The sequence below is a fragment of the Lissotriton helveticus genome, chromosome 3_2 (assembly GCF_964261635.1).
Source record: "Lissotriton helveticus chromosome 3_2, aLisHel1.1, whole genome shotgun sequence".
Classification (NCBI taxonomy): domain Eukaryota; kingdom Metazoa; phylum Chordata; class Amphibia; order Caudata; family Salamandridae; genus Lissotriton; species Lissotriton helveticus.
Window position 1 is genome coordinate 200,316,263 of NC_136062.1, and position 1,153,433 is coordinate 201,469,695.

The 1,153,433-nt window shown below is 45.9% G+C and overlaps 1 long non-coding RNA gene across 1 annotated transcript; it reads right to left on the bottom strand.

Moving 5' to 3' along the window:
- Positions 1-210,248: 210,248 nt before the first annotated feature.
- LOC144826266 (uncharacterized) lies at positions 210,249-211,712 on the bottom strand. The gene is made up of 4 exons (XR_013609744.1): positions 211,645-211,712; positions 211,435-211,536; positions 210,823-210,922; positions 210,249-210,345 (listed from the first exon to the last, which is right to left on the bottom strand). It is a non-coding gene; the product is annotated as an uncharacterized LOC144826266 (long non-coding RNA).
- Positions 211,713-1,153,433: the final 941,721 nt, after the last annotated feature.

The window sequence follows — 1,153,433 nt, forward strand, 5'->3', positions numbered from 1 at the left end:
ATGATTTTGGAGTTATCTAGTACTACTGGTCATTTCAGGGATCTGCGATTATTTGCCACTAGAGGATCTTGTGGCAAGGACATAGTGCTATTAGCACTTTTGTCGAGGGTTTTAAAGATCTGGGTTTGAACAGATAAAATCAGAGGATAATGGTCGCTTTCTGTGCGATCATCCACTGTTAGATCGATGATCATAGGCCACAAGTTCAGGGAGACTAGTAAATAATCTAGATGGCTGAAGTGTGCCCCTCTGATAAACGTTGGTCTACTAGGGCTGTCTGATGGCAACCGCCCATTGCATGCACGTAAGCCTAATTCTAATGTCAAGTTAAGTAATTGTAAGGCACTCACTGAGCAAGGCGCTTTATAATTTGTATCTACTAGGGGGATATTGTTGGCACTGTCCTCATCCTTATAGATGTCATCTAGACCTATTATAGGTTCGAAGCCTCTGTTAAAATCACCACCTATAATTATTTGTGCATTTTGATCAAATCCCGCCAAAAGACTATTCAGGTGGGTTACAACTGTTGATTCTTTACATGATCGATGTGGTCTATTATAGATATTGATCACATAAGTGCTACAACCCTTAGTATTTTGTAGCTTAAGTAATAGAATGTCGGGATTATTTACATCAATTTGCTCAAAGGACATGCCTCCTGTAAATTTCACCCAGGTTGTTAACCCGCCAGAGGGTCTCCCTCCATTTATGTTTACTGCGGGTATAAAGAAAGATCTATAGTCCACCTTAAAGTAGTTTTCGAGCCCCCATGTCTCCTGGAACATGATTAGATCCCCACTCGTCAGGTAATCGTGCCAAGACGGGTCTGGAAGTTTTTTTTTCAGACCCGCTATGTTCCAGCAGATAATTTTCATACTTCCTAAAACCCCTCGAGTTTCTACTACCTGACATGGTACGGTTGCCCTAGATGTCTCTAAATGTAGTTGTTTTACTGTTGTTTCAGCTGGGTGTAATAGCTGTTGCGAGATTTCAGTAGGTGCAATCTGATTTGATTCGACCTTAGGATACAACCTAGGATGTGTGCAGTTTATACTGCACGGCGTTGTCTGGGCCCTTCCCTCAAGTCAGTCGCAGTCAGCTAAGCCGGCTAAGGCTTCAAACCTATTTGAAGTGCTAACTCCCCAGTTGTAAGGTGGGGCTCTGAAGCCCCTACCATTTATGGGGGCATTCCATCTGGGTACAGGAGTAATGGGGAAGGGTGGGTTCTGGTAAGAGCCCAGCCATCCTCCATTAAAGTCAACATTACCTATAGGTACTGGGGTGTTAGGATACATTACATTCTGCTGCATACCTGACCATCCTACATTGTATTTAGCAATTCCTGTGGGCCCACAATTGTTGGTTACTATACCGGGCCCTCGTCTGCCCATTTGATTCCAATTTTGCCCTGAGGTAGTGTTTTGAAAAATATTGTGTTGGTTTGGTAGCCATGGGCCTACCCTATTTTGGGGAGCGGAATTCGTGTCAAAAGCTGATGGTCCCCCTCCCCAACCATGTGCTCTCGCTGACCAAACTGGCTTCCGGGGTTTTTGATTGTTACCCTTTTGTGATTCATTATAAAAAAATTCTAATGTGAGAGGGATTGTAGAGCTACTTCTCTTTTGTGGTGGAAGGATATTTGATAAAATATCCGGAAGAGCAGCTGCAGACGGAAAGTTTAATATCACACAGTCGCCCTTCCATTTTTTTTGCTTGTTTCCTATCCAACCAACCCTCCTTGCTGTTTTAATTTCGTCAGCCAACCGCTGTTCACCCCCCTGTGCTATCCGCATATTATTAGAGAGCCAGTATAATGCCTTGCTTTTTAATGATGAGGCTGACTCAGTTTGGTCCGGTAATAGGGTTGGTGTATTGGCTAGCACTAGCACCAACGGTGCTGCTTCAACTACAAATTGTGTTTGGTTTTCTTCAAGACAGGAGTGCACTATAGCGTGTGTTGCATCAATTGGTCGGACAGTTGGGGCTTCTAATGGCAAGTTGATAATATTTTGGCCAGAAATTTGTGGGCATTCTGCAGGAATCACTACTTGAGGGGTAGCCTCTGATGTTACCTTGGATTCGTTATCTTTCTCTGGGGGATCGCTACTTTTATTGACATTACTAAGGACATTGCCTATTGCATCTGCTAAGACATTTTGTGTGCTTCCAAGTTTCTTTATCTCTGCAGAAAGTTTGTCAATCTTACTAATAAGTGGCTTAATAATTGTCTGTATTTTTATTTCCAACAGCTCCGCTATTTTAGACATTAAATCCTCGTCCAATGTGTCCCTCAGATTATTTTCCTCATTGTTCTTGCATGTATTTTTTTCCTTTGGTGGTGATGATATGGCCTTATTTTTTCCAGAACGTGCCCCCCCACGTTTGCATTGCAGTCTGCGACTGGCTCTAACTGCCCTTGAGGTCAGTTTAGCCGGTGGATCATCCTCCACGTCTTCTTTATCATTATTTCCTTCAACCTCAATGACAACCTGTGCATCTGAGCCATTAACCACGTGTTGGTCAGTATCCCCCACATTCAATATGCTCACATCAATATTGACAGTTTCTGGGGAAGCTGGTTCGTGGAGATCGTTGTTCAAGTCTATTAACAAGGACTCATTGGTTTGTGAGGTGGTGGGTGGGCTCATGGGCTGAAGAATAGGTGATTGGGACAGACCTAGCGATTGTCTACGTTTGCTGTTTATTTTGCTAACCACTTGAACAAGGTAGTTCTCCATGGTGTTCTTTGGTGTTTCGGATGCCGTGTGATGGTTCTTTTTACGCATAATTTTGCAAAGCTATGTGAAAGTCTTATACCCACTGCTCAGTTGATAGACAAATGTCGCTCCCAAGATTAAAACAAAAAGTCTTACTTCAAACTTGTGCAGATATCCAGCTGACTCCTTTACAAAGTCGTCAGTATAATTGTCTGTTGTTGGAGTTTCCACGTGGGCCTCCTCCGTATCCCTGGCTCCTGGGCGAATCGATAGAAGCTGAGTAGCCTGCTTGCCGACCCCCGTCTGGATGGCTAGGGCTCAGGAGGCGGTCAACCAGCGTTTGAAACACCACTACTTGCTGTAGACAATTATAAAAAATGATGCCCTGTTGCACAAAGGGATAATATTAGAGGGGTGGCCTAGCCTGGCCGACTTGTGCCGATGAGGGCCGTAGAGGGCCCGCCCTTTGCCCGGGCTTAGCCCCGGGCGTCCCGCTCGCGTCCCGCGCCGCGGGTGTGTGCTCTCTTTATGCCTGTCTCGCGCTCTCCGTGCGCGTCACCCAGCGCGCCGCCGCGTGGCCTGCTGGGTGTTGTGGTTCCCGGAGCGGCGGCGCGGTTTCAATGGCGGATCGACTCTTGGCGGTGTCGGCTTCTCCGTGAGCAGGGCGGCGTGGCAGGTAAGATTAGAACAGGCTCCCCCCGCTTTGCCGGTGTGTGCTCTCTTTATGCCTGTCTCGCGCTCTCCGTGCGCGTCATTCAGCGCGCCGCCGCGTGGCCTGCTGGGTGTTGTGGTTCCCGGAGCGGCGGCGCGGTTTCAATGGCGGATTGACTCTTGGCGGTGTCGGCTTCTCCGTGAGCAGGGCGGCGTGGCAGGTAAGATTAGAACAGGCTCCCCCCGCTTTGCCGGTGTGTGCTCTCTTTATGCCTGTCTCGCGCTCTCCGTGCGCGTCACCCAGCGCGCCGCCGCGTGGCCTGCCGGGTGTTGTGGTTCCCGGAGCGGCGGCGCGGTTTCAATGGCGGATTGACTCTTGGCGGTGTCGGCTTCTCCGTGAGCAGGCCGGCGTGGCAGGTAAGATTAGAACAGGCTCCCCCCGCTTTGCCGGTGTGTGCTCTCTTTATGCCTGTCTCGCGCTCTCCGTGCGCGTCACCCAGCGCGCCGCCGCGTGGCCTTCCGGGTGTTGTGGTTCACGGAGCGGCGGCACGGTTTCAATGGTGGATTGACTCTTGGCGGTGTCGGCTTCTCCGTGAGCAGGGCGGCGTGGCAGGTAAGATTAGAACAGGCTCCCCCCGCTTTGCCGGTGTGTGCTCTCTTTCATTCATTTGTCTTCTGCTCCACCTTGAGTGCCACATCCCAACTTGATGCACATAAAGTAAACAGTTACAGCTGTATGTTGTTCTTTCTTATCCTTCCTGAGTGTAAACCATGAAAGTTTATATTGGTGTTATTTTACGAATGGATACACTGTATTGTTAATTATTTATAATGACTTAAGTAACCACACTAAATGATATTGTTTGTTTGTACTACAAATTGTATTACAACTATGCCACGTTTCACTGATGTTCTTCTTGCTTGTTTGCTTTTAGGTGCACAAGAAAAGAGACATCACCCACAGTACTACCAGACAGAAGGCCTGTGCACAATGATGAGGAGGATGACAATGGCAAGGCAGTCACGGTGGAAGGTTACACAGAGGAGCCTGACATTGCTATTCAACCTGCTCCGAGGGATGTGGCACAGGTAGCACTGCCGCCAGCTCCCATACTTGCAAAGCCCCAGCTGAGACCTGCGCCAACCCCTACCTCAGGAGAAGTAGAGAGACAATCGACGACATGCCCACTTACCTCCAGTTCTTCTTCAGGCATTGGTAGTGGCACAGTAAAAAATTACTCCTCTCAAGTTTGGACTTTTTTACAGTTAGCAAAGAAGGGGGCACATTGCAGTATGCACCATTTGACACACAAATGTTTATCGCGGTAAGCCTGGTACACATTATGGTGCTGGAGGCCAAACAACCCATATGAAAAAACACTACTCATTCAAGTGGGAGGAGCACCTTAAAAAATTACTGAATGTGGTATTAGGGCATGTTTAGGCAGGAAGGGTCCTAAGAGTGGAACCACCCAACTGCACATTTTTACAATGGGAAGCTGGCCAAAGTTTTAGTGCTGGACCTCCTCCCTGTTTAGGTGTAGCACCAGCGCGCATGCGCTGTCTGCAAAACGTTTTGTCTTCAATACAAACCACGTTTTTCCTGCCTCCTGCTGCCATATGTTCAGTCCGCTATCGCTCTTCTTATCTACCTCCTAACTCATTGGCTCGGCCAATGGCTCACTTCCATTTAAGGCTGAGGAGCACGGGCCAAGCGCAGGTTTCTTCTGCATGCATTCTCATTATACCTTTGAGAGTACTCCTTTTAAATGATTTCTTTCCACCCGTTGCCGTAGCAAACTTCTATTGCCACCGCTACCTCATCTGCTTTGTAATTTTCCTTACCCATCCAGCTGCCAGGGAGCGTCCTGCAGGAACCCATTTTCGCTGGAGAGACCAACATCCAAGTCAGCCACACCTCGCAGCCCCTCTGGACGGACCACCACTGTGTGCACTTCACTTTCAATGCCACCACTACCACCGCACCCACACCCGTCCCGCGCCCACCACGAAGGAACTGGAGCAAGATCACAGAAGAGCACTTGAACACCACCCTCCTAGACCCCCATTGCGTGACGACCGATGCCAACTCCGCAGCCAAAGAACTTCACCACTGGATTTCAAGCTGCATCGACAGGCTCGCACCCCTCCGCCCCGTCAAACAATGCCCCCGGCAGGTCGCCTGGTTTACCACCGAACTCCAAGAAGCCAGATGCTCCTTCAGATGCCTCGAGAAAACCTGGCGAAACCAGAAATCCACGGATGTCCTGAACAGCGGGAAACGTCGTTTACAACGCGGTCGTTACATCGCGATGCCATTACATCGCGGTATTTAGAACGCAAGTCGTTACAGCGACTTGCGCTGGATGGTGCTCTAGGACAAGGAATAGTATAATTTACTATCCAACACCTTCCCTACTGTATGTAGACTGGAGCTGGAATAGTAAATTATACTACTCCTAAGTCCAGCGCCCTCCAACGCAAGTCGTTGTAACCACTTGCGTTGTAAAAACCGCGATGTAATGGCATGCGATGTATTAGCATGCGTTGTAATGTCATACAACCCTGAACAGCTGTAGGAGCGCCCTGAAGGAATACCACCAGCTCATAAGGGAAACAAAGCGGACTTTCATTAAGATCCACACCAATGCAACCAACTCAAAAGAGCTTTTCAATGTCATACAGCAATTCACCCCCAGCGAAGCAACAGACGTCACACCATCCCAGGAACTCTGCTACAAGCTCAGCTCCTACTTCCATCTGAAAATCAAGGCCCTCTACGACAACTTCAGCGACCAGATGACCGGCCACCCCTCCACTCCCCCACTCCCCCACCAACGAGCCGACAATCACAACCTGGAATCCTGCCACCACCGGACACACCACTGCGACCATGAAGAACATCCACTCAGGAGCCGCCACGGACCCCTGCCCACCGCACATCTTCCACAGGGCCATTTCCTCTGCCATTGCACCCAAATTGGGACAGACCATCAACGCCTCCTTCGATTCCAGCATCTTCCCTGATGACTGAAAGCGGGCAGAGGTTAAACCCCTCCTCAAGAGGCCCACGGCCGACCCAACGGACCTGAAAAACTACCGGCAAACTTTCTCCTCCCCGTCACTGCCAGAGTCACAGAGAGACTCTTAAACGCTCAGCTGACTTCCTTCATTGAAGAGAACTCCATCCTAGACCCCTCCCAGTCTGGGTTCCACAGCAACCACAGCACCGAGACCGCCCTCTTAGCCATCACCGGCGACATCCGCATGCTACTCGACCAGGGCCACACTGTAGCCCTCATTCTCTCCGCTGCCTTCAACACCATCTCACATCGCACTCTCGCAGCCAGACTCCACGACGCTGGGGTACGAGGAACCACCCTCAAATGGATCCAACCCTTTCTCTCCAGCAGAACCCAGAGGATCAGACTCCCTCCCTTCCTCTCCAAACTCACAGAGATCAACTGCGGAGTACCCGAAGGATCATCGCTCAGCCCCATGCTCTTCAACATCTGCATGACCCACTCGCCGCCATCGTCAGACAACATGGGCTCAGCATCATATCATACGCCGACGACACCCAGCTCATCCTTTCTCTCATGAAGAACCCCGAAGACACCAGACGGCTTCCAGGAAGGAATGAAGGATGTTGGGGCCTGGATGAAAGATAGGTGCCTGAAGCTCAACTTGGAGAAGACCAAGGTCCTCATCCTCGGACCATCCACCTCCGCTTGGGACAACAACTGGTGGCCCTCCACCCTCGGGAGTCCATCCACCCCACAGACCTCGCACAGAACCTCGGCATCATCCTTGACTCCACCCTCATCATGACCCACCACATCAATGCTGTCGCCAACTTTCAACTGTCTTCACACCCTCCGCAAGACTTTCAATTGGATATCCCCTGAATGCAGATAAACCGTCACCCACACACTCATAACCAGCAGACTGGACTATGGCAATGCCCTCTACGCCGGAATCAACAGAACTCTCATACACAGGCTCGAAACCATCCAGAACTCCGCAGTCAGACTCGTCCTCGGGACCAAGCGGCACAAATTTACGTCCCAACACCTACGTGACCTACATTTGCTTCCTGTCGAGAAGAGAGTAACCTTCAAACAACTCACCCACGCCTACAAATCTCGCCACAACATCGGACCCAAACATCTCAACGAGAGAGTCTCCTTCCACGTACCCAAAAGGAACCTCCGCTCCGTCAACCTCGCCCTGGCAGGGACCCGCGCGCATCCGCCGAAGCAGAGCAGGTGGAAGAGCCTTCTTCTACGTCGTGGCCAAGGCCTGGAACGAGCTCCCCGTCGACATAAGACGCTCCCCCACCCTGCGCACCTTCAGGAAGAACCTTAAGACCTGGCTCTTCAACTGACCGGAGCTGCTGCTCCCCCCTCCCCTTAGCACCGTGAGACCCTCACAGGTGAAAAGCGCTCTTTAAAACACCTGATTGATTGATTGAGAGCTATATGCATGGGCACTGTGCTTTATGTTTCAGCACGGTGACCGATTTTTGCTTGCACCCCTTCTGCTTTTTACTGTTCAGTCACTGTGCGGACCTTCATATTTTCAGCCATTGGACACAGCCCCGGGATGCGCCTCTCGAGGAGAGCACCCCTGTTGGTTTTACTCATGCTCAAAAACTCATCTGCCGAATGGAAAAGATTACCCGTGAAACCAAGCCTCAAACTTTGTATTTTCTCATATTCAGCAAGAAAGCTGTGTGCTTAGACTCGTAATGATCTAGAGAATAGATGGCTCCTTAAATCCTCATTCCAGGCCTGGAGCTGGTGGCAGGCAGTGCCGCAGGCAATTCACCGAAAGCGCTATTCTGAGCCAAGTTCCGGGATAAATAATTGGAATTGCGTTGGAGTGTAATGAGATGCCACTCCTGTTGTTCGGCGCAGTATCCATGGCTAGGCTTACTGCTCTGGGACACAGAGACACAATGTGTATTAACTGGGTTCTCCAGGGAACACAGAGGGCTGTGGAGCGGAGTTAAAGGTGTCAATACCTATTTCCTTATGAAAAGTAAACAGTGAAATGAAACTGAGCTCGGTCTCTGTGGTGCTTGTACAACAGATGTCGCCTTGCTATATTACACTGTTGGAGCCATTACCGCTGTTAAGTATTACACTGCTCTAATTTGATAAGTTTGCCTTTCACCCTATTTTCCAAACTCTGCATCGTTATTGCCATGTGCCGCAGTTCCCATTTTTCAGTACGTCTGTATTATTCTGTGCCTATTTTTGAGGTCTGGCATTAGTCACAACCTTTTCATTTTACCGGAGGGACACACATTCTATAACTATAGGAGCTTTCAGTCAGCTCTCTTTATCCATTGTGCTGTTGTTTGGTCATTCACATTTTTCTCCCACAGACTATAGTAAACAAGCATTTACAATGCAATAGGTATCGCAACTGAGACATTTTGAACTATTGCCATTGTAAATGACAATGCCTTTTATTTATGATTTAAAAAAACCTGCAATAATAAAAGGCATTGTCATTTACAATACCAAAAGCTCAAAGTTTCTAAAATGCGAGACCTATTGCATTGCAAATGCTTGTTCTTTAATGGAAGGAGGGGGAATCTTAGAATGTGTGGCAGCCATCTGCCTGAAATGGATGGTACCAATTTGGACCTATTTTGCCAGAGTTGCTGTTCCAACACTGCATCATGATTTGCTGCAGTTGTTTGGACAAACTTTGAAGCAAAGTGTTGTTCACACCATCCACCTGATTACGGTCATGTAGATTACATGTTCATCACTGTTCACTGAATCTCTTTTGCAGGGGTAAAGCAGACAATATTTGCAGTTATTGACCCTGAAGAAAATTTTAAGAGTGTTTGGCGGCATGCAACAGTGGCCATGTTTGACATGGAGAAATCACATACAGCTGTAGACATCTTGGAGGAATTTTCGCAGCAAGGTCTATGACTGGCTGCGGCCCATAGGTCTCAGAACTGGATTTGTTGCCACAGACAATGGCAGTAACATTGTCATGGCCATGTTAGATGAAGGCTATTTGAGGGTCCTGTGTTTGGCCCATTGCACCAACCTTGTGGTGCAATACTTCCTCAAAAGGGAAGACTTAGTAAGCAACATACTGGCCACCTGCAGAAGAATCTGCACTCATTTCAGCCATTCTTTTAAAGCCCGGTAGCAGTTGTGGGTTATTCAGTGTAATAATAGAACACCAGTTAAAGCTCTGATACAGGAGGTGTCAACAGGATGGAACTCGACCTATTACATGTTGCAAGGTCTGTTTGAGCAGCACAAACAGATCAATGACTATGTCATTCTAAGATGAGAGGATGCAGTTGGAAAAGCAATGACTTTGGATGTGGACAAATGGGGCCTAGTCAAATGCCTGACACAGATGCTACTCCCTTTTGAGGTTTTCACACTAGAAGTTAGCAAGGAGGACAGAACGCTGGGCCACGCTATCCTGTTGTTGCATCTCCTACAGAACCAGGTAAAGAAGGTGTCTGCAAGGTTCGCCCCCTCAGGTGTGAATGAAAACACAGAAGAAAGTAAACACAAGGAGATGATGGACGGAGCGCTGAAACTTTTCAGACTCTCACCCCCAGTCACAGATCTGGGTTGAATCCATCATTGTTCTTTAGCTGACTTTGCTACCCCAGTTCAGACACAGCTATATGCAAATCAGTCTTGACCCTTTGCCTCATGGGAACAGGCCTAGACCGGAAACAAGCATCCTGGGACCGGTTTTGGGCTAACAGCCCTTATCAGCCAGGCTAGCTTGAATCCAGTGGCAAAGTGATCAAGGGACCCACATCTGGACATACCGGGCAAACCACATGGTTTGCATATAGCTGGGTCCGAACTGAGGTGGCAAAGTGAGCCAAAGAATGATGATGGATTCAACCCAGATCTGTGACTGGGGTGAGTGTCTGAAAAGTTTCAGCGCTCCATCCATCATCTCCTTGTGTTTGCTTTGAAAACACAGAAGCGCATCCCTTGGTTGAGACCTTAATCCTTCGCTTGGCTTGTAACACAAGGCTGAAACATGACATCATCTTGTTCGAAGAGTACATCTGTGTCACACTACTTGATCCTTGGTACAACAAAATTCTGCCCACTTTCATTCCTTTTTCTGAAGTGGAAATACAGGAGGTTGATTGTAGAGCAAGCAGGAGACTTGTAAGACAAATGGGTGGAGCTTAGAGTCTCACACCACAATTCTGGGGTGCTGCCTTCAATTTCCAGAGAGAGCAGATTTTTCTGACAGCAGCCAACAACACCATCAAGCAGAACACCGGTAACAACAGCTACAGCAACAGAAGGACCAGACAAAACCTCTGCATTGTATTGGTTTTAATTGGCAGGGCTCAAGTCCAGTGCAGTAATGATGGCCAAACAGGTTGAGCAAGTGGCAGCACCAATGACCATCCACAGGATGTTCCAGGAGTATCTGTATCATCCAAAAGAGATCTATGTGGATCAAAATCCATTGATATAGTGGTATAGGAAGATGCGCCAATGGCCAGAGAAAAGCAGGCTGGCAATAAAGTATCTGGATTGTCCTGTCACCATGGCATCTGCTGAGCGTATGTTCAGTGCAGCTGGTGTGGTTGTTACAGTGAGAAGGACCAGCCTCTCACCTGAAAGTGTGGAGAGAATGACTATGATCAAAATGAAGCAACATTGTATACCACACAATTACAGTGTTCCTGAAACAGCACAGGAGGAGGAGGATAGTTGGTCAGAAATGTAACCAAGTGTGTTAGGTGTTCAACTTCTAGGTGATCCACCTGAGTTTGAGGAAAAAAACTACTTCCTGGACTAAGTATGCCAGTGCCCCTATAGAAAGTTTTAATTATTTGTCATTAAATTTCTATCTTAGTAAAAAAAAAAGAAGTGGCTAGTGGAACATTATTATTTTTGTGTCAGATTTATGCTATGCCACCATTTTTGTTGTCATGTTTATTGCTGGATTGCAGTTATACCAGTGTGGATTGAAAAAGTCTCCAATATTCCTTCATGCCATTAGAGACATTTACATTTTACATTTACATTTATTTCACTTGTAAAGCGCGTAATTCACCCGAAGGTCTCAGAGCGCTGGGAGCAGACAAGATCCTTGGATTTCAGCAGATTCAGAGGGGTTTAAGAGTTTGGAATACTAAGGATTAAAGAGACAGGTTTTGAGCCGTTTCCGAAATCTAGCATGATCTGGCTCTTCTCTCAGAGATGTGGGGAGGGAGTTCCATGCTTCTGGGGCGGTCTTACTGAAGGCTCGGTCCCCGTTTCTGACCGTTCAGACTCTAGGAATGGATAGAAGGGCTTTACTGGAGGAACGTAGAGTCCTAATTGGGATATGGGCTTTAAGTTTCCTTTCCAGGTAAGCTGGTCCATGTCCATTTACTGCCTTATGAACCAGACAGCAGAGTTTGAACTTTATGCGTTTTTTAACGGGGAGCCAGTGCAACGTTCTGAGACATGCAGCTGACGGGGTGCGAGGGGGAAGGTCTAATACTAGCCTCGCAGCAGTATTTTGAAGAACCTGAAGTCGGTTTAGTAGTGACTGATTGATGGCTGAAAACAGGGCGTTCCCATAGTCCATCCTGTTTATAACCAGCCCTTGGACTAGGGGCATGCGTGCTGAGAGCGGGATCCATTTAAAGATCTTCCTCAGGCTACGTATCTGGCCGTAGCTATTTCCAACTGTTTTTTTTATATGTTCAGACATAGTGAGCTTGTTATCTAGGACTACACCCAAGTTCCTGACGTATGGTTTGGGGGCAGGGCAAGTGCCCAGGGCGTCAGGCCACCAGTCCGGTGACCAGAATTGGTCAGCTTTGCCAAAAAGCATGATTTCGGTCTTCCCTGCGTTCATCATTAGGTGGTTTCTGGTCATCCACTCTTGTATATTGGTCATACAATTTTTGAACCTATGTTTAGCGTCTTCATGGTTTTGGCTGATGGTGACGAGGATTTGAGTGTCGTCAGCATAAGATATTGTCCCAAAACCGCTTTCTCTAATGATTTTGGCCAGAGGGGAGACATAAATATTGAAAAGGGTCGGGCTTAAAATAGATCCCTGTGGGACACCTTTATCATTATTATAGGAGATAGAGGTATGATCACCAATTTGGACCCTTGATCGTCTATTATCAAGATAGCTTGATATCCATTTAAGAGCGTTTCCTTCGACACCAATCTCAACAAGGCGCTCTAACAGTATGCGATGCGAGATGGTGTCGAAGGCCGCAGATAAATCCAGTAATACCAGGATGGCTGATTTTTTTGAGTCTAAGGATAACCTTATATTATCCACAACCTCCAGCAGGGCTGTTTCGGTGCTGTGGAATGCCCTGAAACCAGATTGGGATGGATCAAGGAGTTTATTTGATTCCAGGTGGGCGACAAGTTGTTTATTGATTAGGGTCTCCATGACTTTCCCAAAGAGTGGCAAAAGGGAGATAGGCCTTTAATTTGTAAATTGATAAGGGTCTGCGTTTGGTTTCTTCAGAATGGGCCTGATTATTGCTTCTTTCCAATGGTCAGGAACAACGCAATGTTGTATTGATTGGTTAAAAATATTAGTCAAGGTAGGGATCAGAACTGGAGAGATTTTATGTATGACTTGTGGCGAAGCAGGGTCGCCCGGTGCTCCAGATTTCATTTTCAGCAGTGCATGATTTACATCCTGCTCAAGACAATGCCTGCCCCCATTGCATGCCTATTGCCTACACCTTTTAGCATCACTTAGACTAGACGGTCCGCCCCAGAAGATTGTTGATTTACAAGAGTGCCTGCCAATACCAAATTCCAATGTGTTGCCTAAACTTACCTTCCTTGGGTTCAAGAGTTAAAACTACAACTATTACAACAGTGAGTGAGTGATTTTGTGAGCAATGATGATGATTGATGATTCATGTGGTGGCAGACAGTGTGAAGGGGTGTTGAACTGCAATGTAGGAACTTGTCTGAGATGATTGAGTTACAATGTTTGGGGCCTGAGTGATGGGCGATAATTTTTTCCTGGAGGTGATTGGCCTTTACAAACGTACTAATTTAGCGAAAATGAAATAACGTTTATGGTCCACTCCTATGATCCTTCTGTTTTTTCATCATCTAGGATGGTTGCCCCAGACAATCCTTTGATCTATAAGACTGCCAAATTCCAAACTGTTGCTTGCATCAAAAGGTGCTTGGATTAGAACAAGTAACCATTGCACCAATAAGTGATCAGATTATCGAGTGACTGTGAGTGATGATTGATGTGGTGGCTGACAGTGAGGGAGGGTGTGTTGAACTGTAATACTGGACATTTCTTGAAAGGATTATTGACTTGCAGTGTTAAGGGCGATGAGCGATACATTTTTTCCTGCAGGTGATTGGCTCTTTCACACTTAGCTAGACTTAATTGCAGGGCTCTCTCCTTTTTTTGGTTCTTTCAAGAGCAGTGCACTACACGTCTATCTTGCTCGGGTCATGACTAGGGGTGGGTGGACATTTCCATTCCGCCCACGGCATGAGCGAACATTTGCACTTTCCACCTTCCGCAAAGAAGGCGGAAAAACGGGGCAAATTTCCACCCATTCGGGAGCGGAACGGAAGTTGCCCGCCCGCCTCCTGCTTCCCACCCGCCTCCCGCCCACCTCCTGCTTCCCACCCGCCTTACGCCTGCCTTCTTAAATTAAATGTAAAGGCTAAATACACAACTTAAATCAAACATACCTTATTGTGACGCAATCTTCCCCATCGCTGCTTCATCTTTGGAAAGTACGCATACGCGGGAGCCTGCGCATGCGCAGTCCTGGCAAGGACAAACCACTTCAGGCATGCATTTAGATAAACTATAATTTCCCCTTTATTTTTTTTACAAAGATACCCACTCCCTCCACCCACACAACGTACCCACCCCTCCCCCAAGCAAACTGAACTAACCCAATCCCCAATGTCCCATCTGGTCCACTTCCCCTTCCCTTCCCACCCTCTCCACCCAGCCACAACAAGTCCCCTCCACCAAAACAAAATATTAAAAAAGAGCTAGAAGAGGGCATTATGGATGCCGGCCCGGTTCTACTCCATTGTGGTGAGTCGGCCGTAAGTAGATGTTGGGGAAAATAATGGCCTGCACTACAGGGAAAGGAACGGGCCATATAGATTGTATTTGGCACATTCGTCATTGTGTACCCCATACGCCAAACTTGACATCAAAACATGCACCTACTTCCACTTAACTCTGTGGCCTCGCCCACCGCCACATATTATTTCCAGCAAATTAATTCGCTGGGCACTAATCAAGACAAGGAAATTTGGCTTACTCTACTGTAGGGGAGGGTAGAGGGATTAGACAGGTAGGATAGAGCTTTTATGATATAGAATAGAGGGGCTACTACACTGATCATCGATTCGGCATCTTTGGCTTATTCAGTCACTGTAAAAGTCAAAAGAGAATAATCTTCTGAACAGGTGTAAAATAAATCTGTTATGGGAAACTATTAAATATTCTGGAATCCCTTCATATGGTTTAAAAATAAATGTGGCACATGCCAAGAATGGATTTTCCAAATTGGTAGGCTGGAATGGAAGAACTTAGGAAAAAATAAAGGAGTGAAGTACTAAGAGGTGACTATGTGGGCGAAGGTAAACAACGCACCTTGTGTGTTCGGTTTGCAATCCATTGAAAACATTATAAATGCTGCATTTACTGAAGCAGACGCACATTGTACGACCAACACTGCAGTCAAAAACTGACCCATACTGCACTTTGGTCATAGGTGGCAAAAAATGCCATAGGCTGGGAGGTGGGATACATCTGGCTCACTTACAAATACAAGGAGTCAAGGGAGTAGAGCAAAAAATAAAAAATATCCGCCACTTTGAACCAAAGCTTTGAGAACCCTACATAAACAAAGTAAGCAAAGCAGGTGAGAGCATGCTCCTCATGAGAATTGCTGCCTTACTTATTCATCCCAAAAATCAAAATATTTATTCATCCTTTTATTCTAATTCACCCATAGCCACCATGATTAAGATTTTCTTTCTCTCATCCAGTCTTTCACCCAAATTTCCAATCCATTTTCCATTCATTCAGTTATCCACCCTTTCTTCTAACCGTACTTTCGCCCATCCATCCCACAATAATAATAATAATAATAATAATAATAATAATAATAATAATAATAATAATAATAATAATAATAATAATAATAATAATAATAATAATAACATTAATATTAATAATAAATAAAAGGACTTACTCAGATCAGCAGAGCCCTTGGCAGCAACGCTGGTGGTTGGGGCCTCCTGATCATCTTCACCCGGACCCTCGACAAGGTCCCTTTTCTTGCCCTTGGGTGCTGATGGAAATGAAGAAGATTTAAGAAAAGTAGATTAGTGATTCAGTTAATCTCCACAAAATGTTTATGATGAACAAACGCAGTCACATTGTACTTCTCTAAAATAGATCACCTATAGTACTAGTTTTGAGTCCATTGACTATCATTGAGTTGCCCATACTAATCCTAATATCCCTATTCCACATTTCCTCAACAAAAACTACATTTGGTACTAATGCATAGTAGTGAATGATCTTTGATTCTATTCCCATTTCTCAACCCCCTTCATAGAGCAACTCAGTCTCCCTTTTTGCAATGCATATATGCATATTACACATTGGTATGAAATAATTTATAACTGTGCAAGCTACATAAACCAACTTAGTCACAAGGAGAATTCGCTACTCATTGATATCACTGATACACTATAGTGACAGGAGAACAGTCTGCAATGGCTTCTTAATTATTCAGCCAAAGCGAGCCCCAATGATGAATATGATTAGGTTGTGCTGAGCACCTGCCTAGCAGAATCTAGAAACTGGATCACACAATCATATTCCAATATAAACTAAATGTAACTTACCTCTAAGTGTGCGCAGCATGCTATTCAGGAAAAAAGTGTTAGCATTGTTGAACACAAACATAGCAATTAAATTATTAATACTCATCAAGCCACGGAATCTCGACGCCTGGCAGGTCCTCTTACCGGTCCAGGATATCTATGTAGTGTTGCGTCAGCTAATGGGCAGTGCGCCGAACCTGGCTGGTGTGAGGCACACACCGGCGCACCATCCCTCAACACCGCTGACGCCCCAACAGGGGTATCCACTATCGGGACTGCTGCCAGCATGGAGGGATGATGGCACAGCACAAAAAAATACAGTGCTTCCACCTCCTCCTCACCAAAGATTGCTCAGGGCTAAACACCTGGGCGGCGGCTTTGAACCGTAAAGTATCAAACACAAAGACACACATTAATATAAAATATAAAAGGAGGGGTAGATTAGTTTTCAAGGTGGAGGATTACACAGATGAAAGAGAGATTACACAATAACAGAGAGCAGAAAAAGAAGATGACTGCACCCATGCGGACCATGTAGTACTGTTCCCACATAATTTGCAATGCAAGAATGCACATGAGAACTGCGTGGGTCCTTTCGCACGGAATTTGGAATGCGAGAATGCACTCCGCATTCCCAATTGCAACACGAACGGTCATGCCAGCAAACTCTGCCCGCCAGCAGAACTCTGCCTAGTGTGACTGAGTTTTATTGCGACTTCATGGAGTTCCGCGCAGCGCAACTCCGGCCAAGCCTACAAAAGATCCCTAACACCAGTGTCCAGTGTATCATACAGTCTCCCGTCATTTTCAACCTTTACATGGAGCTGCTCAGTGCTGTTTTGCTTCCTCACCCTAAGTGTGCCGGGTATGCCCAGACGTGGGTCCCGGGCTCACTGTGCCACCGGCTTCACGCTATCCTGGCTGATGAGGGATGAAACAACGAAACCGGTCCAAGGATGCTTGTTTCCGGTCCAGGGTGGACCCGGCCAGGCAGTTGGGGCTGGATTGTTCCCATGAGGCACAGGGTCAAGACTGATTTGCATATGGGCAGGTCTAAACTGGGGTGGCTTGGTGAGCAAAAGAATGGTGGATTTATCCCAAATCTGTTGACTGGGAGTGAATGTTTTGATTTGTTCTACATTCCATCCATCAATTGTGTGTCTTTTGCTTTTCTCAAATAACAGCATCAAGATTCACCAATATGCCGACAATGCACCGGTCTACTTGAGAGTCACCTCTACTTCAGACATCCCACTTCTCAAACACTGCTTGAACATCATCCAGACCTGGATGTTTAGCGTCTACCTCAAACTTAAGCCACCCAAGACAGAATTCATGTACTTTTCCAACAACAACAAACAAGACACAGTACAAACCTGGCTCAATGACATGAACTTTGATGGCTTTGAACCCCAACTGTCACTGAATGCCAAGTCACTTGGATACACCCTGGACACCAACCTCACCCTCAAGGAACACATTGTCAAAACAATAAAAACAGCCTGGTAACAGCTCTCTGTTCTAAAGAAAGTCAAACAGTTTCTTCCAGAAAGTGACTTCAGTACTGCTGTTCAAGCCCTTGTACTCTTGCACCTAGATAGTGGTAATACCTTACTCCATGGTCTCCCAGGCTCCACATTGGCACCCCTTAAGGGCATTGTATATGCCTCAGCTCCCATCCAGGGCCTGCCAGAAGATATATCATCACATCAGCCTCACTCGTATGGTACTCCATAGGCTTTTCTTCCCGGTCTGCGCTGAAGTACCGAAAAATTATTCTACCACCTCCCAATTATAGTTACAACATTACACAATCCCATTCCCATTACCAATAATCAGACGGTTGGCAGTGTAGAAGGTCCAAGCGTTTATTATGACAAACAAACTCTGCCAGAGGAGCTCCCTGCAGCCTCACCCAACGAGGTCTGCCAAAGAAGACTGCTGGCACCCTGTCAGTGCATCACATATATATTGTTACATTGGCATCAGCATAACCCAACATGGAAAAGTACAAATTGGTACAGACTGGCACAGTCAAAAGGAAAAGCCCATATATGGCACACAATGGGCTCCTGGTTTCGCTCATCCTAGATTTAGCAAGGTCGAACGGGTGACTCCCTTCTGCCGTCTCGGAGACAGTCCACCCCGCACCCCTCCCGGAATGTGCCTATCGGCCCCTCTTCGGCTACCTACGACCTTGGCGGCTCTAACGAGCTGAAACAGCAGTTTTAGCAACAGTTGGCTCGTTTCTCAGGGGAAGATTGTGGGTGCAGGGAATAAACGGGCCTGTAAAGGCGAGGCTTCCAGCAGGGCCATAATATGGCGTGTTAATAGCGCAACGTGATGTGTGGTTAACTAAAGGAAATATTGCAATGTTAATGTGTGTGCGAATTATCTAAAAGTGTTTAGTGACACCATGCTAATCACAACATATCGATTATTAGTATTACATATTTGAGAAATCGATCCTGGTTCCTCAAACCCTCCTTTTAGCGTGGTGTAGCTAAATAAAAAAGACAAGTATTTAGTCCTCGAATACTTCTTCATCTATGGCCATCATTTCATGTATCTCTTTCTGCAACATTTGGTGTTTAGTAGGGACAGGATTGGGTACACACAACGCAGTGATACGGGAAGCACAGTAAGAGCAGCAAGCTGGACCACACTGTATCAAGACACAGCAGGTAAAGATGATGCCAGCAGCCCCGCCCAGGAGCAACATCAGTTTTCATCCCCAGGTCGACAAGAGTCCCCAAAACCAACCCGACAGTGACCAGGACCCATTTTCAGTGTGCATTTCTGAGGCGATGCGGTGCAATTTCTGGATGGCCAAATGGACTGAGGGGGCGGAGTCAGGAATATAAACACAGCAAGAGCTGCCAATCACACGGCATGCTCCGCCTCGATCAGCTAAGATAACGTCTAGAACCATACGGTTCTGGAGCGCAACGAGTCTCGTCGCCTGAAGCTCCGCAGTGAGGTTCGTGAGGATGTCAGTTTTTATGTTAATGACATTTTCCACTATCCTGGACAATCTCCGTATTTCCCTGCTATTGAATATGGGACCCCAGAAGGGTGTTAAACCCTTGCTGAAATCCGTGAATTGCTGCAAAGAAGTGTCTGTTTGATCAACTTCAGTCATATCGAGTTGCCTGCGCTGCCTGTCGAGGAATGCAGTTGGAGTGGTGTCTACCGGGAGTGATTGTGCTGGATGTAGCTGATGCGTCTTATGATAATCAGATGGTGCTATGTATACCGGCGGGAAAAGGAAAGATAAGTAACAACGTCCTGCCCAATTGCGTGGCAACCAGGTGTATGCATGTTCCCCACAAACAAAGTACACATTTGGGGGCATTATCAAGGGAGGGCTAATGCGTTTCTTCAGACGAAAGGTATAATTGCAGATACTATCTCCCATCTGTATCCGACCCACCCCTTGCACACAGAATGCAGCCGATACATTTAAAATAGGAATGGGTACAGTACGATCTCTGGTAACATTACGCTCAAGAAACAGCTGGAAATATTGTGAAGCATTAAAATCTCTAAAATCTGAAAGTTCATCCTGCAACCATGTCTTATTCATTGATACCAAATACAGTTGTATACATGCTTGTGGGTCTATAGCTCCCCGTCCCCCATTTCCAGTTTGATTGAAACCATAGTGCGCACGAACATAGTCTAGAATGATACTATGTTCATTAACATCGAAATCCCTGCGTTGTTCGCCCCAGTGTCGGTATATTGCTAAAAACAGTTTGTACCAAGCCTCACAGCTACCCAAGTAGGATAAAGGACGTGAAAGAAACAGATCATGGTTATGCACCACAGATGGTAGGAGCCCACAAACCCAGCAGTCAGTAGTGTTGGTGACACTGTGTGTTTGATGAAGCATTTCAACAAATACATTTTTAGCATATTTCTGGCGATGTCTTTCTTTGTGGGGTGCCAACGTAAACAGAAAATGCTCAGAGGGCGCAGCAGTGGATGGCAAAAACTTCTGTAACGGATAGACATGTTCTAAATATACAAACAAACCCATAAACGCTGCTACAATAACGGCTATAACCACTACAAATGCTACCTTGACCTTCGTGGTCCAGGTGGAAAACATTGGCTCATAAAAGGGTATGTATCGTGGGGCAATCGGGAATTCTTCTAAAACAATACGACCAAAAGGGTACATTCCTAGCTAAAAGTCCAAAGTAGGCCTAGCAGTCCGTCCTGCCAGTGGGTTCTCCTCCCTGCGTCCGTCAGAGTCTCACAGGCAGACTCCTATCGTATATCCCAAATAAAATCAACCAGTAGCGCTCCAGTCCACCTTCGTTGCACAACGTAGGCCTTTTATGTAGATTCAAATCTTCTTTCTGAACAGAGCACAAAGATCAAAGTTCCAGCTCTCGACGAGTTCAGTCCAGTGTCTCGCTCAGCCCCTCAGACCAAAAGACCTTGCAAGCCCTGTCTTATGCAATTAAGTCTTTCCCTATCTCCTGAAGATGGGGTCTGAGGTGCTGTGTTTAGGCTTCCTTGGCCATAGGTTGTATCGCACATTACCCGGCACTTCCTGATCTGGAAAAAGGATGCCAGGTACTTTATGCACATGAGAACTTTCACTTGCCGGGGTACTGATAGCAGGATTCAAAGCTTTTGCAAATTTAGTATGGACCAAGTCATCTGGTCTCGCTTTTTCCTCCTCTAGCCTCGGTTCAATCTCGCAGGTGTCTGAAAAGGGTACAAGTGCAGCAGCTCTCTCTGTTTCCTGCGTCAGAATTCCCCCTGTGCGTTGCTGATCAAAGGGAAGAGGAAGAGGCAGCTTCTTTAGATGGGAGACATGTATCCAATGCTTCCTCCCATCTACTTTAACCGCCGTCCTGGTGGTCAAGAGTATTTGTCGTGGCTCGGACCACCTTGGAGCCAGACTGGTATCGCGTTCAAATTTCTTCACCAATACCCATTGGCCGGGTTGCAGTCGATGACCGGGGCCCTCTGGCAGCGGCTGCAGTACAGAAGTTACCTGCTGATGAACAGAACGAAGGTCTTTAGTTAGAGCATAAAGGTAGTCAATCAACATAGGGTATTCAATATCCGCAAAGGAACGTGGTCTGGGTAAACCCCATACATTAGCAGGCCTACCAAATATTATCTCATACGGGGAGAGACCAGAACGAGAATGTGGGGTAACACGTAGTGACATAAGAGCTAAAGGCAGGGTGTCAGGCCATTTTAACCCAGTGCTTACCTGTATTTTGGCCATCTTTAGCTTAAGGATGCCATTATATTTTTCCACCAGCCCTGCTGATTGCGGATGTCGGGCAGCGTGGAACTTCTGCTTAATGTGTAGACCCTCGCAAATATGCTTGACAAGGGCCCCATGGAAATGTCCCCCGTTGTCCGACCAGATCAAACGGGGCAATCCGAAGCGGGGCAAAAACTCTTTCAGGAGGGCTTTAGCTGTGGCCATTGCGGTATTTTCCTTGGTGGGGTAGGCTTCAACCCATTTGCTAAAAGCACACACCACCACCAGAACGTATTTCAAATTATTGACGCGCTCCATATGGATATAATCCATTTGGAGCACTTCAAAAGGCAATGTGGGAGGTGCAAAATTCCCGCTCAAGACGCTCTCCCCTTTTCCTGGATTATGTGGCAAACAGACCATACAGTATTGGACCAACCAGACAGCCGTCCTTTGAATATTAGGGTTGTTCCAAACTGGGTCCAAGAGCCCACAGATACCTTTCGCTCCTGTGTGTGCCGGTCCGTGAGCCATGGTCACGACAGCCTGTACTAGTGCATTAGGCAATAGCCATCGCCGTCTTTCTGTTAAATCAATCCAGCAGTTGTTTTCATCCAACCTTCCTACCTCCTTTTCCCATCTCTCTAATTCTGCAGGAGTAGCTTCCTTCTGCAACACTCTCACACTTTCCATAGTATTATCAAACAGTTCAGAGTCCTCCACCCATCTTGCAGAAGTATTTACGAACATGGCTGACATAGGGGTCTGTGCTGTCTGTTTGGCCACTTGATCTGCGAAGGCATTTCCCTCTCCCACTTCATCCACTATTGCTTTGTGCGCACTACACTTAATGATGGCTACCCTTTTTGGCAAGGTGAGGGCATGCAACAGTCGCACCACCAAGGGACCATTCTGAATTTTCTGGCCATGGGAAGTAAGGAAACCCCGCTCCCTCCACAGCCGCCCAAAGCTATGGGCCACGCCAAAAGCGTATTGGCTGTCCGTGTAAATGTTGACTTCAAGTCCCTCACTCAACTCACAGGCTCGCAACAAGGCCATTAGTTCAGCAGCCTGAGCTGACCGGTGGGGTACTCGCAACGTTTCAACTATTGTTTTCAAAGTTGTGATTGCATATGCAGCTGTTGTTGTGCCATCTGCTAGTTTAAAACAAGACCCATCCACAAATAACTCCCCTTGAGGGTCATCTAGAGGGGTGTCAGTAAGGTCAACTCTGCCTTTAGTTTCTTCTTCGGTACGATAAATGCAGTCATGGGGGTCCGTATTATGCTCACTCGTAGGGAGTGGTAGCAACGTGGCAGGGTTCAATGTTGCACATCGAGTAATCGTAATATGTGGTGCAAACAATGTCAAATCATATCCAGTGAGACGTGCACTTGTAAGGTGTTGCGTTTTGGTTTTATTTAGCAGTGTATCTACAGCATGCAGTACCATCACGGTCAAATTAGAATTCAGAACGAGTCCTTCTGACTGCCGGATTGCCACTGCAACAGCCGCTGTGGCCCTCAGACAGCTAGGAAGTGCTCTTGCAACATTATCCAATGTGGCTGACAAATAAGCGCACGGTCTTTGCTTACCACCAAAGTCCTGCGTTAACACTGACAATGAACAACCGTCAACCTCGTGTACATATAGTACAAAAGGTTTACGATAGTCAGGAGTGCCCAAGACAGGAGCAGAACACAAAGCTGTTTTTAGAGAGTCAAAGGAATGCTGACATTCATCCGTCCAGGGTAGGGGTTCATGCACATCTTTCGTAGTCAAGTGCAACAAAGGTTTAGCAAGAAGGGAAAAATTAGGTATCCATTGGCGACAGTAAGAGGTGATGCCAAGAAAAGCGCGAACTTCACGCTGCGTGCAAGGAACAGACATGTCAGAAATGGTAGCAATGCATTCAGGTGTTAGTCGTCTACCCTCCTTCGATAGTAGATAACCGAGGTAGGTCACCTCCTGTCGACAGTATTGGAATTTTGATAGGGAGACCTTGTTTCCTTTAGCGGCCAAGTGATGCAATAATTTAACCGTGGCCTCCTTACAGCCTTCTTCCGTGTCAGAGGCAATGAGCAAATCATCCACATATTGCAACAGTACATTGCCACTCGGTAGTTCCAGATCATTCAGCAAAGCATTAAGGGCTTGGCTATATATGCTCGGGCTCTCAGTATAGCCTTGAGGTGCGCGACAGAAGCGGAAGCTTCGTCCAGATAACGAGAATCCGAAAATCTGCCTGCTATCAGGATGGATGGGAATGCTGAAGAAAGCATTTTTCAGGTCAATGACCGAAAAGTACTTGGCTGTCGGGGGGATCATTGTGAGGATAGTGGTGATGTCAGTCACCACAGGGTATTGTGGCACCACTATCTTATTAACAGCTCGTAAATCAATCATCACAAAACGGTAAGCAGCACCCTGCTCACCAACATCAGAATTTCTTTTCAAAATCGGGAGAATCGGGCTATTGCAAATATTAGCATTTGTCTCTTCCACTACTCCTTTATCAACCAGGTCCTGAATAATGCGTAGCAAAGCCTGCTCTCCTGCCGGCGCTATCTTGTACTGCGGGATGCGCGGCAGTTTCGCGCCTTGTTTTAATGTAATGTGGACTGGAGGGATATCCAGTTTACCTACATCCGCATCCCCCGTTGCCCAAAGTGAGGGAGGGATGCCATCTAATTCAGACGGAAGGCGTTCATTTTTCGCGAAACATTGTTTCACGGGACCAACAGAGGGTCTAATCGTTAAATAGACCCCATCTGCAGAACAATGAATTGTTGCATTCAATTTCTTCAGCATATCCAATCCCAACAGATTTTCCCCACAATGCGAAGTCAGTAGTAGAGGAGTGTCAATGGTGGCAGGACCGATCGTGAAAGGGAGAGGTCTAGAGATGGGACTTACAACTGGGACTCCCGAGAATCCCATGAAATATTATTTTGCCCGGACAGTCGCCCCTGGAACCAATGATCGAGCAACGGAACTATTCATTGCTCCTGTGTCAATTAGAAAATTCTCAGAGGTCCCCAACACTTCCCCCTTCACATAAGGTCCCCTTTGATTGACCGGAATCGACACTTGGCCCCCACCCTGTCACGTATGCGTCTTGATCCTCATACTCATAAGCTTCATGGTAGTACTGTCTGCCTTGGGGACAATCAAAATGGTTCTTTTCCGACTTGCCTGGTCTTGCTTCTTTGGTCATGTCACTTCGGTCGGGGCCGCCTCGTCCTCGCCCTCGGACCGCTCCGCTCTGGGCAAGCAAGAACGGACACTGTGCTTTCCAGTGTCCCTCCTCCCTACAATAGGAACACTGGTTCAGACCTATTGGCGGGGCTCCTCCCGTACCCCTGCCTGTTCCCGCCCCTCTGGACATAATTCCTCGACCTCCTCTCCCCCCTCCTTGTCCTCGCACCACTTGCTGCAACAATATTCGAGTCTTCAGATTCTTATTTTTCTTTTCCACTTTATCTTTATTTTCGTTCTCTCTATGCTCATAGTACTGGGCCATGCTTAGTATCACAGACGGGGTAGAGGTAGTCCATGTACTTTCCGCTGCCTCTAATCGCGCAGAAATCTCTGGGGCCAGATTTGTAACAAATCTGTTAACAAACAACCTAGTTCCACCTTCAGTTGCCAAATCTTGCCCACTAAAGTCAACGAAAACCTCCTCGAACCTTGTGAAGAAATCGGACACACTCTCATCCTTCTTCTGCCTACAAGCGGACAATTTATCCCAATCAACCTTTCTGGGCGGAATCAGAGTGTGCATAAAGGCTATTATTTTTGCTGGTAGAGACATTATTTCAGCCCTAGGTTTGTCCCCTGGTTTTCGATCCTGATCCCAACCCTTCAACTCCTCCCATGTCCCCCCCAGTTCAGCATGATTGGAGTCGTGCACCTGTCGCCATATGTCAACGGGTACAAGTAACCCAAAGAACAACTCGATATCAGCTAATGTCATTACAGCAGAGGCAGCCGCCTCAGTCAATTCTTTGTAGTAGACGGTAGGATTCTTTTGGGGGTCGGGTAGTTGGGATTTCAGGGCTAGGACCTCACTTCTTTTCCAAGGGGTGTAAACCCATTGTTCCCGGAACCTAGCCGCTATCCCTGCCCGGGTGATTGCCTGATTACCGTCTCGTTGTTCCGGGACCTCGGGATGGTAAATGGGATGGACTTCTCGCATAGGATGCTGGGTGGTCAACTGCGGACTCTTTAGGAATAATCTCCCTTGGTATTGAACCAGGGTGTCTATATTCTTGAATACCTCATTCGGGGTTAGACTAAATTTATGGGACCCATCCCGAATATTATACAATATCTGAGGGGCAGTCCCGTCCCTGAAGCTGACTTCCCAAGACCAAATGAGTGAATTCGACATTTGGAATATCACGTGTTGCTGCATGACCGGTTCTAAATCCTTGACAGTACTTCATATATCAGTCACCGTATATGCATCGCTCCTTATCCATCTAACAGCCTGATCTTCTAACACCTCTTTCTCACCATATCCTACGGACGATCTAGTGAAAAGTCGTTTGCCGTCCATTCCCCCAGTGGCCCCCCTCGGAGTCTGTTCCGGCTCGCCGGGGGCGACACACCCCGAGGGAGAAATCCTCTCGGGAGTTGGGAGACATAGTTGTACATGAGGGAGTGCTAGTGCCGGTGTGGTATCGGGGACAAGCGTGGTCAGGCCCCCTCCCAGAGGAGAAGGTACACCGATATCTCGCATGGAGGTAACAGGGCCCCGTTCCTCCGGAGCGGATGCCCGTGACCTAGCTTCGGGCTGGACAGGTATCGCGGGATATACGCGCTGTGGGGTATATTGCGGGGGAGGTCTAGCATCTAGCAGTTCCTCTATCTCATCCTCCGTCCCCCCTCGAGTTACGTAGCATTGGTCCACTTGTAGTCTAAATTGTCTATCTGCAATTTCAATATTCTTTTCTATTTTGTTTTTATCATGCGCGATAGCTTTCTGGGTTATAGTCTGTCCTTGCTCAATCTTGAGGAGTTTTTCTGAACGAATGCGCCTTCTCTTTGCCTCTTTCTGCCATTTGTTAAGAGTGTCGAACATAGACTGTCGACTACGCTTAACAAAGAGGCGCTCTTGTAAATACTGAAGTTTCTGTTCATCAAAAGACCCAGTTTTCGGCCACTGCAATTCTACGTTATCCTTAGTGTATTTGTTCCATAAGGAATTAAAATCAGGGGGCCAATACCGTGCTTGCAATACATATCGTGGCTGGGCGTCCCTTCCGGGGGGGCTGGCTGACTCTCGTCTAGCCTTACATCATCGCTGCGAACACAACCGAAGCACAACTTGCTAAGGCACGGCATGTCCCTTTCCTTTGTTTTATTTCAGCTGAAAAGGAATTAAGCGTAAATACAAAAATAACAGAACCAAATGTCAATCAATCACAGCGCTCTCATTCACATGGCCATGTTTACATTCAGAACCCGCTCATGTGTTGCATTGTACGGTTTTAAGATGACATAACACACGAATACGAAACGTACAAAAACAAAGATGCAATCAAAAGGTGGAGCCCGTCGACTCCCACCTGCGGAGAACTCTTCTGCTACTATTGAAAAACTGCAAAGAACATTTCCAACAACAGTCTTGTCCTCAGACTGCCTGGAGATAGTTAAACAGGTTTTAAACCACAGACCGGCCTACAGGCCATCCGACAGTATTCATGGTTCACCTCCCGAACTATTCTGGCTGAGCCCGCCTTTAAGCGTCGCTCCAGATTTGTCCGGGTGCTACCCAATCTCAACCATCGGCTTTCCCGAGAACAGTCCGGCCTAGCGAGAACCGCAGTTCCCCTGAGGCGCGCAACCCTTTTCTCCAGTATTCCTTACACAAGAGACACCAGGAGCGTCCGCACGTGCAGTCTCAATACTGCCCCATCGGACCCCCTATCCAGAGTCTCTTTGTGACCACAAACCACCAGATGCCAATTTCAGAGTTTCTCCGTGACCACAGGCCACCAAATGCTAAGTACCAATATCCAGATCTGCATACGTAGTCCAACACACAACGAGACACAACACTCACCTGGTGCACGCAGGTCTGCTGGAACGTTCTCCACTGCCAACTCTTGCTAGAATCAACGTTGCTGGTTCTCGGGTCACACCCGAAGGACTCCGGAGTGGGGCTACTAGCAGCTGAGGTCCTCTGAATCGGGAGGGCGGAGCAAACCCCGAATTTTCGCTGGTCTAGTCTGCAACCCCCCGATCGAAAGCACCCCGTTTTACGTCGTCTGTGATTACACAGGGACGGCCCCAACGCGGAGTCCCGGCGGAGTCGCCAACTGAAGTACCGAAAAATTATTCTACCACCTCCCAATTATAGTTACAACATTACACAATCCCATTCCCATTACCAATAATCAGACGGTTGGCAGTGTAGAAGGTCCAAACGTTTATTATGACAAACAAACTCTGCCAGAGGAGCTTCCTGCAGCCTCACCCAACGAGCTCTGCCAAAGAAGACTGCTGGCACCCTGTCAGTGCATCACATATATACTGTTACATTGGCATCAGCATAACCCAACATGGAAAAGTACAAATTGGTACAGACTGGCACAGTCAAAAGGAAAAGCCCATATATGGCACACAATGGGCTCCTGGTTTCGCTCATCCTAGATTTAGCAAGGTCGAACGGGTGACTCCCTTCTGCCGTCTCGGAGATAGTCCACCCCGCACCCCTCCCGGAATGTGCTTATCGGCCCCTCTTCGGCTACCTACGACCTTGGCGGCTCTAACGAGCTGAAACAGCAGTTTTAGCAACAGTTGGTTCGTTTCTCAGGGGAAGATTGTGGGTGCAGGGAATAAACGGGCCTGTAAAGGCAAGGCTTCCAGCAGGGCCATAATATGGCGTGTTAATAGCGCAACGTGATGTGTGGTTAACTAAAGGAAATATTGCAATGTTAATGTGTGTGCGAATTATCTAAAAGTGTTTAGTGACACCATGCTAATCACAACATATCGATTATTAGTATTACATATTTGAGAAATCGATCCTGGTTCCTCAGCGCCATCTTCAAAACCAGCTGCATCTTTTTCAAAGTCATCATGACCAGCGCCCCGGCTTATCTTGCAGACAAGCTTACCATCTCTGGAGATTAATGGAACACCCGCAGCCAGGATACAATAATACTGCACACTAAAAAGTGTAAAAAATTAAACACAAGACAGCAGGCCTTTTCCATCTTTGCACCCAGAACTGGAATGACATCCCCGTATCCATCAGGACCGCCCCAGCAACGCTCCACTTTAGGACAGAGTTGAGGTCTCACCCCTTTAAAGAATCACAATGCATTAACCATCCACAATCCAGCTTCCTCTCTTATTACTCATTAACTTTATGCTTGTGATTGATCATGTGCAACACTTGATTGACTTTTGGCTAGGTCTGTGCCTCATACATACATAAATGCAAACATATATGTAGGCCTGAGTAGGCAGAGAACATGGTGGTAGCACATGCTTTGATCTCAGAGTCTGAACAGTATGAACAAAGGCAGTAACTCCTGAAGAGGGTGAGTGAGCAGTTGGTTTGAATATAGGACATTGTCTGTGTCCACAACACAGTGGCTCTAGAGCAGGGGTACTCATAGTACGGCCCGCGGGCCGCTGGCGGCCCGGCAAGCCTTCCCTGGCGGCCCGCGGACCGTCCAAACATCGTACCCGTGTTTAAATATGTATTTTTTAAAAGACTGTCAGCAAACACCCCTGCAGCAGCGCGAGTCAAGAGACTCTGCTGCTCTGTGGGGGCCGGGGCCGGGCGATTCCGTGGAGCTGCAGGGGCCTAAGAGGTGAACAAAACCTCATTAACATGTGAATGGTCTTTTAAAGACCTGTTAATTGCTCGGGTGCGGCTGTGTTGTCTGTGTGCCCGGAAGCTGTCTTAGCCCAGGCACACACAGGCAGGATGAAATGAAGCGGTGGTGTTCAATTTTTGAATATACCAAGGGATAATTATTTTCTTGAATGTATCTCGGACTGTTGTCCACTGTGACATTACCTTTTGGTACTACTAACTTACCCGGGTCCAGTGGCCTATTTTGGGTTAACCCCATTGTTGTATAACTCATGCTCCCAGCTTAGGCGGCACCCGCCGTATATTCAAAACTCCCAGCCGTATCTTGGCGCTGGTGCACCCTGCAGTTCAGTTCAGTGCTATATGTAATCCACTCCTCCCCATAACGACCGGGATGTGAACTGACCACTTACTGATGTTTCCCCAGGTCCTCGATGTTGCATGTGTCGTCACAATGACTTCCCACTTGCCAGCCCGTGCTAACCGAGTCTCTTGGTGTCCGCTATTCCAGACTGCCGTCCCTTTGTTTTACCCATCAACCGCACCTCCGAATCATGTGAGCCGGGTTTTCACATCGGCGGCAATGGGCCAAAATGCACTGGCTCTAACTAATTCACTTCCATGCACTCCAGCCATGGATTTTCCTTGTGCCCACTTCAAATATTCAGACCCTGCTTCTGACAGGGTGTTCAGGAGAATAATTCCTCGCCTCTGGGCGCTGTCCAATAGTTTGATTCTTGAGCATTTTGTGTTGTCTAATGTTCAAAGGCCCCCCCACCAAACCTCGAGATTACACCCAGTCCCAGCACTGAAGCATGTTTGTTATCGGGGCTGCCCTCGACCAAGGGTCTTTCACCAGGCCCACAGTATGCATGTCCTCTCTCTTGTTCACGTTCGGGAGATCCAAGCCAGCGCCCGCGGAGGCAGGGGGAGAGGGAGGGAGGATGAGGGGGAGAGAGACAGAGGCAGACAGAGGGAGAGCGTGGGAGGGAGACAGAGCAAGGGAGGGAGACAGAGCGAGGGAAGGAGACAGAGTGAGGGAGTGGGAAGGAGAGCAAGGGAGAGGGAGAGCGAGAGCGAGGGAGAGCGATGGAGAGCGAGGGAGGGAGACAGGCAGAGCGAGGGAGGGAGACAAAGGGAGAACGAGGGAGAGCGGGGGAGGAAGACAGAGGCAGACAGAGGGAGAGCGAGGGAGAGGGAGAGTGAGGGAGAGCGATGGAGAGCGATGGAGAGCGAGGGAGAGCGAGGGAGAGAGAGGGAGAGCGATGGAGAGCGAGGGAGGGAGACAGGCAGAGCGAGGGAGGGAGACAGAGGTAAGGAGACAGAGGCAGACAGAGGGAGAGCGAGGGAGAGTGAGGGAGAGCGAGGGAGAGCGATGGAGAGGGAGAGTGAGGGAGAGCGAGGGAGAGCGATGGAGAGCGAGGGAGGGAGACAGGCAGAGCAAGGGAGGGAGACAGAGCGAGGCAGGGAGACAGAGGCAGACAGAGCCAGAGCAAGGGAGAGCGAGGGAGGGAGAGCGAGGGAGGCAGACAGAGGAAGGGAGACAGAGTGAGGGAGACAGAGTGAAGGGAGGCAGACCTCAGAGTGAGGGCGTGGGAAGGAGAGCAAGGGAGAGCGAGGGAGAGGGAGAGCGAGGGAGGAAGACCGAGGCAGAGCGAGGGAGGGAGACAGAGCAAGGGAGGGAGACAGAGCGATGGTGGGAGACCTCAGAGTGAGGGAGTGGGAAGGAGAGTGAGGGAGAGGGAGAGCGAGGGAGAGCGATGGAGAGCGAGGGAGGGAGACAGAGGTAGAGCGAGGGAAAGCAAGGGAGGGAGACAAAGGGAGAACGAGGGAGAGCGGGGGAAGAAGACAGAGGCAGACAGAGGGAGAGCGAGGGAGAGGGAGAGTGAGGGAGAGCGAGGGAGAGCGATGGAGAGCGAGGGAGGGAGACAGAGGCAGAGCGAGGGAGGGAGACAGAGCAAGGGAGGGAGACAGAGCGAGGGAGGGAGACAGAGGGAGAGCGAGGGAGAGCGATGGAGAGGGAGAGTGAGGGAGAGCGAGGAAGAGCGATGGAGAGCGAGGGAGGGAGACAGAGCAAGGGAGGGAGACAGAGCAAGGCAGGGAGACAGAGGCAGACAGAGGCAGAGCGAGGGAGGGAGAGCGAGGGAGGCAGACAGAGGAAGGGAGACAGAGTGAGGGAGGGAGACAGAGTGAGGGAGGCAGACCTCAGAGTGAGGGAGTGGGAAGGAGAGCAAGGGAGGGAGAGGGAGAGCGAGGGAGGGAGACAGAGGCAGAGCGAGGGAGGGAGACAAAGGGAGAACGAGGGAGAGCTAGGGAGGAAGACAGAGGCAGACAGAGGGAGAGCGAGGGAAAGCGAGGGAAGGAGACAGAGGGAGAACGAGGGAGAGCGCGGGAGAGCGAGGGAGGGAGACAGAGGCAGACAGAGGGAGAGCGAGGGAGGTCTAGTGACTCAGTGGACGAAGGCGTCCGCTGCAGGGACCAGTGATCAACCTCATGGTACCAGTTTTTTTTGTTGCTCGAGCCCCGCCCCCTCCCCTACTGACCCCGCCCCCACCGGTGCGGCCCTCGGCCAAAAACCACACTGTAAATTTGGCCCCAGAGAGAAAGTTTTTGAGTACCCATGCTCTAGAGCCACGAGGATGGGCACAGGAAATGGCTTTATGCAATGCCTTGTGAATGGCATGGGAACAGGTCAGCCTCATGGGTACCGGAGGCTAGAGTACTAGGTAAATATTGAGTCCTAAGGCCACAGCCTCTGCACTCCATGGGAACAGGGATTAAGGAATCAGGCACATACTGGATGCCAGCTAGAAATTGCAACATACTGTAGGACAGAAGTCATGGCACTCGGTATGGCTAAAAGGGCCATGTATGGAGCCTACAGGGCATGACATAAGGCTGTGTCGAGTGAGCTCTGGAGGGAGGGCAGGTGAGCATCAGGCTTTAGTAGTAATCTGTGCCTTTTGTCCTGGCCCTTGGGGCCTGACACTAGTGGACTCAGAAAATAAGGTGAGGTTGCACTACACCCATCCTCTATTATCAGTGCATGCAGTGCACTGCTGAGGCTACGGAAAAGTGGGTACTATTGTCAGTGAAAGTGTGCACTGTACAGAGCTGTCACAGGACATGTCATCTGACTGTGGATGAAAGCTGTGCCCAGTGAGCTTTGGCGACATAAAGAGTAGCCAGAAGGCATTAAAGCAAGCCAGATACTGTGCGCAAACCACAAGGGATTAGCCAAGAAGGTCATAGAGAGTTGAAATATGGTGGCGCTATAGTCTATCTCCTGTGCAAGAGAATCCACACAGCCTGACCTAAGATGTTGTCCAGCCGATAATGGAGGCCAAGGTAAAAGAAAAAAAGTAAATTCTGTGTCTCAAAGGTCCACTGAACATAGACACAAGAAAGCCCAATGGGAACAAAGAACTGCAGTCTCACCCTGTGCCTAATCCATAGTTATAGGCAAACCTCCTGTGTCCAGTGCCCACGGTACCCAGGCCACCAGTGCTAGTTGTGCTCTGTGTGAGCACAGTCCATTGTCAGTGTTCAGTGGCCCTGGCTGCAGGTATGGAGAATAAGGTTACAGGCAACTTCTAAACTGTTCTGAAGTATATGTTTACAAAACCTGAAAAAGATCCCTGAAAAACATTTGTTAAATGAAGGTTTGATTGTCTAAGAACAATTAGTAATCAATCTAAGAGTAAATGAAAAAATCCCTTTCATATCCTCATTTGAACGATGATTATTGTTATGATCCAAAATCAAAAATCTAAAAAACACTGAAATTTCCCACTTATCATTAGAAAGGCAACCATAATGCTTCCATTACACAGATTCTGCCTTCATACATGATGTGACAAAACAACATTGATGGCATCACTGTTGTCGTAATATGACTTGATCAAAAACATCATCTCATGCAGGTAAAAAAAGGTAAATTTGGTCACAAACTTAATTATGATATTGACACTTTGTTGCATCTGTGATTTCTTGGCTGCCTGGGCACCCGAGAGCCTACAGCTGCGGACTGGAAGAGTCTCTCACCTACGTCTGGTTCCTCTCCTGCTCTTGGGGTCTCCTGTCTGTTGTTGCTTCTCTGACAGTCACCTGCCTGAGGGTTTACAGCTGCCTATTAAGCCGACTCCACTTCAAGTTTTAATTCTCTTTTCTTTCCATCATGGCTGTTCCTTTCTTGGTTTCTACCTGACTTTACTAATCCATTATGTCTTCTGTCATGACGAGTTGATGTAATTTCCTTTTCCCCTTCTTTCTATTTAGGTTTAAATTTGTTTTTATTGTTACAGCAATACACGCATTATCAAATAACAAGCCTTGCAGTATCATGTATATTACCAACAAATAGAATGCAGCCTCCCTCCTCCCAATCCAACCCACCTCCCTTTCTGGGTATCCATAGCCATACATGAACACGAGAAGAAAATAGCTCAAATGAACATCACTCAGGGCAGGCCTCCTTGTCTTGTGTAGAGGCCGGTGCCGTTATGCGGAGTAGCCTCAAATAACAAGGTCAGGTCAATTCCCTAAATTCCTGCCAGGCTGCCCCGGGACACCGAAGGGGGCCACCAAAGAGGGCGGCCACCCTTAGTGACACAGAATGGCACAGACCCCAGGGAGCGGTCTAGTGTCTGGGACCTGGAGAGTCCCCAGTGAGGTCACTTTGGGCCGGGGAGGGGCGGGGCCGAGGATATATGGCCTTTGGTCGCGGGCCTGGCGCCCTCTTTGATCCCTGCTCAGGCTGCGTGGACGGACCCTTGACCCCGACGAGTGGTGCTGCCCGGATGCTGTTTTTATGTTGAGGTGAGTGGTTTCCCCCGGTCTCTCTCCCCCCCTTCTCTCCCTGCCCTGGGTTACCCCTTGGGGTCCTCGGTCCCGGGTGCTGCCTGGCTGGGTGTGGGAGGTGGGTTGCTCTTCCTCCTGGCCGTGTGCTGCTCGATTGGGGCCGGGAGGTGGGCGGCGGTCGCGGGGCTGGGGTCCGGGGCGGGTGGAGGCCGGGATGCCATTGCGGAGCCTAGCGGGTATATGGGAAGGGAGTTTTCTTCTCTGGTTATTGTACTGTCTCCTTGTGACCGGATTGGCAGGCCTGTGGTGGCGCGGCATGTGCGGTGTGGGCCCGGCGCCGTCCTAGGGGTCCGAGGAGTCCTCTGCACACCACTTATGGCTATATTTCAGGGGCTCGGACACGTATGGTTTATGTGTATTAGGGCCCCTGGCATCCGTGCCTGCCATGCCACTTATGTGGTGTGATGTGGATGCTGTACAAACATTTATTTTATTTATTTATTTATTCAAAGTTTTATATAGCGCGAACAAGATCCTTACAGATATCAGAGCGCTTCACAATGACAGGGTAGGGGCAGTAGGAATGAACAGAGGTAATGGGAGCAATGTAGTAGTCACTAACATGAAAGGATAATAATAACATACATAAAACATATCAATATACAGTCAGGTAAACAAGTAATATAAGACGGCATAAGTCATTGATCCCACTACAGAGGTGTTCAGGTACACTTTGGGTGTGTGGAAGGCTTATAACAGTGTTTTAGTATAGAGAGAGCACAGAGTGGGGGCAGCGGGAGGGTGAATCAGTGACCCAACGTGTATCATATATTGGTCGGTAGTAAGAAAGTAGCGTAATAGTGTCTCCCTCCCTCAAGTAGAGGTACAGTGCCAAAGGACAAGGTGAGCATTGACACAAGGCAATGCAGAGTCTCTGATCCAACACCTATAGCGTTCAGGAGATCTTGGCCAGAAGGATGGTTTTCACCTCTTTCTTGAAGAGTGCAGTGGAGGAGATAAGCCTGGTTTCAGGAGGGAGCGCATTCCAGATCCTGGGTGCCATTCCTGAGAAGGAGCGCTTGTAAGTTTTCTCTTTCCGGAATCTACGGGGTTTAAGGAGTAGATTTTTGGAGCTTCTATTGGATCTCGAACCTCCTGATATAGACAACTTTTGAGCGAGGTAGTTGGGTGCATTGTGGTGCACTGCCGCGTGTGTCATAACTGCAATTTTTAGTTGTATTCTGGCTTCAAAAGGCAGCCATTTTAGGGACTTTAAGTCCGGGGAAATATAAATATATATAAATTTGTTTCTGACAATGTCTATTTATTCTGTGCACGCCCAAATTATAAATATGCCTTGAACATGTTTAGAGTGATTTTACTCAGAATACCGAGGCAAGTCCTCACTACTATTAAAGTACATGTGGCCCGGCACGGCCGTCTCTCTGCCTGCGGGTCTCTGGGTGGGAGTGTGGGTGTTATCTGGCTTGCCCGGGCTTTTCTACGTGGTGTGCCCTGTAGCCCGGGGCTCTCCTTTCGCCAGCCCCGGGTAGAGGTGCGGCGCGCCTCAGGCTGTGAGGGCCACTGGTGGAGCCATATCACCCCATGGGGTAAGAGCGCTTCACAGAAGAACTAGCGCAATTTATATAAGCCATGTGCTGTTTCCCTCACGCCGTTGGCGGGAGCTGTGCCTAGGGTTTATTTATGGGTTTTTATAGCGTGAACATTACCCGACTTGGTCAGAGCGCTTTACATAGAAGCTGGTTTGGCATAGGACTTGGGATTACATGAGTCCGTTAAGAGGTACAAATGGTCAAAGTTGGTTATGAACAGTGGCAAGTGGAAGCGTTTATAGATGGCAGACGCTAAAGCGCAAGAGCGAACATTACGTAGCAATGTTCTTTAATTACGTTTGGAATTAGCGTGAACACTACCCAAAGGTGTACGAGCACCTCGCAGAAGCACCAGTTTCAAGTTGGTGCATCACAGGAAGTTAAAGTGGCATGTGTGCAGGTTACTAGGCGCACAATATAGAAGTAGAGGTATAATACTGCAGTTCATAGCGGACATTCGAGCACAAGAGCATACGTTACATTGCGATGTTGATATACGTTTGTAATCAGCGCAAACTTTACCCGTAGGTGTACGAGCGCCTAGTGGAAGAACCAGTTGCAAGTTTTGTATGCCATCTTTACTCCCTCACTCACGATGTTTCGCAGGAGTTGTGGCTATGCTTAGTTAATTGAGAGTTTATATAGCGCGGAATTTACCGGAAGGGGTCAGAGCGCTTTACAGTGAATCTGTGGCATTACATAGTATTGTGGATTACATGAGTTCGTAAGGGGAATAAAATGTTAGAGTTGCTTATGGACATGAGGGCAGTGGAAGTGTTTCTATTTACACTTGCAATGTGACTGCTAATTTAGGTGTGCATCGTAAGACCCAGGTACAAGACTTTTTGCTCAATTCTTGTAGGTACAAAGCCACGCGGCATAGATAGGGCGCAATTGGCCCAAACCATGTGGTTATTTAGTGTGCATTTTCTCCTAGTCCGTCCAGCACCCCCAGGGCCTGGTGTGATGATGTTGGGCGGGGTTGGGGCTAATTTTACATTTTGTTCTATGTCCATGCAGGCTACCATTCAGAAAAGGATGCCGGAGCACGGCTCGTTGAAAGTCACAGGAGTGACCATGGGTGAACAAGTGTCGGCACACTGGGGTCAGTGGGCCAGATGTAATGGAAAACAGGTGTGGTTTGAGGCTAACGTGTTTTTCTAATTACAGATTGTCTTTTGGCAATGAATTAGACGACAAAGAGGACTTTGGGATTTGAGCTGGAGCAGGTATGGTTGGACACACTAGCTATAATAGTACAGTCCAAGTGTACCCTGGGTATGTGTGGCTTCTCTCTATAAAATATGACACCATTGGATCTGTCGCTCTTGGGCCTGGGCGTATTGGCAGTGGTAGCATCAGGTTCGATGCCCGGCAATCGACACGCTTCCATCCTGTGTTTCGAGGGTAATTCTGTTCTACCAGGGTCATAAATTGGATGCCCCCTTGTAAAGCAACTGGTGCTATCGTATTGGGGCTGGGACACGGACGACCGAGTTAGGGCTTGCGTACCTGTCAGCTGCCTGCATGTATTTTGCGTGTAAACTGAGTCTTAGTTTACGGGGCTAGGGCGTCATGAGCCTCTGCGGTTGGTTGAGTGCGCCACTACTGTTTGCGAACTGTCAGTGTGTGGGGTGTGGGGGTTTGTGTGACAGCAATGTCACATGGGGAGCAATTGGTATCTCTTGAGCATGTCACCACTGTGCGTGAATGCACAGCATTTGTGTGTCACAGATGTGTTTTATATACCATCTTTATATACCTTCACTGTGAGTGTTTGCAGGGTCACAACCTTTTTGAGTCACTGTGGTTCTAATGGTGTACGTGTCAAAGCTACCCCCAGGATTATGCAACATTTTAAACCACAGCACGGGGAGAGAGCTTGGTGTGGGATTTATTGTCCAATTAACGGTGACTGTATAGAGCTTTTCCTACATTTTGCAGTTTGTAGAGTTATTTGTTCGCCCATGGACGGGTCCCGTGGACATTTTGACTCAGATCAAACAATACAAGAGGTAACAAACGGTGCGTTATAGGAGGTAAGGTGACATGTCTGCAAGGTACAAAAGTGTACAAAGTACAAGGAGAGGAGAATAGTAAGGGAACGAGTTAAGAAGTGACTCTAAATCACACACTCCTAAGCGCAATGGTCATTATTAGACTTAGCATGTGAATAATTGACTTAGTTTCAAGACACTACACTTCTGCATCTGGCGCTGGAGGTACGCAAGTATGTGTCCCACCCAATTCCTTACGAGAATGTATTGTGGGCAAACTAGTTCTCGTAACTGACAAACAAGCTTGGACTCGGTGGCGGCGGGGACATTGATGGACCTGTCTCTTTGCAGAGAATCCATATTGCATCAACAGGTAGAAGGGTCATAGCACGCTGGGGGCAGTGTGCTAGGGTCCGGGACACCGAGGTCCTCCCCAGGTGTCTGGACTGTCCCTGTTGTGGGGCACACAGGCTACACCCCATGGAAATATTACATTCGTAGTCAACTGGTGAATCGGAACTTAGCAGGCAGCTCCGGTACAATAATTGGATGTTTTCTCTTGTAAAACATCGGTGTACCCGGGCAATTTGTTGATTTACTGGGCAATAATTGGGGTGTTCTGACGGTAAGCAGTGGGAGACTGTGGGCAAACCATGCATGCCCGGTGACAATTTTGAAATGTGTTTTCTTGTACACATGTGATGTGTCGGGGCATATCTTGCAGCCCATGCACAATAATGGAATGTGTTCTTTTGTACAGCAACTGGTGCGCAAGCAAGGGGCTCTGATCCTGGCGATCGAGTTAGCAAACTAGTTCTCGTATCCGACAAAACAGGCTTGGCCTTGGTAGCGTGGGGGGTATTGATGGCCCCTGTCTCATTGCAGAGAAACCATTTGGTATAGGAGGGGGGGCATGGCTTCTAATGGATGTTTTATGTCTCAAATGCAGGAACAGCACTCGAGAGCCACCCTACTCACATGGGGGGCCACCTGAACTATCAACAGTTAGAAGGGTCATAGCACACTGCAGGCAGTGTGCTAGGGTATGGGATTCTCAGGTTCTCCCCAGGTATCATTACTGTCCCTGTTGTGGGACGCGCAGGTTACACCCCATGGAAGTAATACAGTGGTAGTTAACGAGTGAGTCTGTGCATAATAGGTAACCCCTGTGCAATAATTGGATGTTATATCTTGTAAAAATAACTGATGCGGCTGGGCAATTTGTTGTTTTACTGGACACTGGGCAATAATCGGGGTGTTCTCTCTAAGCAGTGGCAGAGTGTGGGCAAATCATGCATTCCGTGTGACAAAAATGAAATGCGTTTTCTTTTCAACAACTGGTGTATCCGGGCATATCGCACATCCTATGTGCAATAAGGGTATGTGTTAGTTTGTACAGCAACTGGTGCGCAAGTAAGGGGCTCTGATCCTGGCAATGGAGCGAGCAATAGGCTTACCTATCAATGCCGGTTAGGGGCTGTTTTCATGGATGTGTTATTTCTTCCAGAAACGTAAGGGTTTCGTTCTATAATGTTCAAACCACGCCTAGCAGGCTGGTCGGCACGTCCAAGATTGGAGCGTAACTTGTTTTCTAATTTCAGGACAATTGGATCAAGTACACAGGCACCACTCTGAGAAGGACGGTGGGAACGGAAGTAGGAATGGCCAAGGGTGCTCCGGTCTCGGAGCCTGAATGCTGTTCCTGGTTAAGTGTTCTTGAGGGGCAAGGTGACAACCCGGTTCTGACTTCTTGTAGGGGAGAGTAAAAGCAGTGTTAAGAGTAGCGGTTGTGCAATTACCATGCCCCCCCTTACACATCAGCCCCAGTTGTGCTCAAGTACCTTATGCAACTGCTGGCCTCAGCTCATAGGTGACAGGAGGGGTAACCACAAGGGTAGATGGGCAGAGGACTGGTAGGTTTTTCATTAGGGCGGTGCTCAGGAATCTTCTCCAGAAATTATCTGAAGGTCAGTACTTGTGTCACATTATAGGGTTTGCACTCAGCAGGGGAGAGGGCCTGTTCAGGGGCAACGGTATTGTCAAGTCTGGACTTCCGTAAGCGCGGCTAGGGCCCGCCAAGATCATGAGGGACAGTTGCCTTCGGCCCAGGGCATCCTTTTAGCCGTAGGGGGCCTGGTTCGCTTCTTTTGACACACTGCTGTGGGATACAAATGGGTCAGTTCTGTGGGACGTATGCTCTGTTGGGTAGAACTCCTTAGAGTAAGGCGTGTGCAGCATGGACCCGGGGTAGCCAGCGGAGGCTTGCTCCTGGGTTGTACAGTTAATGTGAGGGGACAAGGGGTGCTGTACCATGTGTAAATGATATAGTACAGCAATTTAGTTTGCCAGGTCTGTATGGGACCATCATTAGCAACAGCAGCTGCTTAGATGAATAGCAGTATAGCCTCTTTCAGTTCGCCCAGGGTTGGGGGCGGGCAAGGTCAGCAGCTTGGCAGCCGGAAAGGGAGTAGAGAAAAATCATATCCGGGACGGAGCAATGGGCACTCGGCAGTCAAGCAAACTATGTTTCAACAGAACCCTGATACACTTTCGGGAATAAATTAATGGTTATGGGCTACACATAAGTAGGCCTTTCTGTGTGCAGGGGGTGTGAGTGAGCCATTCCCAGGAGGGTGCGATGGGCCTTGACAGTGCTGAAATGGAGGGGATGGAGCACTAATAGGGACATCTCCAGAGCACAGTTTGCAGTGATAGTTGAGAGGTTCAGGGTAATTACTGATACAGTTCACAGTCCTGTGGAGTGGCAGAACGGATAGGGGATTTTGGTGGCGGGGCAGCACAGCTGTCCAGAGGATAGGTCATGTCCTTGCTTGAGCCTAGGGAGGCCTCTGAATGAACAGGCAGTAGGTAACTAGGTCTATGGCGGTGGGGGGCCCTGGGGGGATGGTGGCCACACGCAGTGCTGTGGTGGAATTACAGGGCAATTCAAAGGCTGTAAGGGTACAGTAAGGGTACCCTCTACAGGAGCACAGTAAGGGTGCGAAAGCCAAAAATCCACAGGGAGGTCCTCACGTTGGACCCTGGAGGAGCAACGGGGCTTTGAGGTTCATGGGATTCACCTGTCCAAAGTAGGAATAGCCCTATTTCTGCTAGAATAAGGCCAAGCATTAACAGCAGCAGGCTGAAAGTGAAGGGTCAGGGGCTGGGAACTCCCGACATGCACTGGAATAGCTTGAAGCGGATAATTCTTTAGAAACTGGGCAAGGGGGACTCACCGCCCGATTTATTGGTAATACACCGAGGAGGTGATGAGTTGGTTTCACCTGGGGCACAGGGGCCTGCTGCACATGAGGAGCACTTTGGGCGAATTGAGCAACTTGCTGGGGACCTGTGAGATATGGTGTCCGAAATTACCCAGAGGCTATCTTGGCGGGGCGCAAGGTGAGGGGAGGCAATGGAGGCCTCGTGCAGGCGGGTGAAAAGCGCAATGCGCAATTTCACAGAGCAAAGAGGATTTGGTTTGGTCAGGCATGGGTTGCTACATGCAAAATGCACATGGTGCTTTGAAGAAGACGGCATACACCTATCCAAAGTGGGGATGGACCTCTTCCTGCTAGAAGTAGCGGAGGCATTGGTAGCGGCAGGTTGTAAGCAAAAGAGCAATATAAGGTGGGGGGGCTATGGGGCGGCGGTGGCCACACCCAGAGCCATGGCGGAGTTACAGGGCGATCCAACACTGGAAGGTACAGAAGGGTACCCTCTACAGGAGCATAGTAAGAGTGCGACAGCTATTTATCCCCAGGGAGATCCTCGGTGGGATCCTGGACGAGTGATGGCGCCCCGTTAGTCCTTCGGGCGGTTGTGGACCTGAGCAACCGGGGGTTACCTGCACTGCTCAGCCCCCCCGTAGTAGTGGGGAGGGGCGTGAGTAAGGGGTGGACTGGAGGTCCGTCGGGGGGAGGGGCTAGCCCTTCCCCCTAAATTGACAACACCCCCGCGGTTAACACCACAGGGGGTTTATGGCATCAGGTTGGCAGGTTGCGAGTGGCGGCCTGACCCTGGATCGCCCGTAAGATAACCCAACATGTTGGCATAATGTTTATGCAAATAAAGCTGCAACAACTTTCTCCAACAAAACATTGTGTGGTGTCTGTTATTATGGGAAATTGTTGTGAGTGGTCGGGGGTATGGGCCGATGTTGTCACTATGGGATAGAAGGGCTATGTATAGTTGCCACAAGGTCCTGTATGAATCATCCTGAACAGACAAGATGAGGGTCAACCTTTCAATGCCTAGAGCATGCCAGTGGTGATGAAGCCTTGCCAGGTGTGTCGGTACAATTTCGGTGCCCCAGAGTGCCAAAATGTTTTGATGGGCTTCCCCCAGTGCCAGACTTATATGTCGCTCCCTGCCTGACATGAGTGGGTATGTAAGGGTGTTAGAGTCCTATTATGGTGTATGACAGAAACCGGGAAATTTGAGTTTGGAGATGGGTGTCAATGTCGTTTAACAGAGAATCCCAAAATGAGATCAGCTTAGGATATTCCCATAAAATGTGGATAAGGGTTCCCTTTGCCCCACAATGTACCAACATTCATGACTATGGGCTAGGCTTCCCCAATGAAGTCTAACGAGAGTCAGATACCAATAAGTGGCTGTCTCTAATCTAGATGTATTGTGTTCTGAGCTTAGCATTCTATGATATTGGCGGTCTCTCCAATTCAGCTTCCCACCGGAGTTGGGAGGGGGATTTGTGCTTAGCCATGTAAGGAAGAAGCATTGTATATAGTTCCGTAATTAAATGTTTGTCTGTATGTTTAGTGAGGAGCCATTTCTCAAACTTCATTAGTGACCTTTGAGCCCCCTTTCAAACCGACAGACACAAAATCCAGGGTCTGATCTGTAGGTAATGGAATTCTTCATCTTCAGGATTGGAAAGGTCCTTCCGCAGGTTATCAAAAGAAATGGGACCTTCCTAATCAAAAAAATACCCAATTGCATGACAGTTAGTCTCCTGCTAGACTCTTAATGCAAACCCCAAGCCCAGAGAAAATTACATATTATCCACAGCCGCGGTCAAGGGAGAGGGGAAAGTGGAAAGGTTCCCTTTAGTAGCCTGAGTGTCCCAGACTCTCAGCAGTGAGCTCGTAACCTTGTATACATATAAATATATATATAGGCTCGGGGCTCTAAGAGCACTGGGAAGGTAAGGAACCTTCCCTAGTGAGGTCGTAATGATTGCCCGGTCCAAGAACAGCCACTGTTTCTCCGAATCCGCCCTGTACCACTCAACCAAGTAGCGTAGCTGGGAAGGCTGATAGTAATGGACCCCCCTCTGCTGGTGGGCGCCTGCTCAATTCCTTCCGCATATCGGGATGTTTACCCGCCCAGATAAAGTGTTGTAGAAGGCTCTGCAGTGAGGCGATCATGCCCGGTGGGAGTGTCAGAGGGAGAGCCTGGAAGAGGAAGAGAATCCTGGGGAGAATTGTCATCTTCAGCGCCGTAATTCGGCCCAGCAGAGATAACGGATAGGGTCCCTAGATCGGTCTGCAACCAATTTAACAGATCTTGATAATTGAGAGTTTATATTTTCTCCATTGTCGGGGCTAACTGCAGGTAATTCTAAGTTAAATAAGCCATTGTGCTCGGTAAGACTGTGACTTATGGAGGTTTATACGAAAATCTGACACCTCTCCAAACTCCCTCATCTCCCTCAGGAAGTGCGACAATGTCTCCCGAGGGTCTTCTAAAGTAACCATGACGTGATCTGCATATTGACTTATAAGCTGTTCCTCCCCTCCGAAGAGTACCCCTTTGATTTGGGGGTGATCCCTCACTCTCTGCACGAATGGCTCCATATGGAGCATGAATAAGTGGGGCGACAGAGGGGAACCCCGCCAGGTGCCCCTTATCAGGAAGAATGAGGAGCTTCGTCCATTCAATCGCACCGTAGCTTATGGCCTCCAGTAGTTGCTCAGTACCCAGGAGCAGAACTGCTCTCCAAAGCTAAAGTGGGCCTGTGTCACTTTTGAATAGGGCCAGTGTACACAGTAGAAAGCAAAATCCTCCAATTGGGGTAGCAAGCACAACAAGGAGAATTATTTTAATTTCTCCTCATTTTTTCTTTGAATATATGCTAAAATGCACAGCATACATTGAAGGAGAACAATGCCTTCACTGATTGTTTTTGTGCAGAAAGGTGTGTCATTTTGCTCAAAATACAAACTCCATACTGACATCCTTCCAGCATGGTGCAAGGGTGCCTGTGTCACCACATGGCTGCAGTTTAAGCAGCAGTGAAGAGGCAAGCACAGACTTGCAACATATTTATGTACATATGTTGCATGCCTGTGCTTCGGAAGTACCACAGCACGCTGCAGCTAAAGAGCTTACAGTGTCATGCCGCAGCACTTCCTTATAGTTCTGAACTTATACATTCACCATACACCACAAATGCATTATTTCAGTCAATTATCCAGTACGCATACATTCAACCAAACTTTCACACACTATCATACAAATATAGCTCTTTTTGTAACCAGAGAAGTTAGTTCTGAAAATAACTTTAAAAAAAATATATATTTTTTGTGTTTTTCTGAACGTTTTTTTATTTTTTTGTATTTTTTTTTTTAAAGTAAAAAGAGAGAACTGGAGCAACAAAAGAATGAACTTCTGGGGGTAAAAAAACAAAAAACCTAGCACCGATGATTTTCTAAAGCATGGCAAACCAAGTCCACATAATGCTCTTCATAGCGTAGCAGCCTATTACACCTAATGCAGTGTATTTTTGCATTGGCCAATTGTGGACGTATGTCCAGATTTTGACTTGATGGAGATGTCCCCGAAGTGCTTGCTACTGCTGGCGCTGGTGGTGGATTTTCTCTAAGTCTTCGGCACTCCTCACATGATAGATTGAGGGGATGTAAACTTTTTAACTGTTTAAGCATGCTTGCGGTCCCGCAAGAATACTATTTTTTCGGATCTTCACGTGAGAGTATGACTTTGCATATTTTACAAGTGACGATGGTTGCGTTCCCTTTTTTTAGTCCTGCAGGAAATGTAAAAAAATTCCATACCATGGAGCTGTATCTCTCAGGACGTGCAGGCTCCGGTAGAAATCTCTCATTGTTGGATTGTCCAGAATCAGATGATTCTTGTTGTCCAGTAACCATTGTTCTTTAATACAAATGAAAATCAGGTCTCAAAACAGCAAAAAATGTGGTTCTTCCTAGTAGAGTTGTTGCTCCAAAGAAGGTCTATGAAGAATGATTGAAATGGGTGGGGTCATTCAATAGTTAGAATAGGAAGTGTTATGAACCAATCAAATCTCTTTTTTTCTAGTCACTTGGGATCCGCGTAGGGTGCGCACACGCAGCTCACACCCAGCACAACTTCGCCCTGCCCCCCCCCCCCCAGCAACAGGGATATTCTACATCAGAGGGTGCTTCTGTGAGCTGTTTAAACTGTGTTTACTAGGGCCTGTGCACTTCGGTTTTTGGCCAGCAGAGGGAGTAACGTTTTATTCAAACAGTATTGTTAGATTTCAAGTTTGTGAGGCCTTTACCTGCAGTAGTCCAAAGTGTGGATTGAGCCTGTTTGGAAAAGCAGCTTACAACTCCCTGGCCAGCAAACCTTGTCTGAGGTGTCTGGTACATTAGATGGTCTGCTAGTGGTTGGTACATGTGTACACTGATTGGTGGTTGTATCTGTTGTTTCTATTAGATTAGGGGTAATGTCCTCATTGGTTGGGTATTTGAGGGTTCGTATTGGTTTCTGGATCTGGCTCCACTTTTGTTACGGATAGAGTCACTTTGTTACAGGAAATGTATTAATTTGTAGGAAGGCGTGTTCTGTATGTGTGCCTGGAACAAATTTAACGTTTAATTGGCTAAGGTGTTCCAACAACAAGCTTAATGTTTATTGGGTGCGAACTATTGAAAGTAGAAGGGTTTTCTGCAATTCACTTCGGCTCCAGAGAGTAGCAAGGACATCTAATTGGCTTACATGTTGTAAGGAGGACTTTCCTGAGATTTATGTTGGTGGGTTGCTAACTATTGAAAGTAGAAGTGTTGTCAGCTCTTCACTTCTGCTCTGCGGAGTAGGAGGGACATCTGATTTGCTGATGTGCTCCAAGGAGGACTTTCCCAAGCTTAATGTTGATTGGATGTAAACTGTTGAAAGTAGAAGTGTTGTCAGCGATTGCTTCCCTCTTTGCGGAGTATTAGGGACATTTCATTGGGTAACGTGTTCGAAGCGGGACCTTACGAAGCTTGATGTTCATTGCCTTCCTCCTCTGCGGAACAACATGGACATTTTATTGGCTAAAGTGTTCCGAGCACAAGTTTGCTCTTTATTGGGTGGGAACGGTTCATTGTTGTCAGTGATTTGTGATGCACTTCCAATGGAGTATGGGAAAAGAAAGTAGTAGAGGGGAGGTTAGGAACAATATTAACTCTGTACAGTGGTCACAAGGTGGTGGACAGGGATTACAAAGGTAAAAATAGTTTTTATATGTTTTAAGGGCCATTTATATAATTGCTGTGTGGTGTACAATTCACGGCGGAAAAATGACAGTTACTGTTTTTTTTTAATCAAGTTTGCGGGTGAGATACTTCCTAGGAGCACTATTTACTAATAATGTGGTGTTTACTTTTCTGATGGAAAGGTGTAGTTGCGCAGCAAAAATTTCAGTCTAGGTTTGAACAGTTTTTATCTAGCAAATACAAATAAACTTTCTTCAGAAACTGACGCTGTATATAAAAATGGAATTTCATAAAATATCAGTTCAGCCATACCCTCCTTTTTTCTGCTATAGTTTGTAAAAGGGTTGCCCCATATTCTTGATAATGTAAGAGTGCATCAGTTACTTTTAGATAATGAAGAATAGAAGTGCTACAACAAACACTCCTGCACTACATTATCTGAGGTCAGGAGAACAAGTAAAAAAATGTTAAATACAAGTGTTTTCATATTACATAAAAATTATGTCATCAGTGATGTCACTGACCATGTCATGAATGATGCAATATGTGACATCATCAGCAGTGGATTGCGGGCGCGCAATTTATACTTAGTACAACTAACTATAATGGAGGAATTTCAATGGTTTTGTATGAGTGAAATGTCCAGCTATCTATAACACCCCTGAAACCTATGGTTGTTTCAGTGAATTTCTAAGGTTAACCCCTTCCACGCTAATGACAAAGCCAGCTCGTCATGGGCGTTACCTGCGCTGCGCGCATGACGAGCTGGCTTTGTCATGTAAAGTGTGATTTATGAACATCCAGCGCACAGCGGGAAAACCCGCTAGCGCTGTAGTGGTTAAAGGCTAATTCCTAACTATAACATGTCTGAAACCTATGTTTTTTCAGTGAATCTATCTATATATATGTAGATACATTTATCTAATAAAGAGTTAGGTAAGAGCACTCTCAGGATACAGCACAAGAAGTCACAGTGTTGCAGGAAACTGTTTATTCACACATCACGTTTCGACTGCCCAGCAGCCTTGGTCACCACTAGGGTGTCCTAAAAAATGCATGATAGAAATAAAGAAAGGACACAAAGAGGATCTAAAGTGTTGGCCATATGGAATGGTATTCATGCAAATCAGAGAGAATAAAGTACATGCTATGGAAAGTGTATATCTTCATAATGAAGAAAAATAACAATACTAGAAAATCCGGTCAGTAAGCCAAGAGGTAAAACAAATTGCATAATACAGGTTGGCACCCAATTGGCGAAGACGAACTATCATGGGCAAAGTGTCATACATAAGTACATTACCAATGATAGCCCTGGCCAGAAAAAGGAATCCACAGGGAGCCAGAAGGCATTTAGGCGTAGTGCCAAAATCACACAAAATCACGCTGTGTTCACAAATGGTCTCACACATAGTGTGGGTCAGTCTAGGTTTGATGGTGAAGTGCCGGATTTCAAAAATAAATACTCAAACTGAGTACACCATGTGTACTGGATAAGTGTCCTTTCTCATACTGACTATAATTGCACAATGTACTGCGATCCACAAATATAAAAGTAATCAAGCACGAAATCTTATCTGTGATGGTATCCCAGAAGTGAAGGTGAAGGAAAGGGTAGGGAAACCCGTGCTCATGAGTTTCAAGTGATAGGTCCCTTCCTTTCCTCCTGCACAGACGAAAACATAGACAAAGAAAAACAGGTTAGCATCAAAGGTGCAAAAAGAAAAAAAACACTTAATGTATGTCTTTACATACAAAATGTACAGGTTTTCATTCTTGTTGCAGATGAAGGAAGATTCAAAATTGGTGGCAAAATATATCATTCCTCTTTTCAGGTGCACTGCAAGTTCCTCATCCTGGTTCAGCCCACCCAGAATTTTAGTCTGAAAGTCAACTATGTAAGACTCTTTTTTCCTAAGCGTCAGGACGCTGTCCCCACCTCTGTGATTGTTGGTTATCTGCTCAATGGCACAGTATGTGAGTTGGGATAAGTCTGAAAAGTGTTTTTCTTGGAAGTGCTGAGCTACTGGATATTTAAGAGCCCTGTTGTTGATGGCCCTCATGTGTTCTAAGTTTCTTATTTTGGCCATCAGAGTTTGCTGCCTATGTACCACAATATACATGGGCACTCAATGATATAAATTACAAAGTAGGTACTGCATGTGAGAAATTTGGAGATTACTCTCTTGGAAGGACCCTGTATCATTTCTTTGCACATCAGGCTGTTCTTGCAACCCTTACAGTGACTACAGCGAAAGAAACCTTGAAGGTTGTGCTTGTTGCCACCAGTGACCGTAGTGATGTTACTCTAGACTAGCATATCCCAGAGGCTGCGTCCTTTTCTATAGGTAATACGTAGTCTGTCCTCTATGCTGTTATCTATGAAGGTGTCACTTTTAAGAATGTGCCAGTTCTTCACTAGAATCCGCTTGACATCGCCATCATATGTCAGGATGATCCTTGTGCCATCCTCTGTGTGTTCGTTCTCGGTGTTGATCTTGTCAGTGAGCATCCCCTGTCTACTGATGCCGTCCGCTCTATCACTGGCCCTCTTGAGAACCCAGTTAGGGTAAGCTCTTTCCCTGCATCTGTTCAACATCATCACACACTCATGTTGATAGGCTGTCTCAGTGTTACAGTTCTGCTTGGCTCTTAGTAACTCCCTATAGGGGATGATCCACTTTAGGGTCTCAGAATGGCTACTCAGTGCATGCAGTAAGCTATTGCCCGCAGTGATTTTGCGGAAGAGCTCAGTGTGAATAGTTTTCTGGCGGATATCAATCTTAATGTCCAAGTATTCCACTGTGGTGCTTTTGATCTTACTAGTGAGTTGTATGTTGCGATTATTGTCATTAACATAACATAACATGTGTATTTGTAAAGCGCAAGCTCACCCGGAGGTATCTTGGAGCTGAATAACAGATGTTTCTTGTTACCCAACTCAATGTTACTCATTTTATCGCCCTCAGATGGATGAAAGACTGAGTGGACCCACCGGGATTTGAACCTGTGACCATGAGGTCGAACACAGGCCCCTGCAGTGGAAGCATTAGTCCACTGAGCCACCAGTTTCCTAATGAAGTCAGTGGCTAGATCTAGTGCCCCTCTAGATGATAAGGAGGTCATCTATGTACCTGAGCCATACTACAACCTGTCCAAAGTCCTGTGCAAGCTCAGTTCTCTGGTATAGTTCTTTATCCCAAAGGCAAATGAACAGGTTGGCAAAACTAGGAGCGAAGCACAAGTCCATGGTGGTCCCAGTGGTCTGTCTACACCATTGAAGCGGAAGATGTTATTCCTGAGACAAAGTGCTATAATTTCCAAGATCATGAGTGTATGTTCCGGCGTGGCTTAGCGCCCGGTGTCGACGGCAGCTCCGATGTGAGCGCTCCGTGCCGACCAGGGTATTCACCCTCTTCTACCTTTCGCTGACACCCTTTAGGAGAAGAATATTTTACCGGAACGTGAGAGGAATGTTGTGGCACTAAACCGAGGCCTTTCTCAGTGATTTTCACCGATTTTCTGACGCGACATAAAGCGGCCGCGGCTTCCTGACGGCCGCGACCGCCATCTTGTCTTTGATTCACGCGTTCAGCGCGCTGCCCGTTCCTGACTCTGCTGGCCTCCTGCAATGTCCCGGATCTCCGGAATTGCTCATGGTGAGCTACTTTTTCTCTGTCTAAGCTGCTGCTGCCATTAGCCTACCTGCTCCAGCTTTTGCGAGTGCTACTCGCAAATATCACGATTTCGGCGGCCATTTCACTCTTATATAGCAGTTTCCTCACATGAGTCGCGTGTGGAAATAATTTACGTCTGCTCTCTGCCAAAGTTAATTTACCTCTCCTCCATTTTTTTCATTTCTGGATTTTCTCCATGCCTACAGTTCTCCATGCTACTTGCACATTTTCTTGGTTGCGCATTCACCTCAGGCTGCCCTTAATTATTATGATGTTGTGACTCTCCTACTGGGTGCCTCCTCTCTACAGCGTGCCAACTTGTTGCTTCTCATTTTGATGGACATCCTACGCTTCGCTTTCATGCACGAAGGCTTCATGACTTAAGTGTCTGGATATTGCTTTGCGACCCTATGTGACTTTTTGGCGCTCTTAGGTGGCTCTGAGGTGGTTTTCTTTGGACTTTTTGCTCCTCTGTGCTTTTGTTAATTGTGCCGCTCTCTCGCCCATGTATTGACTCTCGCAGACACGGAGTATTCCAGGTGCTAGTTTTCCTTTTGTTTTCTCTCTGGAGGCGGTTTTCATCTTATGGAGAGAGGTGCAACTGGTCGTGTTTCTAAAACTCCACGACGTATCTTTATCAAAAATTCTAAAGTCTTCTCTGCATTGGCACATCTGGAAGCCTCTCAGGCACTTGCTGTCCAAATGTCGCAATCCATCGCGGAACGTCCTGTTCAATCCTCAGGGAAGGCTACAACAAAACACCTCAAAAAGGATCCTCCATCTCCGACAGGCTCTCCCTCAGTTGTGTCTATGGAGCTGCTGTTGGAGGAGATACGTGCTCTTCGACCTTTCATGGAGGAAACTAACTCCAAGTTGCAGGTCTTAACTGACAATTGGTCACTGATGGATGTGAGAGTGATGACGGTGGAACGCACTATATCTTCTCTCCAGGAATCATCCTCCAAGGTGACGCACATGCAGTCGCAGATCTCTTCTCTCCAGAAGCAGGTCGAAGAGCTTGAGAACCGTAAGCGACGCAACAACCTCCGAATTTACGGCCTGGCGGAAAACTGTGAGGGGAACGACCCCATTGCTTTCTTCAAATCTTTCCTGCCTAAGCTCCTACATTTACCCGAAGGTACCATGCTTAACATCCAGCGAGCACACAGGCTTGGTCGCATCTCTTCACCTTCTTCTGCCTCCTCAAGACCAAGATGTGTCATCATGTATTTCCTGGAATATACTGATCTTTTTAAAGTCCTCTCGGCAGCCCGTGCTTCTCCTCGCCTCACGTGGTCAGGATCCACCCTCTTCTTCGCGCAAGATTATGCCAGAGCTACAGCCAGCCGCCGTAAAGCTTTCTTTGATATGCGACCGGAGCTTCGTTCCATTGGCGCCAGATACGGCCTTTTTCATCCTTGTCTCTTCAGAGTCACTCATAACAACAAAACGACGACCTATGATGATCCAGTTCGCCTCCGGAGCTTCCTAAATTCTTGTCAAACATCTGATATGGACCTCTCCAGCTCATCATCGGCTTTCCCTCCATGATTCTCATGATTTGTTGCTGTTCATTAATTCGTCTGCACACTTGGTGCTGACTTTATCTTTGTTCGTGCTTGTCATGCTGATTTACCCTCTTCCTATTTGATCCTCCTTGTTTTTATTTGTTCCCTTATGGTTCTATAACTTGCTCATACGCTTCCCATCTTTGTTTAGAACCAAGTTCTCATTGTTTAGTCTCTCGTTGTTTTCTTCTCCTCATGTCTTTTGTTTTTTTTTTCTTCCACAGGATTCACAGTTTATTGTGTGTTACCTCCCCGGTCTGGTGGTTCGTTTGCATCGGTTGTTTTGCCTCCTCCAGTTGGCGCTACCCCCCCTCAGTTTTTTCTCGTCTCCTCTTCCTCTTGATTATCCTTCCCCAGTTCCACCCTTCGTAAGTATGTTCTCCTTCCTCCCCTTGCTTTTTGCCATTTCCTTTTTATCCTTAATCCTGTTTTTTCTCCTATTTCTCCTTTGTTCAAAGGTGGCTCCTTTTCCTTGTTCTCATCAACTTCTTTGTCTTTACCTTCTTCATGTCTTTTTATTTCTCACTTGCATTCTTCTCCTCTGTTTCCTCATTCAACTGGTTTTCAATTCAATTCAAAAGCTTTATTCGAGGGATTAACTCATAAAAGCACAAACATACATTTAAAATATATCCCATTAAAAAAAATCTTGTTTATACATACTTTTGAAACATTTATACATACATAAGCAATAAAAAAGAAATCTTTCATGTACATTTGAACAGAAATCACTTAGACCCTAATTAAATTACATTAGTAGAAATTGCCCTCCGTCTAATGGACCATGCCCACCCCAAATACTTTGCTGTTCCTAGAACAATAGGCATATCAGGGCTGTGCAAATAATTCGTAACGCCTCAACACCCCTGGATGTCCCTAGGTTTCTACAAACGGGAGCTAGCCAAACTCTTCTCGGGGTGGCGTAAGCTTTGCACAAGAATAAAAAGTGACCTATACTTTCCTTGGTTGCACCACAAACCGGGCAGCACGAGGTAGTTGTACTCCTCCACCTACCCGTCAGTGATCTCAGAGGAAGGTCACCTGATCTTAACTGGAAGAAAAGCTTCCTATCCCCTGGGTTAGTGATGCTATCCCAGTATTGTTCCAATATAGGACACAATTTAATTTCTAGAAAGCGCCCCGCCATTGTATCTGGTCTCATTCTATTCCAGAGTCTGCCATCCATCCAATCCCAATACAAACTTTTAATTATGTTTTTATTTGGAAAGGGTTCCCCAGATGGATTATCCCATAGGTGGGAGAGGCCGAGGTCACCTAGAGCAGTCCTAAGATTTTTTAACCATACTATTTTATGAAAGGTGTCAGCTTTAATTATGGCAAGGAACCCCTCTGCATAGTGCCGTATCTCTGGGGTAGTCCAGAGGCGTCTCCAATAGAGAATCGGGCGCAATCGCGCTCGGTCACTAACTGATCTTCTCCCTAGATCAAGGCCAAGCGGGATTAGTGGTGTACTCTGGGGGAGACCCGTGATTCCCCTAAGGAACCTATTCTCCGATACTTGCAAGGGGAGAAGCCTATCGAAGCCCCATAGCTCAGCCCCATATAGGGCGGACCCAATAGCCTTGGCATCATAAACTGCCAGGGCTGGTTTTATAGGCTTTGATTTTGATTTTTTGTGTTACACCCGTAGTGCCCCCGAAATCTGCTGGTGCCTCAAAACTGCCTTTTCTATATGTTGTGACCATTTTAGATCATTTGCTATCTGCACACCTAGATAGGTAAATACAGTAACAACCTCTAGCACACAATTGTTCAAAAGTATTTTAGGCCGGGGTCTACGTTTCGGTGAGAAGGCCATCAACTTGGTTTTACCCACGTTGACTTCCAGGCCATGTTCCCCACAGAAGAGGTCAAAGATGTTTAAGGCTCGCTGTAGGCCGGCCGGTGTTTTAGATAAAATCAGAGTATCGTCGGCGAACATCAGGATCGGGACCCTGAGGCCCGCCAACGAAGGTGCATCGACACTGGCATCCAGCATCCGAGCCACAATTCCGTTAATGAATAGGGGAATTGACATGCTCGGTTCGACAGTGGTAACCTGCCCTGTAGGTGAGCCGGTTAGTATTGGGGGCAAGGTGCAAAACAGAGAGGGCACATCAGGACCCACAGGCGAACCAGCCAGCAGCTCTGGTGAAGGGGGAAAGGCATAGGGCGATTCCAGTACAACTGGGAGGGTTAAGGATGACAGGGGAGGAACCAATGCTAGTGCCGGGAAACCCTGAGGTGGCCGTTTCTCCAAAGGAATTTTAAGGAGTTCAATAGATAACCTACGCTTGGCGCGCCTCTCCGCCAAAGCGATTTCTTTATCAATATCTTGGGTTACCCGACTGAAGTATTTGTCTAGAGGACCCAGAGTAGCTAACCCCACTTCAGCCTGGGTAGAGATCTGGGCAGTGGTATTTAGAGGAGAGGACATACTTTACAACCAGCAGACAATAAACAATAGTATATGAGCGAACACCAGGGATCTCACAAGACAAAGAACGTACTGTATCAAGGCGTCAATAGCACGATATCAGAGGGCGGGCCCAGCCCAGCCACCTACAGCCCCTGACGGCCACAGACGGTCCCGCCCTTGTCCCGGGCTTCTCCCGGGACGCTCCCGCGCGCTTCCGCGCAGCGGAACTAGGGAGACCAATTAATAGGACTGTAGATTGAGGGGAGGAGCAGGCAGGGAGAGCGGCCCAGGTGCTGTGAATCCGGGCTGGCGGGCGCTCCTGGGAATGGTAGTCCCAGTCCCGCGCTCGCACTCGCTCGCAGCCCTGCTTGACCAGTTCACCTACTCCCACAATCACAGGCAGGGTCCGTAGATGTCAGCAAAGAACCCCCCACGCAGCGGGACCCACAAAGCGGGTTCCGCAAGAGGTAGGCTGGAGATCAAAGTTAAAAAAACACAGGGTCCCAGCGTTGGCAGTAAAATTGCAGCAGAGCGTCCCAATTAAGATCCGGAGGCTGGGGCTTAAAAGCACGAAGGTGGGGAGGAGCAGGCAGGGAGAGCGGCCCAGGTGCTGTGAATCCGGGCTGGCGGGCACTCCTGGGAATGGTAGTCCCAGTCCCGCGCTCGCTCGCAGCCCTGCTTGACCAGTTCACCTACTCCCACAATCACAGGCAGGGTCCGTAGATGTCAGCAAAGAACCCCCCACGCAGCGGGACCCGCAAAGCGGGATCCGCAAGAGGTAGGCTGGATATCAAAGTTAAAAAAAACACAGGGTCCCAGCGTTGGCAGTAAAATTGCAGCAGAGCATCCCAATTAAGATCCAGAGGCTAGGGCTTAAAAGCACGAAGGTGGGGAGGAGCAGGCAGGGAGAGCGGCCCAGGTGCTGTGAATCCGGGCTGGCGGGCGCTCCTGGGAATGGTAGTCCCAGTCCCGCGCTCGCACTCGCTCGCAGCCCTGCTTGACCAGTTCACCTACTCCCACAATCACAGGCAGGGTCCGTAGATGTCAGCAAAGAACCCCCCACGCAGCGGGACCCGCGAAGCGGGTTCCGCAAGAGGTAGGCTGGATATCAAAGTTAAAAAAACACAGGGTCCCAGCGTTGGCAGTAAAATTGCAGCAGAGCGTCCCAATTAAGATCCGGAGGCTGGGGCTTAAAAGCACGAAGGTGGGAAGGAGCAGGCAGGGAGAGCGGCCCAGGTGCTGTGAATCCGGGCTGGCGGGCGCTCCTGGGAATGGTAGTCCCAGCCCCGCACTCGCACTCGCTCGCAGCCCTGCTTGACCAGTTCACCTACTCCCACATTCACAGGCAGGGTCCGTAGATGTCAGCAAAGAACCCCCCACGCAGCGGGACCCGCGAAGCGGGTTCCGCAAGAGGTAGGCTGGATATCAAAGTTAAAAAAACACAGGGTCCCAGCGTTGGCAGTAAAATTGGTTTTCAATATCACTTTTTTATTTCACACTTTTCTTTTCTTCTCTTCTCATACTCTTCCCTTTCTTTTCTCTTTCTCCTTTTTTCTTCTAATCTTTTACTTATTTCTTTTCATACATTCTGGACCTCGCTCTTTTTTCTCTTAGATCATCTTTTTTCATTTTTTCTCACACTCCCACTACTTACTTTGCTAACTCATTTGCATTTCCTCCTTACTAGCTCTAGATCTCATATCACATTCATTATTCTTATATTTGTAGCATATTCTTCTCTCTTTTCCTTGTTCTTTCCTCTGGGCTCTTGTTTTGCTTCTTTTTTTATTGCTATTTTCTATTTTTCTTTTATATTATGTCGTTAAAAATAGTTTTATGGAATGTCAAGGGCATTAATTCTCCAATCAAACGGCAGAGAATTTTATCGCACCTTGCTCGTTTAAATGTTGATGTTGCATTTCTGCAAGAAACTCATTTGTCTGCTGAAGAATCTGTTAAATTGAAAAGAGGTTGGGTAGGTAATGTTTATTACTCTCAGGGAGATGGTAAACGTAATGGAGTAGCTATTTTATGTCACAAAACTTTGTCTCATTCGTTGCTTGCTCAGGAATCAGACGCTGACGGTCGCTGGACATATGCTAAACTGTCTATTAAGAATGTTCCAATTTCCTTTCTAAATGTTTATGCCCCCACTGCTGGTGATCCTACTTTCTGGCATACATTCTCCCATCATATCACCAGATTTATTGATGACAACTTTATACTAGCGGGAGATTGCAATCAGCCCCTTGATCCCTTCCTTGATAGACATTCTAAAGCTCACTTTGTTCCCAATAAATCCCATAAACTTTTTTTCCCGAGCTATTTCCCAACATAAGCTCACTGATGCCTGGCGCCTCTGTAATCCGGAGTTGCAAGAATTCAATTTTTATTCTCCTTGTCATCATTCCCAATCCCGGATTGACTACATTTTTGTCACTCATAACATTGCCCAAACCCTTACTCAAGCCGAGATTGGTCCGATTTTACTCTCGGATCACGCCCTCACTTTAGTTCAGCTTGACATCCTTCCTAAATCAGCTGGACCCTAGCATTGGCGCTTTAATAATACCCTTCTTTTGAATCCCAAGTTCACTGCTTCCTTTACTGAATTTTCAGATCAATTTTTTTTGCTTAATGATACCCCCTCCATTTCTAAGCATACCATTTGGGATGCTTTCAAAGCTTCGGCGAGAGATTTTATATTTGGCTATGTGGCAAAGAAACGGAAAACTGCTCGCAACTTTACAGCTGCTCTCCTCCTTGATATTAAGAAATTGGAGCACTCTTATTTTACTTCCCATTCGCAAGACAGTTTAACAGCCCTGATCAATGCTAAAATGAAATTTAACAAGAAGTCTACGGATGATGCGTCTTTATATTTATTGAAATCGAGTGCAAAGTTTTATGGGGGCAAGAACAAGGCTGGGAAGGTATTAGCTAATTATCTGAAAGTAAAGCATAACAAATTAAGCATTGAATCAATCTATGATACACACTCTGTTCTCAAACATAAGGAAACGGATATTCTTGCCGAATTTTCTGCTTTTTACAAAACCTTATACTCTTCCGAAACCCAACCCTCCTCTCAGTCCTTAGACCGCTTTTTCTCCAACATACAGAAGCCTGCCCACTTCCCTCTCGATCTTTCTCACTTAGAGCTTAATATCTCTCAACAAGAATTACTCACAGCACTTCAGACTCCAAAAAAGATAAAGCCCCTGGGCCGGATGGCTTTACTGTTGAATTCTTCCTTCACTTTTCGAAACTTCTGCTCCCAAAATTACACTCCCTCCTTGATACTTTCCTCACTCTAGGTGCCTCCTCAGGTTCCTTTTCTGACGCACACATTTGTCTGATACCCAAGGAAGGGAAAGATGCTCGATATTGTAAAAATTATAGGCCAATCTCTCTGGTTAATATTGATTATAAAATATTTGCAAAATCTCTTGCAGCACGACTTGACCTTCTTCTCCCAGACCTTCTAGGTGAGGAACAATCAGGCTTCGTCAAGGGTCGTTTCATTACTGACAACACTAGACTATTATTTAATGTTTTATCTAAGTCCCGTCATTTACCCCACTCCCTTGCAGCCATTGCCCTGGATGCTGAGAAAGCATTTGATAGGGTTGAATGGACCTATCTTTTTCACACCCTTCAATGGTTTGGTTTTGGTTCTAAATTTATTTCTCTGATTTCCTTACTTTACTCTAATCCCCGTGCTGCAGTTTGTGCTAATGGCCAAGTTTCTTATTTTTTTGATCTGGAAAGAGGTGTCCGTCAAGGCTGCCCCTTATCTCCCTTTCTTTTTAATTTAGCTCTAGAACCCTTGTTATCTAAACATCGTCAGAATCCTAATATTCAGGGCTTTCAAATGTCGGATTCCCAAGTCAAGCTGGCCGCTTATGCGGATGACATCCTTCTTTTTATTTCTAATCCCACTGATTCTATTCCCGCCTTCCTTGCTGAAGTGAATGATTATTCCCAAATATCTGGCTATAAACTTAACAATGATAAATGTGAGATCCTACCCTCGACGAAATTCACTTTCAAACCTGATTTTGCTGCCTCTAACTTTACATGGAATTCTTCCCATATTAAATACCTTGGTCTACATGTTACTCCTTCTATCTCAGATACTGTCTCCCTTTGTTTGTCCAAATGTACTCAAAAATTGATGGATTTAACGTCCAGATGGCATCCTCTTTACTTATCCTGGTGGGGCCGTCTCGACACTATTAAAATGATGTTGTCTCCCATAGTCCTTTATACTGTTTCTAATATTCCAGTATTCATTCCCTCTAAATTTTTTAAAAAGATTAACTCCATTTTGATGTCCTTTCTTTGGAATAAGAAAAAAACTAGAATGTCCCTTGCTCGATTGATTCGCCCTAAAGCTGAGGGCGGAGTCAATTTCCCACATTTCCCTGCTTACCACAAGGCGTTTTTATTACGACAAGCTTCCTTCTGGTTGTAAGACCCTAGCACACCTTGTCCTTTATGGGCTAAATTTGAGTGCCTTCTCCTTTCTCCTTTTTCTTTTGCTGAATATCTCTCTTTCTCCCATAAACCCTCTTCTATTCCTACTCCTATTCACAAATTCACTACTAAACTGCTCCTTTCTTCTTCTCCCTCCCTCCCTAAGACTATTGCTGATTTTCTTTCCTCTACCATTTGGCATAACTCCGCCCTACTTATTCGTAACAAACCCTTCTTTTGGAAGGCATGGCGTCACAGAGGGCTGATATGGATTTCTCAACTCTTTTCTCAATATTCTTTCTTACCTTTCACCACTCTTCGTTCCCTTTATGGATTACCTGCCTTCTTTACCCGTAATTACCATTTACTTAGAGAGGCCATACTGACAACTTATACCCGGCTCTCTCAGCTGCATCCCTCTCTGATTTCTTCTACTCCCACCTCCTTGCTCCATTCCTTTTTGCGCAATACCCCTAAGGCTTCTTCCATTTACAAATACCTTCATACTACTGACTCTGTTAGGCCTAAATCTAAAGTGGAGGAATGTTGGGAACATGATCTCAGCACGTCCTGGTCGATTTCGTTATGGGACAAGATATGGAATAAGATCCGCAAATCCTCGAGAGCACCAACTTTAACACAGTCCTTGTTCTTTATTTATAACAGACTTCTCTATACACCCTTTGACCTTCATAAGCGCTTTCCAAACACTCCTCATACATGCTGGTCTTGCTCATCCCCACAAGCAACTTTGTTTCACATGTTATTCTTATGTACATCTGTTCATGACTTTTGGTTACAGGTTTGGGCTCAAATCAATGTGATTTTTCATACATGTATTCCTTTTTCTCATGCTAACATTTTTTTAGGCAGTCTTTCCCCTTGCTGGGACAATGTTGAACTAAAGCCTCAGATTATTGATTTATTGTTGGCTGCTGCATTTCAATAGATAACGGTGAATTGGAAAGACTCCTCCAATATCTCCTTTAAGGCGTGGTGTTTAACGTTTGCCATAACCACAGACTTGATACTGCTTTTGTTTTTCCGGTTCACATGGCTGCTAAACGTATGGACTTATGGCTCCCTATCACGCTTTACTTGGATGCTTGTGCTAATCGTCTGTTTCACCCAATGCCTTCGCAACAAGAAGTCCTTAAACCTCCTTAAATGCTCATTACATTCAATTTTTTCTTCATTGTATTATTTTTATATTCCTTCCAGGTATTTCCATGCTTTTATGATTAATGTTTCTAATTCCTTTTCTTCTTTTAAGTCTATTGCCCAGTTTTTCCTTTTGCTACTATTTATAACTTTATTGCTTGTTCTATTTACCACAGTTTTCAATATTTTATACTTTTACTGCATTTTGTATTGACACCTTGTTTTCCTTTTTATATCAAATAAAATTTTCGTGAACTTAATGAGTGTATGTTCCCTGTTCCCGATCTGTCTCCTGCGTAAGAAATAACGACAGGCTTCAAGCCCTTGTTCATGGTCTAAATTGGTGTATACTGAATTGACATTGAGGGTGATTAACAGGTAATCAGCCTCCCATTTGATGATCTGTAGTTTGCTCAAAAAGTCCTATGTGTCCCTAATTTAAGAGTCAAGCTTAAATACGTGATCCCTCAGAAAATGGTCAACGTACTTGGACACATGTTCCAGGGCGCTGCCCCTAGGTGATACAATAGGACGTCCTAGTGGAACAAGAGGGTCCTTGTGTATCTTAGGAAGAAGATACAGTACTGGGAGTTAAGGGTGGTCTTTTTTGAGAAAACAGCATTCCTCCCATTCAAGAATCCCCTTGTCTCTCCATTCGTTCAATCTGTTGCATATAGTGGTGATACTCTCGGTGCAATCTTCTCAAGAAATGGGAATGTAAAACCTAGTGTCACAGAGTTGTCTCATGGCCTCAGTTATATACATGTCACGGTCAAGTAAAACAACATTACCCCCCTTGTCCGCTGGACGTACTACTATCTCACTATCCCCAGCTAGAGAGATGAATGCATGTCTCTGTGTAAAGGTGAGGTTGTTCAATGCACTGCGTCTATGGTCAGATTTGTGTTGGAGCTCAATGAGAGACTTGGTGACAACCTCATGAAAGGTATCAATGTTGTCGAGCTGAAGTGTAGGAAAGATGTTAGAACATGGCTTGAAACTTGTGCTGGCTGATGTGTTGTGTGTTATACGTAGGTCACCTGGTACAGAGGTTTCAGTGATGTCTAATCCCATGCAGTTAGCCTCCTGCTGCAACTGCAACAGTGTAACAAGGGTGTCCATGTCCCTGATATCCAGATCTATCTCTTTGCCCTGGGCATGGGAAGAGTTACTCCTTTCTGGTGCAGAAAGTCCTAATTTATGCCATTTTATTAATTTAAGTTTGCGAATATACTTGTACAGGTCAATCCTAGTGTCAGTGTAGTTGAAAGATGAGGAAGGACAGAAAGAAAGACCTAAACAGAGGGTATGTTTCTCAATGTCATTGTGAGGTCTTTTGGAGAGATTAATAATAGTTCTATTAACCATCTCAGGATCCATTACAGTGTCTTTTTGGAGCTCGAAGTGTTGTTTCCCATGTGCCCCTGTCCTCTGCCATTTCCGCCATCTTTGTTGGATGCATAATCTTCTTTTGTGGCTCCTTCTCAGCCTTTTCCGCTGCCCCGTCCCTTCTGTCCTCTGGGTTTCACAGCAGATGATGTTCGTCTAAAAAAGTCACCGGTCTGGTGACTATTTCATTTCCAGGAGCACTGCTCCCTGATGTTTCAGATTCGATGTCGATTGCTCAGACAGTGAGCTCTCTGCTGCTGTTTGCTGTGGGTCGTGTGTGGGAAGCTTGTCTGTGTAGGTCGTCATACTTGCTACTGAACGTGAGAATCCTCCCACTCTCGTAGTCGCTGTAGTCTTTATGGAGTTTCGACTGTTTGCGTGCTTTGATGTCATCCTTGTGATTTATGAGGCTGTCTTTCATGCTCTCCATCAGTCTCTTTAGGTTGTTTTGTTCCAGGTTGGCATCAAGATCTTCCTGTATCAGTTTTATCTCTGCTAGCAGTGCCTCCCGGTCAATCCACGCATATTTCACCAGTATTTCCAGCATGCGCCTGGAACTTGCAGCTGAATTTTCAGACCACTCCTCCAGCATTTTGGGATTCGGTGAATCATAAGAGGTGGTAGTAAAGATCCTCAGTCCTTTTGGTGCCATATTCTTATAAATATAATTCTGTAGTGAGATAACTGGCCACTATTTGGAAATCTGCCAAGCCATGTCTTCCCTGGACCGGAAACAAGCATCCTGGGACCAGTTTCGGATTCATAATCCTCATCGGCCAAGCTAGCTTGAATCCAGTGGCAAAGTGAGCAAGGGGCCCACGTCTGGGCATACCCTGCCAACTTAGGGCGAACAGAGCAACTGTTTTTTCTGCATTTGTCACCCCAAGTGGGACGGGTATGCTCAGACGTGAGTCCCGTGCTCTCCACACCACTGGAGTCAAGCTATCCTGGTTGAAGACAGCTGATAGTCAGAAACCGGTCCTAGGATGCTTGATTCTGGTCCAGAGAAGACATGGCTTGGCAGTTCGGGCTGGACTGTTCCCATGTTGCGCAGGGTCAAGGTTGATTTGCATATGGCCATGTCTGAACTGGGGTGGTTGGGTGACCAAAAAAACAATGGATTTAGGCCCCGATCTCTGTACTGGGGTGAATGTATGACATTGTTTTGCATTCTGTCCATCAACTGTTGTTTTTGCATTTGTCACCCCAAGTGGGACAGGTATGCTCAGACGTGAGTCCTGTGCTCTCAACACCACTGGAGTCAAGCTATCCTGGCTGAAGACGGCTGATAGCCAGAAACTGGTCCTAGGATGCTTGAATCCGGTTCAGGAAAGACATGGCTTGGCAGTTCGGGCTGGACTGTTCCCATGAGGCACAGGGTCAAGGCTGATTTGCATATGGCCATGTCTGAACTGGGGTGGTGTAGTGAGCAAATAAACGATGGGCCTCATTTATGAGGCTGTGCGTCACTTTTATGCCGTCGGTGCGTCACTTTTTGTGACGCACTAGTGGCGTAAAAAAATGCGCCTTGTTGCGCCATATTTACAAAGTGACGCATCTAGGTAGATGCGTCACTTTGTAAACCCCTGCACCACATTATACCTGCGCCAGCTTTAATGTATGCAAGGGGGGCGTTTTGACGCAAGAAAGGGTCATGGAAGTGACGCAGTGAAAACTATAAGATTTCACTGCGCCACGCCTAGGACACAAATGCTTCAATTTTTCATGCCTGCCTCACAGCAGGCGTATGACTGACGCAGGCCCTTTCACATGGGGCTTGCCCCATGTGAAAGGACACATTGCAGGAATTGCGTCACTTTTGTGACACACTCCAGCAATGCGTCACTTTTGCACCATACAGATACGTCAGAAATACTGACGTATCTGTAACTCCTTGTGCCATGATGCGTCATTCTGTAAATATGATGCATCATTGGTTTTGCAAGGAGGGCGCAGTGAAAAGTGACGCATCGCTGTTTTCACGCAGCAATGCGTCACTTTTCATAAATGAGGCCCAATGGATTTAGGCCCAGATCTCTGTACTGGGGTGAATGTATGACATTGTTCTGCATAAGGTCAATCAACTTTTGTTTTTGCATATGAAGGTTCTAATGGCATTAACATGGAAAGCACCGTTGATTTGAGCAATGTGCACCGTGTGATGTAACACAATTGAATATCCTTTGGGTAAAAACCATTGGGTCAAAAACACAGACTGTTCTAACGGAATGAGATTATTACATCCAGCTGCGAGATCCCATGATCAGAGACAAGGAGTCAAAACAACCATATCTGTGCGATATATAAGCACCCATATCTGATGGTTATTGTGTAAGTCACCTCCCACACTGAGACAAAAAGCTACTCTGATATATCCAAAAGTAATCGAACTACTGTAGACTCCAAAGATCCCCACACTACTTCAGAGAAAGAATGTTCTGATCCCAGTCCTAGTATGGTTCGCAGTATAGTCAATGACTGGTATTTCCAGTTCTAGAGGCCCCCCGATTAGAGAACTAAAACCAGTACAAGCTTACCCCCCTTGTAGCCTTGCTCAGTGTCTCTGTAGCGGATCCCTTTGCCTTGCTAGCCGGGTGTTGCCATTGTCCACTACGGGTGTGCGTGGGTTAATCTTCAGCTCCTGATGCAGAAATGCCTCCCGTAGTCTTCAGTGCAGTGAGCCACGGATGAAATACCCAGTAAGTAGCAGGGTTCTGAGGGTCTTTCTCAAGGTAGGTGAGTCTTTCTTCACAAAGTTTTATATACTAGTCCCACTGCATCCATTTAGGAGGCATTTGGAAACTGTAGTTGCATTATATAAATAGTTAAAAAACATAGAATATGAACCTTCAGCTGGTCACAAAAGAGACAGTCTTGTGCTTAGTGCATCATTCTAGAGAATGTTTTGTAAATTACCAACATTTTCATGTTTAGTACTCAGGGTCTATATTTATAACAAGTGACCTAAGTATTTAGTGCTTTTGATTATGGTATAGTATAGTACATACATGACATATTTACATTAGTCATTAGCTGATCTCATCCACATACACCTTGGTCACTAATTTCATTGCCATCCGTTGGTTTTTATACACATAACACATAAGGTTTCTCTTAAGTATTCAAGCTCAATCTCAGTTTGTAACAACATTGTTTTTCATTTGCTTCCTACTTTTTACACAATCAAGGATGCAGTGGATAATGATATCACACCATAAATGTTCTTCGTCATTGTTAAACCAGATCTTGGTTTTATGTCTGATAATATATGTTGATTCCAACTGTCTCCGTTTTTGTGTCCAGTTTCCGCCACGTTCATTTGGAGGAATCATGTCCTGTCCAAAATGTCGCATTGACTTCCAATTATTATCCTAACATTGTGCTAGATGTTTCGTTGTTGCATAGTTTGGATCCTGATGTTTTGCTGCTATTTTATGCTCTATTATTCTTTCTTTGAGCATACATGACGAAGCCCACACTCACACTCAATTATATACACAGCATACTTAGTGGTACATGCAATCCTGTGTCCAATCTTGATCGTTTTAACTTCCCTGTTTTTGATGGTCTGCATGTTCATACCTATTTTGTATGCTATTCAACTGTTACATTTTGTAAAGCCACTTTGTCTTTCCTCTGTTGTTCGGTTGTCCTGGAAATAGCTTCTTACCTATTAGTCTTTTAAGGATTGGGCTTTTCTGTAGGTTATTTGAGGGTGTTGTTCTAAACGAGTCTCAATGTCTGGATCCTTGGATATGAGAAGTCAATGTTTCTAGACTAAGTTTGTGATGTTTTTTGCTTTCCTTGCTGTATCTCGATATTACTCTTGGTACTTCTTGATCATTATTCGCTGATGTTATTTATTTTTCTTGTGACTTTATCCAAGCTTTTTGTAGATCTCGTTGTCTATACCCTTGTGTCTCAATTTCTGTATTGTGTTAGGGAATTTTTCTTCTGCATCGGTGTCTTTCGAGCAATTTCTTTGCATTCTTATCAGTTCGCCATAAGGCATACTTTGGATGAGTGATTTTGGGTGGAAACTTGTACTGTGTAGAATGCTATTAGTTTGTAGATGTTTCTTTTCTAAATATTGTTGAGTGGCCCTCTTCTATACAGACTTGTATAGCTAGGAAATTAATATTTGAGTTACTTGTGGTACAGTTGAATGATAATGCTAGATTGTTTCCATTCAGGTTGTGGAAAAATTTCATGAAATTCCCTGTCTTGTTATTACCATTCCAAATTAAAAACAAATCATCTATGTACCTGACCCATAGAATTATTCTTTCAAGTTCTTGTTGGTTGCCTGGTCCCCAGGCATGTTACTTTTCCCACCATCCCATTACAATATTTATATAGTTTGGTGAAAATGATATGCCAATGGCAATTCCGTATTGCTGATGGTAGAGCTTGTGATTGAAAAGGAAATCATTGTTGGTCAAGCACATTACAATCATGGTCAATAACATATTTGAGTGTTGGCCAATATGCATAAGAAATTTCCTATGTATCTTATATAAGGGCTTAAGGTGTAGACAATCGGTGCCAGGTATTGATCCACATAGACTGATACTTTTTCGAAAAAATAATCATATGATGAGGCAATTTGTCTCTTTGTGGATCACATTGAGTTTTGTGTATTTTCGGTAAAAATGAAATTGTTGGAATGGTGGGTTGGCCAGTTAGCATGAAACAGTATTCATCACTATTATTAAAGTGAAATCATGATATTTCTGAGTTTTTTGGTTGAGGTCTAATGTTATCCGATTTATAGCATTGGAGTCAAGTATATATATATATATATTCACTGAAAAAACCATAGGTTATAGACCATATATAGTTAGGAATTAGCATTTACAAAACCTTGAAAATTCACTGAAAAAACCATAGGTTATAGACCATATATAGTTAGGAATTAGCATTTAGAAAACCTTATTTTACTCACACAAAACCATTGAAATTCCATATATAGTTAGTTGCACTAACTATATATCGCGCACCCGCAATCCACTGCTGATGATGTCACATATTACATCATTCATGACATGGTCAGTGACATCACTGATGACATCACTGATTACATCATCTAGTGTCTGTGTGTTTTTGTAAAGTTTAAATACGTTTTACATATTGAAGAATGACTGGATGGATGGAAGACTGAGTGTGTGTGTGGCTGGCTGGGAGGTGTGTGACGCTGTGCATATCAATGTGTACTTGTATCAGTGATTGTATAAGAGAGTAAGTATGTGTTAGTATATGTGTGAAAAGTATGGTGTTCTGTGTTTAACTATAGATGAGGAAATCGAAGTGTGATTGATTCTTCACAGGACTGACTAGGTGTATGAGTGCATATGATAGCGTTCTAATAATAACTGACTGTATGTATGAGTAATTGTATGGGTGAATGAGTGAATGTGTGTGTAGACGTACGAATCAGTGAGTGCGTATGTAGTAACTGGTATTGGTGTGTCATGATGTCATCAGTGATGTCATTTGAGATGTCATCAGTGATGTCATTTCAGATGTCATTAGTGATGTCATCAGTGATGTCACTGAAGTATGGTGTTCTGTGTTTAACTGTATAGATGAAGAAATGGAAGTGTGATTGATTCTTTACAGGACTGACTTGGTGTGTGAGTAACTCCATGGATGAGTGGCAGTGTGTGACTGTCTGCATAGGTGTATGAGTGCATATGATAGTGTTGTAATAATGAGTGACTGTATGTATGAGTGATTGTATGGGTGAATGAGTGAATGTGTGTGTAGACGTAGGAATCAGTGAGTGCGTATGTAGTAACTGGTATTGGTGTGTCATGATGTCATCAGTGATGTCATTTGAGATGTCATCAGTGATGTCATCAGTGATGTCATTTGAGATGTCATCAGTGATGTCATCAGTGATGTCACTGACCATGTCATGAATGATGTAATATGTGACATCATCAGCAGTGGATTGCGGGTGCGCGATATATAGTTAGTGCAACTAACTATATATGGAATTTCAATGGTTTTGTGTGAGTAAAATAAGGTTTTCTAAATGCTAATTCCTAACTATATATGGTCTATAACCTATGGTTTTTTCAGTGAATTTTCAAGGTTTTGTAAATGCTAATTCCTAACTATATATGGTCTATAACCTATGGTTTTTTCAGTGAATTTCATTGGTTTTTTAACAGCTAATATCTGTAGCTGTAAAATGTATTCTTCTTTAAATCCAAAAATATATTTTATATGTTTATTAATAATTTTTTTTTTAAATATTTTTTTTTCTTCGTTCCCGCTTCGCGAATCGGGAAGCTTCCCGTTAGCTGACCTTGATGCCGCGAAATAGACCGCGAGCCGGTAAACGTTTCTTTACCGCAACTGCCGCGTTAGAAAACAACATCGTGACGCCTCCCGTCCGCATGACGTTTCGCGTTGTCGCGTGATACGTCATATGACGTGCTACGTTAGCGAACTGGTACGCTTACCGAGTCGCAAAGCACAGGTTTCTGGAAGCAAACCTGGAGGCCCTGCAAAGCGCTTAACGTAAACACAGCAGGTCATGTGACTTGGTAATAACACTTTTCATTGGTTCATTTCGCTTTTGGTTTCCTAATGATGTAAGACTAGGTCATATAATCTAAAATGAACACTTTTCATTGGTTGAGAACTATTGTTTTTCCCAAATGATGAAAACCCCTCCTTCTTTCCTCACTCTGACTTTCATCTTTGTGAGAGAAAGACCCTTTGTTACCAGTGAGCAATGGCTTCTTTAGTAGCTTCAGCTGGTGCTTCCCCACCACCTCCACCACATCCAAGGAAGAGTGGACCACCTGCTCAAGTTATAATTCAGCAAGAAGAGGAAGAAGAAGAACAGGACGACGAGCACGAAGAGAGGCACTTTTTGCCTGAGGAGCCCAGGACGTCTCACCGGAAAGAAAACTTCATTTGGCAATTTTTTAAAATTCCCAAAGGTCAGAAAAAAGTAAATGCAAGATACGTAACTTGCCTTATATGTCAAGATAGACTGTCCAGAGGGACCGACAAAAAATACAGTTTCGGAAACTACACAATGCATCGCCATATGACTAGGTGGCATCCTAACAACTACAGTGCTGCACAGTTTCGTAACGACCTAGATAATCTCCCTATTATGGCCAGAAGATCTGATGTACCGGAAGTAACGGGACCAGAGGGCAGGGAGATGGTGCCAAATATTCAAACGAGATTTCATGAAGTAAAACACGTCTGCGTACATTGCAATGGATTCATTTGCTACGGAGAAAGAAGCATCACTCTGATCAACAGAGCTATTGACTATCATATGCAAGTTTGTACGAAACGCCCCAAATAATAAATACTTTTTTTTTGTTTTGTTGCTCCTGTTGAGCCCTTTACAATGAATCGTTTTCATTGCCCCCTGCAAGAAAAACCCCAAAAAATATAAAACTGTTCAGAAAAATTCAAAAAAAGTAAAAAAAAGTTCAGAAAAATAATAAAAAAAATATAAAACAACAAAAACAATTAAAAAAAAAGTTCTTTTCAGAACTACCTCCCCGTTATTAAAAAATTGGTACAATATTTGGAACTGTGCCAACCTCTATTTCTCGTAGTTCGCTTCCCAGTTTTTTAAAAACAGTAAGTATAAGGGAAGGAAACAGACACTTATGTTAAAAGAAAGACAGCTATAGGGGAGTAAACTAGAGATACTATTACCCGTAATCCACTGCTGATGATGTCACATATTACATCATTCATGACATGCTCAGTGACATCATCAGCAGAGGATTGCGGGTTTTTTGGCAACGTGCCTTATCCACGGTTTAATAACGCTGCCTTTTGCTTTATATAAGTTTTCAAATTGTATGAAATATATACCAATAGGTCGTTATGAACCTTTAGGTAGTGCTTTTCTTCATGAGGTCTGGTCGCTTCCATACACATACAGATGTTTCAAAGATGATCAAGAAGTTTATCTGAATGGAGAGGAATGCACTGAGACGCCAGATCATTCACTAATGTGTAGGCACATACAGTTACACGGTTCATGCAACAAACACCGACCAAATATGGCTTGCGTGTTGCAAGGCACGCCAGTTCCTGCTATCATCCCCACGTTCAAGTTGTTGGAAAAGGGTAGTTATTTGATGCTCAATAATGAAGATTGTTCTGGGTTAATTAAAAGTATTCCTTTTATCGTAACAGTAAGTGAACGGGTTATTTGCTGCAGAAATGTTCTATTTCCTCCCACACATGAACATAGGGAGTTTTCAATCTGGCCACAAATACCAACCTTGGGAGCACATTTCAACGGCATGGCAAGAATAAGAGCTCTTTTGTCTCAGAGAGAGGTGGCCTTGAGTTCGGCCCGTGAAACTTTCGTGCTTCACATAGCGAACACCCGTACAGAGGTGCAGACCCTTTTAAATACTGATTCGCCTTTGCATTTCAGCGACATGGTTCGGACTATCTTTGACGCGTCCTCCACAAAGGCCCTGGCGCACTTTTTTAAAGTTGTTACCAGTGGTCTCGTGACTTCATTTGAGAAAATCTTTGGAGTCATCCCTGCTTTCTTTCATTCTATTTTTTCCACTCTGCTTCGTGGATTCCCATTTTTACTTGCATTACCAGCGGACGCTCTTGTGCTTTTTTACATTTTTAAATATGGATGTCCCTCCTGTGCAAGCTCCCGCCCTGCAGCTGCTGACACTGTTCCGCAATCGCATGCTAGAATATTATGGCACAATGCCGTTGGCGATATTAAGCACGGCATATGGATTATCTTTTCGATTCTCCTACTTCACCTGTGTCCAGCCTGTATTTCACTGCCTGACCTGTGATTTCGATTGGGCCATTGATTTGTGTCTCTGCGGACCGGTTTCTCCTGACGTCGACTTTAATCAGCTGATGACTCCTATCATTACTCACGAGTTGGTTTGTCCTGGCGAAAGGATTATGGCTGTGGCATTGATGCATGGACTAATTGGTCCCTGGAATTTACTGGCGGCAACACAGTCTTTCTTGGAACAGAGCTTTCTTGAAAACCCACCGAGCTGTCCTCTGATGGTGATAGAGGATCCGGTGCTGGGAGAGCACGTATGTTCTTTTCCGCTTTTAAATTGGATGGCTGAACTCTTTTCGGATGAAGACGGTGACTTCCTATTGGAGGCTGTTGCAGCTTATTTTGCATACACAGTTATGTCATAGACCTTTTTCATGTTTGATATGCTGAGTACTAGCATTTCATTGACAATTCATTGACTTATTTGTCAAGTTTTTATTATTTAGCATGCCTATTGGCTTAAGACTCGATAAAGTACTTGGCTGTTTTATTTTTCTTTAGCATTAAATTTTCCTAGTTTTTAATGTTTTACCTTGCGGACCGTCCACATATAAAGTTGCAATCTGCTCTCATGAGATGGCACTTCTATTATCTTATTCAGTTCGTTTCCGGATCATGGGGAGGTGTCATCTAGGTCCTGGATATCTTTACACCGTGTTAAGTTAGCATGGGCTCATTACCGGTTTAAACGCCATTTTTCCTTTTTTGCAACTTCTGCACACGACACTTAGTTGTTGCTTTAGCTTTCAACCTAGTAGTTCATCGTGGTTTACATGAGAATAATATGTTATTGCTCTACTATCTGCTTTGCTTGTTAAACTATATCTGTACAGCGAGTGCTGAAGTTTCAAGAACAACACGATACAGAATTGTTATGAGGTCTGATCTCCACGACTTCATACTCATAACATAAGTGCAGCTTCTGCCAATTCTGGGCATGAGGCGGGTTTTATATTGCTTTGCCGAACACACATACACAACAGTTGATGCGGGTCACATGAAGAGAGAGCTGGTGTATGCTGATGTGATTCCTTCAAATCTAAGACACTAAAGTATGGGCACGCCCTAAACCAACATAAACAGACCTTCTTAGCAAATAATATAATATGTGTATTAGGGAGGGTGAGATATAAGCAGCCGCGGGCCGTGGAGGGAGTTACGGTGGGGCAGGGAGGCGGGGAGGGGGAGGGGCAGGGTGGAGCCCTCTCCACCCTGCCCCTCCCCCTCCCCGCCTCCCTGCCCCACCGTAACTCCCTCCACGGCCCGTGGCTGCTTATAAGTGTGGCTAACTCTTATTCATTTACAGCATGTTAACATACTGTCACCATTCGCTTTTTATGTACTAGTAACTATGCTGGTAATTTTGCTACTGATAATATGTGTACTTGTATTATCTAAGATACTACGCCTGAGAAGACGGCATTAGTAAATAAACATTTCAAATACACATGTGTTCTTCTTAACTCCATGTTCTGGTTTCTAAGAAATATATAACGACCGACTGTTCATGAGTTTCACGTATCCTGAGGTACTATAAGTTCATATTCTGGATTGTCTAAACATTGAGAGTTTGTTATATCCAATGTGACACTGTACCTAGCTTGCTAAGGGTTTTTTGATTACTAAGGTGAGTTTTGGGACACCCTAATTCGCCGAGGTTCCAATCCTCTGTCCACAGTTCTGTGTGAGAACAGAAACCCTGCGACAGGGGCACCCCCGACCCTTGCTGGAGCTTCATCACACTTGCGATACAACTCCAGCAATGCGCCACCTTTACGGCACAGATACATCACGCATCTGTGCTGTTTTTGCCCCATGATGCGCCGCATTGTAAATGCAGCACACCATAGGTGACGGAACAGCGGCACAGAATGACTAACACATCCCTGGTGATGCGCCAGTCATCATAAATCTATCCCTATGCTTCTTATCTTGTTAGAGATGAACCGCCATATGTATCATCAAAGTTTTTTGCATTTCCTAAATAGCGAACTTTAAGGAATAAATAGCGATTCTTTACCATTCCTAGTTTGCGATGAGCTATTTGCTAATTACAAATTACCCATTCATTTCCTTCATTTCCATAGGGCGGTTGGACTCACTTTTAGCTCGAACGGCTGAATGGATTTCCACGAAACTTGGCAAAATTGTAGGGACTGGTAGCCCGATGTGCCTTTGCTATGTCTCAAGATATATGCTCCAGTGGTTTTTACGAAAATTAACTTTGAAAAATATATATTGGGCTACATTGGCCTATATATATGTTGGAGCCCAAATGTAGCCCAATGTAGCCCAATGAAGCCCAATGAAGCCCAATGTACCCAATGTAGCCCAAATATGGCCGCCAGAGACAAAAAAAACAAATGTAGCCCAAATATCAGCCAGATGTAGCCCAACTATAGCCCAGTGACAGAATGACCAATCAGCTTCGCAAACCTCCGTTACGCGAAGCGGAGCGCTGTTACAGATATATATCTTTTTTTGAACGTTAATTTCTCAAAATCCACTGGAGCACATATATTGAGACCTAGCAAAGGCACATCGGGCTACCAGTCCCTAATATTTTACCAAGTTTCGTGCAAATCCATTCAGCCGTTCGATTATTATTATTATTTTTTTTTTTTGCCCCGCGGGGCCCTTTTAAAACCTCCACATCAAACCTAGGGGGTCAGCGAGGATCTACTATGCCCCCTTATGGTCATTTGCCCCTTCGCTTTGGCCTCCTCTTGTCTCTTGATCCTACCGAGAGACAAGATGGCGGCCGCTACGGACTGTTTGGAATGTTTACAGACGCCGGAGAACCAATCAGCTTCGCTTCACAAAGCTCCGTTGCGCGAAAAGTACGCGTACTGGAGCGCTGCCCGGTCCGCTGTTACAGATATATATCTTTTTTTAAACGTTAATTTCTCAAAATCCACTGTAGCACATATATTGAGACCTACAAAAGGCACATCGGGCTACCAGTCCCTACAATTTTGCCAAGTTTTGTGCAAATCCATTCAGCCGTTCGGGCTAAAAGTGAGGCCAACCGCCCTATGGAAAACTCAATGTTAAAAACACGTTTTGGGACCCCCCTTTTTTCTCGACCCCCCCTGGACGAACCCCCCCCAATTTTCAGGGGCTGCTCAGAAACAAAATGTGCCATTTTCCTGAAAATTTCAGCCAATTCCGTCCACAAACGCCAAAGTTATTAGACATAGAATTTTCAAAAATCCCATAGAGAAAAAATCCTAACTATATATACCTACTGGCGACCGCCAGTAGGTAATATATATATATATATATATATATACATATATATACTGTTTATTTTATAATAAGTGTGTGTGTATATGTGTGCCAAATGTAATGTATTCTTCAATTATATGAGACCCACTGATTCACCCCCAACTCCTCAATGTTTGCACTCTCCTCAGTGTTTGTGAGATTGGAGTTAGAATAATAAATATGCTCCCCTCCCTACCCCTAATATAGGCACTTCCAGAGCTGCAACTAGACCTGTACTTCGTGGGGGAGGAGGGGAGCTAGCACTTCAAGCAAGTGGACGGGGTTAAAATTCTCAAACCAGAACTTTAATTGGATCCTGTTTCTGCACATACCTAGATTTGATTTATCTGCTTGCATTCAGAGCCAAAAGACTAACATCTTCACTGTCTCTTACTCAAACTCCAGCCAGACTGTTCTTAAAAGTCCAGGGACATGTGATGTCATTCATATATACAGTTCCTTGGGTACATCTGCATCTTCACTCGCTTGAACTTCATATTGTACATAATTGGAATCCGGAGCATCAGTACTGCTACCTGTTGATTCCTGTATCAAGTTCTCTACATTCTCAGTTGAATTGGAGGTTGATCTCAAAATTCTTAATGAGAGGTTTTCCACTTTATGCAGGTTTCTCATTGGTGCTAACAAAGGACGCAGGCTCCTTGGATTCGGGTGCCACCTTGGAGACACTGTCAGCTCAAGGAAGATGGGTCATTGGAAGGCTTCAGGTAGTCTTCAAACAGAAGCAAAGTCTACAGCATGTCGATCACTGCTACTTTCAACATGAAAAAAGGGACAACATGTTCTAGTACAAACAGACAATACTGTGACTGTGCGTGCATAAACAGAGGATCTCAATCAAGTTCTCGCTGTCTAGTAGTTTAGAGTTAGAGGCTTGGATGGAATCTTCTCTCCTTAAAGGCTTTCCTAAATCTTTGATCAGTCAGATGAATACATTAAGCAGAATATTTCCATCCTCTCAACACTTGTACATATGTACATTCATCTTCAAGAGATTATGCCAAAGGTTCAGGAGACCTTTTATATACCTATGTGGCGGCTCTCCTGAAAATACCTAACTGCCTAGGTTCTGCTCCCGCTATCCCACGCCAATGGTTTGGCGTGTGGATGCTTCTAGTCTTCCTTTAGCTTTGTCATCAAATCTGTCACTTTCCTCCTTTCCTAGTGATCCTTCAGGTACTTCTTTGGTATGAAGACGAAGCAGCAAATGCTGTTTAGTACTTCCATTCTGACTACTCAGGTTCCAGTACCCCTTTTTTGCCCATTTCAATTCTTTCAGTTTTAAATCTCCCTCTGTTTCCTTTTCTCCTCAGCTCTCATGTGTGTTTTCCAGTAGGGTGTCTGCCTCTGTCTCTCAGTGTGGAGGTTTTGAAAGAATCAGTTTGAAGAACAGCAGACTCACAAAACATCTTGAAAAGGCGGTTACAATCAGACTTCCACCTTAAAATCCTATTCTAGGCACTAGAAACCTTTCCAACATTGGCGTACTACCTCACTCACCTCTACTTAATGTAAACTCTTTTCTGGTTGACTATTTTGCTTAAAGAGTTTTCAGAAAACTCTCTCACCTTAAGGACACACTTGGCATCATTAGTGCATTTCATGATCCTTGGGTAAGTTTGGGTGACCCAAGGTTTCCTTGTCCTGAAACATGTTTTTGCTCCTCTTGTTCTATGCCTAAGCTTTCTTCACCTCCCAGGGAATTGACTCTGGTCTTAGAATCACTTCAGCCTCCCCTTTAGAACCGTTATGTTCTGTTTATCTTACATTTCTCACAATTACGTTTTTTTCTGGGTTCCAATCAATTAATCTTCTCAGATTGGTAAACTTTTTTTATTGTGTAGGTCTCCATTCCTGAGAAGCCTTGAGAATAGTATTGTGTTTTGTCTAGATCCTGAAGTTCTCCCCAAGGTAGCAACTTTAGCTCAAAAGGATAAGCAGAGTGTTTTGTCAATCTTTTTCCCCCTCCCCGTCTTCTCTGGATGGAAGGCTTTACATTCAATGGACGTAAAGAGAAAACCTTTTATCTATTTGGAATGTTCTAAACGTTTTTGTTTGTCTGATCATTTTTTAAATAACTTTTATAGGAGCTGGAAAGGGGTGAAATGATTCTTCATTAGAAACTAGTCTCTGAATGTGTTCTATAATTGCTTTAGCCTGCTTCTTGGTTTGTACTCCCTTTCACTGAGAGTCTCCAGGATAGATACACAAGGATGTGGCTCCCTCCTGGGTGGAGCTCAAGGTCTTTCCTTAATCTGAAATCTGAAGAGGGGCTACTTTGATCTCTTCCCACACATTTGTACAACTGTACAGGCTACAAAATGTATTGTCTGAAGGTTTCTCTTTTGGACAGGACATACTTAGGTCTGTCCTTCCTTAAAAATTGTATGTCACCAATAAATTATTCTTTGGGTGTTACATAAGTAAGTGACATAGTGTGTGCATATTTTCTTATGTGTTAGGTAAATGACAGATTTTTGGCTTTGGTTTACCTCCTATAATGGCAATCCCCGTTATAGCACCCAGTAATTTGAGAGTGGTCTGTATTTTCAGTGTGCTCCTGAGATCTTCCTGTCTGGAGATAGTCTTACGTTACAATTGATGACTTTGATGAGGATCAGTAGGATTATAAGTAATGAACATTAGTGATTCTGGCATAATATAATGATATGTGCAAATGTTAAAAAAAATTGTCATGTAGACCACAAGCTCCGTGAAACCCTATGCAGCTTGGATTGGTGAGCCTCAACATTTCTCATAGAGTGCTATTTTTGATGTTATGCAGTTTTTCACTTTGTGGTCTTCTTATTCCTGACTAAAGTTAATTTGCCCTCTAGAAAAAGACATGCATAATTATTTGGCTGCCATAGTATAATAAGTGGATGCTTCATATCAAAAACAAATTAGCTGCAGCCCCCATAGCGTGAAAATTGAATACACTAATCACTGTAATCCTGGGCCAGGTGTGGAAACATAGCTGGAATTGCCAAAAGAAAAGAGGTATGTACCTCTTTAACTGTGAGATGTTATGTATGTTCTTCTTTAACCGTGAAATGTTACCAACATTTGTGTAGTGTAGTGTAGTTGCACCATTTGTATGCTCTCATAGTGCTTTCAGATAATGGTGTGTGCGCACATAGAGGTTTGTCGATTTCTGCCTGCAACATTGTGCAGGGTTTGAATACAAGGATGGAGGAAGGAACTTCAGCCCTGGCTCTCTCCTGCTGACCTCTATTTGATGCCCCTGAACTACACCCATCCTGCCCTGCTCACTAAAAACCCTCCTTTGCTGTTCAGCAGATAATTTGTTGTAGAGAGGCCAGATTAAGAAGCACCAGGGTGCTAAATTTCAGGAGAGTAGTAGTGTGTGGACAAATTATGCACTTTACATAGGTCCACAGCACCCATAATACACATTGCTTGAGCCCACAATCATATGGAGAGGCCTATTCAGCCTGGTTCAATGGAAAAGAGTAAGACGAGCTGGGAATGGTGGGCAGTGCAGGGAACAAGCTGTAACCCCTTGTGAGGCTGATCTGAAGATGTCACACAAGAGAAACAGTGGATAGGGTAGATAAATGGTGGGAGAAGCATAATCACTTAGAACCTAACAATGCAGGCAGCTACAATGACAGAAAGTTCACTCAAAGACCCCCAAACAGATTCTGTAAAAACAAAAAAAATATATGCATGACATAATTCAACAGGAACAACAACACCCAAAATACACATTCCTTCAGCCAGCATGTACACGGGATGAGAGGAGCACCCAGGCTGAAAAGAATGCAGCATTTATTAGAATCATTTATGTAACGTAGCAGTAAATGTACTATTATTTCCCGCAATGTAGCGTCCAACGGTACTACACATCGTTGTGTGAAAGGGAGCGAGCGGGACAGCACCATAGCTACAAAGATATGGCACTGCTGCTCTCTTTCCACATGGTAGTGCACAGGCAGGCTGCCTAAAGCCACGGCAGACATTTGCACGATAGTAAAAAGGTGTGTGTGTAAGTCCAGCATAGGATACCCTTCTAGTGCAAAACGCAACGGCCATATTTACTAAACTTTTTCAAAATGTAGGAAGGGAACTTACTGCGCTGCTTTCAATGAAAGTGAAAGAGCAGAAATGTGTCATATTTACTAACACATGGTGCACTTCTGATCTCTCTTTGCCCAGCTGCACTTGTGGAAGTCTAGCACCAATGCAGGCACTTTTGAGACATGACGCAAAAGTGTCTGTGTTTTGGTCAGAATAGTTTTAGTGCTGGAAGGGATATCTTCCTGCCAAAAAATCTTTTGTTAGAGGCTTATTTCACTTTGTATGTGTGCTGCAGAATGCAGCATACACAAAAAGAGGAAGTAAAAAAAAGATATGTCTGTTTTTATTTCTCCTCATCACGGCAGCCTAACATAGGTGCACTATTTTGGTACAATCCCAGGTTTACAAACTTTAGTAAATCTGGGTTTGTGTCAAAAAACATGGGTTAATGCACAGGAACACCCGTGCCCATGCCTCGACGACACAAAGTATATGTGTTGTCTTGAGTTTTTTTTAATAGAGTCACACAATTTGTGCTCTGCATGGTTTTGTAAATCCTGAAATATACTTTGAGGATGACCTTGAGGCGTCGTAACTCCAGCTCAGAGCATTCCACGGCAGAAGGAGAACTCTGGGGCATATTATCAAGAACGCAGTTAAAATTATCGCCGCTTTAGGGGCAGAACACTGCCGCTAAAGCGGCGATAATGGGCTTGATAATATGCCCTAGAGAATTCCAATAGAAGGCCATGTTCTGGTGTGAACATGGGCTTCTATTGGTATTTACAAGGGCATATTATCAAGCCCATTATCGCCACTTTAGCAGCAGTTTCCTGCCGCAAAAGCAGCGATAATTTTAACGCTCTTTCTTGATAATATGCCCCCTAGTTATTTTATACTGCAACAGCTCGGGCTGTGCAGATGACGGGAGAGAAAGTGAGGTGGGGGCAGAGGGGGGGCTAGAGTCCTTTTAGCCCAATTAGCGTTGCATACCTGGGCACTTTCCCAAATATTTGACTAACACAATATGTGTTCCTACCATAATATTTGTGTATCGGATTTCAAATATTAAATCTGAACCCCACCACCCCGCCCCAAACTGGGTAGTTTCTCCAGTGTTTGTGGGAATAAAGTTAGGATTGTAAATCCTCACTCACTATATATCATTTTCATCAGTGTTTGTGGGATTGAAGTTAGAACAGTAAATCTACCCCTCCTACAATATATGCACATCCCCAATTCTTGAGGGTTTGGAGTTAGAATAGTAAAAATAACCAGTCTTTCCCCAATGTATGCACTTTCCCAATATTTTTTGGATTAGAGTAGGAATAGTACATTTAATTCCCCAAATATATGCATTTTACCTAATGTTTGTTGAACTGGTTTTAGAATAGGAAGTCTGGCCTCCTTTATTCATGACACCAACCAAAATTAACAGTGAGTCCAAGAACAGACAATGTACCCAAAATATAGCAACACCAGGGAGTAGTTTAATTATAAACAAGTTCCCATCAGTCCACCATCGAGACCGCCCTTCATCATCTGGGATCTTTTATGTTTATAAATAACACATAGAGGGTAAAAAAACCTGGGCTGGCAGATGGCTAAGCCATGCACAGGAAAAACCGTAGTGTTATTATAGATGTGCGAAGAAGGCGTGTATACTCGGGGAACTGAAAAGCAGTGCAAAGAAAAAGTGTGTGTGAAAGAGAGAAAGGCTCTAAAATTAGGTCGTGATCGGGAAAACAATTTTAATAGACACCCTCACACTCCTAAATCAATAAAAACAGTGCAAAATTAGTGGTGTAACAAATGACCACTAAAAAAGGTGTAAGGTCGACATGTTTCTGCAGACAGTTGGAGTCTAGTGATCTCCTGCTGCTTCTTCAGGACCATTAGTGCTACTGCTGAATTAAAATAACAAAAACCATATCACCTGATGGTGTATGTGTGTTCATCTTCTCATCCTAAGAGAAAAAAGATGTATATAGAAGGGTACAAAGTCAAGGATACTTTTAACAAAAAACAAAATGCACTATGTGCCATCATTTTAATGTGCTGGTCGTAAACAATTATCGACCATCATCTCGGACTGTAAATCCTCACTCACTATATATCATTTTCATCAGTGTTTGTGGGATTGAAGTTAGAACAGTAAATCTACCCCTCCTACAATATATGCACATCCCCAATTCTTGAGGGTTTGGAGTTAGAATAGTAAAAATAACCAGTCTTTCCCCAATGTATGCACTTTCCCAATATTTTTTGGATTAGAGTAGGAATAGTACATTTAATTCCCCAAATATATGCATTTTACCTAATGTTTGTTGAACTGGTTTTAGAATAGGAAGTCTGGCCTCCTTTATTTATGCTCTTTGCCAAACATTTGTGGGACTAAAGTTAGAGTAGTACCTCTGACATCCTGCATTTTTGCACTCTGACACAATATTTGTGGGAGTAGAGTTAGATTAATAAATTTCATACCCCACAATTTTGTTTAGTCCAAAACGTAGATAAAATTGTAAACTTGAATTCCTCAAAACAGAAATATTTTTTTAAATGTTTGTCGAGTTAGAATTAAAATGTCAAATTAATAGTCTTTAATATTATATTGTTCCTTTTTTTCTATGTTTACATTTTTACTCCTCATTTTCTATTAAGTGTTTAAATTATTTTATAATGTAGATTACATTTATTGAAAGTTACAGAATATATATATATTAGAAAAATGGTTTTGATTTTCTTACTATTTTAAAGAAAATGTTTATATTGTGAATTTTTAGGGAACTTTTTTAATTTAGAGAATTACATGTTTTTGTTTTAGTTTGCATTGAAGAATGTTAGAAAATATTCAATATTTTAATTAAAAATAAACTACTACATTAAAATTATACTGCACGAAATGGAAATATTTTGACATAAAAATGTTCTGCCCACTATATTTTTGTAATTTATTTTTTATTACATTTATTGTTTCATGACATAATAATTTTTGTCTGTGCTTTGATGGTCAATGTTTTCATATTTATATTTCTAGTAGGAATATTTTAGTACTCGACATTTGAATAAATACATGCTCAGGATTGAAACTCAATATTTTTGTCATCCATATTTTTAACAACATTTTTGAGTGAAATCATACTTTATTGTCAATAATTTGTGATACGACCATTGAATATATGTCACAGTGTATAAGTAAAGGTAGTCTACATTCATAATTATATTTTGTGGCTGCTGAAAGAATTGAAACCTTGGGGCTGTTTAGTTTTTACCTAACTAAGGTGTTTTCCTAAATATATAGTAAAATACTAGTACTCTGGTAACATGGGAAATTCCCTAAGTACAATATATGACTAACAGCCAGATTCATGAAGGTAAAATCGGCTCGCAAAGGGCCAGATTCGCGAGCGCTTATTTTGCATTTGGGATTCATCATGAATCTAGGGGTAAGTGAGCAGTCTGAATCTTTGGTCCAGTGGCAACGCACCTTTGTCAGATTGACTTTGCAGCTTTGTCCCAGTCCTCCGGACGTCTTTGGAGCCAAAATAATTTCAAATCCCAGGTTTTTCAGGATGTTAGGAGGAGTGCGTTTTAGCACATCTAAGGGTCCCAAGAACTCAGGAACCGCACTTGGTGGTCAAGAATCACTCCAGCAGAAGCCAATAGCAGGGTCCAGTTGGAACTGATTAGCTAATATCTTTAGGGAGGGCTTATAGCAGCTTACCTTGTCTCGGTAGCTTAACAGTATGTCAGCCAACTGATCCTTGGAGTCCTTATGAGTAAGTAAAAATGCCTGATCAGACAAACACCTCACCTTAAACTAATAAAAGCACCTTTACCCAAAGATTTATTGAAAAATACATTTATTAGGGGGTGTAACAGCCCAACCAGGCCCCCAAAGCTATACCCCTGCCTTAAGCACACTTGCTTAGTGAGTCTCTTTTGGACGGATCCTATGCCATGGTCAGTTACAGCAGTCCCTTTCATGATTTGCTCCTCCTGCATGGTTGGTACTTCCTTCCGCCACTCACAGGCAGGATACCTTGGCACTCAGGGCAGGCCAGTATTTCCTCCTTCAGATCAGACTCCAGGTGAGGTTCCCTCCCCTCTGGGGAGTTTGCTGATAGTGAGACATCAATCCTTGGCTACGTAGTAGTCCCAGAGTAGTCTGCGGAGAACCCCCTCCTTGGTAGTTGTGACTGCAAAAACAATCAGCAATGCGTCTTCAACTCCCATCTTAATAAGGTTTTGTAGATGGAGGATGTGTAGGTCTGCTTTCTTGAAACTGGTTTGGATTGGTACCCCTTTCATTTGTCCTACCCAGGCCACCTTCCAGGCCTGGTCTCTGTCTGTAAGGATTCTCTGCCCAGCAGGACAGTCTCCAGGGAAAGTGCCCACCACAGAATTTCAAAGAGGTGAGAACAGACTTCATGCAGCTATTTACTACCCCTCATTACAGAGATCAGGAAGAGATACAAGAATCTGAGCCCCTTTAAAGGGCTCCTTTCCCTAACAACAGATACTGCAGGCCTCACCATGTAGCCCATGCCATCTACCTTATAGCAGCTGCACTCAGTCATTTACACTCTAATGTATCAGGAAGGGCCATGGCACTTCTAAGGAAAGACTGTCTTCTCTTTCCTGTCCATAGTGTCTAGTGTTCCCCCCTCCCATCTATGACATGCGAGCAATACACGCATGCTGTTTGGAGAAAGTAACCTGTCCTCTCTACTGTACTCTGGTCCAGGCTATGGACATTACAGATGGTGCTAACAGGTCTGTATCAGTCACACACAGCACCATTCACATCAAGCACGCATACAAATGCTCATGTTCAGGATTCCTGGTTCATCGTGAGCAGCGGAACTTTATATGAAAAGGCCTATAAGCACACATAAATGTCTCACGGGTAAAACGGCCTGTCACTATAATTCACTAACACTGTATGCTGCCTGTATGCTGCCTCCACTACGCTGAAACACAAAGGTGTGGTACTCGCCTGTCACAATGAAGGTACACCCACTTCCAGTCCAGGACTAGGTCTTGAAGCTATCACTGACAAAAGACAGAGCCTGGGTCAGTTCACACACACAGGATTAGTGTGTGGCATGGCCAAAAATAAAAAAATCTATTTCACAGGTATGCCATTTGGACACGCAGGGCAGGGGACATGACTGTACATCATGCAGGTGACATTCCAGTCCCAACAGGAATAGACAGCGAAGATGCGATAATTATCACACAAATTGGAATTCCAATCCCTGCGCACACTCTTGTTTCCACTAGCATTCGAATTTATTCATAAACTCGTACTTGAGGCCAAAGAGTATCCACTTGCCCCTCAGTAACCATTAAAATAAGTTAACTTCCAATGTTCAAACATGATAATAAACCTGAACTTCAACAAAACACGTTTGGCACTGCCACCTCCTTTAGAGACAGCTCTAAGTAAAAAGTGGGCGCAAACGATTTTAGCTCAACTTTTTAGTCTTTGCACTTAACTCCAGCCAGGTGCAAATTTCTCTTTCTGGGGCATATTCTCAAGGAACTATCGCAGAGTTAACAGGACTTTATCGCAGCCAAAGTCGCAATAAATTTATCTCCCCATTCACAAGCTGGTGCTAACAGCCCATATCACCAGTTTACCCATGATAGCAGCCGCAAACAACATTGCCACAGTTGACCGCGGCAACCATCGCGATTGAGATGCAGAGTAGGTGTTCCCGTGCCAAAAGCCGCAACTACACCACTCCGTAACATTCTCAATGACCAGCCAGATCAGCGATCAAAGCCTAAAACATGCGATAAGGCACGTTAGCAGCAGGAAAGTAACACGTGTTCAGATCTGGTGCAAAGTCGGACGAAAGCCTGCACCACAAAAGGGAGACACACCTAAAGGGCAACAGATGCTAATGAGCCACTGATCATGCAGGCCGGACACCCAAGTGGGCCACAACACCCACCGCCACCACCCCCAGGACCACCTGCAGCCCCCTCCCGGGTCCTACCCCAGGCACCCCCCAAATCCCCCGGACCAAGATATGCACTTCAACGGCACAAAACCATGAGCAAAAGCACCAGCCTGATGTTTCACAATTACAGCAATCAACATACATGTGAGTACAGATAACCTGATTAATTCATTCACTATTGAAAGTCCAAACAAAATATCACATTCTAATTTGTCTCCAAACAACTATTTTGAAGAGTCATGGTGGGGCATCCCTGGACAATCTGTGAGTCACAGCCTGCGAGACAATAACCAAGATAAGAAGGTGTGTCAGGTACCCATCAAAGGACAGAGAGAGAGAAAGAGAGAGAGAAAGAAAGAGAGAGACTTAACAAGAAGCGCAAGGCTAATCGGGCCCTTGGCTCAATCAAACATGCTAACTGCTGGGTGTGTTTCGTAATTGTTGCACCCCAAATCACAGGCCTGGCATCAAAGTCAGCGCGAAGGCCACATCACATTTAAGAAATGCAAGCAGTAGTGAGACTAAAATTAGATATGAAAGCTCCTTTGTCTCAACACACAAGGCGGAAGGACAACCGAACCCCCAACCTTGGTCCTGAATGTGGCTGGCACACCCTGCGTGAGATACCATACCAGCCTCCGACTCCCCCCACACCACGAACTGCGCTAATGAAAGACCAATGTGTCCACACCTCACACACACTTGTCTCTGCATGAGCTACACCTGCAAGGGATGCCCTTGACACATTGGTTAAAAACAACCCATACGTCCAAACATTGCACACGCATGCGACTCATTGCCCAGAGCTGTGGCATATCGTCCACCGAACTGCCGCCGGTCTGAGATTGCCTGTGCTACGAGACCAACAGACGCAATTGCAGGCAATCCCGGGCACTTGCACAAACCCTGTCAGGTGGAACTGTACCGTGCATGAATGCTGCATCTGTTGGGATCACTGCCAATGCCAGTGTTGCGAATCAGTTTACATCTGAGTTTCCATCTTGCCTTCGTCACCTGCGTCCAGCCCTGGTGCCACTGTCGATCATGCACATTTGAGTGGCCCATGGAGGTCTGTCTATCCAATGCAACGGTAGCTGTATTGTATTATGACCTGACCGTGCACCCACTGTTGGCTCACGAACAGGAATGTCACCTGGATACCAGTGCATGGGATGCACTGATCTTTGGCGTATGTGCTGGCAGTTGTGCATGGGAGAATGCACAACTCCTCGTGTGCAGTGACCACATCGAGGCACTCCCCTATTGGGCTGTGGTGCGGCTTGGTGAAACGGCGTGGACTGAGCACATCTGCCTGGACCAGTTTATGGATTGGCTCACCCTGGTATTCCTTGAACACGACAACAATGTACTATTGGAACAGATTGCCCATGAAACTGCGCTCGCATTCATGGATGAGTAACTACGTTCCTGCAGCCACATCAGAATGTCACCCACAGCACAGGTACCAACACCGTGTGGTATCATGGGGAATGCTCACATATGCCACCACAACAGTCAACATATCTGCCTTCGTCTGGAATCAGAATGCATGTGCGTGGAACTACATGTGTGTACCAACACCAGTGCAAGATGATGCAGTTCCATGGTCGGAGCAGCACAGCATCGTTTGGCAACGTTCCCAATTCAGACATACTGCTGGGGGGAGAATACACACTTGGCAATGTAGCACAACATGTGACCCTTTCACCTGCTCACTGTCAGCAGACACACAGTTGGTGCTGTCTGGTGGTACAGAACTATGCAGATTCCATGGGCTATGAGTTGTGTCCCCTCACACAGGGCAATGAGCAGACGCCAAACATCAAATGACTCATCCAGCAAGGCAAGGTGGGCTGAGACCGTTGCCATCCGTAATGATTTTGTGTACATTTTTGCCTCCCCATTTCTTGCACCTCAACATGTTCCCATGCTGCGTGTAAGTGTCTTAAGTATTTCCCTGCATGTTGTGGCCCTTCCCTTGTCCGTACTGACACACACATGCCAATAAAGTCTACGCAACTACACTGGTGTCTAACTGTGATGAGTGTTCATTAGATTGACAAATAGTGTGCCACAAAAGGAGAGACTGACTGACGCATGTACAATGGGGGTGGATCCCTTTTGACAGCTCCACCTCTGTGAGCCAGACATTGGGGTGGGATAGTTGCTAGCACACCTGTGCACCTACGTGTCTTCAGCAATGTGAGTATGGTGTCCAAACTCTGGCCATGTGGAGCAATGATATATATCAAAACAGAATGTGTCCACACAGATGTGTGTTAGTAGGTATGCAAAGACACCAGTTCTGGCCTGGTACCGATTTTGTCATTTATACACACAGTCCGGAAACAAGCATCCTGGGACCGGTTTCTGGCTAATCAGCCGTCATTAGCCAGGCTAGCTTATCCAGTAGCAAAGAGAGCAAGGGACCCACGTCTGGGCATACCCTGCCAACTTAGGGCGAACAAAGCGATACCAAAGTGGATGATGGACGGAACGTTGGAGCAAATCAAACACTCACCCCCAATCAACTGATCTGGGTTTAATCCATCATCATTCTGTAGATCCCTCCACCACCCCAGCTCGAGCATGGCCATATGCAAATCAGTCTGATCCTGTGCCTCATGGCAACAGTCCAGCCCGAACTGCCAAGCCATATCCCTGGACCAGAAACAAGCATCCTGGGACCAGTTTCTGGCTAATCAGCCAGGCTAGCTTGAATCCAGTGGCAAAGTGAACAAGGGACCCACGCCTGGGCATACTCTGCCAACCTAGGGCGAACAAAGCGACACCAAAGGGGATGATGGATGGAACGTTGGAGCAATTCAAACACGCACCCTCAGTCAACTGATCTGGGTTTAGTACATCATCATTCTTTAGCTCACTCCGCCACCCCAGTTCAGACATGACCATACACAAATCAGTCTGATCCTGTGCCTCATGGGAACAGTCCAGCCCAAACTGCCAAGCCATGTCTTCCCTGGACCGGAAACAAGCATCCTGGGACCGGTTTCTGGCTAATCAGCCGTCATCAACCAGGCTAGTTTGAATCCAGTGGCAAAGTGAGCAAGGGACCCACGTCTGGGCATACCCTGCCTAATTAGGGCGAGCAAAGCGATACTAAAGGGGATGATGGACAGAGCGTTAGAGCAAAGCAAACACTCACCCCCAGTCAACTGATCTGGGTTTAATCCATCATCCTTCTTTAGCTCACTCCACCACCCCAGTTCAAACATGGCCATATGCAAATCAGTCTGATCCTGTGACTCATTGAAAAAGTCCAGCCCGAACAGCCAAGCCATGTCTTCCCTGGACCGTAAACAAGCATCCTGGGGCCGGTTTCTGGCTAATTAGCCATAATCAGCCAGGCTATCTGGAATCCAGTGGCAAAGTGAGCAAGGGACCCACGTCTGGGCATACCCTGCCAACTTAGGGTGAACCAAGCGATACCAAAGGGGATGATGGACAGAGCGTTGGAGCAAATCAAACACTCACCTCAGTCAACTGATCTGGGTTTAATCCATCATCATTCTTTAGCTCACTCCACCACCCCAGTTCAGACATGGCCATATGCAAATCAGTCTGATCCTGTGCCTCATGGGAACTGTCCAGCCCGAACTGCCAAGCCATGTCTTCCCTGGACTGGAAACAAGCATCCTGGGACCGGTTTCTGGCTAATCAGCCGTCATCAGCCAGGCTAGCTTATCCAGTGGCAAAGAGAGCAAGGGACCCACGTCTGGGCATACCCTGCCAACTTAGGGCGAACAAAGCGATACCAAAGTGGATGATGGACGGAGCATTGGATCAAATCAAACAATCACCCCGAATCAACTGATCAGGGTTTAATCCATCATCATTCTGTAGGTCCCTCCATCACCCCAGCTCAGACATGGCTATATGCAAATCAGTCTGATCCTGTGCCTCATGGAAACAGTCCAGCCCGAACTGCCAAGCCATATCCCTGGACCAGAAACAAGCATCCTGGGACCAGTTTCTGGCTAATCAGCCATCATCAGCCAGGCTAGCTTGAATCCAGTGGTAAAGTGAACAAGGGACCCACGTCTGGGCATACCCTGCCAACCTAGGGCGAACAAAGCGATACCAAAGGGGATGATGGATGGAACGTTTGAGCAATTCAAACACGCACCCTCAGTCAACTGATCTGGGTTTAATCCATCATCATTCTTTAGCTCACTCCGCCACCCCAGTTCAGACATGACCATACGCAAATCAGTCTGATCCTGTGCCTCATGGGAACAGTCCAGCCCAAACTGTCAAGCCATGTCTTCCCTGGACCGGAAACAAGCATCCTGGGACCGGTTTCTGGCTAATCAGCCGTCATCAACCAGGCTAGCTTGAAGCCAGTGGTAAAGTGAACAAGTGACCCACGTCTCGACATACCCTGCCTAATTAGGGCGAACAAAGCGATACTAAAGTTGATGATGGACGGAGCGTTAGAGCAAAGCAAACACTCACCCCCAGTCAACTGATCTGGGTTTAATCCATCATCATTCTTTAGCTCACTCCACCACCCCAGTTCAGACATGGCCATATGCAAATCAGTCTGATCCCGTGCCTCATGGGAACAGTCCAGCCCAAACTGCCAAGCCACGTCTTCCCTGGACCCGAAACAAGCATCCTGGGACCGGTTTCTGGCTAATTAGCTGTCATCAGCCAGGCTAGCTTGAATCCAGTGGCAAAGTGAGCAAGGGATCCACGTCTGGGCATGCCCTGCCAACTTAGGGCGAACAAAGTGTTACCAAAGGGGATGATGGACGGAGCTTTGGAGCAAATCAAACACTCACCCCCAGTCAACTGACCTGGGTTTAATCCATCATCATTCTATAGCTCACTTCACCACCCCAGTTCAGACATGGCCATATGCAATTCAGTCTGCTCATGTGCCTCATGGGAACAGTCCAGCCTGAACTGCCAAGCCATGTCTTCCCTGTACCGGAAACAAGCATCATGGGACCGGTTTCTGGCTAATCAGCCGTCATCAGCCAGGCTAGCTTGAATCCAGTGGCAAAGTGGGTGGCCAGTTTTTACGCACAATCAGGACCTGTTGTGTCCTCTGCCCTGTGGTGTAGGTTTTCAACTTTGTACCACATTGCCGTTAATGTTGATGTGCTGTGATTGCTATGTGTGTGTGCTGGATTGTGGGAGAGTTGCCCCTGCAGCTCTGATTTCTCGCCCCCTTATCCCTTTGAGGCGGTGTGCCTTTGAATTGTGTGCTTTTCGGGGCCTGAAATGATTTTGACTAGGGTCATTTGTGCTCTTGGACAGATTTTGTGGTCTTGTGCGTTGTTTGTCTGCTGACGTGTAACGGACGTCATGGGTTGTAGTGTCGTATGGTTTGTGGGCCTCCTTTGCATGTATGTTAAGTTAGCATGGCTTATTCGAAGTTTAAACGCCATTTTTCCCCTTTGCTGCTTTTGCACACTACACTGCTTAGCTGTTTTTGCTGACTTAGCTTGGATGAAGGTCTATACATGGGAAACGGGTTGTTTTTCGACATCTCCAGACATACATCGTATCCCCAGTCTGTACAGTGAGTGCTAAGCCGCCAAGGTTATCATAACGTGAGCCTGTTTATTGGCTTGTCTGTGTAACACATTCTAGACATAACAATTTGGCAGCTGCAAGCCGAGTAGGATTCTGGTGCCTTTATCATAGCACACTTGCCAGAATTGCACACACTTGGAAGATTCCAGGCATGCAGAGAGACTAACCGATCCTGATGTACTTTGCATTTACTGAGCGGACAGGTAAATGGGGTCCCCCTAAGATTACTCCAGAGACCTTCTATAGTTTTATAATACATAGCTCCTAGATAGGGAGGGTGTCTTAAATAGGCGTTTTTATCACCTGTTACCTGTCCGTATTAATATTATTCATATGTATGCTGATGTTGATTAAAATACTGTGCTTGAGATCACGTTGTTAAAATAAACATTTTAACCTTACTGTGACTCTATTTTACTCCTGTTGTGGACTGGTATGAGCGTATGACAAAAGAGTGTTCTCACTTCCCACTATTCCTGAGATGGTTCTAGGTAGGATGTTCTGTGTTGTCTTATCATTGGTTTCTTTGCTATAGGAGATAATGTGACACTGATTGCTAGTCTGGTAGGGGATTTTGGGTACTAAGGTGAGTTTTGGCACACCCTAATTCACTGAGGTCCTAAGTCTCTGTGCACAATTCTGTGTTTACGCAGAACCCCTGTTACATGGCGCCGCCAACGAGTGTTGTCTTATTGTGAGACACTTGAGTAGTGCTTATATCAGTCTACAACCCCCTCACTATTGTTTCCGGTTGACTGTAGTGACGGATTAAAAACGTACCTATCTTTGCATAGGTTGTTACTAGGGGTGGGCGTAGGTCGCGAAGTAGCGCTACGCAAAGCTACGCAAAGTGCACTATGCACTATGCGAGCTACGCGTAGCACTATGCGAACTGCGTAGTAGCATGTTCACACTGTGCAAGATGTCGTTTTCAAGCATCCGGCACTGTGCAATCATTGAAAACGGCATCTTGCACAATGCGAGCTGTACTTTTCTGCCGCTCGAGTAGATTTTTACTCGAGCTGCAGCTTTCTCACAGCGTACTGGTAGTTTCTGATCGTGAGCGACCACTCGCAATGAGAAATCTGACCTCCCCACATTGAGAAACTCGCCGGGAGGTTTTTGCAGCAGTCTATACTCTGTGCTTTGGCACCCCGTCAATGATTGTTTTGCCCACTGTGATCAAGCGTGTTCAGGATAAGCACGGGTCAGAGGCAGCAGTGGAGTTGGGAATGCGCCTCGTGGGAGCGTTTGATATGGTACGTGATCTCGTCCTTGCTAATGTCAAGGGAGATGCTGTAAGTTTCCAAGTCTCTAATGCTCTGTGCGAGGTGCCCGATGCCGACAAACCCCGTCAGTTGGCGAAAATTATTACAGAGGCTTATAAGACCGTGGGCCGTAATAGTTTAGGTGTTAAGCCTTTTGCGAAGAAAGAAAAGCAGCAAGCTCAGCAAGGGTCATCTGATATGGATGACCGCCCGAAAGTTCAGAAGCAAAAAACAGGGGAAGCAGCAGCAGCAGAAACAGGGTTCCCGTCCCGCTATGCCTACACCTGCCCCTGTTGAGCGTAAATATGTATTGCGCGACCGCAGTACTATTCAGTTGCCTGATAGGTTTCAGGTTCCTGAACAACGTTCTCCTCGCTCTTTGCAGGAAACATCGGTTGCAACCACCGGTGGAGGAGGCGGCGGCAGATGTCAAGGTGCCCAACAAAGCTGTGAGCAGCCTCGTAAGGCTGACGGAAAAGGCAAGCAGGATGAGACACCGCGTCAGAGACCCCAGTTTCAGAAGAAGAAAGTTGCTGCTGTAACAGCGAGATATGCCACAGATAGTGAGAATGCAGCTTCGGAATCTGACATGGGCTCTGACCCTGCTGGACAGCGCGGCGGAGATTACCATCGTTCGAGAGGTGCTGCGTCCACTACTGAAGGTGACAGCGACTGACACCTTCATTGTTGTTGAGACAGCAGACACCAAAGTGGCTCCCCCTGACAGGCTTTATGAAATAGTCCTTGTGATTGAAGGTGACATAGAACGTACCATAAAAGGGATCTTTTGGGAAAATCTAATGACTACTTATGACATTTTGTTGGCGGAGGTCGACTGGCCCCCACCGTTTCTTTTAGCCGCTCCACAAGGGGACGAGATGATCCTCCCCGCTTTCGCGCACACTGTGCCGAAGGAGCAGGCACTGCAGTTTGCAGAAGATTGGGCTAAGGCGCTTGCGCCGGCGTTGTACCATACTGATTGTGGATGGGACAAATTATCCCCTCAACATGAGATCCCTTTGCGGTCCATGCCACACCCACAATCCCAATACCCCATACGGCGTGAGGGGAAAGCTTCTGTGGCCGAAATCCTTGAACAATTGGAATATCAAGGTCTAATTGAAATGTCTGTGTCTCCGATGAATAACCCACTTTTTACTGTGACCAAGCCCAATGGCTCGTACCGTTTGGTATTGGATTACCGCCACTTAAACTCACATTGTCGTACGTGTGCGGTGCAGAATACTCACAGCTCTGCTCTAGTGGACAGTCTTGTGCGTAAAAGGTTCAAAACCAAACTTGACATTTCCAATGGCTTCTTTGCCCATAACTTGTACCCTTTTAGTAGTGAGTGGACGAGTTTTACCTGTGGCAGCAAACAACGCCTGTTTCTTCGTTTGCCCATGGGCTACAAGAACGGTCCAGGCGTTTTTGCTGCCCGTGTTGCCTCTCTGCTTGAGAGGCTCAATGCCGATGCATGTTCGTATGTGGATGACATTTATCTCACAGACGACAAATTATGGCCACATCTGTGCCGTGCTGACCGCATAATTTGCCGTTTTGCGGATTTTGGCGATAAATTCAACTTTGCAAAATTGCACATTGCAGAATACACAGTGTTGTTCCTGGGCTACGAACTCAACAATGAAGGTAGAGGCTTGGCTCCTCACTTCTTTGAGAAATGTGCTCTTTTGCGCGCTCCTACAAAGCTGAAAAAATTGCAATCCTTACTGGGCTTTTTGAATTTCGGTCATACATACATACATACAATATGCCCAGCGTATCAAGCCGCTTTATGCGTTGATACAACCTACTTTCTCCAAACATTCAGCCGTCTTGCAATCTTTGCAGGCTGACTTACTTGAATCTAAATTCTTGTCGACTCATGATAACCACACGAACCTGGTGATAACAATCGTGCCAGGGGCGGTGGGTTTCACGTACCTCACTTTTAATGAGGGAGACACAGTTCCTATTGCTTACAAGTCACACCTGTACACTTCGGCCGAGTTGCGGTTTTCCACTGTGGAGAAAGTTTTGACAGCAGTGCAAATGGCGATTCTTAAGGAACGTGCACTTTTGCAGGGAAAGCGCATTGTGGTTGTTACTCCGTATCCTGCCTTGGAGGCAGTGACGAAGGCCAGTGTACCAAATTCCAAGGCTTTGCACCCTCGACATCCCCGGATGTAACGTTCGTGTTCGATTCCTCTTTGCAGACTCAGGAGTTTTTGCAGTATGAGTTTGTTCATCCTGCTCCTCTGACTATGCGCCCACTGGAGGATTTTTGTTGTATCATTTACACTGATGGAAGTGCTCAAGCGACTACGGTTCTAGACATGCATATTCCGCGGCCTGTACAAATGTGGTTGGTACAATGGTGGATGGTGAATTCAAGTCCGATGTCGAGCATACACAGACATTAGGGGACTGTACCGCCCAATTAGCAGAACTGCATGCTCTGATGCTTGCATTGGAGTTCACTGACCCATAGTGTGACTACTCTTATTGCAAGTGATTCCTACTAATGTGTACAGTCTTTCAATGACAATCTACCCTTTTGGACTCAAAATGATTATCGTGACCCCAAAGGTCGGACAATAAAACATAAAATGATCTGGGTTTGAGTGGCGGAACTTAAAGAACGTCTCCCGCTCGTTTTTGTAATTCATACTCTGGGCCATCAGCACGTGGGAGTTCACGCTCTTGGCAACTGTCTCGCAGACGAAGCTGCAAAGACAGCGCTGGGACGCCTCCGGGTAACCATGCGCTCTACAAATCTGCTTTCATTCCATTCCATTTGCAGTGGCAGCAGTTACACATTCCAAAAGTAAGATTGATGAAGACATCTTGGCAGCTATTGCTGCAACTGAGAAGGGAGCTAATTATCCTAAGGGTTTCCCTTCAAAGTACACGTATCACCTAAGTCCCGATAAAGTTCCTTATGTGAGAATTAATGACGTTGGTGACAGACTGATTCCCAACGCGGACCGCAGACAGGCTTTGATTACAGCAGCCCATGTGGGGATGGCTTCGACGCATGCCGCCGTATCAGCTACTGTATCTCTCCTTCAACAACGATACTGGTGGCGGGGTTTGTATAAACAGACACATCCTTCAATGTGGCATTTGTCAGCAAATTAAGCCTTCTTTTGCTGCACGCCCTCCCCAAACTCAGTTGTACATATCTAATAAGCCACTTGCATGTGTTTCTTTGGGTCACTGCGGTCCTTTCTCCTCTGATACTGCATATAAGTACATCTTAGTAGAAGTTGACTCTTGCACGCGCTTTGTGTTGCTGTGGCCTCAAAGGAGCACTGATGCCAGAACTGTCATAAGAGATTTGCATGTCTTTGTGGGAATTTTTGCATGTGGCACCTTCCATTCGGACCAGGGTCCAGCGTTCGCCTGGAAGGCGTACAAGGATGCCATGGGTTCATTGGGGGTCCAAGTCAAACTTTCGTCTCCAAATAGGCCTAAGGGCAATAGTGTTGTGGAGCGCGATGAACCGTGACTTAAAGCAATCATTGACAGCCAAGGTGTTAGGTGCTGGCAGAGAATGGCTTACCCACTTGCATAGCGTACAACGGGCATTTAATAAACTCCCTAGAAGGTCTCTGGTTGGGCAGACCCCATACGAAATGCTCTTTGGCATCAAGATGTTTGTTCCGGACCTTGACGGTCTAGACATGGCGGGGGGAGCCGCATCCTTTGACATAGACGAACATTCTAATGTTTTGCAGAATCTACAAAAGTCCAGAGACAGTCTTGCAAAGAAACACTTGCTCTCCACGTCTGAAGCTGCGTTGCAGATTCCGGTAGTCGGCTGGCTACCCCTGGTTGGAGAACTGGTCCGAGAGAAGATCGACAACAAAAAAGAATTTGGTCCTTCCTATCAAGCTCCAGTCGCCGTGCTTGGTGTGCAGGGTACAAGAACAGTCATTTTACCTCCTCTTCCTGGACGAAAGGGGAACAGGTACATTTCAATTGACCATGTCAAACCACACAGGGTGGCCTATACTGTATAGTATGCCGCCTGCGGTTTCGTGTCCAGCAATGGTAAGACACTCTGTTTTGGCCCCGGATCCTGCCATCGGGCCTGATGTTGCTATTGAAACGAGTCTACTTATGAATCCTATTGTGAATCTACTTGCTGGTGATCCTCTTTATGACACTGAATATACTTATCCAACTGACTTGTATATGCCTGCCGTGTGGCTAATCAATCCCGTTTTTCATTTGACACTGGCTCATCCGCATCAAATACCCCTTCAAACGTTTCATTTTTGTTACCTGGTTTAAAAAACAAATTTTTATCCCACCTTGGATTTACATTTGGCTGGTACTGATTGCAATTTTTTTGTTCATGACCATGGGATTTGTGGTATATTTTTTTCGTTTTATCAATGGACACTATTTTGTAGAAAGAACGTCAATTCGAGTGATTGATGGAACTTTGGCTCCCCACTCCTCTTCGCACATCATGAAGAGGGACCAGACTTATGTTAATATAACTGCTTGGCCCGTTTTAGATGGGATTGTATGGAATGCTGTAAAGTTCCAGATTCATGGTCCTACAGAGGTTATTAATGTTCCCAGTGTACTCCGTGTTTCTACGGGGGATGTGGTTGAACAGAATATTCGCTCTGATGATTGGGATGATAAAGCGGTTGAAGCTTTATTTACTGATTTAAAATATTATGCTGCCTTCGATGCTGAAGATTTATACTTAGAGTCTGCAAAATAAGGCGATTTGTACTGTTACCAACATTTTGGCTATCACTTTCTGCATAGGACTAGATCATTCAGAAGCATGGTTAGTTACACACATTGAGAACATTGTCCCGCACCAGTGGAAGGCAGCTCCAAAACTTTTTCGAAAAAGTGTTTTCCTATTTTACTGGTTTTGATCAATCCAACCCTGATGCATTTTATTTTAAATTGACTGGAGAGTCATTTTCCAAAGTTAGACCTACCCACACCAAATTACTTTATTCGAAGTCCCTTACAGACCAGTTGGCTGTTGGGGGCTATGAACTGTGAAGATATACTATTGATCTTAAATCTGTTTGGTGTTCTAAAAGTTGACAAGTGCAAGGCACTGAGGCTTTGCATCGTGCTTGTCTCATCCCGAACCATATGTTGTTTCTGAATGACACTATTTCTCAAACGACATGCTTTGGATTGGCTACTTCTAAAAAATTAAGTACTCCTTCCTTTCCTGATTTGGGTGCATATCCCGATTGGAATAATTTTACCAGTGCACCCCTTAGTGAAATACAGGCATTGCTTAGTAATTCCCCCTTTAATGTTTCCAGCATTAATCCAGAAGGCTGGTTGCTATGGCAAAAAAGTGCAGATTCCTGCCAGCACCGCTTTCTGGGTCTGACCCCTGTCTATACGGTGGTTAGAGTTGATCCCCGTTTTCCAACCCACCATTCAGTCACCACCTATTCTGTTGGCAAGTTGTGCCAGAGTTGGCTCAGATATTCATCCTCATCATCTGTCAAGTCGCATTTGTCCAAACTCACTGGATCTGTCGATTTAAATGATTTTGTTAAGGGCCCTGCAGGTGGCAGATTGAAAAGATGGATATATGCTGCTTACAATGAAGTTTGGAAACTGTCTCAGATTGAAGCTGCTTCTAAGGCTTAGAGCTATAGATCAAGCTAATTTAGAAAAAGTGCTGGATGTGGTAGACAATAGCATTAACACCCTTTCTTCCCAAATTTACACTTTAGATAATATTGTGTCATCTGTGGTCGATATTGTACAAGAAGATGTTGCAGTGTGGTGTCATGGGCAAAATCAATTGCGTTCTGTCATGCAGTTTGCATGGACTTTGCAAACACTTCGCGTTCCATGGGATTACATGAATACAAGCTTGTTATTTCTGCCTTTTAATTTGACTTTGAAACAGCAATTTTCTGTCAATGAAAGATGCCACGTTTTCACTATTGCATATTGAAAAATTAGCAACCGTTGCCTTTTTCTGTAGCAGAAGCAAATTCGGCTGTTTGGATTATTCACGGGCTGATAATCTTACCGTTCTCTCTTTTCAAAATTCGAGAATTGCATGAAACACTATGCTATAGGCAGATTTGAGCCCCTGGGTGGAGCATTCCTTCATGAAGTTTGGAACCTCCCGTTCACTTATAGATGTTTAAGGGATGGTAAGGAAGTGTTTTTAAATGGTGAAGATTGTGTCTCTACACCCAATCATTCATTGACATGCAGAAATCTTCAACTGCACGGCTCTTGTAATCTATTTGCATCGAATTTAGCGTGTGTTTTAATAGGCACCCAAGTCCCGGCAATTACACCAACATTCACACTTCTTGCTAATGGTATTTATTTGTTACTAAATATTGAGGAGTGTTGTGGGTTAGCCGCCGGTATTGCTTACATTGTTACCGTTTCCCAGCATGTTACTTGTTGCAAGAATGTGCTTTTCCCTCCTCTGCATGGCAGGCTTGATGCTTCCATCTGGCCCTCGATTCCGAACTTAAAAGCAGAGTTCAACAAGATGAGCAAAATAAGAGCTCTATTGTCCCAAAAGAAAGTTCCCCTTACATCTGCGCGTGAGACATTCGTCCTTCACGTTGCAAATACTCATACAGAAGTAAATGCTTTATTAAACACGGACCTGCCCTTGCACTTCGGTGCTGTGATCCACACGATCCTGAATGCCTTGTCGACAACGGGCTTGGCTAATTTTTTTAAAGTAGTATGCTCTGGCCTTGTTACCTCGTTTCAGACTATATTTGGTGTGATCCCTGCATTTTTTCATTTGATTTTTTCGAACGTCTTTGGAGGTTCCCCCTTGCTCCTGGCTTTGGGTGCAGGCATTCTGCTTTTGTTTTGTTTATTGCAAAATGGATGCGCTGTATGTGCCCCTAGACGTTCAGTCCCGGCTGCTCCACCTGCATGACCGTATGCTAGAATACTATGGAGCGCTACCTTTGTCGACTCTAAGTGTAGCGTGTGGTTTATCCTTCCAGTTCCCTTTCTTCACTTGCGTGCAGCCTGTTTTTCATTGCCTGGATTGTGAATTCGAATGGGCCCTGGATTTGTGTCTCTGCAACACGGTGTCTCCTGATCTGGATTTTGATCTACTAATGAGTCCCTTAGTTGCTCGTAAAATAGACTTTTCTGTTACCGGGATTATGGCCTGCACAGCGGCACATGGGGTTCTGGGCAATTGAAACATTTGGGCTGGGGCCAATGACTATCTGAATCGCAGTTTCCTCGAAGTAAACCCGAGTTGTCCTCTGATGATGCTAGAGGCTCCAGCAATCGAGGAACATGTATGTTCTTTCCCTTTACTTGTTTAGATGGCTGATATGTTCACGGATGAGAACAACGACTTCTTGTTGGAAGCAGTTGCAACATTTGGTGCTTACACATTGTTGGACTGAAGTATTACTCCTTGTTTTTTTTTTGCTTCATAGACACGTGCGGGACTTGTGAATATTTTTATTTTTTTGTTTTGCTTTTACCTTACAAGGCTGAGTTGTATTCCCACTGGCTTGAATATATTTTGGATTTTCACTCCTAAATTTCAAACTCGACAGGCTTTCTGAACTTGGTTCTGTCCTCTTTGAAATTGAACTCTGCGTTCTAGTCTGTTTGCCCTGAGTGCTGTGTGTTCCCCGAACATGGAGGGGTGTCGTATGGTTTGTGGGCCTCTTTTCCGTGTATGTTAGGTTAGCATGGCTTATTCGAAGTTTAAACGCCATTTTCCCCTTTGCTGCTTTTGCACACAACACTGCTTAGTTGTTTTTGCTGACTTAGCTTGGAGGAAGGTCTATACATGGGAAACGGGTTGTTTTTCGACATCTCTAGACATACATCGTAACCCCAGTCTGTACAGTGAGTGCTAAGCCGCCAAGGTTATCATAACATGAGCCTGTTTATTGGCTTGTCCGTGTAACACATTCTAGACACAACAATTTGGCAGCTGCAAGCCGAGTAGGATTGTGGCGCCTTTAGCATAGCACATTTGCCAGAATTGCACACACTTGGAAGATTCAAGGCATGCAGAGAGACTAACCGATCCTGATGTAATTTACATTTATTTATTTATTTATTTATTTTATTTAAGTAGCTTATACAGCGCGCAGCTACCCCCGAAGGGGTGTCCCGGCGCTAAAAACAGGAACTCACGACTAAAAAGGGGAAGCAGGAGGAATGTAGGACTAGAATCATGTTCTAGAGAAGAGCCACGTTTTTAATTTACTGCGGAAAAGGGATTCTGAAGGGCAAAACCTGAGGTCAAGTGGGAGGTAGTTCCATAGTTTAGCAGTCGTCACGCTGAACCCTCTGCCGCCCATTCTAGATCGTCGAAAGCGAGGTACAGTCAGGAGACGTAGTTTATTGGATCTCAGAGTTCTCACTGATTGAGATATTACCACTCGCTTTTTCAGATATCCTGGCCCTAGACCGTTGATGGCACGAAAGGCGAGGGTGAGACTCTTGAATTGAATGCGGCTTGCAATGGGGAGCCAGTGTAGCTCTTTGCAATAAAAAGCAACCGACTGACGGTAAGGGATATTTCCAATCAGTCTAGCTGCCGCATTCTGCACGATCTGGAGTGGACAGGTAAATGGGGTCCCCCTAAGATTACTCCAGAGACCTTCTATAGATTTAGAATACTTAGGGCCAGATGTAGGTAATCCAGATTTAAGAGATTCTAAAATACCGAATTTTACCGATTTGGTATTTCAGAATCGGTAAATGGGATGTAGGTATTTATTCGGTAAATTTGACCGAATCGGTAAGATTCAGTAAATACTGAATCAGTATTTACCGATTCGGCAAAAGGGGGAACACATTCAAGGGTGGCAGGGTGTCACTTTGACACCCTGTTGCACCCCTGAATTGTGCATGTGTGCACATGTGGCACACATACATACCCTAAGGGCATGTATGTCTGCCACATGGCACAGTTAAAAAAGCACAACATTGCTTTTTTTAAGGTTTTCGATATTTACCACCAACTTGTAGTTGGTGGTAAACAACGAACCCTAAATGAGGAATGCACTCACTTGAGTGCTCCCTACATTCAGAATTTGGTAAATTACTGATTCGTTATCTTAAGGATTCGGTAATTTACCGATTCCTTAAATTACCGATTCGGTAAATTACCGAATCGTTCAATTTGGCCTCCTACATCTCACAAGCCTAATACCGGTCGGTAACGGACGAAATTCGGTAATTTCGGCCGTTACCGACCAGTATTAGGCTACGTATATCTGGCCCATAGTTGCTAAATAGGGAGGGTGTCTTAAATAGGCGTTTTTATCACCTGTTTGCACTATCATTGTAACATGATTCCTCCTTTTGTATTTTATGGAATTGTAACCATGCTGTCCGTATTATTATTATCCATATGTATGCTGATGTTGATTAAAATACTGCGCTTGAGATCACGTCGTTAAAATAAACATTTTAACCTTACTGTGTCTCTATTTTACTCCTGTTGTGGACTGGTATGAGCGTATGACAAAAGAGTGTTCTCGCTTCCCACTAATCCTGAGATGGTTCTAGGTCGCATGTTCTAGGTTGTCTAATCATTGGTTTCTTTACTATAGGAGCTAATGTGACACTGATTGCTAGTCTGGTATGGGATTTTGGGTACTAAGGTGAGTTTTGGCACACCCTAATTCACTGAGGTCTCTGTGCACAGTTCTGTGTTTGCGCAGAATCCCTTTTACAGTAGGTGCAAGTGGATGTTGCAGAGTGTGACCTGCTCCTTTACGGATGTGATCCACACTGGGCCACCTCAATGTCGAATCGTGCACAGTGTCATGTATTTTGACTGAAGCCATGCTATCGGTCATGCAGTGTCACTTGCATGGTCAGTGTGGCTCACACAGCCGCTGCCTTTCTGGATTCTGCACATTTGCATGGGTAGGTTGTGTCGTTGGTGATATGGAGGGGACCCATATGTGCACATAGTGGGCGGGTCTACTTGGTGGTTCTATGCGTGCTGCAGTGTGCCAAGGTTATTAGGGACATGTTCCACTATCAGTGTGCATGTGCAGTATGCTACACATGATTGTACATGTGTGCCATTGTGCCCATCTCCCCCGTCCCCCTAGTTCCTGGTCGTTACTCACCCTGTTACTGTTGTGTCAGGTAATATTGTACTGTGTCCAGATTCCCAACTCCTGTGATCGTCTCCACACTGGTGACTGTGGCCACCATTTCCTCCAGCTCATCCAGCTCTTCCTGTGGTGCAGGACTGCCACCTCCATTCGCCTTTGCTGCCTTTCTGTTGGCAGCAAGTTTCGGTTGGGTCTGGCTTTGCACATCATGCCAGCATCTCTTGCCCTCCTCCATTGACCTCCGAGACACTCCGACTGCATTGACGTTGTTGACTGTGATCTGCCATATTTCCGTTTGGGTTTCCAGTGCCGCTGTGGAGGTGATGAACAGTTGTTGGTAGTGTTCTATCAGCTCTGTGACGATGTTCCGGTGTTCTTGCGGACTGAACCCCGCCTTCCTCTTCCTCTTCTTCTTGCCTCTTCCCGAACACAGGGTTCCTGGCTGGTCCTCCGTCGGGCTTGTGGGGTTCGAGTTGTCCTCTGCACTCGGTCCGGGTGCATCCATGGTGCTACTCAGTTTGATTTGGCTTTGTGTTTTTTTTTGTTGCTTTTATAGTGCATTTTCCTGCATGGGAATTGCAGGCCTGTCGCTGGATGTCACTGATTTTTGAATCGCGATTTGGGGCATCCCAAGTTTTTGGGCGTTCATGTTTCACAGTTTCTGTGTGTCGCGTTGAATTTTACGCGGTCATTTGCCACGTTATCCTGCTACTATCCAATGGTGCCGCCAGGTTGGGAATTGGACGTTAAGGCAGTGTTATTTTTTCGCGATAAACTGCGATACGCAAAGTTGCGTTAAGCTAAATTTGCGATGGTTATCACACGTTCTTGAGAATATTCCCCTCTGTCTTTAACTTCGATTATCGCCCAATTCTGCGGTTTGCGCTTATAATCTGAAATAACAGGGGTACCTGTTTCATGCCGTTTTATCACCAACAAAAGTGCTGCAGAAGTATAAACGTGCAGCACACCAGCATTATTAGTATCTTTGAACCCATGCAAAAACAGACGCTTTCACTTCTTCTACAGACATAAAAGAATGCATGATACCTACAAATACTATATATGCACAATAGCTACTGATTTTAACCATGCACGATGGCTAGCCATACATCCCGAGATGCAATTGGACACACATTTCCCAAAGCACACATACATATTCGAGGGATGTGCTAATATGTCATATATGCACACTTGACAGATGTAGCCATTAGCATGCCCAGTTATAGCCGCACACAGCAATATGTTTAATATCTACCTCCTTATCAACAAGGACAGTAACAGAAAGAATGATATTGGAAGCCGTAGGCACAGATGCGTGTGTGTATGTGTGTGTGTGTGTACTTTGAAGATATAACAAGGCACAGACGTGCACATTCCAGCACTCCTCCCGTCTGTAGATATAATAGCACTCTCCACGACAGCAGGCATTCGAGCAGCAGTTCTCATATCTGAAATCACAGATGTGTCTGCCACCTTTCATCACATAAAGCAAGAATACCAGAAACTCTCTATCAGTTGAAACGACATCTACAGGCATTTAAGCTGCACCCTCTGCGGATATTCACGTATGCACTGTATAAGACAGACAGGGACTCAAGAACGATGGTAGCACAATGTCACAAATAAGTGCATGTGAAAATTGCAAACATAGTAGCATGTAGTATTTCGGAAGATACAGCAGTGTGAGTGATGTATCCATGGGTAAAAACATGGCTATTTTCTAGACATGATACTCATCGGTACATTGGAAGGCCATCATGTCACTGACTTCACACAATATCATTCAGAATCTCATTAAATCTGGAACATCACTGGGCCTCATTGCTAAGCACTGATGGAAGTGTTTTGCAAGTTAAATTTCTATTTCAACAGCTTCGCTTGTCAAGCTAAACCCCATGTGGTAAGTGTGATTAAGCAAAGACTATTTATGACACTGTTTCCCCTTTGCAAGCACGATGTTAAAATGCCTCAGGGCAGCAGCATGTTTCTGAGAAAGTAAAATTGAGACAACTTTGCTAGCCCCTGCCCTCCTTGCCAGCTGAATGTCAGGCTCGAAATAGGGTGACTTATGCCGTTCAAAAGAAGACTGAAAAAGTTTGAAGCATTCGCTTTGAGAATCGTCAATTCCTTTAAGGACATGGAGGCGAGGATTATGCTTCTCTATCTTTACTGCAAAACGTACAGTAGCCAATAAAAAAACAGTAAACAGAAAAACTACGGGGTATGTTAGCAAGAACCTTGTTAAAATTATCGCCGTTTTAGCGGCAGGAAACTGCTGCTAAAACGGCGATAATGGGCTTGCTAATATGCGTTTTAGAATTCCAATAGAAGCCCAGGTTAGATGTGCAGGAAATCTAACCTGGGCTTCTATTGGAATTCTATAACGCATATTAGCAACCCATTATCGCCGTTTAAGCTGCAGTTTCCTTCAGCTAAAACAGCGATAATTTTAACGAGGTTCTTGCTAATATGCCCCTACATTTCTAGAAGTCCATTAACCAATCAGAGGCCACCAACCCCTATAACATGGAGAATCCACGAGAACTCCTCCTCTGTCTTTGCAGATCCAGTCCAAACAGCTACCAGAACTACTAACATGCCAACACATCCAGCCCAGCAAAGGCTCCATCAATCCTTCAAACATAGACTAATGCTAGACACACAGAAGGCCTTAAAGAAAAAATCTCAAACATCGACAAGATTGTCGCCAACTGGAAGCAGATCTCGTATTTTCAACCCCAAAAGTACTCAACTCTACTTCTAGTCTGAACCTGTTGAGGAAAAAGAAAGGCGTAATCTCCCCATACACCATGCACTCACTACATAGGGCAGGCACAAAACGTCAAAATCATATACTAATACAGTAATAAATCAATCACTTTGACGGGCGAGACACCTTTGTGTCCTTAACAGAATTGAAAATTCTTGATCAGAATGCTTGAAAATGTTTCATTCTATGTCAGTACCGGAGACTTAGATTATTTTTGTTTAAAGCTGATCCACCACCACAGATGCAACATTTACAATAGGTCTATAATAAAAATGCTTAAAATTAGAATCTAAGACCAGTCAGCAGCTCTCGTAATGTCTTTCAACCAAGACCCAAAGCCAAAAGCCCCAGATGCCATAGCCCTGTATTGAATGTGCACAAAACACAGACACATCCACCTTAGCTTCTGCCAGCAACCACCTAACACAATGGGCCAATGTGGCAGAAGCCACCGGCCAGAAGGGTTTCTGTAAAGCAATCAATAATTGCCCAGCAGAGTCAAGTCTGACCAACTTGGTTGCCAGCTCGTAAGCCTTAGGGCATTGAACAACACACCACTGTGGAAGAGCAGGAAAACTGGTATATGAAATACATTTAGGAAACGTTTTTGTGTGCTTGGAAAGCTGGCAAGAAACTCCTTCCGGAGTAAAAACTTTACCTGCAACATCGAGCACTCTGACATCTAAGACTCTGCAACAAAATATGAGACACAGAAGAGTAGTAAATGTGGTGGATAACTGTTTATAGGACAACAGAGATTACTCTGGCTAACTCTGCAGAAACTGAAGCACCATATTGCGAGAATAATGGGGTCGTGGGGTCTCAAAACTCGAATGCCCCTTAGGTTTACCATTCAGGGGAACATAGCTGGCAGAAATGGCTTGCCGAAAATTGTTCATAGACCGATAAGCCGTCCACTGCAAGAGAAGAAAATAATTTCATATCCTGGGACAAGTCTGCCACCATTGGATCAAGACCCTGTGGACTACAACAACTGACCCATCAATGCCATGCTGAAGCATATTGCTTATGGGTACTGGAGGTCCAAGACTAGGTGACAAACAACTCATCCTACTGCAAATACCCAGGCATACTCCAGCCACTTCGGAAAGACTCCACTCCATGAGTCAAAGAGACCCTTGCAGAACCAGCGGATGAGGACTGCCCTAGGGGTCCATTAGAATCTCCTGCATCAGAGTGAGTTGCACTAGTAGATCGCAAGATAGATGCATCAGAATAGCAAATAAGGACTGCGCTCTCAAGTGAGGGGTCACAAGAACCAGATTAGCTCTCTGACGCCGCGCCTGAGCTGGCACTTAAGGAATCATTAGAAACTCAATCAATCAATCAATCAATCATGCCATTTGTATAGCGCACTACTCACCCGGGAGGGTCTCAAGGCGCTTGGGGGGAGGGGTATGCTACTGCTCGAACAGCCAGGTCTTGAGTTGTTTCCTGAAGGCGAGATGGTCCTGGGTCAGCCGAAGGTGGATGGGGAGGGAGTTCCAAGTCTTGGCAGCCAGGTAAGAGAAGGATCTTCCTCCGGCGGTGGCCCTAAGGCTTACGAGCTGGCAACCAAGTTGGTCAGACTTGACTCTGCTGGGCAATTATTGATTGCTTTACAGAAACCCTTCTGGCCGGTGGCTTCTGCCACATTGCAGGATGCGTGGTACGGCTGCGAGGGCGAGGCTGGTGGACCGGAACTGGCGGGTGGGCGTGTAGAAGGTCAGGCGGTCGTTGAGGTACTTGGGGCCCAGGTCGTGGAGAGACTTGTGTGCGTGGGTGAGGAGCCGGAACGTGATCCTCTTGTCGACGGGGAGCCAGTGCAGGTTCCTCAGGTGGCTGGAGATGTGGCTGCGTCAGGGGAAATCCAGGATGAGTCGGGCGGAGGCGTTCTGGATGCGCTGGAGTCTTTTCTGTAGCTTGGCTGTGGTTCCGGCGTAGAGGGCGTTTCCGTAGACCAGTCGGCTGGTGACGAGTGCCTGGGTGACAGTCTTCCTGTTCTCGGTCGGGATCCAGCGGAAGATCTTGCGAAGCATACGCAGGGTGTTGAAGCACGATGAGGAGACGGCGTTGACTTGTCTGTGAAAAGGCATGCATTAACCCTTGAACCCAGTCCTGGAGAAAGGCATCAGTCACTAAGGCAAAAGGGCCCGATCCCCAACTAAAAATGGGGGGGGGGGGAATAATCTCATTGCTAGAATCTCTCAGAAACATGAAATTCCAATCTGCAATGGGGTTGGACCGAACTGGCAGATGATTTCACAATCACTGAGATATTGCGTAGCAGACAAAATGCCAATATTCCTTATTCCACCAATTTGTCGACATAACGAACCGCTAATATGTTGTCCATCCTCAGCAGGATGCAGCCCAGGAACTTCCGAGGGGAAAGAAACCTGATGGTAAATGAAGTTGTGAGGAGTTCCAGACACTGATATGGAGTTGTAGTACTTCCTCCGACCAATGACCCCCTTGGAGATCAAACTGCACTGGGCTCCATAGCCTCACCTGCTCGCATCAGACTCGGTGACCGGGTGTAATTGAGAACTGAAAAATGCCCTGCCGCTCTAGGCTTCCATGTGACTTAGCCACCATTCCATCTCCAGTCTGATTTCCTGGGACAAGGGAAAAAAGTCTGAGTAGGACAAGCCCTTATGGAGGTGGTTACTCTTAAGCCACAGGCGAGTCCGGTAGTGAAGGAGACCTAGAACGATGGACTGAATGGAGGAGGCAAGTAAGCCCACAATCCGAGCCCCCTGTCTCAGAGATATAACCTCCTTGGACTCTGAACTTCCTGACTTTTTGTGAGAGGGCAACACCAATTGCACTGTCACTGAATCTATCTGAAAATTTAGGAACTCTATTGTCATTAAAGGAGTCAACAAGGACTTCTCCGAATTCAGAAGGAACCCTAACTGCTGAAGCTGCGTAATGTTCATATGCAAGTGGGACAGGAGGACCTCTGGTAAATAATGAGACACAACCCTCGGGCGCTCAAATATTCCACTAAGGGCGTTATCAGATTGGTGAAACACCAAGGGGTGGGAGATATACTGAAACAAACAGAAACAAAAAGCTTAGCACTCGAACCAGAAGTTCTACTACTGGAAAAGTAGATACCGACTGTGAAGAGGAAACATCAGAACCATGAGATAGGCTGCCTTCAGATCAAGCCAGACCATCCAGTCGCTTTCTCTGAAAAAATCTGTGAGTAAATGTAAGCACTCCATCTTGAAATGGCAGTAACAAGCCCATCCGTTGAAGTCTCTGAGGTTGAGAACTGACCTGTGACCCCGTCGTCGAGTGGGGACCAAAAAGACAGCGCTGAAATACTCTCTAGGATGTCAAGATGTGGGGGAGATGCCCTTTGGCCAACAGACTCCAAACCGCCTCATAGGTGAACGCTGGGTCTGGAAGGGAAAAAGACAGAGGCCGAGGAGGAACCATTGTGAGGGGGTTCCATAAAACTAGGATAGACTGAAGAGCCCAGGCGTCCTGAGCAATTTGAACCCAGTTGTGAGGAAAAAAGGCCAATTCGACTCCCAAAGGGACCTCGGAAGGGGAAATCAAAATATAAGAGATACCGTCTCTTCAAAATTCAAAAAAGTTTATTTGATGGCAGAAGAATATCACCTTAGTACATCCGTTTATATCACTGCTTAGGCACACTTTGATTAAAAGTGATAGTTTTTAGAAACATTTGTGTCTCGCATCCCAATGACATTGACATTAGTGAACTAAGAGGCATGTCAGTAGTCATGTAAACCCTAAATGTGGCCTACATTCTTATTATAGATGGAGCAATATTAGTCTATTACATCAAACATAAGAGTTGCAAGTACAACACACATACTGAACACAAGTATTTAATTAGTATGATAATAACGAAAAAGGAGGCTCAGTATAATAATCTGTATGTGCTTAGGATCACACTGTTTGGATAAGCAGGGACACCGGTATTGATTCCAGGTCATCTGGTTTCACATTTTGAAGTGCAGCCACCAGATGGGTGCCCCTCTCTCTCTCTCTCTCTCTCATTTACATCAAAGGTCACTGTTTTCTCTTTTATTCTTGGCTCACAAGTAGAAAACCCAACACAGAGATAGCAGACGTGATTCGGCCACCAGACCCAACTACCAAGAAAAGAATGCAATTCCATGGGAAGTGTCACACTCCAAACACCCCCATCCATCCTCCCTGAAGCTACACCCCTGCAGATATCCATCTGAAAGAAATACCACAAAGAAGGCATTCTTGGTGAATAGGCCCTGGTGGTACTACTCTTGTTCTTTTGTGTGTGTGTGTGTGTGTATGTATGCATGTGTGTGTGTGTGTGTGTGTGTGTGTGTATGTGTGTGTGTGTGTGTGTGTGACAACCACTACAGGTGGTGCCAGTCTGCACTGTCCTTTAAAGGACTTTGGGGCCTTCATGTACTCCAAAAGGTTGGGAGGATGTTGTCAGGCTGGACTGTGAGAGTGTCTTGAACAACTACAAGTTGGCTAATCTGCTGGAGTGTATGTTGAAGGAATTAAAGCAAGATAAGGAGGAGTGATGTAGAAATAGATCGGGAAGACAAAGAAAAAAGCGTGGAAGATGATAAAACCTAAAAATACATGACAAGCACCACGGTTGATGCTGCAGAATATGCAAAAGCGAAAAAATCAAACATGTGTGGGTTAGTCTGCATGGATTACCAATGATAAGCTACAAAGACATGCTCTGTTTTTCAGTTTAGTGCATTTTGTTTGCTATTATTCATATTTTGTCAGCACCCCCTTCACTACTCACTTCTCATAGGTGCTACACGAGTGCTAACCATGTGGACGTCGGTTATTTGCAAGTAGATAGAAAACTGCCACGTTAACCTTTGGGTCCTGTCGAGTGTTTAAAAGGTGATGGGGTTTGATTTTATGCTTTGAAATGTGAAGACTCTATTTGTCATATATGCTACTTAAATATAAACAACTAATATCCTGATGCCATGGAGTGATGAACTTCGATTTCATTTACAACAAGTGGCTCATGTACTTTCTGTGGAATCCAGACAAAAACTTAGTTGGAGAACCTAAGGTGCTCAATGCACTGTATATTATATGATATATAATAAACAATTGTCCATGCCATTGGTTTTGAGGGTAAACATTATTTTCTTTAACCCTCCCAGGCTACTAAACTGAACAGAGAGAAAACTCAACTTTGTACACATTTCTCTGTCATTTCGCTTATACGGGACCCAATGTGGCTAACACATACAAACCAGTCGGTATTTAAAATGTAGTGAATGAGACCTTGTCAGAGTACAGTTTCTAAGAGTACGCTTTGTTATCATATCAAATACACATCATAATTAAGTGACACATGACAACAATACTTGAGGCAAAATAAACTAAGGGCCAGATTTCACAGTTTTTCATTCAATGCAATGCAGCAAGACAAATTGCTACGCTGCGAGTAAGGGAGAGGGCAGGATTGCACCATATCTATCAATATATGGCACAGTTGTCTGTAATCTGCTTGAACTGGAGCAGAATATGCAGCCTAGCATCAAGGAAGACGCCCTTGCACCATTGAGCAATGGTACCTGTGGTACATGCAGGATTGTTTTTGTGCCGTAAGGGACACCTTCCTGCACAAAAACAGTCCTAAGAGGGATATTCCCCTTTCTAATGACTGGTAGAAGCATGTAGCATCAACATTCCAATGTTTGTTCACAGCTGTTGCTATGAGCAAAGACCTCAAGGAGCCCGAGGGAATTTCAACCCCCTCGGGCTCCGTGAAGCCTTTCTTTTACAAATTAGAACACTCTGCCCTCTAGGGGCGCAATGTTCTACAAGCCTCAGAGCTACCGGCCATTAAAGGCCTGTCATGTGGATGAGCCTTGCGTTTACACTGTGTTAAGTTGGCATGAGCTTATTAGAAGTTTAAACGCCATTTTTTCCTTTCTGCTGCCTTTGCACACGACACATTATTATAAATGTTTAGAGTTTAGCAGAGTGTTTTGCTTCACACGAGAATAATATGTTTTTCTATATTAGCAGCCTTGCTTGGTAAGCTTTGTCTAAACAGTGAGTGCCAAGGCCTTCAAGGGTATTTCAACACAGTGGTTGTTGTTCGGACTGATCAGCGCTCGTTCTAGACAGAACATATATGCAGCTGTGGCCACCTCTGTTTTTGACGCGTTTAATAATGCACTGCGTAGGCATGATCACACACACTTGGAGAACATTCACATTCAGAGAGCTGGTGCAGAAACTGATGTGATCCATTTCTGCCAGGAACAGAGGTATGGGGCTGCCCGTGTAAACCCAAGAGACCTTCTGTAGATATAAAATAACCTACTAGCAAGGGAGGGTGAGATAGAGGTGTATTCTAACCTGTTTTACATTTAGCATTGTAACATGCTTTCTCCCTCTGTATTTTATGGAATAGTAACTATGCTGGTAATCTTGTTGCTTATAATATGTCTGCTTGTATTAGCTAAGATACTGCGCATGAGAACACAGCATTAGAAATAAATATTTCAAACTTGCTCGTGTCTCCTTTTACTCCCTGTTTTGGACTGGTATGAGAGTATATCAAAAGAGTGTTCATGTGTTCCACATTGCCTGAGGTATTCTAAGTTCCATGTTCTGGGTTGTCTAATCATTGGGGTTATGGAAGAACCAATGAGACACTGATTGCTAGTCTGGTAGGGGATTTTGGCTACTAAGGTGAGTTTTGGCACACCCTAATTCACTGAGGTTCCAAGTCTCTATGCACAGTTCTGTGTAGGAGCAGAATCTTTGCTACAGGCCCACTCCCTTGTTAAAGGCCCTCACCTGCGGCTCTGTCCTTTAACGCTGGAGCAGGCCTTGTAATGACCGGTCGAGCCAGACATGTCAGGCTCTAAGGTTATATTAAAATATGGGAATGTTGGGAGCTCCATTGAAGATAATTAAGCAGCTCATGGCTAATAATGGCTGGTAATAGCCTACTGCTCCAAAATTCAAAGTTTGTCTTTCTGTTTCTTCCTTTTTAATTTAGAACATTCTATCCTCAGTGGGTGGATGGTTCTACTATCCTTATAGCAGGCTTTAACAGTTGTTGAAGGCCTCTCCCTCATTATAGGCCCTCATCTGTGGCTCTGACCTATAACTCAAAATCAGGGCCTTTATCGACCAGTATAGCTCTTCTCAGCGGGCTATAAGGGTATAGTGTGAGCAGCAACATAACAGGGAACAATATGTGGTATGAAGGAATATCAGTGTAGAAGTGAATGGCCTAGAGTTACATGAGCAGGAAGTGAAGGAAGAGAACATGAGACTGGAAGTTAAGGCACTGAAATCACATCAGCTGGATATGGAGGTTCTGAAATTACAGGATCGCGAAAGAGGAGGGGCTATAACACAAAGAGTGGGTTAAGTGCGGCTGTTGAAATTAAACAAGTGTATGACAGAATAAGCAGTAATGGAAGCAACAGGTCTGAAATGGTGTAAGTGGAAATTTGAATTATTCTGAAATGTGTGCGAGGAACTGATAGTTGAAATATAGTGTGCAGGAAATGGAGGGATTGAAATAGCCAAAAGGGTCGTGATAGAAATATAGTGAATTGTAAAAGAGTGGGAATAAACTGGCAGCAGTGGGGGCTATGGGGTATTTTCTAAATTAGCACAGTATTCTACGGCTCTTAATTCACTAGATTTTACAACGGGCAATTAACTTCCATGTCATGTGAATGCAATATATTTAACGAAGACTGCTGGGAGAGGAAATTATTTCAGTCATGATTCTTTGGGTTTTCATGGTAAAGTATTCTGATCGCCTCTTTTCCGAGAGGCAGAAGGCCGATGACATATTGATCATGGCACAATATGTTGAAGACTCAGAGCACACTCGCTCTGGCATAGTATTCTTGTGGCGTGCTTACCCTGACAAATTACGCGGGAACTGTTTGCTGATTCTCAACAGGCCTCCTCCCAAATCCAATAGCTCAGTATGCAATTAGTGCAAGAGAGCTCTGATGGGAAATTCTGTACAAACACTGCATCCGCGCAAAACAGCCTGAACCGACTGCTGTCTCAGTGCTCTGCATGCAAATCGGCCAAGTATGGAGATTGATTCGAGGAAGTCCACAAGAGAAGAAAGCACAAAACCAGCAACCATTTCTCTCCTTCCGGACCCCATAATTCAATGCGTTTCAGGGGACAGATGTGGGAGGGGATCAAATACAGGGAGATTCTGGGTACCTGTAACCCTGTAGGAGAATAATATGCACTTACATGAAAGGAATACTTCGGGCGAGAATTTGACATTCATTTAATAGCGATATTGGATAACTGGAGCTATTACCCCCGAGTTGACAGATTTTTATCTATACCAGGCTGATATAGAGAAGATTTTAAATTTCAAACTTTAAGACTATGTACCCAATGTTATTGATTCATTCATTTAAATAATCCGTATCTACTTTATAGCAAACCTATTCCATGTGGCGTAATTTCCAATAACAGAATTATGGTCTGAAGCCGTGCAATGTGACATCAATATTTTCGAAATATATAATTAGACTGTAAGAATGAGAGGGTGTACTTATTATATCAAATGTGATATAAAAATCCTTATAGTCTATCATAGATTGCTAGATTAATACAAATGAAAAGATTTGTAAAAATACAAGATAAGATGACACAAGACAAAAAAAAAGTCCGGCACTGAAAAAAGAGCAAGAGAGACTGAGAGAGAAAGTCACAGGGAAAGGCTATGAGAATGAAAGTCTGATGGAGGACGGAGAAGAGGGTAGAGAGAGAGAGTGGTAGAGGGATAGAGTCAGAGAAACATTTATGTAGTACTGAGAAATTTATAATAAAAGAAGTTCGATAAAAAATAAACGAAACGATGCACACAAAGTAGCTGCGGGGTGAAAGTCCAGAATTTAAACCTGAAAGACTAGATGAAATATATAGGACATAACTTGCTGCAAATTATCTTATTTTCAAAACAGTTTATTGTAAAAGGGTATTTGATTTTTTTAACTCCGAATAGGGCCTCAACCATCAAATTATGTAACTGTGCGGGTTCTTCTTGTCAAGTTTTTTTTTATTAGGCTGTGCCTTCTAACTGGCCCTTAATACTGTCACAGGGGTTATAGGCTTTATAAGGCCACATCTAAAGTGAGAAATGCTGGCCATAGGGTCACTATTTTTGTAAGAATAATAATCATAACAATATGGTGGTAAAATTATATGATATTATATTATATTATATTATATTATATTATATTATATTATATTATATTATATTATATTACTACTGCAGGGAACTAACCCCGGATGGCAGGGCAGTACTTCAAAAAGGATACTATACTTTGTGCCATTGTTTGCTAAATACAGATGCATGTTGCTTACAAAAGTTCTCCTATAACATATCATAGTTTTATCACAAGCAGAGTAGTCAGAAATTCACATTAAGTGTCAAGATATACATTATAGGAGCAGGGGGTACAAGCATTGTGCACCCGGTGACCCACTCATTCATTTATTCTGTGCAGATTCATCAGTTTGCCTGGGTCAGCAGGTCAGGGCATCAACTGGCAGTGCAAGGAGAAAAGCAGGGTATTATTGTCTGTCCTGATTGCCACCCGCTGGTGGAGAGGCGTACTGTTCAAGATGGCGAGAGCTGAGCAAAGAAAATACATGTTTTCGGTTGTCTCCTTCCTTGCGTTGGGGATCTCCAGGACAGGCCGGTTTGAACTAAGGATGGGCAGAAGTGTTGGGTTGGATGAAGTTGTAAATGTAACACAAAGACTTAAATGTTATTGGTGCCTGTGACAAGGAGTGGTGGACCCCCAGAACTGACCCTGTGATGCCTCCTTCATTACAGCCGTCTCCTTGGGAACTCGAACAGGACAAACCTGAAGAAAAGGAACCCGGTCCCTTTAACTAGGCGTTTACGGAGGAGGAGGCCCAACCTCCGGACCACGTCAGCCCAGCGGGATTGGACAAAAGCCAGGAAGTCTGGTTAGGAACGTGTGACGTCACCCCGGTGGAAGAGGAGAGGAGCGGAGTCGAAGGCGGAGAGTGGAGAAGAGGACGGAGCGAAGAAACCAGGCGGAGAACGGAGGAAGAGATCGAGGAAGGCGGAGAGGGGTCCCAAGGAAAGCCAGGAGGCCAACGACATCGCGAGCCGCCGTGCCACGCTCCCGGGGGAGGAGTGTGGCTCACTCAGGTACGGCAGCGTATGGCGGCCTGGGTGGGAAGCAAGCGCGTGTAGATAGTATAAATAGCCCCTACGGCCCATAGTCCTCCCCTCCTAGTATTTCTTTACCCCGCGTTTACCCCTCACTGTCTGTACTCACTATCTCTCACCCTTGTGCTGAGTGTACAGCCTCACCGGGTGTACCCCTCCCACACCACACGGTCCCAAGGTGCACGAACCCCCCCCAGAGGGCAAAACACTAACGGCCCTGTTCTGTTGGTCTTCTCTTTCCGGGGGAACCCTGAGCCGGTGAAGAAGACGCCTCGCCAGGACAGCCCAGAGGAGAGACGCACGGCGACAGCTCAGAGGGGACACCTACCACCGCCAAAACGGATCCGAGTCAGTTCGCAAAAGAGAGACTAACTTTCAGGACAAGAAGGACATTAATGTTAAACACTAAACGGGGCATTCCAATAAAACCTGCTTTACAACAACCTACAGGTGTGTCGCTAATCCCTGACCCACCTGCCAGGCCCACAGTGCCACAAGGGGACGCCAGTTAAACACCCCTCGCGTAGGAGTTGAGGTGATGAAACTTGTGCTGGTCAGTGATCAGGCAAGCAGCAGTAAGGAAGGCAGCTCGTAGGAGATACAAAAAGAGTGGGAGGCTGGCTATTAGTGCAGTGTCCTCATCGATGTGCGATAGGATAAGTGATTGTATGGATCATCAGGCGTGTGCTGGGTGTAAGGGATTGAGGGAAGCTCATCTAGTTCCATGCCATACTCGAGTTTGTATGTGCTTGTTGAAGGAGAGGTGTGGGATGATATAACAGGCCTGCTTTTGTGGTGTAGATGAGAATTAGCTGTGAAGCTTTATGATCTGCAATCGGTAATTGCCCCCAATGGTGAGTCCTAAGTTTGAAAGTTTTTTGTTGGCAAATGACTGCAGATATCAAGGATTGCTAGCCAGGCATTATCTTAAGCACATGATGTCACTGACTGAAGATACCTTGATGTATAGCGTATGATTGCCATGCTAGTATGGAGTACGATGATGTTCAGCCAGAAGGGCTCCTAGAGGCTCCAAGTACAGATTAAATATCACTGGGACCAAAAGAGCGCACTGGGGGACTCAATGCGTAAAGGGATCGATGGGTGACTTTGAAGAGCGTATATGCATTTATTGCGGCCCACTGGCTGCAAAAGAGGGCAAAGAAGACAGTGAATCGGGGTCATCTTTGTTTAATTTTAGGGCCATTGATAGTGACCCTCAGAATTGTGGTTCGAATGCTGCAGCATGGGTCCCAGGGGATGACGTATTTGGAAGACCTGGAGGAACATTTGCTTATTCATGGGCTGCACGAGTTGTAACACTACAGCTCTCTTGATTACCTTTCAGAGGGATGGAAGATAGAATATTGGGCAATGGTTTGAGAGGCCACCTGGCTCCAGGTATTATTTGCATTTAAAACACGGTAGTCATTGGGAAACCCTAAGATGACCTTGTGAAGCTTTGTGTGTGGGAGCAGGTGCCTAAGTAGGAATCATATCATATGGGAGTAGAAAGGTACGGGTAATGCTGGTCATTGCAAACAGAGGAATATACGAAAATGGGAGGCTTATAACTAGAGTCATTCCTACCACTTGGAAAACAGAGAACTATGGAGATCCCAGGCACTAGGGATAGTGGATACTATGTTGTGCCAAGTTCTTGTGGAGTAGCGTATTGTGGACTGTGATGAATCTCAACACTGAGGGAATGCAATACTGTGGAAGACTGTGGAGAATGTTACCACATGAGAGTTATGGGCATCAGGCACACCCAGGGCTTTGGGGTTAGGAAACTGCGAATTCTGGCACTCAGAGAGTAGTGGACTGTGGCAAACACAGGAAATAGGAGTATATGGAACTGTAGTAGATACTGTCATTTTGGATATACAGGACTGTGGGGAATGTAGATGGTTGAGAGACACCTAGTACTTTGGGAAAAAGGGACTATGAGGAATCCTCAGTGTTAGGAGGTAATTGTGGACTGTGTGTCTCATACTACATAAGGGTCGGAAGAATGTGGATAATGGGAAATGGTTTGGTAGGCAGCCATGTGAATTTTGAAGGGTATCTACCAAACCTTTATAAACATTGTGTTTTTCAAGACCAAACCCTACAAGTAGGTGCTTGGTTTTGAAAAACAAAAAAGTAATGACCACACAACCAGGGAGTTTATTTCCTAGGTGAGGGGTCATTACTTGCTTTTTCTGCCCCTACTCTATCGAGCTGTTGGTGGAAGCTCTCCATTGACGGATCCACCTAGGACCCTGTGAATGGAAAGCTGACGGTCCTCCTGATCCTAAATAGGGTGGGCGGGCCATCAGTTTTGCAGGCAGACCACTCCATTGTGCTAGTGATAGAGTACCATGTCTGCCAAACTCAAAATCTCCCACTTGGTCTTGTTACATTGATACAGGTAGAATGAGACTGATAGAGTTTGGAGAGAATGGAGATATATTTAAAACTGTTAAAATGTTTTCATGAGAGTAGCAGAAGAGAAAGTAATCCTCCCAAACTGCCTTTTCTGAATCAGAATCACAGTGATCAATTACTAACATTTCACCATGTAACTATTCCATGAGTTTATGATCACTCTCAATTTGGGAATAATTCCATTTCAATGTCCTTTCGACTGATACGTATATTTCTTAAATACTCATTTTAAACGTATCTCATGCAGTGGACCTGCTTTATAACTATTATATATATATATATTATTTGAGCACAATTTTTCTTTTGTCGGGCAATATTGGCGTCAAGCCCAAATCGGTGACAGAGACAGGTTTGAATATTTATGACCATAACAACTCATTTGATTCCCACTGAATAATTGAAAGGTCACAATGCTATTGCTGGATTCTGATAAAGAAGTAATCTCATTACTACATTGTCATCCTTTTCTCATGATGAGAACTGTGATGTACCCCAACTGGGAAACAACCATTACAACACAGTCTTTACAATGCCCTACATTTACAACACAGTCATTAGAACGCAACAGCCTTTACATCGTATGCCATTACAACGCAGCCATTACAACACATGTCCCTACAATACACGCCATTACAACACATGTCACTACAACGTATGCCATTACAACGCATTATAAGGTAAGTAATGGGGAATAGTAATTTTTACCCATACACTATCCAACACTTACCCTACTGTTGCACTCACTTGAGTGAGAATAGTAATTTTTACCCCTACACTATCCAACACTTCCCCTACTGTTGCGCTCACTGGAGTGGGAATAGTAATTTTTACCCCTACACTATTCAACACTTACCCTACTGTTGCACTCACTGGAGTGGGAATAGTAATTTATACCCCTACGCTATCCAACACTTACCCTACTGTTGCCATGAAAGTATTAACCATTGTAATGGTATGCGTTGTAATGGAATGCGTTGTAAATGCAGTTTCTAAAAATGCGTTGTGATGGCATGCTTCGTAAAATCCTGCGTTGTTATGGATGTTGCGATGTAAAAACCACATTGTAACGTGTCCTATTCACCCCAACTAAATTATATGATGGAATCACCAAGAGTGTCCTATAAATATGTAGGAGAAGCAGTCTGATTAGTGACCGCTAAATCAGGCCTTATGTAGGAAGATTTTCAAAATTTGTGTTTTTTACAATTTCAGGCCGCACCAATTAAATAGTGATTTCTTATTTATGCAACAGAAATTACCGAATCGCTAAGGGTTTTCCAATTAACATCTCGATATTCGTAAAACACTTTTCTTTGGAAGTGCAAAGTACCATTGATTTGAAACATGCTTTACGCAGCATTCCCAGCTTGTTTCTGTTTAGGAAAAACCTGAAGACCTGGCTTTTTAATCTTTAGGGTGTTTTTCTTCTCACTTCACTCCTTGTTTTTTGTTCCTTCGCTTTTTTGTTTATTCCCTGTTATGTTTTTGAACTGCTGATCTGCTCTCTGAAAGCGCCGGGACACTCTTATCGAGTAGCCGTGCGCTATATAAATAAAATCATAACATAACATAACATAAAATGCCTTGCAATAGACATAATGGCCTCACTCTATGCTGCAGCGAGGAGGATACATATTCTGATAGCTCTATGAGGAGGAGGAGAGAAAGGATATTCAGGCGGAGGGATACTTTGTGTGAACAAACCCCCAGATGCATCAAGCATCCATTTTGGGATTCCTTATTAGCAAAAAATAAGGAGTCGCTAATAAGGAATAGCAAAATGCTATGCATGAAGAAATCGCTAAAAAAATTGCGATTTCTTAATATTTCTTAATTGCGACTCGCAAATTGCGAGTCGCAATTAAGGAATACCTCCCCATTCATTCCTATGGACCTAGAAGCCCATAGGAATGAATGGTAAGACATTCTCAATTTGCGATTAGCAATTAGCGAATCGCAAATTGAGAATACAATTTCAAGGGTGCAGGGGTGTCCAAAGGACACCCTGTTGCACCCCTGAAATTAATCTATGCACATATGTTGCACACACACATGCCCTAAGGGCATGTGTGTGTGCGCAACATGAAACTTTGAAAAATGCACAATAGTGCATTTTTCAGTTTTTGCAAATTACCATGAAGTTCAACTTCATGGTAATTTGCTCCCCCTATTAGCGAAATCGCTATTGTTTTTACTTTGTTGCATTGCATTAAGAAATCTCAATTTGGGATTCCTTAAATGCAATCGCAATTTAAGGAATCTCAATTTAGAGATTCCTTCAATTGCGATTTTAGGAACCGGTATTTTTGCATTTGGGATGATGCCTACCGATCGCAAAGGGGCAGATTCTGAGAATCTGCCCCTTTGCGACCAGATTTTCCTTTCATGCATCTGGGCCAAAGTGATGAGAAGGCTTATTCCAGATACAGAATTATGAAACAGGTTATTTTCTGCGCTATTAATTAATTGGATCCTGTATTAAGCTGGCCTTACCTGTGCATTGTAGAAATACCTACACATATTCAGTAATTGTGCAGCATAAAACTACTAGCTTCTGATAGCTGTCAACACTGTGGCTGCTGCAGGTGAAATTTTGCATAGTACATTATGTAAGGGTTTCAGGATTTTTCTCGGGCAATGGTGTTTCAAATTAATTTCGACATTTAAATCACTAGCAACCCTTCAGAGTTAGAAAGTACTAACATTCAATTTTAGGCAGTAGCACAATTCCCACATGTGCTTGGTTGAGTAGATGGTACACCTATTTTAATTTGCCCTGTGTTTATGTGTTTGTCCCGGCTTCGCTATTTTTCGCTGTCGGACAGTAATGTAGCAATTGAATATTGTACTTTGCACTTTACCTAATAGTTGCCCTCCTTTGTAGCTGACGACATTTGTGACTAGCCAGGCGCCAAAAAATGAATTCAAAATATATGTCAACCTGATTTATTTTATAATAGGCTGACTGAAGTCTCCGCAGAGCTTTTATATATAATAGGCAGTGCTTAATTTAAGCAGGTGGTTTCCGGTGCTCAGTACGGTCACTTAATCATCAATACCGGCGCATTTCATGAGCACCAGTTAAGGAAACATTAAGTTATAGTAGGCACGGTGGGATTAGGTGATTTGCCCAGAATCACAGGATGTTGAGCCAAAGCCGAGACTCGAACGTGGTTCCCCGGCGTCAAAGTCAGCAGCTCTGGCCATTATACCACATCCGCTCCCCACTTTCGTGGTAAGTAATTGGTTGTGCTTTAGGTGGCTCTAACAGTAGAAATGCGCTAGTGCATTGACGTGAGCCCCAGCACTTATTTTTTTTTACAAATTAACCACTGATAACAGGCATTGTAATCTTAGATTATTCAAACCAATTTCATCACTAATGGTTTTACCTGTTTTAATTAGAGATTGCCTTATATTAGTTGTGATGCTTGAACGAATATGAACTTTTGTGTTGAATGTCCCAGATATCAGAAATAAAAATTATTTGCTTTATTTGCCCACATAGAATGTGGACTGTAAAAGTCAGCATTCATTAAACATACTAGCAGTCGGAAAAACAAAATGTCTGATTATCTGATCACAGCCCTAGTTACACAATATCCTAGGAGCACTCATGACTATGGGCCTTATTTATGAGGCAGTGCGTCACTTTTACGCCGCTGGTCCATCACTTTTGTGATGCACCAGCAGCGTAAAAAATGTGCCTTGTTGCACCATATTTACAAAGTGACGCATCAAGGTACATGCGTCACTTTGTAAACCCCTGTGCCACATTATACCTGCACCAGGTATAATATATGCAGGGGGGGGAGCATTCTGGCGCAAGAAAGGGTCATAGAAGTGACGCAGTGAAATCTATAAGATTTCACTGCGCAACTACTCGGACGCAAATGCGTCAATATCATACTCCTGCCTCACAGCAGGCGTAAGACTGACGCAGGCCCTTTCACATGGGGCTAGCCCCATGTGAAAGGACACATTGCTGGAGTTGCGTCACTTTTGTGACACACTCCAGCAATGCGTCACTTTTGCGCCATACAAATAAGTCAGAAATACTGACGTATCTGTAAATCCTTGTGACATGATGCGTCATACTGTAAATATGACGCATCCTTGGTGTCGCAAGGAGGGCGCAATGAAAAGTGACGCATCGCTGCTTTCTCGTAGTGATGCGTCACTTTTCATAAATGAGGCCCTTAGAGTCTATGGACTGTATGAGTGACTTTTCACAGGAGAGTTTGGAGACTGTTGGCTATTAAGTAATTTGTATTACCATGTCAACTTATTTTTTTTAATTCATTAGGGTATAAACAGTAAATTCCTTGCGTTAATTTTCAAGTTATGTGCATACTCTGAAAAGCCTTGGATTATGACTCCATATTTACAGCCAAAAAACCCTAGATAAAGGAGATACAATGCTGCCCACAGACAAACAAGGAGCATTATAGAAAGCACTTTTGGATTTTTGAAAGGCAGATTTAGATGCCTGGGTATTTAGTTGGGCGCAGGTGCCTACTCCTGGAGGCAGCAAATGATGATTCCAAAGAGGAGGATGAAGCAATCACCCCTCGCTTACCACATTCAGGACAGGAACTGATGCTGCAAGAGTTGCTGAAGAATCTGTATAGCGAGATGATGTTACATGTAGCTATTTTCGAGGTAAGTAAATAATTTTCTTACACATGTAAAGAAAAAGACAACTCATGATGCGATGCATACTAAACAAAAATATTCAGTTTTTTCACAGATTATGATGAAGATGGGCAAAATATACAGTACAGTTTTTTTCCCTTGGCAAATTTGTTGTTTATTTTTGAGAAATAAAATGAAGCAATTCTGCATTCTTACATTAGCTGGCTTGTAAGAATTTATGTAACTATTTATGCCATTGGCATCCAGTACTTGTTCTTTGTTGAGGACGTTGCCTGAATCTTTCTTGCTCTTCCTCACTCTCTCTTCTAGTGTTTGAAAATGTAGCATGCTCACAAATTGACATTCTGCTCACACTTAAGCCCTCCTCAGTTTCCTCAGGCCATAGCGGTTTATTACTGGCATTAATACTTTGCATTTCTTCAAGGGTGTTGGTCATTTGTGCAAGGCTCTTTGCAACATCACCGCTTCGGTGTACTAATTTAACGTGCATGTTAGCTGTTCTTTCATATATTGTTGATGTCCCTGTAGCCAACCTTTCCACAGAATGTTCAATTGGTTGTACACAAGTGTTCTTATGCCCGTAGTGACACCTGTGTGACGCAGAGTCTTGGGTCATTTGAGAGACAACATCTTTTATAGCCATAGCTAAGTCCTCAAAACCAGTTCACTTTACCTCATTACTTTCTGTAATGGCTCTCTCTAATCTTCCTACCCTTCTACTTAATTCTGATGTTGCTGTGTGCGGCGTATGTTGTATTTTTAGCATGGATTGCTCTAATACCTGACACTGAGCAGGAGTAGGTGATGTCTCATGGACTTCTGCCTCCTAGAGCTCATAGTGTTTCTTAAAGACCTACTTATTCTATGCAACATGGGGGATATTTACTAAGATTTTGCGCTGTGCTTGCATCACAAAAGTGACGCATGCCCTGCACACATTTATTTTCCAATTTACTTTCCAGCGCTAAACTTGTTTAGCGCTGGAAATAACATGAAAGTAATGTGAAGCAGCACATAGCGCTGCTTGGCATTACTTAACGCCAAGGGGGTGTACCTTGGGTGGTGCATGGCAACCATCCGAGGTTTCGGATGCCAAATCCTATTTACTAAAAAAAGTAGACAGAGCTTGGCGTCAGAAAACTGTGCCCTTTTGAAGTAGGTGTAAGAAAGGAGAAATGCTCTCATTTCTCCTTCCTTCTCCGACTTTGCACATTACCTGTACTTTACAACACACATACAAAGTGGGAAAAGGTTTAAAATTAGTCTAAGCATGGTATTTTGTACTGGAGGGGGTTCCTTTCTAGCACAAAACCTATGCTAGACACACGGAGACACCCTTGCACCATGGCGCAGAGGTGTCTCTGTGGCCCACGGCACTAGGGAAAGGGGAGGAAAGTGCCATATTTCAGTAAATTTGGCGCTCTGCTCCTCTCTCCTTTTAATGCAGTGCAGGATTTGCGGCTACTTCACCGCGCTGCGTGAAACATTGGTAATCTGGCCCTATAAGTATTGATGGCATGCTTTGCTATTCATTGTCGGCGAAGTGGCATGGTCTTGGTGTGTTCTGCTAAGGTTGTTGTCTTGAACGGACTGCTTGTTACACCTTCTATGTAAGTGGGAAAGTTAATGACAGTTTCTGCCTGTTCTAATTCAGTGTTATAAGATGTTTTACCTACATTCTGAGTTTCAGGCTGATTAATATCAAAAGCTGATCTGCAGCATTAAAAAATGAAAGTATTTACTATTGGTGTAATTGCAGTTTTAAAAATAGCATTGCTTATGATTTATTTTTTCTCTACAGAAATGTAAAATTTGCACATCAACAACGATCTGGTTTGAGGGGCGTGGCTAGCAGCCGAAGGTAATCGTCGCCTGCTAACGCTACTCCCGGCCCTCGCTCGACTATCCGCCTCATAGATCCGCTACCCGACTGGGGACACCCCTACAATCGGGAGGTCCCCATCAAGAGCTTGGTGTGCACATCAGAGGAGTAGCGCTGACCAGACGGGGGGCGCCGTGGGGGAGAGCGATCTCGGCAAAGTGCGGCCCCAGTAGCTCGCAAGGTGGTATCCGCTGCGGAGCTCCGATTCGGATGCGGACTGACCCCTGGGGCCTGAGACGGGTGCGGGCCGGAAGAAGCGCAGCTCGCCCCTCTGACGGTGATCAGAACCGATCAGACACACTCCGTGACTGCAGGAGACCTATCGCAGCACTGGGAGACCTGAATACGGCACGAGAGAGGAGCCGCTGGTAGCCGCCTACAACCCGGGGCGACATTCATGAGACACCCTGCCTTTCAGGCCCCGAAGTTCCGGAGGCCCTGGGACGAAATCCTTCCACTCCTGGCACTGATAGCAGCCCTTTCCTCTCAGATGCCTCAATGGCCCTCCACCGCGTTGGGCGGATCAGCGACTAGCTAACGAACTTTCAAATGCTGGGCATACTCCGGGCTTGAAGGAATTAGGCCAGTGGCGCTCCGCTCTAACGGCGCAGTGAGTTCCAGCAGCGTCGTATTCCTATCGGACAGGCCTGGTGACTGTGGGCGGGTTTGGAGCCCCGGCGGCGAGTCGGCAGGTATTGGCTCCTCTATACAGTAATATTGCTCCGGCGCTGGGTGTGACTGCTGACCTTGGCCTGTGGAGACCGGTAGGGCCGGTCCGCCCACGATTCCCCATATCTCCATCCACAATAGGATCTGGGCCTTTACAGCCCCGTGCCCCGAACAGTGAATATCCGGGTGGAATCTGGAGTCCCCAGACTCCCCTGAATTATAGGCGGCTATATACGCCTGCATAAGCGCCCATGTCGTGGATCCCACACAGTGCTGGACCAGCGGAGGAGCGTAAGGCGTTTCGGATCGAACGTTGTCAGGACCGAGTGACAGGCCCAGGACAGTACAACTATCTCTCGTGGGCTCCTCACGGTGGATCCCTTCACTGCCAATTGCCTCGCTCTGTACCTACTGCTCCAGCGGCCTAGTACTACAAAGCCTAATGGCGTCAAACAAGGGGACCAGGCCATCAAACCAACTAAGCACTCCTGGGGCTCCAAAGGGGACAATAAGGACGCAACTTCATCCGGGGACCCAAAACCCACATCCCCCTTGCCGGGTGCGAAATCTCTCACCCTAGAAGACGTCATGGAAGCGATCACTGGGGTCCGGTCCTCCCTCGAAATTCGTATTGATTCAGTCAAAATAGAAGTAACCCTACTAAGAGCAGACATTCCCAAAATGGACACAAAGGTCAAAGATGTCGAAGTCAAAACCGTGGCCCTCATAGAAGACACCTCTACCCTCCAGCAACAAGTCGCCTAACTACAAAAACAACAGAAACAAATGGGTGACTTACTGGACAATTATGAAGGAGGGCAAGACGGAACAACATCCGCATCCTGGGAGTTCCGGAGCGGATGGATGAGCCAGCAGCGGACCTATTTGTTGAAGACCTCGTCACAAAACACCTACAGCCGAAACACCTCTCAAGTTACTTCTCAATTGAATGGGCCCACAGAGTCCCGGGAGGGAAACCGAAGGCGGGGGCCCCTCCCCGCCCCATCATTGCGAGGGTCTTCAATTTTCGAGATCGTGACACCATCCTCCAAATGGCTCGTACGGGGCCACCACTACTCCTGGAAAACACCTGTATCACGATGTTCCCGGATTTTACAATGAGGGTACAGGCACGGCGACGCAGTTTTCTAGAAGTTAAGAAAGCCCTGCGTGACAAACACATAAAGTGTTCTATGCTCTTTCCTGCAAAGTTACGAGTAGAAATGGACGGTAAAGCCTGGTTCTTCCTATCGCCAGACGAAGTATGGGACTGGCTAGAGGGCTGGCGCCGGGTCGATAGATCTCTGAAGAAACGTGATGTCCCAGACGACCACCCAAGGGATGATCATCAGCCGGGAACTGTTCACTGGGACCAACAATGATGAGGAATTATATATTTTTACTGCGCTGGGATCGGTATGAGACAAAGTCCAGAACATGTTTATTTGGAACTACTTCCTGTTTGCCGCTGCTGATGTAGGCGACGGGCTTCTGCCTGACGCTGATCTTCGCTCCCGGGAGGCTTTCCTCCGGTCCGGACCGGGCTGCATGGACTGACTGCCAAGTATCTTTTATACTATGTGGATGTTGCACTGAGATCTGTTTTGGTTATGACACATGTACATGTAAATGTAAATGTAAATGTAGGTGTACTTATATAGCGCAAACCTGTCACCCAAAGGGCATCCTGGCGCTTGCTTAGGGAACCCGTCCTGGTATTCCCCTGTGAGAAACCCCGGCAGGGTGTCCACAAGGTGAAAGCCAGGCATCCCGCCGCGAGGGGCCGTAGTGGAGATTAAGCAAGCTATTGCCCAGAGTTGCAGAGTGTGACCCCGTGATTCGAGTGGGCACCGGAGCGAGAATTGTCGAGTCCGTGGAATTTTTGAGCCCGAGACCCGCCGAGGCGGGGAATCGAACCCTGGTCCACGGTCGATCTCAGCTTCCGGGTCTGCCGCCTCTAACCACTGAGCCACGCTTCTCCACTACATCATTCACAACACTTTTGATATCGGGCGAGAGGCCTTTACGGCTCACCAGGTACCCCTGACATGGTTGGGAGGGCGACAGGCACTCTGCCTAGTTGGGGTGTGGATAGTTTTGAATCCGTGGGCAGGGAAGCAGGGAGGGGGGATAGGAGGGGGGTGAGGGGGTGGAGGGAGACCTCGGATTTGGCGATGTTTGTTCCTTCTATTTTCGTTGCATGAACCCTATCGCAGGCTTGCATTTCAGGTCCGAGGGTTTCTTTTGTTTTCTTCTGTTGTTCATACACTTTGCAGAGTCCTCCTTTCCTATGGGCATGGTCGACGCCGCCGTCCGGCCTCAGTTGCCATTCAATCCCTTGAGTATGTTGGTCCTAGTTCCCGACTGGCCTGGCTTCTTGCGGCCATCCTGTTCCCGCGACCTTTACTACACAATCCACCATGACGCAATAACATAGTAGGGCACTCCCCCAACGGCCTTGGTAGCGCAATCAAGAGAGGAGTGGTGCTGCAATACCTCAAACACCATGCACCGATCTAGTGCTCCTCCAGGAGACACACTTAATGGGCAACACATGTCGAGCACTCCATCGAGGGGGGTACAAGCTACTGGTACACGCTGGTTTCACCTCTGGCTCCCGCGGCACCGGTATCCTGGTGAAGAAGAACCTTCCACTTACCTGTACAAAGACGTGGGCTGACCCCCTGGGCCGCATTGCTGTGGCTGAGGTCACATGGGAAGGGCGGCACCTGAACATAATCTCGGCCTATATTCCGCCACCACTGAGTAAGGATGCCCTGACGACCCTAACGCGACTGTTGGTAGACCTCCCCCAGGGCACACTAGTTATTGGCGGAGACTTTAACATGACTATGGACGACACTGTCGATAGACACCCCCAACGGGGCTCCCAAAAGCAGAATTCGGACCTTATGGACTTTGCGCACGCGATGGGGTTGGAGGACCTTTGGCGGATATCATACCCTGACACTCCCTATTACACGCACTATTCCAACACCCATAATAGTATGTCCCGTATTGACTACCTCTTTTGCCACGCATCAGATGTTGGCCTCTTTCGCGACCCAAAGGGACTCCCCCGAGTTATCTCGGATCACTCTCCTCTCACAGTTCAACTCACTTACAAATCGGCAGATAACCAGGGGTCCCATAGTCATCAACCCATGGCTCATGAAAATTCCTGACATTCGAGACAGTTTGCTAGAACACACTGAATTTTATTTTGCCGAAAACCTTTGTTCGGTCCAATCGGCTGTTACGATCTGGGAGGCATATAAGGCTGTTATCAAAGGGAGGGCACTAGCTCTCAAATTGGGCTATCAATGCAAGCAGGCCCAACTGCTGCTTCAGACTGAATCAGACATGCTTACCCTAGAATCTGACCTCAACACCACCCCGTCTGAGGAGACTGCCGCTCAACTTCGTCTGAAGCAAGCAGAATATAAGATGCTGGCCTTGGAAAAGGCTCAGGCGAAATTGTTGCAAACCCACCACCGGGTCTACGAGCTGGGTGATAGGGCAGGTAAAATGCTAGCCTGGCTAGAAAGCCGCGAACAGGGCTCTAGATGGGTTCCCCTACTACTTCGCCCCGATGCCTCGCACATCACGGACCCATTAGATATCGCTGAGGCGTTTGCGGCCCACCTGGAGGACGTTTACTCCTCTAGAGCGTACTACTCTGCGGACGAATCTCGCCTCCTTCTGGAGGAAATGCATCTGCCCACTCTCTCCGACTCAGATAGGGAAGAACTGGACGCTGCTCTCACAACTGAGGAGCTTACAAGTGCCCTAGTTGCCATTAACCCGGGCAAGGCTATGGGACCTAATAGTGTCCCCATTGAATTTCTCAAGGGGATGGCCCAAGAAGTGATCCCACACCTAAAGGTCATGTTTGAAGAAAGCCTTGAACAGGGCAGTCTGCCACTGGACCAGCGACTGGCCTCGATAGCAGTCATCCACAAACCCAAAAAGCTGACCACTGACTGTGGCTCTTATAGACCGATTTCCCTCATTAACGCTGAGGTCAAGATTCTGCCCAAACTTCTGGCGACCAGACTCCTCACAGTCGGCTTCAAATATCTGGGTATTTTTGTAACTCCGGATCCTAAACTCTTTTACGACCGCAACTTACGGGGCCCGCTTCAGCGACTCCACAGCGACATTTCCCACTGGCGTACGCTATCCCTGTCCCTCCCGGGCAGGGCGGCACTTTTCAAAATGTTGGCACTCCCGCGTTTTTTGTATGTCCTTCAAAATTGCCCTTTCCCGATTGCCGACTCCTTCTTCCATACACTGGAGGGCGATTTGCGACTCCTCCAATGGGATGGGAAAGCACCTCGAATTGCTCTGCATAAACTGACTCAAGGATGGTACGATGGGGGTATCGCCTTGCCAAATATGCGACTCTATTATTGGGCCTCCCAACTAGTAGCCACTAACTCCTGGCTACATGGTTCGCCTACCAACCCGGCCTATCATTTGGAGCACTACCAGACAGGACGTGAAGGATATCTAGGCACCCTCTATGGCAAATTTCCCCGGAACCGCTACGTGGGACCCATGACACAAACCATTGCTATCTGGCACCGGGCTACTAAAAGCCTCGGTTAGTCTGACGTGTTCACCCAAGCTACCCCGCTCTGGGCCTCCCACAAACTGGGTTCCCTCTGCCACCTGAAGGGGTTTGACAGATGGGACACGATAGGCATCTCCGCCCTCGGAGACTTGATCCACAAAGGGAAATTGTTGACTTTTGCCAAACTTCAACAGAAACATGGTCTTGCTCACTCTGAGGCATTCAGGTACCTCCAAATTAAACATGCTATCACTACCTCAGTACCGGACCTCTCCTCCCTTCCGGAGGCCTCTCCCCTAGACGACAGGCTGCTCTCAGAACCACTCCAGACGAAGGCAATATCCTGTACATATCGCACACTCTGCAACAATCTGCCCAACTCATTCCAGGCCCTTTGGGACAAGTGGGAGGGAGATCTGGGTGACTTAGACGATGACGACTGGAGGTCAGCACTGATGTCCCCCAGAGAGACAGCCATAAACCACCGTTTCAGACTGATCCAACTAAAAATCCTACACAGAACATATATGTCTGCCCCCCTCCTGGCCAAGTTGGGTAGACGCCCAGATGATATATGTCTCCGCGGCTGCGGCCTCCCTGGCTCCTTTTACCATGTCCTATGGGAATGTCCAATTATCCAACAGTTTTGGGACAGGGTGGTTCGCAAAATGACTGACGCGATGGGAAAGCCCATCCCTCTCTCCCCTAAGGAAGGGATTCTTAATATATGGGGGTCCTACCGACCTTACGAAGGTGCAGCTACAGTGGGTAGCCTTAGGCTTCCTGTTGGTGAAACGCGCAATAGCAATGCACTGGGGTTCCCCCCAGAGGCCTCTCCTGGTGACTGGGTGGCCGAAATGGATAGATGCATGCTAGCCGAGAAATCTGTATTTAAGATCAGAGGGTGCCCCAAGAAGTGGGATAAAAAGTGGGGACATTGGAACGTGTTTAGAGGGGAGATCTGTACCTCCCCCACTGTGGAAATGGCAATAGATGAGGCAGGATCGATAGACGTACCGATCCTTAAGTGATTGTTTCTTGTACGTGCCTGAAATATCTGATTCTGCTTTATATTGATTGATCAACTGTATGATGACTCTGCTGTTGTTTTTCAATAAAAATGTTAAATATATAAAAACAAAAAATGATCTGGTTAAGCAAGAAACCTAGAAATGTTAATGTCTATTTGGTATGGAAATATTTTTTAAACAGCATTTGGATTACATTACCCACAGTCCATTTTGTTGAAGCCTATGAAAAACTGATATGTATTTTTCAAACAATATATTATTAACTTCATTTGATTGATCTAATGTTCAGTTATTAAATAAAAAGTAAATTTGCTAAAATATTTGTTATCTCTATTTTTTAATGTCTAAACATAAGTTTAAACAGGCATTGGCAACACCAATAGGTCTTGCATAAGTGAGTGCTTTTGCCTTTGCCAAATTATTTAAGCCATGTTGTAGAGCAGTGTGGCTGCGGTGCAGCATAGTTAAACATGATTAAAAAACACTATAACACAGGAACAGAAAGCTTAAAACAAAGTGCTATGATGTGGCCTGTGCTGGTCACATCATAGTGCTTTTTTCCCCTTATGTTGTGCAGGTGCAACACAGACAATGGGTGGGTGAGAGTTGGAGGGACGAGGCAGAAAAAAGGCACTAAGAAAAATGGGAGGATGGGGTAGGAGGGAAGAAGGACGATTGCACTAGCTAGAAAGAAAAATAGCACAGTAATCACAGCGCCAACAGTGGAAGACCCCTAAAGCAATCAGTACTTGGTCAATGCTCCAGGCTGTAACATTTGAGCACAACCACAAGAGAAGGTGGGCTGTGCAAATCTTGTAGGAGTGTGAATTTCAGAAGCCAAATCCCTTGACCATCTAGAGCCCTGATAACGCCGGAAAATACAACGTAAAATCTCCCATTGACCAAGGTAACCAGGATTAAGGGGAAATGGAGTTAACATATGGTTCCAGGATCCCTTCAAGTCCACAGCTTCGCTTCTTGGCTCTAATGATCTTATCAGTGTAGCAAGAGTGATTTATGTCTAAATAATAAGTATAACAGATCTTTAGTCTTCACAGTAGAATACATGATTTTTTTTCTTTTCTTTTTAAATTTTTTATTGAAGATTAAAACGAAAAAAGACAAAACATTACAAAGACATCACATATAGTAAAGCAAAAAATATGACAATGCAACTACTTTGCGCATTCTGGAATGTAACACGGAATAGATCAGTTTTAAGAGTGGTTAGAGGATTGATGTGAGATAATTATGCCAAATAAACTATTAACAAAATACAATTATACATACATTATTCAAAAAGAAAAATACACAATCTTTTAAATGAGGTGGGTTCCGTAAATCACATTACACAAAGCATCAGGCTAATACCAGTGATGGTGCCGTGAAAGCATATGCGATAGCCATCCTGTAGCCATGGAAGACACACCTAGAGAAAAATCGACCTATCAGGTGCAATTGACGATCCGACACTCGTCTGCTCCACCTGTGGGGGGGTGAGGGGGGTTGGCTGGGTGGAAACAGTCTGTGATGAGTGAAACGTGCGTTGTAAGTAAGTGCAGTAAATGCACCAAATGTCACGTGGCCTGGAGGTTGGAGGCTGGAGCGAGGCGTATATCTCAGATTGGACATTACAATATGCCATACTCAGGAGCCAGGCCGCCATAGGTGGGTGAGCCCTAGCCCCCCAGAGAGAAGCTATCTCGTATTTCGCAAGTAATAGGGCAATCGCTGCAATCACCTGTAGCACAGTTTAAGTTGTTGAACCATCCCCAACAGCCCCAACTCAGGAGAGGGTACCAAAAGGCGTTTCTATTATTTGGGCTAGTACAGCAAACACCTCCAGCCAGTATGGATGAATGTAGGGGCAGGACCAAGACATGTGAGTGACGTTGGCCTTCAGGGCTTTGCACTTGGGGCAGTTCGCTGGCTTAGAAGGGTCAACTTTGGCCAGTGGGCAGGAGTCACATATGTTCTATGAATGAATTTAAAATGGAGTAACTTGTGCCTTTGATTAAGGGACACCCTATGTGTTTCCTCCAAGCAGTAGGCCCATTCTTTGTCAGTCAGAGGATGCCCAATATCGGTGTCCCGCCATTGACGGGCCCTGCTATCCTCCCCGCCCGAAGCGCCATGCACGCCTTATACAGTTATGTGGCCAACTGCGACCCTGTATTATCAGCTATGAGGAGGGTGAGCAGGGGGAAGTCTTCTTAGGGGGCGGGGTAGGTGGAGAATGTAGTGTGGCGTGTCCAATGAAGTCGAGCCACATTAAGAAAATCCACTCCTGAGAGCCCTGCAATTTGTGTAAAACCGGACAGTTTAAGTGACCGGCCATCCGGGAATAGGGATCCGAAGGTGTCAAGCACCAGCTTGGTGAAAGTTACAAGCACCCCTCTATCAGTGGTAAGGGTTTAAAAGGTTATTGGCGAGTAGGAGCGCAGGCGAATAGAGGGGACCAGGCCCGTACAACCGATTCAGTTCGCGCCAAGCCCAGCACATAGTGGCAAGAGACTGAATGTCATGTGCATCAAGGGGGACTCGCTTTGGGAGTAGGTACGCCAAGGGAGTCGGAGCAGGCAGCTCCTTGTCCGTTTTTGTGTATGGTATTCTGGCGTCAGGATGAAACCAGTGATGAGAAAATTGTGCCAGTGCCACCAGAAAGTACAGTTGAGGGTCTGGGACTGCAAATCCCCCCAGGCATATGGGAGAATAAGGGTGTCCCAAGCCACCCGAGGTCTACGGCCCGCCCATACCAGCTGGATAAGGAGAATGCATTGGTAAGCGGGATGGGTATAGTGCGGAAATGGGGTAATACTTTCATTTTAATAAGGGCGATACGGCCGGCCATAGAGAGAGGCAGTTGTATCCATCTATCTATTTGCGAGGTAAGTTGGTCAATAGCAGGTCCATAGTTCAGCTGTATGACCTGCCCCTTATCCCTGTGCAGTTGCATCCCCAGATATTTGGTAGTCTCCCTACCTACTTGCAGCAGGTATTCTGCCTCATCGTCTGCTGCTGCTGCCATTATGGGAAACAGTACTGACTATCCCCAGTTGATCTTACGACCTGAAATTGAACCAAAGCGTTCGATTTGATTGATTAGTGGCTGGAGATTGATTTGCGGGTGCCGTATGAATAGCAAGACGTCATCTGCATACAGGGACATCAAGAGCGGACTGGCAGGAAATTGTAAGCCAAAGAACAAGCGTTTTTCCTGGAGGTGAAGGACCAGAGGGTCCATTGCAATAATGAACAGGAGCGGGGACAAGAGGCACCCCTGACGGGTGCCAAGAGTGATGGGGATGGGAGGGGATAAGGACCCGTTAACCCGCAGGCGGGCTGTAGGGGAAAAATACAATAGGGCAATTAGAGCTATGAAATTGAAAGGGAGGCCCAGTTTGCAAAGCGATGCCATAAGGAAAGGCCATTCGAGGGAATCGAAGGCCTTTTCTGTCTCTCTAACACCTCAGCAAACATCTCCAAGAGCTGGGGCGCTAAGCTCTCCTTATACGCTTTATAGAATACTACTGTGAGGCCATCAAGGATACATGAATTTCTGATACTAATTCTGGGACTGATATATGTATTACTTACCTAAATCTTCCACTTTCCCCACTAATGTCCTAATGATAGATATCCAACTACAAGTATGCAGTCCTAGGAAACAAAATATTATTGAATGCTAACTCTTACACATAATGAACATTCTAAATAACCCTTCATGATGTCCAATAATAAATTTGTGTGTTAAAATTGAGAGATCTTTTGAAAGTGATATGAATCCGGAATTACTTCATTCCAGCCAAGTCTCTTTCCACACACAAAAAACAAAATGACTCAAAACAAATCGAAATTGTCACTCTTAAAAGTGATAGCCCATAAGGAAGCATGTATTAGAGCAGTCTTATTGTTTCTTTTGCTGATCATGAAAGTCACTATTCATATATAGTGTTTACGAACTTTGGGTGCAGAATCCCAAAGATGAGAATCCCAAAAGAACACAAGTTGTGAAATCCAACTGCAGGACCATCAATCAATCAATCACAGCATTTATATAGCGCGCTACTCATCCGGAGGGTCTCAAGGCGCTTGGGGGTGGGGGGGTCCGCTACTGCTCGAACAGCCAGGTCTTGAGCTGTTTCCTGAAGGCGAGGTGGTCTTGGGTCAGGTGGAGGTGGGTCGGGAGGGAGTTCCACGTCTTGGCGGCGAGGTAGGAGAAGGATCTTCCTCCTGTGGTGGCTCTTCGGATGCGGGGGACGGCGGCGAGGGCGTGGTTGGTTGAACGAAGCTGGCGTGTGGGCGTGTAGAAGTTGATGCGGCTGTTGAGGTATCTTGGGCCTTGGTTGTGGAGAGCTTTGTGAGCGTGCGTGAGGAGACGGAAGGTGATTCTTTTGTTGACCGGGAGCCAGTGCAGGTCTCTCAGGTGTCCGGAAATGTGGCTCTGTCGGGGGATGTCGAGGATGAGTCTTGCTGCGGCGCTCTGGATCCGCTGGAGTCTCCTCTGGAGTTTGGCGGTGGTTCCGACGTAGAGGGAGTTGCCGTAGTCCAATCGGCTGGTGACGAGGGCCTGGGTGACCGTCTTCCTGGTCTCGGTGGGGATCCACCGGAAGATCTTACGTAGCATGCGCAGGATGTTGAAGCATGACGAGGAGACGGTGTTGACTTGTCTGGTCATGGAGAGGGAGGAGTCCAGGATGAAGCCCAGGTTGCGTGCGTGGTCTGTTGGTTTGGGTGCGCTGCCCAGGGCGGGGGGCCACCAGGAGTCGTCCCAGGCGGAGGGAGCAGATCCAAGGATGAGGACTTCCGTCTTGCCTGAGTTCAGTTTCAAGCGGCTGTTCTTCATCCACACGGCTACGTCTTTCATCCCCTCGTGTAGGCTGGCTCTGGCGGTGGTGGAGTCGTTGGTGAGGGAGAGGATCAGCTGGGTGTCGTCGGCGTAACAGATGATGTTGAGGTTGTGTTGGCGTGCGATGGCCGCAAGGGGGCTCATGTAGACATTGAAGAGGGTGGGGCTGAGCGAGGAACCTTGGAGCACGCCGCAGATGACTTTGGTGGCTTCTGATCTGAACGGGGGGAGGCTGACTCTCTGAGTCCTTCCAGCGAGGAAGGAGATGATCCATTCCAGTGCCTTCTCTTGGATTCCGACGTTGCTGAGGCGCTGCTCTAGGGTGTGGTGGCAGACAGTGTCGTACGCCGCGGAAAGGTCCAGGAGGATGAGGTCCGCTGTTTCCCCGTTGTCGAGCAGGGCTCGGATGTCATCAGTGGCAGCGATGAGGGCGGTCTCGGTGCTGTGGTTGCCCGGATGCCGGACTGCGAGTGGTCGAGGGATCCATTCGTCTCGAGGAAGGCGGCCAGCTGCTTGTTGACGGTCTTCTCGATGACCTTGGCCGGAAACGGGAGGAGCAAGATGGGGCGGTAGTTTTTGAGTTCGGTGGGGTCCGCTGATGGTTTCTTTAGTAGAGCGCTGAGTTCAGCATGCTTCCAGCTCTCCGGGAAGGTCGCTGTGTCGAAGGAGGTGTTGATGATGTCCCGCAGGTGGGGTGCGATGACGGAGTCGGCCTTGTTGAAGACGTGGTGAGGGCAGGGGTCGGTTGGAGATCCGGAGTGGATGGAGTTCATCGTGCGTAGGGTTTCCTCGGTGTTGATCGGGTCCATGCGCGGAGGGTGGTGGTGGGGGGTGCAGGTGCTGTCGTGGGGTGCGTCGGCTCTGTGCTGAAGCTGTTGTGTATGTCCGCTATCTTGTTGTGGAAGTAGGAGGCGAGGGAGTTGCAGAGGTCTTGCAATGGGGAGATGTCGTTGTTTCCTGCGCTGGGGTTGGAGAGCTCTTTGACGATGTTGAAGAGTTCCTTGCTGTTGTGGGCGTTGTTGTCCAGTCGTTCCTTGAATGCGGTTTTCTTGATGGCGTGGATCAGTTGGTGGTGAGTTAGATGGTGAGTTATACCCAAAATTGTTTATTATGCGTGCAACTTACCACCTTAGTTTAACAGTCAGCTGTTTGTACGTTTTTTCCTTGAATCCGGTGTTATCCACACCTTCATCCTTTCAATGCTTATTATAACACCATAAATCTTCCCTGTGGAGATAGGGCACTTCATTTTGCTGATTCACAAATCAAGGCACTAGCAGGAACGTGTTTTGGTACTTTTGGAAATCTAAAAGTGATTACTGGCTTTTTTCATCCTGAGGTTTGGTAAATGATTGTACAGTATTTAATCACCTTGCGAATGGACTAATGTAACATTCTCTATCTGGGTGTCAATAGATCAATAATAAACAAGCTGCAGATTGTCCATAAATGCAGCTGCTAGACTACTTTTCCATCTGCCTAAACTTTGTTCTGTTTCAAAGCTACTCCGCAAACTCCACTGGCTTCCAACTGAGAAACAAAATCAATTCAAAGCCTTGTGAGTTGTTCATCGGATTATTAACAAGCAGGGAGCACCTTGTTTGACCTACCTGATACAGCCATATCAACCTACTAGGGCCCTCAAACCTGCCAATCTGTATATGGCTCTTATAACACATACTACAAGAGTAAGACTGGGCGGTCGCTCTTTCCTGGCGATGGCCCTTGTCCTATGAAGCAACCTGCCTTACAGCTAAGGAACACACAAACTCATTTGCATTTTAGAAAGAAGCTGAAGACCTGGCTGTTTGCAGCATAGGTCCTTCTGTTATTAATATTGTTAGTTATTTAGTTTTGAGTTTTATATAGCGCTAGCTAATCCCAAAGGTATCAGAGCGCTTTACAGGTTATGTGACTACGTTTACTAAAGTACGTGTGGGTATTCGTATAGGGTCAGAACAGTCAGAGAAAAAGAAAACAGAACAATACAGCATGAAGGTGGTCAAAATAGTCACAGAAGTATATAACAATGCAGCATTAAGGTAATGTTGCTGGAGACAGATTAGAGACTAAAAGAGTCAGGCAACCATCTCTAAGGATCCTGTCGATGTAAATTGGATCATTTGGAAATTTAAATCAGCTTGTGTGCATGTTAAAGCAGTTGTTGAACAGTAGGGATGTGAGGTACCATTTAAAGCAAGAAAAAGAGGGGTTGCAGAGAAGATAATTAGAGTGTGAGCTCCTAAACCTAGGAGCATTTCCTGAGAAAGAGTGTGCCTAGGATGATTTCTTCTTCAGATTAAGAGGTATGAGAAGAAGAGAGGTGGAGCTACTCAGTGACTGGCCTCTTCCTGCTCTCGATAGTTTGGTTTCTAGGTATTTGGTTTTTTTTGTATGAAGGGCTTTGTGGGTGACACAAACTGTCCTGAAGATGCATTTTCCTTCAATTGGAAGCCAATTGAGACTCTTGAGGGCAGGTGAGATATAATCAAACCATTTAATTCCTGGGAGGAGCCTGGCAGCCTCGCTGAGAACTGCTTTTAGAGGTTTGAGGTAACATTTCGGAGTTCTTGTCAGGATGGAGTTGTCTTAGTCAAGTTTCGAGAGTGCTAGGGATTGCACTTCCATCTTAAAGTCATCAGGGGGAATAAACGGTTTGATTTTCTTGAGATGCTTTAGTGTGCAAGGCATTCCTTTGGCTAAGTTATTGATGCGCTCCTTCATTAACATGTTTTTGTCCAGGGTACTACCCAAGGACTTTACGTAGTTAGAAAGTGAAAGAGAATAGTTTAGTGTATCCAAACTTTCGAGCCATTCTTGAATAGGTAAAGGTTTATATTTTGTGGAGATGAGTAGTTGAGTCTTGTTGGGGTTCAGCTTACTTTATTTTGTGTTTAGCCATGTTTGTATCTTAATTAGTGTGGCATGAAGATGCCGGGGGTCATTGGGTGTTTTTTTGTATTAGTAGAGTTGCATGTCAACGGCATATAGGTGATATTTGATCCCTGCTTCGTTTAAAGCACCTATGAGTGGTTCCATGAAGAGATTAAATAGGCCTGGAGAGAGGATTGAGCCTTGAGGTACACCTTGTGGAACTGGTAGAGGTTTTGAGAGACAACTGTCAATTTTTATTTGTTGAGAGCGATGTTGCAGATAGGGTGTGAACCATCTGAACTGTGCCATTGATACCAGTGTGGTTCATGAGTGTATCAAGCAAAGCTGAATGATTTCCTGTATAAAATTCTGCAGATAATCCAAGTAGGATTAGGAGGAAGGAGTCGCCTTCATCTAAGGATCTATGAATGTCATCAGATATATTGAGTTTAGCAGTTTCTGTGCTATAGTTTTTCCTGAATCCTTATTGGAATGTGTTGTGTAGGTTGAATTCCTCTATGTGTTGGTTGAGTTGTAGAAGGACACACGTATCCACCATTTTGGCTAGGAAGAGAAGGTTGGTGACAGGTTTGAGGTAAATTAGGTCATTGGGGTCCACCCTGACTTTTGAAAATGAGAGCCTAGTTGGAGAGGATCAGGTACACAGCCTGATGAGAGAGAGAGACGCTGATGATTTTGGTCCAAAACTGGGAGATGATATGGTTGAGGTTCCGTACTAGAGTAGAGGGAAGGGGATCAGTAGTGTGGATTGTAGGCTTCAGTGTTGCAATAATTGTGAAAACTTCTCCTTCTGTCATAGGTTTGAAGTCTGTCCACTTAGCATTGTTTTTCAGTTGTAGGAGATCATTATTGTCTGTAGATCTTCTTGGACCACTCCCTCCAGTCTTTAGTTAAAGTCTTGTGGTGGTGGGGGTAGTTTCCGTGAAGACCTGTGGATCAGTGAAGCAGTGTAGTGTAGTTCCTATATTCCCAATAGGCTCTGCGCATCGGAATAACATATCCTATAGATTTGACGTAGGACTTATGTCTACTAGGTCTCTATCGAATATATTAGATTTAATTGTGAGTGCCAGCTAGCTCAGAGGTCACTAGAATATTTCTTGAATAAACAAGAAGGGATTAGTTTCTGACAACCGCATAAACATGACAACTTTGTTTCCCCAAGAAAAACACTGATCTTCAGAGTCGTGGAAACAATAGATAGATATTTTACTCAGTCAATCGTGCATGCTTCGTTTCATCAGAGGTGCAGAGAAATGGAGAGACGGGCGTTTTCAATAAAAGGGTTTATATCTTTCTCATGCAAGTAAAGTGAACTGCTACAATCGTAATACTGGTTGAAAAGTATAATGCGAACAGTAAGAAAAGTATTCTAAAATAATACTGTAAAAGCATTGTATGGTTACTAGACCATATATAAATACATACATAAATAACAAAGGCTAAAAGTACTCAACTGGTGCTTCTAAAATACGCCTACCCCAATGTACCTAACCTAAGTCTAGTACGAGGGTAGAAGTAAGTGAGGTGTAGCATAGGTTTAGTTTGTCTTTGCCAAGAATCTAACAAAGATTTCTCTTAGGGTCTAATCAGCTCCGTACCTTTGTTTTAGAATGAAGGAGGTCTGGTATCTCGGTCTCGGTCTCGGGACTCGATTTTCCTTGGAAACACTGCAGCTGGATTCTCAGCAAGAGAAAGGACAGCTTCTCTGTCAGTGCGTCAGCTGGAGGGTCGGCTTCCTTCGGCACTTGCTGTAACGAACTGCGTCGGGCAAGTAGATAGTCGAGCTGCTCCGAACCACCGTGTGTTTGCAAGGGCAAGTGTAGGCATATTTATACCTTGAAGGTGCCTAGTTTGACGTAAAGTCGGACATAATAACGTCATCAAAGAATCCCAAGGGAATGGTAGTTCACTGAAAACTCCATGATTTCTAGGACAAATCAAAATTCAAGTAAGGGAGAGTCCCTGACTGCTGAAGCCGAGTTTTCCAAGAAATCGTTGTGGCTTTTTGGAACTAGTGGAAGTAGGCCTGCCTGTATTTGGACTGGATGGGTTATGTCTAAATACAGGTATGATTTCTATGTCTAATGTGAATTATACCTATATAAGGGCATGAAACTGTAAAATACGCTTGGACTCTAAAATACTACACAACACTCACTCCACTTTATTATGTTCGATATTACTAAATTCTAAGCATTTTATACATATCTGAAGCATGATGTGTAAATAATCCCTCCCAAAATACATAAAATGCATTCGAAATGGTTGTACACGAAAAATGGTAAATTACACTTGGATTCTAAAATGCTACACAACAGCAGGTGGGATGGGAACTCAAACTAGTGATATGGATAAGAGCTTGCTCAGTTTTTGAAATTGTGGCAGTGAGGAAGTTAGCTATTTCTTTACAGCATTCGTTTGTGTCTGTTGTTTCATGTTGGGAGGTAAGGGTAATTTGTTGTCTCATTATCTTGAAGGGCTCCCATGGTCGGTTCTTCTCATGGTGAGGTTGAATGCAAAAGAAAATGGCTTTTTTCTCTAAAGATGTGTTTCGTGTAGGAGGGCCGATTGGAATTTAGCAGTGACAGGTGTGCCGGTAAGGGGTTCTGTCTTCATTACCTTTCGGTCTGTCTTAGTTGTCTTCTCTCGTTGTTAAGGTCTAAGTTGAACTGGGATCTGGATTAGATTTTTATAGATTGCTTTAGTTTGAGTGGTGCCATGTGGACAAGAAAGCTGTCATCGCTGAGCTATAATGGGTGGTGAGGTCATCTATGGCATAAAGGAGTGGTTGTAATTCCATCTCAGTTAGTGGGATTTGTTTGAGATTCCTTACCCAGTGCATGGGTTTGTTGGAGGAGGCTGGGTAGGGAAGGGGGTGAGCATTGAGACTGAACAGTATTAGATGGTGGTCCAACCACTCGATGGGCATGATGGATTGGAGGAAGAAAAGCTCAATTCTTGTGAATATCGCATCTAGAGTAGAGCCTTATTGTAGGTCTGTTTGTTGCAGAGTTGCTTGAGGTCGTTGATTTTAGGAAGGTTTATTAGGTTTTGGACTGCTGAAGCTGAGCTAATAACGATGAATTATTAAAAGATTTGTAATAAACCTCTTGAACTCATACCAAACTCTCATTATTGACTGAACATAGATTAGAAATATTGTGATTTTAATTATTGTGATGCGCAGCACCTGATCTTCTCTAAAGCAACGTCAAAGCTCCACTGACCTAGTGACAGTGGGAATTAGCCCGGATGATGGTAAACTGAGTTTTTATTTAAACTGATTCCTGCTCTAGCAAAAGCACTGCCCAATGAGCTACATTCTTTGTAGATGTTTAGAGGCAAGGTAACCTGCAAGCAGTTATAAACAACTTATGTTCAGATACAGCTTCATCACCAGTGGAGACTCCTCTGCAGCAATATCTCCTCCCTAACATACTTGCATCTGACTCCAAAAGTAGATATGGGAAACACATTGAAAATTGCTTTACCGCTCCCGGCATCTAGATGTTCCAGCCACCAGACTGCTTCTTCTTTGGTTTGAATGATATCTGAATGAGACAGAAATATTATCTGAATATGACAGGTCTTTTGTCATGTGTTTGATTTCTAGGCTTTGGAGTGGAAGACTTGAATAGAGAATACTAACGGCCCTTATTTATTTATTAATTTGAAAAATGTTATATAGCGTGAACATGACCCGCCAGGGTATTAGAGCGCAGTACATAGAAGCATGCAAGATAAGCAGGAAAATGTATAAATACTAAACATGTAAGTAACTAAGCAAACAAAATGCGAAAAAAGCCCACATCATAGTATATATAAAGCCGTACAAATTGCATAGTTGAATGTGAGATCAGTGCTGTAAACAAGAGGAAAATGTTAGTTTGGGCAGCTTCAGGTCTAATGTTGCAGGTAGCTATTCAGGAGCAACCCTTTGACTTATTTTTTGAATGAGGTGATTGAAGCGGAGTCAACAGCCCTGACGTCATGGTCTATGTACCTCTCAAACCCGGAAGAGGTGCTTAAAAGAATGTCAGGGGGACGTGAAGGAGTGAAAGCTGCTGGACGAGTTGGAGTTTGGAAACAGGAGCTGGAGGAGCGTAGCGAAGAGAGCGAAAGGAGAACGGACGGAGCCGGAGATGCTGAGGTCAGGAGGACAGAAGAGCCAGGAGGCCAACGATACCGCGATTCGCCCCGCCACGCTTCTGGAGAATTGTGGCTGGAGAAGGTACAAAACCGTATACTGCGCTTTGCCTTTTCACGGGGAGGGAGCGGGTAGAATAGTCTGTGGAGGTCACAAGGCTGTGTTTCTTTCTTTTTTTCTTTTATACATACCCTCCTTATTCTCTGCATCGTTTTGGCTGAATAAGTGTGGTGGCAGCCCCTGGTGAATCCTCACACCCCGTCCCCTTTCTGAAACCTAGTGGTTCTCGAACCCCATCCTGGCCAGGAGGCCAACGATACCACGATTCGCCCCACCACGCTTCTGGAGAATTGTGGCTGGAGAAGGTACAAAACCGTATACTGCGCTTTGCCTTTTCACAGGGAGGGACCGGGTAGAATAGTCTGTGGAGGTCACAAGGCTGTGTTTCTTTCTTCTTTTTTCTTTTATACACACCCTCCTTATTCTCTGCATCGTTTTGGCTGAATAAGTGTGGTGGCAGCCCCAGGTGAATCCTCACACCCTGTCCCCTTTCTGAAACCTAGTGGTCCTCGAACCTCATCCATAAATATATGGTCTCTCTTTTCTCCTAACACGCCGGAGATTATACGAAGACCACTACCCTGAAGAGACCAGACCCCCTCAAGGACAGTGGATACAAGGATCGTCCTTCCTCCCCCAACCCCAGAAGCAAGCCTGCCGTTCCAATACCAGCCTTTGGATGGATATCCTATTCTTTGTTTTGAAATAAAAAAGCCTTGAATTCAAGTATTGTTTGGCCGATCATTGCCTCGCTATACAACCCTACCCCACTCCTCCGCGACAGTGTTCTATTATGTAGTAATGAGGCAAACCAATTTAAAACCAGTCCCGATAACCCCATTCTTTTTTCAAGAAGATCAATCATGTTGTCATGTTTGACTGTGTCAAACAGCAAGGAAAGATCAAGAAGTATAAGTAGGCAAAGTACATTCTGGTCAAGTAGTCTCAGGGCGTCATCAGCAATGTGTGTCAGAGCAGTTTCAGTGCTGTGACCTGATCTGAAGCTCGATTGGTATTGGTCAAGGAATTTAAGCTGCTCAATGTGATTACAGAGTTGTGTGTGTATGCATTTCTCAAGTAGTTTGGCTAAAGTCATGATATTAGAAATTGATCGGAAATTGTTAGGTTGAGTTAAGTCTGCATTTGGCTTCTTTGGGATGGGGTGACTTGACCTATTTTGAGGCAATCAGGAATCATGCCCTGTAAGAAAGATCTATGGACAATCTCAGAACAAAGTATGAGAATGGAAGATCTAAGCTCTTTGAAGAGCTTTTCGGACAGAGGATCATTAAAATGATTTGAAGTTTTTAATGAAGTTATAGTTTGGAGTAATATTGGCATTGTCTGGTAGTATAAAGGTATTCCACAACACCTTAGTTTTTGAAGTATAATCTATAGAGCCAGAAAGAGGGGAACTTGCGAAGGGTAGCCACGGAGAGGGGATGGTCTGGGTTTTGGTGAGGTGAATTGCAATTCTAGTTCAATCTTTCTTGTCTTTTCAATGCAGTGCGCAGAGCACTCCTCACTTCTACGGTTTAAGCCCTTGCGTGCAGAGTGTTGGTTAGTTGCGTGGTTAGCTTGTTTGATAATTTTGAAAAGTTTTTTATGTCTGTTTTTGGCGTGGTCAAGCTGTGACCTAAAGCGATCGTCTTTGGTGCTACGGATACGTTTGTTAAACGCACTTCTTGTCATCCACAACTACTTGGTTTGTTACGGAAGGAGAGTTTCTCCAAGATCCCGCCGCTAGCCTTACTTTACGTCTTTCCTCGTTAAGGGAGAAATTGAACAAGGGTTTGGAAGGTTTGCTGGGTATCCTTTTGAGTTGCTTTGGAGCAATTGAGTAGAATATATCTGTCATGGAGTGGATGTAATGTTCAGTAAGCGTGTATTTAACAAGGACCCCCTGGGTACAAAAGAATAAGGTTCCTAGACCAGGGAAAAAGTAAGCAATTGATATGTAGCAATCTAGGCAACCATAACGAAATAAATCAATGTTAATTTTTATAAGGAAACTAGGCTACAACAATACTTCTTGGTTTCGACAATTTATTGACAATTAAAAAATTGACACAGTACAATATTTTAAAATTAAAATGCACAATAAAAAATATAGTTTCCACAAAGAAAGGTAAACATAATACACAAATTACATATTACATATTGAGAATTATTTTGCCACCTTCTTTTTAATTTCATAGGCATTCGAATATGTAATATGTAATTTGTGTATTATGTTTATCTTTCTTTGTGGAAACTATATTTTTTATTGTGCATTTTAATTTTAAAATATTGTACTGTGTCAATTTTTTAATTGTCAATAAATTGTCGAAACCAAGAAGTATTGTTGTAGCCTAGTTTCCTTATAAAAATTAACATTGATTTATTTCGTTATGGTTGCCTAGATTGCTACATATCAATTGTAATGTTCAGTAAGGTCATCCAGATTTGTGAACTTAGGGGGGGGAGGAAGTAGGTTATTACTAATGTTGGTTAGATCATTTACGGTGATGTTCCTCAGATCTCAAACCTATTGTTTGGCCTTACGAGGTAGTCCTACAATCATTGCTGTCTGAGGGAGATGAATGATTGAGAGAGAAAGTTTTTGAGTTCTTCATGGCTCCATGCAATTTTTAATTTAGGAAGGGGGAAACTCCATGTGACAAAGTTTATCATGAAATCTAAACTCTCTTGTTTTTGTGTGGGAGAAAGGTGACATTTATTTCATTGATTGCAATACTTAGGTCCTGGAAAAGAGAATTGGTCTTTTGAAGATGGATTTCAAGGACTAAGGGATTTTCAGCTAGGAATAGCATATTGTCCAGTTTGATCAACAAGTGAAAAACTGAATATGGTTGTAATAGTTTGGTAAACCTCTAAGGCACAATGTAAATGTCAAATGAGAGCAAAGAGAATTGATAAAAAGTCCCCTGTCAGTAGAACTGGAGAAACTTTTTGTGAGAAGGATGTACTGAGACATTTTATGGTCCAATGTCACAATCCAGTACCCTGCCTGGGAGAGAATCTCTCAGGTAGTTATCATAACATTTCTTTATTGGATGTTCAAAAACAGTATAACACAATAGAGCAGTTCCCTATAGGGTACAGTCTTAGCTCAATCCCATGTACAGTGAGCAGTATATAAATACACAAAATCAAGGCCTTTGTGCCATTGATACATATCAAACCAGTTGGACTTGCGAGCACATTCTCATTTATTAAAAAGAGATAGAATAGATGAGCCCGAAATAAAACAACACTATTGTCCAGATATAAGCCCAGCAAATATGGAATACATAGTATTGGCAGTTCAGCAAAAAAACACTGCTTGACACAACAAATGGTTCACCCGCCCCTCCCTACGTCGTCATGGGTACAATATATATCAGTAACACCAGTCCATATATGGTAAGCATCTGCAATGGCATCAGTACTAAGCACCAGATGAGGGAGCTTTTCTAAATATGCCATGGCAGCCTTTTGTCTGCCTGTTGTGTTCAAACGTATGCAAACATGTCTATTCCTTTAATCGCTCGAGCTGCGTGGAAATGTTCAGTCATAATAAAACTGCAATTAGGGAAATCCTGCCCCATCTTGTGCAGTTGTAGTTGGTGTAGCATGCTGACTTGCCCAATGTCTGGAGTAAAGCAGCTAGTATCTGCAATACGCATTTCTGAAGGGTATACCTTTGTTTCCCCTACATTATTAGCAACTGTCCAGATAGATCAGCGGGTGCAACTACCCATTTCTATGTATTTGCTAAGTATGACAGTTTAGACACTACTATGGTGTGCAGAGTCCCAACTTTAATTGATTTAATCCAACAGGTAGGTGTGAGGCATTATTTGCAGGGCCGATCCAGTGCGTATCAAAGCGTGATAACAAGGCAGAACAGTATCTTTTGCAATCAGATATAATGAAGCCATGCAAAACTCAGAGCGACATCCCTTAATATATCAACAGGTGGAGACCTATTCCCAGATGGCACATTCCTCACTTTACAGTAAATGTGCAGTACACCACAACCCACAGCACTAGACATGCTTTTGCACTATCAGATAAGGGCAGCATGTAGGGCTAGATATGACACGTTCCCAGCGGCACCTCCGACACTGCCAGCATTGGAGCACATTATCACGGTCCCATCCGCCCAAAAACTGATCACACGCCTTTATACCACTACACAAAGAGAGTGCCCGATTACTGTACCACAATCCCGAGTGGCGTGGGAAGCAGACATGGGCACCAGCATCATGGACCAGCAGTGGTCCTTTTGCTGTAATCAGTTAGAGCAACTATTGCCAAACTACCGACTACGGTTCATACATTTTAACTATCTGCATCGATTATATTGCACACCTATACAGCTCCATCGTATGGGTCTTCACCCTGAAGCAAAGTGTTGGAGATGCGGATCCTTGCAGGCCACCTTCGTGCATCCTGCCTGGGAGTGCCAATCAATTTCAACATTTAGGAACACAGCACTCACTTATATAGAGAAAATGACAGATCAATCACTACCGAGGTCCCCGCTTGTGGTTCTGTTAGGCCACGTACATGATTCTCCGAAAGCAGTAAGGAAACTCACAGCACTATTGCTGCTCCTGGCGAAGAGGCAGGTGGCAAGGCACTGGAAGAAGCCCACTCTTCCAACGATCAGAGCATGGGCAAATGATATTGTTTACTGTAAAGACCAATTGTCACACTATTGGGAACTAATGCCATGTAAATCCCGCCCCAAGGACATATGGGAAGCCTTCACTAATTGGCTTGAAGCGGGAGGTGGTGAAGAGTGCTAGGGTGGGAGACTGGACCACAATATATCTAGAGGATCGCAAACAATGTATTCTATGGAAATAAGAGGCTATCATGTTCTGTGAGAAAAATAGTGGTACTTAAGGTGTGTCGCAATATACAACGGCCACCATTCAAAAAGAAGCTGTCTGCTTCGTATAGGTGGGTTAGCTAATCCCATCTTAGGTCCTGATTACGATGCCTTAGGAAACGGCTCTGACCCTCGGTCAGAGCTGTTCCTATGGCATCGTAATCTCCTGTTGGGATTAATTTCTGACTGACCCATTTGGATGGAGTCGGTCGAAAATTAGCCCAAACAGGATTTCCGAATGGCTTATGGTGGGCTCGGAGTGCCCATCTGCAATTCGGAAAGGGAACTGTAATACCAAGGGCGGCTCCTTCCACGTGAGGGATTATGATGGCAGATTCCCACAGCCTTTCTGTGCTGGCCTTTCCGACACAGAAAGGCTGTGAGAATCCGATTTTGGGGCCCCCAACCAGGGTCCCCATAGGTGCAAGGCCTCCGGATGATGGTTTCCCCCCTGGAGATCCCTGCACTTGGTGTCAGGCACCTTGAGGTGCCTGCCATGGGGTGCAGGGATGAACGGCACCTCTGCTCTCTACAATGCAAAGAATAGGATTGTGACCAAACAATGTTCGATCGCATTCTAATTGCTGGGTTGGGACCGCCGAAAGCAGGTCGGTCGGTCCCAGTTCCCATACGATGTCGGACATCATTGTAATCAAGCTCTTAGTTATGGGTTTTTGACCCCCTATGCAAAGCGCAAGATTTAACGAACATGTGCTCATCTAGGGGTATAGGTAAGTGTGAGAAGAAGCATCAAAACGAGGGGAATGCCAACAGTTTGGTGAGTGCAATTCTGCTTGGCATGGAGAATGCCAGTCTGATCCATCTCTCGATTTGCATTGTCAGTTTTCAACTGCAGGGCCTTGGTCTCTTTTGGAGCCATGTCTTGGTCTCTATTGCCAAGAAAATCAAAGGGGAAGATTTACGAGTTCTGGCGCATCTCTGCAAATCAGCAGGGATGTGCCAGAAAAGATGCGACACGCAATTCCCTCCCTCGCTACCACGAATGCGTCGCATTTACAATGCCGCACACTATGCTGCAAGGATAGGGCGATGCGTGTCGCATCCTGTGGCGGAAGGGCTGCGCATTGCTGGAGTCTTGTCAAAAGCGCTACATGGTTCCAGCAATGCTCAGGGGCGCCCTATGCCTAACATGCTGCGTCACTCCTTACGCCTGCTTCAAGCAGGCTCATGGTTTTGATGTAGCATGGACGTAAAAGTGACTCAGTGAAATCTTATCGATTGCACTGCGTCACTTTTACAAGGCGTTCCTGCGACTGAACTCCCACCCTGCGCCGGAACACCCATATGAAACCTAACGCAGGTTTCATGTGGCGCAGGGCTTTACAACGTGACGCATCTACCTAGATGTGTCATGTTGTAAACAAGGCACAACGTGGTGCATGGATTATGCCACTGCTGTGTCACAGAAGTGATGCAGCGGCGGCGTAAATGTGGCGCATGGGGCTTGTAAATCTGCCCCCAAGTATTTAAGTGCATCTTCTCTCTAAATCAGAGCATACTCCAGTACCAGTCTAGTAGTACAAATCAGAAGGCAGGAACCTTACAGACTTAGTCCAGTTGACCAAATTGCCTGAGTAGTCTCCAGACTGCATAATATCACATATGTTTTTGTTCCTGGCTCTGTCGTGGATTTTTGACAAACAGTTGTATATTGCCAGTATAGAGTGCCATCTAGAACCACCACATTGGGAAAATAATACCTCTTTGTATGTTTCTTATGCAACAAGGAAGCTATAGGCTTTATATCTATAAAATAAAAGTGATGGTGAAAAGGGGCACTGTTGCTGTGTGACCCCCCAAACTCAAATGGGGAGATACACACCCTTAGACTCATGCCCTGGCGGCAGGCATGGCATCGAGCAGGTTGCCAAGCTGCAGAAAACACACCTATCCAGGCTGATCCTGTGAATCACTCCCAGCCAAAATGGCCATTCAAGAGAGTCAAATGCCTTTGAGGCATTAAAAAACACAAACTGCACGAATTTTCAGGCGGATCCAGTGTACCAGTGCAAACAATGTACACAAATTATTATAGGTGGCTCTTCCAGGAATAAAACGTGCATGTTTGGGTAGGACTAGTTTTCCTATTAAGGGTTTTGGTATGTTGGCAAGCATCCCACACAAGTAACGTTTTGTCCCTGTTTAGCAAGCAAAGAGGCCTGTAAGATTTGTTCTACTTAGCATCCCTATTTGGTTTTAAAATAGCAGTGACTTAAGGCTTCTTAATGTTAGTAACTACTGATATAATTCCAGCAGCTATGACACCAGGCTCTCTTTGAATGTTGCAAACAGCTCAACTGTTAACCCATAAAAGACAGGGGCTAGGCTGTTAGCAAAGCTATGTATCGCACATTTAACCTCAGATATAAATGTTTATTGAAGCATGTCCTCCCACGTTCCCCTCTCCATCCAGGCTAGCACGAATTCATCCAGGCATTCCGCAGTTTATGACATGGTTTGGGGTATTTTAGATGTATATAAGTCCTTGTAGTATTCAATAAAACTGCTCATAATGTCTTTGTTGCCAGTTATAGTTACACCTGATGGAAACCTCAGTGATTGCACTATAGAGTGGGGCCACTTCTTCATTAGCAGCCAGGACAGGGTTCTACTGGGTCTTTCACCTTTACCATAGACTTGTGCATGCATATTTATTTCCATATATGCAATTTCTCATTCTGCTGCTTTCCTTAAATTGCAAATGCAGTTCCTCTATCTTTTTAAGCACAGAGGGAGCGTATCCGCCCTCATACTCTTATTCAGTGGCATGTAGGTCTTTTTCCAGTTTATTTAATTAAGTATGGATAGGTTTAAGAACTCCAGTTTGTTTCCCTTTCAAAATTCCTTGGATATAAACTTTGAACTTTTCCCAAACAGTTGAAAACCTTGAAACAGATCCTATATTAATTTCTGATAATTCAGGGCCATATTACCAAGATGTGCGTTAAAAAACGCACATCGCACATTTCCCTATCGCCGGTTATCGCCGGATTTTATCGCCGTGTTAGCGTGTCATTATCAACGCGCAACACGAAGGCAATATTAAATCCGACGATAGCTGGCGATAGGTGACATTAGCGCGTAAAAACAAGCGTTGTTGTCACGTGCTAATGTGTGCCTTGATAATATGGGGGGGTGGATTCAGCCTTATGATCCACACCCCCATGTTTTCAATGCCTAACACCTGATCAGAGCAGGCGTTGGGAGACCTGCGATAAACGAGTTTATCGCAGGTCTCCTTCTCCCAACGCCTGCCTTGGTAATAGGGTGTTACCACTTCCAACAACATTTTACATGTGGTTGGACGTGGGAACGCCCACTTTGCATGTCATTAGCGATGTTTCTCGCTGACATGCAAAGTGGGCTTGAGGCAGGCGTTAGCATGCCCTTGTTAATAGGGCGCTAGAAGTATCGCCGCTTTCTCGGCACAATTCGCCGAAAAAGCGGCGATACTTCACCTTGGTAATATGGCCCACAGTTACTAAAGCAACACTCTCTGCATGAAAGACAGGGTCGATGACTACTGCTGACGGGAAGCACCATGGTTGTTGGTGCAGGAGTGGGTTCGGGAGGGGAGTGATCAGAAAGAGTACTCAATCGTTTGTATCCAGGCAGCAGCTCTCTGCACACCACTCAGAGATCAATACAAGAATGTGTACAACAAGAATATGTAGAAATTCTGAGATTTGTAATGGTCTTCATCTAGAAGGGCCTGTAAAGAGAGAATACATTAACATCATGGAGAATAATTACTGGTCTGGATTTTTTTGTTTTTGCTTTGTGATGTGGAAGACAGGGTTTGATTGCTTCTTTGGGCAACACTTCCTAACTTTCTTTGGAAATTAGTTTGACATTTTGAAGAGAGAAATGAAGGGGAGTAGGGAGTGAAGTTTGAACTGGGGTTGAGTAAGCATCTATTGGAAAGACTTCCAATGTCTGTAATACCCACGGATCTGCTGCTAGTTGTGTGAAAATACATCTAGTTGGCTTACCACCATTCAAATGGCAAGAAATGTATAAGTTACCAAGGTTTTGCGGCACTTCTGGTCGAACCACTTTTTTATTTCAGCTATAAGGACAGTTTCTCTAAGGAAAGAAGGTGGTAAAGTACAGTATTACTGGAAAAGTATTGAGACCAGTTGTCTGAGACAAAATAGCTGGTAAAGGGGTCCCTGCCTCTTTCAGTCCTGATGGAAAAATGTCTTGCGAAGCTTAATTTAATGGAAAACTGTACTTTGCTTTGAAATGTTCACCAAAGAGTAATCCTTGAGTAGAAAAAACTGCTTTGGATGATGCTAAGACTCCTAACTTATTATAGTTTAATTAAGGTATCCAGCTTTCTGTTTTTACTTACTTTTACAGATTAATACTGACAGAAAACCATCTAATTTCCTTTCTGTATTTATTTTTAAATATAAAAAATAGGACTTTTTTGGGTGAAACTCACTTCGTCAGTAAAAGGTGGCAAGTCAGAAGCTGTGCAGATTGACAGGTAGCAGAGTTGGAAAAAAGAAAAAAAATCCTAATGAAGTTTACATTACTGTAAATGTACATATTTTTTAGCTGTTCTCCAATATAAATGTTGGCTGATTACATTGTACTGGAAATTTCTATAACACGTGGACCTTCAAACACGAGTATACTTTTATTGGTTAAATATATGTGGAAGTATACCCATTGCAGCTATATTTTATTATGAACCACAAAATAATTACAGATAATGACATACAGAAATATCAAAAAATAAATACCATAAAACTGGGAGCCCTATTTTTGATTATCTGATGTTTTTGTTTTTCATCAGAGTTGTCTACATTGATGTTGACTGTAAAACATATCATTCTCTGGTGGAGATTTACTAAGATTTTATATCGTTTTTGTGTCACAAAAGTGACACAAAATCTTTTTTTCCCGATTTACTTTACAGTGGTGTCCATCACTTAATGTTAAGGGGGCGTACCATGGGTGGAGCACGTGCATTCTCATACAACCACCCAAGGTTTCTCACGCTAAACCTAATTTACTAAACAAAGTAAACTGGGGTTTAGGGTGAGAAAACTGCACCCTTTCAAAGTAGGCGCAAGGAAGAAGAAATGCTTTCATTACTCCTTCCTTTTCCGACTTTGTATGCATGCTGCACTGTATAGCACAAATGCAAAGTGGGACAAGGCTCACAGATAGACGACTGGCATGAAGACTGAGGATATTTGCTCAGGAGACCTTACCTTCTTTACGCTATGGGGAACCCAAGCGAATATATATTAATCAAGAAGAATTTTTTAAATAAGATTCAACTGAACCTATTTATCAATAAAGCATCACTCCATTCTTGGAAATTCTTATCTCAACCTAAGAACCAAGGCTTTAATTTTGGTGATTGATAGCACGCTACTTGGGATTCACCTCACGAAATATAACTAATATCAAGTCAAGTCAAGTCAAGTCAAGTCAGTTAATTTATATAGCGCGCTACATACCCGGAGGGTCTCAAGGCGCTTGAAGAAGGGTGGGGAATTACTTGTCGAATATCCAGGTTTTAAGTTGCTTTCTGAATGCTAGGTGGTTCTGAGTGAGGCGAAGGTGAGTGGGAAGTGAGTTCCAGGTTTTAGCCGCCAGGTAGGAGAAGGATCTTCCTCCCATGGTGGTTTTGTTGATGCGAGGTACAGCAGCAAGGGCTTGGTTGGAAGAGCGTAGCTGGCGGGAGGGGGTGTAGAAGGAAAGTCGTGTGTTGAGGCATTCGGGTCCAAGTTCGTATAGTGCTTTGTGAGCGTGGGTTAGGAGGCGGAATGTTATCCTCTTATTGACGGGGAGCCAGTGGAGGTTTTTTAGGTGATCAGAAATGTGGTCTTTACGCGGGATGTCTAGTATGAGTCTGGCTGATGCGTTCTGGATGCGTTGGAGTTTTTTTCTGGAGTTTTGCGGTGGTTCCGGAGTATAGGGTGTTTCCGTAGTCCAAGGGGCTTGTAACCAGTGCGTGAGTGACCGTTTTTCTAGTTTCGGTGGGGATCCAGCGAAATGTTTTTTTGAGCATGCGAAGAATGTTGAAACAAGATGATGAGACGGCGTTGACTTGTCTGGTCATCGAGAGTGAGGAGTCCAGGATGACGCCCAGGTTCCGTGCGTGGTCCGTCGGGATGGGTGCTTTTCCAAGGGACTCTGGCCACCAAGAGTCGTCCCAGGCGGAGGGGGAGGTACCTAAGATGAGGACTTCTGTTTTGTCTGAGTTCAGTTTCAGACGGCTGTGCTTCATCCACTCGGCTACTTCTTTCATTCCTTCATGTAGGTTGGTTTTGGCGGTGTTAGGGTCTTTGGTGAGTGAGAGGATCAGTTGTGTGTCATCAGCGTAGGAGATGATGTTGAGGTTGTGTTGGCGTGCGATGGCTGCGAGGGGGCTCATGTATACGTTGAAGAGGGTGGGGCTGAGTGAAGATCCTTGTGGTACGCCACAAATGACTTCAGTGGCCTCTGACTTGAATGGTGGGAGGCGGACTCTCTGAGTTCTTCCTGCAAGGAACGAGGTGATCCATTCCAGTGCTTTTCCTTGGATTCCGATGTTTCTGAGGCATTGTAACAGGGTGCTGTGACAGACTGTGTCGAAGGCTGCGGAGAGGTCGAGGAGGATGAGGGCGACTATGTCTCCATTGTCCAGTAGAGTTCGAATGTCGTCTGTTGCTGCGATGAGTGCGGTCTCAGTGCTGTGTTTGGCTCGGAAGCCGGACTGTGAGGAGTCGAGGGATTTGCTGGTTTCGAGGAAGGCGGCGAGCTGGTTGTTGACAGCTTTTTCGATGACTTTGGCCGGGAATAGAAGGAGCGAGATGGGGCTGTAGTTTTTGAGTTCGGTGGGGTCAGCTGTGGGTTTTTTCAAAAGGGCGCTGAGTTCGGCATGTTTCCAGCTTTCCGGGAAGGTGGCGGAGTTGAGGGAGCAGTTGATGATGTCTCGGAGGTGTGGTGCTATGATGGAGTCTGCTTTGTTGAAGATGTGGTGAGGGCAAGGGTCTGTGGGGGATCCTGAGTGGGTGGAGTTCATCAGGCGGATGGTGTCTTCAGTGGAGATTGGATTCCAGTCATTAAGGATGTACAAGGGGGGTGAAGGTGCGGCAGAAGGTTGGGTGGGTTGGTCTCCGTGTTGATTGGTGAAGCTGTTGTGGATGTCTGCGATTTTGTCGTGGAAGAATGAAGCTAGGGAGTCGCAGAGGGTTTGAGAGGGAGTGATGTCGTTGGAGTTGGCAGTGGGGTTAGTAAACTCTTTGACGATGTTGAATAATTCCTTGCTGTTGTGGGCGTTGTTGTCTAGTCGATCTTTGAATGCGGCTTTCTTGGCAGTCCGGATCAGTTGGTGGTGTATGCGGGTGGCGTTTTTGAAGGCGTCCCTGGTGCTGGTGTTTGGGTCTTTTTTCCAGGCCTTCTCAAGGGAGCGACAGAGTTTTTTGGATTTCTTAAGATCATCGTTGAACCAGGGGGCGTTTTTGCTGCCTAGTTTGATTTGACTTTTTTTCAAAGGTGCTAGGTTGTCGGTGCTGTTGGTTAGCCATTGAGTGAGGTTAATGGCTGCTTGGTTGGGGTTCGAAGAGTGGGCAGGGGGGTTTTGAAGAAGCGATGAGGAGATTTGGTCGATGGTGATTTTGTTCCAGTTTCTTCGCAGAGTAGGTTGAGGATGGTTGTGGGTTGTGGTCTTTTTGTAGATAAAGTGAACGCAGCTGTGGTCCGTCCAATGGAGAGCTGTGGTGTGACTGAAGGAGATATGTTTGCTGGAGGTGAAGATAGGGTCGAGTGTGTGACCTGCGTAGTGAGTGGGGGTATTGACAAGTTGTTTGAGTCCGAGGTTGGCGAGATTGTCCAGAAGGGTGGTGGTGTTGTTGTCGTTGCTTTTTTCTAGGTGAAAATTGAAGTCTCCCAATAGAATGTAGTCCTCGGAGGGGAGGGCGTGTGGGGTGATAAAGTCAGTAATGTCTTCACTGAATTGTGCTCGGGGTCCTGGTGGTCTGTAGAGGAGGGTTCCTCTGAGTGTGGTCTTGGGGTCAGGGTGGATCTGGAAGTGGAGGTGTTCGGCGCTAGCGAGGTTGACGTCTGAGCTGGTTGAGATGCGGATGGATTTCTTATGGACGATGGCGATACCTCCTCCTGTTTGGTAGGTGCGGTCTTTTCGGATGATCTTGTATCCTTCCGGGATGGCAATGGTGATGTCTGGGGCTGAGGAGGCGTTCATCCATGTTTCTGTTAGGAAGGCGACGTCCGGAGAGATGGTGTCTAGTAGATTCCAAAGGTCGATGGCGTGTCTGTGGACCGAGCGGGTGTTGAGCAGGATGCATTTTAGGTGGTTGGTGTCGAATCTTTGTTTGGAGTTAGTGGATGAGGGGTTGGTCTTGGTGCTGTCATGCTTGCAGGAGTTGCATGAGAAGGGTCCATGGGTGTGTCCAGGAGCGGCTTGGGCGCAGTTGGGGAGTCGGCCGGGGTTTAGGGCTAAGAGGGTGGAGGCGTCATATGTAATGCGGGTGGGGTGGGTGGTACGGGAGACAGGGGGACTGGCGCTGGGCGCGGTCCAGGCGCGGAAGTGCGTAAACGGGCTTACCTTTGGCGCACCTTCGGCGCGGCCGCAGCGCGTGGACGCTGCGCGTTGATTCATCTGGCATAAATGGAGAGTGGAGGGGGTGGAGCGTGGGAGGGTCAGCTGGGAGGCGGGGAGCGGGGAGGAGACACGGCAAGAGTAAATAAACACAAAGATGGCCGCTCTGTAGCTAAATCGAAACTGGGGCACAGCCGGAGTTCGAGTTCGTGTAAGGTTCCTAATGAAAGTATTCAGTAACGCTTCTTATGCAAATTCAATCAGTCGCTCTACAATGCTAGATATGCAATAAATGAAATGCCAAATAAGAACGATACCAAGCGCATACAATGTAACATATACAGCATTTAAAGTGCGGAATAGAAACGATACCAAGCGCTATAAACTGCGCAATGCGTTGTGTTAGGGCAGGCAGGCAGCAGGTCTCAGGGCAGGCAGGCAGCGGGGAGAGAAGCGTCCGATGTGCGAGCAGAATGCAGGGTGAGCGACCGCTATGGAGGGAATCCAGGTGGTCACAGAGTAGGGGAGAACGGGGCGAGTGTGATCTATCCGTGTGTGGGAGGGTCAGCTGGGAGGCGGGGAGCGGGGAGGAGACACGGGCAAGAGTAAATAAACACAAAGATGGCCGCTCGGTAGCTAAATCGAAACTGGGGCACAGCCGGAGTTCGAGTTCGTGTAAGGTTCCTAATGAAAGTATTCAGTAACGCTTCTTATGCAAATTCAATCAGTCGCTCTACAATGCTAGATATGCAATAAATGAAATGCCAAATAAGAACGATACCAAGCGCATACAATGTAACATATACAGCAATTAAAGTGCGGAATAGAAACGATACCAAGCGCTATAAACTGCGCAATGCGCTGTGTCAGGGCAGGCAGGCAGCAGGTCTCAGGGCAGGCAGGCAGCGGGGAGAGAAGCGTCCGATGTGCGAGCAGAATGCAGGGTGAGCGACCGCTATGGAGGGAATCCAGGTGGTCACAGAGTAGGGGAGGACGGGGCGAGTGTTATCTATCCGTGTGTGGGAGGGTCAGCTGGGAGGCTGGGAGCGGGGAGGAGACACGGGCAAGAGTAAATAAACACAAAGATGGCCGCTCGGTAGCTAAATCGAAACTGGGGCACAGCCGGAGTTCGAGTTCGTGTAAGGTTCCTAATGAAAGTATTCAGTAACGCTTCTTATGCAAATTCAATCAGTCGCTCTACAATGCTAGATATGCAATAAATGAAATGCCAAATAAGAACGATACCAAGCGCATACAATGTAACATATACAGCAATTAAAGTGCGGAATAGAAACGATACCAAGCGCTATAAACTGCGCAATGCGCTGTGTCAGGGCAGGCAGGCAGCAGGTCTCAGGGCAGGCAGGCAGCGGGGAGAGAAGCGTCCGATGTGCGAGCAGAATGCAGGGTGAGCGACCGCTATGGAGGGAATCCAGGTGGTTCTATTGGAAGGCCTGCTACATTGGTATTGATTCACGTCATATTTTAACGCTGATGAAATCCTTTAATTGACGAAATGCGTTGGCTGGACTGATGCATGTTTTCATTCTTCTAATTGTGAAAATAAAAGCAACATAAATGAATTTAGGAACTATCAAGACTCCTGTCTACATATGTTCATTGATGCCATGATTTTAAATATTATATTGTACTTGACATTGGAATTGCTTTAGATATTAGTGTGCTCCTTGATGCTATCTTTGCTATTAGAAGAGAAATTTGTTTTCTCTGAAATTTGACCCCTCAGTCGTGGGGTCAAGTGTGAGCACCTTTGTGCTATATCATATTTGAAGGACTTATTTACAGGTGCAGCCCATACTGCACACACTACTGTTCAGTTACATTTTGTATACCAAGTGGGGAAAGGGTTCAAGTTAGTCCAAGCATAGTATTTTGTACTGGAAGGATTCGCCTCCAGTACAAAATCTATGCTAGACTCACAGAGACACACTTGCAACCTGGCGCAAAGGTGTCTCCGTGGCGCTCGGCAGCTGATTCCAGTGCCTGCACAAGGAAGATGGGAGTTGAGTCCCTAATTTTAGTAAATTGGGCGCTCTCCTCCTCTCTCCTTTTCATGCAGCGCATCATTTGCGACTGCTACAGTGCGAAAAGTGAAAAAATTATAAATCTCCCTCAACGTATCCATTTTGCGAGTTCAACCTTCTTTGTAATATCCATTCCAGGCTTTTAGGGGCACATGCATCAAGCCCGCATTTTGTTATTACCAAATTGCAATTTTTACAGATTCACTATTTGGGAACTGCAAAATGCTATGCATGTAGGAATCGGAAAAAAAATGTTGATTCCTACACATTCCTTATTTTCGACTCGCAAATTGCGAATAGCAAATAAGGAATGGCTTCCCATTGAATCCTATGGGCCTAGAGGCCCATAGGAATCAATAGGAATTGCATGGCCAATGTGCGAGTACAAAATAGGTACTTTCAAATTGCGCATGCAATTTCATGGGTGCAAGGGTGCCGAAAGGACACCCTGATGCACCCCTGAAAGTGCAATTAAAAAACATGTTGCACAGACACAAGCCCCAAGGGCATGTTTGTGTGCAACATAGAACTTTGATGAATGTACTTTTCTGCATTTTTCAAATTTTTTGCAAACTACCAGCAACTTTAATTTGATGGTAATTTGCATTTCTTAAAATCGAAATTGCATTTTTTTTATTTTGTTGCATTCCATTTAGGGAATAGCCATTTGCGATTCCCTAAATGCGATTGCAATTTAAGTAATCGTAAATTTTGCGATTACATAAATAGCGATTTTTGCTTTTGGGATGATGCATCTCAAATGCAAAAATTGCAGTCGCAAAATTGTGACTGCAAAAAACAATGATGCATGTGTCCTTTAGAGTCTTTCCAATAGTTGGAGGAAATGGAAGGAGCTTAGGATCAATTGCCAGATGAAGGAGCACCAAGTCCGAGATGCTGGTCTCTGTCATTCTAATTTTAATTTGCTGCAAATTAGCTTTCCCGAAGGAAAGGTACTGTAGAAACAAACATTATATTGTGATGCGATCAATTGGGGCCCATTCAATGGATAGTGGATGTTGTAAAAAGGGAAGGATCAAAGAAAGCTCCTCTAACAGAACTGAGAATCTCAACAATGAGAAGCTACATTTTCTTTTATAAAGTTTGGATGATTGTTTTAATCTTTTATTATTAGGCCAAACCAATCGAGGTAATCACTAAACATGCCAGGAGATTTTTTTTAAACCAGCTGAATCCCATAATTTATGTAATTTAAATACATTTTTATTGGGAAGGGTTGTCTACCTCCATGTTTGAGAGACTGGTATCTGACTGGGAGCCAGAATCAGTTTGTGGGTGGTTACTAGCAAGCAAAGATCCAGCAATTTTGGAAAAGCCAGCTGCAGAGAGATCAGTAGAGCCTTTTCAGCAGGTTCTTACGAACTGTCTTTCTCAGAATTCATCTCTAGATCTATTAAGGAATCAGCAGTAAGCAATGTCGGCACTAACAGCGAGGTCTTGCGGATTCAAAGTTTCTCTTATAATCGTATTTACTTTCCATGTTACGTTTTGCACAGGTGATGAAACTAAACTTTGAAAGAGATTGTTGACTTATCAATAAATGAATGAATTTTATGCTGGGATATTTCTCCATCCTGCTGTGCTTGAGACGTCTCCTTAAGTATTTCTCCTACTTAAGATATGTTTCAAAATGTTCACAGTAACATCTATCGTCAGGTAAAAAGATGTTTTTGCAGACTGAAAACTGTAATGCAAGTACCCTGCTGTGGGATGAAGAGAAAAATGCTCTCAGTACCTTGCCTCCTGTAGCTTCAGGAGGAAGCAAAGGGTAGAAAATTGAACCAAAACAACGGTGTCTGCAAAAGGACAAAAAAGGGACATTTGTTAATAGGGAGAAGAGGAGGTACTGGTTGGGAGGGGCTACTCACCTGATATTATAGAAGTGGGAGGAGAAAGGAAAGATGCTCAGTCAGGAATGTTATTTAATGAGATGTAAAAATTAAATAAAGAAGCAGATTCTCCAGTCAAGACATAAAACGGCACCTTTGGCCTCATCACCCCCTTCACAAATCCTAAGTGTCCCTGGACCTAAAGTGCCCACCACCCTTTCCTGAAACCAAGCCCCTCCAGTCTTCTCCCGCCCACGGACACATGTGCCCAGGATGAGGCCTGCATTGGTATCTGCTCCACATGATGGGTCCATCAACAAGCCCTGCTGAGGCCTGACGCCCAGGCCCTGCTCACATCTGAGCCCCGTGAAAGAGGCGCAAAGGCCTTAAGGGAAGGACATCACATTGCACAGAGATTCACTGCTACCACATCAATGCAGTGCAGCAGCTACAGCGGCCAAGTTATGACCTAAATAGAAGAGCCCAACCCCAGCATCATGTCAGAAGACAAGGAGTCACAGAGCACTCGGAAAATAGATAGTCACATTGCCCACATTGCCCAAAGGCTGACAGCGGATAGTCACCTTAGTGTTCTCACCAGCCAGAGAAAGTACAATATTTCTTCCGCTGCCATCTAGCCGCCACGTCCAAATTAAAGCCAGTGCGCGGTCTGCAGGAAATCCCTGGGAGAGTTATCAATGTCTCATTATTGAGGCCATGAGGATGTTTAGGAGGGCTGCAACATGGCTTCCCATAGATGTAGTGAACCCTCTGCTCACCCCTGATCACCCAGCTTTCAAGTGCAAGGAATAAGGTTTATGTAATTTCGGCGTTACTGGCCGACTTACAGGATGATCCTAATGCATTTTATAAAACACCAGAGGAATGAGGATGAAAACTGTGATATCCTCAGTGCTTGCTGCATTAAAACGTTTTTAGGTCAAGCCTAGACAGAGCTTGCGCTGCCTGGAGGATCTGTTGTATGTACTTTGTGGGATCTAGAGAACAGCCCTAGGACTTGTCTGCTTCCACCTTTTCTTGGGGACTTTTTGTCCTGTTCAACTGCTTCTATTTAACTGTCTTGATAGAAAACGACCAGTTGAGGTCAGTAAAATATCAGAATTGCTTTCTGCTTAGGGACTTTAATGTTTTATTTTTCTGGCAACTGCTTCTATTTAACTTTGTTGATAGAAAACGATAAGCAGAGGTCAGTAAAACACCAGAATCACTTTAGCATTCCCTATTTTCCAGGACGAAGAAACTTGTATTCAAAGAGCACCCGTAGACAATAATATTCTTATCAAATCTTGTGTTTTCAGTGATATGATCACTGAAGAGGCTGATTTTTTATTAAAAATAGAGCTTTGGGCAATACAATTTCCAGCTGATAGGCAGTATTCCTCTCCATGTGTTCCCATACCTGGTGTGTTCCACAGTTTGGTGCTTACTTTCCCTCCATGTTAAAGAACAATAGATGTTTCAGCAACCAGGCTAATGTGCTTCATAGATAAATACATATAAGGCCCCGAAGGCGAGACCGATTGCATTGCAAATGCTTGTTTTAAATTGCTGACAGGGCAAAGGGAGGATAGGTTGGAGGCAATATAGATGGTGGGTGGGAGGCAGGGCATGTGGGAGAGCATCAGGTACATCATCGGGTCTGTGAAAAAAAAGACACAGTGGCATGGACAGTGCTGGCCTCTATATAGTGTTTTTTCTTTATTGGGGCAGGAAACAACACAGAAGGAGGGAGGGGACAACAGGGACGGAGGGAGTGATAAACACAAATAAAAAAGAAGTGTGTGGAGGCAATCAACAACACGTATGGAGGAAGGGGGTAAGCAACTACACTGACAATAAGTATTGGAAAGCAACAACATGGACAACAAGTGGAGGCAAGCAACATTACGGACAGAGGGTGGGGGCAAACAACAGCAGACAGCGGGAGGGGACAAGCAACAGCAAGGACACTGGGAGGTGGCAAGAAACAACACAGATGGGGGATGGGGACAGCAGGCAACAACAAGGAGGACAGGAGGGTGCAAGCAACAACACGGACAGTAGGTAGGAGCAAGCAACAACATGGACAGAGAGTTGGTGGGGACAATCAACAACACTGACAGGGAAGAGGGAGCAAGCAACAATACAAACAGCAGGTGGGAGCTAGGAATTGCGGGAGGGGAAAAGCAACAACATGACCAGCGAGAGGAAGCAAGTAACAACATGGGGCAAAAAACATGAGGGAGCCAGTTCCTATACACAATACACTCTCACAGAGCACATCAACAAAAAGAAAAAAGTAGTTCCCAAAACGTGAGCAGTGGAAGGACACAAGTACTTTGGTCATGTGCCAGAGAAGTGTCAAATACAAGAAGAGGACATAAAGACAACATGCATTAACAGATGAGAAGCATTCAAATGAGAAGAATTATGAAACTGATTAATGGCAAGCAATCGGTGTGCGCTAAACCCACTGTAAGATAACAAAATGTCTTGCAAGCGACAGCGAATAAGCTGTCTCAGGTGAGACCAAAAAACTGCAGGAACAAAGAACATTCTGCAGAGACCTGGATCAGGACAGGCAGTAGCTACCTCTGAAAGATTGAAAGACTAAGCACGAACAGGGATACATGAACTCAGCATCCCATGGATTAGTACCCCAGGGATGTGAAGAGCCACATCCTCACCCCCTCGCTCCTTCCCAGGAAATCAATGTCTGCCTATTCACGCAATTTCCCATAACATTAACCAGTGTGCGCATTTGACTCACCTCACACAATACTCCCACCTCTCCTTCCTTAAGTGCACCCCTATCGCTACAGCCAGGCAGGACCAGGGCATCTGTCCTTAATAGCTCAAGGAAAGAATCAACATAACCTACACTGATGTTGAATATTAACAGACAAAGCCTTGTCACATGCCATACCATTCCGAGCTTTATCCAATCACCCCAGTTTAAGAGCAAAGGGAACTTTTGCGAAATTGGAAGCTCCCTAAATTGGCAGACTGTTTCAGTCCATCCGCTCTGACCTAAAGCTACTCGAGAATCTAGAATGACGAGATCTTGTTTTATATTTCACATATAGCATTAGGATTTTATTTATAGAAGAAGAGCTTCTCTTGTTGTAATTTAGCAGCTATTAGGTTAAGCATTGGCAGAAGACATCTTGTATTTAGAAACTATCTTGTCCGTTGTGTGGAATCCATTTTGTATTTCTGGTAGCCATTTTGTTTACCATATGCTTGCCATGTGCTCTGTCCTACCTTCCCGTTAACTGCTCTTGAAATCTGCCTAGAGACAAGATATATTTAGCTTCTCCTGCTTCGCACATGCTCAGTTAATCTTACAGCTGTCCTCAACTTGTAACTGTCAGGAGGTGTCCACCAGAATTAGCTAACTGTTAGCTCCTCCCACTTGTTGCCTGTACACTTTCTGTATGACCTAATATGTACCTACAACCAGCATTCTGTACTTGTACCGCCTTCATTTGAGCCCCTGTGTGGGTATAAAAGGACCAAGCTCCTTCCATTCAGTGTGCTACGTCATACACTACCGAAGGGTGTTGTGTGAATGTGGTTCCACCTCATGAGGTTTAATAAACTCTGTACTTTCTATTCCAGTTTCTGTGCCAACTTCTTCCTATTGGTCTGAGGACTCTGTGCAGAGAAGGGCGAATCCCTTGCACTGGTAGGCCTTGCTGAGGCTCACTACCACAAATTGGCGCTTCCAACGTGGGGCTCATCGGCGACTCGGATGCCCGAAGGACTGGGCGAGACTAAGGATTGGAATCTCGCTATTGGACGCTATCGCTGCCTGCCTTGCTGAGGCTCACCACCACACTCTGACGTGCAATCTCTTTTTTTGAGTCCTACTTTTGGGTACAATAAATACAGTTGAACAAATATGATACAAACATGTAAACTAGTTTCCCAAAAATCATTGATTCTTTGTCCAGCAACAAAACTGCTCCTAGTTAGATGGCTGATTTGTTTTAGAGTTTCAATACTGCAACAAAGAATAAAGTGATGGAAGGAACTATTTTTGGTTCTGCTGAAAATCGCTTCAACACCTCATCAGGTATAGCAAGTGCTATATAAATGCAAACCTTTCCCTCTTCTATCCCTCCGCTATCCTTCTAAATCCAAATAACAGACTAACATATTCACGTTCAAGTTATTTTCATATTTCACTATACTAATTCACCACTAATCCTTTTGGGTTCCGGCGTAGCATGCTACTCGTCGATAAAGTGATTTAACGCCTCACCAGGGATAGTAGGAAGTGCAATATATAAATGCAATTAAAATACAATACAATTAATTTCTACCACAGACAATCGTAGGGATGCATGCCAGATTATTGTTGTTTCCGCTATGCCACTTTAGACAGAGACCAGTCATATGAAGTCAGTCTCTGGCCTGTTACATTAGGAACAACAGGACCAAGGATTGCACATGCAAGTATATTTGAGGTTCACAGGAAAATTGATGGGTTGCAAGGACCATTTCCTATAACTGTGGCTGGAGCGCATTTAACTAACCATTCATGTTCGATAACTACTAATACATAGATACCCTGGTTTCATTTTGGTTTTCTCCTATCAGGAGACTTGGATGTTAAAATTCCCATTTCCAATGCATGAGAAAATATGGTTACCTGAGTTAGGTGATTGAATGGAGAAAAGGGAGGAGGAAGAGAATAAGGGAGAGAAGAATGACAGATAGAAAGGGAGAGAAGAGAAAGGAGAGAAGAGCGACAGAAAAGAGAGACGGACTAAAGACAGGAGAGAAATTAAGCTAAAGAGAGAGAAGCTGATAGAAAAAAGAGAGATAGCATGTGGTATCCAGATGCTGACATCATCTAAAAGTGAATAAGCCAGAGTCCCTGGAACAGACCACAGAAGCTACACCTCAGGATTGATTTTAAATCATTCAAATCTGAGCTTCCCTCTCTGCTGTCTGATCCCTGGGCTGCGCACCTGTAAATAAGGCGGCTGCCATGCCATCTTGAGACCTGACCTGGAAGATGGATAGTAGCTGAGGTAGAAGTAGTTAAGATGGCACCTGCACACCTTGGTGTTTATTGTTGGTGCCATTCCGGAATGGCTATCTGGACTTGACTGACATTTTAAGGCAGGTCGGTCTGTGAGGTGATTGAAAGACTATTTTTCAGAATATGGCTGGCTGTAAGTATGAATGATAGCTGCTCATATAGTGTAGGGCGTCAAACGCAGTTATGAATGAAGCAACATGTGGTTTTCTGTGCCCTGTAATGGTTCTAGGAAACAAACAGATGTCTGAGGAAGGGCTGGGCAGAGGAGAAAGTAACATGTAAAAACGCAGATTCCTCTAAAGGGAATACCAGAAGAGGCACATATGATGTGACAGAGAGAGCCACATTAAGCTAAGGGACTCAAAGTTGGCAGTCTGTTTTATTTTGCAAATGTTATCCAAATAGGTATCAATTGAAGACGTCTGGGCCAAATGTACTAAGACTGGCTTCTCAGAAAGCGGTTGCAAATGGCACACTGACATTTTGCTAATACGTTCTGATTTTGCAATCGACTTAATAGGTCTGTTTCAAAATAGTGAATCGTAGGGGAAGAAATAATGACCTGCCTAATTAATATTCCTTAGGCAGGTGAAATGTTTTTTAATTTTAAATGGTTTACATTATATTGTCATTAACATGTAAACATGCAAATGTATTGAATGTGCATTATTAACGTTTATATTAAGCAAAGCTAACGTAGGCCTGTGTTTAAAATGGTTAACGTTGGTTGCCTCCTTGCTTAATGACACATGAACTTTTATTTCTAGGCAGGCTGAATTTCAAATCGGCCACATTGTTTTGATTCTTACTTTTCTCATGAGAAGAAAAGTTTTCATTGTGTTTTAATAATTGCAGATTATTATACTTGTTAGCAAATTCGAGAAAGCACTTGCAGAGTAAAGGGTCAGTGTATCTAGTTTTGTTGCAGATAAACGTAAGTTTAAAGAGTGTTTCGAGAAATTGGGTTGTGCAGGATCCTAAGAATATAATGAGCTCAAGCCTATATCTTTTCACTCTGACCTGATTGGATCGTTGTATGGGTCCTATGTGTAGCTGTGTCAAATGCTATAATAGTGTGATTTAAGCTAGTATAATGTAAATTAGGCAGCAGACCTTTTCCAGACTTTGTATAAAATAGAGTAGGAAATTTAGGATACTATCTTGGGAGACCGGATTTTACTTAACTGTTCCTTTGAAGTGATTTGATGAAAGTTCGTCCTCTTACTTGAAAGACCTTAATTGATTTTAATTTCATATTAACTAATGTATTCTTATATTGATTGACACTAACTTTATGATTGTACCTTTGGTGAACATTTTACATTTTAATAAACCTTTATGGTTTCAAAAGTTAACCACTAGCTTGCTTGTGGAGCCTAACATGCTTCATGTTATTTAAATGTATTGATATCACCTCCCAGAGACTTAAACGTGATTAAAAGCAGAATTTGAGGAGCTTGCAAAGGGAAATCTTGACCTTTATTTCATAGATGTATCTATGAAGCAAATTAAGTTCCTCAACAAGGGAGGTACAAGTAAAATTGGAAGGGCAAGATACAGAATTTGGAATTGTTTGAGTAAAAGTTGGAATTAAAGAAGGATTTTAGAATGTTCATGACTCAGGGTACACTACAGAAGATGAGGTCATCAAATTTGAAACTTCATGTCAGAGAGTTGGTAGAATTTTTTAGAGAGTGGCTCGTTACACAGAAGTACAAGGATTTATGGGCAAAATGGGAGAAGAAAAAAGAAAGAAGATAAAGGTGGGACAGAATGAGACGTTAGTGTGTGTGAGTGATACAGAGAGCTGAGAGAAGTGCATATAGGTGGGTGTGTGCATGTGCCCTGGAGTCATGGTTATATTTTTACATTCCCAAATCAATTTTTAAGTTGCAGGAGAATTCCCACCAGCACTATATTGTGGTGGAAAGTATTATCAAGATTTTGAAAATGGTTTGTGATGACTTGAATATTTTCTTTCACGTTGTGGACAGAATGCAAGTTGGCTGTAGATTGGACAAATGCTGAAACCCATGGTGTCAGCGCGCTTTATAAATGCCCCTTACAATACAATACAATACAACCGCAGAGAGATGTTAGAATGAAAGCACCTTCCTTTACTGTTATGGTCAAATAAAACCGTGTGATTGTTCATTTGAAAATAAAGGTCCAGCAGGAAGGTGTTGAAAGACTCATGATCACCAGAACTACAGAAGAGTCAAAAAAGTTTGTGCATGATTGTTATAAGAGGTTGATGCAAGTTTTCAGACAGAACAGTGGTATCAAAAAGCCTGAAAAGGAAAATCTTAGTGGGTTCTTGTCCCACTTAATTCTTGTTTTGTGTCCAGATATTATCTCTCATTTTACAGCAGAATATGAATTGTTGGCAGTCAAAGTCCCTAGATGAGATTATTTGCTATGCAAAACATTGCAGCGACAATTTGAAAGCAAAGCAGTAGAAGACTGAGGAGCAATTCATGTTGCCACAGACTAAATTGGTGCAGAGAGGATGTTAGAATGATGCTTAAGTTTCTCACTATAATCGGTACCTCAAAACAAAACATAGGCACAACACATATTTATACTGAAAACGACCTTTTTTTTGCAGCATGGGTAGCTGTGGATTTTGGGCACTAGGTCAACCGGCACCTAGAGAAATGTTAGATTTGGGGGTCTCTGATTGGCACAGGTAGGTACTTGTGAGATATATAGGGACCCTCTCCTCTAGTCAGGGAAAGGGGATTACACACCTAAATTATCCCCTGCTCACCCTCTAAGTTGCGTGGCGCGAGCAGTCAAGGCTTATTTCAGAGGCATTGTAAGTTAAGCAGTTGTAACCACATACAGTAACCCAGTGGCAACACTACAAATAGACACCACACAGGTTTTATATAAAAAATAAGTAGACTTTATATAGTTACCATAAGACCATAAACGACAAAAATACACACTATGATAACTTTAAGATGGATTAAGATTAAGCTTAGTTCAGTTCAGTTCTTAGATGCGACACTCTGCGTCAATGTACCTTAAGTTGCGTAGCGCTTCCACGATAAGCAATGTCGCAGCGATGGGAAATGCAGCAAAGTCGGGTGCAAAGAAATAAAGACGTGAAGATCTTCCAGATGTGGCACGCTTCTCGGGGATGCGAGAAACTCTCGGTTCGATGCATGGACTACAGCGGAGACACCCTTACGATGCGACGGCAACAGCTCCAACGGCGTCGCTCTTGTCTACGATGCGTGAAGCTTCCGTTCGATGCAACAACTACAGCGGCGACATCCAAGATGCGATGGCAGCTGCTCCCACGGCGGCGCGCTTCTCGGGGATGCGAGGTGCTCTTGGTCAATGTGGTGCAATGCGACAGTTCCAGCGGCGACACCTTCCTTCTTCGGAGTTGTGACGGCAGGCACAGCGACGGCGACACGCTCCGACCTCGTTGCGAGATTCTTCTCCTGATGCGGTGCAGTGCGACAACCACAGCGGCGACACCCTCCTTCGGAGTTGCGACGGCAGCAGCAGCGACGGCGACGCGCTTACTCTTCGTTGTGGCACGCTTCTCTCCGATTCGGTGCAGTGCGACAGTTCCAGCGGCGACACCCTCCTTTCTCTGGAGTTGCGAAGGCAGGCACAGCGATGGCGACACGCTTCTTCTCGTTGAGTCGCGCTTCCAGCTCTTTGCGACACGCAGTTCCTCAGAAGGCCCAAAAGAGCAGCAGGCACTTCCACAAATACTCTGGGGAGCTGGAGGGTGAAGTCTGTTGTCCCTGAGACTTCAGCAGGAGGCAAGCTCTTTTCCAAGCCGTTGGAGATCCTTCACAAGTTGAAAGCAAAGTACGCAAAGTTCCTTTCTCCTTCCTTTGGCAGTAAGGCAACCACTGCTGGCCAATCCCCAAAGCAGCACTTCAGCTTGGGAATAGTCTCTCCTCAGTTTCTTCAGGTTCCTATCCTCAGTAAAGGTTTCTTCTTGTAGTCCCAAAGTGATCTAATTTTTTGGGATCAGAGTCTCAATATTTATACCCAGAAATCCTTTGTTCTCGGAGGGGAGAGGGGCCTTTGCCCTAGTCCAAACCAGTTCTGAAGCACTCTGTTTACCAGACTTCTCCTTTCCTTTCACAGTGCAAGGCATGCACATCAGAAGCCCCACAGGAGGTGGAACCAGCATTGTGGAAGGCAAGTACAGTCCTGGAGCACTTTGTTGACAGGACTCCTTCTCTTCTTTCAGTGTGCAGGGCAGAGACATTAGCCGCTCCCCAGGGGGTGGAGCCAGCATTGTGGAAGGCAGGCACAGCCCTATTCAGAGTTCAGGTGCACTCCTCCCTCCCATCAAGATGCGGATCTCTCTTTCACCACTGGGTGACTCAGCCTGTCTCCTGGAATTCCCTCGCCCTGTCACTCTCAAAACCAGACATAGGAATACACAAACTAGCAGAGGCAGGTTTGAATGGTTCGACAAGCAAATACCTACTTTCTAAAAGTGGTATTTGCAAACATAGAATATTAAAATAAACTTTACTAAAATATGTATTTTATTATTCTGAGTTCAGGCATACTAAACTCGAATTTCTACCATGTTCTCTGAACCTGTTAAGTTTATAAAATGTAACAATTCTATCAGCCCATTCTGGCCTATGGAGAACAGGTAGCCTTGCAATAGTGAAAAACGAAAATGGCTGTAATTCACTATTAGCACATGCCACACACATCAGGGCTTGTCCTACCTTATACTTACAATGCACCCTGCCCTTGTGCCTACCATAGGGGTGACTGATATGAAGAAAGGGGAAGGTTTAGGGACTGGCAAGTGGGTTCACTTGCCCAGTCAGCATGACAGTACCAGACTGCATGCAGGCTCTGCAATGGCAGAACTTAGACACATTTTAAAAGGCTGCTTCTGTGGGTGGCACAACCAGTGCTGCAGGCCCACCAGAAGCATTTGGAGTACACGTCCTGGCACACTCACTGCACTAGACTAGGGTTTGACAAGTAAACCAAAGTAGCCAAACATGGAATCACTAATCCATACATCAATTTACTGGTGGAGTGGTGTGGCTCACTGGTTAGAGGCGGCAGACCCGGAAGCAGAGGACGGCCCGGGACCAGGGTTCAATTCCCGACACGGCAGGGTCATGGACCAGGGTCAGCGGACTCGATAATTCTCGCTTCGGTGCCTACTCTAACCAAGGATCACACTCGGCAACTCTGGGCATTAGCTTGCCTCATCTCCACAACGGCCCCCCACATACACCGGGGATGCCTGGTTTCACCTTGGAGATACCCAGCAGGGATCATCTCACAGGGAAAGCCAGGACGGGTTCCCCAGTGGTCTACAGCACTGGGACGCCCCATTGCTGGGGTAGCCATGCACTTTACAAGACAACATAACATAACAATAGGGAGCACTTGCATTGTGGCACTGAATAGCAGTGACACAGTGCCCAAAGCATCTAACACCAGCAAAAACACATGAGGCAACAGCAAAAATGGAAGGGAGACCCACACCAATGGTGCCAGGTCTAAAGGAAAACCAAGCAACTCTGTATGTTTTTTAAAACTATACTGCTAGGGGAATTCAGGGTGGGGAGATTTGCATGTCTCTCGCCAGGTTTTCTTACCCAGAAGCCTTTGTAAACCTTAAACCTTAACTAAAAACATGCAGTTTCCTCATATTTCTGTGCAGAAACCTTCTGGAATCTGTGGGAAGCCACAAGGTCCCTACCACCCATTATTCCTTCCAGTCTTGATAAAAATGGCACCTAACTTGTGAGACTAGGCCTAGTGCCCACAGCAGGAAAGGGCCCAAATGCAACATATGCACATCACATTTTTCCACTGAAAATGTACCCTTTTTTGCAATAAAGGTAGCTGGGAATCTGTGGATATTGGGCCCTAGCTCAGCCGGCACCTAGGGAAACCAAGCTAACCTGTCCTTTCTCCAAAACTAGACTCACAGGGGAATCTAGGGTGGGGTGACTTGCTTGGCTCTCACCAGGTTTTCTTACCCAAAAACCGCTGCAAACCTCGGACTGGGACTATAAACACACTTATTCCTCACATATCTGTGAAGAACACTTCTGGAATCTGAGTGGAGACACACATTTTCTACCACCCAGTATTTCCCTAAGTCATGTGATAAAAATGGTACCTCACTTGTGTAGGTACGCCTAGTGCCCGTGACAGGAAACGTCTCAAAATGCAACATAGACAGATTACATTTTCCACAGAAAATTGGCCCTTTTTTGTAATATGGTTAGCTGTGGATTTTGAGTCATCACTCAGCCGGTACCTAAGGAAACCTAGCAAACCTATACATTTTTTAAAAGTAAAGACCATGGGGAATCCAGGATGGGGGAACGAGCCAAATTTATGTACCCAGAAGCACTTGTAAACCTCAAACTTTGGGGAAAAACAGAAATTCTACAACAATATCAGTGAAGGACACTTCCAGAATCTGTGGAATCCACAAACTTTGCACCATTCAGAGGTCCCACACATTTTTTCAAGAACCACGGTACCCAACTTGTGTGAGTATGTCAAGAGACTTGCACACAAAGGCCCAACAGTGCGAGATCCCACAATGTTTTCTTGCCCGCAATGCCCTGCAAACCTAAACTTTTAGTTACAATCACACATTTTCCTTACATTGCTGTTTGGAAACTTCTGTAATCTGAAGGAATCCACAAGGTTTCTACCACCCAGCGTTTCCCCACTTGTCTCACTTGTGTGGCTGGGCCTTGTGCCTGCAACACAAACGGATCAAACCAGGGTCAAAGGGCATTGCACTGTGGGACTGCCAATGAAAATGCTTTGATCCATTCCTGTCGTGGTCACTAAGCCCAGTCACACAAGTAGGGTGGCATTTTTATTGGGACAGGTGGGGGAACGCTGGTTGAAAGGAATTTTCTGGATCCCTGTGCATTCTGGAAGATTACTTCATAGAAATGCAAGGAAAATTTATGATTTTAGGCAAAGTTTAAGGCTTGCGTGGGGCTGTGGGTAAGAAAACTTCCTGGGATCCACATAGAGCACATCATCCCACACCTACCCGGTATATAGTTTTCAGAAATGTGTGGATTTGCCTAGCTCGTGTCTGATCCCAGGTCCAGTTAACGCAGCAATCCCCATTGCCAAATCTTGTACATTTTTTGGCAGGAAATGCTGATAACTCCACATTACGTTTTGGGCTTTTCCTGTTGAAGACACCCACACAGGAAGGGTAGTGTTTTTATGAGAACATTTTGGGGAATGCTGGACAGTAGGAAATTTGTAGATGTCAGTGCATTCTGAAAGTTTATTTCACTGAAATGCAATGACAGTGTGTGATTTTAGGCAGAGTATTGTGAGTCAGAAAACATAATGGAATCCACACAAAACTTACCACCGTGTATGCACACCATGTCTAATGTTCCAAAATGACTGCGTCTGGTAATTCTTCCCTAGATGGCAGACTACCTAAACCCAAATAGTGCAGCCATTCATTGGATGAAATTGGGATTTAGCCTCATTATCCTTGCTCATATGTAAAAACAACACTCCAAAAATCAAATGTCCTCTCACTTGCCATTGGGGGGGAATAGTTTGGCCTGCATGGAGCAGAAAAACTGTTGAGGCTTTCAGGGTGAGGATGAGGCCTTATGTCAGGATGGGCCTGACCCACTCTATTTTATAAAAACAGAAAATAGTCCTGCCATCTACAGGGCTTGCTGGCTTGGAGCAAATTGGAAGCACAATCCCTTAGTGCAAGGGGAGGCTAAAATACTGATTTGTCCCTTTTGGGTTAGGAGTATGGCCAAATGTCAGAGTTTGATGCCCGCGCTCCTTTCTATGCACCCAAATGTAACATTCCTGGTGTATAGTGGACTTTCTAACCCCAACCCCCAGGGGCTGATTTGGGGTAACCTCCCTAATTGGGACAAGCTTCCTATTGGCCCCCAGGTGGGCAGAAAGAAACTATTGCCTCTTCTGGGGTTGGGGTATGGCCTGATGCTGAAGTAGGAAGACCATCCTTTAGTTTGTTTTGGTGCCATTTTGAAATCCCTGGTGTCTAGTGGGATTTCTGTCCCCCAGGGGGGCATATTAGCGGTGAATACCCCTATTCACCTCCCGGGGACAGAAAGACTAATCAGCCACGAAGTGAGGAAGAAAGCATGGGCCCGTGTCCAGGGGGCTACGCCCCCTATAAAATACTGTTTAAATGCAGCCCCTAGTATATAGTGGGCAATCTACCTCCTGGTGGCAGATTGGGGTGAATACCTCTATCCACCCCCTAAGGGGGCAGAAAGTCTTTTGGGCCCCAGGGCAGGGGAAGATTGGACCTATACCCAGGGAGCCGCTCACCCCGAATAAAACTGCATAACTATAGTCCCTGGTGTCTAGTGGGCTTTCTGGGAAGAGGGGGCAAGAGGGGTGGCCAATCAGGGAGGCATACCCTCACCCACACCCCAGAAGGCAGAAAGTCTATTGGCCCACAGGGGGTTGCGCTCCCCCTCAAACAATGCTGCATAAACGTAGTCCCTGTGGTCTAGTGGGTTTTCTTCTCCGGGGGAGGGAGCCGATTGGGGGTAATTGCCCCCATCCACCTCACGGGACAGAAAGATTGTTGAGACCTTTTTTTTGGGTGGGGGCATGGTCATGCTCATGATGGCCAAACCCTATCTCTAGGTTTTTTCACTTTTTTACCACTCTCTGGAGTCTAGTGGGCTGCCCCCAATCTAACCACTGGGTAATTGGCGCCATCCACCACCATAGGAGCAAAAACAGTGTCTGCACCTTTTTGGCGTGGGTCATGGTCATGCCCAGGTAGGCAGCCCCCCATCCCTATATTTTTTTTTCCCTATAGTCAAGTGGCCCAAGCTAAAATTAAAAATAGGAATCCCTCTGGTGCAAAGCACCAGAGGCTCTTTATACACCTCTTCAGTGGTGGCCAATAGCTGACAGACACAATGGGGAGGTTAAGCTGGCATTGCCCACTGGCAGCCGCCCACACTTAAGGGATTAATCAGATACTAAAGAAAAATCTGGAGACCCTACAGTTGCCAAGCAACTTGGTTCATTTCCAATACATTGAAGACCAGCTAGTGGCTTCAATAATGCAAGTTTGCAAGCAAGATACAACGGCATTACTGAATCACTTCACAGAGAATGGACCCAAGGTGTCTCCTACAAAATGACAGTACTGTCAGAGGGGGGTCTGGATCTTGAACATCATATTGAGAAATAAGCTACAATGTATCTCTACAATCAGACTCCTGCAACTCAGAAAGAAGTCATGATGTTCCTGGAAATGGTGTGCTACTGTTGTCAGTGGATTCCCAACCTTTTCTTAGAGGCTAAGTTTTTACAGAGATTACACACAATGATCTGTCTGATGCACTATCCTGGGACAACAAATGCACAAGTGCCTTCCTAGAGCTCAGAGAGAAACTCTGCTGCCCACAAACACTAGGAATGCTGGATTACAAAAATAACTTTTTATTGTACTGTAACAAGTGTGAAGGATGAGTGTTGTTGTTCTGACACAGACCCACAAGTACACAAAACAGCCAATGGTTTACTTCTCTGCCATACTTGATCCAGTGGCTACAGAGCTTCCAGGGTTGCTTAAAGCAGTACCTGCAGTGGGTGTTAGTATCCAACAGTATGAAGGCATTGATATGGGTTACTCACTTATTGTAATGGTTCCACATTCAGTTGAGATCTTGCTGACTATCACTTGAACACATCATACGATAAACAGCACACTCACTAAATATGTACATGTGATTTTTTATGGCAGTAGGAAATTAATCTTTGAAGAGGAGCAATGTTTTGAAACCTGCTACGCTCTTGCTACTTCCAGAGAACGAGATAGATAATGATGGGGTCAACCATGACTGTCTAGATGTTACTGTATTGTGCACCAATCCTAGACCTGGCATTCCTCATGTCTCCTTTCAAGAGCCTAATTTTACCTTGTTGGACAAGGAATTCTGAGAGTGACTTATGCTATATACCCCCTAGAAGGTGTGGTGGTAGCCTCCAATTTGAGAAATGTAACTTCTGCATAAGTGGCTGAATTGATTGCTCTGACTAAACCATGTTGCATTTCCAAAATCCCGGGTGTTAACCATTTTTACTGATGATCAATATGGTTTTGATGTGCTCCATGATTTTGGAGAGCAGTAGTCAAAGAGTGGCTTCTTGAATTCCTCAGGTTATTTCATAGGTAAAGGGAAATATGTCATGGTTTTGCTAAAAGCGTTGCATCTGCCTAGAAAAGTACCTGTTATAAATTTGCAGCACAAAACACAACATGATTTTTGTTACTGCCAGAAATCACTAAGCAGATCAAACTGCAAGGTATTGCGCTCTTGAGTCATTTACATTCAATCAAGAAGAACTTTGATGGTTTGAAACCTTAACCACTCTCTGACTTCCTTGGGGAGCCTAATTGTATTCATGTTATTTAATGTATTGATTTGTTGACCTGCCACAGTAGTGAACTCTGATTTGTAAGATTTGCCCAAGGAATAAATCTTACACAGGTCACAATTTGTGATACACTGTGATTGGCTACAATCACAAGTATGGTTGCCTGCAAATAAGGCCAAACAACCATCTCGGTGATTAAATTTCAAAAGGGAAATCTGTTTTATGAAAGCAATCCAATTTTATTAAAGGAAATGATGTTGATTTAAAAAAGCAAAAGGACTTCAGGGAGAAATTGCAGTGGTACCCTGGATCACTGCCTACACCCTTCGAAGTTGCCACTCTGATTCTCAAATGGGAAAAGTTCCAAAGAGGACTACCTTCCCCTTTGCAAATCAGTTGCCCTCCCAACTTGGTAACTGTGGTCGCAAGCCTTTGATACATACCTTGCCGACTCTCAATTTGGAAGAATGGCCAGAACATGCTTCTTCCAAATTGCGATTCAGTGGGGTAGGGAAACTACATTTTTACGAATCACTAAATCGGATTAACACATTGGAAAAAGGGATTGTGCTGTCGCAAACCCTGTCATTTTCTCAAATGGCAAGGTTTGTGACCACAAAATCCCTTAGTATATCTGACGCCATATGTTTGAAACACAAAAATATTATTTACCAATAGTCGCTTTAAATAGGAATGAAGTGAACAGGGGAGTGATATAATACACTCAGAAGAGGTGTTGTGTTTCCCATTTAGATTTGCTTACCTCCTCACTACAGATGAGTCAGGAGAGGAAAGGATTTCACAAGTTTGAATCAAAAGTTGCTACTTCCCTGCTTTTGCCCTGCATATGCTATGCCTGAGGGCAGATTCAAGATATCTAACTTCCTTCTCAGAATTGTTAATTCCCTCTACTGTAAGATATTGATGTACATGTGAGGGATAACTTTATCCCAGAGGAGTGACTATAACGATAAACAAATGGCAATCCTTTACTAAAGTAACATATGGTGAAGCCATTAGGTATATTGCATGATGATAATGAGACAGGAGGGCTACTCCTGAGCTCAGGTATGCAAGAATACGCAAGCATAAGGTGCAGAGACACAGTGACAACAATAGTGCAAACTAACAAAGCACTGATTACCGGTTTGGCTAACTCTAATGAATAAACTCACTGCATGGTGTAAGACTCGCAAGCCCGTCTTCTACATCATGCAGCACAAATTTCTTTAGCATAGATAGGGGCATATTTACAAGGTGATTTCACCGCCAGATGTCATTTTTAGCAACATTTTGGTGACGATATACCCTTCTCCACATTTATAAAGCGGCGTTAGGCCATTTTTTGTGGCTTAACAATGTCTTGTAAATAAGGCCCCTTTACACGCATCACTTAGCTTGAAATGGGTGTTGCTGTGGGTGTCCCACTGCAACACCCATTGCTTTTGACATGGTCCCAGATTTAAAAGGAGTTGTAAATCTGAACTGCGCCAAAAACTCATACGATGGAAGAGCAGGCGTTAGAATGGCAAAAGAAGGGGAAATACGTTGATTTCTCCTCGTTTTTGCTTTTTCTATGTGTGCTGCATTCAGCAGTACACATAGAAATAGTAAAATGCCATTAATGATTGTTTATGTACAGAAAGGTACCCTTGAGCCTGGCAGCAGGAAGCACCCAGGCTTTCAGACTCCCCTAGCCAATCATAATGCTGCAATACATCGTTGTGATTGGTCTAAGAGCCTGGGCATGTTCTTCACCCAGGCTGTAATACAGCCTGGATGGAGACCAAGCAAAGTGCGCGTGATGGTTTTGCCGGCAGTCTTGGGCTGGCCAACACGTCATGCACACTTTGCTTGTTACAGAGTGCCCACCACTCCTCCCCCTGCAGTGTTCTGGTGTCCCAGAGCTCAGCCCCGCCAGCATATAAGGAACCGAGCCTCAGTAGTAGGAAAAATAAAATGATAACAACGCTGCGTTATAAACATTTTATTTTTCATTTTTGAACTGCTTGGAGAGCAGTGGGGCGACATTCCTCCGCCTTACCGGAGGAGCCGCCGCTGCTCTAAACTCAACCTCATTTGGAAGCTTCATTCTCCTTTGACTCACAACAAAAAAGTTAAATGACTCCATTGGTGATTAATGGAATCACCCTCGTTGCAGATATTCCTCCCCCTCATAATGTTTCCTCCTCCATTGATCACCCAACACTTTACCCTCCTTGGGGCCTCAATAGGTTTTTGTCTCCACAGGGCAGCCAGGATGAGCCACAGACTTCTCTCAATGTCCCTTGACTAAAACTTTGAACAGAGCAAAGCCCACAAGAGCCAATGTAATCCTTAGCAGGCTGATTACCAGAGCCTGCGAGGGGGGTTGAATGCTCCTCCGATGCTCTCAGACTGGCTAAAGAAAGCACATCCTTCGAGCCATGTTTCACAGATGGTAAAATCCTCCTCTGGCGATGAATTACTCAAGGTCAACAGGGTATACAAAATTTCTGTAATACAGTCTTCGCGGAAATTGAAAATAGCAGGCGCCTGCTTATTGCTAAGACAAATCTCCTGACAGGGTTACAGCAGATTCGCTGGCACATCATGATTGTGTGCCTGATGCATATGCACCCCAGTTCTCACACAGGCCCAGCCGGAGAGGAGGTGTGAATCAACCAGGCAGAGCCATTACGTGCAGCACCAGTCTGAATAATTCATAGCTTTTGCAAAAGGCTTTATCAATCCCATCCGAGAGAACTTGCTGGTACCATGTGAATGAGAGGGGGAGTCTGAGAGGAAGATAGAATCAAGCACAGTGTGAGGCAGCAGAAATAGCCTTTGGAATTCTCAGAACTTACAGGGCCAATACAGTGAAATCACAAAAGCAGAAAATTCAGACCTCTAGTATGCATTGTGTATAAAGTGAAGTGTGTGAGTCAAGGACACGAGGAACCATTATATGACATATATCTGTAATTGGTACTCCCAAGAGCTGCCCTCAATTACATAACCAGAAAAAACGCAGTGATGTCACAGCTTGTAATAGCATCTTTTCCTATGTAGCATAATAATACTGTCTTGCTCCCACCCGGTCTCCCTCCGTTCATTGTCTATATTAGCTTGCCCCATCCTCCTTTCATCCGTTAATTGTTGGTGTTAGCTTGCCCCAACTCTCCTAACTTTGTTTCTTGTGGCTTGCCCTGTCACCCTCACCCTCCCTCCTACTGTTTGTTATCCATGTTGGCTTACCCCCACCATCCTTTCCTCCTCCATTGTCCGTGTTGGCTTGACCTCACCCTCCTTTCCTTCAGTTAGACGTGGTAAAAACTGCTGCTAACACTAGCGTGAAGGAGATAAAAATGTTTACGTTAGCGAGAGAAAAGTGACGAAATGCCCGTAAGTGGCATGAAAACTCACAGTAGTCAGCCTAACCTGACTTATTTTGCCTGTAGAGGTAAAAATAGCCTATAACTCCACCTCCAATCAAACATAGGAAATAAAACCAATGGAATGCAGAATGGAGCAGCCAGGGCCAAGTGCAGCACAGATCAACAACCCCTCAAACCATTCCAACAGCCAGGATGACCAACCAGAGTCCCAGGGGAAGAGGAAATGCAGATTGAGGGCTACAGTTATGAAACGAGGCGCATAAATGGCAAAAACCAGTGATGCATCACTTTTCATAGCACCCTCCTTGTTACACCATGGCAGCCAAAACCTTGACAGTCCCCGGGGCCCAGAAGCCTCGCTGGGCCTGCATCTGTGACCCAGAGTGGGAGACAGAGGTGCTGTGTAGTTGCTGAGCCATGGCGGTAGACATTGAGGCGTCTGCGATCGCCCTTACCTGGTGGTGAAGTCTGGCAGGTCGCATGGAGACATGTTGCTGAGCTGTGTGAGAAGACCACCTGGTGCATCTTGGAGATGTGAACGGTAGATGCGCTCCTGCCCACCGACATAGGGAGGTCTGCATTGCATACAAAGCAGCACCACTACACCGGGGGCAGGGAGGAGATTACCAATGGTGGGCCGCGCCTGTCCACATCACAGGCCGCAGGATTTTGCGCTGACTGGAGCTGTGGAGGGTAAGGCCCCTGAGCTGCACCTAACTTGTGTGGTGGGAGTGCTGCAACTTAATGCCTAAGGGGCTATGTTGCATCACCTACATCGGGAGGTTCTCCAGAGGACTTGGCGGTGACTGCGGTACCCAGGCTTGTGAAATCCCACCTGACTAAGTCTCCTGCTGGCTGGGTCACAGATTTGGAGAGAGGGCAGCGCATTGAGCCCCGGTGTCAATGCCCAGGTGAGGAGAAGGTGGGACGCGTAGTGGAGGAGGCCTGGGGGCGAGTCGGGCCCTAGTTCTTGGATATGCAGCTTGATCTGCCGTTACTCGCTAGGGAACTGGGGGACATGGAATCTGGTCACCACCATTAGATCTGAAGAGGCAACCGGGTGGTGCTGCCTTTCCTTGCCCCCTGTTAGTTTGCTTTTGTGTGCACAGGGGACTAACCCTTAGTGGACTTCCTCTTCCCACAGATTCACCATCTGGTTGCTGCTGCTGCTGTCCACATCTGCTGCTGCTGGTTCCTCCGTCCCGAAGGACAGGATACAAATTCCTCCTCCACCCACAGGCTCCTGCCTGCGCCTCATCTCTGGTGGTCCAGTGGTAGAGCGTCACTTCTCTGCAGCTTCACTGCCCTCCTGTCCATCTAATTTGCAGTTCCTTTTCCCATCCTCTCCCTCATTGCCGCTGCCATCCCCCACATCCCCGCCCCCTCCAATGTCCTTTCCCACGTTTCCCACCTCCCAGCTGTCCAGCCCCCCTTCAGCACTACTTAATGGTGATACTGTGCAGCCATGCTCAACGGGTGTGCCATTGGTGCACCAAAGGAAAGCCAAACGTAAGCCTGTCTGTGTCCCTCTGCCCCTGCACTGTGCCCAGCACCAGGGACCCTGTCTCTTGGACACTCCACTGCTACAACACCAGCACCCACCTAACCCTCAATGTTAATGTTAATGTTATGTGGTATTTATAAAGCGGGAAACTGTCGCTCCGAAAGGAGCATCCTGGCGCTATGGAGAGGTAGTGAAGAACTGTGAGGAGGCACTAGATGATGGTCAGTACATAGGTGTCGGTCAGATTGTATAGCCAAGTTTTAAGCCTTTTCCTGAAAGCGGCCTCCGTAGGTTGCATTCTAAGATCATTTGGCATCAAATTCCAGGCCATGGAGGCCAAAACACTATGGGCCCGATGTAGGTAATTAGTATTTACCGATTGGTAAATACCGAATCTTACCGACTCGGTATTTACCATTCGGTAAATGCTATGTAGGTATATTTACCGAATAAATGAACGATTCAGCAATATTTGGTAATTACCAAATCGGTATTTACCGATTCGGTAATTGCCATTGATTCCTATGGGCCTTGAGGCCCATAGGAACCAATGGCAATTACCGAATCGGTAAATACCGATTCGGTAAAATTACCGAATTGACAAGGGGGACAGGGTGTCACTTTGACACCCTGTTGCACCCCTGATTCATGCTTGTCTGGCACGTAAGGGCATGTATGTGTGTCACATGGCACAGGTGTACATGCACAGATGTGCATGAACACAGGAATTCGTTATTTACCATCAAATAGTATTTGATGGTAAATAACGAATTCTAAAGGGCCTGTGGCACTGTTTTCAGTGTCACCTACATGTAGATTTACCGATTCGGTAAATTTACCGATTCAGCATTTTACCGAATCGTTAAATTTACCAAATCGGTACATTTCAGGCCCCCTACATGTCACAAACCAAATACCGGTCGGTAACGGCCGAAATCGGCCGTTACCGACCGGTATTTGGCGAGCTACATCTGGCCCATAGTGTTTTGCCTCCTTTCGTTTTGCGAAGAAATTTCGAGATGTTAGCAAGATTATGCCCTGCTGACCTCAAAGCTCTGGTGGGATTATAACGGGTAAACCTATTTATTAGATACCTTGGTCCAATATCATTTAGAGATCTTAAAATGGTCAGTATAATCTTAAAAAGAATTCTTTTGTGGATCGGCAGCCAATGCAGAGTTCTGAGAGCTGCAGACGCTGAAGATTTTCTAGGAAGTTTGAGCACCAGCCGCGCTGCTGCATGCTGGATGCTCTGTAACTTCTTTAGCGTTTGTTTCTTTACCCCTGCCATCAGCCCGTTACAATAATAGCAGGCGAGAGAGTATAAGAGAGACTGCGACAGACTTTCTAACTTCGATAGGGAGAAAATCAAAACATTTCTTCAAGGATTTTATGATATTGAAGCAGCAGCCTGCCTTATTTCTTACATGGAGGTCAAAAGAAAGTGAGGAATCATAGAAGATACCCAGATTCCGTGCCGACTCCACCGAGACAGGAGGCGGAGTGGTGCCATCAGGCCACCATTTCCTGGGGCAGAACTCAATGGTTTTTCCAATAGGCAGGATTTCCGTTTTGCTTGAATTACATTTTAGATGGTTATTTATTTTTTCCATTTTCCATCAACCCTGGACGCCACGCCTCCTGCTATGTAGCATCACTGAAGAATACCCTTGCACCCTGCGCCTGCTGAAATTGTGAATGCACCTCCTGCCACATCAGCGCCTCTTGCCACCCAGCTGACCAACAACACACCAGAACGGCTCAACTGCATCATCCTCAACATGCAGTCCCTTCAAAAATTATGCCACAGAAATCTGGGACCTCCTTGATCCCACCTCTTCAGACATCGCCTTCTTCACGTAAACCTGGACCAAACTCTGCTCCGAACAAGACATCGCCATCCCCGACAGCTACAAATTCACCCGCAAGGACCACCCCGACTATCCAGGAGGAGACATTGCTATCGTCTACAAAATCACACTTCGACTGGCCATGCACTCAAATGACCCAACTGCGACCATGGAACATCTCCTCTGCCTGATCAGGACCATCCTCAACATCACCCTCAGTGGCCCCCTTGTCTACAGGCTCCCCAGGCCATGAATCCCCATTCACCAATGCCTTTGTAGACCTCATCGCACCCCAGGCTCTACCATCCACCAACTACATCGTACTTGGAGACCTCAAGTTCCACATGACCAATTACAGTGACCAGCACACCCCCACCTCCTGGGGAACCTCGCCAACATCGGACTCAATCAGCTAGTCACTGCACCAACCCACATAGCCGGACACACGTTTGAGCATGTCTTGTCTGCCAGCGGGAACTTCAATCACAGCCACACCACAGAACTCTCCTGGGAAGACCATGATTGTATACATGACGCCTTCACCACGTCCACCTTCACCCCCGCCATCATCGCCTCACCGTCGCAGTTGGATCAAGGCCACCGAAGAACTTCTTGTCAACTCCCTCAGCACCACCACTCCGCCAATAGTTACAGACATCAACACCACAGCGCTCTACCTCCACTTATTGATCTTCAATGCGTCGAAACCCTGGCACCCCTCAAGGAACGACCAGGCAAATAACACTCCAAGAAGGCCAACTGGTTCACTCCCACCCTCCACTAGTCCAGATGCACCGGCAGACATCTTTGTAGAGATGGAGCCACAACATCAATGTACTCTGCAAGACAGTCACCGTGCACTATGGTACAAGGGTGCCTGCATTGGTGCATGGCAGCCTTTGTGCGCCATCAAAGGAGATAAAGAAAAGGGGCTTAATGCTGACCCCCTTCAGGCAGTTTAACGCCGCCATTGCGTCATTTTCTTGATGTACTTGCAGCGTGAATCTTGAACCACGTTGAGTCGTATTTACAAAGTGACCCATCTAGACATATGCGTGACCTTGTGAAGTCATCTGCCACATTATACCTGCGTCTGGTATGATGTATGAAGGGTGAGCGTTCCCACGTATCAAAACGCTGTAGGATTGGCGCAGTGAAATCTCTCAGATTTCGCTGCGACAATTTAAGGACACCACTTGCATCAAAACCTTACGCCTGCCTCATGGCAGGTGTGTAGGTGATGCAGTGCCATAGGGATAGGCTGGCCCCTAGCATTACTGGAGTTGCATCATGCTTGCAACACTACTGTAGCAATGCGTGACTTTAGCGCTGCCAGATACGTCAGTATTCCAGACGTATCTGTCTTTGATTGTGACATGGAGCGCCGTACATTGAATACGGCGCATCCATGGTGTCGCAAGGAGAGCGCAGTGAAAAGTGTTGCAACGCTGCTTTGTTTTTCTGAATGAGGATCAGGAATGTGCCCTATCTTATTGATACTTTGCATTCCTGCCCTTTTGTCTTGTCGCAGGGCAGTGAAGCAACATTCCTTGTAGCGCTGTTCAGCACCAAAACCTCTGAAATGAGGCTACAAGTGTTAGCGCTAATTTTAAGACCAGCTATTTTCTGATCTTAAAAAGCTGCCTTAACAGGAATTTTAGGGGTTATTGCCGTATGGGAATTTCTTTATAAATATTGCACAGTGGGGTTAGCCGCAGTTATTGCACGGGAACATCCACCTTGCATCTCATTTTCTTTATGCCCTGCTAATGTAAGCGGCGATCCGAAAAATTAACGTGTATACTGGAAAAGTGCTGTTAACTGCAGTTAGAGGCAACTTGTACATACCGGGATAAAAAAAATGCTGCCATAACGTAAAATAATTGACGCTACAGCGGCGTTAAGTTCTTGTACATATGCCCCTTGGTCTTGGTTACTATGGATCCTCCCCAGAGTTCCAAGTCCTGCTGCTCAGCCAGTGAGAGAGGCCATTAAATGGTGGGAATGTTAAGAGTGTTTGTGCTTGGATAAGTGGACAGTTGGACTAAGAAGGGCTGAGCAACAGGATGCTGCTCCTGGTGGGGCTTTACCTGTGTACCTGTAATCTGATCTGAGCCTAATAAACCTATAACTTTTATAACCTATAAGAGTACATCCTTATTGTAACACTGGCGATGAGTGGAAAAGAAACTACGAGTGAGGAACAAGAATGTAAGAAGAAATTAAAGAAACCTAGAAGAAACTAGAGGATCCAAAAGAAAAAGAGTTTGCATCCTGGCAGCCCCACCAATGTCGTTTTACATCTGACAGCCTGCTTGCAGACAATGGCATTTCAAAAGCCCAGCATAAAGTGTGCAGCAGACTTGGAGGGTTGTCCAATTTGACGAGAAACACTGGTAAAGAGTGAACTGGTGAGGCAATGAGCAATTGACCTGCGTGGAGCCTGTACCTGCACTCAGTGCTGGAATTGTGACACATGGGAAAGCTACTGAAATTAACTTTTAATGACAGAATGGAGCCTTTATTAGGATGTCACTGTGGATTAAATACCTTATGGAGTGTGGCGAACGGGTGTATAGAGAAGCGTTGCACCGTGAATTTCATAATGTCTGGTGAGACAGCATTATTTTACTTTTGGGGCCGGTTGATGCGCTGTCATGGTAAATCTTTAACATGATGCCGTGTTCCTATGCCTTGTTGAAGCACGTGGTGCCCCTTGCTGTTGCAATGCATGGTATGCTGTGGCATTTGAATAGGCCGCGTGGCTGCCCTGCGCTGTATTCATGGATTTCAAGCGTGCTACCAGCCCTACCATCCTCTAGCAGTTTCTTAGTGTTGTTAGGTACAGGAGCTTGGAAGCATGTTATGGTAAGGCTGAAACACTAAGGGGCAGATTTACAAGCCCCTTACGACACATTTGCGCCGCCGTTGCATCACTTTTGTGACGCAGCGGCAGCGCAAAGCCGGCGCCATGCTGCGTGGTATTTACAACGTGACGTATCTAGGGAGATGCGTAATGTTGTAAAGCCCTGAGCCACATGTGGGCGTTCCAGCACAGGTGGGTGGGGGTGGGGGGAGGGGGAGGCGTTCCAGCGCAGGAACACCTCGCAAAAGTGGCTGAGTGAAATCTACAAGATTTCACTCAATCACTTTTACGGCCATCCTGCAACAAAACCCTGCGCCTGCTCGAAGGCGTAAGGATTGACGCAGCATGTTAGGCATAGGGGCACCCCGAGCCTTGCTAGAGCTGCATCGGGCTTGCGACTCCAGCAATGCACCGCTTTTCCGCCGGGGGATGCGACACGCATCTGCCCATCCGTGCGCCATGGTGCATCAGTAGTGACGCATGGGTAGGCAGATGCGTCGCAACTCTTCTGGCGCATCCCTGCTGATTAGCAGAGATGCGCCAGAAGTTGTAAATCTGCCTCTAACTTTCTAGGAGCGTTTCCAGCCGTCTCTTCATTATGACGTGATGGGTCAAGGGTTACCACAGCATTGCGCACACCCTTGACAGCTGGGTAAGTCATCTGTTTTGTTGCGATGCTGCAGGTTCTTCATCGGCTTTGAGTAACACAGCATGTACCTGTACATTTTCGGAATTTGAAGCGTAGGCAAGCAGCCCGACGGGACATTCAAGTTACGACTGGAGCCGAATTAAGTGACTTGGCACTGTGGTGTGCTTAGCTGAGCAATGAGGTGAGATGGCCATGAGTAGAACTGTGACCTGAAGGTATCTGTGAGCAATTCTCAGCATTTCTGCTCCTCATAAGGAAGTGAAGTTTGGATGTAGTGAGCACTGGACAATCTGTTATATCTCTGATGTACTGACTGTAAGGTATTGCTACTTCCTATATCAAAGATTTGAGGTTGATTTTCGGGTAAGTTGTGGCTCACCTGGTTGACGACGATTTGGAGTTGCCAAAATGCATTACTGGATGTTATGTGCAATTGTCATGTACGCTAAAGGCGTGTGCTAGAATATTTCTGTATATGTAGAGCGATTAGGAGGGACTTGTTTTTGTTGCCTGTATGCAGTCTGTTATGTTTAGTTTGTGTATATTTACTCCTGTAAAATTATGCTGGAGAAGTGACTAGATATCGATGGTCCTGCCAGTATAAGAGGTTCCTGGTACTTATATGAGGCTGTGTTATGAGTACCTACACTTGATCCTTTGTTGGGTACGGGGGATTGTGTGAGTGCAGTAGAGGGTATGTAAATATTTAAAGATATCAATTCATGTTTTTACAGTTGTCCCTCCTGAGTAGTTAGGGCGTGTTACAGGAGCATTTGTGTTGCACCTTGATGCTGCTCATGGTGGGACTTTACCTGTAACCTGATCTGAAACTGATAAACCTAAAACTTTTATAACCCTACAAGACTACATCCTTAATTGTAACAGAAACTTTCCAGGTTTATGCTCAAGGTTCAATGCCGTATACCCGCGGTTTTTGATAAAGCATTCCACACCCCAGGAAATAAACCCAACCGGTCTCCAGTCCTTCACTGTTTGGGTTGAGACCCTAGTAAGGTCATCAGCCATGCCTTAAAACTCTGCCAGAATTATGTAACTGGGTCTTTAGATAGGGTTCTGAACATGCTCGAAAGTGGTGTTTTGTCACTTGAATCAATTAACCTTCCTCTTTTCGAGTCTGACTGCGAGGTGATGTGTGCTTTCTAGGCGATGCCAATGCTGCACTCTCTGACGAGCATATGAAATCTTTCCTCATGAGACTAAACCCGAAATCAGAATCAGCCGAACCCAAAAACAGTGCGAGATGGTCAGATTTTACACAGGTCAGCGAATTAGACATTTCAAAAATCATGGCGACCTCGAAACCTAACAATCATTACAATGATCCCCTTCCGGCGAAATGCTGGTCCTCCATAAATCACCTGCTAATCCCGGCCTGGTCCAAGATCATTAATGCCTCGTTGTCTCAAGGTCAAATACCAGCCTGCTTAAAAACAGGACAAGTCATCCCACTCCTAAAAAAACCGACTGAGAACCCTTAAGATGCGAACAACTTTAGACCGGTAACCAATATTCCCATGTTGGCCAAAATTCTGGAAAAATGTGTCCAACATCAATTGAGCCTACACATCTCTAAATTCAAGCTTCTAAATGACTGCCAATCCGGTTTCCGTCCAAATCACAGTACAGAAACTGCGATTCTGCACATAGTAGATGACGCTTTACTGGCTCTGGACCAGAATAAAACATGCCTCCTAATCTTATTGGACCTGTCGTCAGCTTTCGACACGGTGAACCATGCCTATATCCTCGATCGACTTAAAAACAGGATGGGATTCGAGGGGACAGTGCTATCCTGGTTCAGCTCCTTTCTGGAGAATAGATCACAAAAAATAATGGTCAATCAAACCCTTTCAAATGCAACTGACAATACTATAGGAGTTCCTCAAGGCTCAACGCTATCTCCATCACTTTTCAATCTATACGTAGAACCTCTTACGGAAATACTTCAAAATGCTAACATTGCTTACCATATGTATGCTGATGACACTCAGCTGTACATAAAGGTTGCGTCGACTGATGATTTAAAGACAATGAACATTGCTCTAGCAAGAACACTTCTATGGCTAACCAAGAACCACCTAAAACTTAATCCTCAAAAAACGGAATTCCTCCTGATTACTCCTAAAAAAAGCAAAACATTGATTGCTGAATGGTCCAACCTCATCACAGCTCTAAAGTGCACTCCGAAGATTGTGGAGTCAACTAAATCTCTGGGTATCATTCTGGACAAAAACCTTAATATGTCTGTACATATCAACACAATGGCAAAAAACGCCAGGTTCCACTTAAGCTACTTAAGAAAACTAAAGCCTTTCTTAAACAAAGCAGACCTCAAAACAGCAGTTCAGGCATTGGTCATCTCAAGGATTGAATACGGTTGCACAACCTTAGCCGGGCTCCCTAAGATCTCAACAGCCCCATTGAAAGCATGCCTTAATGCAGCCACAAGACTCATAGCGGGATCCAAAAAATTTGACCATATCTCCCCCCACTTGAAAGCTCTCAACTGGCTTCCTTTCGAAGCACGAATCCAGTTCAAGCTGGCATGTGTCACACACAAAGCAATTCACAACAAATATCCAGTCTACCTCGCCAAGAAACTCACGTTGTCGGGAGGGTCCCGTTCCTCCAGGAGCAATGCTGATCTACTACTGAAACCGGCGCGCTTCCATAAGAAAAGAACTTATGACCGAGCATTCTCAGGGGCGGCACCGAGAATTTGGAACGCCCTCCCCCCGGAGTTGAGAAGAATTCCAACCATCGCAAAATTTAAAAAGGAAGCAAAATCGTTTTATATGAGGAAATTTCTCCCTTAAATCCTTATAACTGTACTTCTTTTATTTCATTCGGCCTGGCTGGTAGAATTTCCACACAAGCAACTCACTGTACTAGGTTGAAATGTTATTCTAGTTTTTATCTCATTTAAGTTCCAAAGACTTTATAGAAATATATATGTGAACTTTTTGGTTATGTTAGCTCTTACGGATTTGCTAATACGTAATCACCTATGGCTAGTAACATGTAAAGTTAAGAATGTTGTTTATATGCTATTGTAAAGCGCTCTGATACCCTGTGCAGGGTCATGTTCGCGCTATAGAAAACACTAAAAATAAAATAAAATAAATAAATAAAATAAACCCCAAAATAGCACCAACAAACAGGAGGTTTACTCTTGTTAACCCTCCATTGGTTATTGGTGTCGGCTTGCCAACACTCTCCTATCCTCCGTCCATGTGGATATTGGCTTGCCCTGCTCCCACTCACACTCCCTCCTTCTTTTTGTTGTCCATGGTGGTTTACCCCGCCATCCTTTCTTTCCTCCCTCTACTGTCTGTGGCTTGCCCTCACCCTCCCTTCCTTCATTCGTTGTCCATGTTGGTGTATTACCACCCTCCTTCCCTCCCTCGGTTATTTGTGTTGGCTTGGGATGTATGACGTTACGACGCATACTTTTACAACGCCTACCTTTACAACGCAATTTTTACAACGCAGGATCCATTACAACGAATGTCTTTACAACGCATTTTTTTACATCGCAGGTACCTTTACAACGCATACCATTACAACGTAAGTATTGGTAAGTATATAATTTTTTTGAAATGTAATTAATTTAAATTAATATATTTTAATTTAATTTAATTTTACTTTTACTTAATTTTTTTTATAAATATATATATATATATATTAAATAATTTATGTGTTTTAAAATAATGGGTGTAATAGTAGGGTAAGTGCTGGATAGTGTAGGGGTAAAAATTACTATTCTAACTCCAGGGGGGTGTAATAGTAGGGTAAGTGCTGGATAGTGTAAGGGTAAAAATTACTATTCTAACTCCAGGGGGGTGTAATAGTAGGGTAAGTGCTGGATAGTGTAGGGGTAAAAATTACTATTCTAACTCCAGGGGGGTGAAATAGTAGGGTAAGTGCTGGATAGTGTAGGGGTAAAAATTACTATTCTAACTCCAGGGGGGTGTAATAGTAGGGTAAGTGCTGGATAATGTAGGGGTAAAAATTACTATTCTAACTCCAGGGGGGTGTAATAGTAGGGTAAGTGTTGGATAGTGTAGGGGTAAAAATTACTATTCTAACTCCAGGGGGGTGAAATAGTAGGGTAAGTGCTGGATAGTGTAGGGGTAAAAATTACTATTCTAACTCCAGGGGGTGTAATAGTAGGGTAAGTGCTGGATAGTGTAGGGGTAAAAATTACTATTCTAACTCCAGGGGGGTGAAATAGTAGGGTAAGTGCTGGATAGTGTATGGGTAAAAATTACTATTCTAACTCCAGGGGGGTGTAATAGTAGGGTAAGTGCTGGATAGTGTAGGGGTAAAAATTACTATTCTAACTCCAGGGGGGTGTAATAGTAGGGTAAGTGCTGGATAGTGTAGGGGTAAAAATTACTATTCTAACTCCAGGGGGGTGAAATAGTAGGGTAAGTGCTGGATAGTGTAGGGGTAAAAATTACTATTCTAACTCCAGGGGGGTGAAATAGTAGGGTAAGTGCTGGATAGTGTAGGTGTAAAAATTACTATTCTAACGCCAGGGGGGTGAAATAGTAGGGTAAGTGCTGGATAGTGTAGGGGTAAAAATTACTATTCTAACTCCAGGGGGGTGAAATAGTAGGGTAAGTGCTGGATAGTGTAGGGGTAAAAATTACTATTCTAACTCCAGGGGGGTGAAATAGTAGGGTAAGTGCTGGATAGTGTAGGGGTAAAAATTACTATTCTAACGCCAGGGGGGTGTAATAGTAGGGTAAGTACTGGATAGTGTAGGGGTAACAAATTACTATTCTAACTCCAGGGGGGGTGTAATATTAGGGTAAGTGCTGGATAGTGTAGGGGTAAAAATTACTATTCTAACTCCAGGGGGGTGAAATAGTAGGGTAAGTGCTGGATAGTGTAGGGGTAAAAATTACTATTCTAACTCCAGGGGGGTGAAATAGTAGGGTAAGTGCTGGATAGTGTAGGGGTAAAAATTACTATTCTAACTCCAGGGGGGTGAAATAGTAGGGTAAGTGCTGGATAGTGTAGGGGTAAAAATATTAATTAATAATAGAATTACATAAATTATTTTTTTTAATAAATAATATTTTATTTTTAGATATAATAATTAATTAATATTTATTTATTTTTATAAAAATAATTAAATACATTTTTTACTATAATTATATACTTACCAATACTTACGTTGTAATGGCATGCTTTGTAAAGGTACCTGCGATGTAAAAACATGCGTTGTAAAGACATTTGTTGTAATGGATCCTGCGTTGTAAAAGTTGCGTTGTAAAAGATGTTCGTTGTAAAAGTTGCGTTGAAACGGTTGTATACCGTTGGCTTGTGCCTACCTTCCTTCCCTCTGTCCATTGTCCGTGTTGGCTTGCCCTCTCCGTCCTTCCCTCCATTCCCTACCTATATCTCGCCATCACTTAACCTTCCTCATTCCTTTGTCGCTGTTGCCCTGACCCCTCCTTCCCTCCGTTGTCTGACGACTCATAGTTAACATCCACCATGGGGACACTGATCCCTCTCTGAGTTCACTCACTCTAAATGGGGAACATCCTTTACAATCCAACTTTTACCACGCAGTGCCTTTACAACGCAACTATTACAACGCATGTTATTACAACGCATAGCGCTGTGGGGCGCTCTAGGATAGGGAATAGATTTAATTTACTATCCAACACCTTCCCTACTATCCACGGGGACTGGAGTTGGAATACTAAATTAAACTATTCACTATCCAGCACCCCTTAACGCTATGCGTTGTAACAGCATGCGTTGTAAAAACTGCGATGTAAAGGCATGCGTGGTAAAACCATGCGTTGTAATGTCATACACCCACTCTAAATAGGTTTCTAGAACTTAATGGCGAGTCCATAGTTCATCCTGGGGAATTTCACCATTCGAAGTCCTGTGGGTGGTTTACTATTAAGCACGTGGTATGGTTTTGTGGTAAATAAATAATTAATTACCGGTACTATTTTTGAATACATTAATAAAACAGATAGCTCATTAAATAAGAGGCAAGATCCGATGTATCTGAGTCGAACGGGCTTTATTCAGGCATAAGGGAAGGGACAGGATCGGGACAGCCTGAAATAGAATGGCAAGGAAGGCAGCTGCAACGTTTCATCAACAGTACAAGGTATATATAGTAAAACATCACAATTACATTACATACAGTAGGCGTAACTAGTGACAAGCGTACGATAAGAACACATGGGCGTGAAAAGAAGGCGTGCACAGGGCGTGCACGTAGACATGTGATGAAAACGTCACAGAAGTGTCATAAAGTGGGTGGATACATAGAGGGGGCTACCTGAGCAGCTGGAACCTTTAACCTAGTGGTGCGCGCAAACGGGCCATGACGTGTTACCGGGGAGAACTGGGGGCTATGACTTCTGCACTAGAAGAGGAGACGAAAGTCTGCGATGTCAGGACGACATGTACCTATAGCATATCTGGTATCTGGTGTTTTGGAGTACATGTTGATAGAATCTAAAAGTTATCAGGGCAAAGGCTACTTGACACTAAGGCTGGTGCATGCATATATTCTTCGTGTATTGCGTGTGCTATGAATCTTCTATGAATATTAATACAGTAATTCACTTGCATGGAGACAGAAAGACTAGACCATAGCTGAAGCTGTTTATGTGGTTCAGTAGCTTAGGAATGTGAAGACGGAGAGCTGAACTGATAACTAAAGGCATAACATATTCTTGGCAGACAGGCAGGCAGAGCCAGGCCGGGCACCGCGCTGCGCGGCAGGAAGTAAGTGAAGGGTCAGGGATGCAGGTGGGGGCTGCATCGCTCCTCGGAGTGGGTTCAGGAGACTGGAGCTTGAATCTGGTGTCCGGGCCCTTTTGAGGCCTAGAAACGGGGACAATTCAATGAATTAACGTGCATAATGTAAAACGTGGGCAACATAGGCCTAATACTCGTTGCTTTCACGAGAACTGGAAACTGGCATACTAACGTTGGACACAACTATAATTGCGTCTTTAATCGATCATAGGGGGATATATGCATATCGATCATGCACATATATCATAGGATGGGGAACACGTAGGCACACATGACAAGGCAAAATTCAATTTTCCTCATTCCCTCCTTGTGCCCTACGTTTCCATCAGGAAACATCAATATTCATGATACCATCTATCTGTTCATATAGCATCATTTGCTCGTCTCGAATTGTCTTGGAACGGGACTTAGGACTATGAATACAAGAGGTAGCACACAAGCCGCAAATCGCAGGGCCACATTGTAAACAGAGGCAGCAACTGAATATGATCATTACTGCTATACCCAGGAATGACAATACTTTCCATCCCCAGGCAGATATGATACTCCAGAGCCAACCGGACCATGTCCAGGTGCCTGGATTCTGGTGTAACTGATGGGCTATTTTATGAAGTCTGGTTATAGCTGAATAAACAGACGGTGCGTTATTAGGAATGAAAATGCAGCAACTAGATCCGATGACTCTACAAGCTCCTCCCCTATCGGCCAGTATGACGTCAAGGACGAGACGATTTTGGAGCACGACAAATCTCATAGCAGATTGCTCTTCAGTTAAGTTACCTAGAGCGGAAGTAGTCTCATTCACTACTGCTTCAAGGGTTCTGGTTAGCCTACGTATTAACTTACTATTCTGAACAGGACCTATGAAGAAAAAGAAACCTTTATTGAAGTCTTGATACTGTTCTAAGGTAGTTTCAGTTTGATCGACAATTGGGGACTCAGTCTCCCTTCTATGTCTAACGTGTACTAGATGTGTGTTTCTGTGATAATCGGATGGGGCTAGAAAAACGGGTGGCAGTAGGAAGGCAATGTAACATGTTCCATCCCAATCGAGGGGCAGACGAACATATGCGGTCTGGCCACATACAAAATAAGAATGACGTGAGGCTTTGAAAATAGATTTCCCACTGTCACTATACTCGACCACAGTAGTACAATCACTATGACCTACATGTGCGGAACCATTCTTTCTGACACATATTTCACCTTTAACGGGTAGAACTGAAATAGCAGGCAAATCTGGAGTAGTCTCGGACTGAACATTCAAAACCATGAAACTCGAGGAATAATTACCTAGATCATATACTTCATTTTCTAGATCTAACCCTGTTCTATGGGAAGGACCTTCCTTGTCTGGGAAACATGTCTGATTCAGGAGAAACATATCATTTGAGGATGACGTTAACGTGGACCATGCTCCACACGAACCATTATGTGAAAATGGATAGGGAAAGAGTGGCAGAACTCCCTTCGGTGTCTGGAAAGGGGGTAGTCGACCACACACCCAACAATTAGTGGCATTGCTGGTCTGGTGTGAATAGTGTAACATTCGGATAAACGTATTATTGCGCATGGCAAGACGATAGGATAACTCGTGAGGAGGCAGGTCACTAAAAGTGTGCTCTACTGTAACATTAGAAAACATATGTACATGTGAATTAATAGGAAAACATAAATGTAAGGCATAACTTATGCAGGTAACCATAAGACTCAGAAATAGCATAAAAAATAAAGTAACAATACATCTACTTCGAAGATTCTTTTGATAACGTATTCTCTTAGAGTTTTGACTAACTCTCTCACTGTGTGGGTCTATCTCATACATGTCAGGAACCTGTCTAACCGTTTCACCCGAGAGGGACTTAGACAATTAAACTGGTTGACTTACTAGACCGAAGCTTATCTTTATACTCCTGCTGCGGAGTTTTCTCTAACAGGGGAAGTTTAGATTCAGTGTCTGGGCAGTCCTTGAGAACGGGGCAGTCCTTGAAAACAGTCTTTGGTTTGAGTCCATGGAATCTCTTTACATGACTGGAGTGCAACCACCCCTTCCTGCCTTCGATCTTCACGGCGGTCCTTGTTGTTAGTAGGACAAGTCGGGGCTCCGTCCAGCGGGGCTCCAGCGGACTTGAACGATCAAAATTACGAATCAAAACGAGGTCGCCTGGTATGACCTCATGCGGTTTCACTTCGGTGTTGTCTGGAAAAGCAGCGGCAACCTGTGAACGACAAGAGTGTAGTGCAGACATCAAGGAGGCCAGGTAATCTGTCAGCATATTACTGTCAACATCTGTAATTGTACGTGGTCTAGGTGTACCCCACATGTTTGGGGGACGACCGAACACTACCTCGAAAGGGGACAGACCTGAACGGGAGTGAGCGACCATTCTCATATAGAAAAGGGCGACTGGCAGTGCTACTATCCAATCTACGCCTTTCTCTGCGCATACTTTGGCAATGCGGATTTTCAGAGTCTGATTATGTCTCTCTACGAGACCGGCTGCTTCAGGATGTCGTACACAATGGAACTTCCACTGGTACCCTAACAGAAGGGATACTTGTTTCATGAGTTCGGATGAGAATGGCTGGCCGTTATCTGAATACACGACCCTAGGCAATCCATAGCGGGGGAAAAACTCACGAACCAACTGCCTGGCAGTGGTCGCAGCTGTGTAATCTGGGACTGGATATGCTTCTGTCCACCTGGACAAAGCGCATACAACTACGAGGACATACTTGAAACCTCGACATCGCTCCATCTGAATATAATCCATCTGGAGGACTTCAAAAGGGTGGTCAGGAGGATGGAATCCACCTTGTTCCACCGGGACACCTTTACCTGGATTGAACTGACAACAGATCATGCAGGTACGCACTTTCTGCTTGGCTGCTGCTCGTAAATGCTTGTTAAACCAAAGGTTCTGAATACTGTCTAACATGGCCTTTTCTCCTAAGTGTGCTGGACTATGTGCGGTGTTAATAATGACTTGAACCATAGAGTCGGGGAGAAACCATGTGGCTTTTCCCTTCGTCAACCATCCTTGATCTGTCTGGACCCCTCCTTGTTCGGACCATTTCTTGATTTCATCTGGGGTAGCATGTAACTGTATATCTAGTACGTCTTGTGTAGGGTCCTTAACTGTCATACAAGTAGTCTGATCTGGAATGTCTGTCTGTGTCATGTTAACTGGAATGTCTGGAGTCTGAGCTGTAAGCTTGGCTGTTCGATCTGCCAGGTCGTTACCCTGGGAAATGATGTCAGTGACTTTCGTATGTGCTTTGCACTTCACGATAGCGATAGCTGTCGGTAAATGTATTGCATCTAACAGAGCTTGAATGAGGGGGCCATGCTGAATCTTGGTTCCATGAGAAGTCATAAAACCTCTTTCTTGCCAGAGCACTCCAAAGTCGTGTACGACTCCGAATGCATAACGTAAATCTGTGTATATGTTTACTTTCAGGTTCTTCGCTCGTATGCAGGCTTGGGTCAGAGCGACAAGCTCTGCTGCTTGAGCAGACAGGGTGTCAATACGATGTGTTTCTATAACTTCAGTTTCAGTAGTCACTGCATACGCGGCTACTAGTTCTCCTGTACTTGTTCTCATACATGAACCATCCACATAAAGTGTCAGGTCGGGATTAGGTAATGCAATGTCTGTCAAGTCTTGTCTTGGTTTTGTCATGGTGTTAACAACTTCCACACAGTCATGTGTGGCAGGATTTGGGGTAACTGACGGTAACAGTGTGGCTGGATTTAAAATGTTGCAGCGTCTGATTTCTATATGTGGCTGAAACAGTGTCAGTTCATAACCTGTTAAACGTGCAATTGTCAAGTGCTGAGTCTGTGTTCGGTTTAAAAGAACTTCCACGGAGTGTGGAACTTGTACTGTCAGGGAATGTCCTAACACTATGGAATCACTTTGTCTGATAGCTAGAGCTGTGGCTGCAACTGACTTGAGGCACGCAGGCAGCGCCTGGGCCACTGGATCTAATGTGCTAGAGAAATAAGCACAGGGCTTGTATTGTCCTGCTTGATCTTGTGTGAGAACAGATAATGCAGTACCATCACGTTCAGTGACAAAAAGTGTAAAAGGCTTACTGTAGTTCGGTGTTGCTAGAACAGGTGCTTGGCATAAAACTTTTTTTAACTCATTGAAAACAAGTGTGTGTTCCTGGGTCCAAGGGAGGACAGTCGATACGGCTGCCTCCTGTGTCGTTAACTGTATCAGTGGCTTAACTAGAAATGCATACTGAGGAATCCATTGTCTGCAATAAGAAGTGAGGCCGATAAAAGCTCGTACCTCCTTCTGAGTCTTGGGCTGTGGAAGATGTGCTATTAACTGGATACGGTCAGGTGTCAACTGCCTACCCCTCTTGGACAGTAAGTGTCCTAGGTAGACCACTTGCTGGACACAGAATTGCAATTTAGACGGGGACACCTTGTGCCCCATCTCGGCCAGGAAATACAAGACTGTAAGTGACGCACGCTCGCAGTCACGTTCAGAACGGGCTGTGATCAATAGATCATCGACATACTGGAGCAGGGCAGTGTCAGTTGGCATGTGAATATTGTCTAGTTGTCTTTTAAGCGCTTGACTGTAAATACTAGGACTTTCTGTGAAACCTTGAGGAGCTCGTGTGAATTTATAGCTCCTTCCATTTAAACAGAATCCGAAAAGGAATTGGATGTCTGGATGAATGGGGACACTAAAGAATGCGTTCTTGAGATCAATAACAGTGAAGAACGTAGCTTCTGAATCAATAGCAGTTAATAGGGAAGAAATATCTGGAACCACTGGGTACTGGGGTATGATACATTTATTAAGTTCTCGAAGGTCAATCACTAATCGATAAACTGGAGGTGCATTTGGATCAGTACGTTTCAGAATCGGAATGATAGGAGAATTACATACATTGGAGTCAGTTTCTACAACTACTCCTTGAGCAATAAGCTCGTCAATAATTTTGGATAAGGCTGCTACAGCCTCAGGTGGCAATTTGTACTGTCGGATTCGTGGTAATACAACACCTTTCTTCAGAGTAACACGATGGGGTGTGATGTGCATACAGCCTACATCAGTTGGACCTTGCGCCCATAAATGCTGTGGTACATTCAATAATCGTGGATCAAAATCACGTAATACATAATGACCTTTAAAATCTCGCAGAAACAGTCGCACCCCTTCTGGGGAGCAGCATATAACTGCTCCTAATTCTTTCGGAGTCTTTATACCAAGTAAGTTCTCTGGACAGGATTTCGTTAGTAACAAGTCTGTAGTTCGGGACAATGGACCAACTTCTAGAGTAACTGGTTTCGATATTTCATTAACAATAGGCTCTCCTGAAAATCCAAGGGAAACATTTCTAGAGCCTGAGAGCGGAGCCCCTGGAACCTCGTCATGACTGATGGTAGTCCTACTTGCCCCTGTATCAATCAGAAACTTTCTGTCTTTCCCTAATACTTGACTATGCACATAGGGACCCTCTTGATCTACAGGAATCTCGATGAGAGGCAAGCCAACCTCCCTCTCTAGGCTGTTTCATGAATACGGCTGATAATCTGGATACTCTGACTGTGCGTACTGGTACATCTGCTGTGTAACGTGCTGTGTGGCAGCTATAGGCTGCGGTACTGTAACTGTCTGTTGTGCATTCTGCGGTGGCTGGGAAGTCTGTGAAACTTGTTCTTGTCTAGGAGGACGTGGTCTCTCTTTTGTCTTACCAGTAGCTATGTTGTGTTTCAGAACTGCACATTCGTTTATATAATGACCTGGCTGTTTACAGTAATTGCATGTCCCTTTAAAGGCGAGCTGCAGGATGACTAGCTTGATTCGTACCCCTCTTCTGACTGTCTTGCGGAACAGACTGTGCAACTAGTACTTTCATTTTCGTGTCTTTCATACGTCTCCTTTCATGTTCCTGCTCTTCCCTAATTCTGTTCTGGTGATACTGGAGCATCTGGAGCATTTGTGACGGAGTATTAGCTTGCCAGGTACTTTCGACTTTCAGTACTCGATTTTTAACTTGTGGACTTGAATTCTCGACTAGCTTGGTAACAAAAAGATGTGGATACGATTCACTACTTGTTTTCAGACCACTATTAATAATGAAACATTTCTCAAATCTAGAATAAAAATCACTAGTGTCTTCATCTTGTTTCTGTTTACAGGCTGAGATGGCATCCCAGTCTTCCTTTTTCGTGGCTAGTAATCTTGGCAAGACTTGTATCAATAACTCGGGCAATGCTTTAGCTTTTTCCCCAAGACCGGTACCTGGAACTCGTGTATTATCTTCAGTCTCTAATGCGGTCCAATCTATCTTTTTCTCTCCCACCTCCCATTCTTTTTCTTTATGTTTTTCATATATGCCCGCAGGCAACAGGACCTTTAACATTTTAATGATATCAGGATACGTGTATTCTCCCATACGGAGCATGTCCTTTAATTCACGGTGGAACCCTGCTGGATCTTTATCGTGACAAGGTATTAACTTTTTCATTTCCAGAAGTTCTATTTTCGTGATAGGGGTGTAAACAAATACTCGTTCTAGACCACCCCCCTCTCCCTTAACTGGATGTACTTCTCGTAACGGATTCTGTCTGTCTATGTAGAATGATTTTCTTACTGGAGGTGGGACAGGAACAAAATGTGGATTCAAGAACGTTCTGTATTTGTGGCGCTGTTCTAGTATGACACTAATTAAATCGGTACCTAGACCTTTCCATCTGTATTGGAGTAACTCGTTCAGCACATCATGTAAAGGACCTGGATCAGAATGCTGACCCTCATACAATGTAATGAGGTGTTGGATCATATACGTACCCACCAGACGCTGCTCGGCTGGGGGCAGTTTCAGAAACATTTGGGCCACTATTTCATCTGGAAACGTGGTGGAATCACTAGTCCATCGTACTGCTGATCGGGCTAGTTCTTGTTCATGCATGGTACTAAGCTCGCTATAACCTATTCGTGATTTCAGAATTTGATCGGTGGCCTGGAATACTTGTTCAAGAGAACACTGTTCTGGTACTGGAGGAGGAAAAACTTTCTTGTAATCTAGACATGAATGTCGGTCGGAAAGTCTAGTTCTACCTACATACGCTATTCTGGAGGGATTCTCGCTGTCTACCTCTTCACTGGAAGAGTCATTCTCTTTCTCGGTTGCTCTTTTTGCTTCCTCCTTCTGGTGTATACTTATAATTTCCTTACGAATTTTCTTGTACATACTTTCTATACTACCTAGTGTCTTGTGTTTTCCCTCGGCTATATTGTCACTCCACCTAGTTAGGCCTTTCATCTCGTCTTGATCTTTATCAGGATAATCTTGTTCTCTTATTAAACAGTTAATCAAGAACTGTAAAATCATATGTTGAATCTCGGCTTTTCTGTGTGCCATAGCTTCGTGAATACTTCCTGGATTCTCTCCTGTACGGACAAAACGATATATTCTGTCTAGATGATCCTTCATGTCGGGCAGGGTGACCAAAAAGTTGGCAACCCGTCTTAAACGTACTGAATATAATACCATGTGATCTTCGCCTGGGACTGGATCATATATACAGTCGGTAAGAAGTCTCTTGAGGTCTGCGTATGTAGCCACCTTTGGCGTACGCTGTAACGCTGCGTCTCGCGGCGTCAGTCGTCTTACTTGAGGCGGGGTGATAGGAGCACCTCCCCCCGCACCTCCTGAACTGGAATCGTCAGTTAATACTGTACGTGCTGGTAGAGTGGCTGGCAAAACGGGTACACCTAATGTGGGCTGGTCCGGGGGCACTGGCACATTAATAGAGTCCCCGGGACCAGTGGCTGGAGGAACAGGAATTACATTATTTACAGGATGCTGAGCGTGAGCAGGCGGAATACGATTTACATATTCCGGGACGGTGTCGTCCAAATAGGACGAAAGAAAAATTTCAGCTGCGGTCGGTTTATGACGTAGCTTAATCGGGACCAATGGTGGCGGTAGATTACAGGGTGCTTCCGGGGTTGCCTTCGGCAAGCCCTCGGCAAGAAGAGGATACATGCCTTTAATAAGGGCATTTCTCTGTCTGTCTGACTGTTCTGCTCTAACTCGTTCACCTTCTTCAATTAATTCCCTTTCTTGGGCTTTTTCTGCGGATTCCCTACTTAACTCTGCTTTTCTTAATTCTTTTTCGGTTCTTTTATGAGATTCTTTGCGCCATAACTCGATGGCATCTTTCTGGGACTGTCTGGCTTTCTTTTTCCATAATGCTTCTTCTACTCGCATGATGCACTCGGCATCCCATGTACCTGATACAGGCCATCTATATTTCTCTTCAAGATGTTTGGTGTAATCCACCCATAAGTCTAGATATAATATGGCATTTAAACCATGCTTGTGATACATAAAATGTCCAGGACTGTCCCTAGGAGGGACAGGAACTGATTCTTCGAGTAACCCCTTTCTGGTTCTGATCTGACGTAATTTCGAGAACAGAGGCATGGCTGAATTATACTTGCGAACACAATACACAATAATCACAGTAATGAAATGGCAAACAAATCACTCATACCACGACATAGAAATACATTAATAACAGTTCGAACAGAATTCTACCTGATACGCTGAAAACATAACACTTGAATTTCTCGAGAACGGACTTACTAGAATTACTGGATGCACTGCTAAAACAGTACAGAACATACCGGTCTCATAAAGAGACACGTCATACCGTATCCACCTAGATGGACACGTCGGACTGGATCTGTGTACCCAAACCCATCGGACCAGGAACAAACTAATGAACCTGTCTAGATACTTCCCCCGCAACGGTACTCACCGGGAAGCAGAAACTGAAGGCCTCGGACTGGACTGGACTGCTACGACGTCTGGTTACTACGCATGCGCTTTGGACCTCTGTCTTCGGTTACAGGTGGGCCTCCGGATACCTCGGACCTTGCTCTCTCGGCTTGGGCTCTGGTCGGGACGAACCGCATTCCACACCGCCTCGTCTGGATGCCGGACCGCAGTTTCCGTCTCCTCCGTGGGCCTGAGGGAGACTTGAAGCAGAAATATCTGCACGTGCACGGTAGAGTTCCGTCACGGCTGTAGAAGGGTCAGGGGGCCTGCGTTACATCGCCGGCGCGTGGGGAAGGGGCTCGTACCTGTTCGGGCACCATTATGTGGTAAATAAATAATTAATTACCGGTACTATTTTTGAATACATTAATAAAACAGATAGCTCAATAAATAAGAGGCAAGATCCGATGTATCTGAGTCAAACGGGCTTTATTCAGGCATAAGGGAAGGGACAGGATCGGGACAGCCTGAAATAGAATGGCAAGGAAGGCAGCTGCAACGTTTCATCAACAGTACAAGGTATATATAGTAAAACATCACAATTACATTACATACAGTAGGCGTAACTAGTGACAAGCGTACGATAAGAACACATGGGCGTGAAAAGAAGGCGTGCACAGGGCGTGCACGTAGACATGTGATGAAAACGTCACAGAAGTGTCATAAAGTGGGTGGATACATAGAGGGGGCTACCTGAGCAGCTGGAACCTTTAACCTAGTGGTGCGCGCAAACGGGCCATGACGTGTTACCGGGGAGAACTGGGGGCTATGACTTCTGCACTAGAAGAGGAGACGAAAGTCTGCGATGTCAGGACGACATGTGCCTATAGCATATCTGGTATCTGTTGTTTTGGAGTACATGCTGATAGAATCTAAAAGTTATCAGGGCAAAGGCTACTTGACACTAAGGCTGGTGCATGCATATATTCTTCGTGTATTGCGTGTGCTATGAATCTTCTATGAATATTAATACAGTAATTCACTTGCATGGAGACAGAAAGACTAGACCATAGCTGAAGCTGTTTATGTGGTTCAGTAGCTTAGGAATGTGAAGACGGAGAGCTGAACTGATAACTAGATGCATAACATATTCTTGGCAGACAGGCAGGCAGAGCCAGGCCGGGCACCGCGCTGCGCGGCAGGAAGTAAGTGAAGGGTCAGGGATGCAGGTGGGGGCTGCATCGCTCCTCGGAGTGGGTTCAGGAGACTGGAGCTTGAATCTGGTGTCCGGGCCCTTTTGAGGCCTAGAAACGGGGACAATTCAATGAATTAACGTGCATAATGTAAAACGTGGGCAACATAGGCCTAATACTCGTTGCTTTCACGAGAACTGGAAACTGGCATACTAACGTTGGACACAACTATAATTGCGTCTTTAATCGATCATAGGGGGATATATGCATATCGATCATGCACATATATCATAGGATGGGGAACACGTAGGCACACATGACAAGGCAAAATTCAATTTTCCTCAGTTTACTAGATATTGGCTCCCTAAACGCTTAGAGAAACCTTCCAGGTTTATGCTCGAGGCTTAATGCCCCAGACCCACGTTTTGGGTTAAAGCATGCCCCGCCCCAGAAAAAGAGACCCAACTGGTCTCCAGTCCTTCACTGTTTGGTTTGAGATCCTTAAAAGGCTGACAGGATCATGTAACCGGGTCTTTAGAGTTCTGGACTGCTTGAAAGTGGTGTTTCGTCATTTGAATCAATTAACCTTCCTCTTTTCGAGTCTGACTGCTAGGTACTTTGTGTCTGCTTTATGGGCGATGCCAATGCTACACTTTCCGCCAAGCATATCGAATCTTTTCTCATGCAACTAAACCACAAAATAGCTAATGTGGGCACCAACAAACAGGAGGTATACTCCTCAGGAAACCTTTTCTCAGGGATATCAATATCATATCAATATATTTTCTGTTTTAGACTGGGCCCAGTCTACTGTAAAGAGGGTTTTCTTTCAGAGGCTGTTTTTTAGATCGTCCGGGGACACGTCAGGACAACACATTGGCCATCAAAGCCAAGTCTTCTGCTGCTTCTTCCCCTGCTGTTGTGGTGGCCAAAGCCCTGTATTCTTTGAAGGGATGTCCTCAGACAGACAAGGAGGATATTGCAGTGGAGACTGTGGAAGAGGTCCCTTCCAACCTTCCCAAGTATCAACTAGTTTCTCTTTAAGTAAGAACTTCCTTTTATTTCCCTCCACTTTCACTTCCTTACCTTTCAGTGGGACGATGCATTACTTCTTTTCAATTAAAATGGGAAAAAATTACAGCAATCTTTGTGTTCTCTAAACTGCACACTTCACACTACTTTCTTCCAGAGGAGACCTCTGTTAGAAATGGGGTTTCTGGTTGGGTTTCGTATGCACCTAAGCCAAGCAGAACCCACCACTCTAGTCAGGGTAAAGGAGTTACAAACTCAAGATAACTCCTGCTCAACTCCTTGGTAGCTTGGCAGAACAGTCAGGCTCTCCCCAGAGGCAACGTGGAAAGCACTTGCACATCACACATACACAGCAGTGACATAAGTAATACAATACAAAAGAGACGCCACAAAATATTATATAAAAATATCTAATATATTGTATATAAACATAGACCAGACTTGCATAAACCAATAATCACTTTAGCCAACTAGGCAATTGTCATAACATCACAGTTAGAGCAATAAAGTAAATACTTATATGTTGCACATGTCATAAAAACATCATCCTGAAAACACAAGGCGAATCCTGAAATAATGCTAGTTATCCTGACAATGCAAGGCAAAAAAGACACACATTAGAACACATCAGGGCCTGAAATGCAGTTATATCATACATAAATCATGGCTTCTGGTATGTATGCCCTGTAAATGTGAGGAAAACAACATATATCACACATCAGGGCATAAATATGAAGCAGTTAAGTAATGCATAACACAGAAGAATTACCCAAAGCATAACCATATCTATATCACCATAGGTCCCACGTATCGCAGAAATCACAAAGCCATGCCCTAAACGTAGAAGTAGCAGCAACCTGCACTCTAAATACATGGTATATGGTACTGTGCACAAAACAAAGGCGACAGGGACATCTGCACACCTACCACAGTGAATTCGTAATTTAGCAACTTTGTTTCTCAATGATGCTGGGCCTCCGTTCAGGCCTCTCGGCATTGCTATTACTGCCAAACAAATGCCCCAACATAGGAGCTGACATGGGGGGTGGCGGACAAGGCACAGAAGCGGGGGAGAACTCACTAAGTCTCTCTCAAGTGAAGTTTCAGAGGGTAGTGGCTCCCAAACACATGGCGCAGCTGTAGCCACTCTGACACTTTAATCTGGACCGCCGCAGCTAGGGGGCCTGGGGAGAACACAGGGGGCCTCCGGCCTGGAAGTTTGGGGGAGGTTTCAGACTGTTTTGCACTTCTCTGGGGCAGAAAGTATCCGGCATTCAGAAGTACTGTAGCTCGCACAGGGATTTCGCAAGGCGGGTACTGGGACACTAGCATAGTGAATGCGGGCCCATCCATGCTTGCCGGTCACCACTGATAACTGCCCATAGTCACTGATGTATTTCTCCCTGGCCAATCCTCACAGGGAGTCCCTGCGAGTTCAGCCGACGTTTGGAAGTTCAACTCTCCACATGTTTTCTTTCGCTCGTGAGCAGCGCTCACCAACGCTATATGGGGAAATCAGTAGTGCTTACTCAGCACTGACTTATAGCCACAGGGGAATGGAAAACAAAATCGCTCAACATACACTCTATTGTTGCAAGGGGCAGAGGCAGCAACCATCATTCACCATGCGCTGGGCCCCTGGGAGAACACTGGTAGGGCAAAACAAGGCAGGCAGCAGTAGACAGAGAGGGCAGCACCCAAGGGGCAATTAAGAGTGCTTCCTCGTGGCAGTCCAGCAGTGCCTATGTAGTTCAGAGTCAGGGAGCTGGCTGGCAGCAGGGCAACAACAGAAGAGCAGTCTAGATGAATCCTTTTGCAGCTCAGCAGTCCTCCTGGCAGAGTCATTCCCAGTTGCAAAGGGCCTTAAGATCATGGGGTCTGAGCCCCTGTACTTATACTCATAATGTCTTTGATATGGAGGCAACTTCAATACAAATTTTAGAAGTGCACAACACCTCCATTCAATCCAAAGCCATTGCTCCAGACACACTACAGGGGGGTGGAAACAGCTTTGTGAAAGGCAGGCGCAGCCCTATTCAGGTGCAGGTGACAACTCCTCCCACTACTCTAGCTCAGGAAGACCCATCGGTAGACGAAGGGCACACCTCAGCTCCCTTTTTGACTGTCAAGAGTGTATGCACAAAACAGGCCCCTGTCAGTCTAAACCAGACGTTGATTTGAGTCAGGCAACAAAGCACAAAGCTCCATCAGCACACAGAAATGCCCACTTTCTAAAAGTGGCATTTCTAAAATAGTAGCCACAAATCTGCTTTCACCAATAAGCAGGATTTATTGCCACTATTCCAAACTTACCAAACATGGCATCACTACTCCTTCCAGATCGGAAATGACCACTGAAACACACATCATGCAATTCCCAATGCAAACTAATGAGAAACCAAATAAGCTGTTTGTCACTACCAGGACATGCCACACAACAAAAGCATATATTCTACCTTTTACCTACACAACACCCTGCCCATAGGGCTACCTAGGGCCTACCTTATGTGTGACCTATATGTAGTAAAAGAGGAGTTCCTGACTTGGCAAGTAGTTTAAATGTTAACTCACTATGGTAGTAAACTGTGCATGCAGGCCCTGCAGTGGCAGAGACCTGATACTGGTTTGAAGGGCTACTTCTGTGAGTGGCACAAACAGCGCTACAGGCCCACTAGTAACATTTAATTTACACGCCCTGGTTACATGGGATACCACTGTACAAGGGACTTACAGGTACATTAAATATGCCAAACAGGTGTAGACCAATCATACTACGTTCAAAGGAGAGACCACATGCACTTTAGCACTGATCAGCAGTGGTATAGTGCCCAGAGTCATAAAGCCAACAAAATCAGGTAAAACAAATTCAGGAAGAAGGCAAAAATTTGCAATAACCCTGGAAAAAGAGCCAAGTCTAACAGCCTCTCTGGTAGATCAAGAAGCTCAAAATGATTGGAAAGAGCTACTGTCCCTGCTCGATCTCAGTGAGGTTTTGTAAGTTCCATCTTCCTTGTTTCCAAGCAGTCTAGAGTCAGTGATAACCCTGAAAACCCTAAACTCTTTCATTGGCATTGCCATTTCAAGATGGAAGACATTCACCTCCTTTGGGACACACTCCTTTCCGACAACTGGATGGCTCATTGAACTTGAAGGGTGTCTGCTTTTCTGTCCAAATCTATACAATTCTAACAGTGGAACAGATGCGATTGGCAGTTCCGTTGTCTTGCCTTTAGTTTTACCATGTCCACTGGTGCTCCACCAAGCTTTTAAGTACCATCGTCTCTTTCCTGAGGACCCAATCAATCAATCAATCATGGGTTTGTTAAAGAGCGACTACTCCGCCGTAAGGGTCTCAAGGCGCTGGGAGTGGAGGGGGCATGCAGGTTGTAGTCCATCAAGGAGGGGACTGTCGAAGAGCCAAGTCTTGAGGTTTCTCCTTAAGGTTGGGAGTGAAGTTGTCTGCCTGAGGTGGAGCAGTAGAGCGTTCCATGCACTGGCCGCGAGGAAGGAGAAGGAGCAGCCTCCTGATCTGATCTTTCTGGCACGGAGGACCATGGTGTGGGAGAGCTGGGCTGATCGTAGGGTTCTTTAGGGTGCGTGGAAGTTAATATGGCTGTTGAGGTATGCTGGTCCCGTGTTGTGGAGGGCTTTGTGTGCGTGGGTGAGGATCTTGAAGGCGATTCTTGCCTCGATGGGGAGCCAGTGGAGTGTGCGTAGGTGTTGAGAGATTTGGCAGTGTTGTGGTGAGTTGAAGAACAGTCTTGCGGCGCTCTGGATATTTTGTAGCTTGCGGTGAGATTTTTGTTTATTCCGGCGTAGAGTGCATTGCCGTAGTCGAGTCTGCTGGTGACGAGAGCATGGGTGACGGTTTTTCTGTGCTCGAGTGGGATCCATTTGAAGGTCTTACGTAGGAGGCGGAGGATGTGGAAGTAGGAGGATGTGACGGAGTTGATTTTTCAGTCCATTTTGAGCTAGGAGTCCATGATGATTCCAAGGTTGTGTGCGTGGTCTGTGGAGGGGGGTGGGCTGCCGGGGGCGGTGGGATACTATAGGGCATGATAGACGGAGCGATTGAGCAAATCAAACACTCACCCCCAGTCAGCTGATCTGGGTTTAATCCATTATCATTCTTTAGCTCACTCCACCACCCCAGTTCACACATGACCATATGCAAATCAGTCTGACCCTGTGCCTCATGGGAACAGTCCAGCCCGAACTGCCAAGTCATGTCTTACCTGGACCGGAAACAAGCATCCTGGGACCGGTTTCTGGCTAATTAGCCATCATCAGCCAGGCTAGCTTGAATCCAGTGGCAAACTGAGCAAGGGACCCACGTCTGGGTATACCCTGCCAACTTAAGGCAAACAAAGCGATACCAAAGGGGATGACAGACAGAGCGCTTGAGCAAATCAAACACTCACCTACAGTCAACTGATCTGGGTTTAATCCATCATCATTCTTTAGCTCACTCCACCTCCCCAGTTCAGACATGGCCATATGCAAATCAGTCTGACCCTGTGCCTCATGGATACAGTCCCGCCCGAACTGCCAAGCCATGTCTTCCCTGGACCAGAAACAAGCATCCTGGGACCAGTTTCTGGCTAATCAGCCATCATCAGCCAGGCTAGCTTGAATCCAGTGGCAAACTGAGCAAGGGACCCACGTCTGGGCCTACCCTGCCAACTTAGGGCGAACAAAGCGATACCAAAGGGGATGATAGACGGAGCGCTTGAGCAAATCAAACACTCACCCCCAGTCAACTGATCAAGGTTTAATCCATCATCATTCTTTAGCTCACTCCACCTCCCCAGTTCAGACATGGCCATATGCAAATCAGTCTGACCCTTTGCCTCATGGGAAGAGTCCAGCCGGAACTCCCAAGCCATGTCTTCCCTGGACCGGAAACAAGCATCCTGGGACCGGTTTCTGGCTAATCAGCCATCATCAGCCAGGCTAGCTTGAATCCAGTGGCAAACTGAGCAAGGGACCCACGTCTCTGCATACCCTGCCAACTTGGGGCAAACAAAGCGATACCAAAGGGCATGATAGACGGAGCGCTTGAGCAAATTAAATACTCACCCCCAGTCAACTGATCTGGGTTTAATCCATCATCATTCTTTAGCTCACTCCACCTCCCCAGTTCAGACATGGCCATATGCAAATCAGTCTGACCCTGTGCCTCATTGGAACAGTCCATCCCGACCTGCCAAGCCATGTCTTCCCTGGACCTGAAACAAGCATGCAGTGGGCCACCAGATGTCATTCTAGGCAACGGGTGTGGGCCCATGATGAGTACTTCTGTTTTTGTTGGTGTTGAGTTGTAGGCAGCAGCTTTTCATCCATTTGGGGACAGCTTCCATGCCTTCTTGGAAGTTGTGTTTGGCTGTGTTGGCTTTGTTGGAAAGGGAGAGGATGAGCTGAGTGCCGTCCGCGTAAGAGACATTGTTGTGTCCATACGTCCGCGTAAGAGACATTGTTGTGTCCATAGGTTCTGACAATAGGGGCGAGGGGAGCCATGTAGACACAGAAGATCGATGGGTTGAGGGAGGACCCCTGGGGAACTCCGCAGGTGGTTGGTGTAGGGTCTGAGAGGAAGGGGGAATTCTGACCCGTTCTGACAGAGAGGAAGGAGTAGATCCAGTTGAGGGCCTTGTTCCGGATACCAGCGTTGTGGAGTCTGCATATCAGGGTGCGGTGGGATACCATGTCGAAGGTCGCCGAGAGGTCGAGTAGGAATCGGATGTCGTCTGTTGTGGAGAGGAGGGCGGTTTCTGTGCTGCGTTTTTTTCTGACGCCGGATTGTGACGGGTCGAGGATGTTGTGGACTTTGATGAAGGTGGCGAGTTGGCTGTCGATGGCTTACTCAATGACTTTTGCTGGGAACGGGAGCAGGGATATGGGTCTGTAGTTTATTAGGTCGGTGGGGTTCGCTGAGGGGGTTGATCTCGGTGTGTTTCGATTTGTCGGGGAAGGAGGCATTCTCCAGGGAGCGGTTTATGGTGTGGCGAAGCATGGGAGCGATGGTGTCGGCAGCTCTGTAGAAGATGTGGTGGGGCAAGGGTTTGCGGGGGCCCCGGAGTGGATTGGCTTTATTGCCTTCAGTGTGTCTTCGGTGGTGAGGGCTGTCCAGCTGTCAATTGTTGGCTTCTAGGCTTCGGAATTTTGCTGTGGAAAAAGGTGCTGAGTTTGTTGCAGAGGTCTTGTGAGGGGGATGTCCATTGACTCGCTGGTGGGTTGGGCGAACTCCTTGATGATGTTGAAGAGTTCTTTGCTGTTGTGTGCGTGTGTGGAGATTCTGTCTTCAATTGCAGCTTTCCTTGTGTTTCAGATGAGCTGATGGTGGGTGGTGGGTGGTGGTGGCGGCTTTGATGTTGTTGTGGGCTTCTCTGGATTTGGAGTTACTCCAGGTCTTCTAGAGGCGGCGGCGGGTTTGCCTTGACTCTCGGAGTTCGGGGTTAAACCATATGGCCTTCTTGGTGTGTGCGTTGTTGTTCTTCTTGAGGGGGGCTATGGTTTTGGCGCTGTTGGTGATCCATTTGTGTAAAGTTCGGGCACCGGTGTTAGGGGCGTTGTCTTCCGCGGTGGTCGGGGTGGAGTTGCGAAGTGAGGAGGTGAGCTGGTCGTCAGTCCAGTTTCTTCGTGGGAGTCAATGCTGGTGTCTGAGGATGGTGGTTGTTCTATAGGTGAAATGGATGCATCAATGGTCAGTCCACTGGAGTTCGTTGGTGTGTCTGTAGGTGATGGAGTTTCCTGTTGTGAAGAGAGGGTCGAGGGTGTGTCCCGCTGACTGCGTGGGTTCGGTCACTATCTGACGTAGTACAATGTTGTGGAGGTTGTCTAGGAGGGATGCGGTGTTGAGGTCTAATTGGTTTTCGAGGTGGAAGTTGAGGTCTCCAAGCAGGGTGTAGTTGGTGGATGCGATGGCATCCGGGGAGATAATGTCCGTGATGGAGTCAGTGAAAAGTCTGCGGGTCCAGGGGGTCAGTAGATGAGGGTACCCTGGAGGGTGGTGGTAGGGCTGGCTTGTATTTTGAAGTGCAGGTGTTCCATCAGGTTTATCGGCACGTCGGGGAGTGTGCTCAGGCGGAGGGTGGATTTGTGGACGATGGCGATTCCTCCTCCCGGGGGGGTAGGGCGGTCTTTCCTGGAGATCTTGTATGCTTGGGGAATGGCGATGTCCGGTCCAGAGGTGGTTTTGGTCCAGGTTTCAGTTAGGAATGCTATGTCCGGGGTGGTGCTGTCAAGGAGGTCCCAGATTTCGGAGGCATGTTTTTGAAGTGATATGACGTTGAGGAGGATGCATTGCAGGGTTTTCGGTTCGGGTGTGTTCTTGCGGTTGGGTTGTTCTGGGTCCGTGTTCCTGGCGGTGCTGTAGGTGTGCCGACATCGGTGACGGTTGAAGGGTCCTTGCGTGTCGGCTGGTGATGCTAGCTTGCAGTTGTTGTTGCGGCCAGGGTTGAGTACGTGGAGTGCTGCTGAGTCGTAGCGTTGGAGGTGCGAAGGTCCAGGGTTTCTGGCGCTGGTCATGGTCGGGTCGCGGACGGGTGCAGGCGGCCTTGCCTTTGGCGGACCTTTGGCGTGCCAGTTGGGTCGGGGAGGGCTGGACAGTTGGGAGATGGGAGCAGGGAGGGGAACTGGATTGGGCTAGTCACGCTGGTCATGCTGGTGGAGAGGGGCCACGGGGGCAATAGTGGCAGGGAAAAAGGCGGGAAATGGAAAGGAGAAATAAAGGAGGAATCAGGGAGTACATGAAGTAGAATAAAGCAGACAAGCAGAAAAGTGCAGAAAAGCAGAAAAGAGCAGAAAAAAGAATAAGATGAGGGTAAATCAAGTGAAAAACAGAGAGGAAAGCTGAGCGAGAGAAAGGAGACAGAGGTCCACTGGACCACCAGAGATAGGAGAAATGAAGGAGTAAATAAAGTGGAATAAAGCAGACAAGCAGAAAAGTGTAGAAAAGAGAAGAAGATGAGGGTGAAAATGAGTGAAAATGGAAAGGGAAGCGGGGCAAGAAAAAGGAGACAGGGGTCTACTGGACCACCAGGCATGAAGCATAGGCAAACTTGCAGATGGAGGAGGGCCTCGAACACCAAAACTCAAGATTGCAGGGGCCCGGGGAGGCCTCACTTAATGGTGGAGCCACGAGGGTGGGAGAGCAATTACACTGACAATGAGTCAGTGGTCTTGCTCGCCTGTCCCTGCAATGGCCGCCATTAAGTAGGGGAGGGCTGGACAGCTGGGAGGCAGGAGCAGGATGGGGAGTTGCATTGGGCCGGTCGCGCTGGTCATGCTGGTAGGGAGGGGCTGTGGTGGTATTAGCGGCCAGTTCAAACCTCTCAAACACACATACAAAACCCTACACAACACAGGACCAGAATACATAAACAGTTGCATACACATTTATCAACGTACCAGACACTTAAGCTCTGCCTCACTCTCATTGGCACACACTCCCCACATGCAACGTACCAGACACTTAAGCTCTGCCTCACTCTCATTGGCACACACTCCCCACATGCACAAAAGAAAAACTGTTGCTCATGCTCCTACTTCACACCCAAGACATGGAACAACCTCCCTCAACACTTTTCACTTCTTGAGTTCTGCAAGAAGCTGAAGACCTGGCACATTGGGGACCATACACCTGCCCAAGTGCCTGGATACTCCCGTGGGTGATTAGTGTGCTACACAAATTAACATAAATTAACATAACATTAACATGTTTTGCTCAGCAACTTCTGCTGGACATTCTCCTATGTGTCCCTCTCATTAGGCAGGAGGCCCTAGTCTTCTGGCTCATGCGGGGTAATCGCCACTCCAGTTCCCCTTGCCCTCAATACTCCTCTAAGTGGGCCTTTGCCTGGCCTCCTAACCTAGACTTGTCTCTAGGGCAACTTTCAGCCAAGATAACTGTCCTACTCAGGTTAATCTAGTGAAAGAAAGTTATAGCTAGAAAACAATTTAAACAATTTCTACACCACAGAATACCCTTCTATGTCTAAGGTATAGACATATGTATGACAAACACCCTACAAAACATAATAGGCATAAAACACTTCTATCGATTAGTTTATTTATTTATTCTTTTTATTTTATTTTAATTATTTTTTTGAATTATGTAAAATTCATACTTAAATAGATGAAACAATGATTCAATTATGCATTTAAGAATCAAATTGATTATTACATGTAAATCAATTCATCAACAATCATAAGCATATACAAATCCATGTGATAGACAAAAACGTTGACTCAGGCAATGCGGCAGATGTCTATAACGCGTGTTTCGGCATACATGCCTTCATCAGGTAGCCGTCCACTACTCTACAAAACACATGACATCAATATAAGTAATACAATACGAGTGCTTGTCTATTACAAACCAAATGATAAATACAGGTATTCAATAGAAAATAATGTCACACATATATATACACACTTGCACCATTAGTAACCTGATAAATTACAGTACAAAGTCGTCTAATCTTATAACCTTCAAAATCATAATACATAGCTTCACACAATGAATAATTAGAAAAATAGAGTGAGAGAAAAAAAAACTATTTTCAAAGATATATACAACTATATACATATTTAATAGAAAAATACATTGTTATCTATTGTTATCTATATATATATGTACATCAGAATCTAAAATGTCCTAATATTAATTGCTAGATCATATTAAGTTTCTCCGGGCTAATGATGAGTGTCCTAATCCATGTGGCAAATCAATTATATCATTAATCTAACAGGCAATTGCAACCGTTTATAGGTATATGTAAGAATAATTACTCTTACCATGAAGATGATGATAGGCAGTGATATACTGTGGTTTCAGCTCAATAGGTATATCACGGTAGATAGAACAGAGCTATGTATAAATGCATGAAGATATTATCTGCGGAAGAGAGGAAGCCTATTTTTAGATTCGACTAGAGAAAGATCTTAACAGTTGGTCGATAACTATTGCATGATGATAATCCAACATGTACCTGTAAACGTTTAAAAGTGAAATCTAAAAGGTGTATATGTATTGCACAGAGGGTGTTAACTTCAGGCCTAATATGACCATAGCTCATAATTAATCCTCCTCTCTATACGTTGTTTGTGTTTTTGCCCGAATATCTTTCATTTTTTGGATAGATATGGAAACCCTTTCTCTCTAGGCACTGATTATACTTGTCACTCTTTCTGAATGAAGGTACACTATTAATACTTAAGTAACAATTCATGGATGGAAACAATTATTGCGGACCACTTACTGGTTTGTAAAAAGAGGCAACTCGAAATGATCGAATTTCGTTACCTAAAAATGGATGCATACGGAAATTGACTAAATGTAGTATATAATAATGTGTTGCAAACTAGCAAGCCGAATTCTATGGAATGTATAGGATTCATGGTTATTACCTGAATCATTGATGATTAAATCGAAACGGTCTGGTGATTGCCGTCGAAAATTACATATTGCTGTAGAAGGCTGCCGCTTTAATTTCCTTCGAAGGTATTTTCCTGAAATGGACCAGGAGTCATAAGTTAGTTATATGTTACCTAGTTAATTTTAGGAGAAGGAACGATAAGGGACCGTGTAGGAAAGGACCGCTCTAATGCGCAATTTACCTTGAATGTTTGAAAAACGATGCAGGCAGCCTTCCGTCTGGATGCTACTGGCTCCGGATGGGCTCAGCGGAAAACGGTGTGAACCGAGCAACGCGATAGAGTACTCTTTATTGGCTGGAAGTACGTGATGACCAATGAAACGGTCGGAAATGAATTCAAAAAGTGGGGAGGGAAATTAACTCACATGTGGCATATATCCAATGCAAGGCCGCTAGTCGGTCCAATCGTGAGGCTATATGGTCTCGAACCGCGTGCAAAAGCACATCCGTACAGCTCCAAAAAGAATCAAAACGTCTACAGTCCCAAATGCCGAGATATATACGCGAGCACAAGAAGGGACTGCGAGCCGTATGTGCACGGTGGTATATGGGTAGAATTGATTGTTGGAATTATTGTATGAGCTATCGTAATGGTTTAAAATAACCGAATGTAGGCATAAGCGTACAGGTTGATGAAATGTAAAGTATCAATCGTCATGTCGTACCGAGTTTTAATAAAAAACAAGAGTCTGAGTTAGATCACAATATGTCAGAACTCTGATGGTATGCTATATGGAGATTTAACTACCCACTGTATAGTTCTATGGTTCAGGGTGAATGAAAAAGAGTATACATCTACCCGATAAATGACCCTTAGATAGATTAAGGGGATATAAAATATTTGGAGCTTGAAGCCACAGTATATCCTGTACATAGGGCCTATATATACAAGTACATCCTATACATGTGATTACATGAACAGTAAGCATTCCATAAAATCAGTTTCCAATAAAGATGTAAATATTATGACACATATATATATATATATTCTAGACTGATTGTTTACAGTTGTATTCATGATCAAGTATATTACTGTACATGTTGAATATATACATTACATGTTGGACATCCACAGATATAAAGCATCTAAAAGGCATAGCAGTTCTGATCTGGTAAGGATTTATATTGATTGAGATGTTTAACACTAAACTAGAAGAAATTAGATGATTGCATTTTCCCACGGTATTTCTTGATTTTAGACGTTTTGGACTGTGTCTAACAGAAAAATATAGAACACTTCACGCTTCTTCCTAAGTTTGTCGATATTAATTGCATCCTTAGGAACCATTTTCTCCAATATAAACCACTTTATATCTTCGGTTGAGTGGTTATGTTCTAGGAAATGTGATACCATTGGAGAATTAATTTTTGAGGTACGTATTGCAGACCTATGTTCTGTTAGTCTGGCATTCAAGGAACGGGAGGTCTCTCCCACATACCCTTTCTTGCATGGGCAGATTAGTAAGTAGATGATGTTCTTTGTTTTACAGTTACTAATACATCTGCTTACAATTTTTTGTCCTTGATATTGAAGTTCTTTAGCTTGAATGGCCAAAGGGCACATTTGAAATTACCTACCAAAGGTGTCAAATCTGAGATACTACGCTGAATGGGCTCCTTAATTTTGTTAGGCATACGAGAACGGACGATCAAATCTTTTAGATTTCTGTTTTTTCTATATGCGAACATTGGTTTCTTAATGTGTTCGTCTTTACTGTTATTCACATTTAGTAAATGCCAACATGAACAGATAATTTGTCTAATCTGTTCATTTAAGATCGAATGACGTGTGATAAATACTAGATCGTCTTTTCTCGTTTTGATGGAGCCTGATAGGATGTGTTGCCGGTCATAGAATCTTGCCCGTTTATAGGCCTCCCGAACCAGCCGGTGTGGGTAGCCTCTTTGCATAAACTTCTCTTTCATTTCTTTAGCTCTCAAGTCATAATCTTCCAGTTTGGTACAGTTTCTTCACAGACGAAGAAACTGTCCGAAGGGGATGCTGCTTTTTTGATTGGTTGGATGAAAACTATTAAAATGTAACAATGTGTTACGGGCCGTAGGCTTAGTATATAAGTCTACAAATAACTGTCTCCCATCATGTTTTATGGTTATGTCCAAGAAATCCACTTGCACATTACTAATTTGGGGCATGAATTTTAAGTTTTTATCACATAGATTCAACCATGAGACAAACTCATGGAGAATGTCCTCATTGTCATCCCAAATGAAAATAATGTCATCAATATACCTTGACCAACAAAAAACAGACTCAAAAAATGGGGCCACCTCATTGAATATGTATTGTTGTTCAAAATATGCGACGTATATGTTGGCTATGGTGGGCGCACAGGAGGCGCCCATGCTGACTCCCTTAGTTTGTTGGAATAAATCGCCACGGAACTCTAATACATTTTCTTCAAGTATGATCGTTAAACATTCAATAATGAAGTCATGATCACATTCAATTTCATATAGATTCAAAAACCATTGAACTTCTAAAATGGCACCATTACCTGGAATGTTGGAGTATAAACTCTCAACATCCAGTGTAACTAGCCATTGTCTGTGTACATTGAAGGGGATACCTTCAAGAGTGTTGATGATGTGACACATGGGCGGCCGCTCCTTTGGTGTAAAGGCGGCATCAGCCTGGAACTCTCTCCCGGTGGAATTGCGCCTGTTAGAGGATCTTATGGCTTTTAGGAAAGCCTTGAAAACATTCCTGTTTTAGTCTCTAACCCCTAGCCTGTGTTATGTATTTTAGAGTGTTCTTCCCTGGTTCTCTTTTTAGTTGTGTTATGTTTTTTAGGCACTTCCTTGTCAAATGCGCCAGGACGCTCCTTAGCTGGAGTAGCTGTGCGCACAATAAAAACCAATAACATAACATAACATAACATAACACGTATCTTTAACATAACCTGGAATTTTATGGATGTGTGGACATAGTATTGCATCCAAGTATTTGGAAATAGGTTCTGTGACAGATCCAATTGTAGTGACAATCGGTCTTAAGGGTGGATTGTCCACATTTTTGTGAACTTTTGGGATACCGTAAAAACTAGCTAGTTTTGGGTTCTCAATGTTCATATATTGGAATTCTTTGTCACAGATAATTCTACTCTGGTTGATCTCCGTCAAACGAGTGTCCAACATCAGGGCTCTGTCCTTACACAAAGATCATTTGCCTTTGATGAAGTAGTCTTCTTTTTTGTAAGGACAAAAGAGGATTGCTCTTCTGTTCTGTACCCTCTACTTCCCTGACCACACTCAGCTGTGCCAACAGGCTTGAGTAGAATGAGAGGTGTACAAGCCCAATAAGGCTCTCATCAGCTTCCCAGCTCCTCATCTCCTTCAGGAAGTCCCACCACATAGTGAGCACCCCCAACTTCATTTGGGTGGTTTGGTTGAAGTTGATGGTTTTTGATGTTTTCAGGTTTGGTGCATATGGTGCTTGCTTAGCCAGGAACTTGAAGGGCTCCCTTCCTGGTTGATATTTTCAGGGCTGCAGGTCTGGTCCTTTGGATCCACCTTTGATCCTTCTCCCGCAGGATGGTTGAGCTTGCAGCAAATGCTGTGATTCTAGCTCGCTTGGCTGATGAGGGCTATTAGCCCAAAACCAGTCCCAGGACGCTTGTTTCTGGTCCAGGGAAGACATGGCTTGGCAGTTCGGGCTGGACTGTTCCCATGAGGCATAGGGTCAGGACTGATTTGCATATAGCTGTGTCTGAAACTGGGGTGGCAAAGTGAGCTAAAGTACGATGATGGATTCAACACAGATCTGTGACTGGGGGTGAGTGTCTGAAAAGTTTCAGCGCTCTGTACATCTTCTCCTTGTGTTTGCTCAATTCCTGGAGACCCACCATCTTCACCAGTACCTCATCATCAATATGTTCCACTCCGTGGGATTCATGGTGAACTTTGAGAACTTGGCCTCATCCCAATCCCAAACGATGGATTTTCTGGGTGTTGTGGTAGACACACAATCCTGCCTTCTTAAATTCCTGGAGACAAGCTTTTCTCATACATGGACTTAGCCTGCCCCACACTGTCCCTGAAGCAGAACACCAGACTTGTAGGCTTTATCTCTTTATCCATATTGGCACTATATCTGGGGCCCCTGCACTACAGGTTCCTCCAGATGTGGGAAGCTCTCCACCTTTGTCAGGAGTGGATGCCGGATCACAAAGTATTTAAAGAGATCTCTTCTCTCCGGGGTCCTTTAAAAGTGGATTCTTTTGCACAACCAGGTACAGAAGCTTTGTGCACTCGCAACTGAACCCAGAAGCCTGGTCAGTAGATATGATTTTCTCCAAGACTGAAACCCCCTCTCGGACTACAACTTCCCTCCATTTTGACATATTGCTCATGTCCTTCTCACAAGCACAGCTGCCAACACTAGGTAGTCCTTGTGACTCCATTCTGGCCATACTAGGCCTGCTTTATAGCTATCCAGGAGTGCCCAATAGACATCCCTTGACTTCTCAGGCCTCCTAGTAGATCCAGAATCAGATTTAGAATTTTGCATGACCACCTTTAACTCATATCTGTTCTGGTCTATGGAGATATGTAACAAGGAAACGCAGGAATCTCCCAAAAACTCCCACACGGACTCCAGACCATCCAGAACACCACCACAAGACTCATACTCGATCTCTCATGCTACACCCATATAACACCGCACCTCAGAAAGCTTCACTCGCTCCCCATTCACAAGCACAGCCAGTTCAAACTTCTCACGCACACATACAAAGCCCTACACAGCACAGGATCAGAATATCTAAACAGCTGCATACATATTTATCAACGTACCAGACACCTAAGCTTTGCCTTACTCTCATTGGCACACACTGCCCACATCCACAAAAGCAAAACTGTTGCTCATGCTCCTACATCACACCCAAGACATGGAACAACCTCCCTCAACACATCAGAGCCTCCTCTTCACTTCTTGAGTTCTGCAAGACGCTGAAGACCTGACACATTGGGGACCATACACCTGTCCAAGTGCCAGGATACTGCCGTGGGTGATTAGTGCACTACACAAATTACCATCAATTAACATAACATAACTGTTGGACTTAGTCATTTTTGGCAGGTTCAGCCCTGAACTTTTTGCCTTAAGCTCCGACATGGCAGTGGTGGTATTAGGCCTCTGGGCACTTTAGCACTGTGGCCCAGTGTAAAGTGCGTGCGCTCTCTGAGTGCGTGTGGTGAGATTGGCCTGTCCTCCCATAGGAATGCATGAGGGATATGTGTGTCACTGGTAATTCCTGGTATGAGAGGAGCGCAGGGGCAAGTTTAGTATGTATGAACTCGAATCTATGACGTTATTCTGCAGCCTTTTCCCCCGCAGGGAATCACAACGCAGTTGTTACAATGGCCGCGTTGTGATTCCGCATATCATTACTCCGCAAGTCGGAAGAACGACTTGCGGAGGGGGGGCACTGGATGTTGGAATAGTATAATTTACTATTCCAACTCCAGTCAGTGTGGACACTAGGGAAGGTGTTGGATTTTAAATCTCACCCCCCCCCCCCCATGGTGTGCGCAGATTTATGTTGACTAGTGTAGAAATGCCACTTTTAGAAGCTGCCATTTCGTGTGCTATATATCTGCCTGCCTGATGTGAATTGCATGTCTGGCTTATGAGTGACAGGGACCAAGGGTTGTGGGTGGCTCCAGGAGACAGGGTGAGTCAGTCCAATGATGAATAGAGAGATATGCAAGTAGATGGAGGGAGGAGTTGCATCTGGGACCTGAATAGGGCTGTGCCTTCCCTCCACAATGCTAGCTCAGCCCCCCTGTGGTGTTTCTAATGACGACCCCCCACCTAACAATGAGGAAAGAGGAGCCTCGTAAACAGAGTGCTGAGGAAAAGTGTTCTTCTGATCTACATCATTTGTAACGAGACTTCATTGCTTTTTCATTGCCATCTCGTGTCAAATACTTTCACATGACCCACCTGGTTGTTTTTGCTGATGCCTGAGGAAAATCTAACTAAGCACGACAACAGCCATCTTGCAGCCTGCATTTCTGCCCACGAACTGTCGCACACCCAACCCCCCCTGTTCTTGTAGTTCAACAGAAAGCAATGAGACACTCACACCCTGTGTAAATGATTTGTTTTCCATTTCCTGCTCCCAGCCTGGTAAACATCCTTGACACCGTGATCAGGTTATCTGGACAATGGTCTGACTGCTGGGCCTTGATCAGGGTGATTAAACAATGACATGAAAGACCGGGCTTTGATCTAGGTGATTAAACAATGACCTGAAAGACTGAGCCTTGATCAAGCCGAGTGAACAATGATTTGTGTACCAAGCCTTGACCAGGTCACCATCTACAAACGTCGTCTGGATCTGGTTATCAAGTGCAAACACTGCCCTGATTGAACAATAAACTAACAGCCAAAAGACTGAGATGAAAAAGTATAAAAGGCTTGTAAGCTGCGGAGTAAAGCAGCAGCCTCCTCTGTCTTGTTTCTGACGAGCTTGGGGCTCTGTTCCATAGCCCGGGCTATTTGAATAAATCTGGGTTCCTCCTGCAGACGAAGACTCCTGTGTCTACTTTTACTACGTATGAAGAGGTATGGAAGGCTTGGGCGGTTCTCCCGCCACAGAGACCCAGTAAGTGGGTTAATACGGTTTTTCAAATGGCGCCTGAACAGGTACTCCACGAGCACGAAGGTCAGCCCCGTGGATGTGATAAGGTGCACCGAGAGACTCCGACAGAGGTACCCTACCCGAGGGATTCTTGCAATCGGTTAAGCCGAACGACTCGCTCGCTGTTCCTCCCCACCCGGTCTGGGCGACATGACCGCGTTCTTGCTGGAGTCCCCTAGCAAATAATTTCTGGAGCAGGACACAGCCCTACGTCTGCAGAAGAGAATTACCCCTGTAAGGTAAGAGTGGACTGATCACCCACCAAGTCTGTATAATTCTGTTATTGACTTTCGCAAAAGCCAAGCTGTTATTGACTTTGGCCAAAGCCAAGCGAGCGAGGTGAGTTTTTAAAACCCGCTGGTGTCTGTTCTGTATGATTCTGCTGTTATTGACTTTTGCAAAAGCCAAGCAAGCGAGGTGAGTTTTAAAACCCGCTGGTGTCTGTTATCTGTTTTCAAGCATACTAGTCAGTAGTAAGTTCAAGAGATTATGTTGTTGTATGTGTATGCAGGACTCCCAGCTGGAGGCGGCTTGTCAGCTTCCTCCAGAAGGGACCCCTGGCCATACGATGTATGTTAAACATGGCCCTTCTGCCATAATGTTTTCCTCATTCTGGGTAAAATATACTAAACAAAGTAACGTGGAATTACAGTGGCCACTTTATGGCTCCTTTAATTCTCAAGTTCTCGCCAACCTAGAAGAACAATTAATGAAAACAAAAATGCGCCCGTCTATGTTTGAATCTGTCCAATTCTGGAGGAAAGAGATAGAGCAGAGAGCTAGAAAGCAGAAGGCTCAAGTAAAAAAAAACTAGAAAGTATGTCAATGGCCGACCACGCCAATGAAAATTTACAAAATCAAATGACAAAATCAGTAGAAATAGCCGATAGGGAGCATGGGGCATGGGTACAAAAATGTTATCCAGCTCATGAGGAGAAAGGAAAGGGCCGTATGGAAGGGGGGAGAAGAAGGTGATTACTTGCTTGATACCATGCTAGATAGCCCTCCTGCATATGCCCCAATGTAAAAAAGATGAGAATGTGGCTGACTTCTTTACCCGTTTTGAGACAGGATACATGCGACATAGTGGTTTGGATCCCCAGACCCCAGGTTCTGGCCCAGTATTTGTCGATAAGTTTGTCAGCAACTTGCTTCCTGAGATCTCCGCCAGGCTTAGGAAAGTTGAAAGTACGTGGTCTGCCCAAACTATGACTGGTATCTTGGCTATGGCACAATATCACGAGAATAGGGAGAATGAAGATAGAGACAAGGAAAGTAAGAAGGTTATGGATCTTAAGTCTAAGGCACTTCTGCAGCAGGCTTACCCTCCCCGAGGTCCCGATGCTCGCGGGAATTTCAGACCTCAACCCCAACCCCCTCCAAAGGGCTCGCCAGTCTACCCCCTCCAGCCCTCAACATACTGGAGCCCTCCAAACAAATCAGTGTGCTTATTGTAAGGGGTACGTCCATTGGTTAGATGAGTGTCCTGTGTTAGCTGAAAACATCCGATCATGGAAGACGAGGCCTCGCGCTCCCAGGGAGGGGAGGCGGACTAGGGCCCATGGCCCGCCCCATCCACAGGATAAAGAACGCAGGCCCAGGATGACGCTCCCATCCGGCAGCGCCCGGCTAATAGGTTTGATAGGTACGAAGCAACACGCACTTATTACAATGATGAGTATGAGGAAGTTGATGAGACAGGGTCCTACCAAGCATAGGACAGCAAGGAAAGGGGTATCACCAGAGTACACATTCCAGTGGATCAAAGGGACCCGTGTGTTCAAATGTCAGTTGTGGGGAACAATCAGAATTTTCTTTTGGATACTGGGGCCACCAGGTCTTCTATTGCACGTCGGTCAGTCCCGGAGGCACCCCTTTCTGGCAATATGAATGTCTCTGTGGGTTTTGTAGGAACACCTGTGACCAGCCCTGTCTCTGAACCCCTTCCTCTTGATATTGGCCCTGCACATGTTGACGCTCCCTTGGTCCTTACTACAGGTTGCAGTGAAAACTTGTTAGGCATGGATTTACTGAAAGCTTTTTATGCGACCATATCATGTAGTCCCCAAGGTGTATCCCTAACAATTTCCCCCACCGCAGCTTCCTCAATGTATCTATCAGGTCCCCTCCCACCAGAGTTGCAGTCTTTGCCTTCCTCCCTCTGGGCATCATAAGACACTGATGTAGGGTGTCTCAACATATCCCCTCATGTGATACGCATCCAGCCAGGTGTACTTCTCCCCCGCCTTTGGCAGTATCGACTGCCCGCGGAAGGAGAAATGGCCCTTTTAACAATAATATCTGAATTAATGGACAAGGGCGTAGTGGAGGAGACACGTGGCAATATCTGTGACAGTCCCATTATTCCCGTTCTTAAAAAGACCAATGGAGATGCTCTCTCCCCTAAAATATACAGATTTGTGATTGACCTGAGAGCCCTTAACAAAATAACAATCTCCCAATATCCTGTTGTCCCCGACATTACAGCCCTCTTAACGATGGTTCCTTCTGACGCCACGCACTTTTCTGTCATAGACCTGAAGAATGCTTTTTTTCAGCATTCCTTTACATGCTGACAGCAGACATTTTTTTGGTTTCTCCCTTGGTGGGCGGAGCTTTAGATTCTGCCGCGCCCCTCAAGGTTTCACCGAGAGCCCCAGTATCTATAGTCAAGCCCTAAAAAGTCAACTAGATTCCTTGGAACTCTCTGATAATTCCACACTATTACAATATGTAGATGACCTCCTCATTGCTGCAAATTCTGCCACAGCATATAAAGAAGCTACTCTCTGTTTGTTACGCCACCTTGCCCTCCATTATCACAAAGTCTCTTTGAAAAAGCTTCAGTTTTGTCAAGAGAAGGTGACCTATTTAACTCATCTCCTCTCGAAGGATGGAAGGCAGCTCACCGATTATCGTGTAGCCATTATCAATGCTATGACGGCCCCACGAACACAAAAGCAGGTGCGAGCCTTCATAGGTCTAACCTCATACTGTAGACAGTGGATTTCCAATTTTTCGGCCATGGTCAAACATCTTCTTGCCCTCACCACTAAAAAACATATCAGACAGTGCCTTTCCATGGACTAGAGAGCATGCACAGGCCTTCCAAGATTTAAAAAAGGCTCTGTGTACTGCTCCAGTCCTCGGTACTCCTGATTATAACAAACAATTTTTTCTTTTTGTACATGAGACAGACCGCTGTGCATGCGCTGTCTTGACCCAGATGTTTGTAGGTTACCATCAGCCATGTGCCTATTTTTCAGCCACCTTAGATCCTGTTGCAAGGGCTCTCCCAGGATGCCTATGGGCGACCGCTGTGGCCGCCCTCATGGTCCGTCAGAGTGTGGGGATTGTCATGAACTCCCCCCTGACTCTGATGGTCCTCCATTCTGTAGATACCCTACTTAATAACACCAAGACACAGTACCTCACTAGCGCACGACTCACAGGATATGAACTGACACTCTTTGCCAGCCACATTAACATCAAAAGAATCACTGTACTAAACCCTGCCACATTACTCCCACTGGATACTCAGAATGCCCGCTTAGACCCACATGACTGCATATTAAGGACAGAGGAGGAGACAAAGGGACGGGTTGACTTACAGGACACCCCGATAGCAGAACCAGAAGGTACTCTGTATGTGGACGGATCATGTCTCAGAGGGCCAGATAGTAACACCTCAGTCGCCTACGCCCTCATGACATTAGTGTGAGTAGTAGAAACAGCTCAGATTCCGCAGTGCTCTGCTCAAGCAGCAGAATTAGTGGCCCTCACTAGAGCTTGTGAGTTAAGCAAAGGGATGACGGTTAATATTTATACTGACAGCCAATATTGCTTCGGTATGGACCACAACTTCGGGAGGTTATGGAAAGAAAGGAATTTCCTTACTTCCCATGGGACCAAGATTCAACATGGCCCCCTAATTCACCGATTGTTAGACTCCCTGACACTCCCCAGAAAGGTGGCCATTATAAAATGTAAGGGCCATGAGAAAGTGACAGATGATGTTGGGAAAGGCAATGCCCTGGCTGACCAGATGGCCAGACAAACAGCTCTTAGGAAAAGGGAAGGAATGTATGTAGGAGGTCCCGCTAGGTGGGTGGCAGACGAGGGCATGGTTGAAAACACAGTACAGGGTGTGATTGATATTCAGTCCCATACTACTCCTGAGGAACTAAGGGTGTGGAAGGAGCAATTAGCAAAGGAGGGAATTGATGGTTGTTGGGTCCATACGACTATGGAAAGACAATGGATGTTACCTGACAGTCACGTGCTACCGGTAGTTACGATGGCCCATGGTCCTGCTCACATCAGTGCAAAAGGGATATGTAAACTGTTGGAACCTACATGGTACAACTCTAAGATACCAGCATATGCTGATAAGCTGGTCAAAACATGCATGATTTGCTTAATGTATAACCCAGGAAAAGGCACAGTTACTCCTAAGGGAGGATTCTCTCCTCCTACCTTCCCTTTTGAAGTCCTCCAAATGGATTACATCCAGATGGACCGATGTAACAATTTGAAATATGTCCTAGTGGTGGTCTGTACCTTCAGCCGATAGGTGGAGGCCTACCCCGTCAAAGACTGCACCGCTATCACTACCGCCAAAGTGCTATTAAAAGAGTACCTCCCACGATTCGGTTTGCCCCGCTTGGTCTGGAGTGACAACAGGACCAACTTTACGGCTCAAATTATGGAATATGTCTGTACAGCATTGGGTATAAAACAAACATTTCATGAGGCTAACCACCACCAGTCAGCAGGTCTAGTGGAGGTGTACAATGGCATCCTAAAAACTAAAATGGCCAAAATAGTAGCCGAGACAGGTGTCACTTGGGTTGATACTCTGCCCTTAGCCCTACTGTTCACAAGAACAATGGCCTACACCAGAATAGGGCTATACCCCCATGAAATTGTGTTCAGGAGGCCTGCCAATGTATGGGGTGTCCTGCGGCCTAAGAAACTGTCTGACGTTGAATTCCCTGTATTAACTGAATATCTGTACAGTCTGACTAATACCTTTCGTGCTCTTTATCACCAGGTGCATGAGGCCATACCTGACAAAAGCGAGGGCCTAGGACATGTCATTGGGTCTTGGTGAAAAATGTTCAATGGACTAAGAGCCCCGAGTCCCGCTGGACACAGACCCGTCAGGTGTTACTGGCCACCCACACCGCAGTGAAAGTAGAAGGTCAAAAGAATTGGGTGCATTTGTCGCACTGCAGGCATGTGCCTCTGCCCCTCCCCTATGATCAGTGGGTGAGGGAAGGACAAGGAGACTCAGAAACAGAAATAGTCCCGACGTTTGTCCCATTCAGCGATGCCAGACTGCATTCTACATCCACGGAAGCAGAGAGTGACAGCATACTGAAAAGAAGGGTGGAACCCTCCCTTAACTCTGCTCAACACCAAGAACAATTGTTTCCCGACCATACTGTCCCTACTTCCGACCAATACAACTTGCGTTCCCAAGGGAAGGCTTGCCCTTGACTTCGCCAAGTGCCTATAGGCTGTAGGGCTGTGATCTTCCCCTGCTGAGAGTAGTGCTGGTGTGTCAGACTAAGGTACGCCATAGGGCCCTTGGCACCTGCGCCCAGTGAAGCAACCACCAATCACAGACAGCCACTAGAGGTCCCTGGCTTAGCACCACGGCAGCCGTCCAAAACACCCGAATCCAGAAACAAGATGTCAGTCTCCGACATAGTAAATGCTTCATGGCCACCGTGGTGACGCTGTTTGTCTCCCTCATCCTGTCTATCCTTGGTTGGCTGTTGCTAATCTACCATCCTGTTACCTCACCAAATCCTACCCCGACTCCTGCAGAACACCAGTATTTCACGCTACCAGCCCACAAATTACCCCGCCGTGCAGAATTCTTCAACAACACCTTCATCCAAATGTTGCATCATCACCAGCTGATCATGAACACTTCCAACTGCTGGGTTTGTGGACTGAAGCCGCATTCCATGATACACCCTGTCCCATTCTTTCCCTACCCCTTTTCCATCTCTGGATCTTGTCTTGCATGGTGGATGTTGATACAGGAGGCCTACACTGTCAATGGCACTGCCAATTCTGCCCTTGGAACATTTCGGGATGACTTCTGGCGGAACAGGTCTGGCCAAGTCGATGCCCCTTTTTGCCCGACCAGCTCATCCACAACGCTACTATGACCAGATGAACACTCGTGTGATGGTAGTATTCAACTCAACTAATCGACAAACATTTTCCAGAATCCGCACAAGAAAGATACTGCCTGATGAACGAGACACTGTGAATGTCATAAATGTGCAAGGCCATGTCTGCATTCATGGCCCAGGGACTAAGAAAGTTGGTACCAGTACGTGTGATATCACAAAAGCTTTAAACCCCACATCTCCTCCGAAGCTGGTGGCATCCCCCAACACCTATTTCATCTGTGGCACTGCCGCCTACACTTGGCTCCCCCGTAACTGGTCTGGTATGTGCTATTTGGCCTTCCTCCTTCCACCAACGTATTCTATCCATGGAGGTTATCACCTGTCAATGAAGGGCGCTCTGCGCCGCTCACGTAGGGGCGTCATATTAGCCGAGGATACAGCAGGCCAGGAAACCGGGGACTTCTTTAAAGGTTTCCTTCCTTTCTGGGGCCCCATGGCCAACAGTCGGGCTGTATGAGGACAGACCAGGGTCCTTGAAGCCACCATCACAGTAACAGCTGGTGCCCTCTCCAACATCATGCAGAGCTGCAGGCGGACCGCCTCATAACGCTCCAGAACAGAATGGTCCTAGATGTCATCCTTGCTGATCGTGGTGGTGTGTGTAAATTGATCGGCTCTAGCTGCTGCGTGTACATCCCAGACAACGCACCTATAGTGTACGATGCCATCCAACGTCTGCATCGCCTTTCTTCCGAAATTCATCTGGATGAAGGCAACTGGTCCCTCACAGGCTGGATCTTGGGCCTCCTTTCCCAGTGGGGGAAGAGGATCCTCATCTGCCTTGCCTTGGGAGTAACTGTACAGGTCTCCTGCTGTCTGTGCTTTCAGTGTCTGCCAGTGCTCTGTACAATGTGTGTCCACAACACCAATATAGTGATGATGCTCCAACAAGAAACCGATGGCCTTATGAACATTGACATTTCGCAAAGTATTTGCTACTCAATGGCAAAAGGAGGGTCTGAGGAAAAGTGTTCTTCTGATCGGCATCATTTGTACCGAGGCTCCATTGCTTTTTCATTGCCATCTCGTGTCAAACACTTCCACACGACCCACCTGGTTGTTTCTGCTGATGCCTGGGGAAAATCTAACTAACACGACAACAGCCATCTTGCAGCCTGCATTTCTGCCCAGGAACTGTCGCACACTCAACCCCCCTGTTCTTGCAGTTCAACAGAAAGCCATGAGACACTCACACCCTGTGTAAATGATTTGTTTTCCATCTCCTGCTCGCAGCCTGGTAAACATCCTTGACACGGTGATCAGGTTATCTGGACAATGGTCTGACTACTGGGCCTTGATCAGGGTGATTAAACAATGACCTGAAAGACCGTGCTTTGATCAAGGTCATTAAACAATGACCTGAAAGACTGAGCCTTGATCAAGTCGAGTGAACAATGATTTGTGTACCAAGCCTTGACCAGGTCACCATCTACAAATGTCGTCTGGATCTGGTTATCAACTGCAAACACTGCCCTGATTGAACAATGAACTAACAGCCAAAAGACTGAGATGAAAAAGTATAAAAGGCTTGTAATCTGCGGAGTAAAGCAGCAGCCTCCTCTGTCTTGTTTCTGAAGAGCTTGGGACTCTGTTCCATAGACCGGGCTATTTGAATAAAGCTGGGTTCCTCCTGCAGACGAAGGCTCCTGTGTCTCCTTTTACTACATATGAAGGGTATGGAAGGCTTGGGCGGTTCCCCTGCCGCCGAGACCCCGTAAGTGGGTTAATACGGTTCTTCAGTGCTCCAAAACCAGTTGCATCTGGTTCCCCCAGCCCTGTGCTTTCAAACAAAGGAAAAAGAAGGGGCTGTGATACCATGAAAGTGTTGTGCTGTTCCTGACTTGAGGGGAGCCTGCTGCGGCTGTTGGGCTCCAGGAGGAACTGCCACTGGGGACTGCCTCCCTGCTGGAGGGCACTGTGAGCTGGTCTACCTGGGCCCAGCCCTTTGCCCCCCCTTCATCCTAAGGGGCTTGCTTTGGACTTTTATCCCTGGGAGCGCTGTGTCTTTTTATCCCTGGGTGCTCTTCACTTTTATTTAAGGGAGCACTGGTGGCCTGCAGCGTGTAGCTGCAATGTGTGGGATTCCCCCCTGTTAGAAACGGGGTAGCATGGTTCAGAGCGGACGGGCCAAACTCCTGCGGACATGTGCAAAACATCCACGCAGTAAACACAGGCGACACACAAGGCACACCACAAAAAGAGACCACACCAGATTAGGTGAAAAGAATAATTCTTGTATTGGGTCAAACATGCAATAGTAACCACAGTAGTCTCTAGACTGCGCCACCTGTCGCCAGGGCAATATATACAAGGGGATTATTAACATGGCAGGGCCAATCGGGCTGCTCCCAGAACCATTGCGAAGGGACAAGGGATAAATGAAAGAAAAGGTAAGTCCATCATCTTTAGTCCTAGTGAAAAAAAACACCTTATCATCAACATAGGACTTCAGGCCGGAACATCTGCAAACGTATACCAGTATCTTCGGCATGCACAGTGTGCCTAGAAATACAAGATGCGTAATCAGGTGGCCACTGGGGTCAAATGCATAAGAGTAGGCTTAGGTCACCTAAGATCCGGCGGAAGTCCCTTACGCATGAATGCAAAGAGGCATCAACATTAGGCAGAAACTCCATTAACAATGGGCATAACATTAGCAATCAGTATCAGTATGAGGGAAGGCATTAGCATAACCACATTAGCACAGGCATCAGGTAGCATCAATCACCGGTGCATAAAGCCTGAGCAACACCTTGGGCATGTCATGGGGCATCAACCTTATGGAAAAAAACATTAGGTACATTAGTGTAGGGCCCCGTCCCAATAGGCATAAATCACATTAGGCATGACATTCACTGTAGGCACAACCATATGCAGGTGGGGGAAACATTATGCCTCGAGACATTCTACAGACATCATGACATCTCTACGAGAGGCCTATCCTGCACAAAACCATCAGTATAAATGCAGCCTCCATATATGCGTAAATCCTCGGGCCGTAATCCTGGAAGGTAAACATTAGGCCTAGGACCGGTGGGCACAGGGAATAAAGCATAACATTAGCATTAGGCACTCAAATAGGCTGTAAGGATACTGACAACACTGCCCCCCCCATCCAACTTCAGCAGTGCCCCCATGGGAATGGTCACAACAATCTCTCCTGTCAGTCCAGGTCAGTTCCCCGGTGCCAGAGTGCCTAAGGGGTCCCTCCCCTGGGTTTCTCAGATGAACAATGCCCCCTACGTGACCAATTCTCACTGTCCTACGGGGCAGTTGAATGCAATAGAGTCAGTCCTGGGTCCGCTGGGGTCCCCTAAACCACACAGGCCATGGGAGCCCCCCTACTTTGGGGCTCAGGGGCCAGGAAACATTGCCCAAACCAAATCCCTGCTCTTGTGGAATTATGCAGGCGTGGGGGAAGCAGCTCACAGCGGGATGCTGGCACCAGGGGGCGGGCACCGGCAATGTGCCCCGACTCCAGTCACCCTCCACCAGGTAAAAGCTGAGCCCCACTCACCGGGCTCCTCTGGCGGTCCCCACTCCTGGCGTTCTCCAGTGCTTCAATGCGGAGGGGGGCAGGCACCGACAATGTGCCTCGAGGCCCCCCTCTGTACCCTCCAGGCAGACGCTGGCTCTGCGGGGCTCCTCTTGGGAGGTCGCGGGGCTCTCCTAAGCACGTGAGAGTCCCGGCCGTGGCAGCGGCTCTCTCGACTTCTCCCGGGCCCCTCCTGGGATCCGGGACTCAGGCAAAGAGCCTACAAGGCTCCGAACGTCTTAGCCATGTCGCGGGGGTCTCCTGTCTTCACCCGCGGCTTCACGGCAGCCGTCCTCACTCGCGGCAGTACGCGGGGCTCCCCTTCCACCACTGGAGTGCCGCCAACGACCGGCAGCACTTCGGCTTGATTCCTGCCAGTCCACTTGCGGGGCACTGACTGGCGGGGTGGGCTCCTGCTCCGGGCCCACTCCACACACAGGGCTCCCTCGGCACCACGGGAGTCAGTCCTGGGTCTGCTAGGTCCGTGGAAGCCCCCCTACTCTGGGGCCAGGAACCAATGCCCAAACCAAATCCCTGCCCTGGTGGGATTATGCAGGCTTGGGGGCAGCAGCTCACAGCGGGATGCTGGCACCAGGGGGTGGGCTCCGGCAATGTGCTTCGAATCCAGCCCCCCTCCACGAGGTAAAAGCTGAGCCCCATTCACCGGGCTCCTCTGGCGGTCCCCACTCCTTGGGTTCTCCAGTGCTTCAATGCGGAGGGGGCAGGCACCGACAATGTGCCTCGAGGGCCCCCTCCATACCCTCCAGGCAGCCGCTGGCTCTCCGGGGATCTCCTAGGCACGTGTGAGTCACGGCCATGGCAGCGGCTCACTCGACTTCACCCGGCCCCTCCTGGGACCCGGGACTCGGGCAAAGAGCCTACAAGGCTCCGGACGTCTTAGCCAGGCCGCGGGGCTCTCCTGTCTACACCCGCGGCCTCACGGCAGCCGTCCTCACTCGCGGCAGTACGCGCCAACGACAGGCAGCACTTCGGCTTGCTTCCTGCCGGTTCCACTTGCGGGGCACTGACCAGCAGGGCGGGCTCCTTCTCCAGTCCCACTCCACACACGGGTCTCCCTCTGCACCGCGGGAGCCCCGCCACAACTCTGCTTCCTTCCTCTGGCCGGTGGGCCATGACCCCAACCAGGCGCACTTCAGCCTGGCTTCCGGGTTGCTGCGAGCAGTACAGCAGCCAGGGTTTTTCTTGGTGCCCGGGTTGCAGTGGTGATTTCGCTCTTGTCGGCCCGACGCGGGGTAGGCACCCGCTTATAAATTATTCATGAAGCGGGGTAGGCACCCGCCAAAGGGGCATTAAAACGCGGGGTGGGCACCCGCTATGGCATTAATAACGCATGGTAGGCTCCCGCTATTTTTTTCAAACACACGGCTCTCCCTGGCAGCATGCTCCTCACCTTCTTTGGGGTCATTGAGTATAGCGCTTAACAGGCGGTAGGCAGCCCCACTGGCTTCAGGGGCCAAAGGCAGTGCTCCTCTACTTCTGGCGCACACAGAGACAACGCTCTTCTTTAGGGCAATGACAATTAGCCCTCCCAAGGTGCTAGAGGGCAGGCAGCAGGGCACAGTCACTGGAATTGTCACGCTCTCGCAGCACAGCGCGGTAGGTGCTAGCTCCTCACCTCATGGGAGCGCAGTCCAGTCCAATTTAGCGCTTTCTCAGCTCAGTGCTGCAGAGGAAAGACATTCCTCTTCTCCTGGCACTTGTAGTAGCGCTCCTTCCTTCTTCAGGGGCCAGGTAGCAGAGCAGCAGGTACTACTGGGCAAGGTCAGCAGTCAGTGGGCACTCCTCTGTAGTGTGGCACTCCTTCTGTACAGCAGCCTTTACTCCTGCAGTGGCGCTTTCACTAGCCCTGTAGACAGCAGAGGGGTTTCAGTTGGGTGCAGGGTCCAGCACACAGGCCCAAGTGGTGGTACCCCCTGGCAGCAGGTCCCCTCACGTTCATGTCCCTGCTCTGTCTGAGCATACAGTGGCACAGCCGCCCTACTTATACGCCCCACACCTCACCTACCAGACAGTGCCAGAAGCTTCTAGAAGCATCTGGGGAACTGGTTCTAATTGGTTCAGGGGGAGAAGTAGAGCACCCTGGGTGCCAGGCTTTCCCTCCATAAGCTGGGACGTCTGGGAACTGAACATCTAGACTGCTAACCCACTGCAGTCAGGTGGTACCACACACAGCCATGGCATCCATTTTGGACGCAGCATGTTACCAGGGTACATTCTTAGGATGGGGGAATTATAGGTGCGCACACCATTGCATTACATTTCACATGACATCTCACACTACACATGGCCTATACATTTCTCGACCATGGGGGAGACATCCTCTACTGGGGGGAGAAAAAGCTAAACATTTTGGGAAAATGGGCCAAGTCCAACACCCCCTACCCCCCCCCCACTGCCCTTTATTTCACCGCGTTTCAGCGGCATTTGGGTGCTCATTTTTTATTATTACTGGTGCCCACCCTGCAATTACTGATTTTACCTCTTTTTGGCCAGAAGCGGGAGCCCACCCCGCCCTTATGTTGGGAAACCCCGAGTGCACAGAGGGCCGTCTCGCTGCCCGCGGCGACCTGGAAGTTGAGCAGTGCAGTCTTGGTTGCGGGCAGGGCCTGAGAGCGGCCCGGAACAGACGCGCCGGTCGGGAGCCCACTCCGCGCTGTGGCATACAGAGGCGATACGACGAGGAAGAAGCCAGCGTCTCCCAACGGGGCTCCCGAGAGCGAGGGAGAGCCCCGTGCTACCAGCTGAGGAGGCGGAGGAGATCTGCGAGGCCGGGAAAGAGCTGAGAGGAGAGAGCACTTCCCCTACGAGTCATCCTGCACAGGACTACAGTGCCAGACTTGTGACCAAGTGTAACAGACTTACGGAGGGGAGCGCTGCAGGCGGGCCGTGTCCTGCTGGTTTGGGAGTTGTGTTGGCCGGCTCGCATGCACACCATTTCGGGTGTGTGCTACCGGGGCCAGCTTAGGCGTGGGGCATTTGGTAACTCCCGCCATCTAAGCATAGTTGAGGTGAGAAAGAGGAATTGCACACTCAATACCAGGATTTCCACATTCTTTGCCACAATTGCAGCAGGGCCTCAGTTCTAACTTGTTGGGGGTGGTGTTGGGGCATATTGTCGGTGCCCTCCCCTGGTGATTGTACTGAGGCCTCAGTAGTGCCTGCGTTGGTGCTATCGCTGCCCCGCCTGGCAGGGGGCAGTTGCAATGTGGGGGTATAGTTTATTAGGAGCCCCAGTGGGGGTTCAGGAAGCACCGTAGTGCCAGCCCCATTCTCTTCCTTGGGGGCATTTTCATTTAGAGTCTCAGAGAAGTCTCAGGGGGCACACTGGTGCCTGTGCTCATTTTCACAGCTGCCCAACAACTAGTGGGCAGCTGCCAGGTTTAGGCTGTGCATCTGCGCACTTTGCTTTGCTGCTTTTGCTGCCAGCCCTGACATTGTTGGACATAGGGCGCTGGAGCCACTGAGAGACGCCAGTTGGCACACTGTGGGTATGCTAATGTGGTTTATGCTAAGGTGATTCATGTGGTCTATGCTAAGGTGATTCATGTGATCTATGCTAAGGTGATTCATGTGGTCTATGCTAATGTGATTCATGCCTGATATAGTTTAGGCATCCTATATTTTATGTTACAGGATCTGGATCTGGATCAGAAACCAGGCTGTTCCAGGATACCCACAGTAGATTTGAGGCACTCTGCCTGACTATTCCTGAGATTGATTCCGCCAGGTCCTGAACTCAAATCTACTGTGGATATCCTGGAACTGCCATGTACCCCCTTCCCATACTTACCGTTGGCATTCCGTGCCCCTCCGGATACAGCCTGGTTTCTGATCCATGACACTGTCACAGTAAATTTTGTAACCAAGTCCTGATGATGGCCTAACTGTCCTCCTGGCCAGAAACGCAGTCGACTTCCACAGCGGAACCCCTGGCGCTTCTCTATTGTGGATACCATGTCCTTATTCTTGTATTCATAAAGCATTAATTGTTGGGGTATCTCAAACTATGTAAAGACCTTTTAAAGTTCACGTATTGTTTGTTTTGGGCCCACCACGACCGCTGTATATACCCACTCACATGTCACCTGCATCGTCAGCGGAATTTCACGAGCACTGACACACTGTATTTTTTTGGTTACATGTCATTTAATGTAACACAGTGCTTCCTCTTCATGTGATTGTACATATAAATTACAATATGTCTAACATGAGAAATATCTGAAATACACTGCATTCTTATTGATTTGTTGTCTCCTTGGCTTCCTTTCCCCTGGATCCATTCCCATTTAAATTAACTGTATCGTGTATAACTGTTCGCCAATTAGCACCCTTGCTTGAGACACTTTTGCCTGTTACACACTACTTCCCTAGTCTCCATGGGGTTTAAAGGTTACCTCCTGTAGTCTGATACTTACTTGTAGTGCTATTCTGTAGCGCGTTCTTCATTTGTTGTTAACGCTGAGCGCAGACGGCAGCAAAGCAGAAGTATTTTTATATAGTTTTATTAAAGATCACGCTCGAGGAATCGGACATTAACCTTTTCCATGATGGTTGCTTCCTAAACTATCAGCTGTGCCAGGCAGCCTGAACAGTCACGCTTTGTTTTCCCTCTTTCTCCTCCGTGGCCGTGTCACTTTCACAGCCACACGGCTATCAGCTTCATTTTCCTTTCACTATTGCACGTCTGTGTTACTTTCACGGCCGCGCGACAATTGCTTGACATGTAAAGTGGTCTGCAACCTTCATGTCGAGTTTGCGCCATATAAAAATGCTAGCAAATTTTTTTTAATAAATATAATTACGTATTTTTGATGGACAAATGCACTATTTCATAGTACTACGTTGTTGAGAAAAAATTGTTACTGATATCTGACGTTTTCCCACTCATTCCAGGGAAAGTATACAATGTTTTATTGAAGATCATGCTCGAGGAATCAGACATTAACCTTTTCCATGATGGTCGCTTCCTAAACTATCAGCCGTGCCAGGCAGCCTGAACAGTCATGCTTTGTTTTCCCTCTTTCTATGTCTACTGCTATTTGTTTATTGTGGCCAATGAAATGGGTTTTTAAAATAACTCCCATCATGCCTTGCTGACAAAGGCAAAAACATTCAAGTAGTTGTCAGATGCAGGTATGTGAGATTTTTTACTAGATAAAATATTTATTTTACTAGAACGCTGAGGGCATTGTTCGATCTGCGCTTAGGCATAATAAATTCTCTTGATAGAGCTCTGCTTTTCTAGTTTTTCAAGAAGCCAATAATGTACTTTGTTTTTAACATCATGTATTTGATAGCACTGAACACATTAGTCTCCGCACAGAAAACTGAGGTTACAGGTCTATATCCTTAGCAAGGCAGGCGTAGCGGTGAAAATATTCGCCCTAAGCGCGAATATCTCCAAATACTAACACCTGCCCAGACCAGTTCTTAGACATGTTATCCAATGGGAGGTGGATAACATGACTAAGAGCATTTAGTCGCTAATGCGTGAATATCGCTGTATTCTCAGCGATATTCACGCATTTCGCTGCTATCGCCGGCAAATTTATCGCTTTGGAGATAAATGTTGCTAATAGCACGTTATCTCAGCGATAACTTCCAGCGATGCAAAATCATCGCTAAGCCTATTTAGCGATAAATATCGCTATTTGTTGGTAATATGCCCCTGAGTCTTTATTTCCCTGCTCGCGTTGTACCACTACTGCTTGTAACGTGTGCACGTCTGTCAAGATTACTCTGCAATTGCTTATTCTCTTAAAGACTCAGGCGCCCTCAAGGTTTGGTCCATAACATAACAAACATTGGCATAGCCAATAGGTCTCTCTTTTGGGACCATATAAGTATTTAGTTATGCAGCACAAAATCCTTGGTACAACGACATCAACTGTTGCATGGCTAAACACTTATAAGGTACAAGGTTTAGCCATGCAACAGTTAATGTTGTTGCACCAAGGATATTGTGGTGCATAACTAAATACTTATAAGGTCCCAAAAGCGAGACCTATTGGCTATGCCAATGCTTGGTTTTCTTCTCAGTATTATTAGGTCTTGGCCCTCTTACATCTTTGCGCAATGTTGTCTGTCTTCCTCTTCTTTGAGTGCCTAGATAGCCAATTGTGGGTGATGGTTTGTACTTTATAATTAAATAAATAAATCAATTTGACCATGTGGCATACCTATCCATTGTAAGGTTGATTATAGCATAGTAGTCATATGGTTGCAGATTACTCTTATTTTTCGAGAGGGTTTTATATCATACTCATTTGGAGTGGGTAAGGAGATTTCTCCAGCATGAGATTTATTGAAAGAATGGATGGATAGAAGAAGAACTGGCCTAACTCAAAGGACTCTTAATTGCTGTAGGAGTTGGGAACTTGAGCCATGAGTAGCTGTAGGCATGAGTATGTCCACTGCATGTTAAATGGGCGTGTACCTGTCCTGAGTGACACCGTTGCTGAATGTGAAATTGGTATCTAGCCAAAGCTTGTCCATGCTATTTTAAAAGTAAATAATGTTTCTTGTGACCTGAAGGAGGGAACAAAGCTTTCTGTCCATGGTGACATGGGACTCCTGTCCATTTCCTGCATCGTTTACATGAAGTGGTGGTGGCAATATACAGACATCTCTTACCGTAAAAGGGCAAGTGCACATATATTCAGCGGTGTTGGAGGGCGGCCAGTGGGGCAGTGGGCTGTGAAGATTGGATATAACACGACTCCACACTGCATTCTTGGACTTGTAAGTTGTCACTTTTTGTCACAATGTTTTTCTGCTTTTGTTGGGGTAACACAGTTAGGGGTGGGCTTGTTTGTTTCAGAGACACACTCACGCTCAACATTTGCACTGTTCTTCACATGCACATGACCGATGTTACCCAGGGTTACCATGGAGGGCACTGAAGGCGATTTGCCCATATGACTGAGATTGTTTCGCCTTCAATGAGTCCCTTGAATGACTCGACGGCTTACGGTCATCACCCTAAACAGCCCGATCAAACGCAGGGCAGTCTTGTCCTACTTGGAGAGCACAGGGGAGACGTATACTTGCTCCAAGAGACTCACCTCCTCCCGCAGGACTACCAAAGGCTTAGATCCTGTTCCCTCCCACACCAATACTTCTCCTCTGAAGAAATGAAAATCTTCATTCTCAGGGAATACTTACTAATATAACAAAGAACTTGGCAAAGAAGCTGTAATAGGAAAATACATCTTTATTAAACATAATTAAGTGAGGCTACGTCACCCAGCTACCTAGGCAACTGAATGAGGCAGTCTCCAGAGTACAGAGAACACAGGCCTTTTATATGCTCTCAGGGTTACAAACTTCAGCATACAAGTAAGGGGCAGTCCTAGCTTTTGCAAGCATGCAAAAAATCCAACATTCCTTCCTTACAGTTTGACCACTCACATGTTTCCACGACAAAAGCAGGATCATGATGACAAGCCCATTTTTCAGTTTGTCCAGCCCAAAATCAATCATTGGTTAAACTTAACATTTTCATCAGACAGGTCGATCGAACCCATAATAAAAACGGGCACATCCCCATCGTAAATAGGCCATAAAGAAGGAACAGAAACAGATGAGAGGCGAGATAGAAGGTGTGTGCATGTACCATAAACTCAGCAATGTCCTGCTCTTTGATCTCTATCTTGATCAGCTAAAGGGCAAGAACTGGTTTGGCAAGGTCAGCTTCAGGCAGCAGGGTCAGTTCATTTCAAGTCAAACAGGAGTCAGCTAAAGTCATCGGCCTTTGTGAGGGCAACCACAAAATGGCTGCCATGCACAAAATGGAACCCAAGGGTTCAGAACGAAATCTTCACATACTCAGTGAATCCATCGGTGTAACATGACAAAAACACTCATACTTGCTGAGCTCACTGTTTACGGTTCGCTGTTACAAAAATCGTAACAGAAACACGACCTTTATGGCCCAGGTTCAGAATTCAGGGAACCTCAAACCGTCCTTTTGCCCTTACACAGGCAATAACCTAAACTCACGTCAATCTAAATCCAGGTCTATATTCATCAGATCATCAAGATGTTGCTTGTGCATAATCCTATTACTTAGCAACTCTCTCGGGACAGGTCTCCTTACACACGTAGTAGCACAAAGGCCATATATGGCAGGACCAAATAGGGAATACCTCTATCTGTAGTATGTGGCATTAGACCACACCCAACAATTAGTGATGTTCACTACTAACTGGTGTTGATGTAGAAACTATACAAAAGGAATTATCAGTAAACTGTGACCTCCTAACTAGTCCATGTTCAGGTAAAATATGGAAAGAATGCAAAGAAGTAGTAGTAGGAAGAGACATAGGTTGGGAGGTGGGTACAGATGTCAATTGAGTAGGAAAAAACAATCCCACCCATAAAAGACAACATCATGTTTAAAAAAACACTAGAAAACACGTTATTAAGAACATATAGACAACAGGAGAAAGTAGTGACCACTATTACAAACGAAATTATAATTTTTCACAACCTTAAGCAAAAAAAAAGCAAATCCTAAAATAATCTAGTAACATTTTTAGGGCTTCCTATGCATTTCAGTAATTTATTGTATGTTCAAGTAAAACAGTGGTGACCCTCATTAATGCTCTGAGGTGAAAAGGGGATACTCTTCCACAGAGAATGGACTTTATTCTGCTTTTACTAAACAGAATAGTACTTTAAAACAATGCCAGCAAAACCATCAAAAACTCGTCTCCTAACACCTATTATATGCAATTGCACGGAAACCACTTGTGAAACCAACTATGCCCAGAGTCCGTTCAAAAAGCCTCTCTGGCAGGCTTCTATTGTCCATCAAATCTTCTTTTGTTGTTGCATGGGCCTCTTCATCCAGGCCTTTCATGATCCGTTGGAGTGCCCTCCTGGCAAACACTCATAGCTCATTCAAAAGTCTCTATGTCTCAATGCAGTGCACCAGTATCTCTCCTCTGTGGCAGACACTACAGATATTGTGCTCTTCATTGGTCATGGGCACAGATCATCTCGTGCAGACCCAGGACCATTCTCAGGCTCCAACACTCATCATTCAGTGTCAGAGGACACTCAGGCTGCTCTTTCATGGGCACCAGAATGTAGTGCCTTTTGCCAATCTTGGATCCTCCGGTGCACTGCACTTCCGTTGGAGCAAAGGAAAAAAAGGGGGGTGCGTGGCCAAAACTCAGGCCAAGGGGCTCAAGGGACTGCACACTGTCAGAGGTTAACCAGCACATGACAGGCGCTCGGTGCGTGGCCAAAACTCAGGCCAAGGGGCTCAAGGGACTGCACTCTGTCAGAGCTTAACCAGCACTTGACAGGCGCTCTTTTGCACTGAAATTCTGGTTCTGAGGCAAAACCAGCTCCTCCTTCTTTTCTGATGTTGAACGCCTTCTGATGAAGCAAGTGCGATGCTTTAAACAGTTCATTGTATAACAAAAGGACTGAAAACGGGTGGCCTGCAATCTTCAAAGGAGTGGCCATACGCCATGGGACAATTTTGGTCTAGAATACACTGCCATTCTCAAAAAGCAATACAAATATAAAGGCAGTAGGCAAAACAGTGCCTCTAGGCTTTTCAATTAGGATTCCGTGTGAGAGCATATCCTCCATCATCTAAGGGTACATAGCGACATGGGAATTCTATCTGAATGGATGTCCTCACACATAGTGGCATCGTCTAATGGAGCAAACACATTTTATCTCAATGATTACATATAGGTGTTCCTAAATTCCTCATCTAGAACATCTCAAAAGAAAAATCGCATAATGCATATTATCGGGGAAAACAGTCTAGTTATGCTAAAGGGAATTATACATAAGATGGGGGTCCATGGTACATTACTGCAATCTGAAAGTGTGAACCTGAACAATACACTAATAATAATAAAAGCTGACTGGTGAAAGGAATACGGAAAAGAGAAATGGGACTAGGACACAGCTAAAATCCCCAATGACTAGGCACGATGCGCTTGGGTGATAGTTAGGCATGTGACACAATACCAAGAGTATGGGTGATACACAAAAAAAAAACACAATAGTATACAAATGTAACTCTACCGCTGGCCGCTACACCATATACGGTAATCTCATCTAATGTTCCAGTTCCTTCTTCAGGGAAAAATGAAACCTGGTTTCCTTTACGGTACAAAGCCATATGCTACTTAGGAAGCAGAATAAAACTGACTAATGTAATATAGAAATTAGGTCACCATGTACAAGAGTCACAAATCTATAATTTATCCTTACGTCCAATCAGGATACATAATTTTAGGGCTGCCTTTTCCTTACAGGAAAGGGGGCAGTAATGTGACTGTAGGTGAAACCTTGTTTCCTGTATATCTTGTTATTTTCCTTCAAATACCATTAAAGCCAAATTTGACATACAATGATGAAGTGTTGTCTGTCTTTCTGTGAAATTTAGTGTAATATTTGCAGGATACACATCGTCATGTATATCCCTTGACAACACAGGTAAACTTGTAATAGTATCATAAGCAGCAACATAAAACATAAAACATGCAAAAAACGCACGAAACGGACATGCCTAAAATCCTTACCCTCCTTTTTGACAGTAGATCACCAATTAGTGGATATCTGCTGTCAAATACAACTTTCAGACACCCAGAACCAGCAAGATAGAACCAAATACACAAACATGAAAAACGCATGGACATTTATTTCCAAAGGAGTTGCGCAAAAAAACCCATCTCATTTCAACCAACCAAACGCACGTGTCTTGTTAGGCTTAAAATCCCCCAGAGCAATACATGAATGATCTGTGAGCAGAAGCAAAAAGAAAAAATACACAGCACACAAAAGAGAGACATTTCTCATAATAAACAGACATTAATTATAACTTCTAAGCAGAAGACAAAAGATGATACACATTAACAAACACAAAAATAAATTTCCATTACTTAACTGTTACCATCTTGTCAGTCACCTTGCAACATGAAGCCCTTTTAACTTTCCAAAAGTACAATTGTTTCACTGACACTCCATGTTAGCTTTGGCAAATCGTTCTTACTTATTCATGTAGGCTTCAAAATGTTAGTAAAACGCTGCATCTTATTTTTTTGTCTAAGACTTAATGCAACACTTTGTTTTCTGTCAAATAAAAGCGACTAGCAGACATTATTTTTTAGAGCAGAAATACAAATGTCATGATGTTGGGACTTTTAAAGAAACCTTTTTTATATTTCCCTTTGGAATTAAGGGGCATATTATCAAGGGGCTTTATCTCCGCTTTTTTGGCTTTAAAAGCCAAGATAGCGGAGATAAATTATCTCCCTATTACCAAGCTGTCGCTAACACCAGTTAGCGACAGCTAATAGGAGATAGTGACCATCTTGGGCCCCGCTTTGCATGTCAGTGATATTTATCACTAATGACATGCAAAGTGGGCGTGCCAAGATGTTAGCGACTGAAAACAGTCGCTAATATCGCTATCTCCTATTACCAACTTTTGGAGATATTCGCGCTAAGCGCGAATATCTCCAAAAGCTAACACTTGCCCAGGAGCAGTTCTTAGCCATGTTATCCAATGGGAGGTGGATAACATGGCTAAGAGCATTTGCTCGATAATGCATAAATATCGCTGACTTTTCAGCGATATTCATGCATTGCGGCCGTTTTTTATCGCATTTGCGATAAACCTTGCTAATAGCAAAGTTTATCTGCGATAAAAATCGCCGATTTGCGGCGATAATTTTTGTCTCTAAATAAGTTAGAGACAAAAATTATCTCTATTGGTTGGTAATATGCCCCTAAGTTCTTTAATTTTATTGATGTTCTTATGGAGAAACCAGAAATCCCACCTTTCAGAGGCCTGTTTAGCAAGGTCATTCTGCATTTCACAGAGACAAGGCTCGAATTTAAAAGGTCACAAATGTCAACATGACAGCCTCCTCCATTGTTTACAGGAAAACTAAAGATAGCATCTTAGCGCAACTTGAGCAGCCTGTTCTCCTAGCCCACAGTTTCTGCTCATTCTGAGGCTGACAAAGACTACTGCATTTATTGTGAATGATTCACAGAACCTAATAACACACATACCAGTTTTTAGAACAAATGCTTGTTGCAATGGTACTCATTTCAGCACCTTTAATTGGATCTCACTGGCCATTTAAAAGTAAACCCAAATGGGGACAACCTGCAAATTTGTATTATACCTAAATGTATGCATTTACTGAAGCCTAAAGCACTTTAAAGCTATTGTAAATGGCAAGAATGCTGTTTTAAATGGTCTATTTTACCCAAATTCGACTTTAATATTAGGGGCACTTAAAAATAAATATCCTATAATTGTTTTACATATTAATCATCCTCAGAATGTTTTTTACACATTACAGAGATTAGACATTAGTCATATCTCATGTAAATCCTTAGAAAAATGAGTGAAATTTCATATGCTAATGTTCTCATTATGCGGTATAGCACAACTTAGATTAAATTTTAATGCTAGGATGTCATAGTATGAGCATTAAGATTCATGAATAGTAAAAAACGAATTTTGTAGCACTTATTTTTAATAATTATTTTTCATAATTTAATAATTATTTTTAATAAACCCAATTTTTTTTTACAATTCCACATATAAAGCGAGCTGCATCCCTTGCCTATCATTTTAGACGCATTCATTTACAAGCCTAAGCACAGACGCCTAACTTGAAACATGACAAAATGTTTGCGCCACTTTTTATCTTTTTTTTTTTAAAAAGGACAATTTTATTTAGCAACGGACCCCAGAATATGCTTACAAAAATGCTTAAAGAGAAAAAAAACCTTAATTGGAATGCCTTAACCTTCGTTTTGTAACCTTTTGATTCTGAAATGCAAGTATTCACCCGTGTCTAAGTAAATACTCCTGTTTATTTAGCTTGTCTCTCAGCATTGTAACATGAGCACAAATGGCAGTCTTTTTCAAACGAAAACACATAAATGCATGTTCTATAATATACTTCTGAGTTCAGCAAGACTTTACTTCAGCTGAAGAGTGTTTGCCTGTTAATATCTGATGCAATATTTGTAAGCAAAAAATACTATAAGCTTGTTTTCCTACAAAACACACCATTTTCGTTTTTGAGGCTTCTTTTATTCCTAGCGTATGTGAATTTTTAATTTTATTATTTTAAACATTTAGACATTTTGCGCGCCATGCATTTCATGAATAACGCCATCGCTATTCACTTACAAAAGTTGCACTAATGAGAAAACCACATAGACATTTAAACACACATTTAACCCACATATCAATACTTAGGACAGAAACAAAGGACAGCCCACATGTAAATGTACAGGAATTTATATAGCGCAAATCACCAAGCGGTTTCTAAGCGCTTGATTAGGGAACCCGTCCTGGTATTCCCCTGTGAGATAACCCCGGCAGGGTATCCGCAAGGTGAAAGCCAGGCATCCCGCCGCGAGGGGCCGTTGGATATTAAGCAAGTTATTGCCCAGAGTGTGAACCCGTGAATCTAGTGGGCACCGGAGCGAGAATTGTCGAGTCCATGGACATTTTAGGACTCAAGACCCCGCCGAGCCGGGAATTGAACCCTGGTCCCGGGTGGACCTCTGCTTCCAGGTCTGCCTCCTCTAACCAGTGAGCCACACTTCTCCTGAGCCACATACTGTACTTAAACCAAACCATTTGCAAATACTAGTTGTAAGTCATATTTACAAGAAACGCTTCTCAATTGTGTTTCAAAAGACTGCAAAAACAGCCCAACAGACTGATGTATGTCCAAGAAGCGAAAATACACTAAATTCACTAGCTTTGGCTAGCAGAACACCAAAAAAATCGTTCTGCATATCTTCATTCACAAAACTGCGCAGAACAAAGGATCCTTGTTTTGTATTATGTCATATTTTAATTCCCTGGGGATACAAAATCACCAAGGAAGAAATATGTTTTTAAATCTAAACCTATTTAGATATTCCCTTTAGGGGAAACCGGCTAATCCAAACGTATACAAAGTTGGCCAACACAAAGCTCCAAATTTGCTAAGATCAGGCATCTTATAGCTCACTAATCTAGCTTCAAACTTCAAGGGGCTATCTCTATCGATATACTCGTAAATATACAAGACCCTCGGTTTTTGAAAATTGCAATCTTCAAATAAAAACTAAGGGCAAATCAAACTAAGAACCAGACTAAGGAACCAAAGAACAAAGGACTGGGAGCGACCCACTTATACTTAACTCTTACTTTTACTAATTAAAAGGTTATCCAAATTCTAACTGTCAAGTTCTATATGACCTAACGGTCTTTTTAGAATACTCACACCAAAAAGGTTCTCAGTCAGGAGTGACATCATGTGGAGGATCAAAATCAGGAAGATCAGAAATATACTGGGCTGCAGAATCAAAGAATCTCCGGAATCCCTGTGCACAGAGTACCTTCTTAGTAGAATCCTGTTCTGTCCTCCTCAGTAGATTTCAGTCTCCTGACAAGATCACTCCCACAGAAAGCCACTTCTCTGATGAGCCCCGCGTTGGCTGCACCATTTGAAGAAAGGAAAATTTTCATTCTCAGGGACTACTAACTAATAGTGGAGAAGTGTGGCTCAATGGTTAGAGCGGCAGACCCTGATGCAGAGGTCTAGCCTGGGACCAGGGTTCAATTCCCTGCCTCGGCGGGTCTTGGGCTAAAAAATTCCATGGACCTGATAATTCTCGCCTCGGTGCCTATTCCAATCATGGAGTCCCACTCTGCAACTCTGGGCAATAGCTTGCTTAATCTCCACAATGGCCCCTACAACGCTAAGGATGCCTGGCCTCCACCTTGGGGGTACCCAGGAGTGGACGCCTCACAGGGAAAGCCAGGATGGGTTCCACAGCGGTATTCGTACAAGCGCCTTGAGACCCTTGCGGGTGAGTAGTGCGCTATACAAGTATCAATTTACATTTACATTTACATAATATAACAAAGAACTTGGCAAAGAAGCTGTAATAGGAAAAGACATCTTTATTAAACTTAATTAAGTGAGGCTACGTCACCCAGCTGCCTAGGCAACTGAATGAGGCAGTCTACAGAGAACAGAGGCCTTTTATATGCTCTCAGGGTTACAAACTTCAGCATACAAGTAAGGGGCAGTCCTAGCTTTTGCAAGCATGCAAAAAATCCAACATTCCTTCCTTACAGTTTGACCACTCACATGTTTCCACGACAAAAGCAGGATCATGATGACAAGCCCATTTTTCAGTTTGTCCAGCCCAAAATCAATCATCGGTTAAACTTAACATTTTCATCAGACAGGTCGATCGGACCCATAATAAAAACGGGCACATCCCCATCGTAAATAGGCCATAAAGAAGGAACAGAAACAGATGAGAAGCGAGATAGAAGGTGTGTGCATGTACCATAAACTCAGCAATGTCCTGCTCTTTGATCCCTATCTTGATCAGCTAAAGGGCAAGAACTGGTTTGGCAAGGTCAGCTTCAGGCAGCAGGGTCAGTTCATTTCAGGTCAAACAGGAGTCAGCTAAAGTCATCGGCCTATGTGAGGGCAACCACAAAATAGCTGCCATGCACAAAATGGAACCCAAGGGTTCAGAACGAAATCTTCACATACACAGTGAATCCATCGGTGTAACATGACAAAAACACTCATACTTGCTGAGCTCACTGTTTACGGTTCGCTGTTACCAAAATCGTAACAGAACCACGACCTTTATGGCCCAGGTTCAGAATTCACGGAACCTCACCTCCACATACACTAAACAGGAGTAGCACTCTTATTCTCACACACCTTCCGAGAAAATAATGAAACTAAAGCAGCTGAGGTGAAAGACCGCCTGCTCGCATTCCATGTTGTCCTCAGACATTGGTCCCTAGTAGTTGCATCTATCTGTGCCCCATACGAGGGGCAAGACACATTCACACAAGCTGCACTCACAGAAGTCTTCTCCTCCTATGATCGATCCATTCTAGTGGCGGAGATTTCAGTTTAGTACTATACAATGTCCTTGACAGGTTCACATCCAAATATGGGCAGACAGGAACACTCTCTAAGGAAGGACACCGGGAGCTCAGGTATATGGGCCTTCACGATAACTGGAGAGAATTACACGCACAATCTCAAGAATATTTCTACCTCTACCACACGCACAGAACATATGAGAGGCTGGATCTCTTTCTGGGTACAAAGGATATCTTTGGCCTCACTTCCGATGTTGGGATACTCCCGGCAGCTCTCTCAGACCACTCCACAGTCTCACTGTCACTCAATTCTTCACCCACTCGTCCCACAAGTTTGTGGCAGTTACGGGACACCCTTATCTCACATCCCAAAATAGTGCAGCAGATGGGGCAGGCCATCTCCATTTATTCGGAGCTGAATGACTCCCCAAGATATCCATGGCAACACTCTGGAAGGCCTTAAAAGCGGTCATCTGTGGGGAAATCATCGCTATCTCAGCCACGGATCACAAAATCTGCACAGAAAAAAGAAACTCCCAGACAAAGTGAGTGAAGGAACTCAATCGCATTCACCAATGCACTGGGGCGCCAAAAATCTTGTGGGAATTGACAAGCACATAGCTAGCGAAGATTGATCTAGATAAAGCAGAATACGCGGCACTCCGCCTACGTCCCAGTTACTACATGGGGGGACAAATGTGGCAGTTTGCTTGCCCACAAACTGCGCATTATATAGGAAAACACGGGGTCCTCTCACTTCAAGACACAAATGGGACCGATATAACGGAGGATGCCCTGATTGCTCAGTCCTTCTGAGAATTTTCTGCTGACCTCTATACCGATCAGCAGCTAGACCTGGCGGTTGGTTCCTCCTATCTCGAAGAAGCTCAAATCACACTGCTCACCCCTGAGCAGTCTGGGGACCTGGAACAAGACATTAGAGTGGAGGAGGTCATTACCACTATTTCACGACTGAAACAGATTAAATCCCCGAGCGCCGATGGGTTCTCACCCCTTTTCTATAAAATGATTTTCCCCTTATTGCCTCAGATTCTTACTCGATTATTTAACTCCTTCTCGGCCCAGGGCGCTATGCCTGCTTTGATGCTGACCACCCTCTTGACAGTTCTTCCCAAACCCGGTAAAGTCCGGCAGCGGTGCAACTCCTACCCACCAATTTTGCTCTTGAACGTGGATCTCAAACTACCGGCATTCTAGTGGCTAGGTTAGGCCCTCACATGCCAGCTATCATAGATCCAGACAAAACTGCCTTTATTCCTCAACGCCAAACAGCGACAGCACAAAAAGGGTCTTACACATCATAGATAAAGCCTCCCGAGAAGACGAGTTCATGCTCCTGACGGTCGATGCCAAGAAGGCGTTCGATAGGGTCCACAGGAGTTTTTTAGAATAAGTACTGACACGCTTTGGGGTGGCTGAAAGATTCCGCACATGGATACTAAACTGCTATCACCTATCCTCAGCTTCGGTAAGAGGGAATGGCCACATGTCCACACCCTTTGCCATCAAAAGGGGCACGCGGCAGGGGTGCCCTCTTTCGCCCCTGCTGTTTGCTCTTTACATGGAGCCCTTGGCCCAGAGGGTCCGCAATAACCCTGTAATTACTGGCACAACATTTGACGGCGAACAACACAAAATCAGCCTCTATGCCTACTATGTATTGGCGACCCTAGACAGACCAGCAATGGCCCTTCCCGCTTTACTCACTGAATTGGAAATGTTAGGGAGAGAATCCACCAATGGCATCACCGTACTATCCCTAATTATTGTGATGGGAATTTACTGTCGCATTTTCCTCCGTTTGTAGCGTCCTTCAAAAATTAGAGGATTTTTCATGGCTCTCATCTCTAACTCAAGCCCGTGGGATTGTTCCCTTACGGAATGCTAAATGTTGGAATTCTTCTGGGATTACCAGCAAAGACAAAATAAATTTAGAGCTGGAGGAACCGAATGTTGGAAACTCTACCCGAATTCTGGGTAATTTTTTTCATTGTGAATGTTTTGTACGATTAGGTGTCCTCGCCGACCCTGATAAATTCTGCCCCTTTTTTATGAAATCGCGTGCGTTCTCGGTGGGCAGGTTTGGCGGGAAGGAACATTCGAGGACTGCCGATTTTTCAACGTGTGTTGCGCTGCACTCAAAGCTTTGGTTCACGAGGGCGAGATGGCGGCGTTCTGTGCAGTGCAGCGTGGACTTTAGCACGCAGCAGGGCCACAGACTTCCCGCAGTGCAGGATAAAAGTGATACTCCGCATAGAGGCGTTCTACCAGAGAGCGGAGGAGGATGAGGTCACCTTACCTCGCTATAAAAAAAACATACCTTTGGGAGACGGAATTAAAAAGAGTTAGTCACAGATTCCTGCTGGGATGTTCAATACCAGAGTTCATACTGACGTTTTTTTTTACCTTTGTTGTAATCAGCCGCCTGGAATCAGCAGGGGAGTCCCTCTTCTGAGCAGGAGAGCTCAACACCGCCCTCACACCCGGCTGAACACTGGAGTCACATCAAACTACGATGTCACGTGGAAAGACTTTTCTCCCAAAGGAAACAGCCTATTGACCGAAGCAGGTGCCTCATTCCGTGGTAATGACATTATCTGGGGTTACCCCTCTATCTGACGTCTGCTCATTGGAATAGGAGGCAATGAGGTGCCCTGAACCGCCCTCCACCCGTGTTCCAATCTGCACAACCTTTTCTTCTGGATCCAGGCTTTTTATTTATTGAATATCAGGAGTTATAATATACATACATACAGAGAGACGCTTTGCTTTCGCCACATTTAGCCATTGCTCAGTTGAACTGTCTTTCAACATGCTGGGTCGATGCATAGTCAACATACATTGAATAGAGCATGGCCCAGCCCTCTTTGAAAGTGTAATCGTAAACTGTATTTCTGTAGCGCTTACTGCCACTGGTGAGGCATTGAAGCGCTTTGTGGTGAGTAGCGTGGCACTCTTGAAACCAAGATTAGATATAAATAGGTAGTAAATTCGAAATATGTGCTTCCTCTTCCCTTAAAGGAGTAGTTGTGGTAAGTTTGTGATCTTACGCATTTACTCGAGTAGTTTGATTAGGGGTAGATTAAATTCGGTGAATTAGTGAAGGGAAGACATGAGATGTTATTGGGAGTGGAGGACATGTGTGCCCGTTAATTGGATGAATTGGATAGGAGCACGGAAGAACTGGAAGGATGTTTGCGAGACCATAGTAGCCAGAGAGGTTTAGGATGAGTCAAGGGGGCATAATAGCAAGAACCTTGTTAAAATTATCGCTGTTTTAGCAGCAGGAAACTGCCGCTAAAATGGCGATAATAGACTTGCTAATATGCGTTATAGATTTCCAATTGAAGCCCAGGTTAGATGTGCTGGACATCTAACCTGGGCTTCTATTGGAATTCTATAACCCATATTAGCAAGCCCATTATCGCCGTTTTAGCCGCAGTTTCCTGCCGCTAAAACAGCGATAATTTTAACGAGGTTCTTGCTAATATGCCCCAGAGAGTGGACAGGGTCAGGGTACCAACATAACAAGTTAAGTCAAGTCAAGTAAAGGCAACGTTTATTTACACCAATGGTCTTTAAACAGCATAAAATAATCTCAAAATATTATCATAAAATAGTGTAAAAATCATAAAAAAACTACAGTGTTTCCAAACAGTCGATGCCTTATTTTCATAAAAGCGCCTCAGTATCGCATACATTTAGATTTCATAAAAAGTTATCCATAGTATACATATTTCAGTATATTTCTAAAACAACATCAATTATAAAAATGCTTCCTGCCTATGGATAAACCCCCGAAATTAATATCCATACTTTAGTTTTACTATAGGGCAGGTTCAGTTCATAACTTAATTCCCAGTATCATTTTCCATAAAACAGCTTTTCATGCCTTCAATATCTGCCAATAGCAATAGCTATATCCAGATTAGGCATACCAGTAAGGAGCTCTATATCTTGGGCCCGTGATTGGATACCATACTTTAAAAACATAGGCCGCAGCCAAAGTTTCCGCTGGGCTAAGACAGTTCTACAGTCAATCAATATATGCGGGATATCACATGTATTCCCAAGCGTACATCTGCAATTGCCATTGGGCTGCGTCATTGCTAACCATATTTTATCATTCATTCTCCCTGGGTTTATTCCAATTCCTAATCTTAGGATTTCGCACCTGAGCCAGTAATTAGGCAGCATGTCAAGGTACAGGTACCAGTTCTCATTCTGCCAAGTCATACTCATAAATTGTACTGATTTTTTCTTGCTCAAATACTCTGCATCAACCATCCTGGCTGCTACCTGCCCTTGGGTCCTTAGTGTGCTTTTATTTGTTTCTACCTGGAGTGAGTGTGGGCAAATTCTCACTCTCAAATTCTCACACACCTTGTACAATTGCTTTCTTGACTCTCTGGCCCATTTTAGGCCACTAAGCTGAATTTCGTTCCTACATCATTGTGAAACCTTTTGTACATTCCCTGGGTCCTGACTCTTCCAGAATCTTAATAGTGACATTTGAGACTTGCAAGCACCATGATTTTATACCTAACTCAGCTCTAATGGCTTAAATCATTGCTGATCCTGGTAAGGATAGTAGTATTTTTAGGCACTTCCCTTCTTCAAGTTCCCACCCCTGTTTGCCACATAAGTAAAGCACTTCTGCACTGTACAATACATGGGGGGAGGAGGGGGGGTTATCATCGCACTGTATGCCTTTATTAGCAGTCTGTGTGACATCTCCCATAGTCCCGGTTACATTTTTTTCAGGCCATATACTGATGAAAGGGCTTTAGCTTTTAGGGCTTTTATGTGTGTATGCCACTTTAGAGAACTATCTAACCAGACCCCTAGGTACCTATCTTCCGTAACTATTACAAGATTCAATGTCCCTAGGAACCATCTGCTCCTGGGGGCTCTTTTCCCAAAGCATAAAAGTTTAGTTTTATCTAGATTTACTGTTAAATGCTTTGAGACACAATAACCCTTAAAAGAATTAAGCTTTCTTTGAAGCCCTATCTCGGTCTGGTCGAAAATCACAAGGTCGTCTGCATACAGTAAGCACAACAGGTGTATGCTATTCATTTTTGTACTGGCACTTCTCTCCACCTCTATAGCTGCAGGTAGATCTGCTACGTATATGGCAAATAGTAAAGGTGCCAGCACACAGCCTTGTCCCAGTCCGTTTTCAATAGCTATCTTTAGTGTCAAAGACCGGGCCATGTCCTTAATTACCTGCACCCAATTCCTCTCTATGCAACTCTTGGATAATGCACAGCAGGTCTTTGGGGATGTTATATTTTCCCAGGGTCTCCCATTAAACATTGCCGGTCCACTAGGTCGAAGGCGGCCCAGAAGTCCACAAAGCAGCAGAAAAGGTTCCCTACATGCTCCATTGACTGCGGTGCCACAGCCCATAGAGCAAAACAGTGGTCAATTGTGAAGTGTCCCTCTTTAAAGCCGCCCTGTTCGACTGGCACCATTGACTCTTTTTCCACCCAGTCTTTTAATCTGGCTAATAGTATTTTACAGAATACTTTCTCCCCTATATCCAGTAGGTTTATCAGTCTTTAGTTTTTTGGGGAATTCATGTCTCCCTTCTTATGCACTGGTCTGATTATGGATTCCTTCCAATTTTTTGGAAATTTTTCCGGAGTCCAAAATGGATTTGAACATACTTGATAGGAATTCAGCCCACCACTGCATCTGAGTCTTTATTATAATAGGAGGCAGGTTGTCAGGTCCTGCAGCCCTGGTTAGTTGTAGCGTCTTTGTCATGTTTTTCACCTTCACTACTGTGAATTCTAACTTTAGATCTTCCACTTGTCCCCGCCAGTGCTGCAGTTCCCCTTTCTCTGATAAACTGCCTGTCCCCTACAATTCCTTCAGATATTTTTCCCAGGCGGATTCTTCGATCACGCAATTCATGGCGCTTTGTGGTGAGTGGCGTGACACTCTTGAACCCAAGATTAGATGTAAATAGGTAGCAGATTAGAAATAAGTGCTTCCTCTTCCCTTGAAGGAGTAGTTGTGGTAAGTTTGTAATCTTACACATTTACTCGAGTAGTTGATTAGGGGTAGATTAAATTAGGTGAATTAGTGAAAGGAAGATGTGAGATGTTATTGGGAGTGGAGGACATGTGTGCCTGTTAGTTGGATGAATTGGATAGGAGCACGGAAGAGCTGGAAGGATGTTTGCGAGTCCATAGTAGCCAGAGAGGTTTAGGATGAGTCAGAGAGTAGACAGGGTCAGTGGACCAACATAACAAAACCCCAGAAAGGTTCATATTTTGTGTAGGTCATGTTTAGTCTTCCTGTTGGTGTGTTTAACTAGCATGGAATTTGTCACATTCACATATGATCAAGTATTAAAATGTTAGTTCACTCATAAATCCCTCGTGGGCCATTCTCAGAACTAAAGGGGATGTTACGTAGAGGGTTGAAAGCACCCCAAGGCCATACTATAAGAGGATACAATGGAAGAGCGTTGCTGGACGGTGGGAGAGGGGATTCACCAGTAAGGTGATGACAAAAGCTTTTGCTCAGACTAAAAGGTCACCTCTGAGCTGAACACTAGTAAAGGGAGACAGCATCCCATCCCATGTCTCTAAAGTTAGCTTTAAGAGAGAGGGGTCCTGTACATTCACATCCACCGGGATCTGTGCACTCACAAACATGCGCTTGGTAGTAGGTAACGTAGCCAAGCTGGGCAGGTGTCTTAAAATGGGTATTGTCTGCTTTGCTCCAGGTGACTTTTGACTTTGCCGGCTCGCCTTCAAGGTTTCCTACCGTGCTTCAGAATCCATTATGAGGCTCCTCACCTGGTGAATACTCTCTTCTGGCTGGCAGATTTGTTGTTCATCCTCATTGATTTCCATCCATTCCTCCTCTTCCTTGCATCACTGTCTCCGGTACATGCTGAGGCTACTTCTGGTGACATATAGCTATGTTATGTTAAAGTTTTTATAAAGCATTATGACCCTGTGAGTTGGCGTTTTGAAATTGAGCTACTGGTTGAGGGGGTGTAACCCTACTCAAGTAGCAACCGAAATCTTTGTCAAAGTGGAGTGAAACACAAGCAATCCCCAAATTAACCTGTGCTCAACCTTCTGGTAACTTGAAACAAAGGCAGTCAGGTTTAATTTAGAGGAAATGTATAAATGATTTATGCAGCACTTCATACAGTAATAAAATGAAACAAAATACAAGAAAACTCTCACACCAATTTAGGAAGATAGATACAAATGTAATACAGGATTTTAGACCAAAAAACATAAATCCAATCAGTAGAAGCAGAGATATGCAATTTAAAAGTTTTATATCAAACTAGTACCTAGAATTACTGCATGGGTATGTAGATGCCTATATTCAAAGCTAGGGGATGTCTGCAAAAACACCCTAAAATGTGGAAGAGATGGGCGGACTATCGAGGCCTTCACATTGAGTCCATCACCTCGATGAGAACAGATACAAGAATAATGGGACAATAAGGAGGCAGACAATTGTACTATTATGTGATCCATTAAGATTTAGGGCGCAGTGGTGGGGGGTACAAATTTGAGAGATTGTAGAGCAGACGCAGCACATACGGTTGCATTTCGGAATGCTGAAGTTGTATTCCACTTTACATATTTCTTGTATGGTTTTGACAAAATGGATGTCGATATTATAGATATAGTGCAGTATATTCCCGGTTCTACCCACAACCTCGCTCGGACGAGACAGTATTTGGCTGTTGAATCAATAAAATATGTTCTTAAAAATAAAATAGTACCTAGAAGCACAAAGCACCAACTGTGGTAATCTAGTTGCGCTGGACTGGAAGAATATCACATGTTTAGACCAACAGTGATGGAGCATGGGCCAGATACAGGGACCCAGATAGGCCTGCTCAACAAAATACATTACATACTGGTTTGCGGAGTGGTGCGAGCTCCTGCATCGAGGATGTGGTGCGCAGCGGCGGTCCGAGGAAGCTGCACGGCTGCGATGCAAAGTCCAGCACTGTCGCCAAGGATGCTGTCGACGATGGGCTTGCAATGTGAATTCCGGCTTCCTGGGTGCATCGTGCATCAGCGGTTCTGAAGAAGAAGTGGGCCTGCGATGCGGAGTACTGCGCCATCATTGAGGATGGCGTATGTAAGCGGTGTGCGAAGCAAAGGCCTGCATCGGTGAAGCATTGCGCAGTGGCAGTTCCGAAGAGGCTGCACGCTGCAATGTGAGGGTCGGTGTTGGAGATGGACCCTGCTGCAGAGGTTCCAAGGCAGAGCTGCGAGGAGCTGAGTCAGTACTGCCACAGGACCGCTGCTAGACAAGCATAGAACCCACAAGTCCTCTACAAGGATTTAGAAAGGGTTGGCACCACTTGGAGGGTAGGACTCACAGCAGACAGAATCCAGGTGCTGGGTTCGTGGTGGTTAAAGCATTTCCTGTACTTGAGGCTCTGGTCAGGAGGCCAGCCAACTAGCAGTTGGAGCAATTCTGGTGATACTGGGTTCAAGATGCTGGTCCAGTTCTTTCATTCAGGTAATAGGCCAGCAGAGTAGCAGTCCTTCTTGAAGTGGAGCACAGCCATTCTTTTGAGACTTCCAGAGATCCACATGTGTACTGAAGAGTTGGTTCTGGTGGTCCAGTATATATATACCTTGTGTTTTAAATTACAATCCCTTAGACACCAAACTCACTCAACATTCCTACCGGGTACCAGTTGAACGTTAAACCGAATTCAGGAGTTTTTCACTTCCAGGACATGTAAAACATAATTGTACATGTCCAATGTTTTAAATAGACTGACTCCTTCTCTCTCGTCTGTTTAGGGCTTACCCTAAGGGTGAATATATTTATTAAAAATGGATGTTTGGGTCTGGGAAGAGGTTGATCTTCAAAATGGTTTGTTTCGCTTGCACACTATTTTGTGCTTATTAGACCAGTTGTGGCGTGCTCTAGGGTGTACTAACTGTTTCCGACATGCCGGTTGAGTATACCGTGTTTGCCCGTGAGCGGGGATTCTAACTAAGAGATCACACATTGCTTCACGAAGTGAGTATTAAAATCCTTTCGGGTTCAATGAGAAGAGGGCGCACGCATTTCGAAAGTTCACTGTGGTGGAGGGTTAAAATCATTGTTTTTTCGTTTTTTTCGTTTTGGCTACATGTACATTTCATGCATTCAATTGATAAATGCAACTTTACCTGATAATTTGAGATTCATTTGAGAATGTATTTGAGAATGCACTTGAGAATTGGTCCCTGATGTACACTGATTGTGATCATTTAATTTGTAGAATCCGGTCCCCGATGAAGGCTACCCTAGCCGAAATGCATTGGACAACAAAATATTGATTTGGAAAATGAAGTACTAATTCAAAGACTGGATTATTTTGAATGCTGTTGTGAATTAATTCCACAAACGTTATAATGCGAATAAACGCATTTTGAATATTCACCTAATTTGAACCGTTTTCTTTGGAACTTTTTGAATTTGTTAACCCAAGATTTGGGACTTTTCTGTGACTAGGGCACGTCACTCAATTAAGGGTCACGCTTGACATTTGAAGAGGTTGATCTTACCAGGTCAAAATGACAGTTTCAGACTGCACCCCTAGGCTGCAATGGCAGACCTGAGACATGTTTAAAGGTTTACTTAAGTGGGTCGCTCAATATGTGCTGCAGGTCCACTAGTAGCAATTAATTTACAGGCCCTGGACACATGTAGTAACACTTTACTAGGGGCTTACAAGTTAATGGGTGGAAAGCCAATTTCACCATGTTTAAAAGAGAGAGCATAAGCACTTTATCACTGGTTAGCAGTGGTAAAGTGTGCAGAGTCCTGAGGTTATCACAAACGATGTAAGCAAAAACAGGAGCATGGAGGCTAAAAGTAGGGGGAAACCACGCTAAGGATGTCAGCTCCTAGATGTCCCGCCCACAGCTAAAAGCAGAGAGAACTATCTCCTCTCATGGGAGTTCTTGACACTAAGTTCGAAGAACCTGGAGAGACCATCAGTATTGGTGTGGTGAGTTCAAGGGTGATGTTTTACCATAAAGTCCATTGCCAGTAAGAAAATGGATCACCCCCTCATCTGCATTGCCGTCTGAGGGGGTCTTAGGTCTGTCTGAACCAGGAAGTGAGCCCCAAACAGGTATGGTTTCAACTTCTTTAGTGTCCATACCACTGCAAATACTGCTACTGGAAGTACCCTCTTCTTGCAAAACTCTTTGAGCTCAGTAACAGTGTAGGCATCCATGTTGTCAAGCTCAAACTCCATCCTTACTGGTGTGACTTCAGGCAGAACAATCAAGTAGAATGAGGGTGAATTTGTAAAAAACAAAAGAGTCAATCAATGGGAATTTAAAGATTTGAATTGTTATCAAATTATTTATCTTGGATTTTTAGTGTAATACAAAATCACTGTATGGTTCTGTGCAAATACAAGTCCTAATCTCTTCGCAGAACACCAAAATTGGAAATTGAGTTACTACGGAAAAATCCTACTCAAACAGCTACCGCAATCTCTGTCAGAGTGAAACACAAGCAAAACCCAAATTAAGCTGTGTTTATCTCTCTGCTAGCTTGGTACAAAAGCAGTCAGGCTTAACTTAGAGGCAATGTGTAAAGCATTAATGCAGCACTTCAAATAGTAATAAAGTGAATACAGAGCTTAAGAAAAATCCCACACAAATTTAGAAAAATAAGCTTAAATTGTAGGAAATAATTTGAGAGCACAACAATAATAAATCATTCAGTAGAACTGGAGATATACAATTCAAAGTTTTAAATAAAAATGTTCCACGTTATAAACCTGCCACTGGGCCTTGTATTTCTGATCCAAATAGGACAGTAGATCACGTCTTGCCTCCTCAAGTTTTTCCTCCATCTGCACCAGTTCTCTTGAACACTCCTGGGCAATGTGACTCCTTTCTTCTTCAAATGAAGAAATTTTGCCCTCCAGAGTCTGTAGTTTTAAAATATTATCCCTATTCCTTGAACTTATTAGACTACGTAAGAACCGTCTTAAATTTGCCTTATAGGCATCCCAGATAACCTCTTCTGAAGTAGAACCTAGATTAAAAAAGAAAAACTCCAGAGAGGACTTTTTTATTGCCTGAATAATTCCGGAGTCCAATAGCATTGTCCTATTCAAAGTACATCTGACTTGTAGGGGAGTAAAAAAACTAGAGGTGCATGGTCAGATAGATGCTTGGAGATACAGATATACTGATAACATTATCTATATTCTCTCTATTTACCAAAACATAATCAATTCTTGAGGAATAATGATCTTTCTTACAATGAAAGGTAAACCCATCCACATGTTGTAATTTAGCAGCGATTAGGTTAAGCATTAGCAGAAGACATCTTGTATTTAAAGACTATCTTGTCCGTTGGGTGGAATCCATTTTGTATTTCTGGCAGCCATTTTGTTTGCCATGTGCTCGCCATGTGCTCTGTCCTACCTCCCTGTTAACTGCTCTTGAAATCTGCCTAGAGACAAGATATATTTAGCCTCTTCTGCTTTGCACATGCTCAGTTGAGCTTACAGTAGTCCTCAAATTGTAACTGTCAGGATGTGTCCACCAGAATTAGCTAACTGATAGCTCCTCCCACTTGTTACCTATACATTTTCTGTATGACCTGATATGTACCTACAACCAGCATTCTGTACTTGTACCGCCTTCATTTGAGCCCCTGTGTGGGTATAAAAGGACCAAGCTCCTTCCATTCAGTGTGCTACCTCATACACTACCGAAGGGTGTTGTGTGAATGTAGTTCCACCTCATGAGATTTAATAAACTCTGTATTTTCTATTCCAGTTTCTGTGCCAACTTCTTCCTATTGGTCTGAGGACTCTGTGCAGAGAAGGGAGAACCCCTAGCACTGGTAGGCCTTGCTGAGGCTTACCACCACAAATTGGCGCTTCCAACGTGGGGCTCATCGGCGACTCGGATGCCCCAAGGACTGGTCGCGACAAAGGATTGGAATCTCGCTTTGGACCCGATCACTGCCTGAGGAGACCCGAGTCTTGGCACCCACGGCGTTTTTCCTTTCTTTCTGATCTGACCATCCAGGTGGCGCCGGTCCTCGACTGAGATCTCTTCTGTTGATTCGCCGTGCAGTGACCATTTGGTCGATTTGAGAACTTGGCAGTTGGAACCTGGACACCATTTGATTGGTAAGAGCCGTTCTGCGGCACTTGCTGTTGGTTTTGACGCCTTTGATTGGTAAGGTAGTTTAGTAACACTTACTGCGGCTTTGTTTGTACGATTGGCTAATATTGACCTTTGTTTGGCAATATATATGTGTTGCAATAGATATAGGCAGGTAATGAGGAGATTTTTCTCTCTACTTTAATTTGTTTGAACGGCGCAACGTACGAACAGTACTTTAAGCGCTACTTTGATCATAATACTGCATATTCTGCACTATTTTTGGCATGCATTTTTCCAGCACACTTCGTAAGATTTGTTGCCTTTGTAGTGGTACCAATTTGAGACTCGACAAAGCACAACCACCCCTCCCGGAGGGGACGCCTAATAGGGACATGTATGTTAAGTATGGTATTTCTTCCATAATGTACAGCACTTTATGGAATAAATATACTAGTAAAGATCCTGAGTTGCGTTGGCCTATGCATGGGTCATTTGATTTGCGAAAGATTCAGTATGTGGAACAACGGATGTTTAAGCGAAAGGCTAGGCAAGATATGTTTGATTGTGTGCAAATGTGGGAGAAAGAAGTGCGTAAACGAATGAAGCGTGAGTAAGCCTTGATTGAAAAAGAACAGCAAAAGAGTATCCATGCGAAAGCATTGGAAATGAAAAATAGGGAAATTAAAGAAATTAAAGAGAGGGAAGATAGGGAGCGTCATTTACAGGTAAATGGCCAATACGCTGTTCGTAGACCTCTTTATCCTATTCTTAATAAACCCCAAGATGTCTCTCTCTTATTAGATCGTTGTCCACTTCCGTATTTTATTTATTTATTTTATTTTATTTGTGCGATTTTATATAGCGCAAACTTTACCCGAAGGTGTCAGAGCGCTTTACATAAGAACCAGTTGAAAACATAAGGACTTAGGATTACATGCGTTACATAAAGGATACAAACAGAAAAAATTGCAAATGTACAAGAGGTAAAGCCACACAAGGAGGAGATACAAATGGATATACTCTAAGAGTCCCATAGGAATGGTAGATAGTACAAAGGTCTGCTGCATATACTAGTGATTAGAGTTATCTCTATCTACATAGGGAAGGGATACACATGGATATACTCTAAGAGTCACATTGGAATGGTAGAGAGCACAGCGGACTACTGCATATACTAGTGATTAGAGTTATCTCTATATACATAGCGAAGGGATATGACTGGATATACTCTAAGAGTCACATAGGAATGGTAGAGAGCATAGCGGACTACTGCATATTCTAGTGATTAGAGTTATCTCTATATACATAGGGAGGGGATATGACTGGATATACTCTAAGAGTCACATAGGAATGGTGGATAGTACAAAGGTCTACTACATATACTAGTGATTAGAGTTATCTCTATATACATAGGGAAGGGATACACATGGATATACTCTAAGTCACATAGGAGACTAGTCGTTAGAGTTATCTCTATATACACAGGGAAGGGATACACATGGATATACTCTAAAAGTCACATAAGAGATTAGTCGTTAGAGTTATCTCTATATACATAGGGAAGGGATACACATGGATATACTCTAACAGTCACATAGGAGACTAGTCGTTAGAGTTAACTCTATATACATAGGGAAGGGATATGACTGGATATACTCTACGGGTCACATAGGAATGGTAGAGAGTACAAAGGTCTACTGCATATACTAGTGATTAGAGTTATCTCTATATACATAGGGAAGGGATATGGCTGGATATACTCTAAAAGTCACATAGGATTGGTAGATGGTACAAAGGTCTACTGCATATACTAGTGATTAGAGTTATTTCTATATACAAAAAAGCAGAGTTCCATAAGTGTGGATGCAGTCACAGCACAAAGGGAGGGTGGGAGGGATGCAAGGGTATGGAGAGAAGGCAAAGCAGAAAAGGGAAGAAACATTTGAGGATCAACGATGGGGAAAAGGGTTAAAGGACGAGGGAATGGATGGAGGGTCAGAGTCCAGAGAAAACTGTCCGAAATCAGCAGCAAAATGGCGGCCAGGACAGAACAAAAAGTAAAGAAGTCCAGGAGAGAAGGTGGGAGCCCAGGTGGAAGATGAAGCTGGAGGCCAGCCGCAGGCGTGTCACCATCTTGGAGAGCTTGCGGTCGGCCGGCTCGGTGGGGGTGAGGGTGCGCAAGGTGGTGAAGGCCGAGTTGACGCTGTTGGTGCGGTCGCGCGTTGGCCGTGTGGCGCTGGCACGGCAGCCGGTGGGTTGTGAGTGGATTCAACGGCCCTGGAAGATGTGTGGGAATCGGCGGCGGTCCAGCAGGGGGGCAAGCAGTGTGGACTCCGGGAGCAATGCAGCCTTGTACGGCACATTCACAACACTGGTGCCATGCGGGGGGGAGGGGTGAGTGAATGATTCGGAGATCTGGCCTGTGCTGCAGGACCGCAGGGCATTCCGGTAATGGCAGTGGCCCCAAACCGGCAGCAGGTCGGGAGGCAGGCCAGAAAATCAGAGAGAGGGCCACAGGATTAACAAGATGCCGGATAGAGGTTAGGGCGAGCCAGTGGAAGCGGCGATCCCCATCTGAAGGTCGCTGCCGGCCGCCATCTTGGAGTCAGGCAGGCGCTAGGAGGATTCCCTCGGTGGGGGTCGCCGCCAAAGTGAAGCTGGATAATATTATGTCCCTTCAGCTGCTGCGAGAATCGGCGAAAGTCTCGGCAGGCCGGGGGAGCGCAGGTCGCAATCCGACCTCCCAGCGGCGGCCGCAGTCGGTGGAGTCCACGGAGAGGTGCCGTCCGCCATTTTGAGTCCCGCCTCCCTCTCTTCGCCTCAGGGAGATCGAACTTGTCCGCCAAATCAGGAGCGATCACTGTTGCTCCGCAAATGCCCCACTCGCTATGCTTCAGGTGGGGAAAATGAGCGATCAAAAAGAAGGGCTGTAGCAGCCTAGAGCCGGGTTAGAGCAGCTCGTGGACCGGGAGCCGAGACGATCCACGTCCGCTCGGCTCCCGGCTCCTCCCCCCATACTCTTCCTTCTGCTCCTTATGAGTCATATGAGGACTCTTCTACAGACCAGGACAAAGCGCAAGAAACTCGCTCAATGTTTTCTGCTGAACGTGCATCTCAGATTAGATCTGCTGCTCGTAAAGCTGTTCGTAGTACTGCCACTGCTTCTGAACTTTTAGATAGTATAAAAGGTTGGCAGGAAAGGGAGCAGATATATTTTACTGAGATATTTGCTGCAGAGGTTATTGAACAATTTAGGAAACATTCGGTAGAAATGGAGCCCGGTGATGTAGCAGCTGATTGAAAACAATTACGTGACAGTCTTTTTGTCTTCTCCCAGGTGGCTGATACAATCAGATGCTTGGTTAAAGTGCGTATTGAAGCAGCCCGTTTGCGAGAGGAAAAAAATGCAGTAGACGCATCTGCACCAAAATCTAAGATCAGCATGGCACGAACTTCTACTCTTGAAACAGATAAGAATGTTGTAATTAATGTGAAACCCATGCGGGAAGCCGCGCCTCTAAATGTTCCTCCTAAAGGAACGGGTACAAATGATGATAAGACTTCTGTAGATGCAAAAGGTTGTTTTATTTATAATTGGGTTCACACTCCTTGGAATAGAGCAGATGTTTTGGCCCTTAAAAATGCATTGCCTGATCCGCGAAAAAAATCCAGCAGCCTTTTATGAAGAAGTTCAGGGTGCAATTAGTTCTTGTACTATGACTTTGCCTGATATTGATTTGTTTTTTGGACTAATATTACCGCCTGACATGTGGAGAACTGTGCGTAAAATTGACGACCGTGCGACATTTTGAGCATTATGGAAAGAATTAGAGCAGTTTTTTTAAATTTTTCTTCCTGACCAACAATTACACATCTTGCGTCATCATATAACAATTGTTACAAGACATAGCGGACACTTAAGCTTTGCAGTGTAGGGTACACAAAAAACAGTGATCCACATCTCATAATAGGTCGTGTAACATCAAATATAACCACGTAGTCGTACCTTTCTGCATCCCAAAAAGTTCACACAGGCCCACCACTCACCCATTTCTCAACTTGCATTTTACAGTAAATGCCCCACAACTGTGTGTGAAAAGGATGGTAGTCATTCATAGCATTTAGTCTGAAGTGCCCTGCAAATAGAGCAGCAGTGGCTCCCAGAAATCACTGGGCCTGGATGCCATCGGTATCTCCTCAGCATAGGCCTCCAGTGTCGTCTTGCAATAGGTCATGTCTGTGATCCAGTCTTTTAGTCTGGGTGGCCTCTTACTACCCCACCTGATCGCTACTCATCGTTTTGCAAGGAGTAGCGCAACTGCCAGAAACTTTCTCCGTCTAGCGTGTTTAAGTTTTTTAATTCCCAATAGGCACGTCAGGGGTGTATTCGGAATAGGTTCCGCAAGCATTGTAGTTAACGCATCAGTGACAGCACGACAGGGCAAGACCACGCCACATGTAAGAAATCTGCACCTGCCGCGCGGCACCGATAGCAAGAGGCAGTGTCCTTGAGTCCCAATTTGTGTAGTTTTACGGGCGTGTAATAGACTTGATGTAAAAACTTGAAGTGTATTATGCGTAGGTTACAGTTAGACGTAAGAAGTGTGAGCTGAGTACAGCTATACTGCCAATCCTGCTCATCAATTGGTATTCCCAACAACCTCTCCCATCTGCTTTTCGCTGCCGTGGACCCAGTAGCATGTTCTCTCTGGGCTGTGGTGTATAGTCGTGTTACTAAGTTCACGCGAGTTGGGGCCGTTAACAGCACCTGCAGCGTCGCCAGTTGCTCAGGTTCGGCAGGGAACGTGTTGTATAGTGCCCTCAAAGCCATACGAAAGCGCAGATATACAAAATTTTTCATCGAGTTCTGATGTGCGCATAGGGCAGGATCTGACCACCTGAGGAAAGTGTTATGAGGGAATGCTTGGCCCATAGTCTGGAAACCCATTTCCTCTAAAAGCTTCTGCATTTTGGGTTCTTGTGTCACCGTGAGGTTAGGATGTTTGATCGTTGGTAGAGCCCACGCATTTACCAACCAACTTATTTGCTCTGCGCACCAGTGCATGCCATGCTCTCAAAGTGTTCTTAGCTGTGTGTATCGTGTCGTTTGGTGTATAGCGAATGGGGTCGGCCAATAACGCCGTCAGCGCCATGGGGGAAATGCTGTTGCGCTCCACCACCACATGTGGTATGTATGCGTGGGGCCTTGTCCAATAGTGTGCGTGTTGGGCCTGTGCACAAAGATAATACAGCTGAAGATCAGGTGCCTCAAAGCCACCGAGGTAATACGGTTGGGTAAGGACTTTCCAGCTTACTCTGACTTGGTTTCCGGCCCATGTCAGCCTCTGGAGTACAGATCGCAATTTATCAAAAAAAGCTGTTGTCAGCCAAATTGGGACGTTCCAGAATAAATACAGGAACCTAGGTAATATAATCATTTTCTGAAGGGCTATTCTGTCCGCCAGTGAAAGGGGCACTTTTATCCATCTTTCCACTTGCTCTTCTAGTCTAGTCATTGCCTTTCCATAGTTTTCCCTGACAACTCCCCAAATACTTGACCGGGTTAGTGCACCACTTTAAGGGCTAATCTAATTCTGGCTCCTTTGTAACTGTGGTGAGTGGGATCACCACTGACTTGTCCCAATAGATGCTGAGGCCGGCATATTGTTCGTATTGAACATATTCTCTTATGAGCGGGTTCAAGTTCTTGTCCGGATGCGTGGTATAAAGGACCATGTCATCTGTGTACAGTGAAATACCAATTGGTGGAGGCTAAATTGCAGAGCCGTAGTGAAATGCTTTTGCCGGATTTTACAGCCTAGTGGTTCAAATATCAGGGCAAAGAGCATGGGCGATAAAGGGCACCCCTGCCGTGTGCCTCTTGTGATTAATATAAGGTCAGAAGTTAAGCCGTTTATGTGTATTCGATCCTTGGGTGTCGTGTATAATAGGGAAATCCACTGCAGAAAAGGTTCAGGGAGCCCCATTTTGCGCAGGGTTACAAACATGAAACTCCATTCCACGGAATCAAACGCCTTAGCGGCGTCCAGTAGGTCCGCTGCCGCTGGCACCTCCGGGACCAGTTGATGATAGAGGGAGAATATCGTATGCAAATTTTGGGTGCTGGACCGCGTCGGTATAAAGCCTGCTTGGTCAGGCAGTTCTAAATTGCAGAGAAGTGGTTGTATCCTGTTCGCTATTATTTTTGCTAGGATCTTTGCATCTATATTTATTAAGGATAAGGGCCTATAGGAGTTGCAACTCTGGGGTCTTTGCCCGGCTTGGGGAGCGCTACCAGTAATGCTTCGGTGAGGGTGGTCGGTAGTGTGCCCTCTTCATACGCTTCTTCAAACATTTCGGCAAAGTGAGGCACTAGGAGATCCCGATATCCCTTGTAGAACTCACCTGGGAGTCCATCTAGGCCAGGAGCCTTATTATTTGGTAGGGAGTTAAAAGCCTCTATTATTTCATCCTTGGAGATTGGGAGACAGAAAAATTGTCTATGAGTGTCGGATAGCCATGCAATCCCTATATCATCTAGGTATTGCCATATGTCCGGATTTGAGGGCGTTGTCCGGGTCGTGTACAATTGCGTATAGTATTCAGTGAAGCAATTTAGTATGGCCGGTGTATCATACACTGGGGCATCCAGAGCGTTTTTCAGTTTGGTAATATACGTTGTGGATTGTGCAGGCCTAATTTTGTATGATAGCGCCCTGCCAGGCATGCCTCCCTCGCCATAGCTCCGCGCTACATATCTACGTGAAAGATATTTGACTTCATCAGCAGCGAATTTGTCATATTTGTCAATGTGTTGCCTTATCTCAGCTAGCAGAGTCAGATGGATTCTCCTCGTACCTGCGTTCTAATGCCATAATGTCACTCTCAATTTTCTCCAATTGTCGCTGTATGTCCCGCAATATACCCGCATGGGTGCCAATGCAGTGTCCGCGTATAGTAACCTTAAATGCCTCCCAGAGGGTTCTTGTACTCTGAACAGAACCAGTATTATGTTAAAAAAAACTCAATATGGCCTGCCTCAGTCCCTCTATAAATACCTGGTCCTGTAGTGCCGTTTGTCTAAGTCTCCATGTAAATTGCCGTGGCGTGTGCGTCGGGATTTCTAGTTTGAGTATGACCGGTGCATGATCAGATAATATCTTAGGCATATGTGATACCTCTGTAGCCCAAGTGCTGACGTCTTGTGTTACCAACCAGTAGTCGATTCTGGACCATGTGAGGTGCGTGGATGAAAAGCATGTGCCCTCCAATTTATCTGGGTTCCTCTGTCTCCATACATCCCTCAAATTCCAGTCAGACATCCCTTCCCGCAGGACCATGGCCGAGCGTTTCCCATAGCTGTCCAGTCCAGTTGACCTATTTAGTGTGGGGTCTAAACAGGTATTGAAGTCTCCTCCCCAGATAATGGTGCCTGGTTGCAGTTCCCTCAGTGTCGCCCAGATTTTAGCATAGAAAGAGGGTTCATCCGTGTTCGGGCCATAGACATTCACTATAGTTAATACGGAGCCCCCGTAATTACCTTGACGTATCACGTAGCGCCCCTGATCGTCCCGCATCGATTTAAGGTGAGTGAAGGGTACAGTGCGCTTTACCCATATTGGAACATCTCCGGCGTACGACAAATAAGAGGATGCTAGCCAGAAGGAAGCCCACCTGGTCCCTATATGTTGTTCCCTGAGGTCAGTGAGATGCGTCTCCTGAAGGCAAGCTACATCACCTTGCGTATTTTCTGTGGGTTGGGTAAGCCCCTTAAGTTCCATGAAAGGAAATTCAGTGGTCTACAATCCTTAAAGGGACCTCCCATCGTGTGCATCACTGTCAACTATCAACCCCTTGCATGTGTGCTGTCGGATCATGTCAGTCTCAAGTGTATCAGCTTTCAATGTGTCGGTCAGAATTTTCCATTTACCCCAAAGCACCCCCACCCACTCCACCACCCCAAACCTAGTGGAGACAGCCCTCACAACAGTAATCATCTTACCCCACAACCAATTGAATGAAAGAGAACAAAGAAAAAACATAGTACAATAAACTGTGCGGATCTCGCGTGCGGGTCAGAGCCGCCTACCCGTTTCCTGTAACCAAGGTTACATGAGTCTGAGCCCACCGCAACGTAGTAGCAACTCACCCACACCCATTAATTCCTGCCCCATATGCGAGGCCGTTTGGGAACAAATATTTAACATTTTTATATGTCTAGCATCGGCCCTACCATGTTTACAGGCAACAATCATGTCTCATAAGATATTTAGCAACGTCCACTTATCTGGAGACGCCGTCTGCTGCAGTCTTATGCGTAGATCACCAGTGTCCGGTTGCCGGAGTCTCGCCCATGTTTATAGCCCCACCACAGTTCGTATGCAGTCTGAGGCCCAAGCTATTCCACATCAGACATTGCGGGTTTTTTCCCTTGTTAGCTTCATGGTGATTTTCTCCTCGCTCTCAGTTTCTCCTTCTGTTTCAGGAATTTCTGCGCCTCCGCTGTGTCATTGAAAATCCGAGTTTTGCCTTCGACAGTGATTTTGAGTCTTGCCGGGTATAGCATTGCGTAGGGTATGTTGAGCTCCCGCAGTTTCTGCCTTGTATCCGCCGAGGTGAAGTCCGGAGAATTAGAGCAGTTAGATGAAGACAGAGAACCTGCACAGGAACCGTGTCAGTTAATTTTAGATCTTCCGGCGGCTATATTAGTTAAGTTAAAAACGATTATTCTCCCTAAAAAGATAGATTGGACTGTATTAGCGTTGTGTAAGCAAAAGGCATATGAATCGGTTTGAAGAGGCATTCCACGAGTTTAGTGGCCAGTCATTGACAGATGACACGGGTAGGCATCTGTTTGTCGATAAATATGTCGCAAACCTTTTGCCAGGAATAGCTAGTCGCCTAAAGACCAGTGAGAGTTCATGGACTACCTCTTCTCCGGTTTCTCTTCTAACTATGGCTCAGTATTATGAGCGACAAGAATTAGAAGCTAAAAATAATGAGGATAAAAAGTCTAAAGAGTTGAAAACAAAGGTTATGTTAGGTCAAGCTTATGGCCTACCTTCTAGAAGTAATGATAGAGGCGGACGTGGATCTTATGGTGTGTCTTTTCCTTCTTATACTCGTACGAATTTGTCTGTTGATCAGTGTGTGTACTACAAGAAATTTGTACATTGGCTTTCTGACTGTCCAGTACTGCGTGCTCAGCAGTGTCCACGTGGTCGGGGACAAATGAGAAATCGCTCAGGATATTCAGGGCCTAGAGGAAGCATGAATGATCGTGCTAGGTTTGATGCTTATACACGTGGGCAGGATGGGTCTAATGCTTTTGATAGAAGAAACCAATATCAAATATCCGATTATGTGCCGTCTGATTTGCAAGATTCTGCTTAGGCCTAGGATTGCCTAGGGTGGGGTAAGGAATCAGTTGAAGTTCCAGTAGATCAGAGGGGTCCCTATGTTACAGCACATGTTTTGGGTTCTACTGATCAGTTTCTGGTTGATACAGGAGCTACTCGTAGCGCCTTGTCTAAACACTTGGTTCCAAGGGCTCCCCTGTCTGGCTTAACCATTACATCAATAGGTTTCGATGGAACACCTTCCCTTATCCCATTGTCACAACCACTCGCATTCCATGTTGATAAGTTTACTGCTCCATGTCCGTTTTTGCTTTCTCCAAACACACCAGACAATATTGTGGGTCTTGATATGCTTAAATATTTTAGAGCTACGATACGATGTTCTCCGGAAGGAGTACGGGTTATTTTGAATGACAACTACCCTGTGATTGAGAAATCTTGTATTGTTAAGGAGGACATTGCACTAGCTTCACTCCCTAGTACCTTGTGGGCTACTTCAGACACCGATGTAGGACAAATGGTTATTCCACCAGTGCATATTAGTGTCAAGGAGGGTGCTTCATTACATTCCCTTCGCTTCCTTGTGGGAGAGGTGTGGCGCCGCGGCCAGGGCGACTGACGCTGGAATCTGGGGACCACGGTTCGATCCCCGGCTCCGGCGGCAGGTTAGCCCAGCACCATGTGACTCTGGGCAATAGCTCGCTTAATCTTCCCGACGGCCCCCCAGCGCCTAGAGACCCTTACGGGTGATTGTGCGCTTTACAAATGTGGACTTTATTGCCAAGACTGCCTCAGTATAAAATTTCTCGAGAAGGAGAAGAAGCACTCACACGTATTGTACAGGATTTGATTAAGGTGGGAGTTGTGGAAGAAGTTCCTTGCAATGTTTGCAATAGTCCGATTCTTCCCATTTTGAAAAAAGATACTGACACTATGATTTAAAGATTTATCATCGATTTGAGAGAAGTCAACAAGATGGTAGTACCGCAGTACCCTGTAGTATCTGACATAACGACATTGCTTACCTTGGTCCCTCCAACAGCAACTACATTCTCTGTAATTGACTTGAAGAATGCTTTCTTCTCGATTCCTATTCATCCTGATAGCCGATATTTGTTCGGTTTCACTTTGAATAATAAATCTTGCAGATTTTGTAGGGTTCCTCAAGGGTACCCTGAGAGCCCGAGTATTTATAATCAAGCCTTAAAACGACAACTCGATTCCTTTACTTTGTCTGAAGGAGTGGCTCTCATACAATATGTCGATGACATCTTGTTGGCAGCTGATACACCTGAGCAGTGTGAAAAATGTACCTTGTCTTTGCTTTCTTTTCTGGCTACGCACCATCATAAAGTGTATCGAAAGAAATTGCAATATTGTAGATCGAAGGTCACCTATTTAGGACACGTTCTGTCTAAGGAGGGCCGTGCACTGACAACAGATCGCATTCAAGCAATTTCAGACACCCCAGTACCTTCCACACAGAAAGATGTCCGTGCATTTATTGGTTTTACTTCGTTTTGTAGGCAATGGATATTGGGTTTTTCATACATTGTTAAACCCCTGCTAGCACTTTTGACTAAGAACACTCCGATCCCCCTTCCATGTACAGATGAATGTCAAAATGCTTTTCGCCAGTTAAGACAAGCTCTTTGCTCTGCACCAGTGTTAGGCACACCAGATTACACGAAGGCCTTTACACTCTATGTACACGAGAAAGATGGATGTGCATTGTCAGTTTTAGTACAGACACTCGGTGATAAGCAGCGTCCCTGTGCATATTTTTCTGCAGTTCTTGATCCTGTTGCTCGTGCGTTGCCTGGATGTTTCCGTTCAGTTGCAGCGACAGCAGTGTCCATATGTCAGAGCGAAGGATAGTTTTGTCACACAAACTGTTGGTGCTAGTACCCCATGCAGTAGATGCCCTTTTGAATCAGACTAAGACACAGCACTTAACTAGTGCTCGCTTGACAGGATACGAATTGACACTGTTAGCATCTCATATTACCTTGAAGAGGTGCGCGACACTGAACCCAGCAACTTTGTTGCCATATCCTGCGACTCAGTCCCATTCAAAGGAACCTCATGATTATATATTCCTTACTGAGGGACAGACAAAGGGTCGCATTGATTTGCAAGATATGCCCCTTCCAGATGTATATGGGGAACTGTGGGTTGATGGGTCCTGTTTGAAGTTACCAGATGGCACGACCTCAGCCGCATATGCAATTACGACACTTGAGACAGTAGTGGAAACAGCTCGCATACCACAGAAGTCGGCTCAAGCAGCTGAACTAATAGCTTTTACATGAGCGTGTGAGCTTAGTACTGACTTGTGTGTGAACATTTACACGGATAGCTGCTATGCTTTTGGAGTGGTTCATGATTTTGGCCTACTCTGGAAAGAAAGAGGCTTTCTAACATCCCACCGGATGCAGATAATGCACGGAGACTTAGTACATAACCTCTTTACTGCACTTACTCACCCAAAGAAAGTTGCTAATATGAAGTGTAGCGCACACAAGAAAATCATTGACAAAATAGGACAAGGCAATGCCTTTGCAGATCGGGTAGCTCGTGAAACTGCGATGCAACGAAGCACTACATCTATGTATGTAGTGAAATCACAAGCTGAGCATTGGCATGACGCTAGAGAGGAAGTATTGGATATACAGAGATCTGCCTCTCTGGAAGAGCTTGAGAAATGGTCTAAAGAATGAATGTTAGACGATGAGGGTTGTTGGCGTAAAAAAGAAATGAATAAATGGAAATTGCCTACAGCCTATTTACAACCTATGGTTCAAATGGCACATGGGCTGGCACATTTTGGAGCTCTTGAAGTTCAAGTTCAGAAATTTGTATAGCGCACTACTCACCCAGAGGGTCTCAAGGCGCTTGAGGGAGGGGGGGTGCTTTACCTATCGAATAACCAAGTTTTTAGTTGCTTTCTGAAGGAGAGATGGTTCTGTGTAAGGCGGAGGTGGGTGGGGAGAGAATTCCAGGTCTTGGCCGCTAAGTAGGAGAAGGATCTTCCTCCCATAACTAAATTACTTACGCAGGTTTGGGAGCATCCTAAAATTGCCAGCACAGCTAAAAGAGTGATACAGTCCTGTTTGATTTGTTGGTAGTATAATCCTAGAAAAGGGGCACGTACTCCTACAGGAGGGTTTGCTACACCAACCGCACCTTTTGAAGTCTCGCAGATGGATTACATCCAACTTGAACACTGTAATAATCTAAAATATGTCCTAGTGGTGGTATGTGCTTTTAGTAAATGGATAGAGGCATACCCTACGAAGGATAATACTGCCCTCCCTACAGCAAAGGTGCTTCTGAAGGAGTATTTCCCTAGATATGGTGTTTGTAAGCTTTGGTGGAGTGACAACGGACCTCATTTTATTGGGCAAGTTGTTGAGTATGTCCTGAAAGGATTAGGGATCAAACAGAAGTTCCATACAGTCTTCCACCCGTAATCAGCAGGATTATTGGAAAGATACAATGCTACTTTAAAATTGAAGTTGGCAAAAATACTAGCTTCTACGTCCTTGAAGTGGCCAGATGCATTACCCTTGGCATTGTTATCCATACGTTCGGTGCCACACTCACGATCTGGTCTCACCCCGTTCGAAGTGGTCTTTGGGAGACCAATGAATATTTGGGGAGTTCCTAAGCCACGCCCCATACATGATGTTCCTTGTGTTCTGTTGAATGATTATTTGGCACAGTTAACCGACAGTTTGGTTTCTATTCATCAACAGGTTCGAGAAGTGCTTCCTGACAGATCTACAGGTGAGGCCCACGAACTCCGTCCTGGCGACTATGTGATGGTCAAGGTCTTCGATAGATCCAACAGCTTGGAACCGAGGTGGCGAGGTCCGGAGCAGGTGCTCATTGCGACAAGGACAGCAGTTCAAGTGACGAACAAGAAGAACTGGGTCCACAGCACGCACTGTAAGCGTGTGTCACCTGCCTTGGTGGAACCTGCTGTGCTGACCAACCATCGAGAGATTCTGGAGACGGAGAGAGGTCAAGCTATCTCACCTGATGAATCTGCGGAAGGCTTCCCGGACAACGCGATTCCTGGAGCATCGCGTTACCATTTGAGACCGAGGAAAGAATCTGCAGTGTTGAACGAGACTGGTTGAGCTACCGCCCTGGGTCAGTGAAACGGAGAGCCGATGTGGCAAGGGGGGGGGATCAGCCCTACATTAGTGTAGTGACACCCGTCTTGGCCCGTGGTAAAGAAATGTATTTCTAGATTAACTATTGAAGGTGCTAATAGCAGTAGTTTTACATCGTCGCACAATACATACTTCGTGTGTGGTAATAAAGGATACTATAGATTACCTGCTGGGTGGTCCAGGGTATGTTACATATCATTTTTGTTACCACCTATGTTCTTGGCCCCTCCATCATATCACCTGAATTTAAAGTTGTATAATGACATTTCCAAGAATAGATATAAACGAACAATAAGTACAGATGAAGTTGACCAGACAGACACCACTTTGCAACAATATGTCGATTTCAATTTGGGTTTGTTCTTTTTTGTGGGTGCTGCATTGAATAGTAGAAAAATAAGGTGATTAACTTGTGTTGTGGAAGCTGTCACAAATCAAACAGCTATGGCACTTGGGAACATTACAGAGGAACTACAAATTGCAAGAATTGTAGCACTCCAAAATAGGATGGTGCTTGACGTGATTTTGGCTGATCGAGGTGGTGCATGTCGCATCATCGGTAGCAGTTGCTATGCTTTCATACCTGATCACTAACCATCAGTATATGATGCAATCACAAAACTGCATAAGATTGCTGCAGAAATTCACAGAGACTGGTAAATGGACATTTTCAAACTGGATATGGACACTCTTTGCTACTTGGGGCTGGAAGCTACTGACTATTCTATGTATACTATTGGTGATATTATTTACATGCTGTACTTGTATACAATGTGGTCCTATGCTCTGGTCCATGTGCATCACTGCTTGTACACCTGCCGAAAGAAATATTGCAGATATAAAAGCACAGCAAATGTTAAAGAATGAAATTACTGAGATGATGAACATTAATGTACAGGATGCATATCTAGATTACCCCAGATAAACAAATATCTTCAGCTAATGCTGAAAGGGTTGTCTGTTGTAATTTAGCAGCGATTAGGTTAAGCATTAGCAGAAGACATCTTGTATTTAGAGACTATCTTGTCCGTTGTGTGGAATCCATTTTGTATTTCTGGCAGCCATTTTGTTTGCCATGTGCACGCCATGTGCTCAGTCTTACCTCCCTGTTAACTGCTCTTGAAATCTGCCTAGAGATGAGATATATTTAGCCTCTTCTGCTTTGCACAAGCTCAGTTGAGCTTACAGCTGTCCTCAACTTGCAACTGTCAGGATGTGTCCACCAGAATTAGCTAACTGATAGCTCCTCCCTGCCTGTACACTTTCTGTATGACCTAATATGTACCTACAACTAGCATTCTGTACTTCTACCGCCTTCATTTGAGCCCCTGTGTGGTTATAAAAGGACCAAGCTCCTTCCATTCAGTGTGCTACCTCATACACTACCGAAGGGTGTTGTGTGAATGTAGTTCCACCTCATGAGGTTTAATAAACTCTGTATTTTCTATTCCAGTTTCTGTGCCAACTTCTTCCTATTGGTCTGAGGACTCTCTGCAGAGAAGGTAGAAACCCCAACACTGGTAGGCCTTGCTGAGGCTCACCACCACACACACCCCCATCTTTGCTCTCCATAGATCAACTAGGTTAATGTTAGATAGTAGATTTCTCACAACCCTGCGAGATCTCGGGGTTCATTTCACGTGACTCACATTAGATCTGTCCTTCACTGGGTCAAGCCGAGCATTAAAATCCCCACCTATAATAAGTGGGGGGTTTACCATAATTAACCTGTCCTGCAGTTTGACTAGAAAGGATGAGTCATCTGTATTGAGTAGTAGGAAGAGCAAATCAATTTCTCCCCATCAAAATGTAGCAGCGCAATTATCCATCTGCCTGTTTGATCTGTCTGGGATGATCTTACTGTACAGATGATTCCCTTTTTTACCAGAATAGCGACTCCACGGATATTTAATACTTACTGGGAGTAGCAAAAACATTGAATCCAATGTGTTTTTGAAAAAACAGATTCAGACTCTGTCCCATTCAGGTGAGTTTCTTGCAACAAACACATGCGCAGGAGACTACTCTAAGTATTTAAAGATTAATCTTCGTCTCCTTGGACATCTCAGGCCGTTCAGGTTCCAGGAGATAAATTGAATATTCAGACCCCCCCTTCATTTTATCCTTGCACAACTTAAGTGGCTCTTATTTAGGATTTGGAGTTGCTCTCTAAATATTCTAATCATAAGAAAACCATTTAATTTGTGAGATGAGGAGGATTTTTTACCTATTTTGCCACCACCCTGTGCCTCCCTCTGTCCTCCACCCCCAAACCCCCCCCTTCCGCCCCGAACCCCCGTACCCCCAACCCTCTAATACTCTGAGGAACCCTACCTTCCAATAGGTCAACGCCTATTCGGACCCAACCCCCCTCCAGGCTCTGAGAACATACATAAGAACTGATAAATCTTTGCGGTGGGGAAACAAGCTCTCATAATAGCCGGTATCCCCTACCCCCCCCCCCCCTGTTTCTCAAACTGGATCTTGGCTATGAGTGTATCTGCTTCGTTTGTGGACTGGATCATATGCATATGGTTATTCCACATGACTCGCAGAGTAGCTGGGAACCTTAATTGGGCCTTCTCCCCTAAACTATTTAGTTCTGCCAGTCTTTTGCCCAGCTCCCACTGCCTTTCAGCCGTTATGTGTGAAACCTCTAACCTGATGGAAAAAGTAAACAGAGACAAATCGGTGAAAGGGGAATATATAACCCCTGCTTTTAAGGCTGCAGATAGAAACTGTTCATTAACTGAATATGAAAAAAAGTTCACCAGTATCTTCCGTGGTTTCTGCCTTCCCGGGTTCCTTTTAAAGGGGTCTCTATGTACCCTTTGGATTTCATGCTTTAAGTCAATACCGGAAAGACTCCCAGAGACCGTACCTTTCAGAAATGAGATTACAAACCCCTTTATATCCTCTCCCTCGATCGCTTCTGGAATATTCAGGAGTTTCAGATTATTTTTCCGCAAGTGATTCTCTAGTCTTTCCAAATCATCTTTAAGTTCTTTATTTTGAATAGCTAACTTCTCCAGCTGGAGTGAAGAGGACTCTATTGCACTCTTCATCTTTGGTATCTCTTCCTCAATTGCCTCTGTCCTTGCAGTAACCTCTTCAAGCTTCTCAGCAAGGATCTCACATGAAGATTTAATGGCAGCCTGATTCTCCTTAGAGACTAAAAACCTGTTTGCCAACTCTGCTTGATTCGCCTCTGAAAACAGTGAATCTGCTTGCCATTTCATATTTCAGGGCAAGGAGAACGTCTGCAAGAGAGTGGGAGCAAGGCTCAAAGTGAAAATAAGAACTCGATGTCAAAGACTTCTGAACATTCAAAGACAAGGAAGGAAGGGGTTTACTACACAAACTGTCTTCCTTCGGCTCCTTATGCCGCTCTTTGCCCTTCTCATGGGTCACATGGGTCTCTTGCGCATCCCTGCCTTTGCCATCACTTTGCTCTTGGCCATTTCCCAACTCTTCTTTATGATGAAGGACGGAAACAAGAACATGAGCAGGAATGGGAACGGAGGCTGCTACTAATTCTGTATCTGACCCCCTCCTTTGATCTAGAACCAAATATCTATTCAAAAGAGCTATAGCTGGATGAACCGCGGACTTAGCCTCTGATGTCATAATGGGGTCTGTAGAAACCGCCGGCTCATCCGAGTTCAATGTATTGGCACTCTCTGGTAGACAATTTTGCTTGACCTGGCTGGTCCCTGAGCTTTTCACTTTTACGGGCGTAGGAGTAACCACGGGTTTCATGGAAACTATCGGGGCCACAATAGAATGGAAGCTTGATTCTGCGATACTTTCCAGACTGTCTTTCCACTACAGGAGATGAAGGGGACGAGGGGGACGAGGACAGAGCTTTTGTGGTAGAGAGAGACATGACCTGATAGAAAGTTTTCAACATCGGGGTGATTTTAGACTTAGTAAAAGCAATTTTCTTATCCCGTACTTTCGCCTTACCTCTCTGGACCTTGGGCTTAGCGGGGGTTGTTATTTGGTCTGCTCCCCCCACTTGTTTGAGCTGTTTTGCCGAAGATCTTACCTCGGCAACTGGAGGAGATACTCGCTGTGGTAGGCTAGAATGAATAATCAATTTGTTATAGGCAAAATGAGCCGCCCTTGCTCGCAGTGAATACCTTGTCAGTTGAGGGGGAGATGATCCCGGTTGCAATTCAACCCCCTTCTCCATACAATCAGGTGAGCCCTTTCTGTAAGTATCCTCTACTTCCGTGGTCGACACAGCATTACAATATAGGTCTGAATACAAGAGCTTAATAGCCCCCCTGGAGCTGCCCGAGGGTAATCCACCTTCAGCCGACTCAAATTCTCGGCGGTCACCCCCGGAGGCACCACGTCAACAATCAGCTTTCCCCCCTCCTACCTGCTCCAAAAGATATGAGCCCTCCAGTCCATGCGTTCTACCTTGCGTACCGCAATGTTACCGGAAAAAGAGCCCACTTCTCCACTCGCTGGCAGCAATCGACCACCTCCAACCCGACCTCGGCGCGCTGGGAGAAAACCCGAGACAACCGCCGGCTCTGGCGTAGCTCGCAGGCGTTGAAAAAAACAGCACTTCGACTGCTGAGTTCACTGCCGAGTTCACCCGAGGCACCTCCCGCATACCAACACTAAACACCGAAGAGTTACCTTGGAGTGGCTACAGAAAGCACACACAGGTAAAAGATTGAATCAAATCACGCTAAAAACTCTCATAGCCGAAGACATAGGGGAATTAGGAGAGGAGGACTGGAGGGAGGCTCTAGAGGCCCCAAGGGGAGCGGCTATTGCAGTGCGCCAGTGCTTTATTCAATTTAAGTACTTACATAGAGCCTACTATACTAGGGACCGGTTGTGGAGAGCTGGCCTGATTGCCTCCCCTGATTGCCTGCGGCGTGGTCGTGCGGTGGGCACGTTCATACATACGGTGTGGTCGTGTGATAAACTAACGAGGTTCTGGACCGGTGTGTGGAATTGCTTGTCTGAAGTGTTGGGCTGGGACCTCCCCCGCTCGCCGCAACTAGGCCTTCTTCATGTTATGGAACAGGTGGGAGGGAATGTCTATAAGCGTCATCTGCTGCTCCTGGGCCTCAGGTTGGCCAATAGAGATGTGGCTCGAGCCTGGAAAGACCCCAGGCCCCCCCTGGTAGGGGTGTGGGAGAGGGGTATGGATTTTTGTATGGGACTGGAGCGCCCGGTTTTCGAGGCCAGAGGCTGCCCCTGAAAACATTTTAAAATATGGAAGAGATGGGCAGACTATGGAGGACTATGGCTGGAACCGCCAGCGCAACAAGATGCTGATGCAGGACAATTGCTTGTTGACCCTGGGTGACAAGGGGTACACACTAACTGTGTTTTGATATGCTTTTACCTCTGGACCACGTAGACACTGTGCGGGGGTGGGGGTGGGATCCGGGCGGGGGGGAAAGGGGAGGGAGTCGGGGGGGGATGTTTAGGGATGTCCATTTCTATCAAAATGTTGATTGAACTGCCTGTACTTACCTGTTCACTGCTCCTCTGGTCTCCGGAGAGCAGTGCCCTTATTGTAATCCTTCAACAACATAATAAAATTTTGTTCTGAAAAAAAACAAACTCTCATAGCCAAAAAAAAGTGACGGGATGCTGATGCGGGGACATCTGAGGCTCAAACTCCCGCTACTGCCATCAGAACCCTGAAGAGGTGCGTCCGCGGCCGTTCACGCTGCGGCCGCCATGTTCCTCCCTCTGGCCCAGTGGAAGGCTTATAACATGGAAAATTTTGAATATGGGGAGAGAGCAGGTGCAATATTAGCATGGAAGGCACGGATAGACAGGGCAAAAAACACCATTAGTCAACTCATATTGATAATGCGGGAACCAAATATAGTAAGCCCACAGTTATGCAGACTGTCTTCTGTCTCGTTTTACGAATCTTTATAAGGAGGATATTGATCCCTCACAAGATGTAATAAGATTGTGGTTGATTGATAAAAACATCCCCGCCCTGACGGATTCGACTAGGGATCTCTTAGATTCACCTATTTTCATGGAGGAGATTAGGGAGCAAATAAAGAGGGAAAAAACTAAGAATGCAGCGGGCCTGGATGCCCTTCCAAATGAATTCTATAAAGTGTTGCTGGATGATCTTTTGCCTGCACTTCACACTCTATTTAATATGGTATACAGTCCCTTAGGGAAGATCCGTAGCTCATGGAAGGAGGCTACGAATGTGTTGATATTGAAGCCTGGGAAGGATCCCTTGTTGCCTGACTCTTATTGCCCAATCTCCCTGCTGAATGCTGACTACAAGATCTTTATGAGCATTTTGGCAGGGAGATTGGGTAAACTAGCATCACGCCTGATTAACACCGATCAGAAGGAAGGAGTTAAGAATTATCAAGTAATTTTGCTTAAGTATATTTTTTTACGTTGCATTTCATGTTACCACCTTTTGATGTCAACCAAACACCAATATTTACCACTTGATAGTATTGTTTCTCATTATCATTCCACAATGGTTCTTTTGCTCGCTCCTTTGTGCAGTCACAATTTTTACCCCACGGGGCCTGTCTCCATACTAAGTCACATTTACATTTGTATGTCCACTTTTCTTCCTTGGGTTTCCACGTGCCATTGGTGATCCCGATACACATTTCCCTATTGTTGTGTTTATCTTGGTTTTTGCAACAACTCATTCTATGATTTTCTATTATTTTACCCTATGTTTTGTATCTTCCCCAGCTTTGAAGAAGTCACGGGTTACTTCCCTTATGTGAAGAAACACGTGTTGGCTGGTTGTTTTTCTTTGTTGCATTATTAAATACATTTGCATATTATACTTGTGTCGACCACAGATATTCATACAATACGAGACATTTCAACTATTGTTATAACCTTATTACGTGTGCCCAGGACTGTGCTTTCTTTTCTACCTTAAATCTGGGTTTGCGGAGCAGTGCGAGATCCTATGTCAAGGATGAGTTGCGCAGCAGCAGTTCTGACGTAGCTGTGGGGCTGTGATGGAGAGTCCTGTATCATTGTTGTCAAGGATGCTGTCGATGATGGGCTTCTGATACGAAGTCTGGCGTCACAAATGCATCATCCACCGACAGTTGTAAAGAGGATGTGGGCTGCAATGTGAGTTTCGTCATTGGGGAAGCATCACGCTGCATTGGTTCTGAAACAGAACTGCAAGAAGCTGCTTCACTCTGAATTGGTTCTGACCGCAGGACCATAGGAGCACCTTCAGGCCTACTTCCAAGTATCCAGTATTGGGGTAGCACCACTAGGGGTGAAGGACTTGCAGTAGACAGAGTCCTGGTGCTGGGGTTCAAGGTGGTTGTAGCCTTTTCTTTTCCCGTGGCTCTGACGATGGAGCCAGCCAACTAGCCCTTGGGTTCACTATAGTGGTCCTGGGATCAGGATGCAGGTCCAGTTCTTTCACTCATGCAATAGGGAGACAGAGTAGTAGTCCTTCTTGTAGAGCAGAACAGCAGTCTTGCTAAATCCTTGCAGTATGGGGTGCCACAAGGGTCGGCATTGAGTCCGACCCTATTCAACATCTATGTGGCTCCCCTTGCCAGGCTAGTAAAATCGCAGGGGATGGAGGTTGTGTCATACTCCGATGACACGCAAATTATGGTGTCCCTGGCCCACTCTGTTACCACTTCCGCCGCCAACTTTAGGACTTGTATGCAGACAGTCTCGGAGTGGATGATTCAAAACTCCCTAAAGTTGAACGGCGATAAAACTGAGATCCTGGTCTTTGGTAAAGACCAAAATATCTGGTCCAGTGAGTGGTGGCCTTCATCTTTGGGAACGTGTCCTTCTTCCTCCCAATCGGCCAGAAACCTCGGCGTTATATTTGACACATCTCTGTCCATGACATTATAGGTCAATCGAACAGTGGCCACTTGCTGGGGAGTTATCAAGATCCTTAAAAAAATCCTGCACTATCTCTCTCCCCAAGCACGCAAGCAGAGAGTGGTCGCATTAGTGGGTTCCAGGTTGGATTACTGCAATGCTCTCTATGCAGATGCCAACAAGGGACTCACTCAGCGCCTTCAGGTTGTTCAGAACGCTGCCGCGCGCTTCGTCCTAGCCTTACCTAACGCATCCTCCGCTTCAATGGCCAGAAAGAGCCTGCACTGGCTTCCCATACAACAGAGGATTTCTTTTAAGATCCTGTGCCTGGCTTTTAGAGCTCTTGCGTCTGACTCTGTAAGCACTCTGGGCTCCCTGTTAACCCGCCATGTGCCCAGTAGAACCCTCAGATCATCGGAAATGAATCTGCTGGTGGTCCCTAGGATTAGGAAGGTCCGCTGGGGCAGTAGAGCATTCTCTATTGTGGCCCCTAGGTTGTGGAACTCACTCCCATTGGAGATTAAAGCCCAACCCTCCCTGTCTCTTTTTAAAAAAGCGCTCAAAACTTGGTTTTTCATCAAGGCCTACCTGTAATAGTGCATTCTTGCTCCAGCTAGTTCTTTGGTTAGGCGCCTTGATGCCCTTTGGGCTTAGTAGCGCTATATAAATCTATTTTCATTTCATTTCAGTCCTTTGAGTCTATCACAGGTTCAGAGATGTACTAAAGAGTTGGGTCAGAGGGTCAAATATTTATACCTAGTACCCATTTGTTGTAGAAGGTTCCAGAGTTTTCCACCCCAGAGGTATCTGTAATTTCCTGCTTCTCTGCTCTTGTCCAAGCTTGCCTGGTATCACATATGACGAGTGTATTTTGTGCACTAGTGAGTGTACTCAGGCAGTTGCTTTGTGATGTGCAAGTGTGGTAGGTAACAGCTCCTTCCCCTCATCAAGTCAAAGATGGCCCATCCTGACAACATCTTTCTCCCCTTTGTCTCGCTGTCTGGGATCATTTCACAAACACCAACTGCCAGCAATGCCTAATCATGTGACCCAGGATGCAGGCAACAAATAGTTGGTACAAGAAAATGACAACTTTCTAGGAGTGGCATTTTCTAAATTGTTACTTAAAATCCGACTTTATCATTAAAGAGAGTTTTTGATTACAATCCCTTAGATACCAAACTCGACATTCCTACCTGTTCCCAATTGAAAGGCTTTAAAAAAACTTTATTTTTATTTTATACTACTTAACAATGCGGCATTGACAATAGGACACTTACAGCACAGACTGAATATATATAATAAGCATGTTAATATTGTCATTGCATATTGTCCATAGCTAAGATACAAAGTGGATTGACCTGATGCCAAGAAACATACCGAAATATAAATATATGAAATACTGATCACCATAGTTAACAAAATGAATTGGACTAAGATTCCAGAGATGGCCTGCTAGTAACAGGAAGACCTGGCAAAGCATATGACACAAAATATCCATGAATCGACCATCACCACTACCAATACACAGCTTGTCACCATCCAGGCCATCCTACACTTAACAGGGTACCTTAGTATGCCCAGCATTCCAAGAACACTCGCACAGCATCCACCAGTCCCTCCGCATCCACAGCATCATAATTCCTGTGAATAAAGTACTCCTGGTATGGACCCCATACATCTCTCTGGAGATTACAGAGCGGCTTGAAATCATGGTACGCATCAGATGGCGTATTGCAGTATGCCGTATCAGTGTGCCATATTAGTGTGCTGATCTGTATCTGTTGGCAGAGGCCCCTTTATCCAATGCATTGCAAATCTAAGCCGAGCCAGCAAGAGAACCCTTGCCACGAGCAGCCCGCAAATACGCGGTACATCCAGGTCATAACCTGGGAGTGCCAAAAGAGGAGTGCTGGTCAATACTTCACCTGTGATTACTCCCAAGTTTTCAAACACTGTCTGCCAAAAGTGGTTTACACCTGGGCAGTACCACGCTTTGTGTGCAAAGCCAGAGTCTTCCGCGCCACAACGAGGGCAGCAATAGTCATCCCTTGAGCCATATCTAAACAATCTAGTCAGAGGGTAATATACCCTGCTAAGATATTGAAAATGTACCAGCCGATGGCAGCCATTCAGCGAAATGGTAGGTACCACTGAACGGCAGTAAGTCCATAGCTTTTTGTGATATCCATGCCCAAATCTTCTTGCCACTCACGGTGAGGTTTGGGGCGTTGATGATTGTAACAGATATGTAAGAGCAGGTACCTCTGGTGGTTTAGCCAAATCTCTGTCAAGCAGGGTCTGCAGCGCAAGACGCGCCCGGAAGTAATAAAAAATGTTCAAGCAAATTAGGCTCCTCTAGCTGCATCTTGACCTGCTCCTAATCACGTAGCATCTTATACTCGACAAGTCAGCCATGTGCTGTATACCAAGTTCACGCAGCACATCTATCACTGCATGCTACCTGATCAGTGGAAACCAACCACACCATTCCAAAAGTAGCCTTGGAGAATAAAACAAGGTCACATTTTGCATATCAGCCGATTTCTTCAAAAGAGACCTCGTAGTGCCTACTGGGTCTATTAGGAAAAACCGGCACACTGGCGTGTCAATTTAAAAAAAGAGGTAGCGAAATGGGAGCAGCCTTGTCAATCGCCAACCAGAGATGTGGTCAATTCGATGGGCCGTGCAGCCAATAATAAGCAAACATGGGGGGGCGTGGCCGGGCGTCACCTAAGATGGCCGCACTCTAACACGGCTCCGGTGAGGAATTACCTAAGGCCCTCAAAATCCTTCCCTAATCCTTTAGCCTCACTGTCCCAGAGGCCGGATATCATCGCGGCGCGGGCTTCGGTGCCAGGGGGCTGCTCTCCGGACCTTCCAGGCGGCGCAGAAGTCCCACGGCGACCGGCTGCAGTTTGGGTCTTTCAGCGGCCTGTATTACAGAGGAGGGAAAATACAGGCGCCGGCCTCAAGTGATTCTGAGGCCGGCTGCGAGGGAGCGGTGCCAGCGAGAGACGCCAGGTGAGCGGCAGGCCCAGTGGGGAACTTCAGGCGCCCAGGGCAGCGCGGTCGGCGCTAGAGTAGGATTCCCCCCCACCCCCGGGGCTGGAGCGGGAAGCGGAGGACCCGGAGGAGCTGGGGGTGACGACGCAGGAGGGGCCAGCACGTTCTGGGATCCAGAGGCCCCGGGCTGACACCTGGGAAGGACTCAGGCATGGCGTAGTTGCCCTTCGAGAGTGGAGGGAGATGGGACCCCCTACATAGACCTCCTAGCTCCCGGTGGTGTGGTGGTTTCGAGTGGCGCTTGACTTAGACTGTGATTTAGGGCGTTGAGAAGACCCAGTGCGAGGTTGCTACCCAGCGGCAGATGAGAGCGCTGGGCAAGTGGCGCAGACCGGCTTAGTGGGCAAGAAGGTGCCTGGAGGGAGTGGTGGTCTCCCCGATGCAACTGGTGCTGCGTGGCCATCGACAGGAGGCGACCGTCTCGGACTCATTACTCGGCCAGGGAGGCATGGAAGTGGCGCCTCACGCCCAATGATCTGTGAACAGCGAATTCTGAGCGCCTGGGTCCAGTGAGGAGTGCCCACGTGGAGCGTAGGCGGAGGAGCAGCCGCCGGGGGAAGAAGGTGGTGAGGCCCAGTAGACAGACCTTGGTCCCGGCTGGGAGAACCAAGTGAGAATGTCTGGGAACCGTAGCATCCCCGGTTGGGGCTGAGACGGCGGGGCAATGTTGCGGCCTGGAGGGCGTCCCCATCCCCTTGCCCTCGGGTGGACCCGGTGTTAATGAGCGCAGTCATGAGACCCAAGAAATCCACGACAACCCAGACTAACACTATGGACAATTATACCGCCACTGTGAGTGGCGGAGGCGATGCACAGGTCGGTGCCATGGGGGTCCCACAAGAACCGTCATTAAAATCGATCATGCAGGCCATGCAAAGGATGGGAACCACGCTGGAGTCAAAGATAGACAAGGTGTCCATTGAAATGACTCTGCTGAGGGCGGACTTAAACAAAATGTCTGAGAAAGCCACCCAAAATGCTGCGGACATTGCTGAACTCCAAAATACTACTAAACAATTGCAACAGCAGGTTTAACGATTCTCGCATCAGCAGATGGTGCTAGCGGCCCCGGCTGGAGGACCAGGAAAGGAGGGCCCGCCGAAACAACATACGCGTGGTGGGAGTGCCGGAGAAGATGGAGGGGCCGAGCGTCGACCTGTTTCTGGAGGAGCTCATCCTCAAGCACCTGCAGCCCAAGCGTCTCTCGAAGTTCTTCGCTATCGAGCGAGCTCATAGGGCACCGATCCCCCCACGGCATCCGGGGGCCCCACCGCGGACAATAATTGCACGGATCCTCAACTATAGAGATCGGGACGCAATTCTACAGGCGGCCCGCCAACATGGGGATCTGCGGCTGGAAAATGCCATCATCAGGTTCTTCCCCGACTTCACGATGAAGGTGCAACAGGAGCGTCGATCCTTTGACGGAGTCAAAAAAGTACTTCGAGAAAAGCGCATCAAATATATGATGTTTTTTCCAGCAAAACTCAAGATCTGAATCGACGGGAAATCCTTGTTCTTCACCTCCCCGGAGGACGTGCATTCCTGGCTGGAGGAGCGGATGGACACAGCAGGCTCAGGGGTAAGGGGCAGCTGGTGGAACTCAGCGCCTCAATCTCCGACGTCTTCGGCTGGTTCTCCGGGGAGTGGACGTCAGCAGCGGAGGTATACTTTGCCCTCCAGCAGGAATCGGCTCGGAGCATGTCGGCCTCGCCGGATATGGTGTGACGAGGCCAGACTGGTATGCAGGGCAGACGCCGTAAGAAATACACGTGATGTATATTGACTTTGGATGTCTGAAGTGACTTTCACATTTGCATTATTCAGGGTCCAACTGGGCAGGCTGAGGCAATTTACAGAATACGAGGTGGGGCCGGAGGTGTTCCTCACGTTACGGGACTGGGTAGCAACACTCACCCCCCCTTGGTTTTCGTTTGAAGGGAGTGGTGGTCTCCCCGATGCCACTGGTGCTGCGTAGCCATCGACAGGAGGTGGTCTGCTTGTTGGGGGATGCCTGACCATGTTGGCGGGCGTAGCAGGGTAGCAGGGAGGGAGGAAGGTTCTGGGGGTTGGGAGAAGAAGATACGGGGGGCGTTCATCTTGTTTTGCTTTGCTTATGATGTATTTGGTTTGGCTCCGAAGGCACTATTGGTGGGCGGGCGGGAAGTGGGGGGAGGGGAGGGAAGACACTCGCCTCCTCAGATTTTAGTGATAGTTCTCCAAAATGCATATACCACACGACAGACACATTAGCATATTATCATGGAACGTTAACGGCCTCCAGAACAAGATTAAGCGTACCATGGTACTCCAGTATTTGCATAGACACGCACCAGACATCGTCCTACTCCAGGAAACACACCTACTTGGAAACCACTCCAAGGCCCTAAATAGATTTGGCTATACGATGCGGGGGCATGTTGGCTTTACCACAGGCTCCAGGGGAGTGGGAATCCTCATCAGGAACACCTTACCTCTGGTGATCGGAAGACAATGGTTGGACCCCTTAGGGCGTTACGCGGCACTCACAGCTCAGTGGGAGGGTAGGTCTCTTACTCTCTGCTCACTATATATCCTGCCTAAGCTACACAGCACCACCCTCCCTGATATCGGGAAGCTGCTGCTGGATATGTCGCCGGGGATCCTGATCCTAGGGGGCGACATGAATGCAGTACTGGAGAGGGATTTGGATAGGTCACAGACTCACCCTGCCAGGGGAGGGACTTGTCACTTCCGGGACTTTGTACGAGCCATGGGCCTGGTGGATATTTGGAGGGCATATAACCCCATGACTCGGCAATACACACATATATCGGCGGCTCACGGTTCAGGCTCCAGGATTGATCATATATTCACGCAGGTTGGGAGCATAGATCTGTTCCAGGGGGGGTGTCATAGAGCGAGGGGGATATCTGACCACTCCCCAGTAGAAGTGCAGCTCCGCGGCCCGGACCGGGACTGGACTAACCCCCCCCCCCCCCCCCCCCCCGCCTGGACACCTTTTTATTTAAAGATCAGGAGTTCCAGGAGGTCTTCAGGGAGCGGGTTGACCAGTACTTTGTTGAAAATGTAGGGTCTGTCAGCTCACATGGCATAGTGTGGGAAGCGTACAAGACGGTGGCTAGAGACTTTGTGCAGGCGGAGGTGGGGGAACGCCGTAAAGAGAAAATCGCACAAATGGATACATTAGAACGGGACCTTCAGGCCCTAGAGAGTGCAACAGATGGGTCCCCGGAGCGGGATCAAGATAGGCGGCATAGGCAGCGGCTCCTAGAAAAAGAGATTAGGGATGTGCTTACTGACCTGGCGCGCTCCCATGCCCTGGCAATCCCGAGACGAGTATACGACTTGAGGGACAAGGTCAACAAAATGAAAGCCTGGCTGGAGAGACACGATCGGGACCGTAACTGGGTCCTGGGGATTCAACGGTCAGATGGATCGGTGCAAGCCACGGGCAAGGAAATAGCGGCGGAATTCGCACAATACTATGAGGCAGGTCATAAGTCGCACACTGTTAGGCACGAGCAGGAATGCCGAGACTTTCTGGCTCCCCTGCATCTACCTACCTTGGATCAAGCAGAAAGAGACACCCTAGACGCGCCAATAACGGTTCAGGAAGTGGAAAACGCCATGGGAGACATGCAGGCGGGGAATGGGTTTCCGGCAGAAGCATTCGGGTGTGTATCGAGCCGACTAGCTCCCCACATGCTAAATATGTTTAACAAAGATAAACAGGTAGGGGTACTTCCCAAAGATTTACGATCGGCAACGATCGTTGTAATACATAAAGCTGGCAAACCACAGGAGCTGTGCAGTTCCTATAGGCCCATCTCCTTACTTAATTTTGAGACTAAAGTACTTGCTAAAATTCTGGCCACGAGACTGGGGGCAGTTATGCAGTCATTGATCCACCCAGACCAGTCGGGCTTTATGCCCCACAGAAGCACTTGTCTCAATTTACGACGCCTATTTGGGGTCCTGCAGGAGGTGTCTGCGAGACCCGGGGTGCTGGCGGCCCTGCTGTATCTTGATGCCCATATGGCATTTGATAGTATAGAATGGCAGTACCTCTATGCAGTTCTGGGAAAAATGGGCTTTGGAGAACACTTCCGAGCATGGGTGCAGCTATTATACTGCTCCACTTGCAAGAGTCCGGGTGAATGAAGTGCTGTCAAGAAAGTTCCACCTCGGCCGGGGCACGCGTCAGGGTTGTCCACTCTCACCCACATTGTTCGCACTAGCGCTGGAACCTCTGGCGTACTGGATCCAGACAGATCCGTTGGTGTGGGGTATTGATCTGGGAGGGGGATGGGAGGAGCGTATTTCATTATATGCTGACGATATCCTCTTGTATGTTCAGAGGCCGGCCGCCTCTATTCAGAGACTGATGAAAATCATAGGAGAGTTTGGCTCGTACTCTGGATATCGTATACATTGGGGAAAGTCGCTCGGACATGTTCTAGCGGGGCCGCAACCACAGCTGTCGGCAGATTGCAGAGACATAACCTGGAAGGAAGTCTTTAAATACTTAGGAATTTGGATGACACATTCTGATTCGGAGTTTCTGCGTCTGAATGTATCGACGCAACTAGATGGGCTGCGCGGAGATGTGGAGCATTGGAGGTCTTTACCACTCTCCTTGATGGGGCGCGCCGTTCTATTTAAAATGATGGCCCTCCCCCGCCTGCTCTACGCCTTGCAGTGTGCACCCTTCCTTGTTCCGGACCAGATTTTTAGGATGATTGAGTCTGAACAACGCTCCTTGCTGCGGAGTGGCGGGTGTCCTAGAATAGCTCTTAAGAAACTGCAGAGGGGCCCGTATGAGGGAGGGCTGGTGGTTCCGGACATCCGTCTATATTATTGGGCGACGCAATTAGTCAAAGTGAATGGATGGGTGTTCGCCCCCTTGGAGGAACCAGCCTACAGGGTAGATAGACTAGCCTTCGGCAGCGGCACTTACCTAGAAGCCCTGTATACTAGAGGTAGGAGAGGCCGGTCTCTCCCTCCCCAAACGGCAGCGGTGGTCGCAGTATGGAAACGAGTGACAAAAATGCTCGGCTGGAAGGCAAAGCTCATGGAACAGCCTCCTTTGTGGGCCGGGTCATTCCTGCCGGCAGTGGCAACATAGCAGGATCTGCGCCGTTGGAGCCTGATAGGTATTGATGTGCTGGGGGACATTTGGAAACGGGGAGAGATGGTGAAATTCACAGATTTGCAGGCTGAATATCAGATGGAGGGCGGGGAATTCCTCCACTACCACCAGCTCAAGTTTGCCCAGCACAGGCACCTGACCCCAGGGGAGAAGCTGCCTGAATATGCTCCGCTGGAGGATAGATTGCTATTACTTTGTGGATTGCCGAAGCACTCACATGTGAGTAATCAATGTCCAGTTACAATTTAACAAAATAACAAACACCAAGTATGACAGAAGTGACAAGATATCCAGAAGATGAGTAAATCTTGGAGTCTTTAATGGAGATTACAGCCAGCCGACACGTGTTTCATCGCCTTCGCGATTCATCAGGGCTGAAACAAACAAATGAGTAGCGTCTAGCATAATCTGTGAGCAAAAAACATTTATATACAGGGCCATAATATCTGGCCGTTGTGTTGCATGCACTACAGCTTCCTCCTGCAGTGGACATATAGTGAGTGCATCATTTCACAAGTATTGACTCACTCGTGCTACCACAACACATCCGTGTCGAAATTCCGGTGTATGCTACCGACTATACATAATGACGTGCCTATATGTGATAGTGATGGTATTTGGACATGTGCGGCGACGAGATCACCATTGTATCTCTAAAAACAAGCAATGACACTTGCTCTATATTGATGGCTAAAGTGTCCTAATCGTGAACGGCTCTTGCATCATCCATGCTGGTTCTTTAGTGAAAGTCGTGAGAGACAAGTGTCATTACTAAAAACATACCTAGAAGGCCGTACCGATGTCAGAAGGTCTATGTATATCCAAGAAAAGAAAGAAAAAACCGAAAAATCTCATCACTATCTGCGATTCCGGTAATATTCAGGCAAAAGGTCACCAAATGAGACTGTAAGCCACTAATTGCACGCCGGCTTACCACTCAGCTGGTGATAATTCCGACCCAGCCGGGCCCGTGACTAATATTGCTGGCGGTGGTTCGTCCAGCAGCGATCAATATTTCTGTATCTATAATCAAGTGAAATAATTTATATTTTATTCATAGTAGGGAAAATTAACAATTGTTGTAACTCAGATGTCAACTGCATTCTCACTGGAGTCCTGTTATTAGTTATTCGAAAATTGATCTCTTATTACTTAATTCAAAACATTTGATCCTACGCGCTATCACCGTCTAGCGTAGTACGCAAAATTCACCTATTGTTAACCCACTTACATGTGTGGAGATTAATATATACGATAATGTGCTTGGAGGTGACCCGATATAGTTATTCCGGTCTGCGGTTGTCGATATCGAATGATATTACTGTTAAAGGAATAACAATAACAGATATGTTAACATCTCACACAGGTTATCAAAACGTTATTCCTCGTTATACCAGTGTAGATACAACATTTACCTCTTTCTTTTACTTCACGGATACCTGTTGCGGTTCCTAAATTGTGGTGTGTTTCATGCTAGAGGGGAACGAGTAATGAGATTCTTAGTATCAAAATTACACCACGTATCTATAGATCCGAAGATCCTCGCGCCCCTGACTCACCCGTGTTAGGCGTCCTCTGCGGGTGTGGCGGGTTCACCTCCTTCGCGCTCAGTTCCTGTTTGGACACGTGATTGAGTGCGAAGCGACGTATATGGGTACTTCCATATGACGTAGTTCAAAGACTAGAGCGCGTTTGGTGATAGTTCATGCCGACCATGTTGCACGGTCTCTTGTATGCCTGATTATTCGTGTAGATTTATAATGACGTTATTAATTGCGATCTCTACTAAGTAGAAAGGAAGCGAAAAAACCCTGAAAGAACCCTGAAATAAACATCAATCGTGATGAGGGGATCGCAATGAAAAAAACGAAAAATATGACCATCACGTATATAAACAAGAGTGTGAATAGACGCTCACATATGAGAATGCGTATGTTCTCTGGAAAATTCGGAGTTCCCATATTTCTTGACTAATGTCAGTATATACCGTGACATAAGTCTCACAATGATTAGTGCTGGTGGAGTGCACACCGTGAATGATTCAAACTAATCAAATCCGTGAGAAACCCAGTCATACTGTGACTTATTTAATTTCTAACATGTTGGCTGTTTGACATTTATTCTTTCCCTAAGTTATAACTTAGAGATCTCATAACATTATTTAATTGTACAGGAGAAAAACATCCCAGCATTTGGAGAGATTGAGGTATCGACGAAATCTTACAGGTCTACAATAAGTAACAGTGTTTTTATATCTTAGACATAAATCAGATTATGCAGTTCAATCAGTATCTATTATTAATCCCCCAGAAAAAATTGCATCTCCTGGTCGTAATTTAATCCTGACGCAAAGGGTGCTCAATATATCGACTCCATAATATTTTGGGGTCCTCATTTGGGCAGGCTCAGAGGAGCTTCTACATAATTTCTTCAAATACTTGAATGACAACACATGGAAGATCAACTTCACCATGAAGTGGAGCAAAACGAATATAGAGTTCTTAGATATCGAGTTCTATATCTCTTCCAACTGTCTGCACAGTAGATTGTTCAGAAAGTCGACAGCGTGCAATGCAATCTTGCATGCTTCAAGCTCACACCCCTCACACCAGATTAACGCCATACCATTTGGCGAATTTATTCGGGCAAGAAGGAACTGTAGTGAGGACTGTGAATTCAGGAGATGCATTGAAAGCATGAAAGATAGATTCCTTACAAGGGGCTATGCCTATAACTCCATTAGGAAAGCTGAAAAAAGGATTAAAAGAGTGAGGAGAATAGACACTCTCACCACTAAACAAAAGCCTAACTCAGACAATAAAGAACACATAAGAATGGTCACGGATTTCAACTCACTCCATCAGGACTTAAGGAAAAGTTTAACTAAACATTGGAGCCTATTGAAATCCGAAAAAACACTGACTAAGTATATCACAGAGAGGCCACAGATCTCATTTAGAAGAGGTCACACACTAAGAAACAAATTGAGTCCCACAGTACCCCGTGATATGAGAAGTACTAATTGGTTGACACAACGAGGTCTGGGTTTTCACAAATGCGGGTTCTGCAGTATGTGCAAATGGGCCAAACATGGAACTACGAATTTCACAGGCCCTGATGACGTTTGTTATACCATCAAGAGCAACATTAATTGTACTACGAAATTTGTTATCTACATTATTGAATGTGAATGTGGCAAGCACTACGTAGGTAGCACAATCAGGCCATTGAAGGAAAGAATGATGGAACATATAAGAGCGATTGTAAACTGTGACCCTAAATATCCAGTGGCTTTGCATGTAGCCTCGTGCCAAAAAGATCAACAGAACAAAAATGTACAATTTTTTGGAATTGAAACCATACCAGTGGCAATAAGAGGTGGTAACCGAGAATTGAAATTAAGACGCACTGAGGCAACTTGGATTATGCGTTTGCAATCGGTACAGTCAGGATTAAATTACGACCAGGAGATGCAATTTTTTCTGGGGGATTAATAATAGATACTGATTGAACTGCATAATCTGATTTATGTCTAAGATATAAAAACACTGTTACTTATTGTAGACCTGTAAGATTTCGTCGATACCTCAATCTCTCCAAATGCTGGGATGTTTTTCTCCTGTACAATTAAATAATGTTATGAGATCTCTAAGTTATAACTTAGGGAAAGAATAAATGTCAAACAGCCAACATGTTAGAAATTAAATAAGTCACAGTATGACTGGGTTTCTCACGGATTTGATTAGTTTGAATCATTCACGGTGTGCACTCCACCAGCACTAATCATTGTGAGACTTATGTCACGGTATATACTGACATTAGTCAAGAAATATGGGAACTCCGAATTTTCCAGAGAACATACGCATTCTCATATGTGAGCGTCTATTCACACTCTTGTTTATATACGTGATGGTCATATTTTTCGTTTTTTTCATTGTGATCCCCTCATCACGATTGATGTTTATTTCAGGGTTCTTTCAGGGTTTTTTCGCTTCCTTTCTACTTAGTAGAGATCGCAATTAATAACGTCATTATAAATCTACACGAATAATCAGGCATACAAGAGACCGTGCAACATGGTCGGCATGAACTAGCACCAAACGCGCTCTAGTCTTTGAACTACGTCATATGGAAGTACCCATATACGTCGCTTCGCACTCAATCACGTGTCCAAACAGGAACTGAGCGCGAAGGAGGTGAACCCGCCACACCCGCAGAGGACGCCTAACACGGGTGAGTCAGGGGCGCGAGGATCTTCGGATCTATAGATACGTGGTGTAATTTTGATACTAAGAATCTCATTACTCGTTCCCCTCTAGCATGAAACACACCACAATTTAGGAACCGCAACAGGTATCCGTGAAGTAAAAGAAAGAGGTAAATGTTGTATCTACACTGGTATAACGAGGAATAACGTTTTGATAACCTGTGTGAGATGTTAACATATCTGTTATTGTTATTCCTTTAACAGTAATATCATTCGATATCGACAACCGCAGACCGGAATAACTATATCGGGTCACCTCCAAGCACATTATCGTATATATTAATCTCCACACATGTAAGTGGGTTAACAATAGGTGAATTTTGCGTACTACGCTAGACGGTGATAGCGCGTAGGATCAAATGTTTTGAATTAAGTAATAAGAGATCAATTTTCGAATAACTAATACCAGGACTCCAGTGAGAATGCAGTTGACATCTGAGTTACAACAATTGTTAATTTTCCCTACTATGAATAAAATATAAATTATTTCACTTGATTATAGATACAGAAATATTGATCGCTGCTGGACGAACCACCGCCAGCAATATTAGTCACGGGCCCGGCTGGGTCGGAATTATCACCAGCTGAGTGGTAAGCCGGCGTGCAATTAGTGGCTTACAGTCTCATTTGGTGACCTTTTGCCTGAATATTACCGGAATCGCAGATAGTGATGAGATTTTTCGGTTTTTTCTTTCTTTTCTTGGATATACATAGACCTTCTGACATCGGTACGGCCTTCTAGGTATGTTTTTAGTAATGACACTTGTCTCTCACGACTTTCACTAAAGAACCAGCATGGATGATGCAAGAGCCGTTCACGATTAGGACACTTTAGCCATCAATATAGAGCAAGTGTCATTGCTTGTTTTTAGAGATACAATGGTGATCTCGTCGCCGCACATGTCCAAATACCATCACTATCACATATAGGCACGTCATTATGTATAGTCGGTAGCATACACCGGAATTTCGACACGGATGTGTTGTGGTAGCACGAGTGAGTCAATACTTGTGAAATGATGCACTCACTATATGTCCACTGCAGGAGGAAGCTGTAGTGCATGCAACACAACGGCCAGATATTATGGCCCTGTATATAAATGTTTTTTGCTCACAGATTATGCTAGACGCTACTCATTTGTTTGTTTCAGCCCTGATGAATCGCGAAGGCGATGAAACACGTGTCAGCTGGCTGTAATCTCCATTAAAGACTCCAAGATTTACTCATCTTCTGGATATCTTGTCACTTCTGTCATACTTGGTGTTTGTTATTTTGTTAAATTGTAACTGGACATTGATTACTCACATGTGAGTGCTTCGGCAATCCACAAAGTATTTAGAAGTAGTTTGTTCTACTCTAGAGAGTGGTTTAGGTTTGTCCACTCGCCGTGAAGCACCGTAGACATCTTTATGAGCACAAGTAAATGCGTATAAACTGGCAGAGCACCCAACTTCAACTGTTTAAAAACCTTCCTGTTGTTTCAATTAGCCTCCAGTTGAGGGTAGCCGCCAAGCAACTATATTATTCGTGAGGTTATTCTAGTATTACATTGCTAGATCACACCATATTATACCAATATGGATAGAACCAAAATGGCAGAAGAGCTTTTTGAAAATTTAGCGAAAGGGATGTCAACCCAAAGCGCTTCCACCAGCACCAATCCCCCTCGTACAGAGGGACTCAGAGACAAATTTGTTAAATTAGAACGCCTTAAGAAAATGGAGAACTCAAAATGGTGGGATGGCGCGACCCTCAAACAATATTTGAGATTAAAACGCGTTCCCAGAGGTCTTAGAGGCCAAATCTTTCCCACCTACGATGACCTAGATGCCGATCTCATGATCAAATGGGAAGAATCTCTCTCTATCAATTCTACTACCCTTATGGAAATATTAATTGTTAGTGCTGAACGCAAGGGGGCCAAACTACAAGCAGAAATAGCTGTCATTGAACAAGAAATCAAGGATCTGAATAGACCAGAGAGCACTGTTAAAAATTACACCATCCTAGATGAAATCATATTGAAACACCAATCAGAAATCAAGAATAGGAAAGCCAGGCAACTAAGAAGGGATGAGTTGGATTACACCTGTGGTCGAATTTTCACTTTTGATAAAAAATATGATTCCCTGATCCCAAACAGCTCAAAAAACATGTACAAGAAATCTCAGGGTCCGGAACCCTCCTCTGTCTCCTCCAGTAACTCCTCACTTAATTCCATCAGTACCACAGGAGGGGAATCAGACAACCAAGACAGCCACCTTTTTTTCAAGAGGTTTTACGGATCAGGAAGGGCAACAGATACCCTATAGCAAGAAACCAATCCGATCCAAAACCAGGAGGGGCAGGGGACGGAAACACAGAGGACTACAGAAAGAAGCTGAGATCAGGGGCCAACAGGAATTAGATGGTGCAAACACGAGAGATGTGCAGGTCATCAACCTCTCTAAAATAAACCTTACTCCAGATATGGTTTCCCTTTTAAGTAAAGGTCTTAGTTTTAACCCGTTTGCAACGGGGGATATTTGCAAATTGAAAATTGATCTGTTTAAATTTATAAGGAACCTTAAACTGAAAAAGCATTTCTATGGTTTGGAGAAAAAGGGTAGAGGGGCTGTCAATCCACCTGTTACTAGCACCACTGAATCCTTAACAATAAATGATGTGCATGCAACTCATCTTCTCTTATCATTGACTGACATGGAGGATTCTCCTCTAGAGATGGACAGACTGCTTGAGGAGTTGGATATAGAATCCGACTTTAGCATTGTTAGTGGACTAAAGTCCAAATCCAAATGGATCCCTACACTACCCGGTGGCAATGCCATAGACAATTTTCATAAGCGGGTGGTAGAGGATCTCGACAAACTGAACCATCTACACAAGGACAGAATGTTCAAATATAAGGACAACCTCAGTAAGGGACAAAGAATAGCACTCAATACACTTATGAGCGATAATACTATCATCATACGAGAGGCAGACAAAGGAGGTAACGTAGTGATTATGGATCGCATAGACTACCAATCAGAAATTAATCAACAATTACAGGATGAAGTATGCTATGAACGCCTCACATATAACCCCATTGGTCCCTTAACAATAGAAATTAACTCACATTTGTTAAAGTGGAAGCAATCAGGTTTATTAAACGAGGAGGAATACTTATATTTAAAAGTCTTTAGACCCACCTATCCATGGCTGTACACTTTGCCTAAAGTTCACAAGGAACTCCCATTTCCACCAGGGAGACCCATTGTTTCGGGCATAGGGGGCCCAACAGAGAGGCTAGCCGAATACGTGGATCTGTATTTGGGTCCGCTGGTTAAAAACTTGCCGTCCTACATACAGGATTCCAAACACATTCTTAGTACACTAGCAGACATGGAATGGCAAGATGATTTTCTCTTGGTAACACTGGACGTGGTGTCCCTTTACACCAGCATTGACACACAGCTGGGTATAGAGGCCATTAATAAAATCCTATATAACAGATCAGCCACACTATGGAAGCATACCGAGATGCTATCGGTAATGATAGAATTGGTCCTTAAGAATAACTTCTTTATGTGTGACAAAAACTGGTACCGACAGAAACAAGGTGTAGCCATGGGCTCTAAAATATCACCCTCGTTTGCAAATCTATTCATGGGGGCACTGGAAGCAGACCTGATTTGGGGCGCAAAGGGTGCTCAATATATCGACTCCATAATATTTTGGGGTCGATATATTGACGACTGCATCCTCATTTGGGCAGGCTCAGAGGAGCTTCTACATAATTTCTTCAAATACTTGAATGACAACACATGGAAGATCAACTTCACCATGAAGTGGAGCAAAACGAATATAGAGTTCTTAGATATCGAGTTCTATATCTCTTCCAACTGTCTGCACAGTAGATTGTTCAGAAAGTCGACAGCGTGCAATGCAATCTTGCATGCTTCAAGCTCACACCCCTCACACCAGATTAACGCCATACCATTTGGCGAATTTATTCGGGCAAGAAGGAACTGTAGTGAGGACTGTGAATTCAGGAGATGCATTGAAAGCATGAAAGATAGATTCCTTACAAGGGGCTATGCCTATAACTCCATTAGGAAAGCTGAAAAAAGGATTAAAAGAGTGAGGAGAATAGACACTCTCACCACTAAACAAAAGCCTAACTCAGACAATAAAGAACACATAAGAATGGTCACGGATTTCAACTCACTCCATCAGGACTTAAGGAAAAGTTTAACTAAACATTGGAGCCTATTGAAATCCGAAAAAACACTGACTAAGTATATCACAGAGAGGCCACAGATCTCATTTAGAAGAGGTCACACACTAAGAAACAAATTGAGTCCCACAGTACCCCGTGATATGAGAAGTACTAATTGGTTGACACAACGAGGTCTGGGTTTTCACAAATGCGGGTTCTGCAGTATGTGCAAATGGGCCAAACATGGAACTACGAATTTCACAGGCCCTGATGACGTTTGTTATACCATCAAGAGCAACATTAATTGTACTACGAAATTTGTTATCTACATTATTAAATGTGAATGTGGCAAGCACTACGTAGGTAGCACAATCAGGCCATTGAAGGAAAGAATGATGGAACATATAAGAGCGATTGTAAACTGTGACCCTAAATATCCAGTGGCTTTGCATGTAGCCTCGTGCCAAAAAGATCAACAGAACAAAAATGTACAATTTTTTGGAATTGAAACCATACCAGTGGCAATAAGAGGTGGTAACCGAGAATTGAAATTAAGACGCACTGAGGCAACTTGGATTATGCGTTTGCAATCGGTACAGTCAGGATTAAATTACGACCAGGAGATGCAATTTTTTCTGGGGGATTAATAATAGATACTGATTGAACTGCATAATCTGATTTATGTCTAAGATATAAAAACACTGTTACTTATTGTAGACCTGTAAGATTTCGTCGATACCTCAATCTCTCCAAATGCTGGGATGTTTTTCTCCTGTACAATTAAATAATGTTATGAGATCTCTAAGTTATAACTTAGGGAAAGAATAAATGTCAAACAGCCAACATGTTAGAAATTAAATAAGTCACAGTATGACTGGGTTTCTCACGGATTTGATTAGTTTGAATCATTCACGGTGTGCACTCCACCAGCACTAATCATTGTGAGACTTATGTCACGGTATATACTGACATTAGTCAAGAAATATGGGAACTCCGAATTTTCCAGAGAACATACGCATTCTCATATGTGAGCGTCTATTCACACTCTTGTTTATATACGTGATGGTCATATTTTTCGTTTTTTTCATTGCGATCCCCTCATCACGATTGATGTTTATTTCAGGGTTCTTTCAGGGTTTTTTCGCTTCCTTTCTACTTAGTAGAGATCGCAATTAATAACGTCATTATAAATCTACACGAATAATCAGGCATACAAGAGACCGTGCAACATGGTCGGCATGAACTAGCACCAAACGCGCTCTAGTCTTTGAACTACGTCATATGGAAGTACCCATATACGTCGCTTCGCACTCAATCACGTGTCCAAACAGGAACTGAGCGCGAAGGAGGTGAACCCGCCACACCCGCAGAGGACGCCTAACACGGGTGAGTCAGGGGCGCGAGGATCTTCGGATCTATAGATACGTGGTGTAATTTTGATACTAAGAATCTCATTACTCGTTCCCCTCTAGCATGAAACACACCACAATTTAGGAACCGCAACAGGTATCCGTGAAGTAAAAGAAAGAGGTAAATGTTGTATCTACACTGGTATAACGAGGAATAACGTTTTGATAACCTGTGTGAGATGTTAACATATCTGTTATTGTTATTCCTTTAACAGTAATATCATTCGATATCGACAACCGCAGACCGGAATAACTATATCGGGTCACCTCCAAGCACATTATCGTATATATTAATCTCCACACATGTAAGTGGGTTAACAATAGGTGAATTTTGCGTACTACGCTAGACGGTGATAGCGCGTAGGATCAAATGTTTTGAATTAAGTAATAAGAGATCAATTTTCGAATAACTAATACCAGGACTCCAGTGAGAATGCAGTTGACATCTGAGTTACAACAATTGTTAATTTTCCCTACTATGAATAAAATATAAATTATTTCACTTGATTATAGATACAGAAATATTGATCGCTGCTGGACGAACCACCGCCAGCAATATTAGTCACGGGCCCGGCTGGGTCGGAATTATCACCAGCTGAGTGGTAAGCCGGCGTGCAATTAGTGGCTTACAGTCTCATTTGGTGACCTTTTGCCTGAATATTACCGGAATCGCAGATAGTGATGAGATTTTTCGGTTTTTTCTTTCTTTTCTTGGATATACATAGACCTTCTGACATCGGTACGGCCTTCTAGGTATGTTTTTAGTAATGACACTTGTCTCTCACGACTTTCACTAAAGAACCAGCATGGATGATGCAAGAGCCGTTCACGATTAGGACACTTTAGCCATCAATATAGAGCAAGTGTCATTGCTTGTTTTTAGAGATACAATGGTGATCTCGTCGCCGCACATGTCCAAATACCATCACTATCACATATAGGCACGTCATTATGTATAGTCGGTAGCATACACCGGAATTTCGACACGGATGTGTTGTGGTAGCACGAGTGAGTCAATACTTGTGAAATGATGCACTCACTATATGTCCACTGCAGGAGGAAGCTGTAGTGCATGCAACACAACGGCCAGATATTATGGCCCTGTATATAAATGTTTTTTGCTCACAGATTATGCTAGACGCTACTCATTTGTTTGTTTCAGCCCTGATGAATCGCGAAGGCGATGAAACACGTGTCGGCTGGCTGTAATCTCCATTAAAGACTCCAAGATTTACTCATCTTCTGGATATCTTGTCACTTCTGTCATACTTGGTGTTTGTTATTTTGTTAAATTGTAACTGGACATTGATTACTCACATGTGAGTGCTTCGGCAATCCACAAAGTATTTAGAAGTAGTTTGTTCTACTCTAGAGAGTGGTTTAGGTTTGTCCACTCGCCGTGAAGCACCGTAGACATCTTTATGAGCACAAGTAAATGCGTATAAACTGGCAGAGCACCCAACTTCAACTGTTTAAAAACCTTCCTGTTGTTTCGATAGATTGCTATTAGATCCCATGATTGACAAAGCGATCTCACTCACATATAGAAAACTTATCAATAACATCCCGGACATGTTGGGGCCCCTGCGGGAAAAGTGGGAGGCAGATCTGGGACTGTTGGAGGATGATGATTGGGGGGAGGCCTTGCAGTGCCCCCGGAAGGTGGTGATTCGCGCTAGGTTTCGATTGGTCCAGCTTTGCATCCTGCATAGATCGCACACTCCACGAACGACACAGTACCTGATAGGCTTTGTAGATTCCCGCTTTTGTTTACGGGGGTGCGGGGAGGAAGGGACCTTCTTCCACATATTGTGGGATTGTGCGAAGATCAGGGCATATTGGTCTAGATTGACAGGCATTATGTCAGAGGTGGTGGAAGCAGATGTTCCGCTGGAGGCCAGATGGCATGTTTTAGGGGTTACCAGTGATATCACCTGGCCGAAGTGGGAGAAGGTATGGTTAGCCTTGCCGAGTATGGTAGCTAAAAGGAACATTGCAAGGTTGTGGGGCAGTGATCTACTACTTACGAAGGAGTGGGAACGGGATCTGGATTGGTGCCAGCGGGCAGAGAAGGTAATTTACAAAAGTCGAGGTTGCCCTAAGAAATAGGAACACATATGGGCGGCTTGGAGGCGTTACAGAGGGGAATGGTTGGACTCCCAGTCGACTGAAGAACCGTCATGAGAAGGGCACAGGGTGACATCTCTTGCGGTTAGATTTGTACCCCCAACATTGTGGTCCTGTGACGCCCGTCCTGTACTAGATCCCCTGGGTTATGGTTGTACTGAAGGAGGTTGCTTGGTGTTCCAGGTGGGGTGTAGGGTAAATGGAATGGGGGGGGGGTGTTTAATCCTTACGTGTATGCATTGAAGGGTCAGACTTGGGTCGTTTTGGGGCTGGGTCTATGTTTGGTGGGAGCGATGGTCTTGATGGGTGGGCTTGATCATCTTAATATAAATGTGGTTGATCTTATCAATGATTGTCAATGAATTCCCGATGCTAACTGATGTGCAATGTTATGGAGCTGGTTCTTTAAATAAAAAGATTTAAAAAAAATAATAATAAGCAAACATGGTTTGTGCCGCTCTATAGTATGCTTCAAAATCAGGTGCTCTAAGGCCAGCGGCCGACTAGGGCAGAGTGAGTGTATCCCACTGCACATGAAATGAGGCTGTTTACCCGCCCGTACCAAATGCAGTATTACAGATTACAGGAATTAGATCATTGCATCCTGTAACAGCATCGGAATGTTCGTAAAGAGGAACAGAAAATGAGGAGGCATGACCATCTTCATAATGGATATGCGACAAATAAGTGAAAGTGGAAGGCGAATTCAAAGATCTACTGCATCAGCGAGGTGCTGTGCAGCTTTCCTACAGTTTTCTCGTATCACCACCTCTGAGTCAGTATGTATTTGAATACCCAAGTAATGGCATCGACTCAATAGTCCACTTAAGTGGGAAATCTGATGATATGGGAAGTGTGGCCTCAGAAAGTGGATAAATGAGCGACTTATCCTAGTTTATTTGCAGGGGAATGATCACCAAAATGTACCACTTCCTTAAGTACCAGAGATAAATTCCGTTACGGGTCGGTAACAAACAATTGCGCGTCTTCAGCATAAGCGCACAGATATAGCAAATGGAGGCATGGCCCTTATAATGAGGATTGGGTCAGATACTAGACAGGTAACTTACACGCACACATCTGGGTCTTTGTTTAATACCTGAACCAGTCTCAAGAAGATTATTGCCCACTCCCACACGACGTAGGACAGATAACATAAATACACATTTAACAGAATCGAAAGCTTTCTCTGAGTCCCAAAAAATGGCCTCTGCACAAATTCGGGATCAAAACATGAAACTACTCAGAAGAGAGTCCAAAGGTTATAAATAATATATAGACCAGGCTGCTCTGAGCCTATTATACATTGGCTAAGCCTTTTGCAAATAGTTTTGTGTCTATATTTAGAAGTGATAACGGTCGGTAGGGCGAGCATTGATCAGCAGGCTTGCTTGGTTTAAGCAAAGTAACAAATAACGCTACATGGATAGTTTGGGGAATGGAACGGTTGTGTACCATCTCCTCCACTAGATTGATCAAATGGGGAATAAGCTTATCCTGATATGTCTTACAGAAAGCACCGTCAAAACATCTGAACCAGGTGCCTTACCACTAGCCATATCTTTTAAAACCGCGATGATCTCCATGGGGCGAAGTGGAGCCATAAGTCTCTCCCTATGAGAGTCCGATAGCCACTTCATAGCAACATGCGTACGATAATCATCAGTGACCTGTTCATTATAAGTAAAACTTGACGTGTATAAGTCGGTACAATAGTTTTGAAACCCTCTGCCACTTGCGTGACCCATTGCACAAGCACCCTCTGCTCATCCAGTGCAGACAGCACTTCGCTATCATCATGGCGAGGTCTGACTAGAATTGCCAAAGTAGCACTCGGCCAATCTACTGCCCCTTAAATTCTGGCTGTAGTGTATTTTCACAAATGTATTACCTCATTGTGTGCCAAGTCATTGTATTCTTCTAGCTTAGACTTGATATGCCCCAATATCTCCTGCTCTGCGGTTTCCTCATAAACACGTTCTAGGTCTGCCAATTCAGTTTCTAACCTCTGCAGATGGCCTCGAGCAGAACGGAGCACTCCTGCATGCTTAGAGATAGTGACCCCTTGAATATAAACTTTGAAGACCTCCCGAATAGTGGCAAATTTTGTAACTGAGACCAAGTTGGTGCAGAAATATTCATGTATTGGTTCTGCCAGTTCTTCACGAAACGCTGTATCAAGTAAATAGTATTCTGGGAAGCGCCAGCAGAACACTCGCATGCATGGGCACTCTAAGCCTAAAACTAGTCATATTGGAGCATGATCTGAATATGTGCGAGGTAGATGATCGCATTGATTCACCCTGGATAACAAACTATGTATAAAAAGCTAATAGTCTACACTTGTATGTATATCATGGACAGTAAAGTAATGAGTATATTCCCTACCCTGTGGTGAGTGATAGTGCAATATGTCTACAAGGCCACTACTCTCAGGCACCAATGCTATGGTAAGGGCCATCACAAAAGTCCGCTGTGGGGGCCCCAGAGAGCTATCCAGTTTAGGAGTCTGAACACAGTTAAAATCACCACCCTAGATGTGTGGTGTGTTGCCATATGCTGCTATCTCAGCATGCAGTGAATAATAAAACTGTGGATCATCATAGTTGGGCACATAAATCTAAACCAGGACCTCATCAATAAGGTCTCTGCGACAACGTGCCACTACAAAACGAACACCAGGGTCCACACACACTTCCTGCAACGCAATCCCTGAACCACAGCGTTTCCAAATTAGGACCACCTGTGCATGAGTGATGAACCCCACAACACAGCATTACCACGCATACGCAGCAGAGCAAGCAATCCTGTGCAGATTCTCCTGCAGGATAGCCACATCAATCTGATGTCGCTGCAGATACAACACCCCTTACGAATCTTACGACAATCTTTCAATCCTCTAGCATTCCAAGTTAGGAAGTCCAATTTGGTTGTATGTCCAGTTGAGGCAGTGGTAACTTCCATCTTGCTAATCACCCCCAATTAAACCAATAAGCAGCCAGTGGTCGTAACCCAACTAAACACATCATTTTCTATTCTCCTCTTTGCAGTGCAAATACTTGAGTGCTGCCAACCCCGCCCCTTCCCCACGCTATGTCCTCCCAACACTACCTCCATCCCACGCCTTGCTCCTCAACTTATTACACAGCAAAGTGTATCCCACCCCTATTCCACCTATTCCCCAAATCAACAAACCCTTAGGAAAACAATGTAGCGCACACATGTAGGTAGATAATGCCCGCCAATCGCCCCCGTAACACAGTCACTGAGGGGATGCGTATACAATAGGCGTTACACCAATTGTGTTGTAAACAGTTAGAAGTTTACCACCCAACCCCAAGATCTTGCAGATGATCCATACATCGTACATGTGATAACATACCATCCATTCAATATCTGTAAATGTAAATATCTCTGCAGAAGAAAAACTGTACCAACCATATTAATAAAAAATAAATGAAACCATAAGCTTTCTGGCATGCAAAGGAGGAAAAAGAAAAGATAAGTATGCATTAACCAGGCTCATCCAAATAAGAAGCTGTTCCCGATTCTTCATCATCAGCCCTAGGGGATCATGTTGCTTGAGAAATTGCTGCAAACTTTTAGGATCACCAACAATCTTTGTTTTCCTTTCGACAGTAGGCAGGGTAGTGCATAGGGTAGTCAGTTTTCAGTTCTTGTAACTTCCTCTTAGCTGGTAGAAACTGTCTCTGTGCCTCCTGGACCTGTGGCGTTAGATCTGAGAATATAGAAAGTTCTGCACCTTCATATCGTAGAGTTTGTAATTGTCTGGAGCAGAGCAATGCTGCTTCACCATCTTGATAATTAAACAATCTTGCTATAATCAGGAGGGGTCTAGCTCCAGGCGCAGGACGTGGGGCCAGCGAACGATGAGTGTGCTCCACAACAAATATATCCAAAAATGTTTAACACCCCAGGAGTGCCACAATGAGCTTCTCGAACGAAGGCCTCCATATTGCCCACATTCGGAATCTCAGCCAGTCCGGTGATGCGAAGATTATACTGCCTTGAGCGAGCCTCCAAGTCTCCCGCCTTGCCTGCAATACTGATATCGTCTTCTACAGCTGATTCTGTGTCCCCACCACCACAACCAACTCATCCTCAGCTTCTGATACCCGCATCTGAACCATATCTAGGTGCTCTGAATGTTCATCGATGCGCTCCGACATCCTATCCATGCGGTAGGTAAGGGCATCAAATTTTCCATCTATCTTTGTAAGTCTGAGCTGCATATTAATTAGGATTTGGTGCAAATCCTGAACACGTACCAGCATTTACTAACAGTCAGCAGGGGCAGCCAACACCCCATAATGAAATCATCTAAGCAGTGTGTTACAGCCTCCTCTCCAGTCACAAAAATGAAAACCCACTGCAGGGATGAACTACATTTCTCAAACAGCACACGTCACTGATCAACCCATTGGTAGAGCTGTATCTATAGACCACTCCTCCACAAACTGCCTGCCCAATAGATCAAAGTCCTCTGGAGGCACTGGTAGTAGTCTGAATGCAGCCTCTATGTGACTGTTTGCCATGTATGCCCCTAATCCCACCTTACATACCAAATCAGCAGGCATATCACCGCAGAGTAGATCATAGAGCTGAAGTCTTTCAATATGTAATCACCGATAGACCTCATTCTGCCCAGGGCAAATGTTGTATCAATCCGAATTATTCCTTCTACCTCTTGGGAACCACAGCTAAAGGCAAAATAAGCAACTTTTCCAATAGGCATACATCAAAGGGGCCCTCCATCCTTGCAGTAGCGTAACCTGGACTATTTCCATATGCACCTTTGCTGAGTGTAAACTTTCTGCCGATATCCTGCACCTAGAGCCCTCGTAACCCAACTGAAAACCCTGCAACAACAATTCAGCAGCTCTCTTCTTGTCATAAAATTGCAACCAAAACTGTAAGAGTTAAATTCTAATGGTGTATGTTCCTCTTGGACTCAGGTTACTTTGCCTTTACTGCTGTATATGTGCCTGCTAAGCTCTCCACTCTATCCACTTGGGGTTTCCCACACCCAGTGCTTAATTTGAAACAAATAAGTGCCAGGGCCCTTGTCAGGAAGTCATTTCAGCTTGCACCACTGTCGGAGGCTGTTTATTATTAGATGCAGCTATTAATAATACCACAGTCACAAATAAGGTCCAGTCAAGTCTCATTTACTTAATCCTTGCTCAACCGTTGGTAGCTTGGTAGACGAGCAGTCAGGCTTAACTTATGAGACAGGTGTGTAAAGCATTTAATATAACCATGATAGAAAATAAGTAAAAGACACAACAAACTAACACTCTAACACCAATTTATAACAATATAAAATACTTCTATCTTTCAAATGACACCAAAACAACAAAAATCCAATGTAGGGAACCAGAGATATCAATTGTTAAAGGTTAAATAAAAAAATATGCTTTCTTGTGCCAAAAAGTGTAAAGCACCAACCTCACAATCGGGTCGCGATTAATCGGGACAAAGTCAACGTTTCAGGCCAACTGCGATGGAGAGCAGGTTGGATATGAGGAGCTGTTGGCCTGGTCAAGTTTTTACCTTCTACTAACTTATTCACTTTTTTGGAGCTTTTTTTCCAGACATTTGGCAATCACGTCTTAGGATTCAGAATTTGAGTTGATGACAACGACCTGAAACTCTGCAATACCTCTGTGAGCTCTAAAGGTCTTTAGCTTCGTCGTCAATTGCAAGGAGTTCCGGAGCTATCAGCGGAGCAAGCCGAGTGGAGAGGCTGAGTTGTGGTTTGATGTCCCTGGCTTTACAATCTCCGGTCTTCCTTTATTTATTTATTTATTTAAAAAGTTTTATATAGCGCTGCTGGACCCGAGAGTATCAGAGCGCTTTACATAGTGAGAATAAGAACAGAGCAGGAGAAATTAGGAAAATAAACGAAAATAAAAAGTACAAGGCGGTAAGTTAGCGACAGGCATTAGTAGAGCTGGTAGAGGCAGTGCAGGGGGATTTGGAAGTAGTGCTAAGGAAGTGGGTGCGGCGGGAGAAGGGTTAGATGGAGTGGGGAGAAAGTAGGGTGATAGAGAGAGAGTGATAGAAGGGTGATGAGCAAGTTCAGGATCGATAAAAATTAAGTGCCCCAGTATTTATTGAGGAGAAGAGCTTTGAGTCTCCTTTTGAAGAGAGGGTAGGAGGGGTTGCAGCGAAGGTCTTTAGGTAGTGCATTCCAGATAGTGGGGGCATTACCAGAGAATACACGAGATTGGGTCTTTTTCTTAATTAAGTTTGGGAGGGATAAGGACAAGGGAGTTAGTACTTCTCAGGGATCTTGTGCTCCCTGCTTTTTGTAGTTTGCTAGACAGGTAAGAGGGGGTGTCTTGGTGGAGAGCTTTGTGTGTAATGCAAGCAATCTTGTAGGTGGACCAACCTTCGATTGGGAGCCAGTTCAGGTTTTTGAGGACAGGGGAAATGTGGTTGAATTTTCGACAGTCAGAGATAAGTCTGGCGGCTATGTTGAGGACAGATTTAATTGGTGCCAGGTGGACTTTGGGGGTGCCGGCCAGGGTGGCGTTACCATAGTCAATCCTGGATAGGACAAGAGATTGTACGAAGATTTTGAAATCATCAGCTGGAATGAAAGGTTTAACTTTTTTGAGGTGGTGAAGGGTGGAGAGCGCACTTCTTGTTGTATTTTTGATGTGGGGGATGAGAGTAAGGTTCTGATCAATGCTGATACCCAGGGATTTGACCGTATTGGAGGTGGAGAGTCAGCAATTAAGGACTGTGTTGTCTTTATTCCAGAGTTGAATGGGTAGGGAGTTGAGTTTAGGGGTGAAAAAGATGATTTCGTTTTTTTTAGGATTGAGTTTAAGATGATTAACGTGGAACCAGGCTTGGACTTTCAATAGAGTGTCATTGAGGTGAAGGATGTCATTGTGGGTTTTAATCTTGTAGTATAGTTGGGTATCATCGGCATATAGGTGGTAACTGATTTTGGCTTTTTTGAGAATGAGAGTGAGGGGTTCCATAAAGAGGTTGAAAAGGGTTGGAGAGAGGATAGACCCTTGGGGGACCCAGAGAGTGACAGGTTGAGGTTTAGACAGGCAGTGGCTGAGTTTAATTTGTTGAGATCTGTTTTGGAGGAAGGAGGTGAACCATTGGAGTACAATGCCTTTCAAACCAAAGCGAACATTTAGGGTGTTCAGCAGGGTGGGGTGGTGTACCGTATCGAAGGCAGCCGAGAGATCAAGGAGGATTAGCAGTGAGGATTCGCCCTTGTCAGGAGAGCGGTGAATGTCATCAGTAATATTGAGCATGGCTGTTTCTGTGCTGCATCCCTTTCTAAACCCAGATTGGAAGATGTTAAGTAGGTTGAAGGAGGAGATATGGTTGTTTAGCTGAGACAGAACACATTTTTCAAGGGCTTTAGAGAGGAAGGGAAGGTTGGAGATGGGGCGTAGATTGTTCAGATCATTAGGGTCGGCAGTGTTTTTTTTTAGAATAGGTGAGATTTGACCTAGTTGAAGGGAGGCAGGAACGCAGCCGCAAGAAAGTGAGGAGTTGATGATAGCGGTCCAGATTGGGGCAATGGTGTGTTTGAGATCTTGAACTAAGTGGGCGGGGAGGGGGTCTTTGGAATGAGAGGATGGTTTGAGTTTGGAGATGATGTTGATGATAGTGGTTTCAGAGGTTGGATTAAATACACTCCATGAAGCATTATTTTTAGGTAGGGAAAAGGTAGAGGATGTGTCCGGCAGGGTGAGAGAGGGGAGGGGTTGGGTGGACTCGGGGTGCAGGAGGAAGGAGGAAATAAATGAATTGGGAGTGCTGAGGAGGGGGATTTGGACGGGGGAGGGTGATAGGTGAAAAGAGGGAGGGAGTAAGAAGGAGGTGAATTGGGAATATTTGGTACAATGGATTGGATGGCGGGAGGTTGGAGGGAGAGAGGAGGGGAAGAGAAGGATAGTTCAATTGAGTTGACTTTGTTCGAAAAGAAGCTGGCAATTTCTTCGCATCTATCTACAGAAGCTGCAAGTTTAGGAGGGCCAGAGGAAGTTTGTTTTTTAACAATGTTAAACAGTTCTCTGGGCGGTTTTTGGCCTGATCAAGTTGAGACCGGAGGAAGGTGGCTATTTCATTAAAGATATGTTTTTTGTAATGTGCTCTGTTGGATCGCAGTAGGGTCAGGTTTTCAGAGGAGGGATGATTTCTCCAGGCGCGTTCAGATTGTCTGAGGGTCCGTCTTTCGTTATTAAGGTCAGCGTTGAACCAGGATTTGGGAGGAATGTTTTTTTGTTTTTTGAGTTTAATGGGGGCAATTAAGTCAAGGGCATCAAGAATGGAATTGTTATAATGATCAGTGAGATCATTCGTGCTAAGAGAGGGGGGGAAGTAGATGAGTTTTAATTGAGGATTCCAGTACGTCGGGTGGGATGAGGTGAAGGTTACGAGTGGATTTCATGGGAAGGGTGCTGGTAAGGGCCGGGGGTGTGGAGGGGCTGTTCAGGGTGAAGAGGATGAGGTGGTGATCAGACCAATCAACAGGTGTTATCTTCGACAAAGAGGCCAAATCCTTGTTCGTCAGGATAGCATCCAGGGTGGCGCCTTTGATGTGAGTGGGGGCTAGGCAAAGTTGGGTCAGGTCAGTGATGTCTAGGGTTTCAGTGAAAAGGGAGACCGCAGGGTCATCTTTTTTGTTCCAGTGGATGTTGTAGTCACCCAGGAAGAGATTTTTGGGGTGAGAGATTGAAGCTTGGATAATAAGGTCAGTCATCTCTTATGTGAAGGGGAGGCAATTTCCTGGGGGGTGGTAGATGGTGTGAAGCCGAGTGGTGGGAAAGCCAGGAAAAGAGAGGTCGGCGCAAAGGTATTCAAAGGACGAAGGGTCTTGGAGTAGGACGGGTGATATGTCTAGTATCTCCTTAAAGATAAGGGCAAGGCCTCCTCCTGGTTGTTTGATTCTGTCTTTTCTGATAATAGAGAAGCCTGGAGGAATAAGCAGGTCGAGGATAGGGGTAGAGTGGGCGGTGAGCCAGGTTTCAGTAAGGAAAGCGATGTCAATGTTTTCACTGAGAATGGTTTCTGAAATCTCAGTTGCGTGGCAGGAGGCGGATCTACAGTTTATCAACATGCAGCGAAGGGGAGAGGGGACCGGAGGAGGGGTGGGGGGACAGGGGGTGATAGGTCTAAGTAGTTGGGGGGGTCTAGGAGATGTCGGTTGAGGGGGGAGACTGATCGTGTTTAGGAGAACAGGTATTGTGGATGAGCAGGGGATGGTAGGCGAGGATGGAGAAGGGGAGTCAGGTGAGTTAATAAAAGAGTTAGTTCCCGAGGTAAAGTTGCGAGTATCACAATGAGCCGGAGAAGAGGTGTTAGAGTTGCTGGGTGGGGTGTTTAAGGGGTAATCATTATGCTCAGCTCGGGCAGTGAGTTTACAGGGGAGGAGAGGGGTGTCGGTGAGGGTCGATACAATAGGAGGTCTATTTGCGGGCGCTTTGCGAAGAGTGTCATCTTACGACGGGACAGCGCATTCGGACACCATTGAGGTGTGGTCTGAGTCAGATGGGTGAGTTTTAAGGAGGAGAGAGATATCATTTCTGAGTGAGGAGAGTTCTAAGACCAGGGACGAAAGTAGACGTTCGACTTTAAGGAGTGATTGGGATGGGATTGAGGTGTAAAGTGTATCTGATAAATTAAAGAGATTGGTAGGGTACAGGATATCAAGCTGGGGGATATCATGGGGGAAAGCGTGGGGGAGGGGAAAGCCTGGAAGGGGGAGGGGAGTATAGTGATGTGGTCGAACATTAATATAGGTAGGAGATATATTAGTAGTAGGTGGTGGGGGGAGAATTCGATTTAATATGGTTGTTAATAGGGGTGGAGGGTATATCGGAGGTAGGTGTAGGAGAACCAGCTTTAAGAGGACCGATAGGAGAGTGAGGTAGAAGGTCAGTAAGGGGTGGTGTGCATGTGGAAAAGTGGGGTGAAGGAGGGGACAAAGGAGGGTGCAAGTTGGGCGTCGAAGGGGGAGGAGGTAAGGGGGTGAGGGAGGGCTTTGGGGGGGGTGGATGGGCGATGAGACTGTGGAGCTTTTTCACAAAACTTGGTCAAAAGTTCCCAAACTTTCAGAAGTTCTTATTTGAAGGTTCCTTGATTTAGGAAAGGGGTCCACAGTAAAATCCAAGGGTTCAGAGGCTCTGGTTTATCTCTTGGTGTCTGGGACTCCAATTCCCACAATGTACCTGGTCAGTCCTGGAAAATCCAGGTGAAGATGGTCAGCTGGAGTTGTCTTTTCATTGCATGTTGCAGGTGACATCTTCCAGCACTTTTCTACCTGTTGCTGCTCAGGGAGTCCACTTCTTATCCTTTAAGACAGGCACAGCCTTTCTTGTGTGGAGCCTTTAGACAGAAGCAAGTACAGTCCTCTGTGGTGCGGCCAAGGGTCCAGCAGGGCACCCCTTATTTTCCAGATGTTTCAGGCAGGGATTTGAGGGGCTCCAGCATGTCCCCCATTTTTATTCTCCATTCTGGGTTGCTGGGGGGCGGGGACCCCAACCAATGGAGTTCAAGTTTCTACTCTCTGCTATGACAACATCCTGGGAAGTGTGGCATATTTGTGTTTCAGAATGCACATTTCTGCAAAAATCTAAATTGAGAAAATCTCCCCTTTGGAGTGCAGGTCTGGCTAACTCAACACACAATTGTGGCTAACTTTTCCCTACACTCCCCTTCCTGCCCCTCTCCTAATCTAATTAGGGGGGGTTCCCATCTGGCTGGGGATCAAGGAAGTGGGGGCTGGCCTGTGTCCTGTGACAACTGTGCTGCTACCTTTGAAGTTCAGTTTATCTCCTCAGGACACTTTCCTGACCTGACCTCTCCAGGAATCAAATCTCCTCCCACCAAATGGCAACATTGTTTCAATCTCAGTCTTCTTCGCACCTACACAGCGAATTGCTTGGCTCAGTGTTTGCTAGACATGTTTTTTTAAAATTGATTAATTTCTCAAGAAGTAAATTATGCACATTGTCGGTAATGATAGTAACAGGAATGCCCTCCTTAGAGAATGTATCAGTTAAGCTCTATCAATATGGAAGTATTGATGTTGTTCACCGCTCTAGTTGTGACCCAACGTGAATGGTAATCTACCAATACAAACGTGCATTTGTTGTGTAGATTGAGCAAATATATGGGTCCTGTTATGTCCAGACCTAGTTTGTCCCATGGTTTAATGGGTACATCTAGTATGAGAAGGGTAACTTTGTATGTGTGACCTTGGTCTTGTCACTGGAACAGCAAGCTAAGCAGTCCTTGATTCTTTCCATGTGTGGAAACCAACAGTAGTTTCTGATTTTACTCTTGGTCATGCTCCACCCAAATTGACCCTCATGGGCAATTTCAATGATACGATCATGCATGCTAGTAGCAGGTACAATTTTGTTGGATCTTAAAACCTTATTACATGCTAGTGACAACTCATCTTTCACATTCCAATATGGTTGGAGGTTGTCTGGTATTTCATAACATTTATTTGGCCACCCCTTTTTTATTTTCTCTTTAACAGCAGCTAAGAATTCATCATCCTTTTAACATTTCCCATTCATCCTTATCAATGGCTGGGACTTCTATGGACAAGATAGCTTCCTCTGGGGTTTAACTTGTTGATCCTCAGATGTTATGGGTAAATGAGAAAGACAGACCACTACTTGGTTTCTCGACCCTGAGACATACACAATATTGAAGTTGTATACTTGTAATCCCAATACCCATTTAGATATATGGGGAGTGGCTTTTTCATTGCATCTAGTGGAAAACATGGGAATGAGGGGTTCATGGTCCATTCTCGGGATAAATGGTATTTCCCACAAAGAAAACGTAAAGTGGTAAATTACCCAATAACATGCCAAAGCTTCCTTTTCTATTGTGGAGTAATTTAACTCAGCATCCCGAAGGGTCCCTGAGGCAAAGGCTATGATTTTATCATTTCCATCTATTATTTGGAGAGGGATGCACCCATACCCTTCATACTAACAACTGTATTTAATATAGTTTTAGCTTTCAAGTCAAACATCCTCAATTGAAGGGCGCTGGTGATGGCTTCCTTCACTAGGCTGAAATCAGATTGGCATTGAACACTCCACTTCTTGAGGAAGGCTCTCATGGAGTAGACTAGTTTAGTGAAGATTTTTTAGTATTTGGCCATATACACCACTAGGCAAGAAAAAGATTTAAGTTCCCTTTTGCTAGTGGGTGCAAGTACTAATTTGACAGAGTCAACCAAGCTGTTCTTAGGCTTAATGCCATCTTCTGAGTTGGTGTGCCCAAGGCACTCCACTAACTCGATACCTATTTTACACTTTTCCATCTGTATAGTAAACCTTGCATTATTTAACTTTACCTTTTTCAAGTACATTGTTATGTTCTTCTTTAGAATCACGGTAAATCAAAATATCTTGGTAGCAAAGGGTCCCCTGTAGTATGTGTTGCATTACTCGTTGAAAAACTACAGCAGCTGATGCCAGGCTGAATGACATCCTGCAGAACTGGTAAGCTCCGAAGGGAGTAATAAAATATGTTAGGGCCTTAGAATCTGGATGAAGAATTGCTTGATGATAGGCAGATGAGAGGTCTAGCACACTGAAGTAAAAAGCACCTTGAATGAAACTCTGCATTTCATTGATGTTAGGTAGTGGTCGTCTGTCTATCCATATGTTCACATTGAGATCTCTAAAACCAACACATAGACTGATATATTGCCTCCTTCCTTAGAGGTGATAACAATAGGAGCTAAACATTCTGCACATTTATTTCCTCATTTACCCTTGAGAATTCAAGTTTGCCCAATTCTTTCTTGAGGGGCTCTCTCATTAGCAATGGTATGGGGCTCGCTTTGTGTATCAAAGGCATCACATTATGTTTAAGCTTAATTTTGTAGAGAAAGTCTTTAAGTAATCCTAAATAATTTGTAAAAACCTTAGATAATTTCTCACACATCTCCATACCTGTGATGTACCTGACAACTAAATAAACTTGTTCTTCTGCATTAGGATCCAGTTTGTTCCCCAGGTCCTCCTGGTGCTGCCAACCTAAGAGGTTGGAGCCTTGCTTAATGATGCTCACTTTTCCCACTGTGGTTCTATCCTTGAAAGTTATGTGCATAACTAACATCCCAGTTAAAGGAATAGGGTTCTTGTTATATCCACCTGGGCATATGTCAGAGGATAAAAAGGTATAGTCTTTGTTTAGGATGTTTTCTTTAAATGCCTCGTTTATCAAAGTGTACAGAGAACAGGAGTATGCAAAAACTTTGAAAGAGCCTCCATCCAAATTTGCATCACATGTAGGATATATCGTATAAGGATTTATTTTCATATTCGAAACCTGGAATTCAAGTTTCTTCTGTTCTATATCTTCATCACTAACAAGATGAGTGATTTTATTTCCCATGTCTTTACAGACTTTCGCGAAGAGTCCTCTTTTGTTGCACTTCCTGCAGGTCACTCTCTTTGCTGGACACATTAGGGTACTTGCCAAGTGGTTAGCTTTTCCACATCTATAATATCTCAATTTTTATGTTCATACACCTCAGTTGTGCCCACTTTACAATTGTCAACTTTCGCTGTAATCTTGTTTATACTACTGTTAGTTGCCACATTTGTATGTAAAGATTTTTTAATTTCTATCATACAGAAAGCAGTATGTTCTATACTTTTAGCTTTGCTTATAGCTTGAGTAAAGCCTGGCTTTCCTGCAAAATGTTTTTCTTGAACTTTGTTATCATTCGTGCACCTCACAAGCTGATCTCTTATGGGTGAGTAATTTAATAACCCAAAATCCCATGTGGCAGATACTCCCCTCGAGGCAGCAATGTAATGAATCTTTTTTTCACTCTTTTCTTGTGAACTAGAAAATAACTTATGCCTTTCAAATACAACATTGATTTCCTACCCAAACTGTTCCCCTAATTTTTTTAGAGTATTTTGGTATGCGTCTAATTGTAAATCTCCTTGTGTATCCCCCCACTTGCTCTTCAGTTTTTAAATCAGGTAATACATCAAAAGACTTTCCTCACATGAACCTCTAAATTATCTAAGAGTATATGCTGTTTACGTACTGAGGAGAATCTATCTCCTCCTGTGGCTATCAGGTAAGTTTCAAATAATTGTATCCACCTCTTCCAAGCAATCACTCGTCCTCCTAGTTCTTTTAAGAAGGGTGGAGGTGTGAACACTGCAAATGAAGCTATACTAAAATGTTAAACAATACAATAGTATACTTAGAATGTTCACGTATGCACTAGAATAAACAAGTCTATGTCATTACAAGGTGGGAAAATATGTGCAGAATGAAGAGGAGAGGATCTCAATCATAACATAAATAATACTGAACAGAATTATGCTATAAAACTAGACTATACAAAGTACTGGATATTATATTCAGGAAGTAGTCTAAAATTGCAAGATAATGTTATTTAGATGAAAGTAGATCAGGGAAATTGTGTATAATAATAATGGACATCACAGAAAGCCCTGACCTGTGTTCGGGTTTTAGGAGCCCCCCAATCCAGTATGTATGGATCTTGGGCTGGAGAGGTTGTACATGGCCTTCACTAACAAGGTGGACCAAGTACATCACTGAACTCTGCCCTATCTCGCATTTGCCAGCCAGGTCCACCTGTTGCAGGGCCTGAAACATTTCCTTCAGGTGGATCAGTTGCTCCTCCCAGATGGAAATGAATATAGCTATTGCATCAAGATAAACTGCACTGAAGGTGTCTACCCAGACAGACAGGACTCTGGTCACCAACCTTTGGAAGGTGGCAGAGGCATTCTTCAAGCCAAAGGGCATCCCTTTGGGCTGAAAGTGGCCTTGTGGAGAAGAAAATACTGATCTCTCCCTTGCTCCTGAATTTAGGGTAATCTGCAAGTAAGGTCAGATCTAATGTACTCAGGTATTGTAGTAGCCCCCAAACTGTCAACTAGCTCATCAGCTCTAGGTATGTAGTGAGAGTCAGTCTTGGTGACTGCATTCAAACCTCTGTAGTCCACACAAAACGTTATATCTTTCTTGTCCCCTTGGGGATTAGGTTTAGGCATTAGTACCAATGGACTGGCAGAGGGCTTAATTATCCCTAAACTCCAGCATCTTGGCTACCTCAACCTTAATGCTGGCTCTGACCTGGTCAAACCACCCATACAGCTTGTTTTTGCCAGGTAGGCTGTCACGAGTGTCAACATCATGGACACACCAAGTGGCAATCACAGGGGTGTAGGAGAACAGCCCAGCAAACTGCCCCAACACTTGTCTGCAGTGTTTGTGTTGCTTGTATGTTAACTTGGAAGAGAGTACGACTCCCTCCACTGACCTATCCTGCAAATTGGTGGAGAGGGAGGTCTGACAGAGGCTTACTCTCAACCGCCCTTCCTTCATGTGTGACCATCAACATGGTAATGTCTGTCCTGTATTGGTGGGGTTTGTCTGTTAACATGGAGTGCCATGTGGGGACTCCTGGAGGTGCCAATGTCTACCAGGTAGGTGACCTTACTTTTTTCTCCAGCATAGAATAGGGCCCCGTCCATTTGTCCTGGAGGGCCCTGGGAGACAAAGGCTCCAACACCCAAACCAACTGTCCTGAATGGTACTCAGCCATAGTAACCTATGACCAGAGGTTCTTGAGCTCTTGGCTGGCCTGCTCTACTCATATACTCTGCCATGCAGGAACACAGGCCTGGCACATATTCCAGCATATTCTGTTTGTGTTCCTTGAGAGACTTCTCTCACCAAACACAATGGCGCTCTCACACGGTGCCCAAACAGTAACTCAGAGGGAATAAAATCGACACTTTTTGTGGCAGATCTTTGTAAGCAAACAGCAGGCACAGGAGGAGAACATCTCATCTCCTTCTCATCTTATCAGTTAAGCCATGATCATGCCCTTCATAGTCTTAGTGAACATTTCCACCAGACCATTGGTCTATGGATGATATGGGGTGGTGAACTGGTGGGTAAGACCACAGTCATCCCACATGGCCTTCTTGTAGGTGGAAATATAGTTAGTCCCCTGGGCTGAGACCACCTTCTTTGGAAAGCCCACTCGGGGGAAGATACCAAGTAGGGCTCTGGCAACTGTGTTAACAGTGACCATTATGAGGTGTATTGTCTATGGATATATGGTGGCATAGTCCATCACCACCAAGATATATCTGTCCTCTGAGGCAGTAGCTGGGCCTATGGGACCAACAATATCAATTCCCACCCTCTCAAAGGGAGTCCCAGCCACTTTCAAGGGAGCCTTTGGCTTGCCCCCTCTCTTGCTACTGGTTTGACAGATGGCACAGGTGCTGCAGAACTTCTACACTTTGGCAGACATGTTGGGCTCATAGAAATGGTTGACCAGCCTTTTCAAGATCTTGGTCTGTAGCAAAGGTTGTGCCAAGGGGATGTCATGGCCCAAGGTGAGGAGGAACTCTCTAAACTCTGGGGGACCACCACTCTCCTGTTCGGCCCAGGTTTTCGGTCTCTGGCCTCAGTATAGAGGACTTCATTCTCCCAGTAGACTGTGTGGGATCCACTGACACCCCCTTCTCTTGCCTGGAGGCAGTCTGTCTCTGGCCCTCAAGAGTGGGACAGACTATTTGCCCCAGGCACAGTTCCTCTCTAGTGGGTCCTCCAGCTCCTTGCAATTCTGGCACGTCTGACAGAACTTGCATGGCTGGAATCCCTCCCTCAGAGGCCAAATCCTCCCCCTCAGTGTTTGGATTCCGTCTGGACCTCCTGAGCTGTTTGGGCTGGCTCACCAGACCCTATGCCTCCACGCTTGTTTCTGGAAGCTTGGCCCTTTGCTTTGGGGCCAAGTGTCCAGCAGCCATAATGTTCAGTCTGTGTCCTAAGCACAGCAAATATCCACTCAGGGACGACCACCATCTGCGCATGTACCTTCCTTTCCACCCCTGACCATACAGGAGTTTCAAGATCATTTTTCCTAGGAGACACTCTACTGGGAGCGCAGGCGATACAGCTACCTTCTTAGAGCAGGTTACGCCTCCCCATTCCAAGCTCACTATTGCCATGAGATGAAGCTTGGATCTGCTGTCTGCGAAGGTGACCTGGTGGAATATACCAGGTAGGATCTGCTCTGTCTTAACCAGTTTGTCCATCATCCCGGTAACACCGGCTCCTGTATCCCTCCGAGCCTCAACATCAGTCCCATTGATTTTAAGCCTCTGCCTGTACTTCTCCATGCTGGGAGGAAAGCCTGCCGCTGCTGCAATGCAACTTCCCTATCCATGGAAAGCAAGGTTCCCCATCTCTGGGCCAATTTCCACCCCCACATCTACACTATCAGTCCCCTGGGACTGCCCAGCAGCGAGGGGCTTCTTTGAGCAGACTGCATCTCCCATTTTGTTAGAACTGGCAGTCTCTAATTGGCAATGGTTTGCACCTTTGCCCAAATAGGGACCCTTGCTTCTACTCAGGGTAAAGGGCTACACTCCTAAAATAACCCCTGCTCACCCCCTGGTAGCTTGGCACGAGCAAACAGGCTTATCTAAGAGGCTGTGTGTAAAGCATTTGTGAACACATACAGTACTAGAGTGAAAACCCTACAAATGAACACCACACCAGTTTAGAAAAATAAGTCATCTTTATTAGACTTAACACAAGATCAAATGACAAAAACCCACAATACTGTAATAAAAAATAGACTTTAAAATGGTAGTTCAATGTAGATGGTAAATGCAACACTTTGCTCTCATGGGGCCAGATGTAGGTAGGGTTTTACCGGTCGGTAACGGCCGAATTCGGCCGTTACCGACCGGTAAAAGGAATTTGAGATGTAGGGGGCAGAATCGGTAATTTTACCGTTCTGTAATTTACCGATCTGTAATTTTACAGAATCTGTAAATATACCGGTCGGTAAATTTACAGAACGGTAAAATTACAGATTCTGTAAAATCGATATGTAGGTGGGACTCTGATGAGTCCCACAAGGCCTAAGAAATCGGTATTTTACCATCAAATTCAATTTGATGGTGAAATACCGATTCAGGTGAGCATGCAAATGTGTGCATGCACACCTGTGCCATATGACAGGCAGACCTGCCCTTAGGGCAGGTATGCCTGCCATATGGCCCCCGAACCTTTTTTGGGGGTGCTAGAGGGTGTCAAAGTGACACCCCCTGCACCCTTGCCAAAAATCTGTATTTACCGATCGGTAAATACCGACCTGTAATGCCCCATTCATTCCTATGGGCTTCAAAGCCCATAGGAATGAATGGAGCATTACAGGTCGGTATTTACCGAATCGGTAAATACCGACTTTTAAAGAATCGGTAAATCCACATCTGGATTTACCTACATCTCGGTACATCTATTTTACCGACTCTTAAATACCGAATCGGTAAAATTCGGTATTTAAGTGTCGGTAAAATAGATTTACCTACATCTGGCCCATAGTACCTTAGATGCGTCACGCAAAACATACAAAAGCATTGCAGTGAAGTTGATGCGCGGTTCCTTACACTCAGGGGAGTGGATGTGTCGGTTCCTTACTGCTGCGCAGGGGAGTTGAGGCTCGCTTCCTTACTGTGTCGGGAGTTGATGCGTTGTTTTGACAAGATGGCGCCTCGATGCGAAGCTACGATTCAGTGCGATGCAAAAATATGGCGTCTTTGATGCAATGCGACACCGTTGGATGCGATGTGTGCACAGCCGACGGCAGTGCGGCGAACTCTGTAACTTCTGAGCCGTGACAGGCCCTGCGGCACGCTTCTCTGGTGATGAGACAGCAACCTCCGCGGCGGCGACACGCTTCTCCGATGATGCAACACTCTTAGTTGGTGATGCGACGGCAAACAGCTGTGGCGGTGGCACGCTTCTTCAGCGATGCGACGGCAACTGCTGCGGTGGTGACACGCTTTTCCTCTCTGCGTCGCGCTTCCAGCTCCCAGCGACACGCAGTCTTCTCAGAGGGCCCAAGCAACAGTAGGCACCTCTCTGCAGGTAGAATTCCCAGCAAGGGAATGCAGGGGAGCTGGTGATGAAGTCGTGTATCGCTGAGACTTCAGTCAGTAGGCAAGCACACTTGGAGATTCTTCCTCAACATTATGAAAAGTTCACCAAATTCCTTTTCCCCTTTCCTTGGCAATAAAGTAACCATTGCAGGCCAACCCCAGAAATAGCAAATTAGCACAGGGGCAGTCTCCTCCGTCAGCTTCCTTTGTTCTTCTCCTTGGCAAAGGTTTGTCTTGATTCCCAGAAGTGATCTTAAGTTCTTGGGTCTGGGCACCAATATTTATACCAGTATATCCTTTGTCCAGTTCTGTGCAGTTTCTGGCAGGAGGTGGAGACAGTATTGTTGGAGGGAGACTTGGCCTAGGTAGCTGAAAGGAAATCTCCTCCCCCTACTCTCTATTCTATGAGGACTCAGGTCAGTTATATAAAATCCCCGCCCCCCACTCTCTATTCAATGCAGGTCCTATTCAGCCCAGCCCTGACCCATCAGGCTGCTGGAACCAAGACCCTCTCTGGCCCTATGCCACTCACAAACCAGACATGGAATACACAAACCCAGCAGAGGCATGCTGGATGGTTAGGCAAGAAAATACCTACTTTCTAAAAGTGGTATTTTCAAACACAGAATGTAAAAACCACCTTCGCTAAAAGATGTATTTTAACATTCTGAGTTCAGGCATACTAAACTCGAATTTCTACCTAGTTCTCTGAGTCATTTACGATTATAAGCTGTTATAATCAAACTGCCCATTCTGGCCTATGGGAACATGTAGCCTTGCAATAGTGAAAAACGAAATTTGCTATAATTCACTATCAGGACATGCCACACACATCAGGGCATGTCCTACCTTTTACATACAATGCACCCTGCCCATGGGGGTAATTTTAGACTACCTTAGGGGTGACTAACATGTAGAAAAGGGAATGTTTAGGGACTGGCAAGTGTGTGCACTTGCTTAGCCGACATGGCAGTCCCAGACTGCACACAGGCTCTGCAATGGCAGGCCTGAGCCATATTTTACAAGCTGCTTCTGTGGGTGGCACAACCAGTGCTGCAAGCCCACCAGCTGCATTTGATTTACAGGCCCTGGGCACACATGGTGCACTGACAAGCAAAGCAAATAGCCAATCATGGAGTCACTAATCCATTACAACAATTTACAAAGGGGAGCACTTGCACTATGGCACTGAATAGCAGTAGCAAAGTGCCCAAAGCATCTAGACCAACAAAAACATAGCAAAAACACAAGAGGAAACAGAAAAAAAATGGAAGGGAGACCAAAGCCAATGGTGCTAGGTCTAACACTTGTCCCCTCCAGCTGAAATGTGGGGGGAACTACCCACCCCTTGGGAGTTCTCTTCACTAAGGTGGAAAAATCTGGACAGACCATCAGCATTGGCGTGTTCTGTACCAGGGGCGGTGTTCAACTGTGAAGTCCATCCCCTGTAGGGAAATGGACCACCTCAACAGCTTTGGATTCTCACCCCTCACCTGCATCAACCATCTGAGGGGCCTGTGGTCTGTCTGAACCTGGAAGTGAGTCCCAAACAAATATGGTCTCAACTTCTTCAGTGCCCAGACCACAGCAAATGCCTCACGCTCAATTGCACTCCACCTCTGTTCCCGTGGAAGTAACCTCCTACTGATAAAGGCTACAGGTTGGTCTAGGCCCTCCTCCTTTATTTGTGAAAAAACAGCCCCCACACCATGCTCTGAAGCGTCTGTCTGTACAAGGAACTCTTTAGAGAAGTTGAGCGACAGAAGCATGGGCACCGTGCACATGGTAGACTTCTGGGCATCAAAAGCTTTTTGACAGGTGTCAGTCCAGTTCACTTTCTTGGGCCGCTTCCTGGAAGTCAGCTCTGTCAAGGGTGCAACAATGCTGCCATACCCCTTGACAAACCTCCTGTAGTACCCAATGAGTCCTAAAAAGGCTCTCACTTCTGTCTGGGTCTTGGGGGGTTCCCAAGCCAGGATAGTCTCAATCTTGGGTTGTAGCGGCGCCACCTGGTCGCTCCCAACCTGGTGTCCCAAGTACACCACAGAACCCTGCCCAATCTGGCACTTACTCACCTTAATCGTGAGGCCTGCTCTGCGCAGCACCATCAACACTTCCCAGAGGTAGAGCAGATGTTCTTCACAACTGGTGCTGAACATTGCAATGTGATCCAGGTAGGTGGCACTGAAATCTTCCAGTCCAGCCAACACCTGGTTGACCAACCTCTGAAAGGTGGCAGGTGCATTCTTCACCCCAAAGGGCAGAACTCGGAATTGGTAGTACCCATCTGGTGTGGAAAATGCTGACATCTCTTTAGCTCCATCAGTTAAGGCGATCTGCCAGTTCCCAGACGTTAGATCAAACGTGCTGAGGTACCGGGCAGCCCCTAACCGATCAATGAGCTCATCAGCTCTGTGGATGGTGTGTGCGTCAGTTCTGGTGACTGAATTGAGCCATCAGTAGTCCACACAGAACCAGAGTTCTGGTGTGGCACCCGGTGCAGCAGCCTTTGGGACCAAGACCACTGGGCTGGCCCAAGGACTGTTAGAGGACTCAATAACCCCTAATGCAAGCATATTGGAGACCTCCTGCTTGATGCAAGCTCTCACCCTGTCAGTCACTCTGTAAGTTTGTGCTTAACAGGAGGACTGTCCCCAGTGTCTACACCATGGACACAGCAATCAGTGACACTGGGAATCAGGGAGAACAGATCAGAAAACTGTCCCAACAACTAGCGACAGTCATTCTTCTGCTCAAGGGCCAGGGTGGAAGAGAGGTTTACACCATCCACTGACCCATCGTGCTCTGTTGCAGACAGGAGGTCAGGAAGAGGCTCAGACTCCTCCTCCATTCCATAATCTGTCGCTAGGAGCAAGCCCACTTTGGACTTCTCTATGTGGGGCTTCAGTCAGTTGACATGTAGGACCCTCAAAGAGTTCATTGGAGACCGCAAGTCCACCAAGTAGGTAACATCACTTTTGCGCTCCACCACCTCAAATGGTCCAATCCACTTATCCTGGCGCACACAGGGTTCCACAGGGGCATGACCCAAACTTTCTGACCAGGTTGAAGCTCAATCAGAGTGGCATTCTGATCGTACCACCGTTTCATCTCTTCCTGGCTGGCTTCCAGATTCGCCTGAGCGAGTTGCCTGAAAAGCCGGGTTTGGTTTCTGAAGGCCAGCATGTAGCTACATACATCCTGGGGAGGTTTCCTGGGAGCTTTCTCCCAGCCTTCCTTTACCAAACTCAGAGTCCCTCTGCCAGGGTGTCCATACATCAGTTGAAAAGGGCTGAACCCGAAGGACTTCTGTGGCACCTCTCTGTAAGCAAAGAGAAGGCATGGCAAGAGGACGTCCCAGTTACGCCTCATAGGTTCTTCAAGACCCATAATCATGCCTTTGAGGGTCAGGTTGAATCTCTCAACCAGCCCATTACCTTTGGGGTGGTAAGGAGTGGTGAACTTATAAGTTACACCACACTTCTACCACAGGGACTTCATATACTTGGGAATGAAGTTTGTACCATGGTCTAACACAACCTCTCTGTGGAACCCCACATGGGAGAAAATCCCGATCAACGCACAACCCCGTCACCGACCGGAGAGGGATGGCTTCTGGGTACCGGGCGGCATGGTCGACCAAGATCAGGATGAACCTGTTGCCCATGGTTGTCTTGGGATCCAGAGGCCCTACAATGTCAATGCTCACCCTTTCAAAGGGGGTGCTGAGCACAGGGAAAGTCTGGAGAGGAGCCTTGTGCTTCCTCCCACTCTTACCACTTGCCTGGCAAGTCTGACAGGTCCTGCAATGAGTGTCTGAACTCTTGCGCATTTGGGGCCAATAAATGTGGGTGACAAGTCTTTTAAAGGTCTTGTCCTGCCCCAAATGTCCTGCTAAAGGTACATCATGAGTCAAACCCACTATGAAGGCTCTGAAGCGCTGGGGTACCACCAGCGCATGGGCTGACCCAGGCTCAGCAACCTTAGGCTCGCTATACAGGAGACCATTCTCCCAGTAGATCCAATGTGATCCAGATGGATCACCTGCTGCCCGATTTGCAGCCTGTTGCCACAAACCCACAAGAGAAGGGCACTTGTTCTGCTTCTCACAGAGCTCTACCCTGGAGGGTCCTCCTTCCTGCTGCCAATGGGTCAGCTCAAGCAGGTCCCTCAGTTCAGCCACCTTTTCCCCTGTAGGTCCCAAGGCATCCCCCTCAAGATCTGCCTCCTCCAGGACCGTGGGAACGGTCGGGCCTTGTTTCCCATGCCCCCTGCCTCTTCTCTTTAAGGCAGGTACCCAGGCCACTCTTTCAGGCTCCAGGTCCTCTTGAACACCCTAACTGGCTGCCTTGGACTGTGTGGTCACACACGCCCACTCAGGCACACCAAACATCTCGAAATGATCACTTCGCTCCACCTTAGCCCAAGAGGAGCTCTCCAAATTGTTACCCAACAGACAGTCAACAGGCATGGCTGGCCTCACAGCTACTTGAAGTGTACCTGAGATCCCCCACCACCTCAAGGGGATCCAGAGCCACCTTGCAGTGGCTCTCTGTGTTGTCTGCGACAACAACCGGGTAAAATGCATTGGGGACCACCTGCTCTTCTGACACCAGCCGAAAACTGACAGCTGTCACACTGGCTCCGGTGTCTCTAAGAGCCTCCACTCTATGGCCATTAATGGTCACCCACTGCCTGTACTTTTTAGTGTTATCACAGTCTCCTAAAGAGACTAGGGACATCTCTGTGGAACCCCACCCACCTTGGGCACCCATCTCCTCCCCTAGGGCTACACTAGCCATCTGCTGGAGTGGTGCAACAGTGGGTGCTGTCTTATCTCTCTCGGGACACTGGGGATCATAGAACTGGTGACCCAACTCCCCACACTTAAAACATTTTAGGGGTCCCTTATGAACAGGTTTACTTGTCGGGCCTGGGCTTCTTCTCAGGGGGAGGCTGGGAACTCTTCCCTTGGGGATTACTTTGGGGCCCTCTCTGGAACTCCCTCTGTTTACCCTTTGTCCCCCCCCACTCTTCAGCTGGGGACCCTTCCCACCTTTGACAAAGTCTCCCACATGACCTTTGCGGACCCGGGTGCTCACCCAGCGGTCCACCTCCTCAGCAAGCTTCCTAGGGTTAGTCAACTTGCTATCAATAAGGTGCTGGTGTAGCTCTGGAAGACAATTACTAGACAAGTGCTCCCATGAAAACAAATCATAGAGCCCCTGATAATCATTCACTTTGTTACCCTTCACCCAACCATCCAATGCTCTGCAAAAAAAGTCACATATTCTACCGAAGTGCTAGACTCCAGTTTCTTACAACTCCTAAACCTTTGTCTATAAGGCTCAGGGGTCAGCCCATACCTGGCCATTAAGGCCTCCTTCATTTGCACATAAGAATTCTGATCCTCAGAAGGCAATTCCAGTAAGGTATCCCGCCCACCACTGGGGTACCGCCCCCACAACCCCGCTCCCCAATCCTTCTCAGAGACCCGGTAGGAGGTCAGAGCTACCTCCTAGGCTTTGAACCTTTGCCCAATATCTTCATTCTTATGATACTCCTTAATGAAATCCTTGGGAATAAATACTCTTGTTTCGACAGGCACAGACGGTGCGCTGCCACCATAGGAAGACATTTCTAAACTCTTAGCTTTCAATTCTAATTCCCTCAACATTCTCTCATGCTCCAAATGCATTATTTTTGCCTCCAAGGCCAACTTCTTATTCTCCAACTCCATCTGACCACCTATTTTGAGCTTGGCTAGCTTCATCTTATGCATTCTATCTCTCTTCCTGTCCTCTAACTTTCTTGGGTACAGGTTCTTTGAAGAAACACTGCTGCCTGCTCTGGAAGGCACTCTCCTCCCATCCAGGCCCACTGGCCCCTCTAGCCGCCTACATTCTCTACTTCCTCCCTAGGCTCTTCAGGATGCTCAGTGGCATTCCTAGATTCTACCCAGGCCTTCAGTGCCTTTTGGTATTCCTCTTTCATGGTGAGGCCTTTCATAGAGACGTTACATTTCCTACAAGCAGCTTTGAGGTATGTGTCAATCCTATCTTCTTCCAAATCAATGTCAACAGATGCAATGGATACTGCTTTGATCATGGTGAAAAACAGTTGGCAGCTCTCAAAAAGCAAAAAGAAGTTCCAAAGAAAATTCTACCAAAAAGTATCTTGCGGATTATGGTTTGCACTCACTAGTAGTGTACACCAATCACTGTATATGAATCACAAATGCAAGTCCAAATCCTCACAGCTGACCACCAATATTAGAACTGGGGGGTCTCTAGTTGGCAGTGATTTGCATCTTTGTCCAAATAGGCACCCTTGCTTCTAGTTAGGGTAAGGGGCTACACTCCTAAAATAACCCCCAAGACTTCAGGCAGTAGGCAAGCACACTTCAAGCCCTCGGAGATTCTTCCTCAAGATTATGGAAAGTTCACAAAAATCCATTTCCCCTTTCCTTGGCAATAAAGTAACCACTGCAGGCCAACCCCAGAAATAGCAAAACAGCACAGGGGCAGTCTCCTCCTTCAGCTTCCTTGCTTCTTCTTCTTGGCAAAGGTGTCTTGATTCCCTGAAGTGATCTAAAGTTCTTGGGTCTGGGCCCCAATATTTGCCCAGCAAATCAGTTCTGTGCAGTTTCTTGACAGGAGGTGGAGACAGCATTGTTGGAGGCAGACCTGGCCTAGGTAGTAGGAAGTAAATCTCCTCCCCCTACTCTCTATTCGTTGAGGGTTCAGGTCAGTGAACACCTTCACTAATAGATGTATTTTAACATTCTGAGTTCAGGCATACTAAACCCGAATTTCTAACTAGTTCCTTGAGTCAATTAGGATTATAAGACGTTATAATCAAACTGCCCATTCTGGCCTATGGGAACAGGTAGCCTTGCAATAGTGAAAAACGAAATTGGCTGTAATTCACTATCAGGACATGCCACACACATTACGGCATGTCCTACCTTTTACATAAAAAGCACCCTGCCCATGGGGGTACCTTGGGCCTACATTAGGGGCGACTAACATGTAGAAAAGGGAAGGTTTAGGGACTGGCAAGTGTATGCACTTGGCAAGTCGACATGGCAGTTTCAGGCTGCACACAGGCTCTGCAATGGCAGGCCTGAGCCATATTTTACAAGCTGCTTCTGTGGGTGGCACAACCAGTGCTGCAAGCCCACCAGCCGCATTTGATTTACAGGCCCTGGGCACACATGGTGCACTGTACTAGGGTCTGACAAGTAAATCTAATAGCCAATCATGGAGTCACTAATCCATTACAATAATTTACAAAAGGGAGCACTTGCACTTTGGCACTGAATAGCAGTGGCAAAGTGCCCAAAGCATCTAGACCAGCAAAAACATAGCAAAAACACAGGAGGCAACAGCAAAAAATGGAAGGGAGATGCACGCCAATGGTACCAAGTCTAATAAGAGTCAACTAGATATTTGTGTAACTTCTCTGAGGGACTATTCATCAATATGTGGTCCTTCATGAACAAATTGTACCTTGTTCAAATTGTACCTTGTTACCCTGTGTCAAGCTGGCCATCGTCATTGACTCGAAAACCGGATCCGAAGACCAAATGGCTCTACATTTAGAGAAAAAGAATCCAAAAAGTATGTAAGAAGATAAAAACTTTACCGGGTCCATCTACTACTTGTATCCAATCCTCACTCCATAGTGGTCAGCCTGAAACTTTGAATTTGTCCCAGTCCAGTGCAACCAGATAGCCGCAGTTGGCGCTTTACACATTTTGGAACTAGAAAATAAAGTAATCAAACTGAGGAACATCTTTCTTCTTTACTTATTGGATCTGTACTATACATTCACTCTTATTTGAACAATGTTTTGTGGTGCACGTGTGCTTTGGAGTTTAATTTGTTGAGTTCTTGAGGGAACGGGCACTGTAACAGTGGGTGCTTTTCGGTGTGCACACAAACCCCTGTGTAGATAGAAGGGGTAATAGTTATTCTCTAGAGTCATTTTTTAGGTTAGGTGCTGGCATTGAAAAGTTTCCACTGTTGGCTTGAGGTTGTTAAAAAAAATGTTTTAGTTAACCTTTAAAAATTCATTTCCGTGGTTTCCTACATTGAATTTTTATAGTTTTGGTGTAATCCCTGATCACCAGTAGTGCTCCTTTGAGTGCTGAAAATGCCCTCTCTACTAGCCTGTCAAGAGGCTCTGCAGTCATTCTTTCATCATCCCTTGTAACGCTCAGCCCAGTGCCGATGCCATGACTTCCTTACATACTTCCTGTGCATGGGCTGATCTTGCTCTACTATCTTGCACCTCCTGCGGACTGCCACACTGTACAACACCCTTTCCCCTCATGGGAGTTCTGCACTCCGACATCTCCTTCCACCAGGGACCCAGATACCTTCATTAACTCAGCCTACGGAGGTGAGCTCTCTAACTCAAAGTCATTGGCTCGCCCCTCACCCTCCAACATTGCCACTACTCTGCTTGGTTTATCTGCCCTTGAAGGGCAACTCTGACCTCTCCCCATTGCCCCTGAACCTACCTGGGGAGTAGGCTAAACCCCCCTGAACCCCCGTGATGCAACTCCCTCCAACTCCCTCCAAAGAGCACCATGGGGGGCGCATATGTTTTGGTACCCAAGCCTGCTACATTACTAGGGTTGGATTGGGACTACGATTAGGCCCTGGCACCCAAAGAAAAAGTGACTCGCATTTGTGGATACTGATCTTTTATGATATGTTGCGTAGGTAGTATCAGGGAAGTAATTGTGGGAGTTATCTGTGATAAATTGAGCTTTCTATGGCTGTATGGCCTTTAACACTGCAAAGACTAGACACACCATTATTCCCTCGCAACTCTCTCACAGGTCTCCTCAACTTATCTTCATTTCTCCACCTCTAGTCCCTGAATTTGTTAGTCAACCTTTGACCCATTATTCTGTGTTCCTCCTCAGATCTCGGAATTCCCTTTCTGCCATAGGCAACGAGTCAGAGGCCCATTCACATGTATGGAGGCTTCTGCTCAACCTCAAGGAACAAGGGGCCCTATACATCCTAAGGCCTTGGGTCACTTGCTCATCATTAGTCAGTGTTGAAGCTCCTCACACACTAACAGGACCCTTAAGCTCATTTCCAGCCACAGATCCCTAATGGTCCTGCTTACACCGAGGTCACCGAAGCGCTCCTGTTCACTCTCAGATGCCTATGGAATTCAGCTCACCTGATTACCCTGTTCATCCTCAGGCCCAGTAAGTCTTGTTCACTCTCACACAGAATCTCCAGCTCCCTCTCAGGTTACTAAACCATATTCACCTGATATGCTCTGTTTTCCATATTTACCTTCAGTTCAAATGAGCAGGCGCTCTGCTCACCCAAAGGACCTGAGGCTGTCTCCCAGTTCTCACAGAAGACAATGGGGTGAGCAGGAGATCAAGGGTGTTGCTCCGTTTAGATCCCGAGGCTCAGCTAACCTCCTTTCCCCTGGAACAGTTGTACACTCATGTTTCTGATGTCCCTGCTTATTGTCAGGCCCCTGCTCATCCCCTGTTACCTCTCTGCAAGTGATGTCTTCTAGGAGTGTATACAGTTCGTCACTTAGGGCCCGATGTAGGTAATTCTTATTTACCACTTCTTAAATACCGAATTTTACCGATTCGGTATTTAAGAAGTGGTACATATGAAGGGGGGAGATGTAGGTATTTCCAGATGTGTAAATACCGAATCTTTAAGATTCGGTATTTACCGAATCTGGAAATACCGAATCGGTATTTCCTATTGATTCCTAAGCCCATAGGAATCAATGGGCAATACCGATTCTGTAATTACAGAATCGGTAAATACCGAATTTCTCAAGGGTGCAGGGGGTGTTACTTTGACACCCTCTGGCCCCCCCAAAACAGGCTCGGGTGCCATGTGGCAGGCATACATGCCCCAAGGGCAGGTCTGCCTGTCATATGGCAGAGGTGTGCATGCACACATGTGCATGCACACCGGAATCGGTATTTTACCATCAAATTGGATTTGATGGTAAAATACCGATTTTGTAAGGCTTGTGGGACTCAGAAGAGTCCCACCTACATCTCAAATTTACCGAATCGGTAAAAATACCGATTCGGTATTTTACAGAATCGGTAAATTTACCGATCGGTAAATTTACCGATTCTGTAAAATTAAGGGCCCTACATACCATTTCTGAAATACCGGTCGGTAACGGCCGAAAATACCGATTTTCGGCCGTTACCGACCGACCTACATCTGGCCCTTAATGTCTTATATATTGATGATGGAGATATGATTTGAATACGGAAAAGTCGCAGGAATTCCCTCCAAATTCAATCTTTTCTTATCTCCTAGATATTCTACCCAATCCCCTTCACCAACAGAAACACATATACATCACATCTCTTCCGTACCTGTTTCTAGATTACATCATTTCACCTCTATTATCTCCCAGTGAAACTATCTGTCTGATTTTCTAACTCTCTGCAGTTTTGTCTATCCATCTGTAATACCAACTTTCCTTTTTCTATCCCCCCTCTGTCTATCTGTCGTCATACCCCTTTGATGCGCTGAGTACAATTCTCTCATTCTGTCACCTTTTGCCTCTTTCTCTATATAATTCTTGTCTCTTTCTAATTCTTCCACTTTCTAGCTCTCATTATCTGCTTCTTTTCCTCTCCTTGGTGTCTAATTTTACATATTTCCTTCGCTGCACCCCTCTCATTGTCCCTGTCTTTTCCTATCTTTCTCTCAGTCTCCAAATACCCCTTTCTCTCATTCCCGTGTGTCTCCCCTTTGGGTTCTTTTTCAATTCTTGTTTATATCTTTCATGCCCTTATTCCTCCTCTAATTTGTTATCACTCTTTAGAGATTTATTTATTCATCTGTCTTGAAAGCATTCCCTCACCCAGTACCCTTTTCCCCTTGAGCCGCTTTGTGTCCTGTACTACACATAAAGTTATATGCTGTTGTGTCCCATTTATTGCCTTGCTGCAGACAGTAACCGAACATCCTCCTGTGTCTGGAGACAACATTAACCCCAAAGGAAAATACACTTGGAATGTCCTTTACCATCTGTAGTGTTGGGGCCCTAGGCCCACATGGTGGAGTAAAGCATGACACAGGACACCAGTTAGGGATAGCAGATCTGGCCTCGAGCACGTGCGCTCTGGCTCTTTTATTGGCAGCGTCACCTGACCCAGTGACGTCTGTGGTGGGTGGGTGTTTAGTGTAGGGTTACATCTCAAACAACTAGGCTGTGTCCTGGCAGGACACTACATTCCTCCCAAACTTTAATGAAAGGAAAAGCGAATGTCCAACCTGCAAGAAAACAGAACAATAACATTTGATAGCCCCAACAGATCTTCTTCAGGCGATCAGCTGGGAGAATGTTGAACGTTCCGGGACTACAAAGTCAGTCAGATGAGCTTCACCTCGGCGGTGTACTTCAGATCATCCTTGTCTTGCTGTGTTGACGCTTATATACAGTGTTCATTACTTGGAGTATCTGGAGCAGAATGGGTGTGACCCTTGAGGGGTCTTGCAGGTGTTCCTAGTCTCGTGGATGACAACGCTTGTTGGTTGTAGGAGACGACTATGGCACGAGAGGTCTTTCTTTGGATTTGCTGATCTTGATGCCTTCACATCTCCGTCCGGCCACGTAACTTCCGACTTGCCTTTCTTGCAAGACTCCTCTCTCACTGGGGCCTCGAAGACTGGCCTCTCCTGCTTGGACTCTTCTCTCACTAGAGACGCTGGGAGGACCCTCTTGCCGGACACGATGGGACCGGTGGGCCGTGCGGGCTTCGCACGAGCCGCGCAAAGGCGTCGCTGCCGAACTGCCAACGGACTCACCGCCAAGTCTCTCATGATGTCCTCGGGGGTGTTGGTGTCATCTGCCAGGATGGTCTTGCCGTTAGGACATGGGTTCAGTGTCTTCACCAGACCGTTTCTCGGTGCCAGGTGTTTACCTGGGGCCTTCATGCTTCCTGTTGCCTGTGGTGGAGCTGCCGCTGCTGCACCTCTCCCATCCGGATTCCTCTCTCACAGGACATGCGGCCGAGGCCCTTGTCCCCTGGACTGCCACTTGATCGCGTGGGCTGTGCGGGTCGCTGCGGAACTTCGGACATGGCCACAGTCGAGTCTTGTGTAGTCCACAAGGGTGATTGTCTAGTGCTTGGGCATGTTCTGCTTCGGCAAGCTTCAGGTTCACGGGGCACCCATGCAGTTCTTCAGTGGTTGGTCTCCTCGAATGCAGGTTGTAGGGATTACTGGGATCCACACGGATGTTGCGATGTTCCTTGGAAACAGCACCGATGTTCCTGTGTGCTGACTGTTGCAATGCTCCTTGGACAGCACCGATGTTCCTGTGTGCTGTGGTTCTCTCTCTTCCTCTGTGGAGTGATGTTGTGATTCTCCATTCTTCCTCTACGTTCTCTTCCTCGACGCGGTCAGGTCTTCTTTCTTGCTTTCTTATGCTAACCAGGATTCTCCATGTAGCGGGCCCTCTACATGTCGTCCCCGTGGTCTTGTCCATGTGGTAGGACACTGTCTTCACTTGGCTTGGTGACTAGACCTGTCGTCGTATCTTCTCTGTTGTTGCTTTCCTTTCCTTGGTGACCAGACTGGGTGGTCGGTTTTCATCTTGGGCATGAGTTGTCATGCTGTGTTGTTTTCTTTGTGGTCGCTATTCACCGTCACGGTGTTTTGGCGTTGGCGCGCTTTGTCTGCGCGGAGGAGGGTTGCGTCACCGCTCCTGGTGCAACTCTGGTGCATGCTGCCATGCGTGCTGACGATGGCGCTCCAGTTGCTGCGAGACATCGCTGTCTCTGTTGGGGACTTTTGTGCTCTGTCCCGTGGCGTTGGCTTGTCGCTGTGCAGCGTCACTTTGGCGCTCTTGATTCCTGGCACGTTCCGGCGCAGTGCTGCGCAGTCCTGTCGTGCGGGTGTGGAATTCTTGGACGCCTGTCGCGTTCTTGTGCTTTGTGGTACGGTTCTGTGCTGTCTCCCTTTTGTCCTCAGGAGGTTACGTATTGACGTGGAGTCATTTGAGCGTGGCAGTGTTGCTGCACACGGTTTGCTCAGTTTCTCATTGCGGGCTTGCGCTGGTGCTGTCTGGTGCGTGGAGTTCTTTGACGCTTGTTGCGAGTCGTTGGGTACTTGCTGCTTTGGCTGTTGTCGGGTACTTGCTGCTTTGGACCGTTGGTGGGAGTAGTTGAGGCTGCCGTGAGTGCCTGTGGCCACAAGGCGGCGTTGCTCTCTCCGTCCGTTGATCGCAACAGTCATTCCCCTGGATGTTTTTTCAGTGCTTGAGTTCTTGCTGAGGCATTCGTGCCTCTTCCCACGTCGCGCTGGAAGTGGCATCTGCCGACTCCTTGCTGGTGTGTGTGTGTGTCTTCCGCGCTGTTGCGCACTTACTTGCTGCGTGAGATTGGATGCTTTGGTTGGGGCGTTACTCAGTCTGATGCACCTTGCTGCTGTTGACCCATCGTGGGTTTGTGCAATGCTTGTTTCCTCCCTTTCTGGAATGGCAGGTGCAATGTTCCCCTCCGGCCACTAGATGGCGGTGAGTCCCATTCAGCAGCAGCCTGCCTTGTGGCTCTTGTCTTGCCTGTGTTGTGCACTCTACTGTCTGTCCCTCACTTTCAGTGCACAGGGAGCTGGAGCTGCTGCTGTGAACCGGCCCCAGGGACTGGACGCCAGGGGCTGGAGCTGCTGCTGGTCACCTGGCCTCATGCCTTCCAGGTGAGTCCCTTCCCAGTTATAGTTTACTTTTTGTTTGGGAGCGGGATGGTGCAGGCATGATGGTGAGTTCCGTGAATATGTGCAGGGGGTGCATGCACTTTGACGTTTTTTTTGTTTGTTTTGTGTTACCAACTTTAACATCGGCGGCGCTGGCCGCTCACAGGCACTCCGCTCCTCGGCTGGGGAGCCCTCCGGTCGCTCTCCCCCCTCTCCGCAGCAGCTTCTTGGTCCACACGCTGCCGGAAGGGGGGTGTGTGTGCACCCAGGCTCTGCCTTCTTCTGCTTTTCCCTCCCCGCCTGCGGCAGTCACGGCAGACCTCGCAGGGGGGGGAAAAGGTTTGGAGCTTGAGGTAGGTCGCGGGTGGTGATTGTCCGGTGCGGCAGGTGTCACTTTCCCCGGTCTCCCGCCGCAGCAGCTTCAACTAGCACATGCTGCGCGGCGGAGACCCGCCATGCTTCTCGCAGGCTGCGGGTGGGCTCCGTTGGCTCTGCAGTGTTTTTCCTCGCGGGGGTGCCGCCGGCAGGCCGCGGGTGAGCTCCGCAGGCGCTGCTGAGTCTTCCTTTGGGGGGACGCTACCGGCGGGCCGCGGGTGGGCTCCGCTGGCCCGGATCACGTTGCGAGGGGGGTCGGGAGGCGGTTAGCTACTCCGCTCCCTCCCCCTCGTTGGTAATGTTATTCGCGGGTCCGGCTGCACTTTCCCCCTCGCCGTCGCTCGCCGCTTCAGTCACACACGCGGCGGGGGCAGGGGACGACTCGGGCAGGCCGCGGGTGGGCTCCGCTGGTCCTGCTTATATTTGGGCACAGTTCATGAGTCACGTCGCCCCTGGGCTCACCTTCGGCCGGCGGGCCTGGTCCTGGGCTGCGGTCGTGGCAGGTGGGCTCCGTCCGGCCGGTGCACCTCTCCGGTGGGGGTCTCTGCCTCGCGGCCGTCTCAGGTGGGCACTGGGCGGTCCGCTCTTCCCTGGAGGTGCTTGTTGGTGGCGGCCGACGCGGGTGGGCTCCGGTCGGCTCGTCCTTGAAGGCTGGTGCGGTGGGCCTCACGGTCGCTGCAGGCTGTGGGGCTCCGACATGCCCACCGGCTTCTCGGCGCGCTGCGCCGTGTTGCAGGGGGTGCCCTCTAGGCGGGCAGCTCTCTCCCCCTTATCGTCGAATTTGGGCAGTGGCACGCATGGGCTTCACTACCGGCCTCGTCGCCAGTGTAGTGTTGGGGCCCTAGGCCCACATGGTGGAGTAAAGCATGACACAGGACACCAGTTAGGGATAGCAGATCTGGCCTCGAGCACGTGCGCTCTGGCTCTTTTATTGGCAGCGTCACCTGACCCAGTGACGTCTGTGGTGGGTGGGTGTTTAGTGTAGGGTTACATCTCAAACAACTAGGCTGTGTCCTGGCAGGACACTACACCATCCTATCTCTTTGAATGAGGAAATTCCTCCGGTGGATTGTACTCTACACTGTGCAAACCCTCCCGGAATACCAACAACCTCTAAACTAAGCACTAGACTGAGGGAGCTCGCTAGTATTGTTCATGTGGGGTGGTACCCATTCTCCCTAGGTACTCATAGACCAGGACACCCGTGACGCCGCATTCCTGTGCTCTCCGTCATTTCCTTCGTCTCCCTCCTCTTCAGCTCTCAGTCTCTCTCTATTTTACCAATTATTTCCTTTACCTCTACAGTCTTTCATCACCTCTTCTCCATCATCTCTTCTTCATCCATCTCATGCTACATCTTTAGCATTTTCATCCTGCCTCCTCATCTTTCATTTCTTCTCTCCCTTCACTTCCTTTTCTTCTTCCCCTCTTTTTCTAACTCTTCGACACTGCCCCGAAAAGCCCTGGGGAGGAGGGGGGGGGGGGGTGGATAGGCTAAATCGGGGGGAGGATCAGACCTCCAAAGTCGCCTGCACCCCACGCCCTCAACTACCTTGCTCTGACCGTGCCCCATTTTGGGGGTGCATGGATTGCTTCCGCAGCGCGTGGAAACAGTCTCCTCATCGGTAAAACGCGCCTGTCACGCGCGAGATGCCTTTCACTCCTGGGCCCTGGCCGGCGGGGGCGTCACCTGGAGATCTCCTCATCCCTGACTTCCGCTGCAGGAAACGACACAATCCGCCTCTCTTGGTTACGTGAGCGGACTGTGAAGGGATGCCGAGGCGCCTGCATGGCAGTGCTTCTCGCAGATTCTATAGTGCGCTGGGAGGGGGTGGCGGCACCGCTCCTGCCAGTTCCAGGCCTCTCTCAAGTTCTTGCTTGTGACATTTTGACAAATTCCTGCTATCGCTGGCGTAATTATGAGCATAAAAGACAGACAGGTCCCCTCCATCACCTGTGCACACGGCTTCTCTGAAGCAGGCTCGTTTCTGGGTCCCCCGCTCGCAACACAAGGTGAGCACTGCAGCTCTGATTTACGATTTCTTCTGGCTGTGTGAGTGAAGGGCGGGGGTCGGTTGATGACCGACCTGGCAGATCTGGGTGGATGTTACATAGTGTTGAACATGCGTCGACAACGCAGCTCAGCTCTTAGACTTGGCATGTGTATGTGGAGTGTGCTGGCATAACATTCTGTGAATCGCGGTCAGGTTACAAGTCCTGTCTAATTAGCACATGCCATTGTATTAACACCAGATCTGCGGATAACATACACAAGGGTGTGTATAATATATGCTAACACACACAAAGCAAAGGTGCTTAACCGATAGCACACACAAACTAAATGTGTCTAACATATCTGTAGTTAACACAAAAAGGAAACCGATTTACTGCATATGTAGATAAAACACCCAAGTGACCACCTCACAAAGACCATCTCCAGCAAGCACCACACAGGATAATAGATAGTTTCCCAAGTGCAGACAATACGCGCACAATGACACATGAAAACAGCTGAATGCAAACGTTTAGTGCCTGAGCAGGTAGACAAAAAAGCTAATTCTTTTCTGTTCATTGTGGTAGTGCAAAGGACAGGCGCGGATGTCAAATGTGAATAATACATAAGGGACACACATTCTGGGCATGTGCAGGTAACAGCCAGCGAACAAGTGTTAACTGGAAGTGCAGATATTGGTGTCAGAGGACAAATGTTCAGCAGTACCCTTCCTGTTCTGGACATTTTTCGAGGAGCACTAAAGGCATATGCTGCCAGGAGCGGCTCCTCCATTAGAGCGGAGTAGCGTTGCACCGCTAACAAAAAGCCCCCCAGAAAAGCCCCAGAGCTGGAAAATAAAATGGGAAGAAAGTTTATTTATTACCATTTTATTTTTCAGCAACCGCTCCTGAACCAAGTGTTATAACGGGGCCATAGCTGCTGAGTGGTAGCAGTGAACTGTGACAAATCTAAAGAGTAACTGCAAGAAATGAAGGACGGAATGCTGAATGATTCAAACATTCTCCCCAAGTCAAGAGATCTGGGTAAATCCATCGTTCGTTTGCCCACTATGCCACCCCTGTTTGGACCCAGCCATATGCAAATAAGTCTTGACCCAGTCAGTGCCTTATTGGAACTGTCCAGACCAAACAGCCAAGCCAGGTCCTTGCGGGACCGGAAACAAGCATCCTGGGACTGGTTTCGGGGTATGTCGCCCTTCATCAGCCATGCTAGCTTGTATCCAGTGTCCAACGGTCTCATGTGGTGTCATCCTGTATGTTCATGCCATTCTTTTGAGCTCAGACTTTCAATCTTTTTTTCCTTTCCTTGCCTATTGGATAATGCCTTCCACCACTCTATCCACTCTCTCCACAACACCATTACCCCAGGGATGCTAGAGTGAAGTACATTTTTGTTCAATCCCTATAAACTTCACAAAGGATTTCATCTCTTCGGACCTAAGCTGCACACCATTATCTGTTAATACAGATGCAGGAAAGCCTTCTCTAAGAAACACTTCCTCCAGGAACTTAATGACAGTGTTCACTTTGTCCACTACTGCCAATTCTATTCACCTTGTGCACAAATCCACCAAAATAATAATATACATGCACCTACCATCTCTCCATATGACAGGACACATAACATCTAACGCTAATATAGTTTTGGACAACCTACCAATGACAAAGGGGGGTTAAGTGTCTTGCATGATTTGCCTGCATTCTCGCAATCCATTTAGGTCCTAAAAAAACTTTCCATTTCTATGTTCACTTTTGGCCACCAATACATAATTTTAATATTTCATTTAGTTCTTGTGATGCCTGAATGTTCCTCATGTCCAATGGCAATCGATTTATCCCTAACACTGTTGGGGGGGGGGGACAATTTCTTCCCCTCTGTATATGAAATCCTTATCAATACTGAAATCATCCCGTACTTCCCAAAAAGCTTTCTATTCTCCTTCCCAAAATGCAACAAGCATTTACAATGCAATGGTCTCGGCATTATTAAAGGTAGAGCTATTGGCATTGCCATTGACATTTTTTTTAAAATCATAAATAAATGGCATTGTCATTTACATTGCCAATAGCATAATCGTTAAATAAATGGCATTGTCGTTTACAATGCCAATAGCTTAATCGCTCGCAAATGCATGACCTATTGCATTTACACCCACACAGAGCCATACACACAGAGTCATTCACATAGAGCCACCTACACAGAGCCACTCTCACACAGACATTCACCCACACATAGAGCAACCTACAAAAAAAGCTATCCACACAGAGCCACACACACACACACAGAGCCACACACATACAAAGCCACCCACACAGAGTTATTCACATAGAGCCACCTACACAGAGCTACCTACAAAAGAAGCTATCCACACAGAGCCACACACACAGAGCCACACACACACACAGAGCCACACACACACACAGAGCCACACACACAGAGCCACACACACACACACACACAGAGCCCCTCACACACACACAGAGCCCTAGTCCCAACCCTACAATGATTGAATCACAGACCGAGAAACCAATCAGAACCCTCAAATACCCAACCAATGAGGACATTAACCCTAGCCCAATAGAAACACCAGATACAACCACCAATCAGTGTACACATGTGCCAACCACTAGCAGACCATATAAGGTCCCAGTGACCTCAGACAAGGTTTGCTGGTCAGGGAATTGGAAGCTGCTTTTGGTGTTCAGAATCTCCTAGAAGACAGACAGGCTCAATCCACAACTTTGGACTTCTGCAGGTAAAGGCTTCGCTAACTCGAAATCTAAACAATACTTTTGAATAAAGCTTTACTCCCCCTGCTGGCCAAACAACAAAGTGCACAGGCCCCAGTAAATGCAGTTTAAACAGCTCACAGAAGCACCCTCTGATGTAGAAAATCCCTGTTGGGGGGGGGGGGGCGGGAGGAGGCAGGGGGGCTGGCCTCACTGGCTAGTGAACACAAAATGGTGGCTGGGGGTGCACTGTTTTAGCACACAGGTCTAAGCACAGAGCAAAGGAGAAATTTGGAGGGAAAACAGAGTTGTCACCAAGGAATGAGAGGGACAAACTACAGAGGTTGGACTGCAAATCCCACAATTCAACACACTAAATGGAGGCAATCATGGGCAGGGAAAACCACAAATTTAAAACACAACACAGGTGATAAAATATGCAATTACAGGCAGGCTAAAACTACAATTTGTAACTGTAACAACCACAGGCATAGACAGTAAACACAGAAAGTGAAAATCGTTTTTTAAACAACTTTTTGTCTTGGGAAGAGACAGCACTAGCCTGTCTCCTTACCACTTCCTGGACTCTGCTCACTGCAATCTGGGGCACATATAGGCTGCAACTACACATCTGGAGGGTGGTGCCCCTTGTAGGGAGCAGGGCTAGAATACCACAACCACTCCTCGAGCCAAATATGGACTTGTGTGGTCATGCCTGGAGCTCACATCTGGGGCACTCTGCCCCGCGCCTTTAGAAGGAGTAAAGCAGATTAGCCACAGTCTGGAACAGAGCTGTCCAGGCGCAGAGACGGGCATTTTCTTAAAGTTGTACACCAGGGAGACAGTGAGCGGACCGCGGTAAAGAGCCACCTTTGTGTCTAGAGGGCATGCGTGCAGACATGTTCCGCAATCCTGCGACGCACGTGGACGTGCACGCAGGAAATAGAACTCAAACAGGCCGGTGACAGGCATTTTACGGACTGCAATAATTGAGTGTGACAGTAAAGCACGCGCTGGAGTGAAATGTTCAGTTCGCATTTTGTTGTTTTCGTGTCACGCATACATACCTGGGGGAACCAGTAACACATGTTATTTGACCAGTGTGTTGTCTGTCCTCTTGTGTGAAAGAGGTACAAAGGCGAGATCAATCTATTCATTAAATGGAAACACATTCAAATAAGTAGTAAGACTATGTGCAGGCGAGGTCCGTTGAAGCAAGCCACAGAGAGAAAACACGACGTGCACAGGATCAAACAAACAGAGGGTGGAGCCGAGACTCGAAGAAGCTCATAGTTCGGAATTCAGTTCCTCCAGTGGAAAAGAATGTCCTCTAGCAGCATTGGGGGGAGGCGGTGGGGTGTTAAGGCCCCTAAGAGGCTACCACGCCTGCTGATATTATGAATGACATTAACTCTCCAGTGTCCTCCTGTTTCATCCTTCTCTTAGTCTGCTGGGTCGCACCCCTCCCCCTCCTAATTTGAACTTCAAAGCCTCTGCTTGTGTCTGTTTGTGCCCCTCCCATTGCCTGTAATCGCCACCATATTGCCCCCACCCGCTACCAATTAGCTCACTCTTGGACAGCCTACATAGCTAGTTGTAAATTGTGGCTGTTATCAAACGCTTGAACCCAGAGCTTCTAATGGCTGCGCTGCTCGAACACGCTCTTCGCTGAGCTCCAAGGGTCACTGGGCCGCCCCGGAGGCCACTTTCCTACCAGGTTTCCAGTTTTACCCTTGTGTCTGTCCTGATCGGACGTCGGTACATTCTCTGCTTTCTGCCCCGTCTGCTTGGAGGTTGCCCACTGAGCTTAGAACTCACCTCACACGATACTCCAGATGTGAACTTCGGAACCGCGCACTTGACTCCTGATGTAGATCTTGAAAGTGGATCCAGTACCCCCAGATGCGCAGCTTGTGGCTGCATATTACTTCAGAATAATATCTAAACTGGACACAATACTCCAAATATACACTTTAGAGCTGGAGACATCACTCCAAATGTGCATCTTCAAGCTGGACACAACACTCCAGATGTACATCTTCAAGCTGGACACACCACTCGAGATGTGCATCTTCGAGCTGGACACATCTCTCACAACTCGACGTGTGCCTTGGGAGTGGATACAACTACAGATGTGCACTCCATAACTGGGCCTAATACTTTCGGTGGCCTCCACATCAGGGAGCAATCCTAAAGACGAGGACCGAGAAAACGACAATGTGCTCCAAAATGGGCAAAACACTGTCCATGTGTGCACCACCTAACCAGACACTGCATTCCAGATGTTCAACAGGGGCTGGGCACAATAGTCTACCCGCGGCTTGACAGAGCTAGACCCAATACTCCACCTAGAACTGAACACAACAGCACACATGTGGCCCCGAAAACATTGGTATGCACGTGCTAATTAAAAACACTCAAAGAATTTAAACAAAAGCCACAAATTACTTTTTTCCCTCAACAGTTCCTAGTGCATGGAGCAGCGGGGAAGCCCTTTCCCGGCCAGGGCAGTCGCCTGGCGGTGGCGCGAGACGGAGGGAGGAGAGCGAGGAGGGGGGGAGGGAGGGGGCGAGACGCACAGAGGAGACGTGGGCAGACGGGCATAACCAGCCCCGCTTCAGCAGCTTCCCTCTGCGCGGGGGAGGGGTGTATGGGGATGAAGGGGCGACGGCGGTATGCCAGGTTACTTGCCATCGCCCAACAGTATGAATAGCTTATGCACCAAGGTACTTTTGCGAGGCTGGTATGCACGTGCTAATTAAAAACACTCAAAGAATTTAAACAATCTACAGGGTGTCACCAAGAGAGGAGCGCTCCACACCACGACCACGTTTCTCCGAGGCAAAGCAGAAATGCCTCGGAGAAACCACCGCCATTTTCGGGATTGGGGGTCGTGTTTTCGTTCTCTCTTCTTCCCATTGGCTGGAAGGTAAAATTCCAGCCAATGGGAAGAGGAGAGAAAGAAAACAAGAAAGAAGCTTAAAAAAACGCCCCCGCATCCGAAAAAGACGGGGCTTGGACCGAGTGACGCCCCTCTCCTCCAATGGCTGGCCAGCATTTCCTAGGCCAGCCAATGGAGAAGAGGGGCGGGTTCCAAGCCCCCTCTAAGAATCATTAAATCTTCGGCTCTGCCCACTGCTACGCAGTGTGATGGTCCTTGACCTAAAAAAAGGGTGGGGGAGTAAGAGGGTTGGTAGCTAGGTTTGCCCTCCTTAACTAGAACGTGTATCAACAAAACCTGAAATATCGGATAGAAAACCTAGCTGTAGAGATAGATCACTATCAATAGTAGATGTAACCTTGAAAAAGGGGGAGGATATCCTTTTTCTTGAGTCCCCTGACTCACCGGAGTTTCCTCATGGTGACATGATTCATCATTGGGGCCCTCCAAAGCCGCTGCGGGTTGAGGCGTGCTACGACTTTCGAACTACGTAGGAGCACTGGTAAGTGAGGACTATGTGTGGTGCAATGAAAGAGGTGTGTGGAGTGGTGTGAGTTTAAAAATACCTTACTAGTGGGCGTAATTACTTTTATTCTTGCTCCTAGTAGATATATTAAAAGTGGGGTGGTTCACTAGGTAAAAACCGGTGTAATTATGAAAACGGAGACCTAGCAGAGTGCCAACATGTTTCGGGCTGTATCCCTCAGCTCTTCCTCAGGACGTCACAGGGTCCAGCCCCATGAATACCACTCCTAAGTGTGTAAGTAATGCCTAACAATGAGCATTTAGATGATATAAACCATATACATACGAAACTTTCAATAATTCAGTTGTGTATGTTTTTAAAGGCTGTGTTAAGCCTCATGGTCAGGCGAGGGGAGAAGGAGAGCCGCGTAGTTGTTTTGATGCGTGCAGAGCTCCTGGCAGGTAGACCTGCTCGGCGTCCCTCTGTATATAAAATCCTTATCAATACTGAAATCATCCCGTACTTCCCAAAAAGCTTTCTATTCTCCTTCCCACCCATTTCTGCTTGCAATACCCCATCTATTCATTATTTTATTTCACTTTTATGAGTGTCTCATCCTTGTTATATGCGTCCCACCATTCCTCTTTTTGCACACAACGGTTTCCTTCCTTATCAAAAATGCCTACAACAGAAAATTTATCTCATGGATCTTGGTCAATCTTTTTGAGAGGTTATGACAACCTGCTGAGAAAATCAGCAGTTAAATCTTAATGCCTGGCACATACAGCTCTTCGAACACAACATTCTGTAGCCTCATGGATAAATGAGCAGTCCGTGCTGATGCTCTGGACGAATCCTCAGTTGTCAACAGCTTGGTCAATGGTTTGTGGTTAGAACATAAAGTGAGTTTCTTACCCCAAAAGTACTTCCGAAAATGTTCCATTGCCCAAACTCACGCTAGCGTCTCCTCTATCACCGAGTACTTTTCTTCCGTCGGCCACAGAGAACTGGATGCAAATGCAATCATTCTCCCACTGTTTTAATCCCGTGCCAAAGTGCGAGTGAGCCACGCCTGTGACCGGCCCTCTTCCTATGGAGGCCTTTTTACACAGGCGCAGAGCGCGTTTGCGCAGCTGAGTGCTGCTGTTGGAGTTGACTAACATTGCTGCTTTCACTTAGCTTCTGATTTCCTAGTAGGCTGACTATCCCGCCATTTTTGGGAGTTGCTTGGCTCTCGGTCTCACTGTGTGGGGGCCATCTTGAATTGGGCTCGTGCCCCTGTGTACTATATTTATCGTTCTAACTTTTCCACCTTTTATTTAGCTTAATGTTACTTTGCCAGTAGGATGCTGATTTCAGGGTAGCCTGGGACAGTAACCGGGGGTTCCTGGACTCCAGTTTGCTTGTTCAGTTTCTCCCACTGTTTTAATCCCGGGCTGAAGTGCGAGTAAGTCATGCTTCCGGCACCGCCGCTGCCTATGGAGGCCTATTTACACAGATGCATAGCGCATCCGAGCAGCTGAGTGCCGCTGTTTGAGTTTACTCACATTGCTGCTTTCACTTAGCTTTTGATTTCCTTGTAGGCGGCCCTCCCCGTGTTTCTGGGAGTTGCCTGGCCCCTAGTCTCACTGTTTTGGGGCCATCTTGAATCGCTCTCATGCCCGTTTTTACTATGGCTATGGTTTTAACCTTCTCATCTTTTATTTAGTGTGATGTTACTTTGCTATTTAGTCGCTGATTTCAGGGTAGCCTGGGACAGTATCTGGGGTTGCTTATTTTGTTTGTCACACTGTTTAGATGCAGCCCCGAAGCACGAGTATGCCACACCTCCGGCCCCGCCCGTGCTTATGGAGGACTATTTACAATGGAGGATAGCATATCCATGCAGTGGGTACGCCTAAGGCAAGCCCATCTGCGACCGTCAGCGCACGGACCGCGCACAGCACCAGCCTCCCTGCCAGGCCAGAGCCACTTCGCTTCGGACTTACTCATGTGAGACTTTGTTGGCCATTAGGCATACAGGTGAGTCCTCTGTATGCGCTACTATTAGCCCGCTATTCTGGCCCTCATCCGACAGAGCTCGCTGTCCTGGTTGGACAGGCAGGCTTGGGAGCGCTCTGGGAGCTATGACAAACACTGCTAGCATACCCCACAACAGCTCTGATGTTTCCTGCTTGCTCATTAGCACTAGGTCCCTCATCAAACACAGGTCGGAATTCTCCTTACTTTTTGACACCTAGAGCCAGGGCTAATCTTCATCACTGAAACCTAGGTGGACTCAGCGTCTATCCCAGATTTTCTTGAACTCACACCCCCTGGCTACCTCTCCTCTAGATCAGACCGGGTAGGCAAACGGGGAGGCAGTATCACCATTATATATATGTTGAAGTTACTGGTGAGCTGGACCCCCATTGCGTCACCACTCTGTGAGTCGGCATTATTTAGTGCCTATTTATAGGCTGAATCTGTCGTTCAAGGGCATAATATTATATTGACCTCTCGGTCCACGTATGCCATTTGCACAGGATTTTAGCTATCTTCTTGAGGATGAAATTGTACAGAAGGACCTTACAGTGCTTGGAGATTGTACACTTTACTACAAACTAGGTCCACACTAGGTCTGTCTCAGCGGGTGGAATGCCCCACGCATAAGACAGGGCACACCCTCAATGGTATTTTTTCCAACAACTCCTCGTTAAGTATTACATTTATCCTTCCCTCTCCTGGACTGACCACAGCTTTGTCTTCTTTAAAATCTCCTATAGCCTGGTTGGTCAGATAGTCCTTCCTGGACCCTTTCTTGTGCTTGGCACATGCTTCAAGCAAATGAGCTCACACAATTGCTGACGGAAACCTCTCCAAGCCTACTAGATGATGGTGACATGGCAGTTGATAACTACAGTCACTGATTAGAGACTGCGTTTACAGCTTTAGCACCTGTTAAAAAGTTCTCAATCAAGAGGCATCGCACCTCTGACCCTTGGGTCTCAGAGGACGTAAGGACTCTGAAAAAGGCCTGCAGGAGGTAAGAGAGAAGCTGGCGTGAAAACTATTGCAATAGGGAAATGGATAAAGATAGGATCTGTCTTTCTAGGTATAAGGCCTTTATCCAAAAGGCAAAATCTGCATATTTCACCAGCAAGCTAAAGCTTGCAGTAAATTCCTTGTAGAAATTATTTTCTACGGTTAAAATAGTTACCTCTGCCTCCACACCCCTACTCAAAGATTGCAGCCAATCTTTCTGCAACCCAGTGACCAGTGCCTTTCATCTCAAGGCAGAGAACGTCTTCAATACCTTCTCTTCTCATACACCTGCCTCTCCCAGGGACAGATCTTAGCTATTACATATTAAGCTGGGCTATAATTCAGTTCCTTTTTACCACCAGTCTCAAGCTTTATATCTGCAGGCTATTAAAGGCCGCTAGATCCGAATCACCAGATGACCCGTGACCCCCCTCAGTGGCTAGCTTAGCAGTCGAAACTATTGGTACTAAGCTGACTGAGATCTTCCAGCTTGTGTGCGACTCAGGTTTCTTTCAACCGGCTTGGAAGAAAGCAGTGGAGCTGTCATAAAAATCCCTCCCTAGATCCAGATGAGCCAAACAGTTATTGGCCCATTTCATTCTGGAAAAGGTGTTGGAAGAGTGAGTCAACTACAACAGTCTTTTAGACACCACACAATTCAGTTTTCATGCTGGTCACATCACAGAGACCGCTCTTATTAAGGGAACAGAGGAGATCAGGGTATCCCTCAACCAGGGAGGCTGAGCTACACTGATACTGCTTGATCTATCTACAGCCTTTAATTCGGTGAATCATGGGATTCTGATGGAGAGATTGAGTGGAATCAGTGTGACTGGATCAGCTTGGGACCTACTGAACTAATTTCTTTCAGGCCGAGAGCAATCGGTCAGAATCGGCAGATTCTCTGCTTCACCTTTCTCTCTTTGATGCGGCATTCCTCATGGGTCTTCTATTAGCCCTTTGTTTTTCAACATCTATGTCACACCCCTTGCTCAACTCATCAGATAGTTTGGTTTCCCGCTGACATCCTATGCAGATGACTCATAAATTGCTGTGTCTCTGGCAACGGATGACAGGGGTGTGGTGTCGCTTTTCAGCAATTGCATGAAAGCCGTAGGATACTGGATGTTGTCAAACTATATCAAATTGAACTCCGCAAGAACTGTAGTATTGTTGTTTGGCTCCCAGTCACCTTTCTGGACTCCTGACTGGTGGCCCTCTGAGAAAGAACCCCTTCCTTCTCCAGTTAGCTGTGTTAAGAATATTGAAGTTCTCGTATACAACAAACTCTCATACACTGACCAAGCTAATGCTATCTCATCCACAGCCTTCTTCGTCTTGAAAATGATCAGGAAAATTCTCGCCTTTCTGCCAGGTTACCTCAAGAAAACAGTAGTATTTTGACTTGTTATCTCAAGCATTAATTACTGCAACAGCCTCTACCTTAACTCTCACCAGCAGGTTCTTAACAAGCTGCAAACCTTACAGAATGCAGCCGCCCGGTTGCTGTTCAAAATCCCAAAACATCAGTCTGTTTCAAAACTTATTTTCAAACTTCACTGGCTCCCACTGAAGCATAGGGTCACGTTTTAAGCCCTGAGTTTGGTTTTCAAGGGCTGGCAGGGACTAGGCCCCGACTTTCTAAGGAAGTGTTTAATCTGGACAGCACCAAGTCATTGTCTACATTCAGCATTTGCCAAACTGCTGATAGATCCCAGATTTAGATAAACCAACTGGGGAGGTAGAAGCTTCGTGCTGGTAACTTTAAAAGCAATGAATGCCCTTTGTTACACATTAAAACCCTTCCGAATCTTTTAGCATTCAGAAAGGCGCTCAAAACCTGGCTTTTTTCTCCTGTTAACTGCTTTCTGACTTACTCTACTCCTCTACTCAGCTAGCACCATGGCACCCTTTCGGACAAGCGAGTGCTTTACAAACATTCCTAACATAACATAATATTACTTATTTGCCTTGTACAGATCTTTGATCTAGTACCTCACCCAGACCTGCACCATTGACTTCTGAAGAAAAAATAGTTTCTGCTGAAGTATCAAAACCATGTTAGCATTCACAATAGCTCGTGTGATTTCTTCAAATGAATTCTGGAAAGCATTATTCCACCCAAATTGGACTTGGTACTTCATAAACAATATCACCTGGTGCGTTCTGTGAGAAAAATGTACCACAAATTTCACATATATTTGGTCAGGCCAAGATAAGACTGCAATTCATCCTTACTTTTAGGGAGTGGGGGCATTGGTAATGGCTCAACCAATTTAGTTTTCGGTTTTATTCCATAAAACTACTCTCATGGCCCAAATATGTGACTTTCTTCTCAGCAAATTTGCATTTAGAACTTTCAGCAGACAAGCCTTCATCCTAAGAATTCCAAGTACTTTTCTTAACACTGCATCATGATGGTTTCTGTTTGTTCCCAACACCAAGACGTCATCTTGAAAGAAAACTACTTCAGATAAATGTCCAAATAATTGGGCCATCAATCTTTGAAATACCGCTGTGGCAGATGCCAGTCCAAACGGCATATGCTTGAACTGTCAAAAAACCAAAGGGTGTCCAAAATGTGGTAAGGTGTCTGCTTTCAGGTTCTAGAACCACCTGGTGATATGCTGCTGACAGATCTACTGTAGAAAACCACTGAGTTTGCCTGGTCAATGTTATCTTTTTATCAATTCTAGGCAATGGATATTGATCAATTATAAAATGTCATTCAACCACCTTAAGTCCACACATAAACAGACCTTGCCATTAGGTTTCTGTGCGACTGCCAATGAGGAAACCCACTCAGATGACTCCTCTGGCTCAAAGATGTTTAACTCATGCAGTTTTTCTAATTCTTTTTTTACCTCATCCCTCACTGTGAATGGAATGTTGCGTGCTTTGTGTACCTTTGGTGTGGCTCCCTCCTTATCTCCCACATGCCACTAACACTTGTTCCTTCCTGTTAGGATCCAGTCTGGTACTGAAGGGCCTTCTTTAGCAACATACAGTTTGCAAGAAGTGTGCCTGTCTTTAAATCTAACTTCCAATAGTCTGAATCCCAATAAGTTTATTCTTTCTCCTGTGTAACTCTCAGGCGAAATATCAGGTGGTTCCAATCGACCTCCAATTTTCTCAACAAAGTGTTTTTTCCATACTACTTCGGCAATGATAGTGTACAATGAGTCTCAGTCAATGCCTATTTGTAATATAACTCTACCAAATGTAACCCAATGTAGAGGTTTACCAGATCCTTCTCCTGAAATATTCAAACAATTTTACTGCGATTATCACCCTTCCATTCCACATTCTCATCACTAACTTTTGATGAATCTCCCTCATCACTGTCTCTCACACACACAACTCTGTTGGCTGTCAAGCCTTTCCTTTTTTGTTTCCTTTTGAAACCCCTTGCAAAATGCACTATGATGCCACACTCTAAACATTTCACTGCCTTGGCCAGACATCTCTCAAATCTTGCTGAATGTGATATGCTGCCACACCTAAAACAAGCAATATAAGTATTTTTACCATATTCAACATTGTCTCCTTTTTTTATCCTTCCTCTGGTCCTTGTGTACTTCACTGTACCACTTATATTTCTGCTTGCTCTCCGAAATCTTTTCTACTGAATCAGTAACTCCCTTGTCATGCGATAACATGGTTTTGGTGCAGCTATTTTTAACCAATGCATTAATATCTTTGAGATTAGCTTCTCCTTCTACTCATAACCTGTCTTGAATAGCATTATTCTTTGTATACATGACAATTTGATCGCGCACCAATACTTTGTGCAGATTGCCATATTTGCTCTTAATTGGCAGATGTTTGAGAGCTGCCACATAATCCTTAATACTTACATGTTTTTCTTGTTTTCTTTGAAAAAAAGCATGTCTTGTAACAGCAGTGCACACAGCAGGGGCGAAATGCTCATCCAAATCCAAGATTGCAGTCTTGAACTCATCTGAACACCACCAGATCTTACAAGCTTCTGGAACTGACTGTAAATCCGTAATCCTTCTGGCTCTAAGCAGTACATCCAAATTATTTTCTTCCTCTCAGCAGTAAATGACGTACTAACATCCTCCAAGTTAGCAATCTAATTCAAAAAGTACACTTTCCACTCATTCCACTGGGCTGTTGGTTTGCCTGGACCATCTAAAAATTATTTAGGTGATCTCAAATGTAATGTATGTGCATTAGCATTTATAGAAGCTGTAGCAGCTTCACTAGAAGAAATGTTTCGTGTAATATAGGCAATAAATACATTTGCAAAATGTACAAATTGAAATTTACCCTTAAACAGGTATGTAATTAGGATTTTAAATGCATGCAAAATGACCTACATGGTGTGCTTTTCAGTGCACACCTGCAGACATTGCCTTTCCTGAAGCACCATGCTTATAAGATGGCAGCATGTACAGTGTGCCCTGTGACGTAGTAAGGGGCACACAGAGGACCCGTACAGCATTGTGCACCATCTCCCGGAAAGGAACTCAGGGCTTACTGGAGCTGCATGTGTCGGTGTAACTTGCAAATTTCACATGCTGTTTTCGCGTTGCCGATCTTGCTGTTGCAGGTTTTTGTGCCTGATAAGTAACGGTGTAAGCCACTAACTTGCTAAGTGACTAAATTATGCTCACGTTATAGGGTGCACAGCAGAAGTAGCCGGAAGCTGTTGCTCAAAAGTCCGTAGATTCTTTGTATTTTTATTTTTTCTTAAGGCTTCAGCTTCCATCAGAGGTGACAGGTGTTGCAATGAAATATTGAATATCGCTGTATTCCCGCTCATCACCAAAATTGTGTAGTAACTCCTCCACACAATATGAGTACTCCAAACGATACGAGTGATCCAAAATGATAATTTATTAAGTTATATCCTTACAAGGATTCAGCAGCCAGCGTACAGGAATAATCCACTAGTATGCTACATCAAGGTTCCATTACCTAGTACATATACCTGGAACCTCAGCAGTTCTATACCCCATACTCATGCGTAGATTCTATCTTAAAACAAAATTACCATTTCTACACAACCCTAATGATTGTCTAAACAAACCAATCAATGCTGACATACTAACTAAACCGTGTGGTAATTTGTAAATATGTATCTAAGGTATGTTTTGACTGTGTTGTGTGTTGTGTGTTTCAATGGGACACTGCAGTTTCTATGACAAACTCATCTCCTTTAGAGAGTTCTGAGTAGAATGTTTGATGTTGAAGTGGAGACTGTGAAAGGGAGATATCTGGGATTCCTGTCCGAGACTGTGGCTGGAGTTTCTTCTGTCCAATAAACTATGGGGCATATTAGCACGGGCATTATCGCCGCTTTAGGGGCACTTTTTGCAGATAAAGCAGCAATTTTTTTATCGTCCAATTACCAAGCTGTCACTAACAGCAGTCAGCGACAGCTTCCAGGTGATAGCAACCGGTTTGGGGCCTGCTTTGCATGTCAGCGATATTTATCGCTAATGACATGCAAAGAGGGCGTACCCAAACTGGTCTACTTGGATTCCTCAACTTCACATTGCCGAGGACTGGCTCAGCACTCAACGTGACCCAGGAGAAACTTCTTCACATCTACTTTCTGTTTTGTGAGTAACCCAGCAATGAACTCTGAAACGCTTAGTTCAACTTTTTACTTCTACAAAATCAGTCTGCACTGAGCTCCCAGAACTTATGCTCTCAAGCAAGTTCATACTGGACTTATTTCAACCTGCAAAACCTTTCAACATTTGATTTGAGCTGCCGTATACTTCACTTAAATTGTAGCAATGTTCTGCATGTAATTCTCGTTTATCTTCACTTCATTTACCATTCATTTACTGATATTAATCCTGCTAACTGTGACCACAATGAAACATCTAATGTTTGCTGAGCAATTGCTCTAGTCTTGTCTCTATGGAGCCCCACGGGATGTATGACGTTACTCCGCATACCGTTACAACTACCTACCATTACAACGCGACCATTACAACGCATACCATTACAACGCATAGCGCTTTGGGGTGCTGGATAGTGGTAAGTATAATTTACTATTCTAACTCCAGTCCCCGTGGACCCTAGGGAAGGTGTTGGATAGTAAATTATACCATTCCCTATCCTATAGCGCCCCCCCAGCGCAATGCGTTGTAATGGTATGCGTTATAAAAGTCGCGTTGTAATGGTAGTGCGGAGTAACGAATGCGTTGTAACAGGTGCATACCAGCCCCACGCAGTTCTGCTTCAACAGTTTTGACATTGCTCTCGCAGAGTGAAACATCCAGGGCCTCATTTATGAGGCCTTGCGTGAGTTTTGCGCTTCCGATGCGTCACTTTTTGTGACGCATCGGCGGCGTAAAACATGCCTCCTGATGCGCACTATTTACAAAGTGACGCATCTAAGCAGATGCGTCACTTTGTAAACCCCTGCGCTACATTATACCTGCGTCAGGTATAATGTATGCAGAGGGGGCGTTCACCCGCAAAAAGCCTCGTAATAGTGACGCAGTGAAATCTATGAGATTTCACTGCGTCACTTTTAGGATGCTGTTGCGTCAAAATCTTGCGCCTGCCTCACAGCAGGCGTAAGACTAACGCAAGCCCTTTTACATGGGGCTTTCCCCATGTGAAAGGAAGCATTGCTGGAGTTGCGTCACTTTTGTGACACACTCCAGCAATGCGTCACTTTTGCGCCTACAGATACGTCAGAAATACTGACGTATCTGTAACTCCTTGCGACATGATGCGTCATATTATAAATATGACGCATCAATCATGTCGCAGGGAGAGCGCAGTGAAAAGTGACGTATCGCTGTTTTCACGCAGCGATGCGTCACTTTTCATAAATGAGGCCCCCAGTATTTTCTGAGCGATTATAATAAGCCTGGTCTTTCCGAAGCCCACGCACAGCTCTGCTTCGACACTTTTGACATCGTACAACGGCTTCCCGGCAATTTGAAAGCTAGTGTTACGCCTGCAGTGCCGAGTGTTTTTACTGTTAAGGAAAACTTTTAAAGAAGCAGTGGTGCTTTTATTGTTTAGTGTGCCTCGTCATTGCAGGACTGGAGGATTTGGAAAATAGTTGAAAATGTTCTTCATGATTTAGACTGTGATCCTTTTATTTTGACTGTGTTTGTACTTAAAAATCCTTCTAGCATGAGCCCTGCCGAGCCGAGTTGTTTTCTTTCAACTCACGGCACAGCTGATCTGCTCACAGTTGCTTGTGCCACGTATTGCATCACGAAACCAGAACCCTCGCGACGTGCCTACCATGAGTACGTAGTTTTCTCAAGTTTCACCAGGGCACAAAAAAATAAGTGGGAGGACGCTGACGTCACGACAGGAAGTGACATCACGAAAGGTGGTTTTCACCATCAGACTCATTGCCTCCCCTCACTCACCCCTTAGATGTGAGCAGTGTGAGCAGCGTTCTGAATGCGCTCCGATCTCGCCCCAGAGAGGCCAAAGAGTCAATGTGTGGCTCCATTTGCTCCAGCAAACGAGCTCATGGTAAAATAAGTGGGGGGACGCCGTACACTCTTGTGGTACCCCGACTCGAGCCCTGAGCTTCACCACTACCACGCTGCAACATTTGCATTTCATCATTGTTGCTCTACACATGCACAGGCACATTTTGGATGTGCACTACAATTTTTAATCATTTACCACAGGCCCGGCTCCAGGAATTTTTATTTGGGTAGGCCAAGGGTGCTTTTGGTGGGGGCCACTGCAGCAGTCACGGCTGGCATAATGGGGGAGGTGTGGGGGGTTGAGGGGTGTTGCGCTGGGATTTAATTTAATAATATTAATTTTAATTAATCAGCATGAAGAAGGACAGAGTGTGCATGACTGGTTTGGGCCACCCCAGAGCGCCAACCAAATAGTCTACGCGCTCAGGAGTGAGCACACCCCTCCTCCCCTGCCCTGCTCACAAAGCAGCCCCGCCCACCCGCAACCAAACTAAAAGTTATTACCATTTTATGCGCCTGCTTCTCGCACTGCGAGAGAGCAGTGGGGCAATGTTCCTCCGCCCTAGTGTAGGGGCCGCCCCTGCACTACAAGCCCAATTTGTTGCTTCCGAAGGTGGCCTACAAGCCCTAGATTACATCATATCTAATTGCAAACAGTCACCATGATACCACAGTTTGATTCTGTGTGTATACAGAGCATGTGGAGAGTTATTTGAAAGTAAGAGCAATGTCTGGACCAAACTGCAACACCTCGAATTCCAATAGGTCAGGCTTCAATACAAGTACTTGAATACCAAGCATATTATAATAGTTCAAGATTAAGGAAGTCCCTATTACTACACAAAAGCCTTTACATCATTGTACTAGAAACGCTGGCTATTTACTTGTTGCAATTTGTCCCAAACTTATTTCTCTGCACAAATTTAACTTGATACATTTTACTTTCTTGTCATTCTTTTGCGATGTACTTTCAAAGATACAAATTCTTGAAAAACAGCAACGCATTTGAAAAAGAGAAATGAGTATTTTATGAAAACTGCCAGCAGTTTTCACACCGACCATTGCAAAACTAGCAGTCCATTCATAGAATAACCTACTATTATTCTTTGAAAACTCCCTTATAAACTCATCCGTACATAGGTTTCCGTGAGCTACTCTTTCTCATGTGCTAAAATAGTCAAATTATGAAAGTTAATGCATCAATCTGTAATGCAATACAGGAGAATGAGACATCCATCTAGTTGCTGAATTGCACAATGTGAAACTAGAAATCCTGGGATAAATCCTAGCTTCCATGCTTGACCATATTGTGTGATCCTAGCCAAGCTTTTATTTCCCTGAGCCTCCTGTATTCATCATCACATAAGAGGGCACCTTAAACTACATGTGTTCTAGATGTGCACTGTACAAAACACATTTTCTGTGAGAACAAGCCCAAGCAATCATACATTATTTGTTGTATGAGTGCTCAGGCTTGTTGTCACTTGTAAGGTAGATCCCTAGAGGTCGCATATAGGGAGTGTGGGTGATTTCCTCCTCCCTTGAGCACCATAGCAACTACTTAGGAATTAGAATAATACCTCTAAGAGTGAGCACCAACACCACACAGGGCCCTATCGCCCAACATGAAGTTTATTTAAAAACACATTTTCTGTTTGATTTAGTCTAATATAATAGTGCTTCATCTGCACTAAGAATCTAAGCCACAAGTAAGGCATACATAACAACAGACTTGCCTTTTAGTTTACTAAGGGCCATATGTACAACCTTTTTTGCAGTCGCAAACGGGCAATTGGCCCGTTTGCAAATGCAAAAAAGGGTGTTGGTATTGTGCAAGACTGCATTAGGAAGGGGCATTTCAAGAGCATCCCTTCGTAATAGCGAGCCGCATTTGTATGTATCATTGTTTTGCAACCCCAATTGCTAAACACTTGCAGTTTACCACCTTCTTCAAGTAGGTGGTAAGCCACTCGGAAAGAGGAAGGAGTCACCAGGGGATCCCTTCCTCTTTGTGAATGGATGCAAAAATATTTTCAAAGAGCAGGCAGAGGTCCCACGGACCACTGCCTGCTCTTAGAAAATGAAACAAATGTTTTATTTTTATTTTTTGAAATGTATCGCATGTAAGGTCCCTTTGATGGGAAGAGGAGGTTTCTGAGGTGGAAGTATAAGGCAAGTAACACTACTCAGCCTCCCTCATTGCCAGGCTTCAGAGAGAATCTTCATTACGACCTGCAGAGTTCCGGGACTCTGCAGCACACTCCCTTCACGGCCTGATTATCCATTTTCTACCATCCATCTCCCGTGCACCTTAGCTCACAGCTGACCTTGGGCCCCAGCCTCATAGCAGCCACCATCCGGCTCCGTTTTCCCTATACCCGGTAAAAATCATTAGGAAAATTACCCTCAAACTTAAATACTATAACAGTAAAAAGAAATGAGCACACACCTTAAAATATATTCCACAGAGGCACTAATGACCCGACTGCTAATTAAATAAACAAAAATAGATAGGCCATGATAGGGCCGGCTTTAGTGCTGGTGCAAAAGTCTTTATTGGTGCCCCACCTCTGACCTATTTCCCCATAGATACCTTTACTACCACCCTCCAACAGTGCCCTTCATCTCCCCATAGCCCCTCCCCCCCATGCCTTCCTCCTCAAATGTCATTACTGTCTCCTTCCAACAGTGCCCCACATCTCTATGTAACCTCTCCCCCTCATGACCTCCTCCTCAGACTCCCTCACTACCACCCTCCACCAGTGCCCCATATATCTCCGTAGCGCCTCTCTCATATGCACTTCATTAGTTGTATAGCACTACTCATAGTGTTGTGTATCTCAGTACTTTACATCATGCCTACATTATGCAGAGACAATCAATCATACAAGTATGTAAATCAGACTTTGGGGAATGTCATATAAGCGGGATTACCAGGAGTAGGAACCACATGTCATCCATACTGGTGGGCAGTATGTTTTAAGAGAGTTTGGTCTGGAGAAGCACAAACACAGGATTTAAAGCATACCCCAGTGGTCGTGTGGGGGCGGGGGCGGGGGGCTTTACTGATTAAAATGTATGTCTGTCCTAACTCTTTATAGCAGCATTAGAATAATGAAGACTGGAGAAATATTAACTACACATAAGAAGAAGTTCTAATTATACCTTTCAGGGTTGTATGCGGCTCTTTGATGACAGTTCATAGGTCACTGTCCTGTTAGGATTGCAACTTCTGAACTGTAAGTAACAAAAGGACTTCTGTAACCAAGGCAGTAACCTACTGAGCTATCCACATAAACTACAGTTTATCTGCATTTCAAAACTACCAACTGACAAAGGATTGCTCTCCAGCGGGATCATTAATCACCAGAATTATCTGGACATTTTTACTATTGTCTTGCATTTGTGTCAAAGAAAGGATTTATACCCTTCACCATGACTCTACTCTACCTGCACAAGTGGGCGGGGGCCCAGCTCACCTTTCTAAAAGGAGATGCGTGATTGGGGGGTCTGTGAGAAAGAGCCAATGCCCAATCATGCAACTCCTAGAAGAAGAAAAATAACGTTCAGAGGAATGTTTTAAATTTCAGTGGCCATTTCCTGTTGGCCTTTTTAATGTCGCTGCCAGTGGCAGCTAGTGACATTTGAAAGTGGTGAGGCATAAAATTAGGGATGACTTAAGTAGCAAGCGAGCACTGCATTTTCTTTTACTCTACTTGAGCCATATTATTTTGAAGACTGTGTAGCCCCATCAAAAGGGTCCCATTACACCCATTTCAATCGAATCACAATTACAAAAGGAGTATGTGACCACGTTGTGCTCGCTGTTGAAAGGCCAAGGATGGATAGCCATGTATTCTGAATACTTTTTTACTGACTGCAGGCACTATGAGAAACGTGCAGTGCCCTCAGTTTCTGTTCCAGAGCTCTCAAATGTGGCATAAACACATAGCGCTGCTGGTGCAACTCGATCCAAAGGACCGGTGCCTGGAATCTTGAGTGATCTGATTTATAAGGCGCTGTCTGCCACATTTCATGTTTAATGTTGCCATATTATTGGAGTGATTTGCCTGAGCACCAGGTACATTACACAAGGAGAACACATTCAGTTTTGGTTTCCACACTCAGATTACAGACTATTCCACTTTTCACCGAGTGATTGGTTGTAATTAAATTAATCAAGTATGTTTAAACATCATTAAGAGCTGAGCATTTGGTACAGCAAAGTAGACACAAACCACGGTTCTTAATTAAATGAAAATCCTCAAGATCTTAAGCATCGTCTGAAAATACGCCACTTCCCACCTTGAAGAAAATTTCCTCACCAAATGCGGGAAAATAACTGCCTCCCACATTTTGAGCAGCAGAGGATCTCTGCTACAGAGGTGCGACTAGAGCCAAATTTCGGAGGGGGGAGGGTGGCTGATTCTTCCAGCAATATGCAGAGTGGAGCTGCAGGGGCTCTAAGAAGGGGTGAAAAACAACAAAGCCTCATTAACACGTAAAAAGTATTTTGAAGGCCTGTAAAGTGCTCAGGTGCGGCTGTGTGTGTGCGCCCGTTAGCTGTTTCAGCTGCAAGGGCCAAGGTTCATGTTTGGGTGGGCCAGGCTAATGTTTGGGTGGGCCTGGCCCACCTGGCCCACCCGCTAGAACCAGGCCTGATTTACCATGATCTTCTTGACGTTTCCAGAATAAGCTTGCTGTTTTAACAAGCCGTCTTCTGTCTAATCAGCACTTCTGTTGTCTATGCCTTGAATTTACCCACTTCTACAAAAACAAAAGAAGAACTTCAATGAACCAAGATTGAATTTGATTAAGCACTTTTGCTTAATGACCAAGGAATGAAACATGCAACATATTTCATCACTCACATTCTTTCTGTCCTCTCCTGGGGAACCGCCATTGCAATGGTCAAAGTGGGGAAAACAGCATTAATTAACTACCTGTAACTATGTGGTTCCAGTTTTTCTTCATAGAGGAAAACTTCGAGTTGATACATTGCTTAGGGGTAGAAAGCCATGATATATATGAGAATTTACCTGACAGAATTTGGAATGGGGATGGTGATACGTTGAATGAGTCTGAGACAGCACATAAGAAATTAGATATACATTACTTGCTCAAAGTTTCCATAATATTGCAAAGATTCTATTTTGACACAAGGAAAAAAAATGATGAGTCAGTTAAAGTCTTTGTGACTGTGTTCCGGATGTGTCTGCCTAGCGCAACTTTGGGGAGAACACAGAAGAAAGAATCTATGACCAATTCATGTTAGAGTGTAAGAGTGATACGGTTAGAGAAGACATATTGGTTAAAAGTGACCCCAAAGTTACTAAACGGGTAGAACATATCATGCAATGTATACATGACTGACGAAATCTAAAAATGAGGCCAAAAGTGAGGCTAAAAATGAGGCGACTGCAATACACGCAATTACCACACTAAGGAGAAGATGACAAAATTGCTCCAAGCAAAAAGTTAATTGTTACAGGTGTGGAAATTCTAATCACTTAGCAAATTCCAAGGATTGTCCCACTGTTTGTGTGGTATGTAGTTTGTGTGGAAGGAGGGGGCACTTGCCAAGTGCTTTAAGTCTTCCTCCCAGAAGGATAAGGGGAATGAGGTATGTGCTGATGAGGAAGACATTGTCCTGCAAGTATATGATGTTGATGTCAATAGTTTATCAAGTGAAAATTGTACACATCCATCTGATGTGGTTAAGTTGAATGGAGTGGATGTAGTCATGATGATGGACTTGGGTGCTAGATTATTCTTAATATCTGATAAGGATTATGACAGTTATTTCAAAGGAAGGGTTACACTTAGTGCAGCCGATGTCACACTGTACAGTCACAGGGGAAAACCAATAGATTTCATTGGTTACTTTAAAGCCGATTTTTTGTTCCACAAGAATCGTGCTTCGAAGAAGGTGTATGTCCCTGTCAAGGGTGATACTATCTTAAGTTGGCCAAACCAGAAACTCTTGGGTATTTTTTGGGATCCAAATTTGAATCCCAAAGTACAGGTCAGAAAAGTAGATACTATGGCTGAGCAGTTTGAACAAGATTTTACGAAAGTATTTTCAGAAAGGGTTGGATGTGTAAGAGGACATGTCCATCATATTAGGATCAAGGAGGGGGGCACGCCACTTGTGTGTAAGGTTAGGAATATCTTCTGGAACCTGGTTGGAGCGGTAGAATCTGAACTAAATATGCCTAAGAAGTAAAGCACAGTGAGACAGTGGAGGCTTCACAATAGGTGGCACTAGTTGCAGCAGCTTCTAAGGCCTCTGGGGAGATTTGTGTTTGTGTTTATCTCTGACATCTCAACAAGAATGTAATTGAATCATAATAGAGATGCTGGCACTCATGGGCAACGCCAAATAGTTTACTACGCTTGACTTGATGTCTGCCTATCACAAGGTCCAGTTGAGTGAGGATTCTTAAAACTTAACTGCCTTCATTACACCTTTCAGGATGTTCTTCTTCAACAGAATGCCATTCGGGCTCTGTTCGTTAACATCTGTATTTCAGAGGCTGAAGACCAGTTTGTTGAAGGGAACGGTGAGGGTGGAATTCTTTCAGGATGACGTACTGATTTTCAGTGAAAATCTGCATAATATTGTGAACAGAGTCAAAGAAATGCTTCACATTTTTTTACAAAAGGGAATAACACTCAAGATTAGCAAGTTGAAGTTTGGGCAATCTCAGATAACGTATTTGGGATGTGTTATTTCTGGTGAGGGCATTAGACCCAAGACTGGACTCATCACCATAAATTTGGGCACACAATTTTGCAAGTCATACTGGAGCCATGAAAAGTCTTCTCAGAAAGCGTGTTCAGTTTGCTTGGATGGAAGAGTGTCACAACGACATTGAAGATCTAAAAGTTGCCCCGTCATCTGCTCCATTTTTAAAGTGCTTTGTCCTGGGGATGCTAGTGAAAGGAGCTTTGTGCTGTTTTGAAGCAGAAGCACAGAGGGGACAAGGTCATCATAGCCTTTGCTTTGAGGTCGTTAAGGGGAGCAGAGGTGCAGTACTCGACCATAGGAAGGTAAGCCTTTGAGGTTTACTGGGCAATAAGAACGTTTCAACAGTTTCTATGGGGTATTAATTTCCTAGTGCGGACAGACCATATATAAACTCCTTGTCATTCATGAATTCATGTTTGAGTTTGTTCTGTCTAGAAAAAAAATACACAAAAAATCATGGGGGGGGAGAAAGAAGGGAGTGTAATACATTCAGCTTTCTTATTCATATAACAAAAAATCAAGTAGGGAATAGATCACTTGTCCTGAGTAACCAGGGTTTTCTTGTATTTCGTGAAGTTTACCGATAAAAAAACCCACGTACAGAGGTAGGGGTGGCGGTATATCTTGATTCTCCGCCTAACTCTTAAAAACGTGACAGCATCATCATAGGGTTAGTTCTTATGCTTCCTCCACCTGGAGGTATATCTTCGGTTAGTACAGTAGTGGTAAGTGATAGAGGGGTTCTGGTGTAGTGAATCAAATGAAGGAAAAAAGGTTAAAAAACTCTTTAAGCCAGAATGACAATTTTAATTAATCTGGATTTGAGGCATTAAAAAATTAGTCAGTGGGTAGTGAGACCTATTAGGAATCTCCCGCACCTAGTATGTCCATAAAAAGGTCGACATGGTTCAGCCCTCGCATTTGCCCTGGCGGGTCAAATGGGCTTTCTTCAGGACCTAGAGTTAGAAAAAATAGTGTTGAAGGCCATGTATGTCTCTTTGGATATGTCCCTGTAATTGTCAGGGTCTCTATGAGATCAGGTATATTAACCTAATGTTGGTAAGGTCTGGTAGTACCTGTAATTATAAGGGAGGAAGCAAGACAAACATACAAAGAAAGAGGATGTCAGTTGTACATTCTCTAAATGCTGGTGCTGTCTGTGTGCAAAGAAACAGGTAAGAAACAAAAAAATGACAATTCTTTATATTAAGACAAAATTCCTTTAGTAGACCAAATAGGCAAAAGCTCTCTCTATATTCTTTGGCCCTTCACATTGTTATAGTGTTCAGATATAATTTGTAGGGAAATATCTGTGATTATATGTACGTTAGAATGGCAACAAACCACTCAATCAACCCTCGTTGTCTTCCCTTGCTGTACATATTTGCCTTATCAGTGTTTGTACGTGTGTCCGTATTCAGTGAGTGCTCTCAAGTTGGTGTCCCATATTCTCATAGTATTAAACATGGCCGACGCCCATATATCAAAAATCGCATGTTATTTCCTGCTCTGTGCCCCAAACATGCTCGATAGGAATATGTATGCGGCTGCTGCGATGATCACAAGTACTGAGTAGAATGTTTATTGTTAAAGTGGAGGCTGTGACAGGCAGTTATCTCGGAGACCTGTTGGAGACTAGCTGGAGTTTCTTATGTGCAAGAAACTATGTTCGTCTTGGAGTCCTCAATTTCACACATCAGTTACGAACCATGTATTGAAATAACACCACTTGCAAAAGCTAGTCAGTCCCTATCCACTGCTTACATTTAGAACAACTACACAGTGAAGCATCCACTGTAAAGCACTTAAACCAGCCATATAATATCTAAAGTGTGAGAAAACAGGCTTTTTGCCGGTTTCCCTCAAAGGTTTGCCCCATTTTGGACTACTATCTGCTGGTTTCGAGTTTGAAAGTGCACTGAGGCCTCAGTGACAGTGTTCATTCCATTTCAAATTGGTATATTACATTGGGTGTCCCCAATTGACATGTGCTGACTTACTTATCAGTCCCTAGTATAGGGTGCCCAGAAATCCAGGGCATGTAAGGCTGGCTGTCGACACAAGAGCTGCAGCACTGGTTGTGCCACTGTGTGTTTGCCGAAGTGAAAATACGACTTTCAGCTGCCATTGCAGAATGAAGAGGCTGTGCATGCACTGACACACAACTTTGCCACTACCACTAGTGTCAAAGTGCAAAAGTCCCTTATATATTTATAAAAGTAAGTATTCGCTAAGGCCGGCCTATTAAGTCCTAAGGCAAAGAGCTGTATATTGTTAAGATAGACTTATATGTTTGGATATGTCTTTATAGCAAAACCTTACACTGCTGTTGTTTGCTGAGGACAGTTAAGTAGTAGCCCTATAAGGTAACTGCAGGCTTAACAGTTAGCATTCCAATGCATCTAACTCCAGACAGAGACTACATAACCATGTCATGTAAGGTATCAGAATAAAGGAGATATTTGTTGTTACTTCATCATGCAGTTGACATTTATGTCAAATTTAATGCTGGCCACTTTTGCAAAAGTTGCCACTCTTTGACCCAGCTGGTCCAGTGACTTTGTAGAGGCACTGGGATTGAGACAGGGTTCTGCTCACCTGGGAGACATGTGAATGACTCACAGGCCAGGAACAAAGGCTGTTGCTGTGGTATAGTTGTGACCCACTACCCACAAGGTGGGCTGCAAAGGGTGTTAGCCTGAAAGTCAGGCATCAAAGGTGATGCTGTCTTTGAAGGGCTGCTGCAACAACACCTCTATGCAGAAAGCCTTTTGTTTCCCCTAGACAATGTAGAGCCCGGGCCAAGGAAGGGGATACCAGTTTCAGACCCAGTTTTGTGTGGGCATGCAGTCTGTGGTAGCCACATCCCCGAGAGTCAGCTATCAAGGACCTTACACTTAAGGAAGTCTTCAGCCATGCTGTTTTTGGCATGCAGGATGCACTCTGGGATAGCTAGATGCCACACATTACCAAATCTGTATTACCAGATAGGAGGAGACCTACTAGCCCATTGGCTAGTGATTGTGTTGTCCCATCATGGTACTTTCTGGGATATAATGGGCACCCCTGGCACCCAAGAGATTAGTACTAGCTGGACTTGGAAGAAGGATGATAAGTAGACCACTTTGCACCCTTTGGAAGTGCACAAAGAAAGGCTGTGATGCTAGAGCCACTGCACCTGCTGCTCTTTGGCCTAGCAGAGTTTGAGCCCTGTTCGTCTTGCCTGGCTTGGGGAAAAGTTGATTCTCTACCCCAGTCTGAAGCAGTGACTCCAATGGTCAGTTGTTTGACCTCACAGACTAGCACTAGAGACATTAAAGTTGAAAGAGCCCAAGTCTAATCTCTGCTACTGTACACTAGGCACCCCAAAGAACAATTTGGAAATAGCCAAAGGGTGAACCTGTGTCTGCTGAACTCGTGAGTGTTGTTTGTGACCAGATTCATCACGGAAGGCGAACATCAGCCTTCACCATAGATTTGCAGCTTGACTGCTGTGTTGCAAAAGTGCAAGGACTGCATCGGCAGTCCTTGGAACCCTTCACAGAGGACTTCATAGGACCCCAAGATCCATGAACAGAGCAGCCCCCACCTGTGAACTGAGGACTTCACTGGAATGCACCCCCTTGGTCTGCCCTGCCTTCAGGAGGATTCTTGAGCATCTTTAAGCCTGCATCCCTCAGCATCAGGACCACTACTTTGACTTCTATAGCTGTTGTCCTGTAAAATTTGGAACTTGCCTCAGAAATGCGCTAGTGGCTAGGTAGCTCTCCAAAGTATCCTTTCTGGTCCCCTGGACCTGCCTCTGCTGAATTTGCGGTACAAAAGGGGGTGGTGATGGACGGAGCATCCGAATCAATAAAACACTCATACCCAGTCAAAAGATCTGGGTATAATCCATCACCGTTCTTTAGCCCACTCTGCCACCCCAGTTCTGACATGGCTATATGCAAATCAGCCTGACCCTGTGCCTCATGGGAACAGTCCAGCCCGAACTGCCAAGCCATGTCTTCCCTGGACCGGAAACAAGCTTCCGAGGACCGGTTTCTGGCATTCCAGCTGTCTTCAGCCCGGCTTGCTTGAATCCAGTGGCAAAGTGAGCAAGGGACTCACGTCTGAGCATACCCTGCCACACTTATGGCGGCCAAAAGCGGTTCAAAAGGGGGTGGTGATGGACGGAGCATCCGAATCAATCAAACACTCACACCCAGTCAAAAGATCTGGGTATAATCCATCACCGTTCTTTAGCCCACTCTGCCACCCCAGTTCTGACATGGCTATATGCAAATCAGCCTGACCCTGTGCCTCATGGGAACAGACCAGCCCGAACTGCCAAGCCATGTCTTCCCTGGACCGGAAACAAGCTTCCGAGGACCGGTTTCTGGCATTCCAGCCGTCTTCAGCCCGGCTTGCTTGAATCCAGTGGCAAAGTGAGCAAGGGACTCACGTCTGAGCATACCCTGCCACACTTATGGCGGCCAAAAGCGGTACAAAAGGGGGTGGTGATGGACGGAGCATCCGAATCAATCAAGCACTCACACTCAGTCAAAAGATCTGGGTATAATCCATCACCGTTCTTTAGCCCACTCTGCCACCCCAGTTCTGACATGGCTATATGCAAATCAGCCTGACCCTGTGCCTCATGGGAACAGTCCAGCCCGAACTGCCAAGCCATGTCTTCCCTGGACGGGAAACAAGCTTCAGAGGACCGGTTTCTGGCATTCCAGCCGTCTTCAGCCCGGCTTGCTTGAATCCAGTGGCAAAGTGAACAAGGGACTCACGTCTGAGCATACCCTGCCACACTTATGGCGGCCAAAAGCGGTACAAAAGGGGATGGTGATTTGGCCACACAATTTGGGCCGGAACTTGGCACTAACCTTTCCAAACTTTTCAAAAGTTTTTAAACATTTGCCAATGCTTGTTTGCTGTTGCATTCAAAAGTGATAACACGTTCTAAAATCTATATCATAGGAACCCTCCAGTGGATTTTAATGATTATGGTCTCTAGAAATTCATACAAAATATGATCTATTTATAAATTGTTTTTGTGTCTCATTCTTTGTTGATGACTTTCTTATTCTGTTGTTTGGTCCTGATAAATACTTAACACATTGTTCCTTTGCTAAGTCTTGCTGCTCTGTGCCATAGCTACCAAAGTTGAGCTGAAGGTTAACTAAATAAAAAAGCCAATCCAATTTTTAAAAATGTGTACATACTTGTTGACTAAGAAAATCATGGTACTAGCGACCGCAAACACAAATCTCAAGAGTGTGAACAGAATCAAAAACTCCCGCTTAGCGGTCGCTAGTACCATGATTTTCTTAGTCAACAAGTGAGCGTGTATGAGACTTTGCGCCCACTTGCACAACTTCCGCTGTGATGGAGGCACTAGATTAACTTTTGTGCTCGAGACATACATAAATGTACACATTTTTAAAAATTGGATTGGCTTTTTTATTTAACTTTTTCTTTCTGACAGGAAGGAAGTGCCCCAGAGACTCCAACTTTCTCTTCAGGCCTAGCATGCTCCTCCCAGTACTTTGCTCCTCTTCTGTCACTTTTCATGTGGATTTGGAGCTGGAAGGATCACTCTCTTTTTCTGCTGCAAATATACCATGCCTCTTTGCTCACTGTTATTGTTTGACCATGTGGCACTGTCTGGCAGCCATTTTGTGCATCCAGCCAGTGTTCCTTTGCCATAGGCTTGCATGTGATCTTTGTTCCCCATGCCCCCTGGCTCACATTTGTTGTTTGACCATGCGGCACTGGCTGAGAGCCATTTTGTGCATCCAGACAGTGTGCCTTTTCCATAGGCTTGCATGTGTTTTTTGTTCCCCATGCCTCCTCCTTGCTGTTGTTTACCCATGTGCCTAGCAACTATTTTGTGCATCCACCCTGTGTGCCTCGCATGCTGCTGTTGATTGACCATGTGGCTGGCAGCTATTTTGTGCATCCAGCCAGTGTACCTTTACCATAGTCTTGAACATTTTCTCTGTTCCCCATGCCTCTTTGCTTGCTGCTGGTGTTTGACCATGTGGCTGGCAGCCATTTTGTGTATGCAGTTAGTGTGTTCTTGACACCCCCATGCCTTCTTGCTTGCTGTCGTGTTGTGACCATGCAGCTGACAGCCATTTTGTGCATCCACCCGGTGTGCCTTTGCCATAGGCTTGCATGCTTTCTTTGTTCCCCATGTGTCCTTGCTCGCTGTTGTTGTTTGACAATGTGGTACTGGCTGGCAGACACTTTGTGCATCCAGCCTGTGTGCCTTTGCCATAAGCTTGCACTTATTCTTTGTTTCCCATGCCTCCTGCTTGCTGTTGTTGTTTGACCAAGTGTCTGGCAGCCATTTTGTGCATCCACCCTGTCTGCCTTTTCCATAGGCTTCCATGGATGGATGTAATATCAGTTTAATAATATGTTTGAGGATCATTCTAGTATATATTAAGAATATGATTTTGATGAACAGTGCTTATATATTACAAGCATTTTTTGCATTTGTAGGTCGAGCCTGTCAGCGCGTACGTGCTGTCTGCAATACCTGCTTTTATCAATAAAACCACTCTATTCCCACCTTCTGCTTACCGTTGGTGCATTACAGCATAACTCTTCTTGGCAGCCTCCTGTCTCATTCCTGCAGCTGACAACTCACTTCCTTTCAACGCTGAGGAGCACCGGTAAAGTACAGTATAGATAAACTTGCTTTCTTTATCTCCTGTTTGAGAGAACTCTTTTTTTATTGATTCTTTCAGCCCAACGCTACTTAATTTGCTGTCTGCTTCTGTCGCTCTTATTTCCTTTTACTTTGTCTCTCCCTACCTCCAACACTGCTTGACCGCCCCTCCGAGATTGTGTTTTTCAAATATTTGTTTCATTTTTCTTTGTCTCTCCCTACCCCCAATATAGCTTGACCGCCCCTCCGAGATCGCTGGGTTATTTAAATTTAAATTAGTAGATTAAGTGATTGGCTACAAATCATAGAATGTAGAGCCAAGGCTCCAACACTGGTCCCCAGCTCCAAAGTCTGCAGCTCTGACCGCTGAGCCACAACCTCACCCTCTGGGGACAGCACAATATTATATATATTTGCTTGTTATGCAAACATGTTCCATTAGAAACTACACACAGGCAAATTTCAACTGAGAAATGTTAATAACCAAAGCTAGAAAAAACATGAAGGCATTCTTGCGTTGGTTATTAACATTTCTCAGTTGGAATTTGCCCCTATGTAGTTTCTATTTGAACAAGCAAATGTGTATAATATTGTGCAATATAGTACTTACTAAACACCTACCATTTCATAAGATTTGAAAAATTATATCATCCAAGCTCAAGTGCTGTGCAAATATATGTTATGTTTGCCTTTTCAAAATGGCCGCCAGATTTACACATATAATGGATGGCTGCAATTAAACTTTGCTACCATTACCTTGTGGTGGTCACGTGACAGTGCTCGAATGCCCAGTAAAGATGACCGCCAACATTCTGTTGAAAGGGGGCAAGTGTCAGAACCTAACAGCATGGCTATAGCAGCATCAGTAAGTGCCTTCTAAGACCAGAAGTGGGGTGCTTGGAGTTTCGGGAAAGTAGTCTGAGAATAAATAGCACCTGTGGCATGTGTGCACTCGGTTGCAGGGAATCCTGCCACTAAAATTCACTGTGGTTGACCCAAGCTGTATGTATTTGTGACACACTGCTTGGGCTTTACCACTTCTGCTGCAGGGCATGTTTATTTTTAGGTTTTGCCTTAGCCATGCGTACGAAGTACGCATGTGCTAGCAAAACCTCTTGAGTTCTATCTGGGGTGATGACCCGCCTCTGCCTATCATTGGCTAGCTCCATAAATGGAGGCTAGCCATTGGGAGGCAGAGGCTGTCAATCGCGCTTTCTCTCGAAAACGCGATTCGGGGGCGTTTCTGGTGCTTTTTTTAAGCCCCGCCCCTTTGTCCCGGGCCGCGCTGCGATTGGCTGCCGGCCCGGGACACCCCCGTGACGTCATTCCCGGGCCGCGCTGTGATTGGCTGCCGGCCCGGGACACCCCCGTGACGTCAGCCAATCACAGCGCGGCCCGGGACCTGACTTGTTTCGGAAGCCGTGTTAGTTTTCTGCCCTCCCTCGTGCGTCGCTAATGTTGGAGCGTAGAAAGGAGCACAAGGGCTGAAGGCACCGTCACGAGTCCAGGAAGGAGGAGAGAGGCTGCTGCCAGCAGCATCCGAGCCCTGGGCAGGGGGAGGGGGGAGGTTTTTTGCAACAGATCGGTAACTGCCCCGCCCCGTTCACCTTTAGGAAACCGACGTACTCTTTGGCAAATCTTAGTCAATCGGTAATAAGCATGCCATAAATGTACTATTCCCCAAACTCTCCACTCTTTAAAAATAGGACGTCCAGTTTTCGTAAGGAGTCCAGTCTTCAAAGAGGGTGCTATGCCGATTTTTGTAGCTTAGCGACTTCATTGGTGGTTTCACAGGATACCTCAAGCAAGGTGACTTGGGATACTGGACATTGATATTAATGACTTCTTTCTGTTAAGTGACGGGTGCTCTTGCATAAAGATCTTGCTGCCGACAAATCAGATCGGCGTGCAGCTTCTCGGGTCTATTTGTGCAGAGAAGAGGGGAGGGCCGAGAAGCTGTTCTACACGAGGAGGCGGGACTATGAACGAAGAGCCAATAGTGCAAGAGGAGGGAGGAGTCTGGAAGGCAGTCGTGGAGCAGGGGTTACGCTGATTTCAAGGAGTACTAATTATTGTACGACACCGGCCACTGTCTTCTGTTTATCTCCATGACAGGAAGAGGGTGACGCGTCACTGTACACCGTGCTCCACCTAAGAGAAGCAAGACAGAGACTAACCTCGGAGACTAACTCTCTAGTGGGCCCCGACAGCTTCAAGTGCTTTCTGTGGTAAGAAGGTGTGGTGGGGAGGCAGGTCTCAGCAAAGGGATAACGCGGTACGGGGTTATCTGGGGATAGTGCACACATTCAGGCATACCAGGCGTTTGAAATGTAAGGGTGAAAAAGATAAGATTTAGACCCAAGGTGATCTAGACAGGTGTCCAAGGGAGGATGCCGGTCCTGTTAGGCAGGCAAGATGAAGAAGGCTGTGAGCCAAACATGCAAAGGGAAAGCATCGGACAGGACCATGTAGACTTAATTTAGTGGCTTCAGGAGCCCTGTGCGTAGTAAAAGAAGGGGAACAACATTGGAAAAATGTTATCTGTAAAGAAAGGGTGCTTAAGTCGGATTATCGGATTGAGAAAATGCTGAAATCGATTTAGTGGTGGGACAAGATGAGACAGTCAGACCTATAAATAGAGGTCAAGGGCTTGAACTGTGTGGTTGAGTGCTGAAGGGCAGTGGCCCCTCCAATATTCCTATTCGGAGCAGGACGGTGTTCTGGATGGTGCTGCTGTCACTGTGGTAGGCTATATTGCCATGGATATTGTTTGCACCAGATTCTAAATCTGGTCACCCACTGTCATGCCCCGTAGAACCAGTTGATAACAAAAGTTGTTACCCACTGTTGTTATGTCATAAAGGCATTCCAGGCCAGACTGATAGGGCTCTCGAGTGGCTTGGCAGCACAGGTCTGCTCGTCTGAATTGGCTGAAAGCAGAAAGTATAGTCACAGGATGGGGAAGGAAGGCAGGAAAGGTGGTGGGGCTTGGTTAAGGATGGCTTTCAAGAATCATCCTCTCTTCTTCTATCTAGGTTATAAGGGTAACATTCGTTGAGCTGCATGAGGTGGGATGTGTGGCTACCAACATCAAGGGATAATCATAACGTTTGCCAGGGGGAACCTCAAAGTCACTAAATTAACGTGAGCTCAGCTCCCTGCTTTACTACCGCACAGGCCCAACAGGCTAAACCTGGGGCAATATGTAAAATATTTATGCAGTACCAATGAAGTTGAAACAGAAAACAATAAAAATCCCAACCGAATCAGCGAAATAGAGCAACATATAATAGTAACAATGACAATAAAATGTCAAAAATCCAATAGGAGGAACCTGAGACATTAATTAAATTTTTTTAAAGTAGGAATAGCGCCAAGAGACATAAAATGCCAATGACAGTTACTGGTTGCTATGGAACAGAATTTAGGCACAATTTAACGCAGACATCGATGGAGTACAGGTCAGATACACCAACCAGGTTCAGCCTGGTCAAAGATTTTACCTTTTGACTTCCCAATATACTACAGGAGTAAAGTCTTAAACTTCCCTGGACCTCAGGGAATGCACTTAGAGACTCGCAGGGTGTCCGACAGCGAGTAACGTCCAGTGTAGGTTCAGCAGCCTCTGATCAGCTGTGCAGTTGCAGATTGTTGTTTCCCAGTAACTTGAACAGGAAGTCAGGCTTATGACCCTTAGAGTCCACGTCTTTGTCCTGAGTGAAAGAGAGAGCCGGTCTTGTCCTTTAGGGCTCTTCTTAAGTTGCAGACACCAGGTTCAGTCCTCTTCTGATCTTCCTCATGTCTAGGAGCGTTCAGAAATGGGTGCCTGGAGATGCCACATTTGTCTGGCATGAGACGGTGATTGGAAATGACTCCTAGGTGCAACCTAATCAATGGGGTAAATGTTTCTAATACCAACCCTACCCACTTTGGGCATTTTCAAGATGGCGAAAGTTACTGTCCACTAAATTTGGGGTCCGAAGGTTGGCAGAGGGTGCACTGTGTTTTGGGACTGTGCTATGGTAATACTAGTCTCCTCCCACATATAACAATCCAATCCAATTTGGGGCTGCCACTCTACCTACATAAACCCATATAGAAGACTGGTAGAACAAAAGTAGAAATTTTCAGGAACCAGACAGTGGCTACACATACATTGTTTTGTCATCCTGTTCCCCTTCATTTCAAGTTTGCCTCAGTGTTATATGTAAAACCCAGAGACAGAAGTCTGGTGTGCAAGGCAGGTGCTTCAGCAACCAAACAGTGTACACACAAGAACTATCTTGACATCCTCTTCTCAGCCTTTCAGGTGTGTTCTGAATCACTAAACCCAGGAGAGCATTATTTGACACTCCAGCATGATTTGAAACTGTAATGTCAACAAGGATGCTCAAAGCCCCCATCCTGCATATTCAGTGAGGTTCAGAGGAGTCCTCTCTGCTCAGTCAGGTCAGCCTATTGTTTTTCCTTAGAAAGCAGTTCACACCTATTCAAATGTTAATTACTGGCATGCAGAAGAATGAGAGTAAATGCAATTTTAGCCACCAGGCACATCGGCTAGTGAAAAGGTAACTTTTTAAAGTTACTCCCTTAATATTTATTAAAAAATCCGACTTCACCATTGAATCGGATTTTTATTAACTCTTAAAATAGTTGTTACTTATTTTTTCAGTTTGTTTCATTCCCGAAATACAGTTTTGGGATTTTAATGTGTACTCTTGTTTTCTACATAGGACAGTTAGGCCTGCCATAGTAAACAAGCATTTACAATGCAAAGGTTTCGCCTTTGGAAAAGTTTGAGCTATTGGCATTGTAAATGACAAAATTTGTATTTATGTGTTGGTTTTGAAAACAGATAAATAAATGCCATTGTCATTTACATTGCTAATAGCTCTAACTTTTCCAAAGGCGAAACCGTTGCATTGTAAATGCTTGTTATTACATTGTTTTCTATGGCTCGGACAGGTGTTAAAGTGCTTGTCTCTCCTGCACACCAGAAGAGAATAGTACTGCTCTGGATAAGATGACCCAGCCCCATGCGAGTCATAAACAAGACGGTCCCATGCATTAAAAAAACACAAAAACGTCACTTTTTTCCGAGTCTCCTTTGTTGCACCGGAAGAGACACCAACACTGCTCCAGATGGCATTGCCCAGCTGTGGGCCAAAGCATCATTCATCCATAATCTTACCTTTTAACTTAGATTCAGCTAATAAAAAAATAAGTATCTGCCTGTAGCACTGCTGCTAATTTCGGTTGCACTGCATGGTGTCATTAACAATTAAATATTGTGTCTCAATATTGTGATGATGAGTGTTTTATTTTGTTCGCCAGCCCACCCATCCCTGGAGCATAGGAAAGGGCACAGTCAGGCAGGCACACAGGGACACTTGGCACAGATCCAGCAGTCCAAAACGGCAGTTCCTCCTGGTACACAGCAGTCCTCTGTTGTAGAAACAGCAGCGTCTAGACACTGCGTATACTAAACTGTAACCAACTTGCTGTAATGATACAGTCCATTAATGATGCTACATCCTTAACAGTAGCCTGAATTTAAATAGCGCTCTTACATGCATAAAATCTTTTTTTTTCGAATTGTGTGAACCATTTACCATTTACCTGTGATTCCAATTACTATCATACCGAACATATGTGAGCCCAATGGTTGTATCATTTCAACTTTGTATTACTCGACTGAAAATATGTTTTTCCTAAAACCTCATTTAAGGCAGGAGTTCGTCTATCTGTCTTTTGCCATTCACCACTTGGCGTATCAACAAACACTGCTGCATCACAAATATTGTATTTGCTCCACAAATTATTTCAGGGCCCGGTCATCGCCATGTAATCTCTTATCAGTTAATCTGAACAGTTTTCTGATATACAGAAACATGGCATGTGCTGAATGCCTCTCTTACTTTCAACACATTGCTTGTCTGCTCAGCTATCCTTAAAGGGAAAAAAGGACTGAAAATACCTGTTCACAAATGAAATTCTTCTATTTATGCATGTGCATTTCCAAGCATCCGTCGAATATAGTGCTGAAAGGAATGGCCGTTGTTTACTTTAGGGGTATTTTGTAGTGCAGAACAGCATTGGTTTGCTTCTGAGTGCCAAACAATGTAAACAAGCATTGGCATAGCAAATAGGTCTCGCTTTTGGGACCTTATAAGTATTTAGTTATGCAGCACAATATCCTTGGTGCAACAACATTAACTGTTGCATGGTTAGAAACGTATAAGGTCCCAAAGGCGGGACCTATTGGCTATGCTAATGCTTATTGTACCTTGTTCTTGACACTTACATTTTAGAAGGTGAGCCCAGAAGGCACGATGAAACCTAAAGTCTTGTACTGTTCCAAATTACTTGTTATCAGTGAGGTTCAGACTGGTATTGTATAGTGTTGGCCTTACGCGTTGGCAGTCGTGGTTTTAAGAGGTTGTTCAAGGGGTTTAAAATGGCAGAAATTTGTGTTTGTGCAATTCTGAGGGCCTTCCACTGGACTAAGCAAGGAGGCCCCAATCTCATTCAGCTGATTCCAAGTCTCCCCTTATTGGCGAAGGATCAATACAATGTGGACAAAGAATCTCGCTTGCCTATTTGAAAGCGTTCAACTTGTGAAATGAAACATTAAAAAAATGGTAGAAACCTAATTTGGCCTTTACATGGACTCGTTTGCAGAAAACATTACAAAAAGTGCTAGTTTTCAAAGTTGAAAAACTTAAGAGACGAAGCAGTAACAAGAAGAAGCTACAACCAAGTGTTTTTATTTTGGTATGTGAGTAAACTAAATTAATTGATTTTTTATAATACAATTTATGTTCTATGTCAAGGAGGGCTTTAGAAAATCATCACAGACAGGCGGGTCTGGTTAACTAATGGTTTCAACATATATCTTCACCCAAGATGCTGAATTCACCTTGTCAATCATAAATGAATGGCCGTCTTTAAAAAAACATTGAAAGGGCTCTCATTGTATTAAGTCTACCGTTTTATGCTTTCCAGATGTGTTATTAAACTATTGCTAACCAGCAGACCAAAAAAATATACTAAACATGTAAGCAATTTTCCATTATATACCATGTAAATAGTGGGTACAGCTCTAGGAGGAGGGATTGATTGATTTTAAAAGAGAAATATGGGGGCCCCAGTTTATCAACAGCTCTGGTTGCCGGAATATTGAAAATATTATTCATTTTCATCGTGCCTTCAGTTCATTTTTTACCCCTCTTTATTCCAGATGACAGGAAATAGTATTTATTTCATAACTTCTGCTGAAGGCTGCTTTCAGGGGTTTCCATTTTGTTTTCTTGCACGTGTGCTTTATTATGCATCTTGGCTTCTTGATTAGAGTGAAGTAACTGCGAGGCTGACATCGATACGGATCCTTCTGGTGTACAAAACCTAAAACTGGATATTTCATCCCCCCGATTGTATTTGCCGATTGTATTTGCTGTGTCCCATTTCCTTAACTCTATGTGGCTCAGGCGCCGTAAGTTTTTATACTCCTCGTGTATACACTAAATGTTCCCTTCCTATTTCCTACTGCTTTCGACCTTATCAACTCATGAAATCACTGTTTTAACTGCTTCTTAAATTTTTATGCTTTTTTCAACTGCTATGAAATTTGTCTAATTGATTGTACATGGCTATATTCTGTAATGTTCACTGAGGTTCTTATTGTCCAAATTCACTGGTTTGCATTGTTATTTTTTGCTTTTATGGTCTACAATGATCGAAATAAAGCTTGGAAATGGTAATGGTAAATGGATATTTTAACAAATAAGATGCTTAAAGGCATCTAGAGCTCTGTTTACGTAAGCAGACTGAGCCAAGAACAAGACCCGCTTTTCCGTGAAATAAATCAATCTTGTGTTAATGTAAAGTTACACCCAAGAAAGATACCTTGCTGAGAGAAAAAATATACCTCAAAACTGAGCGGTTCTGAGCGGGTAAACGTACGCTCTCTTTTTGTCCTACTCTTAGTTGTACAACACAGTGCAATGTCGAGTAGAAGAGTTCAAGAAATGTCATTTTAATTAAAGGAGATGTGTTTGCAGAATAAAAGAACAGGAGAACAAACCTGAGATCGGCCCGAGCTCTGTGCATGGATTCGGTGCGCACTATAGACGTCTATTACACGAAGAGGTCTGAGCTGCAACCGGCGGGTTTGACCATGTACGGCACAGAATTGTACAGGTCCCCTTGTTCAAACATACTCAGTAGAGCACATCATCCCACCCCCATCTCGGTATTTTGTGGAAACGATTAAGAAGAATCTTACTCAGTGCTTCAAATGTACAAAGTATGCATCTCCTCAAAAAATAACTTTATCTTCAGTACTTATATTTCCCGAACAAAAGAAAAAATCAAAATAGCTGGATTTTGTGAGTTGTTTTTTTATAGGTGTTCGTACTACGTGATAGTTCGGCTTACTACTAAAGGTTCAACAATGAACATACAAGGCTGCATCTCTTCATTACGGCTCTTTCAGCCGTTCGTATTTTTAGTATTGAATGTACTTTTAATCAGACAGCATCCCATTGTATACGGTATCATACAATTAATAAGACACAGACATGGCGAACTGCCTATGTTCACGGATGAACATTCCATACCACCAGAGTGTACATCTGTATTTCCAGGTCTACACGTGAAAAGGGTTAGTGGTTCTGTAGAAGTGGTAGTTCATGGCAAAGGGCATCGATAGAGACACGCAGCATACTGTAGTTCAAGGAAGCCTCAAGCGTATGTTTAGAAACAGAATTACTAGGAATGCAATTCCTAATTTGGCCAAAGGTCAATATCTGTCCCTCATTCTGAGCGGCCGACTTTGATGCTGGGGAACCGGGTTTGACTCTGACTGAGGCTCAAACATCCTGTGATCCTGGGCATAGTACTGTCATGGCGACACTCCCCACCCCCAAGCACCTAGCATGCATGCAAATAAATACACACCACACAAATTTGTTACTGGGAAAAGCTGCTGCAGGTTTATTACATACAACGTTATGTAATATGGTGGGTTATTTTACGGGCGATCCAAGGGCAGGCAGCATACTCGCCACCTGCCCGCCTGATGAGCCAAGCAGCACTGGGGCGAACCCCATCTGTGCTGCCCCTTCTGGTGATCCTCCTCCCAGATCACGTGACACTTATTACTCACGCCCCTTTCAGGGCGGAGCGGAGCAAGGCAAGCCCCCGGTTGTTCAGCCCTACAACTGTCCGAAGGACAAACGGGGCGCCGACACGGTTTACAGGAACCTCTTCTGAGGCTCCTGGGCTCTGGCACCCCTATGTGCCGTGCAGAGGTATTCTTCTGTTCCCAATTGCTTCCAGATCGCCCTGTAACTCCGCCACAGCTCTGGCGGCGGCCACCGTCGCTGACAGGGCCCCCCACCAAAACAGCTCCGTTCTCACCTGCAACTTCTCATATCCAGGCCCCCTGCCAAAAATGGGCAGGAGACCCAATCTATATCCCAGTCACCTTTGACGTTAGACCGCCAGTGTCGCTGACGGAGGCCTTTCAGGCAAGTGAACTTGTGCCAAGAGCTAATTCTCCCATTGGAGAGTTCCGTCGCTTTACATGACTCTGCCCCGTGCCACTCGGGCGGGGCAGCTTCAGGCCGTATGGTTCATATGGCCCCCTGAATTTGCTGGTCGCACCTGGCTGCACGGTGTGTCTTGAACACCTGTGCCCCACATCTAAGGGGGCAGCAGCCCACGATCGCCAAATCAGCTTCTTCTGTGGTGGATCCCCCTGGGCCTACCGACCCACAGTATGTCTGAATTATGCCGTGCCCACTGCCGGCCATATGGTGCCTATCTCTAAGGACTGACTAAGTCCTGCTTACCCCGTCCCTGGCCTATTCCCGAATAGGGGGTCGGGCGCTTCACCTGTACACACTGAGTAGCCCCGGGGGTGGAATATAACCTGCCCTGATGAATTTAAATTCTTGTAGCACACTGGACAAGCCACAAGCTCGCTTACATAATCTTTCGTGCTTGATACCTTGCTTCTCCATTTCTTGGTACGGCAGCACAGGGTGACCTTGGACAGTCCGCTTGGCGTGCCATAGTGGTCATGAGGACCTTGAAAAGCCCCCAATCCTACCTGGGTGTACCTCAAACTTGAGGTAGGCTTCCCACAGCTGTAAGGCCATAGAGGTACCCCTTACCTATTTACTGGTTGTTGCCACTTGCCACTTTTCTGGTTGTAGCACTGTGTTATATTGAAGCGCGCGTGCCCCCGGGGCCCTTTGTCACTACATAGACAGTATATGTGACCCATTTGCTGGATCACCATACAAGGCCACCTGCCTTACTGTGCTATGTTGTAAGCATTAGGTACCTAACTTATCTCACCCTTTGAACAGATCTAAACCGCAAGGCCAAGGGCACCCATGGGTTAACCTATTTACTGGTTCTTGCCACATGACACCCTTCTGGATGGTGATGAGAAACTTCCTACCCAGTCTTAGCATTGCCGACACCCCCTGTGTCCCCTGAATCACCCACCATCCTCCTGTGCAATAGTCAGCTGCTAAGGGGGGCAATCACTTCCACATCCCTCATCCTGCCGAGTATGGATCTAGCCCAACACTTGACAGGCATGCTTGCTTCCTTGGTGTAGGTGATGCAGCCGGCATATACTACGCTAAGGGATCCTGCTCTGTGGCCTATTTGTGCCTTCAATTATTGTCCCAACCTAGTAAGACTACAACACTTTGGGTCAAATTTAGTAGCAACATGCCCTTAATGGTATGTGACACTGTACAAGCATTGCGCGGCAATTCCCCCTAGACCTCCTAGAACCTGTGGCCATACAGCTGAAAGCCTCGTGGCCATGGGGGAGGTGAGTGCTACTAACCCTCAATTCCAAGGCAATCAGGGAGCATCCCACACTCCTGCAGGTGCCCCACAGCATATTATTAAACATTTAATGGGTAACAACCCGGTTAGCGCCCACCTTAGTGTGCCATGCTGTGAGCAATTAGGTCCCCCACATCTCTTCCCTATGCGGAGGTGAAACAAACTGGCCAAAGCAAAATGCACAGGCAGTGAGTGTACCCAATACAACACCCTCAGTTCTGTGTGATGCGGCCCTGAACACCCCATGCCAGCTTGTGCATATCCTTTTGTGGTGACTAAGCCCTATTGTGCCCCCTACCTGGATGATGCCCAGTATGAGGGTACAGCCACATGACGAGGTGCTGCACCAGTCAAGACATGTGGACATGAAGTGAATTTACGCTATCTTGTGCCCTACCAGGCTGCTTGGTGCCCACCTCGCCTAAACCAGACAAGGTTGAACCGACATGTCCTAATTGCCTGGCACCCCCCTTCGTCATCTGCACGAAGCTGCCTTGTTGCCATGCTGGCGTCCCTCACCCAGCGTATGTATTCCATATCAACTTTGCAACGCTATCTCAGCGGGCCAAAAGGTTAGCCAAAGTATATGGGGATAAGGACAGGGAGAAAAACATGAGAAACTATCCCTGCCCTCTTCTGAACAGAAGTGCCAACTGTACTGTTAATATCCTCAATTGTGCCCCACCACATCTCCCTAGACCGCTGAAAAACTGCACCCTTCCATAAAGCTCCCGGGATGGTGGAACAAAATCTTTCAAATTTCCTTTTCTGACTGATTGTGAATACCTTCACCCCATGGAATCTTGGCGCTGACTAACACGGTTGTTGTTACCACTCACTGGTGCTTGTTATATAGACTTCTGAAGGATGAAATGCTAATTGGACCTCCCCGGCTCTGAACCTGTGGCCAGGAGGTCGAACACAAGCCTCTTTTGGTCAGACCTGTGAGATTGTATCCAATCTAGTCTTCTGGCACTTGAACCCTTACTTCGACTGGCCGAGCTAGAAACCTTCGTCTAGATGGCCTGCCAGCTGGCTGACCACATCCCACACCAGAGTGTCACTCTGCCGCCCCTTAACCTGGATACACAACCAGGTATGGATGTATTGTGGTCCCTAGCATTTAAGCTGTTATCCCCAGTGGTGTGTCTGACAGGTGCTACACTCTATGTGTTCCCTGTCGTTGCCACCGGAGGAGGTAAGTTTGGCCAAATGAGATTGACCTTGACTCTGCCAACTTAACACGTGTATTTCTGCACTACTTCAACCCGGAAGGTAACCTGATTCTCAGGGAGTTATTGATAACTAGCTCAACTGTCCTCCTTTATCGTCCCTGGCAGGATTAAATGCTTGGTGGAGCTGCCGGGGTATGAACATGGGCCATGAGACCCAGCACGGACCCCTACAGTGGGTGCCCTAGTCAGCTGGGCACTATCCCTGAATCTGCATTCACTATGGGGGACTAATGCTATTCTATCCCTACCATAGGGAGAGGACAATGCATGCAGTGCTCCAACCTACCGAGTAAGTGGTATTTGCTCAGTGACTCATTGCGAGCCCTAAGCGTCCTGCACTCTTCAGCCAACGTGACCATGGCCCTAGAGTTACCCTTGCCTTTACTGTGCCATCGCAAAGTTAAATGTTAATGCAGCGGGTCCCAAGGACCGAAATGCTACCCAGCGCCACCCCATTTGGGCATTCATATGCATTGTGCCATCACCCCGTACCATCTTGTTTCTGTATTAAAACTGTGTGCCATTCTTCTTCTTATATGCATTAGTGCTTTATTGTTAGTATCCTGTAATGGTGCAGCCACACTTCGGGGCCTACCCGATCATGCATGCCTTAGTTTTCTTTGATATATATATGAACAACGAAGAGTTGGCTCTTAATCAGTTAGGCTGAGCACTTGTACAAAATAAACCAAAAAATACGCCAAAACTGATGTGTGAATTCAACACTAACATTTTTAACTCGTAAGGTAGAGACACTAATCCAAACCTGAGATGTTGCCAGCAAATAGCGATTTATTCATTTAGTTTGAGAAAGTTTAGTTTCAAACAAATATTTACATTTTATACAAAACTACACCATTATATCATACAACACTCGGATAGATAGATGGTATATTACAGATGTATATTGTTTGAGCAGCCTTTTGTCTCTTTCTTTCTATTACCACGTTCTTTTTTCTTGTGACAATTTCTTAATTTGGTGCACTTATGGATGTCTGATTTCGTGTGATTGTGATATGGATGACGAGTTGATCGAGTGTTGTATGATATAATGGTGTAGTTTTGTATAAAATGTAAATATTTGTTTGAAACTAAACTTTCTCAAACTAAATGAATAAATCGCTATTTGCTGGCAACATCTCAGGTTTGGATTAGTGTCTCTACCTTACGAGTTAAAAATTTTAGTGTTGAATTCACACATCAGTTTTGGCGTATTTTTTGGTTTATTTTTTATTTAGTTTTCTTTGAGGCTGCGGTTACCACACTTGGATCATTGTAGGCTCCACCTGCCAAACTTCCAGCACACCATGAACGGAGTGTGAAACAAACAGTTGAACGGTGCCACCCGGTGCCTAAAACACCCCCAGAGGGGAGCTCCGAAGCAATGCTTGTATTTCTTACTGCCAGTATATTGCCATGGCTGGAAGCAGGGCTTAAGAGGGCCGGGTCGCACCGAGTCTTGAGAACAGGCAGTTGCTTTAAAGGGGGGCTTAAAAACAGGTCTCCTTCAGGGTCTGCTTGGTGCCTGCACTCACCGCAGCCTGATATTTCCCAGGTGGCAGAGCTAGCAGGCACACATGTGCGCATGCTCACACTGCTCTCCTCACACTGGTGGAGAAGTTCAAGCCAGGTGAGCTTTGTTGGGGGAAGGGGAACCTCTAGAGTCATATTCTCGCTGGGCCTCCCTTCACTTTGCGAAACTCGGGAGCAGCAACACTGCCTGGTGTCACAAGGGCTCTAAATGGAAGCTTTTCCAATATTATATACAGGCCCTATTTGCTACCTATGTATCCTATGCAACTAGCAACCATTGACAAAGCCAATAGTCCTGACTTGTTGTGGGTATGCTATTACTTGTTGTATCATGTATCAATGTGCAATGACCGAAAAAGTAAAATTCACACAGGTGGCACACTATGCTAAGCACCAATTTTTTGTGTTTTTTTTTAGGCCACACCCTTAATTGTATTGGCCATCTCCCCTTTGAGAGACCCTCCCGTTTTTTCATCCCACCCCAAGCTGTGGCGGCCATAGCGCATTCGGCACCACAACAGATACACCTGAGAGGTGGATGGAGGCTGGGACAAGCCCGTGGTGTCCCCTATGCCCCAGCATCCCCTTACAGCCCTGCAAACAGTGAATCGGACCCGCAGTATGGCTTAATTTGTGCCTGCCGCATTCTGTGCTTATCATGTTCGTAGGGGCATTTCCTGCTCTGACCGGCATTGAGTCCCCAAGAGAGTGTATTACTCACTCATGAGATTCCGTTAAAACTCCCATTTGCACTTTCCTCATAGTGGAGAGCCGCGGTGGAAGCATTTTTATATTACGCAAACTCGACCCGCGGGAGTTGTAGCGCATACATGAGCACTGTATTTACATTACACATTCTTCAGGCATGGGGAGATGAAGTGATTTGCCCAGAATTTCAGGATGTGGACACGACCCCAAGGCTCGAATCCTGGTCTACAGCACCAAAGTCGGAAGTCCTCTCCCCTAAACTTGGTGCTCAACATCGGCTCACATTGCTTTTCTAATCATGTGCTAAATGATCCTGTACACATGTGTGCAGGCATCACATTCTCGGTTTGAATTGATGCTTCACCAACTATAATACCTCTCTTCTAGAAACCATGGGGGATGCAACTATATACAAGCGCAACTGTATTACCAAAAGTACATGCAAAACGATTCGCATCTCCAAGTATTGAGGTCTGTCTCTGCGGGCCGCCATCAACAGCTGTTGTGTATATCCAAGGCCGGCCTAGCATTGCTAATCATCGGTAACGGTCCCCTAATTCTTTCATCTGCTCCGGGCAAGGACCCCACCGTGAAACATTCGTGCAGAACGAGCAGCAGGCGCCCCACACCCCGCAAGGACAGGCATTGTCGATGCTCACAAAACTCATGGGCACGGCCTCTGCCTATGTGCGAGTCAAATTCGTCACACCCGATGCGGCGTTGGGTAATCGAAACCAACTCTAAGTACCCTTCTCCTGGTAATAATAACAAATATAGCAAGGGGCCAGCGCCTAGCGCCTCACGCTTATAGGCAGACAGCCTTACAGAGATGATCGAAACAGAAGCAGTCCAAGGTCGAACAGTACAAGCTTGCCCCCTACTCACCGGTACATTCTCGCAATGTACCATAATTATTCACTCAACCGCTCTCGAACAATGTTGCACATGTCCCCACCAATTATATTAGGCCACAACGGAAAAAGACAGAAAATAGTCCCAAAATTCTTCTTAAACCTAGACTTAAGGTGGTCACTCCCAACACCTCTTTGGTGCATACAGGCATGTCTAATCCCTTGCAGCCCCTTCTGCCATCACTGCAGTGTGCCACCATTACCACCGCGCCCACATACGGGTGCAGCGCCCACCTATCGCAATGCCACATCCGTTCCTAACGCACACTCGGTCAACCATCATCACGCCTCCTCGCCTGCTCAAGCGGCCTTACCCCTGAAGTCAGCTCAGGCCCTTACGCCTCAATCTCGGTGGAAAACATTCGCAGTCGGCAGGAAGGGTGTGAGAAGGGAGGTCGGACCGTGGTGGTGCCAGGCCATACCATGGTGTGGGAAAACCCATAGATGCAGTGGTCTCGGAGCACCACTAAAATTGTTGGTTCGACAGGGACACAGACCGGCCCACGTGTGGGCGGGTGGGGCTTTCGCATACTGACCACAACGGGGGGCCGCGCCACGTATTCGAGACACCCTAGCACCGTTATGCAATCCTGCTAACCGATAACAGAGTAGCACCACAAAGGTAGACCCATTCATGTAATAAAACCACTCCGTGGCACAGCTGGGTGCGAGAGGAAACGGCCTAACCACTCCGAAAAAAACCAAGATGGTGACAGGTGCACCCCCAACACATCTGGGCTGTCCCGTCCACGCACCCGACCTTAAGTCGCCGGACGCACATCCTGGGAAACTTAAAGAGCCATGTCACAACTACACACAAAGCAGAGGAGGGGGATTCGGTGTCACCCCTCAAACCATCGTAAATCCCATCCATCCTGTCCCGCACCAGAACCAGCACTGTTCCCGATGCAGCCAAACACTTGCCCGACCCGAAACCAGGCCACCAAAACTTTTGCGTCGATTAGCAACAGCTGACCTCACCCCGGGAAGCCAGACATTCGTCCCCCCTCCCGCTCAGTTCCGCCCGATTCTGCGCAACATTCCCGAGAGTTTGCCTATTCTAAACATTTGGAACGCCCTTCTGTCTCACGCACCCGTCCGTAAATGTGGCGGACATCCCTTTATCCCAGCGCAGCACTTAAACGACAGGGTCATGCCTGAATTCCTTCCGCTCAGTTTGCCAGCATAAGACCAGCGACTCTGCCGGAACACGTCCACGTCTCTAAATGCTCGCAACCTCTAATCCGTTGCACTATCCCTTGCACCATGGAGCCGCCGGTAGCGATGGCATACCCCAGAGAGTGCATGAGAAGGTCGATACTATTAGGCTGAATTCCCGGTAATAACCCTATTCTGAGACGCGAAACTACAATTCCCGACCTCCTCGCCATACCAACCAATGAGAGGGGGGCCACCAACAACATCAACAACTTGGCTACAGAAACCGCAAAAGATAGAAACCAGACTCTAGCATGGTGCCGAAACCCAGAGTCTCTGATAGGAGCATGGGGAAAATGAACCGGGGCCCCAGGGAGCTGTACCCCACCCCCCCTCGTAGCAGACCACCGCCCCGGCAATTGCCAGGCGTGATCCATTTTAATTGGAGGCCTTCAGCCGTGGCGCGAGCTTGTTCGCCTCGAACCCCTGCAGGTGTCCTACACGAGGCTGGCTGGCGGCCCCTCTTTTAAAACCAAATTGCCGATTAATACAACATCTGCTGCCTGTTTGTTTTAGGTGTAATTTCATTTGTGGCGGAAGAGAGGAGAGAACCGCAGTCCCAGCATTACAACACATTGGAGGAGACAGATGGCAAACGGGCCGTCAGAAGTCGTCAGCGAAGACAACAGCAGCCGTTGGCGCGTCGAGCACTGGTACGTTTATCACAGTGAATAATTGTATTACCAGCACCCGTATACATTTTTCATCTCCCCGCCAGAGCACTGCCAGAGCACAGTTAGCAGTGTTTCACATGAGCACTCCCAATGAATATGGCACACAGACATAACAAGGGCACCGACTGAGGAGAAAGATCGCCTCCTCTGAGGGCGGGATTCAGTAACGCGGGAGCCAATCAGTGCGCAAACGGCGTGATCTACTGATGTAAACTTCCAAGACCTTTCCCTTACCGGAGCGAGCTTTGAAACCATCTGTTAATTACAAACAGATGGTTTCAAAGCTCGCTCCCACAAGGGAATCGCCAAAGGTACACGCATTGCCATTGAAGGCAACGCAAAGCGTGCCCGTTTTTGGCAGAAAAACTAAATCGATTCATAAAGGTCTCCTCCTATTCAGCGCATGCGCTGCGTAGGCGAGACCTAAAAGACAATCACAGGTGTAAAAGTGCCAATATTGTATCCCTCTCATGAGCAGAGACGTGATATTCAATGTCAACAATGGTCATCATTTCCAGAATCATGTACAGTTGTGTAAGTGGCAGGTGGTCACTCTGGTATCAGGAGGCGAAGGAAATTGACATTATTATGTGGAATCCGGGACCCATAAAAAATATGGAGTGAAATATGGTCAGACAGTTATAGAGAAATCCTTCTACAACATGTTGGATTACGGTACCTGGTAGGGCCTATTTTAATGGAGACATTAAATCCACCTGATTTGCATGCTTTTGTTACCTGTGAATTACCATCATTGACCCAAGATTATATTTCTGATCTTCACCCCCAACCTAGGTCATCATACAGCAACCACACATTCAAAAATATTAGACTGTATCCTTGTTACTTGGAGATATGTGTACAGAAAATGCCCTCTAGTAACAGACCTAAAGGAGGCAATATGCTTAAATTATGCGCAAAACGGGGAACTTAAGTCCCCTGGTACGTTTATCACAGTGAATAATTGTATTACCAGTACCCGTAAACATTTTTTATTTCCCCGCCTGAGCACTGCCAGAGCACGGTTAGCAGTGTTTCACATGAGCACTCCCAACGAATATGGCACACAGACATAACAAGGGCACTGACTCAGGAGAAAGATCGCCTCCTCTGCGGGTGGGATTTAAGAACGCAGCGACCAATCAGCGCGCAAACGGCGTGACCTACTGATGTAAACTTCCCGAGACCTTTCCCTTGCCGGAGCGAGCTTTGAAACCATCTGTTAATTACAAACAAATGGTTTCAAAGCTCGGTCCCGCAAGGGAATCGCCACAGGTACACGCGTAGCCATTGAAGACAACGCAAAGCGTGCACGTTTTTGGCACAAAAACTAAATCGATTCATAAAAGTCTCCTCCTTACATGCTTCTGGGTAAGAAAAGGGCTGATTTGTCATACATACTTACACCAATTATTGCGAATGATAGAATGAAAACAACATAGACAAATAACACATTTAAAATAAGGTCTTTTATTATAATAATCATCTCATGCTGCAACTATTGACATTCTATTTTTTTGTCAACGCAGCCCTTCATTTCCCTAGTGCTTGGCCTCTGACAGCACAAATTAAAATTGAGCCACATTGTGACAAACTCTAAGACTGCAGTGACATGTGAACGTGTACCCACAGGGGACACGTTGGTACCACAAATTAATTTCACTACTGCACACATTAACCAAACAATACCACCCCACACAATTCTACAACAATTCGAGATCCAACCCACATAATTGGACTCCACACCACATACATCCACAGCACTCCAAACAAAAACACATGGGTAAAAGACATTATCATTTACACCACCACTAGCTCTAAATCTTGCAAATGCTAGGCCTATTGCATTGCAAATGCTTGTTTATTTTGCACCTCCTTACCTCACAATGTTTTCTTCTCATCCTCCCATACAAACATCGGCAATTACAGATAGTTTTTTAAAATTTTAATTAATATTTTTGTTATTCTAATTTTTTTATCTTAATTTACATTTTTATATTTTTCTTAGTTTTAGTTTAAACATTTTTTTTCCAATTTTGCCTGAGTCGGTTCATCCATTCATCTAGCAACCAATGGCACACATTCAGTCTTCTTTAGGTATAATTCCATGTCCTCGTGGACACCCTGACTGCGGTGCACTGCGGACACATCAGCATTATTCATTTTGTTAATGATTATTTTATTTCCCCCTGGACCACAATGTCTGCCATAGGTGCACACAAACCTTCATTTTTCTAAAGGTTCTTGTTCCCTGAGTCCCACAGATGTCTCCTTTAGAAATATGGACATAAAGGAAAGAGCTACATCTGTATGTTGTGTTATCCTGAATTGAAATAAAATGTTATGGTATGGTGGTGTGATTTGACTTTATAATGGCTGATTTATTATTATCTAAGTAACCAACCACACTAATATTGCCTTTGCCTGTAATAATTCAAACTGCAACAATGCTACGTTTCACTAAATGTTTTTCGTGCTTGTTTTGCATTTAGGTGCACAAGAGAAGACTTGACATCACCCGGAGTACTGCCAAACACATGCCTTGTACAGGGACGTCAATCCTCCAATCTCTTCCTCTTGTGCAGCTTAGTGCCACTGTCAGAGCTTTGAAATGGCCCAAAGAAAGTAGGCCCAAGAAAGTGGTCAGTGAAAAGAAGCAGCTTCCATCAGTGGTGTGTCTACCACAAACTTTTTCAGTAGATTTGTGCATGCTGGACCAGCCTCCGAGGAGGAACCTGGGACCAGCACTCCCGCATCAACAGCACCACCCCAACCTAAGCCCAAGACCATATCTGTCAGGGAGGTAAGCCACTGCAATCATGGCAATGCTGATGAGCAGTGATGTAAATTTGAATTGGTCCCTATCACAAAGTAGTACCCAATTGGTTCAGGAAACAGAACACAGTGGACAGCAGCCACAGCCAGCACTAGTACAATTTCCTTGAGTTTGAGCAAAAGAGGAGGTTGAGATTCCTGCCGTGCAATAACCTGCCTCTTTTATATTAAATGACTCCCAGGTATCCAACAAAGAAAAGGAAGGGTACTACTGGACCATCTTCTCCAAGCACCACTTCTGATGATGATGATAGGGACATGAAGTGGACCCCGGCAGAGTCCGGGAGAAGCCAGGAGAGGCAAGTGAAAAGAAAAGTACAGAAAGCCTTAGAATTATGGAAGTAAATGATGAGGAGGATAAGGACAAGCTAGTCATTGTGCAGGGTGATACGGAGGAGTCTGACATTATTCAACCTGCTCCGAGGAATGTGGCACAGGTAGCACTGCCAGCTCCCATATTTGCAAGGCCCCAGCTGACACCTGCACCAACCCCTACCTCAGTAGAAGTATGCACCGCAAAGAGGCAATTGATGACAGATCTTCTCACCAGTTATGGACTTTTACACTGTTAGCACAAAGGGGAGCATATTGCAAGATGCGCCATTTGCCTAGGTAAGTCTGTTTCACATTACGGTACTGGAGGCCAACCGACCCATTTGAAAAAACATCACGCAATGTGGTAGAAGGAGCATCTTAAAACAATTGCTGAGCATGGTCATGGTTGTAAAGGAGAGCCAGGGAACTACATCTACAAGTACAATCACAGTGGAAGGTGATGATGAGAGAGAAGAGGGTGACATCCTCATGTAAAGAAGCCCTGTCCCCAGCAGTGTGTCAATAGAATCACCCACCTCAGCGAATTCACAATGGCACAAGAAGACGCAGAGTCAGGTGGAGACACCATGGCATACAGTGACTGTCCCACTATGAATCACACTGAGTCTACCACCACCTACTTCTCAAACGTCACCTACATCAGTGGCCCCAGAAAAGAAGAAAATATAGGCTACTATTAAGGGCATGTTTAGGCAGGAGGGCCCTATGACCGCAACCATCCAGTGGCACGTTTTACAATGGGAAACTGGCAACAATGTTAGCGCTGGATGTCCTCCTTTTTTCTTTTGAGGAAGGAGTGGGATTCTTAAAATTTGTTGAGGCCATTTGCCCAAAATGGAAGATTCCGAGTCGGATCTATTTAGCCAGAGTTGCTGTTCCCGCGCTGCGTCATGATGTCCTGCAATTGGTTGGACAGCAAAGCGTTGGTCTCACTATCCATCTGACAACAGATATGTGGACCAGTTGTCAGGTGACAGATTACATATGAATCAATGCACACTGGATTTCTTTTGTGGGGGAAAAAGTAAATGTTGTCTACAGGTCTTGACCCTGGAGAAATATTTAAGGGCGTTCGGTGGCATGCAACAGTAGACATGTTCAACATGGATAAATCACATAAACCTGCAAACATCTTGAACAAATTTAACAGCAAGGTGCCTGAATGACTGCAAGCTAGAGGTTTCAAAACTGTTGCCACAGACAACGGCAGTAACAAAGTCAAGACGATGGAAGACGGTGGATATTTCAGTGTCCTGTGTTTGGCGCATTGCATCAACCTGGTGGTGGAAGACTTTCTCAAAAAAGAAGACATAATCAGCAACATGCTGACCAACTTCAGAAGAATCCGCACTCATTTTGCTCATTCTTTTACAACCTGGAAGCAGTTGGAAATTTAGCATGCTCATAGAATACCATTTCAAGCCCTGATACAGGAGATGCCAACACACTGGTACTCAACCTATTACATGTTGCAACGTCTGTTTGAGCGGTGCAAACAGATCAACGACTATGTCATTCAAAGAGGAGGGGATGCAATTGGAAAAGCTATAGCCATGGATGCAGACAAATGGGGCCTAGTCAAATGCCTGACTCAGATGCTACTCCCCTTTGAGGTTTTCACACTGAAGTTAGCAAGGAGAACAGTACGATAGGTCAACCTATCCTGTTGTTGCATCTGCTACATGACCAGCTAAAGAATGTTACCTGAGAGGTTCTCACTTGCATGTGTGAACAAAAACACAGAAGCAAATGCCTTGGTTGAGAGCTTAATCCTTCGCCTTTCCTGTAATACAGGGCTGCAATATGATTTCATCTCGTCCAAAAAGAATATCTGTGCCACACTACTTGCTCCACATTACTAAAAAATTCTGCCCACTTTCGTTCCTTTTTCTGAAGGAGATGGTTCAAAATCCAAGAGTTGGTTTGTTGAGCAATCTGGAGACCTGGTAGAAGAACAGCTGGAACTTAGTGTCCAACTTCACAGTTCTGGGGTATCGCTTTCAGTTTCCAGATAGGGCAGACTTGTCTCACAGCAGCCAACACCAGCAACAAGAACACTGGCAGTGACAGCAACAGAAGGATCAGACCCAACCTCTGCAATTGATTAGTATCAAATTGCAGGTCTTTAGTCCAGTGCAGACACGATGGCAAAAGAGGTCAAGCCAGTGGCAGCACCAATGACCATTTACAGGATGTTCCATGAGTATCTGGATGGTGCAATAGAGGTCTATGTGGATCAAAACCCATTGATTTCTTGGTCTGAGAAGATCCGTAAATGCTCAGAGCTCACCAGGCTGGCAATAAAATATCTGGCGTAATATGTAGCCAGTGTGTCTGCAGAGCATGTGTTCAGTGCAGCTGACACAGATGTTACAGTGAAAGGACTAGTCTCACACCTCAAAATGTGGAGAGATCAACCGTGATCAAAATGAACCAAGATTCCATGCTACACAATTACACCATTCCTGAGACAACACAAAAAGAGAAGGAGGAAGATTGGTCAGAATCAAGTGTATTAGCTGACCATCCTTTGGGTGATTCGCATCAGTTTGAGGACGAACTCTACTTCCCGGACTGAATATGTCAGTGCCACCATAAAACCTTTAAATTATTTCTCGTTTAACTTCTTTCTTGCCAAAAATAAAAAAGGAGCTTGTGGAACATTATGTTTGTGTGAGATTTATGCTGCCCCACCATTTTAAGTCAAATATAGGTGGAGAAGCGTGGCTCAGTGGTTAGAGGCGGCAGACCCGGAAGCTGAGATCAGCCGTGGACCAGGGTTCGATTCCCCGCCTCGGCGGGTCTCCGGCTCAAAAATTCCACGGACTCGACAATTCTCGCTCCGGTGCCGACTCGACTCACGGGGTCACACTCTGGGACTCTGGGCAATAGCTTGCTTAATCTCCACTACGGCCCCTCGCGGCGGGATGCCTGGCTTTCACCTTGTGGGTACCCTGCCGGGGTATCTCACAGGGGAATACCAGGATGGGTTCCCTAAGCAAGCGCTTAGATACCGTGTCGGTGATTTGCGCTATATAAATACATGTACATGTACATATGGCTGAAGTGCAGTTGGACCAGTGTGCCGTGAAGATGCGTCCACAATTCCTTCATGACATTGGAGACAATGCCTGCCTTCCTCGCAAACCTATCCATTTTGCATCATTTATCCAGGCTGCCCCAGAAGATCATTGATTTACAAAAGTGCCAATATCAAAAATTCTAATGGGTTACCTGTACCAAAGATACAATTGACTACCTACTACATAACATGCCTGTGCTTGGATTGGAAGAAGTAACTCCAACTATTGAAACAATGAGTGAGTGATAATTGATGATTTTTGTAGTGGCAGACAGTGAGGAAAGGTGTTCAATTAATAGTAAACTTGATTCTGATGAATTGCAATGTTTGGTGCCTGATGGGTGATCATTTTTCCTGAAATGATTAGCCTTTACAAACTTACTTAGTAAAAATGTACCTGTACGGTCCACTCCTATTCATTTCATTCACCTAGAAGGGCTGCCCCAGAAGATAATTTGATTCACAAGACTGCCAAATTCCAATGTGTTGCTTGCATCAAAGAGGAGATACAATTGTGTACCTACCACTGTGCTTGGATTGGAACATGTTGCACCAATGAGAGAGATATTATTGAATGATTGTGAGTGATGATTGATGATTCATGTGAAAGCAGACGGTAAGGAAGGGTGTTCAAATAATTTAATTAAAAAAATTGATTTCAATTATTTTAAATGTTGGGAGCCTGATGGGTGATCATTTTTCCTGAAGGTGATTGGCCCTTTCACACTTAGCGAGATTTACTTGCAGCCGCCACTCCTTTTTTCTGGTTCTTCAGAGATCAGACCAGTCACTTTAGCTAACAAACACAAACCTATACAAAATACTGCAATTCTGTTTCTCTACTTGTTCTTCAACAGCAGTACACTCAGCTGCGGTCGGTAGTGGGAGTAACTGCAGGGCAGTGAAGGTTGGGAGGGGCAGGGTGGGGGGTAGTAATATATGGAATACAGAGCTTTACAGGTAAGTAAACATATAAATAAATAAAACAAATTTCGTTGCGCGCACTGCATCCCATTTGTGTTAAAAGTTAGGCTGAAAACCGTCAACATTATCGGCGCCCTCTTGCTCTCCTTAGACCTTTTGTGTGCGTAAAACAGCCGCCATTTTGGACACCATGGCTTCCCTGCTCTCGCCGAGAGCCAGCGCGTCTCTCTCTCTCTCTCCTAACTTCGCTGGCAACCCCCCTGCTTGCACCTGCCTTGAGTCATAAACCCCTCTTCGGCGCTGCTCTGCCCCAGGCCCTCATCCTGTTCCCAGCGCGACACCTCCCTGCTTCCCCGTCATGACCTCCGGCCCTTTTGATGCAAACCCCTTTTCCTCGTGTGCCCGTTTGTCTTCCCCGTTCCCAGGCCGACACCTAGCTCTGCCGATACCAATCTCTTGCCCCTCCCCATACAATAGAAAGCTTCCCTCCTCAAAGGACCCCCGAGATGATCAAAGCCCCCCCCATCCCACGAGATCCGATCGAAACCCGCACACTCCGTGAATCGGCGGAATCCCCAGCTGCGCGATGATCATCACCTGTTGTGAACGGGGCGGGGACTTCCACTGTAGCCTTGCATGGGAACGGGCTGGGAAGGGGGGGATTCTGAGGATGTCTTTCCGTACATCAAAGTAACAACGAGAATGTGTGACATGTAATAAAGAGATAAACTAGTGTATAAGAGGCCAGGCCTCAGGGATGCAGTTAGAGCACCTCAGAACGATACCTTCTGTCCGTTTTCGTTGTGTTCTCCTCCGGAGCGAATAAAAACCTTGTTTCCTGCCTTCCAGTCTCCAGCGCCTGCCTCTTCAATAGTTTAACTTCTTTGTGGGTTCAAGAGGCGACATCGCCGGGCAATAATTAAGGATCTTATATTCTGGTTGGTAGTGCCCCCCAGTTTGTATTTTTCCACAATTGGCGCCCAACGTGGGGCCCATCAGCGACCCATGGATCCAGTGGGAGAGGTCCTGACGACAAAGTGAACGACTGCAACGATCGGGAACGCGTCTGTCCGATAGACCCTCGTCTGACAGCCGATCATCCGAACTTCACTGGTTCCGAACAGACCTCTCTCGAGTGATCTACGGTCCTGACTGGGAACCATCAGGAGTGCCGCGAGGATAACGAAGAAGAGAGGACGATCGGGCGCTGGATTCGGAAGTCAGGAAACTGTCCATGCGGTCCGGGTAAGGTCGTGTTACCACGACAAATTGCGAAAAAATTGCTTGATTGCTTGTTTGTTAAATACTAGTATTGCTCTTTTTGTTTATTTGGAGATTCACTGTCTGCAAACGGAGAAACAACAGGCTCTCTCTTTGCAAGCAGTGGAGGATAGGTAGGGTAGCAGCCGTGCTTATTTTTTTCTCCCCCACCCTATAATTGCTTGAAACTGAACTGTTGTTCGCAAAATTATTGTTTCCTGGAGATTCCCTGTCTGCAAACAGGGAAGAGACCACCCTTTTTGCAGATAGTGAAAAAGGTAGGTAACGCAGATCTTTGCGGACCTACTCATTCTCCCCATTGTTATTTATTGGTCTTTGGTTATTGTGATCCATGAGGTATTCACTGCCTGCAAACAACGTAGAATAGAAATATTCTGTCTAGTCTTTGCACCTAGTGATAAGATAGGCAGTGCTGACTTTTTAGTCCCTCGTTACGAGCCGGCATGTCTGTCTTCTCCCCACTGAGTAGTAGCCTGTTTAGCCCGGACCGCTTATTAGAGATGGACCATCCAGCCCCACTGGAAGGCACCCCTAATAAGGACATGTTCATGAAGCATGGATTGACCGCTATTGCCTATAGTAAACTATGGCATAAATATACAAAACAGGGTCAAGAAAGTCAATGGCCCCTGATAGGATCCTTCGATGATGATAAAATAAAAACGCTAGAAACTGCCCTAGGTAAAAACAAGACAACACCTACTATGCTTGATAGCTTCGGCATGTGGCGAAAAGAAACTGAACAGCGTAAAAAGAAAACTGAGAGTAGGTTGGAAAAAGAGCTGCAAAAAGCAGCCCACCTAGCTGCTCAGAAACTAAAAAAGGAGATAGAGGAAAGAGAGAAAGCTAAACAGAAACTAGAAAGGGAAACGCCAAGCCAGTGTCCGGTTAGAACCCCCTCCATGCTCTACCCTGATTTACCCTCGAAACGACAAGCCAATGAGGACCTGCTGTTAGGTCCCCCTATCATCTACATGCCCCCTCCATATGCCCCTTCTCAACCCTTGGCGCAGCACGCGCCACCCCCAGGTACAAACGAAGGTACCGCCACAGCGTCGGCCCCAATGGCCTCTGTGCCAGCCGAACCCCTTGTATTAAAACCCGCATCAACAACAACGTTAAACGAGCATGAGACTCGAGGGGCTGGCCTTGCAAGAACAAACAGGCTAGACAAAGATGAGCGAGCGGGGATCGACAAAATAGCAAGGACACTGGTAGAAAGGAAGGATGATGAAGAGTACATCACAGATATGTTCAGCTCGTATACAGGGAGTCACAGACGACATTTTACCGTACGACTGTGTTATCATGTCTTGAATGCATACGAGGACCGATATCGAGACAAAGGTCCCGAGAGCCTAAGGACTCTGTACCGGAAGGTCGATATCGGGGATGAGGGCGAGTGTGATGTGTCGGACCTCCTTACGCGTACGCTTGAGGTTTTCCGCCACCTCACTGAACGAAAGCCGGGAGCTAAATCCGCGGCCCCCGTAGTGACCGAACCACCAACCGAGCAATCTAACACCATGATGCCGATACGTGAGGCTGCCCCTTACTGGGTTCCCCCTCGAGGTACAGGGACTCACGATGATGCAAACAACCAAGATGCAAAGGGAAGGGTAGTATACAACTGGGTCTACCAGCCATGGGACCGGCAAGAGATACTGACATTCCGGAAATCTCTACCCGACCTACGTAAAAACCCCACTGCCTTCTATACTGAATTGGGTACAGCCCTGGGTTCAACTATCATGACCCTGGCTGACATCGACTTGTTCTTCGGGTTATGTCTACCAGCTGATGTGTGGAAGCAAATCCGGAAAGTCGACCACCTTGAGCTGTTCGGACATACCTGGTCACAACTCGATGACTTGGACAAACAACGGGGACCAGGACAAAAGCCGTTGAAATCCATTCTAGACCTCCCAGATAAAATTGTAGAGAAATTAAAAACCCTAATCCCAGAAAAGAAAGTGGACTGGTCGATAGTAACAGCCTGTCGCCAAAAACCCCAGGAGGATGTATCGGAATACTTCTCCCGGTTTGAAACGGTGTTCTCCGATTACAGCGGCCAGGACATGACCACTGCAACCGGACACCATCTGTTTGTCCAGAATTATGTTAAGGGCCTATCATTGGACATCTCCCAGAAACTACAGGCCAGCGAGAGTAGTTGGGCAGCCTCCAAACCTACAGCGATTCTCCAAATGGCCCAATATTATGAGCATCAGAAAAATGAAAACGATAGGGCGACAGAGAAAAAGAAGAAAGACTTAAAAGAGAGAGTGATGATTGCCAAACTGCAAGGGGTGACTATAGGACGAGACCAATACCGGGGAAACTACCAGACAAACGTCCCTAAGACTGCATTTCCCCAGGACCGCACTCTGACTCCCTACAGTGGACGCACAGACCTTAGAGATGACCAGTGCGCTTTCTGCAAAGGGACTGGCCATTGGAAATCCCAGTGCCCAGTTCTCCTGGAAATGACCAGGAACAGAGACCCCAGGGATGTAGCAAACGGACCGAGACCTAAGGGACCACAACGAGGGCCCCCAAATGACGCGACTAATGACAGATCAAGCAGACCGAATACGTTCGATCGACCCAGACAGAACCAATATCAACAATCTGACTATGACGACACTCACACCTTTGCATAGGACAGCCAAGGGCGAGGGAGGGATCCAGTCGAGCTCTATGTTGACCAGCAGGGCCCTTATGTCACTGCTAAGGTCCTGGGTACCAAGTCTCCATTTCTGGTAGACACTGGCGCAACACGTAGTGCGTTATCTAAACGACTGATTCCAAGGGCACCCTTGTCTGGCTCACTCATAACATCGACCGGTTTCGATGGAACGCCCTCCACCAACCCTTTGTCTGCCCCGATTCTCTTTGACGTAGAAAACAACACCACTGACACCACGTTCTTGCTTTCCTCTAATAGCCCTGACGCCATTATGGGACTTGACTTAGTGAAACACTTCCGAGCGACGATTAGGTGTTCTCAAGATGGAGTTCGAGTGTTTCTTTACGACAACCCCGTTCTGCTTAAACATTGTTCCCCCCGACACATGTTTTCCATCACCGACGTCGACGCGTCCCTGCTTGACACTCTACCTCCGTATCTGTGGGCCAAAGCGGATTCGGACGTAGGGCGTATGTTAATTGACCCAGTGCGCATTACTGTCCGACCAGACGCAACACTCCCAAAACTCCCACAATATCGGATATCGCCAGAGGGCGAGAAGGCATTGGTAATGATTATCCAGTCACTGATAGACGCAGGAGTGGTAGAGGAAGTGGTTAGCAACGTTTGCAACAGCCCTATCTTGCCCATTATCAAGAAGCAGGGAGAGGGAGATGAGAAAGCATACCGTTTCATCATCGACCTCCGAGAGATCAACAAAGTGGTGGTACCCCAGTACCCTGTGGTCTCAGACATCACCACCATCCTGACCTTGATTCCATCCACTGCCACCACCTTTTCCGTCATCGACCTCAAGAACGCATTCTTCTCCATCCCCATCCACCCAGACAGCCGATATCTCTTCGGCTTTACCCTAAAATCCCGCTCATATAGGTTTTGCCGAGCCCCTCAAGGCTACACGGAGAGCCCTAGCATCTACAGCCAGGCCCTCAAAAGGCAACTAGACCAAGTCCGGTTACCCGACGGGGTGGTGTTGGTACAATATGTCGATGACATCCTTTTGGCAGCCGACACCACCCCTCTAGCGGTTACCGCCACCATTCAACTCTTGCACTTCCTTGCGGAAAATGGCCACAAGGTCTCCAAGAAGAAGTTGCAATTCTGCCTACCCCAGGTCACTTACCTAGGCCACCTTCTGTCCAAAGATGGAAGGAAACTCACCCCTGATCGAATCCAGACCATTCTAGACACCCCTGTCCCTAAAACCCAGAAGCAGGTTCGCTCCCTATTAGGCCTCACCTCCTTCTGCCGACAATGGTTGCCAAACTTCAGCCTCGTTGTAAAACCACTGCTCTCTCTCCTAAACAAAGACGTCCCTTTCCCACTCCCTTGGACTCCTGAGTGTCAAACCTCCTTCACAGAACTACGAGATGCCCTTTGCTCAGCCCCTGTCCTGGGTACCCCTGATTACAGAAAGCCCTTCTCCCTTTACACTCACGAAAGGGAGGGGTGCGCTTTATCTGTCCTGACCCAGGCCATCGGTCCTAAGCAACGACCGTGCGCTTACTTCTCTGCCACTCTTGACCCTGTCGCCAGAGCCTTGCCTGCCTGCCTTCGAGCTGTAGCTGCTGCTGCAGTCTCTATCCGACAGAGTGAGGGGATTGTACTCTCGAATTCCCTCACGGTACTGGTACCCCATGCAGTCGACACCCTCCTGAACCAAACCAAGACGCAACATCTGACGAGTGCACGACTGACTGGATACGAACTAACCTTGCTTGCCCCCCATATCACCCTGAAAAGATGCACCACACTGAACCCAGCAACTCTGTTACCCTTGCCAGAGAACGACCCCAATGTGCACCCCGTACATGACTGCGTGACTCTTACGGACGAACAGACCAGGAGTAGGGTCGATCTCAGAGACACAGCTTTCCCTGACCCCGACGGGGAGTTGTGGGTGGACGGTTCTTGCATCAAACTCTCCGATGGTACCACTTCCGCTGCCTATGCAGTCACCACGGCTCGAACTGTAGTAGAAACAGCCCGCATCACCCAGCGATCTGCCCAGGCAGCGGAACTGATTGCTTTGACGAGAGCCTGCATCCTGGCAACAGGAACCACGGCGAACATTTACACCGACAGCCAGTATGCCTTCGGGGTGGTTCACCATTTTGGGCTCCTCTGGAGGGAGAGAGGATACTTGACCTCACACGGCACACCCATTTTGCACGGGGATTTAGTCTCCGCCTTAATCGAAGCTGTCCTCCTCCCCAACAAACTTGCCGTTATCAAATGCCAGGCACACAAGAAGGTGACAGACATTATTGGACAGCGAAATGCACTAGCCGACATCACCGCCCGAACGACAGCTGAAAATAGAACGACAACACGTATGTACGTGACCAGGTCACAAGCAGAAAACTGGACTGACGCCAAGGACACAATTAGAGACATACAAACGGCTAGCACACAACACGAATTGACTGAATGGGCACGGGTGGGATTGAAAGACGATGAAGGCTGCTGGCGGACAAAAGACACGAACAGATGGTTGCTACCTGATTCATACTTGATTCCCATATTAACCATGGCACACTCCCCTGCCCACATAGGATCAGCCCCCATGATCGAACTTGTCTCCAGGGTTTGGCACAATGACAAGATCCCAGATTCCGCCAAACGCCTGGTCCAACAATGCTTAATATGCCTGCAACACAACCCCGGGAAGGGAACTGTAGTACCCCGGGGGGGATTTGGGATCCCAAACCACCCATTTGAAGTCCTGCAGATGGACTACATCCAGCTAGACAGATGCCAAGGCCTGAAATATGTACTTGTCGTGGTGTGCGCATTTAGCAAATGGGTGGAAGCATATCCAACCCGTGACAACACCGCTATGGCCACTGCAAAGGTCCTGTTAAAGGAGTTTTTCCCCCGTTATGGCCTCTGTCGTGTTTTATGGAGTGATAATGGCCCCCACTTTGTAGCCAACGTTATCCAGCTCATCCTAAATGGGCTGGGTATCAAACAGAAATTCCACGCAGTCTTCCACCCTCAATCTGCTGGGCTTGTCGAACGACACAACGCCACACTAAAGCTTAAACTGGCCAAAATAGTGGCTACGACGGGCCTGAAATGGCCAGACGCCCTCCCATTGGCATTGCTATCGATGCGCTCTACCCCCACCCGACATCACTTAACCCCTTATGAAGTTGTCTTCGGTCGACCCATGAGCGTCTGGTCTGCCCCGAAACCAACGTCCATTCATGACGTTCCGGATGTCCTAATGTCTGATTATCTGTACAAATTGACTGAAACTTTGTCTGTCCTTCATCAGCAGGTGCAGCAGGCCATCCCCGATGCTTCCAGGGGTCCGGGTCACGCCATCCAGCCGGGGGACTTCGTGCTGATCCGAAACTTTCAGCGATCAAAGAGTTTGGAACCCCGGTGGACGGGCCCCTGGCAAGTGCTGATCACCACTCGGACCGCACTTCGAGTGGAGGGGAAGAAACACTGGCTGCACGCTCATCACTGCAAAAAGGTCTCTCCAGCCCTGGCCACGACAGACACCGTCAACACCCAAGAAGAGCTCCTGAACCAGGACCGACCATCGTTGAACTGCTACCCTGATACAGAGACACTTGAACTTTCAAAACATCCTGACCCCACTGTGCCATCTCGAGAAGGGTATTTCCTGCGTCGAAAGGAGGGAGCTTCGGCTAAGTAGGCCACGGACTAGGTTAAAGAATCTCAGAACGGTGACCCAAACTACCAAGGGTTACCTGGAGAGAAGCTAAAACTAAGTCTGTGGTCCTGCCCACTACCGAGCACCTTGAAGACGAAGATGATGGAAGCGCCAGATAAGAAGATGATGGAAGCGCCAAACAAGAAGCCGACTGAGACAACAGGAAATACCCACTACAGAAATCCGAGAACAGACAGACTCCATAGCTCAAAGACAATTGCACTCTTCATCGTAATCCTCCTCTGTTTTCTCCTCATGACTACGCTCTGGATTATGGAAGAACACGCACCTGCTCACGAAACATTCCTAACCACTGCTCAGCCTACCACCATGAAGGAGCATTATCTAATTTCGCTCTCTCCTCAACTAAGAGAGAGGCGAAAGGAGTTTTGGAACAACTCTTTCGTGCAGCTACTTCACCAGCACAATCTTGCCACCAACGCCACCAACTGCTGGATCTGTGGGTTGCTACCCCATGCCACTGGACATTCAATACCATTCATCCCTTCACCCTTCTCCGTCCACGGCTCCTGCCTTGCCTGGCTGATCCTCCTGCAAGAGAGCTATACGGGAAATGCCACCTCCAGCAGAGCTGCAGCACATTCTTCTCATGGGGCCGGGCGAAACAAGACAAAGACACACTTCTGCCCGCTGACCCCCAGCGACTCAATCCAAATGGACATTCCGGCCAAAGAACGAATCGAAATGCAGGTGTTCAACAATCCAACCAGACCCACCTTCTCCTATCTGCGGAAACGAACGGCTGCCACTCTGACTGTGGCCCTGACGGTCATCAACGTCACAGGCCACATGTGTGTAGAAGGACTTGGGACACAGCTGGTGGGTCACAGCGCTTGCCGCTTTACCAGAACTTTGGACTCCACGGATCCACCTTCCTTTGTGTCATCCCCAAACATGTATTTCATCTGTGGCACGAAGGCCTACACCTGGCTCCCCAAAGGCTGGGGGGGCACTTGCTACATCTCCTTCGTCCTTCCTCCAACTTATGTGGCCCCAGCGAATCACCACAGACAAAAACGAGCCAAAGACGTTGAGCAAGCCGACTCAACAGGAGCACAGTTCCTCGATGCTATGAAAGGACTCGTCCCCCTCTGGGGCCCGATGGCCAACAGCCGTGCCATCCGACATTTGACTCAGGCAGTCGAGACAACCATGAACATCACAGCGGGCATCTTTGCCAACAACACTGCCGAGCTCCAAGCGGCCCGTTTGGTGGCTCTTCAGAACCGCCTCGTTCTAGATGTGGTTCTGGCGGACCGTGGAGGAGCATGCCGCATTATTGGGGCCAGCTGTTGTACATACATACCGGACAACTCACCCTCAGTGTACAAAGCCATCGAACATCTTCACAGACTCTCTTCGGAAGTTCACCAAGAGCAAGAAGAATGGTCGCTTGGTGGTTGGTTCTGGGACACCGTCAAAAGCTGGGGCTGGAGACTGCTCACCATTATCCTGATTCCCGTAGTTGTAATATGTGGCCTATGCTTAGGAATTCAATGTTTGCCACCTATGTGTTCTTTATGTGCGAGTTGTATTTTTCCCAAAACTGTGGACATTGGAAGCGAACATATGAGGGCATTGTATGATACCGAAGTTAGGAATTTGATGAAAATTGACATTGAGTAAGCAAGTTGGCTAGATATGTTGAAAAGGGAGGACTGTTAAAAGTTAGGCTGAAAACCGTCAACATTATCGGCGCCCTCTTGCTCTCCTTAGACCTTTTGTGCGCGTAAAACAGCCGCCATTTTGGACACCATGGCTTCCCTGCTCTCGCCGAGAGCCAGCGCGTCTCTCTCTCTCTCTCCTAACTTCGCTGGCAACCCCCCTGCTTGCACCTGCCTTGAGTCATAAACCCCTCTTCGGCGCTGCTCTGCCCCAGGCCCTCATCCTGTTCCCAGCGCGACACCTCCCTGCTTCCCCGTCATGACCTCCGGCCCTTTTGATGCAAACCCCTTTTCCTCGTGTGCCCGTTTGTCTTCCCCGTTCCCAGGCCGACACCTAGCTCTGCCGATACCAATCTCTTGCCCCTCCCCATACAATAGAAAGCTTCCCTCCTCAAAGGACCCCCGAGATGATCAAAGCCCCCCCCATCCCACGAGATCCGATCGAAACCCGCACACTCCGTGAATCGGCGGAATCCCCAGCTGCGCGATGATCATCACCTGTTGTGAACGGGGCGGGGACTTCCACTGTAGCCTTGCATGGGAACGGGCTGGGAAGGGGGGGATTCTGAGGATGTCTTTCCGTACATCAAAGTAACAACGAGAATGTGTGACATGTAATAAAGAGATAAACTAGTGTATAAGAGGCCAGGCCTCAGGGATGCAGTTAGAGCACCTCAGAACGATACCTTCTGTCCGTTTTCGTTGTGTTCTCCTCCGGAGCGAATAAAAACCTTGTTTCCTGCCTTCCAGTCTCCAGCGCCTGCCTCTTCAATAGTTTAACTTCTTTGTGGGTTCAAGAGGCGACATCGCCGGGCAATAATTAAGGATCTTATATTCTGGTTGGTAGTGCCCCCCAGTTTGTATTTTTCCACATTTGGGGATGCAGTGCATGCAATGAAATTCATTTTATTTATTTATATATTTACTTAAGTGTAAAGCTCCGTAATCCATAGATTACTACCCCCACCCTGCCCCTCTCCCTCCCCACGTCCCCACCCTGCAGGTACTCCCTCTACCAACCGCGGCTGAGTACACTACACGCCTATCTTGCTCGGGTCAGGACTGGAACAGAGTTACTCAGAGTCAGGACGAGGATGGACTCAGGCGGGACTACCTCATCAACAGCTAGAAGAAGGAAGCTATTGACTTCAAAGGGAAACCATGACTCTGAGGCCTAGTACTCAGCTATGTGAAATGGAGAGAGATGTGTTGATTTGGAAAATGCTGCTGAGAGTCTGTGTTGCACTGGTTGCAAAAGTGATACTTTGAGTCATGTTGTTTTTGCTCTTCCTCTGATACTTCTTGGTACACTCCTCATGAAGCTTACCTTCCTTCTTTCCATCTCCTTGACTTTACAGTACAGTTATTGTTTTACAACCCTCAGGCCTTCTTGTCTCCTGCACGAACGAAAGGAAAAAGATGAGCTCAGCATTCCTGCTTACCTACCAGACCGGTCCAGACAGGCACTCAAGATGACGGACATTCCAGAGGAGAAAGAAGATACGCCACCCAATTTGGTGATACAGTATAATTTTTCCTTAAACAATCATATTTTTAGAACAGGGTGGGTACAATTCACTCCTCCATTATTTGATGGTCTCAAACTTAGAAGACAGAACATTTAGATATCTGTTAACTTGTGTCTCTGGATGGAATGACTGTTTGCAAATGCCTTTAGCTTCACTTTGTCATACTCATTCTTTCATTTCCTTCCACAACAGATTGATGATAATGATGTGCTTCTCATTGCCCTCTTGAATATTTTTCTTGTGTTGTGTTTGTCTTTGTCACACCTTTCCCCAAATCCCCTTTCCCCCCCATTCATCAAACCCCTAACCATCTTCCCCTGTGCTGTGTGATTTGTTTGAAGGTGTGTCTTAATATTATCGTGATCACGTTGAGCAGACAGGGAAGAAAGGCAGGTAATGCTTTCACGCATAGTGTGTACCTCCCCAGTTTGCATGTGACCCGGTCTGCAAGGTTCAGGAGCCCAACATGCTACATCTCCCAGAAGCCTTTTGGGCGCTTCAAGGAAAGAAGGTGCGGACTTCCCTGATGTATGAGCCCCTATAAAGCACCTCCTCTTCCGGAAGGAGGTGGTTGACGATCTCGCCTGATTTCCGCGGTCCAGAAGGAGGAAGTATGTTCCACGCTGGATTTCTTGTTGTTTATGGAGCTGAATCCGAAGGGAGTTTCTTGGACGAACGCCCTGTGTTTCCTTGAGGGACTTGTCCTGTTGGATTACCAAAGGTCGGCAGGAAGCCAGTGTTCGGGGTTGCTACCTTGTGCCAGGAACCCCAGGTATTGTTGAATAGATGGGAGAGAAGCGATGGAGCGATCCTCCCGCAACGGCAACATTTTTTTATTTATTTATTTTGCGCTCTTAAACAATACCTCTTAATGCGCCCACACTGTGCTTGAAAACAGCGGGGGGGGGCGTTTACACTTCGGAATTGCACTGTGTCTGTAACGCTCGCACAGTGCTTGAAAACAGCGGGCGAGCGTGTTTATACTTGAGATTGCAGGTGTGCCGGTCACGCTCGCGCTATGCTAGAAAAAACAGTGGTCGGGTGTGTTTTTACTTTGGGTTTCCTCATTGTGCCAGCAGTATTCATGCTGTGCTTGAAATACAGCGTTTGGGTGCCCCTTACTGGCTCTCTGCATATCATGTGGATTTTTCTGAAAAAACATTCTACCTACCTGTTTTCAGTGTTCTCGACCAAGGATTGATGGACATGGGCCATACTCTGATTACTGCAGCATAGAGGATTGTAAGTGTTTTGATAGTTGCACAATTGGTTGCATGTGTATGATTGATACCCCCCATATTGTCTCTCATACATCTCTTTCTTCTTTTATATGCAGCAAGCATGTACATGTGGGGGTGTCTTCTGATGATGTACTCAGCCTAGACCAGACTTAAGGACAAGAAGATCCATCCCAACAGACGAGTTTATTATTTTATCCACTTCCCTTTTCCCCAGAGTGCTTCCTTACATAGTGGTGTTATATTACCCTGTGGGGGGTTGCACCCAGGGGAGTGGGGGGCTCCTCTCCAAGCCTTAGTCCCTGCTGGCTGAAGCACAAGGCTAGTGGCAGTACATGTTTTGCACTACTGATAAATCCTGACAAATATACACTAAAATAGATCACACACTTGGTGGGGTGGATGTGGTTGAATGCGACACCAACTCACTGCAGGATCTTCTATTACCTGAGCAATAGCCTACACCAGCCTCACTTACCCAACCACGAAGAACATCATTCCTCAACATCAGCAATTCCGACCTTTGTAATGTGTAAATGAAACGTTGAACCATGTTGACTACAGAGTACAGACTTTGAGTACATTTTCCGCACTTGAGGAGTACATAACTTTGATTTTCAAATTCCATGCTCAGCATTGCTGAAAATAATTTACTTTTGCATGTTTTTGTTATAATAGGTTGGATTCTTTTCTTTGATGTGTCATGGTGGTAGTAGTCTGTCTTTTGTCTTTCTAAAGCTGTAATATAAATGCATATGTATAACCTACTAACTCTCTGTTTGCTTTCAAGTTAGTTGCCTGTGATCCTTTTGATTAATCTTGCAGTTGGAGCTCATCTAGGTGGACGTTGGACCTCACTGTGATACCTTTCACTGTTAGGGCACTACCACTACCAAGTTGAAAGATTGACAGTGGGAGCAGCCACCATCCATCACTTCATCTATTATGGAAAGAGAACTATGGAGTGAAGTGAACTACTTTAGTCAGAACGTAACTTACTGGTACTGCAGATGAGATAACCTAATTGTTTATCTATGTTTCTGTAGGCAATTATGGGAATGGCAGCATACCATCCTAACTGGTTTCCAAAAAGGCATCAGTGCAAAGTTGAAGTAAAACACACAAAAAACTTCAGACATAAAGTGTATTATAAACGATTTCCCTCTTATTAACAAATATATAATACAACCCACCCTCTTCACCCACAACAGGCTCACCCCGCTCCCACATTCTTTCACCATCCACAACAAATGCCCAAAATAAATATAAGTTTTGTGGGTACGTGAGGAGCACTACTCTCTACTTGTTTATCACTTTTAGTGGTGGTGCTGCGTCTAATAAGGGTAGTCAATCCTTGTGTTTAATATGAATTGTGACGGGTTTGTGAACCCCCCTAGGCGCGCACTATACACTTGGTGTGTCTTTACCTTCACCGATTTCAAAGGAAAATTTCAATCATATTGAACCAAAAATTCATTTACTATGATTAATTTGTTGTACATACGTTTCGTAATACTGGTTATTTCATCATAACTCCATGTACAATGCAAATTGAATGCACATTAAATCACACATTTACATATACATGATTTACAATTCTTCATTCTTTCAAGCTTTACAATTCTCTTATTCTGCCCTATGCATTTCGGTACACTAAGTACCTTCGTCAGGGGCCAGTCTCTGTGAGAAGATTGATGGACTTGCGAACGTTTTTATGACCCTGTGTGTTTGGGATGAGCTGAAACGTGTTCAATTCGATAGTAATCCTCTGTTTATTTATAGATGCTCTGATTATTTTGCTCTTACCGGCCTCAAAGATCTGAAACGTACTTATTCGCGTTCTGTCTCATCCCAAACACACAGGGTCAAAAAAACCTTTGCAAGTCCATCAATCTTCTCACAGAGACTGGCCCCTGACGAAGGTACTTAGTGTACCGAAATGCATAGGGCAGAATAAGAGAATTGTAAAGCTTGAAAGAATGAAGAATTGTAAATCATGTATATGTAAATGTGTGATTTAATGTGCATTAAATTTGCATTGTACATGGAGTTATGATGAAATAACGAGTATTACGAAAAGTATGTACAACAAATGAATTATAGTAAATGACTTTTTGGTTCAATGTGATTGAAATTTTCCTTTGAAATCGGTGAAGGTGAAGACACACCAAGTGTATAGTGCGCGCCTAGGGGGGTTCACAAACCCGCCACAATTCAAAATAAATATAAATCATTTCTAAATTCTCCAAAAGTGCCCCACCCAAACTCCCACTCTCTCCACTCATAACAACTCCCGCCCACCAACATAAAAAATTAAAAAAGCATTAGAAGAGGGCATTCTCTTAGAGAGTTGCAAGATATTCGATATGGACCTTGAGGCATGTCATTCGATGGTCCAAGTGAGCCAGCTCACACAGCACATGATGATGTTGGAGCCGGTCTGGAACGCAGAAGGCACAGTAACGGGAACAGGCAGCTCTAAGCTGCTTGCAATGTTGGCGTGGCCTGGAGACAGGAGGTGCAGGCAGTTGGCCTGTGAAACTGGGCCCAGGAGCAGGGGCATGTGCCTGGCCCTCCCTGTCCATCAGCCGCTGGTAGTGCTCCCTAGTGGCCCACCTGTCTATGCCGCTGGAGCTGGGCCACAATCTCCTGCTGGGTCGGTGGTGGACTAGCAGGAGTAGCTATATCAAGAAATACTGTAAAAACTGTACAAACACTTGCTTTGTTTAATTATATAGTGGCAGAGTATTAGTGCATTTGCTGGCCCCTTAAAGCCATTTGTAATTTTTGAGGTGATTAGTAAAGTCAATTACAGGGACATGATTTTAACAACGCATGACTCACATGAAAGTACTGACTGGCTGAAAGGAGGCAGCATAAGATTTAAAAACAGTGTGATTTTTTATTTCTTGTTAAGGTTTTCCTAAAAAATGTAAATCACTCAGATGCTTTGTCTGGAAAAAAGAAAATGAATAAATTGGTTTCATGAGTAAGGCATTATTCACTCTCACTAAAGAGCACACGCATTCTATTCTTGTGCTAAATGACTGGTAGGGTGCTAGCTAGCACACCAGGTACAAGTTTTCTACTCACTGCAGCTGCAATGGACAAACAACTATATTTGATTCCAATGGCCCTGCCCTTCTCCAAATGCCTTTCAATTCTACCCTGATTCCAAAGAGGCAGTTGATATGTCACATACATCATGTATAACATGCAGATAATAGATATCCTGTCTACTGTAAGTAGACGGTGGGAAAAACGATGCATTTGCAGTACAGAGAAAGGAATGGGAAACATAGATTTTATTGGACACGTTCATCGCAGAGTATCCCATCCACAAAACATGAAATCACAGACCCTTACTTAATCTCACTTTACTTCCTGGCCTCACCCTCAAACACAAATGATTGAAATTAAATACATTTGCTTGGCAGTAAGGGAAGGAAGCTTGACTTGGGGGCTGATTTGGACACAAGTTTGATGTAGGGGTTTATTCCAACATAAACGTAACAGACTGCCGTATTATGATTTGTAATATGGCGGATAGGATATCTGTTACGTAACTCCCTCCGCCAACCTGTACAAATCTTTCCCTTAGTCTGCTGCAGCAGCGTAAGGTAGAGGGAAAAGGCCAGGTAGATACGGTAGAGCCTTTGCTATAGAATAGTGTGGAGGGGAAGGGGTTGGTTCACGGATGATGTAGCTTAAGCTTACTCTGTCGTTGAAACTGAAAGTTGATGTATGTCCAATTTGAACAGGCGTAATTCCATTATGGCAGACATATGAACTCCTTGTCCCGTAACATTTGTTGCATATTATAAATGTATTATTTCCAATGTTTATAGAGGGCTGGAACAGAAGAACTTAGGAATGAATCAACAAGTGTGGTACTTAGAGGTGAGTGACTGAGTGGGCACTGGAGGCAAGAGAATGACATCTTGTTTTTGTTTCATTTTGAAATCCATTGAAAGATTTATAAATGCTTTATTAACAGAAGCAGCCGTACATTGCACAGCCAATACTGCAGTGCCAGATTGAACAATTCTGCAGTTGGGTAGGGTCATGGTGCATGGGTCATGACTCTTCAAGTGCCATAGGCAGGGAGGTCATGGGTGAATGATCGGTGGGATCTGCCTCACATAACAAATACAGTGGGTATACAACTAATTGTTAATTACCAAGGAATGTGACTTACCATCACTCGTCCCTGCCGCAGCAGAGTCTCCCTCTTCAGCTGCTGCTGGCGCACTGGTGCTGCTGGCCCTATCACTGGTGGTCTGTGTTGCTAGAAAAAACTTTACACATTTAAGATGCCAGATACACCTCCCCCTTTTTATTTTTTTAACAAAATACAACAGCAACACATGACTACAGTTCAGTTTGCAGTATCTCTTCTCACATCTAAAATATCACTTAGGGCATTTTTCTGGTTGACAATGCTAGAAACACCAGTACTGAAGCCAGCCGTAATGGAGGGGCAGAGATATGATGACTGTGAGTCATGCAAAGCGCAATGAAGGTGTAGAATAAATTGGCCAATAAAGGACATATGGTTTTGGTTGTGAGATGAAGCAATACCTTATGACTACTCAGTTCTTCTGCATGTTACTCTGGTCAATATATCATTGTTACTCTGGCAATGTAGTGCTTAAGAAGCAGCAGTAAAATACAAAATAGAAAAATACTTTCTTTGAGAATGGTAAATCAAGCCTCTTTTTTGAAGCACAAGTTCATTAAGAAATCTCTTTGTGGAGAACAATCACAGGCCTACCCATGAATTGATTAGAATATTTAATAGAATGGCATCACATTGCTAAAGAAAACAGGTTATGTGCCTGTTAGAAATGGGGTCTCTAGTTGGCAGTGGTTTTAGGGACAGTCACTCTAGTAGGGTAAGGCAGTCACACTGCTAAGTTAACCCCTGCTCACCTTCGTGGTAGCTTGAGACGAGCACTCTGGCTTATCTCAGAAACAATGTGTAAAGCATTTGTCCGTACACACACACACACAGTAACACAGTGAAAACACTACAAAATGATTCCACACCATTTTGGAAAATAAGCTAATATTTATCCAAATAAAACAAGACCATAACGACAAAAAAATCCAACACACACAAGTAAAGATATCACTTTTCAAAGCCTAAATCAGTTTAGTCCATAGAATTCTAGGAATGTGTCACTTTTAGAACAAATTAACTTGAAAGCATAAAAATTCTAAGACGAAACAGGCACAGGGTAGGTGATGCGCCAAAAGACCAAAGCGATGCCTCGGTTCCTTACTCCCAGGGGAGGTGATGTGTTGGTACCTTACTGCCAAGACAGGTGATGCGTTGATTCCTTATTGTCAAAGGAGATGATGTGTCAGATCCTTACTGGAAGTACTGGAAGGGGAGATGATGTGTTGCTCTCAAGTCATGCGATCTTAGTTCCTTACTGCTGGGCAACGTCGATGAAGAAATCGGTGCCTTGGGACGATGTGTAAAAAATCCAGACACACTGCATTGATTCCACAGCGATGAAGCAGGCGCTGCGTTGGAGCAGTGTATCACGGCCTTCGGTGATGTGGTGCTCAAAACTCATGCTACTGGAGTACTTCTGATGTGCTGTGACAGAAAGCTGGGTCCTGCTGTGAAATCCGTGGTTGATGTGCCGATCAGGAACGATGCTCTGGTCCTGGCAGCTTAGATAAGTCGCAGTTTGTAGTGATGTGTCCATAAAAACACATGCTGGAAGTCGATGCGTGTATTTTCTGCTTCAGTTCACTAGATTCCACTTCCAAGGGCCCAGTGAATGGTTATGGCACCACTTTGCAAGTCAGGGCATTGGTAGGTGAGGTATTTAATGACTCTGAGACTTTTTAACAGGAAACAGGGTGCAGGAAATAAAAAAGCAAAGTCCAAAACTTTCACTCCCAAGACAGAAGCAACAAGCAGCAGGCCAGCACAACAAAGTAACAGGCAATGTCAGTCCCTCCTACAGCATCCAGCTCTTCTTCCTGCCAGAATGTCCTGTAATCCAGAAGAGTTCTGATTTGAGAGTGTCAGAGGACCAATAATTATAGCTCATTCTGCCTCTGAAGTAAGCAAACTTCAAAGTAAAATCTTTGTAGTGCATAAGACCCTGCATTTCCCTGACCTGGCTCCAGACACACTACAGGGGGCTGAAGACAGCTTTATGTCACAATATAAAAACCCACTTCACCAAAAGATGTACTTTTAAATTGTGAGTTCAGAGACTCCAAACTTCAAATATCTATCAGCTCTCAATGGGAAATTACACTGAAAAGATATTTCAAGGCAATCTCCCGGTTACTTTGTGGGAAAGATAATCCTTTCAATAGTGAAAACGAAATTAGCAGTATTTTACTATGAGGACATGAAAAAACGCAACAGCACATGTCCAACCTAGGTGCACTTGACAGGTCGACCTGGCATTTTAAAATTACATACACAGACACTGCAGTAACAGGCCTGAGACATGTTTGCAGGGCTACTTGTGTGGGTGTCACAATCAGGACTGCAGGCCCACTAGTAGCATTTGATTTACAATCCCTGGGTACCTCTGTTGCACTATTCTAGGGACTTACTAGTAAATTAAATATGCCAATTGTTGATAAACCAATTACCAATACAATTTAGAGAGAGAGCATATGCACTTTAGCACTGGTTAGCAGTGGTAAAGTGCCCAAGTCCCAAAACCAACAAAAACAGGCTAGAAAAATTAGGATGAAGAAGGCAAAAGGTATGGGGATAACCTTGCTAAAATGGCCTGGTCAAACAGTGCCTCCTACTCTTAGGATTTACAATACCCTGCTCCACATCTGCCTGAACCCATTAACTGACTTTAGTATCCACAAGACACAGCCCTAGCCATAGAGAGTGGCTTTTAGTGACGCCATATGTCTTGTACCATCAAACTGGCTAGACATGGGCCTCTGGCAGGGGTTTTTGCCTTCGCACCATTTATGATTCCTCTAAGGAAGTGTTAGAAATGGGGTTTCTGGTTGGCTAGGGTGTGCACCTATTCCAGACAGAACCCACCACTCTAGTCATGGTAAGGGAGTTATTCACCAGAGATAAGCCCTGCTCACCACCTTGGTTGTTTGGCAGAGCAGACAGTCTTATCCCAGAGGCAATATGGGAAGCGTTTGCGCAACAAACACCAGTGACACAACAAATACACCACAAAAGAGACTCCACACAATATTATATAAAAATATATCATATAGATAGGGGCATTGGTCTCCCGGACTTGAGGAAATACTACTGGGCCTCTCATTTTGCGGCGGTGAATTATATAATTTATGGCCCCCCAGGGGATCCAGGCTATGCTATGGACCGTCGGCAGGCACCAGGTGGTGATATTGTTAAAGCTTTGTATGCCAGGCCTGGAAGATTCGGGTTGGCGGGCCCGACGGCGCATGCAGTATATGTTTGGCACGCGGCTACCTGAAGTTTGGGGTGAGAAGGGAAACTGACAATGGCCACCCCCCTTTTTAGCTCAGAGAGGCTCGGGAGCCTGTGGAAATCTAAAGGGTTCGACAGGTGGGACCTTATCGGAATTAGTCAGATTTAAGATGTGTCGGGGAGGGGTTGTGTGCAGACTTTCGAATCTCTCCAAAAACAATACAGCCTGCATGACAATGAATACTTTCGGTATTGGCAGATTGGGCACGCCCTTCGCGCCCACATACCTAGAGACACAGCGTTTCCGGAGGCTTCCTCCCTTGGAGACCGGGTGCTTGACGGTCACCTCCCAGAAAAAAACATTTCCCTAATCTATAGGAAGCTTGTAAATAACATGGAAGACCCACTCTGGAGCATTAGTACAGCGTGGGGAGCGGACGGATTAGAATTGGAGGATGAAGACTGGGTAGAGGCTATCTCCTCCCCCAAAGTAGTTGCGGTCCAGATGAGGCTTAGGCTCATACAGCTTAAGATCCTACATAGATCATATATCACGGGGCCTAGACTTGTGCACATGGGGAGAGTGATGAGCAGAGACTGTAGGAGGGGTTGTGGAGAACTGGGCACTGTCATGCACATCCTATGGCATTGTGATCAGATACAAAATTATTGGATGAAAATACACAATGTGATTACAGAAGTGCTGGGGGAGGAGATGCGACCGGTAGCCCGGAGATGTATATTGAATGTATGGGAACCCTCGGACTTGAATGGATATCAGAAACAGTGGGTGACGCTGGCATGTATGGTGGTGAAGCGTAACATTGCTCAATTGTGGGGAGCCAGCCAATCACTGCAGCCTTCCAAATGGGCCCAGGATATAGACTGGTGTATGTTCAGAGAGAGGGCTGTGTATGTGGCTAGGGGTTGTCCGAAGAAGTGGGAGAAGATCTGGGGGGCCTGGAATAGTCACTGCGGCGATTTATGTACGCCCCCGAAAAGGCAAATGGAAGTTGACATACAGGAATCCACGTGATCCCGAAATTTATGTATCTTGTAATTTATGATGCTGTACGAATGACAAATCAAACCCTGCAACGATGTTATACGTTGCTCACCTGATGCTGTTGTTTTTTTTTCTTTTTGCTTAATAAAAAGAATTAAAAAATATATATATATATATATATCATATATTGTATATAACAAATAGACCACAATCACATAAATCATAAATCACTTTGCTAACTAGGCAGGTGTCATAACATCACAGTTAGTGCAATAAAGTAAATATTAATAGGTTACACACGTCATGAAAACATCATTATTGCGCAGGCCTGACAATGCAAAACATCACCACACTATGCATTATTACATCAGGGTATGCAATGCAGCCGTTAAGTTGAAGGCATAACCCCAAGCATCACCATATTCTAGTATTCAGCACATATTTATAGTGCACTTGTGCTTCCTTTACATGCTATGCAGTAATCAATGCCATGGGACAGGGACGCCTGCATACCTATAACGTACACTACGATAATTGATGCAGAAAGGAATGCCGCCCTGGGACCTACATCGAGGGTTCATTTCTGTCTGGTGCGCAGTGGTCAACCAAATACCCGTAAGGTCATCAACATCCAAAGATGCCCAGCAGGTGTGTGCAAGAAGAGAAAGAGGTGCAGGGGCACACAACTTCCAAGTCGGCGGGCGACCTCGCTAGGTCCCTCACGTACAGCTAGAATTCAAAGGTCTGCTCCCAACGTTGATGAGTTCTGTACAACCTCACTAGTACTGCTAGGGTCCGAAAAAACCTTGAGGCCAACACGGGACAAAGGAGATATGTCAGCCTTGATCCCTCAAACACCTCTACCAAACAGTCTTGAGCCATGCAGTCTCCTTCAGAGCTGCAGCGCTGAACGAAGCCTCCCTTTGGTGGTGGGACACGGAGAAAAGTCTCCATCGGCTCGTTCTCTTCATGATGGACTTCCACAATGGCTGGGCTCCACCCACAGTGATGTCGGCATTGCCAGCCAATGTGGGGACTCCAGCCTTGGATTTCCTTCTGAAAGGCTACCGGTGGTTACCTGCTGATCTCCCTGGGGGGAGGTTGAGCGTAGATGTCAAGAAAGAACAGTTTCATTAAGGACTGCGGCACGTTGCGGCTCCCTGCCTGGGGTGGGGGCAGTGTTGAGGGAATTTCTATTCGCGACAGTGAAGCATGCAAAAACACAGCGCCTCTCCCACGCTGACTGACCCCTGGAAAGATTAGGGAAACAAAAAGTCCTCCCCACACACTTCCTTTTTGTTTTAAGGTAAAGAACAGCCCATTCTTTCTCCTGCACTAGACAGAAGCAGCAACTGCAGGCCAACCCATACCTCACACATTAAGGGTCAGCGCTCCTCAAATAGGCCCTTCTTCCAGGCAGGTACCTTTTTGATCCAGAAAGGATATTTGTAAGTAGTTGATTTTCCTGAGACGTCCAACAGGAAGCAAGCTCTGCATCAAGCCCTTGGAGATCTTCTCAAGCAGGAAACCACAGCAGGGCAAAAAGGGTCAGTACGTTTCCTCTGTCCACAGTTATAAGCAGCAACTGCAGGTCAACCCACCCCTCACACATAAAAGGGCACTGCTCCTCACACAGCGCTACAGCTCTTCTTCTTGGCAGGGTCCTCTTGTCTCCAGAAGTAATCTAACATTCTGGGGTCAGAGCACCAATATTTGTACCACATTTTCTTTTGAAGTTAGCACAAAAAAGTCCATGGGGCACATATCAACCAGTTCTGCCTGGCTCAAGCCAGGTTCACTACAGGAGGTGGTGACAGATTTGTTGAAAGCAGCCATAGCCCATTCAGGTGCGAGTGACAACTCCTTCCACCACTCTAAATGCAGACAGGTCTATTCAGCCTGGCTATGAGTCAACCAGGAAATGCAGGATACACCTCAACACCCCTTGTGACTGTCTAGAGTGAATGCACATCCCCAGCTCCTGTCACTCAAATACCAGACGGTGAATACACAAACAGGCCGAGGCACACAGAATGGTAAACAACAAAATGTCCACTTTCTAAAAGTGCAATTTTCAAACATGTAATTTAATAAACACCTTCATTAAAAGGTGTGTTATTAAATTCTGAGTTCAGAGAGCCTAAACTCCATTTCTCCATCTTGCCCCAATGGAAAGTTACACTTGTAGGATGTTACAAGGCAGTGCATGTGTTAGCCTATGGGACAGACATCTTTTCAATAGTGAAAAACGAAATGCCTAGTATTTCACTATCAGGATATGTAACACACAGCAGTACAAGTCCTACCTTTCACACACACCTCACCCTGCCCATGGGGGTACCTTGGGCCTACCTTAGGGGGGTCTTACATGTAAGAAAAGGGAAGGTTAGGGACTGGCAAGTGGGTGCCCTTGCAAGGGTGACATGCAAGTTTAAAACTGCACATGCAGACACTGCAGTGGCAGGACTGAGACAAATGTATAAGGCTACTTGTGTGGTTGGCACAACCAGTGCTGCAGGCCCACTAGTAGCAGATGATTTACAGGCCCTGGACGCACACCGTGCATTTATCTATGGACTTAACAGTGAATAAAATATGCCAATCATGGATAACCAATCATAATCACAATTTTCACAGAGAGCATATGCACTTTAGCACTGATCAGCAGATGTAAAGTGCCCAAAGTCCTGTAGACAACAAAAACAGGATCAGAAATATAGGAGACAAAAAGCAAATATTTTTGGTATAAACCTGCCAAAAGTGCCAAGTCTAACAGAAAGTTTCAATGGAAAACACACCGTTTTGCAATATTTGGCGGGGTAAGGGGATGGAACACAGGATGTAACTGTACGCTACACCCTATGTCCGCTGCCTGCTGAATCTGAACATATGCTCTCAAAGGCCATAAGATGTGGATGAAGGCCTAGCCATATGAAGGGGACTGCTCTGCTGGGTGCTCTAGTTATAACTGTACTGGGTGCAGGGCATGGCAAAATGCCATGCGATGTGCCCCTTACCTTATCTGCGTTACCCCCAGGCTGTATACAGAAGGCTTTTGGGGGAGGGGGAAGAGCCACAGGGTGTGGGTGAATAAGGTAGAGCATCGAAAACCTAAAGAAATCACTGAAAACATGTAAAGGAAACGTATGGGCCAGTACTCAGAAGAGGCAATAACGTGATATACAAACAGAGATATCCCCCTAAAATAACAGTAGTTCAAAAGACATTATGATGCCGAGCTAAAAAAGGCTAACTTGTGCTAGATATGGTAACCTATGAAATGAATGAAATGAAATGAAATAAGCATTTGTATAGCGCATGGCTACCTGGAAGCATTCCAGTGCTGAACAAAACTAGAGACAGGTAGCAGAATCTAAGGAAAGAGAATGGTCTTTAATTGTTTACGAAAAGCCAGGTGGTTGGATTCCTTTCACAAGTACAAAGGCAGAGAGTTCCAAACTGATGACGCTGGGATTCACATACCGATGTTTCTTACCAATCCTTGGAATCCCTGGTCGACAAACCTCTTTAATCTGCATAGAAGTGTAAAGGAAGTTCTCTAATTTCATACTTTTAACAATTTTCCAAAGACCAAATACATCTTAATCTAAAGGATCACTGACTATGAAATGAAGTTTAAAGATTTATTACAAAGCCAAAAATAACTGAACATTCAAGCACCTCAGCAAGAGGTTCAAGAAATAAACTGGCACTAATACAAACATAATCCTACGCAGGAGTCTCAGAGGACTCAAAATAAAGAGCAATGTTAATTCCAGAAGCATTAGGCAAGCAATAACAGTTCCCACTGGAAAACTCGACTGCATAAGCTCCAAGGGAAAGAAAGATTACTCTGTCCCTACACTAACTTTAAGGTGACATCCCTACTTAACATACCTCCCAGGCAAGAGAAAAAGGTATCAGCTGTGAAGGCTCCCTAAGAAGCACACTCACTTCTTGCAGGTAAGTAGCCCAAGCTACCGAGCTTGTTCTAAGATGCTCCTTAATTTCTCCTGCCTAGTTCTCACCGAGGCCCCTGTCTAACTGCATTTCCAATTGGACTGCCATAGACAGGACTCAGTCCGACTCCAACCGACCCTAACCCTAACTCCGACTGCGACCCTCACTACAGCTGCAACTAACTCTCCTCCCTTTGGGCACTTTCCCTAATACAAAACCCAAAACAGTAGGAATGCCCATGGCACACCTCCTTCAGGCAGGTGCAGCCCCTTGTGCTTTTCCAGCACAGATTAGTCTCCTTCCAAAAACCGTTGCTGTGTCCTTGGATCCCAGGCACATTCTCTGCCAAATGTTGCATCTTCACATTCCTGTAGACTCCCTTAGTTCCTACTCCTATCAACCTAACTCCTAAAACAATGGATTATTCTACCTAACAAGCTATGTGGCCTTGCACCTGCAAAAGAAATGCATGAGAAACAATCTTACACACGCTCTGAGTTACATTTCGAATTCAACTGTGAAAAGGAGACTTTTCCCCAGGGATAGCATTCAAAGTTGCATCTCTGGTTATGCTAAGAAAATTACTGTTAGGCCTCTGCTGGCAATCTCATGTCTCAGGCCTTTACGCTTTTAAATGCATTTCTAATACAACAACATATGCTAAAGCAATATTTCAGTACACTTCTAAACATTATTCCTTCTCATGTTAACTTCACATATTTCTTAAATGGGCAACCTATACGTGCAACTTTAATATGGCACGTTCAATTCTAATGCAACAATTTAAACATGAAGCAATAATTTCTACGTTATTTAAGACACATGCCTGAACATGGCACTACATTAATCTTTAAATGATATAAGCACACAGATACATATTGCACTGATCCCTGGCCTAATACTACAATTTTAAGTCACACATTAACATACTCCTCTAAATATGTGGGTGCTGACTACAAGTGATTATGGTGCAGCCCTACAATTTCCAAAATAACATGTCGCTCTATCAAAGTTTAGCCACATTATGTGAAAACAACCCGCCTCCACTTCTGGCCTTCTTAATCCTTGGGACCTCCACTAGCTGGAGCTCGTCAGATCGCATTTTCCTTTTGGCTTTATATGGGCAGATCAATGATGAGTTTATTGGGGGCCCAGTCCCTTGCAGAGCTCTGTGGACCACACAAAGGGCCTTAAAACGGGTTCTCTCCTGCACTGGGAGCCAAAGGAGGGAGTGAAGTGCAGGTTTTGCTGACTGACGATTGAAAACTCCCATTAAAAGTCTGGCTGCACAGTTTTGTACCGTTAGGAGCTTTGCTACTGCTGCCATAGGAGCGCCCAAATATAGGGCATTAGCAAAGTTAATTCTAGACAGTATAAGTGATTGGACAAAAACTTTTTTTGCTTGAGAGGGAAGAAGGGGCAGCACTTCTACGCAAGCCATAGCAGGTAGTCGCAGTCTTTCTGGCCTGCCCCTTCATAATTCTCCCACTGCACTTCCCGAAGCATGATGAGCAAATGACATTGCATATGTTGTTTATGACATCACATATCACATCACATCAATGACATCCTGGTAGCCTAACACAAGTTTTCTTTTGCAGGGCTGTAAACATGGCATTGTGTGTGTACACATCCTTTGAATGGACATATAGTGCAGCTCCCTGGGTGTCTGATATGGTAGGCAGAACACCACGTGCAGCAGGCTTTTGAGGCAGCTGAAATGGGTGCAAGACTACGCCGAATGTCTGGTTTGCACAGTTACAGGCTATGAACACAGGAACTACGGGCCTGTGGACTGTGTCAAAGACACCCTGCACCCATTGCCTGCTGTGCACAGCCATATGAGCCAAACTTATGACAGTAACAGACTGAGTATGTCGCTCAGTGTATAAGACTTTGTATGATAAAGAGAGCAAAAGACTTTAGGTCATTACCTAATGTAATGTATTTCTTGTCTTTGGAGATTTGTGTTTTAGCCGCTATTCACCCCCATCTTAATTACATTTTGAGTACAGTATTTTCCACTGCAGGGTCAGACTGGGACTAGCACCCACATGCAATTGTGGACAGGTTGCGTTGCTGGAGCAGCTGTGGGCTGCTCCTTGTGTCATTGCCCACAGCTGACAACTGCCCCAGGGTCCCTACCCCTAAGGCTAGGCCAGGAGTGTCAACTAACCCCTGATTAAATGGGAGTGAAGAAAGATGGATGCTTTCTGAAAATGTTTCAGGGGAGTTACAGCCAGTTACGTTCTGTGATTCACAAGACGGCTGTTGAAATTAAGTCAATCGCAATGCTTCTTGTTTCCATGTTTTTATCCGAGGTTCGTGAACTTCAACAGAAATGCACAGAACTGGCACATGGCTACCTTTTGTTTTTGCCATATTTGTAGTTTTTTTTTATCAAAGCTAAAAGTGTGTTTGGGTGTTTCCATCTTAAATAAAAAATATACTTGGACTCAGTTACACAGCTGGTGCAATATTTATTACACCCGATAAATAACAATGCTCTGAGGATGGTTATGGCTGTGATGCAATAGGTCTCACCAAGTGTAAGCTTTCAAGATGAGGAATACCATTCCGATGTTGGTACTTTCTGCACCAAAACCGCAATGTCCCTCTGTAAATATTGGCAGGTCTGCCTGCTGATATTTACCTGGGAAAAATTAGGACTTTCGAAGATTATTACACCCAGTGATTCTTCGGTGTGATAAAATCAAACTGAGCTCTCACTGGTGTAAACATTCACCAAGGGCCATATGTATCAAGCTAATTAGCATTCGCAAAGGCCGAAATTCGCAGAATTTCGGCCTTTGCGAATGCTAATTTGACAAATGGTATGTATCAAACATGTTTGATGCAAAATAAGGAATAGCAAAATTTGCAATTCCTTATTTTGCGACTGCACTTAAGGAATCACAAATTTTGCGATTCCTTAAATGCAATGTATCAAACAAAAAATATTCAAAAAATGCCATTAAGGATTCGCAAATTACCACCAACTTCTAGTTGGTGGTAATTTGCAAATTCTTTTCAAAAAGCTTTTTTCCAAAAAACAAAAGGTGCCATATGACGCCCATACATGCGCCATATGCCCCCAAATGTCTTTTTCAGGGGTGCAGCAGGGTGTTCTTGAGACACCCCTGCACCCTTGAAGAAATTCCTAATTTGCGATTAGCTAATTGCTAATCGCAAATTGCACCTTCATTCCTATGGGCCTCCTGGCCCATAGAAATGAATGGGTAATTTGCGATTAGCAATTTGCTAAACGCAAATTAGGAATGGTAAAGAATCGCTATTTAATAGCGATTTTGTACATACATACCGTTTTGCGAATTCCATATAGCGATTCCTTAAAATTCGCTATTTGGAATTCGCAAAACGGTAGTATGATACATATGGCCCAGTCACTCGTCAACCTGTACTACATTTGACCACTCCCTTCTTATAACCTTTCTTTCCTCTGTTAAATCTATTTGCATTTCATTCTGCAAGATGAAGGACTGATTTTCCAGTGTTTGGTACAAATTATTCAAGAGGTGACAAGTTTTGTCGCAGGAACAAATCACCCTGAAGGCACCCACAGATAAGACCACTCAATCAACAGTTTAGATGAAGATAATAAAAAGAGAACATCTCCATTGGGAACCAGGGGAAAATGGGAAAGAGAAAAAGAAACAAAGGACATCGGCTTAGGACCGTCACAGAACCATTGTTCTGTGAGGAAATAGAGAACATAGAAACAACACACCATAAACCTAACAGGCAAAACCTAACGGGGTGAAAAAGTAACAGAAAAAGCAACAGCGATATGAGATTACTATTCCCCTCTCGCAGGATGGCTGAGATGAGTTGGGCTCTGAGCAGGAGTACTGATTTAGGACGCTGAGAAGAAGATGGCAGACAAGAAAGATGGTCTTGCAGCAAGGGGCTGTACTGCACCTTTAAGTCTTGTTGCCTTCCGCTTTCGTGCACCTCTGTGTCTGTGTTGGTGCTCGAGAACGGTCATTTTTTGAATCGTTTAGAATGCGTTTATTTGAATGGCATATGCAAGCAGATACATGGTGACTTCCAAAGAAGATCACACACTTCTCCTAGTCTCTGAACCAAGTTGGTTTCTTTCAGTTCTCTATCTGCCTACCCATCCGCTCTCTAAGGCTTCTCAGATCATCTGCCCTAACTCCAACCCGGGGTGCTTTCCCTAATACAAAATCACATTTCCAATAGGAACGCCCCTTGAGACGCCTCTCACGTGGTGCAGTTTTGAGCGGCAAATTCCGTCCTGGTGCTCCTCTGGACTCTTCATTAAAGTTGACCTTGCTTCCCAGGCTTCTCTCCGTCCAAGCGGTACCCCCTAAAATTCCTGAAGACTCCTACAGGCCTGTGCCTGGCACTTCTGAACAAGGGCCTATTCATTATTTCTGATTTAAGTTCCCCTTGCACCTGCAAACAGACACTCTCTCGGTAGGCCCCAAATTCCAGTCTCTACCATATCTAAGAGTCATAAAACATCTTGAACAGACCTATCGTTCGTGCTCTGTGCGACTTCTCCTTAACGAGCTCTTGCAGATCAAAGAAGCAACTTTATCTATTCAGGCCTACTAAAATTACATGAAACGGGCCTCTGCAATATGCACATTTAATTTCTTTGTTTAAACGATATTTAACTAACACACATATACTAAAAATATAACACATCTATGTAAAACATATACTTCAATACTATGCCTAATAATATATTTGCACTCAAATGACATTAGAATCCACGTCACTAAAAGTGTAGCAGCATCTTTCGTTTCCTGTGAAATGCCATGTGGCCTACACATTTTCATGGTTTGCAGAATTACATTTCGTTTTCACTTAGTCATCTAACGTGTGACTCCAACATCATTTTAACATTTCTACAACCTCTACATTAGTTTTTCACACTTATATATGCATCTATTCTGATTAAAACAAACACTCATATATTTTCACTATATAAGTTGACACTCTTGTATATTCCACACTAAGCTAATACTACGTGCTTGTAAATATGGTGTACTTATACATTTTTCAGATTTGTGCTCTCTCAGTCCCCCCTTTGATGACTTTCAGGAGTCATCACCATCAAAACACCATCTCTAAAATGTAGGATCTTTCAGACTGAAGTTGTTGCAATACCCCCTCGTTTCATTGTCTCTAGAGCCTTCAGACTCTTATATTGTGTATCCTGCATCGCGGTCAGTCTTTTCTCCTGTTCCCTCATGGATCTCTGCATCCTGCTTGCTCTATACCATTGGTACAGTCGCACCAATCCCCACAAAGTGATTACACAAATCACAATTATGATGATGGGTTTCAATATGTACCAAATGATACCCTTTCCTAAATTGGAAAACCAGCCTCCAACTTTACCCATTCCTTGACCTACTTTTTCCCATACATTTATCTTTGTCAGATCCTCAATCTCATGATGAATCGCAGTAATATTTCGTATGTACTTCTCTAAGGTTTTGAATTGTCTGGAATGTAAGTGCAACATTCCTGGACCTTCAAAGCCTTACAGACTCCGCCCTCCTTGGCTAACAGAACATCTAAAGCAAGTCGGTTCTGAAGAACCATTGCTCTTATCGATTGCATCTCTCCCTCCACCAGCATTAAGGATCTAGCAGTACTGGCAGATAACCTATCTACGACTGTAGCCAATCTTCTAATTTTTATGTCATTCAGTATCAATCCCAAGAGAGGGAATGCAGCACCGAATACATCCCCAACTACCTCTTCAGCACCTAGATCTCTTCTCCCTCTTGTTGGTATTCCTCTCTTTGTCGTTTCTAAATTCTCAACATAGTATATTTTGGGGAAGACAATTGCTAAATAGCATGATCCGTACCAATTATCTGGTAACTTCACATATGCATTTCTTCCACATACAAAATATACATTTGGAATTGCTTGCATCTCCTTCAAAAAGTCTTTGGAGTAGTACTCCAATTGGAAAGCATGTTCACAACTGACTTGACCTACAAACATATTCTCATAATAGGAGTAACTTCTGTGAATGCACAGTTTCCCCCGTTTCTCCTTGTCTAAAGCAATTGGACCAAGGCTACCCTTTCTTTGATGTATCCTTTCTTCCTTGGTCCAGTCTGTTTCCCATTGTCCTGAAGCTTTTAGAATCTTTTGCCTCCTATATCTAGTATCCACCTGCCCTATAAACTTTTTCTCAATTTCTGACACTTGACAAGTCAGATTATTTCTTCGGGCATGTGAGGTATCTAACGTTTTCCATGGAATGAAAAATTTCTGTAACCTGTCTTCGCACTTGTAATAGTCCCACTTATTCAGATGCTTATAATTTGGGACCTCTGGCAATGTCGAGTCAAAATTTGAGAAATAATACTCAAACCCATCTCGTCCATAGAATATGCTCAACAACAAACTACATGTGATTCCATACGTCAATGGAAGATGATGGTATCTGATACCCTCCTCCACAGAAGCTGGTAATTGCATACAAACGTAGCAATTCTTCGCCTCCATGACATCAATGTATTCGTAGAGCAACTTGGCATAAGCATTTGACCTAAAGTTCCCCTGTGATTCGTCAACATGTAATCTTTTGATCTCAGCATCTAGCAAAGCCTTTTCTTTCTCAGTGTTTTCTCCTTTTACCACAGCAACAGTGGTAGGCTTTTGTGTTGATGCTTTCTTTGTTTCTGATCTTGTCTTTGTTTCGTTCTCATGTCCCACTATATATGATATAGTAACTACTAAAACTATAAGAGAAATCACTACCACTAAAAGTGTGCCTACTATGCATTTTGCCCTGCGGTTCGGGTTGCCAGTCTCCATGATCTCAAACAGTGTAGCTCTGTTTGTCGTTCTCAGCAAAGTCCCTTACTTCTTCTCAATGTCCTTTTTGCTTTGCACAAAGACTCCCTTCATTTGAGCCACAATGTCTTTCTTTGAACCACACTTGGAAGCTGACAATTCTCTCCCGCAAGAACAGTCATTAAGTTCTGTAGCAATAGACAACTCTAGCCCTTCTCCATCCACTAAAATGGAAGTCCATAGTTTCTGTCTTCTTACATTTGGCACTAGGTTATCCTTTTGATCTGTATTAACAAATGTTCTTTATCAAAGTCTTTTTAGCAATCTGAAACTATGCGTGTTCCCAGAAGTTCCACCACTTGCTCAAATATTTCTATACGGAGAAGGACTCCCTCCAGTATTGGACACCTTGAACAGCAACACGGAAACTCAACAGTCTCAAATATCAATTTTCTTATTACGCTCAGGAGAGGAGGATAGACGATGTTGAGTGTCAGCAGTCTTTCGACCTCCAATCCTGGCAACAGGAATCTTACTTCCACTGTGATGATTGGGTCAGTTCTGGTCAGGGTCACTTCCCTCACCCTCCCAGCTCTGCGTCCCTCGGACATCTGCAGCGAGGTAGGTCCACTCAGGTGTAGAGTATCTTCTGCTAGGCACTCGTACTCTCCTTGATCTCCTTAGACCCTCCTGCTCTTGGTCCGATACACCTTCTTCCAGATCCGAATCTTCGGATATAGGAGCAAGAGTTTCTTCTCGAGCTAGCTTCAGGCTCGGCCTCCTTCTTCTTTCAGGCCAAGTAGCTGCCCCACTTCTTGTCCTCCTATTGCTTTCCCTCCTGCTCGGTTCCTGATCACTCTGTTCCTGATCTGTTTCCAAATCACATTCACAACTGCTCTCTCCTTCTGTTGCAGCTTCAGTTTCGCTACCCCCACGGCTTGACTGATCCCCTCTAATGGTTCACCATCTTCAGCTGGATTCTCATCCGTGAGAGGAGCTGTTTCTTCCAGGGGTGCTGGAACTCTTCGGGTGTGGGAAGCGTGTATCCAATTCGGCAGGCCTCCACACTTGACAGCCGTATTCGTGGTCAGTATGACCTGAAAAGGTCCTCTCCAGCGCACGTCTAGGCAGTTTTTCCGGACGTGTTTCTTCACCAGCACCCACTCTCCTGGGCACAGGTCATGACACAACTCTCTTGAAGATGGGACCTCAGCAGCCTGCACCTGGAAGGACACAGAATGAATGGCGTCAGACAGTCCTTTGCAGTAATCCAGGATCAGGTCATCTGTAATGTTTAATAGTGTCGCAGTTGGTACAGAAGGAAGCCTCATTGCCCTCCCCATCAGCACCTCGTGTGGAGAGAGACCTGTCCTCCGGTCGGGTGTGCTGCGCATGCTCATCAACACTAAAGGCAAAGCATCTGGCCAACTCAAGGAAGTTGAAGAACACACTTTGGCAATTCGACACTTTAGTGTCCCATTTATCTGCTCCACAATTCCTGAAGCCTCGGGTCGATAGCTACAGTGCAACTTCTGATCAATGTTCAATGCGGCACAGAGCATCTTCACAATTTCACTGTTAAAATGTGTTCCTCGATCAGATTCCAGAGAGCCTGGCACCCCGTAGCGCGGGATCAATTCTCTAAGTAACAGTTTTGCTACGGTGAGTGTATCGCACCTACGTGTAGGGTATGCCTCGACCCACCTGGAAAATATGCATACGACCACCAACACATACCTAAGGCGGTTGACTCTAGGCATTTCAATGAAATCTAATTGCATTCTGTTGAAAGGCCCCCCAGACCTCCCAATGTGACTCATGGTAACTGGTGTTCTTTTCCCTACATTCAGTTGCTGACATGTGACACATCTCCTACAGACTGCTTCTGCTGCAATCCTGAACTTTGGGCAATACCAAGTTTGCCTAAATACTCTCAGCATGGCATCCCTTCCTAAGTGTGTTGGACCATGTATTTGTCGTGCCATTGGACTCACTAATTCCTCTGGTAACACTGCTCTTCCATCTGCTGAAACCCAAAAATCCATTTCACTTCTCACACAACCTGCTGCTTCCCAGGACCTTTTCTCTGACTCAGGTGCATTTTCTTGCATTTGTTTCAGATCTTCCCATGTATCTACGGTCTCTAACATCATATTGACTTCTGTTTTTTCCTTTGCCCCGCCTACTTCCACCTCCGTGAAAGTATACCCTTGCTCCGCACAATAGCGGGCAACTTCATCTGCATATCTGTTTCCTTGTGACACAAAATCTGTATTTTTAGTGTGAGCTATACACTTGACCACTGCAATTTCAGCTGAACCTTGCAATGCTTCTAACAGCAGTCGTACAAATTCCCCATTTCTGATTGGCGAACCAGAGTAGGTCATGTAACCCCTCTGAGACCACAATTGCCCGAAATCATGAACTACACCGAAACCATATTGGCTATCGGTATAGATGGTGACTCTCTTTTTGCTACCTGCTATACAGGCACGTGTCAATGCAATGATTTCTGCTACCTGAGCGGAGTGTACTCCTTCCAGGCAAGCGGCTTCCACAACTCCAGTAATGGTGCAAACAGCATAAGCTGCTCTCAACCGACCAGTATCGTCTCTTAAGCATGAGCCATCAACAAAGTAAATTTCATCAGGGTCGATCAATGGCTCATCCACAATATCTGGTCTGGGCTTCGTGCATAGTTCAGTCACATCTAGGCAATCGTGATCTTCACATTCTTCGCCTTCTATATCATTAGGAAGTGGCATCAATGTAGCAGGATTCAAGACCGAGCACCTCTTAAGGGTCACGTTCTCTGCAGCAAGAATAACTTGCTCATAGCGCGTGAGCCTACTATTGGTCAAGTGCTGCGTCTTGGTCCTTGTCATTAACAATTCTACCGAATGCGGTACATACACCACTAATTGATGTCCCATTACTATGTTCTCACACCTCTCAATGCTGACACCTGTTGCAGCAACGGATTTGAGACATCCGGGCAACGCTGCGGCTACCGGATCTAATGTAGCCGAAAAATATGCAACTGGTCTACGGGCATTTCCGTGTACTTGCACCAACACTGATAACGCACATCCTTCTCTTTCACAGCAGTATAATGAGAAAGTCTTCTCATAATCTGGCATTCCCAAAGCCGGAGCACGACACAAATCCTCTCTCAGTTGTAGGAACGCCATTAGGCACTCGTTGTCCCATGGTACCGGATCACTCACCTCCTTGTGCGTCAGTTTCTGTAAAGGTTTTGCTCTCAGTGAAAAGTTAGCTATCCACTGCCGGCAGTAACCAACCATTCCTAAGAACATCCTAACTTCTCTCTGTGTCGTTGGCGCATTCATTTTCATGATGGCCTCTATCCTGTCTGGAGACACCTTGCGCTTCCCCTTCTCTATTCGGTGACCCAGATACTGTACTTCTGTCAGACAGTACTGTAATTTGTTCGGAGATACCTTATGTCCATTCTCAGCTAAATGATTCAGTAAAGCAATGGTGTCTTCCTTACAAGCTTCCTCTGTTTCTGACGCAACAAGTAGGTCGTCTATGTACTGGACCAGAACCGAGTTCTGTGGCAATACCAGACTTTCAAGGTTCTTCTTCAACAGCTGACTGAAGATCGAAGGGCTATCTGTGAACCCTTGTGGGATTCGACACCATGTTAAGGCGCGATCTTCCATTTTAAATGCGAAAAGATACTGACTGTCCTCATCTAATGGGATGGAAAAGAAGGCTTGACAAAGGTCTATCACTGTAAACCACTCAGCTTGGAATGGTATTTGAAACAGTATCACTGATGGATTCGGTACCACTGGACAACATGAAACCACAATGTTGTTAATCTTTCGAAGGTCCTGAACTATACTGAACTTCCCACTAGGTTTCTGCAAACCCATAATCGGGGAGTTACATGGACTACCCACGATTTCTTTCAGTATTCCCTGCTGAATCATTGAATCAATCACAGGTTTTATTCCTGCAATCGTTTCCTGGGACAGTTTATACTGAAGCGTTCTTGGAAATTCAGCGTTTGGTTTTATCATGATCTTCACTGGTTCCATCCCTTTGATCAGTCCTATCTCTTCCCCAGTAAAATCCCATACTTCAGCTGAGACAGCATCTCTTAGGTCACAAGGAAGGTCTTCCACGGTCAGAGTAGGATACAGTTCTATACATGTTCTCTCATTGGCAATCTTAAAGGTAGCATCATCATCTGCGGTCTGTACCTCCACACCCTGAGGGGTGCAGTATATGGTGCAATTCAATTTGCACAACAAATCCCTCCCTAACAGACATACAGGACTAGAATCACATACCACAAACTGATGTTCATTTGTGTAATTCCCTATTTTCACTGACACTGGTTCTGTCAAAGGACTAGTCATTCTTCTATTTGCGACTCCAACCACCTGAATTGTTTCCCCCGACATTGGTAGGTCAGGAACCACTGCTGATCTCAGAGTTGATCGAGTAGCTCCAGTATCCACCAAGAATGTCATCGGGCACCCTGCTACCTCTGCCTCAACAAATGGCCCTCTCTGATCTACTTCTAGAACTGCCCCGAGGGTACAGTCCTCTTCTCTGTTCACACGTTGACCGGTCATTGGGTCAATGTAATAACATTTTTCTTCTTCAATAAAAAGAGGCATTTGTTTATAGGCTTTTCCCCCTGTCGCGAACTTTAGTGGCTGTGGAAACTGAGCTCGTGGAGCCGAAGTCCCCCCTTTGACCACCTTGCTTCCTGGGACTGTCGCCCTTTGAACTGGAACCTCCTGAACTTCCTGTTCTAATTCTAGTTCACCACTTTCAGGGTTAAAGGGACACTCGCGTCTCCAATGTCCCACCTGGTGACACTGGTGGCACTTTGTCGTTTTCTTTAAAGTGGCAAAATCTATTCTAGGTCTCTGACTTTCTTCACTATTCTTGTTCTGACCATTTGACTTCCGTCCCATTGTCCCCTGTTTCTGCTGTCCGCCTTTTCCGGCTGACTGCATCTGTACCACCATCAGCTTCTCCTTCATTTTCTTTGTCTTGGAATCTATCTCATCGCTACAGTATCTGGCATACCTTAAAATTTCATCTAGTGGTTTGTTTTGCCAACAAATTAAATGTTGCTGAATCATCAAACAAATATCAGGTCTCAACCCCAAAACAAACTTTGACACAAACTGTCCTATATCTTTGGGATCCATTACATCGAGTCCACTGTATTGTTTGAATGTTTTCAACAACCTTTCATAGAACTCATGAACTGTCTCCTTTGGTTCTTGTCTTGTTCGGTCTATTTTTACCCAATCTATGTCCTGGGGTGGTACCTTATCTTTCAGCCAAGCTATTACCCTTTCATACTTTTGCATGACAATTTCAGACGGTCCATTTGTCTGAGCATCCCTCACTGGTTCAGTAGTTGGCCATTCAACACTAGTCTTGCATGATGTCCACAATTCAGATGGGACCACAATGTCAAACAAAGTGTTCAAATCAATCCACAATACTTTCGAGATCTTTACAAACCTTTCTACCTGCTTATACCACTCTACTGGATTGTCCCTTAACTTCGGAAATGAGTTGGTAAATGCAGCTAAATCTCCTCTACTCCAGGGCACATGTACATAATTCCCATTTGATATTTCTCTCAAAGGGAATGCCTCCATCTGCATCAACCTTCCCTCAGGAGACGTCCCATTCGCACACCGCCTAACAGTTCCCCTTTTGGACCATCTCTCCTCCCATTTGTCCAGATCCCTCCATGCTCTTATTCCTGCTATTAGTTCCCTTATGTGTGTCTTTAACCCTGTAGTTCTTTTCTCATCTAAGTCTTGATCTGAGTATTGTAACCTATGGTTACTCTGTAGGGTCTTTGTTCTGGACAAATCTACCATGTACCTGTCTGCCAGTTCAGACAGTTTTTCATGAGTCGCTCTCGCCTTTCGAGTAACATCTTTCGCTATGAACAGCAACTCATCTTGTTCATACAAGTCGATCCTTTCTAAGGCCAACGTACCATCTATGATCTCATCCAAATCAGATTTTAAACTGGTGACATGAAGTCTTTTTGTCCTTATTGTAGCTTTCAGTATACCATCTCTAGGGGTTCCATTTCCATCTTTCCCATCCCAGCTCCGAGTCCTACGTCTGGGCTCAGGTGAGTTACGTGGAGTCCTCCCATGCTCCCACCCCTCCAGGTCCCATGCTGTTCCGTCCTCTCTGGGTGGATGATGAAACACTCCATTGTGCCTCATAGTCCCACCTTCCCCTTCATGCCTGGATTCTCTGGGTTCATGGTAAGACATTCCATTACTCCCCCTTTCTTCACAATTGGTCTGTGACCTCTGATCACCCGATGTATGGCAAGATCTTTCATTGTTCCCCCTATTCCAGTGTTGCACATTCTCCCCTGGCGCGTGATGAGTGCACCTAAACCTATCTCTGTATGCTAGTACCATTTGGTCTCCACCCTTTTCAAAGAGCCGAGACATCTCTTCACACTCCATGCTTCTACCATCTCGCTCCTGCTGGTCCCTCCCATCATTAGGACGTATTAGTCCTCTGTTCTCCTGGCTTTGACCCTCACGTCCCTGACTACTTTCGCTAGCCCCGCAGTGAGATACTGTCCCATTGCCTCGATTTCCCCACTCAGCTTCTGCTCTTGACCTATTGCTCTGCGTTTCTGCGGACCCATCCCATTCTCTCAAGTCAACTCTTAACTCTTTAAAGGATTTCGGACGTGGTCCCCTTAGGTCCATCGGTCCTCTTTGACCCCCCTGCTCTGTTGCGGGGCTCATTGTTGGTTCGAATGGGGTGTTCCACGTTACCGGTCCTGGCAATTGCTTCCAGGCATTTGTCGTGTTATTCCTCCTTTCCATCTCAACCCTTTCTCTGTCTAACCGTATCTGTTCTTCCTCTCTCCCATTCTCTGGGTTGTAAATCGATACTATGGGTCCTATGGTAACGGGTACTTGGAGAGCATCTGGCAATCTACAAGGTTCAGCCCTCTCTGCGGTTGGCGTTTTCTGTACCACAAACCTTCCGACTACACTCTGTGCTGTACTATGTTGAGGTGTCTCCCCACCTTTGATAGGTGTCCATTCCGATATAGGAAGTGGTACATACCCCTCTATGGCAGCCCCATCTTCCCTTGCGAGTCCTCTACTTTCAATCTCCCCAACTCTCGGAGGCGGTCTATCCATCAGTAATCTATTTATCAAGTTGTCCTCCGAGTCGCTCTCCTCATCTTCTTCCATGAGTGTCTTTTCACCTGCCACCTCTCTCACTGTGTACAACTTATCCACCTCAATAGCCTGTACCCTCCATCTCTTGGCGTCCTCATCCCATTTGGAATCTCGCACTGCTCTTACTGATCGCGTCAGCCTTTCTTGACGCCTATTCAGATTCCTGTCGTGCGCCGCCCTAATCCATGCGTTAAGGGCCTCAAACTGGGTCGGTCTAGGCGGGGGTTTCAATGCGGACATGGTTGCTTTTAGCCGATGTAACACCTCTAACTTAAACGTCCCATACTTTGGGAACGACATTTCCTCATTCCCTTCCGTAAGCTTGTTCCAATCCCCAATCCATAATATAGTGTGTAGCCCAACATTCGCTGCCATATAATGAGCTGGTGTACCCTCTGGCGGTGCCTCTTGCCCGTAAAAAGACTCTCTCCTTTTTCTTTTAAAAATATCCTTCAAACATTTAAAACACTTCATTTTCAATCTACTAGTTTCTGTTTTCTCCGGTTTGTTTACTTCCTGATGACAATCCACCAATCTCAGCACTGTTCTTCGCTAACTGGCCTATCAGAGCACGACTTCTCACTGACGTCGCACCAGCCGCCCAATCCCGTCGCGGCTCTTGCCGACGTCACACCAACCGTCCTATCGCGTCGCGGCTCTTCACTATCCACCCTATCTCAGCGCGGCTCTTGCCGACGTCACTCGTCCCCCTTCGCAGCAGTTCCCCTCCTTTTTCAGCTCGTCTCCGCGTTTATGCATGCGTCCCATTCATACTTCGAAAAAAAATGATTACTTCCGTCCAAGTAATCACTTTTCTTTGACTGTACGCCCACAGTCAATCTGTAATTGTCACCTTAACTGGCGAAATGTCTTTCCGTTTACGTCCAGACAATCGCCTTCTCTGATAGGTTACTTACACACAGTAACTTTCGACCAGCGTCCGTTACTCACACACTCACTCTTACACTCCCCCTATCTCGGTTCTGTGGCGGTCAATGGTACCTCATGACCTCCTTACTCTGGTCAACAATTACTCTGGATGTTCGATACACCCGAACCACTTAAGCTCTACCCCGAACTTAAGATTTTACCAGGTTGTGCGCGCTCACAACCTTCTCACAATCACGCTACAGGCATTCAACTCCGCAAGACATTACAATACAAATACAACACAAAACACCGCAATCTGTTCACGCATGACCCTTGTTATACTCACTCTCCTCCGATACTGCTGCTTTTCTCGCACCGTCAGCACCCTCTTCGGCACGCGATTCTTCCGCTGCTCATCTCTCGATGTCTAGCTCTAGGGGCCTTGGGGTAAGCTAACCTAGTCTAGATTACCCTCCTCAAGAAGATAACCATCCTACACTGCTACCAACTGTTAACGCGGGGTTTCTGGTCTCTAGTTACCTTACCAGATCCCTAATCATGTCGACTGAATCGTTGGTACCTGTCATTGAGTAAAAGACAATCTACTACTAGGTTAGTCAATTAGGAACTTAAACCACTCTAAAGAACCACTTACCACTGGGAAAGGTTAAAAAGTTTTAATTCAAAGTCAAAAGTATCTGGAGATACAAACATCTCAGAATAAGATTCAAAAGGTATACAGGTATTAGTACAAAAAGGTACTCTCTGAATATTCTCAATCGGCAAAAGGAAATTATCAAAAATATCTCAAAGACCATGAGTGTTGCAAGAATCGCTGTGAGTTGCAACCTGAGAGTCATTTACAGAAAAGAAAAATACAAGTTAGTCTGTCCCTACACTAGACTAAGTGACATCCCTACTTAACAAGATCTTTACCTAAAAAGGTGTCAGCAGTGGTGACTTCCAAAGAAGATCACACACTTCTCCTAGTCTCTGAACCAAGTTGGTTTCTTTCAGTTCTCTATCTGCCTACCCATCCGCTCTCTAAGGCTTCTCAGATCATCTGCCCTAACTCCAACCCGGGGTGCTTTCCCTAATACAAAATCACATTTCCAATAGGAACGCCCCTTGATACGCCTCTCACGTGGTGCAGTTTTGAGCGGCAAATTCCGTCGTGGTGCTCCTCTGGACTCTTCTTTAAAGTTGACCTTGCTTCCCAGGCTTCTCTCCGTCCAAGCGGTACCCCCTAAAATTCCTGAAGACTCCTACAGGCCTGTGCCTGGCACTTCTGAACAAGGGCCTATTCATTATTTCTGATTTAAGTTCCCCTTGCACCTGCAAACAGACACTCTCTCGGTAGGCCCCAAATTCCAGTCTCTACCATATCTAAGAGTCATAAAACATCTTGAACAGACCTATCGTTCGTGCTCTGTGCGACTTCTCCTTAACGAGCTCTTGCAGATCAAAGAAGCAACTTTATCTATTCAGGCCTACTAAAATTACATGAAACGGGCCTCTGCAATATGCACATTTAATTTCTTTGTTTAAACGATATTTAACTAACACACATATACTAAAAATATAACACATCTATGTAAAACATATACTTCGATACTATGCCTAATAATATATTTGCACTCAAATGACATTAGAATCCACGTCACTAAAAGTGTAGCAGCATCTTTCGTTTCCTGTGAAATGCCATGTGGCCTACACATTTTCATGGTTTGCAGAATTACATTTCGTTTTCACTTAGTCATCTAACGTGTGACTCCAACATCATTTTAACATTTCTACAACCTTTACATTAGTTTTTCACACTTATATATGCATCTATTCTATTTAAAACAAACACTCATATATTTTCACAATATAAGTTGACACTCTTGTATATTCCACACTAAGCTAATACTACGTGCTTGTAAATATGGTGTACTTATACATTTTTCAGATTTGTGCTCTCTCATACACGTATTATCTCTTTTATTCTTTTTTTTTTATTCTTTTGGTTTTTGGGGTTTTGGAAGGAGGAATGTGTTGTACTGTGCCTTTTAGGCCTTGTTGTTGCCTGCTGCTCTCATTTACCTTTTTGTCTGTGTTTGTGCTCGAGAGTGGTCACCTTTGTAATGGTTTAGAAGGTGTTTATTTGAATGGCATATGTGAGCAGATGCATGTTTTATTTAAAATATGGGCTTGTTATATTTGTACGGTTGCGCTGACAGTTGCGCCAGTTGCGGCTCCTTACTGGAGGAGCGCGCCACGCTCATGTAGGCACCTTATGTATTATGTATGTTATTTCAATAAACTTTGTATTAATAGTTCATGTTTGCAAGTATTCTTGCTGACTTGTGGATTTGCTGTGTCAAGAAACCCCATGCAACATCTTGGTGACGATTTGGAGTTTTACCTCAGAGGAGTTCACCGCTTGGCGTTACTAGTTGGCTGGTCCTGCAGCAAGTTTAACGATTCTCTAAACGCTGTGCAGCCGTGTTTCTTGTGGAGGCGTGTCTGCAGAGACGTGGCAATACGATGCGGCTGGGCAGTGTCGGACCTGTTCCTCTTCCTGTGTCAGAGCTTCTGCAGCGAAGAGGATTGGGCGCTCACTTCTCTGAGTGTCCCTTGGTGAAGCGAATTCAATGCTCCCATTTCAAAAGAGGTGTGTTCTTCCGATCCACTCTTCACTCCTCACCGATGCATGGCATTGCCTTTTGAACCTGTCGAGGCATAGTGTGGAGTCTCATTAGCTTCTTTCCGGTGATCATATATTCCACATGTTACACACTGACAGGCACATCTTTGATTCTATGTCAGGACCGGAGGCTCCGATTATGCTTTCTCATTTCTTTACTAGGAAATGCTCAGCAGCCGATCAGAAAACTGTAAAGAAAAACAATACTACAATACCCATGAACACTCTGGGTATCACTTGACAACCGTAGAGTAACCACTATAAAATGTCCACTAGAGAATACCATATCCTCTTTCTTTGCTGCTCTGCAGCCATTTAAGTGCTTTTGCCTTCTTACTGCATTTTTTACTGACTTACTTTTACTCGTGTTATTGCCTTGTGCTTACTTTGATTTACTGCCTGTTTCTGTGCCTGCGCTCTGTTCGCGCTTTGCCGTTGCCGTGCTTCTTGCAGCCCGTACTTGCAGCTCCTTATTGTGCTCGTTATTGTGTCCCTTTTGCGCTCGTCGCACTTCCTGCTTTGGGATTCCATTCCTTGGTTCCTTTGCGTTGCGGGAGCTAGTGCTCACCTCCCCGGTTCGGGCGCTTTGCGCCCGCGCCTGTTACCGCACATGTGCGGCAGCCATTCTGGTTGTTATTCTCCTGTCAAGCACGGTGATTCAGCGCCGGAGCAGCACATTTCACAGCTCTTTGCCCACAGCCAGCATTTCACGCCCCGTTTACGCCCAAGTTGCAATATATTCATTTGGGAAGTATAATTCACCATATGTCTTGCCTAGAGTGGCCTATTTAGCGAGCCCTTCCTCCACTTTTTATTGACTTGAATGCCAGGTTACAACCTGGTTAATTGGCTTGATTTAGGGGTTTTGCCACTCCCCCTTATATTTGCTTGGGCATTTCTCTTATTCCTTCCTCTTGTGGGCATTATTGTTACACTTGGTGTAATTATGACGGAATATTATGAGAAAGATGAGTATTACTATTAGAACTGGGGGTCTCTAGTTGGCAGAGGTAGGTACCACTGTCCAAATAGGGACCCTTGCTTCTAGTCAGGGCAAGGAGATAACCCTCTGAGATAACCCCTGCTCACCCTCTAGGTAGCTTGGCACGAGCAGTCTAGGCTAACCAGAGGCAATGCGTAAAGTATTTGTACCAACACTCACAGTAACACAGTGAAAACACCACAAACTGACTCCACAACAGTTTAGAAAAAATAAAGGTATTTAATCTAAACTACACAAGACCAAAACGACAAAAATCCAACATACACGGTTCAAGAATATGGTTTCAAAAGAGTTCTTAAGGTTGCGTTAAAATTCTTAGGTTGCAATAGAATTCTCTATGTTGCGATAGAATTCTCTACTGATGCGTAAAAAGTTCACAGTTGCGTCACGTTTACTCACAGTACCTTTTAGTTGCAACAAAGTTCCAAAAGCAGAAGCTGGTGCGGTGGAAAACAAGCGATGCGTTGCTCCTGAGACCCTGGGGAGGCGATGCGACAGCCCCGCTGCAGCAGCGGGCGTGTTGCGACGAATCCGGTCTGTATGGGGAGGAAGGCCACTTGTATGGATTCCGGTGCGTAGGTTCCGTAGGAAGTCTGTTCTCGCAAAGGCACGATGCGACGATCTCTAAGGGGCTGCGATGATCTCCGGGGCGACGATGCGCGGTCCAGCGGTGATCCTCTCTTTCGCAGCTCCTCGATGCGATGGTTCTGCGACAATGCTCGCAGCGACGTGATGCAGTCCGCAAGCAAGCGGTGCGGCGTTCTCACCCAGCGACGACAGGCTCTGCGACGATACTCGCAGCGATGTTCGATTCTCCCGCACCGGTCTGGTGCGTCCCGCAAACGAAGGATGCAACGTCTCTGGCAGCGGCGTCAGGCGCTGCGACGATCTCGACCTCCGTAGCGGTGGGAAACTTCTCGCACTGTCGGGGATGCGCTCCACAAGCGAGCGATGCGACACTTTTCAAGTTCAAAAGTCACTCAAGCTTAGTTTCAAGCTTCCCAGCTCAGGTACAACTTCCAGAGGCCCCACAACTGGATCAAGCACTCTAGGAAGGACAGAACTCTCTCAGCAGAGTTCAGGGAAGCTGGGGGTGAAGTCCTTTTGTTCCTGGGACTTCAAAACAGGGAGCCAGCTCTTCTCAGGCCCTTGGAGATTCCTTCAAGACAGGGGACACAGCTCAGCAGCAAAGTCCTTCCCCTCTCCTTGGCAGCAAAGCAACAGGTCAGTCCAGCAGAGCAACAGCAGGACAGTCTTCCTTCTTCAGTTTCAGCTTTCTCCTTGGCAGAGGTTCCTTCTTGAATTCCAGGATGATCTAATTTTCTGTTGTCAGGGGTCCTGTACTTATACCCCTAAAGTCTTTGTTCTCTTGGTGCATGTGGGCCCTGAGCCCGGTCTGAACCAGCTCTGGGCGGTTCCTGAGTACTTTGTTTTACTGGCTGCATCTTTCCTTTCAGAGTGAGGGGCAGGGTCCTCAGCCGCCCAGCAGGGGTGTGGAGCCAGCATTGTGAAAGGCAGGCACAGCCCTATTCAGCCCAGGTGCCAACTCCTCCCACCACTCCAGTTGCAAAGGCAGTCATTCAGCCTAGTGCTGACTCATCCAGCCTCCTGGGGAATCCCCCAGCCCCTGCTACTCTCAAACCAGACAGTCAATACACAAACAGGCCCAGGCACACAGAAGGGTCAGACAAGAGAACAGCAACTTTCTAAAAGTGCTGTTCTCAAACACAGGATTTAAAAACAACCTTTCCTAAAAGATGTGTTATTAAATTCTGAGTTCAGGGATACTAGATACTTATGTCCTACCTTGTTCCTATGGGAAGAAATGCTGTTAACCACTGTAGCCAGCATCCCCCATGTTAACCTATGGAGCAAGATAGCCTTACAGTAGTGAAAAACGAAAATGGATGCCATTCACTACCAGAGCATGTCACCTGCACTAGTACATGCTCTACCTTTTCCATACACTGCACCCTGCCCAGGGGGGTACCTTGGGCCTTCCATAGGGGTGACTGATGTGCACAAAAAGGGAAGGGTTAGGCCTGGTCAGTGGGGACACTGACCAGGAGGACATGGCAGTTCTAAACTGCACACAGGCACTGCAGTGTCAGGCCTGAGACACCATTTTAGGGCTACTCCTGTGGGTGGCACAATCAGTGCTGCAGGCCCACTAGTAGCATTTGTCATCACCAGCCCTGGCACACCCAGTGCACTTTACTAGGGACTTCATGGTGATACAAATATGCCAAACATGTATATTCAATCAGAATAACAATTTACACAGGGAGCACTTACACTCTGGCACTGATCAGCAGTGGCAGAGTGTCCAAAGCATCTAAACCGGCAAAAACGAAATCCAGCACAGCATCAAAAATACAGGAGGTAGAGGCAAAAAGATAGGGGAAACCATGCCAAAGATGCCAGGTCTAACATGTGTCCCCTCCAGCTGAAAGTGGGGAGAACTGCCCACCCTCTTGGGAGTTCATTTCACTAAGGCGGAAAAACCTAGACAGACCATCAGCATTGGCGTGTTCTGTGCCGGGGCGGTGTTCCACCGTAAAGTCCATTACCTGTAGGGAGATGGACCACCTCAACAGTTTTGGGTTCTCACCCCTCATCTGCATTAACCATCTGAGGGGCCTGTGGGCGGTCTGAACACGGAAGTGAGTCCCAAACAGGTAGGGCCTCAACTTCTTCAGAGCCCAGACCACAGCAAATGCCTCTCTCTCAATCGCACTCCACCTCCGTTCCCTGGGGAGTAGTCTCCTGCTAATGAAGGCTACCGGCTGGTCTCCTCCCTCCTCAGTGATTTGTGAGAGTACTGCTCCCACACCATGCTCTGAAGCGTCTGTCTGAACTATGAACTCACTTGAAAAGTCAGGTGCCTTGAGCACCGGTGCTGTGCACATAGCAGTTTTCAGGGTTTCAAAAGCAGTTTGGCAGGCGTCAGTCCAGTCAACTCTTTTGGGCAACTTCTTGGAAGTGAGTTCTGTCAAGGGGGCGAAATGGTGCCATATCCCTTGACAAAACGTCTGTAATACCCGGTGAGTCCTAAAAAGGCTGTCACCTCTGTCTGGGTCTTGGGGGGCTCCCAAGCCAGAATGCTATCAATCTTTGCCTGTAGGGGCGCCACCTGGCCGCTCCCCACTTGGTGTCCCAAATACACCACAGATCCCTGCCCTATCTGGCACTTGCTGGCCTTGATAGTGAGGCCTGCCTTTTGCAGAGCCTTCAACACTTCACAGAGGTGTTGCAAGTGTTCCTCCCACGTGGAGCTGAACACAGCAATGTCATCCAGGTATGCGGCGCTGAATTCCTCCAGCCCCGACAGTACCTGGTTAACCAGTCTCTGAAACGTGGCAGGGGCATTCTTCAACCCAAAGGGCATGACTCGGAACTGGAAGTGCCCCTCTGGCGTTGAAAATGCTGACCTCTCTTTGGCCCCATCAGTTAAGGCAATCTGCCAATACCCAGAAGTCAAATCGAATGTACTGAGGTACTGGGCAGCTCCCAACCGATCCACGAGCTCATCAGCTCTGGGGATGGGGTGTGCGTCAGTCTTCGTGACCGCATTGAGCCCACGGTAGTCCACGCAAAACCGGAGTTCTGGAGGGCCACCGGGCGTAGCAGCTTTCTTGGGCACCAAGACCACTGGGCTAGCCCAGGGGCTGCTGGAGGGCTCAATCACCCCTAGCGCCAACATCTTGGAAACCTCTTCCTTGATGCTGGCCCTGACCTTGTCAGCTACCCTGTAAAATTTGTGTTTCACAGGCAGACTGTCTCCAGTGTCCACATCATGGACGCACCAGTTGGTGACACCTGGGGTCAGGGAGAACAGGGAGGAGAACTGACCCAACACTTGGCGACAGTCACTCTGCTGCTCTGGGGTCAGGGTGGGCGAGAGGACCACACCATCCACTGACCCATCTTGCTCCTTAACTGCCAGGAGGTCAGGGAGAGGATCACTATCCTCTTCCATTCCTGCATCTGTAGCCATCTGTAGCCATGAGCATAGTCACTTCAGACCTCTCAAAGTGGGGCTTGAGGCGGTTCACATGCAAGACTCTCAGGGGCTGCCTGGGAGTCCTCAGGTTAACCAGGTAGGTTACCTCACTTTTCCTTTCTACCACCTCATATGGCCCAGTCCACTTGTCTTGGAGCGCACAAGGCTCCACTGGTGCCATCACCCACACTTTCTGCCCAGGTTGAAATTCGACCACAGTGGTATTCTGGTCATACCACCTTTTCATTTCTTCCTGGCTTGCTTCCAGGTTTGCCTGAGCGAGCTTCCTGAAGCGTTGTGTCTGGTTGCGGATGGCCAGCACATAGCTGAACACATCCTGGGGGGTTTTCCCACGGGACTTTTCCCAACCCTCCTTCACCAGTGAGAGAGGTCCTCTGACAGGGTGGCCATACAGGAGTTCAAAGGGACTGAACCCTAAGGACTTCTGTGGCACCTCCCTGCAGGCAAACAACAGGCATGGTAACAAGACGTCCCACTTCCGTCTCATGGGCTCCGCTAGGCTCATAATCATACCTTTCAGGGTCCGGTTGAACCTTTCAACCAACCCATTTCCTTGAGGGTGGTAAGGAGTGGTGAACTTAAAAGTGACCCACTAGCATCACGTTTAGTCATTGAACTTATAAGTTACCCCACACTCCTCCCACAGAGACTTCATGTACTTAGAGATGAAGTTGGTACCCCGGTCGGAGACAACCTCTCCGGGGAACCCCACACGGGAAAAGATCCCCATCAATGCACGGCCCACCACGGGTGCTGTGATTGTCCTGAGAGGGACTGCTTCCGGGTACCGGGTGGCATGGTCCACCAAGACCAGCATGAACCTGTTGCCTAAGGCTGTCTTGGGGTCCAGGGGCCCTACAATGTCTATGCCCACCCGCTCGAAAGGGGTGCTCACTACTGGGAAGGGTTGAAGGGGTGCCTTCAACTTTGTTCCAGTCTTGCCACTGGCTTGACAGGTTTGGCAAGATCTGCAAAAGGAACCAACGTGCTTTCTCATCTGGGGCCAGTGGAAGTGGGTGACAAGCCGGTTTAGGGTCTTGTCTTGCCCCAGATGTCCTGCAAGAGGCACGTCATGAGCCAGACCCATTCGGAAGTTTCTGAAGCGCTCGGGTACCACCAGCACACGGGCTGCACCGGGCTCAGCAAACTTAGGCTCGCTATATAACAAGTCATCCTCCCAGTAGATAAAGTGATCTCTGGCTGCTCCACCTGCTGCCTGATCTACAGCCTGTTGCCGCAGACCAATGAGGGAAGGGCATTCCTTCTGCGCCTTGCAGAACTCCTCCCTGGAGGGACCACCTTCCTGCTGCCAATGGGTCAGCTCAGGTAAGTCTCCCAGTTCGGCCACCTGTTCCCCTGTAGGTTCTAGGGCATCCCCCTCAGGTTCTGCTTCTTCCTGGACCGTGCCCTCTGCCTCTTCCTCTCCTGGCAGGTCTCTGGGCCACTGTTTCAGGCTCCAGTTCTGCTGAATCCCCCTTACTGGCTGCCATAGCACGCGTGGTCACGAAGATCTACGCAGGCAGACCCAACATTTCCAAATGAGTTCTGTGCTCCACATCCTTCCATGGAGAACTCTCCAGGTCGTTACCTAACAGACAGTCTACAGGCAAGGCATCACTGACAACTACATCCAAGAGACCAGAGACTCCCCCCCATGCAAAGGGAACACGCGCCAGCTTGCAGAGGCGCACTGAGCTGTCAGCTGCCACTACAGGGCGGAGCGCACCTGGGATTATTTGCTCTTCAGACACCCACTGACACCTCACAGATGTCACGCTGGCTCCTGTGTCTCTCAGAGCCTCAATCTCCCTCCCATTGATGGTCACCTTCTGCCCATATTTCTTAGTGTTAGAGGGCAGTAAGGTTTCCCGGACCACCTCTTGGTCTCCTAGAGAGACAAGGGTCATAACTGCTAGCTCCCCCCAGTCACTAGAAACCAAATCCCCTCCCAAAGCTACACTAGCTAACGCTGGGGCGGGGGCACCAGTGGGTGCTTGCTTCTTCTTGGGACATTTTGGAGCAATGTGGCCCACATCATTGGAGTGATAGCAGGTAGGGGGGCCCTGGTTATTCCTTCTATCTCTATTGTCCCGCCTGCCCTTAGAGGGCCATGGCTGTTTAGCTTTGGGGGGTTGGGATTCCTTTCCCTGGGAACTATTTTGGGGCCCTTCTGAGAACTCCTTTTGATTACCCTTGTCCCCCCCACTCTTCTGCTGGGGACCCTGCCCACCTTTGGCTGTGGTACCCACAATTCCTCTGTGGACCCTGGTACTGGTCCAGCGGTCCGCCTCCTTAGCAAGCTCAATGGGGTCTGTCAGCTTGCTGTCTAAAAGATGCTGGCGCAGCTCTGGAACACAAAGACTACTCAAGTGCTCCCAACTGATTAAATGCAACAACCCCTTAAAATCAGTTACTTTACTGCCCTTCATCCAACCTTCCAGTGCACGCGAGTACAAATTCACACACTCCATCCAAGTCTCAGACTCTCTCTTCTTGGAGTTCCTAAACTGCAGTCTGTACTGCTCTGGAGTAAGGCCATACCTGAGACATAAGGCCTCCTTCATATTGGGGTAGGTCATGGCACCTGCTAATTCTAAGGGCTCTAGAGCAATCCTCCCAGAAGCCTCAAAATGTTTCCACAGGCCCGCCCCCCAATGCTGCTCAGGCACACCATTCATCCTCAATGCAATCTCCTACGAAGTGAACCAGGCATAAATATCCTCACTCCTATGGTAATTCTGCACCAGGTCCTTGGGAATGTATACTTTACCCCCCTGCACTGGCTGCGCGCTGCCACCATTAGAACTGGCATCCACCTCCTTGGCTTTAAGATCCAGTTCTCTCATGCTCAACTCATGAGCCAAAAGCAATTTCTTTTCCTCCAGGGCACGGTTTTGCTCTCTTCCGCCGCCTTTTCTCTCTCTTTATCCATTTCCAATTGCTTCATTTTCATTTTCAGAACTTCCAACTCATATTCTCTTACTCTTTGATTTTCTTGTAACTCTTCTGGGGAGAGGCCCCTGCTGGAATGGTTGCTGCCAGCTCCTGCACCTACTTTGCCCACTAGCAAATCTGTGACTTGAAAACTGTTTTCTACATCCACATCATCATCTCCCTCTTGTGCCTCCCAATGGGCCTTCAAGATTCTTTGCAGCTCCTCCTTTCTATAGGCGCTCTTTATGGGGCACTCAAACTCAAGGCAGAATTTCCTAAGTTGCTCAACTTTGTATGAATACAAATCTCCAATGGCAAACTCCATCTCTACTTCTGCCCCCTCACTGAGTGCCTTTCCTTTCGCAGACATGATGCTTTGAAGAGTTACTCAAAAATAGAGTAAAAAATCAAAACCAAAAAACCAGTAGTATGCGGTGGCGTAGTGGTCTGCCCTCACTAGTGATGTACACCAATTACTGTGGGTCAAGTACAAATACAAGTTCAAATCCCACCGCCTGACCACCAATGTTAGAACTGGGGGTCTCTACTTGGCAGAGGTAGGTACCACTGTCCAAATAGGGACCCTTGCTTCTAGTCAGGGCAAGGAGATAACCCTCTGAGATAACCCCTGCTCACCCTCTAGGTAGCTTGGCACCAGCAGTCTAGGCTAACCAGAGGCAATGCATAAAGTATTTGTACCAACACTCACAGTAACACAGTGAAAACACCACAAACTGACTCCACAACAGTTTAGAAAAAATAAAGGTATTTAATCTAAACTACACAAGACCAAAACGACAAAAATCCAACATACACGGTTCAAGAATATGGTTTCAAAAGAGTTCTTAAGGTTGCGTTAAAATTCTTAGGTTGCGATAGAATTCTCTACGTTGCGATAGAATTCTCTACTGATGCGTGAAAAGTTCACAGTTGTGTCACGTTTACTCACAGTACCTTTTAGTTGCAACAAAGTTCCAAAAGCAGAAGCTTGTGCGGTGGAAAACTAGCGATGCGTTGCTCCTGAGACCCTGGGGAGGCGATGCGACAGCCCCGCTGCAGCAGCGGGCGTGTTGCGACGAATCCCTTCTGTATGGGGAGGAAGGCCACTTGTATGGATTCCGGTGCGTAGGTTCCGTAGGAAGTCTGTTCTCGCAAAGGCACGATGCGACGATCTCGAAGGGGCTGCGATGATCTCCGGGGCGACGATGCGCGGTCCAGCGGTGATCCTCTCTCTCGCAGCTCCTCGATGCGATGGTTCTGCGACGATGCTCGCAGCGACGTGATGCGGTCCGCAAGCAAGCGGTGCGGCGTTCTCACCCAGCGACGACAGGCTCTGCGACGATACTCGCAGCGATGTTCGATTCTCCCGCACCGGTCTGGTGCGTCCCGCAAACGAAGGATGCGACGTCTCTGGCAGCGGCGTCAGGCGCTGCGACGATCTCGACCTCCGTAGCGGCGGGAAACTTCTCGCACTGTCGGGGATGCGCTCCACAAGCGAGCGATGCGACACTTTTCAAGTTCAAAAGTCACTCAAGCTTAGTTTCAAGCTTCCCAGCTCAGGTACAACTTCCAGAGGCCCCACAACTGGATCAAGCACTCTAGGAAGGACAGAACTCTCTCAGCAGAGTTCAGGGAAGCTGGGGGTGAAGTCCTTTTGTTCCAGGGACTTCAAAACAGGGAGCCAGCACTTCTCAGGCCCTTGGAGATTCCTTCAAGACAGGGGACACAGCTCAGCAGCAAAGTCCTTCCCCTCTCCTTGGCAGCAAAGCAACAGGTCAGTCCAGCAGAGCAACAGCAGGACAGTCGTCCTTCTTCAGTTTCTGCTTTCTCCTTGGCAGAGGTTCCTTCTAGATTTCCAGGATGATCTAATTTTCTGTTGTCAGCGGTCCTGTACTTATACCCCTAAAGTCATTGGGGCAGATTTATGAAGGCCTTGCGCCGCCGGTGCGTCACTTTATTTGACGCAACGGCGGCGCAAACAATGCGCCCTATTTACAACGTGATGCATCTAGGAGATGCATCACGTTGTGAAGCCCTGTGCCATAAGGAGGCGTTCCTGCGCAGGGGGGGCGTTCCTGCGCAGGAACGCCTCCTAAAAGTGGCTGAGTGAAATCTATAAGATTTCACTCAGTCACTTTCAGGACAATGCTGCGTCAAAACCCTGCGCCTGCTTGAAGCAGGCGTAGGTCTTGACGCAGCATTGTGGAGATGGTGCACCCCCGAGCCTTGCTGGAGCTGCGTCGCGCTTGCGACGCAGCTCCAGCAATGCGCCACCTTTACGGCACAGATGCGTCACGCATCTGTGCCGTTTTTGCCCCATGGTGCGCCGCATTGTAAATGCGGCGCACCATGGGTGGCGGAGCAGCGGCGCAGGATGACTGGCGCATCCCTGGGGATGCGCCAGTCATTATAAATCTGCCCCTTTGTTCTCTTGGTGCATGTGGGCCCTGAGCCCGGTCTGAACCAGTTCTGGGCGGTTCCTGAGTACTTTGTTTTGCTGGCTGCATCTTTCCTTTCAGAGTGATGGGCAGGGTCCTCAGCCGCCCAGCAGGGGGGTGGAGCCAGCATTGTGGAAGGCAGGCACAGCCCTATTCAGCCCAGGTGCTAACTCCTCCCACCACTCCAGTTGCAAAGGCAGTTATTCAGCCTAGTGCTGACTCATCCAGCCTCCTGGGGAATCCCCCAGCCCCTGTCACTCTCAAACCAGACAGTCAATACACAAACAGGCCCAGGCACACAGAAGGGTCAGACAAGAGAACAGCAACTTTCTAAAAGTGCTGTTCTCAAACACAGGATTTAAAAACAACCTTTCCTAAAAGATGTATTATTAAATTCTGAGTTCAGGGATACTAGATACTTATGTCCTATCTTGATTCTATGGGAAGAAATGCTGTTAACCACTGTAGCCAGCATCCCCCATGTTAACCTATGGAGCAAGATAGCCTTACAGTAGTGAAAAACGAAAATGGCTGCCATTCACTACCAGAGCATGTCACCTGCACTAGTACAAGCTCTACCTTTTCCATACACTGCACCCTGCCCAGGGGGGTACCTTGGGCCTTCCATAGGGGTGACTGATGTGCACAAAAAGGGAAGGGTTAGGCCTGGTCAATGGGGATACTGACCAGGAGGACATGGCAGTTCTAAACTGCACACAGGCACTGCAGTGTCAGGCCTGAGACACCATTTTAGGGCTACTCCTGTGGATGGCACAATCAGTGCTGCAGGCCCACTAGTAGCATTTGTCATCACCAGCCCTGGCACACCCAGTGCACCTTACTAGGGACTTCATGGTGATACAAATATGCCAAACATGTATATTCAGTCTGAATAACAATTTACACAGGGAGCACTTACACTCTGGCACTGATCAGCAGTGGCAGAGTGTCCAAAGCATCTAAACCGGCAAAAACGAAATCCAGCACAGCATCAAAAATACAGGAGGTAGAGGCAAAAAGATAGGGGAAACCACGCCAAAGATGCCAGGTCTAACAATTACTATGATGAAGGTGCTTCTGGCTCCATGGAGCAGGATTTGGTTGAGGCTCTTGACCAAGGCGTTCAGCATTCCGTAAATAAGGCGAATGGTTAGCCCTATTGAGCCCTTGAAGCGCCACCTGTCCAATTATGCCTTGCAACAGGGCTGGCTGCCTTCGTCTTCAGGGCGTTCTTCTTCTTCCAAGTCTCCAAAAAATCTTCATAAAAATGACTTTGTTAAGCTGGCCAAAGCACTTTCTACTGAGCATTCATATGGTCAGTCTTCCAAGGAGGCTCTGGCCTCTCAGGCTCACCAGACAGACGATGGTGACACATCTTCTACCTCGTCATCAGATCATAACATTGCTCCTCCTCCTTCTAAGAAAGGTCGTAATGAGCATTTTGTTGATGCGCCATCAAATCCCCAACTTCTTACGTTTGATCCTGCTGACATTGTGCACCCTAACTCCTCTTCTTGGCTTCCGTCTCCTGAAGTGGCGGAGTATATACAGGCGCCCTTTGAGAAAGACGTGCAGACCCGTCTTCGGTCGGAATGTCCGCGCCCTGATTTAGCAGATAAATTAGCGGAAACTCCTGAGGTGGATCCAACCTTGGTGTCGTATCTTAAAAAATATGCTAAGGATCCCAAAAAGTGTATTGACAGGGCATGGCGCACGTGTCAGGACAAACTATTTGATTTACTGGGTCCTCTCACAAAGATTTTGGACTTAGGCTTTTGGGCCAAAGAGTGTTCCTCTGTCATTGATCCGGATGAATTGATTGGGTGGTCCCAGAGGGCCATTTGCCAATTAGGGAATGCCAATTGTGCTATGTTCTGTGAGCGTCGTCGCTCTAATCTATTGAAATTGGACCCCAAATTAGCTGAGTTGGCCGCTTCTGAGTCTGGCCCTTTGGCTCAGGGCTTGTTATTTGGTCAGCCTTTCCTTAGTGGTCTTGACAAGGCGCAATCCTCTCTTCGGCGGGCTTTTCTCCCGGTTTTTGGAAGGGCCGGATGATATAGGGGACGATTGTTCGGCCGTGGGTTTAACCAGAATACCCAGCGTGGATATCAGTCTCAGCCTGCAGGAGGTAAGGATTCCGGATATATCAATAATATGTCTTTTTTCAATCCCTCCCGCAAGGGAAGAGGTCAATTTAAAAAAGGACGCTACGGTGGATACCAGGGAGGACATCACGATTCCTCGAATTCAGGTGAGCTTGATCCCAGCCTCAGAGGTCGTGTTGAGGGGCAGGATTCAATTGTTTCTTCCAAATTGGCATCTGATCTTGAGCGATGCATGGGTGTTGGAGACTGTCAACAAGGTAGAGTTCTACAGTTGTCCGAATCAGCCCCATCCTTCTTCGCCCCTGGTTTTTTCCCTTCAGGATCAAGAGGTAATTTCCGTAGAAGTCGTTTCTCTTCTGGAAAAAGGGGCCATAATCCGGACTTCTCGTCACCCTCAGGGTTTCTCCAGCAATGTCAAGAAAAAAGGGGGCGGTTCCAGGTTGGTTCTCAAACTCAAGGATTTCGATGGATGGGTAGTGCACCGCCACTTCAAGATGGAGGGCATTCATCTTCTGAGGGATCTTCTTCAGGAAGGTGACTGGATGGTCCGTCTTGATCCGAAGGATGCATACTTGTTGATTCCCATTTACGGTCCTCATCGGCGGTTCCTGCAATTCCAATGGCAGGGGATTTGGTTTGAGTACAAAGTTCTCCCTTTCGGCCTCTTGTCGGTACCTTGGTGCTTCACAAAACTTCTGAGGCCTGTAGTGGAATCTCTGCGAGCCCGGGGTGTTCGTCTGAGAATATATCTGGACGACATTCTCCTCATGGCTCACTACCCTCGACTGTTGATGACTCATTTGGAGTGGTCAATAGATCTTTTACAGTCACTCTGGTTTCTGGTGAATCCTCTGAAGTCTGTTTTTTTTCCCTCTCAGTCAATAGAATTACTGGGTTTCCTCATCAATTCCCTCTCTTGCCAACTCTTCTTGCCCAATCAGAAGATCAGATCTATCAAGAGGGAGTTGAGATTGGTTTCATGCAAACAGACTGTGTCGTTGAGGTCTGTAGCTCGGATTGTCGGTCTGTTATCTTCCTCGATACAAGCCATCTTCCTGGGTCCTCTCCATTACCGGGCGCTTCAGCGTCTCAAAATCCGCCATCTCCAGAAAGGCCTCTGGTATTCAGATCAGGTTCCTCCTTCAGAAGAAGCGAGGTGGGAGATGTTATGGTGGTTGGAACACATGGAGTCTTGGAATGGGCGAGCCCTGTTCGGAGCGTCCCTGGAAGCGGTGATAGAATCCAACACCAGTCGGTGGGGATGGGGAGCCCGTTGCGGTCAAATGTCGACTGGAGGCCGGTGGTCTTAGGAGGAATTGTCCCTCCATATAAATTGTCTGGAGCTTCTGGCAGGGTCTTTTGCGATTCGTTGTCTGTCTCCGTGCATGTCGAACTGTTGCATACTCCTCCGCATGGACAATGTGTCAGCGGTTTGGTATGTCAACAAATTAGGGGGGACAAGGCCCAAGATTCTGGCAGAAAACGCCAAGCATTTTTGGCACTTTTGTCTTCAGAGGAAGATCACAGTTATTGCAGAGTATCTTTCAGGTCGAAACAATCTGATTGCAGACTGGAATTCTCATCACCTCCGAGATTTCAGCGATTGGAGGCTTCATCCTTGAGTATTCCGATCACTTTCCCGGTTCTGGGGTCAGTGCCAGATCGATCTGTTTGCCTCTCGCCTCAACACTCAGCTTCCCCTGTTTTTCAGTTGGCATACGGATCCGGAAGCCCTGGCCACGGATGCATTTCTGCAGGTCTGGCCGTCTCACCTGTGTTATGCCTTTCCCCAATTTGTAATGATCCCCAGGGTCTTGGCTCGCACGAAGCATTATCAGTCAGAACTGATTCTGATCACTCCTCTGTGGAGGGTTTAGGCTTGGTTCCCAGTTCTTCTGGAGATGAGTTGTGCAGTGCCGCTCCTTCTTCCCCAGCGGTGGAATCTGTTGCTGGACCCTCTCAATAACCTGCATCCACTGATAGAGTAAGGTGATCTCCTTCTAGTTGCATGGCGTGTTTCGGTAGAAAATCCCAGGCCTTTCGGGAGATGCTACCAGATTTATCAGCAAGGCTTGGTCTCCCAACACACACAAACGTTATGCGGCAGCTTGGACACGATGGTGTGGTTGGTGCGATCAACAGGAGGTGGATCCTGCTTCAGCGGATGTCTCTTTGATTGTGAATTTTCTGGCATCTATTGCTTCATCAGGTATCGCTTATAGGATGGTTAATAATTTTCGTTCTGCCATTTCTACAGGCCATGTAACTATCGATGGCAAGCCTGCTGGTGAGCATCCTTTGATTTCTAAGTTACTCAGTGGTATCAGGCTGGTAAAACTGCCTTGTCCGAAGTATGTTGGTTTATGGGATGTTTCCATTGTTTTGCGATTCTTGGAGGCTTGGCCATCCAATGTTTCTTTATCCCGCAAACAACTTTCAGCAAAACTGACTATGTTATTATGCCTGGTTTCATGCAAACACGTTTCCAATGTTCGTGCTCTGGATCTTGCAGGTCGTAGTTTTTCACCTGAAGTTGTTACTTTTGTTATCTTCAGGGGCACTAAGTGTAATACGACTTTGGTTACTTACCCATCTTTTCCCAATAATACGAAACTTTGTGTAGTACAATGTATTAAGGATTATGAGGAAAGTACTGCTCCATTTCAACAAGATCTGCATGGTTAATTGTTGATTGCTATGCAAAAGCCTTTTCGTTCTGTGACCCCAGCTACGTTGGCAAGATGGCTCATGAATGAAGCTGGTATTGACGTTACCAAATTTGTTGCACATTCAGCGCGTGGGGCTATGGCTTCCAAAGCTTTTTCTATGGGGTGAGTTTAATTGACATTATGAAGTCAGCAGATTGGTCGACTGATTCTATGTACAAAACTTTTTATTATAAACCAATTGTTGATATTGCATCTGTTGTGGTGGCACAGCTTTAAACAAGCATAATCGGAGCCTCCACTCCTGGCATAGAATTCAAAATTTGCGAACATACGTGACAAGAATTTTCAATTCTATTAAGGATACGCAGGCAAAGATTGTAGCCAAAATTGGTGAAGCCTCTTATTTTTCTTTGCTGGATTTGCAGTCAGCGTATCATCAAATAACTCTAGATGCTGATTCTCAAATAAATGCACACAAAGTTTGTTACGCCTTTTGGGGTGTTTCAATTTGCAAGGCTACCTTTTGGGCTGGCATCAGAAGCCAGAGTCTTTCAAAGGTTGATCGACACCATCCTGTAGGGCATTAGAGGAGTTCATTACTTCCAGGATGATGCTCTGATTTTCGCAAAGACACTGGCTGAACATGATTATATTCTTGATGAAGTTGTAAGTACATTTTGTGAATATGATATCCCATTAAGGACTGATAAATGCAAATATAATGCTCAGAAATGTGATTACTTGGGTCATCCCATCAGTCCTAATGGTATTTTGCCAATATTTTCGCTCATCAAGACTATTCAAGATGCTCAAACCCCAAGATCTTTTCTTGGTCTGAGTGAGTATTATTCTCGATTTGTGAAGGGTTATGCCTATGCTGTGCACCTTCCGAGGGAACTCCTTAAGAAAGGTGTCAAGTAAATATGGAATAATGATGTGAAGACTGCCTTTGATGCTGTTGAAAAGCTTATTGTTTCTGCTCCTACTCTTGCACCAGTTCATGCTGGTACGGAGTTTGTGGTGACTGTGGATGCCAGTCAAGTGGGATTGGGTGCTGTGCTTGGCCAAGTGGTTTAAGGCAGGGAACGCACAGTGGCATTTGCTTCTCATTCACTTTCCTTGGTTGAATCTCGGTACAGCACTATTGAACGTGAAGCGTTATCATGTTCAAAGGCGGTAGAACAGTTCAAAACTGTTTTGTGGAGTGCACATTTTACTATGTGCACAGAGCACAAACCTTTGCTTAATCTTTTAAATGGAAATGGTGCAGGTAGAGCACCTTCACGTTTAGTGAGGTTATTATCAAAGTTGCAGGAGCATAATTTTATTCTAAAATATATTCCCTTTGGAAAAAATATACGTGACGATTGTTTGTAAAGGCTACCTGTTCAGGAGGAACAACATGAGGATGTATGTGAACAAGAGTGTGTTGTTGCCTTTGTTGATGAGGTTGTCTGTAATTCAGGAGCCAAAGGAGGTCACGGTCCCTATTGTCATTTCTAGAGGAACCCGCCAGGGATGCCCTCTGTCCCCACTACTCTATGCTTTGGTCGCTGAACCACTCACCTGTGTGCTGCGAGAATACTATGCGCACAGAGGGCTGGGGTTCCCGGGATATTGCTTAATAATCTCTGCCTATGCGGAGATACCCTGCTGTATGTACGTGACCCAGAAAATAATCAATTCCGGAGCCTGTCTGGACTTCAAATCAATTGGACTAAGTCCTTGGTGTTTCCACTAACACCAGCAACAGCCACAGTTACAGTGGACTATCCAATACAATGGACTTCAGATCCAATTCGCTACCTTGGCATTCAGATTCACACTGACCAACAGTCGTGATAGCACAGAACTTTGGGAGGGCTATTTCCAAAATAGAAGATGATATCAACAGGTGGATTGGATGACCCCTTTCCCTGATGGGGTGCATCTCCTTAAGGAAGATGGTGGTCCTACCTCGGTTCCTTATCTTTTTCCTGAACATCCCAGTATTTTTGCCATGTTCCGTATTCGGGACCCCACGCAAACTGATGATCAGACTAGCAACCAGGAAACAGCAAAGGGTCCGGTGGGATATGTTGACTCTACATGGCAGGCGGACTAGGGGCACCTGACCTAGAACTTTATTACATGGTCGCCCAGGACTCGCATGCAGGTAGCTAGATGCATGGGTCCCATGACTTGCCACATTTGTTTCTGGTACTAAATGCTGCAGACCCCCTCACTCTCCCACAGTTCCTCTTTTCTCCCCCAGTCCGTAGACACGGGGTCGGGGATTCTCTAACTTCCACAGTACATGCATGGGGCAAACAATTGGACTCGCAGTCATGAGCGCTCATGTACTCCCTGCTCATGCATTTGGACTGGTGCACATGGCTCCCGACGTGCACGGAACTGGCTGTCCACTGGGTGATGAAGCACATAGGTATACACACATTAGGGGACTTCTACTGAAATTGGGCACTACACAGCTGGGAGGGCTGCACTGAGGGTGCACAGGGACTCTCACCATTGGAGAAATGTCAATACCTTAGGCTCCGACACGCTTGGTGGCAGCAACTGGGAGAGGATATGCAGGAACCCATGGAGTTCCCTGCACTCTCTTATGTTATAAAAGCAAACTCGTCCGCGAAATTCATTACAGTACTGTACTCCATTGCCCAGGAACTGAGGAAACTGCAGCTGCACAGAGCTAGAAGGGAATGACAAAGTGACCTGGACATGGTAATTGTCAACAGGTGCTGGACGTACTGCTGCAAGGCTACGAAGCGGGTATCCCTGAGTGGCAGGCATCGTTTGATCTATTTCAAATGTATTAATAGGGTGAACTATACTCCTCGTAGGATTGCACGATATGGGTCTAGGGACACAGTCAAGTGCAACAGATGTACGGAGCCAGATGCTGGGTTACTGCACTTAGCATGGTCCTTCCCCAAGAATTTGATATTTTGGAAGAAAGTGTTCTCGACACTGAGTGAGGTTACTGTCCAACCCCTGACGCCTAGCCAGTTGGTTGCGCTACTGGGATAATATAGGGACATTCAGCCCGATTGCAGGAAACTGTAGCTATGTTGTTGTTGGCAAAACGTAGGGTCGCAATGCGGTGGGCAAAGGGACCCATTCCCTCATTAATGATTGGAACTCGGACATGCTATACTGTAACACACAATCTGACACATACAACAAACTCCTCCCCAGCAGTGTCGCCCTGAGGGATTTTGGGGACTATACCAGCAATACCTAGTGGGAAAGGAAACAGGTGAGATGGATGGCATGGAGGAGTGAGGTCACCACTTCTGGAAAATGGCATTTGCTCTTAAGATTGCAACTATGATTACAGAAATAACTGTTCTGGGGGGGGTCGTTGTACATTTCGTTCGCTTGTAATCATCACTAAACTATATTCAGTTCTGTACAGTTATGGACAATTGAACAGGTACTTCCAGTGTGTTACTGAAGTATGTGGTCACCACAGCATGTCTAGAAATGTTGAAGTACTGTCTCGCTTTGTTGGGGATTGTTTGTGTATTCACAACAGTGTACCTTCAGTACTGCATTTCAGCAGCGGTGGAATAATGGTGGCATGTTGTACACCAGTTATATAAAATGTAATAAAAAATATATAAAAAAAATAATAACATAAAAAGATTTAAGAGCCATAACTAATGAGTAGTACTTACAGGCTGCAGTTATGGACCCCCCTTTAGAAAAAGTTAGTACTTTCATTGGAAATGGGTGGCCCAAGAAGAGGTGTGTTGAAGCTTCTCTTTGCCCTTCTGTTCAGGTGAGTTAGCTATGGTTAATGGAATTCTTGTGAGATCAGATCGGTGTGTACCTCCGTCATCGCTTAGAACTTTGCTCTTAATTGAGGCTCATGAGGGACATTTAGGAGTGTCAAGCACTTGTAAAGACCTGAAACAATTTTATTTGTGGACGTCTCTAGTGACCCAGGTGGAGAAATGTGTTGATGGTTGCTCTGCTTGTTTGGTGTTGGATAAGAATTGGAAAAAGCATGAGATGCCCCTTATCGCAGTACCTTTTCCTGAGGAAACTTGGTGTGAGATAGCTATAGATTTTTCGGGGCCTTTTGAACTACTTCCTGCTTCTAATGGTTTTGGTAGGCTATTTCAGCAAATGGGTGGACTTTGATTTTACTCCACATCCGGATACGGAATCAGTCATCCGTTTCCTTAAAAGTGTGTTATTACTTGAAGGTGCCCCAGAAGAGTTTATTTATGACAATGGTACCCATTTCGTTTCTAGGAGGATGCATTCATTTTTAGGGGAACAATAAATTAAACATTGTTCTGTCGCTTTTTCTTCACCCTCAGCCAACGGATTACTTGAGCGCATGAATCGCTTTCTAAAGGAAGCTGTCCAGACTGCTCTGTTGATGGGGCATGAAGTGAACGAATTTCGAAAGAAGAATGCATGGGCATATTTATTTACTCTCCATAGCACTACAGGAGTTTCTCCTTGTCTTTTAATGAGTAAAAGATTACCCTGGTGCACAACATGTCCCGATTGGGTAAGAGCACTTAAAACATTTCGTCTGAGGTTGTCTTAGACAGAGTTGCTGCCAAACACTTGCATGCCAAGCAGATGTTTGATTTTAAGCATAGTGCTCGAGTGTGTGAGTTGAATGTTGGTGATTGGGTTTTGGTGAGGATCCCCACAAGGTTAAAAAAGTGGCAGTCTAAGTGGTCAGCTCGAGCGTGTATTGAGAAAGTGTCCAAAGGTTCTGTGTTCGTACAAGGGAAAGGTGGGTGAAGCAAAAGAGATTTGGTGAAGGTGACCAAGGAAGAGGCAGAAAAAAACCTGATTTTCTAGATGATAACTTCTTGGAATCAATATGTAGATCTACCACAGAGTATCCCTCCGGAGGAGAGAGCTCCTGTCCTTCTGTATCTGAGACAGATCTTAATACTTCTGCCACATGTCCTGTTTTGCAGCAAAGAGTGCATCACAATGCAGGCATGCCTGTGAGGTATAGTGATTTAATGTGAATTAGCAATGTATTGTATATAGTTATTTCACACAATATCTTTTTAAGTCTTTTTTTAAAGTGTTTTGCTTTTTTTATTTGTTTTGTTTTTGGAAGGGGGAAGGTGTTGTACTGTACCTTTAAGCCATGTTGTTGCCTGCCACTCTGTGTCTGTGTTGGTGCTCGAGAGCTGTCATCTTTGTAATGGTTTAGAATGTGTTTATTTGAATGGCATATGCATGCAGATGCATGTTTTAGTTCAAATGTGGGCTTGTTATATTTGCAAGGTTGCGGGCTACTTACTGGAGGTGTGTGTCTCGCTCATGTGGGCTCTTTATGTATTATGTGAGTTGTTTCAATAAACTTCATACCATAATTTCCTGCTTGCAAGTATTCTTTCTGACTTGTGGATTTGCTGTGTCAAGAAACCCCACGCAACACAAGGGGGTAAAAAAGTAATGAGATTTAACAAGATACCCCCAACAGAGGGTCAAACAAGGTAGGGGAGAAGAGGTGGAACTGCCTAAGGATAAACACAAGAAAGTGTGGGGATGTTATGCCGGGTGAGATACTGATGACGGCTGATAGCCAGAAACCGGTCCTAGGATGCTTGATTCCGGTCCAGGGAAGACATGGCTTGGCAGTTTGGGCTGGACTGTTCCCTTGAGGCACAGGGTCAATGCTGATTTGCATATGGCCATGTCTGAACTGGGGTGGTGTGGAGTGTAAAAAAACGATGGATTTAGGCCCAGATCTCTGTACTGGGGTGAATGAATGACATTGTGCTGCATTCTGTCCATCAACTGTTGTTTTTGCATAGGTGAGAAACTGACAGCAGCAGCAAGCTGAAAAAACCTGGGACGTTGTAAAGAACATGAGCACTGAGTGTGGAAAGCGTATATACTGTGACATCACCACTGAGTCACATAGAGTGCGAGTAATAGAAAACATGGCTTGCAGCAATGCAATATGCAGAGCTTCAAGAAGGCATGGTCAACAGGTGCACTGGGTCTGAAAGGTCACAACCTGTGATCATGCACCATATATTGGGCATTCTCATCGGGTATGACCTTCCGTTATGCGCTATGCATGCAGCATATGTTGTCAATGGGTACTGAGTAAGTTTGTTCTACATATACAGGCATAATGTATACAAACATGTAGCAAATACTAACTTGGAGTTAGAGAGCGATTCTCTTGGTCTCCTGGCCACTAAAGACTACAGAGCTGGTTACATATTTTAGAAAAGAGAGGAACCTGTCCCTTTCCAACAACTCTCAACTGTGTAGAGGAACACAGCATTTTTTTGTGTCAGATCCCCTCATAATGGCCCAGAGTCTTGTGGGATGTTCCCTTTTTGTGTGATTTGTTCCGAAAGCAGCAAGCCAATCAAACAAGAGTTTGTCTGAGCTGCACTTTAACTATATACAGTTTTTCTTGCCCATCTTATGATGCTCACCAGATCAAGGGAGTACCCAGAAAAGGAAAATACCCCCACTTTGAAACAAAGCTCTGATACCAACAAGCAAACGAAGCAAGTGAACCTGAACCTCCATAGAAGAGCTCCTGTGTTTCTTCTCTCCGAGTATCTATCCATTCATCCATTCTCTCTTCCATTCATCAACTCATATCCACCATTCCACCTTTACATTCTGTCATCCAGTCATTCTTCCACCATTTAAGCTTTTACCATTTCATCCATTGGCCATTCCATTCCTCAATTTACATACCCATCATCAATGCATGCATGCATCCATCCTCCCCTAAACCCATCATTTTACTTAGCCATCAATCAATTATGCCTTTCAACCACCAATGCATCCTTTGGTCTATCCATTCATCCATCCATCCTTATATTTCTGCTTACTTTGCCATCTACCCATCCTCTCAGACTTCCATTTACCATGCGTTTCATCCATCCACTCAGATTTCCAAATACTCTGCCATCCTTTCACCTGTCCACCCTCTCAGATTTCCATTTGCTGTGCTATCCTTTCTATCAATCTATCAACTCAACATACATTCTCTCAGATTTCCATTTACTCTACCCTGCTTTCACCCACCCACGTCCATCCATCCTCTCTGATTTCACTTTACTTTGTCATCCTTTCACATACCCTTCTATACATGATAGATTTCATTTACTCTAGCACCCTTGCACCCACCTATCTACCCATCCCCTCACCCACTCATCCACCTATCCCTTCAACCACCTATCCTCCAATCCTTTCACCCACTTATCCATCCGTCCTTTTACCCACCAATCTTATCACCCACTAATCCTTTCACCCAGCCATCCATCCATCCTAGCATCCATCCTTCATTTCAAATACCCACTCATCCATCATTCTTTCACCCACTCATGCATCCGTTCGCCCATCCTTTCTTCGATTTTCTATCTACTTTTCTTGTTTTATTTTTAGCACTAATTATAGGCTTTTGTCTACCAATTGGTAGATAAAAGAGGACCATAAAGAACCATGTCCCTGCTGTAGCTGCTACAGCAGGGGGTTCATGGTGCCCCTGTACCTGATAAATACATAGCTGTGTTCCCCATATTTCCTCTCTGTTCCTTTGTGACTCCTTTAAGCCTAAATTGAGGCCTGTATTTACATCTTGTTGCCAATGATTCTCTTCTAGATGTTCTGCAATCCCCACTAACCATTGCAGCATTCAAAGCTCCAGGCTGCTCTTCTATGCCATGCCTGCTCCCAATCTGCCTAGTGCCAGTGGTGTTAGAAAGGAATAGGACACTAAGGAATTGGCATTCACTGCTCCCTTCTCCTGCCATACCTCAACAAGCATTTGCAATGCAATAGGTCTCGCATTTACGCGAGTTTCAGCTATTGTCATTGTAAATGACAATGCGTTTGATTTATGTTTTAAAAACCAAAACATAAATAAAAGGCATAGCCATTTACAATGCCAATAGCTCAAACTCGCATAAATGAAAGACCTAGTGCACTGAAAATGGGAGGCATCATGGACAACAGGAGGGAGGGAAGGTGGGTGGGTGAGTTGGTGTTCAAGAAGGCATGGACAATGGGAGCTAGTGCGGGTGGAAGGGTAAGGGGTAAAGACGGCGCAGAGGACGACAAAGAAGGCACGGACAATGGGAGGGAGGGGGGTGTTGTATAGAAGGCACCAAAGCATGTTGTGCCTGCAGTAAGAGAAACTCGCTAAAGAAAATAGGGCCAGATTCACAAAAGTAATCTGAGACAAAATCCTAGCTTTAGGACATTCGGTATTCACAATAGGCATTTAGGAGTAGTAAAGTTAGGATTCCATGCAATGTTGTTTATTTTAAAAAAACAGTACTTTTGCGAGTGCTTCTGGTGATGTCCCAAGTTGGCTGGTAAATTCGCACAACCCATTTGAAGCGGTTTCCGCAGAATGCGTTGGAAAATCCTAGTAACATCATCACTGTATCTTCTATGCAGAATTCAAGTGACCCTGTGCAATGTGTGACACCTTCAGCCATTCATGGCATTAAGCCAAGAACGCAATGCGTTCTTCCCCGTGGAGTTGTTGAAACATTTCACTGCACCACCTTGAGTTGCATTCGCATTATATAGATCCAGGTATGCGTTTACATGTCCCGGAGGAGCCTTTCTCAAACGTGAAGGCAAAGCACGCTGAGAGAAGCAGTGTAATAACACTGGGCCCTGAAGAAAAGGCGGTTTAGTATAGTGCTGCCTTAAAATGGATGTCTCAGACTAATTGTTTACGTCCGTTAGTACGTGTGCTCAGATTGGGCTCAGAGAGCTGCTCTGTGTGTTCTCCCATCTGATCTTCATTAACCGTGGTAAACAGCGTAGTGAGGTCAACCCTTCCCCCACCCACACAAAATGATGCACTGCAAGCTGCGGAGCCTGCAGCCTGCGCTTGGCATGTTTCATAATGGGACATAAACGACTCCAGGAGAAACAGCACAGCGTGACATTGTGCCCCAAACCCGAAGAGCATCTAGTTTTCCCGGGATATCTTACCCCCCTTGCGGGTGAACAAATGGCAGAAAGAGGGGCCCAAGGCAACACAGAGCAGAACAACAGGAAGCACACAATCCAGGCATCTGTCATCTCCTGGGAAGAGATAAATGGATTAGGCAAAGCCACAAAGGCATGGGATGTCCCCTCAAACGGCCCATTGATTAGCACGTCCACTCTAATCCGCAGCACCATGGCCAGTCCCCAACACAGCGCGGGGGCGGCTACATTTCTATGGCATTCCTGACAAACATTATAATTTTTAATGCGCACACTGGCAGCAACTGCGTGGGTCAAAGTGAGCAGCTGAAAGAGCGACGGATAGAGGAGAAAACCTGCCCACGAACTAAAACTGTGCAGTACACTTTTCGGCAACTCACTAAAAATGCATAAAGGCAACTCTTCTGAAAAAATGTGTCCGTGATGTGTGTGTATATAATCTACCTCCAAACAGATGGGCTTAAAAGGCGCACAGTTTCAAAACCAGCTGACTCAACGTATGTTGTGCCTACAGTTAAAGAAACTCATTAAAGAAAATAGTGCTTCCAGACTAAATAACACGTAACGTGTAACACGTGAAGTAAAGGGGCCAGTAGACATGGGAGGTTACAAATGAAGACAAGGCCTTACTAAGGAGCGACTAACAAGCCTATTAACCAATCAGAACTCTGCATTCGCAGAGGACAACGGCACAAGCCAATGACCAATATGGGCGGAGATTGGGCGGGGCTTCTCTTCTATACTTCACTACAGCATATCGCCAGAGCAGCGCATGCACACTGACTCAGGCACGACCTAAAAACTGTGTGCCCATCTAGCCGACCTGCAGTGGCACCCATACCCAGCAACAGACAATTTGTGGACAATTTACATGCGGGGCAAGCACAGGCAAACTCTCAATGCCGCTGTTAGCCCAGTGATGATTGCCATTTTCTTAAGGAGGTTGCCCCCCCTTGTGTCTGTTTCCCTTTACAGGCACCTTCAACTGCAGCGCTGTTTAATTAAGTGCTGCAGTGTAGGCAGCAAAACCTCTGTTGGCAAAGAAAATGTGGCACAAAGTTCAAGTACCAGAATATACACCAGCCAAGCAGTGCCGCAGAACAGCAGTGGCTCTGATTTCAGATGTCTGGCTGAACAGACTGCACAGAGGTGGGTGCAAGACAGACATGGTCATCCCTTCTTCTTAGGTAAATTTTATCACTTGACCACACCCACTTATAGGCAAAAATTGTAAGGTAATATATGCATTTATTCTGTACAGCTATCAAAAGTATGTACTTAATGCTAGAAACACCTGTTCGGATAACCATTGCATTGATGTTGCTAGGGATGGGTCAAGAGGTTTCCAAGGGGGGCAGCTTATACAAGTTTAGATATTTTTTGTTTGTAGCAATGGCTGTAGCTCGTTTATGTATAGCTGGTGACTGGCTTTGCCAGGAACCTCCAAGATTGGAGGTGTGGAGGGCCAAGTTATATAGAATTGCAAGTTTGGAATTTAGTCTATATTCATTGAAGGGGGCAAAAAAACGCAAATTGGGTCTTATGATCTGGGAACAATTTTTGACTCATTTGAATAATTAATGATGATTTATTTTGTTTTTGTAATACAAAGATTGATGTATATGGAATAATAACTGTAGTAGTAATGCAGTACTGCACTATACCAGCAACAGTATTGTTTAATTAATGTTAAAAAGACCTACAGTTATGTCTTTTACGGCTAATTTTTTTTCTTTTTTTTTGATGGGGAAGTTTCATGATATGACCCAGTGTGATAGGCGGGTTAAATAATATATGATTACTGTGTAAAAACCATATAAGGAAAGTATGTATTGCTAAATGTCTACCATGTTTTGGAAGTGTGGAACTAAAATAAAAAAAAATAAAAAAGTATGTACTTAATGAATTCAAAGCATGAGGTATTTTCCGCCTGTCCCAGGGAAAGGAGGGGGAAAACTGTCCAAGAGTCTCAAATGCTAGTGCACCACAACTGAGATGACTAGGTACTCTGTCACTAACTTTGTATCCAAATCCAGTTGTAGCAATGAGGTATAACTTATTCCCTGTTCTCCCTTCACAACCTGCCAAGTATAATCTCACATTATGGCACTATAACACAGCCTACAAAACAGCCACAGACTCACAAAAAGACACCACTACACCATGCGCATAACTAAAGCAGACTGCCCTTTGTTGTGTAGTTCCTCAAAATACAAAGGATCTGCACGTTTGTAGGTAACATAAACTAAGGGATTGATGTCTAGACTGATTCTGGACACCCCAAAAGGATATGTCAGCCTATAGACCAGCTAGCTCACAGTGCCACCGTAAGCTTCCCTAACCTTACCAAGGAGCGAATAGTTTCTGGCAACCATCGAACAAGAAAACAGTTGACCCTAGAGTTGGCTCTTTCCTGCATGTGCACCCTACTCAAAACAAGAATTTACATCATATGCATGTGTATGTGAAGGACTGGGACTATTTAAGGCCCAGCGGTGCCAGGGAACAACACCTAAAACCTTCGTGGGATACCTGTTCTGGCGCACTAAAGACAGAGACACGGGAGACTTCCTTCGGGCGTCAAAGATCAGCGTTTATTACTGCAGGGATGCAAAAGTCATGGGAAGTACAACAGAGTGTAGGTTCCAAGAGTCTGCTTCAAATTGTGTTTGTGGTTCGCTCTCTTTTATACAAGATCTTGTCATTGCACAATATGTAAGCAAAAGGTTACAGCTCAGTTCCCACACTAAAATTCAAAAGGATCGCTTTCATGTATTCAGAACCCCGGAACATAATTACATTAACATCACCAGTTCCAACTGTAAAAGCACATCTTCCCATCATTAGGTACATTCCACTTGAGTTGTAAATGAGCAAGAGTAAAGAGACAAGAACAGCTGCCAGGAAGTCAGGCACACCTAAAGAAAAGAGTGTGGGGGTAATATTGGAAACATGATCATAGGATCAAAGAGCTTGATCTCAGCACGTGCATGGCTGAAACAATAGGCCGGTACGACAAGATTACCCTCAAGCTGAGTCATTTGCCTCTGCAGTGTCATTCCTCCGGTCATAAAGACGCATGAAAGGAATGTGCGTCTTCCGTATGGCTTGGGAACTAACAGGTCACGATGCGGACAGTTGCCTGTTCACTGACTACGTGAGGGCAAGAAACAAAATGGATGCCGTATCCGAAATGGAACCCAAGGGTTCAGATGTAGAAACACGTAAATGAGGCGACCCATGCCAGGTAGTGTAGTGAAAACGCGTACACTTACCGAACTCGCCATTTACGGTTCATCGATACCAAACTCGTCCATATTCAGGAATGCCCAAAACACCGTAACGATTTTCACGGAACCTCAGACGCTCCTTTTGCCCTCATGTAGGCAAGCACTAGTCGAAATCAGAGTTGATCTCGATATTCATCAGATCATTCAGGTGTTGCTGGAACATTATTCTATCCATCAATGCCTCTCTGGAAACAGATGGCCTTCTTATACACGTTGTAGCACAAAGGCCACATAAGGCAGGACCACACTGTACACAAAGACAACACGTGAACAGAAATGTCATGACAACCCCTATAATCATCAGAATCTTCCAACCCCAAGTTGACATTAGACCCCAAAACCATCCTAGAAGCGTCCAATCTCCCTCGTCCACGTGTATGGACTCCGAGATTTTGTGCAACTGGGAGATGGCTTGATAAACCGTTGGAGCGTTATCAGGTATGAATATGCAGCAGCTCGAATGGATGACCTTACACACACCACCTCTATCCGCTAGAACGACGTCTAGATCCATACGGTTCTGTAACGTCATGAGCCTGTCCTCTTGAAGCTCCGCTGTCAGATTACCAAGGGCACTTGCAGTTATGTTAGCAGTTGACTCTACTACACGAGTTAACTGTCTCAGATTCCTGCTATTGACCATAGGGCCCCAAAACGGTAGGAAACCCTTGAAGAAGTCTCCTGCTTCTTGACCGGAAGTATCCTCTTTACTAATGACACCTCTCACAACTCTGGTTTTGTGATAGTCGGCGGCAACAGTGAAAGTCGGGGGCAAGAGATTTGCAATATAGCAGGTACCTGAGAAGTCGTGTGGTAACCACGTATATGCTCGGTCATAACATACAAAATAGGTACCCTTGGCAGTCAGAAGGACAGGGGAAGAAAGCATCGGTAGAACGTAAGTATCCACACAAGCACTCTTCCCAAGCTGGGCTCTTGGATTTCGGCCACGACCTTGCAGACAAAAGTGGCCTAGGTGAGGTACAATCCATATTGGAGGTGAGCTTTTAAGCTGTCTATCACCCACTGATATACTATACTCAGCCTCACTAAGGTACTTGTAGGCCTGCACTTCCTCCTTTGGGATGAGCGTAGCATCAAAAATGTCTCTATCTAGGTCAGCAATCGCTGTCGCCAGAGACTTATGATACGGGCCAGGACCAAAGCTTGCTGAGCGTGGCTCTCGATGGGGGTAGGAATCTAGTGCACTACGGAACATGATTTGGAATGCCCCGAACTGACCCTTGGGGGCTGTACGGGAGAACCAAATATGGAATACCCCTGTCCATGGTATGCGGCATTAGCCCACACACCCAACAATTTGTAGTATTTACCACCAACTGATGCTGATGCAAAAGTTGCACAAAGGAATTGTTTCTAAATTCCGCACGTCTGACTTGCTCATGTTGGGGCAGTAAGTGAAAAGAATGTGGAGAAACGGTGGAAGCGAAATTCAGGTTGTAGAAAGGAGGAGTAGGTGAAATGGAAGGTAATAATAATTGAATCCCAAAATATACTCCACCCACCAGTAGCATTGAAACGGTTAGGAACAACATAAAGATCTGAAATAGAAAACACTTTGTACGAAACACTTCTGATCCTTGCGCCAACATTCTCTCTTTTTCCGACAGCTTCGAGAAGTCCATCCTCTAAACGAAACCGTCCGTGACGTTCTTGACGCACTTCGTTCTGAGTAGCGATTGCCAATTCCCAGGAGTTCCCAGAAATCGACAAAAGAAACCGACCTAGTGTCGATAGCTGCTAAACAGGAGGAAGTACCCGCACGGCCCTACGGTCAACCCAGATGATAGGTTAAATGAATTAGAATCAAAGTCAATAATAGTCTCTTTGCTGCATGAAAAGAAAAGGTATATACACTATATAATGTCCACAGTGTTCATGACAACGGTAAGGGGTACTGTAAATTTCAAAAAGGGAATAAAAACAGAACTCTTTTATTTGTCCTTAACGCGCGGTCGAAGAAAGTATCGACTTCTCCCGGGTTGAGTCTGATCTTCAAACAGTGGATTGGATGGCGAACAAGTGTTCGATGGTCCAGGCAATTGTTCAGTACTTGTATTTCCCAGTGTTGAAGGAAGGGAAATTGTTTGAGGGGAGTCAACAAGGGTGTCAGATATGGGCTGAGCTTCGCTGAATGGGACAAAGCGTAGTGGAGCGTCGGTCTCGGACGAGGAAAAGCCCTTCTTTATCCAAGTATCCGCCGGCAAAGGAAACGGGACTTTCTTGGTGTGGGTGGCATGTACCCAATGCTTCCGTCCCTCCAGCCGAACCGCCGTCCTTGTTGCCAGTAGCACCTGGAAGGGTCTCACAAACCTCGGATCAAGGTTTCGTTTTCGTCCGAAGATACGGGTGAGGACCCAGTCCCCTGGTTGCAGCCGATGACCAGGACCCTCTGTTTGTGACGGCAGAGCCTCAAAGACCTGTTGATGAATCAAACTCAATTTAGCAGTCAGATCATATAGATAGTCGATTAACATTGGATATTCAAGTCTGTTCAATTCTTTAGGCCTTGGAACCCCCCAAATGTTCGCAGGACGGCCGAACACAATCTCATATGGGCTGAGCCCTACTCGAGAGTGTACAGTAGCCCTGGTCGATAAGAGAGCTAGAGGCAGAGCGTCGGGCCATGATAAACCAGTTGTTGCCTGAACTTTAGCAAGTTTTAGTTTCAGGGTGCCATTGTATCCTTCCACCAAACCCGCTGACTGAGGATGATTAGCACTATGGAATTTCTGTACTATACCCAAACCACGACACACACTCCTCATCACACTTCCCACAAACTCACTTCCGTTGTCCGACCATACAATCCGAGGCATGCCGTACCTGGGGAAATACTCTTTGAGCAGAATTTTAGCTGTGGATAGAGCAGTATTATCCTTAAGAGGGTAAGCTTCAATCCATCTGGAGAACGCACATACTACAACCAACACATACTTCAAATTGTTGCATCTCTCCATATGGATGAAGTCCAATTGGATAACTTCGAAAGGGCATGTAGGAGGGGCAAAATGACCAGGTGGAGTGGGGGTGCCCTTGCCGGGATTATGCATCAAACATACCATGCAATTCTTAACCACTCTCTCTGCACATTTAGTAATCCCATCATTCTTCCATACAGGAGACAACAACTTGCATATGCCCTTCGAGCTAATATGTGCTGTGCCATGGGCCATTGTAACAACAGCAAGCACGTATGCATCCGGTAACATCCATCTCTGTTTCTCTGATAAGTCAACCCAACATCCATTCTCGTCTAACTTTCCCGTGCTTTCTTTCCACTTAGTCTTTTCCATTTCAGTGGCCTCATTCTGTATTTCCTTCACACTCTCCACTGTGTCCTCACACATGCTAGTTTCTGCTGGCCATCTTACTGAATTCGCAACGTACATTCGATTTGTCAGATTTCTAGCTGTCTCTTTAGCAGTTTCGTCTGCAAACGCATTACCACGACCAACATCATCCGTCACTTTTCGATGCGCACTACATTTAATTATGGCCACCTGCTTAGGCAATGTGAGTGCACCTAAAAGGTCATTCACAAGCTGTCCATGCTGAATCTTCGTGCCATGCGACGTTAAGAATCCTCTTTCTTTCCACAATCGCCCAAAACTGTATGCCACACCAAAAGCATACTGGCTGTCTGTAAACACATTCACCCGCTTTCCTCTGGACAACACACACGCTCTTGTCAAGGCGACCAACTCAGCTGCCTGGGCTGAGTTCTGACTCAATCTCGCAGTTTCCACAATCGTACTCAACGTCACTACAGCATACGCAGTCGTCACATCACCATTCGGTAACTTAAAACAGGAACCGTCAACATACAAAGTACCATCGGGATCTACCAATGGAGTATCTTTTAGGTCGATACGACCCTTCGTTTCTTCCTCAGTTCTTAGATAACAGTCATGTGATGCTACATCACTTGACTCTGTGTTGATCGGCAATAATGTTGCTGGATTCAACACATTACACCTTTTTATCCGTATATGACTAGCCAGTAACGTCAGCTCATACCCAGACAACCTTGCGCTCGTCAAATGTTGAGTTTTCGTTCGGTTTAAGAGAGTGTCAACTGCATGCGGAACCATCACCGTAAGCATATTATCCATGACCAGACCTGCGGACTGTCGAATGGACGCCGCAGCTGCCGCTGTTGCTCTTAAACAACTCGGCAAAGCTCTAGCTACTGGGTCTAAGGTCGAAGAAAAATATGCGCAGGGACGCTGTTTGTCACCAAATTGTTGCGCCAGAACACTCAATGCACAACCATCCCTCTCGTGAACGTACAGTGTAAACGGCTTACTGTAATCAGGAGTACCTAACACAGGAGCCGAACACAACGCATCACGTAATTCAGAAAAACCTTTTTGACACTCTTCAGTCCATGGCAAAGGAGTCGGAACATCCTTGCAGGTGAGAGCTAACAATGGTTTCGCCAAGAGTGAAAAATTTGGGATCCATTGTCTGCAGTATGACGTAATACCTAGAAAGGCACGTACATCTCTCTGAGTTTTAGGCACAGTCATTCGAGAAATCGCTGCAATTCTCTCTGGGGTCAACCTTCTCCCTTCTTTTGACAATAAGTGACCTAAGTAGGTTACTTCTTGGCAACAATATTGCAGCTTGGAAGGTGACACCTTGTGATGTAAGTCACATAAATGCCGCAACAACGATACTGTAGTAGTTCTACAAATATCTTCGGTATCAGCAGCTACCAACAGGTCGTCAACGTACTGAATCAAGGCTGCGCCTGCCGGTAACACAAATGAATCAAGTTGACTTTTGAGGGCTTGACTGTAGATAGACGGACTCTCACAATAGCCCTGTGGTGCACGTTTCAGTCTAAAACTGCGACCACCTAATGAGAATCCGAATAGGTCTCTGCTTTCCTCAGCAATCGGGATACTAAAGAAAGCATTCTTTAGGTCGATCACCGTGAACCAGGAGGCAGAAGCTGGAATCAGGGTTAGCAAAGTGGTGATATCAGGGACCACGGGAAATTGTGGAATCACGATTTTATTCACCTCTCTCAAATCGATTATGAAACGGTACACAGGAGGTTTAGATGGATCAGTGCGTTTTAAAATTGGTAGTACAGGACTATTACACACATTTCCTCGAGTTTCTTCAACTACATCCTTTTTGATCAGGTCGTGTACAATCGCTAATAGCGCCCGTTCTCCCTCAATGGAGATACGATACTGTGGTATACGTGGCAGTCGCACATTTGGTTTCAGCTTGATCATATAGGGTGGGATGTCCAAGAGACCCACGTCATTGGGACCTGTGGCCCATAGAGACGCAGGAAGGGAGCTCAATTCCGGTGGGAGTTTATCGATCGACAAGTACATAGGAGAGATTACTCTTCGACCTAATGTAAGCTCCACTCCTTCAGGGGAGCAGTACAATGTCGCATATAACCGTTTTAACAAATCCAAGCCCAAAAGATTCTCACCACAACCAGTAGATAGAATCAATGGAGCCTCCAACTCACGAGGATCGATAGTGAGGGGCAAAGGGCTGGAGACAGGATTTCTAACCGGGGCGCCAGAGAATCCAACGGAAACATTTGTTAAGCCAGACAAAGGTGCGCCAGGGAGTTTCGAATGCATGATGGAACTTTTCGTTGCACCAGTGTCTAACAGAAAAGGCTCGACTACGCCAGATGTAGCAACTGCGACGTAAGGCCCGCTCTGATCAACCGGAACTGATACTACTCCCTCTCTTTGTCGGTGGCTGTCCTAGTAATGATCGTTTGCAACAGTCTCATGTTCAACGTAGTAATCGTCCACATGATATTGTGTAGATCTAACTGACCCCGCATTTCGCTGGTCAAAACAATTATTCGTATCTGATGAATTCTGAGGGCGATCGTTCTGATTGTGAATGGTACCGCGGCCTCTACCTCGAGATGCCTGCTGAGGACCACCACGGCCTCCTCGTGATGACACACCATTCAGACGGTCACGCAAAGCGGGACAGTCGTATTTTATATGTCCCTCTCTTCTACAATATGCACATTGGTTATACCCAAGCATAGATCTAAAGTCAGAGGAGTCAGGACGTGACTGTATTCTGGAGGATTGTGATTGTGGTCTATTTTGCTGTTGTAAATCAGTGTGATTTGAACGAGGAGGATACGCTTGCTGCAACAAAACCTTCGTTTTCAGCTCCTTCGTTTTCTTATCTACACGATCACTTTCTTCTTTTTCCCTATTCTCATAATATTGAGCCGTTGCTAATATCTGTGCCGTGGTTGAAACAGCCCATGCACTTTCTGAATTTTTCAATTTGTTGCATAGTTCTGGCAACAAATTCAACACGAATTTGTCAACAAACAACCGTTGGCCTCCCTCAGTGCCCATATCCTGACCACTATGATCGACAAATGCCTCTTCGAATCTAGTAAAGAAATCGGAGACACTCTCGTCCTTCTTCTGCTTACAAGCTGCTAATTTATCCCAGTTTACCCTCATCGCCGGCATAAGCGTTTTCATGAACGTAATTATTCTCTGGGGCAGATCCGAAATTACCTGCTCTGGCTTAGCCCCACCAATTTGTCGGCCATCAGCCGCTATTATTGCAGCCCAATCGCCGCCTAACTCATTCGCATGATTTTCCTGACGAATTTTCGCCCAAACGGGCTGTGGTACAACATTTCCGAACAGCATGTCGATGTCGGCAAGGTTCATAATAGTAGCATCTACTAATTGAGAGAACTCCTTGTAGTAACCCGCCGGATTCTTGCGTGGATCAGGTAAGGACTGTTTGACTTGTAAGACTTCTGATCGCTTCCATGGGAGGTGTATCCAAACTCTTTGGAAATGCGGAGGGATCGGGGGGGCAGCACCAGGATCACCTGGCATCCATACTGGCGGAACCTCTCTCATAGGGTACTGACCAGGAGCCGCTTTCCAATTCTCAGAGTCGTCATCAAACGCCACTCGAGAATGCACTGTCGACCTATGGGCTAACAGTCGCTCTAAGGCACGTCGTACATCTCCACCTACAATCATACCGCTCGAAAATTGACTCTGAAGTTCAATCATATCGGGCGGTACGTTATCTAAATTGTTATTATACCATTCTTCCCTCAAAAAGTTACACATTTCTTTGAACACGAATCTCTGTGTAGGCTCATTAAACTGAGAAAACGTCTCGAAAACCATGCGTGGAGGGTAGTTGGCAGGATGTCTTATCCACCTATGTGCCATTGTCACTAGCGTCTCTTTTTCCCTCCCACTAGGGATCTGACTCCGTCTTTGGGGAGTTTCAGAAGTATCGGATGGAAATAACTGACCAGAAAGCGGTGGATAAAGGGTAGCAACAGTGTTAGGGATACGATTACGAACAGAAGGAGAAAGGGGAGCAGGAGCCAAAACGTTTGAAGTGAAGGCAGACACAGCAGAAGCAGGCAAGGTAGTCGGGGTGGCAGGGACAAGAGGCAGAGAGGGTACAGTCAAAGGAGCAGTAGGAATAGAGACAGGTGGTGCGACAAACGTGGGACCAACAACGGGCTGACCCGCAGCCGCCGGAACAACAGGAGGGACAACCGGAGGAACAACAGGCGGAACTATAGGAGGAACTACAGGGGCCGTAGCACCCTGTGCATAAGGAGGTGGCGATTTCATCAAATACGCTAACAGGGGATCCTCCTTCGAATCCTCTTCTTTCTTATCCTGACTAGTTGAAAAAACCGGATAACATTTGTCTATCCTCATATGATGTAGTCTAGTGGAAACTTCTATTTCTTTTTCTTCTTCATCTCGCTGACATTGTTGTACAACTTGCATTATCGGAACGAAACCTTCTCTTCGATCCTTTTTAAGCTGTTTGATTTCTTTCTGCTTGGCCTCTTTACGCGACAACCGAAAAGAATCAAACATAGCTGGTCTAGCTTTCCTTTTGAATAATTTAGCTTCAAGATTATCTAAAATCGTAAGTTCAAAACTTCCATGCGGTGGCCAACTAAGGACACCATCTTTTTTCGTGTAACGGACCCAATATTTATTATAAATAATAGGACCCACACCATGTCGACTATAGAGCTCATATATCGGAGTTCCAACTGGAGGTATCGGACACGAGTCCTCCAACCGGGAATCCTTGTTGCAACGTTTAAAGAGACCAAGAAATCCACTATGGCTAGGCATCGTGCACACTAACCTAGTATCAAACTTCAAGGGTTACCGAAGCACTAATCCTTCGTGGAACACAAAACCCTCGGTTTTTGGCAATTGCAATTGTCAAATAAAAACTAAGGACCAACAACTAAGAACCACAAATGCAATGGAACCATGCAAACAACAAAGCTTCAACAAGCTGAAACAACAACTAAGAACTGGGAGCGACCCACAAATACTTAACTGAGAGCTTCAATGGCGTCACCAGGAAGGCCCGTCTATCGTCTCGCTGTACGAAAGGTCTACGCCAGGCGTCGAAAACAGGTCGACAGTCAGGGCATCGGTCCGTCACAGCCGTCAGGAGGCGGGAATCTTCGCGGGAAAAATCTTCCGACCACTTATTTCGACAACAGGATCGATGAAGCGGGGTGCACCTTTTCCTCGGAGATTTCACACGTCAGGCTTTGGACCGGTACCGCCGATGTCGCACCACGTTGGGCGCCAACTGAAGGACTGGGACTATTTAAGGCCCAGCGGTGCCAGGGAACAACACCTAAAACCTTTGTGGGATACCTGTTCTGGCGCACTAAAGACAGAGACCCGGGAGACTTCCTTCGGCGTCAAAGATCAGCGTTTATTACTGCAGGGATGCAAAAGTCATGGGAAGTACAACAGAGTGTAGGTTCCAAGAGTCTGCTTCAAATTGTGTTTGTGGTTCGCTCTCTTTTATACAAGATCTTGTCATTGCACAATATGTAAGCAAAAGGTTACAGCTCAGTTCCCACACTAAAATTCAAAAGGATCGCTTTCATGTATTCAGAACCCCGGAACATAATTACATTAACATCACCAGTTCCAACTGTAAAAGCACATCTTCCCATCATTAGGTACATTCCACTTGAGTTGTAAATGAGCAAGAGTAAAGAGACAAGAACAGCTGCCAGGAAGTCAGGCACACCTAAAGAAAAGAGTGTGGGGGTAATATTGGAAACATGATCATAGGATCAAAGAGCTTGATCTCAGCACGTGCATGGCTGAAACAATAGGCCGGTACGACAAGATTACCCTCAAGCTGAGTCATTTGCCTCTGCAGTGTCATTCCTCCGGTCATAAAGACGCATGAAAGGAATATGCGTCTTCCGTATGGCTTGGGAACTAACAGGTCACGATACGGACAGTTGCCTGTTCACTGACTACGTGAGGGCAAGAAACAAAATGGATGCCGTATCCGAAATGGAACCCAAGGGTTCAGATGTAGAAACACGTAAATGAGGCGACCCATGCCAGGTAGTGTAGTGAAAACGCGTACACTTACCGAACTCGCCATTTACGGTTCATAGATACCAAACTCGTCCATATTCGGCAATGCCCAAAACACCGTAACGATTTTCACGGAACCTCATATGGAAGCCTGTCTAATTTGATTATATGTATGTGGTTAGATATGTTCATTTATGTTCATTTATTTGTACAAATATATATACTAATTATGGTTTAAAAATATATGGATATTCTTATTGGTTTGTTTAACAAATGTATATATTACTTATGGTTAAAGTATATATATATATATATATTTTATGCCTATCATGCCTATCATGTATATAGGTCACCTCATAGTTTACATGTAAGTTATTGGATATATGCTTATGGGTCTATGAGAAATTAGCTTTATGAACAGCAATACTTCAAAGCTTCAGAGTTTTTAACTATTTATCCATATATGTACATATGGAACTTTATATAATAAAACTTTCTATCGCTTTATCTTTGTTACTCTGCTCCTACTGTAGAAAAAATAAATAAGTAGAATAAATAAATGAAAAAAATAAACAAAATAATGTAAAAAATCCTTCAACTCTCTCCATGTCGCTATCCTATGTCTTGTCCGATAATTTTATTATTATATCCTTTACCTCCACTCTCTGACTCATCCAAAATTTCATTGTAACACTATGATCTCTCAAACAACCCTCACTAGACTCTTTCCTCCTCAATCCCTCCTTCGGCTCGTACCAAACCCGAAGGAGGGTGGGAACACAATGCCTCACATCCAAACACTCAATTTGACCCAATACATGAAGGTAAATTCAGTGCATGATAACACTTACTTCAGTAGTAGACTTTACTTTTTCATCCTTGTTGGTGCACCTGTGCTGTGTAATTTTATACATGAATTTCTGGATTCATTCCTTCACCAGTAGAGAGCAGCTAGTCATTTTGGGGGTGCTAGAAGTGCTACCCAAAGCCTTTTCAGATCTCTTTGACCCAATGCATGAAGGTAAATGCAGTGCAGGATAGCACTTACTTCAGTAGTAGTCTTTCGTTTCTTACCCTTGTTGGTGCAGCTTGTGCTGTATAACTCTAGACCCGTGTTTCTGGATTCATTCCTTCATCAGCTGAGAGCAACTGGCCATTTTGAGGGGGCTGGGAATGCTGCCTAAACTCTTCTCAGGTCTCTGTACCACTCTCTAGGTGCACATGCATCAACGCAAACTCATCAGCTTACTAGTTTAAGGGAGCCTTTTCAAACAGAAGGAGGATGGGAGCTCACCGCCTCACAACCCAGCACTCACTTTTACCCAATGCATCATAGTAAATGCTGTGCATGAATACACTTACTTCAGTAGCAGTCTTTCATTTTTCACCCTTGTTTGTGCAGTCTAGTCACGTTTTTCTAGATTCATACCTTCATCAGTAGAGCGCAACAAGTCATTTTGGGGGTGTTGTAAATACTTCTCAAAGTCTTCACTAGTGTTTGTATCACTCACTAAGGGAAGGCGCATCAACACATGCTTATCAGCTCAGTATTTGAAGGTAGTCTTTTTCAAACAGGAGGGTGGGAGCCCACTACCTGACATACCAGCACTCAATTTGACCCAAGGCATCATGGTAAATGCAGTGCATGATAACACTTAGTTCAGTAGTAGACCTGAAATGTTCACCCTTGTTCTCACATCCCAAACCTCATTTTACTGCTATGATCACTAGACTAACACCTTCTAAACTATTCCCTCCTCTATCCTTCCATTGACTCACTCCAAACCATATTATACTACTACGATTGCCAGAATAACCCTTTCTTCCTCTATCCCTCCTTTATCCTGTTCATTCCAACTAACAGACTCGCATGTCCACCACTTGAACCAACAATTTTGATTTCCCTATACTAATCAATCACTAATCCACTTTGGGTTCTAGAGTAGCATGCTAATTGCCGAAAATCACTTTGCAGCCCCATCAGGGATAGGAAGTGCCATAAAAATGCAATTACAATTTCACCTGATTTTCATTGGCTTTCTTTAACACAAAAGTTATATCATTATTGTCATAAGATAACATTCTTAAAAAACTGAAGATAATTTACCCCAATTCCTATCCATCAAATGCCTAGTTTGTTCTGTTAGGTTATAATTAGTTTGGGTCCTTTAACTATAAGATTTAAATCTAGCAAATCTACAGTTAGCTTTTTGGCTATCATATTTTCTTGTTGTAAACAGATTAGCAACTAACTGGTAACCTTGCATGGACAACTGGAAAGGCTCACTAATTAAATGATAATTCATTCAGATACACAGATTATACATTAGTACCTCACCTCTGAGGTTATAAATCCATTAGACCGATATAATTCAGTGAAAAGTATTTTATTTTCAAAAACACAATATCAAGATTGCTCTGTCTTGTACGTGTTGAGAAATGTTGGTGTTTTCCTATATCTTTCAGACCCTAAATCGATTTCACGATAGCTATTTACCCACTATCCCTCAAGAAACATCTGAATTAAAAGGGGGTTGAGGATATCCTTGAGACACTGAAGAAGTGGATCTTCTGATCAGCCTGCACTACTTCCAAGATTCTTCCCTCTCTAAATCCAACTACAGCCAGGGTAGGACACGCAACAGGAAGTGTGGCATGAAAAGAAAGCAGAAGCCTTAGTTATCTTAGGCTTAGGCTATTGACCTAAGCCTAAGAAGGCTTAGGTCAATAGCCTTTGTGGAGTCTATTGACCATTGTTGAGCACAAGAAGAGCTTTAGGGTTCCACTTTTAATTGTGGACTATTAGGGTATATTCTGTTGGCTACAGTAAGTCACACTGAACTAAGAACAATTGGAATCATTCTCTATGATATATGGTCCCTACGTATATAGTTTAAAGAGCTAGCGACTGCCAAATACTAAACTGTGGATCCCCGCTCGTCTTAATGTGTTTCACTCAGTTCAGTATATGACCAAATATGGTGTGCCCTCTGACATTCAATCATCATTGACCCTCTCATGGATAGGCCACCAACTAACAGTATCTGACAACAAAGCCTGCTATTGTTCTACGGTCAGAGGAAGCTAGGCAATCCACCCCACCTCTAATGAGGCAGGATTGCGAAGTGGAAAAATATCAACTTATTGTGATACTCCTGCTCTTTCTTCTTGCTTCAGATGTTTGGTCCAGCAAAAGTGGAATGCAGATCTCAATGACTTCTGGCAACCTCTCTGATTGAGTGTCCCTCCATGCAAGTCTTTATCATTTCGGGCTTATCTTGTTGTTCATGTCCAGGCATCCTGAAACTGTAGGTCTGTTATCTAAACTCCTCCAGCTTGTCGGTGCATCTCAACTGTAGGGCAGGCCGCTTGCCTCATGCAAAACTCCCTTCTTGAAACTTGTGAATCAATCTGGCCTGTACACTTGGTTTTACTTTGCTTGTTCTCAGCTTGTGAGTGGGTGTACAGTTTGGAAATAAAGGCAGTCATCTAGATACAAGCGGTTGGCCCGAGTGTCAAAGTGCTGGTAGCCTCCCCAACATGACAGGGACCATGCGCTATAGTAAAAGATCCTTGTCAGCTTGAAGGTGATCATTAATGCCAAAAGTTCTCTTGGTGATGCCACTGGATCACTTTCAACAAAAATATATGCCAGATGGGCTGCCATGTTGTGGGGCATGCTTGGCATGCAATTTTTTTGCAGAAACTCCCAAATCTTGGGTGTCTCAGCAGTACAAACATAAAAAGATAAATAAGTAAGTAAATAAATAAATAGCTAAATAAATACATTTCCCTAATTTGTGGGGAGGTTTATCCCGGCACATCAGGGTTATTGTTTACTTTTTTCTGCCCAGGTCCACAATGCATTGTATTGAGGTCTCTGGCACAATAACTCAGTGTTGACTGCCGGCTTAACGCTGTGACTCTGTTAGTCCTTTAGCGGTGAAAAAAATCCTTATAAGGTTCTGCAGTGCCACCAGAAAAGTGGTAGTTCCCTCACCTCAAAATAAGGCAGAGGACCTGCAAGTTTGCTCACACACCACCACATCCCTAAGTGAGGGATAATGTCCATCAGTGTTTCAGGCCAAGGCGCTGACGATGCATAATAGTTTGCTCCCAAAGAAACCTGTGGAGGTTATGGGGGGAGGGGCAGAGTGATGTGATACGATATCTTCAACTTTAGACAATCTGGCAGCTTCATTATGCTAGCCTTGTTGTTTCAGGGTCTCTCCCTTTCTGAGGTAGCTGTCCCTGCACAAACAGCCTAATTGCAAAATTAGGCCGAAGTGGCGTTTGTAATTTTAGAAGCAATTTAGTAGCCATAACATAGTTAAACCACCCTCCAAGATTCTTTACTGCAAGAGCTCATATGGGTTTCATACATTACTCACACACACACGCGCGTGCGCGCACACACACACACGTTTCAAACAGGTTGATTAGGGCTCCCACAAGAATGGTCCGCGATGAATCCTTTAACAAGGTCTGCAGCACCAGCTGCGATCTCTCAGCAAAATGAATTCATATGGCCATGAGTATTAGAAATTACATTTATAATTTCCCTTTAGAATTCCAATTTAAATATTACAGTCTATGAACTGATTAATTATTGCAAGGATTTGCATTTGTCAAACTGTATGTTTTTTTCTGTGATACAGCAATGTAGTAGTTTGTGTCACAGTGATGTCTGACCACTATAAAACTATAAGAATATGTAATGTGATTTGATAAATTACCTACTCGAAGCATAGGGCAAACAGAAATTCAGAAGCCACAACCTCACTCAATGAAAACAAATTTCCTCCCCATTAAATGTAACTGCTCGTACCTGCGCTATCTGCTGTAATAAGATGCTATGTAACATTATGGCTTGACTAGTTTCACCTGGCTGCAAAAGTATCAGACCAGAGAGGAAAGGGTAACAAGGAGATGGCGTAGCCCCAAACCTTAGGGACTTGTTTAGCTGTTGCTTACTAAACTCAGCTGTGTATTCGTCATTTGAGGACATGAAAAGTGTCCTACCCATTAAACTATACCTAATGGTAAACAACGTTTACCACGAAGTTTTGACAACGCGGTACCTTTACCACGCGGCCGTTACAACGCAAGTCGTTACCACGACTTGCGCTGGAGGGCGCTGTGGGATAAGGAATTTAATACATTTATATTTCAACACCTTCCCTAGTATCCACGGGGACTAGTGTTGGAATATAAAATTATAAAAACCCTAAATCCGCGCCCTCCAACGCAAGTCGTGGTAACGACTTGCGTTGTAGCGGCGCGTGCTAAAGGTATGCGTTGTTACAACCCGCGTTGTAACAACGTACATCCATACCTAATCATTTACCTCCATATAATCTACAGACCCCCTAAATTCACACCAAACCTTCCTGAGTATCTTTCAGAATATGTCTTGACCAATCAGATACTCACCATCCACAACATCTACTTGACACACATTAATATAGATTGGGGAACTGTGAATTCAAAAATGTTCAGAAAAGCTGACAACATCCTAAAACTTTACAATTTCCCTCAACTCATTTCCTTCCACTTCAATAGCAATAAACTTCAGACTTAATCTTCACCTTAATAAATGGAATCAAGTATCACCAACGTATAGAAGGAGACTCGTCTGACCATTTCCTGTTGGTATTCCACATCCAGAGCAAGAGTGACCAAACTAGAAGCAGATAATTTAACAAGATGAACATTAACTCCATCTTTGAAGCCATGTATTCACAATACCCCCAAACCATGGAAGATTTTGCAGATGCCATAGCCATGCCATATCACACCCCCCCTACTGTACTCAGTCTTTAGTTCTACAGGCGCCCCAGATGGCCTGACTAACACGACATTCAGCCCCAAAGAGACTGGCCAACATTCACTGCACACAGCCCCGTTACCTTTATCCCCCTTGTCAGTCGTATGAGATGTCATCAGTGATGTCATTTAATATTATATCATTCAGATTTGTAGGGCACACTATTACCTGGAAGGGTATTCTGGTTCTGAGCAGGTGTGAGTCTAGCCAAACCTAGGGCCTAATGGGAATACTCGGAAAGGCAGATTCCATGCTGTAAGCAGGATGTAGAGAAGGCTCGACCGCCAGATGTGGTTCTCTGTATGCGGGGGACAAGTGCAAGTAAGAGTCTGGATGAGAGGAGTGGTCTGGAAGATTTGTGAAAAACTAAAGTATACAAAAAAGTGATGATGGAATGCTCGAATTAATCTCGGCTATTGGTAATCACTTGGGACCGCATCCCAGTTCTTCGTTATTTTTCACACTAGGCCACCACAGTTTGTACTTAGCCGTAAGCAAATCACTCTTTACCTGGTCCAGCAGGAACAGTCAAGTCCAAGCTGCCATTGCTAGGTCCTTTCTGAACCAGAACACAAGCAACACAGGACCAGTTTTGCCCTAGTTAGAGCTCATCAGCAAGTTATAGCTTGGTTCCCATGAGCAGTTTGCACAGGGGCTGTGTCTAGACATACGCATCCCTCTTACTGCAACACACTAAAGTATGCAAAAAAGTGATAGATGGAATGCTTGAATTAATCTCATCTACTGGTACTCAGGTGGAGCCCCAACCCACTCCATCATTATTTTACACACCATGCCTCCACAATATGCACCCATCCATAAGCAAATCAGTCTTGACCTTGCCCCATTGGAAACAGTCCATCCTGAACTGTCTTGTCTGGTCCTTTCTGAACCGTAACACAAGCAACCCAGGACTGGTTTCGCCCTAGGCACACAATAGACCATTGCGGAAACCAACTGCCCTTAAATCTGTTTTGCTCTTTTCAGAGTATTCTGTGGGGGTAACTTTTGTGTCTATTAAAAGCAAATGAAATTTGAGGTGTATACTCCTTACTGACTAACATAGAAAGGCAATATATAAGTGTTTATTTTGCTTAATCCACTCTTATTTTATTTGAAGGTTTTATATAGTGCAGACAAGACCCTTGCGCGTATCAGAGCGCTGTACAACAAATAAAGGAGATAGAGGAAATCGAAATATACATACAAAAAATTCTTGGTTATAATAGTTAAACAATGGTAGCTGTTCCAACAAAAAACACATATTTACAAGCCTGCATCTATTAATCAAGTGAATTTAGCCAGGAGAATAGATTTCACTTCATTTTTAAATGATGCCGAGTGAGGGTTCTGTCTTGTTTTTGGGGATAAGGCATTCCATATCCTAGGGACCAATTCCTGAGAAGGAGCGGTCATAAGTTTTCTTCTTGGTGAATCGTTGTGGTTTCAGTAAAAGGTTATAAGAACTCCTGTTGGTTCTGTTCCCACAAGATGGTATTAATTTCTCTACAAGGTATCGAGGAGTTTTTTGATGCAAAGCCTTGTGTGTCATACAGGCCATTTTCAAATGGATTCTAGCTTCAAATGGTAGCCAGTTAAGGGCATGTAGATCCAGGGAGATGTGACAGTTTCTTTTGGAGCCAGCGACTAGTCTGGCGGCTGTGGTGATTGATGCTCTTAGTGGGGCTGTATTTGATTTGGGAAGGCCGCAGAGAGCGACACTCCCACATTCCACTCTAGGGATTACTAGAGTTTGGACTGCCTGTTTAAAGTCATTTACTGGTATAAAGTGCTTCAGTCTTCTTAAAGTGTTCATTTGAAAGTGTGCTCCTTTTGTTGCTGCACTCCTGTGCTTCTGCATATTTAGCTTGTTATCCAGAGTTATGCCTAGCGAGTTGGCAGACTCGATCAAGAGCGGTTGGCCATCAAGCGCTATTAAGTGCTCCATCCAATCCATTATGGTGGTTGTATGGCTGGGAGGCGCTATTAGGAGGAATTCTGTCTTTAAGGTGTTTAGTTTCAAGTGTTTTTTTGCCAACCAGGTCTGCGTTTTCTGGAGCGTTGAGCTGGGAGCCCTGATGTCCTCAAGTGAGTGTACCTTAATGTAGAGTTGTGTGTCGTCTGCATGCATGTGGTATTGGACCTTTGATGAGTGGAGAAGCTCTGTAAGTGGTTCCATAAACAAGTTGAAGAGTGTAGGGGAGAGTGAAGATCCTTGGGCTACTCCTAGAGTGACTGGAGTGGGTTTGGATAAAGATTGATTGGTCTTGAATCTTTGTGCTCTATTTTAAAGGAAGGAAGTGAACCAGTTGAGAACCGTTCCCGATAGTCCCATTCTAACTTTCAGGAGGTCTATTAGATTGTCGTGTTTGAGAGTGTCGAAGGCGGAGGATAGGTCCAGCAGGATTAGTAGATAGGCTTTGTTTTGGTCCAGTGTTTTTAAAGCGTCATCAATTATGTGGGTCATCGCAGATTCGATGCTGTGCCCTGATAGAAAGCCAGATTTAAATTTGTCGAGCAGGTCGAAGTGATCGATGTGGCAGGTAAGTTGCGTCTGAACACATTTTTCTAATAGTTTGGCCAGTGTAGGGATGTTAGACATAGGGCGATAGTTATTTATGTCTGCTCGGTCAGCCAATGGTTTCTTTAATATGGGTGAAACCTGACCAGCTTTAAGGATGTCTGGGATGGTTCCTTGTAGCAGAGAGGTATTTATGATCCTGATACGTAGAGGCACTAATGTTGGTATGAAGTCTTTTAGGAGGGATGCTGGGAGTGGGTCAGAGAAGTGAGTGGAGGGATTTAAGGCATTTAGTATTTTTAGAATAGATTCCTCGCTGTAGAGGTTGAATGAGGACCAGTTTGCGTTGCTTTTGAGGTCGAGCTTTGCAAAGCAACTAAATGGATTTCTGATGGGAGACCTTGAGGCGATCAAGTGAGGGTTAGTGAGGGCTGATAGGTCATTCTGTAGCTCTATCTTTATGTTTTCAGATTTTGTTATGAAATGGGTCGCGAATGACTCGCAATTGGGGAGAGATTCTGGATTAACCTGAGGTGAGTGGAAGACACCCTTAGATTGCGCTTTGATAATTTCAAAGAGTCTTTTGGGGCAGTTCTTGGCTTGGTCCAATTGGTTGCTAAAGAAGTCGGTTTTTGAACGTCTGATTTTTCTGTAATAGGTGTTTTTCGTACTTCTGAGTAGTTTGAGGTGAGTAGCAGACAGTGCTGCTCTCCATTGCCGTTCAATTGTTCTTAGCACACTTCTGTCTTCATTTAGCTTACCGTCATACCATGGGTTCGAGTTTTTATTGGAGATACTTTTTAATTGTAGTGGAGCTAAATTGTCTAATAACACATGGGAAACAACCATTACATCGCAACTTTTACAACGCACTACCATTACAACGAAACTTTTACAACGCAAAAACCATTACAACGCAGGTATTTACAACGCAGGTGCTATTACAACGCATACCATTACAACGTAAGTACTGGTAAGTATATAATTATATTTAAAATGTTATATGTTTGTTTTTTAAATGGGGTATTTTTTGGGTTAAGGGTCAGTTTTGGGTTTTAGGGTAAAGGGGCATTTTTAGGGTTCAGGGTGAGATTTGGGTTTTTGGGCAAAGGGGTATTTTTAGGGTTCAGGGTCTGTTTTTAGTTATTGGGTAAAGGGGTATTTTTAGGGTTCAGGGTCAGTTTTCAGTTTTTGGGTAAAGGGGTATTTTTAGGGTTCAGGGTCAGTTTTCAGTTTTTGGGTAAAGGGGTATTTTTAGGGTTCAGGGTCAGTTTTCAGTTTTTGGGTAAAGGGGTATTTTTAGGGTTCAGGGTCAGTTTTCAGTTTTTGGGTAAAGGGGTATTTTTAGGGTTCAGGGTCAGTTTTCAGTTTTTGGGTAAAGGGGTATTTTTAGGGTTCAGGGTCAGTTTTCAGTTTTTGGGTAAAGGGGCATTTTTAGGGTTCAGGGTCAGTTTTGGGTTTTTGGGTAAAGGGGTATTTTTAGGGTTCAGGGTCAGTTTTCAGTTTTTGGGTAAAGGGGCATTTTTAGGGTTCAGGGTCAGTTTTGGGTTTTTGGGTAAAGGGGCATTTTTAGGGTTCAGGGTCAGTTTTGGGTTTTTGGGTAAAGGGGTATTTTTAGGGTTCAGGGTCAGTTTTGGGTTTTTGGGTAAAGGGGTATTTTAAGGGTTTAGGGTCAGTTATGGGTTTTTGGGTAAAGGGGTATTTTTAGGGTTCAGGGTCAGTTTTGGGTTTTTGGGTAAAGGGGTATTTTTAGGGTTCAGAGTCAGTTTTGGGTTTTTGGGTAAAAGGGTACAAGGTAAAAATAAAGTAAAATTAAATTTAAATTAAATTAAATTAATTAAAGTAAATTAAATTAAATTAAATTAAATTAAATTAAATTAAATTAAATTAAATTAAATTAAATTAAATTAAATTAAATTAATTAAATTAGAATTATTTACATTTGTAATTTAAATTATATACTTACCTATACTTACGTTGTAATGGCATGCGTTGTAATAGCCCCTGCGTTGTAAATACCTGCGTTGTAATGCCATGCGTTGTAATGGCACCTGCGATGTAAAAGTTGCGTTGTGATGGCATGCGTTGTAAATGCATGCGTTATAACGTCATACATCCATAACACATTCATAGATTGGAAGTAGGGGTTAGTCAGAACGTGTACATCCTGTACACTGTCAGGTGGGGGCGTTAGGCTAGGGCTTGCGGTTGTCAGTGAGATAGGATTGAGGTTTTTAGGTTTCTCATCCAGATTTTCGTTGTCTTGGGTTGGACATGGAGTAGTTTAACTGATTCAATGATATAGAAAGTGATGATGTGATGGCCTGACCAGTCACATGGGAGGATCGATACCAGATGGGTGGAGTCCGCTTTGGAGATTACTAGAACTAGGATTGATCCTTTTTCATGAGTGGGCCTGTTACAAATTTGGGATAGGTTAAGGTCAGTCAAGAAAACTTTGAGGCTATTGACCTCAGGGTCGTCAGGGTCATTCCAGTGTAGGTTGAAGCTAAATGGTACAATAATAAATGACTGTGGTTCATATTTTACTGAAAGGAGTATTTATTTGCAGGGGTGATGTTCCTTATCTATCTCTGCAGAATTGTTTTGAGTTCTTTATGTAGGTATGGGAAATTTGTTAGTGCAAACCTAAGCAATTGCTTTAACAGAGCCAGATTGTATTATGTTTTATATTTTATTTTTTAGTAAGTCCTGCTGTATACATTACATTTAGTATGTTTGGTATTAAATAAACCTCAATCCTAATGATCAGTTCGTTTGCGTCTTAAATTAGAATTAAAAAAATCTTTCTCAATTTTCCCATACTTGATTGCAACTATTGCTGTGCCCTGGTCACAGGGGCCAGGGAAGACTAAGGCTCTATTATACCTCCTGAATGTTCTGCATGTTATTCTGTAATTCCACTACATATCCCGGGATAATTTCTCTAGGGTTTCAACTGTAGGATTTGTTCCTGGAAAACATCTGTTTCCACCCAAATCGCTATTAAGATCGAACTTATAATGTGGCACCAAGGCTTTTTTGCACCTTGGTATTCTCATTTTACGGTTATTCAGAGAGAACAGTGGTTTTGCTTGATAGTAGCCTTGAAATGTATACTGCACATATAGGGTTCATTGTCAATTGACAGCCTGACAGTGCACACTGTTTTAAAATAGATTTTATCTCAAAAGGGAAGTATTGCAGAGAGCACAGGGGTAGGGATGGCGACACATAAGCCCTTTTGCCGCAGCATTCTTCAATCACTGCAAACAAAGCTGTAAGCAAAAGCCATGTCATCCAGCCAAAACATATGACGTTCCAGTAGCCCACTCTGGACAACATAAAAGCCTGGTATTGTCATCTCTCTTACAGACCTTCTGCTCAGAGTTGTGTTAAACCTTTTCTGTCCCCTTTCTCTCCTTGCAGCCTTCAGCTCAGGGAGGTACACTTAAGAATACCATACAGTGGGTGTCTCATTTCATGAACAGATGACACCCCAGTTCGTTTTTTTCTTTTTCATTTTTTTCCACAGCCCTCCAGGAGTTTGTGTCCTAGATGGCCACTTGTTTTTTAAAATGAAATCCTACAAAGACTGCAGTTCTTTTTTTTGCGACTCACTCAGCCTGTCTCATTCCATCTGTGGTTCACTTTTTTCTGTCTCATTCCATTATTCTTTCCCTGCACATAACCTGGGCTTCCTGTTCAACTCAGCTTTGGGATTACTCCTCAGATTACCAGTGTTGTAAAATGTTGCTGATTTCTCCCTAAACATTCAGCAAATCAAATCTCTTATTCCATTCTCTTCTCTAACACTACTTCAATAATTGCTGGTCGTCTGTTTGAATTATTGTTCTTCTCTGTGTGTGGGTTTGCCCAAATACTTAACAGTCCTTTTCAAATCCTCCAGAATGCCTGTGTGCAGCTTCTTTTTTCTCTTCCTCCTCATTCAACTACCTCTTCTTACATACCTCGACTTCATTGTTTACCTTTATTGCTTCAATGTAAATTATAATTTCTATGGCTTGTCTTTAAACGTTATCATTACTTGGTTCCCACTAACTATCCTCTTTCACTTCTCAGTCTGTCCCAAGTGGACCTCATAATGTATGTTGGTTTCGATGCTCCCTCGTCTCGTTTTCTATCTTTTGAATACTCCTCTCCTTCACAAAAGGGCCAACTTCCTTTTGCTGTCATATCCACCATCTTGGAATGTTCATTCAAATTCTAATCGAAAGATCATCTGTTAAATCCCTGCTACCAGACTAAGGGGCCGATTAGGATGGTGGACGGATCGCCACCGCCATGCAGGCAGTGGCGATCCATCCGCCATCCGTGCCCGTCTGCCACTTATTTCCCCCCCCCCATATTACAATGGCGGGGGGACCGCGTCCGCCGCTTTTCCGCCGTGGTCGGAAAAGGGCTAATATGGTGGCGGTGTCTTTCAGACACCGCCAGCCATATTAGGATGTGCTGTGGGCAATGCCTTTCCGTGGCGGCAATGCCGCCACGAACAGGCATACGGTCTTTGCTTTGGGGCCCCGTTGCGGGCCCCCAGGGTGAATGGGGTGTGGGGGGTGTACATGGGGGGTACCTATGGTACCCCCCTGCGTTTCAAAATACAACATGGCAGGCACCGCGTGGTGCCTGTCATGTTGTGCTTTGAAACGCACAACATGCATTTTTAGCATTGCAATGTTAAAGATGGGGGATGCACCCGCCACTGTGGCGGGTGCATCCTAATTCGAGGCACGGGACCTCCGCCTCTGTGGCGGACGGTCCCGTCCTCCGACATCCTAATTGACCCCTTAATCTGGCTGTTGCCAATGTTATTACATACAGTCAAATCTATATCCGTGATTGGATATGTGCTATAATAAATTATGTAACAAGTAAATCCATATCCCCAAACGACCCGGAGAACACTTTTCTGCAGCACGTAGCACATTATACAAATTCAGCAATATTAGCTATCTATGGTTCTGTCCCCTTATTGGAAAGTGGATTATTGGTAGGGGCAAATGTAGGTCTGCCACTGGCAATAAGGCCACTAACACATGACAGCATAGGTCTAAGAAAAGTATTCCTATGCTCAACCCATGGTAGTTTCGATGCGAGGAGGCAGGCTTAACTTCAAAGACAGGTATGTAAAGCATTTAAAAACACCAATTCAGTAAATAATTAAGACACAACACGTAATAAAAATCCAACACCAATTTATGAAAATAGGAAATATTTTTATCTTTAAAATGACACCAAAATGACAAAAAATCCAATGTAGGGAACCGGAGATATGAATTTTCAAAGATTTAGCATTATATAGCACCTAGAAACATAGAGCACCTTATTGGGATATCTGGTCGCGATAGACTGGCTCAAAGTCAAAGCTTTAAGCTTACCGCGATAGAGCCCTGAGTGGCTACCACTCGCGGAAGGTCCTGGTCATAGTTTTTACCTTCGGACTTAGAAACTTTTCTGGAGCTCTCAGCCAGTCCATATTCGGTGAGGATTCGCTGGATAGCTTTGTGATGAGCTCCCGGTCAAACTTATGGAAGTCCGACCTCTGGAGCATTTTAGCGGGGCAAACCCAGGATCCAGGCCGACACGCGGTTGAAGGCAGGCGGCTTGTCGTTCGCTGTTGCTCCCGGTCACCTTTTCTTCGTTCGGACGTAGAACATTTTACGGAGCCTTGTCTTGCGGGGTCCCTCGATGATCTTTATTAGGCCGGATTCGGTGAGGGTTACGCCGGCCTTGGATTTCTCCTACTCCCGGTCAAACTCAGGAAGTGGGACCTACAGAGCTTTTAGCGGGACAAACCTGGATGGCTTGGCCAGCTCACGGTTGAAGGCAGGCGGCTTGGCTGGCTTTTTTTCAAAGTTCTCCAAACTTTTTGAACATCTTCCTGAAGTTCCTCAAGGGGTCCCAAAGTGTCCCAAGCCACTCCGAGGGTCTGGAACCTCCAAGATGTTCCTTAAAAGTTGAGGACTTCAGGTCCCACAATCCACTTGGACAAAACCCTTACAAATCCACTAGTGTTCTCCAGGTTGAGTATCCTTGGTGGTGATGGTCCAGGTGAGCTCTGTTAACCTGTAGCTAGCAGGTAGTCCACTGTTTAGTTATTTTGCAGCAAGGTAATCCACAGGGCTGTAGTTTCAGCTAGTGCAGTCTTCAGAGGACAGGTCTAAGAACTTTGCACCCCAATTTCTCATCATGGCAACATCGTGCTTCCTTAGGTTTCGAGCAGCAGATCTGAGAGGCTCTGCCCCCCTCAGATACTTATTCCAAGTTCTCTGGGTCAAGCAGGAGGTTACTGCTGACCAATGGGAGAAAGGCAACTCCCCAAGAATATGACCACATCCTGCAGAGTATGGCATTATTTTGTCCCAGAGTGCACTAAATCCCCCAAATTCATAATGGCTGATTTTCCAGCAGTGAGGTAAGAGCTGGCTAAACACACCCCTAGGGTGGCTTACTTTCCATAAACACTCCCCCTTGCATCTGTGCATTTCTTCCATAAGCCTAGCTCTGGCTGAGGTAAGAAGTTAAGAGTTGTAAATGACACTATGGCCTCCTCTTCTCTTTGAAGACCATGGTTTACGACTCCTCCCCCTGCTTTGGCATTCCAGTGTAGCAGCACACTGCCCTCCCAGCAGTGCTGGTTAACCCCAGGGGTTCTCTATCACCTCTTCAAGGCAGCCTGACTAATCCACTTAACTCTGACCAATCAGGTCAGACTACTGGAAGGCTGAATCTGAACTTACAAACAAAAAAGACTTATAACTTCTTGTATGCACCCTTTAGAAGAAATTGAACCATATCATATTCTTGAGTTTATTAATACCATTTGGGGAAGTCTTTTAATGGTACTCCTAGCCCTCTCCTATCAAGAGTTATTAGTTAATAACTTCCTACCATGTTAACCTATGTCGCGGGGGATTTACAATGGGAACAATTACTTGGGCCATTTTTCCAGCACCAGGACGTACGAAAACATATGTTATAGGTACTTTGCATATATCTACTGGACTCCCACCCCCTGGGACAACTAGGGGAGACTTTAGGGGTTCTGAATCTGTAGAAATATTGCTGATCCTCCCTCCACAGGGCTCCTAGCATCAAAGTCGAATTTGGGAAGCACTTTATCACAATGTGGGGAGTGAAATGTGAAATTTCACCTAACCCAGGGCATATTAAACTTATTTTTATAAGGGTCTACCTTATAAATATCTAACCTCCCACCCCTGGGACACCTAGAAGAGACCCTGGGGGTGCCTAATATGCCAAAATATTGCAGGTTATCCATTTTTAAGTGCCCCAAACCCCAAAGTTGAGTGTGAGCACAATTTACTTTTTAAAAGCAGTCCTGCCACCCAGGGCTACTTTTAAAACTTGCCTCAAGCTTCAGCAGTGCACACATACAATTGCAGAAAAGCTGCTGGCCTCCAAACTGCCATGCCCTATTGTGGACTAGGGACTTCTAAGTAGTTTTATTCCCCCTACCCTAATATTTAATATGGTCTGATAGGGTAGGGCATGCCAATCACAGAGGTACCCCAACCCTTATTGTACCCCAGTGTATGTAGGTGTTTTCACTGTATTATAAATGTGTCGCTTTCAGCATAGCGCTGGCCCTGGCCCTGGTTAGGCAGAGCCCAGGATCAGTCAGAGTCAGTTACCACCAGTACCATTCAGCAAAATATTGGGGGGTGCCCAGGGCACAGGATGACTTTGCAACACCCCTCCAGAGAAGACAGAACCAATGGTGTGGGAAGCAAGCTCATACCACTTGTTAGGACACAGAAGAGCACCACCCATCCTCTTAAAGACTTCAGCCCATCACAGCATTTCTAATGAGGCTGATCCCATTAAACAAGGTTCTCGAACTCAGCATAGCATTTCATAATTTTCTTTACATATGAAAATTAGCCCATTTTATATCGTAAGGCCTTTAATAAAGAAACTGCATATTTTATGATTTACAAGGAAGCCCATTTACAAAGCTGGAATATATTGGTTTCTCATTTCTATGCAGATGACACCCCAATTTGTTTTTTTCTTTTTCATCTTCTTCCACATCCCTTGAGGAGTTTGCGTCTTTTTACCAACTAGCTATTGAAGTCCGAATGGCCCCTTGTTTTTTAACCAAAATGTTTTGAAAGAAACATGATTATTACTGTTATCATATTGATACGGACAGACTCCAAAACAGTAAAGTACTTGTTACTTTCTCTGTTAGCATTGAATATTGAAAAACACGATTTATTTCAATTATTTATGTTACACAAGGTACCGCTTTGGCCGCCATAAGTGTGGCAGGGTATGCTCAGACGTGAGTCCCTTGCTCACTTTGCCACTGGATTCAAGCAAGCGCGGGCTGAAGACGGCTGTAATGCCAGAAACCGGTCCTCGGAAGCTTGTTTCCGGTCCAGGGAAGGCATGGCTTGGCAGTTCGGGCTGGACTGCTCCCATGAGGCACTGGGTCAGACTGATTTGCATATGGCCATGTCTGAACTGGGGTGGCAGAGTGGGCTAAAGAATGGTGATGGATTAAACCCAGATCTTTTGACTGGGTGTGAGTGTTTGATTGGTTCAGATGCTCCGTCCATCACCACCCCCTTTTGTACACGAGGTAGGGCACCCAGATTCTCAGGGTTCTCAACATTGTTAGATGCAGGTCTTACACATGGCATGGCACCGCCAGGTGTTTGTGTCGCACAGTGTGTGGATGGGGTGATGAGAGCCAAGTAGAGTTATACATCTGTAAAAAAACTAAATTGTTCAGACACTGGGAGAAGGATGCACAGGACACAGTAGTTGAAGAATGCACTTGTGCACAGATATATTGCATAGGGTATAGGGTACACTGTGCTGTAGGCGGGAGCTAGATATTCTTGTGGGGTGAAACATTCGGTTCTTAAAAAGAAGAACCCTATGAATGCTATCACAGATCTGGCATGGTGTCACACTGTGGTAAATGCTCACTCCTTACATATGTGGTGACCTGACGGTCACCCGTTCAAATTTCAGGAAGATCAACACAGTGATCCATCCTTCTAATATTGATTAGATCACAACAATTACATTGAGTGATACTATACCACCTGTTCTTTAAAGCTTATTAAAGGCAGAACTAATGAAGGAAGTTTTATATAAAAAGCTTTAGCTGTCTCATTAATACATACATGTAGTGGCATTCAGTCAGCCCTTCTCTTCCACTGATCTGTTCACATCTCACACATATTTTGCTTCCACCTACCACAGCATACAGATGGGGCAAAGTGTCAGCTCACTTTGGGCCAGATGTACAAAAAGATCAGCTTGAGATTTGCAAATTGAAAATCAGAAACACCCATGTGCAAATGTGTCTTAGACACATTTTGCTATTCAGTGGGTTGCAAATATACCTACCTCCCTGATATTTATGAGGCAGGTCTCACTTTGCGACCCATTGGGAATGGCCTGCACTCACAGGGATGGTTGCCTATGTGATAGCAGACCACCATGTCTTTTATTGTTTATTAAATAAACCATTTTTTTTGTAAGGTCGTCTGTTTTCCTTAAGGAAACATGGGATGCATTCCCAAAATAAAAATATAAATCTACTTTTTCAATATTTGAGAGTAGGCAGTGGTCCTCACATTCACAAAGGGGAAAGGGTCCCTTGGAGAACCCTTCTGGTTTGCGAATGGGTTACCACCAATTTAAAAGTTGGTGGTAACAGAGAATGTTTTGCAACCGTATTCCCGGTCGCAAAACATTCCTACATACCAGTGTTATTTGCTATTAGTAAGAAACACCCTTAACACAACCCTTCCTGATAGCGACTCACAAACTCTTTTTTGAAAGTCGGTAATATCTTACTGACTCGCAAAATAGGGTTGGTATATGCCAAAATTAATTTTACCAGTCGCAAACGACCTGAAGGGGCTTTTGCGAGCAGTAAAATGCTTCGTACATCTGGCCCTTAATCCATGGGCTGCCTTGCAATGTGAGTGATAACATTTACCTGAACACCAGTAGAGTGCCACCTGAAAAAGAGTGATTGATTGATTGATTTTTATTGTTTGGTTACTCAAAACCATTACATTAAAAACAGAGTACAAAATTACAAAAAGATTAAAACAGCAAGTGAAGTCGGCTGGTAAGTCTATATAGTGGATCCCTAGACGCTGGTAAGCTCAAGAGAATGGTGTCTATGAAAAGGCAGCCCCGCGTGCATCTGCAAAGTCTCTAATCGTTTGTGCCCTGGGTGGCCATCAGCTTGGACCGTGTCTGTTGGATAAACTTTCCAAAGGAGGCCATTTGCTTTACTATGGTCAATGTATATAGTTGATAGACCGCCTCCTTTGCAGAACGTGACCCCATTTGTCGTAGGATTGGCCTGAGATAAAGGCTACGTGCTGCGCTCAGGGCCGGGCAGCAAAGTAATAGATGAGCCAGCGACTCGCGTTTGTAATTGCAGAGCCTGCATTCCGGGACTCCCAGTCCTGTCCATTCGAGTGCGTGTAGTTCTTTAAAGGGCAAGGGGTGTAATCTGTAAGCTAAAATCTTGTGAAGGGCCGAGCGGCCCACGGCCTGCGTGGGATGGTGTCTGGAATTATGCACTGTGTGCGGCAGGCATAGGGAGTCATGGAAATCTCGTTTTGCCAATGACTCCAAATCCAGTTCCCGGGAACGGATACGTACTTGTTTTTTTATGGTGTTTTTAAATGCCGTATAATTAACTAGCTCGGGATTCCAGTGATCGGTGGCGAGGTTGAGGAGTTCCTTCGCCGTGGTAAGGGTGGTTGACCAAGGGTTCCCGGGTTCCGTGAAAATATATTTCAGAACTGCCTTCAGTGTCTTGTCTTGTGCCGCTATTATGAGATAGTAATATTTGCTCAGAACAGCCATCTCTTCCAGTTTTTGTTGGTTGAGCGAAAATTCTAGGGGGACAAGGGTGTTTCTGGTGCACTTCGGTAGTAAGAATAATTTCTTATACTCTCTGCAGTTGATTTTTTCCAGTTCCTTGTTGAGTTTGCCCGGGAACGCTTGTTGGGCATAATTGAGGGCCGGCATTAGTTTTGCCTTAAGTACTCTTTGGATGGCCGTTGTCGATGGGCTATGTAAGGTGGCTTGTAATTTGCATAGCGCATAGGTGATGGTTTTCCCTTTGCTTTGGATTTTCTTTAAATGAGCGCCAGAAAGCCCCGACTCATGATAGCAAACACCCAAATAGGTGTATTGCTGTGTGCTTTCCAAAGACAGGTGGCCAAGCCTCCATTTGGCTACTTTTTTGTTTGTGTAACGACCAAAGATTACTATCTTTGACTCGGAAGGGTTAGCTACCAGCCGGTTCTTGTCATTGTAAGTTGCCAAGGCGGTCAACGCCTTTTGCAAGCCTGTCTTAGTGTGATCCAGGAGTACCAGGTCGTCAGCGTATTGCATGAACTGGATTTTAGTTCCACCGATCCTTGGAGTGGCTAGGGCTGACCCGGACAAGGATATCTCTATGTCTGCTGTGTATAGATTAAACAACGGTGGTGCTAGAACGCACCCCTGTTTTAGATCTCGATCCGTGTCAATCTTCTCAGATGCAAAGTCGCTTGAAAGTTTATTTCGGACCCACGTTTTTTGATACAACGACTGGATTGCTCTTAACGGGGTCGGGTTAATGTTCCATTGGGCCAGCTTTCTCCATAGGATAGCGCGGTCTACCCCATCAAACGCTGCAGAGTAGTTGATGAAGCAGGGTAATAAAGGGAGACTCTTGCGCAACCGAGCTTGGTGGGCCAGGTAAGAGAGAGCAGTGATGTTATCCACGGTTGAAGACCCGGGTCTGAATCCGGTTTGGCAGAGAGGCAGAAGACCTTCTTCACTTGCCCAGTCTGCAAGGTCTGTCAAGATGGCACTGGCATAGGCTTTGCCCTCGATGTCCAGGAGGGCAATCATTCGATAGTTAGACGGGTCTGATTTAGGCCCTTTCTTGTGGATTGGGTGTAAGAGCAAGCCTCTCCAGGAGTCTGGAACATCCCCCAGGAGCCAGCATTCGGCATATAGGTGGGTCAGATTTTTGGCCCAAAATTCTATGTTCGCTTTGAACAATAGTCCTGGGAGGCAGTTGGGGCCAGGTGCGCCGTTATGCCTGATTTTAAAAAGAAATTTGGACACTAATAGTTTTCCAGGCGGGGCCTTCATGTGGGTGATGGGATCTGGCTCTTCTCTTGCTGTAGGTGCATTCTTAGAATGAAGGGCGGCTTGGTCTTCATTGTATAGGGTTTTTACGTGGGCGACCCAGGTGGAGGCCTCGAGGGAGTTTTCTCTGTGATTTGGACCTCGTCCGAGATTGCTTAAATAGCTCCAAAATTCTTGCGATTTCCCAGGGATCAACAGGTCAAAGATTTTCAGCCATTGTGTTTCGCGATATTCACGTTTTGCAGCCCACACCTTCTTCGAATGGCTTCTTGCGGCCTCTTGAAGCAGTTTTTTGTCTGAAGCTGTGCCATTTTTCCGGTGCGCTTTTCGTTTTTTGTTCAGATTTTTGGCGCTTTCTTTAATCGCCCAATTGAATCCGAGTGTGGATGGTGGGTACCAACGGGTTACCCTTGCTGTGTCCCCTCGAAGTATCACCGCTAAGGTCCTGGTGATTCAGTCCCATGTTAATATGGCGCCGTTTGTGTGGTTACTCGGTGGCCAGCCTGCCCACGAGTTTGTCCAATCATTGAACGTGATGGTTGCTGCCTGCCCCCATTTAATTCTTCTAGTTAGCTTTATCAGTTCCTCGCTGTTTGCAGCCCCAATGTATTGTAGCCTATGGCGTGTGTTGGCTGTCAAGTTCAGTGTGATAATTAAGGCGGCGTGGTCTCGGTCGCTGCGCTGGTGAACAGAGTAGTCCGACATCAAAGGTTGCAGTTTGTCACTTAAGATGATATAGTCAATCGTGGTCTGGTTGTTCTACGTGGGAGCGACAAAGGCCCCTGGCCTGTTCTTTAGATGGACAGAATGTGCTGTTGCCAGTTTGTAGGATTTTAATAGGGCGTTCAGTGCCTTGGTGGCCCCGGATTGGTGACTTAGTGGAGGTATGCCTCCTACATTGTGGATATTGAGGTCACCGAGAATGATGCAATCCAATGCCGGGAATTGTAATAACAGGGCCTCTAGATGATTTATTAACGTAGAAAAATCAACTGTAGACCAATGCGGGTTGTGGTAGATATTGATCACCAAGATAGAAGAGGTTCCGTTGATCGAAAGGGGGCCTTTCAGGATGCCCACCTGGAGCATGTTGGGCAGGTTATTTATTTCCTTGAATTCTAATTCCAGCGAGTGCTTGATATAGACACACAGCCCCCCTGATGGTCTTCCGAATATGTTGGTCTTTATTGCAGGTTTGCCGTGTTCTGCATATCCTCTTAGTGAGAGAGGATTAGTCGCCCATGATTCTTGTATGCAGATAATATCTGCCTCTTTCAGGAATGTCACAGCAACATGATTTTCTAACAGTGTTTTGAGTCCTGCGACATTCCAGGTCATGATTTTCAAGGACTTGATGGTCACAGATTGGTTTGTGTGTTTCATTTGCCCATTAGTCATGAGCTGAGAAGAGCGGCCCGTTTCTCCAAGACATTGCGTGTTAGGAGCTGGGGTTTAATGCTAACGGCAGCCAGGACCAGTCTTTACTCGCGCACCCCCTTGCTACGCACAAGCGTTTGCCTTGATTCAGGTTTGTTGTTATCTTAATCCGAATTCCGTTGGTTAAGCCTGTGCTCGTGCTGCCTTTGGACCCCTGAAGAATTGACGCCGCATGAGGGGCGTGATCAGGGAAAGCATTCAAACGTGTGTTCCCCCCCGTAGGCTGTTCCTGGTTTTCCGAGCCGAGGAGCGGGTAGTGAGTTTTTAAGATTAATGGGTATTTTTGTACGCGGTGGGGCTTTATTTTTATGCCCCAACTTTCCAATAGCATATGTTGACTCTTCAGGCCCTCTACCATGTTTGAGCTGGTGAAAATTAGCTCCGTAGTTTCATTTTTCTCCTCGGCGGAAGGAATGAAATAGACTCGATATCTGTAGTTTTTATCCCTTCCAGCCCTGGGATGTTTGCGCAGAGTGTTAGAATGTTACCACGGTTGAGGATGTCCCACTTACCCTGTGAGGTGTATACAGGGTACAACAATATTTTCCGCTCCTGGGGTGTTATTTGAACTGGGTTATTGGCAGCGTTCACGTCCTTCCAGATTTTGTCCTGTATGCCAGTGAGTGGTGGCTGTCCCGCACTGGACAGATTAATGGATGCATGATTTATTGGCCCTGTTGTTTGCAGAGGTGCCACCACAAAGGGTGGGCTAAGTGGTCTGATATTAAGTGACCGGTCTCCAACCTGCTCGGGTTTAATGCCAAGAGTGCCTTGAGAAGCGCGCTGAGAGGTTCCCGATGTTACGTTGTTTGCTGATGATTTATTAGCGACTGATGGCGCTAGGGTCGCTCTGCTCATTGTGGTCTTTGTGTGAGCGGAGGGCTGGTGACTTGTTAGGCGAGACTCGCGGTCACTTGGTGGGACTTGTATTGCTTCCCCATCGCATTGTCCTTGCGGGTCGGGCATTTGGTTTTGTAGTTTCAATGTCAGAGCTGGCTGGGGGCTGCAAGGTAGGCCAGCATGCTCTGGTCTATTGCCAAATTAGTTGAATGAGAGGCTTCAGCGGATGACTCAATTTTCCCTGTCGTCATAGTTATGGCTGCCGGCTGGATCGCTTTCTGCGTCTCGATGTGACCGGACCTCTGGTTGATGGGCAGAAGCCATTGCCGAATTGGATTGGTGGGGTGTGACTGGTTTTCTTCTTGTTGAGTTTTCTTAATTTTTTCTTATTTTTCCTGGATAGATTTTGAAGTTCTGGGCTAGCCAGTTTAAAGGTGTGATGTAAGACTTTATTGTTGGTCTGAGTCAGGATGGCAGTTGTTCCGCTCGCGTTGGTCGTCGCTGAAGGAGCCGGACACATGATCTTCTCCCCTTCAGGAACTTCGATACAGCAAGTTTGAGAATTTGTTGTGCCTTGTATTTTTGGAGGTGCCTGGGCGGTGTCCTGTGCTTGTAAGTTCTGATTCTTACTTCTTGAGGTCCTCAATTAGTGTGGTCATGATGTTTGGTAGTTTTTCTAGGCTAAGCAGAATTGGGCTGCAGCCACATGAGTCTGACTTTGGGTAAGTGCTGTCTTGTGCTCTGCGAATCAGAGAGTTCAGGTGGTCCAATTTGGAATCTATCCCGGAGATCAGACCCGCGACAATTTGTAAGATGTTAATTTGGGCGTCGAGCTTGTCCGCGTGCATTAATGCCGCACCTGTCATTGAAAAGAGCGCCTCGTTGATCAGCGTTAGGTGGTTTGTAATCAGTGGGGACTTCTCCCCCTTGTCCGCGTCTCTGCTCACGGGAGTTGGAGACAGGGCCATTTTAACGTGTTCCAGAAAGCTTGATCTTGTTAAATACTGAGGCTGGGTTTGTAAATTGCCAGGTGATGACGATGTTCTTCCTTCATTGTCTACATGTGAGCTATTAGGCACGTCGGGCAAGGGCGCACCATTTGGAGTGGGACTCAACTGAGAGTTCGCCAGACTTTGAGGGGTCCGAGCTGGGGGCCAGAGTGGGACCGCTTTTGGTGTCACTGGTTTGAGAGGTGCTCTGCCATAGAGGGTGATTATTTTTGGCGAGAGAGGAATGCCGAGTGCCCGGGGGGCTGTGGGGCTTGGAATCTCCCCGTCATCTGTTGCCTTAATGGAAGATGAACTGGTCGAGGTCGGGCGAGGTTCCGCTGGTATGGGTACTTTGGGGCTCAAAAAGGCTCTTATATCCCTGTTTCCAGCTGGCCTGGTAGGCGTTTCTTTTGCACTGAGGCGAGACTTAAGGACTATCGACTTTGGTGGGCTGAGGGTCCCTGTTGGGGCTGCTAATGTCGGAGCTGGGTATTCCGCTGGGAATTCCGGTGCCGTCGGAGTTGCACCGGTCGCTCCCGCTGCTCCTGTTTGATCCCCATCTCTGAGCCCTGGCCCTAGATAAAAGCCACCTATTCCTGGGGGGTAGAATAGCTGTGCCTTCTGTCTTCTGGCTGATCTATGGGGGCGGGGCTTCTCCTGTAGTTGTATCAGGTTCGAGTTTCTGGTCCTCATTATTTGCCGAGTTTGATTGTCTCACCAGGATTGACTGGGCACAACTCCTGCAACTTGAGTGGCGGGGCTAGGTGGAAAAAGCTTCTCCCCCCTCTAACGACACCGGGATCTGCGGGCTCCCCTACAGAGGGCCTTGGCGTAACCGATGAGGCTCTCACTGTCCGCCCACGGCACGCCACTCACTGCTAGGCGGGTGGTGAGTAGCAGTTGATCATTTCGATCGGTTGCGTCAGATTGATTGGCGTGACAGCTGGTTTTTTAAGTTTGAGTCTTTTAGTCTTTAGACTTTAGTCTTTCAGTTGCGCTCTATCCTTTGTTGATCGGCGCTTCCGACTGTGTGGGTGCAGAATTCTTAGATCTTGGATCTTGACGCACCAGGGTCATCCGTATGGCAGGTGGGGGGGTAAGTGGTGCAGCTGGGGGGGGGGGCGGGATGCAAGGGAGGTAAGGCAAAGTTGAAAAGTGGCTCACCTCAGCTGCCTGCTCAGCTGCCTGCCCAGCAGCCTGCACCCGCACACACCAGGGAGTCTCAACTCTCTACACAGTGTGCCCGTGGAGTGCCTCTCCTCCTCTGCTCCGTTCTGCAAAAGAGTGCACTACAGTGCACAATGGTGCGCCTGGGCGACTGAGCCACTATTACATTTTTATATTTGTGAATCTGTTTTTTAGATATTGTATATGTTTATAAAAAAGAAATACAAAATATTTGAACTTTTGCAGATGCCTTGCCTACTGACTTTGTCAATACCTGTTTAGGTCTCGGCCTTCGCAGCGCGCATGCGCTACAAGGCAAAAAGACCTTTTCCCGTTGCTTTGGCTTTTCAGCCAAGCACATGCACGCGTTCCATTGCCTTCAATGGCAACGTGTGCACGTCAGGAGATTCACTCACGGGAGCGTGACCACACATTAGCACTTCAAATAGCATCTGCTGCTATTATTACCAATCCAAAAGTATGTAATTGACGTTGGAAGGCTGAATGCCTTAATTGACCCCGACAAAACCCACACCAGTGACTTGCAAGTTACACTAGGATATCTATAGCAGGTGCTCAACCCACTGAGCTATCTCAGGCTTTGCAGGAGCTGGTCTGTGCGTAGGGGAGGAAGTGATGGGGCTATTTCCTTCCGCACAAGAACATCTCACCAAGATCACGGGCAACATTTGGATTAATGGCTGTTTGCTTTTATTTTGGAAAATGGTACAGGGACGCAGTGAACTGCGGCCCTGAATGTGCACACCTCTCACACCCAGCATAGGTATTCCCGGCCTCCGAAGACCCCTTCCCGCCTATCTCTGCCCATCAATATCTATCCCTGTCCCAATCTACCTCTTTCACCCTACCAGTGTCTGGTACCCTCCCTATCCCTTGGTCTCTCTCCCCCGCTCATCCCTGCACATCAGTATCTATCCCTGTCCCAATCTACCCCCCTCATCCTACCAGCGACTGACACTCGCAGCCTCCCATGATCTGTCTCTGGCTTTCTCTATCATACACTCCACTCAATACCACTCAGTGCCACATAATTACATACCACATAATTACACTCTAATGAATGCCACATAAACTCCACACAATACCACTCAGTGCCACATAATTATATGCTATATAATTACACTGCACTCAATGAAAAATGCACTCCACACCATGACAAAATTTCACTAAGCATAATTTCACGGAACACCACAGTTCCAGGCCACACAATTCAACTCCACACATTTCCATTACACATCACATAATTACACACCAAACAACATATTTCAACTCCAAAACTCCACAATCCACAACGTACCTCCAATCCACACCATATAGTGTCAACACCTGAGCACCAAAAATCATTCACCACTGCCATTTTGCATCAGTGCACCACCTAAGCATCACGTCACTCTGCCCTTGGAATCTGGCATCTGTTGATTCTCCCCTAGTGTCTGTCCGCTGCTCATTTTCTAATAAATTACTGTTTTCAAACATCCACTCCCCCGTTATTTATGTCCTGCTCTCCCATAACAAAAAAATTATAACAAACAAGCATAAGAACAGGCAGGAAATAGTTGCCAGCAGTCAAGCAAAAAAAAGTAGAAGACAATATTTATGTTAAAATCTTTTTTTTATCAGGTTTTGGGTTTTTCAGTTGTATATAATGTTGTCTTTGTATAAAGGTAACAAAAATGCTTAACACTTTTTATTATAAGTTTTCAACATAATGCACAGCAGCCATAATGCTCTACAACATAGCCAAACGTTCTGGTTAAACACATAAGGTCCTCACACCTTGGAGCTCAGAGGGAAAAACTAAGGACCCAGGTTACCCTCAATTCAAAATGTGCTCAACAACAAAACCTGGTCCTAATCCTTGTAGGCATTACTTTCTAACATCATCTGTCTACTAATGTATGTGGATTTACTTAAATCTAACACTCACTATATTTCTTTTGACAGGGTGTGCCTTCCTAGTATCCTCTAAAACCCGTGTGTGTCTACATGTGTCTGCGTGGCTATCATCCAGGCAATCTACTACATGTCCATAGAAAAATGTGTGTGTGGAAGGAAGGAACCTCACGGGAGCTACCACCAGGGAACTGCTGACTGGTACTCGTCAGTTTGTTCCTCTTATCATCACTGAAATAAATTGCCCGTAAATATTATGTAAAAGGGAAAATAATAATAAACAACTCAAAAAGGTGATTCTACCTAATTACATTCATGTGCACCTACCCCCCTGGGTACAAGAACCGCTATCCGGTGCTCTACCCTATCTAAAAGTGGGTTAGATATCCCTAACTATATGATATTCTTTATTCTGTGCAGGGTATCTACTTCTATTAAAACCTACACTCTACAGTTGAGCTTCGTTTTAATCCATAAGAAGCCAACATGTTTCGTTGCCTCTCTATCTTGGTCGGCAACTTCTTCAGGGCTGGGGGTTTCCTTTGCCACACAAAGATGAGTTGAGTTCAGTTGAGATAAAATTTATAAAGCACTACTTTGCCCATAGGCGTCAAAGCGCTGGGGGTGGAAAAGCTGTATGAGAGGTGAGCGAGGTGAGCCGGTTAATGGTAGGCCTCCCTGAAGAGCCAGGTCTTCAAAGCTTTTTGGAAGAGAGAGTGGGAGGTAAGTCCCTTGATCTCAGCCAGAAGGGTGTTCCAGATTCTGGGAGCACGGGAGCAAAAAGCTCTATCGCCCCATCTGACTTTGTTGCTTTTAGGTACAGACAAAAAATATTTGTTGGCTGAGCGAAGTGCCCTGCCGGGAACGTAAGGGGTCACCAAGGGTTTGATATCCTCCGAACCAAGCCCGTGCAGAGCACGATGGGTGAGACACAGGACTTTAAACTCGATTCTGGCCTGGATGGGGAGCCAATGCAGATCCTTCCTGATAGAGGTACCTGATGCGAGCCTCGGGGCATCAACAACAAACCGGGCTGCTGCGTTTTGTACTGTTTGTAGGCGTTGTATCTGTGATTTATTGATTCCAAGGTACAATGCGTTACAGTAGTCTAACCTTGAGGAAATTAGGGCCACCGTAACCAGTTTGCGGGCATCAGTGGAAAGATAGTGTACTAATTTCCTCAGGGTTCTAAGGACACCACAGCAGGTGGAGGTCGTCCTACTGACTTGTTTTTCGAAGGAGAGCTTGGTATCAAAAATAACACCCAAGTTCCGAGCAGGCTGAGAGGGCATGGGACAGGCTTCAAGGGCGGATGGCCACCAGTCCATTGACCAAATCTCCTCCTTGCCTCCGAAAATCAGTACCTCTGTTTTTTCCCCATTTAATTTGAGGAAATTCCTCACCATCCAATTTGCAACCGTATCGGGCTCCCGTTCCCGCTGCATTTGGCTCTATTCCCAATGGTTGTGCTTAAGCGGACGCTCAAGCGTACCACGTCAAGCGTGTCACGTGACCAGTGGGCACTGGGTCACGTGACATACGTACGTACGTGATGATGTGGTAGGCTTGAGCGTCCGCTTAAGCACAACCATTGGGAATAGAGCCGAATGCAGCGGGAACGGGAGCCCGATACGAGTTAAGACCGACTAAGGTGACGGTAAGATGCACTATGTGAGGAAGGCTCGCGCAATATGCCAGCGCAGCTGTGTCAGGGTGGAAAGATGCAGGGGCTGGCTTGCATATTCCGCAAGTGTGTTAGATGATGAGTGCGAGCAAACCCTGACGCGCCAAAAAACCAAGTAGCACGGGCATAATGGCATCCGCGTAGCGGGCGATGCTTGGCAATTATTTAAAGTGCTGAGTGGAGACGTGACAGTGAGGCCAGGAAGCAACCAATTGGGACACAAGCAAAAAACTGACCCGATAAAAAACTGACCCGATATACGACATGTTTTTTAGGTTGACATACAGCGACCGTAACACACGATGGGGGACTAACAGTTAAAACTGGCATATGAGGAATCACAGGTATGCCGACAGGCCCCCTTGTGAAGGTTAACACAGCATGTCCTGAATACAGTTGGCACATCAAACAATTCTTTGGAAGATGGGCAACATATTTATCAGTGTCACTCTATGTTTTTATCTTTGTTGTTGTGTGTCTATGTGTCTGCAGATTTAAACACTGGAAGTATCTGGTAATGTGTGGCAAAGGAAACCCCCAGCCCTGAAGAAGTTGCTGACCAAGATAGAGAGGCAACGAAACATGTTTGCTTCTTATGGATTAAAACGAAGCTCAACTGTAGAGTGTAGGTTTTAATAGGAGTAGATACCCAGCACAGAATAAAGAATATCATATAGCTAGGGATATCTAACCCACTTTTAGACAGGGTAGAGCACCGAATAGCGGTTCTTGTATGCAGGGGGGTAGGTGCACATGAATGTAACTAGGTAGAATCACCTTTTTGAGTTGTTTATTATTATTTTCCCTTTTACATCATATTTACGTGCAATTTATTTCATTTATGGTGGGAAGGAGCCAATGATGATAAAAGGAACAAACTGACGAGTACCAGTCAGCAGTTCCCTGGTGGTAGCTCCCGTGAGGTTCCTTCCTTCCACACACACATTTTCTATGGACATGTAGTCGATTGCCTGGATGATAGCCACGCAGACACATGTAGTCACACACGGGTTTTAGAAGATACTAGGAAGGCACACCCTGTCGAAAGAAATATAGTGAGTGTTAGATTTAAGTAAATCCACATACATTAGTAGACAGATGATGTTACAAAGTAATGCCTACAAGGATTAGGACCAGGTTTTGTTGTTGAGCGTAAACACATAAGGTCTGAAAGGCGAGACCTATTGGCTATGCCAATGCTTGTTTTACATTATTACTGACACCAGACAGCACTGCGGGGCTTCTGCTGTGATTGTGGCTCCAGCGACTCCAGCTAAGCTCTCTCATTTGCAGGCGATGCAGTCTGTGCCTGCTCCCTGCCCGGGAACAGCCTCCGCGGATCACCTGGTGCGACAGACCTGAGAACTAATTACCAGGGAGTTAATTAGCCTGCACTAGTCCATTCTCTTCCTGCTCGTAGTGCAGGTTATTTCAGGTGCTTTTCCTGGAAGAACAGAGAGAAGCAAAGCCTGTTCAGCGCAGAGGCGCAGCGCTGTGGAAGAAGGAAGGACTAATGTTCTGTCCTCGCTTGAGACGCCGCCTGTGCAGAGAGCTGAGGAAGTGAATGGCCTGCGGATATAATAGAACCAGGCTTCGTCCCTGGTACTACAGCAGCAGGGGCCGCTGCTGAAATGAGAAAATGCTGAGACATAAAAACCTTCCTGGAACTGGATGGAGGGAGCCAAGTGAAAAAGTCCGGCCATTTATCCTGTAGGCTCTATCCCTGATTGGGGCTAATTGGTGAATTTTGCTGATTAATTTTCATATAAATTGACTATCGATCCAGAAGAGTTCAAGAGCCACTAGTGAAATATTTTTTTGAAATAGTGCTGTATTGGAAAACTGCACTGTGCCTTTTAAGTGTTGAGACTCACCCTCCGCAAGAACACTGAAAACTGTAAAGAAATGGTAGGAAAACGGTGGGTTTTTCGATGTAATGTCCATAAAAAATTGGTAAATATCTATATTTATAATAGGCAATTAAGAGCATCTAGTTATGCATCCTCACGGGGCCTATCATCATTTCAAATGCTTTTAGTCTGAATCTTTCCATCCAACCACCCCCATGGAGTGTGCTTTGGTCCCATAGACCAGCTTGTCTCTTTTCAGAAAGCACTCAGATATAGTACTACCAAACATGGACAGGTTCAGCCCTTCCTGTCTATTCAGGATCATCAACACACACCCAAGAGAAGCCTCCGATCCGCCAACCTCGCCCTCGAAACCCCCTCATCTGTAAAGCCAGGACAGATGGAAGAGCCTTCTCCCATATAGTGGCCAAGATCTGGAACGAGCTCCCGATCGACATCAGTCGCGCCCCCCCCCTGAACATCTTCAGGGAGACACTAAAGACCTGGCTCTTCAACTGACCGATTCAAAAAGGGGGTGGTGATGGACAGAGTATCTGAATTAAGCAGAACACTCCTACCCAGTCAAAAGATCAGGGCTTGATCCATCACCGTTTTTTTAGCTCACTGCACCATCCCAGTTCAGAACCTGGCTACATGCAAATTAGTCTGACCCTGGCCCAGTGCATCATGGGAACAGGGCAGACCAAACTACCAAGCCAATTCTTTACTGGAAAGGAAACAAGCTTCCGGGGACCGGTTTCTGGCATTACAGCCGTCTTCGGCCCGGCTTGCTTGAATCCTGATGGTGCAGTGAGCAAGGGACTCACATCTGAGCATACCCTTCCACACTTGTGGTGGCCAAAACGATTCAAAAAGGGGGTGGTGATGGACAGAGTATCTGAATTAAGCAGAACACTCCTACCCAGTCAAAAGATCAGGGCTTGATCCATCACCGTTTTTTTAGCTCACTGTACCATCCCAGTTCAGAGCCTGGCTACATGCAAATTAGTCTGACCCTGGCCCAGTGCATCATGGGAACAGGGCAGACCAAACTACCAAGCCAATTCTTTACTGGAAAGGAAACAAGCTTCCGGGGACCGGTTTCTGGCTTTACAGCCGTCTTCGGCCCGGCTTGCTTGAATCCTGATGGTGCAGTGAGCAAGGGACTCACATCTGAGCATACCCTTCCACACTTGTGGTGGCCAAAACGATTCAAAAAGGGGGTGGTGATGGACAGAGTATCTGAATTAAGCAGAACACTCCTACCCAGTCAAAAGATCAGGGCTTGATCCATCACCGTTTTTTTTAGCTCACTGCACCATCCCAGTTCAGAACCTGGCTACATGCAAATTAGTCTGACCCTGGCCCAGTGCATCATGGGAACAGGGCAGACCAAACTACCAAGCCAATTCTTTACTGGAAAGGAAACAAGCTTCCGGGGACCGGTTTCTGGCATTACAGCCGTCTTCGGCCCGGCTTGCTTGAATCCTGATGGTGCAGTGAGCAAGGGACTCACATCTGAGCATACCCTTCCACACTTGTGGTGGCCAAAACGATTCAAAAAGGGGGTGGTGATGGACAGAGTATCTGAATTAAGCAGAACACTCCTACCCAGTCAAAAGATCAGGGCTTGATCCATCACCGTTTTTTTTAGCTCACTGCACCATCCCAGTTCAGAACCTGGCTACATGCAAATTAGTCTGACCCTGGCCCAGTGCATCATGGGAACAGGGCAGACCAAACTACCAAGCCAATTCTTTACTGGAAAGGAAACAAGCTTCCGGGGACCGGTTTCTGGCATTACAGCCGTCTTCGGCCCGGCTTGCTTGAATCCTGATGGTGCAGTGAGCAAGGGACTCACATCTGAGCATACCCTTCCACACTTGTGGTGGCCAAAACAATTCAAAAAGTGGGTGGTGATGGACAGAGTATCTGAATTAAGCAGAACACTCCTACCCAGTCAAAAGATCAGGGCTTGATCCATCACCGTTTTTTTTAGCTCGCTGCACCATCCCAGTTCAGAACCTGGCTACATGCAAATTAGTCTGACCCTGACCCAGTGCATCATGGGAACAGGGCAGACCAAACTACCAAGCCAATTCTTTACTGGAAAGGAAACAAGCTTCCGGGGGCCGGTTTCTGGCATTACAGCTGTCTTCGGCCCGGCTTGCTTGAATCCTGATGGTGCAGTGAGCAAGGGACTCACATCTGAGCATACCCTTCCACACTTGTGGTGGCCAAAACGATTCAAAAAGGGGGTGGTGATGGACAGAGTATCTGAATTAAGCAGAACACTCCTACCCAGTCAAAAGATCAGGGCTTGATCCATCACCGTTCTTTTAGCTCAGCCGGAACGGTGATGGATCAAGCCCTGATCTGTTGACTGGGTAGGAGTGTTCTGATTAACTCAGATACTCTGTCCATCACCACCCCCTTTTTGTAATTATTTTGGCCACCATGAGTGTGGAAGGGTATGCTCAGACATGAGTCCCTTGCTCATTGCACCATCAGGATTCAAGCAAGCCGGGCCGAAGACGGCTGTAATGCCAGAAACCGGTCCCCGGAAGCTTGTTTCCTTTCCAGTGAAGAATTGGCTTGGTAGTTGGTCTGCCCTGTTCCCATGATGCACTGGGCCAGGGACAGACTAATTTGCATATAGCCAGGTTCTGAACTGGGATGGTGCAGTGAGCTAAAAAACGGTGATGGATCAAGCCCTGATCTGTTGACTGGGTAGGAGTGTTCTGATTAACTCAGATACTCTGTCCATCACCACCCCCTTTTTGTAATTATTTTGGCCACCATGAGTGTGGAAGGGTATGCTCAGACATGAGTCCCTTGCTCATTGCACCATCAGGATTCAAGCAAGCCGGGCCGAAGACGGCTGTAATGCCAGAAACCGGTCCCCGGAAGCTTGTTTCCTTTCCAGTGAAGAATTGGCTTGGTAGTTTGGTCTGCCCTGTTCCCATGATGCACTGGGCCAGGGACAGACTAATTTGCATATAGCCAGGTTCTGAACTGGGATGGTGCAGTGAGCTAAAAAACGGTGAAGGATCAAGCCCTGATCTGTTGACTGGGTAGGAGTGTTCTGATTAACTCAGATACTCTGTCCATCACCACCCCCTTTTTGTAATTATTTTGGCCACCATGAGTGTGGAAGGGTATGCTCAGACATGAGTCCCTTGCTCATTGCACCATCAGGATTCAAGCAAGCCGGGCCGAAGACGGCTGTAATGCCAGAAACCGGTCCCCGGAAGCTTGTTTCCTTTCCAGTGAAGAATTGGCTTGGTAGTTTGGTCTGCCCTGTTCCCATGATGCACTGGTCCAGGGACAGACTAATTTGCATATAGCCAGGTTCTGAACTGGGATGGTGCAGTGAGCTAAAAAACGGTGATGGATCAAGCCCTGATCTGTTGACTGGGTAGGAGTGTTCTGATTAACTCAGATACTCTGTCCATCACCACCCCCTTTTTAGGTTTCGACTGCAAAAAGCTGCGCAAGCAGCTTTTGCGCAGGAGAAATCTAATGAGAACTGTAGTGTGGCTTTGGGTCGGCCCTCGTCATTCATTGGCTGGCTCCATAAATGGAGCCTAGCCATTGGACGAGGGGCCTGTCCGTCAATGCCGGACCAGATTCGGAGGCGTTCCCGAGATTCTTTGGCTTTTGCCGACGTCACGCGACGTCAGCCGAAAGCCGGGAACGCCCCCGAATCTGGTCCGGCATTGCCGGCACCAGTGACTATCCTGCTCCTGATTGGTGAAGCTGCGTGGACGTCACTGCTGGTCCACGAGGGAGCCCACTCCTCGGGAAACTTCGCCGCCCGCCTGCCTGAGCTAGAGACGGGCCGCCGCGCTGCCCGCGGCGACCCGGAAGTGACCGGCCGGCCGGCCAATCCTAGCGCGGCCGGCCGGAAGTGCCCGCCCCCCGCAGCCCGGGGGAAGAAGGAAGACGGCAAGAAGTATGGCGGCGCCCGCGGGGCTCCCGTGGCCTGGAGGGAGCCCCGGGAGATGCGGAGGACGTTGCCGGTCTCCCATGCCAAAGAGTGAGACCGGAGAAGTGCCAGCGAGATTGCCGCCGTCGATGTTGCCGGTCTCCCATGCCGAAAAGGGAGACCGGAGAAGTGCCGCCGTCGCAAGGTGCAGGTGAGTCGATCTGCTTGCACAGGAGGAGCCCCGGGGAAAGAGAACGTCCCTCCGCGGCCCCGGAGAGTCCCGAGGAGCGGGAGCTCTCGTCCAGCAGCCGCCGGACCCGGTGAGTGCCTGCAAGGGGAGAGGGGCGTCGGGACACATTGTCGGTGTCCGCCCCTCCCCCCGTAGTAGAAGTCACCATGTCCCCTGCGCCTCTGTCCTGTGCATCCCCGTGCGCCTCCTCCTTCCCTCGTGTCGGGTCTCCTTCTCCGTGGGTTATGTTAGGTGTGTGCATGCGGTACTGCTTATGTTGCCATATTTATCTCCTGCGCGTACGTGTTGGCACCGATACACACCTGCAGCAATGCTGAGCAAACTCTTCCATACATGCAACACCAAGACACTTACCACATTGTCTACACAGCCCTCAGGCACTTAACATCCATGTATACAATATCATGTAATGCTTACGCGTCCAATGGCTTTCTCGTTTGTGCTTCAAATTCATGCAGCGACACAAGTCAGATGACACCAGTGTACCTCGCGCACGGCCAAAACACCAGCCATACAGGGCACACGACACACGCCCTCTGCAACTCCGAGCACTTCGTGCCTTGTAATGGCTATGAAGCACTCGAACATTTATAAATACAAAAAAAGTCATTTGAGGGCGGTTAACTATCTCATATGTGGGAGTGAGCGTCAGATTGACGCTGCCAGAAAATGGCGGGGTAAGGTAACAAATCGCCACTTCACCTACTGGGGCAAAAACCCTTGCTCCACAACCGACTCTACTCCTCAAGCGTTGCTTTCTGCACCAACCATGCATCCCTTCCCCAACCACGGCCTTGCTCTCTCCAGTAAGTCAACTTTCCCACAGCTTTATTTGTTTTCAGTTTTATGTGGCATGAACTTGGGCCAAAGATATTGGAGCGCTGGGCACGAGCTCCAGCTTGCTTTTTACACAGTCATATTCATTTGGGGGGTGGGGGGGGGAGCACGAGTAGCTTAAGTGGTTTGTCCAGGACCACAGAATGTTGATCCGCCGTCAGGACTCGAACCTGTTCCCTAGCTCCGGAGTTGGCAGCGATTAGGCCACATCTGCCAAGCGTTAGCTCCCCCACCGAGTTTAGAGCTCCCGCTCCTTCTTAGAGCTCTGCCCCCACCGCCGCCTCCCCTGTTTGGCATCTCTCGACCCCTCCGCCAACGCGAAGCTCCCCGGCCAACTTCTGCTACTTAACCAGCTGTGGCGCCCCCATCACCTCTGCCCCCATCTTCGACCAACATTTTTTCTCTCTCTCTCTCTCTCTCTCTCTCTCTCTCTCTCTCTCTCTCTCTCTCTCTCTCTCTCTCTCTCTCTCTCTCACACGGAAATCTTATTCTCTCTGTTCTTCTGGGGTTTATTTGAAACAGTCTGTGTTTAATTATGTTTGTGTTTGCCTTGGTCTCGGTGCTTGGATACAACGGGAGCCCCTTGTCCTTTCCTGTCTCTGCGGTGTATGCGAGGGGGCTGCTGGTTGCGTCACACTGTTCGCAGCTAGAAGCGGGCAGCACAGCTCCCGGCGGCCCCCCAAGGAAGGGTTTTCAGTCAGGGTCCCAGGGCCGCAGGAGAGAGGAGCAGGAAGAGGGAGGCAGTACCCGAGTCCTGTCTTTGTAGGGCTGCGGGGAGTTGATATTCCATCCAGACTGAGGCCTACTTCCTCTGCCCGCCTCACTTCCACGTGAGGCGTCATGCCCCTCTCTCTCTCCACACTGTCCATCGGGAGTCCTGCTTCCGCTCACCCCTACCCTTTACCAGGAGAGGATTTCTTACCCACACTGCTCTCCCATCGCAGGTGGGTACTTACAAAGGGACATTATATGGTATTCCAGACACGGACACTTCCTCTGCCCTCCACAGTGTCCCTGGTGAGTATGTTGTCAGAGTGCATAGGGAGTTCAGAGTGCATAGGGAGTGCATAGGGAGTGCAGAGTGCATAGGGAGTTCAGAGTGCATAGGGAGTTCAGAGTGCAGAGTGCATAGGGAGTACAGAGTGCATAGGGAGTACAGAGTGCATAGGGAGTGCAGAGTGCATAGGGAGTGCGTGCATAGGGAGTGCAGAGTGAGTGCATAGGGAGTGCAGAGTGCATAGGGAGTGCAGAGTGCATAGGGAGTGCAGAGTGCAAAGGGAGTGCAGAGTGCAAAGGGAGTGCAGAGTGCATAGGGAGTGCAGAGTGCATAGGGAGTGCAGAGTGCAGAGTGCATAGGGAGTGCAGAGTGCAGAGTGCATAGGGAGTGCAGAGTGCAGAGGGAGTGCAGAGTGCATAGGGAGTGCAGAGTGAGTAGGGAGTGCTAGGGAGTGCTAGAGAGTGCTGAGTGAGTAGGGAGTTCTAGGGAGTGCTAGAGAGTGCAGAGTGACTGCAGAGATTAAGCTAATGGCAATGTAAATGACAATGCCATTTATTTATCTGTTTTCAAAACCAACACATAAATACAAATTTTGTCATTTACAATGGCAATAACTCTAACTTTTCCAAAGGCGAAACCATTGCATTGTAAATGCTTGTTGTGATTATTTTGGCCACCATGAGTGTGGAAGGGTATGCTCAGACATGAGTCCCTTGCTCATTGCACCATCAGGATTCAAGCAAGCCGGGCCGAAGACGGCTGTAATGCCAGAAACCGGTCCCCGGAAGCTTGTTTCCTTTCCAGTGAAGAATTGGCTTGGTAGTTTGGTCTGCCCTGTTCCCATGATGCACTGGGCCAGGGACAGACTAATTTGCATATAGCCAGGTTCTGAACTGGGATGGTGCAGTGAGCTAAAAAACGGTGATGGATCAAGCCCTGATCTGTTGACTGGGTAGGAGTGTTCTGATTAACTCAGATACTCTGTCCATCACCACCCCCTTTTTGTAATTATTCTTCAACTGACCGAGCAGCTAAATCCCCCCATTGATCGTTTGATTGATTAATACATACGAGGGTTATCTATATTATAGGGAGAGGTGTGGCGCTGCGGCCAGGGTGACTGACGCTGGAATCTGGGGATCAGGGTTTGATCCCCGGCTCCGGCGGCAGGTTTGCCCAGCACCATGCGACTCTGGGCAATAGCTTGCTTAATCTTCCCGACGGCCCCCAGCGCCTAGAGACCCTAACGGGTGATTGTGCGCTATACAAATGTGGATTATTATTATTATTATTTATTATTATAGTGAAGGGGTTTATCGACACTGGTTAGAGGAGGCAGACCTGGAAGCAGAGGTCAGCCCGGGACCAGGGTTCAATTCCTGGCTCGGCGGGGTCTTGAGTCCTAAAATGTCCATGGACTCGACAATTCTCGCTCCGGTGCCTACTCGATTTACGGGTTCACACTCTGCGACTCTGGGCAATAGCTTGCTTAATCTCCACAACGGCCCCTCGCGGCGCGATGCCTGGCTTTCACCTTGCGGATACCCTGCCGAGGTTATCTCACAGGGGAATACCAGGACGGGTTCCCTAAGCAAGCGCTTAGAAACCGCTCGGTGATTTGCGCTATATAAATTCCTGTACATTTACATTTACATTAACATTTACATTTACATTTACACAAGGGGCCGTCAGAATGTTGCCAAGAATTGCCACTATATGGCAAAGATAAACTTCTATTGTGCCAGGGATATTCACAGTTATCAAGAATGACTAAAGATAACTAGTGTCACTGAGGGGCTACCGGGATACCGAGTTAGACCGCATGGCACTAAGGAAGCTAATAATAGGTCATGGGTGGGCTTCAGTTGTGTAAAGTTAGCCACCAAGAATGCCCACAAACATGCCACAGATGGGTCACTAATAAATAGTGAAAGCCTGCACGTTGCCAGGAATACCCAGCAATAAGCCACAAATAGGCCACTCTAATACAGAAATCATCAGCATGTTGGGTAGAATGCCCAGAATATGCCATAGATGAGCCGCTTACGTGTACGGGTTTCCAGCACACTAGCAAAAATGCCAGCAATATGTCATGGATGAATCACTCACACCGCACAAGTCGTTGCTTGAGATTGCTTGTACTTGTATCAGCCGTGTTCAGGCAAATGACCAGTTTTTAGGTCTCGGCTAGAAGCGAGCGAAGCTCGCTCTCGCCAGAGACCTTATTGTTAACGGCTCAGCTTCCCAGGAGGACAGCACTGGCCGCGCGCGCCGATTTGTTAAGGCCACGCGCACGAGAACGCGCTCGCGGCCAGGTGCTGTCCTCCTCGAAAGCTGCCTCCCTTCCCCGTGCAGGGCGGGCCGCCGCGCTGCCTGCGGCGACCCGGAAGCATTGCCGGCCAAACCGGAAGTAGGTGCTGTTGTTGCTTGTTATATTTGCCTCCTTCTCGTTTTACCCTGCGCTCTCGTATATTTCTGATTTCTGCCTCCCCCTTTGCTCCTACACACCTTCCTTACGCACCTCTCTGTCTAACCGCCTCTCGCTCACTCTTTCTTTCCCCTTCTCTCTGTCACCTTCTGCCTCTTACTCTCCCTGCCTCGATCTTTATCCCCGTTGTGGTCTCTGAGACTGCCACGCCGTCGTCTCCCCTCCCATCCTCCCTGGCTCGGTTTCTTATCTGTTTTCCATTTGTCATTTTCTTTCCTTCCCCGCCCCGCGCTCCTCGACTTTACGCTCCTCCACTCTTCTCCCGTCGCCTCGCCACTTTCTTTTTGTCGAACCTTTCTCTCCCTTTCCTCCTGCTCGTCGCTTCTTTCCAATCATGTCTCGCTCTTCATTCTCCCCTCACTCCCTCCCTCTCCACCCTCTTGCTCGCTCTTTGCTCTCCTCTCTCCCGTGAGAGGGCAGGTGCAGGGGTGGGAGTCAGGGGCAGGCGTCTTTAGCACATTAACCTTTTCCGGGCTGTGCACAGGGGTCCAGACACATTACAAATGGTCAGCTTTAATCATGATGTCAGCTCATTAACCCGCTGAGACCCCTCACTGCAAAACCATTTCAGAGCCGGTCCTTCACCGCCCGGCTCGGCCGCGCCTACAGCCCTGCCTGTCCGAACAGACCCGCCTGTCCAAGTCGACCTGCTTGCCCCCAGCCCTGCCTGCCCGCGTGCCTCGCAGTCCTGCCTCTGCCGTCAACCCTGTCCGTGCCTTCATGTCTGCCTGTCCATATAGACCTGATTGTTCCCAGCCATGCCGGCCCCGGACGTCCACCCAGCCCCTGCCTTCAGCTGTGCCTGTGTCTTCATCTCTGCCTGTCCCATCGCTCCCCGCCTGTTTACCCAGCCCTGCCTGTTCCTTCAGCCCTCCCTGTCCTAACCACATCTGCCTGCCCGCAGCCCTCTAGCGCAGCCCTGCCTGCCTGTCTCACACACCCCCCCGTCCACCCTGGCCACAGTGCTGCTTCCTCCGCCTGTGTTTTCATACCTGCTGTCCACCCAGAAAGAACTGACTGTCTCCTGCTATGTCTTTCCACCAGTCCTGCCTGTCCCCCAACCTTGCCTGTGCTCCATGGCCACCTGTCCTCGGACTTGGCTGTTTAGCACCACCTGCTGGTTCTCTATTACTGATTGAACGTCAGACATCAGTACAGACCTTCATGCACCAGGTCTGTGGTTACCATGCTCTGCTTGTCTCCGTGGTACTAGGCATCCACAGGCCTGCCAACGCCCCCCATCACCTGCCCCCACCATCACCAGCCCACCCAGTCTTGCCTGAGTTCATGTCCTCCAGCGCTGCCTGTACCTCAGCACCACACGCCCCACAGACCTCCTTCTCCCTAGCTCTGCCTGTCCCCTCTCCCGCACACACCACTATTGTATTAATCTTTGTATTTGTATTTGTATCTCTCACAGCAACACAATATAACTATAACAGTAACTATCTCTCACTCTAACACAATACTCAAAATTCAATCTCTATCTCACTCTCACTCAATCTATCAGTACATCACTATGTATTTCGGTATCACTCCCTCACTATATCACCACACACTCTCAAAAAATAACTACATCACTCTCACTAACTCACAAATTCACTCTCTTTCTAAATTACTAATTTACTCACTCACTACATCACTCTCAAATACACTAAGTCACTAACACGCTCTCTTTCACTACCTCACTATCTAACACAGTTTCCTAGTAGGTTTGTCCCATCAAATGACCATGCCATTTATTTATGATTTAAAGAAATGTAATGAGTAATGCCAATAACTCTACCTTTAATGCTGCCGAGACCATTGCATTGTAAATGCTTGTTCTTTTTACATGCACATTGCATGTAAATGGTGGGCTCCCTAGCTCGGCCATTCTTCTATATGTAGCGGGCATGTACATGGGCTTCATTAGCAAAGCTGATGGCCTGAGTTGTGGCCTTATATTTGCTGGACTCCTTTGAGTAGAAGTTGGGGAGACGAGGGACTCTACCTATCAGAGCATCAAGTTATATATAGTGGGCCAGTGACCACTGGCAGTTTCTGTCTTAGAGTGGGTCAGTCACGCCATTGGAGTTAAAGGTTACATTGAATGTTCCACAGGGAATATTAAAAGTATTTTGGCGTGTGAATTGGTATTCATGTAGGAACATCTGAATTTGCATCGAGGGTCACTGGACATCAATGTGCGTCTGAGAGACTTTAGAAGTTCATCGTCACATGTTTTTTTTTCAAATCTGTACTAGACATATGCAGACTTTGAGACACAAGGAAATCAAAGGATTTCCCCATGACTACATTTAAAATTTGGTCTCCAGGTTAAAAAAGTCACGGTCTTAGCTGCCAAACCATCTCTTTCCAAACATGCATAGGTGATGGTAAGGCAGAAAGACGGCTCACTACAAGATTGCTGTCACCCACCTTGCAGAAAGATCGATTCATTCCTCCACCTTTACCAGCAATTCCTAAGGCTAATATCTAATTCCAGGCATCCTTTCTTAGTTGCAACCGAAAAGTTTATTTCTTACAGGCACTGTCCTTCCATTTTACTGGATGCTGCACCTTGTCCTCTGCCAACCGCATTCTTTCCCAATCTTACATTCTGCTAAAGCTGCTGCGGTGCAAAAGGATTTGCCACGAACACCTGCATTTCTCACTCTCTGGAAAACCCCAATCTGTTATCCAACCTTGGCTACAAATCCAACCCCCCATCCTCAATTGCTCCCACCGTGGTGTATCACCCGGTGAGCCTGCTTTGCCCGAGTGCCTCAGTCCCAGATCCATGCCGCCCAATGGAAACATTGGCATCAGGTCTATTGACTGCATGTCTTCGAGCACCCTCATTTAGCTCTCTTTCTTTTCGTCAGCACCTCTCACACTCTCATTTGCTGGTCACCATCTGATTTCCGTTCGTCCCCATCATCCAATGGCTATTGTTTGACACAGGGCTCGAGTCGGGGTACCAAGCAGATGGACGGCGTCCCCCCACTTATTTTACCGGGAGCTCAATAACTGGAGCAAATGGAGCCACACATTCACTCTTTGGCCTCTCTGGGGCGAGATCAAAGCTCATTCAGAGCGCTGCTCACGCACTGGCTTCTCTGATGCAATCGCATCTATGGGGTGAGCGAGGGGAGGCAATGAGTCTCATGGTGTAAGCCACCTTTCATGACGTCACTTCCTGTCGTGACGTCAGCGTCCCCCCACGTCTTTTTTTAGGACTTGTGCCCTGGTTTGACACCACAAACTGCAGCTAATCATGCACCAAAGCCCATTGGTACATCACCCACCCATCCTGATAGCATTCTCAAACTATTTGGATGGGTATAGAGGACTTCAAGAAAGGGGTTTAATTTTATAATATTAACTCTCTTTCACTACCATCCTATTTTCTCATTCCTCCTTCTACCCTTCTCTGTACCCTCTCCTCCTTTCTTTCGATAGTTGTATTACCCGCAAATCATACTATCTTAAATATGTCTGTTTCCGACCTGTACATGCGCACACGCAGCACACGCATGCACGCACACGCTGGATGGTTCGGCTCTTGCTCTCTCAGCCCAACATGGCCCCTACCTGGCTGCGCCAATGGAAGGACCTCTGTTATAATTCACCGGAGTCATGCAAGTCTGATTCTTTCAAAATATATATTTGTATTAGTATTTTTGGGGAAATGCACAACATTACAATGCAGACGTGAGAGATCTTACAGTAACCATCAGACAGAGCCAATGCATGAAGAATACAATCAGGGCTTAATGTGGGCCGGGTCGCGCAGGTGCTGAGCACCTGCAGTTATAACAAGCATTGGAAATGCAATAGGTCTCGCATTAGCAAAGTTGGAGCTATTGGTCTTGTTAAGTTAATTATCCAGCTAAGTTCCTCAAATATCTGGGCCCTATATGTTTGTATGTGTGGTGTTAGAAATGGGATTTCTGGTTGGTTAGGGCTTGCGCCTAAGCCATGTAGAAACCACCACTCTAGTCAGGGCAAGGGAGTTACACACTGAAGATAACCCCTGCTCACCCCCTTGGTAGATCTGCACGAGCAGTGAGGCTTATTCCAGAGGCAAAGTGTAAAGCGTTTGTGCAATACACACACAGCAGCAACATACTAGGCACGTCACAAAAGGAACTCCACACAAGGTTATATATAAAAATATCCTTTGTATTATCATAAACACATTAGAACAGTAATCACACAATATACACTGTGCCAACCGGCACTAGGCAATATTTACAAGGGATTATATACACATTACAGGGCCAATTGGGCCACTGTCAGAACCATCACAAAGTAAAGATAGTAAATGTAGAACCAAATAATAAACGTAGAATACAACCAGTAATTACTGGCAAACACTGTACTTAGCATTATCCTGCAATATAAATCATATTATGCACAGCATCACATCAGACATAAAATACATTATGCGCCTACTTCATAAGCCTAAACATGTTAGACCATAACTAATCACAAATCACATTAGAGGCATAAATCACAGTAGAAAATAACCTCACAAGCATAACCACAATGTGTAAAACCTTATAATCATAAACCACATTAGAGGCATACATCACGGTACATAAATCACAGTACATAATCACATTTCCTGCGCACCACATAAATCACATTACGGCCTGGCGCCCTATCAACCTAACAGTCGCCCTGGCCAACTTGCCTTCTCAGAGGGCTCAAATGCCCTATGTCCATAATGTCCGGGCGGCTGCCAATGCAGCAGAATTCACAAGTGCGCAATTGTGCTGGGGCAGAGGAGTGTATCTCATTTTTGTCTCACTAAAAATGCCCCCAAAGACATGTCAGCCTAAACGTTGCAGCTGTCACTAATTGCTGTACAGCTGTGAAATTCACATGTGGGCATGGGCACTCACTGCCCTCGGGGTGGGTCCCCACTGGGACTCTCTAGAACAAAAAGGTGCGCCAAACGTTGCAGTTATCCATTATGGAGACTCTTCTCGTGGTGCTGGCGGCAGGCAACAGGAGAGCCCCCACTCCTCGGGTACTCTCTCTCCTCCGCGCTCTTCTTCGCCTGGTCCCCTTCTGGGAACAGGACTTCACAGTGGAGCCCACATGGCTTCAGACAGCCCTAGGCGGCCGGCGACACTTCCTCTGTGCAACCCCTTGGGCACCGGGGCTCCCAAAAACTCCTGGCTTCCGCTCCGGCCGAAATCACCTCCTTCTGGCTTCTGGGTGATACGCGGCTGGCCCGCCTCGTCAGGCAGTTTGTCTGGCTTCTGGGCCAATCGTACTGCTATCCCCGGGTCACGGCAGTGACTCACAGTGACTCCTGCAAAAAATGCGATGTCGGCACCCCCTATCAAAATAACAGCATAAGCGGGGTAGGCACCTGCTATTCGAATATTCCATAAGTGGTGTGGGCTCCCGCTTCACGGCAAAATGTGTGGTGGGCTCCCGCTTCTCTCCCCTACATTAGGGGGAATCCCACGTCGAGATTCGCTCTGGAAAAAATCGCAGCTCAGCGCTGCGGAGCCCATGTGATCCTTTTCTTTGGCAGAATTAGAATAAAGCGCTCACAGGGCGCAATAGGTCCCAAAAAGTCTTTAGGGATCAAAAGGAGCAATGCTGGGCCCAGGGAGGCAAGCCCTCATGGCGGTTCCTCCTGGGTCCCAGCAGCAGCACGCCCCAGCAAGGTCAGTAACAGCACCAGAACACACAAAAACATGGGGTCACATCCCCTATACTTATACCACTTCCCTCCTTTGTCTGCAGTGTAGGGTTTTGGGGAACCAGATGCAACTGGTTCAGGGGGGATTTGAAGCATTTTGTTTTCCAAGCTCCTCTTCCCCTTTGTCAGATGGGGCTTGGCGATCAGACACACCACAGGGGGCAGAGCCAGCATTGTCGAGGCTAGGCACAGATGTATTCTGGGTCCGGAGATTACTCCTCCCACTACTCACAATGCAGATGCCCTGTTCAGCCTAGTGCTGACTCACCCTACACCTCCTGGAGCCACACACACCTCCCAGCCCCTGTCACCCACAAGCCAGACATGCAATACACATCAGGCTGGCAGACACATAGCACACAGAAATGCCAACTACTAAAAGTGGTATGTCCGAAATAGTAAATAAATCTGCGCCCACCATTGCGCAGCATTTATTATTACAATTCCAAATATACTAAACTCGACCACACTGCTCCTCCCATATCAGGAATTACCACTGACACACCAATCATGGAATCCCCAATGAATTCCTATGGGAGGGCAGGCCAATCTCACCAAATGTAACATAGGCATCGCACGCACTTTACACTGGACAGCAGTGCTAAAGTGCTCAGAGGCCTAAAACCACCAACACCATCTCAGAAATAAGGGAGGGAGAAAGGCAAAAAGTTTAGGGATGACCCTGCCAAAACTGCCAAGTCCAACACGTGGGCACTCCCAAAAGGTGTGGATGTATGTCCCTATGTTACTTCCACACCTCAAACATTTCGGAGATTCCGCTCGTCCGATTCTATGGAGACGGTGTCTATCAAGGTACGTCCTATGTAAAAAAAAATAATTGTATCAATCGTAGTCTTAATCTAATGGCTACCTCTCTTGGGTGCATAAAAGCCGCCTCCCAGGTCACGTCATCTAGTTTTCCCACAGTGTTTTTCCATTGAGTCCTGAGACCTTTTAGATTGTCTGGGATATATATAATCAGGATGTTGTATGTTCAAGAGATAGCTTTATCCAGTATTTTGCCCATGAGGAATCTTCCCTCCAACTGTGCATATTCGGGTATATTGGTGGTGTCAACCCTCTCATCCTACCATGCGTGTTGTTGTTGTTCCAAGTACTAACACCTTTGGTTGTCACTTAACTGGTACTCCCGTTGTAAGGAGCTGGAGGTGATCAGACCCTTCCTCAAAGAGATCTCCCAGCCTGGATATTCCGATTGTATCCCATGACCCAAATCCTCTCAGTTTCCCAAGCTCTGGTAGGTGTCCAACTTCCCATAGTGCGATCTCTTTTTGTACGTTTTTTATCCCATTTCATTTGCCTCTCCACCCCCTTTCATGCCTCTATTGACCTCTGGATCACAGGCAAGAGTCTCTATACATAGTGCAGATGTTGGAAGTGGAGGTCCCTGTCGCTTACCGCCGCCACTAAATGCTGGAGGTGTGCGTCCCTGACCCCTCGCTTCAACGTTAGGCTAAGTAAGGACACCATCTGAAATAGCCCTGCTCACCCCCTTAGTAGCTTGGCAGGAGCAGCAAGACTTATCTCCAAGGCAGGAGTGTTCAGTATGTGCAAGCATGCTCATAGTAACCCCACGATGTAATCACAAATAGACTCCACACAGGTATTGATAAAAATGAGTATAATCTTTATATAGGCAAATATACTCTACGACCACGTGATACAAAATCAACTTATAAGAATGGGTAGTATTCTTTCCGGTGGGTTGGTAGGTTCTAATCCCAACCACCGCTACTTAACCAACAGTTAAGCTCACTTCTAGCGTTTCCCAAAAGGTTAGGCAAGTCGTATTGCAAGAATCACACACGTTGCAAATGGAAACAATACTGCAATGTGTAACGATGTTCTTTTATACAGTGCAACAGAGAAACAATGTCATATGTAGCACCACCGTCATGTACTTGCAAGTTGAGGAATAATGCAATGCGTATCACCATCAGCATGCCCTGTACCAGGAAGAAACAAAGCAATGCATCAAGCTACAATCCTGTACGGTGCAAAAAAAAAGAATACACTGTGCCACGTTATACTCAGATACTGTGCCCTGAAGAAATAATGCAATGCGCCACGTTACAATCAGGTAATTTGCAAGGGAGAAATAACTTAGTGCGTAGCGCACTGAGCACAAAGTTCGTCAGGCACAAAATGTGGTCAGGCGTTATACGACAGTTCGATAGTTTGTTAGCAGCAATTATGCAAAGCGCAAGACCACAGTTTTACGTGCTCTGTTTACAGTGCCCCCCGCTATGGCTCAAAAGTTAAACAAAAAGTCCTGCTTCCTACTGTCATGGGTCAGCACGGGCCGGGATCTGAGCCGAAGCAAGGCTCGCACAGCTGACTGAAGCAGGAGGCGAAGAGAGTGTCCCTCAGGGGCTCGCAACCCACCCCAGGTGTTGATCGACGTTACCAGGGGGTGCGATCCCACTCTCCTCTCCGACGTCAGCGTCTTGGGCCTTGATCCAGAACTCCGTCACGGGTTGCGGCAGACTCGGACCAGCAGCTCAGTTCTTCTGTGGCTGCCAGTCCGGGCCGCTGCTGATTGACTCTGAGGGCCCTAATGAATTGGCCTTCACTCTGGCAGTCTCAGTCCACACCGAGACCCACCCTCAGCACTGTGGAGACTTTACTTCAATTCGGTGCACACCCGCACCCGGCACTCCTCATCAGCACCTTCAGGTTGCACTTTGACACGCACACCGTGTGTCCGAGACTCGCCTCTACTTTGGTGCTCACGACGATTCAGCGCTCTTCACCAACGCTCCGCTTGCACTTTAACCCGCACACTGCACGTTCGAGCCTCTCTTCTTCTCCTGGTGCACACGGTGTCCAGGCTCTCTTCCCTAACGCCCTGACTGCACCACGACCCGCACTCCTGCACGTCGGAGACTCACTTCTTCTTTTGGTGCCTACGAGGCCCCAGCGCTCTTCACCAACACCCGGGCCGCACCCAGCGCGTCTGAGACTCACTTCCTCCGTTGGTGCACACGATATCCAGGCACTCCTCACCAATGCCCTGGCTGCACCACAACAAGCACACTGCGCGTCTGAGTCTCGCTTCTTCCTTTGGTGCACACGAGGCCCAGGCGCTCCTCATCAACAACCGGGCTGCCCCATGACACGCTCCCAGCACGTCTGAGTTTCTCTTGAAACTCCAGGTGCCCAAGATCACAGGGCACAACTTGCAAATATTTCAGGCTAGATAGAGCACACACACCCATGTCGTATCTGAGAGTCTTCTCCGGAAACTTTTATATTCCTGTGTTTCCAAAACAGGGAGCCAGCTCACCTCGGGCCCATGGGGTTACAAGACACAGCACAAAGCAAAGTCTTCTTCAAGCAGGGGGACCCAGCGTCTCCAAGCGCAGTTCCAACAGACTCTACCTTACTTTGAACAGCAAACTCCAGACCAGCCCCAGATCACAAAGCAAGGATTGGTCTATCCACAGCAGTGTCTACAGTTGCTCCTTCTTTAGCAGAGGTTCCTCTTGACCACAGAATGGGTCCAAACCTTTTCTGTCTCAATCCATATCTGTTTCATTCCAACGGGCTTCTCCTCCCCTACTCTCCAGATGCAGGGCAGCCTGGTGCTATCTCAATCCCTCCCTGGGTCAAGACCACTCCCAGCTCCTCTCACCTTTCAGTTCCAGACAGACAATCTACATTTCCGAGACACACAGATATGCTCAGAGCACAAACTCAACCACTTTCTAAAAGAGTGGCTTATAAACACACAGTGACCAAACCACCTTCACAGAAAGATGCATTATGACGCTGTGAGTCCATGCATACCAAACTTCACCTCTCCATTATAAACTGGCAGGAAACTAGGCTAACAAACACAACACCCATCCTCCCCCATTCTGTCCTATGGGCAGAATGGCCTTTCAGCAGTGAAAAATGAAATGGAGAATTTTTCACTGTCAGAACATAACACACACACAGTGGATGTATGACGTTACAACGCATACTTTTACAACGCCTACCATTACAACGCAGTTTTTACAACGCAGGATCCATTACAACAAAGTACCATTACAACGCATGTATTTACAACGAAAATACCTTTACAACGCATACCATTACAACGTAAATATTGGTAATTTTATAATATTTTTTTAAATGTAAATTAATTAAAATTAATATAATTTAATTTAATTTTATTTAATTTATTCAATTTAATTTAATGTAATTTAATTGTAATTGTATTTAATTTTTACCCTGTATATAAATAATATATTATATTTAATAAATAATATAATAATAAAAAAAATACCCCTTACCCAAAAACGCAAAACTGACCCTGAACCCTAAAAATACCCCTTTACCCAAAAAACCAAAACTGACCCTGAACCCTAAAAATACCCCTTTACCCAAAAACCCAAAACTGACCCTGAACCCTAAAAATACCCCTTTACCCAAAAACCCAAAACTGACACTGAACCCTAAAAATACCCCTTTACCCAAAAGCTCAAAACTCACCCTGAACCCTAAAAATACCCCTTTACCCAAAAACCCAAAACTGACCCTGAACCCTAAAAATACCCCTTTACCCAAAAACTGAAAACTGACCCTGAACCCTAAAAATACCCCTTTACCCAAAAACTGAAAACTGACCCTGAACCCTAAAAATACCCCTTTACCCAAAAACTGAAAACTGACCCTGAACCCTAAAAATACCCCTTTACCCAAAAACTGAAAACTGACCCTGAACCCTAAAAATACCCCTTTACCCAAAAACTGAAAACTGACCCTGAACCCTAAAAATACTCCTTTACCCAAAAACTGAAAACTGACCCTGAAACCTAAAAATACCCCTTTACCCAAAAACTAAAAACTGACCCTGAACCCTAAAAATACCCCTTTACCCAAAAACTGAAAACTGACCCTGACCCTAAAAATACCCCTTTACCCAAAAACTAAAAACTGAGCCTGAACCCTAAAAATACCCCTTTACCCAAAAACTAAAAACTGACCCTGAACCCTAAAAATACCCTTTTACCCAAAAACTGAAAACTGACCCTGAACACTAAAAATACCCCTTTACCCAAAAACTGAAAACTGACCCTGAACCCTAAAAATACCCCTTAAAAAAACCCAAACATATAAAATTTAAAATTTAATTATATACTTACCAATACTTACGTTGTAATGGTATGCGTTGTAAAGGTACCTGCGTTGTAAACAAATGCGTTGTAAATACATGCGTTGTAATGGTTTTTGCGTTGTAAAAATTTCGTTGTAATGGTAGTTCGTTGTAAAGGTTGCGTTGTAAAGGTTGTTTCCCACGCACAGTATATGTTCTGCCTATTACCTACACTACACCCTGCCCAGGGGTTACCTGGTGCCTATCACAGGGGTGCCCCAGGTGTATGTAAAAGGCAAAGTCAGGCCTGACATGTGGTTGCACTTGTCAGGACTTCATGCTAACTTAACATTCTGCATGCAGGCCCTACACTGAAGGCCTGAGTTCCCTTCTCTGCGTGCCGTTGCATTACTAGCCCTTGCATACACAGTGCACATCACTAGGGACTTTTACTAGTAAGGCAGCATACCAATCATGGCCAACTAATCACTATTAAAGTTTACATAGGGAACACCTATACTTTGACACTGATCAGCAGTGGCAAAGTCCCCAAAGTATCTAAGTTGGCATCTCTAGGTCAGGAAAACGGTTTAGGGGGAAGGCAAAAATTTAGGGAACTTAATCCAAAAAGGCCAAGTCCTACAGTAGATATTTGTGGTGTGCGAATTGGCTTCTCTCTAGTGCATATGTCGGGTAGTCCCCTGGGAGATGTCCCCATTTGTTGATGGCCACTAAGTGTGCCACACAGTAGTAAGATCGTATGTCCAGGAGAGCAATCCCGCCGTTATATGGGTTGGGCTGAAGTGTGTGGAGCGCGATCCTCGGTTGGCCTCCATCCCATAGCAGTGAACACACCTCTGTAGCTATTACCTTAAAAATGTCCTCAGGCATCTTATTGTATGTATTCTGGAGGACATAAAGTAACTTGGGAAGTGTAACCATTTTAAACATTGCTGCTCTACCCAATAAGGTCAGGGGCAACCTTCTCCATCGTTCTACCTCCCCATGGAATTCTGGTAGGATCCTCCAGATATTGCGGGCAAGACTCGGCGTGGCATTGGTAGTTATGTAAATGCCTAAATACTTAAATCCCTTACTGTCTACCAGTAATTGACTGGGGAGTTCTCGAGGGTCTCTGTGTCCTTCAGCTGGGTAAAGAGTGGACTTTTCCCAGTTCATTATATAACCAGCATGCTGTTCATAGTCTATGAATATATATAATATGATTGGGGTTGTCTCGATAGGATTAAGGACATATAGGAGGATGTCGTTGGCAAGAATGAGATCTGCTCATCTCGCCTTGACACAGAATCTGCAGCAAATACACTTATGTCTGAATGGGTCCCCACTAGGCATGCTAGTGGTTCTAGTATTAGCGCAAATATCAATGGCGATAGTGGGCAGCCCTGTCTAGTGCCCCGTTGCACTGGGAACGGCTTCAACATGGCCCCATTGACCCGTATCCCTTGCTTGTAGAGCGGTATCTAAAATTCGACCCAGGCCATAAACACTGGACCAAATCCAAACTCTCGTAGTGCCAGTCTCATGAATGGCCAGTGTATAGTGTCAAATGCCTTTTCAGCATCCAGAGCTAGGAGTACATGTGAGTCAATTCTATCTTTAACCTTCTCCAGCCAATTCAATAGCCTACGCAAATTAAACCTCGTTGACCGCCTAGGCATGAATCCTGACTGATCTGCGTTCATAAGTGTAGTGATATAAGGCAGTAGCCACATCTCTAAGATGGTGGCAAGAATTTAGTTTCTGCATTTAGGAGTTATATTGGCTGGTAGGATCCTCACATCGGGGCTTCTGGGGGACTTTAACCTATGGGACAACGGGGCTCCAGGGAATCACCTGAGAGACCCGAGACAAACGTGTGAGAATCTTATTTTATACCAGTTGGTGCAACGGCCCAACCCATCTAGTAGGACACGTGTTTGACCTCCTGTTTGCAAACCAGACTGAGACGGGGGTGATCGATGTACTGCCTCAAAGCTGGACTGACCATTTTTTAATCCATTTTAGGATTATAATGCCCAGTCCAGCGAATAACAACATTCGATTAGTTACCGATTGCAAGGGAAGAGTTTGGGCCAAATTAATAAAAAACAGAATAGACCCAACATTCCTGAATCAGACCTTCTTTGCTCCTGATGAGTCAGTGGAAAAAAATTACCAAACATACTGTAATTACATAACCAGAACTCTGGATCTGTGCATCCCTATGAAATGAATGAAGAATAGAAGGAAACCCTCATCCACTTGGTACAGCTGAAATTAATGCGAATCACATGTAGACAGGCTGAGAGGAGGCGGCGAAGGTCATACCTCAAGTTAGACAGGAAAGAGCTGAAACTAATGCAGGCCCGGTACAAGGAGACTATCTCCAGGTCTAAAGCCCTTTTTTATGCTAAATCTATCCTACATGCGTCTAACAGCACAAAAGCTCTCTAAAATATCATAATGGATCTCTCTAGCCCAGCCTATATGGGTAATAAAGTGGTTGCATCGCAGAAATTGTGCCATGAGATTGCGACCTATTTTGATGAAAAGATCACCAAAATTGTTGGAGGGTTTGACCCAGGTAATGTTAGCTGCCAGGTTGAGCTACCTCAGATACTAGCTGAGGAACCCTGGGTAGAAACATATCTGGAGTATTTTCAACCCCCTACTGGGGAGCTCTTCAACAGCCTTGCCCAAAGTGTATCCTCTGGGTCTCCCTTAGACCCCTCCCTCATAAGATCTGGCAGAAGTTTGGGCAAGAACGACAGATGCGACAGATTTGCTGTCAGTCCTTAGAAGAAGGAGTGGTCCCAGAGGCATGGGAGGAGGCAGTGGTAACTCCATTGCTCAAGAAATCCTCTCTGGACCCAACAAATACAGCAAATTTTAGGCCTATATCCCTCCTGCTATACCCCATAAAAATTCTGGGAAACGCTGTCAGCAAGTCCCTACCGTGCTATCTTGAAGAGAATCATCTGCTGAATAGGGATCAGTTTGGCTTTCGCCCAGGACATGGGACGGAAACGGCTTTGCCAACCATACTGGATAACCTGCGAATGCGAGCCGACAATGGTAATTCATCTGTACATATGTACTAGTGCTACTAGACATGTAGGCCGCATTCGACACTGGGAGCCATGTAGTGCTGTTGGGAAGGAGAGAAAGATTGGGTGTGAAAGGACAAGCTCTGAAGTAGCTGCAATCGTATCTAGCAGACAGACAACAGGTTGTAACCATGACACGGTTTGCCTCCTCTAAGTCTCCAGTCCGCCACATGGTGCCGCTGGGCTCGGCAATAAGCCTCATTCTTTTTAACATATATTTGCACCCTCTGATGCCCATCATTAAATCTGGTGCTAAATAGGCAACGCAGGTCTTCCACAACATCGGCCCTGAGAGACCTCCATTGGCTAACCATTAAGGAAAGAGTCAGTTTTAAGTCTCTATGCATTGTATTTAGAGCAGTACATGGTAAGAGCCCTTTATCTCTGCAGGGGAAATTCACCTAGCATAAGCCCATGAGACATCTTCATTCTTCCAGTGCAAACCTGGTAACAACTACCAGATTTAAGAAATCCAGGAATGGGAGACAGGGTTTTTGGTACGGCAGCCTAACGCCTTTGGAACGAGCTACCTCAGATCATTAGACAAGCTAACTCCCTGTTATGCTTCAGAAAGAGTTTGAAAACCTGGCTGTTTCCTAGGAACAAAAGCAATGCTTCTCACTGATAATTCGGCCTGATGTTTGCTGATGTCATCTGTCTAAGTCACAGCGCCAGGATACCCGCATGGTGACAGTTTGCGCTGTACAAATTTGGCATACTATACAATGCAATACAATACCCTCTGTTTGTGTTTTCAGGAACATTTGCAAAAAGTATGAACTCAGAAGGCTGGAATTCGCCTTAAAGAATTCCCCAGGAATTCCATTTGGTCCCGGCGTCTTCCCAGTTTTAAGTTTACCTATTGCAGTTGTTACTTCTTTTAGGAGAAGCTCTTTGTCAAGGGCCTCACGGTCCTCTGCGGACAGGGAGGGGAGATCGATTGTGCGGACATAGTTTTGGATTTGGGGACCTTTGCTGCAGACCTGGCTCTATATAGAACTGTGTAATAGCTTGCAAAGGCATATGCTATATCTTGTGCTGTTGTTACTGTATTATCTACCTCAGGTATGGCGGAAATCTATCTAGTGTCTCTCTCTTCCTTCCCAGCCATGATAGAAGTTTCCCCACCATATCTCCGGTTTCATAGAGGCGATGTTGTGTGGCCAGGTGGTGGGATTTTACAGCCTGCTAGGCCTTAGTATTCCTTACTTGTGACTGATATCTGGCATAGGAGGAGTTGGTCTGGATCTGGGCATATCCCTCTTAAGTTCGAGGAGCTGACTTTCCAGGGCTTCGACCTCTTGGTTTCCCTTCTTCCCCTTGTATGCCATTACGTTTTGTGCCCTCTCTCATAGCACTGGTCTAAAGGCCTCCCAAAGGTTCACCACAGAGGAGACCAAGTCCTCATTTTCTCAGAAATATAATTTCGAGCTCGTCCTAATGTCTCGGGCAATTTCTGCATTTTAGAGGTCCATGCATTATGCTTCCAATCATTGTGTGTTTTCTGGGGGTGTCCTGTTTTGAGCCATACTGGGAGTGGTCGGAGAGGCCTCTGTTATGTTGTGTAATGTACCAAAATATATGCCTGGGTAGTCACCTAACCTTTCACCTACATTTCCCTGCCATTGTACTACATGACGGTTTTTGACCTTTTATCTAGTTAAGGTGCTGCATAAATGTTGTGTGGTTTTCCCAGACCAAGATGGGGTCCTTCATTCTCCCTCACCAGGTAATGGGGTTGGCTTAATCCTAGGGGGATTCTTGGCTCTACATCTACATGCATGCGAGGTACACTTAGGTGCATCTAGTTAGGGTTGCATCGTAGGAGCGCACATTATTATTGTCATGTATTTTTATACCTGCCTATATTAATTGTTTTAGCACTGTAGTAGAAATCTACCATCCATTTACTCTGTTAGTGCTTATAATCATTTATATCTGTTTTTGTCTTGTGGTTGTTCCAGCACACCTATTTTACACAAGAATGACGCTGGTTCAATAAATGCTTATTGAAAACGTCCCCAACAGTTATTCTGTGTATTTCTCTGAGACAAAGTGAGCACGAGTGACTGAGCGAAAAGTGCTGTACTGTTTCCACAATCCCTGATGGGACAGGGTTGTCATGTTCGATAGTTGCCAGGAACTATTCTCTCCTTGGTAAGAGGAGTTTACAGTGGCACTGTGAGCTAGCTAGGTATACAGGAAAACATACCCAGTGGGGGTGTCTGGAATTAGTCTGGACACCAATCCTGCAGTTTATGCAGTCTAAACACACAGATCCTACATATAGTTTTATAGGAATTACACGACACCCATTGCCAAGTATTCCACCTTAGCCACAGACCCTATCCCCCCCCACAGGCCAGAAGGTAACCTAGTCTGGAGAGGGCTTTGTGGACTCCCGAGAAATAGGAGTAGGCACGGTCTGTGGAGTGTTGTAGGCGCCAGAGGTCGGTCAGGTCCAGTGTCTGCATAAATATGGCCAGTGGCATGTTCCCCCATTGTTCAATGATTCTATGTGTATGATCCATGTATGAAGTCTCCTCCCGCTATGTGTATGGAAGATTCCGAGCACTGTAGGATCTCAGTTACCCTATCTAGGGTATGCTGCTGTAGTATTGGGGGTGCAAATACCCTAACTAGTGTGAGTTCTCATCTTGCCCAAATCCCTTGCACTGCGGCATATGTGCCATTCAAATCTACCCAAGTTCTATGTATATGAAAGGGGGGGGATTTTTTAATGAGGATGCCCCTCCCCCTGGAGCCCGAAGAGAATCCCGCATGTTCCAGTGTTGTGTATGTTCCTCTGCCTAGGAAGAAGCAGTGGGTGCCCCGGAGGTGTGTCTCCTGGAGGAGAACTATATACAGTTTCCGTCTCTTGAGATAATTAGCAACCAACCCCCTTTTTGATTTTTTTGCCTAGGCCATTAATGTTCCACGTCAATATGGAGTACCCTTTCTCATTCCTAGTTTGTGATGTCGGTTCTGTCATAATTCTTGTTTGTGTGGTTGCAGAAGTGTGGATTTGTCTTGGTGTGTATCGTCTTCCAATCCGTTTATGCTATAACCCTTTTTAAACTTCCCCTCACCCCATCCTCTTCGAACTGCTGATCCCCTCAGCCCCTTCCCTACCTCCCCACTCTCTCCCACTGCCTACGCACTTCCCCCCAACTGTCAACATTACAACTGTGTCATAGGTTAGCTTGAGAGGTCTGTAGTCCCCCTTACCACTTAATAAAGAAACAAAAACTTCACTAGGGGTATGCCTGAATGTTAGACTTCTAGACCCTTCTTTGATGTAGTGTGATAGTCTTGAAAGGCAACAGGTGCCAACTTACTGTCCTTTCGGCCTCTAACAGGCCAAAGCTTCATCCTTCCTTGCTCCTTTCCTGCATTATTTGTAGGGAGTGTTCTCATACTGCAGTGTCCTGTTCAGGCTCCTCCAGGTGGGCAATCTTTTGCAAGAGCGGATGATCACTGTCCAATCCGGTCGAGAGTTCCAATTCTGAGGGATCAGGGGAGGCCTGTCCCATGGTTGTTTTTTTAGGGTTTCTTTCCTATTTTGGCTTGTGGCTGACCATCTTCATGTCAGAGGAATGGCTCTTCTTCTCTATGCTGCCCCGAGGTTTGAGAGGGGTGCCTCTACATAGTTTGCCTGTGAGTCTCGAGCCAAGCTTCAGTTTCAGTCTTTGCGATGGGGTTCCATATCCGTCTCTCGGCCCACAGAGGGGGATCCTGTAGATTCACTTCTTTTCCGCATCAGGGGACGTTCCTCTATCCAGCACCATGCCTCCTCTGGTGTTTTGAAAGAAGAGTTTTTTACTTTGAAAGATGACCTTCAATTTCACTGGGAAGAGAAGCAATGTATTGAATATGGAGATTTCAAAGTTTTTCATTGACCCAGTCGAAAGTTCTCCTTTGTTTCTAGACCTCTCGGGAGGTGTCTGGGAATACTGTTATTTTGGTGTTGGTCTCATCTCTCCTATCGGCCTCATCTCACAGAGTATCAGATACCGGTCTTGATAATTCAAAAAATGGGCAATTAGCGGCCAATGTGGCCCTTGCCAGTGGTTTCAGGTTCGGCATCCTGATGGTGCGTTCAATAACAAAGCATGGTGAAAACTGTGCATTCAGGAGAGAGTCTTTAAGCCATGTATGTAGAAAGGCTCTGGCATCTGACCACTCAATTGCTTCTGGGAAGCCTATGAATCACAGGTTGTTTCTATGTGTGCAATTTTCCGCGTCATCCACCTTCCAGGCAATCTCTTTTATGGAGGCTGAGAGGTGAGTAACCTCCTTACATAAGGTATGTACCACATTTTCGACCGCCCATATCTGTTGCTCCACTAGTATGACTTTTTCAGATATATTGCACAGATCCTGCCTTAGAAGGGTAACGTCTGAACTGACTTCTACTATTTTACTTTCCAATGCTTCTCTAGAAGATTGTATTGCCTGTAGGAGAGTTGCATTATCTGGCATCTCTGCCATTCCCCCCCAATGTCCCTGGGGAAGCAGCCATAACTGTTGCGTATTTGTCCATCTTTTCCTATGTCTGTGGCTTCGGTTCCTTATCTCTTGCCATTGGGGATTAACATGTTTGGGAATACCTGTGTACTGGTGCGCGAATCCAGGCCACTGCTAGCCCGGGACTCCATTGGGTTGTTTGTTTGGATCTATGTGTAAACAGTCCTTATTTCTCAGATATTTGTAATTCTGTGTCAGTCTTTTCTAGGCCTTATTTGTTCGGCGCTGATGCTTGCCCTATGTCCTTCGGAGCCAGGCTACTCTCTAAGTGTATTTCCTTATTTCAAGAGGCCTAGTTGGCTTATGTACTGTCTAATGCCCTCTTCTAGTTACGTGCCTGAGCTGGAGCCCTGGTATTGCCGAGGCGCCATCCTGTTACAGTTTTGTACTCTTTCTCAGCCCCGGTCCAAGGATAACTTACAGTGTCCCCGGTCTTCAAGACTATCCAGCCCTTTGGTTTCCAGGAATTTGACTATGTTGAGGTGTCACAGGGCTACTTGTTTCCCATTGGGAGTAGTACCAGGGGAAATAGTCTGGGATCCCCCTGTGGTACCAGCTCTTGATAGGCCTCACAGCCCGTGATGGCACACTGCCACCAGTCACCGCAGTTCTTCTTGCTGCCTTTGGCAAGTTGCGGACTCCTCTTCTGTGTTTTCCGGTGGGCCCCGCCACCAACACCATCTCGGATTGAGCACTACAACTGCTTATCCCCGCTCTAAGGTGACGCACGATTTCCATCAGCCCCACTGTCTTGTTGGAAGACCGGGGTCCGATACCACCGGATCTTCTCTGAGCGAGGCTCGTGATGTCGGCATGTGTACCGTCTACCGTGTCAGGCACGCAGCCCACATTCCTATGGTGCGGGCCTCCCACAGCAGGTGCCTCCTTTGGCCGGTGTTGTAGCGCTCTCTCTGCTTTGGGAGGGAGAAGGGGGGCAAGCCAGACTGACAACTGTATTGTGTGTGTAAAAGGCCGCTTTATTGAAACAGGTGCACATCACAAACGTATTAACTAGCTCCTCGCCTTACAAAACTAAAACCTCTCTAAACATCGAGTTACCTGACCCCCATGGGTTTCTTCCCCCCGCCCCTACGATCCCCACATGATAAAAACATCCCCCACCCTGCAAAACACAATACATTAAATGCAAATACATTACATAAATACATAATACCCAATCCTATCCCATAACCGTTGACCTTCTTGACCCCCCAAACGTAACCTCCTATCCTTTTTCCTGCCACTGTAACTAATGAGCCCCAATGTAAAACCTCCAACCTATTTAACCTTTCCCCGATCCTAAAACCAACTCCCCAACTTAACGCTATCTACCAAAAACTCCAGCCAAACTTGGCCAACTTCCAAAACAAACACCGCCAGCACCTGTTCGAAGCGACAAAATACAAATCATAGAACCCCTGCGCACCTGTTCCAAAAGGCACTAAAAACCTAATAAAAAACTTAACAAAACGTTCCAAAGAGAAAATCTCCTAAACCCAGGGAAGGTGGGTGGTGACAAAAAACCTCTCCTTAAGCGCTCCCAGCCACCAGGTTAGCAAACCTAAAATGGTGGCTGGGCACCGTTAACCCTTAGAAATACTTTGGGCTTGCTTTCAACCTTGGGCTGCTTTTGGGCTATCCCAAAGCAGCCCAATGGCCCAAAATGGCCGTCGCCATCTCACCCCCCTCCCCTCCCAATCTGCCCGGGGGGCAGACCTCGAGGCTTGGCTGCCCCCCAAAACCCCCTTGGGAGGGAGAAGGAGGGCAAACCAGACTGACAACTGTATTGTGTGTGTAAAAGGCCGCTTTATTGAAACAGGTGCACAGCACAAACGTATTAACTGGCTGATGCGGCGGGTAACGCCCTGGCCAACTTTCTACAAAATGTCCTCCCCACGCGCACCACTCTGCACGCGAAATTAAGGTGGCCCAGCAAAACCTGAATCTCCAAAACCGTAACCTTGGGTCGTGCCAACATTCCTTCCAGCAGCTCCAGCATGTGCTGCTTTTTATCCACTGGTAAACGGGCCTCCATTGCCTCCGAGTCCAGTTCAATTCCCAAAAATGACAGCGCCGTGCATGGCCCCACTGTTTTCTCCGGTGCCAGTGGCACCCCCAATTCCCCCATGAGCTCTTGGAACCTGTCCAGTGCCTCCTGGCAGTCCGCAGAACCGGGGGAGTCTACAAGAAAAAAGTCATCCAGGTAGTGTGTAACACCTTGGTGACCCGTGCGTTCCATAAACAGCCACTGCAGGAACGTACTGAAACATTCAAAAAATGCGCAGGACATCGAGCAGCCCATCGGCAATGCTTTGTCCACGTACCAGCGGCCGTCAAACTGAATTCCCAGTAGGCCCCAATTGTCTGGATGGACTGGGAGCAGCCGGAAAGCCGACTTGATGTCGCACTTTGCCATCCTTGCCGTTGCGCCCGCCGCCACTACCAAGGCCATGGCCGCATCAACGGAGGAATACGAGACCGTAGTCTCCCGCTCGTCGATTAAATCGTTCACCGAGCCCCCTTCGGGCCAGGACAGGTGCTGTATCAGCCAAAACTGTTCTCTCTCTTTCTTTGGCATGACCCCTACCGGGGAGGCAATGAGCTCCTCCAACGGCCAATCCTCAAAAGGACCCGCCATGCGGCCCTCGTACACCTCCTTCTCCAGTTTGCCCCGCACCACCTCCGGGTGCTCCTTGGCGGACTTCAAGTTTTCGGCCCACCTCCTCCGCCTGGGGCCCACGTACCCCAAGCGGAACCCGTCTCGGAACCCTGCCCTCAAGCGTTCGGCGGCCCCCACGTCAGGGTAATCGCGTAGCGCCGCCACCAACTGATTCACCTTAACCGGCGTAAGAGCACTTGTACCCAGGACCCTTATCACCTCATTGCCCGTCCCGGCTGACTGCTGGAACTCGCCCGCTGACCCCCTCTGACCTCCTTTGGATGTGCCTGCCGTGTCCCAGCACCTGACCAGGGGGTGTCCATACTTCCCACAGCCGGAACATTCATGCCGGAAGCGGCAATGCTCCCGCGTATACAAACCCTTGTTGGAATCCCAACAAGGGCCTGCATTGCCGGACTGACTTTTGACCCCTGTCCCCACCCCTCCCCGGGTGGGGCATCCCTGAAAGGGCTGGTGAATTATGACCAGCCCGCTCGCTGTAAAAATGGTCTTCCCCGACCCCGCCAACCCCATCGTGTGTTGCCAAAGGTCCGTATCTAATTCGCCCCATTTCGCCTCCGGGTCCCAGGCCATCCGCGCTCTGAACTCTTCATCGTACTCCGCCCAGGCAAAACCGCCCCCCTGGGCCTTCCTAATAACGCCCATGTATTTAAACAAGGACACTGACCGCTCCGGAAACTTCTCGCAGTACACGCTCGCAAAAATTAAAAAAGGCCGCAGTCCAGTTCTCTATCGTGAGAGGCACTTTCGGCCTCTTCTGGAGTTCATACTCCTCCTCCTTCGAACCCTCCTTCGCCCGGACCTCCCGATGAAGTAACTTAAGAAGCTCCACATACTCCCCCTTCCAAATCCGCTCTTTCGTAGCCAGCATCAAGTGCGCCCCCAGCGGCTTCGTGACCCCCATAAATGGGAGCTTCTTAATTTTTAGCTTCTTACTCTCCAACTTAGCGGCGTCCGCCCCGGCTGCGCCCGTGTCAGCTGATCCCGCCGCTCCCGAGGGCCCAGTCACCCCTGCCCCTTTCGCCACGTCCGGTGCCTCCGTGGCTCCCACACCAGCGTCTTTGCCTGCCGGCTCCTGGAGCACCGCCTCCGGGCCCACCCCCTTGTCTGTCACATACTTTTCTTTATGCAGCCACACACCCCCAACCCCCTCCCCGCTCCCCCACCCCAAACGCACTGCCGCTGCTGCTCCCGTACCTGTCACCAAAGCATCCACTGTACGTCCTCCACAATGCCGTTCCACCGACGCCTCTCTCGGCTCCCAATGAGATACCCGGGCCGTCCGCTCCTGCTGGTCCCGTGACCTCTGCAAAACACCATCAACAACATTATTGTGCCCCCCTCCACCCTCGCCATCCCTCAATTCCCCTTCCTCGAAGCTATCTTCATCCTCTACCACTTGCACAAAACCTGCTCCACACCCCCGTCCCGTCGGCAGCGCCGACTGGCCCCTTCCAGCCACATTAAATACAACTCGCATGTCGCTCCTCCACCGGTGAGACTCCCCAGGCCGCTGGTGCCCCGTGGGTGCTGGGGTCAGCGAGCCCGCCACGGGCCTTCTTGTGCCGGCTGCGACGGGATCCCTTGCCGGTACCAGGCTCGCCGCGGGAGGCTCAGCCCTCCCTTCGCCTTGGCGCCGCTGGGCCATCCACAACCCTGCCAAGTCAAGAGCCCCTCGCCGCTTTTCCTCCTGGAAGAAAAATGGCCGGACTGGTGTGCTGGGTCCCTCACTCCACCTGACCCCCGACCCACCCTGCCTCCCATCCGTCCCCCGCTCCCCCGACCCCCTGTCCCCCCTGTCCGCCCAACCACCTCCTCCTCGTCATCGCTCCACACCAAACCCCCAAAGCCTGCTCCCCCGTCGTCGGACCCCTCCGCCCCATCCCTCCCGCCTTCTGTGCCAAACCCCTGCCTGACGAAACCCCCCCATCCCGGCCTCCCTCCCACCTGCAAGGCATCCTACCCCCCAGGCCCTCCCTGCCCCACGCAAATCCATGACTCCCTCCCCCCTCCCCCCATGACTCAAAGACGTCTAGACCCTCCCAGTCCCCTCCGCTCCCCTCCGAAATCAGCAACGGGGACCACTCCCTACCCTCCCCCTGCTCCCCCTGGGTCCCAAAGCCCTCCCCCACCCCGCCAGGTATCCCCCTGCCTCCTCCAACACCACATCCTCCAAGGCCCCACCCATCCATTCATGCCTAGCGGATCCCCCCCACCTTGATTCCCCGGGGTACCTGACCTGCTTGCTGCCACCCACCGGCCTGCTCCGACCTCTGCCCCCCCCCCGGGCCAGTCCCCCGCAGTCTTTCCCCCCCTTGCATCTGTCCCCATCTCCCCCGCCCACCGTGAGCCCCCGCGCTCTACTTGGACTTGTGGGGAGGAACTAACGTCTGCCCCCCTCCCCCCCCCTGTCGTGCGCCTGCCGCGTCCCTGGGGACCACGTGGTGCTTCTCCGACGAAGCGCTCCCCTCCTGGGGGGCCGCTTGGCCTTCGCCTTCCCCCACCCCTCCTGCACTACCCTGACGCTCCTCTCTCACCACGGGGGAGCGCTCTTCCCCCTGCCCCGCCGCGATGCACGCTCGCCCCCTCCCGACTCCCCTGCCTGCACTGTAATGGGGGAAGCGCGCCTCGCACCTCCCCCCGTTTGCTCCCTGCCGCTCTCCCAGACCCGCCTGCCCCCGCACTCGAGGGCCCGGGTGGAGGTACGACCTCCGCCCCAGACTCCCCCACTCGCACTTCCAAGACCGCCCCCGAAGCAGCGGGGCGGACCAACTCCACTCCGGCCGGCCCTGACGGCAGACCCCCAGATCGCCCCCGCCGTAAAGGCCTCCCCCGCACCCTCTGCACCCCCAGCCCCGCACCACAGGGCCCCGCTCAGCCCCTCCTCACGGCCCGGGTGTCTTACCTGGGTCCTTGTGAGCTTCCGGAGCGGCGAGCAGGCCAGAACGGCAGCCGCCACTCCAGCCAACGCGCTCCTCACCGACCCCCCCCACCTGAGGGTCCACCAGGAGGTCCATTCGTCCCGCTTCACTGAGCAGGCGAATGGCCTCCTAAACCCAAAAATCCTCAGCTGCCATCCCGCTATCCCCGAAGGTATGCACAGCCGCCACAAGCCAGACAAACTTGCCCACAACCTCAACAAAACCTCTCCTTGACAAAAAAACTCTCCTTAGCGCTCCCAGCCACCAGGTTACCAAACCTAAAATGGTGGCTGGGCAGGCGCCGTTAACCCTTAAAAATACTTTGGGCTTGCTTTCAACCTTGGGCTGCTTTTGGGCTATCCCAAAGCAGCCCAACAACCCAAAATGGCCGTTGCCATCTCACCCCCCTCCCCCTCCCAATCTGCCCAGGGGGCAGACCTCGAGGCTCGGCTGCCCCCCAAACCCCCTTGCCACTCTGTCTTTGTCAGTGCTGGCTGGCTGTCTCTGCGAGAGTGAGGCTGGTCCGATGCAGCGGCTCCCGCCGGCCTGCATAATCTCCGTGTACCGGGTCTGCCCGCTGCAGCTAATCCCCCTTGTGTTTTATTGCTGTTTTGAGTGGGTCGCGGGAGGTTGACCAGTCCAGCCACCAAGGGGGTCGCTCCCAGGGCTCCACTGGACCGTCTTGGCAGGGTCGCTCGAGTGCTGAGTTCCCCAGCTTACCTCCCTAGAACGGGAGAGGTCTGCCACAGGGCGCCGCCAATATGTATTGCGGCCTCAGAATCGTATGAAGTCGCAATGGAGCTCATATTTCTTCTTCGTGTGTCCCCGGCACCTTATTTTATTGTCTTAGGGACCTTATCACCTGCGGTTCACGAGCAGATGGAGCTAAGAAGGCAGGATTTAGCACAGGATAAAAGCTGGGCTGCCGGAGCTCCGGTCGAACATGTCTAGTCCGCCAGGCTGTTGGCCACGTCCCCTCCTGATTCTTAAAAAGATTCATTTAGTCATTCTGAAAATTCATGGACACGTTTTAAAAAAGGGTACCTCTCAAGCTCAACCTCCGAACAATCACCTAACCGAGAGTAAAATAAAATCCCTGTCTATTGTTCTGGATTTGCAGATGCATTTAACAATTGTTTTTCATAAATAGATATCGTTAAACCGTGAGCTGTATAGAGCCAGAAGTCATTAAACTATTCCGTCTAAAAGCTGTTGAGGCTTCCATTTAACAAGGTAAATACGGCTGAAGGATTTGAGGAATGAACAATCATCACAGCAAGCAACATCTGCAATTACTGATACGGATGAGTGCGCCAAACTTTTTACTCCCTTCTAACTTATGTTTAAATTGCAAAAAGCCAGAAGACCAAATAGAATTATTAACTCAAACATTATTAATTTTCTTTCTTTCTGCGTAAATCCATCCAACTTCATCAGTATAGTTTCTTATTCCGGTTTTTTGAACGCAGGATTTTATAGCAAGGCACTAAGGCCATTATTATGCATCACTTCTTTTATTGCTCATACAGCAGCGAGACTTAGAACAAATTCTCCATGAAAAAACTGTGCATTTCAGAACAACCATAAACCCCCTGAACCAGCAGCCATCTTACATCTTTTGTTGCTGCTTCATGAACAGATAAGAACTTTACTGGTTCTGCAGCGTGCATTTGTCCATAATTGTCTTCTGTTGTGGGATTACGCATTATGCGGAAATCCCTAAATTTGGCTGGGGATTTGTTTTTTGGCCGCTAACCTGATTAGAAGATGGAAGGTTTGAGTAGGATATGAGCAGGGGCTTGGTAATTGTAATAGAAGCACTAATTCAACTATTTAGACGGCAGAATGTCTTAATTTGAATTAGGATGTTTGGGATGGTAGAAACAGTAGGAGATAGTTATGGTTTCTGTTTATCTGGGGTCTTTCGCATTTCCTTAGCTCCTCACGGCAGAGTTTGGGAGTGACATTGTTTTAGATTCATTTCCTCAGAATCGTCACAAGGTTACATTAGCCCTGGAAAGAAAGCCATTATACATACTCACTGTGTTATGTAGTCTTCTCTTCCTAAACATGATGACATTTGACACACCTTAATTTGGTGCAAATATAAGATAATATTCTCTGAACTGAGCTTTGCTTACATTTTCACTTCGCAGGCACACTATCGAATATCTTAGCATTCTGTATAAGGGCTAAGTTCATCACAAAAACTGTTGGTGTTTGTTTTGGCCATTCGGCGACAGAGCTATCTGTTGTAACGTGTATTGTTGCTTTGCATCCTTTCCCTTAGCTACTTGTTCCCTGCTGCCAGTATGAATGTGATTTGTGTTGAATGTTAGAATGCCTGATGAGGTAGTGGAATGCTGGAGTGCCTGGTAGAGTGGAGAGAGAGACAGTTGGAGTGTGTGGGCTGAGCAGCAAGGATACTGCTCCTAGTGGGGCTGAACTTATTATCCTACTTACCATCCTGTAAGTAAGCTTAATAAACCTCTTACCTACAATCTACTTCATGGCTACCTCTGGACTTTATTTGGATTACATCACTATCTCAATAGAATAAACAATAGCGCCCTGATTAGGGTTTCCAAATGGTAATATGGATGAAGTTATTATATATTTGACATTGATCCTTTGTTTAGACAGAGGAGCATATCACTGGCACGGAGAGGTTGGCCCATGCCAGAATTCCATGCCACATTATTCCTGTTTACCTCTTGCCAGGGATGTCTTCCAGCTCTCTACCAAGATGGGAAGCCTGATAACATACCCACAGGTAACAGGGAGTTAGATCTCCCTAAAGGAATTTTCAGATTCACCCATCTTAGACATGCTTGGTAAGAAAGCGCTAGAGAGGAGTACAATATCTTACAGTACTTGCATGCAAGCATATATTCTCTGTAATAAGCAAAATGGCTGAACTGTTTATCTTCTTCACCATTCTCGTTATGTTAATAACATTATTCTGTATCCTTGTATTGATTATTGCACCACACGTATTTTACTCAAGAATCACAATGCTTCAATAAATATTTAAATGCTTTACTTTGTATTTCTTGTGTATCTCTTCGAATTGGTCTGTCACGCTGCCACCTTGAATTGCTGCCGGCATCTTAAACATTGTTGGAGTATTAGACTCCTTTTTAATCGAGTTTGTTATGTTGTTGTAAATTTTGGAATTGGTGCTAGCCTAAGACTTTATTTTATGCCCATTGCTCTATCGATCATCGCATTGCCCACACATTAAAATTTTGACCCACACTACTCACCACTTGGGTGAGACTCGCGCCGCCTCACTCCCGACCGCCATCTTGAGTGGGGGCTCAGGGGATTAGAGACGCTCCCAAGACGCCTTCTGGGGTAGCGCTCTAGTGTCTTTAAGGACTCCTTGCCATACGCTACTTAAAGTACTAGAATGCAAGCGTGCAGCGCACGTGCGCAGCGGGCGCGCTGCTGGCGCGCCAGAGGGAAGCCCGTCTGCGCCCGTCCGCGCCAGGACGGGCCCAGGGGCCAATACCCATCGACAAGCTCGATTCTACTCCATGGAGACCCTCCGGACTCTAAGATCGGGTAACGAACGTTTAGATCTGATGATACTAGCTAAACTTCGGGAAGAAGGTCTGTTGCAGGGAGAGGGCGAATCTAGACGTCCCTAGATCCTGCCACACCCTCACAGGACTCAGGGGATAAAAATAGTGACGTTAAACACACATTCACTGCAAAAGCACCATCTGGAAGTATTTTCTCTCCTGGTAGACGGCGATATTGACATTCTTGCCCTCACTGAGACCTGGCTAGGGGCCTCCTCTACTCCCGATATACTGGCGTCATTGCCACCAGAATACGAGGCTCTGTGGTATAATCGCCCTAATGAGAGTAGAGGGGGGGGGTCGCTCTCCTTTTTTAAAAAAATCTCAGGGTGACACAGGTCGTAGCTCAAAATTGCGATAGCGCGGAGCTTCTGGGGATAAAAATCTCATTAAAATCCTCTTGCATTCTGTTGATGGTAGTATACCGTCCACCACAGAGCTCGCCAGACTTTACTGAAGCTTTCTTGGAGTTACTAACGGACCTGGGCTCCAGATATAAATCCCTCATGGTGGTAGGGGATTTTAACTATCACTGGGATAAATTACCCAGAGACCCTATAGAGGCGGAGTTTGATAGCAACCTCTCCTCGCTTAACCTACAGCAACTAGTAGTGGGACCCACACATGTGAAGGGCCATACGCTGGACTTAATTTGGTCCTCAATACCCCAGACAGAAATAAAAGAGGTCAGCCCCTGTATATGGTCGGACCATTCCTTGATTAAGTGCTGGGTCCCAGGGGACCTCTCACCAGTAACGTCTATTTCGTTGCGGAGAAAGGTTGGACCATGGAGGAAGGTGGAGGCAGACTCTTTAATCTCTACGCTTCTCTCCATCTCACCGCCTGAGAGGAGCGGGAGAGGTTTGGACTCTGACACCACAGCCCTCATAGTCTGGATCCGCGCTGCTCTGGACATGTTAGACCCTGAGCGGTTGGAGAAGACCAGAGCCAAAGGAAAGGGAGCACCGTGGTTTGACCCCTCGCTTAGGGAAAAGAAACAAGTACTTCGCAAGGTGGAGAGAAGGTGGAGACTCAGTTACAGTCCAGCTGAGTCGGAAGCCTACAAAATACTTCTGTCAAAATACAAGGCGGACATCCTGGCGAGGAAGGCAAACTTTTATGAGGATAGAATCAAAGGGGCTGTGAACAAACAAAGGGAGACATTTGCAATCCTTAGGGAGTTAACGCAGTTGGAGGGGAAAATCCCTGCAACTGACCAACCGGACTGCGAAACCTTTCAGAATTTCTTTCTCCGGAAAGTGCAAGACCTCATTAGGGATATTAGGGTGACCCCAGTAGATCCTCTTCTACCATCTGGCCCTGTTTGTCAGGAGCCGACAGGGTTGCTGAACAGTATCCCAGGTCTAGATGAAGAGAGCCTGGTGGTCATTGCATGCCAAATAAAATCAGGATCTAGCATGGATCCATGCCCTCCGAGAATCTTTCAAATGGCCTTGCCCGGCATTCAAAGTCAGCTGCTGAGCCTTTTAAATGAGTCATTAGAAGTGGGCTATCTCACGTCACACTTGAAAGAAGCTAGGGTTACTCCACTCCTGAAAAAAGCAGGAGCGGATACTAAGGTCTTAAAGAAGTACAGGCCCATCTCCCAACTGCCATTTCTGGGCAAGATCCTGGAAAAGCATGTCCTGAATACACTGGCCGGTTACCTGGAAGAACATGGTTTACTTCACCCAAGGCAGGCGGGCTTTCGGCCCCAACATAGCACTGAACTGGTAATGGCCACAGTTGCTGACGAGCTGAGAGTCCGGGCAGATAATAACAGCCTTGTGCCCTGATTCTATTGGACTTGTCTGCGGCGTTTGATACAGTCAGCCACACCATCTTGCTGGACCGTATCAGGAAGCTGGGAATAACAGGGCAAGCGTTCAAATAGCTTGAATCCTTTCTTACGGGTCGGACCCAGAGAGTGCAGTTGGGAGACCAGCTCTCGGAGGCAGATGCTGTGGCCTGGGGGGTACCCCAGGGGTCCGCACTATCCCCCCTGCTGTTGAACATCTACCTGCAATCTCTTGTGGAGGAGTTAATGCATAGGAACTGCCAAATTTTCAACTATGCCGACGATACCCAGCTACTGGTTCAGCTGGAGGACGCAGGAATCGGTAAGGAATCTGCTTAGATTCACTGTAAATTGGATGACCAACAACCTCCTGAAAGTCAACGCCGAAAAAACGGAGGTACTGGTCCTGACCAATCAAGTAAACCCCTGGTGTGATTTGTTTTGGCCCCCAGAATTAGGGACTACACCTATTCCTGGAAAGGTGGTAAAAAGCCTGGGGCTGAAGATTGATGCAGACCTTTCTATGGCCCCCCAAGTCTCGGCAGTGGTTAGGTCGTGCACGGGGGTGCTTAGGCAACTCCAGAAGTTAGTACCCATTCTATAGGCCCCCACATTACAATCCATAGTGTCAGCCACAGTTATCTCGCGGCTGGACTATGGGAATGCCCTGTATCTAGGCCTTCCGCAGAAGCTTTTGAGGAAACTGCAGGTTGTTCAGAACGACGCAGCCAGATTGATCTACTCATTACCTAGGAATTCGCATGCAACCCCGTTGCTCCGGAAGTTGCACTGGCTGCCTGTTGGATTCAGAGTGCAGTTCAAATGTCTTTGCGTGGCCCACAAAGCCATTTTTGGTAATGCCCCGGAATACATCAAACAACGTCTGAGGAGATATACTCCAGGTAGAGCCTTGCGCTCGAGTAATGTCTCCAACTTGTTTCAACCCAGATTTAAGCTAAAATCCAAAGGGGGCAGAGCTCTGTCCGTACTTATCCCGCAAATCTGGAACGAGTTACCAGTCAGCCTGAAGGAAGACTCACAATTACTGTCTTTCAGGAAGAACTTGAAGACCCATCTGTTTAAAAAACACCTACGCCCTAATCTGAGCCAAGGGCAGAGGGATTCAGGAGGCAGCAGGTTATGTACCTTTTCTGTGTAAGCGCTTAGAGACCAGTGGTGATTTGCGCTATAGAAAAACTTTTTAACATAACATAACGTATGCATGAGTAACTGAGTGAAAGGGTTCGAGATCGGTTACCATGATTTCCTTGGGGAGTCAGAGTTGTCATGTTCTGAGATAGACCATCCATTTGTTACCCTGTAAGGTTAGGGGTACATATGCGGATGGTGTGCGTTGAATGAGACTTGCACAGTTCTGATGGTTATGTTGTCCAACAAACGCATAGTTTTACTTTAGAATGTATAAGCTGTACAACACAATAGGACTTTAAGAAGTGCATGAGGAAGTGAACTTGATGCTGATTTTATGCTGAATTTTAGGTGCATGCTTTAGGACTGGGTTAGGAGGCTTGCCAAATACTGGCACGTCACTGTATGTACAACAGCCATTTTAAGCGTTTGAGAACCAGTGATTTAAGAATTTGATTTTGTTTGGGGCCATTATTTTGGGATTAAAGTGTTTGACAGATGTGAGCCCATCTGAAGTAATTTGAAAAGCAATGGTTTTGTGTCACACGAAAAGAGGGGGATGGTGAAAAGGGTTATAATAATCCTGAGTACAGCAGGTGACAAGGCAACATTTTCAGGCTACCAAAATGGCAGACCAGGCTCAGTAGCAGTACCTAGAAGGAAAGGTCAAGGAGTTTAGAGGCAAGAGTCAGGAAATGTTGGTTAAGCATTAGGTATTTAGATGGAAGTACATTGGAAAGTTGATGCTTTTACTTAATTGGATGTCAACTGGTCTAAATGGTTCAAGTGATGTGAGTAATGAGAGGCACACAAATGAGACAAGAACAGTGGTCTAGTAGGTCTGTTAAGAAAGTGGCTCAGAGGAAGAAGCATTTTTGAGGCATATGACACAGGAACTATTTGTCAAAACACAGAACATGCCAGTCCTGAGTCTTGACTAGAAGCTCAAGTGGATCATGATTAGTGCAGTGTGTTTGAGCAACATAACGATTCTGGAATAGAAATAGGAAAAGGATCACTAAGAGTAATAGAAGAGAGGCCTAATTATGTTTCCTTTGAAGAATCCACAGGAAGTAGAGATTGTTGATCTGAGTTGTACTTTTAAGTTTACATCAGATAGAGAGAAGCATGGACCAAAATTCAAGAGCAGAAAAGTACAGGTCTGGTATCTGGGTGAATCTGTTGTAAGACAATAAATCACAGCGGTTCCAGGCCGTGGAGACGACCAACCCACTGGAGGGTAACAATTTACAATAATGACTACATGTCCCAGCGTGCATTGTTCAATCAATTCCTACTATGAAGGCGCACCGGAAGCCAACAACTTTGAAAAAAGTGCGCAGTGGAAGATGTGGAAGTAAACAATGGCTGTCGACACAGGCCTCTGAAGAGAAGCAAAAAAGCTTTGAAACGCGTCAGGCCAAGGAACCCAACAACGGGATGGGAAGCCGAATGCCTTTCAAATAAAAGGCTGTACCTACCTGAAGTGGTGTGCGGTCTCGTATCTGGGCGAATCTGTTGTAAGACATATATATATATGTATATATATGCACATAAATCCTTCCCAAATATATATATATGTGTGTATATATAAAATAGGTTTATATTTTCCCATAAAATACTTACATATTCGTGGTTAAGGCATGCACGGTAACGGCATCTGATTTGTTTAAAAATTACAGGTAAATAAATACACATATATATATATATATATATATATATATATATATATATATATATATATATATATATATATATCATAGATCAGTGTTCATTCTGTATAGGAATTGAAGAAAGAGACAGCACACCAAGTGGCTTTGCACAGACATTTGTGCTGGCCATTATTTGTCCAGGAGGAGCTCATTAGGGAAAGACTCTTCACAGCACAGGGCACCGAAGAAGGCGAGTGTGCCGAAATGCATCTGCCGCTGCTGGGATTGATGAAATAAACGGGTTACCTACCCTGAACTCCCCTCAGGCCTCTGATCTTTTCTTTGAAAGGATGTTTTTGGATACAATGTTGCGCCTGCCGAATGCGCAAAACGGAGGGCCACGCGGCAACAAGTGACACGGAATAAAAACGGCAATCCGCTGCTTGCAGCGACTTCACAACTGAGGAATCAGTATATTCCGATGTCCGCCAGAAACTACAGGACACCATGGATGGACTGAGATATTTTATCTCGAGGGGGCTGTAAGTCTCACATTTGACTGCCCCTATGCGTGTGTGACTGTTGGAACTGGCGCTGCGGACACAGGGGACTAGGGGTGGTCTCCCGCCCATTTTCCTTGGTCTATGATCTACCCGACTCACCTGGTACCGGCACTAACCTACAGTTGATCCCTCTCCCATACACCACCTGCTCTGCAGCGCCGGGACAGTGCCTGCTGGGATTTGGAGTTCGCTGGACTGGATTCGAACTCCTATTGGTGGGAGAACATTTGCAGGGGGAGGAGACATTTGTGCTGGCCATTATTTGTCCAGGAGGAGCTCATTAGGGAAAGACTCTTCACAGCACAGGGCACCGAAGAAGGCGAGTGTGCCGAAATGCATCTGCCGCTGCTGGGATTGATGAAAATAAACGGGTTACCTACCCTGAACTCCCCTCAGGCCTCTGATCTTTTCTTTGAAAGGATGTTTTTGGATATATATATATATATATATATATATATATATATATATATATATATATATATATATATATATATATATATATATATATATATATATATCATAGATCAGTGTTCATTCTGTATAGGAATTGAAGAAAGAGACAGCACACCAAGTGGCTTTGCACAGAGTTTTATGTGCAAAAGAAACAACGCGTTTCAGCATTTAGCCTTTGTCAAGTTACTGTTATGTGCTCAATCCACCACAGAAATACGTGAAGAACAGAATAACAGAGAAAAAAGACTAGCATCAATCCAGTGAGTTTCTATGTGAAAATCAATACAATTGCAAACATACATCCCCAATTAATAATAAGGACATTATTTAAATGTCATAAATATATCTGACACCTAGTCCTTATTTAAGACAATCATCAATGCAATGTATTTTTATATATATATTTATTCCGTTTCAGCACGAAAAGTGTAAAGTCACCTAATAGTGAATAATCATAAAAAAGGCATTAACACAATATATACAAACTCACGTCTCCAATAACCCCCATGTGGACTGTAAGTCAGGTATGAATTTTAACTGATCATGCAGACTATCCTAAGCTTCCCATACCTTAGCCTGGAAATTAGCCCAAGGCTCAAGAAAAAATATGGAAAAATTTCCAAGATTAGGGCAAGTGCATCTAAATAAATATACCGGCAATAGAACAATATTTTGTCCAGTTACATCCTCATTGTTACTGTCGTAAACTGAGAACAAAAAGAGGGTAAGCTAAAAGGTGCTCCGAAGAAGCAACAGCAGCATTAGGTCTATCAATCAAGGGCAAGTGTCCATATGTGGAAGTTCATTGTGGTTGTATTAAAAAATGCATAAAATGTGTATCATAAGTGCAATGCAGATGGAGACATACATAATAATAAAAAAGAATGGTCATTATTTCAAAATAGGAGTAGTAACATTGTATCAGTTCTAAATTTGCAATAAATGTAAACCCAACCCAATATTCAGCCAATGTGGGTAGTTAATTGATCACTGCTGTTCATTCCAAACGGAATTCTAGTGTTTAGATAAATAATATATCTTGTTCCTGGTAACTGTGCACCAGGGAATCCCTCAATGACTTAGGTTGTCTGTATGTTACCTGTGGGGCAGCCCCTATAGAGTTGCCAATGATGGGATCAGTAACTAAGAGGTGCCAATGTTTCCTGAGTAAGCGCCTTAAAAGTTGGGATCTTTTGTTATACGTAGTAATGAGTTAAGGTCTGTTATTCTCACTTTTATTACTGACCTGATTGAGGATTTTCTCTGAATAACATCGTTGTAAATATGTGTATTTGATATTGGTTGGTTTCTTTTTGTAGGTCTCATCATTGCTGCAGTTACGGCGAGCTTGCAATAGTTCGCTGTAAGGTATGCTGTGTACAAGTGGAGTAGGGTGATGACTTGCAGCATGCAAATTACTGTTACCTGCTGTCTTTTTTCTAAAAAGTGAAATTGCAGTTTATTTCCCTCGATCTCAATTGCAACATCTAGAAATTCACAGTAAGTGCTACTGATGGTGTAGGTGAAACTGAGATTCAGATCATTGGTTTACAAAGTGTGAAGGAATTCCCAGGCACTCTTCTCATCACCATCCCAAATGAGGAACAAGTCGTCTATGTACTTGATCCAAATTGGGATGTGTTTAGTGAATCTATCATGTTGCTCGGTCCACACCACCTGCTCCTCCCACCAGCCCAGGAAAAGAATAGCTAGGCTGGGGGCGAAGCAGGTGCCCATGGCCACGCCCGACTTTTGTTTGTACACTGCTCTCTCGTACATAAAAATGTTCTGTTTAAGGCAGAACAGCATCATGGCTCCTAGCATGTTTGTATGCTCTAACAATGATAACGACCTGCCCTTCAAAAAGTACATACACGCTGCCACTCCCTTTCTTTGTTCGATACATGTGTACAATGAGCACACATCTAATGATATCATGAAAAAGGTACTCTCCCATTTAACATCATGTATCCTCTTTAGAAAATCCGTACTATCACGGCAATAAGACCTCAAATTGGTCAAAAATGGCGCTAAAAAGGAATCTAAAAAAATAGAGGTGTCTTCGAGGAGACCCCCATTAGATGACACAATGGGTCTCCCTGGTGGTCTAGTTGGATGTTTATGAACTTTCGGGAGTAGGTATAGACATGGTATGCAGGGATGGTCATTCTCCAAAAACAGGTATTCATCATAACTTAATAGACATCTGACCCACCAATTTTTCAACATTTCATGATAACTAATGAAACTGTCCCTGTAAATGTCCCAAGTGATCTGTTCGTAACAGGAGATATCACTGAGTTGGCTGAGGGCTTCCCTTCTATAATCTTGTGCATCCATCAAAACAATGTTGCCCCCTTTTTCTGTGGGCTTTATTACTATGTTCGGATACTCAGTGAGCTGTTTGAGGGCAATACGTTATCCCTTGATGAGATTGTCTTTGCCACTCATCTTACAGGTTTTCCGTAGTTGAGATAATTCATGGATCATGACAGAGTTAAAGGCCTCGATATTATCATGGGGGACATTTGGGATAAATCTTGATTTGGGTTTAAAACCACTGTTGACAGAATCGTCTAGAGAAAACCCCATTTGTTTAAAAATTTCGTTGCTTTCCTGTCCTTGTGTCCCATTGATAGAATTTTCATCCAGAGAGTGTATTGTTAGGATGGAATCAATTTCTTGTAAAGTGAAGGGCAATGCCATTTCAGAAGCGTTGGTTAAAAGCCTATCTCTCCTTACAGGTTTATTAGCAGTGGTAGTTAGCATTTTATGTAATTTCATTAACTTCAGCTTCCTTTTATACAGGAACAGGTCGATCTTTGTGTCCACATAGTTCATATCTTTTGAGGGACAGTATGATAGACCCAATTTGAGAAGGGACTCTTCATCATTAGTTAATTCCCTAGATGATAAATTGACGATAGTTTTTTCATCCATCATGTCTTGATATTTTGTTAGACACTTCGTGCGGTTTCTGGTAAGCCCACCATGTCTTTGTCTTACTCTGTTTGTTTGTTTGAGCCCTTTGCTTTTCCTTTGCTTTGCCCTCTTCCTCGTCCTCTTCCTCGCCTCTTCTTCTCGGATTATCCTTGTGTTGTCGATCCCTTCTTCTTTTGTTTTAATATCTGGAATTCGTGTAGGAACGTGAGATGGCACGTGCCTAAAGGGACAGCTAGTCTCTCTGAATCAGAACTGAGATCAGAGCTGGAATCAGTTGATACCACCTCCTGCTGATTCTGTTGTTGAATTACACGTAGGTCTCCTTGTGCCCAATCAAATCCTTTCGCGTAAGTTAGGATCCTCCCCTCAGCACAGTCCTTCTTATCGCGTAAGAATTGGCGTTGTTGCTTTATTTTAATGGTATCCTCATAAGATTTCAGTCAGGCTTCCAGACCTTTTAGAAACTCAATCACCACACTTTCTGTTTTGTGTTTCTCCTGTTCTTGTCTTACTTTAATTAATTCCAAAGTGTCTGATTCAAATCAATTTTTGCATACTTTATCGGCATTTCCAAAATCCCCTTACAGGTTTTGGCCATGTATTGTGCCCATTCATTAAGGAGATCCGGATTGGGGTTCTCATAGGTGGGAACAATGGAAATCCTCAATCCTCTAGGTACCCAACCTACTTCAACATAGTTGGTGAGAGAGGTGACCTCCTACCATTTGTTTACTTCACGCTTGGAAAGCTATTCCAAAATTGTTAGATTCTGCGTTACAGAGAATTCCTGTGGATTGGAAACAATTGCTGATTTAGAGTTCAAATCCGTGGGAATCACATTTTCATTAAACAAAGAAATAGCAACAGCTTGCCTTTCTTTCTCCTGTTCATTCATATTCCTCCTATTTTTATATGCCCAAATTCAAAAGTTTGATTCACTTGACACGAGTGCTCAATTGGGGGCCATCGGGAGATGGGGGGGGTACACTCCCTCCCTCTCTGTCCATGATACCTCATTCCTCCTCTCCTACCCCCCCCTTAACTAGGAAAAGCGCCATCCAAATTTATTTCCAGCACCTGCCCCCAGCGACATCAACCCTTCAGACCTAAACCACACACCTGCTCCCAACAACCCCTCCATGGATACCCCTAGGAAAAGACAAGTCCTCCAACCCTTCCCCCCCAAGACCTCCCTACCAGGGGCGGGCGGGTGGGACAACAACTTGCTACTGCTCGGCTGCTGGGTCACTGTCACCAAAATGGTGCCCAGTGACCCAAAATGGCCGTAATTATACCCCTACAGCCCAAAAGGAGCCCAAACCAGCCCAAGGAGCCCAACCAGCCCAAACCTGCTTCCTGTCCCTCGCTCAATGTCTTCCCCACTCCCTTCCTCCCGGGGCCCCAAACTTCCCTGGGGGGGTGAGTCTCCCTCCGGTCGGCCACCCCCCGCAAAGCCCCATTGGGGCTCATCGGGAGACGGGTAGGGGAAAGACCGACCGGAGACATTTTAAGGTGTGATAAAGGCCGCTTTATTGGGAACAGGCGCATCTTAACAAAACATATCCTTGGCCTTTGCCGTACAAAACTCGTCCTAACTAAATAAACACGTACCTGTTCAAACCCCCACCCCTAAAAAGTTCCCCCGCAACAACATATACATATTTACCAATTACCCAAACGCCTGCCTCAACTGTTTTACAACTCCTGCCAACTGTACACTCCCTCCCCCTCTGTCCATGATACCTCATTCCTCCTCTCCTACCCCCCCTTAACTAGGAAAAGCGCCACTCGAAAGCCCCATATGGCTTTCGACCCCCCCTAGGGCCCTTACACCTTTGGATACCTGCGCACCCCAACCGCCTGATCTACCGCCTCCTTCATCTGCACAATATGTAGCTCCATCCCGTATCGTGACAAGTGCACGCCATCCTCCCTGAAGAAGTACACTACCCCATACCTCAACTCCGGATGCACCATCCTACCTACCCCCTCTTTGTCACAAAAAACCCTCATTTCCCTGTTAATTTTCCTCCATGTCCTGTCAATAGCTGCAGGCCTCTCTGCCCCCCTCCAGTACCGCCTAGGAATAAATTCAGACCAAATGACATAGCACCCCGCCCACTGTCTCCTGATTTCCAGCAAGTCCCTTTTCATTTGTTTCACCAGTGCCAGTCCCTTACACTGCACCAAATCGTTTTCACCCAAATGGATGACCACCACATCTGGACAGACCCCCCCCCCGCACAACCTTGTTCAAAACCGGCACCAACTCGTGCCAACGCATACCCCCTTTCCCCCTCCAATGACACCTAAACAACTGTTCATCCAACTCCAAATTGAGGTTCCTGTGTTTTTCCCATTCGGCCTTCTCCGCTCTCTTAACAAAGGAATGGCCCACAACGTAAATGCACATCGCTGCCGAAGTCGGCCCCGCCACCGAACCTGCAAAGATACATATGTAAGCAATGGGCCTAACACGTCAGCCGCTTTATCTCCTCTCAACCCCAACCCAGTCGCGCCGCCTCCGTTGCTACACCAATGCGAAATGAATGCGTCCCGAATTCCTTCGGGTCCTCACCCATGGACCGTAGGGCGTGCCGCAGGACCCATAGCAGCTGAGCCGCCGTCACTCGCCCCGCACCCTGCCGGCCAAACACCTCCGCCCCGTCCTGCTCCCTCCGGTCTGCCAACTGTCTCCCCCACGCCGCCGGACACACCGCCGCCGACCTCCCCAGACCTAGTACCACCTACGTGCCTTCTCCGCGCTGATCGGTCTTAGACCGCCGCAAACGCACCGCTACCTCCCGGCCCCGCAACTCCACCTCTTCCCAACTCACTCCCGGCCCCCCGCGCAATCCCACCAGCTCCGACACCCGAAAAGCCCCAAAAAACATCCATGACATCAAAGCGGAAACAGCACCGTCTCCGCCTGATCCCTGCACACCCCCGGTAGGAGGCGCACCAAACCTTCCAGCATCACTTCCGTAATTGGCCGCCGCCGCCGCGCTCGTGCCCCCTTCTCTCTCTCCCAACCTTCCAGCAGCCTACCCCCCAACTCTCCCGCCGACGGTGCATAACCCCACCAGAGCTTACCCATGAACGCCACTCCAGCCAACTTCCCCGCAATCGTCACCCTCGCCTGCCCCTTATCCATCAGACCGAGCATGAAACGCACCACTTGCTCCTCCCGACGCCACTTGCCACGTCGCCTTACCGCCCCCGAACGTAGAAACTCCAACCAAGCCTGCTCATAAGCCCTCCATGTGGATGCCGCCACCGACGACTTCACCAGTTGAACGACCCGCGCTCTCCCACCGTCCAGAGCTCCTCCGGCACCTTCGTCTTGACTGCGTCCACCTCCGTGGCTAGCCCATGGAACCTCTGCCACTGTGAACGAGACAAAGCATCCGCAATGTCATTGTCCACTCCCGGTACATGCTGCGCCTGAAACAGTATGTCGTGCTCCAGATACCTCAACACAAAGACGCGCATCAACTTCAGCACTTGGGCCTCCCTCGCGGACTGCCGGTTCACCACCTGCACTACCGACATATTTTCCACCTTGAACAAGACCCGCTTGTGCGCCAGGTCCTGTGCCCACACCATCACTGCCACCACCAGCGGAAAGAGCTCCAAGAACGCAATACTCCGCCCCCCCGCCTGCCACTGCGCTGGCCCCTGTTCCGTGCACCATCTCCCCGCCCAGTAGAGCCCGAAACCCCCGACTCCTGCCGCATCGGATGACATAGTGACGTCCCACTGCCAATCTTCCGGCGGCGCCATAGGAACTCCATTGAAACGCTCCAAAAACGCCAGCCACATGCTCAAATCCTCTCTCGACCCCGCTGACAGGCGCACTTGATGGTGTGGTAACGTCGAACCGGACAATGCCAATCCCAGCCGGCGGCAAAACGTCCGCCCCGCTCGCACCACCCGGCACGCAAAGTCCAAGTGCCCCAACAGCACCTGCACCTCCCGCACCTTCACCTTCCTCTTGACCAACATGTCCCTCACCAAGTCCACCATCACCACTCGCTTCTCCTCCGGTAGGCGTGCTTCCATGGCCGCTGAGTTGAGCTCTATCCCGAGAAAGGACAGCACTGTGCTGGGAGCCTGAGTCTTCTCCGGCGCCAGGGGCACCCCTAGGTAACCCATCAAGTCCGTAAAACTGTCCAGCTGCCGCCGGCAGTCCGTCGAACCGGACCGACCCACCAGAAAGAAGTCGTCCAGATAGTGTGTCACCGCCTCAGAGCCTGTGCGCCAGGAAAAAGCCCACTGCAAAAAGGAGCTAAACCTCTCAAACAGAGCACACGACATGGAGCACCCCATGGGCAGCACTCTATCCACGAAAATGTGGCCCTCAAACTGTATCCCCAGCAGCTGATGATCCGCTGGATGTACCGGCAACAGCCGAAACGCCGATTTCACGTCGCATTTTGCCATGAGCGCACCCCGTCCCGCCGCCGTCACCAGCCTCCTCGCAACGTCCACCGACGAGTAAGACACCGACGCCAACTCCGCCGAAATGTAATCATTCACCGACGTACCTTCCGGCCAGGGCAAATGCTGAATCAGTCGAAACTGACCCGGCTCCTTCTTCGGGACCACCCCGATCGTGAAATGATCAGGTCCGGCAGGGGCGGCTCCTGAAAAGGGCCCACCATTCTCCCTTCCTTCACCTCCTTGAACAGCTTCTCCCGAACGATGCCTTTGTGCGCGTTCACGGATTTCAGGTTCTCCGCCCACCGAGCAATCCTGGGACCTTCGTACTCCAACCGAAAACCCTCCCTGAAACCCCGACGCAGCACGGTCGCCTCCTCCGCCCGCGGATACACCGCCAACAGAGGCTCGAGCCTGTCCAAACTAACCGGCGTATGAGCCATTTTCCCAAGGCGCCGCTCCCCCCTGTTGCCCCCCCTCCCCCTACCGGAGGCCACGGCCGGCTGCTGCCCCTGTGCGGGCCCTCCCCCGAGCCCCCAGCAGCGCACCACTGGGTGTCTCTTCCCGCACTTGGAGCATTCGTGCCGGAAACGGCACACTTGCCTGAGACAGGACCCCCTATTGAAGTCCCAGCATGCCCCGACGCTAGTCGCACTTCCTGGATCCCCCGACCCCACCCCCCCACGGGTGGGGTGGGCCGCAAAGGGCGGCGCCGCCAGCGGAAGCCCACTGGCTGTGTAGATGGTGCGACCAAACTTCGCGCCACTCATCGTCTGCTGATATAGGTCCGCCTCAAGTTCTCCCCACTTCGCCTCAGGGTCCGACGGCATCCGCGCCCGAAACTCCTCGTCATAATGCGACCATGCGAGCCCGCTGTACGTCACCTGCGCCCGCCGCACCACATCTATATATTTGAACAACGCCACCGACCAGTCCAGGTACTTCTCGCAGTACACACTGGCGTAAATCAAAAAGGCCGCCGACCAGTTCTCAATGGTTACCGGCACCTTGCGGCGCCTAGCCAACTCCTGCTCTTCCTCCTTCGAACCCTCCTTAGCCATCAACTCCCTGTGCAGCAGTTTTAAAATCTCCCCATATTCCCCTTTCCAAATCTTTTCCTTAGTCGCCAGTGACAAGTGCCACCCCCATGTACGGCATCCTCTTGACCGGCACATCGCAACTCTCCTTCGCCCCGACGCCAGACGCCGCCGGCCCTACGGACCACACCACGTCACCCGCTCCCGCGCTTGCCGTCGCCACTGCGCCCGCCGCCCCTTCCGTCCCCGTACCCACCCCCGCATCCGACACATACCTGCCCTTCACCAAACGCATCAAATCTCCCCCTTTCGCATCCGTACCCACAGACACCTGGCCACCCCGCGGCGTGCCTCCACCATCCGCCACTCCGAGCACCCAGCCTCATGAGGCCCGCCCAAGCCACTCCCCGACTGTGCCCCTGCCTTACCTGGCGTCAAGGCTGGCGTCCGCACTGGATCCCGCCGCCTAACCAGTTCCGCTGGGGGGGGCGTCACTCGCGGCACCGACTGCCCGGGGCATACCTGCAAAACACTTCCAACAACATTACTCGTGTCCCCCCTCCCGCAACTCCCCCTCCTCCTCTGACTCCATCTCCCCGCCTCCTACACCATCCCCCCACTGCTGTGCCCGACCAGTGCTCACCCTGCTCAAACCAGCCTTATCCCTGCACGCTGTCATCAATTCCCCCAAGTCCACACTCCCCCTTCTCCCCCTCTCCGATTGGTAATCCGGGTATCCACACACATTTTCACTCTGACCCCTTCCCCCGGCGGCCGTCCCGACCCATCGGGGTGGGGGCGGCAGCGGTCCATGGCCCTGCCATCCATCGTTCTCCTGTACATGGTCCCTCGTTGGAGCGCGACCGCCCGTACAAGGCAGAGCTGGCCCATCCACTCGGTGGGTTGGAGCCGCATGCTGCTCACCCGAACCCCCTGCCAACTGCTCCTGCCAAGGAAAATTTGGAGAAGTCCAGCATACCGAGGAAAACTCACCCCCCAACTCACTGGCGCGCCCCTTCCCCACGTCGCCGCGTGTTCTCCCCATCGCGCCGGCCGCCCCCCCGCCCCCCATTCCCCCAACCCCACCCCGCACCACCCCAGCCCCCCCTGAGCCCCCCCAACCCTTCGCACACCCCACACCCCCACGCCCCCCCTGGCTGTCCCTGACCCCCTCCCCGCCTCCCCGATTCCACCCGTTGCCCCCCTCCCCACCCCCCAACCGCCCCCCTCGGGCCTGCCGCGCCACGCCCCCGCTGTTGTGGAGCCCTGCGAGACTCTTCTGACGTTTCCTCTCGAGCTGCAAACTCCCAACTCCCTCAAGGATCAACCAACACAATCAGGACTTGGACACTGACTGAATTGACTTCTCCCCCAGGGAAAGGGGAAGTGGACAGAGAGACGCACAACAAATTATACAATATTAAATCTTCGGTTGTGTCTCTCTAGGAAGTGCTCCAGGCCGAGGACCTTCTGCTAGATAAATTCTGCGCTGTCTTCAAGCAGTACTGCGATGCAATGTGAACAATATGACCAACAATTAGCTTGCTGAAAACTTCTTAACTAACTATCACTATAATTTAATCATTGTGCTTACTGACCATAAATCCATCTGACCCTTGTTCGCACTTTACTGAAGTTTTAACTCAGGTTCTAAACTCGACACCTTTTGAGGAAACACAACATGTCAAAATAGCTTGGCACTTTAACTGAGTGAACTACCGATTAAATTAGTGTGGTTAGTTTTAACAGAACTCAAAGAACACATGCAAGATCATACCTGAGTCTTTGAATTAATTCTTCTGTAAAGAGACTCTGCAATTGAGAGACAGGAAGATACAGGAAAAAATACAGCCTGTCTAAATACACTCTTTCTCCTAAGATTATATTCCAATCTAATCTTGTAAATATGTTAACCTTTTCTTGCAATACTCAGAAAATAAGTCAACATTGCTCAACATTGTCCATAAAAGTTCTGTTTGCCTATTTTACACTGTTGCATTTACAAAGTCTTATTTATTTTCTCCAGAGCGCTTTTAAGCGCTTAACTCTTCACTGAGATCGGCTCTCTCATAAGGAGTCATTAATCCCTTCAAAAATCCTTGCTTTGGAATCACTTTTGGTAATTAGCGCTAGTCAGTTTACCAAGTACCAGTGCTATAAATGTAATAAGTTTGCCTTTACCAAGGCTTGTTTAAAGATCAGCTTCCCTTGACGCGATGAGTTTCTTAAGCGTCCAAGGAAACTTCAAAGTCTTTCACTCTTGCCACTTCCTATTGTTTATTTAAATTAAACGTGGCTTTTAAAACTGTAAAAAGAAACGTCTTACTGTTCTTCTACTAATTTCTCAGCTCGTAGTACAGGAGACTCGAACCGACTGCCGGAGGAGGAGATCAGCGGGGAAAACAAACCTCCCGGCTGCCGCAGATGAACGTCGATACCTGTCACGTCGTCTTCCTGAATAAATCAAAGACGCTGACAGTCAAGGCTTCCGGAGTCCCGGTAGTCGAATACAACGAAGGGAAATAATGCCGGGGCTTAGGCAAACCTGCGCTAGGACTGGGAATCAAGGCTTGGAAATCCCTAACGTAGAGACAGAAGCTCTCGCTAGCAAAACGAGAGACAAAGCGTTTGGCGGTTGGCTGAGGCTAGTATTTATAGCCTCAGCCACGAGACCAGCGCGAGGCTCTTCTCACTAGCGCGAGGACAGTCACAAGCCTGTCTCTCACGAGCGCACAATCTTCAAGGTGTCACCAAGTAAACTAAATAACCAACAAGCATTGCTAAATGCAATTGACACAGATCATTCTTCAAATGGTTTTCTTTACAAATGAAAATGTACATTAAAATAATATATAACATGAAAACAATAAACTACATTTATCTAAAAGATTCATAATATATACAATGCGTCAATTCAGAATCAGTACCTATTTAAGACGACCAGTAACACCCCTAACAGTTCCTCCCCCCAAAGGTCGTCTTACAGGTCTAGGTTTATCAGGATGCAGAGCATGAAAAGATCTAACCAACCTAGGAGCATGGACATTTTTTTCAGGTTCCCAAGATCGCTCAGAAAGATCATAACCTTTCCAATCAACCAAATAAAACAAGGCACCCCGAATCCTCTTGGAATCTATAATGGATTTAACCTCGTACTCAACATGGTCCCCGACAATTACTGGTGGTGGCGGGTTATCAGCACGAGTAGAAGGTTCAAAAGGTTTTAACAGAGAGACATGAAAAACAGGGTGAATAGCATATTCCTCAGGTAAAACTAATTTTACAGATACAGGGTTCAGAACTTTCTTAACTTCAAAAGGCCCAATAAATCTGGGTTTCAATTTCCTGGGACCCTCCAACTGAATGTTCCTGGTGGATAACCATACCAACTGACCTTCCTTATACAAAGGGGCAGCTTTACGATGAGAATCAGCAGTCTTTTTCATAGATAACTTACTTTTTACCCATTGTTTTCTAGCCTTATCTTGGATATCCAACAGATGAGTCAACCTATCAGTAACAGCTGGCATAGACAATTGTTCATCTGGTAAGAGAATAGGAATAGATCTTGGGTGTTGACCAGTGAGAAAATAAAAGGGAGAACAACCCAAAGCTGAATGAGTGGTATTATTATAGGAAAATTCAGCCCAAGGTAACACTTCATCCCAAGGGTGAGAGGAGGTAGTTAACAAACATCTTAAACCCTGTTCAACATGCTGATTCAATCTCTCCGTCTGACCATCCGTCTGTGGATGAAAAGAAGAAGACAGAGCCAACTCGATTCCCAAGAGTTTGCTAAGTTGCGACCAGAATTTAGAAATGAACTGAGGACCCCTGTCCGAAATAATCTTTGAGGGGAGACCATGAAGTTTCACAATATTAGATAAAAATACAGCACTGAATTCAGTCGCCGAGGGAATCTTGTGTAACGGAATAAAATGTCCCATTTTAGATAACAAATCCACCACCACAAGAACTGTAGTAAACCCATTAGATTTAGGGAGATCAGTAATAAAATCTAAACTGATTGTATGCCAAGGATGTGGCGGAATAGTCATAGGACGAAGTAAACCCATAGGAACCTCATGTAAAGCCTTTTGACGAGAACAAACTGGACAGGTTTTCACAAATTGTTGAATAATAGAAATCATTTTTTCCCACCAAAAATGACGTTGACACAACTCCAGGGTTTTGTTAATACCTGGATGTGCAGCAATCGCCAAATCATGATTCCATTGCATGACCTTATCCTGTAAATCTCTTGTGGGAATAAACAATTTGTCATTGTGATAGAAAAAACCATCTTTAATGGAATTACCATTCTTTAATAACCATTCATGAACATCAAAATGTTTTAACTCCATTCTAACAGAATCCAAAAAACTTTCAGAATGAATTCCAGCAGCAATTTTTTCTAAAGGCAAAATGCTGGGGGGATCTTTAACAGAATTTAAATCTTTTTCACATACTAAACGTGAAAGTGTGTCAGATAATAACTGCTTTTTTCCAGGTCGATACATAATTAAAAAATCAAATTCACTAAGGAACTGTAACCACCTCATCTGTCTAGGAGTAAAAGCCTTAACAGTGGAATAAAATTGCAAGTTTTTATGATCAGAATAAACAGTAATAGTGTGTTTAGCTCCCAAAAGGTGATGTCTCCATTCTTGGAACACATCTTTAATGGCTAACAGTTCACGTTCCGCAATAGTATAATTTTGCTCAGCTAAAAGCAATTTCCTAGAAAAAAAAGCAATAGGATGGAAGTGACCAGTATTTGCATCCTTTTGAAGCAACACCCCACCAATAGCAGTCTGTGAAGCATCTGCTTCCACAAAGAAAGGTCTATCAGGATCAGGATGAACCAAAATAGGAGCAGAGGTAAAAGCCTTCTTCAACAATGAAAACGCTTGATCAGCTTCTTCAGTCCAAGAGAAGACCTTCCCTTTTTTCAATAACTGAGTAATGGGAGTGACAATATCTGAAAACTTAGAAATGAATCGCCTATAGAAATTAGCAAATCCCAGAATTCTCTGCGTGTCTTTAATTGAAGCAGGAATTGGCCAGGTAAGAATTGCTTCGACTTTCTTTGGATCCATATGAATCCCCTCAGGAGATAAACAATAGCCGAGAAATTCCACTTGAGAAGCATTGAAAACACATTTTTCCAATTTAGCATATAAAGAATGATCTCTTAATTTCTGTAACACTAACTGAACATGTTGTACATGTTCTTCCATATTTTTAGAATAAATTAAAATGTCATCAATATAAACGATGCAACAGACATCCAACAGATCATGCAAGACCTCATTAATAAAATATTGAAAGGCTGCTGGAGCGTTGCAAAGACCAAAAGGCATAACCGTATACTCAAAAAGACCAAATTTCATACGAAAGGCGGTCTTCCACTCATCTCCTTCTTTAACTCTAATCAAATGATATGCTCCCCTAAGATCCAGTTTGGTGTAAACACTAGAACCCTTAATTTGATTAAGAAGCACTGGAATCAAAGGCAATGGATACCTATTCTTAATGGTTGCTTTATTAACCTTTCTGTAATCAATACAAGCCCTCAGATCCCCAGACTTCTTCGAAACGAAGAAAAGAGGAGACGAAACAGGAGAGGTAGAATGTCGAATGAAACCTAACTCCAAAAGCTCATCCAAATAGCTCCTTAAATAAACATTTTCAGGTTCGGTTAAAGCATAAATTCTACTACATGGTAGAATAGCACCAGGAACTAAATCAATTCTGCAATCAAAAATTCTGTGAGGTGGTAATTTGGTTGCTTCAACAGGATCAAAAACCTTAGAAAAATTTCTATACTCAACTGGGAGCCTATTATCTTCCGCAGTTAGAGCTGCACAAAAAAGGGGCATCACCGGATCTTTGGTTTCTTGATAACAGTGTAATTTACAAAAAGAAGACTCCAAAGTAACAGTCCTTTTAATCCAATCAATATTTGGATTATGCAATTCCAACCAAGGAATGCCCAGGATGACCCCAAAACTTGGAGCATCAATAAGATCAAAAACCACTTTCTCCGTATGCCCATTATCTGCTACCAACGTCAATGGTTCGGTGCTAAACTGAATCATACCAGAAGATAAAACCGAACCATCAACTGCTCTCACAGATTCAGGTTCCTCCTTAGTAACAAATTTCAGATTCAATTTATGGGCAAACCCAATATCAAAGAAATTCCCAGTAGCCCCAGAATCCAAAAGTACAGGAATGCTATGTCTTTGAAGAGTAGTTAGGATAAAGACCATCCGAATAGTAAAATGTTTGGGAATATGTGTAGTTACATTGGTGACAAATTTGGAGATCTTAGAAGAAGATTTGCTCGAGGGAACGATCTCAGCTTTCCTCGAGTATTTTAGTTTTCCGACGGCTTACTAGGGAGAGTTTCGACAACTAAAACTTTCTTTTTTGTGGCTTTCACAGAACAATCCTTGGCAAAATGTCCTGGTTTGCCACAGTATAAACATAAATTACCCTTACGCCTACGTTCTTTTTCTTCAGGAGTTAAAGGCCCTTTGAACCCACCCGGTAAAACAGATTCGACAAAAACATTCTTAACCTCAGACTCTTTTTTCTCAACTTTAACTAGAGGACTTCTAAAGTCACTCCTAGATTTTTCATTTCTACGTTCACCCAATCTGTGATCAAGTCTAACCACTAGATCCTGAAATTCCTTAAACCCATCAGGTAAATTCACTATGTGCGAAAGGGAGTCTTTTAAATCATCTTTTAGACCTCTATAAAATAAAGAAATCCTCTTCTCCTCAGGCCAACGAGTTTCAGACAGAAGTCTATTAAAGGTAGTTATATAAGATACAAGGTCCTTGGTCCCTTGGCGAAGACTCAACAACTCATTATCAGAAGATTGAATTAAGGTATGTTTGGCGAATAAACTGGACATGGCCAACTTAAAATTCTGCAAATTGTGAAGCAAAGGATCATTATTGTCTACTAAAGGCATGGCCCAATTAGCAGCCACCCCTCCCAGATAAGAAATTATAAAAGCCACCTTAGCAGAATCAGAAGAAAAAATTTGAGGTTTACACATGAAATGCAATTGACATTGACTAAAAAAGGTTGCAAATCTGCTATTATCCCCAGTAAACCTTTCAGGATTAGCCAAAGGGACAGGTGTGGGAGTAACAACAGTTACTTGAACTGGTTGTTTTTCTGACTGAACTTCTGAGGTATGAGGCTGAATAACCTCAACTCCAAATCTGGTTGGCGCTAAAACTGGTTTCTTCTCCTTAGAAGAATCCCTCCAAGACGAGAATCCAACCCTAGTCTCATCTAGCTCCTGACGAAGCGATTGATTCTCTAAACGTAATTTTTCCATCTCCACTGTCATCTTCTGGACTAACTGTGACAACTGTGAAGCATCCATGAGGGTGAGTTTGCAGACTTGAAAGGAAACGATTTTAAATTGGAAGTTTGGCTTTGTCTACTGTTGTGGAGCCCTGCGAGACTCTTCTGACGTTTCCTCTCGAGCTGCAAACTCCCAACTCCCTCAAGGATCAACCAACACAATCAGGACTTGGACACTGACTGAATTGACTTCTCCCCCAGGGAAAGGGGAAGTGGACAGAGAGACGCACAACAAATTATACAATATTAAATCTTCGGTTGTGTCTCTCTAGGAAGTGCTCCAGGCCGAGGACCTTCTGCTAGATAAATTCTGCGCTGTCTTCAAGCAGTACTGCGATGCAATGTGAACAATATGACCAACAATTAGCTTGCTGAAAACTTCTTAACTAACTATCACTATAATTTAATCATTGTGCTTACTGACCATAAATCCATCTGACCCTTGTTCGCACTTTACTGAAGTTTTAACTCAGGTTCTAAACTCGACACCTTTTGAGGAAACACAACATGTCAAAATAGCTTGGCACTTTAACTGAGTGAACTACCGATTAAATTAGTGTGGTTAGTTTTAACAGAACTCAAAGAACACATGCAAGATCATACCTGAGTCTTTGAATTAATTCTTCTGTAAAGAGACTCTGCAATTGAGAGACAGGAAGAATCAGGAAAAAATACAGCCTGTCTAAATACACTCTTTCTCCTAAGATTATATTCCAATCTAATCTTGTAAATATGTTAACCTTTTCTTGCAATACTCAGAAAATAAGTCAACATTGCTCAACATTGTCCATAAAAGTTCTGTTTGCCTATTTTACACTGTTGCATTTACAAAGTCTTATTTATTTTCTCCAGAGCGCTTTTAAGCGCTTAACTCTTCACTGAGATCGGCTCTCTCATAAGGAGTCATTAATCCCTTCAAAAATCCTTGCTTTGGAATCACTTTTGGTAATTAGCGCTAGTCAGTTTACCAAGTACCAGTGCTATAAATGTAATAAGTTTGCCTTTACCAAGGCTTGTTTAAAGATCAGCTTCCCTTGACGCGATGAGTTTCTTAAGCGTCCGAGGAAACTTCAAAGTCTTTCACTCTTGCCACTTCCTATTGTTTATTTAAATTAAACGTGGCTTTTAAAACTGTAAAAAGAAACGTCTTACTGTTCTTCTACTAATTTCTCAGCTCGTAGTACAGGAGACTCGAACCGACTGCCGGAGGAGGAGATCAGCGGGGAAAACAAACCTCCCGGCTGCCGCAGATGAACGTCGATACCTGTCACGTCGTCTTCCTGAATAAATCAAAGACGCTGACAGTCAAGGCTTCCGGAGTCCCGGTAGTCGAATACAACGAAGGGAAATAATGCCGGGGCTTAGGCAAACCTGCGCTAGGACTGGGAATCAAGGCTAGGAAATCCCTAACGTAGAGACAGAAGCTCTCGCTAGCAAAACGAGAGACAAAGCGTTTGGCGGTTGGCTGAGGCTAGTATTTATAGCCTCAGCCACGAGACCAGCGCGAGGCTCTTCTCACTAGCGCGAGGACAGTCACAAGCCTGTCTCTCACGAGCGCACAATCTTCAAGGTGTCACCAAGTAAACTAAATAACCAACAAGCATTGCTAAATGCAATTGACACAGATCATTCTTCAAATGGTTTTCTTTACAAATGAAAATGTACATTAAAATAATATATAACATGAAAACAATAAACTACATTTATCTAAAAGATTCATAATATATACAATGCGTCAATTCAGAATCAGTACCTATTTAAGACGACCAGTAACACCCCTAACACCCGCTCCCCGCCCATCCACGCTTCACCCCCCTTCTGCCCCCCCTGTCCCCCCGCCGGTCTGCCGGGCCCAACCATGTCTCCCTCCCCGCCCGATGAGGACCCCCAGTCCAAGTCAATCTCCCACCTCCCCCGCGGTCTCCCCCTCCCCTTCAGACTCCTCAATCAGCAGCGGCGACTCCCACCCCGCTTCCAACTGCCCCCCGGACCCTTCACCTCCGCCCACACCCTGCGGCGCACCTTTTCTCCCCTCCCCCCCCACTCCCCGCCTCCCGTGAACCAGGCAGCCCCCCTCGGCTTCCCCCCCACCCTCCGCCCCATCGAGCCCATTCCTCACCCCCCTGGCACCCCCTCCCGCACCCCCCCATCCAGCACATGTGGCTCCTGCCCCCCGTCCCCCCTGCCCCCACCTCCAGCTGTGCACTCCTCCGCGTCCCCTGAGCACTCCCCCCACGCCTCACCGCATTGCCCACTCTTCTGGGCCCCCCTGCGCCTCCCTCCCGCGCCTCCACCATCATCCCCCCGCTGCCCGCCCAACCTCACCCCACGCCCCCTTCACGAACACCAGCGGCACCTTCTTCCGGCCCCCGCGCCCCTTCCCCGACGCTTTTCCTTTACCTCGCGCCCCAGCCACCCCCGGACCGCCACCGCGCATCACACCCCCTCCCCTCCCCGCTCCTTCCTCGCCCTGGTTCGCGGCGGCCCTCAGGCCACCACTGCCGCCACGGCGCCATCGGCAGCGCGCCGCGGGGGCCTTACCCGCAGGTCTCCACGTAGGAGATCCATCCTGCCTGCCTCTCCCAAGAGGCGCAACGCTTCCTTCACTCGGGGATCCGCACTCGCTGACTCGGCCATGCCCGCCATTACCGCCGCTCCCACGTCACCGCCTCGAGTCAAATCTCGCCGCACTGCCGCACAGCCCCTCAGCGCTCCGTCGCTTAACAAGGCACACGACACCAGCTGACAATATACCGCCGAAACGCCTGAACTAATCCCTAATGTGACTAAAATCCAAACAACACAACAACAACTTGCTACTGCTCGGCTGCTGGGTCACTGTCACCAAAATGGTGCCCAGTGACCCAAAATGGCCGTAATTATACCCCTACAGCCCAAAAGGAGCCCAAACCAGCCCAAGGAGCCCAACCATCCCAAACCTGCTTCCTGTCCCTCGCTCAATGTCTTCCCCACTCCCTTCCTCCCGGGGCCCCAAACTTCCCTGGGCGGTGAGCCTCCCTCCGGTCGGCCACCCCCGCAAAACCCCATTGCACCCGTGATGCACTTGCAACAGCTTGAGGATCTAGTAATTGTGTTGCGTAAGGATGTCGAGGATTATGATAGTCTGCCAGAGAAATTATGAGAGCGTGTTTCGTGCAATATCTCTTCAACACATTAGCACTCCTTATAATGATCAAAAAAGGAAACCTAAAAGAAATTAAAGTTATTTAACGCCTCTACGAAGTGCTGGTATTTGTTATTCAGATTACAAATGCACCTTTAATGAGTCGGGGAAGTCATGTAACCGTGGACATGTTGGAGGTTAAAACAGAGCTACGCTCTTTCCTCATATCGTTTGCAAGCATGTACACAATCGCAATTTTCAAAAAACACACACACGTCTTCTCCTTACCGGCAACAGCAAGTCCCAAACAGGTAGGAGAAATAGTGGGTAGGTTGTGGAACATTAACTGCCTCGTGTTCCTGCAGACGATCCAAGCTCCAAGTAAGCACTCATGACTTCTCTCTCCAATGGTAGCACGTCCCCAAATCCGCTTGCTAAACCAATTATTGTCCCAACTGCTTGCGAGTTATCGTTACACTCCGACCCCAAAGGGCAAAATTCCATCAAATGGTTTATCTGTGATTCCGAATATGCAAATCCGTAAATGCAATGTTTCTTCCATAAGTAGGGACTGGTGGGTGTTTAGCAAGGAGTCTAGATCGGTTGGCGTCTATTCAGTACGCCGCTGATCTATAGTTTGCAGGACTTCATAGGACTCGTTTAACTGGCACTTTTTTCAACATCCAATATGTGCTGTGGCGGCCGGGCGCCTTTTCCGATTTTTCTTTAACCCCAACGCTGCTTTTTCGCCACCGCTGGCGTCGCAGTGCCGGTGCTGTCGATTGAAACAACCACCTTCAAAAATCATAGATCAGTGTTTATTCTGTACAGGAATTGATGAAAGGGATGGCACACCAAGTGGCTTTGCAGAGAGTTTTATGTGCAAAAGGAACAGTGCGTTTCAGCAGTTAGCCTTTGTCAAGTTACGGTTACTGTTATGTGCTCAACCCACCACAGAAATACGTGAAGAACCGAATAACATAGACTACCATCAATCCAGTAAGTTTCTATGTGAAAATCATTACAATTGTAAAAAGACATTCCCAATTAATAATAAGGATATTATTTAAATGCCATAAATATATATGGAACCTCGTCTTTATTTAAGACAATCATCAATGTAATGTATTTTTATATATACATATATGTCCCTGTCAACCCCCTGGGATAGCAAGGTCTGCCACAGCTTCCATCTGTTCACATGATTGAACGCCCAGGACAGGTCCATAAAGGCAGGATACATAGTACCAGAGCGGGCAACTGTATACTTATTCAAAATCATAAATATGTAAAAACATTGGTCTACGGTTGATCGACCAGGGCGAAAGCCAAATTGAACATCTGACAGGATGCTATTGTCATGAGCCCAATTTGATAATCTGTCCAATAATCAGCATCCAACCACTTTGATCAGAGTCCAACAGGGAGATAGGCCTATAGCAGTGTGTGCTGTCTCTGTTCCCTTTTTTAAGAACTGAGACAATGATGGAAATGGCCCAGAAAAACAGCAGCATTGATAACTGAGGTAAGAACAGGGGCCCACAACTCCATGCTGGAGATATGAAGATATGAAGATCGGGGGCGGGGGGGTATTCCATCTGGTCCCGGGGCCTTATTACAGGTCAGCCCAACTTTACCTGACTTGAGTTCCCCCTCCGAGACAATCTGGGCTGATTTATCCTCTCCTGTTCCACTGGAAGCACTCTGAACCAGAGGGCACTGAAATATTTCCTCGAAATGGCTAACCCATTCATTCTCAGAGATATGGGCATCAAGAGCATTTGCTATGTCCGATGCCAGGAAAGGACTGTTGACAATGCTCCAAAACTTTGGTGCTACTCTTGTTGGTGCTGGTGTCAATAAGCTTACTCCCACAATCCTCCGTCAGTGCCTCCTTTCACCTGACATGGGCTACTTTATACTGCTTTCTACAGGTTCTTACTAGGTGGATATCTCTTGGGATGGTGCGTAGTGCATCCTTAACCTTCCTAGCCACACAAGAATAGGCGGAATTAAACCATCTTTGGGCCCTAGCTAAGTGCCCTTTGGGAGCGGGAGCCTTCAGTAAATCAACTATAGAGCGGGAAATAGCTGCAAAGGCATTGATGATCTCTCCTGGCTCTGGCTGCATGGGCAAACATATCTGTAACTCATTGTGAAATTTCACTGAAAGGGTCTTATGGAAAGAATCAGGAATTATCTGAGCCCATTTGAGCCTTCTACCCCCCATTTATGGCTTGCAGGAATCCCTCCATTCCCCCCCCCCTTTTTCAGGCCTAGTAAGGGCCAGCAATCTTTAAGATACAGAGGGTTATGGTCACTATGGATGCTCACTTTGATGGGAAATTCCGATATTAAATATAAAAGGGGTGTAGAGACAAAAATGAAATCAATAAAAGAGTTGCTAACATTCCCTTTGAAGGTGGGGGAAATATACCATTCTAGCCTGGGTCCCGTTTGCCCATTGCTGATAAAATATCGAATTAACTCACATGGGCAATTAAGTTATTGCCCTGACCACTGTGTTCCAGGTTCATTCCTGAGAGACAGAGACAGGATAAACCCCTGTGTGCCCAGCAATCGTGGCTCCCCACATAAGTGAATATCAAAATACTCAACCAATACAAGTTGCATCATATGACAAATGGATATGTTAAGATTGGTAAAAATAAAAGTGGCCAGCCGGGATCCATTATAGACCTCTTGAAGAGACGATGTGGCATTGTAAAAATTAAAAAGCAATAGTTTACAAGGCCCACTTGGGAATAACAAAGCCTGCAAGCATGGGTTATCTGTAGTCAGTACAACAATACTACATTTCAGCATGTGAGAAACATAAACAACCAGATCACCCTTGGATCGACCAGCCCTTGAAGGGGTAGGAGGCACAAAAAAGGACTTATATCACTCCATAAAAAAGTGTTTTCAATGGCCCACGTCTCCTGCAAACAAATGACATAAACATTTTTTTTAAGACTGCACCATCCTGGGTCCATGAACTTGCTTGCCAGACTGGCTATATTACATGAGATAATTTTACTGTAATTACCATCATAGGAATTGACTCCAGGACTGCCTTGGTCAGCTGATGAATAGGAACGGGATGAGGAGTGGGAACGGTCATATTGTTGGTGACTGTCATTGTGAGTCAGTCACAGTTGTTTAAAAGCCCCAGAGTGGCAAAGACATTTGAGACGAGAACAGGTGGGGCCACCAGTGTCCACTCCTGGTGGACCAGACCAAGGGGTCTCTTTGGGTGCCACGATCCTGGAGATCTTGCAGGTAACAGGGGTCTATCAAAAAAACCCAGGGGGAGGCCCACGATTGAAGTGGCAGGACCCAAGGTGGTACAACAGCTGGCCGCATGGGAGATTCCCTCTGCCATATGTGGTTGATTAAAATTGATTATGACGCAGTCACCACCACTATTCTTTTTAAACCACCCTACCCAGGCAGCTCTCCGCAACATGTTGAGATATCTCTCCACTTTAATCCCCAAGATTGTGTTGTTATTCAGCCAGTGCAGTACATTATTCTTTAGCTGGTGCCTGGCTTTAACACGGGTACGTTGCCTAGGACCACAACATACGGTGTGGCTTCCGGTGGTAAGTGGAGGGTGATTGGGCCCTGGGTCTTCATGCCTGGCACTTCATATAGAGTGGTGGATTCCCCTCCTAAACCAGGTTCCCTCCTAATAGTCCTATCAGTGCCCGGCTGGGCCTTTATCTTCATCTTGGGGTTCTCCAGAGGGGTTGCTTCCTTTTTTGACCCTACCTTAAAGATCAGGAGTGGGGGGCATTGGGGGTTGGAGGGTACTTTTCTGCGAGTGTGGGTGGGGCGGTTAATCCTCCTGATTTATAATATGAGGACCAGGCTGGCTAAAACCCTTGTTGCCAAGGCATCCCAATGTGGCCACGGGCCATGGTTTTCTGCTTTGCTGCCCATCATGTTATCCTGAGCCAGATGAAGAAATTACTTCTCAATAGAAACCAGATGTAGCTTGATCGGCTCCAATTTAGAGCCCAATCCTGACAAAAGAGAAGCCTCAAATGCTTCCAACATCGCTGCCAGATCCGGTTTAGACAGAGCCTGTGCACCCAATGTGGTGGACATCAGTGCCTCCATTCTGGGGCGCTTTGCTTTACCCCCTGTCAAGGAACATTATTGCATGGCCCCAATCCCAGAACCTTCGCTGATACCCCCTACCAGGGCAAGAGGGTGGGGCGCCATATGCTTGGTGGTGTTCATGCAACGACCAGTCACGGGCACTGTTGCTTTTTATGCCCTTCTAGCCTTATCCATGACGCCAATTGTGTCTGATAACCTAACTGCTTCCTGACCAGGGAAGGATGCAGAAGGAGATACCCGACTGGATCCACCATTTCCACCGGCTCTGAGCTACACAATACTGAGGCCGGACCTCTTGGTGGGCTACATAGACTGGGAGCCATAGGTTTGCAGGGGAGCGAGAGGGCCTAAGTGCCACTAGTTCGATCTCCTTATCTGGGGTCCCCGCTACACGCTATAAGAAGGAGTCCATTGTGGTTGTTGCCGGGGCCATAGGGGCTGCCGCTGCCACCTTACGATTCCCCATAAGACCAAACTCTATTATGATAGTACCCTTAAATGAACAAAATGGGGACCTCAAGTCGGTATTACCTGGACCTCAAGTCGGTATTACCTGGACTTGACCGGATCAACATGAGGTGAAGGAGAACAAAGACTAATACACAGTGTCATAGAGTAGGCAGTAGGCTGCTTGATACCAGATCTTTGACAGGAAGCCCTGCTAGGTCTACCTTATGCCAGAAGGAATGCTGGTATTCAAACTCCTCGACTGCTCTTCGATGCTCCTCAATGGCTGGCTGTGTGTACAGTGAAGGCAAACTATCTCGTCAGAGAGAAGGTTAGGTCAGAGGACCAAGAGCAGGAACCCCGCCTACTCCTGTTGCTGACGGGCAAGGATGGGCCCATCCTTGGCCCCAGCGTGACCCGCACGCGTCCTGTGCCAAGGGAGGGAGGTAGTGCTTTTCAACGAGCGGCGCGTGCGGTCAAACTCGGCTCATTCTCGTCCTTGCAGTGTAGACTGAGACAGAGACCCGCAGCCGTTTGACTCCAAAATCTCGTCCCACACCGTGAGAAGGAGGCATCGCTTTTCAAAGCGCGGTCAAACTAAGCACCTCCTCCTCCTCCTTGCAGTGTAAACTGAGACACGGAGTCCTGCAGCCAACAGAGTCCACAATTACAGGCGGGGTTTTGCCTGCACTGTGAAACGTGGACTGGCTTTGAAGCAGCAGTATTTCCCTTGAGTGCGCTGCCCTCAAGTTTGTGGCTGCTCTGTGGGCAGTACATTCTCTATATTAGGGTGGATTTTCCCTCTTTGCACACGGTGCACCTATTTAAAGGTGCGCCGTTCCTAAACAGGACAAGTGTATGTAATGAGGGCCAAGGAGTGCAGGGTCGAAGCACCAGCGGAGACCATAGAGTTAAACGTTCTCAGCTATGCTTAGAACAAGACCATTTATGTACCCCTATAAGACTAGGTGGCACCCTTGCCCAGTTTCCTGATAAATTGGAAGAGACAATGCAAGAATCTTGTGTTTTGCACTCATTGTTTGGGTACTGAATGGAGTTTGTGGGCGTACCAATTCAGAGAGGAGAGCCAAGAAAGTTACCTTTTAGTGTTCAGAAAATAGAATTAGAAAGAATCATTGAGTTTTGCAAGCAATATATTTCTTGTGGAAAAGAAGGACTACTATTTAACACCAGTGAGAAATTTGAGAGAAAAACGACTTGGTAGTCTTTCTGCATTTCAAAATCCATTTGTTAAGAAATGTTTTGAAGAAAGAAGATTGGATTACTCGGATAGAACCAAAGGCTACATTTGTAATGGCTCGAGTTTGTCAGGATGATTGGAATTACATTAAAATCTTTTTTTATGGCGGAAATGCATACACGTTTGCCTTCCATTGGCTCCTTGGTGATGAACCAAGATCTTGAGAGTTAGGAAGATTAGGACAAGTGGGGTTAGGTTGCTTATATTATTAGATATTATGTTAGTGGTTCAGGATAGGAGTCAGTTAGAGGAGCTGAATACTTTGGTAATTTCTTTGTTGGAAAATATGGGGTTCCTGATGAACAGGAAAAAATAGAGCACAGTGGCAGTGTAGGAGATTCATACATGGGAGAATGTTTTCAGCTTGGCGAAGGAGAAGTCAAAGAAGATTTTCACCAGAACTGCCGTGATTGAGGTTCCTGTCAATGAGTTACAAGTTTGATGAAGTAAACTTTCCACCAAACTCTTAATCAGCCCCAATGTTATGACAAGGCTTTCAGCATGCATAATGTTGGCCTCCATGCATAATCATGAACTGCAGATTATCCATAGCCAGGTGGGTAGAAAATCTTGATTTTATTAATGACACAGAGGCAAATATGATCCTACCCGTGGGGAAGTACCAACCTTAAATAAATAGTATTTGGTTTGTATAATAACAGTAAAGAGTCATATTTTCTAAGGTAGAAGAAATATAACAATGATGGAAGAATGTGAAAAAATAAATAAATGTTCTGTGTCACTGTATTATTATGTTTATTCCACCGAAAAGGAGGGAAGATAGCTGTTGTTTGGGGATTTTTCTGCTTGTTCCACAATGTTATGTTTTTCCATTGAGAATGTTGTTTTATGTGTTGAGGGTGCACGGAGACAATAAAATAAGTGATGCTTAATATTCGTCTCCATGCCTTCAATAAACTTAAAATGTTGTATCCACACGGTTGTGGAAAATCTGTATAATTTCATAGAGCAGTCCTCAAAGGCACTCAATAATTACATTTTCCTGGAGTCAACAGCAAATAACACTACCACAGAGAGTTGAAATTAGCAGCACATGGCACTTCTTTGGAATGCTGGAGTCACCAGCACCCAGCACCCTAGACTACCAAGAAGGACTAGCAACATCAGCATACAGCACTCCAATGGAAGGGTAAAGTAAGTATACACAGACCTTCTATGTAGAGCTGGAGTTACCAGCCCACATCATTGGCATGGAGAATGTGTTACTACCGAGGGCTGGAATCATCAGCACACCGCAGTACCCTGGAATGCTCGGGACAGCAGCACACAACATTATCATGGAGGACTGATGTCAGATACATGTAATCAAAAGGAGTGGAAGAGTTGTGCTGAAACAAGAGGGAGTAACACCAAAAATCGTTGTGAGACTATCAACAGTGTTGGCGTACTAAGACACTGATCAACACAACATTGTTTTTTTTTCCTCCACTGGGAGGGGTTGTGTCTGGAATCTGAGGAGCCACCATATGAGGAAAAATAATTAAAACTATCTCCTACCTTGAGAAAGGATACATTTTATTGAAAAAATCAAAGCTGAAAGAATGGGAGATGGGAAAAGAGAGGTATTAGTTATCCCTCACATCTAACTAGGTCAACATGTTTCAGCCTTCTTAGTCCCCTATGGGTCAGTGGTTTTCATCGGGACCTTTAAGGTAGTTTTTGTAGGATCCCTTCATGAAGTCTATATAATTGAAATCAAATCACTTTCCCTTTGATTACTACGATTATCTTCTGTTTTTGGTCCTGTGGGACTCTTTTTATCCTGAAAAGGGAAAAAGATTTAAAGAGAATATATTATGTATTTGAACATTCTACTATAGTCCCATATTTTTAATAGCAGTGCGTGTGCCCAATTATTCTAAGTACATAAGTTCTAGCTCCATTTATGAATTCGAATGTATTTAAACCTCTCCAAGTTGCTCATTACTATGAGCAAATATAATGAGTGCCCGTACATTCGTTACTAGGATGGATCTAGTTGCTTGCACAGCAGGCCCCCCTCTGTATAATTTCTTTTACAAAGTGTACGTTTTCAAACTGTATAAATCTCACTGTAATTGAAAATTTGTGAGCGGTTTTGTTCTTGTAATTATCATCAAGCTTAGATCTACGTGAACAATGTTTTACATTTATGTAAACACTGTTTTAAACACAAAAGTACAGGTAAAATCAGCTGTGGCCACAATGTTGTGCACGTTCTTTTTCACATGGAGTGAAATGATTGAGGAATCTCTGGGGATGCCCCCTTGGAGACTGGTGAAAAAATATTGTGTTAGAAGAGGGACGGGGTATTATTATTTCCTTAAATTTAAAAAAGAGAGAGAAATCAATGGGAACAGATAGGTTTTTAAGAAGAAAAGTGGGGACAATGCAGAGGAATTTGAAAATGCTCCGCACATCGTGGAAACGCTTAAAAGGTCACCCTCCGTTCCCAGTCTCTAATTCTAATCATAATTCTTCCATTTGAACACCACGATGCGTCCCCATCCTACCCGCCTACTAATCCAAGTGGGGAAGATGTCCAATTATATAGAAGGGTTTGTCGTCAGGTGTTAACAATTGGAAACACTGGAAATCATAAGCAGTTTTTATATCATTTTAAATATAGTAAATACAGTTATTCAAATGAATGGTGCATTGTGTACCCAGTAAACATGGAACCTACAAAAAATTCGTGACAAATTTGTGACAAGTACAAAAAAATGGTTTCCAATAGATTTTGAAAGTCGACCCGCCAAGAAATTCTGTGGTAGGAGTGGTTCGCTTTATAAAGCGAACCACTTGTTACCTGTTGTCGCCTGCTTGCAAGCTGTCATTAAAGTATTGTGCTATTTAACTTCCTGTGGCTTCGTCCAACTGGAGTTTACCTGTGTGGATTGATGTTTAGCGGCTGTTTGCTCGGTCGCGGATTGAGGCCCACCGCGTTGAAGCGGGTCCGCGCCGGTTCCAAGTTGGAGCTGGTGTCTTGGAAGGAAGGCAAGCTATGGCGCTACATGCAGGGTGGAGCCAGCTTGTTGCACGCAGCGACACCTGAAAAGCGGGGCAGGCTACAACAGTGACGGAGCCTCTACCCACTTGGGAAGGACTTTGGGCCAGATGTAGGTGTCAAAATACCGGTTGACATTGGTATGTAGGGGCACTGAAAACATACAGATTCGGTAATTTTACTGAATCGGTAATTTTACCAAATCGGTAAAATTACAGATTCTGTAAAATTACAGAATCGTTAAATTTTACCGATTCGGTAAATGTACCGATCGGTAAAATTACCGAATCTGTATTTTCCTATGTAGGTAGCACTTTTAACATTGCAACAGGGCCTTTAGGATTCGTTATTTACCATGCAATACAATTGCATGGTAAATTACGAATTCTTGTGTACATGCACATCTGTGCATGTACGCCTGTGCCATGTGGCACACAGACATGCCCTAAGGGCATGTCTGTGTGCCACATGGCTCACAAGCCAGTTACAGGGGTGCAACAGGGTGTCAAAGTGACACCCTGTCCCCCTTTGCAATTCGGTATTTTTACCGAATCGGTAAATACTGAATTGGTATTTGCTATTGAATCCTATGGGCTATACCGAAATACCGAATCTTACCGATTCGGTAAAAAATACCGAATATTTACCTACATCTCATTTACAGATTCATGAATACCGAATCGGTAAAATTCGGTATTTATGAATCGGTAAATGAGATTTACCTACATCTAGGCCTTTGTGTTTTTTTTGGTAAGCCGCCCACATAGGTAATACCGAAGCGCACTACAATGCCCAGAAACCTGTGGTATTAGCCACGCCCACTTCGGCAGGTGATTAAAATCGACATTGAGCGCTGAGAACTGTGCTTGTTTCTCTTGAACTCAGCCACTGAAGAAGGGAGATGGATGCTCCTGAAACGCATATGGCAAATGAATTGAAGTTTGGTGCTTGTTACCTGTTGTCACCTGCTTGCAAGCTGTCATTAAAGTATTGTGCTATTTAACTTCCTGTGAGTTCGTCCAACTGGAGTTTACCTGTGTGGATTGATATATATATATATATATATATATATATAACGTTTCAAAAGGTTTATCCTCTGGTGATATGGGTTGGTGTATGTTAGGAAATTCTTTTCCTCAAAATCACTGATGTATAGACCTGCTACGCTTTGGGCAAATTTACTGTGCATCAAAGTCCATTGTGTTTTGGTACTCAAAGTAGTTTTCAGTTAGTGCCAAGCTGCAGCATTCCAAGACAAAATATCTAGGAGTTCGGTATCGTCATTCTGTTTGAAAGAGTATCTGCTCTTTGTTTTCTATTGTGGTACTCTGTGGTAAGCTGGTGTACAAGCTTTCGTTGTCCAGCTCGATGAGTAGATTTGTCTCTGGGTCATAGGGAAGATCTTGTAATATTCTCAGGACATCTGTGGTGTCTTTTAGATATATAGGTGTATTTTGAACACTAGGCCTGAGAAAATTATCAAACTGTGAAAGTGATTCTAAGAATAAACTGATTTCTGAGACAATTGGGCATCCTGGTGGAGGGTCTCTGTTCTTGTGCATTTTCGAAAGGGAATAAAAGTAAGGCATGTGTGGTTCTTTTGTGCACAAAAATTCCATCTCTTTTTTCTGATATCAAACTCATTAGTTCCGCTTCTTCTACCATAATGCTTATAGTTCTCTTAAGTCGGTCTATTTGGTCTTCTGTAATTATCCTCTAGTGTCTTGTGTCATTGAGAAGGTCCTTGCATTGTTTGTCGAAATCTGCTTTGTTCAGTACCACTATTCCACTGCCTTTATCTGCTGGTTTTATTACAATACTTTCATCTTTGGTCAAAATTCGTAGGGCTTGTCTTTTTATTGTTTTCATATTGTTAAATGGTCCCATCGAGGAGATATCTATATTTTCAATTTCCTTGATGATTGATTGTACAAAGGCCTGGATCTATACTGGTATTTACGAATTTGGAGGGTTAAAAGTGGATTTAGCTCTCAGATTAATGTGTCCATTGTCTGTGGGTCCTTCCATATTAGAAAAGAAGGCTTTTAATTTTTGTATGACGTTCGCCATTTCACCTTGTAGGTGAAATGTATCACATTTTGGTGTAGGTATTAAACCCTAGTCCTTTATTAAGGAGAGAGATTTGGGCGTTTGTCAATGTTTTCTCAGTCTAATTGCTGCTGCTCGTTCCTAGATTCGGATCTTTGATCTTGCTACTTGTTGACACCTCTGTGTTTGTTTCCTCCCACCTGACTTCTTTTTTTCTTCCTCGCTGTTGTTGTTGACCCCTCCCTAAAAAAGGTGGTCTTAGTGTGCGGGGGAAATTTTGAGGGATATTTGGTTGTGGGCTCCCTAAATAGGGATTCATCCAGACTTCAGATTGTGGAACGTAAGGTTGGAAATAGGGGTTAGGTTGAAAAGGTGTTTGCCAATGTTGTGGCCCTCCTTGGCCCCTTCCGTGGTTCCTGCCTCTGAACCTATGTCGCCCTCTATTATTCCCATTGGTCCCCAAATTGCTGGAATCTGTGGAGCTTCCTCCTGAAGAGTCCTAATCTAGGCTGTCCCTTTCTTGTTCTTGTGGTGGTTTATAATCATGTTTCGAATATGGAGAAACTATTTCTTGGGAATTATTTTTTAATCCTTCCCTAGTTTTTGTATTTTGCTTTGTGTTAGGAAATCCTTCCTTCCTGACATGTTTTTATTGATCTCTTCAAGACTTTTTTTCTAGACTGTGATAGGTACCATGCTCTTTAGTTTTGTTTCACTAATTTTAATCTTGATAGTTAATGCTTCAGATAGTCTTGTTGTTGTTTTGATTATTAAAACAAGCCAGTCCCTGGTGCACCTCTAAGATATGGAAGCCTAGTCTTTCCTAAAGACCTTATCGGTTAGAAATATTTCTGGAGAGTTTTGCACCCATAACCCTCTTGGTGCAGCATTGGCCCTCAAATATTCAGGTATGATGACCCCATGGAGTTCAGTTTTCACCTGTTCCTGTTTTGAGTCCTGTAAGTGATTCCCAAACTTCTGTTTGAAATAGTACCTGTGCGACATTAAAGTCTGAAATTAGAGAATGGCCTGTCAAAATGGTATCAAATTCCTTGTCTGTGTATGATAACCCTTGGTTATCTGCCATTCTTTTGATTAATAATAACTCTATGAATATTGTGTTCCTCTTAAGGATAGTAAAGGAGAATAAAAATGGGAACATTCAGAGAAAACAGTATGAAGATGTCCAAAATCAACTCCATTATCGTGGATTCATAGTTGTTCACTCAGAGGGGTTCTTGTAATTTTGTGTGGAGTTTTGTCCTGTGTCTCAAGATATGTAGGAGTGTTATTTACACTCTTAATCCTTGTCTCCCGCAGCTATAGTGCTGCTATCAAATCTTGAAGAATCAATGGGGGAGAGAGAAGTTCAAGTTCCACTCAGCTTCCCTTGGGTGACCATATGTACTCAAAAGGAGGCTTTAAAATGTATCCTTTCTCAAGGTAGGAGGTATTTGTTATTATTTTTCCGCACTTGATGGATTCCACACAGTATCAGATTCAAGAGACAACCCCTCCTGGTGGAGGAAAAGACCCAATGATGTGCCGATCAGTGTCTTAGTACACCAACGGAAGACATGCCTTTGGCGGATTAACACTGTTGGCGGTCTCACAATAATTTTTGGTGTTACCCCACTCCCCTTGTTTCAACACAATTCTTCCACTCCTTTTGATTACGTATGTTCACCCAAGGGAAGTTGAGTAAAACTTGAACTTCTCTCTCCCCCTTTGATTCTTTAAGGACTGATGTCAGAAACTCACAGCACTGGAATTGACGATTTGAGTGAGCAGCACCCAACCGTGAACGTGGCCAGCAGCACACGGTTCTACTTTGGAGGGCTGGAGTAAGCAGCCCCTCACATTACCCCGGAGGGCTGGAGTCACCAGCACACCACACTACCACTTAGAGTTAGTATCAACAGCACACAGCACTATAATGGAAGGTTGGGGTCAGAATACACAGCCCTCTATGCAGTGGTGGCTGGTGAGGTTTGTGAGTGGTGGAGCTGGGCTTGATCCGGGGGTGGGTGGGTGAGTGGAAGTTGTTCGGGATTCGGTAATTGTTGGCACAACATTCATTTCTGGAGTTGGCCTATGCCCAGTCCAGAGTGTGAACACCCTACTATATGTACATCCAAGTAATAAGGTAAAGCAATCACACTGACAAACGAGCTAAAAGGATAAATCACAGAAAGAGAATTGAAAAAAAATGTATTGGATAAACCGTATTCATTTCATATAATCTCAAGGGCATTACATTAATAAAGTGCCTGCTGCTCCTAATATTGTGTAAACTCAAGTACATTACATTGGTAAAGATGCCTGCAGCTCTTATTGCGCAATTTACCAAGCACAAGGCCCTCGCTTCTGGGAATATCGAAATGCCTTCTCCCAGTACCACGTTTTGAGAGGGGAATCTTCGACCTATGAAAGTGGGTTCAGCACAAGGTGCAAAATAAAGTGCTTTATGCAAAAAAAAAAAATAATTGACCAACACCTCTAGCACATTAGGTAAATGTGGAAGAATAATACATTGTTGAGTACCTTTCTAAGCAGATATATTCCTAAAATATTCAGTTGGCTTCTAGCAATTTCAGGTGTGAGACTGCTGAATCGGGACTGTTGGCATGCATAATAACTGTCCCTCCACTGCCACAAACTCTGCCTTCTACCTATTTGTAAACACTTCTAGTTTACAAATAGGGGAAAGGAGGAGTTCCTGACTGCAGAGCTCTGGTACGTACACATACATACCAGCGGTCCCGATTTTGGAAGTCTCCAGCCTGATAATGCCGGTTTCAATATAAGCCAATGGGAGGAATTAGGTCTGGCCTAATCTGCTCTGGCGCCAAGGGGCAATACGTTTCACACCTGTGGACAGAAACCGCTGCTTCCACTGTGGCGCCACACACCGAATTGCATGGCTGGTTGGAGTCAGCACCACATAGCAGTGGCATGGAGGATGTCGCTATCAAAGAATCACTCAATCAATAATTCATGATTTATATAGTGCAGCTAATCACTCCATAGGGTATCGAGGCGTGTACCAGTGCCAGGGGCTCATTTGTACAGCCAGGCCTTGAAGGACCTTTGGAATTCTGGATGTGAGGTGATGGTCCGGAGCGGTGAGGGGAGCCGGTTCCAGGTCTTTGCTGCAGTGTAGAAGAAGGAGCGTCCTCCACTTCTGCTTTGGTGGATAAGGGGACTGTGGGCCAGTGATAAGGAGGTGAAGCGTAATCTCCTTGAAGGATGACAGAAGTGCAAACGGTGGTTGATGTAGGCAGGTCCTTAATTGTGTAGGGCCTTGTGTGAATGGGTCAGCGGCTTGAATTGGCACCTCTTCTGTAAGGGGAGTCAGTGAAGTTACCTTAGGTGGGGTGTGATGTAGTATCGTCAGGGGAGGTCAAGGATGAGTCAGGCTGCGCCATTCTGTATGGTTTGGAAATTTCTATGTAGAGAGGGTTGCTGTAGTCCAGTCGGCTGGTGATGAGGTTCTACGTCAATGTACATTTCATACGGAGGAGAAGCCAATTAAAGATCTTTTGTAGCTTGTGCAGGGTGAAGAAGCAGGCGGAGAAGACGGCGTTGATCTGTGGTTTCATACTGAGTTTGTCAGTGATGATTCAGAGATTTCTGATGTGGTCAGAGTGTGTGGGTGCGCATCCTAGCTCTTGTTGCCAAAGATCAGTACTTCCGGCTTGTCCGTATTCAGCTTTAGGATAGCGACACACAGTACTGCCATGGGAAGCTGGCGTAAGCAGCGCCCCATAGTACCATGGAAGGGTAGAGACAGCAGCACACAGCACTAACACAGAGTAGTAAAGTCCGCAAATAGCACTGAACTTGATTGTGGAGTCAGCAGCACCCGACAGTGACATTGTGGACATGGCCAGTGGAACACAGTGCTGCTACGGAGGAATGGAGTCAGGAGCACCCTACACCTCTATGGTAGGCTGGAGACAGAGTCACACATCACTACCTTGGAGAGCTGAAGTCAGCGGCACACAGCCAACTATGGAGGTTTATAGTCAGCAGTACTAAACACCGCTATGGGAGGCTGGCATTATTAACACACAGCACTACCATGTGAGTCTGGTGTCAGCAACAGATAACACTGCTGCGGAGGGCAGAAGTTAGCAGCACAAGGGCCTACTATGGATGGCAGGAGTCAGCAGCACTAAGCTCTGGCATGGAAGGCAAACCTCAGCAGCAAGCAGCACTACTCTGAAGAACAGGAGTCATCAGCAACCCAAAGTAGCATTGTGGACATGGCTAGTAGCACACAGTGCTACTTTGAAGGACTGGAGTCAGCAACAGACAGCACTACTATGGGGGTTTAGAGTCAGCAGTACTTAACAGTATGATGGAAGGCTGGCATCATTACCGCACAACACTGCCATGTCAGCCTGGAGTCAGCAGCACACAGCACTGGGATTGAGGGAAGACCTCAGCAGCACACAGCACTACTATGGATGATAAGAGTCAGCAGCACCCATCACTACAATATGGAAGGCAAACACCAGTAGCACATAGCACTACTATGAAGAGCAGGAACCAACAGCACACAGTACTGGCATTGAATGCGCCCATAAGTAGCACACAGCCCTACTATGAAGTGCAGGAGTCAGCAGCACACACCGCTACAAGGGAGGGCTGGGGTCAGCACCACTGGCATGGAAGGCAAATATCTGCACACAGCACCACGATGGAGGGCTTCAGTGAGCAGCACATACCAGTGGCATGGAAGGCAATCTTCAGCAGCACACTGCACTTCTGTTGAGAGATGTGCCAGCCTCACACAACACTGCCATGGAGGGCTGGAAAAAGCAGCGCATAGCACTTGCATAGAGGCCTGCAGTCAACAGCATACCATGAAGACTGCCATGAAGGGCTGATAGGCAGCACCTGTACTTCTGAGGAAGGGTGAAATCAGCAGCACATTGCTCTACAAAAAGATCCAGCGTCAGGCCCTGTCCCTCATTCTTGTATTTGCTGCCATCCTGCACTGCTGTGCTTCTTACAGCAGAAAAGCAATCAGACAGAAACCACAGAGATTTGATCTACATGAGAATTTTATGATGCGGAATCGATGCTGAGATGGGCGTGTGGGTCTGTGCATACCGTTTAACATGCATTACCGAGCACATGATGCGGTTTACACCTCACGTCACTTTTATTACTTTCATTTAATTGTGGATCGATGCATGCTGTATTATATTTCATATGAATTCAGACTGTAATCTAGATTAACAGTTCAACAAAAATGCAATAAACTGCAAGAACGAGAACTGAAGATCAATGTTCTCTATTGCATTGCATTACATTTTACTATCAATAAAGTTCATTACATTATTCTTCATTTTTCCTATCAAATGTGTTCATTGTACTCAAAGACTGAAATGGTCCACAGATCACTCCAATATGATAAACCAAATGAATAATTGTTAGTACAAAGAGTCCTAGCTCGTAAGAAGATTTGACCTGCCACAAATCCTTTTCCTTGAAGAAGAGCCTGTGAAGAATAGTGAACTCGCCCAGTCAGAGTTACAAAGTGAGCCACATTAAATAACTCCTCACTCTCCGCCCTCTAGCTTAGGCTTCCATCCCTAAATTGAACACACCAGAGCTTGTTATAATGCCATTATTTTTACCTGAGTTTAATTCACACTATTACTTGCAAAGTAGTATGTCCCTGTGTCTTCCAAGTCCCCCTCCCTTAATTTCATGTTGGTGTATTCCCCCAGTTAGAAATGCAGTCTACCTGTTGATTGTTTAGAGATTCTATTTTGTCACGTGAGCCAGGGAGTTGAAGTGATGGCGGAGAGAGGAGACACAGAATAAAGACCAGAGTTAGCTGATCCTCTTTGCTGTCAGCACTGTTGGATAAACTTTTTGCAGTAAACATATATGGGCCTCATTTATGAGGTTTTGCCATAGGGAAGCACAGCAGGCCTTCCTGCTGCGCTTCCCTACGACAAAAGAAAAGGGCAGGAATGCGCCGTATCTATAAGATACGGTGCATTCCTGCCCTTTTCCCCTGCGCCAGCGCACAATACGCAGGCACCTTTGCACAATTGCGGGGACGATTAATTTTGTACAGGAAGGGAAACCTTTCTGTACACAAATAATCACAAGAGGTTTTTCCTCTTTCTATGTGTGCTACAGAATGCAGCACACATAGAAAAAGGAAAAACGAGGAGAAATAAAGATATTTCTCCCCGTTGCGCCTCCCTTACGCCTCCCCTTGGGAGACGTACGATTTTGGCACTGCTTCAGATTTACGATTTCTAGTAAATCTGGGGCAATGTCAAAAGGCCATGGATGTTGCTGGGAACACCCCCAGCAACACCCATTGCACGCCCCTTTAACTTGAATTGCAGGCCCCACAAAAAGAATGTTAAATGCTTTACTGCCCAAAAGCATGCAAGTGCTTCGTTTTCAACAACTGAGTAATTATTTTCAGATCTAGTGAGGGCTCATGAAGCAAAGGTAATAATTCTTTTTTTGCCAGCGATAATTTGAGATGCATGGGCCCTACTCCGTTGTTGAGGGCATCAGTAGTAAGTATAGTCTTTCTACTAGGTTTAAAATTGCATAAGTATGGAGCTGTCAGTATATCTTTTTTGAGTTTCTCAAAGGATGGCTGGTGTTCTTTCAGCCATTTGTATTGATTGTGGTTCTTTACCAGGTCCCTAAGGTTACTTGTTAGGTTTGCAAATTTTTGCCATGCTTTGCCATGTACTCTGCAAGCCCTAGAAATGACTTTAGGTTATATTTGGTTTCTGCAGCTGGAGTGTTTATAATGGCTTCTAGCAGGCATATTTTGGGATTAAACCTCTCTTGAGATATGGTGTGTCCAGGGTATTCTACTGGACCCACATCAGTTTGAGAGTTGTCCTTTTTAAATGCAAGTCCTGGATCCTTGAGTTAGCACCATTCTTAAGTCCAACCGTGGCGCCATATATAAAGAAGTCATCTTGGTAACACAAGATTTTAGGTACAAATAAGAGAGCTGGGAGTGCTTATTTATGCCTGAAACAATTTGATGTTTTAATTTTCAAAAAGAAATGCATATAGAACAATGTCCCAAAAGGTTAAATTGTGAAAATACAATCAAAAATTCTTAATTCTTCTTTATTCTTGTTGTTCTACAGCCGACGCGTTTCGTCCTCGATGCAGGACGTCATCAGGGCTGCAATTATAAACACATAATACAAACACATCAGTGCATATATACAATACCCATCCGTAATAACCTGTAAATAGAAAAAAAAACCACATCTTTTCGTAACTATTTTCGAATTCCATACAGCTTACTGTGCCTGGTGGTACTAACAGAAAATTCAATAACTACGGCCATATTAGACAACAAGCGGAAAAACATTAGCTTAATATTTATTTCTCATATAAGCATATCTGCTGTTCCTTTTTCAAACACAAAAGTACTCTACAACACATCTGTTGTTCCTTCTTTGAGCATGCAAATATTCTACCTACACCCTGCGATGAAGTGCAGGCAAACTGTTGCATGAATATTATATATAAAAAAACATTTTGGTTATTGTTGGTGAACCGCTCACCTCATACTCTTGCAATGAGGCTCCTTTATTTAATTGACTTCAAAAATTGTATAATCTTTGGTCTAGGCAGTTTCGCTACAAGAGGCCGATTCTTCATACAAAAAGTTGTGTTCATGGACTGGGGCGAGGCAAAGAAAAGGATAGATTATTAAACAAATCCTATATATGTACCCAATTACAACCTACACTATTCCAACACAATGACATATCCTGCTCTTAGAAATTCATACCTTCAAGACTATTAGCCAATGCTTCCCTCAAAATCGGTTTATCCTTTCCTTAAACCGAGAGTCCTTTAAAAACAGTCTGCCAGTAACTTCTCATACCTACCAAAAAATTTTTTTTGATGCATAAGATTGCTTTATTAGCCCACTAGAGTATCCATCAAAGAATTTTTCATTATACCTCCATGTCCACTCACCGCATTCCAATCAAATGTAACCAAGCGGAAAAACAACATCTATTTCGTAGTGGTCCTATCAATGTGTTCTTAAGCCGCCAAATCTAAAAAATACATAAAACAAACAGAATAATATAATCTTCCCATTTCTTCCTTTCCAAATTAACTATCACGCTAAGCTCTGTACCAACCCTATTCACTTACTTTTCTTACTGTGGCCTCCTGTTTCTCTCCACGCCATCCGGGTACGATAAATCCCGAAGGTGAGGGTGTCCTGTAATCCCTTCGTTTAAAAAGCATTCAATAGCCAATCAAAACACGCTCAAACTTCCGCGCGTTTTATAATTCATCTCACCTGTGTGCCATTGAACGTTCCCATTACGGTCCGCTACCCCAGCTTTCTCAAACTCCTAAGTGTTTCCGTGTTTCCAACCAGGTCCGCTACTTTTTGTTTCCATTTACTAGACACTTTTTAGTGTTTCCGCTCATGCGCACTGGCTTTCGCTCAGCCTGGCCCACAGCCACCTAATGTTTCCGGTCCTGCGCACATCATATGAGCAAGTTACCATTCAAATTCCGTCATGCAAAATAGTGACTATGTAAAACAATATGCTGCTACTATTTCCGGTCATGCGCTGATCCAGTGAGCAAGCTTCCATTGACGTCCGACATATAAGTAAATGTTCGTATTCCCGATATGACATTATTCCTGAGTATTTGTAATCATCTATATACAACCTTCTCGATAAGGAATAGCGGATCACTTGTCTACAATGTTTTTATCTCAGCAAATACCATCGTGGTGGTGATTAAGTTTCTCACATTAAGTATCGCAGTAAGACACCTCTTACTGCCTAAATAATGCCGCCTTCCTTTTTTTTTAACCAAATGCGTCAAACATAAAAAACCATCTTAATGATCCATCACCAAGCTTGCTAAAACTTAGCCCGACATTTATGGCGGCATGCCCTGTCATATTGTGGTTCCGTGACCCCTTTTCTCCAATCTATAGTTCCATGTACATGTATCAATTAATATTGATATCTGAATTAGGTAGCGTGTTATTAATATATTTCAATGTTATTATTGACGACCAAAATATGTGTGCCTGTTCAAGCCCTTGTCTAAACATAATTATGAAAAAATGGGGCAAAACGTCATCCAAATACTAAAAAATGTAACTGGACATGTCTACACTATATCATCCAAATATAAACCCAGACGCATTCATGTCATACTGAAAGAAGGCATCTGCAAGAAAACAACTGTTTGCCTGCTCAACATCCCAGAATGTGTACAATAAGGAATGCCTAATACAACAAGTATTTGTTGAACCCATTTATTATGATCATGTACATTTATTGGGTCCTCATACATTGGTAATTATGCCAAAAAATGATGTAGTTCAGAATCTATATTCAAACCATATATCATGCTACGACATTTAATTATCCAACGTGCTTCAGTTTGACGAATTCGTAGTTCCCAATTTCCCCCCCTTACATGTTGGGACACTTTTTCTATGCCATGGAATTTAAATTCCAAGTTGGCACTATGTTCCTTTTCCATATGCACGTAGAGTGGGGATCTTGTGTCTCTGTTTATGATTGCTCGCCTATGCTCTTGCATTCTTATTTTGAGGGGTCTTTTAGTGCTCCCTATATACACTTTGTTACAGCTGCAAATAATGGCATAGATTATTCCTACACTGTTGCAATTAATAAATTCCTTAATTTGAAATTGCTTAGTGCCATTAAATCTGAAAGTTTTTGTTTTATTCATGCCATGTGGGCATATCACGCATGTCCCACAGGTATAAAAACCTTTGGGCTGAGTAGGAAGCCAATCTTTAGTTTGTTTCTTTGTTGGACGAATGTAATTCGTTGAAACTTTGTCCCTGATAGTCGGACATTTCTTAAACGTAATTGAGGGTCTTTCATCCAATATTGTGGACAGACCCGGAACACCTCTCAGCAGGGTCCAATTCCTGCTTAGTGCTTGTCTGATTTTCTCTTTTTGTACACAATAAGCTGTAACAAAGGAAGGTTTGTGTCTGACTGATTCTTTATTTTTTACAAGCAAAGTGGTTGCTCTGTCAATTTTTGACACTTTCTCACTAGCCCTTGCTAGATCTTTTTTGGCATAACCTCTTTTGCCTAGTCTTAATTTTAGTGGATTTAGTTCTTGAATATAGTCCTCATCCCGACTACAATTTCTTCTAGTTCTGATCATTTCTCCGTAAGGGATTCCCCCAATTACAGATCCCGGGTGAAAACTATCTGCCCTTAAAATGGAGTTGGTGGCAGTTTTCTTCCTGAAGAGTTTGCTGTTGATTTTGTCCCCAACCACCAACAGCGTCACGTCTAGATATTCAATGCTGGATGTGCTTTGACTCATTGTCAGTCTCACATTAAAATCATTATGATTCAAGTAATGAAGATAATCATTTAAATCATCCAGGGTACCTCTCCATATTATTAGAATGTCGTCGATGAATCTGGCCCAGAATACCACCAGATCCATCCATTCTTCTGCTCTGCGGCTCCAGGCGTGCTCCCTCTCGTACCAGCCCATAAATAGGTTGGCATAAGAGGGAGCAAACCTGGATCCCATTGCCGTGCCCCTGATCTGATGGAACCATTCATCCTCGAATAGGAAATAATTATTTTTGAGTATTAGCTGACTCATTTGAATTATCATTTTAGAATGGTGTCTTAGACTCGCACTTCTGCTGCCAAGAAAGTGTTCTAATGCTTGTATACCCTTCTCCATTTCAATGCAAGTATAAAGACCCACCACGTCTAATGTTACCAAAATCATTCCATCTTCCCACCTGAAGTCTTGCAATTTATTGAGAATGTCAGTGGTGTCCCTGACATATGAGGGTAAATTCACCACTAGCGGCTTGATAAAGCCATCTACAAACTCTGACAGATGTTCTGTGACGCTGCCGATGCTGGAAACTATAGGCCTACCTGGTGGATTCGCTCTGTCTTTGTGGATTTTAGGTAGTGTGTAAAGGAAGGGAGAGACAGGATGACTGACATTTAAATATTTATATTCTGAATCGTCTATCAATCCTTCTTCCTTCCATACACACAAATGTTCCAAAATATTCTGAGAGATCTCTTTCATTGGATTTGTTTTAACTTTTTTATAGCAATTAACATCCTTAAGTTGTTCTCGTATCTCAGCCACATAATTTGTCCTATTCATCACAACGATGTTCCCCCCCTTATCAGCTTCCCTGATAATTATTGAGGGATCTTGTTTTAAGTTTGACAAAGCCAATCTTTCTTGCCGGGACAGATTATCTTTATAGTGACTGTTTAGAGTAAACTTGTCCTGTAACTTATGAAATTCCTGCAAAGTCTTTTCCATAAATAAATCAATTGCTATATATTGGCTGCCCTGGGGAATAAACTTGGATTTGCTGCGTAATCCACTAGTACACTGATAATTCGTTTCTATTTCACATAGACTTGCCACATCATCAACATTCAGATCCATTTCCCCCGACAAAGTCATTAACAAATAAACATTTTCTAACTCAGATGATGTCATTTCAGAGTTTTTATTCAATATTTTGTTCTGCACATTCACATCTAGTGTTGAAAAAAAACTTTTCAATTTTAAGTTTCTGCAGAATTTAAACAAATCAATGTGTAACTCAGTATAATCACAATTGTATACAGGACAAAATTTTAATCCCTTTTGTAACACTGAAACTTCATGTTCATTTAAACATCTATCTGACAAATTAATGACTTCCAATTCCCCAGGGGTGGCCTGATGCTGGTCTAGTTCTTGGTTCTGTTCTGGCTCCTTGTGCCCATCCTTGTATTTGTGGGATTTCCTCCTCCCCCTTCTAGTCCTCCTATGAATTTTTTCCGACCTTTCTTGATCATTTTTAGCTCGTCGCAAAAAGAAGAGTTCTTCTTAGGAGCTCCTCCTGTGGCACCCATAGTATTCTCCTCAATAGAAGAGATACTAGAACTACTATAGTTAGTGGAAGTGCTTAGATCACCTGATTGTGCTGCCCCAGCCGGTTGATTGGGTTTGGGTTTTGGTTTGGCCACCTCATCGTACCCTCGGGCAAAAGTGAAGATTCTCCCTTCATTGTAATCCCGCTCATCTCTTTTTAATTTACTTAATTTTTTATCCTTAATCTGCAATTGATGTTTGTTAATGACATCTTTAAGGATAAGATAATTTTTGTCAGTAAGTTCGCGTAAATTCATCTCTTTTATTTCTTTTTCCAAATCAGCAATCTGTTGTCTTAATTTTTCTACTTTTCTGTCCGAATTCTTAATGAGAATATTCATCATAGTAAATGATGAAGTGTACAAATTTTCCTCCCACTCCTTCAGGTGGTCTTCCTCGAGATCATCGAAGGTTGGGAATATGAGGATGCGTAGTCCTCGAGGTACCCTCTTTTGTTCCATATAATTTTTCAGGGTTACGCCGTCCCACCATTTACTTAATTCGGATTTGCGAAGTCTTTCTAATTTCAAAAATTTGTCTCTGAGACTAATCTTGGTTTCATTTCTTTTAGTACCCGCGGCGCCATTGGGCTGTCTGATCTGAAAAACTTCTGCTGCTAGTTTATCTCTGTCATCATCCATGTCTTAACAGGTCCCTGTGCTACTCTTACCCTTCAATAATGATTTATACCACAAAGATTTTTGGACGACGTAGGGTATGCTCTGGTGCACCAGGGATAGTATACTTAAAGTCGCGCTAATTGGCACTCTACCAACTACTGGGGCACCGTCCCAACCCCAGATTAGACAAAACTAATACAAATAAGAGAGCTGGGAGTGCTTATTTATGCCTGAAACAATTTGATGTTTTAATTTTCAAAAAGAAATGCATATAGAACAATGTCCCAAAAGGTTAAATTGTGAAAATACAATCAAAAATTCGTAATTCTTCTTTATTCTTGTTGTTCTACAGCCGACGCGTTTCGTCCTCGATGCAGGACGTCATCAGGGCTGCAATTATAAACACATAATACAAACACATCAGAGCATATATACAATACCCATCCGTAATAACCTGTAAATAGAAAAAAAAACCACATCTTTTCGTAACTATTTTCGAATTCCATACAGCTTACTGTGCCTGGTGGTACTAACAGAAAATTCAATAACTACGGCCATATTAGACAACAAGCGGAAAAACATTAGCTTAATATTTATTTCTCATATAAGCATATCTGCTGTTCCTTTTTCAAACACAAAAGTACTCTACAACACATCTGTTGTTCCTTCTTTGAGCATGCAAATATTCTACCTACACCCTGCGATGAAGTGCAGGCAAACTGTTGCATGAATATTATATATAAAAAAACATTTTGGTTATTGTTGGTGAACCGCTCACCTCATACTCTTGCAATGAGGCTCCTTTATTTAATTGACTTCAAAAATTGTATAATCTTTGGTCTAGGCAGTTTCGCTACAAGAGGCCGATTCTTCATACAAAAAGTTGTGTTCATGGACTGGGGCGAGGCAAAGAAAAGGATAGATTATTAAACAAATCCTATATATGTACCCAATTACAACCTACACTATTCCAACACAATGACATATCCTGCTCTTAGAAATTCATACCTTCAAGACTATTAGCCAATGCTTCCCTCAAAATCGGTTTATCCTTTCCTTAAACCGAGAGTCCTTTAAAAACAGTCTGCCAGTAACTTCTCATACCTACAAAAAATTTTTTTTTGATGCATAAGATTGCTTTATTAGCCCACTAGAGTATCCATCAAAGAATTTTTCATTATACCTCCATGTCCACTCACCGCATTCCAATCAAATGTAACCAAGCGGAAAAACAACATCTATTTCGTAGTGGTCCTATCAATGCGTTCTTAAGCCGCCAAATCTAAAAAATACATAAAACAAACAGAATAATATAATCTTCCCATTTCTTCCTTTCCAAATTAACTATCACGCTAAGCTCTGTACCAACCCTATTCACTTACTTTTCTTACTGTGGCCTCCTGTTTCTCTCCACGCCATCCGGGTACGATAAATCCCGAAGGTGAGGGTGTCCTGTAATCCCTTCGTTTAAAAAGCATTCAATAGCCAATCAAAACACGCTCAAACTTCCGCGCGTTTTATAATTCATCTCACCTGTGTGCCATTGAACGTTCCCATTACGGTCCGCTACCCCAGCTTTCTCAAACTCCTAAGTGTTTCCGTGTTTCCAACCAGGTCCGCTACTTTTTGTTTCCATTTACTAGACACTTTTTAGTGTTTCCGCTCATGCGCACTGGCTTTCGCTCAGCCTGGCCCACAGCCACCTAATGTTTCCGGTCCTGCGCACATCATATGAGCAAGTTACCATTCAAATTCCGTCATGCAAAATAGTGACTATGTAAAACAATATGCTGCTACTATTTCCGGTCATGCGCTGATCCAGTGAGCAAGCTTCCATTGACGTCCGACATATAAGTAAATGTTCGTATTCCCGATATGACATTATTCCTGAGTATTTGTAATCATCTATATACAACCTTCTCGATAAGGAATAGTGGATCACTCGTCTACAATGTTTTTATCTCAGCAAATACCATCGTGGTGGTGATTAAGTTTCTCACATTAAGTATCGCAGTAAGACACCTCTTACTGCCTAAATAATGCCGCCTTCCTTTTTTTTAACCAAATGCGTCAAACATAAAAAACCATCTTAATGATCCATCACCAAGCTTGCTAAAACTTAGCCCGACATTTATGGCGGCATGCCCTGTCATATTGTGGTTCCGTGACCCCTTTTCTCCAATCTATAGTTCCATGTACATGTATCAATTAATATTGATATCTGAATTAGGTAGCGTGTTATTAATATATTTCAATGTTATTATTGACGACCAAAATATGTGTGCCTGTTCAAGCCCTTGTCTAAACATAATTATGAAAAAATGGGGCAAAACGTCATCCAAATACTAAAAAATGTAACTGGACATGTCTACACTATATCATCCAAATATAAACCCAGACGCATTCATGTCATACTGAAAGAAGGCATCTGCAAGAAAACAACTGTTTGCCTGCTCAACATCCCAGAATGTGTACAATAAGGAATGCCTAATACAACAAGTATTTGTTGAACCCATTTATTATGATCATGTACATTTATTGGGTCCTCATACATTGGTAATTATGCCAAAAAATGATGTAGTTCAGAATCTATATTCAAACCATATATCATGCTACGACATTTAATTATCCAACGTGCTTCAGTTTGACGAATTCGTAGTTCCCAATTTCCCCCCCTTACATGTTGGGACACTTTTTCTATGCCATGGAATTTAAATTCCAAGTTGGCACTATGTTCCTTTTCCATATGCACGTAGAGTGGGGATCTTGTGTCTCTGTTTATGATTGCTCGCCTATGCTCTTGCATTCTTATTTTGAGGGGTCTTTTAGTGCTCCCTATATACACTTTGTTACAGCTGCAAATAATGGCATAGATTATTCCTACACTGTTGCAATTAATAAATTCCTTAATTTGAAATTGCTTAGTGCCATTAAATCTGAAAGTTTTTGTTTTATTCATGCCATGTGGGCATATCACGCATGTCCCACAGGTATAAAAACCTTTGGGCTGAGTAGGAAGCCAATCTTTAGTTTGTTTCTTTGTTGGACGAATGTAATTCGTTGAAACTTTGTCCCTGATAGTCGGACATTTCTTAAACGTAATTGAGGGTCTTTCATCCAATATTGTGGACAGACCCGGAACACCTCTCAGCAGGGTCCAATTCCTGCTTAGTGCTTGTCTGATTTTCTCTTTTTGTACACAATAAGCTGTAACAAAGGAAGGTTTGTGTCTGACTGATTCTTTATTTTTTACAAGCAAAGTGGTTGCTCTGTCAATTTTTGACACTTTCTCACTAGCCCTTGCTAGATCTTTTTTGGCATAACCTCTTTTGCCTAGTCTTAATTTTAGTTGATTTAGTTCTTGAATATAGTCCTCATCCCGACTACAATTTCTTCTAGTTCTGATCATTTCTCCGTAAGGGATTCCCCCAATTACAGATCCCGGGTGAAAACTATCTGCCCTTAAAATGGAGTTGGTGGCAGTTTTCTTCCTGAAGAGTTTGCTGTTGATTTTGTCCCCAACCACCAACAGCGTCACGTCTAGATATTCAATGCTGGATGTGCTTTGACTCATTGTCAGTCTCACATTAAAATCATTATGATTCAAGTAATGAAGATAATCATTTAAATCATACAGGGTACCTCTCCATATTATTAGAATGTCGTCGATGAATCTGGCCCAGAATACCACCAGATCCATCCATTCTTCTGCTCTGCGGCTCCAGGCGTGCTGCCTCTCGTACCAGCCCATAAATAGGTTGGCATAAGAGGGAGCAAACCTGGATCCCATTGCCGTGCCCCTGATCTGATGGAACCATTCATCCTCGAATAGGAAATAATTATTTTTGAGTATTAGCTGACTCATTTGAATTATCATTTTAGAATGGTGTCTTAGACTCGCACTTCTGCTGCCAAGAAAGTGTTCTAATGCTTGTATACCCTTCTCCATTTCAATGCAAGTATAAAGACCCACCACGTCTAATGTTACCAAAATCATTCCATCTTCCCACCTGAAGTCTTGCAATTTATTGAGAATGTCAGTGGTGTCCCTGACATATGAGGGTAAATTCACCACTAGCGGCTTGATAAAGCCATCTACAAACTCTGACAGATGTTCTGTGACGCTGCCGATGCTGGAAACTATAGGCCTACCTGGTGGATTCGCTCTGTCTTTGTGGATTTTAGGTAGTGTGTAAAGGAAGGGAGAGACAGGATGACTGACATTTAAATATTTATATTCTGAATCGTCTATCAATCCTTCTTCCTTCCATACACACAAATGTTCCAAAATATTCTGAGAGATCTCTTTCATTGGATTTGTTTTAACTTTTTTATAGCAATTAACATCCTTAAGTTGTTCTCGTATCTCAGCCACATAATTTGTCCTATTCATCACAACGATGTTCCCCCCCTTATCAGCTTCCCTGATAATTATTGAGGGATCTTGTTTTAAGTTTGACAAAGCCAATCTTTCTTGCCGGGACAGATTATCTTTATAGTGACTGTTTAGAGTAAACTTGTCCTGTAACTTATGAAATTCCTGCAAAGTCTTTTCCATAAATAAATCAATTGCTATATATTGGCTGCCCTGGGGAATAAACTTGGATTTGCTGCGTAATCCACTAGTACACTGATAATTCGTTTCTATTTCACATAGACTTGCCACATCATCAACATTCAGATCCATTTCCCCCGACAAAGTCATTAACAAATGAACATTTTCTAACTCAGATGATGTCATTTCAGAGTTTTTATTCAATATTTTGTTCTGCACATTCACATCTAGTGTTGAAAAAAACTTTTCAATTTTAAGTTTCTGCAGAATTTAAACAAATCAATGTGTAACTCAGTATAATCACAATTGTATACAGGACAAAATTTTAATCCCTTTTGTAACACTGAAACTTCATGTTCATTTAAACATCTATCTGACAAATTAATGACTTCCAATTCCCCAGGGGTGGCCTGATGCTGGTCTAGTTCTTGGTTCTGTTCTGGCTCCTTGTGCCCATCCTTGTATTTGTGGGATTTCCTCCTCCCCCTTCTAGTCCTCCTATGAATTTTTTCCGACCTTTCTTGATCATTTTTAGCTCGTCGCAAAAAGAAGAGTTCTTCTTAGGAGCTCCTCCTGTGGCACCCATAGTATTCTCCTCAATAGAAGAGATACTAGAACTACTATAGTTAGTGGAAGTGCTTAGATCACCTGATTGTGCTGCCCCAGCCGGTTGATTGGGTTTGGGTTTTGGTTTGGCCACCTCATCGTACCCTCGGGCAAAAGTGAAGATTCTCCCTTCATTGTAATCCCGCTCATCTCTTTTTAATTTACTTAATTTTTTATCCTTAATCTGCAATTGATGTTTGTTAATGACATCTTTAAGGATAAGATAATTTTTGTCAGTAAGTTCGGGTAAATTCATCTCTTTTATTTCTTTTTCCAAATCAGCAATCTGTTGTCTTAATTTTTCTACTTTTCTGTCCGAATTCTTAATGAGAATATTCATCATAGTAAATGATGAAGTGTACAAATTTTCCTCCCACTCCTTCAGGTGGTCTTCCTCGAGATCATCGAAGGTTGGGAATATGAGGATGCGTAGTCCTCGAGGTACCCTCTTTTGTTCCATATAATTTTTCAGGGTTACGCCGTCCCACCATTTACTTAATTCGGATTTGCGAAGTCTTTCTAATTTCAAAAATTTGTCTCTGAGACTAATCTTGGTTTCATTTCTTTTAGTACCCGCGGCGCCATTGGGCTGTCTGATCTGAAAAACTTCTGCTGCTAGTTTATCTCTGTCATCATCCATGTCTTAACAGGTCCCTGTGCTACTCTTACCCTTCAATAATGATTTATACCACAAAGATTTTTGGACGACGTAGGGTATGCTCTGGTGCACCAGGGATAGTATACTTAAAGTCGCGCTAATTGGCACTCTACCAACTACTGGGGCACCGTCCCAACCCCAGATTAGACAAAACTAATACAAATAAGAGAGCTGGGAGTGCTTATTTATGCCTGAAACAATTTGATGTTTTAATTTTCAAAAAGAAATGCATATAGAACAATGTCCCAAAAGGTTAAATTGTGAAAATACAATCAAAAATTCTTAATTCTTCTTTATTCTTGTTGTTCTACAGCCGACGCGTTTCGTCCTCGATGCAGGACGTCATCAGGGCTGCAATTATAAACACATAATACAAACACATCAGTGCATATATACAATACCCATCCGTAATAACCTGTAAATAGAAAAAAAAAACACATCTTTTCGTAACTATTTTCGAATTCCATACAGCTTACTGTGCCTGGTGGTACTAACAGAAAATTCAATAACTACGGCCATATTAGACAACAAGCGGAAAAACATTAGCTTAATATTTATTTCTCATATAAGCATATCTGCTGTTCCTTTTTCAAACACAAAAGTACTCTACAACACATCTGTTGTTCCTTCTTTGAGCATGCAAATATTCTACCTACACCCTGCGATGAAGTGCAGGCAAACTGTTGCATGAATATTATATATAAAAAAACATTTTGGTTATTGTTGGTGAACCGCTCACCTCATACTCTTGCAATGAGGCTCCTTTATTTAATTGACTTCAAAAATTGTATAATCTTTGGTCTAGGCAGTTTCGCTACAAGAGGCCGATTCTTCATACAAAAAGTTGTGTTCATGGACTGGGGCGAGGCAAAGAAAAGGATAGATTATTAAACAAATCCTATATATGTACCCAATTACAACCTACACTATTCCAACACAATGACATATCCTGCTCTTAGAAATTCATACCTTCAAGACTATTAGCCAATGCTTCCCTCAAAATCGGTTTATCCTTTCCTTAAACCGAGAGTCCTTTAAAAACAGTCTGCCAGTAACTTCTCATACCTACAAAAAAAATTTTTTTGATGCATAAGATTGCTTTATTAGCCCACTAGAGTATCCATCAAAGAATTTTTCATTATACCTCCATGTCCACTCACCGCATTCCAATCAAATGTAACCAAGCGGAAAAACAACATCTATTTCGTAGTGGTCCTATCAATGCGTTCTTAAGCCGCCAAATCTAAAAAATACATAAAACAAACAGAATAATATAATCTTCCCATTTCTTCCTTTCCAAATTAACTATCACGCTAAGCTCTGTACCAACCCTATTCACTTACTTTTCTTACTGTGGCCTCCTGTTTCTCTCCACGCCATCCGGGTACGATAAATCCCGAAGGTGAGGGTGTCCTGTAATCCCTTCGTTTAAAAAGCATTCAATAGCCAATCAAAACACGCTCAAACTTCCGCGCGTTTTATAATTCATCTCACCTGTGTGCCATTGAACGTTCCCATTACGGTCCGCTACCCCAGCTTTCTCAAACTCCTAAGTGTTTCCGTGTTTCCAACCAGGTCCGCTACTTTTTGTTTCCATTTACTAGACACTTTTTAGTGTTTCCGCTCATGCGCACTGGCTTTCGCTCAGCCTGGCCCACAGCCACCTAATGTTTCCGGTCCTGCGCACATCATATGAGCAAGTTACCATTCAAATTCCGTCATGCAAAATAGTGACTATGTAAAACAATATGCTGCTACTATTTCCGGTCATGCGCTGATCCAGTGAGCAAGCTTCCATTGACGTCCGACATATAAGTAAATGTTCGTATTCCCGATATGACATTATTCCTGAGTATTTGTAATCATCTATATACAACCTTCTCGATAAGGAATAGCGGATCACTCGTCTACAATGTTTTTATCTCAGCAAATACCATCGTGGTGGTGATTAAGTTTCTCACATTAAGTATCGCAGTAAGACACCTCTTACTGCCTAAATAATGCCGCCTTCCTTTTTTTTAACCAAATGCGTCAAACATAAAAAACCATCTTAATGATCCATCACCAAGCTTGCTAAAACTTAGCCCGACATTTATGCCGGCATGCCCTGTCATATTGTGGTTCCGTGACCCCTTTTCTCCAATCTATAGTTCCATGTACATGTATCAATTAATATTGATATCTGAATTAGGTAGCGTGTTATTAATATATTTCAATGTTATTATTGACGACCAAAATATGTGTGCCTGTTCAAGCCCTTGTCTAAACATAATTATGAAAAAATGGGGCAAAACGTCATCCAAATACTAAAAAATGTAACTGGACATGTCTACACTATATCATCCAAATATAAACCCAGACGCATTCATGTCATACTGAAAGAAGGCATCTGCAAGAAAACAACTGTTTGCCTGCTCAACATCCCAGAATGTGTACAATAAGGAATGCCTAATACAACAAGTATTTGTTGAACCCATTTATTATGATCATGTACATTTATTGGGTCCTCATACATTGGTAATTATGCCAAAAAATGATGTAGTTCAGAATCTATATTCAAACCATATATCATGCTACGACATTTAATTATCCAACGTGCTTCAGTTTGACGAATTCGTAGTTCCCAATTTCCCCCCCTTACATGTTGGGACACTTTTTCTATGCCATGGAATTTAAATTCCAAGTTGGCACTATGTTCCTTTTCCATATGCACGTAGAGTGGGGATCTTGTGTCTCTGTTTATGATTGCTCGCCTATGCTCTTGCATTCTTATTTTGAGGGGTCTTTTAGTGCTCCCTATATACACTTTGTTACAGCTGCAAATAATGGCATAGATTATTCCTACACTGTTGCAATTAATAAATTCCTTAATTTGAAATTGCTTAGTGCCATTAAATCTGAAAGTTTTTGTTTTATTCATGCCATGTGGGCATATCACGCATGTCCCACAGGTATAAAAACCTTTGGGCTGAGTAGGAAGCCAATCTTTAGTTTGTTTCTTTGTTGGACGAATGTAATTCGTTGAAACTTTGTCCCTGATAGTCGGACATTTCTTAAACGTAATTGAGGGTCTTTCATCCAATATTGTGGACAGACCCGGAACACCTCTCAGCAGGGTCCAATTCCTGCTTAGTGCTTGTCTGATTTTCTCTTTTTGTACACAATAAGCTGTAACAAAGGAAGGTTTGTGTCTGACTGATTCTTTATTTTTTACAAGCAAAGTGGTTGCTCTGTCAATTTTTGACACTTTCTCACTAGCCCTTGCTAGATCTTTTTTGGCATAACCTCTTTTGCCTAGTCTTAATTTTAGTTGATTTAGTTCTTGAATATAGTCCTCATCCCGACTACAATTTCTTCTAGTTCTGATCATTTCTCCGTAAGGGATTCCCCCAATTACAGATCCCGGGTGAAAACTATCTGCCCTTAAAATGGAGTTGGTGGCAGTTTTCTTCCTGAAGAGTTTGCTGTTGATTTTGTCCCCAACCACCAACAGCGTCACGTCTAGATATTCAATGCTGGATGTGCTTTGACTCATTGTCAGTCTCACATTAAAATCATTATGATTCAAGTAATGAAGATAATCATTTAAATCATCCAGGGTACCTCTCCATATTATTAGAATGTCGTCGATGAATCTGGCCCAGAATACCACCAGATCCATCCATTCTTCTGCTCTGCGGCTCCAGGCGTGCTCCCTCTCGTACCAGCCCATAAATAGGTTGGCATAAGAGGGAGCAAACCTGGATCCCATTGCCGTGCCCCTGATCTGATGGAACCATTCATCCTCGAATAGGAAATAATTATTTTTGAGTATTAGCTGACTCATTTGAATTATCATTTTAGAATGGTGTCTTAGACTCGCACTTCTGCTGCCAAGAAAGTGTTCTAATGCTTGTATACCCTTCTCCATTTCAATGCAAGTATAAAGACCCACCACGTCTAATGTTACCAAAATCATTCCATCTTCCCACCTGAAGTCTTGCAATTTATTGAGAATGTCAGTGGTGTCCCTGACATATGAGGGTAAATTCACCACTAGCGGCTTGATAAAGCCATCTACAAACTCTGACAGATGTTCTGTGACGCTGCCGATGCTGGAAACTATAGGCCTACCTGGTGGATTCGCTCTGTCTTTGTGGATTTTAGGTAGTGTGTAAAGGAAGGGAGAGACAGGATGACTGACATTTAAATATTTATATTCTGAATCGTCTATCAATCCTTCTTCCTTCCATACACACAAATGTTCCAAAATATTCTGAGAGATCTCTTTCATTGGATTTGTTTTAACTTTTTTATAGCAATTAACATCCTTAAGTTGTTCTCGTATCTCAGCCACATAATTTGTCCTATTCATCACAACGATGTCCCCCCCCTTATCAGCTTCCCTGATAATTATTGAGGGATCTTGTTTTAAGTTTGACAAAGCCAATCTTTCTTGCCGGGACAGATTATCTTTATAGTGACTGTTTAGAGTAAACTTGTCCTGTAACTTATGAAATTCCTGCAAAGTCTTTTCCATAAATAAATCAATTGCTATATATTGGCTGCCCTGGGGAATAAACTTGGATTTGCTGCGTAATCCACTAGTACACTGATAATTCGTTTCTATTTCACATAGACTTGCCACATCATCAACATTCAGATCCATTTCCCCCGACAAAGTCATTAACAAATGAACATTTTCTAACTCAGATGATGTCATTTCAGAGTTTTTATTCAATATTTTGTTCTGCACATTCACATCTAGTGTTGAAAAAAAACTTTTCAATTTTAAGTTTCTGCAGAATTTAAACAAATCAATGTGTAACTCAGTATAATCACAATTGTATACAGGACAAAATTTTAATCCCTTTTGTAACACTGAAACTTCATGTTCATTTAAACATCTATCTGACAAATTAATGACTTCCAATTCCCCAGGGGTGGCCTGATGCTGGTCTAGTTCTTGGTTCTGTTCTGGCTCCTTGTGCCCATCCTTGTGTTTCAGGCATAAATAAGCACTCCCAGCTCTCTTATTTGTATTAGTTTTGTCTAATCTGGGGTTGGGACGGTGCCCCAGTAGTTGGTAGAGTGCCAATTAGCGCGACTTTAAGTATACTATCCCTGGTGCACCAGAGCATACCCTACGTCGTCCAAAAATCTTTGTGGTATAAATCAAGATTTTAGGTACCCCTTCCAGGATATGTTGCATAATCTTTTGAAATACCGTGGCAACAGACGCTAGTCCAAACAGAATTCTACATAACATGAATGTGCCCTATAAGTGTTGTAAACGCCGTTAACCACCTAGACTCAAGGTGCAACTTCATCTGGTAGTAGGCCAGAGATAAGTCCAGAACACTAAAACCTGTATCTTCCCCCATTGTACTTAGCATTTCATGGAAGAGTGGTAAGGTATGTCTTTCAATTCAAATTTGATTTTATGTTTGTCAGCAAAACTTTCTTAAAGCTTGTCACATATTTGGTCACCTGTGATAGACTGGTTCCCAATCAAGACCTGTTCAGGGTTATTGGGATCCAGCTTAATCCCTAAAGCCTTTTGATGCTGTCATTCCTGGGGTGGGAACCTTCCTCCTCCACATATATCTTACCTATCTTGGTACTATTTTTGAAAGTGATGCAAGTTTTAAGGGTCCCTCTTGACTCATAAGAAGACTTGAGCTCCCCCAAAGCTCTTTCCATGTGAAGAGTTACAAAGTGAGCTTCATGTAATACCTCCTCAGTCACCACCCTCTAGCTCCTACTGTCAAGACTGGAGCCTCAGGCTCAGACAAATGTATTGTTATCAGGTGGAGAGATAGTCTTGTTTGTACTAGGCTGCCTGGAGACACTTTTCCTTCATCCTCATGGTTTCCCCTTTGATGAACAAGAGGAGGAGGTGTTTATATCATGACCCTTTACAGGAAGCCCTCAAACCCAGTCTTCCTCTCCACAAAACCTGTTACAACACTCCACATTTCCACACACATCCATAACTGACCTAAATTCCAAATTCTACCATCCTCAGTGTTTACCGTATTCTTGAATAGCTTGAATACATTTTATCATAGTTCCTCCTTCTCCTCACTTGGAGTCTCATTTCCCTTCTTCACCACTCATCCCCCCAGCTACTTGTCCTTTAAACCACTTCATGCACCCCAGAGAAAGTTTTGTGTCTGGCCTTCTGCCTCTGAACAATTTGAATTGAGTTTTCCTAGTTGTTGAATGGGGAGATATTCTATACGCTTTCAACCTATTCTGCAATCCCCTTTCAAAGTTAAGTCATTCACTGTTGCCAACAAACAGCCTTCTTTGCTTCCTTTATTAAGTCTTTCAAATACTATATGTGTTTCTACACTTCTCATTCATAATTACAATGCTCTTTCAGAGAATTTCCACCGATCTCTGAACCATCCTTCTAGAAAAGTCCCTCCAGAAATGTAATCACACCCCTAGAAAATATGTCACTCACACAAAAAACATTGAGTCATTTTCTGACTAAATCAACCAGCACAAAAGGGAAAATAGCTGCTTTTCCCACACCCCAATTATACTTCTATAGCAAAGGAATGTCTTCCCAATCCCCATCTGGAAACGTACAGCACTTCCTGGGGGGTTTCTGTGTCTTCAGAACAGTTGTTAAAGTGGGCGGGATCAGCAGGGCACAGCGTGCTGCTACATTTTCATTTAAATAGAATCCGCTCCCCTACTATTTTATTTTTAGAATGCATCGCATGACGGCAGAAGGTCTATAGATAAGGCTCCGTGTTTTGGCAGGGCCGGGATGGGTACAGAAGGAAAAGCAATTTGTCTCATCCTTCTTGCCTAGAAAAAATAAGAAGTGTTCACTTCTCCTGTTCTGCCGCTGTCAGCTGCCCACCCCCCCCTTACATGCCCTCTCTTTCTGATTCTGTCTCACTCCTCCTTACTTGCTGTCGCTGAATGAAAGCTGTGACTTCAAGAAATGGCTCTTATACTCTCTTTACTCTGCTTTTCTTCATTCCATCCCCTGTGAAACTGATCCAAAAGAGAAAGAAGCACTTTTCCTGCCTCAGGACAAAGAGAAAAAAGGTTCAAAATATGAAAAATAACTAAATAAAGCAAGACAGGGCGGTTGCAAAGAGGCCAGATTGTTTTTATTCACACCCAAACACATTAGCGCCACTTTACAGAGTTTGCCAGTGAAGCGCTGCTTTTGTTTTCTCCCACATTTATTGTAAGATGCCTGTTAGACTTGTCAGCCTTAACTTTTTGCCTTTCTCCTCCATTGTTTTATCTTGTTTTTTGGCTTTAGGACTTAGTGCTCTTTACCATTGCTAAGCAGTTCTAAAGTGAGAGTGCTCACTCCCTAAAATATGGTAACATTGGCTTACACCCAACCAGCTTAATTTACTTGTAAATCCCTAGTACAGTGGTGATACATAGACCTAGGACCTGTAAATTAAATACTACTAGTGGACCTGCAGTACTTTTTGTGCCACCCATCTAAGTATACTTTTTAAACGTGTCACAAGCCTATCCTTGCAACCTGTAGGGTAAGTTTTAAACTTTCTAAAACTATGGAGCCCAACTCGATTGGATCAATCTAAGAACCCTCCTGTCAACCTATTGAGAAAATAATCCTTTTTCTTTAAATAACTCTTTCCCATATCTGAAAAATATTGGCCCAGTAGCACTAACTCTTTAATCTAGGCATCGCCCAATATGATTAAAAATGGTAAACGTTAGGAAGTCCTGGGGCTCTAGTTACCCCTACTTCCTCTTAGGGTTAACGTGTTTCTGCCACCTATGTTCCCAAATCATTGTGGCTTTCATTGAGACTGATTATACTACCACAATCCACACCCATTCCATAATGCTGATGTAATTGGTGAACTTACAATACATACATCAAGCACATCTTTACCACCTACTTGGTGTTCACACATTGGGAATCAATTAAGGCACTTAATAGTGCTCCACAGTTATATGGAGGAGAGGTGTGCTTGTTGTGACACAGACTACAAGGTCCTCGCCTGGCCTGCTTACCTAATATACCTCTGTCTGTCCCTAGTGAAACTGTAAATAGAGCCGCAAGACTTCCTAACTTTAACCAGTTATCCTTTGTAAGTAAGAGTTCTTTAAAGGAATAGGATTCATTTCTCCTTAGGTCACCAGGAGGGTTCTCAGATTGATCCAATTGAGTTGGGCTCTATAGTTTGTGTAAAGTTCTGCGGGGGGTTACCCCATGCTCTACAGTACCTCTTACCTCCCCTTAATCTGTTTGTGAAGTTTTAAATTGTTATTTTGACCTGGCAAAATACATCTTTTGCCAAGCCTAACCCTTCCTTTTAATACATATAAACCACCCCTTGGGTAGGCTCTACAGAACCAAGAGGGCAGGATGCAATGTATCTGAAAAGTTGGACATGTAATTATAACTTTTGTATGTCATGGTAGTGAAAAACTCTTACATTACTTTTTCACTACTGCAAGGCCTACCTCTCCCATAGGATAACATTGGATTACCTTATTTCATTTAATAAGTGATAACTTTTGATTGGGAGTAAGTAGGAATGTTGTATTTGGTGTCTAAAGAATTGTAGTTAGAAAACTCTTTACTGGTGAAGACAGATTTGAAGTCACAGTTCTGAAAATGCCACTTTTAGAAAGTTGTGTGCAAGAACAAGTGCCAATGCTGACAATCATTTAACACAGATGAATTTAAGTTTGTGAGCACGCAAATCAATTAACATGGCCACAGTTTACCTTTTACAATGTTTAAGGAAATATCAACAGGCCATTTATGTACATCAAAATCATACACAGTTGAGTACACACATTAGAACACAATCTGTCAGCCCTTTAACAGAAACTTAAAACTCACAAAAACTTTTCACAGCACATCACATGCAACAAAGACCATAATGCAATACCATTTCACCTATGGGTGAACATATAGCAGTGTTTTGTATCCTGGTAAGGAATTGATCTAAAAAAGAGCTAGACTGATCTCCCTGCCGAGATGTTACAACACTGTATATGCAAGATATCATGAGTACTGCCCAAGTCTCCTACAGTATTTAAATCCTCTCTTGGAAAGTGAATGGTCTAGCGGACAAAATTAAAAAATTAAAAAGGGGGTAGAGCTACAACACCTAAAATGCCATTCACCCAATATTACCCTACTGCAAGAAACTAACCTACAGTGAACTGCCTATTGCATGCTTAATAGATGGGGTTATACATTGGTAGCACATGCCGACTATACTACTCATTTACCATACAAAATATTATGCATAACCATCACGGGCACTTTGGGAGGACAGGCTGTTCCACATTCTTTCCCTCTACATCTGCCCGAGACTCCATGCTGCTACACTCACAGATCTAGGCTTGCTCATTGTCACTTTGCCGCAGGAGGATCCCTTAATTGGTGGTGACTGCAATGCGGGTTTCTGTGAAGAATAGACCGCTGGCCGGCAAGACAGAGCGACCACTCTGGTAAGGTCCTGGCAGACTATTTTATCAGCAATGGGCCTGGTGGAAGTGTGGTGGATGTGCAATCCACTGGCCCGCCATTATACCTTTCATTCTGGTGCACACTGCAGTTTGTCACATAATGATTACATGTTCGGGCTTGCAGGGCAACTCCTGACATTCTGCAAGGTGTGCCACCTCCGGATGTGAATCTTGATTTGTTCCCCGCTCTGCGCAACTTATGGCAGAAGACCTGCATCCAGGGGAAATGTGATGCCTCTTAATCCATGGTATCTTAAGGTGCAGCAGATCCGAGCTGGCCTGCAAACGGCCACTGCCCAAAATTTTGAAGAAAATGAGGGTTCGGTCTAATCGGCCCAAGCTCTATGGGAGGTCTTTAAGGCAGTTATAAGATGTCAAGGGGTTTCACTTATTGCTGGCCACAAAAAAGAAAAAACAAAGCAATTCGCTTTGTTAGAAAGCGAGATTCAGACATTGCAGTCTGAGCTGCTGTTGCCATAAAACTAAGATGCACAGCACAGACTGCATGTCAAACAGAAAGAATACAGGGATATCGTGGAGGAGGCAGTCAAAGCAAGACACTAGGCGACCTTGCATCGCTTATACGAGCTAGGGGATGGAGCGAGTAAACTCTTGGCGTGGTTAGAGAAAAGGGAAGTGGCTTCTAAATGGGTATTTGAGATCACTGCAGAGGATGGAATTCCAGTTAGAGACAGACAGGAGGTAGCTAATGCCTTCGCTACATACTATAAACAGCTATTTACGACGTTGTCACGAGCCACTGCAGATGAAGTGCGATATTTATTGACCACCCTTTACATGTCCTCTTTGGAGACTACCGACAGACACAGTCGGGAGACTGACCTTATGTCAATCAGTCAGTCAGTCAATCTTTATTCGGGTACCACAGTACCCATAAAAGCACAATATAAAATACATTACATACATACATGTTAAAATTTAGCCGGTCAAATAGTTTAAATACATTCATTATACAGATCATAAATAACTTAGTGCAAAATTTAGGGTCATCACAGTACAAAACTATTTACATTACTCTCAGTCTTCAGCCATGGATCTACGTGCCCTTACAGCCGTTTTTTAAAAAGTGCAAGTGCGAAAAATAAGGTCCTCATCATCTAGAGTTAACATAGAGTCAAATGCTGCGTCTAAGCTAATTTGTCTTCCCTTAGTAAAATACGGGCATAAAAACTGTTTAAAATATTTGATATAAAATTTGCAGGAGACTATAAAGTGCTTTACAGTTTGTTCACTCCTCCCATCACACAGGCACGGGATCAAGTTTAGATTAGGACTATAACCAAGTGGGAAGGAGAATGCAAAACAGATTGTGCCAACCCTTAAATGGAACAGTAAACTTGTCTCCCAGCGGGTCATCGGTAGTAACAAATAGATGTGGAGTGGATACCTATACTGTTCAATGGCCATATAGTTGCGCACAGTGATTTTACTGACCTCTACTGCCTCACGCTCGGTCTTATATGAGGAATACAGAGCATTCTGCATATCCCTTTTTCCGACTAGAGCAGCAAGTGAAGGGTCCCAAAAAATGCTTTCCATATTTATACTGCGCAAACTACTCAGCACTCCACCGAGCCACGGGATATCTAGGCCCCTAGCACAACCTAAACAATCCTTAATGATTGACTGGGTCAGGGTGGGTGCTTCATTCTTCCATACAGCAATCCACATAAGTGCTGGGCATGCCCTAATAAAATCAGTGATAAAATTAATACTGAGCTCTTTGTGAGATGTGTAATGGGAGGTTGAAATAGGAACATTAAGTCCCCCATATCTCAGCGCCATAGGTCGCTACCGGGGTACACTGAAGTTTATAAATCCTTTGAACAGCTAATACTGCACCCATCGTCTTGGGGCGCCGGATGCTTAGAATCGAGTTATTGGCCTTTGAGAACTTGCTCCTGGCGTGAGCTAAATGCTCACTCCAAGAGCTGTTCGCAGCAAAGGCCAAACCCAAATATACAAAGGATTTTACCGTCGTCATCTTATGGCCATCTATTGAAATCGTGCGTATAGCCCGTTTGCCTGGACCACTGCTCATTAAAAAAGATTTGTTAAATTGACTTGTAAATCTACATTTTTCATAAAAATATTAAAATTTTCGACAAGGAGGCGTAATGAGTTTGATGTGCGCCCTATTAAAACTGCGTCATCGGCGTAGAGCAACGCAGGAATGGTTACCTTGTTAATATATGGGACGTCTTGGGTGGCCAGTTTCAGGGTGGCGTTCAGGTCATTGATGTATATAATAAAAAGCAGGGGAGCCAGAACACAACCTTGTCTGACCCCCTGCCAATAATAATGAATCCTGAAACCTCACCTCCCACCCCCATTCTTATTTAGGTCTTAAGATCTCTGTGCAGATAAGCCAGAAAGTTGACCAGGGTTTCATCCAGACCCTTGGATAAAAGGATTGCCCACAGCTTAGACCTATTAACTAGGTCAAAGGCTGTGGACAAATCCATGAAGGCCATATAGACCGGGGATTTCTTGGCGATGGCATATTTACTAATAATTAAATTCAAGTTAAGGCATTGCTCCCTTGTTCCCACCTTACTCCTGAACCCCAGCTGACAAGGGTCCAAGATGTTAGTTTCCTCTGCCCAATCTAAAATTTTATTATAAAGAACTCTACCTAAAATTTTAAGCGTTTTATCTATTAGGGAGATAGGTCGATAGTTACACGGTAGTGATCTATCGCCTTTTTTGAAGATCGGTACTATTACACTTCTGGCCCATGTTTCTGGAATCATCGCCAGGGTCAAATTGTTAAAAATATTCAGAAGTAGAGGGGCCCAAAACGCCGGGTTCCATTTAATTAGGTCTATTGGCAGCCCATCAGGGCCAGGCGCTTTATTGCCTAGACTTTGGTTAATAGCTTCAATTATTTCTGAAATACCGATGTCTATAGGTATAGGATTGCCAAAAATAGGGGTTGGGTCAGATGGAGGTGGGCCACAGTAAATAGTTGCAAAGTGGTCAACGCAAGCCTCACTAGTTATATTGCAACTGATAGGCGTCAGTGACTGCCCCAAGGCACGCACTTCCCTCACTGCCACCCAAAAGATGTTAGCATTATTAGAATTTGCGGCGTCGGACAGCTTGTCCCAGCGCTCCTATAGGACTTCATTTCTCCTATTTTTGGTTACTACCTTGTAATTGTTTCTGGCCTGCCTAACCGTTATGGGGCATCTCGGGATAGTGGTTAGAGCCCTACGAAGGTTCCTGTTTGCTTTAGAGCAATCTTGATTAAACCAACTAGGGACAGGTGCTAACTTTTTGGGTGGTTTGGATATGAGGCTTTTGACAGTCAGACATATCTCACCAAAGTCCTCAATTATCTCCTCAGGTGCTGAGACAAGAGAGAAGTAGGACTTAATCAGAGGCATGTTATTTTTTGCCAGGGCCTTAAAGACTTCTGCATTATCAGCCCCTTTCCAACATAATCTTAGATTATCTGTTGCGACTGATAAATTTGCCGCTACGCAATCGCTATGAGCGATAGTCCATCTGGTTGCATTTATTGTTGCCTTACTGGGGTTATGATCCCCAAAATCAGACGGTGTAGCCGCAGCGAAAGTCACCAGTTTTTCGATTAGGGGGCACACAAAAACATAGTCTATATGTCGGAGGGGTAATCCTGGTAGAACTTACAACGAAATCCATAACATTAGATAAGTTGTGCGAGTTAATAAGTCTTTTAAGTTCTCGGCCTCTGATATAAGAGGGTTGTGTGCAAGACACTGTTTGCATATTAGTGCCCTGGCTTTGAAATTTGGCATTAAAATCGCCACCTAAAAAGATGCCTAAAGTATCTCCTTTTGCAGACTGATTATCCAGATCAGAGATAAAATCAAATAACTTAAAAGCTTTTGTTAGGGACTGACTGAAAATCATTATTATAAAAATGTAATAGATAAAGTTGAATACCCCTTTTAAACAATACAGCTTGAAAATCTAAGCTGTGCAATGGGATTATTTCGAAAGTGCCTCCGGTTGTCACCTTGAATCCTATGAACAAACCCCCTGATGGCCTTCCCTTCCTTGCTATTCCTTGGTATTTGTGAAAGGACGCTATAGCAATGAAAACCCTCAATGTATAATGTAGTGTCTTGCACAATAACGACAGACACTTACTCATGTTTTATGGAGCTTTATTCAGTGCCTCCTTACTCGTCCCTGTCCCTACTCTAACTGCCCCAGGTCCGTCCCCTTAGCTCCTCCCGTTCCTGTTCCTCTCTCTAGCTCCACCCCAACCACTAGACTGCATCACAATATTACATCTCCCCCCTTGTTAACAAAATGAACTTAGCGTCCAACATATTTATAGTCCCTAAATCAGCCACACGGGTCTGCAGACCGCCCGTTTAAGCTATGGAGACGCATATCCATTTCCGTGGTGTGACTTTCTCTTGCCTTGACAAGAGTCTCCTTGACTACAGGAGTGCATCTTTGAAATTGCGAAATGTCTTGTGTGATCTTCTTGTTCCCAGATTAGTGGTGGTTTCGGATAGGCTTCTGGGTTACCCACTCATCTTCAGTCTCCGAGGCGATCATGATTGCCCCTTGTGAGGTGACCGTGAAGGGCTCAGCGTGATGGCGGCAGTCTGTCTCCCTTTGTGGCTCTGGTTCAATTGACACTTGATCTCCTTCATGAGTGGATGTTGTTCTGGTTCTCTTCCGAGCACCTGCATATAATTTTACCGCCTTTTGTCTTGTCCGGTCAAGGGCAGCACTGTCCTCCTGTTCATTGTCATGCATACCAGACGGTGATGCACTATTTGAAAAGATCATCCTGGTTTGGTTCGGGGACTCATTCGCTGCCTCTGGTTGTCTCACCCACTCCCACTCGCGTTTGGGATTGGTGAACCCTTTGACTATCTGAGCATGTGCATGTTTCCCTCTCATCTGATGATGATTTGTCTCAGTCAATACGTCAGGTTTTCCTTGCAGAGTGACTGGATAGTCCTTTCTCATCCGGTGTGTAATGTCCTTTATATCTGTTGTTATTCGGTAGGTCCTTTGAGTCAGCCTCGCTGACCCCATCAGGGGTGACGGTATATTATTTATGTCTTAATATACATGCGACTGACATGACAGGTTGTCTTGTGGGGTGATTAAGTATTCAGAGACATTGGTGTGAGATAGGTTGCTCTTGATGGGAAGAATGTCCTTTGGTTTTTTGGTGAGTTCGGGTGGTTGATGCCATGGCCATTGTCGGGACCACAACTCGGTCGACTCGAAGGATCGGACAGACATGCTTTCTAAATCGGAGGAGGCTTTTGTTGATGTCCTTTGAGAACGTTCCTTTGAGTGTGTCTTGAAAGGTCGATTTCTGAAACGGGTAGGCCGTGACGAGCTGCTCCTCGAGTCAGAGTTATCTTTGGGACATTTCTCCGGGTGCCTTTCTCGACATGTCTTTGTTGTCATTTCGATGGAGAGGTTGTTTGATAACCACATGCTTATTTCTTGTGCTTGATCCCCGGGTACTTCGTTTCTGCCTCTCTCGTATGATGGTGATGGCCTCCTCTCAATTTCCTTGTTGTCTCGGGTGTCATGGATGCATTTGTCTTCCCCTTTCCGGTGCCTGAGTGAATCATTCCGTCTCATGTGGTTTGCTTCTTCTTCACGCTTGCTTGGTGCCCTGACATCTGTGCTACGGGTGTGATGTGTCTCACTGCTTGATGTTTCCTCGGACTCATCTCCAGACTTTGGCAAGCGGTGAGGTGCACGGGCGTGTTCGTGTACCAATTTCCAGTGTTGCCGTGACTGGTCCGGTCTTCCATAGTTTGTCCTTCTTGCTCCTTTGTTGGGCAGGCTGTCATCTGGTCCATTGATGCAATATGTCCTACTGGACACTTCATCAGCTTCAGAATCATTTGCACCATACATACATTGAATGACTCCTTGAGGTTGAATCAGTGCGGCTGTCGTAATCCTGGATCCTCCTGGTCTTTTGTATTTTTGACTCAGAGTTTTTCATGTCACTTTGTCTCTCCTGCTGTCTTATCTCTGGTCTGCCTTCATCCTCCCTGTTTCTGGTTTTGTTTGTTTCTGGGGCTTTATTTACAGGGATGAGAGATGTCTCTTTCCTGGTATCTTTGTGTTTTGCACTCAGGTGTGATTCTTTTGATAATTCTCTTGCTTTGACCCGCACTTTGGGCTTCTAGATGATTTCCTTTAGCGACCACTGCCCTCGAAGAATCTTGCGCTTTGTATTAGGACTTGAACATCCTTCGATTACCCGGAGTCGAACTGCTTCCTCATTTGAGAATGTGTTGAAATGGCAGCATTTTACCAGACTTTGCAAACGGGTGATGAATTTTGGCAATGGTTCTCCGGATTTCTGCTGTGCTGTGTTGAAGGTGATGCGACCCTGATCCACATCTGCCTGGGCGTGGAAATGGGCACGTAGTTTCTCTTGGAGTTTTTTATAGGTCTCTGTGTCCTTTTCAGGAATTGTTCTGACTAAGCGTCGGCCCTCATGACCTATCAGCTGGAAGAGTAGTGTCAGACATTTTCTATCTCTTCGTTCACCGATTGCATCAAGAAAATCGTCCAGTGATTCCAGCCACCGGTTCCATTTGGGACCCAAACTCTGACTGTCAGTCTGCATCACTGGGGGTGGTACTTCAATACAGGGATTGGACCGGTGGGTTGCTTTTCCCACCGCCATGAGGGAGGAAAGTTTTAGTCGGCTACGGTCACAGGACTGTTCACTTTACTTCCCGTCTTATTGGTTGACCTTCTTCGGCTGAGTGCCTTTGTTTGGTCGTTTCCTTTGATTTTGGTAAGATTCGCCACTTTCTTTGGTGTTGCGTGCTAATTGCAGGTGGTCGGTGGTGCTTCCGCCATGATACGTGGCAACGTTGACATCTTCTTCTTGCGTCTCGTTCCAGACTAGTGCAGGTTATCCACTTACTTGGTTAATGAGAGAAGGCTTCTTTGATATTTGTTTACTCCTGCTTCTGGATCATTTGTTTTCTTAGCTTCTTCTACTTTTAATTACTTGTCTTCACGTGGTTCTGAAATTTACTTTGGCACTTGCCTTTGCTCGTGCTTGTCACATTCTGGATCTGCATTTGCTTGCGCTTGTCACATTCGAGATTGGTACTGGCTTGTGCTTGTTGCTAAAGTCACTTCGATTCATCACACTTCTTGTTGCTTGTATCAGTGCTTGTTTCATTTGTATTTCTTGCCTTTACCAATGCTTGTCGTGCTTACTGTTGTCCTTGCTCAGGCCTGGTTACTTGTTTCAGCTCTTGTGTTTGCTCGTGCTTTCACCCTTTTCTTTGCATGTGCTTGTTTACTTGTTCAGCCTCTTGCATTGGCTTGTGCTTATTGCCTTTCTAATTGTCTTCGCTGGTGTCTGTTTGTTCTCACACGTCGTCTTTGTTGACTTCAGAGGATTGCATTTATTCGTGCTTGTTGATCTCACTCTGCGCACTAGTCTGAGCCTGTGCGTCTTGAATGTTGCCTTGCTTCGTCACTTGTCTTTGCTTGTTCGTTGATATTTACCAGTGCTTGCTCTTGTGCATTTACCAATGCTAGTTCCTTTACATTTACCATGGTTTGTTTTGTTCGTTTGACACTTGTCAACACTTGTTCTTTTTGTCCACTTACATTTGTCAATGTTTGCGTCTTTGCACTTGCCACTGATTGTTCCTTTACATTTGCCAATGCTTGGTCCTTTTGTCCGCTTACATTTACCAGTGCTTGTTCATTTATGTTTGCCAATGTTTGTTCATTTACATTTGCCAAGGCTTATTCCTTTACACTTGCCAAGGCTGGTTCCTTATTATTCACTTGCATTTATCAATGCTTGTCCATCTACACTTGCTTACATTTATCAATGCTTGTTCGTTTACATTTATCAGTGCTTGTTTGTGCTCACCGTTGTTTTCATTTGTTTCTTGCATTTACTTAAGCTTGTTCTCTTATTCTTCTTGCATTTGCTTAGGCTTGCCTCATCATATCTTTTGTATTGGCCAGTGCTTGTTGGGCTTAGTATTGCCTGACTTCAAAATGGCCGCTCAGTTTTTTTAACAGGGGATGGAAGACGACATGCCTGATCCCAAAATGGCCGCCGGAGTGGAAATCTCGTGTCCTACGAGATTTTGGGTTCATTCACTCTACCAGGTCCCCAATTGCTTAACCGGCACTCCCGGCAGCCGGTCTTCACTTCCAGCGGCACCTCCACACGCTCCCTGGGCACTGGAGCAGGCAGGTAAGATCGGGGTGGGCTCCCGATCTTCGTTTCTTTTGCTGCGAGCTCAGCTGCACGCATCCGGGGTGGGCACCCGATTTCAGCGCTCGACTGCGCTACCCACCCAATCAGTTCCAGCGCTCGACAGCGCTTACTCAGCGGGGCTCCACGCGATCGGCGGATCACCAGTCACATACCGCTGGCCGTTTCACTCTCGGCGGCGGTTTCGCTTTCTTGGGCACTTGAGTTTCAGCGCTCACAGCGCTACCACACTTCTGCTCCACACGGCGGACCAGCCGCTGAGCTGCACGCACTCACCACTAGCCTCTGCAATCTCGGGGGCGGCGTGACTCGGGACACACGTGTCGCGATGGCGACTTCTTCCACGTGCTCCACGGGACCAACGTTTCTCTTTATTAATTCAGGGATGGCAGGTTGCAGCATCCCACCCTCGTCGCCAGCTGTAGTGTCTTGCACAATAACGACAGACACTTACTTATGTTTTATGGAGCTTTATTCAGTGCCTCCTTACTCGTCGGTGTCCCTACTCTAACTGCCCCAGGTCCGTCCCCTTAGCTCCTCCCGTTCCTGTTCCTCTCTCTAGCTCCAACCCAACCACTAGACTGCATCACAATATTACATATAAGTTTTCGGTAGCCCAAGTTTCTTGAAACATCAAGATATGATGTTCCCTAACCAAATTTAACCATTCAGTATTATCACGTTTTGATCGAAGACATGGAAGTCCCTTCCTGCACATAAACAACCATACTTGGAATGGAGGCCCCTTGCACCATGTTCCAAGTGTGCCTACGTTGGTGCTAGACTGCCAAGACTGCAGCAGCACAGGGAAAAAGGACAGGAATGCACTGTATTGCATAAATACGGTGCATTTCTGCCTTTCACTTTGTCATAGGGAAGCGCAGCAAGCTGACTTGCTGTGTTGCCCTACGCCAAACTCCCATAAATGAGGGCAATATGGAGTTAGGCATCCAATGTGACCCATATTGCTCATCTCCTAAAGAGCTCAAGGATGCTCTTCAGTGCTCTTGCTCCTGTGCAGTGATTGGCTAGCCTTATCCTCCAGATGCACAGCATGTACCATCTTTGTCACTCTGGCTTCTTTAAGAACTTCAATGGGGGAGGGGAATGTTGGAATCTATTTTGGGATTTTTTTTTAGCATTGAAGTCCCTGAGCTGGATAGAGAGCAGACTGGAACAAATGCTTTCGATTCTGTTAAGTGTGTAAGTGCGCTTTAGCAGACACGCTGATGGGTTCAACCTGCGGAATCTTAGCTATGTTCTCTATATTAAAATGTTGGATGCATTTTAATGCTTGTTCTCAGTGGGATACTGTTCTAAAGTACAGGCGGTTTGAAGCCACTGGGCATGTCATCTGTGAATTCTTGGTGCAAGCTACCAGAGTGCATATTTTCAAGGCTGCCTAAGAAGACTTCATGAGAAAGACGGGTGGGGATGGAGATCTGAAAGCAGAGTAGGTCACCTCTGCTGCACCGCTCTACCTTTGGTGTCGCCTCACTAAATATTTCAGCATCTTGAACATTGCACTCGTTGTGTCATTACATTAGCTACGCATTTTCAGTAGTTGTGGTTGCAGCTTATACGGTTACATAGACTACCACTCTCCTGGGCAGGCTGCTTGTGTAAGAGGTCCTGTAATTGAGTATATGTGTGTGTGTGTATATGTATGTGTGTGTATATATATATATATATATATATATATATAAATATATATTTATATATATATACATACAAAGTCAGTGCATGGCGGGGAGTTAATTTTGTGTGTTGTAATTAAATATTACTTTACGTAAAAATAGGAAACCTGGAAATTCACTGAAAAAAATCAAAGATTAAAGAAACGTTATAATTAGGTGAAGTTTTGTGTCATTGTGTTGTTTTGGATAAAGTAAATCCGTAGAGGTTCTCCAACTGTGGTTGTCTCGAGGGACTGTGGCTCGTGCCCTGGGGTGGCTGTGACTCGTGCCCTCCCCGTGCCCTGCTGATTGCCCCACATGTTGCATCACTCGGGACGTGTTCTGTGACATCATTGATGATATCACTGCAACATTTGCAATGTCATCGTTGAAGACAAAGCTATGCATAGTTGGGGCATGGGTTGTATTTATATTGGGGCACTAGTTATAGTTACTTGAGATAATTATAGAACATTACGTTGTCACTGAAAATTTCGCCTAACTATAACATTAATTTAACCTTTGTTTTTTGTTCTGTAAAAATAAAGTGTGTGTGTGTGTGTGTGTATGTATGTATGTATATATGTATATATATGTGTGTATGTGTGTGTAAATGCATATATATATATTAAGGGCTAAATAATGAATTTATCCGGATTATTTAATAGGTAATAATGAATAAGGTAAGGAGGAATTACATGTACATATGTGCCCAATGCCCATTCAGCTGCCGGTTAATATTGTAAAAGGCAGTCGCCGAAACGCGTCTTCTATGCATTTTGACCCCAATAAATCTGGGTTACAAGCTCCGGTGAGTGCTGTACTGTGTACTTTGCAGCTGAAATATCTATATATTTATATATATATATATCTATATCTATATATATCTATCTATCTCTCTCTATATATATATATACATATATATATATATATATATATATATATATATATATATATATATATATATATTACCTACTGGCGGTCGCCAGTAGGTATATATAGTTAGGATCGATTTCCATAGGGAAATCGCAACATTCTATTTGGAATAACTTTGGCGCCGGTTGAGCAATCAGGCTGAATTTTTCAGCAACTTTGCCTCGCGGCTCTCCGCTCCTTCCCTGAAAGTTTGGGGGGGATTTGTCAAGCGGGGGCTGAGATAAAAGGGGGGTCCCAAAACGTGTTTTCCCCATGCTAATTTCCATAGGGCGGTCTGTCGCAGTTTTAGCTCGAACGGCTGAATGGATTTTCACCAAACTTGGCAAAATTGTAGGGACTGGTAGCCCGATGTGCCTTTGCTATGTCTCAAGATATGTGCTCCAGTGGATTTTGAGTAATTTAGGTTTAAAAAAATGTATATATCTGTAAGCGCGCCCCGGCACGCGTACCGGGGAGCGCTCCGGGCGCGCCACGCGACTTGCGCACGGCAAGCTGATTGGTTCTCGGGTGTCTGTAAACATTCGAAACAGTCAGCAGTGGCTGCCATCTTGTGTCTCGGTAGGATTGAGATACAAGAGGTGGCAAAAATCAAAGGAGGAAATGAGCAAAAGGGGGCAGGGTACACCCCCCTGACCCCCTAGGTTTGATGTGGGGGCCATAAAAGGGTCCCGTGGGACAAAAAATTATTTTATTTTTTTCGATTTTCGCGGGGGGAGCGCCCGGTACGCGCACCGGGGAGTGTACGAGGGAGCGTACTTAGGTGAAAAATAGTGAAAATAATAGTGTAAAATAATCATTTTGAATGATTACAGGTAGGGTAGCTCTGAAAAGAGCTTTTGGGTTCTGTGGCTGTTTTAGGTACCTACAAGTGTGTCCCACACACACCCACATGCACACAACCCCACACTCACACACCCACACACTCCCCACACACACTTCACACATGCACACTTCCACCCACAGTCAAACACCCCACACCCCCACATCGACACCTTACACATCCACAGCTACACCCACATCCCACACACCCACACTCAAACACACACCTCACCCCCCTTCCACCACACACACACACACATGCACATCTACACAAATATCTCACAGACACACCACACACATCCCACACACACATCTCCCCCCAACACACACAGAGACAACTCACAGACACATCCACACATCTCATACATACATACACATCCTAAACACATACCTCCCACACCCACACACACCCCACACACACCTCACACACCCACACTCCCACCTACACTCAAACACCCCACACACCCACACCCACACACACACCTTACATACCAATATCCCCACCCACATCCATATACCCCACACACCTTTAAATATGCAGAACTGCTTCAAAATATGCGGCAGGCAAATGAGGAAGATTATAAAAATATTCTACAAGATGTAAGGATCGGAAAAGTAAGTCAGCAAGGGAAAGAAGCTTTACATGCACAATTAATTTCAAATTTGTACCCAAATGAAAACATTCTTCCAGAGAACATATTTAAGAAAATTAACGAGAAGAAATCTGGCATATGTTTGTTGCCAACTCTGAAAGAATGTTCCATGTTCAACAACAAAATGTTACAGTTAGAAAATGAAGAGATAGTGAAACTGGAAGCTGTTGATAAAATAGATCATATGGGAGCAACAATTATTTTGTCTGAAAATTTGAAATCAAAATTGGATTCATTAGAGAAGACTATATCTAAAACTGCTGGTTTTGAAAAGACTCTGAATGAGTGTTTGAATTGTCGTGTCATTTTAAGAAGGAATTTAAATGTTGAAAGAGGTCTAGTAAATGGAGCAATGGGTTATGTTGTTGGTTTTCTGAATTACAAAAATAGAGATGGAATTGAAATTTCTAAAATTAAATTTGATGACATTGATGAAATAGAACAAATTTGTCGTTGTTCAGCTAGATTTTTGCTCGTGAAAGACTTATATGTTCGCCGAAAACAGTTTCCTATTTGTTTGGCATATGTGGTGACAATTCATAAGTCTCAAGGTTTAAGTGTAGATAGCGCTTTGGTGAACATTGGAAGTTCTGTGTTTAAAGAGGGTATGGCATATGTGGCATTATCACGAGTCAGAACTTTAGCAGGATTGTACTTGATTGAGTGTGATGAAACAAAGATTTGTGCAGATTTAGATTGTGTAAAAGAATACAATAGGTTAAGAAGAGAGTATGCTCCACATTTGCCTCAATATCCTCTGATTGAAAAACGTGTGGTAGGCCGAAAAAGAAGAAATGAGAGTAATTGCAGTGAGGTATCAGCAAAAAGGCATAAAGTAGATAAAAGTGTAATTGTAAAGAGAAACAAAAAGGATTCTGTTGAAGATGTTGTTGGATTTCAGTTTGAAAACAGTTCTGGTGTCAACTGCTATGCTAATGTAGTAGTTAATGTTGTTTTTTTTCTTCAAAATTTACAAAGACAGATTGTTGAAAATCGGGAACAAACATTGTGCTGTTTATTGAATTCTGTTTTAGAGAAATGTAGTAGTGATAGAGCTAAAATAGAAAGTGTTTCAGAATTTAGAAATCTTCTAGATATATGTTCAGGTAAAAATCAATTTTCACAGAATATTCAGCAGGATTGTCAGGAATTTTTAATGTATATGTTTGATGTATTACAAGATGAAGGAGTAGATATAAACAATCTATTTGGCCTTTCTTATCAATGGCAACATGACTGTGATAACTGTGCTTCATCAAGTACTACTAGAATAGACTCTGAAAGATTTATATATTTAACTTTACCAGACTGCAAATCGGTGTCTTTCAATAATCTAGTTAAAGCAGCGGATCACAATATGGTGTGTACCCAATGTAAGTCTGCAATGCTGTCCACATTATTTCTACAAAATTATGGGCACTATGTTATTTTAATGTTCCAACGATGTAGACCTGATGGAACTAAATTGACAACTTCTATTAAAAATTTCGTGGCTTCTCAGTTATCGATATCAGGAAGAACCTTTGCAACTGTAGCTATTATTTTTCATGACGGTCCTTCTACAACATCAGGGCATTACACATGCTATTTAAAAAGTTGTAAAGGTTGGACCCAATGTAACGACAATCATTTGACTTTCAAACAACGTTTGCCTTTTTGCTTTATAAATTCATATCTAGTGTTTTTACAGCCAAAATTTAGGTAAAGGTAATTGGCCTATGAAGACGGGAGGAGTACTCATATATACTCATACATCTGACACTATTTGGCCAAATGGAAAGGTGCAGGAATGAGTAAAGAGTCATGACTGAAAAAAAGGAGTATATTAAAATTTTGAAAATATTTCAGATGTTCTTGGAGCTTTTCTTGTAGAAAGTCGATGAAATGGATTTCTAAGTGAACAGCAAAATACTATGTATCGAGAAAAGGACCTCCATGATATACTATTTGGCCTCAAGGAAAAGTAAGTCAATCAAAGATTAGCGTACATTTGTCGTTTGTCAGTATGTAAGTTTTTTTTAAAAACACAATCTTTTAGATTGTGGTTTTTTTTCCCGCTGTCATATGATGAGTAATTTGAACTCACTGCTTTAAGTGAAATTCAATATATTCTGAGAACAGCAAAAATAAACTATGTAACATGTTGTAGAAGTTAATCTATACTTTGGATTGTGTAAATTAAATTGTATTCCCATTCTCTGACATCCACTCTCCCTCGCTTATCTTTGTTTGCTTCTTACTTTTGACCTCTTCTCTCTATTTTTCGTTCACTACTTCTCTGTGCTCAGTGCCTCACTCTACTTGTGTTATTTTCACTTGTGTTTATCTACCTTCTATCACTTCTTTTACAACAACTTCACTGCTCCTCTCTCGTCGTTCTTCATCCCATTTCTTTTACTCTGGTTCCGTTACTAGCCATCATTTCCTTTCTTTCAATGTCCTTCTCTTTACTTTCATCACCAAATTATTTTTTCTCAGTAGCACTGTTTTAGTCGTGTTCTCCTCTCTTTCCTTTTTTTTGCTCACTTACTTTTTTTCTTTTCTCACTCATTGTACTCCACCTCACTCTGTTTTTCTCTTAGTGTGTCTACCTTATAACTTCCTTCGTCCATTTCCTTCAATTGTTGTATATTATTCTGTCTCCCTTCATCCTTTCACTCTATGACTGTTCTTCACTTACTCTCAGTTATCTTGTATTCCTCATTGTTCTAAATGCATCATTAATTAGACGGTTTTCTGTCTCAGTCATTATCTTTTTACTTACTTGTGTTTCCTGATTTAGGTTTGCTAACTCACATTGTTTTAGTATCTTTCTTACCTTCAGTTCATTTCTCTGTACTTCTCTCTCTTTTTCTTAGTGAATCTATATGCCTTACTCATTGTAATTTGCTCTCTTTCTATTTCTTTTTCCCTTTTTTTGTTCTTCTACCTTAGTTTATTTCCCTTTCTGTGTTCTTCACTCTCACTTTATTTCTAAATAGAGTGTTATGATGTTTTAGCTCTTCATTTGTATCTTTTAATTTAAAATACATATTTTACTAATTATAACTTATATTTTTTTTCTCTCTTTCACAGATACCAACTGTAGTAAAAAAATTATAGTTACATTTATTATATGGTAAGTATGACTAAACAAATGTAGTTTGTTATCACCCTTTGCTTTAAGGTCACTAACATTTTCTCAATCTACCTCACTCCTGTGTTTTTACTCTGCTTCTCTCACTTATTTTTATTCTCCATGTTTACTCCCCTTTCATTATTTACCCTCTCATATTCAACTTCTTTTGATCCCTATTCTTTACTTCACTTACCCTCTGTTCCCTTCCTTTGCTTATTTACTCATTCTCTTTTTCTTAATTATTTACCTTAGTCCTACACATATACCTCATCCACCTCCCAACACATACACACACCTGTAACATACACCCCACACACACACCACACCTACACATCATACACACAAAAAAACCTCCCACACACACTCCTCAAACACACACACACATTCCATACACACACATACATTGAACACATATACACCCCACACTCATACACTTCTCACACATATTTCACACACCCTCATCTCTACCCACACCAAAACACTCCACACAACCACACCCACAGACACACCTTACACACCCACACTTTGACCTACACCCACTAACTCCCTGTAAGTCACACACACTGCATTACTTATCTTTTTTTGCTGTTGTACTCAAGCCCATTCAGGTACTGTTCCTTTTACTCTCTTTGTCCTCTCTCTTTGTCACTCACCATGTGTTATCCTAATTCAATATTTCTCCCTCTATCAACCCTCTTTACTTTTACTATGGGTAGCGCACCGGGGAGCGTAACAAGGGGAAAACAAAGAGAAACAGTAAAATAATATTTTAGAGTGCTTTGAGGTAGGGTAGCTGTTGTGTTGTGTGGGTGATTACTTACTGCACTCCTTCCACTCCTTTTCTCAGTACCTCTGTTCTCACAGTTCTTCATTCCCGTTCACTCAGTCTGTCTATCTTACTGTAATTGTCTCTGTCTCTTCACTCTTTCACTACTTGTTCATTATGCTTTCTCCCTGAAGTTCAAGCACACTACGTTATTTACATTTCTTTGCTGCTTCAATTATTCCCTTTCTGTTACTTCTTCTTTTCTTCTTTTAGTTTTTTTCTCTGTCAATCCACATGTTTTAACTTTATTCGATGTTATCCATCTTATTTCATCCCTATTTAGTTATGCACACTACTTTTTTCTCTCTCTCCCTTACCAGTGTTATTTAAATCTGGTTCCGTTATTACCTTTTATTTGTACATCATTTTTTCTTTTTCCTTTTACTCTTTACAGCCACTCACATTCTTCATGTGCCTCTGCTTTAGTATTCTTCTTCTCTCTTTCTTTGTTTCACAGCCTTATATTTTTTACATTTTCTCTCTTACACTTTGTTATATCTTTTACACTGTTTTACTATGTATTACACAGTATATCTGTGTTGCTCTCTCTTGCTGTCTGTCTCTTAACATGTTTTTTTTTTCGTTTTTTTTTGTTGCGCTAACGGGGCGCTCACCGGTGCGCGCACCGGGAAGCGCACCGGGTAGCGCACCTATGAGAAAAATGAAGTCAAGAGTGCTAAAAATTTTAGTAATTTTTTAGAAATGGGAGGTAGTTCTGAAAAGAACTTTTTTTAATGTTTTTGTTGTTTTATATTTTTTTTATTTTTCTGAACATTTTTTATTTTTTTTGTATTTTTTGAACAATTTTATGTTTTTTTTGGTATTTTTGGGGGGAACAACGAAAAACAGGCATTATAAAGGGCTCAACAGGAGCAAAAAAAAAAATTATTTCTTGGGACGTTTTGAGCACTTGTGGTTTTCAAATGCTCTATTTATCAAATTGATACTCATATTTGCACATGAAAGTCGGTCACCACAATAAAGGCACACTATCTTCATGTGCACAAAATTCTGTTGGATATTTGGGACCGTCTCCCTCGCCTCTGGTCCCGACAGAGTTACCTGTGCCGATGTACTGGCCACAGGAGTTGGTGGGTTGTCTTGGAGGTGACGCATCTCTGCAACGCTGTAATTTAGTGGATGCCACCTCTGCATATGACGGTGCATAGTATAGTTACCATAACTATACTTTTTGTCTGTACCTCTAGACAAAACATCTTTACAAATGAGGCATGTCACATGTCGGGCATTCACTTTTTTTTGGCCTCGATGAAAAGAATAAAATTGCCAAATAAAACTGTCTTTGTGGTGGGATTTCCGGGGCTCTTCACATAAGAACTGCCTCAGCTCTACGTCTTCTTCCTCTTCTTCTTCCTCTTCCTCCTCTGGGTTGGGAAGGAACTGTGGAGGTGGTCCTTCCTTCCTAGGTGGTTGTGGTGGTGGTGGGGGTCCACCAGCTGCAGCTACTACAGATGCCATTATTTTAATAAGCAAAAACAGGTCTTCCTCTCACAAAGATGAAAGTCAGAGTGAGGAAAGAAGGAGGGGTTTTCATCATTTGGGGAAAAAAAAAAGTTCTAAACCAATGAAAAGTGTTATTTACAGGTCACATGACCTGTTACGCTTACGTTATGCGTCCCGCTCCGCGCCCGGAGCACTTCCGGTAAGCTGCGCTTCGCGCCTCGTTCACGCACCGGAGCACTTCCGAGTGCGCGAACGCGGCGCGTCATAAGACGCATTATGCGGTAACGCGATACGTCGTGCTTACGCGATGCGTCACGATGTTGTTCTCGAACGCGGCAGTTGTGCAAACGGTACGTTTCCCGGTACGAGGACCGGGTCGCGGCATAAAAATTAGCTAACGGGAAGCTACCCGGTGCGCGGACCGGTAGCGAAACTAAAAAAAATAAATATATATATATACATAAAAAAATTGTATTAAATACATATAAAATATCTTTTTCCTTTAAAAGAAGAATACATTTAACAGCTTTTGATATTTGCTATTAAAAAACCATTGAAATTCACTGAAAAAACCATAGGTTATACACCATATATAGTTAGGAATTAGCATTTATAAAACCTTATTTTACTGACACAAAACCATTGAAATTCGCATATATAGTTAGTTGCACTAACTATATATTTCACGCACCCGCAATCCACTGCTGATGATGTCACATATTACATCATTCATGACATGGTCAGTAACATCACTGATGACATCTCAAATGACATCACTGATGACATCACTGATGACATCTCATTTGACATGACTGATCATATCACTGATGACATCATTCATGTGATAATACGATGAACTTCTTCAGACTCTAATGTAACCTTATATACACTCAGTGTAAACAGACACTCACAGACTGTCACTCATCCATGGAGTTACTCACACACCTAGTCAGTCATGCAAAGAATCAATCACACCTCCATTTCCTCAACTATACAGTTATACACACCTTACTTATTCAAACAGATACTAACACATATTTACTCTCTTATACAATCCCTGATACAATTTCATAATGATCCATACAGCCATTCACACATTCACTGGCTCTTATGCACAGTTATTTATATATGTCAACTCTCACATATACTGTGTTTTACATATGTCTTTACTTTGACATGTAGCACTGAGATATCCATTCACTCACCAATACACTCATGCACACAGTCAACCGCCCATACAGCTGTTTCCACATGCACTTTTGAACCCATACATCTAGTGAATCAAATGCTCACACATCTATGCACAGAGTCATACACCTCTCAACCACCAACACACACACTCAGTCTCCCATACAAATACTTGGGCAACTAATCAATAACCCATATAGTTACTCATATAGCTACTGATCAACACATGCAGCAGTTTACAGAACAATAGACATAATGATGCACAAATTAAGACAGTTTAGTCACTAACCCATGCACTCAGTGAGACATATTTAATCACTCACTCATACAGTCAGTCATGCACCTATCAAATCCTTCATCCAGACACTTCTACATCCACTCATTTTTCAATATGTAAGACATATTTAAACTTTACAGAAACATAAAATCACTGGATGTTGTTATCAGTGATGTCATCAGTGATGTCATTTGAGATGTCATCAGTGATGTCATCAGTGATGTCACTGACCATGTCATGAATGATGTAATATGTGACATCATCAGCAGTGGATTGCGGGTGCGCGAAATATATAGTTAGTGCAACTAACTATATATGCGAATTTCAATGGTTTTGTGTCAGTAAAATAAGGTTTTATAAATGCTAATTCCTAACTATATATGGTCTATAACCTATGGTTTTTTCAGTGAATATATATATATATACACACATATATATGTATCCACAGACAGAAAGGGGTCCTTCTTGAATTGTTCCCGTTGTCAGGTGGCGCATATGCCGGCAGAGCCCCAACGCCGGTAAAATTTACACAAAGTTCCAAGGTTCCACAAAGGATTTGATGCGCACTCGGAATGAGGGTGGAAAAACACCAATTTTATTCTTTAGTTACCGCGATATCACACTCACTCTGAATACCAGCACCCAAAGTATAGACTTTTTGGACACCAAAGTTACAGTACAAGAGGGTCGTCTTACAACCACACTGTACAGAAAAGGGACTGCTGGCAACAGCCTCTTACATGCCCACAGTGCCCACTCGGAAAGTCTCAAATGGAGCATACCCTACGGGGAGCTCCTAAGAGCTAAACGCAATTGCAGCGAAGAGAGCCTTTTTGAGTTAGCAAAAACTACTATGCTCAATAGATTCCGAGAGAGAGGATATCCGGAATGGGTTCTAACCAAGGCAGTCAGTAAGGTTAATGAAAGAACAAGAGAAAGCACTCTAGAACCTAGAATTCTCATATCTGAGACAGAATCAATCACAAGATTAATTATCACTTTCAATGAAGATTCCAGAAAAGTGAGCAAAGTGCTTGTTGATAACTGGAATGTATTGAAAAGTGACAACATCATAGGTCCAAAGATAGGGGACCGACCTTCTGTCACCTACAGATGGGGTAAAAGTCTGAGAGATATTCTAGTGAAGGGGGACATCAGCCCTAGAGGAAGCGAGAGTACACATAATCTGAAAGGTTTTTACCCTTGTGGACATTGTCGTGCATGTAGATCAAGCACCATGGTGAAAGAAGTTGAAATAGGAAGCACAACATAAAACAATTCTTGACATGTAGCAGTAATTTTGTGGTATATGTTTTAGAATGCCCTTGCAAATTAAAATATGTGGGCAGTACCGTATGCATGGTGAAAAAGCGAGTCCAGGAACACCTATGGGCAATTAATAATGTTGATAAAAACTATCCTAATGCACGCCACTTTCAGATGAAACATCAGTCAAATAATGCCCTATTGAAATACTTTGCCTTAAAACAAGTGAACACGAGTGGCAGAGGGGGCAACAGACTGTTAGCCTTGAGAAAAAGAGAATCTCGCTGGATAATGGAGCTCGAGACTAGATTTCCAGGTGGGCACAATTTGGATGAGGAGCTAGCAACCCATCTCCATGAAACTTGAACATTTTGAAAATTATGAATATAGTATTTCTGTTAATGTAAATATGTCTGTTTCAAATGTAATTTGAGGATATGTATGATTATATACATGGTTTTTAACGTTGTATTAATACACTTCCCTTTTTCTCTCTGTTTATATCTTGCAGGAGGAAAAGGAAGGGACCTTTTTCACAGCTCACTTTTATAAGACGCACGGTTCCCTACCCTTTTTCTTCATAAGATTAGACCTCCAAAGGGTACAAGATAAGGAAAAGTCTACCAGCACTTTATTAGCACTATAGTAACTTTCTTCTCTATTTTATTGAACTACTGGTCGGTAGTTAAATATATATATATTTTTTTTGTTAAAAATCACTCATCGTTATTTCACATTTTGCTCAGGGGTAATTTGGGGTTGTTCCTTAATCATAATGAGGTTTGACAAACCATTACCGGTCGGTGATGGTATAATATGTTCTGTGGCTGGCGACTGCCAGGTACTAATAAGTGCACTAGACCTAGAACATAGGAATTTCCGGCACTAGTCCGAGTTCAAAAAATATGTTTGGGCATGCGAAGTTAATAGGGCACTTGCTGAATTACCTGGAATACAGTTATAAAAAGTAACTATAGCTGTTTTTCCCTCTCTTAATCATGGACAGAGTTAAATATTTGCACCTAGTTGTTTAGGGCAGTTTGAAACACTTCTCATGCCTGTGATGTATATAACAGCACTGAGAGTTATAATTTGCTTCTTAATAGCATCTCTATGTGACAACTGGGATTTTTGACACTAGTATTGCCTAGGGAAGAATCTCATATTTCTGGCATATTCTCACTATGGTAATACAAGGTTGTCGTGTATATGTGCACACACACTGTATGTATGTAATACAATATGCAATTACAAAACGTTTAATTTGCGTTTAAACAAGTGTCCAATAATGAATGTTATACTACGCTTACTATGTAAATACTTCATTTCAAGATGGCTACCATGCTTTCAGCCACAGTACGTTGATTTGTAGGGCTGTTTGAAAACTTTATTTATGCACAATGCGGTACACGAAACTTATCGTGTGATCAAGAGACCGGTGGGTCTCGAAACACGGCGGTAACTAAAGAATAAAATTGGTGTTTTTCCACCCTCATTCCGAGTGCGCATCAAATCCTTTGTGGAACCTTGGAACTTTACATATATATGCATATATACATATATATGTATACATATACATATATAATATAAATATATAGATTAGATATATCTATATAGCTATACATCTCTCTCTCTCTCTCTCTCTCTATATATATATATATATATTTTTTTTTTGCAACAAGAAGGCTCCGCACTCAGGAACTTGATTTTCTTTTTTACAATGTATTCAACAGAGCCCAGTCTGCACACCGACGCGTTTCAGCCTTGCGGCCTTGGTCACGGTAAGTGGTAATACCTTCAGCAACTGTTTTTATACAACTTCCTGTTTGTCATGCCCATGAATTCTGGGACATGTAGTTTCAATATTAACACAATTGAACCACAGTGCAGACATTCTATGTACATATAAACAATTTTTGGTGCATTTCTTACCCTTTTCACAATATTTATAGCGGCAGATGTTACTTTTTGTTGTATTACCATAAGACAATCACTTTTAGGTCCTATTTCTAAACATCTCAAACTTGGTAGAGTTTTCACATTTATTCTTGGAAAGTTGTACCTTCCCGACAAAACTTTATTTGTTCATTATATTTTATATCACCATTATTCCGGTATTAAGTGGTTCTAGCTTGTGAATTGTTTCTACACAAGACTAATACCTTCCTTTAATTTTGGTTTTTGGTCAGGACTGATTGGGGGTATAGCACCCTAATATTATAAAATCCAATACCAAGTATATTTAGAACATATTTCAAAGGGACCAACAAAGATGTCAAAGATTGTATAGATTTTGGTAATTATCAAAAAACACATCCAATAGTAATTAGATCGCAGTGTCACAGGATATCTATAGGACTGTATTAACACAGGTTCATATCAGTTCAAATTGTCTTTGGATTTAATTCAGTCCAAATGGACATACATTTCCTCATCGAAATTCATTCCTCTTGGCTGTTTTGTCTTCATCCGAATGATATATTTCGACTCCAGTTGTCGTAATTTTTTCTTTTGGTCTCCCAGTCTCTCATGTGTTTCAATTGCATCTATTGCAAAAAAACTCATATGTAGCCAATTCCCATTTTGACAATCCAAAAGGTGTTCGCAGTGGCATATGTGAGATCCCGATTCTTGACAGCACGGATGTGCTCAAGAATTCTCTTTTTAAGCATGCAAACCGTACCTCCAATGTATAGCATGGTACAATCACATTGAATCGCTAGACTACATGTTTTGTCGTGCATGTGATTTTTTTTGTCTATCGTGATCAATCTTCCTTCCGGGTCTCTGATATTCTGTTTACTGATCCCTATTTTGCATGCTTTGCATGAGTTGCATTTTCGGAAGCCCAGTTGTTGATTAGTTAGCCAATTTGTCTTTGTACATCTATGCACAGAGTCATACACCTCTCAACCACCAACACACACACTCAGTCTCCCATACAAATACTTGGGCAACTAATCAATAACCCATATAGTTACTCATATAGCTACTGATCAACACATGCAGCAGTTTACAGAACAATAGACATAATGATGCACAAATTAAGACAGTTTAGTCACTAACCCATGCACTCAGTGAGACATATTTAATCACTCACTCATACAGTCAGTCATGCACCTATCAAATCCTTCATCCAGACACTTCTACATCCACTCATTTTTCAATATGTAAGACATATTTAAACTTTACAGAAACATAAAATCACTGGATGTTGTTATCAGTGATGTCATCAGTGATGTCATTTGAGATGTCATCAGTGATGTCATCAGTGATGTCACTGACCATGTCATTAATGATGTAATATGTGACATCATCAGCAGTGGATTGCGGGTGCGCGAAATATATAGTTAGTGCAACTAACTATATATGCGAATTTCAATGGTTTTGTGTCAGTAAAATAAGGTTTTATAAATGCTAATTCCTAACTATATATGGTCTATAACCTATGGTTTTTTCAGTGAATATATATATATATACACACATATATATGTATCCACAGACAGAAAGGGGTCCTTCTTGAATTGTTCCCGTTGTCAGGTGGCGCATATGCCGGCAGAGCCCCAACGCCGGTAAAATTTACACAAAGTTCCAAGGTTCCACAAAGGATTTGATGCGCACTCGGAATGAGGGTGGAAAAACACCAATTTTATTCTTTAGTTACCGCGATATCACACTCACTCTGAATACCAGCACCCAAAGTATAGACTTTTTGGACACCAAAGTTACAGTACAAGAGGGTCGTCTTACAACCACACTGTACAGAAAAGGGACTGCTGGCAACAGCCTCTAACATGCCCACAGTGCCCACTCGGAATGTCTCAAATGGAGCATACCCTACGGGGAGCTCCTAAGAGCTAAACGCAATTGCAGCGAAGAGAGCCTTTTTGAGTTAGCAAAAACTACTATGCTCAATAGATTCCGAGAGAGAGGATATCCGGAATGGGTTCTAACCAAGGCAGTCAGTAAGGTTAATGAAAGAACAAGAGAAAGCACTCTAGAACCTAGAATTCTCATATCTGAGACAGAATCAATCACAAGATTAATTATCACTTTCAATGAAGATTCCAGAAAAGTGAGCAAAGTGCTTGTTGATAACTGGAATGTATTGAAAAGTGACAACATCATAGGTCCAAAGATAGGGGACCGACCTTCTGTCACCTACAGATGGGGTAAAAGTCTGAGAGATATTCTAGTGAAGGGGGACATCAGCCCTAGAGGAAGCGAGAGTACACATAATCTGAAAGGTTTTTACCCTTGTGGACATTGTCGTGCATGTAGATCAAGCACCATGGTGAAAGAAGTTGAAATAGGAAGCACAACATAAAACAATTCTTGACATGTAGCAGTAATTTTGTGGTATATGTTTTAGAATGCCCTTGCAAATTAAAATATGTGGGCAGTACCGTATGCATGGTGAAAAAGCGAGTCCAGGAACACCTATGGGCAATTAATAATGTTGATAATAACTATCCTAATGCACGCCACTTTCAGATGAAACATCAGTCAAATAATGCCCTATTGAAATACTTTGCCTTAAAACAAGTGAACACGAGTGGCAGAGGGGGCAACAGACTGTTAGCCTTGAGAAAAAGAGAATCTCGCTGGATAATGGAGCTCGAGACTAGATTTCCGGGTGGGCACAATTTGGATGAGGAGCTAGCAACCCATCTCCATGAAACTTGAACATTTTGAAAATTATGAATATAGTATTTCTGTTAATGTAAATATGTCTGTTTCAAATGTAATTTGAGGATATGTATGATTATATACATGGTTTTTAACGTTGTATTAATACACTTCCCTTTTTCTCTCTGTTTATATCTTGCAGGAGGAAAAGGAAGGGACCTTTTTCACAGCTCACTTTTATAAGACGCACGGTTCCCTACCCTTTTTCTTCATAAGATTAGACCTCCAAAGGGTACAAGATAAGGAAAAGTCTACCAGCACTTTATTAGCACTATAGTAACTTTCTTCTCTATTTTATTGAACTACTGGTCGGTAGTTAAATATATATATATTTTTTTTGTTAAAAATTACTCATCGTTATTTCACATTTTGCTCAGGGGTAATTTGGGGTTGTTCCTTAATCATAATGAGGTTTGACAAACCATTACCGGTCGGTGATGGTATAATATGTTCTGTGGCTGGCGACTGCCAGGTACTAATAAGGGCACTAGACCTAGAACATAGGAATTTCCGGCACTAGTCCGAGTTCAAAAAATATGTTTGGGCATGCGAAGTTAATAGGGCACTTGCTGAATTACCTGGAATACAGTTATAAAAAGTAACTATAGCTGTTTTTCCCTCTCTTAATCATGGACAGAGTTAAATATTTGCACCTAGTTGTTTAGGGCAGTTTGAAACACTTCTCATGCCTGTGATGTATATAACAGCACTGAGAGTTATAATTTGCTTCTTAATAGCATCTCTATGTGACAACTGGGATTTTTGACACTAGTATTGCCTAGGGAAGAATCTCATATTTCTGGCATATTCTCACTATGGTAATACAAGGTTGTCGTGTATATGTGCACACACACTGTATGTATGTAATACAATATGCAATTACAAAACGTTTAATTTGCGTTTAAACAAGTGTCCAATAATGAATGTTATACTACGCTTACTATGTAAATACTTCATTTCAAGATGGCTACCATGCTTTCAGCCACAGTACGTTGATTTGTAGGGCTGTTTGAAAACTTTATTTATGCACAATGCGGTACACGAAACTTATCGTGTGATCAAGAGACCGGTGGGTCTCGAAACACGGCGGTAACTAAAGAATAAAATTGGTGTTTTTCCACCCTCATTCCGAGTGCGCATCAAATCCTTTGTGGAACCTTGGAACTTTACATATATATGCATATATACATATATATGTATACATATACATATATAATATAAATATATAGATTAGATATATCTATATAGCTATACATCTCTCTCTCTCTCTATATATATATATATTTTTTTTTTTTGCAACAAGAAGGCTCCGCACTCAGGAACTTGATTTTCTTTTTTACAATGTATTCAACAGAGCCCAGTCTGCACACCGACGCGTTTCAGCCTTGCGGCCTTGGTCACGGTAAGTGGTAATACCTTCAGCAACTGTTTTTATACAACTTCCTGTTTGTCATGCCCATGAATTCTGGGACATGTAGTTTCAATATTAACACAATTGAACCACAGTGCAGACATTCTATGTACATATAAACAATTTTTGGTGCATTTCTTACCCTTTTCACAATATTTATAGCGGCAGATGTTACTTTTTGTTGTATTACCATAAGACAATCACTTTTAGGTCCTATTTCTAAACATCTCAAACTTGGTAGAGTTTTCACATTTATTCTTGGAAAGTTGTACCTTCCCGACAAAACTTTATTTGTTCATTATATTTTATATCACCATTATTCCGGTATTAAGTGGTTCTAGCTTGTGAATTGTTTCTACACAAGACTAATACCTTCCTTTAATTTTGGTTTTTGGTCAGGACTGATTGGGGGTATAGCACCCTAATATTATAAAATCCAATACCAAGTATATTTAGAACATATTTCAAAGGGACCAACAAAGATGTCAAAGATTGTATAGATTTTGGTAATTATCAAAAAACACATCCAATAGTAATTAGATCGCAGTGTCACAGGATATCTATAGGACTGTATTAACACAGGTTCATATCAGTTCAAATTGTCTTTGGATTTAATTCAGTCCAAATGGACATACATTTCCTCATCGAAATTCATTCCTCTTGGCTGTTTTGTCTTCATCCGAATGATATATTTCGACTCCAGTTGTCGTAATTTTTTCTTTTGGTCTCCCAGTCTCTCATGTGTTTCAATTGCATCTATTGCAAAAAAACTCATATGTAGCCAATTCCCATTTTGACAATCCAAAAGGTGTTCGCAGTGGCATATGTGAGATCCCGATTCTTGACAGCACGGATGTGCTCAAGAATTCTCTTTTTAAGCATGCAAACCGTACCTCCAATGTATAGCATGGTACAATCACATTGAATCGCTAGACTACATGTTTTGTCGTGCATGTGATTTTTTTTGTCTATCGTGATCAATCTTCCTTCCGGGTCTCTGATATTCTGTTTACTGATCCCTATTTTGCATGCTTTGCATGAGTTGCATTTTCGGAAGCCCAGTTGTTGATTAGTTAGCCAATTTGTCTTTGTACATCTATGCACAGAGTCATACACCTCTCAACCACCAACACACACACTCAGTCTCCCATACAAATACTTGGGCAACTAATCAATAACCCATATAGTTACTCATATAGCTACTGATCAACACATGCAGCAGTTTACAGAACAATAGACATAATGATGCACAAATTAAGACAGTTTAGTCACTAACCCATGCACTCAGTGAGACATATTTAATCACTCACTCATACAGTCAGTCATGCACCTATCAAATCCTTCATCCAGACACTTCTACATCCACTCATTTTTCAATATGTAAGACATATTTAAACTTTACAGAAACATAAAATCACTGGATGTTGTTATCAGTGATGTCATCAGTGATGTCATTTGAGATGTCATCAGTGATGTCATCAGTGATGTCACTGACCATGTCATTAATGATGTAATATGTGACATCATCAGCAGTGGATTGCGGGTGCGCGAAATATATAGTTAGTGCAACTAACTATATATGCGAATTTCAATGGTTTTGTGTCAGTAAAATAAGGTTTTATAAATGCTAATTCCTAACTATATATGGTCTATAACCTATGGTTTTTTCAGTGAATATATATATATATACACACATATATATGTATCCACAGACAGAAAGGGGTCCTTCTTGAATTGTTCCCGTTGTCAGGTGGCGCATATGCCGGCAGAGCCCCAACGCCGGTAAAATTTACACAAAGTTCCAAGGTTCCACAAAGGATTTGATGCGCACTCGGAATGAGGGTGGAAAAACACCAATTTTATTCTTTAGTTACCGCGATATCACACTCACTCTGAATACCAGCACCCAAAGTATAGACTTTTTGGACACCAAAGTTACAGTACAAGAGGGTCGTCTTACAACCACACTGTACAGAAAAGGGACTGCTGGCAACAGCCTCTAACATGCCCACAGTGCCCACTCGGAATGTCTCAAATGGAGCATACCCTACGGGGAGCTCCTAAGAGCTAAACGCAATTGCAGCGAAGAGAGCCTTTTTGAGTTAGCAAAAACTACTATGCTCAATAGATTCCGAGAGAGAGGATATCCGGAATGGGTTCTAACCAAGGCAGTCAGTAAGGTTAATGAAAGAACAAGAGAAAGCACTCTAGAACCTAGAATTCTCATATCTGAGACAGAATCAATCACAAGATTAATTATCACTTTCAATGAAGATTCCAGAAAAGTGAGCAAAGTGCTTGTTGATAACTGGAATGTATTGAAAAGTGACAACATCATAGGTCCAAAGATAGGGGACCGACCTTCTGTCACCTACAGATGGGGTAAAAGTCTGAGAGATATTCTAGTGAAGGGGGACATCAGCCCTAGAGGAAGCGAGAGTACACATAATCTGAAAGGTTTTTACCCTTGTGGACATTGTCGTGCATGTAGATCAAGCACCATGGTGAAAGAAGTTGAAATAGGAAGCACAACATAAAACAATTCTTGACATGTAGCAGTAATTTTGTGGTATATGTTTTAGAATGCCCTTGCAAATTAAAATATGTGGGCAGTACCGTATGCATGGTGAAAAAGCGAGTCCAGGAACACCTATGGGCAATTAATAATGTTGATAATAACTATCCTAATGCACGCCACTTTCAGATGAAACATCAGTCAAATAATGCCCTATTGAAATACTTTGCCTTAAAACAAGTGAACACGAGTGGCAGAGGGGGCAACAGACTGTTAGCCTTGAGAAAAAGAGAATCTCGCTGGATAATGGAGCTCGAGACTAGATTTCCGGGTGGGCACAATTTGGATGAGGAGCTAGCAACCCATCTCCATGAAACTTGAACATTTTGAAAATTATGAATATAGTATTTCTGTTAATGTAAATATGTCTGTTTCAAATGTAATTTGAGGATATGTATGATTATATACATGGTTTTTAACGTTGTATTAATACACTTCCCTTTTTCTCTCTGTTTATATCTTGCAGGAGGAAAAGGAAGGGACCTTTTTCACAGCTCACTTTTATAAGACGCACGGTTCCCTACCCTTTTTCTTCATAAGATTAGACCTCCAAAGGGTACAAGATAAGGAAAAGTCTACCAGCACTTTATTAGCACTATAGTAACTTTCTTCTCTATTTTATTGAACTACTGGTCGGTAGTTAAATATATATATATTTTTTTTGTTAAAAATTACTCATCGTTATTTCACATTTTGCTCAGGGGTAATTTGGGGTTGTTCCTTAATCATAATGAGGTTTGACAAACCATTACCGGTCGGTGATGGTATAATATGTTCTGTGGCTGGCGACTGCCAGGTACTAATAAGGGCACTAGACCTAGAACATAGGAATTTCCGGCACTAGTCCGAGTTCAAAAAATATGTTTGGGCATGCGAAGTTAATAGGGCACTTGCTGAATTACCTGGAATACAGTTATAAAAAGTAACTATAGCTGTTTTTCCCTCTCTTAATCATGGACAGAGTTAAATATTTGCACCTAGTTGTTTAGGGCAGTTTGAAACACTTCTCATGCCTGTGATGTATATAACAGCACTGAGAGTTATAATTTGCTTCTTAATAGCATCTCTATGTGACAACTGGGATTTTTGACACTAGTATTGCCTAGGGAAGAATCTCATATTTCTGGCATATTCTCACTATGGTAATACAAGGTTGTCGTGTATATGTGCACACACACTGTATGTATGTAATACAATATGCAATTACAAAACGTTTAATTTGCGTTTAAACAAGTGTCCAATAATGAATGTTATACTACGCTTACTATGTAAATACTTCATTTCAAGATGGCTACCATGCTTTCAGCCACAGTACGTTGATTTGTAGGGCTGTTTGAAAACTTTATTTAAGCACAATGCGGTACACGAAACTTATCGTGTGATCAAGAGACCGGTGGGTCTCGAAACACGGCGGTAACTAAAGAATAAAATTGGTGTTTTTCCACCCTCATTCCGAGTGCGCATCAAATCCTTTGTGGAACCTTGGAACTTTACATATATATTCATATATACATATATATGTATACATATACATATATAATATAAATATATAGATTAGATATATCTATATAGCTATACATCTCTCTCTCTCTCTCTCTCTCTCTATATATATATATATGTATATATATATATTTTTTTTTTTTTGCAACAAGAAGGCTCCGCACTCAGGAACTTGATTTTCTTTTTTACAATGTATTCAACAGAGCCCAGTCTGCACACCGACGCGTTTCAGCCTTGCGGCCTTGGTCACGGTAAGTGGTAATACCTTCAGCAACTGTTTTTATACAACTTCCTGTTTGTCATGCCCATGAATTCTGGGACATGTAGTTTCAATATTAACACAATTGAACCACAGTGCAGACATTCTATGTACATATAAACAATTTTTGGTGCATTTCTTACCCTTTTCACAATATTTATAGCGGCAGATGTTACTTTTTGTTGTATTACCATAAGACAATCACTTTTAGGTCCTATTTCTAAACATCTCAAACTTGGTAGAGTTTTCACATTTATTCTTGGAAAGTTGTACCTTCCCGACAAAACTTTATTTGTTCATTATATTTTATATCACCATTATTCCGGTATTAAGTGGTTCTAGCTTGTGAATTGTTTCTACACAAGACTAATACCTTCCTTTAATTTTGGTTTTTGGTCAGGACTGATTGGGGGTATAGCACCCTAATATTATAAAATCCAATACCAAGTATATTTAGAACATATTTCAAAGGGACCAACAAAGATGTCAAAGATTGTATAGATTTTGGTAATTATCAAAAAACACATCCAATAGTAATTAGATCGCAGTGTCACAGGATATCTATAGGACTGTATTAACACAGGTTCATATCAGTTCAAATTGTCTTTGGATTTAATTCAGTCCAAATGGACATACATTTCCTCATCGAAATTCATTCCTCTTGGCTGTTTTGTCTTCATCCGAATGATATATTTCGACTCCAGTTGTCGTAATTTTTTCTTTTGGTCTCCCAGTCTCTCATGTGTTTCAATTGCATCTATTGCAAAAAAACTCATATGTAGCCAATTCCCATTTTGACAATCCAAAAGGTGTTCGCAGTGGCATATGTGAGATCCCGATTCTTGACAGCACGGATGTGCTCAAGAATTCTCTTTTTAAGCATGCAAACCGTACCTCCAATGTATAGCATGGTACAATCACATTGAATCGCTAGACTACATGTTTTGTCGTGCATGTGATTTTTTTTGTCTATCGTGATCAATCTTCCTTCCGGGTCTCTGATATTCTGTTTACTGATCCCTATTTTGCATGCTTTGCATGAGTTGCATTTTCGGAAGCCCAGTTGTTGATTAGTTAGCCAATTTGTCTTTGTACTTTGTGGATTGAAATGGCTTTTGATCAAAATGTCTTTTATGGATGGTGCTTTGCGGAAAGAAATTTGTGGTCCTGGGCCTATGATTTTCTTTAGATCATGATCTTGTTTTAATAACGGCCAGTATCTCTGCACAGTTTGGCAAATTTTTGGGGATTCCTTGCTGTAAGTTAGTATGAGTCTTGGTGGTTGTTGTTCTTTTTCTTCTGTATTAGATATTTTCGGTTTTTTGATCAGCTGCTCAGTTCTAGTCAGTTTGTCCAATTTTTTCTTACTTTTGTTGAGCTCTTTCTCAGAGTACCCTCTTTTTCGCAGACGATTGGCACTATTTTTGATTTCAAGTTCTGCATTTTTTCCTTGGGAGCAGTTTCTTTTCATTCTTAGAAATTCTCCGTAAGGAATACTGGAATACTGTGAATCAGTGATTTCGGATGTAAAAAAAATGTTATATATATATATATATATAGAGGGTACTATATATATAGATATATCTATATATATCTATATATATATCTCTATCTCTCTCTCTCTCTCTCTCTCGCTGTCTCTCTCTCTATATATATATATATATATATTGTGATCAAGGGCATCCGCCCGAAACGCGTCATACCGCTGTTCGCCGTTTGAAACTGGTGTAATAAATCATCTTGCCTTACTCTTTGGGATTCGCTGGTCTTTGTTCGCCACTGGCTGGAAGTTCAAGATTGTGTGTTTGGATCTATATATATATATCTATACTACTATTATAGAGGAGCGGCGGAGCGGTGAACTGAGGAGCGCGGGGGAGGAGCGGCGGCTGAGGTAAGGCCCGGGGGGCAATGCCGGGCCAGGCGGGGGTCGGGGCAGGCGGGGGACGGGGCTGGCGTGGGCCGGGGCAGGCGGGGGCCCTGAACACTCATTTTGGGACGGGCTGCTATGTCGGGGCGGGCGGGGGTCGGGGTATCCTGATTGCTCCCGGACAAGGTCGGGCGGGCTGCTAGTATATATATATCTATACTACTATTATAAAGGAAGAACTTTAAACCTTTGAGGCGGGTAAACTCGGGAACCACAGCGCCAATCCACACACCCGATACATCGTTGCAATCGTCAGTGTGTGCGGGGGCCAGGGCGGGCGGGGGCCCTGAACACTCATGGCGGGGGGCGGACGGGAGCCGGGGCGGGCAGAGGTCGAGGAAGCCTGATTGCTCCCGGACAAGGTCGGGCGGGCTGCTAGTACTAATATAATAAAGAGAGAGCCCAAACCTTTGAGGCGGGTAATCTCAGGAACCACAGCACCAATGACAACACCCAATACAGCATTGGAAAGGGCAGTTGCAGCAGAAGGACATAGGCTATGCAGACGCCCACCATATACATTTAAAAGGTAAAAGAACCGTGCCAGCAAAGTAGCCCCTTGTGGGCGTGTCTGCGTTGTGCTGTGGGTGTGTGCTGGGGGCGTGACAAATGCTGGGGACGTGTGGTACGTTCCGCCCTTCATGCCATGTCTCATATCGTGCCCTGCTCCCTTTAAATACCCCTGCACCCCATAAACATAACCCACCGTTACTCCTTAAAATACCCCAACACCCTTAAACACTAACCCATCTTAACCCTATAAATATACCCTGTACCCCAAAACCCAAACCTATCCCCAAACCCTAAAAATACCCCTGTACCCCAAAACCCAAACTTAGCCCTGAACCCTATAAATACCCCTGTACCTCAAAACCCAAACCTACCCCTGAACCCTAAAAATACCCCTGTACCCCAAAACCCAAACCTAGCACTGAACCCTAAAAATACCACTGTACCCCAAAACCACCCCTGAACCCTAAAATACCCAGGTACCCCAAAACCCAAACTTAGCCCTGAACCCTTAAAATACCCCTATACCCCAAAACCCAAACCTACCCCTGAACCCTAAAAATACCCCTGTACCCCAAAACCCAAACCTAGCCCTGAACCCTAAAAATAACCCTGTACCCCAAAACCCAAACATACCCCTGAACCCTAAAATACCCCTGTACCCCAAAACTCAAACCTAGCCCGAACCCTAAAAATACCCCTGTACCCCAAAACCCAAACCTACCCCTGAACCCTAAAAATACCCCTGTACCCCAAAACCCAAACCTAGCCCTGAACCCTAAAAATAACCCGGTACCCCAAAACCCAAACATACCCCTGAACCCTAAAATACCCCTGTACCCCAAAACTCAAACCTAGCCCTGAACCCTAAAAATACCCCTGTACCCCAAAACCCAAACCTAGCCCTGAACCCTTAAAATACCCCTGTACCCCAAAACCCAAACCTACCCCTGAACCCTAAAAATACCCCTGTACCCCAAAACCCAAACCTAGCCCAGAACCCTAAACATAACCCTGTACCCCAAAACCCAAACATACCCCTGAACCCTAAAATACCCTTGTACCCCAAAACTCAAACCTAGCCCTGAACCCTAAAAATACCCCTGTACCCCAAAACCCAAACCTAGCCCTGAACCCTTAAAATACCCCTGTACCCCAAAACCCAAACCTACCCCTGAACCCTAAAAATACCCCTATACCCCAAAACCCAAACCTAGCCCTGAACCCTAAAAATACCCCTGTACCCCAAACCCATTCCTTTCTCTAATCCCTAAAACTACCCCTGTACCCCATAACCCAAAACTATACCTGAACCCTTAAAATACCCAATTACCCCAAAACATATACCTCAGTACCCCAAAACATATACCCCTATACCCATACTTACCTTATCCAAACATTTAAAAAAAAACATGCTTTTACCATTCATGCATTTACAACGAATTTTGTTTGTTGTAAATGTATGCGTGGTAAAAGCATATAAAATGTAATGCCATGTGTTATAATGGCATTGCGAAGTCATGGTACTTTGGTAATGAAAGTATGCGGAGTGATGGCATACGGAAAGAAAGTTGCGGAATAATGGGTGTTTACCCTCCCCCGGTAAGTACATTGGTGGCACGGCGGCCCACATCTCCAGCAACATACTCATATTTTTTCACCACCCATTTGAAAAAAGCACAGGTCTCTCTCATTGATGGCCAGCACCGACATACACTTTTAGACACACCTCCCGCCACAAGTTCTAGAATTGCGAACTTTAGAGCTGGGGAGCTACGTTCGAATCTCAGCATCAGCTCAACATCCTGTGATTCCAGGCAAATCGCTTTGTCTCCCCATGCCTACCACAAATGAATGTGTTCTTCTGTAATGTAAATTGTGCTCATGCCATGTTGTCGAGTTCGCGCTATATATATAATATTGCAAGGAAAAATTAAGAAGGGAAACTCGAGTTCACACACTACTGAACGCGCACTCTTAAGTGCATCAGCAGTGCACTGTGAATCGGAGCGTTTCATAAGCCTGTCACAGATAAGAAATGCTATCAAAACGAAATCCTACAAAACAATATACTACTGACCGGCAGCAATTCATACCCGGACAACATCAGGACAGGCTGCTAGTATATATATATATATATTCACTGAAAAAACCATAGGTTATAGACCATATATAGTTAGGAATTAGCATTTACAAAACCTTGAAAATTCACTGAAAAAACCATAGGTTATAGACCATATATAGTTAGGAATTAGCATTTAAAAAACCTTATTTTACTCACACAAAACCATTGAAATTCCATATATAGTTAGTTGCACTAACTATATATCGCGCACCCGCAATCCACTGCTGATGATGTCACATATTACATCATTCATGACATGGTCAGTGACATCACTGATGACATCACTGATGACATCTCAAATGACATCACTGATGACATCACTGATAACAACATCCAGTGATTTTATGTTTCTGTAAAGTTTAAATATGTCTTACATATTGAAGAATGAGTGGATGTATAAGTGTCTGGATGAAGGATTTAGTAGGTGCATGACTGACTGTATGAGTGAGTGATTAAATGTGTCTCACTGAGTGCATGGGTTAGTGACTAAACTGTCTTAATTTGTGCATCATTATGTCTGTTGTTCTGTAAACTGCTGCATGTGTTGATCAGTAGCTATATGAGTAACTATATGGGTTATTGATTGATTGTCCAAGTATTTGTATGGGAGACTGAGTGTGTGTGTGGCTGGCTGGGAGGTGTGTGACTCTGTGCAGATCAATGTGTACTTATATCAATGATTGTATAACAAGGTAAGTATGTGTTAGTATATGTTTGAAAATGTAAGGTGCTCTATGTTTAACTGTATAGACAAGAAAATGGAAGTGTGATTGATTCTTTACCGGACTGACTAGGTGTGTGAGTAACTCCATGGATGAGTGGCAGAGTGTGAGTGTCTGTATAGGTGTATGAGTGCATATGATAGTGTTGTAAAGATGAGTGATTGTATGTATGAATGATTGTATGGGTGAATGAGTGAATGTGTGTGTAGACGTAGGAATCAGTGAGTACATATGTAGTAACTAGTATTGGTGTGTCAATGGTTTCAAAAATTATACTCTGTATTTAACACTGGGTGAAACAGAGGTTATATTAAAATGTGAGGAGATGCATTGTATTGTCACATGAATGATATCATCAGTGATGTGGTCATTGATGTCAAATGAGATGTCATCAGTGATGTCATCAGTGATGTCATTTGAGATGTCATCAGTGATGTCATCAGTGATGTCACTGACCATGTCATGAATGATGTAATATGTGACATCATCAGCAGTGGATTGCGGGTGCGCGATATATAGTTAGTGCAACTAACTATATATGGAATTTCAATGGTTTTGTGTGAGTAAAATAAGGTTTTTTAAATGCGAATTCCTAACTATATATGGTCTATAACCTATGGTTTTTTCAGTGAATTTTCAAGGTTTTGTAAATGCTAATTCCTAACTATATATGGTCTATAACCTATGGTTTTTTCAGTGAATTTCAATGGTTTTTTAATAGCAAATATCATAAGCTGTCGAATGTCAAGTACGTGGTAAGTGAAAACATTTTCGTGTTTATGCACACTGATCTGCTTTGAATGGTGCCCCCCCCCTCATTTCTATTAGGAGTACTCTCTCTTTGCACATAGTGAAGGGTAGTTAACGCAGGCCTTTGCCCCCGTTGTAATACGTCGTGCCTGCTTCTTTCTCCATTTGATTGATTGTTATCCAAGTATTTACTGTTTTAGAATTGGTTCTCTTTGGTTCCTTCTCTATTTACAAACAAACACAGAGTCGCAATACTCTGTTTAGTCTTTGCAGATAACGAAAAATCGTGTAAAAAAAAAAGAAAAGGAATCGAGCAAAATCAGTAGGCCACTAATGGGATCTCTTTTTGACCTCGCTAAAATAGAAACATTAGGAACAACCCCTCATGACAAATACAAAACTAGTGAAATGAACTGAACTCCACACAATGATGGCTGCAAAACAGCTCGGCTCCGCCACCCACCCCGCCCAAAATAACGATAAAGAGCGGCTGCCATGATTGGTTGCAGAATGGCCACGACGGAGCTACGAAATGGTACTGCTCTCATGCTAACCCCAGCTTCAGTCTGAAACATCCAGAAACACTGTAGACTACCAATTCGATCAGTTCCGGTAGCGCCCCAATGTAACCCGGTAGAGAAGAACTAGCCCTCCCCTCTTTGACTGATGGTTCTTGTTGCCTGTCCCTTCTGTTGTCATTTAACAGAACTATTTAGCCTGCTGAAAGGGGTTGTGTTCCGACCGCTGGTTGGTGGAGACATTTTGACTATATTCTAGACCTGCGTTGTCGCGTAATGCGTCATATGACGCGCCGCGTTAGCGCATCCGGAAGTCATCCGGGGCGCGCAGCGCGTAACGTAAGCATAACAAGTCATGTGACTTGTTAATAAAACTTTTCATTGGTTCATTTTACTTTTCTTATTCTAATTATGAAAGGCTTGGTCATATGACCTAAAAATTACGCTTTTTATTACTTCCGAACATTATTTTTTCTTAAATATATGTTATAATGTTCCAGGCTAATGTACTTTCCCGGAAAATTTACAACTGTCCTGCAAGTAAAATATATTCTTTTTTCGAGAAAAAGAGCGTTTCTTCGTCCCATGACGGAGCCGTTGAGCAAAAGAGGGTTGACCTGCTGTCTTAGTCGCCGATACGCCTGAATATGAGATTCTTATCGATCACTTTATGTTGCAGGAATAGAAAACACAACAGCCCTTGACCATTTATCTTTACTGCGTTCCTTCGTATTATACTTTTTACCCTTCATGTAATTGGTCTGCTTTATTTCACTTGCCTTTTAATGATTCTAAAACAGTGACTATTATTAAAAACGTTACCAATGTATATACTACTACCATGTTTTCTTTTAAAAACCTTTATTGTGAAAATTTCATTATACAAATACGAGCCTATAACCACGTGGGCCGGCCACGGAGCAAACTGTAATCGTATATGATGAGTAGACATTTACACTGTAGAGGAACGTAACGGGCGGGCCATTAGGTTGCAAGAACTAAGGTGTCTAACAGTTACGGAATCGGTGGACGTACATTTTATAATTAAAATACGACAGGGCCAGTTACAATAAAATTATCTAGATATACATTTGCGGGCAAGTACCATGGGTGACGTTAATTTGAACTTTCAATAGTACAGTAATCAATAACACATCAGAACTTAGGGGCATATTACCAACAACTAGCGATAATTTTTGTCTCTAACTTGTTTAGAGACAAAAATTATCGCCGCACATCGGCGATTTTTATCGCAGATAAACCTTGCTATTAGCAAGGTTTATCGCAAATGCGATAAAAAACGGCCGCAATGCATGAATATCGCTGAAAAGTCAGCGATATTCATGCATTATCGAGCAAATGCTCTTAGCCATGTTATCCACCTCCCATTGGATAACATGGTGAAGAACTGCTCAGGGCAGGTGTTAGCTTTTGGAGATATTCGCGCTTAGCGCGAATATCTCCAAAAGTTGGTAATAGGAGATAGCGATGTTAGCGACTGTTTCCAGTCGCTAACATCTTGGCACGCCCACTTTGCATGTCATTAGTGATAAATATCACTGACATGCAAAGCGGGGCCCAAGATGGTCGCTATCTCCTATTAGCTGTCACTAACTGGTGTTAGCGACAGCTTGGTAATAGGGAGATAATTTTATCTCCGCTTTCTTGGCTTTTAAAGCCAAAAAAGCGGAGATAAACCCCCTTGATAATATGCCCCAAAATATCAATAGGGATGTCGAAATATTCAATCAATTCTCGTCCCCGCCCGCCATGTGCTTCAAAACTGCATACGTATCTCGTGATTTCAAGGTTCTGCAACCAGTACACAACAAGGAGTTACGAGTCCCATTTATTCCGGCGCCATTTTGGGCGAGGACGGGCAGGTCCAGGATATAGTCAAAATGTCTCTACCAACCATCGACTATGATGATGTTCATATGCTGTATTTATTAGAGTAACACTCATCTGTCCACATGAAATTAATTTGCCACAATCTAAACATGTCATTTTAATCTTTCCAAAGTTCTTCTAAATATTTGGGACCGTTTCCCTTGCCTCTGATGCTGTCAGTGCCACTTCTTTGATGAATGTACTAGCAGGTCAGGGGTTCTCCTCCAAATCTCTCTTTTATGCAGCACTATAATTAATTGGTGCCACCTCTCCATATGACGATGCATGGTATAGTTACCATAACTATATTTTTTTTTGGTTCCTCTGGAGAGTTCATCGTGGCAGATGAAGCGTGTAACGTACCGGGCATTTACCTTTTTTTGCATGTACAGGAAAGGAAAAAAAAATTGAGCGTCCGAGTTCTAAGGTGTCCCAGGGCCATTTTAGTGGACCAGGCCCAAATCCAAAGAACAGGCCGCCATTTTGAGAGTCCTGTTGCAGCCGCCTGTCGCTGTAGCATCAAGAGCAGCCGAAACTCAGCTGAATGGCAACTGAAACGGTAAAGGGGCGCCCCACTACAGCAGACGAGCCTCCACCTAGGAAGGCCCGTTCACGCCGCCTCCCCCCCCCTTTGGGCACCCCACGCCGTTATTCGGAGCAGTATTGTAGGATGGCCACACCAGTGCGGCAACTTGCTTGACATCACCTCGGTGGTAACCGAATCTCAACGCCTTGTGGTGTCTTCTATTCAGAAAACATTGTTATGCTGCCTTCGACCTATTCGCCGCAAGTGCGCACGCAACTCAGCTGCATAGCTTGCTAGACACCACCTCGATGCTAACCGAATCTCAGCGCCTTGTGGTCTCTTCTATTCCAAAAAAATTGTTGCGCTGCCTTTGGCCCCATTCGCACATCGGTCCGCTACTGACGCCATCTCACAGGCTAATGGGGCGCCCCACGCCGAGTTTCAGCATTGTAGGATGACCACACCAGTACAGCAACTTGCTAGACATCACCTCGGTGCCATCAGGATCTCGGTGCCCCACTGCAGATGAAGTGCCTCTCAACTATGAAACCACCACGGTGACATCCGGATCTTGGCGCGTTGTGCTGCCTTCGGCCTATTCGCACATCGGTCCGCTACTGACGCCATCTCACAGGCTAATGGGGCGCCCCACGCCGACTTTCAGCATTGTAGGATGACCACACCAGTACAGCAACTTGCTAGACATCACCTCGGTGCCATCCGGATCTCGGCGCCCCACTGCAGATGAAGTGCCTCTCAACTATGAAACCACAACGGTGACATCCGGATCTTGGCGCGTTGTGCTGCCTTCGGCCTATTCGCACATCGGTCCGCTACTGACGCCATCTCACAGACTAATGGGGCGCCCCACGCCGAGTTTCAGCATTGTAGGATGACCACACCAGTGCACCTTACTAGACACCACCTCGGTGCCATCCGGATCTTGGCATCTCAGCGCCTTGTGGTGTCTTCTATTCAGAAAATATTCTTGCGCTACCTTTGCCCCATTCACACATCGGTCCGCTACTGATGCCATCTCACAGGCTAATAGGGCGCCCCACGCTGAGTTTCAGCATTGTAGGATGACCACACCAGTACAGCAACTTGCTAGACATCACCTCGGTGCCATCCGGATCTCGGCGCCCCACTGCAGATGAAGTGCCTCTCAACTATGAAACCACCACGGTGACATCCGGATCTTGGCGCCTTGTGCTGGTTCCGGCCTATTCACACATCGGTCCGCTACTGACGCCATCTCACAGGATAATGGGGCTCCCCACGCCGAGTTTCAGCATTGTAGGATGACCACACCAGTACAGCAACTTGCTAGACATCACCTCGGTGCCATCCGGATCTTGGCATCTCAACGCCTAGTGGTATCTTCCATACAGAAAATATTGTTGCGCTGCCTTTGGCCCCATTCGCACATCGGTCCGCAACTGACACCATCTCACAGGCCAACAGGGCGCCCCACGCCGACTTTTACCATTGTAGGCGGCCACACCAGTACAGCAACTTGCTAGACATCACCTCGGTGCCATCCGGATCTTGGCATCTCAGCGCCTTGTGGTGTCAGTCAGAAAATATTGTTGCGCTGCCTTTGGCCCCATTCGCACATCAGTCCGCTACTGACACCATCTCACAGGCCAACAGGGCGCCCCACGCCGACTTTTACCTTGTAGGATGGCCACACCAGTGCCACAACTTGCTAGACACCACCTCGGTGCCATCCGGATCTTGGCATCTCAGCGCCTTGTGGTGTCTTCTATTCCGAAAATATTGTTGCGCTGCCTTTGGCCCCATTCGCACATCGGTCCGCTACTGCCGCCATCTCACAGGCCAATGGGGCGCCCCACGCCGACTTTCAACATTGTAGGATGGCCACACCAGTGCGGCAATTTACTAGACACCACCTCGGTGCCATCCGGATCTTGGCGCGTTGTGCTGCCTTCGGCCTATTCGCACATCGGTCCGCTACTGACGCAAACTCACAGGCCAACGGGGCGCCCCACGCCGACTTTCAGCATTGTAGGATGGCCACACCAGTGCTGCAACTTGCTGGACACCACCTCGGTGCCATCCGGATCTTGGCGCGTTGTATTGCCTTCGGCCTATTCGCACATCGGTCCGCTACTGACGCCGCCTCACGTGCCAACGTATTTTCTCCGCATTTTATACCCTATGCCGCCTAACAGGTCATGTGACTTGTTTATAAAACTTTTCATTGCTTCATTTTACTTTTGGTTTCCTAATGATGGAAGGCTTGATCATATGACCTAAAAACAACACTTTTCATTGGATGAAAACTTTTTTTTTTTCCCAAACGATGAAAGCCCCACCTTGTTTCTGGATGTTTCAGACTGAAGCTGGCGTCAGCATGAGAGCACCACCATCTCGTAGCTCCGTCGTGGTCATTCCGCGAGAAATCATGGCAGCCGCTCCCCACCAGAAGCCTACAGGAGTCGGGGGCCCCCAAAACTTTTGATGAATCCTCAAGGCGGAGGGGACGCTTTCGAGAATGGGGTCCAAGACCTAGCAGACAAGCGTCTGATTTCCAAGGTGTCCCAGGGCCATTTCTGTGGACCAGGCCCAAAAAGGAAACAGCCTGCCGCCATTTTGAGAGTCCTGTGACAGCCGCCTATCGCTGCACCGCAAGAGTGGGCGCAACTCAGCTGAATTGCGGCTTTTGACACAGTGGACCAAAAACGGACGGAATGGCAACTGAAACGGTAAAGGGGCGCCCCACTACAACAGATGACACTCCACCTGGAGAGGCCCGTTCACGCCGCCTCCCCCGGGGCGCCCCACGCCGTTATTCGGAGCAGCATTGTAGGATACCAAAACCAGTGCGGCAACTTACTGGACATCACCTTGGTGCCATCGATCTGCTGCCTTGGAACTATTCGCACAACAGTTTGCTACTGATGACCCACCCCCCGCGACGCCCCACGCCGGAAATCTGGACGTTGTGCTGTGTTGGGACTATTCGCACAGCCGACCGCTACTTCGTTGTTTTTCCCTAAAAATGTTTATATGTTATTACTGTTTTTGTTTTCTCGTATATATTTATAAGTTATTAAAGTTTTATAATCTTACTACTTTGTCGGAGTGCTATATATTTTTAATGTGACACATAATTGTAAAAACTTTGATGTACAAAGAGTCATCCCTGGAATCTTCCGCTTCAGGCTCGGTCCCCTCCCCAATCACAATACAGGATGGTTTTCAGATAATAGGAACGCGTCTGCTGTGACGGATCTCATCGAGTGTGGGCCTTGATCTACTATAACTCCTTTGAAGAGGGGTGATTCTTTACAGCTGGGGCCATAAACTACATCTGCAGGGCTAGCTGATACCCTAGGACCGGCCTGGACAATCGGACACAGAGGAAAAGGAGTGTCAGAGGGTGCGGTAGTGAATAGGGCGAAAGGGAGGTGTCGGGCGGGCACAGGGTGTGATTCTCAGGGAAGAGCAGCGCAGATGGGGGGAGGTTTATTACCCATGCATAAGACAGAGAGCGGGGGTAACCACTGCCTGGGGGAGATGCTTGCGAGGGTGGGGAGCCATGCTAAGGATCGACAGCGTGCACAGAGTGGGTCTGGTCAAGGCATCTAAAATGGCTGCCGTGCACGACAAAAGTGTGGCATTTGAAAAAAGACAAGATGGCGCAGACAATGTTTTTCAACATTTCCTGATTTCCTTCGAATCGAACGTTAACAGACGTTGGGGCATATTACCAAAGTTAAGCGATATTTATCCCTAACGATGCTTAGCAACGATTTTTTTACCGCTAAGCATCGTCAGAAATTATCGCAGATAAACCTTGCTATTATCAAGGTTTATCGCAAATACGATAAAAAACGACCGCAATGCATTAATATCGCTGAAAACTCAGCGATATTCATGCATTACCGAGCTAATGCTCTTAGCCATGTTATCCACCTCCCATTGGATAACATGGATAAGAACTGCTCAGGGCAGGTGCTAGCTTTTGGAGATATTCGCGCTTATCGCGAATATTTCCAAAAGTTGATAATAGGAGATAGCGATGTTAGCGACTGTTTCCAGTCGCTAACATCTTGGCATGCCCACTTTGCATGTCATTAGTGATAAATATCACTCACATGCAAAGTGGGGCCCAAGATGGTCGCTATCTCCTACTAGCCGTCGCTAACTGGTGTTAGCAACAGCTAGGTAATACAGATATAATTTTATCTCCGCGAAGCGGAGCGCTGTTACAGATATATATCTTGTTTTTGAACGTTAATTTCTCAAAATCCACTGAAGCACATATATTGAGACCTAGCAAAGGCACATCGAGCTACCAGTCCCTACAATTTTGCCAAGTTTCATGCAAATCCATTCAGCCGTTCGATTATTATTAATATTTTTTTTTTTGCCCCGCGGGGCCCTTTTAAAACCTCCACATCAAACCTAAGAGGTCAAGGAGGATCTACTATGCCCCCTTATGGTCATTTGCCCCTTCGCTTTGGCCTCCTCTTGTCTCTCGATCCTACCGAGAGACAAGATGGCGGCCGCTACGGACTGTTTGCAATGTTTACAGACGCCGGAGAACCAATCAGCTTCGCAAACCTCCGTTACGCGAAGCGGAGCGCTGTTACAGATATATATCTTTTTTTGAACGTTAATTTCTCAAAATCCACTGGAGCACATATATTGAGACCTAGCAAAGGCACATCGGGCTACCAGTCCCTAATATTTTACCAAGTTTCGTGCAAATCCATTCAGCCGTTCGATTATTATTATTTATTTATTTTTTTTTTGCCCCGCGGGACCCTTTTAAAACCTCCACATCAAACCTAGGGGGTCAGCGAGGATCTACTATGCCCCCTTATGGTCATTTGCCCCTTCGCTTTGGCCTCCTCTTGTCTCTCGATCCTACCGAGAGACAAGATGGCGGCCGCTACGGACTGTTTGGAATGTTCACAGACGCCGGAGAACCAATCAGCTTCGCTTCACAAAGCTCCGTACCGCGAAAAGTCCGCGAACCGGAGCGCTTCCCGGTCCGCTGTTACAGATATATATCTTTATTTGAACGTTAATTTCTCAAAATCCACTGGAGCACATATATTGAGACCTAGCAAAGGCACATCGGGCTACCAGTCCCTACAATTTTGCCAAGTTTCGTGCAAATCCATTCAGCCGTTCGGGCTAAAAGTGAGGCCAACCGCCCTATGGAAAACTCAATGTTAAAAACACGTTTTGGGACCCCCCTTTTTTCTCGGCCCCCCCTTGACGAACCCCCCCCAAATTTTCAAGGGCTGCTCAGAAACAAAATGTGCCATTTTCCTGAAAATTTCAGCCAATTCCGTCCACAAACGCCAAAGTTATTAGACATAGGATTTTCAAAAATCCCATAGAGAAAAAATCCTAACTATATATACCTACTGGCGACCGCCAGTAGGTAATATATATATATATATATACATTTTGTTTCTGAGCAGCCCTTGAAAATTTGGGGGGGGTTCGTCAAGGGGGGGCCGAGAAAAAAGGGGGGTCCCAAAACGTGTTTTTAACATTGAGTTTTCCATAGGGCGGTTGGCCTCACTTTTAGCCCGAACGGCTGAATGAATTTGCACGAAACTTGGCAAAATTGTAGGGACTGGTAGCCCGATGTGCCTTTTGTAGGTCTCAATATATGTGCTACAGTGGATTTTGAGAAATTAACGTTTAAAAAAAGATATATATCTGTAACAGCGGACCGGGCAGCGCTCCAGGACGCGTACTTTTCGCGCAACGGAGCTTTGTGAAGCGAAGCTGATTGGTTCTCCGGCGTCTGTCAACATTCCAAACAGTCCGTAGCGGCCGCCATCTTGTCTCTCGGTAGGATCGAGAGACAAGAGGAGGCCAAAGCGAAGGGGCAAATGACCATAAGGGGGAATAGTAGATCCTCGCTGACCCCCTAGGTTTGATGTGGAGGTTTTAAAAGGGCCCCGCGGGGCAAAAAAAAAAAATAATAATAATAATCGAACGGCTGAATGGATTTGCACGAAACTTGGCAAAATTGTAGGGACTGGTAGCCCGATGTGCCTTTGCTAGGTCTCAATATGTGTGCTTCAGTGGATTTTGAGAAATTAACGTTCAAAAAAAGATATATATCTGTAACAGCGCACCGCTTCGCGTACTTTTCGCGTTACGGAGCTTTGCGAAGCGAAGCTGATTGGCTCTCCGGTGTCTGTAAACATTCCAAACAGTCCGTAGCGGCCGCCATCTTGTCTCTCGGTAGGATCGAGAGACAAGAGGAGGCCAAAGCGAAGGGGCAAATGACCATAAGGGGGCATAGTAGATCCTCGCTGACCCCCTAGGTTTGATGTGGAGGTTTTAAAAGGGCCCCGCGGGGCAAAAAAAAATAATAATAATAATAATCGAACGGCTGAATGGATTTGCACGAAACTTGGTAAAATATTAGGGACTGGTAGCCCGATGTGCCTTTGCTAGGTCTCAATATATGTGCTTCAGTGCATTTTGAGAAATTTACGTTCAAAAACAAGATATATATCTGTAACAGCGCTCCGCTTCGCGGAGATAAAATTATATCTGTATTACCTAGCTGTTGCTAACACCAGTTAGCGACGGCTAGTAGGAGATAGCGACCATCTTGGGCCCCACTTTGCATGTGAGTGATATTTATCACTAATGACATGCAAAGTGGGCATGCCAAGATGTTAGCGACTGGAAACAGTCGCTAACATCGCTATCTCCTATTATCAACTTTTGGAAATATTCGAGATAAGCGCGAATATCTCCAAAAAGTAACAGCTGCCCTGAGCAGTTCTTAGCCATGTTATCCAATGGGAGGTGGATAACATGGCTAAGAGCATTAGCTCGGTAATGCATGAATATCGCTGAGTTTTCAGCGATATTAATGCATTGCGGTCGTTTTTTATCGTATTTGCGATAAACCTTGATAATAGCAAGGTTTATCTGCGATAATTTCTGACGGTAAAAAATCTTTGCAATGCATTGTTAGGGATAAATATCGCTTAACTTTGGTAATATGCCCCAACGTCTGTTAACGTTCGATTCGAAGGAAATCAGGAAGTGTTGAACAACATTGTCCGCGCCATCTTGTCTTTTTTCAAATGCCACACTTTTGTCGTGCACGGCAGCCATTTTAGATGCCTTGACCAGACCCACTCTGTGCACGCTGTCGATCCTTAGCATGGCTCCCCACCCTCGCAAGCATCTCACCCAGGCAGTGGTCACCCCCGCTCTCTGTCTTATGCATGGGTAATAAACCTCCCCCCATCTGCGCTGCTCTTCCCTGAGAATCACACCCTGTGCCCGCCCGACACCTCCCTTTCGCCCTATTCACTACCGCACCCTCTGACACTCCTTTTCCTCTGTGTCCGATTGTCCAGGCTGGTCCTAGGGTATCAGCTAGCCCTGCAGATGTAGTTTATGGCCACAGCTGTAAAGAATCACCCCTCTTCAAAGGAGTTATAGTAGATCAAGGCCCACACTCGATGAGATCCGTCACGGCAGAAGCGTTGCTATTATCTGAAAACCATCCTGTATTGTGATTGGGGAGGGGACCGAGCGTGAAGCGGAAGATTCTAGGGATGACTCTTTGTACATCAAAGTTTTTACAATTATGTGTCACATTAAAAATATATAGCACTCCGACAAAGTAGTAAGATTATAAAACTTTAATAATTTATAAATATATACAAGAAAACAAAAATAGTAATAACATATAAACATTTTTAGGGAAAAACAACGAAGTAGCGGTCGGCTGTGCGAATAGTCCCAACGCAGCACAACGTCCAGATTTCCGGCGTGGGGCGTCGCGGGGGGTGGGTCATCAGTAGCAAACTGTTGTGCGAATAGTTCCAAGGCAGCAGAACGCGCCGAAATCTAGATGACACGAAAGTGATGTCTAGTAAGTTGCCACCCAGCAAATAACGGCGTGGGGCGTCGCGGGGGGTGGGTCATCAGTAGCAAACTGTTGTGCGAATAGTTCCAAGGCAGCAGAACGATGGCACCAAGGTGATGTCCAGTAAGTTGCCGCACTGGTTTTGGTATCCTACAATGCTGCTCCGAATAACGGCGTGGGGCGCCCCGGGGGAGGCGGCGTGAACGGGCCTCTCCAGGTGGAGTGTCATCTGTTGTAGTGGGGCGCCCCTTTACCGTTTCAGTTGCCATTCCGTCCGTTTTTGGTCCACTGTGTCAAAAGCCGCAATTCAGCTGAGTTGCGCCCACTCTTGCGGTGCAGCGATAGGCGGCTGTCACAGGACTCTCAAAATGGCGGCAGGCTCTTTCCTTTTTGGGCCTGGTCCACTGAAATGGCCCTGGGACACCTTGGAAATCGGACGCTTGTCTGCTAGGTCTTGGACCCCATTCTCGAAAGCGTCCCCTCCGCCTTGAGAATTCATCAAAAGTTTTGGGGGCCCCGACTCCTGCAGGCTTCTGGTGGGGAGCGGCTGCCATGATTGCTCGCGGAATGACCACGACGGAGCTACGAGATGGTGGTGCTCTCATGCTGACGCCAGCTTCAGTCTGAAACATCCAGAAACAAGGTGGGGCTTTCATCGTTTGGGAAAAAAAAAATGTTTTCATCCAATGAAAAGTGTTGTTTTTAGGTCATATGATCAAGCCTTCCATCATTAGGAAACCAAAAGTAAAATGAACCAATGAAAAGTTTTATAAACAAGTCACATGACCTGTTATGCGGCATAGGGTATAAAATGCGGAGAAAATACGTTGGCACGTGAGGCGGCGTCAGTAGCGGACCGATGTGCGAATAGGCCGAAGGCAATACAACGCGCCAAGATCCGGATGGCACCGAGGTGGTGTCCAGCAAGTTGCAGCACTGGTGTGGCCATCCTACAATGCTGAAAGTCGGCGTGGGGCGCCCCGTTGGCCTGTGAGTTCGCGTCAGTAGCGGACCGATGTGCGAATAGGCCGAAGGCAGCACAACGCGCCAAGATCCGGATGGCAGCGAGGTGGTGTCTAGTAAGTTGCCGCACTGGTGTGGCCATCCAACAATGCTGAAAGTCGGCGTGGGGCACCCCGTTGGCCTGTGAGTTTGCGTCAGTAGCGGACCGATGTGCGAATAGGCCGAAGGCAGCACAACGCGCCAAGATCCGGATGGCACCGAGGTGGTGTCTAGTAAGTTGCCGCACTGGTGTGGCCATCCTACAATGCTGAAAGTCGGCGTGGGGCGCCCCGTTGGCCTGTGAGATGGCGTCAGTAGCGGACCGATGTTTGAATGGGGCCGAAGGCAGTGCAACAATATTTTCGGAATAGAAGACACCACTAGGCGCTGAGATGCCAAGATCCGGATGGCACCGAGGTGGTGTGTAGCAAGTTGCCGCACTGGAGTGGCCATCCTACAATGCTGAAAGTCGGCGTGGGGCGCCCCGTTGGCCTGTGAGTTTGCGTCAGTAGCGGACCGATGTGCGAATGGGGCCAAAGGCAGCGCAACAATAGTTTCTGACTGACACCACAAGGCGCTGAGATGCCAAGGTCCGGATGGCACCGAGGTGGTGTCATAGTTGAGAGTTCTGAGCAGCGGTTGTAACACTGTCTGAAGCTTATTTGCAGCTGCTGCAGCTTCACTACGCGTCAAGATCCGGATGGCACCGAGGTGGTGTCTAGTAAGGTGTACTGGTGTGGCCATCCTACAATGCTGAAAGTCGGCGTGGGGCGCCCCGTTGGCCTGTGAGTTTGCGTCAGTAGCGGACCGATGTGCGAATAGGCCGAAGGCAGCACAACGCGCCAAGATCCGGATGGCACCGAGGTGGTGTCTAGTAAGTTGTCGCACTTCTGTGGCCATCCTACAATGTTGAAAGTCGGCGTGGGGCGCCCCGTTGGCCTGTGAGATGGCGTCAGTAGCGGACCGATGTGCGAATGGGGCCAAAGGCAGCGCAACAATATTTTCTGATTTGAAGACACCACAAGGCGCTGAGATGCCAAGATCCGGATGGCACCGAGGTGGTGTCTAGCAAGTTGTGGCACTGGTGTGGCCATCGTACAATGGTAAAAGTCGGCGTGGGGCGCCCTGTTGGCCTGTGAGATGGTGTCAGTAGCGGACTGATGTGCGAATGGGGCCAAAGGCAGCGCAACAATATTTTCTGACTGACACCACAAGGCGCTGAGATGCCAAGATCCGGATGGCACCGAGGTGATGTCTAAGTTGCGGACTGATGTGCGAATGGGGCCAAAGGCAGCGTAACAATATTTTTTGTATGGAAGATACCACTAGGCGTTGAGATGCCAAGATTCGGATGGCACCGAGGTGATGTCTAGCAAGTTGCTGTACTGGTGTGGTCATCCTACAATGCTGAAACTCGGCGTGGGTCGCCCCATTAGCCTGTGAGATGGCGGCAGTAGCGGACCGATGTGCGAATAGGCCGAAGGCAGCACAACGCGCCAAGATCCGGATGTCACCGTGGTGGTTTCATAGTTGAGAGGCACTTCATCTGCAGTGGGGCGTCGAGATCCGGATGGCACCGAGGTGATGTCTAGCAAGTTGCTGTACTGGTGTGGTCATTCTACAATGCTGAAAGTCGGCGTGGGGCGCCCCATTAGCCTGTGAGATGGCGTCAGTGGCGGACTGATGTGCGAATGGGGCCAAAGGCAGCGCAACAATATTTTCTGAAGAGAAGACACCAAAAGGCGCTGACATTCCAAGATCCGGATGGCACCGAGGTGGTGTCTAGCAAGCTATGCAGTTGAGTTGTGTGCGCACTTGCGGCGAATAGGTCGAAGGCAGCATAACAATGTTTTCTGAATAGAAGACACCACAAGGCGTTGAGATTCGGTTACCACCGAGGTGATGTCTAGCAAGTTGCCGCACTGGTGTGGCCATCCTACAATACTGCTCCGAATAACGGCGTGGGGTGCCCAAAGGGGGGGGGAGCCGGCGTGAATGGGCCTTCCTAGGTGGAGGCTCGTCTGCTGTAGTGGGGCGCCCCTTTACCGTTTCAGTTGCCATTCAGCTGAGTTTCGGCTGCTCTTGATGCTACAGCGACAGGCGGCTGCAAGAGGACTCTCAAAATGGCGTCCTGTTCTTTGGATTTGGGCCTGGTCCACTAAAATGGCCCTGGGACACCTTAGAACTCGGACGCTCGATTTTTTTTTCCTTTCCTGTACATGCAAAAAAAGGTAAATGCCCGGTACGTTACACGCTTCATCTGCCACGATGAACTCTCCAGAGGAACCGAAAAAAAATATAGTTGTGGTAACTATACCATGCATCGTCATATGGAGAGGTGGCACCAATTAATTATAGTGCTGCATAAAAGAGAGATTTGGAGGAGAACCCCTGACCTGCTAGTACATTCATCAAAGAAGTGGCACTGAGAGCTTCAGAGGCAAGGGAAACGGTCCCAAATATTTAGAAGAACTTTGGAAAGATTAAAATGACATGTTTAGATTGTGGCAAATTAATTTCATGTGGACAGATGAGTGTTACTCTAATAAATACAGCATATGAACATGATCATAGTCGATGGTTGGTAGAGACATTTTGACTATATCCTGGACCTGCCCGTCCTCGCCCAAAATGGCGCCGGAATAAATGGGACTCGTAACTCCTTGTTGTGTACTGGTTGCAGAACCTTGAAATCACGAGATACGTATGCAGTTTTGAAGCACATGGCGGGCGGGGACGAGAATTGATTGAATATTTCGACATCCCTATTGATATTAAGTTCTGATGTGTTATTGATTACTGTACTGTTGAAAGTTCGAATTAACGTCACCCATGGTACTTGCCCGCAAATGTATATCTAGATAATTTTATTGTAACTGGCCCTGTCGTATTTTAATTATAAAATGTACGTCCACCGATTCCGTAACTGTTAGACACCTTAGTTCTTGCAACCTAATGGCCCGCCCGTTACGTTCCTCTACAGTGTAAATGTCTATTCATCATATACGATTACAGTTTGCTCCGTGGCAGGCCCACGTGGTTATAGGCTCGTATTTGTATAATGAAATTTTCACAATAAAGGTTTTTAAAAGAAAACATGGTAGTAGTATATACATTGGTAAAGTTTTTAATAATAGTGACTGTTTTAGAATCATTAAAAGGCAAGTGAAATAAAGCAGACCAATTACATGAAGGGTAAAAGGTATAATACGAAGGAACGCAGTAAAGATAAATGGTCAAGGGCTGTTGTGTTTTCTATTCCTGCAACATAAAGTGATCGATAAGAATCTCATATTCAGGCGTATCGGCGACTAAGACAGCAGGTCGACCCTCTTTTGCTCAACGGCTCCGTCATGGGACGAAGAAACGCTCTTTTTCTCGAAAAAAGAATATATTTTACTTGCACGACAGTTGTAAAATTTCCGGGAAAGTACATTAGCCTGGAACATTATAACATATATTTAAGAAAAAATAATGTTCGGAAGTAATGAAAAGCGTAATTTTTAGGTCATATGACCAAGCCTTTCATCATTACAATAAGAAAAGTAAAATGAACCAATGAAAAGTTTTATTAACAAGTCACATGACTTGTTATGCTTACGTTACGCGCTGCGCGCCCCGGATGACTTCCGGATGCGCTAACGCGGCGCGTCATATGACGCATTACGCGACAACGCAGGTCCAGAATATAGTCAAAATGTCTCCACCAACCAGCGGTCGGAACACAACCCCTTTCAGCAGGCTAAATAGTTCTGTTAAATGACAACAGAAGGGACAGGCAACAAGAACCATCAGTCAAAGAGGGGAGGGCTAGTTCTTCTCTACCGGGTTACATTGGGGCGCTACCGGAACGGATCGAATTGGTAGTCTACAGTGTTTCTGGATGTTTCAGACTGAAGCTGGGGTTAGCATGAGAGCAGCACCATTTCGTAGCTCCGTCGTGGCCATTCCGTAACCAATCATGGCAGCCGCTCTTTATCGTTATTTTGGGCGGGGTGGGTGGCGGAGCCTAGCTGTTTTGCAGCCATCATTGTGTGGAGTTCAGTTCATCTCACTAGTTTTGTATTTGTCATGAGGGGTTGTTCCTAATGTTTCTATTTTAGCGAGGTCAAAAAGAGATCCCATTAGTGGCCTACTGATTTTGCTCGATTCCTTTTCTTTTTTTTTACACAATTTTTCGTTATCTGCAAAGACTAAACAGAGTATTGCGACTCTGTGTTTGTTTGTAAATAGAGAATGAACCAAAGAGAACTAATTCTAAAACAGTAAATACTTGGATAACAATCAATCAAATGGAGAGAGAAGCAAGCACGACGGATTACAACGGGGGCAAAGGCCTGCGTTAACTACCTTTCACTATCTGCAAAGAGAGAGTACTCCTAATAGAAATGAGGGGGGGGGGCACCATTCAAAGCAGATCAGTGTGCATAAACACGAAAATGTTTTCACTTACCACGTACTTGACATTCGACAGCTTATGATATTTGCTATTAAAAAACCATTGAAATTCACTGAAAAAAACATAGGTTATAGACCATATATAGTTAGGAATTAGCATTTAAAAAACCTTATTTTACTCACACAAAACCATTGAAATTCCATATATAGTTAGTTGCACTAACTATATATCGCGCACCCGCAATCCACTGCTGATCATGTCACATATTACATCATTCATGACATGGTCAGTGACATCACTGATGACATCACTGATGACATCTCAAATGACATCACTGATGACATCACTGATGACATCTCAAATGACATCACTGATGACATCACTGATGACATCTCAAATGACATCACTGATGACATCTCATTTGACATTACTGATCACATCACTGATGACATCATTCATGTGATAATACGATGAACCTCTTCAGACTCTAATATAACCTTAGATACACTCAGTGTAAACAGACACTCATAGACTGTCACTCATCCATGGAGTTACTCAGACACTTAGTCAGTCATGCAAAGAATCAATCACACCTCCATTTCCTCAACTATACAGTTATACACACCTTACTTATTCAAACATATACTAAAACATATTTACTCACTTATACAATCCTGGATACAAGTTCACAATGATCCATACAGCCACTCACACATTCACTGGCTCTTATGCACAGTTATTTATATATGTCAACTCTCACATGTACTGTGTTTTACATATGTACTTACTTTGACATGTAGCACTGAGATATCCATTCACTCACCAATACACTCATGCACACAGTCAACCGCCCATACAGCTGTTTCCACATGCACTTTTGAACCCATACATCTAGTCAATCAACTGCTCACACATCTATGCAGAGAGTCATACACCTCCCAGCCACCCAGACACACACTCAGTCTCCCATACAAATGCTTGGGCAACCAATCAATAACCCATACAGTTAATCATATAGCTAATGATCAACACATGCAGCAGTTTACAGAACAACAGACATAATGATGCACAAATTAAGACAGTTTAGTCACTAACCCATGCACTCAGTGAGACACATTTAATCAGTCACTCATACAGTCAGCCATGCCCCTACTAAATCCTTCATCAAGACACTTATACATCCACTCATTCTTCAATATGTAAGACATATTTTAACTTTACAGAATTATACAGTCACTGTATGTAGTCATCAGTGATGTCATCAGTGATGTCATTTGAGATGTCATCAGTGATGTCATCAGTGATGTCACTGACCATGTCATGAATGATGTAATATGTGACATGATCAGCAGTGGATTGCGGGTGCGCGATATATAGTTAGTGCAACTAACTATATATGGAATTTCAATGGTTTTGTGTGAGTAAAATAAGGTTTTTTAAATGCTAATTCCTAACTATATATGGTCTATAACCTATGGTTTTTTCAGTGAATATATATATATATATATATATATATATAGTGCCCTAGGGTAGCTGTGGCTGGCGCCCTTCCAGCAATATGTTGGGTGAGAGGCAGTGCATGGTGAGGGCATGGGTGGGTTGTAGTTGCCTTGGGGCCCCAGTTGTAGTTGCTCGATATGGCTGTGGGTGGTGAGTTTCTGTGAATTTTTTGGTTTGAAACGTTGCGTTGTCACTGAAAGTTTCATCTAACTGTAACGTTACTTTAACCTTTGGGGAGAGGATGTAGCCTTATGGCTAGAGCGGTCAAGCTCGAAGCTAGGAAACCGAGTTTGAGTCTCGGCAACGATGCTCAACATTCTGTGATTCTGAGCAAAGCACTTAATCTCCCCGTGCCTAACAAAAAAATTAATGTGTTGTCTCAGCAAATCAAACAGTGGTAGGTACATGTTTTTCCAACTACACAACCTAAGGCAAATTATTTAGCTTTTCTCTTTCTATAAAAAAGTACAATTTCTGCATGCTTTCATTGTGTCTGGATTCGGTTATTGTACTTCGATGTATCTTCCAGTGAAGTATGGTAAAGCTTCAGCTGGCACAAAATGCAGAAGCTAGGATGATTTGTAATTTAAGATGCTCGGACTCGATTACATCTACCTTATCAGCGTTACATTGGCTGCCTCTAAAGCAGAAATAATATGAGAATCCCTTTTCACCGAAAATTACAACTTATGTACCAATTCTATGCCTAAGATAAAAACCACTGATTTAGTGGTTTTAGCTAATTTGTGATGTGTCACTATACGTTTTTGAGCTTTTTCAACAGCGGAGTTTTGGAACACCTTCCTTCTCCTCAACAATTTGCTCCCTTATAGGTAATCATTAAAATCTGTTCCTCTGGTACAATTCTGGCAGTGTATGTTACAACTATCCATCTTTGGTCATTTCAGCTCCACAATAGCTCTTGGTATGACTGCACTTTATAAATAACCAAAAATAAAAAATAAAAGCATATTTTCAACATGGAACCGTATATATGGTTATCTATTGAGATGCTTTGTGATGTACTGCCTTGCACTGGGGATAGTAAACTCTTAGCCATGTGGAGGAACATATATATTTATTCCCACTAGAATATTAATTTGCCTTTATTAGTTAGCTTCATTCAGTTCCAGGAATGCATTCTGATGCTTCGTCAGAAGCGGGTGCTCCCCACGGCCCCCGGTCTCTCGTGGTTATCGCTGTGCTGCTCTGCTGCCTGGCTATCGCTGTGCTGCTCTGCTGCCTGGGTATCGTTGTGCTGCTCTGCTACCCAGTTTGTTGTACTGTACTGTGCCTGCTCGCATTGCTTGACTGTATTACCCTGCCTTTATCAATTGCCCGCTTTGCCCTGACTAGCGCTCGCATTGCCAGATAGAATAAATTAGTAGTGCCTTATTTCGTTAGTGCCTCTCTGCCCACAGCGTTATTTGTTTAGTTCCCCCAATCGGTTCCGGTTTCGCTTCTGCCGCCATTTTTGTTGTTGTTGTGACTCGGAGCCCGCCCTCTCAACCCCGCTCCCGCCTCCCAGCTGCTCCTCCCTCCCACTGAGTGCCAAGGCTCACCCCGTCGATTGAAGCGCTGTGACCGTCCTGACTTCGTCAGAAGCGGTTGCTCCCCACGGCCCCTGGTCTCTCGTGGTTATCGCTGTGCTGCTCTGCTGCCTGGCTATCGCTGTGCTGCTCTGCTGCCTGGGTATCGTTGTGCTGCTCTGCTACCCAGTTTGTTGCCAGATAGAATAAATTAGTAGTGCCTTATTTCGTTAGTGCCTCTCTGCCCACAGCGTTATTTGTTTAGTTCCCCCAATCGGTTCCGGTTTCGCTTCTGCCGCCATTTTTGTTGTTGTTGTGACTCGGAGCCCGCCCTCTCCACACCGCTCCCGCCTCCCAGCTGCTCCTCCCTCGCCCCTCCCCCCTACACTATCTACATATGACAGACACCTTAACGCGCAGCGTCCACGCGCAGCGATCGCGCCCTATGCGCGCCGAAGATGCGCCAAAGGTAAGCCCGTCTACGCCCGTCCGCGCCTGGACCGCACCCAGCGCCAGACCCCCTGGCCCTCGCAAAACCCACTCCACTCACTTAACATATGACGCCGCTACTCTCCTTGCCCTTAACCCCGGACGCACCACACAATGCTGCGTAGCTACCCCAGGACACACCCACGGACCATTCGCCTGCCACTCCTGCAAGTTCACCTGCATCAGGACCCATGCCAAATTCTCCCCCTCCAAACACAACTCCGACTATAACCACCTGAAGTGTATCCTGTTGAACACCCGATCGATCCACAAACATGCCACTGAACTCTGGGACTTACTCGACACTACATCACCGGACGTCGCCTTCCTTACAGAAACATGGATGAACGCCTCATCAGCACCCGACATCGCCATAGCCATCCCGGACACCTACAAGATCATTCGAAAAGACCGCACCAGCCAAACAGGAGGAGGCATCGCCATCGCCCATAAGAACACCATCCGAATCACGACCAGCTCCGACGATAATCTCGCGAACGCCGAACACCTTCACTTCCAGATCCACACCGACCCCAGACCACACTTAGAGGCACACTCATCTACAGACCACCAGGAACCCGCACACAATTCAATGAAGACATCACTGACTTCATCAGCCCACATGCCCTCATCTCCGAGAACTACATTTTACTGGGAGACCTCAACTTCCACCTGGAAAAGAATAACGACAGCAACACCACCACCCTTCTGGACAACCTGGCCAATCTCGGACTCAAACAACTTGTTGACACCCCCACCCACTTAGCCGGACACACGCTTGACCCTATCTTCACCTCCAGCAAACACATCTCCTTCGATCACACCACAGCTCTCCATTGGACGGACCACAGCTGTGTTCACTTCAGTTACAAAAAGACCACAACCCACATCCCACCACAACCTATTCCTCGAAGAAACTGGAACAAAATCACCACCGACCAACTCTTCACATCGCTTAACCAAAACCCCCCCCCGCCATATCATCGGACCCAAACCAAGCTGCCACCAAACTCACACAATGGATCACCCACAGCACTGACGAATTAGCACCCTTGAAAAACCACCAGATCAAACAAGGTAGCAAAAAGGCCCCCTGGTTCAACGATGACCTTAAGAAATCCAAGAAGTTTTGTCGTACCCTCGAGAAAACCTGGAGAAAAAACCCAACCACTAACAACCTGACCACCTTCAAGGACGCCACCCGCAAACACCACCAATTGATCCGATCCACCAATAAATCAGCATTCAAGGATCGACTCGACAACAACGCCCAAAACAGCAAGGAACTATTCAACATCGTCAAAGAATTTACCAACCCTACCGCCAGCACCAACGACATCACTCCCTCCCAAGACCTCTGCGACTCTCTATCCTCTTTCTTCCACAACAAAATCGCCGACATTCATAACAGCTTTGAAAACCTGTCCGAAGAACAACCCACTCCACCCACCTCCGAACCAAAACAGCACTCTCACAACCTTTGCGCCTGGAACCCAATCACTACTGAAGACACCATCCGCCTTATGAACTCCATCCACTCAGGAACGCCAACCGACCCATGCCCCCACCACATTTTCAACAAAGCAAACTCCATCATCGCACCCCATCTCCGCGTTGTCATCAACTGCTCCCTCAACTCTGCTACCTTCCCAGAAAGCTGGAAACATGCCAAACTCAGCGCCCTTCTGAAGAAACCCACAGCGGACCCCTCTGAACTTAAGAACTACCGCCCCATCTCTCTCCTCCCCTTCCCGGCCAAAGTCATCGAGAAAGCCGTCAATAGCCAGCTCGCCGCCTTCCTTGAATCCAACAATTCACTCGACCCCTCACAGTCTGGCTTTCGAGCCAAACACAGCACCGAAACCGCCCTCATCGCTGCCACGGATGACATCCGAACGCTACTGGACAATGGAGAATCAGTTGCCCTCATCCTACTTGACCTCTCCGCCGCCTTCGACACAGTCTGTCATAACACCCTCATACATCACCTCAGCAACGTCGGAATACAAGGAAAAGCGTTGGACTGGATCATCTCGTTCCTCGCCGGAAGAACACAGAGAGTCCGCCTCCCCCCATTCAAATCAGAGGCCACCGAAGTCATCTGCGGCGTTCCACAAGGATCATCACTCAGTCCCACCCTCTTCAACGTTTACATGAGCCCCCTCGCATCCATCGCACGACAACACAACCTCAACATCATCTCCTACGCAGACGACACCCAACTGATCCTCTCCCTCACCAAAGACTCCAACACCGCCAAAACCAATCTACACGAAGGAATGAAAGAAGTAGCTGAATGGATGAAGAACAGCCGTTTAAAACTAAACTCGGACAAAACGGAAGTCCTCATCTTAGGATCGTCCCCCTCTACATGGGACGACTCATGGTGGCCACCGGCTCTGGGCACATCACCCATACCTACAGATCACGCACGGAACCTGGGCTTCATCCTAGACTCCTCCCTCTCAATGACCAGACAAGTCAATGCCGTTTCATCATCATGCTTCAACATCCTACGCATGCTCAAAAAAATCTTCCGCTGGATCCCCACCGAAACAAGAAAAACAGTCACCCACGCACTAGTCACTAGCCGACTAGATTATGGAAACACCCTTTATGCCGGAACCACAGCCAAACTGCAGAAAAAACTCCAACGCATCCAAAACGCCTCAGCCAGACTCATACTGAACATCCCCCGTCAAGCCCACATTTCCGGTCACCTGAAAGATCTCCACTGGCTTCCCGTCAACAAGAGAGTAACGTTCCGTCTCCTCACCCACGCACACAAGGCCCTCTACGACCTAGGACCCGAATGCCTCAACAAACGACTGTCCTTCTACTCACCCACCCGCCAACTACGCTCATCCAATCAAGCCCTTGCCGCAATTCCGCGCATCAATAGATCCACCATGGGAGGAAGATCCTTCTCCTACTTAGCGGCCAAAACCTGGAATTCTCTCCCCACTCACCTCCGCCTTACACAGAACCACCTCTCCTTTAGAAAGCAGCTAAAAACCTGGCTATTCGATAAGTAATGCACCCACCCTCCCCCAAGCGCCTTGAGACCCTCTGGGTGAGTAGTGCGCTATACAAATTACTGAACTTGAACTTGAAATATTAGACAATAGCAAGATTCCATCACCTCCAAACTGCAGCTGATGGCACAGCCCTTGTGCTTGAGTGCAGCTGGAGCTACCTGAATGACTGCTGATTGTGACAGTGTGGAAAAGTAAATTTTGTCATGTTCTGTGTCCCTACGTGTCATCCATCATATGTTATGTGTGCATGACCAATATGCATATGTTATTCCCCATGTCCGATTCAAGACGCAATTACAGTTGTATCCACCTCTGGTATGTCATTTTCCAGTCCCCGTGAATACTACGGATATCAGGCCTATGTAAAGCTACGTTGCCACGTTTCTCAGTGTGCACGTTATTTCATTATAAAGTCCCCGTTTCTAGGCCTCAACAGGGCCCGGACATCAGATTCAGCCCCTGTCTCCTGAAGCCTCGCTAAGGAGCGATACAGCCCCCACCTGTATCCTCGACCTTTCACTTACTTCCTGCCTCGCAGTGCCCGGTGCAGCTTGGCTCTGCCTCTGAGTCTGCCAAAAGTATGTTATAGTTCCAGTTATCAGTTCAGTCCTCCTTCTCTGCATTCCTAAGCTACTGAACTGCATCAATAGTTTCCGTCATTGTCTAGCCTATTCGGCTCCATGTTAGAGAAATACTGCATTTACTGGTCGTTTAATATTCTTCATCACGCACTACATGTAGAATAATGCATGGTCCAGTCTTAAAGTCAAGTTAGCCTTTCCCCTCCTGACTTCTAGTTTATATCAACATGTTCTCTAAACATCAGATACTAGATAAGGTTTAGGTGCATGTCGCTCCGACCCTCCAGACTTTAGTCTCTGCTCCTAGCACAGAGTTCATAGCCCCCAGCTTCTCCTAGTAACACGTCATTGCCAGTTTGCGCGCACCACCAGGTTAGAGGTCCCGGCTCCTTAGGTAGCCCCCTCCAATGTTTCCGCCCCATTCATGACATATTCTGTTACGTCTGCACCACATGTCTATGTATACGCCTAGTTACACCTACTTTTACTGTTATCTTTCGCGACTGCTACGCGTCACGCCTTCTGCTCCACCCACTGCTACGCCTACTGCAATGTAATGCTATGTGTTTGCGCTATGTATATATGCTCGTGTATTGTTATCAAAAGTGAGCGCGCTCATCCCAGACCCAGCCCCAGCAGCTGCTGGGCCCCAGTTGTCCTGCCGGGCCCTGTCATCCTGTTCCCGTGCAGGTCGTTCTGTTCCTGTCCTTATGCTGTATTAAACCTGCAAACTCCTACTACCTCGAATCTTGACTCTTATTTATTGAGCTATCTGTTATGATATATGCCTAGTCAAAAATAGGGTATTATTTATTTATTTACCACATAATGGCGCCCGAATAGGGACTTGCCCTTTCCCCACGCGTCGGTGAAGCCACGCCGACCCCCTGACCCTCTGCAGCCGTGACGGAACCATACCGTGCACCGGCAGATATTTCTGCTTCAAGTATCCCTCAGGCCCACGGAGGAGACGGAGGAGGCGGTCCAGCATCCAAACGAGACGGTGGAGGAACGCGGCGAGTCCCGACCAGAGCCCAAGCCAAGAGTCCAAGGTCCGAGGTATCCGGAGGCCCACCCGTAACTGAAGTCCGAAGTTCGTCGTCCGTCGTCGTAGCAGTCCAGTCCAGTCCGAAGCTTCCGTTCTTGCTGCCCGGTGAGTACCATTACTGGGGTAGTATCTAGACAGGGTCAGTCTAAATTGACTCCTGGTCCGTGGGTTGGTGGTACCCAGACCCACAAACGAAGTGTTCACCTAGGTGGATACGGGTCTTGATGCGTCCCTTTATGGGACCGGTATGTTCCGTACTGTTACAGCAGTGCATCCAGTAACTCTAGTCTGTTCTGTTCTCGAGAAATTCTTGTGTTTCTGTTCTCAGTATTCCAGGTAATATTCTGTCCAAACTGTAATGTTATGATGTTGTTTAATGTATAGTCCAATGTCGTGGTATGCCTGAATTGTTCTCCCAATTGTTATTGTTCCTCGTTTATTGTATTGTGTTCCGATTCAAGTTTACAATGTCTCTCTTTTCGAGATTACGTCAGTTAAAAACTAGAAAGGGTTTGTTAGAGGAAGCAGTTCCTGTCCCGCCCAGGGACAGTCCAGGTCATTTTATGTATCAAAAGCATGGCATAAGCGCCATATTATATCTAGATTTATGGGTAGATTATACCAAACAGTTAGAAGAAAAGTATAGATGGCCCGTATCGGGTACATGGGATGCCGAGTGCATCATGCGAGTAGAAGAAGCATTATGGAAAAAGAAAGCCAGACAGTCACAGAAAGATGCCATCGAGTTATGGCGCAAAGAAGCTCATAAAAGAACCGAAAAAGAAATCAGAAAGTCAGAACTAAGTAGAGAATCCCAAGAACGAGCCCAAGAAAAAGAATTAATCGAGATAGGTGAACGAGTCAAAGCCGAACAGTCAGACAGACAGAGGCATGCCCTCATTAAGGGTATGTATCCTCTTCTTGCTGAGGGCTTGCCAAAAGCGACCCCGGAGGCATCCAGTAATTTCCCGCCACCGTTAGTCCCGACCAAGCTACGTCACAAACCGACCGCAGCTGATATTTTTATTTCGTCCTATCTGGACGACACAGTCCCCGAATATACAAATCCTGTTCACGCTCCGCCAGTCCCTGTAAATCAGGTAATTCCTGCTCCTCCAGACACCGGGGTGCCCTTAACAGCCCCCCCGGGTCAGCCCGCCATACAAGTCCAGCCCACGTTACAATTACCGACCCTGCCAGGACGAAAAGCATCAGTTGATGATTCCAGTCTAGGGGCCGCAGGAGGAGGTCTTCCTCAAACCCCGCCGCCACACAAGCGTTTATCAGCCCTCGAATTACATGCTCAAGCATCACAGCGTACTCCTAAAAGTAATAAGTCTGTTACAGAAATCAGGCAAGCCCTTGGCGAATGTGTCTATGACCCAGTTCCAGGCGAGTTTAATATGGTTTTATATTCCGTACGCGTAAGGAGAGTGACCGAGTATCTAGTCACCTTGCCGAATATGAAAGAAGATCTAGACAGAATATATCGTTTCATCCGTACAGGGGATGATCCAGAAAGCATTAGTGATGCCATGTCTCAAAGGAAAGCCGAGATTCAGCGCATGATATTAAAGTTTTTAATTAATTGTCTAATAAGAGAACAAGATTACCCGTCTAAAGATCCAGACGAAATGAAACTCCTGACAAAGTGGAGTGATAATATAGCCGAAGGAAAGCACAATACCATTGGTGCCATGGAAAGTATGTACAAGAAAATCCGTAGAGAGATAATAAAGATACACGAACAGCGTAAAGCAGCACAAGTAAGCGAGAAAGAAAGTATCTCTGATCCTGAAGAGGAAGACGACGAGAATCCCGCCAGAATAGCGTATGTAGGAAAATCTAGATTTCCAGACCGCCATTTACGCCTAGAACACAAGTCTATTTTTCATCATCCAGCACCAGAACAAGGTTCTCTAGAACAAGTATTCCAAGCTACCGATCACATTCTGAAATCACGAATCGGTTATAGTGAGTTAAGTACTATGCATGAGCAGGAACTAGCCCGATCAGCAGTCCAATGGATTACTGATTCTACCACTTTTCCAGACGAAATAGTGGCACAAATGTTTCTGAAAGTGCCCCCAGCCGAGCAACGACTGGCGGGTATGTATATGATTCAGCACCTCATTACATTGTATGAGGGTCAGCACTCTGATCCAGGTCCGTTACACGATATCCTGAACGAGTTACTCCAGTATAGATGGAGAGGTCTAGGTACCGATTTAATTAGTATCATTCTAGAACAGCGTCACAAATATAGAACATTCTTGAACCCGCATTTTGTTCATGTCTCACCCCCAGAAAGTAAATCATTCTACATAGACAGACAGAATCCGTTACGAGAAGTCCACCCAGTTAAAGGAACGGGTGGCGAAATGCAGCGAGTGTTTGTTTACACCCCAATAACAAAGATGGAACTTCTCGAGATGAAGAAATTAATTCCCTGTCATGACAAAGATCCAGCAGGGTTCCATAGAGAATTAAAAGACATGCTCCGTATGGGAGAATATACTTACCCAGATATCATTAAAATGTTAAAAGTTCTGCTACCCGCAGGGGTGTATGAAAAGCTAAAGGAAAAAGAATGGGAGGTGGGAGAGAAAAAGATCGATTGGGCAGTTCTAGAAGCTGAAGACAAGGCACGAGTACCAGGTACCGGTCTTGGAGATAAATGTAAAGAATTACCGGAATTATTGATTCAAGTTTTACCCAGATTATTGACAACTAGAAAAGAAGACTGGGATGCAATCTCAGCCTGTAAACAGAAGCAAGATGAAGATATTAGTGATTTTTATTCTAGGTTTGAAAAATGTTTTAGTATCAACAGTGGTCTCAAGACAAGTAGTGAGTCATACCCTCACCTTTTCGTTACTAAATTAGTCGAGAATTCAAGTCCATCAATTAAAAACCGAGTTCTGAAAGTCGAAAGCACCTGGCAAGCTAATACTCCGTCCCAGATGCTCCAGATGCTCCAGTATCACCAGAATAGAATCAGGGAAGAGCAAGAACACGAAAGAAAACGTATGAAAGACACGAAAATGAAAGTACTAGTTGCACAATCTGTTCCTCAAGACAGTCAGAAGAGGGGTCCGAATCAAGCCAGTCATCCTGCAGCTCCCGTTAAAGGGAACTGCAATTATTGTAAACAGCCAGGTCATTTTATAAATGAGTGTGCAGTCCTGAAACATAACATAGCTACTGGTAAGACTAAAGAAAGACCACGTCCGTCTAGACAAGAACAAGTTTCACAGACTCCTCAGTCACAGAATGCACCACAGACAGTTACAGCGCCGCAGCCTATTGCTGCAACACAGCATGTTACATCGCAGATGTACCAGTATGCACAGTCTGAGTATCCAGAGTACCAGCCATATTCATGAAACAGCCTAGAGAGGGAGGTAGGCTTGCCTCTCATCGAGATACCTGTAGATCAAGAAGGTCCCTATGTTCACAGTCAAGTATTAGGGAAAGACAGAAAGTTTTTGATTGATACAGGGGCAAGTAGGACCACAATTAGTCATGCCGAGGTTCCAGGGGCTCCGCTCTCAGGCTCAAGAAATGTTTCCCTTGGATTTTCCGGAAAACCTATCGTTAACGAGATATCAAAGCCAGTTACCCTAGAAGTAGGTCCATTGTCCCGTACTACTGATCTGTTACTTACTAAGTCATGTCCAGAAAACCTATTAGGCATTAAAACACTGAAAGAGTTGGGTGCAGTCATATGCTGTTCCCCAGAGGGAATACGTCTGTTCCTACGTGACTTTAAGGGTCACTATGTATTACGAGATTTTGATTCAAGACTGTCTAATGTTCCGCAGCATTTATGGGCGCAAGGTCCAACTGATGTAGGTTATATGCAAATCACACCCTATCGTGTGACTCTCAAACCAGGTGTAGTGTTACCACGAATCAGACAGTACAGATTGCCACCTGAGGCTGTAGCAGCCTTATCCAAAATTATAGACGAGCTCATGGCTCAAGGAGTAGTTGTAGAAACTGACTCCAATGTATGTAATTCTCCGATCATTCCAGTCATGAAACGTACTGATCCAAATGCACCCCCAGTATATCGATTAGTGATTGACTTACGAGAGCTTAATAAATGTATTATTCCGCAGTACCCAGTTGTCCCAGACATCTCTTCCCTATTGACAGCCATTGATTCCGAAGCCATGTTCTTTACTGTCATCGACCTCAAGAATGCATTTTTTAGTGTTCCCATCCATCCAGACAGTCAGTTTCTTTTCGGATTTTGTTTAAATGGAAGGAGCTATATGTTCACACGAGCTCCTCAAGGTTTCACTGAAAGTCCTAGTATTTACAGTCAAGCACTTAAGAGACAACTAGACAACATCCACATGCCAACTGACACTGCCCTGCTCCAGTATGTCGATGATCTACTGATCACAGCCCGTTCTGAACGTGACTGCGAGCGAGCGTCACTCACGGTTCTGTATTTCCTAGCCGAGATGGGGCACAAGGTGTCCCCTTCGAAGCTTCAATTCTGTGTCCAGCAAGTGGTCTACTTAGGACACTTGCTGTCCAAGAGGGGTAGGCAGTTGACACCAGACCGTATCCAGTTGATAGCGAGTCTTCCCCAGCCCAGAACCCAGAAGGAGGTACGTGCCTTTATTGGCCTTACTTCTTATTGCAGACAATGGATTCCTCAGTATGCATTTCTAGCCAAGCCACTGATACAGTTAACGACACAGGAGGCAGCCGTATCGACTGTCCTCCCTTGGACATCTGAACATACACTTAGTTTCAACGAGTTAAAGAAAGCTTTATGCCAAGCTCCAGTTCTAGCGACACCGAACTATAGTAAGCCTTTTACACTTTTCGTTACTGAACGTGAAGGTACAGCATTATCTGTTCTCACACAAGATCAAGCAGGACAATACAAGCCTTGTGCTTATTTTTCGAGCACACTAGATCCAGTCGCCCAGGCGTTGCCTGCGTGCCTCAAGTCAGTTGCAGCCACAGCACTCGCTATCAGACAAAGTGATTCCATAGTTTTAGGACATTCCCTGACAGTACAAGTCCCACACTCCGTGGAAGTTCTTTTAAACCGAACACAAACACAGCACTTGACAATTGCACGTTTAACAGGTTATGAATTGACACTGTTTCAGCCACACATAGAAATTAGACGCTGCAACATCCTGAATCCTGCTACACTGTTACCATCAGTTAGTTCAGATTCTGCCACACACGACTGTGTGGAAGTAGTCAACATTACGACAAAGCCAAGACAGGACCTGACAGACATTCCGTTACTAGATCCTGACCTGACACTTTATGTGGATGGTTCATGTATGAGAACTAGTACAGGAGAACTAGTCGCCGCGTATGCAGTGACTACTGACACTGAAGTTATTGAAACACACCGTATTGATACCCTGTCCGCTCAAGCAGCAGAGCTAGTTGCTCTGACACAAGCCTGTATACACGCCAAGAACCTGAAAGTTAATGTTTACACAGATTCACGTTACGCATTTGGAGTCGTACACGACTTTGGAGTGCTCTGGCAGGAGAGAGGTTTCATGACTTCTCATGGAACCAAGATTCAGCATGGTCTCCTTATTCAAGCTCTGTTAGATGCCATACATTTACCGACATCTATTGCTATCATGAAGTGCAAAGCACATACGAAAGTTACTGACATTATTTCTCAAGGTAATGATCTAGCAGATCGCACAGCCAAGCTTACAGCCCAGACTCCAGACATTCCAGTTAACAAGACACATACTCCAGATCCGATTACATGTATGACAGTTAAGGACCCTACTCAAGATGTCATAGATATCCAGTTACATGCTACTCCCGATGAAATCAAGAAATGGTCTGAACAAGGAGGGGTCCAGACAGATCAAGGATGGTTAACAAAGGGTAGAACCACATGGTTTCTCCCCGACTCTATGGTTCAAGTCATTATTAATACCGCACATAGTCCAGCACATTTAGGAGAAAAAGCCATGTTAGACAGTATCCAGAACATTTGGTTCAACAAGCATTTACGAGCTGCAGCCAAGCAGAAAGTCCGTACCTGTATGATATGTTGTCAGTTTAATCCAGGTAAAAGTGTCCCGGTGGAACAAGGTGGTTTCCAGCCTCCTGACCACCCATTTGAGGTCCTCCAGATGGATTATATTCAGATGGAGCGATGTCGAGGTTTCAAGTATGTTCTTGTAGTTGTATGCGCTTTGTCCAGATGGACAGAAGCATATCCAGTCTCAGATTACACAGCCGCGACCACTGCTAAGCAGTTGGTTCGTGAATTCTTCCCTCGATATGGACTCCCTAGAGTCGTATATTCTGATAACGGCCAGCCATTCTCATCCGAGTTGATGAAGCACGTTTCCCTGTTGTTAGGGTACCAGTGGAAGTTTCATTGTGTACGCCATCCTGAAGCAGCCGGTCTAGTCGAGAGACATAATCAGACTCTGAAAATCCGCATTGCCAAAGTTTGTAAAGAAAAAGGTGTGGACTGGCTAGTAGCTCTGCCAGTCGCTTTGTTTTATATGCGCATGGTCGCACATTCCAGATCAGGTCTGTCCCCGTATGAGGTCGTATTCGGCCGCCCCCCTAACATGTGGGGTACTCCTAGACCCCGAAGTATTACTGATGTTTCATGTAATATGCTGACAGATTACCTAGCTTCCTTGATGTCTGCCCTCAACTCATGTCGTTCACAGGTTGCCGCCGCATTTCCAGACAATACCGAGGTGGCACCGCATGAAATCGTTCCAGGTTCCATGGTGATGGTCCGAAACTTTGACAGATCAAGTCCGCTGGAGCCCCGTTGGAAGGAGCCGAAGCTTGTCCTCTTGACCACCCGTACTGCCGTCAAGCTGGAAGGCAGGAAGGGGTGGGTCCACCTGTCTCATGTTAAAACATTTCACGGACTAAAACCTAAAAACATTTCCAAGAACATTTCCCAGGATTCGAAGGATTGCCAAAATATTGTTTTAAAGGACTGTCCCGCAAAAGACATTGCTACAACCCCTCCCTTGTTAGAGAAAACTCCGCAGCAGGAGTATAAGTTAAAACTACGGTCTAGTAAAATAAGTCAGCCAGTTTGATTGTCTAAGTCCTCCCCTAGGTGAAACGGTTAGACTGTTTCTGACATGTATAAAATAGACCCCCATAGTGAGAGAGTCAGTCAAAACTCAATTCAATGTATCGTTTTTCTAAGTTTCATATTATTCATCAGCATAATGATTTCCTGCACTAGTTACGCATTTTTCCTGTATTTTCCAGTTCCTCATGTAAATAAGTCTGCTAATGCTACAGTAGAGCACACGTTTAGTGATCTGCCTCCTCACGAATATTCATACCGCCTCGCTATGCGTAACAATTCATTTATCCGTATGTTACATTACTCACACCAGACCAGCAATGCCACTAATTGTTGGGTGTGTGGTCGACTCCCCCCTTTCCAGACACCAAAGGGAGTTCTGCCACTTTTTCCTTATCCATTTTCACATAATGGTTCGTGTGGAGCATGGTCCACGTTAACGTCATCCTCAACAGATATGTCTTTCCTTAACAGCACATGTTTCCCAGACAAGCAAGGTTTCCCCCACAGAACAGGTTTAGATCTAGAAAATGAAGTATATAATTTAGGTAATTATTCGTCGAATTTTATGGTCCTGAATGTTCAGTCTGATACTACTCCAGACTCACCTGCTATTTCAGTACTACCAGTCAAAGGCGAATTATGTGTCCGTAATCATGGTTCTGTACACGTAGGACATAGTGATTGTACTACTATTGTCAAGTATAGTGACAGTGGGAAATCTATTTTCAAAGCTTCACGTCATTCTTATTTTGTTTGTGGTCAAACCGCATATGTTCGTCTGCCCCTCGATTGGGAGGGAACCTGTTACATTGCCTTCCTACTGCCACCTGTTTTCCTAGCCCCACCTGACTACCATAGGAATTCCTTCCTAGTACATACTAGACACAAGAGAAACCTCCCGATTGTCGATTATACTGAAACCGCTGCAGAACAATTCATTGATATTGATAAAGGTGTGTTCCCTTATTTAGGTACAGTTGTAAATAGTAAGCTAATCCGTAGGTTAACAAGAACCCTTGAAGCTGTAGTAGATGAGACTGCCTCCGCTCTAGGTAACTTAACCGAAGAGCAATCCTTTATGAGAATTGTCGTGCTCCAGAATCGTCTCGTCCTTGACGTCATACTGGCCGATAGGGGCGGGGCCTGTAGAGTCCTCGGATCTAGTTGCTGCATTTTCATTCCAAATAACGCGCCGTCTGTTTATTCAGCTATAACCAGACTCCATAAAATTGCCCATCTGTTACACCAAGATCCAGGCACCTGGACATGGTCCGGTTGGTTCTGGAATATAATTTCCGCATGGGGATGGAAAGTCCTGTCCTTTCTAAGTATTGCAGTAGCGATCATATTCAGCTGCTGCCTCTGTATACAATGTGGCCCTGCGATTTGCGGCATTTGTGCTACCTCTTGTATTCCTAGTCCCAAGCCCCGTTCTAAATCCCGTTCCAAGATAATTCGAGACGAGCAAATGATACTGTATGAAATGATAGATGGTATCATGAATATTGATGTTTCCTGATGGAAACGTAGTGACAAGGAGGGAATGTGGAAAAGTAAATTTTGTCATGTTCTGTGTCCCTACGTGTCATCCATCATATGTTATGTGTGCATGACCAATATGCATATGTTATTCCCCATGTCCGATTCAAGACGCAATTACAGTTGTATCCACCTCTGGTATGTCATTTTCCAGTCCCCGTGAATACTACGGATATCAGGCCTATGTAAAGCTACGTTGCCACGTTTCTCAGTGTGCACGTTATTTCATTATAAAGTCCCCGTTTCTAGGCCTCAACAGGGCCCGGACATCAGATTCAGCCCCTGTCTCCTGAAGCCTCGCTAAGGAGCGATACAGCCCCCACCTGTATCCTCGACCTTTCACTTACTTCCTGCCTCGCAGTGCCCGGTGCAGCTTGGCTCTGCCTCTGAGTCTGCCAAAAGTATGTTATAGTTCCAGTTATCAGTTCAGTCCTCCTTCTCTGCATTCCTAAGCTACTGAACTGCATCAATAGTTTCCGTCATTGTCTAGCCTATTCGGCTCCATGTTAGAGAAATACTGCATTCACTGGTCGTTTAATATTCTTCATCACGCACTACATGTAGAATAATGCATGGTCCAGTCTTAAAGTCAAGTTAGCCTTTCCCCTCCTGACTTCTAGTTTATATCAACATGTTCTCTAAACATCAGATACTAGATAAGGTTTAGGTGCATGTCGCTCCGACCCTCCAGACTTTAGTCTCTGCTCCTAGCACAGAGTTCATAGCCCCCAGCTTCTCCTAGTAACACGTCATTGCCAGTTTGCGCGCACCACCAGGTTAGAGGTCCCGGCTCCTTAGGTAGCCCCCTCCAATGTTTCCGCCCCATTCATGACATATTCTGTTACGTCTGCACCACATGTCTATGTATACGCCTAGTTACACCTACTTTTACTGTTATCTTTCGCGACTGCTACGCGTCACGCCTTCTGCTCCACCCACTGCTACGCCTACTGCAATGTAATGCTATGTGTTTGCGCTATGTATATATGCTCGTGTATTGTTATCAAAAGTGAGCGCGCTCATCCCAGACCCAGCCCCAGCAGCTGCTGGGCCCCAGTTGTCCTGCCGGGCCCTGTCATCCTGTTCCCGTGCAGGTCGTTCTGTTCCTGTCCTTATGCTGTATTAAACCTGCAAACTCCTACTACCTCGAATCTTGACTCTTATTTATTGAGCTATCTGTTATGATATATGCCTAGTCAAAAATAGGGTATTATTTATTTATTTACCACAACAGGTTCCTCCTATGACGTGGGGTGAAGGGCACTGCAGTCAGAGCTCCACTCCGAGGTCCCGGATCTACTTCCCTAAGGCCTGAGGCCCTGTTTATCTGACTCCCAAAAAATATCAGGGGGACATGTACTAGAAAGTGGCGGAGAGAGGCATCAGCCGGCATGACTTAACGACTTCCTCTGCCAGTTCTGAACCGTAAGGCTGCACCATATTTACAAGAATGTGGTTCAGCCTTGCGCTTCCCCCTGAGATGGTGCTAAATTCAGCAACTTGATACAGTAAAGGGCAACTTAGCACCAACCCAGGCACCCTTGCACCATAGTGAAAGGGTGTCTGCGTGCCGGGGAGGATTGTTTATGTGTATCAAGGTGTCCCTTCCTGCACATAAACAATCCTAAAATGCCATTCTGTCACTGACATGCGTGCTGCTTAATGCAGCACATATGAAAGTCACAAAATGGCATTGTTTTTAAAGGATTGTTTATGTACAGGAAGGGACATCTTCCTGTACATACACAATCCATGGCATTTTGCTTTTTCCATGTGTGCTGCATAAGGCAGCACACATGGAAAAAGTAACAAGCATTGGCATGGCCAATAGGTCTCGCATTTGGGACCTTATACGTATTTAGTTATGCAGCACAATCTCCTTGGTGCAACAACATCAACTGTTGCAAGGCTAAACACTTATAAGGTCCCAAGGGCGACAACTACTTGCTATGCCAATGCTTGTTTTCTGGTGGTTAGTAGGCTAACATGGTGTAGAACAATTAACTCTGCTTTAGAGTTTTTTTGTTTAAAAGACCTACGTTCTAAAAAAAAAAATTCAAAAATGGCTGGTACTGTAGCCTCAAACTATATTTATATAAAGTTACAGTGAGTTTTGATGGCCAGGTTGCCTTCTCCGCACCTCTCCCTATGCCAATCGCCTAGTGTCGAAATGGCAAGTTCTTCTGCTAATGGATGTCGGGGAGTGTTTGTGTGTGAGATGGAGGGGGCGGGCATGGCTGTTTGCTTACTGCTTAAAGCATGTCTGCCGAGATCCCGCTAAAGTGTAAGACACAAATCACGTGCGAACCTGTTCTTGGCGCCCCGGGGCGATGTATATTTGCCTATTCTATTGATGTCTCTAACTCAATTACCAGGGAAGCCCTCGTTTTGAAAATAAATAGAGGCAGACTTCCGGTGGAAGCGAGCGCCCTAAAATGCACGCTTCTGTGTGTGTGAGATATGCAACAAGAGACCCCCAGAGGCAACCCGGCATCTCATGCCCCTGTGAAGCTACGCCTGTCACTGACTCCTGAATCAATACCGATCTGATGCTGTGCGTTCCATTACAAGTGCACTATCAGGGCCGGACTGGGAACTGAAAGCAGCCCTGGCAAATTTTGCCAGACCAGCCCCCGTCCGGCACGTTGCGAGCTCACCCACTAGCAGGGGGTTTTGGGGGGGTTTTCTCCAAGAAAATTTTGGAAAAAGACAGGCCAAAATGTTAAATTTTACAGCACATTTTTCATTACATATTCAATTGTTTGAACTTTCAAAGCACAGTAAATAGTAGATGATGACCTTAAGAGCACCAGGTTGCACACCCAGTCATAGATACCCCTAGACATTCTTACAGAGAGCACCAAAAATAGACAGGAGTAGTGAATCAAAGAGAACAAAGTAAAAGTGAGACCATCCCCTATATGGTGTGTAGCGAGCAAGTGTAGCGAGCAGGCACTATTAGGGGGAGTTTGGGGGGGTTCCCCCACAAAGAAAATTTGGGAGACAGAAAGGCCAAAACAAAGCCTTTTTCAACACATTTTTCATTACATATTAGATTGTATTAACTTTTAAAGCATAGTAAATTACCTGAATTTAATTTGGAGGAATCTGAGGCCGACAAGGACTTATCTACCATGTCTCAGCAGTCATTATGAACAATTTGTATCTAAAAAACACCTCACAAGGGAGGCCTGTGGAAGACTAGTGCTACAGCTCACCATCCTTGAAGAGCATCCCCCCCATGTCCCAGTATCATTTTGAATGTTTAACACAGGAGAGAGTTACGGATGCATATTCTTTAAAGCGCTGTGAGTGCAACTACTTTTGTAAGTGTATGGCTAGTGTAGTGTATCACTATTCATTGTTGCACTTTTCTGAGCATAGCTATTTCCACTGGGATTAAGAGTGGTAGCCCCGCGGCAAGGGCTCTATTGCTCCACACCTTATTGGGCTGATTTAATATTGCCTGTTATATCATATGGTAACTCCATCTAGCAGTCTTTAGATATTGCCAAGGCTTCAAAGGCCCAGATGTGCCCTCTAGTAGTAGCGCTTAGTAGCCATTGACTGGGGCATGTGCTTCGTCTGAACGTAACCTGTACCTACACCCTGCTTCTGCTATGTGTCCCGGAATCCACACAGAGAAGACACAGGACATGTGTATGAGTGTTATGTGAAGCAGATTAGCAGATATGTATGTCCATTTACTTTGAGGAGTTAATAATTGGCATTTCCCACTGCCATTGTATCAGCAGCAAATAGTTACAGACCCTACCACCAATCATTTAGCCCAACTGTGAACATGAAGCATAGGTTATCCTCAAGGGCACTTATGTGACAATTCACGTGACCTGTGTGACAACTTGTAGGACGCTTTATGACAGGCATGAGCTCAATAAATATCCATGACTTGACCACATGTGCATCGCATGTGCGCAGCCTTTTGAATCTCGAAAGAACATGGAGGTGACTACGGCGAGTGATCCCATTTAAATGGATGGATATATGGATAAATGGATGAATGAATGGATAGATGGATGGATGAATGAGCTTTGATGAAGATGTCTGCGAAGGACATTGTAAGAGTTTGGCCCGACAGCGTTATCACTGTAGAACTAGGGTTCCTTCTCAAGGGCCCCCTCTCGCCTCAAAGGCCACCTCCTATTACATAATAAAAATAGGTTCCCTCTTGCTTGCCTAAATCGGTATGTTTCCTGATGAGAATGTTCCACCAGCAGCAGGATAGCACACGAGTGAGAGAAGTTATGGCTTAAGCTGCATAGTACTTCCACTGCACAATCTACTTGGAGGTTCCCTGTGTAGCAAAGTAACTTTATGTCTTCTCAAAATGCAGATGTTCAGGGTTACTATCTTGGCATTAGGCAGTATGCTCTCTATTCACGGCTTCCACTTCTATTGCTAGTGGCGCTGTAAGCATGTCCCTGTGTCGCTGTTGACTGTACTTGAGAGCATGTACAGACTTTTAAAGTCATACAATGCAGACTTACTGTAAATATTTATACAGCACAATTGGCGCACACGTGAGGCTTCAGAGCATGCGCTATGACATCATAGCATGGGCTTGGCAGGACTTTGACATTGTGCAAAAGGGAGGGTGACTGGCATGATTGCCTCACATGACTATGACGTGCTCTGCTGGAAGAATGTGGGTGAGGTGGTGTAGCATTACCCAGCTTCGCATGGCTCATGGATAGCACTGAGGGCGGCAAATTAATATTTAGTCTAGTGCAGTGATAGGCTGATATGGGGTCTCAGATTGACATTACCTGGAGAGTTACACAAACCACGGCTCATCAGTAACTAACAAATGCCAGGTCTACCCATTTGGCTCCCAGCCAGGGCACTCAGAAGAAAGAGCACACCAGCACTCTATTCTTCTGGCCCACCTCCAGTCCCTTCGCTCGATCACTGACACTGCTTTAAATCCTGAGTGTGCCTACACTCCAGTGCAAAGTTCAATGTGATGTAATGCAATGTGGTGCAGCACAAAACAGGCCGCTCGGCAGATAATCTGATCAATAAATATTGGAAGCTGCAAAACCAGTCGAGAGGTCATGTTTACTTCACAGCCTGGGATGCCAGGGGATTATGGGCCATTCTAGCTCCCTTTTAATAGTTACTGGAAAACAACTGTAACAATATATTTTTAAAACTCGACAACAGGCTTGACTTTCCCCCCAAAATGAATTCTCCAGAACTCTCAAAAGAATATCTATGCATTGATTCAAGTTCCTCAAAAGGCTCTTATCTGAAAGCAGTTATATAAAAACTATGGTAGAAGTTAGACATTTACATTTTATTATTTGTAGAACAGTAGGAAATCAATGCACCCATTAACTAAAAGCGCTAAAATCCTCAAGACATGCTGTGGCACCTTCGATATAATGGCTCAGTGAGTTAAGCGTGCTCTCTGTTGACATCTGATCCAAGCTGCAGATCACAAGCTTGAATTCCAGCAGACGTGGCTCAGCCTCGCATCCTTCATAGGTTAATGAAATGACTGTCATTACCTCCAATGTACCTTCTTTATAGTTTAAATCTGACACGGTCTGGCTCGAAATCGAACACGTGAGTGACAACAGCACGGCTGAGCAGCAAGCGTTTAACTCTCAGTCATTTTAGATATGTTCCCTCTTACTTGGTTGTAAACTGGAGACAGCAATGTCTCTATATTCCAATTTCGTGAAAGCGTACTTTAGAGAAGAACATTTTTGGTAAACATCATCACGAATGCTATATTTGTTTTTAATTCTAGTAATGGTCTGCTTTTGTATACCAATAATGCATCATAATAATGTCACTCTTGTATGCATTCCTCATTTCTTTGAACATAAAGATGTGATGGAAATAAAAGTTCAGTAGGTGCTACAATTGTTAAGAATAATTTTCAATTTTTATTTCAGAAGCAACACTTTGTTGCTTAGTGCCGAAAGTGGTCACCAAAGCCTAGCTAAATACCAAAGCGAGTTGGAGACGGGGTACTTTGGGGGCCTTACCTGCAGTCAGCATCTTCTTCCCAAGGGAGGGTGGAGGGGCAGAGGGAGGGACCCTGGCAGAGAGGGCGAGCAGACTGGCAGTGGGAGAGAGATGACAATGTCTATAGGGGACGAACAAGAGTCATTAAGGATTTAGGTGAGGTCTCGAGACAAGAGAGGCCTGGAGAGAGAGAGAGGGAGGGGAGAAAACATGCTGGCAGCAATGGAAAAGACTTGGTGTCTGCCTTCTGCTGTGTACTGAGAAATCCAGAGCTGACCTTCTGCTCAGAGGATGGGGGAGGGCTTCTAAAGTGAGGAGGAAGGGGAAAGCCAAAATCATAAAGAGGCAGCGATGGAAGAGAATTTAAGGTGGGCGTGATATTGCCTGACGGAGATGCACCCACTGGGAGAATCCCAAACGCTTGTGAGCGCAAAGGCGGGGGAAGGGGCGGAGGCAGTGAGCAAGCGAGAGGAAAGACAGATGGCTCTGAAGGCTGGCGGTTCGCACGAGCATGCTCGCGTGAATGCAAACGCTAGGCCAGTCAGCAGCACTTTGAAAACTCAGCTACTAAAGTCTCTCCGAGCAGCGCATGCGTACTGACTCAGCGAGACCTAAAAACGAGGAGAAATAATGCATTTCTATTTGTTTTGCCAACTTAAGACCAGGTTTTTCCTGGTCTTAATTTTGGCGCTACCTCCTGTGTACGCCACTCTTGTACATAGGGGGCAGCGTAAAAAACAATGGGTGTTGCGGTGGATTGCCCACCACAACACCCTCTGCCCACCCCTTTCATGCTAACCATAGGGTGAAAGTGGGCCTTATTTACAAAGCAGCGTTAAGCCACGTTAAGTGGCTTAATGCAGCCTTATAAATAAGGCGCAGCCCCTATTGCCACCACAATGTCGATAACAGTGATGTTGTGGGGGCGATAGGGGCATGTGCAAATGCCCCTTAGTGTTTTGGGGCATTTTCTTCATCATCTTATTTTTATTACTGCCAGCATCTAAGAAATGTGTATGCTGTCAGTCTGCAGTAAACAATGTTTACCTTTCAAGAAGTTTGTAGGTTTTGAAGCACATTTTAAGACGTTTGTAGGTTGTGAAACCTTCAGCTAACACACAAAAGAAAGTTCTTTAACTTTATGGATCACATAGCTTTCTTCTGTATTTGAAGAGAAGTGCAAAAACCTTAAAACTACTTACTATTGCATCTTCATACTTTTTAGTGGTCTGATAAATTATATAAGTTACCAACACATTGTAAAATTCTTTCTCATTGTGCAGAAGATAATCTATTTTGGCTTTTTATCCAGCAATGTAATCTAACACAGGTTGCCCCTGAGCAGTGCACCCTAAAGTATGTATCAGTGTCATGAACTGCATCATATACAAGCTTGGCGGATACCTGTTCAGTTTCACAGTCTAATTGTATGTATCACAGACCTGACTTCTGATGTACTTTATTACTTCAAATGGATGGAAAATTTCAACCATAAAACATGTCAAGACCCCTATTCTATAATTTGCCAATCAGTAGCAGGGCCAAGGCAGAGAGGTTTATTCTACCGACGTAGTATCTTCTTAACACAAAGTCTAAGTACCTCACAAGTGTCCATGCCAATCCCTCGTCCAGAGAGCAGGCATTGATATTCATGGGTAAGACAACAGCAGGACCTCAAATGTTCATCCAACTCTATCTGCAGCACAAAGAGCCCCTCGCTGTTCTTTTTGCCACCACTTGTACTCACATTATTGGCAAACCTTAAAGAACATGTACCTGTGTAGTACACCACCATTCTGAATAAGTAGGCCCAAAACTATCCTTCTCAACGACAAATTAAAGTTCAAAGGCTAAACTGAAAAAATATACCTGACATTTGTTTCTAGGATTTCCACCCGATCTTTGAAGGTTGTGTATCTTTGTGGCTGATTCAAATTATCCTAAATTACCTAAGAAAGCAGCATAGCAAACTAATCAACAACAAATTAAGGAAGTATTTTGGGTAGGTCGAAGATAAAATCCTGCATTGAAATCTACAGCTCATAAAACACTTTACAGGAAAAAAATATAATTGAAGTCAGCAAATGGAATAATACTTTGTTAGGTTGAGTGGTAATATTATTATTAGTAGTAGTCATAACAGTATTGTTGGTAGTAGTGGTAGCACTACTTGCCTCCAGCTTCCTCATGGAGCCTAATGTGTGCTTCGTGTCTCCCTGCTGTGGAGCCAGGACCAAGTACTGTTTCCTGTTAGTGCCTGTGCGCCTTTTTTTATTTTGCTAAAATGAGTATGGTGATTATCAATATTAATTAGTAATTTTAAGCTTAAAGAAAACATTTTTATTTCTAATTATTAAAAACAGTTGATAGAGCGTGATGACACACCCACATAAATTTTGTGTTGTATTAACGTGTGATTATTAGAATGTGCGTAATAATAATGTGATATTAAACTATAGAAATGTATTTGTGCCATTCAAAGAGAAATGAAATCACATTCATGACTGAAAGTGTAATCTTTAGTATGCTGCAATTACTAAACAAAAAGTTTCTGTGTAGTGAGATGCATTTTAGTTTAAATGTGCACCAAGATCAAGATTGCACAAAGAAATAATGTGAAATGCATAACGCGTATTAATTGTAGATGCTGTAGTGCAAAAGCGCTATTAACAGGAGTATATAATTTGATGTGTAAAGGCCTAAATGAAATGTTCAGGTTGGAAAATTAAAGGTCTATTCATTTATTCTTACGTTGGCCAAACTGTGTAGGCCTGAAAATGTATTTTTCCCTGGTGTGCTCTCGCATTTAGAAGTAGTCAGCGAATTTGATGTGTGTGCAGGTATGTTCTGTTCTCACGTTTCAGTTGCAGGTGGAAGAAGCTGTCTTTGTTAGTTAGAACTAACACCTTTTGTTTTAGGAGTTAGGCATGGAGGAGAGGTGAAACATTGCATAAGAAATGCCGATAATTGGGAGCAGGTGTTCTTTCTAGCTGAGGAGGCCTGGGAATCAAGGTCAGCAGAAGCCAGTGGAAAACTACCTAGGAGAGGTGTCCGTTATTGAGGTGATCTGTGGGCGTGTTTTACATTTTAGCATTTTGTATTAGGGAGAGAGCCCCGAGGGAGGAGAGGCAGAAGGAGACAGAGAGAGGTAGAGAGAGACAGGATGAGTTGGGAGTCAGGGGATCAACTTAACATCTTAGAACAAGCACTGAAGCTTTAGCTACCTAATTTATTCTGTGAATGTACTTCTTAGGAAGTCTTCACAGGCTGACACCTTTTTGTTGATTTTGCCTTGGAAATGCTAAGTAGGGATATCCCCTTAGAGATACTGTAGGGATAGTCTAATAATTTTTGCCCTCCAGACACAGATGAAGATGATTTAAATGTTGGAGTGGTCCTTGCTAGTGTTTTGTTTTTGGAGTTGTTTATTCTCTTCATGATCCACTGGAGCAGATTATTACTTAGATTTGGTTTTGTATTAGTGCCTATGTAGTTCTACAACCTCGTCTTGGGGTGCTTGTATTTTCTGTTGTTTTTGGCTTTGTAATAAATCCCCAATATTGAAATCTGGAATCTGTGATTTTTCAAGTTACAGTTGTTGAGTTTGATAAATTGTTGCCATGACAGATACTTCCGTTTATACTACTCAGCAGGTAATAAAAGATCTGTCGACCCAGGGTTCCTTGTAAATGTCTGTAGTGGAACCCGGCCTTATCACAGTAACAATCCATGTTAATGTATATGAAAAATTGGAGTGCCAATTTAGTTTGTTTTTAGTTATGTCTTTCCAAAAAATGATATTAACAAGCAGGACATTAAAATAAATCTCTTGTATTTAAAAGAAAATCTTAATAGGGGCCTAGAGCCTGCCCATTATTTACCTTTACTTACCACTGGTTAACTCCGAAGTCACTCTCCATTTCAGTCATTCTATTGATCAGCGGGTCCTCCTGGAATTGGCTTCCTACTGGGCTTCTGATTTTGTATCCATCCCATGGAGCAGGGACCAAGTATTGCCCTCTTTGGCCAGTGTCCTTCAACTGATCCCAGGCACTCCTTTTTTTATACACTCTTAAAAGAGAGCATGCATCTTCTTTCCTCTCCTACACCCCAACCCTCCACTTGGCTCAATTCACCCCCACCCTCCAATGTCTTTCCCGCCCTCCTCCCTTGTGTTGCTTCAACCCCCAACCTCCCCAACGCTGTGCAACAAGTAAAAACAATTTACAACGCCAATCAATTTCGCTTAGGTGAAACCTATTTGCTCTGCCAGTGCTTGTTAAATATCCTAATTTGTCAGGTGGCTCTCAGTTTCATCAAGCTTGTCATGTAATCCTTCTCTGTTTCCCCTTCACCTTACAACCTTATTTCAAAATGATACCTCCCAGGTATCGTGCCTCCCCCCGGCAAATAATGGTAGGCCCGATTTACAGACATATATCGTATTAATTTAATCACTTTGCCACATCTTACTTTAGTTCTGGTAAATGATACAGGACCTCTTGTGCCTCTGCCTCAAGAAAACATACCAACAGAAACAATACATAATCAGATCCTAAATGCACATTATAAACTCATGCATAATTTTCTAAAATGTTTTTCCATTTACTTCACTTCATCATTGGGGTTTGCCCGGATGGCTTTAAAAAGAAAGGCAGTAGAGTTATCATTTTATTTATGTCCTGACCAGATTGGTGCTTTGAATGACCAAATCTTGGTGCTTTACACTGTAACAGTGCATGTTGTCCTGTATGTTTTTTTCTTGCAATGTTTAACCAGCATCACACATTAAAAAATATCCAATCCAATATCCAAACTTTCTTCAAGCCGTTTGAGGTTTTTAGACTTACATACTTTATAACAAGTGTTTAAAACCTATTGTGTCAACGTCCGTCCTACCTGATGAAAATTATCTTAGTTCATGTTTGACTTACAAATGAGATATATGTATTTCTGTCTATTCATAGATGCAGAGAACTCTCACTGCTGAATAATGCCTCTTCTTTTTAGGTCGATCCTGGGCAGTGCATGCGCTGCTCTGCGAGGTATTCCATATTAGAGTATGGACTTGAAGGCCCGGCCCACACTCCTCCCATATTTTTCATTGGCTTGTGTCATTGTCCTTCATAAACGCTGGCTTCGGAATCGTTCATAGGCTAGTTGGTCCCCCCTTAGTACTGCCTTATCTTCATTTGTAATCTCCCATGAAGACACCCCCTTTTACATGTGTTTTTGCCCAGTGCTTTACTTACAGCCTCCAAGCACAAATTCATTTAACTTGACAAACAAATGCTTTTTTTGTAAAAAGCTCCCCATACCACGTTTTCACTTTAATGGGTAGCCATGCCCCTTTTTTTTAGACACGGCTCGTCTAAGGAAAGGGACGTAGCCGACATTAAAGTTAAAGTGCCGCATGGGCTTGTTTACAAACTAGCATTTGTAATGCAATAGGTGTCACATTTACGAAACACCTGTAAATGCAAGACCTATTGCATTGAAAATGCTCATTGATTCTTAGGTGTCACTATCAATGTTAATCTCCATGTGTCGGTAACAGGCACATAAAACGTTTTTTTCTAAAATTCTCCCTTTCAAGTTTTGCCTGCCAACAAAAAGGAAGCAGGCTTATGTAATGGAAGTTAAAATTGGCTGATGGAGTACAGTCCGTCTGCAAGGCAGATAACATTAAATCTGCCACTATGATGGACAGCTGTCTGCGAAGCGGTCATCTCTATACATTGAAAATTGCCTCTGTCATGGTGGTTTCCTTCAAGTTAAAAACATTTTGGTGGATGGCAACAATTGGTTTTTGACCCATGTCCATCAACTTTTAGTATTTTAGTTTTTCAAAAAGACACTCCTAAAGTGGAAGTTTGTTGTTGAAAAACAAAAAACAAATGACTCCAACACAACTGGAATTTTCTGCAAGGGTTTGAGGGTCATTCATTTTTCTCTGCCCCTTACCACCAGGTTTAACCTTGTAGTAAAGGATAGAAAGAATTGACATCACACTATCCACCCTAAATAGTGTAGACGGTGTAATGTCCTTCCTCTAACGGCCCCTACTCCATTTCACTTTTTGGGGAAGCTTCCAATCGACAGAGCAAAAGGGGTTTTCATTGAAAGTTTAGGGTCTGCCCATATCCAAATGAGCAAAAAACACAGTTGATGGACAGAATGTAGAACAATGTCATACATTCACCTCAGTACAAGGATCTGGGCCTAAATCCATCGTTTTTTTGCACTCCACACCACCCTGGGTTAGACACTGGCTATATGCAAATCAGCTCTGACCCTGTGCCTCATGGGAACAGTCCAGTCCGAACTACCAAGCCATGTCTTTCCCAGACCGGAATCAAGCATCCAAGGACCGGTTTCTGGCTATCAGCCTTCATCAGCCTGGATAGCTTGACTCCAGTGGTGTGGAGAGCCTGGGACTCACGTCTGAGCATACCCAGCCCACTCGGGGTGAAAAGTGCAAAAAACACTGTTGATGGACAGAATGTAGAACAATGTCATACATTCACCTCAGTACAAGGATCTGGGCCTAAATCCATCTTTATTTGCACTCCACACCACCCTGGGTTAGACACTGGCTATATGCAAATCAGCTCTGACCCTGTGCCTCATGGGAACAGTCCAGTCCGAACTACCAAGCCATGTCTTTCCCAGACCGGAATCAAGCTTCCAAGGACCGGTTTCTGGCTATCAGCCTTCATTCAGCCTGGATAGCTTGACTCCAGTGGTGTGGAGAGCCTGGGACTCACGTCTGAGCATACCCAGCCCACTCGGGGTGAAAATTGCAAAAAACACAGTTGATGGACAGAATGTAGAACAATGTCATACATTCACCTCAGTACAAGGATCTGGGCCTAAATCCATCGTTTTTTTGCACTCCACACCACCCTGGGTTAGACACTGGCTATATGCAAATCAGCTCTGACCCTGTGCCTCATGGGAACAGTCCAGTCCGAACTACCAAGCCATGTCTTTCCCAGACCGGAATCAAGCATCCAAGGACCGGTTTCTGGCTATCAGCCTTCATCAGCCTGGATAGCTTGACTCCAGTGGTGTGGAGAGCCTGGGACTCACGTCTGAGCATACCCAGCCCACTCGGGGTGAAAATTGCAAAAAAGACAGTTGATGGACAGAATGTAGAACAATGTCATACATTCGCCTCAGTACAAGGATCTGGGCCTAAATCCATCGTTTTTATGCACTCCACACCACCCCGGGTTAGACACTGGCTATATGCAAATCAGCTCTGACCCTGTGCCTCATGGGAACAGTCCAGTCCAAACTACCAAGCCATGTCTTTCCCAGACCGGAATCAAGCATCCAAGGACCGGTTTCTGGCTATCAGCCTTCATCAGCCTGGATAGCTTGACTCCAGTGGTGTGGAGAGCCTGGGACTCACGTCTGAGCATACCCAGCCCACTCGGGGTGAAAATTGCAAAAAACACAGTTGATGGACAGAATGTAGAACAATGTCATACATTCACCTCAGTACAAGGATCTGGGCCTAAATCCATCGTTTTTTTGCACTCCACACCACCCTGGGTTAGACACTGGCTATATGCAAATCAGCTCTGACCCTCTGCCTCATGGGAACAGTCCAGTCCGAACTACCAAGCCATATCTTTCCCAGACCGGAATCAAGCATCCAAGGACCGGTTTCTGGCTATCAGCCTTCATTCAGCCTGGATAGCTTGACTCCAGTGGTGTGGAGAGCCTGGGACTCCGTCTGAGCATACCCAGCACACTCGGGGTGAAAATTGCAAAAAACACAGTTGATGGACAGAATGTAGAACAATGTCATACATTCACCCCAGTACAAGGATCTGGGCCTAAATCCATCATTTTTTTGCACTCCACACCACCCTGGGTTAGACACTGGCTATATGCAAATCAGCTCTGACCCTGTGCCTCATGGGAACAGTCCAGTCCGAACTACCAAGCCATGTCTTTCCCAGACCGGAATCAAGCATCCAAGGACCGGTTTCTGGCTATCAGCCTTCATTCAGCCTGGATAGCTTGACTCCAGTGGTGTGGAGAGCCTGGGACTCACGTCTGAGCATACCCAGCCCACTGGGGGGGAAAATTGCAAAAAACACAGTTGATGGACAGAATGTAGAACAATGTCATACATTCACCTCAGTACAAGGATCTGGGCCTAAATCCATCATTTTTTTGCACTCCACACCACCCTGGGTTAGACACTGGCTATATGCAAATCAGCTCTGACCCTGTGCCTCATGGGAACAGTCCAGTCCGAACTACCAAGCCATGTCTTTCCCAGACCGGAATCAAGCATCCAAGGACCGGTTTCTGGCTATCAGCCTTCATTCAGCCTGGATAGCTTGACTCCAGTGGTGTGGAGAGCCTGGGACTCACGTCTGAGCATACCCAGCCCACTGGGGGTGAAAATTGCAAAAAACACAGTTGATGGACAGAATGTAGAACAATGTCATACAATCACCCCAGTACAAGGATCTGGGCCTAAATCCATCATTTTTTTGCACTCCACACCACCCTGGGTTAGACACTGGCTATATGCAAATCAGCTCTGACCCTGTGCCTCATGGGAACAGTCCAGTCCGAACTACCAAGCCATGTCTTTCCCAGACCGGAATCAAGCATCCAAGGACCGGTTTCTGGCTATCAGCCTTCATTCAGCCTGGATAGCTTGACTCCAGCGGTGTGGAGAGCCTGGGACTCACGTCTGAGCATACCCAGCCCACTCGGGGTGAAAATTGCAAAAAACACAGTTGATGGACAGAATGTAGAACAATGTCATACATTCACCCCAGTACAAGGATCTGGGCCTAAATCCATCGTTTATTTTGCACTCCACACCACCCTGGGTTAGACACTGGCTATATGCAAATCAGCTCTGACCCTGTGCCAGGGTGGTGTGGAGTGCAAAAAAACGATGGATTTAGGCCCAGATCCTTGTACTGGGGTGAATGTATGACATTGTTCTACATTCTGTCCATCAACTGTGTTTTTTTTGCAATTTTCACCCCGAGTGGGCTGGGTATGCTCAGACGTGAGTCCCAGGCTCTCCACACCACTGGAGTCAAGCTATCCAGGCTGAATGAAGGCTGATAGCCAGAAACCGGTCCTTGGATGCTTGATTCCGGTCTGGGAAAGACATGGCTTGGTAGTTACACTGGACTGTTCCCATGAGGCACAGGGTCAGAGCTGATTTGCATATAGCCAGTGTCTAACCCAGGGTGGTGTGGAGTGCAAAAAAATGATGGATTTAGGCCCAGATCCTTGTACTGGGGTGATTGTATGACATTGTTCTACATTCTGTCCATCAACTGTGTTTTTTGCAATTTTCACCCCCAGTGGGCTGGGTATGCTCAGACGTGAGTCCCAGGCTCTCCACACCACTGGAGTCAAGCTATCCAGGCTGAATGAAGGCTGATAGCCAGAAACCGGTCCTTGGATGCTTGATTCCGGTCTGGGAAAGACATGGCTTGGTAGTTCGGACTGGACTGTTCCCATGAGGCACAGGGTCAGAGCTGATTTGCATATAGCCAGTGTCTAACCCAGGGTGGTGTGGAGTGCAAAAAAATGATGGATTTAGGCCCAGATCCTTGTACTGAGGTGAATGTATGACATTGTTCTACATTCTGTCCATCAACTGTGTTTTTTGCAATTTCCCCCCCCAGTGGGCTGGGTATGCTCAGACGTGAGTCCCAGGCTCTCCACACCACTGGAGTCAAGCTATCCAGGCTGAATGAAGGCTGATAGCCAGAAACCGGTCCTTGGATGCTTGATTCCGGTCTGGGAAAGACATGGCTTGGTAGTTCGGACTGGACTGTTCCCATGAGGCACAGGGTCAGAGCTGATTTGCATATAGCCAGTGTCTAACCCAGGGTGGTGTGGAGTGCAAAAAAATGATGGATTTAGGCCCAGATCCTTGTACTGGGGTGAATGTATGACATTGTTCTACATTCTGTCCATCAACTGTGTTTTTTGCAATTTTCACCCCGAGTGTGCTGGGTATGCTCAGACGTGAGTCCCAGGCTCTCCACACCACTGGAGTCAAGCTATCCAGGCTGAATGAAGGCTGATAGCCAGAAACCGGTCCTTGGATGCTTGATTCCGGTCTGGGAAAGATATGGCTTGGTAGTTCGGACTGGACTGTTCCCATGAGGCAGAGGGTCAGAGCTGATTTGCATATAGCCAGTGTCTAACCCAGGGTGGTGTGGAGTGCAAAAAAAACGATGGATTTAGGCCCAGATCCTTGTACTGGGGTAAATGTATGACATTGTTCTACATTCTGTCCATCAACTGTGTTTTTTGCAATTTTCACCCCGAGTGGGCTGGGTATGCTCAGACGTGAGTCCCAGGCTCTCCACACCACTGGAGTCAAGCTATCCAGGCTGAATGAAGGCTGATAGCCAGAAACCGGTCCTTGGATGCTTGATTCCAGTCTGGGAAAGACATTGCTTGGTAGTTCAGACTGGACTGTTCCCATGAGGTACAGGGTCAGAGCTTATTTGCATATAGCCAGTGTCTAACCCAGGGTGGTGTGGAGTGCAAAAAAACGATTGATTTAGGCCCAGATCCTTGTTCTGGGGTGAAGGTATGACATTGTTCTACATTCTGTCCATCAACTGTGTTTTTTGCAATTTTCACCCCGAGTGGGCTGGGTATGCTCAGACGTGAGTCCCTGGCTCTCCACACCACTGGAGTCAAGCTATCCAGGCTGAATGAAGGCTGATAGCCAGAAACCGGTCCTTGGATGCTTGATTCCGGTCTGGGAAAGACATGGCTTGGTAGTTCGGACTGGACTGTTCCCATGAGGCACAGGGTCAGAGCTGATTTGCATATAGCCAGTGTCTAACCCAGGGTGGTGTGGAGTGCAAAAAAACGATGGATTTAGGCCCAGATCCTTGTACTGGGGTGAATGTATGACATTGTTCTACATTCTGTCCATCAACTGTGTTTTTTGCAATTTTCACCCCGAGTGGGCTGGGTATGCTCAGACGTGAGTCCCAGGCTCTCCACACCACTGGAGTCAAGCTATCCAGGCTGAATGAAGGCTGATAGCCAGAAACCGGTCCTTGGATGCTTGATTCCGGTCTGGGAAAGACATGGCTTGGTAGTTCGGACTGGACTGTTCCCATGAGGCACAGGGTCAGAGCTGATTTGCATATAGCCAGTGTCTAACCCAGGGTGTTTTGGAGTGCAAAAAAATGATGGATTTAGGCCCAGATCCTTGTACTGAGGTGAATGTATGACATTGTTCTACATTCTGTCCATCAACTGTGTTTTTTGCAATTTTCACCCCGAGTGGGCTGGGTATGCTCAGACGTGAGTCCCAGGCTTTCCACACCACTGGAGTCAAGCTATCCAGGCTGAATGAAGGCTGATAGCCAGAAACGGTCCTTGGATGCTTGATTCCGGTCTGGGAAAGACATGGCTTGGTAGTTCGGACTGGACTGTTCCCATGAGGCACAGGGTCAGAGCTGATTTGCATATAGCCAGTGTCTAACCCAGGGTGGTGTGGAGTGCAAAAAAACGATGGATTTAGGCCCAGATTCTTGTACTGGGGTGAATGTATGACATTGTTCTACATTCTGTCCATCAACTGTGTTTTTTGCAATTTTCACCCCGACTGGGCTGGGTATGCTCAGACGTGATTCCCAGGCTCTCCACACCACTGGAGTCAAGCTATCCAGGCTGAATGAAGGCTGATAGCCAGAAACTGGTCCTTGGATGCCTGATTCCGGTCTGGGAAAGACATGGCTTGGTAGTTCGGACTGGACTGTTCCCATGAGGCACAGGGTCAGAGCTGATTTGCATATAGCCAGTGTCTAACCCAGGGTGGTGTGGAGTGCAAAAAAACGATGGATTTAAGCCCAGATCCTTGTACTGGGGTGAATGTATGACATTGTTCTACATTCTGTCCATCAACTGTGTTTTTTGCCATATCCAAATGAGGCAGGGGAACTGGGAGTTTGGCAGAGAGGGTACTCCATTATATTTGCAACAGAGCACATTGTCTGTCAAACTGTAAATCAGGCCATGAGGGGCTTATTTACAAGCCCCTTTCGGCACTGGTGTGTCACTTTTAATACGGGAAAAAGTGACGTAGCGGTGGTGCAAGCGGCTAGTAAATAAGCCCTTGTGTATTTTGTACCTCATATAGGTGTGTGCCACTCTGCACATACACTCCTCTCTATGTGTACTGCCAACTAATCACACTGACAAGGAAGGATAATGTTAATAATAATCATACGTTTATTGCTTGGCTTCTTAAAACTATTACAGTCAGTAATAACGTGACCAATGTTAAAAATCCAAGTCAAATGACTTTCAAAGCATTCTTACATTTAACGAGAAACTATTAAAATTAATAGTCATATAAACAATTTTAAAAACAAGCCAAATGACATTCAACATTTTTATATTTGTGGATACTGATAGTGAAGACAACTGCTCCAGTGACTAATAAAAAATAAGTTCAGAGTGCAACATATAAAATAGCAGCAGACTTTTATCAACAGGAGCCTAATGTTCCCACCAGGAACTGGCAACTAGTATTCATTTTGCATTTGTCGATAATGCTGGTGCAGACAACTGCTCCAACGGCTAATAAAAACAAAGTGCAGAGTGCAATTATATAAGATAGCATCAGACTTTTATCAACAGACGTTGGACGCAGGAGCTTAATGTTCCCTGGTGGAACTAGCACCTAGCTTGGTCAGATTACTTAAAAGCATGACAAACAAGACAACATTGAAACAGCATAGTCAAAGAGCATAAATGCATTCAAAAGGAAGAAAAAAAACATCAGTAAGGCAAGAGCAAGAAAACTACACCAGTTAATGCTAAGAACAAAATGCAGGGTGCAATGTAAACGATGATGGAAGGCTCATACGAGTGAAAGATAGATGCGCCCATTAAGGACTGACATCTTCAGTAATTACATAAAGCTCATGGTTCATTCACAACACTTTCACACAGTAAAAAACACAAAGATTTCATAAACAATCTCAGCTGTAAACAAAAATAGGGTGTCAACACTGAAATAGGGAGCAGACAGAGCACTGAGGGGCATATGGATCAAAGTAAGGAATTGCGATTCCTTAATAATGATTATTAAGGAATCGCTATTAAGGACTCGCAATTCCTTATGCATGTGGGAATTGCAAAAAAAATTGCGATTCCTACACATTCCCTAATAGTGAATCGCAAATTGCGATTCGCTATTATGGAATGCCTTTCAATTAATTCCTATGGGCCTAGAGGCCCATAGGAATGAATGGGATTGAATGGGATTGCATGCGCAATTTGCGAATACCAAATAGGTAATCGCAAATTGCGCATGCAATTTCAAGCGTGCTAGGGGGCCAAAAAGCCACCCTTATGCATCCTCAAAATTGGCATGTGTGCACGTGACACACACACATGCCCCAAGGGCATGTGTGTGCCCCACATGGCACTTAGAAGAATGCAATTTTTTCATTTATCTAAGAAATTGCAAATTACCATCAACTTGAAGATGAAAGTAATTTGCGATTCCTTAATGCAAAGTCGCATTCTGAGAATGCTTCTTGCATTGCATTTAGGTTATTGCAAATTGTGATTCCCTAACTGCATTTGCAAAATAGGTAATCACAAATGTAGCGATTACGTAGTTTGCGAATGGCTTTTGGTTTGATGCATCCCAAATGGCTAAATACTGGTCGCAAATGGGCGGATTCGCAGAATCGGCCAGTTTACAACAGGTATTTAGCTTGATGCATGTGCCGCTAAATCCTTGAACTTGAGACACGTGACGAGAGACTTGGCTTAGTGTGCTGTGTTGCCAGTGGGCAGTCCATCGAAGCTCTTGAACCAATGTTTGGGACCTCACCCCACGTTGTTAACCCCAGGCGTAGATTCTTAGCCACTTGGGCCAAAAACTTGACCAACAAAATGATCAAAGTGGTATTATCAAGATTAAGGGCATTAATTGTTCCATTCCGGACTTAAGAGTTCTTTCCGGTCCTCTGACAATGCTGGGCAACTACAAAAGATGTGTTGAAAAGATTATTTGTACATACAGCAGCCCTTGCACATTGTAGATTTCGAAGGCTGTAGTCACCTGGCTAGGTGTTTCAAAAAGATTGTATGATAGAGGCACGCATGGCTAAACCATACATACCTCTACAACGCTGCCTTAACCATGAATGCTTCTAAACAACGCATTCCTTTACAACCCATGCCGTTTCCATGCACTTTTGTGGTAAAGCCATAACTGGTAAAGGGATATGTGTGATAAAGTTCACACCTGAGCACGCCGAGCCCAAAAAACTAACCTGACCCCCTGAGCCCTAAAAACTACCTACCCCCAGATATAAAAAAATAACCAGACCTACGAGACCTCAAAACTAACCCGACCCCCCTGAGCCCTAAAAAGTACCCTGACCCCCCACTAAGACCTAATAACAACCCTGCACCTACTGAGTCCTAAAACTAACCTTATACCCCTGAACCCCGAAAAGTATCCGAGCCCTAAAAAGTACCCCGACCTCCCCCCCAGCCTTAAAATCTACCCTAACCCTCACCCTGAGCCCTAAAAACTACTCCAACCCGACTGAGCCCTCAAAACTTCTCCGACCCCCCAGCCCATAAAATAACCCCAACCCGCCCTAAAAACAACCCCAATAATCCTTAAAATCTATGCCCCACCACACCCAAAACCTGGCCCCAGCCCCACGTACCTCACAACTTCCTCTCCCAATCCTTCTTTTTCCTGGGCCCACCCATAAGGCATATGCCCACCCATAAGGCATATGCGTGGTTAAAGCAAGCGTGGTTACACTTGCAGGGAAACGGCACGCATGGCTTAGCCTGCACACTAAAGGCCTTTCATAAATGGCCACTCCGCAAGCCTGAGGGCCATAAACTTTAGTTTTTTACATTTTGAGTACATGCAGGCCAGATAAGGTTGGCAAAGCTTCTGCTGATAAGAGTTGATGACGGCATACGCATGCCTGCACTTCCCTAGGTCATCCATTTCATCCTGATTTGAGAGGAATCTCACTCACTTGTTAATAATTAGCTTAAAGGAGCTTTGACTCACGTGTGAAGCCCACAGCTCTCCGGCATTCAGGAGACTCTAGCAATCCACGAAGTGCCCGGAGTGGGATTGTTTAGGGCTGCCTGATTGAATTTCATCCCACAGTAGGGCCTGCAAACTTCCTCTCTTAGCAAGCCAGAATTTGTGGCAAAGATATGGCCATTGGTCGAGCATGCCGAATTCCAGTCAGATCTGAGCAGCTGATGAGGGTCTCGAAGAGAAGCCTTATAAATCTTTGTGACCAATTTATTTAGAAGTTTGCCATCCCTCCAAATAAGGTTTTCGGTTCCATAAAACAGGGATAGAATGACAGAATGATTTTGCCCTCATTACCTTCAGAGGTGGGTCAAGGATCAACCACCACAACAAGCTTGGCAATTTTAAAAAAGATGACAGGGGGCCAGGGCCTTTGTTTCTACAGCCTCCATGTGCTGGGCGAAGGAGCACTTTGCATCGATTGTAACACAAAGGTATTTGTATGTCTGTTCCTTCAAGGTGTCATTGCCTTTGAGGTACCGGCAGCCCACCTTGTTGGTTTTCTTGCCCAGTATTAGGATCTTGGTTTTCCTTAAATTAACTTCCAGGCGGTTAACATTGGAGTAAGATCCCTGAGATACTGATTATAGCGGAATGGAAGGCGGGGATGGAATTATAAATGGCAGCGGAATGGGTTACGTATAAGAGCAGAGGATGTCCACGTAAATTTCATAAGATATGGGGTGGATGGATCAAATACTATAAGTTTGATATCCAAGATGAAGAAAATGCAGTGTTGCCCATTCAGAGTTAATACTCTTAGCTATCTAATGATTGTGCTTTTCAAGTTGATATTGCTTCCCTATATGCCTTCAGATCTTTATTATTGTATTATGTGCAGCTGTCTGGTGAACTGATAACCTGCCGCATTGTCATCTGTTCTATAACGGACAAGTAAGTGTTCATATTCATTCTGGTATGATTCTTAAAAATCAAATAAACATATTCCAAAAAAAAGAATATTGGAGTAAGAGTGCAATACATCTAATAAGCGCTGCATTCCAACTCTCAAGAAACTTAGGAAAAAGCCATCTGCATGGAGCAAGTTGCTGATTTATTCGCCTCCTATCTTGAAGGGATATTTGTGTTGTCAAGAGCGTTGGACAAATCCAAAATGTACAAGCTGAGAAGAAGTGGGGCCAGCAAGCCCGCGCTGCTTGACCCCCTTCGAGATGGCAATTTTCGTTGATCAGCAGGTTCCGTTTCCCAGTTTGACTCAATGCGTCAGTAGGTAGTTGCATGATTGCCTTGAGGAGATACAGTGGGATGCACCAGTTGTTTAACTTTGTCCACAGGGCCCCCCTTGGGACACAGTTGAACACTGCCCTGAAGTCCACAAAGCAGCAGAGCAGTGAAGTCCGAGCTATTATCACCCTTTCTAATAATAGGGATTACGCTAACAGGTTTGTTGAGGTGCCAGACTTCTCAACAAACCCTGTTTGATTCTTCGGGATAAGACTCCTGAACTCCACCCCTTGTTGCTGGTTCTCTGGGAGTAAGCTAGCAAAAATGTTTGCTCCATTGTCCAGCACCGCTGACAGCCTGTAATTGCCAGCGACGCAGGGTCAGATTTAGATCCACCTTTAAAGATAGGTTGAACGATAGGACCACACTAAGAGTATGGTATTGATGAACTCCTTAGAGAACAGTAAATAGTTGCATGAGTCTGCTAGCCCAGAAGTGGAAGTCTTGCTTAAAAAGGGCCTGAGGGAGACCATTTGGCCCAGGGGCCCATCTGATCTGGTCTTCGCCAGGACCAGGTTCACCTGCCACGTCAAGGAGGACATATCGTTGGTGAAGAGAGTAGGCTCTTCAGAGCCTCGATAACTGGTAGGGCAGAGATCCTGCCTGGTGCTTATAGGACGGGGCTCACTCCCTTACTGGATGATGTAGCAATATGGGCTTTCTGCAGAATCACTGGACATGAAGTATGCAAAGAAAAAAGATGACCAATTCTATTCAGAGATATTGGCACTGCTGGCTCTGCCTGGACCATTCACCTGCCGGATTATCAAAGCCCAAAAGTTCTTGAGTTCTTTTTACTCTCGTAAAAGAGTGTCATGCAGAACTGGTTCAGACATCTGATCTTCTCAGCCCATGCTGCATGATTGAGGTATTTTTGTGCGATCTTAAATTCAATCACTTGCTGTTTTTTGACTGGATATTTTGAGCTGCTCTCAGAGCTGTATTCAGGGCTTACCTCGTGCATACAATCGAGGGGGTGGGAGGGAACAGTTTTGAATAAATTTGAGTCGGTGTATTAACTCCCCCTGTATGTGAAAATTTTGCAAGCAGCAGGGTAGTAAGATTGGTCCACTCAAGATTGGAGATGTATTTTCAGTAGCGACCCCCTCTTGTAATTTTTAGTATTCAGTCATGATTTTATTGTGGGAATCATCCCTCCATTTAAGTCGCCTAAGGTTGTCAGTGAAAGTTCCTTTGCTGGTGACACAGACCAGAGCATGTTGTGCCAAGTTGATGTTTTTTCTTGTAACTTGGCGTCAATGATCAGTCTCGGAGTGGGGTACTATGCTATAGCTTTCCACTAAATTGAACATTTCCATGTTACATATGGTATAATCGAGGTAGGTTTGTGTTTTTCCATCTAATCTTGTCCAGTTGGACTGTACATCCTTCAGAAACCTTCCATTTAGTACTTTAAAGCCCAGGTTTTTGAGCGGCATGACCACCAGTTCCCCCAGCGGGTTTCGTAGACATCCCTTAGGTCATATTTGTTCTCTGATGTTCGACACACAGTCAAGCACCAACTATAGGGCTTACTCATAGTTATATTGGAAAAGGTTCATATTGAATTCCCCTGTTATGATACGGTCCATTGAGAGACGATCCCTACCTTGTCCGCATATGACTGACACAAGATGATTCAGTTTAGACCTTTTTTACCTCAAACAGGGGTCATTGTAAGTGCTGATTAACAGAAGCAAGTGAGTGGGTCTCCAGTTTATCCGTTTAACTGCTTGAGCCGGCTCCCTTGCACATCTATGGGTTCAGTCAAAACCAGAAGTTTCGAGGAGATGTACAGTGAGAGGCCTCCTTTAGGTCTGCTGTTTTTCTGTTCTTTGGAGGCAGATTTGCTGAACTCAAGAAACCCAGTGATAGTGTAATCAGTGATGGATCAGGTTTCTTGTAAGGAAATGATTTTAACGTCACCCCTTAAATCAAGAAGATCAGCAAACCACTGTGTTGTTTCTTCATGTCCATGCCATGGATTCTCTCCTTAGTTATATATCCACTGCTGCTGCTCAGCCAGTGTGAGAGTAAGGTAATTGAATGCTGATGTTGCATGGTTTGAGTGAGTGTCAGTTGGAATGCGTGGACTAAGCAGCAAGCAGGCTGCTTCGTTGGGGCCTTCCTGCTTCCTGCTTCCTTACTTCAAAACCATACCGGTACTTGTGCACGAGCTGTGTGGGAAGTTGAAGGTTCTCTGGATTCCTGGGGCCTCATTTATGAAAAGTGACGCATCGCTGCGAGAAAACAGCGATGCGTCACTTTTCATTGAGCCCTTCTTGCGACCCCAATGATGCGTCATATTTACAATATGACGCATCATTGCGCAAGGACTTACAAATACGTCAGTATTTCTGACGTATCTGTAAGCGCAAAAGTGACGCATTGCTGGAGTGTGTCACAAAAGTGATGCAACTCCAGCAATGCGCAAAATTTTGACGCAACGGCGTCCTAGAAGTGACGCAGTGAAATCTCATAGATTTCACTGCGTCACTTCTACGATCTTTGTTGCGTCAATACGCCCCCCCTTGCATACATTATACCTGGCAGGTATAATGTGGTGCAGGGGTTTACAAAGTGACGTATCTACCTAGATGCGTCACTTTGTAAATATGGCGCAACAAGGCGCATTTTTTACGCCACTGGTGCGTCACAAAAAGTGACGCACGGGGGGGCGTAAAAGTGACACAAGTGCTCATAAATGAGGCCCCTGGGCTCTAGCAGGCTGCGCAGGTGCGTCTGTCCATGTTTTTCTGATGTGGTTGCAACCTCAAGGCGATCTTCTACTGCGTAGGCTATGCTTGCTGTCGTCAATCATTAAAGTCAGATCGCTTGCAATTACTTCTAATTCCTTCAGAAAATAACATAATGCTACGTTTCAGCTGCCATCTTAGTGAATTGGGATGGTTTTTGTGAAATTCTACAGTAAATAAGATGTTATGCTTCCAGTAGGAACTGATTTTCCTCTTTCTCGGTTTTATTCATGATTGTATTCTCGCCATCAAACGATTATATTTTCACGACGATGGATGAAGCGTGAGGCATTCAGTTCATCCAGGCATCTGGTGATTCCTTTATTGCTTGGAATGATTTTGTGCCTGTGTCTATGTTGTAACTTTACCGGTGATTGGCACACCCTATATAGACTGCTATTGGTGTTCCCTCCTATGTAGAAGATACAACAAATAAAAAAAAAAACAATTCGGGTGAGACTCGCTCACAAGGAACTTTTATTATTACCGCTGAACATAATTCGGTGTCATCTTGATGCCGTTTAAACTGTCTTGTTAGCATATCTTTTAATGATATTCTTGTTTGCTATGTATACTATTATTATTGCCATCATATGAGTGCTATTCCTCATTTTCTGCTGATTTCTTTAATCTGTGCTACATGTTCTGTCTTTTAAGCATAATCTATTTTGATGAGTGAATTTAATCCTTACGTTTTGAAGGAATAAATCCCTGTGTGCTGTTTGTGTGTTAGGCGGTATACAATGTGAGTCTTGCACCATATGCAAATATTGCTTTTTAGGTCTCGCCTCTGCAGCGCACATGCGCTGCTTAGGAAGAGACCTAATGCCATCGGCACAGCTTTCTCAGCAAAGACGTGCACGCGTTGCATTGGAGATTTCCTTGTGGCAGCGAGCGGCGCTATATGGTGGCGCCTTATGGTTGCACACTCCCGAAAGGAAATCGTGCATGCCCCCTCCCACGCTGCCGATGCGCACAAAAGAAAGCGCAGTCAAAAGGCTTTCCCTTTTAGCTCCTAAAATGATAGCGGAATGAATAGTGGCGTATGCTGGTCAATGTCAACATGTACACGCCCCTTGCTAGCGTCAGAGGCAGAGGCTGCTTTGGAGTCATGGCGGTAATGGTGACACTCTCACCGGACTGGGAGTTCGACCGCATAGATGACGGCGCACAGAGTAAGAGGGCGAGAGCGAGGGCAGAGAGTGTTTTGTATTTGCCGAGCTTGGTAATTAAGGGTGAAGCGCAGACTCAGTTGCTGGGCTTTGAACACCTACTTTGTTCGGTGACCGAGAGAACAGTCTGTCTCCCGTACTGTCCTGACCCTGTAAGAATCGTCACTTTTGTGTCTTGTGTTTGTGCGCATATCTGTCCGTGTATGTCTGTTAGTGTGTATCCGTCTCTCGCTGTGTGTATTTGTGCTGCTATTTTGTGAAGGGGCTCTGCACTGTTGCAGTTTTTGTTCCCACATACGCTCCAGGGAAGCCTCGCAGGCTGCTGCAGCTGCTGGGATCATGCTGTGCTTGCGAGTCAAGCTGTTAATGTGTTTCTATAACCTCATTAGCATCGCCTATACTTGCTTTTTGAGTGTTTTCTTGTTCTCTCTGGTGTTTGCAGTATTTTCATTTCGATCTTTTAATGCTGAAACTCACACATGGAGTCATTCCTTGCATGGCTAGAGAGCTCCGCCATTGCACCTCAGTCCTGACAATGACACACTCTGCTAATGATCCCGTTTGTGATTCCGACACCCAAGCATAGATCGACCACTGCCCTCAACTCTGCCCGCCAGCAGCTGCACTGCATTTACTTCTTACATCGGAAGCTCCACAGTAGTACAGTGCATCTGAGTCGAGGCGTGCAACGCACCCTGTACTAATGCATCTGAGTTGAGGCGTGCAACGCACCCTTCACTAATGCATCTGAGTCGAGGCGTGCAACGCACCCTACACTTCCAGAAGCTGAAACCCGCGTGCACGTGCACGCTCTGTCAGTGCACCTGCAGCCGGCATGTGGCACCTACTGGGGCAGATCCGGCGCGAGGAGTCGCCCCGGCCAGCCTCCTCTGCACACAGACCCCCGCCGCGCTTTATGGCCCAGCTGTGCCGGTGACATATTGCTGCAGCGCCAGGCCCGGCCGGCGCACGCGGCACACAGGGGCCCGCGCGCTCATGCACCGCCCGCGCCCACTCTTTAATGTTGCATTTGTGAGTGATGAACTCCCCACATCTGTAATTAGGAGGAGAAACAGATGTCAACGGCACGCTTTAACGCGCAGAGGCCGTTAATGTGCGCGGCACTCACGGAAGTGCTCCAGATTTCACTGGTGGCGTCCCGGTGACTTACCGCAGCCGCATGCCACCGCAAGCAAAGCTTGAGTGATTAACGGCACCTTGCGAGTCAATCTTATGTTATGGTTATTAGGGCAACAGTTGATGTTGTTGCACCAACGATATTGTGCTGCATAACTAAATACTTAAGGTCCCAAAAGCGAGACCTAGTGGCTATGCCAATGCTTGTTGTTGCTTGTTGTGGGGGTTATGTTTTTCACACAAATGTTGCTTCCTACCACTTGTGTTGGGGCATGTTTATTGCATCTCAAACTATTCTTGCAGGTATGTGTGATGGGGCAGGGAAGCTACAACCCAAACTTTACCAATATTTATCGGTGCTGCGGCATGTTGATTGCTCTCAAACCCTATGTAATGTTGCTGGTTATGGGCAAGTAGTTTGCGCTCAAACCATACTTGCATTTACTTGTATTGGTGTATGTGTGTTTACACCCAGACATTACTTACTGTTGCTGGTGATGGAGCATGCCGTTGCACCCAAACTGGACTTACTTTTACTTGTACTGGGGGATGTTTAGTTATACCCAGACATTTCTTACTGTTCCTGGTGATGGGTTACCTGTTTTGCACCTAAACCATACTTACGTTTGTTTGTGCTCAGGCATTTTTTGCTTGCACCCTTACGTTACACGGTGATGGGTGGTGAGTTGCTACCCAAACAATAATATATTTCAACTTCCTATTACTACTGCTTAGCGAGCATTTTTCCTTGCGTCCAAACTTTTTGCTTTGTGGCATATGTGCTGTACTCGCAGGTTCATATATTTTGAACTTTCTTAGATCTTCTTGTGTGGTTTGTTGATTGGGCACTTGTATGGCATCCATTGGGGCACCTGTATTGCACCCTTATGCTATACTGTAGAGTCGGTGACTTTAGTGTACGGTGCCACTTTTTTTGCTCCTCTATATTTATTGTCTGCTGTGGCGGAGGGTGTGGGTGTATCTTCTGAGTGATATATGTATGTGTCATTCTTGACCTTGTCTCATTTTCTCTTCCCCTGGTCTGTTTATTTTATGTATTGTCTGATTGTATTTTTACTTACATCATATGTCTTCTTTTTATGACATTGAATATTAGCATATTTTGCATTGAATGTGCTACCCCCATGCTTTGTGTTCCTCCCAAGGGTGTAATGTATTACTTTCTTACCTGGATTAATATTTTCAATTTTTTCCATAAATAAGGGAGGAATATTAATGTCCACGCCATGGATTCTCTCCTTAGTTATATATCCCCTGCTGCTCAGCCAATGTGAATGTGAGTTAATAGAATGCTGATTTTGCATGGTTTGAGTGAGTGTCAGGTGGAAAGCGTGGGCTGAGCAGCTAGGATGCTGCTCCCGATGTCGCCTTCCTACTTCCTTACTACCATCTTCGTCTGTAACTTGAGACTCCTACACTGAGACTAAATCTGTTACTGTTTCTTCTATACTACTGGCTACCTTGCATTTCATTTACCAGACGCTGTTTCTGGGAATGCCACAAATTTTCCAGGAACATAAAGAGAGGAGCAAGGGTTTATGAGGGCTTGATTGAACATTTCCCCAATTCAGTCTGGGAACCTACTGACTAAAATTGGAGGCATCCAGCGTCAGTTAGCCCATGAGGTGTCGCTTATCTCCATCTGCTGGTCTCTGGGGACTGAAAATGTGCAGCCTAGTGATGGCGCAAGTACTCATAGAAAAGAGACTTGTTCGGACGCAATCCTCTCGTGTAACTTTTAACCCCGTATTAACTTTGTATTGTGTAAAACTAATATGCACAACATACTACACTGTAGAAAATTAAGCTTGCTTACATATTTTACTAACGAGTAACTTGAGTGAGATTCTAAAATGGCCGCTAACTGAAAATCTTTAGTACATATGCGTCTACGGCATTTACATAGTATGACGTACTTTCGCTTGTAGGGAATCTTTTGCGCTTTGCGCAGTGGTTGACAAAATGGCTGCTTTGAACTCACATGCTTGGCATCTGCTTTGCTGAAGACTAAAACAAGTTATTTTACTAGTGCTAACGCGGGGAAAGCATTAATAAGTAAATGGAGTTTGAATAGAGATAGGTGGTATACAGTGAAACCATTTATTTTTGATTTTAACATTTGCTTTTTTAACTTTTTCAATAGTGCTTATTATGGGTCTTTTTACGTGAACCATAGTCTGTTCCCTCCTAATTGCTGCACATGAGTAGTACAATCGAGCTGGAAGAAGCGATGTCATCTTGAACACCGTCCAAGGTTAACAAGGGATACTTTTCCTGGGAAACGGAACGACAGTCCACTGACTTGGATGGGAACCTGTGAACTTGTATAATTTGTGACAATAATGATGTGAATGTGGGTGGGAAAAAGACTTATGAATAAGGTTTGAATAAGGAATTAAGGGGTTGGGTTTATTAACACAGGGCTAACTGAAAAGAGTGAAATATAAGCATGGTGTGATGATCACCTCCCCTTGCCTGTCCAATCAGAGTTAGGAGTTTCATGATATTGAAACAATTTTGGGAGGTACATGCATATTGTAGGGTGTAATTGAGTTAGTTCCTAGTTAGTTAGAGAGAGAGTAGAGCACTGAAAAGCTTGAGACGGGGATGCTGCCTGATGAGACGTCGATGCTGAATGCGGCAGAGGTTGGAATTCTGTCGGAGTGACGAGAAAAGCTGAAGAAGAATCGAATGCAGAGACACTTTATATTAAATCAATTTAATTAGAAGAAGATCGCAGACGAATTTCGAGGAAGAGGAGAGGGTCAGAGAGGGGTGCTACGCAAGCATCGGTGATAGAGAGGTCATCTATCCTGTCCTGATTCGTGTCCTGAAGCCTTTGGTCACCAGATCTTCCTGTGGGGACCCTTCCCAGCCCCTTGGCCAGGGGGTTGGTTTTCACACCATAATCGGTAACTATAATTATATGTCTGTTTATGTGCCAATGTCCTTTTCTCTCTATCCTCTCATTTCCATGCTTAGTCATTGCGTAGTACAGACAAATACATTTGATAATTGATTTACTTAATCTTCCTTCTTATGAATAATGGTGACATTACTGTATTTGTAAGTGGTTTACACAAAATCAATCTAGATAAAGATTTAAAATATTTCCGGAGTCTGCTGTTCTTACATCAAAATAGGTAGATTGTATTGATGACATTTCACCATCAACTAGTTCAACTAATTGGGTCCATTGACCATAGGAAATAACTATTTGATCAGTGAAAGATTAGTTGAGAAAAAGGCAAGACTAATCTAGAAGGATAAAAAGTACATACAAATTTAACCCTGCTGTTTATTACCAGGTAGAGTTTATGTGTGTTTATGGGCCCAGGTGAGTATATGGTATTAGATCACCTGTTGCTAGTAAGCCGCTGGATCAATAGTACATTTTCCAAGATGGAGTATGTCTCTTGCGTAGTTGCAACTGGCACAGTCTGCTATTTTGTAAGAACCACAGGATAGCCCGTTTCTTTAAAAACACTGAGCTTAATGCCCCAGGAGTTGAACGCCTTCTCTTTTGACAAGATCTTTTGTGTGTGGTCTAAAGAGATAAACCAGTGTAGGCTCAGAGATTTGTGCACCTCTTGGAGTTAATTACTCAATTGAAATAGTATCCTTTGATTCCAAATAGCTGAGTTCCAAGATGGCCTTCATTTGAAGTAAGATATTTCCCCTGTTTAGGATGTTGTGGGGACCCTGTTGAGGTACTGAAATTCTGAACCCGTTTCATAAAAGTAGTTGTATCATGACGATTTTGGTAACATGAGACCGAAAATGGCGAGTGTAAGGTATACGGGTATTTTCGTCATATTCGAGTGGCGAGATCACCGTGAAATCAGAGTTTCAGTTCTGAACCCTCGGGTTCCATTTTGTGAACGGCAGCCATTTTGTGGTTGCCCTCACATAGGCCGATGACAGTGGCCGAACGAGTCTCCAAGCACACGTACACTTTAGCTGACTTCAGAATGACCTGAGCGAGCGACCCTCTTGCATGAAGCCAAACTTGTTAAGCCAGTTCCTTTCCCAGTAGCTGATCAAGATTGCTGATCAAGACACAAGACACCATCAAACCTTTTATTACGCACAGCTATATCTTATCTTGCTCACATCTGTCTCTGCTCTTTTCTTTATGGTGCGTTTACGATGGGGAGGTGCCCGTTTTTATGGTGGGTTCGATCGACCTGTCTGATGAAGAATGTTGGGTTTGACTAAAAATTGATTGTGGGCTGGACAAACTGAAACATGGACTCGTCATCATGATTTTGCGTTTTTTTCATGAGAACATGTGAATGGTCAATTGTAAATAAGGAATGTTTGCCTGAAGCATAATATTTGGTATAAAAAGGGATGACTAGCTTTGTAAAGTTGAGCAGTCTCCTGAGAACATACACCGTATTGTACTTCTAGGATACCTGTTACTGGCTGCAGCCAATAAATCTGATGTTTGACGTCACCAAGAAGTTTCCATGTTTCTGTAGTCTGAGACAGGAGAATCCGGAGTCTTCGGGTGTGTCCCCTGGCACCGCTGGGTTCTAAATAACCCGGTACTTCATTTGGCGCCCAACGTGGGACGATTTCAGCGGTACCGGTCCAAGCCTGAGGTTCGTGAGGAGCTTCGTGTGAAAATTCTGGAGGAAGGCCAACCACTTCATCGACCCCTGTATGTCGTCGTGGCCTGAAAGTCTTTGCTGCGAGGTTCCCCGCTTTCCGACAGCTACGAAGGACTGCTGCCCTGACTATCGCCCTGTCTTGGACCCTTTGATGATTTGTAGAGCGAGGCGATAGACGAGTCTTCTGGTGATGTCATCGATACCTCAGTTAAGTATGAGCGGAGCGTCTCCCAGTCCTTAGTTTTTGGGTATTCCCTTGGGATCTTTGATTTGGAACTTGCAAGTACCAAAGCCGAGGGACTCGTGTATTCACGAGACTATCGTTTTTGATATTCCCTTGAAGTTTGAAGCTAGGCTAGTGAGCGAAGATGCCTGGTCTTAGCAGACTTGGAAATTTGTTTTGTTGTGGTTATAATAGGGATTCCCGATTGGAGGACTCGTGTCCGGTTCCTCCAATTGAAACTCCAACCTATGAGCTCTATGTGAAGCATGGCGTGGGCCCCATCGCATATAACGAAGTATGGATTCGTTACACAAAAAAGGACGGTGTCCTACAATGGCCCCGATATGGTAGTTTTGACACGGAAGTTTTAGATAACCTAGAGGTTTGACTTTTTAAGAAGAAAGCCCGGCCGGCGATGTTTGACTCTTTCCGCCTATGGCGAAAGGAAGCCAAACAGAAAGAAATTAAATTAGTGAAAAGAAATAAAAGAGAAAGGGGTATCTCGATAATGCAAGCTGATATGCAGTATAAGGATGATGAAGAGGAACAAGCGAGTGAACAGTTGCACAGGCAACGTAAGCTGGCGATTGATAAGTGCTATCCAGTTTTGCCACCTCTTCAGCAAGATGCAACGAAGGAACTTGAGAAAGATCCTTTAATGTCACATCTGTTGAACTCGCCACCCCCTTATGCGCAGAGTGCTACAGCACCTCCGCAACCATTAGTTGCGCAACCCCTGGTTGCTTTGCCTCTTGCTATTGCACAGCCGCCAGCTCCTCTTCAGCTGGCTCCTACTCCTCTGGTGCAGCCTTCTCAAGGGCTGCCAACTTTGCTACCTGCTCCATCTTTAATCCCTACGACTTTTCCATCTGTTTTTCCTGCCCCCTCTGCTACTGCTCCTACATTAGCTTCCTCTCAATCCGCTTTATCTCCTGTTCTGTCAACTTCTCCTTCTGTCCGACAGAGAATGACGGACACTGTTACTAGTCTTTTGTCTCCTTTCTTTGGGCCATTAAAAACGACCCCCGCTTCAGAGCATAAACAGTTGTGTAGCCAACTGCCTGATTCTAGAGAGAAGGGAGTATTGGATCACTTGGCGCATAGATGGGTTACCGACCCTACAAGATATGAGTTAGAGTCTGTTATGGATGTCTTCCGCCAATGGGAAGCACCGAAACAGAGATATGCTTTTGGTAAAATGTGTGTTTTTCTTTTTGAAGAATTGGAGGATCGTGATTTGGAACCAAATCCGCCTGAGTTGTGTTGTGTACAGTTCGAGTTTGCGAAAGGCACGATTGTGGGTTCCGATGTTGAGAGAGCAGTTGTGACATTGTTGTCATTTAGGAATGAGGCTATTTCTCGATCGTTGTTTGAACCTGATCCCTCTGTTAGGAGAAAGGTGCGACAATATCCAATGAGAGAAGTTCCCCCAGTTTGGAAAGAGGGGGATCTAACCGCTAATCCACCTGTTCAGCCTCATTTTCAGCATGTTTGGGTACATGTTCCATGGAAGCGAGCTAGAGTCTCAGACCTTACCTGACCCCGTAAAAATCCTGCAGGTTATTATAAGGAATTATCACAGACTGCAGACTCATGTGTTATGAATTTAGCTGATATAGACATGTTGTTTGGAAATGTGGTCCACAGCCTTTGTGGGGTTTGATTCGTCACACGGATCATGCGCAGGAGTTAGGGGACACATGGGCAAATATTAGTGCGGCAAATGACACACAAGTAGGCGGTGCTAAACCTGAGCCTTTAGTTGCAGAACTTCCTGGTAGGATCGTTACTTACATGAAGACTTTAATGGCTGCTATACGAGTAAACTGGGACAAATTGTCTGCGTATAAACAGAAAAAAGAGGAAACTGTGTCTGATTTCTTCAATAGGTTTGAAGAGACGTTTATCGACCACAGTGGTCAAGACATGAGTACAGAAGGCGGTCAACGGTTGTTCGTTGACAAGTTTGAGCACAATTTGCTTCTCGAGTTGTGTAAGAAATTGAAAGATTCAGAGAGTTCTTGGGCCGTTTCCTCTTCAGCACAGATATTGGCTACTGCACAATGCTACGAAAATAGGGATAAGGATGAGAAGGACAGAGCAGACAAGAAAACTAAAGAGTTAACAACGAAGGTTCTATTACAGCAAGCGTATCCGCCCCGTAGTAATCAGCGTGACTATCAGCAACCTCAGCAATTTCAGAGAAACTCGCAAAGGTTCGAGTCTTCTCAACCACGTTTTTCTGTAGGCCCTAATCAGTGTGCATACTGCAAAGAAGAGGGTCATTTTAAAAGTAGCTGCCCTGTGTTGTTACAGCGCATGAATGGTGTTTCTAGCGCAAGAGGTCGGGGTGTTCCACCAGCTCTTAGAGGTAGAGGGCGTGGAGGATTCTCCCAGAACGCACGTCCATTTCCTCCTCAAAATTCAATGAATAGTTTTGACCAGCAGACTAACGCGCCTGGTAGGACGACTCAGTACTATGCTGATGACTACTATGCAGAAGGTGAGAATATGGAAGGTGATGACTGCTAGGACAGCCATAGACAAAGAGAGGGAGTTGTTTCAGTTCCAGTAGATCAGAGTGGACCTTATGTTGAGGTGATTACATCAGGTGTGTCAGAGCCTTTTCTGTTGGATACTGGTGCTACGAAGAGTTCTAATATGCACTCTAAACTCCCTGGCGCACCTTTGCCTGGCGAGACGAATGTTTCAGTAGGTTTTTCTGGCGCCCCGGTTAGGAACCCGATTTCTAGTCCTATGTCTCTTTCTGTTGGACCTTGTGAATTCGAAGCACCCCTTATTCTGACGACAGGTTGTGGTGAGAACTTGTTAGGATTGGATCTGTTGAAAAGATTGTATGCCACATTGTATTGTTCTCCTTCGAGAGTACAAATCACATTGGGTAAGAAAGTGGTCTCCCCGATGTATTTGTCGAAGGATAAACTTCCGGCAGAATTGTCATCTCTTCCTGATATTCTGTGGGCTACTGGTTCTAATGACGTGGGTCTTTTGGAAATACCACCATATGTTCTGAAGTTGAAAGCGAATGTTAAAATGCCGCGCATTCCCCAATACAAGATCTCGAGTGAAGATGAAAGGGCGTTGCTAGCGATTATTCATGACCTGATTGGGAAAGATGTAATTGAAGAAACGAGAGGTAATGTTTGCAAAAGCCCTGTGTTGCCTGTCTTAAATCGTACTGACTCTTCTCAGCCACCTTTTTACCGGTTTGTGATCGATCTTCGCGAGGTGAATAAGATTGTAGTTCCGCAATTTCCTGTCGTTCCAGATATCACTGCCTTACTGACCATGATTCCAGCTTCAGCCACGTGGTTTTCGGTGATTGATTTGAAGAATGCTTTCTTCAGCAGCCCGATTGCCGAGAAGAGTAGGGATATTTTTGGCTTCTCTTTAGGAGGTCGAAGCTTCCGGTTTAAGAGAGCTCCTCAAGGCTATTGTGAGAGTCCATCAATATATACTCAGGCTTTGAAAGCACAGCTTGATACGATTGTTCTACCTGATGGTGCTGCTCTTATTCAGTACGTCGACGATTTGTTAATCGCTGCAGATACTGAGGAGATTTGTAAAGAAGCCACCTTGTCGTTGTTACGTCATTTGTCTAATTTGCATCATAAAGTGTCTCTTTCGAAATTACTGTATTGTCGACAAGAAGTGACCTACTTAAGTCATTTCTTATCGAAGGAGGGAAGAAGATTGACCCCAGAACGAATTCAAGCAATTGCAAAAATGAGTGTGCCAGTTACACAGAGAGAAGTGCGTGCCTTCTTGGGTATCACGTCATATTGCAGACAATGGATACCGAATTTTTCCCTACTGGCCAAACCTTTGGTGGCATTGACTTGTAAAGACACACCAAATCCCCTGCCGTGGTCCGAAGAGTGTCAGAAAAGTTTTTCGGAATTGCGCGATGCATTATGTTCGGCTCCTGTGTTGGGTTCCCCTGACTAGAGTAAGCCCTTTACACTGTATGTCCATAAGAGAGAAGGATGTGCGTTGTCAGTGTTGACACAATCTTTTGGGGACAAGCAGCGTCCATGTGCGTATTTCTCGTCGACTTTGGATCCGGTAGCTAGAGAGTTGCCGAGTTGTCTGAGAGCTACAGCGGCAGCAGCTGTTTCTATTCGACAGTCTGCTGGTCTGGTGATGAATAATACGTTGATTGTAATGGTTCCACATGCAGTGGATACTTTGCTAAACAGAACCAAGACACAGCACTTAACTAGTGCTCGATTGTCAGGTTATGAGCTGACACTTTTAGCGAGCCATGTACACATAAAGAGATGCAACACGCTGAATCCAGCTACGTTGTTACCGACTGTAGCAAAGACAGATGTTTCTGAACAACATGATTGTTTTCTCAGGACAGAAGAGGAAACGAAAGGGAGAGTAGATCTTAGGGACACTCCTCTTGTGAAGTGTGATGGTACCTTATGGGTGGATGGTTTGTGCTTCAAACTTCCGAATGGTGATACGACTGCGGCATATGCTGTTACGACTTTGCATACGATTGTTGAAGCTGCACGTATCCCACATAATTCCGCTGAAGCAGCAGAGTTGATTGCACTTACGAGAGCGTGTGTATTATCAAAAGGAATGAAAGTAACCATATATACTGACAGCCAGTATGCGTTTGGTGTGGCTCATAGTTTTGGACAATTGTGGAAGGAACGTGGGTTCCTCACGTCTCATGGAACTAAGATTCAGCATGGTCAGTTGGTAAATGAGCTCCTTGAGTCACTTACTTTGCCGTTGCAAGTTGCGAATGTAAAATGCAGTGCACATAAGAAGGTTACTGACGACGTTGGTCGCGGTAATGCATTTGCTGATGAAGTTGCGAAAGAGACGGCAAGAGATGTGATGAGTCGAATGTATGTTGCGGGCCCTGCAAGATGGATTGGTGACATTGGAATGTGTGAAGATACGATAGAGAGTGTGAAGTCTATCCAAGCTGAAGCTACAGAGAAAGAATTGAGTGTGTGGAGAGAGAGTACGGGTAAATTGGATGCGAATGGTTGTTGGGTTGAGTTGTCAGAGCATCAGCGATGGTTGTTACCCGATGCGTACGTGCTTGCAGTAGTTACGATGGCGCATGGAATGGCTCACATCAGTGTGAAAGGGATCTGTAAGTTGTTGGCTCCAGTATGGCAAAATGCTGGCATTCCCAAGTGTGGAGAGAATGTGATTAAAAATTGTATGGTTTGTCTGAAATACAATCCTGGTAAGGGAACTCCAACTCCAGCTGGTCATTTTGCGCCTCCAACGTATCCGTTCGAGGTTTTGCAGCTAGATTTCATCCACATGGAGAGGTGCAAAAACTTGAAATACGTACTCGTTGTTGTTTGTGCCTTTTCGAGATGGGTAGAAGCATACCCCCTAAAAGATAATACTGCCTTGTCCACAGCGAAAGCCCTTCTCAAAGAGTTCTTCCCCAGGTTTGGTTTGCCGAGAATGGTTTGGAGTGATAATGGGAGTGAATTTGTGGGCCAAGTGATGAAGAGAGTGTGTGAAGGGCTAGGAATCCGCCAGATGTTTCATGCTGCAAATCACCCCCAATCAGATGGACTAGTAGAGTGCTATAATGGCACTCTTAAACTAAAACTGGCCAAGATACAAGCGAGCTCAGGCCTTAAATGGCCTGATGCTTTGGCATTAGCACTTTTGTCAACTAGGATGACTGTACATTCCCGAGTAGGACTTAGTCCTTATGAGATTGTGTTTGGTCGCCCGGCCAACATATGGGGAGTGCCGAGGCCGACGAAATTCAGCGAGATTGAACACCCTGTACTGCTTGACTATTTGTATGATTTGACGGCTAAATTGCGTGTCTTACACCAACAGGTTCATGATACACTGCCTCAAGTTTCTGAAGATCCAACGCATGCAATCGATCCTGGATCGTGGATATTAATCAAGAACTTCCAGCAGACAAAGAACGATCAGCCCCGCTGGATCGTCCCTACTTGGTGCTTTTGTCCACAAGAACTGCAGTACGGGTGCAAGGAAAAAAGAACTGGATCCATGGCGTACACTGCAAGAGGGTCCCTTTGCCTCTGCCGTACGACCGGTGGGTCCAGGAGGGTATTGCTGATTCTGAAACTGAGACTGCGCCTCATTTTCTGCCTTTCAGCGATGCACGTTTAATTGGGACAAGTTCTGAGTGTGAAAGCGACGACCTTTTGCAAGAAGCCGTGCCACCGTCAGTTCGATTGGACACTACCGGGCCTGAACTCCTATTCCAAGACCAGACGTTATCTGGAAAAAGCCGTTATAATCTGAGACCAAGAACCATGGACAAATAAAATTCTTTTTACTTTTTTTTTAAGTTCAGCTCTCCCATCCGAGAAACTGTTTTGACCGATTTTTGTTTTTCGAACCGCCATCTGGGTTCAGCTGTAGGGTCGCGGCGTCAAATCTCTGGAGTGCAAGCCGAAGGCACAAGGTCGATGGTTCTGGTTGGTCCTAGGGCGTTCCCTGGACTGACAGACGCATTCCTTAGCACGGAACACCCTACCTCCGCGAGCAGCAAGGTTAGAGGATGGAGTTTTTCGAGATGGAGAGACCTGCCAAAGAGATGAATTTTAGAGCCAAACTGTGTACAGTGATGACTAGAAAATGTTTTCTGATATTATGCATTTTCATGTTGCTTAGCGTAATGATGTTTTTAATGGGATATGTTTTATTCTCTTTTCGAGTGACGTTTGCACCCACTACACAGCCCATACCTCCGTCTACTGTTTCCTCACATTCTTTTCACCCTCTACCTGAACATGAGTCCGTTAGAAGATTAGAGTTTATTAACAACTCCTTTGTTCAGCTTCTGCACCAACACCAATTAGTAGTGAACACAACTAACTGTTGGGTGTGTGGTCTTATGCCTCATACTACTGATAAAGGTATTCCTTACCTAGTCCTGCCATTCAACTATAATGGTTCTGTGTGGGCATACCGAACGATGTTCATCTATGCCCGCGAAGTCCACCCCCTACGTTCTGTGAAAGACAAGACAACCCAAAGAATAGTGATCTAGTTAAGGGAATAGTCGACATGATAAAGGGAGCTAGTTCCTATGAGACTATCCCGAAAGATGAGACACTAGCGTATATTGGATGGAACGTGACTGGATATGGAGCGAGTCTGAGCGAGAACCAGCGAGCAAAAAGATCCTCTCCGATTTGGATTGTACCCCATCAGGGTCATCTATGTCTGCAAGGTAATGGCAAGGATCCAAGAGCTCAGTTAGGGAAGAGTATCTGCACTGAGACGTATGTTTTTGCGTCTCAGACTTCCCCATCGTTCCTAGCAGCTGAGGGTACCTATTTCATCTGTTATGACAGAGCATACACATGGTTGCCCCCTGATTTCTCGGGCACATGTTTTGTCTCGTTCCTGTTGCCTCCCACCTACACAGCTGTGGCAGATTACCACAAGACAAGGGTAGTTAGAGGTGTCTTCAGTAAGGAAGATACTGCAGAACAAGAATTGAGTAACTTCTTGAAGGGTTTTCTGCCGTTTTGGGGACCTATGGTTAACAGCAGGAACATACGGCAATTGACGAGGGTGGTTGAGTCCACCGTAGTTGAAACTGCCGGTGCCCTTAGTAACTTGACTGCTGAGCTCCAGTCGGATCGTCTTATGACACTCCAGAACAGAGTTGCGTTAGATGTCATACTTGCAGACCGAGGTGGGGAATGTAAAGTGATCCAATCAAGTTGCTGTGTTTTCATTCCAGATAATGCTCCGACAGTGTACCAGGCCATTTCCAAACTACATAAAATCTCCGAATTTATACATGTGGATAAAGGAGATTGGTCGTTGATGGGGTGGTTCTGGGAACTGTTATCCACGTGGGGATGGAAGATTCTGATGGTCATTGGGATGATCTTAGCCATACTTTTCCTGTTCTGTCTGTGCGTGCAGTGTGCTCCTGCTATATGTGGCCTCTGTGCTACATCGTGTGTAAGGAAACCTGTATCAAGAGACGTGCTAAATAATAGGATGATGCTACAGCAACATCTTGATGACCTGATGAGTATAGACCTGGACTCAGACTGACATGGGTTTAGGTTATTGCCTATGTAAGGGCAAAAGGAGGGTTCTGAGGTACTGAAATTCTGAACCCGTTTCATAAAAGTCATTGTATCATGACGATTTTGGTAACATGAGACCGAAAATGGCGAGTGTAAGGTATACGGGAATTTTCGTCATATTCGAGTGACGAGATCACCGTGAAATCAGAGTTTCCGTTCTGAACCCTCGGGTTCCATTTTGTGAACGGCAGCCATTTTGTGGTTGCCCTCACATAGGCCGATGACGGTGGCCGAACGAGTCTCCAAGCACACGTACACTTTAGCTGACTTCAGAATGACCTGAGCGAGCGACCCTCTTGCATGAAGCCAAACTTGTTAAGCCAGTTCCTTTCCCAGTAGCTGATCAAGATTGCTGATCAAGACACAAGACACCATCAAACCTTTTATTACGCACAGCTATGTCTTATCTTGCTCACACCTGTCTTTGCTCTTTTCTTTATGGTCCGTTTACGATGGGGAGGTGCCCGTTTTTATGGTGGGTTCGATCGACCTGTCTGATGAAGAATGTTGGGTTTGACTAAAAATTGATTGTGGGCTGGACAAACTGAAACATGGGCTCGTCATCATGATTTTGCGTTTTTTTCATGAGAACATGTGAATGGTCAATTGTAAATAAGGAATGTTTGCCTGAAGCATAATATTTGGTATAAAAAGGGATGACTAGCTTTGTAAAGTTGAGCAGTCTCCTGAGAACATACACCGTGTTGTACTTCTAGGATACCTGTTACTGGCTGCAGCCAATAAATCTGATCTTTGACGTCACCAAGAAGTTTCCGTGTTTCTGTAGTCTGAGACAGGAGAATCCGGAGTCTTCGGGTGTGTCCCCTGGCAGCGCTGGGTTCTAAATAACCCGGTACTTCACTGTGTGTAGTATTCCAGGATAAACAGCAATTTGACATTGGTTTGGTGCAGAGCAGCTTGCCTGGTTGTAGCTTGGCTTGCAATTGTTCTAGGGAGAGCCAGGGTGGCATTTAAAACATTATATCCTCCCTGGGCTTCTTTAGCCAGTGAGCCACTCATCGGATGTATGACGTTACGACGCATACTTTTACAACGCCTACTTTTACAACGCAATTTTTACAACGCAGGATCCATTACAATGAATGTCTTTACAGCGCATTTTTTTACATCGCAGGTACCTTTACAACGCATACCATTACAACGTAAGTATTGGTAAGTATATAATTTTTTTGAAATGTAATTAATTTAAATTAATATATTTTAATTTAATTTAATTTTAATTTTACTTATTTTTTTATGAATATATATATATTTTATTAAATAATTTATGTGTTTTAAAATAATGGGTGTAATAGTAGGGTAAGTGCTGGATAGTGTAGGGGTACAAATTACTATTCTAACTCCAGGTGGTGTAATAGTAGGGTAAGTGCTGGATAGTGTAGGGGTAAAAATTACTATTCTAACTCCAGGGGGGTGAAATAGTAGGGTAAGTGCTGGATAGTGTAGGGGTAAAAATTACTATTCTAACTCCAGGGGGTGTAATAGTAGGGTAAGTGCTGGATAGTGTAGGGGTAAAAATTACTATTCTAACTCCAGGGGGTGAAATAGTAGGGTAAGTGCTGGATAGTGTAGGGGTACAAATTACTATTCTAACTCCAGGGGGGTGTAATAGTAGGGTAAGTGCTGGATAGTGTAGGGGTAAAAATTACTATTTTAACTCCAGGGGGGTGAAATAGTAGGGTAAGTGCTGGATGGTGTAGGGGTAAAAATTACTATTCTAACTCCAGGGGGGTGTAATAGTAGGGTAAGTGCTGGATAGTGTAGGGGTACAAAATTACTATTCTAACTCCAGGGGGGTGTAATAGTATGGTAAGTGTTGGATAGTGTAGTTGTAAAAATTATTATTCTAACTCCAGGGGGTGAAATAGTAGGGTAAGTGCTGGATAGTGTAGGGGTAAAAATTACTATTCTAACTCCAGGGGGGTGAAATAGTAGGGTAAGTGCTGGTTAGTGTAGGGGTAAAAATTACTAGTCTAACTCCAGGGGGGTGTAATAGTAGGGTAAGTGCTGGATAGTGTAGGGGTAAAAATATTAATTAATAATAGAATTACATAATTTTTTTTATAAATAATATTTTATTTTTAAATATAATAATTAATTAATATTTATTTATTTTTATCAAAATAATTAAATACAATTGTTAATATAATTATATACTTACTAATACTTACGTTGTAATGGCATGCGTTGTAAAGGTACCTGCGATGTAAAAACATGCGTTGTAAAGACATTCGTTGTAATGGATCCTGCGTTGTAAAAGTTGCCTTGTAAAAGAAGTTTGTTGTAAAAGTTGCGTTGAAACGGTTGTATACCCACTCATCAGATGATCCAGTTTTAGGCCTTTTTTGGGTATGGAATCCGCAGGGGGCAAACCTGCCTGTTCTTTCACAGGCATCATAGACTGATGGGAGGCTACATGGAGAGTTGTAACTTGCAGCCAGATTCATCAAAGTAAAATCGGCTCGCAAAGGGCCAGATTCTGAGAATCTGGCCCTTTGCCAGCGCTATTTTTGCATTTTGGATTCATCATCCCAAATACAAAAATCGCAAATCTAGAAATCGCTAAATTGCGATTAATTGCATTTAAGGAATCTCAATTTGCGATTCCTTAAATGCAATTCATGAACCATTTGAAAATTGCGAATTCGCAATCTGGGGCCGCTATTTACCGCGAAGTATAACTACGTGTGTACATGACCATTTCAGGGGTGCTACAGGGGTGCTACAGGGTGTTCTTTGGACACCCTTGAAATCGCTTCCTTTTTTGCGATTCAGTAATTGCTAATCGCAAATAAGGAATGACTGCCCATTCATTCCTATGGGCCTTTAGGCCCATAGGAATGAATGGGAAAGCCATTCCTTATTTGCGATTATCAATTACCGAATCGCAAATAAGAAAGCTGTAGAAATCGCAAAAAATATTGCGGTTTCTACATGCATCTCGTTTTGCGAGTCTTTAATAGCGATTCCTTAAAAATCGCTATTAAGGACTCGCAAAACGGGACATTGATGAATCTGGGGGTTGAACACTTACTGGGTTAACATAGATATGACGCCCCAAAGGGCTGGCTAGACAGCCCAGGTTCTGTGCTACCCTTAAATCCGGTGAAACCTTGTCCTCCCTTCTTTCCAGCTGTCTCTCCCTTGTGTCATCTTGAGCGCTCGGGTTGGATTGACATGAGGTGCTTTCCATTTGACTTGTTTTCCTGCCACATGGATATATGCGAACCTTTGAGTTGGCAGTGACAGTGGCAGCATTGGGATCCAGTCTCGAGGACTCTGTGGACAGGTGGGTGCCTCTTCCTGTATTTTGGGCCGCTGTGCTCCAAGGGCTCCTTTTTGAGAACAGTGGGTACATCAGTTGGTGGTGCACCATAGAATTCCTGTTGTTTTTGTCCCATTGCTTCTGACGGTGCTTCCTCTCTTTCTTTTTGCTTAAGGGAGATGTAGATGGGATTGAGGAAGTGTGAATCGTACTGAAAAACCTGTTTCTTTTGTCGTTATTTCTCTGCTGAATATTAGTCCTGCCTCCTTAATATGACTGCCAGGTGTCAACGTAATTATGTCATGGTTGTTCTGTATAAAGTCTGTCATGCACAACTGTGGTGTCTTCTCAACTTCTTAAGATGGTGCCTCGCCATAACACAGTGATGTCACCGGGTGTTCCACACTCTGCTAAAGCCACCCACCTCACCGTTCCAACCTCAGGATCATTTTGCTTTCTATGAACTAGCATCATCATACCACTTATCTGTTCCTGTTGAGATTGGAAATGTTTACTTTGCTCACAGAGGGAGCAGCACCGTTGTCCACCACCTCCTTCCTGGAAGTCTGTTGATGGTGCCATAGCCAGTGATGTACCATCAAGCCAGAATTGCCGTATCAGCACTTGTCGGTATTAGGCTCACTTTTATGAATGTGTTACCTTCTATCCTCCCCATCAGTGTGAGGAACGACAGACTTAATAAGAGTAATAAGGTGAGCTTTATAGTTTAGCATCTTGCCCTCTGCCCCCTTGCTCCAGTGGTCCCCCCTAGGACTTCCAGGCTCAGCCCCCTGATTCCATTCCAGAGTGAAACATTCAAGAGTGCCCCGCAGAGGTACAACACTTCGACTCATTTTTTTTGCTAGGCGATTTTGAATCGTCAGGGTGGCCTCCCTGTGCTTATGATAGACAACAGAGGTAAGTTAAGACTCATGCTAGCCAAGTCAATCCACGAGGAGAATCAATTCACTATCAGGCATGGGACAGCAATGTCTTCAGCAATTGTGTAATGATTTTAATTCTTGCTAAGGTCCGTTGTTAGTGCATTAAGAGCTTTAGAAGCCACCATTGAGCGTGCCCCAGAATAAGACATTTTAAATCTTGGAACCAATGGGCCATATTTACAATGAAAGTGACTCAGCGTGGTCCAGCAAGCCATTTAGCTGCACCGCACTGACTCACTTTCAAAGCACAGGGATGTGACATATTACAACAATGCTGCATCCCTGTGCTTTCCCCTGCGCTGGCCCACAATCAGCTGCCATGACCCTGGGCTGGCACCCTTACACTATGGTGCAAGGATGCCTGCGTTGTGGGGACATTGTAAAAACGCACACACCACAGACTGCAATACCATTGGATGTGCTGGAGGCCGTGCATGGAGCACACTGCCTTGGTCTGGCTGCCCTGCTGATCGCTAAACAAATGCAGGACCAGCTTTCAAATCAGGAACATCACCAAAGTATAAAAGGTCCTCTGCACATGGTATTCCAGAAGGGAAGAGAAGCCTTAATCTGTGTATTAAATTCACCAGAATCATGGATGAAGTGGTCAGCCACATCACTGGAATTGAGGAAGGTACCGCAGGCACACTCCCCTCTAGGGCTCCCTCAAAAGGGTTAAAAGACCATTTGTGCGTTAAAGATCACCCACTGTCCCAGTGTAATAGCAGTGGCTGTTCTCGCAACTCCCCTGCGCCCATATAGAAGATACTGATGCAACATAGGACCCTCTGAATCTTATTTACGGTATTCTGCTGCATGCGAAGTGAAGCACTTTTCCTTCTTATAAGCAAAAATACTGGTTGGATGAAGTTATTAATTGATGTTATATGATTAGTTGAGTTCAGAGTCTTAACTGCAGACCACCTCCTTGAATCAACCTTAGAAAGCTCGACGTCACTACCCTGAGCGTAAAGTGCAATTTTCACCCTCATCTTTCCAAGGGGATAAAAAGAGAGACGAGAGGAAGTAGCCAGTCTTATTTCTACAGAAGCAGGAAGGTTGTAGAAAAAATTAGTTTTAATCAGACGATACAATGAGATACAAATGTAAATATTTCTATGTGTAGCTGTAGAAAATAGGGAAAACCTGCCAACAAGCATGAAAACTGCTCTGACTTCGAAAAAACGATTGATAGCGCTATTTATTAAGGATTTTGTAGCATGTGCATTGCTTTTATGAAGGGGCAGGCACTGCCTCAAACCAAAAGAACAGATATTCTTTTAACTTTAAGAAGGATAGCAGATGTGCTGTGTGCTATGAATAGTGAGACAATAAGTGGCTGTTGTCAGCCTTTCATCCTTCGTAGGACAAAACAGAGCATTAGGCTTCAAAACAGGACACCAGAGATGTGAAATGCCCGTATGAAACGCATTAAAAACCCAACACGTGTAATAAGGTACTGTACAAATAGCATTATCCAGAGTGGCTCACTTTGAGGGCACGGCGAGTCTCAAATGATGAATTTAACATCTATTATTTATGTAAATACTGCATTCCTTCCCAGGTTCTTCAATGAAATGTGTAGAGCGTGACTGGAATGCTTCAGCACAGCTGTATGTGCTGTTGTAGCTCTGAGCTTCACCAGGAATAAAGTCCAATAACTGAACAAACCTTTATTTGTGATCAGTTGTGACTTACGTACGACTTAGGTGCAATCTACTCTTGCGTTTCTAGCAGTGCTAGATAATCACACATCACGTGTTACGTCAGACACATTATAAACCCCACCCTCAACTGTTGATAGTGAATAGAGTTTGATGGCGTGGCTGTAGACATCCTCTAACCCTAAGCCAGCAGGGACGAGAAATGCAACGGGGCACACAGCTGTATATTCTATCAAGAGGGCATTGGTAACCAAACAATACTTCATGTGTCTTTAACAAAGGATATTCAGGAGATAGGTACACCTGATGTATCCCTGATGAAATAACAGGTAAAAGTCTAAACCCCATTGTGATTGGTTAAGTGAATAAAACGAGTACTGCTGACTTTTGACACGTCTTCGGGTTACTGCACCAGGTACACTCCCTTAATAGTCCCCCACCCCACCCCCGGGTAGAGTGCACAGAGAAATGCATTGCTGGCAGGGAGTAGTGAGAGGTGGTCGTAGTGGGTGGGTTCTCTGCCGTAGTGAAGAAGTGGCCATAAGGCTGCATTCGAACACACAAATTGCTGCTAGTCGCGTGGCTGATGGCCCCACCTACATATAAGGCATAAGAAGGGGCGAAGAACTCCCTGATGCAGGCAGTCATGATCGTGGCTAGTCCTCATTGTTGTGAAGGGGATGCATAGGCTTAGGGTGAGTTTCTGTCTGATTTTCATATGACAATTGTGGGTTGCTGTCCTGAACCAAGGAATCTGCATCTCACCCAATGCTACAAGACTCCCATTTTGCAACTCCCACATGGAGCCCTTGACCCTTGTGTTGGCACATACTGTGTGTACATGCCTAATAGCTGCTTCGGTACGAATATCTCAAATTCCTTATATGCGCCCGCTTCCATTGTGCTGTGTCATGTGTGGACATACCTTTTATCCAGATCTTCTTCTCTGTGTCTATTTACGCTGAGTATCCTTCTCATTTGTGTCATGATGGTGTCCCTGCACCTAGTCCTGGGTACAGTAGGTGAAATCTTGGCTATCTTTGTAGGCTTATCCAGCGAACTCACTGAGCTTTATGCATCACTAGTACCAGAGTGTGCTTATGTCTCTACACTCAAACGCAAATCACCGTTTTCAACATCATTTCTCTGTCACTGTCATCCTCTTGAGAGACATTTGTTTCACTGGTGGTCACATTCATCAATCTCATTCCAACCCTATGACTTCTCACAGACCTCAAGCATACATCAAACGTTATGTTATATTAATTTTTAATGCTAAAGGCCATCTTACCCTGGGTGTGGTTGACCTTTTCAGGGCAAACAATGGGAGTAGCATGACGCAAGTCTTAAAACCTCTATAGGAAGGTCTAACATGTTCTTCCGTCATCAGTGGGCACGGATGTGTTTCCTATTACTTGTAGGCATCTACTCAAAATGAGAATGCAGTGTTATCAGGATTTATTTAGCACATTCGAGCTATTAATATGGTACCACAATTCTCTCAATCAGGAGGGTGTGATGCTGCTTGCTCCTAGCCTGTCAGATTGGACAGAGTAAAGATAGAAGGTACATTTCCATGTCTATGACCTGTTTTTAAAATTTTTTTTTTTTTTTAACTTTTTATTAACTGTGGAAAAGAAAAGTGGTGTACATCTCAGCATACAATAAAAGACTTACAATCGTACCAGAAGGGTGCCGAGGCAAGTACAAGAGGTCATAGGACTTCAAGCCTTACAAGATACAGGATAGCATCATACATTTAATCATGCGAGTGGGTCGTCAACCCTGGCCGTCATGGGGGGTTCGCAGATATGACCCCTATATGATATGACCCCTATATTCATTCCAACTGGACCAAATGTCCACCCATTTCTGTGGGCAGCCCCTGGCAACATAGACTTTCTTTTCCTGGAGCATGCACCAGTCCATGTCTGTTTTCCAGGAACCAATCCTCGGTGGCCCCACCGCCCCCCAAAATCTGGCAATATTCCATTTTGCAATGGCAAACCCAAGTGTGGCCCAGGTTCTGCCCCGATGCGACAAATCAGTAGGCTCCCATATATTTAAAAGACATCTCTTCGCCTCCACCCGTAACTCCACCTCCCACACCTCCTGCATGCACTGGTGTATTCGTTTCCAATAGACCTGTAACAGTGGACATTCCCATACAATATGAAAAAATGTCCCTACCTCACCACAGCCCCTCCGACAAAGTCCGTCAGAACTGTGGCCCATGAGTTGTAATCTTGTCCCCGAAATATAGACTCAGTGAAGTATCTTCAACTGAATCAGACGAAGCCTGGCTGATATGGCCACCTCCCTAGGAGACGCCAGAGCACTGCACTGCTTCCTCGTCTATTTCCAACCCTGTGCCATGGTTGTTGAGGGTTCTTGAGCCTTTAGTATATAGTCATATTGTTCAGGAATGAGTTAGTGAGAGTAAAGGCATTTCTTTTTTTGATCATTTACCAAAGAAGACGGCTCGTCCATCGCCTAAAATACAAGACTTTCTATAGCCGCTAATTGAAAGATCCTTTGCTGAGAGAAATCCAAATCTTTTATGTTTATTGCTGGTAGAATGTATTTATACATTACTCTCCTCACCTCTCTGTACCAGTTACAAGAGTGGACAGATAGGAAGGGGGTCCCTAATTTGAGCTCTGAGAATTTAAAAAAACACTTATGAATGTTAGAGACACAGCACTATCTCCAGGGCTGGCCAAGGTTGTTAGCTGCCCTTGGCGAACGAATACGGACGAATGACAAGCTTGGCTAACACAAATATGGCTTTTTGCCCCCCAATCTGTTCCCTTTACTAGACTAACACACGTCGGACATGGCTGACCCACAACTGGCAAATTCTCTCTAGTCAAATTCCGCCCATGAGTAAAATATTTCAAAAGAGCATGCATTTATGTTGTGCATTTACAATGAAAGTTACCCCACCCCTTGCGTTGGAAAAACCCCTAGTCAAGAAGGTTTGTTTAAGTAGTGCCCTGCAACTCCCATCAAAATAGCGTGTGCTATTGTAAAACAGAAATGAGGAAATAACCTTAACTAGTCAAATGCCGAAAACAAAAAGGAGAGGGGGGGGGCGCACATTTCTGAATTGAGGGAGGAAACCAATATTACAGAAAACCTTTCTGCTATTAGTAAGAATTGGCAAATTCCTGTGTGTTTCATGCAAGATTACTCAAATATTGGCACCATTGATGGGGGCAATGATACGTTTTCCAGAACATGGCCATACATCTGGATTCTCTAGACCCTCTGGCAGTGCCCACTCCATCAGCATCCCACCAGAACACAGAGTACCCGAGGGACTAGAACTCATGCAACCCACTGAGCATTACATGACAAAAGTGTGTATTAGTTAATGATTAGTCCTGTGAGACGCCAACCCGCTTTTCACCATGATTAAGCTATCCTAGTGCACACAATAAGTACTGTGGTTACTGTGAAATTAAACAAAATAGTGGCAATACAATTTGATAAAAGAAAAGTAAAACATAATGCAACATTATAATTCAGAAGTTGTCTGCATCAGTTCTCCAACTCCTCCCTTCCCATCTCTAACAGCTGATCTTAGCACTGAAAAGGAGACTGTGTGAGCTTCTTACATTGCCTTGCTCTCACCCACTTACCTTAATGGAACAATAAAATGAATGTCCTGTAAGAAGACTGATGTGGCCTCCTCCTCTGCTCTCGGTAGGTATGGTGTCTCCAGGCAGGCTGATAAACTTGGCTAGAGTTAGATGTCCCATCCTTTAGTCTTTGGAAAGGAAAAGATGTATACTGCTTTTAACTATGCGACCCTCAGCATTATTTCCCCTGGAAGCAAACATTCCTCTCGCCCCTAAAAGTGTTGTAATGAAGGTTAAATACTCAACTATTTAACTTTGTTGAATGTTGTGTAAAGAATCAATCAATATAGAAGCTCTAATGTCTTTTCACCGACTTATGTTTCCAATGAAACCATGTTTAATCTTTAAAATAAAATTACTAGAAAATCAAGATATCAGTCTACTGAACCAAATATTAAGCAATGTACTCGAGCAAACTGAGTTATCATACTGCAATTAAACAATCATATGATTCTGACTATTGTGTGTCTTTAATAATAAGAACATGCATTTGAATAAATGGATGTATGAAAGGCAATGGGCAATATCTACAATCGAAAAAATAGGAAAGATTATATCAATGTATGGGTTACTGTTAGCCAGGGTTGATCTTAATTAGCATATTTGTGCATGAGCCACTTCGGTGAAGCAGGGAGGAATACAGTTTATGGCTGGGGTGCAGTGGCACGGCTATGTATTTTTCTGCCCACTCAGATTTAGTGATTCCAAGTTGGGCTCCATTTTGAGAAGTCAAGGCTCAAATAAACTTTAATCATGAGTGGCAGGATGCTTGATTTGTATTCTGCTGTCCAATCCATGAGAAATAAGCTTCTGTTAACATCTCCCCGTCAGGCTCTCAGATCCAAGCCCCGTAGTTTCATATTTGTGGTGCCATCTTTTAGTGCGGTGGTGTGCTAAGAACATAATTTACAATGCACTGTTGTATTACGTTGCACTCTTTTTGGAAAAATTTGTACACGTGTCTGCCAGAAACTTTATGATGTTAGACTACTCCAGTGATGTATCATAATGCCATAGTACATGGCACACAAAGATTAGAACTACAAGGGCACAGGATTCCCATGTGCTGCACTGAATCTTTCATTTTTAATTCCCGTTCAGGTGATTTTCTTCTTCTCTAAAGCTTAGGGGGAGATTTTCCACAATGTAATTACTTGGGCTGTTAAGATCCCTTTAATTGATCCATGTGCCGCTGAATTGCATCTTTAGGGAACATCAGGTCAGCTATCACATGTATGTAGATGAATGCTAGATCTATTTAAAGCTACAGCAAGGATCTCGGAACATTCACAGAGTTGCCAACAGTCTGAAACAACTCCATAAATAGATGAAGGTCAGTTGGCTTTCCCTTAATGGTTGTATGATGGAACCATGCCTGCCTTAACCAGGCATGCCTATACTATGTGAGCAATGCAACAAATGCATCATTACCACGCGTACCTTTAGCACACAAGTCGTTACAACGACTTGCCTTAGGTAAGCGCTGGACTTTGGAACAGTCTACTTTACTTTTTCAACTTAAGTCTATGTAACAATAGGAAAGATGTTGTACCTAAAATCGAACATCATTCCAACAACGCATTCACTAAACCAAGTCATTGTAACGACTTGCGTGCTTTAAGGAACGTGTGATAATGACACGTTTGTTATAGTGTTCGCATTGTAAAGGCACTGCATGGTTGTGACTGCCTGGTAAAGGTTTTTTCCCTGCCTTAAAATCTACAAAACAGAGATTGTATTAATGGGTCCAGTGACCTCCTTACCTCTACCATTCACTTTGCCTACTTTCATTGACTCTCCTCAATAAAGTCACAAAATACATAACCTAGGAGTATTGTTTATCAGTGACCTCTCTTTAACTACTCAAGTCAATGTGGACAACAAAAATGCACACTACCACTGATGACAGTTGTGTAGAACTCCTCTTTTACTGACACATCTTCGCACAATTGCTCTGGTTCTTGGAGAGGTCTCTGCACCCTTGGACTGTGGCAGGGGCATATATGCCAGACCATTAAAAAAGGACCAAATTCAACTCTAGAGGGTACAAAATCAGACTGCCACGTCATACTCAATCTAAGACCTTGCAGCAATTTCTTCCTACACAGGTTGCCCTTCTGATGCTGGCTTCCTGTGAAAGAAAGGCCTCAGTGAAAAAACATTGTGCGCTGTACCCAAAGTGCTACAGCTCGGTGCACCAGGATATCTGTTTAGTACCTTTTAGCTTTGCCTACCCACCACGAGTCGAAGATCATCCAACCAAAACCTAGTCACCTCTAGCCCTTACATATGCATGTGATTTGGTGTCCCAGACCTTCATGCAGCATGTTCACACTATAGGACAACCTGCCAACCCACCTAAGACCTGAAAGCGATTTTTTGTGGCTCAGGAGATATCTTGCTGCTCAGCCTTTGAACCTCAAGTTATATCTGTACTATCCGAGACTTTGCACCCCATTCTGGACACATGCCTAAGACCAGAATGCAGGTAATTACTACAGGATCAATGCACCCCATTAGCGCTCCTTTGCAAGGCTTTATCTTAACACTCACAGGAACTACTTGGAGAAATATCATCTCTAAGCACTCGTCTTGTGAATGCACTCTCCAAATCCTCTCGTCTAAAACACTCTGAGGAGGCTTCAAGCTACCGATGCACTAAACAAACAAAAAATAAATAAAGGAATAAAGGGCCATATTTTCAAGCAAGGGCGATATATTATTGCCGCTTTTATCTGCAGGAAACTGCCGCTAAAGCGGCGATAATGGGCTTGATAATATGCCCTTGTGAATTCCCATAGAAGCCCAGGTTAACACCAGAACCTGGGCTTCTAAGGGAATTCACAAGGGCATATTATCAAGCCCATTATCGCCGCTTTAGCAGCAGTTTCCTGCCGATAAAAGCGGCGATAATGTATCGCCCTTGCTTGATAATATGGCCCAAAGTTCCTTGCTCCAGATATTGCATGATAATCGTATTATATCACAGGGACCTGGCGACAGGATCAGATGAATGCTATCTTTTCAAGCTATTTTTTCCAAGCTGGATTTCTTAGGTCCAGATTAATGTTGGTGGTATTCACGAGGTCTATATGTACTTTTTTTGTTATCTTTAATATATTGTCATGATTGACAATATGGTAATTTGCTGAGAGGTCAAGGATCACAACAAGACTAGACCATCTGGCTCGTGTCAGGTCTTTCCTGATCCCATGGAAGCAGATTCAGTCCACTCCTAGATCCAAACCCAGACTGTTGATTGCAGGTGTGTTGTTGGTTTTGTGGTTTTAAACATTACTAGTATTTTTATAATTAGTGGGATGTTTTGTATTGGAGTTGTAACCTATAGAATTGTTTTTTCATTTTTGTTTTTAACCGCATGCGTGCGGGCGGAATTCCGCCCGTACGCTGAGAATCTGTAAAGTGCACTTTACATGACGAGCTGGGCTCGTCATGAGCGTGCGAGGAGGCTACCTCATGACGAGCCCAGCTCGTCATGAGCGTCGAAGGGGTGAAGAATGGTGCAACTTATACATGTTTAAGACATATTGGAAACTTGATTGTGTTATTTAAGGAAGTTTCAAGGGGAGAAGCTGTAGGCGTACGGCTAGAGAGGTCGACTTGGAACCTGGGGAACTGGGTGCAAGTCTCAGCAACGGCGCTCAACATCCTGTGATTCTGGGCAAATCACTTAATCTCCCTGTGCCTACTAGAAATAATTTTGTCCTTCTGTAATGAAACTGGTGCTCATGTAAAGCACCCTGATAACTCAGATTCTCGGTCTAGTTCGATAACGACACTTGGGGTTATTTGTGACTTTGATGAGGTCCTTGATGGGTATTGGGACAAATTTGCAATTTAACATGTTTATTTAAAAAGGCCATCAAATAAATACTTTTAGTGATGGACGTTAATGTTACCAGAGAGGCAGGCCGCCGGGGAGCACACACATAGCATACACCTCACTCACATCCATATATACACACCCATTCCCAACACACACTAACCCATAGATTCATACTTACATGCATGCACACACCAAACATAAACCTCACCTTAACTGCAGCTCTCCAAGAAGAAAGCCTCAGAAATCCCAGTAGGTTTAGGACTGCTACCTTCCCTTATTGGCTGACCTCAGACTGCTGACCCACCCCACTCTGTAATGAGGTGTCATTGAGTAACACTCGGCCCTGGGCACTTCAGGGCTAAAAACTGAAGTGCCCAGATCTGAGACAATCAGTGACGCTCAGCCTCATCACAAGGGGGAGGGCCATACGGCACTTTTACTAGGCTGAGGAGGACTTGCCCACAGGGCTATGAAATCCTCAACCTGGCAAAGCTCAGCTCAGGCAGCCGGGAACCTGGTTATTTAGCGCATGTCTGGCTCCTGGATGCCTGACCTGACCAAGGAGAGTATCTGTCAGGCTGACCTTTGTTCAGCCTGCCAGACACTCTTCTTGCCTGTAAAAAGGTGTGGGGCGTGGCCTCTCAGACCGTACAGACGGGCCAATGATGATCTCTTATAAGAAAAAAACAAATAAAAATAAAATCTAAAGGTACATATGTACAGACAAAGGAAAATATTTTTAATGTCTGATTACAGAGATGTAGATAGTCCTCATTTTCAGGTCGAGCCTAGAGCAGTGCAGCTGCTTGCTCGATATTTAGTAAGGGCTAAAAAAAGTGCTACCAGATGCTGCCATGGCCGGCCTAAAGCTTGAGTGCATGTGCTCGGGCGAGCGCTTTGCTTGTCTCTCTCCGCGTTTCAATTCCCTCCCCCCTTGCGTGCCTCCATCTGTGCTTCCAATTCCACCACAGATGCTGGCCTCCACTCCACCCCCACCCCTCTCCCCCCGCGCACACAACACCAGGGCTTGCACACCCCCCTCACTTTTATTACCAGGGCTTGCACCCCCCCCTCACCCCCACTTACTTTTGTCGCTCGCATCGGACTTCAAGCCTCAAGGCTTGTTTTTTTAACAACTGAACCTGGTGTCAATGGGCCATTTTCATTTCTTATTTGAAGGGAGGTTTTGCTTTTATTGTAGACAGCTTTCACCATAGAGACGTGTTGTTTTTCTCAACATTTTATCCTGTTTGCCTGTTGTGAAATATGCCTCTGGTGTTTGGTGCCCCTTATAATTCTTTGTAGTGATTCCCAGTCTGCGGACGTTAAACAAAACAGGTTGCATGTAAACACCTTGAACCGAAAATCTTCAAATCTCGAATTATGGATATGTTTTCTTACAGCCTGAAGCAACAGAGGCTGGCAGGCTGGCAGGCTGCCATCGCTAGGTGCTCGCTCGTGTTACATGATCTCCCCCATTGGTTTGGTCTCACCCTACTCAGAGGGGAGCTTACAAATACAGCTATAGGCTAACTAGATGCTCCCCCCCGGAGGTTTTGTCTTTCGCAAAAAGCCCCGTAGGGGGAGACCAAACCGACTGTTATTCCCATGTTACCACACACAACTACACACACAAAACCGCACACACTCAACCACACACACACAACCACACACACACAAACCACACACACACAAAAACCACACACACCACATAAACACACACAACCACACACAACCACACACACACAACCACACACACACAACCCCACACACACACACACAAAACCAAAAACACACACAACCACACACACAACCACAACCACAACCACACCCAACCACACACCCACACACACAACCACACACAACCACACATACACAACCACACACACACAACCACACACACAACCACACACACACACAAAACCACACATGCACAACCAAACACGCACAACCAAACACCCACACAACCACACACACACAAACCACACACACACAAAAACCACACACACCACAAAAACACATACAACCACACACACACAACCACAAACCCACACACACACAACCACAAACCCACAACCACACACAAACCCCACACACACAACCACACACACACAACCACACACACACATACAACCACACACAACCACACATACACAACCACACACACACACACAACCACACACACACAACCACACACACACACAACCACTCTCAACCACATACCCACAACCACACACACACAACCAACCACACACACACAACTACACACACACAACCATACACAAACACAACCACACACACACACACAACCACACACAACCACACACACAACCACAACCACACACTGTGCTTAATTTTTCTCAAGGCTTTTTTTCTTTTGTGTTGTGTACAGGCACTGCAGTTTGTTTTTAATACTGGAAAGGTTTCATTGGTCTGGCTTGCTATATGTGGCACCGTGGCCATATTGGTATTGCATAGGTATAATGGTGGATTGGTGGTTTTAGGAAAGGCTTTGGAGTTACTGTATCTTGGGAGTTTTCCAAATATTGTTCCTTTTTGATAAGGATGCATATCTAAAACACAGTTTGCATCTTAGATTAATATACGTGTAATTTAGGATACGGATGGCTAATGTTTGATTATAAACAGTTGTGGCTTGTAGATTCTTTGTCCACATTGGTTTTGCAAATATCTTGATTTTTTGCGTTTTCCTTTTACAGAGTGCATGACAAAGATACTGAATTGTAGCACAATGAGCCCTTGCAGCTGCCCCAATGGTACCTTGTAGAAACGCTGCTGGTATTTTGCTGGGTACCAAGTCTGCACCGTGTGTGCAGGAGAACAACAGTTAGACTCACAGCCACTGCAGCAGCAGAGTTATGCATTTATGGTTAAGACTAAATAGAGTAACCGGTTGTGCAATTTTCATTGTCAGTAATATTTTCTACAGCTGAGCACTGTAGAAAAAATGTGAGGCTCCTACTGAACAACACACAACCACACACACAACCACAACCACACACACAACCACAACCACACACAGCCACAACCACACACACACAACCACACACACAACCACACCGTCAGTGCACACTTTCACCAGGCACAGACACCATCAGTCGTCATTGCACGCTTTCACCGGGCACAAACACCACCAGCCGTCCCTGCACGCTTTCACCGGGCACAAACACCACCAGCCGTCAGTGCATGCTTTCATCAGGCACACACACACCACCAGCCGTCATTGCATGCTTTCACCAGGCACACACACACCACCAGCCGTCAGTGCATGCTTTCACCAGACACACACCCACCACCAGCCGTCAGTGCACGCTTTCACCAGGTACAACACACCACCAGCCATCAGTGCACGCTTCCACCAGACACACACACCACAAGCCAGCAGTGCACACTTCCACCAGGCACACACACCACCAGCCATCAGTGTACACATCAATTGTTAACGAATCCACAATTAACTATTGTAGCAATTGCAGTATGGCGCACTTTACTTTTAAACATATTCATCTAAAGTGCAGCATGCCACCATTGCTACAAAAATAAATACACATTTTTTTGGCCTACAATTTATAGACTTTTGTTGCAATTAGTGTTGCAATATTTAGCAATGGCAATAGCTCAAACTTAATTAATGCGAGACCTATTGCATTGCTAAAGCTTGTTACTTTTTCTTTTTATTACGGTTATTGTCAACACTGTGAAACGCACATTTTGACCAGGTACATTACTCAGTCACATATGACTAGACAATTGAATCGATTGTTGCGCATAGCCAGTATAGCACAAATACCTTTAAAAAGACCCATGACGTGCCACTCCCCATATACAGAATAAAACCTCCATTGCAATATTACATCATTCTACTTTAGAGACATCCATGGTCACTGTAACAGGAGACCCTCCTAACTCTGAAACCTCCAAGCAAATGTGACCTTGTCAATCGTAGTTGTATTATGGAGCAGAGTTAGTGACCCCCAATCCTTCGCTCTCACTGTCCCATCCATTTACTTCTATTGCTGGGCACCTCTTCCCCCATTCCTCCTCCCCGTCTCTTTGCTCATTAAGTATAACTAGGAGGGACCCCAATAATCTCTAGGGTGATTCATGGGAGGGGAAGTAGGTCACTGTATGTCTCTGCTTGGGTATGACAGTATATCCTGTCTAGATGCCATTCCAACACCCAGTGGCGGCTGGTGACATTTGAAAGTGGTAGGGCATAAAGGTTTGGGATGAGTGCCCTCTGGCGAGCAAGCGTACCGACCGTAATAAAGAGGGTTCAATCAGGGGGGATTCACCAAGCTCATATAAAGGCCTTGAAAATTGCTCCTGCCCACCCCTATTTACACACAGATAATCACCTGAAGCAAATCCCACCAGTATTCTAATGTCAAACAAAGCGGTCATACCAGGGGCAGCCTATTTCAGACATTACTTAATTCTTTGAAAATGGAGTTAAAGAGATGGAAAGTGTCACTCATTCAGACACAGAGAGTGCATGATTTATGGATTGGGCGTGCGCTAAGATCAACAATGTTTTGTCGACTCAATTTCTGTCATGGTGCAGCCATGAAATTCGAGAGAGGGGGTCCCTCTGCTTGTGAATAAAAAAAGTGAAAGTATGTCATGCTCTGCTTCAAGATCCTAATGGCGCTGCAAGCAGTCAGTGTTACCAAACTACACTAAACTGTCATGAATTAACACGCAATCAAAGTGTGAACAAACACACCTGCAGGCATGCTGATACAGTCAGTTTACCGCATGCCATTACTAGAATATTGCATTGTATGAGTACGATACAGTGAGTTCCTGGGCTGCCGCAAACAGACTAACTATTAACCAATATGTGGCAGTGGCACCTGAGGAGCTGTCGATCCAACTCCCCTGCAACAAAGCAGCCACTGCGCAAGTATATGGCGCCTTGGCACCCCAGCAACTAGTGCACCTATCAGGGAGTATGTGAGCTCAGGCCACCTTCAACCTATATGTACGTGGCGCCAGTGTGTGCAGCTGATTTTGGAAAGGTTTGCAGAAATGTGCATAATTCTTTACAGAACATTCTCACAATGAGGAGGGCATTTTACTGCGGAATGTGGTCATTCATGGCCTCTTTTTGTTTGACTATATATTCAATGTAATAGGAGAGATTCAGCTCTGCCGCAAATCCAAACCTTTTGCAGTTACATACGCTACTTGGGTTTTCCTCGGGCCGGAGCCGGTTCTAGAGATCTGCTGCTGGACGGGAGGGAGGGAGGGGGAGTTGTAATCTTCGGACTGCCAGAGGAAGAAGAGAATGTGGGAAGGTAGGTGTGAGGCAAGGTCACAACATAAAGCAGGCCGGGGTACAAGCTTAGACTCAGAATAATAAAATAAATATAAAAAACTTACCTTGGCTTCCCGCGCTGACTCCCGACTCGAGTCCCAAGACTGCTCCCGCCGTCCTGGATTTTGAATACCGCCGCTGCGTCTGACGTGGTGTGGGCTCTCGTCACTGAAGGCTGCAGGCAGCCTCCCTCCCCTCCATGGCAGCCGGCGCTGATTGGTTCGGCCGGCTGCCCTAACCGCGTCATTTCTCCTAGTCTGCATCCTGCAGAACAGAGAGTGGGAGGTGCCTTGGGAGAGCGGCTTGCCCACTGTTGCTAATACTGTCTGTTTGGACGCCTCTCAGGCTGTCCAGACAGTCAGTATTAACAACAGTCGGCAAGCCACTCCCCCAAGCTACTCCCCCCTGCCCTGAGGCTCGAGTAACCAGGAAGCTGACTGCTTTCTCGCCGTGCGAGAAGGGCAGGCAGAAACAAATGGTAGTTATAAATAAATAACTACCATTTGTTTCTGCCTTCTTCTCGCACGGCGAGAAAGCAGGTGGGCGGGCCAAACGCCCCATGGAAAAACCGCCACTGCCAACACCTCAGATAGTGGTCCACGGGCCCATCTCATTGCTACTTGTCGCTTGGCCAGTAATAGTCCCATTGCCACCAGTCGGCGTATTGACTTATCTCCCCCCTGATCATAACCCAAGAGCAACAGCATGGGATCCAGCTCCAACCCTGTGCCAGTAATCGCTTCCTGTTCCTTGAATATCTTTCCCCAAAACTCATGTATACCCGTGCAGAGCCTGCCCACATGCTGAACCCCGGCTTCACTCTCCCCACACCCCTGACAGCCTGAAAATTCACAAAGCCCATATCAGCACAGGCGCTCAGGGGTATAGTAAACCCAGTGGAGATATTTAAAATGGATCAGCCTATGTCTATCGATCAGTGAAAGGGTCTGGGTCTTAGCACAGCAATATTGCCACTGTTGGTTGCTGATGGGCATTCCCAAATCCCATTGCCAGTCACATCTAACCTTTGGTATCGCCGGCCAACTTACCTCTTGTGCATATGCATAAACCTTAGTAGTGAGCTTCAATGGTGATTCCGTCTGCAGAAGAGATGACAAAGCCGGCATAGCCTGCCGCTCCAACATTTCGTCCCCCAGAAGCCTCTTCAGGGTTCGTGTAGTCCTGAATAAGTGAAATTGTGTTAGCGTAGAGGTGGCTGATAGGTACTCCTCAAATCCTCCCATCTAGTCAACCTGCCCTCCATGAATAGGTCTCCCATGACATTTATACCCAATGCCCCCCCACGCCCCCTCCCATAGATATAATTAGAGCGCGCTGACTGCTAGCGCTGCTCTACTGAGAGAGAGACTCCTGAGGTGGAAAGCCGGGAGTGTGGACAGAGAAACCACTCGTTTTTTAAAAATTTTAATTTGTGTTTTTAAATTGCTTTCTCACATTGCACTGACCCTGGCACCCACCTCTACAACGCCGAGCAGCTGATCTACTTGCTGTCTTGGGCGAAAACGCTTGTTTACCGCCGCCATTACCTCGCTCGAGGGAGCCACGAGGCACGCCCACCTCGGCTGGCCACGCCCCCTCCCATAGATATAATTAGAGCGCGCTGACTGCTAGCGCTGCTCTACTGAGAGAGAGACTCCTGAAGCGGAAAGCCGGGAGTGTGGACAGAGAAACCACTCGATTTTTAAAAATTGTAATTTGTGTTTTTAAATTGCTTTCTCACATTGCACTGACCCTAGCACCCACCTCTACAACGCCGAGCAGCTGATCTACTTGCTGTCTTGGGCGAAAACGCTTGTTTACCGCCGCCATTACCTCGCTCGAGGGAGCCACGAGGCACGCCCACCTCGGCTGGCCACGCCCCCTCCCATAGATATAATTAGAGCGCGCTGACTGCTAGCGCTGCTCTACTGAGAGAGAGACTCCTGAGGCGGAAAGCCGGAGTGTGGACAGAGAAACCACTCGATTTTTAAAAATTGTAATTTGTGTTTTTAAATTGCTTTCTCACATTGCACTGACCCTGGCACCCACCTCTACAACGCCGAGCAGCTGATCTACTTGCTGTCTTGGGCGAAAACGCTTGTTTACCGCCGCCATTACCTCGCTCGAGGGAGCCACAAGGCACGCCCACCTCGGCTGGCCACGCCCCCTCCCATAGATATAATTAGAGCGCGCTGACTGCTAGCACTGCTCTACTGAGAGAGAGACTCCTGAGGCGGAAAGCCGGGAGTGTGGACAGAGAAACCACTCGATTTTTAAAAATTGTAATTTGTGTTTTTAAATTGCTTTCTCACATTGCACTGACCCTGGCACCCACCTCTACAACGCCGAGCAGCTGATCTACTTGCTGTCTTGGGCGAAAACGCTTGTTTACCGCCGCCATTACCTCGCTCGAGGGAGCCACGAGGCACGCCCACCTCGGCTGGCCACGCCCCCTCCCCAACGCCCGAGCATCTACTATAAAGCATGAGTTTATGCCGGAAGCTCGTCTGCGCTCGTCAGCGCCGAGGCAGCGCCAGACGCCAGACACCATGCCACTCATCAACATGGTAAGCCTACATACTCTAGAACCGAGCTACTTAATCTACGACACCTCAGGCAAGGATGCGCTATCCTCAACCCCTCCCTCACCCCTCCCTCATAGACTCCCCCCAAGTATGCTCATGTGGGTTCTCCCTTCCGATCCCCCACCGGCAAACCCCCCACGCTAGAGCTGAATGCTCAAGAATTAAAATCGGCCACTTAAATGTCCGATCCATGCCCAAACATCACGCTGAAATCTCCGACTTGGTCACTAACCATGCCCTGGACATATTATTTCTTACTGAGACGTGGCTCCATGATGATATGGACTCTGTACTGAACCTGGCAACCCCCACAGGCTATACTATCCACACTCTCAACAGAAATTCCAGAGGCGGTGGTATCGCTGTGATGACCAAAGCTAATTTTACGTGCCAGCTAACTAAAGCTGGCATTTCAGATAGCGAATGTATTCGCTACAACATTAAAATTAACTCTCAGCTTAGCTTGGTTGGTTTCCTGATCTATAGGCCCCCAGGAAATGATGGTAAATTCATCGCCTCACTCCTTGAGAACCTTTGCTCCCAGATTATGGATACTGCCAATTTCACTGTTATTGGAGACCTGAACATTCATTTTGATCAGACGGGGGACTCTAAAATTAACACTCTATTAGCAGACTTAGGAGCACTACAATTAGACCAACTCATAAAGGGCCCCACTCATACAGGTGGTCACCTCCTGGACCCCATCTTTTCGAACATCACCAATGCACTGGTCGAAATGCCCATCCCCATGACCTGGACTGATCATTATTTAGTATCCATGTCAATTCCCTGTAAAAACCTCTTGCTCAATGTACCCTCTCAGCAGGTCCGGAAAAGACCCTGGAGGAAGCTCCGCCTGGAGGACTTCCACGGTCTCCTCACTATGTGTCCTCCCCAACTTAGTGAAAACCCTGATCATGGATACGACCAATTCTGCAACTGGATCAGCCAAGCCCTGGATACCTTGATCCCTACTAAATGGATCAAAGCACGTACCCATGAATCCAGTCCCTGGTATAATAAAGAACTGGCAGCACTAAAAAAAGAATGCAAAAAAGCTGAAAGATGCTGGAGAAAAGACTATGATCCTGCCCTCAAGCTCCTATATACAAAATCCCAAAAAATCTACCATCGTAGCATATGCAAGACCAGGGCAACCTACTACGCCACGGAGATCAAAAATAGCAATAACGCATCAAAAACCATTTTCAAAATTCTTAAAGAACTGAGCACCAAAAAAACAATGGCTAACCCAAACTCCTCACCTACGCTATGCGATAACCTAGCCTCCTACTTCTTAGAAAAAATTCGGAAAATCTACAGCACTTTCCCCCCTACCCCAGAACTCACTCCTTCTGATGATCCTAATAAACCCAACCTCGCTAACATTCCGGCCCTCAGCCAAGAAGACTTTTCTAAAATTTGTAATAAAATCAAGTCCGACTCACCAGCAGACCCTCTCAAACCTGAAACCTTTAGAGAAGCAGAGGAAATCATTCTAGGCCCTCTGCGAGGGATCATTAACAAATCCTTCTCCACTGGTATAGTCCCCTCCAAGTGGAAACAGGCCCAGATATCACCTATTATCAAGAAGCCCACACTTGATCCCAACAAACCCGAAAACTTTAGGCCAATATCCCTCCTCCCTTGGCCAGCCAAGGTAGCAGAAGCCCATGTTAACAACATCTTGACCAATCATCTGACATCTAATAACATCTTAGATTGGTCCCAACATGGCTTCCGGGCTGGCCACAGCACTGAGACAGCCCTACTAAGTGTGACTGAACACCTCCGCACCATTTTAGACTCTGGTGGAACGGCAGCACTGATTCTCCTCGATCTCAGAGCTGCCTTCGACGCGGTGTCACACGAGGTTCTGCTGTTCAGGCTGAAAGAGGTCGGGATAACAGGGCTAGCTCTTGAATGGTTCAGAGACTTTCTCTCGGGCCGGTCCTTCCGAGTCTCCACCCCCCCCCACCTCTCCAGGGAATGTCCCATTGAACAGGGCGTACCCCAGGGCTCTGCTCTTAGCCCCACCCTGTTCAATGTGTATGTTCAGCTCCTGGCTGAAGTGGCCAGACGACACGGACTGTCGCTCGTTTCCTACGCTGACGACACTCAGTTGGTGGTGGCACTGAACGATGAAAGTGGACTTAGTACCCAAAAATTCCAACGCACCCTCGTGGACATCACAGAATGGATGACACTGAACTACCTTCAGCTCAACGCCGGTAAAACCGAGGTGCTGGTGGTAGGAAAAAATACTAAAGCTTGGGGGGACAACTGGTGGCCAGTAGACCTAGGACAACCACCGGAACCCAAGGACTGTGCCAAAAACCTGGGAGTCTGGGTAGACTCTGCCCTTAAATTCACTCAGCATACAAAAAAAGTGGCAGCAACCTGCTTCGGAATTTTAAGAAATCTCAGACCCATCCTTGGATTCTTTGACAACCAAACCCGTCAGACGATAGTACAGGCAGCCATCCTCTCCAGATTGGATTATGCCAACTCCCTTCTCCTAGGGACTAACGTAGCTGAAAAAGCTAGACTTCAACGAGTACAGAACGCTGCCGCCAGGGCGTTGGTAGGCATCCCCCGCCATGCGTCTGTAACCAGTACTCTCATCAAACTCCACTGGCTCCCAATGGAGAAACGAATTCAGTTCAAAACACTGTGCTTAGCTTTTAAAATTCTGAAAATGGCTTCCCCACCCATGCTCAGTCCCCTTCTGTCTAACTACGTCCCTCGACGTACTTTACGCTCAGAAGGTCAAAACCTTGCAATAGTACCTCGTATCAAACTATCCAGGATGGGCGGCCGCTCCTTCAAGTACTTGGCCGCAAAACTTTGGAACAACCTCCCTGACCTTATCAGAGGGATACAGGATTTGCAGTCCCTTAGGAAAGCTATCAAAACTCACCTCTTCTGCTAAACTCCTCTCCCCCCTTCCTCCTGATCCCATCTCCTGTCCACTCCTCTCTCAGTAAGCGCCGGGACGCCCCTTGGCTGGGGCATCTGCGCGCTTTACAAGCTCATTTAACATTAACATTAACATTAACATACCATGTGTTCAAACTCGTCTTGCCCCTTTTTCCTGACATATCAGAAACCACAAACACCACCAGAGGGCAAAATATGGCCAATACATTAAGCCCCCGCCGGTTTGTCAAGTAAGCTCTGCTAAGCCTGTGTCATAACAGCAATTGAGTCTAAGACCCCGTGATGTTACACGGGTCTGCAAAACAGCATCTAAGGGAGCAGATAAGGATCCGCAGCAACCCGCTAGAGGTATAGATGTGGGAGTGTTGAAGGGGCATGCACCCAATAATGTGAGAAGGTGCTCTGTGTAGCCCTGTAATAGATCTCGAAATATAGGGTTCCAAGGTCTCCTATATCATATGGTAAAGTAAATACTTCCCATCGGACCCGTGGCTGTTTCCCTGCCCAAGCTAATCCAAGCATGAGAGAACACAGTTTGTCAAACTAGGCCAGAGAAAATATTAACAGAATATTTTGGAATAAAAACAGAAACCTGGGGAGCACAACCGTTGTCATAATGGCCACTCGTCCTATTAAAGACATTAGGAGTTTAGCCCACCGCTCTACATCCTCTGAAAGTTTCTGGATTGCCCCATCATAATTGTCTAGTAGCACAATCGGGGGATCTGTGTGGATCCGGATCCCCAGGTAGCGAACTGACTCTGTAGTCCATCACAGTGAGTATTCTGTGGGGACTGGCGTCATGACGGGAGGGAGTAGAAATATTATAGATTTGTCCCAATTGACTTTTAGGCTTGATAAACCCTTGAAGCTAACCACCTCTCTGAGTATCGGAGTGAGGTTCACGGCTAGGTCACGGACACCAATGAGTGTGTCCTCAGCATATGCAGATATAATCAGGTTATATCCCGGGAATCGAAAACCCCTCCTACTGTGATATTCACGAAAAGTACAGGCCAGAGGATCTGCTAACAGAGCATACAATAATGGAGATGGGAGCCTACCCTGCTGAGTACCCCTGTTCATTTCAGTGATAGAAGATACAGCATTGCCAAATCGCACTCTCGCTCATGGACAGGCATGTAAAACCGCGACAAGGTGCCAAAAAATCTCTCCAACCCCAATTCTGCAGAGAACCACAGCCATGAATTCCCATTCAACAGAATCAAAGGTTTTTCAGCATCCAGGAACATTGCAGCCACCTTTACCTCCGGGTCCACTCTCTGAATAGTGCCAAACAGAGTTCTGAGGTTGTAATTTATACTTCGGCCGGGCACAAATCCCACCTGTACAGGGTGTACGACACCAGGCAAGATAGACGATATTCTGTTAGCCAAGATTTTTGTGTATATTTTAGTGTCTATGTTCAACAAAGATAATGGTCTATATGATGAACAAAGATTGGACTGTTTCCCAGGCTTCAGCAACGTTACTATTACAGCATCTCGCATTGTGGGGGGCACTTCTTCGGACCGCACCATCTCCTCATATAATGTTATTAAGTGGGGGATCAATAGATCCTGGAAGGCGTTGTAAAAAGCTACAGTAAGGCCATCCAAACCCAGCGCTTTGCCTGACTGCATTCCTTTCAGGGCCGTCTTAACTTCAGCAGGGATCAGGGGAGCCATCAGATGCTCCCTGTGCTCCCAGGTGAGCCATTGTATTGTTATATGGGCTAAGTAGTCCTCCACTTACACAATATCAGTAGAAGACCAAGGGGCATATTATCCAGGGGGTTTATCTCCGCTTTTTTGGCTTTAAAAGCCAAGAAAGCGGAGATAAAATTATCTCCCTATTACCTAGCTGTCGCTAACACCAGTTAGCGACAGCTAGTAGGAGATAGCGACCATCTTGGGCCCCACTTTGCATGTCAGTGATATTTATCACTAATGACATGCAAAGTGGGCGTGCCAAGATGTTAGCGACTGGAAACAGTCGCTAACATCGCTATCTCCTATTACCAACTTTTGGAGATATTCGCGCTAAGCGTGAATATCTCCAAAAGCTAACACCTGCCCTGAGCAGTTCTTAGCCATGTTATCCAATGGGAGGTGGATAACATGGCTAAGAGCATTAGCTCGGTAATGCATGAATATCGCTGACTTTTCAGCGATATTCATGCATTGCGGCCGTTTTTTATCGCATTTGCGATAAACCTTGGTAATACCAAGGTTTATCTGCGATAAAAATCGCCACAGCTCAGCGGTAAAATTTTGTCTCTAACCAAGCAATAGCGATAATTATCGCTATTGCTTGGTAATATGCCCCCGAGTTCTATATAAATACTCATAATAATTTCGAAACCTTTCTACTATATTATCTGCCCCTTGGTTAAGCAACCCATCATCAGATAGGATTTCCTGGGTGATATCCATGGCCCTCTTAGGTCTCAATATGCCTGCCAAGACAGCACCTGGATGATCGCGCTCCCCGTACGCACATGCAGTAGCATATTTACACATGTATTTCATTTAGTAATTTGCTGTCTCGTGCAAATTCCTCCAGTCTTTGCCTAATACCTGCCAGAGTGCTAAGGTCATTGGTGCATTGAAAACTGTTTTCCAGGTTCCCTATCTCTTTCTTCAGTCGTGATAGTCTACTCCTAATTGATCGGAGGATCCCGCATGTTTAGAGATTGTCACCCCTGTATGAAGACTTTAAATGCATCCCAGACCCCAGAAAAATTTGTGACAGAGCCCATATTGTGTAATAAATATTCTTATATAGCCTGCGCCAGCTCGGTTCTGATAACAGAATCTAGCAATGAAAAAGTTGGGAGCGCCAGGTAAACACATGCATAGCCCTGTTCTGGTACCTAACAACAAATAACACTGGGGCATGGTCAGAGTAGGACTTCAGTAGAGGCTCACAATACTGAAGCCGTTCAGCCAAACATCCAGCGATCAACCACAAATCTTTGCAGGTACGTGTATCATGCACAGATGAGTATTGTGTGTAACCCCACTCCCATGGGGGAAGTGTGCATTCAGTAGTCCCTCACTGTCCATTATCTACAAAATGGCTTGAGACACCGCTGACCCTTCGCATGGGGGTAACTTTAGGGCGATCAAGATCAGGATTTAATATACAATTAGAGTCCCCACTCCAGATCTGTGGCAACCTGGTATATTGACTCAATCGCGTTTCAAGGGTGTAGCAGAAATATAGTTCATCGTGATTTGGGCCATATATTTGCTACCTACCGACCAGTAGGAGCAAAAGATCATCCTTACAACAGCGGGCCAGAGCATATCTACCACCCCCAGCCCCTCAAATACGATGCCTGAACCTCGCCGGACCCACAGGAATACTCCTCTGGCATGGGAGGTGAAACTGGCAGTGTAACAGTAACCCTGCATTCTACACTGGATCATCAAGCTATTGTCAAGTCTAAGATGGGTCTCTTGCAGAATGGCCACATCTAAGCTATGCCTCTTGAGGTATGCAACCACTTTCCAGACCTTCCTACCATTGTTGAGACCCCTGACATTCCAAGTAAGGAACCGTATTGAACTACTGGTTCCCTGCCTTTTTATGTTTCTGTCTGTGTCCGCGATCTTTGCCTATGTAGCATTCTGTACCTAGTATACCTGGCCACCAGATCCTTCATGCATCTTCCCCCCAAAAAACTTCCAGTTGAGACATAAACCGAAAACCCACCAATGCTATCCATTCCCCAACAGACATAGCTTAGATTTTTCCCACCCACCCGTACCTAACCCACCCTCTCAAACAAACAATGGAACATTGGGTGGAGCACACATTTGGGATGGATGTTCCCAATACCTGACTACAACGCAGTTCTGGCCGCACTTAGCGATTCATCAGCCGCTGCAGGTAAGAGCGCTGGGGCCGGGTGGGGGGATTTCCAGTGACGTCCACGAGGGAAAATGAAAAAATAATTCATTTTCCCTCATGGTCGTCTCTCAAAATCCCTCCCCACCCGGCCCCACCACTCTTACCTGAAGCGGCCACGGCTGCGAATAATGGAACAAACCGAATGTGACCCCCTAATCTACACAGTTGCTTCTAAATTCTCAGCTTTCAATTCAATTCAATTAAGCTTTATTCGATTTTAAGTTGCAAAATCATAAAAGCATACATTCAAAAACAATTATTAACAATAAAATCTATACAATTAGAATAAAATTACAAGATAAGAAATGGTATATTACAGTTCATAAAAACCAAATGCTATCGAGAAGAGCACTCCACACAATTCATTTTGTACAGCCACTGTCAAGTTTAAAAAGAGGTAACATATATGAGTGAGTGTTGAGATTTACAATATTTACATTTTCTTTGTACACTATATACAATGTTTCAGATCGCTTTCCGGTATGGAGGAGCTTGAGTAGAATATGTGTTCTCTGTTATTTTTTGCAACTTATCACAGCTTATTTGATATACTTTTTTAAAAATATGAACCAGATGTGAGGTTTAAAATCAAACAGGGAGAATGCTGTTCTATAGGAAGGAAACGGTAACCCACAGACAAGTCAATTTATTCACAGTTTCTCTTCATTAGTTCATTCTAAGTTATTTCTGTGGCGAATGATACACTTCAAAAAGTTAACAATAATGAAAACCAACCGTTCCCCCTCCAGTAACTGTAAAAAAAAGAAATGCAGGTCGACATCTTCTAAACCCCATTAATTTTAGTGATGGAATAAGCCATATCTTTCTAAACTCTCTGTGGAACTTACAGAAAAGGATGGTATGTAAAGTTGTCTGGGTAGAGATGTGATCGCAGGGGCATAGAGTTAAATCTTTTGCCCAATTATTTCTCTTTGGAAAAGCCACCAAACGATGGAAAAAGTTTAGTCTGAACCTTACCAAGAGAAAGCGCTCATAGGTAGAGATGTTATACGTTAGATAGGGCTGGATGGTCAGTGTTGTTTGAACAGCCAAACTATGTTTGACACTTGGTTTCATGACCTCACTCGTGAGACGCAATTCTTCGAGGTGGTTAAGGCAGTGTTTCTGAAGGGCTTTCCTAGACACCTCCCGAATTAGTGTAGGGTCATGATAATATTTTTCCCATCCCAGGTCTAATAACAACCTTTTCACTTAAGATATCCATCTAGATTTATGAACGTTCTCCAAGGCCATACAGTCTGAGATTTTCATCTGTGAAAAGGCTGTTTTATCTGATGACCAAATTCGGTGCCACAATAAAAGTGGTTGTATTTTCACTATGTCAGCCAGGTGGGAAAGTCCCAATTCCATGTGACAGGCAAAAGTGGCCGTGCTTCTAGGTTCTCAGCTAAAGGTTGTTCATCACAGTGTAACATAGTCTGCCTTAAATTTCTGGAAGTCGGTGCCAGCAGAGGACTTATATACCAAACTTGTATAGTGTGAATGCCTTGCTCCCACCAAACAACTCACATAATTGCAGCCCCAGGTGTGATCGCTGCTCCGACAAAGTCCAGCAAACCGACCCCCTCCAATGGCCCTCTCTCAGGGAGCTGCATCGCCCCATTGATTGCTCCTTTTTTTCATGAATTGGAGAGGTAGTTTAGGGTCAATAAAAAGCCTTGTCCTCCGACATGATCCGCAACTTAACTGGATAAAGAATGCTGTAGTCTATATTGAGCTCTCGGAGTCTCTTTTTAGCAGGTACAAACAATCTCCTGTCTTCCTGTACCGGCTGGGGAAGTCTGGGTACAGAGAAAGTTCAGATTATTCATATCTGAGGGTTCCCAGATCTTGAGCCTTCCTTAAGGCTGCACCCTGGTCCCTGTAGTTGAGCAGTCTCAAAATTATGGGTCCTGGGGTTGCGTCTGTGATTGCTTTAGGGGTCAAGGAACTATGTGCACCTTCCACAATGAACATGTCAGAAAAAGCATCTCTTCCGAGTATTTCTGTGAGTAATCGCTACACAAATTGTTCCATTTTGGTGATGTTGGTTGTTTCTGCGATGCCCATGATCCTTATGTTGTGGATCCTTGACTGGGCCTCTCAATCATCTGCCCTAGCCTGGAATGTTAGGAGGAGCTTGTCTATCTTCTTACTAGCAACCTTCTCGTCCTGCAGCCGGTCTTCCGCCTCTGAGACCCTTCTCTCCACTTCATCTAATCTTTCTGCATGCTTATCAAGGCGCTCAGACATCCGGTCCATGGGAAACGTAAGAGCGTCAATCTTGCTTTATATTTTGGTAAAGCTTTTCTGCATGGACACCAAGATATTTTTCATATCTGCCTCCGCGAATGGCTCAGCGCCCTACAATGTTGTGCTGTTATGAGAGACGTCCGTATCGCGGGTTCTGGAGGCCCTATGCTGGTCAAATTGTAGCTGGGTCTGGGATTTATCTGTTTTTCCCATCGTGAGTACTTCATGTTCTCCCAGAGGGTGAGGACCCTCTGCCCCACTTTTGGTTCAATGTGTCTGCCTATCAGCTTGCAAAATGCGGAGGGTTTCTCATCCTTGAGGATTATGGGATGCTGGGAGAAATAGCAAATGTTTCCCAAGAAGCACCAAGTACTGGCAACTTAGTAGCCCAATCCAGACACATTCATGTGGCTAGGCAGGGGTGGCTGCATGCATGGGTTTTAGGGGTAGTGCCCCAATCAATTATGGGAGGAGAAAGGGAAAAGTGCGTGAATACCTAAGCAGATCAGTGCAAAGGGCACCTTTCTGTTAATTCTGTCGGAAATCATTTTTTTATTGGGGAAGTGGTGGTATCTGCGTATGTGTGCATCGGGCAAGGCCCTCAGTTGTCCTAATGTAAAAGGCTGGATCTGTTACTTGGTATGTGAGGTGTCACCACTTATCAGCTGCGTTTGAAATATCTTTCCTGGAGCGCTGACTGCTGTGGCCCATGGCAGAGTCAGAAAAGCTCCTTTGTGGTAATTACAGGGAGCAGAACATGCGATTAGAGTTAAGGAAGGAGTAAGAAGCACTGGGGTGAAAGTGCGATGTTGGCTCCACTCACCTTTTTTTTGTCACCTTCTGGTTTGTTGTAGGTAGGCTCTGGGTGGAGTCAGGAAGCTAGGAGCCAGAAGCCTCGTAAAAGGAAGAACCTAAGGCAGGGGTTGTGGCCCCCTCTATTAGTTTAGTCATTTTTCTCTCCAGGGCCTCCCTCTACATAACTGTCAAGTTCAGGATTGGATGCTGGATCGAATGCAAGAATGATTTAGAACTCTATCTCTTAAAAACCCATCACAATTCAGCAACGAGGGTTCTGCTAGACCTCCAAAATAAAGACATCTACAGCAACTGTATAAGTGACGCCAGCAGCGTCACCTGAGTCTGGGAAGTGCACCATGGACTAGATCGGATGCCAAGCCTCTTCCTGCTGTGCACGTGGAAAAGGATGACGATCCCTCTGAGGTCTGTCAGGCACCTTCAATCATCCTCTCCAGAAAGAAGCTTCAGCCCGACTCTTCAAACGACACCTCATCAACCTGCGACTTTTTTTTATCATTAAACCGTTGGGAATGAGCCATCCCTGCATCTTAACTCCCTCCTTCTGTCCTCTCACTATGTCAGCACCCGTGCTCGCTAGCTATCACCACTCTTCCTCCTCCCGCCACTCCCTACCCCTTCCATACTACTTAACATAACATAACATAACATGACATTACATAAGGTGTATTTGTAAAGCACACGTTCGCCCAAGGACATCTTGGCGTTGAATAACAGATGTTTACTACTATACTTTCATCTGTCCTACACTCAACTGCACCATGGTTTGTGGCGTGACAGCCAGGTTTGCACTATACAACTCCACACACATACTTAAGAGCGCAATGTCCTTCTTCTCTTTTATACATTACCATAGAGATACAATTATTCTGGGAGTGGCACCAATGAGACAGTCTGTCCTTTTTCCAGAGAGTAGGAGAGGAGAAGGGCAGACAGAAGAACAAGGGAATGCAAAGGGAAATGCAAAAATGTCGGCCTGAAAGTAGATACTTGGTTGTGATGCAAGTCGAAAGGCACACATTGCCATAAGGTCAGTAATGGAAGGTACGAAACACCAAGGCCGCCCAGACATTCTCACATTGTCATGGCCACAAGCCCTGGGTGTCAGTCATCATGAATACACATCCTGCTGCCAGGGGATGGCGGCCGGCAACGAGAGGAAAATGAAAAGTGGTTGAATTATTAATAACAGAAAATCCCAAATGCGAGCGTAATTCTCTTGACCTTCCTAAATTTGTGACTATGCCAGGCATAGTCGACACACTCATTCATCTCTTTCTTCTTTATAAGTATGCATTTCCAAAACCCCTGTTTAAAGTGGCACATAAAAAGTATGTATTGAAATGCACTGGCAGAACTGTGGGAGTCTCTGTATTGGTAGGGCATTGTGTGATTTTCCACAATAATGAAGTACACTGAGAGGGCGGTGTGTGGGCCGCTTTAATGGGATAATGGACTTGGCAGGCTGATAATGAGGTGTACTGGAAGTATTTTGTATGAGGATGGAAGTGCATTGCATTGATATGCAAGGTTCTCAGTCTAAACAGGAGTTTGCACCTGAATGAAGAATACAAGTAGAGTTCACACTGACCCAGCAGTTTCGCCCTACGCAAATTTCACAATATAAAACTAGGCAAAAGTAGTGCATGTCACATAATGTAAGATTCTGAATTTTGCAGCACAGATGGGAAAAAGTTACATTGTTATTTCCCATTCCGACCTACGAAAATGGTAATCACCACATTACATATAGTGCACTGGAGCATAACATGCAGGGGTCCCTGATTTCTGGGCTCTGAGGGCACCTTAGTATAACAGGAGGGATCACAGTTACTTGGGCAACATCTTCTGTAACTGATAGAGCTGTATTTAATGCTGGGGCTATCTTAAGAGGGCGTCCTCTCATTTGCCTGGGAGCACGGTGCCATGCGAATGAGGGAAACTGCCTCTGTACCCGTGTCATATTTTGGATTCAGGCACAGAGTCAAAGAGGCTGTCAGAAGGTGTTGCAGGGATTCTGCACATACACAGAACTATGCGCAGGATTATAGAACCTCGTTGTAAAGGAGATGAGCCTTCCCACCGTCTTAGTACCCACGAGCCCAGGACCAACTAGCTATAGTGCCTCTCTCGCTTTCCTACACAAAAACGGAGAAGCAAGTGATTAGACACCCCAGAACACAACACTCCTGGATCTCTCAGGAATCGCTGTAACAAGACATGCCTTTTCTTGTACCTGTCCACAATAAGATTTGACCAAGACACAAATATAGTTAAAAATGTTTTTTTTAACTAACGTGCTCTAACATGCAGTATACGTGCCACAACAAGCAGAAAAATGCATAACAGTAATACAGTTAGCATCGCAGCCAGTCCATACATTATGAAGGGAGACGTCATCATATAAAGACAATGGAAAGGACTATAGTGCCTAACCTCCCCCCCCTTGGAAATAAGAAGTATTATTATATATTAGAAGATCTCTGGTTTTGTCAGCAGACCCCATACCTTAGCATATAGATGGGATTTCTACATCGAAGGTGAGTGTTGCTCTTCTCCCTGGAAATATCCCTCTATAAGTATGTGTCACCTAAACATGTATCCCCATAATATCAAAGTACGAGTCTCCACCAGCAACTGCAGTAGTATGTTTTGTCTTGGTGCTAGGGCCTGACCAGAACAGAATAACTAGGGGCATTGTTTATTGACCTTGCTCACAATGTTCAGACTAAACTCCAGGAACAGGCAGAGAACGAACACAGCAGGCAGTTCTCATGCAAAAGGCATAAACAGTGTCTTGCAAAAATAAAGCCATGTGGTAAAGTGCACAAAAGCAGCATCATGGCTGCAACGGCCATGCTAACTTAGTGATGTCAACAATATCCCTATCGGCCATGTGACATAGGAGTACTGATTATACACCACAAAAAAAGGTGGTGCACAGTCAGTGCACCCACTGAGGGCAGCCCTTCAGAGGGGAGAAAGTGAGCCACTGCACCGGCTTGCAGAGAGGTATCTTGGAATCCATGCGGCCCGTTTCCCCCCTTCAGAGGCCTGCCCTCTGCGGGCTTGCGGACAATGCTCTACTTATTTGTGGCACACAACCACTTCACCTCATGATGGTCTCTTTGCGTCTGTGCCCATGCCCATAACGTGGTGCAATGTCAGAGGCAAAGTGTGTCCCTCATTTGCATGGGTAGCACCCTCTTAAAACAGTGTCTGCATTACATATGTGCGGGTGCTATCTGTATTGCGGAAGGCACCACACAAATGTCTACGGCCCTTTCTGTAATGCCAAAGTGCCCCAGACGGAGGGAGGAAAGGGAGGGCAAAAATCAGGCTCAGATGCCCCTTGCATCCCTGGGCACTTAATCCCAGGTGCCTGGCCTACATATTAGGCCAGGCAGAATGGGGCCCTAAGCATGCACTGCAGGTAAAGATGGACTTGTATATTTTGAGCTCTTTGAGGGTCCCAGTAATGGAAGTAAAAACAGCCTGTCCAGGAGGAGGTGCATGGCAGAGCTGTGCTGCGGCTCAGCATAGAGGTATACCGACAGGTCTCCCCCTCGCCACTCCCGCTCTTCATCTGCCCTTATTCCACCGACTCTCTCCAATTTGAAGCAATACAATTTGCTCGCGCGAGGGACGCGAGGATATTATGCCGCGCGCGTCTTTCCACTCCATGTCATTTGCGTAATGGGCTTTTCACTCCGCTGCTGCCGCTTGGGCCCTCTTTCCTCTTGATGGATTTGGCTGCAGTCAGTAATAATTGTTCAGTGCGCAGTAAATTCCTAACAATTTAAACACAATACAGCTTTATTCCTATGCTTAAATTTCATCAGATGGCTTTTCATTTATTTCCATCAAAATAGCATCTGCGAGCAGAGACAAATGCGTCTTTAATTCTGTCTTTGTATTTTTTTTTATCTGCACGCAGGTGTCACTGTAAGAAGAGGGTGTTCATGCCACATCAAGGAAGGGCGGCTTGACACTTTGGAAGCACTGCCGGTAACGACCACTAGAGGTCACTGACTGTGAAAACAGTACCAGTCACTTTCCCAAAGGAAAGACTGCCTATCGGCAGGACTCGGCGCTCGACCATCAAGGATCGATGCCTGTTAATGTCCCACAGAAGTGTTCTGTAGTTCAGCAGCACACCGTCCCTGGAATCACGCATCCCTTTGAACACACACTTACACAGTAGAGGCAACGCCAAGCATTGTAACGCTTCCAATATTTAAAATATGACATGCAACCCCGAACGGCTAGAATAGTCTAATAGTTATACAGCCCTTCCGCGTTGGGCTATCTCTTTCGTTAAAGAAGTAAAAGAAATGCACTGAAGAAGGACATGGAGAAAAGAAAAAAAATAGGAAAATTTTCATACAGCAACTATTTTGAAGCATCTGGCTGTGACCCTGTTCAGTTTAAATATGAGATATGCCTGCTGAATTATGCCGGAATATGTTACTGTATAGTTTGTCGCAATACGTGGGTGTGGAGTTATGGACAGTACATTTACATTTACCTGCATATACCTCATCGCTTCTCGGTCTCTTGGCTAAGATCCCGTATTGTAGTTGACTGGCTGACCGGCTGGATGGCTGGCTGACTGGCTGGCTGGCTGGCTGGCTAAATCAGCTGGCTACACAGGCTGGCTAGGCTGACCAGCTAGGCTGAGGGGCTCGGCTGAAAAGTGGAGCTGAAAGGCTAAGTTGACCGGCTAGGTTGTCTGGCTAGGCCTACCGTGACCAGCTAGGTTGACTGGCTAAACTTCGATAGGCTAGGCTGACTGTTTGGTTGTTCGCGCAGTTGGCTGGGCTAGTTGAAGAAGCTGGTTGGCTAGGCTGGAAGGCTGAAAGGAAAAGACAAGGAACCCTACTCACTCGGGAACCAGGGTGCATACTTTATATAGAAAACAACGGTTTCAGTGGAATAGTACATTGAAATTCATTGATAATTATCTAGCATAATAGCGATATCAGTAAGGAGGGCGGTAAAAGATAGAGAGCGCTCATGACACCAATGTTTGTACCATAATTAAATTTGTATTGTACAAAAAAGGTTATAGCATATATACTGTACAAAATAAATCTCTATTTGTGCAAAGTGTCCCAAGTGTATTTGTAAGAACCAAAAACAACAGTTGAGTGACAATCGGTGAAGGTATTTACAAGGTTTCAAACAGGAAAGCGACTGTTTTGGAATAAACCCATACAGAATATTACAGCAAACATATACATTCATAGGTGCTGTGTGAGTGGTTCGCTTCCTTTAATCGTCAACTTGCTCTGCCGAGTCGCTCTGCCGAGTTGCTAGGCTCATTTGCTGGGCAGCTAGGCTGGAAGGCTAGGCTGGCTAGCACGGCTGGCTAGCGTGGCTGGCTAGCTGAGGGAATGCCGGGTGGATGGAAGAAAATTAAATGTATACACCTACTTTTAATATATTGTAATAGTCAATATTCTGAATAAGGCATTTTGGCGGGGTGATATTAACAACGATATATTGTGGTAGAACACCTCTAGCTCCAAGAGTCTTCTTGGCTCTATAAAACATGAGTCTCATGTGTTAAAATAGAAGACTAAAAAACATTCTTCGTCTATGAACATGTTACTGTTTTACAATGATAGAGGCTTTCAGCGACCAAAAGTAATAGATTTTATGAGGAAACATGGAGAAACGTGTCTTGACAAAGGTGTGGATTTATTTATTTATAAGTTTTGTAGTGCTGAGCAGCACAGATGAAGAGAGCAGAATTATTGAGAAAACAACGTGATTTTCGGGCATCTCCTTAGTGCCCAAGAGCCTGGTTTTCAGGCACTTCCTAAATACCCATGTGCCTAGAAATCAGGCACATTTCAAGTGGTGCGGAGTTCATATTTTGACAGCGACAAAAGAGAACACATGGCCACAAGTGCAAAGTCTCCTAATATTGGGTAGAACAAGAAGAAGGGAATAAAGAGGAATCAAGTGGGAGCAAACGATTGCTCAGACGACTGGAAAGGGGGAGAAAGCTGAAGAAGAGAAAGGAAATGATAACATTTTGTAGATGTACAAAGCAGAAGGAGGTGATATTGGCAACCTGGGCCAAGCAATCTAGTTTTTGATTGTGGAGGATTCCCATCCTGCGAAGAGTGGAAACAGGGGCAGGGCAAGTATCCAGGGATGAAGGCCATCAATTATGGAACCAGCTGGAAAAACGACCGCCCAGCACAAAAACCTCTATTTTGTTAGAATTCAATTTTGAAAAGTTGGTGTTGATACAAGTAGCTACAGCCAACAGGTACTTATGAAAATTAGGTTGAGTAGTAAAAATATCACAACCTAATCTCAAAGCAATTTAACTTATTTAGGCCATAAAATATATAATATGGAATTTGGCCATAAAACATATAATATGGGAATATGCCACACATTAATAAATATCGAAATTTCGTTTCACATTTTGTGAAGCAGTTGGTTTCATATCTGCATTATCAATAAACATTACAGATGCAGTTCTCGTTGTCCCCCTTTCGTGCAGTCTGCTACTCAGGAAATTGAAAAACTGTTGCAGCTTCACTGAATGTTGTAAGTCTTTAATAGAGAAGACAGCATACGCTCCGCTGACATTCCCTTTTCCTGCTACAAGTGACAAAACAGAGATCAAACCAAGCAGCATTTCTGAATACAATTATGGTATGTCAGAAGTATAGAGCATTTCTGTGGATCCCCACTCATTCACTACTGGAAATTAGAGACCCCTGACTAAGCAAAGTCTATGATTTGGACCTCAAAACAATAATAAAAAATACAGAAACAGGTAAACATCAGACAAATACACATCATGGAATATTTTATTTAAATTACCCCAAAAAATGCTAAAATCTAAAATCTAATGGGAAGTTTGCCATTTTAAAAATAAATGTTGTTTTATATCTAAAAGACGAAGTGATATGCCATACTCTACTTTTTTTAACTCCTAATGCATCCTATTTTTTTTTTCCGCATAGTGCTTCAATTGAGACCACCAATTGTCCTTCCCAGATTCCGTTTGCAGTCCTTGTGCTGCTCCCGCGAATCAAGGTAAAGACACCAACTTCAATTTTTGCTTCTAATTTCAAATTCCTTCACATTGACAGAGATTTCAAAACGAAACTTTACATTTTGCCTTTATGTATATGTACTTTTTTCATCTGCTAATGTTATTTAATTTTCTAAACTATTGCAGACAGCTGAGTAGGTGTTGCAGACGTCCAGGGGCCTACAGACCACAGGTTAAGAACCACTGTTATACAGCACTAAAATTTAGTGCACACATCTGAACACCACCAGACAAATAGGGTAAATATCCAACACAAAATTTCAACAGATTCTATTGCAACGACCAACCAACCAATCAATCAATCAATCTGTGGATTTATTTAGTGCAACTAATTACCCGAAAGGGTATCCAGGCGCTTGAGGGTAATGGTGGTTCAAGTGACTCAATCGAACAGCTAGGTCTTAAGTGCTCTCCGGAATTCTACAAGAGAGGTGGTGGTCTGTAGCTGCAGAGGGAGGTCGTTCCAGGTTTTTGCTACGAGGGAAGTAGGAGAAGAAGCGTAGTCTGCTCTTGCTTTGGTGGATGCTAGGGGTGGGAGTGAGTGAGAGGAAGGCAGACCATAGTTGTATGGTAGGATGGTGGAAGCTCAGGCAGTGGTTGCTGTAAGCTGGTCCTTGGTTGTGCAGTCCCTTGTAGGCGTGAATCATCAGCTTGAATTGCCATCTCTTCTGTATAGGGAGACAATTGAGTTTTCTGAGGTGGGGTGTGATGTGGGTCCATACGGGGAGGTCGAGGATGAGTCTGGTGGAGGAGTTCTACGTTGTATAGAGTCGCTGTAGAGGTGTGTGGTGATCCCAGCACAAGGTTTGTTGCCATAGTCTAATCAGCTGGTGAACAGGGCCTGAGTGATCTGGTGCTCAGGGGGAGCCATTTGAAGACTTTACATAACATGCGAAGTGTGAGAAAGAAGGAAGTGGAGACTGCGTGGATGTGGGACTTCATGGTCAGTTTGCTGTCAAGGATTATCCAGAGGTTTCTGGAGTGGTCGGTCGGTTTGGGTGATGGTCCTAGTTTCGAGGGCCACAGAAGTCATTCCAAGGGGTGGAATTGTTGGCGTAGGTCAGCGTTTCCATTAGTTTTTTTGTTTTTTTTGTCCTCATTTTGTGCAATAAGTGAGATATGAAAAGACAAAAATCCCTCTTTTCGAAAATTTCCCAGCAGGACACTTCCTCACCTCATCAGGTGGGGTAACAAGCATTCTTGTTTTGACATGAAGGTCTGTCTTATGATCTCCAAATCCAGTGGGACAGTTACTTGTGTCTCCACCACGGTAAAGTCCCGTTTTTTTTATTTTATTACAGTGCAGGTAATTATTGGACATCCCTTCCTGACATACCCCTTCTCATAACCTTCTCTGTAAAACCTGTTTCTGTCCCATATCTACCTAAATTTAATCCGGTTATTTTCCTCTCTACTTAGGTCCAATTTTTTAAACCTTACGCACTAATGTCAACCATTCATCTAACGTTGGGGGGTTAGTGAGTTTCCATTTTATACAAATCTCCCGCCTAGCGAGTAAGATTAGTAAAAATAATAGGCTTTTTTGCTTATCATTTAGGATGGATGGTTCCACATTATCACTCACAACTCCAAAAATAGTTACATCTACGCTTACCTCTATATATTGTCCCAGTATTTCATTTATAACCTTACCCACACCGGACCAGAGCAGCTGGAGCTGAGGACACTGCCGAAACATTTGGATGTCATTTGCCATTTTTTCTTTGCATCTTTGGCATCTCTTTACCACTTGCTTTTTTATCTTTGTTAGCTTTTCCAGAGACCAGTATGCTCTGTGTAACATAAAAATATGTTTTTTTCTAAGAGATGCAGGTTTTATTATGCGCCATAATGTGATCATAGATACTTGCCATAAATATTGTACATCCCACTTCAGTTGGTCACTCGCCTATAGCTCTATTGGCAAAGTAAAGTCTTCTTCCCCAGCCTGAGTCATTAACCAGTACCACTTTGATACTTCCTTACGTGATGGGTCCCCTTGCAGTTTGTCCTCCAGTTCTGTATTTCCCACATAGTCTTTCCCCATTCCTTTTACACAACTTGTCAAGTGGTAGAATTTAAATTTGGACAGATTTTCACCAGTACTTTACAGCAGGGAGTCCCAGCTTATCAAAGATCCTGCTTTTATCAGCTGTCCTCACTTTGTTATACCTGCGTCTAGCACTTACATTTTTCCTGTGTTGAGCTTCAGGCAGCTGTCCTTCATCTAGTTGGCAATGCTCTTGATGCACCTGTGGAGTTGGTACTTGTGTTGGTGGGATCTTCTGAGAGCAAAAGGATGAGATGAATACCATCTGCGTAAGATATGATGTTTAGTCAATGGGATCTGACGCTGTTGGACAAAGGGGTCATGTGGGCATTGAAGAGGGTGGGGCTGAGGGAGGATCTTTGAGGTACACAGCAAATAATGTACTTGGGTTCTGAGGTGAATGGAGGTGAGCAAACCTTCTGAATTCTTCTGGTGAGGAAGGATGTGATCCATTTGAGGGTCTTACCTTGGATACCTATATGATGTAGTCTTCTGATCAGGGTTTGATGAGATACTGTGTCAAAGGCTGATAAGATGTCGAGGAGGATCAGAGCCGCTGTTTCCCACCAGTCAAAGAGGGCTCTGATGTCATCGGTGGCTGCGACCAAGGCAGTATCGGTGCTGTGGTTGACATGGAATCTAGATTGTGTGGTGTGTAGAAGAAGGCTCTGCTCCAGATATTCATGAGTTGTTGCTTTTTTCAGGACTTTTAGCTGGAAAGGAAAAGGGAGATGGGGCGGTAGTTGTAAAGTTTGCTCTGGTCAGCGGATGGATTCTTGAGGAGTGATTTGACTTCTGCATGTTTGAAGTCTTCGGGAATGGCGGCCATGGCGAGTGAGGAGTTGAAAAGGGTAGTGAGCAGCTGCTGCTGATCCTGCCGCTTCCGAGGTTGAAAATGTGGTGCGGGCAGGGGTCCATAAGGGCTCCTGAGTGAATGGAGTTTATGATGGTTGGGGTGTCCTAGGAGGTTGAACTGGTCCCATGCAGTCAATCGATGAGTGTGTGAATTTGAAGGAAGTCTGAGGGCTTGAGCTGGGGTACAAAGTTCTTATAGATGGTGGCGATCTTGTCATGGAATAAGTTGGTTAGTCAGTCACATAGGAGGGGGTGATGTTGTTTTCTCTGCCTGTGGGGTTGGCAAACTCTCTAACGATGTTGAAGGGCTCTTTGACCTGGTTGAAGCTGCACTCAATGGGGTGAGCTAAGGCTTTCCTCTTTTTCTCTATCAGTAGCCGGTGGTAAAGGTTGAGGAAAATCCTGAAGGTGGTTTTGTCTAAGGAGTTCTTGCTTATGTGCCATCTTCTTTCGCGTTGCTTGCAGTGGTGTTTAACTGCCCTCAGTTCCTTGGTGTACCATCTTGCCTGCTTGGTGGGTATTTTGTGTCTGGTGGCGATGATGTCGGTGCAGTTGGTGTTTAGGAGTTGAGGTTTTGACAGCTTGGTCCAGGTTTGATGTAGTGTTGAGGCATAATTTGTTGAGGGCATCAGCCCATTGTCTCTCTGATACTTTGCTCTAACTACAGCGGGATAAGCTGAGTGGCTCAGAGGTGAAGGTGCAGTGACTGGAGATGTTGTATGATGGAGTGGACGGTCCATGTGTGTTTGGTGGCTTGGCTGTACTTGACCTGGTTGCTGGAGGTGAACATGGGGTCCAGCATGTGTCCTGCTTTGTGAGTGGGGTCGGTGACAGGTTGGGTGAGTCCATTGTTATTCATGCTATCAAGGAGGCTGGTGGTGTTGGTGTCAGTGAGGTTTTCGAGGTAGAAATTCAGATCTCTGAGGAAGATGTAGTCTTTATAGTCAATGACGAGAGGGGCGATGAAGTCAAGGATGACGGTGCAGAAGCTAGGGTGTGGTCCAGGTGGTCTGTAGGCAAGGGTGCCCCTGATGGTGTTTTTTCTGTTTGTTTAGAATTGAAGCTAAGGTGTTCGATGGTCTGGATGGTGTCTTCTGTCTCGATGGAGCAGTAGTTGAGCTAGGCCTCAAACCTGCTCAATGAGGTCGTGCTGCGACCTCCATAAAGTAGGTCTTGCGAGGAAGGAGGGGTGTTGTGTGGTGGTGGGCAGGGCTAGAAGGAGGCGGGAACTGAGTGGCGGCAGAACAAGCAGGAGAAAAAAGAGGGGAAAATGAGTCTCAGGTGATATGCAGGGAAAAGGCACAAAAAGGCAAGACAGAAAAGGCAGGATAAGAGGCGCAGGCAATACGTGCGAAAATGGCACACACAGGCAAGGTCAAAGAAGGAAGAATGGGTGCAGGCAGTGAGGACAGCAAAAAAGGCAGAAGAAAATGGACTAAGGAACAATGAGGCACAAGGCGGGCGAGGATTTGGCTGTTCAGGGGCCAACTGCGAGAGTGAGAGCTTGGCCTGGGAGTTGAGGGATGCCTCTCTTTTGTCATAAATATAGAATGTTAGCACTGTAGTTGTTCATTAGAACCCAATGGCAAAGCAACAGTAGAACATTGTAGAATCTACTTACAAGCGGCCAATGCTGCTATTGGAAGTATATGTTTCCCTCATCATGCCAGACCTTTTACTCACATAGATGAGAAGTTTAAAAAAATGTATAGTGTTGTTAGATTTCTGGCCCACAAATTGTAACTTCCAAGAGGTAATCCAAAGAGAAAATAGTTGTCTCTTAAAGATGGATCATCATTTCAATGAAGTGGATAGATATTTTTCACAGGGTGACATCAGTGCCTAATTTGAACTGATTGTTGCCAGTGGAGCTCTCTGGCACCGATGCTTGGGGATCAGCACTTATTTTTCCTCATCAGGTATTAACCACGAGCAAGAGAGAGAAAAACACACACACCGGAAGGAAGGAGGAAGAGAAGGGAAGACAGCCGGGAACGGCAAGAATGATATAAAGGGGTAGAAAAATCTGTTAATTGATTAAAGTGGCTTGAGGTAAATTCACCACTAATCAACACTATGCAGCCTTGGTATTCGGTGTGCCAATTTTTCATAGCGCTGTTTGAGCAGAGCTTTGGACATCAGCAGCAGTGGCGGTTGGTTACATTTGAAAGTGGTGAGGTGTAAGTGTTGGGTTTAAGTGTTATTTCGTGTTTGGGGAGAAAACCTTCAAGAAACCAGTGGCAAATGGTACATTGTAAACAAAATTTGAGAAAGAAAGTTTATTTAGCAATTGTGAAAGTGCAGTGCTGAAATATTCAAACACATCAAAACCTGCTCCATATCTTACTGCCTTAAATATATTAAATAGTTACTGTAGTGCGCCTCTTGTATGATTGGACTTAAGTACTGTGCAAATGAAACTATAAATGTGTTGCTCATAAGCAATATGAAGACTCAACAGCTATAAACAAACAGATCACTATAGTGCAATACATGCTGTTGAGAGCAGATAGGCTCCTGCGAAGAATGATTAACAATTAGTTATAGCCAGTGTCCAGGGAATTGAGTTCATTATTGTTGAGTCATAAATGTGGAGTAGTCCTGCTGGAGTGTGTAGACTGGGTGGAAGTAAACATGCACAATGAAAAACAGCCCTGAAAAATGAAAATCTGGTCTTGAATATTAGATGGTGACATTTACATTTGAAACAATTACATTTGAGTTTTTTAGGATTATAATGGTCAATTAACAATTCAAACCCCACAAAAAGAAACTCCAATTGCATCATATGTGAATGTCACCATGTAAAATTCACATCAGCTTTCCCTCTTTTTAATTTTCGCTCTTCATGCTTCAGCAGGAAGCAGTCACCAGTCGAACACATTCCAGCTCACAATTAACCATGACCACAGTCTTGCCCTTTTATTATCAGAAATGAGAAATAGGTTAACAGTTCAAGCACATTTTGCCTATAAGAGAAAGCATAGAGGCGGTAACGGTGAAAATTCACTTCTGGCATTAACGTAAGCTACCACCTTAAAACAAACATTCACGGAAAGGCGCAAGGCATGTTTTACCGAGGACAGATGTAATGTGCAAGGGCTGGAGTGCAAATAATACATATGACGTTGTTGGACTTGGCCCTTCTGGCAGGTTCACCCCTAAACTTTTTGCTTTTAAGGGTGACCTGGTGATGGTGATTTTTGGTTTCTGCGCACTTTCACTGTGTCCCAGTGGAAAGTGCGTGCACACTCTGAGTGCATGTGGTGAGGTTGGCATGCCCTTCCATGGGAATGCATGGGGAATGTATGTGTCCCTGGTAGTTCCTGATGCGTGGGGTGTAAAGGCTCGAGTCTGGTATGTGCAGACTCGTGTGATTGAATGCTGCGAAATGATGTATGTGGCGTGTATGTGTCTAGTGTGGAAGTGCCACTTCTAGACATGGCTGTGTGTGTGCTGTACAGGTGCTGGCGTGTGACTGTCTGGAGCTGGCTGGGATGCCAGGCTCCATGAGTCATGATGGGTCTGCCTGGTGGTGAGTGTGGAGATTAGCATGCTGATGGCTGGGGAGGAGTGCACCTGGGTCCTGAATAGGGCTGGGCTTTCCCCACACAATGCTGGCTCCGCCCCCTGTGGTGCGTCTAATGACCCTAGCCCTGCCAGTGAATAGAGTGAGGGGCTGAGCACATCAAGAGTGCTCACAAACCAGCAGCGACTGGTTTTTCCCCTCACCCTGAAGCCAGACAAAGGGTTTAACTGTATAAAAAGGGGCTGTGTCCCCTTACAAATGGTTCTCTTTTCCTGATCCTACTTGAGGGGGGCTGCTGCTGCTGGCGCCAGGAGGAACCGCCACTTGGGACTGCCTTCATGCCTGGAGGGCCCAGTGAGCTGGCCCCTGGCCCAGCCTTGCCCCCCCCTGCCTTGCTGCATTCCTGGAGGACTTTTGCTGGGCTTGTTGGCCCCTAGCGCCTGGGAGCGCTTTATTTGGGCCTCTAGCGCTTGAGAGCGCTTTATTTTCGTCCTAGCGCTTGGGAGCGCTTTTTGTTCACAGCCGGTGCCCACCGGGTATTTGCCCTGCTGATTGCCGATTTTAAAGTCCCCTGGCAGGTGCCCACCCCACCAGGGACCTTGCCGCTAATTTGTTTGGTGGCCCCAAGCGAGTGCCCACCTCGCTGTATTATTGATTTAAACCGGGAGCCCACCCCGGATTGCCGCCGACAACAAGAGCATCCCCTCGGGCCGCCGCTCTGCCCACGACGACCCGGAAGCAGCTAACTGTCCGGCCAATGGTAGCGCTGCCCTGGGAGAAGGAGTGGAAGTCCCGCCCCCGCAGTCCGAGGAGGGAAGAGGAGCACGGCTGCTGAAGTTGCAGGCGGGGCTCCATTGTGGAAGAGGAGCCCGCGCCGCCCACAGGAGAAGCCTTCTGAAGCTGCCTGGTCCCCCGCGAGGCTCTCCCGAGTGAGAGAGCCCCGCCCACCGCCAGAGAGGACACCCGGGAGAGGCCCAGAGCACGGGACCGGCCAGGGGAGCCCCCGCCACAGGTCCAGGTGAGTGGGGGCCCGTGATGTTGATTTGCAAGAGAGGGAGGGCGTCGGGACACATTGCTGGTGTCCGCCCCCCCAAGTAGCCCGATCTTTGCCCCTGGGGCATTTTCGGGTCTGTAGAGCCCCCGAGGCTCTTGGGGCCATATTGTGATTTTAGAGTCCCCCGAGCGGGACTCCGACACCTGAGCCCCCCTTGTTGATGGGCCCTGAGAGGCTCAAGGCGCATTGTTGTTTCAGAGCCCCGAGAGGCTTGCAGTTGCTCACCCTGAGTCCCCCGTGAGGGACTCCAACATTGGGGGGCACATCTCTTCGAGCCCACGAGGTTCAACGGGTGCATTTTGTTGTTCTCGAGCCCAGAGATGCTCAGGGGGCCATTTTTGTTTGTTTAGAGCCAAGAGGCTCTTGGGGACACAAGAGTTCTGGCCAGAGCCTGCGAGGCTCCACCCTGTTGGCCACACCATTGTCCCCACAGCTGCCCAGCACTTCATGGGCAGCTGCTACGTTTAGGCCCCTGACACTGGGACACAGGGCGGCCTAGCCCTAGAGAGGCCAGTTGGCCTAGGGACTGCCACAGGTTGTGGCTAATGTGATTAATGCGCAATTGTTCTTACACCTCTGAATGTGTTATTCATGCATCATGTGTTCTCCTATGCTGCACCTCTGAATGTGTTTTAAGGCGTCATGTGCATTGTTCCTTACACCTCTGAATGTATGTTATGCATCATGTGTTTTCCTTCCCTACACCTCTGAATTTGTTGTGATGCATCATGTGTAATGTTCCTATGCTTATACCCCTACAGGTATTGTGATACTTAGGTGGTTGTTCTTGCTAGTACAGGTGTTGCTAGTGAGGTCCTGGTTCCCTGCGTGACCTGTTCCTAAGGTGGTTAGGGTTGCGTAGGTGGTACTTACCTGTTACCAGTGGTTACTGGTTGTGTTCTTTATGTTCTAATTTGTGCTACAGTGATTTTACATTCTATTGTCTAAGTGCTAAGTTCTAAAAGTGCTGATTCCTGACAGTGGTCCAGGTGGCCCTGTCTTGTACATATCCCCTGTAAATCCTGCCCGTGCCTGTTGGCACATTGTAAAGTGTGTGTTTTTATCTAATGTGTTTTGGTGTAATACGAAGGCTATTTTTATATATAACCTTGTGTGGAGTTTCCTTTGTGGTGGGCCTTGGGTGTTGTTGCTGGGGTGCGTGCGCAAACACTTAACTCACATTGCCTCCGAGTTTAGCCTTACTGCTCGTGCTACGTTACCAAGGGGGTGAGCAGGGGTTATCTTGGCGTGTAACTCCCTTGCCCTGACGTGGAAGTGGTGGTCTGACTGACTTTGGCGCAAGCCCTGGCCAGCCAGGGATCCCATTTCTAACAGACGTGAAGACGGATGGTGGCAAAACACCAACACGTCAGCAATGCAAACAAGCATAGTTGCCAGTGTATATAAGCAGAGCAGTGCAGGAAGATATGACTTGGCACACGGAGAAATCCCTATCGCCTCAAAAGAGGGGTAAAGATAGCTCCTTACAGTGAAAATATGTATACATTGCCCTTGAGCCGAACTAGTGTTCTAGGGAAAAAAAACACTGTGCTGTTCGTGTCTCGGCGCCCGGCTCAAGTATATCCTGTGATTCTCTTGCTACAGCTAACTAGTGTAGAGCTTTAAGAGCAGAGGTAATATGGTCCTCTCTGTTTAGATTAAGGACTTGTCTGGCTGACGTATTCTGGATTCTTTTTACCTTACTGATTAATTTGAGGCACAATGAATCATGTGAAGATCTAATTCAAGAACATGTTCTGCACTCTTATTTGTCTTTTTGTTCGTGTTTGCAGATTTATATAGCGCGAACTCGACCCAAAGGTATTGGAGCACTTTACATGAGCACCAGTTCCATTACACAAGGACACATTCATTTTTTTCGGTAGGCACGGGGAGATTAAGTGATTAGCCCAGAATCACAGGATGTGGAGTCGACCCCGAGGCTCGAACTTTGGTTTCCCAGCTCCAAAGTCGGCAGTCTAGCGGTCAGACCACATCCAATTTATAAATGTATGCATCAAATTAAATTATCAACACTTTGTGCTGAGGTAACGTATTGAAAAAGTGACACACCAGTGCAAAAGGTTGGCAAAGTATTTGCTTCCCAAGATAAAATGTTTGTACAAAGGTAAGTAGCCCTAAACCGATAATAGCACCTTGAGCTATTTTCCCTTAATTTACGTTAAGAGGGTGTTATATAGATAGTACGTGGGCGTTCCCATGCTAGTTTGTGGTGACATCTCTACCTATTAACAATGGTAGTCAGGGCTTTGTGCCAAATATTAACACCCCCTTGAGGCAGGCGCTAACAAGGAAAAGTGCTATTCCTTAAGCTTAACTTGTCCCACATTGCATGTGTAGGGCACTGTACAACACATATAGAATGGGGAAAAGTTAAAAGGTATGTCTAAGCATGCGATTTTGTACTGGAAGACTACCCATCCAGTACGAAACATATGTGAGAAGTCACACACACTTTTGTACTATAATGTGTTTGGCGCTAGGCGGCCCGAAAAAGCGCTTGTGCTGAGGAAGAGAGCATCAGTTTAACTAAAATCTTACCATCGTTTAGTATTATAATGTGCTGTCCAAATTGCATGGTTGGTTTTTCCATAACATCTTAGGGGCATATTATCAAGGGGGGCGATAGGCACTTTTCGCCGGTTTAGCGGCCGTTTTCGGCCGCTAAGCTGCAAAAAATCTATCGCCCTATTATCAAGCTGTCGCTAACAGTAGTTAGCGACAGCTTGAAGGCGATAGCGAGCGGTTTGGGGTCCGCTTTGCATGTCAGCGATATTTATCGCTAATGACATGCAAAGTGGGTGTACCCAACCCGTTAGTGACTGAAAGCAGTCGATAACGTCGCTATCGCCTATTCTCAAGGCTGGCGTAGCGATGGAAATATTCCAGCTATAGCCAAAAACTAACGCCTGCTCTGACCAGTTCTTAGTAATGTTATCCAATGGGAGGTTGATAACATGGCTAAGAACATTTTGTCGCTAATGCGAGAATATCGCTGTATTCTCAGCGATATTCTCGCATTACGCCGCTATCGCTGGACATTTTAGCGCTATGGTGAAAAACCGTTGCTAATAGCATGTTTTCTCCGCTAAAATATCCAGCGATAAAAAATAAGTCGCCAAGCGCATTTAGCGATATATTTCGCTAGTTGTTGATAATATGCCCCTTAGTTTCTGTACTCTGGCCTGAACTAGATTCCACACAATTCCCTGTTCTTGTTAAGCATTTCATGTTTGAGTCACTCCTGTTGAAAAAAATGTTCACTGTAAAGCTTTCACTGCTCCATGGAACATATTTGTGACAATGACTGTTTTCTTTGCTTATTTGGCTGTTGCATCTCATTGCTGTAATCTTTTAACACACTGGAACCGAGAGCCTTACCCAGAACAGATACACACATACACCATAAACCTTCAGCCTCTCAATAGACTATGACTATACAGTGACTGAGTAGGGGCCAGGGGCCCAATATATAGGCACCTTATGACCTCATGTTATATGATACATGTTATTTTGTTTTTTGTTGTATGACTTCAAACTGCCTCTGCTAGGAGTGGACTTACATTGTATTTACTGTACGCTTAGGTTGTTTGGGGGTTACGGGATTGCCCTATTATGTGGAACATGGTCTGTGTTAAAGGCCGGCGACTGCTGACAGCTGCGATGTAGGGCATCATCCACGTTTTACAAAATAGATTGGTAGTTCAAGGCAGATAAACATTCCTAGTGAGCCTTGCTCAGCAATATCTTGAATGTCATCACTGACACTGATGAGCAATGTTTTACTCCAGTCCTTTAGGCGGAAGCCTGATTTGTCCGTGTGTGGGCTTAGAGCTGGGTGGTGACTTGTTGGACCTAATATTCTTGGTGTGGTTTTTCCCAATGTTTTGCCTTCCATCCTCCTGTTTCAGCAGACTTTGTTTCTGCTGGCGTTAGGACTCTACACACTTTACCACTGCTAACCCGTGCTAACATACTTTTGTTCTCGCCTTTAAACAATTGCACTCTGTCTGTGCAGTTTTAACTATTATTTTGAACTGGCAAGATAAACTTTTTTTTCCAGACCCAACCACCCTTTTTAATGCATATTAGACATCCCTAGGATAGGTCTTAAATAGATAGCCCATATGGCTGGGTGCAATCAATTTAAAAAGCAGTTTTTTACTTTTACATGCCCTGATAGTGAAAAACTCTTGCATTCATTTTCACTACTCTACACATTGCCTCTACATTAAGCCTAACTGCTGTGCGGCAATTTACCGTAGGGTTAATGTTGGACCCGGCCCCACGGTGTGGTCCTAACCCTCCCCGCATGGCGGGCCCAGGACGACAACGGCCCTCCATCAGACCCGGGGCGCCCCTTGGCCCGACCTTACACGGACTACCAACGAGAGCAACCCCCCTGACACACCATCGCTCTCCTCCCATGGAACATGGCGGACCCAGCACGTCCCTGACCCTACCGGCCGACTCCATCCTGGGCCCATCCCGTTACGAGCACGAGGCCTCGTCCGACTCCATCTTGGACCACCACGTCCCGAGCACGTGGCCTCGGCCCCGGCCAAGGCCCCAGCGAAGCCCCGACATCGAGGCACCAAGATCCCCCCGGGAGGTAGAGTGGCCACTCAACAGATCCTAGAGGAGGGAAGTTTCGATGGCCCTCCACTGGGTGTCTGGACACCATCATCCCGGCCCCTCTGACCCCCAGGCGAGAGGGTCCGGACATCAAAGGACTCCAGTCCTATATCTGGGCCAGCTCCGGAGTAGGACGGCAGTTGTATCCTGGAGTCGAGAGCCCTGCTGACGCTGTCGCGGCTGACCCCGAGACAAACTCCTTTTTCCATGACACCTGCAACCATCCTTGGAGCCTGCTGGCACTGCCGCGGTCCATCTTAGCTGAACCATCTTTGGAGCCTGCTGGCGCTGCCGCGGCCCAGATTCGCTGAACCATCCTTGGGGCCTGCTGGCGCTGCCGCGGCCCATCCTCTCGGAACCTCCCGGCTCGAGGATTGAGAGCTGTTCGCAGGGTATCCCTTCCGTCCTCAGGACAAAGACTATCCCACTACCCTGTCCCCTATTTACAAGACTTTTCAGATCCCTCGATCTGCCTGTACCTATCGCTAAAGACAAACAACCTTTTATTCTTGATAAAAGCCTAAAGAACTTATCCTCCTGTGTGGTGTCCATTTGTAGTGGTGTGATTACTCTGCTGTACGAACCTAGGAGGGGACCCTCACCCAGGAGGCCTCTCGCTAACGCTCGGCTACTTCTCGACAGAGGGGTGGGCCTAGGGGTGGTCAGTCAGACATCTTCTGCCTCCCCCGGGACCACCTTTCTAACATTGGTGGCAGGCGGTGCGATCCGAGCCAACGCAATTCGTACAGAGAGTGAGTCAACCGCTACCGAGAAAAACACACCGCGAGCATGACTACTCAAGAAACAAGACCGACTGCAGAATTCCGGAAAGAGAAAATGGAAGAGTACAGTCATAAGGAGTTGAAACAATTCTGCAAAGATCTGGGCATCACTACCACTGGCCTAAGTACCAAGGAAGACTTTAAACTGGCCCTGCAAGCATGGATGGAAGCCGGAGACTCGCCACCCCAGAATGAAGATAACCCAGGCCCGAACGGACGGCCGGAGACCAACGCGTCTCCAGCAGGGGAAAGACCCGCAAACCTAGACATGGGCCTCTCCCACGAAGACGCCCGAGAACGAGAGAGGAACAGGCTGCACGAACTAGAACTAGCCCGACTCCGGCTAGACGGAGAACTACAGCTGGCCGAGAAAAAAATAGCCCTCGAGCAACTACGACTAGAAGGAGACCTGGAGGAGAAATGAAGACAAAGAGAACTCGAAGAAAAGAAACTCACGTACGAGCATGAGCGTGGCTTAAAGGAGCTAGAAATCAAGGCCAAGACAAATGAGGCCAGCGCCCCCGGGGACAAGACCTCGCTCCCTCCGATGGACACGAAGGTGCACATACCCAAGGATGTCGTCAAAGAGTACTATAAGAACGACGACATCCAACAGTGGTTCAAAGCCTATGAAGTCACCATGACCGCCCATCGAGTACCCCTCAAGGACTGGGGCGCCGGCTTGTGGGGGCAGTTCGTCAACGAGGGGAGGGATGCTCTGCTAGAGCTTCCCGATGCCGAGATGACCTCGTACGAACACATGAAAAACGCCCTCCTCACTCGCTACGGACTCACCCCCAAAATGTACCGGCAGCGATTCCAAGACTGTAAAAAAATCCCCGGTACCACCTGGGTGGAATACGTGAACTTTTTTAGCAGAGCCTTCGAGGGGTGGATCAAAGGCAGTCAGGTCACCACCTTCCAGCAGTTGGCCGACCTCATTATATGGGAACATCTTTCCAACAACTGCTTCATCGAACTCCGGCAGCATCTCCTCGACAGCAAACTGACAGAGCCACGAAAACTTGCTGTTGAGGCTGATAGATGGGTGAGCACCTGAGTCCCCCGGAGCCCGATGGGAGACTACGGTCGGGGATCCCCGGGGAACCACCGACCACGAGGCGGCGGAGGAGGCCAGAGCAGAGGCCGAGACGCCCCCACGGGGTCGTCCCCTACCTCCACGTCGCCCACCCTAGGCCAAAGGGGGGCCCCTCCAGCACGACCAGGGCCCCGTCCGAACATTACTTGCCACAGATGCCAGCGGCTGGGCCACTATGCTAATGACCCTCTCTGCCCGATGAACCAGCGACCCGGCACCACCGGTCCTCCAAACCGCCAGATCATGGCCGCCGCCCTGGGTGAAGAAGGAGGCGAGGAAGAGGACGAAGTCCCCGAACAGACCGAGAGGGAGCCCGCAGCTATGTCCTTGGTGTGCCTGGGCGAAAGAGACATGATCCCCCGAGCCCCGATCCTAGGCAACAAACAGAAGTACCGCCAGTGGGTCACCATTAATGGACACAAGGCCGAAGCCCTCCGTGACACTGGAGCCAGCGTGACGGCGGTCCGCTGCCATTTGGTGACCCCTGAACAAATCCTGCCCAACATCTTGTGCCCAGTACGGTCGGCGGACAACTCCGAGAGCTTGTGCCAGATGGCACGCATTCCCTTCGAGTGGGGAGGGGTGTCGGGCATGCTGAAAGTGACTGTCCGGGACGATGCCCCCGTGGACTGCCTCCTCGGGAACGACCTGGAAAGTTCCCCCTGGGCCCACGTCGAGCGGAGAGAGCATCTGGGGATGCTCGGCCTGCCCGAGTGGGTCTGTGCGACCACTCGATCCATGACCGCCCGGGCCTCCGCCCCGAACGAAGACTCCCCGCCTGAAGAACCGGAGTGGCCGGCACCTCCGCCGCCCGCCGTCTCCGAGGACGCCAACACTGAAAACGGGCCCCAGGGGTCCAACGCTGAAGACCTCACCGAGCTCGGCCACCTTCCAGAACTAGCTCAATGGCACCAAGAAGGTGGCTCCACCCGCGAACAGTTCCGACAGGAACAGAAAACCTGTCCCTCCCTCGAGGTAATCCGTCAACAAGCCGCCACTCAAGCCGCCGGAGACCCCTCGGGGTCCCACTGGGTCTAATGGGACCACGACCTCCTCTACAGCGAGCAGAAGATTGCCGAACTGGGAGCCAGCCGGGTGCTGGTCATCCCCCTCCAGTTCCGAGACTTTCTCTTGAACCTGGCACATGTTGTGCCCCTCGCCGGGCACCTAGGGCAGGACAAGACCTACAGCCGCCTGGTGACCCATTTTTACTGGCCGAAAATGTGCAACGACGTGAATAACCACTGCCCAACATGTCCGACCTGTCAAGCCAGCGGGAAGAGCGGGGGGGACAATCAAAGCCCCGCTCCAGCCTTTTCCCGTGGTCACCACCCCCTTCGAGCGAGTGGGGATCGACATCGTGGGGCCCCTGGACCCCCGCACCTCTCAGGGGCACCGCTTCATCCTCGTCCTGGTGGACCATGCCACCCGCTATCCGGAAGCCATCCCCTCCGCACCATCACGGCCCCCGTGGTGGGTCGAGCGTTAATGGGGATTTTCTCCAGAGTCGGCTTCCCCCGAGAGGTCGTGAGTGATCGGGGCACCAACTTTATATCTAAATATATGCGGTCCCTGTGGCAACAGTGCGGGGTCACATATAAGTTCACCACCCCGTATCACCCCCAAGGAAATGGACTTGTAGAGCGGTTTAACCGAACATTGAAGGGGATGATCAAGGGCCTAGAAGAGCCGCTACGACGCAAATGGGATGTCCTACTGCCCTGCCTCCTGTTCGCCTATCGAGAGGTGCCCCAGAAGTCCCTGGGGTTCAGCCCTTTCGAACTGTTGTATGGGCATCCTGTTCGAGGCCCCCTCAGCTTGGTCAAAGAAGGCTGGGAGACGGCTGCCCAAGATGCATCCCCGGGAACTTGCTGAGGCCAACCTGGAGTCCAGTCAGGAGGAAATGAAACGCTGGTATGACCAGAACGCCTCGTCCATCGAGTTCGAGCCGGGCCAGCAGGTCTGGGTTATGTCCCCGGTCGAACCTTGTGCCCTCCAGGACAAATGGACGGGGCCCTTCAAAGTGGTGGAGCGCAAGAGCCCCGTCACTTACTTGGTGGACATGGAGTCCCCCCGGAACCCCCTCCGGGTTCTGCACGCCAACAGGCTCAAGCCTCACTTTGCCCGCACCGAACTGAGCCTACTGCTAGCTACCGATGACGGAGCTGAAGACGACTCCGAGCCTCTACCAGATCTCCTGAGCAGCACCGAGAAGGACGGCTCCGTCGAAGGGGTCACGCTCTCCTCTACCCTGACCCCAGAGCAGCACCAAGACTGCCGGAAGCTGCTTGGGCAATTTGCAGACCTATTCTCCCTCACTCCCGGAGTCACCCGGTGGTGTGTCCACGATGTAGACACTGGGGACAGCCCGCCTGTACGACACCGGGCTTTTCGAGTTCCCGACCGAGTTCGGACCTGCATTCAGTCCGAAGTTGCCAAGATGCTGGCTCTGGGGGTAGTCGAACCCTCAAACAGTCCCTGGGCCAGTCCCGTTGTCCTGGTCCCTAAAGCCACCGCCCCTGGCGCACCCCCGGAGCTCAGGTTCTGTGTCGACTACCGGGGACTGAATGCCGTCACCAGGACCAACGCCCATCCCATCCCCCGGGTGGATGAACTGATCGATCGCCTGGGGGCCGCCAGGTATCTCAGCACCTTCGACCTCACGGCCGGGTATTGGCAGATCGGCCTCACCCCTGGTGCCCAAGAGCGATCTGCTTTCTCAACCCCTGATGGCCACTACCATTTCACCGTGATGCCCTTTGGCATGAAAAACGCCCCGGCCACCTTCCAGAGACTCGTGAATAGAGTGCTGGCGGGGCTAGAAGAGTTCAGTACCGCGTATCTGGACGATATTGCAGTATACAGCCTCGACTGGGACAAACACCTAACACACCTCTGGGAGGTCCTGACGGCCCTCCGACGGGCCGGACTGACAATAAAAGCCAGCAAGTGCCAGATAGGCCAAGGGTCCGTGACCTATCTAGGGCACCAAGTAGGGAGCGGCCAGGTGGCTCCCCTCCAGCCAAAGATTGACGCCATCCGGGCCTGGGAGCCCCCGGTCACCCAGACCGCAGTCCGAGCCTTCCTGGGTGTTGGACCCGGCCTCATGGCGTGGTCCTACCCCTCCCGCGTGGCGGGCCCAGACCGACATCGGCCCTCCACCAAGCCTCGGGCAGCCCCGTCTGCCCGACCCTGCACGCCCAACACTGCCGGTCCGGTTACCATCCCGGACCACCACTACCGGCCTGGCTCCATCTTGGGCCCATCATGTCCTGAGCACGAGGCCTCGCCCGACTCCATCTTGGGCCCACCACGTCACGAACACGTGGCCTCGGCCCCGGCCCAGGCCCCAGCGAAGCCCGACATCGAGGCACCAAGATCCCCCCAGGTGGTCGAGTGGCCACTGGACAGATCCCGGAGGAAGGGGAGTTTCGATGGCCCTCCAGCTGTCCCCGGACGCCTGGTATCGATCGCCCTCCGGCCTCCCTGGGCGCTGGCTCCACCCCCCTGCTGGGTGTCTGGACACCATCATCCCGGCCCCTCTGGCCCCCAGGCGCGAGGGTCCGGACATCAAAGGACCCCAGTCCTATATCTGGGCCAGCCCCGGAGTAGGACGCCAGTTGTATCCTGGACTGGAAAGCCCTGCTGACGGTGTCACGGCCGACACCAGAAGAACTCATTTCCCTGTAACCTGAAGATACCCTGAGAGCCTGCTGGCGCTGCCGCGGCCCACCTTTGCTGAACCATCTTGAGAGCCTGCTGGCGCTGCCGCGGCCCACCTTTGCTGAACCATCTTGAGAGCCTGCTGGCGCTGCCGCGGCCCACCTTTGCTGAACCATCTTGAGAGCCTACTGGCGCTGCCGCGGCCCATCCTCACCGGAACCACCTCGAGGCCTGCTGGCGCTGCCGCGGCCTCCTCTCCGTTACCGACCACCTGTCGAGTCCTGCTGGAACCCCCGGCTCGAGGATTGAGAGCTGTGCGCAGGGTATCCCTTCCTGCACCCACATTGAGACTGTCCCGCTACCCCGCTCCTTTTACGAGACTCTACAGATCCCTCGATCTGCCTGTACACCTCGCTGAGAACCAGCAACCTTTATTCCAGATAAAGCTTAAGAACATAACCTCTTGTGTGGTGTCCGTTTGTAGTGTTGTGGTTACTCTGCTGTACGATCCTAGGAGAGGACCCTCACCCAGGAGGCCTCTCAATAACGCTCGGCTGCTTCTCGACGGAGAGGTGGACCTAGGGGTGGTCAGTCAGACATCTTCTGCCTCCCCCGGGATCGCCTTTCTAACACTGGGGCTCACAGGATATTATCGGCGTTTCATTAAAAACTATGGGAGCATTGTGGGGCCCCTCACAGAACAAACCTCCAAGAGACTACCCCAAAAGGTACACTGGACCCCAGAGTGCCAAACAGCCTTCGAAACACTAAAGACTGCCATGTGCACCGCCCCTGTGCTCCAGGCCCCCGACTACAGCCGAGAGTTTGTGGTCCAAACAGACGCCTCCGAGCACGGCATTGGGGCGGTCCTCTCACAAGTGAACCCTGACGGAATCGACCTTCCCGTGGCCTTCATCAGTCAGCGCCTGCTGGCTAGGGAACAACGATGGAGCACCATTGAGAGGGAAGCCTTCGCCGTCGTGTGGGCCCTAAAGAAACTCAGGCCCTACCTCTTCGGCACCCACTTCCGGGTGCAGACTGACCACCGGCCTCTGCGGTGGCTGATGCAGATGCGGGGCGAGAACCCGAAGCTACTGCGATGGTCCATCTCCCTCCAAGGGATGGACTTCACTGCGGAGCATCGCCCTGGCAACGACCACGCCAATGCTGATGGCCTGTCCCGGTTTTTCCGCCTCGGCGAGGAGACCCCCAAGAAGATGGGTGACTCTCCCCTGCCTTCAGCTGGGGGGGACGCGTGTTGGACCCGGCCCCACGGCGTGGTCCTAACCCTCCCCGCATGGCGGGCCCAGGACGACAACGGCCCTCCATCAGACCCGGGGCGCCCCTTAGCCCGACCTTACACGGACTACCAACGAGAGCAACCCCCCTGACACACCATCGCTCTCCTCCCCTGGAACATGGCGGACCCAGCACGTCCCCGACCCTACCGGCCGACTCCATCCTGGGCCCATCCCGTTACGAGCACGAGGCCTCGTCCGACTCCATCTTGGACCACCACGTCCCGAGCACGTGGCCTCGGCCCCGGCCAAGGCCCCAGCGAAGCCCCGACATCGAGGCACCACGATCCCCCCGGGTGGTAGAGTGGCCACTCAACAGATCCTAGAGGAGGGAAGTTTCGATGGCCCTCCAGTCGTCCCCGGACGCCTGGTATCGATCGCCTTCCGGCCTCCCTGGGCGCTGGCTCCACCCCCCTGCTGGGTGTCTGGTCACCATCATCCCGGCCCCTCTGACCCCCAGGCGAGAGGGTCCGGACATCAAAGGACTCCAGTCCTATATCTGGGCCAGCCCCGGAGTAGGACGGCAGTTGTATCCTGGAGTCGAGAGCCCTGCTGACGCTGTCGCGGCTGACCCCGAGACGAACTCCTTTTTCCCTGAAACCTGCAACCATCCTTGGAGCCTGCTGGCGCTGCCGCGGTCCATCTTAGCTGAACCATCTTTGGAGCCTGCTGGCGCTGCCGCGGTCCATCTTAGCTGAACCATCTTTGGAGCCTGCTGGCGCTGCCGCGGTCCATCTTAGCTGAACCATCTTTGGAGCCTGCTGGCGCTGCCGCGGTCCATCTTAGCTGAACCATCTTCGGAGCCTGCTGGCGCTGCCGCGGCCCAGATTCGCTGAACCATCCTTGGGGCCTGCTGGCGCTGCCGCGGCCCATCCTCTCGGAACCTCCCGGCTCGAGGATTGAGAGCTGTGCGCAGGTTATCCCTTTCGTCCTCAGGACAAAGACTATCCCGCTACCCTGTCCCCTATTTACGAGACTTTTCAGATCCCTCGATCTGCCTGTACCTAACGCTGAAGACAAACAACCTTTTATTCTTGATAAAAGCCTAAAGAACTTATCCTCCTGTGTGGTGTCCATTTGTAGTGGTGTGATTACTCTGCTGTACGAACCTAGGAGGGGACCCTCACCCAGGAGGCCTCTCGCTAACGCTCGGCTACTTCTCGACGGAGGGGTGGACCTAGGGGTGGTCAGTCAGACATCTTCTGCCTCCCCTGGGACCACCTTTATAACAGTTAAGCATAGGTTAATTTGGGATTTACTTGTGTTTCACCCTTACAGAGAGTTTGTGGTTGCTGCTTGTGATGGATTTTACTCCCCTCAACCACTAACCAAATTCCTTACATGACCGATTATGTTAGAAACCTGAGGTCTGCGATGGGGCAGTAGCTTTTTGTGCTGTTGGATGCAATGTAGCTCTTTTTAAGCAGTAGGATGAATCTTGAGTGTTTCTACTAGAAAAATGAACCTGCTTAACCCCTTCGCTGCTAGGCCTTTTCCCCCTCCTGTGCTAAGGCTTTTTTTGGTGTTTTGGGGTAGTGCGCGCTTAGGTCCTTGTAACTTTTTGACCACATAAGGGATCCGCGCCAAATTTGCGTCCTTTTCTTCCAACATCATGGGGATTCTAAAGCCGCCCAGGGTTTGTGGATTCCCTTGGAGGGGTCCCAGAAATTAACCAAAATATAGTGTTTTTTTTGTTTTTTTCAGAAAAATGGGAAAAACGGGCTGCAAATGACAGCCTCTGGCTTTTTCCCTGAAAATGGTATCAAAAAAGGGTTTGTGGGGCTGAATTCTCCATTTTCTCAGCTTTTAGGGAATGACAGTGTTGTGTCAGAGAACCGAAATTGTTCACTCAGTTTTGGCATTTTTCTGGGACATAGCCTATTTTTGCTATTTTTAGAGCTTTCCACCTCCTTCCAGTTAATGGTAGAAATGAGTTTGAAAGCAATAATGGATCCTGGAAAGCTTTACATTTTCGAAAAATAGACAAAATTCTGAATTCAGAAAGGGGTCATTTGTCTAAATCCATGAAGGTTTCGTTATAGAAACTAACAGTTAGATATTGGAATATTTGAAAATTTGTTGAAAACAACAGCCTTTTGTCTCAACGTTTTCACCTATAACTTTCTCTAATTTTGACAGCTCTTGGAAAGAAATATACCGTTACATCCGTTAGACCTTCCTGGTTGTGGGGATATATGGGACTTGTAGTTTCACCAAGAACCCGACGAACCCAGATCCAAAAACTGAGCAGCAACTTGCAATGGTATTTTTTCATTTACTGGGTATAGTGCACTTTGTCTTGGAAAATGTACACATGGAATAATCTGTATGAAAGACACCTATGTATGTATGAATTGGGTACAAATTATAGAGTTCAGAAACAGTATATAATTGCACATTTTCAAAGTTGGGAATACTCATACTAGCATGAGAATTATTGGTCATTTTTCATAAAGTTTTTTTTTCTACACAATATCTTTCATTCAAAGGGAGAAATGCAAGAAAGCTCAATTGGTAATAACAGTTGATTTACAAATCTGAATTACCCCAAGTGTCCCGATAAAAACGGTACCTCACTTGTGTGGGTCGGCCTTGTGCCTGCGACAGGAAACGCCGCAAAATGCAACGTGGTCACACCTAAATTTTGCAGTTACAAATTGACCCTTTTTTGGCAAAGTGCCTACCTGTAGTTTTTGCACCCTAGTTCTTCCGGCACCTAGGGAAACCTAGCAAACCTATACATTTTTGAAAAGTAGACACCCAGGGGAATTCAGGATGGGATGACTCGACTGCCTACCACCAGGTTTTGTTACCCAGAATCCCTTGCAAAGCTCAGATTTTGACAAAAAAAACACATTTTCCTCACATTTCTGTGGTGGAAAGTTCTGGAATCTGTGTGGATCAACAAATTTCCACCCACCCAGCGTGCCCCCAGGTCTCCCGAAAAAAATGGTACCTCACTTGTGTGGGTCGGCCTTGTGCCTACGACGGGAAATGGCACAAAATGCAACGTGGTCGCTCCTCAATTTCCCAGTGAAATCTTAAGCTCTTTGGACAAAGAGACTACCTTTTGTTTTTGAGCCGTAGCTCAACCAGCACCTAGGAAAACCTAGCAAACCTATACATTTTTGAAAACTAGACACCCAGGGCAATTCAGGATGGGGTGACTCGTCTGCCTACCCCCAGGTTTTGTTACCCAGAATCCCTTGCAAACATAAATATTTGACCAAAAAAACACATTTTCCTCACATTTCTGTGGTGGAAAGTTCTGGAATCTGCGTGGACCAACAAATTTCCACCCACCCAGCGTGCCCCCAGGTCTCCCGAAAAAAATGGTACCTCACTTGCGTGGGTAGGCATAGTGGCTGCGACATGAAACAGCGCAAAACGCAGCATGGTCGCACCTCAATTTCCCAGTGAAATTTAGCACGATTCGGACAAAAAGACTACCTTTTGTTTTTGCGCCGTAGCTCTGCCAGCACCTAGGGAAACCTAGCAACCCTATACATTTTAGAAAACTAGACACCCAGGGCAATTCAGGATGGGGTGACTCGTCTGCCTACCCCCAGGTTTTGTTACCCAGAATCCCTTTCAAACATAAAAATTTGACCAAAAAAACACATTTTCCTCACATTTCTGTGGTGGAAAGTTCTGGAATCTGCGTGGATCAACAAATTTCCACCCACCCAGCGTGCCCCCAGGTCTCCCGAAAAAAATGGTACCTCACTTGCGTGGGTAGGCATAGTGGCTGCGACATGAAACAGCGCAAAACGCAGCATGGTCGCACCTCAATTTCCCAGTGAAATTTAGCACGATTCGGACAAAAAGACTACCTTTTCTTTTTGCGCCGTAGCTCTGCCAGCACCTAGGGAAACCTAGCAACCCTATACATTTCTGAAAACTAGACAACTAGGGCAATTCAGGATGGGGTGACTCGTCTGCCTACCCCCAGGTTTTGTTACCCAGAATCCCTTTCAAACATAAAAATTTGACCAAAAAAACACATTTTCCTCACATTTCTGTGGTGGAAAGTTCTGGAATCTGCGGGGATCAACAAATTTCCACCCACCCAGCGTGCCCCCAGGTCTCCCGAAAAAAATGGTACCTCACTTGCGTGGGTAGGCATAGTGGCTGCGACATGAAACAGCGCAAAACGCAGCATGGTCGCACCTCAATTTCCCAGTGAAATTTAGCACGATTCGGACAAAAAGACTACCTTTTCTTTTTGCGCCGTAGCTCTGTCAGCACCTAGGGAAACCTAGCAACCCTATACATTTTAGAAAACTAGACACCCAGGGCAATTCAGGATGGGGTGACTCGTCTGCCTACCCCCAGGTTTTGTTACCCAGAATCCCTTTCAAACATAAAAATTTGACCAAAAAAACACATTTTCCTCACATTTCTGTGGTGGAAAGTTCTGGAATCTGCGTGGATCAACAAATTTCCACCCACCCAGCGTGCCCCCAGGTCTCCCGAAAAAAATGGTACCTCACTTGCGTGGGTAGGCATAGTGGCTGCGACATGAAACCGCGCAAAACGCAGCATGGTCGCACCTCAATTTCCCAGTGAAATTTAGCACGATTCGGACAAAAAGACTACCTTTTGTTTTTGCGCCGTAGCTCTGCCAGCACCAAGGGAAACCTAGCAACCCTATACATTTTTGAAAACTAGTCAACCAGGGCAATTCAGGATGGGGTGACTCGTCTGCCTACCCCCAGGTTTTGTTACCCAGAATCCCTTTCAAACAAAAACATTTGACCAAAAAAACACATTTTCCTCACATTTCTGTGGTGGAAAGTTCTGGAATCTGCGTGGATCAACAAATTTCCACCCACCCAGCGTGCCCCCAGGTCTCCCGAAAAAAATGGTACCTCACTTGCGTGGGTAGGCATAGTGGCTGCGACATGAAACAGCGCAAAACGCAGCATGGTCGCACCTCAATTTCCCAGTGAAATTTTGCACGATTCGGACAAAAAGACTACCTTTTGTTTTTGCGCCGTAGCTCTGCCAGCACCTAGGGAAACCTAGCAAACCTATACATTTCTGAAAACTAGACACCCAGGGCAATTCAGGATGGGGTGACTCGTCTGCCTACCCCCAGGTTTTGTTACCCAGAATCCCTTTCAAACAAAACAATTTGACCAAAAAAACACTTTTTCCTCAAATTTCTGTGGTGGAAAGTTCTGGAATCTGCGTGGATCAAGAAATTTCCATCCACCCAGTGTGCCCCCAGGTCTCCCGAAAAAAATGGTACCCCACTTGCGTGGGTAGGCATAGTGGCTGCGACATGAAACAGCGCAAAACGCAGCATGGTCGCATCTCAATTTCCCAGTGAAATTTTGCACGATTTGGACAAAAAGACTACCTTTTGTTTTTGCGCCGTAGCTCTGCCAGCACCTAGGGAAACCTAGCAAACCTATACATTTCTGAAAACTAGACACCCAGGGCAATTCAGGATGGGGTGACTCGTCTGCCTACCCCCAGGTTTTGTTACCCAGAATCCCTTTCAAACAAAACAATTTGACCAAAAAAACACATTTTCCTCACATTTCTGTGGTGGAAAGTTCTGGAATCTGCGTGGATCAACAAATTTCCATCCATCCAGTGTGCCCCCAGGTCTCCCGAAAAAAATGGTACCTCACTTGCGTGGGTAGGCATAGTGGCTGCGACATGAAACAGCGCAAAACGCAGCATGGTCGCACCTCAATTTCCCAGTGAAATTTAGCACGATTCGGACAAAAAGACTACCTTTTGTTTTTGCGCCGTAGCTCTGCCAGCACCTAGGGAAACCTAGCAACCCTATACATTTTAGAAAACTAGACACCCAGGGCAATTCAGGATGGGGTGACTCGTCTGCCTACCCCCAGGTTTTGTTACCCAGAATCCCTTTCAAACATAAAAAGTTGACCAAAAAAACACATTTTCCTCACATTTCTGTGGTGGAAAGTTCTGGAATCTGCGTGGATCAACAAATTTCCACCCACCCAGCGTGCCCCCAGGTCTCCCAAAAAAAATGGTACCTCACTTGCGTGGGTAGGCATAGTGGCTGCGACATGAAACAGCGCAAAACGCAGCATGGTCGCACCTCAATTTCCCAGTGAAATTTAGCACGATTCGGACAAAAAGACTACCTTTTCTTTTTGCGCCGTAGCTCTGCCAGCACCTAGGGAAACCTAGCAACCCTATACATTTCTGAAAACTAGACACCCAGGGCAATTCAGGATGGGGTGACTCGTCTGCCTACCCCCAGGTTTTGTTACCCAGAATCCCTTTCAAACATAAAAATTTGACCAAAAAAACACATTTTCCTCACATTTCTGTGGTGGAAAGTTCTGGAATCTGCGTGGATCAACAAATTTCCACCCACCCAGCGTGCCCCCAGGTCTCCCAAAAAAAATGGTACCTCACTTGCGTGGGTAGGCATAGTGGCTGCGACATGAAACAGCGCAAAACGCAGCATGGTCGCACCTCAATTTCCCAGTGAAATTTAGCACGATTCGGACAAAAAGACTACCTTTTCTTTTTGCGCCGTAGCTCTGCCAGCACCTAGGGAAACCTAGCAACCCTATACATTTTAGAAAACTAGACACCCAGGGCAATTCAGGATGGGGTGACTCGTCTGCCTACCCCCAGGTTTTGTTACCCAGAATCCCTTTCAAACATAAAAATTTGACCAAAAAAACACATTTTCCTCACATTTCTGTGGTGGAAAGTTCTGGAATCTGCGTGGATCAACAAATTTCCACCCACCCAGCGTGCCCCCAGGTCTCCCGAAAAAAATGGTACCTCACTTGCGTGGGTAGGCATAGTGGCTGCGACATGAAACCGCGCAAAACGCAGCATGGTCGCACCTCAATTTCCCAGTGAAATTTAGCACGATTCGGACAAAAAGACTACCTTTTGTTTTTGCGCCGTAGCTCTGCCAGCACCAAGGGAAACCTAGCAACCCTATACATTTTTGAAAACTAGTCAACCAGGGCAATTCAGGATGGGGTGACTCGTCTGCCTACCCCCAGGTTTTGTTACCCAGAATCCCTTTCAAACAAAAACATTTGACCAAAAAAACACATTTTCCTCACATTTCTGTGGTGGAAAGTTCTGGAATCTGCGTGGATCAACAAATTTCCACCCACCCAGCGTGCCCCCAGGTCTCCCGAAAAAAATTGTACCTCACTTGCGTGGGTAGGCATAGTGGCTGCGACATGAAACAGCGCAAAACGCAGCATGGTCGCACCTCAATTTCCCAGTGAAATTTTGCACGATTCGGACAAAAAGACTACCTTTTGTTTTTGCGCCGTAGCTCTGCCAGCACCTAGGGAAACCTAGCAAACCTATACATTTCTGAAAACTAGACACCCAGGGCAATTCAGGATGGGGTGACTCGTCTGCCTACCCCCAGGTTTTGTTACCCAGAATCCCTTTCAAACAAAACAATTTGACCAAAAAAACACTTTTTCCTCAAATTTCTGTGGTGGAAAGTTCTGGAATCTGCGTGGATCAAGAAATTTCCATCCACCCAGTGTGCCCCCAGGTCTCCCGAAAAAAATGGTACCCCACTTGCGTGGGTAGGCATAGTGGCTGCGACATGAAACAGCGCAAAACGCAGCATGGTCGCATCTCAATTTCCCAGTGAAATTTTGCACGATTTGGACAAAAAGACTACCTTTTGTTTTTGCGCCGTAGCTCTGCCAGCACCTAGGGAAACCTAGCAAACCTATACATTTCTGAAAACTAGACACCCAGGGCAATTCAGGATGGGGTGACTCGTCTGCCTACCCCCAGGTTTTGTTACCCAGAATCCCTTTCAAACAAAACAATTTGACGAAAAAAACACATTTTCCTCACATTTCTGTGGTGGAAAGTTCTGGAATCTGCGTGGATCAACAAATTTCCATCCATCCAGTGTGCCCCCAGGTCTCCCGAAAAAAATGGTACCTCACTTGCGTGGGTAGGCATAGTGGCTGCGACATGAAACAGCGCAAAACGCAGCATGGTCGCACCTCAATTTCCCAGTGAAATTTAGCACGATTCAGACAAAAAGACTACCTTTTGTTTTTGCGCCGTAGCTCTGCCAGCACCCAGGGAAACCTATCAAACCTATACATTTCTGAAAACTAGACACCCAGGGCAATTCAGGATGGGGTGACCCGTCTGCCTACCCCCAGGTTTTGTTACCCAGAATCCCTTTCAAACATAAAAATTTGACCAAAAAAACACATTTTCCTCACATTTCTGTGGTGGAAAGTTCTGGAATCTGCGGGGATCAACAAATTTCCACCCACCCAGCGTGCCCCCAGGTCTCCCGAAAAAAATGGTACCTCACTTGCGTGGGTAGGCATAGTGGCTGCGACATGAAACAGCGCAAAACGCAGCATGGTCGCACCTCAATTTCCCAGTGAAATTTAGCACGATTCGGACAAAAAGACTACCTTTTCTTTTTGCGCCGTAGCTCTGTCAGCACCTAGGGAAACCTAGCAACCCTATACATTTTAGAAAACTAGACACCCAGGGCAATTCAGGATGGGGTGACTCGTCTGCCTACCCCCAGGTTTTGTTACCCAGAATCCCTTTCAAACATAGAAATTTGACCAAAAAAACACATTTTCCTCACATTTCTGTGGTGGAAAGTTCTGGAATCTGCGTGGATCAACAAATTTCCACCCACCCAGCGTGCCCCCAGGTCTCCCGAAAAAAATGGTACCTCACTTGCGTGGGTAGGCATAGTGGCTGCGACATGAAACCGCGCAAAACGCAGCATGGTCGCACCTCAATTTCCCAGTGAAATTTAGCACGATTCGGACAAAAAGACTACCTTTTGTTTTTGCGCCGTAGCTCTGCCAGCACCAAGGGAAACCTAGCAACCCTATACATTTTTGAAAACTAGTCAACCAGGGCAATTCAGGATGGGGTGACTCGTCTGCCTACCCCCAGGTTTTGTTACCCAGAATCCCTTTCAAACAAAAACATTTGACCAAAAAAACACATTTTCCTCACATTTCTGTGGTGGAAAGTTCTGGAATCTGCGTGGATCAACAAATTTCCACCCACCCAGCGTGCCCCCAGGTCTCCCGAAAAAAATGGTACCTCACTTGCGTGGGTAGGCATAGTGGCTGCGACATGAAACAGCGCAAAACGCAGCATGGTCGCACCTCAATTTCCCAGTGAAATTTTGCACGATTCGGACAAAAAGACTACCTTTTGTTTTTGCGCCGTAGCTCTGCCAGCACCTAGGGAAACCTAGCAAACCTATACATTTCTGAAAACTAGACACCCAGGGCAATTCAGGATGGGGTGACTCGTCTGCCTACCCCCAGGTTTTGTTACCCAGAATCCCTTTCAAACAAAACAATTTGACCAAAAAAACACTTTTTCCTCAAATTTCTGTGGTGGAAAGTTCTGGAATCTGCGTGGATCAAGAAATTTCCATCCACCCAGTGTGCCCCCAGGTCTCCCGAAAAAAATGGTACCCCACTTGCGTGGGTAGGCATAGTGGCTGCGACATGAAACAGCGCAAAACGCAGCATGGTCGCATCTCAATTTCCCAGTGAAATTTTGCACGATTTGGACAAAAAGACTACCTTTTGTTTTTGCGCCGTAGCTCTGCCAGCACCTAGGGAAACCTAGCAAACCTATACATTTCTGAAAACTAGACACCCAGGGCAATTCAGGATGGGGTGACTCGTCTGCCTACCCCCAGGTTTTGTTACCCAGAATCCCTTTCAAACAAAACAATTTGACCAAAAAAACACATTTTCCTCACATTTCTGTGGTGGAAAGTTCTGGAATCTGCGTGGATAAACAAATTTCCATCCATCCAGTGTGCCCCCAGGTCTCCCGAAAAAAATGGTACCTCACTTGCGTGGGTAGGCATAGTGGCTGCGACATGAAACAGCGCAAAACGCAGCATGGTCGCACCTCAATTTCCCAGTGAAATTTAGCACGATTCGGACAAAAAGACTACCTTTTGTTTTTGCGCCGTAGCTCTGCCAGCACCTAGGGAAACCTAGCAACCCTATACATTTTAGAAAACTAGACACCCAGGGCAATTCAGGATGGGGTGACTCGTCTGCCTACCCCCAGGTTTTGTTACCCAGAATCCCTTTCAAACATAAAAATTTGACCAAAAAAACACATTTTCCTCACATTTCTGTGGTGGAAAGTTCTGGAATCTGCGTGGATCAACAAATTTCCACCCACCCAGCGTGCCCCCAGGTCTCCCGAAAAAAATGGTACCTCACTTGCGTGGGTAGGCATAGTGGCTGCGACATGAAACAGCGCAAAACGCAGCATGGTCGCACCTCAATTTCCCAGTGAAATTTAGCACGATTCGGACAAAAAGACTACCTTTTCTTTTTGCGCCGTAGCTCTGCCAGCACCTAGGGAAACCTAGCAACCCTATACATTTCTGAAAACTAGACACCCAGGGCAATTCAGGATGGGGTGACTCGTCTGCCTACCCCCAGGTTTTGTTACCCAGAATCCCTTTCAAACATAAAAATTTGACCAAAAAAACACATTTTCCTCACATTTCTGTGGTGGAAAGTTCTGGAATCTGCGTGGATCAACAAATTTCCACCCACCCAGCGTGCCCCCAGGTCTCCCAAAAAAAATGGTACCTCACTTGCGTGGGTAGGCATAGTGGCTGCGACATGAAACAGCGCAAAACGCAGCATGGTCGCACCTCAATTTCCCAGTGAAATTTAGCACGATTCGGACAAAAAGACTACCTTTTCTTTTTGCGCCGTAGCTCTGCCAGCACCTAGGGAAACCTAGCAACCCTATACATTTTAGAAAACTAGACACCCAGGGCAATTCAGGATGGGGTGACTCGTCTGCCTACCCCCAGGTTTTGTTACCCAGAATCCCTTTCAAACATAAAAATTTGACCAAAAAAACACATTTTCCTCACATTTCTGTGGTGGAAAGTTCTGGAATCTGCGTGGATCAACAAATTTCCACCCACCCAGCGTGCCCCCAGGTCTCCCGAAAAAAATGGTACCTCACTTGCGTGGGTAGGCATAGTGGCTGCGACATGAAACCGCGCAAAACGCAGCATGGTCGCACCTCAATTTCCCAGTGAAATTTAGCACGATTCGGACAAAAAGACTACCTTTTGTTTTTGCGCCGTAGCTCTGCCAGCACCAAGGGAAACCTAGCAACCCTATACATTTTTGAAAACTAGTCAACCAGGGCAATTCAGGATGGGGTGACTCGTCTGCCTACCCCCAGGTTTTGTTACCCAGAATCCCTTTCAAACAAAAACATTTGACCAAAAAAACACATTTTCCTCACATTTCTGTGGTGGAAAGTTCTGGAATCTGCGTGGATCAACAAATTTCCACCCACCCAGCGTGCCCCCAGGTCTCCCGAAAAAAATTGTACCTCACTTGCGTGGGTAGGCATAGTGGCTGCGACATGAAACAGCGCAAAACGCAGCATGGTCGCACCTCAATTTCCCAGTGAAATTTTGCACGATTCGGACAAAAAGACTACCTTTTGTTTTTGCGCCGTAGCTCTGCCAGCACCTAGGGAAACCTAGCAAACCTATACAGTTCTGAAAACTAGACACCCAGGGCAATTCAGGATGGGGTGACTCGTCTGCCTACCCCCAGGTTTTGTTACCCAGAATCCCTTTCAAACAAAACAATTTGACCAAAAAAACACTTTTTCCTCAAATTTCTGTGGTGGAAAGTTCTGGAATCTGCGTGGATCAAGAAATTTCCATCCACCCAGTGTGCCCCCAGGTCTCCCGAAAAAAATGGTACCCCACTTGCGTGGGTAGGCATAGTGGCTGCGACATGAAACAGCGCAAAACGCAGCATGGTCGCATCTCAATTTCCCAGTGAAATTTTGCACGATTTGGACAAAAAGACTACCTTTTGTTTTTGCGCCGTAGCTCTGCCAGCACCTAGGGAAACCTAGCAACCCTATACATTTTAGAAAACTAGACACCCAGGGCAATTCAGGATGGGGTGACTCGTCTGCCTACCCCCAGGTTTTGTTACCCAGAATCCCTTTCAAACATAAAAATTTGTCCAAAAAAACACATTTTCCTCACATTTCTGTGGTGGAAAGTTCTGGAATCTGCGTGGATCAAGAAATTTCCATCCACCCAGTGTGCCCCCAGGTCTCCCGAAAAAAATGGTACCCCACTTGCGTGGGTAGGCATAGTGGCTGCGACATGAAACAGCGCAAAACGCAGCATGGTCGCACCTCAATTTCCCAGTGAAATTTAGCACGATTCGGACAAAAAGACTACCTTTTGTTTTTGCGCCGTAGCTCTGCCAGCACCTAGGGAAACCTAGCAACCCTATACATTTTAGAAAACTAGACACCCAGGGCAATTCAGGATGGGGTGACTCGTCTGCCTACCCCCAGGTTTTGTTACCCAGAATCCCTTTCAAACATAAAAATTTGACCAAAAAAACACATTTTCCTCACATTTCTGTGGTGGAAAGTTCTGGAATCTGCGTGGATCAACAAATTTCCACCCACCCAGCGTGCCCCCAGGTCTCCCAAAAAAAATGGTACCTCACTTGCGTGGGTAGGCATAGTGGCTGCGACATGAAACAGCGCAAAACGCAGCATGGTCGCACCTCAATTTCCCAGTGAAATTTAGCACGATTCGGACAAAAAGACTACCTTTTCTTTTTGCGCCGTAGCTCTGCCAGCACCTAGGGAAACCTAGCAACCCTATACATTTCTGAAAACTAGACACCCAGGGCAATTCAGGATGGGGTGACTCGTCTGCCTACCCCCAGGTTTTGTTACCCAGAATCCCTTTCAAACATAAAAATTTGACCAAAAAAACACATTTTCCTCACATTTCTGTGGTGGAAAGTTCTGGAATCTGCGTGGATCAACAAATTTCCACCCACCCAGCGTGCCCCCAGGTCTCCCAAAAAAAATGGTACCTCACTTGCGTGGGTAGGCATAGTGGCTGCGACATGAAACAGCGCAAAACGCAGCATGGTCGCACCTCAATTTCCCAGTGAAATTTAGCACGATTCGGACAAAAAGACTACCTTTTCTTTTTGCGCCGTAGCTCTGCCAGCACCTAGGGAAACCTAGCAACCCTATACATTTTAGAAAACTAGACACCCAGGGCAATTCAGGATGGGGTGACTCGTCTGCCTACCCCCAGGTTTTGTTACCCAGAATCCCTTTCAAACATAAAAATTTGACCAAAAAAACACATTTTCCTCACATTTCTGTGGTGGAAAGTTCTGGAATCTGCGTGGATCAACAAATTTCCACCCACCCAGCGTGCCCCCAGGTCTCCCGAAAAAAATGGTACCTCACTTGCGTGGGTAGGCATAGTGGCTGCGACATGAAACCGCGCAAAACGCAGCATGGTCGCACCTCAATTTCCCAGTGAAATTTAGCACGATTCGGACAAAAAGACTACCTTTTGTTTTTGCGCCGTAGCTCTGCCAGCACCAAGGGAAACCTAGCAACCCTATACATTTTTGAAAACTAGTCAACCAGGGCAATTCAGGATGGGGTGACTCGTCTGCCTACCCCCAGGTTTTGTTACCCAGAATCCCTTTCAAACAAAAACATTTGACCAAAAAAACACATTTTCCTCACATTTCTGTGGTGGAAAGTTCTGGAATCTGCGTGGATCAACAAATTTCCACCCACCCAGCGTGCCCCCAGGTCTCCCGAAAAAAATTGTACCTCACTTGCGTGGGTAGGCATAGTGGCTGCGACATGAAACAGCGCAAAACGCAGCATGGTCGCACCTCAATTTCCCAGTGAAATTTTGCACGATTCGGACAAAAAGACTACCTTTTGTTTTTGCGCCGTAGCTCTGCCAGCACCTAGGGAAACCTAGCAAACCTATACATTTCTGAAAACTAGACACCCAGGGCAATTCAGGATGGGGTGACTCGTCTGCCTACCCCCAGGTTTTGTTACCCAGAATCCCTTTCAAACAAAACAATTTGACCAAAAAAACACTTTTTCCTCAAATTTCTGTGGTGGAAAGTTCTGGAATCTGCGTGGATCAAGAAATTTCCATCCACCCAGTGTGCCCCCAGGTCTCCCGAAAAAAATGGTACCCCACTTGCGTGGGTAGGCATAGTGGCTGCGACATGAAACAGCGCAAAACGCAGCATGGTCGCATCTCAATTTCCCAGTGAAATTTTGCACGATTTGGACAAAAAGACTACCTTTTGTTTTTGCGCCGTAGCTCTGCCAGCACCTAGGGAAACCTAGCAAACCTATACATTTCTGAAAACTAGACACCCAGGGCAATTCAGGATGGGGTGACTCGTCTGCCTACCCCCAGGTTTTGTTACCCAGAATCCCTTTCAAACAAAACAATTTGACGAAAAAAACACATTTTCCTCACATTTCTGTGGTGGAAAGTTCTGGAATCTGCGTGGATCAACAAATTTCCATCCATCCAGTGTGCCCCCAGGTCTCCCGAAAAAAATGGTACCTCACTTGCGTGGGTAGGCATAGTGGCTGCGACATGAAACAGCGCAAAACGCAGCATGGTCGCACCTCAATTTCCCAGTGAAATTTAGCACGATTCAGACAAAAAGACTACCTTTTGTTTTTGCGCCGTAGCTCTGCCAGCACCCAGGGAAACCTATCAAACCTATACATTTCTGAAAACTAGACACCCAGGGCAATTCAGGATGGGGTGACCCGTCTGCCTACCCCCAGGTTTTGTTACCCAGAATCCCTTTCAAACATAAAAATTTGACCAAAAAAACACATTTTCCTCACATTTCTGTGGTGGAAAGTTCTGGAATCTGCGGGGATCAACAAATTTCCACCCACCCAGCGTGCCCCCAGGTCTCCCGAAAAAAATGGTACCTCACTTGCGTGGGTAGGCATAGTGGCTGCGACATGAAACAGCGCAAAACGCAGCATGGTCGCACCTCAATTTCCCAGTGAAATTTAGCACGATTCGGACAAAAAGACTACCTTTTCTTTTTGCACTGTAGCTCTGTCAGCACCTAGGGAAACCTAGCAACCCTATACATTTTAGAAAACTAGACACCCAGGGCAATTCAGGATGGGGTGACTCGTCTGCCTACCCCCAGGTTTTGTTACCCAGAATCCCTTTCAAACATAAAAATTTGACCAAAAAAACACATTTTCCTCACATTTCTGTGGTGGAAAGTTCTGGAATCTGCGTGGATCAACAAATTTCCACCCACCCAGCGTGCCCCCAGGTCTCCCGAAAAAAATGGTACCTCACTTGCGTGGGTAGGCATAGTGGCTGCGACATGAAACCGCGCAAAACGCAGCATGGTCGCACCTCAATTTCCCAGTGAAATTTAGCACGATTCGGACAAAAAGACTACCTTTTGTTTTTGCGCCGTAGCTCTGCCAGCACCAAGGGAAACCTAGCAACCCTATACATTTTTGAAAACTAGTCAACCAGGGCAATTCAGGATGGGGTGACTCGTCTGCCTACCCCCAGGTTTTGTTACCCAGAATCCCTTTCAAACAAAAACATTTGACCAAAAAAACACATTTTCCTCACATTTCTGTGGTGGAAAGTTCTGGAATCTGCGTGGATCAACAAATTTCCACCCACCCAGCGTGCCCCCAGGTCTCCCGAAAAAAATGGTACCCCACTTGCGTGGGTAGGCATAGTGGCTGCGACATGAAACAGCGCAAAACGCAGCATGGTCGCATCTCAATTTCCCAGTGAAATTTTGCACGATTTGGACAAAAAGACTACCTTTTGTTTTTGCGCCGTAGCTCTGCCAGCACCTAGGGAAACCTAGCAAACCTATACATTTCTGAAAACTAGACACCCAGGGCAATTCAGGATGGGGTGACTCGTCTGCCTACCCCCAGGTTTTGTTACCCAGAATCCCTTTCAAACAAAACAATTTGACCAAAAAAACACTTTTTCCTCAAATTTCTGTGGTGGAAAGTTCTGGAATCTGCGTGGATCAAGAAATTTCCATCCACCCAGTGTGCCCCCAGGTCTCCCGAAAAAAATGGTACCCCACTTGCGTGGGTAGGCATAGTGGCTGCGACATGAAACAGCGCAAAACGCAGCATGGTCGCATCTCAATTTCCCAGTGAAATTTTGCACGATTTGGACAAAAAGACTACCTTTTGTTTTTGCGCCGTAGCTCTGCCAGCACCTAGGGAAACCTAGCAAACCTATACATTTCTGAAAACTAGACACCCAGGGCAATTCAGGATGGGGTGACTCGTCTGCCTACCCCCAGGTTTTGTTACCCAGAATCCCTTTCAAACAAAACAATTTGACCAAAAAAACACATTTTCCTCACATTTCTGTGGTGGAAAGTTCTGGAATCTGCGTGGATCAACAAATTTCCATCCATCCAGTGTGCCCCCAGGTCTCCCGAAAAAAATGGTACCTCACTTGCGTGGGTAGGCATAGTGGCTGCGACATGAAACAGCGCAAAACGCAGCATGGTCGCACCTCAATTTCCCAGTGAAATTTAGCACGATTCGGACAAAAAGACTACCTTTTGTTTTTGCGCCGTAGCTCTGCCAGCACCTAGGGAAACCTAGCAACCCTATACATTTTAGAAAACTAGACACCCAGGGCAATTCAGGATGGGGTGACTCGTCTGCCTACCCCCAGGTTTTGTTACCCAGAATCCCTTTCAAACATAAAAATTTGACCAAAAAAACACATTTTCCTCACATTTCTGTGGTGGAAAGTTCTGGAATCTGCGTGGATCAACAAATTTCCACCCACCCAGCGTGCCCCCAGGTCTCCCGAAAAAAATGGTACCTCACTTGCGTGGGTAGGCATAGTGGCTGCGACATGAAACAGCGCAAAACGCAGCATGGTCGCACCTCAATTTCCCAGTGAAATTTAGCACGATTCGGACAAAAAGACTACCTTTTCTTTTTGCGCCGTAGCTCTGCCAGCACCTAGGGAAACCTAGCAACCCTATACATTTCTGAAAACTAGACACCCAGGGCAATTCAGGATGGGGTGACTCGTCTGCCTACCCCCAGGTTTTGTTACCCAGAATCCCTTTCAAACATAAAAATTTGACCAAAAAAAAACATTTTCCTCACATTTCTGTGGTGGAAAGTTCTGGAATCTGCGTGGATCAACAAATTTCCACCCACCCAGCGTGCCCCCAGGTCTCCCAAAAAAAATGGTACCTCACTTGCGTGGGTAGGCATAGTGGCTGCGACATGAAACAGCGCAAAACGCAGCATGGTCGCACCTCAATTTCCCAGTGAAATTTAGCACGATTCGGACAAAAAGACTACCTTTTCTTTTTGCGCCGTAGCTCTGCCAGCACCTAGGGAAACCTAGCAACCCTATACATTTTAGAAAACTAGACACCCAGGGCAATTCAGGATGGGGTGACTCGTCTGCCTACCCCCAGGTTTTGTTACCCAGAATCCCTTTCAAACATAAAAATTTGACCAAAAAAACACATTTTCCTCACATTTCTGTGGTGGAAAGTTCTGGAATCTGCGTGGATCAACAAATTTCCACCCACCCAGCGTGCCCCCAGGTCTCCCGAAAAAAATGGTACCTCACTTGCGTGGGTAGGCATAGTGGCTGCGACATGAAACCGCGCAAAACGCAGCATGGTCGCACCTCAATTTCCCAGTGAAATTTAGCACGATTCGGACAAAAAGACTACCTTTTGTTTTTGCGCCGTAGCTCTGCCAGCACCAAGGGAAACCTAGCAACCCTATACATTTTTGAAAACTAGTCAACCAGGGCAATTCAGGATGGGGTGACTCGTCTGCCTACCCCCAGGTTTTGTTACCCAGAATCCCTTTCAAACAAAAACATTTGACCAAAAAAACACATTTTCCTCACATTTCTGTGGTGGAAAGTTCTGGAATCTGCGTGGATCAACAAATTTCCACCCACCCAGCGTGCCCCCAGGTCTCCCGAAAAAAATTGTACCTCACTTGCGTGGGTAGGCATAGTGGCTGCGACATGAAACAGCGCAAAACGCAGCATGGTCGCACCTCAATTTCCCAGTGAAATTTTGCACGATTCGGACAAAAAGACTACCTTTTGTTTTTGCGCCGTAGCTCTGCCAGCACCTAGGGAAACCTAGCAAACCTATACATTTCTGAAAACTAGACACCCAGGGCAATTCAGGATGGGGTGACTCGTCTGCCTACCCCCAGGTTTTGTTACCCAGAATCCCTTTCAAACAAAACAATTTGACCAAAAAAACACTTTTTCCTCAAATTTCTGTGGTGGAAAGTTCTGGAATCTGCGTGGATCAAGAAATTTCCATCCACCCAGTGTGCCCCCAGGTCTCCCGAAAAAAATGGTACCCCACTTGCGTGGGTAGGCATAGTGGCTGCGACATGAAACAGCGCAAAACGCAGCATGGTCGCATCTCAATTTCCCAGTGAAATTTTGCACGATTTGGACAAAAAGACTACCTTTTGTTTTTGCGCCGTAGCTCTGCCAGCACCTAGGGAAACCTAGCAAACCTATACATTTCTGAAAACTAGACACCCAGGGCAATTCAGGATGGGGTGACTCGTCTGCCTACCCCCAGGTTTTGTTACCCAGAATCCCTTTCAAACAAAACAATTTGACCAAAAAAACACATTTTCCTCACATTTCTGTGGTGGAAAGTTCTGGAATCTGCGTGGATCAACAAATTTCCATCCATCCAGTGTGCCCCCAGGTCTCCCGAAAAAAATGGTACCTCACTTGCGTGGGTAGGCATAGTGGCTGCGACATGAAACAGCGCAAAACGCAGCATGGTCGCACCTCAATTTCCCAGTGAAATTTAGCACGATTCAGACAAAAAGACTACCTTTTGTTTTTGCGCCGTAGCTCTGCCAGCACCCAGGGAAACCTAGCAAACCTATACATTTCTGAAAACTAGACACCCAGGGCAATTCAGGATGGGGTGACCCGTCTGCCTACCCCCAGGTTTTGTTACCCAGAATCCCTTTCAAACAAAAAAATTTGACCAAAAAAACACATTTTCCTCACATTTCTGTGGTGGAAAGTTCTGGAATCTGCGTGGATCAACAAATTTCCATCCACCCAGCGTGCCCCCAGGTCTCCCGAAATAAATGGTACCTCACTTGCGTGGGTAGGCATAGTGGCTGCGACATGAAACAGCGCAAAACGCAGCATGGTCGCACCTCAATTTCCCAGTGAAATTTTGCACGATTCGGACAAAAAGACTACCTTTTGTTTTTACGCCGTAGCTCTGCCAGCACCTAGGGAAACCTAGCAAACCTATACATTTCTGAAAACTAGACACCCAGGGCAATTCAGGATGGGGTGACTCGTCTGCCTACCCCCAGGTTTTGTTACCCAGAATCCCTTACAAACATAAAAATTTGACCAAAAAAACACATTTTCCTCACATTTCTGTGGTGGAAAGTTCTGGAATCTGCGTGGATCAACAAATTTCCACCCACCCAGCGTGCCCCCAGGTCTCCCGAAAAAAATGGTACCTCACTTGCGTGGGTAGGCATAGTGGCTGCGACATGAAACCGCGCAAAACGCAGCATGGTCGCACCTCAATTTCCCAGTGAAATTTTGCACGAATCGGACAAAAAGACTACCTTTTGTTTTTACGCCGTAGCTCTGCCAGCACCTAGGGAAAACTAGCAAACCTATACATTTCTGAAAACTAGACACGCAGGGCAATTCAGGATGGGGTGACTCGTCTGCCTACCCCCAGGTTTTGTTACCCAGAATCCCTTACAAACATAAAAATTTGACCAAAAAAACACATTTTCCTCACATTTCTGTGGTGGAAAGTTCTGGAATCTGCGTGGATCAACAAATTTCCACCCACCCAGCGTGCCCCCAGGTCTCCCAAAAAAAATGGTACCTCACTTGCGTGGGTAGGCATAGTGGCTGCGACATAAAACAGCGCAAAACGCAGCATGGTCGCACCTCAATTTCCCAGTGAAATTTAGCACGATTCGGACAAAAAGACTACCTTTTGTTTTTGCGCCGTAGCTCTGCCAGCACCTAGGGAAACCTAGCAAACCTATAAATTTTTTAAAACTAGACACCCAGGGGAATTCAGGATGGGGTGACTCGTCTGCCTACCCCCAGGTTTTGTTACCCAGAATCCCTTGAAAACATAAAAATGTGACCAAAAAACCACATTTTCCTCACATTTCTGTGGTGGAAAGTTCTGGAATCTGCGTGGATCAACAAATTTCCACTCACCCAGCGTGCCCCCAGGTCTCCCGAAAAAAACGGTACCTCACTTGCGTGGGTAGACATAGTGGCTGCAACAGGAAACGGTTCAAATCGTACGGTGGTGAATTTACATTACCTTATTGCAAAACTACCTTGATTTTGGGGGGGGGGGATCTGAATTTGTGGCCCGGGGCTCGGTGGTATTCTTTGCAAAGTAGCAAACCCAAACAGTTCTGAAAACTAGACACCCGGGGGAGTCCAGGGAGGTATGGCATGCATGGGTCCCCCAATGTTTTCCTACCCAGAACTCTCTGCAAACCTTAAAATTAGGTAAAAATTGCACTTTTCCAAACTTTTTGGCGTGGGATCGCCGTGCCGGCAAAAAAGTCGTACCACCCTGCATTCCCCTTGTTCTCCCGAGTAAAAGGATACCTCACTTGTGTGGGTGCCCCAAAGCAGAACACCCCAAAAATGAATTTTGAAAAAGGTAGGTTTTACTCATATTTACGTTTTACAAATTAAGCACCCCAGCCTAAGTCACTTGCCTTTGGCCCACCCACACAAGTGAGGTATCATTTTACTCGGGAGAACAAGGGAAACGCTGGGTGGTAGGACATTTGTTCCGGCAGCGAGATCCCACCCAAAAAAGTATGGAAAAGTTGGTTTTTGGACCAAAATTTCAGGTTTGCAGGGGTTTCTGGGTAGGAAAACATTGGGGGACCCACGCATGCCATACCACCCTGGACTCCCCCGGGTGTCTAGTTCTCAGAACTGTTTGGGTTTGGTAGTTTCCAAAGATGCCTGCCAAGCCCCGGGCCAAAAGCTCAGGTGACCCCCTCGAAAAATAAGATTATTTGGCTAAAGGTAATGTTTTCGTCTCCACAGTATGAATTGGGCCTTTTCCTAAAGCAGCCGCTATGCCTACCCACGCAAGTGAGGAACCATTTTTATCGGGAGACCTTGGGGAACGCTGGGTGGGAGGTAATTTGTGTGAGCCCAGTGATGCCACGCTTTCCCACACTAAAACGTGTGAAAAAAAATGATTTTTTTCCAAGCAAAAAATGAGGTTTGCAAGGGATTCTGGGTAAAGGAACGTTGGAGGATCCACGCAAGCCATACCTCCTTGGAAGCCCCCGGGTGTCTACTTTTCAGAAATGTGTGGGTTTGGTAGGTTTCCCTAGATGGCTGTCTCGCACGGGGCCAAAAACCCGGGTAACCCCTCTTGCAAAAGCTGGTGGACATGAATTCTCCAGCTTTTGCAAGAGGGGCTACCTGGGTTTCTGGCCACGTGCGAGACAGCCATCTAGGGAAACCTACCAAACCCACACATTTCTGAAAAGTAGACACCCGGGGGAGTCCAGGGAGGTATGGCATGCGTGGGTCCCCCAATGTTTTCCTACCCAGAACTCCTTGAAAAAATAAAAATGTGACCAAAAAAACACATTTTCCTCACATTTCTGTGGTGGAAAGTTCTGGAATCTGCGTGGATCAACAAATTTCCACTCACCCAGCGTGCCCCCAGGTCTCCCAAAAAAAACGGTACCTCACTTGCGTGGGTAGACATAGTGGCTGCAACAGGAAACGGTTCAAATCGTACGGTGGTGAATTTACATTACCTTATTGCAAAACTACCTTGATTTTGGGGGGGGGGGATCTGAATTTGTGGACCGGGGCTCGGTGGTATTCTTTGCAAAGTAGCAAACCCAAACAGTTCTGAAAACTAGACACCCGGGGGAGTCCAGGGAGGTATGGCATGCATGGGTCCCCCAATGTTTTCCTACCCAGAACTCTCTGCAAACCTTAAAATTAGGTACAAATTGCACTTTTCCAAACTCTTTGGCGTGGGATCGCCGTGCCGGCAAAAAAGTCGTACCACCCTGCGTTCCCCTTGTTCTCCCGAGTAAAAGGATACCTCACTTGTGTGGGTGCCCCAAAGCAGAACACCCCAAAAATGAATTTTGAAAAAGGTAGTTTTTACTCATATTTACGTTTTACAAATTAAGCACCCCAGCCTAAGTCACTTGCCTTTGGCCCACCCACACAAGTGAGGTATCATTTTACTCGGGAGAACAAGGGAAACGCTGGGTGGTAGGACATTTGTTCCGGCAGCGAGATCCCACCCAAAAAAGTATGGAAAAGTTGGTTTTTGGACCAAAATTTCAGGTTTGCAGGGGTTTCTGGGTAGGAAAACATTGGGGGACCCACGCATGCCATACCACCCTGGACTCCCCCGGGTGTCTAGTTCTCAGAACTGTTTGGGTTTGGTAGTTTCCAAAGATGCCTGCCAAGCCCCGGGCCAAAAACTCAGGTGACCCCCTCAAAAAATAAGATTATTTGGCTAAAGGTAATGTTTTCGTCTCCACAGTATGAATTGGGCCTTTTCCTAAAGCAGCCGCTATGCCTACCCATGCAAGTGAGGTACCATTTTTATCGGGAGACCTTGGGGAACGCTGGGTGGGAGGTAATTTGTGTGAGCCCAGTGATGCCACGCTTTCCCACACTAAAACGTGTGAAAAAAAAAGATTTTTTCCAAGCAAAAAATGAGGTTTGCAAGGGATTCTGGGTAAAGGAACGTTGGAGGATCCACGCAAGCCATACCTCCTTGGAAGCCCCCGGGTGTCTACTTTTCAGAAATGTGTGGGTTTGGTAGGTTTCCCTAGATGGCTGTCTCGCACGGGGCCAAAAACCCGGGTAACCCCTCTTGCAAAAGCTGGTGGACATGAATTCTCCAGCTTTTGCAAGAGGGGTTACCTGGGTTTCTGGCCCCGTGCGAGACAGCCATCTAGGGAAACCTACCAAACCCACACATTTCTGAAAAGTAGACACCCGGGGGAGTCCAGGGAGGTATGGCATGCGTGGGTCCCCCAATGTTTTCCTACCCAGAACTCCTTGCAAACCTTAATTAGGTAAAAATAGCACTTTTCCATAAATTTTGCGTGGGATCGCCGTGCCGGCAAAAATGTCCTACCACCCAGCGTTCCCCTTGTTCTCCCGAGTAAAAGGGTACCTCACCTTAACAGAGTTACTCAAAAGTCAAACATTCAAGCACGGCTATCTATTCCTCAAAGACACACACATACAGGTTGGATTTGGCACGAGGGCGAGTGATGGTTCAGTATATAAAATTTTATTAACAAGATATTTCAAAAAAATGAAATGCTCTGTCAATAAATAAATGCATAAAAACCGAACCAGTGACTCGCAACTCGTGAGCTGTAAAGCCACGACAAGGCACCAACCGTTTTACAGGCCATTCACGCACCTTTCATACCTGATACAAACAAGACCACTGACACCATCTGGAATAAAAGCAACACATTACAACAATCACAATAAGGGACAAGGTACACCCTAATGCAGAAAGAGAAAAAAAACAATTATTACTGCACACCCATCTAATCCGCAAGCACACACACATACTGGTTGGATTTGGCACGAGGGTGAGTGATGATTCAGTACATACAATTGTATACGCAAGTAATTTCACAAAAATGAAATACACTGTGTATAATTGCAAGTATGATAAACTGAACCACTGACTCACAGCTCGTGAGCTGTAAAGCCACGTCAAGGCACCAACCTCTTTACAGGCCATTCATACACCTTTCGTACGTGTGACACATTCAAAACATTCACACCGCCAGCCGCGGACCCATCACATTTCAACACTCACACCAGCAAACAGCGCCATTCAAGGGCCCATCACTTTCACACGCCCACATTTCTGACACTGGATCTACACAAATTGATGGACTGCGTGGAGTGTCACTCAACAAGCAGTGTGTGCAGTGACCAACAGAAAGTAACTACTCACACACCGCCAGCCGAGCGCCAGTCCACCCACACCACCAGCCAAGCACCAGACCATGCACACCGCCAGCCAAACACTCAGCGCACACCACCAGCCAAGCGCCTCTCCACGCACACCGCCAGCCAAGCACCACTCCGTGCACAGACAGCTAAACACCGCTCCACGCACACCCTCCAGCCAAGTACCACTCCACAAACACCACCAGCCAAGCGCCACTCCACACACACTGCCAGCCAAGCACCATTCCACACACACTGCCAGCCAAGCACCACTCCACACACACCGCCAGCCAAGCAGCACTCCACACACACCGCCAGCCAAGCACCACTCCACACACACCGCCAGCCAAGCACCACTCCACACACACCGCCAGCCAAGCACCACTCCACACACACCGCCAGCCAAGCAGCACTCCGTGCACAGACAGCAAAGTAGCACTCCACGCACACCATCAGCCAAACACCACTCCATGCACAGACAGCCAAGTACCACTCCACGAACACCACCAGCCAAGCGCCACTCCACACACACCGCCAGCAAAGCACCACTCCGTGCACAGACAGCCAAGCACCACTCCACACACACCGCCAGCCAAGCACCACTCCACACACACCGCCAGCCAAGCACCACTCCACACACACCGCCAGCCAAGCGCAACTCCACACACACCGCCAGCCAAGCACCAGCCGACACACACCACAAACACATTTAGAATTCTTTTTTTGAAAATAACACTAAACAAATGGAAATACCTACAAATCAGGTAACACAAATTCTTAAAATAAAAACTTTGCACTAATGCCAATCCTTGAAACAAACTAAAAATGTTTTACAGAATGCAGACCAGGCAATTCACTTTACAGCTCATTCAAACTCCCAATAGTTCTTTTGCGTGTGGTACGATTTAAAACAAGCTGACATACACAATGCAGGCTTAGAAGGACAGTCAGGACAGTATATACGAGACTCCTTCCGCACGCCTCTTCGCCAACAGACTCTGCATCTTCTAGTCGGAAAGTCTCTAGCAGTAGTGGAAGGAATAGATTCAGGAAAGTGGCGATCTTGCAATCTAGCCACTTCCTCCACCACTCCAAATCTAGGAACACTTGCCTGCTGCACAAGTACAAGGCTGCCTATTATAGACTCCTGAAACTTAAGAAAAGTCATCTTCGTCTCAGGACAAGACTTCTGGTACACAACGAAAGCATTAAATGATGCCAAGTGGAACAGATGGATAGCCAACTTCTTGTACCAAACGTAAGCCTTTCGAAGAGCAGCATAAGGTTCCAACCTCTGATCTACTCTGTCAACACCACCCATGAACTTATTGTAAGCTAGAATGCACACAGGTTTGCGCACTTCAGCACCCTGACCCCAAACAGGCACAGGTACAGTACTTTCATCGTGGATAGTGGTCAGCATGTACACATCTCTCTTGTCTGAATACTTCACAGCTAAAAGCTCCCCACATCGCAATGCCGTAGACTGTCCCCGCACAAGCCTTTTGCAAACAAGTTCCTTTGGGAAACCTTTATGGTTACTGCGCATTGTGCCACAAGCAACAGTGCCCACTTTGGCCAACTCCTTGAACAACTGCACACCAGTGTAGAAGTTATCTACATATAAATGATGGCCTTTGTTAAATAATCCTCTACCTAGTTCCCACACAATTTTCTCAGTTACTCCAAAAGTAGAAGGACAACCAGGAGGGTTAATGCGGGACTCCTTACCAGTGTACACCCTGAAATTGTAGACATATCCAGTCTCACTGTCACACAGCATATACAGTTTGATTCCATAGCGTGACCTCTTACTAGGAATGTATTGCCTAAAAACCAAGCGGCCCTTGAACAACACCAAAGACTCATCCACTGCAATTTCTTTACCAGGGACAAAAATCTCAGAAAAACGATCAACAAAGTGATCAAGGACAGGCCGAATTTTAAACAAACGGTCACAATCAGGGTGATCGCGTGACAACGCTAAACTATTATCAGCAAAATGCATCATCCGAAGAAGAAGCGTATACCGATCACGACTTATGACTGCTGGAAATATAGCTGTTACCATCAAGGGACTAGTGGACCAATATGAAGTAATTGATGACTTCCTTATCAAGCCCATCAAAAAAGTTAATCCCAGAAACTTCTTCATCTCTTCAACATTGGTGGGAGTCCACCGGATTGCTCTACAATAGGGCTTAAGGCTGGCACTGTTGGCCCTCAAATATTGTTCTGCATACAAATTGGTTTGCTCAACAATCTCTTGCAAAAACACATCGTCAAAAAACAACTGAAAAAAATTAATTGGTAGAAAATTCTCTGTATTCACTCTACACCCAGGAACACCAGTGAACTCTGGCAATGCCGGCTGCACCAAGCCAGGGGGAACCCAGAGGCCATCCCTATCAACGGGGGGAGCAGCCACCCCAGCCTGCAGCACCGAAACATCTTGCTGCTGTTCTCCAACGGGAAGCCTAACAGCCACAGATACTTCTGGCTGCACAACACCAACAGAAGACGTAGCATCCCCAGAGGGCTCTTCCTGCACTACACCAACGGGAAGCCCAGCAGCCTGAGATGCTTCTTGCTGCACTACACCACCGGGAAACCCAGCAGGCCCAGATGCCTCTTGCCGCTCTACACCAATGGGAAGCCTAACAGCCCCAGATGCCTCTTGCTGCACTACACCAGCAGGAAGACGAAAAGCACCAGATGCCCCTTTGCGCACCACAGCAATGTGAAGCCTTTTGGGTGCAGGCTCCAGCCCACTTGCCTCTTGCCGACGTAAAAAGAAAGGAAACCTTGCAGCCCTAGGCAGCAACACAGGTGCCTCTTGGCCCACTACCGGCAACACAATGTCCTCCTGTACCATAGGCCCTTCATCAGCACTAGAAGAAGAGTCATCATCCGATGATGATGATTCCATGCGAAGAGAAAACTCACTGCCTGAATCTTCTGCCGCTTCCTGGGAGTCCGAATCGGACTCAGACTCTGAACCATGGTCCGAGGAAGACTCAAAAAGCAAACCAAGAACCTGCTGAGCAGTAATCCTGCGACTAGCCATTATCCTTACAAAGCAAGAAGACTGCACACACAAGTGAACAACAACCTACACTGTGCAAAGTAAGAAGTAAACAAGGTAAGGCTTTCACTAAAAGATAAATACAATCCAAAACAATTTCACTCTTACAAAATATAGCTACACTCACCAGCACCTACTCTGTTGAGACACAGCGAAAAGAAATGAAATCCCACTAGAAAGAAAAAAAGAAATGACATTAGAAAACAAAGTGCACATCAAACACTAATGCTGAAAAAAAAAACACAGAGCCACACAAACTGCTAGAAGTACAACCTTTTTCAAAAAGACAAACATCAAGGGGAAGTAGTACAAAATACATTCACTTACCAAGCACAAGCAACTACACAAGCTGCAAACAGACACGCAACCTACAACAATCCAAACAGCAAAAGCCTGGAACAAGACAAAAATAGAGAAGAAAAAAAAATTACTACCACATTTCACAAACAATATAACAATTAAAAAAACAACACACAAATTTGCCCCCCAAATTAAAATTCGGCCAGATGGGCCATCAATTAGGGCTTAGACCAAATGAGATTAGATGAGGTTTAACATCAAGACACTGGATCATTTTTTTAATTTTTTTAAAGTGCCTGACCACTTTGGTGCCAGTCAGTCTTTTGCTACTACCAGTACCCATATCACACAGGGGCAGTAAGGACATTCATACACCTTTTGTACGTGTGACACATACAAAACATTCACACCGCCAGCCGCCCATCACTTTCACACGCCCACATATCTGACATAGCAACTACAGAAAATGATGGACTGCGTAGAGTGTCACTCAACTAGCAGTGTGTGTAGTGACCAACAGAAAGTAACTACTCACACACCGCCAGCAGAGTTCCAGTCCACCCACACCACCATCCAAGCACCAGACCATGCACACCGCCAGCCAAACCCCACTCAGCGCACACCGACAGCCAAGTACCACTCCACGCACACCATCCAGCCAAGTACCACTCCCCACACACCGCCAGCCAAACACCACTCCCCACACACCGCCAGCCAAACACCACTCCACACACACCGCCAGCCAAGCAGCACTCCGTGCACAGACAGCAAAGTAGCACTCCACGCACACCACCAGCCAAGCGCCACTCAACACACACCTCCAGCCAAGCAGCACTCCGTGCACAGACAGCAAAGTAGCACTCCACGCACACCACCAGCCAAGCGCCACTCCACACACACCGCCAGCCAAGCAGCACTCCGTGCACAGACAGCAAAGTAGCACTCCACGCACACCACCAGCCAAGCGCCACTCAACACACACCTCCAGCCAAGCAGCACTCCGTGCACAGACAGCAAAGTAGCACTCTTGGGAGAGGTGTGGCGCCGCGGCCAGGGCGACTGACGCTGGAATCTGGGGACCACGGTTCGATCCCCGGCTCCGGCGGCAGGTTAGCCCAGCACCATGTGACTCTGGGCAATAGCTCGCTTAATCTTCCCGACGGCCCCCCAGCGCCTAGAGACCCTTACGGGTGATTGTGCGCTTTACAAATGTGGACTTTACTTTACACACCGCCAGCCAAGCAGCACTCCGTGCACAGACAGCAAAGTAGCACTCCACGCACACCACCAGCCAAACGCCACTCAACACACACCTCCAGCCAAGCAGCACTCCGTGCACAGACAGCAAAGTAGCACTCCACGCACACCACCAGCCAAGCGCCACTCCACACACACCGCCAGCCAAGCAGCACTCCGTGCACAGACAGCAAAGTAGCACTCCACGCACACCACCAGCCAAGCGCCACTCCACACACACCGCCAGCCAAGCAGCACTCCGTGCACAGACAGCAAAGTAGCACTCCACGCACACCACCAGCCAAGCGCCACTCCACACACACCGCCAGCCAAGCAGCACTCCGTGCACAGACAGCAAAGTAGCACTCCACGCACACCACCAGCCAAGCGCCACTCCACACACACCGCCAGCCAAGCAGCACTCCGTGCACAGACAGCAAAGTAGCACTCCACGCACACTAACAGCCAAGCGCCACTCCACACACACCGCCAGCCAAGCACCACTCCGTGCACAGACAGCAAAGTAGCACTCCACGCACACCACCTGCCAAGCGCCACTCCACAAGCACCACCAGCCAAGCACCACTCACCGCCAGCCAAGCACCATCCAGCCAAGCGCCACTCCACACACACCGCCAGCCAAGCGCCACTCCACACACACCGCCAGCCAAGCAGCACTCCGTGCACAGACAGCAAAGAAGCACTCCACGCAGACCACCAGCCAAGCGCCACTCCACACACACCGCCAGCCAAGCAGCTCTCCGTGCACACAGCAAAGTAGCACTCCACGCACACCACCAGCCAAGCGCCACTCCACACACACCGCCAGCCAAGCAGCACTCCGTGCACAGACAGCAAAGTAGCACTCCACGCACACCACCAGCCAAGCGCCACTCCACACACACCACCAGCCAAGCAGCACTCTGTGCACAGACAGCAAAGTAGCACTCCACGCACACCACCAGCCAAGCGCCACTCCACACACACCGCCAGCCAAGCACCACTCCGTGCACAGACAGCCAAGTACCACTCTACACACACCACCAGCCAAGCGCCACTCCACACACACCGCCAGCCAAGCACCACTCCGTGCATAGATAGCCAAGTACCCCTCCACGCACACCGCCAGCCAAACACCACTCAGCGCACACCGACAGCCAAGTACCACTCCACACACACCGCCAGCCAAGCACCGCTCCACGCACACCATCCAGCCAAGTACCACTCCCCACACACACCACCAGCAAACATGCCCAAGGGGTCGCTTCCTAAAAACTTTGTGTTAGTGGCCATTTTCCGCCCCCCCTGGGGGCAAAACGGCAAAAAAAACAGGCCAATTTGCCCCCAGGGTGGACAGAAAAACAAAAACACAATCATGTCCACCTGGAAGCGACCCTTACCCAAGGGGTCGCTTCCCAAAACAAACACATTGCCCCAACAAAAATCCCTGGTTCTAGTGGGTAATTTCTGCCCCCCCTGGGGGCAAAACGGCCGAAAAACGGGCCGATTTCCCCCCAGGGGGGGCAGAAAAACGAAAACATACTCAGACCCCGCCTGGAAGCGACCCTTGCCCAAGGGGTCGCTTCCTAAAAACTAAAATTACATCCCTGGTGTCTAGTGGGCATTTTCTGTCCCCCCTGGGAGCAAAACGGCAAAAAAAAACGGGCCGATTTGCCCCCAGGGGGGACAGAAAAACGTAAACAAAATCAATGGCCGCCATCTTGGCTACAATCAATATCCCTGGTGCTAGTGGGGAATTTCTGCCCCCCCTGGGGGCAAAACGGCCGAAAAAACGGGCCGATTTCCCCCCAGGGGGGGCAGAAAAACGAAAACATATTGCCAGCCAGCCTGGAAGCGACCCTTGCCCAAGGGGTCACTTCCTAAAAACTAAAATGATATCCCTGGTGTCTAGTGGGGGCATTTCCGCCGCACAATCGCGACGCTGTGCGCGATCGTGAGGCAGAAATGCCCTGCAAAGAGACATCAGGGGAAAGGAAAATCTCTTTCCTCTCCCCTGATGCCTCTTCGCTGCCCCAAACCCCCGCCGAAGTCCAGAACACCTACCTTCTTCTCTGGCGCTCAGGAAGCAAATGGCTTCCCGAGCGCTGGGAATCCCTGATGATGTCAGCGCGCGCTGTGCGCGCTGACGTCATCAGGGATTACCATGGGGGGGGGCGGGGGCGGCAGCGGAAGCTCTTCCGCTGCCGCCCCCATTGCAAACACGAAGATCAGAGAGCCTCGGAGGGAGCGCCAGCGCTTCCCCCGAGGGTGGGGCTGATGACGAGCTGGCCTTGTCATCCGCGCAGGACAGGTAAGCGCGATGACGAGCCCAGCTCGTCATTAGCCCCGAAGGGGTTAAAGGCATTTGTGGATGATATGGTAAGGGTATGGCTAGTTTTACTGTGTGTTTTGAGGCAGTATTAGCTGGATAGGGATCTCATGCTCATAGTGGCATATAAATGTTGTCTGGGGAAACAGTTCTGAAGCTGATGGTTTGAGGCAGTCTTTCTTCTGGTAGACATTGGATCAAGAGGCAATGCTGGCGCTTGAGTTTTGTACTTGTTCAATGAAAACAAAAGCCTCCGGAACTGAACAGGTCTTGTAAGTGGGAAAGCTTGGCCATGGTGCACTGGGGGTTTGTAAATGTTTAGACCACACTGGGTGTTAATGGCCTCCCAGATTTGTCCAGAGTAGTGTTATATTTTGGGAAGAACAACTAACTTTGTGATTCTGAAAACATCTTGCAGTAGCCATATGTAAGAAGCTGGCTCTGTATATGATATTGCCAGTAGGTGGTAATACCATACACAGAGTCCAGGGGCTCCCCAAGAGTGTACAGGGCTCAATGTAAAACCCATAGTGCTCTAGCAGAGGTAGTGTGGGTGAGCAGCTTTAGGTCTAACACAGGAGTGTAAGACATGTATTGCACAACAGTGATCAATAATGGACACACGATTCAAGAAGGAGATCCAGACCAATTTTAGAAAATTATACTTTTGTTTCTATTTTATTTTAAGACCAAGATCTATGTAATAAGGTAATTATGTTTTAAATGAAAAATGCTTTTCACTTTGAAAAATCGACACTTAGAAACATCTCAACACAGCCCAATGTTATCCAACGGGGAAAACAATGTGGCAGTTAAACAGGTAAGTATTGGACTTACAATCTCAGTCTTCTCTGCTAAAAGTCAGCAAGAACCAGGGTTCAGGTAAGTACCAAAACTGCACCACCAGCGGCACAGTGGTAGGTGGGTGCAGAGGTCAAATTCAGAGTTCGACCCAATGCTTTCCAAAGGAAACGGGTGTGCCTGGAGGCACACTGCTTGCAGGTAAGTAGATCAGTTTCACGGTCTAGGCTTTGGAGGTTAGGTTAAGCACAGGGGGCCACAAAGCCGTCTGCCGCCCAATGGTTTTCAATGGGGAGTCTTCTGGTTGCAAAGAGGCTGCAGGTGTGGCACTGGAGGTTGCAAGAGAAAGAACAATGACAGCAGAGGTGAGTTGGGATCTAGGGGGTTATAGGGGCACCGGCGGTTAAGGTCACCATGACACAGGGGCTTTGGGTGCAGGGGTGCCTTACCACATCAGAGTCTTCTTACCGGAGCCAGTCGTAGGGCAGGGGAGCCTCTTGATTCACATTGCAGACGCCAACATGGAGGTCAAGAGAGGTCATCCAATGTTGGGCACGAGGTAAGGATTGCTGGGGAGACTTCACTACAAAGGGAAAGATACTCAGACTTGGGCCGTGGGCATCGGGTGCAGAGTGGACAGGGGATGCTGATCCTCATCTAGATTTTTGGAGTAGATTTCTTCGGGACAGGTCCACTGTCCACAGGAGATTGAGGTCTTTGTTGAAGGCAGCAGTCCTCCCAGGGGTTTCAGAGGCCAATGGGTACCTCACCTGGGGTGACTACACCCTTATTTTATGCTGCCCTCCTGTGGGAAGGGGCATAGACCTAGCCCTATTTGGTTGGGTCTACCCATTTTCAAGATGGCTGGTAATGGAAGATGTGCTTCACCTCATCTCATCCAGCTTAGGGGTGGGGTTGCCAAAGGTGGCCACACCACACTTCCTATTCTTCTGAGTTGTCCTGCCCAAAGCGGGTGTGTGAACCAGGGACTGCCATCTGTTGCGAGCAGCAGAGGCTGGGGGTCACATTACAAAGGTGGTAGGCCTTTGAAGCTTTCCTCTTCGAGCACTGGCCCAACCTTGGGGAGGAGGCCTGACACCTCTGCCCAGATGTGCATTGTTTCTGGTCTCAGAGAGCAGAGGTCCTCCACCCAGGGTTCCAGAAACATGTGTGTGTGTTTGGCAGGCTGCCTAAAGCTAGTCAGTGCCCATACCAGGTTCTGTAGGTTTTCAGGGAGCACCAGAGGTGCCCTCTGAGTACCAGTTTTAATAAATCCCACACTGGCATGGACTTAATACAAGGAACTGTTTGGTACTAGACACTCCCAGGTTCAGTGAAGCTATCATGGTGCTATGGAACTCGAGCTGTCATGTTCCCGGCCCATGTACTCTCTATGGCTTCACTGGCACCTACAATATTAAGGAATAGAACCTAATACTGTAGGGGCATATCTGCTCATGTTAATATCCCCACAACTGGGATACAATGCACCCTGCCTTAGGGCTGGTAAGGCCTGCTAGAGGGGGTCTCTTACCTATATTTTAGGCAGTGCTAGCTGGAACGGCACACAGGCAGCGTGCCATGTCGACTTGGTCATTTTTTCACCTCACAGGGATATGCCAGCTGCAGTGACATGGTCCTCGTGAGGGACAGTGGTGTAACAAAACTTAATTGGATGCCCCTGCATATTACACAGAGAGATCCCCCTCTGGACTCATTCCGAAGTTCTCAGGCCATTGTACTGTTCTTAGGGGGCCCCCTGGATCTCCGGCCCCCACACTGCGGGGACTGCGTGGGCTTTTAAAACACCACTGGTAAGGGGGTACCAGGAGACCCTCTTCAGTATCCAGGCCCCAGGCACCCAGGGTACCACTTACTAGGGACAGTAGCACCAATTGCAATCATTTTCAGGGAAAGAACACTGGTACTGGGAACCAGGATAGCAGGTAACCAGTACGCCACAGTGAAAGGTACATCAATAGCCACGCAAAAAATAGGGGGTGGTTACTGCAACACAACCCCATTTTCTTTTACCACATATTAGTAATGCCAACATTCTGAATCTATGATGGTAGCTACTCTTGACCTGTGTGTTGCTCTGTGCTACTCCTCCTTTAATTCCACTTACTACTCAACAGCTCTGAACCGTTACTTAAATACTTTCATGTATTCACACTCAATTCTGCTACATGGCCTCAATTAAGCGGAATTAATGAGCAGTTTAAAAGTTCTGATATATAAAGATCCTTTGGTACTTCCTCCTCTTCCGTTCCCCTTTTATCGTTATTTATGTAGGCTGTGCTTCCCTCCCTTGACTGTTTCCTTGTCATCACCCTCTTTTTCTTTAGCTGTGTTTGTTGCTATCAGTGCTTAATTTGTGCCGGTGCTTTCAGGTGCTCAGCACCGGCACTTAATTGCCAGCACTTATGACTGTCTGCCACATGGTAGTGGTGTCTGCCAATTTAGGTACAAGCACAACAACTTCTGTTTATTATTAACATTTAAATTTCCAATTAGTAGTATTTGCCTCCAAAGCCATTCTTATAGCTTTAGGGGCCTGTAATAGTATGAATTGTCACACTTTTAAGAGTGTGATGATTAGTAGTGTGTTGGTGCGTTCATTGGCAGTGCTGCCAGGGGCAACGGATGGTGCAAGCTCTAGTGTCCTCCTGTCGAGTGCCCCGGCACTAAGTTTTTTACAAATTAAGCACTGGTTCAGCCTTCCTCTACATTTTATCTCGCCCCTTGTGCAGTAGTGCTCTGCTGTCACTTTCTCTTGGGTGTGAATCCTGACAACCCCTAAATGATGCTGATGTATATATAACTGTCACCGCTGTGCATTCTCCTCTGTGACTTTCCTTGCCTGCAAGCTCATCTTCAATTTTATTCTTTGTATAATCACCCTTTTCTCGCTCCTACTGTCTCCGAATATTCATCAGATATTCAAGTCTGCTCTTTGACAAATGTCGAATACTTGCCATGTAGCCACCCCTGCGTCCTCGTAGCGTCTTCGTCACCACATCTCAATTGTGTGATCTGACGTGGTAACCTTGAGGAGGTCTGCTGCAGCATCCCTTATCATTCATCACTCTGTTCATCACTCTGTCGGATCTACTTTTATCGTGGACTTTTCTGTGTATGAAGGGTAGCGCTCAGGCCTCCCTTCTCTTCCTCCCCTCACATCAGCTCTTGCTCTCTGCTCCCTGTTTTTAGAGCTGCTCTCAGACATCGGCACAAGCCTTTTTATTATTGTTTTCTTTTTTTTTCTCTTCGCATCAGCGTTCTTGTTTTTGCTCCCTTTGTTTCATATCCAAAACTTTATTCGACAATCAAGTCATAAAAGCATTACCAAACATACATTTTACACAATAAAAACCTTTTAAAATACATTTAAATAGATATTTAAAATAATTAAGAAGCAATTAAATTTCACAAAGTTAATGTTGAATATTCATTAAAAGTAGGGGATAAGAAAGATATTAACTATAAACATTAGCATCATATTAATCACCTTGGCTCAGCTTATCATAACAGTAGCAGCCCCCTCATCATATATTTTACATCAGTCCATCAGTTTACTTCCAAACGAATTACCTATGCCCATTTTAAAAACTTTGCCATAGCAATAGCAATTGGGAGGCTGGGATCAGTACACAATATTCTCAACGCCTCATCATGCTTTCGGGAGCCAATTAATCGGCATATTGGTCACCCATTTATCCCGTGGGGCTGTGTATAAAGGACAAAAAAACAGAAGATGACTTATGGATTCTTTTTTATCCCTACATTTAGGGCATTTGTCATCATTCGTCCCTGCCCACCTTGCGGTAAATGACCGTATAGGGAGGGTACCTGCCCTGAATTGAAAATAAAGCTTGCGATTTAATGGTTTCTCAATAGCGCCCCAGTATAGTTCTAATGCTGGGTACGTCTTGAATTCTAAAAATCGCTCTGTCAGATGGGATGAGGAACTCATGGCACATTTCTCTGAAGTGTCCATCTTCCAGTATATCATCTTCATTTCTTTCTTAGATGGGAATATAGCATTAGTTGGGTTGTTCCATAGTTCAATCAAACCCATTCTCCCTAACAAGGATCTAATTGCTTTCAGACAGCCAATTTTATAAAAGCGGTCCTTCTCTATGATTTCCGTTAGGCCCCGGGCATAATAATGCAATTCCTCGGTGGTCCATAATCTGTGCCAATATAATATTGGTCGCAGAACGGCCAGACCTTGCACTGCTCTTTTACCAAGATCCCAGAACAGAGAAATGAAGGGGGTACTTTGGGGGACACAAGTAACTTTTCTCAAAAATTCATTTTCTAATAATGTCAAATGCTTTAAATTTGCAAACACCTATAGTTCGGCACCATAGAGGACAGAGCCTAAAACTTTCATCCCATAGATCTCGAGTAAAGGTCTAATAGGCTTAGTATGGGAAGATTTAAATCTCTTTAAAAGAATGCCTGCTTGTTGCTTGTGCCTTAGTATGGTCATATCTAGCTGCCTATTCCAGCACATATCACTCTGCAGGTTGAGTAAGTAAAGGCGTCAACCTGTTCTAGCGGGCAGTTATTCACATAAAGGTTTCCCTTAAAATGCTTAGTAGATTTAGGGCACCTAGGTTCAGTAAGGACCATAAATTTAGTTTTAGCGGTATTTATTTCTAGCCCGCGCAAAAGTCTGTGAAGCGCTGAAGTGCCCGTTGAAGACCACTCGGCGTCTTTGCCATTATCAGAGTATCGTCCGCGAACATAAGGATCGGAACGCACTCTCCAGCCATCACGGGGGCATCAGTAGGGACCAGGGCAAGGTAGTCTGCCACCCCGTTCACGAAAAGTGAGAACAGGATAGGCGCCATAACGCAACCCTGCCTCACTCCCCGCTCTACAGGGAAGGCTTCCGTAACCTCGCCCTGCTTACCCCATCTGACTCTAGCATAAGTGTCCTCGTGTAAGCGGACAACCAAGGTCAACAATTCCGAGGCCATTCCTAGATCCTTCAACACTTGCCAAAGTTTCCCTCGCGGTACAAGATCAAACGCCGCCCTTAAGTCGACAAATACCGCGTATAATACCCCTTTTTCCAGGATAACTGTTCGCCAATATAGGATAATAAATTGAAAGACCTGATCTATCGTACTGGTCCTAGGCCGGAAACCAGCTTGTAATGGGCTCAGGATGCCCCCCTCGTCCATCCAGTCCTGGATCTTTCCCAGAACCAGGCGACCCATTATTTTTTGTATGGAGTCGATCAGGCTAATATGCCTATAGTTGCCTGCTAGGGACTTATCCCCTTTTTTGTAGACAGGCACAATTTCGGCTCCCTTCCATGAGTGGGGAACAGCCATCCCCTGGGCAATAGCATTGGATAGATGGGCGATATACAAATCGCCACCTTTCCTTATCACTTAGAAATAGGTCCGCGAGTATGCAGTCCATCCCTGGGGCTCGCCCCTCCGTTACTGACTTCAAGGCTCTATCCACATCCCCTAAACTAAAAATAATATCTCCATAAAATTTAAAACCAAAAGCCGCCTCAGTTAGATTGCCTTCTATGTTAGCATACTGGGGCTTAAAATACTCAATCCAGGAATTTTGCGGGACATTATTTTGCGGGCTAATCACACACCCTCCTCCTTCCCATTTATAGGTATCCCAAAATAGCTTCTGGTTTTTGGACCGACACGCTCCTTTGAGATCCTGCCACAGTTGATCTTCCCATTCTCTTTTTGCCCCACAAATCATTTTTCTATAATTTCATCGGGCCGCTTTTATTATCACAGGATTCCTAGTTTTTAATGCTAGGCCCAGCTCAACCCTAGCTTCCCTACGTAGTTTATTGTACCACCTTTCCGTTTTTTTAATTACTTTTACCCTGGCTGTACAAGATTTACAGAAGTGGGATAAGTTTAGAAAACAGGTCAACATGATCTTCCCCAAAAGGGCTATACTTCGTCCCGTTAGCACTGAGCTCTATTTTATCAAGCACCTTCTCTATGCTGTCTTTAATGGCGTGTAGTGTTTCCGGTTGGCTAATCACTTTACACCACTTAAGGTGACGCTCATCATTCGCTAAAGTAGTTTCCGGGAGTAATAGATCTTCCGACATATCTACCATTCCCTCTTCTCCTAGTCTAAATAGTGCTGTCAGGGGGTTATGGTCACTCTCAACATGGTTCTTCACCTCCATATCCACAAGAAAGTGCCAAAACTTCAGGGGGACAAGCAAATAGTAAATTTTGCTTGACCTTATACTGTTGTCATAGGTTTTTTCACCCTTGCTATCTGACAATGTCCGACCATTTGCGGCTCTTAGTTGATTACCTAAACAAAACCCATTCAAATGCAATGCAGCCTCTGTCCACTTAGCTATTGGCCCAGCCTCAAGTCGGGGTACACCCCATCTAGAGTCTTCTTCTTCTGCCATATTTAAATCTTCCAGTCCCAGGGGTTCAAAGGTTGTGTTAAAATCACCCGCAATTAGCGGCAATACCCTGTCTGGCAAAGATTCAATCAATGTTTCTAACACCGTTAGCACCTCGGATTTTTTCCCACCGGGTACGCCTCTAGCATAGACATTAATAATATCAATTTTTATACTATCCTGGAGGCTAAGTCTCACTGCAATAATATCACAGTGCACGGCTGGGAGTAATTGGATACTACAGCTTAGATGTTGTTTAACCCAGATCACCATTCCTCCCATAGGCCGTCCCTTTTGCCCTCTCATGGCAGGGACATAAAAATTCAAGTAACCTGGTCTAAATACTGGTTCAACAGACCAGGTCTCTTGGTAGAGACAAATATCAAATTTATCAATGAAACTTGTCCAGCATGGTGACCCTAACTTGGGTCCCATGCCCGCCAAGTTCCACGATATTAGTGAAGTCAAGCTAACTTTGGATCGAGGCCCTCCAACTGTTTTATTCCTTACTACAGCGGGACTTAAGTGCGGCATCATACTAGAATTAATAGGAGGTAAAGGGCTTGTACTGTGCGCAGGTATCTGGGGGACGAAATTGGCACCGTTCCGTCGAGTAGCAACAATTCCATTATTTGCCTTATGCCCCATCCCTCCTACCCCTGGGCTTACATTTGCATTCAGTTTGCCTTTTCTCCCAGCTGCATATTCATTGGGCGATCTTATTATGCTCATATTGTGACACCCTTCCTGTGTTTGATGTCAATCACAGTCCTGTAGTCCCGATAGGACTGAGAACCTGTTCTGTAACCTTAAGCCCCGTACAACGGGGTGCCTGACTGCCTCATTCCACAGGGAGGCTCCTCTACTTGGATCCTGTGCGGGTACTTAAAAAAAAGTCAGTGGAAGTGTTTGAATCCGGGACCTAGGATCAGCTTGTGGCCAGTTACAAATATGTTCAACGCATCTCCTGTCCCTAAAATTAATAACTACACAGTCACCCCCAACCGTCTTTACACTTCTGCCCACCCAGTTAACCCTTCTAACAAATAGGATTTCTGCACGTATATGGGTTGGCAAAGGTCGATTGACATTAAGCCAAAATATGCACTTGTTTTTTAATTCCATATGTGACTCCCTTTTTCCCTGCTCTAATGGTGGAACCCCTACTAAAATTACCACATAAGGGACAGACTCAGGGGGAAGTTCTACAGATAGCAAATTAGATACTGCATGATCTAGGGAGTTGCTGGGCAATGAACGTGTATACACGGCTGCATTACTAATCTCCACTTTTTTTTCCCTTTTTTTTCTTCAGGTATATTTACTACGGGATTGATACTACATCTTGGCAAGACATTCGAAGCTCCAGTTTGTACTGCCAAATTTCGCTGAGTGCAGTGTGAGCCACTCCCCTGATTCCCCATCATCTTCTGGGCTGATGCCATCGAAAGTTCCAGGCATACTAGTCTAGACTCGATACAGTCCAGTCTTTCATGTATCGGATGGATGTTTTTTTCCAGAATAGTTTCCAGCTTTTTCCAAAACAGGTCACCCGGCTCGTCCGATAAATCACCCTCCGTATTTGACAATGGGTTTGCCTCTTTACTAGCTGGTCTTGGTGATTTAAGACAGTATGTAGTGTTAGGTGTGGCATTCTCATTGGTCACCCGATCCTTTCCTTTTTTTCCTTTTTTTCCAAAGCTTTTACTTGCACCCCTGTGCATTTACTTTTTGGTGCCGTACTCTTTGGCTGCGGTACCGCGCCCTTTTTTGCAGTACTGGCTGACCTGGTCTTGATACTAGGGGAGGTCGGCTTTTTCGGCCGGATCCTTTGGCTGGTCTTCACTAAAGAGACTATAGTCCAACGTATCCTATGGGTCAGCCCCAGCGTGAACAGGAGACTTAACAGTAGCCAAAGTTCCCATTGATGACCGTTTATCAAAGAGAGGGTCTACTGATAATCTCTTTTCAGTGAGTTCAATGTCCTTTCCCAATGCTGTTGAGACACGTATAAGGAAATTATCTAGGGTGCCCATTAATGACACACCAGCATTTTTCCCGCTAAGCTCTCCCGAAGTAGAAGCGGTAGCCATAACAGTTCAACAAGTTTAACAATGCTTTCCTGTTTGTTTGGGTGAGTTTACGAGATCTGGCTTTTACTAGAAAGTCTGTAATTAAGTGCGAAGGCACTAACCTTATTCCTGATGTGGATGTTAGGGGAGTTGCCCGTCCCGTTCTTGATCGTACTTGAACGGGCTTAAACGGGCTTGGCCCGGGCTTCGTCCGGCTCGTCCCGCGTGGCGGAACTAGCAGACCAATTAAATACACCTGAGCAGGGCGTGGTGGGAGGGCGTCTCTCTGCCCCGCTGGATTGTGGGTGGCGTAGTCCTCCACCTGATCGTGGCCCCCACTGGTGCTGATGGCAATCTGCACTGCGAGCGTTTCCCACGGAGTGGGAAACACGAGAAGTAAATTTAAATATCCAAGTCCAAGGAGCGTGATTCTCCTCGCTTGTAGCCCCCACTGCTGCTGCTAGACACCAGACCCGGTTGCAAAAAGCGTTACCAATGGTGCGAGGAACATGAGTGGTTTAAATCAATGCACCTGAGCAGGGCATGGCGGCAGGTCGTCTCTCTGCCCCGCTGGATTGTGGGTGGCATAGTCCTCCGCCTGATCGTGTCCCCCACTGGTGCTGATGGCAATCTGCACTGCGAGCGTTTCCCACGGAGTGGGAAACACAAGAAGTAAATTTAAATATCCAAGTCCAAGGAGCGTGATTCTCCTCGCTCGTAGCCCCCACTGCTGCTGCTAGACACCAGACCTGGTTGCAAAAAGCGTTACCAATGGTGTGAGGAACATGAGTGGTTTAAATCAATGCACCTCAGCAGGGCGTGGCGGGAGGGCGTCTCTCTGCCCCGCTGGATTGTGGGTGGCGTAGTCCTCCACCTAATCGGGGCCCCCACTGGTGCTGATGGCAATCTGCACTGCGAGCGTTTCCCGCAGAGCGGGAAACGCGAGAAGTAAATTTTAATTTCCAAGTCCAAGGAGCGTGATTCTCCTCGCTCGTAGCCCCCACTGCTGCTGCTAGACACCAGACCCGGTTGCAAAAAGCGTTACCTTATTCCCTTTGTTTGAGTTCAAGAGCAGAACGGCTGCTTTTAGATTCTTTTCTTTTTAGGTCTCGCCTGATCCAGAGCATGCGTTGATCTGGCCGAGACATTTAGTAGGTGAGTTTTCAAAGTGTTACTGGCGTGCTACACGCTTGCGTTCACGCGAGCGCGCACGCGTGCAGCTGCCATTTGTCTCCTCTGTCACAAGTCATTAAGTTACGTGTTTTTATTTCCTGTGCTTTCCCCTCTGCCTCCGCCCGATCACTTTCACTTTCGTTTGAATCCAAATGTAAATTACCATGGTGTGCAAACTTTTTTGAGTTGCATCAAAATAGTCTTAATATTATTAGTCTTATGAATAAACTTATTGATCTCAAACTTTGTAGACTCTTCCGTGCACGTCCATGTATTTGCTCTGCTTGTCAATGCCTACCAACTATACAAATTGGTATTGGGCCTAATTTAATTGCTCCCACCACGCAACTTACCTGGATTACAGTACCCACACACACAACCACACACACACACAACCACACACACAACCACACACACACCCACAACAAGTTCAAGTTCAAGTTCAAGTTCATCAATTTGTGTAGCGCGCTACTCACCCAGAGGGTCTCAAGGCGCTTAAGGGGGGGGGTGTGCTTTACTTGTCGAATATCCAAGTTTTAAGTTGCTTTCTGAAGGAGAGGTGGTTCTGTGTAAGGCGGAGGTGGGTGGGGAGAGAATTCCAGGTTTTGGCCGCTAAGTAGGAGAAAGATCTTCCCCCCATGGTGGATCTGTGGATGCGCGGAATTGCGGCGAGGGCTTGATTGGACGATCGTAGTTGGCGGGAGAGGGTGTAGAAGGATAGTCGCGTGTTGAGGCATTCGGGTCCTAGGTCGTAGAGGGCTTTGTATGCGTGGGTGAGGAGACGGAATGTGATTCTCTTGTTGATAGGGAGCCAATGGAGGTCTTTCAGGTGGCCGGAAATGTGAGCTTGCCGAGGGATGTCCAATATGAGTCTGGCTGAGGCGTTTTGGATACGTTGGAATTTTTTCTGTAGTTTGTCTGTGGTTCCGGCGTAAAGGGTGTTTCCGTAATCCAGACGACTTGTGACCAGTGCGTGGGTGACCGTCTTTCTTGTTTCGGTGGGGATCCAACGGAAGATTATTTTGAGCATGCGTAGGATGTTGAAGCATGATGATGAGACGGCGTTGACTTGTCTGGTCATCGAGAGGGTGGAGTCAAGGATGAAGCCCAGGTTCCGTGCGTGGTCCGTGGGTATGGGTGCGGTTCCCAGGGCTGGTGGCCACCATGAGTCGTCCCAGGCAGAGGGGGATGACCCTAAGATGAGGACTTCCGTTTTGTCCGAGTTTAGCTTTAGACGGCTGTTTTTCATTCACTCGGCTACTTCTTTCATTCCTTTGTGTAGGTTGGGTTTGGCGGAGTTTGGGTCTTTGGTGAGGGAGAGGATCAGCTGGGTGTCGTCTGCGTATGAGATGATGTTGAGGTTGTGTTGTCGTGCGATGGATGCGAGGGGACTCATGTATACGTTGAAGAGGGTGGGACTGAGTGAGGATCCTTGTGGTACGCCGCAGATGACTTCGGTGACCTCTGATTTGAAAGGGGGAAGGCAGACTCTCTGGGTTCTTCCGCGAGGAACGAGATGATCCATTCCAATGCTTTTCCTTGTATTCCGACGTTGCTGAGGCGTTGCGTGAGTGTGCTATGACAGACTGTGTCGAATGCTGCGGAGAGGTCAAGTAAGATGAGGGCAACTGTTTCTCCGTTGTCCAGTAGTGTTCGGATATCGTCTGTTGCTGCGATGAGGGTGGTTTCGGTGCTGTGTTTGGCTTGGAAGCCGGATTGCGAAGGGTCAAGGGATTTGTTGTATTCGAGGAAGGCGACGAGCTGACTGTTGACGGCCTTCTCGATGACTTTGGCAGGGAATGGGAGGAGTGAGATGGGGCGGTAGTTCTTAAGCTCGGTGGGGTCTGCTGTGGGTTTCTTCAGAAGGGCGCTGAGTTCGGCATGTTTCCAGTTTTCTGGGAAGGTAGCGGAGTTGAAGGAACAGTTGATGACATCGCGGAGATGGGGTGCGATGATGGAGTCTGCTTTGTTGAAAATGTGGTGGGGACATGGGTCGGTTGGCGATCCTGAGTGGATGGAGTTCATCAGGCGGATGGTGTCTTCGGTGGTGATTGGGTTCCAGGTGCAAAGGTTGTTAGAGTGTGGTTTTGGTTTGGAGGTGGATGGAGTGGACTGGTTTTCGGACAGGTTTTCAAAGCTGTTATGTATTTCGGCGATTTTGTTGTGGAAGAATGAAGATAGAGAGTCGCAGAGGTCTTGGGAGGGGGTGATGTCGTTGGTGCCGGCGGTGGGGTTAGTAAATTCTTTGACGATGTTGAATAGTTCCTTGCTGTTTTGGGCATTGTTGTCAAGTCGATCCTTGATTGCTGATTTCTTGGTGGATCGGATTAGTTGGTGGTGTTTGCGGGTGGCGTTCTTGAAGGTGGCTAGGTTGTCAGTGGTTGGGTTTTTTCTCCAGGTTTTCTCGAGAGTACGACAGAACTTCTTGGATTTCTTAAGGTCATCGTTGAACCAGGGGGCTTTTTTGCTACCTTGCTTGGTTAGATGGTTTTTCAAGGCGGCTAATTCGTCGGCGCTGTGGGTGATCCATTGTGTGAGGTTAGTGGCTGCTTGGTTTGGGTCCGATCATTTGGCAGGGGGGTTTTGGTGGAGCGATGTGAAGAGCTGGTCGGTGGTGATTTTGTTCCAATTTCTTCGAGGAATAGGTTTTGGGGGGTTGTGAGTCGTGGTCTTTTTGTAGTTGAAATGCACGCAGCTGTGGTCCGTCCAATGGAGCGCTGTGGTGTGATCGAAGGAGATGTGCTTGCTGGAGGTGAAGATAGGGTCGAGCGTGTGTCCGGCTAAATGAGTGGGGGTGTCAACAAGTTGTTTGAGTCCGAGATTGGCCATGTAGTCCAGAAGGGTGGTGGTGTTGCTGTCGTTTTTCTTTTCCAGGTGGAAGTTGAGGTCTCCCAGTAGAATGTAGTTCTCGGAAGGGAGTGCATGTGGGCTGATGAAGTCAGAGATGTCTTCGCTGAATTGTGTGCGGGTCCTGGAGGTCTGTAGATGAGGGTGCCTCTGAGTGTGGTTTTGGGGTCGGTGAGGATCTGGAAGTGAAGGTGTTCGGCGGTTGTGAGGTTGCCGTCTGAACTGGTCGTGATGCGGATGGTGTTCTTATGGACGATGGCGATGCCTCCTCCATTTTGGTTGGTGCGGTCCTTTCGGATGATTTTGTAGCTGTCTGGGATGGCTATGGCGATGTCGGGAGCTGATGATGCGTTCATCCAGGTTTCTGTAAGGAAGGCGACATCCGGTGATGTAGTGTCGAGTAGGGGTGGGCGTAGTTTGCGTAGCCGCACTCCGCGAAGCTACGCGAAGCCGTTCTCGCACTACGCGACCTTCGCGTAGCTTCGCGAGCTTGCGTAGTAGCTTGCTGGTCCCGTTCGCGAGCCGTTTTTCTTGCTCGGGAGCGCGTAGTGCGTGTTCGGTGCACGTCTTGTTCGGGAACACAACTACTTGTTTACACTGACAAAGTGTGTGTTCGCGTGAAATCTCGCGCAAACTTACCCACGTGGTCGCGATGGGCGCGGCCATCTTTTGTTTTTCACACTCTATGCTATGGTTCTGGGCCTAGTTTTCTATCCACCTTATATCTCTTCAATACTTACCTCTTTTCACAGTTTTTCTTACTTTTTTTACTTATCATCTATCTCTCTCTGTCCCTAAGTTTATATTTTGCATTTTATTTCTACTTTTCCACCTTTTTTTAGCTTTTTTACTGTTTTATTTTACTTCTTTATTTAAGCTCCTACTTCTTCCCCCTAACTTTCTTTTCCACCTCCACCTCCACCCCAGAACCATGGCAAAGGGGAGCAGCAGAACCGGCTCGAAGGGCAAGGCGCCTGCGCCCAAGAGCCGGCTGCCTTGCGGCAGAATGCGACCTGCAGGGGTGCAGGCCCGGAATCTTTTCGGGGAGGCGGAGGTGGCCGCCCTGGTTTTTTTCATCCAGCGCCACCTCCCCTTGACCTTGGCAGCAGGCGGCAGGCCAGGGTCTGGTTACCTGCCAGAGGAGCATCACCGCCGGTGGGCGAAGGTGCGCCGGGCAGTCTACCGTCGCTCAGAAATCCGGCGCACCCACCAGCAGCTGGACCACCGGTGGGCAGACATTCTGTACAGGGAGCAGGACCTGTTGGACCTGATAGGTGTTGAAGTCGTGGGGATTGGTGAGTAGCTAGTAATATTAATAATTTAATATATATTATAGTAGTACAAGTATTGTGTATAATTCTTGGATGAATAAGTAACGCGGTTACTGGTGCGCTTTGTTACATTGCCGATGAATTCAGTCTCAAATTCTTCTGTTATTGTATGACACAGGTGCTGCTCGCCACTTCTCTTACTGGTTTGTAACTTATCGCTAGCTTGGGCTGCTGATTATTGATGTTAGAGTTTTTAGAGAACTGAAGTTAGTTGATGCTATTGCTAGAGTCTAGTCCCATTGTCCTTTAGTGAAATAGTGGTGGATGGATAGTATTACTTGCTTCATATTTTTTAACGGTCTGCATGACGCCTCCTCTGTCACTGAATGCTTAGTTAGTTCTTATTTACCCCACCCCTCCATAGAACCGGTTTGAGTTTGTTTACTGAGTGGTAGGCTTAGCACAGCAATAGCATGGTCAGGTGAGTCAGTAGCAGTTCTGACGCAAGCAACCAACAATTATGTGTATGTACAAATTTATGCATGTGTCCTCTATCTCATCATCTATGCATGTTTGCGGGTAAAAATAAAATTGAAATGCCGACTTACTGAACAATTGGCCCATCTGGATTCTTGAATAGGTGGTGTAGGTCAGGTGGTACTGGCTTCGTTAGTATTCTGCAATCAGAATGTTTATGGCACATTTGATTAGTGTTCTATAAGTAGACGGTCTGTGGATCTTGCAAGCCAGTAGTCATTTATACTTCGAAGTCAATTTTATTGGAATTGTTGTTCCCTAAAATGTTTGAGAGGATTTTTGAATGAGGTCTTTGTTTCACAGCACTTAATGCTTCTCTTTCTTTATTATTTCTTACATGGTCAGCACCACCCAAGGGCAAGAAGACGGGGTCCGAGTTGGCGGGACAACCACAGGAGGAGCGCTCCTCTACCGCGGATCCTGCTGCTGGCCCCAGTAAGTCCTACAGTGCTTATATTATTAACAATTATATTTCCCTAACTTTTTAACGCACCTTATTTTTTCCAACCTATTAATCCTCCTTCGTAATTCAATGTTAGCAAAACCCTCTTTGGTCTTACATTTGTTTTCCAAATTTTGCGTAACTATCCAATGCCATCCCTGACTTTCAGTTCCTTCAAACTGCCTCTGCCCCTAGAGTCTCTGTGCTACTACTATTAGACTGTGTGTAGCTAAGCTTGCCCTGTTGGCCACTCTTTAGTTAAGGTATTCTTTTGAATAAAGCTGTGATAGAATAGCTGTAGCCATTGGGTCCACTCCTGTCTTTTGCGTTGTCCTCTGTAATCTCCAGTCTCTCAATTCCCACCAACAAAAATGCACAACCAGATGTTTGCCTACTAACTTTTGTTCAGTTAGTATACTTCTACTACTGTTGTGGTTATTATTATTCTCTCTCTGCACATACATAACTATGTACAAGAAGAAAATAGGATGTTGTTGATGTTGGTGATAGGGAGGTTGGACCTTACACCCTGGTCACAGAACTCAGTCAGAAGAACCCATAATCCAATGACCGTCTAGTCTACCTACCTAAGTGTCTCGGTCATAGCCAATTGTCCCACTCCCGACCCCCACACGAAGATAGTTAGATATAACCAATGATTTTAATACACAACCCACGCCAGAACAGAAGAAGAAGAGTAGAAGACCCTTTCGCTCACTCACTCGTTTCAGTCCCCAGCACCCCAGACACTGAAAATATACCACAGAGTCTACGTGCAAGTTCAAAAACTTTATGTTTTGTAATAATTAACAAGCTTTGTATTGTTGTAACTTGTAAGTATTTCGATGAAAAACATCCTGCTCCACCATGCAAAATGAAGAAGATTAAATACTATACATTTTGTACATCTAGTGCACGATAGAGAAATGTGTGAATTGTGGGAGACATCTTTCGAAAGCTCTGCAAATCCCTTGTTTCATAGAAGGCAATCTTCTCTTCTCATCTGCCTATGAGAAAAATGTTGCACGTTAGACAGTGAATACAACTATGCCAGTTTTTAGCAGTCATCACATGGCAACAAGTGCAACATTATGGACTAACAATACTGGTTTGTCAATTGTATGCCAGACTCATGTGGCCTCAATGGTGTCTTTCTTACTGTGCAACAAGCTGCAAGGTAACATGGGCAAAGCAGTAGACACGGATCAAAAAATGGTTATATGGCTCAAGCTAACTTTCCAAAGACTATAGTAGGAGTAGATTAGATGACCCTAGGGACCATCTAATAAATTAAAACAAAACTCTGTCTAATGTGACTGCTGTACATTGGACGCAATTTGGACAAGTTACACTGTCACAACGATTCTTGTTGTACGTAACTGTTTTTTCACTGGTGAAAAAAGTACAACTAGTAAAATAGGGGGAGGTGTGCAGGCATCTAAAAAGGTGTACTTGTTTTTATAGGTGCACAATCAATACTAACCACCAGTGCTGACGGGGCCAGCGGCGAAGAGATTTCCATCCAGGAGGGGACAGAGGACGCGGCACCTGCAGGAGCATCAGTGGGGGAGGAAAGTTCAGCGGTGGGCGGTGGTAAGTTATATTCATAACTTATTTGCATTACTAGGTGGATGGGGGACATTTTTTTCCTCACTGTGCTATGAGACTTATTAGGAAAGTATGAATTTGAAGTTGTACTGGACAAAATACAATGGTTGAAGAAGAAACCCTTTGTAGCATTACCAGTTTGAGTTGAGTAAACAAGGCCTCTTCCATCAGACTCCAACTCAGCTGTGTAACTTTTGGAGAAGACTAAAAGTCAGATCAGATGACCTGAGGGATGTGTTGAACAAAAAGGGAAAGAAGTGAACTAGGGTGGAAGGAGGTAGGACTAAAGAGATGTAATAATAAGACAAACTACCATAGAAGGATACTTTGTAAGGTTCATTCACATGGCTGATATGAATCGGATACATGGGTTGTTAAAGGATGGGTAGAACTGCAAGGTCAAAGAAAATGCAGGCCTGGTTGGGCAAAAGAATATGGGTGCATGGATACAGTGGATAGCAAGAATCATGAGCGGAGTTTGTGTCAATGAAACCCAAGGCAAGGAAGGAGTGGACGCATGGATGGTTGCTGGTGAAAGTGAAACCAGGTAAGCCGATAATAAAGAATGATAGACATTGACTTTTAATGGGTGGATGCCCCCTAAATGTATTTGTACATTCATCATAGGTGAAGACTGTCACTGGAAGCAGAGTCTTACTTTGAAAAACTAAAAGGATACAAAAAAGACTTTTGTTCTTCTTATGTGTACTCAAGGCCACCCAGTACTAGGGCAAGTATAATGCCGGAAAAAACTTCAACAAATGCTACAGGCAGGGGAAGCAGGAGGACAGATCAGATAGATACTAAAAGTTGACACCAATTGTATGTACTGCGCTTGGTAGTGTTACTATGCCACAATGTACTGTTGAATTAATTATGAAGAGTTTCAGTTACAATTCTGTTTCTTTTTTTATAGATACTCATACTCCTTCCTCAAAACCATCGCGGAAGGAGTTGGCAGCCAGGGCCCGGCAAAGGAAACTGCAGGCCATTGTGGAGGAGTACCGCAAGCTGGTGGCTGAGGCTGAGGAGGAGGAGGAGGCGGCAGCAGCAGCTGCTGCCTCTTCCAATGCGTCTGGCCCCAGCAAGGCTCCACCTGCAGGAGTACGGCGCCGTGGCCAGGTAGCCACTCACCGCCGGCTTTTAACATCTGCCACCCCAACACACAATGGATGCAAATGCAGGTGCCGTGCTTTTCGGCAAAAACTTCTCCTCCGCATGGCCCAGCTGGAGGACCAATTAGAGGAGCGCGTAAAAATCATTGTGGACAAACACCTTAAAGCCCGCCAACTGTAATGGACCCGGACCCTGTTGATTTGCCCCTTTTTTAATACTTTTGTTGGTGGGTGGGAATTGGGTGTTGGGGTTATTTTTGTGGGACATTCTTTGGACTTGGACATTGGTTGGGGTTAGGGTGGGGATAGGAGGATATTATTTTTATACATGAATAAATGTTATTTATTTTCAACTTATACAGATATGATATGATGTTTTGTGGTGGGGTTACTGTTGTACGTCACAAGGTTTACTCTAGATGCAGGGCAGCGGCCAGTGTTTGATTGAAATACTTTATTAACAGACCACATGTGTAACATGCAAACAGATAGATGCTGTGCCCCTCACTCAAAGTTATATTTGTCTTATTAGTACTACCAGCCTCTCCTCCAGTATACCTCCCAGCAAACTTCTCTTCTTACCTGTGGTTGATGTTGATTACGTTTGGCACCGCAAGGGCTAGTTGTCAGGGAAGAGGAGCTCGTCCTCAAGCCCTGGTGGTTCTTCTGACAGAAGTAGGTCCTGTAACCCAATACTTATTTCTTCCGACTCGCTCTCCTCTTCCAGCTCTGATTCACGGACTTTGTAGTCTGGTGGTATCAAGTGCTGGTACATTTTTATCATGGTTAACCTCTCCACGCTTTTGGGCGAGAGACTGGTCCTTCTCACAGTCACAATGGCACCAGCAGCACTGAACACACGCTCAGAAGAGACACTTGCAACAGGGCAAGCTAGATACTTTACCGCCAGCCTGCTAAGCAGTGGCCATTGGCTTCTTGTCCTATACCAATACACCAATGGGCTTTGCTCCATGAACACCTCTGTTGTGTCATCCAGATAGGCCTGGACCATCCGCTCAATGTTCATTGGTGCTTTGGTTTGCTCGTCCTCTTTTTGCTTTGCAGCAGCAACGGACTTCCCCATCCCTTTCTGTAGAAACCAAGCAGCTATTTTTTTGCTTGTGTCTGATGAATCAGATCCTGTTGGTGTGGTTGGTGGTATTGTTTGTGTTGGTGACTGCTGGGAAGCAAACGCACTGCTTGCATGCTATGAAGAGGACCTTGACTCTGTAGGATGCTCAGTAGTACTTGCACTGTCCTGGGCTGGCACTGGCAGGCCTCTAATTGAGAGCCGTTCGTTTTCTAAATCAGTGGCTTCCTTGGCTATTACAGTTTTGTACTTGGAAACATCCTCTTTAGAAAAAGGAATTACTGCATTACTGTTCACAAATAATTTATACCGTGGATCCAAAATTGTGGCAGTAATGTAATGTTCATGTGACAAAATCTTATTTTGAATCCTTGTATTCTGAGATAAGCGCCTTGCTAAGGACTTCGCAAAATTACATGCTTCACGTTTTCCTTCCATACCTTCGTACGTTTCAGACACCTCCTTCAGCTCTTGCTCAAGCATGTACAACAGTGGGATTGCTTGGCTCATAGTACAGTCCTCCCTGCTGACTGCACGTGTGAAGACCTCAAAAGGAAGTAGCATCTCAGTCAGGCATTTAATGAGGTCCCATTGCCACATCTCAACGGTCATGTCTTTAACAGCATTATCCCCTGATCTTGTCATGACATATTCATTGAGTGGTATGTACTGCTCAAACAGCCGTTCGAGCATGTAATACGTAGAGTTCCAACGTGTTGGTACCTCCTGAATGAGTGCTTTGACTGGCATTTTATAATCACGTTGAATGACCCGTAGCTGCTTCCGGGCTTTAAAAGAATGATTGAAATGCGTGCAGATTCTTCTGCAAATGGTCAGTAAGTTGCTGACTTTGCTTTCACTTTTCAGAAAGTCTTGAACCACAATGTTGATGCAGTGTGCCAAACACGGGACCCTGAAATAGCCGCCATCTTCCATGGCCTTAACTACATTACTGCCATTGTCGGTGGCAACAAAACCAATATTGAGGCCTCTTGGTCGCAGCCATTTAAAGACCTTGCTGTTGAACTCATCCAAAATGTTTGCAGCAGTATGCGATTTCTCCATAGCAAACATGGCTACAGTTGCATGTTTGCGAGTATCATTAAAAATCTCAGTAATGTCAATGCCTGTAGATATCTTGTCTCTAACACCTGAAAAAGAGATCCAGTGTGCAGTGATGCAGATGTAATCTGTGGCTTGGGTACTGCTCCACATGTCTGTTGTCAGGTGGATACTATGCACTGCACTCTGCTGCAAGGTATTTCCAAGCAATTCCAGCACGTCGTGGTGTAGTGCTGTAACAGCAACACTGGCAAAATAGTAGTGGCTGGGAACATTCCATTTTGGGCAAGGGTTGACACAAATTCCAGGAAACCCATCCCTTCAACAAAAGAAAACGGGAGAAGGTCCAGTGCTAACATTTTAGCAAGCTTAGCATTGTATAAACGTGCTATTGGGTGGTTGCGCTCGTACTTTCCCTCCTGCCTAAACATGCTAAGAATGGTACGCTGCTTGGTATTTCTTTCAGATATGCCCGATGCAGTACTTCGTGTCGCAGACTTCGCACCCGTACTCCTTGGTGTCTCCGGGCTACTCGTACTCTGGTGCCACAGAGATGGTGCTGATCCGGAGGATCTGGGTTCTACCACTGCAGTGCTGGGGAGTGGGACAGGGGTACTTGGTGTACCACTACCAGATAGAATGTCTCCCTCTTCTTCCTGTGTGTTCCGTGGACCTTCTACTGCTTCCCCACCAACATTAATGGTTCCAGCTTTCATGATACGTAGGTGGTCCTCCCACTTGATTGCGTGGTGTTTTTTCAAATGGGTCATTTGGCCTCCGGTACCATAGTTTGTGCCAAGCTTACCACGACTAACAGAGGAATGACAAATGGAGCATATAGCAATGTTGTCCTCATTTGCGCTAACTGTAAAGAAGTCCCACACTGGGGAGCTTAACTTTTGTCTCCTGCTAGAGGTGCCACTTCCAATGCCGGATGAACTGGAGGTTGTGTGGTGAACTGCACTATGTGGCTGCGCAGTAGTACCACTACCTCCTTCTGCTGAGGTGGAACTTGTGCTGGATGTAGGACGCTGCCGTCAGTGTGCAAATGTAATAATGGAAGCTGGAGGTAGTTTTGGTGTGGCCTGTGTTGGTGGTATGCGTGCTACTACATCCCTAGTCGCAGCCATTCTTGATAGGGTTAAAATGTTGGTCTCCATGTCCTCAGGGCCAGGAGTAATGCTTGTGATGATTGGGTCTGACTCATCATCACCATCATTATCATTATCCGGCTGCTGAACATTGCACTCCATAAGTGGTAGGCTTCCTGGAACCTTCCTTTTCCCTAGCCTGGTCTTCTTGGGATGTCTCTCCCTCTCATGCTCAGATCGTTCTGGCTCCCAATTGAGATCAAGATCATCAGAAGGGATGCTTGGCGAAGAACTCAATGGACTAACCCTCCTTTTCCTTGGTGGGGATTTGGAACCCAATAGATCTCCTGCAGGATGTGCTGCCTCTTCTTGCTCTGCATCAGGCTCAATTTCCTGAACTGCCCCGACTTCGGGAGGAACAACAACTACTATTGCCAGTGGTGGTTCTTGAACAACTATTGCAGGCGGTGGTTGTGGTAGTTGTTTTTGTTGAACATCTACTATTGCGGCTGGTGGTTGTGGAACTACTATTACAGGTGGTGGTTGTGGTTGTTCTTTTCGTTGAGCATCTACTATTGCAGGCGGTGGTTGTTGAACATCTACTATTGCGGGCGCTAGTTGTTGCTCACCACTTTTCTGCTGTGTTCCCTCTTGCGTGGAATGTGTACTACTTTGCGATAAGTTCAGGTGATGCTCAGTATCACTGCTTTCCAACATTAGGCTGGCTACCTCTTCCCCACTCATCTGCTTGGGCCTGGGGTGGTGGCTTGGGCCCACTGATGCGGAGGTGCTGGCCCTAGCTTGGACCCCGGTCACTGCTGCTGCAGGCGTACTTTTTTTTTCCCCAAAAAAGGTTTTCGGGTCAACACCAGACTTAAGTGTCACTTCCTTCTTCTGCTCTTCCTTCTTCTCAGCAACTATTTTGGAGGACCTGGTACCTGCTTTCTTTGGGCCCATCTTCTTCAGATGTCAGCAGCAGCACTCAGTTGCACAAGTTGCTGAGAATGATGTCTGGTCAGGTTAGTCACTCACACCACACGTGACGTAGTACAAAAGGACGTCCGTCTGGCAGTAGAACAGGCGATGAATGATGACAGACACCTCCTCCAGTCTTTTGTGCACCTACAAGCAAAGAAGGCAGAACAACATCAGTCGAATATGGATTTATTTTAGCTTTAATTACTACTAGAAGTATTAGTACATCCAGTAAGAGTAAGAATAGAAAAGAATTAAAATGCAAATGTAGTGGAAGTGGAACTTGTTTATCCATAATTTGTGCATCATGGATGCAGCATCAGTGACCTGCAGCAGATAGCAATGGGGATGTGAACAGTAGTAAGCCAACAGGAACAATGGCAAGACACAGGCCAATTTGTCAAAAACAAAACGGCACACTACTACTACTACTACCACCACAGCTCCACATGGGCACTCATCACAGGTACATGGGTAAAGTGCAAAGGCCAGAAAAAAATAAACTCAACCAGGCCTATATCCCTCCCTATATGGCCAGAAAAAGGAGGATGCATACATCACAGCTTAATGCAAAAAAGAAAATCCCCATGGCTACAAGGTTTGAAAGTTACACAACAACACAAACAACAAAGGCATTTTGGAGTTTTCCCCCAAAGAGTTAACTAGTTAACTACACCCCAAACAAAACATCTGAAAATTCAATGCATTGCCACCCATGCCCTAAATGATGTTAAATTCAACAGACAGTGCCACCCCCAAAAACAGGAAAAGAAAGAGAAGACAGACAAATAGACAATACATTCCTATGGCAAAAGGACAATGCTTGGCTTGACAACATGGCCGCCACCAAGCCGCCCACATGGTCAGGCCACCCTCAAACAACAAGGTACATAGAGGACAGAAACAGTGAGTGGTCCATGCTCCAAAAAACTACGAGCAAATGACAACCTGAGGAGTTTCTATTAGCAAAATGAACAGCATCTACATTTTCGGGAACTTTTGAGGCAACTCGAGAGATATTGCTCGCGAGAATGCAAATTCGGCGTGTTCGGCGGCGCGAACTGAACAAAACGTCGTGATCGCGCCCCCGAGCACGCACATTGAGCGCGCGAAGATGACAAAAACTGTAAGGTCGCGTTGCAGCACTGTGCAAACATACCAAAACAGTACAGGCCTCCCCCAATAATAATATTTAGGAAAGATTAAGAAGCACAGAAAACTGTAGTTAAAAAAAAAAAACATTTATACAGTACACCAATTCTCAAACTTGTGAAAGAAAAGTTCAAATCCAAAATTCCTCAATAAATCCAATTAAATGCTATGATGCAGCAGACACAAAGAGTGATCCTTCCAGCTCCAATTCCAAATGAAAGTGAACACCACATGGACAAAGCACTGGGAGGAGCCTGGTGGACAGGAACAGGAAGTTGGAGATTCAGGGGCACTTCCTTTCTCTTGAAAAAAAGAGTAGAAACAAAAAGAGGACTCCTAGCCCCAAAAAAAACAGCCAAATCGCAATCTGAGGGGTTAAATGAACATTTTAGAGAACATTTTAACATGCTCGAGAGATATTCTGTGCCAGATTGCAGTTTCTGCGTGTTTGGAAACGCGATCTTACCAACATAGCGCTGTAAGAAGATCGCGCGTCCTAATGACGTGGTCGCGCGTCCGAATGACGTCATCGCGTTCTCACAGTCGGGTTGGATTGTGCGGCCGAGTTCCAAACATCGTAGCGAACGCGACCGGGAGAGAAAAGCGAGAAAGCGAACGCAGAACCACGGTAAGTCTTTACCACGCACGCAAGAATACTATTGAGCGTGCGAGGAAGAAAAACTACTACGCGACGCTGTAGATTGCGAAGTAGACGATAGCTTCGTGCTCCCCGCGAAGCGCGAAGTTGCCGAAACTTCGCAAACTCCGCGAACGGAGCGTAGTTCTCCGCCCACCCCTAGTGTCGAGTAGGTTCCAGAGTTCAATGGCGTGTCTGTGGACCGAGCGGGTGTTGAGCAGGATGCACTTTAGTTGGTTAGTGTCGGAGCTTTGTTTGGAGTTTGTGGATTTGGTGTGGGTTCTGATGCAGTCGAACTTGCAGGAGTGGCAGGTGAAGGGTCCATGGGTGTGTCCTGGGGCGGCTTGGTAGCAGGTAGGTGGGCGGGCGGGGTTAAGGGCAGAAAGGGTTGCAGCGTCGTATGTTATGCGAGTGGGGAGGATTTTGCGGGGGCCAAGGGGTCTGGCGCTGGGCGCGGTCCTGGCGCGGACGGGCGTAGACGGGCTTACCTTTGGCGCACCTTTGGCGCGCATAGGGCGCGACCGCTGCGCGTGAACACTGCGCGCGGAGGCATCTGTCATAAGAGGATAGTGGAGGGGGGAGGGGCGAGGGAGGAGCAGCTGGGAGGCGGTAGCGGGGTGGAGGTCCGGGCAGGGAGTCACAACAACAAACAACAAAATGGCTGCAGGCCAAAAGCGAAACTGGATTGGGGCACAACCTTAAATAAACGCTATGCACAAATCAAAATACAACCTTAAATTAACGCTATGCACAAATGAAATTGTTCAGCTTAAGGCAGCCAAGCACAATACAATGCTACTGGATGCGCGCTTTCGAAATATAGCGCTACTATAAATATTTAAAGAGAACAGCAGACAGGCAATAATGCGCGTTTTACAAATATAGCGCTACGATAAAAGAATTAATAGCAAACAGGCAATAATGGGAGTAGGAGCAATGCGACTAAGGCAATCTGGCAGTGTAAAGCGCTACGATACCACAGCAGTGCGGGGAGCTGTGTGGGGAGCGACCGCTTCTGAAAGCTTCAGGACGGTCACCACAACCACACACAACCACACAAAACCACACACACAACCACACCCACAACCACCACCACACACAACCGCACCCACAACCACACACACAACCACACACAACCAAACAATCAACCACACACAAAACCCCACACACACCCAAACACACAAACTCAACCAAACATACACACAACCACACACACAAACCCTCCCACACACACAACCACAACCACACAAAACCACAACAAAACCACACACAACCACACACACACATACAGGCACACCTACACACACAACCACACACACACACACAACTACAACCACACACAACCACCCCCACAACCACACACACGTAACATCAACACACACCCACACAACCACACACACACAGACATAACAGAACACACATACACAACCACACACACAACCACATACAACCACCCACACAACCACAACCACCCACACAAACACACACAACCACACACACAACACACAAACGCACAACCACACACACACAACCACACACACACACACATAATCACACACACACAACCACACACCTACACAACCACACCCAACCACACAACCACACACACACACAACCACAACCACACACACAACCACACACAACCACACACACAAACACCCACAACCCCACACACAACCACACACACCCACACACAACCACACACACAACGCAATCCACTACCACACCCACACCCACACACGACACACAACCACACACATACAACCACACACACAACAACACACACAACCACAAATACAACCACAATCACACAAACACACAGCCACACACACAAACACAGACACACAACCACACACACAACCACACACAAACCACAACCATCCAAACAACCACACACACACAACCAAAACCCCACACACAACCACAACCACACACATATCCACACACAACCACACACACAACCATACACACACAACCATACACACACAACCATACACACACACCCACACACAACAACACACCCACACACAACCACGCCCACCCACACACAAGCACACACACAACCACGAACACAACCACACACAACCACAACCACACACACACCAACACACATAACCACAACCACACACACAACCACACACAACCATTCACATAACCACACAAACACAACTACACACACAACCACACACACACAACCACACACACAATCACATACACAGCCACAACCACACACACAAGCACAACCACACACAAACACACCCACAACCACACACCCACAACCACACACACAACCACAACCACACACACACACAACAACAACACACACAACTACACACACAACAACACACACAACCACACAACCACACACAACCACACACACAACCACACACACAGCCACAACCACACACACAGCCACAACCACACACACACAACCACACACAACCACACCACCAATCACACCAACACCCACAACCACCCACAACCACACACTATCATACACACACAACCACAGACACACAACCACACTCATACCCACACACACAGCCACACACACACCCACACACACAACCACACACACAACCACACACACACACAACCACACACACACACAACCACACACACAGAACCACACACACAACCACACACACCACTACACACACAACCACACACAACCACACACACACACAACCACACACACACCCACCCACACACACACACACACCCACTCACAACCACACACACAACTACACACAACCACACACATAACTACACACACAACCACACACACACAACCACACACAACCACAATCAAAACCACACACACACAACCACACACACAACCACAACCACACACACAACCACACACACCACTACACACACAACCACACACAACCACACACACACACCACAACACATACACAACCACACACACACCCACACACACACACACACCCACACACCCACTCACAACCACACACACAACCACACACACAACTACACACAACCACACACAACCACACACTACCACACATACAACCACACACACGCAACTACACACACAACCACTCACACAACCACTCACACAAAACCACACACAACCACACACAGTCACACACACACAGCCACAAACACACACACAACCACAACCACACACACACAAACCCACAACCACACACACACACAACCACACACACAACACACACAACCACAACCACAACCATACAACCACACACCCACAACTACACACACACAACCACACACACAACTACGCAACCACACACACAACCACACACACACAACTACACACAACCACATACACACAGCCACAACCACACACAACCACAACCACACACACACAACCACACACACAACCACACCCACAACCACACCAATACCCACAACCACACCCACAGCACCCACGCCCACAACCACACAACCACACACTATCACACACACAACCACACACACAGCCCACACACAACCACACACACAACCACACATACAACCACAATCACACACACAACCACAAACACACAATCACACACAACCACACACACACATACCCACACACACAACCACACACACACAACCACAACCACCCACACAACCACCCACACACAACCACAAACACAACCACACACATCCCCACACAGCCACACACACAACCACACACACCCACACACTCACACACACACAACCATACACACACACCCACATACAACACACCCACACACAACCACACACACCCACACACAAACACACACAAACACGCACAAAACCACACACATACAACCACACACAACCACAATCACACACACAACCACACACACAACCACACACACAGCCACAACCACACACACAGCCACAACCACACACACACAACCACACACAACCACACCACCAATCACACCAACACCCACAACCACCCACAACCACACACTATCATACACACACAACCACAGACACACAACCACACTCATACCCACACACACAGCCACACACACACCCACACACACAACCACACACACAACCACACACACACACAACCACACACACACACAACCACACACACAGAACCACACACACCACTACACACACAACCACACACAACCACACACAACCACACACACACACCCACCCACACACACACACACCCACTCACAACCACACACACAACTACACACAACCACACACATAACTACACACACAACCACACACACACAACCACACACAACCACAAACAAAACCACACACACACAACCACACACACAACCACAACCACACACACAACCACACACACCACTACACACACAACCACACACAACCACACACACACACCACAACACATACACAACCACACACACACCCACACACACACACACACCCACACACCCACTCACAACCACACACACAACCACACACACAACTACACACAACCACACACAACCACACACTACCACACATACAACCACACACACGCAACTACACACACAACCACTCACACAACCACTCACACAAAACCACACACAACCACACACAGTCACACACACACAGCCACAAACACACACACAACCACAACCACACACACACAAACCCACAACCACACACACACACAACCACACACACAACACACACAACCACAACCACAACCATACAACCACACACCCACAACTACACACACACAACCACACACACAACTACGCAACCACACACACAACCACATACACACAACTACACACAACCACATACACACAGCCACAACCACACACAACCACAACCACACACACACAACCACACACACAACCACACCCACAACCACACCAATACCCACAACCACACCCACAGCACCCACGCCCACAACCACACAACCACACACTATCACACACACAACCACACACACAGCCCACACACAACCACACACACAACCACACATACAACCACAATCACACACACAACCACAAACACACAATCACACACAACCACACACACACATACCCACACACACAACCACACACACACAACCACAACCACCCACACAACCACCCACACACAACCACAAACACAACCACACACATCCCCACACAGCCACACACACAACCACACACACCCACACACTCACACACACACAACCATACACACACACCCACATACAACACACCCACACACAACCACACACACCCACACACAAACACACACAAACACGCACAAAACCACACACACACAACCACACACATAACCACAACCACACACACAATCACACACACACAGCCACAACCACACACACAACCACAACCAAACATGCACACACACAACCCCACACACACAACCACACAAAACCACACACACACAACCACACACCCGCAACCACACACACAACCACAACCACACAGACAACCACATACACAACCACAACCACACACACAACCACAACCAAACACACACAACCCCACACCCACAACCACACACACAACTACACACACAACCACACACACACAACCACACACAACCACACACACACAACCACACCCACAACCACACCAACACCCACACCCACAACACCCACTCCCACAACCACCCAAAACCACACAATATCACACACACACAACCACAGACACACAACCACACACACCTACACACACACAACCACACCCACACCCACAACCACAACCACAACCACACACACACAAACACACCCACACAAACACAACCACAAACACAACCACACACACAACCACATCCACACACACAACCACACACACCACTACACACACAACCACACACACAACCACACACACAACCACACACACCCACAACCACCCTCACACACACCCACACACAACCACACATACACACACACACAACCACACACACAACTACACACACAACCACAACTACACACAACCACACACACACAACTACACACACAACCACACACACACAACCACTCACACACAACCACACACAATCACACACACACATCCACAAACACACACACAACCACAACCACACACACACACACACACAACCACATACACACAACCACACACACACAACCACACACAAAGCCACACACACACACACACAACCACACACAATCACACACATAACCACCCACAACCACAACCACACACACTATCACAACAACACACACAGCCACACACACAACCAGAACCACACACACCACACACACAACCACAACCATACACACACAACTACACACAACCACATACACACAGCCACAACCACACACATAACCACAACCATACACACATACAACCACACACACAACCACACACACAACCACACCAACACCCACAACAACACCCACACCCACAACCACACACTATCACACACACAACCACACACACACAACCCACACACAACCACACACACTAACACACACACACACAACCACACCCACAACCACACCCACACCCACAGCCACAACCAAACACACACAACCCCACACCCACAACCACACACACAACTACACACACAACCACACACACACAACCACACACCCACACAACCACACACAACCACACACACAACCACACACACAACCACACCCACGACCACGCCAACACCCACACCCACAACACCCACTCCCACAACCACCCAAAACCATACAATATCACACACACACACAACCACAGACACACAACCACACACACCTACACACACACAACCACACCCACAACCACACCCACAACCACAACCACAACCACACACACACAAACACACCCACACAACCACACAGACACAACCACACAGACACAACCACACACACAACCACACAAAACCACACACACCCACACACAACCACACACATGCAAACACACAACCACACACACAACCACAACCACAACCACACGCACAACCACACACACACAACCACACAACCACAACCACACACACGCACAACCACACACACAACCACACATACACACAACCACACACAACCACAACCACACACAAGCACAGACACACACACAACCACCCACAACCACCCACACAACCACAACCACACACACACAACCACACACAACCACACACACTAACACACACACACAACCACACCCACAACCACACACACAACCACAACCACACACACAACCACAACCACACACACAACCACAACCATACACACACAACCACACACACACCTACACACACACAACCACAACCACAGACACAACCACACAGACACAACCACACACACAACCACACAAAACCACACACACCCACACACAACCACACACATGCAAACACACAATCACACACACAACCACAACCACACACACAACCACACGCACAACCACACACACAACCACACAACCACAACCACAGACACGCACAACCACACACACAACCACACACACACAACCACACACAACCACAACCACACACAAGCACAGACACAACCACACACACAACCATATACACAATCACAATCACACACAACCACACCCACACCCACAACCACACACCCACACACAACCACACACACACACAACCACACACACACAACCACACACACAACCACCCACAACAACCCACACAACCACACACACACCCACACTCAACCACAACCACACACAACCACACACACAACGACATACACAATCACACACACAACCACACCCACACACACAATAACACACACAACCACACCCACCCACACACAAACACACACAACCACACACACAACCACAACACACACATCCACACACTCAACCACACACACAACCCCTCACACACACAACCACACACAGCCACACACACATCCACACACCCACACACAGCCACACACAACCACACACAACACAACATAAACACACACACAACCACACACACAACCACACACACAACCACAACCACACACACAACCACAACCACACACCCAACCACAACCATACACACACAACCACACACACACACAACCACACACAACCTCACATACACAACCACACTCACAACAACACACACAGCCACAACCACACACACAACCACAACCACACACACACAACCACAACCACACCCACAACCACAGCACCCACACCAACACCCACACAACCACACACTATCACACACACACAACCACACACACACACAACCACACACACACAACCACACACACAATCACACACACACAATCACACACACAACCACAACAACACACACAACCACACACACAACCGCAACCACACAGACACAACCACACAGACACAACCACACACACACACACACAAAACCACACACACATGCACACACAACCACACACACCCACAAACACAACCACACACACACACAGCCACAAACAACCACACACAACCACACACACAACCACACACACAACCACACACACAACCACACAACCTCACACACAACCACAAACACACACAACCACACATAAAACCACACAAAACCACAACCACACACACATCCACACACAACCACATACACAACCAGAACCACACACACAACCACCCACACACCCACACCCACACCCACACTCACACCCACAACCACACACCCACATACAACCACACCCACAACCATACCCACACTCACAACCACACCCACAACCACACCCACAACCACACCCACAACCACACACAACCACACACAACCACACACACAACCACACACACACAACCACCTACACACACAACCACATCCACCGAAAAACACACACAACCACACACACAATTGCAACAAAAAGTTTTATGAAAAATTGACTCTTAAAAATTCGGATTGCACCAGAATCCTAGTCCTCCACAACAATCTGTTTTTTGGCTGTCATCTGTGAATAGGAGACCAATATTGCACCCATTTTTATTATTCTGTATCCTCGGTTCAATTCTGGGGTGCTTTTTTAACTTGTCTCTAGATCATTGCGAATCTTAACGTTCCTAATTCAAATCGTGTTAGCTTTGGCTTATGTGCAATGCAAACTTTATCTCTATAAGTTGCTGTTACCAGCTGTAAGTCCGATATGGAAGCCCATTCATTTGCTAATTATTTTCCACATAAGGTTGCAAGCCCATAAAGTGGAGTATTCAGGATTTTGAATAGTTTCTTGTTTTAAGATGTTACTCTCTCCTGCGCACCCCACTCCTGTACTAAGGTTACGAGTGACCTGTCACCTGCCTTTCAGAGGTTCTTGCATCCACACACGTCTGGCCTGGCACTGGTGCGTACCAGCCTGGCACACACCGCGTGATGATCTCCGCACCTCCTTCTAGACCCCAGCTCACTACTGTTTGCAGTCTGTCACTCACCCCTCACCTCCCTGGCACTCACCCTTCACCCCTCAGGCCTGGCAGTCACTCCTCGCACCTGGCACTCACCCTTCTCCCTCTCTGGCACTCAGCATTGATTCTGTGTGACACTCAACTGTCACCTCCCTGACACTCACCCATGTGCCTCCTGGCATTCACTACTCGCCCCTTTGGCATTCACCCTTCATTCCCCTGGCCTGGCAGCTACCCTTCACGCCTTGCACTCACCCTTCCCCTCCCTGGCACTCATCCTTGACCCTCCTGACTCTTACGTCTCACCTCCATGCACTCAACCTTCATCTCCCTGGCACTCACCCTTCATCCCCCTGACCTGGCACTCAACCGTCACCTCCTTGGCACTAGCCTTTCACCCACCTGGCCTGGCAGCTACCCCTCACCCCTGGTACTCATACTTCCCACTTCTCTGCACTCACCCTTCCCCTCCCTGGCACTCACCCTTGACCCTCCTGACTTTTACGTCTCATCGCCCTAGCACTCAGGCACTCACACCTCACCTCTCTGGCACTCACCCTTCACCCCCATAGCCAATACGTCTCGCCTTTGGGACCTTATAAGTGTTTAGCCACGCAAAAGTTGATGTTGTTGCACAAAGGATATTGTGCTGCATAACTAAATACTTAGAAGGTCCCCAAAGCAAGACCTATTGGCTATGCCAATGCTTGTTTGAGATGTTGTCTGCCAGCCATCTCGCTCTCTCTGCCACCCAGGAAGCATGGTCTATTGGTCTTTCATTGACCTCTGCTCTCTCCCAGCAGCACGTCCTAGCCTTCCTTCTGCGTTCCTACATAAGCTGTACACCTCTCTTCTTTTCACAGTGAATGAGACTTGTGTCTCTTCTACTACTAGTTGGTCCTAGGAAACTATACTCCTTACTTTTTTCTTCATTACATTTGGCTCTGTTTCCTGCTTTTTCCACCCTCTCCCATTGGTCCATTACCTCTGCGTTGTATGGTTTTGCCGTTTTTAGGTCTGGCATAAAATCAGTTTTAATTGCCATTTAGCCTCATTTTGTCAGTAAAACTAATACATTATAATAAATGTACATATGTAGAAAAGAGGCATTAGCCCAGCCTTTCTTTACAATCTGTTATGTGCTTTGTAAATCAAATACTGGGCAGCTTATTAGTTTCCTACATTTAGGGGATTATTTATGGGGAATTGACGTAGGGCAGCGCTGCAAGTTCTCATCAATATGAAGTAAGACAAAGCAGCGCAAGTGGTGAGTTGCCTTACTCTGTGTTTGGGATGCATTCAATGGGCATTGCGGTGAGTTTTTCCATGCAACACTTATGGATTTTGATGCTGCCAAAGATTTACGTAATCACCTAATTCTGCGGTAGCGCCAAAACCTTATTCCTCCCTAGGGGAGGTGTAACGAGGAGAAATATTTGTATTTCTCCTTTCTGCATTCTGCAGCCCACATGGAAAGAGGAAACGTCTCTTGAGATTGTTTTTGTGAAGAAGGCGCACCTTTCTGCGAAACAATAATCCTGCATGCAACACAGACACCTTTGCACCATTGTGCAAGGGAAACTGCTGTGCTAGGCCTCTGCAGGGGGAAAGGACAGGAATGCACCGTATTGCATAAATACAGTGGATTCCTGAACTTTTACATTGACATAGGGCAGCGCAGCAAGAAGACTAATGGCGCCGTCCTACGTCAATTCCCTACAAATAAGTCCCTAAGTGTGCAAGTGGGTGTGCTCTTTGTACTATTGGTATATATTGGGAAACATCCTTTACAACGCAACTTTTACCACGCAGTGCCTTTACGACGCAACTTTTACAACGCAAACCATTACAACGCATTGTGCTGGGGGGCGCTCTAGGATAGAGAATAAGTTTAATTTACTGTCCAACACCTTCCCTATGTTGAAAATGGCAATGTATATGCACATAAGCGGCGTTCATTTGTGTTCACTGTACCCCTTGTTGTAAGCAGAACGGAGATCGCGAAACACTGACTGTGTTATCCCGCCAGCATAGACCCATGCACACACGTACACGACAGCCATTTTTAGGCACCATGGCCTCTCTGCCCGTTTGTTAAACCCCCGGCACCCCTCCCCGCGCGCACTGCTCCTGCATCGGCCATAAAACCCTCTCCCTCTGCTTGACCCTGCTCTAGAAGTAACACTCCTGCTTGACCCACACCCCCCCATTTCCTCCCAAGAACACCCTTCCCCTCTGCTGACGAGCCCCCCCCCAGCTGCACTTGGCCTTTCGACCCGGTCCCAAGTCCTAAGACCAAGCCTCGTGGATGTACACCCCCCTTTTTTCTGCCCAGCATAACAAAACCGTGATACACCAAGCGAAGTGCCCGATCTTATCGCCTGCCCAACCTTTGATCTGATCATCCCCTCCTGCCCTCGTGTCCTGTAGGAATGTCCGGCTGAGAGATCACAATCTCTTGTTACATTCAGGAGGGGAGGATGACATCTGAGCGACTGGTATGGGAATAGGCCTGAAGCTGGGATTCCAAGCATGCTTTTTCCTACTTCAAAGCGTCTTTATTGCAATAAGGAATGTTTGCGCATCATAAACATGTGTATAAAAGACGAAGCCTCAGAGAAACTTGTTAGAGCACCTCCTGAAGACACTATGCGAGTGTCCGAAATGACAGGCTCTCCTCATGAGAAATAAAACTCTGTTCTTGTTTTCCTGCTTCCAGCGCCCGTCTCTTTATTTGGTAATTGTTCAAGATGGGAACTAAGAGGCGTCCTGCGCCAGCAGCCTGGGCATCAGGTGCGTTATGGGCTGACTTTTCCACAATTGGCGTCCCAACGCGGGGTCCATCAGCGACATAAGGTCCGGTAAGAGAGGTCCAGACGATGGGGTGAACATCTAAACGATTGGAGTATACCTGCCTTGAGAGGGCCCTCGTCCGGCTGCCGATTGAATGAACTTCACCGATTCCGAACGGACCTCTCTCAGTGACCTACTGTCCTGACTGGAATCCCACAGGAATGCTACGGTAAAAACATGGAGGAAGAGAACGATCGGGCGCTGGAAAAGGGAAGGCGAAGAATTGCCCACACGGTCCGGTCCGGGTAAGGTTAAGTAGGACGTCTTTACGTCCGATTGGTAGGATGGCTTTATCCATCTGATTGATTGATTGATTGTACTTGAAATATTGGTTCTCTTTGAGACATTTTCTATTTGCAAACAGCGAGGAATAGGAACGTTCCTCTCTCTTTGCAAATAGTGAAGGATAGGTAATGCAGACTTTTGTCCCCCATTGTAATCCGTCATGCCTATCTTTCTCCCCACTGATTGTTTGTTATCGATTTTTATCGATTATTGCTTTTTGAGATATTCCCTGTCTACAAACAGGGAAGAATAGAAATATTCTGCCCCCCTTTGCAGATAGTGAAGGATAGGTAATGCAGATTTTTGTCCCCTATTGTCATCCGTCATGCCTATTTTTTCTCCCCACTGATTGATTGATTACTTGGACATTTTATTGTTCAAGGAATAGTTCGTTCGAGGCATTCCCTGTTTGCAAATAACGTAGAAAAGAAATATTCTGTCTAATCTTTGCAAGTAGTGAAGGGTAGGTAATGTGGACCTTTGTCCCCCGTTGTAATCTCTCGTGCCTATCTACTCCCCACTGATTGGTAAACTAGTTCCACCCGGACCATTTATTAAAGGTAGGTCATCTGGCTCGACCGGAGGGCACCCCTAATAAAAAGGACATATGTAACAATAACGAAGTAATCACCGTATCCTGTTAACAGAAACTTTAGCATGAAACACACTAGAAAGGAAAGAAAAAAAAAAAACAAAGAAAGAAATAAGAAAGCAAAATCAGTAGGCCACTGATGAGTTTTTGATTTAGCTACAAATAGGAAAACGTTAGAAATAGCTCACGATAAAATACATGATTTCGCTAGAAATAAGAAACGTTAGAAATAAGCCCGTAATAAGAAACATGAAAATGGTGAGAGAAGCCAAGCTTGACATCGCGACGGCCACGAGGCAACTAGGCTTCGCCACCCCTCACTGCTCCAAACATGTCTGTCCCACCGCCTGCCACGCCCCAATAACGGTAACATGAGATAGATACAAGTCAGCAGATACCTACCCCCATTCTGGAAACTCCCGAAGTGCAACAGGTTCGCGGCTACGCCCATCCGGAAGACGAGATCTTCGGCACGAGTAGGGCGGGTCCTGCTGCCAGCCGTCGGCCGGGGAGGTCGTCGCATAAGGTGGGCCAGAAGAGGAGCTGTGGCCGACGGGATCCGGGCGTCCCCTCCTCTTCTTTCTTCAATAATGGCTGTGACAACACGGGGGGGATGTCTTGCTCATGCCATCGACCCCCCTCGTATCTCCTGGTCCAGCCCCGGCTTGGTATGAGCTCCCCGTTCGGCCCTGAAGCGGCGCCTTGCAGGCCACCGGGGGTGGGATGTCTTGCTTGTGCCTCCGACCCCCCCCCCCTCTTAATCGCCTGGTCCGGTTTTCACAAGAGGCCATGGGGTGGATGGCTCTGGAAATGTACTGGTCCTCCCATTCTCTTCTTCTGCCGCCTTGCAGACCACGGGGGGGATGTCTTGCCTATGCCTCCGACCCCCCCCCCTCTCATCGCCTGGTCCGGCCATCATGAATGTCAACGCCGAGAAAAACGGCATGGGGTGCGCTGGGAGGGAGAGGCGGCGCGAACGAGCCTCTCCCACCTCCCCATGTGGAGGCCCCCAGTGGCACCCCCAACGCTCCACTCACCCGACAAGGGTTCGCCCACTCTTGTGATGCAGTGACTGCTGGAACTCGTAAAATGGCGGTCGACCCTGCAGGAGCGGGCCCGGCGTGAAGGGATGGCCCGGTTGCTTGTTAATTAAGAAATGAGTCCCACAATCAGAAGTGTTCTCCTCGACTTTGAAGATTCTATAAGAGCCACGGGGGCCCCCGACCCCCGCAGACACCCCCGATGGGGAATGACTGCCATGATTGCCCGCGGAACGATGAAAATGTAGCCGCGAGACGTCGGCGCTCCCATGCTGGCGCCAGCCTCAGTTTGAATGACTAAAATCCTGCAGACTACAGTTCGGATCAGTTCCGGTGAAAACCCAGTATGACCCGGTAGAAAAAATTGTTGCCTCCCTCCCCCTTTGACTGATGGTTCGTACCGCCGATCCTTTCTGTTGCCCTTTAACGGAACTTTTGGACTGCCGAAAGAGGCTCTGGGCCAACCACGAGTTGGTGGAGATTTTGACTATGCCTGGATCTGCCTGGCTGCACCCAAAATGGCGCCGGTACAAATGAAACTTTCAACTCCTTGTTGTACCCCGATTGCTCAGCCTTGGTGTCATGAGATATGTATGCAGTTTTTAAACACATGGATTGATATAAGATGTGTACTGATTATATGTTCGGACAATGAATTGATATGGGATGTGTACTGTCAGTTCGGACAATGAATTGATATGGGATGGGTACTGATTATGTGTTCGGACAATGAATTGACATGAGATGGGTACTGATTGAACATTCGGACAATGAATTGTTGTTAAGTTTTGGCGCATCATGATTATTGAAAGTTCGAATTTCAACACTTATGATACTCGCTCACACTGAAGTTTCGATATGATTTTATTGCACTTGTCGCACTTTTTATTATGAAATCAACGACCACTGACTCCATTAGGTTTTCCACTAATAAGTATCCCCACATGTACAGTTCCAGCCTGCTCCGTGGCCGGCCCACGGGGTTGTAGGCCCGTATTTGTGCACCGACATTCTTATTAAAGATTTTTGGAAAAAGCAAACGTAGTTGTCACGCGTAGATTGGTAAGTTTCGAATAAATGACCACTATTTCCGATATAACTAAAATACAGGTGAGATGGCTCAGCTCGATTAGTTAAGGGTTAAAAAGTATAGTACTCAGAAATATTGCAAATATGAACGGTCCAGGTTTTTTGTTGTATGTGTTTTTCATTTTTGTACAGCCTAAAGCAACCGCTAAAGATCCTGGTATTTAGCCTATACTTTATATGCTACCTGTATCAGGAAAGTTGTTTTAAAATGCCCCTAAGTTGCCCCGAAGGAGTGCCACCTGACCCCCCTAGTACGAACGACAACGACCCCGTACCACTGTAGGTTATCCCTCTTCCTCAAAGGAGAGCACGAGCTCGCCCCCCCACTTTACACCGACTGCCCTTTGTTCTGACCCCCCCCCTGCACACGATCCGTAATACCACACTTGGGCGACCTATGCTATCCACAGGCTTCCGATAATCATCTCTCCCACACTAAACGGTCCACCTGGGCTTAAACGCCAAGTTGGCAGGGGCTGCATCCCCTGGAGATAGGCCGAGTATGTAGTAAGTAAAAGCCTTTTCGGGTTTATGCGCGTTAATGTGTTTTTAAATGCTGCCCCCGCCCCCCTTCTTTTTCCCTCTTTCTGCAGGTCACATCGGAACGTCGATTAAAGTACGAAAAAATGGTGATCTAGCGGACGAAGAGATGGGAAAAAGGGGTTTGATTATGGTGCCTACACACGACGAGCAAACAATGACTATTTCTCTCCCTGAACTTAGCGCTTGGGAGGACAGCCTGAAGCAGAAACTACAAAATATGACTTCGCTTGGCACCCCGAATAATACAACCAAGAATGACGTGCACTAATGAATAAATTCCTACGTTTAACTAAATAGGGAAAGTTTAAGGAATATTCCGAGGTGAGGTTTACCCAAGTACCCTCCGCCTGGAGGACTAGGAATGTTGCCAATGTTTAAAATCTACTACCTCCTTTTCCCACCCTCATAGACATGAAACTCAAAGCTGCCCCATTGTTCTCCCAACTGACACCCACTGTTGCCTCAGCCTGGAAACACATTTGCTAAAAAAAAATGATTCGAAAATCCCACCGTGAGCATTAGCCCGACCAGGTTAGTTCTTGACCAATTGGCAAAGGTGTAAGTGTGTGCAACCAAAGCCACCAGTGAAGGCAGCCGACGATAAAAGAGAAGAAAAAGGTAAAAAGAGCTTAGGATGCTAAGGATGCACAGCATACAGGAAGACATCATTTTGGCCAATAACTGTTCTATGTTTTGTCTTGGATTTTTGTATATAATACCAATAACTGTTCTATGTTTTGTCTCGGATTTTTGTATATAATACATGTACTGTCTCCCCCGCCTGAGTTTGTGTGTACGTAATGTATGGATCTACGTCGTCCCTCTGCCTGTGTTTCCGTATTACTTGACCCCTGCTGTTCTGTGTTGTGTGCGCACTAAATGGCCTATTATTGTACACGTTTCTCTATCTCTCTCTCTCTCTCTCTCTCTCTCTCTCTCTCTCTCTCTCTCTCCTCTCTCTCTCTCTCTCTCTATCTCTCTCTCTCCATGTCATACGTGTACCGAATGGTTCGTTTAGAGTGCGGACGACTCTCTCTCTCTGAGGGTCCCCCTGTTCCCTCCTCCCTTGTGTAGGTAACATTGTGCCCCACCGGCACAAACCTAATTGGGTCTCTTCGAACACAAAGGTGTTCGGCAAAATTGACAGGAACTAAAACGATTGTAACTTGCCATATTACTACCTCTCCTTTCTGCAAAACGATAGAACCCGAGTTGGTAATGAAAGAAAGGACAGGTAAGACGACTGATGTCCCCTAATCTGGCCTTTTTATAGGGGGACTATAACGTCAATGGTCTTCTGTTTTTCAGTTCGTTAGAAATGCAATCCCCAATGCCCAGATTGCCCTACCCCTCTGCACTTAAGTGCGGATGTCCAAAGCGTCCTCGCTTCTCCCGATTGACCCCAGCTCCCTGTCCAAAGCGTCCTCGCTTCTCCCGATTGACCCCAGCTCCATATCAGCTATCCCCGAAGCGTAATTGATGACCTTGATTAACCGTCGCTCCCCAAGAAAAGCATGTTTAGCCTCTGCCCCCCTCTCATGATGATAACCCCCCTGCTTGCAAGAGTTAGCCGACCCCGAAGGGAAATGTAAGATTGTCAGTACTTGGGTTAAAAAAAAAAGGCGAGTCTCTACCTAAGGACTCGATTTCGAGTTTGATACAATACACTGTCAATGGGAGTCCGATTTCTCTCCACGTACGTCACGAATGAACGCCAAATAGGCTTACGAATTCAGTGGAAATGCCCTCCTACATACTCCATAAGTGATGACTTCTGACTGTGACCGATGAACCTATCCCCCACCTACTTAGGATTGGGGACGAATTGAGATGTATAAATGTCTTCTCCTGCCAGTTTTTCTAAAACTTGTTTTGTACCCATTCAAAGATACAATCACCGGAGGAGAGGAGCTGGACGTGACGCACAGCCTGGCCACAGATCATGAAGCACGTGTGACCTCAACCAAAGGTGGAGTCGCAGAGCAACGAGACGCGGGACGAGGCACCACTCTCAAACTCGGCAGATGAAGGAATGAAGGGCTGCCTTGAAGCCCTCGATTTGCTGACCCACTCGTGCCTGAAGTCCCCGTCCCTTTTGAGCCCGACTGATGGGCCTGCCTGCTCGTCGTCCTTTGCTCCCTTGGTCCCTTGGTGTGTTCAAAGATCTGATCCCGCTCCGCCCTCTCTTCCCTCGATTATTCAACAACATCACCCTTTTCGCATAACTTTTGACTCAGAAAAGAAGAGCAGCATTTAGATAGAATAAGGTTTTGCCACGGAAGAAGAAAGACACGCAGGTGCCCAGCATGAGGCACCCCTAAGAAGATCAGTTAGGAAACAGGACTGTGATCTAACAGCAGAGGACTGATCGCACCCTGCAACGCGTAAGGATGGATCCGAGCTGGACCTATAGCTCCACCGCGGTGCTCAACAGCGCCAACGAAAGAAGACGGACTACCAGAGCCTACCAGTGATGGCTCGCTGTTAAAAAGACATTGTGACGAAGACCCCCCTTCCTGAACTTTCTACCCACCCCTTGACTAATTGCTTGTATCGAACTGAATTCCTCCCTCAACCATTTTTGTATTGCTTTCAAAAATGTTTCATCGGTCACTCATGTATTTAGTTTTCCAAAAGTCTCATATAGCACTGACAAGACCCGAAGGTATCAGAGCACTTTTTACTGTATGTTGATGTCACCGGAGAGAAAGTCAGAACCTGATTCTATAATGTGTCGGAACCTTTTTCTTGATTGACCCCGACTAAGTATTATGCCGATCTCTAGACTTGTATGAATAACCCAACAAATGTAAATTCATCTGTACCGCATTCCGCCAATCGTATCGACTGCATATGGTTACACGCAATCTGCTAGTATTGACAAACGCTATTTCATTGGCCACACATGGCTATATGTACACTCCGTCAGTTGGGGTAAACACCGAAATGAACTAACTTATGTTAAAAAGCGGCGACTGTTGAAAATGGCAATGTATATGCACATAAGCGGCGTTCATTTGTGTTCACTGTACCCCTTGTTGTAAGCAGAACAGATATCGCGAAACACTGACTGTGTTATCCCGCCAGCATAGACCCATGCACACACGTACACGACAGCCATTTTTAGGCACCATGGCCTCTCTGCCCGTTTGTTAAACCCCCGGCACCCCTCCCCGCGCGCACTGCTCATGCATCGGCCATAAAACCCTCTCCCTCTGCGTGACCCTGCTCTAGAAGTAACACTCCTGCTTGACCCACACCCCCCCCCATTTCCTCCCAAGAACACCCTTCCCCTCTGCTGACGAGCCCCCCCCCCAGCTGCACTTGGCCTTTCGACCCGGTCCCAAGTCCTAAGACCAAGCCTCGTGGATGTACACCCCCCTTTTTTCTGCCCAGCATAACAAAACCGTGATACACCAACCGAAGTGCCCGATCTCATCGCCTGCCCAACCTTTGATCTGATCATCCCCTCCTGCCCTCGTGTCCTGTAGGAATGTCCGGCTGAGAGATCACAATCTCTTGTTACATTCAGGAGGGGAGGATGACATCTGAGCGACTGGTATGGGAATAGGCCTGAAGCTGGGATTCCAAGCATGCTTTTTCCTACTTCAAAGCGTCTTTATTGCAATAAGGAATGTTTGTGCATCATAAACATGTGTATAAAAGACGAAGCCTCAGAGAAACTTGTTAGAGCACCTCCTGAAGACACTATGCGAGTGTCCGAAATGACAGGCTCTCCTCATGAGAAATAAAACTCTGTTCTTGTTTTCCTGCTTCCAGCGCCCGTCTCTTTATTTGGTAATTGTTCAAGATGGGAACTAAGAGGCGTCCTGCGCCAGCAGCCTGGGCATCAGGTGCGTTATGGGCTGACTTTTCCAAACCTAGTGTCCACGGGCACTGGAGTTGGAATAGTAAATTAAACTATTCACTATCCAGCGCCCCAAAGCACTATGCGTTATAATGGTATTCGTTGTAAATATCGCGTTGTAAAGGCATGCGATGTAAAAGTATGCGTTGTAACGTCCTACACCTGTATATATTTGCATATCCTGTTTCAGTGCAAGACCTTCATTGTGTGTTGCCAGCGACACTTATGTTAAGTGACAGCATGGCACATGTACAGTTCTCTTGAACAGCAAACGTTTTTGAGTTTTAACCTGGAGTTTTGGGGGGGATTCTTTTTTGTTCTTTGATGCAGTATATAATAAGCGTTTTCTGTTTCTTAGGGATTTACAAATATATTTTCTATCACAATTTTTACAACCGTTAATGCCCTAATAGTTTTATGTTTTATGTGGTTTGTTTTTATTGCTGCACATATGCTTTAACATTTTTCTAGCTCAGGTGGCTTTTTACTTTTTCTAATATGGTTTTCATTAGGTGATGTTTAAACAGTACATGTAATCCATATATTGCAATTATACTGCGGTAAAAAAATATTACTACTAGGCCTAGGCAAAATTTCAATTATACTGCGGTAATATGAGTCATTTTGGTAATTTCACTTTACTCTTGTGACACAGAATTGCTGAAAATTACACGATTATGGGAGCTTGCATGATTTAAAGTAAATAAAGGGGCGAAATGTCTATCACAAAAGCACAGGAAGAGCAAGCAACAGAGTGTGTGTTGCCTCTTACTGCTGGCTGCTGCTGTTTGTGTTCTGTTGCATTTTGTGCTATTTTCTTGCACAAAATCAATTTTCTAGTACATTTTAAAAGCAAGGGTGCATTCTGCACTAGGACAATATCACTAAATTCAGGGTTACCCTCCTTGCTTAATTCCACAGACTTTTGCTGCAATTTCACGTAATTACGCTACAGCAAATTACACAAGTTATGCCCACCCCAGTTACTATTAAACATTCCAAATGCCTTCATTATTGATAGCGGTATGCTTGAATATTTTAGTGGTGCTTCTCCAGCAATGGAATATTGCTTTGCCTGACATGAATTATATATTTTATCGCTTTGCCTAATTGCCCTAAAGCACATGCACTTACATTTATGGTTCTCTACCTATAAATGGGGCTTATAAGTGATACAGAGGTTGGCTGTTATATTTCTTGGATGCTTCTCCTTCATGAATATTTTTGTTACATTTATCATCTGTACGCTTGTTTACTGGGAGAACTTTAGAGCATAGTTTTCATTAATTCACAGTGCTACATACAGGTTTTGTTTGTGGTTTTCCATTTCCATTTATAAACTTTATTTTGGCCAGTGGGGCCATAAAAGTGCAAGAACAATAAAACAGATAATGTACACTTGTAGTTAAAAAAGAAGACAAACACACAGTGCGTAGAAGTTACAGCAGGGATGTAGAAAAATGTGTAAAATTATCTACAACCTATTAAAAACGAAGTAAAAACAACCATCCAGAGATGGGATATGATCTAAACATTTTACAAAAGCTAACAATGTAGGACAAAGATACCACCCCAAAGGCATGAGTAAGCAATTACTCAACCTGTCCAAATTCAGTTTATTTGTTCTTCCAGGGGATCTGCTTTAGACAGGCCCGCCGGATGTGCCACATACAATTTAAGAACCGTGATACAGGAAAGTCAATTGGAGGATGGGTGTCATACTTTAAAACTCTGTAAGCTTAAATGCAACCCACAATGCCCAAATTCTTGCATAGCTGGAGTAGCCAACGCTTGCGGGGCAATCGATAGGCAGGACAGAGAAGCAGAACATGTAGTTCTGAATCCTCCTTGTGGTACATGCAGGGCATTCACCCCTTTGGTCTTTCACCCATTTGCTAGTGAACGCTAGTAGCGGAAGAGTCCCTAATCTGAATTGTACATACAATTTCCTGGCCAGTGGGGGTTGGATGGAATCCAGGAAATTGTCCTTGCTGTATACATCTTTTATAAGCAGGAATTCTGCTGTCACACGACCACAAGAGCTACTTTCTTGAATGGCCAATAATTTAGTTAGTCTGTAGCGTTTGACTAGTTCCAACCTAGAAATCGTGGCGCATGATGTCTCAGGTGTTCTCAAGAGGTCCGACGTGCCTAAATTAGAGGCAAGATCCCTTATGTGGCAAAGCCATGGAATTTTCTTGATGAGGCTCCGGGGTCGGCCTATAAGCTGGAGCAGGAAGTTGTTCTCCACCGTCATGAAGTTGGTGGTAGGACAGTGCCCCCACAGCTCTACCCCGTATAATGTGGCACCCCTTGCCTGCGCTTTGTAAATTTCCACCACAGGGGCGTCTGGTTTAAAAGCTGAGGTTCTATACAGTTTCATTATTCAGCCCACTGTCTGGATTAGCCTGAGTCTTGCTTTGTCCAACTGTGCCCCCCATTCAAAATGTTCTGACAGGGTAACTCCCAGATAAAGACGGGTCATGTTAGGGGGGTTGAAGACCATATATTTAGTTTTTGTTAGGTTGATCTCCAGCCCTCGTAGCTTACAAAAGTTGGCAAAGCCATCAAGAGTGCGCTGGATACCCATTGGTGTTTTTGAAAGTAATAGGGTATCGTCTGCAAACATCAGCACGGGCCCTTTCCCTGAAACAAGCTTGGGTGCATCGTTGTCCTCGAATTTTTTAAGATGGTTAATAAGACCATTGATAAAAAGGCTAAATAAAGTAGGGGCTAAAACACATCCCTGTCTTACCCCCGTTTTGGACAGGAAAACGGGAGGCGAGTTCCCCATATTTTCCGCATCGCACTTTTGAACATTTTTCCATGTGGAGCCTCTGATTAGCATTTGAAAGATAGGAAGGGATCGCAAGGTAACCCAGCACTTTCCAGAGTTTTTCCCGAGGTACGAAGTTGAAGGCTGACTTCAGATTAACAAATATTAGATAGAGGCTGCCACCCTCTATCCTCACCATTTTCCAGAAAAGTAGCTGTGGTATGAATATCTGGTCTATGGTTGACATATTAGCTCTGAAGCCGACCTGGTAGGGACTTAGGATTTGATTTTCTTCCAGCCAGCCCTGGAGGCGGTCCAGAAGCACCCGATGTCTATTAGGCTGATCGGCCTGCAGTTGGAGAGTAGGAGGGGGCAGCCTTTTTTGAATATGGGAGCTATCTCAGCCCCGCGCCAGGTATTGGGGAATCCATGCCCTTCATGACGGCGTTAAATAGGGCACACAGATAGGGGACCCATATTCTGGGTTCTTCACGGAAGAGGTCCCCCAGTAGCTTGTCAAGACCTGACGCTTTGTTGCGGTGAACCTTGTTGATAGCATTTCCCACTTCGGTCATGGTAATCTTCATGTACCCCTCCTGCTGGAACTCTGGTGCTATACTAGAAATAGCGGTGTTGCCAGGTCCACCATCCCTGAAAGAGTACAATGAGCCAAAGTAAGTCTCCCAGGCTTCAGGCGCTATATTTGGCTCAATGGCCGATCTCCCTTCTCTATCGCCCGAGCTCACTAATGCCCAAAAGGTTTTCAAATCTTTGTCATTCAGGGTAATCCTGAGAGATTCCCACCTCTCTAGTTCCCAATTTCTTTTTCCTGCTTGGTGGTCCATTTATACCTGGCCCTAGAGGATTTGATTTGTGGCCTGTCCTTCGCCTTCAGTGAATCCAGAAGGTCCCGCTTGGCCTTACGACACTTGTCATTGAACCAGGCGCACGTGTTTCGGCTATTTTCCCTAGTACGCACAACCGGGAAAAATACATCCGCCAGTATTGAGGTATGCTCTGCGTGTATTTTCCCCGGCTTATCAAGGTCAAAGGTGAGACCCTCCACCTGTGCTGCCTCCCCCATTTTAGTTATGAATGGAATTGCTTGCTGATACACTTTAGCCAGCTTGGAGGGAGAGTGTTGTAAGTGGCTCCATCTGACATTTGTTACTGTATTTACACTAGTCCGAATTGGAGGGATGAAGGGGGATTTGGAAATGCCGAGGTCCCATGGTTTTAAAATCATAATCAGGGCATTATGGTCGCTATCCTGCCACTGTGTGATGAAAAAGTCAAGGACCTTATCCCAGAATCTTGTTTCCACCATAATGTAGTCAATTAGGGAGGTTTGACATACTCTGTTTAATGTGGGTTACCCGGGCTGGTCGGATTTAGTCCGGCCATTAAAAGCCCTTAACGAGAGGGCTACTGTAAGTGAGTTAAGCTGCATGTCCAATGGAGATCATACTTTATTAGGAGTGGTCAGAGGGTCGGGAATAGACCAATACAGGTTTTCTTCCATAGGGGCAGAGTGTGAAGGGTCGGTAAGGGGTTCAAAATGGCAATTAAAATCACCTCCTACAATCGGCCATATCCCTGGGTCCAAGGTTGGGATGAAGTGTCCTAAATGGGCAATGGTAGCCGATTCTTGGCTGTTCTTAACAGGACGCAAATACACATTAATTAGGGCAATTTTCGTCTTTGTGGTAAAGGAGAGCAGGACACACTGGATGTCATTTGTGGGTGTGGTCATCTGCTCTGCTCTACAGCCCAGGTGGGTACCCACCCAAATGGATAAACTACATATACTCTATTTTGTATCTACAGGTCCAACTTGTCCTCAGGATAATGTATAGAAAAGCGTTGAGGCATTTCAATGGGTATCTGGTTATTCCATCTTTATCAAGACAGTCATTATGTTCACTTTTCTTTGTGGTATATTTGATCGTTATACCCTGAATGAAAGGGAGTTGATATTTGCAATTATTCCTGTACTTCTTTTGCAGAATCAAACAAGCATTTACAATGCAATGGTTTCGCCTTTGGAAAAGTTAGAGCTATTGGCATTGTAAATGACAACATTTGTATTTATGTGTTGGTTTTGAAAACAGATAAATAAATGGCATTGTCAATTACATTGCCATTAGCTTACTCTCTGCAGTCACTCTGCAGTCCCTAGCACTCCATAGCACTCCCTAGTCACTCTGCACTCCCTAGTACTTCTTAGCACTCCCTAGTCACTCTGCACTCCCTAGCACTCCCTAGCCCTCCCTAGCCCTCCCTAGTCTCTCTGCACTCCCTAGCACTCTGCACTCCCTAGCACTCCCTAGTCACTCTGCACTCTCTAGCACTCCCTAATCACTCTGCACTCCCTAGTCACTCTGCACTCCCTAGTCACTCTGCACTCCCTCACACTCCCTCGCACTCCCTAGCACTCTGCACTCCCGTGCACTTTGCACTCCCTTGCACTCTGCACTCCCTTGCACTCTGCATTCCCTAGCAGTCCCTAGTCACTCTGCACTCCCTAGCACTCCCTAGTCACTCTGCACTCCCTAGCACTCCCTAGTCACTCTGCACTCCCTAGCATTCTGCAGTGACTCTGCACTCCCTAGCACTCCCTAGCAGTCACTCTGCAGTCCCTAGCACTCTGCAGTCACTCTGCACTCCCTAGCACTCTGCAGTCACTCTCCACTACCTAGTCACTCTGCACTCCCTAGCACTCCCTAGTCACTCTGCACTCCCTAGCATTCCCTAGTCACTCTGCACTCCCTAGTCACTCTGCACTCCCTAGCACTCCCTAGCACTCCCTAGTCACTCTGCACTCCCTAGCACTCCCTAGTCACTCTGCACTCCCTAGCACTCCCCAGTCACTCTGCACTCCCTAGCACTCTGCAGTCACTCTGCACTCCCTAGCACTCCCTAGCACTCTGCAGTCACTCTCCACTCCCTAGTCACTCTGCACTCCCTAGCCCTCCCTAGTCACTCTGCACTCCCTAGCACTCCCTAGTCACTCTGCACTCCCTAGTCACTCTGCACTCCCTAGTCACTCTGCACTCCCTAGTCACTCTGCACTCCCTAGCACTCCCTAGCACTCCCTAGCACTCCCTAGCACTCCCTAGTCACTCTGCACTCCCTAGCACTCCCTAGTCACTCTGCACTCCCTAGCACTCCCTAGTCACTCTGCACTCCCTAGCACTCTGCAGTCACTCTGCACTCTCTAGCACTCCCTAGTCACTCTGCACTCCCTAGCACTCCCTAGCACTATGCAGTCACTCTGCACTCCCTAGCACTCCCTATCACTCTGCAGTCACTCTGCACTCCCAAGCACTCCCTAGCACACCCTAGCACTCTGCAGTCACTCTGCAGTCACTCTGCAGTCCCTAGCACTCCCTAGTCACTCTGCACTCCCTAGCACTCCCTAGCCCTCTGCACTCCCTAGCACTCTGTGAAATTTTAGTTCGTGTATTGAACATCATCTACGCCATCTTGCAGACCCACGTACGAGCATACACGACAGCCATTTTAGGTACCATGGTCTCCCTGTTCACGATCGCTCATCAGCGCACTTCCCTGACCCTGCAAGCGTCCCCCATGCACCCTGACTGCCCCCGCGCTCACATGCACAAGCCATGAAACCCCCCATGACTCTGTCTCAGGGATTCACACCCCGCGCCTGACCAACACCTCCTTCCCGTCCATGAATACCCCTCTGTGGATAAACCCTTCCACCACGCTCGATTGTCCACACCAGTCCTTTCCGTCCATGAATACCCCTCCTTTGATGTCCCCTTCCTCTGAGCCTAAACGTCAGCACGGACCGCTGGTCATCCTTTAGCCCAAGGATACAGTTTATTGCCCATTACTGTATGCACTCGCCTCTCCTGAAAGAGGCCACTATTGATCACGACCTCCCCATCCCCGAGATTCGATCAGGCGCACATTCCAAAGGAATCGGCAGAACACTCAGCTGCATGATAGCCCCCTCCCGACCACATGAGGGGGAAAGAGCCTCTACTGTTGTCATGTGTTGGAACGGGCCGGAATTGGAGGGGGGGGGGGGGGTGCCGGGGATGTCATTCTCATGCTCTACAATGTCCCTGTTGTAATAAAGGACGTTCACATGTCTAAAACCAGTGTATAAAAGACCAGCTCTCAGAGAAGTTGAGAGAGCACCTCGAGACGATACCTTGCTGTCTGATCTGATGTGTTCTGATCCGTCGGAATAAACTTGTTTCCTGTCTTCCTGTCTCCAGCGCCTGCCTCTTTATTGGATAACTTCGTATGGTATTAGAGGCGTTTACGCCGGGCAAATTTTATTAAGGAAACATCTTCTGAAATAGCCTGACCATTTTAAATTGATCTTTATCAATTGGCGTCCCAAACGCGGGGCCCATCAGCGACACGTGGATCCAGTGGGAGAGGTCCCGACGACAGAGTGAAGGACTGCAACGATCGGAAGAGCTCCTGTCCGATAGACCCTCGTCTGACAGCCGATCATCTGAACTTCACTGATTCCGAGCAGACCTCTCCCAAGTGATCTACGGTCCTGACTGGGAACCACCAGGAGTGCCGCGATAGCAACAGAGAGTAGAGGACGATCGGGCGCTGGAAGCAGAAGACGAGAAACTGTCCATGCGGTCCGGGTAAGGTCGTGACACACGACAAAATTGCGAAATTGATTGATTGATTGTTTGAAAATACTAGTATTACTTATTGACCGCTTCTGAGAAATTCTCTATTTGCAAACAAACACAGAATCGCCATACTCTGTTTAGTCTTTGCAGATAGTGGAGGGTAGGCAACGCAAAACTTTAACACGTCGTGCCTATTCTTTTTTTCTCCCCATTGATTGATTGATTGAATCGAGCATTGAATTGTTCGAAGTTGGTTCTCTTAGGGATCTTCTCTGCCTGCAAACGGGGAAGAATAGGAATATTCTCTCTCCCTTTGCAGAGAGTGAAGGGTAGGTAACGCAAACCTTTAACACGTCGTACCTATTATGTTCCTCATTGATTGATTGTTTGACCAAACATTGACTGTTTGGAATTGGGTCTTTCGGGAGGTATTCTCTGTTTGCAAATAGTGTAGAATAGAATATTCTGTCCAGTCTTTGCAAATAGTGAAAAGATAGGTAGTGCAGGCTTTTGCCCCCCCATGGTAATCTGTCATGCCTATCTTCTCCCCATTGGTTCATAGTTGGGTCAACCCGGACCGCTTATTAGAGATGAACCATCCAGCTCCACTGGAGGGCACCCCTAATAAGGACATGTTTACTAAGCAAGGACTAGTCGCTATAGCTTATAGTAAGTTATGGCATAAATATACAAAAAAGGATCCTGAAAACCAGTGGCCACTGATAGGTTCTTTTGATGAAAATAAAATAAAAACACTAGAAGCAGCTGTAAAAATAAATAAGGCAACGCCCACTATGCTCGATAGTATCGGCATGTGGCGCAAAGAAGCAGAGCACCGCAGGAAAAGAGAGGAAGCAAAAACAGTGAAAGAATTACGGAAAGCAGCCCATCTGGCCGCAAAAGAACTAGATGAAGAAATAAGAAGAAGGGAGGAAGTTAAACAAACGCAAGAATCAGGACTGACAGGTCAATGCCCTGTCAGGACCACCCCTACGCTCTACCCGGAGGTGCCCTCTAAACAACGGGCAAATGACGAGTTACTGCTCGGTCCTCCAATGATCTACATGCCTCCTCCTTATGCTCCCTGCCAGCCTCTAGCACAACACTCACCAGTCCAGAGTACAGTCGAGGGTAACCCTAGCGCTAGTGCCCCGACTCTTACGGCCTTCGCACCAGCCACAGTGGTAACAACACCAGATGAACTTGAGACTGGCAAACAGTTAACAGCCAGACCAAATAGGTTGAGCAAAGATGAGCGGGATGGAATCGACCAGATAGCAAAAACCCTGGTAGAACGGAAGGAGAGTGAAGAATATACGATGAATATGCACAACTCACATGCCGGTAGTCACAGACGGCATTTTATTTTACGGTTCAGCTACCACACTCTGAACGCATATGAGGATAGGTACCAGACTAAAGGTCCTGCTAAATTGACGACTCTATATAGAAAGATTGATGTCGGAGATGGGGCTGAAAGCGATATGACGGACCTCTTCATGCAAACGCTTGAGGTCTTCCGCCACCTCGCGGAACAGAAACCAGAAGTCAAGCTCACAGTCCATGAGACGATTGAGCCCTCATTAGGAGCAGCCAACACTATGATGCCTATCAGAGAAGCCGCCCCCTATTGGGTTCCCCCAAGAGGTCAGGGAACAAACGATGATATCAACCATGCAGATGCCAAAGGGAGGGTTGTGTACAACTGGGTCTACCAACCATGGGATCGGCAAGATATTTTAACTTTTAGACAAACCCTGCCAGATTTAAGAAAAAACCCTACAGCATTCTATACCGAATTAGGCACAGCCTTGGGCTCAACCATAATGACTCTAGCGGACATGGATTTGTTTTTCGGGTTGTGTCTGCCGGCTGATGTGTGGAAGCAAATTCGGAGAGCCGACCACACAGATCTGTTCGGACACACCTGGACAAAACTCGATGAACTAGATAGGCAGCGAGAGCCCGGAAAGAAACCTGTAACAGACATACTGGAACTCCCCGACAAAATAGTGCAGAAGCTAAAAACGTTGATCCCAGAAAAGAAGGTAGACTGGTCGATAGTCACGGCCTGCCGCCAGAAACCTCAGGAGGACGTATCAGAATACTTCTCACGATTTCAAACAGTGTTCTCCGACTACAGTGGCCAAGACATGACCACAGCAACCGGACAACACCTATTCGTGCAGAACTATGTAAAGGGGCTATCGCAAGAGGTCTCCCAGAAGTTGCAGACTAGCGAAAGTAGTTGGGGAGCCTCTAAACCTGCAGCTATCCTTCAGATGGCTCAGTATTACGAACACCAAAAGAATGAGAACGAAAGGGCAACTGAGAAAAAGAAAAAGGACCTAAAGGAACGAGTAATGATTGCACAACTACAGGGGGTGACCACAGGGAGGGAACGGTATAGGGGGAACTACCAGTCAAATGCCCCTAGGAGTTCGACCCCTAGAGACCGCAACCCCGCCCCTGGCGCTCCACGAACCGACCTTGATGAGAACCAATGTGCATTTTGTAAAGAATTTGGACATTGGAAGTCTCAATGCCCAGCCCTTCGGGAACTGATTAAGAATAAAGAGACAAGGGACATGGCAAATGGCCCCAAAACTGGAGGGCAGGGACGAGGACAGACCCACGACACCACCAATGACCGATCTGGTAGACCAAACACACTTGACCGCCCCGACAGAATCAGTACCAACAGTCCGATGGCTACAATGATCACGACTCTGCATAGGACTGCCAGGGGCAAGGGAGGGATCCAGTCGAGCTCTGTGTAGACCAGCAAGGTCCTTATGTCACTGCTAAGGTCCTGGGTACAAAGTCTCCATTTTTGGTAGACACCGGAGCGACACGTAGTGTATTATCAAAACGACTGATTCCAAGGGCACCCTTGTCTGGCTCACACATTACCTCGATAGGTTTCGATGGGACGCCCTCCACTAACCCCCTGTCTGTACCTATCTCCTTTGACCTAGGAAACAATCCCACTGACACGACGTTTCTGCTCTCCTCCAACTCCCCTGACGCCATTATGGGTATTGACTTACTGAAACATTTCCGAGCTACTATTAGGTGTTCCCCAGATGGAGTCCGAGTCATTCTGTACGATAACCCAAGCATGTCCAGACCCTACCGCGCACGGCATATGTGCTCTGTAACAGATGCTGACCTATCCTTGCTCGATACCCTACCCCCGTACCTATGGGCCAGAAACGACTCGGATGTAGGACGAATGATGATCGATCCTGTACACATAACTGTTCGACCAGATGCGATACTCCCGAAACTCCCACAGTACCGAATATCGCCCGAAGGCGAGAAGGCATTGGTAGCGATTATTCAGTCCTTGGTAGATGCAGGAGTGGTAGAGAAAGTGGTTAGCAATGTCTGCAATAGTCCTATCCTACCCATTGTTAAGAAGCAAGGTGAGGGGGATGAGAAAGCGTACCGCTTCATCATCGACCTGCGAGAAGTCAACAAAGTGGTGGTGCCACAGTACCCCGTAGTCTCAGACATCGCCACCATCCTGACTCTCATCCCGTCCACTGCCACCACCTTCACCGTTATTGATCTCAAGAATGCATTTTTCTCTATCCCCATCCATCCAGACAGCCGTTATCTCTTCGGCTTCACTTTAAAAAACCGTTCATACCGATTTTGTAGAGCTCCCCAGGGCTACACTGAAAGTCCCAGCATTTACAGCCAGGCCCTAAAAAGGCAGCTGGACGCCATCCAGCTACCAGATGGAATGGTGTTGATCCAATATGTCGATGATATCCTTTTGGCGGCCGACACCACTCCACTTGCAATCACAGCCACCATCCAACTCTTGCACTTTCTCGCGGAGAATGGCCACAAAGTCTCCAAAAAGAAACTGCAGTTCTGTCAGCCCCAAGTAACATACCTAGGACATCTCCTGTCCAAAGAAGGGAGAAAACTTACACCCGACCGAATCCAAACCATCCTAGACACCCCTATTCCAAAAACACAGAAGCAAGTCCGTTCATTAGTAGGCCTCACTTCTTTCTGCCGACAATGGCTACCAAATTTCAGTCTCATTATAAAACCCCTACTTTCCCTGTTGGCCAAAGATGTTCCGTTTCCACTCCCGTGGACTCCCGAATGCCAAGCATCCTTTAAGGAGTTGCGAGATGCCCTTTGCTTGGCACCCGTTCTAGGAACACAAGATTACTCCAAGCCCTTCTCCCTCTACACTCACGAAAGGGAGGGATGCGCATTGTCTGTTCTAACCCAGCCCATCGGCGCCAAGCAGCGCCCTTGTGCCTACTTCTCTGCCACTCTTGATCCAGTCGCCAGAGCTCTACCAGCCTGCCTTCGAGCAGTAGCCGCTGCTGCTGTCTCTATCCGACAGAGTGAGGGAATTGTACTTTCGAACTCTCTCACAGTATTAGTACCCCATGCAGTTGACACACTTTTGAACCAGACCAAGACTCAACACCTGACTAGTGCACGACTGACAGGATACGAATTAACTTTACTTGCGCCCCACATCACCCTGAAGAGATGCACGACATTGAATCCTGCTACACTGTTACCCTTGCCCGAAAATGACCCCGATGTGCCCCCTATACACGACTGTGTGACCCTCACGGACGAGCAGACTAGGAGTAGAATTGACCTCCGAGACATTGCTTTCACAGACCCTGACGGAGAACTATGGGTAGACGGCTCTTGCATCAAACTCCCAGACGGCACCACTTCTGCTGCCTATGCGGTAACGACTGCTCGAACAATAGTTGAAACAGCTTGCATCACACAACGATCCGCACAGGCAGCAGAACTAATTGCCCTCACACGAGCATGTATCATAGCAGAAGGAATCACGGCAAACATTTACACAGACAGCCAGTACGCCTTCGGGGTAGTGTGGTAAATAGTTATATGTATTTTCTCTCTCTACCACTGCATCAGAATGTCCTGTGACATCATGGAATGTTAAGTGCCTGACTCTAGCTAGAGAGTCAGTTGGTCATCTCAGGCTGAGGAGCTGGAAGCTCTCTCCTGGTGGGGTTTTCTACTTGTATCTAATTATCCTGTAACCTGCCACCTTACTACCTGTCAATAAAGAGGGATCTACAACTACACCTGGACTACGCATCATTGTTTGTGTACCACAGTTTGGCGACGTTTCTTGGACTAACCTGCGCTACAAAGAAAGAAGATAGAAATTCACCTATAAGGAAACCAAGGACTGTTCTACATTCAAGTAAGTCGATTTCCTGGAGATCAGAGTAACGCCCAGTAAACCCCACCAGTGTCCTTTCAACTTGGGACGGCCTGCACCCTGGGCGTCTGTGTTGTGAGAGAAATAACTGCCGTTTTTTGTCATCTGAACACTAATTGTTTCCAGCTACAAGAGCCACTGTTTCAGCAGGCCTGATCACCCTGTTGTGCCTTTCGGCGTTCTTGTTTACATTGACAGTTCGCCTTTATTACAACCACTGTGTTTTGTGAATAATTACACAGTGAGGGCATTTATTTTCAGCACTATTTGTGTTGGCTCTTATGGTGCTGCCCTGGCGCTGGCAGTACACTCTCTCAAGCACAGCAACCTGTGAAGTCTGTGAAGTATCGTTTCAACCTGTGAAGTATCGTTTTTTTTTTACATCTATGTGGACAGTGTTTTACTTTGCCCTGAGTGTTACTTCACCTATTCAGAGTGTCGTGGGGCCTTGGCCGTTCTCATAGTTAAAAGTATCAGTGGCCCCTCCATTTCTGTTTTGCCGGCATCTTTCAATTTGGGAAAAGTACACAGTGCACACGTACAACTTTGAGGCTGTGTATGAAGTCTCTCCGTCACTGTTGTGCCGGCATCTTTAAATTTGGAAATGCGCACGGAGCGCTCGCATCACTGTTGAGCTGACATGTTTAAATTTTCGAAATGTGCACGAGCTGCGCACTTCTTACCTCTTCAGAGCGGCAACCGTCTTGACTCTATGACGTCTGTCTTCGTGTGTACTGCTTCTGCTGCCTTGACGAGTTTTAGTGCAGCAGCGTGCCTTAAGCCACTCGGTGAGCGCCAAGCGGAGCGTCATGCTGTCGTACCGCCCTCGTGGATTTACATGTCAGTCTGCGGCAGCTTCGAGCACTATTATTCTCACACAGGCGACAGCAGTTTTGGTTCTATGAAGCTACAACCTTCAAACTACGTGGTCGTTTTCCATTATGGACGTTTATCGCTCTGCCTTCTATGTGGTTCAACTGTCCTTTGCAGAGTCTGTGCAGAGTCTGTGGATGTTTTTAACTTTTGACGAACTCCTCTTCTGGACTGTCGGAGTCACTGTGCAGGTCTCACACATCACTCAGTTTCTCCTCCTCTCAAATGCTGGCACAGGGACAGTCGATATCTCAACATTAGATGTTCTTCTTCATCAATATGTCTTCCCTTGGTTGGATGTTTTGTTTCCTTGAGTGGAGGATCTTGTGGACTACTTTTCTGGACTTGCCTGCACGTCACCCGGTGTCAAGTCATGCTTCGGAGTTTATGGACAATCCTGGCTATGAAGATCTCGGGTGAGAAATCGCTCACCGGAACTAAAAACTTTTTGTTTTTTTTTCTCTTTATTTGCCAATGCTTTACATTATTTGTGATTTCGTGTATGTTATAGGTTGATATGTGTGTTGAACATAATGGATTGTTATCTTTACTTTTGGGGGGTTGTAGTATGTCATTGTGGTGAACTTTTTAGTATCTCTATGCATGTTATGGGTGGGTGAATGTTTTGAGCTTTAAATTTCCTAAGGCAACATCTTAACCCTACGGTGTACCCTTATTTAAGGGAAGGGGTGGGGCTAGTCAATGCCTTATTTTGAGACTAGGGTAATGTTGTACCTTATGGGGTACCCTATATGTACATATAGGGGACGTTGTGGTTTTGGTCTCACAGGGTGTGTATCCTGTGTTTCACCCTGCTTGTGCAGCTAAGGTGTTTGTGTCTAGTTAATACCCCATCCATATACTTAGGGTTAGTACTTATGGTGTACCCTTACTTAGGGGAGGTTGTGGGGTTGTGGTGCCAATCAATGCCTACATTTTGTTTCCTGGGGACTTGTCGTTACCCTTTGGTGAAGTTACGTTGTGCACTTTTTAAGTGGTGTACCCTTTTATTAGGGGAGGTTGTCTGCATGTAACTATCTTACTCAAAAGTTTCAAGGATTAGTATCCTTGTGTACCCTTTCCTGGGGAAGGTGGTGTGCGTTGTCAGCGCCGCCATTTAGTGATGTGGCGTTGAACAATTTCTACATTGTTCAATTGTGTACCCTTTTGTTAGGGGAGGTTGTCTATGTTGGTTTAAGTTGCATCACTCTATGTGGGTTGTCGGGGTGCGTTGTCAGCGCTACCTCTTGGTGTAGTTGCTCCACTATTGTCAGTGTGCGGCTACTGTGTGCTTTGTTCCAGGAACGTTAGTACCCTTTCCTGGGGAGTTGTTGAGTTCCACAGTTTAAAGATTGCCTTCCTTGGTGTACCCTTGAGGGGGAGGTTGTTAGTGCACGTCATGCACTAGTCTTTATCGCAAGGCTTTCCTTTTCTGTGTAAGTTGCTAGTTTATCTTTTTGTGCTAATTTCCATCTGCATTCATTTTTGCCATACAGTTGTTACATCCTGCTTGATTTACCAGGATCTCTACCTTGTTTTTTTAAAGGTGGGTGGATGGGCATGTAATGTAATTTGCATTTAATTCATCTGTGCATCTAATGTTTATCTTTCTACATGCCTCTTTTATTGTTCTTTGTTTCTGCTTTCATGCTTGACTTTCCTGCTTTTCAAATTGTCTCTTTTAACTAGCTCTAAAGTCTATAGTCTCCTCTGAATCCTTCTGCTCCGTCTTGACTTCTTTCTTGCTGCTGTTTGTTAACGGAAGAGGATGTGTGGTAAATAGTTATATGTATTTTCTCTCTCTACCACTGCATCAGAATGTCCTGTGACATCATGGAATGTTAAGTGCCTGACTCTAGCTAGAGAGTCAGTTGGTCATCTCAGGCTGAGGAGCTGGAAGCTCTCTCCTGGTGGGGTTTTCTACTTGTATCTAATTATCCTGTAACCTGCCACCTTACTACCTGTCAATAAAGAGGGATCTACAACTACACCTGGACTACGCATCATTGTTTGTGTACCACAGGTAGTTCATCATTTTGGGATCCTGTGGAGGGAAAGGGGATTCCTGATGTCCCATGGTACACCCATCCTTCACGGAGATCTAGTCTCCGCCCTGATTGAAGCAGTTCTCCTCCCCAAACGATTAGCAGTAATTAAATGCCAGGCACACAAGAAGGTGACAGATTTAGTTGGACAGGGAAACGCACTAGCCGACATCACTGCCCGAACCACAGCTGAGAATAGGGCCACGACACGCATGTATGTGACCAGGTCACAAGCAGAAAAATGGACCAACGCTAGGGAAACGATCAGGGATATCCAATCGACCAGCACATCACACGAACTGACTGAGTGGGCACGGGTGGGTCTAAGGGACGATGAAGGCTGCTGGCGGACAAAGGACACAAACAAATGGTTGCTGCCTGATGCATACTTGATCCCCATACTGACAATGGCACATTCCCCTGCACACATAGGTTCTGCCCCCATGATCGAACTCATTTCCAAAGTCTGGCATAACGGCAAGATCCCCGACTCAGCCAAACACCTGGTCCAACAGTGCCTTATCTGCTTACAACACAACCCCGGGAAAGGAACTGTAGTACCCCGGGGAGGGTTTGGGATCCCCGACCACCCCTTTGAGGTCCTCCAGATGGATTACATCCAGCTAGAGAGGTGCCAAGGCTTGAAGTACGTATTAGTCATTGTATGTGCCTTCAGCAAATGGGTGGAAGCCTATCCGACCCGTGATAACACTGCCATGACTACTGCCAAAGTACTACTGAAAGAGTTTTTCCCTCGCTACGGCCTTTGTCGAATTTTATGGAGCGACAATGGCCCCCACTTCGTAGCTGAAGTTATCCAACTTATCCTGAAGGGGTTGGGGGTCAAACAAAGGTTCCATGCGGTCTTCCACCCCCAATCCGCTGGCCTGGTTGAACGACACAACGCTACACTGAAACTGAAACTGTCAAAAATAGTGGCCACCACAGGACTTAAGTGGCCAGATGCCCTTCCACTGGCATTGCTATCGATGCGCTCCACCCCCACTAAGCACCACTTGACCCCCTACGAAGTTGTGTTTGGACGGCCTATGAACCTCTGGACTGCCCCCAAACCAACCTCCATTCATGACGTCCCCGACGTCCTGCTGTCAGATTATTTGTACAAGTTAACTAAAACGTTGTCTGTCATTCATCAACAGGTGCAGCAGGCCATCCCCGATGCTTCCAGGGGTCCCGGTCACGATATCCAACCGGGTGACTATATCTTGATACGGAATTTTCAACGAGCAAAGAGTCTGAAACCCCGGTGGACGGGCCCCTGGCAAGTACTGATCACCACTCGGACGGCTCTTCGAGTGGAGGGGAAGAAGCACTGGCTGCACGCCCATCATTGCAAAAAGATTTCCTCGACCCTGGCCACGACAGACAACGTCAGCACCCAAGAAGAGCTCCTGAACAAAGACCGACCATCACTGAACTGTTATCCTGATACTGAGGCACTTGAACTTGCAAAGCACTCTGATCCCACTGTGCCATCTCGAGAAGGGTATTTCCTGCGTCGAAAGGAGGGAGCTTCGGCTAAGTAGGCCACTGACTAAGTTAAAAAATCTCAGAACGGTGACCCAAAGCAACCAAGGGTTACCTGGAGAGAAGCTAAACTAAGTCTGTGGTTCTGCCCACTACCGAGCACCTTGAAGATGAAGATGATGGAAGCGCCCGATAAGAAGATGATGGAAGCGCCAGATAAGAAGACATCGAAAGCAACAGGAAATACCCACTATAGGAATTCAAAAACTGACAATTTGCACAAATCAAAGACAATGGCTTTCTTCATTATCTCCCTGTTCTGCCTCCTCCTCATGACTTCCTTCTGGATCCTGGAGGAAAGCACGCCCGCTCACCAGATGTTGCCAACAACTGTCCAGCCAACAACCGTGAAAGAGCACCACCTGATCACCCTTTCACCTCAGCTTCGAGAAAGGCGTAGGGAATTCTGGAACAATTCCTTTGTACAACTGTTGCACCAGCACAACCTTGCTGCAAATGCCACAAACTGCTGGATCTGTGGGTTGCTCCCACATGCTACCGGACACTCCATCCCCTTTATTCCTTCACCTTTCTCAGTTCACAGCTCCTGCCTCGCCTGGTTGATCCTCATGCAGGAAAGCCACAAGGACAACGCCACTTCTGGTCAGACAGTGTCACACTTCTACTATGGGTTCTGGCCGAACAAAACAGGAAAACCCTTTTGTCCCGCAATTTCAGGTTCGACCTTCCTTACGAACATCCCAGCCAAAGAAAGAGTCGAAATGCAAGTGCTCCACAATCCAGCCAGATCCACCTTCTCCCACCTACGGAAACAAACGGCTGCCACCCTGACTGCGGCCCTGTCCGTCATCAATGACACAGGACTCGTATGCCTCGAAGGACAGGGAACGCAGCTGGTGGGTCACAGTTCTTGTCGCATCACCAAAACATTGGTCTCAGCTGACCCCCCTTCCTTTGTTGCTTCCCCGAATATGTACTTTGTTTGTGGCACCAAAGCTTACACGTGGCTCCCAAAAGGCTGGAAGGGTACGTGCTACATTGCCTTCATTCTTCCTCCCACGTATGTGGCTCCAGCCAACCACCACCGGCAAAAGCGCGCTGGAGATGTTGAACAAGCCGACTCCACCGGAGCACAGTTCCTGGATGCAGCAAAGGGACTTGTTCCTCTGTGGGGACCAATGGCCAATAGCCGCGCAATCCGACACCTGACTCAGGCATTGGAAACAACCATTAACATCACCGCTGGCGTCCTCGCAAACAACACGGCTGAGCTCCAGGCAGTCCGCCTGGTGGCTCTTCAAAACCGTCTTGTTCTAGATGTGGTCCTGGCCGACCGTGGAGGTGCATGCCGTATCATCGGCTCCAGCTGTTGCACCTACGTGCCAGATAACTCACCTTCAGTCTATAAAGCAATCGAACACCTCCACAGACTGTCCTCGGAGGTTCACCAGGAACAGGAAGGATGGTCGCTTGGAGGCTGGTTCTGGGACACTTTGAAGAACTGGGGATGGAGATTGCTCACATTTTTATTGATACCGATCATGATACTGTGTGGGTGTTGCTTAGCTATTCAATGTTTACCCCCTTTATGTGCACTCATTTCCAACTGTATGTGCCCAAAGACTTTGAACTTTAAACCTGAGCACATGAGTCCCCTATACGAGGTAGAGGTGCGTGGTCTCATGGGGATCGATCCGAACTGACAAGCTGGCGAGACATGTTAAAGGGAGGACTGTGAAATTTTAGTTTGTGTATTGAACATCATCTACGCCATCTTGCAGACCCACGTACGAGCATACACGACAGCCATTTTAGGTACCATGGTCTCCCTGTTCACGATCGCTCATCAGTGCACTTCCCTGACCCTGCAAGCGTCCCCCATGCACCCTGACTGCCCCCGCGCTCACATGCACAAGCCATGAAACCCCCCATGACTCTGTCTCAGGGAATCACACCCCGCGCCTGACCAACACCTCCTTCCCGTCCATGAATACCCCTCTGTGGATAAACCCTTCCACCACGCTCGATTGTCCACACCAGTCCTTTCCGTCCATGAATACCCCTCCTTTGATGTCCCCTTCCTCTGAGCCTAAACGTCAGCACGGACCGCTGGTCATCCTTTAGCCCAAGGATACAGTTTATTGCCCATTACTGTATGCACTCGCCTCTCCTGAAAGAGGCCACTATTGATCACGACCTCCCCATCCCCGAGATTCGATCAGGCGCACATTCCAAAGGAATCGGCAGAACACTCAGCTGCATGATAGCCCCCTCCCGACCACATGAGGGGGAAAGAGCCTCTACTGTTGTCATGTGTTGGAACGGGCCGGAATTGGAGGGGGGGGGGGTGCCGGGGATGTCATTCTCATGCTCTACAATGTCCCTGTTGTAATAAAGGACGTTCACATGTCTAAAACCAGTGTATAAAAGACCAGCTCTCAGAGAAGTTGAGAGAGCACCTCGAGACGATACCTTGCTGTCTGATCTGATGTGTTCTGATCCGTCGGAATAAACTTGTTTCCTGTCTTCCTGTCTCCAGCGCCTGCCTCTTTATTGGATAACTTCGTATGGTGTTAGAGGCGTTTACGCCGGGCAAATTTTATTAAGGAAACATCTTCTGAAATAGCCTGACCATTTTAAATTGATCTTTATCAATTCCCTAGTCACTCTGCACTCCCTAGCACTCTGCACTCCCTAGCACTCCCTAGTCACTCTGCACTCCCCAGTCACTCTGCACTCCCTAGCACTCCCTAGCACTCTGCAGTCACTCTGCACTCCCTAGCACTCCCTAGCACTCCCAAGTCACGCTGAACCACAACCCATATCAAACTCTCCAAAGCACAACAACTATACACTAGTCCTTACATACACCCACACACACTGGACCGCTAAAACTCACACACCAGCCACACACGCCGAACCACATGCATCAAGACAAACTCACAGCGTCCATAAACTCCAAACCACGCACATATGTATAGACACCAAACTACAAAAGACACACAGGGGTAAGCATACTAATGCTCACATAGGCGCGCATGCCGATAAACACACATACCCAGACCCAGACAAGGTGTACAGATAAAGGCCCCCGCGCCACATTTGCATTCACCCATCATGATCTGCCTACAGTTGACAGGTTGTGTGATCTTGGCCATATGACCGCATTCCAGTGTGTGACCCCCCCCCCCCCCCCCCGTTGTTGATAGCTTGGTTGTGTATGTTTTAGAATTAAATACATATATGCCTGTCTGCAGAAGTTTACCGGAACTGTGGTACACTGATAGAAAACCTCCTTTTTGCCCACAGAGAGGTGGCGTCAAGGGCCTTTTGTCACCGGAAGTTCTCACTAAACCCGAGTCAGAAGATGCCCGCGAGGTAGCGCTTATTGTAACAACTGTATTACATAATGTACTGTGAGCCCATTGTATTGGTTACATCATTTTGCCTCCCCTCCCCATGAAAAAGCTATCCTGCTGTAATAAATTTCAAGGAGTAGGAACCGATTTTCATTGACTCTAGAGCTGGGTGGGTGAAGGGGAATTAGGTGGTATGGTCGAATAGATGTTCATCCTCCAAAGGTCGATAACATTTGAAATTTGTGCTTTTTGCAGTTTTATATACAATTACAGGATGTTTAGCGTCCCCACCAAGACTTGAACCTGGTTCCCCAACTTTGAGGTCGGCGGTCCTCTGCGGTGTAATAGTGCCCCAGGAGGAGGGTGGAGAAGGTGACTAAGGCCACCCAAAAGAGGCTGCAGCAGTTCAACCGTGGAGCTCGGGTGCAAAAGACTTTGATTCCTGGAGGCTACGTTTGGGGAGCCTGCCCCTCCCCTTAACAGTTACTTCAGGATCTGCAGGAACGCGTGTGTGGGTTAGTTCTAGGTCCCCCTAAGAGAGCGCGGTGAGGCAATGGAGTTCTACGTGTACTCAGCGGATCACCTGTTCCAATCTCGGTAGGTTAATGCACCGACTGCAGAGCTCTGTGCGAGCCCGCGAGGTTAAAGGTTCCAATTCTAGTAAAATTGTAGGGTGGGTTAATGCGCCGACCTTGGAGCTCTGTGTATGCCCGGGAAGCTGCAATATCGAAGCCCAACAGGGTGGCGGTAGGTGTATAGCTAAATGTACCCTCACAAGTTGGAGGCGGGACCGGGTCACCTGTAATTCCAAAAGAGCACTTCAAGCCACCCACATAGCTCCGCGGGGACCCGCTGCAGCGCCCAGCGAGCTGCCCCCGTGCCCCATTGTGAGCTGCGCATTTCAGTTTCATTTCAATCGTTGTTACTATCAGTGGGTGATAGAGGTACGCCCACCATCTTTTCAGATATACATTTTTTTCTGTGCTGACAGAAGGAGAAACTAGCAACTCTACCTGCATGGCACACTGCTAGGCTGCGTGATGGTAGTGTGGGGGAGGGGCGAGAGGCGAGAAGCTCGGGGTAACATGGCGCAGCGAGGTTTCATGGAACGGGCAGAATGCAGGGAACACTCACCACAGACCAGCAGAATAAACTAGGCACCGCATGGACAATATTCGTGAACAAAAGATTAAACAAGTATTGTAGATGCATTGTTTCTAAACCGAGGCATAACTATTTACTTTAAAAAATTTGGCGAGGTCACTATCGGCCTCAGTGGGATTCAACAATGAGCTATCGGCATTCCAACTTATTTTCTACAGGTCATGTTGCACATCAGTCTTGTTGAGGCGTGGGAAATGTTCTTGGTGACAGTTACCCTCGAGCTATATAAACTTTTGAAATGGGTATCCTTGTGGGCAGTAGCATACCATTGATTGACTTCATACACAAATATATCGGCTTAAAGCACTATGTTTTGAGGTTATGACTGACATTCGGTGTTCTTTAAAATGATCGCCAAGATACTGAACGCCAAGATATTTTTAAAGCTCCCTCCTAACCGAAATTAATCCATAAAAGAAAATGAGTGACTGTCTCGTTTTAGACATACGAATGGTTGCCATACAAAAACTAAAACAAACTACCGTTTTTCATATAGACTGTGTGGAGTAAACCTCTTGGATTTTTATTTATTTTATTTTATGCGTTTTTATATAGCGCAGACTTAACCCAAAGGTGTCAGAGCGCTTCACAATAGGAACAGAACTGATGCATGAGAAGAACATTACAAGTGAACAAATTTCAAAAGCAAACATTAAGTTAGATGAGGCAAAAATGACAATTGAAGGCAAACAAAATACAAGCGGTAGCAAACGGTGCGGTCCACTGGGTGTGCCTGGTGGGGTTAAGGGACAGACACTCTGAGACCAAGGGGGGCTATAGGTTCTGGTTTCATTTACAATCTGAGAGGCCAGTAATGGCTGAATTAACCCACATGGTATGGGGCCTTTTGTGGCACAAAACGTTTATCTCCCCGTCTTCCTCCATGTTCATTGTAAACTGTGTAGTCAGGCTCGCGGAGGGTGAGAGTGAGCGTGTGCCGAGGTTGATGCCCCTATTGCAAGGCAACTTGACTGACCTCGCCCCGGGTGGTTGTATTCGGGAGTGTGATTTTCATGTCAGCTACTGCGGTACTGAGTGGGCTCAATTACTACATAGCAGTAATTGTAATTTTTGACATAATGTTGGTAATTATGGAATGTTTCTGAGATCCTGCAGCATGACTAAACATAGTCGGTCCTATTCCGAGCGTTGACTCACCCAGGGCTTTCGGTCTAGTTGTTCGTATTCCTAACGTAAGTCTTAGAGATAAACGAGGGATTTGTAAGCGCGCGCCTCGTTGGTGTGTGGGTACGGCACACTGCCTTTCGGTAGTAGCGGGCAGAACGGAACCACTTTCTGTTATGAAAACAGCTTTAATCAGTGGATAAAAATATAGAACCTGATGATAACATCTGTAGAGTACAAGGCTAAGACTGCGGAAATGTCTGGCGTGTTCTGTGGAACTTTCATATGGCTCGTGAGACAAGAGGAAAAGAAACCTGATTAGCGAGAGGGATGAGAGGACGAGACAGGAAAAGCATTGGCCGCGTGGTCGTGCCGTGCAATGAAATAATAAAAAAAACAAGACTGGGATTGAGGGCTGAGATACGGCTAGAGGTGCCCTGTGTGACAGCGGGGACGGGCACACGGACAGCAGGAGTCACGAGTGGGGGGGGGAGGCGAACAAAGACACGGACAGCGGGAGGTGGGATGGACAGCGGGATACAACCATGCGGGACCAGGACGATCGAACAAATGAAGAAAACCAGCCATGTTAAAAAAAAAAAAGTACACGCCCACAGTGGACACGTCTTCATGACGTTGCGAAAAGCCTAAAAATCGCCGGATCGCCCACGAATCTGCTCCGGCATTGACGGACAGATCTCTGTTCCAAAGGCTAGCCTCCATTTTTGGAGCTAGCCAATGGAAAGAGAGGGCGGGACAACACACACATACTGTAAACATTAGATTTCGCCTGCACCGAAAGGCTGCGCGACAGGCCAAACCTAAAAATGGTCTATTTACTGGACCCCCTTCTTAAACGGACTGGAATAATCCCCGTTTCTCAACTACCGTATATTTTTGAACGGTTCAATCTGGAACCCCAGATTTCTAGTTTTGTGTCCAAGGGGTCCGCATATGAGGTCTTAGGCAGAGGGGCCTTTAGTACATACACGCCTCACTTGCCGATGCGTTTACGTTGCGCTCTTATTGGCTCAGGGATTCCCCATCCTGCTTTGTCCTTCACATTTTTCCAAATAGATAAATACATAGTTTATCTTTGTGTTTTGTTTCAAAATGGTTTTATTGAAAAAAATGTACTTACAGAGTGCATCAAAAGCATTACAAATGCGATAAGATGCAGAAGTATCATCCGTCCAGGTATACAAATCATTCAGGATAGCTACATTTTCTCCCCTATGTTAAAACGGATGAAGTTTATTATATGACACAGTTTCATCATATCTAGTCACAAAACAGGTAATGTAAGCTTATAACCATTTACCCTCCCATGAGAGTAACATAAAAAGGAAACTTACTGATTCCTAAGAGAAAAAAGGAAAAAAAGAGAAGAAAAACAAACAATAAATCGAACAAAGATGTCATGGTGCAAATGAAAAGAGATGAGAAATGCGTGCGAGGATTGGGAAGATGAAGTCTACACCCCGATGTTCAGCGCGTCAGACCTAGCGCTCTGCTGTGGTGGGTATTTAGATTAGAAATAGATGGATGGAGAGCCCTAAGCCTTGGATTGCAAGCTGTCAATGGGAGCCCCTCTGACAGGTATCTGACCAGTGGAGACCAGATGTAATCGAAACCTTTCCTGGTGTCCTCAACAATATCAGTCATATATTCCAGAGCCAAAGCCCGCCACAGTCGTGCATGCCACTGGGTCAGGGATGGGGCCTCCGGCTTTTTCCAAGCCGCTGCTACTGCCATTTTCGCGGCCCCCAAGCAGAGCCTTAGTACGGATTTATCACTTTGTGTTTGTCTTCTTAGTAGTGGGTCCTGAACCCCTAGCAAGACATGTTCAATAGAGACAGGAATGAGGTAGCCCAAGATGAGTTTTTTGGGAGACAGGATCTCCTTCCAAAAAGGCTTGATGACAGGACAGTCCCACCAAATGTGTCTGAAATCGCCTAAGAACCCACACCCTCTCCAACACCTATCAGAGGTTCCGGGAAAAATCGGATGGAGTTTCTGGGGGTACAGGTACCAATCATACATAATTTTGTAGTACACCTCCCTGAGATACATGTAACAATTGAATTTTGCTATAACCCTACCCAAGTGTTCCCACTGCTTGTCTACCATAGGGGCATCCAACAAATTATTCCAAAAATGTTTGAAGCGCGGCATTGCACTGTGGCTCAGCGCCTGGATAAGAGCATACAAGAAGGATATACGCCCCCTGGAAGAGGACTCCGATTGCGCGAACTTCTCAATGGGGAGCAACTCCCTGGTAGCGGCCAGACGCACCAGGGGCAGCTGCACCCAATGTTTCAGCTGCAAGTAGTGGTATTCCTTCCTATTAGTTAGTGCATATTGCGCTTTGCATTCCTGGAACGTGAGGAGTTTCCCGCTCATCAAACATGTGGGAGATCTTGAGGCAACCACCCTCCTGCCACGCGTCAAAGGGGCAGTCCTGTAAAGTAGGGGGAATGCAGTGTTAAAGTGTATAGGCGTGTGAGGTGATGGAAAGGTTGTAAGTGGAAGTTTGGAGTTGAGGGTGTCCTATACTTTAAGTGTGGTGGAGGTAGGAGTGCTAATATAAGCATTGAGTGGCCTATCTTGTTTAGGTTTCCAGAGGAGATCCCAAATGGTTTGTCCAGTTATCTGTCTATCTAAATGAAGCCAATGCTTCTCCGATTCCCTCAATGACCACTCCGTGATCACTCGCAATTGAGCTGCTCAGCAATAGGATTGACAGTCTGGTAACGCCAGGCCAACCTCCTTGCGTGGTCTAATGAGCACTTTAGACGGAAGTCTAGCCCTCTTCCCCTGCCAGATAAATCTGGTTATCTATGTGTTTTATATGAATTAAGAATTCCACCATTGATAGGGGGTTCTTGTTGATTGAGTGAATCAAGGAATAATTTGTTTTTGTACTGCTAGTACTCTACTCCCTTGGTTGTTGACAAGGGTTCTCTCTCTGTTTAAACACACGCAGTCCACTATGCTCATAGGGTCGTCTCCTACTGTTTGTGGGTCCCACCCTTAGATGGTCCCTTTCCCAGTCAATCGTATCTGTTATTCATCGGGATTTTAAATGGGGGATGCCTATTGTGGGGGAGCCAAGTACCCTCATGTGGAGGCCTTAGGCCAATTGCTGGCATGAGAGGGGGTGCACGGCTTCTTGGGAATATTTGTTGTTGTAAATAAAAAAAGTCCAAGGGGCGGAGGCTCATACCTGTTGGAGCGTTATGGCAGTCAAGGGTGGTGTTCAGTAGGTTGGTAACAGTGAGGGTTTTTTTAAAGTTAATAACTACACACTCACCCAGATCACTTTTTCTACGATTTCCTACCCACCCCACTCTGCGAACCATTATAATCTCCCTGCACTGGCATAGTCAAAATGCTTATATCTTGCAAGCCAGAACAGGCACTTGTTTCTCAACTCGAGTTGGCTTTCCTTTGTATTGGGTTTGATAGAAGGGACACCTGTTAGAATAGCTACATACGGGGAGCTAGCAGTAGGAAGATTTATATGTGGCAGGATTGTGCTTGGGCCAGCATTCCTCCCCTCACTGTGTTCTTGTGCCGGTTGTCTTCTCACTTGTCTATTGGAGGCTTGGTCTTGGGGGCTAGGTGTGACTCAATGCCTTAGAGGGGATTACCTGTTTTTTTCTCTGGGATAAGGGCTGGCGCTCCTGTCTCTCTGGTGCTTATGAACACTCTGGTTTTCTGACTCGCAGATAGTCAAGGGACCCTTGTGTATATGCATCCCCATCCCAGGTGGGGGTATTTGACACCCACTATCCGCCTAGCAACCTATTTCAATCCTTTTGATAAACTTTCCAGTGGGGTGATTTTATGTGTCAGTTGGTCTGGTCTCCCCTGCTGCCAATATTCTCTCCAGTTTATCTAGACAACTGAGAAGCGGGCCAGTTCTTCTTCGGTAGTACCCTTCAGGTTATTCTGCAAATCTGCCATTAAATTCAGGGCCCACAACAGGTAGGTCTTGTCTAAGCTAGCTTGTGGCGGTCTCCCCAAAGTGTGTTCTTGCTCTCCCCCCCCCCCTGAGCTAGAAGTGGTGCCCTCGCAAAATTTCTTCTTTTTAGGATCAACCTCGGTTGTTTGTTTGCCCTTTCCGTTCTTGGAGATACTCATAGTATTTTTACTCTTGCGCACTGCTTTCTTGTGGGAAACAACCACAAGAGATGATGGGGGGTGAACATCTGGCTGGGTTTGAGATGTATTTCGCAGTATGATCAATTCAGATGGAGGGATAAATAGATCGGGGGTAAGTGAAAGCCGCCTTTCCGTTAACTCAATTTCTGTGTCTACCGCCCCTATGACCCTCTGCAGCATTTTATCTATTGATGTTGGAGGGAATGAGAATGTACTGGCAGTTTTGGCTCTAACTGGGCCTGCCCTTCTTCCCATTTTGCAGCCTATTGTCAATCTACCAACCAGGCTCATGCTACACTAGTTTTTAGCACCTGTGGTACATTATCAGCTAAACAAGGGGTCAAATGACACAGAACAAAAACAAGATGCTAACCACCACATGGCCACCCCCACTTCATCATGATTCAAGACTAACACATTTTCAGTTTGGTTGAAATAGCAATGTAGTCCACTGTTCCTTGGGACTCCACAGTTCGCAGTGCGGGCGCCTTCTGATGTCAGTAAAATCTCGGTAGGGCGGGGTGGGGGCTGAGTGCTGTGACAGTGGGACGGGTCACAACAAATGAAGAAAGTCTTACCCGCTGGTGCTTCTTAATCACAGTCACAGCAGCCAAGGGAGGTGGCCCTGCCTCTTCCTGTCGATGATGGGCGCAGGACGGGCCCGCCCTTCACTCGGGCTTGGTCCAGGCACGTCCTGCGCCGCGCGATAGAGGAATGCTATAAGCGCGATGACCAGCGTAGGGTGACCAACTGGCATTGGTACAAATTCAGGACGGTGAGTGTAAAAATTCAGGACAAAGGGTCAAAATTCAGGACACAAATTCAGGACAGGAGGTCAAAATTCAGGACAAAACTTCAGGACAATAGGTACGTTTTACAGACACATCAGAGGTCGCGCAATAGTATATAAGTAAGCCCAGCCATTTCCAAACATATTCAACCATTTGCAAACCTATCCATCATGTATCCTTCCATCTATCATTTCACTCATCCATCCCTTCATCCATCCTTTCACTCATACTCCATTATCCATCCATCCATCCACCCTTTCACCCTATCCATCTGTACGGATGTATGACATTACAACGCATTCTTTTACATCACATGCTTTTACAACGCGGTTTTTACAACGCATACCATTACAACGCATAGTGCTTTTAGGCGCTGGATAGTGAATTGTTTAATTTACTATTCCAACTCCAGTCCCCGTGGATAGTAGGGAAGGTGTTGGATAGTACATTAAACACATTCCCTATCCTAGAGCACCCCCCAGCGCAATGCGTTGTAATGGTTTGCGTTGTAAAAGTTGCGTCGTAAAGGCACTGCGTGGTAAAAGTTGTGTTGTAAAGGTTGTTTACCATCTGTACACTTATCCATCCACTCTTCATCCCATCCATCCATTCACTCATCCATTCAGCCATTTACCCTTTCACCAATCCAGCCATCCTTTCACTTACTAATCCTTCCACCCATCCACTCTTTTATTCATCCATCCATCCTCCCTTTCTCTCTCCATCGACCTTTTCACTTAGCCATCCTTCCTTCCATCCATCCATCCACCCACCCACCCACCCATCCATCCTTCTACTAATCCACTCATGAATCCATCCATTGACCCTATCACTCATCCATCATTTCACTCCTTCACACATCTATTCATCCTTTTGTCCATCTACCCTCCCTTTCACTCACTCATCCATCCTTACATCCACCCTTTCACTCATACGTCCATTCATTCACCCTTGCACTTATCAATCCATCAATCCATCCATCATTTCACTCATCCACCTACCCACCCATCATCCACCCAACCATCCACCCACCCACCATCCACCCACCCACTCATCCATCCTTTCACCCACCATCCAATCCACTGATCCATCCTTTCACCCACCCACCATCCACCCACCCACTCATCCATCCATCCATCCTTTCACCCACCCACTCATCATCCATCCGTCCATCCTTTCACCCACCCACTCATCATCCATCCATCCTTTCACCCACTCTCCATCCATCCATTCTTTCACCCACCCATCATCCATCCATCCATCCGTCCTTCCCCTCATCATCCATCCATCCTTCCCCTCATCATCCATCCATCCTTTTCCCTCATCATCCATCCATCCTTTTCCCTCATCATCCATCCATCCATCCTTCTACCCACCCACTCATCATCCATCCATCCTTCCCCTCATCATCCATCCATCCTTTTACCCACCCCCTCATCATCCATCCATCCACCCTTCCCCTCATCATCCATCCATCCACCCTTCCACTCATCATCCATCCTTTCACCCACCCCCTCATCATCCATCCATCCCCTCATCATCCATCCATCCTTCCCCTCATCATCCATCCTTCCCCTCATCATCCATCCACCCATCCATCATTTCACCCACCCATCCATCCTTCCCCTCCATCCATCCATCCTTCTCCTCATCCATCATCCTTCCCCTCATCCATCATCCAGCTACCCTTCCACCCATACATCCAGCTATTTACATTTTCTCTGCATCCTTCCCCTCACTCATCAATCCATCCATCCTCTCTCATTATCCATTTATTCAATCTTTCATTCATCCATTCGCCCTTTCACTAATTCATCCAGCCATTCACCCATCCCTTCACTTACTTACTCGCCCACCTTTCCATATTAATTTTGAGCTGAGCCCTTTTGAGAAGAGGCCCATCAAGAACTTCACCCTCGCTGCAGGGGCCGTTCCAGGACTGGGACAGGATCCACCACAGGGGGGGGGGGACAAGAGCCATCACAGGCGGGGGTGGACTGGAGCCACAACATGGGGGGACAGGAGCCATCACAGGCGGGGGCTGGACTGGAGCCACCACATGGGTGGGGGGACAGGAGCCATCACTGAGGGGAGGGCAGGAGCCATCACAGGAGAGGGAACAGGATCCACCAGGGTGGGCACAGGGGTGGGCATGCAGTATTCTAGTATCATCTCGGGCTCCTCGCCCCCTCCTGCACAAGACAACGAGAAAACAGGCTCTCTGTCCAAAATGCCACCCCCCACTGTGATGTACAGTACTTACAGGAGATACTCTAAGAGAACTGATTGTCCTCCATACTTTGTTAATCAGTGTGGGTCACAGTGGGTGCGATTGTGCTATTTCTTTATTGTATTACATTATAGACTGCATGTTTGAAGAACCGAGGTTTGTTCACAATTTAGTGACAGTAATTAAGCTCGGTGAAGAGAACCACATGCTGCCTCGGTGTAATCAGGGGTGTAATCTGGCCGAGTCTCGGATGTTTGGGGCCCTGGGTAGAAATGGAATGTGTGAGCCCCCCTCTAAATAGCAGAGACATGACACATTCAGGGCTGTTTGCATGTGAATAGATGTCGCTGCTCCTGAAGCTGCAGCCCCTCCCTCTCAGTCACCTTCGAAGCACCTCTTAACAGGTCATCAAGGGCTGGAGGTGTGAGGGTTGCCCTCCCGTTTGCGCCTCTCCAATGCTGCTGAGTATCTGAGGAGCTTTGGTGCAGCATCGGAGTGAAGAAGGGAGGTGGGTGCAAGCTGTGCCGGCTTTAGGGTGGGGCAACCGGTGCCTTGTTAAAATGACGGACAAATGGCGTCCGTTAAAGATTCCTTCACGGACAACGGACAGACGGCCGAAATAACGGACTGTCCGTGAAATTTACGGACGGTTGGTCACCCTAGGCGCCTCCCCTTCACTCGCGCCAAATGTGGCGGGAGCAGGGGACGCTGGGACTAGTAGTCCCATGTGGCAGTTTAAAGCTCCTCACTTGAGCTGGTGGCGCAGGCGTGGTGGAAACCCTGAGACTTCTGTCCCACCAGGGCTCAGCAGGGTGAAGTCGATGTCCCCCAAGCAGCAGGAAGGCAATGGTGTGGCAAAAACAGTCTTATGGTTTTCCTCTAAATGTGCATGTACAGCTATGTTTATTCATTTATGCAAACATTTTCAGAATAAGAATACATTTAAGGTTAACATGTTCTATTATATAGTGCTTCATACAAAACGTATGTCTAACCAACTAAGTACTTGTATTCAATTAAGATAGTACTTAGATTATTAAAGGATTATAAAACAATAACCAATGTTCACTTTGTTTTACAAAGTTTATATAACAATTAAAAAACACCCTGAGCAGAATGGCAAGGCCAGACCTATTGGTTTAGCCTTTGCTGCTGCTTCTTCTCTCCCATCCCGGTCCAACCGCCTACCCAGAATTCCTCTGCCTCTCAGTTCTGCTCCCATCGTTCTGGTCACTGCCCTTACCATGACACTGTGGCCTTATTCCTTTCTACGTTTCTTTTCCTTACTTCTCTGTGTCTTTTCCTTTCCTTTCACCTTACTTTGTATCGAAATTCTGACACTCTGGATGGATTCCTTGGGGCAGATTTACAAGCACCTTGCGCCACTTTTAACACGGGAAAAGTGACGCAAAAGTGGTGCCACGTTTGCGTCACTTTTCCCAAGTTAAAAGTGACGCAAAAGCGGCGCAAGGGGCTTGTAAATCTGCCCCTGAGTTATTATGAGCGCTTGCCCATTTATTGCTGCTTTTTAAGGCTTTCCATACCCCGACCAGCAGGCGTCGCTGTAGAATCAGTTCTGAGTCCCACTGCCGCTGCCTCCCCGGGCAGATATTCACTGCGGCTCCCCAGTTGAGGTAAACGTTACCCGTGCTGAGCTCACAGCTGCTGCCCTGCGGCCCTCGCTTCCGTCGGTGCATGCAGGTTCTCCGAGGCCCCGCTTCCCACCCCTTGGTATTCTTTTTTTAAGGTCAAAGCTGTTTAAAGTGGTTTTATCTTCCCCGAGTCTCTCTTTGACTTTCAGATGTGATGATTCGATTCGAGCTGCCGTGAGAGCTACAAACACGAGATGCAATTAAGGAACAGCTACAAAGCGCTTCAAAACCCTTCAGACTAACTTAATTAATTAGAAACTTTGCTTAATGCTTCAAAGAAGCAGATTATGCAGCTGGGTAATAGAAATATAATTGAAAGACTTTAAGAGGTGGAGTACATCTGCACTTGCATTTTTATATGGTGGAGACCGACCTGGGTGTCTGTCAGGCTGAGGCTGTGTTTGTACCTATCTGTGTGTGTGGGAGTGTGTGTATGCGCATCTATTTGTGCATGGGCCTATGCATGTATGACTTTGAGTGTTTATATGATTTTCAATACTATGTATGCATGCATTAATTTGTGTAATTGTTTTGCTGATTAATTGTGTTTGCTTGTGTATGTGAGTATATCTGTGTTGAAGTGTCTCCCAATCGTATGTGTCCGTGTATGAATGGGTCTATCAGTCCTATATGTTCATGTTCTCTATCAGTGCTATATGAATGTTAGATTGTGTCATTATGAGAGCGTGTGTTTATATGTGGATGCATTATATGTGGACCAATGCACGACAGTATGAAACAATCATATATGTGTATGTGTACTTTCAGTCCTCCATTTGTGTATAAATACAAGTATGTGAATGTGTGTTTGTAAATGAGTGTACATCTGCTTATATATGGATTTCTACATGTATGAGTGAATGTATGTCTGTCAGTGCTAAATCAGCGCATACATTTGTGTGTGTGCGTGTGCGCACACGTAGCAACACTATGACTTTGGCGGTCCTCCAGCGGGGCCAAGGGGGCGTAACATGTGCCCCCTTTCATGCACCTCCGGGTCCAGGAGTGTCAGAGAGCCCTTTTAGGGCCTCCTTAGTTGCCTCTCTGCCACACTTTTCTTGGCGGGTTTTGTGCCATGAAAGGGACGGTGAAAAGCCAACTCATTACATGCTCGGTGGTGCCGGAGCAGTAACACCAACATATTGTTGCTCCTGACAGTAGCGTCGTGGTATCAAGAATGACGCTACACAGTAGGTTCTTATCATGAGCTCTTTATTATACTTCTTCGCAGTACCCTGTCCCTACTCTAACTAACTCTTTCCTGTCGCCGTTCCTCCCCTTCCTCTATCCCCCTAGCTCCGCCCACCATCAACTAGACTGCACACAACCCCACATCTCCCCCTTTGTTAACAAAAATAGAAAATGAAGTCTGACTTGGTCATAGTTCTTCGATCAGCCGTACAGGTCGTCGAATATCTCGTCTGGGTCGTAGAGCCACACCTCTCACTTCAGGTTCAGCTTCAGTCAAAGTCCCAGATCTCTGTCCTGCAGCTGTACTGTCAGATCTCTCGGTATCCAGTCGCTCAGTCATTTTGTGGAGAGCATCTTTAACCGTAGGGTTGCACCGTTGAAAATGCGATACATTCTTGGTAATTCTCCTGTTCTCGGACTCTGCCGTTATCATTGTTCCTTTCTGTTGAGTGATCACTAATGGTTCAGCTCTAAACTTGCAATCAGTCTTTTTCTGCTGTTCCTGTTTGACCAGCACACAGTCCCCTTCATGCAGAGATGGAGACCTGACTCTCCTCCGAGTGTCAGCGTAGGACTTCATTTGTTCTTGCGCTCACGATCAGCCACCACTATTTCCTCATGTGCTCTTGTTGGTGATATCGGTCGCAGGGCCCATTCCTACATGGGTATCCGTGTTCTGATCGGTCGTCCTAGCATGAGAGTGGCAGGACATTTTCCTGTAGTGGCATGAGGTTTCGTTTGATATGCTCTCAAAACTTCATTGAGAGCCACTTGTAAGTCCTTCTTGTCACTGGTGGCTTGCTGGAATGTCTTTTTTAAAGTGGCCATGAATCGCTCCACCATGCCATTGGCCTGAGGCCACAAGGGAGTGATCTTACGATGCAGGAAGTTCCGGTGTTTCGCAAACTCTCCAAATTCATGCCCATTGAAAGGGGGGCCATTATCCGTCTTGAGTTCTTTAGGAACACCCCAGGCAGCAAACACTTCGTCCAACACCGCAATGGTGCTGGTGGCGCTGGTAGATGACACAAACTGGGCTATCGGAAATCTGGAGTACTCGTCCATTATTACTAGGACATATTTGCCTGATTGAAGGGGTCCATAAAAGTCCATGGCGAGCTCTTGCCATACACCACTGGGTAGCCTTGACATCTGCTGGGGCGCTGGAGGATCTCCATGATTAACCAATTGGCACTGGGGGCAGTCTTTTAAAGTGAGCTCCAACATTTGGTCAAGTAGCAGGAACCATACTCGCTCTCTGAGCGCTCTTTTTGTGGCGACCACTCCACAGTGACCCTCATGGGCTAAGTTGATGATACCCTGTCGAAGTTGCATAGGAATGGCGATCCGTTGATCCCTCAGTAGGAGCCCCTCTGAGGTGGCAGATAGTTCTTCACTCACATGCCTAAAAGCCTGCAACTCTTGGCGAATGCGTGAATCGCACCCTTCCTCCTCGCTGTCATGACGCCATCTATTGGTCCGCAATCGGCGCATCACTTTTTGAAGGATGTCGTCTTGAGCGGTGGCTTCACATATTGCCTCTAATGGAACCGCCGGTGGTCTGGCCTGGTCCACAACGAAATGTATGTATTCTTCCACCACAGATGGACGTGACGCTTGTGATGCTTGAGGGTGCCTTGACATGTAATCAGCCGGATTCTCTGATTTACCTGGTTTGTGCACTATGGTATAAGTGTACTCTTGCAAACGCAAACCCCAGCGCTCAATTCGAGGTGGCATTTTGGCTCTGGGATTCCCGAAGATGGTCACTAGTGACTGATGGTCGGTCACTAGCGTAAAGTGCTTGCCGTATATAAATATGTGGAAGTGCTCGCACGCCCACACAACCGCAAGGCTTTCCTTTTCCGGCTGGGAATAGGTTTTCTCGGTGTCCGACAGACTTCTGCTTGCATACGCCACAATGTGCCTTTGGTCTGTCTCATTGTCAAACTGAGCTAATATTGCACCCAACCCAACCGGGCTGGCGTCCACCGTGATCTCAGTGTTCCTCTTGGGGCTGAAGTATGCCAGATTGTCCGCTGACTCGACTTCACGTTTGATGTCCTGGAAAGCCTGCTCACATTGCGGAGTCCAAAGGAATGGCTGTCCTTGTTTTGTGAGGGCCCGTAACGGGTGACTGATGGTGGCATAGTCCTTGATGTATCTAGCGCAATAGCTGGCCATGCTGAGAAATGATCGAATGTCACTCACGTCTTGTGGACTTTTGGTATCATTCAGGGCTATCACCTTTTCAGGGTCAGGCTTCATCCCGGCTCCATAAAATATGTGACCAAAGAATTTAAGAGTGGATTGATGGAACTCACACTTTTCTTTGTTGAGGGTGAGGTTGACCTCCAGGAGAGCATGGCACACCCGGTCCAACGCCTTGTCATGTTCTTGGACATTTGAACCATACACCAGGATGTCGTCACTATAGTTTAGTGTATTTGGTATGTGATGTATGGTTTGGCGGATGGCTTCTTGGAAGATCTCTGCGGCAGATGAAATGCCAAAACTAAGTCGTTTGTAACGGAACAGCCCAAGATGAGTGGCGAAAGTTGTTATGTATCGCGATTTTTCATGTAGCTCCAACTGGTGGTAACCTTTATTCAAGTCTAATTTGGAGAAGACTCTCGCGCCATTTAGTGATGAAATCATATCACTCAAGTGGGGTCCTGGATGACGCTCCCTTTCGATGGCCGTGTTGTGAAGCCTCATGTCCACACACAGGCGCACTTGCCCTTTTTTGGCACGATGACAACTGGTGACACCCACGGTGTTGGCCCTTCGGTCTCCTCAATAATGTCTGTTTGCAATAGCTCTTGAATTTCATCTTCCACGGCTTGTTGAAGGTGGAAAAGGTACTCGCCTATGATGTTGTGCGACGGGACGTATCCAATCATTGATGTGCAACTGGATCTGGCACTTGTTCATTTTTCCGAGTCCGGTGAAGAGTTTAGGGAACTTGTGTATGATGTCCGGATCATCACTTACTCTGTATAAGATTTCCACCAGCCGAAGACGCTCCGCTGTGGGCAGACTGATGAGACCGTTGGCTTCCGGACCTTCAATTACATGTACATATGCTTGCACAGAGGTGGTTTTGTGCTTGAGTGTGGTTGCAAACTTCCCCAGGCAATGAAGAGTTTTTTTCGAAATCCACGTGAACACTCTGACATAGGCCGGGCTCAAAGCAGGTGGCGGTTTCATTTTGTTGTATTCAGTCACGGGAATACAGTTCAGTGAGGCCCCACTATCCATTACGAACTTGGTTGGATGAGTTCCCACACTTATATCTAGTCTGGGGTATTTTTTTAGTTGATCAGGATCAGCTACCATGCAGACGTACTCATCAGTATACACTGATTCCTGAGATGCTGACCTGGATCCTCTGGATGGAGATCTTCTGTCCCATTGAGACCTTCGAGACTCTCTGCTGGAGTGAGAGGAGACAGAGGATGACTCGGGCCGATCCTGGACTGCCTTCACATGATGCCGCCGTATGTCAGGACGAGACGATCTCGACGTCTCCTTCATCCTTTCCTTTTGATATTCTCCACACATAGCCTCAAAGTGATTTTCTCTTCTGCATTTTTGACACTGCTGACCAAGTGCTGGACATGCATCAGCGTGTGTAAAGTCGTATCCGCATCGATAACATTTGCGGGGGCGATCTCGTTTCTTGTCGCCACGGCGAGATTCATGGCGTCTGCGCCCTGTGTAATGTTGGCGGGACGATGTCCTAGATGTCCGATGTCGGTTTCGAGAGCGTCTGCGGGTGTCCTTGGCTTGCACACGATGCAATTGTTCCCGCCTCTCACTATGTCCCGTCTCCATTCTTCTAGCATGTTCCTCTGCTTGGTCATGTATCCGGGTCATCTCCTCAATCTCATCGAGAGTGTGACCTTTCCGTAGCAGTCGCCTTCTGAGAGTTTCTGACTGGCATGCTTCAATTATTCGAAGTCTTATAGCATCCTCTGTGGAGAATGTATCAAATTCACAATATCGAGACAGTCGTCTCAATCTCATTATGAACGTACTCATCAATTCCTCTTTTTCTTGACGAGCTTGGTGAAACATGTACCTCTCATAGTCCACATTTCTCTTATGTAAAAATCTCTTGTTCAGGGCATCTCGCACCTTGACATATGATCCAGTTTCAGGAGGCGGCAGCTCCTTGATGACCTTACTGATTTCTTTCCCAACAAGATTACGCAACGCAATTAACTTTTCTTCTTCATCCGTGACCTTTGATCCCTTCATATAGTCCTCAAAGTCCTCCAACCACTCCTCCCATCGAGGTCCCATGCCTCCTCCAGCTATGAGGGCCAGTGGTTCAGGAGTACGCAGAAATGAGACATTGGATGTGCCTGGCGTGACTGCTGCCGCATTCACTGCATTCCTTTGTGGTGACGTCGACATCTTTGATTCCCGTACCTTTGCTTTTGCTTATGCTTGTCTGTGTTTGCTGTTGCCTTTGCTCGTGCTTGTTGTCTTACTTCTGTTGCATTTACTCGTGCTTGTTTGCTTTTGCTCATGCTTGTGCTACTTTCTTCTCTTGCATTTGCTTGTGCTTGTTTGTTTTCTGTTGTCTTTGCTCATGCTTGTTTGCTTTTACTGTTGTCTTTGCTCGTGCTTGTTTAATTTATTCTGTTTCTGTGGCTCGTGCTTGTCTACTTTTGCTGTTGCCTGACCTCAAAATGGCCACCCTATACTCTGAATAGGGATTGGGGCTCACCGCCTGACTCCAAGATGTCCGGCGCTATGGGAATCTCGTTTCCCACGAGATCTCAGGTTCCTTCACCCTTGCAGGCTCACGCTTCCACCGGGACTCACCGGCAGCCGGTCTCTGCAATCGGCAGCACCTCCACCCGCTCCGTGGATCCTGGAGCAGCAGGTAAGATCGGGGTGGGCTCCCGATCTTCTTTTAGTCCTCCACACCACGCGACCTCGTACATTCGAGGCGGGCCCCACAATCCAGCGCTCGACCGCGCAACTCAATGGGGCACTTCCAGCGCGCAATTTCAGCGCTCCACACAAGGGGCTTCTCCCGCTTGGGCTCCACGCGATCAGCTGATCGCGGAGCATCGAGCGCTTACCGCTGGCCAGACACTCTCGGCGGCGGTCTCCTGCGCAGCACACGTGTCGCAACGGCGACCTTCTCGGTGTGCTGTCCGGGGATGGGTCACTCGCTTGTCGGGGTTCAGGGTGGCAGGTTGCACCATCCCACCCTCATCGCCAGCTGTAGCGTCGTGGTATCAAGAATGACGCTACACAGTAGGTTCTTATCACAAGCTCTTTATTATACTTCTTCTCAGTACCCCGTCCCTACTCTAACTAACTCTTTCCTGTCGCCATTCCTCCCCTTCCTCTATCCCCCTAGCTCCGCCCACCATCAACTAGACTGCACACAACCCTACATCGACCTCTGTGCAACCACCATGGGATCCTGGAACTCAGCGGACGCAGCACTCCTTTGGCGGTCTGACCGCCACACTCGTAATACTTCAGGCGAGCCCGCAGTGTGGCGGTGGTCGGACATGTAATGAAGCCCTTAATGTGTGTTTGTGTGTTCCTGTCCACCTCCACTGGCTTACCATGTACAAACGCATCAACTATAAGGCTCTCTGCTTTATGTAAATCAAGTTCCACACCGACCCTCAATTTCTACTAAAGTTGGCTGTGCCTTATCTTCCCTCAAGTACATTGCGTTCTAGTAACCAGTCTCTCTTCTCAGTGACTAAATTCATACATTCTGAATAGGTGGTTGCTTATTCTCTTTTCTTTGCCCTAGGTGATGGGACTCACTTCTTGAATTGATCAGAGACTGTCTCTCCCTGATATTCTTCCGTAACAAGTAAAAAACCTGTCTATTTTAGGTCTCTCATTAAGGTTACTGGCCTCTGTCCTCCTGTGCGGGGAAAACTTACATATGAGAATTAATAATCATAATCCTAAATTTGCTTGCATGAGGTTATTGTCCATTAGCACTATTTGTACGTCTATAATTGTGTCTTTTTGTGTCAGTCAATCCTGTGTATACATGTTGACTGTATGTCTGTATATCAGTTAGTGTGCAAGCGTGTATTTATAAGGTTGTGTCTGTCCGTGTGCATATTGCTTGTAACATAATGTATGAATGTCTGCTCATTACATGTGAGTGTGTGTGAATGCCCATTAGCCCTCATTTGAATCAATTATCATCCTGGCTGGAACTATCTGAAGCTTATCATCTAGATGCCAATTTAATTAAGAGAAACAAAGGCACACAACTTGCTACATTTCACAAAACTATGATTTGGAGGTAGGCTTGTGATGTTGTTCAACTCCTGTATATAAGAGTTATGCATGCACTGTAGGAGCATCAGATGTATCTGTCTATATGAGCAGAGCCACTGGAATTATCTGATTCTGTGGCTGCTGCGTTTTCTGCATGATTATGAATTTGCAGCATTTGCAACATAATACATCATCTGCTGCACAATCTTCCGATTTTAACAAAAAAAATTGTTTCTAGCTCAAACTGATCAATCATTACTAAAACATGGTTACATCAGTGTTGGTATTGGGATAATGGTGATATAACTGCATGCTAGAATGTCTATTGTGTCCAATGATAAGAAGCCAAGCACCACCTGTCCTGGATTTTCTAGAAACAGGAAGCACATGACCTCCTTTACATAACTAAGGATCTCAGTCCAGAATGGGAAGTATATTGTACATGACCACCATACATGAAGCAGGGGAGCCTCCTCCTCTTCACATCTCTGACAAAGCCTATTCCGAAGTGCATTGTTTTTAGTGGTTACGTTGTAAGTTACCATCTATGCATCAACTTGGATCTGATTTCTGGAGATGCCCTACCCTGGATGTTGAGCACAGTGCATGTGATTTGGGTTACATATGCATTTCTCATACCATGAGTTCTTATTAAACTATGCTAGGCCCCACACTGATCTTCCTGTATCAGCTATATCCATATGTATAAACTCTCTTACTGACCACTCTTTGAGGATCCCCACCTAGGTTGCCTGATAATATTTACCAAGATCCACCCTCATCTTCAGAGCTTTGGACCCAAGCTCTTCCACCTATCCAGATAAATTTCACCTTGATCTGCAGAAGGTACAGTAATTTCAGGACCGCAATTTGAACTGGTAACACCTGGAAAAGATAGAAAAGAGAAGGCGGGAGATTCATTTTCAATAAACCGATGCACCCTGTTAAAACTGGGTGTCTCTAGTTGGCAATGGTATACACCTTTGTCCAAATAGGGACCCTTGCTTCTAGTCAGGGAAAGGGGGATACACTCCTGAATAACCCCTGCTCACTCCCTTGGTAGCTTGGCACGAGCAGACAGGCTTATCTCAGAGGCAGTGTGTAAAGCATTTGTGAACACATACAGTAATACAGTGAAGACACTACAAATGGACACCACACCAGTTTAGAGCAAGCATCTGCAATGCAAATTGGTCTTGCATTTGTGAGAGTTAGAGGTATTGTAAATAAGAATGTCTTTTACCCATGTGTTTGGATTGGAGCAAATGTATGTTGTGTGGAGTGGATTTATGTCCCTTTGAAATTGTTAGTTGTGGAATGGTGTGTGGTGGAATTGTGTGGAGTGGAATTGTGTAGTGGGATTATGTGGCATGGTGTGTAATGGAAATCTGTGGTTAGGAATTATGTGGTATTGAGTGTACTGTAATTATGTGGAGTGTGATTGTGTATCAGAGTGCAGTTATGTGGAATTGCATTTTGTGTGGTGGAGTGGTATTCTGTGGAGTTTAATTATGCTGTGTGCTGTTGAATTATGTGGCATGATATGGAACTCTGTTGTGTGGATTGGATGTATGTTGTGTGTTGTGTAATTGTGTTGCTGAGTTGAAAAAAGTGGTGTGGAATGTGCAATGCCAGTAGCTCAAAATCTAGCAATTGCGAGACCTATTGCATTGCAAATGCATGTTTAACATTTGTTTGCTGTCATTGTTTACTTTTATCAGCAGTCTGGGATCATTATTTTAAAGTCATTTATTTATATATTTACAAATACTGGACTGATTAGGGGGAAAACGGTTTTAGCAATTTTACAAACGTTTGTACTGACAGGAAACTTAAAATACTGGTCAAGCTAAAAATAAACAAGTGACTGCCCTTAGGAGCTGCTGCTATTTTTGCTCCACATAAGTAATTAATATTCATTACTGCGCCATTGCTGTCGGAAACCATCTGGCCACCACCAGCCCCTCAGCAGTCAGTGCGCTACTGACCAGACTACCACACACAGTCTCAATAAAGTTGCCACGTGCACCATCACTTGCACTATGGGAACAGGCTCACCCGGGGTCGGTGCGAGGCTAAGGGACATAGTGACGCCTCCCGAGCAATTAAAAAAAGTTGTAGCCCTGTATTTGAGAACACTCCCTGTCTTTGCCTTCAGGAACACACCAGATCACGCGCTTCCTTCCTCAGCACACTATAAACACCTGGACACATGTGCCCGTCCAACGTTGCTGCACCGGCTCTCAAACGCACGCGCCAGTGTGTGCCCTGTGATTCATGTATCCCACTGCCTACATCAAAAACCATGTAGAATACGTGGTTTTGCAGAATCCTGAACCCAAAACCACGCCGCCACCAGACATTCCTTCTCAATCCACACTTCAGCATAATGAACTTCACATTTTAAAAGAGCCAGCCATCCCGGTTCTATCAAAGTGCATGCAGGGACTTTCATTACATTTTAGAAGTAGAGACGTCGGAAAGGAGAAACCTTGAGAGAACAGTGTGTGGAGGTGGAGTGGGGACAAAGTAAGAGACAGAGATGGATGAATGCATGGATGGAGCAGTATGTAGGGTGAGGTGGTCAGAGGGATGCATGGATGGAAGGCTTGGTGTGGTGGGTGTGGGTGATAAATGGCATTAATGGATGTTACAGCAGGAGATGGCAGTGGGGGTCGGGGTGGAGAGGAGAGGAGGGACGAAAGGAGGCATAGGGATGAGAGAAATGAAGAGAGGCAGGGGCGGCGCGGTGGGAGGGGGAGAGAAAGAGGAACGGAAACATGGATTGTAGGCGTTGAGGTTGGAGACGGCAGGGTGGGAGATTGGGCTGTAGGGGAGGGGTGAGGAGAGTGGGGGTGTGGGGGGGGCAAAATGAGTGGTGAGAGGAAACGGGAAAGGTTACACGGAGGGAGCAGGAGAGGAAGGGGATTAGGAAAGTGTGGAGGAGATCAGAGGCGAGGAACGCAGGGAAGAGAGAGCCATGGATGGGAACAGAATAGAGAAGGGAACGAGGATGGGAAAGGGTGGGGCGGGAGGGGTGAAAGAAAGGAGAAGGGAGAACTTAATTGTAGAGGTAGGAAATGAATGGGCAAGAGAGAATGGGTGAGGAGAAGAAAGAGTGGACGGGGGTTTGGAACTAGGAAGGTGAGGTGCAGTAGAGTTAAAGGTGTAGCACGCGGGGAAGTGAGAAGCAGGAAGACATGGAATGTTAAAGGGGGAAGAAAGATGTTGGAAGAAGGGATGTGGCAGATGAGAATAGGGAAGAGTAAGAGAGGGGCTGAAGAATTGGCCAGAAGAGGCGTAAGGGAAAGGTTCTACTCGCGGCACTATAACCACCGTGTACCCAGTGCACACTACAATCAGAGCCCCGCCAACCCTGGGGGATTTATTGCCACAGAGCATCAATTTAAGTAGAAAGAAGACCACAACGGCACGATCACTCGAGCAAGTGCCACATTCCAGGGGCTAGGGAAACTGGGCCTGTTGAAACCCTGCCTCCCCACACACTCGTGATTAAATTAAGAAGGCCTCTCAAAACAAGCCCGCGAGTAGTGTGCGCGCGCCACAGCGATCGCTTTGTTTTCAATTATCACGCATGAATCTGTGCACGATAGTTGAAAACACGGCCTTAATTACACCAGCCACTCACCTTTGAGACCTCCCCAGTTTCTTAATCCCACTTAAAGCCCTGGTCCTACATAGTCAGAAATGTCAATATATATTAAATGTTTACAGAAACCTGGATGTTATTTGGATGCCAAGTTAACATAAGCGCTGTCAGCTCTTAACGCAGCTTTATTTTTTTTAAATCAGGCTCACACCAAATTCATCTTATTTTCTGGTCAGCCACTCGTGACCGTGACCTCCCTCGCCGGTGACTGGCCTGCCTTGTAATGCTTGGCGCGAGGGTCGGGCTGCGAGCACACTGTAGCCACCTTGTCAGCTTGATACAAACTCCGCAGAGCAACATTGTGGCAGTGCAGGTGAGAGCGCACAACTAGCAGCATATTTTGAGGTAGCTGCAAGAGTTACGAATGGAACTTTATTTCTCCTGTCCAGGACCTGACCTGCAAAGACAGAAAGCGGCAGGAAACCAAGCCGATGGTGCTTCCTTGTGCTGCTGTAAATGGGCCAGCCACCTTGGAACTAGAGTAGTGTTTATTTTTTGTATTTCCGCGGAGGTGAAAAGAGATTAAAGTGCATTAATTTCATAAAAATGAATGCTTAAAATGGCATTTTATGTAATGTCCTTACTTTATTGCAATGCAGCAGGCACAGATGTGGAAGGTCATTCAATGGGGAAATATGCTTTTGTCACGGCTATTGAAAACAAGCGGTGGCAGGAGTCTCCAATACAAAAAAAAACAAGTGGGGGGAGTGCTGGTCGAGAGCATGGACGCGCAGCGTTTCCCTTGGGGGAGCAAGCATGATAATTGCTAACATATGGCGCCGCTCGCTCCCGCAAGGGTATCGCCTAATGTGCACGTGTTGCCATTCTAAGCAATGCAACGCGTGCTAGTTTTTAGGGCAAAAAAGGATTCGATTACATGAGGTCCCTTCCTATGCAGCGCATGCACGCTGCGTAGGCGAGACCTAAAAATGAGTAATCTTTATCTAGACTTAACATAAGACCAAACGACAAAAATCCACAATACAGTAAAAAATAAGACTTTAGGATGGTAGAATTAGCTTAGTTCAATGTAGATGGTAAATGCAACACTTTACTTTCAAAGTACCTTAGATGCGTTACGCAAAGCAAGCAAAAAGGGTCACAGGGAAGGTTATGCACCGTTCCTTACACTCAGGGAAGTAGATGCATCGGTTCCTTACTCCTGCGTAGGGGAGTTGATGCGCCACTTCCTTACTGCGTGGGGAGTTGATGCTCGGTTTCTTACTGCGTCCCAAGTTTGATGCTATAAGATGGTGCCTCGATGCGATGCGACGATCCGGTGCAATGCAACAAAATGGCGTCTTTGATGCGATGCGACAACGTTGGATGCGATGTGTGCACACCCGACAGCCGTGTGACGAAATCGATGTTCTTGAGCCGCGACACGCTTTCCCAGTGATGCGATCGCGACCTCTGTGGCGGTGGCATGCTTCTCCGGTAATGCGACACGCTTTGTCTGTGATGCGACGGCGGACAGCTGCCGCATCGACGCGCTTCTTCGGCGATGCGAAGGCAACTGCTGCGACGCGCTTTTTCCTCGTTGCACCGCGCTTCCAGCTCCCAGCGACACGCAATCTTCTCAGAGGTTCCCAAACAACAGCAGGCACCTCTCTGCAGGTAGAATTCCCAGAAATGGAATTCAGAGGGAGCTGGTGGTGAAGTCTTTGTGTCCATGAGACTTCAGAACCGGAGGCAAGCTCAGTCACAAGCCCTTGGAGATCTTCCTCAAGATAGTAAAAGTACACACAAAATTTCCTTTTCTCTTTTCCTTTTCAATAAAGAACCCACTGTAGGCCAACCCCAACAGCAAACAGCACAGGGGCAGTAATCTTCCTTCAGCTTCTCCGGTTCTTCTCCTTGGCAAAAGTTCATCTTGATTCCCAGAAGTGATCTAAAGTTCTGGAGTTTGGGCCCCAATATTTATACTGCAAAATCCTTTCTTCTCTGAAGGCAGAGAGTGTACCTAGTTAACACCACTTCTGCCCTTCTTGGAGCAGCTTCCTGACAGGAGGTGGAGACAGCATTGTTTGAAAACAGACCTGGACCAGGTAGCTGAAAGTAAATCTTTTTCCCCGACTCTCTATTCTATGAAGGCTCAGGTCAGTGAAAGGAAATCTCTGCCCCCTATTCTCTATTCTAGGAGGGCTCAGGTCAGTGAAAGGGAATCTCTTCCCCCTACTCTCTATTCAATGCAGGTCCTATTCAGCCCAGTCCTGACCCATCAGACTGTTGGAGCCAAGGCCCTCTCCAGCCCCCTGTCACTCACAAACCAGACATGGAATACACAAACCTATCAGAGGCATACTGGATGGTTAGGCAAAAAAATACCTACTTTCTAAAAGTGGTAATTTCAAACAGAGAATGTAAAAATCACCCTCACTAAAAGATGTATTTTACAAATCTGAGTTCAGGCATACTAAACCCTATTTTCCTATCTTGTTCCTAGGGTCAGTTATGTTTATAATATGTTATAATCAAACTGCTCATTCTGGCCTATGGGAACAGATAGCCTTGCAATAGTGAAAAACTAAATTGGTTGTAATTCAATATCCGGACATGCCACACACATCAGGGCATGTCCTACCTGTCACATACAATGCACCCTACCTTAGGGGTGACTAACATGTAGAAAAGGGAAGGTTTCACGGCTGGCAAGTATGGGCACTTCCCAAGTCGACATGGCAGTCCCAGACTGCACACAGGCTCTGCAATGGCAGGCCTGAGCCACATTTTACAAGCTGCTTCTGTGAGTGGCACAACCAGTGCTGCAAGCCCACCAGCAGCATTTGATTTACAGGCCCTGTGCACACACGGTGCACTGTACTAGGGTCTGGCATGTAAATAAAATAGCCAATCATGGAGTCACTAATCCATTAGAGCAATTTTCAATAGGGAGCACTTGCACTTTGGCACCGAATAGCAGTGGCAAAGTGTCCAGAGCATCTAGACCAGCAAAACACATAGCAAAATTACAAGAGGCAACAGCAAAAAATGGAAGGGAGAACCACGCCTATGGTCCCAGGTCTAACACGTGTCCCCTACAGCTGAAATGTGGGGAGAACCACCCACCCTCTTAGGAGTTCTTTTCACTAAGGCAGAAAAATATGGACAGACAATTAGCATTGACATGTTCTTTACCAAAGCGGTATTCCACCATAGAGTCCATCCCCTGTAGGGAAATGGACCACCTCAACAGCTTTGGATTCTCACCCCTCATCTGCATCAACCATCTGAGGGGCCCGTGGTCTGTTTGAACCCGGAAGTGAGTCTCAAACAAGTATGGAACAACAATACTATGCGGTGAGGGTTCCCTACTTAAAGCACTTTGTGAGATTCAATTCTTTACTAAATCAAATTGTAACTGTTTTAGACACTCAACTTGGAATGACCCACCACAAAGGCCACTACAACTAAAAATTATATACACAACCAAGGAGTATCTTATATTAACAATACTAACTATCAAAAGTCATTTGTAGACATAATTCGTGCAACAGTAAAGGAAACTCTTTATAGCAGGCTTGCTTCTTCTTTTATGTTTTTCTTTTTCTTTTTCCACTTCAGGTATTATTTTTCAAAGATGTTTCAGAAAAAATATGAACAAATACATCCAATTCAATTGATGGTCAAATACATCACAATACAGCCTACGCGTTTCGTCCTCAATTGGACATCATCAGGGCTGTAAAGACAAAGAAAAAGAACAAATATAACTAACCATTCAAAAGATATTTTTAAATTAACAAAACTACTCTTCATAGTACCTGGACTATAAATTCCTTCCAATTCTACCTATATAACAATCTAAAAACAATGTGAAACATAGCCTGCCTATTTACCATTCTATTGAATGATATCATTAATAGAGAATTTCAAACAGAACAACTCATCCTGAGTCTGACAAGTGACCTTTCATTCTTCTTTTGATTTGCAAAACGAAGACATTTTACCACTAACCGATTCATTTCGTGTCCACGTGCACCTTATAATGGACACTTATCCCTTATTTATAAATCAAAAAAATTGAGTGGTCGCTCACCTAAATTTATAAGGAAACGGGAGAAATTCCTCCGGTAAAATAAAAGTAATTTGCAACGAGGCAGTTGAGAAGTCTCCAGTTTTCTATTAACATGTCACTCTTATGGTCCACTAGTCTAAAAAAGGAGAAAATTTATATAATTGAAAAATACGTCCTGCTATAATCAAAAATCCTAATCGATCTCATTTTATTGTGCCACCACCTAAAAGGCACGTGCAGTCACCCTAGATCCAGTACTAGATTGCGAGTTCTAGGTGCTTAGTGAGACATTATGTCTGTTCTAATAATGAAATTATTTTAAGTCTAAATAATTCCTAACCTTCGAATCTTGCTTGTGTTGCCTGTTCAATCAATATGCCAAAACAGTTCTTGTCACCATACGATATTTTCGCAATTCAAAACGATTTTCTATGAAAACAGTCACAAAGGCAAACATGGAGACAACAATAATAATGAATGGTCTCCCCTCAAAAATAATCATATCATCTCTATTCTGCACGAGACTCCTGTCTATCCAACGCCTACCTCCATAAGTAAAGATCAGCTTCTCCCGCGTCTTTCGTCCTCGGCGACTCGCTTGGTAAAGAGTCGACATTTCCTAATTAGTTCCTGCATCTATTTAAATCCTCCATTAGCCAATGAAAATGTATCAAAATGCGCGCCAACACCTGCCTCTATTTTTAGGATCTATGTTCCCTACTACGTCCGCTACCCCACGTGACCGGAAATGTTACAAAAAGACATCAGTTTAATCTCTAAATACGTCTGAGTGGGTGAACGGTGTGTGCCGACAAACATCAATGGAGTATTACCTGTTGATTTTTAGTGTTCAATGATCGGTGCAAATACAAGTCATCCATTAGTTAATGTTGATTACCGAAAATGATAGAAAAAGACATTATATACATATGTGAAATCATTTGTGCAAGTCACGGTGTATACCAACGGAAATCACTGAAGTGTTTCCGGTTTGTGTTTACTATTCAGTGATAGGTTCAGAAGCAAGTCGTCTCGTGGCCAATCATTGTTAGTGATTCGAGACGTGAAATTATAAGTTTAACTAATCCCTGTAAGTTTCTGCATGTAACGATGCGCGCCAATTGCCTCTTCTATTTATTAGTCCATGTTCCCTCCATGGTCCGCATAGCGGTGCAACAGGAACCGTGACATAAATAAACGAAAAAGTGTATCCGATTTCTCTCAACTAATCAAAAATAGGTAAAAAGCAACTATTATATTTTGACCTATTTTGTAAAAAGTGATGTTTAACAACAGAACCCCACGGTTGATTATTTGCATTGAAAAATGAAATATGTTTATCCGCTCGAGTTTTACCATATTTCATCAATGTGTATAATCTGTCTCTTGTTAACCTGGTGTATACGTGCCGTGACCTTGTAACGCACAATTAGTCTGTTAAATGAGTTTTAACTTTAGTTTTCTCATGACTTAAATCCTAACGGCTAGTGTTGCCTATTCATTTTCAAGTGAAAAGTATAGTTCAATATGGGTTAATCGAACTATATTAAGAGACCACCGGGATTATATCCTCTTATGTTTCTAATTATTGGTTGCCTGGGGAAAGGTCTATATTTAGTTGAGATAAAAAACCAGTCTACGACCTGAGGTATAGCTAAACAAAATATTCATCATAGTCAGAGTAATGTCACCACATGTGTGAAATGCTACTACAGATACCAATTTCACATATTATAAAAAGTGATGCATTTCTGAATCACTGTTAAGACCCTCTTTCACCGTTCTACAACGACTTATCCATCGTGCTTCTTCCTTCCTGATATGAAGTTCCCAGTCTCCACCTCTCACATTAGGTTCTATTTTTTGGAGACCATGGAACTTGAATTCTTTTAATCCTTCATGGAATCTTTTTATATGTACAAATATGGGTGATTTGTGGTCTTCATTTATAATGGCTCTTCTGTGTTCTTGCATGCGAATCTTGAGAGCTCTCTTCGTGCTCCCAATATAAACTTTATTGCATGCACAAATCAATGCATATACCACTCCAGTACTATTACAGTTGATAAACTGTAACTGTTTAATATGATAAGTCCATGGGCTATGGTACCGGAATTCTTTAGTCTTATTCAAACCCCAGGGACACATGTTGCATCCGCCACATGTGAAGAACCCATTAGGTGTTACAGGCATCCACTCCTGTCTAACCCGTTGGATGGGCTGAATGTAATTTCTAGTGATAAGGTTTCTGATAGTGGGCCTCCGTCTGTAAACTATTTTCGGAATTTCTCCAATTAGTCCTAATAAACCAGGTACACCCATTAGCAAATGCCAATTCCTTTTAAGAATCTTAAAATTTTTATCTTTGTCTGTATTGTATGTTGTTACAAATGCTAACGGTCTGTTTGACTCTTCTCTATTTTTTGATTTGGGTGTCAAAGTTGTATGTCTAGCTATCTGACTTACTTTCCCTCGTGCAGAATCCAATAATTTTTTAGAATAGCCCCGATTTTTTAACCTGTAGCACAGCTTATCAATTTCTTCTTTAAAATCTCCATCCTTGGTGCAATTTCTTCTAATTCTGACCATTTCGCCAAATGGTATGCCCTTGATCACTGATGCTGGGTGTGAGCTTTCTGCCCTCAAAATGGAATTAGTTGCGGTCTCTTTTCTAAATTGTTTGCTTTTGATTGAATCTCCCTCTACAAATAACTCCACGTCCAGATATTCTATTCTTTCAAATTGAAAATTCATAGTCAAAGTCACGTTGAACAAATTATTGTTAAAAAAATATATATATTCTTCCATCTGTTTCCTAGAACCTCTCCAAAGAATTAAAATGTCGTCTATAAAACGACCCCAGAACAGTATATGATCTGTCCAGTTTGCTGCTCTTCGACTCCAGGCATGCTCCCTCTCATACCAACCCATAAATAGGTTGGCATAACAGGGGGCAAACCTGGAGTCCATTGCCGTACCCCTGATTTGATGGTACCATTCATTTTGAAAGAGAAAAAAATTATTATTGAGAATGAGAGAGCTCATGGCCACAAGCATTTCAGAGTGTTGCACCAGACTAGCACTTCTCTTACCTAAAAAATGTTTCAAGGCTGTTTCCCCTATGTCATGATTGATGCATGTATAGAGTCCTACTACGTCCAAAGTCACAAAACTCATGCCCTCCTCCCAGACCACGTTTTCCAATTTGTTTAATATGTCCATAGTGTCCCTGACATAGGAAGATAAGTTCACTACTAACGGCTTTAGAAATCCGTTGACAAATTCAGACAGATGTTCTGTCAAGCTTCCTATGCTCAAAACAATTGGTCTTCCTGGCAGGTTAGTTCTTGATTTATGAATTTTCGGCAGAGTATATATAAAAGGATAAGAAGGATTCAAGATTCGCAAAAATTTATACTCGGCCTCATCTAGTAACCCTGCTTCTTTCCATGTGAAGAGACGTTCTGCAATAATTTGCCCTGCTTGTGTAGTAGGATTCTGACTCAACTTACGATAGCAAGTCTGGTCTGACAATTTTTGAGCAATTTCACTGCAATACTGAAGTCTATCCAGCACCACAATATTTCCACCTTTATCCGCCTCCCTAATTACGATTGAATCGTCATTCCTCAACCCCTTGATAGCCAATCGCTCTTCCACAGTCAAATTGTCATGAACCTTTCCAAATCTCTTTGACCGTTTGTCCCTGTCCTGTAATTGATGTAAGTCATGTAAAGTTTTTTGTATAAATATATCAATACCAGCAAATTGTGCCCCCTGCAGGGTAAATTTTGATGCCATGCGTAAACCGCTTGTTAAATTATAATTAGTTTCCACTCCAAGTAAACCTGCAACATCATTAATACTTAATTCATCCCCTTCTGTAATAGACAATAATAATTGTACTTCACGTAAATGTTCAATTGTCATCTCAGAATCTTTAATTACAGTTTTAGGGTGAACATTCTTGTTGTGCATAAAGAAAAAACTTTTTAACTTTAACAAGTGTGAAAATTTGAACAAATCAATTTCAATTTCAGTAAAGTCACAATACTTATGTGGACAGAAAGAAAGGCCCTTTTTCAAAACAGTAATTTCTGCAGAAGTTAAATTTCTTTGCGAAAGATTAATGACTTCTAGTTCTAAACTTGATGTATCATCTGTAATCAAGATAGAATCTATTTCCTCACAGGATCTTGGCTCCTGGTCCCCATTCTGGTACCGCCTGTGTTTCCTCCTCCCTCCTTTTGTACTGATGGGAATTTTCTCTTGCCTTTCTTTATCCTGTCTATCTCTTCTAAAAAAGAAGATGCACTGGTGGATGGCACTGGTCCACCACCAGTGGCCCCAGCCTCCTCGGTAGAGGAGATGCTTGAGCTGCTGGCGTTAATTGAGCTTATTTCTGAATTTACTTCTTCACTGCATATTTTTTTGGGTTTGCTAATCTCATCAAACCCCTTAGCAAAGGTGAAAATGCGCCCCTGCTTATAATCGGGCTCATCCCTTCTTATTTTGCTCAATTTCTTATCTTTAAATTGAATCTGGTGGCGATTAATGACCTCCTTTAGAATACTGTAATTCTTCTCAGTTAAATCTTTCATATTCATGTCTGCAATTTCTTTTTCTATTTCTGCAATTTGTGATTTTAATTTCTCTACTTTGCGTTCCGAATTTTTAATCAAAATGTTCATCATAGTGAACGAGGAGGCATAGAGATTCTCTTCCCAGTCTTTTAACAAATCTGGGTCGAGGTCGTCAAATGTAGGGAAGCAAGTATGGTCTTAACTTCTTCAGTGCCCAGACCACAGCAAATGCCTCACTCTCAATTGCAACCCATCTCTGTTCCCTTGGAAGTGACCTCCTACTGATGAAGGCAACTGGTTTGTCTAGGCCCTCCTCATTTATCTGTGAAAGAACAGCCCCTACACCATGCTCTGAAGCGTCTGTCTGCACAATTAATTCTTTAGAGAAGTTGGGCACCTGAAGCACGGGCGCCGTGCACATGGCATTCTTCAAGGCATCAAAAGCGTTCTGACAGGTGTCAGTCATGTTCTCTTTCTTGGGCTGCTTCCTGGAAGTCAGCTCTGTCAAGGGTGCAACAATACTGCCATACTCCTTGACAAACCTCCTGTAGTACCCTGTGAGCCCTAAAAAGGCTTTCACCTCTGTCTGGGTCTTGGTGGGTACCCAAGCCAGGATGGTATCAATCTTGGGCTATAGGGGCACCACCTTGCCGCTCCCAACCTGGTGCCCCAAGTACACCACGAACCCTGCCCGATCTGGCACTTACTCATCCTGATCGTGAGGCCTGCCTCTGCAGTCCCATCAACACTTCCCAGAGGTGGGGCAGATGTTCTTCCCAACTGGCACTGAACACTGCAATGTCATCCAGGTAGGCAGCACTGAAATCTTCCAGCCCAGCCAACACCTCATTAACCAACCTCTCCAAGGTGGCAGGGGCCTTCTTCATCCCAAAGGGCAAAAACCGGAATTGGTAATGCCCATCTGGTGTGGAGAATGCAAACCTCTCCTTTGGTGCATAAGCTCTGTTTTTTCCCCATTTAATTTTAAACAGGAGGATGTCATCCATGAGGTGACTGCTTCCATGCATTTGTATAGGCCATGGTGTGAGTTAAAAGGGGGGTCTAGAGCCTCTACCAGCTGTGTGTCGTCCGCATAGGTGACAATTTGTACTCCAAAGGGGCGGACGACCTCAGCCAGTGGGCTCATGTAAACATTAAAAAGGGTGGGGCTTAGGGAGGAGCCCTGTGGCACCCCACAGTTCAGGGGTTTGCTGGGGGAGATGTGTTCTTTCTCGAATACCTGGAAGGAGCGATCAGAGAGAAAGGACCTAAGCCAGGTGATTGCCATTCCCGTGATACCCACCCCGTTGAGTCGATGGAGTAAGATGTTGTGGTTTACGGTGTCGAAGGCGGCACTAAAGTCAAGGAGAATGATGGCCGTCGAGCCTCCATTGTCTAAGATCCTTCTTGCCTCCCCCGTCACTGCAAACAGGGCCGTTTCGGTCCCATGAAGGGGTCGAAAGCCCGTTTGAGATGGATCGAGTCTAGTATTTGACTCCAGAAAGTTTGTCACAACTGAGTTGACGTGTTTTTCAAGGAGTTTGCTGAGCCAGGGTAATAGTGAGATGGGTCGGTAGCTGGAGGGGTTATTCTGATCTAAAGTAGGTTTTTTTAAGAGGGCATTAACCATAGCTTGTTTCCAGGGGGGTGGGACAGTACCAGTGTGTAGGGAGGTATTGAGCAGGTCCAGAATAGTGGGTGAGATGTGATGGAGGATCGAGAGGAGGATGCGCGGGGGTGCCGGGTCTTTTGGTGAGCCTGATTTTACCTGCTGCATAATTGCCTCTAATTTGATGAGGTCCAGAGGTGGGCAGTGCTCAATTGGGGCTGGGGGAAGTGGCGCGGGATCCCGAGAGTAGCTGGTCAGAGGGGCATGGTGGGAGAAAGAAGAGTTAATTATTTCGATTTTGTGGAGAAAGAAATCTGCTAGGTTGTCACAGTGGGCACGGAAATTGTCATACTCCTTTGGAGTCTCTGGTAGTTGGAGGAGGGATTTCGCTATCCGGTAGATTTCCTTGGGTTGAGAGGCTGCCTTATTAATTTTTTCCTCAAAGTACGTTGCCTGCGCTAGTTTGATGCAAGCTTTGTGGGTTTTGATTGCCACTCTGTAGGCCAATTTTTTCGTGGGTGAATAGTCCAAGAGCCATTTTCTCTCCAGCTTTTTACAGTTACGTTTTGTTTCCCGTAGTTTGGTGGTATACCATGGGGCAGTCGTGTTTTCGCGTTTGGGGTTGATGTTTTTGAGTGGGAGCACCCGTTCAAGGGATTTAGTGATCCAGGTGTTATAGTTCTCATTCCCCTCTGTGGGGCTGGAGGTTATGGGTGGTTTAGTAGATTCAAGCCTCTCCGGCCATTCTGGTTGAGGAAGTTTTGACCAGTTTCGGGATTTTTGGGCTGTTATGGATTTGGATAGGTGGGAGTTGGGGGCGGTCCACGTGAGGGGGATAAGAAAGTGGTCTGTCCAGGGGAGGGGAGAGGGCCTTCCAATTTGTAGGTTCGGGCAGTTGCTGAAAATAGGGTCAAGAAGGTGGCCCTTTTGATGGGTGGGTAAGAGCACTCGTTGTCGGAGTTCGAGGGCGTCTAAACTAGAGGTTATTTCTCTGGCGTTAGGATCGTTTGGGTCGTCAAAGTGAGTGTTAAGATCACCTAGAAGGGTGAAGTTTGCAGGGCTGTAGGCAAGGTTTGCTATGATCGGTGCGATGGCAGGGAGGAATTGTCCTTGTGATCCGGGGGGACGGTATATAGGTATCGTGAAGGGTAGACTTTCACTGTCTGGGACAGGGGTGGGACGGTTACCTATTTCGTAACAAGTTTTGTGGATTATTGCCAGTCCACCCCTCCTTCCCGTTTTGCGGTCATTGTGCAAAATTTGGTATCCTAAATTGTTAATCGTGCGCTGACTCCCCGGTCCACCGCAGCGATTTATGCTGTTTGTTGTGGAGGGAGAACAGAGCGCTTCCACTTCCTGGTGATGCCATTAGTGGGCGGCCATCTTAGCAGGGTGACGCTCCAGTCTTTCCACGACCCCAATCTACTTACCCTGTCCCTCCGCGCAGCGGTTACGCGCAGCGGGAGCGCCGTAGACGCGCCGAAGAGACGCCTAAGAGAAGCCAGTCTGCGCCAGTCCGCGTCCATCCGCTCCTAGATCCTGGCATTATGGTAGGGAATCGACTCACCTATGATTCCTCCTCCCTGCACGCGTTAATACCAACCATTAACCCTCACTGTTGGCACTCGGTGCGCCCTACGAATAGTAAGGCCCGTTGCAATGCTTGCAACTGGGAACCATCCCCTAAAGTTATAGGAAGACACTCCAACGACCACATTTGGAAGATGTTTCTTCTCAACTGCCGTTCGATGCCCAAACATTGCATGTTGATTGAAGAGTATAAGCCTGATGCTCTCTTTCTAACAGAGACGTGGCTCCAGCTGGAAGCTGATCCGAATACAGTATGGGCCACCCCACAAGGGTACACCTTAAAGAGACTGGACTGCAAGACGGGTAGAGGAGGGGGGCTAGCCATCATTTATAGAGATCATTATAAGTGTCCCCTTACTCCTTCCACTACGTCAGTCTGTGAGAGCCTACTCTTTACTCTAGAGCTTTCCCCTACTAACACCTTTACAGGCCTTTTAGTCTATCAACCGCCTGGTACCCCTGGCCAATTTGTCGCAAACACGACAGACCTAGTTGCCAATTTAGTGCTCACTTCTGCAAATTTTACTGTGTTAGGCGACCTAAATTTGCACTTAGACGATCCGCTGGATTCAGCAGCTAATAGTTTTCTACTGAATCTTCAAGCTATCGACCTGATCCAGAAAGGATTCCTTCCCACACATGCCAAGGGGCATCTCTTGGATCACATTTATAGCAACCTTGATAGCCTAAACGTCGAGTCACCTATACCACTGCTTTGGACCGACCATTATTTAATACCCTTTACATGGATCACTAGGACTTCCCCCATAATACAAGATACAAAAAAATACTGGGGTAGGAAATGGGCATCGCTTCCCTCCTCCAAGTGGGAATCGGCGCTCTCCGAACTTAAACCCCCGAAGGCTACGAACCCCAATAGAGCCAGTACCAACTTTGATAACTGGATTTCCCACTCCCTCAATTTAGTCCTTCCGAAGGAATCTTTGCAGTCTATAAAGAGGCCAAAGGTAGCCTCGTGGTATTCCCCTACTTTAAGAATCATGAAACAATCCTGACGTAAATTAGAAAGAGCTTGGGGGCAGGATTATTCACAGTCCAAGAAAGCAGAGTACAGAGCTGGAATCAGGCTATATAAAAAGGAAATTAAGTCAGCACAAGCCGTATTCTATGAATCAAAAATCAATCTGGCTGCAAACGCCCCCGAAGAGATCTTTAAAATAGCCAAATCGTTGATTTCCCCTCCTCCCGAGCGTATGTCACCAGAGGGTGCATTAGCACGATGCAACAAGTTGGCCATTTTCTTCTCCCAGAAGATTCAGACCATCTACTCTTCCTTTGTCACAGACAGACACGATGTAGATGCTGCCACTATAGCTAGCCTTGACATCCAAGTCCCTTGCAAACTGGATAATTTTCCTCTCCTAGATTCCACCTCGCTAGATAGAATAATCCCTAAAGTCATCTCGGGATCCCCTAGTGACCCAGCACCCCCCCAGGTTCTTGCCACGGTCATTGATGTCATTCGGTCAGTCATCCTCGATGTCCTCAACTCCTCCATCATCTCGGGCGTCGTCCCGATCGCGTGGAAATGTGCAAAGGTCAAAGCTTCATTAAAAAAACCTACCTTAGATCAAAATAATCTAGCCAACTTCCGTCCCATTTCTTTACTTCCCTGGATGAGTAAGTTGCTAGAAAAGCACATTAACAATATCCTAGTAGATTATTTAGAATTAGAATCTAATAGTCTGCTAAGCACCTCCCAGACGGGATTCCGCCCTCGACACAGAACTGAAACAGCCTTGCTGGCAGTGACGGAAGAAACAAGATCGGTGCTGGACCAGGGAGGGAAAGCAGCCATTATATTATTAGATCTCAGCGCCGCGTTCGACACGGTTAACCATGCCACCTTATTACATCGTTTGAAAGGCATGGGTGTGTCGGGCGCGGCCCTGACATGGCTGACTTCCTTCCTGGAAGAGCGCTTCTTCCAGGTGTTTGAGGGGGAGGTAGCCTCTATCAAGCAGCCACTCAGCTGTGGGGTTCCTCAGGGCTCTGCCCTGAGCCCCACGCTTTTCAATGCCTACATGAGCCCTTTAGCGGAGATAGTCCATCCCTTTGGCGTGTGTATTATCACCTACACTGACGACTCTCAGTTGGTGGTCTCATTGGACCACACTGAGGGGTCGTCGAGTACACTGGGCCCCTGTTTAGAGGCAGTGGCCAAATGGATGGAGTCCTCCTGCCTCAGATTAAACGGGGAGAAGACTGAGATTATGTTACTGGGCAATCCTGCACCGACCACTCTGGTTTCCATCTGGCCCTCATGTCTAGGTCCTCCTCCCCCTCCTAAACCTCAGATAAAGAGCCTGGGAGTTTGGCTTGATAAATCGCTAGACTTCACTTTCCAGGCCTGCATCTATCGGTTTCGGGCTAATGAGAATGCTCCGGAAAGTGCTCCCCTTACTTCCGTTCCAGGCGAGGAGAGTTATGGTCCAGGCATTGATACTCTCCCGCCTGGACTACGGCAACGCCTTATATCTGGGAGCCCCGGTAGCAGCGATCAATAAACTCCAGGTCACTCAAAACTGTGCGGCTCGACTACTTTTCAATATCCCACGCTGGCAGTCAGCCAAACAGGCCCTAAAAAAGTTACATTGGTTCCCTGTGGCCGCAAGGGTACAATTCAAGGCTATGTGCCTTGTTCATAAAGCCATTCACCAAACAGGACCAGCTATAATGCACCCCTAGTCATCCCCTACCTTCCCCCTAGAGCTCTTCGCTCCAGCTCGCTGCATTTAGCCACCATGACCAAAATAAAGGAGGCTCGCTGGGGCGGCCGCTCATTCTCGCACATGGCCGCGAGAACATGGAATTCCCTTCCTCTTGCCCTTAGAGAGAACAACAACCGGATGGCATTTAGAAGAGCTTTAAAAACTCACTTGTTCGGAAGAGCGTGTTAAACAACCCAGTAGACCATCCGGCAAATCAGTCAACGCGCTGCGAGGCCTCCGGGTAGTCCATGCGCGATACAAATATAATTTTTCATTTCATCCTTGGGGTAGGGTTTGGACGAGGTCTGGTTCTGATTGGTCGTGCAGCCAAGTCTCTGTGAGGAAGAGGATGTCAGGTTTTAAATCCTCTATTAGTAAAGAGATCTCGAGAGCGTGCTTAGGAAGGGACCTGCAGTTAAGCAGGAACTTGGAGTATTGTCTTGTTTTGTTTGATGGGGCAGGCAAAAATTGAAACCCACACAGACTGCAGGTGGTATGTAGTTCTGATGGGTCCCAGGAAAAGTGACATGATGGGGGTACATCCCTTTTCAATTTGAGTAGGAGTTGTGGGCTGTATTTCCTAACACGGGTAGGCGACTGGACAGGGGGGGTGGCCCCTAGCCCCGGCTGGCCGTGGACGGGCACACGGGCTTGCCTTTGGCGCGCCTTCGGTGCGCCAAAAGCACGCCCGCTGCGCGTAGTGAAGATCATCCGGTTAAATGGGGTGTTGCCGGTGAGGTCCGCCCCCTCCTCCCCTCTAGCCCGGAAGTGCTCGGAGCTCCGCTCCTCCCTCCACAACAATCGGGAGAAATCCCATGGTGGACCGGGGAGGGGCGGGAAGCCGGGTGTTAAAGGGTGCAGGTAGGAGTGCGGGTGAGTAGCTGGTGTTTTATAAGTTGATGGTATTTTAAAAGCCAAAATCGCCCAAATACAGTTTTTAAAAAAAGCTAAGGTATCACAATATTTTAAAATAAAGGTGGCAGGGTACCGGTGAGAGCAGTCGCTGCTCTGTCTTTGCGTGCCTCCTTATATAGGGTATAACTGTTTATATGCCCATGTGTGGTATCATTTTATATGTATTTAGGGACGGGAAAGTCAAAAATAACATAAAAAATTGTTTTTGATGACCATAATATCAAATAGTCGCGGAATATGTCAGATAGACAAAGTTTGTGTAATTTTTTCATTGACTTATATGACAAAGTGTGAGGGAACGTAAATATTACAATTAACTTTTGAAATGAAAAGTTTGCTTTTGTTTGTGTTTTGTTTTGTAACTTTGTTGTTATTGTTTGTTTTTTTGTTAATCAAAAATGTTTCATTTATGTGTTACAGGTTCTTTCGAGTTGCTGTGAGATACAGTGAAAATGGACGTAGAAAAGTGTTTAATTTGTGATGTGGTGTTTCAAGAAGATGACGATGTATCTGTACTCACTGAAAGAGGAGTAACTGGAATTCAAAAGACATGAAAGGAGAGAAATGTATCTAAGTTTCACGTTTGTGTTGGGCAGAAAGTTCTCAAGAAATGTAGAGTGCGTTTTGTTAAGTTGAAAACTCCGTTCCAGGAGAAAGATTCAGATCCCACAACTTCTCGTGTTCTACGGTCGTGTGAAACCCCGTTTGATTTTAGATTTTTTTTTTCTTCTGTGGTACTGTGTTTAACCCCTTCCATGCTCATGACGAGCTCAGCTCGTCATGGCATATACCTCTCAGGTGCTCATGACGAGCTGAACTCGTCATGACCACACCCGTTTACGTTGCTGTCCAGCACAGCAGGGGAAACTACCAAGCAGCGATGTGGTTAAGTTTATACTTCAGGGACAGGAAAAAAAATGCGTGGTTTAATGCATGAACAGTTGAATTCAAATTATCAGTTTTACAAAAATGCAACGAACGCAATGATGAATGGTCAGAAAAAGTTAAGAGACATATCCAAAATGTGTCTGATTTACATGCTGTAGATGCATGCTACCACAAACAATGTTACGTCAATTTTTATACTGGAAAATTAATTCCCGGGCAGATCACTGATAACCCTCCAATATCTTCAGGTCGACCAGAGGACTCAGTTCGTCAGGATACTTTTCTTCAAGTAGTTAAATACATGGAGGAAAATGAAGAGGAACAAACTACTTTTAAAGAACTTGTTAATAAAATGCGAGAATTACTGCCAGAAGATAGCAACCATACAGTTCAAAGTATATGAAACAAAAACTCAAAGAGCATTTTGAAGATTAAATCTTTATAGGAACAGTTGCATGGACTGCTAATGCCGTTACTTTTAAAAGTACAGCTGCTCAGGTATTGCAAGAGTACCACAGTCATAGCCATGAAGATGTTGAAGACGATCGAAACAATCTCCTTATGGCAGCTGCTGAAATAATAAGAAATGATATTAGGGACATCCCTGTAGAACCAGAAATATATCCACCCATTGAAAACATGAGTAGTGTTGACTATAATGTGAGCTATATTCCTGATTTGTTAAGGCTCTTATTATCAGTTTTTGTTACTGATAAAACCAACAGAGAGAGAAAAGTAGCTTCTATAGGACAGGCAATTATGCAAACTGTGCGTCCACGAGTCTTAGTTGCACCGTTGCAGTTAGGGCTGGTAGTTCAATTACATGACAACACAAGCTCGAGATTTGTAGTTGAAGCAGTAAATCATATGGGTTTCTGCAGCTCCTATTCAGAAGTTCTTTGTTTGTTCAGCTGAAGCAGAAAGAGGAAATACTATACCTGTCAATGTGGAACCTTCTGAAAGTCCTCCAAAATTCATTCAATATGCAGCTGATAATATTGATCACAATAGATGGCCATGGTACTTTTCATGGAATGGGCATTATCGCCACTGTGACTCCAACTGGAACATTTTCAACGGTCATTAAGAAACATCAAGTTTCATTTGAAGAACTGAGGATGTTGGGGCAAATCCCAATAAAAATATATCATTCACAGGCCAGTGGGATGCGTTTCTTAAAGTATAATACCATTAAGGAAATCGCGTACAGTGACCCATCTGAAAACTTGGATATTTTATTGAACATCTCACATCTACTCAGCAACAGTGTTCCAGGATGGCAAGGAGTATGCCAAACACTACATAAAGGTAATCATCCCGGTGTACCATCTGCCATCTTTCTGCCAATGATTAACATGGATCCAACAAATGAGACGTGTATTCTCTTAACACTGTTTTTTGTTTCTGACCATGCCAAGAGATACAGCCAGACCCCTATTATAACATTGGACCAGCCTCTTTTCCACAAAGCACTTAGAATCATAGCCAATGAATCACAGGATAGTCCTTTGAAGAAGGTCATTCTGAGACTAGGAGGCCTGCACACAATCATGAGTTTTCTTGGATGCATCAGTTTTTTGATGAGTGGATCAGGCTTGGTTGATATACTTGAGATCATATATGCAGGAAATGCTGTAAAGCACATGCTTTCTTGTAAAGCTATTGCAAATGCGATTCCTGTTCATCTTACTGTTTCATCAGTTTTCAACACGATTTTAGCAACGCAAGCCCTAGATGATAACAATTATTTACAGGCAGCTAGATCATTGTTTAATATTCTTCTTAATGGGGAGATTTCTGTTGAGGATGTTACACATAATGCTGTTGTCGAAATTGCAACCAAACTGCTGAAGGCCAAAGATGAACTTAAATTTTACAAGACTCCTCGACTTTGGTTGCAATATTTGGAAATAGTCAACATTCTGAAACAATTCTTAAAAGCTGAAAGATCAGGAAATTGGCATCTACATCTTGCAATGGTAAAGGAGATGCTACCTTTTTTTGCAGCATGTGGCCATAATGTATATGCCAGTTCTGCACGACTGTATTATGAGAGAATGGTTGAGCTTGAATATGAAGCTCCTAATGTATACACGGCATTTACAAATGGTCTGCATGTTATCCGAAGAAGTGATAGGTTTTGGGGTGGCCTTTCCACTGATTTGTTAATTGAACAAGTTCTAATGAAGAATATAAAAGGATTCGGCGGAATGACCCATGGAAAAGGTATGACAGAACAGCAGCAGCTTGTCTGGGTTATGTCACGCCCTATTTGCGCCCATTTGAATGAATGCATGCAGGACTTTGCTTCAGTGAAGCATGCAACAAGTGAGCAACATGTTACTATGACCAGTTCAAGAATTAAACGCGATAAAGGAAATACACAGAAAGTACTGGTATATGTAGAACAGCTCAATGTTTTTGAGCGAGACAGCAACCTGCGTAACATTGTCACGGGAGTTACTTATGGCAGTGATGTTAATCCTGAACTTGCAGAAGAAATTGGAAATAGAACTTCTTAATGAGATGACGGACAAAAGAGTCTCTGAGTTCTCTTTCAGAAAAAGCAACCAGGTGAAGGTAAGGAAATCAGTTCATTCTATTAAATTGAAAGAAGAAACCTTTGTTACGGATCCTGAACTATTGTTTCAGTGCTTCTTGCTTTGTGCTCAGACTAGTGGTGTGGATTTGCAGGAGGTGTTTCGTTATGAGCTTTGTTCATACACAGCTAGTTTATTCAATAAGCATGGACTTATGAGGGAATCTGGGAAGTCGCAGCTTGCCAATTATGTTAAAGAGCAACTACTAGCTGTTGCTAACATGCCCCAAAATATGCAGTTCGTCGTTGATGGTGGGTGGTTACTACATCGCCTTCCTTGGAGTCCGAATCAGACATTCCATGAGATGCTTTGTGCCTACGAGAGATATGTGCAATCAAAGTATGGCCAGGCAATAATAGTATTCGACGGATATGGAGATACGTTTTCTACCAAATCAGAAGCCCATCTAAAAAGAAACCGAGGTATTGTAGGACCTAAAGTAAATTTCATAACTTCTACCTCCATCACCATCCAGAAACAATTATTTCTGAGTAATAATGAAAATAAACAAGCCTTCATTTGCTCAGTTATCGCAAAAGTTACCAGAAACTGGGTATAAAACAAAGCAAGCTCATAGTGATGGAGACTTCATGGTCGTTTTGGAGGCTATTGAGTCGGCGAAAACTCATCCTATAGCCATTGTTGGCGAGGACACCGATCTTCTCATACTACTCCTTCATCATTTTCAAGAAAAAACAATTTGTTATTTTCCTTTGCCCAAAACCTAAGTAATCTTCCGAAAACATAACTGTGTATGATATTAGGAAATTAGCAAAAGCTTTAGGTAATGAAGTCTGCTCTCACATCTTATTTGCTCACGCCGTATTAGGATGTGATACCACCTCCAATCCATTTGGATTAGAAAAACGTGACTCCATAAAGTTGCTAAGAAAATCAGGCAGCTTCAAAGAAAGTGCTACCGTATTCCAAACTTCACAAAAATCAACAGAAGAAATTGAAAATGCTGGTCTTAATGCTATTATATTGTTGTATGGAGGAATAACAGGAGACAGCACACTACATGATATGAGACTTCAAACTTTCACTTCAAAGGCAACAAAACCAACAATACATGTGAAACGGGAAGTCTTGCCTCCTGCAGAGGATGCCTACAAATTTCATTCGCTCAGAGTATATCATCAGGTGCAGCAGTGGATGGGTATTCATATGGATCCATTACAGTGGGGATTTGAAGTGAAAGAAGGAAGATTGGCTCCCATTAGAATGAGTCAAGCACCAGCACCAGATCATTTATTAAAATTTGTGAAATGTGGCTGTATCAAGAGTCAATGTGCGACTCTGCAATGTATATGCAAAAGACAGGGAATAGTGTGCACAGATGCGTGCACGGATTGTCGAGGAATAAGCTGTTGCAATTCCATGGAAGTGGACATGGACGATGATTGAAATCATACTATTCTTATACTAAGGAGTGCTGTTTGAATTTATCTCATTAACAATTTTCATTTGTCAGTGTCTTATTGAGAAGTGCTATATTATCTAGTGGAAATGTGTTTATCCTTTTCAAATGATGTTAAAAAATGTAAATAAAAAATAATGTCAAAACTATGTTTGGCATATTAACATATAATTATTTTTGTTAATTGTATTAATCCCAATTTGATGTTATATTCATCAGAAACAATTTTTGATGTTACTTTTTACTTTCCCTTCCCTAAAAACATATAAAATGATACCATACATGAGCATTTAAACAGTTATAGCCTATATCTCAAATAATGGGCAGCCATTTTGAAAATCGCCATATTGGATTAACACGTCATGATAGAGTGGTAGACCATCGTTTTCTACGGAAAATTTTCAATAAGAATCCACTCACAGAAATTGTATTGCAATTAGTTCTAGGTTAGCCCATTTTTTTAACTAATTTGACTAGACTACTAGGAGTCCGGGAGAACAGAACAGGAAACTGTCCCAACAGTTGGCGACAGTCATCTAGCTGCTCAGGGGTCAGAGAGGTAGAGAGGTTTTACACCCCCCACTGAACCATCTTGCTCTGTTGCAGACAGGAGGTCAGGGAGAGGCTCAGTCTCCTCTTCCATTACATCATCTGTTGCTAGGAGCATGCCCAATTCAGACATTTCTAAGTGGAGCTTCAGGCGGTTTACATGAAGGACCCGCAAAGGGTTCCTAGGAGACCGCAAGTCCACCAAGTAAGTGACATCACTCTTGCGCTCCACTACCTCAAATGGGCTGGTCCACTTATCCTGGAGTGCACAAGCCTCCACGGGGGCCATGACCCAAACTATCTGCCCAGGCTGAGACTCGATCAGAGTTACATTCTGATCGTACCACCATTTCATCTCTGCTTGACTGGCTTCCAGATTCACCTGAGCGAGTTGTCGGAAATGCCAGGTTTGGTTTCTGAAGGCCAGCATGTAGCTATATACATCCATGGGAGGTTTACTGGGTACTTTCTCCCAGCCTTCTTTTACCAAACTCAGAGGTCCTCTTACAGGGTGACCATATAGCAATTCAAAGGGCCTGAACCCGAAGAACTTATGTGGCACCTCTCTGTGAGCAAACAGACAGCATGGCAAGAGGACATCCCACTTACGCCTCATAGGTTCCTCAAGACCCATAATGATGCCTTTTAGGGTCCGGTTGAATCCCTCAACCAGCCCATTACCTTGGGGGTGGTAAGGAGTGGTGAACTTGTAGGTTATACCACACTCCTGCCACAGGGACTTCATATACTTAGATATGAAGTTGGTACCATGATCTGACACCACCTCTCTGGGGAACCCCACATGGGAGAAAATCCCCATCAATGCACTTCCCACAGCAGGGACCGTCACAGTCCTGAGAGGGATGAGTTCTGGGTACCGGGTGGCATGGTCCACCAAGACCAGGAGGAACCTGTTACACATGGCTGTCTTGGGATCCAGAGGCCCCACAATGTCAATGCCCAGCCTTTCAAAAGGGGGGGCTGACCATAGGGAATGTCTGGAGCATAGCCTTGTGCTTCCTCCCACTCTTTCCACTTGACTGGCAAGTCTGATAAGTCCTGCAATTAGTATCTGAACTCTTGCACATTTGCGGCCAATAAAAATGAGTGACAAGCATTTCAAAGGTCTTGTCCTGCCCCAAATATCCTGCTAAAGGTACATCATGAGCGAAACCCAGTAGGAAGACTCTGAAGCGCTGGGGTACCACCAGCACACGGGCTGACCCAGGCTTAGCAACCTTAGGCTCGCTATACAAGAGACCATTCTCCCAGTAAATCCAATGTGATCAAGACTGATCAACTGCTGCCTGGTTTGTGGCCTGTTGTCTCAAACCCACAAGAGAAGGGCACTTCTTCTGCTCCTCACAGAACTCTTCCCTGGAGGGTCCTCCTTCCTGCTGGCAATGGCTCAGCTCAGGCAGGCCCCCGAGTTCAGCTACCTATTCCCCTGTAGGTTCCTGTAGTGCTTGTAATTTTGACACAATAGGACACACCTGGACCCTGCACTCCCAAGAGGAGGCAAATGCACTACTACACCTTTAAACAACACACGTTAAACAGCCCTCTCAAAAGACGAGGTAATAAAACAAAACCCAGCACTCTCTTAAGGCGAGGCAAGAAGACAAATTCAGGTGCATTTAAAGTGACACACACATGTTTATTAATTCAATATTTAAGAAAGGAAGGCTAAATATATCAGTTAATGCAGACTCACAAATATCAAGTGACTTAAGTGCAAAACCAGAATAAAATGTAGCATATATACATGTAGCAAAGAAACTTAGAAATGATGCACCTAAAGTAAGGAAAACCTCACTGATCGATCATGCAACATCTTTGCCAACTCAAGCTGGAGAAACCCTTTGATAGCCCAGGAAGGAGTTCGATCGGGACCCAAGTTCCGTCTGTTTCACAGCAGTACGTCTACTCTGTGATAGGCTTCTACCTGCCCTCGAAGACCTCCAGCTTTACTACCTTTACTCAACGTGAGGTGAAGATTCTAGAAACCTCGCCCCCTTCTGTTGGAAAAAACCAAGCTGGCCGTACTGGTCTGTGTCAAGGTCATGACAGAAGCTGGCCAGGCTCCTGTATTTTGACTCTGAGACAGAGCTGTACATTCAGCACATTCCCTTAAAGGTACCAAGCATGCATCTCACACAACATGTTCCAGTTCACTCTGATCGGTGAGGAGCGAAAAACAAGTGAAGAACGAAAACATGCCCTCCCCACTTTGCAGCTACGTGCGAACACAAAAAATGGAGTCTGTTGCACAAGATGGAATCAGCAAAGAAAATGGAGTCAATTATGCTAAATGGAGCCAATGGTCAATACTTGTAGAAAACAAGGGTTCCCTGTAATAATGATAATAGTAACCCCTAGGTCAGGGAAAAGGTACTGTGTGGGTATCAACCCAGGCGGTCATAAACAAAACTTGCCCACATAATAGTGATAGGTCACAACAACCCACTTCCGTAGTACAGACAGTTATTTTATTATTCGACAAAGATCACAAAAAATTCCAATGACAATCATTTTGTAAAAAAGGCATGTAGGACCATGCAATACATATATGCAATTAAATGAAATACAATGGAAGAAATGTTACACAACAGTCATAATAAAAGCATAAATTAATAATAATAATTCCTGAGTTGAATATAATTAAATATGTTGTCATATGGTCAATACATCATTCTTAATATCAGTACATTTCAACCTTTGACCATTGGCTTTCATAACATATCGGTCTACGGTCAACTGCTTTAGGTCGAAGCATAGATAAAAGATTAGGCACACACTGGATACAACAACATAATGATATCAAGATACATATTGCTAATGCTATCCCACCTAGAACAGAGCAAAGTTTACCAAAATCCGGCAGCCACCCAAACAACCAATCCCACCACCCTTTTTTCTACATCCTGCTTGCCATCTTTCGCTAACTTCAAAATTGGGATTGAATTGACTTAGAATGATCTGAAAGATTAAAGCAACACATTCCCTGAATGTCTGAACATTCATGATCATGTTTTAAGAGTAAATAATTAATTGTGGCTCTGTTCTGTAATATAGCTTTTCTTGCCCCTCGCACGTCTAATAATAATTCTGCTAAAGCAACTGATGTATGATTATTATTTTTCACCATCAAACATGCTAATTTACTAACAGCCCTAAAATTATAAATGGTTAGGCCTGGAATGTCTACTATTGAAGCAGCTAAACTAATATATTCAGACTTAGATAATAAATGAATTTTAGAATCACAATGATCACTGAGTTGAATAGCTTCTCTGGTATTCTGAACATGTGATGATGGGTCTAATAGGGAAATCATGAGGCCTAATCTAGTAAAGGCACATGGTCCAAAAAGAACAATTGATGGACAGAATGCAGAACAATGTCATACATTCACCCCAGTACAGAGATCTGGGCCTAAATCCATAGTTTTTTTGCTCGCTATTCCAGTTTGAACGCAGCCATATGCAAATCAGTCTTGACTCTGTGCCCAATGGGAACAGTCCAGCCCAAACTGCCATACCAGGTCCTCCCTGGACTGGAAACAAGCATCCTAGGACCGGTTTCGGGGTTTCACCCCTAATCAGCCAAGATAGCTTGACTCCAGCATGGAGGCCCCCGGTTCACCTGTGATATTTGCTGGAATATACTTATATGTAACATTACCACTTGAGAATAACCACCCTACAGGCAATTTAACATGCCTGAAATAAATGGCAGCAGATATTCAATTTTTGCATTTCATGTCGTTCTTCGTATTTTTGCATGTACTTTCATTTCGAATTTTGCATAGAGTTTGTTGTTCCCGCGTCATTTTCGATTCAGTTCTTTCAAGTAGTATTTGAGCACATTTACCAATGGTAATGGGGTCACAACTCAAATTATAATGAACGTCGCCTATAGAGATGTTGAACGTTATCACTTGTGTTAGATTTTTCCAATCATCATCAGTAGTTTCTGAACAAAATCGGAAAAACTCATAAGGTGACAAGTGAGTTTTCACATCATGTTCCTCCACTGCCTCATCTGCATTTGTGACATTAAATGTCTGCAATAGCACATCGACAGGGGTAGATATAGTTACGAGGCATGTGGAAATAATAACCATGGTGCAGCAAAAGTACGACCTGTTCACCTTGATAGTCTGCATCAATTACCCCTTCCAGCACTTGAATGCCCTTTAGAGCCAATCCAGATCGAGGGGCAATCAAGCCAAAGTGCTCTGGGGGAATCTGGATTCCCATTCCTGTCTCAATGAGTGCTATATCCCTTGGTTTGAGTCTGTATAGTTTTAAAGCATGCAGATCAAGACCTGCAGCCTCTGGTGTCGCCCGGTACGGAGCCAAAGCTCCAGGAGCTGTCTCCCAGGAGAGAGTGGTATTGGTGGCTATATGAGGCTGAATCTGCAAGGCTGGGGTTAGCATTCGCATCAAAGGGGTTTCAGCATGTGCTAAGGGTCTATTATTCAATACTTGCAGTGCCTCATTTAAATGATCACTACAATTTTTTAATGACACATTAGACAACTTTCTCAATTGATCTTTCAACAATCAACTCATGCGCTCAATCAGACCCACCGCCAGTGGGTAATACGGAATATGAATGACTCACTCAATGTTGTGTTGGACACAATATTCCTGCACCAATTTGCCTTTGAAATGAGACCCATTGTCACTTTGAATCTTTAATGGAATTCCATAATACAAAATCAGCAAGTCTAACTTTTTCAATGTGTTCAACTGAGTAGCACGTTTACATGTATATGCTATCAAATATCCAGAGAATGTGTCTACAACCGTGCACACATATTGACATCCTCGACTAGTTGGCAGGGACCCAATGTAATCAATCTGCCAGATCTGTGCTGGTAATTTTTCTCTGCCTAACTGGCCTCTCACTATCTGTGGAACTGGTTTATGTTGGGTATGCTGACCAACAGGACATTGTAAGATCGCAGTTTTAATCAGATCTAGGGGAATATGTATCCCTCTATTCTCTGCCCACCTGCTAGTAATTTTTTCTCCAAAGTGTCCGCACTTGTGATGTGCCCATTTTGCAATCCCAACCAGGTCCGATTCTTGCGTTTCCACCTCGGCCTCCGAAAGGTTAGCTTTTTCATCTGTGAGGAGATTAAACTAGCTGTCGAGTGAGTCGGTGGAACAGTGAGCATCTACATAATACACGGTAACTGTGCTTTGTGGCAACATGGTCCAGATCTCTTTCCACTGTTCCTTACCCCACACTTCTTTTGAATATATTATCCAGTTATGAGCATGCCACGTGGGAAGCCAAGTGGCTAACCCATTGGCAGTGGACCACGAGTCAGTGTATATATGACATTCACCTGGCAATTCTTGTTTCAAAGCTTGATATACAGCTTATAGTTCTGCAAACTGGCTACTCTTTCCCTCTCCAGTAGGGGTCAACAATTTCTTGGTCACAGGGTTATATGACATCGCCTTCCAGTGCCTTTTAGCCCCTACATACCTTACTGAACCATCAGTAAGCCACACATGCTTCATGTCCTCTCAGGACAATTCTTCAAATGGCTTACCCCACTTCACAGGAGACTCCTGTATCTCAGGTACATCACGCAACAACTCTGTATCTCCCATTGGGGCTTGCGCCACCTGCTCATGCAACACCGCAGTGCCTTTGGGGCCTACTCGGGCCCTATTCTGTATGTACCACTTCCATTTAATTATGCTGGGCTCTTACGCATTTCCTATTCTGTAAGTCTTGGGGGAACTCATCACCCATTCCATTACAGGAATTTCAGGTCTCAAAATAACATTGTGCCCTAGGGTCAATTGCTCAGTATCCACCAGGGTCCAATAACAAACATGCAAGCAACTGTTTTTCAAAGAGAGTATACCGCTCTCCAGCATCTGGCAATTTCTTGGTCCAAAATCCTAAAGGCACCCTTGTTTTTTCTTGCTTCTACCACAGACTGCAATTAGCATACAGTCCTTGCACTGTCACATTCAGCTCAACACCCCCCTCCCACACTGGCCACAAATCCAAAGCGCACTGTATAGCCTCTTTGCTAGTTCAAATGCAATTTGCCGTTGCTCTCCCCATTCAAATGCATTTTTCTTTCGCTTAACTTTGTACAAAGGGGCCATAATCTGACTCAAGTGAGGGATGTGCTGTCTTCAAAAACCAAACAATCCAATGAACCTCTGGGCTTCCTTCCTATTTTATGGCACAGCAAATTCTTTGATCTTTTGTTTCACCTGGGGCCCCCCTCTCTGTGACCCTGATGCTACTGAATACCCAAAAACTTCACACTTTGGGAGGGTCCTTGTAATTTGGTGGGATTTATCTCCCACCCTTTGGTCTGCAAATGCTCCACAATCATTTCCATTTGAATCTGCACCTGCTCTTGTGTCTTTAACTGTATCATCACATCATCAATGTAATGGCAAAGCTGTACCCCAGGAATAACTGGAACTTCATCTAAGTGCTCCGCCACCAACCGGTGACAGATGGTAGGAATATGCAAGTACCCTTGGGGAAAATTTCTGAACGTGAGTTATCTGCCATTCCATGAGAAAGCGAATTGCTCTTGACACTCAGGGGCTATTGGTATAGAAAAGAAATCATTGTCAATGTCAATAGTCGCATACCAACTCCCAGGATGCTTCTATATTTTCTCAATTAAGGTAACAGTATCTGGGAAAGCGGCAGTCAAAGGAGGTGTGTGCTTGTTCAGTTCACGATAATCAACTGTCATGCGCCAACTATTGTCACTTTTGTGCACAGGCCACATGGGTTTTTTCCAGGTGGTAGTGATTGGGGTCACCACCCCTACCCCTAACAAGTCCTGTATGGTTGCACTGATCTCCTCATGCCCCCTGGAATTCTGACTGTTTCAAATGAATTACCTTAGTAACCTGGGATACCTGGATACGTGGAGAAGTGTGGCTCAGGGGTTAGAGGCAGCAGACCCGGAAGCTGAGATCGGTCCTGGACCAGGGTTCAATTCCCCGCCTCGGCGGGTCTTGGGCTAAAAATTCCACGGACTTGATAATTCTCGCCCTGGTTCCTCTTCGACTCACGGGTTCACACTCTGCGACTCTGGGCAATAGCTTGCTTAATCTCCACAACGGCCCCTCGCGGCGGGATGCCTGACTTTCACCTTGTGGATACCCTGCTATCTCACAGGGGAATACCAGGAAGGGTTCCCTAAGCAAGCGCCGGGAAACCCACTGCGGGTAGCTGTGCGCTATATAAGCTCAACTACAACAACAACAACTACCTTCACTGGAGGAATCTTCAAGCGACCCACCCTTACAGCACCAATTGAAATGTACTTCTTTGATCCAAATTGATAGTACCCATCCTCTAAATACAGAGGCATTCCCTTCGAGATATCAATTCCAATAATATATTCAGAAAGGGGCACAATCAATACAGTGTACTCTCTTTTTTGGTATTTTCCCTATTTTCATTTGGACCTTTGTCAGCACTGCTGGCGTCTCTTTTCTGCCTAAACCTGTGATCATGAAATACTGTCCTTTAAACTTCTTTGGATTTCCATATACCAAAGTGGCCTCAACTCCAGTGTCTACTAGGGCTTGGGCCATCCGAACATTACGATGTGTCCAATGAATTTCAACACAAGGTTTATTGTCTTTGCGAGCCTATCTCTGTACCGGAGCTTGGCTTATTTCCTAATCTGCTTTGAATCTGTCAACTTTTGGCCAGGTCAAATCCGGGTACAACCTGTCATACCCTCGAGGGACGAATTCCTCCTCCCTTCGATTCTCATGGAGCCATTTACTTTCTGAATCTCTCCCTACCTTCGTACTCAAATGGGCAGCTCTCTCACCCTCCTTTTCCTCCTCATCCACCTCTGGCTTTCTTTGCATTTTATTTTGTTTATTCACACTCCTGCTTCCTTAGTTTTTATCCAAACCTCTTTTCCGATACATCTCCCATAGACTTTTAGTCTCTTTTCCATCTATCTTCTCTTTCTCCACTCCATCCTTCAACAAAGCCAAAAACATGTCTCTTCTAGACAGCCTGTACGAGTCTCAGACCTGGAAGCTCTTTCAGTCTTTATCCAGTCCCCCGGCTTCTATGCGAGTTCACATGCCTCTTGTGTGTATAAAAGGTCAGAGACCAATCAGAGCAGCAGATGAGGAGATAGAAGCCCCTGGTCACAGGAACTGCACGGGGATTGTGCTTGTGAAAGTGAAGGATGCAAAGGCCTCCATCCAGCATCACAGCAAATTTTTTACGGTAGATATGGGGAGAAAGCACACCTGCCCAGCCTCGACAAAGATCACGATTGTTTTTGGGCTAATGAATGCGTTAATAAATTTGAGCTTCAACTCGGGCACCTGCTTTCTTTATATCTGTAAGTGCTTCCTGTGGTAATTCTGGGTGGGGGGAAATTACCACTAAGCACAACATTCTGTACAATAACATGATAGAATTGTTATATCTTAACCGTTTCTCATATATTTCTCTCCATTTTTGTTAAGAGTTTCACCCATAGTGGAAGTCTGAGGAGGAAGGGATGAAGGGACCTGGTGAGTTTTTTTGACTCTGATAAATGTTTATTGATTGATTATTTAAAATCTTTACCAAAAAGAGAATGCACAACATGACATTTCAATTACAGTAATACAGTAAAAGGGCGATGACTTTTAAAAATAAGCAATAACTTCATAATGTTAAAAATTTTAGATATATATGCAGTATAATAGTTAATATTTTAAAATTTCCAGTTTTTTCCATGCACTTCTTAAGAATTTTGAGAGGGCAGAGTTAATATGTATATCTTCCAAGCAAAGACACTGGTTTAGTGCTTGTCTACATGTCCTTATTGATCTTTTATTAAAGTGCCTTTTTAAAAGTATTAATCTTTCCTTTTTTAGTTCTGGGCAGAGGCACAATAGGTGTATGATATTTTCTTCTCCTGTGTTGCATAGCCGACATGATATATTATTTTCAAGCTTTTTCCATGGCAGTGCATGAGATTCTCTGGGCAGGATTCCGAACCGGGCTTTATTCAAATATTGTTGCGGACTCTTTTTTTTGTAACTATTTATTATAGACCAAGCATGTTTCCTTTTGACTAGGGACTCTTTGTCACTTATCACAGATAGGATATCAGTTGTCTTATTTACAATTTTTTTAAAAGATTCCTGAGGAATAGTGGTCTTCCAAATCTCCTTAAGCCCAAATTCGTCCTGGTGAGTTGGGAAGGCTGGGGTGAAAGAAGCATGCGTGGTCAGGAGGAAGGAGGATAAATGAAGCAGATGAGGTCTGAAGTGAGGCATGATGTCAGGAAGAGGGGTGATGAAGGAAGCATGCGCAGCCAGGCGTGACCAATGAAGGGAGCATGGTTCCTCATTCTTGAAGAAGGGGGAGATAAAGGGAGCTGGTTAAATTAGTTATAGGGGACGAATGAAGGATGCAGGTGAGGTCAGGAAAGAGAAAGAGGTAGGGTGTCAGGCTGGGAATAAGGAACAGGTCAGGCCATGATGAGGGAGAGTTGAAGGGGACATGTGAGGCCCCCATCACAAGTGTGGCATGGGGGAAGAAAGCATCATGCTAAGTTGGGAGCATAGAGGGGTGAAAGACATAGAACAGGCAATATGAAGGGACAGATGAAGGAAGCATGCGAGGCCTACGCAGGGAGGGAGGCAGGAAGGAAGGAATGAAGGTAGGCACAAAGAAAACCTAAGAATGAGGGGAGCAGCTGAGGGACCAACGGAGAAAACATTTTAGGCTATGAGGAGGGAAGGAAGAAGGGAGCTGCAGATTCGGATTGGGTTGTTGGCCAATTAACCTTTGCCGTACGAAGAACCAAACCCATTGTTGGGCCTTTTTGCCCCCTACTTTGTGTATATAAGGGCCAGCTGCACCACTCCCTGCACAGTCTAAACTGCTATTACAGCTCCTGGGGTCGGTTCGGTGTCATGCAGAGAATGTCATTAGGCGTGTCCGGGCGGTGACAGCAAGAAATGTGCCTTGGGCCTTCTCTCGTCCCAAACGGCTCAGAGCAGCACCATTAGTCCACCGCAAACAGGGTCGTCGTTAGCATGAGCAGCGACCTGTGCGAGAGTCTAGGATGACACCCCCATGCAATGACCTCCTTCTTCACGGATTCCCTCACTAACACCCTCCAATGGTGCCCCTCATTTCTCCTCAGCCACTTACCCAGATTTATTTATTTGATAGCACTGCTCATCCCAAATGTAGTGTTAAAGTGCTTTACCTCACAAATATATTGTACCGAGACAATGAGTCATACAATTGTGTAAATCAATGTGTAGGAAAAGTTACTTAAGACAATGATGACTACAAGGTGTTGATGTTACGTCATCTGTGCTGTTAGGCATTATTTGTTAAGAATGCTAGGTGTGGAGAAATGGGATTTACTAAGTTTTCACACAGTGTAGTAAGCACAGTTGCTGCACTGCGTTGTGCTAAAAGGAGCGAACAAACCAGCACCATATCCACTAAAATATGGTGCTGTTTCTCCCTCCTGTAGGCCCGACGAACATTAGGCTGCCTTTCACCAATGCAAACACCCTTTCACCACAGTGCATGGGTGTGTGCGTGATGTCAAGCATACGTTTTATGCTGGAAGGATATCCTTCTAGCACAAAATTCTATGCTTTGACAGTTTAACACTACCAATGTGTATGTGTGCTGTACAGTGCAGCATACATGCAAGCTGGAAAGATTTGGCTTTACGCCTGCCTCGAGTTGGGGTAATTTTTAGATGTAAATTCCTTTCTACCAAAATTAGTAGATAGGGATTTGCGTTAAAATCTATTGGTGGATGCATGCATTTGTCAATGTACCACCCATAGTTCATCCTTTGTGCAAAGTAGCTCATAGTGCTATTTTGTGTTACTGTTGGTTCCAATTCCAGCGTTATTCAGGATTTCCAGGAAAGTAAACCAGAAAACAAAACACTTTGCACTAGGTTTGCGTCACTTTTATGATGCAAACCAGGTGCAAAACGTTAAATAAACAAAAGGAACGCCTTTAAGCACTCTTATAATAAAGAAAGTTTGAGGAAAAACAATAATATTCCAAACCCATGCTTGCAAACTCCATGCAGTGCTTTTATACCAGTTCTTAGCTCACTGTGCTATATTACAAGGATTATAACTTACGAATTCCAAGTAACAAAAGGATTTCTGTGACAAAGGCAGTAACCCACTGAGCTATCTACATAAAATACACATTTCTCAGCTGCATGTTACACATCATGCTTTGCAGTGGGAACGTTTACCCTCTATGCTTCTTTATCATGAGTCAAAACTGTGACTAGACATAGCACAGAGCTTTCCATCGAGTGCATTAACCACTAGAGTTATCATGCAGTTGTTATTATCCCTCGATGTGGGGTATACAAAGGTCTCAGCAGCGGCTCTTATCTCACCTCAGCCTGCCATGCAAAGGGCGCCCATTCAAGCATGGCGCTTGGTGCAGTGGCACCGGCCGCACCACCTTAAATCCGGCAGTGACCGCATGGGAGTGTAAGTGGTGGTAGCATGTGTGTGAGGACGGTGGGGTGGGGGAGTTTGAGGGGGGTTATAATGAGCACCAGCGTGAAGGATTGCTTTTCGTGTCTCTTTGACCATTTCTGCATTTCGTGCCCCCATCGTCATCAGGTCAGAGGGGTTAGATGCAGGTAATTCTATGCTGGTAAAAGTTTATGTCAGAATGGCAATTTATTTTAGAAAAGTGTCAGTGTTTGCCCATTTGCAGTGTGGCGGGAGCGTCAGCACTCGAAAGGCCATCTCCATTCTCTCATCCACTTACCTGATTAATGGTTCTGAACAGCACCATCCATTTAGAGTCCTGTTAGGGCAGGGCGCTGTAAGCCTGCACAATAAACCCGTCCAGCTGAAAAGTGAGGCCAGATTTGGGGGTGGTCAGTGGGTGTCGTTATCATGGACAGTTATCCCTTTTCATGTCTCCATATTAAAAAATACCCGCATAAAATATTGGAGGGGACATAAAATCACTGACTGCATTTTATTTTACTTTTTATGTAACTTCTAATTGACTGTATGTCATGAAAAATCTTTAACTACCCTAACTTTTCATTTCAGTTACTCTCGTGTTGCAATGTAGAGTTGTAGAGACCACAGGGATAGAGGCTGGGATGGAGAGATGATGGATGCAGGTGAGGCCACAGGGACAGAGGGATGACGGTTGCAGCTGAGGCCAGGGCCACGGTGGGATGATGGATGCAGGTGGGCCAGGACCAAGGGGCAGAGGGATTGATGAGGGATGCAGGTGAGGCCACAGGGATGGGGGTGACGGATGACGCATGCAGGTGAGGCCTGGACCAAGGGACAGAGGGAGTGAGGAGGGATGCAGGTGAGGCCACATAGCCAGAGGGGAGTGATGACGGCAAGGGCGTAACACAGGCCCGCGGTGCAGAGGGCACCCACGCTCCAGGGGGGCCACTCAGCACAGCATTCTGGCCGCAGAGCTCCTGATTTAGCCCTGACGGGGCCCCTCCACCTGCCTTGCAGGGAGGCCCCCTTGAGTTTCGTTACGCCAGTGGATGACGGATGCAGGTCAGGCTACAGGGCTAGAGAGAGTGTGTTTTGTTTTTTTGATCTGGAGTTCATTTCGGGCTGGCGCAACGTTCAGGCCGATTGCATGTCACGTCTGTCTTTGAAATGGGAGGATGTGGACAGAACAGGAGTGGCTAAGAAGGAGTGCGAAGGAGTAATCTCGTGTGTGAATGACGTAGTTCTGTGGAGTTGTGGAGCGGTCAGCAAGGAAGAGTGGGCAGAGGCCATGTCGCGTGATGAGGTTTTGAAGAATGTCAAGAATCTCATCTCCAAAGGCAGACGCAGGGAAAGTACCTTGCCAGTCAGTGTACGGTCCTATAACGCAGTCATTGATGAACTATCCATCGTTGGTGATCAAATCATCATGCGTGAAGATAAGTTAATTCCCCCTGTTGATGTCAGGAAAAAACTCTTTGACTTGGCTCATGAAGGGCATCTAGGCCAGACCATAACAAAGAAAAGGCTGAGAAAAGAGTTCTGGTGGCCTGGAATGGATGGTGATGCGGTCAGGTGGGTGGAGAGGTGCAGTGAATGCTGTGAATCTGAAAAACGGCTTAAAGTGGGACCCCAATCCACCCCCAGTTCCATCCAGGATCCAGGTGTGGTGTGGCATAGTATATGCCTGGACTTTATTGGACCCATGCCCGGTGTCCACCCCAGCAAGAGGTTTGGCCTAATAGTAATGGATGTTCATACTCGATGGCTCATTGCTTATCTCCTTCCAGAGATAACTACCCGCATTACTATTAAAGTCTTGCGCATGATTTTTAAGGAGGAAGGGTATCCCGCGGTCCTTATCACGGACAACGGGACTCAATTGTCTTCGAATGAGATGAAGGGATTCCTGAGTGAATGTGGAATGAAACATGTGTTCACCACTTTGTACAACCCACAATCCAACGGGATTGTAGAGAGAGCCAATCGAATGATCAAGGGCGCCATAAGTCTGGCACTCAGTAATAATCTTGACATTGAAAAAACCCTTGACGAATTGGTGTGGGCTTATCGCACGACAGAAAATACCACAACAGGTGTGGTTCCCTTTGTAGCCATGCGGGGCAGAAAACCCACCTCAAAACTGGTGCCTCCATGGATCCGAGAGTTGGTGGAAGGAAAGAATGGCTCTGAGTGTGATGTGAGAATTCCCGCACATGGTTCCAGGAAGGTTCAAGGTATGGGGAAAAACTCATCTAACATTTTGGTTGGTGATTGTGTCAAAGTCCGGTCTGGACGTTGGGTCAGAGGTATGTGTAAGTTTCAAGGACCATTCAAGGTGAAAGAAGCGCATCCCTCCTATGTGGTATTGGAGAATGGAGATAAATGGAACTTGCGCAGAGTGGCAAAGTACAGCTCTAGAGACCACTCTTCTGAAACCTTTAATAGAAATGCCATCACCAAAGACACATGCTCAGGGTATATGCTAGCTCAGGATCGCCAATTGCTTGACGGTGCCCGCAGGGGTACGGAGACGAGGGCACCAGGCCCCGGTGGGGATAATTTGGGCACTGATCAAAGGGCAACCAACTCAAATGATGCATTACAGAACCTTCATCGGGCTCAAGCCCATCAGAGACCCTTACGGATCAGGAGACTTCCCCCACATTTGAATGATTTCCTTGTTGGCTGAAATGTTCCTTATTTCCCTGTTCTCTTCTCCCATTAATTCTGTACTTTCATTGTTTACCGTTCAATTCCCTACCTGCGTGTAGAGGAAAGGGGGGTATGTTATGACTTCACTGTGGTCGCACCCCCGCGCCACAGTGGAATGTCCCTGATGCTGAACGTTCTAATGTGAGCGCCGCCGGTTCTCGAGTCAGTGAGGCTTCGCTGGCGGAGAGAACAGGCGCGCTGGTGCTGTGCTATTGAAATAAAGCTTCTTTGTACTTCTTGATGTCCCTGGTGAATATTACTATGATCACAACAGAGTGATGACGGATGACGTTGAGGCCACAGGGACAGACTGAAGGATGACAGATGGAGGTGAGGCTGCCACAGGGCTAGAGAGAGTGATGACGAAAGAAGGTGAGGCCACCGGGATAGAGGGAGGCATGACGGAAGCAGGTGAGGCCACATGGATAGAGGGTGGGATAATGTATTCAGGTGAGGCCACAGGGATAGAGTGAGGCATGACGGAACCAGGTGATGCCACAGTGATAGAGGGAGTGATGACGGATGGAGGTGAGGCCACAGAGACAGAGTGAAGGATGACAGATGCAGGTGAGGCTGCCACAGGGCAAGAGAGAGTGATGACGGAAGCAGGTGAGGCCACGGGAATGGAGGGTGGGATGATGTATGCAGGTGAGGCCACAGGGATAGAGGGAAGGATGACGGAGCCAGGTGAGGCCACAGGGATAGAGGGAGTGATGACGGAAGCAGGTAAGGCCACAGAGACAGAGGGAGCAATGACGGAAACAGGTGAAGCCAGAGGGAGGGGGACGACGGATGCAGGTGAGGCCACATGGATAGAGGGAGGGAGAGATGACGGATGCAGGTGAGGCCACAGGGATAGATGGAGGGATGACGGATGCAGGTGAGGCTATTTAAAAAAACAAAGGTCCTGAGCACATTAAAGAATGCAAATCAATATAATATAGAACACAATGATAGCTATATAATTCTCCTGTTCAGCCGGACCAGGGATTTATTTAAATAGACGAATAAGATTAAATACAAAAACACCATGTATTGAAAGTAGGGGACAGTCCTGTACCGTACTTATGAAGGAAAAAAGAAAAATAGAAAATTCAGAAGTTAGAGGTTTCAGGCAAAGAGACAGAGCGACCTGGACACTATTTAAATCAGTGTAGGTAGTGTTCTCCAGCGTAGACTATACACAATCATACACAATAGTTACATGTATGTCTACTTAACAAAGTTGACGACGTTTCGATCCATCGCTCTAATACAAACGGATCATCATCAGGACTAAAATTAAAATTATTTTGCCTGGTTTGATTAGTACACCTCGTTTGCTAGGGACCAAGGAAATGACTCTATTTCGATTGTAAATTCCAAGGTGGAGTGAAGGCTTGCACAAGATAACCGCCAGTGTGGGTTAGGCACTCCAGTATCTACAGAGATCGTGTTGAATCACACGTTCTTTACAGCGGTCTTCAATTCAGGGATCCGCGTAATATAGACCAATGTCAGTAGATATCAGTGGGGGCGGCGAGAATCCGGCCGGGTGCTCCTACCGTTCAGTGAGGCAACAGGGATAGAGGGAGGGAGAGAAGACGGATGCAGGTGAGTCTGCACAAGGATAGGGGTAGTGGTGACGGATGCAGGTGAGGCCACAGGGATAGAGAGAATGATGATGGATGCAGGTGAGGCTGGAGGGAGGGATGCCGGATGCCGGTGAAGCCACAGGAAAAGAGGGAGCGATGAGAGATGCAGGTGAGTCTGCACAAGGATAGGAGTAGTGGTGACGGATGCAGGTGAGGCAACAGGGATAGAGGGAGGGAGAGATGACGGATGCAGGTGAGGCCACAGGGATAGAGAGAGGGAGAGATGACGTATGCAGGTGAGGCCACAGGGATAGAGAGAGGGAGAGATGACGGATGCAGGTGAGGCCACAGGGAGGGAGGGAGGGATGACGGATGCAGGTGAGGGAGGGATGACGGATGCAGGTGAGGCCACAGGGATAGAGAGAGGGAGGGATGATGGATGCAGGTGAGGCCACAGGGATAGAGGGAATGATTATGGATACAGGTGAGTCCACAGGGATAGAAGGAATGATGATGGATGCAGGTGACACCAGAAGGAGGGATGAAGGATGCAGGTGAGGACACAGGGATAGAGAGAGGGATGATGGATGCAGGAGAGGCCACATTGTTAGAGGGAGGGATGATGGATCTAGGTGAGGCCACAGGGATAGAGGGAGGCATGACGGAAGCAGGTGACACCAGAGGGAGGGATGATGGATGCAGGTGAGGCCACAGGGATAGAGGGAATGATGATGGATGCAGGTGAGTCCACAGGGCTAGAATGAATGATGATGGATGCAGGTGACACCAGAAGGAGGGATGACGGATGCAGGTGAGGCCACAGGGATAGAGGGAATGATGACGGAAGCAGGTGACACCAGAGGGAGGAATGACGGATGCAGATGAGGGCACAGGGATAGAGGGAGGGATGATGAATGGAGGGGAGGCCACAGTGATAGAGGGAGGGATGATGGATCAGGTTGAGGCCACAGGGACAGAGGGAGGAATGACGGAAACAGGTGAAGCCAGAGGGAGGGGGACGACGGATGCAGGTGAGGCCACAGGGATAGAGGGAGGGAGAGATGAGGGATGCAGGTGAGGCCACAGGGATAGAGGGAGGGATGACGGATGCAGGTGACACCAGAGGGAGGGATGACGGATGCAGGTGAGGACACATGGATAGAGAGAATGATGATGGATGCAGGTGACACCAGAGGGAGGGATGACGGATGCAGGTGAGGACACATGGATAGAGAGAATGATGATGGATGCAGGTGACACCAGAGGGAGGGATGGCGGATACAGGTGAGTCCACAGGGATAGAAGGAATGATGATGGATGCAGGTGAGGCCAGAGGGAGGGATGACGGATGCCGGTGAAGCCACAGGAAAAGAGGGAGGGATGAGAGATGCAGGTGAGGCCACAGTGATAGAAGGAGGGATGAGGGATGTGGGTGACACCAGAGGGAGGGATGACGAATGCAGGTGAGGCCACAGGGATAGAGAGAGGGATGAGGGATGCGGGTGAGGCCACAGGGATAGAGGGAATGATGATGGATGCAGGTGAGGCCACAGGGATAGAGGGAATGATGATGGATGCAGGTGAGTCCACAGGGCTAGAAAGAATGATGATGGATGCAGGTGACACCAGAAGGAGGGATGATGGATCTAGGTGAGGCCACAGGGATAGAGGGAGGGATGACGGAAGCAGGTGACACCAGAGGGAGGAATGACGTATGCAGATGAGGGCACAGGGATAGAGGGAGGGATGATGGATATGGGTGAGGCCACAAGGATAGGGGTAGTGGTGACGGATGCAGGTGAGGCCACAGGGATAGAGAGAATGATGATGGATGCAGGTGACACCAGAGGGAGAGATGACTGATACAGGTGAGTCCACAGGGATAGAAGGAATGATGATGGATGCAGGTGAGGCCAGAGGGAGGGATGACGGATGCCGGTGAAGCCACAGGAAAAGAGGGAGGGATGAGAGATGCAGGTGAGGCCACAGTGATAGAGGGAGGGATGAGGGATGTGGGTGACACCAGAGGGAGGGATGACGAATGCAGGTGAGGCCACAGGGATAGAGAGAGGGATGAGGGATGCGGGTGAGGCCACAGGGATAGAGAGAGGGATGAGGGATGCGGGTGAGGCGACAGGGACAGAGCGAAGGATGACAGATGCAGGTGAGGCTGCCACAGGGCTAGAGGGAATGATGATGGATGCAGGTGAGTCCACAGGGCTAGAAAGAATGATGATGGATGCAGGTGACACCAGAAGGAGGGATGATGGATCTAGGTGAGGCCACAGGGATAGAGGGAGGGATGACGGAAGCAGGTGACACCAGAGGGAGGAATGACGGATGCAGATGAGGGCACAGGGATAGAGGGAGGGATGATGGATCAGGGTGAGGCCACAGGGATAGAGGGAGGGATGATGTATCAGGGTGAGGCCACAGGGATAGAGGGAGGGATGACGGATGCAGGTGAGGCCACAGGGATAGAGGGAGGGATGATGGATCAGGGTGAGGCCACAGGGATAGAGGGAGGGATGACGGATGCAGGTGAGGCCACAGGGATAGAGGGAGGGATGACGGATGCAGGTGAGGCCACAGGGATAGAGGGAGGGATGATGGTGCAGGTGAGGCCACAGGGATAGAGGGAGGGATGACGGATGCAGGTGAGGCCACAGGGATAGAGGGAGGGATGATGGATGCAGGTGACACCAGAGGGAGGGATGACGGATGCAGGTGAGGTCACAGGGATAGAGGGAATGATGATGGATGCAGATGAGTCCACAGGGATCGAAGGAATGATGATGGATGCGGGTGACACCAGAGGGAGGGATGACGGATACAGGTGACGACACAGGGATAGAGGGAGGTATGAAGGCGACATCTGAGGGCAGTAGGTGTTGGACCAGCTTGGCAGCCCAGTGCGCTGCATGAGTGCTGTTCCTCACTCGTCTTCATCGATCACTGGATCGGGGGCATTGGCTTGCTTGGTAACTGTCTGACCAGGACGCTCCCATCTCCATAATGAAGTCGTTAGTGAATTAGTCATTCAGTCGCCCGTGCGGCTGCTGTCGCCTTGCTCGATGCCCCTGCTGACCCCCATTATGTAAACTGAACATGTTGCTGCATACATTACTCAGCCACCGACAAAGCTTTTACTGGAGGCGCGCGAGGACACTCCTGCTGCCCTGCCAAAACGCGGTGGCAGCACTGCGCTGCAGCGGCCGCAGACAGCAGCACAGATGTGTGCTGCCGCAGGGCCAGGTGGCGCTGCTGGCAATGATGAACCTCGACAGCGAACCCATTAGGAGAATGACTATAGGCTTGTCAGTTAAGTACGTGAACTATATACCGGGAAATGTATCTGAACAAAATATCCAGATGCAAAGTACTTCTGAGTGACAGATATTCATAGTAGACTCGCAGAGCAGGTGCAAGCACCTACCGTGCTACCGCACAAAATAGGGCCAGAATGGTCCATAGCAGAGCACGCGTCCCTCACACAAAGTATAAGCAGACCAAGAGCAGCTGCAGTGCACACCTCCTTCAATAACAGCACAGGTAGAGACATGAACTGCAGTACACGCTTCTCTCACACAAAGAACATGTACAACATGTACAGTATGAGCAACAGAGCATGCGTCCCTCAAACGCAGACCAGGTACAGCATAAGAGGCAGTGCAAGCTTTCCTCACACACAGAACACATACTGCATTATCAGCAGTACAAGTGTCCCTCACACAGAGGCCAGAGAGAGCATTGGCAGTAGTGCAAGCTTCCCTCACACGTAAAAAGATAGTCAGCATGAACACCAGTGCAAGCGTCCTTGGAACAGACAGCGCATTAGCAGCTGTCCAAGCTTCACTCACACAGAGCACGATCAGCATGAACCCCAGTGCAAGCGTCCTTGGAACAGACAGAGCATTAACAGCAGTGCAAGCTTCACTCACACAAAGAACACGTCCAGCATGAGCACCTGTGCAAGCGTCCCTCACAAAGAACAGATAGAGCATTAGCAGCTGTCTAAGCTTCCCTCACACAGAGAGCACGGTCAGCATGAGCACCAGTGCAAGCGTCCTTGGAACAGACAGCGCATTAGCAGCAGTGCAAGCTTCCCTCACACAGAGAGCACGTTCAGCATGAGCACCAGTTCAAGCATCCCTCACAAAGAACAGATAGAGCATTAGCAGCTGTCCAAGCTTCCCTCACACAGAGAGCACGGTCAGCATAAGCACCAGTGCAATTGTCCTTCAAATACAGGAAAGATAGAGCATTAGCAGCTGTCCAAGCTTCCCTCACACGGAGAGCACGGTCAGCATGAGCACCAGTGCAATTGTCCTTCAAATACAGGAAAGATAGAGCATTAGCAGCTGTCCAAGCTTCCCTCACACGGAGAGCACGGTCAGCATGAGCACCAGTGCCAGTGTCCATCACATACAGGAAATATAGAGCATTAGCAGCAATCCAAGCTCCCCTCACACGGATAGCACGGTCAGCCTAAGCACCAGTGCAATTGTCCTTCAAATACAGGAAAGATAGAGCATTAGCAGCTGTCCAAGCTCCCCTCACACAGAGACCACGTTCAGCATGGGCAGCAGAGCAAGCATCCCTCAAACATAGAACAGATAGAGCATTAGTAGAGCGTGCAAGCTCCATGCACACACAGAACATATAGAGCATTAGCAGCAGTGAAAGCTTCACTCACACAAAGAACAGGTAGAGCTGAAGCACCAATGAAAGCTTCCCTCGTGCAGAGAACACGTTCAGCATGAGAGGCAGTGCAAGCGTCCCTCACACACAGAATAGATAGAGGATTAGCAGCAGTGCAAGCTTTCCTTACAAAATGAACATGAACAGCATGAGCAGTCATGCAAGCTTCCCTCATGCAGAGGACAGATAGAGCAATAGCAGCAATTCAAGATTCTCTCATACAGAGAATACATACAGAATGAGAAGGAGTGCACAGAGCAGATATAGCATTAGTAGCAGTGCAAGCTTCCGTCACATAGAGAACACGTACAGCATGAGCAGCAGTTTGAGCTTCCCTCACACACAGACCAGGTAGAGCATATGAAAGTGTGTAAGCACCCCTCACACAGAGAATACATACAGCATCAGAGTAGTGCAAGCATTTCTAACGCACAGAACAAGTAGACAATTAGCAGCAGTGCAAGCTTCCCTCACATAGAGAATACATACAGCATGTACAGTAGTGCATGTATCCCACAACCACAGAACAGATAGAGGATTAGTAGCAGTGCAAGCTTTTCTCTTACAGAGAACACATACAGCATGAGCAGCAGTGTAAGTGTCTCTCACACATAAAACAGAGCAGTGCAAGCTTCAGTCACACAGAGAACACGTTCAGCATGAACATCAGTGCAAGCATCCCTCACACACATAACTAGTTCAGCATATAAGGCTGTGCAAGCTCCCTCACATAGAGAATACATACAGCCTGATCAGTAGTGCAGGCATCCCTCACACAAAATGGATAGAGCATTAGGAGCAGTGCAAGTTTACCTTACAAAATAAACATGCACAGCATAAGCATTAGGGCAAGCTTCACTCACAGAGAGAACAAAAAGAGCATTAGCAGATATACAAGAGGCCCTCACACAGAGAATACTACAACATGAGCAGCAGTGCGAGTGTCCCTCACACACAGTCCACATAGAGCATTAGCAGCAGTGAAAGCTTCAGTCACACAGAGAACATGCATGTACAGCATGAGCAGCACTGCAGTTATCCCTCTCACACAGAACAGGTAGCACATATGAGGGTGTACAAGCAACCCTCACACAGAGAACACACACAACATGAGCAGCAGTCCAAGAATTTCTCACACACAGAAAAGGTAAAGCATTAGCAGCAGTGTAAGCTTCCCTCACACAGAGAGAGAACACTTACAGAATGTGCAACAGTGCAAGCTTCCTTCACACACAGAATAGGTAGAACATTAGACCCCCAGGATATGGCAGCTAATAACTTGCGTGCCAACATGCAAGCGTTAGACCTCTGCCAGAGAGGCCATCAGGCGACCCACAAGAAGGGACATCTCCTTGATCACATATACAGTAATACCAACCTTAATGTAGAGTCCCCTGTTCCACTGCCTTGGACTGATCATTTTTTGATACCGTTCACCTGGCTTTCTAACTCCTGTTCCCCCCGTGAGGCCTCTACCAAGTACATGGGCAGGAAATGGTCCTCACTTCCCCTCACCGACTGGACATTGGCTCTCACTCAAGACCCCCCGAGAAGGGCCTTGACCCCTGCCTCTGCTTCTAGCAACTTTGATCACTGGATCTCCAGCACCCTAGACCGAGTTCTTCCCAAACGCCCCTGTAAACTCATCAGAAGACCTAAAGTTGCACCCTGGTACACTCCTGCTCTGAGGTTATTAAAGCTTGACTGCCGCAAACTAGAGAGAGCGTGGAGGAAGGACCATTCTCTGTCTAGGAAAGATGATTATAGGTCCGCAATAAGGCTCTATAAATCAGAGATTAAATTGGCGCAAACCTCCTTCTACGAAGGGAAAATTAGTGCTGCAGCCAACGCGCCTAGGGAAATCTTTAGGATAGCCAAGTCCCTTATTTCACCCCCGGCTGAGCGTCCTACTGCTGAAGGGGCACAAGACCGCTGTAATGAGCTAGCTGCCTTCTTCTCCAAGAAAATTTCGACCATATACTCTTCTTTTAGTAATCCTACGGTCAACGCCCCCTCCGTCCCATCTAAGCCAGCTGATTCTCCGGCTCTCTGCAAACTGGATATAATTCCGCTTCTTGATGCCGGCAGCCTGGATAGATTAATTTCTAAAGTTTCTTCCGGGTCTCCCAATGACCCGGCACCCCCCCGGATCCTTGTCAAGGCACTGGACGTTATTCGTCCTGTCATCCTGGAAGCCTTAAACACCTCCATCGTGGCCAGGTCGGTCCCACTCCCCTGGAAGTGCGCCATGGTGAGGGCGCTTCTCAAGAAGCCCTCCCTGGACCAGAGCAACTTGTCCAACTATCGCCCCATTTCGTTGCTCCCCTGGCTGAGTAAACTGCTGGAGAGGCACGCCAACAATATCTTAACAGACTATTTGGAGTCCAACTGTCTGTTGCGTGCCTCCCAGACAGGTTTTCGCCCTCAACATGGCACAGAAACCGCTATGTTAGCGGTTACAGAGGAAGCAAGAACGACTTTGGATCGGGGAGGAAAGGTGGCCATTATCCTGTTAGACCTTAGCGCCGCGTTCGACACGGTGAACCATGCCACGCTATTACACCGACTGGCGGGCATGGGCGTGTCGGGCGCGGCTCTAGACTGGCTTACCTCCTTTCTGAGTGAGCGCTTTTTCCAGGTCTTCGAGGGTGAGATAGTCTCTCCCAAACACCCTCTCAGGTGTGGGGTACCTCAGGGCTCCTCCCTGAGCCCGACCCTCTTTAACGCCTACATGGAACCTCTGGACAGGATAGTCCATCCCTTTGGTGTGCGTATAGTCACCTACGCGGATGACACGCAGCTTGTGGTCTCGTTAGACCACGCAGATGGATCATCCGACACCTTAGGCCCCTGTCTAGAGGCTGTTGCCAGATGGATGCAAGCCTCCTGTTTGAAGCTTAACGGGGAGAAGACAGACATCATTCTACTCGGAAATCCCTCCCCGTCTGCTCTTGCACCCGTCTGGCCACCATGTCTTGGCGCTCCTCCTGCCCCCAAGTCCCAGATAAAGAGCCTCGGGATCTGGCTTGACACCGCCCTTGATTTCTCGGTCCAGGCTACTAAGACTGCCGCCACTTGCTTTGGACTAATGAGGATGCTCCGGCGGGTGCTCCCTTTGCTCCCTTTCCAGGCGAGGAGGACCATGGTCCAGGCCCTGATTCTCTCTCGCCTGGATTATGGGAATGCTCTCTACCTAGGAGCACCGGCTTCGGTACTGCAGAGGCTTCAGGTCACACAAAACAGTGCGGCCCGCCTACTGTTCAATCTCTCCCGTCGGCAGTCGGCGAGGAAGGCTCTGAAAGACCTCCACTGGCTCCCAATGGCTGCCAGAGTGCAGTTTAAAGCTTTGTGCATTATGCACAAATCCTTTCACCGTGTAGGCCCAGCGATTCTGCACCCTTTGGTCACGCCTTATGTCCCAGCACGCCCCCTTCGGTCTGGTACCTTGCAGCTGGCCACCTCCTCTAAAATTAACAAAGCCCGTTGGGGTGGCCGCTCTTTTTCCCATTCGGCGACCAGACTTTGGAATGCCCTCCCCTTTGCCATCCGAGGAAATAGCAACCTCCTCTCATTCAGAAAGGCCTTGAAAACGCATTTGTTTGCTAAATCCTGCTGATCTGCCCCGAGCCTGCGCTAAACCATTTTATCTTCAAGCGCTGCGAGGCCCTAGGGCAGTTATGCGCTATACAAATGCAATTTTTCATTTCATTTCATTTCATTTCATTTCATTTCATTAGCGGCAGTGCAAGCTTCCCTCACACAGAGAACACGTACAGCATGAGCAGCAGTGCAAGCATCCCTTACACACTGAATAGGTATAGCATGTGAGGCAGTGCAAGCATCCCTCACACAGAGAAGACATATAGCATGACTAGCAATGCAAGCATCTGTCACACACAGAAAAGATAGAGCATTTGCAGCAGTGCAAGCTTCCCTCACAAAATGAACATGAAGAGCATGACCAGTAATGCAAGCTTCCCTCACACACAGAAAAGGTAGACCATTAGCAGTAGCGCAAGTTTCACTGACACAGATAACATGTACAGCATGACCAGCAGTGCATGTGCCCCTCACATCCAGAACAGATAGAGCACTAGCAGCAGTGCACGTTGCTCTCACACAGAGAACACATTCAGCATGAGCACCAGTGAAAGCTTCCTTCACACACAGAAAAGATGGAACATTAGCAGTAGTGCAAGCCTCATTCACCCAGAGGACACGTTCAGTATGAGCCGCAGTGCAAGCATCCCTCACACACAAAACGGGTACAGATTATGAGGCAGTGAAAGAGTCACTCACACAGACAACACATAGAGCATGTCCAGCAGTACAGGCAGCCCTCACACACAGAATAGATAGAGCATTAGCAGCAGTGCAAGCGTCGCTCACCAAATAAACACGAACAGCATGAGCATGAGTGCAAGCTACTCTCATACAGAGAACAGATGGAGCATTAGCAGAAATGTAAGATTCCCTCACACAGAGAATACATACAGCATGAGCTGCAGTGCAGGTGTCCCTCACACAATGAACACAGAGAGCATGATCAGCAGTGCAATCATCCTTCACACACAGAACAGGTAGAGCATTAGTGGCAGTGCTGGCTTCCCTCACACAGAGAACACATACAGAATGAACCGCTATGCACGCTTCCATCACATACAGAAGAGATAGACTATTAGCTTCTGTGCAATCTTCCGTCACACAGAGTACACATAGAGCAACAGCAGAAATGTAAGCTTCCCTCACATAGAGGATACATACAGCATGAGCAGCAGTGTAAGAATCCCTCATACACAGAACAGATACAGCATTAGCGGCAGTGCATGCTTCCCTCACACAGAGAACATGTACAGAATGAACAGCCACGCAAGCTTCCTTCACATACAGAAGAGATAGACTATTAGCAGCAGTGCAAGCTTCCGTCACACAGAGTACAGATGGAGCAATAGCAGAAATGTAAGCTTCCCTCACGCCGAGGACGCATACAGAGTGAGCAGCAGTGCAAGCGTCCCACACACAGAGTACAGATAGAGCATTAGCAGAAATGCAAGCTTCCCTCACACAAAGGACGCATACAGAGTGAGCAGCAGTGCAAGAGTCCAACACACAGAACAGGTAGAGCTAAAGCAGCAATGCCTGGGGTGCCCTCCTTGGTGGCCTGAGGTAGAAGGGGGGAGTGTGCGTGTGTGCGCGCATGTACTCTTGTGAAGCAGGGGCAGCAGAGACCACTGTGGCACTGCATCGGTGTTAAATGCATCCCCTTCTGAAGGTAAGACACCCCGTGCAGATGTTTCTGTAAGCTGCAACATTTCCACATTCACCTGTCAACAAACATTCTTCTCTATGGAAGGACGTTCTTCTGTACCACCAAGGACAGATACCCATATTTTAAACTTCCTAGCACTGAGAGACGGTTCTACCCATGCTTCCACTAAGGTGAAGCTACCCTCTGCCATTCACCAGGGTGATCCGTGACGTCCTTCACAGCAGCCACATTATCTTAAAATCAATTCAATTTGCTGACGGTACAGCAACAAGTAATCCATTTGTGTCTTCAGATCTTTAATCCGAGCCTTTCGTCCCAGGGGAAGCTGTAGGAATGCAGGAATGATTGGGGGTGGGATGCAAGACATCAGAGATGGGAGCAGAGTCAGGGGCACAGGCATGGACAGTCCGGATGCAGTTTCGCAGCATCATAGACCTCCGTAAAGTTACTGTACCTGCTGCCTCTTACATGTTGGCACACAGTCCCCTGCAGGAGCACCCATGTGACGTGTGTACACAATTATGCAAAGTAAACAAAATCCCCATCGCTTGCAGACTCATGGTGAACCCGTTCCTGGTATGTTATGATCCCCTTGCACCACCACTGTCAGATTTCTTTGCATGTTTCTAGGTAGATTCTTTAATTATCACTTCCGCGAGCAATCACGTTTCCCAATATCGTGCTGCTGGGATAACACTTGACATACGTGAATCTCACGCTCTTTCTTTGTGAGTGTTGGAATATTTAGTTTGGGTTTGTGACTCAAAGCAATGTAGCTTCATTCCTCCACAAATCACGCACATCATCTTCTTTCGAAGTCACACAAACCTGAAAATGTTTAATTTTAAGGTTTGCGAAATATGTTACATTCTAAGCCAGTGGCTACTTCTACCGCTAAACAATGTCTATGTGCTAACATTTGAGACACTGGCGCATTACACATGTTCATATATTTTTGTGTTAAAACAGTGCCGCTCCAATGGAATCCTAACATACCTTTATTCGCTGTAGCAGAGATTGCTTTATTATTTTGTCCACCTTATATGTGGATTTTCTTTCGCCCAACATATCTCCAGCTTGTATCCCTTGGTGGCATCTAAAATGATCATAATACAGCACTTTGGCATTCATCATAATGTTAGGGCTAAATCCGATTCCTGTGCAAACAATTGTTTTCTCAGGAATCTGAATTACAGGCTGTATGCTAATTAGAACACCCTGCAGATTCCCCCAGCCTAATTCCGGCAGGTCAAACCCACTGCATTTCATCAGGGGTAAAAGACCAGGAAAAAGCTAAATTTGCAGAAATTGGCGTGTTAAAAACAGTTTTGCACGTGATGCCTCACTTTAAGTGGGGAACCCCGAATAGAATGTATTACCTCAAATGGTAAGTACCTCATCCTGGGGTGTTGGTATTTACCACAGATGATCAATATAACCCACCCTTTTCCCCCTAACTTGTAATCAGGGCCTTTTTGCTTGTCATTTCGATCTACAGCTCTTCATAAAATAAACTCTAATTTGACTGATTAGGTAACCATATCTGTTGCTTCAAACGGACTTTTATCCCATTAAATGTGATGGCAGATATTATTAATATTCATTCCAAAGTGTCAATCTCACAAAGCGGAGAAGCATGTGCGAATGAATTTCTATTGTCCTCAAAATTTCTTATATTGACCTGTTTTAGTTTTAGAGTGCCCACGACTTCCAGAGGCTCTGCACCAATCAATCAATCAATCAATCAATCAATCAATCAATCATTCAATCAATCAGGGGATTGTAAGCGTGCTACTCAGCTGTGAGGGTCTCAAGGCACTGGGGGAGGGAGGGGGTCTGTAGCTCTGTTTAGCCGAAGAGCCAGGTCTTCAGAGTCTTCCTGAAGGTGTTCTGGGAGGGGGCTCATCTGATGTTTGCCGGGAGCTAGTTCCAGGTTTTGGCCACAATATAAGAGAAAGATCTTCCGCCTGCTCTGACCCTGTGGATGCGCAGGTTTTCGGCCAGTGCGAGGTTGGATGATCTGAGGTTTCTTTTGGGTACATGAAAGTTGATTCTGTCACTGAGGTATTTGGGTCCACGGGTTGTGTCGGCATGGGTGAGGATTTTGAAAGTGACTCTTTTCTCCACGGGGAGCCAGTGAAACTTTCGTAGGTGTTGGCTGATATGTTCGTGCCTAGGGATGCCGAGGATGAGTCTGGTGGCTGTGTTCTCTATCGTCTGGAGTTTGCGTAGTAGGGACTCGTTTATGCTGGCGTAGAGTGCGTTTCCATAGTCCAGTGTGCTAGGTTTCTGGCGTGGTCCGAGGGGGGCGGTGGGCTTTCGAGGGTGGTCGTCCACCAGGTGTTGTCCCATGCTGAAGGGGTGGTTCCGAGGACGAGGACTTCTGTTTTCTCTGTATTGAGCTTTAGCAGCTGTTGGTCATCCAGACTGCTACATCCTGCATTCCTTTCTGGAAGTTGAGTCTGGCGTTGGTGGGGTCTTTGGTGAGAGAGAGGATGAGCTTGGTGTCGTCAGCGTAGGATACGATGTTGAGGCTGTGTTGTCAGATGATGGCGGCGAGGGATGCCATGTAGATGCTGAAGAGGGTTGTGCTTAGTAATGAACCCTAAGGGACTCTGCAGGTGATTTCCGAGGGATTGGAGAGGAAGGGTGGCAGTATAATTCTTTGGCTTCTTGTGGTGAGGAATGACCAGATCCAGTCTAGGGCTGTTCCTTGTATGCTGGCGCCGTGTAGCCCGGTGACCAGTGTGCAGTGGGAGACGGTGTCGAAGGCTGCTGATAGGCCGAGTAGGATCCGGGCTGGGGAGTGGCCTGGGTCCAGGAGGGTGAGAATGGTGTCTGTGGCAGTGAGTAGGGCGGTCTCGGTGCTACGTTGCTTCAGAATCTGGATTGTGACAGTTCGAGGACGGCATTGTCTTCGATGGATCTTGTCAGTTCCCTGTTGACTGTTTTCTCTGCAACTTTGGCCGCGAAGGGGAGGAGCGAGATGGGCCGGTAGTTCTTGAGGTCCGTGTGGTCAGCTGATAGCTTCTTGAGCAGGGGCCTGATTTCTGCACGTTTCAAAGTTGATCTTGATGGTGGGTTTGATGGTCTTCTGAATTGTTTTGTGTTTTTCATTCACTTGGACATATTTGACCTGAGCTCCAGAATGTAGTTCACTACATCTTATGTGGGCTCTCCACCCTTCTCGTTTGGGGCTCAATGGACCTCTAACAGAGAGGCCAAACATAAGTTCAAAGAGGCTGGTAACATGGCAGGAGGATATATTACTGGCTTCTGATAAGGTTTTCCAGTCCCCTATCGCTGCTTGTTAGGGTCTTCTTGGATCTCTCAAAAGGTCTATTAGTTTAAGGATAGTAAGGAGTGGAAAGCCTAAAGGTTACACCATTCTTGTCCCACATTGCCTTCTTGTTTGCACCAAGCTATCGAATGGTGACTTGCACATTGCATAACCCCAAATAGATAAAAAGTACTCAGCCAGATCCTCACCACTATGTTTATTATGAACATCCTCAGAGCACTATCCCAGGTTATCTCGGTGTGTGATCTGTTATCTTCAGCATGACTTCGTTTTATACCATTCAAAAGTCACAGATTAATGACAATATTACATTTATGTGTCAGGGAATATTTGTGCATATGTAGTCTAAAACCACACTTGTGTTGGAAGAGGTTATAATAGTTTAACCCTTTGTTACCCCTTCTTACATCAGCACTGTTTGCAGCTAAGCATTGACCACCACAACAAAGTGAAAGACTGCAATTCAAAATCATTTAGCAAAGGAGGGGACTTATCTGCTCATTTAAATTATCACAGAATATGTATTCTTGTTTTGTCCGTTTCTTAAATTGAAATTCTCAGCAACCATGTGCAAATCCAGTGAGATCATCCTTGCCTAATGGTCACAGGCCCTGTGATGGACCTGACATTCTTACTGTGTTTTTTTCCAACCTTTTGCCTTCCATCCTCCTGTTTCTTCTGGCGTTAGAACTCTGCACACTTTACCACTGCTAAACAGTGCTAAAGTGGTTGTGCTCGCTCCTCTAAATATGGTAACATTGGTTACACCCAATTGGCATATTTAATTTCTTTGTAAGAACCTAGTAAAGTGTTAATACATGTATCCAGGGCCTGCAAATTAAATGCTACTAGTGGATCTTCAGCACTGATTGTGCCACTCACTAAAGTAGCCGTTTACACATCTCGCAGGCCTGCCACTGCAGCCTGTGAGTGCAGTTTAGACTGCCATTTTGACCTGGCAAAATAAACTTTTACCCAGGCCTAAACATCCTTTTTAATGCAAGACACCCATAGGGTAGTTCCTAAACAGCCCATATAGCACCGTGCAGTGTTTTTAAAAAGTTGGGCATCTACTTATAATTTTTTATTATCATGGTAGTGAAAAACTCAAATTTAGTTCTTTACTACTGTGAGGTCTACCTATCCAATCGGATAACATTGGGTTCCCTTATTACATTTAATAAGTGGTGTGAGAAGTTGGCCTGGTATATGATGCTCACTAGTTCTAGTGATCACCTTGTACCATGCCAAGCAACCTTTATGATGATTGGTTGTAAGTCAACCTTATAGACCAGCTATCCTAGTAGCGTGGACAAAGCAGTCTTATGCTAAACTCTATAAAGGCATGTGAAGCAAGCTGTTTTACCATGCTACTAGGATAGCTGGTCTATAAGGTTGACTTACAACCATTCATCATAAGGGTTGCTTGGCATGGTACAAGGTGATCACTAGAACTAGTGAGCATCATATACCAGGCCAAATTCTCACATTGGTGGCAGCGGTGGGATCTGAAGAGGTGAAGACCTGAAAGCAGAGGGGACAATGTTCAAAGTCACTAGCCAGTGACTTCCGTGGAACCAGGATGGAACCAGGCGATGTCGGGTGCAAACAGGCGAAGAGGTGTAGCTTGTCTCTGCAGCCACGTAGACACGAAGAGGTCGAGGACGTCCAAGAGTCGGTCATGAGCTGGCCCACAAAGGCTCTAGCTGATGGCGGTGTCAGCAACTTGATTGGAGCAAACAGGCCTTGGCTAATGCAAGCCCCACAGGAAGTGAAGAAAGCTTGTTACTCGGACCAGCAAGGTCAGAGTGGGTGCTCCTTTTCAGGGGAGCGAGGGCCAGTCTGGAGCAACCAGACCAGTGGTGTTGTTTGTAGATTTCGTCGCCAAGATGGCGACCAGCCAACGGGCTAGCGACCGGGATGACGCGTCGAGTGGCAAAGTGCAAAAGGGCCCCACGCAGATCATGGAGATGCTGGGGGGCTGATCTTTGGTGCAGATGCTGCTCGATAGTGGGGCTTCTCAAACCCCAAAGCACAGCATTGAGGGAGCCTCGGGTGCTGCGCAGTCAGCTTCTTGGGGGGTTTTCAAGATGGCCGGTTCCACGTCTCTCGATGCCTCCACGGGTCTCTTCTTTTCAGGGACTGTGGATCGGGCTGTGAGATGTCTGGGAATCTAGGTCTTGTTGGGCTCTGGGCTCTGGCTCCGGCGGGAGGCGGCGGCAAAGCAGACATCGAGTTGCTGGTTGGTGCCTGTATTCACAGGGTGGTCACTCCTTGGCCACAAGGGAGATTCTCTTCAGTCTTCTGTGCAGCAGAATGTCGAAGTCCAGTTTTCATCTTAGTTTCAAGTCGAGTAAAAGGGGGGTGGTTACACCCCCTTTCCTATGTCCATCTCCGCGCCAGAACTAGGGCTGGGAAGCCCCAGCACCGGTTTGGACTGGCTTATGCACAGGGACACCTTGTGTGCCTCAGGCATGTCTCATTCTATTCAGCCCTGTCCTACCCAATACACAAAATCCTGTCTGGGGTGGTGCTAGCACCTCCCAAGGCAGGAAACCCTTTGTCCAAGCCTCCCTCGCTGGAAGGACTCCCAGCAGCAGGAGGTCAGACTTGTGTCTGTGGTGGCAGCATCCATTTTGTGATGCTGAGGCTCATGTTTAACTTTAACCGGGGTTCAGGTTATGTACATGTCGTGTCCCTCTAGAAGGGTGGGATGCTACCCCCGTCGCCAGAACTGGCGAGGGGATAGTATCCCAATTCGTATGACACCTTACTCGACATGTTTTGATAAAGCCAAACCAAAGATAGCATTTAACCGCGAGGTTCATAATGCACTTAAGAGTATATGGTATGGCAGTATCATGGAACAGCGAAAGGACGTGATTCTTGAAAGCTGCAGACAGGCTCAGCTCATGCTAGAGCACCATCTCACATATTTCCAAGCACTCTGCCTCCAGGATTGATGAGGCCTTCCATAGGAGTGGCTGATAGGAACATATGTGCCAATTTTAAGTTAGATATAGGCATACTATACCTAAGCAAGAGGTGATTACACCAACTTGCCCCAGCTGAGTGATCAGCCAGTTGTGTCAAATATGAGGCCAGGCCAGGGGTGGCATAATACATGCTGCAGCCCCTGGTAGGCCTTGGAAACACCTATGCCCTGGGTACCTGGGGTACACTGTTACAGGGGCCAATAAGATGAACCAGTTCCAATTCGTAATGCACCTAGTGTGCATTGGCATTAATTTAGAGAGAGAACAGCAGGATGTGGGTCTGATTAGCAAGCCCACAGCCACATTAAGTCATAAAGCAGTGAAGCAAAAAGCAAAAATTTGGGGTGACCATAGGATAGCAGACCCTACTCTCCTGCACAATCCCCCCCCCAAAAAGCAGGGACATTAGACTAACCTTGACCAGTTGTGTCTTCATGTTCTAAGTGGAAGTACCTGGAGAGACCATCTGCATTACCATGGTCAGTCCCTGGGCGGTGCTCCACTGTAAAGTCCATCCCCTGTAGGGAAATGGACTACCTGAGTAGTTTGGGGTTTTCACCCTTCATCTGATTAAGCCATAAGAGGGGCTTATGGTCGGTCTGAATCTTGAAGTGAGTGCCAAACAAGTATGGTCTCAACTTCTTCAGGGCCCACACCACAGCAAAGGCCTCCCTCTCAATAGCTGACCAACGTTTCTCTCTGGGGGTCAGCCTTCTGCTAATGAAAGCAATGGGCTGGTCTTGACCATCTACATTAAGCTGTGAAAGCACAGCTCCCACTCCCAACTCAGAAGCATCTGTTTGGACAATGAACTCTCTTGAGTAGTCTGGACTCTTCAGGATAGGTGCAGAGCACATGGCCTTCTTCAGGTCATCAAATGCCTTTTGACAGTTTACTGTCCACTGAACCTTTTTGGGCATCTTCTTGGATGTCAGAATATTAAGAGGAGTCACAATGGACCCATAGTTCTTAACAAACCTCCTGTAGTACCCAGTCAGGCCCAAGAAATCTCTGACCTGAGTCTGGGTAGTTGGAGGGGACCAGTCCTTTATGGTCTGGATCTTACTCTCCAGTGGTTGAACTTTGCCTCCACCTACAAGGTGGCCCAAGTATACAACTTTACTCTGCCCTATCTGGCACTTTGTGGCCTTGATAGTGAGGCCTGCCTTTTGCAGAGCCTCTAGCACTTCCTTCAGGTGGACCAGGTGATCCTCCCAGGTGGAGCTGAAGACGGCAATATCATCCAGATATCCTGCGCAAAAGTCATCCAACCCAGTAAGGACTTGATTCACCAACCTTTGGAAGGTGGCAGGTGCAGTTTTTCAAACCAAAGGGCATCACCACAAATTGGTAATGACCTCCTGGGGTAGAAAATGCAGTTTTGGCTTTGGATTCCTCAGCTAACCTGATTTGCCAATAGCCAGCTGTCAGATCAAATGTGCTCAAATATTTGGCAGAAGCCAACTTGTCAATGAGTTCATCTGCCCTTGGAATAGGGTGTGCATCTGTCCTGGTGACAGCATTGAGTCCTCTGTAATCCACACAGAACCTCATCTCTCTCTTGCCATCTTTGGTGTGAGGTTTGGGGACCAGAACCACTGGGCTAGCCCAGGGGCTCTCTGAAGGCTCAATAACACCTAATTCCAGCATCTTTTGCACCTCAGTCTTTATACAGTCCCTGACATGGTCAGGTTGCCTGTAAATCTTGTTTTTCACAGGAAGACTGTCACCAGTGTCCACCACATGGGTACACCAGTTAGTCTGACTGGGTGTCAATGAGAACATATGTCTATATGACTGCAAAACTTGTCTACAGTCATTTTGCTGATGTTCAGTGAGGCTGCCATCTAAGGCCACACCATCAACTGAGCCATCTTCAGGGTTCTGAGTCAGCAGGTCTGGGAGAGGGTCACTCAGTTCAGTTCAATATTGCTTTATTTCGATTTTGGTTGTAAATCATAAAAGCATACATTACAAAACATACATATATTCCTAAATAAATACAATCCTATAACTATTTATAATACACTTTAAAAAGACAATATTTACAAGATAAAATATTATTCGGTTGGCAACCTGCAAATTGAATTTTTAAGAATGTCTGAGCATTACTTATTATATCGTAAAAAATTCAGGTTTCAATATTTTGTGGTGAGCACTCTAGGGTCAAACGATGGCGGACATCACATTTAAGGAAGTCCGCCACTAGAAAAACCAACCGCTCACCCTGTAACAATTGTAGAAAAAGTAATGCTGGATGATATTGTTTAAGACCAGTACTCCTTAGTATGGGTATAAGCCATTTTTTCCTAAGGTTGTGATAAAATGTACAAAAAAATAAGATGTGAAGAGTGGATTGTGGCGAGAGACAGTCACAGGGACAAGGGGGAAGTGCTTTTGCCCAGTTGTTTCTAGTAGGAAATGTGACCAATCTATAAAAAGAGTTCATTCTAAACCTTACCATCAGATGTCGTTCATAACTCGTGGTGTTATAAGTGAGGTATGGCTGTATTAAAGGTTCCGTTTGTATTAGCAGGGCATGAGTGACAGAGGGTTTCATAATCTTACTCGTTAGTCTCAAGGCCTCTAAATGAGCCAAACATTTCTTTTTTAGAACCTTTCTTGGTACCTCACGAATTATGGAGGGATTAGAGTAATATTGATCCCAACCCAAATCATGAAAAAATCTCGCTACATATCGCAGCCACCTTGAGTTATTTGCGTCATCCATTTTTAAGCAATAAGAAAGAATAAGCTGGGTAAAGATTGACTTTTCTGAGGTCCAAATCCTATGCCACAATAACAGTTGTTCAACTTTTTGCTAGGTCCGTAATATATGAAAGACCCAGCTCAATGTGGCAGGCAAGAGTACCCGAGCTACCAGGTACTCCTAATAGATATCTTAGAAAGGAGTTTTCTACCCGCTGAATACTATCAAGTGCGACGAAACCCCAAAGACCCGCCCCATACAGAGCCACAGAAAGGCATTTGGCTTTGTAGATTTTTATCATTTCCAAAGGCGCTCTTTTTCCCAGCTTTCTGGCAAAATTAGTTAAGGCAGCTGTGGTTCTTAAAAAAAGCAATTTGCGTGTCTCCACAGCGGGTCACCATGAAAGTTTATGGTCTATTGTTATGCCTAGATAAGAGTATTTGTCAGTGGTCGCTATTTTTTCCTTGTTGAGGTAAATCCCCCTCATTTTGCTTTTGCGACTTGAACCCACCCTCATAACGAAGGTTTTACTGATATTTATTTTCAAATCCAGGCCCGCCATAAACCTTGAGTACCTGTCCAGGTTCTTTTGTAGTTCAATAGGGGTGCGGGCTAATATTACTGTATCATCCGCGTAAAGTACCGCGGGAATTGGGCGGTTTTCCACCATTGGGAGGTCTTGGGAATCCTTCAACATCTCACTTTCCAGTCTGTTCGTATACAAGGTAAAGAGGAAGGGGGCCAGGACACATCCCTGCCTCACCCCTCTTTCTATTGGGAAGTCCTCCGTCAACTCACCTCCCATTCCATAGCGGACCTTGGCTGTGGCATTGGAATAGAGTTCTCTTAGGAACTTCACTTCGTTTGATGGTGCCCCCATATCGATCAACAAGGACCAAAGTTTGGAGTGGGAGACACAATCAAACGCAGATGATAAATTCACATAGGCCATATACAAATCTCCGCCTTTATTGGGAACATATTTATCAATAAGGAGGGAGAGATTCAGGGCCTGCTCTACAGTCCCTAGACCTTGACGAAACCCATATTGTAGGTCTGAAATAATTCTTCCTTCCTCCGCCCAATCTTGTAACAGTTCTAAAATGACTCGACCTGCCACTTTGCCAAGGGAGTGTAAAAGAGAGATTGGGCGGTAGCAGGAAACAGACCCCCTGTCCCCTTTTTTGAATATGGGAACTAATACGGACCGTGACCAGGATTCCAATAAGCCAACTTTACAAGTTGCATTCAAGACTCTTGTGAGAAGGGGGGTCAATAGATCCATTTGAACTTTAAACAGATCAATTGGGACGCCATCAGGACCAGGCGCCTTCCCATTCTTACTAGCTTTCAGAGCCTGTGCAACTTCTAGCGTTGTAAACTGCAGGTCAATAGGATAAGGACTGGGTAGATCATTAGGTCTAGGATTCCCTAACTTTTGGGAGTCCGAGCTATGTGAAAAGATCTTAGTAAAATGTTGAACCCAGTCTTTCTTTTCTATTGCTATCTCAATTTTCGGGAGCCTGATGTTATCATTTAGAAAAGGGGATTTGACCACTTGCCAGAAAGCTGCTGAGTTCCTAAGACTGCAGCTTTCGTGCAGTTGGTCCCAAAGTTGGTTTTTTAATTCCCTCTTCCTCGCTTTGAGTGCTAGATTGTATATATTCCGTAAGTTTTTACCTCTTGGGGGATCCTAACCGACTTCCTAGGGGCACTTTTTAAATTGGAGTAAGCTACCGTACATGTATGATTGAACCACCCTTTTTTCTGGCTGGGTTTTTGTTTAATTTCGATCCAAAGCGCCTCTTTTATTATTTTAAGAATTGCCTCAAAATTAATAATAATTTCTTGGTCAGATACGTCCATACTAAGACATTTTGTGAAATGTGGGAGAGCCCTTACTACCACTTGCTTTGTTATTTCAGCAGGGTCTATTTTTCCCCACTTCAGAGCATAGCCATTTATTCTACTTAAGGCCAAGTTGTTTTGCGTTAAAATGGAGCTATATCCGCTCCTTGAGTTTTGGGACAATGGCATGGAGATGCTAATTGGAGTGTGATCGCTCAATGGTATTTTATGCAGAGTGAACACTGCTTCTTCTGCCAGCATAGCACCATTTGAGACGAGAATATAATCTATAACTGAATAATGACCCCTCCCGTGAAATGTTGGAGCAAGTAGCGAATCCTCCTTATTGACGTTGTTTGCTATTACTAGATCTAGATCAAACAATATTTCGTTAAGGAGGTTGCCTAAGGTACAATGCCTAAAGTGTGTGATTGAATTACTAGCTTCATCTATTATACCACAAATACCATTACCCTCAGAGATACATGGACCCAGGTTGAAATCCCCTCCCCAAATAATTGTCACATCCTTCTCAGTCTTTCTCAAACAAGTTAATAGAGTAGATCGAATCAGTGTTCCCATATTTACTGCATCTAGAACTGCGAGGTTATTGTAAAAATTAACCACAAGAAAGTTTTCCTTGTTGTTAAGGAATATCCAGAGGATCTGGAAATTTGGATCTAATTTAATGGCTACAACTTTAGTTGTGTTAAGAAGGTTTGAGACGTAGATTGTTAGGCCCCCTTTCGCTCTGCCCGAAGTAGAAGGTTTGGCAGGCGAGAAATAGGTCTTATAACCCTCCATGTGTATGACGTCACATGCCCACGTCTCTTGCAGTGCTAGAATGTCGAAATTTGGGATAAAATCTATCCACTTGTCATTAGTCACTTTTGCCCGCTGCCCTGCCACATTCCAGAATAAGACAGAAATACGATGTTTGGTCTCTACCCCTTTATGTCCCCCAATAACTGGATTTAATGTATTGTCAATTCCAGAGTGGCAATTCTGTTTGGATTTGGAAGCTAGGGAAGGGACATTTTGACCTGCGATCGTAATTGCAGGGACAATCGTTGTGTCTTTCAGGCAGGCTGGCTTCGGGCACTGAATAGAGAAGATGTCATTTACGAATTGTTGGTCAATAATCATGGGGGGAACCTTTTGTGGACTAACAGAACTATTTTCAGAACTATTTTCTACTGTCATCCTTTGATCAAGTCAATCGATTCCCTCCATGTCTGATAATGCAGCATAACGGTTGAAAAGTGGAATTGGGTATTTGGAATATTGATAGAATGGATACCTAGGATGTCCAGGATGTTCTTCCAGATTCTGGGACGGTTGCCTTGGCCAGTCTGTCTGCCTTTGGATCGGCAGGTCTTTATAGTTTCCAATAGACTGGTGAAGTGGTTGAGCTTTATATGCTAAGGGCCTAGGGTGACCTTCCAGATCTAGAAGTGAATGTCCTAGCCAATCATTCTGATTTCGGAATGGAGGTTCTATGTGATTTACAGTAGACTGAAACAGTGATAGGACATTGGGTACTGGGGCTGTTGGAATTCTAGGGTAGAAATATGTAAGGTCACATGGATTTATGGTGTTACTAGCATTATGCGGAATCCAGTTAATAATGTGACCAACTGCTCTTTTATCTTTGAAATTTATTATTATTATGTCTCCCTTTATATCTTTTTTCCTATGTCCTATCCAGGGAAGGCGTCTGACATACACAATTTTCCCATTTAGATTTGGAGGAAGGGGACGGTTCTGTTTTAGCCAGTATATTACTTTATTCCTAAGTTGATATTCGGCTTCATTGGTCCCTTCCTCCAAAGATGGTACTCCAGTTAGTACCACCACAAATGGGACCGCTTCCGGCGGCAACTCCACAATGAGCGTTTTCGATGGAATATCCCTCGAGAGCTCATTTACTTTTGGAGCGCCCCGGGGAGGATTCGATTTCACAGTTGCCAAGCCCTCCTTGTCTTTCTGCTTCGTAGTTGTATTGGTTGCTACTGGTTTGGGGGGAATTAATTTGGCAACTTTAGTTTTGGCTGGGTTCACGATTTTACTTGCATCTTTATTTGTATCTTTATTTATATTATTTGGGACTGGGACTGATTTCAAAGGAGCAGGTATAGGCTTTTTAAAATCTTTTGTGGCCTCTTTAATTTCCCCCATGACTTGCTCCAAAATTCCCAATTGCGAGTCTATTCTTTTCAACCTCTCTGCTATTGGTAGTATGAGGGATTTAATTAAGTGTTCCATATTACTCATTAGGTCAGTGGAAGACGCTTCTTTTGGTGGTATATGCGATGGTGTGACTACTACAGAAGATAGTAATGGGTCATCCACTGTAGCTTTGTTATTCCCAGAGCTAGTAATAGTAATTTTGTTTTTAATTTTATTCTGGGCACTGCCTCTTTTTTGTCTTTTTTTCGGGGGGGGGGCCCACAATCGAGGTTAATGTATTTAGCTTTTTTAACTTTTGATTAGATTTATTTTTCGGTGGTGTAATGTCTGACAATATTTCTACCTCAGGGGTTAAATTAACAGAGAGTGATGAAACATTTAATATTGGAGAACTGATTACTGGGAGAGTAGAGGATCTGTCCTGAAAGATTAGTGGAATACTATCTATGGGGGATGCCCCAAAACCCTACTTTTCGCAAATTGGATTAGGGACTGGGGAGACAGCCTGCGTCAGCGCACCCATCGACGAACGTTTGTTCTTGATGAGCTCCACAGAGCGATTCATAACAGGGGATGGTGATGGACAGAGTATCTGAATTAAGCAGAACACTCCTACCCATTCAAAAGATCAGGGCTTGATCCATCACCGTTTTTTAGCTCACTGCACCATCCCAGTTCAGAACCTGGCTACATGCAAATTAGTCTGACCCTGGCCCAGTGCATCATGGGAACAGGGCAGACCAAACTACCAAGCCAATTCTTTACTGGAAAGGAAACAAGCTTCCGGGGACCGGTTTCTGGCATTGCAGCCGTCTTCGGCCCGGCTTGCTTGAATCCTGATGGTGCAGTGAGCAAGGGACTCACATCTGAGTATACCCTTCTACACTTGTGGTGGCCAAAACGATTCATAACAGGGGGTGGTGATGGACAGAGTATCTGAATTAAGCAGAACACTCCTACCCAGTCAAAAGATCAGGGCTTGATCCATCACCGTTTTTTAGCTCACTGCACCATCCCAGTTCAGAACCTGGCTACATGCAAATTAGTCTGACCCTGGCCCAGTGCATCATGGGAACAGGGCAGACCAAACTACCAAGCCAATTCTTTACTGGAAAGGAAACAAGCTTCCGGGGACCGGTTTCTGGCATTGCAGCCGTCTTCGGCCCGGCTTGCTTGAATTCTGATGGTGCAGTGAGCAAGGGACTCACATCTGAGTATACCCTTCCACACTTGTGGTGGCCAAAACGATTCATAACAGGGGGTGGTGATGGACAGAGTATCTGAATTAAGCAGAACACTCCTACCCAGTCAAAAGATCAGGGCTTGATCCATAACCGTTTTTTAGCTCACTGCACCATCCCAGTTCAGAACCTGGCTACATGCAAATTAGTCTGACCCTGGCCCAGTGCATCATGGGAACAGGGCAGACCAAACTACCAAGCCAATTCTTTACTGGAAAGGAAACAAGCTTCCGGAGACCGGTTTCTGGCATTGCAGCCGTCTTCGGCCCGGCTTGCTTGAATTCTGATGGTGCAGTGAGCAAGGGACTCACATCTGAGTATACCCTTCCACACTTGTGGTGGCCAAAAGGATTCATAACAGGGGGTGGTGATGGACAGAGTATCTGAATTAAGCAGAACACTCCTACCCAGTCAAAAGATCAGGGCTTGATCCATCACCGTTTTTTAGCTCACTGCACCATCCCAGTTCAGAACCTGGCTACATGCAAATTAGTCTGACCCTGGCCCAGTGCATCATGGGAACAGGGCAGACCAAACTACCAAGCCAATTCTTTACTGGAAAGGAAACAAGCTTCCGGGGACCGGTTTCTGGCATTGCAGCCGTCTTCGGCCCGGCTTGCTTGAATCCTGATGGTGCAGTGAGCAAGGGACTCACATCTGAGTATACTCTTCCACATTTGTGGTGGCCAAAACGATTCATAACAGGGGGTGGTGATGGACAGAGTATCTGAATTAAGCAGAACACTCCTACCCAGTCAAAAGATCAGGGCTTGATCCATCACCGTTTTTTAGCTCACTGCACCATCCCAGTTCAGAACCTGGCTACATGCAAATTAGTCTGACCCTGGCCCAGTGCATCATGGGAACAGGGCAGACCAAACTACCAAGCCAATTCTTTACTGGAAAGGAAACAAGCTTCCGGGGACCGGTTTCTGGCATTGCAGCCGTCTTCGGCCCGGTTTGCTTGAATCCTGATGGTGCAGTGAGCAAGGGACTCACATCTGAGTATACCCTTCCACACTTGTGGTGGCCAAAACGATTCATAACAGGGGGTGGTGATGGACAGACTATCTGAATTAAGCAGAACACTCCTACCCAGTCAAAAGATCAGGGCTTGATCCATCACCGCTTTTTAGCTCACTGCACCATCCCAGTTCAGAACCTGGCTACATGCAAAGTAGTCTGACCCTGGCCCAGTGCATCATGGGAACAGGGCAGACCAAACTACCAAGCCAATTCTTTACTGGAAAGGAAACAAGCTTCCGGGGACCGGTTTCTGGCATTGCAGCCGTCTTCGGCCCGGCTTGCTTGAATCCTGATGGTGCAGTGAGCAAGGGACTTACATCTGAGTATACCCTTCCACACTTGTGGTGGCCAAAACGATTCATAACAGGGGGTGGTGATGGACAGAGTATCTGAATTAAGCAGAACACTCCTACCCAGTCAAAAGATCAGGGCTTGATCCATCACCGTTTTTTAGCTCACTGCACCATCCCAGTTCAGAACCTGGCTACATGCAAATTAGTCTGACCCTGGCCCAGTGCATCATGGGAACAGGGCAGACCAAACTACCAAGCCAATTCTTTACTGGAAAGGAAACAAGCTTCCGGGGACCGGTTTCTGGCATTGCAGCCGTCTTCGGCCCGGCTTGCTTGAATCCTGATGGTGCAGTGAGCAAGGGACTCACATCTGAGTATACCCTTCCACACTTGTGGTGGCCAAAACGATTCATGACAGGGGGTGGTGATGGACAGAGTATCTGAATTAAGCAGAACACTCCTACCCAGTCAAAAGATCAGGGCTTGATCCATCACCGTTTTTTAGCTCACTGCACCATCCCAGTTCAAAACCTGGCTGCATGCAAATTAGTCTGACCCTGGCCCAGTGCATCATGGGAACAGGGCAGACCAAACTACCAAGCCAATTCTTTACTGGAAAGGAAACAAGCTTCCGGGGACCGGTTTCTGGCATTCCAGCCGTCTTCGGCCCGGCTTGCTTGAATCCTGATGGTGCAGTGAGCAAGGGACTCACATCTGAGTATACCCTTCCACACTTGTGGTGGCCAAAACGATTCATAACAGGGGGTGGTGATGGACAGAGTATCTGAATTAAGCAGAACACTCCTATCCAGTCAAAAGATCAGGGCTTGATCCATCACCGTTTTTTAGCTCACTGCACCATACCAGTTCAGAACCTGGCTACATCCAAATTAGTCTGACCCTGGCCCAGTGCATCATGGGAACAGGGCAGACCAAACTACCAAGCCAATTCTTTACTGGAAAGGAAACAAGCTTCCGGGGACCGGTTTCTGGCATTGCAGCCGTCTTCGGCCCGGCTTGCTTGAATCCTGATGGTGCAGTGAGCAAGGGACTCACATCTGAGTATACCCTTCCACACTTGTGGTGGCCAAAACGATTCATGACAGGGGGTGGTGATGGACAGAGTATCTGAATTAAGCAGAACACTCCTACCCAGTCAAAAGATCAGGGCTTGATCCATCACCGTTTTTTAGCTCACTGCACCATCCCAGTTCAAAACCTGGCTACATGCAAATTAGTCTGACCCTGGCCCAGTGCATCATGGGAACAGGGCAGACCAAACTACCAAGCCAATTCTTTACTGGAAAGGAAACAAGCTTCCGGGGACCGGTTTCTGGCATTCCAGCCGTCTTCGGCCCGGCTTGCTTGAATCCTGATGGTGCAGTGAGCAAGGGACTCACATCTGAGTATACCCTTCCACACTTGTGGTGGCCAAAACGATTCATAACAGGGGGTGGTGATGGACAGAGTATCTGAATTAAGCAGAACACTCCTATCCAGTCAAAAGATCAGGGCTTGATCCATCACCGTTTTTTAGCTCACTGCACCATACCAGTTCAGAACCTGGCTACATCCAAATTAGTCTGACCCTGGCCCAGTGCATCATGGGAACAGGGCAGACCAAACTACCAAGCCATTTCTTTACTGGAAAGGACACAAGCTTCCGGGGACCGGTTTTTGGCATTGCAGCCATCTTCGGCCCGGCTTGCTTGAATCCTGATGGTGCAGTGAGCAAGGGACTCACATCTGAGTATACCCTTCCACACTTGTGGTGGCCAAAACGATCCATAACAGGGGGTGGTGATGGACAGAGTATCTGAATTAAGCAGAACACTCCTACCCAGTCAAAAGATCAGGGCTTGATCCATCACCGTTTTTTAGCTCACTGCACCATCCCAGTTCAGAACCTGGCTACATGCAAATTAGTCTGACCCTTGCCCAGTGCATCATGGGAACAGGGCAGACCAAACTACCAAGCCAATTCTTTACTGGAAAGGAAACAAGCTTCCGGGGACCGGTTTCTGGCATTGCAGCCGTCTTCGGCCCAGCTTGCTTGAATCCTGATGGTGCAGTGAGCATGGGACTCACATCTGAGTATACCCTTCCACACTTGTGGTGGCCAAAACGATTCATAACAGGGGGTGGTGATGGACAGAGTATCTGAATTAAGCAGAACACTCCTACCCAGTCAAAAGATCAGGGCTTGATCCATCACCGTTTTTTAGCTCACTGCACCATCCCAGTTCAGAACCTGGCTACATGCAAAGTAGTCTGACCCTGGCCCAGTGCATCATGGGAACAGGGCAGACCAAACTACCAAGCCAATTCTTTACTGGAAAGGAAACAAGCTTCCGGGGACCGGTTTCTGGCATTGCAGCCGTCTTCGGCCCGGCTTGCTTGAATCCTGATGGTGCAGTGAGCAAGGGACTCACATCTGAGTATACTCTTCCACACTTGTGGTGGCCAAAACGATTCATAACAGGGGGTGGTGATGGACAGAGTATCTGAATTAAGCAGAACACTCCTACCCAGTCAAAAGATCAGGGCTTGATCCATCACCGTTTTTTAGCTCACTGCACCATCCCAGTTCAGAACCTGGCTACATGCAAATTAGTCTGACCCTGGCCCAGTGCATCATGGGAACAGGGCAGACCAAACTACCAAGCCAATTCTTTACTGGAAAGGAAACAAGCTTCCGGGGACCGGTTTCTGGCATTGCAGCCGTCTTCGGCCCGGCTTGCTTGAATCCTGATGGTGCAGTGAGCAAGGGACTCACATCTGAGTATACCCTTCCACACTTGTGGTGGCCAAAACGATTCATAACAGGGGGTGGTGATGGACAGACTATCTGAATTAAGCAAAACACTCCTACCCAGTCAAAAGATCAGGGCTTGATCCATCACCGTTTTTTAGCTCACTGCACCATCCCAGTTCAGAACCTGGCTACATGCAAAGTAGTCTGACCCTGGCCCAGTGCATCATGGGAACAGGGCAGACCAAACTACCAAGCCAATTCTTTACTGGAAAGGAAACAAGCTTCCGGGGACCGGTTTCTGGCATTGCAGCCGTCTTCGGCCCGGCTTGCTTGAATCCTGATGGTGCAGTGAGCAAGGGACTCACATCTGAGTATACCCTTCCACACTTGTGGTGGCCAAAACGATTCATAACAGGGGGTGGTGATGGACAGAGTATCTGAATTAAGCAGAACACTCCTACCCAGTCAAAAGATCAGGGCTTGATCCATCACTGTTTTTTAGCTCACTGCACCATCCCAGTTCAGAACCTGGCTACATGCAAATTAGTCTGACCCTGGCCCAGTGCATCATGGGAACAGGGCAGACCAAACTACCAAGCCAATTCTTTACTGGAAAGGAAACAAGCTTCCGGGGACCGGTTTCTGGCATTGCAGCCGTCTTCGGCCCGGCTTGCTTGAATCCTGATGGTGCAGTGAGCAACGGACTCACATCTGAGTATACCCTTCCACACTTGTGGTGGCCAAAACGATTCATGACAGGGGTGGTGATGGACAGAGTATCTGAATTAAGCAGAACACTCCTACCCAGTAAAAAGATCAGGGCTTGATCCATCACCGTTTTTTAGCTCACTGCACCATCCCAGTTCAGAACCTGACTACATGCAAATAAGTCTGACCCTGGCCCAGTGCATCATGGGAACAGGGCAGACCAAACTACCAATCCAATTCTTTACTGGAAAGGAAACAAGCTTCCAGGGACCGGTTTCTGGCATTGCAGCCGTCTTCGGCCCGGCTTGCTTGAATCCTGATGGTGCAGTGAGCAAGGGACTCACATCTGAGTATACCCTTCCACACTTGTGGTGGCCAAAACGATTCATAACAGGGGGTGGTGATGGACAGAGTATCTGAATTAAGCAGAACACTCCTATCCAGTCAAAAGATCAGGGCTTGATCCATCACCGTTTTTTAGCTCACTGCACCATCCCAGTTCAGAACCTGGCTACATGCAAATTAGTCTGACCCTGGCCCAGTGCATCATGGGAACAGGGCAGACCAAACCACCAAGCCAATTCTGTACTGGAAAGGAAACAAGCTTCCGGGGACCGGTTTCTGGCATTGCAGCCGTCTTCGGCCCGGCTTGCTTGAATCCTGATGGTGCAGTGAGCAAGGGACTCACATCTGAGTATACCCTTCCACACTTGTGGCGGCCAAAACAATTCATAACAGGGGGTGGTGATGGACAGAGTATCTGAATTAAGCAGAACACTCCTACCCCGTCAAAAGATCAGGGCTTGATCCATCACCGTTTTTTAGCTCACTGCACCATCCCAGTTCAGAACCTGGCTACATGCAAATTAGTCTGACCCTGGCCCAGTGCATCATGGGAACAGGGCAGACCAAACTACCAAGCCAATTCTTTACTGGAAAGGAAACAAGCTTCCGGGGACCGGTTTCTGGCATTGCAGCCGTCTTCGGCCCGGCTTGCTTGAATCCTGATGGTGCAGTGAGCAAGGGACTCACATCTGAGTATACCCTTCCACACTTGTGGTGGCCAAAACGATTCATAACAGGGGGTGGTGATGGACAGAGTATCTGAATTAAGCAGAACACTCCTACCCAGTCAAAAGATCAGGGCTTGATCCATCACCGTTTTTTAGCTCACTGCACCATCCCAGTTCAGAACCTGGCTACATGCAAAGTAGTCTGACCCTGGCCCAGTGCATCATGGGAACAGGGCAGACCAAACTACCAAGCCAATTCTTTACTGGAAAGGAAACAAGCTTCCGGGACCGGTTTCTGGCATTGCAGCCGTCTTCGGCCCGGCTTGCTTGAATCCTGATGGTGCAGTGAGCAAGGGACTCACATCTGAGTATACCCTTCCACACTTGTGGTGGCCAAAACGATTCATAACAGGGGGTGGTGATGGACAGAGTATCTGAATTAAGTAGAACACTCCTACCCAGTCAAAAGATCGGGGCTTGATCCATCACCGTTTTTTAGCTCACTGCACCATCCCAGTTCAGAACCTGGCTACATGCAAATTAGTCTGACCCTGGCCCAGTGCATCATGGGAACAGGGCAGACCAAACTACCAAGCCAATTCTGCAAGCCAGGCCGAAGACGGCTCTAATGCCAGAAACCGGTCCCCGGAAGCTTGTTTCCTTTCCAGTGAATAATTGGCTTGGTAGTTTGGTCTGCCCTGTTCCCATGATGCACTGGGCCAGGGACAGACTAATTTGGATATAGCTAGGTTCTGAACTGGGATGGTGCAGTGAGCTACAAAACGGTGATGGATCAAGCCCTGATCTGTTGACTGGGTAGGAGTGTTCTGATTAACTCAGATACTCTGTCCATCACCACCCCCTTTTGAAATATTTTGGCCACCACAAGTGTGAAAGGGTATGCTCAGACATGAGTCCCTTGCTCACTGCACCATCAGGATTCAAGCAAGCCGGGCCGAAGACGGCTGTAATGCCAGAAACCGGTCCCCGGAAGCTTGTTTCCTTTCCAGTGAAGAATTGGCTTGGTAGTTTGGTCTGCCCTGTTCCCATGTTGCACTGGGCCAGGGACAGACTAATTTGCATATAGCCAGGTTCTGAACTGGGATGGTGCAGTGAGCTAAAAAACGGTGATGGATCAAGCCCTGATCTGTTGACTGGGTAGGAGTGTTCTGATTAACTCAGATACTCTGTCCATCACCACCCCCTTTTGAAATATTTTGGCCACCACAAGTGTGGAAGGGTATGCTCAGACATGAGTCCCTTGCTCACTGCACCATCAGGATTCAAGCAAGCCGGGCCGAAGACGGCTGTAATGCCAGAAACCGGTCCTCGGAAGCTTGTTTCCTTTCCAGTGAAGAATTGGCTTGGTAGTTTGGTCTGCCCTGTTCCCATGATGCACTGGGCCAGGGACAGACTAATTTGCATATGGCCAGGTTCTGAACTGGGATGGTGCAGTGAGCTAAAAAACGGTGATGGATCAAGCCCTGATCTGTTGACTGGGTAGGAGTGTTCTGATTAACTCAGATACTCTGTCCATCACCACCCCCTTTTGAAATATTTTGGCCACCACAAGTGTGGAAGGGTATGCTCAGACATGAGTCCCTTGCTCACTGCACCATCAGGATTCAAGCAAGCCGGGCCGAAGACAGCTGTAATGCCAGAAACCGGTCCCCGGAAGCTTGTTTCCTTTCCAGTGAAGAATTGGCTTGGTAGTTTGGTCTGCCCTGTTCCCATGATGCACTGGGCCAGGGACAGACTAATTTGCATATAGCCAGGTTCTGAACTGGGATGGTGCAGTGAGCTAAAAAACGGGGATGGATCAAGCCCTGATCTGTTGACTGGGTAGGAGTGTTCTGATTTACTCAGATACTCTGTCCATCACCACCCCCTTTTGAAATATTTTGGCCACCACAAGTGTGGAAGGGTATGCTCAGACATGAGTCCCTTGCTCACTGCACCATCAGGATTCAAGCAAGCCGGGCCGAAGACGGCTGTAATGCCAGAAACCGGTCCCCGGAAGCTTGTTTCCTTTCCAGTGAAGAATTGGCTTGGTAGTTTGGTCTGCCCTGTTCCCATGATGCACTGGGCCAGGGACAGACTAATTTGCATATAGCCAGGTTCTGAACTGGGATGGTGCAGTGAGCTAAAAAACGGTGATGGATCAAGCCTGATCTGTTGACTGGGTAGGAGTGTTCTGATTAACTCAGATACTCTGTTCATCACCACCCCCTTTTGAAATATTTTGGCCACCACAAGTGTGGAAGGGTATGCTCAGACATGAGTCCCTTGCTCACTGCACCATCAGGATTCAAGCAAGCCGGGCCGAAGACGGCTGTCATGCCAGAAACCGGTCCTTGGAAGCTTGTTTCCTTTCCAGTGAAGAATTGGCTTGGTAGTTTGGTCTGCCCTGTTCCCATGATGCACTGGGCCAGGGACAGACTAATTTGCATATAGCCAGGTTCTGAACTGGGATGGTGCAGTGAGCTAAAAAACGGTGATGGATCAAGCCCTGATCTGTTGACTGGGTAGGAGTGTTCTGATTAACTCAGATACTCTGCCCATCACCACCCCCTTTTGAAATATTTTGAGCTCCACAGAGCGGCGTCTATTGGCCCGACGCTCAGCGAGCATTGCCTCCCTATCAGCATCATTACCAATCCTAAAAATATAGTTATCTAGGGAACCTCGATTAGTTCCTCCTGGGGGAAAGGATGTTTCTTTTTGAGTGACAGACATTGTACTAACACAAAATTCAAAGTTGTTGGATAGGAGGACCGACTAGGCTACCGATACAATTCTAGCAATAGTAATGAACAGGGTAAAACAGGACCAAAGTCAAGCCGGGCATTCATGACAAAAGATACCGAGTGATAGTTATACTAGAGGCATCTTACTTCAAGGTGTATGAAAGAAATCTCTATGCGACCTTAGCGTCAAATCGCCAGCTGGAAAATGAAAGATGGTGAGCCCAGCCCGGCCTCCCTCGGCCTCGAAGAGGGCCTAAGAGGGCCCGCCCTTTGCCCGGGCTTCGCCCGGCGCTCCCGCGCAGCGGTAGACTGTAGTATATTTATATGATGATCAGGCGGTGGTGGGTGGGTCTCGGTGTTGACGCTGGAGCAGGTGATGTAATTCCAGCAGGGACTCCTGGAAGTTTGAGTCCCTGCTCCGCTGCTCAACCCGCCTTGCCACGCACACAAACCAGGCACAAAGTCCCCAGACGGCGCAGCGGCACCCGCGAAGCGGGTGCGGCTAGTTGTAGTGCTAGGGCAGTCCTTTCAGTGGCGCTAGGAAACGTGAAGCAGTTCTCACACAGCAGTGTCCCAAAGTCCGCGAAACGAGGTAGGGCTTTTAACCTGTTTGGCGGTGGTGGGCGGGTCTGGGTGTTGACGCTGGAGCAGGTGATGTAATTCAAGCAGGGACTCCTGGAAGTTTGAGTCCCTGCTCCACTGCTCAACCCGCCTTGCCACGCACACAAACCAGTGCACAAAGTCCCCAGACGGCGCAGCGGCACCCGCGAAGTGGGTGCGGCTAGTTGTAGCGCTAGGGCAGTCCTTTCAGTGGCGCTAGGAAACGTGAAGCAGTTCTCACACAGCAGTGTCCCCCAGGGTCACTCTCTTCCTCCTGCCCCTCATCTGTAGCCATGAGCAAGCCCATGTCTGCCCTGTCAACATATGCCTTCAGTCGGTTGACATGGAGCACCCTGTGGGGGCTCCTGGGAGTTCCTAGGTCCACCAAGTAGGTAACCTCTCCCTTCTTTTCAACAATAATATGGGGTCCAGACCATTTGTCTTGGAGTGCTGCTGGGGTCACTGGCTCCAACACCCATACTTTCTGTCCAGGCTGATACTCAGTCAAGACAGCCTGAAGAACTGGGTTATTTAAGACCCGGCGGCGCCAGGGGCACGCCCAAAGTCTTCGGGTATCACCTGTCTTCAAACACAGAGACACGGAAACTTCTTGGTGACGTCAAAGATCGAATTTATTGGCTGCAGCCAGTAACAGAAGTCCTAGAAGTCAATACGGTATGAGTTCTCAGGAGACTGCTCAATTTTACAAAGCAAGCCATCCCTTTTCATGCCAAAAATCACATTCCAGACAAATACCTTACATTTACAAACTGTCCAATCACATGCATCCAGATCAGAGGTATCGCATGATGGTAAAACCCACTTTTCAGTTGCCCAGCCCACGATCAATTAGTGGTCGAACCCAACATTCTTCATCAGACAGGTCGAACGAACCCATAATAAAAACGGGCACATCCCCATCGTAAATAGACCATAAAGAAAGGAGCAGAAACAGGTGTGAGTAAGATAAGACATATTTGTGTGCAATAAAGGTTTATGATGTCCTGTGCCTTGATCCTCAATCTTGATCAGCTACTGAGAAAGGAACTGGCCTAACAAGTTTGGCTTCAGGCAAGAGGGTCAGTTTGCTCAGGTCATTCAGAAGTCAGCTAAAGTGTACGTGTGCTAAAGACTCGTTCGGCAGTAGTCATCGGCCTATGTGAGGGCAACCACAGAATGGCTGCCATACACAAAATGGAACCCAAGGGTTCAAAACGAATCCCTAAATACGTAGTGAATCCATCGGTGTAACGTGACGAAAACACTCATGCTTGCCGTACTAACTGGTTACGGTTCGCTAGTATCAAATTCGTAGCGAAACCATGACCTTTATGAAACGGGTTCAGGATTCACGGAACCTCAAGCCTTTTGGTCATGCCAAGCTTCTGTAATTCTTGGCTAGCCTCAAGGTTTTTGGATGCCTTCTCCAAATACTCAGCCATTCTGGAGCGGAGACCAAGTACATAGTCCACTATGTCTTGTTTAGGCTTTTTGAGAGGTAACTCCCATCCTTCCTTCACCAGACATAGGGGTCCTCTTACAGGGTGCCCAAACAACAATTCAAAGGGGCTGAAGCCAACCCCCTTTTGTGGGACCTCTCTGTAAGCAAACAGAAGGCAGGGTAGAGGATGTCCCATCTTCGCCTGAGCTTTTCTGGTAATCCTTTGATCATACCCTTTAGGGTCTTGTTGAACCTTTCAACAAGCCCATTGCATTGTGGATGATAAGGAGTGGTGAACTTGTAGTTGACACCACATTCCTTCCACATAGCTCTTAAGTATCCTGACATGAAGTTGGCACCTCTATCAGATACTACCTCCTTAGGAAACCCCACTCTGGAGAAACTCCAAGTAAGGCCCTGGCCACAACAGGAGCTGTAGTGGTCCTAAGGGGAATTGCCTCTGGGTACCTGGTGGCATGGTCCACCACCACCAGTATGAATCGGCGCCCAGATGCTGTAGGGGGATCCATTGGACCTACAATATCAATCCCCACTCTTTTAAAGGGGACCCCCACCACAGGTAGTGGTATCAGGGGGGCCTTTGTGGTTCCACCTGCTTTGCCACTGGCTTGGCAGGTTACACAGGAGCGACAAAACTCCTTTGTGTCTTCAGACATGTGAGGCCAGTGAAAGTTGGGGACAAGCCTGTCCCAAGTCTTGTTCTGGCCTAGGTGTCCTGCTAAGGGAATATCATGGGCCAAGGTTAGAAGGAAGCCCCTAAATTGCAGAGGTATAACCAACCTCCTGGTTGTACCAGGCTTGGGGTCTCTACCCTCTGAATAAAGGAGCCCATCATCCCAATACACTTTATGGGTACCTTGAGCATTCCCAGCAGCCTCAGCAGCAGCCTGCTGTCTGAGGGGTTCAAGAGAAGGACAGGTTAACTGAGCCTGTCCCAAGTCTGCCCTAGAGGGCCCCCCTGTCCCCAGAAACTCAACCTGATCAGGTTCAAGCTCTTCTGGGACAGTTCCTTCAGGGGTCTCAAGATCATCTTCATGTGAAGGCTGATCCTCACTTGTAGGCAGTTGGGAAGGCACAGCCTTTACCCTCCTGTTCTTCTTCTTGGAAGGTGCTTGGTCCATTGTTCCAGGATCCAAGAACTGAGGTTCAGAGAGGCACTTTCTGGCCTGTGACCTGGTCACAGCAAGGACATGTGATGATATCCCTAACATCTCTGCATGAGTCCTGTACTCAACTTCTGACCATAGAGAGCTCTCCAGGTCATTACCCAACAAACATTCAACTGGGAGATCAGCACTAACCACAACTCTTTTTAGGCCAGTTACCCCTCCCCAGGAGAAATTAACAATTGCCACACTGGTATGTATTGTCCAGGGTCCACAAAGTTAGGTGTCACCATAGTGACACTGGCACATGTGTCCCTGTATGCTTGAGCCACTTTTTCATTAATCAAAGGCGTCTGCCTGTACTTGCCCAGATTACTGGGGCTGACAGTAGTGGACAAATCTATTTCCACATCACAAATCAGAACAGCCTGTGCAGGGGTTCTGACTAGGCCAGACTCTCCCTCAGTTCCCAAGGTGATACCTACTAACCCCTTAGTTTGTGGACCAACACTGCTGACTGTACTATTGGGTGCAGGTGCCTTAGGGGCTACAGTGTTGGGGGCTCCACCCTTTTTACACTCACTGGTCCAGTGAGAGGTGTTTTTGCAAGTACTACACCAGGGTTTTCTTTGACCATCTTTCTTCTTCTTCTTGGAAGTTTGGGACCCACCCTCAGTATTAGTTTGGGGCCCTGTTGAAGACTTCTGGTCTTTAGCTTTCTGCTCCCCACCCTTCTGGTCTCTTTTCTTTTGGTCACCACCCTGGTTCTGGTTCTGGTTCTTTTGCTTAACTCTGGTTCTAACCCATTTGTCTGCCCTCTTTCCCAATTCTTGGGGAGAGGTCAGATCTGAGTCAACCAAATGTTGATGCAACTGCTGGTTCTGACAATTATTTAAAATTTGTTCTCTCATAAGTAAATTGTACAATCCTTCATAGTCTGTAACCTTACTTCCCAGCAACCAGCCCTCCAGAGCCTTAGTGGCACATTCAACAAATTCAGACCAGTCCTGAGTCTGTGTCTTCTGGGTTTCTCTGAAGATTAACCTGTACTGTTCAGTGGTTAAGCCTAACCCATCTATCAGAGCACTCTTCAGGACCAGGTAGTTTCTAGAATCCCCATCACTAACTGTGAGGAGTCTGTCTCGGCCTCTACCTTCAAGAGCCCACTGCTCCTGAGGGATCTGCTGTACTCTGCAGGCTCTCTCAAGTGCAGTTATCCATTTGTGGATGTCATCCCCAGCTTTGTAGGGGGGCACAATCTTACTCAGGTTTCTTATTGTCATAGGACCTGTCTTTATCCTTAGGGATAGTGCTGCCACCAGTGGATCCTAATCCACTCTCTCTAGGCTGTCTTGCTTTAGCAAGCTTTTCTTGGATCAGGGCTACCTCCAGCTCTCTCTTCTGGATCCTAAGCTCAGCCTCTCTCATGTTGGCCTCATGTTCCCTCCTCTGAGGGGATGTCATTCTCCTTCTGGAGTGACCACGAGAACCTCTAGAAGTGCTACTAGGATAGCTGGTCTATAAGGTTGACTTACAACCAATCATCATAAGGGTTGCTTGGCATGGTACAAGGTGATCACTAGAACTAGTGAGCATCATATACCAGGCCAACTTCTCACATTGGTGGCAGCGGTGGGATATGAAGAGGTGAAGACCTGAAAGCAGAGGGGACAATGTTCAAAGTCACTAGCCAGTGACTTCCGTGGAACCAGGATGGAACCAGGCGATGTCGGGTGCAAACAGGCAAAGAGGTGTAGCTTGTCTCTGCAGCCACGTGGACACGAAGAGGTCGAGGATGTCCAGGAGTCAGTCACGAGCTGTGTCATGAAGGCTCTAGCTGATGGCGGTGTCGGCAACTTGATTGGAGCAAACAGGCCTTGGCTAATGCAAGCCCCACAGGAAGTGAAGAAAGCTGGTTACTCGGACCAGCAAGGTCAGAGCGGGTGCTCCTTTTCAGGGGAGCGAGGGCCAGTCTGGAGCAATCAGACCAGTGGTGTCTTTTGTAGATTTCGTCGCCAAGATGGTGACCAGCCAACGGGCTAGCGACCGGGATGACGCGTCAAGTGGCAAAGTGCAAAAGGTCCCCACGCAGATCGTGGAGATGCTGGGGGGCTGATCTTTGGTGAAGATGCTGCTCGGTGGCGGGGCTTCTCAAACCCCAAAGCACAGCATTGAGGGAGCCTCGGGTGCTGCACAGTCAGCTTCTCGAGGGTCTTTCAAGATGGCCGGTCCCACGTCTCTCGATGCCTCCACGGGTCACTTCTTTTCAGGGACTGTGGATCGGGCTGTGAGATGTCTGGGAATCTAGGTCTTGTTGGGCTCTGGGCTCGGCTCCGGCGGGAGGCGGCGGCAAAGCAGACATCGAGTTGCTGGTTGGTGCCTGTATTCACAGGGTGGTCACTCCTTGACCACAAGGGAGATTCTCTTCAGTCTTCTGTGCAGCAGAATGTCGAAGTCCAGTTTTCTTCTTAGTTTCAAGTCGAGTTCAGGATGTTCTGAAGTTTTGGGGCACAGCTCCTACTCTTATTCCAAATCTAGGGGCTGGATTACCTGCTAGGTCCCTCCTCTGGGTGGGACCAGGAAGGGGGGTAGTTACACCCCCTTTCCTTTGTCCATCTCCGCACTGGTTTGGACTGGCTTATGCACAGGGACACCTTGTGTGCCCCAGGCATGTCTCATTCTATTCAGCCCTGTCCTACCCAATACACAAAATCCTGTCTGGGGTGGTGCTAGCACCTCCCAAGGCAGGAAACCCTTTGTCCAAGCCTCCCTCGCTGGAAGGACTCCCAGCAGCAGGAGGTCAGACTTGTGTCTGTGGTGGCAGCATCCATTTTGTGATGCTGAGGCTCATGTTTAACTTTAACCGGGGTTCAGGTTATGTACATGTCGTGTCCCTCTAGAAGGGTGGGATGCTACCCCCGTCACCAGAACTGGCGAGGGGGTAGTATCCCAATTCGTATGACACCTTACTCGACATGTTTTGATAAAGCCAAACCAAAGATAGCATTTAACCGCGAGGTTCATAATGCACTTAAGAGTATATGGTATGGCAGTATCATGAAACAGCTAAAGGACGTGGTTCCGAAAGCTGCAGACAGGCTCAGCTCATGCTAGAGCACCATCTCACATATTTCCAAGCACTCTGCTTTCAGGATTGATGAGGCCTTCCATAGGAGTGGCTGATAGGAACATATGTGCCCATTTTAAGTTAGATATTGGCATACTATACCTAAGCAAGAGGTGATTACACCAACTTGCCCCAGCTGAGTGATCAGCCAGTTGTGTCAAATATGGAGGCCAGGCCAGGGGTGGCATAATACATGCTGCAGCCCCTGGTAGGCCTTGGAAACACCTATGCCCTGGGTACCTTGGGTACACTGTTACAGGGGCCAATAAGGTGAACCAGTTCCAATTCGTAATGCACCTAGTGTGCATTGGCATTAATTTAAAGAGAGAACAGCAGGCTGTGGGTCTGATTAGCAGGCCCACAGCCACATTAAGCCATAAACCAGTGAAGCAAAAAGCAAAAATTTGGGGTGACCATAGGATAGCAGACCCTACTCTCCTACAAGTGGTAAGTAGTTTAAATTGGGAGTTAGTAGGAATGCCGAGCTTTGTCTCTAAAGAATTGTAATTTAAAACCCTCCATAATGTTAAAGTTGGATTTTTAGTCACAATTCTGAAAATGCCACACATACAAAGTTCGTATTTTCTTGTCCCAATAGTTTTGTACCTGCAGCCATTTGGTCACAAGACTAGGTGTAGCTGAAAGTCGGTCTTTGTGTATTGCTCCGAGACAGTGATATAATATAATATAATATATACTTTATTCGTTTTTTTAAGATACAAAACCATAAAAGTTCATAATAAAATACAATTTACAATCTACATGGTAATAAAAACATTTTAAATGACCAAAATACAGTAAAGTAGGGTTCCAGACATAAAAAATTATTTTCCACTCCAAGGTTATCGCAGTATCAAAGGAGTTTGTGGTTAAACGCAGGAGTTCGTGATTGGCCTTTGTTACATGTCCAGGTATTCAGGGAGGAAAGCACGGGTTTATGGGATAAAAGTCATGTAAGTCCCATGTTGATATTGGGCCATCTCTAACTCTAGGCGGGCAAGTTTTCAAATAAGGGACAATGTTTCGGTCCCTAAATCTCACGAGTACCAGGTCCCCCTCAAAATCTTTGGGAAGAGAGCCCAACCAACCAACCCTTCTAACACTCCTTATTGCTCCGTATAAATTAGGAGGCAGTGGCCTATTTTTTGACAGCCAGAATTTGGTTTTATTGGCTAAATCATATTGTCTCTCAATTTTTCCAGGTGGAAGAGCGGGTACACCCGCAAGGATGCACACGTATGGGGCCGCTTCCGGAGGTAAATGGATAGAATTAATTTTATTATGACCTACTCTGGATGCGGTCGGTTGTGGAGGGGAAACTTTTGTGGGGTATTTGTTTATTTTTTGCCCAGAAGCACTAGGGCCAGCAGGTTGTGTTTGATACCTTTTATCCTGCACAAGTGGTTTTGAGCCTAGATGTGAGCTAGAGAAGGTGACCACCGCGTCTGCTGGGATATATTTGCTCAGCGCTGTGCAGTGCTCGCGCTGCTATTTTTAACCGTCCTATTTGTATAATTTTGTTTATTTACTTTACCTCTTCCCTGTTTTTATTCTCCTGCTGCAACCCCTCCCCTGGCCCTCGCCGCACATAAAAACATCTAAAACACCGCTATTTTGCGGGTCCGGGCTCCTGGGGGCATCGCGGTCACGTGATTACGACGTGTCACCGCCATTTTGGGAAGGCTGTTCCCTGTTCTGTTTGGGGGTTAGCGCACTAGCGCTCTCTCCGCCAATCGCCTTCATAAGGTGAGTTCTGACTCGGGGTCGGCCTAGAGAAGGTGACCACCGCGTCTGCTGGGATATATTTGCTCAGCGCTGTGCAGTGCTCGCGCTGCTATTTTTAACCGTCCTATTTGTATAATTTTGTTTATTTACTTTACCTCTTCCCTGTTTTTATTCTCCTGCTGCAACCCCTCCCCTGGCCCTTACCGCACATAAAAACATCTAAAACACCGCTATTTTGCGGGTCCGGGCTCCTGGGGGCATCGCGGTCACGTGATTACGACGTGTCACCGCCATCTTGGGAAGGCTGTTCCCTGTTCTGTTTGGGGGTTAGCGCATTAGCGCTCTCTCCGCCAATCGCCTTCATAAGGTGAGTTCTGACTCGGGGTCGGCCTAGAGAAGGTGACCACCGCGTCTGCTGGGATATATTTGCTCAGCGCTGTGCAGTGCTCGCGCTGCTATTTTTAACCGTCCTATTTGTATAATTTTGTTTATTTACTTTACCTCTTCCCTGTTTTTATTCTCCTGCTGCAACCCCTCCCCTGGCCCTTACCGCACATAAAAACATCTAAAACACCGCTATTTTGTGGGTCCGGGCTCCTGGGGGCATCGCGGTCACGTGATTACGACGTGTCACCGCCATCTTGGGAAGGCTGTTCCCTGTTCTGTTTGGGGGTTAGCGCACTAGCGCTCTCTCCGCCAATCGCCTTTATAATGTTTGCTTGGAACGTAGCGGTCTAGCGTAGCGGTCGCGCCTTCGCTACGCCTGAGTCTCGCCAGAGTCCTGCCCGTCTGCGCCCGTCAGCGCTAAGGCAGGGCTAGGGCAGGGGACTCTGGCTCTCACAGGATGTTATCTGCTGAGAGCTTGCGCTCGATGCGCCACGAGGTAAGAGACTGCCGTCATGGCACCTTGGACCCCCTTAGTGGGCCGTTCCACTGCCCCTCTTGCTCGTTCCAACTCCCTAAGCCGCAGCTCATTACTAGTCTACAACCTAGACTTCCTGGGGTTCCTAAGCCTCGCCCAGTTGTAGGTGGAGCTATTCAAACTACCCTGAAAATCTTCCATCTTAATGTTAGATCTCTAACCTGTCACCATCAAGAAGTTAATTCGCTGATCTCGGATGATAATCCGGATATCTTCTTTTTCACAGAAACCTGGCTCCATGACCAGTCCACGTCAATTATCAACTTAGCCCTCCCAACGGGATACACTATGTACTCCCATCATCGTAACGCCAGAGGGGGTGGTATCGCAGTTGCGGTAAAATCTCATCTTCCGTGCGCCTGGAAACCCACCACTATAGCAGGGTGTGAGAGTGCTCACTTTAACATCACTGTGAATCCTCACTTCACCTTTTCTGGACTATTAATTTACAGGCCTCCTGGCCCTGATGGCGCCTTCCGGCTTAGCCTTCCGGAAGTAGTCGCCTCTTTAGCCATGAAAACTGTGAATTTCACGATTATTGGCGATTTGAATCTACATATGGAAGCTCCATTGAACAATTCGGTCCACTGCCTGTTGGCGGATCTTGAAGCATTCCAACTTAATCAATTGATACAGTCATCAACTCATACAGGTGGTCACTTGTTAGACCCTTTCCTGACAAATCTGACCACCAATATCTCAGTGCTTCAACCCAAACCTATGGCCTGGACCGATCATTATTTGATCGAGACCCATATCTCGATCCCTAATCCTCCCCCCAGAAATAATCTTCCTGACATTCTTAAACGTCCTTGGCGAAATTTAGATCTAGAGCACTTTCATCTGCTCCTGATGAAAGATCATCCTCAACCCCCCACAGAAGTTTCCCTTGGTTACGACAACGTTTGCGAGTGGGTAAACCAATCTCTGGATTCCCTCATACCAGTCAGATGGAGTAAGGCTAGATCTAGTCCCTCCAGTCCTTGGTATGACGAATCCCTCAAACAGCTTAAATCCTCTTGCAAAAAAGCTGAGCGTGCTTGGCGTAAAAATTACGATGCTGACCTTAAGTCGGCTTATAGGGCCTGCACTAGAGTCTACCATCGGGCTATCTGTGCAGCTAGGGCTGCTTTTTACTCTCAGGAGATTAGGAACAGCACCAACCCTATCAAGGTCATATTCAGGGTATGCAATGACCTAACTAGCAAAAAGATTAACACTACCACTCTCGAAGCCTCGGTGGCCCACTGTGAGGATCTGGCCTCATTCTTCGTGGAAAAGGTAGAAGCTATCTACAGGTCTTTTTCTCAAGCCCCCTACACGGAAAATACCACTGCCCCCTCTGTCTCTAAACCACTGCTTTCTATTCCTAGCCCCACTTTGGAGGAGTTTAAAGCCTTAACGACAAAGGTTAAATCTGGCTCCCTGGATGACCCCATGAGACCCTTGCAATTACAGGAATTCGCCCAGTGTTGCTATCCCGCAATGCATAGCCTGCTGGATCTGTCGTTTACCACCGGTACGGTTCCCAGGGCCTGGAAGCAGGCAACTGTTATCCCTATTCTTAAAAAACCTGCCCTTGACCCTACTAAATCTGAACACTAACGGCCTATCTCTCTTCTCCCCTGGCTAGCTAAATTAGCAGAGTCTCATGCAAATCAGATTCTATCCTCTCACCTGCAGGAATCCAATATTCTGGATAATTCCCAGAATGGGTTCCGTACGGGCCACAGCACCGAGTCTGCGCTCTTGGTTGTGGTGGAACACATTAGGAAGATGCTGGACCAGGGTCAGACGGCGGCACTGATCCTATTGGATTTAAGTGCCGCCTTTGATACGGTTTCCCATCAGATCCTTTTGCACCGTCTCATGGAGGCTGGAGTCGGAGAGAAGGCACTTGAGTGGTTTCGATCCTTTCTTTCGGATCGAACATTCAAAGTATCTACACCTCCGTTTGTCTCGGCCTCACGTTCTATTCATCAGGGTGTCCCGCAGGGATCGGCCCTTAGTCCTACCCTTTTTAATTTATATGTTCAGCCTCTGGCGGAGGTAGCCCATAGTTTTGGTCTCACCATGGTGTCGTACGCCGACGATACGCAGCTGGCGGTGGCACTTAATGGTGACTCCAACATGGATGCCCCTACCTTTCAGTCCGCCCTCAAAGCGGTGGCAGGCTGGATGGCGAACAATCGATTACAGCTCAATGCCTCTAAGACCGAGGTTATCATCTTTGGAAGGGAAGGTGGACTTTGGGGAGACCAATGGTGGCCATCTGAATTGGGCTCTGTCCCCACCCCTGTTGGTGAAGTCAGAAATCTCGGAGTGTGGCTGGATGACAAACTCTCTTTCTCTGCCCACACAAAACGTGTAGCTGGTACTTGTTTTGGTGCTCTGCATTGTCTTCGACCCATCTTCAAGTTTTTCGATGCGAACACCAGACAGATCATAGTCCAAGCTCTGGTTCTTACCAGACTGGATTATGCCAGCTCTCTGTTTTTGGGTCTGAATCAAGCAGAATTGACCCGCCTTCAGAGGGTACAAAATGCGGCGGCCAGGATGCTTGTCGGCCTTCCAAAGTTTGTCTCCGCCCGCCGTACTATTCGAGATTTACACTGGCTGCCTGTAGGGCAAAGAATCAAGTTTAAAGCATTGTGCCTAACTTTTAAAATTTTTAAATTTGCCTCTCCTCCTATTTTATCGCAGACTATTCAACACTATGTTCCGTCCAGAACCCTCCGATCCTCAGGCTCAAATCTTGCCATTGTGCCCCGCTTTAAAAGAGCTAGAATGGGCGGTCGCTCTTTTTCAGTGCTGGCGGCGGCTCCCTGGAATTCTTTACCTATCACTCTCCGTGACATTCCTGATCTGCTTCCTTTTAGGAAGGCATTAAAAACCTTCCTATTCTCCTCAGTCTAATTTCTTCTGCTTCTTTTCTTCTTTGCTGTGTTGTGTTTACCATTTCTGGAAAGCGCCGGGACGCCTCTTAGCTGCGGCATCTGAGCGCTATATAAAATAAAATAACATAACATAACATAACATGTGTAGGAGGTGTCTTAGGGCAATTGGGTGTAACACTGCGTTTGCCAACCAGCGAGTTTAACTTAATGGCTTTCTCTATCTCAGAAAGCCGTTCCCCTAACAAGTTCATTTTTTCTAATAATGGTGCTATCATGGAGGTAACCAATTGTTCGATAATGGGTAATATTTGCAGGTGGGAAGGGGGTGTTATAACTTCTGGGAACTCCTCAATCGATGGGATCATTGGGGAGTTAGCAGTGGATGGGCATCAACACAATTTTTGGATTTTGGGGTTGTTTCCACCTTGATTGACATCGATATTTTTTCTTTTTGTAGATGGGGCCTGAGGGAGTTCCATGCTCTGTGTGTTCGGGCTACAGGATTTATTAACTAATATGGGAGGATCTAAAAGTGCAGCCTTATCTGAAAGTAAACTAACACTTTTGGGCGGGGGGGGGTTTCCAATGTAACATATGTGGTTTTGCATAGGAAGTTCAACTCATTTAACAGGGAAAAAATTTGCCCAGTACCAGCTTCGCTAGTAGAATGGTCTCCCTTAGAGGTCATAGTGATATAGGAATGTAGGACCGTGATATACAAAAGAGAGTCCACAGGAAAAGAAAACGAAGTGATTGAAGGGGGTCTTTACCTTTTGTATAGTAGGCCTACAATGTGGCAACCAAGAGGGGATGGCCCGTCCCGGCCTTATCCGGCCTTTGAGGGCCGTAGAGGGCCCGCCCTTTGCCCGGGCTTCGCTCCGGGCGCTCCCGCGCGCTATCGCGCAGCGGTCTCCCCAAACTATTAAGTAGAGCTAGGGCAGGGGGCGTGACCGGCAGGGAGAGCGGCTTCAGGTGTTACGAGCAGGGACTCCTGGTCAATTGAGTCCCTGCCAAGCTGCTCGCAGCCCTGCCGGTGCAAGGAAGCACAGTTCTATTCAGTCTCAAAGAGCCCCACAGAGACTGGGGACGAAGCGGGACCCGCGCAGCGGGTCCGGCAAGGAGTCGGATTTTTCCAGGTCCCACGAAGTCCCACGAAGGCAATCAGCAACAGGTAGGGTCCTCAGCACAGTCCGCAGGGCGTTCCTCCCCACAAAGTTTCCCGTGAACAAGCCAAGCAGGGCAGGTTATATCAGGGCGGGGGGCGTGACCGGCAGGGAGAGCGGCCTCAGGTGTTACGAGCAGGGACTCCTGGTCAATTGAGTCCCTGCCAAGCTGCTCGCAGCCCTGCCGGTGCAAGGAAGCACAGTTCTATTCAGTCTCAAAGAGCCCCACAGAGACAGGGGACGAAGCGGGACCCGCGCAGCGGGTCCGGCAAGGAGTCGGATTTTTCCAGGTCCCGCGAAGGCAATCAGCAACAGGTAGGGTCCTCAGCACAGTCCGCAGGGCGTTCCTCCCCACAAAGTTTCCCCGAGACAGTGAGACAAAGGGGGTGTTGTCAGGATGGGACATCTTCGTTAGGATGAGGGGAAAGCTTTCACTTAGCACGCATGCACAAAACAAGAACCCTCCCTCCACACATTCACGAAGGGTTTTGCACTTGACAAGCAGGGGCCAGGGTAGGAAGGCAGGACATTTCAGTCACCTATGTAGAGGGAGGACTCGACAAGCTTTTCCCACGTCAAAGTAGGCACCAGGTATAGATAGTGAACCCTCAGACCCAACTCTTCAGTACACTTCTGGCCTTGTGGAAGACTCTGTAGAAGGACTGCTGTGCTGTGCTGCTGCAAGAAGGACTGCTCTGCTGCCTGGCTTATCTGCTGCCTTTCTGCCTGAGTGAAGACTGGACTTGCATCCTGAACCCAGAACTACTAGAGTGACTCCAAGGGACAGTTTGCTGGCCTGATCAAAGCCTGAGGGCTTCAACCATCTTGAACCCTACACCTTGAATCAGCCTGCTGTATGTCTTAAGACCCCCCCCAATTGATGCTCCTTCAGTCCTGGACTCCTGGAAGTGTAGCTCAATGTGCGTTCATCATATCACACTGAAAGAAAGGGAGGATTCAGACAACACACTTGCTCCTGAGACACATCACAAATCAAATTGAGTGTGGTGAATCTATTGAGATTTGGGTAATTCCTATACTTAACTCCTTGTCCCCAGGTTATTGGACCCCTTTCATCAAGGAGAATGGGTCTGCGTAAAACCAATTATCTCCCCTTGTGCGACCTGACCTCTTTTGGGAGAGGTCGACTGGCACGAGTGGGGGATAATATGTAATTATGTGAGTCCTTTCTCCTTGATGAATGTGTGACTACAGGTGTGGCCCACCCCTGCCACTTTAAGAGGTAAAGAGTAGCCCTAAATAGTCTTTAAAATCAATTAGGTAGAAAATTCTGGTCTTTCCAATATATACATATATACAATAACATACACTCATAGAATTAAAGTGAGGGATTCATTTTTCCCTGAAGAATGCCCCATACCAGTTATCTGGCTTTTAGAGCAGGCAGAATTATTTAAACACCTTGAAAAGATACTTGGGCCATGGTACCCCTCAACATCCAGGTACTTGTTTATTCACATGTTAATCATACCTGAGGGACCACAGTATAATGGATATACCTGTGGTATATCTTATGGTATTTTTATATAAACGAGATCCCTGTATTATCCAGGAAAAAAAGATATTTTAAGAAACCCCCCATTAATTGGAGTCAAGTCCACATTGGAAGGGCCATCTTATCAGGGTGGGTTGAAGTGGCCATTGATGAAGCATGCCACAATACGTGGGTGAGACCACCTCATCCAAAATCGTTTTTTGACACAAAAGGGGTCCAATAACCTGGGGCCAACGAGTTAAGAAAAGGAATGACATGTTCTGTCGATAGATTCACTACACTCGTTGTGATTCATGCTAAAGGTACCTTTCCAGCTCAGCTGTGGTCTCACAAGAGCTCAAGTAATAATAATAATAATCATTTATTAAGCGCCTGGCTGCACAAAACTGTGTGTCCCCGCGCTGACTGCAAATTCAACCCATCAAGAAGGCCATAAATCGGGCAACGGAGTTAATTTTTGGGAAATAGATGAGTTTTAAGTCTGGCTCTAAACCTAGTTTCAGATGGCTCCATCCGGAGCCGGATCGGTAAGACATTCCAAAGCTTGGTGGCTAGATAGCGGAAGGATTTTCCTCCCATTTTAGCTTTAGTGATGCGAGGGATTTTAAATAGCATCATGCCTGCTGATCTAAGATCTTTGATCGGCCTATGGATGGTGATGAGGCCTCTCAGATAGCTAGGACCTTTGTTTTGGGCAATGCGATGTGCATAGCAGAGAGTTTTAAATATAATCCTCTCTTTAATAGGGAGCCAATGAAGCTTGGCAAGCGCATTTTTTGTGGATGCTCTCCGAGGGAGACCGAGCACCAGTCGTGCTGCAGAATTTTGTATGCATTGTAACTGGTGCAGACTCTTTTGATTAAGACCAAGTAGGAGAGCATTACCATAGTCCAAATGGGGGGATATTAGGGCATGGACTATGGTCTTTCTCGCTTCGGTCGGAAGAAGGTCTAGTACTTTACGCAGTACTTTTAGGGTGCTGTAGCATTTGCTTGTCACTTTGTTTACCTGGGCTCTGCCTGAGAGATCGGCGTCAAGCATGACTCCGAGATTCTTCACCTTCTCTACAGGCACAGGTAATTCTCCCAACTCGCTGGGCCACCATGCTTGTGACCAGACAGAGGTCTCCTTCCCTACTATCAGTACCTCTATTTTATCTCCGTTTAAACGGAGACAGTTGGTGTTCATCCATGTCGCTATCCTTAGCATACAGTTAGAGAAGTTGGAAGCTAGGTCTCTACTGTCTGGCGTTATTTTGAACACCAACTGGGTGTCGTCAGCATAGCTGACAATGCCCACCCCAAATTCCTCCGCAATGTATGCCAGGGGTTCCATGTAGATGTTAAATAAGGTAGGGCTCAGGCTAACATGGCGCAAACCCAATGCAGCTCTTCTCAGCACCTCATTGGTGCCAATGCAGCCTCGATGCATGCCTGCATCATAACATAACATATGTATTTGTCCATCTTGATGCTGTATAACAGATGTTTATTGTTATCCAACTCAATGGTACTCATTTTATCAACCTCAGATGGATGAAAGGCTGAGTGGAACCGTCGGGATTTGTACCTGTGACCATGAGGTCGAACACGGGCCCATGCAGTAAATGCATTAGTCTACTGAGCCCCGAAACCCGGCATCATAGGCAGCACAGCCCATTGGAACCGCCACCGAGCAACGCAACCTCGACTTGGACCTCGCAGCTTCTCTTCGGAACCAATAGAGTGCAATGCTGCCTCGACTCAAGCTCGAATTTCAGCACTTGCAGCTCATCAGAACCACCTCTTTGTGATGCATTTTCAATGCAGGCCTCGCATTGCTTTTCTGGATTACTGCTGAGAGGTGCAATGCTCAGCAACCAGGATTTAAGGTACATTTCTCAGCATGACTGACTTGGTCCCTGTAGCCGACCTGTTCTCTTTCGTGGTCACCTGAACTTGTGACTTTGTCCTGGCCTGGCGCATTCAGATTATCACAGTTGGCATTGCATGCTTTTAAGCACTATTTTTTACCTAAAACTCTAAAATTGCATATCTCTGGTTCTACGAATTGGATTTTTGTCATTTAGGTGTCAAATAACTTTTTCTAAGTTGGTGCTGATGGATTTTTCTTCTGTTGTTTCATCAGTTTATTACTATTTGTGTGCTGCATAAATACTTTACACATTGCTTCTAAGTTAAGCCTGGCTGGGTTGCTTGTGTTTCAACCTGACAAGAATTGTGGTTGCTGGTTGAGTAGGGTTTCACCTCCCTAAATCAGTAACCTAATTTTCTACACCTTGTATCTATGATCACTTTTTCTGATGGCGAGTGAACTGCAAATGGTTTCAGTGCTGGCACTAATTGTAACAAAGTTACTAATGTAGTGATGGCTCTTACGTTCATAAGGTTAGGCTTGATAGTGACTGTGTTACAAATGCTTGCAGAGGTAGGCTTGGCCCTATCAGTGACTGAATACGTCCCTTGGTGTTCCTCCTGAACCAGCTGTGCCTCACAGTGGTGGTGTCACAATCTTCATGTTTTTCAATGCAGAGAGCATTTTATTTCATCTTATTGAACTTGCACCAAGTGAATAATTTTGATTCCATCAAATGCATGTTTCAAACATTCTGCCATTCTACAAGTGTGTCATAAAGTGGTGATAATCAAGTTTCTGAAAAACGTGTTCATACTTGTTATACATTTCTGTGATTGCTTAATTTAGAAATGTTCAGATGCCCAATGGTTATTGCTTGGTTTAGGATTTATTCTAGGGATGTCATAAATACAGCAAACACAAGGAGATGATGGACGGAGCGCTGAAACTTTTCAGACACTCACCCCCAGTCACCGATCTTGGTTGAATCCATCATCATTCTTTAGCTCACTTCGCCACCTCAGTTCAGACCCAGCTATATGCAAATCAGCCTTGACCATGTGCCTCATGAGAACAGTCAAGACTGAACTGCCAAGTCAGGTCTTTCCTGAACCGGAAACAAGCATTCTGGGACCAGTTTCGGGGTAGCACCCCTCATCAACCAGGCTAGCTGGAATTCAGTTGCAAAGTGTACAGAGGACCCTTGTCTGGGCATACCCTACCAATTTATGGCGAGCAAAGCAAACACAAGGAGATGATGAATGGCGTGCTGAAACCTTTCAGACACTCCCACCCCCCCCCAGTCATAGATCTGTCATAAATACTGCATTATGACCGTTTCTCTTTTGGATTCTAATATTTTCATCATGTCTTTCTAGACTTTTCTATATCTTTCTTAAAAAGCGTGAGATGCTCACAAATGCCTTTTTAGATCTTTCTATTTCTTTTTCCTTCATACTATGGGGCAGATTTACAAGGCGCTGGCGCATCTGCATAGATGCTTCAGTTTCCTTGCACCAGTGCCAAATGTCCTGGCGCCACCATGGATGCGCTGTATTTACAATACTGTGCTCCATGGCACAAGGATTAACAGATGCTTCAGAAATACTGACGCATCTGTTGGCACAAAAGTGACGCATCGCTGGAGTTGCTCATGAAAGGGACACAACCCGAGCAATGTGCCACATAGGTGAGTCCCATACAAAAAGCCCTGCGTCATTCCTTATGCCTGGTCTAAGCAGGTGTAGGGATTTTGACACAGTGAAGGCGTAGAGTGACGCAGTGAAATCAGAGTGACGCAGTGAAATCTTGTAGATTTCACTACGTCAGTTCTACATGGCTCTTTGAGTGGGAACAACCAACCTGCATACATTATACCTGGCGCAGGTATAATGTGACACAGGGCTTTACAACATGATGTATCTCCCTAGATGCGTTACATTGTAAATTGGTGGCATTGTTTGCACCGCTGTTGCGTCAAAAAAAGTGATGCAATGGTGGCGCAAGGAGGCGCAAGGGGCTTGTAAATTTGCCCTTATGTGTTCAGACCTTTCTGCTTTTATTTCAGATTTTCCTATTTCGTTTTTAGTAGAAAGTGTAACGTTCTTGAAACACAGGCAGGAAATGCTGATGTCATTTGAGCTACTCTCTGTGTAGACTGACATCTTTTGTTTATAGTAGTGGGCATGGCTATTACAATATTTCTTCTTACAGTATATAGCTAGTTACAGAAATGGAGGCTTAACGTCAACATATGGATAGAGCTGATGTATTTTGCTTCATGTTAGCTTAGTCTTGCAGAAGTCTTAATGCCTCCATACCCTGTTCTGTTTTGAAACTATGAGATTAAATCAGTGGTCAAACAGTATATGAACCCCTGGATTTGACATTTGATTAAGAGAAGAACTTCACGTGGGTGAAGAGCAAGATGGGCGACACAGCACCAGATTCCACCTTCACCAAAGGCAGCTCCAGCGAGACTCCCCTGCGGCTCTGTGAAGCATTTAGCCTCCACTGACTGGTGCTGGGACTGCTTGTTCTCGATTAGACAGGGTGTCCTTGCCCTTGTGCTGGAAATAGCAGACAAGCTGTTCCTGACAGACAACAGATCTTATTGTACCAACCCCGGTAAGCACACCACCACCTCTGAAATCTGAACAACAGGCTTATTATTTATTGAGATAGCACATTGAGGGTGTAAAGGCTTCAAAATTGGTGGGCAGATTTAGAAGCCCCTTGCGCCACTTTTGCGTCACTATTAACATGGGAAAAGTGACGCAAAAGTGGCGCAAGGGGCTTGTAAATTTGCCCCTGGATGTCTAGGCTGCCACATTTACTTGCTGTTTTTGCTGTTCATAAAATGCTTTGCTGTTTGGATGTTTATCTTCTGTGATGTTACCATTCAATATTATGTGCAATAGATTAGGAATTTTAAAATAAATATTTTGAAGTGCATATTCCGTTCCTAGTTAGAGTTGAGTGTGTTATTTACATATGAAAGATTGTTTTGAGTTCCGCTGCTGTCCCTAAACTTATCTCATGGGTCTGACCATAAGCAGGAAACACAGATGAAGGGCGCGGCGTGGCCCTCCTCCTCGTCCACGTGAAGGCGTGTGCTCTTCTGTTTATCTGGGACCCCGGCCCTATAGCCACCAGCGCTGGTTACAGGTTATCATCTGTAAATGGTGCCAACAATCGCGTGGGTAAATTTGTTTCAAATGTTAATGCTAACCTCTTGTAATGATGTTGATGCAAAGTGCCCAGTGACCAAACTGGTCAGGCACTAGGACCGGCCCGAGTGAGGGACGAGGGCGGGCGGAAAGGGAGGAGCTGGAGGACCAGGGAGTCAGTTAGCCGTTAGCCCTGTATGAGGAAGGAGCTGAATAAAGAAGCTGATGCCTTCAACTGACTCCGTGTGCAGTTTGCACTAAGGAAAGACACTACAACTGGCGACGAAGGTATCCTGTCCCCACGTGTGCGTGAAGAAGGCTAACTCGGCACCCAGCGGTTTTTGACCCGCCTGGAGCTCACCCCAAGTCAGGAGGTTCGAGCGAGTTGCCAAAAGCCCACCGAGTGCCCACCTCGGCGGCGGAAGTGTGCTACTAAAAGTGCCCACCGAGTGCCCACCTCAGCAGCGGACGCGCGTTAACAAAAGCCTCCACCGAGTGCCCACCTCGGCGGCGGAAGCGTGTTGCCAAGAAAAACGCCCACCGAGTGCCCACCTCGGCGGCGGAAGAGAAAGAAAGCTGCCCTATCTTATCGTGACTCAAGCGGTGGATCCTGGCTGCGGTGAGTGAAAGCGCCGATTAACTGGGTCCCCGGTGAAGAAACGAAGAAAAACGGCCGAAATCTCGCTAGAAACGAGATTCCCGCGGGGCCATCTTGGAGTCAGGCAGCATTGACCAATCCCCTGCGAGGGATCATCGACGGCCATTTTGAAGTCAGGCAAAGAGCCTGAAACAGCAAACAAGCATTGGCGAGTGACAAACAAGCATTGGCGAGTGCAACAAAAATAACAACCATGCACTGGCGAGTGCAACAGAGTAACAAACAAGCACTGGCGAGTGCAACAAAAATAACAAACAAGCACTGGCGAGTGCAACAAAGACAGCAAACAAGCACTGGCGAGTGCAACAAAACAACAAACAAGCACTGGCGAGTGCAACAGAGTAACAAACAAGCACTGGCGAGTGCAACAAAGACAGCAAACAAGCACTGGCGAGTGCAACAAAACAACAAACAAGCACTGGCGAGTGCAACAGAGTAACAAACAAGCACTGGCGAGTGCAACAAAAATAACAAACAAGCACTGGCGAGAGCAACAAAATAACAAACAAGAACAGAGAGTGAACTAAGACTGCAAAACAGTCAGAAACAACAGGTATACAATGCCCGACCCAGCCCCCACAAGCATGATGAGAGCCTCATTTCTACGCAGCCCCTAGCCACTCATTCTTGAATCCGGTGGGAGCATGGGTCCCCGATGGGAAGAATGGATAGAAGATTTTGAAGACTTCATGACAGCATCCAAAGTGACAGACTTCGAAGAGCGACTATATGCTCTCAAGAATTTGATTGGCAGAGAAGGTGGACGAATCATAAAAGAACTGCCAGAAGGGTCCTCTGATTCCTGCACTAAAGTACGTGAAGCGCTTAACCTCAAGTTCCTACACAAAAGCAACATCGATTATGAACGGTATACATTCAACCTGGCCGCGCAAGAGAAAGGTGAACAAATGGGGGCGTTCGTAACACGTCTGAGACGATTGTCGAAGTACTGCGATTTTGACAAATTTACAACTGAGGACGCCCTGCGACTAAGAGTCATAGAAACTAAAAAAGGAGAAGGAAGACTCAGTATGGATAAACTTGCGGAAAGCAGTTGCGAATGGCAAAGCCAGAGAATTTTGGTCCATAGTTGGGAAGGGATGTGGTACTAGAACGAGCCCTCTCCCCATCCCTATTTCTGAAGAAGTATGGTCCTCTTACATCCGGAAGCTGTATGCAGGGAACGATACATCGGCGGCAGATATTGACCCTGACCTAACATCTGAGGGTCCGATTAATTATCCTACAGAGAAAACAATAGAAATGGCCATAAAGAACATGCGCTCCTCCGGCGCAATGGGACCTGACGAACTCCCTATGACGGTTCTGAAACAGGAACCCTCACTATGGAGTAAGATTCTTTACCCATTGTTTAAATCCTGCTTTGATACTAAAATGGTCCCTACCTCCTGGAGGGGAAGTATATTGGTCCCTATTTTTAAGAAGGGAGCTAGGGATAGCCCCATGAACTACCGTCTGATTGCTCTCCTCGACTCAATCGGAAAGGTCTACGCTAAATGTATCCTAATTTTACTTGACAATTGGATCGAGGAGAATAATATTTTACCATTTGAACAAACTGGATTCCGTAGGGGGCCCGGTACATTAGACAATCTCACCACCCTACATGTGATTTCTGATAAATATACACATGTGAGAGGGGGGGTGGTGTTCGCTGCTTTCATCGATTTCTCCACGGCGTTCGATAAAGTTGATCGTCGAACGCTGTGGAGAAAGTTAGCAGCCCTTGGTTTACCACCTTATTTATTGGATCTTCTACGTGCTCTCCATACGGAAACTTGGTGTAGTGTTCTCCAAGGGGGCGAAAGGGGACTTTCGCACAGAATCCCATCTTTGAACGGCCTTAAACAAAGCTGTCTTTTGGCTCCATTATTGTTCTCCTTATACACTGTAGACCTTCCTGCTTCCTTGACAGCTTGTGTGGGTATAGCTCCGGTGGTAGGGGGGACCCCTATTTCTTGTTTGATGTATGACGATGATATTCTTGTTTTAGACTTAACCCCCAAAGGTCTCGCTAATCGGCTGCAAGCTCTACATGCTTTTGCTGATTCCCATTTTATGAAGATTAATACATCTAAAAGTAAAATTATGTGTATTGCCGGGAAAAAGAAGTGCCGTTCTGAAAACTTTGGATGGTTTATTGGTGGCCAGAAATTAGAGGTTGTTAAATCCTATACATTTTTGGGTAAAATAATTGCGGCCAATTTGAGTGAGAGGCCCCATATCGAGCATAGTTCACGTAAAGCCCTCGCTCATGGCAAAGGTTTAAATTCCCTCTATCTTGCCACTGGAAAAAGACACTTCGCCCATTTACTTGCGGTGTATAGGGCAAAGATTCCTGCTACGATATTATATGGCATAGAACTCATAGAGCTGAAGCACTGGGATTTTTGTCACAAAATTGAAGGGAAACTCTTAAGATCCCTATCTACCCTCAACACCGCGTGTTCTTTGGCTGCATGTAGGCTCGATTTCGGTCTTAGGAGCAGCTGGGTTCAGGGACTATGTGCCCTGGTAAGATGGGTGGTTTGCTTGGCTAGAGCCGAATCGGGGTCGATGAGAGCCCTCCTTAAAAATGAATTGTTGGGCAACTTTAAAGAGTTCTCACGAATAGTAAGGAACTTTAGAAGAGCTGTGTCACTTTTAAAGTTAGATGAAAGTGTTTTGTTCCTTCACTCACCGACACAGCTAAAACTCCTGCTAAAACAGGCATCGTGGGAACTATGTTTTCAAACAGATAAGAATACAATACAAGAAAAAGGGGGTTGTGACCTCCTCCTTAATTCTTATTCTATGAAGTTGGCCGAACCCTATGCCACATGGAATATGCCACATGGTGTTCGCAGATTATGGTTTCTTTTACGATATGATTTACTGCCCCTAAATCTACTTTTATCCAAATGGTATGGAACCTCCCCTAAGTGCAATTTTTGTAACTTGAGTATTCAGGATCGTATGCATGTCTTGTTGATTTGCCCTGCACTCCGCTTATTGCGGCTTAAATGGTTGAAACCAATATGTCTCCGACTAGGTATTTCTAATGTGAATATTTTTGTACAGTTTCTATACTGTCCTCCAAATGAAATGTTTTGCTTCCACATTTTTAATTTTTTTAAAGGTTTTTTAGCTATTTATTAAGGTGTTTAGGAGAGATCTGACATTGCTTTCTCTTGTCTATTTGTCAATGGATGCAATTAGTTTTGTGTGTGTTGATTGAATTTTTCCTTCGGTATGTAATTTGTATTGTGAATTTTATGTGGCCCTCGTCGAGAGCCAAAACATAATAAAATAAATTGAATTGAAATAAGAGTCATAGAAGGTTGTCTCTCCGAGCCACTGAGACGCAAGTTGCTCAAAAGAAGCTACGCGTTGGAAGAGATCGTAGGATGACGAGAGTAGATGAACAAGCTGACGAACACGCGAAGAAAATAGAAACCGGGAAAAGTGAGAGAGGGGAACAAGTCTTCAGAATGCAGTCTCGACAAGAGCACAGATGGTCCCCACCACAGGCTCGTTCCTCCAGATCCAAGAGACATCACCACCAGTCAAGCAAAGGACACAAAGACACGAGTCACACGAAGGGACGATCAGACAGACAGCTCAAATGCTACCGATGCAGATGCATGCCCAGCACTAGGACAACAATGCCGGAAATGTGGTAGAGACAACCATTTTGAAAGCATGTGCGGGGCAGTACCGAAGAGTGACCACGGGGGAAGACACCAACGACACCAACCTTCAAACAGTCGTCATCATGTCAGAGCAGTCCAGGATAGACGAGACTCATCCACTGGGTCGTCACAATCCAGCTGCCGTTCCTGCAGGACATGTCAATCTCGGCGATCGTCATCAAGAGAATCTCGATCCCCATCGCCCATCCCCCGAGATCGAAAAGAATACCTTTACCGTGTAGCTGACCTTGATCAGCTGAAAGAGTACCAGCGCCTAGACATCAGGGTTGGCTCCCACCCCACCCAGTTCGTGCTAGATAGTGGAGCAACGCTAAACTACTTACCAGTAACAGAGTACCAATGCGTGAAACCACCGCCAAAGCTAGTTAATGCCCATGTTCAAGTGTATACGTGGATGGCCAAGAAGCCACTTACATGTCTTGGGAAGTTCGAGACCGAACTGTCATATGAAGATCGAGCAATACCAGCCTACATCCATGTCACTGAGGGGCCTGAAGCCGACCGCCTTCTGAGCCTAGCCACTGCTGAGCGATTGAAATTGGTGGACATCTTATTCAGAGTCACTGACAAACCAGCACTCATCCAGAAGTTCCCCAAGCTCTTTCAAGGCCTGGGAAAAATGAAGAACTGCCAAATAAAATTACATATAGAGGAACAAATCACACCAGTGGCGCAACACCACCGAAAAATCCCGTTTCACCTGCAAGAAGTCGTGGAGAAGGAACTCCAAGACCTGCTGGAAGCTGACATCATCGAGAGAACATGTGGAAAAGTAAATTTTGTCATGTTCTGTGTCCCTACGAGTCATCCATCATATGTTATGTGTGCATGACCAATATGCATATGCATTCCCCATGTCCGATTAAAGACGCAATTATAGTTGTGTCCACCTCTGATATGCCATTTCCTAGTCCTCATGAGTAATATGAGTGTCAGGCCTATGTAAAATAATGTTGCCACGCTTCTCAGTGTGCACGTTATTTCATTATAAAGTCCCCGTTTCTAGGCCTCAACAGGGCCCGGACATCAGATTCAGCTCCTGTCTCCTGAAGCCTCGCTGAGGAGCGATCCAGCCCCCACCTGTATCCTCGACCCTTCACTTACTTCCTGCCTCGCAGTGCCCGGTGCAGCTTGGCTCTGCCTCTGAGTCTGCCAAGACTATGTTATGATTCCAGCTATCAGTTTAGTCCTCCTTCTCTGCATTCCTAAGCTACTGAACTGCATCAATAGTTTCCGTCATTGTCTAGCCTATGCGGCTCCATATTAAGAGAAATACTGTATTTAATGGTCATTTAATATTCTTCATCACGCACTACATGTAGAATAAATGCATGCTCTAGTCTTAGAGTCAATTAGCTTTTCCCCTCATGACTTCTAGTTTATATCAACATGTTCCCTAAACATCAGATACTAGATAGGGTTTAGGTACATGTCGCTCCGACCCTCCAGACTTTAGTCTCTGCTCCTAGCACAGAGTTCATAGCCCCCAGCTTCTCCTAGTAACACGTCATTACCAGTTTGCGCGCACCACCAGGTTAGAGGTCCCGGCTCCTTAGGTAGCCCCCTCCTATGTTTCCGCCCATTCATGACATATTCTGTTACGTTTGCATCACATGTCTGAGTTACACCTTCTTTTTACTCTTATCTTTCGCGACTGCTACGCGTCACGCCTTCTGCTCCACCCACTGCTACGCCTACTGCAATGTAATGCTATGTGTTTGCGCTATGTATATATGCTCGTGTATTGTTATTAAAAGTTAGCGCGCGCTCATCCCAGCCCCAGCAGCTGCTGGGCCCTGTCATCCTATTCCTATGCAGGTTGTCCTGTTCCTGTCCTTATGCTGTATTAAACCTGCAAAACTCCTACTACCTCGAATCTTGACTCTTATTTATTGAGCTATCTGTTATTCATTCATTCATTCAAAAATAGATCCGGTATTATTTATTTATATACCACATAATGGCGCCCGAATAGGGACTTGCCCTTTCCCCACGCGTCGGTGAAGCCACGCCGACCCCCTGACCCTCTGCAGTCGTGACGGAACTCTTCTGCGCAGTGGCAGATATTTCTGCTCAAGTATCCCTCAGGCCCACGGAGGAGACGGAGGAGGCGGTCCAGCATCCAGACGAGACGGTGGAGGAACGCGGCGAGTCCCGACCAGAGCCCAAGCCAAGAGTCCAAGGTCCGAGGTATCCGGAGGTCCACCCGTAACTGAAGTCCGAAGTTCGTCGTCGTAGCAGTCCAGTCCAGTCCGAGGCCTTCCGTTCTTGCTGCCCGGTGAGTACCGTTACTGGGGTGGTATCTAGACAGGGTCAATTTGATTGACTCTGGTCTGTGGGTTGGTGGTACACAGTCCCACAAACGAAGTGTCCACTTCGGTGGATACGGGTCCTGACGTGTCTCTTTAAGAGACCGGTAAGTTTCGTACTGTTTCAGCAGTGCATCTAGTTTCTGTTCTAGTCAGTTTCTGTTCTCGAGAAAATTCATGTGTTCTGTTCTCAGTATTTCCAGGTAGTATTCTGTCCGAACTGTTATTTTAAATGTTTTTCATGTATTCTAATGTCGTGGTATGAATGGGAAATGAGTATCGTGTTTATTGTGTATTGTATTGTGTCTAGATTACAGTTCAGTCATGCCCATATTTTCCAAGTTACGTCAGTTAAAGACTAGAAAGGGTCTGCTGGAAGCAGCAGTTCCCGTCCCGCCCAGGGACAGTCCAGGTCATTTTATGTATCAGAAACATGGCATAAGTGCCATATTGTATCTAGATTTATGGGTAGAGTATACCAAACAGTTAGAAGAAAAGTATAGATGGCCCGTATCGGGTACATGGGATGCCGAGTGCATCATGCGAGTAGAAGAAGGATTATGGAAAAAGAAAGCCAGACAATCACAGAAAGATGCCATCGAGTTATGGCGCAAAGAAGCTCATAAAAGAACCGAAAAAGAAATCAGAAAGTCAGAACTAAGTAGAGAATCCCAAGAACGAGCCCAAGAAAGAGAATTAATCGAGATAGGTGAACGAGTTAGAACTGAGCAATCAGACAGACAGAGGAATGCCCTCATTAAGGGTATGTATCCTCTTCTTGCTGAGGGCTTGCCAAAAGCGACCCCAGAGGCATCCAGTAATTTCCCGCCACCATTAGTTCCGACCAAGCTACGTCACAAACCGACCGCAGCTGATATTTTTATTTCGTCCTATCTGGACGACACAGTCCCCGAGTATGCAAATCCTGTCCGCACTCCGCCAGTCCCTGTAAACCAGGTAATTCCTGCTCCTCCAGATACCGGGGTGCCCTTAACAGCCCCCCTGGGTCAGCCCGCCATACAAGTCCAGCCCACGTTACAATTACCCACCCTGCCAGGACGAAAAGCATCAGTTGATGATTCCAGTTTAGGGGCCGCAGGAGGAGGTCTTCCTCAAACTCCGCCGCCATACAAACGTTTATCAGCACTCGAATTACATGCTCAAGCATCACAGCGTACTCCCAAGAGTAATAAGTCTGTTGCAGAGATCAGGCAAACCCTTGGCGAATGTGTCTATGACCCAGTTCCAGGCGAGTTTAATATGGTTTTATATTCCGTACGCGTAAGGAGAGTGACCGAGTATCTAGTCACCCTGCCGAATATGAAAGAAGATCTAGACAGGATATATCGTTTCATCCGTACAGGGGATGACCCACAAAGTATTAGTGATGCCATGTCTCAAAGGAAAGCCGAGATTCAGCGCATGATATTAAAGTTCTTAATTAACTGTCTAATAAGAGAACAGGATTACCCGTCTAAAGACCCGGAAGAAATGAAAACTCTAACAAAGTGGAGTGAAAATATAGCCGAAGGAAAGCACAATACCATTGGTGCCATGGAGAGTATGTACAAGAAAATCCGTAGAGAGATAATAAAGATACACGAACAGCGTAAAGCAGCACAAGTAAGCGAGAAAGAAAGTACCTCTGATCCTGAAGAGGAAGACGACGAGAATACTGCCAGAATAGCGTATGTAGGAAAACCTAGATTTCCAGATCGCCATTTACGTCTAGAACACAAGCCAACTTTCCATCATCCAGCACCAGAACAAGGTTCCCTAGAACAAGTATTTCAAGCTATCGATCACATTCTGAAATCACGAATCGGTTATAGTGAGTTAAGTACTATGCATGAACAAGAAATAGCCCGATCAGCAGTCAGATGGATTACTGATTCTACCACTTTTCCAGACGAAATAGTGGCACAAATGTTTCTGAAAATGCCCCCAGCCGAGCAGCGACTGGTGGGTATGTATATGATTCAGCACCTCATTACTCTGTATGAGGGTCAACATTCTGATCCAGGCCCGTTACATGATATCCTGAACGAGTTACTCCAGTACAGATGGAGAGGTCTAGGTACCGATTTAATTAGTGTCATTCTAGAACAGCGTCACAAATATAGAACATTCTTGAACCCGCATTTTGTCCATGTCTCACCCCCAGAAAGTAAATCATTCTACATAGACAGACAGAATCCGTTACGAGAAGTCCACCCAGTCAGAGGAACGGGTGGCGAAATGCAACGAGTGTTTGTATACACTCCGATCACAAAGATGGAACTCCTCGAAATGAAGAAATTAATTCCCTGTCATGACAAAGATCCAGCAGGGTTCCATAGAGAATTAAAAGACATGCTCCGTATGGGAGAATACACTTACCCAGATATCATTAAAATGTTAAAGGTTCTGTTGCCCGCAGGGGTGTATGAAAAGCTAAAGGAAAAAGAATGGGAGGTGGGAGAGAAAAAGATAGATTGGGCAGTCCTAGAAGCAGAAGATAAGATACGTGTACCAGGTACTGGTCTTGGAGAGAAATGTAAAGAATTACCAGAATTATTGATTCAAGTTTTACCCAGATTATTAACAACGAGAAAAGAAGACTGGGACGCAATCTCAGCCTGTAAACAGAAACAAGATGAAGATATTAGTGATTTTTATTCTAGGTTTGAAAAGTGCTTTAGTATCAACAGTGGTCTCAAGACAAGTAGTGAGTCATACCCTCACCTTTTCGTTACCAAATTAGTCGAGAATTCAAGTCCACCAATTAAAAACCGAGTTCTGAAAGTCGAAAGCACCTGGCAAGCAAATACTCCGTCCCAGATGCTCCAGATGCTCCAGTACCACCAGAATAGAATCAGGGAAGAGCAAGAACACGAGAGAAAACGTATGAAAGACACGAAAATGAAAGTACTAGTTGCACAATCTGTTCCTCAAGACAGTCAGAAGAGGGGTCCGAATCAAGCCAGTCATCCTGCAGCTCCTGTTAAAGGGAACTGCAATTATTGTAAACAGCCAGGTCATTTTATAAATGAGTGTGCAGTTCTGAAACACAACATAGCTACTGGTAAGACTAAAGAAAGACCACGTCCGCCTAGACAAGAACAAGTTTCACAGACTCCTCAGCCACAGAATGCACAACAGACAGTTACAGTACCGCAGCCTATTGCTGCAACACAGCATGTTACATCGCAGATGTACCAGTATGCACAGTCTGAGTATCCAGAGTACCAGCCATATTCATGAAACAGCCTAGAGAGGGAGGTAGGCTTGCCTCTCATCGAGATACCTGTAGATCAAGAAGGTCCCTATGTTCACAGTCAAGTATTAGGGAAAGACAGAAAGTTTTTGATTGATACAGGGGCAAGTAGGACCACAATTAGTCATGCCGAAGTTCCAGGGGCTCCGCTCTCAGGCTCAAGAAATGTTTCCCTTGGATTTTCAGGAAAGCCTATCGTTAATGAGATTTCAAAACCAGTCACTCTAGAAGTAGGTCCATTGTCCCGCACTACTGATCTGTTACTTACTAAGTCATGTCCAGAAAATCTATTAGGCATTAAAACACTGAAAGAGTTAGGTGCCGTTATATGTTGTTCCCCAGAGGGAATACGATTGTTCCTACGTGACTTTAAGGGTCACTATGTATTACGAGATTTTGATTCCAGACTGTCTAAAGTTCCGCAGCATTTATGGGCGCAAGGTCCAACTGATGTAGGTTACATGCAAATCACACCCCATCGTGTGACTCTCAAACCAGGTGTAGTGTTACCACGAATCAGGCAGTATAGATTGCCACCTGAGGCTGTAGCAGCCTTGTCCAAAATTATAGACGAGCTCATGGCTCAAGGAGTAGTTGTAGAAACTGACTCCAATGTATGTAACTCTCCGATCATTCCAGTTATGAAACGTACTGATCCAAATGCACCCCCAGTATATCGATTAGTGATTGATTTACGAGAGCTTAATAAATGTATTATTCCGCAGTACCCAGTTGTCCCAGATATCTCTTCCCTATTGACAGCCATTGATTCCGAAGCCACGTTCTTTACAGTAATCGACCTTAAGAACGCATTTTTTAGTGTTCCTATTCATCCAGACAGCCAGTTTCTTTTCGGATTTTGTTTAAATGGAAGGAGCTATATGTTTACACGAGCTCCTCAAGGTTTCACAGAAAGCCCTAGTATTTACAGTCAAGCACTTAAGAGACAACTAGATAATATTCACATGCCAACTGACACTGCCCTGCTCCAGTATGTCGATGATCTACTGATCACAGCCCGTTCTGAACGTGACTGCGAGCGAGCGTCACTGACGGTTCTGTATTTCCTAGCCGAGATGGGGCACAAGGTGTCCCCTTCGAAGCTTCAATTCTGTGTCCAGCAAGTGGTCTACTTAGGACACTTACTGTCCAAGAGGGGTAGGCAGTTGACACCAGACCGTATCCAGTTAATAGCGAGTCTTCCTCAGCCCAGGACCCAGAAGGAGGTACGTGCCTTTATTGGCCTTACTTCTTATTGCAGACAATGGATTCCTCAGTATGCATTTCTAGCCAAGCCACTGATACAGTTAACGACACAGGAGGCAGCCGCATCGACTGTTCTCCCTTGGACATCTGAACATACACTTAGTTTCAACGAGTTAAAGAAAGCTTTATGCCAAGCTCCAGTTCTAGCTACACCGAACTACAGTAAGCCTTTTACACTTTTCGTTACTGAACGTGAAGGTACAGCATTATCTGTTCTCACACAAGATCAAGCAGGACAGTACAAGCCCTGTGCTTATTTTTCTAGCACACTAGATCCTGTAGCCCAGGCGTTGCCTGCGTGCCTCAAGTCAGTTGCAGCCACAGCACTAGCTATCAGACAAAGTGATTCCATAGTTTTAGGACACTCCCTGACAGTACAAGTCCCACACTCCGTGGAAGTTCTTTTAAATCGAACACAAACACAGCACTTGACAATTGCACGTTTAACAGGTTATGAATTGACACTGTTTCAGCCACACATAGAAATTAGACGCTGCAACATCCTGAATCCTGCTACACTGTTACCATCAGTTAGTTCAAATCCAGCCACACATGATTGCGTGGAAGTAGTCAACATTACGACAAAGCCAAGACAAGACCTGACAGACATTCCGTTACCAGATCCCGACCTGACACTTTATGTGGATGGTTCATGTATGAGGACTAGTACAGGAGATCTAGTCGCCGCGTATGCAGTGACTACTGACACTGAAGTTATTAAGACACACCGTATTGATACCCTGTCCGCTCAAGCAGCAGAGCTAGTTGCTCTGACACAAGCCTGTATACACGCCAAGAACCTGAAAGTTAATGTTTACACAGATTCACGTTACGCATTTGGAGTCGTACACGACTTTGGAGTGCTCTGGCAGGAGAGAGGTTTCATGACTTCTCATGGAACCAAGATTCAGCATGGTATCCTTATCCAAGCTCTGTTAGATGCCATACATTTACCGACATCTATCGCTATCATGAAATGCAAAGCACATACGAAAGTCACTGACATTATTTCTCAAGGTAATGATCTAGCAGATCGCACAGCCAAGCTTACAGCACAGGCTCTAGACAGTCCAGTTAACATGACACACACTCCAGATCCGACTACATGTATGACAGTTAAGGACCCTACTCAAGATGTCATAGATATCCAGTTACATGCTACTCCCGATGAAACCAAGAAGTGGTCTGAACAAGGAGGGGTCCAGACAGATCAAGGATGGTTAACAAAGGGTAGAACCACATGGTTTCTCCCCGACTCTATGGTTCAAGTCATCATTAATACCGCACATAGTCCAGCACATTTAGGAGAAAAAGCAATGTTAGACAGTATCCAGAACATTTGGTTCAACAAGCATTTACGAGCTGCAGCCAAGCAGAAAGTCCGTACCTGTATGATATGTTGTCAGTTTAATCCAGGTAAAAGTGTCCCGGTGGAACAAGGGGGATTCCAGCCTCCTGACCACCCTTTTGAGGTCCTCCAGATGGATTATATTCAGATGGAGCGATGTCGAGGTTTCAAGTATGTCCTTGTAGTTGTATGCGCTTTGTCCAGATGGACAGAAGCATATCCAGTCCCAGATTACACAGCCGCGACCACTGCCAAGCAGTTGGTTCGTGAGTTTTTCCCTCGATATGGACTCCCTAGAGTCGTATATTCTGATAACGGTCAGCCATTCTCATCTGAGTTGATGAAGCACGTTTCCCTGTTGTTAGGGTACCAGTGGAAGTTCCATTGTGTACGCCATCCTGAAGCAGCCGGTCTAGTCGAGAGACATAATCAGACTCTGAAAATTCGAATTGCCAAAATATGTAAAGATAAGGGTGTGGACTGGCTAGTAGCCCTGCCAGTTGCTTTGTTTTATATGCGCATGGTCGCACATTCCAGATCAGGTCTGTCCCCGTATGAGGTCGTATTCGGCCGCCCCCCTAACATGTGGGGTACTCCTAGACCCCGAAGTATTACTGATGTTTCATGTAATATGCTGACAGATTACCTAGCTTCCTTGATGTCTGCCCTCAACTCATGTCATTCACAGGTTGCCGCCACATTTCCAGACAATACCGAGGTGGCACCGCATGAGATCGTTCCAGGTTCGATGGTGCTCGTCCGGAACTTTGACAGATCAAGTCCGCTGGAGCCACGTTGGAAGGAGCCCCGTCAGGTCCTCCTCACCACCCGTACAGCTGTGAAATTGGAAGGACGCCGCGGCTGGGTGCACCTTTCGCACGTCAAGAAATTCTACGGATTAAAGCCGGTCTCTAAAGACATTTCCCAGGATATCAAGACTTGTCAAAACATTGTTCCTAAGGACTGTCCCGCAAATGACATTGATACAACCCCCCCCTTGGTAGAGAAAACTCCGCAGCAGGAGTATAAGCAAAAACTCCGGTCTAGTAAAATAAGTCAGTCAGTTTGATTGTATAAGTCCTCCCCTAGGTGAAACGGTTAGACTGTTTCTGACATGTATAAAATAGACCCCCATAGTGAGAGAGTTAGTCAAAACTCAAACCGATGTATCGTTTTTCTGAGTTTCATATTATTCATCAGCATAATGATTTCCTGCACTAGTTACGCATTTTTCCTGTGTTTCCCAGTTCCTCACGTAAATAAGCATTCTAATGTTACAGTAGAGCACACGTTTAGTGATCTGCCTCCTCACGAATATTCATACCGCCTCGCTATGCGTAACAATACCTTCATCCGTATGTTGCATTATTCACACCAGACCAGCAATGCCACTAATTGTTGGGTGTGTGGTCGACTCCCCCCTTTCCAGACGTCGAAGGGAGTTCTGCCACTTTTTCCTTATCCTTTTTCACATAATGGTTCGTGTGGAGCATGGTCCACGTTAACGTCATCCTTAACAGATATGTCTTTTCTTAACAGTACATGTTTCCCAGACAAGCAAGGTTTCCCCCACAGAACAGGTTTAGATCTAGAAAATGAAGTGTACAATTTAGGTAATTATTCGTCGAATTTCATGGTCCTGAATGTTCAGTCTGATACTGCTCCAGACTCACCTGCTATTTCAGTATTACCAGTCAAAGGCGAATTATGTGTCCGTAATTATGGTTCTGTACACGTAGGACATAGTGATTGTACTACTATTATCCAGTATAGTGACAGTGGGAAATCTATTTTTAAAGCTTCACGTCATTCTTATTTTGTTTGTGGTCAAACTGCATATGTTCGTCTGCCCCTCGATTGGGAGGGAACCTGTTACATTGCCTTCCTACTGCCACCTGTTTTTCTAGCCCCACCTGACTACCATAGGAATTCCTACCTAGTACATACCAGACACAAGAGAAACCTCCCGATTGTCGATTATACTGAAACTGCTGCAGAACAATTCATTGATATTGATAAAGGTGTGTTCCCTTATTTAGGTACAGTTGTAAACAGTAAGCTAATCCGTAGGTTAACAAGAACCCTTGAAGCAGTAGTAGATGAGACTGCCTCCGCTCTAGGTAACTTAACCGAAGAGCAATCCTTTATGAGAATTGTTGTGCTCCAGAATCGTCTCGTCCTTGACGTCATACTGGCCGATAGGGGCGGGGCCTGTAGAGTCATCGGATCCAGTTGTTGCATTTTCATTCCAAATAACGCGCCGTCTGTTTATTCAGCTATAACCAGACTTCATAAAATTGCCCATCTATTACACCAAGATCCAGGCACCTGGACATGGTCCGGTTGGTTCTGGAATATAATTTCCGCCTGGGGATGGAAAGTCCTGTCCTTTCTAGGTATCGCAGTAGCGATCATATTCAGCTGCTGCCTCTGTATACAATGTGGCCCTGCGATTTGCGGCATGTGTGCTACCTCTTGTATTCCTAGTCCCAAGCCCCGTTCTAAATCCCGTTCCAAGACAATTCGAGATGAACAAATGGTACTGTATGAAATGATAGATGGTATCATGAATATTGATGTTTCCTGATGGAAACGTAGTGACAAGGAGGGAATGTGGAAAAGTAAATTTTGTCATGTTCTGTGTCCCTACGAGTCATCCATCATATGTTATGTGTGCATGACCAATATGCATATGCATTCCCCATGTCCGATTAAAGACGCAATTATAGTTGTGTCCACCTCTGATATGCCATTTCCTAGTCCTCATGAGTAATATGAGTGTCAGGCCTATGTAAAATAATGTTGCCACGCTTCTCAGTGTGCACGTTATTTCATTATAAAGTCCCCGTTTCTAGGCCTCAACAGGGCCCGGACATCAGATTCAGCTCCTGTCTCCTGAAGCCTCGCTGAGGAGCGATCCAGCCCCCACCTGTATCCTCGACCCTTCACTTACTTCCTGCCTCGCAGTGCCCGGTGCAGCTTGGCTCTGCCTCTGAGTCTGCCAAGACTATGTTATGATTCCAGCTATCAGTTTAGTCCTCCTTCTCTGCATTCCTAAGCTACTGAACTGCATCAATAGTTTCCGTCATTGTCTAGCCTATGCGGCTCCATATTAAGAGAAATACTGTATTTAATGGTCATTTAATATTCTTCATCACGCACTACATGTAGAATAAATGCATGCTCTAGTCTTAGAGTCAATTAGCTTTTCCCCTCATGACTTCTAGTTTATATCAACATGTTCCCTAAACATCAGATACTAGATAGGGTTTAGGTACATGTCGCTCCGACCCTCCAGACTTTAGTCTCTGCTCCTAGCACAGAGTTCATAGCCCCCAGCTTCTCCTAGTAACACGTCATTACCAGTTTGCGCGCACCACCAGGTTAGAGGTCCCGGCTCCTTAGGTAGCCCCCTCCTATGTTTCCGCCCATTCATGACATATTCTGTTACGTTTGCATCACATGTCTGAGTTACACCTTCTTTTTACTCTTATCTTTCGCGACTGCTACGCGTCACGCCTTCTGCTCCACCCACTGCTACGCCTACTGCAATGTAATGCTATGTGTTTGCGCTATGTATATATGCTCGTGTATTGTTATTAAAAGTTAGCGCGCGCTCATCCCAGCCCCAGCAGCTGCTGGGCCCTGTCATCCTATTCCTATGCAGGTTGTCCTGTTCCTGTCCTTATGCTGTATTAAACCTGCAAAACTCCTACTACCTCGAATCTTGACTCTTATTTATTGAGCTATCTGTTATTCATTCATTCATTCAAAAATAGATCCGGTATTATTTATTTATATACCACAAACAGATGGACCAACTCCATGGGTCTCCCCGGTCGTGGTGGTCCCAAAGAAAGGAGAAACCGGCCGAGTCCGTCTGTGTGTAGACATGAGGGTGCCCAACACGGCAATAGGGAGAGACATCCAGGCCCTCACATCAGTGACATGATCACTTCCTCAATGGAGCCAAGATCTTTTCAAAACTGGACCTCAACAAAGGGTACCACCAACTAGAACTGCACGAAAGGTCAAGATACATCACAACATTCTCGACCCACCTTGGATTATTCAGATACAAAAGACTAAGCTTCGGGGTGTCATCGGCAGCAGAGATATTCCAAGAGGCCATCAGGAGAACAATACACCACATTCCACAGGTCCTAAACTACAGCGATGACATCCTCGTTTATGGAGCAACGACTCAAGAACACAACAAAGCACTGGATCAGGTCTGTCAGGCGCTGATGGAAGCGAACCTCACACTCAACCAAGATAAGTGTGAACTTCACAAACCCACACTAAAAATTTTCGGACACCTATTCTCTGGAAACGGAGTGAAACCAGACCCAGAAAAGGTAGCAGCGCTAAACGGCACACCAAGCCCGGAGGACGTAGGCGATGTACGATCATTCCTAGGCATGGCCAGCTACTGCTCCAGATATATACCTGACTACGCCACGCTAAGCTACCCGCTAAGGATGCTCACTAAACAAGGACAGCCCTTTCAGTGGTCCACTCAGTGTGAAGGGGCATTTCGAGAGATCAAGAGAACCCTAGAATCAGCAAAGAACCTAGCGTACTTCAATCCAAAAAAGAAGACGGAGATAACCGTGGATGCCAGTCCCGTAGGATTAGGAGCCATCCTTGCGCAATATGATAGAGAAGGAGACCAACGACACATAGTAGCATATGCCAGCAGAAGTCTAACGGACACGGAGAGAGCATATTCACAGCCAGAAAAAGAAAGCCAGGCTGTTGTCTGGGCGTGTGAACACTTTCACATTTTCATTTTTGGAAAACATTTTACACTGATAACTGACCACCAAGCCTTGATCACAATATTTGAAAACCCGCGAGCAAAAATGCCACCAAGAATAGAGCGATGGGGCCTACGGCTCCAAGAGTACACCTACACCATAATTCACAAGCCCGGAAAAGATGCAAACCCTGCAGACTACATGTCCCGACACCCCATCAGATCCAACAAATCAGAACAATCAATCGCGGATGAATACATTCACTTCGTAGTAGACCAAGCGAGGCCTCCGGCCGTTCCACTGGAGGCCATTTGATAAGCAACGCAAACGGATGCCACCCTGCAAGAGGTGAAACGCATGATCCAAACTAACAGCTGGAGACACACGCAAAGAAATGAACAAAACAACCACGAGATGGCGGCATTCCACGGCAGTCCACGAAGAACTGTCGATAGCAGCAAATGGTCTCATCTTACGAGACACCAGAATAGCGATCCCACGACAACTCAGACAAGGGGTCATCAACCTAGCACATGAGGGACACCGGGGCATAGTAGCCACAAAAAGAGCACTCCGTGAAAGAGCCTGGTTCCCAACACTAGACCTGATGGTGGAGACGACCCTGAAGGACTGTCCGCAATGTCAACTGGTAAGTCGTCCGGATCCCCCTGCACCACTACAAATGTCTCCACTACCGGAGGGTGTCTGGCAACACATTGCCATTGACTTCTTTGGGCCAATTAAATCGGCCAATACGTCCTGGTCATCATGGACGAATACTCCAGATTCCCCATCGCACAACTGTGCACATCCATGAAAGCATCGAGTGCCATACCGATTCTAGAGGAGGTCTTTGCCGCATGGGGCATTCCCCTAGTGGTGAAATCAGACAATGGGCCTCCATTCAACAGCCATGACTTTGCTGATTTTGCTCAGCACCTCAACTTCACACACCGCAAGATCACACCACTATGGCCACAAGCCAACGGAATGTTTCATGGCCACGATCAAGAAGACCATCCAGCAAGCATAACTCACGGGAAAGAGCCTTCAGACAGCACTTGACGCGGTATTGCGAGCGTACCGGAATACGCCTCATTCCACCACAGGCAAATGTCCTGCCACTCTCATGCTAGGACGCCCAGTGCGCACCAGAATACCAATGATGAATATGGTAGCGCACGAACTGTATCTCGACTCTGATCATGAGGAGATCGCGGCCAGAGACAAGATAAAGAAGGAAAGGATGAAGGACTATGCCGATGAGCGACGTCATGCTATTCCCCCTCAAATCCAAGAGGGAGACTGGGTGCTGGCATGACAAGAGCAACACAGAAAAACTGATTGCCGATACCATGAGGTTCCACTCAAAGTGATACAACAAAAGGGAACCATGATCACTGCAGAGACCGATGGAAAAAGACTTACTAGGAATGTGACGTACTTCAAAAAATGCGGACCCACTGTCAAGGAGCTACTGACGGAACCGAAACTGGAAGAGAGCGACCCAGGGACACTGCCAACTCACAGTCAGTCATTGATGGAGATTGCCGATGAGAATGAGCGCGACAGTCCCAACCTCCAGTCACGCCCCAGACGTGTAATCACGAAACCGTCTCGCTTTATTGAAGAATTCTAAAGAAGAATAGTTTGCTGTTTTTGCTGTGGTGTATATTATTTTGTTTCTTTTATTCACAGAGGGGGGAGATGTAATGATGTTGATGCAAAGTGCCCAGTGACCAAACTGGTCAGGCACTACGACCGGCCCGAGTGAGGGACGAGGGCGGGCGGAAAGGGAGGAGCTGGAGGACCAGGGAGTCAGTTAGCCGTTAGCCCTGTATGAGGAAGGAGCATAATAAAGAAGCTGATGCCTGCAACTGAGTCCGTGTGCAGTTTGCACTAAGGAAAGACACTACACCTCTGACATTCATTCTTGAACATGCATGTGAAAATGATGCTTGATAATATGGAGTTAAAACGTTTTCCTTTATGTTGAGTCCTTGCAAGTAAGAGGTGGGACCCGGTTTCAGTTCTAAAATATGCTTTACTGTAACTGAAGACAGTCTATTCCGGGAAGGAAGCTGCTGAGTGTAAGATAGGGAGTCGAATACAATCCAAATATTTTCTGTTTCCGCTATTAGATCATCTGCTCTTGAATACTACTCCATCACCAAGAGTCATTTCAGATGCGAATCACCCAGCCTTGCAGGGTCCCACGGTAACATCACTCTCAGAGATGCCCTGAGTCCTCCACAGTGAAGGGACCCTCTTTGCTCGAAGAAATCTCGCTGCATCGAACTATATGGCGAGAAAGGACCAGTTTAATATCTGCTTCCTGCCCAACAAGTAGAAGGAGCACCTTTCTCCCCAGCCTTACCCTAACACTGCCTCTCATTCCCAAGGGTGTTTATAACTCACAGTCCATGAGTTAGCATGAGGCTATTCTTGACATCTATCTTTTAAGCCGAGGTGCTCATCCTATCAATCTTCACTGTTTTTCAATACAGCAACTGATTTATTACCTCAACACGCACCAATCCCATAACATATTCCTTGTTATGTGACTCAATTATAATATACATGCCCTTGTTATGAGTGGCCTCTTACTACCGGTGGGGGCGGTAACAGCAATTGCATCCGGAATGGAATTATGAGAGCAGCCAAAATCTCAGTGTGGAAATCCGGGGAGAAAATAAGGAATTACTGGGGGAATCGGACGAAGAATTTCTGACTCCCCCATGGGCTAGCTTGGCCTACAGTGACTGCACCCACCTCTCTCATTTCACAGCACTGTACTCCTTCATGGGGAGGGTTGCACAAAGTTTAAGGGGTATATTCTCAAGTACATGAGATAATTACTGCAAAATTAGCTTAACGCAACTCTTCATATAGCAGTCCATCGTGGGAAAATAACACAGTGTTAACTAAGTATTCACAACACAGAGGTAACATGCGATAGGCCCACAACAACGCGTCAAATGTCCGCGATAAAGTCAACACGATGCCGCAAAAATGGGAAACAGGAACGCAAAAAAAGTTGCGACGAGGCCAATCATGATACAAAAATCAGAGAAAACGAGCGACAGCCCTGCAACTCACACATGTCAGGTGGAAAAAACTCACCATAAAAGAAGAAAAAAACAGACAAACAAATGCCAAACAACAGCGCAGCACAATGGACGTTGCCTGAGCAAGTACAGAGGACAACCAGAACCCCACAAGCCCCTCGGAGGACCAGCCTGGGACCTTGGGGTCAGGGAAGGGCAAGGAGAAGTAGAGTATGAAGAAACGGTTCAGTCCGCAGGAAAACAGGATCCTGATAACTGAGGTGGGAGAACGCCATCAGCAACTGTTCGTCACCTCCACTGTGTCCTTGGCAACAACAAATGGACTATAGCAGTCCATCGTGGACAAGGTGAATGTAGTTGGAGTGCTGAAGAGGACAATGGAAGAGGTCAAGAGGCGCTGGAATGATGTCAAGCGCAAAACCAAGCTGAAACTCACCAACAACCGGAAGGCAGCAATGCAGACTGGAGGTGGGAGTCCTACGCCACAGGAGGAGCTGGACCAGATGGAGAAATGGTGCCCACAGTCATCAGTGGGGAGTTGGTGGCAGGAGTTGGGGGACTGGACACTGATCAACATGACCGGACACAACTGCACCAGGGTGAGTAACGACCTGGGACTGGGGTGATGGGAGGAAGATGGGCACAGTGGCAAACATGCACAATTAAGTAGATCACATCTGCAGACAAACCATGCCTCAGACCACCAACTCCCACCAAGAGACCAATGTACCCAAGTATGCAACATCTCAGCATGGTATAAGCACAGAAGTCAAAGGCACACAACATGAAAGGGATAAGAGGCAGCAAATCTAGAGCTGCAGGGGCTACTCCCCCAAAATGCAGCACACTCACACATAACATGCAGAGCACATAAACATTGACAACAATGTGGTACAAACCGCAACACGTCCACAACAGAAAACAGGACACAACAGGTGTCGTTTGTGTGTAGAAACTGGCCAATCACATTTGGCATTGCAGGGAAATGTGAGTTGAGAATGTACATGTACAAACACACATCCGTCATGTTGTCGAAATGTCCACTATCCCCCATCAAATAGGCAGCTCCCCCAAACAGCCACAATGTAAACCGTCATTTAGTCCTAATGACAAAATGTACAATGCGACAACATACATGTGAACACACTGTTAAACTGCATCTCCTCTTCACATTGCAGAGGGACAATCAACACCTCCCGAAAGGAGCAAAGCAAAGCAGCCCGAACCTCTCTTTTCTGATGACGAAGAGGACTACCACAGCTTCGACTCTGATGCCCTCCAACAGCTCGTGGAGAGCCTCTGCACCCCACCTCCAGGAGCAGGGCAGGCCAGCGGCTATGAGGAGAACCCACCCCCTGCACAGACCCCGCAGCAGGCAGCACCCACCACCATGGCTGCCTCCCAGGACCCCCACGAAGAACACATGGCCTCTCAATGCCGTGTGTTGGGGTGCCAGGAGAATCTGGCTGAACAGGTGCGAGTGGGCTTCGACCACATGGCAGCCAAACTAGAGGCCATACGTGGGTGTCTAAGTCCAATCAGGGACCGCTCACGGTCCCTAACGGATGCCCACAGTCTGCTCCATGCTCTCCAATGGACCATGACTGACATCGCTGGAGCCCTTACTCAGAGAATAGAACAACTGTCCAGTCAGAGTGGCACTAGCAATGTCACATGGGTGTTGGAACACATGCAAAGGTCAATGGAGACCATGGAGCAGACGCAGGCGGAAAGAGCGGCTGCCATGGCTGCACACCAGAGAGAGGTAGAAGGGTTCCTCAATGACCACTGGACCATCCTCATGGCATTGCTGCCACAAGGCCTGGTGCTGATGCATGCTGATGCTACCACTACATCCACATCTCCACCCCCTGAAGTGTCAGTGCCCACAGTGCGGCAGACATTCCACCTCTGCCCACTGATGTGTCAGTGCCACACAGTGCGGCAGACCTCCCACCTCCGGCCACTGATGTGTCACTGCCACACAATGCTGGAGACAGAATACCACCACCCAGGACAAAGATGCGGATGAATCTGCCATTGTGGTAAGAAGGACGCAGTAGCATTCATCTCCACCGTAGGGTCTGTTTCTGCTTGCTTCTGTCCTCTGCATCATCACCTTCCACTGTCCCCCAATACACTCTTCGACATTCACCTTGGACCTCGACATGGACTACCATATTCTGTTTGGTTACCAATGACACAGCAATCAGACTGCGGACTGAACTCTTCCTCTTCCTTTGAACTTTTCATTCCCTGAAGGACGCGGGCTGGCCCTCCACGGGCCAACATTGTAAATTGAGGTTTGCATGGCCCTGTCCTGCTCCAGCTGCAACACTCCAATGAATGTGCATTAAACATACATAATCACACAGATGTGTCATGTCTCTGGTCTTCCAAGTGTGGAAGTTTGGATGAATGTAGGCTCAGTGATTCCCCCTTACGTCCATGTTGCTCATGTGGTGGGACATGGGTCACAGGGTGACACATTGCTGGATGCGGTCTGGGTGCCACCGACACAACAACAGGGACACATGCATTGTTTACGTCCTTGTCCATCCCAGTACAGAACTACGCCCAGAGCACCGGGGTCATTGTTCACACTCTTGCGCTGGACTGGCATATGCAGGCCAGCCCACTCTGCTTACGCTCACAGGGGAGGACGACAACGCTACATGTGCCAGGTCTTCCCGGTAGTGCTCTGCAGATCACAGGTCTAGTTATCAGCATGCCACAGCCACTCCTTCATGGCTGGTTTACACCCACACCACACCCATCCAGCACACGTGTCACAAGACATGTGACCCTGCTAATAAAAAGGGCCGGACGCCATTTCCACTCTCTATCTGGGTGCGTCCGTGTTGTGTCAATGTAGGTATGAGGGCCTAGGGCCCTGAAACATCACATTCCCCAGGACCAGAGGTGACATGCTGTCGTCCGCACCACGATACTCAATCATAGAGGGTCCATGACTTTTGGGGCACAGACTTGGTGGCACCGGATACACTGTGGCCGGCACAGGCACACTGCCACGGGATGGTGACTTTCGGTTCACTGAGGTAGGGGCACCTTAAGTGCTGAGCGGGTGTGCAGCCTGTGCTGATGCCCTGTCCTGGCGATCCGGACTGGAGATAATCGATGTGAGCCCTGCTAGACCACAGTGTAGGCCTGAGCCAGCAGGCAGTGCAAGCCCACCGCCACGTGGCATGGCCTCGCAGGTCACAGAGTTAGTGGCACCTCAAGGGCTCAGCGGGTGTGCAGCCTGCGATGATGCCCTGTGCACTGGTATGTCCTTTGCCATGGTGAAATCAAGATCCAGACCAAAATGTGAGACCTGGTGGCCCACGGAACGAGGCTGCATGATGTGGAGGGTGCTCGAGGCTTGCACCGGCACGTGGAGGGCCCTCTTTGCGACACGCCAGTGGCGGAAGGTGAGCAGTGAGGCCTGGGTGTGCAGGGGCAGGCATGCACCGCTGGGCGGCGGGAGGGGGTTTGGTGCAGCTGCCTGGGTGCGCAGGGGCAGACAGGCGATGATGGTTTGTGCAATTGTATGTACTTTGCCATTCATGTATCTAGACTCTATTTCAGATGAGGGATCTGTTTCAGATGTGGGACCTGGTGTACTGCACTACATACCGGCACGTGGTTAGAGACACACCAGTGTTAGCAGGTGAGCAGTGAGGCCTGGGTGCGCAGTGTCGGCCTTCTCTCTCACTGTCCCTCTCTTCTTTTCTCTGTGTCTCTCTCTCCCTCTCTTTCTGTCTTTCTCTCTCTCTCCCTCTCTCTCCGTCTTTCTCTCTCTCTCTCTCCCTATTTTTCCATCTTTTGCTCTCTCTCCCTCTCTTTCCGTCTTTCTCCCTCTCTCCCTCTCTTTCTCTCTCTCTGTATCTCTCTCTCCTTCGCTCTCTCTCTGTCCTTTGATAAGCCCATGACACACCTTCTTTTCTGGATTTTTGTCTTGCAGGCTGTGACCTACAGATTGTCCCAAGGAGAGGTGCCATGTGTCTTCGCATCTGTTCTGTGTTTATTTGAATACATTTTCGTTTGGTAATTCGAAGGTAAATGTGCGATGCTCATTTTTGTGACGACACATGCATGTCACCAAATGTCATTGTGCGACATCAGGCGGATTCTTTGGTACATGATTTCGTGTAGTTGATGTAGCATGACTTTGCCTGGAGGGGGGTGCTGGGGATTGTGCCTGGGTGAGGGGGTCCTGGGGGTGGTGGTGGTGGGTGTTGTGGCCCTGTTGGGGCTCCGAGGTGCATGATCAGTGGCTCAATGGCATCTGTTGCCCTTCGGGTGTGGCACTGGCCTGGGCTCCCTTTTCTGGTGCAGGCTGACGTTCGACTTTACACCAGGTCAGAGTAGGTGTTAGTTTCCTGCTCCTAACGCACCTTATTGCCTGTTTTGGGATCTTATCGACGATCTGTCTGTCGTTGAGAATGTTGCGGAGTGGTGTTGTCGCAGCTTTTGGCACAGGCACGCCTACTCTGCATCTCATTAGCGATAGTTGCCGGGGTCCTCTGTGACTATGTTTTTTGCGGCTGCTATTGCAGGTAAACTGGTGATATCGGCTGTTAGCACCAGCTTGTCAATAGGGTGATACATTTATTGCCACTTTGGCTGCGATAAAGTGCTGATAACTTGGCAATAGCTCCTTGAGAATATGCCCCTAAGTTTGTTTGCTTACTGTTTGAATGCCTTTGAAATATATATTTTTTTCTGCCCCCTAATTATGGGTTCTGAGATTCTCTTTTGGCCAAACATAACTCTCCTATTGTTGCTCCTTTATAAGTCAACAGACTAACGTTGATTTTGACACAGAACAAAAATTCTTTAACATTAGCAACTCCATTTTTCACTTTCAGAGAGCACCCTCTGAGGAAGAGATAGCACATGTTTTGAGCATTGAGGATGTGACTTCCTTTGCCAGCCTTTTGGTGCTGTACTAAGACTTTAAACATAATCAGTGTTGGTAATCCTTTTAACAAACTAGGGAATGGATAGCTTGCAGTCTACAGCACTGTTTCTGGTGAACATAACTACCTCAGGAAAGATCTGTATGAACCCTGACTGTAAGATCTCACAAGCTTTTGCCACCAATGACAGGAACCATTGTTTCCATACCAAGGCCGCTATCACAACTTTGTGCTAAATGTTCTTATGCAATAGTCACCTATACTCTCTATGGGTCATGCGGAGCTCATGCAGCCGCTTGTCCTTAACATAAGTCACTGTAGGGAGAAGATATTGGCCATCATCAATGCTGTTGACTGGGGAGCACCTCTACTGCTGCCTCATTTGCCACCAACTCAATCTGGTGGGCACGTTGCACCTTTGCTGTAACCATGTTCTGTCACATGGCCCATATGGACATTGTCGTCTTCTCTAAGTTAGCATAAGCACGCTGCAGCTTGCCTGCTGCTTTGCGCACATTACTACACAACTTTATTTTTGCAATCATTTCTAAGGCTGTTTTCACATGAGAACTCTGCAGGTTCCTGGGATTTTGACTGAACATTGTGCGCAAGGTCGATCAACAATGCCTCTTGTTATTTTGTTCTGGCCAGGCCTTAGCACTGAGACAAAGCATACGAGTGCAGCTGTTGTTTGGGACAAAGTACTTTGTTTTTATTGGAATACACGAATAGGTAGCACACAATTGGAAAGGGACCGTTCCAGGGAGAAGAGCGAGACTGCACCTATGATGTAGATCTACTCTATATAGGCTAAGGTATGGGGTCTGCAGACAACGTCCAGAGATCTTCTAATATATGATAATACTATTTCTATGCATGGGGAGGGAGTCTAGGCTATATTGTCTTTTCACAATGACATCTCCTTTCATGATTTATTGGCTAACTGCTATGCTGACCTTATTTGTATTATGTATTTTACTGCTTGTTGTGGCATGTATACTGCATCTTAAAGCACGTTAGTTAAAATAAATATTTTAAACATGTTCATGTCTCTGCCAGATCTTATTGTGGACAAGTACAAGAGTTTTAGCGAAAGGGTGTGTGTGTCTTGCTACGGCCATTCCTGAGAGATCTGGGAGTGTTGTGTTCTGGGCTGTTTAATCACTTGTTTCTCTGTGAGTGACTTTGAGAGCAAGTGAGACACTATAGCTAGTCGGTCCTGGGCTCATGGGTACTCAGGTGGTAGATGACTCAGTCCCTATGGACTAAGGTCCCATATACCTACTCAAAGTTCTGTTTTGGGCAGAATCCCTGCAACAGTTCTACGATTTCATCTTCTCCATCTGTGGCACCTATAGTACGTTCACCTGAACCAACAATGCCAGCTTCTTCAGCCAATTATTGTTTACGTTTTGAACTCTCTGGTCTCTCCTCGGCGCCATCAGTAGTTTCAGTGGTGTTTATTTCACTATCATCACATCCAACAGAACATTTGTTTGATTCTACAGACTTGGGTATTGGCAAACTTGTCAACCACATTGACTGCATGAGGTGTTATTTGATAACAGTGATGGAAGTTTGCAGTGATAAATAGTGGTCCCTGGTGATGAAAGGCATAGATAACTGATGCATAAGAATTTGAACTGGATTTTTTGGCATTGAACCACAAGGCTTAAAAAGCTGGCAACACATTGTAGATTTTCTTGAGCCTTGATAGGAGCGTAGTTGTGCCAGACATATAGCCAAAGTTATGAATGCTTGGTTCATGGCATGGCACTAAAGGCCATTCAGTTTTAGCAATAGCTGCGTAATTACTTCCATGTTAGAAAATCTAATATTTAAAGTCAGCAATACTGGGAGGCAGAAAGGGATGATGAGAGTTGAAGTTGCTTGATTTTGAATACCTGTTTAATTTGTAGGCAGTTATACTGTTTAAGGACAACAACAACTGTTTTTAATGTTTTATTTGGAGATTGCCTAGCACACAAATCTGTGACTATTCTGGCTAGTTCTTGTATTAAGGATTATATGTAAAAGTGCAGAAAAAGAGAGTAAAAAAAGATAGGTCTAAACAAGGTGTGTAAACGATTATTGCAATGGTATTTACAAACATTTTGCCATAAACAAGTTAATTTGTATGGACTGAGACCCTTGTGGTTCTAGGTGGACTCTGAAAGGAACTACATCATATGTGGGGAGGTGGGGGTGTGGTTAACGTTGAGTATAAGATAATGCGCAATGTGTGAGTGTAACCTGAGGAATAAAGAAATATGTGACTGCAACTCGTGTGGTGTATTTTATTTACTTGCTCCAGGGCTGGGGAAGACGCTACATCTGGTAAAGAGTAGGGGATACGTGCCCTGAAGAAAATTAGGCCGCTCACCCTGAGAGTTGGCAGTGGTTTGGCAAACTGCTCATGCATGCCATGTGTGCCTCAAATCTTTACGAAGCAGTCTGCGACTGGTACATGAGGGAGTCAAAGCCCAGCATCAGCCCATATATGGTCAAAGAAGAAAGTGAAGGCCCCACATAAGAGCACATTCAAAACACCGGCCAAAACCACCGATGAACTGGTCGACAGAAACGCTGTGCTACACCCCGAATATGTAGCAATTACTCAAACAAAACAGAAAGATAACAGCAGCAACAACAGGTATGAGAAACAGAGAATATGATTACTGTCAAAGACAAGTGAAGCATTCGATATCCTCAGATCCGGCGTGGTGACCTAAGTTCAAGCAAAAGGTCATGCTTGCCGAGTTTGCAGTAGTCTCCGGGTACAGCAAAAGGCAGAAAAAGTGAGACGGAAATACAATGCAGCCATGTTCCTGAAGCCACCTCCGCCTTTCAATACTCCTAAGAAGCAGAACATTGGTGCCAGGTGGGCTACATGGATCGAAGCATTCAATGAAAGAAGATCATCAAGTACTTGAAAAGCTTTGCAATTTATTGATTGGTAGAAGAGCTAAAGAAAGTTTCACAGACTGATGCAAAATCATACCAGAAAGTAAAAGAAGCGTTGGAGGCCAAGTTAAACCCAATGCCGAATGTTGACTATGAAAGGTTTATCTCCAACCAAGCATGACAACAGATTGGTGAAACAATGCACAGATTTCTTGAAATACTTGATACACTGATTAAACATTGCAAGTTCTACAAATATTTTTGACGAAGAAGCCATGCGCTTCAGTCACTGACGGCTGCCTTTCCGATACGTTTAGAAGGCGCATGTTGAGAGAAACCCACAGCTTGGAGAAAATGCTGAAGGCTGTAAGAGCAGAAGAATGAGAATACCTACAAGCTGCTGAAATGGAAGCAGGAACAACCCACAATGAATTGGCCTTGGATATGTAAAGCAAGCACAAACAAAAGCAAGCCAACTTCTCTGAAGAAATCAAAGGGATGTATGTCAGTACAACGCGATCTTTTAGATCGCGGTACTTAACAACGCGGTTATTACAACACAAGTCATTACAACGACTTGTGTTGGAGGGCGCTGATTGAGGAATATTATAATTTTATATTCCAACACCAGTCCACGTAACAGTAGGGAAGGTGTTGGAATATAAAATTACAATTTTCCTTAACCAACAGCGCCATCCAGCGCAAGTCGTAGTAACGACTTGCGTTGTAATGGCAGCGTGGTAAAGGTCATGCGGTGTAAACATCGCGTTGTAAACGACGTTTACCAATCAAAGCTATGTTTCTGATGCGGATTTTCATTTCCCCATAAAGGTGAATGTCCAGCCATCAGGCAGGTCTGCAAAGATGGGAACAAGAATCATTTCTTAACTGTGCCAAGCCAAAGAGAGATCAAGTGCTTCACGATGGAAGGAAAAGATGGAAACAAAAACATTCCAGAAGTACTCTTGCCACACATACAAAGCCAAAAAGCAACATCAGCTACAACAAGTAGAAACCAGGCAAGATCAATCAACATCAAGCTCATCATACAAAGACTCTTCAACACTATTGTCGAGTATCAGCAAAGATGATGAGTGTTCGCTTATGATATTTACAAAGAATGGTGTGCACATGTTGGGTTAGCTGCCTGTAAAGTAAATCACAGCTCAAAGACAGCTTATCAAATAAAGTGCCAAATGCCATTTGGCCACTGCCCCAAAACCACATTGAAAGTGAACGATCACCTCATAACTTTTATCAAACTCAGTGGTGCGTTAATAAATATCATGCCAGTGGAAAAATTTAACAGTCTATCTCCTATGCCTCGCCTCACTATATCAGGCACTAATGTATATACTTAGACCCTTCTGAGCCACTGCAAAGCCAAGGGTTGTTCACAACGACAATGAGATACAGAAAGACATCGGTGTGAGCCACCATTCATGTTCTACAATGGACTTCGTCGAGTGCCTGTTTGCTCAGTTTTGCCATAGCTGCTGGCATGGGATTGATATCCCTCTGTGCACAGGATGAGATAATGAGCCGGTTCCCCTTGTTGTTTCATGCCCTGGGAAAACTCACGAAAATGAAAGTACAGCTTCATATCAATTAAGACATTTGCCCTATGGCTCAGTGACAACTTGGAGTTCCTTTCCATTTACAAGAAGCTATAAATAAATTGTTGGGAGCACTTTTAAAGCATGGAATTATTGAAATATGCCTCAGGCCCCATGCTATGGTCTTCTCCCATAGTAGTAGTAGTACCAAAACTGCCAGTAGTGCACTTCAGGCAAGCCTGTATACCCTATCCGTGGCTGGCCAGGGGTCACAATCCCTGGTCTGTCTTTATCAGACAATCAGTTCTATTCCACAAACCAACTTAAAGCATTGCGGCCAGAGCTTTCTTCCAACTGTCAGACTTTTGCCCTCTAATCTGCAGTGTTTGCAATATTACTTCTTCAACATCATTAATCTGTAATGTTCACAGTGCTACACTTTCACCATTTGCCAATGGCCCTGATACTCTATCCAGAAACAGTGGCGGCTCCTCCGCTAAGGAGCGTTGCCCCACTGCTCACTGAGCAATTCAAACCTGAATAATAATATGACAATACTCAACGCTATTATCATTTTATCTAATCGTACTGGCTCATTTTGTTGGGGGGCGGGGCAGTGCTGGGCTGTTTAGAGCTGGGGGAAGAATGGTAGGCACTTCCTAAGTGCCCATGACATTTTGGCCGACAGTCTTGGACCTGCCAAATAGTCATGCGCACTTTGCATGTTCTCCACCCAAGTTGCAATACAGCCTGAGTGGAGAAAATGGACAGCCTTCCAGCCCCTGCCTGAGCGCCAAACCACGGTGCTCAGACTAATCACAATGCTGCTGTAAGGCAGTGTTGTGATTGTCGAGAGAGTCTGGAAGGTTGTGTGCTTCCTGCTGGCTGGGAGAAGAGAAGAGGAGAGAGGAGAGGCTGCAGCTGTCCCGGCCGCCTCTAGGTAAGTAGTATTCATTTTTTTATTCGCACCCCCCATCATCTTCCCTCTTACACCCATTCGGTAGCAGCCACTACTGCCTAGAAAGGTGGTTACTATCCCTATACAACTATGTGAATCTAACTCTGATAGGGAATTTCATTTCTTCAGCATGAACTGTCGGTTCCTATCTAAACATCAACAAGATCTTTTCAATTTCTTATAGAACCGGAAACCAGATGCTCTGTTTCTTACCGAGACCTGGTTACATGACGGAGCCTACCCTGATGTAATGGCGGTTCTCCCCCCTAATTATTCTATAAGACTAGCCAGGCCAGTAGGAGGGATTGCTATTGTCTTCAAAAACGAGTTCCAGAGTAGAATTGAACATTTCCCTGTTCCTGTCTGCACAGTGTTGCTTTTCGCACTTTTGTTGACACCTAAGTTTACTTTATCATGTGCTCTGGTGTATCAACCCCCTGCTTATGTGGTAAACTGGTGTGCCTCTTTTCCAGACTTAGTAGCCCCAAATATTTTAAATCAGCCAATTTCACACTGTTGGTGATATCGGTCTCCACTTGGATTACTACAGATACACTCAAAGTACAACTTTTAGACAGGACCTTGTGGTCCTCAATCTCAATTTGTGTAATTTTGCTTCAACCCATGTTGCAGGGCACCTTCTGGATCTGATTGTTTTAAACTTATCAGACTTGTTTACTGTCCATCCTTATCCACTACTCTAGTCAGATATTTTATCTGTCCCTTTACATCCCATTTCTACGGAATTCTACCACTAAAATAAGGAACTGGTCCAAGTTGAATGTACCTGCCTTTAACAAATTACTTCATTGCACAAAGTCGGATATAAATCAACTAACGTTTTTAGACCACAATCAGATTCAATACTGGCTTATAGAGGCCGTGGAAGAAAGCTTACCGACCACTATAAAACGCCTAATCGGGTCTTCGCCCCTGCACCCTGGTTTAATGAGACGTTAAAACTTGAGAAGAAATAATGCATAGTCCTAGAAAGGATTTGGAGAAAGTCCTATACTGAGGACACCAAAATCAACTACAGAGCAGCATTAAAAAACATATCATTGGCTTTGTAAAACTGCTTGAGCTGCTTTTTATTCACGTAAAATTCTAAGCACTCAAAACTGCTCTAAAAAACTTTTTAAGGTGTTTAGGGAATTATCTGACCCCTGCAATCTGCCTCCTCCTACTACCCTTTCTCAAACTCAATGCGAGGATCTTGTCCTCTTTTTTTTACTCAAAAAGTGGAAACTATCCTCTCTCAATTGATCAGTGACTGCGTATATGGAGCACAATCGAAAGACACTTTTGTTACTACTGATATTCAGAACCTGTCTCCTGCGGCTAATTACAGCTCCTGGACCATTGTCAGCCAGTCATCAAAGCTTAGTACATGGTCTCCTCTGGACATGTCATATTTCAAATCTATCCTTCAATTTATCAAGCCAGGTTCCCCACTGGATCCTTTACCACCCCAGATGCTCAGCCAGCTGGATCACAACTTGTCATCAGTGGTTATGGATCTTCTCGATGCTTCACTTTTGGAAGGGCCTGTCCCTCAGAAGTGGAAATATGCTATTGTTTTTCCGTTTGTGAAAAAAGTGAACTCGGACCTGACCAGTCTGTCAAATTTCAGCCCAATTTCTCTTTTACCCATCTTTTCCAGGTTTCTGAAGGAACAAGTTAAAGGCAAACTGACCTCATTTTTGGAAGCACAGAACTTTCTCCACCCGTCCCAGTCTGGCTTTAGGTTTGGATAGTCCAACCGAATCTAGGCTTTTGGGGGTAACTGAGCTTCTAAGACAGCATATGAATGAGGAAGAAACTGCTTGCGCTTATCTTATTAGGCCTTAGAGCGGCCTTTGATACCGTGTCTCAACCCATTCTGGTAGAAAGATTGATGGCACTTGGCCTTGATGGCTTAGCTCTGGAGTGGTTTCAATCTTTTCTTAAAGACAGATTTTTTCAGGTCTTTTCTTCCACTACCAGGTCCAATTCACAAGCACTTCCTTCTGGAGTACTGCAGGGATCTGTGCTGAGCCCGATGTTGTTTAACATCTGATCTTTGGCCGAGGAGGTAGAGAGTAGTGGAATTTCCCTTTTTTCCAATGCGGATGACATCCGGATCATCTTTACCTGGTCATCTGCTCATAAGCATGGTTCCCCTGACCGTCAATTTGGGCTTGAGTTGCATCTCGTCTTGGATGAATAATAACCCACTCAAGCCCAGTGGGGACAAAACAGAGGTCATGATTCTGGGAAAGAACCCTGCTCTCTCAGGACCACAAGATTGGCCTGCCTCTTTAGGTGCTTACCCACACCATCATCTAAGGTCAAGAACTTGGGCTGCCTAATGGATGATATGGATGAAGCCTCAAGTGCCCAAGGTGACCGACACCTTTTTTACAGTTCTTAAGTGGCTAAAAAAGATCCTCTGGCTGATGCCCGTTCCTGTGCAAAGGACGGTGACCCAGGCCCTTATTATCTCCAGCCTAGATTATGGAAATATGTTGTTTTCTCGGGAGCTGACACAGCCACTTTCCATCAGCTGCATTTAGTGCAACATGCTGCTGCTGGGCTACTTTATCGGTTGTATGAATTTGCCTCAGTCTCGAATCTTATCCACGAACTGCACTGGCTTATGATCTCGAATCGTTTCAAGTTCAAAGCACCTTGCTACATGTTCAAGGCGAAAACCAGATCTGGACCTAACTACATTCAGGCTTTGGTACTCCCTTACCAACCCTCTTGTTCTTCGAGATCCTCTCATCATGCTTTGTGCCTGGGTTTCGCATGTACGTAAGAAGGGCGTTCTTTTACTTATCCATGCCCAAAACTATGGCACTCTCGTCCAGACTCTTTGACGAATTGCCCTTCTCTCATTGCTCTTCGCAAGGATCTGAAACTTGGCTTTTCTAATCTGTTTATGTGTCTCTCTGCTTCACCCTACCTTGTTCTGTGCTGGGAAACCCCTTGGTTTGCATTATTAGTTTCAATAATAATATTAGCGGAACAGTTTGTATTTGCTTTGATATGCGCCAGGCAAACAAAGCCATTATGAGGGAGAGACACCTTGGTCCACACATTGTAGACATAATCATGCAATAGAATAGAGCCAGAGTGTTTTTCCATCTTGAACTGTCCAAATGATACCATCAACTTGGTTGGGGGCAAGATGGTGACTGTATGAGTATGGGTGTACTGGCCCGCCTCTCGACTTGTTCCATTTAAACAGTGTGCCTGCGTGGAGGTCACAGCACCTTTTCCCTGCATGCAATGTTTTTTGACAGTGCGGTGGTAAGATATTGCGGATGCTGGGAGCTCGATTCTTCAGAAGCTTACTGGTGCTGTTTTGTACCAGTGCGGCTGGGAAACAGCCCGAGGTGTTCACTGTTCAATGCTGCAAGGATGGGCCTTAAGACTGTGAGGGCCTCAAAGCTCCAGATGGCAAGCCCCAGCAGAGGAGGTGAAGGGCAAGGCAAGCTCTGCCAAAGAAGGGGAGCAAGCAGAGATACGGTAGTGGAGAGCGCTGGCCCTGGGGGGTCGGACTCCACCATGACAGCGGCTGATTTTTTCAAAAAGCCAAACCAGATGCCAGACCCGCATCAACCAGCAAGTACAAAAAGCTCTCTTAGTCCTCTCAACCACTTGATTTATTGTATTGCCAGATTTAGCACACAAGGTATCGGTTGTCACTAACCAGGGCACTCCCAGCGCGCATGAAGAAACAGGCAGCTCAGAGATTTCGGCAACTGTAACTGCGAGTACCATGGCACAAGTTTGCACTCTTCCCCCTGAGGCACCTCAAAACAGATGCTGAGACTGTCAATTCGACAGGAAATAGGAAGCGAAGCAGCCTCATAGTTATGTTGTTACAAGCAGCAAATATAACATTAATTGGGGGGCACGACCCTGGATGCAATGCAGGGAACATTGACAGCCTAATGGGGGGAGCACAGGAGTGACCCACCTGGGAACACACTCCTAGTCAGGCCCCAGGGCATGCTGTCTTTGACAAGGCCTACATAAAGTAATAATGTGATGCCTACGGAACCTTTACGCACATACTTTCTGGGAACAGATACCATTAATTATCTCTTCCTAAATAAGATTATTCTTTTTGAAATGAATCGTAAGTTTCTTTAACACTCCTCCAACTAACTGGCAATCCAAAAAATTAATTTCAACTTATTGGTTTATATATTTTATTTAATAAACCATTTCTTTCTCAAAGGATTAATTGTATTTCATTTGTTACTCTATTTTACACATATATATATATATATCACTGAAAAAACCATAGGTTATAGACCATATATAGTTAGGAATTAGCATTTAGAAAACCTTATTTTACTCACACAAAACCATTGAAATTCCATATATAGTTAGTTGCACTAACTATATATCGCGCACCCGCAATCCACTGCTGATGATGTCACATATTACATCATTCATGACATGGTCAGTGACATCACTGATGACATCACTGATGACATCATCTAGTGTCTGTGTGTTTTTGTAAAGTTTAAATACGTTTTACATATTGAAGAATGACTGGATGGATGGAAGACTGAGTGTGTGTGTGGCTGGCTGGGAGGTGTGTGACGCTGTGCATATCAATGTGTACTTGTATCAGTGATTGTATAAGAGAGTAAGTATGTGTTAGTATATGTGTGAAAAGTATGGTGTTCTGTGTTTAACTATAGATGAGGAAATCGAAGTGTGATTGATTCTTCACAGGACTGACTAGGTGTATGAGTGCATATGATAGTGTTCTAATAATAACTGACTGTATGTATGAGTAATTGTATGGGTGAATGAGTGAATGTGTGTGTAGACGTACGAATCAGTGAGTGCGTATGTAGTAACTGGTATTGGTGTGTCATGATGTCATCAGTGATGTCATTTAAGATGTCATCAGTGATGTCATTTCAGATGTCATTAGTGATGTCATCAGTGATGTCACTGAAGTATAGTGTTCTGTGTTTAACTGTATAGATGAAGAAATGGAAGTGTGATTGATTCTTTACAGGACTGACTTGGTGTGTGAGTAACTCCATGGATGAGTGGCAGTGTGTGACTGTCTGCATAGGTGTATGAGTGCATATGATAGTGTTGTAATAATGAGTGACTGTATGTATGAGTGATTGTATGGGTGAATGAGTGAATGTGTGTGTAGACGTAGGAATCAGTGAGTGCGTATGTAGTAACTGGTATTGGTGTGTCATGATGTCATCAGTGATGTCATTTGAGATGTCATCAGTGATGTCATCAGTGATGTCATTTGAGATGTCATCAGTGATGTCATCAGTGATGTCACTGACCATGTCATGAATGATGTAATATGTGACATCATCAGCAGTGGATTGCAGGTGCGCGATATATAGTTAGTGCAACTAACTATATATGGAATTTCAATGGTTTTGTGTGAGTAAAATAAGGTTTTCTAAATGCTAATTCCTAACTATATATGGTCTATAACCTATGGTTTTTTCAGTGAATTTTCAAGGTTTTGTAAATGCTAATTCCTAACTATATATGGTCTATAACCTATGTTTTTTTCAGTGAATTTCATTGGTTTTTTAACAGCTAATATCTGTAGCTGTAAAATGTATTCATCTTTAAATCCAAAAATATATTTTATATGTTTATTAATAATTTTTTTTTTAAATATTTTTTTTTCTTCGTTCCCGCTTCGCGAATCGGGAAGCTTCCCGTTAGCTGACCTTGATGCCGCGAAATAGACCGCGAGCCGGTAAACGTTTCTTTACCGCAACTGCCGCGTTAGAAAACAACATCGTGACGCCTCCCGTCCGCATGACGTTTCGCGTTGTCGCGTGATACGTCATATGACGTGCTACGTTAGCGAACTGGTACGCTTACCGAGTCGCAAAGCACAGGTTTCTGGAAGCAAAGCGGGAGGCCCTGCAAAGCGCTTAACGTAAACACAGCAGGTCATGTGACTTGGTAATAACACTTTTCATTGGTTCATTTCACTTTTGGTTTCCTAATGATGTAAGACTAGGTCATATAATCTAAAATGAACACTTTTCATTGGTTGAGAACTATTGTTTTTCCCAAATGATGAAAATCCCTCCTTCTTTCCTCACTCTGACTTTCATCATTGTGAGAGAAAGACCCTTTGTTACCAGTGAGCAATGGCTTCTTTAGTAGCTTCAGCTGGTGCTTCCCCACCACCTCCACCACATCCAAGGAAGAGTGGACCACCTGCTCAGTTATAATTCAGCAAGAAGAGGAAGAAGAGGAACAGGACGACGAGCACGAAGAGAGGCACTTTTTGCCTGAGGAGCCCAGGACGTCTCACAGGAAAGAAAACTTCATTTGGCAATTTTTTAAAATTCCCAAAGGTCAGAAAAAAGTAAATGCAAGATACGTAACTTGCCTTATATGTCAAGATAGACTGTCCAGAGGGACCGACAAAAAATACAGTTTCGGAAACTACACAATGCATCGCCATATGACTAGGTGGCATCCTAACAACTACAGTGCTGCACAGTTTCGTAACGACCTAGATAATCTCCCTATTATGGCCAGAAGATCTGTTGTACCGGAAGTAACGGGACCAGAGGGCAGGGAGATGGTGCCAAATATACAAACGAGATTTCATGAAGTAAAACAAGTCTGCGTATATTGCAGTGGATTCATTTGCTACGGAGAAAGAAGCATCACTCTGATCAACAGAGCTATTGACTATCATATGCAAGTTTGTACGAAACGCCCCAAATAATAAATACTTTTTTTTTGTTTTGTTGCTCCTGTTGAGCCCTTTACAATGAATCGTTTTCATTGCCCCCTCCCAGAAAAACCCCAAAAAATATAAAACTGTTCAGAAAAATTCAAAAAAAGTAAAAAAATGTTCAGAAAAATAATAAAAAAAATATAAAACAACAAAAACAATTTAAAAAAAAGTTCTTTTCAGAACTACCTCCCCGTTATTAAAAAATTGGTACAATATTTGGAACTGTGCCAACCTCTATTTCTCGTAGTTCGCTTCCCAGTTCGCTCGCCGGTACGCGAACCGGAAGTGAACCAAAAATTTTTTTTAAAAAAAAGAACAGTAAGTATAAGGGAAGGAAACAGACACTTATGTTAAAAGAAAGACAGCTATAGGGGAGTAAACTAGAGATACTATTACCCGTAATCCACTGCTGATGATGTCACATATTACATCATTCATGACATGCTCAGTGACATCATCAGCAGAGGATTGCGGGTTTTTTGGCAACGTGCCTTATCCACGGTTTAATAACGCTGCCTTTTGCTTTATATAAGTTTTCAAATTGTATGAAATATATACCAATAGGTCGTTATGAACCTTTAGGTAGTGCTTTTCTTCATGAGGTCTGGTCGCTTCCATACACATACAGATGTTTCAAAGATGATCAAGAAGTTTATCTGAATGGAGAGGAATGCACTGAGACGCCAGATCATTCACTAATGTGTAGGCACATACAGTTACACGGTTCATGCAACAAACACCGACCAAATATGGCTTGCGTGTTGCAAGGCACGCCAGTTCCTGCTATCATCCCCACGTTCAAGTTGTTAGAAAATGGTAGTTATTTGATGCTCAATAATGAAGCTTGTTCTGGGTTAATTAAAAGTATTCCTTTTATCGTAACAGTAAGTGAACGGGTTATTTGCTGCAGAAATGTTCTATTTCCTCCCACACATGAACATAGGGAGTTTTCAATCTGGCCACAAATACCAACCTTGGGAGCAGATTTCAACGGCATGGCAAGAATAAGAGCTCTTTTGTCTCAGAGAGAGGTGGCCTTGAGTTCGGCCCGTGAAACTTTCGTGCTTCACATAGCGAACACCCGTACAGAGGTGCAGACCCTTTTCAATACTGATTCGCCTTTCCATTTCAGCAAGATGGTTCGGACTATCTTTAACGCGTCCTCCACAAAGGCCCTGGCGCACTTTTTTAAAGTTGTTACCAGTGGTCTCGTGACTTCATTTGAGAAAATCTTTGGAGTCATCCCTGCTTTCTTTCATTCTATTTTTTCCACTGTGCTTCGTGGATTCCCATTTTTACTTGCATTACCAGCGGACGCTCTTGTGCTTTTTTACATTTTTAAATATGGATGTCCCTCCTGTGCAAGCTCCCGCCCTGCAGCTGCTGACACTGTTCCGCAATCGCATGCTAGAATATTATGGCACAATGCCGTTGGCGATATTAAGCACGGCATATGGATTATCTTTTCGATTCTCCTACTTCACCTGTGTCCAGCCTGTATTTCACTGCCTGACCTGTGATTTCGATTGGGCCATTGATTTGTGTCTCTGCGGACCGGTTTCTCCTGACGTCGACTTTAATCAGCTGATGACTCCTATCATTACTCACGAGTTGGTTTGTCCTGGCGAAAGGATTATGGCTGTGGCATTGATGCATGGACTAATTGGTCCCTGGAATTTACTGGCGGCAACACAGTCTTTCTTGGAACAGAGCTTTCTTGAAAACCCACCGAGCTGTCCTCTGATGGTGATAGAGGATCCGGTGCTGGGAGAGCACGTATGTTCTTTTCCGCTTTTAAATTGGATGGCTGAACTCTTTTCGGATGAAGACGGTGACTTCCTATTGGAGGCTGTTGCAGCTTATTTTGCATACACAGTTATGTCATAGACCTTTTTCATGTTTGATATGCTGAGTACTAGCATTTCATTGACAATTCATTGACTTATTTGTCAAGTTTTTATTATTTAGCTTGCCTATTGGCTTAAGACTCGATAAAGTACTTGGCTGTTTTATTTTTCTTTAGCATTAAATTTTCCTAGTTTTTAATGTTTTACCTTGCGGACCGTCCACATATAAAGTTGCAATCTGCTCTCATGAGATGGCACTTCTATTATCTTATTCAGTTCGTTTCCGGATCATGGGGAGGTGTCATCTAGGTCCTGGATATCTTTACACCGTGTTAAGTTAGCATGGGCTCATTACCGGTTTAAACGCCATTTTTCCTTTTTTGCAACTTCTGCACACGACACTTAGTTGTTGCTTTAGCTTTCAACCTAGTAGTTCATCGTGGTTTACATGAGAATAATATGTTATTGCTCTACTATCTGCTTTGCTTGTTAAACTATATCTGTACAGCGAGTGCTGAAGTTTCAAGAACAACACGATACAGAATTGTTATGAGGTCTGATCTCCACGACTTCATACTCATAACATAAGTGCAGCTTCTGCCAATTCTGGGCATGAGGCGGGTTTTATATTGCTTTGCCGAACACACATACACAACAGTTGATGCGGTTCACATGAAGAGAGAGCTGGTGTATGCTGATGTGATTCCTTCAAATCTAAGACACTAAAGTATGGGCATGCCCTAAACCAACACAAACAGACCTTCTTAGCAAATAATATAATATGTGTATTAGGGAGGGTGAGATATAAGCAGCCGCGGGCCGTGGAGGGAGTTACGGTGGGGCAGGGAGGCGGGGAGGGGGAGGGGCAGGGTGGAGCCCTCTCCACCCTGCCCCTCCCCCTCCCCGCCTCCCTGCCCCACCGTAACTCCCTCCACGGCCCGTGGCTGCTTATAAGTGTTGCTAACTCTTATTCATTTACAGCATGTTAACATACTGTCACCATTCGCTTTTTATGTACTAGTAACTATGCTGGTAATTTTGCTACTGATAATATGTGTACTTGTATTATCTAAGATACTACGCCTGAGAAGACGGCATTAGTAAATAAACATTTCAAATACACATGTGTTCTTCTTAACTCCATGTTCTGGTTTCTAAGAAATATATAACGACCGACTGTTCATGAGTTCCACGTACCCTGAGGTACTATAAGTTCATATTCTGGATTGTCTAAACATTGAGAGTTTGTTATATCCAATGTGACACAGTACCTAGCTTGCTAAGGGGTTTTTGATTACTAAGGTGAGTTTTGGGGCACCCTAATTCGCCGAGGTTCCAATCCTCTGTCCACAGTTCTGTGTGAGAACAGAAACCCTGCGACAGGGGCACCCCCGACCCTTGCTGGAGCTTCATCACACTTGCGATACAACTCCAGCAATGCGCCACCTTTACGGCACAGATACATCACGCATCTGTGCTGTTTTTGCCCCATGATGCGCCGCATTGTAAATGCAGCACACCATAAGTGACGGAACAGCGGCACAGAATGACTAACACATCCCTGGTGATGCGCCAGTCATCATAAATCTATCCCTATGCTTCTTATCTTGTTAGAGATGAACCGCCATATGTATCATCAAAGTTTTTTGCATTTCCTAAATAGCGAACTTTAAGGAATAAATAGCGATTCTTTACCATTCCTAGTTTGCGAAGAGCTATTTGCTAATTACAAATTACCCATTCATTTCCTTCATTTCCATAGGGCGGTTGGACTCACTTTTAGCTCGAACGGCTGAATGGATTTCCACGAAACTTGGCAAAATTGTAGGGACTGGTAGCCCGATGTGCCTTTGCTATGTCTCAAGATATATGCTCCAGTGGTTTTTACGAAAATTAACTTTGAAAAATATATATTGGGCTACATTGGCCTATATATATGTTGGAGCCCAAATGTAGCCCAATGTAGCCCAATGAAGCCCAATGAAGCCCAATGTAGCCCAATGTAGCCCAAAGATGGCCGCCAGAGACAAAAAAAACAAATGTAGCCCAAATATCAGCCAGATGTAGCCCAACTATAGCCCAGTGACAGAATGACCAATCAGCTTCGCAAACCTCCGTTACGCGAAGCGGAGCGCTGTTACAGATATATATCTTTTTTTGAACGTTAATTTCTCAAAATCCACTGGAGCACATATATTGAGACCTAGCAAAGGCACATCGGGCTACCAGTCCCTAATATTTTACCAAGTTTCGTGCAAATCCATTCAGCCGTTCGATTATTATTATTTTTATTTTTTTTTGCCCCGCGGGGCCCTTTTAAAACCTCCACATCAAACCTAGGGGGTCAGCGAGGATCTACTATGCCCCCTTATGGTCATTTGCCCCTTCGCTTTGGCCTCCTCTTGTCTCTCGATCCTACCGAGAGACAAGATGGCGGCCGCTACGGACTGTTTGGAATGTTTACAGACGCCGGAGAACCAATCAGCTTCGCTTCACAAAGCTCCGTTGCGCGAAAAGTACGCGTACTGGAGCGCTGCCCGGTCCGCTGTTACAGATATATATCTTTTTTTAAACGTTAATTTCTCAAAATCCACTGTAGCACATATATTGAGACCTACAAAAGGCACATCGGGCTACCAGTCCCTACAATTTTGCCAAGTTTCGTGCAAATCCATTCAGCCGTTCGGGCTAAAAGTGAGGCCAACTGCCCTATGGAAAACTCAATGTTAAAAACACGTTTTGGGACCCCCCTTTTTTCTCGACCCCCCCTGGACGAACCCCCCCCCCAATTTTCAGGGGCTGCTCAGAAACAAAATGTGCCATTTTCCTGAAAATTTCAGCCAATTCCGTCCACAAACGCCAAAGTTATTTGACATAGAATTTTCAAAAATCCCATAGGAAAAAAATCCTAACTATATATACCTACTGGCGACCGCCAGTAGGTAATATACACAATATATGAAACAAACTTATTTATGTACAAACAAACAATAATATCCTTGAACCTTTTTTAGGGTTCTTTGCCCAAAATAATGTCAAAAGGATGTTTTTCAATCAATTATAAAAGAACATTCCTTCTAAACAGGTCACCAAAACGAAATAGGAGCATCCAAGGTATATATTTTTTAACCTCTCATTACTTTTGTACTCCTTTCAGTTCATTTTATATGTTCAAAATTTTTTACACAGGTGCCTTCAAACGAACTGTCGATGCGTTTCAGCCTTTCAAAAGTGCAGGCCTCATCAGGACTTCAAGGCAAACAAGGTTCTGCCGTCATGTCATGCATTCATATGTAGTCTCGGTATTAGGGTCTCATTTCGATCCCAAGTAGACCACTTGACATTACCTCTGTCTGCAAATTCGGAGCTCTCACTTTTTTCTACTTGTTTGAACCGGTATTCCTTAAAGGCATTTAAAGTCGAGCATACTCCCGGGCCGCCATCGCGATCCCAAGTTCCAAAGGCCAGCAAGAGTAAAAAAAAGGGTATAAAGTAGACATTAATGCTCTTTGGTCAATACTGGAGCACACAGTGGTACACTTCTTCTCATTGTCTGATTAGTCTGACTGGATTGGGGAAGACTCGGATGAGGGCCTCAGAAGGGGTCCAAGAGGCAGTGTCTCAAGTTGCTACAATGCAACACGTGGAAGATGTGAGGCCTTCTCAGATGACCAGGAGGAAAAGGATCCCTAGTGAACCATTAAGTACATAAACCCACTGCAGGGGCAATCTGGAGTAAGGGCTGGATTGGAATTGGATTACTCAACAATGCCAAAGCTGGAAGGATGTATGCAATCTGCCGAGATAACAGGTGACATCAAGGAGATATACGAAAGGTTACAAAAGCTTGTTCTGAGTTTTCTGACAAAGTGACTAGGTGGAGAACAGAGTGACCATCTTAGAGGCCGACTTGCTTGCAAACTAAAAAGTGGGAACAGAGAAGAAAGCGCAATTAACTGACACTCAGTGGAAACTTGTGGAATTTGAAAATAGACTGAGGCGCAATAACCTCAGGGTTCTGGGTATTGCTGAGGGAGCGGAGAAAGACAGCCCTCAGAAGTTTACACTTGGCCTATTCAAGCGCACCTTTCCAGAGCTGACAGATTGGAACTGAGATCTGGAGATCCAAGGATCACACAGGTTCCCTTTTAAACAACACTAGCACCATGTTTAAGATGGGGGGAAGCCAAGGGCTATACTAGTATTTTTGGGAAACTTCCTCCTCAGGCACGCTGTTTTCAAAAAAGCCCACCCAGACTCAAAGTGGACAACCAAAGGTTGCATATATTTTTGTGAAGCCAGACTTCTGTCACACTGCAGTTGAAAGGTGTTGGTGCTTGAGGCAGATGATACAACCTTTTCAGTCCAAAGAGCACAAGTGTTTCTGAGGAACCTGGTCAAACTAAAAGTCATTACTCAGGACAAAACAAATTTCTTTACCTCAGAGATAAAAACAAAACAGTTTCTTGAAAACCTGGGGTAGCTCAGGATCTCCAAGTTCAGTGTTTTAGATGGGAATCTGATGGCTTATTGGGGTTTGCTCTGAACCTGTCTGTAAGGGGAGGGAGAAGCGCACTCTAGGGTTTGTTGGCCTGATAGTGGTTGCCTATTGATATTGCCATGTCTTTTTTTGTCTGTGCTATTCAAATGTTAACAATCAGGATTGAATCTCATGGGCCCACACTATAACGTTCTAAGATTAACCATTGTTTTCCCCTAGGAGTACACACAGGAGGAGAGCACATCTCCATCTATGGACCATGCTTGTTTCAATTGCCCTATTTGGGTGGAGGGGATTATCTGTGGGAGTGGATTGGGGTTCTAGGTGGGGGAGTTGGGTGGAAGATGGAGTGGGAGGGCAAGGTTGATGTAGGTTTGGGACGTGAGAGTTTTTTACAGCAGGAAAAGTGGGAAAGACAGGGCAAGGTGCATTTTGTGAGTTGCCTCTTTTTTTCTGGAAATGTATGGCTGGCGGCACAATAGTTTAGGAAAAGATATATGTGAGAAATTAAGAATAACAATGAAATTATGGGTGTGCTGGATTTCTGGGACAGGAAACAGATTACTGAATATCTCAAAATAATTTATGTATCTGCACAATAAATGGATGTGGTATGAATGATAGACTTAAAAGGGGTAGAATGGCTGGGTCTTAGGGCAATGAAGACCAACATCATTTGTATACAGGAGACGCACATCCACTGGGGGGAAATGGAAATTGTTGGTAGACCTGGGGTACTCACTTCTCTGCTACACAATGCAACAGATGATGTCCAGGGAGTTAGCCATCATCGCTAAAATTAACTTCCGGCAAAGTAATTCAGAGCTTGGAAGATACATTTGGGAGGTGGGTGATCTTGTAGCTTTGTGTGGGCTTGGGAGGCACACCTTACGCTCTGTATATGACTGCAACATAGACAGTGCTGCTGTTATTAATTATCTAAACCTGGAGCTCTCATCCTTTGTGGGGGCCTTAATACACATATGTTTGTTGGTGGGAATACCGGGGGTCGTCATTCATACACTGGTAAGAATCTGCTGGTGTTTGGAGCAGTCCAACGGCCAGTTAAAGACCATGAGCTGAGCTGAGAGTTATTTGGGATTAGTTATAAGCTCTAGACCCAAGAAAAACATTATTTTCATCCCTCATAATAAACTGGTGTGTCTGGATTATTTTTGAGTAGAATAAAAGAAATATCCCCTGGGGTAACCAATTCTATATGTTAAGGTAAGAGAAAAATTCTCTCATTCGCACCTAACTATTTATCTCACTCACTTTCTTCTCTCACACTTCATTCTCTGGTAGGTACTTGTGCCACATATAATCATATAATCAGATAACACAACATATAATTCAAAGGCAACTGTATAGATTCAGTATAGTATCACATTTATTTCATTATAAAAAACAGTTAAAAATGTTCTGTCTGAAAACACTTTATCTACAGTTCAACAAATTAAAAACAAAATAGAATAAAAACAGTTATTTTTTATGACAAAGTTCATAATAAAACAAAATATAGCAGCAAGAGAGAGTTTCAAAAACAGACCGGACTAATTGGTCTTGTAGTTACACAAATCTATTCAAAAAAAGGGGGGCGTATAACTCACATTGCCAGGTGGCAAATTTTCCTCCTTTCTCCAACAATGCTGAGTAGATAGATTGTGTATATAGTTAGGGCGTCATTTTTGAGTGCCTGCATCTCTTGCTGGACAGGTACAAATCGAAAGATATCCTGGGGTGCTATCGGATCACAATCCCCTAGTGCTTGAATGTGCAATCAGGGGCCTAGTGAAGCCACGTGGGCCCTGGATGTTTGACAGAAAACTCCTTTTAGATTCAGAATATATAGATCAAATGTATAAGTGGTTAACATATTTCCTTGCAATAAATAGAGGCACTGCTGCTTATAATAATATTGTCTGGGGCATTCTTAAAGCAGGGATCAAGTGTGAAACACTCAGCTATAGTCTTTGTAAGCAGTAGCAGAGGCACATCCAGATCCATGGCTATATGGAGATCTTTGACTCCTTGAAGCAACACTGACTAGGTTCATAATGAAAGGGCGACACTAGTGAAATTCAGCAGAATATTGCAGCACTAGAATTAATCAGCATTACAGTAAGGAGGTACCCACCAAACTCCAAAACTGCAAACCAGTGTTATGAATAAGGAGAAAACACTGGTAGGCTATTGGCCCATTGCACAAGAGAAAAAGATACAGAAAGAGGGATTGACTCTATTGTAGATAATCAGGGGCATAGGACTAAAATCCCTGCAAAAATTGTCACAGAGCTCAAAGAATTCTATGAAGTTCTTTATTCAGAGAATATATCCCCATGGTTAGACAGCTAGTTAACATTTCTTATTACAGTAAGTGGGGACATATTGAGCAATAAAGAGCGGGTTTCTCGTGAACAGCTGATTTCTCCTGATGAGCTAGCTGAAGCTGTTAGATCTCTGACCTTGGGGAAAGCCAACAGACCAGAAAGGATTCCTCTGAAATTCTATAGGACCTTTATCCTGGAGATTGGGGAAGATATGACTACTACGCTCTTAAGGGCACAGAGGGAGGGTCAGATCCCCCCTCTTGGGAGGCTACTAACAGTGTCGTTCAGTAATAAGGGCAACCATTCCCCAAACCGAAGGTCTTGGAGGCCTAAATCTTTAATACATATTGGATGCCAAAATACATGCTAAAATACTGGTTAAAATGCTTGGTAAGGTAATCCCCAACCTCGTATCCCCTTGCCAACATGGCTTCATCCCGGGCTGGAGAACAACTGACCATGTGCGAAGGCTAATTACCCTGTTTGATATACCTTACGCAACAAAGACACCTATGGTATTAATACTGCTGGATGCCGAAAAGGCCTTCAGCAGATTGTCTTGGGGATATATTTGGGAGGTTCTAAGATGGAAGAAACTCAGGGTCGGCTTTATCAGACCCATTAGGGTATTATATCAGGATCTCAAAGCCAGGCTTCAGATAATGGGGGTGAAAGCAGGGAATATCTTAATTATGAGAGGGACAAGACAAGGGTGCCTGTGCTCACCTCTGCTATTATCACTATACATAGATCCCTTTATCTCATAACTGGAGAACAATATTGGGATTTAGCCAATTTCTATAATGAAGGTTGATTGTAAAATCTTGGGCTATGCCAATGACATTGAGATGGTAACACCTGACCCTTTTAAAGATTTGGCTGCACTTGAGAATGAGGCCAATAACTTTGGGGCACTAGCAGGCACCTTAATGAGGGCAATACTCAGGTAGTTTGCACTAAAATAATTAATCTGGGGGATCAGCGACTGGTGGAGGATACAACCTACCTAGGATTGAGGATAACACCTACCCTCGATAAGATGTTGGAGCTACATCTAGCGTTCCAGATCCCTTAGATCAAACAGGAATTAGTCAGAATCAACAACTTGCATATGTCATTGGTAGGGAGATGCAATGTCCTAAAAATGCTTATCTTCCCAAAATTCTTATATATGTTTAGCGCCATTCTACTGGACCTTAATAAGCACTGGCTAACCAAGCTAGAAAGTATATGATCCAGCTTTTCTGGCTGTTTAAAAAGCCAAGAAGGGCATTAAGTTGTATGATACTTTCTAGAAATCGGAGAGGATGGGCTGTACCCAGCTTTACATTTTATTATTGGTCTTGTATGCTACAGCATAGGGGGATTTTGATCATGGGCAAAACACGTATTGTAAACCATGCAGGGGCACCAACTATATATGAGCTTAAAATGGGGTCTGGTGCTAAGGATTACTTTCTGAGAAACATGGAAAAAAGCTACTACACACAAAAACAGAGTTAAGGTAGTGGATGGAGCATTTAGGATGTGGAGGCGGTTTAACGAGGAGAATTGACCTTACTAGGTTTAATCACTATCAATCCCTAAGGGGCTCTCCTGCCTTATCTGTAATATTGCATGATAACATGGGCTGAAGACTTCAATTGATCAAACAATCAAGTCATATTTGGAGAGAATGGCTTATCACCTGAGGGGTATCCAGGCGTTTTCTGCTGATTTCATTTGAAAAACCAGGTCTTGAGTCCCTTCCTGAAGGTGGTCATCGATGTTGCAGTGCGAAGGTGGAGAGGTAGGTCCTTCAAGGCTTTTGCGGCGAGGTGGGAGCGACCTCTGGTGCAGCTGTGTCATATGCATGACATCTTTGCAAGGGCGAGGTGTGCTGAGCGAAGGTTCCTGTTTGCCTGGTGTAAGTGCAGGCGGTGGTTCATGTAGGTGTGTCCTTGATAATGGAGGGCCTTGCAGACAGGGGTCAGGGTCATGAAAAGGCATCTCTTTTGGACCGAGAGCCAGTGGAGGATCATTCAAGAACTTTGGCTGTGTAGCATTTTTTGGGCATCAGAGGATCAGACTGGATGCTACGTTATGTATCATCTGTAGTCTGTGCATAAGCTCCTGGTGGTGCCGGCATACAGTGCACTGCCATGGTACAGTCGGCTCGTGATTAGGACCTGTGTTACAGTTTTCTTGGTGTTGGAGGGAATGCACATGAAACTCTTTCATAGTATGCAGAGTGTGTGGAAGCAGACGGAGGAGATTGCATTGACTTAACTTTTCATGGAAAGTTTGCTGTTGAGGATGTTATCGAAGTTGCGGGTGTTGTCATTTGGAGTGATGGTGGACCGAGTTCTGATGGCCACTAGGAGTCATTCCAAATGTTGTGTGCCTGCTGAAGATGAGGACTTCTGTTTTGTTTGTGTTGAGCTTAAAACAGTTGTCCCTCATCCAGGTTGAGATGTTCTTCATACAGTTGTGGAAGTTGGTTTTAGTTGAGGTGGGGTCCGCTGAGAGTGATAGGATGGGTTGGTGTGTCGTTGACATAGGAAATTATGTTTGTTGTGTGATCTTATGATGTCCGCGAGTGGTGTCATGTACATGTTGAAGAAGGTTAAGCTGATGGATGATTGAGATACACCACAAATGTTGTGTTCGGCCTGTGATGTGAATGGAGGAATGTTGACTTTCTGGGTGTGCTCTGTGAGAAAGTATGACATCCATTTGAAAGGGTTGTTCATGATGCTGATTTGCTGAAGGGGACTGATGAGAGTGTGGAGGGAGAGAGTGTCAACACCTGCAGAGAGCTCGAGGAGGACCAGGGCGGCTTATTTTCCTCTGTCTAGTAGGGTGTGAATGTCAAGAGTTGCGGCGATGAGGGCTGTCTTGGTGCTGTATTTAGTTCAAAAGTCTGATTGTGAGGGGTCTAGATGGTTGTTTCTTGTAGTTGTTTGCTATATTGTTGTGGAAAGGGTTGGCCAGGGTGAAGCAGAGTTCCTGTGATGCTGGTATGGCGTTTTTCGGTTTTGGTGCTTTTCTGCTACCTGTGACTGTTTAATTTTATTTTTCGTTGTTTTTTACTGCCCCCTCGCCTCCGTTTTCCTGCTCACCCCCTCCCTCCCCGCTCCCCGCCGCTGCTCCCCTGCGGAGCCCGCCCTTTTTTTTCTGTTCCCCCTCCCCATTCGCCACCCCGCTCCCGCCTCCCAGCTGCTCCTCCCTCCACTTCGCCATTTATGCCGGAGCCCACGCGTACGCGCAGCCGGCGCGCCACTTGCACACCAAAGGCAAGCCCGTCTACGCCCGTCCGCCCCTGGGCCGCACCCAGCGCCAGGACCCCTGACCCCCGGTGACGCCAGCCCATACGACGAACCTACGATGCCGACACCCTCAAAACACTCAACACAGGCCGGAACCCCGCATGCTACCGAGCCACCCCGAAACGCACCCACGGATCCATCACCTGCCAAGCTTGCATATTCACCTGCCTCCGGACCAGCACCGCACCCGCAAGGCCAGGCACCAGCAACACTCACCTCAAGTGCATCCTGCTCAACACCGGCTCCGTCCACAAGCACGCCGTCGAACTCTGGAACCTCCTCGACACAACATCACCAGACGTTGCCTTCCTCACAGAAACCTGAATGAACACCTCCTCAGCCCCCGACATCGCCATAGCCATCCCGGATGGCTACAAGATCACCCGGAGGGACCGCGTCAACCAAACCGGAGGAGGCATCGCCATCGTCCACAAAAACACTATCCGAATCACGACCAACTCCGACGACACCCTCACCGCCGCCGAGCACCTTCACTTCCAGATACACACCGACCCCAGGACCACCCTCAGAGGTACTCTCGTCTACAGACCCCTGGGACCACGCACTCAATTCAGCGAAGCCATCGCAGGCTTCATCAGCCCGAACGCCCTCACCTCCTCAGACTACATCCTCCTAGGGGACCTCAACTTCCACCTGGAGAACAACAATGACAGCAACACCGCCGCCCTGCTGGACAACTTCGCCAACCTCGGTCTCAAGCAACTGGTGACCACCCCCACCCACTACACCGGCCACACGCTTGACCCCGTCTTCTCCTCCAGCAAGCACATCGCCTTCAGCCACTCCACCGGACCCTACTGGACTGATCATAGCTGCGTCCACTTCAACTTCAGGAGAACCACGACCCACCACCACCCGCAACAGGTTCCCCGCAGAAGCTGGAGCAAGATCACCGCCGACCAGCTCACCACCTCCCTCAGCCAGAACCCTCCTGCCAACACAACGGACCCCAACGAAGCAGCACGCAACCTCACACAGTGGCTCACCAACTGCGCCGACGACCTCGCTCCACTGAAGAACCCTCCCAGCAGACCCGGCAGCAAGAAAGCCTCGTGGTTCACCAACGAACTCAAAATCTCCAAGAAAAACTGCCGCACCCTCGAGAAAGCCTGGCGCCACAACCAGACAACAGAAAACATGACAGCCCTCAAGAACGCCACCCGCAAAAACCACCAGCTGATCCGCACCACCAAAAGGACTACTTTCAAAGAACGTCTGGACAGCAACACCCACAACAGCGAGGAACTCTTCAGCATCGTCAAAGAGCTCTCCAACCCCAGCACCTGCAACAACAACATCACACCCTCGCAAGACCTCTGCGACTCACTCGCCTCGTTCTTCCACCGCAAGATCGCCGATATACACAACAGCTTTGGCGCACAGACCACGCACCCAACCACCAAACCGGCGTCCCCCACCACCACCCTCTGCAACTGGACCCCGGTCAGCACCGAAGACACCACCCACACGATGAACACCATCCACTCCGGATCCCCAACCGACCCCTGCCCTTACCACGTCTTTAACAAGGCCGACTCCATCATCGCACCCCAGCTCCAGGACATCATCAACATCTCCTTCGCCACCGCCACCTTTCCGGAAAGCTGGAAACATGCCGAGCTCAGAGCTCTCCTGCAGAAACCCACCGCGGACCCCACGGACCTCAAGAACTTCTGACCCATCTCGCTCCTCCCTTTCCCTGCCAAAGTCATCGAGAAGACCGTCAACAAACAACTCGCCACCTTCCTCAAGACGAACGGATCCCTCGACCCCTCACAGTCCGGTTTCCGAGCTAACCACAGCACCGAGACCGCCCTCATCGCAGCCACCGACGACATCAGATCCCTGCTGGACAGCAGGGAAACAGCTGCCCTCATCCTCCTGGATCTCTCAGCAGCATTCGACACAGTATGCCACCGCACTCTAATACAGCCCCTCAGCAACACCGGAATCCAAGGGAAGGCACTGGAGTGGATCATCTCGTTCCTCGCCGGAAGAACCCAGAGAGTCCGCCTCCCCCCGTTCCGATCGGTGGCCACCATAGTCATCTGCGGCGTACCTCATGGATCCTCGCTCAGTCCCACTCTCTACAACGTCTACATGAGTCCCCTCGCAACCATCGCACGCCAACACAACCTAAACATCATTTCCTACGCTGATGACACCCAGTTGATCCTCTCCCTCATGAACGACCCCGCCACCGCCAGAGCCAGCCTCCAGGAAGGAATGAAAGACGTCGCAGAGTGGATGAAGACCAGCCGCCTGAAACTGAACTCAGACAAGATGGAAGTCCTCATCCTGGGACCATCCCCCTCTGCCTGGGACGACTCCTGGTGGCCCCCTGCCCTGGGCACCGCACCCAAGCCAACGGACCATGCACGCAACCTGGGCTTCATCCTGGACTCCTCCCTCACGATGACCAAACAAGTCAACGCCATCTCGTCATCCTGTTTAAACACCCCGCGCATGCTCCGAAAGATCTTCAGGTGGATCCCCACCGAAACCAGGAAGACGGTCACCCAGGCCCTCGTCACCAGCCGACTGGACTACGGGAACACCCTCTACGTGGGAACCACAGCCAAACTCCAGAAAAGACTCCAGTGCATACAGAACGCTTCTGCACGACTCATCCTGGACATCCCCCGCCACGACCACATCTCTGATCATCTGAGAGACCTGCACTGGCTCCCCGTCAGCAAGAGGATCACGTTCAGACCCCTCACCCACGCACACAAGCCTCTCCACGACTTGGGACCCAAGTACCTCATCAACCGCCTCACATTCTACACACCCACCCGCCAGCTATGCTCGACCAGCCTCGCCCTCGCCACCGTCCCACGGATCTGCAGAACCACCCCCGGAGGAAGATCCTTCTCCTACCTGGCGGCCAAGACATGGAACTCCCTCCCCACCCACCTACGGCTGACCCAGGACCATCTCTCCTTCAGGAAACAACTCAAGACCTGGCTATTCAAGCAGTAGCGGACCCCCCACCCATCCCAGCGCCTTGAGACCCTAGCGGGTGAGTAGTGCGCCTTATAACTTCACCTGATTGATTGATTGTATGTCTGCCACGTGGCACTGTCATTAAAGGCAAAAATTGCTTTTTTTAGGGTTTTCGTAATTAACCACCAACTTGTAGTTGGTGGTAAATAACGAATCCTTACAGGTGAAAAGCACTCACTTGAGTGCTTCCTACATTTCAGATTCGGTAATTTACCGAATCGGTATTTAAGAATTCGGTAATTTACCGAATTCTTAAATACCGATTCGGTAAATTACCGAATCTGAAATGTAGCCACCTACATCCCAAATGCCTAATACCGGTAGGTAACGGCCGAAATTCGGTAATTTCGGCCATTAACGACCGGTATTAGGGATCCTACATCTGGCCCTTGGAGATTTATATGATGGCGACCAGCTATGCTTGTTTAGTGAGATATAAGAAAAGTTTGACATGGGAGATATTTTTTTTAAACTTGCAGATCAGAGACTTCATTAATAAGCTAGATAAGTAACAAGACTCACTTATAAAATTTCTCATAATTAAAGCCATAGACCATGGAGCTCCAGAACGCTAAGCGGGAAGATTGGCTTTAGAAGAGCCATTATTCCTAGGCTTTTTGGGTATCGGCAGGGAGACACTTTTAACTGCAGGACTAAAAAGCCAACACTTTAAAACAGCATTTTATTTATGTTATACCTCGGCTAGGCAGCTTAGATGGGGCAGGATACCTGGCTCAAAATGTCAAAGGTGTGGAATCGAACAAGCAGAAAATGTGCATATGTTTTATATATGCCCATGTCTAAACGGCTATTTTCAAGAAATCTGAACTTTTTTGGGACAATTCCTATGAAGCAGTTTAGTATTACTCCCCAAGTGATTCTGCTAGAATTTAGTGAGGGCTGTAGGTTTCTAAAAGGTGAAACTTATCTAATCTATTTTATCTAATCTTTGCGACTATAGTGGTAGTCCGCATGTGTATAGTCTTGGGATGGATACGCCCTGATCCTCCAACATTCTCAGAATGGAGGGCATGATTTTTTTTTTCTTTATTGCCATTTTTCTTTAATTTAACATTAATACAGTTGACAGTTTCAAGCAATGGAAGCAAGTTCTTGATAAAACTTTCATACAAAGGCATTGGCAAATGTAGAATTGAAACAGGGGTCAGTATTATATACTTCTCGAATCCCCGTGTCTCAGTCTCCACCCCCCCACCCCCAGCACCCTTCTGTCCTGTGGTTTGGGTAACCATTTGCGAAACTTCCATCTCGAGACCATGGTATTGTATTCACAGACTCCATATTTTTTGGAACTTTTTGGTCATCCCCTGGCCACATAAATGGTCTTTTCTCCAGTCATATACATATCCATCACCTTCTTCCACTCATCCACTGCGGGCCCCTGAGTCGCCCCCATTTACATGCTAAATCTCTCTTGGCAACTACCAGGCAAAGATTGGTTAATAATAGCTTTGACTTCGGGAGGTCTACATCTGTATGTATACCCAGTAGCACAAATTTGGGGTCTCTAGGTATTGTATCCCCCAAAACAGCTTCCAGCTCAGTCAGAATGTTCTCCCAATAATCCCGTATTTCCCAACACTCCCATATTGTATACAAATAGGTCACAGATTCCTCGTTACATCTCAGGCAATTAGGTGTATCTGCCCTCCCTATTCTCTGTAGACGAGATCTGTCATAGTAAGTCCTGTGCAAGTGCTTGAATTGAATAAGTCTAAGCTGCGACTTAATGGCTACCTCCCGTGGATGCATCAACACAGTCTCCCAGTCTACATCATCTAAGACTCCCAGCTCAATTTCCCATTTAGCCTTCAGTTTTACAAGTGTGTCTGGCTTATTGTTTATTATGGTCCAATATGTTCAGGAAACTGCTTTTTCTGCAATTTTGCTCTTGAGGAGTCTTCCCTCTAACCGGGCATATTCAGGGAGCTTCTCTGTGTCTATACATTGCACCTCCCACGCATGAGCCAACTGCAGATACTTATAGAACTGTTTCTGATGCAGATCATATTCCATCTGGAGGACGGGAAAGGCATCTAGTTCTTTGTGAACTAGTATGTCTTTGATTTAGGAAATACCCAGCAGAAACCACTTTTTAAACACTTTCAATTTTATAAATTCTTTAAGTCTCCCCCCACCCAGAGAGGGGTTTCTCTAGTAATTTTATTGTTTTATTGCCTCATTTAATTTGCCTTTCTGCTTTTTTCCAGGTGGTAATCACCACCTGCGTAGCTACTTATAATTTTGCAACTCCCTTCCCTCCATAAAGGTAGTGGGTGTGTGGATGTATTTCAAATTGCATGTGCTCCAACGCATATGTGGGATGAGCACCGGGCATATGTTCCCATTTGTTGACCTCTATCCTTCATTCAATATAACTTTATTCGGTTAAAAGCAAATAACCATAAAAGTACACACAAAATTTCATTATTCAAAGGTACAACCAGGAGAATCAGAAAATTACATTATAAGGGTAACAGTCACATAGGGAGTAATTAAAAGTGAGATACTCACATACAAATTGATTTACGCAATCTAAAAACATTTTTATAAAATTCAGAGATAGATGTCACAGTCAATATAGCATCTGATTTCTACATTGCTAAAAAAACTGGGCGACAGCGATTAACTTCCATCTCCTTCAGTATGGGAACAATCAATTTTTTCCGAGGTAATATAAAAAACTTACAGAAAAATAAAATATGGATATCCGATTGTTCAGATAGATCATCACACGGGCATTTAATTAAATCACGTGACCAAATATTCATTACAGGGAATCTTAAAACTCTAAAAAGAATGTTTAACCTAAAACGTGTTAAAACAAACCGCTCATGTTCACTCATAGAAAGGGATAAGTATGGTTGTATTTTACCCTGAGCCAATATCAGTTGATGGGCTAATACTGTCTTTTTCTTTATTTACTCACTGGCTCTTATATCTTCCAGGTACTTTATGCACTGATTTTTCAGTGACTTCCTTGGGATATTGCACATTAAAAGTGGATCATCGTAATAATTCTGACAGCCCATTTTCACAAGGAAATCTTTTACGTAAACAAACCATCTTATCCTACTCACATGACCTCTATCAAATGGGATGCCCAATAGTAGGCTCTAATATCTGGTAGCCATATTCCTCCGTTATACTCATTGCGTTGTAGCGTAGCCAGGGCCACTCTGGGAGGCTTTCCATCCCAGAGGAATTACGTAAAGCGTCGTCTCTCTTAACAAAGGCATCCTCTGGGACTGGGTTGTGTGTATTCTGGAGGATGTAAAGGAATTAGAAAGGGTTTAGGGCCTCCTGTCGGTTAGTGGAAACGTATCGTATCCCATTGTTTTCCACCTGGATCTGGCTCACGCATTTGAGAGGTCCAATTTGCTGGATATAGACAGGATATCTCCCAGTTAATTTTATATCCTGCATGTTTACCATAGCATTCAAAACTATCCAGTATTCCTGGGAGTGTTGTCCTGGGATTCGTGACATGGAGTAAGATATCATCCACATATAATGATATGCGTTCATCCATAATCTCCATTTCATTGCGCCGAAAACCAGTCATGTCCTAGTGTGTTCTAATGACGCACGCAAGGGGTTCCAGTACGAGAGTACGAGAGCAAAAAGGAGGGGGGACAGGTGACATCCTTGTCGTGTCCAGCTCTCTATTGAAAATTCCCGGGAGATCACTCCATTTACCCATACCTGGGCCATTGGCTGCTCATATAAAAGAGTTGTCCATTGCCTAAATTTGGGACCAAATTCCAACTTTTTCAATGTTAACATGAGATAGGGCCAGTGAACAGTGTTGAATGCTTTTTCTGCATCGAGCGATAGTATTAAATACGAGTCTGTCCTACTACTTACTACCTAGTGACAATTATGTATTCTCCGTAGGTTTAATCTCGTGGACCTCTTTGGCATAAAGCCAGATTGGTCACGGTGAATTATGCTTGATATGACTGTATCTTCGTTTCTATGTTTAGAAGCGTAATGAGTTGATACGAGCTGCGTTTCTGTGGTCGTCTGTCTTTCTTATGTATTACCACTATTGTGGCAGTTCAGAGGTCTTTCGGTAGGCTGCCTGATGTTTGTGCCTCCAGAACAGATTCAGAAGATGAGGGCTCAATAATGCCACATTTTGTTTAAAGAGTTCTGGTGGTAAACCGTTGGGACCCAGAGCTTTCCGGGGCTTCAAATAGCTGATAGCTTCTCCGACTTCCTCAAGTGTTATCACTTCTTCTAACACCTGAGCATCCTCTATTCCTAATCTGGGAACCTCTAGTGCATCTAGATCTCTTTCCCACAAGAGGATGCTTGGTGTAAAAAGCCTCATTATAATGAGCAAAGGCAGTGGCTATCTCGATGGGGGTCACGTACCCTTGACCATCATCAGTATCTATCTGGGTCACCCACCTACTGGCCAGTTCTTTCTTACTGAGCAACGCTAGTAGCCTGCCTGCCTTGTCTCATGTGTCATAAAGGCACCGATGCATGGCCTGTAGAAGATGTTGCGTATCATTTCTGGCCATAGCCAAATATTCCCGGCGAAGAGTCCTCATTCTCCGTATCAGTAAGGGATCTTCGATTGTGAGGGCCTGTGTTTCAATTTGGTGGAGCCTAGATTCGATCTCAGCAATATCTTTCAGTTCCAGTTTCAGTTAGGACCGTTTTGTAGGCCTCCCAGGGTGTTATAGCCTATTCTACAGGTCCCACATTTTCCATGAAATAGAGCTCCGTATCTACTCTAATTTCTTGGGCTACCTTGGGATCCTTAGGTTCCCAGGCATTAAGCCTCCACTCAATTCAATTCAATAATAACTTTATTCGGTAGTTTAAAAAAAACACCATAAAAGTTCACAATAAACAAATTATAAAATTTACAAGAGTTTAAAACCAATAAAAATACAGTTGTTATAAAACAGTTAAAAAGAGGCATCTCAGTTTATATATTTTTCAGTCATAACATCACATACAGTTTTCCTTTTATCTGACAATCTTTCATTTACGCAGGGCTCATGTATGATAGATAATCAAAGGTTCGCACGATGTCGAATGCAAAATTTAAGAAAACAAACAATCGCTTTCGCATAAATTTCATTTTCAAGATACTGGAGTGCCAGGTATGCAGGACGGCACTGTCGAAACCCCCAGCTTTTCAAAATGGGCAGTATCCAGCGTTTGCGAGGTTCAATAAAAAATGTACAGAAAAATATAATATGCATGGTGGTTTGTGGAGACATCAGATCACAGGGACACATAGAACGAATAGGTGGCCAAACATTTTGTATTGGGAATGCGACCAGGAAATGAAATATGTCAAATCTAAAACGGGTAAGCAGCATTTTTTCATATTGCGTTAAATTAAACATCAAGTATGGTTCAGCTGAGAACACAGTCTGCGCTACTAAAGAGTGTTGAACAGAAGGTTTATGAATCTCAGATAGTAATCGTAGCTGGCGCAAATGTACAAGGCACTCTTTTTTTAGGTCCTTTTTAGAGATTTCATTTAACATTATCGGATGATCAAAAAACTTCCTGCGGCCCAGATCTGTTAGTAGCGCTTTAACATAGCATAGCCATTTGATTTTCTTACACTGGTCAAGTGTCATGATATCTTGAATGATCGCTCTAGTTAGTTGGCATTGTTCGGTGACCCATATTCGGTGCCACAACATTACTGGTTGTAGTTTTATAATGTCTTCAATGTAATCAATACCCAGCTCTGTGTGACAAGCATACGTAGAGCAGCTTTTAGGTACCGCGAGCAGGTATCGCAAAAAGGAATTCTCTACTTTTTGTATTGAGTCCACATTCGCGAAGCCCCATATCCCCGCCCCATATGTGGCCGTGCTTACACATTTCGCGTTATATATTTTTAGCAGTTCTCTTGGTGGTCGTTGACCCAGTCTTTGTGAAAACATTTTTAACGAAACTGTCTCTCGCAAGAATGAAAGTTTCCTTGCGTTAATAGCTGAATTCCATTTAAATTTTTCATCTATAACTATCCCTAGATAGGGATAGGTTACGGTCGTGTCCAATGGCTCACCTTGTACATACAGTCTCCGATTATTTACTTTTTTCTTTCCCTTCCCCGCATGCATCGTGTATGTTTTCTTTGCATTTAATTTCAAATTTAAGCTCGCCATAAAGGCACAGTATCTATCTAATGCCAATTGGAGTTCAATTGGTGTTCTTGCTAGGATTACAGCATCGTCGGCATATAGAAGCGCTGGTATCTGCCGACGAGCAATTATAGGAAGATCTTTACTGCCTTGAAGCATGGCGGTCTCTAGACCGTTAGTATACAGGGTGAATAGAAAGGGGGCCAGTACGCATCCCTGTCTGACCCCCTTTTCCACCCTGAATGCATCCGTAAGCTCACCTTTCACCCCAAATCTTACCCTGCCTGTAGTGCCTGTATACAGTTCTCGAAGAAAGTCCACGATTGGGGGAGCAACCCCCATTTTCAGAATAATATTCCACAGCGTTGAGTGTGCCACACAGTCAAACGCTGCAGAAAGGTCAACATAGACCATGTGAAGCGTGGACCCCTTGGCCTCCACGTATTTACCCACCAGTAGGGACAGATTTAAAGCTTGGTCAACTGTTCCTAGCCCCTCCCGAAAGCCATATTGTATGTCTGAAATAATGCTATGGTCAGTGGCCCACTCCTGGAGGCGATCAAGAAGTATCCGCCCTGCCATCTTCCCGAGCGAATCCAGGAGGGAGATAGGCCTATAGCAGGATGGGCTATTTCGGTCCCCCTTTTTAAATATGGGGACCAACGTCGATGTTCGCCAAGAATCTAATAACCCCACTTCAATAATGGCATTCAGGACATTGGTCAACAAGGGAGACCAAAGGTCCGGTAGATATTTGAAGATGTCAACAGGAATGCCATCTGGACCGGAAGCTTTAGCTATTTTTGAAGATTTTAAGGCTTTTTGGACCTCTTCATGGGAAAACTGGAGTTTTATTGGATAGGTGACCTGTATCAAGGGGTCTAATTGATCCATATCTTCTGAGACGTCTTTACTAAAAACATTTGTAAAATGTCTAACCCATTCCCGTTCGCTTATGGCGACTTCAATAGAGGGAGAGTCATCTTTGTCTGTTAGGAAAGGGGAGCGAACTACCTGCCAGAACATGGTACTGTCTTTTAGTTCTGAACTTTGATTAAGGCGTTCCCACAGTTCAGCTTTTAATTCTTTTTTCCTATTATTTAGGGCAGCCGCATACTCCTTTCTAGATCTACTAACTTCAGTTCTGTCTCTTTGATCTCTGTTTAGAACTTCCTTTAAACTTGAGTATGCCTTTGTGCATGCTGAGTTGAACCAGCCTTTTTTCATTTGGGTCTTTTGTTTATGTGTCCTGGTTAATTCTTTTTGAATGTTCTTTGTAACAGCCAGAAAGCTCTTTATAACTTCCTTAGGTTGTATCTCGGGGTCAAGACAGTTTATGATGTCAGCTTGATTGTGTGTAACTATTTTTCTGGTTGTTGCTTCCTTATCAATACTACCCCATTTCAATGTGTAGCCATTCAAAGAGCCTAATACTAGGTCACGTTGGTGTAGAATAGTCATGATATCGTGTGTTTTGTGTGTTTTGATTTCTGTTAGGACCATAGTATTTGGAAAATGGTCACTCAAAGGATTTTTAACAACCTCGAATGAATCTATAGTCGGTCCCATAGCAATTGAAATTAATACATAGTCTATCAGACTTGTTAGGCCTCTACCATTGAATGTGGGCTGGAACGGGACTGGTGGGATCTTAATTTCATTAGCGAAGCTTAGCTCTAGTTCTACCATAACCTCGCTTATTTTCTCTCCTTCATTGGAATGTATGAAGTGTACTATGTTATTATCATCCTCATCACTGATACCACACTTATCATTATTATTATTCTTGCATAGGTGGAGATTAAAATCTCCCCCCCAGATTATCGTACACGACTTTTTAATGTATTTTAGACGCTGTTCTTGTAGTACTACAGAAATCTCTGAGAGAAGAGTGATCAAATCAGTCTGACACAAATTATTATAGAAATTTACTAATATGTATATTTTCTGTTTAGTAATCTTTAAGACAATGATCTGAAAGTTCTTTTCTAATCTTAAAGGAAGTATGTCATCTATGGGGAGAGTATTTATGATATAAGTGACTAAGCCACCACTATTTCTACCAGAGATTGACTTCTTTGCAGGCGACCAAAATGTCTTAAAGCCCGCTATATGAATTGGCCTAATAGCCCAGGTCTCCTGAAGGCAGATAAGACCGCTCAAGTTAATCTGACTCAGGAAGCTGGGATTTGTCTTTTTAGCAGACAACCCTGCAATGTTCCAAAATGTAAAATGTACTTGTAGGGTAGTCGAAATAGATTCAACAGCGGTAGTTGTTGCGTTTATATGATCTGCTGGTCCCGGATCTATTAAAACCGGGAGTACAGACATACAGACGTCTGTCTCATGATGTTTTATAGTAGAATGGCTAGATTTAACAGGGGTAGACATAGACTGATTTACCAGGTTATCAGGAATTATAGTTGCTAGAGTCACCCCAGTTTTAGAGGATTGTGGGGTTTCTCGGTTTAACTGAGGACTGGCGAGTCAGTCGTTAAAATCTAACCCAGAGAACGCATTAAATCTGTTATAGGTTGGAACATTGTAAGAGGTAGCTGGTACCAGAGCGGCTTGTCTCCATCGATTATCCCCACTCTCTTGATAAGGAGTAGCAGAGAGATAGGGATGAATAGATGGAGGTATATTCGTTTGGCTCTGATGCCATTGCACCGAGCCTGTTGGGTAAACAAACTTAGAGTTTTGCTGAAAAGATGGGGTATGAGTTTCCAAAGGAAAGTACCTTTCTTGAAATACATTCGTGAGGCTGGGTTGCATATTAGAATTTGTATTTAGCAGGTGCCTGTAGAAATAGCCCAATGGAAGAAGAGTTGTGTTAAATTCCCAAGTAGAGGGTGGAGGGGCCTTAGCTAGTGTCTTTTCGGCCCACTGAGGGTTCCTGAAATGAATTGTTACACAGTCCCCCTCAAACTTTTTCCGTAGAGGGCCTATCCAGCCTACTCTTTGAGTATGAGTAATTTCCCCTGCACATTCCATTGGAAAATTGCAGTTCAAGGTCAGCCAGTGTAGAATCTTGTTTTTTAAAGACGAAGTGGTTTCACTCTGCTCTTGTTTAAGTGTCGGTACATTTACCAATAAAAGTACGTAAGCTCCACATTCAGGGGGGAGAGTAATACGGGAAGGGATCTGTCTTGACCTGTATGGTGGTTCATATGGGATCTTGGTCTGCTGCATTCTAGCAGCCAAATTGTTAGGTTGACTAGGTTGACCAAGTGTTTGTGATCCATGTTGGGGTACTGTCTTGGTCTTCACAGGTTGATTATTAGCAGATTGAGTGTTCGTATTTGCAGTTGAAGTAGAACCAATAGATGGTGCAGATTTATTTGCAGCAAAAGAGTCATTGTTGGTCCTCTGTTTAGGCGTGGGTACTAATCCGGGGATAGCTTTTGATTGGGGGATAGTTGTTTTGCTAGTATTTAATTTTGAAATCGGGGCTACAATAGTATTTTGGGGAACAGTAGATGATTTTTTCCTGTGTAAGGATACTAATTCTTCGATTTGTTTCTCTAATCGAGCAAGCCTGGTTTCAACTGGTGACAGATATATGCTTAAAAGATTCCCAATTCGTTCAATCAGGTGATCGCTGTCTATAATGGTCTCGTACCTATCCCTGTGTCCCTCCCCCATGTTTGTGTCCGAGGCCCTTAGGGATTGGTGTGTTTCACTAACTGTTTCTGTGCTTTTTTGTTCTCTCGCAAGATTGCGCTTTTTAGAAGCCCGGGGCACCGATGGAGTCAGTTGGTTGGTTTGTTTCGAAATTGCACCCGCTTGTGTATTAGTGGCGTCTTTCTCATGGGTATCATCCACAATCTCAGGTGTTAACCCCACATTAAGTGCTGGGGATCTTTCTAGATCGCTACTCAGGTCACAATTGGTGCTGGAGTCTGACACTGATAGATCGACCTCGTTAGTTAGAATACAATGGTCGTCTTGGGTGTCGTAATTTTGAGCAGGGTGTATATTACTAGAATTGCCTGGGGTCGTAGCAAGCTTGATGCTTCCTAGGGAAGAGCGTTTGGCAATGCTCAATTCACGTGATACTCTTCGTTGGAGTAATGAAATACTGAGATCAATAGCATCATTTGTTCTTGAGATAAAGCTGTCTATTGGCCCTATAACTGAGGCAGCTCCCGCAGCAGTCTTGCTTCTACTGCCTCTCGTAGTCATTTTACAGTCAATGGTGTTATATCAATTGCTGTATATGAGTTATCGATGTCAATAGCCCACTGTAAATGTCTGTAAAAGCACCCTTAGGACACAATGGTACGATAAATCGAACCTACCGTACCCTACTTGTTCGGCAGGCTGAGATGTTAGGGGGGTGCGCCCGACCCGACCTCTCCGTCCTCGGACGGCCACAGACGGCCCGCCCTCTGCCCGGGCTCGTCCCGCGATGGGGGAGGGTCTAAAGAGCTTTAAGCGCCTCCGGGCGCTGGTGAATGACGCTGCTGGTGCGTCGCCGGTAGCACACAAGGAGTGCTGGGGATTGTAGTCAGTGATGCAACCAAGCGCTCCCCCCTCTCGGTGGCCGCTTTAGGACAGCGGCGGCTGGGGAGAACGAGAGACAGGAGCTGCAGCAGGTGAGTTATTCGCCCCCAAACACAAAGGCAAAGCTGTCCCCGCTCCTTGGCAGAGTCTGAAGAGCTTTAAGCGCCTCCGGGCGCTGGTGAATGACGCTGCTGGTGCGTCACCGGTAGCACACAGGGAGTGCTGGGGATTGTAGTCAGTGATGCAACCAAGCGCTCCCCCCTCTCGGCGGCCGCTTTAGGACAGCGGCGGCTGGGGAGAACGAGAGACAGGAGCTGCAGCAGGTGAGTTATTCGCCCCCAAACACAAAGGCAAAGCTGTCCCCGCTCCTTGGCAGAGTCTGAAGAGCTTTAAGCGCCTCCGGGCGCTGGTGAATGACGCTGCTGGTGCGTCGCCGGTAGCACACAGGGAGTGCTGGGGATTGTAGTCAGTGATGCAACCAAGCGCTCCCCCCTCTCGGCGGCCGCTTTAGGACAGCGGCGGCTGGGTAGAACGAGAGACAGGAGCTGCAGCAGGTGAGTTATTCGCCCCCAAACCAAAGTCAAATACTGCAACCTTTAACCTTATCTATATAGAATGGTGGCTGGGTGAAAATTAGCATACACAAACTTTTTACTAGTAGTTTGGAAGTAAGCACAGTTAAAATAACAAGATAAACAAAATACAGTAAAACGAAACGAGATGCCAGGTGGTCAAAGTCTTAAGTGAGTTTTAAGATGGAGTGTCAAGGAGGTGGCCCAGCCCAGCCTCGTCCTGCCTCAGACTGCCCCGCCCTTGTCCCGGGCCTCGCCCGCTCCCGTCCCACGTAGCGTGACCTATGGGTGTGTAAATAGAGGAAGAGGGCGGGGCCGTCAGCTCGGGCACAGGTGAGCTGGTCCCAGAGGCTCCTGGTCCCTGGAGTCCTCTCCGGTGGTGCTGGCACTTTTCCTGTGGTCGCGTGTCCCCCAGCTGCTGCCTCACCTCATTTTTCAAGTGTTTCCTATCTCTAACCATGGTAAGCCAGAGGGACGAGTGGTCTGAGAGGCCTCTTTCTAAATATTCTATCTTTTGGTTCTCTGTCACTTCTCCCGCCAGTGCCAGGAGATAGTCTATCCTAAAAAAGGTTTTATGGGCTCTGGAGTAAAAGGAATACACCCTAGTGCCTGGGTGATGCCTTCACCATAAGTCTGTAAGCGCTAGGGTGTCCTTAAATCTCTTAAGTTGTGTCTCTCTAGGACCTGCAGTAGGGACCATAGTACGATCAGACTGAAGGTCCATTACATCATTAAAATCTCCCCCTATGAGGTGGGTACTAGAGCCTGCTTCCAAGAAAATGTCTGCTAGTTTTTCCAGCATCTGCTTTTGTAATCTCAGGGGCGCATATACGCTTATGAGAGTAATGTCCCTCCTATTTCATATGCTCTTTACTGACACATGGGTCCCGTTTGGGTCATTCCATGTGCATTCAATTCTAAAAGGCGGGGATTTCTTTATTAAAATGGCAACCTCCCTGCCCCGGTGGAAAAGCCGGCATGGGCTAGTGTCTTGTACGCTCCTCTATCAAGGAACCCGCACTGCATGCCTTTCAGATGTGTTTCCTGCAGGAAAATTACCTCAGGCTTCAATCTTTTAATATACGCCAAGACTAGGCCTCTTTTCACTTTGTCCCCCAACCCATTTACGTTCCAGGAGAGGACTGAGTATATATCATTATTATGTATTGCCATAGTGTGGTTGTAGATGGCAAGTGTCAGTGCTGCGAACGCCCCTTGTCAGCCCCTGCTTCCCTAGTTGATGTCTGAAATTGCTTCTGCCTAATCTTACTCTAATGAAAACTAAAGGTACCCTGTATACCACCACCCGGTCCTTCCCACCCCCTGCCCCCCCACACTCCCCTATCACCTTTCTGACTACCACCTGGGTAAATATGACCAACTATGTCTTGATTGGATTGGAGAGGTCTGTCGCCCATCCACCTGCGATCCCTTCAATGTGGCCCTACAAAACAAAACAAAAAAAACAGTCAACAAAGAAGAAAAAGAAAACAGCTGTGCTCAAATAGGCACAGGAGAAGGGAGGAGGGCGAGGAGAAAGTTCCTCGCAAACTCACTGTCCCCTCGGCACACGAATGGCTCACTGCCGCTCATTAGTCTTCAGTTTCAGGTGGTCGGGTCAGAGACAATGCTTCCGCCACCTGGTTGTCTGCAATTGGCTCCTTGAGGCGGTTTATGTTCTACAGCAAGGGATGATCGCTATCGGAGCCTGAAGAAAGTTCATGTTCCGTGTGCCCAGAGAAATGCTGCTGCTGCTGCTGCTGCGTCCATATTCAGAGCCTCTAATCATGGCTTGCCTTCCGGGTATGCACTCTCAGAGTCTGAAGCCTGGGATACCACTTTAATAGTTCTCCTTCTTCGGTAAGGTGTTGCTCCGACCTGGTCGCCCAGCTAATTGGCACTGGCTTTCCGATTCAACCTCTGTGATTTCGGTCTAATGCTCGGGGTGCGACCTCTCCTAGAGGGCAGTTCAGGATTTCCCATTGCTTTCTTTGGGGTACGTTCTTCTATCCATTGCCAGGCGTCGTTCGGAGAATGGAAGAACAGCGTTCTGTTTTGACAGATCACTTTAAGTTTAGCTGGAAAGAGCAGCATATACTGGATCTGGAAACTCCTTAACTTTTCTTTAACCGAATCGAAAGCCTTGTGTTGTTTTTGCATGTCTCTGGAGTAATCGGGGAATACCATGTGTTGGACTTGGCCCTTTTTGCAGGGTCACCCCTGAACTTTTTGCCTTCCTCCTGTATTTTCTCTGACCTGTTTTTGTTGCTTTTTTGACTCTGGGCACTTTTCACTTCTGATCAATGCTAAAGTGCATATGCTCTCTGTTGTAAATTGTTGTAATGGATTAGTGACTCTATGATTGGCTTATTTGATTTACTTGTCACACCCTAGTACAGTGCACCATGAGTGCTCAGGGCCTGTAAATCAAATGCTGCTGATGGGCTTGCAGCAGTGGTTGTGCCACCCACAGAAGCAGCTTGAAAAATATGGCTCAGGCTTGCCATTGCAGAGCCGGTGTGCAGTCTGGAACTACCATGTCGACTTGGCAAGTGCACCCACTTACCAGTCTCTAATCCTTCCCTTTTCTACATATGAGTCACCCCTAAGGTAGGCCCCAGGGAACGGTGCATTGTATGTGAAAGTTAGGACATGGCCTGATGTGTGTGGCATGTCCTGGTAGTGAATTACAGGCAATTTCGTTTTTCACTATTGCAAGGCTATCTGTTCCTATAGGCCAGAATGGGCAGTTTGATTATAACATCTTATAATCCTAACTGACCCTAGTAACAAGATAGGAAAATTAAGTTTAGTATGCCTGAACTCAGTATGTTAAAATACATATTTTAGTGTGGGTGAATTTTACATTCTGTGTTTGAAAATACCACTTTTAGAAAGTAGGTATTTTCTTTCCCAACCATCCAGTTCAGGAGACCCAGGCGTTTCAGGCCAAACCTGGTACCACTAGTCAATTGAACAAACAACTTCAGTATACATTAAGAAGGGAAGTTAATCAAAGGCTTCATGCCACCACACTCATCCAATACCACAAGGTTAAACGGATACCTCGAGGACTACGTATAGCTTTAAGACCGATGTTGAGTAAATTCAATAAACCGTTTATGTCTAAATGGTATGCAAATCTTAATAAGTGCTCTTTAGATCTTATACTACTTATTATAGAAGAGTTATTAGAAATATCGAAAGAGTTGGAGACCGAAATTCATGATCTAAAAGCGGATTTATCTAAAAGAATGACCGCTGAGGAATTAGATAAGACCCTCAAAGATTTGAACGAAACAATTAAAACACATGTTAAGGAGGTACATGAGCGTAAACTGTGCAAGTTTAGGTGGGACACGATTGATTACAAACTCGATGAAGTTTATACTTAGACAGACATATATGCACAAAGATGTACTTAAAAAAAACCTGAGTTATCAAAGTCGGAGGAAAGTATAGCTACAGAGGCCGACACGGTACCATCACGTCCTCCTGTCAAATCAGTTTCAAGAGTAGTAGAAGCCGCAGGAGATGCGGCAACCACCAGTGGCACGCCTAAGCAGTCTTTTTTAGAGACAGGTCGCACATCAAACCATCCACCGGCAAAACAGGGTCCCAACAAATCAGGAGAAAAAGGAGGGGACAAGGACACAAAAAAGCAGAACGGCGCACGCCGCAACCGAAGAGAAACTAGTCATTAACATTTCAAATGTTGAATTGACTTGTTCTGAAAAAGCTATTTTGAACAAAGGTATATCCTTTGTTCCCACATACAACACGAACACTTTGGAAACCGAAGTTTTGTTGTTTAAATTCATGCGAAAACTCCGGTTACGTTGGTTTTTTCCATCACATAGCCCAGACATCGACATCTGATACTTCTGAAGCTCCTCCACAAAGTAGGTTTAAATCAAAAAGCACTTTTATATCTCCTCTTTCACATAAAACACTGTACATGTTTGAGTTACTGGTCAAGAAAGATTTGATAACCATACATCAAAAAGCATATAAACGGAAGAATCTCACATCTAAAGAATTGACAACATTACGTAACCTGGCTATGAATGACAACCTGATGTTCCAACCAGCAGACAAGGGTGGAGCGCTGGTTGTCATGAATACTAAATACTATGAAATGAAAGTAGATCAACATGTGAGTGACAATGACACCTACATATTATTGGAATCTGACCCTACCTTGGCTTTTCAGACCATCCTATTACAGATTCTGACAAAAGCAAAAGACCTTCAATGGATTGATGACAGTGCATACACATTTTTGATATCTGAATATCCAAAAAGACCACATAAATATGTTAAATAAACTACACAAGAATCCTGCGGACCCACCGTTCCGCCCTATTGTGGCGGGTTGTGGGTCACTACAAGAACCGGATGGGAAGTTTCTTGATCACTATTTAATACCACTAGTTCAGAAATGGATTACGTAAGTACAAGACACAACACACTGTTTGAACAAATTACAAAATGTTGTCATCCCTGAAAATGCAGAAGTCTGGTTGATTACTATTGACGTTTCGGCATTATATACATCCATTCCTCATGGGGAAGGGATTGAAGCTGTGGAATGGCTACTGTTGAGACACAATTACGATGAGACTCTCAACATACTGTTACTAGAGTTACTTCACTTTAGTCTGTACCATAGTTACTTTTCATGGAAACAGCAATTTTATGTGCAAAAGACTGGTACGTCTATGGGTCTCACTGGGGCACCCACGTATGCGAATACCTTTATGGCCAAGTTTGAAGATACCCATATCCTACATGACACAACCTGGAAGGATCATTTGTTATTGTATTTGCGATATATTGATGATATTCTTGTACTATGGCTCGGGTCACAGCAACAACTTGAGGAGGCAATATCACAGTTGAACAAATGTCACCATCAGATTAAGTTTACTCATTCGATCAGTTACACTTCCAGAAACTTTTTAGACATTTGTATTGAAAAGAAAGGTAACAGACTGACAACAAGGGTTTACAGAAAACCCACCGACAGGAATAATGCGTTATGCACTATTGCAGTTTTCATGCAACCACTCTAAAAAATCACTTACCATTTTCCCAATTTACCAGGATCAGGAGGATTTGTTCAGATGAGGTACAAGGAAGAAATTACATTGAGCACACATCAAGGCAGTATTTGAAGCGAGGTACCCCCCATGAGGTAGTAGAGGCAGCAAAACAAAAAGCTCTCAACCTAGACTGAGCACAATTACTAAAAAAATCTAATAAACCTGCAACACACAGAGAGGTGTGCATATTGAAATATTCCACAGCTGCTAGAGACATAAAACAGAGTATTGTTAAAAGATGGGAGATCATTGAGCAGGAAGACGACTTCAAGGAAGTGTTCAGGGATTACCCTATCCATGCCTTTTCCAGATCAAAACATCTTAAGGAACTTCTAAATTCTAGAGTTAAAACACACCAGAACACCACATGGTTGGGCATGCGTAAATGCCATAACTGCGGTCACTGTGGCAATGTGATCGCGGGTGAAGAATTTACACATCCTCACACCGGTAAACAAATAGTGTTACGACACACATCTGATTGCAATACAAGTATGGTGGTGTATGCCATTAAATGCCCATGCGGGCTTGTATATGTGGGGCGCACAACCAGGAAAATAAAAATTCGCCTTACGGAACATAAAAGTATGATCCGCACAGCTAATGTCAAATCTAGTTTGGCGGTTCACTGGGGGGAAAATAAACATACTATACCTCAGCTTTGTTTTACCATATTGGAACAGGTGTCTGCCTTACCAGATGTTGATGCAGCCAGATATCTGGCTCAAAGAGAAACTTCTTGGATTCGTTTTTTAAATACGATGCAGCCTTGTGGTTTGAATGATAACATTGAATTCACGTGCTTCTTATGATTATGTTATCTATGTTATATCTTGATGTATAAAGTTGGAGTCATGATATTTGCAACATTGTTGCACATACCATTTTTTTAACAATGTCACATATATGTTGAAAACACGCAAAGAGTAACGCTTTTTTATGACGATCTTGTTAACATTTTTTGGGTACGATTTTTTGGTGTTGTTCACTCACAGTCTATTATTACATGTTTAGTTTACTTTCTTGCATTTCACTTGATTACTGTTTCTTGGGAACGCTCATGAGCATGTTTGTGACACTTATTCATTTTAGAGCGCGGCTCGTTTTTGGAATCCTTCATAGTCAACACATCACTCGTATTGCTGTTTGAACTGTTTATTGATGGGACAATTAGAATACACTTTAAGGGTAGGCATGTACACTTTTTGTATAGTCCTATTTCTATGTTAATTGACCCGAGGTGAATGTCGCGCGCATAAGCTGACGTTACACGCCACCTTTAGATTTATGGGCTCGAGGAAACGGCTTGGTGATTACGAGCAGAGTATATTGAAGCAGTTCTCACTTTTTTGGATAGCGGTAAGCGTTTGAATAAGCGTTTCAATTGCAGTAGAATACTAGTGATGGAGTCGGTGGCTTACCGAGAGTTTTGTATGTCGTTTTGCAGTATACATTGGGAACAAGACGGTGGTAATTTGTTTAGTAGAAGCCACTGCGTGAACGAAGAGGTACGTGGTATGCGTTGAGAAAGGGTCGGAATAGTTTTCTGAGCCAGAATCTTTGAGTGGCATAACATTACGAATAACGTTGATTATCATTATGTTTTTTCCACGTTAGTGTTTCTGTTTTATGTGGCAACTACAGTGGACATTGGTATTACATTTGTTCTCCATTACATTACTCTGGCGGAGGTGAGCCAGGATAACGTTTTATATTAACTAGGGATTGGGAAATGACTTGTTTTGGGTTTTGTTTGGTGATGGCACATCGCACCTCTTTGCGTGTTTTGAACACTATTTTTATCACTGCACTGACACATTTTTTTCACGATTGTGTCTTGCATGGTAGAATGCATCTCTTCCTTTCTTACACATTGACTAGTGACTTTGGGCTGTTATATGCCTTAGACTTGGACGTTTTCTATCTTGTATAAATGCACAAATTCTAAACATTTAGAAAACATGTTCATGTATATATTTTTAAAGCATTCCCCTGATGAAGGTGCTCTGCACCGAAATGCATTGGGAAGCTTGAATAAATCATTTCTGTGACGTGACATGGGGGGCGAGATTTCCTTTCACTGACCTGAGCATTCATAGAATAGAGAGAGGGGGATGAGTTTTCCTTTCAGCTACCTGGGCCAGGTCTGCTTTCAACAATGCTGTCTCCGCCTCCTGCCAGGAAGCTGCACTAGGAGGGACCGAACTGGTGTTGGCTGAGCACAGACACTCTCTGCCTTCAGAGAACAAATAATTTTGCAGTATAAATATTGGGGCCCAGACCCCAGAACTTTAGATCACTTCTGGGAATCAAGACAAACCTTTGCCAAGGAGAGAAACCAAGGAAGCTGAAGGATGAGACTGCCCCTGTGCTGTTTGCTGTTTGGGGTTGGACTGCAAGGGTTACTTAATGCCAAGGAAAGGAGAAAAGGAACTTTGTGTGTACTTTTACTATCTTGAGGAAGATCTCCAAGGGCTTGAAGTTGAGCTTGCCTCCTGTTCTGAAGTCTCAGGGATACAAAGACTTCACCACCAGCTCCCCCTGAATTTCCTTGCTGGGAATTCTACCTGCAGTTGTTTTCGGCCCTCTGGAGACTGCATGCCGCTGAGAGCTGGAAGCGCAACACAACGAGGAAGAAGTGTGTCACCGCCGCAGCAATTGCCATCGCATCACCAAGGAAGTGTGTCACATCACCGGAGAAGTGTGCCGTCGCCGCAGATGTTGCCGTCGCATCACCGGAAAAGCCATTCACCTTGTCGCATCGCATCGAGGCGCCATCTTGCCGCATCGTAACTGGAATGCAGTAAGAAACCAACACATCACCTCCTCTGGTAAGGAACCGACGCATCACCTCATATGTGCTGCAGTAAGGAACCGATGCATCGCCTCTTTCGAAGCAGCACCTTCCCTGCGACCCTTTTGTTTATGTTGCGTTGCGCATCCAAGGTACTTTGGGCCCGATTCACAGAACTAACTTAAGACAAAATTCTAAACTTACTACCATTTTGGTATTCACAAAAGGCACTTACTCATTTTGGTATTCACAGAAGGCACTTACTCATTTTGGTATTCACAGAAATTAGGAGTCCTTACTTTAGTTAGGATTTTTCTTAGTTTAGGAGTAGTAAAGTTAGGATTCCTAACTTTTGGACTCCTAAATGCCTTCTGTGAATACCGCTAAACTGAGAAAAATCCTAACTTTAAGACTTTCGGTATTCACAGAATCCATTTAGGAGTCCTAAAGTTAGGAGTCCTAACTTTACTACTCCTAAACTGAGAAAAATCCTAACTTTAAGACTTTTGGTAGTCACAGAAGGCATTCAGGAGTCCTAAAGTTAGGAGTCTTAACTTTACTACTCCTTAACTGAGAAAAATCCTAACTTTAAGACTTTCAGAATTCACAGAAGAGATTTAGGAGTCCTAAAGTTTGGAGCCCTAACTTTACTACTCCTAAACTGAAAAAAATCCTAACTTTAAGACTTTTGGTATTCACAGAAGGCATTTAGGAGTCCTAAAGTGAGGACTCCTAACTTCTGTGAATACCAAAATGAGTAAGTGCCTTCTGTGAATATCAAAATGAGTTAGTGCCTTCTGAGAATACCAAAATGGTAGTAAGTTTAGGATTTTGTCTTAAGTTAGTTCTGTCAATCGGGCCCTTTGAGAGTAAAGTGTCGCATTTACCATCGACATTGAACTAAGCTATTTCTACCATTTGAAAGTCATATTTTTGTTACTGTATTGTGGATTTTTGTCGTTTGGTCTTGTGATAAAGATTACTTATTTTCTAAACTGGTGTGGTGTCTATTTGTAGTGTTTTCACTGTATTACTGAATGTGTTCACAAATGCTTTACACGCTGCCTCTGAGATAAGCATGCCTGCTCATGCCAAGCTACCAAGGGGGGGAGCAGGGGTTCTTTTAGGATTGTAGCCCCCTTAACCTGACTCGAAGCAAGGGCCCCTACATGGTCAAAGGTACCTACCTCTGCCAATTAGAGACCCCCATTTCTAACACCATGATTTTGGTGTTGTCTATCCATATTTCTCCCTTGTTCCTCATTTCCCTAAGGATGAGATCTCTCTCCTGATAATTGAGGAAGCGAGCAATCAGAGGCCACGGCGGCACCCCGGGTGGTGGTCTTACCCCCGGTATTCTGTGAGCCATTTTAATTACGAAGCAGAGGGAGAAATATGCGCCTGGGAGGGAGTCCATCAGCCATTTGCGCAGGAAGGTGCAGGTATCCAATCCCTCAATTGCTTCCGGAAAGCCAATGAAGCGCAGGTTGTTTCTTCAGGCGCGGTTTTCAGCATCATCGACTCTCCATGCCACCTCTTTCATGGCTGCTGTCATGGCCGTGACCTCCCTCCTTAGGGTGTGTGAAGTGTCCTCTACCTCTGATATTCTTTGCTCGGCTTGTGTGACCTTTTCAGAGATGTTATGAAGATCCTGGCGCAACAGGTTTACATCGATCTATATTTCGTCTATTTATCCTTCCAGTGTCTCCCTTGAGGATTGAATTGCCTGGAGTAGGACAGTGTTGTCGGGCACCTCTATAGTCCTTTCAACCTGTACCCCAGGGGCAGTCATGACTTTGGAAAACTTATCCAGCTTCCCCTGTCTCTGTGCTTTCGGGTCTTTGGGCCATATGTAGGAAGCTGTTTTGCGATCGCAAACACTGTGAATCGCAAAAATCAGGGTGTATGCGATCGCAAAACAGACTGTTCCTATGTAGGAGAAGTTTCCGCAGTGCAAAAAAAAGGAATCATTAATTTAGCGATTACCATTTTTGCGTACCAACGATTCTGTGAATAATATTGCGAATTCGCAGTCTGCGGCACAGTATTTGCGATAATCGCAAATACCATTCACGCTAAATGCGAATTCACAAATTGAGATGTATCAAAAAATCGCAAATAGCTATTTTACGAAAATCGCAATTTTGCACTTCTCAATTTCCACCAACTGTAAGCAGGTGGTAACCAGGTGCTACCTATTTAAACAGGCCCACAATGCCACTGGGACTTCCCACCATGGCTGGCCTGTATGTGATAGCGAGGAGGCTGCGTATCAGAGATGCTGCACAGAGAAGGAGGCAGCAGGAAATGATCTAGAGAGCATGCATCACCCTCTTCCAGCGGACCGAGGAGGACATCCATGTGAACTACTGGATGCACCAAGACAGCATCCTGGATTTGATAGAGGAGCTGACACCCATACTTGAACACCCCACACACAGGGCACACACCATTCCCACCCATGTCCAGGTTCTGTGCTCACTAGGCGCGGCTCACGGGCGAGGAGTTGTGACCTCATCTGACCTGGTCAGACCCGGTCGCTCCCTCCTCCCGCCGCGTGGCCCGCCCTGAGTGTTCCCGGCCTCCTCCTGCTGCCCTGAGCTTGGCCCCTGCCTCCGGACCCGGCCTGCCCTCTGTGCCTGCTCGTGCTAAGTACTTGTATCGCCGCCCTCTTGTTGCCGCTTTTGCTTACTCATTCCGCCGTCCTTGTGCCCTGTAAGTTTTTGCATTTATTGTGAAGTGGTGCTTTTATTGTGAAGTTTGTTCTGTACCTGAGTTGGCTGTACTGTTGGCTGTTTAGTACTGTAACCCTTTTTGTCACCAAATGTGCCCCGTGTCTCCGCTCGTCCCCTGCCCCACCCCGCTCCCTGCCGCTGCTCCCCCGCGGCCCCACCCACGCTCCCTCCAGCATCTCCGCACCGCTGCCCCCCCTCCCGCCACCCCGCTCCCACCTCCCAGCAGCTCCTCCCTCGCCCCTCCCCTCCCCACTCTCCATTAATGGCAGAGTGCATGCGTACGCGCAGCGGGCACGCCGATTGTGCGCCGAAGGCGTGCCAAAGGCAAGCGCGTCTGCGCCCATCCGCGCCTGGACCGCGCCCAGCGCCAGGACCCCTGGCCCTCGCCGATGCAAGACGACCCGACAGACCTACGACGCCGCCGCCCTCAACGCACTCAACGCCGGCCGGAACCCCGCCTGCTTCCGGGCCACCCCGAAACTCATCCACGGACCCTTCACCTGCAAAACCTGCAAGTTCACCTGCCTCCGAACCTGCTCCGCACCCACCAAGCCAAACACCAGCAGCAACCACCTCAAGTGCATCCTGCTTAACACTCGCTCCGTCCACAGACACGCCGTGGAACTCTGGAACCTCCTTGACACAACATCACCAGACATGGCCTTCCTCACGGATACCTGGATGAACGCCTCCTCAGCCCCTGACATCGCCATCGCCATCCCGGACGGGTACAAGATCAGCAGGAGGGACCGCATCAACCAGACCGGAGGCGGCATCGCCATCGTCCACAAGAACACCATCCACATCACGACCGACTCCAACGACACCCTCATCACCGCGGAGCACCTCCACTTCCAGATACACACCGACCCAAAGACGACCCTCAGAGGCACCCTCGTATACAGAACCCCAGGACCACGCACACAATTCAGCGAAGACATCACAGACTTCATCAGCCCGCACGCCCTCCCCTCCACCGACTACATCCTCCTAGGGGACCTCAACTTCCACCTGAAGAACAGCAAGGACCGCAACACCGCCGCCCTGCTGGAAAACCTCGCCAACCTCGGACTCAAGCAACTGGTCAACACCCCCACCCACTACGCCGGCCACACGCTTGATCCCGTCTTCTCTTCCAGCAAGCACATCACCTTCAGCCACGCCACCGGACTCCACTGGACCGACCACAGCTGCGTCCACTTCAGCTTCAGAAGAACCCCGACTCACCACCACCCGCAACAGGTTCCCCACAGGAGCTGGAGCAAGATCACCGCCGACCAGCTCACCACCTCCCTTAGCCAGAGCCCACCCGCCAGCACAACAGACCCCAACGAAGCAGCCCGCAACTTCACACAGTGGCTGACCGCCTGCGCCGATGACCTCGCACCACAGAAGAACCCTCCCAGCAGACCCAGAAGCAAGAAGGCCTCCTGGTTCACCGGCGAACTCAAGGACTCCAAGAAGAACTGCCGCACCCTCGAGAAAGCCTGGCTCCTCGACCAGACCACAGACAACATGACCGCCCTCAAACAAGCCACCCGCAAGCACCACCAGCTTATCCGCACCACCAAGAAGAAATCACTGAAGGAACGACTGGACAACAACGCCCACGACAGCAAGGAACTCTTCAGCATCGTCAAGGAGTTCTCCAACCCCAGCACCGGCAACAACGACATCACTCCTTCACAAGATCTCTGCGACTCTCACGCCTCGTTCTTCCACTGCAAGATCGCCGACATCCACAACAGCTTCACCGCACCATCCACGCACCCAACCGTCAAACCAACGCCCCCCACCGCCACCCTCCGCACCTGGACCACGGTGACCACCGAAGACACAGCCCGCACGATGAACACCATCCACTCCGGATCTCCGACCGACCCCTGCCCCCACTACGTCTTCAACAAGGCCGACTCCACCATCGCACCCCAACTCCGGAACATCATCAACACCTCCTTCAACACCGCCACCTTCCCGGAGAGCTGGAAGCATGCCGAGCTCAGCGCCCTACTGAAGAAACCTACAGCGGACCCCACCGACCTCAAGAACTTCCGCCCCATCTCGCTCCTCCCTTTTCCTGCGAAAGTCATCGAGAAGATCGTCAACAGACAGCTGGCCGCCTTCCTCAAGACGAACTGATCCCTCGACCCCTCGCAGTCCGGTTTCAGAGCCAACCACAGCACCGAGACCGCCCTGATCGCAGCCACCGACGACATCCGAGCCCTGCTCGACAACGGGGAAACAGCGGCACTTATCCTCCTGGACCTCTCTGCAGCGTTCGACACGGTCTGCCACCGCACCCTAGTTCAACGCCCCAGGAACATCGGCATCCAAGTGAAGGCACTGGAGTGGATCATCTCGTTCCTCGCCGGAAGAACACAGAGAGTTCGCCTCCCCCTGTTTCGATCCGAGGCCACCAAAGTCATCTGCGGCGTACCACAAGGATCATCACTCAGCCCCACCCTCTTCAACGTCTACATGAGACTTCTTGCAGCCATCGCATGCCAACACAACCTCAACATCATCTCCTACGCCGACGACACCCAGCTGATCCTCTCCCTCATCAGAGACCCCGACACCGCCAGAACCAGCTTACATGAAGGGATGAAAGACGTCGCCAAGTGGATGAAGAACAGCCGCCTGAAACTGAACTCAGACAAGACGGAAGTCCTCATCCTGGGACCATCGCCCTCCGCCTGGGACGACTCCTGGTGGCCTCCCGCCCTGGGCACCGCTCCCAAGCCAACAGACCACGCACGCTACCTAGGCTTCATCCTGGACTCTTCCCTCTCGATGACCAGACAAGTCAACGCCATCTCCTCATCGTGCTTCAACAACCTACGCATGCTCCGCAAGATCTTCCGATGGATCCCGACCGAAACCAGGAAGACGGTCACCCAGGCACTCGTCAACAGCCGACTGGACTACGGAAACACCATCTACGCCGGAACCACAGCCAAGCTACAGAGGAGACTCCAACGCATCCAGAACGCCTCCGCCCGACTCATCCTGGACATCCCCCGACGCAGCCACATCTCCGGCCACCTGAGGGACCTGCACTGGCTCCCCGTCAACAAGAGGGTCACGTTCAGGCTCCTCACCCACGCACACAAGTCTCTCCACGACCTGGGCCCCAAGCACCTCAACGACCGACTGACCTTCTACACGCCCACCTGCCAGCTACGATCCACAAGCCTCGCCCTCGCCGCCGTACCACGCATCCGAAGAGCCACCGCCGGAGGCAGATCCTTCTCCTACCTGGAGGCCAAGACATGGAACTCCCTCCCCATCCACCTTCGACTGACCCAGGACCATCTCGCCTTCAGGAGACAACTCAAGACCTGGCTGTTCGAGCAGTAGCGGACCCCTTCCCCCAAGCGCCTTGAGACCCGCCCGGGTGAGTAGCGCGCTATACAAGTGTTATGATTGATTGATTGATTGACTGCACCTCCTGGCATCAGGGAGTTTTCAGGGGGTGATAGCCTCAGCAGGAGGGGTCTCTCAGAGTGCACTTTCATGCTTCTTCCACGCTTTCCTTGATGCAATGGTTCAGAGGTTGCATCACCACATCCAATTTCCCAGCACACAGCAGGCACTAGACCAGACCAAGCAATTCTACCAAATAGCCCAATTCCCCCAAGTCATTGGCTGCGTAGATTGGACCCATGTTGCACTGCCAGCCCCATCACAGAATGAGTATGTGTTCAGGAACAGAAAGTCATATCATTCCCTGAACATCCAGGTAGTGTGCATAGCAAAACATATAATGACAGATATTGTGGCAAAATACCCAGGAAGCACACACAACTCATTCATGTTTCGCCACTGTGGATTAAATCGCATACTCACGAATGGCGAATTTGGAGAGGGCTACCTGCTAGGTAATTGAATGGCTCACAAACACATAACCCGTAAAGGTTTGAACTGGCAGGACAGTATTTAACATGAATTTACTTTTACCCTGCAGGTGACAGTGCGTATGCTGTACGTGACTACATCCTCACACCGTACCCGAATCCAGCCACAGCAGCTGAGCGGAGGTACAACAAGCACCCATAGAGCCACATGATGTGCCATTGAGAGGACCTTTGGAATCCTTAGGAGCCGTTTCCACTGCCTCCATAAGAATGGAGATGCGCTACAGTACAGCCCATGAGACATGTTGCAAAATCGTGGTTGCCTGTGCAATGCTACACAACATTTTTACCAAGAAGGGCACCCCAGTGGATCTGACAGATTCAGACACATCAGATGAGGAGGAACCTGCTCCACAACACAGACCAGCAGGTGGTGTCGGGGCGGCTGCCGGGTGCCTGAGACGAGATCACACAGAACTACTTCTAGGTGAGTAATGAGGACACAATGCCACAGAATGGTGCTTAACTGTGATGTTTATTTCCTTTGCTTCAGTAATACATCTGTCACACAGCGTGACTTTATTGTTAATGCTTGCACATGTTTGTGCCACAGTGCTTGAATTGCCATCAGTCAATGAGTCCATATGGAATGTGTTGCTTCACACATAGCCATGAGTCCCTGCTGTCTCTTCACCTCGTATGTGCAGGATGCACGTAGGAGGTTGCCCCTCGCTCAGGCTGCACACTGACCTTACTGGAGTCATCACCTACTCTCCCCTGGCACGCACTCCGCGTCTGTCTGCTGGAAGTGGTGGAGTGATGCTGCTCCTGCTGGACTGTTTGTCCGTATCCAATATGCCAAGTGTCCCTATGCCACCTGTGGCAGCTGCGCGCATCTGGTCCACGGCATGTGTCACCTGCACCAGGCCTCTACCCACATCCTGGCAGCAGTGAGCTATTTCATGCTGCATACTGACACATCTTCTGGCCAGCAGGGATGTGGCGGTTGACTGGCGGTTGACAGCTCTTGTGTGCACGTCCAGCCGGGTGTGAAGACGATGTTTCTCCCTGCACCTGTCTGCCCTGTCTCTCCTTATCTCCCTGCACAGTCCTTCTAATGCACCTGTCATGGCCATTACACCGAGCCGCAACTCTGTCATGTTGTGATTGTGTGCTGCTAGTTGGAGCTGTATTGACCTTATACCTTTCACTTGAAGGCCCTGTGCTTTCAGCATGCTGCCTTTAGAGTCAGAAAACACTGTATCTTCATCAACAGGAGCATTGCTGGTGGAGGGCTATGCCCTGCGTCTTGACCCACTCCCATTTCTAGGTTGTACAGGGGACTGTGGTGTCTGCTGTCCTGAACGCTGCTTCTGGACTGGCTGTGCCTCTCCTTCTGTGTCTGTTGCCTCTGCCTCCAGCAGTGGTAGTGGTGCAGGGTCTGCTTGTCTTGCTGCGCCCTGCTCCTCCTGCCCTGCCTCGTCCTCATAGTCTGGTGTGTTCACCCCTTCTGCCAAGGTTTCCTGTGTTGTTGGTGGTTCTGTGAATTTAAATGCACACATTCATTCTGTGTCCTGTCTTGCATTTGTTATACATTAAAGTTTACAATTTTCTATTCACATTAGTACTATCTGTCTGTTTTATCTATTACCTGAATGAGTCATTCCTATTCCCCCTTGCTATGTCTCACTGATCCAGGTATCAGTGCATGTGACTACATCTCCCATAATGCAATTCTGGGTGTGCTTGTGGACATGTACTGGAGTTGCACTCAAGTTGGGTGCCTGGGGGTGTGAGTGGGTTGGGTATGTATCAGAGGGTTTTGGCATGCATCTTACCTTGTCTGGTGTCTGTGTGTTCGGAGCTGTCCAGGTCAGCCACACCACTCACACTTTCAGGCTGAAAGGTGCCCCCACCAGCTCCTCCAGGGGCGTTGGGTCTGATCCTCCGGTCTTTTTGGCCTCGGCCAATCTTGTAGCCACCCTCTCCTTTGACCTTTGCTGCATGTCGAACCACCTTTTTCTGAGGTCTTAGACTATGCCATGTGTGACACCAATTTCATTCACTTTTTCCTAGATGTCACACCATATTTTTCTTTTTCTTGCCTCTGTCACAAGTAGTGAATTTTTTCCAAATAGGAGGTCATGGCTGCTGACCATTTCCTGGGTGAGGACCTCCAGCTCCCTCTCACTGAATTTTTGTTTCCTCTTTCTCGGATTTTCTTCAAGCTGCTTCTCTGCCCCCTGGTACTCCATTTCTCCTGCTTTCAGTTGCTGAGCACAAACCTCTAACCCTCCTTCCAGGCTCTCACTTTGCTTCTGGCTCTCACTCAGCTGCTGGCAATCAGATGCAGCATGGGCAGTCACCCTTCCTGGTTGTAATGTCATCATGATGCACCTGAATTGCTGATTCCCGGAATTGCGATTCCTTAATAGCAATTATGCAGTTAAGGAATCGCAATTTGAGTAAACGCTATGTGATTCTGCGAATTTTTGAAAATCGCAATTTTTTTGCAATATTTTACCTACATCAGAATTTGCAATTCTGAAAATGCGATTCGTGGAAAATCGCAATTTCAGAATTGCAACTTCTTTTTTACCTACGTATGGCCCTTTATCTCTTGCCATCTGACTGCCCTATCGTACCCTTTGCAAGGCAGAAATTCAAGTTGTTGTATGTGCAGTCTGGCGTGTAATATGGCAGATGTTTACTGGAGCAACCTTGATGACTGCTAATATTTTCAATCTGTCCATTAGTGTTCCCCCACAAGGGGGAAGTGAACGTGAGCTGAAGTGGTTGTGCCTCGCTCCTGTACTCGGGGCGTTGTATCCCCCCGTGATAGTGCATCTGTACGGAGGCTACGGAGATAAATATGGAGGCAGATGGAGGCCACAGGGTGAGAGTCCTCAGCCTCCCTCTCACTCCCGTATGCTGCCACCTCCACCATCAAGTGTCAAGAGGGCACCCCCAGGGCACTTCCTGTTTGGCCCCGGTAAGGTATCTAAAGGTATGCAGGGTGTCTAATGCTGGCAGTGTATATTTAAATGCCTGTCCGTTTGCCCAGGCCAGTGGGTCTGGATCTGCAGGGCTGTATTTTGGACCCCCAGTCCTCCTGCCAGTGGGCTCCTGTCTGTGGGTCCTTATCTAGGCACTAGTCCGCTCTGGCCCACTTGTCAATGCATGTTTCCCAAGGTTCTGGATGAGATGGGGGAGGCCCAGGTGTGTCCGATCACCTTGGTGCCCCTGGCAGGTCCCACAAAGCCTCGGAGTCAGCTCAGGCAGCACCGCTCAGTCCCCCGGGCCCCTCTCACCAGCCCGACCCCATATCCGGTCTCTCTGCAGTCTTCTCAGTCGGACTCCAGTTGCTCAGGCCAAGGCATTTATAGCAGTGTGGATCAGCCCCCAGGGCACGGGCGATGAACACCGGTCACGCCCCCACTGTGCCTCTGTGAAGTGTTTTCATTTCTCCACGTTTTTTCCTCTTTCAATGCACTAGCATTCTACAGCATGCATTGAAAGCGGAAATAGCCTCTTGTGATAGTTTTTGTGCAGGAAGGTATCCCTTCCTGCACAAATCCAATCTCCCCACGACGCAGACATCCTTGCACCATAGTGCAAGGGTGCCTACACTGTCGCATGGCTGCAGTTTGTGCGCCAGCGCAGGGGAAGCACAGAGATGCGACATATTCTTATAAATATGTTGCATCTCTGTGCTTTCCAAATTAACACAGCACGGCACAGCAAAATGACTTGCTGCACCGTACTGCGTTACTTTGTTGTAAATCTGCTCCTCCGTTTTGGAGTATCTTGGGCTGTGGAGATATTTCAGAATGGTATTCTCTGAGTAATCCAACCTGTTACTCATGCTTTCAATTATAGTGATGACGTACTGATTTTTTGAGAGAACACAAGAAGTATTCGATAAAGCCCTTAATCAAGTGTGACATCTATTTACTGAAGCAGGTGTCATTTGGAATGCTGCAAAGTGTGAGTTTCACAAAAGCAAACTCAAATTATTTGGGCACATATTCTCTGATGTGGGATTGACTCCAGGTCCATGCAAGGTACAAGCACTGTCATCCACTTGCTCCCTCCTCACCAAGATGTTACCATGCTGCAATCCTTTCTAGGCATGGCCAGTTTTTGCTCAAGATACATTTGCAACTTTGCTAAAGTGAGTGCCCCATTGAGAGACTTGACAAATTGAAATGCACCATTTCAGTTGTCTTGTGAATGCGCACAGAGTTTCAAAGACACCAAACATGTGATTGAGGATGCAACTGAAATGTCCTACTTTGACCCAAAGTAATATACTGATATATCGGTTGACGCAAGCCCAGTAGGGCTGGGGCAATCCTTGCTCAACACAATGGCCATCAGAAAACTCACAGACACATTGTGGCCTATGTCAGTCGAAGTCTATCTGAAACAAAACGTGCCTACTCTCAGATGGAGAAGAAGAGTCTGGCTGTGGTGTGGGCCTGTGAACCTTTTCGTGTATTACTTTAAGAGAAATGATTTACTCTCCACACAGACTACCAGGCATTCATTTTTGGAAAGCCGAAGGCGAAGATGCCCCCTCGCATTGAGAGGTGGGGGTATGACTATGAAATCGTGTATAAACCAGAGAGGTGTCAAAAAACAGCAGATTACTTTTCACGAGTGCTGCTACATTGTCACAGTTCGACATCCAAGACAGCTGAAGCCTATCTCAACTTTAGTATAAGATCCAGCACACCAGCGGCTCTGTCTGTGGAATAAATCATTGCTGCCAATAATGCAGATAATGGCCTGACCATAATAAAATAACTTATTACCATTCAGGCAAAGTACTCGGCCCCTTGCTGATGGCTGATGAATTCCAAATGTTCAAAAATGAATAGGATGAGTGATCAATCGCCCAAGAAGGTGTAATACTGCGATCCTCAAGAATTGTCATGCCCGGAAGACTAAGAAAGCGGGTCATCGAGCGGGCCCATGTAGGACACCATGATATTGGGGTGCCATGTGAGCCGTAAGAGATCGAGTGTGGTTCTCTCGGCTGATGAGTGAGTTGAGAAGGAACTGAAGGTGTGTCACACTTGCAGTTTGTTTCCTAAGGTGATGCAGCACCCACTGGCAATGTCTGACCTTCCTGCCCTTGTTTGGGAGAGTGTTGCAGTTTACTTTTTTGGGCCTATAGAGAATGGACATCATCTCATGGAAGTCATAGAAGAGTATTCGTGTTTTTCTTTACTGGAATACTTATCTTTACCAACCCCTGACAAAGTCATAGAACAGCTTGATGACATCTTGCAACATGGGGCATCCACAAAATTCTCAAATCTGATAACAACCAGCCCTTTAAAAGCAAAGTGTTTGAAGAATTTCTTGTCCGACTGAAAATCAAACACCAAAAGAGTGCACCATTCGGGCCCAAGGACAATAGTGTAATTGAATAATTCATGTGCACCCTCAAGAGGGTCATTCAACGAGTGTCAATGGAGGGAATCGATCTAAACCAAGCCTTGTGCCAGGCCCTCCCGGCCCATCGATCAATCCCTCACCACTCAACTAATGAGAGTCCAGCCACCTTGCTATTTATGAAAGCCGTCAGAACAAAACTATCCTCAATGGACCCTGGATCGAACAGTTAAAAGTGACATGGGTCAAGACACCAACACAACTCAGAAAAGAAAAATTAGAACAAATGCAGATCGGTGTCACCATGCCGGGGAGACACCCTTTAACAAACAAGACTGGGTACTGGTTAAGCCAGTGGACTTCAAACTTGTTAATGCTGTGCCTTCCCCCGACTCCCTCCGCCCCAGTGAAAAACAAAATCGGGGGGCTCCCCTTCAAGCATTTTCACAATTATTCTATTCAACTGACAATGTTCAAATATTTCTAGACTTCTTTAAAAATTGCAGTTAAGTTCAGTTACAGTTTGAAAAATACAATCAAATATATGATTGGCAAATATACTATTCTGGTCAGGCAGGCCTTACTAACATGTAAAAGAATACACAGTGTGATTATTAGAAATGGGTGTGGGGGTTTAGAAGAATGTCTGAAGTTGCTTGCCTTTTTTGACACCTTCTCCCAGCCAGAATATAAATGGCAAAAGAAGTTAGTGATGGCCCTTTATAGAGCAGCTTAGTGCTGCTCATTTTTTTCAGCTGAAAACTAAGCACTGTTATCCTCTCCCCCTCCGGGGGTCACTTGGAGCCCCCCTAAGGGGGCTCAAATTTGAAAACCTATTGGTTAAGCAGAGACAAAAACAGAAAATGGAACCTCCTTTTAAAACTGATCCTCTAAAAGTAGTGGTGTGCAAGGGACACATAAAAAAGCACATTGTCCTGAACTATCCATCACTTGGGAAAGCTCACATTTCAGATATCTACCTCAACACTTGTCAAGTCAAGAATACCATGCGTAAAGCAGCTATGCCAGCAGGTCTGGCTCAAGCACCTGAGCCTATGTTATTGTATACCAATCGGGATGGACCTCAATCATTTCGGATCACTCAGTTCCGTCGACAAGTACAAACACATCACCGACTGATTGAAGAAGTTTGATTTTGACGATGTTCACCACGTTTTAATGTAATAAAGGGGGAGATGTAGCATACTGATGTTATATGCAATGGTACCCTTGTGGTACTGAGGCGGACTACGACCAGGAACTACGTCATATGCGGGGAGGTGTTAGAGTGTGGTTAATGTTGAGTATGAGATCATGCGCAGTGTGCGAGTGCATGCTGAGGAATAAAGTAGTATGTGACTGCAGCTTCTGTGTGGTGTATTCCATTTGCATGCTCCAGGGCTGGGGAAGACGCTACATACATTTACATAAAATTACTCCCAATAGCATTCTAAAAGCTTTCACTGATCTTCTCTGCTATTGCTCTTGCCTTTTTCCTCTACCTCTACTCTCATTGTATCTCACTACAGTCATATTCTTCCCTTACACCCTTACATCCTTTCCTCCATCCTTCTTTTTCTTTACTTTTCAGAACAGACACCCCTCGTGGCAGTGGTGTAGGAAGGAGGGTGGTGGCAGCCCCGGGTGTCACCACTGAGGGGGGGGTGATAAAATGGCAAAAATATGTGTTTTTTAAAAACATATTTTTGCCATTTTGTCAAGTCGGGGGTGACAAGAAATTTTCTGCACCAGGTACCACCTGACCTTGCTACACCACTGCCTCGTGGACCCTTTCCTGCCTCCTTATAGTAGCACTTCTCCGCCCCCCTCCATCCTTTGCTCCCTATGTCCATGCGCTCACGCTCAATTTTACCCTGTTTTTTCACAATTTGGAGAGTGGATGTGGGCCAAGAACCAGAAATCACCCCTCTCTCACCTACTAGACTCCATCTTTCCCGTCTCTCTGCTCCTACATTGCACTCACTTTTTGCCGAATTGTTGTGCACGGCTCAACTTTTTGGGCGTGCCCACATCACTGCTCTGAAGTAAGCTGTACCTCCAGTTCTATCATACTACAGCCATTTTGAAACGTTTTGGCCTCTAAAATACATGTTAGTTATTTACATCTTAAGAAAAATACCGGGATTTAAAAATACGTCGCTGCTTTTTGGACATATTCCCCATATTTATAACCCTTCCACAAATTAGACTGCTCGTTTTTTTTAACTTTTAGATAGAGCTTTTTTATCCAGCACAGCGACACGAATCTCATTTTAGGTTGCTTAGAAATCCTGCTTCATCAATATTCACGAAGTAGGATTCCATCTGTTCTGTGGATTTTGGGCCCAGGTGTGAATGAAGCTGAAGGGGGCATGCACGAGACAGCAGGCCTCCTTCTCTCAATTCATATTAACAAAGGGCCTGACTGGAACCTTTTTTTACATAAAGGGACAGGTGTGACTGTAAAACATTGTCAAAGGGCATTAGGGAGAGGAGAACATGCAGAGGATCATGGGACAAGTATTACCGCACCTCTGCCCACGTCTACAGTTTTCATTCGCACATTAGAAGTTGTCTCTCAGGGTTAACTCCACTTTCCAAATGGTGACTGACTGAAACAGCAGTTATTAACCATTCAAAATTTGAGTCTGAGTTACAAGGAAAGGGTGGCTGTAACTTTGCTACTCTCTTTTTCCTGTGATTCATTCTCAAAGAATATCATTGTTGGCAATGTGATTTACAAATACATATGTGAGTCACAATGTCATTTTCATACATTGTATTTTGGCTTTTCACAACCACAGTTTCTTCCACTTTGAGCGAACAGACTTTGGGGCATATTAACAAGGGCTTTATCTCCGCTTTTTTGGCTTTAAAAGCCAAAAAAGCAGAGATAAAACTATCCCCCTATTTACAAGAGGGTGCTTACATGCATAATCGCATGTTAGCATCCTTTTTCCCGACGCCTCCCTTTGCATCTCTAATGAAATGCAAAGTGGGCGTCACTGGGCATACCCCTGATGGACTACCTTGTAAAATAGTGCTAATGTGCACATCACAATATTTACAAGGCAGCCCACAGGATTTTAGCACACGTTAGATTTCGGCGAAAACTGCGGTTTTTGCCAAAAACTAACGTCTGCTAAAATCCTGACTTACCTATGCTTAACATAGGGGGTGGATTATGCTGATACAGCCACAGGGTCGTATCAACAAGGTTATCGCCGTTTTGCAGGGAACATTGCTGTTTAACCAGCGATGTTCCCTGCAAAACGGCGATTTCCCCGCTATCGCTGGATTTCTTATCGCCGTTGTGAAAAGCGTTGTTGATACAGCACTATCACAGTGATGAAATCCAGCGATAGGATAAACATCGCTAAACGCGCTTAGCAATGTTTATCTCGAATCGTTGTTGATATGGCCTTTCGAGAGCATGTAAAACTTCATACACTGTGGCCATAGCTACACCATGATTGCTTCTTGTAGTTCCTTGACCTGTTTTACCCCCAATAGTACATTCATCCTGAAGTACGCTCTCTTGGGGTTTTGAACCAATCAACTTCCATAAATGAAACCTGAGCGTCATGCCGAGTCTTAGATGCCTTTGTAGTACCCCCATGAAATGATATAGCACCAGGATGCCAGTTGGTGACTGAGCGCTCTATAAAATAAATACATAAATAAATAAACTCCTGACTAAAAGCTTTCCTTTTTCCCCTAGTGATAGATATTTGGGGCGAGGATCTACATATAGTGCCATTGCGAACCTGGCTGTATACAGCTCAGGTGATTGAGACTTTTTTGAGTTGGATCAGAAAATTAAGGAATTCTGCTTGAAATGTTTATTTTTTTCATGTTAATTACATTCTAGATGGTGCACATCATACTCCTCGATTTTCGAGGTTGCAAAGAGTGCCCTCTGTATGAACATGATTATCCAATCAGAACTTTCTCTTGTCATCCATTGAACCTGCACACATTTTGGATCGGCTGAGCAAACATTTGGCAGTTAGTTTCACTTCGAATGATTGTAAAGTGAGGATTGGATCCTCTGAATGAGGAGTGTCAGTATCCGCACAATAATAAAAGTAAATCATTTCTTGAACTGAGCTTAATGTTTTTAATTGTGCTATTTGTTGAAAATATTAAGTACTGAAGGTAAACTTAAATCCTAAAGATTGCTACAGATGTTGCCCTTGTGATCATGGTCCTACATGGAATCTGCACGTGGAAATCATTAAGAGATGTAGGAATATGGCTTCAACTGTGTCTGTGCTGCAAACCTTAAGTGGAATGGTTTTGTGTCTGTCCACTGTTTGTTCCAGTGTCTGGAAGATGTATTTCACCTGAGGAGTGTGTCTGAACGAGCATGTGAATGAATGCATGTGGACCTTGTGTTTTCAGAGTGGGTGCCGAAGCGGTTTAAACTGGGCTTAAATGAGTGTCAGAAGCTGGAAGGGCTGGAAGCAGGGTGTGAGGCTGCCTACTTCAATTCAAGATCCCAGGGTAGTCCATCTTTGACTGCACTAACCTGGAGCTCTCTCATGCTTGTCACAAGAAGGTCCCAGGCTTCAGTCGAGCTGCAACTACTGTCATTGGAAGGCTGAGATGCAGGGCAAAGCGGGTAATTTTAGGGTAACTGGTGAATAGTAAGGGTCGTAATGAAGTAATATTGGCCAAAAGAAACTCCCTTGCTGAAGGAAGGTGTACAGCAGGTATGACAGCTGTGTGTGTGAAAGAATGAGTCTGAGTGCACCCTGAGAGTCAAAGGACACGAGTACCAGGATGGAAAGTAACTCTCCCAATAGCCACATTTAGTAGATCTAAGTCACCAGAAACCCTCAAAGGGCCATAGCAGGTAATGTGTTCATTGAGGGATGTGCTCTGGCACACTGGCATAGGATGATGACATGGCCTCAGCGGCTCTCCGAGTGATCCAGAAAGTATTGGACACCCGCCCCCGGCCCCATAGGGTCCCAACCGTATTCGTAATGCAACTGTTAGAGCTATGCCTTTCCAGGAATTTCTTTGTGTTCGACAATACTTTTTACCAGCAAATCAAGGGCACCTCAATGGGAGCTATTTTTGCTCCACACCTAGCCATAATGTTTATGGACGACCTAGAAACCGGTTCAATTCTGACCGACCACAATCCATTCTACTCAGGGATTTCTTTATGGCGTCGCTATATTGACGACATTTTCTTGGTTTGGAATTCTGATATCTCCACCTTACATTCCTTCCTCCATTGGCTAAACAATAACTGTGCAGATCTCAAATTCACTCTCTCCCATGACAAAACAGAAATACCATTTCTAGATCTAACTATCTATCATGAAGCAGGTGAATTACTGACACGTCTGTATAGGAAGCCCACCGAGCGGAACACTCTACTGTGGTACGAAAGCAACCACCCCAAGGCATTGAAGGACTCTCTGCCCTATCCTCAATTTTTGAGAATCAGACGCAATTGTTCCTCCAAAGCTGATTACTTTAGGGAGGCCCTAAACTTAACCAACAAACTAAAAGCACGCGGGTATCCCAGGAGGCTAGTGAAAAATGCTTCTAAGCGAGCATGGTATTGCCCACGAGAGGTGCTACTTACACCAAAGACCAGAGATAGGCAAGAGAGGATTGCCTGTGTCACGAGCTTCTCCCCCGTTTCAAACAAAATCCGTGAATGCATTCTGATACATTGGTCCACCATAAATGCCGGTAATATAAAGCTAGAAAGACCAATTTTTGCATTAAAAAAAAGCATGAATTTGAGGGACCATTTGGTAAGAGCAGCACTACCAGCCCCAACCCCGAACACAACTATTGATTCTATCTGGGGTCTACCACCATTGCAAGGGCATGTGAAATGTGGACAATGTTCTGTATGCGAATTCACAATTGAAACATGCAAATTTAGCCACAATAACATTACTGTAGATTTGAAAAGCTTTACCAACTGCAATAGTAGTAATGTGATTTATGCTATTCTGTGCCCGTGCCCAAAAATGTATGTTGGCCAAACCACCCAGAAGGCGAGGACACGAATTTGCCAACACAGAAGTCGCATCAGATGTGGGACTCCGAATGCTCCTCTGGTTGAACATTTTTCAGAACTGAAACATTCTGCGGAGGATCTGAAATGGACAATTCTGAAAGCAGTCAAATTACCTCTGAGAGGGGGCAATCTTAATCAACTACTGAATCGAGAGGAACTTAAATCAATAATACAATTTAAGACCCTACATACAGGACTGAACAAGAGTGAGGATTGGACAAATCTCCTCTAAGTTTCCTGAACTGATGTCTGATAATATGCCCGTAATGCACCTTATATATTGCTCAGCCAAGGTTTTCTGAATTAATGTCTGACATTTCAATTCACTCAATACAATTGTAAACCACATGCATGCAGCACTTTCTATGTAAGAATGTACCGTGAGTGTTATTCAAATGTATTCCAGCTGTCTTGCATGAAGCCCTGCATGTCATTATTCTAAGTCACTTCCCTACCCAAAGCAATCTCGGCACTTGGGCCCCCTTCCAAGATGGCGGCCGTAGTTGAAGTGCTAGACACCAGTCCGTCTTCACTTGTAACCTCCCTACCCAAGATGGCGACCTTAGGGCGCGCGCTCATGTAACCCGGCTCTGGTCCTTTAGTGCCGGCAAGCCGTGAACAGACGGCTGTACCTCTGCACGGGTAGCACTGTCTACATAAGGTAAGCTAGAACCCCCTGGCTATGTTATCTATGACTCGAGCCAGACGATTTCTGGAACTTAGTAACTCTCCTTTTCCTCCATAGCGGATCGCCGAATTTTACGACCGTTGCCGGTTTTGGCCATCAAGCCTCACCGTCCTTAATATATACGTAACCCCCTACCAAGGGATCCTATTACCACTAAAGGGAAGACGAATTTCTGTTTCCTCACTGACTTTTCACGTATTGGTGGGTCCGTTACTCTAAGCTCACCACCCACTTTCTCTTCAGACACGGAGGACACCGCCCCACCGGCGCCATACACGGCACTGACGACCACAGCGGGCATACGTGAACACTCCATCGTGGCCAAGTGTCTGCACCTTATTTGAGCAGTAGGTATGTTCCCCACCTATGTCGCAAGTACACGATCTGCCTTTTCCGCCACTGTGACATGCCCGACAATCTCATTTTGTTCCCCCGTTCCTTCCCTTTCCAGCACCACGTATATTGTGCCTTGCTGTCACCACTAGCACCAACGTTGCCGGGCGCTACACCCCTCCTTGGTACATTATTATTTCCAAAGCTAGGCTGCCCATGATCGTCTCTTTCCCCAATCAGAGGTAAATGCATGTAGCTCGACCCATGCTTGTTCACACACCGGGTTTTGAGCTTTGTTTGCAGACGTCCAATTCTCCCACATATCACATTCCCTTCACATCGTCTTCGAATCTTGAAAGTGTTCAGCAATTATTTTGCGAGTTTCTTCCAGATATGTACTTATTTTTGTCCACACTCACGAGCACCTCCCACTCACTGCGAATCCGAGTGATGTAAGTTCAGCAGTACATTGGTATTGACTTCTCCCCAGGCGCACATTGTTAATTTTTCCCTTCATTTTTTTATTTTTCCTTTTTCCCTGTTTTACTCCCAACAGGTGATTAATAATGTTTCAACCAGGCAAACAATTAACTAAGTCCTGAAGATGATCCCTTGATATTTTAAGTGCGGGATCGAAACGTCGACTCTTTTGAGTGGGCATACATTTGATGGATTGTACATTTTATGTTGTATGCGCCGCTTCAGGGTACACTAACAAATTGATTTGATTTAAATAGTGTCCTGTCTCTTTTTTGCCTGATACACCCTTTCCTATTCTCTTATTTTTCCTTCTGTTTCCCCATGGTATGGCACAGGAGTGTGCTATACTGCAATGATTCGTTGCTGTATGTTTATACTGTAAATAAGATTGCCATCAAATTAACTATTAAAGTTTCTTGTCCGGCTGGACAAGAAAAATACTATATAGAGCCTATTGTGGTCTATATTCCATTGTCTTACTACCTAAATTGTGCTCTGGACCTATGTCTCCCTCAAAATGGCCTCAGGAAGGCATCACGTTTGATTCATACTGTAGTGAAACCTAAAAGACAATCTTCTCTGTAGGACCAAGCCGAGAGAGTTGGTGGATTATAAACAGGAACGGATGGGTCTTTAAAAACTGTAATGCCCCTCTGGTTAACTCTCTTTTTCTCCTTTCTTGCAGTATCTCTGGCCTGTGCAGATTCACAGCACACAGACGCTCTCTTTTGACACTATCCCGCCATGTTCGGTGAAGGTAATTTTGGCAAAGAGATTACTTTTATGACATGGAACACCTTCCTTTGACCTATCTCAACCTCTTCATGAGGCCGGTGCGAGCTGGTTATAGTGATGGTTAAAGGGGGCCTGACCTGCTGGTTTCCAGACCCCTTAGCATTATCCCGGAATTATCCACAGTATGATCTTTTATGGGATGTGATCCGTATGGGTCATACCACGGTGCAGCAAGCAGGAGCGGTGCGGTCATCGGTTCCCTGATTACAGGTTCAGTAAATACACAAATCTGTGTTCAGCTGGTGGTCATGTGCTTGTTTATTTCTTATGCATGTGTTCCTTAGCTGTTAGGACTGCCCGTAGAGCTATGGAAATGTTGAACATGTGAAAAATGTTATGCCAACATTATGTGCTTTGATTTGTAAGCTATGTTATATGATGCCTTTATTGCAAAATCAATCTGTACAGTGTGTAGCAGTCAATCTTCTGCTAGGCTGTGAAGTAAAACTAAGCTAATCCTACCTTTAAAGACCACAGACTTATCATGTGTCCTTCTTTCCTAACTTGTGGTTTATAAGGGTGGGGTCCACGTGTGAGTGTACAGTGCTACGTATAGCTCAGGTCGCCAGTATATGGAACGCTCTCCCTGGAGTCCTCAGATTTTTTTCTTTGGTTTGCTTCCTTACTGCCGGCCTACTATGTAATGTAACGTCCTTCCGCTGTTTACTGTGTGTATGTAAAGCACTCTGATACCTACGGGTTAAGCTAGCGCTATATAAAACTTTAAAAAATAAGATGAGACCCCCTCCTATTACCACGTTCCTCACCATTACTCTAGTCTTTTCCCTTAGTGCTTTGAAGAGGTAGAACTGCACTTTGATTCCACGGTGCCATTTACTGGTTTGCACTGTCCTTTGCAATAAAATGATTGGATTAACAAGACAATAATGAAAATTTAGTTGTAATGCATCAGTCAATCTGGGCAGGGTGACATTGAGAGTGAATCTTTCCTATATGTTCAAGGTGCCTAGCCTCATTTGGGATGGGGTTGGCAGGCAACAGGTTCACCGAGTCAGTAGGATGACACATTAATGGGGCCTGCTCATTACAACTGGTCTCCTCTTCTTCCGGTTTCACATTACCCTTGTAGTTCTAAATCATTTCTTGGAAAATTAACATACCGATTTTTTTCTCTTTTTATTATTTGGGCAAGGTTTGTTTGTTGGAATGAACCTTGCTTAGTGGCCCTTCTGTGTTGGAATGAACCTTGCTTAGTGGCCCTTCTGTTGGCCTTGTGCATGAACCTGGTGTCTGAGAGCGGCTCTTCTTGGTTACCTGATTGTAGTAGGGGACTACAGCTGTTTTCCTCAGCAGCTCTACAGAGGCTTCTGTGATCATGCTGTGGCACCAGAGTAAGGTGATCCTCCCTCCTGGTCGTTTGGTACTTTCATGTAATAGCATAGTGCATTCTGGGTGTTGTAGTCCTGTTTTTCTTCCGTTGAACTATTTAGGCTAACACACCTGAAATCGATTAGTAGGTAAATAGTTGAAGACTGATGACAACCTGGAATGAGGTGATGACTCTATGACCAGGGATACCTCCTTCTCTGTCTTCCTTGTCCCAGTTCTTTTAGTTAGGCTTTGCATCATCATATTTACTCCCCATACAAAAGAAAAAACTTTGAGATGATCCCTAAATCAGGCGTAACCTGCTCTAGAAAATGAAAAATTGGCCTATTTCACAACACAACCTGCAATACTATGCACAGAAAGTTAACGAATTTAATTTTCTAAAAAAAAAAAGCATCAGTCATAATACCTCACCATTACCTATAACGTGAGGGAGGGAGGGAATGTAGGATTGTGACGAGGAAGCCTACATCTCAGAGTAATGCATGCTGTATTAGACATGTTCTAACACTCTCTGCACGTGTGGCACAAGGTGGTTAGGTCCTGGGCCATGTGGCACGTGCATGAGTGGTCCCGGATAAACATCACACAGCAGGTCCAACGATAGGAGGAGTGTTGGACTGGAAAAATACTTCCAATCAGCTCCCCCTATTGGCATTGTGCTTAAGTAAGCATTTGCCAGAAAACAGTAATGGGCCTTGACTCAAACTCAGTCAGGCTAAGTCAAAATACTCTAAAGAACAATATGTGTGCCAGGACTGATACTTATTGAAAACGAACACTCCCAATGACCCTTATGAACAAAACATAAACGTCTGCTTAATCATTTGCATCATTTAATGATGTAATTCTCATTTTCTCTTTTTTATAAATTTTTGAAAGAAATTTTCTTTGTGCAAAAAATCTTTACAAGGCAAACTCTCTATACAAATATGTACAAAATATACAGGACATTTACAGTTGAACACTTTTTTGCTTACACCACATAAACACCTCTCTCAAACTTCAGACATACATACTCTACAATGGTCCCTAAGTACACAGCAATCATATCAATAATTCAACAGAAAGAATGAAGCAAATTGTCATAAAACATTTACAGCAGTTTTTCTATTTATCACTGTGAACTAAACTGATTGGATAATGATGACTCCGCAGTCCGTGTGACCTGGGACCAGGTCGACGCGTTTCGAACCCTCAAACTGGTGGGGTTCTCATCAGGACCAAAAAGACACTACAAAACAAAACAAAACCAAAACCCATTTGTGGATAGCTAATCAAAAAACGTCACCGTAAGAGCATCACCAATTGCTGAATCTCCTACCTTAAGTCTTCTCAGCAACTGCTTTCATATGCGGTACCGCTGACTCAAAATCTGAAAACCATACAGACCAAAGCTATAACAAAGTCCAACATAGATCCTACTTTCATCAGACTGACACACAATTAGTGACAATCAGACACCAAACATGCCAGATGGATAGCCCAAGGAACTTACCCCTATTTTATTTGGCGGGAGATGTAAATGAAGCCTCCAAGCTGTCTATTAAAACAGAGGAGAAAGCTGGAATAAGCTTTTATTTTATTCAGACTTAGATTTAAAAGAGCATCTTGGTGTGGCGTCTCACTTACCAAGTGCCGCCCCAGTGTCTCCAGGGGCTGTTTACATGCGAGCGCCGAGTAAATCCATGGCTGCTCTCTCTTGGGGAATTACATGCAAAAAATGTCCATGCATTAGTGGGTTCGGTAAGCTAATGGGCGTTTCATAATAGCAGCGGTAAATTGAAATGCGGCATGTCTATCTAAGACCAACTCGGGAGGGGAATGAAACCTCCGTGGAAATCGGGAGCGGTGCTTAAACCTTTTATGCGCGGTACTTAGATGGACGGTATTATCCAAAATTGAAGTTGACAGACGTGGCAGTAACTTGGAAGCCAGATTGAGTCAACGAGAAGTGTTGCTTATTATGAAATTGAACACCGCAATCAATGGCCTCAATGAAGTTTCTGAAATGTTTAAAACATAGTAAGTCCACGTCCATTATACGACATCCAAGCTTTGGGACCCCTAAATACCGTATCCCCCACGAGCGCATGCCACTGTAAGCATATTTTCAAATTGACATCGCGCAATCGCGATCAGCAAAACTCAATTATAAAAAGCTTTTTATAAGGCTTTTTTCCCATTCCCCCCTCTCCCTCTGCAACAAAATGAAATGAGAAATAGCATAAAAAACTCCCCCCTTCCCTCCCGCTCCACACTGGATCCGTCAAACAGGTTCCTAGACTACATTTCCCAGAAGCCTAGGAGCGTCTCAGCTCACGTGACTTCCAGGAAGTAAACGCACCGGCTTAATAAACATTGCCTGCCGTGCACACACTCACAGAGGCATGGAATTCGGTCCGGCCGGTTCGGGAAGCCATTTCAAGTGAACTAGAGATTAAGGTAAGGTACTTCTCTCAGTACCCCGCATAAAAGGTTTAAGCACCGCTCCCGATTTCCACAGAGGTTTCATTCCCCTCCCGAGTTGGTCTTAGATAGACATGCCGCATTTCAATTTACCGCTGCTATTATGAAACGCCCATTAGCTTACCGAACCCACTAATGCATGGACATTTTTCGCAGGTAATTCCCCAAGAGAGAGCAGCCATGGATTTACTCGGCGCTCGCATGTAAACAGCCCCTGGAGACACTGGGGCGGCACTTGGTAAGTTAGACGCCACGCCAAGATGCTCTTTTTAAATCTAAGTCTGAATAAAATAAAAGCTTATTCCAGCTTTCTTCTCTGTTTTAATAGGCAGGCTTGGAGGCTTCATTTAGATCTCCCGCCAAATAAAATAGGGGTAAGTTCCTTGGGCTATCCATCTGGCATGTTTGGTGTCTGATTGTCACTAATTGTGTGTCAGTCTGATGAAAGTAGGATCTATGTTGGACTTTGTTATAGCTTTGGTCTGTATGGTTTTCAGATTTTGAGTCAGCGGTACCACATATGAAAGCAGTTGCTGAGAAGACTTAAGGTAGGAGATTCAGCAATTGGTGATGCTCTTACGGTGAAATTTTTTGATTAGCTATCCACAAATGGGTTTTGTTTTTGTTTTGTTTTGTAGTGTCTTTTTGGTCCTGATGAGAACCCCACCAGTTTGAGGGTTCAAAACGCGTCGACCTGGTCCCAGGTCACACGGACTGCGGAGTGATCATTATCCAATCAGTTTAATTCACAGTGATAAATAGAAAAACTGCTGTAAATGTTTTATGACAATTTGCTTCATTCTTTCTGTTGAAAGATTGATATTATTGCTGTGTACTTAGGGACCATTGTAGAGTATGTATGTCTGAAGTTTGAGAGAGGTGTGTATGTGGTGTAAGTAAAAAAGTGTTCAACTGTAAATGTCCTGCATATTTTGTACATATTTGTATAGAGAGTTTGCCTTGTAAAGTTTTTTTGCACAAAGAAAATTTCTTTCAAAAATTCATAAAAAAGAAAAAATGAGAATTACATCATTAAATGATGCAAATGATTAAGCAGACGTTTATGTTTAGTTCATAAGGGTCATTGTGAGTGTTTGTTTTCAATAAGTATCAGTCCTGGCACACATATTGTTCTTTAAGTAAGCATTTGCGGCGCCATTTTACCCACAGCCACCATTTAGTGTGATGATCGAAACTAACTTCTCTCTCATTTTGTCTGCCTCAGCAGAAAGCAGCGCTGATATTTCATTTTGTATTTCTTCAAGGTTGAGCTCCTCTGTCTTAATGAATACATGAATGTGCCTTTGCATACCTTCCTTGTTAGATTGGCCAGTTCTCATGCTCTACCTTAGCGGGCATGGGTAGAGTAACCTTGAGGTGGAGATAACATATACCCGATCCCAGGAGCGTAACTCATCTTCTGTGTCTCCGTTGTTAGCTTGCTTCAAATGGAATTTTCCAGTTTTGGGCGGGTCTTGCTGGGCATTGGAAATGTATGACAACTGAAGTAAGGTTGGTGAGGGTCAGTCCCCTCGGTAGCATCTTAGGAGGCTAGTCAGACAGGACTCAGCTCGAGCAAATACTAATAAATAACTTGGTTTGTATTCTCTACTGTTTGACCGATTCTTCATTTATGTGGAAGGCTAAGATGTGGTTGTGAGTGACCCGGGTGGACCTAATCGGGTCACTTTCTTCAGTTGGCACCCAAACAGGGACTCCATTGGGCTGACCCCTCCTCACCCGCAGAAGGGTGAGGAGGATGGGGCACATCGGGTCAGATGAGTGGATCCCTGCACGATAGACCTAGTACTCGCAGCTGCCCCGCCTGTCTGATCGGGCGGTGCCTTGCGGTGCCTCGCCCAGTGGTTGTCCCAGCTGGGGTCCTGGAAAGGTGAAACCCTTGGATCTGACCATTTGGTCCAAAGAGTCGGCAGGGGAGAATACATGTGTTCGACCAGTGTGCACCAAGTGAGTTTGCTTTGGTTCTTTGTGAATATAGCGCCATTTTGAATAGTATTTGGTATGGTCTGTGGACCAATTTGGGAACAGAGTGTCTGTGGACACTTTGCCAGGCAACATAATGGATTTGGCTTACGTTTGAAAAATGCCTGGGATCTGGCCGTTTTTTTGTTTTGTAGTGTTGACTCTGATTTGTCTCTTTGGTGCAGTCTGGGGACTGACCTTTGCGTTGCCTTGTTTGTTACGGTCTGAGGAACGATCTTGCAAAAGATATTTGTGAACTTTTCGTCTGGCACGGATAGTAAACCTGTGTCCTTTTAAGATGCTCTGCTGGAGCAAGTTGTGTTGTTTGTCGATTGGAGGAGAGGCAGCTTGCGCCTCCAGAAGGCAACCCGAACTTCGATATGTATGTTAAGCATGGCCTTAGCCCTATTATGTTTAGTACATTATGGCACAAATATACAAGGGACAATGCCGAGCAGCTGTGGCTGCTGACAGGTACCTTCAATGAAAAAAAATTGAATCTCTGTTAGGATAAATTGTTTGCCAAACGAAGTAGGCAGTTGATGTTTGATTATCTTCAGGTATGGCAAAAGGAAGCTAAACAAAGACGAATGAGAGCGGAAAAGGAGGCTCGAAGAGGAAAGATGCAGACAGTGACTCAGAAAGCAGTATTGTATGATAGAGAGAAAATAGAAAGAGGTATAAAGTGTGCTGATCGGAAGTTTCGATTGCAATGTAATAAGTCATATGTTGCCCAAGAGGAAGGCGATTCATTTGTGGAGGAACTGTTAGACACTCGAACCCCACCTCCATATGCCCCGCAGAAAATATACCTGCTGTCCCGCAACCCCAGTCTTCCATCCATCCTGCCTCAACCTCTGGTTCTCCTGCTCTTGACCTGGCTGCTTCAGCTACAGCACCTGCTGTTCTTTCTCTACCTTCACATGCCACAGCTGCGATGACTGCATGTCTCCCTGCTACGCCTCTTGTTTTAGCTTACTCTCTCTCCATCCCTCACACCCTCAATGCAGCCAATAATAACTCTGGTGCCTGCTCCTTCAGCCATTGTGTCTTCTCTGCATCTCCCTTCCCCGACCTTTTTTTTTTTTTGCAGAGTTTTATATAGCGCGAACTAGACCCTAACCGAATCAGGTATCAGAGCGCTTTACATAGCACCAGTTACGTTACATGAGGACACACTTTCATTTTAGGCACGGGGAGATTAAGGGCCAGATGTAGGTAGCCAAATACCGGTCGGTAATGGCCGAATTCGGCCGTTGCCGACCGGTATTTGGCTTTTGAGATGTAGGTGGTTCTGAATTTACAGAATCGGTATATTTACAGATTCGGTAAATTTACCACTTCGGTATTTTACAGAATCGGTAAATATACCGATTCTGTAAATCCATATGTAGGTGGGACTCTTCAGAGTCCCAAAGGCCCTACAAATTCGGTATTTTAACACCCAATCCAATTGGGTGTTAAAATACCGAATTCAGGTGTGCATGCACATGTGTGCATGCACACCTAGCCATGTGACAGACAGACATGCCCTAAGGGCATGTCTGTGTGCCACATGGCGCACATGCCTATTTTTGGGGTGCCAGAGGGTGTCAAAGTGACACCCCCTGCACCCTTGCTAAAATCGGTATTTACCGATTCTGTAATTACAGAATCGGTATTGCCCATTAATTCCTATGGGCTTCACAGCCCATAGGAATCAATAGGAAATACCGATTCGGTATTTCCAGATTCGGTAAATACCGAATCTTAACGATTCGGTATTTCCACATCTGGAAATACCTACATATCCCCCCTTCATATTTACCACTTCTTAAATACCGAATCGGTATGATTCGGTATTTAAGAAGTGGTAAAATAAAATTACCTACATCGGGCCCTAAGTGATTTGCCCAGAATCACAGGAGGTTTTTGGCGTCGTTACCGAGACTCGAACCCAGATCCCCAGGTCCGATGTTGAGCGCCTTAGCCGTTAGGCCAACCCCTCTCCCCTTGCTGAGTATTTGGAACGCCGGTGCGTGAACTGGATGAGGGGGACTGGGTGACTGCACGGGAGCAAATGGGTCGTGTGCTGATTCGATCTGATGTGGGGGATGCAGAGTAAAAGATTGTAGCTAACCAGGCTGCCCAGTGAGTGGGCCCAGAGTCCAATTTACAGTGTGGAGGATGTGTGGAGTGTGTTAAAAGAGCATGAACCGTTTGTACAGCAGCATGCCCTCAAATGTGTGTCAGCTAGTCTGATTGGGCGGTGGGAACAGTGTTTCAATAGTTTGGCACCCCAAATTATTTATGACATCCGGAACCATGTGTATGCTGCTGACATGGCCCCTAACAAAGTTTTTAGTAATGTTGCAACACTGATTAGTTATCGAGGCAGGTTGCATCCGAAGAGTCCGACAATAGTGTTCCAGTTTCCAATGAGGGAAGTACATGCTATTTTGCACCCTGGGATACGGGAGCTGCGTGATCAGCAGGATGCTGCCATCAGACAGCAAGTAGATGCCCGTTTCCAAGAACAATGGGTTTATACTCCTTGGGAAAGGAGTGAGGTTTTGTCTCTTAAGACTCAGTTACATGACCCAATGAAAAATCCAAGTGCATATTATAAAGAATTGACAGAGGCTGCATTGTCGACGGTGATGACGTTGGCAGACATTGAGATGTTTTTCTGTTTATTGGTGCTAGCTGATATTTGGCAGCAGGAGTATACACAGGACCATGTTGTGGAGTTGGGTGGCACTTGGGATGAGATCAGGGCATGGGATAAAGAGAGGAAGCCTGGTGAGAAGCCTAAGGCTGAGATACTAGCTTTGCCAGGTCGAATTCTTATCTACATGCACTCTCTTCTTCCACCCAGAAGAGTACATTAGGACAGGTTAACAGCATGTCATCAGAAGAAAGATGAAAGTGTATCTGATTTTTTTTACTAGGTTTGAAGGTGTGTTTGGGACAGTGGACAGGACTTGTCGATGGAAGGAGGAGTTCGATTGTTTGTTAACAGATTTGTTACGAACCTGCTTCTCGAGATCGCAACTCAGTTACTACCTCCTCCCCTTCAGTGATATTTGGTATGGCACAGCATTATGAACACAGGGAGAATGAAGAGATGGAGAAGAAAAATAAGGAGTTCAAGATGAAGGTGTTGATGCAGCAGGTATCTAGAGGGAACGGGAGAGGACGCAGCACTGGTCCGGTCCGACAGCTGCCCCGCACTAGCAGAAATGCCGTGCCTGTGGGGCTGAATCAGTATGCATATTGTAAGGAGGAGGGACACTGGCGCAGTGAGTGCCCGACGTGGTTGCAAAAGGTTGCGGCCCATAGAGGACGGGGTTCTCGTGGACGGGGTTGTGGAGTAGTTGGTCATAACGGAAGCCAGGAAAATGTGGAACAGCAGGGTCACTCTGATCAGAGCCATTTTGATGACCCTAGGGGGGGACAGTACTCTCATGATGACTATGATTTGGATGAAGTGACTGGTTTATCTCATGGTTAGATTTAGATAAAGAAAAAGTATAGCAAACTAGTGATAATTATATCGCCCTTATGGTACACATATTGTTGTGCGACTTTAAATGATTATTGACTGAGACATATTGATATATCAAAATTTAGAAACCATTTTATTTAATTTTTTCATCTTTTCTTTTGCATTGGTAATGCTTTTTATCTGTTTTTTTGGTAAAAAAGGATATACTGTTCATATAAATTAACAATGACATACATATATTCACATACTAGTGCAGAAAAAGAGAAACAATAATTATAAATAATAACAACACAAAACAAGTGCTATACGATATATTCGGTCGATGGAAGTGTGGAGGAAGGCAATGCGGTGGAATGGAACTACGTGCGTTTCGACCAAAAGGCCTTCGTCAGGAGACCGTCATTCGTAAGTTACAAACATGGTGACGTGCAACAAACACCTAAACCCAAAAAGATACATAAAATATATATGAATATATATCAAACGTTTTTATGCAATACATTATTATGTCTTCTCTGTCACATAGCGCACTTCAGGGTCAGTACATTTTTTATTCTGGGATACACATAGCAGCAATGACCTTATTTCATCTAATCAGCTTGTATTATCATTTATTTTAACGTCTCTTGTAGTTATTATATATATGAAGTATTCAACTTTGGTCTACATTCATTTCATTGTAGATGACAATCTCTAATATGTCTTTATTTAAATTATTATACTGCACAGAATTCTATTTAACATCACTCGTTGTAACACTAGCTTCATTATCTGGCTTATGTCGTATTCATTACCCATAGGATATAGATAATAGTTGAGATAGAAAAAAGGGGAAGAGGGAAAGAGAAGAAAGATACCAAGGATTTTATAACAGATTAACATTTGAGTGAACCTGCTTTTATTCACATCCGTGATATTGGATGGTATTTCACTTTAGTATTCCTCAAAAGGTTGTTAGTTCTGATGGCAGTGATTCATTTATACTGTGAAAGAAAAGGAGGGATTTTACGAAAAATCGAAATTTTAATAAACCATAAGGGGCACTTGTGGCCAATTTTTTAAGTAATACCTTGTGGGATTTCTTTTCAAGGTCCCAAGTGGTTTAACGCTTTAGGTGTAAATGATTATTCTTCAAGATCAGTATAGCTGTTGATTCTGCCTACTTTCGAATGCTGTGTATCAGCCTGAGGTACAAAACATAACCACATTTAGTTCATATTTATTACAAGGTGACGCCACCTAGATTCTTAGGTAATGTTAATTAGATTTACTGACTTATTACCTTTTGGGTTTGACCTCGATTATCTTAAAAAGATCAGACCTCAGATATAACAAATTTAAAACATTGTAAAAACTGAAAATACATAAAGTGCAAGGAACCGCTATAGACATGGTCACAAAATGTGGTGAACTAATTACCGCTAAAGCTATAGTTATAAAATAAATGGTCACTACTACCATCACAATACCTTGGTTTAAATGTAGGCGACCTGCTCTTTAGGATCAGTATTCGTTTTTCTTATTCGCAGCCCGAGACACCCGTTTGTTTATTTTTCACTCTATAAGACCACCAAAAACAGTATAGGTTTAAACACTAACCTTAACAAGGATTCTAACAGTGTTTTTAATTAACAGATAATCCAGATATTACCTGATGTATATCTTTTAAACGATAGTTCTGTATTAGCGATCTGGTCAGTCAAATTATCTAAAGGGGAAGAGGGATGACAATAAGCTTCTTCCCTATATCTGTAATGAACAGCATAGTAGGTATATTAATGTAGCTTATCTATCGCTAACCTAAGGACATACCTTCGTATTTTTGTTGCCATTCATTGCTCGGGGGTTCCTTTTTATCGTCTGCTTGTCTTCGCCTCTAAAAACAGAATGTTTCTGGGCGGCATTTATATATGACCCTGGGTTCCGCCTAATTAAGCTAATATATTTCAGTCGATCTAATTTTGTGTGGCGCATTATGATGACGCAATTATCTAACCAAGACGCTTCCTGGTCAGACAAAGATATGGAAAACGGACTAGATTTTGGACGTCTAATTTCCTTTGGCGCAATCTGATGACACAGTTGTCTAACCCAGACATTTCCTGGTTAGACACAGGTATAGACAACGGACTAGAATGTAAACATATATGTGTATCGTCCTAGGTTACGAAATAGGCCTTTTCTACTTAATCATAGTGATAAAAGACGGACTAAATTGTAGTTCTTATTGTATCTATCTCGTGATGGCGGAGAAAGACGACAGACTTCATATCAGTAGTCTTTCTTTCTTATATGCATTTTATATATATTGATAATTATGATTTTACTTATATCATAACAGATGTTAAAAACGGCAAGGTCGGAAAAGCGCTATTGGGGCGATTCTTCGTCATTTTCTACAATTCAAAACACAAATGTAGTTCAGAATGTGATGACTCTATCTTTTGGGCGATATCTAGGTAGTATTTCTAAAAAAACAGGGGATATATCAGCCCATTACATTATTGCTTGTTCCCAAGGGATTTCAGAGTTCAATCCCAATCTTACTGTATCCAAAGTAAATATCCAGTACACTCCGCGTTTACGGCGAATTTGGTATACATCAATTCCTGGTTTTGCCACAATTTTTTCCAAAACTGTCCATCGTATTTCTTCCGGCTTATGATTATACTCCACATAATGGGCTACTAATGGAGCATTCATTTTTCTTGTACGGATCGCTGATTTGTGTTCCGTGACTCTAGTGTACACTGAACGTGCGGATTCCCCGACATATCCCTTATTGCATGGACAAATGAGTAAATACACAATATTCGTGGTCTTACAGTTTGTCATACAAGTCGAGGAAATGGAGATATCATTGAACTTGAGATCTTTTGTCTCAATTGCTTGTGGACAGATTTTACATATTCCACATTTATGGTTACCTGTTACCGGGGCCCCGGTAATGATATTTCTTTGAGTTCTTTCCTTCATTATTGGCATCCGTGATCTGACTATTAGGTCTTTTATATTTTTATTTTATTGTAAGCAAAAAGGGGTTTGGGAATCATTTCATTGCCAGTTTTGTTAATGTTCAACACATGCCAATTAGAGTACACGATTTGGCGAATCTGATTATTTAGCAAGGAATGTCTGGTGACACATACCAAACCAGCATCCCGTTTAGTGTTGGTGTTTGTCAAAAGATGCTGGCGATCATAATATCTTGCTCTTTTATATGATTCGCGTATTAATCGATGTGGGTAACCTCGTTCTTTGAACTTCTCCTTCATTACAACAGCCCTCTCATCATAGTCAATTAATCTGGTACAGTTCCTCCTCAGCCTAAGAAATTGACTGAAGGGGATACTGTCCTTTTGTGATGTGGGATGAAAGCTGTTGTGATGAAGAAGTGTGTTCCGCGCAGTGGGTTTTACGAAGAGGTCCATAACTAGCTGTCCTTCATGGTGTTTAATCATTAAATCCAAGAATTCTATTTCAGAATTGCTAATTTTTTCCGAAAATTTTAAGTTGGAATCACAGGCATTTAGCCACGATATGAATTCTTGTAGTGTGTCCTCATTATCGTCCCAGATGAAAATAATATCATCGATATATCTTGACCAGTAAAATACCGATTCAAAAAATGGTGCCACTTCATTAAAAATGTGCTTCTCTTCGTAGTGTGCCACATAAATATTTGCAATTGTTGGGGCGCAAGAAGCGCCCATACTCACTCCTTTGATTTGTTTATAGAGATTCCCTCTGAATTCAAAGATGTTGTTTTCCAGAATGATGTTAAGACAGTGGTTAGGACAGCCAGGGACAGGGCAAGGGACTGGTTTAGATACCTGTAGGTCAGCGCGGACCTTATGTTACTGCTGTAAGGCTCAGCTAAGCAAATCTTGGTGTATACAGGCGTAATGATGAACAGCTCTGTTTCTCATTCACTGGTCATCTTGGAAGCCCTGTCTGGCCATAATAATTTTTCTGTAGGCTTTTCTGGTGTACCAGTTGTAAGTCCCATATCCAAACCCCTTGCCCTGAACTTTGGTCCCTTTACTTTTAATTCACCTTTTTTGCTGACATCCAATTGTGGTGAGAATTTGATGGGATTGGATTTGTGGAAGAAGTTGGATGCAATCATTTATTGTTCCCCGGCACGTGTCTATATGACTATGGGTCCTGATGTTGTTAGTTCCAAGCAGTGTTTGTTCAAAGAGGTGCCCCTCCCTGCTGAATTCAAAGATGTGCCTACCATGTTATGGGCTATAGTGCCATCCAACTACCATAAGGATCACCAACTACGACGCAGGGGTGTTCATCCTTCACATGTTAGATGAGTTATTGACACTGCAGACATAGATCAGACAGATACCACATTGCAGCAGTTCACGGATGCTATGAAGGGTATTGTTTCCTTTTGGGGCCCAATGTCCAATAGTCTCACTATTGGAAGACTCCCTCAGGTGGTGGAAGGGGTAATATTACAGCTGAGCGCCAGGTAGTTTTTTCCCTTCGCATTTCACCTGTTTTGTCTTCACCAAATTTGAAGTAGAAAAATATTGGGCATGTTAAACTCATATTAGCATCTAATCCAGGCTTACATTGACATGAAGACTGCAGGGGAAGGGGAGTATTAGACAGTGCATGCTCTGTCAGTCGTGAGAGGTATTCTTAGTTTAAGTGGGCAAGGAGGCTGCCCGTTAGTTACCCTGGCTGGCTTTAGTGTCACTCTCGTTATCTCCTTCTCATTCATTAGTGTGTGTGGTCTTTGTTTTCTGTGCCTGTGTTTGTCCCTCCTCTGAAGCATGGACCCATTACCGATTCCTACAATGCTTGCTTTCTCAGACGTTAGTCCTTGATGCACACCCTCCCCCCGAGTTGCTTTCTCTCTTGAGTGCTTTCCCCTTCTCAGCTCCACATTGCTCTCTCTTGCCTGTTTACTTTTCTCCCTAACACCCACTGTTCCCCTTCACACCCTCTGTGCTGCTCCCACCTATCTCACCCTCCATGTTGCTACAGTCCCCACAGCCTCACACCTCTGTGCTCTCTGCCCATATTGCTCCCCCACCCGCTTTGCACTGTGTTGTTCTGGATCCCCACCCGTATTGCTTTCCCCACTCGTGTTGCTTTCCCCCCAATAATGCTTTCACACATTTTTTTCCTTTTATTTGCTGGGCATATTCGGAAAAAAAGGATAAAAGTGGCAATGTCATTTTGCAGGCCTGTGTACGCGTGGTGCATGTATGAACCTTCAAAATGAAGTAATAGGCTTTTTTTCTTATTTATCCATGCTGCACAGCATCGGAGTTGTTGTAAAGCACCAGTAAAAGGTATTGGCAAGTCCCAAAGCTGAGACCTTTTGGCTTTACCAATGCTTGCTATTTATTATTTGTTTTATAAAAGGCAGCATGTCGCCTTTTGGTTACTTCGGAGCACTAATAATCTGTCCCATCATAACACACTGCCTTCTTCCATCCCTCATCATGTCAATGAATAATGCTTCTTTCCATTACTAAACATGTATCCATTCGTCATTCCCTGGGCAGTTCCATTCCACCCGCCTCACGGTCCTGCCATTCACCCGCCCTCCCACGCATCCATTTTCCACCTTTCATCCATCTATACATCCATAATATATCTCGCCATTAGTTCAGCTGTCCTGCTGCCCATTCATCATCTGCGCACATGCCCACATGTCAGCTAGGGTTGCCACCTGGCCGCTTTGTTTTACCGGCATGACTAATATTTTATTGTCCAGGCCAGTAAAAAGATAGAGAAATCACTTAATTCCAATGTTCCTACAAATACAAATTAAAACGAGTTCTGCAGCTGCAAAAATTATGCTTGACTAATAATTAAAGTAAACAGAGAGAAAAGCCATGTGTGATATAAATACATACGATTTTAAATAAACTCCTATTTAAGTATCATGTCCCGGCACTTAGAGAATAATAAATGATAGTCGGCACTTTTTTTCTGGGAAAAGTGTCAACCCTACACATGCACATCGTACTCTTAATATTTTCTTGTCCTTCCATATGGCCATGTCTCTTCCTGACTATCCTCCTGCGACTAAAAACCCACCCATTAACATTTCCAGTTAGCAACATTTCAAGAAGCAAGCATTGGCAAAGGCAATAGGTCTGGCATTGCCTGCCAGTCTATTGGCTTTGCAATGGTACTTTTTTTGTCATTTAAAAAAAAAAAAAAACTTTATTGTTGAGAGAGCTTCTAGGCCCCTTGCCAACATAAAAAACAAATTTGGCTAAAAGTGTAAATATTTTTGGGGGGTCTCAAAAAGCACACATTGCCATTCTCTTCTCGGACACTAAAGGGAACTACTTTTCGTGTTTATGTGCTTCTTGCAAAAGGGCAAAATGCCACCACTCACAGAGAAGCCAGCCAACGGCTATTGTGGGCTGACACAGTTCCCCGTGCTGTGAGCTACTATTGATAAATATATTATTCTTAAAATGTTAGTAAAATCAAAACATCTGGTATAAACCTAGATCTACAAATGTGAGTTGTCTCCCCAAAAATTTAAAACCATTTAAAAAAAGCTCTGGGGCATATTCACAAGCCCCTATCGCCACCACAACGTCACTGGTGACGTTGTGGTGGCGATAGAGCCTTCGCGTTATTCACAAGGCAGCGTTAAGCCACTAAACGTGGCTTAACGCTGCCTTGTGAATAGGCCCCCTTCCACGCTGTGTTTAGCGTGAAAGGGGTGTGCAGTGGGTGTTGTGGTGGGCGTTCCACCGCAACACCCATTGATATTTCCACTGCCCCCTATTCACAAGGGCAGTGTAAATAGGATCTAACGCCAAACTTAAGACCAGGAAAACCTGGTCTTAAGTTGGCGATACGAGAGGAAATGCTTTATTTCTCCTAGTTTTTGCATTTTCCATGTGAGCTGCCTTGTGCAGCACACATGGAAAATGCCAAATGCCATGTTTATGTACAGGTAGGTGTTCCTTCCTGTACATAAACAAACCTTTTTTTTTAAATGCCGTTTTGTAACTTACATGTGTGCTGCATGAAGCAGCACACATGTAAGTTACAAAACTGGCATTTTAGGTTTGTTTATGTGCAGGAAGGAAAACCTTCCTGTACATAAACAAATCTACCTGCTTGCAGACACCCTTCCACTCTGATGCAAGGGTGCATGCGTTGGCGCTAAGTTGTGAAACTTAGCGCCATCGCAGGGGGAAAAGCAAGGCTGCTCCATGTCCTTGTGAATATGGTGCAGCCTTGCTTTCCCAAAGTGGTGGAGAGAGGCGTTAAGCCAAGAAGGCTTCCACCTCTCTCCGCCACTTCCTTGTGAATAACCCTCTCTGTACTCAATGTGATACCCTGTACATAAAGCTTCTGCCTCTGGTGAGATGAATAGACTTTGAGTCAGAGAACAAGCCGAGAAGAGCATTGAAGATAAGCAGAGAGAAAAACAGGTAGCGATGGTACAAGATAGGCAGATATTTAGATCGATTGAGCAATAGAGAATGAGAGCAAGAGGGGGAGAAGGCAGACAGAGGGCAGAAGAGACAGATACATCTCGTAAAGATGAGTAAACGTTCATACACGAGAAGGAAGCACACCAGGAAATAAGTCATGCTGAGAAACAATGCCCAAATGTGCCTTCAAAAGAAACTCTCATGTATCGCTCTGGGAAACACAAACACAGAACAACATTAAATTCTACAAGCTACTAGACAGAAACTGACCCTTAGCAGGATATTTACACACTGCAAATATCAAACACAGAAACGTATTGACTGAATACATGACCAGTAACCACTTGTAAAAGGGCAAAGCAACTGACATGGAAAGCAGATCAAGAGTGAGCCTGCCAAGAAGGGGACCTGAGATGCATGTTCTCGAGCAGTGATCCAGGTATGAGGAAAGAGGAGATTCTCACAAGGGGAAATTTTCATAGAGGACAACTTATTTCACAAAGCTGAAAGATGTCCATACCTTCCCCGAGGAGGATCAAGAGATGACACGTTTTACAATACAATCGCATTTATTTGCCTCTGTCATCATCGGATATCAGAAGAGCTACACGTGAAACTACAGTGCAAGAACCATGAACCTGCAAGGTTTGGAGCATCTTATAAACCAAGGAGTCAGTTATTTAAAAAAGATATATGTTTATTAGGTTTCACACAAATCCAGATGTAGTTCAATGTACTTACACATCTTCTAGATCGTTCCCCCATGCCCCCTGTGTCGTGTTCCCTGACCCAGGAACACACAGGAGACGGTAGGGCTTTCAGTGCAATCTTTATTCGTTTCTCAAGTACATGTTTGTTGCCCTTCGTTGCCCTCGACCTCTCGCTCCGAGGTCCTGATCCTTAGTGCCCCTGGTCCCCTCCCCTGACCGGATGTGGTGTCCGGTATCTCTTGTCCCCACCCTGTGCCCCAGGGTCCTAGTGCCATTCCCACGGCACGACATCTCCCCCCTTGTTATGAACAAAAGGAAAGAGAAAGAGAGGGGGAGAGAGAGAGAGAGAGAGGGAGAGAGAGAGACAGAGAGAGAGAGAGAGAGATAGATATGGATATGTACGAAAAGAGCTCCATGCTTCCTACATGTGCTTGTCCATCTATTGTCTCTCTTTACATCTCCGCAATCAGTCTCTTTGTCTTCTTGCACTCTCTTCTTGGTCGTTGTTCTCTGACGTCAGTTGGTGATTCTGTTGGTGCAGTGTCTTCACTCTGCTCTTGCTTTGGTGTCTCTTCTTCCTTTATTTTTAGTTCTCTGAAGTGGGAGCTGTTCCGCGTGATGTGATATTTGCCCACTGATGCCGTGATCATAGGCCCCTTGACTTCAGTCACTTTCAGAGGTTCTTTTGCGAATGCGCTGTCTGATTTTTTTACTTGTCTCTGTCTCACTAGCACAGTGTCTCCTTCTTTAATTGTTGTGCCCGTCGCGTGTCTTCTCTGGTCAGCATACGCCTTAATTTTCGCTTTCTGTTCCTTGTCTCTTGTCGCGATGTCCTTTTGTTCTGTTTGCTCTGCCTCCTTTAGCTGTGGCAATCTTGTTCTGCTTGAGCGCCCTAGTACCAGTTCTGCAGGGCACTTTCCCGTGGAGCTGTGGGGTGTGTTGCGATAGTCCCTTAGCACCTGGCATAGGGCCTGCCCATTTGATATTTGCATCAGCTTTGCTCTCTGTATCGCCTTCTTGATTGTTCCCATGAACCGTTCTGCCATGCCGTTTGCCTGCGGCCACAGCGGCGTTATTCTTCGGTGATTTATTCCCAGGTACGCCATGAACTTCTTGAATTCCTCGCCCGAGTCTGTCTGTCTTTAGTGTGTGGGGTGAGCCCCACGCTGCGAATACATCATCTAGCACAGGCAGGGTCGCATTTGCTGACGTTTATGCTACTGGTCTCACTATTGGGAATCTGGAGTATTCATCTATGATCACCAGCCGGTAACTTCCTGTTTCTAAGGACCCATAGAAGTCTGCTGCTAGCTCTGTCCACACCGCTTTCGGTAGTGGAGACATTTTCAGTGGTTCGGGCTTTGATGACGGTCCTGTTATTTGACAGATGTGGCAGCGCATCACCGTTTCTTCCACCATGTTATCTAGTCCCGGAAACCATACTTTTTCCCGCAGCATCTTCTTTGTTGCTACAATTCCTCTGTGTGATTCATGTGCCAGCTCCACAGTCCTTTTTCTCAGTGTCCTGGGCATCACTATCCGTGTGCCTCTCATTATTATTCCGTTTCCGCATTCCGATAGTTCTTCGCTTACCCTTTTGAAAGCTAACAGTTCTTCTTTTTCTACCCCTTTTTCCACATGGCTGTTGCTGTTCACATGTCTCCATCTTTGCTGCTTGGTGATCTTCATTGATTCCTGCATGGTGCGATCTCGTTTTGTCTCCTCTTGCAGTTCTTCCAATGTGATTGTTGTTGGGGTGCCGAGTTTCAGTGCAAAGTTGAGGTATTCTTCTGCCATTGTGGTTGCTTGTGATGCCTGTGGCAGAGGGTGCCGCGACACATAGTCAGCCGGGTTGTGCTCTTTTCCTGGCTTGTGAATAATCTTGAAATTGTAGTCCATGAGCCGGATCCCCATCGCTCTATCCTGGGCGGTATTTTTGCATTTGGGTTTCCATAAATTGTCGTGAGCGCCTGGTGGTCTGTTATGATTGTAAATGGCTTCCCGTAGATGAACATATGGTAGTGTTCGCAGGCCCATACCACTGCCAGGCTCTCTTTTTCTGGTTGTGAGTACCCTTTTTCAACTTCTGACAAGCTCTTGCTTCCATATGCCACTATTTGCCTTGGGGAGTCCCTCCCTTGTTGATGCTGCGCCAGTATTGCTCCTAGTCCCACTGGGCTGGTGTCTACCGTTAACTCGGTGCATAGTCTCGGGTCAAAGTAGGCTAGATGATCCACTGCTGTGACGGCTTGTCTTATTTCTTCGAATGCTTTGCTGCATTCGTCAGTCCACAGGAAACTTTATCCTTGTTTTGTCAGCTCTCTTAGTGGTGCACTTACAGTGGCAAAGTCTCTGATGTATCTTGCGCAGTAGCTGGCTAGGCCAAGAAATGACCTTACTTCCGCTACATCCGTTGGTTGTTTTGCTTTTTCCAGTGTTTCCACCTTGCTTTGGTCCGGCCGCATTCCTTTCCTGGAGAAGATGTGGCCGAAAAAAAACAGTTCATTTCGCCCTAACTCGCACTTGTCTTCATTCAGCGTCAAACCAGATTGCTCCAGGTGTGAGCACACTTCTCTTAGAGCTTTGTCATGCTCTTCATCTGACTTGCCGAACACTTAAATGTCATCGCTGTAATTTAAACTGTTCTTTATTGGCCTTATTATCTGTCTTATGGTTTCTTGAAATATCTTTGCCGCTGATGAGATTCCAAAGCTCAGACGTTTGTACCTAAACAGACCTAGGTGGGTGGAGAACGTTGTGATATACCGAGACTGAGGATCCAGTTCTAGTTGGTGGTATCCTTTACAAGGTCCAGTTTGGAAAACGCCTTGTGCCTGTGAGACAGCTGATCATTTCGTCTAAGTGTGGTCCAGGATGTCGTTCACGTTCAATGGTTCTATTAGAGGCAGAGAACTCTTCTAGAGAGCTTTTCAAAATCTTTAAAGAGATTTCTGTGCTTACAAATGATAATATGTCCTGCAACGATTCTGTGGAAACCTGCAAGAAAATTGCAAAATACTTCTCTGGGAAATCACTGGCATATATGCCAACTTCTCTGGCAACCTGACTTCTGGCCATGATTTTATGGAAAGCATGGAAGCTAGTCATACTGAGCCCTGTTTGCAATGCTTTTCGGTTCCCCCTCCTGAAATGCTGGTAAACATCTGTAAAAGTGTCAAATCGGGTTCCCCTCGTGATCCGGCCCCCCCGAAAGTACTTAGAGCAAGTCTACAAGTACTGGAACCCATTTTTAGACACGTAATCCAATTATCCTTCTCCTCAGCCTCCCTCCCGGGAGATTGGAAGAAAGCAATAGTACTACCTATCAAAAAGAAACCCAATGTAAGCCAGGACATTTTGGAAAACCTACGTCCCATTTCTCTCCTACCTTACCTTGCGAAGGTGACCGAAAAAATAGCCAATACTCAACTTATGGACCACTTAGAATCTAATAAATCCATGCATAGCTCCCAATCTGGCTTCCGGAAGAACTACTCCACCGAGACAGCCCTCCTGAGAGCGACCGAAACTCTGCGGGCCGGAGCTGATGAAGGTCACACAATGGCACTCATTATGCTGGACCTCAGTGCTGCGTTTGACACTGTAGCACACACCATCTTGCTACAGTGTCTAAGCAAAGCTGGGGTCACCAAGACGGCATTAGGATGGCTAAAAGCTTTCCTTACTGACCGCAGTTTCCAGGTTCAGAGAGGCACTTTTCTCTCAGACAGCATAGCCTTAGAACAGGGGGTGCCTCAGGGCTCTGCCCTGAGCCCCACCCTGTTCAACCTTTATATGGCCACGCTGGCAGATGTGGTCCAATCGTACGGCATAAAATTAGTATCTTATGCCGACGATACTCAACTGCTCATCTCCCTATCACAGGCACCCACCTTAGCAGCTGCCAATTTTAAAACCTGCATGCAGGAGCTTGCAGGCTGGATGAACCAACATTGCCTGAAGCTCAATGGCTCAAAAACTGAGGTTCTAGTGATAGGAGGTAATGATGCCAGCTGGACTCAGGAATGGTGGCCTCCCTGTCTGGGTCCCCTACCTATCCCCTGCAAGGAAGCTAAGAACCTGGGTGTCTGGGTTGATCCCAAACTCTCCTTTGAGAGCCATGTCCATAAAGTAGTAGGGAAATGCTTTGGGGTGTTGAAGACCCTAAACCGTACTCTGGACCTTCTTCCTTTAGAGGCCAGACGCACCATGACCCAAGCATTAGTCACCTCCCGTATTGATTACGGAAATGTGCTATTTCTGGGGACAACAGAAAAGAACATTAGAAGGTTGCAGGTTCTTCAAAACACGGCAGCACGACTAGTCCTTAGACTCCCCAAAAGAGCAGCCTCTAAACCCACCTTGGCCGCTCTTCATTGGCTTCCCATAAAAAAGAGGATCCTATTTAAAGCGCTTCTAATATGCTACAGGATAACCTCTCAGAAAGCCCCTGAATACTTGAAGGATCTTGCCATCCCCTACGAGCCCAACAGAGCACTTCGCTCCATGGGCAGGGGTCTTCTTAAAGTCCCCCGGATAAAGAAGGCCAGAATGGGAGGCCGCTCCTTTCGCGTGATGGCAGCCAACTACTGGAATTCCCTCCCTACGGACATCAGACTAGCAGAGACTGAAACAACATTTAGGAAACTTTTAAAAACCCATTTGTTCACCCTCTAGGCTCTTCACTCTACCTACTGCTCTCTCCACAGCGCGGGGACACGCCGGGATGGCGTCACCAGGCGCTTTATAAACCCCTTTATTATTTGTGGCTGCAGATGTATTGGCACTCTTCTGTGGTGCTGGGCGACTGGCCTCACTGTCTCGTCAATGTGCAGTGTTATTTGTCGGTCCTTCAGCTTTCCTAGCCCTCTTAGTAACTTGGGGTATTCCTTCAGAATGTTTTTCTTTTCTGACATATTGTATGTCATTGCCATGAGACCCATCACTTGAGCCGTGACGTTGCTCAGTAGGCATGGTGCCGGGATGTCTCCTTTCAGTACGTGTATCTCTTCAGTTGTTTTTTGATCTTTGTATGTCAGCTCTTCTTTGAATTTTCCCATGTCACTGGTCTTTTGGCCCCCCACGTGAATACTCTGACCCGAGATGGTTTAAAAATAAATCGGCTTTACTTCCATCTTGTCATATTCAGAGACGCACATAATGTTGCACGTTTCACCACTGTCCAAGACAAATTCTGCTTCATGTGGCACGACCTTGACGTTCACTGACTCTGTTGTCTTTATTTTCTTCTTGTCTATCAGGCAAATTCTTTCATCATCATCTTCCTCGTCTGTTTCTGACTCTCGGTCATGAGGTATAGTCGTTCCGTTTTTTCTTCTGCTTCCTCTTCTTCAGATTCTACTGATGAGCTTCTTGCCCCTGTCTCGACATGTCTGATGTGTCTGCTTGTCGGCATTCGTGCTCTTCCTGGCCTTCCTCGGTCATTTCTGAATTGCCTCCCTTGGCACACACTGGCATAGTGATCTCTTCCATTGCACTTTCTGCAGGTCTGGCCGAAAGCCGGGCATGGGCCTCTGTGCGGGAACTCTAGTCCGCACCTGTAGCAAGTTCCTTCCGTCTGTTTCTTCGCCGTCTGGTCATGTTTTTCTTTTCTTCAGCCTCCTGAGGGGTTGTTCGTCATTCGCTGAATCTGTTCTGTGCCTCGTCCTTTGCCTCGTTCCATTTCGTTTGCATGTGCTGTCGCCCTGGCTTCAGCCCTCCCTAGTGCCAGAATGTTTTCCAATCAGATCGGTTCCTTTAGGATCCTTGTGCGAAAGTCGATGTCACGACAGCCTTCGATGATGCGCAACCTTATTGCCTGTTCATTCTCAAATTTGTCAAAGGCGCAATGAGTCACCAGCTTCCGCAACCTGGTTGCGAAATCATCCAGAGACTCTTCTGCTTGTTGGAATGCAATCATGAAGGTATATTGCTCAAAATCAAAGTTTCTCTGCGGATCAAATTTATCCGTTAAGCACTTCTTTAGATGGTCATAAGGGGGCAATCTCTTCTTTCGGCAGAGTTACCATTAGGTCCTCCACTTCATCTCCTACTAAGTTTACAAATAGGCCTCTCATCTTTGCTTTTGTTACATCCGTAGCTTCCGCATAGTTTTCAAATTGTCGGATCCACTTTTCCCATCTAATTCCTGTTTGTGGTTCAGAAAGGCTGAATGGTAGTGGTCTTCTGTATTGCGCACTCGGTTTTGGGTCTGCCATTCTTTTTCTTTATCTGCTTTTTTTTGGGGCTTTCAGTGCAATCTTTATTCGTTTCTCAAGTACATGTTTGTTGCCCTTCGTTGCCTCGACCTCTCGCTCCGAGGTCCTGCTCCTTAGTGCCCCTGGTCCCCTCCCCTGACCGGATGTGGTGTCCGGTATCTCTTGTCCCCACCCTGTGCCCCAGGGTCCTAGTGCCATTCCCACGGCACGACACCCTGGGAGCCCAGGAGCCCAGCAGCATACAGCATCGGTCCACACACTTGCCGTACTACAAGCCAACACATATACGCATTATTGTGTGGATACAGGTCTCCCACGTCTGACGCAGTCGTGTCCAATAAAGATAGACCTGAAACCATTATCCATAACCAAACATTTCCAACAGTTGGGTCCAGGTAAACTATCGTGTATCCGTCTGACATGCAACTGAGAAGCCATACCATATCAGAAAGAGGTGCACAAAGAGAGGGAAAACCCAAATGTGGGGAGAAAGAGACGAGGGAAAGGGGCTTTTAAAGAGAGAGACAAAGTGGGACAGAAAGAAAGCCTGCAAGCACATGATTGGCGGTGTGTGTGTCTGAGCAGTGTAAATGCGTATGTGCTGCACAAAATGCTTCATTACTTCAGAGGTGACTGTTCCGCTGTCACTGAGGAAGATGCAGTTGAGCTCAGAGCTGGACGGTGAAGCCCCCTCACTCCCCCCCACTGCTATTGACATGTTAAGAGCTCCAGTCCACGGTGGTTATCAGTTCTTCTCAGCAGGGCCGGTTCTAGGACTTGTGGGGCCCGGGGTGAAGAGGAATGTGCGAGGCCCCTCTAATTTACGAGTGACACCTTCAGGGCTCGGGAAGCCGCTTTCTACAGACTCCTCCTGGGCGGCAGCTCCCCTCTCTGCCACCTACAAGCAGCTCTTTCACAGCTCATATCGGGCTGGAGGTGTGAGAGTAGCTTGGGCGCTGAGCGTTAAAACTGTACCGAAGGTAAAGTGCTGACAATGGTTATCCTGCAGTGTATCTCCAAGGGCAGCTAGGCAGGAGGCCTAATTGCAGGACAAAATGCGTCTTCTTGCAGCAGGCACAAGATGAAGTGCCCCTTCCGCTAGGCCTCCCCACACCATCTGTGAGAGGCCCAGGAAGGGGGCTCCCTCCTGTAAGCCCAAATGCAAACAGACATCTTTCTTCAATGTGAGAGGCAGGGGCACAAGAGGTTTGGTGGTGTGTTGCACTGGTGCGGGGCCCCATGCTAATGGGCTGTGAGCGAGGCCCTGGGCAGCTGCCCTTACTACCCATGCCTGCGCCGGATCTGCTTCTCAGAGACTCTCTTGTAGCAATCTGTAATGAGAAATCAATGCAAAGAGGAACAGAGGTCGTAACATTGGCTATCCCTGAGACAGAGGATGGTGCATTGGACATAGCTAAGAAAGAGACTTGTGCACTGGATATAGTTGAGATAAAGTCCAGAGCATTGGATATGGGTGAGGCAGACACTGGTGCATTGGATATAGCAGAGACAGAGACTGCTGCATTGGATATAGATGAGAGTAGAACATCTGATGTAGCTGAGACAGATAATGGTACTTTGAATATAGCTGAGAGTGGTGCATTGGACATAGCTGAGACTGGCTGGTTAATGGGATACAGCTGGCTGGCGCACTTCTGTTCAGAAGGGAATCTCATTTGAGACCCCTCTTACGCACTATCAATGCTCTCTCCTTAATACTAGATCCCTCAGCAGACATTCCATTGATATCTGGAACTTGTTGTCTGACTCTAAAACATCCTGTCTATTTTTAACTGAGACCTGGCTGGGAGAAAGCTCTGGTCCAGATCTGGTGACTGCCATACCTCCGGATTATACTATCTTTAGGAGGGATAGAGTGGGAGGCAGGGGTGGGGGTGTGGCACTGATAGTGGATAAGCGTTTCTCTTGCACTACTTTTCCCGTTGATAACATCGCGGGCTGTGAAGCCTTAGGTTTTACCCTTAGGCTATCTCCTTGTCAAACGTGCACTGGGATCCTTATCTATAGAGCTCCTGGGCCCCTTGGCTCTTTTTTTGATGAATTGCAGGCGGCGCTCTCTGTGCCCTGCCTTAGATCGGAGCACTGCATTTTATTTGGAAATCTGAATCTGCACATGGACAATGCAGTGGATCCTGACACTATTAAGTTGCAGGACATTGCCTCTTCTTTAGGGCTGGTCTCTTACATCACCAGCCCCACCCATATCAAAGACCACACTATTGATCAGATACTTTCGACCAGGCTGATTGATGTGTCCCCGCCGCTTCCAGTCCTATGGTCAGATCATTTTTTAATCAATTTCTGTATTCTTTCCTTTGTTACGACTTGCCCAAGATCGCTGAAAGATGTTAGAGGGCTGGTCCGGCCATTTCATCAGGTTACGGCGGAAATGTTGTCTGATGCTCTCCGCCGTCATCCCTGTCAGCTAACTGATAATCTGGAGAAAAATCTAGACTTGGTCCAGAAGTGGCTGATAGCCAGATTTGAGGAGTTAGCCCCTGGTAAGCCAGCTAAGTCTGTGGGTAGACATGTCTCGGCCCCTTTGTTTACCCCCTCTCTTGGTAAGATGCGCCAAGACTGTAAAAAAGCTGAAAGAGTGTGGCGGCGCAAGTATGACCCTGATGATAAATCAAAATATCGGGATGCTATTAGGCTCTATCATGAATATATTTTGGTTGGAAAAAAAGTATACTTGGAGCGCAGAATCGATGAGGCAGAAAATATGAGCAAAGAAATTTTTAGGATAGTAAAGGAGTTTACCTCCCCTTCTTTGAGCTCGCCCTCCCATTCTCACACCGAAGCTTGGATTAGCCAGCTTGGGGATTTTCTCATAAATAAAATTAAATCCATTCAGGACTCATTCCCTGATGCTGGCCTTATTTCAGCTGCTAGCCAACTGACCACTTTACCCTTTTCACTGGAAGAGAAAGGTCCTTTTCTCTCCGTTTTTCCTCCTATGCCCTCTGCTACTTCTCTTGACCTTCTGTCTCGGCTTAAATCGGGCTCGCCACTTGATCCTTGTCCAGCGAAATGCCTGGGGAGAGTAGCGCCTGCAGTTAACATCCTGCTCAATCCGCTGCTCAATTCCTCCCTGATCACGGGAGAGGTACCTCTGGCTTGGAAACATGCTTTGATCCTGCCGCTGCTCAAAAAGCCTACCTTGGATCCCCTTATTCACGCCAACTATAGGCCGATCTCCCTCCTCCCTGCTCTGGCAAAGGTGATTGAGAAACATGTGCAGCTCTCTATTTCCAACTTTATTGAGAGCAATAACATCTTACATGATTCTCAATCAGGTTTCCGTGCTAATTTTAGCACGGAGACAGCCCTCCTTGAGATCACCGATGCCATCAGAGAGACCCTTGACTACGGGGGCAAGGCTATTTTGGTGATGTTGGACCTGTCGGCAGCTTTCGACACCGTCCCCCACGACGGTCTCCTTTTAAGACTCTGGGAGATCGGTTTTCGTGGGACGGTGTGGAACTGGTTTAAGTCATTTCTGACCGGCCGCCGACAAGTGGTCTGGGCACCTCCGTTTTCCGCCGAAATGCCGCCGCTGGAGGTGGGGGTTCCTCAGGGGTCTATCCTGCGCCCCACCCTTTTTAATATCTATATGGCCCCTCTGGCGGCGGTAGCGGAATCCTTCGGTGCCCGGATCATATCTTATCCTGATGACACCCAGGTCCTTTTTATGTGTAAGAAGGGTGAGGTCCTCGATGGTAGCCGGATCAAAGAATGTCTGGGGGCTGTTTTTGACTGGTTTCGGCGGAACAGTCTGAAATGCAACTCCGATAAATCGGAGCTGCTTTTCTTCGGCTGTCCGCCTGATCCCAGCTGGAAGACGTGGTGGCCTCTAGACATGTTACCTCCTGATGTTGCCTCTGCAAAAGCCAAAAACCTTGGTGTTTTGTGCGATGATGGCCTTTCTTTCAGACCCCAGATCATTGGGTTGTCCGGGAAATGCTTTGGCATTTTGAAAATGCAACGGAAGTTTCTTCCGTTGTTGTCTCTGCAACATAAAAAAATCATTGTTCAGTCTTTGATAGGCTCGCGTTTGGATTACGCGAATACCCTTTACCTCGGGCTACCCAAATACCTTCTGGCACGCCTGCAAATTGTGCAGAATTCTGCGGCAAGAGCCATTTTGGTGCATTGGATATAGATGTGATAGAGAATCGTGTGTTGGATATAGATGAGACAGAGGATGGTGCAGTGGATATAGTTGAGACAGAGAATGGTGAATTGGATATAGCTGAGACAGAGGTTGGTGCACTGGCTATAGCTGAAACAGAGGCTGGTGCATTGGATATAGCTGAGTCAGGGAATGGTGCATTGGATATAGCTGAGACAGAGAATGGTGTATTGGCTATAGCTGAGACAGAGGATGGTGCAATAGACATAGATGGGACTGGTGCATTGGATATAGCTGAGACTAGTACATTGGATATAGCTGAGACAGAGAATGGTGCTGAGACTGGTACATTGGATATAGCTGGGACAGACGATTACATTGGATATAGCTGAGCCAGAGGACGGTGCATTGGATATAGCTGAGACAGAGAATGGTGCAATAGATATAGACGAGACTGGTGCATTAGATGTAACTGAGAGAGACAGACTGGTTTATTGGATATAGCTGAGACAGAGGATAGGGCATTGGATAGAGTTGAGACACAGACTGGTGCATTGAATAAAGCTAAGACGCAGGCAAAGCAATGGATACCACAAGACAGATTGGTGAATTGGATATAGCTGAAACAGAGAACAGTGCACTGGATGTAGCTGAGATATAGGATGGTAGATTGGGTATAACTCAGACAGAAACTGTAGAATTTGATACAGCTGAGACACAGACCGTGCTTTGGATATAGCTGAGACAGAGGATGTTGCATTGGATCTAGCTGAAACAGACTGGTACAGTAGATACAATGAGACAGAGACCAGTGCATTGGATATAGCTGAGACGAAGGATGGTGTATTGGATCTAGCTGAAATAGACTGGTGCACTGGATATAATTGAGACAGAGGATATTGAATTGGATGCAATGAGAAAGAGACCAGTGCATTGGATATAGCTGAGACATACTGGCACTTGAGATATTGCTCAGACAGATACTGGTGCATTGGACATAGCTGAGACATACGGTACATTGAATAACGCTGGGAAAGAGGATGGTGCATTAGATGCAGCTGAGATAGAGGCTGATGCATTGTACACAGCTGATACAGAGGATGGTGCATTTGACATAGCTGAGAATGCGACTGGTACATGGAAATAGCTGAAAAGGAGGTTGTAGCATTGGATATATCCAATACACGGACTAGCTCCCTGGATGTTGCTGAGATATAGGATGGTGCATTTGATTTAGTTGAGATATAAGATGGTGTATTAGATATAGCTGAGACAGGCTGGTGCACCAGATACAACGAGACAGAGCCGGTGTATTGGATATAGCTGAGATATACTGGTATACTGGATCAAGCTGAGATGGAGACTGGCGCATTGAATATAGATCAATCAATCAGTCAATCAATCAAAGCATTTGTAAAGCCCACTACTACCTGTGAGGGTCTCAAGGCGCTAAGGGGTGGGGGAATGCTGCTACTGTTCGAAGAGCCAGGTCTTGAGGAGTCTTCTGAAGGTCAGTAGGTCTTGGGTCTGCCGGAGGCGGATGGGGAGGGTGTTCCAAGTCTTGGCGGTGAGGTGGGAGAATGATCTGCCGCCGGCGGTCACTCTTCGAAAGCGGGGGACAGTGGTGAGGGAGTGGTCGCCAGGAGCAGAGCTGGCGGGCGGGGGTGTAGAAGCTGAGTCGGCTGTTGAGGTATGCTAGTTTGGTGTTGTGGAGTGCCTTGTGTGTTTGGGTGTGGAGCTTGAAGGTTATCCTCTTGTTGACGGGGAGCCAGTGCAGGTCTCTCAGGTGGGGTGTGATGTGGCTGCGGGGAGGGATGTTGAGAATCAGGCCTGCGGAGAGGGTGTTTCCTTAGTCCAGTCTGCTGCTGACGAGGGCCTGGGTGACCGTCCTTCTTTTTTCAGTGGGGATCCACTTGTAGATCCTGCGGAGCGTGCAGAGGGAGGTGAAGCAGGAGGTATAGACAGCGTTGACCTGTTCGTCATGGAGAGGGTGGATTCGAGGATGACCCCTAGGTTGCGTGCGTTGTCGGTGGGCGTTCCTAGTGTGGTCGGCCACCAGGAGTCGTCCCAGGCAGAGGGGGTGGATCTGAGGATGAGCATCTCCGTCTTGTCCAAGTTCAGCTTCAGTCAGCTGTTTCTCATCCAGTCGGCGATGGCCTTCATTCCCTTATGGAGGTTGGGTTTGGCGGTGTGGGGGTCTTTGGTGAGGGAGAGGATCAGCTGGGTTTCATCGGTGTAGGAGATGATATTGAGGTCGTGCAGTCGGGCGATGTGGGTGAGCGGTGCCATGTAGATGTTGAACAGCGTTGGGCTGAGGGATGAGCCTTGGGGTACGCCGCAGATGATCTCTGCGGCTTTGGAGCGGAAGGGGGGAGGCGGGCGCTCTGTGTTCTGCCGGCGAGGAAGGAGGTGGTCCAGTCCAGGGACTTCGCTTGGATCCTGGCATCGTGGAGGCGTGTTCGTAGTGTGCGGTGGCAGACCGTGTCGAAGGCTGCTGACAGGTCCAGGAGGATGAGGGCCGTGGTTTCTTCGTTGTCTAGCAGGGTCCTGATATTGTTGGTGGCGGCAATGAGGGCAGTTTCGGTGCTGTGGTTGCTGCGGAACCCAGACTGGGACGGGTCCAGGATGCTGTTCTCCTCGAGGAATCTGGTCAGTTGTTTGTTGACAGCCTGATCGATGACCTTCGCCGGAAACGGGAGTAGGGAGATGGGTCGGAAGTTTTTAAGGTCCTTGTGGTCCGCCTTGGGTTTCTTGAATGAGGCATTGATCTTGGCGTGCTTCCAGCTCTCCAGGAAGGTAGCTGTCTCGAAGGAGATGTTGATGGCTTTCCAGAGATGGGGTGCGATGGTGGTGCTGGCTTTCTTGAAGATGTGGTGTGGGCATGGGTCTGACAGGGATCCAGAGTGGACGGAGTTCACGATCTTGATGGTGTCCTCGTTGTTGATGTGGGTCCAGGAGATCAGGCGGTTGGTGCGGGTGGTGGTCATGGGGGTGGAGGCTTTGGTGGTTGCCGGGGCGGATGCAGTGATGAAGCTGTCGTGGATGTCTGTGATCGTGCTGTGGAAGAAGGTGGCCAGCGAGTCGCACAGGTCTTGTGAGGGTGGGATGTTGTTGGTGTTGGAGCTGGGGTTGGAGAGTTCCTTCATGATTTTGAAGAGCTCTTTGCTGTTGTGTGCGTTGTTGTCCAGGCAGTCTTTGAAGGAGGTCCTTTTGGCGGATCTGATGAGGTGATGGTGTCTGCGGGTGGTGTTCTTGTGGGCTGCGTAGCTTTCCGGTGTTAGTTCATGGATCCAGTTCTTCTCTAGCTTTCAGCAGGTTTGCTTGGAGGCCCTGAGGTCTTCGGAGAGCCAGCTTGCTTTCTTTCTGGTGTGGCTGTTGCAGGGTTTCTTGAGCAGGGCAAAGGTGTTGGTGCAGTCATCGATCAGTTGTATGAGGTTGCGGGCTGCGGCGTCGGGGTCGGTCCGGTCTGTGGGAGGGCTTCGGGTGAGGGTGGTGGTTAGTTGTTCTTCGGTGACTTTGCTCCAGCATTGGCGAGGCATCGGCTGGGTGTGGTGGTGTGTGATGGGCTTCCGGAAGGTGAAGTGGATGCAACGGTGGTCGGTCCAGTGGAGTTCTGTGGTGTGGTTGAAGAAGACGTTGGAGCTTGCTGAGAAGATGGGGTCCAGCATGTGGCCGGCAGAGTGGGTGGGTGTTGTGATGAGTTGTCTGAGTCCGAGGTTGGTGAGGTTGTCGTTCAGGGTGGTGGAGTTGGGGTTGTTGTTGTTCTCAAGGTGGAAGTTCAGGTCCCCGAGGAGGATGTAGTCCGTGGAGGCGAGGGCGTGTGTGCTGATGAAGTCGGCGAAGGAGTCGCTGAACTGTGGTTGGGGTCCGGGGGGTCTGTAGACGAGGATTCCTCTGAGGGTGGTGTTTGGGACGTTGTGGATCTAGAAGTGCAGGTGTTCGGCGGTGCTGAGGGTGTCATCGGTGTATGTTAAGATTTTGAGAGTGTTCCTGTGGACGATGGCGATTCCTCCTCCTACTCCATTGGTGCGGTTCTTGTGGGTGATCTTTAGCATTCTGGGATGGCTATGGCGATGTCCTCTGCCGAGTAGGTGTTCAGCCAGGTCTCCGTCAGGAAAGCGACGTCTGGGGTGTTGGAGTCCAGTAGGTCCCAGAGTTCAACGGCGTGTTTGCATGCGGAGCGGGTGTTGAGAAGTATGCATCTGAGGTAGTTGGGTTCTCTGGTAGGTGGGTTGGCAGGCCGGACTCTGGTGCAGCGGCAGTTCCGGCAGGAGAAGGGTGCTTGGGTGCATTTCGGGGTGGCCAGGCAGCAGGTGCGTGATCGTCCGGTGTTGAGTGCGTGGAGGGTGCTGGGGTCGTAGCGGATGCAGGTGTTGTGGCGCTTGCGGGGGCCAGAGGTCCAGGCGCTGGGCATGGTCCAGGCATGGACGTGTGCAGATTAGCATGCCTTAGGTGCAACCATGGCGCGCCGGCTGTGTTCGCCCTTGCATATGAGGGGATGTGGGAGGTAGGAGCAGCTGGGAGGCGGGAGCAGGGCGGCGAATGGGAGTGCGGGTGGGCCGGGCCGCAGGAACGGAGCCCAGGGGAAAATGGGCGAGGAACGGCAATAAGGCAAAAAAGGAAAGAAAACAAATTAGGCACAGAAAGAAAAACAAATTAGGCCCAGGAGCAATGGGTGCGAGGAACAGTAATATGGCACAAAAGGAAGAAAAACTGTTTAGGCACAAAGAGAGATTAAATTAGGCACAGGAACACCGAAATGTAAGCAAAACCTATGCTGATCCCGGTGGCGAGGCAGGCAAAGACAGACAGAGCCGTGCAGCAGCGTGGGGAGCGACCTGCCTGGGAGCAGGGTCAGAGGTCACTCGCTCACTTGATGTAGCTGAGACAGAGGATGGTGCATTGGATATAGCTGAGACAGAGACTGGTGCGTTGAATATAGCTGAGGCAGAGGATGGTGCATTGTACATAGCTCAGACTGGTGCATTGGGTATATCTGAGACAGACTGGTTCGTTGGATGTAGCTGAGACAAAGGATGGCTCATTGGACATAGCTGAGAATGCGACTGGTACATTTGATATAGTTGAGAAAGAGGCTGTTGCATGGGATATTCCAGAGACGGACTAGTGCACTGGATGTAGCTGAATATAGGATGATGAATTTGAAATAGTTGAGATATAAGATGGTGTATTAGATATAGCTGAGACAGGCTGGTGCACCAGATACAATGAGAAAGAGCCGATGTATTGGATATAGCTGAGATATACTGGTATACTGGATAACGCTGGGATGGAGACAGGTGCATTGAACATAGCTGAGATAGAGGCTGGAACACTGGCTATTCCTGAGACAGAGGATGGTGCATTGGACATAGCTAAGAAAGAGGATGATGCACTAGAAATAGTTGAGTCAGAGACCAGAGCATTGGATATATGAGATGCAGATACTGGTTCATTGGCTATAGCAGAGACAGAGGCTGCTGCATTGGATATAGATCAGAGTGGCACACTTGATGTAGCTGAGATTGAGAATTGTGCGTGAAATATAGCTGAGACATAGACTAGTGCATTGGATATTGATGAGACAGACTGGTTCATTGGATGTAGCTGAGACAGAGAATCGTGCAATAGATATAGCTGAGACAGAGTCTGGTGCATTGGATATAGATGATACTGGCTCACTTGATGTAGCTGAGACAGAGGATGGTGTATTGGATATTGCCGAGACAGAGACTGGTGCATTGAATATAGCTGAGGCAGAGGATGGTGCATTGTACAAAGCTGAGACTGGTGCATTGGATATATCTGAGGAAGACTGGTTTGTTTGATATAGCTGAGATAGAGGATGGCTCATTAGACATAGCTGAGAATGCGACTGGTACATTTGATATAGCTGAGAAAAAGGCTGGAGCATTGGATATACCCGAGACACAGACTAGCGCACTGGATGTAGCTGAGGTATATTTTATTTATTTATTTTATTTATTTGTATGCTTATATAGCGCCGGACTCGACCCCCGAAGGGGTATCTCCGCGCTTGGTTCACCATAGATGCCTAAAAACTGAGTCCAAAGGTGCACACAAGAGTTAAGCTGTCATAAATAAATTAGTTTTCAGTGATTTTCTGAAGGCCAGGATGGTGCATTTGATTTATCTGAGATATATGATGGTGTATTATATATAGCTGAGATAGACTGGCACACCGGATACAACGAGACAGAGACAGTGTATTGGATATAGCTGAGACATACTGGTATACTGGATCAAGCTGAGAAGGAGACTGGTGCATTGAATATAGCTGAGATAGAGGCTGGAACACTGGCTATTCCTAAGACAGAGATTGGTGCACTAGACATAGCTGAGAAAGAGAATGGTGCACTAGATATAGTTGAGTCAGAGACCAGAGCTTTGGATATATGAGAAGCAGATACTGATGCATTGGATATAGCAAAGACAGAGGCTGCTTCATTGGATATAGTTGAGACTGGCCCAACCGATGTAGCTGAGACTGACAATTGTGCGTTAAATACAGCTGAGACAGAGACTAGTGCATTGGGTAGAGATGAGACAGACTGGTTCATTGGATATAGCTGAGACAGAGGATGGTGCATTGGATAGAGCCGAGACAGAGACTGGTGAGTTGAATATAGCTGAGGCAGAGGATAGTGCATTGTATATAGCTGAGACTGGTGCATTGGATGAATCTGAGACAGACTGGTTCATTGGATACAGCTGAGACAGAGAATGAGGTGTAGGATATAGCTGAGACAGATGATTATGCATTACATGTAGGTGAGACAGAGGATTGTGCATTATATGTAGGTGAGAATGGTGCATTGGATATAGATGAGACAGAGACTGGTGCATTGGATATAGCTGAGAAAGAGACTGGTGCCTTGGTTATCGCTCACACAAAGAGATGATGGACGGAGTGCTGAAACTTTTCAGACACTCACCCCAATTACAAATCTGGGTTGAATCCATCATCGTTCTTTAGCTCACTTCGCCACCCCAGTTCAGACACAGCTTATATGCAAATCAGTCTTGACCCTATGCCGCATTGGAACAGACCAGCCCGAACTGCCAAGCTATGTCTTCCCTGGATGGAAACCAGTAACCTGAGACTGGTTTCTGGCTAACAGCCGTCATCTGCCAGGCTAGTTTGAATCCAGTGGCAAAGTGAGGAAGGGACCCACGTCTAGGCAAACCCTACCAACTTAGGGCGAGCAAAGCAAACACAAGGAGATGATGAACGGAGCGCTGAAACTTTTTAGACACTCACCCCCAGTCACAGATCTGGGTTCTCTGTACTGGGGTGAATGTATGACATTGTTCTGCATTCTATCTAGCAATTGTTCTTTTTGCATTTGTCACCCCAAGTGGGATGTTTATGCCCAGACGTGGGTCCTGTGCTCTCCATGCCACTGGAGTCAAGCTATCCTGGCTGATGAGGGGTGAAACCCTGAAACCGGCCCTAGGATTCTTGTTTCAAGTCCAGGGATGACCTGATCTGGCAGTTCGGGCTGGACTGTTCCCATTTGGGAGCAAATAAATGATGGATTTAGGCCCAGATCTCTGTACTGGGGTGAATGTATGACATTGTTCTTCATTCTGTCCATCAATTGTTCTTTTTGCATTTGTCACAACGGGTGGGATGGGTATGCCCAGACGTGAGTCCTGTGCTTTCCATGCCACTGAAGTCACCTTGACTTTTTGCATTAGTCACCCTGAGTGGGACGGGCATGCCCAGACGTGGGTCCCGTGCTCTCCATGCCACTGGAGTCACCTTGACTCCAGTGGCATGAAGAGCACGGGACCCACGTCTGGGCATACCCGTCCCGTCCCACTCGGGTGACTAATGTAAAATAATTGATGGACAGAATGCAGAACAATGTCATACATTCACCCCGGTACAGAGATCTGTCCCTAAATACATCGTTTGTTTGCTCACCATGCCATTCCAGTTTGGACCCAGTCATATGCAAGTCAGTCTTGACCCTGTGCCCAATGGGAACAGTTCAGCCCGAACTACCAGGGCAGGTCCTCCCTGGACTGGAAACAAGCATCCTAGGACCGGTTTCAGGGTTTCACCCCTCATCAGCCAGGATCGACTCAAGTGGCATGGTGATCTGGCATGCAAGGTCTATGTGAATCAAGGGCGATCTTTGTATCTTTTATAGCTGCTAGAATGGCGGCTCAGTCCGATGTAGCTGCCACTGGATCCCTATTGGACCCTGGCTGACGCGGCAGATCCTGGTGTGGGTTCATGAGCACCTTTGGCTTTACCATATTCATATCCCAAAACACTGCCTCGGTTTAAATTTCCTCCACTGTCCCCTTCCATTAACTGTGATTGGGGCCGCCTCCGAAACGGCCTGCGTTGCCAAAGCCCGGAGATAAGCAAGACTTGTAAATTTTGTCCCTGGGTACAAAACCCGTATAAATCTCTCAGTCGGGACCCTGGGCACTAGCACCCCATCTAGTTCCTTCCAGCAGGTGACTCAAAGCTATCATTAGGTCAATAACTCCCTCTCAGGAGGTCTGGCACAGCTAATGCCTATACATGAGACACTGATGGAGCGTTCCACGAACAAGGCAAAATCCTCACTAGAGCACCTCACAAAAGTCATATCACCAGTACGTGCCAGGAGAGGATCAAGGGGAGGCTGCACCAACAGGAGCCATCAGTTGGTCCATAGTAGAATGAATAGCCCTCAGCAGTTGGGGGGGGGGCAAAAGAATTGTAGAATGGTCACTTCCCTGAGACCCCCTTCTACCACCCCGATGAGGCTGCTCCCCGGACACGGTCACCCCCACCACACTCCTTACCACCTGTAATTCATAGTCCAGGCCAACACCACCAAAAGTTCTCAGCCGGTACAGAAAGTCTGCAAGTCACACCACAGTATTTGGCGAACAAAGTCCCAGCATTACGTTCAGGAGTCCCCCAAGGCTGGCCTTTGCCCTACTGTCTCATGTAGTGACATGGGATCCCAATTGTTCCCCTGGAAGCACTCTAAGACAGAAGGTTCATTGCAGGGCATTCTCTCTTTGCCCAACTCCAGGAGAACGATTGGGCTCACCTTCCCAGGCTCTCTGGCTAAGCCCCAATTTTTCCAGGGACCGCCAGACTTATCTGATACCCTGGCACTGAACTTACAATAAATTGTTCTTCCTGGATCGGTCGTCTCATTAGGCATGTTTGCAGATGCCCGTAACAGAATTGGGCCTTGGGCCCCTGCTTGCCATGGCCAGGAACACATTTAGGGAGGTAGCCTATGACCAGGCCTGCCAAAGTTCAAAAGTCCTCCAGGCCGGCTGACACACAGCAGCCATTCATGGCTGTGCAGCCATGTTGGGTGTAGCCCCAGCTCCTCGTATGCTCTTTACCCAGTTTGATTCAAGCTAGATGCTGGGCCCAGTCCATGGCCAAGGTGTCCACTGGGTCTTCTTCTGCTGACCGGATTCCCAGATGAACTGTCCAAGGCCGGAGAGTCCAAGGATTACCGAACCATAGGCCATGGGCGCTGGAGTAGAGCTAGATTGCAGCTGATTCCATGGGCACTCTGGCCCGCCCTTTCTATGACATTATTAATAATATCTGCTGGAAAATTATTGATGAAACAACTGTGCATCGGGGCAAGAGCTATAGTTACCTTAGGGCACATGTTATAGTTAAATATATATTCACTGAAGAAAACAAAGTTTACAGGGATGTTATTGTTAGGAAATAGAATTAAAAACCCTTAGAAATTCAGTAAAAAAAACAGGTTCAGGGGCGTTATAGTTAGGTTCAGATTTTACACACACAAAACCATAGCAATTCTGCAGTTATAGATATAGTTATCTCAAGAAACTTATACTCATGACTTAAGATGAATATAACTCCATTTAACCCATGTTTTGTTCAATTAATTTTTATGCTTTTAAATGCTATTTCCCAACTATAATATCCCTGGGTATGTTAGTGGTTGTTTGGGTGTGCACTGGCTGTGTGGGTATGTGAGTAGGTGTGTGAGTGGCAGTGTGGGTCTGAGCGTAGGTGTGTAAGTAGCTGTCTGAGTGTGTACCTGGGGGCTTGAGTGAGTGTGTGAGTGGGTGCATGAGGGCCTCTGCGGGTGTTTGAGTGGCTGTGTGAGTGGTTCTCTGGATTTCTGATTAGATTAGTGAGTGACTGTATGGGTGTATGGATCTGTAAGTGGATGTGTGAGTGTTTGTGTGGATATTTGAGAGTGTGTGAGCGGGTATATGTGTTTTTATTGAGATCTGTATCAGTGATCCTTAGAGGATTCACACAGGGCAGTGTGTGAGTGTCTTTGTGGGTGTGTGAGTGCCTGTGTGGGTCTGTGAGTGGATGTGTGAGTGGTTCTCTGAGTGACTTATGGGTGTGTGAATGACTCTATTGGTGTGTGAGTGGGTGTATGGATATGATTAGTTGTGTGGGTGTGTGAGAAAGTATGTGAGTGGGTGTCATTTTTATTTTAATTGGGGTCTGGTTCAGTCAGCTGTCGTGGATTCACATAGGGGCCCGCACTGAGCACAGTGGTGAATCTGCAGGTCCTCGCACCTGAAAAGAAACTGTTTTGGGTAACTACTTGCCCATGAGGGGTCCCTCACAGACCCCTCCATCAGTCCCATTTTAGTTGGGCGTTGTGGGGGTAGCCTGAAGGCCGCCGCAGTACTTGCCTGCTCCCCGCATCCTATCTAAATATTTAGTAAGATATTATTTTCACTTTTCTTTCTGTGATCAATTCAGGAGAAAATCACCTTTCCAAAAAGAAATTATGTTAATGAATACCGACGTCGACGCAGTGACCTTGGTAGTTTCAAAGAGCGTGTGGTTTGTACAAAGTATTAAACATATTTATAGAAACATTCTACAGTATATTTAACAGTAGAGCTTTATTTGTGTCCTATTCAAACTCATATTTTGTGATGAGTTTCCAGAAAACTCGCCTTTTTCCGTTTCTGTGGTGACGCCGGGTGTCGCGATAATATCGGTAGACGCGGTCACCGTGAATACAGTGCAAAATGACAAAACAATGCAGACATTCAATAGCCGCCACCACATTCAAAACTTAAAACAGCAAAATGGACTATACCCAATACACAATACACATTACTATCTAACTGACTGTATAATAGCATGTACAACTCCCTCAATATCTCCATAACAGTGCATAACTTTTTCAGTGTAATCTATGACTGTGTGCATCACTGAATCATTAAGTTTCTCATTCACTGTATAAGTAGTTGAGGGGATCTGTGAGACTGTGACACTAGATCTTGTCATTGGTAAGCCCAACTCTTTCCTTCTTAAGTCGATCCTCCCATGTGACTGAACAGACCACTATTGCATCACCTTCCTCGTCCTTGAACCGGTAAGAGCATGCAGATCCCAATCTAAGAACACAAAATAGCTGAAAAGATGTTTACGGAACGTCAACTCGAACTCCCTGTCGGCGATTTGTGATAATATATTACCCCCCATATGAACATGTCAGATGTCCATGACCTTACGGCCCACTATAACCATGCAATGCTTAATGTACTTCACTCAGTGGCACCACTTCAGCTTAAAAGAGTGCCCTCTAAACTCTCCAAACCGTGGTTCAATGATAGTCTTAATGTCGAAAAAAGAAATGTAAGACTTGCAGAAAGAAAGTGGCGATCGCTTCCCTCTTTTGAACATCTTTGCCACTTGAGATTCTTGCAAAGCATATACAATAAAAACAATACACATTACTATCTAACCGACTGTATAATAGAATGTACAACTCCCTCAATATCTCCAAAACAGTGCATACATTTTTCAGTGTAATCTATGACTGACTGCATCACTGTATCATCAAGTCTCTCATTCACTGTATAAGTATTTGAGGGGATCTGTGAGACTGTGACACTAGATTTTGTCATTGGTAAGCCCAACTCTTTCCTCCTGAAGTCGATCCTCCCATGTGACTGGACAGACCAATATTGCATCGCCTTCCTCGTCCTTGAACCGGTAAGAGCATGCAGATCCCAATCTAAGAACCCAAAACTGCTGAAAAGATGTTTACGGAACATCAACTCGAACTCCCTGTCGGCGCTTTGTGATAATATATTACCCCCCTCACTCCCCTATGAACATGTCGGATGTCCATGACTTTACGGCCCACTATACCCACACAATGCTCAATGTACTTGACTCAGTGGCACCACTTCAGCTGAAAAGAGTGTCCTCTAAACTCTCCAACCGTGGTTCAATGAGAGTCTTATTGCCGAAACAAGAAATGTTAGACTTGCAGAAAGGAAGTGGCGATCACTTCCCTCTCTTGAACATCTTTGCCACTTGAGATCCTTGTGAAGCATATACAATAAACGCATTAGAGGCTCGAAGGCCACCTACTTCAGAACTCAACTTGATCAAGCAAAAAGCATCTAAAAAAACTGTTCGAATTCATCAAGTCCCAAGCTAACAATCATTCTAACCTCTCGGCTCCGTGTCAAAGGACACTGCCGAACTGTGAAGAATTTGCAGTTTTCTTCACTGAGAAGACTACTAAGATCGAGACTGAATTATGCTCAGCCCGAGATCAGCTCTCGAACGTTCCACTAAACACCCTATGCCCCTCTGAGTTGAATATCACTGACCCTACACAACCCTTCTTCCCCCCAAAAAATGCTTCCTGGAGTCTGTTCCAAACCTTGGATGAATCCACTATTGGCAAAATGCTGTTGACTTTGAAGCCTTCCAATCACTACAATGACCCTCTGCCATTGAACCTTTTCCTGGAAGTGAGATCCTCCTTACTAACATTCTGGACGATGATCGTCAATGCCTCACTTATGCAAGGTGCTATCCCTGATTGCCTTAAAGCGGGTCAAATTATCCCAATCCTACAGAAACCAAATGCTCATCCCACGGACCTTCTTAATTTTCACCCAATCACTAACATCTCCACCTTGGCAAAACTCCTGGAGAAATTTGTGCTTGCCCATCTGTGTCATCACATCGACCATTTCCAACTCCTGGACCAATGCCAATCTGGTTTCTGCCCATACTATAGTACAGAGACGGCACTAATGCACAACGTGGATGATGCGCTGAGTATACTGGATCACAATGAGCCGTGCCTTTTGATCCGCCTAGACCTTTCATCAGCATTTGATACTGTCAAACATGATCACCTAATTGACCTCTTGTAACACAGGATGGGGCTGTCTGGGCCTGTATTAAACAGTTTTTTTTGCGTTCCTTCGGGACAGATCCCAAAGCTTCAAGTTGAACAAATCCGGTCCCATCCTGAACCGGTCGCCTCGGAGGTCCCTCAAGGTTCAGCACTGTCCCCTACACTCTTTAACCTGTTCATGGAGCCTCTGATAGAAATCATAAAATCATCCAGCATTCACAATCATATGTATGCGGACGATATCCAGTTATACCTGAAGATAGCTTCCCCCGAAGACATTCAGTCCCTCAACTCAGTCTTGATGGAAACTCAAACCTTGTTGGCACGTAACCACCTGAAGCTAAATGCTCTTAAAACCAAATTCTTACTGATCTCACCCCACAACAAATCCCCCGTCATGGATCAATGGGTGATTCAGCTGACTGCTCTAAACTGTAGTCCTCACCTCGTGGACTCAGCACCCTCTCTGGGCGTTATTCTAGACAAAAGCCTGAACATGGGATTCTAGACGACTCACAAAACGGGTTCCGGCCTAACCACAGCACTGAGTCCGCCCTGTTGGCCGTTACTGAACAACTAAGGGCAACACAAGACCTGGGTGGTACTTCGGCTCTAGTCCTGCTGGATTTGAGTGCGGCGTTCGACACGGTCTCCCATGGGATTCTACTCAGAAGACTATGGGAGATCGGAGTCCGAGGTGGTGCCCTGGATTGGTTCGCGTCTTTTCTATCTGACCGTTCCTTCCAGGTCCATGCCCCTCCGTACTCATCCAGCAGGCTCCCGCTGTGCTGCGGTGTTCCGCAAGGGTCGGCGCTCAGCCCTACGTTGTTTAATGTGCACGTCCGCCCTCTGGCAGTGTTGGCCAGAGAACGTAAGATCAAATTAATTTCATACGCGGACGACACACAGCTTATTTTCTCCTTCTCGAAGGATAGGGATTCGGATCTAGCCAAATTTCAAGATGATATTCTGGCCATCTCTAGTTGGATGTCCACGAATTGCCTGCAGTTAAATTCATCAAAAACTGAGGTACTCTTGATTGGCAAGGAAACAAACAGGTGGAACGATCATTGGTGGCCCTCCACATTAGGTCCCCCTCCCAATCCTAAGAAGGAAGTAAAAAACTTGGGTGTGCTCATGGACGACTCGCTCTCCCTAGAGTCCCATGCAAAAAGAGTGGCTGGCGTGTGTTATGGTCGTCTACGTTCGCTCAAACCAATCTTGGGCTTTTTTGATCCACCGGTACGCCAGGCAATTGTCCAAGCCCTGGTGTTATCGCATATAGACTACTGCAATGTCTTAATGCTGGGCTCTAATCGAACAGCCATCAACCGACTCCAAAGGGCCCAAAATGCAACCACTCGTGTTCTGTTCGCCCTACCCAAGCACTGTCACACGTCCCATATTCTGCGGCGCTTACACTGGCTTCCGGTAACACAACGCATTCAATTTAAGTCCCTTTGTGTAACTCATAAAATCCTTCACTGCTCTGGTCCCCAAGTGTTGCGAGGTCTGTGTTCTCCCTATGTTCCTTCACGCGCCCTCCGCTCGGCAGATCGCCATCTTGCTTGTACCATCAAAATTCAAAGAAGCATAGCTGGTGGCCGCTCCTTCAGGCATTTGGCTCCGAAACTGTGGAATTTGATTCCCTTGGAAGTGCGTGCTACAAATAACTACCTGTCATTTAGAAAGCTCATCAAAACCTGGTTGTTTCCTTCTACCTAGGGTTCCTAAATGACTCTACTCGTTCCCCCCTGGATTAGTGCACCTTTCTTTCAAACTGTCTGCAAGCACTGGGACGCCCCGTCACTGGAGCAGCCATGTGCTCTATAAGCTTTTTTAACATTAACATTAACATGCAGAAGTACATCAGTTCCCTCACCAAAGGAGCGAACTTCCTTCTCAGGTTACTTAGACAACTCAAACACTTTCTCCCTGCTCATGACCTAAAGGTGGCAGAACAAGCATTAGTGATCTCAAAGCTGGATTATGGTAGCGCAACACTTTGCGGTCTGCCTAGGGTGAGGATGGCTCCTCTTAGGGCTACCCTCAACTCCGCTGCTAGGCTCATAACTGGCAAAAAAAAATACCACCACATCTCTCCGGACCTGCGGAACCTAAATTGGCTCCCATATGAAGCTCGGATACAGTTAAAAATTGCATGTATGGAGCACAAAGCCATCCACTTCAAGACCCTGTTGTTCCTCGCACAGAAACTAGAGCTCTCCTGTGGCTCTAAAGCCTCCAGAAGCTCCAGTACCTTTTTTCAAAAACCACAAAAATTCAAGAAATAAAGACATATAACCGAGCCTTCTCGGGTTTGGCTTCGAGGATCTGCAACGCCTTTCTTCCCGATGTCAGGGTGAACCCTTCCACCGTCTCCTTCAAAAAAGAAGTCAAGGGGCTCTTGATGAAGAAACTTCTGTCTTAGCCTGGCCTCCTCATCTGATTCTGGGACCTTAGCCTTGACTTTGTCTCAGCCACCTGGTTCTCTAGTTTGTCGGACAATTCTAAAGTGTATTCTTGTCGCTGTTTGGATTCTGTTGTGTATTTTCTTTTCCCCCACGAGAACATTGGACAATTTTAGATGTTGACTTTGTCGCTTTGTATATTCTGTTTTGTTTGCTTATACCCTTAGTGATGCATAATCGAAAGCGCTCTGATACCCTCGGCGGTCATGTTAGCCCTATATAAAACTTTCAAAATAAAATACAAAAAATAAATTGGTGCATCAGTCTTTCAATACTTTTGTAACAAAAAGTATGACTGCCTCAGTACATCTATGAGTGGATGCATCAGTGTCACAATGGGTCTGTGATTGGTTGCATAAGTCTCTCACTCAATCTGTGAGTAGGTGCATGAGTGCATTTGTAAGTAAGTGTATCACTGTCTGACTGGATCTGTGAGTGGATACACAAGTGGCTACGTTGGTGAGTGGGTAAGTGAGTGGGTTGATGAGTGTCTGAGTGGGGCTGTGAATGAGTGCATGAGTCTCTCAGTAGTCTATGACTGGCAGTATGAGAGTCTGAGTGGTTCTGTCAGTGGGTGCGCAGGCATCTGAGTGCGACTGTGAGTATACATGAGTCTCTGAGTGTATAACTGTCTGGGTGAATACGTCTCTGAGTGGGTCTATAAGTGGCTGTGTGAGTGACTGTATGTATGGATGTGTTAGTGTCTGGTGGGTCCAGTGAGTGGATGTATGAGTGTCTGAGCGGATCTGTGAGTGGGTGTATGAGTGCCTCAATGGATCTGTGAGTGAGAGCAAAACTCTGATTGAGTGAGTGAGTGAATGGGTGCATGCATTAGTGTCTGAGTGGGTCTTTGAATGGAAGGGCGAGTGTCTGGGTGACTCTTTGAGTGGATGCAAAAGCTTTGCTGAGTAAGTGATTGGGTGTGTGTATATCTGAGTGATTTTTTGAGTGGGGGTGTGAGTTTCTGATTGTATGATTGAGTGACTGAGTCCATAAGTCTCTGAGAGGTGTGCAGGTGACTGTGTGGGTCTGGTGGCTCAGTGGACTAATGCAACCACTGCAGGGGCTTGTGTTCGACCTCATGGTCACAGGTTCAAATCCCGGTGGGTTCACTCATCCATCTGTGGTTGATAAAATGAGTACCATTGAGTTGGGTAACAATAAACATCTGTTATTCAGCGTCAAGAGACATTGTTGGGGTGAATGAGCGCTATACAAATGTTTTGTTATGGGTGTATGAGTATTTGAGTGGGTCTGTGAGTGGGTGCATGAGTGCCCAGGTGGGTCAATGAGTGGGTATAAGAGTCTCTCAGTGGGTATGAGACTGTACGCATGAGTCTATGAGTGGGTCTGTACATGGGTGCATCACTCTCTGAGTTAGTCTGTAAGTGGGTGCATGAATGCCTGAATGTGTATGTGAGTGGGTGCACGAGTATCTGAGTGGGTATGTGACGGAATGTATAAGTGTATGAGTGGGTATGTAAATGGGTGTATAAGTGTCTGAGTGAGTTTGTGAGTGCATACATAAGGGTGTGACAGTGACCAGCGATTATGTACAAATATGTATATTTTTTAATATATTTTCACTAATGTTCGCAATGTCCCAGCGATGGTACACAGGGACCCGCGTTGGCAGTTGTGGCATCATCGCAAATATCATGTGCGATTAGAAAATCTATTATAGACACAACTTGTGTTACTGAACCCATGTCTGAAAATAGTTGTGCTAGAGTATTCCCACTCTGACCCCTTATGTGGGATTTCACACAAAGTTTCAGCCCTGGGGACCCTTCCTGGATGATAAAATTGCGCCCTCAACTTTCTATTCAGGCTGTATCCAGCCAAACAGAGCATTCCTGTTGGCGCGTGCATCGCAAAACCGTTGCGAAATATCCACAGCCAGAGATATATCTTTAATTTCCAGCCTAAATTTATCAAAAAACTACTGGATGATTTTGCACCAAAAAGGACAATCTGTGTAACAACATCTATCTTTCTGCCAAATTTGTTATAATTCCGTCCAACGGTTTGTGCTGTAGGTTCGACAATGGGTTCCTATGGAAATTAACATTACAAACGCACCCTTTTTTTGTGGCCCTATTTCTCGGTACGAACTGCATGGATCACTCCCAAACTTGCCATGAAAACCAGAACTTACTTTGACACTTTTTTGAAATATTTCATGAAAATTGGTCAAATAACATCGTTTAAAAATTTTTTTTTTTAAATTCTTTTGATTGGGTTTTCAAAGTGAACAATCATCATTGCTGTCATGCAAGGCGATATAATAAAAAGAGAATCCAACAATAACAGGACGACGAATGTGATTGACCGGTTCATCTCATATCTGTACATATATCCTGACAGTACACATAACTTTTGCGCCGTGGAGTTCGTACCCCTTGCCCATACATACTTCTCAACTGTCTTGTGTAGAGTCATTTTGGGTTTGCTTCATTAGGTATTGTCGTAAGGGCTCGCAAATGTCTTTGGGCTTTGACGATGATGGCAGCTCTTCTGCATAGAGCTCACGGGTTTCCCTTCAATATGGGGGCAGATTTATGATAACTGGCGCATCCCCAGGGATGCGCCAGTTATTTTGCGCTGCTGCTCCGCCACCCATGGTGCGCCGCATTTACAATGCGGCGCACCATGGGGCAAAAACGGCACAGATGCGTGACGCATCTGTGCCGTAAAGGTGGCGCATTGCTGGAGTTGCGTCGCAAGCGCGACGCAGCTCCAGCAAGGCTCGGGGGGTGCCCCATCTATACAATGCTGCGTCAAGACCTATGCCTGCTTCAAGCAGGCGCAGGGTTTTGACGCAGCATTGGCCTGAAAGTGACTGAGTGAAATCTTATAGATTTCACTCAGCCACTTTTGCGAGGCGCACGTGCCCCGGAACGCCCACCCTGCGCCGGAACGCCCACAAGTGGCGCAGGGCTTTACAACGTGACGCATCTGCCTAGATGCGTCACGTTGTAAATGGGTCGTAGGGATGCGCCACGTTTACGCCGCAGTTGCGTGACGCAAACGTGGCGCATTCCCATCATAAATCTGCCCCTGATCTCTGATCCAGTTGTTAGCGCAAGGCACCAATGTGCTCTCCCACGTGAGCGCTATTCGCATTTACGCTAATAATAGAGCAATTTTCACAAATGTTCCCACCGTACCCTTTATCTGGGACACGCAACAAAGCAAGCATATTAATGACGTACACTGCAAAGAAATGTCAGTCATAGCATGTATACACCTCAGTACCTCCTCCCAATACTGTGACACCAGTCTACAGCTCCACGCCAGGTGCCAGAAATCGGCATCTGGGCTGCCATGTCGCTTACAATCACTCGAATCCTGGAGACCAATTTTATGGAGCTTGAAAGGAGTGTGATATATTTGATGAATGTATTTAAATTTAATAATCCTTAGGTTACTATTAGGTGTGAGCTGTCTGGTCAGTGTACAAATATGCTCCCATTCAGACAGTGTCAAAGGGGTTGACAATTTAGCATTCCAACAATCTAGACTTCTGTCTCACCCCTCACCGCTTTGTACAAGTTAGTAATCAGCTGGCGCAGAGAGGGGACAACCAATAGTAACTGCAAGGAGTGTAAGGGAGGCAGTTCCGCTGGGAAAGTCGGGTAATGTTTTTTCACTGCGAGTTTCATACGGTGGAGTGTGTACTGGAAGAGTGGGATTTGATTTGTGATGAATGCGAGGTCTTCAGGTGTAATAAAGTGTCCATCCCGATAAAGATCCTGCATGCGATCAAAGCCAGCCTCTTTTAGGGAGTGCATTGGGCCAACCTCATGTGTCACTGATAATGCCGCATGAAAGGCAAGTGGCATGGCGGGATCGTATATAGGGAGTTTATCTGCCAGTTTACCAATGCTCTGCCACGCCACAATTGTGGTGTCTAAGGTGTTTATTTCCGACTTCGGTGTGCCTCTTTATGTGTGCGTGATTATATTAGCAAGGGTGTGCATCCCCATCTTCCACAGCAATGTGAGGGGAATAGGCATGATACAGGTACCGGTAGTTAGCATAATGTGCCTGTGCACAGAGACAGTATGTTGTAGAAGTCTGGCACACAGAAGCCCCCCACTCTAGTAATCCAGTGTTAGAGTACTCCAGCCTACTCTTGCCTGTTTGCCCCCCCCCCATATAGGTCTAAGTAGCTGAGTTCTCACTGTTGCAAAGACTGTAGCTTTAAAGGGATGTTGCAAAAAAGATATAAGAAGCGAGGCAAAATTACCATTTTTATAACTGCAATACTGTCAGCTAATGAGAGTGGAAGGGGCAACCATTTTTCCACCTGACTTTCAAGGGTGACACCGGCTTGACCATAATTCTTACGCACTATAGTCTCCGGGTCATGATGTACCCATACTCCCAGATATTTTACTGGCTCAGTTGACCAGACAAGTGGATATTCTACCTGGGCGTAGCCGTATTTGGAGTCAGGGGGATTATTACCGATTTGTCCCAATTGATGGTGAGACCTGAAAATAATCCAAAAGGGATATATTCCCGTAAAACGGGGGGTAGATATTTTTGTGTTTCGCGGATGAAAATCACCATATCGTCTGCATATAACGATATGCCAAAGGGCCGATGCATGAAGTTTAATGCTGTTTCCCTAGGTCGCTGCCGAAGCACGCACGCCAATGGCTCGAGTATGAGAGCAAATAGGAGTGGTGATAGGGGGCATCCCTGATGGGTGCCCCGTTCTGTTTGGAATGGCCTGGACGTAAGCCCTCCCACCCGAACACACTCCGATAGATCCCTATACAACAGTTGTACCTATCTCAAGAATATGCCCAGTAGCCCAAGTCAGCTTAAGATGCTGAACATATATCTCCAATCGATAGAGTCAAATGCTTTAGCAGCATCTAATATGACGGCGGCAGCAGGTACTACAGGGTCTAGGATTTGGAACATGGCAAAAATGGTCCCCAAATTATGGGAGATGGAGGGTTCCGGTATAAATCCGGATTGGTCCGGCAACACCAGACAGGGCATCAGTGGTTGAAATTTGGTAGCAAGAATTTTAGCCACGATTTTTGCATCTAGGTTAATTAACGATAAGGGATGGTACGATTCACACTGGGATGGTGGCTTATCTTTTTTGAGGAGTGTGATGATCAGGGCCTGTTGAAGGGAAAGCGGTAATATGCCAGATTCATGAGCTTCCGCGTACATCGCTAGTAAATGAGGCATTAAAAGGTCAACACATGGTTTATGAAACGCGGCTGTGAGGCTGTGAGGCCGTGAGGCCCCGGTGCTTTGTTATTTGGGAGGGAGAGTATCTCTGCTTTGATTTCGTTGTTATCAAAGGGTTAACTAAGGTACTCATGCTGTCTGTCCGACAGCCAGGCGCAAGCAATATCAGAGAGGTAGTAATTCAAAACATTATCATCCAACCCCCCACGTGATGTGTACATATCTGCATATCATTACCTAAACTGATCCACTATCCACTGAGGTTTAAAATGTTCCACTCCCTGACTGTCCACTATCTTGGTGATATGATATTCAACACGAAATTTCAATTTCATAACTAACTGCTCAGTCGACCCGCCTCGCCATATGCTCTGGCAACATGCCGACGTGAGATACAGCATGTTTTAGTTTCCACCAGTTCATTGTATTCTAGTAACAACTAGTGTATGTGGGCCAGGGTGGAGGCGTCCGGTGCAGCCGTGTGTTGTCGTTCTAGCTACCCCAATGCTGCTTCCGTCTTTGCAAGTTGGCCCCTGATGATGCGCAGTATGCCCGGGGCCGGACTGGCTACCGGGCATTTTGGTGTGCTGCCAAGCTGAGGGCTGTTTCAGTTGATGGGGAACTGCGTGTGCTTAAAACCATTCATTTTGCTTTGTTTATTTAGAAGCATAGGCAAGTCCCCATCAACTACATCAGCCCCCAACTTGGCAGCACACCAAAACGCCCTGTAGTCGCTTAGTGTAGACTCGGACTCTCATGAACCCACATCCAGCTTAGCAAGAAGGAAACCTATTGTGAGATAAACCAACACACACATGAACTGAGACTCATTACCAGTGTCGTGGCAGTCAATTTGGTAGGGCTCCAAAGAGCCCGCCCACCCCCTCTGCAATGGAAAACAGTAATTCCCTGGTCCATAGCGTACATTTAAGTCACATTATATGAAACTGAGCACCATGTAAAAACAGACAGAACCAAATTCAAGGTCATGAATCCAGCATATCAGTTTTTGTTATCAGAGGTATTGGTGGGTACCTGTTTTTTGCGGCGTAGGGATTTTGCAAAGTCCATCGCTAACTTAGGACTGGTAAAATTCTTAGCCTTATCGTCCGTACAAATCCGGAGGTGCGATGGATACAGCACGGCATGAGGGACATTTTCGTTAATCAGTAATTGTTTCACAGCCTGAAATTCCTTCCGAGCATATTGAACATTGGCCGTGAAATCCGGATAAAAGGATAAGGAATTTCCTTAATAGGTAATGGTGCCTTTCTGCAGAGTGATGCGCAGGACTGCATCTCGATCCCTAAAATATAGTAATCGTGCAATAATTGGCCTGGGTGGGGTGCCTGGAGGAGGGGGGTTTGCCTGAGAGCGATGCACTCGTTCCACAATAAGCTGATCAGACAGATGTTCAGCCCCGCACATGTCATGCAGCATACTCTCCACATTTGTTTCTAACCGACCTTCATTTGTGGGTTCTGGCAGGCCCAACATGCGCACATTATTGCGCACTGTGGGCGCCTCATGCTCCTCGTTCTTAGCCTGAATGACTGCCAGAATTTTCTCGATGTCGGGGGTCTTGATGGTGACTTGTTTCAGTCCATCCTCGGCAGTCAAAATGCGTTGTTCCGCCTCTCCAATCCTAACCGCCTGTTCATCTAGTTTAGCAGACATGTAGTCCATACGACCGCTGAGGGCTTCGAATTTACCATCTATAGACTGGAGAGTGGCCTGGATGGCGGTCAGGGTCTGTTCCAGAGCAGACAGGGGCAGAGAGGCAGAGTCCATCTCCGAATCAGAAGCGGCAGTCGGCGATGATTTTCCGGACCTATGTAAATCAAAATTGAGGCGCAGTTGATTTTTATCCGGTTTACCCATGTCAGGTGGAATGCGATAAATGCTATGTCAAGAGTTCCTGTAGCGCCCCGCCGCACTCTTTCCAACGAACCCACCAGTTCAGTCAGCTGCAGGTCCCCTCTGCACTGGGTGTCTGGCGTGTCCATGCAGTCCCCGCATAATTTCTCTTGTGGCCATCAACAAAAAAAAAAAAAAGAGTGTGTGGTATGTAGGCGCAATTGAGCTCCTGCCTGCTAAGGTCTGCAAATGGGTGCAGCGACACCTCGAGAGCCTGTCTCAATACTCCGCGCCGATGACACCAGAGTCGGCGGAGCAGTTACGAGAATCCCGGCAAGGCCCAGGCATACACTGTGTTGCCAGTTATTCCAGTGCTACATGAGTGACCCCAGGCGTTTGACTCAGGCTAGGGCCATTCGCTACAGATTCGCTAGGAACTCGCAGGGGCCAACAGGGGTAGGAGCTAGATCTTCACACTCTTCAGAGGCTAATGGAAAGTTCAAGGTCCCCTAGCAGCTCTATCCAGGCAATCACACCCAGGTACGCACTGCAATCACCATCAGCTGTGCCTAGTCCAGACACACCACAGAGCTCCCCGCAGCCGTGATCCCAGCGCTGCAGGTAAGGGGGCAGCTCTACGGCAGCAACAGCGGTTGTTGGATGAAACAAGTTAGACCCCAGTCTCGCAGCGCACACAGGACCCACCTCAGGCCAGCAAGCTATTTCTCTTCGTGGTCTGGCGCCGTCAGCGCTCTGCAAGTTGGGGCCTCAAGCTGGGTGGCTGGGTGTGTTGCAACAGCTGCTCAATGCATGGGCGGGTATCGGGAGCCATACCCCGCTCTGCCCACACCTTCGCTCACCACAGGGCCATTCGGCGTCCACACCAGACAAGAGCACACTCTGACTAGGGAGATTTCAGGATACATTGAGTGACAGGGCCTCCGGAAAGTGCAGGCCGCCCGGAGCACTTCAGTTGCAGCCGCCGGGCTTCATGCAGTCGTCACGTCGTCCCAGGGCCTGTGCAACGGAGGGCGCCCAGCGCGCTCAGCAGGAATCCCAGTGGCAATTAAATCGCTGCAATCGGTCTAACTGCGTGCAGTGATGTGTCACTACAGATAAACTGGCTCGGATGGCATACACGGGAGCAGGATAATTGCAGGATACAGCGCGTCCATCTTACTGCGCGCCAAGCCACGCCCCGACACCAAAGTTATAGGCAACTCAGAAAATGCTTTTCCTATGGAAACTTAGTCCTTCCTATAACTGCAAACTGGCGACCGCCAGTGGGATTATATGGATATGGATATATATCTAAATATATCCTACTGACGGTGCCAGTAAGTAGTTATAGTTAGGTTTTCTTTTCCATAGACAGAGCATTTTTTGGTTTGCAAATAACTTTCGCCCCATTTGAGGAATGTTCACAAAACTTTCCAGTCTAAAGGTTCATCCACCTCAGCTCCTTCCTGGAAAGTTTTGTGGTGATCTATCAAGCGAGGGCCGAAAAAAAAGCAAAAACTGCTGACCAGAATTACACCAAATGTTGCAGGAAGCTAGATCTTGGTCCGCAGATTGTTCGTTTTGTGATTTGGTGTAAACCCGCTTAATTGTCTTTGAGAAATTAGGGGCTGAAAAATAATTGTATATTTGGGGGGTTAAAAATGGAGTCCTGTGATTGGTCGAGAGTCCTTTTTTCCGGTGAGGCGTCATGCTCACGCAGGAGCAAGAGACTCCCGCAATTCTCACAAGAACTCTGATTGGCTGGCTGTTAGAATATTAGAAATGAAATGACGTGTGTTTTGGAACGTAATAGAAAAACTATGGGCCCGATTCACAGAATTAACTTAAGACAAAATCCTAAACTTACTACTTTTGGTATTCGACGAATGCACTTACTACTTTTGGTACTCACAGAATGCACTTACTATTTTTGGTATTCACAGAATGGTATTACAACTACTAACTTTACGTCCGCACTCGGGCCGGAGCTTCTGGCCCGGAGGCGGAGCTTCCGGCCCAGAGGTGGGGATTCCTGCTGGTGGTGGAGATTTAGCCATGGCCGAAATCTCCACCACTGGGCCAGAAGCTCCGCCTCCAAGCCGGAAGCTCCAGCCCGAGTGCGGATGTAAAGTTAGTAGTCGTAAATCCATTCTGTGAATACCAAAAGTAGTAAATGCATTCTGTGAATATCAAAAGTAGGACATTTAGGATTTTGTCTTCAGTTAATTCTGTGAATTGGGCCCTATATAAGGGGACAGCAGAAAGGGCTTGCTGTGCCCCTGAGTTTAAAGAGGATGTGGAATTTTAGTTTGTGTATTGAACATCATCTACGCCATCTTGCAGGACCACGTACAAGCATACACGACAGCCATTTTAGGTACCATGGTCTCCCTGCTCACGATCGCTCCGTCAGCACACTTCCCTGACCTGGCAAGTGCCCCCCATGCACCCTGACTGCCCCCGCTCTCTCATGCACAAGTCATGAGCCCTTCCCTCGCATGACTCTGTCCCAGGGAATCGCACCCCGCGCCTGACCAACACCTCCTTTCCGTCCATGAATACCCCTCCTTTGATGACCCCTTCCTCTGAGCCTGAACGTCAGCACGGACCGCTGGTCATCCTTTAGCCCGAGGATACAGTTTGTTGCCCATTACTGTATGCACTCGCCTCTCCTGAAAGGAGCCACTATTGATCACGACCTCCCCATCCCTTGAGATTCGATCAGGCGCACACATTCCAAAGGAATCGGCAGAACACTCAGCTGCGTAATAGCCCCCTCCCAATCATATGAAGGGAAAGAGCCCCTACTGTTGTCAAGTGTTGGAAGGGGCCGGAACTGGGGGGGTGCCGGTGATGTCGATCTCATGCTCTACAATGTCCCTGTTGTAATAAAGGACGTTCACATGTCTTAAACCAGTGTATAAAAGACCAGGTCTCAGAGAGGTTGAGAGAGCACCTCGAGACGATACCTTGTTGTCCGATCTGACGTGTTCTACTCCGTCGGAATAAAACTTGTTTCCTGTCTTCCAGTCTCCAGCGCCTGCCTCTTTATTGAATAACTTCGTATGGTATTAGAGGCGTTTTACGCCGGGCAAATCTAACTTAGGAAACAACTACTGAAATCGCCTGACCATTGTAAATTGATCTTTATCAATTGGCGTCCCAAACGCGGGGCCCATCAGCGACACGTGGATCCAGTGGGAGAGGTCCCGACGACAGAGTGAACGACTGCAACGATCGGAAGAGCTCCTGTCCAATAGACCCTCGTCTGACAGCCGATCATCTGAACTACACTGATTCCGAGCAGACCTCTCCCCAGTGATCTACGGTCCTGACTGGGAACCACCAGGAGTGCCGCGATAGCAACAGAGAGTAGAGGACGATCGGGCGCTGGAAGCGGAAGACGAGAAACTGTCCATGCGGTCCGGGTAAGGTCGTGACACACGACAAATTGCGAAATTGATTGATTGATTGATTGTTTGAAAATACTAGTATTTCCTATTGATTGCTTCTGGGAGATTCTCTATTTGCAAACAAACACAGAATCGCCATACTCTGTTTAGTCTTTGCAGATAGTGAAGGGTAGGCAACGCAAAACTTTAACACGTCGTGCCTATTTTTTTCTCCCCATTAATTGATTGATTGAATCGAGCATTGAATTGTTCGAAATTGGTTCTCTTAGGAATCTTCTCTGCCTGCAAACGGGAAGAATAGGAATATTCTCTCTCCCTTTGCAGAGAGTGAAGGGTAGGTAACGCAAAACTTTAACACGTCGTACCTATTTCGTTCCTCATTGATTGATTGTTTGTCCAAACATTGACTGTTTGGAATTGGTTCTTTCTGGAGGTATTCCCTGTTTGCAAATAGCGTAGAATAGAATATTCTGTCCAGTCTTTGCAAATAGGGAAAAGATAGGTAGTGCAGGCTTTTGCCCCCCATTGTAATCCGTCATGCCTATCTTCTCCCCATTGGCTCATAGTTGGGTCAACCCGGACCGCTTATTAGAGATGAACCATCCAGCTCCACTGGAGGGCACCCCTAATAAGGACATGTTTACTAAGCAAGGACTAGTCGCTATAGCTTATAGTAAGTTATGGCATAAATATACAAAAAGGGATCCTAAAAACCAGTTGCCACTGATAGGTTCTTTTGATGAAAATAAAATAAAACCACTAGAAGCAGCTGTAAAAATAAATAAGGTAACGCCCACTATGCTCGTTAGTATTGGCATGTGGCGCAAAGAAACAGACCATCGCAGGAAAAGAGAGGAAGTAAAAACAGTGAAAGAATTACGAAAAGCAGCCCATCTGGCCGTAAAAGAACTAGATGAAGAGATAAGAAGAAGAGAGGAAGTTAAACAAACACAAGAATCAGGACTGACAGGTCAATGCCCTGTCAGGACCACCGCTGCGCTCTACCCGGAGATTCCCCCAAAACAGCGAGCAAATGACGAGTTACTGCTCGGTCCTCCAATTATCTACATGCCTCCTCCTTATGCTCCCAGCCAACCTCTAGCACAACACTCACCAGTTCAAAGTGCAGGCATAGGTGACCATAGCGCTAGTGCCCCGGCTCTTACGGCCTTCGCACCAACCGCGTTGGTAACAACAGCAGATGAGCACGAGACCAGCAGGCATCTAACAGCCAGACCAAACAGGTTGAGCAAAGATGAGCGGGATGGAATCGACCAAATAGCAAAAACCCTGGTAGAACGAAAGGAGAGCGAAGAATATACGATGAATATGCACAACTCGCATGCCGGTAGTCACAGACGGCATTTTATTTTACGGTTCAGCTACCACACCCTGAACGCGTATGAGGATAGGTACCAGACTAAGGGTCCTGCTAAAGTGACGGCTCTATATAGAAGGGTTGATGTCGGAGATGGGGCTGAAAGCGATGTGACGGATCTCTTCATGCAGACGCTTGAGGTCTTCCGCCACCTCGCGGAACAGAAACCAGAGGTCAAGATCACAGTCCCTGAGACGATTGAGCCCTCACTAGAAGCAGCCAACACCATGATGCCTATCAGAGAAGCCGCCCCCTACTGGGTTCCCCCAAGAGGTCAGAGAACAAACGATGATATCAACCATGCAGATGCCAAAGGGAGGGTTGTGTACAACTGGGTTTACCAACCATGGGATCGGCAAGATATTTTAACTTTTAGACAAACCCTGCCCGATTTAAGAAAGAACCCTACAGCATTCTATACCGAATTAGGCACAGCCTTGGGCTCGACCATAATGACTCTAGCGGACATGGATTTGTTTTTCGGGTTGTGTCTGCCGGCTGATGTGTGGAAGCAAATCCGGAGAGCCGACCACACAGATCTGTTCGGACACACCTGGACAAAACTCGATGAACTAGATAGGCAGCGAGAGCCCGGACAGAAACCTGTAAAAGACATATTGGAACTCCCCGACAAAATAGTGCAGAAGCTGAAAACGTTGATCCCAGAAAAGAAGGTAGACTGGTCGATAGTCACGGCCTGCCGCCAGAAACCTCAGGAGGACGTATCAGAATACTTCTCACGATTTGAAACAGTGTTCTCCGACTACAGTGGCCAAGACATGACCACCGCAACGGACAACACCTATTCGTGCAGAACTACGTAAAGGGGCTATTGCAAGAGGTCTCCCAAAAGTTACAGACTAGCGAAAGTAGTTGGGGAGCCTCTAAACCTGCAGCTATCCTTCAGATGGCTCAGTATTACGAACACCAAAAGAACGAGAACGAAAGGGCAACTGAGAAAAAGAAAAAGGACCTAAAGGAACGAGTAATGATTGCACAACTACAGGGAGTGACCACAGGGAGGGAACGGTATAGGGGAAACTACCAGTCAAATGCCCCAAGGAATTCGGCCCCTAGAGACCGCAACCCCACCCCTGGAGCTCCACGAACCGACCTTGATGAGAACCAATGTGCATTTTGTAAAGAATTTGGACATTGGAAGTCTCAATGCCTAGCCCTTCGGGAACTGATCAAAAATAAAGAGACAAGGGACATGGCAAATGTCCCCAAAACTGGAGGGCAGGGACGAGGACAGACTCACGACACCACCAATGACCGATCTGGTAGACCAAACACATTTGACTGCCCCCGACAGAATCAGTGCCAACAGTCCGATGGCTACAATGATCACGACTCTGCATAGGACTGCCAGGGGCAAGGGAGGGATCCAGTCGAGCTCTGTGTTGACCAGCAAGGTCCTTATGTCACTGCTAAGGTCCTGGGTACAAAGTCTCCATTTTTGGTAGACACTGGAGCGACACGTAGTGTGTTATCAAAACGACTGATTCCAAGGGCACCCTTGTCTGGCTCACACATTACCTCGATAGGTTTCGATGGGACGCCCTTCACTAATCCCCTGTCTGTACCTATCTCCTTTGACCTAGGAAACAATCCCACTGACACGACGTTTCTACTCTCCTCCAACTCCCCTGACGCTATTATGGGTATTGACTTACTGAAACATTTCCGAGCTACTATTAGGTGTTCCTCGGATGGAGTCCGAGTCATCCTGTACGACAACCCGAGCATGTCCAGACCCTACCCCGCACGACATATGTACGCCATAACAGATGCTGACCTATCCTTGCTCGATTCGCTACCCCTGCACCTATGGGCCAGAAACGACTCGGATGTAGGACGAATGATGATCGATCCTGTACACATAACTGTTCGACCAGATGCAATACTCCCGAAACTCCCACAGTACCGGATATCGCCCGAAGGCGAGAAGGCATTGGTAGCGATTATTCAGTCCTTGGTAGATGCAGGAGTGGTAGAGGAAGTGGTTAGTAATGTCTGCAATAGTCCTATCCTACCCATTGTTAAGAAGCAAGGTGAGGGGGATGAGAAAGCGTACCGCTTCATCATCGACCTGCGAGAAGTCAACAAAGTGGTGGTACCACAGTACCCCGTAGTCTCAGACATCGCCACCATTCTGACCCTCATCCCGTCCACTGCCACCACCTTCACCGTTATTGATCTCAAGAATGCATTTTTCTCTATCCCCATCCATCCAGACAGCCGTTATCTCTTCGGCTTCACTTTAAAGAACCGTTCATACCGATTTTGTAGAGCTCCCCAGGGCTACACTGAAAGTCCCAGCATTTACAGCCAGGCCCTAAAAAGACAACTGGACGCCGTCCAGCTACCAGATGCAGTAGTGTTGATCCAATATGTCGATGATATCCTTTTGGCGGCCGACACCACTCCACTTGCAATCACAGCCACTATCCAACTCTTGCACTTTCTCGCGGAGAATGACCACAAAGTCTCCAAAAAGAAACTGCAGTTCTGTCAGTCCCAAGTAACATACCTAGGTCATCTCCTGTCCAAAGAAGGGAGAAAACTTACACCCGACCGAATCCAAACCATCCTAGACACCCCTATTCCAAAAACACAGAAGCAAGTCCGCTCATTAGTAGGCCTAACTTCTTTCTGCCGACAATGGCTACCAAATTTCAGTCTCATTATAAAACCCCTACTTTCCCTGTTGGCCAAAGATGTTCCGTTCCCACTCCCGTGGACCCCCGAATGCCAAGCATCCTTTAAGGAGTTGCGAGATGCCCTTTGCTCGGCACCCGTTCTAGGAACACCAGATTACTCCAAGCCCTTCTCCCTCTTCACTCACAAAAGGGAGGGGTGCGCATTGTCTGTTCTAACTCAGCCCATCGGCGCCAAACAGCGCCCTTGTGTCTACTTCTCTGCCACTCTTGATCCAGTCGCCAGAGCTCTACCAGCCTGCCTTCGAGCAGTAGCTGCTGCTGCTGTCTCTATCCGACAGAGTGAGGGAATTGTACTTTCGAACTCTCTCACAGTATTAGTACCCCATGCAGTTGACACCCTTTTGAACCAGACCAAGACTCAACACTTGACTAGTGCACGACTGACAGGATACGAATTGACTTTACTTGCGCCCCACATCACTCTGAAGAGATGCACGACATGGAATCCTGCTACACTGTTACCCTTGCCCGAAAATGACCCCGATGTGCCCCCTATACACGACTGTGTGACTCTCACGGACGAACAGACTAGGAGTAGAATTGACCTCCGAGACATTGCTTTCACAGATCCTGACGGAGAACTATGGGTAGATGGCTCTTGCATCAAACTCCCAGACGGCACCACTTCTGCTGCCTATGCGGTAACGACTGCTCGAACAGTAGTTGAAACAGCTTGCATCACACAACGATCCGCACAGGCAGCAGAACTAATTGCCCTCACACGAGCATGTATCATAGCAGCAGGAACCACGGCGAACATTTACACGGACAGCCAGTACGCCTTCGGGGTAGTTCATCATTTTGGGATCCTGTGGAGGGAAAGGGGATTCCTGACGTCCCATGGTACACCCATCCTTCACGGAGATTTAGTCTCCGCCCTGATTGAAGCAGTCCTTCTCCCCACACGATTAGCAGTGATCAAATGTCAGGCACACAAGAAGGTGACAGATTTAGTTGGACAGGGAAACGCACTAGCCGACATCACTGCCCGAACCACAGCTGAGAATAGGGCCACGACACGCATGTATGTGACCAGGTCACAAGCAGAAAAATGGACCAACGCTAGGGAAACGATCAGGGATATCCAATCGACCAGCACACCACACGAACTGACTGAGTGGGCACGGGTGGGTCTAAGGGACGATGAAGGCTGCTGGCGGACAAAGGACACAAACAAATGGTTGCTGCCTGATGCATACTTGATCCCCATACTGACAATGGCACATTCCCCTGCTCACATAGGTTCTGCCCCCATGATCAAACTCATTTCCAAAGTCTGGCATAACGGCAAGATCCCCGACTCAGCCAAACGCCTAGTCCAACAGTGCCTTATCTGCTTACAACACAACCCCGGGAAAGGAACTGTGGTACCCCGGGGAGGGTTTGGGATCCCCGACCACCCCTTTGAGGTCCTCCAGATGGATTACATCCAATTAGAGAGGTGCCAAGGCTTGAAGTACGTATTAGTCATTGTATGTGCCTTCAGCAAATGGGTGGAAGCCTATCCGACCCGTGATAACACTGCCATGACTACTGCCAAAGTACTGCTGAAGGAGTTTTTCCCTCGCTACGGCCTTTGTCGAATTTTATGGAGCGACAATGGCCCCCACTTCATAGCTGAAGTCATCCAACTTATCCTGAAGGGGTTGGGGGTCAAACAAAGGTTCCATGCGGTCTTCCACCCCCAATCCGCTGGCCTGGTTGAACGACACAACGCCACACTGAAACTGAAACTGTCAAAAATAGTGGCCACCACAGGACTTAAGTGGCCAGATGCCCTTCCACTGGCATTACTATCGATGCGCTCCACCCCCACTAAGCACCACTTGACCCCCTACGAAGTTGTGTTTGGACGGCCTATGAACCTCTGGACTGCCCCCAAACCAACCTCCATTCATGACGTCCCCGACGTCCTGCTGTCAGATTATTTGTACAAGTTAACTAAAACGTTGTCTGTCATTCATCAACAGGTGCAGCAGGCCATCCCCGATGCTTCCATGGGTCCCGGTCACGATATCCAACCGGGTGACTATATCTTGATCCGGAACTTTCAACGAGCAAAGAGTCTGGAACCCCGGTGGACGGGCCCCTGGCAAGTACTGATCACCACTCGGACGGCTCTTCGAGTGGAGGGGAAGAAGCACTGGCTGCACGCCCATCACTGCAAAAAGATTTCCTCGACCCTGGCCACGACAGACAACGTCAGCACCCAAGAAGAGCTCCTGAACAAAGACCGACCATCACTGAACTGCTATCCTAATACCGAGGCACTTGAACTTGCAAAACACTCTGATCCTACTGTGCCATCTCGAGAAGGGTATTTCCTGCGTCGAAAGGAGGGAGCTTCGGCTAAGTAGGCCACTGACTAAGTTAAAAATCTCAGAACGGTGACCCAAAGCAACCAAGGGTTACCTGGAGAGAAGCTAAACTAAGTCTGTGGTTCTGCCCACTACCGAGCACCTTGAAGATGAAGATGATGGAAGCGCCAGATAAGAAGATGATGGAAGCGCCAGATAAGAAGACGTCGAAAGCAACAGGAAATACCCACTACAGGAATCCAAAAACTGACAATTTGCACAAATCAAAGACAATCGCTTTCTTCATTGTCTTCCTCTTTTGCCTCCTCCTCATGACTTCCTTCTGGATCCTGGAGGAAAGCACACCCGCTCACCAAATGTTGCCAACCACTGTCCAGCCAACCACCGTGAAAGAGCACCACCTGATCACCCTTTCACCTCAGCTTCGAGAAAGGCGTAGGGAATTCTGGAACAACTCCTTTGTACAACTGTTGCACCAGCACAACCTTGCTGCAAATGCCACAAACTGCTGGATCTGTGGGTTGCTCCCACATGCTACCGGACACTCCATCCCCTTTATTCCTTCACCTTTCTCAGTTCACGGCTCTTGCCTCGCCTGGTTGATCCTCATGCAAGAAAGCCACAAGGACAACGCCACTTCTGGTCAGACAGTGTCGCACTTCTACTATGGGTTCTGGCCGAACAACACAGGAAAGCCCTTTTGTCCCGCAATTTCAGGTTCAACCTTCCTCACGAACATCCCTGCCAAAGAAAGGGTCGAAATGCAGGTGCTCCACAATCCAGCCAGATCCACCTTCTCCCACCTGCGGAAACAAACGGCAGCCACTATGACTGCGGCCCTGTCTGTCATCAATGTCACAGGACTCGTATGCCTCGAAGGACAAGGAACGCAGCTGGTGGGTCACAGTTCTTGTCGCATCACCAAAACATTGGTCTCGGCTGACCCCCCCTCCTTTGTTGCTTCCCCGAATATGTACTTTGTTTGTGGCACCAAAGCTTACACGTGGCTCCCAAAAGGCTGGAAGGGTACGTGCTACATCGCCTTCATTCTTCCTCCCACGTACGTGGCTCCGGCCAACCACCACCGTCAAAAGCGCGCTGGAGATGTTGAACAAGCCGACTCCACCGGAGCACAGTTCCTGGATGCAGCAAAGGGACTTGTTCCTCTGTGGGGACCAATGGCAAATAGCCGCGCAATCCGCCACCTGACTCAGGCATTAGAAACAACCATTAACATCACCGCTGGCATCCTTGCTAACAACACGGCTGAGCTGCAGGCAGTCCGCCTTGTGGCTCTTCAAAACCGTCTTGTTCTAGATGTGGTTCTAGCCGACCGTGGAGGTGCATGCCGTATCATCGGCTCCAGTTGTTGCACCTACGTGCCAGATAACTCACCATCAGTCTACAAAGCAATCGAACACCTCCACAGACTGTCCTCGGAGGTTCACCAGGAACAGGAAGGATGGTCGCTTGGAGGCTGGTTCTGGGACACTTTAAAGAACTGGGGATGGAAACTGTTCACGTTTTTGCTAATACCAATCATGATACTATGTGGGTGTTGTTTAGGTATTCAATGTTTACCATCTTTATGTGCACTCATTTCCAACTGCATGTGCCCGAACACTTTGAACTTTAAACATGAGCACATGAGTCCCCTATACGAAATAGAGGTGCGTGGTCTCATGGGGATTGATCCGAACTGACAAGCTGGCGAGACATGTTAAAGGGAGGACTGTGAAATTTTAGTTCGTGTATTGAACATCATCTACGCCATCTTGCAGGACCACGTACAAGCATACACGACAGCCATTTTAGGTACCATGGTCTCCCTGCTCACTATCGCCCCGTCAGCACACTTCCCTGACCTGGCAAGCGCCCCCCATGCACCCTGACTGCCCCCGCTCTCTCATGCACAAGTCATGAGCCCTTCCCTCGCATGACTCTGTCCCAGGGAATCGCACCCCGCGCCTGACCAACACCTCCTTTCCGTCCATGAATACCCCTCCTTGATGACCCCTTCCTCTGAGCCTGAACGTCAGCACGGACCGCTGGTCATCCTTTAGCCCGAGGATACAGTTTGTTGCCCATTACTGTATGCATTCGCCTCTCCTGAAAGGAGCCACTATTGATCACGACCTCCCCATCCCTTGAGATTCGATCAGGCGCACACATTCCAAAGGAATCGGCAGAACACTCAGCTGCGTAATAGCCCCCTCCCAATCATATGAGGCGAAAGAGCCCCTACTGTTGTCATGTGTTGGAAGGGGCCGGAACTGGGGGGGTGCCGGTGATGTCGATCTCATGCTCTACAATGTCCCTGTTGTAATAAAGGACGTTCACATGTCTTAAACCAGTGTATAAAAGACCAGGTCTCAGAGAGGTTGAGAGAGCACCTCGAGACGATACCTTGTTGTCCGATCTGACGTGTTCTACTCCGTCGGAATAAAACTTGTTTCCTGTCTTCCAGTCTCCAGCGCCTGCCTCTTTATTGAATAACTTCGTATGGTATTAGAGGCGTTTTACGCCGGGCAAATCTAACTTAGGAAACAACTACTGAAATCGCCTGACCATTGTAAATTGATCTTTATCAGAGGAGATGTCAAAAGGGATGATTATTGTGAAGGAAAAAAATTTATATTGTTTTTAATAATTTTTTACAATCTCGCAAGACTCTTGTGGGATCATGAATAGTAAAAGCTGGTAGATAAGTTCTGAATACACTCCATGAGTAGGAATGCATTTTGCGGTCATTGTTTTTGAGAGGACAAATTAAAGAGATATGTACTGTGATGAGCAGATGGCAAATTCATATTTTCTAAAAAAAAGTTACAATTTCGCAGACTTGTGGGATTGCGAAAAGTAGGAAGGAGTAGGGGATGTTTGAATACAGTCTGCTATTCACACTTGTTACTTGTATGAAGGGGTCTTAATGGAGATGATGTGTATCAGACTCTACTATTTATGCTCATATTTTAAGAGTTGTGTGTACAAATGTCCCATACTGTAAAAAAATGGAGGCATCCACGCTCGTGATCAATTAGGGCACAGGAGGAAATTGTAGTCGAAAAGAATAAAGAATGGCCTAGGCTAAGAGGAAGCTAAACAGAATAGCCTGCGGGCTTGCTATAAAGTTGAGGCAATAGAAACCTGGTCTTCGATCATTTGTGCCAAAGTGCATTGTAGACTTTTTATTAAAACAAAGTGGAACCATTGTTTACTTTCAAATTTGGTATTATCAAATGCTTGCCTGCCTTTTTATGTCATGAAATGTAAGTAGATAGTTTATTGAAGCATTGATGTAGCATCTCCTATCCCTTTCTTGACAATATGGCATGTTAAAAGTCTCTGCAGGCAGCAAAACCACAATTTACAACATGCATTAAATATGTTGAACAGCCGATTCCATTTGACATGCTTGACACTGCTCGACACCCTTAACTTATAACAGAACACCATCAAAAATAGCACAGACAACAAGAGCAAATGCAACTCGCAGCATCAAAACAGGAAAAAGGACAAAATGGTATTCTGTGTTGTGCTATTCGCTTCATGAAGCCGGTTGGGGTTTAAACCAATCACCAAACATAGGGCAACTGGTTGCCAAGACAACTCTTTTGTTACTATTTCAAGTAGCACGCAAATATCACTATAAGAAAAATTAAAATGACCCCAGTTTGCTCTAGACAAAAATCAGGCTCAAACAGGGTGCTGTGCTAAATCAGGAGGTAATGCTCTGAAGTAGTAATCACATTACCGCTGGGAACTACGAGAACACATATTGGTAACCATGTTGCTATTTTCTCACATTGTTTTTTCTCTTTGCTATCGGCATTTCTCAAGTAAAGCAAACTTGACTGTGCAAGATAAAAAGAATTCATTCAAAACAAAGTTGGATAACATTGGGCTTACACCTTACAACTCCAAAATCGAATGAGTCCGCTTAAAGTACAGGTCAAACCCCTAGTAAGCCTTGCACTGAAGAACCATATGTGGCTCCTCTCCAATAAATAAACAAATACATTGAGAGGACAAGAGGGGGAGGGGTTTAGGATGAAACTAATGTTTTGGGAATTACGTCTAATCTTCATTACTCTAAAATAAATCTTCTTTGCTATGGTCCTTACAAAACAAGGTAAGGTCAAAAGTAAAAAACATTCTCACTGAAACACAAACTTTTGGTTAACCCTCCTATTGTTCCCACAAGAACCACACAGACACATCAGGCACGCTGCACACAGCCAAGCTGTATGTAATCTGGGAGAGGGCAAAACTGGTCCTTGGGGAAGGGAGGGAATCCAGGGACTGTGATAATGAAGATCTGCTCTTAGAGTACTGAAGATTAGAAGTAATCAAGACATTACCACCTCATCCGTCTTCCTTGTCACAGTCCTTACAAAAGTAGTTTTTACCAAGCAACATACTAACCCCAGACTCTACAGTTAAAATGGAAATGTGATCACATAAAGAGTCAAGTCCCCAGCTCACAGAACAAGAAACAAACGTACTGACATAAATGGGAACGTAAAGGACAAGCACAGGTTGTGAATTGCCCTGCAACTCAAACAAAACACTGTATCTTGGCCCAACCCGTTGTGTGGCCCCTGAAACCCTATCCCAATAGCACGGCAGACAAAGTAAGGTCAAGTGTCAGGGAGGATGGACTTTTTGGGGAACAAGACAAGGGACTCGCCGCTGTCCACAAATTATATCATACTGAGTGTTGGAAATTGGGTTAGTGGTTGAGGGGGTGAAACCCTTCTCTAGCAGCAACCACAATTCTCGTCAGGGTGAAATACAAGTAAACCTGAAATTAACCTGTGCTCAATCCTCTGGTAGCTTGGCACTAAGCAGTCAAACTTAATTAACTTATGGGCAATGTGTAAAGTATTTATGCAGCTTTCCAAACTGTAATACAGTGAAAACACAAGAAAAAACCCACACAAATTTAGAAAAGAATAGCATAAAATGTAATAAATAATTTGACACCGAAACAACAAAAATTTAATCAGCAGAACAGGAGATATGCAATTTGAAATATATTAAGGTAAAAAAGAGCACCTAATAGCACAAAGCTCAAACTGTGGCTAACTGGTCGCACCGGACCGGGACAAAGTCACTAGTTCAAGCTGACCATGATGGAGCATTGGCCAGATAAAGGTACCAAATTAGGGCTGCTGAGCAAAGTCCCTTGAATCTTGGTTGCAGAGTGTTGTGAGACTGCACGTCAACAATGCTTTTCACAATGGCTGTTTTGGGAGGTGCAGGGCTGTGATGCTAAGTCCTGCATGAACAATGTGTTTAGCAGCTCTGTAGGTTCTGTGTCAGGGATGCTTCATGCAGCGGCAGTTCCCAAGCTGAGCTGCAAGGAGATGTTTCCATCTGTGTCAGTTCTGCCCATAAGAACAAAGCTAGACTGACCAAGCAACTTCCAAGGGCCCAGTACTGGGATGTCACCACTTGGGAGCGGCAAGACTCACAATAGAGAGAGTTCAGGTACTGGGTTCAAGGTGGTTGGAGTAATTTCTGTCCCTGAGGCTGTGATCAAGAGGCCAGCCATGTAGCCATTGGAGTCACTCTTGTGGTCCTGGGTTCAAGATGCAGGTCCAGCCCTTTTCACTCAGTCAACAGGGGAGCAGGGCAACAGAGTAGCCGGGCAGCTAAGTTGCAAATATTCTTGCAGAAGAGCAGCACAGCAGTCCTTCTGAGACTTCCACAGGTCCAGAGATGTACTGAAAAACTGGGTCTGAGGGTCCAATATTTATACATGGTGTCAGCTTTGAAGCAGGAGAAGGTTCTGGAGGTCACAACTCCCAAGGTGTTTGGAATTTTCTGCCTCCCTGCCCTATCCCCAGCTTGTCTGGGGGCACAAAACACTGTGCGAGTGTGTTGAGGCAGAGCCTTTGTGTTGTGCAAGTGTGGCAGGTGACAGCTCCTCTCCCTTTAAAGTCAGAGATGGTCCATTCTACAAAACCTCATTTCCCCTATATCTCACTGTCTGGGAGCAATGCACATGACCAACTGCTGCTACAGCTAATCATGTAACGCAGGATACAGGAATCAAATGGATGGGACAAGAAAATGTAAACTCTATAAATGTGTTATTTTTAAAATTGTGACTTAAAATCTAACCTTACCATTAAAGAGGGTCTTAAATTACACCAGACCTGACATCCCTACCTGCTCCCAAATGAACGTTATCACTTATTAAGTGTAATAAGGTAAGCCAGTGTTATCCTACGGGAGGGGTAGGCCTCGCAGTAGTGAAAAACGAGTTTCTCACTTGGAGGATATGTAAAACTTAAAGGCACATACCCAACTTTTTATACACTGCACCCTGCCCTATGGGATGTTTAGGGCCTACCCTAGGGGTGACTTAGATGTATCAAAAAGGGAGGTTTGGGCCTGGCAAAAGGTTTATTGTGCCAGGTCAAAATGGCAGTTGATAAACAGGCTGAACAGTCAGGCCTGAGTCATGTTTAGAATGCTATTAAAGTGGGTGGCACAATGAGTGCTGCTGGCCCACTAGTAGCATTTTATTTACAAGCCCTGGGTACATATAGTACCACTTTACTAGAGCCTTAAAGTAAATTAATGTGGTAATTGGCCGTAAGAGAATTTCTCCATTTTTAAAGGAGAGAGCGCAGGCACTTTCACACGGGTTAGAGGTGGTTAAGTGTATAGAGTCCTAAGCTAAAAACAAATTCAGCAAAAGCAGGAGGAGTTAAACAAAAGGTTTGGGGGAAGACCAACCTAAGGCTGACAGGTCTAACACATTGAGAAAACATAAGATACATGGAGGGTATGTTAAAAGTAACAAAAAACTGGCAACTTTTGAGTTATACCACACAGAATGGAAAAGTTTGAATTGTAGGGAATCAACACCAGATACCATAAAGAGCAGTTCTATACGTGGCACCCAAAGTGGATGAATTTCCTATTGGAGAGACAACACATCTATGTGCTATGTGTGAGCTTACTTTCAATTACTGATTGCCAGGAAAACTCACCAATTGCAAGAGGAGTCACTCCTGCCATGTTAAAAATGGCATATCCCTACCCAGCAACCGGAAATACATTTTAGCATAATAAATTAAAGATATTAAAATACAATGGATCATGAATAAAATAAAGTGTGTCCACAAGGTATGAAGGGCAGACTATGAGTGGTCTTCCTTTAAAAGAGCCTATGGCCCACTTACACAGTAACACTTAGCCGACGGTCTTTTTGTGCTGGATTAGAGTTAAAGGGAAACAACTTTCAAAGTAATAACCAATACAGTGTAGCCTGTGTGATTACACAATAACTCAGTTTGACACTAAGGGCATGATTAGGACTTTGGCAGTGTGGCACCGGATCCATCCCGCCACCGCACCATCAAAGCCATGGTCGGGCCACCTGCCAGATTAGGAGTTTCCTCCTTCCCACATTGCTGCCTCTAAAAATGGGCACCGCAATGGTAACGCCAGAAACAGTTCTTGCATGACATGGACTGAAAAGTCCATGCTGTGCAAGAACTGGGGTACATGCACACATCACACAGGGGTGCACATGTTGTGCCTCACTGCATGTACCCCAAGGAGCAGAGGAATAAGGGGTAGGCCCCCTTTGTTTCCCCTACACCAGGGTTTCATGGAGGAGGAACTGCCATCAAAACCACCATGGAAGAGAGGAAACTCCTGATATGCTTGGTTCCCGGGCGGCTGAAGCAGGGCAATGGAGGAATGGCCACGCCCTACGTGTGCCCTTGCAAGCATGGCGGTCTGTGGACGTCCAAACTCGTAATCAAGCCCTAAGCCTCAAGTTAGTAAGTTTATTCCAAATATAAAACAGATTTACATAGTGTCATCTGAGTATTATCGTGTATAAATACAAGACAAATAGAATGAATCTGAATCTTCTGAAGCGATTTACCGTATACACAAAAAAGAAAACAACTAATTCAAAATTCTATCAGTTACGTCTCTGAACACACATATAATTGCAGGGATAATTTAAGTAGACAATACCCCCACTCGTCTAATAATATTAATCACATGGAATGAGTGCAAACTACGTATGATTATAATGCACTTCTAACAAATCTCTCGGGTGGAGACATTTTTATACTTCTCCAACTGTCAAGTGCTGATGTGCCAGGAAAAATCGCCTCCTACCACGGAAAAGCTTTCAAATCCCAACCTAAATAAAATTTTAGCATCAATAAATGAAAGCAATTTTAAAACAATGGTTCATAAACAAAATAAAGAGTATCCAGAAGATATGAAGGGCAGAGAACGATTTCCTGGTGGCCAGAAGCACAGTCTCAATTGCATGTCAAACTAAGAACAAATATCCCTTAATACTTGTAAGAGAGAACATCACAGCCCTCTGAAGTAGCACCTAAGGGCAAACCAGTAGTTACAAGCCCATTAACAACCCTGGAAACATAAAAGTTAAATTAAGCCACCCTTCAGGCCCCAGAACACAAAGCTCAATGCCTGCTTAGCCAGCAAAAAAGAGGGCTGCAAAGTTGCTGAACAACATCACTGGAAACAGGTGGAAGGGCTTGTCTCAATAGGAGATGTCAGAAGGGGAAGGATGAAATGCTGAAACGTCCTTATTGAGACATGAACTCAGCATGTAGGCAAAACAGTAATGTGAAAAAGGATGCACCTAGTAACCACTCACCCAGGGCTTGATACCACTTACATGTGCAGAAAAAGAAAGCAGGGCAGATTCCACCAGAGAGATATCACACCCTGAATGACAGTTAGGAATCAACAGAAATCAAAGCACACCTCTAACGATGACAAAAAGAAAACAAGGTGAGGTCAGTCTAGTGAACCCTTGTGCCCTACATAATGCCTCTGATCAGAGTGAAAAGCCCCAAGAGGTGACACAATGCACCCTGAAACCATCCTTTGTATAGTGCAGCCACATTAAGGACACTAGCACAATCAGAAACAACAGCAACAGAAGCAAACTCATCCCAAAGCTTGACCTACAATAATGGGGACGATTGCACCCTAGAAGCATCCAGTATGTTGCTATAGGCTTGCTAAACCAGTAAATCCCAGCCAAAACCACAAGGGCCACTGACCAAAACTAGGAATGGACTGCGGGCCCTGAATCAGTTCTTCGAAAGGCACCTGCCACAAGGAGAAAAACTGTAAATAACCCTTTGCTAGAGCACAAATTGCTCTGTTGGTTGTAGGGGTGCATCATAATCATGGAAAGACCGCACCCGCATATAATCTTTTATCGTGTTAACATTTATGCTATTAGCTTGTGTTCTGTAATAACATGTAAGTTGAAGTGATAGTCATATTTTCATATAACGTAGAAAGATCAGCATTTCAATTACGTATGACTAGGTGAAAACCTTAATGTGAAGAATTGTACATGTAACCAATGAACGTTATAATTCGTATGCATATGTAATGTTTTGATTTAAATGTGCTCAGTAACAATGCTCATGTATAAGTGTGGGAGTGTGTTTTTTGAATTTACATGTTGTTTCTTATGTTGGCCGAGTTCTTTAGGCCTAAGGTGTATTTCTCCCTGATCGCTCTAGAGTTAGGTTTGCTAGTAGGATTCATGTGTATGCAGAACTTGTTCTTTCTCACATTTTCCTTTGCAGTTGGAGAAATCCATTCTTGCTAGTGAAAATAATGTCTTTGTTTTAGGAGTAAGACTTAGGTAGGAGAAGATACATTGAACGGCGATACTGGTAATATGGGATGGTGTTCTTTTCTCACTGGAGAGAGCCCAGGAATCAAGGCCATTGAGCCAAGGCAAGAGAGCATTGCTACCGCATGGAATGTTACCTAGGAGGAGATGTCTTGCGTGGATGGGGTGATGATGCACAGCCTTATGGGAGTTTGTATTCATTTTTAGGTCTCGCATAGGGCAGCGCATGGACTGACTCTTTGAGGCATTAAGTAGTTAGTATTAGTGGTGAAACTCCACCCATTGCATGTATATATGTTTTTTAGCTTGCCATTGGTTAAATATGGAATTGTTCTTTTTATGTAGCTATTTAATTGGCTGGTGGTCCGAAACGTCACTTCCCTTTTGCTTCCATTGTGTAGGAAGCAGCACCGACCAACTATTTTACTTCCGCTCCTGGCAGTTCTATATACATTTAGGGACTACTTGTTTTTTCATTCGCGCTCAGCGCACCATGCCCACTTTCACTTTCAAAGCAGGGACAATGGCGGTCAGCCGTGGACTCTGCACCACCCCTCGCACTCTCTCCTACGTAAGCCCCCTTCTTCTTTTTGAAACTGCTTTGCTGCCCCATGCCGAGCCTTTCACACGCACAACATGCAATGCCTGCTTTCACTTTCAAAGCGGCCCTCGTCATACGATTTTCAGAGTACATTTATTTATTTAGTACATTTATTGAATTGTCCCGCGCCTTTTCTCTGTTTGCCCGCCACTTCACCTTTCTTCACAGCTGCCCCTCGCGCACACCTATCATGGCCGGTTATCATGCTAAATCCGTCTCTACTATGTACAAGCACTGGGAGACCGCATCTACTTAATGTAAAAGCCATGATCGGGCTTCTTTAATTAGTAAGCAAGAGCCGCAAGTTCAAGGGAACACAAAAAGTCAGAATGCAAACAACAAAGTATATTTATTGAATGGATCAGTGCCGTTTCTCTGTTTGCCTGCCTCTGCTCTTTCATGCGCCACTTCACCTCTTTGTTATACTGAGTGCGGGCAAAACTGTTCCAAGGAGACGGGTTCAGTTCTCTGCCAAGGGAGGCTCTCATCCCCGCCTGTAATAATAAACTGCAAATTGTCACTGACACTGAAGATGAAAGCGTGGAGCTGGGGTGGATTGAGGCAGCAGAGCAGGGAGGTGAGAGCCCCAGGCTGGGCAGTGGCCGGAAGGAGCCCATCTCAGCCTGTCAGCTTTACATCAAGAATTGTGTAGAAAATTTGACCTTTATGGACATCTTTGAAGCCCTGTATTAAAAGCACGCCACATACTTTGCTAAAGATTGTATGGTGGTTACTCCTCTTTCTGCTCACGGGAGAGAGTTGAGCTTCACTACTCTGGACTCGGTGATTTTATGACCATCGCACAACACAAACATGTCCCTCCTCCCCTCTGGTTTTAGTTTGCTAGTGCCTCTGCTAGTGTTTACGCAGGCTGTCCTTTCGAACCACCTGTAAATCTTTCAAAAGCACCACGCTCTGCTATGGCCATAAACTCAGGAGGGGCAAAAGGGCCAAGAGCTCATCTTACTGACTGAGGAATGCAGCGTCCAGAACATTTCACAGCTCATCACATGCTTGAGGCTTTCTTCAGCAGGGAAACACAGACGGGATATTCTTCTCTTGTTTTGTCTTGGTGTGAAGGTTTTGCAAGTGCTTTACAGGCCTATCAAAGGCTGTGTGGAATATTATTAAATATATATATTTCGTTCTAGAAGTGTTTCTTTTTATAAGAAACAAAGTGTGTTGCCTGGTTGTTTGAGCAATGAAGCTACCCTTTCTATCGAGGTTACCTTTAGGCGTCTTAAAATATTAGGTTATTGTTAGTCTCAGCTTTTGTAGGTTGATTCTTGGTCTCTTGTCTCTCCAGATAAAGCTATTTATTAGTTTATCCAGTCTCTTGTGGAAGTTCTCTGTCATTGCCAGGGGTAGCATGCTGAGTGTGTAGTTGACGGCTGGTGTAACCATCATCTTGATCGTTTCAATCCTGCCCCACCAACTTATGTATTTGGATGACCAGAGGTCCAGTCTTTCCTTTATCTTTTTCAGGGTGGCTTCTTCATTGTGTTCTAGGGTTGACTTTAGGTCTCTTCCGAAGAGTAGGCCTAGATATTTAAGCGGGTTTGTTTGCCAGGCAAGACCCGAGTGTCCCAGTACCTCTTTTGTGGTGTGTACGTTCATTGGCTTACACTCCGATTTTTCCTTATTGAGCTTGTATCCAGAGGCTGCTGCGTACTCCCCTATTGTGTCCATTAGGGCTGTGATTGATGTGGTAGGTGTGGTGGTAGTAATGAGGATGTCGTCCGCGTACGCTGCGAATTTCACCGTCTTGTCTTTGATTGTGACACCTGTTATGTCGTTGTTGTCTCTTATTCTGGTCAGTAGTGGTTCTAGCGCCAGGAGGAAAAGTCCCGGTGATAGGGGGCATCCTTGCCTTGTGCCCCTTTCCAGCATTAGCGTCTCCGATGTACCCCCATTCACCACCACCTTTGCTCTTGGTTTGTTGTACAGGGCCATTACCATTGTTCTGCATTTGGTACCTAATCCAAACTTATCCATGCATGTATCCAGGAATGGCCAGGATACTCTGTCGAATGCTTTCTCTGCATCAAGCGCTATCATCACTGCCTGGTCTTCGCTGTGTGTCGTGTGGTTGAGACTAACAAAGAACCTGGGGGGCCTCAACCTAGTGAACTTCAAGAACTTCCAAACGGCATGCCTAGCAAAGCAAGGCATTGTTTGGCTGACCAGCACGCAAGACTACGAACAAGAGTGGCTGAAAGTAGAAAGGAACATCCTGGGGGGGCTCAACCCCATAGCGCTGCTCACAGCGAACAAACACCCTCACAAACTCAGCCCAATCCTCAGACACACCAAAGAGGCCCTAATGAAAATAGACAAAAAGATGGGGAAGAAAGTGAAGGGAACCGCCTGGGAGTCAATCTGGTTCAATACAAAGATAATATACCAAGGAAAGACACTAAACATAGAAACATGGATGGAAAGAGGGATTACCACACCTAACCAGCTAGAAACAAAAAACTCGCCAATCACATTCCAGACTCTGAAACAACTCCACGATCTCCCAGAAAGAGAACTGTACACATTCCTGAAAATCAAAACCGCCATAAAAAAGGCAAACCTAAGCAAAAACCCACCAACCATCATCAAATACATGGAAAGTTTCAATACGAAAGGCCACCACTCAGCAAAAATCTACAAGCTCCTCAACCCCCAAGCATCCACACTAAACAAGAAAGTGATGTGTACATGGGAAGCACTTCTTGGGAGGCAACTAAACGAATACGAAAAGGGCAAACTGTGGCGGTCAGCGACAACGAACAAAGTCATGCCACAACTGGCACAAACAAAATTCTGGCTCCTTCACAGAGCATACTGAACCCCGGCGAGACTCTACAAAGCAGGCATAAGAGGCAATGGGACCTGCTGGAACTGCGAAAAAGAGAATGGCACCCTAGAACATCTAATTTTCGAGTGCCACAAAGTCAGGAAATTCTGGGCGAAAGTGAGCAATTTCATTAACGACATTACCAACAAAACCATAACGATCAGCTTCGTGAGCCTTGCCACGGGCTTCATGACGGACTGCCTAGACAGCAAAGAGGAGGGAGACCTAGTGGACATCCTCCTAACAGCAGCATTAAAAATCATTCTAACAAACTGGAAGAACACAGCCAAAGCGAATTTCAAAACTTGGATAAACTGGGTCACCTTCCTCAGAGGCGCAGACAATATCACCAGCAAATTCTCGAAGGAACACAACGCCAAGGATGGAATGTGGGAACTTCTCGACACATACTTGGAATCACGCCAGACGTAACCCCCACCCCACCCCCTACCCCCCTTTTCCCCACCCCATCTCTTCGGCTACGTGGGGTAGCGACGCCAAGGGACTAAGCAACAACACAAGCCAAACATATACAAGCGCCAACCGTTAAATAGGTAAATGTATGGATATATAATTGTATATAGGCACAAGTATATATGAATTACATGTATAAAACACCACCCCCATCCCTCCCCCCCTTTCTTCTCTCTCTTCTTTCTCTCTTTTTTTACTTGTCGACCTCTTTGCATTACAATGTACTGTCTGTAACTTCTGATGTGAAACTTATATTTTAATAAAAACATTTGAAATAAAAAAATAAAATATTTGGTTATTTTTATTGCATCGCTCTTGTGCCTCAGGGTGCAATAGAGGCCAACCCACTGCCACAGTTATGGATTCACATTAGAAAAGTGCTGCTATCAACAAGGCAGCATGCCTTTTCAGTTCATTTATAGGCCAGAAAGGCTTTACTGGGAATAGACGGTGTCATATCATGAGACCACATACTGCCACACTAGCACCTGGAGGCACCTCACATAGCACTGAGTGCTATGCGTACTTTATAGCAGTGCTTCAGGAGGCCACTGGTACACTGGTGAGACAGGATGGCACTGGGCAGACGTCCAGTTTTTAAGCTTAGGACAGCTAAGGCTTGTCTTCTTTGGTGCATAGGCCTGGAATAGATGTATTAGTTCCAGATGTGAAGCACAGCAATGGAGAACCTCACTTTTGCTCCCCCTTGAAAACACAATGACGCACACCTGCCCGGCCCTGTGGGCATCAGCCTGGTGCTGCCAGTCTGAAGGCGGCAGGGAGTAGGCATGTTTGGTAATTTCAGCTGGCACCAAGACACACAGGAAGGCAGGCACTAGCCATTTATTTGTGTATCTCAACTGAACCGAGATGTTGGAACTGTAAGTTGGAATGGCGCTCAGCAACAGACACTAAACATTACTAGCACATGGTTAAATTAATAAGCGTTAAAGTGCTGCATTCCGAAAAAAATTCTGTGACAGCAGACTAGCGAATTATTGCTACATAATCCACCTAACAGATTCCAAAATGTGTTTCTTATCTTAGCAAGCCATGTCTATTTCAAGCACCTTTGAGTTAATTTAGTCTTTACATGAAGGCTTTTAGGGCCAGATGTAGGTAATTCCTATTTACCGACTCCTAAATACCGACTCACACCGAATCGGTATTTAAGAGTCGGTAAATAGGAAGGAGGCAGATGTAGGTAAAAAATTACCGAATCTGTAAGAGTCGGTATTTACCGAATCTGTAAATACCGATTCGGTATTTCACATTGATTCCTATGGGCCTTGAAGCCCATAGGAATCAATGTGAAATACCAATTCGGTATTTACAGATTCGGTAAATACCGAATCCTGCAAGGGTGCAGGGGGTGTCACTTTGACACCCTCTAGCACCCCAAGTACAGGCATGTGTGCCATGTGGCATGTGCCCTAAGGGCATGTCTGTGTGCCACATGGCACAGGTGTGCATGCACAGATGTGCATGCACACCTGAATTCGGTATTTTACCACCCAATAGAATTGGGTGGTAAAATACCGAATCTGAAGGGCCTGTGGCACTCTTAGGAGTGTCACCTACATATGGATTTACAGAATCGGTATATTTACCGATTCGGTAAAATACCGAAGTGGTAAATTTACCGAATCGGTAAATATATCGCTTCTGTAAATTCAGACCCACCTACATCTCAAAAGCTAAATACCGGTCGGTAACGGCCGGATTCGGCCGTTACCGACCGGTATTTGGCGACCTACATCTGGCCCTTTGTTCTTTAAAAGTCCGACAAGAATCATGAAACTGAATGGGTAAATTTAAAATCATGAAAAGTGTCAATCAATCGAGCCGGTTCCCCATTTTCTATATTCAGCTGAAAGAGGGGGTGGGGTATTCTGCAAGTGCAAGAATCTCGCAATCACTGAATGTGAATTTATGGCGGATAAACTTAATTTGACATTTAGGCCTGCGAGCCTCCATCTCCCAGAATGCATCAGTTTTTTACATGTAAGCCTTTGGCTGTCATACTGCTGCAATATGACCTCTAGGAGGAGTCTTCTGCAGACTAACTAGGACAAGGAACTCACCAACAGGACCAATCATGAAAGGGTTCTCTGGTATCTACGTGCTTGTGCAAACCATTCGGAATAGTCTCTGAATGATGAACTGGATAACAAAGGCCACAGGCCCACAAGGCAGTTAGTTGTTTTGGAAACAGACAATATTTGCATTAGGGGTCTACAGTTCCCAAAAGTCTGACTGGTATGCTTCTCGTTTGCAATCTCAGACTCAAAAGGGAGGAGGAAGATCCTTGTGACCTGTGGCACTCCTTGTGATGGCCGTAGTGCTTCTCGCCCAGGGCTTTAATTTTAGGGCAAGGTATTTAGGCAGCAGTATTCAAGCACTGCTTTTCTTGATTTAACAATGTTCCACACCAGCTGCCCATTGAACCACATTATGCCAAACCCTGCAACGTCTTTCTCCATGTTCTGCCAAGACCGGCAGCTCTCTGCCTCCAGCATTTATCCCCCTCTTGGTGAATCTTGTCTATTGGCTGTGGCCTTTCTTTATTTTTAGGTTGAGCATTAAAGTCTTCTTGTATATACTTTAGACAATTACATTAGAAGTGATCATTCGATAATGCGGATTGCAAAATGAGAGTTGAACAGTTCCATGCGTGCATTTGCCAAAGGTTTGAAATAATATTTTGTATTGTTCTTAAGTTTACCCAAGTGAGCCACATCCTCCTGTGATTCATTAGAACCAGTATTTTGAGAAAACATTACTCATGTCACTTGGGACATCTTGCTAGTTTTCACCAGATAGTGAGGTAAATAATAAATCTGTTATGCTTTTGCAGCCAAAGGTTTTGGGATTGTGAGCCTGCCTTAAATGATCTCATCGATGCCTCCTGCTGCCTTTGCTGCTCTGCCCAGCTTCTCCCTCTGCTCCCGGAGTTCTTTGGATATTGACTCACTGTCAAGCCCAGCTTGCCCAGTGAAGTATGTCTGCTGACCTCAGAGGAATTCTGCTCCTGCCACTAATAGTCCAACCCCAGCATCGGGGCCTAAGCTAGTGTTCTGCACACTTGTGAGTCAGTAGCTTCTTTCTTGATCATCAACGAGCCACTGTCAGCACCATCAGCACTAACGGAGCCTAAATCTGGAAGAGGTGTGGCGCAGCGGCCAGGGCGACTTACGCTGGAAACTGGGGCTCATGGTTCGATGCCCAGCACCGGCAGAAGGTCAGCCCAGCACCATGTAACTCTGGGCAATAGCTCGCTTAATCATCCCGAGGGCCCCCAGTGCTGGGACACCACTTCGGAGGTAACTGTGCGCTTAACAAATACTGGTATTTCATTTAATTCAATTTCAAATTGGGACTGCATAATTTAAAAACGAAGTGCTTTCCACGCTACCAGAACATTCCCACCACACGAGCCACATTCAGAGAGTAACTCTACTTAAAAGGCAGGGAGCTACTCTGTGCGACAATGTTTGTCGGCACATCTCCAGCACCACTGTGTTACGCATTTTTCTCCACTTCCCCTTCTTATCCCAGTAGGATAGCATTAGAACTAGAGTGGGGAGGACGTTTCAGACCAGCCCCTTGCTCCCCAAGTCTGTTTTTGTTCATTCAGATCACCTCACCTCCCTCCAAAACCTGTAAATTAGCACCATCTGGTACTCTGCTTGGCTGCTGGCTGAGGAGTTCGAACTTTCCTCTTTTTGGTTTGGGACTAAGGCCAACATGGTTCCTTCTGCTGGAAGACTGTCCCCTATAAATGTGCTTTGTTCAAGCCCCCGGTTGAGTTCATGTACATAAATGTCGCTGGAAGTTGACTCTGCCTGTTTCTGTTTTGATATTTGGTCTTTACATATTATAAGGTTTTGTAAATGTGTACGCAATTAAAGGCCACATTTCTTTGTAATTAGGTTTAATCATTTTTACTCTAGGTAACACAATCCACACAAATACACTCCATACTTTGCCACATAATTCCAATCAGCATAATTTCACTCAGCACCACACACTTCCACACCAGACAATTCAACCCTAAACATTTCCATTCCACACCACATAATTTGACAACAAACCACATATTTCAACTCAACAACACAATTACACAACACACCACATACATCCAATCCACACCTCAGAATTTCACATCATGTCACATAATTCAACAGCATACCACATAATTAAACACCACAACATACCACTCGACCACACAGAATGCCATTCCACACAATTACACCCTGACACACACTCCTACTACACATAATTCCAATAGACTTATACCCCATAAATACTATCCACAAATTTCCATCACACCATGCTACATAATTCCACTAATCAAATCCACTTCACACAATTTCACCACACACAATTCCACAACTAACAATTCCAAACCACATAATTCCACTTCACACCACATACATCCAATCCAATCCAAAACACATGGCTAAAACGTATTTTCATGGAGGAGGAGCTACGCTACGATCCAAGATGGCTGCTTAAGCTCCCGGCTCCGTCGACCTCCGCCGGCAGCTCGCATATCCTGTCATTTATCCTTTACCTACGCCGGACTCCCGTGTGTATGAAGCTCGCCTGATACCGGTGGTGCAATCCCGGACTCCCTAACATACTGGGTGGTGGAGTTATGTCGTGTTCCATTTTCGGCCTACTCCAGGGCTGAAGCCGGGACCTCGATTTCTAGCCCATCCGGGCTGGAATTGATCAACAGCGGCTGTGGAACCAGTGTTTCGTCCGGTCTTCCGTACTTGGATCTTTTTCTGCATCTCCGATCTGCAATCCAGTCACCAGCTGGCACTGAGGACTCGGTCTCGTGACACAGGGTGTGCATCGTGCGCCGCGGTCGGGGGCCACTCGCCCGGAGACCCTGCTGGGGACGGCGGTGTTGAAGGGGGGGCCCCCGCGGTCGGCGAAGGTGTCGTGATCACCAGCTGAGGGAGCTCCTGCTGTTGCCATCGGCTTTGTGTGTGCCTGGAGCCTCGGAAGTGAGTCTGGGGCTCGAGTCCTGCTTCGTCTCTTTGGGGGGGGAGATGGAGAAGACAGATGGCGCACCATCGTTGAGGTCCGTGATGGCCGCCATTGGGGCGCTCCACTCCCAATTCACAGTCACGTATGACCGAATGTCAGAAACGCTGGGAAATATCTGCTTGCGACCGGACGATGATGCTGCGACACACGATCAGCATTCTGTGGTTCCAGTGGAAGATTTGGCCTACTGTTCTGAGGTTCCCGCGCGGCAGCCTGACTCAGCTCACGTCGATGATTTTGGCCTCGTGAATGTTGCACCTAAGACCATAGTTAGCTTTCTCGGTATGACTCCTGCTCGGCGAAACATCGTTGCTGAAGGTTTTGATCGCCAAGAACAGCTCTTTAGTGACCGTCGGAGAGGTCTGCTTATCTCCTTCATCTTTCCCCGTTGGTCCTGTGGATGCCGCCATCTTGTATCCTGTCCTCGGTACGATTCAGCTGCTTCGAACTGCTATGGACGTTTCGATTACCACATGAATACTGTGGCTTGGGTGGCATGGGTTTTCATAAAGAATCGCACTGGTCAGGGCTGACTTCATCTTGTATCCTGCCCTGGATCCGATGCCACTGCTTTGTACTATCTGGGACGCTTCGCTTTCTGCGAGATTGCTGGCTTTGGCGACGTAGATTATCGTGAAGAACCGAACTGTCATGGTTGTCTTTGACTTTTGGGGTTAGCTACGCTTTGTGATCTATGCCGGGATTGTACTGTGTATATCACTGGGAGTCGGTGGTTTTGGTTGAGGTCCTCCCCATATTGGTGCTTAATACTTGCTTTTAATAATGGACAATATGTTTTGGGGAGGTCGCTAATGGCGGGGGGTGTAGGTGGCCGGGAGTATGTTTGTTCTTCTCCTCCTCCGCTTTCTTTATTTCCCTTCTTTGGGGTGTTCCGGGGCGACAGGCACGCTGTTAGTGGGGTAGGCCGTAGCCATTACAGGGGTGCAGGGTGGTGGGTGTTGGGGGGGTTTGTTATTTTAGTTTGTTTTGTTCTATGGTCCCCTTTCTTTCTTTCCTCTTTCTTTGGGTAGGGTTTTTCCTCCCTTACAGTAGGGTTGGCTGTCTCTCCTTATCTTTTTCTTTCTCTGTTTGGCCTCTATACTTACCTATACCTTACTGTCTCCGGAGGGTGGGTTTTCGGGAGGGTGTGCTCGCTAATCGCTTGCTTTTACATTGTCTTTTATTCCTCGTCAGCCTCGGCGGGCATAGTGTGCCCAAGGTTCATATTGCTCATCACCTGGACTTGTTTGCACTGCGCGGTGCCTCCCCCCCATCTCTTCTTAACTTGATATTATGGTGTGACGCCACCGATAGTACAGCCACTTCTGCTTCTTTATAACTTTAAAATTAAACCTTTGATATCCTTCTGCGTTGAGGCATATACAATCACATGCTGTATCTGTATTGTCGATATTATTTGGTGGTATATACGTGCATGACTCCTGATCCGATTCCTGTGTTTGCGGCCGGCCTCTGTGGTTGTAGGCCTGCGCTTGTCATACTTTGATTAACTCAATAAAGGTTTTTTTTAAAACAAACAAAAAAAAAAACGTATTTTCATTTATAGCGCCAATACCTCTAACCATCAATAATCAAAGACTAATTTCCATTGCCAGGGCCCAAGGCATTGCTTACTAGGTCACTGCAGGGGACACCTTTCCTTTCCGCTGTGCCATATAAGTGTGTTTGTGTTTAGGCTGAGTCTCCAGAAACTGCACTGTAGGAACCTTTGAAGCCTCCTAGGCAGGTTAGAGATATCAAAGGGCCATAGCAATGTGGCTGTAATTGTTTTATAACTCGCCAAAAATCAGACACCCTTGTGTTGGTAGCTTCCGAAATGGTTGGGGTTCGACAATTTGTTGCTGTTTATGCCCTGCTGTAACAAGCATTTGCAACGCAACAGGTCTCGCATTTACGCAAGTTTGAGCTATTGGCATTGTAAATGACAATGCCGTTTATTTATGTTTTGGTTTTTGAAGCATAAATAAAACGCATTGTTATTTGCAATGTCAATAGCTCAAAGTCGTGTAAATATGAGACCTACTGCATTGCAAATACAATAGGTCTCGCATTTGCGAGAGCTTAACCTATTGGCATTGTACATGACAATGCCTTTTATTTATCTGTTTTCAAAACCAACACATAAATAAAAGGTTTGTCATTTACAATGCCAATAGCTCGAACTTTTGCAAATGTGAGATCTATTGCATTGTAAATACTTGTTTGTATTGGAGTTAAGGATAGAGTCCGGGGGACTTCAGCCTTGCCTGTAGAAGAGAGAGCATCTTAGAACAAGCTCTGTAGCTTTATGTTACCTGACCCATTCAACATGAATGGTCTTCTTAAGAAGCCTTCACGTGATGACACCTTTTCAGAACTTGCCTTTGGGGATGCTAAGTAGGGATGTCATGTTAGTGACAGTGTAGGAACATACTAATGCTTTTTACCTACAACCCTCTGATGAAGGGGACTCTAGACATCAGAGCTGTCATATGTTGCATCCTGATTCTCGAGGTTAGTTATTCTGTGTATGCTGCACCATCTTAACTTCACCCATAGGTTTGACTTTGTATTAGGTCTAATGTATTTTTTCACCCTCGTCTTGAGGTGTTTGTATGTCCAGCTGTTCTTGGCTTTGTAATAAACTAACTAAACTTTGATTCAGGTGTCTGTGATTCTTCAGAGTCATGGTTCATTGTTACGGAAATGCATAATTGGCTAATGATAATTTTCCTCCCCTCCTCACTTTCAATCAGAAAAAATGAGACATCAGCAGGGGATTTCAGAGTAAATATAGAACGTGAGACCCCAGCTCCCTCTCCTCCGTAACTATGCAATGGAGGTAGTTCCATGGAGCCCAGGCCATCAGCACCCTGTAGTAGAAACAAAAGCACACAGCTCCTGAACAAAAGCATAATTTTATTTTTAACATAATTATCTACAAAATGAACAACAGGACTTAAACAAATTACAAATATATGCTCAAGAAAAATGGGTCATGAACAATAGCAAAACAAGTAAGAAGAAAGTTACTTAAAAAGAGGGAATCACGGAACACATACCACAACAGAGATTGAACTCCCCATTGAAAATATGGCCACAGGAAAATCATTAGGGGTGCCAGACAATTCTATGTTAGCAAATCAGATTCAAGGAGTACGAGTTTACATGAACCAGGAACACAACTCACAGAATACAGGAGGTTTTGAAAGCCCAGGACCAAAACCCTACAACGATGTGTGGAGGGAGCCCAATGATGAAGCATGTCACCTTTGGGTGAGTGAGGGTTCTTGTCCGTTAAGGATATCTCTTTCCCACTTACACAATACCCCAACCCGACTATTGGTATAACATATCCTTAGTGAATTACATGATTTAGATAGGAGTGATATGTTCTCTGTTTTTCTCCCCTGGACCTTATTGTTAAAATCTAGATTGCGACATAAACATTATCGGCGCCATCTTGTCCCCTTTTAGCTCAAATGTGCGCGTAAATAGCAGCCATTTTGAACACCATGGCCTCTCTGCCCACTACCTCGCGCATTTCTCTCTCTCTCTCTGACCCTGCCAGCATCCCCCGAGCGCTGACAGCCCACGTTCTCACATGCTTAGGCCATAAACCACCCCTTCAGCGCGGCCTTGCCTCGGAGCCACATTCCGTACCCGACTAACACCTCCCTCCGTCCCTTTAATGATCACGCATCCTTTGATGAACCCCCTTCCTCTGTGCCCGATTGTCCCGCCCGATCCCAGGCCATCACCTAGCCCCACGGATACAGTTTTTTGCCCCTTACAGTAGGAAGCTGTCCTTCTTCAAAGAATCTATGAATGATAAAGGCCCCCACCCCATGAGATCCGATCAGCCGCGCACATTCCGGGAGCCGGAGGGATATCCAGCTGCGCGATAGTCATCACCTACTGAGATCAGGGTGGGACTTTTTACTGTAAATATGTGTGGGAACGGGTTTGGAGCGGAGATTCCGAGGATGCCTTTCCGTACATCAAAGTATTAACAAGAATGTGTTTTATGTAATAAAGCAATAAACCTGTGTATTAGAGGCCAGGCCCCAAGGATGCGTTTAGAGCACCTCGAGAAGATACCCTGTTGTCTGATTTGACGTGTTCTGCTCCGTCGGAATAAACTCCTGTTTCCTGCCTTCTGTCTCCAGCGCCTGCCTCTTTGTTTGGTAATCTCGAATGGTATGAGAGGCGGCTAACGCCGGGCAAATACTGAAGGGTTCTTGGTCGAATTCGGCCCTACCTTTCAACAATTGGCGTCCCAAACGTGGGGCCCATCAGCGACGCGTGGATCCAGTGGGAGAGGTCCCAACGACAGAGTGAACGACTGCAACGATCGGGAAGAGCTCCTGCCCGATAGACCCTCATCTGGCAGCCGATCATCCGAACTTCACCGGTTCCGAGCAGACCTCTCTCGAGTGATCTACGGTCCTGACTGGGAACCATCAGGAGTGCCACAGCAATTACGGAGAACGGAGGACGATCAGGCGCTGGAAGCAGAAGACGAGGAACTGTCCATGCGGTCCGGGTAAGGTTGTGTAACACGACGAATTGCGAATCGATTGTTTGATTGTTTGAAAATACTAGTATTACTCATTTGATTGTTTCTGAGAGATTCTCTATTTGCAAACAAGCACAGAGTCGCCATACTCTGTTTAGTCTTTGCAGATAGTGAAGGGTAGGTAACGCAGGCCTTTGCCCCCGTTGTAACACGTCGTGCCTACTTCCCTCTCCATTTGATTGATTGTTATCCAAGCATTTACTGTTTTGGAATTGGTTCTCTTTCAATCATTCTCTATTTACAAAAAAGCACAGAGTCGCAATACTCTGTTTAGTCCTTGTGAATAGTGAAGGATAGGTAACGCAGGCTTTTGCCTCCGTTGTAATCCGTCGTGCCTATTTTTATCCCTCATTTGATTGATTGTTTATCCGAACATTGATCGTTCGGAATTGGTTCTATTTGGGTTATTCTCTATTCACAAATAAGCACAGGGTTGCAATACTCTGTTTAGTCTTTGCGGATAGTGAAAGATAGGTAGTGCAGACTTTTGTCCCCTTTGTAACCCGTCATGCCTGTCTTCGCCCCGTTTGTTGGTAGTTGGTTCAACCCGGACCGCTTATTAGAGGTGAACCATCCGGCTCCACTGGAGGGCACCCCTAATTAGGACATGTTTACTAAATATGGACTAGTCACCGTGGCTTATAGCAAGCTGTGGCATAAATACACGAGAAAGGATCAGGGAAGTCAGTGGCCACTGATAGGGTCCTTCGATAACGACAAAATAAACGCGCTGGAAACAGCCCTTTATAACAATAAAACAACACCCACTATGCTCGATAGCTTCGGCATGTGGCACAAAGAAACAGAACAGCGAAAGAAAAGAAATGAGGTCAGGTTAGAAAAGGAATTACGCAAGGCAGCTCACCTGGCCGCTAACAAATTAAAGGAAGAAATAAAAGAAAGAGAGGAAACCAAACTAAAACGAGATTCCGAATCATCAGGCCAGTGTCCCGTCAGGACACCCTCTACACTTTACCCCGAGCTACCTTCAAAACAGCGAACGAACGACGATTTACTACTAGGTCCCCCGATCATCTACATGCCCCCTCCATACGCCCCTTCCCAACCCTTAGCACAGCACCCGCAACCCCCAACGACAGGCGAGAGTAGTGCCGGAGCCTCGGTCCTCATGGCCTCTGCGCCGACCGAATCCCTTGCACTCAGCGCAGCACAAGCAGCAACTTCGGGTGATCCCGAAGCGGGGAGGAAAGACCCAGCGAGATCGAATAGATTAAGCAAGGACGAACGAGCTGGGATCGATAAGATCGTAAAGACACTGGTGGTGCGAAAGGAAAATGAGGATTATATAACGGATATGTACCATACATATGCCAATAGCCACAGGCGACACTTTGTCGTACGCCTTTGTTACCATACCCTTAATGCCTACGAAGACCGCTACCAAGGAAAAGGCCATGAAAACCTAACGACTCTGTATAGGAAAATTGATATCGGAGATGGGGACGAGTGTGATGTGACGAACCTCTTCACGCGTACGCTTGAAGTTTTTCACCACCTCATGGAACTGAAACCAGAAACCAACACCACGACTCCTGCAGTGACTGAAGCCAGAGTAGAAAAAATTGACACTATGATGCCCATAAAGGAGGCCGCCCCCTATTGGGTTCCCCCACGAAGACTGGGAACACACGACGATATTAATCACCAAGATGCGAGAGGGAGGGTAGTTTACAACTGGGTTTACCAACCATGGGATCGGCAAGACATCCTGACTTTCCGAAAGTCCTTGCCTGATCTGCGGAAGAACCCCACAGCCTTCCATACAGAATTAGCCACCGCTCTGGGTTCAACGATTATGACCCTAGCGGATATCGATTTGTTTTTCGGGTTATGTCTGCCAGCTGATGTGTGGAAGCAAATCCGGAAAGTCGACCACCTTGAGCTGTTCGGACATACCTGGGTACAACTCGGTGATGTAGACAAACAGCGAGAGCCGGGACAGAAACCTATGAAAGCCATTCTAGACCTACCAGATAAGATTGTGCAGAAACTAAAAACCTTAGTCCCAGAAAGGAAAGTGGACTGGTCAGTAGTAACGGCCTGTCGCCAGAAACCCCAGGAAGACGTATCAGAATACTTCTCCCGGTTTGAAACGGTGTTCTCCGATTACAGCGGCCAGGACATGACCACTGCAACCGGACATCACTTGTTTGTCCAGAACTATGTGAAAGGCCTGACACCAGAAGTCTCGCAGAAACTGCAGACTAGCAAGAGTAGTTGGGCGGCCTCCAAGCCCGCAGCTATCCTTCAGATGGCTCAATACTATGAGCGACAAAAGAACGAGAACGATCAAGCGACTGAGAAAAAGAAAAAGGACTTGAAAGAGAGGGTAATGATTGCTCAGTTGCAAGGGGTGACTATAGGAAGGGAACAGTATAGAGGGAACTACCAGTCGAACGCTCCTAGAAATCCACCCCCTAGAGACCGCACACCCGCACCCGGCGCTCCACGAACAGACCTCGATGAGAATCAGTGTGCGTTTTGCAAAGGATATGGCCATTGGAAATCTCAATGTCCAGTTCTGCTAGAAGCACTCAGAAACAAAGACACGAGAGACGTAGCGGGCAGGCCGAGAAAAAGAGGACAGGGATGAGGGCACCCAAACGACACCAACAATGACAGGCCTGGTAGCCCGAACACATTTGACCGTCCCCGACAGAATCAGTGCCAACAGTCTGACTGCGACAATGCCCACGACTTTGCATAGGACTGCCAAGGGCAAGGAAGGGATCCAGTCGAGCTCTATGTTGACCAGCAAGGCCCTTATGTCACCGCTAAGGTCCTAGGTACGAAGTCTCCATTTCTGGTAGATACTGGTGCAACACGTAGTGCGTTGTCTAAGCGATTGATTCCCAGGGCACCCTTGTCTGGCTCACATGTGACATCAATAGGTTTTGATGGAACGCCCTCCACTAATCCCTTGTCCACACCGATCTCTTTTAATTTGGAAAATAACACCACTGACACGACGTTTTTGCTCTCCTCCAACACCCCGACGCCATTATGGGACTTGACTTATTGAAACACTTTCGAGCTACTATTAGGTGTTCACAAGACGGAGTTCGAGTCATCCTGTACGACAACCCAACACTGCTCAGATCTTGCCGCACACAACGCATGTTCTCTATCACTGACACTGATTTGTCCTTGCTCGACACCCTACCTCCGTACCTATGGGCAAAGACTGACTCGGACGTAGGACGCATGATGATAGACCCTGTACACATAACTGTTCGACAGGACGCAGTACTCCCCAAACTCCCGCAGTATCGGATATCGCCCGAAGGCGAGAAGGCGTTGGTAAAAATCATCCAGTCCCTGGTAGATGCAGGAGTGGTAGAAGAAGTAGTTAGCAATGTTTGCAACAGTCCTATCCTACCCATTGTGAAGAAGCAGGGTGAGGGAGATGAAAAAGCGTACCGCTTCATCATCGACTTACGAGAAGTCAACAAAGTGGTTGTACCTAAGCATGGGCGTAAAATCCGCTCCGCTCGCGGATTTTTCGGATTTTCGGCAAATTCGCAATCCGCAAACTCTCGCGAATTTGTCGAAAATCCGTGAATCCGCTCGCGGCGGATTTTTTGCTTGGTTGCGGCGCGCGGCGTGGTGCACGGCGTTCACTTTCCGTCATTTTAGCGTTTGCCGAGTTGTTTTTCTTTGCGAGTGACGCGCCATTTTAGATCTTGCTGCGTGTTCCCGCGGGAGTTTGTCGCCCGCGAATACGTACTCGCGGCTTGCCACCTTGCACAGCACACCTCGCGAGAGTTCGCAATTGCGAACACGTAGTTGCGGCGGAAAGGAACAATCTCACACTTGCGAAATAGAGATTTTGCAATTTCGCACAAGAAAATCACCAGCAAACAGGATAAACCTTCAGAAAATTATGATTTTTATCAGAATCACTCCTCAGGTTGACATTTGCATGGCCTTTTTTTTTGCAAGGAGTCCATTTTGGGGGGGGGGAGGAAGGAAGTGCCCCACAGTCTCCAACTTCCTGTTCCTGTCCAGCAGGCTCCTCCCAGTGCTTTGTCCATCTCCTGGTCACTTTCATTTGGATCTGGAGCTGGAAGGATTACTTTTTGTGGGTGCTGCTGGATATTTGGATTTGAGGCCTTTTTGACTGTCTTTGGATCACTTTTGGATTAGAAATCAACTTTCACAAGTAAGTTTGTTTGGGGCATTACAGTTGCTGCAAGTACAATTTTTGAACTTTTTCAGAAAATTAAATAAATTATATTGTGGGTAGCCACAGTATCCAGTAGGACCAGGGTTGGTTATGGGTGCATGATACAACTGTTTTGTTGAATTTAAACACCATTGAGGCCATGGATGGGCTGGGATTGTGCAGATTTTATTGTTTTTTGTCGTTTTTTTGGGCCTGCTGGTGTGGCCCTTTGCCCAGGGGTGGTGAGTGAGTGTTGCATGGGCCTAGTCTTTCTGTGGGGTGTCTTCTGAATTTAAACATAATTGAGGCCATGGATGGGCTGGGATTGTGCTTATTTTATTGTTTTTTGTCGTTTTTGGGGGGCTGCTGGTGTGGCCTTTTGCTTGCCCAGGGGTGGTGGTGGTGCATGGACTGAGTGTGCCTGTGGTGTGGTCTCACTCTCTTTGATGTAAACATCATGGATGGCATTGGATTGTGGTGATTTCTGGCTGTTTTTCTGTTTTTTGGGGGTGTACTGTTGATGTGGACTGGCCATGTGGGTGGTGGTGGTGGCCATCTTGAGTGCTGGCTGGTACAGGCAACATGTGCTTGGGGTGTAAGGGGGCCATTTTGAGGAGAGGCAGTGTCTGAGGCCTGCACTTATTTTGCCTACTTTTCATCCCTTATGCCCAGGGGTAGTGAGTGTTGCATGGGCCTAGTGTTTCTGAGGGGTGTCTTCTTGAATTTAAACACCATTGAGGCCATGGATGGGCTGGGATTGTGCAGATTTTATTGTTTTTTGTCGTTTTTTTGGGCCTGCTGGTGTGGCCCTTTGCCCAGGGGTGGTGAGTGTTGCATGGGCCTAGTCTTTCTGTGGGGTGTCTTCTTGAATTTAAACATAATTGAGGCCATGGATGGGCTGGGATTGTGCTTATTTTATTGTTTTTTGTCGTTTTTGGGGGGCTGCTGGTGTGGCCTTTTGCTTGCCCAGGGGTGGTGGTGGTGCATGGACTGAGTGTGCCTGTGGTGTGGTCTCACTCTCTTTGATGTAAACATCATGGATGGCATTGGATTGTGGTGATTTCTGGCTGTTTTTCTGTTTTTTGGGGGTGTACTGTTGATGTGGACTGGCCATGTGGGTGGTGGTGGTGGCCATCTTGAGTGCTGGCTGGTACAGGCAACATGTGCTTGGGGTGTAAGGGGGCCATTTTGAGGAGAGGCAGTGTCTGAGGCCTGCACTTATTTTGCCTACTTTTCATCCCTTATGCCCAGGGGTAGTGAGTGTTGCATGGGCCTAGTGTTTCTGAGGGGTGTCTTCTTGAATTTAAACACCATTGAGGCCATGGATGGGCTGGGATTGTGCAGATTTTATTGTTTTTTGTCGTTTTTTTGGGCCTGCTGGTGTGGCCCTTTGCCCAGGGGTGGTGAGTGTTGCATGGGCCTAGTCTTTCTGTGGGGTGTCTTCTTGAATTTAAACATAATTGAGGCCATGGATGGGTTGGGATTGTGCTTATTTTATTGTTTTTTGTCGTTTTTGGGGGGCTGCTGGTGTGGCCTTTTGCTTGCCCAGGGGTGGTGGTGGTGCATGGACTGAGTGTGCCTGTGGTGTGGTCTCACTCTCTTTGATGTAAACATCATGGATGGCATTGGATTGTGGTGATTTCTGGCTGTTTTTCTGTTTTTTGGGGGTGTACTGTTGATGTGGACTGGCCATGTGGGTGGTGGTGGTGGCCATCTTGAGTGCTGGCTGGTACAGGCAACATGTGCTTGGGGTGTAAGGGGGCCATTTTGAGGAGAGGCAGTGTCTGAGGCCTGCCCTTATTTTGCCTACTTTTCATCCCTTATGCCCAGGGGTAGTGAGTGTTGCATACTTGCATGTCCCTAGTCTTTCTGTGGGGTGTCTTCAATGTAAACAACATGGATGGCATGGGATTGTGCTCATTTTTCTGTGTTTTGTCGATTTTTTGGGGTGTATAACTGAACTGATGTTCCTCTGTCTTCCATTGCTTTTAGGTGCACAAGAAGACTCAATAGAACCACCAGTGCCAGGAAGAAGTCCTGCAGCGGTGTGTGCAGCATAACGTCACGCGACGTCACGTCTGGACACAGAACCCTCTGCAACTCGTGCAACTGCTGCCTGCTGACCTGCTCTGAAGAAGATGGCCCCAAAAAAAGTAACCCGTAGCTCCTCTAGCAAGAAAGGTGCCAGTAAGGAGCAGAAGAAGCAAGTTACCAAGGACACTGGTGTGCCGCCCGCCCCTTTTTTTGGGAGTAAAAAAAAAAGTATGCCTGCAGCAGCTGCAGCGGGATCTGCTGGGGACCAAGCTGGCAGCAGCACCCCCGCTCCATTGGGCTCAGTGCCACCACCACCACCACGCCAACTTAAGTCCAAGCCCTTGAGTGCTGCAGAGGCAGCCAGTATACTTCTTCAATCACCATCGACCAGTGATGTTGGCTCATCGCAAGAAAGCAGCAGCAATGTCCCTCAATCAACACAGGTTGTTGTAGCTCATCTGACGAGTGTTGAACAACCACAGCCGCAACAACAATCACATGTGCAAGTACAAGCCCAAGTACATGTGGAAGGAGAGGCAGCGCAAGGAGATGCGCAAGCAGAGGTGCATGGAGGGTCACAACAAGTGCCCACAATAGTTGTTCCTCCCGAAGTAGGGGCACATCAGGAAATCGACAATCAAGGCGAGGTATCATTTGAGGAAGCCACTCCTCCTGATGATCCTTCATTGTCTTCCACACCCCTAGCAAGGAAGAGATCAAGGGTGGTGTCTACATCCTCTTCAAGCACACCTCCTTCTGATGATACGGATCAAACTTGGGAACAAACAAAGGTAGTTAAGCGTAAAAGGAAGCTCGTCCAAAGTCTCAGAGTTATGGAGTGTGATGAGTCTCAACAAGAAGTGGCGGATACTGCTGCTGATGAAGACTCTGCCAACGACGACCCAGTCATCATAAAGGTCACTGCAGCCCCAGCGGGCATGCAGCAAACAGACATTTTGACCCTAGCCCGAAGAGCTGCTGAGCGTGATGATGATGTTGTCGATGAGGAGGCAGTGGAAACACCACAATCATTGGAGTTAAGTAGTACACCAACTCGTCCCGCTTCCATATTTCTTTCTGGCAAGAAGAGACCTCCGTCAACCTCGACCTTAATTAGTGGCGGTGAAAGTGCAAAACGTACAAAAGTTGGGCAATCCACATCCTCCACTTCATCTGGCATTAGCTTCATGACCACCACCACCAGTATCGCCGCCTCCTCCATGTCCCACAGACACTTCAAGTCCCCAGTTTGGGACTTCTTTACTGTTTGTCCAAAAAATCCAAAGTTTGCCATTTGTACCCTTTGTAAGCTTGCAGTTAGTCGTGGTAAGTCAGGTACCAACTATGGTACCTGCGGCCAGAGAGGTCATCTTGAGAGAAAGCACACTGTCAAATGGTTTGCGCACCTAGATGCGATCAAGAAAGGCCAAATTCAAGGAAACGTTGATGTTTCATCTGATGATGACGAGCAGGAAGAAGACGTGTCAAACACTTCCCTTACACCCAGTACCCCTGTCAGCAGCACACCCAATGTGAGGCACACTAAGAGTGTTGGAGCGAGTGAGACACCAACGCACAAAAGTTCACCAGCGAGCAAAATTGG